The following is a 1,153,433-nucleotide window of genomic DNA, read 5'->3' as shown; positions in this document are numbered from 1 at the left end:
CTCCATAGAAGAATGTGACATGTCTGTTCCTTTGTTATATTCACGACAGACACCAGTTAACATTTTAGGAAGAGATTTAATGACGAAACTTAACATGACAATGTAATTTACTGATCAAGAAATGGTGTGTTGCACTCCAGGAATACATTATTTAAATGTGGGAGAGTTCATACTTGTGTTCACATGACAAGTGGCACTGTGAGGCATTCCAGTAGACCCAGAGATGGTTCTATATGGAGTAAGTATTTTGTTGACATGGCTACCTGGCCTGGTAGGGAAGATAGAGAGAATACCTGATGAGTTTCTATTTAGACCACAACTACCTATGGATAAAGAAGGTGGACAGACTATTCCTATAAACTTCGAAGCAGCTATAGTACAAAGAGATATGCCAATGCTCAAACGGATAGACAATGATAGTAGACCATGGAGAGCAGTGATACGCTCTTGAGGAGGGATACAGACTGACATAATCAATGACGATATGTTCAGAGAAGACTGAAGCGATGATGAAGTGGTGTTCTTCATGAGCATTACATACTGGATAAGGAGAGAAAAAAGGGAATTCCCACAAAGAATGGCAACAATTCAGCAACGAGCAGCATTTTTTCAAGAAGATCTTGAAAAGGTGCTGAGTGCCCTATGGACCACCAGCCCCTATGAAGTAGGTTTTTGGAAGGGGATAAGGGAGGTTAAAATAATGCTTACGCCAGGAGCAATTTTATCATGAGCAAAACCTCATGTCGCAAGTAGCTGATGAAGGTATATTTTAGGCTATTTCAGCAGTGATGAATCAGGGGATTCTGGTGCCATCAGAATCATTGAGCAATACCGTGGTGTACCCGATTAAAAAATCTAAAGGATGGTTGTGGAGAGTTATTCAGGATTTGAGACCTCTTAACCAGATTGTAGTTGCTGAGTTTCCTTTAGTTCCTAATCCTGCGACAATATTGTGTAGCATCCCAGTTCATACTCAGTATTTCACGGTGAGTGATTTGAAAAATGCTTTTTTCTCAATCCCGTTGCACAAGGACTCCCAAGACTTGACTTCCCATACATTTCACCAAAAAAGACTAAAAACACACTTGTTTGCCTCAAGGGTACTGTGAGTCCCCACCGATCTTTAATAGAGTCCTACAGATGGATCTAGGCAATTTCAATCTCAAGAGTGCGGTGATACAGTATGTTGAGGATCTATTAATTTGCATTAAAACAGAGGATGAGTTTAGGCAGGACTCTACCGAACTGATGACTATTTTAGCAAAGGATATAAAGTGTATAGGGAGAAATTACAGTATGATATGATATGGCATTTAAAAAGCGCCGATACACAAGTGTTTGAAGGCGCGATGAGGCAAGAGAGGGGAAACAGAGGGAAGACAGAGACAGCGATTCTACTAGACCAGGTGACATTGAGATTGCGCAAGTGCAGGGGGGAGTGGAAAAAGTGCAGGGGAAAGGGGAAGGGGCAGTGCAGTACATAGGATAATAGTAAAATGAATAAAGACAATAAATGATAAATAAAAGTGCGGCCAGCTGGTGGTAATTGCAATGGTAAGTGCAGACATTGGGTGTCAAGTGCTAGTAGGGGCTGTAAGGATGCAGAAACAGTCCACAGGTGCAAGGGTTGCCAGGGGGGAGGTTCAGGTGTGCAACTGTTGGGGAAGGGACCTGGGCCCGAGATCAGGGGGTAGCCAGATAACCAGTGCAGTTTCAGATTCAGCCAGGGGATCAGCGGGGGAGAGGAAGAGAGAAAGCAGAAGCAAAGAGTACGGTCTTGAGGCGCTTCTGGAACTGGAGATGCTTCTCCTCAAGTTTCAGAGAGGCAGGGATGCTGTTCCAGAGAAAGGCCCCAGCAGAGGAAAGAGATCTACCACCAACTCACTGCTTGGAGAAGCGACTAACCCCGAGGGAGTTGGACACCAGATGAGCAAAGAGCTTGAGAAGGAAGATATTTAGGAAGCGGGAGTTGAAGGTATTGATGTCCCAGACCACAGAACCCCTTGTGGACAATGCAGAGGGTTTTGAGTGTAATCCTTACTGCAACTAGGAGCCAGTGCAGATTTCAGTCCTGGAGAGATACGATCCCTGGGCTTGAGGTCCAAGTCAAGTTTTGCAGTCCTGTTTTGGATGAGTTGCAGAGCGCAGAGAGTAGAGTCAGGCAGATTTAGAAAGAGGTTGTTGCAGTAGTCCAGCCTAGAGAGAACCGGAGCTCTACAGATAGTGAACTTCTGGGGGAAGGAAACAAAAGGAAGAATACATGTGAGGAGGTGCAGCTGGTAGTGTGACTTCTTAGAGATGTCAGAGATTTGAGGAGGGACGGAAAGTGTGGATCTGAAGATGTCCCAGAGGTTTTTAGCCTCGCAGGTGGGAGCAGGAAGAGGGCTAAGAGAGGCTGGTCAGAGAGTGACAGGAAAGGAGGGAGCTAGTGTGCCGATGAGGAGAATCTCAGTCTTACTGACATTAAGGCAGAGATCATCGGCGGCACGCCACTCCTGGATGGCAGTCAGACAGTCAAAGATGAGAGAAGGAGAAGAGGTGGCAGCAGGGAGCCTGAAAATGAGTTGAGTATCATCTGCATAGCACTGAAAGTTGGGGCAGAGAGCACAATGTGATGTGCAAGAAGTGTCAGGTATTGGTTGAACAACCAGGGAGAGAGGTTAGACCCCTGGAGAACACGACAGTAAGATATAGAGATAGAGGAAAGGAAGGACCCTGGTTGGACCTGGGAGGGTCAATCGGAGAGGAAGGAGGTCAGCAAAGCCAGGGCCTGATCGATGATACCCATGTTATCACGGAGACGGTTAAGCAGGATAGCACATGGTTGACCGTGTCAAAGGCAGAAGAGATATCAAGTAAGATGAGGACAGAGAGGGTGTTGGAATCGAGGTTGGAGAGCAGGTCTTCACAGATGTTCAGGAGAGCAGTTTCTGTGCTTCTGGCAGCTCTGAAGTCAGACTTATGGTCATGGAGACAACCAACAGATTCAGTGTGAAGGTTAAGCTGGGAGATGGCCAGCTTTTCCAGGGGTTTGCCCAGGAAAGAAGTGATGGAGATTTGATGATAGTTAGCCAGGCAGGAAGGGTCGGCAGAGGGTTTCTTAAGAAGAGGGTGCACAAGCGAGTGCTTCAGGGGTGAGGGGAAGACTCCAGTGGTGAAGGAGTGGTTACAAAAATCAGTCAGAGCCGGAGCCAGGGTGTTGATGTGGTCATTGATGGTTTTTGAGGAACAGGGGTGAACCTGTTTTGATGAGACTTTCATAGATCGGACTTGTCTAGAGACTTCATCTGGGGAGAACAGGGGAAAGGCGGAGAAGGAGGGAGGAGAGGTGGCCGCAGAAGGACTAGAGGAAGAGTAGGGAGTAAAGGGAGAGGAAGAGAGAAAGGACAGGATGTCCTGATTTTTAGAGATGAAATGAGAAGCCAGGGCCGTGCAGAGGGCCTGAGAGGGGACAGGAGAGGTAGAGACTGCAGCAGGATTGGCCAGCTCCTTGCAGATTTTAAAGAGTTCGTCCAAGTTGTTAGATGCCGCTGAGACGGGGGCTTGGATGTGGGCTCTCTTCTTGGTGCGGACAGAGAGCCGGTATTGCCTTTGGAGCAGGCGGCAGGCCAGTTTGTCAGAGAATGTACAGGAAGCACGCCATTTTCTCTCAACCACCCTTCACTTGCATTTAAGGGTGACGAGGTCTGAGTCGCACCAAGAGTTGCACTTGGCTTTGGATTTCAACCGGATCCTCATGATTGGGGCAAGAACATTGAGAGTATCAGATATAGCAGAATGGAGCATGAAAGGGGCTGTGTCAGGGTGTGTCAGCCAAAGGGGTGGATGGGGTGTGGAAGTGGCGGTGAAAGCCTCAAATGACACACGCTTCATGGGTCAGACAACTGAGAAGGTATGTGGCAGTGCTGGAGTTGACTTGGCCTGAGGGGTAGAGAGGGTGAGATAGGATGAAAGGAGAAAGTGATCACTCCAGGAGAGAGGAGTGGTGAGAGGGATCGAAAGAGGGAGGTCCAAAGAGATCAGGACATCCAGAGGGTGTCCTGCAGAGAAAGTCAGGCCAGAGGGGAGAATAAAGAGTGAAAGAGAGTTGAAGAGGTCGCGAAAGAGCACAGAGGAAGGACAGGATGCATCCAGGTGGATGTTAAAGTCTCCAAGAAGGAGGAGTTGAGTGGTCGAGACCAGGAGGGAAGTGGAGAGGTCCGTCCACTCAAAGAGGAAGGCGGAGATCTGACCAGGTGGCCGATAGTTGGTAGCCAAAGTAAGGGATTGGCCTAATTTGAAAGAGGAGTAGGCCTGTGTAGGAATGGCAAAGGCAGGAATCCACTTAGGGGAGATCAGGGCTACACCCCCTCCAGAACAGTTCAATCTGGGAGCGGAGAGGATCTTGTAGCCATCAGGGAGGAGAGTGTCAAAGCTCGTGACAGAGCTGGCCATGAAACATGTCTCAGTGAGACCGAGGACATTGAGGTCAAGTGCCTCCAGGAGACGGTAGATGTCAGAAGAGTGTTTGACAGCAGAGCGAGAGTTGAGAGTGGCAATATGGAGAGGTTTGCCATTCTTGAAAGACTTCCAGAGAGCAGTACAAATCAGAGGTACGCCCTGCGAAGGTGTAGTAGCAGCCCGACAGGGGGCAGAAGAGGAAAGAAGAGAGATCAAGGTAGCCAAGTAGGAGACAGCAGGTGGAAGCGGGGAAGCCGTGATGGGGAGAGAGCAGACGGCAGTAGAAGAAAGGAAATTGATGAGGCGCAGGAAGCGTCTGTCAAAGAGGAGAAGGTTGGCTTGAGGACTTTGGGCTAAGACGGTTCATTCAAGTAAACATTAATGATGACCTTCGAGGAGTGGAAGGAGGACAGGAGGGCCTCTCACCAGGTGCCAACATTAATGGTAGAGGACAACATGTTAGAGAGCACAACAACCATATGTAGAGTCCATAGGTATTGTCAAGAAGAGGTGTTACACATAGGTCAGTTAATTTCACATCAAGGAAAGAAAGTGACACCTGAGAGAGCTGAGGCAAGCATGAAAACATCAAAACCAAACACAGTGAGACAGATGCCACAGTTTCTGGGTTTGTGCAATTACGTTAGAGCCTGGGTGTTTGATTACAGTACGTACACAAAGCCACTTCTGCAAGCATTAAAGAAAGCACAAGTTGGTAAAACAAAACTAAAATGGACTGAAGAAATGTAGGAAGGATTTGAGGAATTGGAAAGGGCAATTTATACAGCTCCAGTTTTAGGGATTTCCAATTATGGTGAGGAATTGTATTTGTTTTCACACAAAAATGGGTCAGTAATGACAGCAGTCCTTACGCAAAAGACAACTTTGGGGTACAAACCCATAGCATATTACAGTGGGATTCTAGACCCAGTTATGAGAGGACATTTCCCTTGCAAACAATCTTTTACGCATTTGCAATTGAGCAGTCCACAAGTATTGTTATGGGCTTCTCTATGACCTTTTATGTGGAGCTTGCTCTATCTGTCATTCTAGAGAAAACCAAAGGCACATTGACATCCCAAATAGACTCAGCTTATGAGGTAATGATTTCTAACCCAACAATTAAAATGGTAAGATGTAAACTAGTGAACCCAGCCACATTCGTAACTGAACACGTAGAAGAAGGTGACCATGTGCATGACTGTGCCAATTATGTTGAATTTTACAGTGATATACCCTGTGTGAAAGAGAATGCTTTGGTAGGAGGGGAAATATTTTATATTGATGGTTGTTCAAAAATGTATCTGACTAGTGGGGAAAGGCATTCAGACACTGCAGTAGTAAGACACGTACTAAATGTGAATTCGGGTAGTGGCAAGTGCAAGACTACTGTCTCACATTTCAGCACAAGCAGCAGAATTAGTAGCGCTCATTGTCGCACTTGAAAACCATGAAGGACAGGAAGTGACAGTGTACAGTAACTCCGCCTATGTGACTTAAACCGAACACGCAGGGTTGCCACGTTGGAAAAGTAGGGGCTATCTCTGCGCAGACGGCTCTCCAGTGCAGCATGCATCCTTACTGGATAGGCTCATTAAGGCACTACAACTCCCAGTAGCCATAGTGGTTGTAAAAAGTGCAGCGCATACTAAACATACAGATTTTATCTCTTGCAGGAACAAAACCACAGAAGTAGAAGCCAAAAGGGTTGCTCCAGAAATGTCATGTTTTGATGCTGAGAATATTATTACGGGATGGGTTTAATATGCTGTCGATAACCCAATCAATAGAGTTTCAGGGAAGTGCACCACAGGAAGAGCAAGAACTATGGAAGCGAAGGGGGGTGTTCTTTATCCTCCAAGGAAGCTTTATGCTGACAAGACAGCACTGGAAAGCCGGTAATGCCAGTGACTTTATTAAAAGTCGCTCTTGAACAGCTGCATTACCCCATGCATGTAACTATAGAAAGTCTTGCTGCCAATATTGTAAAAGACTGGTTCATTCCTAATTTCTTGGAACACCTTGCACTATTTATGATAAATCACACCAGGTGTCAAATGTTTACAGCTGGGCATACTCTGAGAATGATTAGAGGAGTAATACCTTGACCGCATGTCCCATTTCAGCATTTACATATTGGGCTTCGTTACGAGTTTAACAAGTTTAACAAGGGCATGGCTGCCTCCAAACTTGGGTCCAAGTCCATGTTCGTTGAATGAGGAATTACCGGGCCATTCCAACCTTGGAGGACCCGGTAATCCCTCATTCAATATACCCATCCCCATTCCCATTTGAACCCCCATAGGGCTCAGTGGGAATGGGGAGGGAGCTAACAACGGGCCCATTAATAACATGCCCGTTGTTAGCTCCCTGGTCCCCTCTTGGGACCCACAAAGGACGTCTGGTCTGACCAGACGTCCAGAGCGGATCCCACAAGGGGACTTTGTAATAGGGCGGAATGGGTTTAACGGCTCTGGCACCTTTACCAGCACCGTTAAACCCATTCCGCCAGGGTCCTAATGAGGCCCTTTGACTTGATATTCTGCAGACATGTAATGGATATAGGTATCTATTAGTGGTAGTGTGCCCCTTCTCTAGGTGGATAGAAGCAGGTCTGTGTGCACACCCATAAGCCACTTGTGCAGCAAAGCTTTTAGTATGTGAAGTTTTCCTGAGGTGGTGTGTGTGTGAAGTGCTAAGATCCAATAATGGGCCACCTTTTGTCAATGAGCTGCTAAAACAAATAGGGCTTTTATGGCTTTTATTAAGTATAAAGCACAAGTTCCCTTCTGCGTATCACCTGCAAGCAAACAGGAAATGTGAGAGACTCAACAGCTTCCTCAAAGAGAGGATCGCCAAGATTAAATTGACTTTGAAAAAGGGATAGCTGTATTGCCTAACACTGGCCTTATATGTCCTTCAGAATTAGCCAGGGTCAAACCACCAACTCACCCCACACAAGCTAGTAACAGGGCTTCGAACGAGAATGCCCCTTACACCTCTGTCTAGGATTAAGCGTGATACCCAGAGTATAGCCAAAACACTAGGTGATGAGATACACGATTATTTGACATGTATGACTACCAGTATTTCTTTAATTTCAGATCAAGTCAAGCATCGGGGGAAGTTCTAGGAACACTGAAGACTATAATTCGGTGACCAATCCGAGTTAAGGATTACCATTGTGTCAAGTGAATCCAGCGCCGGAACCCAGCTAAGCCCGTTCGAGTCCCGGAGACCCTTGCAGCCTTGCGCTCGCTCTCAGGAGGGGGCGGAGCCTATTGGCGGTCACGTGCAGCGCCACGTGACTCTTCCCAGCTGCAAAAGCCGGACACAGCCACCCTTGCGGCGTTAAGCCCGACAGGGGTAAAGGCACTGGGCTGTTAAGCGGCTGTTGCGCGGAGGTGAGCATAAGGTACACCTACATTATACTGTTTCTTATATTATTTCGTGAAATTGCAATTCTAGGCACAGCACCCTGCTTGACATTACCTCTGGGTTGGGCTTTCATCCTTTCCACCTATTGATTCATAAAAGAAGATAGGAGGTTGATAATGAGACTCCGGAGCACACCCCTCCTTGAAGTTATGGTAGACCAGGAAGGATCATACCTCGAGGGAGAGGGTACTGCGGCACCCGACGCATCAGCCCCCTCCTCATCAGGAACATCCCAAACTCCTTCTCACGTCACCCAAGCCATCGTTCATGTTGATAATCTTCCGGCTTCTAAATCCTACGTCCCCCAACCCTTATTCAGGAAGGTTGGAAAAGAGGTCTGGAATACACTCTAACAACTAAAAAGATTCAAAGTAGAATCAATGATCACTTCATAAGGAAAAGAAATAAGAGTACAAATGATCTAGCTGATTTAATTGTTACCTCCAGCCAGTCCTCCTGTACAAATCAGGAGGGCGATAATATCTTCCCTCCATCTTCGTCTACAGATTCTCTCCGCCACTCGGAACTATCATTACTTAAAGCACCAGAAAACGGACTACGGGACGCACAAGAAAGACATACCTCTCCGTCACAAGGGATTCCCTTGACAGCCAGTGAGAATACGTTGACAGCACTGAGCTTTGTACTGAACTCCCTAGTGTCCGTTTTTGAACTTCTAAAAACAGAGGTCCAAACACAAGCAGGTGTCCTACTGGAACTCGCGAATGAAGTGTCAAAGAACGAATCAACAACAACGGCTCTCAATAACATCATGAATACAATCCTGATTCCAACCATAAAAGACGCACAAACAGAGGGAGCGAAACAAGGTCTGGACCTCACCCAAATCTATTGTCTATTGAAGGAAGAGGCCAAGAACAACCTCACAACACAAGAGCTCGTAAAAAACCTCCCATTCGTCATTCAAGAAAGTATGTCTAAGAATCAACTACAGTTAGAAGAGGACCCTATAGACTGCTTCGATGACACTCCACTATCAAACTCATTTCTAGAAGAATTTCGTAGACTAGCAAATGTTGACTGGGAAGGCATTGAAGAGATCCCGGAGAGCCCGAGAAACATCACTGTAGCAAATACTCAAGTCTCCCCACACAATGAAACGATCTTGGATCTTGCAACCCCACGCTACTCCCGAAAAAGAAGAAGGAACAAGCAAAAAAAAAAAACTTACCGCAAAAGACTCTTGCTCTCACCTACAGTCGGATAAAACCCAAAAAAAATCAAAAAATCAGAAAAACAGAAACCAAAAAAAATCTGGAACCAATGCCTTCCTGAAAAAAATCACATTGTGTGAGGAAAAGACCTTCGACCTTGAAGCTGATATACCCTCAGTAGCCGGACCATCTCAGAGTGAAAACCAAAGTTCCTCTAGGTCCACTACAAGGGGACAGGGGAAAAACGGAAAAAAAGAGGTCTCTGCACAAGCAGGAGAGGTTCAAACCAACATTAAGGTACAAACGTCAAACATGGCCATTCAAACGGAGCCAATAAACCCTGTGAGTGGAATTTCCAACAATCAAAGCCCAAAAGTGGCCCAGACGAACATTAAGTTAGCACCTATCTTCCTAAAAAATAAAACCCAAAAAGACATCTTCAGCTGTGCAAGCAACACTAGACCGGCGCCTACCAGTCTAAACACCATCGCGAACCCGGCTGTCGAAACTCCAACGGTCGCCTTCTTTCAGCCCCGGCCCACCCTCGACAACGCCTTTACTAGACCAACGCCTAATGAAGCGGTCTGTCGGAACGGTCTAGGAAAATCATCAAGCCTAGAGCTGCGCTCATTCACCAGAGTAGTGGAAGATGAACTAGAGAGCTCTCTTCTCTCCACACCTGCGAGGGCTACAGAGCCGGAAATAGCTGACTTCTCAATTCCCAGGATCTGGCTAAGACTCGAAAGACCTAACAGGTATACATCACTCTGCAGATCAGTACTGTTGACGGAAATTAGAAAAAATTACAATCTGTTTCTTTTTTCGTCAGATGACATTGAATATGTCAAATTTCCAGTGGCGAATGACAGTTTTCTTGTGGAGGTCGGCCTTGTCTCTAGAAGAGCCCATCAGGCAATTATCAGGAATAAAATCGACCTGGCCAGATCAGGCCTCTTGGTGTTTGAGCGAGAAGAGGAAGATAGAGACAGAAACTACTCCTGCCCTTCTCCAAACAGAGAAGTTAGTCCAAGCTTCGGAGGACCAGCTGGTCCAGGGTCAGCACACTCAAGGATCCCGACCCTCAATCTCAATCTTAATGAAAATCTAATTACAAAACTTCCTGAGATCATTTCCCAAATTCTCGTGAAGTTAGGTGAGGATCAAAATAGTCTTTAGGCATAATGGCCTGGGACTAATCTCCTGGAACACAAGAGGCTCTAGCTTTCTAAAAAAAAACGTCTAAAAAACAAGCTGTTACAAAATTTTGATATCTTGTTATTCCAGGAGACTTGGCTTGTTAACCCCATAGAGATAGAGGGCTTTACAGTTCTAAATCTCGGGGCCTCACAAAAACCTAAAGGGAGACCCGCGGGCGGCCTTTTAATGGTCTTAAAAAACTCAAGCATTAAACAAATTGTCCCTCTATGCAATAATGTAGCAGGCATTCAGGCCTGCAAAATGGAGCTTGACCTACATAACTCAATAACAACCCTAGTGGTTATCAACATCTACTGGAACCAAGCCACCATAAACCTTCAAGACTTCATAGAAATCTTACATAACATATTAACAGTCGCGAAGACCGACTTCGAGAGAGCCCTCATCATCATAGCAGGAGACTTAAACGCAGACCTCACTTCCCTAAGAAATAATCAGGTCGCTCATCGCAAGCTGGCCACGTCTCAAAAGGGCAAAACCTGGCGGGACTTTCTCTCCTCCTGGGATTTTGAAAGGATTCTCGAGCGAAATGGGGTCAAGGAAACAGGAAATCATACATGGTCCCAGGGTTCCCGGCAATCCACATCAGACTATATTTTTGTGACACCAGGCCTTTCGGTGCTCTGCCCGACCCTCACCCTCAACTGGGAAGGTGGTAGTGATCATGCCTGTCTGGAACTTCGGTTTCCAGTCCAACAGAGAGGATTAAATCTTCCTCGCTCGGAGGAACTAGTTGCATTCAAGGGAAAACTGAGAGTGTCCAAATATAAATATGGAGGGAAAAAACTGAACCAACTGTTAGAAGCAGTTCCTGCTCCATTGTGGATCGAGGAATTCCACCCAGAAAAATTTGGAAAATTTGTGTGGTCAATTTGTCCACCAAATGAAATAAAAGCCATAGGGAAACAAACACATATTCATCATTTTGACGAAGAAATATACATGCAAAAGAGATTACTTCGTAAATCCATACGAATCATAAAGAAAAAAGGAAGAGGAGACCTGCAAGAAAACTTGCAAAAAATTAAGAAAGCTAAACAATCTTATAGAAATTGGTCCCGCAACCACAAACACCAACTAAAACAAGAAGACGGGGAAAAGATGCTTCACTTACTTAACGCAAACAATTGCAGAAGCTTTTGAGCAGCACTCAATCAGTTGGAAACAGGTCGTAACAGCTCACTCTGCAACCTGGTCTCAGAGCAAACCTAGATCGACTATCTGTCCAAGAATTTTGAATATTCAGGTTCCAGAGATTTTATTGGACCTTCAACTAGTTGGACTTTTTTCATTCAACCAACAAGATATTAAAGAGCTTATCCTCTCTGCTTCTACGTCAAAGGCTGCAGGGCCTAACGGACTCACTTACCAGGTTCTAAAAAACCAGCCCTCTCTGTGGGCAAAGCTTCTGTATCACCTTTTTCAGGAAATCCTAGAGAATGAGATCTTCCCTCCATCATGGAAGAATGCATTAATTATTCCATTCTTCAAGGGGGGTGACAGGCTTAACCCGGCAAGTTATCGTCCTATCGCCCTCCTGGATATTGACAGTAAGCTTTTCATGCGGCTCCTCCTGAATGAAATTACACACTGGGTAGATACCAACCACATTCTCTCCCGGCATCAAACGGGTTTCAGGAAAGGCCTTTCCACCAGTTTAAATGGCCTTATCCTGAATTTACTCAGTGAAGGATCTAGCGAGAAGGAGGGCGTTCCACTCTTTGGGGCCTGGGTAGACCTGTCCAAAGCATTTGACCTGGTGGACAGGTCACTCCTCTGGCAGAAGCTTCACAATTGGGGGATGCCAGCTCCCCTACTGGCCATGCTCATGGAATTACATAGGAACACCACCATTAGGGTTAGGTTGGACGATGTTGGCAACCTCTCTGAGGAAATACAGGTTTTCAAGGGAGTGTGGCAAGGGTGTCTAGGTGTCCCCCTGCTTTTCAATCTCTTCCTAGCAGACCTCGGAATTTTTTTGGCCACAGCATCTATGATCTCACCCAGGATCAATGGAAGAAGCATACACTGGCTGGCCTATGCAGACGATATCGTCTTATTAGATGGCTCGGCATTGGAGTTGCAACGGCTCCTCCTCAAACTAGGCGAGTATGCTAAGCTAAATGGCCTACTAATCAACCCTTTAAAATCTAAAATCTTGATATTTAAACATCCGAGGAAAAACCTCCAGTCTAGGAAGTGGTCTCTAGATGACATGGAAATTCCCAGAGTTGAAGAGCTCATTTATCTGGGCTACGAAATCCTTGCATCTCCATCTTTGTGCAAGCTGCTTCCAGTCATCCTGGGAAAGATCGGTAATATCATAGCTCAGATGAAGAATTTAAACGGGAAATTCTGTGGATTTTCACTATCCCCACTTGTTAAATTCTATATTGGCAAAGCGGTACCAATCCTCCTCTACGGCTTAGAAGCAAAACCTTTGCTTTGGAACTTCGAATGGAACAAAATTGAGGGTAGGGTGTGGAAAGCGGTATTACATCTACCCGCTTGCACCCCCCTCTCCAGTCTGAGATTCGAACTGGGTCTGATCTCCTTGGGTTGTCGTGCGGACTGGAAGCTCTTGTCGCTTTACCGGGACATTATCCTTGCCAGACCTCTTACCCTCTTTTTCGATGTAAATGAACATCATAAAAAGGATAAATCGAAACAACTTCTTGCACTGGAGAGAAAAGTGGGCGACATTTTACAGAGGCTGAACTTAAAAACAGAAATACTCCTCGTTAATCCTCTGAAAATCAAAAAACAACTTGAAATATGTGACTGGATCCGCACGATCGAGGGAGTCAGACTTTTGAAACCACCAAACCTCTTTTTGAAAGTCGAGAGAAAACCAGGCACACTACCACGTTATCTTCAAAAATTCCCGGATCAGAACATTCGAAATAATTTTCTTAGATTAAGATTGAATCTGGCCCACACTGGAGAAATCTTGGCCAAAAGAAACCAGAGCGATAAGGCCAAAAAGCTCTGCAGGTCTTGTGCCCTACCGAACTCACAATCATTGAGACATTTGCTGTTAGAATGCGAGGGCACCTGGAGGGCAAGAGTGCAGTTGCTCGGAAGATTCGTCCATAGAGAAGAGACCCTAACACAGGACTCCTTTTGGGATAGACTGATTTCTGGTCAAGAAGTCATGCTTACTACGGCTGTCGTCAGGGTCCTGGAAAACTGCCAGATCCTATCAAAACACAAATAAAATGTGATTTCTTTTTATATTTTGTAAAGGTTTTCTTTGTAAAACCACAAACAAATAAATAATAAAAAAAAAAAAAGTTAAGGATTACCACCACCTAAGTTATATGTTGGGGACCTGATCCTGATCAAAAACTTCACCTGGAATTGGCATGAGCCTCGCTGTAATGGCCCATTCTTTGTTGAGGAAGTGTCCCCTTCTGCTGTTAAGGTTCAGGGAAGACAGGCTAGGTTGCATCTGAACGACGTGAAGATTTATAAAGGTGAGACCCTCCCACCGTTGCTGATCCAGAAGCAAGAAAAAAATAAGAATTTCTGCATGTGCAGACCCGATCGATGACTTAGAAGAAGGACGATAAAAAAATGAGTAATTAACACATACTTTATTTGTAGTGGAACTCAATAGACACTCCTTTTATATATTTTAGCAGAGAGTGCAAGGACTTACAGAGAATTCCAGGGGTTGAAATTAACTTTTAGAAATATATTGAAACAGTGAATAATGCACCAGAATTATTTTTAAACGTCAGCTCTTGATCAGAAATTGTAAGAGAGATCAATATCCAGATTAATTTTGTGGAGATTATCTTTTTTAGGTGATAAAAATACATGATACCTGCCAACAGTGACGTTCATTGGCTCATGGTCCCTGCCTTTGTGTTCATACTTCAATCTTACACTGCTCTTGTCAGAAGAGTCGTTAATATTCACACGTTTTACAGGATCCTAAAAACAGTCCAGTGATAAGTCTTATTTTTCCCTGCCAACACTCTTAACCCTCCCTCTCCTCCACCTTTCATTCACTTTCCCCCCTCTAATCTTTCTATCTCTGCCCATGCTCGCAATCTAGGTATTCACTTTGACTCCTCCCTCTCCTTTTCCCACCATATTTCTCTTACCTCTCGCGCCTGTTGCAACCACCTCTTTAATATTTGCAAAGTCCGCTCCTCTCTCACCTTCCATGCTACTAAACTTTTAATCTCCTCCCTTATCTTCTCTCGCCTCTTCTACTGCTCCTCTTTACTCTTTGGAATACCTGCTTCTCACCTCACCCCCCTCAAATCTATCTACCATTCTGCCGTCCGTCCCCTCTGTCTCCTTGCCTCCCAAGACTCCATTTCTACTTCGCTTTCCTCCCTTGGCTGGCTTCCCTTTCACTCCCAACTTAAATTTCATTTCCTCAGTTTAGTCTTTAAATCTCTCCATAACCTTGCTCCTCCTTATCTCTCCTCTCTTTCTACACTCCTTCCCGCTCCCTTTGTTCAGCTGACCACTTCCTTCTCACTTTTCCTCCTTCCCCGTGTGCCTCCTCCCGTTTCCGCTCCTTTCAGCTCCTAGCCCCCCTGCACTGGAACTCCTTACCTCTCTCAATCCGCTCTATACCTACCTTCTTCTCCTTCCGCACTTCCTTGAAATCTCTCCTTCTCCATTCCCTGCCATTAAACCTTCCCCTCCTCTCATTCCCGCTCCTTCCCTCAAATCTTCCCTATGATCCTCTACCTTCCTCTTCCTCCCTACCCTCCCTCATTCTCGCCCTTATACCCCTTCTGTTTCCCTCCTCCGTCCCTTTTTCACCCTTCCATCTTCCATCACAGTTTAATTGCCCTACTTACTGTTTTGTTGGTTTGATTCAGAATTGTAAATTGCTTCTACTGTTATAATGTTATATGTATTCTGTCGTTAAAATGTAAAGCGTTTTGGATTAAAGCGCTATATAAACACAATAAATACACATACAAATAAGAAGACTCTTCATTGCTATAATTGAACAAATTGTACAGTTACAACGTGAAAGCAACCCAATGATTGTATTAAAAATGATTATTGAAGAAGACGGCATGATTATAGAAATAACACGAGTTCAGCAAGCAGTAGGATGGCACGAAAAATGGTTGTCCAGATCTCTATGCATAAAATATATTTACATAATTGATCTTGTTTTCTTTTTGTTCCTTATTTTTCACAGTCTCTATTATCTTAATGTTTCTACTGAAGAAAGAACTCCCATGATTCTCCCCAAAACGAGTACGAATGATGACAAGTTCCTTTATCTCTATAAGTATATTGAGAGACATAAAAGAGATACAGAGGAAGATAATGAAGGGATAAATACGTATCTAGATAATTCAGCTCACCTGGGGAATAACATGTGGTATCAACACATGAAAAAGGTGGGGGAAAGAGCATCTGATCAGAGTTGTTATGTCTGTTCTCTCATCCCCTATGCCACGAATACAGTAAGGACTTTCATTTCTAAGGAGGTATCAGCATTCAACGCGAAAAGCCTCAGTCATCTTGCAGCATGTACTACTAGATGACAGTTCCAAGGAAGTTGGACAACCTTGCGATGGGGATCAAGATGGTCATTTCCATACCAGGATGACTATATCAAGACCACACAAATGGAGAAAGAGCCTGGATGGAAAGACAAAATGCTTGCGTATCCTGCTGCAGGACAGGATGAGTTGGACATTGAAGAAATGAAGAGAATGAATTGTCCTGATGTGACAGAAATAGCAGGATCACTTGGATGTTGGGAACAAACTCAACTGTTGATCTGTGGACGACTGCATCCCAAGAAACGATGGAAAGGAGGAATGGCGTCCTGTGCAGCTCATCTGCTGAAGACAGAATACGTACAAGAAGTACAGCAAGTAAATTATGGATGCTTAAAGTCATAGGCCAAGCACTCCAAGTTGCTGACATGGGTGGAAGACGAATCAGGCCCAGAAGTTGTAATCCCATTGGCTAATGCAACACTATGGGCCTCATTACGAGGAGCGCGGTACAAACGGGGTCATTACCGGCATGGAGGTACTAGCGGGTCCGTACTCATGTGACGCCGCTAATAGCAGGTGATTACGAGTGCGCAAGCAAGCGCGAACCCCCATGCCGATAATGGCCATACCGGCATGCCGCTAAAGACCTTCCAACCCCCTGATAGCGCCATCACGGGACCCACCGATACCGCCTCCGCCTAGGAGGAACCCCTTAATACCGACCCAGTAATAACATCATGTTAATACCGGGCTCGTAATACCGGACCCGGAAGTAACGTAATCGCGTCGGAATGGGAAATGCGGCGGCGGCCATCATTAAAAACACAATCCATTGCCATCATCCCAAACCACTACTTGCATTCAGGAGAGACCAGTGCCAATCCCTTCACCATGTCAAAGGCTACCTGGAAAACAACCCCCCGCCTGCGCAAAAAGCTTTTTTCAGATGCAGAACTTAACATGCTGGCAGACACTGTTGCAGCACATGCAGATGAGATCAACCTGCAGAACCTGAAGAGGGAGGTGCAGCAGCGCAAAAAGGAAATCTGGGAGGAGGTGACGCGCAAGGTGTCGGCTGTCGGCACCACCCCACGGACAGTGAAGGACTGCAAAAAGAGGTGGGATGACCTCCGCCTCAGGGTTCGGAATATCCTGGACAGCAACAGGAATGAGGCCATGGCTACAGGCGGGGGTCCCCACTCACCTGCCAAACTGACAAGCTAGGAGGAGACTGCAAGCACATTTATCAGATGGAGTCCATCAAGGGATTTGGGGAGATGGAGACGGGTGCCGCAACATCTGCAGATGGAGGTGAGTGATGCTGCAGATCCCTGTAGGAGAAACCATGACGTAGCACAAGTGATGTGGAAGAGAGCATAGGCAAGGCAATGCATGTCCCAACACACACATGAACATATCCTTGTGCAGATGGAGGGCCAAACCCTGCCACACTGAAATGCATGCTGAGTGCCAATCCCATTACCAACACACAGCCAACACACATGGACCGTGCCCATGTAATACATCACACAAACCCCAACACAATGGCATGCCACCTGCCATGCATCAAACGCCAAAATTCCCCCTTCATACTACCCTGTGTGACACACCTGTAAGATATGAATGCATGATAAATGTAATACACCACAGCACCATATATTGCATCTAGCATGTAACACCATCACTGATGCCCTGCATCTCTTCTACCCCCCAGGCACCGATGGACAAGATGCCAGTGAGGATCCAACCGCAAGGGCATCCACGTCCCGACCAAAGACAACGGCCACCGACAACACCACCTCCGGGGCAGCCTCGTAGCCCACACCAACACCCAGGGCGCCTGACACCATGGACACTGAGCTGGCTAGATCAGTGGAAGGCGAGGCTGTTGACCCACTGAGCAACACTGCTACCCCAGTGGAGGAGGATGTGGACCGGGATGTACTGACCCATGTGCCATGTACACGCTCCCCGAGCCCCGTGCCCCCCCCCCACATTCAGCCCTCACGCACCTGCAGCAGTGTGGATCCCCTGCTGCAATATTCTGACCTCAGCAGCCTCCCTGAGGACAGCACTGCCATTGCAGGCCCGGTCACAGCACCCTCGACCACTGCTGCTCCCTCCAACAACCTCGAGGCACGGCTAGCGAGGGTGGAGGCCAGACATGACTCTATGTTGGACCTGCTCAGACAATATGTCACCGATGGGGAGGCCACGAGGCGTGGGATAGCCCAGGCCATAGCAGCAACCACAGCCGCCATAGAGGCGAACACTGCCGCCGTCAATGCCTCGGCATCGTTGATGAGAGACAGTCTGGGGGCCATCACGCAGGTCCTCACTTCAATCCTGATGCACATGCAGCAGCCACAACCTGCACCAGCCGTGGAAATCCCCAAGGCTTCCACCCCATCCGCCACACCCGCTTCCTCTGCCCCCACTTCCTCTGCACCCTCCAGCCCTGTGCGTCTAACAAGACGTAGTGCGTGGCAGTCTGAAATGCTGCCCCCGGACATCAAGAAGTCCAGAAAATAGTGTAGGGGAATTATGGGAGTGGCTCGGATGGTGTAGGTGGTGAATGGGTGAATTAGGGGGAGTTCTCTGGGGGTTTTGAGAGTTCACTGGGGGTTTGTGGGGGGGTTGCACTTTCTCCAGTTGTTATCAATACACCCGTTGTGTTAAAAAACATTCAATGGCTGGACATTGTTCATTTCGTGTGTATCCATTTAATTAATGACGGTGTACAGCGCCCAACTCCACACATTCCCTTTGTGCATGTCCACATGGACACAGTGTACAATGTGTCACTGACACATATCTATCAATGTCTCTGTGGGTCAGAAGTATTCGTCAATCAGTGATTGGCATACTGCACGGCCATCCTGTGCATCACGTACTGGCAGGGGTGCTGCTTCCCCTCCATCTTCATCCTCATCATCCTCACCCGGTGCATGCATGTCAATGTCAGGTGGGAGTGATACATTTCTCCGGACGCACATGTTGTGCAGCATGGCACAGGCCATGGTGATCTTTGCCACCTTCTCAGGTGCATAGAGGAGTGATCCACCAGACTTGCTTAGGCAGTGGAACCGCGCCTTCAACAGGCCAAAGGTCTGCTCAATCACAACACAGGTACGGGTATGTACCCGATTGTACTCCTCCTCATGGCTGTTCCGCGGGTTCCGCACAGGGGTAAGTAGCCACGGCTTCAAGGGATATCCTCCATCACGTGCACGCGAATACAGATAGGTCTAGGTGAGTCACTCTGAGCTGCAACCTTCAGGATACACAGTCATGGCCACAGCTATTTGCTGTCGACCTGCACATGTCACTGTAGGTATGCACGAATATTGTTTAGATGCATTCTATACTGCAATATGGTGTGGTAGTCTGGATGGCGTTGTACAGATGATGCAGGGTGAAATCATGCATGCTGATGCGGATGTACTGTGGTTGTAGGACTATGTTTTGCCTCCCATTTCTGCTGTGTATACTACACTGTGCATGGTCACACTAGCCACATTGGCACAGTTGAATTCCTGTTCAGTCATCCATTGCTTGACATACCCATGGTGGCCAGGTTGTGCCTCTTACATGTTGTCATTGATATACGTAATTGGTCAAATGTGTGCCAGTGATGTGTCATGTTGGGGTTGGGAGGTTCAGGTCAGGAGTGTTTATCTCTGCGTGCATTCTCCACTCACTGTCAATTCCCACCCAGGTGGAGTATGCATCCCCCCCTTTCCCACCCAGGTGAAGTATGCATCCCCCCCCTTTCCCACCCAGATGGAGTATCCATCCCCCCTTTTCCCACCCAGGTGGAGTATGCATCCCCCCCTTTCCCACTCATGTGGAGTATGCATCCCCCCCTTTCCCATCCAGATGGAGTATGCACCCCCCCTTTCCCACCCAGGTGGAGTGCATCCCCCCTTTCCAACCCAGTTGGAGTATGCATCCCCCCCTTTCCCACCCATGTGGAGTATGCACCCCCCCCTTTCCCACCCAGGTGGAGTGCATCCCCCCCTTTCCCACCAAGGTGGAGTATGCATCCCCCCCCTTTCCCACCCATGTGGAGTATGCATCCGAACACATCACTACCCAAAGGCACTGCCATGGGCCAGTCAGTCAACTCACCAAGCAGCCAGGCACGTGGTCCAGCATGTCGCTCCATGTGACGGGGTAGCATGGAGTTACGCAGCACCATGGCATCATGTGTTGATCCAGGAAATCGGGCGCACTACCATCTGCACGGCTTGCGATTGCGGTACACCGCCTCTACGGCATGGGGGACTACCAATTCCACATTGGTGCAGTCCAGGGCACCAACACAATTGGGCATGCCTGCCAGTGCATGGAAGCCTACATTGGTGTTGGCTATCTCCTGGCCAGTCCGTGGTAGGGATATGTGGGTGCTAGCGTGCTTCAGGAGGGCATCCAGCACTTGCTGCAGCATGCGTGAAAATAGTGGTTGTGAAATGCCATGCAGCTGCCCCACTGTGTGCTGGTAGGTGCCTCTGGCCAGGAAGTGGAGCACAGACACCACCTTTAGTAGTGGGGGGGTGGCAGTGTGTATTTCTATGAGGCTGGCAATGTCGTTGCCTATCATGTCCACTATGGTGGTGATGGTGTCCCGGTCCAACCGGTACAGGGTATGGATCTGGTCAGGGGTTAGATTGAATGGACTGGGTCTGATGCGAGGGACTGGTGGTTGCCTACGAGGTAGTACTGGCTGCACTGATGGTAATTGCTGGGCCTGTCTCACCCCCCTTCTCCTCCTGCGTCTCCTCTGTGCTGCCTGTTGTTGCTGCTGTAGCTGTTGTTGTAGTTGCTGTTGTTGCTGTAGTTGTAGCAGTATAGGCATGTCCTCCAGCGTCATGATTGCAACAGCTAGTGGTATCATTTTGGTGTAGGAAGGGGTGTGGTGTGTGGGTGTACTACTTTTATACTGGGCCAGGCTCCATTGACTCCACCTGTGGTGATTGTGTGCACCTGTGGCAGTTGGCTTGATTGCTGATTGCTGTTTAGGGGTGGTCCACGATGCCTGTATGGCCGCCATCGTGCAGGCCCTAATTACCGCTTTTGGGATGCCGGTATTTGCATGCTCGCGTGAGTTGTGATGTCCTCCTATTACCGGCATCCCGGTATTTACTCCTCGAAGGGGCGCGTGTTCTCGCCCATGCCGGTATGAGGGGGCACGGTACGGGCGGTGCCGGTATTGGTGGGTTGTCGGGTCGTAATGCCCCAGACCTGTTAACGATGCAAGTATTACCATTCATTCCGCCTTCCTTTTTTCATCACCTCCATTCTCGTAATGAGGCCCTATGTTTCCGAAACCATGGAAAGAACCACGTGGGATATAACAAAGAATACAAAGCCACAGTTGACGTTCCTGGAATGAAAGAAGGGACAGATGTCCTTATGGATCAATTTGGGTTTGTGGATCTAGAGTCTATATGAAGTTGCCCAAGGACTGGGGCGGAGTGTGTTCCCTGGTACTCATCCATGTTCCAGCATTAGCGATTCCTCAGAGTAATCTAAACATTGGTGAATTTACAAAAGTGGATGAACTTCTCCAATGGATGAAAAGAGAACATTATTTCTCAGACAAGTCAATAACACCAAATGATACCATTCCTGAGGAGCGCAAGTTGTTCATCAAGACTGCTTTGATAATGACAGCTATATTTATGCCTGGAATCCAAACAGTGGCAAACGCCAAATGGTTGCAAATCACCAGGTGGGAGCTTCTGCAGACAATGCTACCATAAAGCGATTCAATGCCATTAAAAACGAGCTGGGGGCCATTCGACTGATGACCCCCCAGAATAGATATGTGCTTGACATGATCACAGCAATGGAAGGAGGAGTTTGCACCAACATCCGGCCATCATGTTGCACATTTTCTACCTTCTCACGATGGCCAGAATGGGACCTTGACAGAGGCCATCACGATGTTGACAGACCTGCATACCAAGATGGAGGAGGAGACAGATGACATTGAAGATGAAAGTTGGTTTACCTCTTTGTTCTCATGGATTCCACAGTGGCTGGCGAATCTATTCAAGGTTCTTGGAGTAATACTGGTGCTAGTAATGTTTGAATTCTGTATATTCAGGATTGTGATTGTCCAATGGAAGAAAACGACAAAGAAGATGGTAGGAATGAAGATCATGATTGATGTCAAAAATGAACCAAACGGCAAGGAGCTGACTGATGATGCTGTCAGAATAAACAAAGAGGCTAGCATTATGCCACCTGAGGGAAAGCAATTTCTGTATCCAAAGAATCTTAATGTAACTAAATGACCTTGAGAGGAGATGAACATGTCAAATTAGGAGGCACCCTGAGGAGGGTGATGAAGATATGGACACCCAAGAAACACTTCTTGAAGAGAAAATAGCGGTATGTAGAACAATTGAGGAGGTGGGTGAGGACTCAACCAGAGGGGGAATGTAGTGGAGAAGCTGCATGCCCCTGCAGGAAACCCTGCCCCCCTTCCTCCCATATGTTGGAGACCTAAGACTGTGCCATGTTTGACACCAGGAGTTGTGCCAATACTGCAGTGAGTGTTCAAAAGAAGGTATCCGTTAATAAAACCCTACCAAATGTATCCCTGAAGTGATGACAACCTAAGGAACTCCCTGAAGGAATATGAGAAAGAGCAGAAAAAAGAAACCAGTGACATCACAAAAAGTATGCACCACATCCCGAGACACTGACCGAAGAGGAGGTATAGATCTAAAGAAACTAATGATGAAGTAAATAATTCTGGAAATGAGCTAACGTGCAAAGGAAGAATCATCCCTTATTAAGGTGCAAAAAAAGAACACAGAGAGTGCCAAGTTTAATTCATTTAAAGCCTTTAAATGCTGAAAAATTGACCAAATTGTGGTCTCCTGTCACTTGAGCCAAGGATGAAAACAAAGTTTGAACTTGGAGTCCCAGAATACGATAGTGAGTGCTCTCACTCCCATGTATTCTAAAGACAAGGATACTTTGCAAGGCCAAGTTCAAAGACAATCTTCATGGCAGAAGGCATGGGCAATGAGAGATGTTGGGATAATTGGTGGAGAGGTAGTGTCATGCCCCATCGCCTTACACCTGGGTCTGGGCTTACATGCTGCTAAGTGAACCGAAGGTTCCAGACCTGGCACAATCGTGCCAACCAATTGTAGTAGTCCATGTAACCAAGGACCTTATAGTTTGACAACCAATGAGAAACGGTTTATCTAATGTTTCTGAAGATTACATGTTTTAGAGGTAGGCATATGTTGTCCACCTCACAGTGGGCAGCAAATCACAATCCTAGTCCTTATAGAAAAGTATACTTAGATTCTCCCCTTAGCCAATCCCGACCCTTGATTGGTTTTTTATTACTAATACGTAGTATGATGTCACATCTGGCATTTTTTTTATATAAAAACTATGATTTGTGTGAAGGTCGCTGAGAGAAATTGCAGGTATGTCCGTTGATGTTTGTTGTAAACTCCCTGTTTTAGATAATTGTTAATAAAACAGAACTTTGCCATCTTCCTGAGTTGGTTCGGTTATTTGGACTCAGAATTAATCTGTGTGATCCCATCCATTACATATGTTCGTTCCTAAAGGGCCCTACGCCCAAGAACATAAGGCTTTGCGTACAGGATTATGTAACCACTAAGGTATTAAACAAATTCATGCTTATACAAAGATGAACATGCTCGATTGATGGTTGCTCAATTGAGGGCTTACTCAAGACTCACACATCTAGCATAATTCCAAGCATTTAATATTGTTTGGACACCTACCCAGAAACCGATATGGATTGGTTAAAAATATTTGGAGGGTAAACTCTGGCAACATGCATTAGGCCTACAACCTGACTTCCCTGTTGAAGCCATTGGAACTGGGGCTTACTTTGCTATCTACACTTGTAAAAATAAAACACAGCCTATTTTAAGATGATTACAACCAACGAAAATTCTCTAATGGGTTGCTTTGGGAAACGTATTTTGGAGGGCCACACCAACACCTCATGCAGTGAATAACTGGTAGGCAGGCCTGTCTTTGAGTTTGTCTCCAAAAATGGAAGCTAAGAAAAGTAGCTAAATTATGGGATTGGAGTAACAACACTGAATACATAACTACTAAAAACAAATCCCAGAAAATACAGTAGATAGAAATTGTATTTCCTCACTCCTGCATTGTATTTGACTGATATCAGCGACATTAGATTTTGACGTGTTATTTGGTATTTAATTCCACCTTAATCAGCTTCCCACACTAATGGTGTTAGGCCCATTATTTAAAAAAATAATACGACGAATGTATATGCAGAGTTTGTAATGTGGCCCTTGAAACAACTCTATCTATATCTTTTGACCCATTGTATGGCCTTACAAACAGTTTATATAAGGAACTACCCCACATTCATGAATGATGTGTTGCCACTACACACGGATGAGCTTGTATTAGATCATGTTGTCACAATACTAGATGTACATTAGTAGAGTGACTTGTACATTTGATCAAATGAATAGATCATAATACTGGTCGATGCATCTGAGGTCACAGTTCATTGTATGGAACCAAACGTTTTTTCTCACTGACATGGGGTTTAATGCACAAAATATGGAAAGAAGCCAGTCAAGCATATAAATTGCCGGTTATTGGATGGACAGGCTAGTCCAAAAACATTAATCATAGTGACTCACTTCACCAATTTGAAGACATGCTGATACAGGACCTGCACCTCCTGTAAATAAATGGGACCCTTCAAAGGTCCATCTTCTTTAGTAGACAGTAATAATCTTGCCCCCTTTATACCAAAATGTCCAGAAGTCTAACAGACTAAGGAATTCTGAAAAGGATTCAGCAGGATTGACACATGTCGGCTCCATAACCCCATAGAAAGGAGTGTAGGTGAATGAAAAAGTAACTTACTTTGGGACAATATTTCTATGCCAAGGCTAGAAGCAGCACAAGCACGGGATCTCCCTGCTGGGAGATCAAACACTGGCTAACTGCTAGAGTATGCCTATGGGCTGTAACCAATGCCAAATAAACTGGGACTATAGATCATCATTATGGGAGAGTTGTGAATACGATAGTATGGATACAGATTTCCAGAAACATCACATTCAGTATTGTTTTTAATTTGCACTCTTTTTTTAAAGTACTTTTTCAGTCCTTTTTTACCATTGCTTTAGAAATGGAAAGCCGATCAATCAACCTCTGTGGGCAGAGAAGGGTGACTGTTAATAGTTCTCTGAATTATATTACAAAGGGGGCAGGTGCCCACTTTCATATCCTCATTATGGGCCCCTGTGAATATGAAGTTCTGAAGGTATGTCCTAAAACATCTTTTAACACTTCTGGGGAGGTGACAATTTGTGTCCCACCTTTTTGGTGGAGATTAAAATTGGAGATATTTCTATAAGGTATTTGGTCTCATAGTTAGGTAGTATTTACCACATGGTATTTCCAGGATGTACAGTGGGTGGTAAATATTCCAAACCTCATAGATTGGGATTCATTCAAAACAATCAATATTTACTTATACTGCCTGTTTTTACTTTAACCACCAACCTCATAATAACAACCTAGGTGACACCATTGAAGGACATTAGCACCCCAGGCCTCGGAGTGAAAGCCTGCGTTCTATGCCGCCGGATGGCCGGCTCCCCCGCCTGCTATCTTCCCCCCCAATCCTAAACACCTGTTTGCTGTGGCAGCGAGTACCACCGCCGCAGTTGCTGCTGCTCCCATCCCCGCACGGGACGCTATGGAAATGGAAGAAGGGCTCCATACGGAGCCAGCCTTGCTATTCCACATTGACCATTTTGGTACAGTATTTTCTTTCTGTGAACGGGACGATGCGAGGCAACCCATGCACGCAAAGGAAATACTTTCAACTTAAACAAACAAAAACATCAGCACCCGCGTAGCATGCTACGGGACGATGCGAGGCAACCCATGCATGGAAAGGAAATACTTTCAACTTAAACAAAAAAAATCAGCACCCGCGCAGCATGCTAAACGGGTGCTAATGGCGATATGCCCTTTCGGTGGCTGGGCCACCCTGTGGATAATGACCTTTCACCCTCGTTAAGGGACCCTTGCTTCACTCTGGCCCTAAACTTGGGTGGCGGGCCGTTAACTATAAGGTGGGCCTGCCACCTCAGGGCATATCGCCTCAGTCTGTCCTGGGATGGTTAAATCAGATTGTAACTAGGAAGAAGAAGAACAGAATAATGGAGTGGGGAATGCCTTACAACAACACCCTGGGCCTCATTCCGAGTACGGCGCTAACCAATGGCGATATTAACGCCTTGGTTGACGCCGTACCCGGACCGGCAGCGCCTTGGTGGATGGCGGAATTACCGCCCCATTCCAAGGTTGGCGGGGCGGTAATTCCCCATTCACCAAGGCTCTTCCCCATTCCCAAATGAGCCCTGATAGGGCTCAATGGGAATGGGGAAGATGCAAATAACGGTGACCGTTCATTACGGTCACCGTTATTGGCTTGGAGGCCCCTTTGCGCCCTCGACTTTAACACCTGCTCAAAGCAGGCGTTAAGGGCGAGGGCGCAAAGGGAACTCGGAGTATGGCGGTAAGGGATCACTGCCACCGGTCTCGTTACCGGTGGCCGCTATCCCTTAACGCCATACTCGGAATGAGGCCCCCTGACTGAGTTGGATTTATTGGAAAGGGACATAAAGAGTAACCCTAATTTAGTGAGGAAACGCCTAAGCGAAGCTGATTGGATCCGTACGATAGGGAAATGTGAGTTGTATCAGCATCAGCATAATATTACTCTGGTTGGGAAATCTGTAAATACCTAGTTACATGGTGCAATTCCCCAACGCCATTTGGAGGAACTACCCCTTGAAAATCGGGTTGAACTTACTGGGTACAAACAAAATACTTAGGGCTAGACAAAGGGTTTCAGATAGGAAAGGTGTGTAGGCAGTGTAACACTGAGATTGAAACATTACAACATTTGAGTTCAGACTGCAAGACTCTAATTGAGACAAACATGCTTGGGGAAACACTTGGAAGATTTTATTATTTTAAATACACAGTTAATTTGGAATGCAATACTTGAGGTAGCTAATGTGGGCGCTAAAATAAATGTGATAAGATTTTTAAAGAAAGTTTTAGCCTTAAAGGATAGTTCCGGGACTTTTTTTTTATTGTCCCTACGGTTCGGCCATGTGTTTTTAAGCATAAATCGTAGAAAACTTTCCTATGGACCATACTCGACTTTTCGTCCATTAACGCACTCGAAATCAGCCGCCATTTTCTGATAATCCTCTCACTTGCCGCATCGCCCTGGCTCACCTGCTTTTGCGGCACTAAATCAAATCCCCCGCCCCTGAGCCTGACATCAGCAGACGCGTACCGCCCATTTCCCAACGCCAAAGCACGTTTCGTGTCAACAATCGCTGCGCCTCAGCTAATGACGTGTCGCCATGGAAATGGCAGGACGCCTCTTTCCTCAATAAGTATAAACACACCGTTTCACAATACACAGCAGCAGATTTTCCATTACTCTCTCTGTGTTACTTTGAGTATTCTGTGACTCGTTTCTGTGCTCTGGTCAGCTACCTTCGCCACTTCTAGGCCTTGTGAACACCTGTACCATCTCTGTAAATTATTTTACTTTCTTTACCACACAATGGCTACAATAATGCCGTATATGTACGAGCCCGAGTACACCGAGGAAGAACTACTGGAAAGGCAAGCACGCGAAAACGATGGGGATTCGGACGGCAGTTGGGAGGACCAGTCAACGGATGAAGAGCCTGGACCATGTCGCATGGACGGCGTCTCCACCTGGTGCACGTGCAATCGGTGCGAGCTAATGCCAACTGAGGAGGAGAACTGCTGCTGCCGTGAAAATTCCGGGTGCTTGGCCTACATTTCGGAAGGCGACCCAAGTCCGCAATGCATCACCGAGCTGCCAGAGTTCAGGGAAGCCTGCCTCTCACGGACCGTGTTGAGGATGATGATGGTGCTTATGCACGAACTTCGCGGCACTGTTCGTCCGCGTAATCCGAGTAACGAGTAAGTATACTCTGGTTTTGATGTCAGTGATGCCACTACTATGTCATGGTCGTCTCCCACATATAAAATTACATCTACATATCATTCGAATGCATGTAAATTGGGTCCATATTGTGCATTTTCTAGATAGAATTTTTTTCAAAGCAGAATGATAAGAAAGTTTTGTCATTTTAATACAGTTTGCATCTTTCATTTTCACAGGTGGTACAGGCTGGTGGCCTATCGTTGCTTCACTTGGTGGCTTCACGGGAGGCTCGGACACCGCGTTCGGAGAGTAATACCTGCCTGTGCGGTACTTGCCATTAGACAACATTTCCCAAGCGACAGTGGACAATACCGTGGATTTTCCCTGGATGTGCTGCAACCGGAACTTTACAATGTGTAATGTTTATTATTTATGTTCAATTGAAATTAAGATCTAAAATAAAACCCAACATATATTTTAACAATGGTTGTTTTCATTTTTTAAATGAATCTAGTGTGTCTCCATTGAATAGTCTTCCTGTGCCTTGTCTTGTCACACCACATGTCTCCGGCCAGCATCCTCCCTCACGCTGGCCGCCCACCTTCAATCCACATAACCTTTGCACCCATATATTCTCCTGGGAGGGTGAGGTATTTATAAAGTCACCCCCCTGCCTTCCATGTACTAGATCCTGCAGCCTGCCTCTTACATGCAGTTAGATGGCCTCTCCTTGGTGAGGCCCTGCGGCAAACGAGTCTTGTCTGCACGACCACCGCCCCAATCCACCCCCCCGCCCTATCAAAGGCAGTTCGCACCGGGGTACTTGTGCTGCCAAGTGGAGCTGTCAGGGAGCGATAAAGGCCAAGAGGTGCCAAAGACCATGTACACTTCAAAGTGGTCTATAGAGCATGGGTTGTTGTTCCCATGTCTACCTCCAGACCCCGTGTCTCCTGCCAAGCATCCCCCCTCACGCTGGACGGCCCCCTGCAATCCACATAAGTGTGTCTCCATTCACGAGTCTTCCTGTGTCTTGTCTGCACGACCAGCGCCCCAATCCACCCCCCGCCCTATCAAAGGCAGTTCGCACCGGGGTACTTGTGCTGCCAAGTGGAGCTGTCAGGGAGCGATAAAGGCCAAGAGGTGCCAAAGACCATGTACACTTCAAAGTGGTCTATAGAGCATGGGTTGTTGTTCCCATGTCTACCTCCAGACCCCGTGTCTCCTGCCAAGCATCCCCCCTCACGCTGGACGGCCCCCTGCAATCCGCATAATGCCACGACATATAGACGTCATTCATTCACAAACACACCCCTGTTTCGAATTCTTTATAACCCACTTCATATTTCTAATGAGCACTTCTTTGCGCTTTGCTAGTCAACCCGTGAAGGTGCTGGTTATCTGCTCTTCGTCTCTGTGAACTTCCGTGACCACTCCGAGGAAACTCCTCAGTTTGCAACCGGTGAACTGCTCCCTGTTGTACGACAAGAAAGTACTCTGATCCCTGCATCTAACTGTTTGTTCGTCAAGGTAAGGCCATGTACCATAATCATTTTGCGTCCAATTTCTTTTTGTTCAAGACAGTGGGCCTCATTACGACCCAGGCGGTAAGGGGTTTACGGCAGCGTTAACAGCGCCGACCCTTACCGCCTGAGTACGAGGTCCCTTAGCGCCATGGCGCTTTTAACACCTGCTTTTAGCAGGTGTTAAAATCCATGGCGCTAAGGGACCATGGAGTTAATTACGCCACCGTAATTTACGGTGGCGTAATTAACGCCTTCCCCACTCCCATTATGCCCTATGGGGCAAAAATGGGAATGGGGAAGGGTAAATGGGGATTGGGGACTTACCGCCCCGCCAAGGTCGGAATGGCGCGGTAAGTCTGCCAACCACCATGGCGTAAACGTAGTTTACGCCATGGTGGTAAAGTCACGGCCCAGGCGGTAACTTACCGCCTGGGTGGTAATGAGGCCCAGTACATGCAAGGAACTAGTCACATGTTCTGAGTTTACATTGGTATTCATAGAGAATTGTTGATCTTTACTTTTCAGAACTTTCCACAATGCCTGTCTGTTCCATTGGCGGTTGCCCTTCGAAGACCCATAATAAATCTGAAGGTACTATAATGCATGTTTTCCCTAAGACAATAGATCAGATAAGAGAATGGGTCCGATATTGCGGATATCCACCTTCTGAGCTTGAAAGTAGAGTCCTAGAAGTCTTTGCGGACAAGAGGGGTGATCGATACCGCATCTGCAGCAGGCACTTTAGCTCAGACATGTACTCTACATCATTGCTAATAAAGAAGAACACACCGCGAGCGAGGCGAAAATTGCTCTCAACCGCTATTCCCACTCTATTCGTCCACATCCCTCCACTGGTGAGTCAAGTTTACGTATTTATCTCTCGGCCTTGCGGTAGTGTGTAGCATTAGCTAACAATAATTTCCCCATTTATGTATCCACTCAATATGAAGGCGGAAGATTCTCCATCCGTGTCGTTATTGCAGTCATCAGCCACTTCAAGCGCCTATCGGGTAATCTTACTTGGCTATTCTGCCACTGACTTTTTTTAGGCATGTAAATCAATAGTTTTAATTTATCGTGTAATTATTTTACCTAATGGTACACCCTTGTACTCGTCCTCTAGTCTTTGTTTTCAGTTATAATTATTGTTATCCAAAATAATGCAAGTACTGTCTTTCAGGGAGATGCTGAGGAGTCCAACGTATTGACGACAACCGTTGATGTCACTCAGATGCTCGAGGTACGTTTCCGGACAGTTCCATCGATGGAGATCATCAGATCTTGCATTCTTGTAGCGTGATTGTTACACACAATGTTTCTTTCGTTTTTAGCCATTGATATGTCCTTCTGTCGTCGCCCTCCTATGTGTCTTCTTTTTTCAATATTGTGTTCATTACCAATGAAAGTCCTACGTTTCAGGGAGTCGATGGAGCATTAGTCCAAGAAGAAGGGGGAGCATGCAGTTACGGGTCGGCGCAACAGCTTGCAGAAGTGTGCACCGCAGTTACATCGTCCCTTGATGTTCTTATGCATTTCGAGGTATGGATACTGACAGTTCGATCAAGCGAAATCATATGACGTGATTACATCCGCTATACTTCCATCTTTATTAACGCAAGTACTATGTTTCAGGGAGATGACGGAGCTTCTTCTACAAGGACATCACCCCTAGTAGTTGATGCAGATCTCTGGGTGGTGACACTTCCAACGATCGAGCAAATCGAATCATATTTACATATCCATTATTTATTTTAGACAACTGATCATTTGTGCAGGTCTATTTAGATGAGCCGTTGACGCCTGCACAAAGTTTATGTTCTTTTTAACAAAATAGAAAACCATACTAATGCAATTACTGTGTTTCAGGGAGTTACTGAAGCATCATCTTCAATAATATCATCAATGGAAGTCTATGAGGAGCCCGAGGTATGGATCTTGACAGTTCCATCTAACTAGATCAACAATGCGTGAATAATTGTCGTTTGAATGTTCTACACAAAGCGTTCATTCGTGTTTTGCTATTGAGATGTACGTGGGTATTGGTCCCCAAGTACATTTTGTGTTTTCGATATTATTATACATACTAATGAAAGTTCTATGTTTCAGGGAGTCGATGGAGCGTCAGTGCGTGATGGATGTGCTTATCATGAAAATATAGTCGTTGCAGCGCAAGAGGAAGTGGAGACATGCACACACGAGTCGGAGCAACAGCGTCCTGATGTTGAAGTTCGAGGCAAGAAAGTTTCAAAGAAAAGAAAGCAAAAGAAGGTTAGTGTCCTGGTCACTATATTATGTTGTTTTTCACTGTTAATAGTTCAATACTGTAAGTTGTGTTTAAACTGAACATCCCTTTTCCAATCTGTCCTCTAGTTGCGAGTGGGTGTACGAACTAGATCTACACAGACAGTGAAGCGAACAAGAGATGTTGCTTGTCAAACCTTTTGGCAGGGACTTGAGACTGGAGATGCATCGTGCCAATGGGAAGAATATGAAGTGATTGACAACGGAGCTATACCACATCCAGCCATTGATAGTGAATGTCCTCCTGGTAGTTCGGATGCAGTCGGAGATCAGTTCACAGAATCCACACCTGCAAAAACTAAGACCGCGAGAAAGTTGAAGAAATTGTCTTATTCACCCATCGCCGGAGAAGGAACAGATGTTGCAATGGAAGAGAATTAAGTGGACGACAATGAAACACCATCAATATCACTGAACATAGCGGAAGACGATATCATAGATTCTACCTTTCATGTGAGTGACATGTCCTCAACGTTACAGGCCGAACCAGCTGGGATGCAGAGTGACAGTATAAGGAAAGAGGCCAAATTCATTGTATTCGATAGTTGTTTGATTGATATTATTATTCTGATGAAATGTGGGCATTCGGTTGGTGGGGAAGTATGTGGGGAGCCATTGATTAATGTGACTCGTGCAATTCGAGGCACTAACCTTAAAATACATGCCACCTGTACAAAATATCCTTTCTCATGGTCTGCACAACCCATGCTGGGGCAACTGCCAGCAGGCAATCTACTTTGTGCAGCGGCTGCACTTTTTAGTGGTTCAAGTTTTAAAAAGTTAGAGTCTTTCTTTCAGTTTGTGGGAATCCATTTCATTGCGAAAACTCAGTTCTACAAATACCAAACCGATTATCTATTTCCAGCCATTAGCGAAGCTTGGAGAATGGAAAAAATGTCTATTGATAGTATTCGCGGGCAAACGGTTCAGGCTAGCCGGTGATGGACAGTGCGACAGCTCAGGATTTTCAGCCAAGTACTGCACCTACCACTTTCAGGACATGGAAAGTAAGAAAATTGTGAGTTCGGTGGTCGTGCAGGTGTCACAAAGTACATCCTCAGTGGCCATGGAGAAAGTTGGCTTTGTAGCATCATTGCAAGAACTACAATCGCGGGGAATGGTGATCGACCTGATAGCCACGGACAGACACGTTTCAATTGGCAAGACAATGAGAGAAGAGTACAAAAATATAAATCACCAATTTGACGTTTGGCATCTTGCAAAAACAATCAATAAAAAAATGTCTGCTGCAGGTAAAAAAAAAGAAACGCAAGGTATTTCACAGTGGTCCAAGTCAATCAGCAACCATCTTTGGTGGAGCTCAAAAACATGTGGAGGGTCGTTGGAAATTCTACTGGAAAAATGGCGGTCAGTAATGCTACACTGTACAAACGTTCACCGTTGGAACACAAACCAACATTTCCACAATTGTGAACATTTGTCCACAGAGGAGGCACGGAAGAAGAAGTGGTTGATTCCTTCATCACCCACTCACAAAGCCATTGAAAAGATTGTATTTGATAAAACTATAACAAGAGATTTGAGGGGACTCACGGAATTCTGCCACACAGGAGATTTGGAGGTGTTCCACAATATGTGCCTAAAGTACAGGCCAAAACGATTGCATTTTGGCATGGAGGGCATGATAAATCGGACTCTTCTAGCGGTCTTGGCACATAACCATAATGTTGGACGTCAACAAAGTAGGACGACCGGAACTTTAGGGACGCTTCGCTACAATAAGGCCTTCACTAAAAGAAGTAAACAATGGGTGATCAAACCAGTGTTTGAGGATATGCAATATGAGTTTATTGAGAGACTTATTGTTGACGTCCTAGATAGGCACATAAATGGAGTTGTGAACGAACCTGTGCAGGGGACAACTGCATTGCCACCCAACATTGCCTCTGTTCCATGTCCACCTAAAGAAGAGCTCATTGAGAAATACACATCACGGTTTAAATGATTGTAATTTGATTGTCTGTTCTCTCGAGTCTCCTCATGTCGCAGGCCCATTGAATATGTGTATCTATGTAATGTGTAAATTAAAGTGATTGCTCAGTGTACATGCTATGTGTCTATCCAACCTTGTTCATCTGCGCATTAAATTAAACCAAACAGTATTATAAATCATTTTTCAAAAAATATAGAATGTCTCCGTATTTATGGTTCTCTGGGGCTGCAAAGCACGCAGACAAAATGCAAAAATGGAGTGTAAATTTCAAGTCCTGTGAGATGGCCTTACACTGAATGTAGCTAAATAGGAATGTGCGCTCGTTCAAAGTGAAGGTCAGCTGCTTTGATTTTTTGCTCGGGTGCCGGAATGGCCCACGACTCAGTATAAGGTTGTATTGTTATTTGACCTTGACAGGCCGGGGCCATCCCGAAAGACTTCTTTTTGGGGGTGTGGGGCAATAACGTAAGAAACGATAATGAAGCCATTTCATGTTCGTTCATTAGAAGAAAAAACGTCGGCATAGAAGGAGTGGTATTTCGGGGCTGCCCTACGCACAGACACAATGGAAAATGCAAATATAATGTAAGTAACTCTTTAGATGAGTTTATACCGCAATTTAATTACTATACAGTAGCTTTAAAGACGGGTTAAGTTGTACTTGTTCGTTCTATGTGGCATATTGTTTTGTACCGCCACTATCTTGAGGAGAACCATCTCCTTTTACGGAAGCACCTCAAAACCTTCCTCTTTGCTTCTGCTTTCTCTCTCCCTCTCCCCTGCTACAACTGGTCCACTGTCTGCGACCTCGGTCCTGGGCCCTTCCACTCTCCACCTGCACTGCCTCCCTGTCAACCCCTGCACTGGGGGACTGTCTCAGTATCCTACAGCCACCCCTTGATGTATAATACCCAGTTGCACTGTCCTAGCTATGAAATAATTTCCCGTCCTAATATATAAAATGAATAATTTTAATAAAGATCTGATGGTGAGACTAATTTCATTTTTTATGTTTTTCAAACAGGTACATCATGCATTACTGCATGTGTCACGAGTACCAGACACCTGCGGATGTTTTTTTTAACCGCCAGTTGCTTCTCCGCGTGAACAACGTTACCACCCTGACCATTTTATGGGACGATCGCCAAGTACAAGTATGCCCTTACGCGGTACTAACGGCTAGATGCAACATACAGACCGTTGTGGTGGCCTAGTGCCTCGTTGTTGGAACAGCCATGCGATTATCAGTGCGACCGAAGAGCTTATTTTATCGTAAACCAACACCCTGTGTACTGCACACGAACATCGCTTGCCTCAAGACGAACTATTTTGGATCGAGAGCAAAGAAAAATGCAAATCCCAGAATATTCTCTAAACATTTGATGTCGAATAAATGTACTTTGCCAAATGTACAATCTTGCCGTTTGCTTTTAAACCACAGTTTCATATTCCGAATTGTGGCGCTGTATTGTGAGATGATCTAAGACCCTGTGTACAGCAAAGGAACATCGCGTGCCTCAAAACGAACTTTTTGGAACGTGAGCAAATAAAAATGAAAATCGCTGAATATTCTCAAAACATTTGATGTCAAATAAATGTACTTTACCAAATTTACAATCTTGAAGTTTAATTTAAAAATACAGTTTCATATTCCCGATTGTGGCGCGCTGTGTTGTGTGAGCTCATCTGTGTTGATTTCCGGGTTCTGTGTGGAGTCGCGTAGAAGACGCCTGGGCGCGTTTGCCTACGCAGCTCAGTCACGTCACGGATAGAGGCGGGGAATATGAATGTTTTGATAAAGTCTGTTTCAGGGGCGGGGGATTTGATTTAGTGCCGCAAAAGCAGGTGAGCCAGGGCGATGCGGCAAGTGAGAGGATTATCAGAAAATGGCGGCTGATTTCGAGTGCGTTAATGGACGAAAAGTCGGGTATGGTCCATAGGAAAGTTTTCTACGATCTACCGATTTATGCTTAAAAACACATGGCCGAACCGTAGGGACAATAAAAAAAAAGTCCCGGAACTATCCTTTAATTGAGAATGTATGCATTTTTTATAATGATGAACTGTGGAACTAATAGAGAACTAATATTAATGTTTTGATTCTATAACTCTTTATTTTGTAAATTGTTTTAACATTATTTGTGATTGATGTATGTGTTAAAGATTATGTATATATGTGTCTGATTTGTGAGAGGTTCATTTGAACCATAACACAATAAAAAAAGAACATTATTCAAAGACAGTAAACACCCTCTTATTCAGGTCAAGATCAGTGTTCCTCCCCTAGGCAGAATGTTTGCTGTCACGTGTGATTTAGGCCCTAGCAAATGTCAAAGGGTTGGTCTCTAAAAAAAGTAGATTTGTTTTGATGGTATACACTTTCAGCTCCATGTGCCTTTTTGTGAAAGAGCATTTAACAGTTAAAATAAGTGAAACAAGGTTATAAAATCAGGATTAAACTCAAGAGTGAACACCAACAGACAGCTGGCATGCCTCTAAAGTTCTGTAAAATATAAGGGAGAGATGCCCCCTACATCACTGTAACCGAAAATATGGGAGTATTGACAAAAAACTAAGGGGGAGTCAATCTTACATGGATTAACCATTAACTTTCATTTTATGCGAGTTTATGGCACACACTTTTTTTGCATATTTTCCACTCCCTCTCAGCGATTCTCCCTTTCTTTCGGCACGGCACGGTAAATGGTATATGCTTGCTTCAATGTCCCTTAACATGTTCAGTGTAAGGTCATTGACCGCTCTGCAGCAATACATATTTAGGCTATTTAGTTCCTATTCTATGTGTCTTGATTTTGTCACAGGACAACCACTTTTGCTCGCCTGCTCCTAACCCCGTGTCAAAATGATCCCTGCTACCACATTCTTCTGGTAAGCATATTTTACATCCTTATCAGTTTTGTCAATTTTAATAACTCGCACCAGGGGTCTAATAAGTGCTGCATATTTATATTTTTGAAACTTAGGGTACTGAATTCGTAGTCCTGGTGTAGGCGGTTTTTAAACTAACACATCCGGCGAAACGTACTACAACGTGAACAGCTTGCACAACTGCACATGTCAGGTATACGTTGACTTCCGTACGACCCAATATACTGAGGTTTATCAAATGTGTTTTAAAGATTTTCTCATTGTGTCAGACATCTGGAGAAACTGACTGTTCATTAGATGTTGTTTTAAGTAAAAATGCTTCTTTGGCGATCAGAGGCTTCAAGTGCTGCCCATTGAAATAATCATGGAAAATCATCTATGCCTTCACTGCATTTGTTTTATTGAAAAAGAATGAGCGATCCAAGCTTTAGGTTGGTTTGGTTCAGCATATAGTTGGTTCTTTGTTAGATTGCGGCATTAACACCCGGATCGGTTGTTATCGGCACGGGCCCAAGTTAAAGGCCGGAGAGGGTGTTAAAGACATTAGCACCCCAGGTTACCAAAGCAGTAACCCGGGGTGCTAAAACAAAAGTATTTTCATTCACTGTTCAGGATGCCGTGCGCGTCCCATTCAATGAATGAAAATACTCATCCAAAATGGCTGCCATGATTAGAGAAGGTGGGGGCCGCTGCCGCAATCAGGTAAGTGGGGATGGGGAGAGAAGTGGGAGATAAAAAAAAAGAAAAACGATAGGGGAGGGGAAGGAGGGGGGCAGATGCCGGGAACGCGGGCTGAGATTACAGGTTTCAGCCTGCATTCCGGTGAACTTGATTGGCTGCACCCCGCTCAGGGGGCTAATAGTTTTTAACTCATGGTTTGCAAACGCCATGCCTCTTGTCATGACTCTCTTTTCTTTCCACACTCTTTTCTTTACCTTCGATTTTGGACTTTTGTAATCAGCTGTGAGCGTCAGCACGTATACAACATAACTTTTCTGTAAATGATTGGCTACAACATATTGCAATGTTCAATACATGAGATGTTTGAATTCGAACAAAAAATGAAGTATACAATCTTATTACTGAATAGGACCACTGGTCCAACTGCTTGTTGCATCACTGGCTCATGCTTTGGATACTAATAAGTTATTACTCTGGTTTAGTAGCTGCTTCATCTAGTGGGAACCTTGTTTGTTTGTTATTTTTAGATTACCCCTGTTCCCACAGGTATGAGCTATTTTCCAAACTGCAGCAAGGACAGTGGCAGTGTATCTGCGCTGGCTAATCCATAAAGCAGCCTCTAATGTGGTCCTGCTGGAGTTTTCAGAAATGACCATTGCCAGATTCCTTCTAAATAAACACCAGCCCGATATATATGGACTAGATTGTGCATCTCCTGTTCTGGCTGCTGCTTGTTTATTTCATACTGTTTCACTTCTAATTGATATAGCAGGACTCTGTAATGGTACATTTTGATGATTGGGATCCAAAATGTCTGCCAGTCATTTTGAAGCGGCTTTGTGTAGCTTGAAACAAATGCAAGTTTTCATTTGCTGACGTGACTGATTTATTGCGTATCTTGCAGGGCTGTTTCTTACCTTTGTATGATGGGAGGCAAAGCCTATATCTGATGCCACTGCTGCATTAGGGAACTCCTGTGGCAAATACAAGGGGCCTCATTACAACCCTGGCGTTAAGGGGTTAACGGCGCCGTAAAAGGCTGCGGCGCCGTTAAACCCTTAACGCCCGATTCACACTTTAACGCCTGCTTTTTGCAGGTGTTAAAGTCCAACCCGCTAAGGGGCCTTGGTGCTAATTACGGCCACGTAATTTACGGTGCCGTAATTAGCGCCTTCCCCATTCCCATTGAGCCCTATGGGCCAAAAATGGGAATGGGGAAGGGGCCATGGTGAATGGGGATTTACCGCCCGCCAACCTTGGAATGGGGCGGTAAATCCGCCATACACCATGGCGGAATCCGGCATGGACCATGGTGCTAATAGCACCATGGTCCAACGCCAGGGTTGTAATGAGGCCCAATAGATGTTTCCAAAACGTGCCTTCATCTATGGCGACGTTCACAGTGTTTTCGTCTAGGCCTCATAGCTCAGCTTCGTATGCTACAGAACTACCATATTTATCACAAAGGCTTCCTCCACGTCAGGACCTACCTTGTTATTGGTGTTCCTGGCGTGGGTAGCTGCTCTTGCTGCAAATTCAGCTTGTTTGGCTCCCAGAGAAATATAAGGTTTCCAGGAAATGTTGGCGGATAAATTAACACTCAGGTGTAAAAAAGAATCAACCGAATAAATGAGTTCCCATTCTAGTTTGAAGTGAGGTTTCGCCTTCCAGTTGGTGCTCCTGTTCAGAACCATGATTTTCAATTCAGCTTAATTTAATACTAAATGATTTAGTATGTATTAATGTGTCACAGTCTCTATCTATGTATTAAGTAATTTAGGGATCCGAGCTCATAAAACAGAGTGTTGTCCTGGGAGGATAGATCAGGGGCAACGGGTTCGTCTTGTAGGCAAGACGACGCACAGCACCACAAATTCGATCCCCGGGTATGCGCTTAAAAATCTCTGGGTATTAAGCATGTTATAAATAACCAGTCATCATTGGGCGTGTAAAAGCTTTGGAACATAATGGTCTGTATCTCGTTCTATAGAACTTTTGTCAAAGATTGCCTTGGTTCCATCTGGCCCCGATTCTGACGATGCTGGGGTTAATAGGCAAATGCACTTAAAGGATGAAGGTCTTTTGCATTTTTTTTAATACAGAAAGGGGGTGTATAGTGCAGGCTAGCTGTATAATAGCAAGATCATACAATGGCTTATATAATAGCTGAGTTACAGTTGTTCAAACTTGTTTTAAAACATATATCCATGAATACATGTAAATATATGTAAATATAGGACCAGTGGATGGGGTGTCACATTTTCAATTACGTGAATACTGCCAACACCCTAGGGTGTGCAGAACATACAAAATCCATGGAACCTTGGCTTAGTACTCAGAGTGCAATCAATCCATATATAACTTAATCAGAGTCATTGATGATGCAGCCAATGACCTATTTGTTTATGGCTTTTAATTATAACAATAAGTGATAGGAATGATCAGACCACTTGACCAATTCACTGCAATAGAATTGGCTGACAATAAATATATGTAAGCTTTGTGACAGGAAGGGCATCATTTCTATATTATGGTAATAGTGGCTGGAAATCTGAGTAATATTCTGAGAATTATTTGTCGTTATTTTTTATCAATAGTGATTATCTATATATAAGAACATCCAACCCTCAATGGCTTTAATTCCGGGAGTGATACTGTCCACTTGTTCCATTGCGGAAACAACACTCTATCGTTCCCAACCCATCACACTTATGAGATCATTTTCATTAAATACTACTGCCTGGACCTAATTATGTTGTTGGAATCTACGTATTTATTCATGTATTTATTGTTTGCTTGTTAGGTGCTTATACAATAAGAATATACTGTTTCAAAGCACCCACAGTGCAGGGAGGGATGGAGGGTGGGAAGTACAATTACAACATTTCAACACAATATTTAAGAGCAGAGGGGAAGAGGGAGGGGGTGCACCTAGTATGCCTGCAACCACAGAGATCAATTAGCCCTTTCTGGACATTGAATACCTCAAGGAATCCAGAATGTTTTTCTGAACTGCAAACTCTCATGGAGTATGCCCCTATAATGTGTACCATGATGAACGACTGTTCAGCTATTCATGCCTGATCTACACCTTGCTGAATCCTTGGGCATTGCATCTTGGCTCTGGTTCTCCCCTGGGCTGCTTTCTGTCTTGGCCCCTAGATCTCCTACAATTGGGCTGGCCCCAGTATCCCTGGCATCTCTTCCTGCTATCTTTCCTGCTCTTCCCCTGCCATCATTGTTGCATGTACTTCTCTCGTGCTTCATATACCACCTCTGCTCCCACTCGTATGTTCAATTTCATATCCTGCAATATTTCCTGACAGCCAGATTCTGAGGACTCGTTGGTCAAACCATTTGATCATTGAGTACCATTAAGGCCCAATATGATTGGCTCAGGTGTCTGAGGAGCTACGTGGCAAGTATCTGGCACCTGGATGGAGCACTTCATCAAAGTTGCAGTGTTGTCCAATACAAATCCTTGGGTCTCATTCAAATGTTCAGATCGAAAACTAGAATATCAGTACATTATTATTGTTTAGATTTTTTCATAAACAAGGCACATCAACACAACTAGATCAAAATATCCCTTTAAAATAATGCATGCACGAGTATAAGTCAACAGCTACTAGGAACATGATTTGTGGAGTTCTACATATCTAACCATATTAACATGTGAGAAAGAAATAACAGAGACAGAACAAATCTATTGAGTCCCATGTGTTCGGCCTCAGACTGATAATGTAATGTTAATGTACCTACCTATGTAGATCACTACCTGCGATAATATAGACCAATTGGATGGGCAAACTGTACCTCAACAGACCGGACCCACTTCATCTTCCCCCTTTTCCCATTAAGATGTGAATCATAAGAAGATCTGGTTGAACTCCCCCAAATCCCAACTCACGTATAAGTGCAGGTCATCCCTTTGAAAACTGTATGACCCACACTTTTTTGCAAGTCACCCATGGGGAATAAACTTGGCCAGACACACACACACCCAAACCTGCTGTGGCTCTCTCCCTCCACACAGCACTTCTATTGCTGCTCTTACCCCGATCACCCCTGTGTAAGAAAATCACAAAAAAGTTGATACTGCCATTCCGGGGTCAACTAGGCCTCAGCAGTGCAGTGGGGCATGTTATAGGTGATCCTCCAAACATTTCAGACACATTTTCCAAAGCATTTGAAAAATCACAGGGCTTCGAAACTAATTTGCAGGTGGTTTGAGTTTTCCTCAAACAAATATGTCTGGGTCTAGTCATGGCTGAGAATGTGATGAACATGTCTTTTCTCTTATGTAGAGGAGCAGGTGAACATGTCATGCCTATCTCCCACCCCTCACCTCCATCATATTGGAACAGTAGGAGAAGAGGCCTAGGTGAGATGCCTGGTATCAACTCACTACTGCATCGAGTGTATGAGAGACAACAGGCACTGAGACAACTATATCGAATGTGTCCATGCACTGAAAGAGTGGAAGAATGTCTGCACACACCATTGGACATCGAAGAGCTATGAGTGAAACTGGACAAGGGCAGAGTGAAGTCATGAAAGAAAGACAAGAAGACACACTGAAACGATATGTAAATATTTAAAGGATAAAGATGTAACTGGCATTAAGAGAGAAACATGTAATCGAATATGAAGAAATCATATGCAACAAAGAAATAAGTGAGCAGACAATAATTAAATGCATATATGCAGAAACACAAGGTAGCTGAGAAATATAGAAGCTTGCTACAGAAGAAAACATAACATGGTTAAGGCGAGAAAAAGATCAATCAAGCTACCTAAGAGGCAGGCCAGGGCTGCCGAATCAGAAGATGATGGAAAAACTGTTATGTCACACTCTTCAGGCACTGCCTGAGCCAGCTGAGCTAGCCACTTGGTACTTGCATGACATCACAGTACCAAGTGGAATGTTGATGTATGAGTGAGAGAAGGCTGTGCTGAGTGTTCTGTTTATGGGTCAGTTGGTCCCTCCCTCCCTCGGTGATGGGTGCCGGTGATTGATCTATCTTAGTATCTATCTTATGTCTTTATGTCCTCTGACATGTAATTGAAGAACTGGAAGTAAACTTACTTATAAGCAACCTAACTCAAGCATGGACATTGCTTTACTACAATGGCGACGAGGATCTCTGGAAGAAGAACCCTGGTGAAAGGAAAGCTGGAAAGAAAGGTGACTGCAGAGACCTGCTGCGGGGGGTGCAGGAACTATCAGGACCTAGGAAAGAAGAAGACATCACCGCCCCCAAGTAAGCATACCCATCACCCAGGGTGGATAAGGGAGGAGGAGGACCATAGCAGATTGGACCAGCAGCCCATAGCTGTGGGAGTGCTGGGTCCTGGGGCATAAGAACTGAAAGGGGTCTATACGAGAAGGGTGCCCCTAGAGTGCTGGATTTTGGGATATAATAATAAGATTTGTTGATCCGCTTTAGTAAAAGTGCTCCTGGACTAATTTGGACGGAGCAGCAGCCTGCTATCTAAGGGAGTGCTGTGTCTGGAGCCATAAGGAACTTAAAGGGACTGCAGAAGTGATGAAAGGCTTGCCAATAAGATGGAAGGGTCCCTTTTAATTTGAAGTGAAGCCTTTCCTTTGTGTGCATGCAGTGAAGGGTCCCATAAACAGAAATGAAGTAAAGGAAGGATAATTGCTTCTTTATGTGCTTCATAACGGAAGGACAATGGACGTAATATATATGTGCCAAGTATGTTTCCTGAGACTGTTCAGTGCACGGATGATCAGTGCTTGGGGAGTTTGAGCGGATCTCTTTTCAGTGGTGCGTGAAGAAACAGCGTGTGGAGCAGAAAGCACAGGAGCTCAACGGACCGTTGGTCTACTAGAGAGCACAGGAGGAGAACAAGAGTTTAAATTGGATTTGGATGGAACGGAGACTAGGAAGGGAGAAGCGATCCCGCGTTTCGGGAACGCGCTCTAATTTTACTGTGTGGGGAGGAACGCTGTACTGCTCGGTATGTAGCAAACATCCTCCGCCCGTGAGGGGTACGATGTAGCGGGCGACGTGGCGAAGTACTGTGGAAGGCATCCTTCGCTCATGAGGTCGGGTGCAGGTAACGCCGCTCCGCCTCACTACTGAGGCGCTATGCAGCAGCCAACATGTTGGTAAAATTGTTGTTTGTTGTTAAAATGCTACTTGTATGAGACTGTATAATGCTTAAATGCATGTTGAGATGGAGTTCATTTCGTTTTGCATTTAGGATTTAAGTTAAGAACTTAATTAATGTAATGTTGGTTGTTGTTGTACTGAGTATTAGTGTGAGCTTTGGTGAAAACTGTTGTATGAGAAATGCTGGTCTGGTGAGACTGTGTATGGAATGCGTTAAGTCACTGCAGTTAGAATTTAACAATTTCTTTAATATTTGCAGGTTTATGGACTTTTTACACAGTTTACTGAAAGGTGCATAATTAAATGCAATGTGATACCGTGTGGAGCTCTTTGTGTGTGAATGAGCTAGTGTAACTTATTGAGGATTTTTAGGTTCAAAGAGTTTTATAGACTTTTGGACTTTTAGGCATTTAGAATTAATGCAGCACATGGACGAGCAAAATAACTATATAGGTAATGTTTTGCATTTAGGATTAATGCAAAACATGGACAAGCAAAAGAACTGTGTAGGAAATGTTTATGTTAAATCATCAATTCTAAAGAAATGTCATTTGTGGTACATACATTGTACATAAGGTTGACTGTGAATATGTAAACCTCATGGATATGTGTCTGGTTATGAATGATGTGAGCTTAGTTCATGTTCAAATGACTTCGAGTCATTGTTCTGATGGGTAGGTTAGGAGTTAAGACAGTTAGGATTACTGTCCAGCTGCATTGAGATGGGGGTAGCGCTTTTGTTTAAATATGTATATTGTGGTAGCGCCTCATTAAGGTGTTATATTGAGATGGAGGAAGCACTTTTATTTAAATTGATGGTATTGCGGTAGCGCCTCATTTAGGTGTCAATTGGTTGGCAAGGGGCACTTGTTTTAAGATGACTAAGTGTTGCTGGGAGGTAGGATCCATAGTAGTTGTGGATTTTGGTACATTGTATACGGAGGTAGCGCCTTTGTGTGTGAAGGAGGTAGGATCCATAGTAGTTGTGGATTTTGGTACATTGTATACGGAGGTAGCGCCTTTCTTTACTTAAGAATGGTGAGTAAAGTCCTCTTTTGGTTATGGGGACGTGTGAGGTAAATCCTGGGGGTAGCGCCCTTTCAGGTGCAGGAGTGAGTAAGTGGAGAAGCGCACTAAGGTGAGAGGGAGTTGTGGTCGGGTGATTTTAGGAAGATCTTAGGAATGGTAGTAGTGCACTGTTAGAAGAGGTCAACTCTCACTTGAAATGGACAGGTGGTTTTGTTGGATCAAGATGTGGTAGTGGCTATCTTAGAATTAGCTGTTGTACTGGTTGGGGACGCCCTCTGGTGGTAACATTGGCTAAACGGAAATATGTTGTCCAAGATGAAGAGTTGCCTTGTAGTTGTTTTCTTTTTGTGTTATATGTAAATCCAGGCCAAGGTACCCCAAGGTCAGGATTATGGGACTCGTCAGTGCTGCCATTGAGTTGAGCGTTTAGTCCAACCCACTGTTTTGTTGGTGGTCTTGGAGATGCTTGGCCAGTATCTTCGAGTTGTTGTAGGATCTGTTCATCTTGGTGTGGTTGAGTTGGGCTCTTCTGGCCTAGTCCTTTTGTTGTATTTGTTTGTATATTCGTGATGTAGGCATAGTGGTGATATTTCAGCAGTGGTTAGCGGTTTTATGAATTCTCTCAATAGGTATGGTGATTCTGTTGTTTTCCTGGCTGTCTAGTATTGCGCCAGGATCACAAGCCATGCTTCAGGGTGGCAGCCTGGAGGATTGCCTGTGGCAGGGGCGGGCATAAGGATATATGTTATGTTAGCGAGTGTTTGGTTTGTAGGGTAGCTTTAGCCTGGTGTATAGGCTGGCATGTGTCTAGGGTGAGAGTCTAGAGTTTATCCGTGGCAGGGATAGACAGAAGGTGATTTGTGTTGGTATTGAGGGTGACCTGGTAGGTGAAGTTTGGAATTGCATAGCTTTGGGATTTCTTGTGAAGCTGTATGGTGGATGGTGATATGACTTGCCTATATGTAAAGTGCTTATTGTTTGTGTAGACGTTTCGGTAAGGAGGGAGATATGTTATGTCACACTCTACAGGCACTGCCTGAGCCAGCTGAGCTAGCCACTTGGTACTTGCATGACATCACAGTACCAAGTGGAATGTTGATGTATGAGTGAGGGAAGGCTGTGCTGAGTGTTCTGTTTATGGGTCAGTTAGTCCCTCCCTCCCTGGGTGATGGGTGCCGGTGATCTATCTATCTATCTTAGGATCTATCTTATGTCTTATACCTTATGTCTTTATGTCGTGTAACATGTAACTGAAGAACTGGAAGTAAACTTACTTATAAGCAACCTAACCTAAGTATGGACATTGCTTTACTACAAAAACAGCTTTGTGTGAGGAACACAGAGGAGTCTATTGGCCTGGGATCAAGGATGCCGCTTCAAGGAATAATTGCAAGACACAAAGGGGTCAAGAGGATAGGCCAGGTACATAAGACATATTTCTCTTAGATTAAGCAAAGAAGAAAACATCTGCAACCGCCAAGTATTGGACAATGAAAGATGCAAAAGCATATGCAAGGTGGAGTGAGCAAGTCACCAGAGGCCAAGAAGAGTAATGACTCCCAGCTTAATTAAATCAAATAGCAGTAAATAAAATAAAATGGACACAATTGTGGTCTCCGCACACGAGACTCTGAAGTTGAAAACAAGAGCTATTCATTAAGCTCCAGGTGAAGATAATGGTGTACCTACACTCCCTTAAAAGTCACAGAACAGAGAACAGTCTGCAAGGTCAACTATAAAGAAGAAGCCTTGGCTTGGGGCCTGACCGATGAGAGATGACGGACTAATTGGGCAAGTGAGTAGTAGTCTGACATTGTTTTCTGCACCTAAGTTTCATTTTTGCTTACGTTCTGCTAACGAGCCGAAAGTCCAAGTTTGGGAGAGAATGGCAACCAATCCGAGGATCTATGTAGCAACATGCTATACAGTGTTGCACAGGCCAACCCGCTGCTGTTATTCTGCTATAATTTGTATTATACGTATTTAGAGGTGGTTCAAGGGGTGGCTACTAGATAAGGGGCATCCAGTGATATTACTAATACTTACACAATATATAGGTAACCAATCCCTCCCTTCAATAGGTTTAACAGGTTGCACATAGCATATCGTCATAGATGATGTCCATTGAGGTATAAAGCCTTTGTGTAATCAAAATTTAAGTATGAGTGTGTGGACTACAGTTTGCTGTTCACCAGATTGCCCTTCTTTATTCGAACCGATAACAAAGTAGTAGTTTGCCACATTCTTTGAGTCTGTCTCCTTATTTAGGTCTGAGATCGTTATTAGTATTTCCACCTAGCACATGAGACGCTTCAAGGTGCCAGAGCACATTTACAATGCTGAAGCAGGTTTTGTCGTTTTTTGGGGAAGAGAAACAACCTTGACAGCATCTATTTTAGAACACATATCCTACTGTGAATACTTGGAGAGTGAGGCTGTGAGCGGGCAGTTCCCTGCTGCTTTCCTGCAGTGCTTGATGCAGTCTCTGCCTTGCTCGGGGTCTGTTGCGGCTCTTGCCCTGTGCCTGGGTCTGTTGGCTCTGTGTCTGGGCTTGACTTTGGGAACCACGGCTGCACCTGCGTCTGTGCAGCTAGGTCTACCTTCATTCTTTGCTTGCTGGTTTTAGCTGTCCTGTCTCCTGTTGCCAAAGGACTATTGAAGGATCCATTGGAGAACTCGTGTGCTCCTTGTGCCTCCATACGGAGGCTGCACACAAAGTTAGCAAAGGCAGCAAAAGGCAGAAAAGAGCCAAGGCAGAAAAGAGCCCTGAAGGGACATGTACGTGATTGGATGATCAGATGATTGGGTGGCCCTTTGATCAACAAAGCAGGAAGTTTGGAGCCGGGTGCTGTGAACTTTGAAGGCACTACTAAATTATATAAAAAATTGCTCCGACTTGCATCTGACACTTTGGATATTTGGAGAAAGAACACTTGATGAATTAGACAGGACAGACTTGGAGCAGATATAAAATCCTTGCTCTTGGTGGTGAATGAAAGGACAAGGGTGCGGGCCAGAGTTGGGAGCAGCACTATTGTGATCGTTCTCCCAGTCGGGGAGAGAACAGCAAGGTAGAGGACGGAAGCCACGCTGCTAACATCACCACAGCCGTGCAGATTGTTAAGAACATATCTAGACATGAACCTATATCCTTCAATGGCTCCACGTAGATGCTCGTATTCAGTTCAAAGCATTGACAATAGTGCAAAAATGTCTATATGGCCACGCAAATGGCTACCTTAAAGAATATGTTGAAATTTACAACCCATCTAGACCTACAAAATCAAGTGATGTGATCTGTCCCTCAGTACCTAGGAGCAAGCGGGTGAGAGGAATGGGCAGATCCTTTTCCTCTCAGGCCGCCATCTTGTGGAACAAATCTCCAAAATCTTTGCACGCCGAAACAAACCTTTTGAAGTTCAGGAAAGGGGTAAAAACAATTGTTTTAGGATAAGCTCTCTCCCTTCTCTTCATAATCTCTTTGACGTCTCACATCTTCTCTAACCTTTTTCTGAGCCCTGATACCTGCGGGCTCTGGCGCATTATAAGTGTACAAATAAATAAATAAATAAATCACCCTGGGAATTTGAAAAGAGCTCTGAGGGTGCGCCAGCAGCTGTGTCCGCACTCAAGACGTGCTGTGGTGGCTGTTGGGCTGGATGCTGCGAGGGTTGCAAGGTATGTGCATTTACTCTCATAGCTACCTCTCACTTGCTTTGCCCTGCCACATACTGTCCAAGTGTCCAACTGATTTATTTCAAAAGACTTTTTGAAAAACTCTCTTGGTGTACTTTTCATTTTCCCAGCATTAGCCAAACTGACATCTAAACAGCCAAGACCTAACAGTGCACTCCGCCTCTTTTCCCGCGTGATGTGAGTGAGTAAGCCCTGTCACTTCCAGTGAATCGATCTTTTCATTTTTGTCAAGCCTTGACACGTGGTTTCAAAGGGGTTGGGGAGTCGGACTAAGGCAACCCCATGAGCCAGTCAGGCGTTCCATTCTATCTTTAGAATAGCTTTGGAAGTGCGTTTTTGGATTTTATGTTATTTTATAATAATGTTTTAATCATATCTGTAAAGATTTTTTATTCTATGGATGAGCAATGGTATATGAAATGAGTGGACTGTTTCTGTTCAATTTTGCCTGACCCTCCTTTTAAGGTGCCTATTTTAAAAATCGTATCTGTTTTTTATGAAATTGGTTGAATCCATTTTAAATGTATCTAATCTCTGACTGTATCATATCAAAGTTAAAACGTTAAGCATTAAACAGTTTGTCCCCCGAGCATGGCTCCAAAAAGAAATATGCCAGAATGCTGGCCCCTCTAAGTTAGGTAAATAACAACATTGATGAAATCTTAGACCACCATCAAACAGCTCTAGCCCCAATGTTGCACCCAGGTCATCTAAACCAGAGACAGCTGTGAAATCCATCTTGTCCTCAAATTCTTGTTTTAAGACTGCCCCAATTGCATAGTCAGAAGCATCTGTTTCCACCAGGAAGGTTCGATTTTTATCAGGTTGGGCCAGGATAGGCCCTTCAGTGAATTTTCGTTTCAGTTGTTGAAAGGCCTTCTCTTGTTCTGTAGACCAAATAAACGGTGTATCCTTCTTTAGAAGTGTCACGATGGGATGTACAATTTCAGAAAATGTCAGAATACATTTTCTGTTAAAATGTGCAAGTCCTAGGAAGGATTGTATCTGTTTTACAGTCATAGGGGCAGGCCACGAAAGTATGGAATCTATCTTGCGGGAATCCATTCCTATTCCATTAGGGCTGAGAACAAATCCAAGGTAATGAACGGTTTTAGCATGAAATAGACACTTTTCAGGTTTGGCCAGGAGTTTGTTTTCACGTAATCGTTACAGAACTGCCTTAACATGCTCTTGATGAATCTGGGGATCTTTAGAATAAATCAGTATATCATCCAGGTACACGATAACAAAAAGGAACAACATATCCGAGAAGATCCTGTCCATGAATCGTTGAAATACCGCGGGACCGTTGGCAAGACCGAAGAGCATGACCAAATATTCGAAGTGGACAAAAGGGGTTCTAAAGGCTGTCTTCCATTCATCACCTTCCTTCATTGGAATGAGATGGTAAGCACCCCTAAGGTCGAGCATGGTGAAAATAACAGATCCTCGCACAGCCTCCAGAATATCAGAAATGAGTGGTAACGGATAGCGGTCCTTGAGGGTACATTGGTTAAGACCACGGTAATCCAAACAGGGTCGTAACTCTTTTGTGTTTTTCTTGGGAACAAAAAGCAAGGAGGCACCGGCGGTAGACTTTGAAGGCCGGATAGTTCCATTTGCCAAGTTGGTATCCAGGTAATCACGTAAAGCCCTCTTTTCAGGTTTGGATAATATGAACATTCTCCCAAATGGAATCACGGTGGAGGACTCCGTTTCTATGGCACAGTCCTCAGGTCTGTGGGGTGGAAGAGCTTGAAGAATTTCTGTTGAAAACACGTCTGAGTATGTTTGGTATGATTTCGGTACTTGGATAATGTTGGACATGCTTGAGGATGGTTTGTGGTTCTGGGAGTTTTCTGGAGGAATCCGGGACGTGTCCTGACATAGACAGTGGGACATACAATACTCTGAGCCAAGGAAAAAGAAACCTGCTGTCCAATTGATGTATGGGTTGTGCTTCTGTAACCAGGTCATGCCTAAAACCATAGGATAGCGGGCAGCTTTTATGATGTCAAATCGTATCCTTTCCTGGTAGTTGTTTATTGACAGTTGCAATTCTTTTGTTTGGTGAGTAATGGGGCCTGAAGACAATGGTCTACCGTTGATTCCTTGCACGGGTTGTATCACTTCTTTGAGCTCTCTAGGGATGTTATGAGTGGTGGCCCATTCGTGATCAATGAAAATCCCCATGGCACCACAGTCCACGAGAGCCAGGATGGGAAAAGATTCATTCTCAGTGGATGTCAGGACAGTTTGTAGAATCACTAAGGTATTCTGTCCGGAGTATTCAAGGAAGGAATGGATGCGGAGCAGGCATCTTTCTCTCAAAGCTGTGCTCCGTTTAGGATCGGGAGCTGGCGCTTCCCGAACGCCGCAGTGGTGCTATAGGACATTCTCTAACTAGATGTTTGTCAGAGGCACAGTACATGCAGAGTCCCGTATCGATTCTATGGAGCCTTTCTTGTGGAGAAATTGGACCCCTGAAGGCGCCTAGTTGCATGGGTTCTGTATCCGGGTTACGTGGAGCAGCGCTCTCTTTGGTACTTGGGTATTCAGTAGTTGTCTTTGGGAATGTTTTCACCTTTCCTTTCTCTGCCTTTCTCTCCTGGATCCTAAAATATATCAGTAAGGAAAGGTCCATAAGGGCCTGGAAGGTTCCTGGACGTGCTACTCTGGCTAGCTCGTCCTTTACTTCATCATTTAAACCCCTTCTGAAGAGAGTGAAACTGGCTTCTTGTGACCAGTCTGCTTCTTTAGCTAGCTGCTTGAAGCGAGTCACATAAGTGAGCATATCTTGACTCCCTTGCTTAAATTCAAGAAGTCGTTCTTGTGCACTGTAGACAAGCTCTGGTCGATCGAACATGGCTTTTAAGGCATCCACAAATCCTTCGTAGTCATCGGCCATCTTGGATGAGTTGCAGAGTTTATGCCGCGGTGCATCATGGACCACAAAGTCCAGAAGGGTCAAATCTGGCTATTCATGACAAGTGGTAAATTAAATAGGCTCATTATTCTAATTGTAGGCGATTCACATTTGCAATTTGACCATTAAATGAAGTGAAAGATGCCCTAGAAGAAGGTCAGATCTGGGATATCTCTACATTAGAACCCACTAAATGGGATACAGCACAGATTTTGCATAGACTCGGAGTCAGAGGTTGCAAAAGCTGTGTAACTGGTGATATCCCTCGACAAAAGGGAACTTGTAAGAGCCATATTGAATACATTTTAGTAGATATGCCACAGATTTGCCACAGTGGAAACGAGTGCACAAGATGGAAGTCCACACTAGATACGAAAGTGATCACTTCCATATCTCAAATATATTCGCATGGGAAATGGCCAAGGGAGTTGATGTCGACCAATGCAGAAACAAACAACTCACATGCCCAGATAAAGAGAAATCACTGGGATGCGAAAACCTATATTTGAATAAGACCATTCCTTTAATATTCCACAATATCCTTCAGCACTTGGAAGTTGCTTTTGGTCCCTAAAAAAAGAGATACACTTTAGAATTTGGGGGTTAAGCAATGACAATTATCAGGGAGAATTCCTCCAAACCATGTAAATTGATCTCGACCTCTCAACTGAAAAAGAAACATCAAAGTAGCTGGTCTGATAGCAAATGCAGAAAGAAAAAACAGCAGCTATTAATACTTTTAAATACAGGAAATAGTTTTGATCCTCTTGCTATCTCTAGTGCTACGAAGGAGCATATGGAATTAATTGCAATGCAGAAGGAGGACAAGGCAAAGCAAAGATGGGAAGCACTGACCCTTGCAGTTAAAGAAAAAGATCAAAAGGCCTTCTGGAAAATTGCTTATCTGGGAGATAGTGTAGAGGGATCTGCCTTTGAGATTGCTGTAACAAATGATGAATGGTTCATTCATTAATCTTCTCTGTAAAGGGAAACCAGAACATCTTGTAATCAATTTGATGGAAATTGCAAAAGGCAGAGTGAAAGGGAATAACCAGGGCTGGAAGATAACATTGAGGATAGTTATCTTAAGTCAAAATGGAGGTAATGCCACTGGACCTCATTGGGACTCATTGGGACCATTGGACCTGCTTAAAACGGTCACAATGGTTTGGGTCAATTATTTACAATTGGTGTTCAATGCAGTCACAACTTTTTCAAAGGTCCTGCCATACTGGAGCAGGGCCGAGATTGTTCCCATCTATAAGAAGGGGGAAGGGGAGTGACATCTGGAACATTTCTGCCCAATTACCCTCCTCATCTCAATGGGGAAATTATATGGTAAACTTCCCTCAAACCAACTGGAGACTTACATACTAGAGACAAATTGCATAAATCATTTGCAGGCTGGTTTCAAAAAGGGATTTCTACATGTGGCCATGTTTTCAGGTTAACACTCCTGATGGATATTATATTTCCCTTGGGAGGAGCTTGCTCTTTATGTTATTTATTGACCTGAAGACGGCGCTCAAGGGTATCCCTAGAACAGAGTTGTAGAACACCATGAACTGAAACAATGTTCCTTTACCCTCCTGAACGATATTATGCAATTATATGCAGTTTACACTGCCAAAGTTTGATGGTAAACTGGTGGGGAAGTGTTAACACACAAGAAATGGTACTTGGAGAAGTATTTACACAAAGATAAAGACTCTCATCCTGTTGACAAACCACACATACAGGCTGTCCCTATTCAGAAGAACACCTTGACCATGACCCTATTCAGGATGTCTCTCCCTAGGTGCTCTGTCGTGTGCCGCCTATCTAAAAGGGATAGCGAGAATACTCTCCCTGATCAACAGATATACACATATACCTAGCAGTTCTAATAAAAATTCAAACACAAGTAAACAAAATCAATGGCGAGACTGTTTGCATTAGATCTGGTCTCTTCCATGTAACATAGGAGTATCTACCAACTGGAATTTCTCTTACATTTTTTTATCACCATTGCAGTGCTCGTGTTGCATCCAAACTTGTTCTGAACTATTAAAACACAGAAACCTACGTGAGGGAAAAAAACGTAGTGGCAAAAAGCCTGTCTAGTGTAAAAGGTGATTTCTAACGTGTTCAAATTTCATCAGTTGAACATCGTTATGCACATGAGAAAGCTCATGGGCATATGGGTCGACCGGTTTGGATAACCACAGTGATTCTGGTCATCCTCTTCAAGACCAAACTATCTTGTCGTTGGTTTCACTCCATCTGAGGACCAGTTGTTGGATCCTTGCGACACCTCCATTCCCCGGTCTCAAACGTATTCTTCAGCTTGTTTGAAGGTACATGAAACATAGGTAGTAGGTTACAAGTCTGCCTCTGTTGTAGTGCCAAAAAGCTCAGCGCCTCAAGGATGAGGTTCGTGGTTTTGTGAGGAAATGGCCATAGACTAAATGTACAGATTTTCCTATGTGGCAGGTTGAGTAGATTACATTCATACCACAGTCAGCGGTGTATCTGTTCTCTGGGTGTCGGAGGTTAACCACGTCCACGCTGCTATGTGTAATGGTGGGGAATGCACATGTTATTTCCTGTCGAAAACGGCTTGAGACAGAGATGTGTCCTTGCCCACACACTCTTCTCTTCTCCATCTACTTTAATGATGTCATTGATTACTTATCAGTGGATAGTCTAGACGTGCCCAAATTGGGGGAGTGGGGGAAATATCTTAATGTTTGCAAATGATGCAGTCCTCATTTCATGTACACCGAGCGGCCTAACTAGATTAACAGACCAGTTCTCCAATTTTTGTAAAACTGAAGGCCTGATAATGAACACAGACAAAACTAAAGTAATGGGATGTGGACACAAGATGAGACCACACAGTAATGTTCACATAAAAATGGCTGAAGAGTTAATCGAAGAAGTAATATTCTTCAATTACTTGAGAGTCAGGTTGGCTAGGAATGGAAAGTGGGACCAGCATATCGATAAAGCTAATATGATCGTGAGGAAAAGGAGTGATACTGTCTTAAGATTTGTAAAATCTTTCCATTATAACTCCATTAAGCCAGTGATGGAAGTTTATGAAGCCCAGACAGTGGCAGCAGCGATTTATGCTGCTAAGTTTTGGTGACACAGAAATGTAAAAATCTGCAGATGACAGAGAAACTACTGCTTGTCCTACCAAAGAGCGCACCAAGCATTTTGCTTTACTTTGAAATGGGCTTACCCCCATTGACTGACCAGGTAGCATTGACACCTGTGCTCTACTGGGTAAAAATGTGGTTTAACACCGAGCTAGTGAAATACAAAAACGCCTTAATGGATCTGATGTATTGAGAGGAAGCAATTAATGTGCCCTGTCTTTCATATCTAAGATTGGTTTGCCTTAAAACTTGAATGTATTTGGGAGAATCTAAAAATAATGCTCCCCAACAGGCATTGCATAGTAATAGATGACTTCTATGAGGGATCCCATTGGGGAGAGGACTAATACATCCCTCTGGCTGACATAGAGGTGGGCATATTGGACACAGAAGTCTTATTTCCAAGCTGAAAGTTACTATGTGTATATTAAAACAACGCGTACCTGCTCTCTGTATATGAAAATGAGGCTAAAACCCTAGGGGTCTACTTAGTTTCAAGCCTAACCATGAACAAACATATTAATTCACTTGCCTCCTCCACAGCATACACAGGAAAACTAATTTCCCTCAGTACACAATTTCTTACCTCACAGAATTGCATCACACTGGCAAGAGCGCTTATTATGTCTAAGTTATACTATTGTAACATACTCCTACTAGGCACTACCAAGAAAAATCTGTCCAAATTGCAATTTTTGCAAAATAAAGCTCTCAGAGCAGCTCTAGGTATTAAAAATAAATCCTCACAACGATGCAAAAATGCATTGCCCAAAACGCCCTACTTATCTGAACAACTGTCTCTCATTGAAACCATCAACCAGAATCCTCAGGTCTAACATTAACACGCAGCTACTCATCCCCCGTTTCAAGAACACCAGAACAGGAGAATCTAGTTTTCCTGTAGCTGCCCCCAGATTATGGATCTCTCCCCGCAAACTTAAGCAATGAGACCTCCGACACCCATTTTAAGAAACTCCTAAAAACCTGTTTGTTTAACAAATTCTAACGAACTCTCAGACTTACCTACAACCATGGGATCGACGTAACCTTACTGTTACACTCCTATTGCTAACCAACACCTTTGTATGAGTTGTACCTTGTCAACCCATTTTCTACATTACCACTGCCTTTACTGTTAGTCACCATTACCATTGTTTACTATGTAAACCTGCCTATACTGTTCTTAAAAAATGATTAATTGATGTATTTCTTCCATCTCTGTAACCAGCAAGCCTTTTCATAATCATGTAACTTATGCCGTGATACCTCCGGGTGTGGGCGTATTATACATGTAATAAATAAATAAATATATAAATAAATAAAATATGAAGAAATGTAAAAAAAAAAACCTCCACCTCATTTTGTTCCTCTGCCCTGAATAACTATGGATTTGTAATTATAACTTGAGAAATTTCTTGTTGAATCATGGTGCCAGAAATCTGGTTGCCACTGAAAAATGGTGAACAAATATAAAACACCTTGTTGTGGTTTACACTGTATCTAATTATCTCAGAGAAAATATGGACAATTAATCGTTTTTTATCTAGCACTTTGCACTTTATGTCAAATTACAGATGAGCTTTGAAAATGGTCTAGTTTTAGGGCTTAAACAATTTGATAGCATGTCTAGGCAGAATTCAAACCTAATCAAGGGTCATGCTGGGGTTTTAATTTAAGATGCATTTGTGTATTGTATATTGGAAAACTGTATTATTGTTGTATGTATTTATACTTTGTTGCTTTTGTGGCATATAGGCGAAATAAAGTACCATTGATTGATTGATTGAATACTACTTTACTACTTTGCTTCTCTGACCATGCCTTCAAAGTTCCATGGTTGGCGAATCTCTTCTTATATTACAGGGCCTGCGGTAGCGGCCCTGTGGTTGTGGTTAAGTTGCTCAACTCATAGGAAGAGCACTTATTGGGTGGCATATAACTTCGCCTCCCCCGGACAAATCGTCACAAAACTTTGTAAAAAAGAGCATATGGCCCCCAAAGGCCAGTGTTATGTCCATGGACATCGGATGCGCCCGCTGATTGGATGGTGAAAAGTGTGAGGTACGTCAGAATTTTGGAAATGCCTGCCATGTTGGATTCGCGAACAGTGCTCATAGTCCGCGAACATTGCAGTAAAAACATATTAAAAAACATAACATTGAACTTGTCAAACTTATCAAACAATATCTGGGGAGGTGAGGGGTGATGAGGATGGGATGGGACATGGCTTTAAAAAGCTCAAAACTGGCGTTTTTCTTCCCTGATGTCCGCAAACAATCCGGGAGAGCCCTCTGATGCCCGCAAACATCTCAGATTTTCAATGGAATCTATGCTTATTAGTGTATTACAGGGTTGGCGAAAAGCAGTTTTTCGATGGCTTATAACTTTGGCGCCACTCAATGAAACTGCATGACATTTTGGAATTTCATTCTAGACCCGATTCCGAATGGTTTTGGAATGTGTAGTGCTGTTTTTTCAAGAGGGAACAAAATTAGAGGTGGGGTCCCAAAATATTGTAAAGGCTTATAAATGTGGTGCCATTTGACGAATCTGCACAAAGGTTTACAAAGCGATTTTAGATCTGGATATAAATGTCTTTGCAAAGTTTGGTGAGATTTTGTTAAGAGGGAGCAAAATAAGAGGGTGGGGTCCCAAAATATTGTAAAGGCTTATAAATGTGGTGCCATTTGACGAATCTGCACAAAACCTTTCAAAAAGATTTTATATCTAGATATAAATGTTTTATCAAAGTTTGTTGGGATTGTGTCAAGAGCGGGCTAAATTAGAGGGACGTTCTCAAACTGTTTAGATGGCTTATAACTTTGTTGCTGTTTGCGTTTGACGAATGTGGACAAAGGCTTTCAGAAAGATTATAGATCCAACCTTGAATGTTTGTGCAATGTCTGAATGGATTTTGTCAAGTGGGGGCTAAGTTATATAAATATTGTATGTACGTACATTTGGACACTTTTGAAAAAAACAATAATGGGCAGATTTCCAGCAAACCCGTGTAAGGAGTATTGGCAAGGACCTGAAAGCATGGTTTTGCAAATGTGTCCGTGTTTTGAGTCATAATGTAGGTACGAAAAATAGTGATATCCCTTTTGGGACTGAGGTATAGCCTGTGGACATGGGCAGTGGCCAGATTGTCCGGGTCATGGCATGAGGTCATGACCCGGACAATCTGGCTACTGGCCATGGCCATGACCACGGGAGACGACCAATGGGGTTAAAATGGCCATGTCCACCAGGGACCGGCTATGCGGTAAAGTTTTTCGAAATTGGGATAGGTTTGAAAGGGGAAACATATTGTGCTTGTGGGTACAGGTTGAAGTGCTGGATGAGATTGCAGCAAAGATGCACAAGGAGGGTCAGCAAGAACTGGAAAGCATGGTTTAGCAAATATCTCCTGTGTTTTTTTTTAAAGTATAAATAGTAAGTACACAACACAGTGATATAAATTTGGTGTCTGGGCAATGGCCCTGGCCGTCAGCAAGGAGAAATGTGTACTGTAATTTGTTTATTGGGGCATGCGGGAGGGCCAAAGCGGTAGGTTTGAATGGGAAAAATATTCTGCTTACGGTTACAGCCTGAAGTGGAGGACCACATTACAACAAACTTGCATGACAAGCATTAACAAGGATCTGCAGGCATGTTTTGGAACTATGTCTTGTGTTTTATATTTCCAAAGTGTAAGAATGTAAGTCGAAAAACTAGAGATATACATTTGGTGTCTGGGTAGTGGGCGTGGCCCTCGGCAAACGGAAATGTGTACTCTGATTTGCTTATCAGGGAATGTGGCACAGCCGAAACCCATGCCCGATGGATTTCGAGACGGGCCATGTCTGCAAGCCATGAGCACTGGCCATTGCTTATATTATTATGCTATAGTGGACACTGAACTAGGATGCAGGGTAGGTGCAGTGCATGATAGGAGTGGTCTGGTCCGGCTGGGGTCATGGTGGAGTCTTAGGCCATAGGCAATTGAACAATGATTTCCATCCCCAGCATGCCCTGCTGATAACAATAGACATATGTATGTGTTGAAAAAAATAAGTTTCTTAAAATAGCTTTACAGTTCTTTGATATAGGTGAAAAGAGGAATTATTAATAGCTTATAAACAGTGATGTAACGTCATGAAAAATGTTCACTTTTAAAAAACTATTAAATTGACAGAAACAATTTGTTAAATGGACGTTACACTTAAGATGCATCCCACCCTTCTGACTCATCTGCTCCAGTAATTAACCAGTGGCGTCCCACCTTGGCATACCTTGACATTTCTCTCTTGGGATCTCATGAGTACTTGCCCATCCATACTGCCCCTTCTATTTATGCACTTTGTAGAGATTAGGGGAGTCGGAGATGGTTAAACCAAGCTTTAATATGGAAAACCCTAACACCGTGCAGTGTTCAACCCAAATCAGCAACTGACTGGAACCTGGAACCCTGGACATGGGCAAACAGTCCAAGGTTCCACAGTTCCATTATAACACTTCTTCCTCCCATAAAGAACAGTAAGACAAACTAGAACAACACAAGTTAACTAACTGCAACTAAATTAGGAGCAATGATAAGTAAAAACAAAGCACAAAAAGGAAGAAAGAACAATTGATAAACAGAATCTGAGTATTTAGGATCATTCCTTCAGACGCACACACCGCACACCTACACACCTACCCCCACACTCCCTTCAACCCTAACACTGCGCACATCCACACACAACCAACTGAACAAACTGTCAACCCACTGAAAACTGAACAACCTGTCTACCCACTGCCAGTCCACTATTAGATCCACCCTTGGAACACTACATAACATAATCTTTGAGTTTGACGGGGGAAGCCTAATTGTTCAGGGTGACTGCGTGTGCCTCCCGCCCTCTTGTTGTCACCACAGAGAACATCTCTGCTTGTAGCAGAATTCTCAACCGCTCTCTCTGCAACCACAGAACTCACCTCAGCACCACCTGCTTGTACAATAGGAAAGGACTCAGAATTCTGCACACAGGGAATAGAATCCCCAACACTACGCTCTGACACACCAATGGCCCCACCCAGGTCACCAACACACGACCTTCTTACACCAACACATGGGACATCAAAAAATGCATTACCACTGTCACAAGGAACCACAGGGCGCATACCAACTCCATTTTCCAACACCACCACTCTCCTGTTACTCCACCTGGAACCATCATCCAAAACAACATACCCAGGACCCACCTTAACCACAACGCAGGGATCCATGTATGCGCTGGCCCCCTTCGGCACAAAACGGGGGTTTCTCACGTGCACATGTTCCCCCACAGAAACTTGCCCTCTCCTGCCACAACTGCACTCTCCTCAAGACTTCACCCATGGCCACCTCAGAACGAACACCACCTCCTAAAGCAGCAACCCTTAGCTTAGAACCAGGCGTCATGCCCCTCATAAGCTCAAAGGAGAACCACCCGTAAGTACAGAAGGCTTGTACCTGTAAGCCGACAAGGCCTCCGACAGAACCTAGGCCCAACTCAACCCATTAGACAATGCCAATTGTATCGCACCTTTGATGAAACGATTAATTCTTTCTACCAATCCATTGGCAGAAATTGTATAGCACGGTCTTGTGAGGACGTATTCCTAAATCCTGCATCAAGCCCTGCATGTAACCTGCCCCATTATCTGTCACAATACCGGCCGGAACTCCTTCCTTGTCAACTACCTTGTTGAGAAAAGACACAACCTTCCCAGAAGGTTCAAACACAGATTCACCACACTTGAGACCCTCTCTGATTTTTATTAACACAGGATCACTGGCACATTCCTTGTCCCACTCCTCCTTGTTCACAGCAGGAAACACACTAGTCACCTGCGCACCCTATTCCCAAGATTCCTGTACTTCCTTACTGTCACTGAGTGAACTAGGCAATCAGGACAAACAATCTGCAACCGTGTTTTTGCCCCCTGGAATGTATTCCACTCTGAAATTGAACTCTTGTGAATCAGCCATCCATCTGGCAATGTCTGGCAATACTAGGTGAAACAGGTGACATCCCCTTTGTAGTCAACACATACATAAGCGGCTTATGGTCAGTGTGAAGCACACACGGAATACCCCCAGAGGAATGCCCTGAAATGTTTTGATGCCCATACCGCGGTCAAGGCCTCCCTTTCTACGACAGCATACCACCTCTCATCCTCCTTCAATACCCTGGAAGCAAACGCTATGGGATGGCACATCCCATTCTCCCATTGCTCCAACACAGCACCCAACCCCACTTCACTGGCATCCACCATTAATAGAGTCTTGATACTAGGACTGAATGACCCAAAGTATGGGGCACGATCAATGTTGTCCTTCAAGTTCACAAACTCCTTCTGACAACTCTCGGTCCAAACAAAACAAGCACTTTTCTTCAACAACGCCCTCATGCACACAGTCTTTTCAGCATACAAAGAAATAACCTTACGTAATATTCAGTCATCCTCAGAAATGACCTCAACTGCTCTTTATTCACAGGAGAAGGTGCCTCCCTCATCACCTTAACCAACTCTTCCTTGGGGCGTATTCTTTTCTCATCCAGCGTGTGGCCCAGATATGTCACGCTGGGAACACCCACACAACACTTAGACCACTTCACCGTTAATCCACTGTTCTTCAACACTCGCATCACCTCAATCATCCTTTTGTCATGTTCCTCATGATCCCTTCCCCAAACCAATATATCATCTTGAAAATACTCAATGGCCCTCATTACAACTGAGGTGCTAAGTGCACCAACTTTACCACCATGGTGTAAACTGCGTTTACACCATGGTGGATGGCGGATTTACCGCCCCATTACAAGGAGAGTGGGGCGGTAAATCCCCATTTCCCATTTTCCCTTCCCCATTCCCATTTTTGCCCCATAGGGCATAATGGGAGTGGGGAAGGCGCTAATTACGGCACCGTAAATTACGGTGCCGTAATTAGCACCAAGGTGCCTTAGCACCATGGAACTTAACGCCTGCAAAAAGCAGGCGTTAAGGTGGGAATCAGGCGTTAAGGGTTAACGGTGGCGTTAACCCTTAACGCCTGAGTTGTAATGAGGGCCAATGTCAGGAACTCAACCAAACAAAGTTTGGATGAGTCTTATAAAGACAGCGGATGTCGATGCCAACCTGAAGGGCATTCGACAAAAGCGATACGCCCCAAATGGCGTGACAAAAGATGTCAGGGCCTGTGACTCTTCGTGCAGGTTTTTCTGGTGGTAAACAGAAAACACATCGAATGTGGAAAAATATGTCATTCTCCCCACCGATGACAACAACTCATTGATATTAGAAACGGGATGACGGTCAACCCATATATTAGCGTTGAGTTGCCTCAAATCCACGCACATTCACAAACTTCCGTCCGCCTTACGTGCCAGCACCACAGGCGACAACCATTCAGAACACTCTATTTCTTGAATTATGCCAGCTTCCCCCAGTTTAGAGAGCTCACTTTTCACCCCATTCCTGGCCATCATAGGTACCCTCCTCACCTTGTGAACCTTAGGTAGAGCACCCCTCTTCAACACTATCTTGTGCGAAAATCCCTTGAGCCTTCCCAACTTTTCCAAAAATATGTCAGGAAAGCCTCCTTCAGGTAATCAGCAGTTATGACCCCTGCAGTATGTGTTCCTTCCACACCCTCCACACACAATACAGGTACTGGTTTCCCTGGGTGTATCTCCATCTTTAAGACAGCTTGTTCATCCCAACCCAGGACTGTATCTCCCTTGTGAGCAACGTACAACTTACCCGCATCGTGCGCCCCTTGAACTCCATTGTAGCTCATTCGTACCGCAACACTTTTATCAGTACACGACCATAAGCATAGGGATTTATATCAGACGGAACAAGGGAGGATAGGTCCCTGTCATAACTTTTGACAAATAGCTCTGGAGACATCATCGTATAAGGGGACTCTGAGTCCACAAGCATTTGTAGTAGCACGCCTTTAATTGTCAACATGGCCCAAGAGCCCTTCCTCTGTGCACTCCCCATGCTCAGCAATATGCCTTCGCGCAACTTATCATTCACCCTGGCATGCATCCTATCGCTGACATAACCGACCACACCTTCCGAATTTCATTTGGAATCTAAAATTCTCACAGTTTGTCTGTTCTCTGTTGAGGTCCTGCACATGTGAGAAAAATGTCCTCTTCCTTTACATCTCCTGCACTCCACGTTACATGCCGGGAAATCTCTGGCACCTGTAGCATGGCCCCTCCAACCACATCTCCTGCATGGCTCTCTCGTGGACGATGTCCCTTTGTTGTCCCTGGCAGACAGGTTTTCCCCCTTGCCATTTTCTCCTTTTCCTAGTCTCCATTTCCCTTCACCAATGCCCTTCTTGGCTATCACTGCATGCATGCCGGTGCTATTTTTCTCTCTATCGTTCCTTTCCATTACCTCTTGTACACTTATTCGCGATTCCTTGATGGCCCTTGCTATTTCAATGACTTTCTTAAGTGGAGGATCCTTCTCAATCCACAGCCTTTCCCTCACTTTGGCGTTACTAGTCTTCATCATAACTTGATCCCTTATGTACTCCTCTGCTACGCCCGTAAGCTTGCAGGTGGAAATGAGTGCTTGCAGAGCTGTCACATACACGTCTATGCTTTCACCCATGCCTTGGGCCCTTGAAAAAAAATGGTGCCTCTCTAGTACGACATTTGGTCTTTTGCCAAAACGATCTTTGAGTTTTTTAGCACAGTCTCGTATGCACTCATTGCTCCTTCTCCATCGGCAGCACTAGGCACCTCTATATCCTCACCAGGTAAGTGTCTAAATACTTGCAACCCCTCTGGTCCTAAACAATTCAGCAGTGCCGCCTCCTTTTCATCATCGTTGCATCTTGCTCCTCCCGCCGCGCTGACGTACACCTTGAAGGTATTGATCCACAAATCCCAAGGTGTGGGAGGTTCCACGGGGCTGGGTAAGAATGCGGGTGCAGGACGAGAGTTGCTTTGATGCATCCTTGTTTCTCATGCTCCTTGATTATTGCTTCAGAAGCACTTCAAAATCGCTCCCCTCTGGAGAGTGGTGAGTTGCAGTATATACAGAGGACTTTTGTCTTTGAAAGATATGGATCAATAGCCTCTTTTATTGCTTGCAAGGTAGCTGGTGGAACTTTGTTTCCCAAAGAAGTAGGCTGTATCATTACAGTATTGGTTGAGGAAGATAAGGTGGAGTAAGAAAGCCTACTACTTGCTAAGAAAGGAACAACCTTTCTGAGAGCATTGTGGTGGTTGGATTTGGTGTGGCGGCGCATGGAGGTGGTCCCGCAGTAGTACTGTCGAGGTAGTCAGCGACTGAGTCACTTTGGTAACTTTAGCCTCTGGTACATTCCCAGAAGTAGTAAAGAACTGTCACACCCATTATTCTCTATGGGTGCTAGTGGTAGGAACTTCCTCTATCTCATCTTCTTGGTCCTCTTCAATGTCCTTGGAAGTACTGCGCTTTTTGTGTTGTATAGGTCCTCCAGCTGGTGGTGGTGGCTCTTGGGGAAGAGGGATGGCAATAGTTGAAGCCATTTTTAGGATAAATAGCAGTTTTGCTAATATTCTTCCATACATGTATGTACTCTGTACTAGATTGTTAATGGATAATGAGTAAGAATAGGTGTAGGAACTGTTCAAGGGTGCATTTTGAGCTTGAAAGTTCCTAGATCAGTACAAATTGCAGATTCAAACGGTCCGCGAAGCACAGACCCGATCACGAAGTGTAGACAAGTTTGTGAACACGTCATCAAGAGGTGCGCAGGTCACGTGACACTGTCCGGCAAGTCTGCGATGATGTCAGACATCCGCGAATCTCGACTAACACAAAAACAGTGAAAAAAATTGTAAAAAGTGTATAGAAGTGTTAAAAATGATGCTATAAGGTAGAAAATGGCAGAGCTTTAAGGTGAAACTTTGTAAATCAGACAGAAATGTTGCTATATTGGGGTAAGTATGCTATTAGTAGGTTATAGCAAATTAGCTTGCTCTGGTAAAAACCCATGAAATTCACTTAAAAAGCTTTGTCAAAGGGATGTTATGGTCAAGTTGCACTAATACAAACCTATTAAATTCACTGAAAAAAACATTGTTAAAGGGATGTTTTGGTTACAAGTAAAACCGAGAAAAAAAAACAGAAATTGCCAAGTTAAGGTAAGCTAAGCATCCATACATCACGCCACCACCGTGCACTGCAAAGACTAACACCCAGGACATCAAAGATGTGATCACCAATGTCATTGATGACATCACATGTGAAATCAATTTTGATGGAAAGTCCCTACAAGGGGATATGTTTATAATGTTGGTAACAAGATGTCAGGGGTGATCGGTAGACCTATCATGAACTACTTCCTCTATTAAAGAATGTACTCATCTAAGCAAAACATTGTATTGGAGTGTTGTTGTTAATACAGCAACCTAATCATACATAAACATAGGAAATGGCTGTAGCATGCACCATAGAAGTACAATATTTTTAATTTTATAATTTTGGATAGCAAATTTTATTTTTAAATGTTTTTATTGGCATTTATAAGTATACAGAGAAACTGTTGAGCAACTGCTTTGGGTTGCATCAACTAATGCATATATTGTGTGCCAATTAAACTGCAATAATACAATAACAAATAAACAAACAAAATAACAACATTGACTGTCCCACCATTTACTAGCACCTCGTGTTCCATGTTTCCACGTTAGGGGCCCGGGTCCTGAGCCAGTTCTCTGCGTTTGCCCACTCAGGGCAGTGACAAAGTGGCGCACATGGGAGTAATGGGCTGATCTCTGCGCTCTGTTACCTTCTGGCGTTCGAGGGGGTTACGTTCAAGGAGGTTTATAGTTCGTTGAAAAGATCATGTCTCTCAGGAGGGCCCTCCAAGCCTCTAGTGTGTTGCTCGCGTCGTCGCCTCCCCGTCTATTCCCCTCCTCCCAGGCTCTATTTTCGGCCGTGGTCCACCTCTCCATCTTCTTAATCCAGGGCTCATACCTGGGGCCTGCTGGGGATTTCCAGGCCATGGCAATCGTCCTCTTGGTTAACACACAGGCCATGTCCATAAGCTTTGCCAGGTGCCTGATTTTACTTAGCCTCGGGTAAGTGCCCAATAGGCACTCCTTGGGTGTCCATTCATATGTCTCCAGCCCAGCATTCCTGCAGGTTTGTTCAGCGGCCTGCCAGAGTTTCTGAGATTTGGGACTAGCCCAGAACATGTGGATCATGTCTGCCAGGTCGGAGGAGCACCAGGGACATTTTGGGTCGGCTGTGTTATTAAATGTGAATATCCTGTGTGGGGTCATATACGTTCTGTAGAGTACGTTCAGTTGGATCAGTCTGAACCTGGCATTCCTAGATACCTCCTTTGGGTATGCCAGGGCTCTCGACCATTCGCCCTCTGTGATTTCAGTCCCCAAGTCTATCTCCCATTTCTCTTTCTTGGGTTGGGTCTGCTGTTTATTTGGGTGTATAGCCGTGATGTTGGTTTCCATCCGTCGCCGAGGTCGTATATTTCCCGTAGAAGGGGGTGTGTCTCTGGCTCTTCAGGCCATTTGTCCCAATTCTCTTTGGCTACATGTTTCACTTTTTGGTACCAAAGGAATTGGCCTTGTGGAAGTCCGTCTCTTTCTTGGATTGATTCAAAGTCCCTGAAGAGTCCCTCGCAGAACATGTCTCCCCATGTGTAGAGGCCATAACTCTCCCAGCACCTCAATATTGATAGATATCTGGGGGTTTTGCAAACGTCCGCTAGCATGGGGATGTCGGGTGTATATGAGTGTTGTAGTCCGACTATGGATCTCACCCTGTTCCATACTTGTCTCCCTACCTCTAGTATCATGGGTGGGTTGGATGGCCCAGCTCGAGTGTTCCATATTAACTCTTTGGGGTGTAGCGGTGAGGTCAATTGGGAGAGAAGATTTAACTCAGCTGTAGGTTCGTCTGACAGCCATTTTGCTAAATGTGTCGATTGAGCCGCCAAGTAGTATCTCTGGAAATCGGGAAGTTGGATGCCACCCTAGGTGTAGGTGAGTGTAAGGACATTTAGTGTGAGTCTGTGTCTGGCTCGTCCCCAGAGAAAATCCCTAATCAGGGATTCCAGCTTCCTGAAGAAGGATGGGGGAATGTAGTATGCCACATTGGTGAAGTAGTAGAGGAACCTGGGGAGTATTATCATTTTGGATATTGCAGCTCTGCCCATCATGGAGAGCGGGAGCTTCGACCAGAATTGTATGGATCTACGTACTCCGCTCATTGCAGCCTCCGTGTTGGACTTATGGGTGGATATTGGTGTGTGTGTGATATTAAGGCCTAGATATCGAAAGGCGTCCACCTGCCAACGGATCCGATCTCAGGAAGCTCTTCCACAGGTTTTCCCCTTAGACTTGCAAGTGGGAACGAGCATGACTTCTGTCTGCTAAATTTTATCCCCGAGTATTTCGCGAAGTTATCCAGGACATCCAGTACAATTGGGGCATTCTCCAGGGGGTCTCGCATATATAGGAGGACATCATCTGCGTATAAAGAGATAATGTTGTCCGACCCACCAGTGCTAATGCCAGCGTCAAAAAACTGCTTCCTAAAGTAGATTGCCACTGGTTCCAAACCCAGGATATATAACATTGGTGACAGCGGGCATCCTTGTCTGGTACCCCTCTGAATAGGCCAGGCTCCTGATACCATGGTTCCTGTTTTTACTCTTGCTACTGGGTTGCTGTAGAGCACCTTGATCCAACGGAGGAAGTGTTCTCCGAGCCCGAACTCCCTCAGAGTCTCAATCAGCCATTCCCAATAAATTGAATCGAAGGCTTTTATGGCATCGAGTGAGAGTACTGCTAGGTCTTCCTTGCGTTCGGTTGTTTGTGCTATTATATGTTGGAGCCTCCTGAGGTTGGCAGTAGTGTTTCGTCCCGGAACGAAGCCATTTTGATCTTCGTGCACCAGAGATCCAATCACCCTCGAGAGCCTCTTAGCCAATATGGTTGTTAATATTTTTCCGTTGTAGTTTAGGAGCGCCAGTGGACGATATGAGTCACACTTGTCGGCTGGTTTGCCTGGCTTGAGCATTGGGACAATGAGGGTTTCTCTCATGGTATTGGGAAGAGTTCCAGACTCATATGCCTCCATGTATACTGCGTGCAATACAGGGGACAAAGTCTCCTCATAGGCCTTGTAAAATTCTGGGATAAGACCATCTGTCCTGGAGGACTTGCATGTGGAAAGGAATCTAATCGCATCTGAGATGTCCTCAACCATGATAGCTTCTCCCAGCGTATCCCGTTGTTCCTGATTCAACCTGGGTAGTCCTACTTCGTCCAACGTGTCTCTTATATCTGCCGTAGGAATCTCGTTCCTGTGGGTATATAGCTCAGTGTAGAAATCCGTGAAAACATCATTTATCTCCTGTTGTGTCCTACGGGTTATATCATTCCTATCTTTGATCTCCTTGAGGGCCGGTCTCGGGTGTTCCTTTCTGCATAGCCATGCGAGTATTCTGCCCGGCTTATCGGCTTCCTTGTGGGCCTTCAAGGTGCGCACAGAGAAGTCGAACTTTGAGAGTCTTTCCCATGCAACCCTGCAGTCTTCTCTCATCGTTTTCAGTTCTAGTTCCTTTTCAGTGGCCGATGGGCCGTCGCTTTCGAGGTGTCTGATTTTCTCCTCCGCTGTCTCTAGTTCCCTTCTCAGCTGCCTCCTGATCCCGCCTGCTTTGGCAATTATCTCTCCCCTTGACACTGCTTTCATCGCCTCCCAGAGTGTGCTCCATTTCCCGACTGATCCCTTGTTTATCGTTAAATATTCTTCTAGTTTTTCGCCTAGGGTTTCCTTTAATGCGGGGTCGGTTAGGGCGTCTACTGGCATGCGCCACATCGGGATAGGTGGGCGAGGGCCCTTGAAGCAGAGCTGTAACAGTAAAGGGGAGTGATCCGATATTGATCTGCCCATATAATCTGCCGATTCTACTTGCGGGGTTAGCTCATTGGCGATGAAAAAGTAATCTATCCTGGTGTGGAGGTTATGGGGAGCCGAGTAGAATGAATATGATCTGTCGAAGGGGTGAAGGTCTCTCCAAATGTCAGTTAAATGTAGGTCTGCCACCATCCTGGAGTGGGGCCCTGAGGAAGCGTTGTTAGGTATACGTGGCGTTACGGATCTGTCTAATTCGGCGTTCATGACGGAATTGAAGTCTCCTCCCCATATAAAAGTATATTCTCTGTAATGCAACAATCTGGCACATAGCTCCTTGATGTGAGAGGGTATGTTGTGTTGAGGGAAGTATGAGTTTACTATGCACAAAGGGGAGTTTTCAAGCATGCCCCACACTATCACGTACCTGCCTTCTTTGTCCAATTCTACTCCCATTTGTTGAAACGGTGTTTCCGGACTCACCCACGTGTAGACTCCTCTTGCATACTTTGAGTAGGATGCGCCGTTGCCCTGGCCCCCCCAGTAGCTTACCATCTTGTCTGTGGCCTCCGTGGTGAGGTGTGTTTCTTGAAGGAGGGCCAGTGATACCCTTTTTCTCTTCAGGTATGAGTATATTCGGTTTCTCTGTATATAGGTTCCCATCCCTCTAACATTCCATGTGATTAACTTGAGTCTTGCTGCCATTGCATGAGTGGGTTCCTTGTGGTGGGGAGCACCTCCCCTTCCTTCTGGGTTATGTGCGTCGAATCATATGACACATGTTGTTCCGCTTGTGTAGGATGGGCAGACCCTGCCTCCGGTCCAATGTCCAAACCAGTCCAACCATTGTTCATCTGAGATAGGACAGTCAAAACAATAACAACTTGGAAAAAGTAACTGTAACTAACGCACCCAGCTTCTGTCACCGGGGTGCAGTGCTCGGGCGCTCTCGCGCTGTCTGACCTAATCCGGGTCTCTGGCGCGAGTGGTTGCGTGCAGGCAACTGGCCTGCACTGGTCATCGGCGGGTCCGTGGTTTGTGTCCATGTGTAGGAGGTCAGGTGAGCCCTGCAGTCATTTGGCATTCTCATGTCGTGGTTTTGCTTCAGTGGTAGTGTAGCTTCGTTCTGATTTAAGGTACAATACAAGGGCCTTGGGTGCCCTAGCTGAGATACCAAGCGATCAACCTTGGCTGTTTTCATTATGTTTCTCAGGTGTGGGTTCTGTTGGGACCTCAGCCAGGTTGTTATGTTCCATCCACATGGTAGCTGCTTCTGGTGACTCTAAGAATATCGCACACCCTTTGTAGATTACCTTCAATCGTGAAGGGTACAGCAGCATGTACTTTAGGTTTAGTCTCCTCAACCTAGCCTTGATCGGGACGAAGGAATTCCTTGCTCTCTGCACCGATTGAGTATAGACAGGGTATATGGTGATTTTTGAGTTGCCCCGCTCTATCTCTCCTCCCTCTCTCTCGAGAATTTCAGGATCACCTTGCGGTCACGGAAATTGAGGACCTTAGCGATAATGGGGCGGGGATAGGATCCAGGGGGGGCCTCTTCTGAAGAGATCTGTGAGCCCTCTCTATGGCAAAACCCTGTGAGAGGTTCGCTGCCCCTATTTCCTGCTGTATTAAGGATTCCACATAGGTTGTCGGGTCCATGGTCTCTGTCCCCTCCGGTATACCTAGAATCCTAATATTATTTCGTCTGGCCCGACCCTCTGCTTCCTCAGACCTCGCCTCCAGGAAGCTCACTTTGCGTTTGAGGTCTGCAACCTCTGTCTTCAGAGCCGTCGTATCATCTGAAATGTCCTTCTGGGAGGATTCAATGATGGTGACGCGCTCCGTTAGGTTACGGGCATCTTGCCGTATGAGCTGGATATCGGCCTTAACCTCACCTATTTTCGTGTCGATGAATGTTCTCAGGGCTGCGATCGCCTCTAGCAGCTGGTTATGCCTGACCTCTTCTTCTGGGCCATTGTGAGTTGCTGAGCCTTTTGGGGTGGATTGGGCAGTGGGGTGAGGCTTGGCTGTTATGAAAGGGTCCAGAGTGGCATTCTTGGCTTTGTTCCTTGCAGCGGCCATCTCTACTTTGCCTGGTCCCGTTAGATAATGCAACATGTCTGTAGCTCCCCCTCGGAGAAGTAGCGTGTGTGGACTCTCACAGCTTGTCTCGGCCCAGTGTACGACAGTGCAGTTCTGCCACTCACAGTGATGGTGTGGACCCTAGGGCATGGTGGCGCCTTGTGTCAATGGCATAAGCGGCCTTTAGGTCTGTGGCCATGCCCCTTCTGCTGTGATCTATGATGCTGAGGGGCCTCCTTGGGGGCTCTTGAAATGACACTGTCCAAGCGGTGTGTTGCACGGTCGGAGCACTGGGGGGGAGCTCCGTAGCGTGGGTCCGCGGTGTCCAATTGATTGATTTGTCCTCTATGGGGTGGCCGTACTCTTTGACAGCGGTGGACTCTCTTGGCAGGCAGAAAGCATTGATAATGGAACCTATGCGAGCACCAAGGAAGGATTTCGCCACGTTAGCACTATTGCGTACAGGGGAGACGTGGTTGGGGGAACCTGAATGTGCCCACTACATGAGGGTATTGTCTTGGGGTTGTGACAATGGGCAGATGGCTGGCTACCCCGGCCTCTCCAATGTAGGAGGCTCTGTGACAGGGAACGGCTGCTCGGCTCCCCAATTCTAAAGTGACTGTCCGTGAGTGCCGTGGATGGGCTCCGATGTTCTGGTACTGTGGCGATGGGTAGATGGCCGGCGACCCCGGCCCCGTCGGTGAAGGAGGCTCTGTGTCGGGGAGCGGATGCTCGGCTCCCCGATGCCGAAGTGATCGTCTGGGACTCCGGTGTTATGGTGTTGTGGCGATAGGCAGCTAGTCGACGACCACGAGCACCGCCGATGGAGGAGGCTCTGTTTCGAGGAGCAGCTCCCCAATGTTGAAGTGACTGTCGGGTAGTGGGGTGAGTGGTCTTGGTGGGGTCCGCCACAATCCGTTCCTGCACCGCCCCCTTGGCGCGTAGTGGCGTCTCCCCCCAACAGGCACACCGGGCTCCCGGCTCGTGGATCGGGGGGGACACTCACCAGGTGCGTCGATCGAGTGCTGTCTCCCGGGTATGGATCAGCGCCGTTACTCAGCGTGCAGGCGGTGGGCTTGTGTGCTCCGGCTGAGATTGTCCCCAGGTGCTGCCGGTCCAGTTACCTCGGTGTGTGCCAGCCGCACACTGACTCTTCGCCGCGCGGCAGCGTTGGCCCTCGGCCGTTTTCCAGGGCGCACGGGCCGTGGGGGGAGGGGCACCCCCCGGTTCCGAATGGCGTTCTTGTGGGCTCTAGCGGCCGGCCCGTGGGTTCGCCTTGTGCCCCCAAGAAGGGAACATCCGCAGGAGGCACGCAGGGCCACCCCGGCTCTGGAGTCGCTGGCTCCCGGCACCGATATGTGCCTCGGGTCCGTCAGCGCGAAGCGGCCGCCATCTTGTGCGCCTCGCACGGGGAGGAGGGGGAGCCGGGCCGGATCGCGGCAGAGGCTTCTCGGGCTCCGATTTTTGTCGGGGTAGGGAGGAAAGCACGGCACCTCGCCTCGGTCGCTGGCGGATCGCAGTGTGGATGATATATATGGGCTAGAAGCACCCAGAAAAGGATCGGACTGCTGTTGCTTAGCCGGAGCTCAGGGAGCCTGCGTCCTCACTCCTCGGACATCAGGCCACGCCCCCTTTTGGATAGCAAAATAATGAATGCTACCTTATCAAAGTTTTGAGTAATGTTAAACATGTAATAAATAGCTAACAATTCAAGACTTACTACACACCTGTGCTAGTAAAAACAATACATATGAACACCCTATGAGAAACCTGAAATTGTCTCCCTAACTGGTCCATGGGGACCTGCCATTCATGTGGCCAGGACACAGCCATCACCATTGGATCCAGTTCCTGGAGGTGGACAAGTGAGGGAGGATCTTCTGGATGGGGGGTCCTTTTGGAGTGAGACACCGACAGGGGAGACACTGTATCCCCCTCCTTTCAACACCTTTTCCCCATCCTACCACGTAGGATATTCCGATACACTGTGTCCCCCCCCTTTCCGACACAAACACTTTCGCACAACAAGAAAGACAATGGATTGACACCAGAGTCATTTACCTGGCATGTCCCAATACAAGGGTCAGGCAAAGTCAGGCAATTGACCTGAATCACTCACACCTGATGGCCCTTTCCCTTCCCACAGTGTCGCAAGTCTCACCTGTCTTTCCTGTTGGCTTGCAACCTTCTTTCGTGACTTCCTCCGCACAGTCCGGGATTTGTATAGAGCTGTGCGCGGGTCTTCGGATTTCAGCGTGCTTCGTTCAGACTGTCCGGGATGGAACCAGGAAGAAACAATGTCCGTGCACGGAGGCACGTTAGCCATGACTCGAGCGCGGTAAAAATCCAGGAAGTTGGGTAAGTTTAGAGGATGTAAGGAAAGGAGGAAGAATCAAGGAACCGGGAAAGGGGAAATTCAAGAGGATAGCACCGAGCGACCTCCGGCAGCACACGTCCAGCTACGGCGAACAGCAGCGTTGAGATGCGAACACAGCAGGGGTGTGTCTGTTTAATAGTGTGTGAAGCGTGGAACGTAATGGCTGGCAAACTACGTTTCGTATACGACAGCCATGTTGAGAGGGTTATTGTATTCAGAGCTCTATGGGTCAGGGACCAGGAGGTCCAAAAGGGACGCAGGCGACGGTTCATGACAGCCTCCTCTGAAGCCCAGCTCCTCTGGGTTTTCCTGGATGGATAAGGTGGTATCTTTGAATCAACCTGGGGGCATTCATGTTTGAAAGGGGTTCCCAGGTTCGCTCACTAGGTGGATAACCTTTCCATTTGACCAAGTACTTCAGCTGATCACGTCGGTACCTGGAATCACATATTCTGGAGACCTCATATTCGAGTTGGTCATTGACAATCACTGGCGTAGCTCTTGGAGCAGTTCGAGAGGGTTGGACATATGGCTTTAACAGAGAAGTATGGAAAACTGGGTGGATCCATGATGTAGGTAGTTGGAGTCGAAAGGCCACTGGATTGATGATTTCTTTTATAGTAAAGGGACCGTAATACCTGGGTGCCAATTTATTTGGATGTAAGTGACGTGGAAGGAGTTTTGAGGATAACCAGACTTTATTGCGTATTGAATATGAAGGTCCTGGTCTTCTTTTGGAGTCAGCATAAAGTTTCATGTCTCTTAGAGCCTTTTCCAGGTTTTCTTTAGCTTCCTTATGTACATTGATTAATGTATCAATCCAAGAATTATCCGTAGGAACTGGGGTTGGATGTGGAAGAATGGACGGTAGGACTGAAGGATGAAATCCTTGACTACAGAAAAAAGGACTGGTTTTGATAGCTGAATGATCCGAATTATTGTATGCGAATTCAGCCACAGGTATTAAGAGTGACCAATCATCCTGGACCTTGGTGGTGAAGCAACGAAGATATTGTTCTAAAGTGTGGTTAACACGCTCAGTAGCTCCAATGGTCTGTGGGTGATATCCCGAAGACAAGGCACGCTGGATTCCCAGTATACGACATAACTGTTTCCAGAACTGGGATGTGTATTAGGGCCCTCTATCAGAAATGATCTTGGAAGGTAGCCCATGAAGCCAGAATATGTGTTACAGGAAAATTCCAGCAAGCTCAGATGAGGATGGCAGTTTGGATAAAGGTGTAAAGTGAGCCATATGAGTGAACAAATCAATGGTAACCATTATAGTTGTGTAGCCCCTGGAGGAGGGTAGTTCCACTATGAAATCCGTGGCAATGATTTCCCAGGTTCTTGTTGGTATCGCCGGTTGAAGCAGGAGACCTGCTGGTTTTTTGTTATTGTGTTTGTTCTGATTGCAGATTGCACACATCTGGATATGGATCTTGATATCATCCTTCATCTTTGGCCACCAAAACTGTCTTTGTATTAGATGGGGAGTGTTGGTGATGCCACGGTGCCCTGAATGGAAAGTATCATGACATAGCCTTGTGATCCTTTGTCTCAATCAGTAACGCTCACCTGACTCCCACGGAGGCGCTGACCTGGTTCGCGCTGCTGTGACCTCTTCTAAGGTGATGCGCAGGGTTCGGAAGACGAACTGGACCGGGCCCCCAAATCTGGCTTGTCTGGCTCGCAGAAGTATCCTTCTGTAGGCGAAAATAGGAGATTAACTGTCTGCGCAGTAATGCAATCCGCCTCCCACTTTCCCCTCTCACCCTCCTCGAAACCCTTCTGTGATTCCTCGTAGCGTCTCACCTTAGGGTCTGGAAGGACCAGCTCTCCATCCTGCTTCTGATGCAGGGGCGCGTTGGTATCCAGTTACTTCAATGGATTTTCGGATTGTTGAGAACCAAACTTGCTTGGCTTCCAGGTAAGTTTTTTGATAAGAGGTTCCCCTTGTGTCCATGCATTAATGTACTAACGCTAGTGTCTTTTTCCCCATAGGGGCCGGGGTACGTAATGCCGGGGAACAGGCACCGACCCGAGATGAGAGGTGAAATCCTTGTAGAAATCAGGTAAGTCTTTAATGAGCGTTTTTTGGTAATGTCTTTTCATTCGCTCATTAACGCTGATGTCTCTTTTTCCCCTTAGGAGCCGGGGTCCGGAAATGCCAGGATGCGGCGCGGACCCGAAATGAAGAGGGAATGAATCAACAGGTAAGTCTTAACATGGAGATTTAGCTTTCCTTATTCCCTTCTCTCTCTCTCTCACCTTTTGTTCTGGTCTTTTTCTCCCTAGGCGCTGGGGCGTGTCTGCGAATCCGGATGATCGCTGCTGAACATGGAGGCGCCCAGTAAAGGTGAGTGGAATGCGGCGCTGCAGCGATCGACGCGATGAGCTTTTAAATAAAAGTCTTCCTTTTCAGGATTGTCGGCGAGATGTCTCCGGGATGCGGATTTAGCAGGTAAGGACTTTTCCTTCTTCTGTTCTCTTCTTCTCTTCCTTTGCAGGTGATCCAGGATGCTGGCAGGCGTGGCAGAAGTCAGGATGCAGGAGCAGACACAGTGAGCGTCCAGCTGCTAGATGCAGAACAACGCGAAGCACGTGTGGCTGTTCGGGTGGGGTTTAAATAGCCTTGGAAGAAGTTCCAGGTATGTATCCTTCCTCCAATCAGGTATGTATCCTTCCCCGACCACGCCCGGATGGTAAATTAGTCCCACAGGTAAAGTAGTTCCTTTCAGGCCTCAAGGAGGCCGGGATCCTGCAGCATGGTCTGCATCAGGTAACTGCACCCAAGCACTTCCATAATGAGCCTGGCGCCTATGGCGCCAGGACTGATGTCTTTTATGAGCCTGGCGCCATAGGCGCCAGGACACTGTCCAAAGGGCCCCTATATGGGGTTGCTGGGTCCTTCCTTGGGGACTGGATGTCCGCTTTCGGGGACGCAGGGCTTGAACCGGCTCCCCGGGAGCGGGCATCATGACAGAACTCCCCCCCAAGGCCCCTCCCAAGGTTGTTCCCTCCGGGGGTTTGGGTTTGTCTGGGAAGAGTCGGTGGAATTTCCTGACTAATCGAGGTGCATGCACATGGTCGCTGGGTTCCCACGTCCTCTCCTGAGGTCCGTACCCCTTCCAATCAATTAGGTAGAACAGTTTTGACCTAAACATTTTTGAGTCTAAAATGTTCTTCACTTCGAATTCGGGCTCCCCATCTATTAGAATAGGTTCTGGAGGTTTGAGTAGTCGGGTTCCGGGTACCACTGGTTTCAGAAGTGACACATGAAAAACAGGGTGAATTTGCATACTAGCTGGTAAATCAAGTTTAACAGCCACTGGGTTAATTATTGCCGTAATAGAATAAGGTCCCAGATATTTTGGGTTATACGTTCGAGGCCCTTTGAGTGGTAAATGTCTGGTAGCTAACCACACTTGATCCCCAATCTGATACGGAGGTGCTTCACTCCGATGTAGATCAGCATTCTCCTTGTATTTTCTCTTGGCTTGTTGGAAATGCGTAGTTGCCTCTTTGAAGGCTTGGGTAATTGTAGAATGCAGATGTCCTACTGCAGGCATTCCGAGGTCTGAGGTGAGTCAAGGTTTGAGGTTCAAGGGTGATGCCCAAACAAAGTATAAAAAGGACTTTGGCCAGTTCCAGAGTGTACCGAATTATTATATGCGTATTCGGCTATCCAAAGAATGTCTTTCCAGTTGCTTTCTGATTGCTGTAACATACACCGTAAGTATTGCTCAAGGGTCTGATTTGTCCTCTTGGTCTGACCATCGGTCTGAGGGTGGTGACTGGTCGATAATCTTACGTCGATCTGCGCCATTTGACAACATTTGCGCCAGAAGTGGGAAATGAATTGGCTTCCCCGGTCAGAGATTAGTATAGATGGGAATCCATGTAGCCGAACAATATTTTCGAGGAATTCTTTGGCTAGGACAGAAGCTGAAGGTAAACCTTTCAAACGAATAAAGTGGGCCATTTTGGAAAACAAATCCACAATTACCAGAATAGTATTGTACCCCGAACAAGGAGGCAGGTCCGTAATAAAATCCATTGATAGGGTGTGCCAGGGTGCTGGCGGTATGTCTAGAGGTTGAAGGAGACCGGCTGGTCTTTTCTTTTTACTTTTATTTTGGGCGCAAACACCACAGGACATCACAAAAGATTTAACATCTATTCGCCAAGAGGGCCACCAAAATTGTCGTTTCACCATTTCCTCTGTCTTGGCAATACCGGGGTGTCCCTCTATTAATGCATCATGATAACCGGAAATAACTAGTTTGTGTAATTCCTTATGTGGCAGGAATAAGCGTCCTTGGAAATAAGGTAAACCATTATCTATGGTAAAGTCTGATCCCTTTTGTATCCAATCCTGTAAGGTTGTAGGGTCCAGGAGTTGTTTCACTCTGGCTTGAATGTCTTCAAGCGTCTGTAACGAAGTCATGCCTAGAATCCTCTGTTCGGGAATTATTGGTACTGGTTCTGAGTTTGTATCAGATTCTTCCATTCCAATTCGGGATAAGGCGTCTGCTTTGCCATTCTTGCAGCCAGGTCGATAGGTAATCACGAAATCAAATTCAGCGAAAAACAAAGCCCATCGGAGCTGCCGTGATGACTGAGCCTTGGCGGTTTTCAAATACTGTAAATTCCGGTGATCAGTGATCACTGTGATGGTATGTCGAGCGCCAAGCAGATAATGCTGCCAGGCTTTAAAAGCGGACTTAATGGCTAACAGTTCTTTGTCCGTGATTGCATAATTAACCTCGGGTGCCGAGAATTTTCTGGACCAAAATGCTACGGGATGCAGTTGGTTGGTTTCGGGATCTCTTTGGGACAGGACAGCTCCCATGGCTAGGCTGGATGCGTCAGTCTCGACGACATAAGGGAGATCTGGACGCGGGTGTTTCAATATAGGTGCGGAGGTAAACTTAGCTTTTAAATCGTGAAAGGCCTGCTCGGCTTCTTCAGACCATTCAAAACGTTTATTTTTCCTCAAGAGTGCAGTAATGGGTTGTACCATGCGTGAAAATTCCGGGATAAACCTGCGATAGAAATTGGCAAAGCCGAGCATGCTTTGAACCCCTTTTACAGAGCTAGGTGATGGCCATTTGAGGATGGCATCCACTTTTCTTGAGTCCATTCGGACTCCTTTGGGTGTCAGGATGAAACCTAGAAACTCGACTTCTGTGGTATGGAAAACACATTTCTCCAATTTAGCAAATAGTTTGTGTTGGCGCAGTTTTTCAAGTACTGCCCTGACGTGTTTTCTGTGATCAGATTCCGAAGAGGAGTACACCAGAATGTGATCGATATATACGACAACACAAACATCGATGAGTTCCCGAAGGACATCATTCATGAAGTATTGGAAGGCAGCCGGCGCGTTACACAATCCAAAAGGCATCACCTGGTACTCGAATTATCTGTATTTAGTACGGAAGGCAGTTTTCCATTCGTCGCCTTCTTTAACTCGTACCAGATGATAAGCTCCCCGGAGATCTAACTTGGTTTATATGCAAGCGTCCTTCACCTGGTCAAGGAGTTCAGGGATCAGAGGCAGAGGATAACGGTTTTTAACCATTATCTGGTTCAATGCGCGGTAATCGATACAAGTTCTAAGGTCGCCTTCTTTTTTGGGCACGAAGAACAAAGCCGAGGATGCCGGGGTCTTTGACGGGCGAATAAAACCATTAGCTAGGTATTGATCCAAATATTGTCTCAAATGCAGATTCTCAGGTTCGGTAAGGGCATACATCCTGCTACAAGGGGGTTGTGCACCGGGCACCAGATCGATTTGGCAATCGTACGATCTGTGAGGAGGTAACGTGTTGGCCTGTTCCTTTTGGAAGACGTCCTGAAAATCTTGGTATTCCGGAGGTAGTTGCATGGAGGCAGAGGTTACAGATGCTAGATTAATCTTCAGGTTTTCTGGGTAGCAGGTTTGTGTACAATCCGGGAAGGTTATTCTCTTAGCTCGCCAATCAATTCGAGGATTATGTGTCTCTAACCAAGGGATTCCAAGAATAACCTGAAACTGTGGAGCCTTGATTACATCAAACACAACACCCTCCCGATGGCCGTCGGGACCAATAAGAGTCACCTCAGTAGTGGAATGTGTAACCGGTCCAGAGGCAATTTCAGTTCCATCGACTGTGGTGATGACATCTTTGCTGGTTTTAGGAAGGAGAGGGAGGTTAATCCTAGAGACCAATTCACGATCCACATAGTTTCCAATAGCCCCACTATCGATGTATGCCTTTATTGCATGCAACCGCTTAGGCTGTTCTGGATCTACGAGAACCATTGGCACAATGAAATGCGAGGTCTGAGAGTTAGTTTTCAAGCTCGGCAAGCAGACCCCTACACTTGTCGGGCGGAGTTGTTTCCCGAAACAGAGTCTTCATGGTTTTTATCAGCGGCTCCTACCGCCTTTCGGGGCGGTTTTGCCGGGCAATCTCGTAGAAAGTGTCCAGAATTCCCACAATAAAGACATAATTTTAACTGCTGCCTCCTTTCACGTTCCTTTTGAGTTAAGGGTCCTTTAACCCCTCCTATTTGCATAGGCTCAGAGACATCAACTCCCTTGGGATTAGCATGGGTATTGACCAACACCCGGGTCTCAAACCTGGACCGATCTGCTTTTCTGTTTTGAAGTCTGTGATCCAATTGGACCACTAAGTCTATATACTCTGTGCATTCTTGGGGCGGATTTACAACTTGGGCCAAGACATCTTTAAGTTCTCCGCGTAGGCCTCGATAAAACAACATGACTCTTTTATCCTCTGGCCATCCCGTTTCCACAATTAGTCTATTAAAGTTTCCAATATAGGATAGGAGGTCCTGATTGCCCTGTCGCAGGGATAGAAGTTCGTCATCCAGAGCCTGCCCTTAAGAGTGTCGAGCAAATAACCTTTCCATGCTTGCTTGAAACCTTTGAAAATCACGGAGAATCGGGTCATCTTGAGTAACCAGTGGAACTGACCAATCGGCAGCGCAGCCGCTGAGATATGACAATACAAAGGCTACCTTGGTCTGATCATTAGGGAAGGCCCCAGGTCTGCACAGGAAGTGCAAACGACACTGATTCATGAATACGGCGAATCGTTTGGGGCCCCCAGCAAAGCGTTCGGGTGGGACCAGCGGCATGTTTCCAGGTAGATTAATCTGCACAGGGTTACTGGAAACCAGAGGAGCGGGGTTCCCTCCGGAACCGGGTAGAGGAGTTTGCCCAGCTTGACCTTGCAAAAGCTGTCTGGCAGGTCATCAGTTCTTTCCTTTGATATTATTAATTCCCTCCTGAGGGCATTAGTCTCTTGACGAGCGGCATATACTTCGGCCCGTAATTCCCCCAGTAATTGGGCCAACTGATCAGTCTCAGAACTTTCCATAGCGCCTGGGTGGGAATTTGTAGGAAGGCTTCGCATTCTGTAACGCTCACCTGACTCCCACAGAGGCGCTGGCCTGGTTTGCGCTGCTGTGACCTCTTCTAAGGTGATGCGCAGGGTTCGGAAGATGGACTGGACCGGGCCCCCAAATCTGGCTTGTCTGGCTCGCAGAAGTATCCTTCTGTAGGCGAAAATAGGGGATTAACTGTCTGCGGGGTAATGCAATCAGCCTCCCACTTTCCCCTCTCACCCTCCTCGAAACCCTTCTGTGATTCCTCGTAGCGTCTCACCTTAGGGTCTGGAAGGACGAGCTCTCCATCCTGCTTCTGATGCAGGGGCGCGTTGGTATCCAGTTACTTCACTGGATTTTCGGATTGGTGAGAACCAAATTTGCTTGGCTTCCAAGTACGTTTTTTGATAAGAGGTTCCCCTTGTGTCCATGCATTAATGTACTAATGCTAGTGTCTTTTTCCCCATAGGGGCCGGGGTACGGAATGCCGGGGAACAGGCACCGACCCGAGATGAGAGGTGAAATCCTTGTAGAAATCAGGTAAGTCTTTAATGAGCGTTTTTTGGTAATGTCTTTTCATTCGCTCATTAACGCTGATGTCTCTTTTTCCCCATAGGGGCCGGGGTACGGAATGCCGGGGAACAGGCACCGACCCGAGATGAGAGGTGAAATCCTTGTAGAAATCAGGTAAGTCTTTAATGAGCGTTTTTTGGTAATGTCTTTTCATTGCTCATTAACGCTGATGTCTCTTTTTCCCCTTAGGGGCCGGGGTCCGGAAATGCCAGGATGCGGCGCGGACCCAAAATGAAGAGGGAATGAATCAACAGGTAAGTCTTAACATGGAGATTTAGCTTTCCTTATTCCCTTCTCTCTCTCACATTTTGTTCTGGTCTTTTTCTCCCTAGGCTCTGGGGCATGACTGCGAATCCGGATGATCGCTGCTGAACATGGAGGCGCCCAGTAAAGGTGAGTGGAATGCGGCGCTGCAGCGATCGACGCGATGAGCTTTTAAATAAAAGTCTTCCTTTTCCGGATTGTCGGCGAGATGTCTCCGGGATGCGGATTTAGCAGGTAAGGACTTTTCCTTTTTCTGTTCTCTTCTTCTCTTCCTTTGCAGGTGATCCAGGATGCTGGCAGGCGTGGCAGAAGTCAGGATGCAGGAGCAGACATGGTGAGCGTCCAGCTGCTAGATGCAGAACAACGCGAAGCACGTGTGGCTGTTCGGGTGGGGTTTAAATAGCCTTGGAAGAAGTTCCAAGTAAGTTCCTTCCTCCAATCAGGTATGTATCCTTCCCCGACCACGCCCGGATGGTAAATTAGTCCCACAGGTAAAGTAGTTCCTTTCAGGCCTCAAGGAGGCCGGGATCCTGCAGCATGGTCTGCATCAGGTAAGTGCACCCAAGCACTTCCATAATGAGCCTGGCGCCATAGGCGCCAGGATTGATGTCTTTTATGAGCCTGGCGCCATAGGCGCCAGGACACTGTCCAAAGGGCCCCTATATGGGGTTGCTGAGTCCTTCCTTGGTGACTGGATGTCCGCTTTTGGGGATGCAGGGCTTGAACCGGCTCTCCGGGAGCGGGCATCATGACACAATCCAGGAGTGGGAATGACAAAGCGATTGTCCTTGAACAGGTATCCGTCCTTTGTTTTGAGATTTCATCAATTGTTTCTTTTAAACTCCTTCCATAGTTCAGAGGACTGGGTTTGAATTCGAATATACTCCAAGAGGGTGATTGCTTGGGCAACAAATATTGTGTGGGGAAACATTTTAGGAATGGTCCGATCCTCAAGGGGCTCATAGTCCGGACGCCTGGATAAAGCATTGGCTATGATGTTATGTGTTCCAGGGAAATTATGGATTTGGAATTGGTATTGGGCAAAAAAGAAGGCCCAGCGAGCTTGGCGACTGTTTCTGCATTCTATGGATTGTAATACTTGGAGATTCCGATGGTCTGTGCGAACTTGAACTGGGTGTTTTGCTCCCAGAAGGAGATGACGCCAATCAGTGAAGGCCTGACGGATTGCTAACAATTCCTTCTCCAGGACGGAATAATGGGTTTCACTGGGAGTCAAGGTGCGGGAGAGATAGGCGATGGGATGTTCAAGTTTGCCTCCAAGTTCCTGTTTCAAGACTGCCCCAATGGCGTAGTTGGAAGAATCAGTTTTGACAATGAAGGGTTTGTTTGTGTCAGATTGAGCAAGGATGGGGGCTTGTGTAAACTTCGATTTTAATCGCTGAAACGCTGAATCTTGGACTGAGGTCCAATGAAAGGGGGTGTCCTTTTTTAACAACGTGACAATTGGATGAACAATTTCCGAAAATGCTGGAATAAACTTTCTGTAGAAGTTAGCAAGCCCCAGGAAGGATTGAATTTGCTTAACGCTAGTGGGAACAGGCCAAGATAGAATGGAGTCAACCTTCGAAGAATCCATTCCAAACCCTTTTTGGCTAAGAACAAATCCGAGATAGTGGACTGTTGTCACTGGGATCAGAGATAACCTCGTCAGAGAACGTTGTTTCCGATTCTCCACCGCCCCCCCCTAGCTCCTCACCTTCTTCTTTCCTTTCCGTACCCTTCTCTCCTTTTCTTCTTGGTCGCTCCTTTTTTTTGTGTAGATAAGGACGGCCACGGAAGGAAGCCACCGTGCTACCCGGGAACGCCAAAAAGGGGAAAAAGCCTGAAAGCACAAAAACCCCCTGAGTGACCCCTGAGATGTAGTCTTGAGACGGGGCTTGGCTGAAGAGATGGTTAGCTGAGATATACTGGAGGAGCTCCGGAGGAAGGCAGTCCAAGAGGTAATGGGTGATCACAGGGAGAAACCCAGTTCAAGAAAAGAGAAACAGGAGAAGTCGGCAGTCCAATAGAAGGCCAAGATCCGGTACACTGGGAAGCAACAGAAGAAGGTGACCAAGCGGTAGAGTAGACAATCCGAAATCAACAGGTCGGGGTCCGGTACACAGGGAATCCAGCAGGAAGATGAGAGGAAACAAGGGAGGAGGCTGGTACAGGAAGACAGAACGGAGAAAAGATAAGGAACACAGAGTGAAGGAAAGATGGGACAGGGTGGGCTAGAAGACTGGAAGGAGAGCAAGGGGGAATGAGAGGAGCGGAAACAAACAGGGGGGAAAAAAGCTCAGAGCAATGATGAGCAGGCAAGTAAGAGAGGAGGAACGGAGCACGATAGGGATCGGGGACCGACAGAGAAAATACACGGGCGTGAAAGCTGCGAAAAGCACAGAGCATAGAGCACTCTCGGAAAAGGAAACCAGATGCGATGCAACGCGTCCGCGATCCGGAAGCGGGAGGCTTTAAGCGTCCGAGTCGCGTCAGCGCGCAACACTAGAACGGTGCTAAAGGAGAACGTGACGAGTGAGCGGAGCGTGTGATGGGCTAGTATCTGCGCCGCCAGCTGTTCCACAGGCTCCACCCGCCTCGCGGCATGACAGTATGCCCCCTGCTTATGGCTCCTCCCCCTGGTTTACCTGGATGAAATAAATGAAATTTGCGCAGCAGGGAAGGGGCTGTAATATGGGAGATGGGTTCCCAGGAGTTCTCCGAGGATGGGAAGCCCTTCCATTGTACCAAATATTCCAATTAGCCTCTGCGGTACCTGGAGTCACAAATCTGAGCTACCTCATATTCCTCCAGAGTGGAAGCCAAAGGCATAGTGACTCTCTCAGTTTGACGAGTCCAGGTGCCGACATGAAAGTCTTTTAGCTGAGATGAATGGAAGACCGGATGGACCCGGTTAAGGCTGGTTGGAAGTTTGAGACTAAAGGCCACAGGGTTGATTTTTTGTATAATCTTGAAGGGCCCTAAGAACTTAGGAGAAAGCTTGGATGGATGGGCCCATCGTGGGAGGTATCTCGTGGAAAGCATGACTTGAGATCCCACTCCCCAGCCAGGGACAGGTTGACGGTGTTTATTGGCTTGAGACCGGTATCGATCTTGCGCTGCCCTAAGGCTTTCCCCTGCCTTCTTGTGTATTTCTCTAAGGAGAGTGAGAGAGGAATCAACAAATGGCACGTTGGTAGAGAGACAGGAGATAGGAAGAATAGACCCAGGATGGTAGCCATAGGTACAGAAAAATGGACTGAACCCTAGAGCAGAATGTAGAGAGTTATTGTAGGAGAATGCAGCCAAAGCCAATAACGAGCACCAATTGTCCTGCTGGGAGTTGGCAAAGCACCTCAGGTATTGTTCAAGAGTTCCATTTAGCCACTCAGTTTGTCCATTGGACTGCAGGTGAAAACCCGAAGTGAGAGCTCTTTCAATACCCAGCCGCTCACAGAGGGCTTTCCAAAAGCGGGAGGTGTATTGACTGCCTCTGTCAGAGATGATTTTAGAGGGCATTCCGTGCAATCTGAAGATATCTTGGAGGAACACGTCAGCCATTCTGGCGGCTGTAGGGACTCCAGGCAAAGGGGAAAAGTGAGCCATCTTGGAATATGAATCTACTACCACCATAATACACGTGCATCCCTGAGAAATGGGCAGATCCACTATGAAATCAGTTGAAACAGAGCTCCAAGGGCCTTCAGGTACTGCACAAGGTTCAAGCAATCTGATCGGTCATTGGCGGGAAGACTTGCTTCGAAGACAGACGATACAAGACTGGACATAAAGGTCCACATCCTCCTTCATTCTCGGCCAGTAGAAGTGTCGTTGTAGAAACTCAAGGGTGCCTGTTCTGCCTCGATGGCCTGCAAGTTTAGAGTTATGACACCAGCTCAAGGCCTTCTTGCGAAAGGCGGGCGTGGGTAAGTAGAGTCTGCCCTTTACCAAGTAGAGACCATCTCTTATTTCAAACGCCAGATCCTTAGGATGTCTCTCAACCTCACAACGCCCTCCCGACTCTTCCTTTACCTGTCTGAGAAATGTGGAAACCACTCCGATACACTTGGGTTGAGGGAACATACGTTCAGGAGGAGAGTCTGATTCTGGTGAATAATCACAACGACGTGAAAGAGAATCTGCCAGCACATTCAATCTCCCAGGGATGTAAGTGATGTGGAAATCAAATTGGGCAAAGAAATGAGCCCAACGGGCCTGTCGAGTGTTATAACACTCAAATTGCTTCAGGATCTGCAGGTTCTTATGGTCGGGCCGGATGGTAAATGGATGTCTGCCTCCCTGAAGGAGATGACGCCATTCCACACAGGCAGATTTCATGGCTAGTAATTCACGTTCGATTACAGAGTAGTTTCTTTGACTGTGTTAAGAGTCTTCGAGAAGTATGCGACTGGATGCTCTACTCCCTGAATTTCTTGGAGTAGGACAGCTCCTATGGCTGCTGATGTGGCGTCGGTTTCAAGGACGAAGGGCAGATCTTGATCAGGCTGTAGTAAGATGGGTGCAGTACAAAATGCATTATTAAGGTCTTTAAAGCTGTCTTCGCCCTCAGCAGACCATCTGAATGGATTCAAGGACTTCTTGAGAAGTGAAGTAATGGGTAGGATCTTCTGAGAAAAATTAGAAATGAACCTTCGATAAAAGATAGCCAAACCCAAAAATCTTTGGATTTCTTTTACCGAAGAGGGTGAAGGCCATTCTAGTATGGAAGACACTTTGTTGGGATCCATTGAAATACCCTGGTTAGACAGGATAAACCCCAGATAGGGGATAGACGAAGCTGAAAACACACATTTAGCGTGTTTGACCGATAGATGGTTATCTCTAAATCTTCGGAAAACCTCCTTGACATGGCCTTCGTGTTCTTCAGGACTGTTGGAGTATACTAGGATATCGTCGAGATATACTAGAGTGGTTTGACATAACAAATCAGAAAACAGTCTGTCCATAAAACGTTGAAAAACTGAAGGTGCATTCACCAACCCGAATGGCATCACTTGATATTCAAAGAGTCCGAACGGAGTCCGGAAGGCAGTTTTCCATTTGTCTCCTTGCTGTATGCGGAGAAGGTGTTAGGCGTTTCTCAAATCAAGTTTGGTAAAAATCTTGGCTCCGTGGACAGCTTGTAGGATTTCTGTTATCAAAGGCATAGGATATCGATCCTTCACTGTGACCTTATTAAGGCATCTATAGTCAATGCATGGCCTCAATTCCTTGGAATCCTTCTTGGAAATAAAAAACATGGAGGCCCCTGCGGGAGACTTTGAAGGTCTTATGAGGCCATTGGCCATGTTGCTGTCCAAATATTCTCTGAGATATTGTTTCTCCTCTAATGACAATGGAAACATTCTGCAGAATGGTACCAGAGCTCCCGGAGTTAATTCAATGCTACAATCCTCAGGACGATGTGGAGATAGCTCGATGGGTTTCTTCTCTGTAACTACCTCCGTAAACTCCTTTAGGCAATAGGGCAAGCAATGGACGGTCTTGGACTCACAGCTGTTAGTAGTCTTGACAGTTTCAAATTTTGGTTCGGGTAAACACTCAGATTTGCAATAGGTGGACTGAAAATTCAGTAAGTTTCTTGACCAGTCAATATTGGGGTTGTGCTTGCGTAGCCAACATATTCCCAGGATGATGCGGAAGTGCGCGGCTCTGATGATGTCAAAAACGATCCTTTCAGAGTGTTGTTGTATCGACAAGGTAAGTTCTTCTGTAGTGTGGGTGATCAAGCCAGAGCTCAATGGTTCACCGTCCACCCCTTCTACTTTCTGGTCTTCTTGTTTGGCAATTCTTTTAACACCCTTTTGTTCAGCCCATTGGGTATTTATGAAATTGCTGGCTGCCCCACAATCTAGTGGAGCCAAGATAGTCACTTCAGTTGACTCTAGTCTGAGAGTAACCGTGAGAACCATCAAACAGGAGTCCTCAGAGACTTCAGACGAGGAGACAGATAGGGGGGCATAAGGACTTGGACCAGCCCCTCGGTAGTGAGTCCCAACACTTTTCGAGGGCGAGCGTTTCCCGACCTCCTGGGTGTAACATCCGGACAGTCTCATAATATATGTGTAGAAGCCCCGCAATACATGCACAGGCCGCCATCCCTGCACCGTTTGCGTTCCTCTGGTGTGAGCGGGGCTCGAGTTGTTCCAATCTGCATTGGCTCTTCCTTGGTCGTTCGTGGGAAGGGTACGGACGTAGCAGGGTGAGTTTCTGAAAGAGGAGGTACATTTATCTTGGTTCTTTTCTTTTCCATGCGTCGTTCCGTCATGCGGAAGTCAATTCGGAGGGTAGCCGTCAGGAGTTCCGCAAAGGATACAGGTCTTTCAATCCTGGCTAGCTCATCCTTTAAGTCTTCTCTCAGACCTCGCCGGAAAATGGCATACTGAGCCTGCTCCTGCCAACTGGCTTCGGCTGCCACCTGTTTAAAGGCGGTAATGTACTTCAGCAAATCTGAATTTCCTTGCCGGATATCAAGAAGATCTTCTGATGCCAAGAAAGTGCTTTCAGTATGCAGAAAGGTCCGCTGCATCAAAGCTTTGAACGCGTCATAGTCCTGCAGGACTGGGTCAGGCTGGTTCACAAGCGGGGTGGCCCATGCAAGGGCATTACCTGTCATATGAGTGATCATAAACCCCACCTTGGCGTGGTCCGAGGCAAAGGTTTGGGGGCGAAATGAGAAGTGTAAATTGCAGGCATCCAAGAACTCTTTGACCCTTTTTGGTGAGCCATCAAACTTGCCTGACACAAGGGGAAGCGGTGGTAAGACAGTCGAGGGTCGTTCTCTCTCAGTCATCCTTTGCTGTAGGGCGGCACTAGCGGCCTTTACATTCTGCATCTCCACGTTTAGACTTCGAACTGCTGCTACAAGTTCTTGTACTTGCTGCGGCGTAGCCATCGTGATCTCACTCTTTTGGCGTTGCAAACTGTCACTGGGATCAGAGATATCCTCGTCAGAGAACGTTGTTTCCGATTCTCCACCCTCCCCTAGCTCCTCACCTTCTTTCCTTTCCGTACCCTTCTCTCCTTTTCTTCTTGGTCGCTCCTTTTTTTTGTGTAGATAAGGAAGGCCACGGAAGGAAGCCACCGTGCTACCCGAAAAGGGTGCCCGGGGCCCCCCTCCGGGAACGCCAAAAAGGGGAAAAAGCCAGAAGGCACAAAAAACCCCTGAGCGACCCCTGAGATGTAGTCTTGAGACGGGGCCTGGCTGAAGAGATGGTCAGCGGAGATATACTGGAGGAGCTCCGGAGGAAGGCAGTCCAAGAGGTAATGGGTGATCATAGGGAGAAACCCAGTTCAAGAAAAGAGAACCAGGAGAAGTCGGCAGTCCAATAGCAGGCCAAGATCCGGTACACTGGGAAGCAACAGAAGAAGGTGACCAAGCGGTAGAGTAGACAATCTGAAATCAACAGGCCGGGGTCCGGTACACAGGGAATCCAGCAGGAAGATGAGAGGAAGCAAGGGAGGAGACTGGTACAGGAAGACAGAACGGAGAAAAGATAAGGAACACAGAGTGAAGGAAAGATGGGACGGGGGTGGGCTAGAAGACTGGAAGGAGAGCAAGGGGGAATGAGAGGAGCGGAAACAAACAGGGGGGAAAAAGCTCAGAGCAATGAGGAGCAGGCAAGTAAGAGAGGAGGAACGGAACCCGATAGGGATCGGGGACCGACAGAGAAAATACACGGGCGTGAAAGCTGCGAAAAGCACTGAGCGTAGAGCACTCTCGGAAAAGGAAACTGGAAGAGTTGCAACGCGTCCGCGATCCAGAAGCGGGAGGCTTTAAGCTTCCGAGTCGCGTCAGCGCGCAACACTAGAACGGTGCTAAAAGAGAACGTGACGGGTGAGCGGAGCGTGTGACGGGCTAGTATGTGCGCCGCCAGCGGCTCCACAGGCTCCACCCGCCTCGCAGCATGACAACTGTGGACACGTGAAAGAGACATTTCTCAGGTTTGGCCAGGAGTTTATGTTCCCGTAAACGTTGTAAGACTGCCTTTATGTGTTCTTCATGTTTTTGATGGTCCTTGGAGTAGATCAGTATGTCGTCTAGATATACAATGACGAAGAGGAACAGCATATCAGAAAATACCTGGTACATGAAGCGTTGGAAAACTGCTGGGACATTAGCACGTCCAAAGGGCATAGCTAAATACTCATAATGGCCAAAGGGTGTTCTAAAGGCTGTCTTCCATTTGTCACCTTCCTTTATACGAATAAGATGGTAGGCGCCCCTGAGGTCTAGTTTTGTGAAGATGACAGCGCCTCTGACGGCTTTCAGGATATCTGAGATGAGAGGCAATGGCTAACGGTCCTTAAGAGTGCATTGATTGAGGCCACGGTAATCGAGACAAGGTCTAAGCTCCTTGGAATCCTTCTTGGGAATGAAAAACGGGAGGCGCCCGCTGGGGACTTGGATGGACGAATAGTTCAGTTTTCCAGATTAGTATCCAGGTATTCCAAGAGGGCCCTCTTTTTAGGTTCTGACAAGATAAGCATTCTTCCAAACGGAATTACAGCTGAAGGTTCAGTATCAATGGCACAATCTTCAGGTCTGTGGGGTGGTAGAGCTTGAACTACGGCAGTTGAAAACACATTTGAGTACACCTGATAGGCCCTGGGGATCTGGATGATGTTAGAGACGGTGACTGGTTTTTGTTGATTCTTTGGGAAGTCTTCAGAGCCTTTTGGTAAGGTGTTCAGGGACAAACAATGGGACATACAATGTTCCGAACCAAGAAACAAGGAGCCTGCTGCCCAATTGATGTACGGGTTATGGTTCTGTAACCAAGGCATGCCTAAAACCATTGGATAGTGGGCGGATCTTAGAACATCAAATTTAACCTTTTCTTGATGGTGGTTTATGGAGAGAAGAAGCTCCTTGGTTTGAAGGGTTATGGGTCCTGAAGACAGGGGCCTTCCATCGATTGCTTCGACAGGTTGCATAATCTCTCGTGTTTCACATGGGATACGATTAGTTGTGACCCAATCCTGATCTATGAATATGCTCATCGCTCCACAATCCATTAATGCCAGGATGGGGTAGGATTCTTTCTTGGAAGGCGATAGAAAGGCCTGTAGAATCACAAGGTTATTTTATCCAGGAGAGTTCAAGGAAGGAATTGATGTGGAGCAAACATCATTCTCCCGAAACTGTGCCCCATCTAGGATCGGGAGCTGGCGTTTCCCAAACGCCGTGCAGGAGCAATAGGGCACTCTCTCACAAGGGGTTTATCTGAGGCGCAATACATGCAGAGACCAGTGTGAATACGGCGCATCCTTTCTTGTGGGGTAATGGGTCCACGGAAAGGCCCCCAGTTGCATAGGTTCTGGGTCAGAGGTCGGAGAAACTGCGGATTCAGGACTAGAAGGATGATCGATGACAGTCTTTGGGAATGATGATTTCGACTTCTTTTTCTCTGCCTTTCTTTCCTGGATTCGATAATCAATTTGCAAGGAAAGATCCAAGAGGGCCTGGAAAGAATTAGGACGTGCTACCCTGGCTATCTAGTCCTTTATTTCTTCATTCAACTCTCTGCGAAAGAGGGTGAAGCTAGCCTCTTGGGACCAATCGGCTTCCTTCATAAATTGTGTGAAACGGGGCACATATGTAAGCATATCCTGGGATCCTTGTCTAAAATCAAGTAGACGTTGTTGAGCGCTATAGACCTGCTCAGGACGATCAAACATGGCCTTTAGGGCTTACACGAATCCATTGTAGTCATCCAGGAGGGCATCGCCCGAATTGACTAGGGGAGTAGCCCAGGTTAATGCGTTGCCAGTGAGGTGTGATATCATAAACCCTACTTTTGCTCTAGGGGTGGAAAAGTAGTAGGGCTTGAAGGTGAAATGCACTAGGCATGAATCCAGGAAGGCATGAAGGGTCTTTGGGAAGGCGTCATATTTGTCCACCACTCCTCCTAATAACACACTTTCCTTGGTAGCAGAATCCCGAGACAATACCAGCTGTTTTAAGGCAGCATGCTCAGCTTTAAGGTTTTGAACTTCGGTGGTAAGTTCCTGAATGCCTCGCATGAGGTCTTGAACCGTGGCTGTCATCCCTGTATCCGTATTGACTTTTGGGTGTCTCAATCTGTCGCAAGTTTCTCCCCTTCTCACATGTCTTTCCTGTTGGCTTGCGACCTTCTTTCGTGACTTCTTCCGCACAGTCCGGGATTTGTATAGAGTGTGTGTGGGTCTTCGGATTCCAGCGTGCTTCGTTCAGACTGGCTGGGATGGAACCAGGAAGAAACAATGTCCGCGCACGGAGGCACGGTAGCCGTGACTCGAGCACGGTGAGAATCCAGGAAGTTGGGTAAGTTTAGAGGATGTAAGGAAAGGAGGAAGAATCAAGGAACCGGGAAAGGGGAAATTCAAGAGGATAGCCCCGAGCGAACTCCGGCAGCACACGTCCAACTACGGCGAACAGCAGCGTTGAGATGTGAAGCGTCGCAGTGGTGTGTCTGTTTAATAGTGTGTGAAGCGCGGAACGTAAAGGCTGGCAAGCTATGTTTCATATACGACGGCCATGTTGGGAGGGTTACTGCACTCAGAGCACTATGGGTCAGGGACCAGGAGGTCCAAAAGGGACGCAGGTGACGGTTCATGACACACAGGGATAAAAGGTGGAGCACAAGAGCACAGGACGGACAAGGCAGACCACAGAACATGAGGGCTAACTCAGCACAGCAGTTCAAGAGGAGGCGAAAGACAGCAAATACCGAGAGGGCGACAAGGAGAGACGTGATCTTGCCCTTTATGATCCAGGTTCGTGAAGCTTCCGCAATCAGAAACATAAGACCACAAACGCCAGCATGTGTTACAGCAGATGTCAATGGTACACGAAACCCTCCTCCACTGATAACCAAGCCGGGGAGAGATGCTTGTCTCGGTGGTACCAACCTTGACTTTCAGGATAAGAAAGGCAAACAGTTCATCACAGCCGATGAGTTGAGGGGAGAGTCAATAAGAAACTGGGCTGTGTTGAACGAAAAGTAGCAAAATGATCATTTGAACTTTGGAAAGTGTAAAAGAACTATTAAGAAAGTGGGGGAAAAGCCTGCGATAGAGGCGTCCGGTACCATGTGGGTGCATATGCAGAAAGTTTTGGGCGATTACCCAAAGGTAGAGACTACCATAACCCGAAGGCCTTGGGAAGAGGTGAAGAGAGGACAGATTATTGTGAAGAAGGGGAAGTAAATTCCGCATGGTGAAGATTAGCAAGAGTGAACCCGGTGGAGGGATGCTAATGTGAAACGACTAAAGTCCCATGATGAACTGTGTTTCTTAAAGTTGGCAAGAGTGAACTAAATCGAGGGAAAGTCGCACTGCATTGTTTAGAAAAGACATTAAGATTTGTGAAAGCAGGAAATATTGCAGGACAAGGAGAAGTGAAGTGTCCTCCTTGTCATTTGGGGTCCGAGCCCAACCGAGGGAGATCCAGAGTGAAAGCTCATCACCCAAACTTGGTTGAGAAAGGAACTGTTTAGTTATTCTGTGCAATACGATTGGTGGGGGGTCTGAGCCAAGATGAGGGGGAATAAGGGGTGAAGCCGTCATCCAAAGTATATGTGGAACAGAACTTTCTGCTTGTTTGTTGAATGCATCAGTCCCTCGAAGGCAATAGACTTTTACTGAAAGGAAACTTAACCATTGAAGAACCTTATAGCTTATACTTTTGGCTTGGCTTGATTGTGTGCTGTGCTCCAAGGTGCCACCTTGTCCCGTGCTGAAAACGTGGGGAAGGGATACCCCTGGCAATCACATCCCGACTTATTATTTGTGAACACTTCTTTCTTTATTGAAAACCCTATCCCACACTCTTTCTTTAATTAGTTGTAAGGAATTGGAAATCGTTTTTTAGCATAGGCCCTTTTGTTTTGACACAATAACGTGATGGCTGACTTATTTTCATTTGATGGTCGACGCTTGCTCCCATCTTAGATTTAGGCTTAGGTTAGGCGTTTTTTCACCCTGCATTTTCAGTTTTATAAACACCTTTGAACTTTGATCACTTGTGTCTGTCTTTACTGTTGCCACTGTGAGTTCCTTACAACCCACAATGCATACAAATCAGAGGCACATACAAGGAAACTAAATTAAGGAAGAAAGAAGCAGCATCACCAGAAAATGTTAATAACATTACAGTTCATCTTCATGTACACAAATTAATTGTGTGTTTGAGGCCTGCCTATTGCCCCATGTATGTGCACCATGAGCTGAGACCAAACCCTAAGGAAAGTACTTTAAGAACATACAAGTTTAATGTCTAGATATATAGCACCATTTGAATTTTAATATTCTGACTGTCAGTGAACAAAACCACCTGGCCTAGTTATGTCAGTGAACAAAAACAAGTGGCCTAGATATGTGACGTCATCAATGATATTTGTGATGTCATCTTTGATGTCCTGTGTGTTAGTCTTAGCAGTGCGCGGTGGTGGCACAATATATGGTTGCTTTGCTTACCATAACTGGTTTTTCGGTTTTACTTGTAACCATAACGTCCCTTTAACAAAGTTTTTTCAGTGAATTTTATAGGTTTTTATTAGTGCAACTTAACCATAACGTCCCTGTAACAACGTTTTTTCAGTGAATTTTATAGGTTTTTATTAGTGCAACTTAACCATATCGTCCCTTTAACAAAGTTTTTTTCAGTGAACATAATATTTTTTTTTCTCTGCTGTACTCTGTCCACTGTCTGCTTAATAAAGGACATTGACAGAGATCCTTTATGTGTTCGAGTGATTCCTGAAATTATAGGAGTGCCTCCGTCAGCTGAGTGCAATCAGCTTTTTCTCTAATATATTTTTTCTCTAATATATATATACATATACATATATTACAAAAGGGTGTCAGGAAAAAAGGTGCAGGTAGACAGATGAACAACACCTCCAATTTAAGCCAAAACCTGGCCAAGCACTCACGACCATTTACTAAGTTAAACATTATTTTCCTTTATTTATCAAAAAGTTGTACAAAACATCATAAAAAAAGCATCTCTATTCTCCCCTCTGGCCTGGCTCACTCTGCAGGGCACACTCTGGATGCTCTGATCTCTTCAGGCCTTCCCTTTCTATCCCTCTGACCACTCCTCTCTCCTGGAGTGATCACTTTCTCCTTTCCTCGCAGCTCATCCTCTCCACCCCTCAGGCTAAGCCACCTCCAGCACTGCCATCCACCTTCTCGGTTATCCGACCTATGAAGCGTGTGTCAGTTGAGGCTTTCGTCACCACTTTGGCTGACTCTCACCCTGGCACAGCCATTTCATGCTTCTCATTTCATCTCTAAAACTCAGGACATCTTGTCCTCTCTCTCTTCCTCTCCCCCTCGTCCCCCTACTCCCTGCTCTTCCTCTAGCCACCTCTCCCCCCTCCTTCTCTGCCTTTCCCCTGTTCTCCCGAGACAAGGTTTCTAGACAAGTCCGATCTATGAAAGTCTCATCAAAACAGGTTCACCCTGCTCCTCCAAAACCATCAGGTACCACATTGACACTCTGGCTCCTGCTGTGGCCGACTTCTGCAACCACTCCTTCACCACTGGAGTCTTCCCTTCCCCCCTGAAGCACTCCCTTGTGCACCCTCTTCTTAAGAAACCCTCTGCCGACCCGTCCTGCCCGGGTAACTATCGCCCAATCTCCATCACCCCTTTCCTGGACAAATTCCTGGAAAAGCTGCCCATCTCCAAGCTTAATCTTCACGCTGAATCTGTTGGTTATCTTCATGACCATCAGTCTGGCTTCAGAGCTGCCAGAAGCACGGAAACTGCTCTCCTGAACATCCGTGAAGACCTGCTCTCCAACCTTGATTCCAATACCCACTGTGTCCTCATTTTACTTGATCTTTCTTCTGCCTTTGACCATGCCATCCTGCTCAACCGTCTCTGTGACAAACTGGGTGTCACTGTTCAGGACTTGGCTTGGCTAACCTCTTTCCTTTCCGATCGACCATCCCAGGTACTACTTGGGTCCTTCCTCTCCTCTATCTCTATCTCTACCTGTGGTGTTCCCAAGGGGTCTAACCTCACTCCCTGGCTGTTCAACCAATACCTGGCACTTCTTGCCCACTGCATTGCTGCTCTCTGCCCCAACTTTCAGTGCTATGCAGATGACACTCAGTTCCTTTTCAGGCTCCCTTCAGCCACCTCTTCGCCTTCTCTCATCTCTGGCTGTCTGTCTGCTATCCAGGAGTGGTGTGCCGCCAATGACCTCTGCCTTAATGCCAGTAAGACTGAGATTCTCCTCATCGGCACACCTGCTCCCTCCTTTCCTGTCACACTCTGGCCGGCCTCTCTTGGTCTTCTTCCTGCTCCCACCTGTGAGGCTAGAAACCTCTGGGTCATCTTCTAGTCCACACTTTCTTTCTCTCCTCACATCTCTGACGTCTCTAAGAAGTCACACTACCAGCTGCATCTTCTCAGAGGTATTCTTCCTTTCCTCTCCTTCCCCAGAAGCACACTGTCTCCAGGGCTCTAGTTCGCTCTAGGCTAGACTAGTGCAACAGCCCCTTTCTAAATCTGCCTGCCTCTACTCTCTGCCCTCTGCAACTCATCCAAAACAGGACTTCAAGACTTGTCCTTGGCCTCAAGCCCAGGGATCTTATCTCTCCAGGACTGAAATGTCTGCACTGGCTCCCAGTGGCTGTGAGGATTAAGTTCAATACCCTCGGATTTGTCCACAATGCCTTCTGGGGCCTGGGGCCTCAATACCTTCAACTCTCTCTTCCTAAATATCTTTCTTCCCGAGCTCTTCGCTCATCCGCCTCCAACTCCCTCAGGGTCAGTCGCTGCTCCAAGCAATGAGCTGGCGGTAGATCTCTTTCTTCGGCTGGTGCCTCCCTCTGTAATAGCCTCCCGGCCTCTCTAAAAATTGAGGAGAACCATCTCCGGTTCCGGAAGCACCTCAAGACCTTCCTCTTTGCTTCTTCTTTCTCTCCTCCTCTCCCCTGCTGAACTCCTGGCTGAAACTGCACTGGTCACCTGGCTACCCTCTGTCTCGGGCCCAGGTCCTTTCCTGCCAGTTGCACACCTGCACTGCCCCCATGGCACCCTCGCACTCTGGGGCTGGTACTTTATCCCTGCAGTCCCCAAAACCTGATGTCTGCACTTAACTTTGCACCTGCCACCAGCTGGCCGCATTTTCTTATTTATTGTTCTTATTTATTTTATTCATTTAATGTTTATCCTATGTACTGCACTTCCCCTCCTCCTTCCCCCTCGCACTTTCCCCTTCCCCCCTCCCCTGCACCTGCGCGATCTCAATGTCACCTGGCCTAGAAACATTGTTGTCTCTGTCTTCCCTCTGTTCCCCTCCCTTGCCTCGTCGCACCTTGAAACACTTGTGTATAGGCGCATTATAAATACCATATCATATCATATTGGTTCCATGTCATTTCATCACCTGCCTTTTAATCCCCAGGCTTTTAAACGTGCACATTCCATCGAATGTGCTCATCGTTTGTTTTTTTTTGGTTTTTTTGGGGGGGTACCTCCCAAACCCCCCTCCCACACTTATTTTTTGCCATTGTCCACCCGTCCAAACCCTTATATGCCCTTTCCCACCCCCCCCTAAAAAATTCGATGAGCACATTCGATGGAATGAGCACTTTGAAAAGCTTGGGGATGAAAAGGTAGACGATGAAAGGACGTCGTACCATCATATCATAGCACACATCAATGTAGTAGTGCGGGTGGATTTTTTTTATTTTTATGCATTTCAATTCTAGACTCTCTCTAGTTTAACATGCTGATCTAACATCCCCATCAATATAGTCCCAACCCACAATTCTGTGCAATGAAATACAGTGGGATTTTTCTTTTTTTATTACTGCAACGATGGTGGTCTCGAGCGTTACCCTGGAAATCACAACATTGTTATAAATACCCAAAACAAATAGTCAGCATAACAAATGTATCTGCCTGCATGAATCTCACTATTGGTAGTCATTCAGACATTCACTCTCAATTCTAGATATACATTGCACTCTAAAAGGTACTAGACATGTTAAACATGTATACTGCTTCGAGCTGGACAAAAGACTGCTTCAATGATAGCATGTCAACATAAAAGTGTGTTAACATTTGATTTTCTTTTGAATAATTGACCTCTGCCCTGCTGGAGTACAAAGATGATTAGAGTCTAAAATGCCCACTCAGCCCCCACACTCTTACAAACCAAGAGCCAAGACAATCATAAAGCTAAAACAGGCCCACTCAAGAGATATATCTCCTACGCCTTGTGTGGTAATGTGGGCAGAGGGAAGGTTATAATCCTAAGAAGGGTCTGGATGTGGTTTGGTTGCAACAGTGAAGTGTAACAGTCCAAAATAAAGGAATGCCCAATCAAGGTTCTATAAAAGCATATACACTTTAATTAAACACACCATGTACAATAATAACCAACTATAAAAACACTACACAAAATTCACCCCTGAGGAAAGAACACAGAATAAGCAAAGATAGGAGATGTAGCAGTCTGGATAATGAATCGGGGTGAATGGTAAGCAAAAACAACAATGTTCTTGAAAAAGAAGATGCACTTGTGAACAAAAAGGTTTCAACGTGACCCAAAAGTTCACTAAGCAGGCAGTTAGCAGTCAATAGTACTTTCTTTGTAGCTCTTGGTGGTTCAGCAGTGCTGACAAAGACTTCTTGGTGCTGTGTGAAGATCAGGAGAGAACAAAAGGCAACAATGGAGGGTCCTGCTGGTTCAAATGTGCTGAACAGTTCTTGAAACATGCTCCAACAGTGCAATGGTGTAAAACACAGGGATCCAGGCTATCTTAGCTCTCAGTCTTCTGCGAGTCCCAATCCAGAGGATCAGGGACAAGATGAGTAGTTTTCTCGTGTGCCCAAACATGGGGGTAGGTGGCTGGCACAGAGCTGCATGGGCCCTTAAACATGGTGTGATTCTGGGTACCGAATAGCTAGCAGAGAAGCAGTCCTGTTCCAGCAGCAGGTTACTTCTTAGGTTGCTGTAAGTCCCAACCAGGGGCCCAGGGAGAAGATGGGTCCTTCTTCTCTGGCTCCCAAATACGGGGAGGCTGGCACATAACTGCAGAGGTCCTCCAACGCGGTGAGGTCCTGGGTACCGCTGTGGGTGGCAGAGACAGGTCCTGTTCCAGCAGCAGATCACCCAATGGTCCATGGGATTAGTTTGGGGACAGAGCTGGTCTGTGCCTGGGAACACCTGCCTTCACCTCACAACTGGTAGACTTAAGAAAGAATTGCTCTCTCAGCAAGGTGAAGTGACATTTTCTCAAGTAATTATCCAAAGATGTTTCAAGATGATTCCCAAGATGGTTCCAAGAAATGGTGGGAGACCCCTTCCTTTATAGGGACAGGTCCCAAGGTGATTGGAATAAAGATAGCCTGCTCTATGGGTCCATTACCTGCTCTAGACAGCAGTGGACTTTGCCCTTATGCTGTCACACCCAAAGTGCTTTGCTCCAGAGGAATTGGGTGGGGAAGGAAAGAGAAAGAGAGGCAGAGAGAAATAAAATGGCGGAACCCTCCAAAAACGGTGCAGACCCCTCTCTGGCTATCCTAGCTCCAGACATTCCCTTTCTGAATAGGAACAAAGGCTTTTAGAATTGCAGCACCTTGGTATGAAGCTACTCCCTATGAAGGGGTGTGCTCCTTTGATGCCTGGGCCCAGGGCAGCTGCCTGTTGTGCAACTGTCCCTGCTGTAGAGTATTGACTGCCCTCACAAAGAGATAAAAGAAGAGGCATGGCCATTCAAGTTCCTGTCCTACCAGGCTCAACCTACAGGCCAGAATACACATCACTTCCACAGCCGAGCTTGGCTCACAGAAGATGACACATTTGTGATATCAAATTGGATATGGCTGTAATAATTATGAGAATACCATCAACCATACCCTAATTCAGATATGGCTTATATTTAAAAATGATTCTCCCACCAGGAGATAGACACATAACTGTGCTAAAACCATAGACACTACAGTGGCTGCTGAAAGAGTAGGTGCCTCAGTGAACTTCAGGCCTGGACTCGGAGCTGCCAGTGAGACTGGTCTCTCACACTCTTCGGTGGAGGAATCTTCCTGTTTTAGAACAGGCCACAGCATTCTCTCTGCACATGTTCCCTTTGCTGGAGTAGTGCAGGACCTACGCCTGTACCTGCTCTGTGGCACAGGAAGCCTCAGGGCCACAGCCCTCAACAGCTTCCTCCTGTGCTGCTCCAGTGATAGCCATGACTATCTCTTGGTGAGGGAGGCTGTTACCCAACATACACCCTACTGGAATGTGTTTTTGACTGCAACACAATGCAGGGAGGTTGCACTCCTTCAACTAAGCCCCACGGTTTCCACTGGAAAGTGCTTTTCCATCCTATCTTGTCCAAGGATGAGCACATGAGCTCTTGCTGCCATGTCTGAAGCACCTTCCGACCTATATTTCTTTAAAACTTGAAGTAATTGTGCCTGCCGCTTCCTGCGCCTCTCCCTGCAGACCCTCACCTCCATGTCCAGTGGACTCCTGTCCGCCCTCCTCCCATTCCACCTTATGTCCCTGATTGGCCCCTTCTGCCACGAGAAAGCACTGTTGAGGGTCTAGCCTTGCTCATGCACCTGGGTGTGCTTTTCTGTTCAGGCTTGTGTAAGGGTCAGTACATGAGCCCTTGCTGCCATGTCTGAAGCGCATTTCAATCCATATTTATTTAAAACTTAAAGTAATTGTGCCTTGGACTTCCTGTGCCTCTCCCTGCAGCCCCTCACCTCCACATCTAGTGAACCCCTGCCCTCTCGCCTCTCTGCCTACCCTACGCCCCTGATTGACCCTTTCTGCCCTAATAAGACAATCCTCCAGGACAGCGCTCCCTGCCCAGGTGGTATCAGGTAATAATATCCCCATATATATGGTCGCCGTAAATAATATCGCCGGGAAAATGTTGTGGCGATATTATTTGGGTGACCATATATATGGGGACAGGGGCAAAAAAAAATAATGTAAAAGAAAACAAAAAGTTTGGGGGTTGCGGGTGTGTCCCCCGCATGTTCCATGCAATAATGTCGCCACAAAAAACGGCAATTTTTCGGCGAGATTTTTGCATGGCGAGATTTTTGTGGCGACATTATTACATGGAACCGCCCAGGCAGTCCCTGCGGCAAAGGATAGAGAGGCAAAGGACAGCTCCCACTGAAGCAACTCCAGATTGTGTCTGCAGGTGTCAGCCGGGGAGGCAAGAAGCCTCCAGCTGTCAACCATCTGCAACTAACAAGATAGGTGTGGTGCAGGCAGGGCTGGCAGCAATCACTGCACCCCATTAAATTGATCCACCCCTACAATTACTCTTATCTCTCTTATCGCACCACCCTTAAGCATCTCTCTTAACTGTATTGTTTAGCCATCTCTCGCATCTCTCCACTGAGGTTGCATTCTTGCATTGCAGTTGTGTTGAAACTAGGCCTTTGTTTCCCGCCTTTTAGGAAAGTCATATCTAGGCATTTTGCAGTGTGCTGCCCCCATCTTCTTCTGTGTGGTATGTTGCCTGCTAGTTGCCTCCTGTGTGCTTCCTCTATGTGAACCAGCCACCTCTGGTGCTTCCCGTGGTGCACGGCTGTGGGCTGTGCTTCCTTTCCTCCCTCACTCTTCCCTCTTGCCTCCCATATTCTCAAACTGCTACTCTATCTCCTATCCTATCCCTCTCACTAAGTCTGGAAGGAAAGAGTTCAAGAGGGATACCCTGGTCTCCAACCCAGGACTCCTTATCGCTGATACCCACATCAGCACTTCCTTCAGACAGACTCTCAATGGCATCCTCTTAGCTGTTCCCTCTACAGAACTCTGGACCCCTCATATGGTCTCTGTACTCTCGCCTTTCTCCTCCTCTCCCATTAATGGTGGCACCCGGTGGGAGGTCCTTGTGGCCCCCTTCCAATCCTCCAAGACCATCATTAGTGTCTATCTAAATGGTACTGTCATGTTCCAGTGTGCTCAGACCAGTCTCCTCCTTCTTGATAGGCGTCTCCCACGCCACATAAATTTCTTCCCATCTCCTGCCATACCTCTATGGCCCCTCTGCCACCTCCTTGCTCCTCTGCCGCTTCTCTGGCACCCACCTTCTCTTCCGCTCTAGCCCCTATTCCACCTACGTCTACTGACTTTCCCCACTCTCAAACCCTTCAACCACCTCTGTACCTCACTCCTGCACCCCACCCCCGAAGTCTTTCAAATATGGCAACTTGCTCCACGTAGCTACTTTCAACTCTTGTTCTGCTGTTAAACATTCCTCTGACATCTGCCACCTTCTCGAAGACCTTGACCTGGATATCCTCGCTCTTAACTAGACATGGTTCGCTGCCAGCTCTGCCACATGTTTTCACACTCTCCTCCCTGGGGGTTACAAGATTTTCTCCAAGCCCAGAACCAACCGGCCCGGAGGAGGTGTGGCCCTGATCTTTCCGGAGTGGGTCCCTGCTTCTGTCATTCCTACACAGGCCTACTCCTCCTTTGAATGCCTAGTCTGCATGATCTCTATCTCTCCTGGCCTCTCTCTGACTGTGGCCATCATCTACAGGCCACCTGGCCAGGTCACCCTTGTCCTCTCAAAATGGGTTGACCCCTCCTCTTTTCTCCTTGCCTCAACTTCTCCTCCTTGAAGACCTCAGAGCATCCACCTGGATGCTTCTAATCTCTCCTCTGGGCTCTTCCGCGACCCATGCAACTCTCTATCCCTCTCCATTCTACCCTCTGGTCCGCCTCTGGGTACAACTCCAACCTCTCTGTCCTGAAACGCAAGTGTCTGGATTTGCCTTTGGAGCAGCCGGCAGGCCAGTTTGTCAGAGGATGCACTCAAAGCCCTCTACTTCCTCTTAGCCATCCAATATGGCTCTGGCCTCTCAATTTTCTTCTTGGTGCATGTAAGCAACACACTGGCAGGCTTTCTCAGTGTGCCCCTTGTTCCATCCTGTCCAATAGGTGCTTGGCAAGATGGTGCAGCCATCATTTTGTAGCTGTAAAATGCTGTTTTGATGTGTAGCAATGGTGCTCCAAGGAGCCAGCACAGCCATTTTGCTGTTAACTGCTGAAGTGCAGCTGGATGATGTGTACTGCTGAGTGGGTAAATATATCCCACATTGCGCCTGTCATGAGAATCTGTATGAAGCCTACCTCCAAATGCAACTCTTAGTACAACTCCAACCTCTCTGCCCTGAAACGCAAGTGTCTGGATTTGCCTTTGGAGCAGCCGGCAGTCCAGTTTGTCAGAGGATGAGCCCAAAGCCCTCCACTCCCTCTCAGCCACCTTGTATGGCTCTGGCCTCTCATTTCACCACTAGAACTCAGGACATCCTATTCTCGCGGTCCTCTTCCTCTCCCCCTACCACTCTCAGGTCCCCTTTGGCCACCTCTCCCTCTGCTCTTCCTTTTTCCACCTTTTCTCTGACAACACCTGACAATGTTTCTAGACAAGTCCGATCTATGAAAGTGTCCTCCAAACAGGTGCTCCCCTGCTCCTCCAGAACCATCAAGGACCACATTGACACCCTTGCTCCAGCCTTGGCCGATTTCTGCAATCACTCTTTTGCCACTGGATCTTTCCCCTGTCTCCTCAAGCACTCCCTTGTGCACCTCCTCTTAAAAAAGCCTTCTGCCGATCCTACATGTCCGGCAAACTATTGCCTGATTTCTATCACTTTGTTCCTGGGCAAACTCCTGTAAAAGCTGCCCATCTCCCAGTTTACCCTCCACACTGAACCTGTTGGCTGTCTCCATGACCACCAGTCTCGCTTGACAGCAGCCAGAGGCCTGGAAACTGCTCTCCTGAACACCCGTGAAGATCTGCTCTCTAATCTCAACTCCAGCTCTCCCTCTATCCTCCTCCTCCTTGACCTTTCCTCTGCTTTTTACATGTCAATCACGCCACCCTGATCAACCGACTCTGTGTGAACCTGGGCAACATAGATCAGGCCCTGTGGCTGACCTCCTTCCTTCTGGACTGTCCCTACCAGGTCCAACTTGTGTCCTTTCTCTCCACCACCTCCTTCTTCACATGTGGTATCCTATAGGGCTCTATCCTCTCATCCTGCCTCTTCAATGTCTATCTGGCCCCTTTGTCCCTCCTGATCGCCACCTTCTCTTCTAACTTTCAGTGTTATGTGGATTACACTCAGCTCTCTTTCAGTCTTCCCTCAGCCTCCTCTCCTCCCTCCCTCATTCCTGACAGTCTATCAGGATTGGTGTGTCTCCAACAATCTTAATGCTAGTAAAACAGCAATCCTCCTCATTGGGGACCCTGCTCCTGCTTTCCCTCTCTCACTCTGGCCACCCTCCTTGGGCTCTCTACCCCTGCCTTCCAGTGAGGCAGAAAACTTTGGCATCATCTTCCATTCCACTCTCTCCTTCTCCCCTAACATTCTGTTCCCCCCCTACACATTTGGTCAGTCATTGCCAAAAAAGGCCTACTTCCGGCTGCACGTCCTCAGAGGTATTCTACCTTTTCTCACTTTCCCCCAGAAGCTGACTGTCTCCAGAGCCCTGGTTCTCTCCAGGCTGGACTACTGCAACAGCCTCTTTCTCAATCTGCCTACCTCTACACTTTGCCCCCTGCAAGTAATCCAGAACATGACTGAAAGACTTATCCTTTAAATTCACTGTTTTCAATCTGTTTACATGTACAAATGTCAATCTGTATGTGCATACTGTAAGGGAGGCATGGTATCCACGTATGACACTGGCACAAAAGGTGCACTTTGTAAAACCTTTATTCAACTTTCGGGGTTTAGAAAAACTCCTACTTTGCCCTATAGTTAGGGTGGGAGTAGTCTCTACCATCAAATAATAAACCAAACAGTCCGAGTTGAGTCTGTCAAATCAAAACGGCCTACACTAACATAACCTAATGCCTGCCCTATCTCTTGTACAAGAAGTGTGTAAAGGAGAACATGTATGCAAAGGAAAATCAGTGTTAGAATATAAAGAATAAATGTGGCTGAGTCAGCTCTCCTCTCCACTTCAGACAGCACCGAGTAAAGCAGTCCCCGTAGACAGGATGACACACTCTGGCTCAGTTTCTCAAAACAAAGGCAGTTCAAAATGTGGATCAAGGCCCACCTGGCCTTCCACATTAAAGTCTCTCTTTCCAGCTTTCAAAACACAATTTCACAAAAAGTTCACCCAGGTCTCCCTCACTCTGGCTCGGATCTTTCAAAGCAAGAAGTTCACGTAGGTCTCCCTCAGTCAGGCTCAGACCTTTCAGATACAACACTAAGGAGGATAGCTCAAGGGCAACGGGGGGAGGCTAGCTTGGGAGTCTCGGGAGGATAGCTCAGGGGCAACACACTCGCCGTGGAAACAAGACGATGTGGAGCAACACAAGTTCGATCCCCGGGTCCATGCTTAGAAACCTCTGGGTATTAAGCATGTTATAAATAACCAATTACAATTACATGCAGGGATTCCCTTCCCCAATGTTAATTCACATGCTTTAGGGGTTCCCGTCCCCTAACTTATTACACTTACAGTCTCCCTAAGTGAGGCTTAGACCTTTTACTGATGTTGAAGACTTTCGAATGTGCATGGCTTTTACTATAGACCTTCACAGGACCACTTTGACTTTCCCTTCAGCTCACACTCTTGTGTTCTTTGCCCCAGTGTCTCTTGGTCTGGGTAGTTCTGTGTCATAAACACAAAAGTTCAATGTTCACCTTTTTATGTCCCCCCATCATTTCCCCGGGGTTAACTTTGATCACTCTGTTTTTTATAGTTCATTCACTTTATCAAACAAAAATATTTCACCTTTCACTGAGACTTTCGATGGGGCTACTTCCATTCGCTGGACCATTCCTCGACTCAATATCGCTGGTTTCACAGCTGTCGGTAATTCAAAGTTCATCACAGGTCAGCCTTCCTTTGCATCTCATCCACACGTAAGCACCCTTCAATTTTCCGATATATTGTTGCAACTTCAATCTTTCCTTAACACACATCAGTCTTTCATGTCACTTTCCAACTCACCGGCTGTGTGCATGTCTGTCTTATCTTTGCAATTTTTAATTCACGAGTCAAGGTTAATATCACAGGCTTGGACTCACCTCCCCAACTCTGCCGTTATCTCGCGAGGGTCACTGGAGTCCTTGAAACACAATGCAGTCTTCTTTTCTGGGATTTGGCTTTCTCCATGTGTCTTTCGCAGCCTTTTTGAGGCAACAACCTCCTGCAGGGAATTCCTGGGGTTCTCTACCGTTTTGTCTCGTCCCTCAGTCCGTTGCTCTGCTCCAGTAGGTTTGCCTTCGCCCCAGAGGTTCTGCTCTTGCTTGTGCTCCACCTTGCTCAGGGTGTGTCTCTGTGTTCCGCCTTTTATCTGTGTGAGGCGAGCTAATGGGTATCTGATTTATGTACTTAAAGTCAATTGCCTGACCCGATTAGCAGAACATGTCCGATGAGATCTGTAAGAATTAGCCTCTTTACTCTCAGTTGCCCTCTTCCTCTGCCCAGTTTATGTGTAAAAAAGGGGGGGAGTTGGGACATTGAAGGATCATATAAAATAGGATGGATCATGTGGACCGAAAAGAGGGGAATACCGCGTCCCACCATCGGTTGCCTCACCCCCACTCCCCGAAGTCCCCTCACCCAGGTGATCCTCCCACACTGGTCCACCCCCAGGGTCTGGATCCAAAGGCGGTGGCTGTGCCCTGGCCACTTGAGAGAGAAATCCTTGGGGACTAATAGGTGAGACAACCTTTGGTTTCCCACAATACACAGCTTTTTATGTGCTTATGTGTAGTTTTCATCATTAATGTGTTTTTGGGCTAGAGATATAAATATTCCCCAGTAACATGACCATTGTTAAAACCCCTCTGCTCTTCCACATCACATATGAGTCTGCTTGTACATTCAAAGATACAGGACTGCAGGGGTGTTAACACTATGCACAATTCTATTGATCAGGACTAATTCCCCATATTCCTTTCTGTTGCACAAACATCTAATTTATGTCTAGGCCTCCCCAGGCTGCTTTCATGCACATTATCAAATTACACAATAGTGTTTTGTGACAATGCTGGGGCTGAAATGGGTCTAAACTGACATGAGACACAAATTCGGTTTTAAATAGTACTTAATTTTACAAAGGCAATTCTGCATTCAAGTGGTGCCAAAATGTATTCAGTTTTAAATCTAGTCTCTAAATACAAAATGGATTGGGCTTAAAATAATATATCAATTAATGTGTAATGTTCAACGTTAAGGGAATAACACTTGGCATTTAAATATACTGCACCTTTGTGCCTCTTCTAAAATTGCATTCGCCAGAACTCCTTGCCCTTTACTTTCCCAGATGTACCCTGCTCAATCTATTTGGACAGTTTGGATTTATTGGGTGGAGGGCGGGGGGCATTTACCTTTTGAAATGTGGCTTCTGATTCTGGAGAATCAGCTGGATTATCAACTGGTCTGGAATCACTCCATCAGCGAGCCATTGTTTTAGCTGGCTGTCTGGAAACCAATTTCCAAAAGTAGACTGGTCACCCTTCTCTCAATGGGCTGGTTTCTAATCTGCATGGTGTCAGTCTTTCAAATGTTGTCATCTCTGCTCTTCCATCTCCAGTTTGTTACAAAATCCTCAATGTTCATCTTCCCATATTGTGTAATAACAATAATCCTCTCTCTATCTGCAAGCAAATATGTATTGTTTAACTCCTCCCTATCTTTACAGAGGTGCAGTTAGTCCCATGATCCAGAAAAGGTGGGGGGGGACTATTCCTTTTGAGAAAATGCCAATGGTGTGTATTCTGTGGATTGGTGTGCATAATTAGATGTATTAATTATATTATCATGCTGTGATACAATTTGTTACATGTTTTTGCCTTTTTTCTCCTATCGTTACGTGGCACGATATATATAACTTTTTACATGATTTGGTAGATATAACTTCTAGCTACAAAATATCATTTGTTTCATGTCAATCCAACGTTGTATTACAATCCTGCGATTACTTTAATGATTAAATATCTGGGTTTTCCATTAATTCATTGGCTTTCTATTCAGTTTTGAAAATTATTCAATGTTGGTTTCGGCCCTAAGAATGGCACTGTTGACAGATCTGCTACATATTTGCCTTCAGCATAGAAAATGTATGTCAATATATGGTTTTCTAGTCTCTATGGAGTTTTGTTACTATCTTACCTGTGACTTGTAATGGCTTTTTTATGAACCTATCTGAAATGAAATATGTGACAAATGTCTGTGAAGCTCACAGGCCCGGAGCTATTTAGCCAGACATATGGCAGTAGTTTATTAGGTTGTTCCTTTGGAATACATGTCTTCCCAAGGGATCAATGGTTCTTTGTGGGCCCATGGAATTCCTGTGCTGGGAAGGTGAATCTTTGAAGGATTTTAAGTACCCCGTTTGTACAGTTTCAAAATCCCCCTTCCAATCACCAGACTCAGGCACGTCACTTTGAATTTCAAATACAAAAATTCCAATACACATTCTCTGGCCTGTTGAATTCTTGTGGGAAGTAAATACACTTCAAAGTTGTAGGTCTTTTCTTTCCCACCTGCGGCATAATTTTCATTTAAATACACTTTGTTCGCAAAATTTCATCAGTATCTTTGAGGTAATAATTGAAGAAACGTGTTAGTAATGTAGTGTATTGAACTTCCATGTAATCATAGTTCTCAGCATTTCACTAGCACTGATATGCCAGTCTTTAAGTTCACTGAAAAGAAAAATGTTGCAAATAGTAATACATTTTTATTATATTCTTTTTCAGATGGGTGGAAATGTTCTTAGGCTGCAAGTACATTTAATTTCACTTTGTAAGTACATTCCATTTAAACATGGCAGCGAGCAGAATGTGCAATCCAACAACAAGCTATTTTTAACAATCCTCTCCTGCTCTTTTGTTGAGGATTTCTGTCTTCGGTTTGTTTTAGGCCATCATCCTTTGTTCCAAAGTTCTTTCAGGTTACACTTTTTATGAATAGGATTTTACAGGTTAAACACGTTTTGCTCTCCCACTGATGGCTTGGAATGTGGATGTCCTGTCATTTCAGTGACCAAAGAGCTTGCTTTGTTTTCCTGGAATTCCTAATATATAATGGGTGTGTTCAAAGATCGAATGGCCAGGAGACAATGGATTCATGTTCTTTCGTGGACGTAGCCTCTGTATGGCATCTACATTGTATCTATGACCTTTCCATCAACTCTTCTGCTGGGTTAGTGGCAGTCTTGACTGCACCTCTAGGCAGTGCAATTAAGAGACACAATCTGCAATGAATGCTTTGTTAGGTGAACTCACTCTGAAATTCAGCATTCCCGAAGATGTTCCAATATTCAGGTTATTGTCTGGGCCTTGGCATCCTTCCAGTTTTAAAGTCACACATAGGAAGCCTGCAAGGTTCAGGTATTCGTTTGCGGGGTGGTGTCTCCTTGGGGCATTTATCTATGACTCTTTGTGTTCAATGAGTGGTCATGAAGTCATGTCATCATACAGGTGGTGGAGGGGATGTATCCAGTTTAGAGCAGTATGGCTCCGATTTTATTAAAGGTTAGAGATAATGTGCTTGATAGTAAAAGCTTTGCATCCCCTTCTTGATTTTATGTGTGATTCCAAATGTTGTTTCATCTCCATATGCTGAGCCTTTGGTAGTTATCCCTTTGCCAGAGGTTTAGAGAGTTGTCAACCTTGATAGGTTAATATATATATTGAGCCTTTATCCTGCTCCCTGTTGCCATAAGATGGTAGGATCCATTGCTTGGCTCTGAATAGATCACATAAATTTAAATCTTTTCACATAATTCCGTAAAATGAACACCCTCAAAGTTATGAACACAAGTGCACTATACAAGCACAGCTGTTCAGTTTATAACAGCTACATCATACCTCTGCAAACACTGTACAAAATATTTAATAAATTATCGAAGTTCAGCTAGGTTACAACCCAACTTTGAGTATTAAAACAAACACACAGTTGTTAGAGGCTCCAGAGATGCAGGCCTGGATGTGGTTCCTCTTCTTGGAGATGGTAGTGCCTTTGGAGTATACAACAGGCAGGTTTGTCAGGGGATGAGCCCGAGGTCAGCCACTTCCGTTCAGCAACTCTGCACTTGTGTTTCAGAGTGACTAGTTCAGAGCCATACCAACTGTTACTTTTGAAGGCAGGTTTCAGGCAGATCCTCATGATGGGGACAAGAATGTCAAGAATGTTAGTGATAGTAAGATGAAGATTGACAAGGGCCGAATCAGTGGGAGAGTCACAAGGAGGGGAAGGAGATGGGATAAAGGTGGAGGCAAATTCAGCAGCTGACACTCGTTTCATTGGTCGGATGAGCATGAAGGAGGCTGGCAGTGCTGATAGAGGGTCAGTCAGGGGGCCGGGAGATCCCAGGTGAGAAGAGAGGAGAGAGTGGTCAAACCAGAAGAGAGGGGTAGTGATAGAGTTGGAAAAAGGAGATCAGCGGGCATGAAGGCATCTAGAGTGTGTCCGGAAGAGTGGGTAGGGCCGGAGGGGGGAATAGTGAGAAAGAGAGAGCTACAGAGACAATGGAAGAGTGAAGAGGCAGGAACAGTGGAGTCAAGGCGGATGTTGAAGTCTCCAAGGAGGAGGAGTTTAGAGGTAGAGGTCAGAAGAGAGGAGGGGACGTCCGCCCATCCTGAGAGGAAGACAGACACGGGGCCTGTAGATAGTGGCATGGGTGAGAGAAGAGAGATGCCAAACTTGCAGACAAGACGTTCACAGCAGGAGTAGGGCTGGGTGGGTATGAGAGAGGTAAGGACCCAAGCAGGGAACATCAGGGCAACTCCACCGCCATGTTTCAGAAACGTATTGGGAGGCAGCAGTAGTCAATGGTAGTGCTTCCGTTGGTGCCTTTAAAGGTTGCTGTTTTCCTCTCTGTCACCCTTGGCCCGGCCATTGACTGTTTAACCCCCATTGATACAACCATAGTGTTACCTTGAGCCCCTCCCCACACATTCTGGGATCCATCATTTCTGGATCTTGGGCTCCCCATGGGTGGTTCTCTGTATCATCTAATAGATGTGGTGGGGGGCCGCTGCCACATTTTACATTAATGTCTCCCTCCAACAGGATCGTATGTGTGCCCAGATCCAAGTCAGCAATGTGATAATTGAAAAGTTGCTTGAGTTGGATTAGGCACTGAACCTGATTGGATTTATGCGGGCTGTTGTAAAAGTTAACCAGGACTATACTCATATTAGCATCCAGGCTAGCCTTTACCACCTGCAAGCAACGATAATCTGCATTTAGTTCAACGTGATCACATTTGTACTGGGACTTGACAAAAAATGCCATTCCCCCGTATGAGCCACACTGTGTGTTCTTTGATGCTGGAATCTGGAATGATTGAAAGCCATCCCGGTTAGGGATGTAACGGTATTACGGTATACTGTTAAAGATACCGTGAACCACTTAATTGAACAATAATAACCGTCACATTGTTTATACCGGTATACCGTTCATACTGTTAAGTGTGCTTTTCAATCTGATTTGGAAAGGCTGTAGTAAGCAAGTGCTGCGCAGTCTTGGTCTTGCACTGTTGGATGTGCCGTCTGCCAAGTAGTTTCAGTTGGAGCAGTTTTTAATGCCATTCCATAAACCAAACGTGCCTGACACAAAATCAATATGTTAGCAATAGGAAGAATAAATACAGTGCCAAGAAGGAAAAGGGCTTTGGGTTGGCGGTTCAGGGTTTATATATTTATAATGGATAATGTTTTCTAAACATATGACAATGGGGGATTTCCCTGGTTCCATCATTGAATTTACATATAATAAGTCACAGTGCGAAATTTACTCATCTCTGTGGGTATTCCCTGCTGCCATACCAAAGTGTAACATGTCCGTGATTACTGAACACATTTTGGCCCACAAGTAAACTAAAGGCTGTAACGTAAAGAGAGAGTGCGTGTGTGTGTGTATGCGCACAAGCGTATACTACCATCAGACTCCATTGATCTGTGGCATGCAGGTTATCAAGATGGCAACATGTTCATCTTCACCAGTAGCCAGTGGGGGGGATAAAAGTCGAAATGACCACTTAAGAAAAGCTATTCAGTTTGCTTTGCCAGTTGCAGCAGGGCTCCCCCCCCTGCCCCTCCTCCTCTCCACACGTGTTTTTGTGTTTGGTGGAAGCAAGGGGTGGCATTTCAGTGGAAAGTATGTTGAAAATCCCAATTCTGGCCCTGGGTTCCTGGTTTTGTTTGTGATGATAAATCTGACAATTTTGATCTTTTAGAAAATATTTGTTAAGATTAGTTATCTCCACCTGCCATACCGCGATAACCATGATATACCGTCATTTGGCAAGAAGGTTATTGTACCGTCCTAAAACTAATACCGTGACACCCCTAATCCCGGTACAGTGTGACTTGTGCCCATGTCTCCTGTAGGAGAACAAATTCAAACTGCTGCATCAGAGCTCTTATGTCATACCTTTCAAACTTGAGCTTGGCCTTGCTATATTCCGTGATAATAAGACGACAGTGGTAACACCTTCTGTTAGGTCCCGCCAATGTATGACTGGCTCATTCAATATAGATGTGTGGGCTCTTACATCCTGACCTGGATGCTCATCCTCATGCAGATCCAGTTTCCCGGCCTTCTTCACTCTCTTGTCTTTGGGCCCCTCCTCCCCTAAAGCTGCTTTTGTGGTGGAATCTGTGTCAAAAATTTGAAACAAGTTTTCTTGGATTTCCAAGAGCTCTTTGCGGTAGACTCATATGACTGTGGTCGCACCGACATCCACACCACAACAATTCCCACGGACCCTGGAATGACTCCAGTGTTTGTGAAGCAATATCGCTTGCCTCTCGCATCCATCGAGTCCCTTACTGAAATAATTAAGAACCTTGAGTCCCGGGGAATAATCCGTCCAGTCCACAGCACTTTCAATAATCCGGTGCTGGGAATATTGAAGCCAAACGGCCAGTGGAGACTCTGCGCCGACCTTAGGGAGCTCAACAAACGGGTCCATACTTCCCGATGGCCTCTGCCCTACATTGACCAATGGCTGGCCCAGATTCAGGGGTCACAGGTATTCACAGCAATAGACCTGACCAATGGATACTGGACCTGCCTGTCAGTAGGGAGGACCAATACAAACTGGCTTTTACCTTTGGGGGCCAGCAGTACACATGGATACTTAATAATTTGCAGGTACACCCTGGCTGAGTCTCTGCTCTCGCTCAGGTCTTGTCAGGTCTATGATTAGATGGCTAGGATCAACTAGGTATCCTTTCTGTTCCCCCCCTACACATTTGGTCAGTCATTGCCACTATTTTCGATTGCCCCCTTCTATATGTCAAGAATACCATGAATCATGTAAATGGCATAGGTCGGCCTTTGTGTCTTCGAACACCTCTATCCCCTTGATGGCTAGTGCATTTCTACAATTTAGAACATCAAAGCAAAAGCGAACATGACACCCCTTGCAGAACATACAGTCTGATAGGATGGGAGTGTTCTTAAATAAGTTTAACGAGATATCGCTCACACCCAGTGCCTCAGATAGCGCCTTCGCCAATGCTCTTTTGTAACCATTTTTGTTTCCATGCGTAAGACCCTTGGAGCAACAGATAAGATTCATTTTACTCCATTCTGTCATGGGGCCTGAAATATTCTCATTTTTAGCTCTTTCTTCATCGTGAGGATGATGTTGTTTCTGCTGTTCAGGTTGGGTTTTGGTCACCATCCCTGTTTGTGGTAACCTTGTGACCACTTTCTATGTTATTGGGTCCTCCTATTGTTCTGGTCTGTTGTAAGGCATTGTCCTTTCTTTTTTCTTTTTTGCTGTAGAGTATGGGCTCTGTAAGTCTTTCTGTGTTTATTACTTTGTCCCCTTTGGTTTTCACTAGGCCATCCTCTGGTGCTGACATTAATTTGACCATAGCCAGGTTCCTAGCTCTACCAGTGGGGCCCTTTGGTGGGTGTTCAACACTATTGTGGCGCCTTGTTTGCACCCCCCCTGGCAGCAGGGTTTTCTCCTCCCAGCAGTGTTTTCATGTATTTTGCCATGGTGTTAATGTCTCCTAGGCATTTATCCAATTTTTCAGCATCCCTTTCAGATCTGTTCAAGAACTGTCTGTATACATCTTTCAGCTCCAGGTATGCATTGGAGAGTCTAGTTCTATGCCTGGAGAAGTGTAGCAATGTCTCTGTATTTGTGGTTATGTTTCGTTCATCCAGTGGATCGCCCCAAACATTATACTGCAATCATAGGCATCCATGGCCGTGACATTCTGGAAAGCAAGGTGACAGGACAACCCAGGGCCGGTCTTACACCAGATTGCACCCCAGACGGGAAGCATCATTGGTGCCCCGCCCCTTCATCAGAATGCACCCCTCTTCCCCCGACTGGCTCACATCACTCCCAAACTACACCTCTGTTGTGCGACAAAACCCCTCCTCAATATGAATAAATAATTGCTATATAAATGAAGATAGTTTCACTACATTGTAATTCAAGTACTGTACAGAAGAATTCTAATGTGAAAACACAGCTGTTGCTGCCCAAGTAAATGGTTTTTCTGCACCTACTCTTAGGGAAGGCCTTGTCTGAATGCAGTTTCAAACTGTCCGTACTGGCACATTGCGGGGTCTGGGGCCACTGCTATCTATCCATGGCCACCACTAATATCTGGGGTAAATCTTGGGGACAACGGCTGTCTTTGCGAGCTCGGTAGCAACTGGCTAGACCAGTATCAATGGGCAAATGCAGGCCCCACTACTTGTGGGTACAGCACTTTTGGCGCCAAACCTGTCTTCAGGGGCTCAAATTGGCCTATTGGTCAATAAATGCTCAAAGGCGCTGGCTTAGCATCTTACTGTTGGGCAGTTTTCTGGGGGGCCAAAACAGGTCTGTTTCAATATACTTTAAAATGCACAATATGTCACAAGGCCCCCCTAGGTAAATAGCACTCCGAAAGTCTGTCCCAAAAAGTATCTAAAAGAAATTTTGCAATTGTGTCTCACTTTTCATCGGCGCCCAGACACATTTAAATCCTGGCCCAGCCCAACCCGGCCTGCGTGGTCTTATTCTCCTTGGCTCGTTGTAGAGTGGGTACAATTGGTGACTTAGAACAACCCCTACTATGACCACCGACCCCCGTGATGAAAACCCAGCTATGTACAGCAGCAACACGAAGAGGACAGGGGGATGAGGGAGAAAGAAAGAAAGAAAGAAAGAAAGAAAGAAAGAAAGAAAGAAAGAAAGAAAGAAAGAAAGAAAGAAAGAAAGAAAGAAAGAAAGAAAGAAAGAAAGAAAGAAAGAAAGAAAAGGAACAGCCCAGGGGCGTGGAATAAGAGAGAACCCGATGATATTCTGGACTAGCACCAACACAATGAAGCAGTGTGCGATGCGGAACAGAAACAACTGAAGAAATCAGAGTAGAAAACATTTATACAATTATCTGCGTCTGCGAAATATCTGACTGCCCTTTCACACCTGTTTTGCTGCATCTCGGACAGATGTCCCCCCAAGTGCCTTACAGTAACTGTTACCTCACAAACTGCCATACCAAAGACCCTCGCCCAAGGCTTCCTCATGCTTGAGCATAATCAAGCGGAGTTGACTGGCATGTTGGCCGAGTATGAGGTGTGAAGATCAAGAGGAGGCTGAGTTTGTTGAGTGTGAGTCGATGCTTGGTATACCACACGGGTAGAGTAGTGGGAGGTGGTTGATAGTGGTGAGAGGCAAGGGTCCCACAGAGAGATAGTTTTGAGGAACTAGACTGGCATACAGGGAACCACTTGAGAGATATTAGCGCCGGGTCACTGCTGTTTTCCCAATTTATGACATTGAGCTGTGAATGTTATCGACAGAGTTGTCGTTGTTGTACTCGTCATCATTGCAACCAATTAAGCGGTGACAATTTCAGGAGATTTTGCCACAGGTTGAGTACTTGGTACAGTGTTGAGGTGCCAATAAGCCGGTCGGCCAGTCACTCTTCGACACTAACCTTCATGATCTGTGGGGCAACGTGATGGGGCTAGAGCTAAGCATACAAGGGTTTAGGGTGCAGAGGACCCCAGACTGGCTTGCAGTATGGCTGAACCTGTTTCTTTATCTCTTACACACTTTCTTTTCTGAATCTAGTTAGGGGCTGGTCTGCAGTCCCACGGGCATTTCTGTATATCGTTTTATTGTGTATTAAGTGTGTCCACGTCTGGTTTTCCAAAAATCTAATCGTTATGTTTTCAAGGTGGGGGTCAGCTCTCCATACATTGGATGCATATCATTTACTACAAACAGCACACTATTGCCCAAAAAGCGCAATTATTTTTTTACATGGCACTCGGTTCTGATGGTACGCGGAGACCCCCAATTGATCAAAGAATGCATGCGATAAGAGCATATCGTCTCGGGAGGAGGGGCAAAGTGCTTGCCTTGGAAGCAAAACGACACCGAGCAAACACAGGTTCGATCCCCACGTCGGTGCTTAGAAACCTCTGGGTATTTAAGCGTGTTATAAATAACCTATTGTATCATATGTAATATGACATATACAAAATAGTTTATGCTTAAGGACTGCATAACGCCTCTACACTATCAGCAATGAAATGTATGTGATATTACACAATGCACTAGTGCAGATAGCCCATGGGCGAGAGAGCAGAGGGGACGATAGTAAAGCGGATAAAAGAAGTGAATTTAAAGGAAAATAAATAGGAGTCGCGGAGATGGAAAGAGAAAATGGGCAGGAGAGGAAATCACAGTCCGGAAAGAAAATGCGGGTGTCTGCAGTCCGTGACCATCAATCACCAACCCACCCCTTTCCGATCAATGCTTTCTACCTTTCCTTCCTCCCACTGTTCAACTTAATGATTGCCAGGCGCCGGGAAAGTAGGTCAGCCTGCTCGCTCGCCTCCCTGCCCCCCTCGCCCCAAACACTTAACTGCGCGCACTGTTGCACCGCACGTTGCACGATACACTCCTCTTTTGCAAAAATAGGATTTTCAACCGCAACACCGTCGCCAATGCCAGTAGCACCCAATCCATGTCAGAGTAGCAGTGCACTTCTGTGTGCGCGCGCATGGCCTAGAGGAGGGCTCGTTCGCCCATGGGCCTGGATGGCTGTAACGGCGCCGGTGCCACCTGGGAAGTCAATAAAGCAATAAATGTTGCAAATTGGCCTGCCAATTGCTGCCCTGCCTGACGGACAAGGCTGCCTGCCGCCCGCTGCAGTGTGGAATACGAACGTAAGTTAACAACACATTAAAATGATACATCATTAGGCAGTTTTAGGCTGCCTAATGATGCATCATTTTAATGTGTTGTTAACTGACGTTCGTATTCCTGGGCTGGCTGGCTTTGGCTGGTGCATGCGACCTGGCCCAGTGCCTTTGCACTGGCTTCAAGCTCAGGTGAGCGCCCCCTATAGGCTGACTGATGTCAGGCAGCCGCCTGAGCTGCCTGACACAAAGACCGGCCCTGGGACAACCCGGTTGGGCTTATGGCTTCCTCTGCTATAGTCTCTGTAGGACGGCCAGTGATTTCATCTGTGCACTTCATAGCAGGTAGCTGGTCACCGGGTTGCCCCGACAATGGTGAACATCTCTCTCTGTATGCTGGATAAGGGCTTACGCAGTGAGCGCCAAATGGATCCCTCATTACCATGGGAATAGGCAGAACTTCTTTCAGATGTTTTCTCTTCGGCCTTCTTCTTCCCATCGTGTCTCCCTCATTGTCGTCATCCGGATGGCCAGGCAAGGTGTTAGCCAACATTGATGCTGACTCGATGGATATGCTGAGCCCCAGATCATCGATATCCTTGTCCATATAAGTTTCCTTCTCTTGGATTTGACGTACCACTTTCTTCAATGTGTCCACAGGTGCCCTGCTTGGGCAGTTCAAACAGTTCTCTGCATAATACGGGTCAATTGAGTGTTCCAATGCTACCAGGGCCGACCTGTTGGACAGGTGGCCATCTGTCGTTGCCACCCCAACTGCCTGTTTCCTGTTTCCGGGTAGGATCCATGCTGTCATGCTGGTCAATTTGCCGGTCCATTTGCTGAGCTGTTTGCTGAATTTTTTGACAGATCTGCTTTAAGGCCTTAGATGTTGTATCAGGCCAGACGCTGCTTGTTGTATGTCTACAACTGAAATTACAGGGGTCTCAGAAGTTGTTAGTGGGTCCACTTATGAGGAGTACCAATTAGACAGTGTATTTCTGCATTTTCATTAGTCACCATCTCAGCCCTTTGTAGGGGAGGACTGGTCCAGGAGACCCCTCTCGCCTGCGTTTCTTCCCCAGGTGAGGGCTATGGCCCATTGGGCGTTCCCTCATGCCACCCGGGCCCAGGTGGTGGAGGGCTCACCCACTGGAGACATTGCCCACACGTATCGAATGCCCACATGTATTGATTACAACACAAATTTAGCTAGGCCCAGAAACCATTCTTTGCCTGGTAAAGATGGTGTGAGCTCAGCGCACTGTAGCGCGGCCCCCACCCTTGGAGAACATCCCTGTTGCCGCAGCACCCTGGCAGATCTGCTGCGAGCACGTTCCCACAAACAAGACGGACATGAGCTAGCGCAATACGCTAACATTGTAACAGTTCACCTCCCGCAGTGTACTATCACTATCAGCATGACCCGGCCAGCAGGCCTGAGCAATGAGAAGAACGGCAAAATGGTCATCTGATGGCAGACAGTCTTTATATATATGTATATATTAATGTCAAGATCTCTTGCGAAGTATGCTTTCTTCCACAAAATCTCCTATATTACAAACGCCTGTAGAATGTATTAAAATGAGAAAGCATGCTCCCATGATATAAGCAATGGCGAATTCACACCCTTGCAGGTGGATACTAATAATAAAGGAACGCTCCAGGGATCTGTTTGTTGCGTATATCACTGGGCAGCCTACCTCCCATGGTTTTGCGCCATAACTAAAGCTAATGCTGCTAGAATACACGAGAAAGCGAATGCAACTATACTATGAACTCATGTAAAGGATGCGCGAGAATGCACTTATAATGTGTGTATGTCTAAGCCCCTTATGTGCCACCACCGTCACGTACAGTGGCGGGTCGTTTTCTATGTACTCCACTGATCCAACTACTACCTCATTTACTGCGAATGTATATGCATGTAACTAAATCACTGTAGCTGCTAGAATATAATGTACAAATATGGTGCTCGGACTGGGTATAATCGAGACGCATCCAGCAAAGGTTAAATGCATGTTTTGAAGTGATTTTAAATAAGTATTATAGAAAGTATTCAAATGTTTGCGATGTCTTTACCTATATTCGGCAACACACGAGGGAGATACCTTTGTGAATGCGTACAAGGTCTCGATGTATCCCCCTCCCTCCCTGCGAAGGCTGCCAAGACATGAGAACAGAGCCCCGCTCTGCGTTATCACGCCTCCCCCGACCCGACTGGAGCCGCTTCAAAGACTTGTAGCCCCACTGCAGCACCCAAGGCCGCGGCCAGCCACCTGCATTATTTACAGCACAGCAGTAAACCTTTGTCTAAACTCAAGCGCCCCCTCGTAAACCCCACAACCCACCGGACTGTCTCAGACTTATGGCCCTGTGCAATCAGGACACCCAACACTTTGACAACACACAGCGAAACATCCATAACCACTTCTAACAAGACAGAAAGACCTGTACCACCCGCCCCAGTCCCCGAAGCTTAGCCCCTCGACCTATGGTCCCGGTCAACAGATCACGAGTAACCAGGCCTCGATATATTACCTCCAGACCCCTCACAAGGTGCATTCCTCCTGTGTTGCATTAACCTACAAAAATAACCTATTGGAAGATTTACTAAAGAGAATAGCACTCTAAATGACTGAATGACTGCGGGCTGCATGGCCGAGGGCAAGTAAGTCAGAAAAGGCATTCATCTCTGCCACAGGCAGCATTGGCACACCAACACCGCCCGGATGAACTCAAGCCGACCTGCCAGGCCCAGCCCAACCCACGAGGGTGACCAATGACGTCCTTCAGCCAAGACCAACCACGCCGCAGCAGCACCTATAGTTAGCCGTCGCCACCCAATCCCAATGAACTTGTGCCCCCTATAGTATGTAGGTTTTGATGACATTTTTTGTAAATATATACGCCTGTCTTTGCTATTGTCAGACAGAGCGCTCTCGGAGTTTGCAGAGTTCTTTGCATGCCCAATTCTGATTGATAAACTCCCATTTACGCTCACCCGCACTCTGTCTTGGCCTTATTCCCATTTTGGGAGAGTCCTTCATTGTCTCTCATTGCGGGGAGGATCGTGCTGTTTGGGGACGCTTGCTTTCAGTGGTGACCCCGATAGCGTGATTTCTATTTCTTCCTAACTCCTTATAACCGTCTCCTTTTTGGCACGAGAATCTCCGGTCGAAAAGGGATACGCACGGTGAGCCGGCTCCGGGAGGCTGCCCGCCAACGGCGACCGGTACACTAAGAAGTGCGCACTCAATAGAGAGGGGGTACGGGATCCCGGTTGAAAAATCCCCTTTGAGTACCGCTCGCCGGAGCCGGGGCTGACTGTTGAGCTGACGGCGACACTGCCTGGACGGACCCAGTTTCGGAGACTATCGGTTCAAGACGGGCACGTGAGTACTGAGTGCGAGCGATCTTAAAGGGAGCGGGGAGTGAAGTATAGGACAGGAAACGAAGAGGGGGTACGCAGATCTACTAAGGATCATCTTAAATTTTCCTTGCTTTTTCTTTGCATATGGCCATTAGGATTAAGAGGTGAATAAGAGATAAAAGTGACGGGAACCTAGCTCCGAAAGGGGGTGGAAGGCGGCGCCGCATAGTGCTATCTTGACTAGTACTGGGAATATATGAAGAAGTGGAGTATAAAATAAAAGTGTTCAGCAAAAGGGGACACTGAGAGTACATTAGTGACCGCTATTACTTTTTTCCTTTCTTAAAGGTAGGGGGGGGGGGAATAAAGAACTGTGATTAGCACAAACTTAGGGAGACAGTAAGAGAAAAAGAGTCCTATTAGAGGGGGGAAAACAGGTTAATATCTACATATATATATACGCATCTAGATATTTAAATAAGACGAACAGGGACAGCCGGCTAGGGAGGAAAGGGAGGGCAGCTTGAATGGTGAATGGTGCCAAGAGGTGTGTGCACCTCGTATGTGATAGAAGAGATTTTGATGTTGTGAATGTGTGAGCGGTCATAAATGCATAATAGTTAAATGGTTATGATAAGTGTGGTCGGATAAAATTTTTTATAGTGAAGTGAGCGAGTACCTTTTTGATTTCTAGGTTGACATTGTCACAATAAAGGATGGGTTGCTCTTGTATGTGCCCCTCAAAGAGAACAGATTAGACATTGAGTACGGCCATTTTTGTATGGTGCAGTCAGGGAGGGGAAGAACCCAAAGGGACCCAACATCGAGTGTGAAGTAAAATTTAAAGGATAATATTGATACTACATTTACATTGTAGTTGCAAACACACTGAGACACACCAGCATTAGGAGGGCACAGAGATGGGGGCTGAAACACCCTTATCACATATTTGTAAGAATCTCCCGGGATACGTGGAGCGGATTAAAAAATATCACGACCAATGGGTGACCGAGCTAAAGGGGGAGGGGTTACCTCAGATTTGGCCCGAGGGAGGGTCGTTTGATAAAAGTGTCCTGGATACGGTGGCCACATGCATTTTTCTAAAATACAAAGGAAAGCAGCTGCAAAATAGGAGGGAAATATTGGATCTCTGGAGGTTATTTGAAGAGATACCACCGCCTAAGACACCAGCACTAAATGCTGATCTCCCGTCCACCACAGACAATCCATTACTAATACAAAGAGATGTCAAAGAAGGCTCAAGTGTAACGCCACCAGTAGAGGTAATTAGTTTGTACCCGATAATAAAGAAGCCTGTGCCCGCAGAGGGGTACAGTGACCCCACTTACATACCTCCCCCTAAAGATGATACACCCCACCGCCCCACGGCACCTCCGCCATATGAAAGCACGAGGGAGCGAGCCCAGGCAGGCGCACAAAGGGTAGATATAGAGAAACTCACAGATGATTTAGAATCAAGACTGACGATAGCAAAGAATGAGCTCTCGAGGATAAAAGACATATGCGACCGAACAGCACTAGATGCAACTAGATCAGGGCGTACGTCCGGAGCGCCAGGTGAAAATAGAAAGCCCGAAGAGGGGTGGAAAAAGGGCGAGATATTGTTCAGGATTGAGGAAGAACCAACTCGAATAATAGAAGTAGGGCCCAGAGAGGGAGATGTTGTGAGCGAAGAAAGGCTTGGGGGAATTAGAGAGGAATTGCTGTGTGATATAAGGGATGAAGTAGAAGAAAGCGACAGGTTGAGTATGGCGATGGGAGGGGGAAGCGAAGGAGAGGAAGGTACGTGTTCACTGAGAACCCTGGATGATGAGTGGACGGGGCGACTAAGGAACAGAGTGGGAAAAATGGCATCACTGGGAACATCAGCAGCCAAAACGGGTCCGGACGGCACGACAAAGGGAAGGCTACAGCTCCCGTTGATACACAGGGGAGGAGGGAGGCCTAACTATATCCCATGGGCGCAGATGGTTAAAGCTATTGCCCCCGTTGTCAGGGGGGGCAAGTAAGTGGATATATGCCTTTGAGAAACATACTGCCGGGGTACCCCTAGCCATAGGAGATGTAAAAAGTCTACTCGTATCAGCAGTGGGCGATCAGGCTGAAAGGGTATGGGTTAAGGCCGGTTTCCCGGGAGTAACGTTAGACTGTGACCGCCATGATGGGGCATCCTTTAACACAGTGCGTGCCAGGGTATGGGATGCCTTACGCAAAACATTCCCAGACACACCAGACTTGCAGTCAGTGATGCAGTGTACAATGAATGACGGGGAGGAGGCTATGGATTACATTTTTCGGGTCCAAGAGATGTGGAGAGCAGAAACGGGCACGCCCTGGTATCAATCGACATCTTTGTTTTATTTTATTATAAAGAGAGGGCTCCCAAAGGAAGTGCAGAAGGCGCTTGACAAGATAGCAGGTATTGAAGCAAAGGGATGGCCAGAAATTCAGAGCATAATAGTACACCATTGTAAACGAATCAAGGAGAGGGAGAAGGAGGTGGCGCAGAAAAGATTGGCAGACGAGGCGAAGTTAGTACAGTCAAAGTTAGTGAAGGTTGCAGCAGCAGTAGCCGCGCTCCCACACAGTAGAGAGGGAGATGATGAGGAGGAGGGGCTGATAGCACTCCAAGGAAGGGTGGCGACTAATTGGGCAGGAACAGCACAGCGGCAGTGGACTGAGCACGAGCAAGGTGGAAGTCCGCAGTGGCAAGAGTGGACCCCTCGAGGGGGACGAGGTGGGTACAGGGGCCGGAGAGGAGGCGGACAGGGGTATGGGGGAATGGGAGGAAATGGATGGCAGGGTCCCAGGGGCCCCCAGGGGAGTTGCTGGAACTGTGGACGATGGGGACATTACTCCAGGGAGTGCAGAAGTAGACAAAACAATGGGTTCCAAGAGGAGGAGAATTATGGTCATCCACACCCGGGAAGCCCATATGGTCTCCCAATGGGACAGCAGCAACTAAGAAACCCCGGCCAGGGTACCACGGGCCAGCAACAGGGACACCAGTATAGGACACAGAACCACCCCCAAGACAATGACAGTACGCAATACACGCCAGGTAACCCTTTCGCGACAACAGCAAACGGGGCCCCCGCGCCAGCACCTTACAGCGGCATGTCGGTAGTTTCAGGGAATGTCCTTAGTGAGGGAGGGGCGACGAGATACCCCGCATAGGACAGCCCACAGAGAACACTTGCGTGTCCAGTTCTATCCACCACCTACAATGCAGCAGAGGAACCATTGGTAGGGGCGCAGATAGGAGACAAGCAGTTTATATTCATGGTTGATTCGGGAGCGGAGAAATCATGTATCAGAGAAGGCCGATTCCCGTTATCTAACAGGAAGTTAGAGACGCAGGGGTTCTCTGGGGCTGTAGTTGAAGTTCCTTACACAGAAGCCTTGGATGTAACAGTGGGGGGTAAGACTGTGAAGGCACCCTTATTGTATTACGAACATTCCCCAATTAACTTGCTAGGGAGGGATCTCCTGAGTAAACTCAACATGACCATATCATTTACCGAGAGAGGGATAGTGTGTTCCACACCCGGGATATGCCCCTTGCGTGCGATGTTGGTAGTGCAAGCCTACACAACCACGCAAGAAATACGAGGGCTGCCACAAAATGAGGAAATGTTTATCAAAGGGCTGAAGACTCTGGCCCTCATAATTCCCGAGCTAAGAAGCATGGACTGGAGGATTCCGGCGGAGTTCCTCTTCCGCCCCATAGTATGTCCCAACACAGCACCAGGATCAGTGGTATCATTAGACTTGCACGTTGTGCAAGTGTCAGCCAAGAGAATCGCTGTGATTGGAGTGGATGAGGAAGGGTGTGAGTGGCGCACAGTGCTGTGCACAAACGCCAACATCGCCCTGCGAGAGGTAACAGATGAGGATCTCTTTTCAGACACGGAAGGGGATGGTGAGATAGTAATGGAAATAGCGATGCCCTGTGACATTTTAATACATGCAAGGGAGACCCCCGTCCAATTGATGACAGTGGTAGGAGCACCACCGTCCTTTTTTGATGATGACATGAGGCTCGTACCAAACAACTTATGGACAACAGGCCCCCATGATGTGGGACTGTTGCATGGAGTACAGCCTGTGGTAATAAAGCTAAAGCAAGGAGCAATTTTACCACGAGTTAAACAGTATCCTCTGTCTCGTGAAGCTGAAGAAGGGATAAAAGAGACAATAAATGCCCTACTAGCACAAGGGATAATAGTGCCTTCAAACTCCCCATGTAACACTTGTATTTATCCGATCAAAAAAGCAAAAGGGGGGTCTTGGAGGATGATACAGGACTTACGCCCCCTCAATGATGTAATTCAGAAGGAGTTCCCTCTAGTCCCGAACCCCGCATCAATACTATGCAGCATCCCGAAAGAGGCATCACATTTCACAGTAGTGGATTTGAAAAACGCATTTTTCTCTATACCCCTAGCTGAAGAGAGTAGATACCTTACTGCCTTCACACTGGGGGGTAAAAGATATGAACATTGCAGATTACCACAAGGGTACTGCGAGAGCCCAAGCATCTTCAACCGCGTATTACATGAAGACCTAGGAAACCTATCAGTTGAGAGCACCATTATTCAGTACGTAGACGATTTACTAATCTGCGCACGAAACGAAGAGACATGCAGAACAGATTCCATAACATTACTGACTTTGCTGGCCAACAAGGGGTACAAAGTGGACAAGGGAAAGCTACAATACTGTCTGACAGAGGTCCTGTACCTAGGACAGCTGATTTCAAGAGATGGGAAAAGAATAATACCAGACAGGGTAGAAGCCATAAGATCAGTAAGAGAACCCACAACAGTAAAAGACATGCAGAAATTTTTGGGAATGTGCAATTACTGCCGAGCATGGATATTAGATTATGCGGCATACACCAGGCCCCTATTACAAGCATTAAAGGTGGCCCAACAGGAGAACAGGAAGATGGAATGGACGGAAGAGATGAGTTCCTCTTTCCAGACATTAAAAGATTTGATTTCAAGCGCCCCAGTACTCGCAAACCCTGATTATGGACGCGAGTTTTACCTATTCTCACACTGCAAAGAAACACTGATGACAGCAGTTCTGACACAAAAAACGTCCTTAGGACACAAGCCACTGGCTTACTATAGTGGCACTCTAGATGCCGTGATGCAGGGCCATTTCGCGTGCGAGCAATCACTCGCTGCAGCCGCGTTCGCGATTGAGAAAAGTGCCACCATAGTAATGGGTTGCCCGGTAACATTGTTTGTGGAACATTCATTATTTGCAATACTCGAGAGATCAAAAAGCACACTGACCACACAGCGGGCGACCGCCTACGAGATTATACTGTCCAGTGCCAACATCCATATAGTGAGATGCAAGACAGTGAACCCCGCCACATTCATTACAGAAGCGTGCACGCTCGAAGACATGCAGAACCACGATTGCGCAACCTACACAGGAGAAAGAGGGGAGGAGACAGTGGTGTGTGAGAACGCTCTAAGCGAGGGGGAAGTGTACTTTGTGGATGGGTCCGCATCAATTGACGTGGACACGGGAGAAAAACACGTTGGCATGGCAGTGGTGAGGTTAGAAGACGGTGAGTATGAAACACTGGTACAATACCGTCTCCCATCACATTACTCCGCACAGGCAGCAGAACTGATTGCGCTCATAGAAGCACTACATGCAGCAAAGGGTTGTGCAGTGACGATATACACAGACTCAGCTTACATGACAACGACAGTACATGGAGGACTGGCAAGATGGGGGCGTAGGGGATTTAGGCGGGCAGACGGAACACCAGTACAGCATGCAGAATTGTTGAAAGAATTAATTAAGGCCCTGCAAAACCCTACAGTAGTAGCAATAGTAAAGTGCCAAGCACATACATCCAACACAGATGTTGTGTCTTTAGGGAACGCGGCAGCGGACGCTGCCGCCAAGGAGGCTTCCTATTTTCAGAAAAATGACACAGGTGAATACATGCTTAAGGACAAAACAAACGAAGAGCCCCCAGAGGGATATAATATGATGCCCATACCACAAATAATAGAATTGCAGGAAGGAGCCAGTGCAGAGGAAAAACTATTGTGGACAAAGCGAGGGTGCAGCAAGTCAGGAACAGACCTGCTGTGGCGGCAAAATAACTCGGGGAAAGTGGTAATGCCAATACAGCTATTAGAAATTGCATTTCAACAGCTACACTTCCCTGCACATAACACCAAACAACACATCGCAGCAGAAATACAGGAAGAATGGTTTGTGCCCTGTCTCCAGGAGCATGTGTCTCGATTGGCAATGGAATGTACAACATGCCAAATATACAATTCAGGGATGACATTACGCACTCTACGGGGAACAATTCCTAAACCCATTGGCCCATTCAAGGAACTGCATATAGATTACGCAGACATGGGGGAAAGGTGTAATGGCGCACGGTACATGATCGTGGTTGTGTTCCCATTCTCAAGGTGGGTGGAAGCAGGACCTTGCGCACGACCGGATGCCAAGAGCGCCGCCAAGTTCCTAGTAAGAGAAGTATTCCCACGCTGGGGAATTTGTGACGTGATTCGCTCAGACAACGGCACTCATTTTGTGAATGAGCTTTTTAAGGAAGTCACTACATTATTGGGAATAAAACACAAATTATGTTCGATTTATCATCCTCAAAGTAATGGCGTAGTGAAAAAGATGAACGGACTGTTGAAGGGCAGGCTATCAAAACTATGCTTCTCATTAAAGAAGAATTGGATTTACTGCCTACCGCTTGCGCTATTTGAGTTACGAAATCAGCCAAGCAAAGACCACCATTTGTCCCCGCACGAGATTGTGACTGGGAGACGGATGAACACAGCACACTCGCCACTGCGCTAACACTCAGACGCTCACAGAAGCGCCGCGATATTGGGAGATGAGTTCACAGATTATTTAAAGAAATTGACAAGGGCAGCGCGCGTGATATCAAAGCAACTCTCCCCACCCTTCACTAGAGAAGAGGGAAATGTAACAGGCGCTGTTACGGAGCCGGGGCAACAGCTACAGCTGATGCCAGGCGACTGGATTTATGTCAGAAGCTTTGTACGTCGGTGGAATGCACCACGATTCCATGGCCCATACGAAGTAATATTTTGTACGCCCACGGCAGTGAAGGTTAAGGGATTGAGGTACTGGGTGCACTTGACCGACGTACGGAAAGCATATAGCAACGTACAAGAGGAGGTAGATGGGGAGGCACAGACAACAGCAAACAATGCGACTGAGCAGAATGACTGAATATGAACTTATGTGTATGTGCTGGTGCTAAACTTGAATAAGTGCACAACTGATAAAGATATTAACTTTTACCTGGTTGCGTGTATATACAAATATACATATATATGTGTGGTTAATGGAATGCCAAATTATAGCCTGTATACACCCTTGTCTGTGAATACCCCTCCCTGTCTCCCCACCCCCTTCCATCCCCCGTCACATGTATATTGGCACTGATGGTGCTAACAAAATGTTTACATGTATGCACTCAATGCACTTTTATATCTTAAAACAGGAGCTTCCATGGCATCTAACGGGCGGCCTGCAACGGATAGATTTACTAGAATTAGAGAGTGGTTAACTGTGAAATGTATATATTCGTATGAATGTGGACTATCTGCGTGCATTATATTGTTTTTCACATTATTATTTGGTCTGGTTACATACTGGTTAATAGCGTTCATCTCTATCGAGATGAACGAGGGGGGAGGGAGCAACACAACTACTGGGACCAATACAACTGCCAGTGTCAATGCAACTACACGGGAAGGTGATTTTTTGATATGGGACGGGAGTAAACTTGTGTGGGGCTACTATACTACGTCATCCACTGTTGTCATCTCACAAGATGGAGGGCCAAAGGGTAAAAGGCAAAATAACACACTGTCCCCACCTGAGATGTCTAATTACAATGCTCACAGCTTAAACGACCGAAACCCCTCTGCCATATCCTGGTTGTATAATACCCCCACCAGCCAACCTGCCCCCACGGCCATAGAGAATCAAAGAATGAGAGAAACACATGAAATATTATATGATGACTGGGTGAAGGGGGGCGGGAATGAGAAAGGGGGGTCTAGTTTGTCCCTTGCCCAGGGAATCGGGAAGTATATGAGGAATAAGAACAATAGACGGAAGAGGGAAGCAGGGAGGAGGAAGTATGATGAGTACTATGGGCTAGGTCTAGATAAGATGGAAGACCCACGACACCCCCACCAAACAAATAAGTGGTATGCAGACATGAGTGCCGCAGCTAAACAAACAACAAACGAGAGCTGTTATGTTTGCTCCCTCATCCCTCACGCATCAGGTACACCCAAAGTACTGTTACCCAAAGAGTTGCCGATTATAGATGCCCAATGTCTCCTTCATCTCACGTTGTGCAGAATTAAGAACACCTTCCAGGCACATGAAGTGACTTTTCAAATGCTGCAGAACGAGAAAACGTGCTACCCAAAACCATCAGGGGTTGTATGTCTGAAAGAACCATTTTTTGCAATCGAAGGGACACTTTTTTCTGATAACAAGTGGAAAAACGAAGAAGTAATGTGTAAAGCTGAAGCACTGAGGGGTGTGGCACCGGAGAAATTGCAATGGATAGAAGAAACGTGTACACCCGTATGGAAGGAACACATTTCAAAACTAACCTGGGTTACGCCCATCGAAAAGCCTTTCAAGTTGCAGAATGAAATAGACTATGAACTATGTTTCAAAGGAGAGGGGAGAACGTCCATGGGGACGAACAAGAAGTGCAACAAAACCCTCACTATCCCAGACCTAAGAAAAGGGACAGCGGCCCTTATGGACACGTATTGGGTATGTGGCAACCAGGCATACCTACACCTCCCCCCGTCGTGGAGTGGCAGCTGCTCAATGGCCACACTGCACTCAGCTCTAATGGTAATACCAGAAAGCCACATCGAGGGGAGCCAAAGGACACAGAAGCGCATGCAGCAGAGTGTGGCCCAACCAACTTCAGAGTCACAAATCTATGTCCTGTCTTCTGGAAGCAAGGGAGAGGTGCTGACCCGTAACAGACGAGCATCAAACTATATATCAAAGGCATCATCAGAACTATTGGCTCAGATCCCAGACAAATATCGATTATTCAGCTCAGCAGAAACATTTTTTGCCTCGCTCGTATCAAGTGTCCAAGCAAGGGCTAACGCAAAATGGCTCCAGATAACCCGTTGGGAATTAATTCAGCTGGCAAACGACACTGAAGAAGGTTTTAACATAATAAAGGTCGAACTAAGAGCCTTGCGACTGATGACCATGCAAAACAGGTATGTCATGGACCTGTTTGCGGCGATGGACGGCGGTGTTTGCCGAAAAATAGGAAGTGCCTGCTGCACTTTCGTACCTTCTGAAGACGCAGAGAACGGCTCCCTGTCCCATGTGATCGAAGCAGTCCACAACCTAGGAGAAAAAATGAAGATGGAAGGCGGAGCAGAAAATAGTACATGGTTCGATAACATCTTCTCCTGGGTCCCCTCATGGCTTGGAACAACGATGAAATTTTTGATGCCAGCTGTGGTGTTCCTCCTTTTGATTTTCTGCCTATGCCAGGTGGGTCTTCGAGTCTGTGCTAACGCAGTACCAAATGGTGCAATGATGATGGTGACAATGGGCAACTCACACGGTACAATAAAAACGATGCAAGAAGCACAAGTACAAACAGGGGTAGACAACACACCCAGGTACCAACTGGTGCCCATGTACCACGACAAGGATATTGTAGATAAGCTGTGGCACACCACCATCAAAGAGCCCCGCATACTAGAATGGTACGAGGAAGTATGGGTAGATTTGGAAGGAGATGGTGGGTGCATATATCTTACGTGTACTCCAGATGAATACGCCAGGAGAGGTGAGAGCTTAAGGGGGGTGTGCAGAGCATGGATGCCTATCAAAGGAACTCCTGCGTGGGATGAGGCGGTGATGGACGAAGCAGAATGTAGGAGGATAGAGGATTTAAAGAATTCGTTACTTAAGTAACGAAAGGGGGGAAATGTAGGGGAGGACTGGTCCAGGAGACCCCTCTCGCCTGCGTTTCTTCCCCAGGTGAGGGCTATGGCCCATTGGGCGTTCCCTCATGCCACCCGGGCCCAGGTGGTGGAGGGCTCACCCACTGGAGACATTGCCCACACGTATCGAATGCCCACATGTATTGATTACAACACAAATTTAGCTAGGCCCAGAAACCATTCTTTGCCTGGTAAAGATGGTGTGAGCTCAGCGCACTGTAGCGCGGCCCCCACCCTTGGAGAACATCCCTGTTGCCGCAGCACCCTGGCAGATCCGCTGCGAGCACGTTCCCACGAACAAGACGGACATGAGCTAGCGCAATACGCTAACATTGTAACAGTTCACCTCCCGCAGTGTACTATCACTATCAGCATGACCCGGCCAGCAGGCCTGAGCAATGAGAAGAACGGCAAAATGGTCATCTGATGGCAGACAGTCTTTATATATATGTATATATTAATGTCAAGATCTCTTGCGAAGTATGCTTTCTTCCACAAAATCTCCTATATTACAAACGCCTGTAGAATGTATTAAAATGAGAAAGCATGCTCCCATGATATAAGCAATGGCGAATTCACACCCTTGCAGGTGGATACTAATAATAAAGGAACGCTCCAGGGATCTGTTTGTTGCGTATATCACTGGGCAGCCTACCTCCCATGGTTTTGCGCCATAACTAAAGCTAATGCTGCTAGAATACACGAGAAAGCGAATGCAACTATACTATGAACTCATGTAAAGGATGCGCGAGAATGCACTTATAATGTGTGTATGTCTAAGCCCCTTATGTGCCACCACCGTCACGTACAGTGGCGGGTCGTTTTCTATGTACTCCACTGATCCAACTACTACCTCATTTACTGCGAATGTATATGCATGTAACTAAATCACTGTAGCTGCTAGAATATAATGTACAAATATGGTGCTCGGACTGGGTATAATCGAGATGCATCCAGCAAAGGTTAAATGCATGTTTTGAAGTGATTTTAAATAAGTATTATAGAATGTATTCAAATGTTTGCGATGTCTTTACCTATATTCGGCAACACACGAGGGAGATACCTTTGTGAATGCGTACAAGGTCTCGATGTATCCCCCTCCCTCCCTGCGAAGGCTGCCAAGACATGAGAACAGAGCCCCGCTCTGCGTTATCACGCCTCCCCCGACCCGACTGGAGCCGCTTCAAAGACTTGTAGCCCCACTGCAGCACCCAAGGCCGCAGCCAGCCACCTGCATTATTTACAGCACAGCAGTAAACCTTTGTCTAAACTCAAGCGCCCCCTCGTAAACCCCACAACCCACTGGACTGTCTCAGACTTATGGCCCTGTGCAATCAGGACACCCAACACTTTGACAACACACAGCGAAACATCCATAACCACTTCTAACAAGACAGAAAGACCTGTACCACCCGCCCCAGTCCCCGAAGCTTAGCCCCTCGACCTATGGTCCCGGTCAACAGATCACGAGTAACCAGGCCTCGATATATTACCTCCAGACCCCTCACAAGGTGCATTCCTCCTGTGTTGCATTAACCTACAAAAATAACCTATTGGAAGATTTACTAAAGAGAATAGCACTGTAAATGACTGAATGACTGCGGGGTGCATGGCCGAGGGCAAGTAAGTCAGAAAAGGCATTCATCTCTGCCACAGGCAGCATTGGCACACCAACACCGCCCGGATGAACTCAAGCCGACCTGCCAGGCCCAGCCCAACCCACGAGGGTGACCAATGACGTCCTTCAGCCAAGACCAACCACGCCGCAGCAGCACCTATAGTTAGCCGTCGCCACCCAATCCCAATGAACTTGTGCCCCCTATAGTATGTAGGTTTTGATGACGTTTTTTGTAAATATATACGCCTGTCTTTGCTATTGTCAGACAGAGCGCTCTCGGAGTTTGCAGAGTTCTTTGCATGCCCAATTCTGATTGATAAACTCCCATTTACGCTCACCCGCACTCTGTCTTGGCCTTATTCCCATTTTGGGAGAGTCCTTCATTGTCTCTCATTGCGGGGAGGATCGTGCTGTTTGGGGACGCTTGCTTTCACCTTCTTAGCGCACCATTGCATGAACTTGGGTTTGGGCTTTGCAGATTGCACTAGTAGCTGCAATAACTGCAATGGGCATTTTGACGGGGGTGTTACCCCCATCACACTCAAACCAAGCCCTGCATCAGACCGCCCGTTGTGCTGGCATTGAGCAGATTTGTGGCCTTTTTGCTTCTTGCACCCAATCAATAGTTGCTTGCCCAGGATGCTTCCTCTTTTGTGAGGTCGATGCTCCTCCCTTTTTTGTGGAGGTCTTCCGCACTCTGAGTTTTGGCACCATGCTGGTAGTTCTTGTGTCTCTGTTTGGTGCCAATAACGACCTAGCACTTATCTGCTACCAACTCAATGTACCTGCTATGTCCAAATGCAGAGCTGAGGGACAAGTGCTGTTTAGCAAGATGTTTTTGGAATGATGTATATGACTTGTGGTTTATTGTTTAGAGTGATGGGATTTAGAGATCAAATGGAGTTGGACAGAAGCAAGGGAAGGAGAGTTACACTGAGGTTAGTTCTTACCTCGCTGTTTTTCAGTATGTTTCAGTGCTTTTCCTTCCCACCATGCCACCTTGCCTTTTCCTGTTTTCCTGTTTTGTTCCTCCAGGGTGATGGTTGCACTCACTGAGATCCAGGATCAAGGAGCAATGCGCAAAACCCTATGCTCCAACCCCTCTCCACTCCACCAGCTGTGCACTCCACTAATACACAGCACACACAACTACCCACGACTCAGCACCAACAAGGTCGCTGGGTAGCGAGGTAGTGATAGCCTTGGCGAGAGCCTTCAGAGCACTAGGCTGGGGCACTCCCACCTCAGCCCCCTGCCCTCAGCCTTCAGCCATCTCGCAACTTACCGGTTTTCGTGACTCACAAGGGCCAGATCCCAGTCAGTGCTGTGTTTTTCCACAGTTTCCAGCACCTTTGCTTCTACGCTGCGGGAACAGTGGAGCATTCCAGGTTTTGGTCAAAGAGAGCATGCGAGCCACGAGCCGTGGGTTAAACCACGAGGGATTACTAGACCTAGAGCCTGTCAAACCGCACTGTTTCTGCTGGGGGTAACTTAACAGCTGCTTCCAACACACAAATAAATGTTTTCCAAGGAGGGGTACACGGAGGTGGTACACCCATCGGAGGTGGTGAAAGCTGTAAGCGATATTCAATCAACACTACAGCCAAGTTAATGCCTAGTCTGGGATGCTGAGGAAAACCCTTATTAATGTATTTTTATGTCTAGTTCAGTACTCTGGGTGACCACCCTTGTATACCACCCCCCTCTTAGAATCCCCCTGACCCCACTGAGCCAAGAAGTAGGTTTGTTTTGCAAATTAAAAGGTTTATTTGCAAATTTAAACAATATATATATATATATCACACTTCATAATAAATTAATATCTGATAGTACACTTAGACATATGATGTTGATCAACAATGGGTAATCTGGCACTAGCACACTTCTTTAAAATCAATGAGGAGTTAGTATAGGATGGATAAAGTAGCAAAAATACTTTATGGTTTCAAGGGAAAAACAATGAGGAATAAAATGCCGTACAGAAATACTTGATATGATTTTAGCAAAAGATAAGATAATCACTTTTTCTCTGGCAATTCACCCCCCTCCCCTATGCAATGTAAGAAATGGAAGGAGATGGAAAGAGGAGCACAAAGTTCTCAGGAATCCAATCAAATACAATACGAAATTCAGTTCCCCCCCAGCAAGCTTAGAGGAAACAGGTAGGAGTTTGAAACACAGGCCCAAAATGCTTTTTAAATGTGATGGCAATGGATGGGAAAATGTGCCAACTGATTTTAATTCCCTCTAGAGATTCAGGGTGAGTGGGAGATGCGTGTTGGTATTAGTTCAGGCTCACTTTAGCAATGCTCTATGAGTTATTACCAAGTTGCAAACGGATTTTAACAAAAGAAAGAATGGAGCTGCTATTTTGACAAGTGGAGAAATTGAGCCAAAATCGCAAATCGCTGTAAATTCGCGAGCGCGTGAATCGTGATTGTGGCAAAAGTATAAGGAGTAGCAAGTCGGTTCTAGGCTTGTTAGAAAGCTTAGATCCTAATCTTTCAGAGGAAAGACAAATCTCGTTCCTAGCCCAAACGGTTCCAGAGATACGGACGATTAAATAAAGGTAGTTTTTCGGATTTAAAGTAAAACTCAAAATGACAGGTGACAGCTTGCAGCTTCAGAATTGGCAGGTGACAGTTGTGCAGCTTTACAAATGACAGATGACATGATTTCTAGGAGGCTGTTCTACTTAGGTTAAAATAGTTTGGATTAGATTATTTTAACTAAGAGATTGGTTCTGCACAGTTCTGCTAGGTACTCACAATATAAATTTGAACTAGGCCTCGTCACGGATCTGGTCAACACGTCCGGCTGCGGTTCTGTCTGCTCGGCGGGTCAATCAGGCACCGGATCTGCTCACAGCGATCTGGGTCAGCTCTGCTCTGCTAGTCTAGCCTCTCTGGATTCAGCAGCCTCTGGTTCTGGATACTGCTCTGCTTTCCGGTCCGGATCAAGTGGATTCTGGATGTAACACTGCTTTCTGGGTACTGGCAAAAGTTCTTGGTAAAAGAATTCAGACAGCTCGCCCGGCTGGGGAATAGCTTGCAAATGATTTTGAGGCCTGCTGACAAATACTTTTGCTTGCAGTGGGCCTTCTTGGTTCAAAGTTCTGTAGTCTCTGTTTGCTTGGAAGTCTAAGTGTTGGATCTCTGGATGTGAAGTCGTCGGTCAGCATGCTCCGCAGCAAATGGAATTGAATGTCTCTACCTGTCCCTGCAGTCTCTTTTTATGTGTTTTGGAAAGTGGGTGTGTGCGTTGGTCATAACTAAACCTGCCCCTCTCACTTATCATTGGCCAATTCCTCCTCTCTCCCTTGATTGGGGGAAGGAAATGTGAGTCAGAATGATGCTGTAGGTTTTATGGTCAGAGGAACCTCCCCTTGTCAGATTGCACACAAATCTATATTTGATTCAAATACATCTTTCCCAGATATACAATTTGTTGAAATTACATGTACACATTATATTTTCCTTATGGTCCATGCTTGTCCGCCTCTGATCTTCCTGGGGGCTTGCATTCAAAAATGACAACATTTTGCGCTTTTTAACTTGTTTTGCAATATCGGACATTTATCCAAAATTACACACATGTGCGCAAGGAGTATGGACATTAATTGATGAAGTGTCAGATTTTTAACATGCATACATTTGGAGTGAGACCCTATTTTCAGCTAGCAACCCCCCAGAATACACCACAGGGTCCTAACGCCTCTTACAATGTTCACAGAAAAATCACAAAAATAATGATATTACTTATATAATTCTGACAAGTCCGCACTATGAGTTATCTATCTTTTTAAAATTATGCTCTGGTCAAAAAGGGGTGTGGCTTCCCACATCACAGGGTGGAATAACTGGTTTATCCACTTCCCCCAAGCTCAGCTGGCTTGCAGAGGCACTGCCCCTCCCAGTTTCCCCTAAGAGGAAGCTATTTTACGATGCCCCCAATATAACATTTGCCTGAGTCCAGGACAGGCCTTTGTTCAACTCCCTGTAGTCCCCAGCTGCTCCACCCCTAATCTAATCAGAGAGGTGACAACTCCTTTTGGCAAGGGGCCGCAGGATGCAGCTAGGCCTGGGAAGAGTGGCTGAACAGGTTTCTCCTGTCGGGGGTAGTTGTCAGGCAGAATCCAGTTTCATTAAGCCAGGTTTCAGCTAAATGTCACTTTTTGTTCCCAGTTTTCTACATTCAAATCAAACTGACAATTTGCACCTATACATTAAATAATTACTTCCTTCAAGTCATTTCAGAATATAGTTTTACATTCTTCCACCTCTTAGCGAGTCTTTCCTTGGCTTGGTTTTGTTTAATTTGTTCAGTTTTACACAAAAGTCTGGTGGTTTTAAAACGCCGGCTTTCTGATAGTGGTGAGTACTGGTAATGCAACCATTTTTGGGATTAAGAAAATGAATTCCCCACAGTTCTGAGTTGCTTTTTTTTTTGCAATCAGCATTGCCATTCCCAATGGTTTCAGGCTACTGTGTGTGTAGCCCAATGGTGGTTTTAGGCAGTGCCCTCCTGTGCTCACAACATAGGCAAAAATGGGTGGCAGCCTATTCTTCATGTTTTCCCTGTGCACTCTGTGGGGAGTTCTGGCCATCACGATGTTTTCCATGCCAGTACTGCACAGTTTTATGGTAGGGCTTGTATGCATGGGTAAAAACATCCCACAAGCCCCCCCTCTTGCGATGGCCATTCTGTCCTTTCGCTGATGGAACTCGCAAGATCTGGGATGTTCGCCTCCTCTTCTTCCAATTCCATGGATGACACAGTTCAGCATCTTTTCCTCCCTCCAGTCGATCAATCAGTTCTCCTTGCTGGTCCTGATGGGAGGATTGGGCGGTACCCCGGGCCCCTCGGGTCTCTGCTCCCGGTCCCCGGTCGTCTTCCTTGGTCAGTCTCCATGGTTTCATCTCTCCTAGGATGATAAAGCAAAGCGGCAATACCTATTCGTAGACATTTCTTCACCACTATTAATGGTGTGGCGAACATATACATTTTATGAATCAGAAGATATGAACATATACATTTTTTTTTTAAATTGGGAGACAAGAACATATATATATACAAGGACACAGTTTTATATGCTCTATGTGGAATATTTTAGGGTTGGAACTGAATTACTCTGGAGCGGCCCCCTCTGGGATTCCAGTGGATTCCTCCAGTTGTTGCAGAGTGTGCCTGGGATGGCAACACTTTAGCTGATTTATATGTACCCACTTATCTTCCCCCTCAGCCAAACTGCCTTTGGGGATGCAGATTTTATAGGCAACAGGGGAGATCTTGTCTATAATTTCAAACGGTCCCTTCCATGTAGGCAAACATTTTCGCTGTTTGGCCTGGTTCCTTTGGAAATTGTATAGATAGACCCGATCACCCACCTTATATTCCTTTCGGGTAGTTTTTAAATCATAGTGGGTCTTCATGCTCTCGGCTGATCTTTCTAGATTCCGCTGAGCATAGGCAAAAGCATGTTGAAGGTGTTTCCTTAAATTCTCCACATACTCATGAGTTGTCGAGGCATTTATCAGTGTCTGCTCTTGAGTCCTGTAGAGCAAATGCTGGGGAAGCACCATCTTGCGTCCAGTCATCAACTCAAATGGTGACATTTTGGTTGCAGATGAAGGGGTAGATCTGATGGCCATTAGGACCAGAGATAATCGGATATCCCAACTTGGCCCAGAATCTGCCACAAACCTTTTTAAGATGCTCACAATGGTTCGGTTATATCTCTCCACTGCTCCAGAAGAAGCGGGCCTGTAAGCAATGTGTAGCTTGCTTTTAACCCCCAGTATCTCCCACATCTTTGTCATTACTTCACTGGTGAAGTGGCTACCCCTGTCTGACTCAATCCTTTGAGGTAGACCAAAACGGGAAAAGATGTGGTTAATCATCAGGGCAGCTGCTGTTTCTGCCTTGCAGTTTGGGGCTGGGAGACATTCCACCCACTTGGTGAACAAGCATGTAACGCTCAACATGTACTTGTTTCCTCTAGACGAGCGAATTACAGGGCCTACAAAGTCGATTTGCAAATCTGACCATGGCAGTGTCATCCCCCTCTTTTGGAGAGGTGCACGGTGTGTGAGGGATGATGGCTGAAATTGTGCACACACAAGACACCCCTTCAAGTATTGGTCGAGATCCTGCCCCATGTGTGGCCAGTATGCAACCTCTCTTAAGATTTCCAGTGTTGTGTGAAACCCCCTATGACCGGCGGTGGCCGCATCATGGGCGTGACTTAACATCAGGCTTCGGAATGAGGTAGGAACCACCCACTGATCCTGGCCAGCTTTGGATTTCCTTACCAGCAAACCGTATTGGATTCGGAACATTTTTGGACATTTCATCAACACTCTTAGGTCCTCTTTCCCAATGTAATGGGTATCCGTCAGGGGAAAGTCCTCAGGGTCCTCAAGGTGTTGGTAAAACTTACCAATGATTGGATCCCCCTTCTGAGCTGTAATCAAATCAGCATCAGGGGTCTCCTTGCTCCATTGGGCAGTTGAAAGATCATTGTGAGCATTTGTCTGGGCCCTAGTGATCGCAGTGACCTGGATTTCCCCCAACAGGAACTCTATTTCTAGTAGATCCCCTTGGATGGCCCCGGTTTTGGCCAGCTGATCAGCTAAGTCATTTCCAGTTTTGTCTGGTCCCTCTACTTTGGAATGACCCTTGATCTTTTTCCAGTAGATGGTCACCTCATTCGATGTGACCAGATCATCAATATTTTGGATTAACTTCCCATGTTTCAGGGGTTTGTTATTAGCGCATATCATGCCTCTGGTTTTCCAATTAAGCAGGTGCTCCACGAACCCGTTCCGTACATAATCTGACTCGGTGATTATGACCAGTTCGTGGAGTTGATGTTGGACAGCAGTGAGGATGGCCTGATGCACAGCCATCAGCTCTGCCACCTGACTACTTCGGGGACCGATTTTGTATCCAGCGGAGGGTTATGGAAACTCCTTCACCCAGGCATTCCCTACGCCGGCCACCAGTTCTTTCTCCCCGTTGTCGTCAACATGGTACGAGCATCCATCCACATAGACAGTGGGCATTCCCTCACACTTGTCTTCTTCAAAGACTTTGTGTGGGGAATTAAGGTATGCCTCCATGTTGTCCTTGATTTTTAGACTTTCATCCTCGAGACAGTTTTCTCTGGCACAATCATGCAAGTCAGCCAGACCTTGCGCGAGGGGACTCTTCTTGTTTTGGCCATATCTGACCTCCACAGGAAAGCCTTGCATTGACAGAATCCAGGAAGTAATTCGGGAATTACTCACATTTCCGGCCCGGATTCTGTCACTTTGGAGATATTGCAGAGGCTGGTGTGGAGTCTCCACTATGATGTGTTCCCCCTGGATAAACGGGCGGTAATTCTTCAATGCCCACACCGTTGCCAGGAGTGCCTTCTCACAATCCTTGAATTTTTCCTCCACAGAGGATAAAGTTTTGCTCGCATAGGAGATTACTTTATTGACCTTGTCATGCTTTTGGTATAATACTGCCGTCAAGCACGTATTAGAGAACCCCGTCTCCAGGAAGAACTCCTTGTTTCTGACAGGGTAAGCTAGGCAAGGCGCTTGTGAGAGGCTTCTTTTGAGTTGTCTTACCGCCTCGGATTGTTTTGGACCCCATTCCCACTTGACCCCCCCCTTCAAGAGATGAATCAGGGGTCTAGTGATCTCTGCGTAGCCTTCAATGAACTTTCTGCTGTAATTAGTCAGTCCAAGGAGGCTCCTTAGTTCCCGCAGAGTTGTGGGGTCTTTCAGTTTCTGGAGTGCTTCCACTTTCTTTTCTTGGGGACAGAAACCCTGAGGAGTAATCTCATGCCCCAAGAAATTAACACGGGTTCTACACCACTGTGCTTTCTGAAAGGAAAGTTTTGCTCCGGCGGCCCTCAACTGTGTCAGAACATAACGGATCTCCGCTATGTGTTCCTCCACAGATGAACTTTTGATGAGGACATCATCTACATAAGCCAGGTTACCCCTTGCACCCAGGTCGGGCATGGCCTTATGTAGGAAAATGTTGAATTCATTGCCGGAGTTGAGGTCTCTGAAGAGAGTCCGGGTCCATGTGTACTGCTGGCCCGCAAAGGTAAAAGCCAGTTTGTATTGGTCCTCCCTACTGACAGGCATGGTCCAGTATCCATTGGTCAGGTCTATTGCTGTGAATACCTGTGACCCCTGAATCTGGGCCAGCCCTTGGTCAATGTAGGGCAGAGGCCATCGGGAAGTATGGACCCGTTTGTTGAGCTCCCTAAGGTCGGCGCAGAGTCTCCACTGGCCGTTTGGGTTCAACATTCCCAGCACCGGATTATTGAAAGTGCTGTGGACTGGACGGATTATTCCCCGGGACTCAAGGTTCTTAATTATTTCAGTAAGGGACTCGATGGATGCGAGAGGCAAGCGATATTGCTTCACAAACACTGGAGTCATTCCAGGGTCCGTGGGAAGTGTTGTGGTGTGGATGTCGGTGCGACCACAGTCATATGAGTCTACCGCAAAGAGCTCTTGGAAATCCAAGAAAACTTGTTTCAACTTTTGCTTCTGTTCCAGAGTCACACAGGCATCAGCTAGGTTGACTCTCTCTTCCACCATCTGCCTGAAGCCTGGAAAGACTTCTGGTTTGGCTATCTCAGCGGCCTCCTCCAGCTGGGTGGAGAAGTCCCTGGTCAGAGTGCTGATTTGGACTGGAGGCTGTAGGGTGTCCTGACCCACGTTTAAGCTACCCTGCTACAACATTTGGTGCTGTGGGCTTAGGAAATTCAAGATGGCGGAAAACCCACATGTGCGCCGAAATCCAGGAAAGCTGCGCAGTTGTGCGCACACCAAAATGGTTACCTAACTTGCCACCCACCAGGGTAAAGAAAGGTCTTTGTTAACAAAATCCACTTTTACTGATGTCAAAAAGTTGCTGAAATCGTGACTCATTGGACCACTTTAAAGATTCAACCCTTTTTGTGGGGTTCCACATAACCATCTTACTGTAAGGAGCCCCATCAAAACAATGTTAAGCAAGGATTTACTACCATGTAAGAACCATTCCTGTTTAGAATGCATTAATCCAAGAAAATCCCAAAAATGGGTGCAGTACCAGTACTCACCACTATCCAAAAGCCGGCGTTTTAAAACCCACTGTGTGTTTTTCTGAAGGCAAGCAAAATGCCTATTTCAAACCTTGCAACATGTGCAAAATATTCACTGAACACCAGCAGACATTTGGCAGAATGGAGTTTTGTGTGCCTACAAAATCTGGGAAATGAAGAGCCCAAAAACAATGCTTATAACAAAAATGCTATGGAGTCAGCAGCTTAAGCCTAACTGCAACTGGATTTAAAACCACCAAAATCGAAAATGTTAAATTAAATGAGTGACCTATGTTTGGTGTCACAGGCCTTTGTAACTGTTGAAATGTCATAGTTTTGCACTTAGAATCAGCATTCTAGCTGCATGTGTAAAATTACAAGTTATTTTAAAAGCAACAAAAAGTTAGCTGAAGGTCTGGCTTAAGGAACTTGATTTTGCCTAGCAACGGATCCCATCAGGAGTGAAACTTGAGTCACAACTATGTTCCCAGGCCAATGTTCCTTTTGCTGCCCACACTAAGGATATGCCATCTATCTGATAATTGAATTTCCTGTGCTCTGCCAGAGAGTGAACAAAGCCCTCTCCACTCAGGCAAAGGTTTTTATTACAGACGTCGTAAAAAGTGGCTTCCTCCTGGAGAAGCTGGGAGGGGCACTGCCTGTGAGAAGCAAGCTGGCTTGGCAGAAACTGGAAAGACTGGTTTCTGTACCATGTGACCTGAAAAGACACACCCCTGCAGCAAGGATATGGTTTTATAAAAAGGGGGATAATTCATAGTGCGGACATGTGAAAATTTTATAAATGATACCATAATTCTTGTGATTTTTCTGCCCACAGTTTAAGAGGTTTTTCGACCCGGTGGCATGTTCAGGGGGGTTTTAGCGGAAAAGTGGATATAACTCTAAATGTATGCATGTTAAAAATCTGAAACTTCATCAGTTAATGTCCCTACTCCCTGCACACATGTATGTAAAGTTGGGTCCATGTCGGAAATTGAAAAAGCAGTTAAAAAGTCAATTATGTACACTCTTTGAATGCAAGCTCCGAGAATGAGCAGATTTGGACATAGACATGGCTAAATTCAGCCACACCATGTATATGTAATTTCAAACAACTGTGTAACTCTGAAGTATGGATTTTGATCATATATATTTGGGTGCACAGATGATAAGGGAGGTTGTTTCAAGAGATCATAAAATGACATCAATCTGACTCACAGTTCAGTTTGCCAATCAAGCGGAGGAATGGAAGCCTGACCAATGACGAATGAGAGGGGCAAGTCTAGTGATGCAACACACACACCCATTCTCAAGAAGCAGATAAAAGCAGAGAGTCAGGACACATAGAGACATTCAATTTCATCTGCCGCTGGAAGCCCTGCCGGAAAAATCCATACTTACCTCCATCAAACTCCAGAAAGCCAAACTAGAGACTTCAATCTATCCAGAGCAGAGACCAGACCAGAGAGAAAGCAGTGCTGTGCCTAGCAGAGACCAGACCAGAGAGAAAGCAGTGCTGTGCCTAGCAGAGACCAGACCAGAGAGAAAGCAGTGCTGTGCCTAGCCGAGACCAGACCAGGCGCTGTGAGCAGAATCCGGAAAGACCTGACCAGACTGAAGATCGTGACCAAGTCGCTTTCCTGTTCAAAATCTCTTGTGAGTACTTAGCAAAACTCAGAACACATCTCTTAGTTTAAATTCATCTAATTCAATCTATTTAACCTAAGTAGAACTGCCTCCTATCTGTCACCTGTCATTTCTAGTAAAATTTGTCATTTTGAAAAAGTGTGCGTTTAAAATTTACAAAACCAAAAACGACCTTTACTAAATTACTCATATCTCCGCAACCGTTTGGGCTAGAGACTTGCAATAACTTTCATTTGGAAGCTGAGATCCCAGGCTTTCCTAGGACCCCAAAACGGTAGAGATAGTCCTTGCGGTTCCTTTGTAATAGCGCTCGGCGCATCCGCGAATTTTGCCGCGATTTGCAATTTCTTCACATGTAAAAAAAAACTGCTGCTGCCTGATTTCATTTGCCAGAAATTCGTTTAACCTGCTAACTATCCCTGCATCATTGCTAGTGTGAGCCTGGACTAATATTAACTAGATACCACTCATCCTGAACCTCTAAAAGGGAATTAAGAGCGTTTCCAGCATATTTCTCATTCATTGCTAGCACCTATCAAAGCATTTGCCTGTGTTTTCAAACTTCTGTTTAAGCTTGCTGGATTGAACTGAATTACAGTTGATTGCATTTCTGAGAACTGTGTGTTTTCCTTCCATTTCCTTGCCTTGCATCAAGGGGGGGAGGGGAGTAGCCAGAGAAAAGTGATTACATTGTTTGGTTGAAATCATATTGCGTATTTTCTGTACTGCATTCATTGAATATTGCATCCACCTGAGCCTACATAAAGCATCCTCTACCACATTATACTTTTGTTCCTATTTACCAGTGTGCTACCTTATCCATTTCATGTCAACTCATTAGTGATTAAAGAAGTGTGCTAGTGCCAGATTCTCCGTTGTTAATATTTACCATATCAGACTAAGTGTGATATTCAATTATTAATTTATTAAAAAGTGTGATATATATTTTAATTTATCAAATAAACCTTTTAAACTTGCAAAACAGAATTACTTCTTGGCTCAGTGGGGTCAGGGGGATTCCAAGAGAGGGGTGTTATACAAGGGTAGTCATCCAGAACGCATGAACTGGACCTAAAGATATATCAATAAGGGTTTTCATTCAGTATTCTAGACTAGGCGTTAACTTGGCTGTAGTGCTGAATTGAATCCTCTTACAAAGTGGGGGCTCGAGCCGAGACGTTGGGTTAGATTTACCAGTTGTGCAGCTTAATACAGTGTGCTAACTGACGGGATACATACACCCGGTCGGATCACCACGCTGCATTACGCTGTGAAGCATTCCTCAAAAGGGACACTCCAAGAAAAGTTCTGTTCTGCAAAAATAAAATACTAACTTCTGTAAGTCAGGACAGAGACCAATCTCTAGAATGACGACCTTAGTAGACATGAAAATAGCCAGAGAGCACCTCTTGCATAAGCTATTTGTGAGAGGTGAATGGACCGAACAGGGCCAGGATGTGTGGTTGCAGGCCATCACACAACAGGTCACTGAAACAGGGTCAGATATATATAGAGATCAGGGTCCCTTACATGTGGCCCTGAGTGAACTATATATGGCTCCTAAAGCCAAAGAGGAACACAATAAGATCGCCAGGATAGCAGCATACCTGTACCTATATATGGGAGACATGCAGGATAGATGTGCTGAAAGCCAAAATCTGGCAAATAGGCAACAGATGGCATTACAGAAGGTCCAATCTGATCTGGACTCTTCTGAGCAGAGGCTGCAGAGGAGCCAGGAGTCAGAAAATGACAGCAGACTGTACATTACTAAAATAAAGGAGGATATGGATGTGCTGCAAAAGGAAAAGTCAGAACAGGATACTAGATTTCTGGCCCTGCAGAAGGAGCACCAAGACAGTTTGGACTCCTTACTGCAGAGCCAGAAAAAGCTGGAGCAACAGATCAATTTCAACAGGGCATGCACAGAGCAGGTAGCCACCCTGCAAATCCAACTAGACAGAGAGAAAGAGGAGAGCAATAAACTGATCCTGAAAGACCTGGATACCCAGGCAGAGTTTGATCAGGAGCGCCAGAAAGCTGGTGCCTTCCAAAGGCAAAGGGACGACCTGGCGGCACAAATGCAGGCTCTTAGTCAGGAAAGAGACGCCTTAGGCCAGGAAGTCTGCCATTTAAAAAGGAAAATGGAAGAAAATCACCTGGCCCACCAGGGACTGGGTGACCTCCAAAAAGAAAACCAGAACTTGCTAGAGCACACCAGGAGGGTGGAGGATGCTCTAGCAAGAAAGGAGCAGGCCAATAGGGACACAGCTCAGGAGGTAACCCTCCTGCAGCAAAGACTGGCCCAGTTCTCCAGGACCAACCAGGAAGCACAGAGGGAAAATGAGGCCCTCTGTCAACACAATGATAGGCTCCAACAGCAGGTAGCGATGCAGGAGAGACTGATAGAGTCGAGTAAGGCCTTAACTGAGGAACTGAAGGCACAAATGCAGGCTCTTGCATTGCAACAGGGAGCAGGGGCGGATAGAGATGAGGTTCGCTGGGAAATGGAAACTCCGGAGCATAACCTCAGGAGCCCTAGTACCAGAGGCCCTCATACCTCTCAGTCCCTGGACTCTGCCACCCCCATGTCCCCTGGCGCACATGAGCACAGGGCCACAGGGATGGCAGATTACTATCCAGCCAGAAGCATGGGGCTCATAGGCCAGTACCATCCAGGAATGGAGGGGTGGGCATCCGGGTATGGGCACCCAAGTACAATACAGTTCAGTGGGGAACCCCAGGAGAGTAGGCCCATTAAGGGCATCCTGAAAACCTCTGCCCAGTTAGGTCAGTGGAGGGGGTACCCATCAAATCCTGACAGCAAGGAGGAATCTGAAGACTCCTCTGAACTGCGCAGGACACAGGAGACCAGGTCCCCACATTCTGCCAGCCATTCCCAGGCTCGCAGAATCCGGGAAAACCTGGAAGAACAGACGGGAACCTCTGGGAGCAGTGCCTCTGAGTCCGACGAAGAATGGACAAGGGTTACCCGAACCAAAAAGGCCAATAAGGCAAAAAGGGCCTTGCTCAAGGACCCCTTAAAGCAGATTAAGGCGATCAGGAGCGTCATCACGCCTTACCATAAGAACGCTAAGTATTCTGTTTGGGAGCACTTAGAGTTGTTTGAACAAATGATGGAGACTTTCCATTTGAAGGACAGCCAAAGCTGCATTCAATATGTAAAGTGGACCTTCTCCCCGGAATACTCCAGTTTCTTTGCGGGGCTGGAGGACCAAAATCATTTAAGATGGTCCACCTATAAGGCGGCCATCCTGAAACATTTTTCTGTTCACAGAAATCCTCAAGAGGCTCGCAAGGCAGCCTACAATTTGCAATGTGGGGAGGATCAGGCCCCACAAGAATTTGTGCAGGAGTTAAAGCAGGCTTTTGCACAGACCACAAGAAGGGTGCGCACGGATAGCCGTGAATTTATAAACACGTTTTTCCATGCCTTGCCCAAATATATCATGACCCAGCTCGTGAGGGATTTTCACGAGAAAAGATCTTTAGACTGGGTCATTGAACAGGCTACCCGCATCTATGAGGTGCAGAAGCCCATAGAAAATAAAAGCAATGCCCAGAAAAACCCCAAAGCCAACAGCACCCCTGCTGCTGCCAAGGTGGCAGAGGTAAAGGTCACCCCCGTTTTGGATTTGGAGATGGGGGGGCCTAAAAACCTACCTGCACCTAATAATGCTAGGCCCAGAAGGTCCTCGGGCCAGTCGCAGACAGGGAGCCAGGGAGGCAGCCCCACAAATGGGGTCCCTCGCTCTCCTGACTATGTAAGTCCCCGTTACAAGGGAAATCGACCCATCCTGGGTTATGTGTGGAGTCCTCCAGCCCAAGGGGGGGGATCCAGACAAGCACCTAACCCAGGGATCTTCCCTCCAAACTTCCCACAGGAGGGCAGAAATTTACCAAACCCTGGGCAGAACTTTTTCCCCAGATATCCTCCCGACTTTCAGCCCCAAAACCATCCATCCTTCTTTCCCCAATTCCCTGAGCCCAGACCACTGAATCCGGGAGAGGGGAGGCCAAGGGTGGAGGGGTACCCAACTCTTCCCAACCAGGGGTACTACCAAAGAAGGGACAGCTACCCTTCCCGGGATCAGCCCAGGGGAGAAAACAGGGCCCCGTATCAGCCTGAGCGGGTTTCCCAGTTAGAGCGCCAGGTTCAAAACATGGCGCGGGATCTGGGTCATATACTGAGGGCTCAGCAGAACCCTCAGCTGGGCGTGCCGGCGCAGAACGCACCCAACTCTGGACCTGGTGCTCCAGAACAATGACGGGGGCAGCACCCCGATAACTCACCGGTTCCCAGGGAGGAGGCACAAAGGGAAGGGGGGTGTAAAGCCTTGGAGGAAGCTTCCTTCCTCACTTGTAAACAGCCCCTGGAAACCCCGGAACCGGAAACAAAATCTCTTGCCCCTGAAAGTCTGCCTCCTAAGGAGCAGAGGGGGGGTAGGAGAAACAAAAGACCCAAACAGACTCAGTTTGAGGAGGAGGTACAGATCTTCCAATTTGAGGGAGAGGGATCCTCAGAGGATCCTGGGAAAAGGATCTTCTCCTTCAGAGAGGGGGGAACTCCTCCCAAAGAAAAATGGGTCCCTAGGGATGCAAATCCAGACTGGGGAGATGTGGAGACTGAGCTACCGCCGCCCACTATCTCATCCCAGAACCAACAGCCAGAAAATCCCCTGGTTCAAACCCATCCTGGGGACTGCCTCCAAAAAGGGGGGGGCGGCCCAGAACCGGAACCAGGGGAACTCACAATGGCTCTGATCTCCAGTTGCAAAATTTTTCTTTCAGATTCCCAAGGCTCTCCACAAGATTCTGCCCAAATCTCTTCGCTAGCGATGTCCAAAACCAGAAAGTTAGCCCACCAGTTGTCCAAAAATGTGCATTATCTGTGCCCCCTTGAGGAGAAGGAGGGAAGATATTATGCCCCGGTACAAGTACAGGGGCAGGGTACAATCTCGGCACTGGTGGACACTGGATCTCAAGCTACCCTTCTGTCCAGAAGGGCCTTTGACGAACTGAATGCAGGAAGGGGAGAGAATTACCAAATTCCTCTCACCTCTCTTCCGGGACAACTACAGAACTTTGACGGGAAGGAAATTCCCGTTGAGGGGACTGCAGATTTGGACATTAAAATTGGGCGACATAAGTTGAAACACCCGGTCATAGTTGTGACCCCAGAGGGCACCCCTTGTTTACTAGGGAATGACCTCCTGAGAAGGTTGTCACCCCTAATAGATTGCGTAAACAAGGTCCTCTGGACCCAGACTAGCCGACCAATAAAATTAAAACAGAGTGTCAACCATGTTAGTTTAAACGGCACATGCCACATGGTTGAACAAAAATCTGACCAAGTAGAATTTCACTTCCAGAATAGCCAAATTCCAGACGTGACAGTAATAGCAGTAGGACAACAGACTGGTGATGGGGGGTCCTCTCTATTTCTGAAAATCAACCTTCCTTCCAGTCTAAGGTGGTATTCCACGCTGGAAGGAAACACTCTGAAATTCTTTACAAATCCACAATCAGAAACTCCCACTCCTATAGTCCAGAAAGATGTGAAATCAGCTCAAAGCCTGGCTGGTATTCAGCAAATTGGAGAGCAGTTGTTCATCCCTGTTCAGTTAAATGATGGGAAGGACTCTGTTCTCGCTCGAGTGTGTGTGAACAACGGTAAGAGCTTCATCAGCGAAGCCATGTTCCGCCAACTCCCAAAAGATCCAGCCATTCCCACCTTCAAACTGATAGACAAAAGGGAAATGGACCTGGAAGCACCTGACTCCAAACATCTCCTGCCAAGCAGGTGTATGCTCAAAATCTCCATTGGCAACAAGAGCATAGTCCATAATTGTTGGGTCGTGCGAGATGTCACTGCCGCCTTTTACTTAGGCAGTGACATTCTCAATCGCTTTACCATTAGTTTGGACCTAATAAACTTCAAAGCTTGGTCCCGATTAGCGGATAATCCCATGGGCTTTGATGATCCAGAAAAAGCATTTAGGTCAGCTCAATTGCTACCTTATGCAGTTGAAATTCAGGTTAAAGAGGAAGTCACCATCCCAGAAAGGACCCGACAATTCTCCCTGGAAGTGAAAGTTAAAAGGGGACAAGAGTTGAAAAACCCTGATGCTTACATACATCTAAATGCTTCTCTCCAACAGCAAGGGTTGGGGGTAAACCCGACTCCATTAGTCAACATAGAACATGACCCCATTCTAATAGAGGTGGATAACAGCGACTTAAAGAGTATTACTCTAGCCGCAGGCACCATTATTGGAATGGCGGTTGATGACCGACATTTCTCCATTGATCTTGTAAATGAACTGTTAGGACCCATCCCCAAGGACTGTTTTGACAGTGACAGTGATGACAACGCAACACCAGACAGGATTTTTACCCGGCATGGGGGGAACTTCCTGGTGTACACTTCCTGCCCTTATGGTAAGGAAGATGTGACTTGTGACTTCAGGACGGATGAGGTGATTTTCCAGGTCCATGAGGGCTGCCTTTCCCACCTGAAGCCTCCGGTCCAGATCAGCACTCTGACCAGGGACTTCTCCACCCAGCTGGAGGAGGCCGCGGAGATAGCCAACCCAGAAGTCTTTCCAGGCTTCAGGCAGATGGTGGAAGAGAGAGTCAACCTAGCTGATGCCTGTGTGACTCTGGAACAAAAGCAAAAGTTGAAACAAGTTTTCTTGGATTTCCAAGATCTCTTTGCGGTAGACTCATATGACTGTGGTCGCACTGACATCCATACAACAACAATCCCCACGGACCCTGGCATGACTCCTGTGTTTGTGAAGCAATATCGATTGCCTCTCGCATCAATGGAGTCCCTTACTGAAATAATTAAGAACCTTGAGTCCCGGGGAATAATCCGTCCAGTCCACAGCACCTTCAATAATCCGGTGCTGGGGATATTGAAGCCAAACGGCCAGTGGAGACTCTGCGCCGACCTCAGGGAGCTCAACAAACGGGTCCATACTTCCCGATGGCCTCTGCCCTACATTGACCAAGGGCTGGCCCAGATCCAGGGGTCACAGGTATTCACTGCAATAGACCTGACCAATGGATACTGGACTGTGCCTGTCAGTAGGGAGGACCAATACAAGCTGGCTTTTACCTTTGGGGGCCAGCAGTACACATGGACCCGGACTCCCTTCGGATACCTCAACTCCGGCAATGAATTCAACATTTTCCTACATAAGGCCATGCCCGACCTGGGTGCGAGGGGTAACCTGGCTTATGTAGATGATGTCCTCATCAAAAGTTCATCTGTGGAGGAACACATAGCGGAGATCCGTTATGTTCTGACGCAGTTGAGGGCCGCCGGAGCAAAACTTTCCTTTCAGAAAGCACAGTGGTGTAGAACCCGTGTTAATTTCTTGGGGCATGAGATTACTCCTCAGGGTCTCTGTCCCCAGGAAAAGAAAGTGGAAGCACTTCAGAAACTGAAAGACCCCACAACTCTGCGGGAACTAAGGAGCCTCCTTGGACTGACTAATTACAGCAGAAAGTTCATTGAGGGCTACGCAGAGATCACCAGACCCCTGATTCATCTCCTGAAGGGGGGGGTCAAGTGGGAATGGGGTCCAGAACAATCCGAGGCAGTAAAACAACTCAAAAGAAGCCTCTCACAAGCACCTTGCCTAGCTTACCCTGTCAGAAACAAGGAGTTCTTCCTGGAGACGGGGTTCTCTAATACGTGCTTGACGGCAGTATTATATCAAAAGCATGACAAGGTCAATAAAGTAATCTCCTATGCGAGCAAAACTTTATCCTCTGTGGAGGAAAAATTCAACGATTGTGAGAAGGCACTCCTGGCAACGGTGTGGGCATTGAAGAATTACCGCCCGTTTATCCAGGGGGAACACATCATAGTGGAGACTCCACACCAGCCTCTGCAATATCTCCAAAGTGACAGAATCCGGGCCGGAAATGTGAGTAATTCCCGAATTACTTCCTGGATTCTGTCAATGCAAGGCTTTCCTGTGGAGGTCAGATATGGCCAAAACAAGAAGAGTCCCCTCGCGCAAGGTCTGGCTGACTTGCATGATTGTGCCAGAGAAAACTGTCTCGAGGACGAAAGTCTAAAAATAAAGGACAACATGGAGGCATACCTTAATTCCCCCCACAAAGTCTTTGAAGAAGACAAGTGTGAGGGAATGCCCACTGTGTATGTGGATGGATGCTCTTACCATGTCGACAACAACGGGGAGAAAGAACTGGTGGCCGGCGTAGGGAATGCATGGGTGAATGAGTCCCCAGAACCCTCCGCTGGATACAAAAATGGTCCCCGAAGTAGTCAGGTGGCTGAATTGATGGCTGTGCATCAGGCCATCCTCACTGCTGTCCAGCATCAACTCCACGAACTGGTCATAATCACAGATTCGGATTATGTACGGAACGGGTTCGTGGAGCACCTGGTTAATTGGAAGACCAGAGGCATGGTATGTGCTAACAACAAACCCTTGAAACATGGGAAGTTGATCCAAAACATTGATGATCTGGTCACATCGAATGGGATGACCATCTACTGGAAAAATATCAAGGGTCATTCCAAGGTAGAGGGACCAGACAAAACTGGAAATGACTTAGCCGATCAGCTGGCCAAAACCGGAGCCATCCAAGGGGATCTAATTGAGATTGAGTCCCTGTTGGGGGAAATCCAGGTCACTGCTATCACTAGGTCCCAGACAAATGCTCACAACGACCTCTCAATTGCACAATGGAGTAAGGAGACCCCTGATGCTGATTTGATTACTGCTCAGAAGGGGGATCCAATAATTGGTAAATTTTACCAGCACCTTGAGGACCCTGAGAACTTTCCCCTGACGGATACCGATTACATTGGGAAAGAGGACCTAAGAGTGTTGATGAAATGTCCCAAAATGTTCCGGATCCAAGACGGTTTGTTGGTAAGGAAATCCAAAGCTGGCCACGATCAGTGGGTGGTTCCTACCTCATTCCGAAGCCTGATGTTAAGTCACGCCCATGATGCGGCCACTGCCGGTCATAGGGGGTTTCACACAACATTGGAAATCCTAAGAGAGGTTGCATACTGGCCACACATGGGGCAGGACCTCGACCAGTACCTGAAGGGTTGCCTTGTGTGTGCACAATTTCAGCCATCATCCCTCACACACCGGGCGCCTTTACAAAAGAGGGGAATGACACTGCCATGGTCAGATTTACAAATCGACTTTGTAGGCCCTGTGATTCGCTCGGCTAGGGGGAATAAGTACATGTTGACCGTGACATGCTTGTTTACCAAGTGGGTGGAATGTCTCCCAGCCCCAAATTGCAAGGCAGAAACTGCAGCGGCCTTGATGATTAACCACATCTTTTCCCGTTTTGGTCTACCTCAAAGGATTGAGTCAGACAGAGGTAGCCACTTCACCAGTGAAGTAATGACAAAGATGTGGGAGATACTGGGGGTCAAGAGAAAGCTGCATATTGCTTATAGACCAGCTTCTTCTGGGGCAGTAGAGAGATATAACCGGACAATTGTGAGCATATTAAAGAAGTTTGTGGCAGATTCTGGGCCAAGTTGGGATATCCGATTACCTCTGGTCCTAATGGCCATCAGATCTACCCCTTCATCTGCAACCAAAATGTCACCATTTGAGTTGATGACTGGGCGCAAGATGGTGCTTCCGCAGCATTTGCTCTACAGGACCCAAGAGCAGACACTGATAAATGCCTCCACTACTCATGAGTATGTAGAGAATTTAAGGAAACACCTCCAACATGCTTTTGCTTATGCTCAGCGGAATCTAGAAAGATCGACTGATAGCATGAAGACCCATTATGACCTGAAAACTTCCAGGAAGGAATATCAGGTGGGAGACCGGGTCTATCTATACAACTTCCAAAGGAACCAGGCCAAGCAGCGCAAATTTTTGCCTACATGGAAGGGACCCTTTGAGATCGTCGATAAGATCTCCCCTGTGGCCTACAAGATCCGCATCCCCAAAGGTGGTTCGGCAGAGGGGGAAGACAAGTGGGTCCACATAAACCAGTTGAAATGTTGCCATCCCAGGCACACTCTGCAACAACTGGAGGAATCCTCTGGAATCCTAGCGGGTACTGTATCAGACTAATTCAGTTCCAATCATAAAACCTACCACATCTAGTCTCTAAAATATTGTGATTTACATGAAACTGTCTCTAGTGATGCTGTTTTTTTTTTTCAAAATAAGAATGTAATATTTCGTTACGATGAAATGCATATGCTGCCCCACTATCTCAACAGTGGTGGAAAAAAAAATCGTCTATGAGTAGATATTGCCGCTCTTCCTTTATCATCCTAGGAGAGATGAAACCATGAAGGATGACCAAGAAGGACGATCCGGAGACCGGGAGCAAAGACACAACGGGCCCGGGGTACCGCCCAATCTTCCCATCAGGACCGGCGAGGAGAACTGATCGATCTGACTGGATGGAGAAGAAGATGCTGAACTGTGCCATCTACAGAAGAGGAAGAAGATTATGCGGACAGACCGGTGCGTGGGTCAAAACCCTTGGGCACGCGACTCCCCATCGACCCAAACTCAAAGTGCAGTCACGTGGGGGGGCTTGTAGGGTGTCCTGACCCACGTTTAAGCTACCCTGCTACAACATTTGGTGCTGTGGGCTTAGGAAATTCAAGATGGCGGAAAACCCACATGTGCGCCGAAATCCAGGAAAGCTGCGCAGTTGTGCGCACACCAAAATGGTTACCTAACTTGCCACCCACCAGGGTAAAGAAAGGTCTTTGTTAACAAAATCCACTTTTACTGATGTCAAAAAGTTGCTGAAATCGTGACTCATTGGACCACTTTAAAGATTCAACCCTTTTTGTGGGGTTCCACATAACCATCTTACTGTAAGGAGCCCCATCAAAACAATGTTAAGCAAGGATTTACTACCATGTAAGAACCATTCCTGTTTAGAATGCATTAATCCAAGAAAATCCCAAAAATGGGTGCAGTACCAGTACTCACCACTATCCAAAAGCCGGCGTTTTAAAACCCACTGTGTGTTTTTCTGAAGGCAAGCAAAATGCCTATTTCAAACCTTGCAACATGTGCAAAATATTCACTGAACACCAGCAGACATTTGGCAGAATGGAGTTTTGTGTGCCTACAAAATCTGGGAAATGAAGAGCCCAAAAACAATGCTTATAACAAAAATGCTATGGAGTCAGCAGCTTAAGCCTAACTGCAACTGGATTTAAAACCACCAAAATCGAAAATGTTAAATTAAATGAGTGACCTATGTTTGGTGTCACATGCCTTTGTAACTGTTGAAATGTCATAGTTTTGCACTTAGAATCAGCATTCTAGCTGCATGTGTAAAATTACAAGTTATTTTAAAAGCAACAAAAAGTTAGCTGAAGGTCTGGCTTAAGGAACTTGATTTTGCCTAGCAACGGATCCCATCAGGAGTGAAACTTGAGTCACAACTATGTTCCCAGGCCAATGTTCCTTTTGCTGCCCACACTAAGGATATGCCATCTATCTGATAATTGAATTTCCTGTGCTCTGCCAGAGAGTGAACAAAGCCCTCTCCACTCAGGCAAAGGTTTTTATTACAGACGTCGTAAAAAGTGGCTTCCTCCTGGAGAAGCTGGGAGGGGCACTGCCTGTGAGAAGCAAGCTGGCTTGGCAGAAACTGGAAAGACTGGTTTCTGTACCATGTGACCTGAAAAGACACACCCCTGCAGCAAGGATATGGTTTTATAAAAAGGGGGATAATTCATAGTGCGGACATGTGAAAATTTTATAAATGATACCATAATTCTTGTGATTTTTCTGCCCACAGTTTAAGAGGTTTTTCGACCCGGTGGCATGTTCAGGGGGGTTTTAGCGGAAAAGTGGATATAACTCTAAATGTATGCATGTTAAAAATCTGAAACTTCATCAGTTAATGTCCCTACTCCCTGCACACATGTATGTAAAGTTGGGTCCATGTCGGAAATTGAAAAAGCAGTTAAAAAGTCAATTATGTACACTCTTTGAATGCAAGCTCCGAGAATGAGCAGATTTGGACATAGACATGGCTAAATTCAGCCACACCATGTATATGTAATTTCAAACAACTGTGTAACTCTGAAGTATGGATTTTGATCATATATATTTGGGTGCACAGATGATAAGGGAGGTTGTTTCAAGAGATCATAAAATGACATCAATCTGACTCACAGTTCAGTTTGCCAATCAAGCGGAGGAATGGAAGCCTGACCAATGACGAATGAGAGGGGCAAGTCTAGTGATGCAACACACACACCCATTCTCAAGAAGCAGATAAAAGCAGAGAGTCAGGACACATAGAGACATTCAATTTCATCTGCCGCTGGAAGCCCTGCCGGAAAAATCCATACTTACCTCCATCAAACTCCAGAAAGCCAAACTAGAGACTTCAATCTATCCAGAGCAGAGACCAGACCAGAGAGAAAGCAGTGCTGTGCCTAGCAGAGACCAGACCAGAGAGAAAGCAGTGCTGTGCCTAGCAGAGACCAGACCAGAGAGAAAGCAGTGCTGTGCCTAGCCGAGACCAGACCAGGCGCTGTGAGCAGAATCCGGAAAGACCTGACCAGACTGAAGATCGTGACCAAGTCGCTTTCCTGTTCAAAATCTCTTGTGAGTACTTAGCAAAACTCAGAACACATCTCTTAGTTTAAATTCATCTAATTCAATCTATTTAACCTAAGTAGAACTGCCTCCTATCTGTCACCTGTCATTTCTAGTAAAATTTGTCATTTTGAAAAAGTGTGCGTTTAAAATTTACAAAACCAAAAACGACCTTTACTAAACTACTCATATCTCCGCAACCGTTTGGGCTAGAGACTTGCAATAACTTTCATTTGGAAGCTGTGATCCCAGGCTTTCCTAGGACCCCAAAACGGTAGAGATAGTCCTTGTGGTTCCTTTGTAATAGCGCTCGGCGCATCCGCGAATTTTGCCGCGATTTGCAATTTCTTCACATGTAAAAAAAAACTGCTGCTGCCTGATTTTTATTTGCCAGAAATTCGTTTAACCTGCTAACTATCCCTGCATCATTGCTAGTGTGAGCCTGGACTAATATTAACTAGATACCACTCATCCTGAACCTCTAAAAGGGAATTAAGAGCGTTTCCAGCATATTTCTCATTCATTGCTAGCACCTATCAAAGCATTTGCCTGTGTTTTCAAACTTCTGTTTAAGCTTGCTGGATTGAACTGAATTACAGTTGATTGCATTTCTGAGAACTGTGTGTTTTCCTTCCATTTCCTTGCCTTGCATCAAGGGGGGGAGGGGAGTAGCCAGAGAAAAGTGATTACATTGTTTGGTTGAAATCATATTGCGTATTTTCTGTACTGCATTCATTGAATATTGCATCCACCTGAGCCTACATAAAGCATCCTCTACCACATTATACTTTTGTTCCTATTTACCAGTGTGCTACCTTATCCATTTCATGTCAACTCATTAGTGATTAAAGAAGTGTGCTAGTGCCAGATTCTCCGTTGTTAATATTTACCATATCAGACTAAGTGTGATATTCAATTATTAATTTATTAAAAAGTGTGATATATATTTTAATTTATCAAATAAACCTTTTAAACTTGCAAAACAGAATTACTTCTTGGCTCAGTGGGGTCAGGGGGATTCCAAGAGAGGGGTGTTATACAAGGGTAGTCATCCAGAACGCATGAACTGGACCTAAAGATATATCAATAAGGGTTTTCATTCAGTATTCTAGACTAGGCGTTAACTTGGCTGTAGTGCTGAATTGAATCCTCTTACAAGGCTTCCGGTTGGAAAGGCAGCCCTCATGGACCTGGAAAATCACCTCATCCCTCCTGAAGTCACAAGTCACATCTTCCTTACCATAAGGGCAAGAAGTTTACACCAGGAAGTTCCCCCCCATGCCGGGTGAAAATCCTGTCTGGTGTTGTATTGTCCTCACTGTCACTGTCAAAACAGTCCTTGGGGATTGGTCCTAACAGTTCATTTCCTAAATCAATGGAGAAATGTCGGTCATCAATCGCCATTCCAATAATGGTACCTGCGGCTAAAGTAATACTCTTTAAGTCACTGTTATCCACCTCTATTGGAATGGTGTCATGTTCTATGTTGACTAATGGTGTTTGGTTTACCCCTAACCCTTGCTGTTGGAGAGAAGCATTTAGATGGATATAAGCATCAGGGTTTTTCAATTTTTGTCCTCTTTTAACTTTCACTTCCAGGGAGAATTGTTGGGTCGTTTCTGGGATGGTGACTTCCTCTTTGAGCTGAATTTCAACTGCATAAGGTAGCAATTGAGCTGCCCCAATGCTTTTTCTGGATCATCAAAGCCCATGGGAATATCCGCTAATCGGGACCAAGCCTTGAAGTTTATTAGGTCCAAACTAATGGCAAAGCGATTGAGAATGTCACTGCCTAAGTAAAAGGCGTCAGTGACGTCTCGCACGACCCAACAATTATGGACTATGCTCTTGTTGCCAATGGAGATTTTGAGCATACACCTGCTTGGCAGGAGATGTTTGGAATTAGGTGCTACCAGGTCCATTTCCCATTTGTCTATCAGTTTGAATGTGGGAATGGCTGGATCTTTTGGGAGTTGGCGGAACATGGCTTCGCTGATGAAGCTCTTACCGTTGTTCACACACACTTGAGCGAGAACAGAGTCCTTCCCATCATTTAACTGAACAGGGATGAACAACTGCTCTCCAATTTTATGAATATCAGCCAGGCTCTGAGCTGATTTCACATCTTTCTGGACTATAGGAGTGGGAGTTTCTGATTGTGGATTAGTAAATAATTTCAGGGTGTTTCCTTCCAGTGTGGAATACCACCTTAAACTGGAAGGAAGGTTGATTTTCAGAAATAGAGAGGACCCCCCATCACCAGTCTGTTGTCCTACTGCTATTACTGTCACGTCTGGAGTTTGGTTGTTCTGGAAGTGAAATTCTACTTGGTCAGATTTTTGTTCAACCATGTGGCAGGTGCCGTTTAAACTAACATGGTTGACACTCTGTTTTAATTTTATTGGCTGGCTAGTCTGGGTCCAGAGGACCTTGTTTACACAATCTATTAGGGGTGACAACCTTCTCAGGAGGTCATTCCCTAGTAAACAAGGGGTGCCCTCTGGAGTCACTCCTATGACCGGGTGTTTCACCTTGTGTCGCCCAATTTTAATGTCCAAGTCTGCAGTCCCCTCAACGGGAATTTCCTTCCCATCAAAGTTCTGCAGTTGTCCAGGAAGAGAGGTGAGAGGAATTCGGTAATTCTCCCCCCTTCCTGCATTTAGTTCCTCAAAGGCCCTTTTGGACAGAAGGGTAGCTTGGGATCCAGTGTCCACCAGTGCCAAAATTGTACCCTGCCCCTCTACTTGTACCGGGGCATAGTATCTTCCCTCCTTCTCCTCAAGGGGGCACAGATAATGCACATTTTTGGACAACTGGTGGGCTAACTTTCTGGTTTTGGACATTGCTAGCGAAGAGATTTGGGCAGAATTCTGTGGAGAGCCTTGGGAATATGAAAGAAAAAGTTGGCAACTGGAGATCAGAGCCATTGTGGGTTCCCCTGGTTCCGGTTCTGGGCTGCCCCCCCCCCCTTTTTGGAGGCAGTCACCAGGATGGGTTTGAACCAGGGGATTTTGGTATTGTCGGTTCTGGGATGAGACGATGGGCGGCGGTAGCTCAGTCTCCACATCTCCCCAGTCTGAATTGGCATCCCTTGGGACCCATTTTTCCTTGGGAGGAGTTCCCCCATCTCTGAAGGAGAAGATCCTTTTCCCAGGATCTTCTGAGGATCCCTCTCCCTCAAATTGGAAGACCTGTACCTCCTCCACAAAGTGGGTCTGTTTGGGTCCTTTGTTTCTCCTACCCCCCCCTCTGCTCCTTGGGAGGCAGGCTTTCAGGGGCAGGAGATTTTGTTTCCGGTTCCTGGTTTTCCAGGGGCTGTTTACAAGTTGGGAAGGAGGCTTCCTCCAAGACTTTACACCCCCCTTCCCCTTGTGCCTCCTCCCTGGGAACCGGTGGGTTATCGGGGTGCTGCCCCCATCATTGTTCTGGAGCACCCGGTCCAGAGTTTGGGGCATTCTGCGGTGGCATGCTCATCTGAGTGTTCTGTTGAGCCCTCAGTATGTGACCCAGATCTCGTGCCATATTTTGGACCTGGCGCTCAAGTTGTGAAACCCGCTCAGGCTGATACGGGGCTCTATGTTCTCCCCTGGGCTGATCCCGGGAAGGGTAGCTATCCCTTATCTGGTAGTCCCCTGGTTGGGAAGATTTTGGTACCCCTCCACCCTTGGCCTCCCCTCTCCCGGATTAGGTTGTCTGGGCTCAGGGAATTGGGGAAAGAAGGATGGATGATTTTGGGACTGGAAATTGGGCGGATACCTGGGGAAAAAGTTCTGCCCAGGATTTGGAGAATTTCTGCCCTCCTGGGGGAAGTTAGGAGGGAAGTTCCCCGGGTCAGGTGCTTGGCTGGATCCCCCCCTTGGGCTGGAGGAGTCCACACATAACCCAGGATTGGTCGGTTTCCCTTGTAGCGGGGACTTACATAGTTAGGGGAGCGGGGGACCCCATTTGCGGGACTACCTCCTCGACTCCCTGTCTGTGACTGGCCCGAGGGCCTTCTGGGCTGTGAATTATTTGGAGCAGGCAGGTTTTTAGGCCCCCCCCCACCTCCAAATCTAAAACGGGGAAACCTTTACCTCTGCCACCTTGGCAGCAGCAGGGGTGCTGTTGGTTTTGGGGTTTTTCGGCGCGTTATTTTTATTTTCGATAGGCTTCTGCACCTCATAGATCCAGGTAAATTCTCTGCTATCCATGCGCACCCTTCTGGTGGTCTGCGCAAAAGCACGTTTTAATTTTTGCACAAACTCTTGTGGGGCCTGATCCTCCCCACATTGCAAATTGTAGGCTGCCTTGCGAGCCTCTTGAGGATTTCTGTGAAAAGAAAAATGTTTCAAGATGGCCGCCTTATAGGTGGACCATCTTAAATGGTTTTGGTCCTCCAGCCCCGCAAAGAAACTGGAGTATTCTGGGGAGAATGTCCATTTGACGTACTGGATGCAGCTACTGCTGTCCTTCAAATGGAAAGTCTCCATCATTTGCTCATAGAGCTCCAAGTGTTCCCAAACGGAATACTTGGCGTTCTTATGATAAGGAGTGATGACACTCCTGATTGCCTTTATTTGTTTCAATGGGTCCTTAAGCAAGGCCCTTTTTGCCTTATTGGCCTTTTTGGTTCGGGTAATCCTGGTCCATTCATCCTCCGACTCAGAAGCGCTGCTCCCAGAGGTGCCCGTCTGATCTTCCAGGTTTTCCCGGATTCTGCGAGCCTGGGAATGGCTGGCAGAATGTGGGGACCTGGTCTCCTGTGTCCTGTGACACTCAGAGGAGTCTTCAGATCCCTCCTTGCTACCAGGATTTGCTGGGTATCCCCCCCCCGACCTAACTTGGCAGAGGTTTTCAGGATGCCCTTAATGGGCCTACTCTCCTGGGGTTCCCCACTAAATTGCACTGTGCTTGGGTGCCCATACCCGGATACCCGCCCATCCATTCCTGGGAGGTACTGGCCTATGAGCCCCATACTTCTAGCTGGATAGTAATCTGCCATCCCCGTGGCCCTGGGCTCATGTGCGCGAGGGGACATGGGGGTGGCAGAGTCCAGGGACTGGGAGAGATGAAGGCCTCTGGTACTAGGGCTCCTGAGGTTATGCTCAGGAGTTTCTATTTCCCAGCGAACCTCATCTCTATCCGCCCCTGCTTCCTGTTGCAATGCAAGAGCCTGCGCTTTCAGTTCCTCAGTTAAGGCCTTACTAGACTATCAGTCTCTCCTGCATCGCTACCTGTTGCTGGAGCCTATCATTGTGCTGACAGAGAGCCTCATTTTCTCTCTGTGCCTCCTGATTGGTCCTGGAGTACTGGGCCAGTCTCTGCTGCAGGAGGGTTACCTCCTGAGCTGTGTCCCTATTGGCCTGCTCCTTTCTTGCCAGAGCATCCTCCACCCTCCTGGTGTGCTCTAACAAGTTCTGGTGTTCTTTTTGGAGGTCACCCAGTCCCTGGAGGGCCAGGTGATTTTCTTCCATTTTCCTTTTTAAGTGGCAGACTTCCTGGCCTAAGGTATACCTTTCCTGACTAAGAGCCTGCATGTGTGCCGCCAGGTTGTACCTTTGCCTTTGGAAGGCACCAGCTTTCTGGCGCTCCTGATCAAACTCTGCCTGGGTATCCAGGTCTTTCAGAATCAATTTATTGCTTTCCTCTTTCTCTCTGTCTAATCGAATTTGCAGGGTGGCTACCTGCTCTGTGCATGCCCTGTTGAAGTCCAGTTGTTGCTTTTTCTGGCTCTGCAGAAGGGAGTCCAAACCTTCTTGGTACTCCTTCCGCAAGGCCAGAAATCTGGTATCCTGGTCAGCCTTCTCCTGTTGCAGTCTATCCATGTCCTCTTTTATTTTAATGATATACTGCCTACTATCATTTTCTGACTCTTGGCTCCTCTGCAGCCTCTGCTCAGAAGAGACCAGGTCAGATTGGGCCTTTTCTAATGCCAGCTGTTGCCTACTTGCCAGATCTTGGCCTTCAGCACATTTGTCCTGCATGGCTCCCATATATAGATACAAATATGCCGCTATCCTAACCATCTTGTCGTGTTCATCTTTAACTTTAGGAGCCATGTATAATTCACTCAGGGCCACATGTAATGGACCCTGATCTCTCCATATATCTGACCCTGTTTCAGTGACCTGTTGCGCGATTGCCTGCAGCCAGACCGTTTGGTCATGATGAGTCCACTCACCTCTCACAAATAGCTTATGTAAGAAGTGCTCTCTGGCTATTTTCCTATCTACCAAGGCGTCATTCTGGAATTTGAGTTCCTTCCTGACTTACAGAAGTTTGTATTTTATTTTGCAAAACAGACCGTTTCCTTAGAGCGTTCCTTTGAGGGGTGTTTTCACAGTGTAAAACAGAGTGGTGATCTAACCGGATATGTGTATCTGGTCAGTTGGCACACTGTATTAATCTGCACAAATGGTAAATCTAACCCAGAATATTCCGGCTCCGAGCCCCCACTTTTGTAAGCGATATTCAGTCAACACTACAGCCAAGTCAATGCCTAGTCTGGGATGCTGAGGAAAACCCTTATTAATGTATTTTTATGTCTAGTTCAGTACTCTGGATGACCACCCTTATATAACACCCCCCTCTTAGAATTCCCCTGACCCCACTGAGCCAAGAAGTAGGTTTGTTTTGCAAATTAAAAGGTTTATTTGCAAATTTAAACAATATATATATATATATATATATATCACACTTTATAATAAATTAATATCTGATAGTACACTTAGACATATGATGTTGATCAACAATGGGTAATCTGGCACTAGCACACTTCTTTACAATCAATGAGGAGTTAGTATAGGATGGATAAAGTAGCAAAAATACTTTTATGGTTTCAAGGGAAAAGCAATGAGGAATAAAATGCAATACAGAAATACTTGATATGATTTTAGAAAAAGATAAGATAATCACTTTTTCTCTGGCAATTCACCCCCTCCCCTATGCAATGTAAGAAATGGAAGGAGATGGAAAGAGGGGCACACAGTTCTCATGAATGCAATCAAATACAATACGAAATTCAGTTCCCCCCCAGCAAGCTTAGAGGAAACAGGTAGGAGTTTAAAACACAGGCCCAAAATGCTTTTTAAATGTGATGGCAATGGATGGGAAAATGTGCCAACTGATTTTAATTCCCTCTAGAGATTCAGGGTGAGTGGGAGATGCGTGTTGGTATTAGTTCAGGCTCACTTTAGCAATGCTCTATGAGTTATTACCAAGTTGCAAACGGATTTTAACAAAAGAAAGAATGGAGCTGCTATTTTGACGTGGAGAAATTGAGCCAAAATCGCAAATCGCAGTAAATTCGCGAGTGCGTGATTCGTGATTGCGGCAAAAGTATAAGGAAGTAGCAAGTCGGTTCTAGGCTTGTTGGAAAGCTTAGATCCTAGGCTTTCAGAGGAAAGTCAAATCTCGTTCCTAGCCCAAACGGTTCCAGAGATACGGACGATTAAATAAAGGTCATTTTTCGGATTTAAAGTAAAACTCAAAATGACAGGTGACAGCTTGCAGCTTCAGAATTGACAGGTGACAGTTGTGCAGCTTTACAAATGACAGATGACATGATTTCTAGGAGGCTGTTCTACTTAGGTTAAAATAGTTTGGATTAGATTATTTTAACTAAGAGATTGGTTCTACACAGTTCTGCTAGGTACTCACAATATAAATTTGAACTAGGCCTCGTCACGGATCTGGTCAACACGTCCGGCTGTGGTTCTGTCTGCTCGGCGGGTCAATCAGGCACCGGTTCTGCTCACAGCGAGCTGGGTCAGCTCTGCTCTGCTGGTCTAGCCTCTCTGGATTCAGTGGCCTCTGGTTCTGGATACTGCTCTGCTTTCTGGTCCGGATCAAGTGGATTCTGGATGTAACACTGCTTTCTGGGTACTGGCAAGAGTTCTTGGCAAAAGAATTCAGACAGCTCGCCCGGCTGTGGAATAGTTTGCAAATGATTTTGAGGCCCGCTGACAAATACTTTTGCTTGCAGTGGGCCTTCTTGGTTCAAAGTTCTGAAGTCTCTGTTTAGCTTGGAAGTCTAAGTGTTGGATCTCTGGATGTGAAGTCATCGGTCAGCATGCTCCGCAGCAAATGGAATTGAATGTCTCTACCTGTCCCTGCAGTCTCTTTTTATGTGTTTTGGAAAGTGGGTGTGTGCGTTGGTCATAACTAAACCTGCCCCTCTCACTTATCATTAGCCAATTCCTCCTCTCTCCCTTGATTGGGGGAAGGAAATGTGAGTCAGAGTGATGCTGTAGGTTTTATGGTCAGAGGAACCTCCCCTTGTCAGATTGCACACAAATCTATATTTGATTCAAATACATCTTTCCCAGATATACAATTTGTTGAAATTACATGTACACATTATATATTCCTTATGGTCCATGCTTGTCCGCCTCTGATCTTCCTGGGGGCTTGCATTCAAAAATGACAACATTTTGCGCTTTTTAACTGGTTTTGCAATATCGGACATTTACCCAAAATTACACACATGTGCGCAAGGAGTATGGACATTAATTGATGAAGTGTCAGATTTTTAACATGCATACATTTGGAGTGAGACCCTATTTTCCGCTAGCAACCCCCCAGAATACACCACAGGGTCCTAACACCTCTTAAAATGTTCACAGAAAAATCACTAAAATAATGATATTACTTGTATAATTCTGAAAAGTCCGCACTATGAGTTATCTATCTTTTTAAAATTATGCTCTGGTCAAAAGGGGGTGTGGCTTCCCACATCACTGGGTGGAATAACTGGTTTATTCACTTCCCCCAAGCTCAGCTGGCTTGCAGAGGCATTCCCCCTCCCAGTTTCCCCTAAGAGGAAGCTATTTTACGACGCCCCCAATATAACATTTGCCTGAGTCCAGGACAGGCCTTTGTTCAACTCCCTGTAGTCCCCAGCTGCTCCACCCCTAATCTAATCAGAGAGGTGAGAACTCCTTTTGGCAAGGGGCAGCAGGATGCAGCTAGGCCTGGGAAGAGTGGCTGGACAGGTTTCTCCTGTCGGGGGTAGTTGTCAGGCAGAATCCAGTTTCATTAAGCCAGGTTTCAGCTAAATGTCACTTTTTGTTCCCAGTTTTCTACATTCAAATCAAACTGACAATTTGTATACATTAAATAATTACTTCCTTCAAGTCATTTCAGAATATAGTTTGACATTCTTCCACCTCTTAGCAAGTCTTTCCTTGGCCTGGTTTTGTTTCATTTGTTCAGTTTTACACAAAAGTCTGGTGGTTTTAAAACGCTGGCTTTCTGATAGTGGTGAGTACTGGTAATGCAACCATTTTTGGGATTAAGAAAATGAATTCCCACAGTTCTGAGTTGCTTTTTTTGCAATCAGCATTGTCATTCCCATTGGTTTCAGGCTACTGTGTGTGTAGCCCAATGGTGGTTTTAGGCAGTGCCCTCCTGTGCTCACAACATAGGCAAAAATGGGTGGCAGCCTATTATTCATGTTTTCCCTGTGCACTCTCTGGGGAGTTCTGGCCATCATGATGTTTTCCATGCCAGTACTGCACAGTTTTATGGTAGGGCTTGTATTCATGGGTAAAAACATCCCACAAAGCGGTGCAGAGAGAGAGGAAGGAGGAGCAGCAGGAGAAGGCAAGAAGTTGATGAGGGCTGGCAGGCGCTGGTCAAAGAGAAAAAGATTGGCTTGAGGACTCTGGGCCATGACAGTGCCATTGTGATAGACATTAATGATGTACCTAGAGGATGAGAAGTGTGGCAAGAGTACTTCCCATCTAGTGCCACCATTAATGGGTGAAGAGGGGAGAGGGTAGAGATCAGATGGGTGGTCCATAGGTGTAAGGAGTGGACAAAGAAAAGGATATCAATGATAGTCTGTCTGGAAGTAGCACTAACGCAGCTATCAGCAATAGGTAGGCCACGATTAGAGGACTCCAAAATATTAGAACAGCCAAAGATAGCAGACCACTGGCCTATCAATATCTCAAAATAAATCTAAGATACTAATATTTTTGCAATTTTAAGCGCAGTGAAAAAGGGATTTATCATGCAATTAGAACTTTCTTTTGGTGGACTTGGAAGTAGGTGTCTTTAGCTTAAAATTTGGCAGGAGTGAGAGAGGAGACATCATGACTTCTCTGCTCCAAGGGAACTCTACTGTCCTGGATGTGTGGCTGCTTTGTGGACGGATGCTGAAGGAGTCTAATCAATGGACATCAGTAGATCGGCCACACAGGGGTCACCAATACTTATATCTCTCATTATAGATTTCAGGTGGGGGAGGCTTAAAAGATCAATAATGATTTCAAGGGCTTTAGACTGTGCTCTCATATTTTAGCACCCGCGACTCGAACGTTTGAGTTTGCTTGCCCAGTCAGGATCAAGGATATTCAGGCATTCATCACTGTAGTTGTCCAGAATTCCTTGATCCTGGGTGGCGAACGCTAGCCTAATGCTATCTATGCATCACATCTCTCTGTCAGCACCCGTGTGCCTGGCAGTGTGGCAGTCTATATGAGTTGTCAGTGTGGCCACTATTGTCTATGCACTGCCTCTTATGTCATTTCACGTCCCACTGGCCCTTGTCATCGAGGTTCACTTCCTGTATCTGTGCTTCTTCTTCAGGCAAAGTGGCTCACTGTGTGGCGATTTTCTCAGCAAACTCGTTCTCTGCCCTCTCTCGGTTGAATCTCTATCCCCGTCCCCCTGGCAGGTGCTAAATGCCTTCGGACCCTCAGGGGTGGGCAATGGAGGCCTTTAGCTGCCCTTATTAAGGTCACGCGGTTGGGCGTTATGGGTAATTAATTTTCATTGCTACAAGTTTGCATTTTTTGAGTATTACAGCTGTCGTATCTAGAGCTGTTGGGCTGGATAGGGAGAACTTTGGGGATAGGAGGTTGAGGTATCTTTGAACGTTTTCTTGACTTAAAACAAGACACATTTTCAGATTAAAGTATCAGAACGCATACGATTAGGTTGCCTGGTGAAAATGTGTCAAACACAGCTGGAGCCAGGGGTGAACTGGACTAAAAGGAACTCTGGAGATTTCTTGGTAGGCCCCTGCACCCTGGGCCTCTTTTGTGGGGTAATCTATTTTAAATGTTCTCATCGGATAAGGGTTGGTTGGGCTTGCTGAAAATGTGTAGTATGGGGCTACTTCGAAAATTATTTCCAAGGCCTCTTTTGGTTCCCAGTCCACTCCTAACTGGAGCAGATGCCTGGCAGCTCGCCCTCTTAGGATCAATGGAACCTTTGCATGTACCTGGTAAAGCCCAGCGCCAATAGGTTTGTGGCAACAGACGTGTAGTGCAATCGCAACACCACACAAAGAAGGATGTCAGATGTTAAAAAAAGGCACACAACAGATGCCTTTTGCCCTACCCACGAGAAGGAGGAACAAAACTATAAAGTGAAGTGACTGACGCATGTCATCCAACAAAGTGGAGGGCGCTTGCTTAGAGCGCGAGATACAGATTTAAGAGTGCCCGGCCATAAATACTAGGGTGGCCTGCTCCCAGGGAGCCGTGGGCTCTGCCCCCACCCAGCCACATACACTGTGCCAGGGTACCGGGCATGAGCAAGTCACCTGATGAAGTTATGCTTTGGGTGCTTGCCTGGGGTACATGTGTGAGGGGAAGGGTGTGCATTAAAAAAAAACATGGTGTGGAAGCATTGGAGGGGAAACGCGGAGTGAAGCTGAGTGTTACCAGTGTTCCTTGGACTGCGGATTGTGCAGGCTATCTACATCATTGTGCCAGGAAGGTGCATTTTTTTTTTTTTTTTTGCTAAATACTCAGCCCCGGTCGCGGAGCGACGCGGAGTGAAGCTGAGTGTTACCAGTGTTCCTTGGACTGCGGATTGTGCAGGCTATCTACATCATTGTGCCAGGAAGGTGCATTTTTTTTTTTTTTTGCTAAATACTCAGCCCCGGTCGCGGAGCGACGCGGAGTGAAGCTGAGTGTTACCAGTGTTCCTTGGACTGCGGATTGTGCAGGCTATCTACATCATTGTGCCAGGAAGGTGCATTTTTTTTTTTTTTTTTTTGCTAAATACTCAGCCCCTGTCGCGGAGCGACGCGGAGTGAAGCTGAGTGTTACCAGTGTTTCCAGTGTAGCCAGTGTGGCTGTGGGAGTACACGACTCCTGCCGACTAAGATCCTCATCCTCAATGGATCGGCTGGAGCCTGGACCCTCCGGACTCCACATGATTGAAGCCGTTGTGCTCCCTCAGTCCAGCGGCGAAGACGGAGGAGTACACCCGCTCACTCGACGGCAGCGACGCTTTCTGGCGGCCGGAGGGATTGAGCCCGTTGAACTTTTGTCAACCTCTCTGGTAAGTGGCTGTAAAACTCGCAAAAGAACTTGTATTTCAATTCCATCCTCTAGTTCTGATAATTTTTATGACTGTCAGGCCATAAATTCCCCTACATTTAATGTCACTTTGACTTCAGCAACAGGATCAGTTTCACATCCTTCTTACGATACGATTCGAGAAGAAGTGAATGCAGAAAACAGAAGTCAAGCTGAGATGCCCTCGGAAACCCAACCGGCGGCACTCTCGGAAAAAGCCTTATCTATCATTAAGCAAGACACAAAATCAAACCCCAACAACCTAAACACTCAGCAAACGATCGACTCCCATCAATATAGAGTGGCAGAGCCGCTGCTGAATGAACCCTTAGGAGCCTCAGCGGGCTGCACACAGGGGCACGATAATGTCCACACGAAAATGAATGAAAGTAACCAACTGGACATAGTGGGCACCCCGGCTCGGTTATCCAGCAGCTACGACTTATATCTGTCCAATAACAGCCTCTTGGCCCAAGTCGAGAAAAATGTTCTGGCAGAAGTGAAAGGAAATATGTTAGCAGACGTTGAGTCCGATGGTGGAACCAACAACGGGTATCACGATGATGATATGCTAATACAGGAATCGCAAGTTATTTCTGCAAAGAATCCGAGAAGTCCTAACCGGCGGAGCTCGCTTGCCATAGCGGACCAAGTACTTAAAGACTTAACTAAAATAAACATGATACTAGCAAGCCAGCAAACCTCTTACAACGAGGCAGACGCATTGTTCATAGACTTGCCACTGTCTCAGACGCAGGTTGTTGAGGTAAATATGTCTTTACCATCAAATACCCCAAAGCAGGCATCAGATACATGGGAGGTTGTGGAAAAACACAAAACATGGCTAAATCCTATGGTAAAAAGGAAAAGAACCAACTCTATAAACGAAGATTCTATTGATCTAATGTTTGTATCGCAAAAAAGACACACAAAAGAAGGATATATAACTGAGCGCAATGAAATCCAGGACGAGTCAGCATTAATGAAAGCTGACCTAAACAGAGACGAAAGACGTTCCAAAGAAAATACCCCTGGGAAGCTTAAGTTAACAACACATAGCATGAGATCAAAGAACGCCAAGAAAACAAAAATGCAAACTAAAAGAATGGCAGAATGTTTATCAAAGGAAATTACTAATGAATTAAACACACTAATAATGGCTGCTCACACGATTTCGTTGTCACCTTATATGAAATTATATGAACAGCTGAATGACAACATAAAAGATCAAACAACACTTTTAGCGATGTTGAACACCAAATTGAGAACAGTGGAGCAAGAGCTGATGAAAACTCAACAAACACTATTAAATGAAAATCTAAAATCTGAGACAAATGTGAAGATCATTTTAGAGCAAACTACGAACAGCGCAAGTGATAAACGTCTGTTTGCTGAAGTAGCTTGCGAAGCGATAGCTCTACTAAAACACCAAAAGTTGAACTTTAATACCATGGAACAGCCAGTAAAATTGATTGTCGAGTGTCCTGACAGTTGTGTTCAGGAAATAACTGAAATCAACACATCACAGTACACTGAACACACTGTGGAACCTTTGACTGACAAGGAACTAAACTCAAATACCCAAAAACCACGCCAGGGGAACGGAGGTATGGTTGATCTCCCGTCTAAATGTAAACAAAAATTGAAAAGAACAAAGGAAACTCAAGGATGTAGCATTACTGGCGGTGACAGCGAACTACACCCAGCTTATAGTCCCGCAGCCTTGATGGAAAATGAGAGGAAAGCCACGTTAGATCAACCAGTGGGTGTTAGCCCCAATGTGAAAATAGACCAGATTCAGCCCAAAAAAGACCCATTATTTGCAAAACTGCCGAACCTTAAAGATATCGTGACTGACCACGATCACCGAAAACCAAGTAGGGATGGTGACCTAAACAACTCCGAAGTAGTCTTGGAAAAACAACCCACATCGACCGCAAAGGAGGTGTTCTCAATTTTCGAACCTAAAAATTCGGAGATTAAAAAAAAAAATAATAATAACCAGGAGGGGCTGATAACCCTGAAAAAAACTAAGAACAGGAGAAAGAGTAAAAACCAAAAAAGATCTAGTATCCGCTCTTTTCTAAGAAATATAAAAGGCTTCAGCATCACAACAACTACTAACCAACCCTCCGGAGCTACTACTAACGATCATCCCAGCACACAAATGCCAAACCAACCAACTAGGCAACAGACCTGCCAAGAAGTTAAAAATGGTACAATTATTGGTAAGGAGAGTCCTATAGAAGATCTATTAGATCTCTCGACATATGAGCAGAGCGAAAGTGACAAAAGTGGCTGTACTGAGACTCCAGATCTAACAACGAATGAAGACGGTCTACTGGCAGAAGCTGTGATTAATATTGACCTTAGTTCCCCCTTGCAGGAAGTGAAATTATCAGAAGTCAAGAAAACCTGCATGAAGCAGCCTATCTCTCATGATGTTCCATTGGATAAAACCAGCGAGTTGGCAACCAAAGAATCTGAGCATCAGCAACGATGCATCACCATGGAGCATTTAAGGCAAGACATTCTCCTCAAAAAATCGCCAGGTAAAAGCTCAACTACCTGTATAACGCTAGAGGAGAAAAGAGCGCTAACAATAGCAAGTAGAAATTGTGAGCACTCCAATGATAAACGTACTTCGCGAAATTTGGATTTGTGGAAATACGAACGAGAATTTGAGGCTCTGGAAGCCAAAATGGCCCTGATGGACTTGGGATTAATCCCAGCTAAGATCCCCGATGAAACAAAGCCTAGAAAGGAAGATGCTAATCTAATTGAGCTGACTCCTTTGCAACAAGCCCATGAACAGATGAGGCATCCAAAGACACCGCCTAATTTACAACAAGGATTGTTGGAAAAATCCAAATCTAATAAAAAACGATCACAACCGACAGTAAAATGCCGAGACTCCAAATTCGGAATTTCACGAAACCAGGGAAGTATCTCGTACGTGTGGAGCGAATAGTAAGAGAAAAAGACGGCCTCCTACTAAATAGGAAAAACGTAATGAGATTAATACACCACATCCCGCAACTTAGAACAGTGGTCTCTGAAGACATACAAGTAGTCGAATTTGAGGATGAAAAAAACAATGACTGTGTGATACTTCATATAGCCTCTAAACTCATTCGAGATTCTCTCTTACAGGCTGGCTCAATTTTTAACTCCCTAGGGTTCGACATAAACGAGATCGGATATACAAAGGAGAAACAACCATCAAAGGAAAAAGACACAAAACCTATGTATAACAAAGGAGACGTAAAGGAGATAGAAGCAAAGAACCCGAAGAATAAATATACCTCGCCAGAGAGAGAAATCCCTGGGAATAAGGAATCAAAGACAGTTTCAATTGGACTTAGGACAAGAAATACTAACATCAAAAGCCAGAAGATCGCCCCCACGAGTAACGAAGACCATGATTGGACGTGGGTTGCGAAAACCATTAACAACATTAACAATAGTTAATGCCAAAAGACCGACGAGGCCGGCAAGATATGCATAGCCTCATGGAACACAAGAGGCTATATGCATCTGCTTGGAGAAATCCCAAATGAACTAAAAGATATTGACTTATTATGTCTACAAGAGACATGGTTAATTGACACTCCAATTGTAAATGGGTTTGAGATTGCATTTAACAAAGCATTAAAAGGGGAAAAGGGACGGCCCATGTCAGGAATGATGACCCTTGCAAAAATCAAAAGTGGCATACGTATCTTATCCTCAATTAACATTTCATCATACATACAAGTCTCTAAAATCAAACTATCGATGTGTACAAGGAAAAACGAGAATCTACTAATGCTGATAAATATTTATTGGCAACATGCTGCAACTAAAGCAGAGCTGTTTATAGAAACCATATCAGAAATCATCTGCAATATTAAGAGGACGGAAAAAAACGTAAACATCTTAATATGCGGCGATCTCAATATAAACTGTCTACCGAGCAGAAATGATGAGAAAGAAGAAGAGAGAGATCAAGTGGCCAAGCTATGGCTGAACGAAATGAAATCTTGGAATCTACAGATGATGAATGGGGAAATCACAGGGGACATCCCGCAACAACCAACATGGCGGAGAAATGCGTTAAGATCAACCATAGATTATATGTTTTCAAATGAAAAATTGAAAAGTGAAGTTACACAGCTAAAAATTATCGAAATGAAACACAGCGACCACAGTCTAGTAAAACTGTACTGGCAGACAGAACATATGGAAAGCCGAGTTGAAACTGCTAAAAATGATTTAATGATAGAACCCGGTCGCAATCGATTACGTCTAAATGCGATCAATGTGAACTCATTGCTAAAATCCTTGGAAGAAACACCAGAGGCAGACAAAATTGAATATATATCCCTTTTAGAGATATATCGAGAAAAGAAATCCCGTAAAGCTAGATCGGATTTCAGAAACCAACATGTATGGGATGAAGAACTAAATGAAAGGAAAAAAAAAATTGAACAAAGAACTAAGAATGCTCAAAAAAAAAAAACAGACTTGAGCAACAAAAGTACAGAGAAACATCTTAAACAAACCTATAAGAACTGGCTCATTAGCCATAAACACATAATGCTGCAACGGGATGCGGAATGCATGATGGTAACATTAGCTAAAAGAAACACAAGTGAGTTTTGGTCCTACCTGAATAACATCTCGACTCCTCAAGGTGCCATAATGAAAAACATAATACCAGAAGAATTATGGGTAAAACATTATGCAGGAATATTTTATAATAATGATATCAAAAGAGAAGTGTGCACTACACCGGAGAGTGAGTGGTCAATTGTCATAAAAAAAGAAGATATCTCTCAAAATATCATGAGACTAAGCACATCAAGAGCCCCAGGACCCGATGGGTTAACAAATTACCTGCTAAAACAGCAGCCTGAACTATGGACAGAATTCTGTTATCTGTTATTTTCAAATATCTTAGAGAATCGAAAAATCCCTACATCTTGGAAGACCGCTATTGTTATACCTATTTTTAAGAAAGGGAAGCGTGATGATCCAAGCAATTATCGGCCAATAGCGCTCCTCGACGTGGTGGGAAAAATCTTTGCTTCCCAACTGCAAACCCAACTAACAAACTGGATTAATGACTCCAAACGATATGATCCGCGGCAATCAGGATTTGTAAAAGGGGTCGGATGTGGCCTAAACCTAACGATCCTGAATTTCCTAAAAATGGAAGCCATCCGCCAAAATAGGAAAATTTATGTAGCGCTTGTGGATCTATCCAGTGCTTTTGACACAATTGATCGAGAGCTACTTTGGAGTAAGATGAAAAACTGGAAATGTCCTGAAAATCTACTTAAACCAATAAAAGAACTGTATACAGATACAGAAATTAAGGTTAGACTGGACTCCAGCGGAACTTTAAGTAAGGCAATACGCACAAACCAAGGCGTGAAACAAGGCTGTCCCCTAGCAGCCACGCTGTTCGCCTTGTTCGTGTCTGACATTGGTGAAAGTCTAGAATCCATAACTTCTTTCCCACCCAAAATTAACGGCTCACGGGTAAACTGGATGCTATATGCTGATGACATCGTCTTGCTAGACTTAACCCCAATTGGTTTGACAAGAAAACTAAGAGCCTTAGAAAGCTACGTGGAGAAAAATAAATTAAAAATCAATTCTGCAAAATCAGAAATAATAATTTTTCAAGACCTCACAAGAAATAATAAGCAAAATAAAAACTGTGTACCTACATGGAGGCTTTATAAAGACAACTTAAGATGTGTGAAAAAAACAAAATACTTAGGAATGTGGATCAATAGTAACATAAACGACTCACCATGGGCAGGCAATGCAAAACAGAAATGCAGACAGTTGGCATGTCAAGGAGTTATTATAAATAAAAAGTTCGGGAAATTCTCTCTTCTACCTGTTCTAGCCCACTATAATCAAAAAGTTATACCAACACTGATATATAGTGCAGAAAGTGCACTAGGAGTATCTGCAACCCAATGGCCAGAAATGGAAAATCAATACTGGAGGCGAGTTCTTCACCTACAAAAGGGAATCTCGAGTGCCTGCATTCGATATGAACTTAATCTAATATCTATGCAGGCCCGAGTCCTATGGAACATGCTATCCATATATAGAAAGATAACTATAACTGACTGCTTACCCCAGTATAAAATATTACAGGACGCTCTGAAGGGAAATCCGGAATCAGTTATATCGAAATGGGCAACTGGTTGTAAAAACAAGCTAGCGGAGATGGGTATTGATCAAAATACCTTGGAAACCAATCCAAATTCTGTTAAGCAAAAGTTATGGGAGTTGGATTGGTGCTTAACTGTTGATGAGCGAAATCGGCATAAACTAATGAAAGATGCTGCAATAGAGGCTAAAGACCGGAACGTAATGTTACAATACTTGATAAAATCACCGAGTACTAAACATCGAGTGACGTATATGAAATTCCAAATGAATCTAATTAACACAAGAGTAAGTTATGCCGTAAGAACTCGAAACGCATTAGCACCACTAAGTTGTCGCTTTTGTACGAAACAGCAAGAGACGCTCAAACATCTTGTACTGTACTGCGAAAACCTGAAAGACATAAGATCTGTGCATCTAGGAAACTTAGTAAAACAATACTCTACCCTGTGCGGAGATGAGTTGTGGCGCAAATTTTTCAATCCACGAGAAAAGGAAATTTTTGGATTGACTAACTTTCTACAAAATCTGGAGCTTGCGCTAAAAAATCTAAATTAATCTGGTTAAAAGAGCAGAGTAAGAAATGCTATATGTGCTACAGAAGCAGAATCCAAATGGGTGAAAATAAGGAAAACTGGCTGACCCATTCCCGGAAACATGCAGAATCTGCAAATCATAATATGGATCGGAAAACAGGATTGGAAGGCTAGCAACAAAGGATAATAAAATTGTTGCAAAAACTATTGTGACTAAGATGTATTCTGCTTAAATTCTGCTTCTCGGGCACTTTGTAATATGGAAACTCTTCTTCTTCTTTTTCTTTTCTCTTCTCTTACCCTTTCATGTTTCAAAAAGTTTGTATAAACTAAATGAAATAAAAAATAAATAAAAAAAAAAAAAAAAAAAAACGATAGTCTGTCTGGAAGTAGCACTAACGCAGCTATCAGCAATAGGTAGGCCACGATTAGAGGACTCCAAAATATTAGAACAGCCAAAGATAGCAGACCACTGGCCTATCAATATCTCAAAATAAATCTAAGATACTAATATTTTTGCAATTTTAAGCGCAGTGAAAAAGGGATTTATCATGCAATTAGAACTTTCATTTGGTGGACTTGGAAGTAGGTGTCTTTAGCTTAAAATTTGGCAGGAGTGAGAGAGGAGACATCATGACTTCTCTGCTCCAAGGGAACTCTACTGTCCTGGATGTGTGGCTGCTTTGTGGACGGATGCTGAAGGAGTCTAATCAATGGACATCAGTAGATCGGCCACACAGGGGTCACCAATACTTATATCTCTCATTATAGATTTCAGGTGGGGGAGGCTTAAAAGATCAATAATGATTTCAAGGGCTTTAGACTGTGCTCTCATATTTTAGCACCCGCGACTCGAACGTTTGAGTTTGCTTGCCCAGTCAGGATCAAGGATATTCAGGCATTCATCACTGTAGTTGTCCAGAATTCCTTGATCCTGGGTGGCGAACGCTAGCCTAATGCTATCTATGCATCACATCTCTCTGTCAGCACCCGTGTGCCTGGCAGTGTGGCAGTCTATATGAGTTGTCAGTGTGGCCACTATTGTCTATGCACTGCCTCTTATGTCATTTCACGTCCCACTGGCCCTTGTCATCGAGGTTTACTTCCTGTATCTGTGCTTCTTCTTCAGGCAAAGTGGCTCACTGTGTGGCGATTTTCTCAGCAAACTCGTTCTCTGCCCTCTCTCGGTTGAATCTCTATCCCCGTCCCCCTGGCAGGTGCTAAATGCCTTCGGACCCTCAGGGGTGGGCAATGGAGGCCTTTAGCTGCCCTTATTAAGGTCACGCGGTTGGGCGTTATGGGTAATTAATTTTCATTGCTACAAGTTTGCATTTTTTGAGTATTACAGCTGTCGTTTCTAGAGCTGTTGGGCTGGATAGGGAGAACTTTGGGGATAGGAGGTTGAGGTATCTTTGAACGTTTTCTTGACTTAAAACAAGACACATTTTCAGATTAAAGCATCAGAACGCATACGATTAGGTTGCCTGGTGAAAATGTGTCAAACACAGCTGGAGCCAGGGGTGAACTGGACTAAAAGGAACTCTGGAGATTTCTTGGTAGGCCCCTGCACCCTGGGCCTCTTTTGTGGGGTAATCTATTTTAAATGTTCTCATCGGATAAGGGTTGGTTGGGCTTGCTGAAAATGTGTAGTATGGGGCTACTTCGAAAATTATTTCCAAGGCCTCTTTTGGTTCCCAGTCCACTCCTAACTGGAGCAGATGCCTGGCAGCTCGCCCTCTTAGGATCAATGGAACCTTTGCATGTACCTGGTAAAGCCCAGCGCCAATAGGTTTGTGGCAACAGACGTGTAGTGCAATCGCAACACCACACAAAGAAGGATGTCAGATGTTAAAAAAAGGCACACAACAGATGCCTTTTGCCCTACCCACGAGAAGGAGGAACAAAACTATAAAGTGAAGTGACTGACGCATGTCATCCAACAAAGTGGAGGGCGCTTGCTTAGAGCGCGAGATACAGATTTAAGAGTGCCCGGCCATAAATACTAGGGTGGCCTGCTCCCAGGGAGCCGTGGGCTCTGCCCCCACCCAGCCACATACACTGTGCCAGGGTACCGGGCATGAGCAAGTCACCTGATGAAGTTATGCTTTGGGTGCTTGCCTGGGGTACATGTGTGAGGGGAAGGGTGTGCATTAAAAAAAAACATGGTGTGGAAGCATTGGAGGGGAAACGCGGAGTGAAGCTGAGTGTTACCAGTGTTCCTTGGACTGCGGATTGTGCAGGCTATCTACATCATTGTGCCAGGAAGGTGCATTTTTTTTTTTTTTTTTGCTAAATACTCAGCCCCGGTCGCGGAGCGACGCGGAGTGAAGCTGAGTGTTACCAGTGTTCCTTGGACTGCGGATTGTGCAGGCTATCTACATCATTGTGCCAGGAAGGTGCATTTTTTTTTTTTTTTTTTTTGCTAAATACTCAGCCCCTGTCGCGGAGCGACGCGGAGTGAAGCTGAGTGTTACCAGTGTTTCCAGTGTAGCCAGTGTGGCTGTGGGAGTACACGACTCCTGCCGACTAAGATCCTCATCCTCAATGGATCGGCTGGAGCCTGGACCCTCCGGACTCCACATGATTGAAGCCGTTGTGCTCCCTCAGTCCAGCGGCGAAGACGGAGGAGTACACCCGCTCACTCGACGGCAGCGACGCTTTCTGGCGGCCGGAGGGATTGAGCCCGTTGAACTTTTGTCAACCTCTCTGGTAAGTGGCTGTAAAACTCGCAAAAGAACTTGTATTTCAATTCCATCCTCTAGTTCTGATAATTTTTATGACTGTCAGGCCATAAATTCCCCTACATTTAATGTCACTTTGACTTCAGCAACAGGATCAGTTTCACATCCTTCTTACGATACGATTCGAGAAGAAGTGAATGCAGAAAACAGAAGTCAAGCTGAGATGCCCTCGGAAACCCAACCGGCGGCACTCTCGGAAAAAGCCTTATCTATCATTAAGCAAGACACAAAATCAAACCCCAACAACCTAAACACTCAGCAAACGATCGACTCCCATCAATATAGAGTGGCAGAGCCGCTGCTGAATGAACCCTTAGGAGCCTCAGCGGGCTGCACACTGGGGCACGATAATGTCCACACGAAAATGAATGAAAGTAACCAACTGGACATAGTGGGCACCCCGGCTCGGTTATCCAGCAGCTACGACTTATATCTGTCCAATAACAGCCTCTTGGCCCAAGTCGAGAAAAATGTTCTGGCAGAAGTGAAAGGAAATATGTTAGCAGACGTTGAGTCCGATGGTGGAACCAACAACGGGTATCAGGATGATGAAATGCTAATACAGGAATCGCAAGTTATTTCTGCAAAGAATCCGAGAAGTCCTAACCGGCGGAGCTCGCTTGCCATAGCGGACCAAGTACTTAAAGACTTAACTAAAATAAACACGATACTAGCAAGCCAGCAAACCTCTTACAACGAGGCAGACGCATTGTTCATAGACTTGCCACTGTCTCAGACGCCGGTTGTTGAGGTAAATATGTCTTTACCATCAAATACCCCAAAGCAGGCATCAGATACATGGGAGGTTGTGGAAAAACACAAAACATGGCTAAATCCTATGGTAAAAAGGAAAAGAACCAACTCTATAAACGAAGATTCTATTGATCTAATGTTTGTATCGCAAAAAAGACACACAAAAGAAGGATATATAACTGAGCGCAATGAAATCCAGGACGAGTCAGCATTAATGAAAGCTGACCTAAACAGAGACGAAAGACGTTCCAAAGAAAATACCCCTGGGAAGCTTAAGTTAACAACACATAGCATGAGATCAAAGAACGCCAAGAAAACAAAAATGCAAACTAAAAGAATGGCAGAATGTTTATCAAAGGAAATTACTAATGAATTAAACACACTAATAATGGCTGCTCACACGATTTCGTTGTCACCTTATATGAAATTATATGAACAGCTGAATGACAACATAAAAGATCAAACAACACTTTTAGCGATGTTGAACACCAAATTGAGAACAGTGGAGCAAGAGCTGATGAAAACTCAACAAACACTATTAAATGAAAATCTAAAATCTGAGACAAATGTGAAGATCATTTTAGAGCAAACTACGAACAGCGCAAGTGATAAACGTCTGTTTGCTGAAGTAGCTTGCGAAGCGATAGCTCTACTAAAACACCAAAAGTTGAACTTTAATACCATGGAACAGCCAGTAAAATTGATTGTCGAGTGTCCTGACAGTTGTGTTCAGGGAATAACTGAAATCAACACATCACAGTACACTGAACACACTGTGGAACCTTTGACTGACAAGGAACTAAACTCAAATACCCAAAAACCACGCCAGGGGAACGGAGGTATGGTTGATCTCCCGTCTAAATGTAAACAAAAATTGAAAAGAACAAAGGAAACTCAAGGATGTAGCATTACTGGCGGTGACAGCGAACTACACCCAGCTTATAGTCCCGCAGCCTTGATGGAAAATGAGAGGAAAGGCACGTTAGATCAACCAGTGGGTGTTAGCCCCAATGTGAAAATAGACCAGATTCAGCCCAAAAAAGACCCATTATTTGCAAAACTGCCGAACCTTAAAGATATCGTGACTGACCACGATCACCGAAAACCAAGTAGGGATGGTGACCTAAACAACTCCGAAGTAGTCTTGGAAAAACAACCCACATCGACCGCAAAGGAGGTGTTCTCAATTTTCGAACCTAAAAATTCAGAGATTAAAAAAAAAAATAATAATAACCAGGAGGGGCTGATAACCCTGAAAAAAACTAAGAACAGGAGAAAGAGTAAAAACCAAAAAAGATCTAGTATCCGCTCTTTTCTAAGAAATATAAAAGGCTTCAGCATCACAACAACTACTAACCAACCCTCCGGAGCTACTACTAACGATCATCCCAGCACACAAATGCCAAACCAACCAACTAGGCAACAGACCTGCCAAGAAGTTAAAAATGGTACAATTATTGGTAAGGAGAGTCCTATAGAAGATCTATTAGATCTCTCGACATATGAGCAGAGCGAAAGTGACAAAAGTGGCTGTACTGAGACTCCAGATCTAACAACGAATGAAGACGGTCTACTGGCAGAAGCTGTGATTAATATTGACCTTAGTTCCCCCTTGCAGGAAGTGAAATTATCAGAAGTCAAGAAAACCTGCATGAAGCAGCCTATCTCTCATGATGTTCCATTGGATAAAACCAGCGAGTTGGCAACCAAAGAATCTGAACATCAGCAACGATGCATCACCATGGAGCATTTAAGGCAAGACATTCTCCTCAAAAAATCGCCAGGTAAAAGCTCAACTACCTGTATAACGCTAGAGGAGAAAAGAGCGCTAACAATAGCAAGTAGAAATTGTGAGCACTCCAATGATAAACGTACTTCGCGAAATTTGGATTTGTGGAAATACGAACGAGAATTTGAGGCTCTGGAAGCCAAAATGGCCCTGATGGACTTGGGATTAATCCCAGCTAAGATCCCCGATGAAACAAAGCCTAGAAAGGAAGATGCTAATCTAATTGAGCTGACTCCTTTGCAACAAGCCCATGAACAGATGAGGCATCCAAAGACACCGCCTAATTTACAACAAGGATTGTTGGAAAAATCCAAATCTAATAAAAAAACGATCACAACCGACAGTAAAATGCCGAGACTCCAAATTCGGAATTTCACGAAACCAGGGAAGTATCTCGTACGTGTGGAGCGAATAGTAAGAGAAAAAGACGGCCTCCTACTAAATAGGAAAAACGTAATGAGATTAATACACCACATCCCGCAACTTAGAACAGTGGTCTCTGAAGACATACAAGTAGTCGAATTTGAGGATGAAAAAAACAATGACTGTGTGATACTTCATATAGCCTCTAAACTCATTCGAGATTCTCTCTTACAGGCTGGCTCAATTTTTAACTCCCTAGGGTTCGACATAAACGAGATCGGATATACAAAGGAGAAACAACCATCAAAGGAAAAAGACACAAAACCTATGTATAACAAAGGAGACGTAAAGGAGATAGAAGCAAAGAACCCGAAGAATAAATATACCTCGCCAGAGAGAGAAATCCCTGGGAATAAGGAATCAAAGACAGTTTCAATTGGACTTAGGACAAGAAATACTAACATCAAAAGCCAGAAGATCGCCCCCACGAGTAACGAAGACCATGATTGGACGTGGGTTGCGAAAACCATTAACAACATTAACAATAGTTAATGCCAAAAGACCGACGAGGCCGGCAAGATATGCATAGCCTCATGGAACACAAGAGGCTATATGCATCTGCTTGGAGAAATCCCAAATGAACTAAAAGATATTGACTTATTATGTCTACAAGAGACATGGTTAATTGACACTCCAATTGTAAATGGGTTTGAGATTGCATTTAACAAAGCATTAAAAGGGAAAAAGGGACGGCCCATGTCAGGAATGATGACCCTTGCAAAAATCAAAAGTGGCATACGTATCTTATCCTCAATTAACATTTCATCATACATACAAGTCTCTAAAATCAAACTATCGATGTGTACAAGGAAAAACGAGAATCTACTAATGCTGATAAATATTTATTGGCAACATGCTGCAACTAAAGCAGAGCTGTTTATAGAAACCATATCAGAAATCATCTGCAATATTAAGAGGACGGAAAAAAACGTAAACATCTTAATATGCGGCGATCTCAATATAAACTGTCTACCGAGCAGAAATGATGAGAAAGAAGAAGAGAGAGATCAAGTGGCCAAGCTATGGCTGAACGAAATGAAATCTTGGAATCTACAGATGATGAATGGGGAAATCACAGGGGACATCCCGCAACAACCAACATGGCGGAGAAATGCGTTAAGATCAACCATAGATTATATGTTTTCAAATGAAAAATTGAAAAGTGAAGTTACACAGCTAAAAATTATCGAAATGAAACACAGCGACCACAGTCTAGTAAAACTGTACTGGCAGACAGAACATATGGAAAGCCGAGTTGAAACTGCTAAAAATGATTTAATGATAGAACCCGGTCGCAATCGATTACGTCTAAATGCGATCAATGTGAACTCATTGCTAAAATCCTTGGAAGAAATACCAGAGGCAGACAAAATTGAATATATATCCCTTTTAGAGATATATCGAGAGAAGAAATCCCGTAAAGCTAGATCGGATTTCAGAAACCAACATGTATGGGATGAAGAACTAAATGAAAGGAAAAAAAAATTGAACAAAGAACTAAGAATGCTCAAAAAAAAAACAGACTTGAGCAACAAAAGTACAGAGAAACATCTTAAACAAACCTATAAGAACTGGCTCATTAGCCATAAACACATAATGCTGCAACGGGATGTGGAATGCATGATGGTAACATTAGCTAAAAGAAACACAAGTGAGTTTTGGTCCTACCTGAATAACATCTCGACTCCTCAAGGTGCCATAATGAAAAACATAATACCAGAAGAATTATGGGTAAAACATTATGCAGGAATATTTTATAATAATGATATCAAAAGAGAAGTGTGCACTACACCGGAGAGTGAGTGGTCAATTGTCATAAAAAAAGAAGATATCTCTCAAAATATCATGAGACTAAGCACATCAAGAGCCCCAGGACCCGATGGGTTAACAAATTACCTGCTAAAACAGCAGCCTGAACTATGGACAGAATTCTGTTATCTGTTATTTTCAAATATCTTAGAGAATCGAAAAATCCCTACATCTTGGAAGAGCGCTATTGTTATACCTATTTTTAAGAAAGGGAAGCGTGATGATCCAAGCAATTATCGGCCAATAGCGCTCCTCGACGTGGTGGGAAAAATCTTTGCTTCCCAACTGCAAACCCAACTAACAAACTGGATTAATGACTCCAAACGATATGATCCGCGGCAATCAGGATTTGTAAAAGGGGTCGGATGTGGCCTAAACCTAACGATCCTGAATTTCCTAAAAATGGAAGCCATCCGCCAAAATAGGAAAATTTATGTAGCGCTTGTGGATCTATCCAGTGCTTTTGACACAATTGATCGAGAGCTACTTTGGAGTAAGATGAAAAACTGGAAATGTCCTGAAAATCTACTTAAACCAATAAAAGAACTGTATACAGATACAGAAATTAAGGTTAGACTGGACTCCAGCGGAACTTTAAGTAAGGCAATACGCACAAACCAAGGCGTGAAACAAGGCTGTCCCCTAGCAGCCACGCTGTTCGCCTTGTTCGTGTCTGACATTGGTGAAAGTCTAGAATCCATAACTTCTTTCCCACCCAAAATTAACGGCTCACGGGTAAACTGGATGCTATATGCTGATGACATCGTCTTGCTAGACTTAACCCCAATTGGTTTGACAAGAAAACTAAGAGCCTTAGAAAGCTACGTGGAGAAAAATAAATTAAAAATCAATTCTGCAAAATCAGAAATAATAATTTTTCAAGACCTCACAAGAAATAATAAGCAAAATAAAAACTGTGTACCTACATGGAGGCTTTATAAAGACAACTTAAGATGTGTGAAAAAAACAAAATACTTAGGAATGTGGATCAATAGTAACATAAACGACTCACCATGGGCAGACAATGCAAAACAGAAATGCAGACAGTTGGCATGTCAAGGAGTTATTATAAATAAAAAGTTCGGGAAATTCTCTCTTCTACCTGTTCTAGCCCACTATAATCAAAAAGTTATACCAACACTGATATATAGTGCAGAAAGTGCACTAGGAGTATCTGCAACCCAATGGCCAGAAATGGAAAATCAATACTGGAGGCGAGTTCTTCACCTACAAAAGGGAATCTCGAGTGCCTGCATTCGATATGAACTTAATCTAATATCTATGCAGGCCCGAGTCCTATGGAACATGCTATCCATATATAGAAAGATAACTATAACTGACTGCTTACCCCAGTATAAAATATTACAGGACGCTCTGAAGGGAAATCCGGAATCAGTTATATCGAAATGGGCAACTGGTTGTAAAAACAAGCTAGCGGAGATGGGTATTGATCAAAATACCTTGGAAACCAATCCAAATTCTGTTAAGCAAAAGTTATGGGAGTTGGATTGGTGCTTAACTGTTGATGAGCGAAATCGGCATAAACTAATGAAAGATGCTGCAATAGAGGCTAAAGACCGGAACGTAATGTTACAATACTTGATAAAATCACCGAGTACTAAACATCGAGTGACGTATATGAAATTCCAAATGAATCTAATTAACACAAGAGTAAGTTATGCCGTAAGAACTCGAAACGCATTAGCACCACTAAGTTGTCGCTTTTGTACGAAACAGCAAGAGACGCTCAAACATCTTGTACTGTACTGCGAAAACCTGAAAGACATAAGATCTGTGCATCTAGGAAACTTAGTAAAACAATACTCTACCCTGTGCGGAGATGAGTTGTGGCGCAAATTTTTCAATCCACGAGAAAAGGAAATTTTTGGATTGACTAACTTTCTACAAAATCTGGAGCTTGCGCTAAAAAATCTAAATTAATCTGGTTAAAAGAGCAGAGTAAGAAATGCTATATGTGCTACAGAAGCAGAATCCAAATGGGTGAAAATAAGGAAAACTGGCTGACCCATTCCCGGAAACATGCAGAATCTGCAAATCATAATATGGATCGGAAAACAGGATTGGAAGGCTAGCAACAAAGGATAATAACATTGTTGCAAAAACTATTGTGACTAAGATGTATTCTGCTTAAATTCTGCTTCTCGGGCACTTTGTAATATGGAAACTCTTCTTCTTCTTTTTCTTTTCTCTTCTCTTACCCTTTCATGTTTCAAAAAGTTTGTATAAACTAAATGAAATAAAAAATAAATAAAAAAAAAAAAAAAAAAAACGATAGTCTGTCTGGAAGTAGCACTAACGCAGCTATCAGCAATAGGTAGGCCACGATTAGAGGACTCCAAAATATTAGAACAGCCAAAGATAGCAAACCACTGGCCTATCAATATCTCAAAATAAATCTAAGATACTAATATTTTTGCAATTTTAAGCGCAGTGAAAAAGGGATTTATCATGCAATTAGAACTTTCATTTGGTGGACTTGGAAGTAGGTGTCTTTAGCTTAAAATTTGGCAGGAGTGAGAGAGGAGACATCATGACTTCTCTGCTCCAAGGGAACTCTACTGTCCTGGATGTGTGGCTGCTTTGTGGACGGATGCTGAAGGAGTCTAATCAATGGACATCAGTAGATCGGCCACACAGGGGTCACCAATACTTATATCTCTCATTATAGATTTCAGGTGGGGGAGGCTTAAAAGATCAATAATGATTTCAAGGGCTTTAGACTGTGCTCTCATATTTTAGCACCCGCGACTCGAACGTTTGAGTTTGCTTGCCCAGTCAGGATCAAGGATATTCAGGCATTCATCACTGTAGTTGTCCAGAATTCCTTGATCCTGGGTGGCGAACGCTAGCCTAATGCTATCTATGCATCACATCTCTCTGTCAGCACCCGTGTGCCTGGCAGTGTGGCAGTCTATATGAGTTGTCAGTGTGGCCACTATTGTCTATGCACTGCCTCTTATGTCATTTCACGTCCCACTGGCCCTTGTCATCGAGGTTTACTTCCTGTATCTGTGCTTCTTCTTCAGGCAAAGTGGCTCATTGTGTGGCGATTTTCTCAGCAAACTCGTTCTCTGCCCTCTCTCGGTTGAATCTCTATCCCCGTCCCCCTGGCAGGTGCTAAATGCCTTCGGACCCTCAGGGGTGGGCAATGGAGGCCTTTAGCTGCCCTTATTAAGGTCACGCGGTTGGGCGTTATGGGTAATTAATTTTCATTGCTACAAGTTTGCATTTTTTGAGTATTACAGCTGTCGTTTCTAGAGCTGTTGGGCTGGATAGGGAGAACTTTGGGGATAGGAGGTTGAGGTATCTTTGAACGTTTTCTTGACTTAAAACAAGACACATTTTCAGATTAAAGTATCAGAACGCATACGATTAGGTTGCCTGGTGAAAATGTGTCAAACACAGCTGGAGCCAGGGGTGAACTGGACTAAAAGGAACTCTGGAGATTTCTTGGTAGGCCCCTGCACCCTGGGCCTCTTTTGTGGGGTAATCTATTTTAAATGTTCTCATCGGATAAGGGTTGGTTGGGCTTGCTGAAAATGTGTAGTATGGGGCTACTTCGAAAATTATTTCCAAGGCCTCTTTTGGTTCCCAGTCCACTCCTAACTGGAGCAGATGCCTGGCAGCTCGCCCTCTTAGGATCAATGGAACCTTTGCATGTACCTGGTAAAGCCCAGCGCCAATAGGTTTGTGGCAACAGACGTGTAGTGCAATCGCAACACCACACAAAGAAGGATGTCAGATGTTAAAAAAAGGCACACAACAGATGCCTTTTGCCCTACCCACGAGAAGGAGGAACAAAACTATAAAGTGAAGTGACTGACGCATGTCATCCAACAAAGTGGAGGGCGCTTGCTTAGAGCGCGAGATACAGATTTAAGAGTGCCCGGCCATAAATACTAGGGTGGCCTGCTCCCAGGGAGCCGTGGGCTCTGCCCCCACCCAGCCACATACACTGTGCCAGGGTACCGGGCATGAGCAAGTCACCTGATGAAGTTATGCTTTGGGTGCTTGCCTGGGGTACATGTGTGAGGGGAAGGGTGTGCATTAAAAAAAACATGGTGTGGAAGCATTGGAGGGGAAACGCGGAGTGAAGCTGAGTGTTACCAGTGTTCCTTGGACTGCGGATTGTGCAGGCTATCTACATCATTGTGCCAGGAAGGTGCATTTTTTTTTTTTTTTTTGCTAAATACTCAGCCCCGGTCGCGGAGCGACGCGGAGTGAAGCTGAGTGTTACCAGTGTTCCTTGGACTGCGGATTGTGCAGGCTATCTACATCATTGTGCCAGGAAGGTGCATTTTTTTTTTTTTTTTGCTAAATACTCAGCCCCGGTCGCGGAGCGACGCGGAGTGAAGCTGAGTGTTACCAGTGTTCCTTGGACTGCGGATTGTGCAGGCTATCTACATCATTGTGCCAGGAAGGTGCATTTTTTTTTTTTTTTTTTTTTGCTAAATACTCAGCCCCTGTCGCGGAGCGACGCGGAGTGAAGCTGAGTGTTACCAGTGTTTCCAGTGTAGCCAGTGTGGCTGTGGGAGTACACGACTCCTGCCGACTAAGATCCTCATCCTCAATGGATCGGCTGGAGCCTGGACCCTCCGGACTCCACATGATTGAAGCCGTTGTGCTCCCTCAGTCCAGCGGCGAAGACGGAGGAGTACACCCGCTCACTCGACGGCAGCGACGCTTTCTGGCGGCCGGAGGGATTGAGCCCGTTGAACTTTTGTCAACCTCTCTGGTAAGTGGCTGTAAAACTCGCAAAAGAACTTGTATTTCAATTCCATCCTCTAGTTCTGATAATTTTTATGACTGTCAGGCCATAAATTCCCCTACATTTAATGTCACTTTGACTTCAGCAACAGGATCAGTTTCACATCCTTCTTACGATACGATTCGAGAAGAAGTGAATGCAGAAAACAGAAGTCAAGCTGAGATGCCCTCGGAAACCCAACCGGCGGCACTCTCGGAAAAAGCCTTATCTATCATTAAGCAAGACACAAAATCAAACCCCAACAACCTAAACACTCAGCAAACGATCGACTCCCATCAATATAGAGTGGCAGAGCCGCTGCTGAATGAACCCTTAGGAGCCTCAGCGGGCTGCACACTGGGGCACGATAATGTCCACACGAAAATGAATGAAAGTAACCAACTGGACATAGTGGGCACCCCGGCTCGGTTATCCAGCAGCTACGACTTATATCTGTCCAATAACAGCCTCTTGGCCCAAGTCGAGAAAAATGTTCTGGCAGAAGTGAAAGGAAATATGTTAGCAGACGTTGAGTCCGATGGTGGAACCAACAACGGGTATCACGATGATGAAATGCTAATACAGGAATCGCAAGTTATTTCTGCAAAGAATCCGAGAAGTCCTAACCGGCGGAGCTCGCTTGCCATAGCGGACCAAGTACTTAAAGACTTAACTAAAATAAACACGATACTAGCAAGCCAGCAAACCTCTTACAACGAGGCAGACGCATTGTTCATAGACTTGCCACTGTCTCAGACGCCGGTTGTTGAGGTAAATATGTCTTTACCATCAAATACCCCAAAGCAGGCATCAGATACATGGGAGGTTGTGGAAAAACACAAAACATGGCTAAATCCTATGGTAAAAAGGAAAAGAACCAACTCTATAAACGAAGATTCTATTGATCTAATGTTTGTATCGCAAAAAAGACACACAAAAGAAGGATATATAACTGAGCGCAATGAAATCCAGGACGAGTCAGCATTAATGAAAGCTGACCTAAACAGAGACGAAAGACGTTCCAAAGAAAATACCCCTGGGAAGCTTAAGTTAACAACACATAGCATGAGATCAAAGAACGCCAAGAAAACAAAAATGCAAACTAAAAGAATGGCAGAATGTTTATCAAAGGAAATTACTAATGAATTAAACACACTAATAATGGCTGCTCACACGATTTCGTTGTCACCTTATATGAAATTATATGAACAGCTGAATGACAACATAAAAGATCAAACAACACTTTTAGCGATGTTGAACACCAAATTGAGAACAGTGGAGCAAGAGCTGATGAAAACTCAACAAACACTATTAAATGAAAATCTAAAATCTGAGACAAATGTGAAGATCATTTTAGAGCAAACTACGAACAGCGCAAGTGATAAACGTCTGTTTGCTGAAGTAGCTTGCGAAGCGATAGCTCTACTAAAACACCAAAAGTTGAACTTTAATACCATGGAACAGCCAGTAAAATTGATTGTCGAGTGTCCTGACAGTTGTGTTCAGGGAATAACTGAAATCAACACATCACAGTACACTGAACACACTGTGGAACCTTTGACTGACAAGGAACTAAACTCAAATACCCAAAAACCACGCCAGGGGAACGGAGGTATGGTTGATCTCCCGTCTAAATGTAAACAAAAATTGAAAAGAACAAAGGAAACTCAAGGATGTAGCATTACTGGCGGTGACAGCGAACTACACCCAGCTTATAGTCCCGCAGCCTTGATGGAAAATGAGAGGAAAGCCACGTTAGATCAACCAGTGGGTGTTAGCCCCAATGTGAAAATAGACCAGATTCAGCCCAAAAAAGACCCATTATTTGCAAAACTGCCGAACCTTAAAGATATCGTGACTGACCACGATCACCGAAAACCAAGTAGGGATGGTGACCTAAACAACTCCGAAGTAGTCTTGGAAAAACAACCCACATCGACCGCAAAGGAGGTGTTCTCAATTTTCGAACCTAAAAATTCGGAGATTAAAAAAAAAAAAAATAATAACCAGGAGGGGCTGATAACCCTGAAAAAAACTAAGAACAGGAGAAAGAGTAAAAACCAAAAAAGATCTAGTATCCGCTCTTTTCTAAGAAATATAAAAGGCTTCAGCATCACAACAACTACTAACCAACCCTCCGGAGCTACTACTAACGATCATCCCAGCACACAAATGCCAAACCAACCAACTAGGCAACAGACCTGCCAAGAAGTTAAAAATGGTACAATTATTGGTAAGGAGAGTCCTATAGAAGATCTATTAGATCTCTCGACATATGAGCAGAGCGAAAGTGACAAAAGTGGCTGTACTGAGACTCCAGATCTAACAACGAATGAAGACGGTCTACTGGCAGAAGCTGTGATTAATATTGACCTTAGTTCCCCCTTGCAGGAAGTGAAATTATCAGAAGTCAAGAAAACCTGCATGAAGCAGCCTATCTCTCATGATGTTCCATTGGATAAAACCAGCGAGTTGGCAACCAAAGAATCTGAACATCAGCAACGATGCATCACCATGGAGCATTTAAGGCAAGACATTCTCCTCAAAAAATGGCCAGGTAAAAGCTCAACTACCTGTATAACGCTAGAGGAGAAAAGAGCGCTAACAATAGCAAGTAGAAATTGTGAGCACTCCAATGATAAACGTACTTCGCGAAATTTGGATTTGTGGAAATACGAACGAGAATTTGAGGCTCTGGAAGCCAAAATGGCCCTGATGGACTTGGGATTAATCCCAGCTAAGATCCCCGATGAAACAAAGCCTAGAAAGGAAGATGCTAATCTAATTGAGCTGACTCCTTTGCAACAAGCCCATGAACAGATGAGGCATCCAAAGACACCGCCTAATTTACAACAAGGATTGTTGGAAAAATCCAAATCTAATAAAAAAACGATCACAACCGACAGTAAAATGCCGAGACTCCAAATTCGGAATTTCACGAAACCAGGGAAGTATCTCGTACGTGTGGAGCGAATAGTAAGAGAAAAAGACGGCCTCCTACTAAATAGGAAAAACGTAATGAGATTAATACACCACATCCCGCAACTTAGAACAGTGGTCTCTGAAGACATACAAGTAGTCGAATTTGAGGATGAAAAAAACAATGACTGTGTGATACTTCATATAGCCTCTAAACTCATTCGAGATTCTCTCTTACAGGCTGGCTCAATTTTTAACTCCCTAGGGTTCGACATAAACGAGATCGGATATACAAAGGAGAAACAACCATCAAAGGAAAAAGACACAAAACCTATGTATAACAAAGGAGACGTCAAGGAGATAGAAGCAAAGAACCCGAAGAATAAATATACCTCGCCAGAGAGAGAAATCCCTGGGAATAAGGAATCAAAGACAGTTTCAATTGGACTTAGGACAAGAAATACTAACATCAAAAGCCAGAAGATCGCCCCCACGAGTAACGAAGACCATGATTGGACGTGGGTTGCGAAAACCATTAACAACATTAACAATAGTTAATGCCAAAAGACCGACGAGGCCGGCAAGATATGCATAGCCTCATGGAACACAAGAGGCTATATGCATCTGCTTGGAGAAATCCCAAATGAACTAAAAGATATTGACTTATTATGTCTACAAGAGACATGGTTAATTGACACTCCAATTGTAAATGGGTTTGAGATTGCATTTAACAAAGCATTAAAAGGGAAAAAGGGACGGCCCATGTCAGGAATGATGACCCTTGCAAAAATCAAAAGTGGCATACGTATCTTATCCTCAATTAACATTTCATCATACATACAAGTCTCTAAAATCAAACTATCGATGTGTACAAGGAAAAACGAGAATCTACTAATGCTGATAAATATTTATTGGCAACATGCTGCAACTAAAGCAGAGCTGTTTATAGAAACCATATCAGAAATCATCTGCAATATTAAGAGGACGGAAAAAAACGTAAACATCTTAATATGCGGCGATCTCAATATAAACTGTCTACCGAGCAGAAATGATGAGAAAGAAGAAGAGAGAGATCAAGTGGCCAAGCTATGGCTGAACGAAATGAAATCTTGGAATCTACAGATGATGAATGGGGAAATCACAGGGGACATCCCGCAACAACCAACATGGCGGAGAAATGCGTTAAGATCAACCATAGATTATATGTTTTCAAATGAAAAATTGAAAAGTGAAGTTACACAGCTAAAAATTATCGAAATGAAACACAGCGACCACAGTCTAGTAAAACTGTACTGGCAGACAGAACATATGGAAAGCCGAGTTGAAACTGCTAAAAATGATTTAATGATAGAACCCGGTCGCAATCGATTACGTCTAAATGCGATCAATGTGAACTCATTGCTAAAATCCTTGGAAGAAACACCAGAGGCAGACAAAATTGAATATATATCCCTTTTAGAGATATATCGAGAGAAGAAATCCCGTAAAGCTAGATCGGATTTCAGAAACCAACATGTATGGGATGAAGAACTAAATGAAAGGAAAAAAAAAATTGAACAAAGAACTAAGAATGCTCAAAAAAAAAAACAGACTTGAGCAACAAAAGTACAGAGAAACATCTTAAACAAACCTATAAGAACTGGCTCATTAGCCATAAACACATAATGCTGCAACGGGATGCGGAATGCATGATGGTAACATTAGCTAAAAGAAACACAAGTGAGTTTTGGTCCTACCTGAATAACATCTCGACTCCTCAAGGTGCCATAATGAAAAACATAATACCAGAAGAATTATGGGTAAAACATTATGCAGGAATATTTTATAATAATGATATCAAAAGAGAAGTGTGCACTACACCGGAGAGTGAGTGGTCAATTGTCATAAAAAAAGAAGATATCTCTCAAAATATCATGAGACTAAGCACATCAAGAGCCCCAGGACCCGATGGGTTAACAAATTACCTGCTAAAACAGCAGCCTGAACTATGGACAGAATTCTGTTATCTGTTATTTTCAAATATCTTAGAGAATCGAAAAATCCCTACATCTTGGAAGAGCGCTATTGTTATACCTATTTTTAAGAAAGGGAAGCGTGATGATCCAAGCAATTATCGGCCAATAGCGCTCCTCGACGTGGTGGGAAAAATCTTTGCTTCCCAACTGCAAACCCAACTAACAAACTGGATTAATGACTCCAAACGATATGATCCGCGGCAATCAGGATTTGTAAAAGGGGTCGGATGTGGCCTAAACCTAACGATCCTGAATTTCCTAAAAATGGAAGCCATCCGCCAAAATAGGAAAATTTATGTAGCGCTTGTGGATCTATCCAGTGCTTTTGACACAATTGATCGAGAGCTACTTTGGAGTAAGATGAAAAACTGGAAATGTCCTGAAAATCTACTTAAACCAATAAAAGAACTGTATACAGATACAGAAATTAAGGTTAGACTGGACTCCAGCGGAACTTTAAGTAAGGCAATACGCACAAACCAAGGCGTGAAACAAGGCTGTCCCCTAGCAGCCACGCTGTTCGCCTTGTTCGTGTCTGACATTGGTGAAAGTCTAGAATCCATAACTTCTTTCCCACCCAAAATTAACGGCTCACGGGTAAACTGGATGCTATATGCTGATGACATCGTCTTGCTAGACTTAACCCCAATTGGTTTGACAAGAAAACTAAGAGCCTTAGAAAGCTACGTGGAGAAAAATAAATTAAAAATCAATTCTGCAAAATCAGAAATAATAATTTTTCAAGACCTCACAAGAAATAATAAGCAAAATAAAAACTGTGTACCTACATGGAGGCTTTATAAAGACAACTTAAGATGTGTGAAAAAAACAAAATACTTAGGAATGTGGATCAATAGTAACATAAACGACTCACCATGGGCAGACAATGCAAAACAGAAATGCAGACAGTTGGCATGTCAAGGAGTTATTATAAATAAAAAGTTCGGGAAATTCTCTCTTCTACCTGTTCTAGCCCACTATAATCAAAAAGTTATACCAACACTGATATATAGTGCAGAAAGTGCACTAGGAGTATCTGCAACCCAATGGCCAGAAATGGAAAATCAATACTGGAGGCGAGTTCTTCACCTACAAAAGGGAATCTCGAGTGCCTGCATTCGATATGAACTTAATCTAATATCTATGCAGGCCCGAGTCCTATGGAACATGCTATCCATATATAGAAAGATAACTATAACTGACTGCTTACCCCAGTATAAAATATTACAGGACGCTCTGAAGGGAAATCCGGAATCAGTTATATCGAAATGGGCAACTGGTTGTAAAAACAAGCTAGCGGAGATGGGTATTGATCAAAATACCTTGGAAACCAATCCAAATTCTGTTAAGCAAAAGTTATGGGAGTTGGATTGGTGCTTAACTGTTGATGAGCGAAATCGGCATAAACTAATGAAAGATGCTGCAATAGAGGCTAAAGACCGGAACGTAATGTTACAATACTTGATAAAATCACCGAGTACTAAACATCGAGTGACGTATATGAAATTCCAAATGAATCTAATTAACACAAGAGTAAGTTATGCCGTAAGAACTCGAAACGCATTAGCACCACTAAGTTGTCGCTTTTGTACGAAACAGCAAGAGACGCTCAAACATCTTGTACTGTACTGCGAAAACCTGAAAGACATAAGATCTGTGCCTCTAGGAAACTTAGTAAAACAATACTCTACCCTGTGCGGAGATGAGTTGTGGCGCAAATTTTTCAATCCACGAGAAAAGGAAATTTTTGGATTGACTAACTTTCTACAAAATCTGGAGCTTGCGCTAAAAAATCTAAATTAATCTGGTTAAAAGAGCAGAGTAAGAAATGCTATATGTGCTACAGAAGCAGAATCCAAATGGGTGAAAATAAGGAAAACTGGCTGACCCATTCCCGGAAACATGCAGAATCTGCAAATCATAATATGGATCGGAAAACAGGATTGGAAGGCTAGCAACAAAGGATAATAAAATTGTTGCAAAAACTATTGTGACTAAGATGTATTCTGCTTAAATTCTGCTTCTCGGGCACTTTGTAATATGGAAACTCTTCTTCTTCTTTTTCTTTTCTCTTCTCTTACCCTTTCATGTTTCAAAAAGTTTGTATAAACTAAATGAAATAAAAAATAAATAAAAAAAAAAAAAAAAAAACGATAGTCTGTCTGGAAGTAGCACTAACGCAGCTATCAGCAATAGGTAGGCCACGATTAGAGGACTCCAAAATATTAGAACAGCCAAAGATAGCAGACCACTGGCCTATCAATATCTCAAAATAAATCTAAGATACTAATATTTTTGCAATTTTAAGCGCAGTGAAAAAGGGATTTATCATGCAATTAGAACTTTCTTTTGGTGGACTTGGAAGTAGGTGTCTTTAGCTTAAAATTTGGCAGGAGTGAGAGAGGAGACATCATGACTTCTCTGCTCCAAGGGAACTCTACTGTCCTGGATGTGTGGCTGCTTTGTGGACGAATGCTGAAGGAGTCTAATCAATGGACATCAGTAGATCGGCCACACAGGGGTCACCAATACTTATATCTCTCATTATAGATTTCAGGTGGGGGAGGCTTAAAAGATCAATAATGATTTCAAGGGCTTTAGACTGTGCTCTCATATTTTAGCTCCCGCGACTCGAACGTTTGAGTTTGCTTGCCCAGTCAGGATCAAGGATATTCAGGCATTCATCACTGTAGTTGTCCAGAATTCCTTGATCCTGGGTGGCGAACGCTAGCCTAATGCTATCTATGCATCACATCTCTCTGTCAGCACCCGTGTGCCTGGCAGTGTGGCAGTCTATATGAGTTGTCAGTGTGGCCACTATTGTCTATGCACTGCCTCTTATGTCATTTCACGTCCCACTGGCCCTTGTCATCGAGGTTTACTTCCTGTATCTGTGCTTCTTCTTCAGGCAAAGTGGCTCACTGTGTGGCGATTTTCTCAGCAAACTCGTTCTCTGCCCTCTCTCGGTTGAATCTCTATCCCCGTCCCCCTGGCAGGTGCTAAATGCCTTCGGACCCTCAGGGGTGGGCAATGGAGGCCTTTAGCTGCCCTTATTAAGGTCACGCGGTTGGGCGTTATGGGTAATTAATTTTCATTGCTACAAGTTTGCATTTTTTGAGTATTACAGCTGTCGTTTCTAGAACTGTTGGGCTGGATAGGGAGAACTTTGGGGATAGGAGGTTGAGGTATCTTTGAACGTTTTCTTGACTTAAAACAAGACACATTTTCAGATTAAAGTATCAGAACGCATACGATTAGGTTGCCTGGTGAAAATGTGTCAAACACAGCTGGAGCCAGGGGTGAACTGGACTAAAAGGAACTCTGGAGATTTCTTGGTAGGCCCCTGCACCCTGGGCCTCTTTTGTGGGGTAATCTATTTTAAATGTTCTCATCGGATAAGGGTTGGTTGGGCTTGCTGAAAATGTGTAGTATGGGGCTACTTCGAAAATTATTTCCAAGGCCTCTTTTGGTTCCCAGTCCACTCCTAACTGGAGCAGATGCCTGGCAGCTCGCCCTCTTAGGATCAATGGAACCTTTGCATGTACCTGGTAAAGCCCAGCGCCAATAGGTTTGTGGCAACAGACGTGTAATGCAATCGCAACACCACACAAAGAAGGATGTCAGATGTTAAAAAAAGGCACACAACAGATGCCTTTTGCCCTACCCACGAGAAGGAGGAACAAAACTATAAAGTGAAGTGACTGACGCATGTCATCCAACAAAGTGGAGGGCGCTTGCTTAGAGCGCGAGATACAGATTTAAGAGTGCCCGGCCATAAATACTAGGGTGGCCTGCTCCCAGGGAGCCGTGGGCTCTGCCCCCACCCAGCCACATACACTGTGCCAGGGTACCGGGCATGAGCAAGTCACCTGATGAAGTTATGCTTTGGGTGCTTGCCTGGGGTACATGTGTGAGGGGAAGGGTGTGCATTAAAAAACAAAAAAAACATGGTGTGGAAGCATTGGAGGGGAAACGCGAATGCACTGTTTTCTCATTTTGGGGGAACCAAAAAGAAGAAGAATACACTGGTGCTGTTCCTCTTTTTGTGCCATTTTGCTGATATGTCGCAGCACCTTTTTATTGTGGTATTACAGCCAAAGAAACTAACATTTCTCATTTTTGTTTATAAAAATATAACAACTTAAAGAAGGGGATGGAGTGTACAATCATAGGCGCCACTATAACCCTCCTGGGCCGCTGCCCTTGTGGGCTTGCTTTATCCCCCACTCCCCCCGGAGCTCCTCTATAGCGGACAGAGCTGGTGACGTGGGCGGCTGGGGGCGCGGCCCCGACCCGCATTAAGAGCCCCCGGAGGCGGACCGGCCAAGCAGAGCAGAGACAGCTCCCTCCGAGCAACAGGAGTCGCCGAAGACTCTCACAGCCCCACGTAGTGACAAACGAACTACCACCAAAGTCCATGAACCCCCCCTGCCTCCCCGCCCTTACGAAAAAGAAAACAACGACGGTTTATTTGTCTTCCTTTAGAAAAATAAACAGAAGCTAGTTTAGGAATTGACGCTGCGCTAGCCCCGTCCCTGCGCTGCCTGAGGAGGGAGGACACAGAGAAAGCAGCGGGAACTGTCAGGAGACGATTCGGGACAGAGACACGTTCCTGCGGGGAAGGGAAGCCCTCGGTGCCTGTCGATAGCTCCGCTTGGTGTCCGAGTGCCTGTCGCTGCACGGGGGTCGGTTCTCCTCCAGGACGTGGGATGTTTCTCCTGTCACTCTACTGTGCCGTGCTGGCAGCAGCCCTGCTAGACCTTAGGACTTCAGCTCAGCAAGTAAGTGGCACCCACACCTCTCATGCACGCACTGTGCCACCCCTGTGCACACCTCTGCCGCTCCATGTGCCCACCGCCTCACACCATGCACCTCACGCCCTGTGTGTGTGTGTACTGCCATTACACGGGAGACCCCTCACAAGCTGCCTTGCGCGGTGCAACCCCGCACCATACCTCATCGAACGAGTTGTCACTTCTCGGCATCCATAGCCATTAACGATGTGCATTGCCAACCCCTACTATAACCCGATTTAGCCACATGTGCCCTGCAACCCCCCCCCCCCCCCCGCCCCCTCTCGGTAACCCAAGTGCACTGGAACCACACACCCACTTTCCCCCTTAGCAATACCGCATATCCCTACGTATCCCGGGTCAAAACTCCAACCATATCCCTGCCAAAACCCAGGTGTAATGCAAACATGCCCCACCGTAACACATTTGCACTTTAACCATAGCCCTCCCTACCTCCAATGCGCATTTCTACCCAACCCCAATGTGCTTCTAAACCATGCCCCCAATGACCTACATGGCCACTGCAGCTGTGTGGCTACTTGCCCTCATGTGCACTGCAGCCCTGGTCCTACTCTCCACAGCGTGCACTGGGACTATTCCGTCTTCACTTGGAAGCTGTCATTGCGCTTTGCTAAATTAAAGTGCGCCTCTTTAATAATCGCCGCTGGTTGGTTGTCTCTCCCTCCCGCCGCCCCTGCCCCAGACGTGCACTCTTTGGGGCAGGACGGCTTTGCAGGGCAGACGCTTCACCTGCCGTAATTACGTAGCTGTTCTTTCTGCTTGTGATGACATGACCTGCCATGTGTGTGTTGACCTCCCTCTCTGCATGGCAAAGAATAGACGGGGCCGCCATACACGTCTACACTTTTCCGTTTCGGGAGTGGAAAGGCTTGGAACTCTGTCCAGGAAAGGGGTTTTGTGGAATAAAGAGCGTCCAGAGAACCTTCGGCGAGTGGGGAGGGATCGAAAATGTGACGGGGTAGTGAGGGGGGGGGATTCAAAAGTTCACTGAAACGTTGCCCCCCCCCTGTGGAAAGTGCCTCCTGATAGACACGCTGGGGGCAGGGAGGCTCAGGATAGGTCTGCGGGAGGCACGCCGGTTCCCACAGGGCCCTCCCACTGCCCTCCGCTGCAATCTGGAAACGATTCCTCGAAGTTCGTGCGGCTTCTGAGAGAGCACACTGAACTGTTTCATCAGGGCACCCACACGCAGGCCTGCTTCGCGTGTACTAGTTGTGGTCCTTCTCTTGTTTCTCTTTCTCAACTCCTCTTTCACTGTCTCTTGTGTCTCACACTCCTTCACTAGTAGTCACTTACCGTTACCTGCCATTGTCTCTAACTTTCTCCAGTTCTCTCGTCTCACCTTTCACTGTTATTACGTCACCTCTCGTAATCCTCGCATTCTCTCTATGATCGCTAGCCTATGTGTTCTCTGTGCTGTTTGTGTGTTTAGGCCTTTTTGACAGTGTATGCTTTTCTGCGTGCGTGCGCTTTTGTGTTGAAGTTCGCTTGTTTCATTTGTGTTGATTGTGATGTGTGTTCGTCTGTGTGCCTGTGCTTATGTGCAAGGATAGTGTCATATATGCAAACATTTGAGGCTACAACCCAGCGAGAATTGGTGAGAGAGCCAGAAATCTGTAATCACCTCCTAACATGCAATTATAAAAGAAGCACTTTCTTTTAAAAAAAGATTGTTAATAGTCAAGGGGTTTTGATAAAAAAAGGCAAACCATTATGAAAAGCAGAACAAAAACAAGAAACTCAGCAAGAATGCACTTTTGATAAAGCTTTTCACCTGTTGAAGATGGGTGCCCTATGGTTTGGGTGGTAACAGTAAATCCATTGGCTGCAAGATATATTTAACTCTGGCGGTATTCTGATGGAATACCGCTGCAGTAAATAAGGCATATTTTAATGGCGAAAATCTGCCTTTTTTTTTATAGCTCAGCCCTAAACACAAACAATATTTGTGACTTTTTAAGTACAGAAGACAGTACAGTAAACAAGCATTGGCAAAGCCAACATTTGTGGCTTGTGTGTTGGCATGATATTAGTATTTGCCAGGCAGTGCCATAATGATACGACCTACCCATAAGTTGGCAACAGCTAGAACATTGTGTAATTAGTGGTACTTGGCAAATACACTTCTAAGACGTGTACAGAAGCCAAAACAGTTGGCCTTTTTAATGCTTGTTTTTAACAGACTGGCAGTGCAGGGAGCAGATATACATCAAATGGCGGAAGTCACCCTTTATATATTTGTGTTACACCAGGAGCACATATACAGGAGCCATTAAGCTGTTAACTCTCAGCAGACTGCCAGAGATTGACAGACCAAAGTGAGATGTTACTTCTTGATGGAGCTAGCTCAAAGAGATACCAGGCGGGGAGGGCGGGTAATGGGTGAAATTGCCAGGGCTGGACTGGGAACCGAAAAAGAGGGCCCAGACATGTTTTTCCAAGTGGCCCCATATGCCACAGTGTGGGCAAGCACAGTCCCTTTCCCATAAGAACATTTGGAAGTAAAAGCGTTAACCACACAAGAGGCGACGATGTAGAGGTCAGAGCGCCTGTGAGCCAGTCACAGTCCAGTCCTGGGAATGGACATAGGGATTTGCATGGCTACGGGTGGGCAAATACCCAAACAACTCACATAGGCTGTGTCCCTCCTCACATCATCACCCTGCTAGCTGTACACCAACTCAGTAATTTTGGCTTATGGGTGAAATTGCCACCAAATAGCTAAAACTAAAAGACATTTTGAGAATGGGCCATGATAAGGGTGTGAACAGGTGGGACCCCTACCTATGTACTGCATTAGGTATGCAGTGATAAAATCGCAGCAAAACTGTCACTTGTACAAAAAATCGCAGCAAAAATGCTGTGGTTTGACCCGGTAAAGGTGTACCCGATTACACCATTTAAGGGGAGCGGAGGTTGTGGGGGTGTTCCCCACTCCCCTTAAATGGTTTAATGGATCCAGGGGTTACGGGGGTGTCCCCCGCATCCTTTACATGGATTGCGGCAGCAAAACGACAGCCTTTTTGCCACGATATTTGGTGTCGACAGCCATTTTTGCCGCAATTTTAACACATGGAACCCTGCATTAAAAGTATGTAAAGTATTGGTATGTACCACTACAGGATGTTATCCATTTACAACTCCAAAGTGAGGGTGGAAATGGACATAAAAAAATGACACACACGTTACGTTAAAGGGTAACACTGGCAGAGGTGGTGTTTCTGGAATACTGCAGAAGACCACACATCTGAAATGTTTTGCAGGCCAGCAACTTTCCTTCATGCTTTTTGGCACAGTGGGTTTCCTTTTTCAAGTCCAAGGGACACACAGTGCCACTCTCTGTCTATGCCGTGCAATGGCATTTTCATCTCATGCCAAACGTCCTCACTTGCCCCAACATGGCCCTCGCAGTTGCTTTCGGCCTCCGTTGTTTCCCTGCATGCAATGCACGCTGGTGTCAGGGACACTTATTCCAATGGTTATGACAATGCCAAGAATGCCACCACTGGCCAATGTGCATGTTTCCAAAGAGTGATGCATGCATACCCCACCTCCTCTCCCTCTATCCTGCAAAGTAAACCCTCAGAAGTAAGGGGTACAAGATAGCTTGAGGCCAAATACAAATCCACACTAAGGGTATGGCTTTTTGGAGTCACCCGGACCCTCATATTGTTCTAGTTGGACTGTTGTTGCCAACTTCGGGAGGTCATGCCCTATTTCTCCCTGCTCACGTGTGGCTTGGTGAGTTCCCCTACCATGCTGTTGCTGCCCGCGCCCCGCTGAAGCGCCCCGGCCCTGCCCTGCCCCAGCGGTGAATGGAGGACACTTTTCACTCTGTCCACTGGGGCAATAACTAGGTTGGTGGTAAGCTGACAGGATATAGACGATTTTTTTCCAGGAGAAGGCGGCGGCAGTTCCCCTCAGGACTCGCTGCTTAATTAATTTTTAGGGCCTTTGGCTGCCGGGTGCAGTTGGCAGCGCCTCTCTGACTTTATAGAAGGGCCCATTCAGCATTAGAATTTCTTGAGCGCGCTCTATTTATGTTAAACATATTATGAAGTCTGCAGGCATATAGGTGGCAACAGCTGCTTATTCGCTTATGGAAAATCCCCACCGGTGAACTGAGAAGTATCTCGGAGCTGTCCTCGTGCAGCGCGAGCCCAGTACAGTAATAGCTCTATTCCAGCGGAGGGCGGCGTGCACGCGGACCAAAAAAAAACTAATGGCAATCTTTCTTTTTTTTTCTTCCAGGCTGCTACTGACGAAATGATCCGCATAGGTAAGACACATTCATAAAATCGCCATTTCCGAGGCATTTCCTCTGACTCACTTGTAATGATTCTGTTCGTAACTCTTCGTCTATGAAAGGTAGTCTTGGAGCGTGCACCGAAAGCAACATTTATGTTATACTCTATGCCTAGTGCTGCAGTCTAGTAATATGTATGGATTAGCAAAAGTGCCACACAACCGCCACACTTGCCGCAGTACTTGGGAAGATGCGAGGAGGAGCTGTAACAAGAAGCAATTACAGAAAGTTGTGTAATCACTTTAGACATTATTTGTAAGGAAGGTCTCATCTGGTCTGCAGTACATATGCCAGGTGTGGAGGCCACAAGGCAAACGACAGATTGAAGACATTTGCGCGCAGGTGTGATGGTTTGACGAATTTGGCAAAAGGTAAATGGGACACTCTCGGCCCGATTCATGGAATAGTGCGCAGAGATACCACAAATCCGGCATGCCGAGAATGACTCTGCGCAAGCCTGCGTGCAGAAGTTTTTCTACGGGCTCTGCGTATTCATGGAATTGTTACCGCAAAGTAACCGTATATGCAAGTTGCGGCCGGAATGCCCCTGACACGCCCCCACACAAAAAAACAGCCAGAAAAGGCTACCTTTACGTGCTACCCCGGCGCAAATACATGCACCCTTAAAACTGGGCATTGGGTCCCCCTTAAGCCTCTTGGGGAACCTGCGCGCGGTACCCTGCAACTGTTACCGGCACCCCGACAACATGCGTATGATTTATCGTAGCTCGAGTAAGACTCAGAAAATCTATGTGCGAACCCCAGTAAACTGTTCCTGCACTCCACAACAATGCGTAGGTGCACTCCTAAGTTAGATCAGGACCTTGGTCTCATACTCGCACCCCAAAATCCAACAGTCGATCTTACCTCTGCATGGTATGGTGCATCCTATGCACAAGTGTCTGTAAGCCTACCTTCGGGTGGCGGATCGAATGAGGGCTTTGCATGGCCATTTCCCTGCCGAGAGGTTGAGCAGTCGGATCCATGAATACGTATCATTCCACGCAATAGTGTTGCGTGCAATGGACTGCCTGCAGGCCGTCCGTCGTAATGCCCACATTTCCCCTTGTTTTTCTCCATTTTCCTAGTTCTGCCCCATTCCTTGCCCACGCTCTGTGGGGTGTCTCGCGCAATGCACTCAGCCAGTGACGGGCCGAGCCTCCACGAAGTCCCCTCAAAGTATGAGAAAGTGCTGCACAGTCGATTCCATGAATCAAAGGACGAGATTTTGCATGCAGTTTGCCGCACAAAGTACCTATTTACTGCACTGATAATTCCATGAATCAGGCCCTCTGACTCTAGGCCCAGGGCCCTGATTTACCCATAGGCACATGCTCACACTGGCTGTCAGGGTAATTCTAGAAGGGCTGGCTTGACTGGCCAGTCTGGAAACGTTTTGTGGGCAGTATTGACCCACTTATGTTATGTTAGGGTTTAGAACGTACAAAACGAGCTGGGGACCGCTGTACGGGATGACCGTACACAATTCAAGACTGAATGAGGCGAGTTCGGGAGGGGTGTCTATTGATTTCAAAGGTGTACGTCTGTAATGCGCTTAGATTCATCTCCACTCCGCCCTAGTTTGATGACGTAGTGCATTTGTACATGTGGTAGTTTTGACCAAAGTGTCTGTCAAAATATCCTTTCAAATGCACCATCTACTTACACATTTTCAAATGTGCACATCAGGTGTTGTCAAGTTTGTCCTGAAAGGTCAAAAATTGCGATGGTCCCTGGCCTGTTGCTTGTCGCACAAAAAAACAATTGTAGGTAAACCGGTCTCACAGAGTCTCCGCCAATCGCTCACTGTCTCCCCTACCGCCTTCCGCATCACGCACATTGTAAACACCTTCTCAACGACCCCTGCCGCCCCATCTTCACCCCCACATGGACCCCATGTAATTTAGTATAAAGACACACACACACATTGCAGTGGTCGTCAATACTAGCCTGCACCATCTATTCTCACACTTGAAATCCAGAACCTTTTGCTGTTCAAGCAAGCTGAATCACACACTCCTCTTCTAATGCACCCCGTGCCTGACCCACAACCTGTCCTGTCATTCCAGCAGTTTAGCAAGTCCTCGGTTAAACAGGTGCTACATGTTTTCCTGGGTGATGAGGGCTTTTGGACACACATACTCCCTTTCTAGCAGAACTGTCCCCAGCCACCCCTCAAAAGGCACTCACTCTAGACGCTACTCTGCCCCAGCCACCTCTGACCACACTCTCATAAAGAGCATTATTTCCCTGCCGAAGCTAAGAAAAGGATACAGAACCCTTCATACACCTAATCAAATTCCAAGTGCTGCACCTGCCAAAGCTACCTCCCCCAACCCACCTAGGAAATCCCAGGACCTCATCATATCCACTCATTAAACGACCACCCCCTCTGATCTGGATAGATGGTTACCAACGCAGGAGGTAACACCAAGGCATCTGATTGGTTCATTTGCCTGCAATCCGTGCCCAAATGTAACTGTTCATGCCAATCCTGATATGTCTAAACTGTTTCTTGCCAATCACTATCCCACTGCCTATGACCTAACCCCAAATATAGCTGATCCAAATGTTGCCCCACCTCATTTGAAGATCACACCTGTAAATACTTTGCGCTCAAATGTTGTTACAAAATCAAAACTTGCTATGCCGATCCCTGTCATCCCCAACATCAACCACTCCGGCTCCAAGCTAAGTACAGCTCACACTCCCAGCCTTCCAGCCACAACCACCCAGATGTGATTAATAGCCACCTCCCGAAGAACTTTGCAAACTGTTCACTGCTCACAACCTGGACCTCTTAGCCATCTCGGAAACCTGCCCTGATGAGGCCTCTGGCCCCACCATCTCCTTAGCCCTTCCCCAAGGTTACAACATCTACCGTCAGGACTGCCACCACACCAAAGGGGGTATATTAGCCCTCATAGCTAAAGAATCCCTTCCTCTTAGACGGATCATCACCTCTCTCGAAGGTAACAGTGACATTCTGTCCCTCAAGCTTACCATCTCCCCTAACTGCACCATCACAATACACATCGTTTACCATCCCTCTGGCCCCATGGTTGACTACCACGAGAACCTCCTTCATCTCCTATCCGACAATCTAAAAATCTCTTCAAAGTCCATCCTACTAGGAGACCTGAACCTCGGATTCAACTATCAAGAGAACTCACAAGCCAGATTTCTTGCCAAAGCACAAGATACCTTGGGTTTCAGACAATCGATCAAGAACCCAACTCACACTAAAAGCTACATCCTGGATTGGATAGCTGACCATAACTGCTCCCCATCCATCAGCTCAAAATCCCCTTGCCCCTGGACAGACCACCATGTCATCCTTTTCTCCATCCCCATGCCAACGAAACGAAAACCTCTTACCACTCCTCTATTATCCTCTCTAGCTCGTAGCAGACACAAGCTAACCGAAGAGAAGCTATTGCATTATCTACAAACCCCTGTCCTCAGACCTCCCTTCTCCAATGACACTGCAGCTTTAGCTGAGATATAGAACTCTGCACCAAAAAATGCAGCCAACGCCATAGCCCCACTGTCAACTAGGAAAACAAAAACGGTCAGACATGCAAACTCTTGGTTCACCCCGCAACTACTTGAACTCCGGCCCATGAGACACACTGCCCTCTCCACCTGGAAAACGAAACCCCTAGAATCTACAAAACTCAAATTTAACTAGATAGCTGCACAATACAAAAAGGCAATCATCCTAGCCAAAGCCGCCTCTTTCAACACCAGGATTGCCAATGCAAAATCTGGATCTAAGGAGATCTTTGCCTTTTTCAGGGAATTACAATCACCAGCTTCTACTACACAGGTCGTCTCCAACGATGAAGCTTGGTGTTCAAATATCCAAACTGCCATGCTTAATAAACTGGACCTTTTTCATAGCAGAATCCTAACTAACCAGAATGCCTTGATCACTCCCCCAGCCACACCCACCACTAACCTCTCCACCAGGACTTCCCCCTCTTCTCCTTAAATGATGTCCCCAAAGCTGAAGTCCTCACCCTCCTGAAACACCTCAAACATCTAATTGCAAAGGTGATGACTGCCCAGCCATGATCACCAAGGACTGTGCTGCCGCCCCGGTGCCAATCCTCACAGCATTCATAAACGCCTCCTTTGCCTCGGAATCAGACCTGCTAGATCTATAAAAAAACAATTAGATGAGATTAAGGATGCAAGCAAGTCTGCACTACTCCTCCCCCTTGACCTATCTGCTGCCTTGGATTTAGTGGACCACAACATTCTGTATCATTACTTCACCTCCTCAGCTCACTTCTCCCCCAAAGCCACAGCTTGTATCAATTCATTTTTGGAAGGAAGAGCCATGAGAGTGTTCTCATATCAGGCTTGCGCAGCCCCCGCCACCATCCATTGCGTTGTCCCGCAGGGATCCTGTAGTGTAAGGCGCTTTATAAATAAATAAATAAATCAATCAATCAATCCCTCCCACTCTCTAGAAACATTTTTACAAAACCATTATTTGACACCTTGGACTCCATCGGCATAGCCTACACCAACTATGCTGATGACACCCAAGTCCTCCTCCCACTCTCCGGTAATTACGAAACAGATGCCAAGGCCCTTAAAACAGTCTACTCCACCATTCAGTCCTGGATGGCAGCCAATTGGCTTTGCCTCAATGGTGACAAAACGGAAATCCCCTTGGTAGGTCCCCAGGAAACTCACAAAAGACATAATGGCCAATATAGTACTTTCACAACTGAAAACATACAGATCCCTGTTTCTTCCTCTGTCAAGACCTTAGGAGTCTACTTGGATGCCACCCTCTCTATGTCACGTCAAGTCAGCGCTATTGCTTCTTCAGCAGCTTCCGCAACCAATCTGATTAGCGCAGCCAAGCCATTCCTATCCACTGAAAAATGCCTCTTGATCACCAGATTGATAATAGGTTCAAGACTGGACCATTGTAACGTCCTTTTCTCCAGTTCCTCTTCTAAAAACCTAATGAAACTCCAAATAATGCAAAACAAGGCACTTTGAGCTGCCCTCAACATTCCCAAAAGAGAACACATCTTGGCAGCAAGACGGAAAGTCCACTGCTTTCCCATAAAAGAATTTGTCTTATTCAAAACCGTCACCATCACTCACAAGTGCATCACACACAGCCCCCCCCCACCTTACCTCGAAAGTAGTCAGAGCTGGCTCGTCCAGACCCACCAGAACTCCATTCTGCTACTGACTCATAATCCCCTAGAGTCTAATGTGCCAAAGCAGGAGGTGCTAGCTTCCAATTCATTGCTGCCAGGCAATGGAATTCCATGCTACATACCCTATGGAATGAACGTCCCCACCCTGCATTCCGCAAAGCCCTCAAAACCTAGTTGTTTGACTAACCTCTGTTCACCTGTTTTTTCTTTATTCATGCATATACATGTTCTCTGTAACCAAACTAACTGTGTACACCTGATACTATATGCACCTTGTAACTAAGTAACTTAGCGACCTCTGTAAAAGCGTTGCAATGCCTGTGGGCTGTTGTGCGCTATACAAATAAAATGAAAAAATAAAGAGGCCTTTTACTCATTTACAAAGATAACTCAGCCAAGGTACAGTAGTTCTTTGTGAAATGGCTGGTGCGTTAGTCCCTTCTTTATTATCTCTCTTCAATTTCTGTTATGCTCTAGGTATTCTGCCTGCATGATTCTCTGGATGAGCTCTGTATACCATCCCTCAACCCCAGGTATTAACATCTGTATTATTCTACGTCACAATCCTCTAAGAGTCAACTCTCTTAATTCCACTCTCTAATTCATTCAACTGCTTGAAAGGCCTACACTTTAAGGATGCATCCTGCACCTGATTGTAATCATGATTACCACTTTTGCACATCCTTCAGTCTCCTTAACCTGGTCTGATCACTTTGCGATTCCATTTTCCAGTAACCTTACCACCAACATGAAAACCCCTGTTTAGAATTCCCCAAAGAGTCAGGACACAACTGAAGAAAAGCAACATCCTGTGACTTTTTGGCTAATCCTTCCAGCGGTCTTGAGTCATATTGCGACTCAGGATATGGAGCTTTTTCTTCATTCTCCAAATTGTAGTGCTGCTTCCCGCTGCCAAAGATAAACAGCCTTTGAACAGCCTGAAAATAGCACCACTAGGTTTGTGTCCAACTTAGCAAAGACAAAATGACAGAGGAGACAAGGTGATTGCAAATTGGCTCATACCACATAAGGCGATGTAATCAAATTCCTCAGAAGCTTGCGCTATAACTGGTTGTCCCCCCAGAAGGAAACAACATAATACTATTCTTAATGAGCTCCCAAGGTATCACCTCAACAAATGGAATTCTTTTTACCCTTTACGAATGTATCTTTCTGGGTCTTCTGTGCTTCACACTCACTCCTTCCTAGCAGCGTTGTGATGGTCTTTCAGGCTTTTTTTGCAACTACAGTAATTACTATTCATAATGATGCTGGTGCCAGTATCCTCCTGGATGCACAATTGATGCCCTGACACACTTTCAACTTCCACAATTGAAAGATCCTATGCCTATCCATTGAGGACTTCCAAGAGATAGTTGACCTACACAGGAGATTGAGCTCTTCCTTATGCCCGTTCCCTCCTCACTGTTTAAGGTCATGGCTCAAAATGAGTCTGAGCTGACCCCTGCGGCACTTGGTCAGCTGATGGTTCGTCATTTTAACTGTGTGATTCCTCTACCACAGAAAGCTGGTCTGCACTTTAGGGAATTGTTCAACTGTAGACTAATATTGAAATGCCCTTTTCTGGAGACGTTCCTGGAAAGAATGTTTATGAGTAAAGGTTTAACATTTGTAGGGGAGAATAAACTATTGAACCATCTGCCAGTGGACTTTAGACAGACTATAGGGATGCAGTCATCTTCGATTTCAGTGCCTGTTGAGCCTCCTAAAAATTTTGACTATGGAAGAACCATTCCTTTAATCCTGTTGAACCGATGGATACATGTGAGGAATTGCCATTTGGCAAGCGTGTAGAAGCTCTGGACATTTTGATTTTTATTAGTAATACAACAATGTGGTAATTCCATTTCATGAAGAGAAATCTGCTGGTCAGATTCTCCTTCCATGAACTCAATGGCAGTAGAATAATATATACCAGTGCACAACTGCATCAGTATCCTGATATGCAGTACCTGCTCTCTAGTAGCATAGAGCAGGTTCAGAGGTCTGAGGTGACCTCTTGACACCTGGAGTGTCAGCCAAGTCTATGCAGTGCAGGGGCGGCATTTAACGGTATCAGGTAATATTATCCCCATATATATGGTCGCCATAAATAATATCGCCAGGAAAAGGTCGTGGCGATATTATATGGGTGACCATATATATGGGGACAGGGACAAAAAAATTAAAAAAAATAAAAAAATAAAAAAATTGGGGGTTGCGGGGGTGTCCCCCGTATGTTCCATGCAATAATGTCGCCACAAAAAACGGCCATTTTTCGGCGATATTTTTGCATGGCGAGATTTTTGTGGCAACATTATTACATGGAACCCATTTAACATATACCTGTATTACAAAACCTACATAATGATGTGTTTTCTGTTCCAGTGGCGATACATCTTTAAGTAACTGAGTTAGTGTATGGTGGAAGGTATTTTCATAATTATTACAGCCACAGCATTTTCATATCACACATGTGTCTGTCCTGCGAGTCCAGCTCAGCTGTGAATGGATTATGTGTATTCTCCCCAGATAGGCTGAACTCTAGCCTTGGGGATTGCCTCTCTTTGTTCCTTTGTGAGGGCAGGTAACACACTCCCCAGTGAGGCAAACACTCTACAGGAATCAAAGGGCACACTCATACACAACTGGAGTAGCCTCACACCAGTGTGCTGCATGTCTAATCACCTTTGATTGTATCACCTTTGATTGTACTGAGAAGAGAATTGCCGGCGTTAGTGTAGGTCTCTACAGCTGGAGGAAGGTTGCACCATCTTGTTTCTTTCTGCCCCAATCTTTCCTTCATGACCCCTCCACTTCCTGTACAAAAAATCACTTTGGGTGTGGTACGAGAAGGCAAAGTCCACTTTTCCCAAAACAGGGATTAGACCCTTAAAGCAGGCTATTTTTAGTCTAGTCACCTGACGGCTTTTAGCTTTAAAAGAAGGGGTCTCCCACTATCTCTTTGAATAATCTCTGAACTTTAAAACTTCAAGAACATTTCGTTGGACCCTGGTGGGAAAGCGGTTGCTTCCAAATTCTCCAGTGAAGGCAGGTGTTCCAAGGCAGAGGCCACCTCTTTCCCCTAACGATACGCATGGATCATTGGGGGTAAACCGCTACTGAAGCAAGATCTGCATCACTGCCAGCCACACCGTTGCCCAGGACCTCACAATGTTGAAGGATCCCTAAAGGTCTGTGCCAGCTTCCCCAGGCTTGGGAGACTGAGAAAGGGATCCATCTCATCCCTGAGACTCTGGAGTGGGGCTCACGATTCCTGAAAGCCAAGACAGCCAGGATTCCTGCAACTTCACTGTTGAATCGCTGAAAGCCATGATTCAAATGTGTTTGCAGCAGATCAAACCACCGGGAAACTCCAGAGCTGCCGTTGGTACTCGCTGAACAATGAACTGCTACCCAGCACATTCTAAACCGTTTGCCACTGCACCGAACCGCACCATCAAAAGCAGGTTGTTCAATTGAGATGAACACAGAAGTACCAGTGACTCTGCACTGCTTGAACGGCTGTTCAAACCTCCAGCTTCTTCATCGCCGAAAATGACCCTGATGTTTTTCCCAAACTGCGTCCTTCGATCCCCCTCATCGAACCGACTCGCCTGCACATCCCGGCATCAGCCGCCAAACCCTCGACCACCGAACCTGATGACCTGCGCAATCCGCAATGTTGGATTACAATTTTGAACCACATCCTTCTTCAGTTCAACCTTGTCTCGACGTCTGCTTGCCCCTGGACCCCCTAGACTGCACCCCTGAAAAGCACCAAGAAGTCTGGTTCGTCAATGTCGAACCACAAAGACATTACTATTTACTGTTAACTGCCCCCTTGGTCCATTGTGGGTGCTAGCGACATTAATTCCATATTTTGCAACACAAGAACATATCCTTTTTAACATTGTGATTTGTATTGCCTTTGGTAACCCTGTCCTCCATCAGAGAGTGTGCTGAATCTTGATACCTTTCATCCTCTGTGATCTTTCTACATGGGTGGGATTTTGTAGTGTTTTCTAATTAATTAGTTAAATTAATCTTTTATGCGATGCTTAATAGCAGAGACCTGTCTCTAATTGTGGGACCAGGATTCAAACTTGTGTTGCTCTGCATTGTTTTGCTTCCAAGACAAATGTGTTGCCCCTGAGCTATCCTGCCAGCCCACTATTTAGATATGATTGTACATGATGTGTTTAATTAAAGCATATATATTTTGTATAACACCTTGATTGGACATTCCTTTATTTTCCACTGTTATACTTCACTGTTTGGGTTACAACTGAACCCGATGCACACCCCTCTTGAGACGATAGCATTCCCTCGGCTCACATCATCACAAACAAAGCAAAGGAGGTACATCTCTTAACTGGGCCTGTTTTACCTTTATGATTGTGTTGGCTCTTGGTTTGTTGAAGTGTGTGGACTGAGTAGGCCCTTAAGTCTCTACACATTCGTGTACTTCTGATGGGCAGAAGTCAATTAGCTACAATAGATTCAACGTCTCCAGCAGTGCCGACACATTATCATATGCAGGCATTAAAGGTAATGTTTCTACCTCTTTTATATCTGCCTTTCTATCAGGAAGCTTTGAAGTTGCCAAGGCTTACCTCTGTCTCGCTTGTTCATTAATCTGTACTTTCGCCCAGTAATTTGCATGATGGAGTCCCTTGGTCACTCACTCCAGTGGAATACAGCTTCTCATTACCACTCGCGCTCTGACCTATGGAAAGCTGGGACTATTCTCAGTTTGGATGTGTGCCATAGACTCTTAGATGGGGCAAACATTTTAAAACTTAATCCTTCCATAGCAAAGTTTATCTTCTTACGTCCATTTCCAGTCTTTTGAAGTGTCCCATCACTGTTCACAGTCTGTACAATGTTCCCTAGATTTTTTTCCAGGTAAAAACAAAACATGGTTATATTTGATCAAGTTCTAGCTTGAGAACTCTGAATTGTAGCTATCTCCTGACCATCCCAACCATAGTTCCTTTTTGTGCTTATTCACGAAGGTTTGGTTTTATGGTGGTCCTCATACTTTCGAAACCAGAGTATGCTTTGGCTCTCCGACTATCTGCTTCTATGCCTGCAGTAGTTAGAATGCCACGGCGAGATCTGCGTTGCCTGCGCATAGGTATCACATTGCCTCGGCCCTTTGAAGTCCTCACTGGATTCCAGTGAAAAAAACGCATCTCTCCCCTCTTATGTTGGCTCCGAGCTTCCTTGTAAATGTTGCTAGAAAGGTTTTAGACCTGCGAGGGCCGCAGATGTGTCCATGCCTTCTGCAGCTGTAACCCAGAATGTGGAACTCTCTGTCCCTGTATCCTCCTGGAACATGCATCGCCATACCTTGCTTCTCCTCTGTGCAATATTCGCTAACACCTTGAGACCCTCACTGGCCAAAGTGCTCTTTCTAGATGAGTATACTGATATTATCGCATAGCATTTTGACAAGTGTGCTGTGCTCGTTAAAGTGTCGCCAGTGCTCACAGTCAAAATCACAGCCATCGGGTTTGATGTCACCCTTTCAGTGTATCCTTTTGCAGAAATTGAGACCAGGAGCAAAGAGGTGCCTTTGCCAGTACCTCAGAGAGTTCTTCTTTGTTCCAAATGATAGTGTTTTAATATTGCAACAAAGGAAACATCATCAGCAGGGGTGTTGCTAGGTCTGGAAAAGATTGGGGCTAAGCTAATGTCGGGACTGGTGGGACTCTGGACTAGCTAGCATTTTGGTTGTAGCACCCGAGCTTCTATCCGGGGCTACAAACAAAAGACCCGGGCAATATAGCCACCTCAGCCCCCCCATAGCAACGCATCAGGTCTGTATTTGCCCCGACAACAATGAGCAGGGTACACATACTTCACTTTCTACCTGTCTTGAAAACCTGACCTGGCCTGAAAACCCTTAAGTGGACACTACCCAAAACACCAGTGTAAATAAACAAGTGGGCAAACAAATGTAATACTGCAGCTGACTCCCACTACACAATACAATCCTAGTTTGTTAAAGCCTAGGAATTGAATGTTTTGAATGTTTAAGTATACACTGCATTCATGTATCCCTGCTTTGGATATTAGTGGTATGCCTTTGTAATAGTTTAAGGAGGCCGATGCACTGTGGCGTAAAGAGGCAGCCAGGGTAGCAGAGGCAGTTGAACAATGCCTTCAAAGACTGCAAGCACAAGCAAGCAGCACTGACACAGCAAGGCACACCAGAACAGCGACAAGCCAGGTAACAGGCGGATGCAGTCATCTGATGCTCAGTGTAAAGAGGCAGCCATGCAGCAGTGGAAAACCATATGAAACGTGTGGTTACTTTGTAGCCCGGGCAATGCTGGTTATATCTGATGATAATTCCTGTGCCGGAACATTTGAGGTACTAAATGAGATAAAGGCCCCCCCCCCCCTAATTAAATGTTGAAAAAGCAACACAGTAAAGCAATATTTAATGAAAATACAAGATCCACTTGCTAGAGACCTGTTCACTGCAATGAAAAATATTGACCTTTTCCCATTTGCCAAAACCTTTGGGTTGTTATTCTTTACAGATTTCAAAGAAATAAAACGTGGTCTTGCACCCAAAACGAAAACCAAAGCCTTTTTAGTACAAGGGAAGGATCTTTGCCAAAATGTGTGCGCATGAAGTATTTTGATACCCCCAAGGTCATTGTAAGGGCATCAGAATCAATATGCATTTATGCAGCCGCCTTTATACAAACATCCTAGAGCGCTGTGTACATATTTAAATGTGAAAATAAGGTGCCCGCTAGGGCAAGAAGGCCAAACCAAACAAAAACAGTTCAAGTCCCGGCTGTGCGCGTCTAGCATCAGGGGTAAGACTACAGCGGAGCGGGATTGGTCTGGGCCATAAAATAATCTCGGGCACTGATGAACTATTAACCCACCGTTGAAAATGACTAGTCATTCCTTTTGTGACACTGCTTGAATAGTACCCAAGGGGGAGGAGTCTTTTGATAAAATGTGATGTAAATTGTTTATGTTAAATAATATTCATTCAACAACACTGGCCAAAACTATTAACCACATAGCGAAGTAACTCATCAAACTGGCCTACATTAGCCAAAAAAGTGTCCCACTTTGACCCAAAAAAGTGTCCCATAGCAGCATTTTCCGTTTTTGGTTCGGCCGTGGGCCTATTTGTCTATATGCCGGTCGCAGCCCGAGCGGATGCCGGAGCAGAGCGTGGGAGAGATTGTTTCTTAGGCTTATAAGGAGAACTGGTTTGCTCCTGGCCACGCATCCAAGGATCCGATTGTATGGGAAGAAATAGGGATAAATACAGGCCGTTCACCTGCCATTTGTTCTGGCGAATGAGATAATGACCATTGAGTCTTTAGATGTTTGTTTAATCTATGGATTTGTTAATTGAGATTTTTAAGGAAGTTAAAATTGTGAGAAAAGCGTACAATGGGTAAGAACATGGTTTTGTGAGTTTGATGGATACCGTGCATTATAACATATGTGTAAGTAAAAAAGAAAAGTGTAGGGTATAGGACAGTTAAGGGGAGATTTTTCAAAGTTAGTTTGCTCCTTTGTTGTGCAATGTAAGTTGTGTTCCTCAGTGCTGTTAGCCAGCAGAGGACTTGGGACTATTTTTTTGCAGAAATGTACCGGGTCATTTTGGAGTTGAACAGGAATAAGCCAGTAATCTGTGCTCCAGTTGCCATGTGGCAGGGCTAATCAAATGATGCAGCCCCAAGACCTGCGTGCTTCGCATAGACCTTAAAGTTCCAATGTCGGCAGCCCTCTGTGCAGGCCTGTCCCCAGATTTGGGAGACTTAACTGGCCTCGGAGTTGATGGTCTGAGACGACGACCGTTGCCTCTAGCGGTTGAGGAAGGATTACAGTTATATCTCCCTTCCTCAATCTCAAAACACACTGCCCATTCCACTCTTGTGGGTGGTCTTAAGCAGGACAGGAAATACACCAGCAAGGGGACTACCCACCCAGTGCTTGCGCACGGAGGCAATAGAGATCTAGAAGTGGGAATGGGATGTATTAGATCGACTTTTCAGCCGCAATTCTTGCACGGGGGAAGAAAGACACTGGGGCCCTCATCATAAGGTTGGCAGAATGGGTTTACCGGCACTGGTAAAGGTGCCGGTAAACCCATTCCGCCCTACAACGAGGTCTCCTCGTGGGATCCGCAATGGGTGCCTGGAAAAACCAGGCGTCCATACCGGGTCCTGCGAGGACATCGTCATGAACGGGCCCGTTGTTAGCTCCATCCCCATTCCCATTGAGCCCTATGGGGGCTCGAATGGGAATGGGGATGGACTTGGTCCGGGTTCCTCGGACAGGGAATTACCGGGTCCGCCAAGGTTGCCATGGCCCGGTAAGTCCTCATTCGAGGGACCCGGGCCCGGATTGCGGTAAGGAGGCAACCTCCAACATCCTGATGAGGGCCTGGGTCTCATTATGAGGTTGGCGGTTTGGGGTTACCGGCACCGGTAATGGTGCCGGTAAACACATTCCGCCCTATTACGAGGTTCCCTTGCGGGACCCGCTCAGAACGTCTGGTCAGACCAGACGTCCTTTGCGGGTCCCGCAAGGGGACCAGGGAGCTAATAACGGGCCCGTTGTTAACGGGCCCGTTATTAGCTCCATCACCATTCCCATTGAGCCCTATGGGGACTCGAATGGGAATGGGGATGGGTTTTTTGAATGAGGAATTACCGGGTCCTCCAAGGTTGGAATGACCTGGTAATTCCTCATTCAAGGAACCGGGACCCGGAAACGATTTTGGAGGCAGCCATGGTGCTAATAGCACCATGGCTACCTCCAAACTTGTAATGAAGGGAAGCTGAAGAAGCAATGTGGTTGCTTCTGTCTATGTGGGTTGCAGCTTCCCTTGGGAAAATCCTGTGGAAAGCCTGGACCTGTCAGAGGCCCAGATGAGGAATGCGGGATAACAAGGTCTTGGGAGAATGTTTCTGGCAGGATCACCTACCAGACGCTTTCAACATCACCCCTAATTCCTATTAGAGATAATGGCCTCATTACGGGTCCGGTGGCCCGGGAAGTCAGGCACCGGCAAAATGTAAGTCCTTATTCCCAAGGGAGCAGAGACACGGAAGCGCCGGCTTCCATGAAGTGTTTGCCTACCGTGGCTTCGGCACCTGGCAGGGTCAGACCTGTCGGGTGCAGCGGCCACAGCAGGCAAACACAGAGTTTGCCGGTCCAGAAACAAAGGAGCCAGTGAGCTTACCGGCACCCTTGTTTCCGGACCGGCAAACTTAGAATGAGGCCCAATGTGTGAGAAAACGTAGAGCAGCGTTACAATATCAAATATAAATATAGATCCTCCTCAGTAAAGAGGAAGTCCAGCTGAGCAGACTCACTGGCGCTATGGATTCCATTTTGTTTTTACAACCATTGATTTTTTTGCTTAACTTATGGCTCGCAATGGGCAAGAACATCACTGCACCCCATTGTTTGTTCACCTGCAAATGTGTTTAATCTTAGGAAAATTGAGAAAATAACATGGCCATAAAGTGACATTATTAAATTTGCCCAAGTATTTGTATTTCTGGATATTGCACTGAGACCTATCTGGGAGGCATAGCTGACTGATATAGCAGAACAGTAGACCTTGAACTCATGATGAACTCACCCCATACAAGTACTAACTTGAAATTTCCCTGATAGGACTGCACCACCAGTCAGGATGGGTGCTGCCTATACACGAGCATCTCTTACTGAGGCATTTGCTGGTCTATGGGCCTCCACAGAGAGTACCCTAAATATATTATAGTGAAGTATCTTGATCCAGGATGATGGCACAGCTATCATTTCAGGAGGATTTAGTCGTTTTGCAGATTAAATGTTAGTTCAGGATACATGAAAGAGAGGAACACCTACCAGACATACCATCACATTCAACTCCCAGGGACCAACAGACTCTCTCAGAACACTCAGCCAACAGTCCACCAGGCAACACCTTTAACATTCCACTCTGTTCCATGCATCCTTGACATACATTCCAGATGCACATATTAACAAGATACAACCATCTGGGGAAGACAGAGACCTCACACAACAGAACACGGGGAAGGGGCGGCAGGGGTGGCCCACTGGTGCAACCTCTCAGCTCAGGCTCTACTGCTTCCAAAAGGAGATAACAAAGCTAGCTGTGAACCAAACTACTCGTCTCTACAGCATTGTGCGTTCACACTCTCTAGGCTCTGCTTGGCCGCAGTCCCATGGAGCTAATGCATCAGAAACTCTAATGAAGAAAGACCATGTGCTCCACTCTGCTTTCTCTCAGTATAGAGACGTCAGTGAGTTAGTCCTTCCTTTATGTTGTTGGCCGTCCTGGTTCTTATAGCTTGAAAATCTGGTCAGCCTGCATAAAAAATATGTTAAATGCTGTAAGCACGTTTCCTTCTCCCCCCTTAACCCAAAGACCTTCTGCCCCCAACCCCATCGCAAAGAATCTGGATACAACTTGTGCGGTTTTGACTGTTGATAAAAGCACCTAAATAACCAGCAGGATATAGTTTAAGTAATACTGACTGAATGATGTATTTTTATGTATGCAATGAACTTGATTGTTATTTGTATTTAGTGTGAACAGTTGATCATCTCAATGGGGCAGAAGGCCCAGTTCTGGGACGTCTGGTCACCCTATTCTTGTGCAAACAGCCCCTCAGATGCAAACTTGTGACTAGCTCCTGTGCTGTACAGTCGCAGGAGCTAAGGTCTCCATTGACCTGGCAAGCAGTTCCACTGGGAAAATGAGGGATGGGGTGTGGTGTGCACTACTTTTCTGGCCTTTTCCTATTTAAAAGTCCAGTTCTCCTTCAGGCACCCTGCAACAGGTGGCACAGGATACTCAATGTCTCTCAATGGTACTCACAGTAATGGGTACGTGCATCCGCTCATTTGCGGATCACAGTGGAAGCCCTGTCCCTAGGGTACAGTCCTTGTAGACTTTCTCTTTTCTCTTATTTGCTGCTTTATGGAGTCCAGAACAGTAGGATTTGTATGAATATTTGAAGTTTCAATGTGATTTTGATGGTGTGGGTCAGGTTGAGGGGAAGTGGGTGTTTATGGCTGCCCCCTCACACAGCTCAACTTCTACTTGAGTACCCCGAGTTTTTCCATGCCTCATTTCCAAAATGTACTATCTTGTTAAAGAATGGCAGTTGGCCCTGGCCTCCGGTATCAATCTATGATGATTGACTCTTCATTCTGGGTACACACTTGTTGAGGATACATGCAGAAGAGGAACACCCACCAGACACACTGTCACAGTCATCTACCAGGCACTGAATGCCTCTCCCGGAACACTCAGCCAGCACTCACCCAGGCAACACTCAACCGCCCACTCTGTTCCATGCAGCCTTGACATGCATGCCAGATGCACACATGAACAGGACACAGCATACATCTATTTCATTTGACAACCCCATGGCTACCATTTTGAAAGTGCTGCAGGTTAAGAAACTCATACATAAATACAAAAAACATCAGATGCATTTTAAGCCCCCTTTTGGCTCGACTCACTGGTCACTTACTGTACTTGAAAGTGACATTTGAACATACTGCTTTTATTGTTGCACAAAACAACTGTTCCATTGACCCATATTTCTGGTCTTTTGGTTCCAAACTGCCCCAGAGAAGTTGCATAAACAGCTGCACATGGCACTGTCTAATGGTAGGCCACTAGGTGTCTTCTTGTCATACAACAGAGTCATCATATCTGTGCAGGCATGCCTTGTCCCCAACACACACGAGCTCACCGTTCTAAGACGCATTCATGCTTGGGGGCATGTCATAGCCATAGTATGTTTGGACTAGCTGTTAGAACACTTGCACAGGGAAATAAGCAGCCATACATGCTGTGTACACGCCTCGTCACTTACCCCCTCCTTTGCATGTTTTTAACAGTTATTTGTGTATAGTTTAGCGATTTAACGAGGCACAAAGCAGTGGTTCTTTTACAGAAAGCACTACAAGCAGTATGTTGAAGTGATAGTATAACTCCCTAAGTTGGGAGTGATGTTTATCTCAACAAGAGTTAAACTAAAACGGAAGAGTTTAAGTTTAACTTAAACTCACTTTAGCTATAGCATGGGTGTGAGCTACATAATGCTTAAAACGAATGTTGTGAAGTAGTGGTTGAGTGTGTGTTAAGGTTACATTTGTAGTGTGATGGACTTTGTTTGCATAGCGGAAATTGTTCATTTGGACTGAGTGTATCTTAACATTTGCATATCCACTGTTTGTAGACATAACATTTGTTATATTTGGACTTCCTTGTAACTTAATGTTGGTGTTGTCAACATTTCTACTCTTCATCTTTATATAGGCAGTACACATAACTTTTTAACACCCTTTAAAAAAATCCACTCTTTTCTTAGAATGTTCATTATTTATTTGTATTTGACTAAGTGTGTGTTTGTTACTGAGAGTGTGTTCTTGTGTGTGCATTTACAAACTATACACCTAGTATGCACATATTGTGCTTACATGTATTCCATCTTTATTACGTGTAGGTATGAGTATTGTGAGCATATGCCTTATGTGGGGTTTTCAGTGTGTGGTGTATGTATGGGGATTTTGCGTTGTGTATATGTTGTGTGGTGTGTTGGTAGAGTGCGTGTGTGTCTCTGTATGAATAGTTATTTTGCATGCATTGTGTGTTTTGCCTTTGTGCATTGTGCTGTTAAATTCTGAATGGATTGTGTGTACATACATTTATCAACACTTTGTTGTCTGTGCCCCGGACTGCAGGCAAGATTTGGAAGTGGGAGTATTTTATATATTACAATGAATTATTTACAGAGTAAATCCCATTCACAATGGGAGTATTTTTGAAGCATGCAAACATGTTTTTATCTATAAAACAGTAATGTTTATGTAATAAATATTTCTTTGCTCCTAGGTACTTATGCACATTGAAGAATTCATGTTTACCTCTCCAGATCAGGCTGTAATAACAGAGCTTGTTCCTGGGGTCCTAGGTGTACTATTGATCCAAACATACCCAAGGAGCTGGGCCAGTGAAATCCAGGGACCAGCACCTATGTGTTTGTTTCAATTTTGTTAGATCATTTTATATCCTATTTTTCTTTTTTGGTAATATTTGCCAGTTTTTAGGGAGTAAAAGTGGCTGATGCAGCCCTTATCTCTCGATCTGCCTGTGCCTCTTGTGCACTTGGATTTGCTTGGGAATGCATCATCCACAAATGCGCATATTGGTTCTTCCTCCAGAACTATGGCACAGGTTTGAATTATTGTTATTTGGATTTTAAGACTTTGGGCCTCATTACACGGTAGGCGGTAAGGGTTTACTGGTACCGGTACGGGCACCGGTAAACCCTTACCGCCTTACTACGAGGTCCCTTTGAGGGACCCGACCTTAATGGCTGGTTTTGCCCGCTAAGGGTCCTTGGTGCTAATTATGGTACCGAAATTTGCAGTACCGTAATTAGCGCCTTCCCCATTCCCATTGAGCCCTATGGGGGCAAAAATGGGAATGGGGAAGTGCCTCGGTGAATGGGGAATTACCGCCCCCGCTCACCTTGGAGTAGGGCGGTAATTCCGCCATCCACCAAGGCAGACACAGTAAAATACCGGCGGCAACCATGGCGCTAATAGCGCCATGGTTACCACCTACCGTGTAATGAGGCCCTTTGACTGCAGAGTTTGCACCAGTTCCATGTAAGAGCTATGTGTTTTACAAAAAGCTGAAAACTCAAAGCTGACAATTTTGAGATATACATGACTAAACAGTGTTTTCTTGTTTGGTTCTATGGATAACTCGCTGCACACATCCCATCTACATGGGATGGCCGGGGAGCACGCTATCTGCAACTCTTTCTGACAAAGTATTTCCCCTCTAGACTCCTACGTTCCTCTGGCACAAACTCCTTGTGTGTAAAGCGGTTTGTCACACAGAGAGCAGGTGGTGATCGCTTTCCTCAGCGGGCTCCCTTCTTTGGAACAGCCTCCCCATCTCTCTTCATCTTGAGCAGTATCGCCTTAGGTTCCGGAAAAGCCACAAAACCTTCCTCTTAAACATTTCCTTCCCTTCCTCTCTCCCCTGCTAATTGCACAGTAGATTGATTGGTGTGCAGGGCCCTTATGCATCCTCAGGCCCTGACCTCCCACATCTTATCATCCCTGCTGCTGTCTATCCTCTGCACTTGCCTGGGCTCACCCTCCACCACTGGAGGTTGCCCTTACCTTTCTTCATTGCACTTCACCTCCTGCTCTCCAGGGGCACCACATCACCTATCCCATACCCCTCTCCCCTCTGCACTTGCACTTTCTGAACACTCACAAGGCATAGTAGATCACCCCTGTCCCATTATCCCTTCTTATATTGTTGTATTTAATTATTTAACATGGTTGTAATTTCATTGTCTATCATCCCCTTTTGTCCTGGGGGTGCTTTGAAACAATATTTGCTTCATGTATAAGCACTTCACAAGTGAACAATAAATACATAAATAAATAAATAAATACATGTTGACATGAATAGGGTCAAAAGTTACAAAGGACATTTTGTCCTCATTTTCATAAGTGTTAGGTTACTTTAACTATAGTACTGATATTGCTGCAGCACACTAGATCTTATATTTTGCAAAATTAGTCTCTACCGTTTGTATTAATTGAAAACAGCAGTGGTGGAGCTGGGAGGTGAGGAGGGCCAGCCGCCCCATTGGCTCACCCCTGGTGCCCAATGCCACCCACAGCCTTCTGCTGGCATCCTATTATCTGCCCCCAGCACCAACAGCTGTCTCTTCTACTGGAAAACAGGTTATAAATAAATATAGGTATCACTGAGGTCAAAAGATAAATGTGCCTTCCTGTGCCCTTTGAGTTCCCCTTCCATGGCCTCTCCACTCATCCCCAGTAGTATCTCCTCCAGGGACTCCATTGCCTCTTCCCCAAAGACCAGAACCTGGGACTTCTGTATATCCCTGCAAAAGGGTTTGATTTTCGGGCACTTCCACCAGATGTGTGACCACGAGCCCACACCACTATATTGGCCAGAGGAGGGGGGGTAGGGTGGGAATGACAGGAGGGGAGGAAAATGGGAGAGAGGGGTAGGGATGGGGTTGGGTTTACAGTTCCTATTGTTTATCTGTTGAAAACCTATAAAAAGAATTTACAAAAATAAAAAAGATACATGTGAAAGTGCCTTGATGGCGGTGCTACATCTGCCATGAGACCTGCTGAGCGATGTATTGTGACCCGTAAACCGAACATCAACATGACTCCTCGTCATCGGCAAAGGTACATGGGGTTATACACAGGTTAAAAGCCGCACAGTGTCATTCAGGAAGTGTGATAATATTAAAGCAGCAACGCCCCAACCTATATCAAGTACTGGCCAGGCATAAGCGCTGTACGATACTTACATTGTAAATATATCAGTCATTCCTTAAAGTTTATTTCGGAATTCAATATTCCATGAAACTGCAATGAAAGTTCATGAATAAATTATACAATTAATTCCAAAGAGATAAAACAGAGATATCGGCCAGCATACAAGTTTAAGTAAGTTGCTACAATTAGCAGTATAGTAATTAAAATGAGTGCCATTACCATATACATATTAAAAATTCCTGACGGCACATGCAAACTGCAACCCCCCACCCTCCTGAAGCCTATACACAGCTTTCTAATAAAGGCACAGAACAAATACATTTGTAAAAGACACTCAAATCAGATCATATGTAAACATTTACCTCTCATAAATAGTGCCTGTCTCAGATATTCCAGTAACACCCCAATTTTACCTGTCAATTACACTTTTAATAAATATAATATTTATTTATTATGATAGTTGTTTATAGTTCAAACGAACTTTTACAACTTTTACAATTTTCTTTATGATATGATAAGGAATTTATAACGCGCCTATACACAAGTATTTCAAGGTGTGACAAGGCAAGGGAGGGGAAACAGAGGGAATACAGAGACAGCGATCCTACTAGGCCAGGTAACATTGAGATCGCGCAAGTGCACGGGAGAGGGGAAGGGTAAAAGTGCAGGGGGAAGGGAGGGCAGTGCAGTAAATAGGATAACAGTAAACAAATAAGACAATAAATAATAAATAAAAGTGTGGCCAGCTGGTGGCAAGTGCAAGGGTAGGTGCAGACCTCAGGTGTCAAGTGCTAGTAGTGGCTGTAGGAATACAAAAACAGTCTCCGAGTGCAATGGTTGCCAGGGGGGCAGTGCAGGTGTGCAGCTGGCGGGGAGGGGACCTGGGCCCGAGATCAGAGGGTAGCCAGGTAACCAATGCAGTTTAGGTTCAGCCAGGAGGTCAGCACGGTATTTATATGTATTTTATATGTACATTTTATTTACATAAAATGTACATATAAAATACATATTCATCATCATAACACAATCAATTTGCATACATTAATTTCTCACACTCGTCATTCATACAACTTAATAACAATTCATACCGGATTGATATCAAATTCATAGTTCATAGTTCATAATTCATATTACATTATTCTGGATCTAGTCTTCAAATAACCACTCAAATTAACATCCTCTAATTCATTTAGATCTTTTCATTAACACATCTTATATATGCAATAATTTGTTTGAACATTAATACATTACTTAATAGTTCAGGCTTCTAACACCAGTATTTTCAGGATATTATTTAGCATTGAGGTAGTAAAGAGTAGCTTAAAACAATCCAATCTCGTAGCTTACTAAATAAGTATGAAATGATTGGTTATTTATAACACGCTTAATACCCAGAGGTTTTTAAGCACGGACCTGGGGATCGAACCTGTGTTGCACCGCATCTTCTTGCTTCCAAGGCAAGCGCGTTGCCCCTGAGCTATCCTCCCGAGACAAATGCAAATCACATGTTGCGAATCGACAGGGCTTCAGCAGCGGACCATACATTGTACATGGCAATAAGAATTGAGTCAAATGGCGAGTTTAATATAACAAAGAAATTGACGAAAGCCATACTCATTCAAAATCGGGAGCAATATTCTGCATCTAGGTAGAGAATATGCGGGGAAGAAACGAAAAAAGTACAACATATCCTCCATTGGGGCCCTGGAGAAATATGATGTGTGCAAAGTATGAAATAAATAAATAGATGTAGAAGGTGCAAATTGGTTCCCCATTAACAGTGGCATGGGGTTGATAGTCTTGGTAACAAGATTGTTAAATGGTGAGCAGAAAGGTCCTGCTTTCTGGAGAAAGCTTTGCGCATTGTCCAGGTGCACCTTAATAAGGTGAGCCTTACACTTAAAAAATAAAGGTTGTTCGGCAGGGTCAATGTATGCATGTTCCTTCACCTTTTATAAGGAGATATGAAATCAGAGTCTTGTTTTTGTGTGTTTAGGGCTTTGTATGTGAGAATGCCTATGCTTTTGGGTTGCCACAAGCCATTACAGGGATTTGAAGGTGCTAGCTTGGTAAGCACAAGGTCTTGGGTAAAAGGTTTGAACCCGAAGCTGGATTATATTATTTTTTTACTTTTTTGGAGGTGTGATATTAATGAGATGTTGTCATGCTGTGCACAAGGGCGCTGAAGGACAGGTTTCAATTAAGTGTGCAACCTAGAGCAACCTAGAGACGTGAATGACACCATTAATTATCCCACACACATTTACTAGCAACTCACATATTGAAATGAACACCTGGGGCCAGATTACAGAAACTTTGCACCGGTGCAAGTACAAAGTTGCATGGTATTAGCACTAGGGCTAGAGACAGGTCCTGGTGGGTCTTGATCCCATGCACACAGTATTTCCAGTGAATTATGATAAAAAAAAAACTCACTGGGGGCTAGTATACCTCCCAAAACCACAGGAAAGCATGCCTTCAAGGTTATCTACACGTTCCTTGGTGGCACATGCTGTCTCTATGTTCGAGTTCTTACAAGAAAACTCTCCTGATATGTTATGTCCCACAGAGACTTGGCTGGCTGATAGCTCTGCGCCAACTCTCTCAGAGGCACTCCCAGATGGATACAGTGTAATACACCGTGATCGTTTGGCTCTTTATCTTGGGTGGGGGGTCGAAATTATTTTCAAATCTATTTTCATAATTACTATGGTTCCTTTGTCACATAACCATGTATGGAAGCTCTGCCCGTGCGTTGGGTGGTGGATAGATCCCACTGTCTACATTTCTGAATGGTCTACCGCCCTCTGGGGTCTTACTCTGCTTTTCTTACCCTGTTCCTAGATCTCGTTGCCTCCTGTCAAATCAGGTTTTCAAATGTAATAATACTGGGCGATTTCAATATCAGATAGAATGCCCCGCTTGTTCCCATAATGGCCCTGTTTTTTTAGTCCATGACGGACTTTGGTTTCCCAGCAGGGGGTGCTTGAAGCAACTGACACTTTGGGTGGCATTCTTGATCTTATCTTTTCTGCGGAATCTGCCATTTCTTTGGCACTACCTATACAAGTACTGTGGTCAGACCATTACGTAATAGCATTTGCATTGCCCCCTCCTTGTAGGGCTGCTATTACCGTTCCAGCTACCATTATGAAATGGAACTGGCATACGTCTAATCTTGCTCTTACATCCTTCTATATCAATAAGGAATTTCAGAATATAACGCAACTGGACCTATCCTCTTTATCGAAGATCTTGTAGGAGGCTGCCGATTTGGTGGCACCTCCTAAACCCACTCACCTGAAAAAACATCCTTCTGCAACATGGTGCTCAGATGTACTGAGCGGCTGATCTGAAGCTAAGGCAAGTGGAATGCAAATGGTGCTTTGCATATAACCTTGAAGAAAATATGGTCGATTACCAATTTACCGAAAGTATCATTTATCCATTTGGAATGCCAAGCAAGCCTTTTTTACATCCAAAGTGTAATCAGCACTCTGCCAGTCCAAAGACCTATTCTCGGTAGTTAAGTCCTTCTCATTGTCTACCCGTTTAACACCTATGGTGACCCCCACTCAACATTTGTGCAATACACTCAGTGAGTTCTTTGAAACTAAGATCACAGATATCTGTAATCTCATTGCCTCCAGTGACCCGAGTTGGGCTAGCACCATGGCTGCTGACTTGCCTGCCTCTGACCCTCTTCTTTGGTCCCATTTCCCCGAGTTCTCTACAGAGGACGTGTCCAGGGCAGCAAATCTACTGAAGTCAGCAGTCCCTTCAGATCCTGTGCCATTAAAAGTTTAAAAAGAGATTCTACCTACGATCATTTCTTGGGTTACAGCAGCAGTGAATCTCTCTTGCCAATCATGCATTATTCCCACAAACCTTAAGCAAGCGGTTGTTATCCCGCTTCTTAAGAAACCATCACTGGACGCATCAGTTCTGGCTGACTACCAGCTTATCTCTCTTCTCCCATTTCTGATGAAACTTGGAATCTTTGGTGTCACCTCTTCTTTCCTCTTTTTTAGAGTGTTCATCTTTTTTTTTTTACTACTTTCAATCGGGCTTTCATCCAGGTCGTGGGACAGAGAGTGTTCTGATATCGGTTGTTGACGATCTTACCATGCTGGTTGACCAGGATTGAGTGGGCGCGCTGATATTGTTAGATCTATCGGCAGCATTCGACACTGTCGATCACTTCATCCTTGTGTCCCGCATGACATCAGCAGGCCTCTCTGGCCCAGTTCTAACATGGTTTTTGTCTTTTCTATCCAACAGGGGTCAATCCCTCTCTCTTGCCCCTTTTTCTCCCTTTTTCCTCTTCTGCCCGTTTACTCTCTTGTGGTGTTCCTCAGGGCTCTGACCTGTCCCTAATGATATTAAACGGCTATATTCAGCCATTGATTTGTCTCATCCACACTCACGGCTTTCAGTGCTACTCCTATGCCGATGACACCCACATCCATGTCCGTTTAGATCTTGACCAGGCTGGGATGCCCTCCCGGCTATGTGGGTGCCTGTTGGCCGTGATGGGATGGATGAGCAGCAATTGGCTGAAACTAAATGGGGACAAGGCAGAGATCCTGGTGGTGGGTTCTCCTCCTGATCCTTCTCTTTGGACTTCTTCTTTCAGGCCCACTGCCCTCTGGGTCCTACCTACTCCAGTGACGTGACGGTGGTTAAAAACTCAGGGGTCCATCTTACCTTGTCTATATCTATGATGGCTCAGGTTAACGCAGTTTGTAAGTTGGGCCACTTCCTACAGCGTGTACTTCGTGGGGTATTGCCCTACCTCCCTATCCATCTTCACACATGGGTTGTCGCTGCAGTTGTCTTCAGCCAAATGGACTATTGCAATGCCCTTTTCCTGGCTCAGCCATTGGGATTGATCCTTCGACTGCAACGTCTCCAGATGCTGGCTGCCAGGTTGGCCGCCTCTACTCCTTATAGGGCCCATATTAGTCCCGTGCTTCATGCCCTCCACTGGCTTCCAGTGGCAAAAAGGATAGAATTTAAATCCATCTGATTGGTGCATAAAGCATATTACCATCAAGGGGCTGACTATCTGCAGTACAACTTTAAGCCCTATGTGCTGGGTCATGCTGTTCGATCAAGTGATGCATTTCTCATGATCATTCCTAAGTTTCGTCGTCTGAGAATTGTGGGACGCGCCCTTCACTGTCTCAGCGGCCAACCTTTGGAATAGTCTGTCTACTCCTCTTAGACCGGTTGAGAACTGTCTGAATTTCTGTCCTCTCCTTAAAACTTGTCTTTTTTTGGCCCCCAGGTGGCCTTGATACATTGTGTTCTTCCTCGCACCATGATGCTTTAGGGTGACCTTGCGCGTTATAAGTATTATTAACATAACATAACATAACTGAAAAAGTATAAGGGATATGAGGCGGCATTCCTACCATCGAGGGAACCCTCGAGTATATGTGAAAAAGTTCCCCTATGCTAAATTGTGATATTGGTACCTAAAGCTTAGGCCTAATTGCCTCCCAACGCTTGAACTATTGGGGCCCAAGTGGGGGATCCCTCTGGAGTTGAAAGCTTGCAGATTGTGCGGGCTTGGATTAGAGACATTAAAACACCTAGTAATGGATTGTCATAAGCTAATGGGCAAAATGCTTCTTTTCTGGGCGCTTTTGTAAATTCAACAGCGGGTGTCATATCAGCGCATCGGTGGCTCAGACTCCTCAATACGTCTCAGCTCTCGCTAAGAGCGAACGTTGGCCTTGGTAAAATTTTTGATTGTTATTTTGAGGGCATTGATGAGGTAATGATGATAGCAGAAGCAGAGGTGGAGAAATTGAGGGCGGGGGGTGGTCTAATCTAAGTCTGACCCTGCAAAATGATATGGTTTTAAAAATGATTGGCAGTAGAGCATTTTGTGTACCTTATGATAAGTGTTGAAAATGATTAATGAATTGGCCTTAAGAGGAGATTTGATTGAGTACATTTTTTTTTAATTTTTGTATTGTATGTACTTAATGTTACTCTACTGGAGCAATTTGCAGTGACATGTAATTTACTGTAAAAAGTACTATGTGTACTGAAAACATTTAACATTTTTTTACAAAAATTAAAAAATACATTTTGAAAAAAAATAATAATAATAAATAACATAACATAACAGGGCCAGGTTTGCCCTAATTCTGAAAACACTGTCACATATTAGAAAACCACTGCACCATGACAAGTGCAGTTTGGCAGGATATAAGCACCAGGGCAAAAAATGCCCTCCGGTAAAAAAGATACATTTTCACTGCAATATTGCAACAGGGCAAAGTATGTCCTAGGGCTAATACGAAATGGTATTAGCACTATGGCAAACTTTGCCCTGGTGAAAAAAAACTCATCGAAAATGTATAGTTTTTGCACTATGACAATTTTTGACCTAATACTCTGACAAACTGCACTTGTCATGGAGCAATAGTTTTCTAATATGTTCCAGTGTTTTTACAAATTAGGCAAACTTTGTGCTAGCGCTAAACCTGTTGCACTGGTGCAAAGTTTCTGTAATCTGCCCCCTTATAATATGTCCTGCAGCCCATGCACAAAAACGAGCTCTCTCCCGCCAGCCTATCACACAAAGCACTCCAGCAACCCTCGCCTCGCCCTTCTTGCCAGGCAGACCTTATTAGCAGCAGATTGAGCAGGATACGTGCATGCGGGGCTCTCTTCTTGTTACACGGACGCCCGGCAGCACACCCCACAACTCCATAGCAGCATGTGTGTCCACCTAGGGTACACTGATGCTGCATCCTAAAGGACGATATGCCAGAAGCGCCTTGAAGATTACCTGCACACAGAGCTGATAACTTATGATCTGTATACTTCAACCGACTAGACAGCAGACATTCCCTACTCCGCCCACCCCAGCCCAACGCTTCCGAAGCGCTTAGAGTCCATGACAGTGGGAGCAGTTGTGCTATACTAAACCCAATAATATTACATACAGGGGTCACCAGAAAACCATGACAGAATGTAAAGTTATTTTATTTTCCGAACAAACAAACATACCGTCCTGTATCCTATTGAACAAGTAGTGCTATTTAACATGTGATGGTGCAGAATAATTAAGACTTAGGTTCTACATTAACAATGCCTTCCTTTCAGGTTAGTTCTTTATACCTCTGACTTTGTGATGAAATTTAATAGGCGGTATCATACAAAAACATGGAATGCAAACCTCGGAAAGTGTGTAAACTATCAGACCCAACGATGGCCTCTCCGGGGCACAGAGTGAGAGACTGGGGTGGTAAAAATGATTGTTCAATGCATGGCCGCTTACTTTTTAAGGCTCTTGTGCAACTTCCTCCCAGTTGGAAACCACACCTGACTTGGAACCTCCTGCCCCCTTGGAGGTCATGGAGAGCTGAAGGGTAAACCTCCAGTTCACCTGATGGTCACATGTGCCCTAGGTGATTGCCTGTTGGTTCCGTATCTGATGGCTCTGCCCTATAGAATTACAGAACATCTCCACAAGCATTCAGTCCTCAGCCATGCTCAAGTGCAGAAGCCTCACAGATGTATCGGCCAAAATGACTTTAGCTCAAGAGATCAGTTCCATTGTGTCACCCAGAAATACCTACTCTAACACTATTCTTAAGTGTCTTGGGAAGTGGAACATGTAACATTGTTAGAAGGGGAATCCATTGACTATACACTCCATGGCAGAATTGTGCTTTGCCCATTCTCCCTGCAGGTGATCTCTGTGATGCTATTAAGATTGGAGCGACAGAAGAAAAAGCCATTGTTCTATCATTCTTGTGAGATCCGAACTTCGAAATTCTTCAGTTGCACATAAGTATTTGGAAAAATGTCTAATTTCTGGAAAATTACTGTCATGATTACATTTACATTTATGTCATCGACATACACTGCTAAGTAGAAGTCTGTCCATTATTTTTGCAGGACAACTTCTTTGCATGTCGATTTCGCATACAGCCTTCATGCTTCTACAACCTGTAGCTAACTGCCTCGATCCATCCCCCCAACAATATACCTTTCCCTCTCCCAATCATACCGCTTACCTCTCCAACACCCTGCCTGTTCACCATCCAATGTGACTCCATAGATGTGGCCAGAAGCCTGCCCACACACATGCTGGTCCTTCTATCCATCCACCCATCTGGCTGCATATCTGACTAGCAGTCCACCTGTCTATTCTTTAAATCATCTATCTCCCCATCTACCCATCCATCCAGCGGGCCACATGCCATCTATCTGTCTCTCCATCTGTCCTTCTGGGAGCCAGTTCAACTACCCATATGAAAATCCATCAAATCATGTATCCACCCAACCACATGCCATCCGACCACGCTTGCTTCTACCTGTTTACCTGTCCATATGTCCATCCATCTCTCCATCCATCCATCCAGTCACCAACCCATCCATTAATCCACTTCTAGACCATGAACTGAAATATCCACCTGTTCTTCCATCCGTTCACCTGTATGCTTGTCCACATAGAAATGTATTCATGCCTCTCTCTGGCCATTTATTCACATGCCTACCTGAAAGCCTGTCTATGCACCCATCTACCCATTCATCCATCTCATGATTCATAATTTCATGAACCTTAATCCATCCATCCATCCACCCATCCATATTTTTGTAGCACTCAGAATCCAGGGGTAATATGTTATTGGGCGGTCATTATTCAGACAGTGCTGGACAGGTTATATGAAGCTTTGGGGATTTTTCCACCTTCTGCTTTTGTTAGGGTGTCTATTGGCGGACATTCAGAGTGTTTGTAGACATATTTAGGTCTATATACCATTGCACCATACATCAGCCTTTTAGGGATACACGGTTGGTATTTGACCAGTTGCACATTAGTTAGTAATGTCAGAACATTGATGCAACCTTTCCAACCACAGATAGCCAGCACTATTTCCTGTCTCTGGACCTGCCTTTAGAGATGGTGCTCTGTACCTTTTGCAATAAAGGTCTACTTTCTTTCAATAAACCCCTGTAAAAGTCTACCCATTAGGCTTTGATAATCAATCTTGGACTGGGGTATTCGGCAGCAGTGCAATGCCCAGTGGACTAAACGGTCAGGCCAGCGTGGGTGTTTTAATTTGGTCGCCAATGTGGACCTTTTTATGACTGAGCAGTTGGTATTTTCTGACCAATGTTACTGGCCAATGTGTTTTAAAATGCGCCATTTGTAATACACCCCCACTTACTATTTGAACATGATGTCATGAAAAGTAACTAATTGCAGCATGCATATATGGGCCACTTTTGTTGTCTGCACAATTTTTTCTCTTAGTCTGAACCTGGTTGCAATGTCTACCTTTCAGACTGCCTGCATCTGGGTGGGCCTTCTCTTCATCCTAATGAAAGTACAAAGCAAAGATGTACCCAAAGATGTAAATAGATTAAATAATTATTATTGGTGCCGGGATACTGAAGATGGTCTAAAAATGATACTGAAACTACAGTTAGAAAATGGTCACAATTCAAAATAAAAATGATTCCCTTCAAAGAACTTCAGCTAATTTCCAACACTTAGTCACAGAGTACTCTGTTCAATTAGTACTATTATTAAGTCAGAAGTTAATGAAAACAAGTAATCAATTTACCCTAATGTTTTCTAAAAAGTTAAAGATTCAAAAAATTATATTTCAAAAAGGTAGTGTGGGATAATCGCTCAAAGTGCTTTGAGGGAAAGGGAATCATTTTTACTTCTCTCACCTGACCTATATATTATTCCCTTATACACTAAATTCCTCGAAAAAACATAGATTGCCAATTTGTAGAAGACATTTAAAGACATGGCGGACACTCTGCCAAACAAGAGAATGTATTAGCAATCCGTTCCACCCCACGGTTGCCAGTGAAGTCTCCAGTGTTAGGAAATGCCATTACTTGTTTATGGCTGCTGTTTCCTGCGATCAGTAGCACAGGTCTCAATTAAAGATTAAAAGGTGCCCCTCCGTGGGCTCCAAATCCTTAACTTGCATTGACATTGTTTAACCAAGTCCCCGTACTTGGACACCAATTGAGGGATTTATTGTGAAATGACAGGCAATAGTTCTACCTTGCTTGAAGCTGAGAGTACAACTCCTTTCTTTTCTTGTGGTGGGTGCTTTCAGACTGAGCATTTTGAAGGACGTACGATAAGTTCTCCAGACCAGCATCTCCGATTTATCAGGATTTCTAACTGCTGAGAATCCACGCTCCTAACATCTGTACATTTAACAAAACAGCTGTGTGGCTTGGGAGGATCGCTCAGCGGCAACCTGCTCGCCTTGGAAGTAAGACGACACGGAGCCACAGAGGTTCGATCCCCGGTTCCGTGTTTAGAAACCTCCGGGTATTAAGCACGTTATAAAAAACCTATCATATTATATTACCAATCTGAATGCCTCATAATGCCCTTCTGGTCTGAACAACTTGAGTCCTTATATAATCAGTCTGTGGTTTGGCTAGCTCATAAAAGAGGTGTTACTGAAAAAAGAATGTATACCACAATATAAAATATCTATGGAGTCGCTTTCAGTTCACTACTTAGAGAGCACAAAAGAACACATACATTAAATGCATACTCTGTGAACTCAGCAGCTGACAATTGTGCATTTGCAGGTACAACACAAATGAGGCCATTACAATTATTAACGTTTTCGCCAATGGCCACTTGATTTCAAGCGCTGTCAATTTTTATATAAAAACCTCCTTGGCCTATAACCTTACAGCTAACAATTCTAATACATATTTGTTTTCTAATCCTCTCCCACCTCCCTTATACAATCTCTCCCCAAAATGTTTGTAGAAAGGCTCCTCCTCTTTCCTGCTCGTCTGTTCTAACCTTCTTCTTTATTCCCCATCCTTCACCCTTTCTTCTCTTGGCCAATGTTTCTTCCTCTTCCACCGCTCCTTCTCAGGCTTACCTGCATGCTCTAGGACCTGGTAGTATTACTTGTCCAGGTGTGTGCTACAATTTAACAATACCCAAACTATACTTAACTTACATTCAGTTTTATTTCCTGTTTTCCACCCAGAACCTGCCTTAGCAACAATGCATACATGTATAAAAAAACGTACAAAACATTACAACTTCCATGACCAAATAAACCTTCCTTGATCCAAACCACGGTCCTCCCACAAACTCAACTCTGCCTGCCTTTCTAACTTGGAGTGGGTGGGATGGCCAATTCTGAAAAAAACAAACAATCAAAGTGCATTTTCATATACAAAAAAATTAAATACATATTTAAAGGTGCTGAGTCTATAAATAAAAGATTGATCGATGAGAAAAATATACTAATGTGTCTCAGCCCAGCCCATGTTAGAGCATGGCTGGCTATACAGCAGGACAAGTATAGCTGGTACCCAGGACATTAGAGATCAGAGCAGACCAGAGTGCACCGGACTGTATCAACAGCATCAACTTTGATCTCATCGCAAGGGAGGGAAGTATACAATTACCTTTCAGCCTCGGCAGTATATCCTTGAACCATTTATGGGTGAACTTCACATGTTAAGAAGCACAAGAGAGAATGGCTGTCACTTCTGTTTCTTCACACTACAGTATTTGATATATGATAGGTTATTTATAATGCGTTTAATGCCCAGAGGTTTCTAAGCGCGGACCCGGGGATCAAACCTGTGTTGCTCCATGTCGTCTTGCTTCCACGGCGCGCACGTTGTAACTGAGCTATCCTCCCGAGACTTGCATTGCTTAAAGAAGTGCCTTACTATAGCCTCACTTTATTAGGTAGTGCCAAGTTGAGATGGGAGGCATTCAACTAATATTGGACCATATTACAGAGTGGGCTGTAATCCAAGTGGGAGGTGAGGCTCTTCCGCAGCACAACTTTACTGACCATATAAGAAACATAGAGGCACTGACCGAAGGGTCCCCCTTTAGTGGAAAAAGCCAGACAGCAGAGCCATTGCAGAGTACCTCTAGCAGAAGCTGAGCATAGAAGGCTGACCCTTGCAAATCGTACCCCTTCACGAGCATCTTTGAATGATGAATCCGTATTAACGAACTGATGGTGCAGGCAGAAAATCCAATCAATTTGATACATACCCAGAGCTTCTCTAAAATCTAGAAGAGTTTTTGGTGGGCACCTAGGGGTTTCAGTAAAGCTTTTAGGGGACCTCTTCTCCAATGGGGGAGAGACATTGGTCCTGTGACGAAGTGACAACTGCTCTGCAAGTTTACAGGGACGAGTAATGTATAAAACTCCTACTCCGCCCCACACTTCTACTAAACTGATCTCAATCATAAAGATGAAACAGGAGCAGCACGGCAGGTATACCTCTGTTGCTTCTTGAAGGTAGTATGGGCTGAGGGCAGACTATACTCTTCAGGAGGCATGTGAACCTACACAAAAGCACAGAAAACAAAAATAGTACCATGGTACCAAAATAACAGAATACCCAACCAGGATTCTTTAACAATTGGACAGTTTCATTAAACTAATACATACATTCATGGCACACCCCTGTAAGGGAAAACAGAATGCAGTCTTTGGAAGAAAAGGTCACCAGGGGTACGAAGACAGGTGTGCGCAAGCAAACAGTTTCTGCACCAACTGTTCAAGTTCAAGCTATTGTCTTAAAAGGTAGGGAGTGGGGTAGCAATGTGGAGCGGCATCAACAGGATCCAAAGACACAGTGGTGTTCAGCAGCTGGAACTGCATGCAGAGAGAAGACACTGGGAAATCGCAGGCAGTGTCACTTCGACAGTGCTGGAAAACTCATTGGTCTTGGATGCAAAGATGCCTTTAGTAGTGACTAGGCTAAACTGGGTCAACAATGCCTCCTGCTACTGCAGCAGTGCCAGCTTGGGACCCGAAGGAGCTAGTAAGCAGGCTGACGTGTCAAGGTGAAGATGCTAGAAGATTTGGTAGTTCTCAGATCCAGAGACAGCAGAACCTGGGCATCAGCATCGATCAAAACTCAGAGAGGCATGAGGAGGTTACGCAGTTAGGTGGAAAATGACTCCAGCTGTTCCCTTGCAGCAGCCTGGAATGAACTAAAGGTACCCAAACTGTAATTGAAGCAGTTTGGAGATGCATGGATAGCCAGGGCAGCTTCATTGGTTCACTGTTTGCTGTGGTACCTGTAACAAATCTGAACTATTCATCCCTTCTCCCCAGAGGGGAGCCACCTCATTTGAGGTTCGGGAGGCAAGCCTGCTCAGCAAGACTCTCCCTTGGGGTCTGGGCAAGTAGGACCTCACTGGGAGTGACTCCCCTCTTGCGGACAGGGACTCCCATTCTGGTAAGGAATTTCCTGTCCAGAGCACGTTAACTGCTTACATGGAAATTGGAAAGGCTATTTTGACATCTGTTTTTGACTCTCCCAAAAGTTACATTTCTCTAGTCTGATTGGCTTCAGGTAATACTAAATCTTGCCTGAACTTCACAGTCAGAGAGCAGGCACACCACTTTTGTTTGTGATGACCTATTTAAAGGAACAATGAACTTGGAAATAGAGAGAATCCTACATAGAGGCATGCCTCTGACGGGAACATGTCCTGGAGGGACAGAGCCATGCTAGACCATGAGCCAGTGGTAGCGTGGAGAGTGAACAAATTGCAACCCAAATGCCGGAAGGCTGGTGTTCTGATCGGCAAAGAAGCCAAGGTCGAATTGAAGCCGGAGTTGGTTAAGGGACCTTGTTGCCTGGTGGTGTGACCACACGAAAGCCACGGTGGGCCTGGGAACCTGTTAACAGATGCTGAGACCAGACTGTAGTGAGACATCGAAACACAGATCCCCACATAAGAAGTGGATTCGATGCCGAAACTGAGTAGCTGGTGGGAAGCAAAAGTTCCTGAAGAAGTAATGACTTTGACAGGGGTGTATGACGAATCAACTTCCGGGGCACCAGTGGTCCAGGGATGAATATCGGTTTCTAAACCATCAATCCATACCACACTTTTAGAACACCAGAAGTGATCTGAATAGATTGGATTATAAGACCTCCTTGTCCAATTTTGGTAATGTGGATGGAACGGCAGGCTTATCTCCGCAAGGTAATTGGTTGTTGGTTAGTTGTAACACAGCAAAAATACAATTATTACCCAATGATAAAAGGGACTGTCCAGTCAAGGTTATATAAAAATATCTACATTATCATTACTACAACAGACTGTTCTAGCACACTACAATTACAACCCACGCTGTAAAGGAACACAGAGGACAGACACTTTCACACAGGAAAGGGATGCACTCTGGATGCTGACAGGTGCGTAGTTGGTAAAGCAATCATTCTAACTGTTCAAGGTTATTTGGTTTAAAAACCAAAGGGGTAAAGGGTCGTAACTGTCTCTAAGGTCCTTCAGAGAAGGACCTGGGGGGCAGAACCACAATGTACATGGTGCTGAAGAAGGTCTTGATTCTCAACAGCATCGAGACGGTTCCAGGGTTCTTTGCAGCCCGTGAGACATTAGTGGTGGGAGACAGCTGCGGGAACTAGGCGGCAGGCAGTTCAGCAAGCGAGGCTGGACGGATGTCTGCAGGCTGTCCGACGCAGGGGCTCAGGGCCAAGAATCGTCGTCTCTGTGCTGGTTGGTGGATCTGGAATGCTGGTCGAGGTGTCCCGGACTATAAAATAACAACAGTCACCAGTGCAGACGGATGCGGTTCAAGGACTCGACTTTCTCGAAATGTTGTCCTTTAAAAGATGGATGGTGGATGATGCTTGTGTGGCGCTCCTCTTAGCTTCTTCGCAAGGCTTGTGTCCTTTCAAGGTGGATGGCTCACAGCTCAGGAGGGTGTTAGCAGGCAACATCCTTGTCCTTTGTCCAGAGACCCTCGGGCACTTCCCATCTAGGAAGCTTGCTGTCAGAACCTAGCAGGGCATGCTGTGTGCTGGCTGGGTACTGCTTCTGGAGCTGCTGGACGGTTCCTCTGAGTCCGATATCTCCCTCTGTTCCCTGGGAGATGTTGGGATCATGCTTCCCTCTTGGAACTCCTGGCCTTCCTTCACTGACAGAAGATGTAAGGTAAACTGTATTTTCAGCTCGGGTCCAAATGAGTCCTTGTTTTTACTTCTTGCAACGTCTTCAGATGATCTGATCAGTGAGGGGCTCAGCCCTTTTTTAAAGCCAAACAGGGCCCAGGGATTGGTGTAGGCCAAGCCTAACTTAAGAGAGCCAACAATTTTTAGTGATGCTTGAGGTCAAAACCAGAGCATCTTCGTAACAGACAGGGGAAGGATGACAATTTATACTTCTAAGTCCCACCCATCTTCCTGTCTGCTGTACATCAAAGAGTATCCCTAATTAACTGAGCCCTATGTAGCGCTTGATCACAACATGGGCCTCCTTTGAAGTAGGGGGTTGCAGATAGACTTATGTCTCCTACAATTCACATACTTCCCTGCTTTGAAAGAAGTCGTTTCAGACAGGACATTCACTGCCCTTTCATACCAAGAAGGGGTATTAGTACCAGCTTGACACATTAGATTACAAAGAGGTGTTGGCGCCTGGTCTCCATTGTCACTTTCTGCACCCAGCCCTTCCCTGAGGCCTGCTAATTAAAATAGTTCAGTATTTGTCGCTACCAGCATAGGTTTGATAATGGAGATGCAAATCCATGGGGCCTTGAAATTCTAATCAGGCTGCCCACGGCCAAAGGCTTTTGATGTACCCACGGCTGTCAGGTGTCAGCTACACATGACATGGGATGGCGGTGCTGGTAAGCTGTGTCCTCCTTTATTAATTGAACTACCAGGTTTTGAGCGCTTTACAGAATGTCCAATACGATTCTGCCGCTCTTAGTGCGTGCATGTGGCGGGCTGCTCCATTGTTTGGCTGCAATGGATCGGAAACTGGAGCCGCCTGCTTTGGACCGTTTGACTCTTGGCTGAACTAGTCGGTGGGAATATGCCACTCTAGTGGGCCTGGGGGAGGAGGCCTTGGTGCATTTCTGGGACAGGTACAGTGGGGCTGAGTTGGATATAGATTTGTGCATTATCGAGAGGGTCTTGAACTTGATCCTTTCTTGGATGGGAAGCCAATGGACAGCTCTACGGGTAGCCAAGATGTGTTTGTGCTTTGGGATGTTCAAGGTAGCTCTCAGAGAGTTGTTCTTGATGGTCTGCAGTTTCCATATGTTTTGTGTTGAGGTGACTGCGAAGAGGGCATTACAGTAATCCAGCCTGGCACCTACCACTGCACGGGCAATTGTGAGGCAGCTTTCGGTGGAGAGGAAGAGCCTGGCCGCAATAATCCGTTTGGTGGTGTATGCTGCTGAAGAGGAGATGGTGTTGACTTGGCGGGTCATGGATAGGGTAGAATCTAGGTAGTCTACCAGAGTCTTTACTGTCTGGCAGAGTGGGATGGCTTCTAAAACCTTGTGGGGAGTAAAGCCACAAAACTGCAATGCACACAGTATTTAAATTACCTTTGAGAATCAGACTCTTCATAAAAAGGTTTTTGCACAACACACCTGGCATGAATTATTTCAGCATGGACCATTAAGGCAGCATGAAACTATGCTGGTCCATTCTGTATGGAGGACACAGTGAGGTGGTGCACAAACACGTTTTTACAAAGAAAGAATAGCACTGAATGCATGGCAGCAATGCATGACCGAAAAGTAGTAGACTGGGGAAAGCCCAACTGCTCAACTACACTATACTGGGAAAACGTGACCTTGTGGTCCATGAGATGTATGTGCATGGACGGTGCAACGGGGTGTAGCACTGACTTACTTTAAGCATGCCAGCAACACACCAGCAGTGCAGTTCCTCAGTGCGCATTCATTTAAACTTCACAAGAATTATCAGCACCTACAGTACGCTACAGGCCAATCGGCAGGGTCAGAATGGGACAAGAAATAGGCCCAGACACCGAAAAAAAAGTGGCCCACCCCTCGGCTCAAAAAAGTGTCCCACCCCATGCCTCAAAAAAAGTGGCCCTCAAACCATCATCCGTGAATCGTGTCAATTAACAACTTTACAGAAAATGCTACTTATGATATGACAGGTTATTTATAACACACTTAATACCCAGAGGTTTCTGAGTGCAAACCCGGGGTTCAAACCAGTGTTGCTCCATGTCATCTTGCTTCCAAGGCGAGCAGATAGCCATTGAGCTATCCTCCCAAGCCAAGGAGGGTTCATGTGTCTGTTACATTACAAAAGAACTCATAAAACAACATAACTTTGCATACAAGAATGGATCACCATATGTATCTTGAATATCTGTGTGTATAGATACATATTGACAAATTACTGCGAATGCAAGCAGACGTCCAAGGCCAAGTGATAATATATTATTGTATAGCACTTACACTTAAGCTCTTTTTTTATAGAACAAATATGCATACACGTCACCTAACCTGTGTTGGAACTCATTTATCGAGCGCAGAAGGGTGAAAGGCTGAGATAGTCTTGTTGGAATTCGAACCTGCAGATCACACACACATCGCAGCAGCGAGCGCTAAACCCACTGAGCTATCATATTGGCTATAGTAAAATAATCAATTATTCTGTAGTGGATACCATTAAACTGGTAACTGAGATTTAACAGCAGACCAGTTAAGATCATCTGCATGTCAAGCCTGCATGCATCAGGAGGAATGTTTTGGCCCTCCCCCTTCTGAGATGCATCATGCACTCGGCTTGTCGGATCCCAACTAAATATGCCAGGGAGGACTGCACCTGTAGGCTGTGCCCACGGGTCTATGTGTATGTCGTGCAGTGAGTATAGACACATTTGTGCGGATTAGCCCTACATATTTCCAGGGGCTGATCTACCATCTTTCAATTTCATTTAAAAGTTCAACAAAAGCAAGACGAGCGCTCACCCACCCCTCACACCACTACAGTGGCACCAGGCACAATACGGCATGGCGCTCTGTCATCACAGTAGAAAAGCAAACGAAACCCCTGCCGCAAGACATCCAGCTACATGGTCAAATCCGACACCTCACAAAAGCTACACCAAACTACTAAATCCCACAACCGACCCAAACACTGGCTGCATGACACAGTGCAGCGTTCGGCATAAATGTGGCATATTACATAGGCTAAATTGCTATCTGCTTGCTATCTGCTTGTCCAGAGCCACCTTAGGGTGGGCACTATGACCAACAAGGAAAGCTTAACAGTTTTTCTTAAGTGGTCATTTATGGGCTGGGCCACACCCCCGTGGCCAATAAATTTGTCCCTTGATAATCAGACATCCCTATCTTTCAGCTTCCGTGTGTGTCCTTGAAATTAATGAATTTGAAGGTGTGGCACGTTATAAAACCTCAACCACAAAACGGGGAATTCACCCAGTGGAATTTTCACTAAGATACCAATGCTCTGTTATATGTATATTCTATACACCGCACACAGTTGCAGTCCTTTATCCACTCCATTCCACCTATTGTTCATACATATTCACAGTGTTTTCACATGCGTTCTCCGAAGATGCAAAACTGCATTAAAGGAACATGCTTATTCCATTAAAAAAGTAGGTATTTTTGCACTGCTCGTCTGCTTTTCCAGATCAATGCATTTGTGTTGAGACAATATGCAAATAGGTATCCCCAGCTGTAGGTAAATGGGCTCCCGCACATCTGCCGGCCCTGGGGCAATTCATGGTGCAGTGCAAGTCCGGCACAGAACATCGCATGGCATAGGCACGTTACATCGCTCTGAACATGGGAAAGACACGTGCTAGCACTAGCCTAGCAGCGCCTAGATATGTGACACGTGCAAGCACCAGCCTAGCAGCTCCTAGAGACGTTAATCACTGACAGTGCGCTGCATACAGACACAGCCTGTCTGGGGCAGACACACATTGGACAGCTCGATGCTCTTGCTTACAATGAAATCAATGGTCACTTGATGTGCTGTGGTCAAATATTTCTACACTGTATACAAGCTTTTAGGTACAAGGATTTTGTCAAGTGACCGAAGGCACTGAGATGGAATGTCTTGTGATGATCGTAACAGAGACAATGGCAGAAAAAAAATGTTATAACTGCAACTTGCGAAAAGCAAAATGCATAGTCTGAAATTAATGTTGCTTATTCAACTGTTCAATGAATGGTGCGTGCAGGCAAAAAGTCACCTCCTGCTACCTGCTAGCTCACTCCTCTTTCCCTGGAACCGGGGCCGAGTTTGTACCTTTTGCATTTAGTGATTGTCCAGGGCTCCTGCTTCAATAAACCCAATCAATCACTCGATTCACGTACATGCATGGATTTAAGGCACGCTCTTATGCCCACCCAGCATTGGGCTGGCTGGGCTCCCCTCACCAATGCTCATTTTGAAGTACTTACCTCCATCGCATTTTTGTGAGATCATGTGTGCGGCAGCTACACAGTGAACAGATGCCACGCATTTGGGCAGTCTCCCCGCAGGATCCTCTAAGACACGTGGTGTCACAGTGCACCCTTTCATCCTGCGCCTCTGCGGTGTGTGTGAAGGGAAGCCGAGCAGCTACAGTCGGGGTTAGCACCTGCTAATTCTTATTCCATGTCATTTAGTATTGTCCCATTTAATGAAGGGGGTAGGGAAACTGGCAATTTCTTGTGGCCAATATTGAATGCTTTTTTATACCTCTGAGGCACAGGCGCAAATGCAATGAATCACAACAAAAGGAGCGGCTCCTGTCGCCGGATCGGCTGAGGGCACTGCCAGGCCAGTATGGCCTACGTGATGCATTCATTAAAGAAAGGTAACACTTTTGTGTTACCTTTCTTTAATTAATGCATTCGCTGTGCATTGTGCCGCGATGGGGTGCAAGCTGGCTGCTGAGCGGGTTGCAGCCTGCAGCCTGCAGGTAAGCCAGCCAGCCCTTAGCACACCAGCCCACATATCGTTGGCTGGTCCCAGGGCCTCGGATCGGCCCGGCCATGGGCCGATAAGCCGCCGGGCCAGTCCAACCCTGCCAATCGGGCACAAGAAAAGCCAATCCATTCCCTGGATATTTGGTAGACAGCCAGAAGAGGCTTGAGGCCAGCCACATTCCTAGATCTAACGTCACTGTGGGTCTGTACAAGGAACCCATACCATCTAAAGCACTCATCTGAAATAACAAAACATGATGAACCCTGGAAGGAAACGTGGGTGGAACAAAAGGCATGCAGCTACCAGCATCCTGTGTGGTCTGGAAGGAAATAAAAACAAACATTGTTGAAACTCATTTTACAGGGATCACCCCATGTGGTGTTAGAAGAATATGTGGGTGTCCATGCAGCTTCACCCCTTTCCAGAACATCATCTTTCACCATTAGACAATGTTTTCTAATCAAGCAAAAGAGAATTCAGGGTGTTCCTTGGTCACTCCAGAGTGGCGATGGTAGAGGATAAATGGGGTTACACAACGCCACTTGTAGTTCAGGGCCAGACATGGCCCAAGATCCAAATCTAACCCCTGGCTGTGGACCCTTTGTTCTGCACAGACTTGCTTCCCGGCTTGGTTTATGCTTTATAAATCTCATGCATGCATGCATAAATGTATAACATAAAAATCTCATGTCTACATGCATACATGCATAACATTCATACTGTAGATCTTTACAATGAGAGTACAATATATAAAGGAACTGAAATAATATTAGATACAAGACAATCAATAAACATAATACAGTGGCCCAGCATTCCCAGTGAATCTAGTTTGTCCTATGATAAAACAAGGAAACAAATAGGATTGATCAAGCAGAACATGGTTATGTGCCCTTCACTCGGTGTAACCCCACCTGGGAACTGGAAATCAAATGAAGGTGTCTGAGCAGAGGTTCAAGCTGCCAGACAACTGTCCACCCCAGGGCCGGTGGCAGGGCAGTCAGACACAAGATGTCCTGCACCACTTCCATCAGGCTTCCTGAGACATAAAGGTGCTCCTAGACGGCGTGGACGGCCAGGATCTGTAAGAATTCAAACACTATTCCAGAACCACATGTACTGTAGATCATACAGAAACTGGAGAAGAAAAAGCAGAAATATAGAAGGATGGACTGAAAAAACAAAACCAATAGTTGATGGCTGGAAGGTTTTGTATAAATCATAACCAGTGCACAGCTCTGGGCAACCCTCCAGACCATCGTTTTTCAGCCTGCCACGCAAAACAACGTGCAACTGTAACTGGCATTGTTAGGGATAATTCTCATTTCATGGCTAATTTCCCTTACCTATAGAGTCCCCCAGCAGCTTTGCTGGATTTGAAGGGTTTGTTTCTTTTTACCTGCTAAGAGTGAGACTCTTTTTCCCATTCTTAGGCATTTTTGCTAGGTGTGTTCTAGGCTATTTTTGTGTTTAATGCCTTTGGGATCTTTTCTCTTACCCATAGGAACCATCATTATGCACATGTGTCACACAGCACCCTCTGTGCCGTGACACAGGGGTGTCGTAACGACCCCCAAACATAGACTCCATACCCTGGGACTGACTACTGTCTCCCAGGGCATGTACAGTCCCCATTGACTTTACTAATCGATTTTTATGAACTCAACCAGTACACCTCATCTTAATATGGAAGTACTGGAAGGGGTTAATAGTTTTTCCCCTATGTTCATTTTCGAGTGGGTACAAAGTTTCTGGCTGGTGGCAGCGATTACTACCTTTTATATTCAACCGCAAATATTTCTCTATGGGATTTTCCCAATGTTCGAGGCTGCCACTTTTACGGACACCCTCTAACATACCGCCGTTCTATTTTTTTATTAACTTTACTCCGGTAGGTTTTATTTGCCAGAACTTTGATAAAACTTCTTTCTCGAGTCTTACTCCATTTTGCTAACCCAGGTCGGGGATCCTTTGTTCGTCCTTTTGGCGGGCTTCTGCCAAGAAGCACTCCTTTCGGCACCACTGAGTCTGGGGTGGGTCTGTTGTTTGGGAGGGGGAGTAGAACCCCTGGACAGAGTTGCCACCACAACTCAGGTCGCACTCTAACCTGATAGGCTGGAGGGTCTCCCGCCAAGATGACCACTCCACTGTGTGAGTGACAGCTAGGCTGTATGAATGGGTCACTTTCTGCATAAAAGCAGGGTCCTGAGGACTGGAAGAGCAAGACGTCGCCACTGGAACTACGGAACCAAAAAGAGAAGCCAGAGACATCTTCAGCATCTACACCACCGGTGAAGCCCTGTCGGATCGTCTCACCACTTTTTCTTCCACATGACGAGAGGAGATCTTCAGCAGAGGAGCCTCCTTCCCTTGAGCTGGTGGGGTCAACCAGTTCACCTATCGCATCCTCGGACCTGCCTTGGTCGACTCGACAGTGCCCCGCACTTAAAGACCGGACAGCCAGGCAGCTATCGACCCAGACCGCGATTAAAAGGAGCATACCTTTTAAACTTCGTTTGGCAGCACCGCGGCTGGTTTCATCCCTGGGTAGTGCAGCGACTCGAACCTTCCTCCACAACAAGAGCCTCTCTTCCTCTGTTGGACCCCTCGACCTGCAGGAACTATCAGGAACAACCGCCACCGCAGGAGCAACTTCTCCACGTTTAAGGTACATTGTTCTGCCAGGCCGCCCTTCCTCCGTGGTAGCCGTAAAGGTGTTTTAAATCCTTAAACTACTTGTGAGTTGGCCGCCCTCTCTCTTAACATTGTCTTTCGCCTTGCATCTACCTCTTCAAATGTTTTCTACTAAAGACTTGACTGCAGCTACACAAACATTTTTTTTTATTTTTTTTATTTACTTGTGTGTAATCAAAGAAAATGATTTTTACAAGAAAGCAGTCGTGAAATGTCAAAAGTTTTGTTTCTTTCCTTCTTTTTTTCTTCAAGATTGCAGGAGCATGGCTTATGTAAAAAAGCGATTAAAGAGTCAAGTAATGTCAATGGTGGAGCCCGTAAGAGTAGTTGACAGATTTCCGTGGCGATCGCCGCCTGGTAGGAGGGCACCGAAAAAAGGGGTACAGACAGGGGATGCCTCTGTTGGTATGCGGTATAGTTAGGTTGAAGATTCAGTGGCAGTGGTGGTTAGCAGTTGGCATTGATTTTGATGAAGGCTGCTTCCATTAGTTTAGATGTGGCTACCGCCCAACGGGGTTTTTCTCCCGAGATAAGGCGACACCACCATGTGTCTTCTTCTATCAGCACAGAGTTAACCCATTCTTGATTTAAAGATGGGCAGTTTAACAAGAGGTGACTAACTGTCTCAATTGAGTCTGGGATTTTGCAGAGTTTGCAGGTTGTCGTAGTGGATTGACTTCTTATCCCCAGGATTTCTCTGGTGTGGAGCAGATTGAGACATGCTCTTAAAAATGTGCTGCACAGTTTTTAGTCCGGAAATTTAGTGCAGTATGCCAACAGAGTTTTTAGCTTGTTGAACGTGGGAGGCAAGTGCTTCAAAAAATGTTATTGCTGCTGATTGTTCGGTGGTGGCTATCCAGTCTTGAATTTTCAGTTTTTCAGTAACTCTTTGCGGATTGGAGATTAGGTCGTCTGTTGAACATGCTAGGTTTTGCAATTTATTTTTTTGATGGTGTATCCAGTTCTGCAGTACCTTGCAGTTCGTTGAGGCCAACTCCTGACCGATGATGTTAAAGATTGGAAGACCATCTTGAACGAGGGTCTTCCTGAAGAGGGCTAGTGAGGCCGCGCTGACAGTGGCGTTCAGCGACAGAAGTCCCAGCTCTCTTCTGACGGCCGCCATGGGGATGGAATTGGGAAGGCCTAGGAGGGTTTTCCAAATATATCCCTCCAGTTTCTGCCACAACCCATGTGGCATGGTGATCGTGGCGTCCATGCTGTAAGTTAAAGCCGGGATCATTTTACCCTTATAGAAATTGATTGCAGGAATCAGCGAAAATTTTCCAAACTTTCGGTCAATCGTTCTTAGTTGGGCAGTCAGATGTTTAGCTTTGGCCCAAAGATGGTGTTGCATTTGAGACTCTTGAGGCGTCCCGTTGATGATAACTCCAAGGTATTTGAAGTGATTAACAACTTCAATTCTAACTTTGTTCACTGACCAAGAACTGGTGTTTTTCAGTGACAGACGGCTTTTTGAGAAAATCATGATTTTAGTTTTGGTCTTGTTTATGCTTAAATTGTTGATGTCCATATACTCTGCCAAGTTGTCCATCTGACGTTGTAAACCAATGGGTGTCTGGTCCAGGAGGATCATGTCGTTGGCATAGAGAAGGCAGGAGAGTGCGGCGTTTCCAAACTTCGGGGAAAAGCTTTGAACGGTGGCTTCCGAGTCTTTAAAGTCCCCCAGGAAGGCAACGAAGAGTGCCGGGGCCAGCGGGCAGCCTTGCTTGACTCCTCTGTGTGCTTGGATTTCCGCAGAAAGAGACCCTTGCCTGTTCAACCGGACACTGAGCGTGGTGTTGGTACGGAGTGCAATTATGGGGTTTAAAATAGCATCTGGGCAGCTCCAGTGTTTCAGCTTTCCCCATAATAGCATTCTGTCAACTTTGTCGAACGCCTGCGAGAGGTCAATGAACGCGGTGTAGACTGTCGGGGCACATTGTTTTATTTTTGCCTTTAAGATGCTAAGTATGAAGATATTCACCGTAGTGCTGCCGTTTTTCTTAAAACCCAGCTGATAAGGATCACTGCAGGGGGCCAGCTTCGCCCAGCTTTGGAAGTGGTCCAAAAGGAGGGATGCGAACAATTTGCCCATGATGTCCAGAAGGGCTATTGGGCGATAGTTGCTCGGGTCTTCCCTGCTTCCTTTCTTGAAGATCTGGATAACAGTCGCTTTAGACCATGTTAGTGGGATCTGTCTGCTGGCGCGACATTGTTCAAACAGAAAGTTGATAAAGGTTGTCCATTCGTTGAGATGTTTTTATAAATCGATGTTGGTAAGGCCGTCAGGGCCCGGAGCTCTTGATGGTTTCAACTTCTGAATGGCCGCACTGATTTCTGCTTTTGCCAAAAGGTCCTCCCAGGGTGCTTGCGTAGTCTCCAAAGAGAGGTTCGTGGACAATCTCGGCCTGGCGAAGAGATCGGTGAAGAAAATGACCCAAGCTGATTCCGTAACTGAATTGATCATGTTAGTAGCTGTGATGCCCTGAGAGTTGTTTATCAGGGACCAGAAGTTGGCTGTTTTTTTAGTTTTGAGGGCTCTCAGCATAGCTTCACCATCGTTTTGGTATAGATCTGCCCTACGTGACCTGATCCATGATTTCAGGATTTTGTGTTCTTTTTTCCACAAGTCCCACGCCGCCGGGGAGTTTTGTGCTTTAGCGCTGCATTGTTGTTTTCTTAGTGCATTTTTCGTATCAGCTATCCGTATGTCGTAGGTGTGGTTCTTAGTATTCGTGTTGACCTTTGCAGTTGTCTGATGTTTCTTATATTTGATCAAGAGAGGCAGGTAGTTCGGTCTCAAATCTGTGTCCGAACTCGGCTGAATTCAGCTTCTGCAGCGTACTCCTGAGTCAGTGTTCTAACACTAGCTGCTGTCAGACGGAGCTGAGATTGTTGGGGGTTGGACTCAACCTGGGGTAAATAGTAATTCGACGTCCGAGCGGCCGAGGACCATGCTAGTGTAAGCAGATTGTGGTCACTCGCTGTTGTTTTGAGCACCTGAAAATGTTTGATTTCTGAGCACATAGCTTGCGAAGCGAAGATGTAATCAAGGGTGGCAGCAGAGTGGCCTCTTTCCCATGTCGGCTTGTGTTGAAGCCCATCCAAAATCCATGCTGCGTTGTGTAGGTTTCTTGTTGACATTAGATTCATCCAGGCTTGTCCTCTGAGTTCAGAATTCATGGACAGGGCAGGAGCTGGAGATTGATCATTCGGGTGAATGCACTTTGCGTTGAGGTCTCCGCAAATTATTACGAACGGGGTGTTCAATTCGGTAAGGATGGCATCGACGGTTTCGGCCATAGTTTGGCAGAAGTCTGTTGTCGTCGTTCTTTGAGGTTTCCAGTATGTAGTGATCAGGTGGGGTGTTGAGCAGGACTTAGTGCTTGACTTTGAAGTTTCAACAGAGCAGTTCCACTCGATAAGAACAGCTAGCACCCCGTAGGATCTTGCCATAGTCTTGATGATTTTTAGGTTCTGACTTGGCCGCACGGCGATGAGGAGGCTGGCAGAGGGTCGTCCTAAAAAGACCTTTAGCGGCTGGAGAAATCACAATTTCAAAACCGTCCATAGACGGTTTCTCCTAATGCCAGGTCTCTTGCAGACAAAAAATGTCGAACCGACCCAAGTCCACACTGTAGGGGTCAGCTAGGTGTGCATGTCCTCTAGTGTTCCCTGAGGCCAACGTGAGAGTTTTTTGATGATAGGGTTCGTCGGCTTCAATTGGTGGTTGCTATCTGGTTCGGTTTGAAGTTAGGGCATCTTTTATCCAGTGCCAGGGTCCACCCGATGTCGTGGATTGTTTTGAGGCAGCCGCTGGGTCGGAGGGTGTCGTAGTAGGCAAGACTTGCCGGTAGGGTCGGTAGTTTTGTGGTCTTCTCTGGGGAGAGTAGTCTCTCAGACTTAGTATTCTTTGATATGGCCGGTGCCTGTCCATAGTGCTCTTAGCCGGACTGTACCTGCTTGTTTCTTGTCGGACTCGAGTGCGGAGTGAGTCCGATGAGTCGGCCGTATTAGGGCTGTCTGGTTTATCTGATGGGCATCCCGGGTCAAGCTTGCAAGTTGCAGATCGAGTGGGTAGCTTGTCGGGTCCACGGCGTTCCTTAGTCTTCTCTGGTGAGACTATGAAGTGAGCCTTCAGTTCTTCTCTTCGAGTGATATGGCGGTATGGGGAGCCTTGGTCGTGGTTTCTTCTATATGTGGGAGGATCTCCCCGATTGTGACTTTTGTGTACTGAAGTTTTTATTTCAGAGAGATGGAGTCCTGGTAATTTTAACTCTTCTCCAGCTTGCCGGGGCAGGTCATGGATTACGGATGCGTAGATGTGTAGATGTGTAGGTAGGCTTTGGCCTTGCTGTCACTGTGGTATGGCTCACTCCGCTTGAAATCATCTGATTTCAGGCTCTTTAGGCCGGTTATAGAAGATGTTATTTTCAATACTGTTCTACGGTTCAAGATCATGTATTTGTCTTTGCTGGAGATCTGTTCAATTCTAAAAAGGCGGGTGGGTTTATCTCTATCAGAATCTGTCTATCTGATTTCTGTCGATTTGTGAGGAGTATTAAGCCGAGTGGGCGGAGATCCGTTTGAATGAGTTCTAGTGGTAGGCTTACGCCGTGAATCGGGGGAAACGCTTCAGGTAACTTTCGTTTGTGCATCCTGCCGAGGTCTTTGAGATGTTAGTCCCCCCATTGAGTGGGGTGGAGTGCGGGATGTGGCTGCGGAATTCTTAGAGGAGGTGGATGGTTTCTGCAGATCGTTAGAAGTACTACCTTTAGCAGGTGACTCTCGTTCAAGGTGGAGAGACAAGGTAGATAGAAGGCTTGAATCCATGAATTAGGGTGACTGAGTTAAGTCAGTCACAGAGACCGCCGGATTGATGACTGGATCTAGGTTGCCCGTGGATGTTTGCGACTGAGGGTCTCGCCTGGTCAAATCGAGTTTGCAGTGGGTGGACTGAAGAGTGGACGGCCCCGGTGTGTCCTTCGTGGCCAGTGTTAGTATCTTTTTACCCTGGCCCTGGTGTTGGATCTGTCTAGAACTGATTGAAAGTAGTGGAGTAGAAGTCACTTTTGTTGTGGTTCCAAATTGAGCTGGTTTAGATTTGTTGAGAAATAATGGCGCAATTTCATCGGTCTGTTTGGACAGAGGAGTCTGTGTTGATTTATGATCCACTGTCTGGGGTGGCGTGGGTTTACGAGAGCAGCTCGCCAAGGGCTTGTCTACAGATTGATCAAACGCGTCCCTTTTCCTTTCTGGGATATCGTGCTTCAGATCTATGGCGGTTATGTAGCCTTCCAAAAAGGTTAGCTTGGACTGGATGATTGCTAATGTTGACGTATTGTCTCTTGAGGCGTCACCTAGCGTTTCGTACAGTTTGTAGAAAGGAGCCATTACAATAGTTATTGCTGACATGATCGTGGTCATGTATTTTCTGTTGTTTGGCGACTCTTTATGGACAGGTGAAGGAAAGTCGTTCGGTCGTCCGTTCTTCAGGGGAGTGTCCCTGTACTCTAAGAGTAAGGGGTTTGCGACTGAGTGCCTGCGCCTGCAGCTGATGCCACTCGCTTCCAATGGATTTAATGGTCTTGGGGAGGAGTTCCGTGCACCTGAGTCAGAGCCTCCAGGGAGAGGCAGGTGTGTTGAGGGCGCCTGCAGAGTGGAGGGTGGTTTTGTGGTGGTTAAGTGGACTTTGGCCCATGATTGAGGGCTCATTCCACTTTCTGGCGGATAAGCGTTAAGGTGCAGTAGATCCAGAATGTCAGAGACTCCTTGAGGGGTTGGCCGAGCTTCAATAGATGGGAGAAGCGATGTGCTGGCCCCTAACCTCGGGTCAGGTGAAGGGACTTTCTCTACGTGCCGGTCTGTTGATTGACTTAAAGTGGTGGTGTCTGAACACTGAGGTTCCGGCAGGAAAGGGCCCACTCTGACTGGGGACGTTCCATAATTAGGCGGGACCTGAGTGGCTTCTTTCCCCACTTCGGGTGGTTGAGCCTCTTGGGCACCGATAGTTTTTCTACATTTAGATGCAGGTGGAGTGTCATCCAGCGCTTCCAAGATTTCTGCATCCGAGAGTTCAGAGTCATTCGATAGTTTCCTTTTACCTTGGGTCTTAAAAAAGTTCAACAAGGCGTTTGAAAGAAGTGGGGTAGGTAGGGAGGTTTTCCTGTGGGCCCGCTTTTTGGGACCCGGTTGGAGACCAGTGTTTTCATTCTGTCTGTTGTCTTTTGCATTAAGTTCTTCTTGATTTTGTTTTTTTTTTTGTGGTGAGAGGTTTGCTGTTAGACCCTTGGAGCGGTGGAATTGTAGGTTGCTGTTTACCTTTTTTTTTGTAGAATGTTCTTTTCTTGCTTATATGGAGATTTGATTTTTGGTTACTGTTGTCCGACGTTATGCAACAATGGATCTGGATCTGACTCAGAGTCTGACTCTGAGCTGGGTTTTGAGAGCAAAGCTTGGTATTGAGGAACCAGTTGAGGGTCAGAGCCCGGGTTTTCCTCCCTGGCTGTCTCTGAGTGAGGAGGCGGCAGTAAAGCAAGAGCAGCAGGATGTGATGTTGTCCGCTGGGTGAGGTCAGTGGGTTTAGGGGCTGTTGGAGGAGAATCTAGTTGGTTGAAAGAGAGAGCAGAATAATCGGCGTGGATCGAGTTTGCAGATGTGACTTCCGGGACGGCATGCAGCATGGCCGTGGTGGTCAGTTGAGCAGGTCTCTCCTGAAGGTCTAGATGCAATTCACAGGGGTTAGGCTGATTGTTGCACAGAGCGGGGGACAGAGGCTCTAAGTAGAGCTAAGCCGCAGAGGTCGTCTCCAATAAGGTTGAAGGTGCCGGCAGAATCCGGAAAGCATCAGTGTCGTGCATGTAAACAGAGGATGACAGTTGATGCAGCTGCTGGACGGCTCTGGTCGCCCGCGCCTCCACCCTCAGACCCCCTGTCGGGGACCCTCCGATCTCCACGCAGGACGGGCCACTCGCCGAGGCGGCAACGGGGCGGATGGCGTTGGCTAGTAGGACCGCACATGATCCAGCAGCAGATCCGGGGACTGCACCTCCCAGGTTGGGTGAGTCAATCAGCGGTTCGCCGGACCGGGCGGATGGCGGCGGTGGATCCTTAGTGCCGCCAGATGTCGGTGGATGATTAGCGTTCATTTGATCAGATCCGGCAAGCGGGTGGGAGGGGAGCGGAATGTGTCCCTTGCTGTCGGTGTTCAGTGGTGGAAGTAGTACGAAATCAAACACATCCATCGGACCTCTTGTCGTGGCTGTAGGGGAGGGGATATTTGGACCGAGAGGTGAATTTAAATTCTGCAAGTTTTTTTTCACATGGCTTCTTAGAAGTCGCTGGTGGGGATCTTCTTCCATGAGACACAGGGCACGGGAAAAAAGCAAGGGGAAAGCAGGGGGAATGAAAAGAGGGAAAAGGGGGAAGGAAGTAGGTGGGGAGAAGGGAAGGGGGAGGCTATGATAAGGGGGTGTGACTCGAGTTGGTCGTGCCGCTGAGGGTGGGCTGGGGTGCGGGCCAAATGTTCAAATGGCCAAATGTTCAACAAAGTCGCAGAGTTCACAGAATTCACAGAGTTCGGTCAGAGTAGCAATGAGGGCTAGCCGCCTACCTCTTAGACGGAAGATGAGTGTGCTCCGCTCCCCACGACCTGCCGCGGACTGGTACAGACTGGTACTCTGCTTGGTACTCAGCATGCGCTCCGCGCTGAAAAGGAGTTTTTGAAGGTGATGGGCTTGAATTTCTTAAAGCTGTACACAGCAATAGCAGGAAGCAGAGAGGCAGTGAAACACGTCTTTCTCGCAGCAGGACTGGTGCAGACTGGTACTCTGCTCAGTACTCCGCACACGCTCCGTGCTGAAAAGGAGTTTTTGAAGGTGATGGGGCTTGAATTTCTTAAAGCTGTACAAAGCAATAGCAGTTAGCAGAGAGGCAGTGAAACGCGTCTTTCTCGCAGCAGGACTGGTGCAGACTGGTACTCTGCTCGGTACTCCGCGTGCGCTCCGTGCTGAAAAGGAGTTTTTGAAGGTGATGAGCTTGAATTTCTTAAAGCTGTACACAGCAATAGCAGGAAGCAGAGAGGCAGTGAAACGCGGCTTTCTCGCAGCAGGACTGGTGCAGACTGGTACTCTGCTCGGTACTCTGCCACATATTTACACATTCTTGTAACAGCGCCTCGATGTCCCTGGGCTGCAAGTGCGCGATACAAATGCAAATTAATAAATAAATAAGAACATTTGTGCTCCTAAGCTCTTGGTCCTGTACCACTGATTCTGGCTGAGGCCTAATGACTCTGGCTGATTTGTTAGATCTGCTCTCACTAGATTAGTTTTCAATGAGAAATGTGTTGATGCACCTAAATCTTCTAAACCCCTCTTCCTTCCTACTTTCTTAACTTGTGGAGTGCCATTTTGCTCGGTTTTCATTCACTTGTCTTTTGGTTAAAGTGTTACTGTGCATTACTTGTTCACAAAACTTCAGGGAAGAGTTGCTAGGGGGTGTCTGAAGATATTTCAGTTTAACGTGTACTTTCCCTCCATTTCGTTGAATTAGTAGAGTGCATTTGTAGTAGGTTTTCACTGTGCCATTTTGCTCAGTTTTCACAAAACCACAAACTTGTCTACAATTGAATAGGGAGTTGTATATGCTTTTCTTTTGACTAAACTCAACTTACTGTATTAACTGTGATCTATGTGTTGACTTAGAAGGGTATAAAATAAATATATATGCCATTTTTAATACAAAACTTTGGTCAGTTTTTCTTGCTCCATAGTACTGTACTACCTATTGTGTCAACCCTGAATACTGCTCATCTCCCTCTTGAGATAAATCTGACTGCTCAGCCACAGCTACCAACTAAGGTACAGACTGATACCAAAAGGGATTTATTGCTCTCACCTGTAGTCCTAATCTGGGGTAGTGCTCCCTAAGGGAACTGCCCTGGATTCTGCCTAACAGGCATCCATCCGGGACCTAGCCTGCCCAGCAATGTTGTTAGACAGCAAAGAGAAATGATATACAATTATAAAACACCCTCTACATAGTGCGTTCCCATCCAAAACCTGAAGACTATTGATGTAGCTAATTTGTTGTTTTGGGTGACTTTGATTTAGCGAGGTTTGCTTGGCTGAGAAAAACCTGTGGCTGCCTTTTTTTTAACAGGCTTTTAGTATTGTGCACATAGTGGACTGTGTTGAATCCAATCACTTCATGTTTGTTGACCATTTGACATCAGTTTCCCAAAAACAACCATGCACCATGTCCAGGACACCTTATAAGGCAACCCTGTGTCGTAGTAGGTGTAGCGTATCAAACCGTTGAATTCTAAAATCAATTACTGGCCTGCGTGTAACATTAAGCGCAGTGCCACATGTGATGATAGAAGCAGGTGGCTTCAATGCGTAATTCATTAACTTCAGGAAGGATACAATGTAATGTGAAGCTGCGCAAAACGTTCGCATTTGACTCCTGCGCTCCAAGTAGTAAATCAGGGCGGAGTGTGGAGCTCTGGGCTCGGCTGCCAGTGGGCCTGCATCCACCACACGCACTGTACTTCTAATTCTTTGGCTGCCGCTCCTAGGGAGAGGCCTTGGACCGATGTGCTTTGGAGACAGACCTTGAATCAATATAATGACCTTACCATCCCTGGGAGCGGCTGGGGCTTCTTATTCCATGATGGGAGTGGAGTGCTGCCATTGGGCTGTTGAAAAGTGGCCAAAGCATCGCTGCAGAAAGAACTCTCAGGCTAGTGGGACAAGCAGTTGCATGCAATGATTTTTCAGAATTAATGGTGCATCTATAATGTTAATGTTAAAGGTATTTGTATAGCGCACCGTCACCAACGGAGTTGGTCCCCAGGTGCTCAGTCGGATCTGCAAACAAGAAGGCGGGGTGGGTTATTAAGGTGAAGAGGGAGTAGGATAGTGAGAGAAGTGGTGTCCCGTTGGCGGCTTCAGTTAGGTATACACCGTGCACTGAGCTTTGGTGCGAGTATCGGATCGATGTCAGGCCTTGTGTGCTGTTGGTGCGGCTTATGTGTTGTTTGTTGTACGGAGATGTCCAGGGCAGCAAAGGGTTGAATAACATCTCTTAGCAGACATTGGTGCACTTTGGAAAAATAACAACACTAAAGTAGTGTGGTTTCCGCTTGACATCCCTGCCAGTGTATGGTATTACTTGGACCCCGTGAGTAGGAGTTGAGGTGTTGGAGGGAGGCTGCAAGAAAAGGGTTCCACGGTTTTCTGGTTGACGTTAGTTTGGAATCTGATCAGAGTTTACAGAGCCCCGAGAAAAGATGTCCAATTTGCATGGTAGCTCCAACCCACCATTGATATCATTAGCTCCAACCCACCATGGATATCATTCCCTTGAAACAAGATATATATTCAAAACGAGTCTACAACATTTGATTCAATATAGCCAAGCTTTTGTTTGCTTTAGCAGATTTCATGCGTGTCTCTTGTGGGAATGCGGGCACAGCTTTTTAGAAAAACATAGACTTTTTCTTCTAAAATGATTACATTGCCTCGGGCCACATCTGAAAATCTATGGTGTGCAAGAAAGGTGGATGGGGCATGTTACGGATAAGTGCTGATTTTATAGATTGATATCAGGCATTAGGTGCCTGCTTGTTTTCGGGGTGGGTTGATGGACAGAGCCCCAGGCCTGTGCGAGCAGTGCCCAATCTCCTCAAGGAACCGAAAAACAATGGAGTCTTGGCAGTTTGCATAAAAGCAGAGAGAATTTTGGGAACATAACAATAACAATTACCACGGAATTTTATATTTGAAATACGTTGAAAGCCCAACAGTAAAATGTCTGTACACCTCAAAACATATATATTCATTTCTACATCACTTGTTTATGGCTGTGGGGCTTGCGCTGTCCCGCTTCTCTAAATGCTTCTTGGAGCCTGTAAATCAAACACTCAGTTCTCATTATTTACTACAAGTTTCCTGAAGTGTGCCTCTGGACAAACAAAACACGCACTGGAGACATTGTTTCAGTGCTTATTGGGTAACAGAGTTTGGAGACTTTGCTCCAGTGCTTTGGGGTGGAATGCTGCTCCGGCAAGACAGACTTTGCTCTACCTCCGTTCCGCCTTGTTCTGCCCAATTCTTCCCCTCATGTTAAGTAATTTAGAAACCTATCAACAGATTGAATTGCTACTTCACCTTGATACCTTTTTGTTCCTTTTCAGTAAATATCACAAGAGTATGTACTAAGTGAAACCATTACCCTTTGCTGGAATTTGGAAGCCATCAGGGGTGTTGGTAGGTCTGGAAAAGATCCAGGGCTACGCTAATGTCGGGACTGTCAGGAATCGAGGCTAGCTAGCCTTTTGGTTGTAGCCCTAAGGTTCTATTCGGACAACAAACACAAGACCCGGGGCTATAGCCCCTTAAAGGCCCCCAAAACCCCAGCAATGCCTCTGGAAGCCATTAAGTGACTTATTCATTTTGATGGCTGTTGTTAACAAATGTACAATTTCCTTTTCAAAAGAACACTGTTCAGATTCCTAGCATTCAGTTTATATTTCTGATATGCAATTTTTGTTTTGGTCATTGAGTGATGGACAACCATAAACCCCATTGACGGACACAGTCGTATCTTAAGTACATAATCTGACTTCTCAAACAAAACCTGGATTTACTTCATTTCAATATAAATGAGGGCCATGAAAAATAAATATTCCATTTTCCAGTTCTTTCAAATAATATGATGGGTGACCTAAAGTTAGGTCTCTCTCTCTAGATATGAGAGAATCTGGAGCTCCTCACTATAGACAGAGTACTTGGGCAGTGAAGAGACCTGGCCTTTAATTCGGCTCTTCAGTTTTTCCCTCTGCTCTAGATACATATGTTTGGCAGGAGAGGGGTATTGCATACAACAGTGTGTCAGCTCAAGGTAGCAGTGAAGAGTTTAACAGAGAACATTCGTGGCAGTGGACACATCTCGGACAGTAAGGTTTTTGGGACTGAGTTGAGGCCACATTGCTTGACCCAGGTTGTGACAGGGAAGGCAGCATATTATTTGGTCAATTCTTGGCTGAACAACGTAGAGTTGCCTATTGACATAATTATATAAATTGGCCAAAGTTAACAATTTGAGGAACATGTAGATACATTAATTTGCCTAAAACATGAACTATTTTGGTCAAGGGTCACTGGCAGTCAGGTCTCGAGGTTCTGATTTGAGCACCCTAGCATCTAGGCCCCCTTCCCCCGCTCCCCCACCCTCACCCAACCCATCTCATTGATCTTTCAAATCTGAAATGGTACAAAACCACTGCATTTGAAACTATATAGCTGAAAATGTCTTAACTATACACGTTCTTGCTCATTAGGTCAGTTGGGCTATTTTCTATAGATTATTGTAATTCACTGTAACTCTCTGTTCCTAGGCAACACACCACTAGGCTACAGAAAGTACAATCCTGTGCAGTTGCATTGCTATGGAAGCTCTACCTTTAGAGTCAGAGTCTTCATTGGCTCTCCATCAAACCAAACTTTGCCTTGTCTTGCACCGATTACATGACTCTAGTCCAAGTAGTCCAAACGACCTTTTGATTTCTTCCCATAGAAAAGTGACTTTTTGCACTCTTGGTATAGAGTCCATACTCTCTACTCCCCCTTTCCTCTTGCATGAACAGTTTGGGTGGAGGAATTTTAGTTCACACCCAGGAAAACTTACTCCAAAATGTACTGCCACTCATGCTTGACTGCTGCAAATGTTTCCTACCTCTCAACTCAACAGGCTCCCTCTGTTGAGGGTGTTATTGTCTAGTTGCGAGAATCTAGGGATATCCTACTTAGATACCAATGCCATACGCTTGCACTCCCTCCACTGAGAACCCAGTCCCCAGGTGTTAAATGCATGGCTTTCTTATTAAGATTAGCAGGCTCAATACTGAAGGCATCACCATACAGACTCCTGCCAGCACCCTGGAGAAACCAGACTTATCATGACACCTTGATCTGGAGAACTCAGTGCTGCAAGGCTGGAGAAAGGTGACCTCTTTGTACGTGAGTAATCCTTATGAAACACCCTGATGTATAAATAAACAAGTGCAGGAACAAAAACTGATGAATAAATCATCAATCGGTAGCGATGTATACATATGGTTAAAAAATAATTTGTGACAATAATACATATTAGTTATTTCTTGCTGCTTTTGTTAATGGTCTTTTTCTTTTAAAGAAGTGCCACAGATCACAGCCAACTCATTTCGGACTAGAGTCAATCATCTTGGCTGTTTCTAAAACATGAAAAATATATAATGACACCATATAATAGGGCCACACTAGATGATAAGCTATACAATGTCCAAATTTGTTCATGCAAATGTGTTTACCCCTATCTGAATTGTGCACTTCTTTGAACACCAGAGAATACACATCTGTATTGAAGAAAAGTAAAAAGGTAGAAAGTACTCTTGTTCTCATAATGTCTAAACATCTGGTTTACAGGTTAGCTCTCACGTAAATCAAACTCAAAGAATGAAAGATAAAAAAATAATAATAATGCAAAATTACATTCAGCAGTATATGTAATGGTTAGACTAATTACAAAACAATTTTCGGGTGGTTCAAATAACTCCTTAGATGTGTGCTCAGAACAATGTCTGTACTCAATTATCCAAGGGTCAATAAAAGTATCTTAAAATCTCCACATCTGTATACAACATAAGTTATACATTCAGACTCACCCCCAGGGATCTTATCAACATCTTTTTTAGTAACCTGTAATGTAATAATGAGGTGTGACCACTTTTGGGTAAACTTACAAGAGATTGATGAAGTATAACGTTCTGAGCGTTTCTAACACTCACCTTGAGAATGTCTTCAAAGTTGAAAACGAGTTACTGGAGACAAAGTAACCAATGAATTTGTTTTTAACCTCATACAACCACAATATTTCGGCTTTCCGGTTCATCTGAGCCAACGTGTTATGTCATTGCACTAAAGTTTGTCACGGAACACCGTGAAATCGGATGCCTGGCAACCGTGACAGTGTACTGTCAACTGGTATCCTCAAATAGCTACACAAAGTATGGAGAAATGTGTACTACACACTACGCTTGTTATTGAAGCAAACATGGGCTACATGATACTTTGCAAGTAACCAATGATGATCGAGTAGTGTCAACTAAAAACATCTAATATCAACTGAGATAATTTGTTGCCTAGCAACCATGACAGCATACTGTCAACTGGGAGCCTCAAATATCCCCAAAAATATTGAGAAATGTATGCTACTTAGACTCCTTAGTTATTTTAGCAAAAATAGGCTATCAATAATGACAAAGTAGTGTCAACTAAAAGCTTCTAATATCAATGAAGATAGACTACACCTTACTATTTGTGATAAAAAATAAAGTAGGCTAAATGTTGCCTGGAGAACACAAACAAATTCTCTTCAAAGTTGCAAAGACTTACTGGAGATTTATATATAACCTCTAATTTAGTATTCTAAAATGTCACCTTCAGTACCTATATAGAAACATGATATTCACATCATAGCAAAGGTGTAATTTGATCCATAGGCGCAATTGATCCGTTCCTTAACCATCTGCCTGAAACTTGGAAAGTCGTCAGGCTTGGCTATTTCAGCGGTATTCTTCAGTTGGGTGGAGGGATCTCTTTTTATGTTGCTAAACTGGACAGGAGGTTCCATAGATTTGAGGTAGTTATTATTAACTCCAAATCCCAAATCATCCTTCCTGATGTCACAGGTTACCTCTTCCACCCCTGAAGGGCATGAAGAGTACACCAAGAAATTCCCACCATGACCGGAAAAAAAAATTCTGAAGAAATACCGTCACTGGTGTTGAACCAATTATTTGGAATTGGTCCGATAATTGTGTTACCACCGGCAAACCAATAGAAGTGTCTGCGCCCAAAGTGATACTTTGAGGGTTGCTATTTTCCACCAATATTCGAATGGGGTCATGTTCTAGATCCACTGGATGTATATACAAACCATTCAGATTTATAAAAGCGTCCTGATATTGGAGGTACTGTCATCGCTTAATTTTGAGGCGAATAGTGAATTGACACACCTGTCTTGGCATGTTTACCTCTTCTCACACCTGAACTTCAACCACAGAAGCAGCAATTGAGCTGAACAAAATGCTTTTTCTGTGTTATCAAAGCCCATGCGGTTACCGCCCAGACGTGAGCACACTTTGCTGTTGATTAAACCCAGGCTAATTACGAACCAAGTGAGAATGTCTCTACTCAAATAAAAGTCAGAAGGGACATTTCTAATGACCCATCAATTGTGTTATCTACTTTTGTTGGAAATGGACATTTTTAGCATACACCTGATAGGCCGGAAATGCTTAGATATTGGTGTTTCCAGACCCACTTCCCATGTACCTAACAATTTAAAGTTGGGAATGCTCTGATCTTTTGGGAGTTTTCTGATTAATCTTTTGCTGTTTGAGCTTTTTCCATTTTTTAGATACACTCTGGCGATCACTGGCTCCTCCCCCTCATTTATATGAATAGGGAAAAATAAGTGTTTACCCTTTTTTCTGAATGTCGGTCATACTTTTCTTTCATGGGACTTGGGGTTCCTTCAGGATTCTGATTCGTATTCATATTAAATTTCAACGTGTTTCCTTCCAGTGTGGGAGGAAGGTTGATTTAAAAAAATTGAGAAGGGTTCCCATCAACAGTTTCTTCTCCTACAGAGATGATGGGGGTGTCTGGGACCTTGTTATTTTGAAGTGAAATTCCAGTTTCTCTGAATGGTGTTTATTAAATGTACTAATATTTAGTTTTATAGGCCGGCTAATCTGGGACCTTGTTCAGACATTCGATCAGAGGTGATAACCCCCAAAGGAGATAATTACCCACTAAACAAGGAGTGCCCTTTGGAGTCACGATTATCACCAGATGTTTTAAACAATGTCTCCCATTTTTATTTCCAGTTCCGCAGTCCCTTCCATGGAAATGTCATTCCCATCGACATTTTTGAGTTGTCCAGGAAGAGGTATGAGGGGAATCTGGTCACCCTCCCCGTTCCTATATTCAATTTGTCGAATTCCTTTTTGGACAGAAAAGTGGCTATGGGATCCAGTATGCACCACAGCTGATAATCCACACTGACCCTGTACTTGGAACGGGGCATAAAATCTACCCTCTTTTTCCTTAAGGGTTCAAAGAAATTGTGAGTTATTTACCAGCTTGGAAGTAATTTTCTTGATATTGAACTCCAGCACAGTGTGATCTTGGGTGATTTTCCATGTCAGAGATCGTAAATCGGATGTATGCGATTTGGCCGTGGCACAATTGTTTGCGACCGAATTGACTGGTCACAAAGACAATTTTGCTGCGGCCAAATGTGGCCTAATTTAAACCACCCACAAAAAACGGTGTGCAGTCATAATGTCGAAAAAATAATGTCAAATTACAAAAATGTCTAAAACATAATGTCGAAAAAAAAAATGTTGAATTTATTATTTTTTAATTTATATGTTTTTTTGGGTTCTGGGGGGAAAAAAAGAGGTAAAACAAAAAAAAAATTACAAAAAAGGGGGGTTGGGGTGAACCCCCCCATTTCGAACAAAAAGCAACTAAAAAAATAATTTGAAAAAAAATAATTTGACTTTATTTTTTAGACATTTTGACTTTCGACATTATTACATTCGACTTTATGATTATAAACCACAAAAAAACTCCCCCAGCTACCCCGTACTTACCTATTTGGCATCTGCTTTATTTCTAGCACTGCAGCGTCGGATCCTTCCCTCCTACGCATGTCGGATCCGACTCCGCAGGGGCTGCTTTTATTTTTTTTTCCGTCCCCGTGTCCAAACCTCCAGAAGCAGGGGGCACCCCTGCTACTCCCAAAGACCATCACTACCAAACATGGGGAGTGGGGGGACACCCCTGCTCTCCATGTTTGGTAGCAATTACCCAAACTGATTATTTACAAACTATCGAATGGTACTGGCCGAATTCGGCCAGATTTACCATACAGTCGTTTGTAAACTATCAATTTGGGTAATACCATGAAATCTGTATGAAGAAAATGACATTTCTCAGTGTGCATAGTTGGGTGATCCACCTTCTCCCCAGATGCTTTGCTGTCCCCCTTTACCTGAAGACAGTTCTGAGAACCTGTTTGTGGGGAGGATACCTCTACAGTTTCCGTATTATCTTGCTTGTATTTTTGAGGTCTGGGAATCTCTCGCTCTGAGTTGGTCTCCATACTTAACCTATCAAACTCAGGGTCTTTGAGACCCATTTTTCTTTGGGTTGGATTCCTGAACAAGAAGATTTCTTGACCTGAATACTCCAATGATTTTTCTCTTTCAAAGGGGATTATCTTGTGTTCCTCCACAAAGTGGGTGTTTCTGTGACCTCTTCTACCTATCCTTTGCTCTTTGGATTCTAACTTCCCGGGTGTAGAAGAGTCATTATCATGCTGATAAGTTTCCAGCGGTTCTGTTCTGGTAAGAAAGGAAGCTTCCTTTAAGGGCTTGGCATCTACCTTCGATAAGGGCCCCATTCTCAGGAACTTGTTTACTGTCGAGACTTTCCTTCAGTCAGTTCCCCCCAGGGCATCAGACCCATGTGTTGGGGTGTTCTGGGAAGCCTGGACAGGTTGGGTGGTTCAACTGAGCATGCACCCCAGTTTGACATTCAATTGTTGGACCTGCCGCTCCAGATGGGTAACCTTCTCAAGGTTGTAGATAGGTCTCTGCTCATGCCTCTTCTGCTCCCTAAAAGGGTAACTGTCCCTTCTTGTGGAGTAGCTCGGGTATTGGAAATTTCCCCCATAATTTTCAGTCCCGAATCTCCCTTCTCCCTGGTTCAGGGATCTATTGTTCTGGAACCGGGGAGGCAGATTGTTTTGGAATTTCTGATTTTGAGGGTACCTGTTGAAATAACTCAGGTTGGGAGGTTGAGTGGTACTTATCTCCTGTGGGAAGTTCGGAGGGAGGACTTCTGGGGAAATACTTACCTGGTTTGCCCCCCCACCCCTTTGCCCCGGCCGAGTGTACACATACCCCAGGATTGGTTTTGCACCCTTATATCGAGGACTTAAATTAGTGGAAGGGTCAGAGGGGTCATTGTTCTTGAATCCTGCTCGACTACTTTTCGATTGGGCCGGGGCAGAGGGTCCCCTCTGCCTTTCATTCTGCTTGTTGGCAGGAGGGGAATTTTTAGGCCCCCCTCTATTTCCAGGTCAAAAGGAAGAGTAGTTTTCACCTCGCCACCTTAGCAGCGGCAGACGTGGCTGGTGGTTTGGTGGTTTCAGGGTTAGTTTTACTATCAGTGTGTTTCTTGACCTCATATATCCTAGTGACTTGCTCTATTACCCAATCCAGTGTCCTGCGCTCATGGAAATCACACACTAATTGGGTAATTATATATTTGGGAAGCATGTGGAAGTAAGTGGTCACAAATTCCCTATTTGTGTTCACCCGCATGGAAGTCTGCGTAAATGCACGTTTTCATTCTTGTGCAAACACCCTGGGCGCCTGATCTTACCCACATCGCAAGTTATATGCTGCCTTACGGGCCTCTTGTGGGTTCTTGTGAGTGGAGAAGTGTTTCAAAATGGCTGCCTTATATGTGGACCATTTATAATGATCATGGTCCTCCAGTTCAGCAAAGAAACTGGGATACTCAGGGAAAAATGTCCATTTTGCAAACTCCATACAAATGAAATCATTTTTTATCTCAAATGATGACATAATTTGCTCATAAAGTTCTACGTGCTCCCATACTGAATACTTAACATTCTTATGGTATGGGGTCAGGAAGCTCTTTATGGCTTTTATTTGTCTGATGGGGTCTTCAACAAAACCCTTTGTTTGGTATTTCTATGCCACTGAACCTGAGTCAATTCACCTTCTGGCTCAGAGCTGCTATTTAAACTCCATTCCCATCTCCTAAGTGCTCCCCATCTCTATGAGATTGGGGCTACCTCCCAGGATCACAGGGTCTGGACTCCCCTCGCCTTTGTCGCTGTGAGCTCTCAGGGTCACTTTCCCTGTCGCCACTTTTAGGCACAGGATAGAACACAGACTCTTCTGAAGACTGTTGACAATGGGTACTATCCCCCCTTCAAAGTAGTCTGGGGGAATGCCCCCATTCATTTTTAGAATGCCCTTCTTAGGCTGAAGTTTTGACTTTTCTTTTTCAGCAAAGCGGGTTGGATGTTCCCTTTGGCAAGTCTAACTCCCTGGGTCAGAAGTACTCACATGATTATTTTTGGTCTCCCAAGACACACTGATCCAGCCACCTTCCCTTCTGTTTGGTAAAGGTAAATATTTATCAATGTCAGATAAAGACGAACCTTTCAGACTAGATGGGCTAGAAACAGGCGATGTCATTGGCCTCATGTTTCCCCACTCTCTATACATTGTAGGCATGAGGTCAGTTCCAGACTGTATGTGGGAGGTTGTGGATAACTGGCATGAGGTCCCTGATGGGAGGGGCATCTCTCCTTGATCAGAGGCCCCTATCCCATACCCTGATTAGCCAGGGTGCCTCAATGACTGTTTATATTTTCGGAATTCAGTGTTCAATTTTTCCCAGGTCTTTCTCTCTGCTTATATTCAGAGAGTTGGATTTTTCAATCTGGTACTGCGCCTTGGCTGACTTCTATCAAACTGCTCTGCACAGCCAATCACTCTTTCACTGCCTGAACCTCTTGCTGCAGGCCTTCATGTTCTCTTTGAGAGTATTGCATTATGGGTGCATGTTCACTGCGCTTTTCTTTAAAACAGACAATTTCTCTTTTCTGAGCGGCTACTACTATATGCTACCTGTGATAGGTCAGCCTCTGCTTGTCTCAAACGCTTCTTCGAATCCATATTTTCTTTCATAATTCTGGTCATTTACGGATACCCAGGCTGACCTTACTCAACCTCCATTTTCAACTTTAAAGCATCTTAGTCTTTGATCAGCTGTAATTTCTGTTGCTTGCAAATTTTTTAATCCTGATGCAGTTTATCAAACTCTTGTTGTGAGTCATCTCTTTTATGATGAACTGACTGTTTTCACATTTCAATAAATGTATGGTCTGTTTACAGGCCACAAGTGCAATCCAATAACACTCTATTGTGAACAGTCTTATCCTTCAATTTGTGTAGAATGTGGCTCACGGTTTCTACACTCTCTTTATGTGTGCCCTGCAGTGCAGAGAACTGCATTTCTCACTCAGCACACTCTTACCACTGTGTCTTTAGTTCATTCTTGAGTTGCTCAATGAGACTTTCATATTTGAGCTGTAAAATCTGTCTTTGCTGTAACTTATCTTCTAATTGCTGAAGTGATTTCGGGGCCTTTTCCATGTCTCCGGTCTGGCTCAGGATGCTGGCCTCTTTACTTTTGCAATCACTCTTCAACTAACTGCAAATGGAAATATAATTGAGTTGGGTCATTTGGAATTGTCCTTCACGTATATTTTTGCCCATGTAAAACTCTGTAAAAGGTTGATGTAAAATACCATTGTTCTGCCTAATATCAGTTCCAACTGAGGTAATCAGTTGCATCATTCTAGTTTGTCAGCTCCCCGCTACGTTCTCAGGCCATTCTCCTCTACTTCTCTAGACATGGGATATTGCTTTTCTCGTGGCAAAATGTATTCTGACTTAAGCTTGATTTTAACTGCTTCTACTCCTTTCAATAGACCCATGTCATATGGACTAGTGGTCCATACAATATTTAGCACTTTCTCTAAATCTTCCTGGAAAAATGACGGTTTCTTTTGTAACATTGTCATTCTCTTCGGAATTTCTGTGTTCTCCACTTTAATCCAATAAGCGGGATTAATGAAAAATACTAATTCATCATCTGAATAATCATCCCTAAACAGCTCATCATCTGTCAAGTCTGTCAACCTATAGTCTTCACTGAGGGTTATCACTCTCTCTCCATCCTCTTCCCTCATCATCTATTACATGGACAACCACGCTCTCCTCTCTGACCACTGCTGCTTCTAACTCTAAATGGATAACCTATCATTTTTCATCATCCATAGGTGTTTCTGGTCTATACAAAAATTCTTCAGGTATTCTCAATATGTTACCTACCAAGTTGGGTTACCACGATAATAAAACAGTCACTCCCTACAAAAATACTTCTGGATCTAAAGGAACTCCTCATAATGCCTTCAGGCCTGTAGAGGTTAATATAAACTCTTTCACATCCATATAATGTATCCCTGGAGTGGAGCACACTATTCCTTCGACAGTGAAAGATATCATCATGTTAAGTTTTTGTCATCAAGTCACACCCTACTATGTTAACTGGTGTCTGCTGAGAATATCATAATGGCATTGGCATGTATTGTTCTATAGAGATTGGTAATTTGTCTGTAAAAGGAACTAAGCTCATCTACTCAGAGAATCCCTGCGCATTCATGGCAATGCCTGATATTGGGTATTTTCCCTCACAGACACAGGAGCGAGTTGCTCCAGTGTCTACAAGGAACAAAACTGTCTTGCCTCTTATCGTTAACTTGACCCTTGGTTCATCTTGCGGGTCTGGTGTCACTGATAGTACTGAACACATCATGTTGCTCTGTGGGCTGTCCTATTGCGGCTATAAATGAACCCATGTACCTATGAAAGGATTTCCCCCTACCACGTTCACATTCCCTAATCTAGGTGCGGGTGTTTGCGGTATTCCTACATTTGTATTCCATTGTGGTACCATGGCCTGTTGTGTCTGCGTTTCCTGGGTTTGTATCTGTTGCATAGGCACTTGCTTTGGATGCCCTTGTGGCAAATGCATGTATAATGGTGCTTGCTGCATCTGCTGTGGTTGCAGCGCACGTGTTTGATTCTGTGTATGATCTTGGGCATAATACTCCTGTGATTATGTATTATACTGCAGAACATAACCCATCCACCCTCTGAGCTTGCCAATTTTGCTGCATGCCCCCTCTACTTCTATATGTCCTGGCTATATGTCCCATTCTCCCACAGTTCCAACACCATAGAATCCAGCTCCTCCCTTAGGGTTCTAAAATCCACGTCGTCCTCGCCTAGGTCTATCCCGCTTCTTCTTGACCAAAAATGATACCCATAGGGTATACTCAGCACTTTGTTGCGCTGGTCGCATCTCTTGTCTCATCACACCCTCACCACTCATCAATAGCGCTCCCTATATGGCTGTTTTGAAATTTCTTTCTGAACTAACTTTGCTACCTCCTGCTTTCTACTTTCAGCTGTCTTTTTATTCTTCTCTTGTAACAATCGGAAATGGTGCATGATAGTCAATTGGATTTCTGGCCATGGCTTCACTTCCATCCATACCTGTTTCTTCATCTGCCTTTGCACTGGTTTGGGAAGTCCCTGACAAAAAATGTGGTAAAATAATGCCACCGTTTTATCCCATGGTTCTCTTGTCTCAAGACGCCATCTCTCCTGAATATCTTGAATGAACAGGGTCTTCATCCTCACCCATTTTCCTTGTCTTTATCGCACCCATATCTGATGTATCAGGATACTGTTCTCTGAGTGATCGCCACACATCTGCTCTGCAATTATTAAATGGCACTCCATTGTGTGTCATGTTTTGTGCAGTCACACCCGCATACCCTGCTCATTTCCAAATGTCATCAGCCCTCTCTCCTGGAATGGCTGCTAGCAGGCATTTTTTGTTGCCTATTGCTAACGTCATTCCGCATGTCTTCCTTCCTAACTCATAAATCAATTTTCCCACACCTGAAGTCAAACTTGGTCATTTACATTTCAAATTGTCCTTATCCATTTGTGGCCACGGAATATATTGTGGTCGCACTCTCGCTTTCTCTAATAATGGGAATTATGAAAACCCTGATGCACAATTATACCCACATACACTCCTTGTTTTCCAGGTGGGGCTAGTCTCACCAGTTTGTCTCCATCCTGGCAATGACTTTAATCTGCTTTCATAAAGCAGGGATACATCCCCTGCACTGTGCGACAGTGTGGCTTGTGGTTGCTCAGTGTATGGTGTAGGTTCTGGTGTTCTTTCTTTAGGGTCCTCTAGGTCTCACCATTTATCCCCCTTTTCTACACTTGAATTCTTTGAAAAACGACCTGCGCCCTCTCTTTGTGCTTTCTCATTTTCTTCCCTTTCTTCGTCTGACATCATTATGTCCCAGCTTGTATGGCTTGCATCGCTTTCCACATCATCAAGATCTAGTCTGCTTAAAGACAGCGTTCTGTGCTCGTCTGTTATGACCTCATCTGACCTACCCTCTGTTTCCTTCATCCTTCAACATTCTCTTTGGTCTTACACACATCCTTATCTGTTATTTGCCTATATAAATCCCCAATCCTCTTCCCTATGTTTTCTGCTTCCTGCTCGTCAACCCATGTTTGTATTCTCAGTATTCCTTGCAGCTCCCGGCGGGGCTGCTGTGACCCTCTCTCTTCCTCACATTGCTTTCGTGCTTTGATTGGCGCTATACTTCTATTAAATAGATGATCTATCTCATCATCTTTTAGTCCTCTACTTTTGTTCATCTCTTCTTCCCTTCTCATCCCTCTCAACTCTTCTTCCCCATGCCTTTTTTGCAACTACGTACTTTCAATCTCTGTATTTCTATCTCCTCTCATTTCTTCTCTTCTAGTCTCTCCTGTTCTTTCTTTGCCTCGTACCTTCTTCATTCTTCCCTTCGCTTCCTCTCTTTTTCCTTCATTCTTTGTATGTTCTCTTGTGTTCTTTCTTTCTTCTCCCACTCTTCTCTTTCTTCTCTTTCCCGAACCCCATCAATGCCCTTTGTTATGCTCACCTGGTCTTTGCGGGGACGTTTGGGCATGGTTGGAGCCCTCCCTGGATTTGATTCCCTGGGATCGGTTTTCTCCCCCAGCTGCAGCCAAGGACACTGCTCTGGATGCTGGTACTGCTCCTGCGAGAACACGAGTGGCAATGAGAAGGGTGTGGAGGTATTGTGACTCCCCTCGGACCTTTTGTGCCAAAATGAGGTAAGTAAGCGTTTACCCACATAGGCTCACCTGATCTATAGTGAGGGCGAGCTCTCCGTCCTGCTTCTCATCAGCAGGGGTGCTTCAAGATGAGCCATTTGCTTCAATGGTCCATAGATGTGGCAGCGCTTGGAGAAGAGATGCGGTGCGCAGACCTGCCGGCGGGTGAAGGGATGCCTGCGACCACGACGAAACTGACCGTGTAGAACTCCAGAGCTGGTATCGGAGCTGAAGGTCAGGTAAGGCGTGCAGCCGGTGGTGGTATTCCAAGAGCCAGGTAAGTGCACTCTGGTCGATCACGGATGGAGTCACTGCAAGCAGGTAAGAGACGCTTCAGCGATGATTCTGATGGAGAAAACAGGTAAGTTGCGCCTCCGCAATGGTTTTGCTGACTCCGCAGGTAAGATGCTTTTACGCAATGGTTTTGCTGGAAGACAGGTAAGATGCTTCTCCGAGATGGTTTCGCTGTAAGACAGGTAAGATGCTTCTCCGAGATGGTTTTGCTGCGAAACAGGTAAGCGGCTTCTCCGAGATGGTTTCACTGGAAAACAGGTAAGATGCTTCTCAGGCGATGGTGAGCTTGAGCAGAATAACACAAAGCTTTTGCCTGCGGGCGGGGCAGGCTTAAATAGCCTGGTCCCGGCCACGCCCCCTTGCTCTGCTAGATGGTTCCACCCTGCCACTCTCAAATAGTGCCGCACGTGCCGATTCATGGATTCATATGGCCACGCCCGGCCCAGATGCACGTGGATGATTAATATGAGATGGAATAACACGTGCCCAAGGGAAAAAGTGTGCAGAGCGCACTTTCTTATGAGCATGGAGCCAAAGGCACCAGGACTGGGTCCAACTGGACCCTTTAGGGGATGTGAACTGGGGTTCTTTCCCAGTGGCCATGACAGCACTCCCTCTCAAGGCCCCTCTCACGATTGTCCTCCCTCCTGGTCTTGGTTTGGTGGGATTATTATGATGAAATTGTCTAACTAGCCGTTGGGCATGGACAAATTCACTGGGCTCCCAAGTCCGATCTTGTGATCCGTTGCCTTTCCAATCAATTAAGTAGTACAGTTTATATCGTACTACCTTAGAATCCAAAATGTCTTTAACTTCGTATTCCGGTTCCCCTTCTATGACATCTGGTTCGGGTGGTGTTTCAATCCGAGTATTGGGCTCCAATGGTTTCAAGAGGGAGACGTGGAATACCGGATGGATCCGCATGTTAGTTGGTAAATCTAATTTCATGGCTGCAGGATTAATAATAGCCTTGATGGGATAGGGTCCCAAGTACCTGGGTCGGAAGGGTTGGGGTCCTTTCAATGGGATGTTCTTGGATGCCAACCAAACTTTATCCCCAACTTGGTAATGTGGGGCTTCTTTTAGGTGTCTATCCGCAAACTTTTTCTGTTGTTCCTTAGCCCCGGTTAGTGTCTCTGCAGCCTTTTTTAGAGTTCGTGTAAGGTTTAGACAGCTGGCATCTCCAAATCGTCAGGAGAATCAAAGATGGATGTTCGAGGGTGACGACCTTGGACTGTATAAAACGTGGTCTGTCCGGTGCTAGTGTGGACTGAGTTATTGTAGGCAAATTCCGTTAACCAGAGAAGGTTTTTCCAAGGCTCCTCAGTTTGTTGCAGCAGCATGCACCAGAGGTATTGCTCTAAGGTCTGGTTGATCCTTTCGGTCTGGCCATCGGTTTGGGGACGGTGACTCGTGGATAGCCGGAGGTCAATCTTGGCTATTTTGCAGTATCGCCTCCATAGAGCAGAAACAAATTGTTTTCCGCGATCTGAAATTAGCACCGACGGGAAGCCATGTAGTTTAACAATTAGCTCTAAAAACACAGTGTCAAGTGCGGAAGCAGTTGGAAGCCCCTTCAAAGGAATAAAATGGGCCATTTTGGAAAACAAGTCCACAATAACCAGAATTGTATTGAGTCTGTTGCAAGAAGGAAGGTCGGTAATAAAATCCATCGACAGTGTGTGCCATGATGCTGGTGGTTCCGCTAAAGGACGCAATAGCCCTGCAGGGCTTTGTTTCTGAGATTTATTTTGTGCGCATACACCACAGGTGGCAACGTATTGGACAATGTCCCTCCTCCACGTTGGCCACCAATAGCCCTTTTGGACCTTGGCCCGAGTCTTGGCGATCCCAGGATGCCCTTCCACTAGCGATTCGTGGTAATTTGCTATTATCTGCCTTTTCAAGGTTTTGTCTTGGATATATAACCTTTCTTGGAAATAGGGCAAATTGTCCTTAATGGAGTATTGGTATCCTTGAGCTAGCCATACCTGTTGTGCAGTTGGGTTCATCCGAGATCGAAGATCAGTTTTCAATTCTTCCAAACAGGAGGTTGCAGCGATTTGATTCTGAATTCGTTCTTCGGGTATAATGGCCACAGGCTCGGATATCGCAAAGGCTTCATTGTCTTCTCCCATGCGGGATAGGGCATCGGCTTTCCCATTGCACACCCTTGGTCTGTATGTAATTCTGAAATCATATTCTGCAAAGAAAAGAGCCCAGCGGAGCTGGCGCGAGGATTGGGCCTTAGCTGTCTTTAAATATTGTAAATTTCGGTGATCTGTAATAACCGTGACCGTGTGTCTGGCTCCTAAAAGATAGTGTCTCCATGTCTTGAAGGCCCCTTTGATTACCAATAGTTGCTTGTTGGTAATTGCATAGTACAACTCTGGCGCAGAGAACTTACGGGACGAGGAGGCTATGGGATGCAGTTGTCCAGTATCCGGATCTCTCTGTGATAAGACGGCTCCCATGGCAATACTAGAAGCGTCTGTTTCGACTACATATATGTCAGGTCAGGACGGGGATGCCGAAGAACTGGTGCTGACGTGAAGGCCTTTTTCAGTTCCTGAAAGGCCTTTTCTGCCTCAGGAGACCAAGGAATCTTTTGTTCTACTTCAGTAAGGAAGTGATTGGATGGGCTATCTGCGAAAATCCGGGAATGAATCGTCTGTAAAAGTTAGCAAATCCGAGTATGCTTTGCACTCCTTTGATGGATGTCGGTAATGTCCAATGTAGAATTGCGTACACCTTACCGGTATCCATATGAACACCTCGTGGGGTAAGCATGAATCCCAAAAATTCGACTTCCGTGACGTGGAAAGAGCACTTTTCCAATTTGGCAAACAGCCGGTGCTGACGTAGCTTTTCCAAAACTGCTCTTGCATGGGTGACGTGATCTTCCTTGGACGAAGAGTAAATGAGAATGTCATCGATGTACACGAGTGCACAAACGTCCAACAATTCGTGAAGTACATCATTCATGAAGAACTGAAATGCAGCAGGTGCATTGTATAATCCAAAGGGCATGACCTGATACTCGAAAAGCCCATACTTGGTTTGGAATGCCGTTTTCCATTCATCCCCCTTTTTAACCCGCACAAGATGGTAAGCCGCTCGTAAGTCCAATTTAGTGTAGATTTGGGCATTCTTAACTTGATCGAGCAATTCCAGGATAAGTGGTAAGGGATACCTGTTTTTTATGGCGATTTGGTTCAGTGCTCCATAGTTTATACAAGTTCTCAAATCACCTTCATTCTGAGGTACGAAGAATAGAGCTGAAGAGGAAGGTGACTTAGACGGGCGGATAAAACCATTAGCTAGGTACTGGTCCAAGTAAGATCTCAGATGCTGATTTTCTTGCTCAGTTAGAGCATAAATTCGACTGCATGGAATTTGTGCCCCCGGCACCAGATCGATTTGGCAGTCATAAACCCTGTGAGGAGGAAGAGTATTTGCTTGTTCCTTCTGGAACACATCCTGATAATCCAGATGTTCCAGTGGTAGAGAGTCAGAAAGTCCCAAGATAGATTTGGTTTTGAGTTATTTGCTCTTCTCTTCTTGGTGGAAGCAAATGTTAGTGCATTCTGGAGGAAAAGTCAGCACTCTTGTTCGCCAGTCGATCCTGGGGTTATGTGTTTCCAGCCACGGCATTCCGAAGATCATCTGGAACTGGGGAGCTCAAATAAGGTTGAAGGTAATGTCTTCTCGATGGCCGCCCTGACATATCAGCCTGACTTTGTCGGTATGTTGCATCACAGGGCCAGATGACAGTTGAGACCCATCCACCGCTGTGACGTTTTCTGACTTGAGCTTTTGCCGAAGTGGAAGGCCTATTAGTTCGCCCAGATTTTGATCAATATTATTCCCCACTGCGCCACTATCAATATATGCCTCCAAGGCATGTACTTTTGTGGGTTGCTGATGGTTGACCAAAAGTACCGGGATGACCAGGTGTGAGGTCTGTACAGATTTCTTCTTTTCGCTCCACAAGTGGACCCCTACACTTGCCGGATGCTGGAGTTTTCCTGATTTTGTTCCTTTTCTTCATTCCCATTGTCAGTTGCTCCTACAATTCTTTTGGGGGGTTTGATGGGGCACTCTCGAAAATAATGTCCAGCTTTTCCGCAGTATAAACATAGTTGTTGCTGAGGTGGAAGTGGGAAGAAACAGTTGCCTGGGATCCCTTTGTCCTAGACGCCTTCTCACTGTTGTCCCTATGTTCTAACTCACCCTCAAACCCTGTCACCCCCTGATTCCTCTTCGAAATGCACCCCTCCTCTATCTCCCTCCTATTTTTCTTTAACTTCTTCCCAATGGTAGTTTGCAATGGCCTGAAGGTGGTATTAAGAGGTAAATAATAGATCACACACATATTGCATATTGTTTTTGCATTCCATTCAATAATCTTTCAAATTCGGACACATCCAAAATGCTGGTGACCAGGGCTGCCAATGTAAACCTATTTAACAACAGTGCTAGGTATCCTCTCCTCCACCATAAAGACACAGGTGCATTACACTTAGTCCTTAAACTGCCCTATGTATCCAGAAGAAGTGACTCCATAACAACAGTCCTACAATAGGATTGGAACTGCTGCTCGCTAATTCTTGATGGCAGTACATCTATTTATTTGTTGCATTTATTGACAGCGCCTAGACCCGTAACTATCACAGCACTGGTGCAACTTAGAGAACAACAAACGACGTTCACTAAACCATTTGGTAAGTCTGATCAAGAAGCATTAAAAAAAATCAACTGACCAACACATAGTCCAGATTTAACTCTCTATAGTTCAAAGTCCAACAGGCTGCTTGCTTTGCTACCCGGGGATCCATCATTCCAGAAGACCTGGATCACGCGAGAAATAAGGAGCGATTCCTGTGAGAATTCAACAGTATTATGTAAACGAGCAGCAGGGCCTGCCCAGTTAGTTGTAACTGTGTTTACTGCTGGTCTCGGTAATACACTGGGCAGTAGCCAATGCCATGGTTGTACCTCATGCAAATGTTCTCCGCCTCTCTGCTTCACTAATACGGTTTTACAATGCCAGTGGATTGGGAAGAAACACTACCCAAGTTAAAACCTGACCCAAACCAGACTTGACTTTGGTGGTGGGAGAGAGTGTTGCACCCTGAGGTCTCCCTGACATTGCTTGCTGTGTGGGGGCCACTGGGAGTCAAATACTGTCCTCCACCTGTGAGGTTAGTGAAAAGGTTGCATCTACAACCTTGTCTCGGGAGGATAGCTCAGCGGCAACGTGCTCGCCTTGGCAGCAAGACGACATGGAACCACACAGGTTCGATCCCCGGGTCCGCGCTTAGAAACCTCTGGGTATTAGGCGTGTTATAAATAACCTATCATATCATACAAACTGGGGTATGGGGAGATCCTACACATCGGCCTCTCCCTTCCATGACTTCTTTTCCATCTAGCACTCCAGAGTGCACCGTGTGGAACTGAAGCTGCCAAGCAGGAACATGGGACACTGTGCCTCTTTTCCTGGTGAGCCGGGAAGAGATTTCTTCTGTAATATGGCACCAGGCAATATTCTACACAACACAGAAATAGATTCCGCCCGGTTGAGTATTCATTCAATCTGGTGGTCGAGTTCTGCTGAATATTTACATAAAAGCTGTTCCCAAAGCATAGCTCTCAACTCACACGCTTTTGGCGGGTGTCACCCGCCTTGTGAACAGCTGACTCACCCGCCAAGCCTCCTGCAGCCCATTCGTTTCAATGGGCCTCTCACCCGCCAAAAATAAAATCGGGCGTTTTCACCTGCAACACAAATGGTTGAGAGCAAAGGCCTGCACATGTTTCACCAGACTCATTAGTAAATACCAAAAATACAATGGTCTTGGGTAAAAATTTTACAAATTAGAGACCAACGGGTAATCTTGCTTGAAATTATCAATATAATTATTTATTCACTGCAATAGTTTAGGGCATAGACGTTCTTTGTTGCATTGGCACTTTCTCTTACGCTGATAGATTGCTCGCGACTTGTTCTTTTTTTCATCAGTCAGTGATACCCACTAGTTCTGACGCTCGAGGAGAGCGAACAACCAGTTTAAAAATAAAATTACACATTTTAAGTACTCACCTGGCACGTATTGGTGATTGCATGGCCCGGTCCCAAGTGCCATTTTGGAAGCTAGCAAGTAACATTCATAAAAAGCCTGGTGGGGAACGCCCATGCCACCGGTTCGCACACTGGCTCCTGACTAGGGGGCAGGTCATCTGGCTCTTTCCTGGCACCTCTGCCCGCGCCCCTGCCTGTTTTTACAGTGCCCCTCTATGATGTCAAAGCTCGCCTCCCCGGCCTGCCATGAAGCGGCCGCGCTGTTTCTGAGGGGCTGAGCGCGCGCAGCGTCCCGCGCGAGGCTGAATGGACGCACTGTGTGGGGACGGGCGGTAACGTGATCACACGCGCGGCTGCCGCACAGACGCTCCTCTCTGCGGCTCGAGCATAAACGCCGACCTTGTTGCACCGGCCAGCGCCCGGTTTTGCCGAGGCCACTTGTGCCACACCAGAGGAGAAACAACGGCTCTTTAGGGAAAAGAATGACGGTGAACGCCCTCTCCCGCCTATACCACGCTTTTTCAGTTTTGAAGTGTTTTTTGCCTTATTTTAAGCATGAGCAGACATCGTGCACGTTGAACTCCTAATCATTCATGGGGAATTACCTTTGCTGTAGCTGCAAATTTGGACCGGGTAATGGTCTGAAAACATATCTCCTTACAAGTATAACGAGCCGTAGCGCTTGATGGGGCCTTCGAGTGCTCGCCAATGCATCTGTCAACACAGCTTTCACCCGCCCTAACAAAGCAGGGTAGCTGTGTCTGGAGAATATCACTGGGGACGTTTTAACAGAGAACCTCTTACTGATTGGAGTAGATGTTTGCTAAAAATAGAGCAGTGTCTTTCACTTCAGGTAAAGAATACCCTGACTCCGGGGCCTTAAATCGAATTACTAAATGAAAAAATCCACGTTTGCAATATTTAAGCCTAACGCACTGGCTTTTGGGGACCTCTGACAGCAGTGCGTGCATTGTCAAGCAAGAAGGCAAATTACAAACTAAATTACATTGCCACTAAGTTGAAAAATAAAAATGTTAATAATACCAGACTTTTATATGGTGCTTCACTCTGGACTCCTCCAGCTTCTAAGCATTGTAAATAATAGGCGTCGCATTACCCAACGACTCAGCACTCTGTTGTTCTCGGAAGGATGAAGGGTTATGCCAGATCTGCCAGGATTCGAGACTGTGTCTAAAGTAGCGGTGGCCAACCTGCAGCCCGGGAGATGTTTTGGCCTACAGCTCCCATCAGCCCTATCCAGCATATGGTGAGGGATTATGGGAGGCGTAGTCAAAAACATATGGCGAGCCTCAGGTTTTCCTCCCTGGTCTAATTATTACGCACAGTTCTGCTGGTTGCCATAAGGGTCTACAGCAGATGAGCATCACAAGGTTATTTGAAAGAAAGTGTGAACAAATGCATGATGCTAAACAAGATCAGGCTGCATGCCTTCGTTAACTCAGACGAAATTCACACTCTAGTATGAGCTGCCATTTTCTTTTGCTGGACCAGCACAGTTTGATAGACATGCATGAACAGGGCATTTCAGACTAACTTGACCAGCCTTTGAGTTCACCTGCTTGTTGAAAATGCATGTCCAATAGTCAGCTATGGGTTTGGTAGTGAAGATAAGCCACAGTACATGCATCCTCTGAGTGGAGCGGCAGCAGCATGAACTGGGCAATTAAGACAGTCGACTTTTTTGACTGCAATGAAAATGCACTATTTGTGGGCAATTCTGAAGAAAATAACGCCTCAATTCTTTAACAGAAGATATAATTGACTGGGCCCTCCTTTCTCTTTTTTACCGTTGTGGGAGTGGGACACACGAAAGCCCTACTGGGCGTTCCTTCTAGAAAGGTAAGGAGGCATAACCGTAGGAGAGTCTGGCAGTAATCCAGAACAGTGAAAAAGAGTAGAGAAGACTCTGAAAAAGGAAGGACGAAGCAGTTTCATGTTGGCTACACATCATCAATACACTGCTAATCTGCAGTGAGAAGTGGATTAGGCCTTCTGTCTCTGCAAATGCTTGTTGTGTTGATGCAGCTTAACTGCACTCTGCTGAGCACAGGGGTGGCGCGCTGGGAAAAACACAGGAAGTAATTGTATCTATATTATTGTATCCTATTATCGTATCGCTGCCAGATGTTGAGGTCCTGAGAAGACATCCACACACACCTTCTACCACACACCCAAAGACAACCGATAGGCAGAGTGGGAAAGGTTCATAGGAAGGTGAACGATAAGAGATAAACGGGAGACCGTTTGTAGTAACTTTCCTAGATGGAAGAGAATCACAGTCTGTTACTTTCTGATAACATTGTTCCAGACAGAATAACCCCTTCTCTAAATATCTAAACTGATTTCTGAGGGGACTAAAGTGGTGGTGGTGGGGGGTGGGCTACAGAGTAGAACGTTCTTTTTTTTTTTCACTGACAGAGTTGGGAAGGAGTTGAGATGAGCAGGGAACTGGGAAGTTGTATTCAGGTCCAGAACCCAAAGACACGAGGATTCAATATGCATGTTCAGTCCAACAAGAGTTTGCTCCTACGCAAGCGTGAAGATTCAGGAAGGATGCCATGTGCAGCAAGAGTCTGTAGGCCTGACGGCATGAGAATACTGGAAGAATGCTAAGTCCAGCAAGAGTTGGTGGATCTGATGGCAAATGTATGCAGGTGGGATGTACCCATCCAAAAGAATGATACCAACCATAGATCCTAGGGTAATCCAGAAACAAGTCAAAGTCACAAATTGCAGGCAAAGAAATCAGAGTAACAAAACGCCAGGCAACAATACAGTTGCAGAACGGTTTCATAATAGTCTGGTGTAAATACAGAGTCCTACTTAAAATGGCCACCACACCATGACGCACGGTAACAGCCGAGGGAGAAATATGATACATCATTTCCTACTCAGGATGGCCACTGCATGTGTTAGGTTAGCCCTCTGTGGCGTACATGTGATTTCTTGCTGCAGGACCACCAGCCAAATACCATGCCAGAAAGTAACTAGCAGGCTCTACCAGTACCTGAATGACACACAGCACCGGGGATGCCACATCATGGGTAATTACACCGTGCCGGGGAGGCTGGTTAACACCTCCAGGATGACACCCCTTAGATCTTGGGACTCGACACCTGACAATCCCCTTGATGTGCAGTGCTATGTTGCTTGATGTGCAGTGCTATGTTGCTTCACAGCTGAGCTTGTGCTATATAAAGGAGCAGTTAAAAAAACGATCAACTCAACACAACATAACTAACAGAGAACCAGCACATCCAGCAAAAAGAATCAGTGAATCCCCTTGCATCCATGATCCTGACAAACAACGTACACTAACGAGTCTGCACCCCATACCTGGTCGTAGCTGAGGAACATTGAAACAAACTGCACAAAAAAGTGACATGCCCAAGCAAGAGTACTGTGGTCAGGATGAAGTGGCATCAGGTAGGGACCCACTAGGCAGCTATGTAGCAGTTAAGGATTTAATTTACAATCTTTCATAGATAAAGTCTTTAGAATCCACCCACAGCAAATTAAACCACTAAAGAAATGTGAAGGAGATCCCGTGGAAGGAAAGACTGCTAAGACAGAGCACGAGGAGTTGGTAAAGTAACATCGATCTCAGAAAATCTTGGGGGCAACCGAGAGATGAATGTCGACTGTAGAAAATGCGTTGCAGGTGACATCAGGACAAGCATAGTGGTGCATGGGCATCCTATGGTCGTTTGCATCGAGATACTTCCCTTTCTACAAGGTTTAGAACAGGTGGCTCCTGACCCTTTTCCTGATCTTCTAGAAGTTAGATTCAAGGCATGGTTTCTGGGAGAGAGTGTTCCAAATCTATGGCTCTTGAATACACTTTAAAAAACCTCCACATCTATGACTCTTCAATATGCTTTAACCTACCTACACATGTATGACCATTAAATGTGCTCCAATAAACCACCATCATTTACTTAGTTCAGATTAATCCCTATTTTTTTTAGGATGAGGACCAAGTTCACTGGCAAATTGGTTGGACAAGTGTGAGTGGCTTAGGTATGTTACCTTATGTTACTAGAATGTACGCTGTGCTTCTCTGCTTTTTACATGGCCTCCAAGTGCTCTAACAAGTATGTAAGAGGGGCCTAGGTAAGGTTAGTGGAGAGAGAGGGTAAATGCAAGATACATTTGCTGCTTCGCTAATGTGCCATTCTGTGGCACCCGCTATGTGCAGCATAGGTAGTGTGTGGTTGTTCGATAGCCAGCACAGATCCTTTGAGGCTCAAGTGATATCATTAGGGCATCTCAGATGAATGCCAGAAGAGAAGTTTTAGACTCAACATGTTCTGCAAAAACTTAGCTTGCAGATGCAGGAACAGCAGGTGTTACTAGCTAAAATGAGGAAGGAATGCCGCAAGGACAAAATAGCATTCCACTGTGGGGCAGCAGATAAATTACACACAAACCAGAAGTAGGTGATGGAATAAACTATTATTAGTGCATTCACTTGGAGAACAAATGACAGTATGAGTCTAAAGAGAACTCCAAGGTTGCAAACCTGCGATTTAAGGGAAGAGGGGGTTCCCAGGTCTCAATGAGGTTCACAAGTGAACGGGGGTGGGGTTGCCAGGACCTAACATTTGAATGTTGGTCTTGGCTGCTTTTAAGCATAGGCAATTATGGTTAATCAAAATCATGATGGGCGTTAGACAAGCTTACAGTTCAGGACTACAACTAGAAATCTCCTGATGTTTGAGGAGGATTAGCACATATTAAAATGGAGTTCTTAGTCTTTGAGGATTTTAGCGCACAAAGCCATGTAGACATTAAGTAGGATTAACAAGGGGGTCGAACCCATTGGTACTCCATAAATAACAGTAAAGGTTTTCAGTAGGTAAGGGGGCAGTTTAACCTGTTGGGGTTAATGCTTTAGGATGGATGCAAAACAATTCATCAGCATGCCAACAATGTTGATGCCTCAAAGGGGCTGCTCTAGGAGAATTATATGCAATGGTATCAAACTCAGCAGAGAGGTCTGGGAAGCTGAGCATCTAAGTGTGTCCCGTATGTCTGAAGAGTTCCTCTCTGATGTCCTTAGGAGGGGTGATCACTACTCTTTGGAAAATATATGGTAACATTTGGTAGGGACTTTTCTTGCTGAGGTGGGAAGAGATTTGATCTCACGCACCTTGGCTACAGACGACAAAACCGAGATTTCACCCAAAGTGTCTGAAAGTGTGAACTGTGTGTTTGAGGAGAAGCTGCAGCCCTGCCCATGTATTGCAGAATGTAAAGAACCCCTTACATGGAGTAATGCAAGTGTGTGGGAAAGTAGATGGTGTGGCCCAAAATAAATGATCCTATTTTCACAAATTTGAGAATATTAGTTCCCCCAATGAGGGACAGTTTGAGATGAGATGGAACTATCAGCAGTCGTGCTAAACATTATTTCGACCTCAACTTTGACAATGTTTCAGGGCCACTTGTAGTATCAAAAACTCCCACAAGATTATGGAGCACATTTTTTTCAACCTTCAATGTGTAACGCTCCTACACCTTCTACACGGTTTGCATGATTCAGAGGGGGCATGCACAATTATTTTGCATATTCCACGACTTTCTCGCAGCCCTTCATGCACATGCTAGCCTCCCCTTACCTCAATGAAAACAGAGAACATACCAACGAAACGGGAGAGGACTCCCGAGGGTAGGAAGCTGGAACTGACACAGGAGAAGTGAAAAGGGGAGCCCAATAGTGAAATGAGGCAAATCTAGTGGAAGTGTGAGGGGAATAGAAAGGGGAAATGAGTGGTCTACAAAGGAAGAATGAGGGGGGCATTTTAGAGAAGTAGAGACATGAATGGGTGCAGTGGAGAAGCCTGACTGTAAATGTGGTGGAAGTGAATAAAAAAGGGCTAGGTCATGGCAAAGATGGTGAGAGTGAAGATGACAGAGAAGAAATGAGGTGGGTTAAGATATGGAAAGTTGGAGAAGTAAATTATGTTATCAAAACTAGTGGATTCAAGGAACAGGACAAATAGTTTAAGGCCTTTCACTTCCAGGTTGACACGATTATAACACATGCTCCATCAAAATATTTCTAAAAGGAACTTTAGTAGAAGACATACATGTATTGTATATAGTGGTCGAAGTGTACGAAAAGAAGTAGTGGAACTATGTTCCCTACTCGCCTGCACCTCTCCCCACAAACCCCATTGCTGCACCCCCTCCGACGCACAAAACAAACCCCAAAACACAAGCAGTGCACTGAAAGTGCAAGTTTCAACTTCTTCCTACACTTTTATCTTAAAACGAAACCGTTCCGGAACGGTTTCTTTTTAAAATAAAAGTATAGGAAGGGTAAAACTTAATTAAAAGAAGTAGAGGAGCACCGCTCCCGACCGCTCCCGCCCACTTCGATCACTGATTGCATGCCATGATAAGCATTTTTATACTGTGTCAGTCAGCACCATCGTATGGTAACATCATCAAAGCTTATCTGGAAAGTGGCATATTGTGCCCCGCCAGAGGTACCCAGACTTCAGTCTGCTGGGGAAATGGGCAGCAGAGGAGAGGAAGATTGAAGAGAGAGCAATGGTATAAGGTCTCAGCTACGGCAAAATTCAATGTAAACATGTTTTTCATTAGAGAAAAAATTCATAGATCGTACATAGAGGAAGTATCATACAAAAAGCATTATAGGTGCAGGATTCCAACATTGTGCAGGTGTCACATTTCTGTCTTTTTGGCAATGTAAACATCCAGGAGGAGACACTGAGGCAGTCAATAAGGGAAATGGCCTCCGTATTTTAACAAATGCAAATACAAGGTCCCAGAAATGGTGCAACGAGGCAGGGTGCTGTGTGTAGAAGGTGGTGGAGGTATTTTATGACAATATTCTGTTACATTTTTAGATTATTCAATCTATATCAATATGTTCAGTTTAAAAAATAAATTGAGAATGAAGATTCACGGTGTCTTTTTCAATCTGTTTATTCATTAATCCAAAGAATATGAACACATTCTGATTTATTTTACACAGAAGGGCTGTAATGAATGAGTGTTGTCACAGATGGCTTCCCAGACACCCACAACTCAAAATTTGATTTAAGGATTTGTATTACACAAAGGTCAAACAATCTTGGTTTACAGTTGCCAGATTTGTTGGTGGGGGGAATTAATGGTTGCCCCTCTCTTGGCCTCCATTGTGCTCTCACCTCAGTAGGCCCCGGCTTCCCTAAACGCCTGGTTGGTTTCAGTCTATAGATTGGTAACAGCTACTACCTAAATCCATCTACTTGCAGTGTGGGCCTAAAGCCTTAGTCTTATCTACTTGGTTTCATCTGGGACTTCCTAAGGGAATGCTAACTCTGCAAGTTCTGTCCCAGACTTCAAGAGCAGCGTTAACTATTGTAATTGTGCCGATTACAGACTCCATGCTCGGTTCACTCTCTCTCCACTTGCTCCTTCTTCTCCTGTCCCTGACCTGTTCTACTACTTACTCCTCCCAGCTTCTCGTCTTACTCACCCCTTCTCGTTGGCTTTCTTCTTCACTCCCCTCTCCTGCTCTCCATTGCTGTCCCTCAAATTCTCCTCTCCTGTGTCCTCTCCCATCCTCTCCTTGCCCTGTACCCTCTCCTTTCTTCTTCCCCTTTCACCATTTTCTTATAACAGCTACTCCTTCTCACATTCCACTTTTCCATTCCCTCTCGCATGTACTGCCTCACTCACAGCTTCACACTATTATCTGGTTCCACTCTTTCTCATTACCAATACCTCCACTCCACCTTCCATCCCCCTTGTCCTCCTTCTCACCTTCCGACATCACTGGAAAACGTTCATCCTTTCTGGTGTTTTTCGGTCATATATACCCATTACTTCTTGTCTCTTTCATTCACTCCTCCCTCCCGCCCCCCATTGGTTTATCTGTTTACATGATTCTACCAGCTAATCTGACCCTGATCTTGTCCCCGGGGTTGGGTAAAAAAAGGTGAAGGCAATAAATCCCCATGTAAGTCCTGCCACATTTCCACACACTCCATTCGAATCAGTTGCTCTTTTCCCATCCTGCGGTCTCTTCGGAGCCGAGGAAATTTTACCTTGATTAGCGTTGTTGGCAATTCGACTGCCGTCCCTATCTGACTTAATGTTGGCAGCTTCCCTCTGTGCTTTGCCATGTCCCTCTGCTCTCGCCTGGCCTTAAGGGACTGGTAGTTCTGCAACAACAGTGAAAGAAATCTGGCCATCCTGGAGTTCTTTCTTTTTTTTTAATTATGAATGAACCAACAACATTGGTCAAACACAAACATGTAAAAAGAATTCAAACATGTAAACCTTTTAAGAAGAAAAAAGTATCATATTATTCAGACATCCAGACTTTGATTCATTGAACCAACACATCAATTAATTACTTCAAAATGTCAATTCACATTAAACTGATTATAACTCTGCCTATAGTTCCCAGAAATGTCACCAAAGCGATAATAATGGCCACCTCATATTGTCCCGTCGCTCTGTTTGCAGCCACTATTCTTTGTCCACAAATCTGAGAAAATACTTTAGCCTCAAATCTTGAATGGCCTCACAACCAATAATCAGATGTTATCTAGTTTGGCTCGAGCCTGGCATCTTACAGAGGTCACAAACCATATCACCTGGATGGGTCCCAGATCTAATCACCTTTATTTGCCTCGTCAAAACAAGATTCAGGTGAAAGGGGTGAGGAAAACGCGCAAAATATCTTGGCAGCACATTCACTGCCTTGTCACTCCAGAATAGACTATGGTAGAGAGAATATGACCTCATTTTGGGGATTTGGAGGTCCTTCGGTATTGAGTGACAGAGAGCGGTGCAACACTTATCCAGCAGAGCATATGAAACGGGGATGGGGGAGCGAGACTGTGACCCTCCCAACTCTCACTCTCGGCCTCTCATTCTCTGTCTCTGGGAAAGGGCTGGCTCTGCCCTCCGCCGTGGTAGGCTCCCTGCACCATGTCGGGAGGGGGGCTCTGTTCCTCCTTGACTGGGTTCAGTCCTGGACAGTGTATTGTGGATTATTTCTGCCGTAGTCAGTAATTCACCAATATTTGAGGTTTCAGCAGCTTTTATATCATCAAGGCTCTGCAATGTTTTTTAAACAGTAAACAATCATAGCATTTTCTTGAAGATCTACCTGTAAAGTCAGGCTGGTGGTCTGATTATTTGTACATCCCAGCAAAATACAACACTGGCAGACATTGTGGATGAATTGACAAAGTTGCATGTTACATGTTGGGACTGAGAAATACTCTCTATCAACTAGGAAACAAGTCTTCTGGAACCCATATTTTGCTATGCAGAAGAACAAAGCGTTTTGATGTGGTTTGTTTCATTGAGTGAAGGGACTTTTTTTCCATCATTTTATGTGCCAGTATTTAATATTACTTGTTCTAAGAATGACCATTAGTTCATTTTTATGAATTACTGTCAACACTACTTATTTAAACTGTTGTTTGCGAACGGAAGATAGGTTTAGAATAAACCTCTTTTATTTCAATGACTGCTGGGGGGTGGCCTGTGATAGTTACTTTCCGTCTCTTTTGCTTTACAGATTTACCAAAAACCAGAGAGAGAGAATATGGGCTAGTGACCCCCATCAGCACAGATGCAGAGGGGCGATATGTTTCCAACCTGCTCTCAGCCAGTCACAAACGACGATCAACCCGGGACGTGACGCCAATATCCGCTGAACAGCTCTTCTATAACCTGACCGTCTTTGGGAGAGAATTCCATATCCGGCTCAGACCCAATAACCGTCTGGTGGCTCCCGGTGCAGTGGTGGAGTGGCATGAGGATTCTGTGGGCTTCGAAAACATAACCAACGTTGGAGATGCTAATCAGACTGGCAGCGGAGCAGGAGGGCAGTGGAAGAAAGAGCCGCTGTGGACTAACTGTGCCTACGTTGGAGACATCCCCGATGTCCCAGGAGCCTCTGTGGCCATTAGCAACTGTGATGGTCTGGTAAGAGCAAGCCCCATGATTTATGCCTAGCTTGTAGACAGTGTAATGTTTGGAAATGCTGTTTACCTACCATGTTCATACTATGGTCGATGTGCATCCATTCACACCTGTGCTTCACCTTTTCAGTAAAGATGCATAGTGCCTGTGTTTGTACGTGTTCTCCTACCTATGGCATTACATCCCAGTGGTGCAATGCACCTTTTGCCACCCACCTTATGGCAGCAAGCAAAGGAATCTTCAGGGGAGTGTAAGCACTATAGGTCTTCTATATGCTCAGCTGACTCTGCCTGCAATTCTTCCATCATCACTCTAAACAAGTGTGGCTTAAAAGTGACAACAAAGTGGAAAGAAAATGGCCTCACTTTGGAATGCCAAGCCAGGTGTGTAGGGATCATCTGGCATATCATTTGGTAGAAATGTGTCATGAGGCCAGTGATCAGGGCTGGTTCTAGAGTGGGTCCATTCTAGGTGGCCACCTAGACACCAACAACAGCAGGCACGGGCCCAATGTCATTGTGATGGGGCATGGGGAAGATGCGTCTGCACTTGCATATGTGTAGCCACAGCCTAGTTAGCCCTTTTTCCCTTGTATGGATACAAGCAGGGGTGAACTGATTTACAGGGAACTCTGGAGATCTCCCTTACCCCTCTTCACCCTGGGACTCTTTTGTGGGGTAACTTGTTTTATTTCCATATGTTCTCATAGGAAAATGGTTGGGCTTGCTAAAAATGTGTAATATGGGGCCACTTGGAGAATTATTTGCTGGTCCTCCTTTGGTTCCCCGTCCACCTTTGGATGCAAGTCCCACAATGTCTTATCTTTCTGTTTAAGTGCTGCAGTAGAAGCAATGATTCATGTGAGCCCAGAGATTCTAAATATGAGCTGGTGCATGCATTCTGTATGTGTAAACAGAATTGACTTACTGTATAAGCACCTAACAAATGCAGGAAAAAATAAATAAATAATCAGGGCACTTTCTGAATCATGAGAATCTGTCGGAACACATTCACCAAAAAAACCTCACTTTCTTGAGAGAGCCGTCAACCTGGATTTTTTTCTGAGGGGGAGATGTACTTGTGAGCCCCCAAATGTAAATGAAATTGATTCGTAAACTGTTATTACCGCTCTTGGCTCCTGAAACGGAAAACATATCCGACCTGTTTATCTCTATCTTTGCAGATTTCACACTCCAATTGTTGATACATTTGATTGAAGTTTGGTTCTCTTTTTAATTTAAATTGCTTTCATTTGTGCGTAAGGTGGAGCATGCTGGGTCAGATTGTCGGGGCCTTTGGGAGGGAAACATTCTATTATGCAACAGATTGTAACCACTCCAAGAAGCATCACCAAAATGTCATTGGGGAACCTTTGCCCACCAACCACAGCCTCTGCTCTTCCCTAGATCCAAGATTGTGTCCTCCAGTTAGTACCACATTTGTGGTTTCAGCCACAAAAATATTTCTCTCTCTTGACTTTTGACTTTCCCTTTGCCAAAAAAACCTTAGGGCTTACATTTAAAACGTACAACACCAAAATGGTTTATACCATTTTGTTGAAAATTAAAATAAAAAATATGTTTGTGTTTTGGATATAAAGTGTTATAGAAAAAAGCAGGAGGTGACTTGTACTGGACTGCCCGTGTGGGTGGGACCAGACTGATATGCAAATGGGTATGTGTCCTTCGGTAGGGTACAGCGATCTAACGGAGGTAGAATGTCGCCCGTGGGTTCCATCCCAGTGAGCAGGATATTTGCCTGTGTTCACTCTCGGTAGAGGGGCTCTTGCATTTCTTTAGATTTGCAGCAAGTGCCTTGGTTCTGAAGTCAAGCTCCCTCACAGCACTGAAGGTTGAGGTGGGCTACAGGGAGAAACTTTTGCACAATCATCACTGCTTTCAAAACCCGTAATGAACAGGGATGATGTCCTACCTGTGAATTCTTTTCCACAATTTGCCAATGTATGGCTCTAATGGATTCGTCGGCACACAGTATGTGATTATTTTGAATACAAACAGTTTGAAGACGAAAAGGTTGTATTCTAAATGTTCGTATTCAAAATACGCACCCCACAGCTGAATCCCCTTTGTAGACCCGTTACCTCCAGCCAGCTACTTACCCTTTACCGGCACACTTTGCTGTGTGCCGCCAAGTCCCTGCAGCGCAAGTTGCCTTCACATCCGCTGCAGTGTCCTTTTCTTTTTTCTTTCTCCAAAACTTTGTTTTGGATGTGGGGGATACCCCGCCACCCTCGATTCCATTATAGCAAACAAGGGGAAGGTGGATGCACCCGCAACCTCCGCTTACCTTGTTTGCTGTAATGAAAACCTAATGGTTAAAATGTTCGACATTTTCGGCTGTACGTAAAATTCAATCATTTCAACCACTCAGATTTTATATACAGTATTTTCGTGTGATACCCCTCAACTTTGTCAATTAAATTTGTTGTTATCAATGTTTGATATTTTCTAATTTATCGCACCAAAACCCTTGGAATTCGTTGGGTGTTGAAGTGACCACAATCGTTACTCAGAGTACCTCCCCATTAATGTCATCCATGATGTAATTTTTGTATCACTGCTGATTTCATGTGCAACGTCATGTATCGTTTCATGGGCTGAGCAACAGGGGTGAAGGTTCTTGCCACTTCCAACACCCAACCAATTTCTGAAGTACTTTGGTTTTGTTTAGATAAATGGCTTTACTTTAACCGCCTCTCAAATAAAGTTCAATGCTGTAACTTACCCCATCTAAAGTAGTAAATAGCCATGGCCAGTGACTATGTTGCAATAATGACAATTGAAAGATCATGTTCCATTGGCCGTCGTCCATTGCCCATATCCCCTTTAGTAGTAAATAACCATGCCTCCTGCCACTTTGCATCAATTAAAATGATAGAGTGTGACACACTGGCCGTGGTCAAAATATATTTTACTGAAGCTTAGCAAGTAACGACATCAGTAGCCAAACCTCTGTGCTTCCTAAGTGAAGAAATAAATAAAAATATACATTTCATTGCATAGTAGGTCAGAAAAAAACAAGAACCGTGTACAATAACAAGTACATATCAATATTGTGTGAATTACAAGACAGCAATGCATTCGCCATAGTCCATATATTGATATCACTTCTTAGGCTTCACTGGGAAGCCCTGATTTAATGGGAATAAGGAGTTTCCAACAGAAACACATGTTTTCAGTGACCATCCCCTGAATGTTACCGTATATTGCCATGAATGTGGCTTCAGATGTTGTTGCTCATCTGAGTGGGAGGCAACTGTTAGTTGATGGATTTTAGGTTTGGACGATCCGTTTAATATCCGTCGCAAATTTTAACGTGCCTTTTAAAATCGAATCATGTATTGCTGTTCCCCATATATCACTCCAGCAAAGGCCCTGCATCCGTGTTGTTTGGCATCAACGGCAATCTGGGGGTGGTTAATCCACCCTCGTTTTAGGCCCACACAAACGCAGCCATTTTACTTAATTTGACGTGTAAGAGGGACTGCTTCTGCATCATTTACTTCAGCTGTTGATTTTATGCTGAAGTAAACTCTATTTCTATGCAAGGGCAGACACGTGTTTGCTGTGCTTTTCCAGTGGTCAACCAGAGTCAATATGTGCTATTCCCAGATACACACTGCTTGCAACCCACAAACGAAAGGTACACAAATTCAATCAACCCAATGGCTATTCTGTGACCTGCAAATAGGAGCACATGGCTGCGCTCTGCAAGGCGTGTTGGCAGCCCCATCTATTACCTTTTTGTACCTAACACAAAATTTGATGCAGTACGTAAATGGTTGAAGGAGTTGGCTACACATTTCTTTGTAAATTAATCTGTCCTTTTGGCTTCTCTATAATGTGCACATATGCTTCCTATAATGTGCACATATACTTCAGTGCTGTACCATCTTTTTGCATGCGTCATGCATTTGGCCTATTTCATTTTCTTGCCCATGACCCATTGTTGCCATGTTGGAAAATATAATGGGCATAATTTGCAAAGATTGGCACTGGGGCAAATGATGAGATGAGCATGAATCAGACATGCATCTGCTACCTTATACCTTATTCACACAGTTAAAACCGGTGCGAATCTGAAGGTGCCAGGGAGAAACTCTGAGATTCCCACAAGTAAACGTGTTATGTTATTAATTTTTTGTACCTTGCTCTGCTGCCATTTGTATGGTCTCCAGGCACTGTGGTGGATCTAGAAGAGAGTGGGTGGTCTTAGGTATTTGAGAGGAGGGGTACAGGTAAGATTACAGTGCTTTGTGTTGAGGTTACAAATCAGAAGTACCTAGAGCTTTGCTTGCTTGTTATCTTTCAAGGTGAGATGTGCAGGAGGCATAGCAGTATTTGTGTCCAGAGTGCTGGTCTCATGGTGATAGTGTGGGTGTGTGTTGGCTATGGGCCGAGTAGGTTGCTTATAGTTAGAGTTGTATGTAAGTTTGTGATGTCCAAAGTTTGGGAGAAGGATTTTTTTAAAGTTGTGTGCGTGTGTGTGTGGCCGAAGGTGGAGAGAAATTGAGGCTTAGTCAAACGGTAGGGAGTGTTCTTGGTTTTTCTGTAGTGCTTTCAAATTATTGTTCCTGGTGTCGGTTGCGTAATGACGAGAAATGTTTTGCTTTAGTGGTTGATGCTCAAACCTGTCCAATATCAAGGTTTAGATATTCTGGGAAATAGGGAAGGCATTTTCTTATGGTTTGGCAGTTTCTTGATATGTCTTCTACTCATCATAGGTTCCTGGTGCAGTGCATTGTGTTCTAGGTGCAAGGTCGGATTGGCCCCTCGGGCTTTCGGCCTGTGGCCGGGGCGAAATCGTCCCTGGGGAGTGGGGGCCGGTTTCTGGCCATGCCTGGGCTGGTTTGGAAGAAAAAAAAATAGAAAATCATTTTTGTTCTTTTTTTTTTCTTTTCAAAAAGCCTTTCATCCTTCTTAGGTCGATAAATGAGTACCACCACAGGTTGGGTGATATTGTATGCATATTTCTTCTATAAAAAAAAAGAGCTTAAGCGTAAGTTCTATACAATAACATTATCATTTGGCCTTGGACTCTGCTTGGATTCACAGTAATTTAGTGTACTTAGGGACAATGCTATTTGATGACACTTCCTGTTTTGTCAAGGGGTGAAAGGTTGTGTTTCATCACTTCCCAGGATGCCACTGTGGGGTCAAAGGACATCACTTCTGGTGATGTCATCAGAGGTCAAGGGTCGTGAGGCGAGGGGTGGGCCACTTTTTTGAGGCGAGGGGTGGGCCACTTTTTTTTGGGTGACCGGGCCTATTTCTTGTCCTAGTCCGACCCTGTCTAGGTGGATGGTCAGGAGCCTCTATAGCGTTCCCTCAGCTCTTTGCAGTTGAAAGTGGAACTATTGAAGAGTGCTGCTTCCTTTGCTTGATTGGTGTAGGTTAAACTTTCTGTCTGTTAAGCATAGAAGAGGTAGGTTTTTAGACTTTTAATTAATTTCAGATGTGGCATAGAATGTGCCTTTCTCTTGGCAGCAAGTTCCAGTGTTTGGGCACCAAAATCGAAAATACTGAGCATCTATGCATTTCTCTTCAAAATCTCCTGGTTTCTAACAGTTGTTTGTTTCTTGATGTTACGTCTCTGGTTAGTTGGTAGAGTGAGAGTTTGCTTTGGAAGTTGTCTGCTCTTTAACCTTAAAGTGCTCTGTGGGTGATGCAGAGTGCATTGAACTGGATCCTTTCTTGGACTGTTTGCCAGTGGAGTGCTCTGAGAGCCAGCATTGTATGTTCCCTCCTGTTGAGTCTGAGCAGAAGTCTAGCTGTTGTGTTTTGCATCCATGGATTTCTTTTGTGAGGTAGTCCAGCATACCTAGATAAATGCTGTTTGTGTGGTTGATTCTTTGGAGATCACGGGTGACCCTCTTTGTGTAAATGAGAGGAAGGGCCTAATCTGTGGGATAGAGATCAGATGGTAGAACCACCTTTTGGCTATTGTGTTGACTTGGGTTTCCATTGTGAGTCCGTTGTTCATTAACATGCCTAAGGTGTTGATAATTTAAGATGCTATAGGGAAGTTACTAATTTCCAATGTTCATGGTACAGGTGTTTCTGGTGTGGCATGCAGTGAGACTATCATTATTTCTGTTTTGTCTTAGAAGATCTTTAGGATAGTTGGCCACCTTCCACTCGTCTTTTTGGGTAAGGCAAATGCTTAGGGTTGTGTTGAAGTTTCTTTCTTCATTCTTTTTTTTTTTTTTAGGCTGACCTCAGACCTCTCTACTCAAAATAAGCCCACCTCTAAAGAAGTGAGTGAACGTTTGTCAGTAAAGCAAGATTATTGTATACAAATGCCAGGAGGGGCTAGACAGCTCCTTAGAGACTGGACTAACCCAATTCCCCAGAAACCACACAAAAGTTGCACCTTAAATACATTGTTACAACATTTTCCACACTCCCACATGTTTTGTTACAACGTCATTCCCCAAATATGATTGGCTAACCCTATACAAGGATATCTAATCCCCCTAAATTCCCATGCTCTTATTGGACACATTCACCAAAACACCACCCCCTTCAAAATACATTTACATTAGCGCATATTTACAAGTACAACCCCTTTTGGCTCTTTCCGTAGTTGATCATGACATCAGCACATAAGTAATTACTTACTCACCTACAACAATCCTAATATATTACAAGTTCCATCTGGTTGGAGACCTCTAACACTGGGTGTGATGTGCATAATCTTTACAAGGACAGTTCATCACTATGAGGAGGGAGAAAAATAAACCTGTTTCCTTTGAACAGGCAATAAATATCTTATGTACCCAGACTTAGTGGTGTCCCTGGTATTTCTTGTTTCATGCTAAGCTATTGCGACTTCCACTTCTGCCCACATGGCCTTTGGCCACATCTGGGTAATTTTCCTGAGAACCTAATTGAAACCCATTTGTCACTCTGCCCTTAAGCACCTCTTGCAGCTGCTTTATTAACTGGCCCCAAGTTTACCCTGCCATGTGGCCGGACTACCCTGGTCACTGAATAACAACCTCACATGTTCTCAGGAAGATTGTATCCCTTATCCACACGGCACCAAGTCATAAACCCATGACCCACTAGCATATCATGTTGTCCTGACTTCAAATTAATATTTGATACTCTTGCAGCTGGTCAAATGAAGTTAGCTGCTTTCCTTCTTCCTTAGACCCCAGTCAACCAACTCTCCAGGTCACACAAAGCTCATCTCACCAACCCAGGCTCCTGCAGTGTACACAAACCCCAGCTATGAGGGACCTGCAGTATAAAACCTTCCCATGTATTCACCATGCACTACCTGTTCCCCAAATGTCCCAAACCCATCTCCCTTAAAAAATACTCTATGTATGTATTCATGTGTGTATGTTCAGGACTACAGCATAAACTCACAGTGGCTTCACCATCCACAGGTTTCTACTCTCGTGTATGCATATAAAGCTAATTGCTTCCCATTGTTAGGCGCTACATGCACATCACACAACTACATTGTATTCACACTGTATTTGCAAGATTGCTATTATGTTGCTACGTGTATGAATATCTGAAATGTATCAACCTATACACGAAATAACACTAATAGTAACACTCATTCTATTCTCATTAACTCTACTAGATACATACCAGATTGCATCATCGTGCTAACATCGTGTCTACCCCATTCACTAATATGGCACGTGCAATGTAAACCTTTCTTTCACATTGAGACCACTATCAACCATCCCAACATTTTATATATGATTTTGTGTCATCCACATAGTTGAAACAGGTGGGCCCCTGAGATTGTGTGTTCTTCATCAAAATGATAGTCAGTAACCCATATGATTATGAAGAACACATTTACATTATGGAAATTACATTTTCAAAGCAAGGTTACCTGAGGAGGTCAAGGTATCACGGGAACGCATAGAGAAAGCAAAAGTAAACAACACCAATATTGAACCACCTAAACCTAAAAAAGCACCAGAGTTGGTATTTGTCTTCAAATATTCCACACAAAGTAAAATGATTAAGCCAGTGATCCAAAGAAATTGGTGCACATTAACATGTGATACACGAGTAGAGCATTTATTTTGTGACTTACCAGTCTTCGCTTATCAAAGAAGTGCCAATATTAAAGATCAACTGGTGCAAACAAGGATACTCAGAAAACCCAAACTAGCTCAAATAACTGGTACGTTCCTGTGTTTGCATTGTACAATTGCGGGTTTCTAACACAAGGAAATGTGGTGCACCAGCCAAGAACTGGAGAAGTAATAAAACTATGTTTATTTGCTACATGTGATACGCCAAATGTAATTTACACCATTAAATACCCTTGCGGCTTATATTATGTGGGACAATGTTCAAGAGCAAGCAAATTGAGGTGGAATGAACAAAGATCGTGTATCTGAACAGGCAACATGAACTGAATGCAACAAAGACATGATATTTCACAGATCTGCTTCCAAGTGGTGGAAGTGGTCTGGCAAAAAGGACCTTACGATGACTTATCATTGAGACTATAACAAAGAGAAACATTTTGGATAGAGCGTCTGCACTCTTTATCACCAAATGGAATTAATGAAGAAATCAATTATCAATACTAGTTATGATCACCTCAGACAGACTACGATACAGCTAAGCATATTATATGCAGCAGCTAATGAATTTGCAGACTGTTTTACAGCAGCTATAATATCAAAATGGAGTAAAGTACATCTAAAGCATCAGCTAACCCGCTGTATATCTTTCTTTACAAAAATAAAGGCATGGTTTACTATATTGCATATTTATTAACAAGAATTATTGTTGTCAATATTTGAATGTGCAGTAGCGTCTTACGTGCACACAGATGAAGCTAGCTAAATTAGTTATTTACTTTAGTTGGATATTTCACATGGTATTTTTTTGGTAATTCAGATTTCAGATCAGCAATGGAAGTATGATATTGAACACTTTATTTATCCCAAATGTTTTTTTGAATAAAAGATAACGTTAGTGCTACATCCAATATAAGAATGTTGAAACAGGAAATGGTTGAATTTCATTACTTTAGAATTTCAATGCGTGCTCGAAACAGCTGCATCAGTTTTGTTTACTTTAGCAATGCGTGACTCAACCACGGCACCGACACCACGTGACATTGGGATGTGGATGACATCACGCGCTTGACTGCAACACTAATAAAACAGACAGGTAATCCAAATGCAGTAATGGTGATTGCTAGCCTTCCGTGTGTGACTCCCTGTGGTCCTAACTAAATTTAGAGTGAGGCAAGGATAGCGGTTTTACCGTCATTTTGAAGTCATACAGTACCTCCACCATATGAATTAGAAAAAAAATTATTTGCTAAATATATTTGTTTTTCCAAATAGGAGCACACAATCTGTAAGTAATACATGCTACTAAAATACGCACAGGTAAAGCACATGTTTTCAATTCGATCATAACAGGCATAAGTATGTGTGAGAAGGGGCCCGGAGTGGAGGGGGTGCCGGGAGGGGTAGCGGGACTCCGCGGGATCGCGGCAATGGGCCGCGAGACAGAAAACGCAGCCCCGTCCCACCCGTTCTCCCCGGGACTCTACAGGATCGCGGCAACGGGCCGCAACATGAAAAGAGCGGCCCCCTCCCGCCCAGCCTTACCTGAACCCGCCAAGGGTAACGCCACAGCTTGCAGCCTGGGAGACGGGTTGGTGACGGCGAACCGGAGGGAAACACGGGCAGTCACGGAGAGCCGGCCCACACGGCCCGCCGAGCGTCTCGCCCCACGAGGAAGGGAGAGAAGGGAGAGACGGCTTGCTCGGCGGGGCGGTCCGCTCTGGAACGGCCACAGAAACAAACACACATGGCGAGAGGGAGAGACTTCAAAAGGGGGGAGGGACTCACGGGATGGAGTTGCCTGGGAGCGGGACTCTTCTGGCAGGCAGCAGAATCAGCCATTCTGGGAAACCACGGCAGCCTTTAAAGGAGGCGGGACATGGCAATATCAGCCAATGAGAAGTCTGATTGACAGGGAAGCTTTCCATTGGGGGGGAAGCAAGTCACTCACATCATATAAAAGCCCGGGAACTAATCCAGCGTTGGTTGTTGATTTTCCTAGTCATACGAAGAGGACGAGGAGAGAAGGAACAACTGGTGGGCCTATCCGGACAACAAGGAGACTTAGGAGGGTTTAAATCCTGTACCTGGAAGACTGCCTAAGAGTGGAGTAACTCTCAAGGAGTTCGTGGACTATATTTTCATTAGTTTAAAATCACATGAATAAAGTATAATTTCAGCAACCCAAACCTGGTCTGGGTCTTGATTCCTACATTGGCGACGAAGGTGGGATAGGCGACAACGCGATGGAGACCCTAATTAAAACCCTGACGGATGGCCAACAGCAGTTGCAGCAATTAATACAGCTGCAAACACAACAGGCAGTGGCTGATCGCCAGGCGTTCCAGCAAGCCATCCAGTTACAGGGCACCCTACAGACCACGGCCCAGGACAAACAACATGAGAACATTATCAGGCTCACAGATGCAGTAACCAGCACGAGGAACCAACCCATGGTGCCGTCCACCCTGCTCCAGAAGTATAAGGGGGGAGAGGATCCAGCCTTTTTCTTCACAAGTTTTGAGAGGATTGCAAGAAATGCACAATGGCCGCCTGAACGCTGGGGACAGTATGTGGCTCCCTTGTTATCTGGGGTAATGCAGGGTGCATATCAGGCTGTGAACCCCAATGGTAACACTCCATATGGGGAAATTAAAGCAGCTGTACTGGACCTTCTAGGCCTGGATGAGGAGGCCTATCGCCTTCAGCTAAGGGACACCAAGTTAAGAAACGGAGAGAGTCCCAGGCAGTTATATTACCGCATTAAAGAGCTGACGGAGAAGTGGATGCAATCCCCTACACCAGCCAACCAACCCCTCCTAGATAAAATAATCCTGGAACAGTTCATAGAAGCCTTGCCGAGCCCAATGCAAAGATGGGCTAGGCAACACCACAGGCCTACATTGGCGGAAGCCGTGGACATTGCATCGGCTTATCAAAAGGCCGGGTACAGTCGCTTCCCCTCACCAAGTATACCAGGAAGGATGACGTCGCCGAACTTTTAACATCAGATACAAAAAGGCCCAAAAGTGGCACACACCAGATGGAGGCAACCGGAGGAGGTCTCCAGGAAACTAGAAGAAAGGAAGACTGGATACGAGGAGAGACAGCCACCCATAATCCCGGGAGTTCGACAACCCCAGTGCTTTGAGTGTGGTGAATGGGGTCACATTGCCCGGTTTTGCCCCAGAAGGAAGACCACAGAACCTATGGAAATTGGCTACATGAAGCCACACCCGGAAGTACGTAACCCTGGTCCATACATCGTGGATATAAGAGTGGATGGACGACCGACCCGGGCGCTGCTGGATAGCGGAAGTCGACAAACAGCCATATCTCCCACCGTGAGTAATAACCCTAATTTACCTAACATTTCTATACCGATAAAGTGTATACATGGGGACATTAAAACATACCCGATGAGAGAGGTACAGATAGAGGTGAACCATGAAACCACTCAATTAAAGGCTGCCGTCCTTCCTACACTACCCACCCCAGTGGTCCTGGGAACTGACCTACCCCACTTTAGTAAAGCACTGGATGAAGAAAGAGCGAAGAGCAACAGAACCTCGAACATAGGTGACTCTAGAAACCCCCCCGGACATAAAAGACGGAATAGACTAGAGTGGTGCCAAGCCAGTTACATGACCCGACCCATTAACTGGCAACCCGAGGATCATGAGGACTCCCTGAGGGGGGAAACCCTAACTGATCCCACCCTTAGCGTAGCCCGTGAGAGAGCGGCCAATGAGAAAGATCCAGACGTAACAAAAGGACCTGTGTTCCTGTTCCGTCATGGACTATTGTACAGAAAATATAAGGCGGACGATGGGACTGTAAAGGAACAATTGATATTACCAAAACCCCATAGAATGGTCATAATGCAACTGGCACACAACCACCCCTGCGGCGGACATATGGCCTCCCTGAAAACGCAGCAGAACATACTGAGATGGTTCTACTGGCCAGGCATATACGGTGAAGTATCCCAGTTCTGTAAGGCGTGTCCCACTTGCCAGCTAACAAGTGGCGTCTTACCAGCAAAAGCCCCTTTGCAGAAAATGCCCCTTACTAACGTTCCTTTCCAGCGGATAGGCATGGACATCGTTGGACCAATAGAACCCGCATCCCGTGGATACAAGTATCTACTAGTCATTGTTGACTATGCTACGCGGTATCCAGAGGCTTTTCCCTTGAAGGGAACATCAGCCCGACAACTATGCGACCAGCTCATTCCCTTCTTCGCAAGAGTGGGCTTACCCTCGGAAGTTAAACAGACCAAGGGACCAATTTTATGTCCACCTTACTTCGGCAGGTATGCGAAAGTCTGCAGATACATCAGTTACGCACCTCGGTATACCATCCCCAGACCGATGGCCTTGTCGAAAGGTACAACAAAACGATCAAGAAAATGATACGGAGAGTGACCGGGTCCGATGGGAAGAACTGGGACCGCATATTGCCCTTGGTCTTGATGGTATTACGCGACACCCCACAGTCATCTACCGGTTTTTCTCCATTCGAGGTCCTTTTCGGAAGACAACCCCGAACCATCTTGGACCTTGTAAAAGAAGAATGGGAGACTTCAGATGAGATCTCTTTAACAGAGTACACCGAAGAGTTGAAGGAACATTTGACAGCACTCCGCTCGATGGCCGAGACGAATCTGGGACACGCACAGACAAACCAGGAGAAAAACTATAACAAAGGAAGTCGGATGAGAACTTTCCGAATGGGAGACCAAGTACTAATCCTACTACCCACCAGTACTAACAAGCTATTGGCCAGATGGAGAGGTCCTTATGAAGTTAAGGAGGTACTCAGCCCTGTGACGTATCGGATCCACCAACCCGATCGTGCCACACCAGACAAGGTATACCATGTGAACCTGCTAAAAGCATGGAACGCGCCTGTATTGGTAGCCACAATGGATGCCGGTGAGGATACCTCAGAACAAAACGTGAATCATGAACAGGGCAAGCTAGAAGACGTGCAATGGGGAACCATCTTGACTCCTTCCATGAAGTCAGAACTTTTGACCAGACTGTCTCCCTTTGGAGAAGCGTTCTCGGCCTTACCAGGGAGGACCAATTTAATCGAACACAAGATGAAAACCGATCCCGGACATATTGTTAGACTAAGACCCTATCGTATTCCAGAAGAACGAAGGATGGTTATCCGAAACGAAGTAGAAGAGATGCTCTGTATGGATATAATTGAACCCTCAACCAGCCCATGGTCATCCCCGATAGTGTTGGTACCAAAGCCCGATGGTACTATTAGATTTTGTATGGACTACCGACAATTAAATACGATCTCCAATTATGAAGCATATCCTATGCCACGAATGGACGAGCTGTTGGAAAGGCTAGGAACCGCCAACTTCCTAAGCACGCTTGACCTAACTAAGGGTTATTGGCAGATTCCCTTGAAATCCACGGACCGGGAAAAGACTGCCTTTACCACTCCCCAAGGTCTATACCAATTCAAGGTTTTGCCATTCGGGCTACACGGTGCGCCAGCCACCTTCCAGAGACTGATGGATGTCATACTACGTCCCCATGAGAGTTATGCTGCGGCTTACTTAGACGACTTCGTCGTGTATAGCACGACCTGGACAGAACATGTACGCCACTTGGAACAGGTGGTGTCTGAGTTGTTTAAGGCAGGCCTACACATTAATCCGAAGAAAACAGTGATAGGGGCACACGAGACGAAATATCTGGGACACTTGGTAGGCGGAGGCACGATACGACCGCAATTCTCGAAAATCCAGGCCATCCACGAGATTCCTACTCCATCCACGAAGAAACAGATCTGTGCCTTTTTGGGTTTCATAGGCTACTACCGTAGATTTATCCCAGATTTCTCCTCTGTGGCAGCTCCACTAACTGACGCTTTAAGGAACAAAGGGTATCCCGATTTGACCAAGAACACCGCTGCTTTGGAAGCTATCGATGTCCTAAAGCAGAGGATCACCTCAAATCCAATTCTTCGGTGCCCCGACTTCCATAGATAATTTTTTCTTCAGACGGACGCGTCGAATCAGGGGTTGGGAGCAGTTCTTTCACAGGAACAAGGGGGCGAACTTCAACCCGTCTGTTTCGTGAGCCCGAAGCTCGTACCTCACGAGGAGGCCTATTCCACTATTGAGAAGAAGTGTTTGGCCATCAAATGGGCGGTAGAGACCCTCAGGTATTATCTCTTGGGTCGCTGCTTTACGTTGTATACCGACCATGCCCCCTTACAGTGGCTCGCAAGACATAAAGATACCAACCAGCGGGTACTCAGATGGTTCCTGTCTCTTCAACCGTTTGATTTCCTTACCTTACACAGACCTGCGGGTTTCCAGCTGGTGGCTGACTATCTGTCCCGGAATGCTCCCTTGCCCAATCGGCCAGGGTTTGTGATGGGGAGATGTGAGAAGGGGCCTGGAGTGGAGAGGGTGCTGGGAGGGGTAGCGGGACTCCGTGGGATCGCGGCAATGGGCCGCGAGACAGAAAACGCAGCCCCGTCCCACCCGTTCTCCCCGGGACTCTACAGGATCGCGGCAACGGGTCGCGACATGAAAAGAGCGGCCCCCTCCCGCCCAGCCTTACCTGAACCTGCCAAGGGTAACGCCGCGGCTTGCAGCCTGGAAGACGGGTTGGTGACGGCGAACCCGCGGGAAACACAGGCAGTCACGGAGAGCCGGCCCACACGGCCCACCGAGCGTCTCTCCTCACCAGGAAGGGAGAGAAGGGAGAGACGGCTTGCTCGGCGGGGCGGTCCGCTCTGGAACGGCCACAGAAACAAACACACATGGCGAGAGGGAGAGACTTCAAAAGGGGGGAGGGACTCACGGGATGGAGTTGCCTGGGAGCGGGACTCTTCTGGCAGGCAGCAGAATCAGCCACTCTGGGAAACCACGGCAGCCTTTAAAGGAGGCGGGACATGGCAATACCAGCCAATGAGAAGTCTGATTGACAGGGAAGCTTTCCATTGGGGGGGAAGCAAGTCACTCACATCATATAAAAGCCCGGGAACTAATCCAGCGTTGGTTGTTGATTTTCCTAGTCATACGAAGAGGACAAGGAGAGAAGGAACAACTGGTGGGCCTATCCGGACAACAAGGAGACTTAGGAGGGTTTAAATCCTGTACCTGGAAGACTGCCTAAGAGTGGAGTAACTCTCAAGGAGTTCATGGACTATATTTTCATTAGTTTAAAATCACATGAATAAAGTATAATTTCAGCAACCCAAACCTGGTCCGGGTCTTGATTCCTACAGTATACTAAGCATTACAAAGTGATATATATATATACACACAGAACTTTCTCTTACAGTTAGGACAAGATCAAGTTCACAAAGGTATCAATTTTGAATGGATTATTTATTTTTTCAACATGTCAATTTATATATGCAATGTTGAACATGAGACTAACCAGGTATTTATGTTTATTTTCTTTTCTTTTCTTTTTCCTTATACATTACATACATGTTTAATGGTATTATATTTTGATAACATGTCTAGTTATTATTACATAAAGGGTTAAGCCTTGAAGATGGGCAAATAGTCTGAAAAATGCATTGGCAATATGTGACCTAAGATTGTCAATGACTGCTTCTTCTATTAAACATTATGTTTTATGAATGACATAAAGTGTGTGAATTAGAGACCAGTATATGCAACAGGAATATGAGAACATTAATAAATACAGCACAAAACTGAATGAAATTGCAGCTCAGTTGAGCCATAAGTGAGCACATGGCCTCCTAAGGCCTACTTGGGAGCAATAGTAGTACATGTACTCTAGTGCCTAGAGTGTAGTCATTGTGTTCTGCATACCAGAATAATTGTTAACTAAAGGAACAATTACTAATAATTTACAATAAGAGAGCACAAATTTAGAAGATAGTGCCAGAGTACCCCTTTCTTTTTATCTTCATTAAAGGGGTCATATTTTGATGTAGAAAAGGAGTGACAAGAGACTTGATTCCTGGAGAACTTCATACATAATGGGCCATGGGTTTGAACTGAAAGTGGGGAGTGAGGTGATTTCTGTTTGGTCTCTTAGGAAAAATCTCATCCATTATAGAGTTATTTTATGGAGTCTGGTTTCTTCGAGCCTTCTAATTAGTGTACTATGGTTAACATTGTCAAAGACTGCTAAGATATTGAGTACTAGTGTCGAGGTGATGTTGTCACCTGCTGTGATTTTGAGGTAATCCCAAATGGAAACAAATGCAGATTCAGTGCCTCCCATAGGTCTAAAACCAATTTACGATTGATCTAGTAAGTTATTACACTCTACATACCACAAGATTTTGCGGTGTATGCAGCGTTCCAGAATTTTGTATAGGTAAGGTATATTTGAGAAAGGATAAAAGTTGGAGAGGTCTTCTGGTTTTCCAGCTGTTTTTTGTTCAGACAGTCTTGAAAACTGTTGGTACAATTTTTGATTTTAAAACACAGTTAATACATTTTAAATTGTAGAAATTGGTGTTTGCTTGTTAAGAATCTCTTTGTAGATGTGCAGGGGGAAGGGGTCAATCAGAGAGCTGGCTTTATTGCAAGGTTTCACAATCTTTTTAAACTCTGATACAGATGTTCCTTTATTGGGTTGTAGGCTGAAAGTCATTAACCGGGTTTTGAGTCTTACTTCCAATTATGTTCCTTATTGCAGCGTCCATGACTTGCTGTATGTTTAGGATTTTGCTTCTGAAATGGTTGATGATTTATCCCATAGTTTTTGGGTAGGTGAAGTGACTTTGCTGCAAGAAGCAGGGTTTCTCATCACATCAAGGATTTGGTAAAGTTCTTTCTCTGGATGAGGTGCACTATTGATTTGTTCATTGTAGGAATGTTTCTTGGCTTTCAGGATTTCTGCTTTGTAGTGGCGGATTTGTCTTTGGTAGGCAACCTTGCCTTGTGGGTTGTAGTGTTTCCTTTATTGTTTTAACTGTTTGTAGATGGGGTGTGGATGGGGTGTACACCATCTTGCCAAAGTCTTTTTTTTCTATGAAGGTGATGCAGTGGCGGCTGGTGATTATTAAATTGGTGGGGTGCAAATATTGCATAGCGAGACAGCCTGGAGCAATCATGGTGGGCCATGTGGATTCTCCGCCCAAGAACATTTAGGAGATAATAGGTAAAAAATGATGGATTGTACAACAAACTTTATGTGAAAAGTTGGGAAAAAAACAGACAGTTCGCAATCGGTTTTATAGGGTATTTCATGAAGAAATTCTATAGGTGAAAGTCTAGCAAGACTAGCATTTTGGTGTAGTAAGTCTAGACATTTATTACTGTGGCATGACTTTTTTACTGGGCGTCTATGATACCGTTTTTACTGGGAATCTATGATGCAGTATCATAGATGCCCAGTAAAAATTGCATGCCATAGTTAGAAATGGCTATACTGATTACATAAAAATGCAAGTCTAGCCATGTTATAACACTTATCATGCATGCATGATGTTAAAGCAAGCATGATAAGGAGAATTACGTTGCAAGACTGGCATTGTGATGCAATCAGTCTAGCCAGGGTGGGGGTAGTTATTAGGCCTTCTTCAGAAAAGATTGCATTGAGAGGAAGGTCTTCATTATGCATTGCTGCTATGACCATTTCTTTGAGGCAAAAGCAGGACATGTAGGACCTCAAGCTTTTGGGTGGTGACTCTATTTATTTATTCATTTATTTATCAAGTGCAGAGGGCATCAGGGCACCACAAAAACACGCAGGATGGAGGAGGAAGACAGGAATTAACAGGTCCTCTGAGAAGAGGGGAATCTTTAGGTGAAGAGGTGGGTCTTCAGAAGGTTTTTGAAGCGTGGCAGATGGGCCTCTTTCCTTAAACCAGGGGGAATGGCGTTCCACAGTTGGGTAGCCAGGACCAGCAAAGATCTTCCCAGTCCACTGATTTTTCTTGCTCTGGCTACCACCAACAGTTCCTCAGAGCTCGAGTGGAGAGGCCTTGATGACATGTGTGGTGTCAGTAACTCCTTCTTGTATTTGGGGCGTTGCCACATATGCATTTCTGAATCATGGTCATGGCCTTGAAGCGTATCCTGGCCAAAATAGGAAGCCAATGCAGCTGCCTGTGAGCGCAGGATACGTGTTCTCTTTTAAATAGATTGTGTACAAAGCATCATTCTGCACGATATGCAACTGGTTGATGCAACGGGACGAGGCCCCGAATAGCAGTGCGTTACAGTAGTCGAGTCGGGTTAGTATAATTGCTCTAGCCAGTGTGTCTCGATTATTTTGGGGTAGTAGGGGTTTGGCATGTCTTAATACTTTCATATGGTATTGTGTTCCGCAGATGATATCATCTTAGTGAGCTGTGGAATTAACGTCTGCATTCATGGAGACACCAAGGGTTTTAACTTTATTCCGAGTAGGACAAGCATGTTTATCATGTTAACCAAATGTTTAAGTCTCTGAGGACCATTAGATGTTTTTGTTGTATTGCTAGGTTCACAATTACATCTGAAAAGTTTTCTGCCAAGATTGGGTTATATGATGGTGGTTAGTAAATAAGCATGAAGGAGAGGTTGGTGGTTAAGTTTGAAGTGGATCATGAAACCTTAAAAGTCTGGGAAATCCTTGTCATATGAAGTCGATATTTTGATTTCCTTGTGTGCCTAAGCGATACCACCACCTCTTTTTTCTGTCCAGTTGCCTTGGATGAGTTTGAAGTTGGTGGGAATGTATTTATTTGCTTTTAACTTGTAATTATCTCACAACCAAGTTTCTGTTATAAAGAGCATGTCAGCTCCTCCTTTGCTGAGAATTTCAACAATCTCAGTTCTGTGTTCATAGACAGGAAGAGCATTGCTCAGACGCGCTACTATAGACTTAACTGCATCCTAACAGAGATACAGTTTAGTGGAAATAAACTCGATTAGTACGCAAAATGGACAGCAATCCAAGCCAGATATCCTTGTAAAATAAGATTAGGTGAACAGATGCGTTATCAAGCTTTTTCGGAAAAGAGGAAGAGAGGAAATACTTCGAATGTAAAGAGGCTGTATGTTCCATCGCCCAGGTCCATAAATAAAAAAGCACCAGTCACCCCTACCCAGAAGTCTAGATGACGAAATTGCTAAAAGGTGTTTATCAGAGGATCATAAGAGGGCAATCGTGTCATAGTGAACCACCTTAGATGATAAGTAGCTTGGTGCAAGATTGTCTCGACCTTTAAAAACCAGGCAGAGGATTTTAAAATCGATCCTCTGCCTGACGGGAAGCCAGTGGAGTGATCTACGCAATGCAGAGCTAGACACAGTCTTACGTGGTGTGGATATCAGGTGGACTGCATCATTCTGCACCCGCTGAGGCCATAGTTTAGTTCTCTTCTGACTGGGCTTTCCTTCCGTGGGGGTCACATTGTCACTTTGCAGTGTCATACGCATAGTTTGTGGAAAGTTTAAGATGGTGATCCTGCACTATCATGGGCTATCTCTTATCTGAGGGTGCTTGGGTCCATGGAGTGAGATAACTAGATTGCTGCACGCTTTTACTCTAAGGAAGTCTTGGTAAAAATATACAGCAATGCAACTGGCTTTTCAGCGATGCCTATATGTAAATGGAGAATTGCCTAGGAAAAGTGCAGCATTACTTCCCAGAGATCGTCTTATGTACTCAACAATGCAAGTTCTTCTGTTAGGGGTATTCTGGGTGTGGGCAGGAAGGGGCACAGCATGCAGCAATGTCCTCTCACAGGGACACCAAGTTCTTAGACACAGTAATATACAAAATGGAACAACTCAATGTGCCTTCTAGAGAATTCCTGAGAAATTAGTATAATGCAATGCGCTACCACGTCCAAACCCAAATACGAAACACCACAGCAAATAAACAGAACAGTCAGATATGAAACATCAGTATGTAAAGGAACCATTACAAACACCTTCATGAAGACACCCAGTGGTGGAAGATAGCAGGGCAAAGATCAAGAAAAAAAGAACTCTGTTTTTTTTAGTGATGCCTATTTGTGAGTGTAATAGAGTTCAGATTCGAAACAGTGCAAATTACTTTCTAAAGAATGGTTTGATGTGAGACAGTATATAAGACAATGTAAGGCTTTAATTAGGGATATCAAGGTGTGCGTAATATGGAGTGTAAAATGTGTCAATGTACCATATATGGAGAAAAAGAAAACAGTATGGGAAATTAAATAGGCCGGTGCGTAATTTTGGGGGTGCCTTGGTGTGAGTACTTCATTGCCACTTTTCAGCAGCTCTTCAAAACTTATTTTATTCTTCCAAAATAACTATATTTAAATACAACTGTGAAAACCTCTAGCGATGGAACTACTAATCCCCATGAGTCCACACTCTTGAGTAGTTTTCCTTTCCTCTTAGTGTTCACCAAACCGGCTCTTTCCTCCCCAGTATGTCATGTCCTGTCAGGGTCCTTTCCCTATATCTGCGTTTTTTTTTTTTTTTAAAACATCTTTTTATTGAGGTAGTGGCAGGTTCACAACTCGTCCCAACATCATAACAAGAAAAAAGTATACAGTGGCACTATGCATTTTCACAAGTGATACATATTTACATGGGGTCTTCATTGTCCGACGGCAGTTCACATAGGTATGTCCTGAATGGGTCCCAGATATCTTTCGGTCGGCTCATTCTCGGCTGAGTCAGTGCATATTGTTCCTCGTTCTCATTCACATACGTCAATTCTCGTAAAAAGGTGTTCATGCCCGGGGGCGTGGGGCTTTTCCAAGCCTGGAGGATGCATTTTTTAGCGACTGCGGAAGAAACATTAAAGAGTCTTCTAGTTCTCTCCGAGCACTTCCCAATATCACCAAACAGGTATTTTTGTGGAGACAGGAATGGGGATATTTGTGTTAGTTCCGCCAGTAACTCAGCCACCCCCCCCAGAACCGCTGCAACTCAGGGCAGTCCCAATACATGTGGAAAGACCCTGCTTGTGGGGCGCCGCATTTGGGGCATTCGCTCGAGGAGTCTGTTACAAACCTCGCTACTGCTGCCGTTGTATAGTGCAGTCTGTTCAGAATTTTAAATTGTATCTGGCGCAGCCCTGTATTGAGCGAGACCCTTTTAGTGAGTGTACAATACTTTACCCATTTCTCATCAGGAATGGCTGCCTGCAAATCTGCTTCCCATTTTGTTTTCACATTATTGATCGTGGGGGTGTGGGCCTGCACCGATGCATATAATTTGGAGACTCCGAGACCCCCCTGAGTCTTGATCATTTGTAAACAAGGGTGTGAGCGTGGCCCATCAGGAAATAGCGGCCATCTAGCCTGGAATGCTGATCTCTTTCGGTAGTATTGGAGCGTTCGAAGCGGTCCTCTCCCCAGTGCCCTTAAAATATCTGTTAAGTTAACAAATTTCCCCTCTATGAACATATCCCCTACCACCATTTTCCTATTGGGGTCCCATGCTTTCTGCATGTCCGTGTCGAATGTGGGAGGAATGCCGGGAAAGTTCCACAAGAGAATCTGTGGGTTATAGGGCCTTTCAATTTTATGTCTCCGGCATATTGCCCCCCAAGCCCGGACAGTGCAGCTCGCCGGGTCGTATTCACACACGTCACTATGTCGTGGGGCGAAAATAATTGATCTCACATCCGAGGGTGCAACTGTGTTTGTCTCCATCCATGCATGCGGTGCTTCTTCTGCCGTCTCATACCAGTATCTCGCGAACTGCGCCTGGGCAACTAAATAATAAAGTTCAAAGTCCATGCCTCCGGTACTGTATGGTTCCACCATTTTCTCCCATCCCATTCTAGCAGTCTTCCCGTTCCATAGAAATGTGGTTACCATTGATTGCAGCCTGGAGAAGAATTCCCTGTCTGGCCATATCGGGATATTCACAAACAGGTAAAGCAGTTTAGGTAGGACGGTCATTTTTAGCACTGCTATCCTGCCATGCAGTGAGATAGGGAGGTGCCTCCATATCGCAAGCTTCGCATTAATTGACTGTAGCTCCCCTTCGTGGTTATCGGTAAATAGAGATTGTCTGCTCCGGAGACCAGAACGCCCAGGTATCTAATATATCTCTCCGTCCATTTAAGGCCCTCCGTCGTTTCCGGGCATTTAGTACAAGGGGTGAGTGGGAAGATTTCCGACTTAGAACTATTCACAGTGTAACCAGAGTAATCAGCAAATTCGTGTATATCTGCCGTTATGGGCGCCAGGTTTTTGTCGGGTTCACGGATACATAACAGCGTGTCGTCCGCATAAAGCGAAATCAGCTGATTAGAGCCCTTCATGACTATGCCTTTATCTTTATGGCGCAATCTGACTGCAGCAGCCATGGGCTCTATTGTAAGAGCAAATAGGATTGGCGAGAACGGGCATCCCTGTCTTGTGTACCTCCCCAGTTCGAACATGCCAGACATGGTTCTGTTAATGTATACTCTCACCCTGGGCTTTGTGTAGAGTAGGCGGACATATCTGATAAAATTGGGTCCCACCCCGAACGCCTCCACCACCGAGAAGAGGTACTCCCATGAGACTGAATCAAATGCCTTCTCGGCGTCGAGGGACACCGGGACCGCCTGCCTGCCCGGGTCTATTTGTGCCATGATTCCAAACAGCCTGCGGAGGTTTAGCGCTGTAGACCTTTTGGGAATGAACCCATTTTGGTCCGGATGAACCAGTGCTGGAACCATGGGTAACATACGATTGGCCATGACCTTCGCGAAAACTTTTGTGTCGGTATTTATGAGCAAGAGGGGCCTGTAAGAGGACATATCATGGGGTGGGCGTCTGGGCTTGAGAAGCACCGTAACAATAGCTTCCCTCATTGTAGCGGGCAGTTTGTGCTGTTCGAGGGCCTCCTCCCAGGTTCTCAGTAGAATAGGGGCCAGCTCCTCATGGAACTCCTTATAAAATTCGGCCCCCAGTCCATCAGAACCCAGAGCTTTACCCGACGTGAGATCCTTGATGGCTTCAGTGATCTCTTCTATTGTGACAGGTAGCTCCAAAGCCAATCTATCTTCATCTGGGAGTGTCGGGAGACACAGTGAGGCCAGGTATTCTTTCGTCTCAGTGGGGGTTTTCTGGTCTCTATTCGTGTAGAGTGTTTTGTAGTATTCAACAAATTCATTGTTAATACCTTTATCGCTTGTGACCATTACAGTTGGAGCTGTATGAATAGCGGCTATTGGGGCGTTATTCGTTTCATTTCGAAGCAGGTTGGCCAGCATTTTCCCCGTCTTATTCCCCTCCCCATAGCCACGTGTCCGCATGGGGGCCGCAATGTATCGTACCTCCCTCGTGGCTAAATTGTCGAAGGTCCTAAGGAGTCTATGAATTTCAGCAAGGGTGTCCCTATCATGGGTGCAGCTATATATCTCTTCCAGCTCTTTCAGTTCCCGTTCCAACCCCTCAAGGTCCCGTCTCACCCCCTTCAAGAGTCCTGTTGATTTGGACATAAGGATCCCTCTAACGCAAACCGTGGATATCCGGTCCACCGTCCCCAGATTGTCTGCAAAGAAGTTGGTTATCTCTTCATGTACTGATTCGGCCACGTTTGCATCTCCCAACAGTCCCCCCGGCATTCTCCATCTCCTGGCCTGTCTAGGAACATCTTGGAAAACGAGGCTCAATAAGACCCGAGAGTGATCGGACAGTGTGCGGGGAAGGATTGTGCAGTGTCGCAGCGTGTTGGAGATGTCAAAGGATATGAGCCAGTAGTCTATATGCGATTCACTGTCATGCACTGTTGAGTAATATGTATATTGCCTGTCATCTGGGTGCAGCACCTGCCAAGCGTCTATCAGTGACAAGTGTGGGAGGAGTTGGTTCAGGGTTATCGCTGTTTTAGTGGGAGCCCTCACTACATTGGTTGACCTATACAACATGGGGTCGAGTGCAACATTGAAATCGCCGCCCCATATAATGATTTCTGTGTCGTGTTTGTTGAGAGTGTCGAACATTTTCAGATAGAAATCCGGGTCATCTATGTTAGGGCCGTAGGTGTTAACCAGGGTCACTCGTCTGCCGGCCATTTCCCCCCACACCAACACATATCTTCCCATTGGATCAGCCTCGTGCCCCTCAGTGCGGAATCCCAGCGCAGTATGTATGAGTGTTATGACCCCCCTGGATTGTGAAGAATATTCTGTATAATAATGTAGCTTGCTCCATTTAGCCATTATGTTACGGTTAACCGCTCCCTGGGCGTGTGTCTCCTGGAGCCTTAGGATTTGAGGACCGTGTCTGGTGACATAATTTCCTACCTTTCTGGCTTTCATCGGGTTGTTTAGCCCTCGGACATTCCAAGATAATAAAGTTATTTTCACCCCCTTACCCATTTCTCCATTTATAGAATCCATGCTGTGCCATTGCTTCCACCATGTCTAGTGTTTATCTGCTGTAGCCGCATTGTGCACCCGCCAGACCTGATTTCAACCAACCTGGAACTGAAATTAAACCAATCTAAATCCCAGGTCCCAAACATGCCCTGGAAGCAATAACAATCTGTAACTTCCAGACTTCCCCAACCTCACCCTCCAACCACATCATCCATCCCAACTTGACGATGTACCCTTAAACATTTTTGGAACTTTTCTGTGGGTGCCACGTTGTCGTCACGAGGCCACCCGAGCGGGCTCACGACCCGTTCAAAGGTTACTCAGAGCCCCCCAGTGGGAGCAGAATCCCTTTAAACATCGACAGAACAGCTGCATAGGATAAGTGCGCAACCAAGTTCAGTCAACAGCACCCCGGTCTCCCTCTCCCGGAGGTGATCTTCCGTTCTAGTCCAGTCCACGGCCTCTAGGTGGTAGGGGTATATTTGCTTCCACATATGCCAGAGCGGCGGACGGAGTCTCAAAAAAGTGTGCTCTTCCTCCATACTGGATTCGCATTTTTGCCGGGAATATCAGCGCATACGGGACCTGACGCGCCCTCAGTAGCCGTTTGACTGGCTCATATGATCTCCTGCTGGCCTGTACTCCCGCAGCAAAGTCCGTATAGACATGTATGCGGTTCTCCTCATATTGTAGTGTCCCAATTTCTCTGGCCTTCCTAAGTATTGCATCTCTGTCCCTGTAATTCAGCAGTCTGGCGATGATAGTAAGCGGCGGGGCTCCAGGCTTCGGCGCGGGGGCCAGAGTGCGATCCGCTCGCTCAACCAGGAATTGGCCTGAAAAGGATTCTGTTCCAAAAAGAGTCTTAAGTAGGTTTTACACTTACTGTTCCATAGCGCCTTTCCCGAACTTTTCAGAAACTCCCACAATCCGAATATTGTTCCTTCGGGATCTGGATTCTAGGTCTTCGCACTTACTCTGCAGTGCGGTCATGCCCGCCTTGAGCTGCGCTATGTCGCGATCGTGTCGCGCAATAGTGTCTTTGCTTGTACCAATTCTGTCTTCGGCCTCAGTGATTCTAAGGCTCTCTTTGTCAACTCTGGTTTTCAGTGCTCCTATAGTGTTGACAATGTCGTCTAGTTTCACGTTCAGGGATAGGAAGCCATTCTGCACTATCGTGGCAAGGCGATCAACCCTGTCGCCGCACTCCACGCCAGGCTCCGCCGTTGACGCCGTCGACAGATCCGGCTCGTGGCCAGCTGCCTGGCTACTGGTGTACGAATCCATCGGACCTTTCTTTTTCCCAGTCGCCCCTTCAGCCGCCTTATCCTGTTTCCTAGTGTTGCCCATGTTCGCCACACCTGCCGGTATCCCACCACAACCCGACGGGGCAGCGGAATCTGTGTGACTTTACCACGGAGGCAGGCCGCCTGTGCCGCGTAGGATATTGTTTGTCAAGCGGGTTCGCTCAGGCCTGGATATCGCAACAATAGTGTTTCATGGAGCCATCAACGGTCAGGTATCAGCGGTAGTTTGCTAATTCGACCCCTCACGCGTAGAAAAGAGCTGCACCGTACCGCCAACTTGCAGGGAATGTAGCACGCGTGGCGCGCCCCGGCTGCCGGCCAAAAAATTCAGTCGATTCCTCGGTCAGGGAGGAGAGGATATCACGCCATCCCACGATGGCCCACTTTCCAGCACCCGCCGCGGCAGGGAGCTCCAGCTCTCGCCCAACAGGATGGTCTCAGTAACTGCGAAGGCAGGGTTCCACTGGGCACACCCGGTCAAAACCTTGTTTCCGGTCCGGAGCAGGGCCCACAAGCCAGCAACGCTTGCACAGCCACACGTACGGGGCCAGGGGGGGTCACTCCAGTCGCTCCGCAGTGTCCACGGGCCCGACACCGCGACCGCGGCACAGGAGTCCCACCTCTCTATGTCTCTCAGGCTAGAGCATCAGCGGCGCGGGGTGTAGACCAGCCGGATGTCCTCTGCGGCCAACTCCCGGGCCTTCTCCCGCTCACCACGCCAACGCCGATATCTCTGTAAGTTTTAGTCCGTCGCTCTCAGGATTTCGATCGGGTGTGGACTGGGTCAAAGTGCAGCCTCTGCTCGACTCCACTATCCCCTGGGGGCTTCGAAACAGGATTCAAATGTAGTTCGGATTTCTGTCGGGTCGGAGCTCTCACATCAGGCGGCCATCTTGGTCGTGCGCAACAGCGCCCCCCTATATCTGCGTATTTTGGGAGGAATAATGCTTGCCTCTGTTTCTTTAACAGAATCAAGACTGCCTGTGCTGTAAGCCTGGGTAATCTTCAGTCTATGCCAAGACCGCAGGCAAGCATTGTGCTTGTTCGAAGCTTCCTATCACTGTCGCTGCCACTGATGAAATCAGCTTAAAGTAAAATGTCTTAAGGGCTGAATCGTTGGGCCAGTCAGCTGACTTTAAAATGTCTTGTAACAAAAGACCTGTTGCAAACGCCTTGGATTCCATAGCTCCTCTGACTGAATGTGTACCAAACACTGACAAATCAATGGATAATGCTCCCCTCCGGTCTTGGCATAGAAGTAAAAACACCTTCCCCGAGACACCCAGGGGTAGAAGACAACAGGGCAAAGTTCACAGCAATGCAATCTGTTTTTTCTAGTGATGCCTATTTATGAGTGTAACAGAGTTCAGATTAGAAACAGTGTAGTAGACTTTCTAATGAATGGTTTGATGTGAGACAGCATATAGGACAATATAAGTCTTTAATTAGGGATATCAAAGTACGAGCAATATGCAGTGTGAAATGTGTCAATGTTCCATGGAAAAAAAAGAAAAACAGTATGGGAAATTAAATAGGTCAGTGTGTCATTTTAGGGATGCCTTGGTGTAAAATGGAATGCACTTTCACAGTAAAACCTACATATAAAATTCAGTAGTGAATAAAAGAAGCAATTCAACGCATTGTTTTAGGGATTCCTATGTGTGGGTACAGAACAACACCCTTTCACAGAGATACCTAGATATGAGACAGAAAGGCATACAAAATGTAAACATTCAGGGCGCCCTCCTAGTGACACCTAGATATGAAACAAAATGCTGTGAATCCTATTTGCCCAGAAGTCCACTGCATGCTTCTCAATGCACTGAATATACCATGATGTCGTTCATGCCTTCCAATGCACCTTTTTTCATTTTTAATAATCTTATCGATTTTGTTCTTTGCCTGTTATGCCTTTTTATGTACTTTTTATGTCCTCGTGACTTTCAATATGCCTTTTCACACACCACTCCTTATAATGCATCTACTTTGTCTTTTTGTGCCTTGGATGACTCTTAAGGCACATTTTATGCAGATTAACAATGGACATGCCCCTTTATCCAATATCTTGTCAATGTAGCCAAGAGGAAAATATGTCCATCGGACTTTTGGAGGAAAAGGGGCCGGCCTCACTCAAATGGCGACACAGTCTTCTCAATTTTCAATCAGTCAGCTGAAGTCACCCATTTAGTCTGTGGTCAACCCGTAGTTGGCTGCCCTGCTCTGAGTCATCGTGAAGGTTCAGAATGTAATGGACTGAGATTCGATCAAGCAAGCACAGAGGTCGTCCACATAGATCGTTTCCATACCCAGTAATTATACTTGGGCTATAGACATTATGTTTATGCCTTGTTTACTCTCCATGTAAGTGTAACAAATTCCTACACCTTACAAAAGGTCAAGAGCGTCAGCACCCTGCTGAGACAATTGGGCACCACAGTATACAAATCATATTAGGTGCCCCTAGGAGGGAGCCATCGATTAATGTCTTATTGTTAATGCAGAATTCCATTTTTGGGGTTCTGTATGATATGATATGATATGGCATTTATACACAAGTGTTTCAAGGCGCGACAAGGCAAGGGAGGGCGAACAGCTGGGAGACAGACAACGATCCTACTAGGCCAGGTGTCATTCAGATTGCGCAAGTGCATGGGAAGGGGGAAGGTGGAAAGGCCGGCGAGGGAAGGGAGGAGGACAGTGCAGTACATAGGATAAAAGAATAGATAACAATAATAAGTACGGCCAGCAGGTGGCCAGTGCAAGGGTAAGTGCAGACAACAGGTGTCAAGTGCTGGTAGTGGGACTGTAGGGATACAGAAACAGTCCCCAAGTTGGGGGTTGCCAGGAAGGCAGTGCAGGTGTGTGTGACTGGCGGGGGAGGGCCCTGGGCCCGAGACCAGAGGGTGGCCAGGTTGACAGTGCAGTTTCCGTTTCAGCCAGGAGGTCCGCAGGGGAGAGGGGGATAAAAAGCAGAAGCAAAGAAGAAAGGTTTTGAGGTGCTTCCGGAACCAGAGATGATCCTCCTCAAGTTTCAGGGAGGCAGGGATGCAGGGAGGCTGTTCCAGAGGGAGGCCCCAGCTGAAGAAAGAGATCTACCACTAACTTGTTGCTTGGAGAAGCGACTGACCCTGAGGGAGTTGGAGGTGGATGAATGAGGAACTCGAGAAGGAAGATATTTAGGAAGAGAGAGCTGGAGGTATTGAGGCGTCAGGCCACAGAAGGCCTTGTGCCAGAGGGTTTTGAACTTAATCCTTGCAGCCACTGCGAGCCAGTGGAGAGAATTCAGTCCTGGAGAGATACGATCCCTGGGCTTGAGGCCAGGGACAAGTCTCGCAGTCCAGTTCTGGATGAGTTGCAGAGGGCAGAGAGTGGAAGCAGGCAGATTTTGAAATAGGCTGTTGCAATAGTCTAGCCTAGAGAAAACCAGAGCTCTGGAGACAGTGAGCTTCTGGGGGAAGGAGAGGAAAGGAAGAATACCTCTCAGGAGGTGCAGCTGGTAGTGTGACTTCTTAGAGACGTCAGAGATGAGAGAAAAGAAGGAGAGTGTGGAGTCGAAGATGACCCTGGGGTTTTTAGCCTCACAGGTGGCAGCAGGAAGAGGGCCAAGAGAGGCCGGCCAGAGAGTGACAGGAAAGGAGGAAGCGGCTGTGCCGATGAGGGGAATCTCAGTCTTACTGGCATTAAGGCAGAGATCATTGCTGGCACACCACTCCTGGATAGCAGACAGACAATCAGAGATGAGAGAGGAAGAAGAGGTGGATGAGGGTAGCCTGAAAATTATCTGAGTGTCATCGCATTGCACTGGAAGTTGGGGCAGATCGCAGCAATATGGTGGGCAAGAAGTGCCAGGTATTGGCTGAACAGCCAGGGAGAGAGGTTAGACCCCTGGGGAACACCACAGGTAGAGATAAAGATAGAGAAGAGGAAGGACCCAAGTTGAGACTCCTACTCTTTTTGCTTTTTCCCTCTTTATTTTGGCGGATTTTTGAATTACTTTGGTGGGCAGAGGGACTTCTGCTGAAGTCCCCCTGCCACTACACCCATTTTTTCTATACTTAAGGTATATGGTATTGGGTCGCCTACAAGGTGTCCATTCCCAGCAGCACCTCATTCTTCCCCAAGGGTGACTTTATCACCCTACATTGGTTTTAGGGGGTATGCTGGTGGCAGCTCATATTTAGTTTTGGCTTCACCAAGGGTGCAAGCCGATTCACTGCATTAGTAGCCCAATGTACCTTTATGGCAGTCATTTGGGTCCTAATCACTTTTTAAATCCTACTGCAATTTTGTTAGGGGGCTTCCTTTGTTCAGGTAGACCATGAGGCAAGCCTTAAAGGGACAATTTTGCCACATGAACTTTGTGGGCCCAGAATTGCAGTCTCCATGATGGTTTGACTGATTTAGACCATATCCTGTGGGGGTGGGACTGAGTGTTTTGTGGTGTTCTAGCCCAACCTGATTGAATGGCCACCAAAACCTTTGTTTTAAATCCCCTAATGGGATTGATGGGCTAGCAAAAGCTTGTCCCTGTGGGTAAATTAATATATAGGAGAATATATAGGGTTAACTCTGTCCCTAAACTCAGAGCTATTGGATATTTGGAGGATAAGCAGGCATGTATACCGCCTTGATTTTGGAAGCTGCCACCGCTTGGAAAGGTGTTTGGGCTCTCAAAATCTCTCAAATCTGATTGGCTGGGTTGTCTCTGGTTGCCATCACTGTTGTCCTGCTGCAGGCTCTGTTTCTGTGTGTGTGTGCCGACCATGTTCGCCTGCTGAGCCACTGGGGTCTGTGCAGGTACCTCCGTCCTCCTGGAGCCATCTCCATTAAGGATTTCACTTCTGGATGGTGGGACCCACTCCACTGAAGGATTGTTCTTCTTTTGGGCTGTTCGGGTGATCGTTGGCTCTGTGTACCAATCCCTGGGTGACTGAAAAAATCATTTCAGCCTTTAAAAAGAAGCTGTTGATTACTGTACTGGTTCTCCTTCTGGGAACTGAATTTCCAGGGGCAACCACTATAAGTACTTACCTCTAGGCCCTGCGTTGGTTGGTTATTACAGATGGTCGGTATTTACAGATACTCCCTCTGAGGGTTTCCTGTGGTCTGTGGTTCTTCAGGGCCCCTTCTACTGCATGTCTCCATTTGATAACATCAGGGGTCTGATTCCCACTCTGCATTTCTGCTCCTCTGGATGCTGGGTCTTGAACCCTCCACTGGATATCTTCTTCTGGGTCTCCACCAGTGTCCGCTCTGGTGGATTGTTTTGTTCCTGGTACCAGTGGAAAGAGACACACTTACCTGGCTTTTTCCTATTGTTTCCTACGGGGCGCTCTTCTCAACGCTGACACTCTTAAATGGGACACTGCAAGGTACTCACCTAGACTGTGACATTTACCTATGGTCCTTCTATGGTCCCCGGATCTTTAGAAACTTTCTCTGATGTACTAGGGGCTTGTATATCTGTACATTACACTCATGTATAGGTTATACATTGTATCCCTATGTATTGATACTGTTTCCCTCCTTGATGTGTAAGATGCCCTTCTGGGACTAGGGACTGACTATCTTAAAAATATCCTGGAATTTGATAGCCCTCCCGGCTGTGTTGGACCATGTGCTCCCCTGTGCTCAACTTATAAGTGGGATACTGGGTTATGTGCATATGTTCACTCTAATACTTCATGTAGAAGTTAACAGGAAGCCTGCAACAAGTTCTGTTTGGTACCTTTGGATTCAGAACCTTATCATCAGTACTGTGTGTGTTGAGAGGCAGATGAATGTGTCATCCATGGCGTCTGCCTATCCCCCAATTCAATATTGCACATGTGAGAAACATTACTCACTAAGACAACGGTACTGCCCTTATTCCAGGCAGGTACAGCAGGAGATAGACAGCTGAAGATGGCACGAGTAAAACCAAACCAACGTTGTGACAATACATGTGCATGCATTAGACACGTAGCAAATGTGCACTCAACATGAAGAACATGGACACTAGGTAACACATGCATGTATACATAAAGAATATTAACATGGCATCCATAAGACATGAAGAATACTGACATATGCAATGTATAAGCAGAATGCAACATGAACAACATCTAAATATAGCTCACTAACATACAAAAATGCAACAGTAATGAGCAGCCATCTTTTCCAAAATGGAAGCCACAACACGCTTCTAAGTAAATGTAAGCCAGGTGCGGGATAATCATAAGCCAAAAGATTCCACGAAGAATAATTCAAGAGTGTCCCCAGAGATAACACTCTCACCAATATTAGCTAAAATCCTAATAAATGCAGGGTGAAATGATCCCAAACACTGTCTCATCACACGTGACCAATAATTGAAGAACACTGTCTATTCATTAGCAACAAACACAGATAGGACACTTTCTAAACTCCCATTGCATACAACCAGACACAAGGTGCCACACAAGGCAAATACAAAGGTATTGTCTATAGGTCTGTAGGTGCCACACAAGGCAAATATAAAGGTATAGGTACTTGTTGGCTCAAGTCCTAGAAATGAGGGATGATATCTTCTTTAATTGAAAAGAAAGCAGTGCATGGACCTCTCTCCCCCTACTCCTATACTGCTGTCTGGCACATGTCTTGAATACCTGTCAGTTGTCCAAGGTTGGTCGGAAAAGAGCCAACCAATCAAAACTCCTGATGTTAGGCCTCCCATTACGTATTATGCCAACCAATAGTTTATTGTAGAGGTGATGTCTTTTAACTGATATTAATTTAGAGGTGGTCTCAGGCGGAGCCATCAGATTGTCATATGCCAATTAAATATTTGGAACATAGAGTCTATATGTAGCCAATCCTCTTAACCAAACCCGAGTCCCTGTAATGGTTTTGTATTGAGAGATTAAAGTATGATGTCAGTTATGATGAACATTGAGTATATAACCTGTTTATTTTGAGACGGAAATCGAGAGTGTCAAGGAAGTGTATGCGTGTTACCTGTCCCTGCTTTATTTAGATGTTAATAAATCTGGATTTTGCCTTTCACTTTGTCAATTTCCTTTTTTGAGTCTGGTTTCACCTGGCTCCAGAACCTTTGTGTATTTGGGCACTTCCCAGGCCATCTTAACATGTGTATTATTTCCTAGGGGTCTTTCTCTTAGTTTACATCTGAAAGGTTATATGTATGGGGCCTACATTTTAGGTTAAGGATTGAGTTAGGCCTTTACTGGCTATTTACCTTTTTCTTTACCTACACTATGCTCTGCTATGTGTACTATGTAACCTGAGTTCTTATTTTCTCCTAGGATACATATGTTAGTTGTGACTTTATAATAAAGTGTATATTCTCACAGTATACCAGTGCGGGATGTTCTTTTGTGGTGTCTGTTGGCACTGATTGTACCTCCCTGCCAACCTTCATCCATCCTAAAGTTAAGCCTGACTGCTCTGCTGCTTACCATTGGAAAGTCTGGTCTTTCCTTTTGGGGGACGCACTGTTCTACCATTAGGTTAGATGACTACACAGCCCTAAAACATATCATACTTGGACTACTCGTGATGGCTCTATGGTCAATTTCTTTCTTTCAAAGTCCCCAACGCGCCCCATCGGCCCTGGACTTAATAGAGTGTTACTGATGCCAAATATATCAGCGTGTGCAATTTATTTGGACGCATCTTAGACATAGGACAAAACAGTGCCACTCACCCCTGGAACACATAGAGCCCCTACACAATGCTATGCTCCCCTTTCTGGCTAAATGTAGTTATTTGGAGTAATAACTTTCAGGGAGTTCTGGGCAGAGGGCTTCCTGTGTTGCAGCTGCTCAGATGGCAGCATTCATACAAATAAACATGTTCAGCATCTTAAAGTATCTCTCTGAAGAGTAACATGTACATTGATAGAGTCTATCCTTAGTACCCACACCCACCTGATGAGATGCTAGATTATTGCATATGCACTCACAAAATCGAAGGAAGAGGGTTGGTTCACAACATGTGGCAAATCATTTGTTAAGCATGGTAAAAGTATTACATTATTCTGTTACTTATGTAATCTATATTAGCACCCAATCAGGTTGCTCGGATCACGGGCTGAATCCCACGATCCAAGCCCACATTCCGAGCAACCTGCCATCTTCTCCCAACCTCCCTTGTCTTTACTTACTTACCTGATGGCTGTGGTGGCGGCACGCTGCTGCTCCGTCTTCCTTCTTCCTGCCGCCATGTAAATAGAAAAGGGGCTCTGTTATTCATAGACAAGACGACTATTAGCACCCCGGGCTACTGGATTGGCAACCTGGGGTGCTAATAGCTTTCAGTACCCATTCCATGGGCCATACGGGGGGTAACATCCCAGGCCCTTGTTAAAGGTCCACGCATCACTTAGGCCTTTAACTTTGCCCCTGGGCCATTATGGCCGTTATAGCCCTTGGAACGGGTAGTTAACGCTATAAGAAAAGTAAGGTGCTCCAAGCTAAGAGAATAATCTTTTTGTTTTTCGATGCTTAGGGATAGCAGCCAGTGTAATGAAAGAATACATTGATACAGGTTCTTATGGTGTGCTCTGTTTTCTTGGCACATGTTTAATGCCCTTCAGTGACCTATTCTGTTAGTATATAACTCAGAATGTACAACATTATTAGAGCTTGTTTCTGGTCCATAGCATTGCAATTTGTTATTCACTGCATGTATTTATTTAATGGAATATCTCACTGTTCCACTCTGTTCCCTCTTTGATACCATACCAAGTGTTGCTCAATGACACAGGCATGTTATCATTGCATTTTCATGCGTTTTGATTGCAGAGTATATTCATCTTGGAATAGGGGCTTCACAGTTCGATGCAGTGGTTTTGGCTGCACATGTCCTTGCTTTGAGCCGTGGTAGTTTCCTGGACTGACTGGATGAAAAGTGATACTCTCTGCACGTGTGATTGGTGGATACTCAAAACAGGGTCTTTTTGGAATGCCTAGGATTTTCCTTGGGATGAATTTCATCCGTCTCACCTCATCACATATCCAAGGAGAGTTGCTAATGGTATATTAGAACAGTTCACCATATATTTAAAATAAATCACAGGGGATCCCAAAAATAAATACATTAATAAATAAACACATACATTAAGAAATCCAGTACATGACCTGGGTCCTGTATGGCTCAATTACCTTTTGGTGCTACATAGCCCTCTAGAAATGCAGGCTTAGTTTAAAGGTTATTCCAGATTGCCATATGAATTGGGGCCTTTCCTTCCTTGGGTTGTCCAGTCTATGTAGATTATTGTGGTGCTCATGGAGGACCTGTGATTCAGGTTATGAACCATCCATCCAGAATACTGTCTCACTATTACCCTCCAAATCTTCACAATTGATTTCTATGATCTGTGTAGTGTAGAGAGAAGGTAGGCTCTGCATTTCAACATGTACACTCCACATTTCATCATTCAAATTTTAGCAAAGGTTTGAATTCTAACTAGGGCCAAGGGTGTGAGACTCATAGATGGGAATCAAAGGTGTGCATTTCAGGCTGAATCTAAATAGATGCACAGAACACATGCTAGAAAATTATCACTTTGCTCCATGATGCTATTTTAATGGGTTGAGTTGCACTAAAAAAACGAATGCTAACATGAAACTAATGTAGTAATTTACTGCTAACCATTTAGCATATATTAAATAATTCAGTTAATTTGTAGGTGTAAGAAGTTAAACATGCATGTAAAACTGTGTTTGTATTTGCTGCAAGTTAAATTGTATTCATCATGCCAACTTTTGTTGCAAAGTAAAGGCTGATAACAGGCAGAGCTCTGCACATTAGTGCACATAGAGCGTTGAAATCCATTGCAGGAAAACCCTTTCATATGTTCTAAATTACAACATGGGCGCATGTGTCACTCTGTGTAACTTACATATTTTTATTTTATGATGAAAAAATATTAATTTGAAAAGGTAATTTAGTTTAATTGTATTTTTCAGCATTCAGTCTCATTGGTTTCGGGCATAGGGAGATAGAACGCCTGGTAAGAAATCTCAAAGCAAAGTTAGTCACAGTAAACTGTAGAGGCTGAATGAATGTTTTATATTTAATTTGCATGCTTTATATACATATTTCAAAACACAGCCAAAAGGGCATACAAGTGATGTTGTAGGTAAAACATCACAGGAGAGCATGGGACATTTATTCAGAGTGTACTAAGTTCAGTATTTGTTTACCGTTAGTGACCTTGGTGAAATAAATATTAGGCAGTATTCTGAAATTAGTATCACCACCATAAAAGTACCACTATAGCAAAATACCACAAAATACTAGATATAACCCCAAAACATCTCCAACAGTAGTGCTGTAGATAAGCTGCTATTCCCAGAAATGTGACGTTCTCTTACGTTTCTGTACCAGCATTGATTCCATCTGTGGCTGGTTCATCATGAACCAAAAGTCCCCTACCTTTGAACATGGGCATTCCTGGCAGGAGTACAGAAGTCAAAAGGCTTTTACATTCCATTCATGCATCTTTCACAGCCATCGTTTATTGAGACCAACTTGATGCAATCTGTGGGGCACATTTTTTTAAGTTCCCCACGTGTAAACATACAATCTTAGACAAGGCGTAAATGGGCTCCTGGTTTACCACCTCTGTTTGTGCTGCAAGGCTTTTTTGTCATTTTTGCAGAGTGTGGGCATGGAGAAGGATTAATTTTTCTGCGTCTCGTACTACAATACCTGCAAAATTGGAATGGTTTTCAGACAGAATTCCATTGCTGTGCAAGTGGAAAACCACTGAATTGCCAAACACATTGTACTTCTTTGCACTACAAAATTCCACATATAGAACGTGATCCTGTTTTAAGTTTAACATGCTTTGTTGGCACTTCATATTGCAAATGACAAACATTGTAGAGGGGACCAAAGGGCATTAATGTATACACGCTGGTGGTCCCCTCCGTGCATTGATCACTTGAAAACGACCCCCCATCCGTATTGCTCTGAAACATGAATTGCCTATTCTCTATGCCTCTCTGGGATGCTGCTTTTACACATTCTCCATTATTTACCCTGCTGATGGTTACTTGTTATGTGTAGTCATTGCCGTGTGGTATCATTCTCATGAATCGAATGACACTAGGTCCCTTTATTGATTTCTTTTTTTGGTACCCACTAAGACATTGATGGCAACATTTGGAAACTCTGACATTGCTGTACTTATGCTTAAAAGTGTCTAAGATCATTTTGGGCACTTCATTGTCAAACATTTTTACTCAAATTAGAGGCTTAAGAGCTTTTTGAATCCCCCCTTCTCCAAGGAGAGTTCATATAATCCACTTGTCCATGTCAGTTTCTAGGGGCTGGCCATCCTTATAAAATGTGAACTTTGTGATAACAGCCACTGCAAATTACCATGTTAGGGTATCCCTTAGTACAATGGTTGCTGGAAAGGCCCAGGAGAATTTGATCTGACTGAAAGAGTTTTTAACATTTCCGACTCTATATACCTGCTGCGTAAGGACAAGCACCCCCATAATCCATCAGAGAAGATGTCTAGGCATCCCAAATGTATTGACGTCAGAGAGAGAGTATAGGCAAAATCTACCTTACCTTGGTCTGGCGTAGGAATACAGATCTCTGTATCATATGCTTAACACACAGAGCTATCTTTTGAACCACCTTGGCACTTAAAGTTATAAATATGAATTATAACTCTGGTTATTGCATGTGATAATGCATTCCAGAAAGAAAGCTAGCAAGGCTATACAAGTTGTGATATAGTAAACACACATACAGTAAGTAGTACAGCGAATTGGGAATGCATTACAGGATTAATGCGTCAAGTCACACCTTAGTTGGTAACAATGGCAGGCACCGGGCACATAAACTCTGCAGCACACTTATCAAGACGGGTATTTAGAAAACATATACAATAAGTGACAGGACTTCTTTGCATTAGGGAGCCAGATGGCTGTTGAGATAATATTCACAGGTTTGCCCATCCCTATCCGATTCTGTGCCCTTTCTGGGTAGCCCCATTGTTTATTCTTCATGTTACATGGTTTCTCTGCCCTGAAGCCTCTGGGTCATTTGGTGCGCTATATAAATAAGCAGGGATTACTATGGCAACATTTCACAATGCAGAAGGAGGTACATGTTATTGCACTGCAAGTTCCATATGGTTAGCCAAAGAATCAGGCAATATAACCATATCTGGCTTCTCCCCATACAACAAACTAGGGTCATTTAGGCGTCTACGCGCACGTAATGCACTTTAGCGTAAGTGTGTAAATGCAAAGGTTTTACATGCATGGTTAATCCCTCGAAGCTAGCCGAGCAGGCTTTGCATTTCATTAAAATGTACTTATGGGTGTTTTGCAGCAAGTCTGATTGCTTTTTCATGAGCATTCATTCTTGGCAGCATGGGGTTGCTGGATTAACCATGACTAGGAGAATTGGCATAGGCAGGAGCAATCACGCGGATCAGCAGAAATATCCCGGAAGTCATCGATTTTACATATTTCAAACTTACCTTTCGCAGATTGATCAGTGATTGGATGTGGTGAACAGCAGATCACTAATAAAGCCTGGGTTGATATTAGTCGGATTTTTTTTAATGACTACTACTTAAACAAAAACTGAAGTCCACAAACTGAGGGAAAGCCAATCTTATGTTACAAACATTCAGTCCAAGTAAACCAGGCCCAGGTAAGAGTTAGGCGGAATTAAAACATCGAAAAAACGAAAGCAACCAATTTGAAGGTATGCAGCCTCAAAGGAATGTTTGATTTTGTTTGGATATATTGAAAACCTGACACAACAACGACGTTTTTCTAGCACGTTGTGTTTTTTGCATGAGAAGACGAAAATTCTGTAAATTAGGCACACGTTTTTAGGTTACGGCAAATCAATAGTGTCACATTGGGTAAACGTTCATAGTTGAGGTCAGAAGTTGCAGTGCAAAACGTTTTCTCGTTATGCCGTGGAAAGTGTCATATAACCTTATCTGGTCTATCACCACTGCAACACTGTATCACATACAATGAACAACACCTACACAGCAATAAATGCATCACAATGTATTAATTCATTCATAGCTCTTTGTCAGTATAATTAACAACTACTTGGAAAGATGGCAGCAAGTCTAAACAGCCCTTGGCCCTTCGCAAACAATGCATTGGTAATCTGGTCATTCTCAAATAAAAGCAATACTAAACCATCAACACCACACCTAAGGCCTTTTTCTCTTAACCATTGCTGATTTCTAATATCTCTAAAATTGCTCATTCAAGGCATTGAATTATCAACTTGAATACACAAGATGTCGAATCTACCAAGGAATGACACCATGCAAAATTCTGCTTTGATTCAATTAAAAAGACAGCATCCCCATCCTTAATCCTGCACAACTTTTACAAGAAGGTCATTTCTGAACCTCACCCTTATTCACTGCAAACTGGATGCTTATCTCCTTGCAACAAGATCTTTTAATTGCTCTTTAGATCTTATTTAATTTGAATCCCCTAGCAACCATGTTGTCTATCCATCAGTGCCTTCCCCTCCAATTGCTGAGAGCACAGACACGCTTGATTGGGCCCCTCAGTGTTGCTTGACGGCTACTCCTCTTTTCTCTTGTGAACAAATGTAGACTTTAGTCAAACGAAGAGCCACTCACACTTCCCGAACATAAAGAGCCAACACAACCAAATTCTAACAGCACTTTAGGACAAATCCACTTCCTCCATTTTACTGCACCATAGCCGACCCAACAACACTGACGCGCCCCGTGCTATCTCAAAACATTCTTCCCCCATGCATCCCTCGCTTCTTGTGCTCATAACATCTATTTCCTGCTTTCCCATCCTCTTATCTTACCCCAACTCATTGGCTTTCTTCCAGCAGACTGCGTTCTGGATACCCTGGCAGGGAACATTACACCACTCCACCAACAAAGCATAGGTGCTCTGAGACCACAACGTTGTGATTTGGCACTGTATACAAGTCTATTAAAATAACATTGCGCTCTGAAACACTTGTGTATGAGCACGATATAAATAAAATATACCCTGAGATGTCTCATAACAAATTGCTGAGACCAAACAGAGATTGGTCTGCAAAGACAGTTGGATGCACTGGCAATCTACGTTGATGGCAATGCGTTAACAATTAACCCAAAAAAATAAAAAATCTTAATGCTAAGCAACATTAGGTGCCCACAACATTCCAAAAAATCTTGGTTCCTTAAAGTGGAGAAAGTCCCCGAAGTGGCAGAAATTACATATCTCGGCCTGTCCTTGAACAACAGCACCACTGATTCTTTTGGTCTGGAAATATTAAGATCCAAAGCCAGGAATCTGGCTACTCAGTCTAGAATTATCAAACAGAGGTATAGTAAGTTCTCCCTGTCCATGGTCATGGAGTTTTATAAACTCAATGTAATTCCAATACTTTCATATGGTACAGAAATTCAATTAAGGCTGGCAGGTTCAGCTTGGCGACAGGCTGAGGGAATCTTCTGGAGAAGAACTCTCGATTTGCCCAATTCATTGCCAGTCGAAATAATTGAAAGAGAGTTATGCTTGACATCTTTGTATGCTGCTCTGGAGTGTAAAAGACAATCTCTTCTTCACACCCGCCTGGACCCTCCAGGAGAGGGAGGCTTCGATACACTGCACCATGCCCTAAAGAAAAATCAGGAAAGATCCCTGATTGAGTGGAAGAGCATATGCTCAGAGATACTCCAAAAGTTGGCCCTCTCAGAAGATACTCTGCTGGAAAACCCAGGACACGTAAAAATAAAATTACTTGATCTTGATTCGATAATTACAAATGACAGGATTATCTCATTTAAAATAGGAGGTGAACTGGGAAGTCTCTCTGGAAAAAGAGGGGATACATTGAGCCAACCTGAAGTCAGCTCCCACCCGTAGACTTCGCCTCAACCTCTTTCCCACCCAGGATGTAACTGAGAGATGGCGGATGGAAAGCGAGCGCAATTATTCATGTAGATTATGCACAGAACCTTTTGAAACTCATATGCACTTAATGACTGAGTGCTTGGCTTTGAAGGACCGTCGGATAACGCAGTCCGATGTGTTCCTGCTGCCAATCATTTTAATCGGGATGCTCTAAAACGACAGACGCTCCGACTATCCAGAGGCAAGTGCCGCAGAGAAGTGGCCCCCTCTCTCCTTCCAGACTCTACATCAATTACCACCAGATGGCACCCCAGCCACCATGGAAGAATAGGTCTACATAAAGAGACCACGAACAAGAGGTACTTTCAACTACACAAGGAAGCCCTCCACAGTCTGCACCAGAAGCCGCCAGCCCCCGGTCCTCTGTGAGTACCCCGCCCAACCCGGACCCCCCAGGAAACTTGGGATCCCAATACCGCCAAAGCTTCAAGTATAGCCGGGTCTACCCACTGGACGCCCTCAAGAAGGTGCCTTATACTTTCCAAGTACATAGAAGCACCAAAACCTGTACACACTAGTCAGCATATTGAAGAAGATTATGGACAGAATATACAACAATTCTTCTCCCATTTAGTGTGTTTAACAAATGTTCTTTGAACACGTTGGCTAAATTTCGAGATATCCCTAAAGTCCAAAGACCTAGACCTTAAAAAGTCAACCTAAACATTTGAGTTGAGAGACCTGTCAATAAAATCCCTCTCAAATGACTAATCCTAGAGGAAACTGTCCCTCAAAACACATATGGTATCCCAGACATGCTCTATAATTGTTTAGTTTGACCGTATGTCACGAGGAATAAATGTTTTTAGGAACCATTGAAGCTGAACTTATGCTTTTTTTCTACTTTGTGTACTACATTTTGGCAGTGAGAATGTAAAGTGAAACATGGTTATATTTTGTTTGGTTCTTGTTGCACATTGTATATATGTGTCACTGCGAACTTGTCGTTATTACACCACACACTTGTAACATATAAACATTTTTTGTTTTTTCAATACACTTGGTTGTATATGGTCATTTGTCTCCAGTTTGGTACATACAGGGCCTGAATTAATAGAGGCGTGGTACAAACTGCAGAAGCAGACATAGACCTTGACCAGCGCAGAGAAACGCTGCGAGTTCCTCAGTAGTCCCCTTGTCCAATCTAGTGATGATTCAGACAGGGACAAGGTAGGAACAAGTTTATGCCCCACTAATGTTAGGAGGGACCTTAACAATCTGTACAATGGGAAAGGGGACAACTTTTTCTTTGTTGGCATTTGAAGGACTTAAGGACAAAACACTTGGGTGAATTCCTAAAAAACTGCTCTACAAGGTCTCCAAGAGAAACATGGCTTCTCTTGATGTAAGGAAGAAGACCCACTGTAACATTTGGTTTATTGGGTTTTTTAAAGACATCTCAAACAGGTTTATGAAATTGCAAAAGAGTTCCATCGTACCAGAGGTGAATTAAGAAAATGATAATGAAACCTTGAATGTGTGGTTACCTCCCTGGTCTTGACAATGTACTTGTACGTGGAAGTAGGTTCCTATCTCCTTCTCCTTATGTTTTTTTTTATTCCATTGTGCTATCATCATTTTAATACCTTTTAAGCTTTGTTTCCTTTTGGTATTATTTACTTGCTTGTTTTTGAATAATTAATATGTTGAAAAATCATTTTTACGGTGACTAAATGTAGCATAAAAAGTTTAAAATTGTAAACTAAGAAATGTTAATAAAAAAAAGTTATGTTTGGTTTTGTGATAGGGAATGCATTGTCTACATGGCACAGCAGGCACAATATTAACAGGCAACACTAACAATGTTCTGGACTAAATGTTTGCATGGGTGGCTCCATGTCACTTTTCTTTGTATAACGAGTCAAAAGGTTGGTACAAGGTTGATTAAATGTAGTTTTCTGGGAAGATGTAGGGTTTATGCAGGGCAACCCATTTCTATACTTGCCTGACCATAACAAGCAAGTAAGACATGCTTCATTCATTGTCAGGTTGCTAATCATGGATTTCACGCTTTTTAAGGACAACTCAGAGTAGATCTTCTTTTGATCAGTAATTTTCATTTTTGTTGTACCCTATTTTCTTCTGTAATATCGACTGACCGTGATTACCGCTTTCGGTAATGCACTTAATGTTGACTGTAATTTTACTATTGGCAACAGCCTGGTGGAATGGATTTTCTGCTCACGGATATTTTCCCTTTCTGCACTACCATCTGTGCTATTCATGGTATGTTTTCTGTCAGGAGGCCCTCAGAACGCCTATGCATTTGTACATTTATTTTGAAACTGAGGCACTCTGATGGGAATTTAAACCTTAACAAAGTTGCTCTGTTGAGAAAAGGTCAAATGCATCCAATATGTGGGGCAGGTGCGAGAGGAGAGGTTAGTAAACTGATTGCTTAAAGAAATGTCCTTTATGATCCATGCAATCCTTTGATTGACACACAGTATTTAGACATTATTACCCACTGCAACATCGCAGATGAATTTACTAAGCAAGTGGGACTGTATCTCTGTGACCCACCCTGAGCATGTTGCATGGGTGCCAGTAGTGGGATGAGGGCTCTAAATAGCCGATGCCCCCGAATTTGAAACTTTACTGCAAACCATAATTTCCATTAGCTGGTGTGAGGAATTCGACCATCCACACAGTTGGTGTGTGCTCGCATGGGCTTTTTAAAAATGTGATAAGTTGACTGATGGTAGATCAGCCTCTGGAAAATCTGTGGGGCTAATCCACACACATTTTCCAATTTACACTGCACGACATACACATGGACCTGTGCACTTTGGGTGGACAAAGCCTACAGCGTCAGTATCCTTGTCATATTTAGTCAAGATTGCACCTTGTCTCTCAGAAGGGGGAGCATAGCCTTCCTCCTGCCATGGCCAGCCTAATTAACTATCAAAGACTCCATGGAGCCACCATGTCCTTTTGTGTAAGCACTGTAGAATGGTGGCAGCAATTAACATAATTAGCATCCTAATATAGTATACTTCAAACGGGCACACAAGGGGCCTGGCTGCAGAGGTTAACAAAGGAACAGGACACCCCAACAACCTTTGATATGCACTGTGCCAACCTGAAGTCAGCTCCCACCCGTAGCATCAATGAACAGTGAAATGTCATGCCTGGAAATGCGTGGATTACAAATGTCCTCCCTGCAGGGAAATCCCATTCAGAAGGTAGGAGTATGTGATTTGACGGAGACAGAAAGTCTGGTCCCACCATAGCTTCAGGGGAGACCAGCCGTTTTAATTAGGAACCACAGAGAGCTCCATTAACTAGAGAGACCCGTTGATCCACAACAAACAGGAAGATGGGTGGGACTTAGTATTACATGTTTTCACCCCTTTAACTTTTCTGTTGCAAAGCACTCTGGTTATGAACTTACGCATACATGAGATTGTTGGTGGGGACCCGAAATTGGTTCATTAAAGTAGGCTTAGGCTACACCAATCACTGTGGCCCATTTGGCTGCAAAACAGGGCCGAGCCTCTCTTTTGGGCTCATCATCTGAAGACTTCACAAGGAGTAACAAGGAGAACTCATTTGGACCTTGGCTGAAGGTACAGTCGGCCTTACAGCTTCCACCAGTAGAGAAAGGCTAGGATTTTCAAAAAGGGAAGCAAGATCCCTCCGCTAAACATCTTACAGGGAACAGAGGTAGAAATTGAATCCAGAGGACCCTCCAGCAGCTCCAGAACCGGTACTCAGCCAGCAGGCAGCGTGCGCTGCTAGGCTCTGCAGCAAGCTTCCTATGTGGGAAGAGCTAGAGAGTCTCTGATCCAAACCAAGGACAAGGCAGCTGCCTGCAACACTCTCCTCCGTTTTTGGCCATCCACCTTTAAGGACGACATGAGCCCACTGAAGAGGCTGAGAGAAGTGCATCGACAATCATCTACCGACATCAGTCTCAAAGGACATTTTCGAGCCAATCGAGCCCCTCGAGCTGCACCGGACTACACCTCTGACTATTCTTGCACCACAGTCGCTAACGCTGTCTGATACGCCTCGACCAATGCTTCAGATCCGCCGACCAGCACTGAGACAACGATTCCTGACCCCGAACTGACGTGTAGGATAGTCTCCAGCCATCTGTCTAGCCTCGATCCCCGAACTGCCTGCAGCCTGCTACTCGCAGCTGTCTCCCATCTTGAACTCTGTTGCAGAAGCTGCAATGCACCCTGTCAAGCACCAAGATCATCTACAGCACAAGGTACATTGTGGTTTGTCCCCCTGGTCCTTCTCTGAAGGCCGCTAGTGACTTTTTCCGACCCATTGCTCCCTTTGTGCTGAAACCAAGTATCCTCAAACTATTGCGATTAATTACTTTACCGACTACCCTCCTGTCAGTCTCCAGAGTGTATCACCTTTCCTTCATTGAAACTGTCTGTCCTCTGCATTCCTTAACAGGATGGGTTGCATTTTGTAGCATGCTAGAACTGCCTGTTGAATAATAATAAAGTAGAAATGTGTATACAACCTTTACTGGACAGTCCCTTTTATCATTGGGAAATAATTGTATTTCCGTGGTGTTGTAACTATCCAACGATCCACGACCTTGCAGAGATAAGCCTGCTGTTCCATCCAGATGACCAAAATTGGACAAGGGGGTTTATAATTTGCTATTGTTTCCAATCAGTTAGGATCCCTTCTGGTGTACTAGAGGTGTGGTGCTGATTGATGGTTTAGAAACGATATAAATCCCTGGACCACTGGCGCCCCAGAAGTTGATTCTTCACAGTCGGACCTGGCCATTCATGAGCTTGGATATAATCTTAGCACACACTAGACCTCATTACAACACTGGCGGTAACCCATGCCGCTATTAGCACCATGGTTGCTGCCGGTGATGTAACGAGTCCGCTAATGTTCAATGGGGAATCACCACCCCATTCCAAGGTTGGCGGGGCGGTAATTCCCCATTGAACTTTGGCCCTTCCCCATTCCCATTTTTGACCCATAGGGCTCAATGGGACTGGGGAAGGCGGTAATAACGGTACCGCAAATTGCAGTACCGTAATTACCTCGAAGGTCCCTTTGCGGGTCCCTACTTTAACGGCTGGTCCAGACCAGCCGTTCAGGTCGTGTCCCACAATGGGACCTCGTAATTAGGCGCTAAGGGGTTAACGGCGCCGCAGCCTTTTACGGCGCCGTTAACCCCTTAGCGCCAGGGTCGTAATGACCCCCACTGACACAATTATGGTTAAGAATGTAAAACTGCTTCAATACACCGGCCCAAGGCAATAAATACATGCTTACACAGGAAATCACAATCCAGGCTGGGTTTTTTCAAAGGAAGATTTAATACAAGCCGTGAAATCGTTGATTTAAGTCTGGGAAGAACCATGAAATCATAATTGGTGGGAAAGCATCAAATATATAATTTCTGTAAGACCATGGCATTCATAATATCTGCCTGCGGTTTTGCCATTACGCCCGAACTTAAATCCCATTATACTTGGATGTAATTGAGTGCTCCGCTTTGCACTGTTCAGCCCGGCGACGCGTTTGCGCAATGAGGGGCGCACATGAAGAAGTCTCTGCAGCCTTAAACGAAGCATGCTAGGAGGATACAATTCCATATCTTTACATGTGCTTTTGATTTCTCCAGTTGTTTTATGAATGTAGTGCATTTTGCTCTTGCATTGGAATGTTTAATTCAGTCCAATGGTTTGGGCTCACGGAAAGAATGACACTTTCAATGATGCCGAAAAGACGTATCCCTATTAGTTCTTCTATAGTGCAAAGTGCGCATCGCCAATTTGAACTTCTGTGGAACATTTCACAATCTGCCAAGTAGATGGAAACTTCTGTTGTTTCCAAGAAAGACATTATAGTTGTATGAATGCATGTTTTCACGCATTTTCAGGAACTTTCTGCAAGAATGTGGTTCTGAATGTTGAAAATGGAGGTGCAACCTGCCATGCATGAGTAGTGCTCCCTTTAAAAGTGGGTCCAATTCCAGAAGTTATTGAACACCATTTTTCAAGTGGTGTGAGCTGTTAAAAATGGAAGACTGCTTCAGGTTCACCCCAGATCTCCTTTTGAGCAAGTTAAAGGATATTCTGTATAACATTTTCATTTTTTTCCATAGAGTCGAGCCCGAGAGTTTCATTCAATCAGTCCCAGACTGCTTGGATGACACCCAAGGTGCACTGCTTCTCAAAGAGGCAAACGTGTGCTGCTGTTGATACCATATAAGGGGTGCACCAGACTACATTTTGCATAGGAATCAGCAATACCTAAAGCTTTATGTGTTGGTTATCAGTGAGGAAGCTGAAGATACATTTTACACATGGGGTGAAAGGGCAGTCTGCAAATCAGATCCCGTTTCCTAACGCTTCATGTCAAAAGCAAAGTGTGTACATGTGCCGTTGCTGCATCACTCTCCTCACAACTGCAGCACCTGCTCTTCAGCGACACAGGGAAGTTTCAACGGTCACATGTGCATTCCTGACAGCTGCTTTGGCCCAAAGTCACCACAGATTAAAGCTGTAATTTCATTTCTGCATCTCTGATCCAAAATGTAATCATTGTTGCCTTATCTGGATGAGGAGGCAGGGTAAACTCTAAAAAAACAGCTCTGCATTGTTAAGATATAGTAAAATATATCATACAAATGTCAGCTGTGAGGACAGTTCTGGAGACTTTTTGTTTATGTTTCACTTACAAGTCTATGAAGCCGTGATGGATTGATTACCAGTGGTATAATCACTTTAGTGAAGTGTATGGCAATGATGGTCGATTTCCATGCCCCAAACATGGACCCTACATAGGTATGAGGGCTTGAGCCAAGTAATTGCATCTAACAAAAAATGATCCAAATTCGGGAGGATTTACAATCATTAAAAGCACCTGGTCCTGATGTATTGCAGAGTGATTTTTTTTTATAAAACAATGCCATAATTGTGGGCTCTGGTTTCAATGAACATCTTAAGGTCAGTCCTAGTAACCATTTGTGACTAGAAAGCTGCTTAATCTGTGAAACTGGCCCTACTTTCAAAAAGGTTTCATGTAGTGACACAACATTTTAAAATCAATTTCTGAGTTATATTTCTCTTCAGATAATGGACACATTACATTGATTATTAAAAGACATAAGGATTGGGTTGATGTAAACAGCATTTTATTGGATAACTAAAGTTCCGATATTCAGTAGGGTCGTCCGAACAGTTTTGAAATATGTCTTTAATCATCACAAACTACAAAGTGCTCAAGCTGGATAGCCTCTTGGCCTTCATGGACTTGTTGATGGTATTTGACAAGGTGGATGAACAGTTATTGGGCGCTTTGAAACAGTATTTTCTTGTTGTACAAGCGCCTAACAAGCACACAATAAATAAAATAAATAAATAATGTGCCTATGCGTACATGATATGTGATTCGTTGAGTAGCTTCTCCATCTGATTACACATCTACGTACTGGAAGAGTAGGCTTTGTGGCTTATGGGAAATAGGTGGGCTGTGGATGCCAGCAGGCTAGCAAAACACATGAACGGTTATGTCAAGCTCCCCAGATAATAATTTGAAGTGGGAATATTTTACTTCCTTTTTTGACATTTGCAGTAAAATAGTTTTAATCATATATTCACAATGGGGGTATTTTTAGGTGAGTACAAAATATATCTTAATTCTAAAACATATTTTTGACTCGATACTTATTTGCAAATTAAAATATACATTTTTGCCTTAAAGTGTCTTTTCAGATTAGGCTGTATTTGCTTCCTATATTTTTGGGAGCATCTGTACAACCTATTTGTAGCCTTTTTTTAAGGGAGTAAAAGTGGGTGGTACACAGCTTATCTGCATGGCTGGCTATGCCTCTTTTATATGATTAAGCTGTATGATAATGAATATCTCCAAATCAGAAGGAGGCAGAAAAAGGGGCTCTGGCATTAGATATCCGTAATATAGAGTTATCCAGGGTTAACACCTTTGACTAGCTTGGCGTTGGATATTTTAAGAACAACATCTGGAAAATCCCTGTAGAGGAAGTTGCTGTCAAGGGGAAGCAAACAAACACAGATATTCCGCGTTGTTCATCTAATTATGGTGGTCATGTGCTTTCTCCGGTTCTTACGATTTACCAAGCCAAATCTTGTGGTACTGTGTGGCATGCAACAAGAGAATGGGGTTTTCGGATTCCACTGCCAAATAACTCTTGTACTGTGAGAGTCATGTGGTGCTCTTTGGTCTCGGACTAAAGTTGACCCCATTCCTGTTAATAATAGCCATTTAAATAACCAAAAGGACTGTCATCTCGTGGCTTATGACAATGGATTTAGACGATGACTTGAATCCTCCATGGCTTGGTTATGCGCAATCAGGTTTGAATGCGTCTGGCCTATCATTCGCAATCAAATAGCGTAGTTGTCAATGCCAACCAACTGCAGAGGGAAAGTGCTTTACTAGATGTAGAATCACCTAAACTAATGGTGATTCTTTTATTTTCTGTTTATGTGTCCAGATTCTAATTCCACTACCTTTCTTGGATTAAGAGTAGCTATGCTGGAAAGCTTGATACTCGCTTACAATTCCATCAATTACCTTTGTACATTTGAATCAAGCCGGTTGTAAGTCTGCAAAAGAGCCAACATGCTATCTAACATCAATTTCCTAATTTTCTGTAAATGACGTGCATGTTCTCGAACCTTGTGTTAATTCCCTTCTGTGTCATTAGTGATTTTTTTTAATGAAATATTTACATCACTTCTGCATGCTACATTTGGCATTAGTCTGAATATCTATTGGAAATATTTTTTATCCTGCTTTTCTTAATTGTGTTCAGTTGTATTGGTTGTGATTATCTGCTCTTTTGGTAGGATGGCAGGAATTGTATTTTGGTGAATTGCATAATGAATTTATCTGTAAAAAGACATTGTTACTACTAAGATAACATTCTAAGGGTGTGTGGGAGCTTTGCTATTAATTGTATTAGAGACCAATATGAGGAATGTAAATTATATAAGATAAAATGTTGCAGCGATTGAAGGCGTATGTTGCTGCCTACACGCATGCGTGGCGCTTTGATTGAGAAAAAATATTTCGGGACGAAGAGTCAGTCATCTTGAACCCTACTGCGCGGGCCGCTTCACAGATACGGCAAATGCTTGATGGAGTGATACACAGACGACACTGATGTTTCGGGTTAAGCTGTGTTGCTTTCCCATTTTCCAACACATGCAGCCTTGGTCTTTCCTAATTCCATAGGGTGCCTTTCAGGTCAGGATTTGGTCTTGACTTTTTCCTGCGTGACTGGCCGCACTACACCGCTACGGCCGTTAGAACTTTTTGGCATTTACCAGAATGGTAACATCTACCTCGGGAGGAAGATGTTGTGTTTACTTCCATTACACGTCGAAACCGGTCGAGAGATAAACCCTACAGGGATGTGATCTTTTGCACTTTTTCTTCCGATCCACCCCGACAATAGATTATTTGTTAATTTATTCTGTTGATTGTGAACATAAAAAATATGTCTGTTTTATGTTGACTAGTCCTGAATTCCTTCTCCCCATAGGTTTTTAACATGATTGCTTTGTCTTTTAGCTTTTTGGATGTATGTCACGGTATGATGAGTTGTGTTTGAATGAGTGCACTATTAATGGCAAGTATGTATGACAATGTTTTAGCCAATTGTAGGCATATGGTTGCTGCTGTTTTGCTGTATTAAAGTGATCAGTGTTTAATTATTTGTGATTGATTCACCATTGTTTAAATTGTTGGTATCACTTTCAATACATTTTGATACATTTTTTCAAATATATTTTTCTCTGGACATTTTCTTTCTGCTTTTTCATGCAATTATAATACTCTGATCCAGAGGCTAGAGTTTCCCTGCCCTTTTCAGTTTTTTTGTATGTTGAAAAATAGACATTGAAAACCTAATTTGTTGATATGCTGTATCGAATTAAGAATATATATGGCAGACTCTGGGATGCTCAAACAGTTAGGTAATGAAATGAAACGTTTAGAGCGTCATCCAGCACTGTGCTATATAGCAGCTAGCACCTGTCCTTTATCAATCTTCAACCCCTATGAACTATGACACTTCAAAGCACAGCTTGTGAAATTCAACAAGATTTTCATGCTATCTATATCAATTATTTTCAAAGTAACCCTAACTCAGCCTTTACAATCTTACGTGGCATCCCACATGACCTCAGTGATCCACAATGAATTACACATGGGATTTCCACCGACCACTTCTTAAACCCATACATGTACTTGATTCATGCAAAAATGAAAATCGCAGTCAAGCACTTGTCGGCGAAATGTAATTTTGTTTTAAAACATTCGAACTTGAAAGTGGTGTCAATGGCTGTGGAAAGTGAACTGCATTTGTTCCGGGAGATATGGCCGCATCTAATTTATGCCATTTTAAAACAAGGGCATGTTTCTGCAGGAGCGTTTTCGGTGAGGGTATGGCAGTGTAGATGTTCGCGCGCCGGTGTGTGTGTGTGTGTTTGTGTGTGTGTGTTCCCTTATTAGAATTATCTGGGCTTTGCAACTCCTTCAATAATACACATTTTTCTAATGCAAAGTGGTCCTGTCTCTGTGCACACCCACTCACCACCATTACCTTTTCAAAGATACTGTTCCCTAAGGTTTTATGAATCAGGCGCAATTTGTAACATCCACATTTTGTACATGCTACATTTTGCATTTTTTTTTAAATATGTTGTGAATTGACTTGGCTGTTCCAGTGGCATGACCTTTGCCGATGACCCGATCATGATGTCCATGCCAAATGTGTCCAGTAGGCATGGTGTTCACTACGTCTATCAGAAACGGTCTCTGGAGCATGCTGATCATGACCACGCCCAACATGCGCTGGCGTCAGTGACCACACCAAGAGTGAGTTTGGAGCATGGTCTATGTCCAATCGCCGAAGACACTGTGCCCAAGGCATGGTCTTTCACGATAAATGACACACAATAAATATTGCAACACAAATCCAATCCCACACCCCATATGTTATTGTTCCCCTCCAAGAACAAATTCCACTCCCTTGTTCATGCTCTTTTCCTTTGTAATGTCAGGACATGCTCATAAGTGTTGCATAGTCTGCTTGCAAACTTTAGTCCAGCAGGGGGTCTGAAGATCTCAGTGCCAGATCTGTGGACCCCGCTGCCATATGTATCATTTGTTTGTGTTGGGAGGGGCCATTGCAACCATCTTAGTTGTGCTCTCCTCAGGGGGGGGCATGCCCAGGTGGCGCCTACATTCCCTTTTTCAATAGTTTTAAGGGATTCACAAACCCCGTTTTGTGAATCGGATGGAATTTGTGGGAACCACTTTTTGAGTATTATTTACTGAAAAACAATTTTTGGCTGGAAAAATGCTTTGAGAATTGGCACCACTTTGTTTGAGGTATGTCCAGTGGGTACTGCTGTTATGATCATTGTGCAGCCCCGAGGAGTTATGGCTGGAAGGTTCTGAATGAATCTAAACCAATGGCATTTTGCAGGGCAGCATCCAGACCAACACGTTTCAGCCTTCCATTCCATTACAGAAAGTGAAACACCATATGCCAATAAGGCTTGGCCCAGCCCCTAAAGGGGAAGTCTATCCTGAACTGCTAGATCACAGATCGTCTGCAGGAGACCACAAAGAACCATGGGTCGCCATGAATAGGCACACCCTGATCAGGGTCCTGAGCTTTCTATGCCTTAAGGCTCAGGCTAGACCTCACGGTACATGCCTATAGAGGCTATGACATGTCTGGGGTTGTTTGTCTCACAGGAAATATTAGTAGCAGTGTTCACGTCTCTGTCAAGGTACATTATTTATTTATTAATACAAGTCCCAGCAAAAGCAATTCATTTTTGGCACAGATATGCGTACAGAATTTAACATTGATAACAGAGCAGAGGGCATGGGCTTTACAATGGGGTGAGAGAAAGTGGCTTGAAGACCAGATGTTGCAGGGGAAGGTGGAAACATAAACCGGGGATGAAGACAGGGCAGAATGACATAGGCACATGATGGTGGAGAAAGTGCTGAATTAAGGATGGGAGGGGTGATGGAAAAGTGCTGTAGGGTTGTCCGCAAATGGTAGGGAGAGAGGAAAACAGGGTGCTGCACAGAATGCTATGAAACAGGTTCTTCAGAAAGAAGGAGAGCTTTGAGTTTGGATGTAAATAGTGGTAGAGTTTGAGTTGTAGGGAGAGGAAGAGCATTCCAGAGTAGGGGAGAGAGGAGACGGAGAGAGTGGAAATAAGAGGGAGCAAAGGGGGCTTGACTGGTGGCTAGGAGGTGAGCTGAGGATGATCTCAATGAGTGAGGCGGAGAGTAGGGAGTGAGATGAGCAGATGAGTATGGTGGGGCGAGTCCATGGAAAGTTTTGAAGATTATGAGAAGTTTATACTTAGTCCATTGCTGCAAAGATAGTCAGCCAATCTGGTGATGGGCAGAGGAGGTAGAGATGAAGGTAACGTGAGAGAGGTTGAAAAGTGTACGGACTGCAAAGTAAGTAACATAGTCAGGAGAGAAGGGAAGACGAGGAAGAGATAGCCTGTTTAGTTGGGAAGTAGAGAACTTCAGTCCTATCTGCATACATAAATTGGCATTGAATCATCAGTTGTCAGTGAAATGAACAGGGCTCTAGGAACAACACAAAACACAGATACTAAAGAGGGAAACCAGCTGCATCTACAGTGATCTACAGGCACAGGGCAATTATTTGGAGAATCCTCAGTGAAGAGGGACATACAATAGTCGGCACTGCCAAGTTCTGGATCCGGTAGGTTTGAGCATTGGATCCCATCTTCTGATCTCCTCTTCCTGTGTATTCCTTGCATAGACACTAAGATATGCTGTTCAAGTTTCCAATGTGCATCATATGATATCATTTTGTATTTTTCCTCATCATCCCTGGTCGTTAGTTAGTGACTCATTTGGCATGCGCATCCTTAACCACTAATGAGAACAGTATCACTGCAGGGCGCTGCGACCTTGACTACATAAACAGACTCTCCACAAGTATTTAAACTGTATTGAAAAAATAGTATTATATAAAACACTGGCTCCCACTGCATGCATGAATCATCTTCAAGTCTTGATGCATCATCTATAAGGCAGTCGCTGCCAAGTCACTCAGCTACCTCGTGGAGAATCTCAGCATCTCCGGCATACAAGGCACCACCAGAGTCAGGACACATGCAGACTTGAAATATGCTGCTACAAAAAGGAAAGGACCAGAAAACAAGCTTTCTCTGCCTAAGCCCCAAGACTATGGATCCGCCTCCCCATCAGCATCAGACTCGCCCAAACGCTCCTGCAATTAAGAAAAGAACTCAAGACGCACCTCTTCAAGGAATCTCTCCCTCTGAACACCTAGGTCATCAAATCACCCCTCGTGCCACCTGATATGCTGGACGCCGTCCATCTCTCTCCTCCCTGCAACCCGGTACATCTGTACCCCTCCTCTCTGCCCCTCTGTATGCCACCCCTTGGTGTATATCTGTTCTGTTGTTACCTCTGAGAATGCTCCTGGATGCATCTGTACTGTTGTATACATCTGTAAAGCGTTACGGTATGCAACTGTATCGTTTTATACGCCTGTAAAGCAATCTGCCACTTCTTGAAGCTAGGTCTATGCTCAATAAATATAATAATAATAATAATAATAATAATAATAATACCTTCTTATGGTAGCAGGCAGGCATGAGTCAAGTCAATCAATCAGTACTGTATTTCTTCAGTTTGTCATAAAAGTACACAGGGGAAACACTGTTCTGTGCAGTAGCACCTGGACCGTTCCATTCGCTGAATGGGATTACTTCATAAATAAACACAGGCCCAAATAAACAGACTCAAACAATATGGGAAATACTACTTTATTATCAGCTCAATAAAGGAGGCCAACCTGGTTAAAATAGCAAATTGTAGTTCACACACGATCGACTTCATTTTGGTTACACAAAGTATTTATAGCTCGATGTACGTCAGGTATGATGTCATCCTATGCGGCAAATAGTAAAAACCAATTGGGCGTAGGGATTGGTTAACAGAACATATATACCTATAGCTTATTTAGGTGTTAGTAACATCATTGGCTGCCTCTTGTCTAATAGGCACACCTGGAACAACCTCTAACTATGTAAAATACAGATAATAACAGAATAACAGCAGCAGATTGGCTTCTGCAACAATGTATGGTCCACCATTACATAGCCCTCATGATTGTGGCACTCTCCTCCAACCTTGGACATTCGACTCGTTAGCAGCACATAAGAAAAATGAAACCCAGGTGCTGGGAGCAACATCAGACAACGGCCCACTTGGCAAATCAGCCTACCATCTCTCATCAGTTAGGCCCTAAGCCAAGGCTTCTTCTTCGTAGTTGACCTTACTGACTGTTCTCTTCCTCCTTTAAAGGGAGTCAAGGTACATTGCTATCTTCGTCTGGAGCTAATGAATAGGACTTGTTTCCTGGTCTTGTGTGTGGAGACAACAATTGTGTCCATTCTGTCCTTTTATGTAGTGCTATTTAATTCAATTATTCTGGGTGTAATTACTCTGCTCGGCCTCTGGAGACTTGGTTGCTGCGTCTTACAGATGCTTTCCGTATCTTTAATCATACAATACTTGCCACTCACAAATGTTCACTCCTTAGCTTAATCTAAGAGAAATATGTGCTATGTAAATGACTTATCCTCTTTGACTACTTTTGTACAATGCATTTGCCTCTTGCTGTGGCATTCGTTGTTCTTGCACAAATGTGTATTCTCGTGCCTGTCAGCTCTACAGCCTTGTTCTCTCTCCTTCAGGCTTCTCGCTTACTTTTTATAAAAGACGATGTTCTCATCATGGCTGCATTAGACTGAAGTGACAGCATTAGATATGTTATTCTGGTCCATGCCCTGCTTAAGTACCTGGTCAGGGCAAAAGCAACCCTCATAACCCGAACATGCCAGTAGGAAGCTAAGTGCAGATCTATAATGCCACTTTCTCTTAAAATACTCAGTAACCAGCTCTTCCTGATGTCTGAGTAAATGGGGCAGAAGATAATGAAATGTGCTAAAGTCTCTACTGCTCCACCGACACAACATGGGTTGATCCGTACTTCCATCCGTACTTCCAGCGACAGGGTGTTAAGCCTGCCTCTAGTTTGAAAGTTCCTGTGCTGTAGATTGGTCGCAAAGTTCCTTCATTGTGGGGGGAAAAGGCAAGTACAATCTAACTTGAGATCTGGCAGTCATTTCTTCTTCCCTGATGTCAGTAAAGAACTGAGCAATCTTGGGCTTCAGAGTCTGCTTTGGTAGCTTAACTACCAGTTGATTATTTTTAAAACAGGCTCCCAAGCCCAGCCTGTACAAGGGACCTGACATAGTAAAGCCAGTCAACTTTACTCCAGTTTGTAAATGACAGAAAATTTGTAACCAAGGTCTTGGTCAGGGTGTCCCCCTTTTCCGGTCATAGGCTATGCCAGATTGGGACCAGTCTAGAAAGAACAAGATCTGCTAGATATATCAAAGCAATCACCAAGGGAGTCGTGTAGGCCGAAGTGGACTGCGGGACAGACAATAGTCTGCTTAGCAACGGATTTTCTGCTTTGTGTGGGCAGTCTAAATTCCAGTATCCCCAAATATTGCTACTGTGCATCCCAGCTGGCAAAGCTGTACCTCTATATATTGCCAGCATGTGGTCTACAGGGTGATGCTGGATCATTTTGGCAAATCTAAAAATGCCACCTGACACGTGCCTTATTTTTGCAGTGAACTTGGCAAGTTAGTCACCCCAAGTTAGTCTGGTTTACAATATGAGACCCAGATAGTTAAAGCTGTCACAAACCCTCAGTGGGTGGCCATTCATAGATATTCTGGGGTTCATTTTTCTTTTGCCTGAGGCCAGAGGTGTAGCTGATGGAGGCCCTGAGCCGTTGCTGGGGAAGGTCTGAGGGGGCTATAGCCCCATGGTCTTTTGGTTGTAGCCCCGGATAGAAGCTCAGGGGCTATAACCAAAAGGCTAGCTAGCCCCGAGTCCCAACAGTCCCGACATTAGTTTAGCCCCTGATCTTTTCCAGACCTAGCAACACCCCTGCCTGAGACGCACATTATTAGACACGTATTATGGTTGACTTTTGGAGACATGCAGCCAGTGTCACTGTCAACCAGCAATTGAAGTGGTTTTGGCATGGTTGCCAGGAGCACCGTATGTATCATCAGCGTAGCTCAAAGCTGGCAACCACCTACTTCCACACCTTGGGACATCTGCATTCGTAGCTAGCCAACACCCTTCCATGAGTCAAGTGGTACTAGGAAAGTGTGTATAGCAAATATCGATACATTAAGTGCTTCATCTAATGGAATGGGACAGACTATTGGGGGCCTATCTGGGTAAAAGTGAGACGTAATGATGTGTGGCATTGCTTGCCTCTCACTTTCCAAATCTCAGGCACAATCCCAGATTAGGAAGAGGGAGACAGCATAAGCATGCCAATTCAATTAATCATAACCGTAATATTAGTATGTTTTCATGCCAGATTCCTCCCTCGTCTTACCCATGTTAACTGTACTCGAAGCAGAGATCTCGGAAGGAGAAAGGGGCGAGCTGGCCCTTCCCGAATTCAACGTTGCCAAGTGCAGTGTGGGCCCAAATCAGAGGCGGGAACTAAACCCTTAAGCTATCTACATGGAAAGGGAGAAACTGCCAAGTACTGTTGGCAGGACGGTTGCTCCCGCCCACGCGCCGCTGATTTGTGTGTTACCCGGCGCTTCATGGAACATTCCAGAGATTTGCATCTTCCTTTTCCATCACTGATATTATTGAGTTTGTGACCTCGTCAGAAATGACCTAGGTGGGTGCCGCTGGATCCGTCTTCAATTGAATGCGCACCCATCCGCATGGGGGCGCAAGCGGATGCGCACCTTGGACAGTGTGATGTGCGTGCACGGAATTCTTCTTTAGGAAATGAGCCGTTACTCAGTCCAGTAGTGATGGCATGAAAGGGAAGGGACTCCCTGTAACACACCCCGTCGATATTATAGTTGCATGATGCCGGAGTTAAAAGATTACCCTTTTCACACCCATTCGGAATGATAGCCTTCTGACCCTTCGCCTCAGTAAACTGGGTTGATGTGTTTTGGATACTTGCTCCGTCTTTCTTTTTAACTTTAACTTCTTTTTTTTGCAGCGCATGCCAAACATTTCCACCCGCAGGAGAGTGCACCTCTTGGCCTCAGTGTGGGAGGTACTTTCCAAGCACGACGTCATCACCTCTTCACGTGTTCTCAAATCTGGCTGTCTACCAAGGGAACTCGGGGGAGGCGTAGGAGTTGTAACGCGCTTGGGGGGGGCCTAGCTGCTTAGTCACCCTATGACAGTTGAAAACCATCAGGCAATTCTGGTCTTTTAGTCAACAGCATAATGCATGCTGGGACTTGTAGGCACATACCTATAATAGAGAAAACGAAACTACAAGTTACACAATCCAAGGGGGCCATGGTTAACATGAAGAACTAGTTAAAGGTGTCAAACAGTATATGAGTCCAGGTGCGCGAGGCCCAATGACTTGGTATGACACGATGCATCATTGTGTAATGGCAACAGTGTGCAATTGGTCTATATGAAGTGTATGCATTTTGAATATACAACGATACACATTAGGACATTTGATTATTTTACAACTCCAAATTGTTTTGTGTCTGTGCACTTTATTATATCCTCCTGCTAATCATAGTCCATGTTAGGGTGCGCAGGGAAAAGAAGACCCTGCAGAGCAGCTCTGCTGCTAACTCCCCTCCCCCAGCGAAGAGTCCGGTTCTTGCTCGGATTAGCCAGGGGATGCGATATGTGGCCGAGACTCCTATAGAAACAAGTCTTCCTTGAGGGAGTGCCCCAGAAACATAACGCTCATTTATTCCGTGTGCGACGGTGGGAACCGAAGTGCTTTCTGGATATACCATCTGAGCGTATCTTCAACTCTGCCAGATTATGGCCATGTATGCCCAGCAATTGATTCGTACACGAAAACTATCCTCTCAATGAAAACAAAAGATGGCCTGCAGAATAGGCGTAGATTGCTCCCTCCTTTTGGATGACATAATGCAGTCAGCCACCCAGATGTATAGAGATGTGTGGCTTCATGAGAATCTGGAAATCCCAGTGTGCAGAGAAGTGTAATATTCCAGAGGATGGATAGTAACACTTGGACCATTGCTCTTAGGTCTGAGCTAGTAAAGTAGAAGGGCATTCTGATGCTGTTTTCTGGGGTGTTTTTGTTGGTGAATAACACCATATTGATCTGGTGTTCCAGATGGAAGAGACGTTTCCAGGATAATAGCTAGGCTTTCAGCTTTTGTAGTGGGGTTGTTTTACATATGACCTCTGTTTAACTGTGAGCTGGATACCCCTTTCGTGACTGCATGGAATTAATTAATCCATATCTATACGAGTTTTCACTTTGATATGCTCGTGTGTGACAGATATATTGGCTAAGACAGCAATTTTGGAAATTAGTACCCGGTGAGGGGGTGTAGTGGCCTGCCAGCCAATCAGAAGGCTCAGAATGGGGGCTTTACCACATGGTAAAGGTCCCGTTACGGTCCTCCTTGGAGCAGGAGGGTGCCATCTTACCCAACCGGGACTGAGGTAAGTGCACCTCCACACTACCCGGCGTCCCCTCCCCGACCCCAGCCCCCTTTTCCACATATCCAATTCCAATCAATCCCCGCACCCCTTACCTGACACTCCCTTGTCCCTCGCCAGTGCCAGGAACACTAGTGTTCCCGGCTCATCCCCATTGTGGCAATGGCCACCATGGAAACAGAGAAGGGACTACCTGTTGTTCCCTTCTCCCTCTTCCATGCCAGCCATCTTGGATTGTAGTTTTTTTTCAAGTTGAGAAACACACGCTGTTTCTTAGCTTGAAAAGAAAAAAGATTTATATCCAGGTACAACATGCCAGGATAGTAATAGCACTACACCCCTATCTGGGGGGAGGCATAATCGGGCAGTTAATTTCCCGGGGCTAACGTTAAAGCCCTTACTTCACTCGGGCTTCTAACTTATACCCCAGGACATTACCTGACCGGTAATTCCCCCCATAACCAGGATACATTGCTTAGTAGTTGCCTCACTCATCTTTCTATTTTTAAACCAATTTAGGAGCAATGTATGTTAAAACAGAGAAATCATACCTGTATATTAGTGCATCAAATGTAACATTATAATCCTGTCATCCAATCAGGATCCATAGCTTCTGGACATTAATCGCTGGTTAAACCATGTTTTTAGCTAGTTGACAGCATTCTACACCCACTCCAAGTTTCTCTCACTGCGTCCTCTCCCTCTCCGCTACATACCTTTCTCTGTGCCCTGTTAGACCTGCCCACCAATTATTGTCCACAATCCTCTCTGAATGCTCACCTCATCCTGGTGAGCAATTTTGAAAGTCTATGGCTGTGCCCTGCTCCCACTTTCTCATTCTTGTGGGTGTTAGTCCTTTCTACTCCGCGTCACAAAAAAAGCTGAGAAAGCAAAAAGGGACTGGTGTACTTTGAGTTAGTTCAGCTGCCACCTTTCTATCTCATTTTGGGGCAATTATGGACCCAGACTGTAGCAACCAGCCACATGGCCATGTGATAACATCTGTATTACCTTAAGATGCTGGGCAATACATGAAGTTACAATCCCATAGCCTGGACTGTTGATTTACTCAGGCATAGAAACCAGCCTTGCATTTTCATTTCAAACCGTATTGCCCACAGCTCTGGGCAACATAGCTTAGATATTGGCTACACCATATCCACACACAGTGCACCTTGGGAATGAGGAAGAAAACGGTTCTATCACATATTTTCGCTTTTTGCTGGTCGCCTAACAAAAAGATATTTTTTTGGGCCAATTTTAGGCAGCCCGCAAATAGTGAAAATATCCATTTGCCTTGCCCACCAACCCCATCCTCTCTGCCCAGGCGACTTCTAAATCGGGGTGTTCCACCCTCCAGAACCTCCTTCCACACCCGCTGCCACCTCCCTCACCACCCCTGACATCCGGTTCCCAAAAACACACACACAAACAACCCACCACGCAACACACACACCATAAACACACACAGCAACACTTACCTTTTCTCCCGTACCTGTCAGCCTACTCGTGTGCAGCAGAGGCATGACAGTTCGATTTAGAAAGACCGCTCTGAGTACCAAACAAACTGCTCAGCCTAAACATTGGTGACAAAGAGGAGTCATGTCTAGTGCAGCAGCATCAAACGAGTTATAGGTGAGCTTTTCCGGCTGGGGAAGGTTTTCATGGAAAGGGCCAGAAAAGTGCTTACAGTTGCTACTTCCTACTCTGATACATTTACCCTATGCGAATTGCATTATCCATCCAAATGTTATTGCCTTTTCCTGAATCTCTTTTGGCCGGAAATAACATGTGCTAAAGTTATTGGATGGAAAGATTCAAACCCACGCTGAAAAAAGGCCCTCTGGATAACAAATAATGTATGACCTTCTTCAATGGCAGAGGCGTTGCTAGGGGGGGGGGCTAAGGGGGCTATAGCCCCTGGTCTTTTGGTTGTAGCCCCGGATAGAATCTCAGGAGCTACAACCAAAAGGCTAGCTAGCCCCCAGTCCCGACAGTTCCAACATTAGCGTAGCCCCGGATCTTTTTCAGACCTAGCAACACCCCTGTTCAATGGTGATACATGGAACAAGCAATAAGTGGCTGTGGTGTTGCAGGGTGTCGTTGAGGCAAGGGCTGGCTGTATGATTGGATTGTGGCCTGTGAAAACCTTCCATAGTCATTGAATCCTTCTGTCATCCCCACGTTCCTTCACGTTTAAAAAAAATATATTTTTGATTTCATCGGTTATTTATAATGTGCTTAATACCCAGAGGTTTCTAAGCTCAGACCCGGGGATCGAACCTGTGCTGCTCGCCATCGTCTTGCCGTAGAGTTCGCTTCCCATGAGCTATCCTCACGAGACAGCTTCATTTTGGAATGGTTTACTAGCCCCAGCCAAGGATACAACAAACCCCGGGAACCAAATAGATGTAGGTTCATTAGTTAATACCTTTTTTGCACACCACTAAATAAACTTTGATGATCTCAAAGAATGCTTAAATTAAAATATTCAAACGTGAGCCTTTTCAAGTATTCACATGGGCGTTAATCCAGAAGTGGCAGGTGTGTACCAATCTTGCTTATTAACACGGCTCCTCCATTTGCTGGAGTTCCCTATTGGCCCCCAGCCAAAACCTATATCCCTGCATCATCCCCTGGTATATCCACAACCTCATGTTTTTCATTGGCAAGAGGGAGTTCCTGAGTGCCTGCCTCCAGGCACATCTTGCAGTGATATATCGTAGGGGCCGCATATTATTTTTCAGAACTGTGTATCCTGACAGTCTGAGTCACATTAGCAAATGCAAACTGATGCTCTGCACTGGCCTGTCGCCGTGACCCGCTGCTTGTTTTGTGGTTCCTCAAATCTCGCTTTTTGAAGCCTGCTGACAGTTTGCAGCAAGTTTAGCACAAATCCCTCCGCCTATCGCCTACACACTGCACATGTTGGGCCATATCACGTGAACCATATCACTTAACATGTCGCGACCAGAACAGAATTGCACAAAGCTATCCCACACCACCTGGGTCGGTAATGCAAAGGGTGGAATGGCCCATTGCCCAGCTGCCCAGTCCATTTTACAAGACGCTCCTCAGGAGTGCTCGGAAGAAATATGTTAGCTAGGCAAAGGCACATTGTTATTTGTTTCCCTACCCTAGAGGGAGGGGACCATTTTGGACTCTTTTTTGAGGGATGAGGGGATCCTCTACGACCCAACTACAGATGCAGTTTTCTCCCTGGAACAGTGTGCTGCTGAGCTCCTGCTCCTCTAGTGAGAAAAGTGCTGTCAAAGGTGTGACACACAGGAAAGTAAGTTATTTGCCATCCCAGGCAGCACAAGGGTCTGAAATGCACTATAGTATGACGTCCACTGAGTCCACCGAGGCGACATGGTGGGCCGAATCTCGGTAATGGCCTGCCTGAGTTAAGGGCTCTGGTGAAGCAAGGGCACTGGTTGAAGTCGGTGGAAGGGTTTGGGAAGCGGTGCTCCTCTTCTTCTTTTTTTAAAGTTTTACTGTCCCTACACTTTTATTTTAAAAAGAAACGGTTCCGAAATGGTTTTAGTTTTGAAATAAAAGTGTAGGAAGAAGTTGAAACTTGCACGTCAGTACGCCGCACTGAACATTTCCTTAAACAGCAGGTGTGTTTGTTTGGGGGTTTGGATTGCGTGTGGGAGGCGGCGTGGCGATGGGGTTTGTGGGGAGCTGGGTCAGGCCAGCAGGGAACATAGTTCCACTACTTCTTTTCGTACACTGCGGCCACTGAGCAAGGGCCCTTAGCGAGCAATGTTCCTGACAGGTTCGGCCTGTCCTGGAGGCTACCAGTGCCAATGGCACCTGTCAATTACGGTGCTAAAAGCTAGATTACCGTAAAAATGTGCAAAGCTACATCTGTCAGAATGAGTCTGTTTTCAGTGTTGATTGGCAACAAGGAAAAAAAGGACCAGCAGCACTGCAGCGAGAACGTTATGTTTCATTTGAATTTGTTTGAATTTAATCCAGCCGTCATCAAGCATGACAAATAGTCCCGAGTGCTGCTGCTGGCACAGTTGCTGCAGTGGTGTGCAGGGCAAGCACTAGAAAGTGTGAGGCTGGTCAAGCACTCAGGCTGCCTTGAAAAGCGGGCTTCTAAACAAATACAGCCCACGTTCCGAGCAACCTCATTGGCTGCGCCCCTCGACCACTGTGCTAATATTATATATAAATCCAGCTCTCCAGTGATACATTTGTAAAAGAATAAGTGCCTGTGCCCAAATATTTTCTACCACTCTGGTGGCTCTGCAGGGGGGGGTAGTGCTGCCACCACCCACGGCTGCTCCCCACAGTGTGGACAAATTTGGGGTTACATTACAGCTCGCACCTGCTCATTGTGCTTGATGGATACCCAGACTATCACCACTTCATAATTAAAGTGAGTTTGAGACAATAAGTGCCGGGGGCTCAAAAATAAGTGCCAGGCTAAGCCCTGGCAAACACCCACATTAATTAAGCACTCTAGTGCTCTGATCCATTTTAACCCCCAGCAGAATGCCTACCCTAAACTTCCCATATGCTATCTCATACCTACTCTTGCTTCCCGATTAGTAACCATGCACGAGCAAGCACCATCACTGAGCCCTGCCCATCGCTGCACGCAGAACACGCGTTGGCTCATTCCTTTACTCTTATATTGCACGCTCTCTTCCCTAAAAATGCTAGGAGGCTTTGCAAAATCATGAGATTATTTCACTGACTGGTACCAATAAAAAAATTCACTATCATTTTGAAACTACTGATTGAGGTCCATCTGTGTATGTTAAGGGCTAAACATTTCTGAAGACAATACATTGGGCCTCATTAGAGGTTTGGTGGTAGCATTGCCGGTAAAACCGGCAGGCTGCCGCCAAACTTCCAAAAAGTTCTGGCGCCCGCGAATGGGCAATTACCGGATCATTACGGCCCTGGTGGACCCGGTAATTGCCCATTTGCGAGCGCTGGAGAAAAGATGCTCCCCATTCCCATTTGGCCCCATAGGGCTGAATATGAATGGGGAGGTCGGATGCACCAGTACTGTTTATAACGGTGCCGATGCATCCGACATGCTGTGCTCGCGGGTGCCTTTCTGCCCGCCAGGTCCGACCTGGTGGGCAGAAAGACACCTGCGTGCACAACTCGTAGTTTGCCGGTCCGGGAACTACGGTACCGGCATGCTTACACTGGATGGATCTTATCAAGTATTGACAGTGGTATGAGAGTTCATTAAAGATTTTGAATGCATTTGTTCACCGAAGGGCTGTAATTATTTCTGATATTGCACCAAGGAGTGCATTAACGTCTACATTTAGGAGGTAACATTTCTGGCTGTTTCCTTTCATAAATCTATGACCGCAGCAACAAAGCAGAGGACATGTGCAGAAAAAAGTAGTTGTTGGCAAAAGTAGAGGTTAAACACGGAACATTTGATGGCCTCACAGATACCTCATGCTGCCAGATAGTTTCATTCTTTTCTGAGAGCAAAGGAAGGGTTGTCAAGTAAGCCAGTCTAATAAGTTTTAATATTATTCTTGGGTCAGGGGGTATCCAAAGGTTTTTAAAACAGGGGTGGTGTGGTCCTTATGACTGCTTTCTGAGCTTCATTGTAGACAATGCCTTTGAATTCGATACATCTTAGATATTGATGGTTTTAAGAAATGGTCTTGCAATTTGTAGATCAGCAAAATATGCTTCAACTAGCAAACCAGGCTTAGGGGAGCTTTGATTGATTGTGGGAAATGTGTCATGTTTAGTTTACTGGGTTCAAATGAGCAGAGGCCCGGCATGAGCAAAATCACACTTTGCATACATTTAAACAAGTAAAGAAATGACAGGCAACCAGCTAGTGCCCGTTGTATTTACCGATCTGACACTCAGCTGACCATCCCTGTTCCTAGACAGTGACTGATGCAAAAGGAAGGCTATTTACCTAACACATGTAAAACACGGACCAGTTGCAGTTCCTCAATATCGTGCGCTGAGGATAATAGATTTGCATGGTAAAAGCCTCATTACAAGTCCGACGGTAGCCGTGCCGGTAAAACCGGCAGGCTGCCGCCAGACTCGTGGGGATTTACCGGCTCCGGATTGCTGGAATTACTGGGGCATTACAGGCCCGGTGATCTGGTAATTCCGGAGCCGGCATTCTGTAAATCCCCATTGGCGAAGTGGAAACAATGGCACCATGTCATAATGGTGCCGGTGTTTCCACGTCTGTTTGTGGCCGTGTGGCGTTACGCCTGCCAGGTCAGAACTCGTAGTTAGCCGGTCCGGAAAACGGTGCTGGTACGGTTTACCGGCACTGTTATATCCGGACTGGCTAACTTGTAATGAGGCCCATTGTTGTACAATGAGAATGATGCCTTAGGTTATAGGGGTTTGCGCAAGACCAGACCATTTTGGCCAAGTAGGGAATTCAAGCGACCTGATTTCCTGTTTACAAAATCAACTTGGCACTTGAGCAAATCTTCTCCTTGGCATCTTCTCATCAATCTTGTCAATTGACCATATCAATTCATCAGGGAGGTCAGCTGCAGCAGTGCTCGGGCTGATCTTGGTGGTGATGCTATGGGTGATGATCATGCTTATCCTGACAGGTGAAAGGGCTTGAACATCTTTAATGCACATTGTCAACTGCAGTGCTGTTGTTTGGTGACTGCATGGTGTCCCTCAGTAGCGTAAAAGTGTGGTTCCTGAGGATAACACTCCAGCTGTTAATACCACTAGCAATGGCAATAGTGTTGGTACTTGAAGGGGTAGTTGTTAGTTAGTTAGAAAACCCATTTTTACCTGATGTGGTAGCCCTCAGTACTCCTTGCTATCTTTTCTGGGTCTTAATCCAAAGCTTCACTGAGAGTGTGTCTCTCTTTTTTGTGTGCTCTGCCATTAGCATCCTTATGATTACTAAGGCAGATGTACCCCCAAAGGTACAATATAGTGATCCTGGTGATATCCTTTTGAACTTAAAGAATGCCCATTTGCAGAATTGTAGGGTGGCCCTTATGTGTCTTGTATTGATGCCTGAACCTTATATTGCTTTAGCTTTTGGGGCATATATTAAACATACACTTATATGCCTTATTAGAATTATCAACAACCATATTGGATCTCGTGGATGTGGAAATGGCCCATTGGAGTCTTTCTATGTATAGCTGCATTTTCTCTTCCGGAGAAAGTCTCTCTATTGAATTAAGCAATATAACATGTGGAGGGGAGCCTTACTGGTGAGGTAATGCCCCAGGTCAGCAGTTAGAATCCCGAGCGAAGCGATGGCTTAACATGAGCCACTGGGCATTACCGGTAATGCCCCCCTCTGGGGGTTGTATTGCGTTAGCACCCCGACATGTTGTACTGAGGTAGTAATAGTGTTTTTATCACAAGCTGAGAAAAGGCAGTGGGTCCAATTCCTGAGGGATTGAGACCTTAGATTACTTAATGGGAGAACAAAAGGTGACTGCCCAGGTCAATTTTCATGGGGCATGGGTAGTAGGACAGCGACATTGGATTACCTTTTCAGTAACAATGCCTGTATGGAGAATGTTACCGAGCTCAAATGACTCCCTAATATCTTTAGTGATCATGCTATTTTAGAGCTGAGCATGACAGGGTTTAGCCCTAGTACCAAACCCCAGGGTTGCAGAGGTATCGATACTAACCACGTGGGCAATTGTATTAATTGGACTACTAACCACATTCAAAAAGCTACTTCTCTTCTTTCGCGTTTCGCTGCAGATAACATGCTCTATTTGGCAGCTTTAAGTGCGAACGAAATAGAGGAGTGGTTAAAAAACATTGCCTCTAAAACGGGATCAAGTAAAGAAAAGTACTTAGTGGTGGGGAGGATAAACACATTAAAAAGTTTGACTTTGCTGTTGCCGATGCCAAACGATTAATGAGAAAGAAACTAAGAACGATTAAGATAGTGGGTGGCTCTGTTGAAGAGGTGGCAATTAGATTTATGGCCGCCAAGGTAGAGTATAAAAAGGGGTTAAAACATTGGAGATTATCAGCTAAGAACATCCACTGGCAACAGATGATAGGTGCTTTGCGTAGCTGTGAGACCCATACTATTTGGCAGACTTTGGCAGCTGCCAAAGGTGAGAGGACAAAAAGAATTGTAAACCCTATCAAAGGAAAATCCTCGATAAAGTATTTAAGGGATAAAGATAGTACTTTACAGTGGCGGAATACTGTCAATTTGGCTGGCCAAGGCTAGCGACTCTGGATGATATCAAATTGACCATCTCAAAGTTAAAGAGTTCCAGGGTGCTGGGTCAAAATGGGCTAGCCAATATCATGTTGAAACATGACCCAGGTGGTTGGGCCAGGGTTTTAAAGGTTCTTTTTGACTAAGTTTGCTTTGCACAGGAAATCCCTACATCCTGGCAACAATCAATTTTAGTCCCGGTATATAAAAAAGGTGACAGGTTGCTGCCAGAGAACTATAGATCATTGTCCCTACTAGATGTGACTGGGAACATTTGTGGGTCCTTTGTTTTAAAGGCCTTACAGTTATGGGTGGAAGAAAATAACATATTCCAATTTACCCAGCCTGGGTTTCGACCCAGTTGTGCTACTGCCCACATTAGGGTCTTCGACAGGTTGATATGGTCAGCAGTAACCAACGGAAGGATATTATAAGAAATAATTTAATATTGATGGAAAAAAACTATTGACTGAATATTGTGATTTGTCAAAAATGGAAGTAATCACCCTGTGATCTAATAAATACAGTAATTGGCAGACAGGTAAATATGTCATTTGAGAGAATACAGTATCTAATGGTATATTGCAAGGGTTACAATATAGGTATCAATTGTGTTGACAATTACGCATAAAAAAGAGGCAGATTTGCCTAGGACTTGAGCCTTTCTTTTTGACCTGTTCTTTGACAACAAAACTAAGGCGATGCTGATGGCACCTACGAAGGTGAAATGCCCGGTCTTCCCTACGAGTTTTGGTTCACTGGAGTATGTAGAGAAGTATACTCATCTTGGCCTTGAAATTAGTGCTAGTACTGATTATGTACATAATAAAGAGGCTAAAAAAGGAAGGCCCATCAGTTAACATATATGATCGCCAAATTTGCAAAACAAACTGCTGGATACTCCCTGGAGGGCATAAATATTTGATATAAACAGAGCTTCTGTCCCATGGTGTTGTACGGTCTTGAGGCAAAACCTATGCATGACTTGACCTGGCTTAACTCACTGGGCCTCACCATGCTGCCAACGCCAAAACACTGTTTCCAGCACCTGACTTCCCGGTGCCACCAGCGACACAGGAAGTCAGGCGTCGGATTTGGTAGGTCCCCATAGGACTCCACAAACGTTCTTAGTTGGTATTAATACAACATCCCCCCAGTCGCTTTCTTCCCCTGAGGATTCCGAACTGGAGACCAGAGTTTCCAAATCTGGGCTGCCTGACAAATTTGTGCAAATGACATTATGATAGTTTATTGAGGTAGGCCCCAATGAGTTCTGTTTTAGGTTAAGGCTTAGGTTGAGCAAAGAGCCGTTGTTATCAATAGTAGGTGATAAAGAAGAAATGTAGTTATCAAAGACACCAGGAGGCTTGACAGGTGGAAGTTGTTCAGATTGTGTTTCTACCGCCAAAGATGTAGGGGAGTCCCATAGGACTCCACAGGCATGGTGACTCGGAAGAACCAACACTGTTGCTAACGATGCCAGTGGTTCCGTGACAACTCTTCCTGTAGGGGCTGTTGAGCCCAGCAGGGTCAGACCTGCCGGGCTTAACGGTCCCTGCAGACAGACTTGTAGTGTGGTGGCCCGGAAACAAGGGTGCCGGTAAGCTTACCGGCACCCTTGTTTCCGGACCGCCCCACTTGTAATAAGGCCCACTGGAGGGTTTCTTCTGGAAAAAGATCTTAAAATTGGCTCCCTCTACTCCGATTCAATATCTTAGATTAGAATTGAGCTTGTTATCATTCAAGGGCCATCTCCTTGTGAGGAGAGTGGAATTGCACTTGAAATCCTAATCCAACCCCAAATGTTTACTTCTAGCTATGATGGGAAGAACTAGTCTGATGGAATTGGGAGTTGTAGACTTTAAATTCGAAGCAGTGAATGAGAAGTTATTTGAAAATGTGGACTTGCATCCAGATTTTAAACGAGGAATAAAGTATGAGATTTTGAAGGTGTTATTTAAGAGGAAGGTTGAGCAGTACAATTGGGTTATTAATTATCAGCATTTATCAAATGTTTGGACATATCATTATGTATCAAATATAACCCATCGGTACATTAAAACACAATCTTATCTTTGGCAGAGTTCCAGCCCAGCAGTTCGTAATCTTAGATTAACCAACCAATTACCCCTGTTAGTCTTCCAGGGAGCCCACATTAAGATGCCATTAGAAAAAAGGGTGTGTCACATCTGTAAAATACCTCAAATAATAGACTGCTAGAAATATTTTTACAGAATGTATACAACTCGAGGCAGCTTATATGTGTATAATCGGTCAATAGGTGCATAAATATGATTCCATTAAATCAGCAGAATTGTGGAACTATTGCCTCAATTTCGAATCAGAGAGTTTGCACATTGCACTATACCGGATGTGGCGTATTATTATCACATTTCTCTCTTTTTATTACTTTTTCTGTATTTCAAGGCTGTAACTTTGTAATTCATTGATTGTATAAGGAAAGGATGTCAATGTACACCATGTTTAACAAATGTATTGGAAATGTAGTTATTTATTGATTGTTTATTGATTGTGGTGTAATTTAAGGTTACGAAATGTATATGTATTTTATTGTTGGATTTTGTAAAAGGTTCTTTTAGAGTCAAAACAAATAAATAAATAAATAAAAATAAACTAATGCTCGTTTGTGCAACCTAAGTGTTGCCATCATTGAATAATCTAAAAGTTGCATCTACCAATGCTTAAAGAAACGTAGTGTCACTTTTCTGAGGGACAATTTGTGCAAGTCCTTCTCATGGTCCGTTTCTAAAGCTTACACCTTGCAGTACAAACAGATAATCCTTAAAACCTTACTAGATTGTGCAAAAGCTGCACCAAGGCAACAATGATTGCCTGTATCTGACAAAATTAAAAAAAACTCCTGTGGCAAATTCTCATCCTGAGAGTGGGTGGGATTTTGTTTGTCTCCCTGGACACTTTGCAAGATTTTAGTATTCTTCCATCTCTACTGCTGGTGAAGCAGAGGGTAAGGCAAGCAGCAAATTTTATTCCAAGGTCTACCTTACTGCGCTACTGTTGTACACATTCCTATCATCTGCTGAAAGTGCTTAGCAGTAGAGCTGAAGTGCTTCTCGTGCACCGCACTGGCCTCACTAGTATGCCACCAAGTCTTGGACTGGTCTACAGGGAAATAGGACAATGCCAGAAGACCAGGGCTGACAGAATAGTGTGAGACTGTTTTGTTTGTTAAAGCAGGGCAGTTAGATGAGTTAGTGCCCTGCACAGCTGTAGTTCACACCAATGCTACTTGACCATTGTGCTATAATGCTCTGGACAACTTGGTACGCATTTTTCAAAAATATATTCCCCCACCCGTACTACTCAATTGCCTGTGAAAATGAATTAATTGCAATTCAGTGATGTTTCTATTGCATTCGTGTGTGCAAGTGTACCTTTCTCATTTTCAATGGGCAACTTAAAGGCGGGAATATGGGTAGCGAATAATCACCCTTTGCCCTTTTTTAATTTGGGTTTTTAGTTGGAGCTGAAAACAATTGCAATTAAAATAAGAGCTTTAACATAAGAGCTTTAAATATGGGCTTTCAATGAGGGTCGGTGATGCTTTTCCAATGGAGATGACATTTGAGGAGGGATACACAGTTATTAGGTTATTGAATCCCTCCCATTCCCTGCCCTAGCTATGCTAATATTGGATGACTGTCTCTAAGGAAGCTCTCTGGTAACAAGCCGAAACTAGCGGTCATCTTTGAATATGAAAGATACCATGCATCTTCCAAATTAAATGATACATTGAATCATGTGTGTATAATCTTTTAAAAAATATCTACAGTAATTTACAATACTTTCGACATCGGTAATTCTTTCTGTGTTTCATTTCCTTGTTTTTGTAATATAGCTAGGGCTGTTGCTCGTCCTTTTAAAATCATTTTTAATATTTATCAATGTCTTGCAACACAAAATCGTCAATGTTTGATACCTGTCATGTAGTGCTCGAACCCTTACTGGCTCAGTTATTTCCTCTCAGATGCTTGCCCCGCATGGTCCCGCAATCAGACAGGTTGTGCTCCGTTTCCCGCATAAATTGTCTGGCTCACCCCACCTCTATTTCTGTCCTTCGATGCATTCCCTTTCAGTTGTTTTCCTTTCCCGCCGCTTGTATACCAACTGTAAAGTGTTCAAATAAGAAACTTGCAATAAGACATGAAACCCCACAGTGCTCACGTCGGAGAGTATCTCAGGGTTTTTAGTCCTGAGATCGTCTCCGACGTGAGCACGGTCCTCTATGTGTTCCCAGGATTTTGCTCTCATTCAGGATTTCTAGCTCCCCGCTGCCGGCATGCGCCACATTGCCAACAGCAGGGAGCTAGAAATCTGAAGTATGAGCAAAATCCTGTTAACACACAGAGTACAGTTCTCACGGATTTTGAGCATTGTCCTCTGTGTGTTCACAGGATTGTGTACACAAATCACATTGTAAACTAAAATTACAAATATATAAATACTTATGTGAACCAAAAATAGTATGGCAGTAACTTTGTTTTCCCTGTTTGGAATGGAAGAATACAAATATATGAATGCAAAATGATGTCAGTCTAAAAAAACCTTCTATGCGTTATGCAGCTTTTCAGTCAAGTCATACAGACACACAAAAACAAAACTGTGTGGCAATGCTATCTGTTAGTAAACATTTTGGGCCTGATTTGAAAAATGTTTTTTTCAGTGGGAAAATCAATGTCAATGCTTCCAGAATAAATTAACTGCTTGTAGAAGTGTTTTCTTACCGCTTGGGAACTTTCATTTAAACATTGCATCTGCTTGGGAAATGGTAAGCAAGCGTTTCTGTTGGTTTAGGGCAATTCTGACCAAGCTGGGTGGCTCTCCCTTTCTCAGAAAGCAAGTCTGTCGGCTATTGCAGTTTTTCCCCTGTTCTGAAGCACAAAGGCAACATAACAGAGATGCCAGGTATGGCTGGTGAGTATTGCAGGTAGGGCAGCCCCTAGCACATGTTTGCAAGTTACGCTTCAGTTTGTGAATCATTGATTAGCCACCTCCTTCATTGAGACCTAATGGAGTTGAAATGTTCATCTTCCCCTCGCCACCCTGTCAAAAAGGTGTGCCCCCCACCCCACAGGTGACTCTGAGTACCTGACGAAGACATGAGGTCAGCTCTTCTTGTGTCTTCACCTGAAGACACAGGAGATTTGAACTCTCCTCCAATACCCCCCACGGGACAGTAGAACAGAATGCCATTGAGTGTTCGGGCTCAGCTCCCTGAACGTGTTTCCAGGTCAACCAAAGGTGGCTACTCGCCCATTGTGTGATGAAGCTAGTGAAGAGGGAAGGTCAAAATCAGGCCCTGTTGCCCCAACCACCAAAAACTCGAATCCGGAAGAAAAACTAAAGACAATATGGCCGCCAATCGCACAAGCTCGCCCTGACCCCCACTGCTCCTCCGATGGACAAGTACAATGAAAGATACACTCACAGCCAACCTTACAACACAAGAGCAGTGCGAACATTACGCATGGTGGATGAAGACCCACAGGACGAAGCCAAAGACAACTCCATTGACCGTCTCGACTAAAACACCAAGAAGCCATGCATCCAGTTGTTAGAGACAACACGACATAGTAGCATCAGACATGAAGCACACGTGCCATCCGCACATCGGGACATAATCACGCACCCAAATACATGAAGAACATAGGCGTACAGTTTTATGAGCTAAAGGACAGCAACATGTACATACTGGCTGCATGTTTATTATTTTGTCATTAGTTTGTCGAGCAACGCAGAAACCGCAAGATAATGCTTGCAGAAGCCCACATGCACCTAGCTCTATAGAGCACAGGAACACTCGAGGGACCCAGAAACACTGGAATCAACTAACCTATGGATACTATGGACAAGCACATACAGTAGAAACCAGACTATGGCTCAGGAAGACACAGTATGCCACAACGATCTCAGAAAGCTAAGGCCGAGCTGAATACAGCATTGACCAGAGAACTGAAATGTGTTGAACGGGACCATTGCTACAGACGCATTGTTACGAATTACATTCTTTCCCCTGAACAGAAGTAACACCAGCGTGGCAGACCCAAATAATTCTCCTAAATGTAAACTAATTCAGAGCTCCAGAGGCTCACAAGCGTGGTCTCTGCACATGTGGCCTGGTGAAGCTGACAAGGAGCCAAGAATAAGCAGTTGAGAAGAGCAGAGATCCCACGAGCTAGACGGAGGCTGGCAACAAAGTTGTTACAACCAGAGCCGAAGATACACGATGGGAAAGGAGCACTCTCATAGCCGATGATGGTTCACACACGGGTATAACGCAGACCCATAGTTGCACATGCTACCTTGATCAGGTACACTCCGAGATGAGAACCAACTTGGGTCCCAGGCCTGAGGGTGAGCGGCTCGACCAATAACAATTCGTGGCCCTAGGGGTGGATAGTGGGGCCACCAACCAATCCACATACTGGTCCACATACTGAAACAATTTAGAAGTAACACTTTTCAGGGCTGATCCAGGCCAGACACCTGACATGGGAGAGCCAGTAAGCTAACCTGTATAGGAACAGCTATAAGGGGACTAACACTCAACATCCAATCTTGAGTGGTGATAGGTTTGCTGGAGAAGGGCCCAGGTCGTGATGTCATTGTGACATAGATTTGCCTAAAAACTGGCCTGTGAGCCAATGTTCACTGAGGGTGTGCCTGGAATTCTGTCCACATGCTAATCCCTGATGGTTGGTTGACTGTAATAAACCACAGTTGAACTTGGACTTGGGTTCCTTTTGTGAAGGGGAAGGAGTTAGGCCTTCCATGAGTTCGGAGTCGCAAACTCCTAGCAACCCACCCTGCTTGCCTGGGAGTTCTCCCTAAAACTAGGCTTTATGCCAGGTACCTGCACTAACAAACTGCGGTCAGACTTGCCCATCTACCAATGCCCATCCCCTCAATCTTATTGTCTTACTTGTGCAGCAGTGGGCTTTGGTGTAGTGCTTGGCATGAGAACACTCAGGATCTTAGGGTTGCTTTTATTCCAGTCAGCAGGCATTGCTAGCCAATCTGGAGGCTTGCCAGCATTTTAGGCCCATGTCCAACCCACTTAACACCAGAGCAGGTATGGCCCAGACCATCAATGCACCTTCGCTGCTGCTCCAAGGGTGCACCCTGAGAAGTGGACATACATAGATTAAGGACAACCAACAATGGGCATTTTTAAGTGCAGGTAGGCAGTAGGGCAAGCTACGCTTAGGATGTGACCATTATGGGTGAAGTGCTCGAGTAGAGTCAGAGGAAACGAGGGACAGAGGCAGGTTAGAGGTATGGGAAAAATGTTAGCATTCCTAGCTAGGATAAATGGCTGGGTTGAGCAAATTCTGCTGACTGAGCACAGAATGCAATCTATAGGTCACATGTTTGAATCCCATTGAGGTGGAATCAGGATTTCATCCATCTATGATTGACCAGATTCAGTACAATCACGTTTTGGGGTATGTTTTTCTTTTTAGTAGCGCAGAGCTGACACCTATGTTTTTCTTGCAGGTGCAGCAGCAAATGCTCTTTTGATTGCTAGCTTATCTTGCAGCCAAGCAGAGCCCAGAACTGATTACTTGAAGTTGCGTAGGCTTCCGTTTTGGTGCATTTTGTTGCATCTCTTTGGGTTGTTGGAGATGACACAAAGCTTGTAGGTGTTTAGTTATTTGCCCACCCATTGCTTGACCATGTGTCTAAAGTAGTAGGCATTTTGCAGGCACTGCTATTAGATGCCCACAAAGGCCCAAACTGTTGGCATTGCCAATGCTTGTCTTAAATGATTTAGCACTCGTAACAGGACTCTGCTTGGTGATGTAATTAGGAAATTAATTCAGTTTACATTATTTTTCTAGGTATGCACAAAGTGAGACATCATTTTACTCCCAGAATATTTCTTCTGTGATTGATCAATGCACATCCAAGTATACACACCATAGTCCTTATTCTATCAAATGCATGATTCCAGAAGCACATACACTTCTAAAATATTTATACATTTCTCAATATGTCTTGTCAATTTACAAACCCCGCCCCTTAGTACGTTCACTAATAAAACGCCTCGGTTTTAATCTATTCACCTTCAGAGTACCACTTCCGTCAGGATTATTTCCCCTTAATATTAAACTTGCATATGGATTTCTTTTTTGCTTTTTCACAGACAGGAGGGACCCTACTTGAGGACTGGCTTAATTCTCCCCCTCATAAACAGGTGGAAATTAGTCAGCAAGATTGGGTCAGTTCCTGTCACTGTCTGGTTCCTTGTCTTTCTGTACTTTGGCCTGTCCCGTGTCTCTTCCACTGAAGAAGGCCTGGATCTTTGACTCCAGTTAGTCATCTCAATGTGTTGCTAGTATCAGTAATCCAAAAATGTGTCCAAAGGAACACAATCTATTCCCTTCTCCTTTCTGTTGTTATGAATTCTCCTTTCTTTCCTTCTGTAAGTCAGCCAGTCAATGAGTGAGGGAGTGAGAGTCCAGAATGTATGGGTTTGTAATTGTGGATTAGAATCTCCTCCCTTTAGAGGTGGGTATAATTTCTCTAGTCTAATTGGTCACTTTAAGTGATTGGACAGTGATACAAAAGTGACATCAAACTGAACCATCCCGTCTATACTCATTGTCATTTTAATGAAGAGGGCAGTGCAATAGGAGAGACTTCTAAATCAAGTTTCCCTCCCATTTGATGTGATGTCACCTTGGAGATTTCTACATTAAAGAATTGTATTTTTCTGGAACAGCTAATTCCTCATATGCAATCTAGTTAAGATCAGTTGTTAAGTTTACTCTCACTCTCATAAAGTGATTTTCATCTTGGCACCAACTATGGTGGATGAGTTACAGATTTTTACATTATTCTTTCGGACACTTTCATTCAAAAATAATGTTTCCATCTCACTATAATAGCTAGGATAGCAAATGCTAGGATATATAAATCACTGGCACATGTTATTTTTGTGCGATATGTACATTTGCCTAGTTCACAAAATGAACATAATATCACAAAAATATTGTTCTACATTCAGTTGATAGAGCATTTCACCCGAACATTTTAAATAAAATAACTCTCTACGACATTTCTTTCAAAGTTATAAGCAATGAAGTGATTCCAGATATAACATTCCCATAGGCATTCTTTATCTTATTTAAAAACTATTGCATGCCATCTCCAGTTTCTCCACAGGTAACAGAACATCTGAAATCAGGCCATTTTGTAGCTCATGACTGGGGCATTTAAGACCCAGAGAGGCCTGGTCATCAGGTGCAAGTTCTTCGAAGTTAGGCTGCTGGAAAGGACATTTGCAGACCAGTCCTGCCTCCTTGTGTAATTACAGCCACGTTCTATCACTACAGTCAGACTCCCAGTCTTTGATGTTGTGACTTCCTCCCCCCACACCCCCAAAAACTACCCAGAAGAGCTAGCTGATGAAAGTTCAGATTTTTGGAGAGGAGACCACAGCTCAGAATCAATTCTGTATATTTTTAAGGCATTTGGATAGGCTAAATGACAAATGGGGTTGTTAATGAGAACCATTTGTTTTTCTGTGTTTGTTTTACTCTTTAAGGCCTGGCTTCCAGGTAGAGTCATCAACTTTTATGGTCACCTTTAAATCCAGTGTTCACACTTTTTTAATGGGAAGGCAAGCCCTCCTCCAGTCCTGTTAATGTGTGGCTGTGGGTTGGGGGAAGGAATACCATAGGGCGGGTTAGGCCAAAACCTCCTGTGAATCTGAAATGCAGCCTTTCTTTCTTTTCTCCATTTCAATTGTCACCTTAAACAGAACAATATTTTAACTTTTTCTTTGCAATCAAAGTCCTGCCCAAGACTTATATTTTTGATATTTCTGTATGTTTCTTTCTACAAAGCTGATTCCCAGTCCTGCAAAGGAAAATATATACAAACCAAGGCTCGATTCTTTTTATTTTTTTATTTTCCTATAAAATGTTGTGCTTTACTTTCCTGATTGATTTCATTTTCCATTTTACAAAAAAATGCTGGATTGTTCTGTGTAACCGAAGAGATTTCTTTGTGTGCCTGTCTTTTACATTGGCCAAATGCTCTTGTTGTAGGTGGCTGCTAACCCCACACATTTCCTCGCACATGCCATTTTTCAAATGCTGTGCAGAGGCTGCAGTTTTGTTTTTTACACTGGTGCTTTTCTATTTTTGTTTACTTTTATTTGTTATAGATTTCCCTGCAGGGCAAATCCTCATTGGGTGAATTTGCTCAAGGTACAACACCCACCAATCCGAGTGATCTAGAGGGGCTTGACTTGATCAGCCCCGGGAAATAATAGGCACATGACGCTAGTCACATACATCCCTTCAAATGAACATACACGCACACCCACCACTCTGTACCTCACTACTTGATTTTCAGAGGTGCTACCACTGGGCTGATTCACAGAATACAGTTGTGCTATTATACACCCTTATAATTAATTAAAACTTCCACCATTCTCTGTAGGAATCGTTTAGTTGGCTAGACCAATTTACTCTGCTGGGACAAGTCGGGTAGATTAGGGTACCGCATGCCGTCCGGACCTTGTATCGTGAGAGTGCACACTAGGGATTGCATCCTTCTTCAGCACTTGTGATTAGAGCTTATTAAGGAAAATTCGAATCATGGGTGAACCATTCAGAGGAATTAAAAAGGAATGGGTTTGTGCTTTCATAGAGCTGCTTTTCATTTTTCAGATCATAAACGCAACCTGCCTTGTATAAAGAACATTTTATTCATCACTGAGTCTCAAATCCCGGCACCTCAGAGCACCAACCACACCAAGTTTCCAGGATAACCACTGTCTATATGAGTAACTCCCATTTAGTTTCTCCCTATTCAGACTTATTTTCTGGTGGTAGCCTGAAAAGATGACATGGATGCAGATCTCAAAGTCTGGACTTGGAGACCCCAGATTTATCAGATAGGCATAAACTAACATGCCATATTGAACCAAACAATTCAGAGGGCCTCATTACGACCCAGGCGGTAAGGGTTTTACGGCGGCGTAAACAGCGCCGACCCTTACCGCCTGAGTACGAGGTCCCTTAGCGCCATGGCGGACTTAACACCTGCTTTTAGCAGGTGTTAAAATCCATGGCGCTAAGGGACCATGGAGTTAATTACGCCACCGTAATTTACGGTGGCGTAATTAACGCCTTCCCCACTCCCATTATGCCCTATGGGGCAAAAATGGGAATGGGGAAGGGTAAATGGGGATTGGGGACTTACCGCCCCGCCAAGGTCGGAATGGGGCGGTAAATCCGCCAACCACCATGGCGTAAACGTAGTTTACGCCATGGTGGTAAAGTCACGGCCCAGGCGGTAACTTACCGCCTGGGTCGTAATGAGGCCCAGAGTGTTTTAGTACTTAAAATGACAGCACAAGCTCATGCTAGAAATATGTAAATGTCCCCTAAATCCCGAAAAAGAAAAACAAATTCATGCTAAATGAGATAACCAGTCCATTCAGATCTATTGGGGAGCGGCAAATCATATTTTTCGGACCTATTTTTTTACAAAAAATTGTTGTTTTTGATGTCTCCCATTGGATCCCGCTCCCTCAAATACCCTTTAGCTCTTGCCATCATACCAATGTATGAGGTGGCAGAGGGGTTTTCGGTATTCGCGGTTCCCGCACCCATTTCATATAGCCTCGATTTCTCCTGTTCAGAAGAATAAGATCCTAAATACAGGGCTAAAAGGTCAACTTAAACCTGACAGGTGCGGGTTTTCCCACACATCTTCACAATGAGCGCACTCGACTACTAAGGTACCAGCAGGAGGAAGAGCAAAGAGTGAACCCTGGAGCTGGCTTTTCCATCACTCTTTATAAGGAACGCTTGCGCGTATCTCACTCAGACCCCTCTCGTATGCTCCGGCTCCCCTCATGCGGGCCCCATTTTTCGAATCTTTGCACCAATGGGCCCATTTGCCTTCATGGGCCTTCTCATTCGTGGACTTGCATATGTTTTTTCCTAGTTTGATTTGCCCGGGCATAACGGGCGGATTGGGAACCAAAAGTAGCCTTGGAAATGTTTTCCAGAGCTTCCCTGTACGACACCATACCAGTGAAATTCGCAAGCACGCCCACCCTTCTGCATAGGATTTGGGTGGGGAGGTTCTCTTCCAAAAAATATTTGGAAAAATGGGTATGCATTGCACATAGGGATAAGAAGGTATGTAATTCCTGTTTTATGCCATATTCCAGAGTGTTGAAGATCACACTGAAAAAAGGCTTCGCTTTTGTGCGGCCATCTACTGGGATTATGATCATTTCAGGGATACCCCCCCCCCGAAAACCTCTGGGAGCAGCTCCCTCACCAACCTATCGCCACCACCTTTTTCAATATCAGGTTGTGTCCCTTGAATCCCTCTTTGTCACCTGCCCTCTCCATTCACCTGCAACAAATATTGCATCCAATGTCCCTCCGGACCTCCCTCAACTCCAACCTCCCCAGACACACACACACACACACACTTATCTGGTCGACAGGTGAATTCCCTCTTCCGGCCCGGCCCTGCCTGGCAGCCCTTGCACTGGTGCGGGGTTTGAATTGGTGCATAGGACGGAAGGCTTGGCGGGCTTGCGGGCAGAGTTATTCTGTCTTTTTTGCCCTGCAAAATACCCAGGACTGTGATTCCTCACTCTTTAAGATTGAGGAATGACATACTTAAATGTTTATAACACTTTATTTGTATCAAATGTAAATTGTGCTGCGTTCTAGGGTAACCTCAAGAAAAGATGCCCACGGTGTAAAGGCCCACTGGGAAATCCCCAGAGTGTCCTGCAGAGCAGTCCTCCACTTTCTCGTATCGCCGACTCCCTCAATCCTTCGGTCTAGTCATAAACGGAGGGCTGTCAATGCCTCAATTCCGAGACCAGTGGCGGCACCAAAAATTGAGCTTCTTTCCTTTGTTTTCATCACCAGTGTTAGTGATTTACAGAGGTGGCATGAAAACTAGGAAATTATTACCGACACACACACATCAGTCCACGTGAAATCTATTCCAAATCAGAATCGTTTGTTTGAGGACATCAGAACACAGAAGCTTGGCTGCAGGTGGTTTGGAAAATTAAGCGGAACAAGTGGGAGGGGGCGGTATGCAGTTGGAATCACACCAGGCCATCTCTTTCCGTGCGTTTTGGCTTTAAATTAATTTTCCTACCCAATGGCCCTGTGTATTACTGATATCGTTATGAGCTTTGCAAAAGGCGCTCAAACCCACTCTGCGTTGCAATGTTTGCCATCTGTTTTCTCGTCGGTGTTTTGGTATGTTCTGCGGTTTTCTCGCTCGTGTTTGTTGCACTGCTCTCATTTGTGTGGTTCCCGAATATATATGGTTTTGTAGGTGTCTACGTCAAATAAAGTAAACAGATACAGAAATAGTGAATGTGTCCTCACAAACATGCGCCTTTTGCCCCGCGAGGGGTCTTACTGACTGTGCAGTGTTTGCTTTGGATTTGACGCTGTTGGCAGCGGAGGGCTGTACAGAAGCCGCCCTTTTTGAGGACCCATGCGCCCTCTGTGTATTCAGTGTTGTGCTTGCCTCTACCTGGAATCTGACCTCAGAGCTGCTTAGGATCTGCTGGGGAAAGGGTGGGGAGGAGGATAACGAGCGCCGCAGTCTAGAGAGGAAGGGCCGGATTCATGTTGGTGTGTTGCGTGAGCGGGGCGAGCAACACTTGCCGTTATCTGCTCACGACTTCCACAGCTGCAGGCAAGTCCAATCCAAAACTCTGATAATGGTGATTACTCTTTATAAGGATTTCATTGGCAAGTTTCTTTTTTTTAAACAGTGGTGTTCAGGGGTTCCCACAGTGGTGTCATTTCACCAAAACCGTTAATAATGTGGAAGCGGCATCAAACAACCTTTGACCCCTCAATGGCATCACATGAAGTGACAACTTGAGGCCTCAACATATTATATATCAGCTTTGATGACCAGCACCAACACATGGCAATGGAAACTAACAGCATCCAACGCCATAATTTTACCTCCAATAGATCACTGGCCAGATTGGAATTATCACAGCCTTTGCAATATGTTCACAATAGGTAACATAGTTCCATCAGGTGCTACTTATGGGATTGGGGGGGCGGTCCCGCCAGGCAGCGTTTACTTTCAGGCAGGGTTTAATTTCATATGTGAACACTGCTTACCATGCACGCTTGCTTGCATGCGAGCACGTCGAGCAGGGTTTCGTTGTAATTTTGGCAGCATGTATAATGGATCTCTATGGGTTCCGGCTGCTTTATTGTGGTGGATAAAGCCGGCTGAATCAATATGGATCGCCTGCATTTGCGCCGGTATGGAAATCCATGCCCGTGCAAATTCTGGAGCATTTGCATGGCGGAGAGGAAGCGAGGCGTCGGAAATGCAAGTTGCGTTCCGCCCTTCCTCTGCGCCATACAATTGATTGAAAATGAGCCGTAATGTGAATGAATAGCATAAAAGGCTTACACAAGGCTTTCACGTCATTCATTTAAGTTACGTGTTCATTCAACATGAGCTCCTAAGTGTTTTTTAGGAAAGGCCCAGCCCCAAATTAGTAGCATAGAAAAGGGTTTAGGGGTCCTAGACTTGTGTGTCGCTAATCCGACACGTGCTCATTCAGGGTGGCATACACATATGGAGCCGCTGTGCTTTTCTTGCCAAACTGGATCGTTGGCGGTAGCTAGGAATGCCTCTGACTATTGCATTGATAGACAGTGGCGTACCACAGCTAAGAGGCAAATGAAAGGCCCCCTTCAATTCCCTCCTTTGCATTGAAATTATAATTGATGGGCAGTGTGAATGTGAAGCTCTGAGCGCATATGTTCCTCTGGCAATGCAAGGACCGACTGAGTATCTGCCGTCAGTGTGGTCCCAGAAGGCCTTTATTGGAATGTGCACATACATATGCCAGGGATACTCAGGAGAATCTTTGGTTTTTCCCCTGATAATTGGTATTAGTACTTTTCTTCAGCACGTCCTAGATAGTTTTTCTTCTAGAGCAACCCTGTTGCCTGGCACATATTTGGAGAACTATAAATTCCCACCCCATTTACTTTCCTTATTCATGTTGTATTCTGGGCTTATTGCATAGCACCCCATTAGCAGATTTGACTGCCTTTTTAGAGACTATAAGAGAACATTTGCTTCATTAAGCCTGTCGAATATCTCAGTGGGCTTCACAGCTTTGCAGCCCTCTGAGATATTCTACTGGATTAGTAAAGCAAATGTTTTCAACCACCAACACAAAGGGAATGCGTTCAGGAATTGCGTGGAATATCCTTGGTTGAGGGAGTTCTAGGGAAAAAATGTAAAGTTCATATGAAGATGTTTGGTCTCGTTTCCGGGAGCTTGAGCTTTAAGCCGCAAGTGACGTGAGAGCAGAGACCTCTCCCCATTAAGCACCCAACACCTTTTGTCAAAGACTGAGGAGATGGCCTAGTAAATGAAGAGGAAAGGAGGAGGACCCCACCCCACTTCACTTCTGTGACTTGAGCTGTCAATGTAATTGGAAGGTAATTGGTGTGGGAGGGTATCCTCTGGTCATGTGACAATACATAGCGTTGTGTCGGAATTGATGTCCCCTGTGTTGAGATATTTGACTTCAGGCATTGGCACGAAGTATGTCATCTGCCGTCCAATAACGTTTAGACATACAGCTGTGACGTCTCAAACAATTGGGTGGGTGATTCCTGCCTTTTGCCCATTCAGGTTTCCATTCAGCCTGTTTCTACCAATGAAGGCTAGACTTAAATAAACCAACATGGGATTTCTTCAGATAAAAACATGCAAATGGTGGTATTATAATGGTGTATGTGAGGGGCCTGGTAGAGATAAGAGGTGGAATGATGAATGAAACATGCGCCAACAGCAAATCAATTCTTCTATGTATTGATTCTGGGAGGGACTGGGCTGGTCAAGCTGCTGAATAGTGATAGCCAGTCCAGTTTTCAGCATGTAATTATTCACTACTAAAAGCCATAACTTATTTTATTTTTAAATATGTATGAGAACAATACATTTAATTAATTGTATTACAGATTATTTGCTTTAATTTTGTGTCTCAATTTAATGGCTCACGTAAAAATTGCCCGGAATGTAATTTATTGACAGAAACAAGCACTCCAACAGTAGATTACAAGCCATGACATGTTCATCATTTTGTCTTCACAATTAGGGGCATAAAATTCCACTCTGCCTCCATGGTCCGGGTCCCTGTTGCCTCCCCACATTACATTTTTTTTAAATGGCACCACCTGGGAAGGGTCTTGGGTGGCTGGAAGCAGCAGGGGGAAAATGTCTAGTATTGCCTGCTGTTCCAGCCATCTGATTTGCTAATGGCCCAGGTGCTAATCTCCAATCTTCTGCTTACATTCATGTTCTTACATTTTCCATTGTCTCTGTCTCTCTCTGTCGCTCTCTCTCTCTCTCTCTCTCTCTCTGTCGTAATTATTTTTGCTTATCTGTAATACAGTCTTAGATACCCTCTTTCTACCTTTCCATCAATCCTTCCAAGACTGTTCTCTTAACTTCTGCCTTCCTACTGCCCACTATCATCCCTACCATATTCCATTTCTTTTCATCCATTCATCAAATCCTTTCTTGTGCACTGCTTGTAATTTCACCACATTGTGTATTCTCTCTGCTTGCTGACAAATAACGATCTTAATGTCTTAATCTTCTCAGAAGCATTGTTATGTCTTCCAAAGTCGCTTATCTTTTCTTTCTTGGCTTCAATATTATGCGTCTCCATGACTGTAGCTCAGTTCTTTATTAACTTATCTATTCCATCTCTCAATTCCAGGTCCTTCAAAACTCTGCTGATTGCTTTGTCTACAATCTCCTTAATATAGCTTTTTCCAGCCCACTCATCCATCACATGGATTATCTTCCACGGCCAAAACAGATCCTTCTCAAATGTCTGTGTATCGCCTTAAATTATGTAAACAGTGTTTCTCCCTATCTTTCACATCATCGTTCACATCATCGTTAACAACTTTCCATTGTCTCCTGTCTTTCATTGAACTCTGACTTCCTTATTATCACTTGTACACATTTTGCGACAAACTCGTCTGTTATCTTCATCCCTTTTTATAACCATCTGATAGTTTCATCAGTACACTGTCCATTTGTTTTGTTTCTTAACCTGGTAAATGCTGCCCACTTTCTGACAGCTTCTGATCTCATGTGGCATGTTGAGGGCCTCCCAATTGCAGATCGGCATCAAAAAAGCTTCTGTAATATGAACTGAAATCTGGCTCACAGATGCATTATCCTCCACATTTGCTGGTAACCACTTTTCAACATCCAAAATCTTCAGAAGTAAAAGAAGCCGGCATGTGATGCTAGGAGGGCTACAGTTTTCTTCAGACAGAGTTCCCCCCTCTGAGGGATTTCCTTGGCCCAGCTGCAGATCTATCAAATGCATCCTAGACAGGCACACTAGACTTACATCCTAGCCATGCACACTAGACTTACATCCTAGCCAGGCACACTAGACTTACATCCTAGCCATGCACACCAGACTTACATCCTAGCCAGGCACACTAGACTTACATCCTAGCCATGCACACCAGACTTACATCCTAGCCAGGCACACTAGACTTACATCCTAGCCATGCACACCAGACTTACATCCTAGCCAGGCACACTAGACTTACATCCTAGCCATGCACACCAGACTTCCAACCTAGCCAGGCACACTAAACTTACATCCTAGCCATGCACACTAGACTTACATCCTAGCCAGGCACACTAGACTTACATCCTAGCCATGCACACTAGACTTACATCCCAGCCAGGCACACTAGACTTACATCCAAGCCATGCACACCAGACTTACATCCTAGCCAGGCACACCAGACTTACATCCTAGCCAGGCACACTAGACTTACATCCTAGCCAGGCACACTAGGCTTCACCAACGCCATTTGAACAGTCGTCCTGTACTCTCCATAGAAACAAATATCAACCTCAATGACCTCGACCAGCACAACCTAATGATTGCAGTCATACCTATGCTTTTGCAAACATGTATACACATTTAAAGCAAGAAATATGTTCACATTGCTGAATCCGTTATTCTGAGAAGTAGCAAGCCATAATTGGTCCCAAGTCTACTTTTTTAGTTGGGACTTTTTTAGTTGGGACCCCTCCACCCCCCCATCCCCACCTCCCTATGATACTGTTTACCATTACCCCCTTGACTTTCCTCGAAGGTCGCCCCCAAGAGCGTGTATGTGCTTTTAATCTGGTGGCATAGTTCAATGAGCTAAGTGCTTGTCCTGATGCAACCAATTGTCAAAGGTTCTAATCCTGTCTGGCTTACTCAGCTCTTTATCCTCCCCAAGTCGACAAATAGAGTACTCTTAAAAAGAGGTAAGGAAGCCATCTGTAAGCACATCGCTTGCATGTTGGTAGAATATGTCATGAGGTACTAAGGTACTTGCCATCTTCAACTTCTGCAAGGTGGGGTACAGATGTAAAGACTACAGCAAGGCGGAATTGCCTTTATTCTCTACATTTTTGCAAAAGAAAGTAAACGCCACATGCAAACAAAGCTTTGCAGACAGTGTTTGCTATTGGATTCCTATGGAATCTGACAGCTTCTTAGTAGGTGATGATTTGAGGCGGAGTCCATAGGAATCCATTCGTATTACTCCTGCACGAAAAACACATGGAGGTCGTAAAATGTAAGTGAGGAGGAAAGAGCGGAGGAGATGTTAACCCACTCTGTGCCCCTCAGCCTTGTGTCAACATGAAAATGGGGGAGGGCGGAAATGAAAGCGCAAAAGCAGTGCACCCTGCTTTTACAGCTACATTTCCCGCACTAGCCCGATCAAAATCATCTACTTTGTGTGTTGAGTTGATGTTTCTTTTTATATGTGATACAGATATAGTGATCAATAGATTGTTAGTTTGCACTAAAGGGTGTTAGGTAACGTCGGATGTAGCTTGTCCTTTGTGGAAGAATACTTTATGGTATTGCTATCTGTTTTTTTTTGCAAATACAACTTATGCCCTGGGTGAAACAGTTAATATTATGAATTCTGTGTGTACAGGTGGGAACAGGTTATCTGAACGACTAGACATAGAATAAGATATTAAACATTGCATTGTAAAGAATGAATGCACTTGTGCTTGCTGTACAATGGAAAATGAGTCAAAAGAGATCATAGTTTACAATGTGCAGTTTTCTGATATATATTCCTACACCTAGATACCCAATGTAACACAATTTTGTAAATGTTGAACAATATGATGTGCAGCAAATGCAAACACAATAGCAGGTTTTCTGTATATAGGTTTCACTGTACTTTACTGATCAGAAATATGTATGGTTTTGTATTAAGAAATGTGTGTGTTTGGTAAGCAGCTGAACTGTAACAGCGTATAACAAAATAAATAAATAACTAACAACCAATGAAATAAATACATATGCATTGGGAGAGTGTCCCTCATCCCCCTTGTCAGGATAAAAGCGATGCAGCCCAGAAGAGGTTGGCTCTGCAAAATATGCAGAATCAGCATAAGGTAGATGTAAACTATACTACCCCCAGTACCCCAGTAAGCCCCCAATTCCTGAGCGTTTTACTTCCATCTCTCCTCCAAGCCGAATGTGACACATTTCATGACCTCCCACAGACCAATCCAAGGGCCCTATCAGACGTTGGAGAGCTACCAAGAAAGTTTGTCAGCGCAGACACATTTCAGAACTTTGGTGTCAGGTATATGAACCTTAATAGGGTGAGCGCCTGGAGAAAAGGTGCTGTTGAACCCGTAGTGCAGTGGTATATTCTTTCCACCAATGTAACACTCAGTCGTGTAAAAGTAAACAATCTGAGCGGTCAATTGGTTGAAAGATGTTTGATGAGAATTAGAACCCTCTGGAACTCCTGAAGGCTGCAACTCCCTTTTTTTGAACGATTGACGGTTTCACAGGACCGATTGACGGCTCACTGATGTCAGTAGGGTAGGTGCAGCACACTCCGATTAGATAATGACAAACATCGGGAAGTAGACAGGTTTTGTATCTCCGTAAGACAGAAAACAGCGAAGATGAAAAGGTTGATCCCACGGAAGTCCAGATGAGCAAGAAGAATGCTGTTCGTTGCAAGTCCTATTCCCGCCGGCACGCGTACGCCTAGGCAGTTCCAATAATCCAGAAGTGCTAAAGGCAGTCTCTAGTCCAGCACTTGTAACCTATTCCCGCCGGCACGCGTACGCCTAGGTGTGTTGATCCTTCCTTGGGTAGACTGAGAGAAATAGCTGAGTGTTCCGGGTAGGATCCAGGAAAGCAGCCAAAAGCAACGTGGGAGACAAGAATCGAGGCCAAGGAAGTCCGGGTCAGCCAGGTGAGTAGCAAAGTTCCGAAGCAAAGGTACCAAGGGCAAGACAAGAGCAAAATCCAAAGACAGGCAGGGGGTCAAGAAAGGACAAGATCCAAAATATATCAAGCGCCAAAGAAGTAATCCTAAGAAAACGATCAGAAGCACCGAAGCAGCAACCGGGGCGGAGTTAAATATGCGTGACCACAACGCGGGAGTCACGTGACCGGGAAACCGGAGCGACCCGTGACTGCAGACGAAGTAGCGGCCATCGTCGCCATGGCAACCCCCAATGCCTTCGAAATAAACCTTGAGAACGCGTATTGCTGTCCCTCGTTACTCTAACCCCCGAAAGTCTGTCGGGTAATCGGGAACGTGTCCCCGGAATCGGTGTCCTGACAGTATCCTCCCCCAAAGGTCCCCCCAGACCTTGCGAATTCAGAAAGTCGGACAATAGCTCCGGAGCATGGAGGTTGGATTCAGGTTCCCATGTACGATCCTCCGGACCGTAACCCCTCCAATCCACCAAAAACAAACGTACACCACGGGATAGTTTAGTATCCAAAATAGCATTGACCTCGTATTCCTCCACCCCTTGTACCAACAGGGGGGGGGGACGGGCAGGTAACCTCACCTGCTCTGAGCAAGGCTTGACCAAAGATACATGGAAAACGGGATGTATTTTCCAGGTAGAGGGTAGTTCCAACTTGACCACAAGAGGATTAATCACCTCCTTGACAACATAAGGACCTACAAAGCGAGGTAACAAGGTCTTGCGACCTGGGAATCTGAGATTCTTGGTAGATAGCCAAACACGCATGCCTGTAGTATACCGAGGTGCTGGCTGGCGATGACGATCGGCATACCTCTTAGCCTGTTCCTGGGCATGTGTCAGATGTTCCAAAACGCTCCTGCGCAACGATGTCAGGTCTCTAAGACAAGATTGGACCGCTGGACAATCCGAAGATATACAGAAATCCAAGGGTAGGGAGCGTGGATGTTGTCCATACATGGCATAGAAAGGGGAGACCCCCGTAGAAGAATGCATGGAATTATTATAAGCGAATTCAGCCATAGGTAAAATGGAAAACCAGGACTCTTGGTGTTGTAGGATAAGACATCTTAAGTACTGTTCCATGGTGGCATTGAGTCGCTCTGTTTGGCCATCAGTTTGTGGGTGGTAGGCCGTAGAATACCTCTCGTCGATACCCAAGGACTGAGTAAGATGTCTCCAAAAGCGAGAAGTGAACTGTGTGCCCCTGTCAGTTATTATGATTTCTGGAAGACCAAAGAATCTGAAGACATGGCGTAAAAACAGATCAGCTAGGATAGTGGCGGAAGGAAGACCCCGGCAAGGCACAAAAAGAGCTAGCTTCGTAAAACTGTCGACTACGACCCAAATAGTGTCGAAACCACCAACCAAAGGTAATTCCACAACAAAGTCCATGGAGAGCATCACCCAGGGTTTGGCAGGTACTGGCAGAGGTTGAAGAAGACCCATAGGTTTGGCCGGAACAATTTTACATTGAGCGCAAACTGCGCAGTTTGCGATGTACAAGGCGATGTCTTTTGACATGCCAGGCCACCAACACCAGCGCTTGAGTAGTTCCAATGTTTTTCGATGACCAGGATGTGCGGCCAACATGGAGTCATGGCACCAAGATATGGCTATTCTGCGGGTATTAGAGTCTGGTATATAAATTTTACCTTGAACATATGGCAAAGACTGAATAACATCCAGATTAAGTTCCTCTAATTCGGGGTGTTTTTCTATGACCCATTGCTGAATGGCTGTCTTAAGGGATGGTTGCAACGTGCAACCACAGACGACCTGGTTGGGTAAGAGTAGCCGACCCTCTTGTGGCCGATGCACTGGGTCTTCATGCAGTCTCGATAGGGCGTCTGCCTTGGAGTGCAACGTCCCAGGACGGTATGTCAGTACAAAGTTGTACATCGAGAAGAATTCATGCCAACGTGCATGGCGCGCTGTAGTGCATTTCAATGATTGAAGGGCTAGTAGATTTCTGTGATCAGTGAACACTTGAATCGGTGCTTCTGCTCCCAAGAGATGATGTCTCCAAACAGTAAAGGCCTCCCGAACAGCTAGTAGTTCACGTTCGGTGATAGTGTAGTTCACTTCATACGGAGTCAGTTTGCGTGAGTGATAAGCCACAGGATGAAGAACCCCTGTGTCCGGACAAAACTGGGAGAGAACAGCCCCCACAGCCACATCAGAAGCATCGGCCTCTACTACAAACGGTTGATTGACATTCGGATGTTGAAGGACCGGAGCTGAAGTAAAGGCTTCCTTGAGGGTTTCAAATGATTTTTGTGCTTCAGGATTCCATCGGAACGGATGTTTATTACTAGTTAAAGCAGTAAGTGGAGCCACAATGCTAGAGAAATGCCTGATAAAGCGCCGATAAAAGTTTGCGAACCCCAAAAAGGACTGCAAGGCTTTTAGAGTAACTGGAACGGGCCATTCCAATACCGCCTTGACCTTAGTTTGGCTCATCTGAACACCCTGGTTGGTGATGTCATAGCCCAAAAACTCCACTGAAGTAGAATGGAAAATGCACTTCTCTAATTTTGCATATAGTTTGTTTTTACGCAGGCGTCGAAGTACTTCCGTAACATGTTGAATGTGCAGTTCCCTAGAAGGGGAATAAATCAGAATATCATCTAAATAGACGATCACAAAGCGATCAATCATGTCCCGAAAGACATCATTGATGAAATGTTGAAATGTGGCAGGGGCGTTACATAGCCCAAATGGCATGACCAAATATTCAAAGAGGCCGTATCTGGTTTTGAACGCAGTTTTCCATTCGTCCCCCTCTCTTATCCTCACTAGATTGTGAGCACCCCTGAGGTCTAATTTGGTGTATATCACGGAGGATCCTAGCTGATCTAGAAGAACTGAAATCAGTGGTATGGGATACTGATTCCGTATCGTGACTGCATTCAGATCCCGATAATCAATACAGGGTCTCAGATCCCCCTCTTTTTTCGGGACAAAAAACAGGGGAGATGCAGCAGGCGAACGGGAGGGGCGTATGAAACCAGAAGCCATAGATTTGTCTAAATATCCTTTCAATACCGCATCTTCCTTCAAGGTAAGGGAGTAAATCCTCCCAGAGGGGATTCTAGCTCCCTCCTTCAGGTCTATGGGACAATCATACATACGGTGAGGTGGTAGTTTTTCTGCCTCACCTTTGTCAAAGACATCAGCAAAAGTCTTGTATTCAGGGGGTAAAACAGTATTGACAGTACCCCCTATTATTGAAACAGCTTCCAATAAGGCTTGAGATGGGTTGTTGCTCTCTTGGGTAGATGGACTACAATGTCCTGAACAATAAGCTGATGTAAACGAAACAGACTCAGCAACCCAATCCACTAAAGGATTATGAAGCCGAAGCCATGGTAGACCCAATATTAGTCGAAACTGAGGTGCAGTAATGACATCAAATGAAATGATTTCGCTGTGACAATCGTCTATGACTAGATTCAAGGGCACTGTAGACTCCGTTACCAACCCTGAGATTAGTGTGGTCCCATCAACTGCGTTGACCACTTCGGGTTGTTCTTTTGGTATCAGGGGAATGTTCCAGTCTTTCACATACTGGAGGTCAACATAATTTCCCGTAGCCCCCGAGTCTAAAACCGCTTCAGACGACCAGTTTTCGCCGTCCGGAGAAGCAAGGACGACCTTAATAGTGAAAGGAACTGAGAAGGTGAAGCCCGGAAGACCAATGCTCGACATAGGGGCTCCCTCTATTGTCGGGCCTTGGAGTTTCCCGACTTAGCGGGTTTCTTGGGACATAGACTCAAGAAATGATCAGAAGCACCACAGTAAAAGCATAACTTGTTTCTTTTACGCTTTTCTCTTTCTGCACTAGAGAGTGGTCCTCTTATCGCCCCTATTTGCATCGGTTCCCCATTGCTTGAAGCCGGATTTGGCAGACTCATAGGAACCGGGGGTGATATCTTCTTCTCCCCCTTCCTTTCTGCTCTACGGGCGTCGACCTGGAGAACCAGATCCAAAAAGTCAGAAAAGGTGACGGGGACCACAGGTACCGTAGCAATAACGTCCTTGAGCGAGTCTGACAAACCTTTATAGAATAAGGCTGCCTTCTTTTCTTCTGGCCAGTTGGTTTCAGCAACCAATTGGTTGAATCTGGCCAGATACGTCAATAACGAAGAATCGCCCTGCTGCAAATTCAGTAACTCCAAATCAGTTGTCTGAGACTTATATCGGTTGTCAAAAACTCTCGTAAGCGCCTCTATGAGAGCGTCGCAGTCAAACAACAAATGACTACCTTGCTCCAAAAGAGGATTAGCCCAGACTGCAGCAGTACCCCCTAAATTAGACAATATAAAAGCAGCCTTAGTAGTTGAATCGGGAAACGATGTGGGTCTACAAAGGAAATGCAATCTGCATTGATTGATGAACGTTCTAAAGTTTTTTGGATCGCCCAAAAAACGTTCGGGAGGAGCCAATGGAAATTGTGCAGTCACGACTACCGGGACCGAGTCTCCCCTGGCCTGAGCACCGGCCATACCAGACCCGGAAGCCACTGCAATGGATGGAGGTTCAATGGCGCCAACCCTTAATCCCGCTTGAATATCATCAATACGGCGATGAGTAGCATCATGGGCAGTTTGCATGTCAGCACGTAAATCAGCCACTAACTGAACCAACGTAGCCAAAGGATCATTGGCAGTGTCCATTTTTTAAGGCTTCTGATTCTGTCAGGTATATGAACCTTAATAGGGTGAGCGCCTGGAGAAAAGGTGCTGTTGAACCCGTAGTGCAGTGGTATATTCTTTCCACCAATGTAACACTCAGTCGTGTAAAAGTAAACAATCTGAGCGGTCAATTGGTTGAAAGATGTTTGATGAGAATTAGAACCCTCTGGAACTCCTGAAGGCTGCAACTCCCTTTTTTTGAACGATTGACGGTTTCACAGGACCGATTGACGGCTCACTGATGTCAGTAGGGTAGGTGCAGCACACTCCGATTAGATAATGACAAACATCGGGAAGTAGACAGGTTTTGTATCTCCGTAAGACAGAAAACAGCGAAGATGAAAAGGTTGATCCCACGGAAGTCCAGATGAGCAAGAAGAATGCTGTTCGTTGCAAGTCCTATTCCCGCCGGCACGCGTACGCCTAGGCAGTTCCAATAATCCAGAAGTGCTAAAGGCAGTCTCTAGTCCAGCACTTGTAACCTATTCCCGCCGGCACGCGTACGCCTAGGTGTGTTGATCCTTCCTTGGGTAGACTGAGAGAAATAGCTGAGTGTTCCGGGTAGGATCCAGGAAAGCAGCCAAAAGCAACGTGGGAGACAAGAATCGAGGCCAAGGAAGTCCGGGTCAGCCAGGTGAGTAGCAAAGTTCCGAAGCAAAGGTACCAAGGGCAAGACAAGAGCAAAATCCAAAGACAGGCAGGGGGTCAAGAAAGGACAAGATCCAAAATATATCAAGCGCCAAAGAAGTAATCCTAAGAAAACGATCAGAAGCACCGAAGCAGCAACCGGGGCGGAGTTAAATATGCGTGACCACAACGCGGGAGTCACGTGACCGGGAAACCGGAGCGACCCGTGACTGCAGACGAAGTAGCGGCCATCGTCGCCATGGCAACCCCCAATGCCTTCGAAATAAACCTTGAGAACGCGTATTGCTGTCCCTCGTTACTCTAACCCCCGAAAGTCTGTCGGGTAATCGGGAACGTGTCCCCGGAATCGGTGTCCTGACATTTGGTGATAGAAGTTGGACATTCCAGTCGACGAGCTGCTCTATAAATTAGAGCTGCTTTAAACACAACTTTGTGGCAGTCCTAGCCTTAGAAGTGAGCTTCAGGTAGGTCGTTTTTAAGGTTAGGTTTTGAGATTTTAGATGCACACTTGGAGCCAATTGCCTCAGCGAGTGAGTTATGTAAATATTACAAAGCAGATTTGAGAAATCTTTGATTTTTGTATCCTCTACAAAAATTCATTGACAAAGCAGGAGCCGGTGCAAACCAGCATAACATGGTACAAAAGCCGCCACAAGTCCCTTTTGCACATCATCTACCCAATACACAAATAACCACATTATGACTATGCTAATGGTAAAACAGCCAGTATTTCCAATAACCGCTTTTTTATCACTCTCTTTGATTATGTTTTTTTTTATCCATAGACAATAAACATATGCTGGTGAATGGGGACATTACCTCCACTCCTAATCTCTGGACAAGTTAATAGGATTTTACCATTCACTGCGTCCATTTGCCTGCTATCCAGGCACACAGGTAGATCTGAAGGAGAGAGGGTGGCTTTGGTTAGGAGAAGGGAGAATGCATCATTCGAGTGCATGTGTTGATGGGGCAGATCACAAGTACCCTAAGCTTTTCCTGCAGGGCTACATTCTAGGAGGGATTTCATAAAAGCATCAAGGGTGTTATGTCGAGAGAAGAAACCTCATGCTTGTGAGGTGTGCCTGACTTGGCTGGGAGGTGGATGTGTCAGTTGTATTTAGAGGTGTACAGTTGTGTTTTTTTGGGGGTGGGGAGTTGAAGAGCAGTTATTTTAAAGCCATGTGCAAGTGGCTAGTGTGAGTTTGTGAGTGGGGGGTAAAGTGGAGAAATTGGGAGTGATTTGATTGGGCGCTGGCAGATGAATCAGGCTTACGTTTCAGGTGCAAGCCAGTGTCAGCAAAATTTGGTTGCATTGTGGTGAAGGTGGGCTTCTTTGTGGGTGTATAATGTCAAAGTCATGTGTTACAGGTTTGATATTAAAGGGAAGAGGAAGGCCTTCCTCTTTCCAGCAGTATAATATCCAGAGGGGTTGTCATATTCTAGCCATTGGAATATTTCTCTGAGGGCCATGAGTTGGTTTGGAAATGGATGGTGGGAATCAGTGTGGCATTCCCTAATGCTGTGTCTGTGTGTGGGAGTTTATTGATCTAGAGGTGCTCTCTCTACTACTTAGTAGAAGGAGTCTGATTCATGTTGATAATGCATTGAAATGCCATGTTTTTGATTTTTTGTTCTGCATTTTAGGTGGTCCTATATTGTACAAGTTTCCCTTTGTTATATATTCCAAAGTTTGGCCACATTAGTGCAAAAGTCTGAACCTCTGCGTCTTCCTCTGCATAATCTCAGGGTATCTGTTAGCATGTCATATCTGGATTTTAGTTCTTTCGTTATCTGGTAGTGTGGGATTTTGCTATGGACATCTTCTGCTCCTTGGCCTTAGAGGGCTCTGTGTATGATGCAGACAGTCTTAAAGTGGATTAATGTTTTAACCCTTATGACCAGTACAATGCAATCGTGATGGTGTTTTGTGTTCACTCCTGTTGAGTGTTAGTAATAGTTTGGCTGCAGTGTTTTGGATGCGTTGTCATTTTTTGTCAGGTAATCCGGCTACTTGAAGGGCAAGTCTAGCCCCCAACATACACATAGTGCCTCATAATACAGAGATGAGGCATCAGTCTGGGAAAGTGTCAGATTCTTGCAAGTGATGTCCCTTTTGGAGTACTTCTGCTTAGTTTGTTGAGAAGTGTTGCAGCAGGATTAATAAGATTTTAGACCCAAATGCTCAGAAAATGTTTTTGACCAAAGCAAGTCACCCTACTTGTTTGCCTAAACTCTCAGTGTTTGTCAGGTGTATTGACCCATGTTCGAGTTATTATGCTGCAACATTTGGTGCTGTGGGCCTAGAAAATCCAAGATGGCCAAAAAGCCCACATTTGCGCCAGAATCCAGGAAAACCGCGCAGTTTTGCGCACACCAAAATGGTTGCCTGACCTGCCACCCACCAGTGCGAGCATGATGGGCCAGAAGCGCCATGAGTGAAACGTGGTGCCAAAGGAAAGACAGCAGTGCATGTTAGCTCAAAAAGCGCTTTGAAATCACCTTTGTTTCTCTGAATGCAAGCTCAAAATGCATATTTCAAACATTGCAAGATAGTTAATACAGGAGACCATTGCCAAACCCTATCCTCTGGCTGCACACAGAGCGAAACCAGTGCAAAGGAATATGGTGCTGTTCAAAATCCGTTTTAATTGATGTCCAAAAAATTGCTAAAATCATGGGCACAAAACCACCAAACTAAAAAATCCAACTTCTGGTGGGGTTTTCTACATTACTCTACTTCAGAATTCACATCAATACAATGTTAGCAAGGATCATATGCTATCAAGTAAAATCCCTTTTTTTAAAATGCATTAATTCAAGACAGCTGCCAAAAAATGGGTGCAGTACCGGTGCTTGACACTGACCGGCGCTAGTGATCTAAACCCTGACAGGAGATCTGTATTTCAGGAGCTGAAAAGGAACCTGAGTCAGCTGGGACTTCAAAGCCTTGCTGGTCAATGAGCATTCTTCACACCTACTGTTCCCAGGGCCTATACCAGAAGGCAGTCTGATTTAATTAAAAGTTCAAGAGGCCTCTGTCCATGGGAAACCTTCTGCTGCCCCCACCAAAAGGAGATCACACATCTCTGATTGAATCAGGGGAGGGGCACCTGGGACTGCAGGGAAACAGAACAATGAGCTTCCCTTGGCTCAAAGCAATTGCTAAATCAGGGGGTCGTAAATGGCTTCCTCTTGGAAAGAACTGGGAGGGGCACTGCCTCTGTGAGCCAGCTGAGCTTGGAGGCGGGGACGGACAAGGAATTCCCCCATGTGCTTCGGGATCTAAACACGCCCATCTGGATCAGAGCATCATTTTGAAAAGATGGATAATTCATAGTACGAAATTGTCAAACGTATATAAATAATATCATTATTCCTGTGATTTTTCTGTGCACATTTTAAGAGGTGTTAGGACTCTGTACGATGTTCCGAAACCGAACCCCGCGATTTATTAATATTACAGACACTGTGGTTATCTCAGAAAATTGAATACTTATTGTAATGTGCCCAGAGAGGGGGTGCACCTCCGGGGAAGATTTGATGAAAAACCAATATGGCAAAACCCACTAAAAGCGCAAAATGTTGTCGTTTCTGAACCCAAGCTCGCAGGAACACGGGGCTTGAACATAGAACTGTCTTAAATTCATCTGTGATGTGTACATGTATTATGAACCACTTGTGTATCTGGGAAACATGTTTGATTATGAAAAATTGGGTTCTAAGTAAAAGCAAAGGGGCGTTTCTTCAATAGATTGTAAAAGGGTAGCATCACTCTGACTCACAACTCAGTTATCCAGTTAAAGGACAGAAAATCCTCTAACCTATCAGGATCCTTAGAGGGTTGGGCATAGAAAGTTAGCCTTCCCACCCACTTTCAAAAGACATAAAAAGAGCCACTGAGACCCAGGTAGGGACTGCTCTTTCCACTTTCTTGCGAAGCACTTTGCCGGACCAGACAATATCCAGAAGTACCGTATCCAGAACTTAGACTCCAGATTCCAGAACTTTGAAGCAGAAGGCCTACTCCAAGCTAAAAGTATTCTCAGCGGGCCTTACAATCTTGCAAACTGATTTTACCCATACTTCCAAGGGGCACATCAGAATAAAACAGCCGGGCTGTGCTGTTTTTGCTTCTTTGCCAAGAACTTTCACCAGAACCAGACCCAGAGAGCAGTGCTGTATCCAGAACCTCAGACCAGACCAGAACAGACTAGACCGCTGTGCAGTGCCAAGAACTTTTGCCAGAACCAGCGATCCAGACCAGCAGAGCAGAGCTGACCCAGATAGCTGTGACTTCAGAACCACCCGCCAGAAGTCCAGTCTAAACCTGTTGACCAGATCTTGACGGCCTATTTCAAATTTATAGTGTGAGTATCCAGCCAGAACTGTGCAGAACCAATCTCTTAGTTTAAAATCATCTAATTCAAACCATTTCCACCTATCTAGAACTGCATCATAGAAATCGTGTGTCCATTCTGTGATTTCAAACCTGTGAAAGTGTCATTTGTCATTTGAACCGTACTTTATTACTGAGAATCTACCTCCATTAAATCGTCCGTATCTTTTGAACCGCACACCCTAGAAGTAGGTTCATTTTAAAGCTAAGATCCTAAGCTTTCCAACAAACCTGGAACGATATTCCAACTCCTTATAGTTTTTCAGTAATCGCGATCAACGCACTCGGAAAAAGTGCTGCGAATTGCAATTTGACTCAATTTCTCCACCTGTCATATGCCATATGCGTTTCCAGTAATAGGAATAAGATCCGAAGCGGCTTTGCAATGAATGCACTCCATTGTTCTTTGGAAATCGTTGGACCTGTTTTGCAAAACACTAGTTGATGACATGACACCTCCTATCGACATCTTGAGAAAAAAATCGAACAATGGATACGCTCTCCTATTGAACAAATGGAAAGAAAATTGTACCGATTGTCTCGAGAACTTGAATACCTCAATCAAAACCTTGAAATGCAATCCCCTTGCAATCAAAAAGATAATACAGAGGCAAGATTGGATTGATACTCAGCATGCAAAAGCACAATTTAAACTCTCCATAAACTGCCACTTGGAAGCACGTAGGCTTAATCAACCTTCGGCCTACATTCAGCTGTTCCCCAGCCCAAAAAATATGTGATTTGTTTCTACGCTTTATGCTGAATTTTTTGCCAACTCAAGATGGCCTGGGGCAGACTAAACAACAGAGAGATATGTCTAAGACCTGGTGTTTCTGTAAAAACAGTCTTCAGCTGAAATCTTTATATCATGTTTTAATGATCTGCGAGGCTCTGACAGACATAAGAGGCAAATACTGTGAGTTTCTACCCCGGACTGCCACTCCACTAAGCTCGGAGGAAAGGTGGGCCACACTTATTCTTGAAGAAGAAAATACTCTAATATTTGCAGTGCTACAGTTCTGGACTGAAATTTCCACTACAAATGTATGACAATGAGGTTATGATCTGTTACAAACTTTCCCTCATAGATGTTACAGATGTCCTGTTTCTCATCAGCTATTTTCTTTGTAAAGCTTAAATTTGACTTCAGCTGATATAAAGTGATAACCCTGAAAGGAATATGGAATACTGAAAAAGTTTGTAACAAACTAACTCATTTCATTATAAAGAAAAAAAGAATAATATTTTTAGCTCCAGGTGTGGACACGGAGTGTACTTGAATGTAATATTTGATCTTGCACAACATCTTGAATAGGACAACCTTGCGGGACCAATACAAATGATTAGGATTCTTTGCAGATGGCCTCCTGCAGCACGGGAATACATTATTGTCAAAGAATCCTTGCTTGAGCATGCCTGTTGATATTGAGTTTCATCAGTGTTATTGCACACTGTTTTTCCTCACATCCATAGATGTGTTTGGCACTGTGTTAACCCTCTAAACACAAATAAAAGATTGCTAATGTATCTTATTGGTGAGAGGCACGTACATGTTTTTTGGAGGGCAAAGAGGTGGAGGTTATTTGTGTTATGGGGCGTGAACTTGGTGAAGCACGGAAAAGAACAGTTCTCTGCTTTGAAGTGCCTACGTGTATGCTGCCGCTGCTACGGGCTTCATCTCCTATTTGTAAAGCTTGGAACCCACTTTTAACTCCAAACTGGATGTTTGACTGCATTGAGGCAATCATTCATTAGTGTATGCCCTAGAACAGGAATGTCTGCCTCCCCTGTGTAGCATGTGGGAACTTCACCAATAATTCCCGGGGCTCACAAAAGCGGATTTGCTTCACCACACGGTAAGGCTGTTTCTTGAAACCCTTTTTTCAACCTCACTTCATTGTGAGGTGCCAGAATGTTGAATAGGTTTCAGGCCAATCTGACATGAAATCCATTTGGTGGGTATATTTTTATAGAGTTGTATTGCCCCTGAGTTGCCCCACACAGATTCCAGCCTCTCCTGCAGTAAGTGAAGCCTCATTCCCAGGCACCCTCAACTCCAGCTTCTGCTCCCACGCCCAATACATTAATTGTTCATATTTGAAGCTGACCATCATTCTTCATTCGTTTTCAATGCATCACATCCATTATGATCCAAGATCCCCCTGCATAAAACATTTCATCAAACTCCATCTAGGTCCATAGGTTTCTTTCTTCATTGAAACATACCCATGAAACATTCTAGCACTGACTTTTTCTAACCAAGCTCAAAACCCAGATGCTTGATCTCGTAAGAATAAGAACTTCATGAAGACATTTTGTATTTTTTCAATATCCTTCACCATTGCCCATTGAATTTAATATCCGCCTAGCATAAACTTTAATCAAGGTCTCCAACTCTCGATTCTCATTGGTTTGTTGTTGTATTTTCAAACACTTTTGAAGGTTAGTGTTTTATTTTGCCAAGAGTGGTGTCCAGAAATAAAATCTCTTCTTTTTGCATGGGCTTCCATGTCAATATAGATCTAGTACCTATTTTTGTTTGTTTACTAATTGTGTCATTTGGGCAGCGACCCGTTTTCTAGGTTTCTCAGTGACACCATAAATATGAGACTTCCAGCTACTAGCACATATATAGGGGTTGGTTTCCCACTCCTCTGTTTGTGTATCCTTTGCTTTATCCAAACCTAATCTGCATCTGACTGAGCCAGGCTTTGCATAACATGATTATAGTGAAAGTTAGGAAGAAGACGTGAGGATTCTCTTTTTACCCAAAGGCAAAACAGAACATGCCTTTATGGCAAATGCTGGAACAGAAAGATCCAGCAACACATTGGGACTCATTCCAAGTGTGCTTACCGACACCGTTGTTACCGGACCGGCACACTCCAAGTCTCCCTGCCGAAATTGCTGTGCCTGGCAGGTCTGACAATGCCGGGCACAGCGACCATGGTAGACAGAAATTCATGGAAGCACCGACACCATTATTAACAGTGCTGGTGCTTCTATGATCCCCATTCCCATTGAGTCCTATGAGACTCCATGGGGATTTACCATTTAACGTTGCCTGACTTCCCGGACCGCCGTGGCTGTAATGCCTTGGTGTTTCCAGCAAGCCAGGCGCTGGTAAAATGTGCAAGTCCGGCAGCAACCTGCTGATTTTACCGGCACAGTTACCGCCAGACTTGGAATGAGGCTATAGGCCTATTTAGTTGTTTAGAAAGATTAACCAAAAAAGAAATTAGAACATTTGGGAAAAATCCACGTTAGAGAAATATTTAGAACACAACAGAATCCCTCGAGGTTTAACATTATGTCTTCTTCCCAATGTTGAAGATGATGAGGATGATGAGTTAAGTGAAAAATGGAAGGAGCACTTCAAAAACAGTTAAAAAATTAGGGTAGAAATGCTAATCAAACATGCATATAGACCAAACATGTTTGTGAACAAATAACTGCCTTGAAAGATGATATAAAAGCAGTGGGTCTACCTGAGGCCAAAAGGACGAACTATGAGATCCTAAACAGAATCATAGTTCAATTTCAGGATGAGGTGAAACTAAAAAAGACACACAAAACATCTTTAGAGTTGAAAGAGACTATAGGGATGGTAGAGTCAACACGTTTCAGAACAAATAGGATAGCAGAAATGAATCAAATATGCAAAACCAACCTAGCACCCCGGTTGGTTCAGATCGAGAAAAGCAGTAATAGTGCAGTAATAGTGGAGGAATAATCAGTTACCAGTAGCCCACTCTAGCACAGCCACTTGAGGTCAAAGAAGAGCCAACTTTACTCAAGAGATAAAATGTTACAGGCAGGTTATTTCTTTTAAAGAATATATCTTATGCAAGAAAGAGGGTTACATTTTCAGACAAAACAGTCCCTGACAAAGATATTTCAACCAACACAATAGAAGAAAGAGATTAAGTAATAAGACCAGAAGGAAAAGAGAGTATGGGGTCACAACCAGATAAAAGAATCGCAGCAGGTAGACACAGTCAACGTTTTAGTCATGAATTTATCTGACTGTACACTAAACTGATTTTGAAAGATCATTGTTGAATAAGGGTCTTAACTGTTCCTCATTAACTGTCGTTAATATCACTCATACCTCCATTGATCTGTACATATTCACAAGGAATCTTAATCTAAAGAAATACTTTTTACAATAGGGAGCCTTGGGATAAAGGATAACGAGATCCATGCACCCCGAGTTTACTAACTCTACTGACGTAGAACACACTAAACTGTTAGCTGCCCTCGAAGAAGGTCAAGAGATTGAGAACAGAATGCTGTTGGAGCGTTTAAATATAGAATGGGTTCTTCCCTGTGCCAACAACGTATGCTACTTGTTTGGGGAAATAATGTAATTTACAGTTTTTTTTTGCTTTGGTCACAAAAGACTTGGACAAATGTTAAATGAAAGGTCATGCTAAAACATTTCATGATAATCTTAGTAGTAATGAGAGGAAGATTGTGGACAAGATCATGGATAACACATCTATAATAATCAAGAAAGCAGATAAAGGATGCGATATATAGTTGTTATGAATCAGCAGGACTATATCTATCTTGCTTTTAAACACTTAAACAATATGGGCTGTTATCGCAAACTCAACAGTGATCCAACAAATGAAACAATGTGTAGAGCATGCATAACAATGCACAAATGGCTTGGGATTGGTTTGCTGGACGATGAGGAAAGAGAATCTCGAATGTACTTCGCCAAAATAATGCAGGCGCTTTACTTTTTTACCAAAGGTTAACAAAAACTTTGATAACATTCCTGAAGTGAGACCTATTATGTCTGGTATTTGTTGGTTAATGAACCCATATCAAAATCATCGACACATTTGAGAGAATTTGTTCTTAAATGTAGTCATAGACAAGGGACTCAATGTATGTTTTAGACATTGTACACTACATCGGCTGGCAACAGGACTACATGGTAGTGATTTATGACGTTAACGTCCTATACACTCCTATCAGGCATAATGTAGCTTTGGAAACTGCATTTTTGTCTAAGACATACATCTGCATCACATTATCTATTTTGTTATATGCTCACACAGATGTTAGAGTGCACCCTGTCTATTAATAATGTCCTCTTTAATGGAAAGCATTGCAATCAGTGAATGGGTGTTGCTATGGGAGCTATGCACACTCCCACACTAGCCAATCTTGTCATGGGCCAATTTAAGACCACACATGCACTGGCATCCAGTCAAAATCAAATTGAGAGCCACGTGATTTTGTGGAAAAGATTAATAGATTATATTTGTGTCATCTGGAAGGGAATTGCAATAAAATTGGGGCTATTTAGTGACTAGCTCAATAATAATCCTTTCCATATTGAACTCATCTGCACACACAGCTCACAACAAATCATGTTTTTGGACATAGAAATGAAGATATTAAGATCATGGACAAGAAGATATAAATCAACAGGTATCGCAAACCATCTGAAGCAAATTTGGTCTTACATGCCACCATTGGACACAAATATAGTGTTATAAAGATTATACCTAAAGGCGAAATGTTGAGAGCCAGATAAAACTGTAGCAAAGATGACGTTTTTGAACAAATGGTTACCCATATTTCACGCAGATTTAGACAGAGGGGCTATAATACAAGTCACATCACAGAGGCTATTAGCCAAGCCAGAAGGAGAGAAAGGAATATATTATTAACACTGAAACCCAGGAATGCGACAGTAGACACGGATTTGGTGAGATTAATAACCGGGTTTCAGCTCAAAACAAAGATGTATACAGCATTTTAAATAAACATTGGAGCATTTTAAGGTTGTATACGGACTTACATCAATATATCAGGGATAAACCAGACTTAGTACTAACAAAGGCAGAGTCACTAGGGCAAATGCTTTGCCTGAGTTCTGTAGACATTTCATCTGGGCCAATCCAAAGAATGTTGCTCATTGAACCAGAAGGTTTCTTCCAATGGGGCACATGTGGAATGTGCAATTATGCTTCAGACAAAGTGACTAGGATTGAGACTTATACCAACAAGATCATTAACTTTAAAGGTTTCATAAACTGTGCATCGACATTTGTGACAAATTCTACATAGGCAGCACGAAACGAGAACTGAGATGGAGGATACAAGAACAATTGTATGCAAAAACAACTCATAATACACAGAACCCTCTGGCCCAACATTGGCACAAGGATCACAGTGGACAGGATATCATGAAAATGGGCTTTGTGGGCAAACGAAGTGGGATTTGTGAATTAAAATTAATTCAAGGTGGCCTCAACAAAGATAAAGAACAATGTATTTTTACAACAAACTCTACAGATATATGGGCAATGAATGATCACAGTTTCAGTAGTCCTTCAACAATCAGTGGTTGTTCAAAGTTAGATCAATGCAGCTGTTGACTAGAGGATATCACAATCAATTTATATTTTAGCAGATGTGCATGGTTCAGTGGTCCTGACAGGGAGTCAGATCACCCTGTAGTGTTTGTGCCCGGTGCTTCGAGGCGAACCCACCTGCCTGTTGAAACTCTGAAATAACTTAATGTCAACGCCAGTTGTTAGTCATTTTGGAGTAACAGTTCTCAATAATTGAGGATGTGTGATCCAGTAGCTGAATATTGTTTGAGACAACCAAGATTTAAACATCCAAATGGTTAATATGTTTTGAATTGATGCATAGAGGGGTGTGCTAGATAATTTTAATAAATGCATGAAATGGACAGTTTTGAACGTTGAATATACATCAGCCTAATGTCTACATACTGTTTGAACAATACATTTTTTTTTAAGACCAAACATCCTAGTAAAGTAGGAATTGACTGAAATCCATTGTATGTTATCTGGGACAGCATAACATATATTTTGGATGTGTTAAATTGTTTTTAAATAATGCAGAAAGTATTGCGCTAGTGATTTTGCATGTGTGTTTGTAATTCTAAGATGGCGTCCATTATGAGGAGTGCTAATCTTTATGAGACTATTAGTGCATTTTCGGTTTAACTTAGTGAGACCTCATTACGTAAGGACATTAGAGCCAGGATAAAGTAATGAGGACGCTGGCTTGCATTTAGACTGAAAACACAGCCTGTGAGGCCCCGCTTCTCCAGATCGTAGGTAATACTGTAGCAAAGCGTGGAAATTACGTTTTTTGTTGTTAACGCATGATATAATTTGAGGTTGAAGTGCTCTGCGTGAGAGTTTACAATGGTTTCCTTAATTTACAGCAGCAGCCATTTTGTCAAGCGTTAACGTGCGCTTCGGTGCGGTAAAGAGAAGTACAGAATCATACTTTTGCATATGGGCCTTTAGAATTTATGGAGACTACCTAGGGCAATCCCTAAGGCATATGTTATAATATGATTGCCGGACAGCATTTTTAAACAATGGTTCAGACAGCGCATATTTTTAGAAGTTTCACTTTTTTCATTTGCAGTATTCAAATAATTTTCATCGTATTGTTTGCTAGATAAGGAGTTTGCAGTGAGATGAAAATCCCCACACGTCTGATGTAATGAAGAGTTACTCTCTAGAATACTGATTGTGAGTCAGAATATGGCCGGAGCACTCAGTGTTCACAAGTTTTCTCTCTATACTTCTTCTCTTGCTAAAGCGATTTCTTCCACGGCCTATCCCACCATTTCTATGTTGATGACACCCAGCTTTTTTCTTTCCTTCTCTTCATTCTCATCTGACATTCATACTCAGCTGTCTTGGTGCTTATTGGCCATCAAATCATGGATGTCCTCCCACTACCTCACACTTAACACTACAAAAACTGTAGTATTCTTCTTCCCTTCTACCACCACTCTGTCCTCTATCCATCCTCCATTTATCTCATTTCCCCTGTCTCAACTTCCTATTGTATCTACTGCCCGAAATCTGGAACTCTACTTTGACTCTGCCCTATCATTTAAACATCACATATCAATCTCTTCTGGTGCTTGCCGCTAACATCTATGTAATATTTACAAAGTTCACTCTTTCTTAACATTTGATGCAACTAAGCTACTTATATCTTTACACATTTTTTCAAGTCTCTTCTATTGTTCCACTACACTTTTTGGTCTCCCAGCCTCTCGACTTGCTCCCCTAAAAATCTCTTTTCAATGCCGCTATTCGGGTACTCTTCCGTTTGACCTTACGTGACTGTATATCCTATGCTCTTCTCACTCTTGGTTGGCTTCCTTGACATGCACAGCTCAAATTCAACTTTCTATCCCTCGTCTTTGAATCACTCTACGGTCTTACACCCGATTACCTCTCCTCAGTGATTTCATTCTACCCTCCCCCCGCTCTCTTCACTCTAGCTCTCAGTTTCGTCTGGTAGTACCAGCCCCAACCCTGTGCCCAATCACGATTTTGCACATTTGCTCACCTTGCCCCTCGGCATTGGAATGTTCTTCCTCTTTCTTTACGTTCTATCACTACCTATCCCTTATTCCGCAAATCGTTGAAACTTCATTTGACCCAGCAGGGTTGATCTCAGGCTCCTTTTGTCTAGCTCTCATTTGTTTACTATTGTACCGTTTTTATATTGTTGCTATGTTAAGCACTTTGGATTAAGGCACTATATAAGTCCCAAATAAATACAAAATACAGTATGCATGCAATGGAGAATTAGAGGAGTTCAATTGTAATGAACATGTTCGCTCTGTTATTTGATTAGCTCAGCTACAGCACAAGCTGTGTATTTTTCCTCACCATGGTGTCACTATTTTAATGTGAAGCAAGTGAATTATAACTGTGAGCATTATCGTGATACAGACTTGCAGTATCTATAATTAGAAACTTAAATGTTGACTTTCACTAACCATATTGCTTTAAGTTTCTCATATTTTTTGTTTATTTTATGATCTTTGTTTGTCTGCCTTCCCTGTATCATTTTACTTTATGATGGCATTGGGCTCTATATGATTTTATATTTTCAAACTACATCATTGGCATTTTGCTGTTTATCATTTTCAATTATGACATTGTTTTTGCATAATTTGTATCACCATTTCACACACGTGTACTAACATCACCAGATATGTTGGAATCATATCAATGAAAATTCTTAACTTATTAGTTGGAACCCTAGCTATGGCTTGAAACACTAGTTGGCTCAGGGAGCTAAGAATAAATTGGAGGATTTGAAAGCTTTAGATTATCTATTGGGTCAAATAGTGTATTATCAGAAACATATCACTGGATTTCGTTAATCCTTAGGTTGAGCACTGTTTGAAACCTAGTACCTATTTTTGTACAGCATGGTAAGTTTTCTTACCGTAGCCTGGTAGTTTTACTGGATTTCTATGTTAAAGCAACCATGATAAGTAGAATGGTGCAGCCAGCTTGAACATATTTTCTTATAGTATCATTACTGCCATTATGTGCAAAGCAAACATGAGTATGTTCTAATACGGAGAATACTGGCATATATTGGTGCAGCCAACATGGAGATGTATAGGTACAGTCAGCGTGAGTATATTTGTATACTGCCATATATTGTTGGGAAAGGCATCAAGAAAATGTATTGGGAAATGCTCTTGTTTACTGTTGGTGACATGCATTTATTGGATTTTGTCATGAGCTACCTTTGCAATCTATCTGGCATTTTACCAAACTTTTCACAGAAAGTGTGTTGTATAATTCTCCATTTTAACCCATTATGTAACTTTTTCTCTGCGGAGAACCCCCATATCTCACTTGGTTTGTTCTGGATCCGTAACTCTTACATAGTTGTGCCAAATAAATATGACCCCTCAATTTAACAATTCACCAGCCGCCACTGAGACACTCTCAAAGCGCCAAGCCATTCCTCTCAACAAATTGAAGCAGGGGGAATCCAGTATTTTTGGTTTTGGTGAGTGAGAGGCCATTGAAGTCTGTGGAGGGCTCTTTGGTTTGCTGTGCGATTGTGAACCAGGTGCGGGGGGTGACAGCCGCCAAACACGGATGAGTTGGCAGGTTGGCAAAACTGATGTGTGTCCTTTGGGCTTGTGGCAACATGCTTGGCTGTGGACAATGCACTGGGCAGCCGGTGCCCGTTTGATTTCCCATTTAAATTGGGGACTTCCCTCTAGGGGAGGATTTGATCCAGTAGCTTTGGCGGGTGCCAGGCTGATCCAGTAGATTTAGCTCGAGCCAGGCAGATTGAAATGTCTTGCAAAGTTGTGAGTGTGTTTGGCTCTTCAATATTCGTGCAGGCAAAGCATATTGGCAGCAATGGTTGCAATGTCCACATGTTCTGACATCAAATGTTCATGCGTGACACCGCAGGCAAGCGATATGTGAAGGGTATTTGAAGGGTATTACATCAGTGTTACTCCTTCCACTCCACCGTGAGAGGGCCTACAACTTGAGCAAAAGCGTCCTAGAACTTTTTTTTTAAATTCCCATTTAAGTATATCAGCATATCTCTGGTAATTGAAAAACGAGGCAGAAAAAAAAGCAGAGCAGCAGCAGGTACTCGTGACGCAGGTTCTGCAGAGTCATTGCACTGCACACACCTTAAACTAACAGGCAGGGTGAAAGGTGGCAGTGTTTGCGCTGGATCTGTGTTTTTAGACGAGGCAGCACCTTTTCAATGAAAGCGCGTCTATCCCGGCCCCTTAAGAAGTTTAGACTGGAGGGCTGTCTCCGAAAAGCGGCCCCCCTTCAGCTCCGTGCCATATGTTTGTCTTGGCAAAGCTGCAGTGTCTGCTTGGCTGGCGCTGCTGCTGGGGTATTAAATTGATGGAACACAGAGCCCTTGATGCTTTTCAGTGGGGCTTCTATTTGGCTATCAGCGAGGCAGGGCTCTGTCAGCCACCTGCAATTGTCCCAGTGAGAGGCAGAGAGGGCGGCGGGGTGGCAGAGGAAAATTCCTGAAAGCCTTTCCAACCTCAGGCCGCGCGCAAGGCCAGGGAAGCTCTGAAGGGGCAGCAGGGCGCTCTGCTCTCGGTGGCGCGATGAGACTGCGTCACTGCCCTGCGCGCCCGTACCCTCTTTTGGATTTGGCAGCTGTTTTGGGGTGACGAATGAAGAGTGCCGCTACCTTACTCCTGCCCCTGACGACAGCTCCCTCATGTGCCTGGGTAGTGTTGTCATCTGAGTTATTATATACTGTGCTATTTATAGCTCGCATCCAAATATAATTCCATTAACATTTCTTGGAGTTAATCCCTTTATAAGCCTATGGCCGTTACGTCAGTGAGCACTTGCTGACGGGAAGCAAAACTCAGAAAGACTGCGGCAATCTTTGAAGGTTCTTCGTCCGTTATGAGTGTACACATCCCTTCTCTCGCAGGCAGCTGCACTTTCCGAGTGCAAAAGGCAGTCCTTGCAAATGATAAAACACTGTACACTGCGTTTAAGTTTTGCTTGCCACAGACACTCTCAGCAACTGACAATATCCCTATCTCCGTGCCACCAAGGCCTCGGAGCACTAACCGTGACATTGTGAAGGGATGCAACAGCAGGCCCTGCCAAAAGTGTTGCTTTTCTATTTTCGGAAGAAGACCAATGGCTGGTTGCCTTTAGCCGTGGCTCGTGTAAGGCGCTACAAGAAACAGAATGTGATTTCCTCTTACAGAAACAGTAGAGTTTTGTAATTTGTATAGCATATCATACCAAGATTGGCAAAAGTGATTCCAAGATATTTCCAAAATGCCTATTGGAGGCAGTGCTGGAAATGGAAAACATTTACTGGGCGAACATGCATCTCCTCCTTGGCGGTGGGGGGGTTTCGTGGGGAGGATGGGCAGGGTGGAGAGGCGTGGTCCAGTCCGAGGCATGCAACACAGTATCTCTTCATAGAATTGAGCACCTGGAGACTGACCTTGGGTGGTAGCGGTGCATGGTTTAAATCAACATAACATAATATCCCAACCCTGGTCATTTGCACAAAAGCAAAGAGCATTATGGGAACATAAGAATGCCCACAATTTCAAATTTGAAACCTCTCTGATAGTGATTTAGCCAGAAACCCCTTTGAGCGAGTAGTGGAAATTGGACTTTTCATTTGTCACAATATTCACTCTAACAAAAAAAAGTTCTACAAATTGCAAGACATATGTACCAATTTAGATAGACACAAAGAGTGGGGAAGCGTGAGTCGAGGGACTGTGTGGTGTGTGGGGTGCCTGAGACTGTGGGACATTTTCTGCTTAGGTGTGAGAGACATGTTGAGGAGAGAGAATTGATGAGGGTTCGGTTGCCTGCGCTTGGTATGGATGAGCTGAGTGGGAGGACTTTGCTGGGAGGTGACGGGGTGAGAGGCAGGAGGAGGAGCAGTGTGATGTTGGATTTTGTGAGGCAGACGGGGCGGTGGGAGGAGTTGTGAGATTATGTGAGCTAAGTATCGATTGGTGGGTCTGGTGCACATCATCCTTTAGGATGGGGAAGCGCCTGCGTGGGTCTGCCCACGCATCCGATAATTAAGAAGAAGAAGAAGAAAAGAGACACAAAACAGTTTGTGAAGCTTTAGATGTTTTTGGATTCAGTCTCCTGTGGGAGTCTTCTGAGCCACGGGCTGCAAGATCTTGGCTTAAGGACATGTTTAGGGGTTTCCTTGGATAATCCTTGGCCTTGGCACGCAGCATCACTCCAGTAAGACAAACTTTTCTGGAACTCTGCTATGTCTTGTTACAGCCCATTTCCTACCTTCCTTATAGGTTTATGGATGGGAGTGAGCGTTGCACTCCCATGACGTGCACCTCTTGTAATCTTTACGCAAACACTCCCTGGCCTGTCCTCCAGACCCCAACCATTGTCCCTTATAAATCATATTGCGGGAACTGTAAAATGGGTACAGTTCTAAGGGAAGTATTAGATGAAGATAAGGGGCGTGCACTGTTCCTGAAAACACCTAACAATAAGAACGGGAATTTCAGGCTGCACCCCCCCACAAACGTAACATCTGAAATGTATGTGAAACTCAGCGAATTATGAAGATCTAGGCTACACTACATGGACGAGTAGGTTCAGAAGAACAAAGCATGCGTTGTGCCCATCAAAATGACTCAATTTACGGATATGCAAAATGTATATAATTGATAAAATCTCAGAATTACTAGAGTTTCACTGCATAAAATTCTCTACATGTGTGCAACACAGTCTGGTTGGGTCATTTTCAACTGAACGAAGCAATAAAACAAGGCATTAATGGAAGGTGTAATGTGTTTACTGCTCCGGCCTATTTTCGTTCTCTTCCAAGATGGAGAAGGAGCACAAAGCAAAGCTTGTATCGTTGCCGTGCTTTCTGCCTCTATCATGGTGGGAGATCACAGCATTTTACACCTGCATGCGATTTTCATGCAGGCGTAAAAAGAATGAATTCTTATGGAATCTGCCTTGTATTAACACCTAATAAGAAGGCAGATTCCATGAGAAGATTACTAATCTATTAGTAAATGCCACCTGCAAGACATAATTTGCAGGTAGAGTTTTCTTTTTTGCATAATGGAGCATAACAGAATGACATGATATGTTATTTATAACGCGCTTAATGCACAGAGGTTTCTAAGCGCGGACCCAGGGATGAAACCTGTGGTGCTCCATGTCGTCTTACTTCAGAGGGGAGCACGTTGCCCCAGAGCTATCCTCCCGAGAAACCAATATTGTCTTAATTTTGCGCTCCTTGGACGAGTTGAACATTGCATGGAGAGGACCAACAACACGAACGTGCACACACTGGTGGTCCCCTGCCTGCGATTTGCATACGTTTTAAAAATGAACCCCCCACACCCCTCCTCGCACCCCTGAGTGGACTCAATGTAGACATTAGCTCTAACTGCAGGTTGGAAGCAACATGTGGGTGGGAGAAGCATTGGGCCAGAAGCACTGAAGAAGAAAACTGGGAGATGTCAAGGCGTGGCCATGGGCAGGGGGACAGAAAACGAGTTCAGATCCACAAAGAAATAAACCCAATGGACAAATGTGCTAATACACACAGCGGGAACACTATATACGTATTTAATCCTCTTTTACTTGCTCATAAATGGTCCTTTTCCAACCTGGAAAAGTGACTAACTGAGCATGTTTTCAGGCATTACTTTTTTGCCAGAAAAACACGTCCTCCACTTTTAACCAGAATGTGAGGATTCCTATGCTGACAACTCACACAACCAATTAGCTTCTTCTATGGGCCACTTCTGAGGGCCTTAATCGCATGTTATCCGTCCGTGGCATAGCAGAGTAGAATATCCAAATGCATATCGGTCTGATCTGGCCGATAAAGGCAGTCCAGGGGACCAAGCACTGTTCCTCTCTGCACAAACACCCAACAGAACCCCCCGACAAATGTTTCTGCCCCATTACGCATCCTCAGGGAGGCGCGGCTGCCTCACGTAGCCATGTTTGACTTGCAGTACTCACTTAGGGGGAAACCCATAATTATTTTAGATGAGCAACAATACGATTAATCCTCTAGTGGTAATAAACACAAGCTAATATTAATTTTCTAGGGGCTACAATCCATTCACAAGGCCCCAATCATTCTGTTGCTCCCTCGGCCATACTGGAGGGGAATACCCATCTGCACATCATGTGGATCCCATTGCTGTGTTGTGCTTGTGCAAGAGCATGGGTACATCCAACTCTTTGGCAATGAGCAAGCTTCCACTCCACGACTTGCATCTGTGACAGATGTTACCTTTCTTGTGCAGCTCACATGCATGTCCATGCACATTGTAAAACACGAACAATTTATGCATTTTACAGAATGAACAAGGTATACATTTTACTACCATTCACTCGCACCTTTATACGTTTTGCATTTTACAGCTAAAAGCCTACTTCTTCTTGAAGCAGTCCCTGAGTGTTTACAATGACATACAAGTTGACAAGTTTTTATATGTTTGCATGTGAGCATGACCACAAATGATTTTCTGCTGCCACAGTTTATTTATTTTATTTATTTATTGTTTGCTTATTAGGCTCTTAAACAATAAGAAATATTTTTTCAAAGCGCCCACAGGGCAGGGAGGACGCAGGGAAGGGAAATACATTACAACACAATTTTTAAGAACAGAATGGGGAGGGACGAACCTACTGTGCCTTGTGAGTATTCAGAATGTGCAAGTGCAGAAAGGAAGCGGGAAGAGGTGGTAAGTGCTGTGGGGTCCGAGCTCGAGGGAGAGCCATAGACGAAGTGCAAGAATATTGAGTGCTACACAGCCTGGGCCGCAGGCGGTTAAAGTGCGAGCCTCCAGAGTGGAGGGTGTGCAGATGCTAAGTGCTGTGGATAGACAGGAGCTGGGAAGAATTGATGTGGGAGGTCAAGGCCCGAGGATGCATAAGGGCCAAGTACACCGATTCAGCAACTGTGGGATTAGCAGAGGAGAGAAGGATGGAAAGTGGAGGAAAAGATGAAGGTCTTAAGGAGCCTCCGTAATTTGAGAAGATCCTGCTGACGGTGCAGGGGTAGGGGGAGGCTATTCCAGAGGATGGAGCCTGCAGAGGAAAGAGAGCGACTTCCTGCCCTCTGTTTAGCAAAATGCTTTACACACAGAGAGTTGGTGCCAGAGGAACAAAATGGTCTAGAGGGAGAATATTTAGTGGGATAAAGTTGAAGATAGTGTGGTCCCCGGGCCCAGATATCCTTGTGGATGATGCAGAGAGATTTGAATTTAATCCATGCAGCAACCAGGAGCATGTGAAGACTTTTTAGTGCAGGAGAGATGCCATCCATGGGCTTAAGGCCTGGGATAAGTCTCACTGCCCAATTCTGGATAAGCTGGAGGGATCGCAGAGTTGAGGAGGAAATGTTCAGGAGGATGCTGTTACAGTAGTCAAGTCTAAAGAGAACCAGGGCTTGACTCACATTGAGCCTCTGATTGAAAGTGAGAAAAAGGTAACATTCATTTGAGAAGGAAGAGCTGATAGTTGGATTTCTTGGCAATGTCCTGAGTGTGAGGGAGGAAGAAGAGAGATGAGTCAAAGATGACTCCAAGGTTTCTAGCATCAGTTGAAGAAGAAGGGGGAGAGCCCAAGGAAAAAGGCCAGAATCAGGGGAAGAAGGAGGGAGCAGGGTCCCAATGGGAAGGATCTCAGTTTTACAGGCGTTGAGGCAGAGATCATTGGAGGCGCACCAGGACTGGATGGCAGATAGGCAGTCAGAAATGATGGAGGGTGCAAGAGGGTCAGAAGGGAGTCTGAAGAAGAGCTGTGTGTCATATGCGTAACACTGGAAGTTGAAGGATAAGGAGGAGATGAGGTGTGCAAGGAGAGCAAGGTAGATGTTAAAGAACCAGGGGGAGAGTATAGAGCCCTGGATAACACCACAGATGGATATGGAATTAGGAGAGGAGGGGCCAAGGATGACTTGGGAGGAATAAATGGATACATTTTTAAGCAGTCTGGGGCTCATTTACAGCTGGAAGTTCTGCCATACTGCCCGCACTGAGACACCACTAGTAATACCCCCGCAGCAGAGGGTTAATCATGGCTGACCAATGACTCACAAGCGCCTTTATTTCTGATGTAATAGCTCACACTGTGGGATGAGATTCTGTCTCCTCAGTCTGAAAGGGTAGTTTTTGGAACTGACATTGGGTGAAGCACTATGATGGCTAACACATTATGATATGATGCTACAGAAAGATCCCTGGATATCCATACATTGTATGTCCCTTGTAAAGTGTTGTTAGAGTAGATGAAGTGGTCTGCCTTCAGTGTGACTTGTCAACGATTTCCGTTGCAGTGAAGGTTACACCTGTACGACCATGGTCCCTAATATGGAAATTAAGTGCTGGCTTTATCAGTTCATTCACTTTGGCCCGACTCACTCTGCAAGGCACACCCGGGATGTTCTGATCTCCTCAGACCTCCCCTTCTCTAACCCTCTCCCCACTCCTCTCTCTTGGAGTGATCCCTTTCTCCTTTCTTCCCACCTCTCTCTCTCTTCCCCGCAGGTCAAGTCGACTCCAGCACTGCCACCTACCTTCTCCTCATCTGACCCATGAAGCGTGTGTCAGTTGAGACTTTCACCACTACTTTCTCTTCTCCTCCTACACCTTTGGCTGACCTACACCCTGACACAGCTCTCTCTAACCTTCATCGCTCTATCTCTAACATGTTGGATGTCCTTGCCCCTGTCATGAGGATCTGCTTGAAGCCCAAATCCAAGTGCAACTCTTGATACGATTCTTATCTCATGCGCTTAAACGCAAGTGTAGGGCGGCGGAGAAGAAATGGAGGGCATCAGGCGCACCCCCTGCCAAACTGGGTGCCAAACTGGGTGCCGCCTGCTCCAAAGGCAATACAGATTCTCTGTCTTCTCTAAGAGGAGAGCCTACATCCAAGCCCGCATCTCTGTGGCATCTAACAACTCAGCCAAACTTTTCAAAATCTACAAGAATCTGGTCAATCCTGCTGCATTCTCTACCTCTCCTGTTCCCTCCCAGGCCCTCTGCACGGCCTTGGCCTCTCATTTCACTACTGAAACTCAGGCCATCCTGCCCACCCTTTCTTCCTCTACCTTGCTTTCCTCCTCCTCTACCATTCATGGCCCGTCTGAGGCCATCTCTCCTCCTCCTTTCTCCTCCTTTCCCCCGTTCACCCATGACAATGTTTCTAGACAAGTCTGATCTAAGAAAATCTCATCAAAGCAGGTTCTCCCCTGCTCATCCAGAAGCATCAAGGACCACCTTGACACCCTTGCTCCAGTGTTGGCTATTTCTGCAATCACTCCTTTGCCACTGGAGCTTTCACACCCCTAGAGTATCACACAACTCCTTCCTAGCCACGGAAGCCAAATGGAGTTGACCCCTCTCACCTTGGTTGGCACGGGCTCCTGAATTTAGATATAAACAGGCACCTCGAGGCAGCCAAAAGGGGCAAGAGGGTTAGGGAGACGTTGTGGATAGGTAGTGGGTGTTTAGGGTAACAGCCATTTTTGCTGCGATTTTAACACATGGAACCGGGAACACAGGGAAAACAACGTAACCTGACCATGCAACATAAACTTGCCTCACACCTAAAATTCCTAAGTAGTCAGTACCAGATGGCGCCATGAACAACTGTGCTAAAATTGCTAAACACTAAAGAGCGACTATGCAAGGAATGGTAACAGAGATCTAATAGATTAAAAAAAGGGCATCAATACCACACGTGAATTAAATCAACAAGAGAACGCCAAACACATCGCAACTAGGATGCATAACTTGCCACGTTGAGAGATATACTCGTGGGCATATGCAAAAGAATGAGATATTTAAAAGCTCATAGAGCGGCTAAATTCAGGTAAGCGGATATGTATCACTGTTAAGCTTGGAACAAAACAAACTTAAAAAAAAGAAATTATAAGATGCTGGCAGGACAGAATGAAACGCATATTTAGCATTATTATTATTATTCTACTTACTAATCAATGAAAGTAAAGACATAAAAAAGCATTCATAACAACATTCAGAGGCAGAGTTAAAGTAACGGCAAGGTGACTGTTATACTAGACAGCCACCCACCTATTGAAATGCATCCTTACGTAGATAGAGAGTAGAAAATCCTGCACAGACTCTCTATATGTTTTCACATACAGAACCCACAGGATTACGTTTCTAACATTCACCAATATCAACGGCCCGACAATAACGCCCCCATAACACAGGTGGGTACATAGCAAAAAATATAATAGATGGAATACAGTGAGAATTGGAGAGAATTAAGTAGCACACAGGTTAATTTGGCAATTTGTTAAGCATAAAATTCTGCTTTCTACAGATTGCACTGGAAGGGAAGACTACTAAGGAGCCTACTCAACAACTAAATAATATATTGACCGCCCCACAGACCAACACTGGTAATAACACCTACTTGAAAGGTTTAGCTCTTAATAAGGACTGTAACAGTTATTTAGCAACTACAGCTTATACTGTTTGTTTTAATTGACAGCTCAAGAAGCACAGGAAAATCCTTTGAAAACACGGGGACACCTAGAAAAACCCGGGAAACATAAGAGTGACACAAAAGTTGGAATCTCCTGACAAATGTTCCCTATTCACAGATGAGGAACAGAAACATTTTGAGAGTGTAACCCTTTGTAAATCTACATAGGTGTTAGATCACTGTAGGGCATAGTTATACCCAGAGGTCGAGATTGTCACTAAATGTATAGGACAAGAACTTTAAGAAAATAAGATAACCAAAAAGGTTTCAAATAAAGTCACAATCATCATTGTAAGTGTTGATTCTTATCAATTGTGATATTTTGTACTACATACAGTAATGTACTTTCAACCTACTTTTTTAACTTTCATTAACTATTTTTATAAATTGTTGGTGTTGTCCTCTTGTACTGTCAACTGCTCCCCACCTCAATTTGATTATTATATTCTACTATACCATATTCATCTTCAAGGATCCTAATGTGCTCTTCTACCTCATGTAGTTCCAATCAAAGTGCCCTATGAGTCCCAGCAGTCAATGGCAACAGTTCCCCATGCATCAAAGAATTTGAATGTTTCCAACACCGTAGAATGAGGTGCAACAGATCCCACATTATTGCAAAAGAACTCTTCAATTTTGACACACAGTGATTCGGTATGAGTGGAATAGAGCAGCATCGAGGGAGACATCTGCCACACAGAGCGAGGCTTGTGACACTGGTCAAAGATCAGGGATGATATTATCGGAGAGTGATCTGAAAACATGCTCAGAAGAATCATACACTGCCGCACCCTCCCCATTAGGTCAGCAGATTAATGGCAATAATCTATCCAAGCCAATGAATCATGAACTGTAGAATAATATGTCTACTCCGTAACTACAGGATTTAAACCCTGCCACACATCAGTAAAGTGAAGTTGAGTTTTTATTTGCAATATGGTTTGCGCTGCAAGTGATAATGACCTGGGAGCATCAGAGAAATGGTCTATAGTAACATCTAAAATTGTATTGCAAATTCCCCCACGAAATCACTGGTACACCCATATTGTTGACAAATACTTCAGCGAGGTGCCAGTAGAATCCTGGATTGTCAATATTCGGACCGTGTTAGCCAGCACTATCTCGTCTCCATCCAATGTACCCTTCAACATCACATATCTCTCCAGGGGGTCAACATGGCTTTTGTCCACAATGAATGCAACAGTGGAATGTATTAGCTTCAGCACCCTATGGGCCTGTGAGGAGTATGTTGTATAGAATCTCTGTTGACCCGATTTAGAAGCAAAATATTCATGAACAGATGCCAATGCAGAGTCTCCTGCAACACGAGGACCTTATTGGCATGCCTCTCAAGATAAGCCAGTAGCTTCCTGCCCTTAGCAGGGTTGTTAAGACCCTGCACATTCCAGGAAACAAACATCAATGCCCTGGCCACCCCTCACTCATTCCCTCCGAATGCTGCCATTGATAAAATCTGCTGAAATACACAACCATGTAGTCAGGACATTAATTTAGTGCACTATAGCATCTGCCCAAACTATTCAACCAAACCCAACCCCCAACCCATCTCCACCATCACTGTCCACCCCAAGATGACAGCGATAACCCAATCCAAAGTCCATTGATAAATCATGGCGTACTGTGTGAACAGCAACTATTTTCATGTAGACTTCAAGTACATGGCATAAGTAAAGAAACATTGCGCCACCAGCGGAATAGCAACATCATGAAAAAAAGTAAACTTAAAGATGAATGATCAGTTATTCCAGGATCAATACAAAGCTTCAATGGAAAAAGGATCATGTAGGGGACATGCTGTTCTCGTAACAGGTGCTTGATAGGGTCATAGGATATTCTAGCAGACTGCAGCGTCGTTGAGATCGATTCTGCTCTCCTACTATTGCAAAAGACCTTGCTCTCTTGATAACTTCAATACTTGACCTTGGTCCCTGTAATTCAACAACCTCAGAATGATGGTAGGAGGGGGAGCACCGGGTTTCAGAAAAGGAGCAAGTGCACTATGTGCTCTCTTAACAAGGAAATGCGTTGAAATCTGTGAATCGCCCATCAGAGCCTTTAAGAGTCCTTTCACAAGTTGTTCCATGGGGCCTTGGACTGTGTGGCCAGGGACTCTCACCATGCGACTATTATTCTGGCGGGACCATGACTCAAGGTATTCACACTTCATACGTATCGCCACAAAATCCTTCTTCATTCCAGTCATCTCCCGATCATGCCTTTCCTTTCAGCCTTGTCATCTAGATCACCAATATGTGTTTCGGCCATAATGAAGTGTCCACTCTCTTTATCCAGTTTTGCTTGCAGTGAACTGATATTGGCCACAATGTCATCTAGTTTTAAGTTGAGAGAAGTAAAGCCTGTCTGCATCACAGCCATCAGTGAATTAGTGTTTGCCGATATTTCAACAGCGGAGTCAATACCGTAAGTATCCACCTCCATCTATTTGTCCTTGGCAGGTGTACTCATGTAGAAATCCATTGGTCCCAATTTCTTCTCGGCCTCTTGGGTCATCGCCCTGAACGTGAATGTGGCTTCTCCAACTAAAACAGGACGTGTGAGCATTTCCAAGGAGCTGTGAGCTCAGGTATTTACATGGCAGAGTGACTACAGGAGCTTGAAACAGAATATGTAATATTGGAGGGCAGCAAAACTGGAATGATGAACCCCCCGCCCCTGATTACATAGCATCTCTATTGGCCAATATCAGGCTTGCCCAGGTCTTTCCATCGGCATTAACACGGTATAAAAGAGCCTCTTCGCCACCAGTTCATAGAATGGAGGTAGACGGTCCCCTGCTCCCCACCAGCACCATAGGCACATTCAGTCTCCAGACCCATCAGGGGACCCTCTCCTAGTCGGAGCCCAGGGAGCTCATGGACCATTATATGAGGGCAGCCAATATTATTTACACCTGCAAAGCTTCAGCAGCAGCGGGAGACCTTACAACCGACACGGGAGATGTGGCCCGTTAAGGTGCCAGAACCTGCCAGGCAGCCTGCCACAAAGCAGGGGGAATTTCAGCTCCACAGTCCAAGCAGAGTAAATGTGGTAGTTAGGAGTGCTGTGACAGGTGTGATCGTAATGCTGGGAGCAACCTCATAACCCTCACCTCAGGAGGCAAGTGCACCACTTGCGTCCCCCCAGGCTGCCTTGAGCCACGGCATGAAGTGATGTTGGCACCCGACCAGGATCGGAGCTGCGGATGGGCTAGTGCCTCTGTCTGCACTGCCGAAAGCAACTGGGCCGCATGAAGGTTCCAGACAGCTCCAATACGTCCAGGGAGCGGACACAATCTTATGTACAATGTCCCCTCCAGTCCGCCAAAACTGCTTCTCCGTTATGAGGCTCGCGTAGGATATTTGCCAGCGCCAGGGCTCTTGGTCACGCAGCCATTTCTACACGGCCCCCCACCTCACACTATCTTTTGGTGACTGCAAGTGTGGGTATGTAAACATCATTCTCAAGCATAAACATTGTTCTCTGCTGCTGGACAAAAAGATTGAGCAAGTGCTACTGTCTCCATGTCCCTTTACCAGCAGTTGCCTGCCCTATTGATGGTGCTCCGTGCAGTGTGATTATCATTACTTACCACCTGTTTGACCTTGTGAATGGGTGTCAACTCTGGCTTGTCCTGGTGCTTGCATGGTCATGCACCATGCTATACTGTATATCATTTAGCAGAACCTCATTCCCTATTTTTCTTCTGAAGAAAACTGTGCAGCAACCAGTCCAAAATGGAAAAGGATTGATTCTGTCTGTGGGCTTTGCTGGTGTAAGAAAGGTGGTTCGAGTACAACTTAATGCACCATAAAGCTGAACACTGCTGACTGGACCCTCAGTAGCTTCATTGATTATCTCCCTGGATGCCTGCTCATTGTCTTGGCCTTTTTTCTTTTTCTTCACTCATTTGTCCTCACATTGTCCTCTACCTCCTCTTCCTCTCCAGGTTTCATGCATTCTTTGAGTTCCTTTGCCTGGGCTTTCTAGAGTCCTGCCTGCACCCAGTCACTGCCAGCTCTTCACGCACCGCTAGTTCCTGAGTGCTGCTTCGTCCATATGTATTGATGTTTTTACCTTTGTCCTTAATTCTTCGAGGAGCATTTGTCTCCCTTCAACCTGTGTCCTTGGCCCAGACTGTTGTACGTCTGTGGTCACATAGCTCATGGGATGGGATAGGCTTATCTTCTAGGCTCCAATTGACAAGAAGGGGTAAGTCTCATCTGTTTGCCGCTCTTAGAACAAATGAAGTATTGGCATCCCTTAATGTACAATACACTTTGCAACTTCCTAATCCTCAAACTCTTCACTCTCAGTCTAGGGAAGCACAACGTACTAGTCTACATGACCGGGAGACCTCCTGAAATGACCAGTCTTGCCCAATATCCTCTCTGAAACAGGAGATTTGCTGACATCTTTTCATAGCAGGGTATCAGGCGTGTAATAAGTTATCCACCATTGTATTGGACTGTGAGAAAGGGGTGAACCCCCATTATTCCATGGGTATTGCGTGAAGAACCACAGTGAAACAAAAGTGTTGCCACTGAGGTTTTCTGTCGTGGTGGCTGACCGGTGTGTGTGTCGGATGATCACATGAATTTGCTGATTAAAGGCAGTTATGGTGCTGAAATGGTCTCCACAACTTGACAGCTAACCTTCAACTGTTTAGTGTTCAGACAGTTTACTGACGTCTGTAAGAAACTGGTGAGATAGACGAGATGGGTGCAGCTTACATTTATTTTGAAGCCAATACTATACCCAGTGCCAGCCCCAGGTCTACCGGCGCCCTGTGCCCGATTTTTGGGGGCACTGCCTCTAGACTACAAACAAATACCAGAACGCAAAGGCGCTGCGTGATGCTTGTATATGCGCTGGTGCCGCACCTTTGTCACTCACTGTCATAGCCATTGACTGACACTTTACTTCGGGGTCCTGCAGAGGAAGGGCAACACCAGCTCACCCAACATAAGTGCATGGGCGTAATTTTAGGGGGGCACAGGGGTGTTTGTCCCCCCAACTTTCATGGCACACCATTTTGTCCCCATTCATTTGGTTGGGGCACCTTTTCTTCAGATGTCATGTTCCCTCCAACATTTTCAGCAAAGTTACTCCAATGCATAAGTGTCATGTAATGTACATGTCCCTTTACATTGTGTGAGCTGGTGGTGCCCTTTTGTCTGCAGCGCCCCTCTGCCACTGAAGCACTTGATCGCCCCTTGTGGCGTCTCTGACTGTACCTCTACTCAAAGTGTAAAATAGCTCCAAGCAGACAGAGAACCAGGGCTGCACAGGTCGCAAACAAGCGATGATGTGGTGCGAAAATACAACTGGACAGCACACATCTCTCCATTGCCCCCCCACTCCTCATCAGAGATGTGGGAGACAAGGCGTGGCATGACCTATTGAGAATGGCCTGAACAGGCCTTTCCCTCTTATTTGTGATGCCTGTTTCAAAGGGTTTGCATTTTTAAAATGTGGTGTGGCAAGAAGGGAGTGTGGGTCCAGCATTATAATTTGCTCTTAGTTAAAGAAGTGTGATTGATGCAAAATGATAGACACATCAAACAAAAGAAACCCAGCAAACGGGGTGATACAGTAAATGGGGGCGGACTGTGGGCTGTGCGGTTTGTGTGAGAAAGGAAGGTTCCCCACCAGTCTGAGGAATTGGGAAAATGCACTCTGGTTTACTAGGAGGCAACATTGTTTGCATCCCAGTACTTGTCTCGGGAGGATAGCTCAGGGGCAACGTGCTCACCTTGGCAACAAAACGACACAGAGCTCCACAGGTTTGATCCCCGGATCCGCGCTTAGAAACCTCTGGGTATTAAGCACGTTATAAATAGCCTATCTTATCATATCATACAATAGTTATGCTTTGTGTGAGTTGTGCATAGAAGTACTGAGGATGGGTGAAGTTGATGGAACTGGAGTTCCAATAATCCTTTTTGGATGGTAATCGCTAAAAAAAGATGTGAAAAGGACTTGCAGTATCCTTAGATAAATGTTTCTCTAGGGCTAATGCTACATCTGTTTTCTATTCAGTACCTTAAGATCATCTAGGATGAGTTCCATCTTCTGCAGGACTGTTATTATGCCCTTTATTTTACTGTATTGTGGCTAAGGCAACGGGGCCGGCAACTCTTTACTGGGTTTTCTGGCCAGATGTCCATTGATTTGCTGGGGAACAAGTCATCCCTTAGACATACTGGAATGGGTAGGCGCTTAAAGACAAACAGGTGTTATCTGCAGCATTCAGACAGACATGCTATGAAAAAACAAACATGAAGGGCTAGATTACATACATGTGGCACACACAATTTGGCCACGCTTTATGTGACCAGATTTTCCACTGGTTGATACTAAGGAAGAGGCACTGAGTCCTCTTCTGTAATGTCGAAGTCGCCAGCGGGTAACCCCCACCGGCGTGCCCAGGCATTACCCTTGCAAACAGAGATGATGCTGATTCCCTCAGCACATGCCCCATTGCAAAACATGAGCCAATTGAAGCAGCTCTCACAGGATGGCATAGCTGGCATCACCGTGGGAGTGGTGTGGAATCCTCCTTTTGGGTTTACTGCATAAAACACCCAGACTCGCTTGTAGTGGGAAACGTTGCTTTAATGTGACAGGCCACAGCTCAAAAAAATAAACGCTAACCTGGATCCCTGGCCTTACAGACTAACAAAACTGTATTAGCAAATTGCCAAATAAATTTAATGATTAACACTTTCAATTCCCCCAACAATTAAATAATTAAATCAGTTCAACTTCCGCCCTACCTATCCCCTGCTCCCTACTGTCTCCTTACCATCTTCTCAAGCCTTCCTTACCGCTTTCTCCCCGAGGCCATACCCCTCCATCTTCAATACCTGTTCCCCCTCTTTGTACCCCCATGGTAGCCCGTTTGTGCAAACAGCACCACCCCCATCCTTTCCCGCGCTATTCCCCCATTGTTCTGCACTCCCCCCTCATCCAAAGTGGGCCATGCACCCGGCAACAGAAAAACCCTGCACTCAGGTGTTCCTTCTGCCCCACCCCTACCATGCTTCCTTCTACCTCCAACTCTTTACTATCTCCTCCACTTGCAAAGTCATATCCGCCAGGTAATAACTGTTCCCAAAAATTGACAAGTGAACACCATCCTCCCGGAAAACCGCAAAATCCTTGTACAATATTTCTCTGTGATCCAGAAACCTCACCGACGCCAAACCGCAAAATTTTTACCATCTCTGTTTATTTTCTTCCTAGTGCGCTTTACTGCTCCCTCACTTACCGTTCCCCTCTAAACTCTCCTTGGCAACAACTTTGTCCATACTACACTTGCTTTGGGCCATATCTCCCGAAGCCATACCAAATCTCTCTTCATCTTCCTCAGCAGAGCCACCCTGTGTCTCGCACTAAATCGTTCTCTCCTGCGTGTATTATCAACCCATCTGGGACACCATAGCGCTCCTTCAGCCCTGTCAACATAGGCAACAGCTGATCCCAACAAAGCCCGCCTAAACCCGCCACCTCACAAGTGCCACCTTGTAACTGCACCCCAATTGAGTACCAAAAACCCTTTTCTCTGCCTCTTTCCCAGCCCACTTCACAATTGAAATCTGTGGCATCTTAACCGACCTTCATGCTGGATCTGCAGAAGAAAATTACATTGTCACTTTCCATCCCACATCCTCCTCAACCCCCATCCCTCCCCTTTGCTCGAGGTCCCCTCAATCAGGTAGCCCCTTTTCCCAGGTCCCTAATATATCCTTTATACTTCCCCGACCTCCACTGACCCAAACTTGTAACCTTATCCTCCGGTAACCCCAACCGGCTACCTTCAGATGTCGCCCTCATCCTGAACTAATGCGTTCCAAACTCCTCTGCTTTTTCCCCTACTGCCACCAACACCTTCCTCAATACACCCAACGCTTGGGCCGCTGACACTGACTCCCCTTCCTAATGCTTGAAAACCTACCTAAATTTCCCCCACACAATTCCTTCCATGCCAAACCTGTTCGAACCGGGCACAGCTCCTTACTGCCCCACCCCAACAACACCCAGCAGCCTTTTCCCTTTTAATCTGTTTTAGACCATCTGATCTTAATATCCACACCCAAATCCGAGAAATAAATATCCTCCCACTGCAAACCACTTGCCCCTCCTCTCCCCCCTACCAGTTCAGATACCCTAAAAGCCCCAAAAAACAACCACATGAAACATGCTGACCCCCTCCCAAGCTGACCAGCAAACCCCCTTCAAAGCCTGGCATAATCTAACCAGCAAAGCTGCAGAGACTGGCATCCTGCTATCCTCTTTCCTCCTATTCTCCCTCGCCCAGCCCTCTAACATCCTGCTTGCCATTTCCCCCCCGCTCGGCTGAAAACCCCAAAACCACTTCCCATAAAAAGCAATGCCTGCCAGTTTACTGGCCATCGTTGCCTTCGACCAACCCTTATCCATGCACCCCAAAAGAAATGTTACCACATCATCCCTTCTCTGTTCCTCAGCATCCTCCCAACCCGAACAACTCTGTGCACCCCCGTCTATGAATTCCACCCATGCCCTCCTGTTTGCCGCTCTCGATGCCGGGGCCAGCAAACCCTCCACTAGAGATAATACTCTCAATCTCCTATCTTCCGCAGCTCCTCCGGAATACGCTGCCCCCCTCTGCTCTGCTCCTGGTGCCAGTCCACGGAATCTCTGCCATTGAAAATGAGATAATGCATCAGCGATGCCATTATCCTTCCCCGGCATGTGCGTTGCCCTAAACACCACGTTCCATTCCATGCATCGCAACACAAACTCCCTTATTAACCTCTCCACATTCTGGTCCCTAGCCGACTGCCTTTTCACCACATTGACCATGCATTCATTGTCGATATTAAAATTCACTTTCCTGTTCTTAAAATCCCTTCCCCACAATTCCATAGCCACTATTAAAGGAAAAAATTCCAGAAAAGCTATGCTTCTTCCTTCCTGCTGCCATCTCGCCGGCCACTTCTCTGCGCACCATATGCCCTCCCAGAAGACACCAAAACCTCCTGCACCTGCCGCTTCTGAAAACAACTGCACTTCCCATGACACAGGATCCCCTTGTAGCCACATGGACACCCCGTTAAAACCCTCCAGAAAATGCAGCCAGATCCTACAGTCTTCCCGAACGGCTCCTGACACCCTTATCTGATAATGTGGGCACTTTGCTCCCGCCATTGACTGCAACATGTTCGTACAAAAAGTATGTCCAGGGGCCACTACCTTGCATGCAAAATTCAAATGCCCTGCTAGCCTCTGCATTTCCACTAATGTCATCTTCTGGGCACCGGCCGCCTTTTCAAGCAAAACTACCAATCTTCTCACCTTGTTGTGCGGCAAGTGTGAGGTCATGCCACCAAGTCCAATTCGATCCTCAAAAAGGATAACACAACTGCCGGACCTTCCATTTTGTCGTCCGCCAACGGCACTTCCAACTCCTGCATCAGAGCCTGAAAGATCCCTAGCATCTCTTTTCACTCGCGTTCTTTGCCCGCCCCACTGATGAACAGAAAATCATCCAAATAATGCAATACCCCTTCGAAACCCGAGCTATATGTGAAGACCAATTACAACAAAGAACTAAAGCGCTCAAACAAGGCACAAGAAATTGTGCAACCCATCGGCAAGGCCTTGTCTATGTAAATGAGGTCCACGAATTGCAGTCCCAACCGCCAGAAATACTCTGATTGCACCGGCAGCAACCTGAAAGCCGCCTCAATGTCACACTTGGCCATGAAGGCCCCACGCCCTGCCTTTCTCACCAATCCCACCACCTGATCCACACTCACGTATGCAACCCCACCCTCCTCCGGGGCAATAAAATTGTTAACTGACATGCCCACTGGCCATGACAAATGATGTATTAACCTGAATTCCCACAGAACCTTCTTGGGCACGACCCCCAATGGAGATACTACTAAATCCCCCGGCAAATCAGCAAATGGCCCTACTACCCTACCAGCTGCTATCTCCTTGCCCAATTTCTCTCTTACCACTTTGACATTTTCCCTGGCTGACTTCAAATTCTCCTACCCAACGACGCACCCTTGGACCCTGATAACCCAACCTAAAACCTTAACGAAAACCATCTCCCAAGATCTCTGCCCCCTCCCTTTCTTGGTAAAATTCAAGCCACTTCTCCAGCACCTCCACCTTAACTGGAGTAAAAGCATTTCCCCACAAACCCCGACCTGCTTCTCACCCTCTCCTCCTGTTCCTCTGCTGGAAGCACTGTGTGATTGGGTGCCTCCCTGCACACCTGCTGCATTCGTGTCTGAACCTACATACTGTCCTTGTGCAGCCATCCTTGTTAAATGTTCAGCATGCCGCTGAGGGCTGACCTCTGCCTCCTCCCCTCACCCACTCATGGGTGGGGCGACCAAGAAAGTGCCGGGAAGGCAATGGCAAACCACTCGCTGTGTGTAACGTTGGAGCTGGCCTCGTCGGCCCCATCCACTGCAGCCAGAGATCCATGTCGATCTCACCTTAAACTGCCTGGCTGTCCTCTGCCATCCTCTCCCTGAATTCTTCAGCATAACGCACCCATGCGAAACCCCCAAAACTCGTGAATGCCTTCCTAATTACGTCCATACACTTCAACAGTGGCACACACCTCTCTGGGAATTTCTCACAATAGACACTCGCATAGATGATAAAAGCTGAAGTCCAATTTTTGATTGTCACCGGCACCTTTGGACACAAGGCCAACTCCCTCTCCTCCTCCTTAGAACCCTCCCAGGCTCTCACCTCCCTATGTGGAAGCTTGAACACATCCACAAATTCCCCTGCCCATATCTTATCCTTTGTTGATGTCATCAAATGTGCTCCCAACGGTTTTGTAATGCCCATGTATGGCAACTTCTTCTCCTTTCCTTTACCCTCTGCATCCTTCTCCTTTGTAACCTGTAACTCGGGTGCCACGGGCTCAATCACCCTGTCTGTCTGCACCTCCACCGAAGAAACCTTTTTCTCCACCTCCAAGGCCCCCATAGCCTGCAAGCCAAACTCTCTCCTCACCCCTTGCACCCCCACCCCTTCCCTTCTTGCCCCCAACCTCATGTCCCCTCTATGCCATGCTGCTGACAAGTCCCCTTCCTTCTCACCTCTTTCTGCCCTGCCGTCACCGGTCTGAAGTCTGGCCCCCACTCCAACGCTCCTCATCTCCTTCCTTACTGGGCTCCTGCTGCAGGGAAAAAACATGTCAAAGGTCTCATCCAACCAGTCTCCCCCCGACCACTTGCACCCCAGCCCGCTTGCTCCTGGCTTTCCCCTTCCCACCTTAAACCCCCTCTCACCCTATCCAAACTGCCTACAACATTGTACCCCTCATCCTCCCACTGCCCCATGTATTGTTCCAACCCCTTCATCATCCCCCATGTAATACCATGGCTGTTGCGAGCCCATGCTCGGGCCGGGACGATCATCCTCCTGTGAGCCCAGGGGTTCGCCCTGCCACTCCTTCAGCGGCTTCTCGGCGGGGCCGTAGAGACCCCTTCCTGGTCCTCTCTTCTTGGGCGAGGGGTCCTCTCCTCCACCCTTCTTTCTTCTGAGCTAGGGGCCGTGCTAAACCCTCTAGTCTGTCCTTGTGCCTCCTGCAGAGGGGCCATTCTTAAACCCTCTCCCGACTCATCCTCTGGCACAGCGGGGGCAGTACTATGCCCCACACTCGAAATCCTCCTAGCCTAGGAGGCCATTCCACGCGTCTCCCTTTCCTCACTAATTGAAAGGGACCGCTTTCTCCTCCTCCCTCCCACGTGCACTCTTCTGCAGGTATTCTCCTCCCTTGCCTCTCTGCACTGCCACCCCTCTCTGCACCCCAGCATTCCCCTCCTCCCCCCTACCAGCCCTGCACCTTTTTACAACCTCCTATCCTCCACTTCTTCCACTGGGTCTTTGTCCCCCAAACCTCTACCTGACCCCTCTCCTACCTCACCTACCCATTTGGACGCTCTCCTGATAATCTCCCTCCTGCTCCTCCTGCCCCCTGTCTCCCAGACTTCCCCTCTACCTGCTGCAGGACTACATGCCACCACAGCAGCAAGAGCCCCATCTGCTGACGATCTCCACTGCAGTCTTTCTCCCCTGTCCTCCCTTACACTTGTAACCTCCCCCATGGCCCCCTCAAGCTGGGCTTTGGATGCCCTGCTAATAATCTTCAAAGCTTCCCTCAGCGCCTTGGCGTCCACCAGTCCCTTCTTCTTAGACCCTTGCCCCACCATGGTGCACCAGTAATACACTAACTGGGTGCAAAGAAATGCCCCTAGCTGCTCCGCCCCTAAATAAACTAGCCCCCAAGCCGAAAACCTACCTGTGGAAGTTTCCTACCGCACGCAGGGTAGGGAGGGGTCGAAGTCGGAATAGACACCCCAATTAACTCCCCAAAACACACCTAAAATAGTCCTGGCTAAAATGCACAAACCCACCTATAGCCAAAATAATCAAAACCCCCCTGTAATTATACTCTCATTCTTTCTTATTTATTTATTTTTTGTTTATTTCATTTAATCACTGCAACCTGCTGTTTATGTTCCTTTTTTTATTTATTTTTTACAGCCCCCCCCCAAAGTACAATGTGCTGCCAGTAGGGGCCTCTCCACTGCCCCCTGTCGATATAAACTCAGGCCTGCACTGGTGCCTGGTCCCTGCAGTGGCCTGCTCAAACGTACAGTGAGGAGTTGCCTGCTTTAGCTGCTGCGCAGACAAATCGGTACGTATACTTGATCGCCCACGAAACTAGACTTACACCCTGGCCCTTTAAGGAGGACACCGCCCCCTGGCGGCATTGCACGGTCACCACATTCGAAATGCAGAGCTGCACCCCCTACAAATAACCAGGAGCTCCAGCCCCAAAGCAACTGCTCCTGCGCCTGTCCACAGGGTCCAAAACATTCTGTTTCCTCCCAAATGGGGGCGCACGGTGCACCCGCAGCCACCCGGGCCAAACCACAGACCCCTACCGCCACAGAGACCTATCCCCAAATGCCACTGAAACGCCAGATACCACAGCCCACCCGGAGAGAAAAAACCCAAGAAGGGGAAAACCCGACAAGGTAAGGCGGAAGGGGGGGCACTTTATCTACAGTGCCCCCGGCTATCACCCAAATAATTTAAAATGCACTAACAATTCCCACATACTACATCTCCTACCTAAACATACACTCCCTAGTCCTACCTCACAATATGAGCTAAACTAGCTGGCTCCTACCGAAGCACTCAGCCAGATAGGCCTCATGCAGGGAATGCTCGGCAGCAGGCGACCTGGACAAACGCACGTCCTCAACTGTCGCCTGCTCTCGAACCTTCCCCATCCCCTTAAATACCCCTTGGGAACACTCTATGCGCAGGTTGGCTCCCTGGCCTGTGCAGCGACCAAAACTACCCCGGGGGAAAAGCTTTGCATTCCCCCTTTTGCCCCCTTCCCATCCCAAATGAGATAATTTGCAAGAGGCAATCAGGAACCCGTGGATCTTGCAGGTTCATCTCCTGGTTCTTTGAACAGCTGAGAAATGGGCTACTGTCCCTCACAAAGGTGACCTGGTGCACAACCAAAGATTGAACCATCCCAACAGGGCTGTTAGCAAGACCAGCTCCCAAACTCTAGTGCAAAGGAGAGAACTGGCCACAGTGGCACTGGCAACTGCCACAGGGGAACATGTCAGGAGTCGAGGGGTTGCAGGGATCTGGCGTATGTATGCTCCTACCGGACTACTGGGAGTAGAGAGAGAGAGAGGGAGAGAGGTCGAAAGTGTGACATTTAGACAGGCAGACACACACACACACAGGGAAAGACAGTGCCACAGGTCCCCTCCATCATGGAGTCTCTTGGGGCGGCTAGTGGCACAGACTGGCGCAGATGGACCTACCTGCAAGGGTGGCAACCAAACCCCCAGCAGCAGCATGACACCAAAGCTCTGTTTCAGTCACTAAAACACAGCAAAGTGGGACATTCTGGTTGCTGTCGCATCCTCGAGGAAAGGGATGTTGACAATGGTAATAGATACGGTTTCAGGGGAGGTGACTAAGAACATGAACAAGAAATACAAAAAAAGCAGAGCGCTATAACACGTGGAAAAGGGAAGGGACAGAAAGGGATAGTGTGTGGGGAATGGGAGTGCAACCCTCCATTTGAAATTGGAAAAAGAAAACATTAGATAAAAGATGTTACGAAAAGGGTCATTATGGCTAACTGAAAAAAATATTCTCATTTTAAGTCATATCAACCCTAGGCACTTTGGTGGCAGCAATTATGCGCTTTTGATTCTAAAAGCTTCAATGTAAAGAGGAAGACACAGGTCATAGCAAGGGTCGGAATACCTGTGTATGAATAAAGACTGAATGGATATCACGAACACAATCTAATGACACATGCAATCAATGCCTTTTTCTTGGCCCAACTGCAACTCTCCATCATTATCAAAACCATGTGTTCTGTGGACGGTTCTCTTCTGAAAGGCCTCAGGGCAGGGCTGCCCCCTCCCCTTGTATTCTGAGCTGATGTGGAGGTTCCTCTGCTTAGGCAAATCAAAAGGTCTCCACTGGTGTCTTTGCATCCAACTTTCTGCCTCCTTGTCCAGGCCTTGGCCTCCTTCCTGGCTTCTCCCTCTCTGACACCTTGCTAGCTAGCCTCAACAGGACACTTTCCAACACAATGGATATTCTTGCTCTCATATCCAGGATGAAGAAACGCCCTCCAGAAATGTAATTGTTCTTTTGGGTCTGGCTAATCCTGAAGAGAAGTAACAAAGTATTGGAACACTGCTGGCAGAAATCTAACCGTAAGGAGGACTTCTTCTTCTTCTTCTAAATTACTGAATGCGTGGGCGGACCCACGCAGGCGCTTCCCCATCCAATAGGATGATGTGCACCTACCCCCACCATTCATACACATTGCCCTCACAATCTCATAACTCCTCCCACCGCCCCGTCTGCCTCACAAAATCCAACAACACGCTGCTCCCCCTCCTGCCTCTCACCCCGGTAAGGAGGACTACTGGCTTGCCAATGCCACACAAGAAAACGGACGTTTTGCACAAGCACAATGAGCTGGTGACCCAGTTCTCAACAGAAGCTTTCATGATGTGTAGGCAGATGAGGGTGCCCGATGTCTGCTCTGCCTTGCCTACCACCTCCCAATCTCTGACCTGTCTCCCTTCTTGACGGAAAAGTGGCAATCAAACCAGACCGCCATTGCCTACCATGGTAAGTCCACCATTTTCCCACAGACATCTCAGTTGGTTCTACATCCCCCTACTCCTTGTTTCATCTGGTCTCTCCAGCATATATTAATTAGGAGTACAGTACATACAATGAAGGCATTTCCCCCTACCCACCCAGCATAATAAAAGACAATATTGGCACCCTAGTGCCCTCCTTGGCTGCCCTGTAGAATGGCTTGTTCTGTTCTGGTGTCTTTCTCCAGGTGATTGATTGGCAATGCTTGGATCTTGGATAATAATTTGTATCTTAATCCAACAGAGACTGAAATCATTTAATTTGGCTATACCATTCTTAACTTGCCTTTTCCCAGGTATTCCTCTACTTGCACTTTCGACTGTTGGGGCCATTAGCTAAATAAAAAATCTAGTTCAGCTGCACCTTCTTCAACGCGTTCTCCCTTTTCTTAATTTCCCTCACAAGTAAGGGACCAGAGCTCTGGTCCTCTCAAAGTTATACCATTGTAATAGCCTTTATCTAAGTCCATACTCCACCCCCTGCAGGTCATACAAAGGAATGCGGTCAGACTCATCCTTACACCCAGTGGCCACACTGCTCAAACCTTGAAGTCCTTGCACTGGCTTCCGGTTGAGTAATGGGTCTCCTTTCCAGATGTTTGAATTATCAGTCAGTGCTTGGAGGATGGGCCTGGATACTTCCAATGTAAGGTGATTAAGTAATGCCTGACCAGGCTCTTAAGTTGCAAGTCCCTTGATGTCTTGTGATCTAAAAGGCGAATGCTTGGTGGCAGGACCCTTTGCGTTGCTGGGCCTGTTGGTCGAACCTGCGACCATGTCACGGGGAAGAATAAATACAGCAACACTTTTGGACAGGGCTTAACACTCTTCTCTTCAAGTAATTCTTTGGCTCATAGGTTGGATTCTCTATTTCTCTTACTCCTTGACTAGCCGCTCTTTTGCATTCTCTGGTCAATTACACCCTGACCGTGGCTCTCTTTGGAGTCTGGACTAGTCCTATGCCTGTTGCTATGTACCTTATGATGTGAGACCTATCTCTAATAGTTCTCTGTAATGCATACTCTCTGTACATTCACACAGTGAGGCCCAGTCATTGTCATGTTTTGTGGGTACCTGTGTATACCTTTCTTAAATGTATCCCTGTTCCCTCTCCCATGGCCCTTATCTAATTATCTAACATGAGAGCTACAAGGCCATGAAGGCCAGCTCTCCCTTCATCCCTCCCTAAATGTGGCACCACTAATAGACAGCATTTCACAGATAGTGCCTTAAAAATCAACTGTAAATTAAAGTAAATAAATGCATGCATGAATAAGGCGCGGCTCCACCACACCCTATCCGTAAAGGCAGGTCATTGTTGTACATCCACACACAGCAAGTAGGACATGTCAATAACAGTGCTATAAAAGCCCTGAAGCCAGGAAATGGTGCTTTAAACTCTTGTATTGGAGGACGTTGTGTGCTCCCCTGGATTGCAAACCCCACATATCTTGATTAATATCACCATCGAATGTTCCATGCCTGTATTCCCATTGTTTGGTAGCTCGCTACTTTGTCCCTGTACCAGTGTCGTTTTCTTTTTTTTTTATAATAGCTATCATTGCTTGAAACACTTGTGTATAGGCGCATTATAAATGCCATATCATATCCCCAATATACCTGTTTTTTCATAGTGAATGGTTGTGTCTTCCTTTTAAGACAATTTGCCAGTTCTGGGTCGGTCAGGCCAGCTGCGATTAACATCGATCTCTGTAATTGTGCGGCTTCCTCAGCTCTATTTATTTTTCGTCTTTGAATTGCAAATATCTAGGATTTCTCTGGATGTCAGATGTCTTTCTGAAACATATGCTTTCCTTCTTCGTTGCAACCCCCTTGGCTTATTCTTTGAGCCTCTGATTCGAGGCGCTTAGTCCTGCACCTGTGCTTGCTTTATCTGGCTCACAGTTCTCCGGCCCCCACTTGCCACACATGGGGTTCTGTCCTGCTGTCATTGGTTTATATATGTATCAATACTACCAACCGTCATCATGTTGAAGTCTGTGAAGCCGACCCTAACCCACCATGAGGTTCAAATGGACCAGAAACATGTAGATTTTAATTAGAAACGAACATAGTTTGTATGATGTTTGAACTATTGAACAAATTAACACAAATTCCATTAACAAGTGGCCAGAAAATAACCTTCTCGGGAGGGACGAAAGATAGCAGGGAAGAAATGAAAGTTGGGGCAATGACATTTGGGCCACAATATCAGGGTCATGTCAACGTGACCTGGAAGCTATACCTGTAATTCTGAACACAATGACATGAAGAAGAGTATTTAGAGGTTTCGATTTGGCGCGAACCATCCAGGACGTTGTGCTGCACGTTGACTCCAAGCACAACACATCTTTTCTAACCACGCGGCTTTAATAAAAGAATGCAATGAATCCTTTTTTCATTCCTTTTTTCAATGCTGTCTATTGCTATGTTAAAAAATAGATTTGACGTAAACTGCGCTCTCTGTTGATCTGCGGGGAAATGTTAACTGTTGAGGGTCTGGACATTCCACCATTGAGGCTGCGTCATTTTTGCACAATGCTCAATAATCCAAGCAGAGCTCCACCATTATCCTTCTGGCAACACGGGCTTTTCCAGATAGATGTTGGCCTCTGCCCACAAATTTGGGATCCCTGTAAACGAATGATGGACAAATAATCAGTGCACACCTGCACCACTTTCAAAAAAACATTTTCCAAGGGCATGTGATGCTCAAGCCGCACACCAAGGCATTTCTTGCATCAAGGGAGTTATGGGTGGTGGGCTGATGTCTTCTGGACATTTGGAGGGCGCGCGGGCTAGTTTAGCATAACAGATATGCAGGACCTCAGTGTTGGACCTGCTTAGGCTCAGCTTCCTTTGCCTCATGCAGGTTTGACTCTCCCATCAGATATTGAATTCATGAATTCTTTCATTCTCTTGTACATTTACTTGGACCACCAGCTGTATGTCATCTACGTACACCTGGAAAGGAAATCCAGACAAACACAACAGAGCCCATAAGAACAATGCGAGGGCAGAGATAATGTTTGCACGCTGCACTCTGCTCGCAAGAGGACCAGCATGTGATGCAGCTAGGCTTATTGGGTTCTATTCTTCATAAAAGTTTCCAACCATTGTCTAGTCGAATCCTCCACACCAAAGCTGCTGTCTATTCATTCAATTAGGAGCTGGTTTTGGAGTGAAAGCAGTCCAGCATGTAAACAGAATGTGGACTGCCAGCTGTCCAACATTTAGTGTCAATAGACTCTCCCCCCTCATATCAACAAGGACTGTTTCTGTCAATTTAAAACAGCCACATAGATTTGCCTGGAAGAGGTTCTTTACCTACATATGATTTTGGAATAATCAGAGGGGAATACAGATCAAAACCTGCCAACAAAGGGTACTTTTGAAATAAGTAGAAGTCCTTTACAATGGGGGACACCGCTGTATGTTTGAGCTTTGGCTAGGCAAAAACTTCCTAGAAGGTGCCTCCATAATGGTGTTCATGGCAAGCCCCATTGAGACCTTAATCCTTTTAGTCACAATATCTGGGTGAAGATTGGAATTAGGATGTACTCTAGGAGGATTTTATTTGTGAGAGCTTAAGAACATTTACCTACTTGTAGACCTCAATTTTAGGGTGTTCAGTGTATCTCGGGATAGAAGAGGAAGCCGCAAGCGAGCAACCTTTCTATATTCGTTCAAATTTAGTTTCTGCGTTTGTTTTAAATATATATATATATATATATATATATATATATATATATATATATATATATATATATATATATATATATAAAAGAAAGTTTGCATATTAGCTACATTATCCAACACTGGGATTTAGCACTGCATGCTTAGGAGATTGAACACATTGTTCAACATTCTACATAGACCTAATGAGTTACTGCCTTTATGTAGGCTAGTTAGGCATAATTGCTCCTTTTATGTATGCATTTATGTATGTGTGGGATTTATAAAGTGCAAACCTGGAAAGCAATTGAGCACAGGGGGGGGGGGCGAACACAGGGGTTTTCAAGGAAGGATATGAGGGTAGCAGAGGAGGGTGGAATGGCTAGAGAGAGCAAGGGGTTACTCCAGAGCAGTGGCGGCCGCTTACATAGGGCGGGGGGCGCCGCCCCCCCAATCACGGCCCCACACCACGCAGGTAGAGTCCAGACATTGCAGAGAACAGGTTCTCTGCAGAGATCACGTTCTTTGTTGTTTTCTTTTATTTTTTATATAGCAGTGGGGCATGGCGACAACCGTAATGAAGGGTTTAAAAAATATAAATAATTAATCTGCTGCTCTACTCTGCAGACTGCAATGTTGATTGGGCCTGCCCATTAACACACAGGGGCGCGTCCACTTTTACGCAACTTTTTTCTGCTTTAAATGCGTGGAGCTCGTAGCTCCACACACTCTACGTTGGCTATCACAATGTAGGACACTGGCGGGGCGCTAGAGGGGTGGCCCCGCCAGTATTAATCTGTGCGCAAACAGCGCACCAGCCTTAATTGTGTCATACAAAGAGTTATTTATTGAATGTCATTGGCTGTTTGACAGCCAATAACATTCAGTGTGGGTGTGGTAGGGAGATCGGCGCACGCGTGTGGGTGACCTCGGCACCTTCTCTCACATTGTGAATCGTGCTGACTTGAGTGGCTGACTGCAGGAGCTGCCCACGCCAGTCAACAGCAGAGGGCCTGCTTGACGTGCACAGCCTAGTTGCCAACTTTACTCTGGTAAGTTAAGTTATGAAGGAAGACTTTGTGCCGGCCCGGTCTTCATTTCCCAGCGCAGTGCTCTCCAGACCGTATGGAGGCCTGCCCTGGGGAATGCAGCCAGGCCAGGGAGGGTGTAGTGGGCGCTGCATGTCCTCTAAGAGGAGGACATGCACCCATAGGGTTTCCGGGATTTAATGTATTTAGCACTTGAGAGCCGAGCGTTGATGCAGCCTGCAGCAACGCTCGGCTCTCAATATAATTTTGTTGTTATTGGTATTGGGGAATGGGATAGCTGAAATGGTGCGATGTTCGTTTTCTCTGCCTCCCCGAGCGGGAGTCTCCCTGGTCTTTGGTCTTTGGTCCCAATTTCAGTTGGGTGATATTGTATGTAAAAATGTGCTCTGTAAAGCGCTTTGGATAAAGGCGCTATATAAATAAACACATCATTATCATTATCATCATTTGGCAAACAAAATATAGAAATTAATGTTGGTGTTTTGCAGTGGATTAAAAGTTTAATAACTCTTATTCCTTTTAAATGCAGAAGATGATTTCAATGAAAACAATGTACATTTACTGTACACAACACAAATGGACTATAACAAGGGTATTTCTTATTTTTTAAGGAGCAAGTACAGCTGCTAATGAAAATGAGGTGTCTAGTTTATAGGGCTCCTACTGTCGAACTGTTAATCTACCACTGGTTCTGGTAGAACAGCTGCCCTCCCACAGCGCCTCGAAACCTCATTCAGCTGCACCTGCTGAGATACTGTTTTTGTGAATCTGCTGCTGTTTCCAACTTGTACAGTTGGTATTGCCACTGCCATACTGTTTGTTTGCACACGTGTGAATGCAGTCCTTCTGGTGTTACACAGTTTGTGTGGCTTGTGTAGTTTGTACTGCGGTTTCATACTTTGTGTAGTCATCTTGGGTGTCAATGCTGATTCTGGAAGGCCGTTTCATGTACCTTGTTATGATGCAGTGGGGTTCGTTCGGGTCTCACCACCCAAGTATTCTTTATAGCCTCTTTCGCAGGAAATCATAGAATATTTACTCATGCGCAATACCGTTTTGATGTCTTAAAACCTGCCCCTGCTGACATGTGCACTGTGCAGCCGAGATGAGTCTCCTCACATCTGAGCTGTCATCTCCTGTTCTCATTGTTCATATATATGCGTGTGCCTGTCTGTGTGTGGGGGCTTCTAACTTATTTACACATTCTAATGAGACCATTAGGGTGCAGCTTCAATATTTCAAGCAGTTAACTCTCTCCTTCAGGTCAGAAACCAGACACTTGAGGACTGCTGTGAGAACTAACTGAACACTATGTGTTCTCAATATGTGGTAAACAAGTAATATTTTAGCTTAGTTTCTCCCCTTTCAGATAATGTCTAAAATCCCACCTTAGTAAGAGGATGAACGCATATGAAGGCCAACGACAGCATGACAAAATTATATTTTTCCATCATTACTGGATATCTATATAATGAATTTCTTTATGCATGTAACATAGTACAAGCTATTCTCAATACAAGCTGCTGTAAAATACACAATCAAACGCACACTTAAGAATAATGTTACCGCCATTAGTATGTAAAACCTAATGCTTTTTATGTCATATTTCTGTGGGTTTGGACGGTAAATTGCACATTTTGGAAGCCATTTTTCCCAAATTTTCACTTGGGGAGATCCCACCCGCACCTTCATGGATGTGGGTTGGGCTCACCCGGTGCGCTCGCTCGTTCCAGAATTCGCCTGGAAAAATATACGCCCCACCACCTTTCAAAGTCACCAGCCGCCACTGCTCCAGAGGGGGAGAAGTAATATTGAGTGTCATGATCAGTGATTGGCAACATGTTCTTTGAAGAGCAGCAACTTTCAAGTTCTTTCTGAAAAGTAGGATCGCGGGGAGGTCAGTGTTGTCTGCAATGGTATCATGTTGTAGAGAGAGAGTGCGTAGCAGGAAGGCCTGCTTCCTGTTTTTTCCCTCTTGTAGTTCTTTATTCACAGCCTGGCGATGTTGTTGTTCGGAGATGGTGAGTTGCTTAGCCAAGTCTAGTGGTGTTTTTGTTGTGGGTGCTTTGTAGATGATGCAGCCTGTCTTAAATATGATACATGCTCGAAAGGGTAGTCAGAGTATCCATTGGTGAGGGGAGTAATGCTGTCGAAATTTGAGGATAGTTGCAGACAACTCGATGACTTTAAGGGTGGCCATGGTGGCACCAGGATTACTTTGAGTTTAGCATTGCCACCACCCAGGTGTAAAATACCAGGGGTTGGGCAACTGTTCTGAAACACAGGGCAGGGATGTAAGGCTTGGTTAAGCGTAGAAGTGAAAGCTGGTACCATGCTGTTTGGGTCTTCTTGCAAATGTGGAATTTGCATTCAATGTGAATTAAAACATATATATATTTCTATTAGGTTTTACAACATAACGCCCCCTCCACCTTGACACCCTGCAGAAGCAAAAGCAATCCCTTATATTACCATAATCATAATAATTTCAACCTCAACAGGATAGCAATGTAACAATCCAATGGTCTGAATGTTTCAACTATAGATCTCAACCTTCCAGGCTTAAAGCAGTTCAATTACATGGAGCTGAGGTGTTGGATTAGCGGATTCCTTCTTGTCTCGAATTTCCCTTGACTACGCCTTATCTGGGCCATGAGCTTCTTCATCGCAGCTATATCCCACACCTTATTCGGCCATTGGCCCACTGATTGATGCCTCCTTCTTACCTCACATGGAGGTGATTGATAGTTTAGCCGCCATATTCAGACTCCTGATAAATTGTACCTGCATCTCTAATCCATCCCATTCCCCGCCCTCTGTAAATCCTAGGAGAATAGAGACTGGTCTAAGTTCACATTGAATGCCTGCGACTTCATATATCACTTCCTCTATATTTTTCCACAAAATCTCTAATTTTGGACAGCTACCCATGATGTGAGTTAGTGTTCCTCCCTGTCCACACTCACTCCAGCACAAATGTCGGGACTGGATTCTGAGGTACACAGCCACGCCAGACGTGGATCATGATCCACCGATCTGTACATAGATCTACTAAAGACATCAGTGGCAAAAGTTGACCAGGTGACTATGTGTTTGAGAGACACCTCGCCCTGCTCTGATGGTTGGTGAATCTAGATATTGCAGTCCCTTTCCAGTGTACTGTGCACTTGCTTTATCCACATAACATGATGTAAAAAATATCTTTTGAATAACAATTGCAAAATATGTCTTGAAATCCGTGCAACAGTTTCCTGTAGACCTGTTGGTTGTCAATAACCCCCGGCTCTTTCTCCCCAACCTCGGGCAGTAGACCCCGCGGGCAGCGCCTGAACAGAGCCTCCGCCGGAGCCATCCCCGTGGATGCATGCGGGGTGGTGCGGTACACCCGCAGGAACTGATACAGAGCTCTCTGGAGTGACTGTCCCTGCCCTTGGGCGATCCTGAAGGTCTTATTGAGTGTCCGCATTAGCCTTTCGGCATCTCCATTTGCCCTGGGCCACAAAGGAGATACCTTCCGGTGCTGTACCCTGCAGCTCTCCATCAGTTCAGAGAACCGTTCACTCTGGAAAGGCGACCCGTTATCCGAGCAGAGTGTGTGGGGGAACCCATAGGCCGCGAACACCTTTTCCACTGCCACCACCACGTGTTCGAAGGCCACAGATTCCACGAACTCCACCTCCGGATACCGTGAGTATTCATCGACGATCACCAGGAAGTGGGTGCCCATGGTCGTCGATCCAAAGTCTGCATGGACCACTTCCCAGGGTTGCGTGCCTCGGGGCATTGCCTCAATGGCACGTTCTCGCTGTTCAGCCGCAACCTGGCCTTGGTCTTTGCAGCGCCCTGGTGTCTGTGGTGGGCTAGGGTGATCACGTCCTTCACCTTGGACTGAGGGATTACTATCCGGTCACCTCTGAGCAGCAGGCCCGACGCCGAGAAGGACAGTTCTTCCTTGACCTTTCACAGCTGCTCTAGTCCCGTCTTGGCCTCCTGAGTCCGCCCTGCTAAGGATTCCAGCACTGACTTCCAGGAGCCCTGCTGCATGGAGTGCTTTAGGATTTGAAAACACTCATCTTCGGCAGCTGCCGCCTCAAGCTCCGACAGGGGCATTGCGTAAGGCGTGGCCACCTCCACCACCATTCGGATATGATCATCAGCCTCCTCAGCACAGGTGTCATATTCTACTCCCCCACGCACTCCCGGATGCCGGGAGAGATAGTCTGCGGCGTTGTTGTCCCCCGGCCGATACACCAAAGTGACTCCATACTCCAGAAGAGTGAGCATCCACCGCTCGATCCTCGCCGGTGGCTTTGACGATGACCCTGCCAGAATGGGAAGCAGGGGCTTATGGTCAGTCACGACCGTCACCGGGCGTCCCAGGACATAGAGCCGGAAGTGCCTGCAGCCCCAGAGAACCGCCAGTGCCTCGCGCTCAATCTGTGAATACCTTTGCTTGGTCTCAGAAAGCGCTTTGCTGGTGTAGGCCACTGGCCAGACACCCCCGTCACGATCTATCTGAGTTAGCACGGCGCCCAGGCCTAACGGGCTGGCATCCGCGATGATCTCCGATGGTAATGCCGGGTCAAAAAACGCCATTGTGTCCTCAGCTGTCAGCGCGCCCTTAATGTCCTCGAACGCCACCTGCTCAAGTGGGCCCCAGTGCCAGGCGGATTCTTTCTTTGTTAGAGCCCTGAGGGGTTCAGACCTGGAGGCGAGGTTTTGAATAAACCGCCCACAGTAAGTGACCATGCCGAGGAAGCTCCTCACATCGGACACATTGACTCGGGTGGCTGCGCCTTCTGGATGTCCTAGGCCTTCTTAGGGTCCGGCAATACACCTCCTTCCTTGAAGAAGAATCCAAAGAATTCGATGGAGGGGCGCAGGAACTCACATTTGTCCCTTTGAAGGGTTACGCCCAGTGACTGCAGTCTCTCGAATGTCTTTGCCAGTTTTCTCAGATGGTCCACATCAGTCCTCGCAAACGCCATGTTCAGCACGCCCTCCAGATCTGCGAGGGTGCCTCGAATGATATTCTGAAAGACTTCCACTGCCGAGGACATCCCGAAGCTCAGTCTTTTGTAACGGTATAGTCCCCGGTGAGTGGTGAATGTGGTGATGTACCTTGATTCAGGATGGAGGACTACCTGATGATAGCCCGCCCGGATGTCCAGCTTGGAAAAGAAACAAGCCCCCTGCACCTCCACAATAATGTTATCGATAGTAGGGGTAAGATGCCTCTCCCTCTTAATGGCCTTGTTGGGCAGCCTCATATCTGCACAGATACGGACAGAGTCATGTTGCTTGGGCTTCCTAGCCACGACAATCGGGGACACACAGGGAGTCGGGCCCTCCACCTTCTCAATAACGTCGAGGTTCACAAGGTTATTAAGTTCCTTGTCCATCTGCTCCCAAAGGTGGAACGGCACCCTGCAGTGTTTCAGGGAAATGGACTGCACAGAATCATCAATATGCATCCTCATTGGGTCACCAGTCATCCGTCCAATTCCATTGAAGAGAGCGGCATACTTATCGAGCAGATTGTTAATGTCCTTGAGGTACACCGAGTAGGCGAAGCTGACAATTCCGAGAGCCTCAGCGGCAGCACAGCTCAACAGAGCATTATTGCTTACTGGCGTTACGTAGAATTGGGCCTTGATCTGCGAGCCCTCATGCTCCACCTTCGCCACAAATGCACCATCCAGTGGGATCGGTTCCAGTCTCCCAAACGCAAATATGCGAGCTTTCGGTGTAAGTAGCTTGGGGGGCGAGTCCATAGCATCATAATGCCTCCGGGCCATCACATTGACCGATGCTCCAGAGTCTAAAAGGACCAGGACTGGTGAGTGATTGATCTCCACCACACACCTCGGTTGTCTCCTGTTCTTCCCCCTCAGGATTCCCACACTGGAGACAAAAGAAAATGTTCTCTTCCTCTTCCTCATCTGCCTCCTCCACCTGGGCATCTTCCTCGCCTTGGTCCACATGGGCCACATATGGCGGGCGGTTTTGGCGCTGGAACCCGGACCGAGCTGGGCCTCTCGGCACCATCACGGGCAGGGCTGCCTTGCACACCCTCGAGAAATGGTCAGGCAGTCCGCACCTACCACATGTCCTTCCCGCCACCGGACACTCAGTCGGGTGAGGAAGGTCGTATCCACACTTCTTTCAAGATTCACCCACTCTTCCTGCTCTGTCACGGGGTCCTTCCCCAGGTCATCTCACTCCTCTACCACCTCGCCACCTGGCACACACCTCCTCAGACTTGACTGAGCGGGACCCCACCTCCATCCTGGCTGCCCGAGCCTCCGCCACCTCATGGCACCGGCCCAGCTCGAGGATGCAGGGCAGGGTGATTCCTGGCTCTCTCAGGACTTGCCTTCTGAGTTTGCCCGAGGAGCACGCCTGGATCAGCATGGTTCGTATCATGTCCTCTGCGTCTCCCCACGCACATGCTAGCGAGAGAGGATGCAGGCGTCCATAAAAAGTGTCCAGCGTTTCATCTTCCTTCTGTTTGGCCGACAGCATTACAAATCTTTCATAGTCCAAGTTGGCAAGAGGCAGAAAGTGAGCCTGGAGGGCAGTCTTTGCTGCATCATAGGAGCCATCTCCTGGTGGAAGCTACTCAAAAATCTCCTGGACCGAAGGCCCCGCCGAATACAGCATAGTTGCCACCCTGCTGTCATCATCCGTCACCTGTGCGGTCCTAAAGTACATATCAAGGCGGTCAACCCACCTCTTCCATCTGGGCCCAATGCTGGATGGTGGGCCCGATACGTCGAGCTCAGGGATGGGCTGCAGGGCCGCATGGGCTCGTGCTTGGGCCATGATGGGAAGTCCTTGCTGAGCAATCGACTGTACCACCCGCAGCGCCTGAGGCAAAAGAGCTTGACCACCTACTTGGGCTTGAGGGAGTTGCTGTGGAACAGCCACCTGTGGTGGCACTGGAGGCACCGGAGTTTGACCCCCTGCTGGAGCTAGAGGGACCTGTTGTTGAGCTGCTGCTTGTCCGCCGTCCTGGGGAAGCTGTTGGACTGCTGGGAGCCCACTGTCTTGATCTCCAGCCCCACTCATGGGTTTGAGCGCACATGCACCCCCACCTTGGACCTTGGGGGCCGCAACTCAATCACCCACCACCACTGCACAGTTCTGATACCCCACCCAGGCAAATGAAAAGTCCAACCTGGGGGAAGATGATGATGGATCAATGTCTCTCTCTCCAGACTGCCTCATGTGCACACACAGCAACAGGACATGAAGAACCAGAAGAAGAAGAAAATGGAGCATCCACCGCTGCAGCAGTCTCCACTGATGATGAAGGGGATGAAGCGAATGAACTCTCCAGCCTGATGATGAAGGGGATGAAGAAGTAACCAGAACCCCAGCTGCAGCAGCACCTCGTGGGTACAGAAGTTCCAAAAATTGAGCCAAGAAAAGAGATCTAGGCTATGCAAGCCCAGCCATTGTAGCCCCTCTCCTTGCTTACACTCGACGTAGGAGAACCAAGATTTGAAAAAAAAATAAAAAATCGGGCATAGGGATGCAGGTATAACTGCCTGCTAGCAATGTGTCCAATAATTAGGCCTGGATGCCACTCACCACCCAAACCGGAGCTCAGTGAAGTTCCACGGCCTCATGTACAAAATGGCCGCCAGCCGCGTGTGTGATGCACAGCCTATGGCACGAAACGAAATGCCGTTCGATTCCGTTCCAGGGAGAAAGACTGCAAATTTCATCACCGCCGGGCCCAGGCATCATCCCTCACTCGTCGCCAATGTTGGGGGTTTGGCCCGATCCCCGTGCGATGCTCGTAAGCCGCGCCACTCATAAGGACCACACAACACATGTCCTTATGGTTCGGGCTTCCTGGTTGCTCTGCTGCGTCCGGGAACGCCCCCTTTATTACTGCACAGGACGGTGTGCAACGTCACGCCGCCGCGTGCGCGTCCCGACACGGGGCAGCGCCACATCATTACTATGCTGAGAGTTTGTTTTCAAAACGGAATGGCGGCATGGTTTTCTGCTTGTGAAATGGCAGAAATACATACACCAAAACACCTTGTCCACGGGGCTATCCCACGAGTAACAGTCTTGCGGCCACTATGGGGCAACCTGCGCTTCTCAAATTCAAGTCCCACCAGGCAACAGACTTCTGAGGTCAATGAAACGAGTACTGATAAATAGTGTCATGATAATACCTGTCATTACAGCACTCAAAACGGGGAGGAGTTTGGCATGAAGGGCTCTATTAGAAGGTACATTATTATTAATCGGCATAAATCCATAGCAACAGGGATCTTGCGAGCACCGACCGAAGGAAGTTACTAGTCATTTTACCACTGAATACATATAGGGAAATTTGTTTTCTGTTTATAAAGACGAATGATACGATTTCTGGGCTGATTGTTAATTGTTAACCATCTACTAATATAATATTTAGACAAAAAATAAACGATACTCTTACGTGGAAAGTTCTTAACTGAAGTTCCCAATAGATAAACATGACATGAACGCAGTACAATGCCTGATGAACTCCTAAACCCGGAATCAATCCTTTCAACAATTGTTTGGATCCTAACCCAATCGGATCGTTGGACTTTGCCGAGACGCAACCTTGACTCCACGCAGCCGGTGTGGGAACACCTGCACTCAGCTGAACATGCACCAGCAATACGCCCGGTGCTGACTTCTCAGGAGGACACAGCATGGATTCTACTGATGGAGGAAATGCAAACAGAAGGGTAACTGCTAGAAATGTGTTTATTGAAAGAGATTTTCTCTGATCTACCCTGCCAAGTACTTTACGGTTGCCAGTGCTTCTCTCTGAGCGACCTTCCTAATCCTTTAATCAGCTCTGACTGGCTCCAAAAGGCACTCTCCAATATATCCAGGTGACCTTCTGGGTGAGAACCTACAGGTACTGACATCATTGTTGCCTCGCTTAACCCGTGGCTGGGATCATCAGCAACCAACCATCTCTGACCCCTGTTTTTTTCCCGTTCATTATGGACTGAAATCGCCTTCTAATTTGTGTTTGCATGTGTGTAATTGTTTGGATTTTCTCTTCTTAATGTGTACGTTTGTCTTCTGCCTCTTCCAACTAGCATTGCATTAATAGGGATATGTAATCATGAAAAAAGTAGCCCTTGTTATAGGTTTATGGTTAACTGTTATATTACTAGTATTCTGTAGTGATTGGCAAACATGTTCAAATTGCCCACATTTTCAGAGCTTTTTGTTACTGCAATCTTTTAGAATTCTTCTTGAGTTTTTCTGGGAAATTTCGAGGTCATCTAGCAGTGAAAGTTGGGGTCATGCAAGGCAAACCAGGCAGCCACACTCCCATGCAGGGTCCTATGCAAGGCAAGCCAGGCTGCCAAACTCCCACACAGGACCCTATGCAAGGCAAGCCAGGCTGCCACACTCACATGCAGGACCCTATGCAAGGCAAGCCAGGCAACCACACTCCCATACAGGACCCTATACAAGACAAGCCAGGCAGCCACACTCCCATACAGGACCCTGTACAAGGCAGGCCAGGCAGCCATACTCCCATACATGACCCTGTGCCAGGCAGCCACACTCCCATACAGGACCCTATGCAAGGCAAGCCAGGAAGCCATACTCCCACACAGGACCCTATGCAAGGCAAGCCAGGCAGCCTGACTCCCACACAGGACCCTATGCAAGGCAAGCCAGGCAGTCACACTCCCACACAGGACCCTATGCAAGGCAAGCCAGGCAGCCACACTCCGACACAGGACTCTATGCAAGGCAAGCCAGGCAGCCCTACTTCCACACAGGACCCTATGCAAGGCAAGCTAGGCAGCCACACTCCCACACAGGACCCTATGCAAGGCAAGCCATGCAGCCCCACTCCCACACAGGACCCTATGCAAGGCAAGCCAGGCAGCCACACTCCCACACAGGGCCCTATGCAAGGCAATCCAGGCAGCCACACTCCCACACAGGACCCTATGCAGGGCAAGCCAGGCAGCCACACTCCCACACAGGACCCTATGCAAGGCAAGCCAGGCAGCCACACTCCCACACAGGACCCCATGCAAGGCAAGCCAGGCAGCCGCACTCACACGCAGTACCCTATGCAAGGCAAGCCAGGCAGCCACACTCCCACACAGGGCCCTATGCAAGGCAAGCCAGGCAGCCGCACTCCCACACAGGACCCTATGCAAGGCAAGCCAGGCTGCCACACTCACACGCAGGACCCTATGCAAGGCAAGCCAGGCAGCCACACTCCCATACAGGACCCTATGCAAGGAAAACCAGGCTGCTACACTCCCACACAGGACCCTATGCAAGGCAAGCCAGGCAGCCACACTCCCATACAGGACCCTATGCAAGGAAAGCCAGGCAGCCACACTCCCACACAGGACCCTATGCAAGGCAAGCCAGGCAGCCACACTCCCACACAGGACCCTATGAAAGGCAAGCCAGGCAGCCACACTGCCACACAGGGCCCTATGCAAGGCAAGCCAGGCAGCCACACTCCCACACAGGACCCTATGCAAGGCAAGCCAGGCTGCCACACTCACACGCAGGAGTCAGACCCTATTCAAGGCAAGCCAGGCATCCACACTGCCACACAGGACCCTATGCAAGGCAAGCCAGGCAGCCCCACTCCCACACAGGGCCCTATGCAAGGCAAGCCAGGCAGCCCCACTCCCACACAGGACCCTATGCAAGGTAAGCCAGGCAGCCACACTCCCACACAGGACCCTATGCAAGGCAAGCTCGGCAGCCACACTCCCACACAGGGCCCTATGCAAGGCAAGCCAGGCAGCCACACTCCCACACAGGCCCCTATGCAAGGCAAGCCAGGCAGCCACACTCCCACACAGGACCCTATGCAAGGCAAGCCAGGCAGCCACACTCCCATACAGGACCCTATGCAAGGCAAGCAAGGCAGCCACACTCCCACACAGGACCCTATGCAAGGCAAGCCAGGCAGCCACACTCCCATACAGAACCCTATGCAAGGCAAGCCAGGCAGCCACACTGCCATATAGGACCCTATAACTTGCCAGACTGCTGTACTGAGATCTGGCAGGCCCCTTCAAGGTAATAGGACATGTTCAGCGCTCTTACACTGGAAATTGAAATAAATAAAGATAAATAAATCACTCTCTGTGAGCTTTTAGAGGATGGCAATGGCGAGCCGTGAACAAGCAGACAGGGGAGTTGGAGTGTGATATATAGATGAGACAAGCCCCATCGAGGTGCATGCCTTAGTCAGAGTCCCGTTCACTAAAACCACTGACCGCAGAGGCTGAGATTCTGTTCAGATCGTTGTCTGTGGGGGAAAGGCAGTTAGGTACACAGTAGGGCTGGGCAGCTGAGCTGTCTTAGAGGTTCTGAGCTAGAATTAAATATTTATTTCATGGCCAACTTTGCAGACCTTTGGGAGACAGAAAGCTGGTGGAATTCCCCTTTATTAGGACCTTGAAATGCAGTGTAATCCTGAATTAATATACCAATCACACTCACATCAGGGGCGTACAAGGCTGGTAATGGCTGCCATCCTGAGCCTAGGTAGAGCTGAGAGTAACGGGGGCCTTAGCGAGAGCCCGGGGCTGTTACCAGCACTGTAGGTCCTAGTTGATTGCTATTCGCACCCCGAGCTTCAACCAGGATGGAACTAGTTTACAATATTTTTTTATTTTTTTTAATGACAGGGGATAGGCAATGCTGGTCTTGTGCTTGTCCAATCTCATGTCGTAAACATGAAAAACAGGATGGGTGCAAACCATAGTAAATAGGAAAAGGACCGAGTCCACTTTCTATTTCTTTTACAGCAGACCAGCACAGTGCAGAAGGAGACGTCAACTGGGTCAAGCTGGGCCTGCAGGTAAGTAGTAGTAGATGTTGGGGATGATGTAGCAGCCAAAGTGGTTAGGGTGGGGCTTCTGTTGGAGGGACTGCGGGCTGCGACACCAAAGCACAAATGAGAAGATGTCTGCACTTGGGGAGGGGGACTAGGTGGATGGTGGAACGTGGAGGGACACTGACCTTTCCCACCCATACTTCCAGCCATTTGAGCACCACCCTTGCACATTCCAGAAATTCCCCCTTGGTATGGATGCTTTAGCGCCCAGACCAACTGATGTTGTTCACTTCTGAAATAATTGCACACAATGACCACAGCGACACAGTACACAGTAACACAGTCCATGACATAAAGCTGATAATCGCAGTCATGATAATCGCAGTCAGCATGGAACAATTAGCAGATATCAGTCTGCATCCATCCAACAACATAACTGTGCCTCTGCTTCATGCTAATGTCAGTGCCCTGTCCCTTATCAACATTGACACCAATCTATTACCTTAATTGTGAGCTAAATTTTTGGTCCATTTTACCTCTGACTTCCCAATCTACCATCACAAGGAAGGATATTGAGAAGATACCATATCCCATCTCATCTGTTGTTCTAGAGTATCCTTGGTTGTTTCTACTATTTTGTGGGGCTATTTGCTCTGGAAGGGCTGCCCTTCTTTTCTCATTGAGCCACCTGAACCTGCTTTTCTGGTTTCTACCTTATTTCTGGGGTTATTCACAATAGCTTGAGCGTCCCACTCATTGGAAGGGTGATTGGTCTTTGTTTCTGTTATCTTGGTCAGCATTGTTTTAGAGTTCAATTCCGTGGCTGTTCAGACCTTCTAAGTGAGACCTGAAAATAACTCTTATACTCAATGGGTTATTTTAGGCTTCCTAAATTGACATGTCTAGGCCATGGTTGGTGGGTGTTTCTTGATACTTAACCCCAGGTGGTCCCTATGGTCGAAGATTTCATATAGGTGGGCTTTAACCAGCTTTTACCTATACCTTCCATGGGGGCTGAATCCTGCTGTACAGCATCTCCTTACAGGGGCTGCTGGTTCTCAAATCTGCTTCAGGAGTTCTTCCTGGCAATTTGCCACTATATCCACACCTGTGTGGTAGACCCCAAACACAAAGATATGCCTGGAAAAGGGACTTTGTGGGTACTTACCAACCACTGAACATTTTAGTGCATTCCTCCTGGGTCCAGGGAAGTTTAGGGTAGGATTTAGTTTGCACCTGCAATTTTTAATGTATTTTTAAAGTCTGATATTACACTTCTGCTAAAGTGTATGTCTGATTAAAATGTAACTATTTTGAGTGACAACACATCTATTTTTATCTGAAGTGTAAAGACTTGGTGCTTACAATCGAAATATATCTTGTTTTCTGGTGGACCCTGGCTGTGTTTTATAATTAGTTCCCCACTTCTTTACTGTACATTGACTGTGAGGTGTGCATTTGTATTTTCCAAATATTATGTCCTAGAGATTTAGGATCACAGTGATTTTGCTATGTTTGGGTACTGTGATAACAATTACTTCTATGTGTCATAATGTCGGTCCCCTTCTCAGGTTATCCTGGGCTCTTTCTCTTATCCCACCTCTATCTCCACCTGTGGCATCCCCCAGGGTTCCAACCATTCTCCCTAGCTCTTTATCATCTATCTTACTCTGCTGGCAGACCTAATGTACACCTACTCCCCTTACCTCCAGTGGTATGCAGATGATACACAACTGTTCTTCAAACTTCCCTCTGATCCTCTCCTTACTTCCTCCATCTTTCCTGACTGACTATCTGCCATCCATTCATGGTGTGCCTCCAATGATATCTGCCTCAATGCCAGCAATACTCAGATCCTTCCCATTGGGACTCCTGCTCCCTCTTTATTCTCCTGACTCTGGCCACCCTCTACGGGTTCTCTCTGTTCTCCTTCATCTGAAGCCAAAAACCTTGGAGTCCTCTCCGGCTCCTCTTTCCTTTCTCCCTCACATCCAGGACCTTGCCAGGAAGGCCCACTTTTGACTTCACCTCCATAAAAAAAGGAATCCTTCCTTTTCTCAACTTTCCCCATAGGCTCAATGTCTCTTGAGCTCTGGTACTCTCTAGGTTTGATTACAGCAATATTTTTTCCTTAATCTACCCTCTTCTCTCGACGTCCCCTCCAGCTAATCCAGAATAGGACCCAGAATAGGACTGCACGATTTATCCTTGGCCTCAACCCCAGAGACTGCATCTCTCCAGCCCTAAAAACTGTCCACTGGCTCCTGGTTGCTGCAAGGATCAAATTCAAATCTCTCTGCATCATCCATAACGCTTTCTGGGGCCAGAGACCACCCTATCTACAACTGGCTCTCACTAAATACACTCCCCCTAGATATTTATGTTCCTCCTGCACCAACTCTCTGCATGTCAAGCCTTCGCTAAACAGCGAGCTGGTGGCCGGTCTCTTTCTTTGGCTGGCTCCCTCATATGGGACCGCCTCCCCCTCCCTCTTCCTCTTGAGCTGGATCTCCTCAAATTCTGGAAGCTACTCACAACTTTTCTTTTCACCTCCTGCTTCCCACCCTGCCTCCTTTGGTAAAACCTCACAGTCGCTGAGATTGGTGACCGGGGCCCTTATGTGTCCACCTGGGCCCTGCATGAGGACCCCCAATCGCCTTCTGCCTATGCCCGCTCCCAGCACTTGCCTCAGCACCCACTGGGCTGTGATATCACAATATTTTTTTGTCTTCGTAATAACGTTTTTATTCTGTATTGAATCTTTACAAAACTTTTCAGTCTTGGGGGGAGAAGGGGTGTGAATCCTTAAACACTTTCGAAATTTCAGTCACATCCGCTACTCAAATCAAAAGTTATTAATTATTGAATTTTTAGGGGTTCCTTTGGGATTCTGACTCACCATAACTATAGGGCGGCTATCGTCACCCTTTAATATGTGTATTTGTACATGGTGTTCTCTGTGCCACCTGGCAGAGGTATGCATCTAACCACAGTCTTTCATGATTCGCAACCAACTCACAATCACATTAACTTGTGCAGAGAAATACATGAAATCTTATCTTCTTAAAAGCAGGCAGCAGAAAAATGCAGCTCAGAGACCAGATGGGGCGTCTCATCAGTGTGCGTAGGGGCTACGATGGAAGCTCATAGTTAAGGTGCCATAGCTTCCAGCAACTGTGGAATTTCAGGGGGTTTGATACATTGAGTTGGCACCTTAATGTCACTTCAATTAAGGTTTTTTGTTAGTTAATTTCAAGGCTCACATTTCATCAGATTGTTTCATCTTAACAGTGCTTCAACAAAAGTTATTTCACTGAAACTATATATACATATATATTTTTTTTTTTTTAAATTTGTGTTTAACCAAAGCGGTTTTTACAAAAGAAGTTCAACGCTTCCATTAGAGATACTAGTTCGATACTTGGGACACCACTTTCGGTCGAGAAGGGGCCGTTAGGCTAAGGACCGACTCCTACAGACACGGGGTCAAGGTGGTATCTGAGGAGTTGGCTCTTTTGAGTGCCACTACTAGAAATTTGGCTGCCATCTGAGACCATTTCGCAGAATCGCCTGCCATTAATCGAAACCAGCCAGTTTCTTCTTCCAAAACAGAAGGGTCTGAAGTAAGTGGTGCCAAATACGATTGTCTTTCAACTGTTAGTGCTGGACAAGACATAAGAAGATGTCGGATAGTTTCTGCCTGGTCTGTAGATCCACATAGCCGACAGTTTGGTCTAGTCGAACCGGCTTGGATAGCCAGAATTTCCCTCGTGTGAAAAAGGTTCAGTCGTGCACGCATGAAAGTTTTCCTATGTTCTTTCTCTGGGAATTTTTCACAGTAGTTCAATGGGACCTTCAACTGATTGTGCACCGGGGGCAGATGTTTTAGAGATTTGAATAGCAGAATTTTTTCATTGGTATTTATCCAATCCTGGTACTCAAGTTCGCTTTTACTCGTCCTGGGTTCGTAAGTAGAGTTTCTTCTGAGCAGGCGACTTCTTCGAGCATTTCCAGAACTTTTTTCACCCATGCAGCTAAAGGTTTACAAGTACCTTTCTTGATTTCTGATGCCACAACCTGAAAAATTGGGAGCGAGCTTGGAGACAAGATTTTCCCATACAGCTGGACTGCGCTTTGAACCACCACCGAGGCTTAAGAGGAAAGGCCCAAATCGCACCGAATTGCCGGCATGGGGGCGGATTAGGGCAACCCAGTACTGATTTCCACAGAAATCCCTCTAACTTTGGCCAGATCTCTGAGGGCAGATTTAGATTGGACGCCATACCGTAGGTTATTGCTGGCACTACTTTAGCCTTGTAAAACTCAAGTGCTGGTGTCCAAGAGAACTTGCCAAATTTTTGATCCACAGCGCAGGTTTGAGCCGCCAAATTTCTGATTTTTCCCCATAGTGAGTCCTGAAGGGAATTGTCGTTTGGGGAGTTATCGAGCAGGACACCCAGGTATTTGACGTCCTTTACTACTTCAATTTTTGTTTTTTCAAGAAAACAAGATGGCATATTCTGGGTTTCTTTGGTCGATTTGGCAAATATCAGAATTTTGGTTTTCTTTTTGTTGATTTGAAGATTGTTACTACCCATGTATGTGGTTAAATTGGTCATTTGTCTTTGCAGACCTATAGCCGTGTGATCCATGAGGATCAGGTCATCGGCGTACCACAGTCTAGACACTTTGTAGTGTCCCAGTTTCGGCGCGAAGGAGCGGACCCTTTTTTCTGACTCTTGGAAGTCACCGATGAAGGCTATGAACTATTTTATATAATGTAAAATAGTATATATTTTACATATTTATATCAATTCAGGTGTATACATGTCAGTATTTCAGTGTGGGGTGTTTTCTTTGGATAAGTATGTAAAATAACTGTACATTTGTGTCAGACTACTTCCCCTCCCTGGATTTAGGCCTGGTTGTTTGGCCGCATTACCTTTCTTAAGGGAGGTTTGGCTTCCCTTTCAGGGTTTGGTACATTGCCCCACTTTAAGGGAAGTTAGTTTTTGTGCATCCCAGAACAGAGGATGGTACAAAAAATGACTTACAAGGGTCAACAGAGACACTAAGCTCTCCCCAGGGCTTACCCTTTCTGGGGCTGTACACACCTCCTCCTCCCACACCTATGCAGGAGTAGCACATGTGACAAACACAGACATCGCAATGCTTCACATAGATTTGGAAGGAGGGAATCCAGTCATAACCCATTCTTAGGGCTCCAATGGATTTTCTTACAAAGGACAAATTATCTTTGGGCTTCCTGGGGATTGTTCCTGTTTGACAACACGAGTATCCTCTTCTAAAGCTAGATGCCCAAAATATTCTAACTACATTCCAATGAGGCTTTCAAAAAGGACAGAGTATCCTGTATAAGAGAATATTGTTCTCCAGCATGGGGTCTGGCATGGATTCACATGCTCATGAATATTCCCCGTTGTCAGGCTGGGAATACTCGGTAAAGAAAAAATCAGTATCAGTTTCGTTTCTGATCTGTCTTTCGTAGTAGTAACCAATCACTGATCTCTGCGTCATACTGACCACAGCCAATGACTGCCCTCTACCTAAGCCCCGCCTCTGGCAGCCATCTTCAGATTTTTACCGCACGTTCAAGTGTTGGGAGTCCTCGTGCTTAGCTCTTGAGCTTTTACTGCGTGTTTCACGCTTTTTCTGGTGATTTTTCACATTTTTTCAGTTAATCGAGCCTCAAGCTCCACCGTTTCTACTCCCGTTAACGGCTACCCGTTGCAGGATTTTCCTACACCCCTCAAGGGTGAAGATTTCGTCGAATCAACTTCTTGGAGGATTCCAGAAGATTCGCGGCCTACTTCGAGATGGCCCAGGATGCGAGTTCGTCACCCGGACCCAAGCTGTTTCGCAGCTGCCCTGGATGCGGGCTGCAGAATGTGTTTAAGGAAGACGAACATTCGCGATGCCTCTACTGTCTTCATGGGGACAAGACTCATGTAGAGAAGGACTGCCAGTTCTGCAAGAACTTGTCGGAGCGGAACATGAGGGACCGTCGATCCCGTCTCACAAGCTGGTTGGAGAAGGGCTCGACGGGTAAGAAGAAGAAGAAAGGGTCCGAGCGGGCTTCTAAGTCCTGTGCGGGAGCCCCGGCGACGGGGGCCCAACACCAGGCCAAGCGCCGCGAGTCCGCTGGCTCCGGGAGCGCCGAAAGGTCGGGCTCTTCGATCGCCAGTCAGGGCACACCTTCCCAGGCACCGTCAAGCACGAGCCAACGCTCCGGTTCGGGGAAGAGAAAGTCCGAGACCCCGGGTAAGCTTCGGGAGAAGCCCCGTCCGATCTCGGAAGCGGGGGAGCGAGGCGTCGCCCCTCCCCCGAAGGAGAAGGCCCGGGACGCACCTAAGGTGGTGAAGGCCCCTACCCAGCAGGCAAAGGCCTCTATTGAGGCTATCGCGGCGACTCTGGCCAAGCCGGTAGAGACACCGCCAGCGGAGACTGCCTCTGGGACTAGAGTTTCCCTGCCGCCAAGGAGGGAATCCTCTTTTCAGCCCATCGTCGTGGCCGCCATGATGGAAGAAGCGAGGGGGGGCACGGTGCCCTCCTCGAGCTCGGAGTCAGCCTCGGAGGAGGAACTGACCGAGGCCGTGAGGAACCTCGAAGTCCAATTCGAGAAGGTTCGATCCCGTCAGGAAGATCCTCGGGAGATAACCGAGGAAGACGACGATGGTGAGGAAGAGCGGCCTTCCCTTCCGGCGCGGCCGGATCCTAGGCCTCAGGATGGCTCGGCGGCCATTTTGTCTGCCATCCAGTCCTTATGCTCTGAGATAAGGATGAGATTCCCACGGCCCAGGCCGGAGGACCCGCAACCTGGCCCGTCGGGAAGTCCTCAGAACAAACGACAGAGGACCCAACCCTCTCCTCCGCTCGGCCCCGTGAGGCCTACAGTTCCCTCCTCATCCTCCCACGAATCGGGAGATGAAGGTGCGTTGGGCACGACAACGGTTTCTGAGGGCGACGGCGACGACGATGGAACGGGTCTGCCGTCTCCCGTCGCACGGGCCTCGCCGCCCGACGAGATTGGCTCATTCCACGCCATGATCGCCAGGGCGTCCGAATTGTTCCAGCTCTGCCCGGAGGAGCAGAAAAAGGAAGGTTTCCTCTATCAGCGCCGGGAGGCCAAGAGGAAGACGGTCATCGCGGTGCCCCTAATCGATGACATCTGGGAGGAGGGCCTGTCGGTTCTCAAGAACCCCTCCACGGCACCAGCCAAACGGGACCGGTACGAGAAGAAGTACCGGGTCCCCGACACCGCTCCGCTGTGCCTCAGGGCCCAGCCAATGCCAGACTCGGTCGTCTCGGCGGCGGCTAAGAAGAAAGCGGCGGGGTCAGGAGCCTCGACGTCGAATTCCCCGCCAGATGGCGAGGGAAAGAAGTTGGACGCCATGGGGCGGCGGGTCATTTTGTCTGCGGCGACGATGATCAAAGCAGCCAACGCCCTGGCGATCGTGTCCTGTTACGACAGGGAGCTCTGGTTTAAGCTGGCCCCCATATTGGACTTCCTGCCGGACGACAAGAGGTCCGAGGCCCTGGAAATACTGCAAGAGGGCGAGGTGGCGTCGGACCACGCCATAACGGTGGCAACCGATATTGCCGATACCGGGTTCCGCCAGCTGGGCAACGATGTTTGCCTACGACGAAGGGGTTGGCTTCGGGCGACCGACTTCCGTCAGGACGTCCAGACCAGGGTGTTGGACATGCCGTTCGACGGCAGCAACTTGTTCGGGAAGGCGGTGAACGAATCGCTCCAAGCCATAAAAACGGACACGGAGACGGCCCGCGCCCCAAGAGCCCTTCAGCAACGACGGCCCTTTCGGAGATCCGGAGGCAGACAGGGTGCCTCCAAGGGATCCAGCGGTGGCTCGTCGTCCTACCGCCAGGCGGCACGCTCCTCGTCTCAGGAGGCCTACAGGGGTCGCGGCAAGCAGGGAGTGCCTCGCCGCCGTCGGCAAGGTGGCCAGGGAGGCAAGGCCACCACCTCCAAGCAGGACTGAACCGGCCGTGGTCTCGGGCCCCCACCGAAGCACCTCGGTGGGAGGCCGGCTGGCGAATTTCGTCGGCGTGTGGAAGTCCATCTCCACCGACCGTTGGGTGCTGGATACCCTGGCAAGGGGACACTCTATCGAATTCCTGAAGAAGTGCCCTCACGTTCCACCTGTGGCCAGGAAGGAAAATCACGTCCCGCAACTGCTGTTGGAAGTACGGGCGATGCTCAGGAAAGGCGCCATCGAGCTTGTCCCGAAGAGGCTCCGGGGCTCCAGGGTGTACTCAAGGTACTTCCTCGTCAGGAAGAAGACGGGCGGCTGGCGCCCCATCCTGGACCTTTGTCGTTTGAACAAATACATCAGATTACAAAAGTTCAGGATGGTCACCCTCCAGCACGTACTGGGACAGCTGGAGGAAGGCGACTTTCTATCGTCGTTGGACCTGGAGGATGCATACTTCCACGTTCCCATCCTCAAAAGTCACCGAAAGTTCCTCAGGTTCGTCGTCCAGGGACGCCACTACCAATTCAGAGCACTGCCGTTCGGATTGAAGTCGGCCCCCAGGGTCTTTACCAAGTGCCTAGCACCAGTGGCGGGGGGCGGCTGCGCCTGCAGGGGATTCACGTCTACCCCTACCTGGACGACTGGCTCATCCGCTCGAGGACGAGGGAACTCGCCGTCGAACACACTGCGAGGACCGTCCAGCTACTCACAGACCTGGGATTCGCCATAAACTACCCAAAGTCCCACCTGGTGCCGTCACAGGTGGCCCTGTTTCTGGGAGCGAAGCTCGATACAGTGAGGCGCCTGGCGGCCCTGTCGGAAGAACGGACGAAGACCATTCTAGGCAAAGTGCAGCGCCTGCTAGCCACGGAAGTGGCCAGGGTGAGGTCCATCAAGTCCCTCCTGGGGATGATGTCCTCTTGCATCTACCTGGTGCGCCTCTGCAGACTACGGATGCGCCCTCTTCAAGAATTTCTCGACGCCCGTTGGATGCAGGCGACGGGCACCTTCGAAGACAGGGTCCCCCTCAACGAGGTGTTCCGGCAGGCAATCTAGTGGTGGGGCGTTCGAGCGCACCTCACGGCGGGCAAGGACTTTCAGACGCCGGCATACCAGGAGACGGTGATGACGGACGCCTCCCTGGAAGGTTGGGGTGCCCACACCGGAGATCTCCACGCAAGAGGCCTCTGGCTCCCGGAGGAGAGGCTCCTGCACATCAACGTCCTGAAACTCCGAGCCGTGTTCTGGGCTCTCAAATCGTTCCTCCCGTCGCTCAAGGGCAAGGTGGTGCGGATCTTCACGGACAACACCACGATAATGTTTTACATACGGAAGCAGGGAGGCACCAGATCCCCAGCCCTATCCAAGGAGGCACAGGATCTGTGGCACTGGGTGGTCGCCCAGGGGATGTTCCTGGTTCCCTTCCCCCTGGCAGGAGAAAGAAACACCATCGCCGACTCGCTCAGCAGGGAGCTGCGCGCGTGTCACGAGTGGGAACTGCGCCAGGATCAGATGGATCAACTCTTCCGACGATGGGGCAAACCCCAAATCGACCTGTTCGCAACAGCGACAAACTCGAAGTGCAAGAGGTTCGCCAGCAGGTTTCCCCAGCCGAGAAGCATGGGCGATGCGTTCTCGTTCCCCTGGGACGGCCTATACCTGTATGCGTTCCCTCCGTTGCCGTTGCTGCTTCGACTCATCAGCCAGCTCAAGAGGTCCCGGTGCAGGATGATCCTGGTCGCACCAGCGTGGCCGAGGCAGATCTGGTTCCCGGACCTTCTGGACTTGTCAACGTCCCCTCCCATCAAGCTGTCGGCGGACGCGGACCTTCTCTCCAGAGAAGGAGGCGCCATCTTCCACCACGACCCAGCGTCGCTGAACCTGCAGGCTTGGCTCCTGCAGCGCTAGAGTTTGGAGGCTACGATATACCGGCCGATTGCAGAGAGGTTCTTGCAAAGGCCAGGGCGTCCTCGACTCTTAAATGCTACGGTCATAAGTGGAAGAGGTTCTCTATCTGGTGCCGAGCACAGAAGATCAACCCCCTACGGATTACGGCCTCTCAAGTGCTGCCGTACCTGCTATCGCTGGAAAAGGCTGGGCTAGCCCATGCCTCCATTAAGATTCATCTGGCGGCGATCTCCAGATATACCAGATCCACAGGACGGATGTCCCTGTGGTCCCATCGACTGGTAAAAGAGTTTATGAAAGGACTGTTCCGGTCGTTCCCGCTGGTGAAGGCCCCGGCCCCGGTGTGGGAACTTAACGTGGTGCTGACCAGGCTCATGGGGCCCCCATTCGAGCCGATGCACTCCGCACTGATGAAGTTTGTGTCGTGGAAGACTGCGTTCCTGGTGGCCATTACCTCCGCACGACGAGTGGGAGAGATCCAGGCCCTATCCTGCAAAGCACCGTACTTGACTTTCCATGCCTCGAGGGTGGTGCTTAGGACGCACCCCTCCTTTATGCCCAAGGTGCCGTCGGACTTCCATCTTAACGAGCGCTTGGTTTTACCTGTTTTCTTCCCGTCTCCTTCGTCGCCGGCCGAGAGGACTTTGCACTCACTCGATGTGGCTAGAGTGCTGAAGTTCTACGTGGACCGCACAAAGAGTTTCCGGAGGACATCACAGCTGTTCGTGAACTTTGGACCTGTGAATCAAGGGAAGGCTCTCTCGAAGTCTTCTATTTCCAGGTGGCTCTCCGGCTGCATCATGCACTGTCACCGGTTGGAAAACCAACCGCTGCCAGGCCGTCCGAGAGCCCATTCGACCAGAGCAATCTCTGCTACTACGGCGTTCTTATCTGGTGTGCCCCTGCTGGACATCTGCAGGGCTGCTACGTGGAGGTCGACGCACACCTTCACGAGATTCTACTGCGTCGATCGGGATTCCAGGGAGGAGTCCAGGGTCGGCCAAGCAGTGCTGCGCAACCTGTTCGCTTAAGGTGAGCCTGGTGAGGAGGTAAGAGATGCTTAATGTTGAGTTTTTTGTATTGCTTAATGTTGAGCCTTTTGCCACCCCCCCGTGGTTGTGCATGTGTGTACTGCTATTTATTCTTATATTCATGAGCATGTGAATCCATGCCAGACCCCATGCTGGAGAAGGAACAAGTTACTTACCTGTAACTGTTGTTCTCCAGCATGGGTCTGGCATGGATTCACATGCGAACCCTCCCGCCTACCCCTCTGCAGCTCTTCACTTGGTCATACTGCCACTTCACGTGCTACCAAATCTGAAGATGGCTGCCAGAGGCGGGGCTTAGGTAGAGGGCAGTCATTGGCTGTGGTCAGTATGACGCAGAGATCAGTGATTGGTTACTACTACGAAAGACAGATCAGAAACGAAACTGATACTGATTTTTTCTTTACCGAGGATTCCCAGCCTGACGACGGGGAATATTCATGAGCATGTGAATCCATGCCAGACCCATGCTGGAGAACAACAGTTACAGGTAAGTAACTTGTTCCTTATCCTAGTTAAATGAAATATCCCTGACAACTACCCATTAGATTTTGCCTTTGTAGACATCACAGCCACATTCAACTGGATAAACCAATTCAAGCTATGGAAAAAACAAACACTGTGAGGTATTGATCCAGGTCTATTGACTTTAATAGTTATGCTTTATTCAGAAACAAAAGTGAAAGTAAGATCAAGCGCAGATGGAACATTTTGTGATGACATTTCAGCAAACAAAGGACTCAAAGAAAGTTGTGTCCTGGTGCCATGTCTTATTAATCTACACGCAGATATGGAATAGGCCTTTAAGACTATAAAGTATTTACCTTCGAAAATAGGAATTCATAATGTCCATTATGTGTCAGACGCTGATGACATTGTCATCTTTGATCATACACATATCGAGACTACAACACAACATGCACTACTTAAGAACCTACCTTATGAAAAACAAATTGGAATTGAATAGTAAAAAAAGGAAAAGAAGATAATCTGTTAAAAATAAGAAAATCTAAGTGTCCTTTAAATTGATCAATGATGGGAAACACCTGGATGTAGTTAAAGAGTACCCTTACCTGGGATTTACGATAAGTAACACTGATTCAAATCTATACCCCATGGTAAGAAAATATCTCTGATTTGGCATTTCATAATGAGGTTAAGACACTTTGAGGCATAACATGCTTTTTTGTTGTCCATGTTAATGGCATAGAAAAAACAAATTGTACTAGTGATATTATATTGTATGGGATTTGCCAAGTCATATAAAAAAATGAATAGCAAAGTTGAATATCAAATCTGGAAAACTATTTTAAATCTACCATTGTCAACTTCCAATACACACGGTTTGTATATAATTTAACTTAATCTCTCCTGAGACATTGATTCACTTAAGAAGAGCAATAATATATTTAAATACAAATTAATCTACTGTTTTAAGCCTTTTAAGAGGAGTCATATTGAAGGGAAATGATTAAATATATGATCTCCTTAGATACAGATTACATGGATTTCTTGCATGAAATAGGTTTCTTCAGGCCCTTGGTGGGAGTTTAACCTGTAGTCAAAGAGCTGAAAATGACAAGTGTTCCAATGGAACAGGTTTACTATGCAAAATGTGTAGCCTGCTAAAGGCACTTTAAAAGAATATGAGAACGCAGTATCTAAGTATATTGAACAACCAAAATATATAAAATAATTCTCTGGTAAGACTCACCAGTATGATTATTTTAGGCAATGCCTAAATAAACTTCAATACGTTGGATTTTTTGGGGGAACATGGCAATCTCCCTAAAGAAAAAAGAATTTGTGCAAGAGCATACAATTTGTGGAAACAGCAAATCATCGCTTTCCGGATAGTTATAAAGGACAACTGTTAAGAAATGTTTTGGCAGTTATATTTACTGGTAGAGAATTGTGAATTCTGAAGAGTTTTTTCTGACATTGGCCGCATTATCACGTTGGAATATTGTTCAAGTGAATAGTAGTGCTAATTAGTATGCTTTGTATTATAATGAAATGGAACAAATATTAAGGAAAGCGTAATTAATACATTTTGAGATTTGACGTCAAATAATAAATGGTTTGTATGAATTTTATTTACATTTTATGCTGTGTAAGGTGTACTTTAAACCCAATCATATACTGATAACCTCAAAGAATGTTGACATAGGCGCTATGAACATGATTGTTCCATTCTTCAAGTTCATACCGAAATAGTCAAAATGGTGTATTCTGTTGGAGCAATATTTTCCCACAAACAGGAGTGAGTGAAACATGACCACAACAATCAAAGGGGTGAGCATTTGTGTTTATGACCAAACTTAGTTGGGCCTCTGATGGCGTTACCTTATCAGACAATTTAAAATGAAGTAAAGTAGACAATACATTAAGCGCAGGGGGATGTTATGAGGTTTAAGTGCTATAGTGGTGCTATTGGTGTCCCTGAATGTTTCTCCCTATGGCATCAAGATGACTAGATGAATAGTGTTCAGAAACCCCTTAGGGTAAGGATTCTCCATATAAATGTTGAAAATCAGTCCATCATTACATCAATCAATATGGCACTCCAGTTTATGCCTTACAAAGGCAATCCAGAGTGTAATAGGTCATGCTGTTGCATCCTCCCTGTCTGTGACCTGGCCTGATTTGGTTCAAGAGATATCTTCAATATCCTGTCAGTGCTCTGTGGTATTTTTCTGTTATAGAGACATTCCAATTTAATTTAATTGAAATTCACACTAAACGTGTACATGGTACTTTCTTGAAAACTGGGGTTTAAGCTTCACTTTTTCTTATTTATCCTTGAATTAGACTTAAATAAATGTGCCTTGGTGATCACTTTTCTTGATTACTTAACAGGTGAACAGATTGAGCCATTGTTGCCACTTTAAAATGGAGTTTTGCATTTGGTAGTATTCCCATAAAACTTCAGTCAGCTCCATCTTGGCTGTTAAAAGTCACATTTCTTAGAGGGAATATTCCCCTGATGGTGGTCTGGAGGATGCCATGGAGAAGTGAGGTGCACAACAGAGCGGTGTGCCTGGGCCGATGCAAAATAGTTTGTTGCATTTCCCCTTGGAGGCCAGAGGACAGGTTGGGAGAGGAAGGGCGGGTGCTGGGGCTGTGCAGTGGTTGCAGGCAAATGGAGGGAACTCTCTGAAAATGGTGAGGGCAGTGGGTAAAGGGAGAGAGTGACCTTGCAGGAGGCAGTCTTTGGTGGGAGGCCCACGGCAACATCGCTATTTTACAGATGGCGTTTGGCCATAGATCGCTTCCCCCCAGTCTAGTCCTCTCAATGGTGTTACGTTGATTGACCAGTGACAGGCATATCTCTGCTTGTGATAGAGAACCCTAATTTGTTGCTTTACAGGAACATGCAAGGGTCTCAAAGCAGAAACATGCTATTTTTTAGATTTGCAGAACATATGTAACTCTAAGCAATCCATCTTGGGAACTAAGCCTATATTTTCACTTCATTTAGTGTCTATATATTTATTGTAACGTGAAATGCATGCTTAGTGTGGTTCTAGCATTGACCATAGATGTATTTAATTCAGATACAATGATGTAATGTTTGCAGAGATGGCAATGCAAATCATATGGGATAGCAACAATGATGTGTCTGTGGCATGTCTGTAGCATGTCAACAGTCAGTCAAGAAATCCTGTAAGAGAATTAAGTCAGGTAGCCACACCTATCACTGAATGTAGGACATCTGTCTATTGAGGACTCCTTAGAAATTAAGGCCTTAATCTGTTGTAATGTTATCCTTTTCTGTTTGTTCCTTCTTTTCTCATGCATTAATTTTAAATATAATTTGAGATAGAACCTTCTCTTTCTCAAACACATTTTCATTTAAAACCTCAGTTAGTGACACTATGCTACAGGCCACCAGATTGTATTGATGGGCCGTCCGTTCTACGTGATTACACACACTCTTTTTTAAAAGTCATCCACTCGGGTGAGTTATATTGATCGACCTATTGAAAACCTCGTTTTTTCCTATCACTTCCCTAACCCATATGTGTGTATATATATATATATATATATATATATATATATATATATATATATATATATATATATATATATATATATATTTGGTGGACTTGATCAAATTGAGTTGAACAAATTAAAGACTTTTAAAATCTAGTCTTTGAAATCATGGTGGGATATACACAGATAAGAGTATGCTTTTTTCACCTTCTGCAGTGGCACATACAAGCTAATAACAATCGGTTTGAAGGCTTCTCAGAGAAATTCCCATTCATTATAATTGGTTTTGTCTGGTGGCTTCAAAGTTGCCCTGAAAGTGGCGGCCGTGCTTAGTCGTGAGTCCCAACCTTACAGAGCTTAAAGGTAAACGCCACTGAATGGGCCCAGTCGGATCAACACATATCTAGGGTTGCTTTTGGACCTGCAGAAGGAGTGTGGACTAGCATTGAGGCTGCAGTACTCCTTTTGCAATGGAACACATCCAGGCGGACATGATGCAGTGAAACCTGGCCCAGACAAATTCCCATTGATTCTAATTCAATCAAATCTTTGCATCCATCATTTTTTGTTTCCTCATTTTCTATCATAACATAACATGGCGGATGCATAAACCCTCTGAGTAGAGATTTCCTCATGCGTAATAAACCTAAGCAAAGAGGGGTATTGATGGCCATACAGCATGAATAAACAATTCATGCTAGTCAAGGGTGAGCTAACGTGCAATCTCTGTACTGAAACAATACAGTACCTATAATTCTGCAGACCTGATGTCCAGAATCAGAATATGTTAGTGATGGTTATGGGCCTTAGGCCGCGACATGTATCCAACTGAAATGGCGGACATCCATTGTTTTGTATTGGCATAGCAACCTAAAATCTGTGGGGATGTTCTTTGCATAAAATAGATGTATGCATTAGTTGAATGAGCTGGGTTTTTTTTAAGGTGCTTTATGCTGTTCCCTATGTAGGCTGGCATGATAAGAACTAGCGAGGATGAATACTTCATCGAGCCTTTGGAAAGAGGTGGACACCTGCAAGAAGAAACAGGAAGGCAGCACAAGGTCTACAAGAGGTCTGCCCTCAAACAAGGCACCCAAAACATTCCTGCGGACTTCCACACGAACAGAGGTAGGCGACCCTACAGTCATTAGGAATTAAGCCCCATGGATATGGTTATGTGCATTAATTATGTGAAATATTACAAATGTGTGGCTGTATTAATTCCATTCCGAAATGCGGTTCACTCTTGATGCCAATTATTTCACCTTCAAAACAAGAATGAGAGAACTATGATCGCTAAATTAAGAGGGGTAAACACATTTGATTAGCACCAAAGGTTTCCATGCCTTTGGCGACTTCACCCTATCACACCTTTTACAAGTATGTAAAGTAGTCAATTGATAGAATAAACATGAGTGTCTGTGCTTAAAGTGCCAATGTGTTTTCAGGGCACAGTTGGCATTCATTGACCACCTGGATTGCACAAACCCGCATGTTTTCTCCTGAAAATGTGTTTGGATTGTGTCTTGTTTTTTTTTACCACAGGCCAATGACAGGCTCTCCTATTCAGCATCTTGGGTTGTCAGCTTGCTTTTCTCTTAGTATTTGGTTGGCTACAGTGTTGTGCCAGTGCATGTATCTGCTGGGTGGGTGTTTTGTGGAACAAGAACATTGACCACTTTTGCGGACATACCGGGAGTGGGCAGCCCACATTTTTGTCATAATTTCTCCATGAAAAAGTTCGACTTGTAATAAGTTTGCATTATACATTTTGGCATTCATATTTTGGATGTATGTCCCAATATATATTGCATATGATAGAGATTTCTTTTTCTATGCAGTTGTATAGGCCCTGAAAATGTTTCCAGCAGTGGCTTAATGAGAAGTTTAACTCTATTCTTATGCTATGTTGGGGAACATGCTGGACCCAAAGTCATGTTTTTGTTTTGAATCAACTTCGAAATCCATGGTTGAAATTATTACCATTTAATTTATTTATGTCAATGTTTTTTCCACTCAAAACTATTACTGATTGAAATCGATTATTTTCAAGACATCGCTGAATAGTCCCACTGCTCTAATGATACCTTGAGTTTGCTTCCATGTCAAAATATACTAATGCATGGCATGTTAACTTGCATAAACGATAAGACATATAAAAAAAGAATAACAATGTATTTTAAAACACTAACAACTATTTCATTACTAAGCCCCTTCATTTGACTAGTTCTTGTTTCAAACACCACAAGAAAAAGTACAGGGCAGATTGACCCGCCGTGCATAGTCCTTTGGACATGAATACGAAAGGCTGAGGAAACTGAAATTCCAATGGCATGCTCATGGCCAAATCAGAAGGCCCTGTTTAGTCTTCTCAGTGACCGCCCTACCAACCTGGCTGACTCAAATACTGTGGCATAGCAAAGCAAAATCCACAACTGGTCTTCAGTTTATGTTATTATGTCCCTGGCCTCTGCCGCTGTTCTTATAATTCGATAGTCTGGAAATGCTTTTAACTAGTATTTTATTTAGCCTGGAGATCATGATGAAAAATAGAAGCACAACAGCAGAAGGTCTACTACCATTCCTTATGCACAGCTATAGGATGCCAAATCTTGACCGTGTCATCGACCTGCAAGTGCAGCCAGTCTCAGTTTGTCCAGACAAAACCTTATGTGGAGTTCCCTCAGAGCTCCCAGGCTGGAAATAAATGAGGGATCGTTATTCTCAGGAGCCTTGAACTCAAAGTAGATGATTGCTTGTGAGCTTTTTCCTGCACTTGCTCCTTGCATGGCTTTCCAGATTAACCTACAAGCATTGTGCCAGGAGCTCCATTATTCTAATGTATCAAGGGTTGTCCCGCAACTTCGACACGCGGCCAAATACAGAGATCATCTTATACATACTATCCATGCGCCTTGGGGCGCTTTATCCACCCTCACCACCACCTTCAGAAGCCTATAAAGAGGGGTGCTACACATGGATTAAATCACTTCTTAACCCAAAATATCGTAGGGGGCAAGCCTATTGTCTTGCCAATTTATCGTCTCCCAGCTCCTGCTCTAATCTGGTAGGTTCCCGGGGGTACCATGAAATGTTGTTTTGTTCTGCTGTGATGTGAATCTAGGCTGTGCCATGTCTTCGCAGTGCGGCTCTGTATGCCACAGTGGTCAGAGCCGCCCACTATGGTGTTTCAAGCAGTGACTTGATCCAGGGTAGTCCTATGCTTTCCGATGGGTTGGGAGCTACCATAGTAGAAACATAGGATACAATTCACAAAAGGTCAGCCTGTTCCCAAAAGCATTAATTCCCACGTTAACGCTTAATTTACAGGTCTATTCACAGTAAGAGCCCAAAGGCAGATACCAGACAGCACTAAGAGCCCAAATGATGCTCTGCTAAGGTCCTGTGACCGGCTCATGGCTAGGATTGCCAGTGTTTGCAGGCTACATCCAAGGAAGATCTTCAGTTAGCTGAATGAGATTTATTTTGAGGGTTTGAGCTCTCCCACAGGCGACTGGATGCTCAATGAGAATAACGCGCCTGCTACTATTTGGCGCCTTTGCAGCACACTCACGCCCGTCCTTTATTGCGCGGCAACTACGAGGCTGCCTTGACGTTATTTTATGTTTGCGATGGGAGGTGAAGGGGCAACGATGTGTCTTTCGTCGTAGCCTCGAATTGCCCCCTGTTTTTCAAGCCCTGCACGATTGGCCCATCTGAAAAGAATTATGGCTGCAGTGTGGGCAGACCAAGGCTTGCTTTAAATGTGTGAAAGCAGGAGCAGCCGAGGGACTGTGGAACAAATGGCTACTTATTCAAACTTTGACTGGAAAAAAAAGTGAAAGCGAGTTTTGGCAGATTTAGAAAGAAGAGGTTTTTTTTTTCTCCTCCCTTCTGTGCAGCCGTGTCTGGAGGTATGTTAATGAGAGACGTATATCCCAGAGCAACCACAAAATGGCTGCTTGCACGGTGGCTCTTCACGCCAAGGCCTAGCTGCAAAAGTGCATAATATTGGATATATCGTCACTCGTCGGAGTCATAATGCTCGAAAATATTTTAGTGCCATTTGAATGCTCGTAAGTAAGGGTGTATGAACGGCTAGGGCTCACAGATGGTCCCCTTGTCATTCGAATATTGTAGGCGCCGTTGTTGACATGGTTACAACGTCACACAGAGGTGAGCGGGGTTCGAGCTTCTATGTTTGAGAATGTGCATAGTATAGGACACTAGGGCAGGGGTCAACCTTTGGATCTCCAGAGGTTCTGGACTACATCTCCCATGAACCCTAGCCGGAGACTGGGACTTACGGGAGTTTTAGTCTAAAACATCTGGCATGCCACAGGTTGTAGGCCTCTTGCACTAGGGGAAGGGTCCTGGACATTGCACATGCTTAGATTTGACGTATGCGGTATCATTTTAGCATCATTCTGCGACCAAGAAAAATGCTACAGGGAAGCCCAAAAGGGAAGGGATGTTGAGAAGAAGAATATGTGGTTGGCATAGGCTCTAGCGATGCTTGTTCAGCTCTGCTCATGCTACTTGTGTAGGGAAAGCCATATAGATTAGTTTGCGTGGCACAATTCTATATGCTGCACATTTTGCATCAAAAATGGAAGCTATATTTTGCATAAAGGGCTTTCTTGCCCGCTGCTTTGCTGCATCAATCTTCCTGGAGACGTGTGCATTGAGTGGACAGGACCAAAACAAGGGCCGATGAAGATTGAAACAATCCAAAACAGGGATGATGCTTCAAAAGCGAAGAAAGGCCACGGATATTCCTGACACCCAGACAAATGCACCGCCATTAGAACTATTTGGGTCACCTGAATCGTGGGGGTGCCCAGTCGTGCAGCTGCTGCAGGGGTTTCCATGTCACCCCTTCACGTGAACAATTAGTGATGGAAGTCAGCTGCGTCGGCAACAGGGCTGCACTTTTGCATTCTGTGAGAGCCCTTGTTATTGGCTTAAATTAGAAAACCTGATTAGACACAGTGGCCGACCGCATGAGAGCACAACTTCTTATTTCGGTGGGGCCAAATGTTATGGGCCCTCTGGCCTGCGAACAATACGTCCTTCAGTAAATTATTAAAAATGATACGCAAAAAGATATTAGTTGTAAAGTAGTTTGTTAAATGGCGCCTATTCAGTCACGCGTGTTCCCCTAAAATGGGCTGTGATGGGGGTGGATTGAGTAGGAGTGGAAGTGGTCGGTGTGAGGTAGGTCCCAGTGCTCACTGCTTGACTCCTATCTGGAGGCTAAATTCAGTACTTAAAGCTGTATTCAATTGTTAGATTGGTTGGTTAGTTCTTGAAAATAGGCATAATCATTTAACTTGATTCTTTCAGAAATGCGATTTCAGCCTCTTCATTTATCAAAGCTTTTACTCAGGTAATTGTGTTCAAGTCACACAATACATTAGGCGTTTTCCCAATTCCTCTACAAAAGATCACAGCTCTTGCCGATGCATTTCGGTGCCTAGCACCATCTTCAGGGCGAAATTTCAACATCCATCAACATATGTGCATACATTATAAATTATAAATGGTAAATGTACATACCAGAAAGAAGATTAGTTCCATCACATAAAGGAAATACAAAAAAAAAAGGTGCAACGTGAACGTTAGTGCCATTATGCGTGCAGTAGTCGTTACCATTTTTCTCTAGTAAATGTTTACATTCAGCCATGTGTATGCATCGTTACCTTAGCTGTCTCGTATATGCGTGAACGCCTCATAAATGTGGATACATCAATGCAGTGTCTCTGTTAAGAGAGGGATAGAGACGTGAGTCAGTGACAATGCAGTCATTGTGGTTCCAACCTTGAAAGACGTGAGTCTCTCTCCCTCTCTTAACAGAGACACTGCATTGATGTATCCACATTTATGAGGCGTTCACGCATATACGAGACAGCTAAGGTAACGATGCATACACATGGCTGAATGTAAACGTTTACTAGAGAAAAATGGTAACGACTACTGCACGCATAATGGCACTAACGTTCACGTTGCACCTTTTTCTTTTGTATTTCCTTTATGTGATGGAACTAATCTTCTTTCTGGTATGTACATTTACCATTTATAATTTATAATGTATGCACATATGTTGATGGATGTTGAAATTTCGCCCTGAAGATGGTGCTAGGCACCGAAATGCATTGGCAAGAGCTGTGATCTTTTGTAGAGGAATTGGGAAAACGCCTAATGTATTGTGTGACTTGAACACAATTACCTGAGTAAAAGCCGATGATAAATGAAGAGGTTGAAATCGCATTTCTGAAAGAATCAAGTTAAATGATAATGCCTATTTTCAAGAACTAACCAACCAATCTAACAATTGAGTACAGCTTTAAGTACTGAATTTAGCCTCCAGGTAGGAGGCAAGCAGTGAGCATTGGGTGCTACGGGGTGGTTTCCACTCCGTTTTTCAAGGCCCGGGTGTCATTGGACCTTTTTTTGACCCAGAAAGCTCCATTTAAAAACAAATACGTTTTGGAATAGCATTATCAATTGAGATTTATTTGACAAGAAGAATATTCTTTGTGGTGCCCGCCTGTTTTCCATTTCGGTGTGAGGTAGGTGCCAGTAGACGCGTGTTCACTGGTACCAGTATAATGTATGCTCATATTACCTCTCACAATTGTAGACAGTGGGTTGGCTTCGCGAGATAATCGTGCAGTCGGCATAGGATAACGCGTCTCCCATGAGAAAGGACAAGCTGGATGGATAATTAATATGCGTTCAGCAATTATTTTCTTGGGTATTGACAAATGTGCATCTCTGAAATGTTATTTTATTGCTATTTATACAACAGGCCTCTTCCATTCCCATGGTCTCCTAAGGTGTTGTATCCTGTAATGGATTGGGGGGGGACTGGGTTATGAGTAGAATGAGGTTACTGTTTCCGAAATGGCGCTGTGTGGCAGTTCAGAGAAATCACACTGTGCTGCAGCTAAGGCCCTACTTATTAAGACATGTGTGTGTGGTGGGGAAGAACATGTTGCGTTGGTCAGCGTGGCAGGTGAATGTGAAGCAGGTGGTGTGGGTGAAGGGCGTGTTGACCCATGCCATGCTCTAATGGAAGAACAGGGAAGAATCTTAGGAGGTGAGTGATGAGTGCTATAGGTGAGTATCTTTGCTGGGATCTCAAGTAACGCAATGCAGGTGTGGTTAGAATTCGAATCTCAGTTCGTATTCATAGTGTTGAGCTAAGTGACACACCCGAACTAAAACAGTGCCCTCTTGAGCGTCTTCATTGCATCCGCATTTGGGCTGCAGGCATGTATTTGAGACCTGTCCGAGGGGTTGCCTTGACAGATCCTATGGTTCTTTGATGGCTGCTTGGGCCTGGCTGACTGATTTCGGTCTGCATTTGGATTCCCTTTGCCAGCTGTTTGTTCATTGAGGTCAGGTGATGTTGGCTAGTCAGGGTTGCTGCTTTCTTCATTGAGTGTCATGTTCGCATTGTAACTCTTTATGATCTGGCTGTGTGCCCAGATAGGGGAGACATAGGGCACTTTTGAGATATATCGCTTCGTCCATTTGCAGCGACTCTGGCTCTGCTGTGGCTGTGGTCACTTGAGCTGAGCTGCAGGCTAGCTCCATGCCAGCGTGCCACGGTGGCAGCATCACATTTACTACGGTCTTGTGAGGAGCCTAGTCTTGAGCAATTTCTAGAACACAAAGTGGTCTTGCAACATGCAGATTCATTTAGGAATTGCGGTCCACACTTTGGTGTTAACGTCTGCAAATAAGGTGCATCCATGATATTTTTGTCGCAATGTGACTTTTCAGGGTGGAGCTGTTTTCGGGTCATCACGCACTTTTAGGTTCCTACAACATGATTTCTCTTTGGAAAAGTCTCTGTACCCTTCCACAGAAGCCCTGGTGTTGTTGCAAAGTGCCTTCTATTAAAGCCTGTGATTGACTGGCAGCCAAGTTGACAGCCAGGGAAGCGTTTTCAGTGCAGGCATGATGTGCTCCCACTTGTCCAGTCACAGCAATAGTCCAGGAAGCAGTTTGTAGTCTCTGCAGCATCCTAAGGAGATATCCAGAAAGGCAAGTATGGATGCAGTCATTGTGGTTCCAACCTTGAAAGAAGCAGCAAGATGCCCTTGAGACTAGTGTGTGAGAAAGTGAGGAAAGGCATGATGTGCCTGGTGAATTGCAGGTGGAAAAACATTTCCTGGGCAATCATTTCATATGTAGACCTAGTTTAAGAGGCCATCTAAAAAGTATCATGAAGCTCATTACTTCTTGGCTCCTCTGCAGGGAGGGGGGGGGGTTCTATCACTTCACACCAGGGGATTCGTGCAGTGCTTCTTGCTTTGAAGAGGAAGAAAAATGTGTCCATGTAGCTTGGTTTGAGTTTCAGTCTGTCCTTGGCCGTTAAGGAATTCACTTCGATGACATACATGATATGATCAGATTGACCTTTGTGGAAATTTGTTTAGAGTTTCAAGCCAATTTGCTTATTGTTGACATCATGGAATCATGTGAGGCAGTGCTCTCTGAGTCTCATGGGTGGTCACATTCCTGAGGAACTCCATAATCAATGCTACTAGTGTTCCATTGAAATAGTGTCGGAAGAGGGGTCTTGGACAATTCAGCGAGAAAGGACGTCATTCAGATGGTGCTGCTTACATCAGATCAGCTTCCTTTAGCCTTTTGATGAAGATGCTGTTGCTGATTGTGTCAAAAGTTTCACATACATGGAGTAATATCAGAGCTGCTTGAATTCTCAGTGCAGATTTTTCGGTCATTGTAGATTGACAGTAGAAATATTTCTGCTCCTATTAGTGACCTAAAAATGTAGTTTTCAAGTTGTCAAGGAGTTGGTAGTTGGCAAAGCTCGCAAGCAGTCTGGCAGGGTGTTGCACGTTAGATATATGGTATTAGTTTGACAGGTCCTTTGAATTTGCTGTCATGCTCTTTCCGAGGAAATTGACTGAAGATTTTTTGAATATTTAACATGCCATTTCTGGGTCCAACGAGGAATTGATCAGTGTCAGAAACAGATTTGCCAGTGCTTGCCGAGAGAAAATTGTCCTGAAGATGTGTAAATGGCTTGTATTCAATGGGGAACTGGCTCCATTGCAATATCCTGCATGTTTTGCAAATGTGGGCCTGGTGATGGGTCGGAATGATTTTTGCTAGAAGCTTACTAGCTTTCTGTAGGGTTCGAAATTAAGATTCAATGAGCAGAAGCTAAAGCCAGCTTCTCAGTGTCTGGCATCACTGAGTAGGCAGGCCCAACTTCTGGGGAGCCAGCAGAGAGAACCCAGCGCATCCCAAATCTAACTTCCACATCAGATGCCCACTTGAACTGTTTGCCCTAATGTATGATCCATTAGGTTTCAATGTGTACGAGATATGTCCTAATTCTTCTTGATTAATATTCTCAATTGCTCCCAGTTAATGTAAAATATGCATGTTTGTAAGGTACCAGTTGGCCCGGGGAGCCAGGTTACTGTTAGTTTGAAGCCAGCCAGGCTCTCCTAGGGTAGGGGCAGGAGCTAAAGAACTTCCAGGGCTCAACACTTTCAAACCCCGTTGAGTACTTTCAAAAGCAAGTTATCTGAAAGCCAAGTCTCGGGCAGGATGAGCAGGTCGGAGTTGCCCCCTAGAAGCAAGGCATGACTGCTTTGTGGAATGGTTTTGTGGGAAGTTGTTGGGGCTGGGGATTTCAGTTGTTGCCCCATTCATTTTACTGCCCGAGCAGGTTCATGTTTCGGTCATAATTTGAAATATTGTGGCATTCTTCAGGATAGGAAAGGGAGCACTGTGATACTAGTGTCCTCCCTTAGCAATGCGAGGCATGCTCACCACTGAGGCTATAGCTCATGGTTTTAAATTCTAGAAACATGTTACATTTACAGAATAAACCAGTCAGTCATAACTAGAATGCTGGTAACACTCACATTGGTCGTCCATGTCCATGAAAATGGGGAAATATTCAAATGATTTGCGATAGAAGGATGAACACGGTACCTTCACGCCAGGTGGAGCCATGGTTGGCACCAGACAAAGGCGAGAAGTCAGGCATATTAGTCAGACATTGGTCGTCTGGCTGTCTGTATGGGGCTGACAGCTAAGAAATAGAGGACAAGGTAGAGCATCAGCGGGTATAGAACAACCTTTCCCTAAGCTGAACCTTATCCCGTGCTATTTGCAAAGCTGCATGTTTATTGTTGAAGTTGTGCCGTTGTCACATTTTTTAAGATGAGCAGGCTACTCTCTTTCATCCTTGCAGTTCCTTTGGCAGTTGTTTGTGTCTTAATGGGACTGTCATTAATTATGGAGGGGGAGCTCCATGCAATTTTCCAATGTGGATCCTTCCAATCAAGTCCTTGGCATCACAGGTCTAGCTGTACCCTTTATGACTCCTTTATAGACATACAGACATACAGACATAGAGTCACACAACCACCTCACTGCAGAGGTCCCTCCATTGACTGGATTGCTGACCACAACTGCTCATCTGCTATCACAGATATCTCAGCACACCCATGGACAGACCATCACTGCATCCATTTCACTATTCCCTCTAAGCCCCAAGCCAAACTGCTATCCTACGCCCCCCAGTTAAAGTCAGAAGTTCCAAAAAACGAACTAAAGCCAACCTCCTCCCTCTACCCTAACAGGACAGTCTGCTCCGCCATCACCACCACCCCTTATGCCAGCTCTCCTCTTTTCTCCTTTAGAGATGTCTCAGAAACAGAAGTCACAGATCACCTCAAACACATCAAACCGTCCACCTGCAAAGGGGACATTTGCCCACCAGCCATCATCAAAGAATGCGCCGACAGACTAACCACAATCATTACAGCATTCATCAATGCTTCCTTTTCCACAGGAATAGTGCCACAAAGTCTAAAAGAAGCATTGGTCTGTCCCCTGTTCAAGAAACCCTCCCTAGATCCTGCCTGCCCGAATAACTACCGACCCATCACTACTGTCCCCGTCCTCCTCAAAATCCTTGACAAAGCCGCCCACTCTCAAATCCAACACCCCCTTGAAACTAATTCCATCTTAGGCAAAAGATAATCAGGCTTCCACAAAGGCCATGGCACAGAAACCGCCCTCCCTGAAAAATCAAATCATAAATATAATGGACATGGGCAAGCCAGCCCTCCTGCTGCTCCTAGATCTCTCCGTTGAATTTGATCTGGTTGACCACAATATCCTGACCTCCCACCTCTCCAACGCAGCCCAGTTCTCTAAAAGTGCCACCGATTGGATAACCTCATTTCTAGAGGGCAGAGCCATGAAAGTCTATTCAGACCAGGCTAACGCAGTTCCCACCACCATTCACTGTGGAGTGCCCCAGGGCTCATGCACTGCGCCTACCCTTTACAACCTGTTTACGAAGCCACTCTTCGATAAGCTGGACTCGCTCGGCATAGCTTACACGAATTATGCCGACGATACACAAGTACTTCTCCCTCTCACCGGCTCATACGACCAGGACGCAGCAGCCCTCCTTCAAATCTACACTATCATCCAAACCTGGATGGCAGCCAATGGTCTCTGTCTAAATGGAGACAAAACAGAGATTATCCTCCTAGGTCCCAAGGAAATACTGCCCAAACTTGACCAAAAATTTGACACCTTTACCATTGACAACTCCATCTTACTGGTCTCCACCGCCATAAAGACCCTTGGAGTCTATCTTGACTCGGCCCTATCTAGTACTCGTCAAGTCAGTGCCATTGCCTCTGCCACACCGCCAAACTCCTAACCGCCATAAAAACGTTTCTAACCACCCAAAACTGCCTTTCCATTGCCTGTGCCATGATAGGAGCAAAACTGGACTATTGTAATGCCCTCCTAGCAGGCACATCGGAAAAGAATCTCAACAAGCTCCAAATAGTTCAGAACAATGCAAGAAAGACCACATCACTCAGGCTAGGCGGGCCGCCCACTGGCTCCCAGTTAAGGAAATAGTTAACTTAAAAAATCTCACCCTCACGCATAAATGCATCAATCATTCTGCCCCATTCTACCTATCAGAAACCATTACTAAAGACACCTCTACACACCCCAAAAGAAACCACTATGCCAATCAACTCCGAATTCCCCACAATAAAAAGAACTAACCCTGGAGGCTTAGGCTTCCCTCATATAGCACCCAAACTATGGAATGCCCTACCTAATGCACTCAGGGCAGAACCATCCCTGTCCACCTTTCGCAAAACCCTCAAAACCACACTATTCAGATAATTCCTTTCAGCCTCTCGCCCCTCTACCCTAGCCTGTTCCTGCACACTCCCCCTTTCACCGCTCAGCTGTTTCTTGTAACTAAGTTGTTCTGCATCTTATGTAACAACTAAGTTTACTGTATTCTATGCAACCAGCAAGTATCACTGTAACAGCGCCACAATGCCTAAGGGCTGCTGCACGCTCTATAAATGCTAATATTTAAATAAATAAATTCATAATGGGCCTGTGGCTGTTGGAGGGGGAGAGGGGTTTGAGACTTTCTGGAGACGCTATGGTATACTTGGGGAGAAATGACAGAACATACTGGCCCCTTCAACCAATTAATGAATTCCTGAAAATTGCCATTTGTTACCCTAATGTACATTGCTCTGATAGGCACAATTCCCAGGAGACCCACTTAGTGCAGCAAGTTAGAGTGGGGTCAGCGATGGCTCCCAACCTGCCAACCAACATAATAGCGATGGTAAAGTCAGAGGCATTAAAAAGCAGATCCTTGTGTTTTCACAAGGTGTTCAATGTATCTATCAAAGAGAGACACAGAGACAGAAAGGGAGAGCGGGAGAAAGAAAGCTAGTGGGAGAACGAGTGAGAGAGACAGAGAGAGAGAGAGAGAAAGGTAAAAGGAGAGATTGAGACAGATACAGACGGACAGAGATGGAGAGAGAGAGAGGGAGAGAGAGAGAGGCACTGTTGCACATTGAGAATGTGAACTGGGAGCTGTCAGTAGGGGCTGGTGGTAGAAGTGCCCCGTCTGGTTGGTACAGCAGCCAGAGGCAAGGTGCAGAAATAAGATTATTATGAATCTCATAAATGTTGAGAGGTATAAAAACAATAACATATGATAACATGAATAAATAGCTCATGAAACCCTATGCTATGACATTTCAGCGACCAAATATGTAACAGCTTGCCATCAGTGAAGTGAACTCGTATGCAATGACAACTTAAAAGTGTGATTTGGGTGAGTTTACAATTCACATTAAAAGCTGAGTTGTGTAATAAAGCATAATATAAACAGCAATGTAAGATGACATTGTAGAGTTCCCTTCACTATCAGCAGGGAATACTGATAAGAAAATACACTTTAAAAGTGTGATCCGGTGAAGTTCAAAACTTGCATTAAAATATGAGTAATGCAACAAAAGAAACAGCACATGAAACTCTATAAGATAGCCCCGTCCCCACTATCAGCATAGTATATTGATGAGGAAAGACAACTTAAAAATGGGATTCAGTGCAGTTTAAACATTGCATTAAAAGCCGATGACACATCCTAATATTCACAGCACAAACAACTCTATACATTAACATGATAGAGGTCCAAAGGTAGGCCTCGCTATCAGAGGAATATAGTAATAGGGAGTACCTAGAAGATGTGATGTAGTGTGAAAATTGCATAATGAATGTGCAGGCTGCATTTTATTTTAAAGAACTGCCTTTAAAAGTGGCAGACAAGCTGTGTGCTTACAGGGAATTTAATTTTGAGTCCAAAAATGAGAAGCATATTCACATACATCACATCGGGTTGAGATTAAAGTAACATAAATGCATAAAATAGCATCGGCTTCTCGTGTCAACCTTTTGAATGTTCTATTGGACAGTGTTATAGGTCCTAACCTTTATTATTGTAGGGGGCTGGGGGAGGTGGCCACTTAATTTGTGCATGCCAATTTTGTGGGTAAACAATGGGTCTCACAAAATCTCTTTTGTTTAGATAATGCCGACGGTTATGTTCTATACATCACATATTTTCTTTTATACTGTTCATGCATTTCATGACTTTTGTGTCGTCTTGGCTCCATTGCATGTGTTTACCCTTGGGTGTCTGTTAGTACCTGTGAGACGTTCTGAACGTAACACTTTCATTATTGGCCAAATTGGCTGTATCAACCACAGATCTCTGTGCTGATTTCTCCATAAACTATCGATGCGATTTATTGGGCACAGACTTCCGATATACTAATAATAATTAGCATAGTTTAGCATTTATATAGCGCTACGAACCCTGAGGTATCTGAGCGCTGTTTATTATTACCCATGGTGTGTGGTGCTCATTTATCGACCTCGGAAGGATGAAAGGCTGAGTTTGGCCCTGCCGGGATTCAAACCTACGTCAGCAGGTTCTGCACGGATGTCAAAGCGAGCACTCTACTCGCTGTGTTATCGGACCGACTACTTATTTGTATTTGTATTTGTATTTGTATTTTGTTTATTCATATTGCGCAGCCTGCCCATGGGCATCAGGGCGCATGTTTGGAAAGGTAGTTACAGGAAAGTGTTAAAGATGGCAGTTACAGATTTCAGATTGTATATTCAAAGTACATCAAATATATACATACAAAAGTATTACAGAAGGCAGTTACAGATTGCAAATTATATATACAAAGTACATCAAATATATACATACAATTTACAGGGGGTGTCGGTCAGATACAGTATATACAAGGTAATCGAAGGCACAGAAAGCAGCAAGAGTTACAGAGGGGTGTCCGGGACATTGTCTTGAACATAGAGCCAATGTTTAGTTCTGTTTTTGTAGGATTGGAGGGATGGGACATTCCTAAAATCATTAGGTAGGGAGTTCCAAAGCTTCGCCGCTAGGACTGGGAAGCTCGAACCTCTAGCAGTTTGAAGCTTGAAGCTGGGAATGATGAGTGTGTGCGTTTGTGCAGATCTTATAGGTCTGGATGCTGTGTGTCGAGTGAAGCGCACTGACAGGTAGGCCGGTGCCGCATTGTTCTGTGCTTTGTGGCTTAGAACAAGTGTTTTAAGAGCGATACGCCGTGAGATGGGAAGCCAGTGTATGTTGCGTCTGGCGGATGAGATGTGGGCGAGCCTGGGTATGTTAAGAGCGGTCCTGATGGCGTTATTCTGTGTTACCTAAAGTTTGACAATGTTTCTTTGGCTCGTTCTGAGGTAAAGGGCGTTGCAATAGTCAATTTTTGATAAGATGAGGGTTCTGGCGAGGATCAGGCAGTTGTCCGTTGTTAAGAAGGGACGGCAAGTTGTGATTAGTTTGCATGTACACGCGGAAGCTGAGACTACTGAACTGGTTTGTCTGTTGAGAGAGAGGGTTGAGTCTAGGTAGATTCCGAGGGTTTTAGTGACATTGGTGACCTTGATGATGTTGCCATCAATGTTGAAGGCCTCATATGTTTTGTCAAGTTTTGAAAGTTTGGACTGAGAGCCTAGGATGAGTAGCTCAGTTTTCTCATTGTTTAGGTAGAGCCCGTGGTGGGCCATCCACGCTTGGATGACGGAGTACACTGCATTGAGTGCTTTGACGTCAGTTACATAATCACCTGTGATAGGGATGAGTATCTGGGTTTCGTCCGAATAATTTGTGTAGGTGACACCCAGATGGTCAAGAATATCAAAGAGTGGTTTAGTAAACACGTTATATAGCCTTGGTGATACACACAAGCCTTGTGCGACTACGCAGGGGACGTGAGCTGGGTCAGCGGCGGCAAGCGGTGAAAAGACTCTCATGAATCTGTTTGCAAGGAATGAGCCGATCCAGGAGGTAGCTGCTCAGAAAAGTGGGCTGCAATTTTGAGGTGCTGGCAAAGGATTCGGTGGTCAACCAAATCAAAAGCTGTGGAAACATCTAGTAAAAGTAGGAGTGCTTGTTTGCCCTTGTCTATCAGGGCTGTCTCTGTGCCGTGTCTCGGACGGAAGCCAGATTGCCTGAGTCCTAATAAGTTGTTGGTGTCGAGATAATCTTGAATTTGGAGATATGCAGCACGGTCCAGGATTGTAAGGAGGTAAGGCACCGTGGTGATAGGCCTGTAGTTGGTGGGGTTGCTGGGGTCTAAGTTAGGTTTTTTGATTAAGGGGATTACCCAAGCATCCTTGAGGTTGTTTGGTACTATGCCTGATTTAAAGGAGGAATTGATAAAGGAGGTGATGAAAGGAGCGAGGGCAGGCACTGCTTCCTTTACAACTGTTGCTGGGCAGGCGTCACCTTGACAATTGGATGGATTTAACTTCATGATGATATTTTCCACTTCCTTAATGGTGAGTGGTGAGAAGCTGAAGTGTTTGAAGGAATGTTTAGGGGATGGTATGTTGTAGGATTGGGTATTACCTGCTGAGTCCAGGAGATATTTTTTGTTGTTGATTTTAGCTTTTAGTGTGGTGATTTTGTTTAGTAATGCTTTTTGTATGTTGGCACACCAGTCGGAGTCAGGGGTACATGTGTCAAGGGGGGCGACTGGGGACTCTAATTCCTTGAGGATTTTAAAGGGTTCCTTAGTGTTGGATTGTGCTTGTATGATCCTGTTGTTGTAGACTTCTTTTTTGGCTGCAAGTATGGCTTCCTTGTACGAAAGGGTGATGGATAAGAGGTTAATTTTATTTACAGGCGTGGGTGAGCTTCTCCAGAGTAACTCCATTTTTCGTTTATCTTTGCAGAGTTCACGTAGGTGTGGGGTAAACCAGGAGTTAAGGTGGTTGCATTGTTTTTCTTTGCGCTGTTTGATAGGGGCTATGGAGTCAAGGGCTTTTAGCATAGCTCTGTTATAGGTGTCCACAAGGACAGTAGGGTCATCACAGATGGCAGAAACCGAATTTAGTAATGGGAGGATGAGTGGGAGTAGTTTCTCAGTGGTAATATCCTTCTTATTGCGAGTAACGGTAGGTGGCGCGGTACAAGGTTTGTCTATGGGTGGGCAAGAGTTAATGGAGAATACTGTTTATCATTTCACTTCTAGACTACAACTAGTCATTCTAGAGGAGTGGCATCACCCGCTCCTTCATGCACTGGCCTTGGACACAGGCGCACTGGGAGTGGGAGAAAAGTGTGAAGTTTGTGAGGTCGAAAGCCTGCCAGATGTACCAATGATAGAACGAGGACAGGTTCCGAAAGAGGCGTGAGCGCTTCATCATTTGCATAACTCCCCAGATAAGTGGGCCCCTAGGATTCAACCTGTCCCCCCCAACCCCATTCTGCATTTAATGTGCTTATTAATTCACAGATGTTACACCTGTGGTATTTATTGAGTATGTATTGTAGATGGACTTCCCTTTTTACATTTTCCTCCTGCTTTGTTCATTTTAATATAAAGATTATTTTTTATTTTAAATATTATAATTGCTTTAGGACATCAAAAAAAGCCCCAACATATCTTCACAGCATTGGTTGTGAAGTGGTGAGAGTGCTTGCCTCCAAAAGACCACCAGTGTACTGTATTGCCTGCGACACAATTATAATAGCAAGAAGTGTTCTGTGTTGGGTCCCGTTTCTACTCTTTGTGGATTAAGCTTTACACAAGAGATAATATGTAAACATGTAAAATAAAATGGAATGGCAAAGGGGTGTGAAACGTGGCGAACAACATAGAACAGGAACTGTTAGCATTAGACTTTCCTCCTTTGTACTTAAAACAACACCTTTGGTTGCACATTTTAGTAATGAAGCCTGTTTATACTCTGTATATTGTAATGGTACAGCCCTGAACAAAAAATAAAAAATTAAATACGGGGCCAATTCCAAAGAGACACTGTCAGTGGTAGTGTTCGAACTCTGTTCTCATGGGGTTCCACTTTGCCAATGGAATGCCATGCAAGTGAGTCTTAAAAAGCATAATATAGCAGAGCACATTGTGGCACATGTATGGTCACATGCTGATGCTCTTCCATGCTAATTCAAGGGTTCATCTATAATATCAAGAAGTGCAGCGCATTTCTGCTTCCTGGTGTACCTCCCTGCTGTGATGACAAAGGGATGGATGGACGTCTGTGACTGAATCATGACCACTGGTGATTACTCTGCATAGACTTTCATTCATTGTTTTGAGTCTGTCTCTACAATTGCTAAAAGGCAAAAACATATGCCAGTCAATATTGTTTCCAGTGCATTTCAGTTGAACTGCCAGGTCACATCCCTTCTGCAGGGAACACACGCAACTTCAGATATGTGTTGGCAAAACTCGATGTCCTCGCTGAGATCTGCATTGGTACTTAGAAACGATGAAACATTCAAAAGATGGTGGATGGCAAGGTTTCGTGGGCGATAAATACTGGTGGTTGCTCTGGCAGCCTCCGGTTGCAATGTTTTAGTCAACATGTACCATTGTGAAAGGGGGGAAACATGGAAACCATTCTCAGACTCGTCACAAAATAATCTGCTTGTGGCCAAGATGAACAGTTAAACACCCTTGACTTTATACATAAAAGCAACACTCGTTAGAATTTGGGAATGGGTGTTTAACGGGTGCCATCACAGCCAGTGCTCAGACACTGCCTTCCTACACTGCCACCCTTGCAGCTGTAGGCGTAACAAGCCTTTCTTACTTTTGATTATAATTCAGCAGACTGCTCTTGTTTGTCAGATGTCTCGGGAATAAGTGTAACATGCTCCTTTCCACTAGATTGGCCCTTTAGATTGTGTACGCGGGGTTACAAAAACCTTTTAAAATGTGTTTTGTTTTAACAGATTTGGGCAATGTTTCTGGTTTTTGGTTTCTTATATGCCCAGATTCTCCTCTTCGATGCTACAAAAAATCGGTATCCTCCTCTGGAGGTTCGGAAACTCTAGTCAAAATCAAAGTATTTCTGTCAGAGTAATCTTCCCAGAGGATTTGAATATGTCACTCTGTCAAAGGCAACCGGTTTAGCTTTACCCAGCATTTACCTCTTATTCCTCAAACAGCTTGTGCACTTAGAAGAAGCTCTTCTCAAGAACATTGCTAAATTTAAGAATGAGCTAACCCTGTGTTACGTCTTGCCCCAGGGCTGTACCTTGGTGTACTTCTCATGGAATGAAGACAGGAGTTAAGAAAGGAGGCCACTCTGTTCCAGTCTAGGTTGTCATTCTTCATGTTCTTACTCCTCAGGTACAGACTAGGACATGACCAAGGATAGTACCCGTGCCAGGAAATACTGGTACCCACCACCCAGGCTGCTCTGAGCTCAGATTCTCCAGTAACTGTCACTGTACCATTGAGATGAGTGCAACTCTGAGAATCTTCAACAGGGCCATCTTGATGCAGTAAGACTCTGTACTACCATTGTAGGCATTTGTGTCTGTCTGACTGACTGGCTGATGTAAGCTAATGCTACCAGTTAGTTACCTTTGCACCGTTTGGGGCCCATTAAACAACTTGACATTCACCCTCAAGTACAGAAGGTCTTTCTTGAATCCAACCCATGAACACCATGCCCTGGGCTCTCACCAACCAGGGCATAGGATGTCCTCTTAAAGACAGTAGTCAACCCATCAGATAGGCATTATATTCTATAAATAACCACATCATTGTTTTAATATGGTGATTTTCAAGGGCCCTGGTACGGCATGTCTTTTGAATTGGTAGTTCCGCAAGCCATACTTTGTAAAGTAGGTCACAATCATTACTTCTGACCAGACCTGGGTGAATTTTCCCACAACAAACTCGACAATCAACTGAATGTTGGGTGGTCTGTTATGCAAAGCATATCAGACAAATGAAAATGTTTTTCTGAAGTTCAACCACATGGCTTAAAGGCGGACACCTGAATGAAGCTCCCATCCAGCTCAAGGCAGGAAGAGTGCTTTGCTGGAGATAGGCTTATGATGTTGAGGGAAGGCTTAATAAACCAGAGAACATTTCGAGCAGTTCTAAAATGAGGGGTAGGGAGGGGCATGGAGTCTATCAGAGAGTGAGATTTAGGGTTGGTTTTGCATACACATCTCTGTGACATATACAGTGATGTGGAGTTGGTGAACAACACATTTGTCGTCACCAGAGATTTGGCTTAGCGGGTGACACACATGAGCCTTGAAACACTAAGGGTAGCTTGTGGCAGAGGGACACTCATGTAATATTGCTGGTATAGAGCCTTAAAGATTCAGGGAGGTGGCTGGTGCACACTGGTTAGTGTCCATCCCTGGAAGCGAGTGGACAAGACTTATGCCTTGCTGTGACCGCTAGGAGGAGGAACGGGAAGACTGTGGAATCCCTGAGGGCAGTTTATGGGTGAGACATGCTGACATCATTTTGCTGGGTGGGAGGAAAAGAGATTTGTGGGCGGATGTGGGTGATGATCAATTTAGTGCTCATCACTTGAAGTGAATTGACAAGATAGGTGTCATCATAAGATAACTCTGAAGAGTGGGCAGCGCAGGCAATCCCTGAGGGTTGCTTGTGGGAGAGGCACATTCACCTGATTTTGCTGGGAGGGAGCAGCAAAGGTTAGGGGGTTGGAGATGGCACACCAATCAGTGCCTGTCTTTTGAATTGAGTGGATGAGACACATGCCAGAAGGTGATATGTGTGGCGGCATAGCAGGAGAAACCAGAAATCACTGAAGGCAGCTTGTGGGAGAGATATGCTTTCCTGCTTGTGCTTGGAGGGAGCAGAATAGATTTGGGGAGTCAGTGGACAGTACACAATGTAGTGTCCATCTTTTGAAGTGAGAGAACATGACACATGTCACTGAATGACACCTGGGAGGAGGAGTACACCGAGCCGGGGATCCCTCTGGCGACTAATGTGGGAGTGGAATACCCACCAGACTTTGCTACATGGAAGCATCAGAGATTTTGGGAGGTGGGTGGCACACCTTTAGGCAAATTTGGGACAACCTGTCTGCACCTAAACCTCCAAGAGGCATGGGAGAAGTGCTGCTCACAGACTTTCTACTCCAGCAGTAGCACCTGCTGGATGTATGTATGCCGTATGAAGAGAAAGGCATGTGCTTAATTCAATGTATAATCTAACTCATGTCCCACACCTCTGTCATAAGGCAATCTGGGGTACATGCATTAGCACATTAATGCACAGTTATTTCACCACCACAATCACCATCCACCTAGACTGACAGAGGACATTGTACTATCAACCAGAGATTGGGGAAAGATCAACCGATGGAGTACTAGAACAGCAGAAGGAGACTGAAAATCTGGGGTCTCTATCTCCACCATCCGATCCACTCAGTCAAACTATAATAACGATGATGATGACAGCACCTTCGCACCCACATGAACCAGGCCTGTTTGCTAGTCCACTACAACATTCAAACTGTGTTGCAGTACGTCACAGAGAATGAACAGCAACTAAATCTGGCGACATATACACTGTGCCAAAAACAGTGCGCTGAGGGAAAGCAACGACTACCTTGGGTGCTGCATCTGCTGGTCCTCTATGCAGTGACAGCATGCGCGTGCATTGGAAGGAGTCAAAGGATCTAAGGTACATCCCTCCAGATACCATCATGGAAGCAGCATTCCTCCGAAAATCCAGATAATTACATATTAGTGCTTGGGAACAGGATTTAAAAAACAAGCTCTATCCCCTGTGCCTCAGTGGTGAATAGCGGTGATAACCCATTGCATCAGGGCAGTGATATGGAAGAAATGAGCATTGCCATAAATATCACAAGCTCAATTTGGGTTACTTTTGGGAAAGTCTATCACCGCGTGGAAGTTCCCAGCCAAGTTTTTTTCCTATCTCAATTTAGTACAAGGATTGTATCATGAGGTTTTGCCTACGCTGGGCCTGTGAGTACTGCAGTCAGTGAGGCAATGAACATGCAGACTATTAGTCAGAGCATTGGCTGCATAGCCATCACAGCCTTTCCTCCCTTCTACTATCAAGAGAGATCCTGGAGTATTTCAAGGCGGAAGCAGGTGTATGCAATTCAGCAGCACACAGACCTGTGGAAGCTCAATGGTTAAGGCCGCATAGTTTGCATCTGTGCTTAGTTTCATCAGACAATGGATCAAATTGCTTTGCTCCTTCCTAATTGGCAAGACATTACAAGCCCCCTGCATTGTGCATGGCCTTTCATATCGGACTCACACTCTTTGTTAGTGATTGTGAGCCTGTGAAAGAAATGGTTTCAGTGCCCCAAACGATAAGCTCCCATTTCACCCTGGAATTTCATGACAAAGGTTCACTGTGCCAACTGAATTTGTAGCACAAGATGCCACTACATAACGTGAAAACCCTTAGTGCCAACCTGTTGGAACTCTACTTTGCACATGTTAGACAGAGTACACAAGCAGTACAATACCATCAGAGATAACTGCAACACTCACAGCAGAGCTCTATAAGGTACATTTTAACACTGTTTCTACACTATGACCGTATGGGAAGGTCACAGAAAAGGTTAGCCATGGCACTGCTTCCCTGAGGGATATACTTCCTCTGTTGTACCTGCTTCAGCACAACTCGATGAGCATGGCAAGGGCCTGTGCCTTGGAGACGGATACAGAATGTGCTTGCTGCTGCTCATTGCATGTCTCAGGGGTGAAGGGCTTTCAGCAAGCATCAAAGGGAGGAGAAACTGTGCAAATATAGAAGGATGCTTTGCTGCTTGTAAAATCATTTGGCAAAAGAACGCAAGCAGTGTAGGGGAGTCCCCCTGTGAGGCCAGTCCCACACCCATGCCAGCCAAAATCCTTCAGCCTTCAATACCCCCTGTGGAAGGGAAAGGTGGACCTCCTTATGCCTCCACAGGTTTTTCACAACCACTGCATAGTCCAGCTCCCGCCAGCTAATAGAGTCCCTGCAACAGAGACAGCTGCTCCCTTCATACCTCATGTTTTACTCAAGGGTTTACAGGCCAAAGATGGCTGATGCCACTAGTGCACCTCCCCCGCCCCCAAATATTGCTGGAGTGGTGCTGGCAAGAAGGGCCTTCTGATGGCCACAGTTCCAGGTGCACTGGCACAGATTGGGCATGCTGGACATATGTAGTGTTTTTGTCATGAGATGCCAGATGTCGCCACCGTTCTGCACTCTGGCCGTGTAACATTAGAGGACACTCTCCCTCTTCCTCGCTGGGACTGTAGAGGTGGTCATTATTGCATGGTCACTGGTGGCCTACATGGAAAATGTGAGCTCATGTTCATGGTTCACATTTCTGTGTGACCAATGCATGTGGTTCCTCATTGCTATTATTCCAAGGGTGCAGCCCTTGTCCCTTCCCTTCTGCTCCTACCTGCCGACCCCCTTCCCACAGCCCTACCATGCAGAACACTTCAGGCTGCTCACTTCTGACAGTCTTCCCTGGTTGCAGGGAAAAATAGTTCCAACCAGGACACTGTGGGCTGTGTTGGGGTTGCTGCTCCCAGAGACGACTCCTCTGCATGGCATTCTCCCTCCTCCACATCAGGAGCAGGGAGAGGCTCCTCCAGCATCACATTTTCCTCACCTACTCCTTTCCCTCCCCCATCAGGTAGGTCCACCATCTGCTGTGGAACCTCCCCACCTATGCAGAAGGCGGGGCAGGTCGCCCACCCCTGAGTCTCCTCATGGTCGATGTCCCCCTCATTTGCAGCAGCATCTTCTACCTGCTAGTTGGAGAATACCTCCCCCATCTATGCCACCATACAGACAAGTGCCTCCCCAAATTCCTCCTCTAGGCTTCTTTCTTTGGCCACCCCCTACTACCACATAGGAGTCATGTCCTCATTCTTCTCCAATGTTGTTGTAATGGTAACAACATGAGGCACTGCTTCTCCTACCTCCATGAGGGTGTCCTCATGAGGTCCTATCTCTCCTGCATATGTGTTTTATGTCATTGCTAGGACCTCCTCTGATGTCTCTGCCTCCTCTCCCACTTCTGAGTTATCCCCCAATGCCTCAGCCTCCCCATGAAGTCAGAGGATTGGTGTGTGGCCCTGGTTCTGAACCAACATCCTCAATGGGCATGAGGCCCCTCTCTGCGTCAATCATTTTGGAATCCTCCTCCTCAGGGGAGAGATGTAGCTCCTTCTCCATCTCCTGCCGTCTCATTCCCCTTCCCTCCCAGTGTCTCAAGTGCACCATGGCAACTGCCACAATGCCAATGCTGAGAACCATGTGCATATGCAAAACCTGACAACCCAAAAGTGTGTTGTCCCAGGAGAACAAGACTGAACAGAGCACACCCCCAACTGAACCAAGAAATGAAGAAACAAGAGAACAAACAATATCGCTCCTAAAACTACAACTATAACTAAAGCATTACTATAATATGATACCATACTAATTTAGCACTACTAAAAATACGACATAGTACAGTACATGTTAGGCACACAGAGAGGGACATGTATTACAAATCAGTGTAAGAAAGGTATTTATAAGGGGTCACATAGAGAAAGGTACAATAGGAAAAGGCCACATTTGTATTATTTTTTTATTTATATGGAGGAACTAAAACAACACTGGGACGAATCAACTTCCGGGGCACCAGTGGTCCAGGGATGAATATCGGTTTCTAAACCATCAATCAACCCCACACCTCTAGTACACCAGAAAGGATCCGAACAGATTGGAATACAAGTAACATATAAGACCTCCTTGTCCAATTTTGGTAAAGTGGATGGAATGGCAGGCTTATTTATGCAAGGTCATGGATCGGTGCTTAGTTGCAACACAGCGAAAATAAAGTTATTACCCAATGATAAAAGGGACTGTCCAGTCAAGGTTATATAACAATACCTACTTTATTATTGCTACCAAAGACAGTTCTAGCACACTACAGTTACAACCCACATTGTAAAGGAACACAGAGGACAGACAGTTTCACAAAGAAAGAGATGCACTCTGGATATTAACAGGAGGGTAGTTGGTAAAGCAATCAGTCTTATAGTTCAAAATTATTTGGTTTCAGCACCAAAGGGGCAAACAGTCGTAACTGTCTATAGAGGCCTTCATAGAAGGACCAGGGGGAAGAACCACAATGTACCTGGTGCTGAAGAAGTTCTTGGTGCTCGACAGCGTCGAGGCGGTTCCAGGGCACTTCGCAGCCTGTGAGACAGAGTTAGTGGAGGGAGACAGCTGCGGGTACCAGGCGGCAGGCAGTTCGGCAAGCAAGGCTCATTGACTCTGTACTGGTTGGTGGATCTGCAATGCTGGTCGAGGTGTCTCGGAAGGCTCTGGTGACTGCTGCGTGACAACAGTCCGGAGTGCATCCGGAAGCGGTTCGAGGACTTGACATTCTCAAAATTTTCCTTAAAAAGATGGATGCTGGATGATGCTTGTGTGGCACTCCTCCTAGCTTCTTCACAGTGCTCGTGTCCTTTCAAGGTGGACGGCCCAAAGCTCAAGAGGGTGTTAGCAGGCAACGGCCTTGTCCATTGTCAAGAGACTCTCTGCCATGTCCCACCTAGGAAGCTTGCTGTCAGAACTTAATAGGGCACGCTGTGTGCTGGTTGGGTACCTGTTCTGCAGCTGCTGGACGGGTCCTCTGAGTCCGGTATTTCCCTCTGTTCCCTGGGAGATGTTTAGGGGAAGGATCTTGCTTCCCTCTTGTAACTACTGGCCTTCCTTCACTGGTGGAAGTTGTAAGGTAGACTGTACCTTCAGCTCGGGTCCAAATGAATCCCTCTTCTTACTACTTGTAAAGTCTTCAGATGATCTGCTCAGTGAGGGGCTCAGCCATCTTTTAAAGCCAAAAAGCCCCCAGTGATTGGTGAAGGCTAAGTCCATCTTAATGTAACAATCCTGGGTCCCCACCAACAATCTTCAGTGATGCTTCAGGTCAGAATCAGAGCGCTTGGCAACAGACAGGGGAAGGATGACACCATATACTTCTAAGTCCTACCCATTTTCCTGTCTGCTGTACATCAAAGTGTCTCCATAGTTAACTGAGCCCTATGTGGTGCTTGGTCACAACATGGGCCTCCTTTGCAGTCAGGGGTTGCAGGCAGACTTTCATCTCCTACAATTCACATACTTCTCTGCTCTGCAAGTAGTGGTTCAAGACAGGACATTCACTGCCTTTTCATACCAAGAAGGGGTGTTAGTACCAGGTTGACACATTGCTTTACAAAGAGGTGTTGGTCTCTGGTCTCCATTGTCACTCTCTGCACCCAGGCCTTCCAAGAGGCCTGCTAATTAACATTCTTCAGTATTCACTGCCACCAGCAAGGTGTAACAATGGAAATGCAAGTCCATTGGGCCTTGAAATTCTAATCAGGCTGCCCCCGGCCAGATGCTTTTGATGTACCCACAGCTGTTAGGTGTCAGCTACACATGACAGGGGAGGGCGGCGCTGGAAAGCTGTGTCCTCCCAGAGTACATGACTTTTTTTCTGCTGTGCAGTGAGCGTGGAAAATATGTACAGGAATGGCCCCACATATTTTCCGGAGGTTGATCTCCCATGATTCATTCATTTTAAGTAAACAAAAATCAAAATGCCCAGGCAAGCGCACTCTCAATGTGCGAATGATAACATTTCTCACAAACACAATATCACACTCTGAACAAAAAGTAATAAAAAAGGACATAACATGTGTCTTTAAAACACACTTAACAGCAGGAGCCTTCTCCAACAGCAAACAGAGAAAAACCTGCGCAAACTCTTCAAAACACTGCTGCAAAGATCCAATATCCCACCAAACACCTTCCAAGTGTTAAACAGGAAATGAGCTGGACCTTATATAAGGGGATACACTTTATTTAGATTTAGGTGATTTGTGGTCTCTGATTTGCTAAGCAAAGTAAAACTAACAGGATGAATCACCCAATTGGGGCCTGATTGGCAGATGACCTGATGATTAAACATGTTATTCATCATGAGGCCTGACGCTTCTCATTGGACAGTGAATCATTATGCAAAATCCGGGCACCAACCACAAGTTCGTCCTGGATTTGACAGCGCCAAAAACTATCCCGTTCTCGCCATTGGTAGGAATCTTCACTGAAAGTTTCATCTGTTACCATCCAGGCCTACTTCTGACCATTGATTTTGGATTAGGCACAGTGCCAAGAGTTAACACAGGAAAACATTTCACTCAGCTTTGTCCTTTTGGGCTGAAGAGGAATTTTTCTCCAAATGTTCTCCCAGAGACGCCACAACTTGATTTGAGTGAAAACTCAAACCTGTGCATGATATACACTGTTGTTTGCAGAAAATGGACACTCACAAAACCCTCAAATGTTGATGAGGAGGAAAACAATTTGAAAGACAGAATTCTGTAGCACAAAGATGATATGTGCAGCTTTTTCCCCAGGGTTCCTGATATATGATCGTTCTCAACAAGCCAGTGGAACTTTCTACTGCTTGTCTACGGAGTGCTTGGCTCCATATAATATATTCTCTCTTATTGCTCTCTACTTTTCATGTGTGACAATTATAATAATTTATAATAATAATAATAATTTCGCATTTATATAGCGCTACGAACCCTCAGGTATCTGAGCGCTGCTTATTATTACCCACGGTGTGTGGTGCTCATTTATCGACCTCGGAAGGATGAAAGGCTGAGTTTGGCCCTGCTGGGATTCGAACCTGCGTTAGCAAGCTCTGCACGGATGTCAAAGCGAGCGCTCTACTCGCTGTGCCACTTGACCAGCTGAACACAGAGAGTCCCAGAAAAATCAGTCATGCCCATGATGGGTACCATTTCAAAATTAAGACCTCCTGGAGAACGGTTACACTAGTTCTCTCTCTTAATTTTACCTCTTAACCCAACCCCAAATCCAAATATGTGTGCATTCAAAAAGGGCAGCCCTTTGTTTATGCTGCACTATAGGGCTTAATGTTCACCTGTACCAAGAATATGTGTGCAGCTCTACTAAGACTAAATAAGAGCACTTGAGCCTTTAATTTGAATGACAGCAGTAATGTGATCTAATCAAATACGGATACATTTTGGTGACGATAGTAATTGTTATTTTGACTTTCCTCACCTTTCCACAGAAACTCAATGTCACCAGAGCTCTTGTCCTCTCTAGGCTGGACTACTGCAACAGCCTCTTCCTCGACCTCCCCCTTTCCTCCCTATACTATGCCCCCTTCAGCTAATCCATGATAGGGCTGTAAGACATCCTTGGCCTCAAGCCCAGGGACCCCATCTCTGCAGTTTTAAGATCTCTCCACTGGCTCCACATGACTGCGAGGATCAAATTCAGGACCTTCTTCATCATCCACAAGGCTTTCTGGGGGCTGGGAACACGCTATCTCCAACTCTCTCTCCCTAAATACTTCCCTGCCAAAGCCCTGCGCTCCCCTAGCTCCAACTCTCTGCTTGTCAAACGCTTCTCAAAGCAGAGAGTGGGGGACAGGTCTCTCTCCTCTGCTGGTGCCTCTCTTTGGAACAGCCTCCCTGCCCCTCTTAGGCTTGAGCCAGACCTCCTTAACTTCCAGAAACATCTCAAAACCCAGCTTTTTTCCAGCCCCTGCTAATCACCCCTCTTCCGCTGAGACTGGCGGCCTTGTCCTATGAATCTCAAAGATTACCAGGCCCTCTACCAAGTCGACACCAGCACCCTCCCCCAATCAGCACTGCCCTTTGCAGGCCCCCTGCCTGGTGGCTGTGCATCCCATTCTTGGGATTACTCCACCCAAGAACTTAGCCAGTGATCTCCCCCTTGGCAGCCCTTGGCACTTCCCTCCTGTGCTCCCACCAGCACTTGTCCTTACCTTCTCCCCCTTCACTCCTCTTCACTGCACTTGCACGTCTGAATGTTACAAGGCTTAATAGGATCACGATTGTATATTTACTGTTGCCATTATAATTTACTCTGCACTTTGCCTTGTGGCACCTTGAAACACCACTCGTTGTAAAGGCCCCTAACAATTATGCAATACATAAATAAATAAATAAATAAATAAATAAATAAATGCATGCTCAACCCTCGGTTTTGCTAAAACAATCGAGTATAATCATTTCCTGAAGGTATTCTAGAATCTGCAAGAATGAATACCTTTATCTAACACATAGTATCATGCATGACAATTTCCAAACAATGTGCTTGGGCTAAATACATTGGGTGCGTGTGCGGGTGGTGCTGTGCCCTGCAGAAACCCCAAAATGACTAGGGGATCTCGAGGACAGGAATGGCGTACCTTGCTGTAAAAACCCAAAGCTACATCCATTGGCGTCAACATGCATGTTTCACCCCCTTCAAAACACGTTTTCGCATGGAGATATCGTTATGGGCATTTGCTTTTCATAATATTTGCTGCGTCACTTTATCACTAACCCTGGCTTTGAATGTGTCAAATGTTTAGGTGCAGGCAGCCAATTCAAAAGAAGTTTGGTTTGTTCACACCTTGGTCTAGATTTTCTTACAGTCCAGACGTGGATGAGAAGTTGAAACTAAGAATACACGTTTAAATATGTTCGAGTTTTACTTTAGTTGATCGAGACTCTGAGCGTTTTGTGTCAGTAATCCGAGAGGATACACATACTAAACCTTGCAGCCGGACATGTGGTTTAGTGGGCTCTCTCCAATTAAGAAATGGCAAATCCCAGAAGCATTGACAAGGTGATCGCATTCCCTGGGAAAACTGCAGCCTCAAGCCGTGTGCATGAGTCAGCAAAATATGATATGCGAAGAGATATGCAGAACCTTTTAGACGTCTTCCGTGATAATTACTATTGGCATTCATGAAAAAAACAATACAGGCTGACAGCTATATTTAAAAAAAAATATTTCATCGTGATGCGTTAACTCTTTGAAATCTACGCGCCAGCACTGTTAGCCCCGCCACGCCCCGCCCCTCCAAAAAACAGCTTTGTGTTAACGAAATATAGTAATTGCTTCCTAACAGTTGGAAGCGAGGACTAGTGAGTCTTTATCTGCCGGTTTCCTTTCACGCCGTTCATTTCCCCCAAAGAACCAAAGTGCTTTTGTGGCTGCTGCCGTTGTCATGGCGCTGGGGGAGAGTGTGTCTCTGTCGCAGGTGGGAGGTATGCAGGAGCGCGACATTATTTGGGGGCTGCTCCTGGTTGCTGGGGTTTTGCAGAAGATTGGAACAGAAGTTCGAGTTATGAGAAGCTTGTTGCCCACTCATGGGGCCCTTGGGACTTCTCAGACGTACTTTGATTTCTGACAGGAAGTGTTAAATGAGAAGGAAGGGGCGTTAAAGGCGAGCATTCTGCATTTCTCCAGACACGGCGCATATTGCATGCTCGCCAGAGAAACCGACTCCTGTTATTGTGAAACAAATGTAGGGGCCCTTCCTTTCACGTTAGAGAATCTGCAGTCACAATACCCCAGAAAAAAGAAGGGTCAACTCGTTTTTTGTTTTATATAGAATTGCAAGAGCATATGGTAATTAAACCTGCCCACCGAGGCGTTGTTTGAAGGGCTCAGGGGGGCTATAGCCCGGGGTCTTTTAGTGGTAGCTGCGAATAGAAGCTCAGGGGTTACCACCAAAAGGTGAGCTAGCCCGAGCCCCGACAGTCCCAACATTAGTGTAGCCCCAGATCTTTTACAAACCTAGCAACACCCAAATAGAATCTTTCAACTGATGTCCCCAGACTTTCCCTTCTTGGACTATTTGGGAGACATGAACTGCCACTCGTCCTCGACGACTGAACCAGGAGGGCCTTGTCTGTTCATTAGCAGCGAGTGCACCCCGTCTTCCAACCGTAACCGACCAGAAATCGGGGAACATTATTACACCTCTTTCTTTCTATAGTCACCTATTTCTGATGTGCAAGCTAGAAATTAAGGGTTTCCTCTCTATGGGTTCCATTGACACCCGGGACGTCATTTGGGGGTCGCCAGGGGCCACAGTTGCGACCCCTAAGGTCTCCCTTGCCACCCCTGTGATCTCCCCTGCTACCCCTAGAAAAAAAGATTTTTTTTTAAATTATTGGCCAGTGTTATGTGGCTCTTTATTTTTGGAGTGGCTGACTTTCTTGTTGAGGCCTCTTAAAAACAAAACGGGGTTCCACAGGTGTATTGCTTTGAGCAGTGAAGATAAATAAGAAAGAATAGGAATAACTCATGATTTTGTCTTTCTGGAATTCTATCCAATAATTTCTAGACTTATAAAGGCTTATTTCCAGGCACACTTCAGGTGATGAGTCCCAGATTTAGCCTGTTCTTAAACCCTTCGACTCCGCCTTTCACCCTTCTGAGGTTGATAAATGAGTACCAACACAGGTTGGGTGAAATTGTATGCATATTTCCTCTATATAAAGCACTTAAGCGTAAGTGCTATATAATAACATATCATTATCATTTGGCCTTGGACGTCTGCTTGCATTCACAGTAATTTGACAATATGGTTGTATACACAATGATATTAATGATACATATGGTGATCCATTCTTGTATGAAATGTATAAAACATTATAGTGATATGCAACCATATTTTTGTAGTGTACTTAGGAACAATATGTGATGTCCCTTCCTGTTTTGTCAGGGGTGAAAGGTTGTGTTCCATCGCTTCCCGTGATGTTACTTAGAGGTGGGGAGGGTCAAATGACATCACTTCCTGTGCTGTCAACAGAGGTCAAAGGTCATGTGATGTCACTTCCACTACCCCAGGCATTTTGGTGAAATGACGTCCCTGATTGACACCCATTATAGTGGATACTTGTTTGAGAATGCCCTGCTTACTCACAATTACGTCACTGCAATGGAAAACGAAAATCGCTTTCCCCTGCTGTGATTTCAGTGTGCCGTTTCAGAGGAAACCGATTTGAAAGTGAGCTCTCACTACTTCTGCAAACCAGCTCTGTGGCTGAACAACGTTGGAAAGGCAACTACACCCACACCTTATCAATCAGTGCTAAGCGTCCCTGCAGATCGCAGGGCTCGCAAGCAGTGGCTTTGGGGATGCAGTTGCTCTGGGGCCTGGAAACCACCCCGGAAAAGCAATTTGTGTTGAATGTCCATATACTTTCAATGGCACTTCCTTAAAATCAGGCAACTGCAGTGGTCGAAGTGTATGAAAATAAGTAGTGGACCTATGTTCCCGGCTGGCCTGTCTCGCTCCCCACGAACTGCATAGCCACGCCCCCTCCCACGCACAATACAAACCCGCAAACAAATGCTCCTGCTGTTTAAAGGAACGTTCGGTGTAGTGCACTGAAGTGCAAGTTTCAACTGCTTCCTACACTTTTTTTTTTTTTAAAGAAACCATTTCGGAACGGTTTCTTTGTAAAATAAAAGTATAGGAACAGTAAAACCTAATTAAAAAAGGTAGAGGAGCACTGCTCCTGACCACTCCTGCTAACTTCAACCACTGGGCGACTGACACTGTCCCAGGAAGTTCAAAAGTGGACTGCCCTGCTCGCAGCCTCACTACGGGTGCTGAGTGCCAGCATTTACCACCTCCACTCAATTGTCCCTGAGGGCCATGAAGCCTGCACATTCACCACCGGTGCCCAGAGCCACCTCCCAACACAGCCTCCGAAATGTCTCGCAGTGGGCCACAAGCATTTACTCACTCATCTAGAGTGACTCATCACTCGACAACCAACCTCATAACATGCGAGTCCCAAATACAGAAAGGGGCACCTCCACTAAACGGGGTAAGCTTGCCTCTACATTACAAAACAAAGAAAAAAGCTTGGATTAAAGTTAAATTGAAAACATGTTATTATAACAAACATTATCTTCACGTTTTAAATAAAAAAAAATCTTAGAAAACATGACAATAAAGAGCTTTGAATCTTGTGTTTGCTACAATGAATATAAATTGGACCCATATATGTCATAATATTGTAGTTGGGTGCATATCAGCAACGTGACTATATTCCACATTGGGGTAGTAATAGGCGTCATAAATAACTCAAGTTTCACTTCTGTTGTCTATCACTCTGCAATCCTCGTACTACATATTTGTTGATGATTGCTGCCCTTCTGCCCTAATACATAGCTTTCTCCACTGGGTCATGGCTTCAGTACTTTTGATCTCTTGCCTTTTTTAACCCCCCAACCCATTTCACCCTTACTCTCTCTACACCACTTCCCTTCCCTCTCTCTGGTGTACAGCATAAGGTGTCAAGGCTTTGCCACTCCCTGGATCTTTATTCTAATAAGTAAATAACTCTGTCAACCCTGATATTCTTGAGGTTAACTTAGTGTATTCCTTTGAAAGTGATGTCACTGTCTGTGCCCAATCCTTTTGTAAAGGGATTACATGCATAAAGGAGCTAATTAGGAAATGACCCCTCAGTTCGGGTCATTACCGACTGGTTATGGACCAGGCCCAAGTTAAAAACATTAGCACAAGCCACAGTGCCATTACCAAGTGGTGATGCCCCGTTGTAGAGGCTATATCTATTAGCACTCTGACGTGCTCTCTGGGGTGCCAGTAGATTTTTTTTTATATTTGACAAATGGTCCCAGACGGCCAGGGAGAAATGGTTGGTGTATGTCAACGCTACATTACCTTTGGCCACAAGTGAGTTCTGAAATGTGGAATAATTCAATCTATCAACTGTGAAGCTTACCATCTCAACTATCTGTACTGCTGTTTTTATATCTCCATCCCAAAAATGTTTTTAACACATAACTGCTTGGTTCTGCTCTGCCCCTGTCTCTCTCACCGAGGTGCCGTGTGCCTTAGAAAATGGGCTGCAGTAAGTCAATTCTGATACGTTGCATAGAAAGAGGACCAAGGTTATAGCCTACTATGCCCAATGCCTTGTTGGTCTCAGCTCTGTCGACTCCAAGCTCTGAGGCCAGGCAATGCTGGACAATTGCACTAACATCCAATGGGCACTGACACAGGGCAGTGGCTGCATAGCCAAACGCTCTGGTTATTTGAATTAGACCCATACGGACAGGTACACTGACAGGTACATTATTCTACATCCCGTTCTAGGAAAAGCAAGGGTAGGTTCTACAGTTTGTGGAGGGAGGTGAGGAGGTGCTACAGGTACAAAGACCTTTCCTTTTTCCAAAGTGCTTTACCAAGGGTGAGATTGATGGCACTGGCTATTTATTTATGATATGAGAAAATAAAGGTATACACTTGATTTTGTGTATGGTGTGTATATACGAATACTGTCTCCTGCCAAGTCTCTGCTACTGGCGATTGAACCCTTCTTACTTTAGGGAGATCTATGCAAAAGAAAAAGTATGCAACACAAAAAAGTTACATTTTAAAATAACATGGGAGCTGCAACCTGCACACAACATCTGAAAAAGATACATTAAAGGAAATGTGCAATGTCAGCAGCCCATCTACAACCAGAAAATCAGTCCTAAATAGCTGACAAGGCCCACAATTAATATTGTCAGTTACCAGAAATTATCCAGCTCCTTTTGAAAGGGAAAAACAGTCCCACCTGGGATGAAAAGCACAACATTTCATGCGAAAGTGAAACATTCAATTGAGGCCTCCTGGTGTTTGTTTTTATTTCCTTACACAATTAAGAATCAGCATTATAAAACCTACATAGATTAAAAAAAATAAGGCTTTTGGCAGGAATTTGATTGAAAATAAAATGTAATAAAGATTGCCCTATTTTGTGGACATGTAAAAGCATGGAGAAAACAAATAAAGGCAGCATTTCTGAATCAAACAGCAGCTTTGGGCCTAGAAGCAAATATTGCAAACCTGCCTGAACCAGCTACAGGACATGGGGAGATGGTTTGCTCCAATGCTTAATTTGTGGGGGTGGTTGCCGGTGCCCAACACCGGCACTCTTTTTTGGGCACCGGAACTCATGCGGGGCCAGCGCACGTGCAATTGCTTTGTTTGTTCTTCCACTTCGCTTTGCTTCAATTATAAATCATTGGAATTTGTCATTCTGATCTTGATCGTCTCGTGCTTGCAGGCTGTAGGCCATGGCTGGCTGGGCCTGGGAGGGGCCAGCAATAGCAATGAACAACAAACTGTTACAAACAGCCAATGAAAACTACCATTCTGTTGTTACTATGCAGTATTTGATGCATTCTGTATAGTAACACAGAATGTGCAGTTTTCATTGGCTGTTCTTCTGAGCCAGTGAAATTACATGGTGACGTGTTGTTGTTGCCACAGGAGGCAGCGCAGCGCCACCTTCATTTCACAAGTTCTTTTGAAGTGAAGGTGTCGGGGCGTGACGTCGTCTTTCCTGCCTTGTGAGAGAGAGAGCCTGCCCTGCTGCACTGCGTGGTGCGGCCTAGTTGCTTCCTGCGGCCCCCTCTGCCTGCTTTTTCATTTGTGCGGGTGCCAGTGTGCACACCCGCACCCCCCCACCCTGAGGCCCCGACAGGAGACCAAGTCCCAGCTGGCAAAGCAGGTAAGTCACTTGTTGTTGCGTGCGGTGCAGCCTGAGCCTGTCACAGTCAGGTGATCAGGCAAGGAAGGCCCAGGTCGGGGCCCGGGTGGCGGCACAGTCCCCTGGTGGTGTCCTGACTGCCCAGGAGTCAGGACCCCACCAGGGGCCCATCCGCGCCCAGGCTTCTGTCTCTGTGACCTATGTGCAGTGTGCTGTTGACTGCAGTCAGTGCCAGGCCCAGGCCAATTTCTGTGACCAGGGGATGCCGGCTGCCGCAGACTGAGTCGGATGACTCTGCCGCGGGCGGCCGGGCCCATGGATTGTGCCCAAAAGTATGTTTTTTACTTTTTTCTTTGTAAACCTGACCTTCCGTGGGGCTGGTGGCCGGGGCCCCGCCCCACGGAAGGTAGGTTTTAAAAGAAATAACTTATTTTGAGTGGCGGCTGTGGCCCATCACATTGAAAGTGATGGGCCCCAGCCACCCAAATATGTTTTTTCTTTTAAAATCTTACCTTCCGTGGGGCCGCTGCACCACGCACCTATTTTTGTCATCATCAGGCTCAGCATGGCCGTGGCCCCACGGAAGGTAGCCTAAGTGATTGAGGCAAGGCAGGGCAAAGCCCGGGATCGGGCGGGGCACGGGCGGCAGCGTGGTCCCACTATTGTCTGTCACAAAAGGAATGAATTGTCGTTTGCAACTTTGGCCACTTTTTCATTGGTGCCGAGCCTCACTCGAGACAATTGTATGCCCCAGTCCGACCCTGGATAGCATTCATCTAAGCGAAACATGAACTTTGAATTTTTGCCTGAGTGTTTCCGTTCTTCCTTTTAATGTTATCGGCCTCATTAGTTCACAAACGAGCTTCAGCGAGGGGACCCGGAACGGTGCACGTATTCTGCCGAAACCGAACCGGATGCACTTCGCGAGAAAAGCCCATGCAAAGACGAACTTCTGAAATGCCATTTCAGGCTTAAAGATACACACATTGAAACTAGACGGGGATAAACATTGTGCACGTGCCCACTAATCTGTCGTCATAAATAAAAGCACTAGTTGAGTATTCATGTATAATTATCAACCGTCTTTTGCTGTCATTTATTTTACATAATTCCAGTGCATGGTTTCTATCCTGATGTGTGGTTTATACACCAGATGTGACCCCTTGACCTGGGTACAATACGCTCAGAGCATGTGCTCCGAATGAGAGCGCATGAAATCCTCAGATAGGGAGGTGGGTGTCTGTTACACCCTGCAGTTTAGGGAAGTGTGTCAAGAACATGTCAGTGGGAAGGAGATATCCGAATATGCATTCTCCTCTGGCTCCTGAATATTGGGTGACAAAACATATTTAGTTTTTTAATATGTGTTAAGGTGGAAAGAGGCCCTAAAGCAGAGGTAGCACAGGCCGTTGATTTCACAACAATGTCTTGCAGAAATGACTTTTTCCAAGTTATACAACACCATGCTCATGCCTGAAGGAAGGGTGAAGGGGGATGCATTTATGAGATGTGATGACTGATAAGGGCTTGAGAGTAAATTGATTACACAAAACACCTGTATGAGGTGACTGAAGAACGGGCTGAGGGGAGGGTGCTCTTCCTGGAGGTAACCGATTAACAATACTTGGTGTACTTTAACAGATTGTCAGATGGGGCAGAAGGGGTAGAGACAAATACAGTGCAACAGTGACTGAAACAGAATGCTTTATTTATTTGCATTTTTAAAGCACTCGCACAGTCCAGGCGCATCGAGGCACAGTTACAGGAGGAGCATGTCTTAGTTGCGTATTTACTACTAGCCTGTGCCAGCAGTTGCTGCAGCGCCAAACATGTGACATGGAGCAGCAGCAGTGTTATGGGCTGGTGGTGGGCCGATCTACGTAGGTCTACCACTGAAATGGCGCGGCCGGCACGCCCGCGCTGAGGGTGGCGTTGCACCCAGCATTATGGGGGCCAATATTTTTTGGGTACTGGCACTTATTTTTTTACAAATTAAGCACTGGTTTGCTCCAAGGAAATTAAACTCGACCTTTGATGCTTAACCATAAACTTTATGACTTTGCCTGGAGTTGGTTCTCAGGGGTCAGCCTTGCATAAGAAATAAATGCCCCAGCGCTGACCTCCAAAATGAACTGATACCATATGGCCTGTTATTGGGCAGAGAAACTGGAAATGGCATGTCATATTTTTCAAATAAGAAAAAAAGGCCTATGTGAATTTTACATTTGGAATGACGTTATTGCTTGTAACCTTTGCACAAAATTGTCATTTTAAAATACCAATATTCAGGGGTATTTTTTTGACATTATTTTCATTATGAAAGTTAGGTGAATGTGGATATTTATGCACAGGAATGGCATGCGTTAGTAATTCAAACAACCCAGCATCCATACCGGCGAGCCAATTTCTCTGAGCTGGAAATATTATTTGTGTATAAAAGTATCAGAAGGCAAAACAAGAAAATCTATAAGACACACACACACACACACACCATATGTCACATCAAGATGAACATTGCTTTATTTGATTTGTCTGAGTAAGAACAATCTGATGAACTGATTAGTAACATGATCACATGTTAGGATTATGATGTTTTAAAAAGTTAGTTCTTTCAATTAGAAATCTCTATGATGACATCAAATTAAATTGGAGGGAAACTGGTTTTTATAAGTCTCTACATTCTACTACCATCTTAATTAATATGCCCAAATGAGCAATGAGGGGAAGGTTTAGTGTGACTTTTGAAACATAACTTGTGCAATAACATTCATTGACCAATTTTATTAGAGAAATGATACACGCCTCTAAAGGTAGGGATTTCAGATCTATAAAGGTTCAAACACATAGATTCTGGGAGACTCACACATACTCACTTGCTCATTCACTACCTGGGATGCACTGACTGACAGACTGAAAGAAGGAAGAGAAGGAAGAAATGGGAACAACAGAAAGAAGAATGGAATAGAATGATTTCCTTTGGGGCCAATTTTGGATAACAAGCAATAGAATGCCAGAGAGGTCTACTTGCAGTTGAAGTCCCAGGCCCTTCTCAGTGGGAAAGACAGCCGAAAGGCCCAAATACAGAAAGAAGGGCTCCAGACCGTGGAGAGAAATTGGCACCATCTTGCTAACTGATGCACAGCTATCCTAAGGGGGACAATTATACCTGTCCTTAAGAGGGTGCCCATCTGTTTGTGAGGCAGCCAAAAGAAATTCATATGCAAGAATAATAGTACATGGAAAAACATCAGGGGGAAAAATACTCCAACGGGCAATAGAGCAAGTAGAGTAAATCCCGGCCCTGTTTAGTGCTGAGTGGTTGAGATACATACATTGACTGTACATCCTGAGAAGTTAGATAATATTAGGGAATATAAGAGCAGTGTATGTGCTTCTTGGACTATATATTTGATAGAATAGGTCCTATGGTATGAATGCTGGATGAACCCTGACTCCTTTTCTGTGTAATTATCAAGCACAGAAGAAGTATTCCAGGAATCAAAGGAACATATGGCATCTCATATCTAGGAAATGTATTTCCTGGTTACATCACCACGTAGAGCCCTGTTACGTGTGTTGTTCCATTAAAGACAGAAAGAAAGGGTTATTAACTGTTATCCATTTCCCATCTTTAAGTTGCCCATTGAAAATGTGAAATGTACACCTTTACAAAGTAATGCAACAGAAGAAATATTGCAGGGGAATCTAGTAAAGAGACATGTTAAACAGACATTTTTCTCTTAACCCACAATTTACCTTCAGGAATGTCTAGTATCCAGTATTTCAATTGAGATTTCTAGAGCACAGTTTGAAATTCTGACATGCCCATTGAGGTGGGGGGAGGTATCTATTGTCAATAAAGGGGAAGTAGAGAGATAGGCAGGGATGTTCTGATTTACTTTGATTTGGTTGCCAATAAAATGACAATTTAGCACTCAAACACTGTCCAACGCATGGTGGATATGTGCTCAGGGTAAATTAAATTTGCATATGGGAATGTTTTTGTTTCAAAAGCATCTATTACTGTAAATATTGCAGTGGACATTGATGTGAGTAGTGTAGTGGAGTTGGAAATTCATAGATTAATCATTTCTTTGTATTCAAATGTGTTTCACTTTTTTCTATTTTTATTGATAACTAGACCCTCGGTGTGACTCTGCGTGTTTCTTGTCCCAAAAGGGGAGGAAGGCTGTAGTGAATCAACATTGTTAAATTGGGGGTCACAGGTTCATAAGAAGAACTTTATTAAATACATGACGATTGTGTGCACCCCATGTTTGGTGTAGGTGGAAAATTCCCCCAAATTAGATAACACCCAAATAAAACTCCTTGCACTACGATTTGCAGTAAAGCAGCCCAAGTCATGTTGCCAACAATACAAATAATTTCTTCATTTAAAAAACGAATGTCTAGGACATTCCTTTCCTGCAAAGAAAGAGTTCCCAGTGGAATACAACCTTCTGTGTATGGCTTCCATATGAAGCCACTGGCAAGTGAAACAACCTTTAAATGGTAGATATTTCTACTCTGCAATTGTACCAATGGAATATGAAATGCACAGTCCACTGGTGCAACATCGGAGAAGAGGGATACAACATGTGCTCTACCTCCCCTAGACTCCCCGGACTGAGGGGAGCAGGGGATTCTTGTTACACTGTAAGAGAAGCCTTTGCCCAGTGTTTTAAGAGGGATGCAACATTTTGGGCAGGAGGGCCCTCGGGAAAGGGGGGCGTGGCCAACATGCCCTGAGCGTATCCTAAAGGAGGGGCAGGTGAACTAATCAAGTGCCACCCGCCCCAAACAAACAATAAATCACGAGTCTGTGCAAACATGTACTTTGGGCCACCCTGTACAGACTCAGGCGGTCTTTGCATCCAGTCTGCATATTGTAGGTAAACCTCCCTCTGGATAATTTTCCAAATAAACTGCTGTGAGTAAACAATTCCTTTTCTAACTCGGGATATAAGCAATTGAATCAATAAGTAAATCATCCTCATTCTGTAAGTAATTGACCCAATTACACTGTGCTTAATAACATTTATGTATTCATTTTGGGGTTCAACTCCCCGACTGTTGGGTGGTCCCGTGGGAATCTGCAGTTTTTAACAACCTGCAAGAACGGGCTAATAGTATGCACATAGTCCCGGGGGAGGCACCCGTTTTCTCAAACTAATGGCTGTGTCACTACAAATGTACTCATGCTGGGCAGATAAAGACCTCAAGGTGGTACATTATCCCTGGCATCTTCAACCAACCCTGAAATCACCCATGTAAGCACCCAGGAGAAAGGACAGGACAAATAGCACCAATTGAAACTACTAGGTACTTGGCATAAAATCGAAGTGAATTTTGGGATCATACATGTGAGCACTTTTTTATATATGACATATCTTTGACAGTGGTTTAAGCCTACAACCCCTTGCAGCACATAGCACACATTGATCTTTCTGCTTATTTAATAATACCCTACCAGTAAAGTGACTGCAATCCACATGTCATATATACACATATTTGCAGGAAGGGCCTCTGTGGACTTAGGCAGTTCTTGCTTAAGGATGGTTTTTGGAGCCAGCCCACTTATAGCTCTGTGTCTGCCACACTCACAGCATGCCTCAGCCCCTTAGAGGCACCTGCAAAGCAGAGGCGTAGACATGGTAGGGCTGAGTGGCAGAGGCCCACTCAAAATCTGTAAATGCCCTGTGTGGGCATTTTCAGACGTTGATGTCACTGCGGTGGGCTCATCTACATTAGATTCAGGCTGCACTTGTTAGACAATCCTGGCTATGCCTCTCCTGAAAAACACAACACTGTTATGTGACTGAGCTGGAATTATTGGCCTGTCAGAGAAACCATCATTTGGTGGCCTCAGTGTCAGAGAGCACTGCTTGGCAGTAGGTCTCTATTTTGTCAGTGCCTGCTGCTGGGTGCAACCTTGACTTATGGTAGCATTGCAACCATGTCCCTGTACCTTTGACAGGTGAATGGTGCCAGTAGGTTGGTGGAAGGATTACAGAATATATATATATATATATATATATATATATATATATATATATATATATATATATTCAATCAAAAAACTTTGTTAAAGGGACGTTATGGTTCCAAGTAAAACCGAAATACCCCTGAAATTCGCCAGTTATGGTAAGCTAAGCAACCATAACTCGCGCCACCACGGTGCACTGCTAAGACTAACACCCAGGACATCAAAGATGACATCACACATTTTCACCAAATTTGCAAAAGCATGCTTTCTGGACCAGGCCGCTGCTCCTGGTCCAAATTTGGTGAAAATCCGTCCAGCGGTTTGGGCTTTAGGCGTGAGCAAAGTTTTTTCCCCATTCAGTCTATGGGAAAAAAAGACATTTTGGGACCCCCCCTATTTCTTTGCCCCCCCTGGACCAAACCTCACCAAACTTTGCAAAAAATTCAGAGTGGGCTATATACTTTTTTTGTAAAGTTTGGTGAGGATTTGTCCAGGGAGAGCGGAGTTATAAGCCGCCCAATGGAAAACAGCAGCTTACCCATAACTACACAACCTCTACCGTGGCTGTGTAATATATATATGAGTTCCAGCAACTGCCTGCTAGAAAGCTGAAGCTCAATGTTACATGCAGTTTGATTTTGCTGGGGGAAAATGGGTGTGGAAACGGGGTGGCCGGATGGCCATTGCCAGGGGTAGCATGCAGTAGGTGCAATGGTACCCTGATATTATATTTATTCATTGAATGGAGTTCTATCAAGAAGTTTACAATTAACAAACTCAAATTCATTTATACGTAAACATTTAGACATTAAAACATTACCTCTTCGTCCCTTTTCCTCGTCCACATCCGTACGATATGAGACTTTCTCCGCAGCCTAAAATGGGCGTTCTTGGCCCCTCCTCTGAGGTGGGGAGAGGATAAAGGCCACCCCCCCCTCACAAACACATGTCCTGTGTTTCCTCCCATGTCCCATGAGTGTGGCAATAGTACTAGGCCACAGCCTGCTTTTTGCCTGCCCTAGGTGCAGCGGGCAGGATGCCAAACCCTGCAAAGGGCCAGTAAGAGGCATTGCTTAGTCGAGTACAGTAATGTACCCATGCACATTGTGCCCACATCAGCATTGTTTTCAGAAGCACTTTCAGCACTCGGCGGACTCCTGTCATGGACCAGAGTCAAATCGAGACAGTGGGCACTTGAGGAACAACGCATGGACAAGTAAGATAATGTGAGCCGGTTTATTCTTGCGTATTTCTCTGCTCAAGTCTGCAGTGCCTTTCATGTAATAAACCTGCTGTAATCAAGCAGAGGCAATGTACCGCCTCCTTTAGCAGGGAACATAAACCTCTGCCCCATTCCCGTTCCCTCTCAGGGGTAGAGGGGCAAGTGTCCTCGCTCAGGTACTCTGATATACAGAAAGAGCCCTCATAGGGCTCTGGAGGCTCCTGACAGGGGCATTCTTCATCCTTTCTTCCTTCTGCTCAGCCTCCCCCGACTATTATCTCAGCAGAAGAGCTAATGGCCTTGATTAAAGAGGCTGTCAACACAGCTAATTCAATGATGAATTGACTCAAATATTGAACAACCTAAAGCACCAAACACAGGAACAATACTCCTCAGTGACATTAACAGGTGAAGGGGCAATGTCAAAGACCCCGAAGCTATCAACCTAGAAGAGAAATTACAAAATTGCACCTATACAATAATAAATAAGGACCCCACTGCTGTCTCTTGTAATCAGCTTGACTGGATAATCAAAATATGTTGATATGACAGTCCTGGAAACCTATCCATGCATCTGGTCAGATCATTATAAAATCGAATCCAGGCTAGTACTAAAGCTAAAAACAGTGAAATTAAACAATTTTCCAAAAATGGTTCTAGACAGAAACCTAAAAGAAATCAGGACTACCATACTATCCCAAGGAATTAACCATATCATGCTTAACACCAAAGACAAGGATTCATGTGAGAAAATTGTATCAAGATACAACAACCACATAAAAGAACTACTTGATCTTCACGCTCCCTTGAAAAATAAACATGTCAAGCCCAATGTAAACCACCAAAAATGGTTCAATGCTGAATCCACTGAACTCAAAATAGAGAAACGAAAACTAGAAAGAAAATGGTCAACTGACCACACTGAAAATAATAAAACGAATTGGAAAAATGCAGAAATTAGGTATAGGACAACACTTACAGAACTAAAAAAAAAACACTACAATGAACAAATTGCCATCGCATTTAACTCTACTGGAAAACTCTTTCAGATACTAAAAGCCACAGAAAAACCAAAAGCTCTATCTCCCCCATTTCAACCGACAGAGAAAGACTGTGAAAAAGTCCAAATAGCCTTCCACAACAAAATTATCAAAGCTAGAGAAACAATCATAAACTGTAAGACTGCCAATTTCCCCTCCTCAGATCAACCACACCAGGTAATCTCTAAACCACAAAGCCCCAAATTTCAATTTACACAATCTCCAACATTAGATGCACTTCCTGCATGGAAAATGTGCTGCCACCTAAATTAATACTAGACAACGCTGAAGTTTTTATTCCATTCCTCAGAAGAATGGTAAATGCCTCCTTCAAGGGAGCGCATTGTCCCTGCTATAATTAAAACAGTAACGGTAACACCACTGCCAAAAAAAACAGAACTTAACCAAGAAGATCCAGCAAACCTTAGACCCGTTAGCAACTGTAATTTTCTACAAAAAATACTAGATCAGATCGCCACAGAACAGCTCCAAGACTATGTGGATAAAAACAATCTCCTTCACCCACAGCAATCAGGTTTTAGGATAGCCCACAGCACAGAATCTGCGCTACTCGACTTGTATACAGAAGTGCTGGGCATCCTTGATAAAGGCAAAGCAGGTTTGCTGATCCTTTTAGACCTCTCATCAGCCTTCGATCTGCTTGATCACCAAAGGCTCTGTGAGGCTCTAGATCTATCCGGAAACTGCTCCCAAGAGGCCATAGATTGGGTGTCATCTTTCCTGCAGGATAGATGATCTAATATCATCAGGAGCGAGCACGTCTCGTCGTTCAAACCAGTTGACTGCGGAGTCCCACACGGAGCTAGTTTCTCCCCATTATTGTTCAACCTATATATGCGCTGCCTATGCACACTGTTGACCCAACTCAGCATATTTTTTACCAACTGTGCCGATGACACCCAATTGGTGTTCGAACTAAGTGGGGACTACAAGCAAGACAGCGACAAACTTACATCAATATATAACACCATCGAATCCTGGATGATGGCAAATTGGATGTGCATTAATGGTATCAAAACTGAGCTAATGATCTTCGGATCATCCTGCGCTAGAAAAAAACTGAGCCCAGCATACCCCTCGTTTATCATCAAAGAGATACCAATCACAATATCAGAAAAAGTCAAGACACTGGGCATTTAATTACAGGCAACATTAGGAGCAGAAGCTCATACAGCCTACCACAAAAGAAACTGCCAATATCACCGAAAGTACTGAAAAAAATGTGACCTCTGCTAAACCAGCACAATAGTACAACTATAGCCAGGGCCAGAATCCTTTCTAGGCTAGATGATGGTAACTCTCTACTCCTGGGCGCAAACAGTAAATGCTTAAAACAAGGCAAAGTGATCCAAAATAACGCCCTAAGAACTATTACCGGCAAATCAAAAAGACAGCATATCACAAGTGACAGAAGAGACCTACATTAGCTTGCCATAGAGGACCGTATCACTTTTAAATCACTTACCCATGTCCATCGCTGTCTATTCTGTATGCCCCCACATACCTGAAGAAACAATTCAAATGGTATGATTCAAGCCGCAATCTCAGATCGACCAACAAAAGCCTTCGCCAAGCTACACCAGCAAAAAAAGCAAAGGGATTAGGTAGAGCATTCACGACTAAAGCAGTTTTAAAATGGAATTAATTGCCTCCAACACTGAGGTTAGAACCAAAATATCTCTGCTTCAGAAAATAACTTAAAACACTACTGTTCAAATATGACTCTACTATGCACTCAAGCCACTTGCATGCACCAACCAAACACTGATATCCGACATTTGGTTGCCACCAAATATATTTGTGTTGTCCTGATTAAATCTGTCTCTGTCTATATGTAATGCGCTCGATGCCCGCGGGCTGCAGCGCTATGCAAACAAATAAATAAATATTGATGCAGGTCTGCCTAGTGTCAGCATGGTGGCTGGGCTGTCGATCCTATCGTCTATAGCCCGCAGGATCTTCCGCCACTGTATACCCCTTTGGAACAACCATTCCCCTTGGATAAGGTAGAGATGGCAGGAATATTCTTGAGAATCGAGATACTGGATGAGCTATCCAGGCAGTTGCTGCCTAACCTCAACTTTCAGGATGTTAAGAGGCCGCCGATCCCTAAGGGTGTGCCAGGTGCCTACAGCCGTTATGTTCCATACCTATGTCTGGTCTATTGCATTACAGATTATCTGGGACGTCATCACTAGGGACTGGAAGGAGCCTGAGAAGTTGTCTATCCCAAGGGGGTGGTCCAAGCTGTACCCCCTGGAGAGGTTTGGCCAGGAATCCACTGATGTTCTTAAGGTAGATTAAATTCTGCCCCCTACACCCCCTTGGCTGGGTATATTTCTACGGCTACCAAAGATGACGCACCTTCAGACCCAGTGGATTGGAGGGTAGATACTGCACAGAAGAGGTCTCATAGAGCTGCAAACATTGCTCTTAGAGTTTGGGTTTACTCCAGATACGTCACCCAGTCTCAATGTAAGGATTGTCACACACTTATTCCTGCTCTGGAAGAGGCTCAGGACTGCGAGCAGTGGACTTGCTGGAAATCATGAAAAAGATGATAATGCCTACCTCCGACATGTCCTCTGATATAATAAGAGTTATAGCCATAGGTGACATCTCATTCAACTCAGCTAGTTTGCAATATTGGTTTAGACAATGGAACAGGGAAGCCTCGCAGAAGGCCATATCAATCTGACTGCCTTTCCTAGGTAGGAAATCAATGAATTCGGAAAATGGGCCAAAAAGGACAATGCTCTGTCAGAACCCAAACCAAAGCATTCCCAACATAAAGCACCTTATGGGCACCAGTCTAGAGCTTCCTTTCTGGCCCTTAGAAGCTCTATGCGGACCAGGTTGCATGGCAGAGGAGGATTAAAGCCCGTCAAGCTCAAGGTTACTCCAGCAGTGGCTGCTGGTGCGTCCTTACTCAGAGTATTCGGGACCCCACTCAGAGGCGTTGCTAGGAGGGAGCTGAGGGGGCTATAGCCCCAGGTCATTTGATTGTAGCCCCGGAGGTAAGGGGCTGCAACCAAAAGGCTAGCTAGCCCCGAGTCCCAACAGTCCTGACACTAGCATTGCCCCCAGACCTTTTCAAGACCTAGCAACACCCATTATCATCTCCAGAAGGGGGTTGTCTCCAGTTGTTCAACTTAGTGTGGGAAGAGATGTCCGAGAAGCTCGGATCCGTGGCGCAGTTCAAAGGGGTTACACCACCGAGTTCATCTCCTTGCCTCTAGACTCAGGGGTACTGGTAACTCTGTGGCCCAGGGACCCTGTGAAAAGGATTGCACTGCAGATGGGTTCAGCAGCTGTCATTGAAGGGATGTATTAAATATCTACCCTGTAGGCAACGGGAGCTTTGGGCCTACTCCATCCTGTTTCTGCTGTTGAAACACTCGGAGAGTGGAGGACTGTAATAGACCTTAGGAGGGTGAAGAAGCACATAAGGAAGATCCCTTTCAAAATGGTGGGGTCGAATTTTATCCCCTCCCCGCCTGACGGGAGGGGCCAGGATCCACCTGTTCAGGGTACAGATCAAAGGAGGTTCCATCTGGGAGATTCCTGTCTCACAAGGCGGAAGCCTCATATCGTAAAGACTGGGAAGAGAAAGAGAAGTACTCAGGTAATGTGATTACTTGTAAGTAATCAGAACATACCCTGCTACTGTTTATAATGAGTGTCCTGTTAATACAGCATGTTTACTTTGTAGCCGAGAATGTGTGTTTGATCTTGCTCTGTAGATGCCGTTTTATCACATGAAGTGTTAAGGGATATGATAGGTTATTTATAACGCGCTTAATACCCAGACGTTTCTAAGCACGGACGCGGGGATTGAACCTGTGGTGCTCTGTGACGTCTTGCTTCCAAGGCGAGCACGTTGCCCCTGAGCTATCCTCCTGAGAGTTTTGATCGAACTATAAGTAGTTCCAATGCAGAGGCTTTACTCGCGGGGGGACGTGCGGGGGGGGGAGGGCTACAGCCCTGTGTCTCTTGGTTGTAGCCCTGAATAGAAGCTCAGGGTCTACAACCAAAAGGCTAGCTAGTCCCGAATCCCAACAGCCCCAGCATTAGCATAGCCACAGATCTTTTCCAGACCCGGCAACAACCCGGTTTGAATGTATTGAAACATTAGTTTTAAAACCATGCCAGTTCAGCACATTCCATAAAATGTGTGATGCAAGCCAAGATTTCCCAATAAAAGTAGCATCCCTTTTATTAGGTTGCGTTAAACGTTAAAGCCTGCAGGCTTTAGGCCAGTGTTTATCATTAGCCCTCATTATCGCACAAAACAAGACTCTTAACTATCGTGACATCACCACTCCATGCCTACTTCAAGCTTCAGGAAAAGAGGCAGAAGGCTCGAGGAGGTCCGAGACAACTGTGCTGTCAGGCACGCCACGCATCTCCCCAGTGAGTTATGGCTAGGTTTGAAGCTCCCTCTGGCACCACGCCTCCCCTGCCCCCACCCACCTGCACACCCCCACCACGCCACCATTTCCTATTCGGGAGAATGTATGGCCGACCTTGTAGAAGATTAACCTATTTGCCCCGTGTTTAGAAATTAAACAAAATGCGAGGTGGCATGATCAGTGCTTTGCCTCCGGTGGCAGGGCAGACAATGCCTGATATTGAATTCCCGGGAAGAGGCTTGGCCAGTCAATGGGGGCTTGTGAATGGACTGCCCCATTGAAGGGCCTGCCTGGGCTTTTCTTGTGCGTTCACATCCCCTTACAGCATGGTTCCCTGAAAGCTTCTGACATAAACCGGGGTCAGCCCCAGGACCCCCGCCTTCTTGTGCTCTTTCCTGTGGGAAAATCAGATGAAATGGGTCGCCGAGTTCAGGTATGTGCGCGTTACATCGTAAACTTAACCCCACATCTATCTCGCTGCAATGCACAGCGTTCCTAACTGTGCAAGAACATTGAAAGCAATCTAGCCGCCAATCTTAAGGTCGTCAGCCGTCAGGGAAAACAAAGCCCGTGTTTTCGTGCTTTTCTAGCTGCACACGCTTTTTGCTACAATAACCCTTGTTTCCTTAAATAAGTTCAAGTATTACTTCAACTGTTGCCTTAGGGCCGATGTTATGTGCAATATTTTCAGAAAGTCACGTATTTCTAACATGAAGTTTTTGTGCAGTTGGCGTGAAAAGGCAAGCATTTCAAACTAAGGCAACTACAACTCCAAGTCCCAGAATGGCGCCTGCAAACACCTTTAGCTGTATAGTGCCCCTTATGAATATTCAATAAATAGATAAATAGAATGCAAATGCTGCAGGCTTTCCATTTCCATATTGACTGGAGTCCTCAACCATTACACGGAGCCATTTAGCAGCACCATCTTTGAGTCACATATCATTTCATTTGCATTTATTTCTCATCTTCCTAGGATTCACCTGCCAGGTGAAGAAAAACAAGTCAACACACCATTTATTTGTTTGTAATAAACGTTTATTAAGGGGTTTTGGACTGGAGAGTTTCTGTGTTTGCTTGTGCAGATCAATGTGGTGTTGGATTGATGGATGTGTGAGTGTGTGCTTATGTGTGTCTGGCAAAGAATCTGGCACACATTTTATGGTTTATGCTTTTTAGACTCTTCGAACTGAATGATGGTCCTTCGCCTGGGATGACTACCAGATGAGGCTGCGGGCTAATACATTGGGCCTACATTTCCAGCTGGATCATTAATCGGATCCGCACCAGTCCCTTATAGATTCAGAACAATATTTCCATGCTGAGCTCACCAATGAACCGAGATCTCTTGATGGATGGACATGTGCTCCGGAGCATTGCTGGTCAACTCTGTAAGTGAGTTAGGACCCACAGACTCAAGAACACACAGATTGCTTCACTCCATCAACTTGAATCACACGGCCAGACACTGTTCCTGTCCACTCTGCAGCATTTGTGCACTGCAGACGATGATCTTAGCATGGTTTCTTTTTTTAAACATTTTTTTAAATTTAATTTCAGACAGTTTATATAAACTTTTGAAATATATACCTCAGATAATAACTACGAAAAGACTTAAAAACTAATAGTTTTGTTAGAGTACAGGACTCTACTAGTCTAGATGAGTATTTACACATCATTGCATGTACATGTCTCTCCATTGTCTTTTGTAGCTGTTCTAAAAACCTTGTGAGTGCTACTATCAGATTTTTACATTTGCTGTTGTGCATTTGCCGCCACCAGTCCTCAGCACTGTATGTCAAACTTTTGTCCATCTCTTTCCCTAAGTAAAATGTTCATAAATTTCTTAAACCCAGACAAAAGAGGACCAGGTGTTTTAGATCTTCCTCTTTGTAGTTACAGAATCTGCAGTTTAAATTTCCTGATTGAATCATTCGTCTTTGTTTCAAGATTTCCTTAGTTTCATATAAATTTTGTCTCGATTTCAAATACAACTTTCGCATACGTTTACATGGCTAAATGACCATGTATTTGAGGATGGTATTAAAAGTTTTAGCTTCAGCAGGCACATTTTTCATACATTTATGGTTTGATATTTTTCTGAATTTTTGATCCAATCTAGTTGAAGCAGCTTTTTCTTTACTGCATTTGGATTGGACCATGATGTTTTTTTCGTCCGTGGCCAGTTGATGCAAAATGTCCTTACATTGTTGTCTTCACATTATTATTGCGGTCTTACTCTCTTGTTTATTTTTTTTGGATCAGTTAGTACTTCAAATGGTGGTAAGTCAGCTTCATCCAGGGACTTCCTGTATAGGGTTATTTTATTCCACATTATTCTGACATTTAATGTGGATAGTCCCACTTCATACAATACACATGCAGTGGGGTAACTTTGTGGCAACTGCAGGATTCGCTTCCAGAACAGGCTTTCGCACCTGGCCCAAATCTGTGATGAACATCCAAACATACTTTCCGCTCCAAAGACCAACATTGGAGTAAGTGCCCATTTACCCCTGGGTCTGGAGCGCTATGCTAAATAAAACAAACAAAACAAACAAACCTTACTCTTGTAAAACTTTATTATCGGTATATATGAGAATTTTCCATATTGTTTTTTGCAAACTCATGCCTTGTGTTGTTGTTTGCAGTTACTTGCAATCTTTTTCATCATTGGGTCATTATTTATACTCGAGTTTATTAGCGTTCCCAAATATCGAGTATATGAAACTTTACTCAGGGCTTCAGCTTCCAATGTCCATCTTGTCTTATTTGTCTTCGGTCGACCTCCCCTTTTATTTTCGAGGACTAGTATTTCAGATTTGGCTACGTTGATCTCTAGCCCTAGGTCCTCAGTATAGGTCTTTAAAGTGTTAAGCTTTCTTTGGAGTCCAATAGGTGTCACGTCCAAGAGGACCATATCATCACCGTAAAGGATCCAAGTGATGTGTCTCCCGTTCAACTTTGGTGGAAATTACACTAAAAATTAAAGAGTGTCGCTCCCAAGGGACACCCTTGCTTTACCCCTCGTTCTGTTTCGATGGGTTTAGTTAGATGACCATCGCTGTCTAAGCAAATCTGTTTCAGTGGCTCCGAGTACATTTCTTTATGGCCTGGATAAGACTATGAGGGCAGCCTCTCGATTTGAACATCGACCATAGTGTTGCTCGGTCGACTCTGTCAAAGGCATTGGCTAGATCTATAAATGCCATTTAGACTTTATGGCCTGATTTGATGGCGTCTATTTTTAACAAATTCAAGATGCATCCTACACCTTTCATGAAGCCTGTCTGTCGTACATCGAAGATCTTTTTTGTTCTTATCCATCTCGTTAATTGGGTTAAGAGTAGACTTGTGAAAACTTTCCCTACCACATCCAAGAGGTCTGTGGGCCGATAATTTGCTGGATTTGTGTGGATGCCCTTTTTGAAGATAGGCACAATGATTCCTAATTTCCATGTTCTTGGGACATGGCCTTCTTTTATTATATTCTGAAAAAGTATATCACAAAAATCTGTCCATTCTTCAATGTTGTTTTTGAGCATGGCATTCGAAAGCCCACCTGGGCCAGCAGCCCTTGAGGAACTACTCTTTTGTATACAATTCTGGATCTCATCTCGCTCAAAGGCTAAATCCCACAGATGGCTTACACTCAGGTTTGGACAAGATGATTTTTTTTTTTTTAATAAGTGTCTATAATGACTTATCGATTGATTTGCATTCACCATATTTGTTAGTGCAGCTTTTTGAGGATTCTCTAGTTCATTAACTAGCGACCAGAAGCTTCTTGGATTTTTTTGGTTCATAGCCTCCAGAATTACTTCAGAGTCTCTTTGTTCAACCAGCCAGTGATGTGCTTTAATCCAATTATTATACTTGTTCTTCACTTTTCTTATTTCGCAACTTTGATCAAGCTTAGCTGCACTAACAATTCCTCTAAAGTCCTTCCTCATGTCCTTCTTATTGGGCAACTTGTGGATCAAAATTATGACTCTGATAAGTTGGTTTGTTACGAGCACTTTTTTTTTTCTGTAGAGTTCCTACAAAAGTTGGTATTCTATAGGATGAACCTTATTTTCTCCAACATTTAGTCTTATATGTTCAGCTAAGAAGGATATGTCGCAGGTTCTCAAGCGTAAATGGTTATGGCCTGGTTCTAACGATATTTGCTGTTTCCATTGCTCTAGTGTTTGCATATGTCTTTGTTTCCATTCAATTGTTACCACATTGTGGTCACTTTATGGAGACGTTGTTACATGTAAGGACATCATTTCTTGTGACATTATTTCCGATATAAAGAAATAATCTAGAATTGATTTTTGGGAGCCTCTTTCCCATGTCGCCTTGGGGGATTATCGCCCGTTGAGGCTCCATTCATCATGCGCAGATTTCGGCTCACCATTTCTTCAAGCCAGGTTTCTCTTTTTCTATTCTCTTTATATTTTGAACTATTTTTGGAAGTAGATATTTCTGACAGCTTCATATTGAAATCACCACACAACGATTTGTGGGTTAACATTTCCTGTCATTATACTGTCGATGGTATCCAGAAGTTCCTCTTCAAACTTTACGTGATCAGCTGTGTTAGTATTCCAGTAGATATTTATCAGGTTTACTATATTTGTTATACCTCTTGAGCATTCTGTTGCTTCTAACCTGGCATATTGTATATAGGGCAAAATAGTCTGCACTGTTTTTATGCTGAAACCACTTTTTCGCTTTACTAAAATTAGCTGGCCAGACATTGGTCTACCCTTGCGTTGGACAATTGGTGGATTTATAGCCACTTCGAATCCGTCAGTACATGGAATCTTATCCAACCGCGTCTCCTGAAGACATATTATGTCAGCCGTCTTCAGAACTTTTGGAAAAGACTTAACTAAATGTAAAAATCCCCTCGTGTTCCAAGTGGCCAGCACAATGCTATTTGTTTGTTCTTGGCATTAGCTTTCTGATGTTTCATTTAAGGCTTTAGCTACCCAAGCCCAGCAATTTTTTTCCTCGCCTGGATGATCAGTTGTATTAGCTTCAGACTTCCCTGCATTGGTGACCTTAAGGTTTTCCACTGTATTTTGATTTTCCTTGTTCTCAGTTCTTCTTGTAGTGCAACAGATTGCTGCACCAATTCTTCAGATTTCCCATCAATTACCTTATTTTGTTAATGTATTGATGTCTTTGGGAATAAGTTGCGCCTCATTATCGACCTTGCACTTTTGCTTTGACCACTTACTTCTGCAGACTCAGTTGATTCATTATTCGCTAAAGCATTATCCACCTCATACACTTGGAAGACAGCATCTATCAAATGTCTCTCGCACATCATCACGTATTGAGCGAGTGTCCGATCTCTAATGTGTAACAAGGCGCATTTACGATTTGAGTCATCCAGAATTTCAACACGTTCAATTCCTGCACTTTTTATTGATCTTAAAACAGGAATGCAGTGAAAGAGCTGTAATATTAGATGTCTATTTATCGGCGGGTCCCCCTTTTTATACACCATTCGTTCAATCAGAATTCTATACGAGGGGGACGCGCACGTAGGAGCTTTAGTCCAAGGATTTCGCTTATCGCTCTGTGCTTCAGCCAAGTTCACCTTATTTTGTTCACGTGCTTTCCACTCTTTCTCATTGTCGATCATCCACTCCTTACGAGTGTCATCATTTTTGCACTGTCTTGCAGCCGCTTCTCTTAACAGCGGCTGCTCAACATTAGTCGCAGGGTGCGTCATAGTACAATTTTGAATGCATTGCATATGTTTCTCTTCGATGGTCTGGAAGACTTTTTTATTTTCCTCAATCCCCAAATCTCCTATTTTTATCCTGTTGAATTTTTTCAGGTGTCGGAGACCATGTTATCACTGGTTTCTTGGTTTGCGACCGCCCTTTGCCACTTGCAATGCTCATTGGGGGCATCACACTCAGTCCGTCTTATCTTGCTTCCAGCTCAAGGTGAATGTTTCTTTCAATTTTCTTCACTATAGTCCTACTTGGAGTCTCTTCTTCGCCATCCTCCTCCAATATACTGTATGTCGACATACTCATCAGCTCCACATCCTCATTGCCCTCATCACTGCTCTCATCAATAGCTTTATTTCCATTCACCTTTCCGCTTTCTCCATTCCTGCTCGGGGACAGACCTTTTCTTTTTGGTTCAACTGTCTCCTTTCCAGCCTCTTCGTTTGATGTCTCAGAATTGTTAAAGATAACATTCAGTGCTTTTATATTTCTGAAAAAGTTGGCTGAATTACGAGGATTTCTATTTTTTTGCATTGCCATGTTTTTTGTTTTTTTCTTACATTTGCCTTGTTTCAGGTCAGTTTCAATTCCTTTCGTCAATTTTTGTACTTTGGTTGATGTTTGCGGTTTTTCAAATATGTCGAACCATTCTGCTTCTTTCTGTTCAGAAGGGGCTACTGTCGTCTTAATCTTTGGTTGTACCATTTGGGTGTCCTCCGTAGCTAGGCTTGCAGAAGCGACTGGTTCCGGTCTTTGTGTCACCACAGGCACTGTCACCGAGGAAACCTTCGTGAGGTCTATGGTAACAGGTGCACACGACTTCCCAGCACCCGCCAATTCCTTTACTTGGTGATCAACCTCTTCTTTTGACCTATCATCCATGCCTTTCTCCTCTAAAGGCAGCCTTTTTGACAATTCCTTCTCTTTATCTATATTCGGTTGTGTTTTCTAATTCTCATTGTCATCCCCATTTTGTAACCAGTTGACCGTCATTGGGAGGCCTAGAACTGGTCCAGTATCGACAGATTGCATAACAAGGCCCAGCGATGATTGTCTCTCATTCAGTGATGGCTTTAATTCTGAACGAGCCCTTCCGTCTTGTTCTTTCTGTAATAAGTTTAGGGCCTGTCTGGTAACTTCTGCCAAAAGTCTTTTGTCTTCCGAATTATTTTTCAGGGAGTCCTTCAGTACTGCTAGCGAGATATCATTGCCTCGCCTTGTAACCGTAATTTGAGTGATCATGTCGACCAAATCCGCTTCCAGTTTTAACATTTTTGAATTTAGCAGGGCTATTAACGTCGTCTGATCACGATAATTCTCATTCAGGTTTTCAAATAACTTTGTTAAAGGAGCCACTGCTATTGTGCTTGCTGACATCAGTATTGGTCGTAGTTCACTGAATACTTTTTCCACGATCACTACAATTAACGGTTGACCAACTTGAACTTTTGCTAATTGGCACTTAGGATCGTGATGGATCTGTTGTCTTTCATTTGGTGAACTATTTTCATCCTCCGAGGACGAAGGGGAAGGTGCAACGTCCAATTCGCTTTGATTCTGTATTGAAACAGGCGCAACTCTGGGCGCAATAAGATTGTTAGAAGTCGACTTTCTCCCCTGGCCCTTAAAGCATTTTTGCGAATCGCAAGCATAGCTTTCAGGACTCAAATCATGTCTGGTCCTTTTTTGTGATACCGCAATTTCATTGTTTCTTGTGTCAAATGAAGGGGTATTCGATTCAAGACTGACTAGAAATCTCATGTCATTGTCCTGATAAAGCATGTTAGCTGCCGGTATTGTCGGCATTACGCTTGGAATTTTTTAATTTGATCTCATTGTACGGCCAGCTTAGTGATCATGGCTGCTAAATCTCTGCGAACCTGGTCTGCAATTACTAGTGAATTGCATCGGGTAGTATGTTGGCTTAGATTTACATTCTCTTCTTGGACCCTCTGATTGCCTAGAGGTTCCCATACTTCTTCTAATCCTTCTTCCTCGGGCAAATTGTTTGAGGATACCGTAGGCATTGCGTGTATCTGGGCTTGTAGCAAACTCAACCCACTGCTAGGTGTAAGCAGGCTGGGTATTTCATTAGCAACAGTCTTTTTTGAGGGGTGTGGCTTATTTATATTTGCAACTATCCTCCATGTCATTAGTTTTAATGGGGGAATAGTTACAGTGTTTCCGTCTCTCATTAGGGATTGTAATCGGGACGTTGCATGGGTATTTTCTCCCGATGCATCCTCCTTATACAATATAGTATAATCATCAGACTTCCTTTTACCCAACCACCTCTTATCCTTGTTGGCGTACTCCACCGAGGGTTCCCTGCAGTTACTACTGAAGCTGGATGTGGTGAAAGCTTGCGCATGACGTTCGCTTTCACTTTCATCCAGCAGTAACGCCTTCAAGTGAGTTCCATAAACCTCTTCTCCACCCGCTGCGGGGTAAGAGCTCTCGACGCTATGTGCAAAAGGCTGTGCACGTCCCACCAGCGGCATCGCTTTCTCCTGCACGGGACAGCCAGCGCCACCATCATCCCAGCAACCCAGAGGGGAGGCGGAACTGGGCCTGAGGGCTGAGGCCAGGTCGGTGTGCCTGGCGTGCAATGCTTCTGGAGATCGCAGTAAGAACTCTCCGTTAGGATATACAGTGTTTTGCATAATGTCTTGAGTAATTATGCCTTGGGTAATATCAGTGTCTTGGGAAATATCGATAAGTAACACACCCGCTCCTCCTCCTCCTCCACCCTTCCACCTCGACCCATTGTCACTTACTTGTGGGTCGATGGGTACGGGCTTAGCCACGGCGCTCGCCACTGTCTTTAGAAGTATTTTCTCAGCGGCCAGTTCATCGCCCTGCGTTCCCTGCATCGAGCCGTGTTTCTGGAGGGGCGTGATTGTGTTTAAGGCACATTTTGCCTGGGCGCGTGTCACAGGGATTCCTGTCCTTAGACTCATGTTGACTTCTCTAAATCCTCACGGAGCCCAGCGAACCCCCAGGGAACATAGGCAACACACTCCTGCCACACTCCACGACGCTCCGCGTAGAGCCAGGTGTTTTATGGTAGTGGCTCCACCTTTGGTAAAAATGGAAAAAATACTGCAACTCGATCCTCACAGCTCTGGGACTCCTCACAGGCAACACACTCCTGCCACACTCCGCGACGCTCCACGTAGAGCCGGGTGTTTTATGGTAGTGGCTCCACCTTTGGTAAAAATGGAAACATTGAAAAAATACTGCAACTCGATCCTCACAGCTCCGGGACTCCTCAGAGGCAACACACTCCTGCTACACTCCACAACGCTCCACGTAGAGCCATGTGTTTTATGGTAGTGGCTCCACCTTTGGTAAAAATGGAAAAAAATACTGCAACTCGATCCTCACAGCTCCGGGACTCCTCACAGGCAACACACTCCTGCCACACTCCGCCTTAGCATGATTTCAAAGGTTTATGCGTGGAAAAAGTCCTATATCAATGTACCAGGTTACGGAGATAGTTAAATGGCTGGTCATTTTCCAAATTATGCTGTAGTTGACTCAGTGAGTTATTTTCTGGTGAAACATAGGCCAGGGCATCTCACATTACTGACCGGTTTGTATTAAGGTGTGTGGCATGGTTTATGGACATGTTGCACTGACAGCAATCCCTCCATGACAATTATAGTGTTAAATTAACCTACTGAGGTCCCAAAATTAGGAATTGATGAGCAGGAGCTAAAACCAGCTACTGTGTGGCAGGCATTGCCCAGAAGGCAGGAAGGAAGCTACCTGTGGGGAACTAAAAGCGAGGACCCAGAGCACCGCAAAATTAACTTCCACATGAAATGCACATTTAAGTTTTTGACCATTATATGTGATGAATTATGCTTAAATGTGTACTAGCTGTCTCCAATTTGCCTTTGTCAACATTCTAAAACACTGAAACTTAATGTCACATATGTATGTTTGTAAGGTACCAGCTGACCTGGGGAGGGAAAAGTAGCACCCAGTGGATGTTGGTTTCGAGCTAACCAGGCTCTCCTAGGCTTGAAGCAGGAGCCAAATAGCTCCCAGCAATTTCGAACCCTGTCACTACTGGCTTAAACTATTATTTAATTTTGGTAAGAACTATTTATATTTGTTCTGTTAATATTAACGTGTGACAATTGTTTACCATTAATTACACAAAGAGGTAATTTTACTTTTATAAATTGAGGTTGCAAATAAGTATGTTAAAGTTGTGTTGGAACAGAAATAAGATGTCCATACTCAATTCTAAGCTGGAGCTCTTATGGGCATTGAGCCCATGTCTAAGCCTTCTTCATTTTGGATAGTATGACCTGAGGCACTGGAAGGTAGTCATTGTATTGTATTGTATTTTTATTTGTATAGTGCAAACCAGCCCCAAGGGCAACCGGGCGCATATCTTAACAGAACGTTACAGCAATGACATATAATCGCAGTAGTCATAACAATTGTGACAGAGTTACAGTTGATGTTACATATGTCAAGGTATCAACAACAGCAGTAATGTGCAGGAGCAATGCAATAAAGGGTCCCAGCAGGCACGCACAGGATCAAGAGGATAGTTGTTAGTGTGAGGTAGTCATTTCCCCAGAGTCGCAGACGGTCATCAAGTCTGGGAGCCTGCACTCCCCACATATGGAAAATCAGGACTCACTGTGGCAGGAGTCTGCAAGCTGCGTCTCTCCACATGTTTTGGACTATGACTCCACCTTGTAGCCATACTTGAAAGTTTATCTCCAGTTTAGAGCCACATGCATAAAGCATTGCAGATATTCACACTAGCCCAAATGTCAGTCTTGAGCTCTAGTAAAATGGTCTGTTTCACACAGCAGTGAAATTTACACATGGCAATGTTAACCCAAAACAGCAACTGTGAAGACTGCACTTGCCCAGATTCTTTCTAATTAGGTGCCATCGGTGCTGTATCGCCTCACCACCTACTTGTTAGAGCATTGGTCCATGTGTTGCAAACACAGCACAGTTATGGTCAGTTTAAAAAGGCCTGCACAAACTAATTAACCTGAAATATGAAAGGTGAATACGCCATTTGACCCAAGTCACACATGCCACAACGCTACTCTGTGACCATCACTAGAAGTGTCACTTACTCTTAAGAACCGCATGAGAAAAGTATTGTGGGTATGCAAATTAGTCTTAATGCAAGCCTTTAGCTCCAGCAGTGGGTTTTTATACATAGCTTCTTCAACCCAAGCTTCTCAAGGCTGCAGTCAGCAACTTCATACCGTGTTCACCTTTCATTGATTTCCAAGTTTAAAACAATGATTTAGCATTGAGAAAAGTTGCATCTGATCTTGGGCTCCAGCTGACTCAGTTAACTTGTATAATCTAAGGTATATTTCATTAAATCACACTCTGCTTTGTTATTTGTCTATATGTTTCTTTAAGCCCAAGGTAGTCATTGAACCACTTTGTGGTCAAAGTCGCTAAGAATCCATGAAGCACAGAAATAGACCATCTAGAGTTTCCTGCTGGATATTTTGTTTCTTAATATCATTTGGGGAGGACCTCTGTGGGACTTTGTCTATGCATGTGTGGTGCTTGGTTCTGGTGGAGTATCTTTGTCGCTGTGCGATGTTGTGCATGATAGCAATTTCGGAAGATTGTTCATTTTCTACAAATGTCAGGACCATTGTATTTTCTGAAATGATATCCCACTGTTAAATTATCCAAGGAATCCAATCCACATTGTTGTTCTGTCATTCGCTGTGTTTAAGTAAAATGCCTTGAACTAATAGCTGTTGTCACATGATATGATGTACACTTGGTGCATCACAAAGCGGACATTTTCATGTATTTTGCGTATTTTAAAATAAAACATTCAAACATAAGAAAAATACAGAATACAAATCCTGAAGAAAAAAAATGAAAAATCCATATTGTGGGTATTGTGTGGAAAGTGTTATTAGGAATATTCTACTGTAGGGTGAATGATTGTTAATTTTCTGTTCTGAACTCCTTGCTCAAATAAATATTGTGAAGCACCGTTCTTAGCAGGCCTCTTTAATAGTGCATGCACATTGTCATTTTATTACGCTGTAGGGTTTCAGCTACTTCAGTGGCATTTTGGTGTGTTGTGCCATACAATAAAACAGAGTAGGGTAGATGAAGGGTAACAAGACTGCTATTGCTAGAACATTGGTGCAAGGTGGATCGAAGAAACCATGCTGGGCTGTAGTTAAGTGTATACTGTGGCAATTGTATTTTTAAAGGCGAACGTTAGATGATATAGTTCAATAGTTTTGTTATTGACATGTTTTACCACGTGGTCCCGACCTCTAAAAGTGTTCTCTTGGTTAGCCACAAGTCTTTACCAAATGAAATTTGTCACTCAGCTTCATGTTCCATAATGCACTGTACCTTCCTTCAGTCTTCTTATCCACTATGGTTTGCAATTTTGGCAGCAAGTTCCAATAATCAACATGTCTTCTCTCAGTCTTTGTATCAGATGCAACTTGGAACGCTGCCTTCAGTTCCCAGAATTTAATACTTCCCCTGTCTCTATCTCGTGTAGCATGGAACATTGACTGCAATTTCCAGGATTAACTGCCGCTCCTTTCCGTCTCATTCTCAAGTTTGGTTTGGAGTCTTTGCTCCAAATGTCTGCATGCCACATTTCTCCTTTGAATGATTTCACAAATGAGCTCTACACACATTCCATACCGATTCCACCATGCACCTTTTCTCCTTTAAACCAATTTTCCTATGCACAGCAGCGATTATGCATCCAAGTAGTTCTGGCATGCAGAGGTTCTCCGTTCAAGAAAAGTCTAGTGTGCTCTAGGAACTGTGGCTCCCAGCATGCAGTGTTTATTCTTTAAATCTCTCCCTCGCTCTGTTGATTTCTCAGTTGGGTCCACCAGGTTTACCTCAGATGGATCAATGCTGTTCAAAGACCTCTTTCCAGTCATGCTTGTATTTCCTCTCTGCCTTCTGGTGCGGTCTGTCACAATCTCCTCCTACTCAGGAAGGCCTAAGGTGCTCCCCTCTGGTCTCACCATTTGGTTTTCCTCTCCAGTCTCTCGCTCATGGTCCCTCTCAGCAGTGTCCCTTTCTGCTGCTGTTTACGTCTGATGATCCTTACTTGCTGCTTCTCCAGGGTTCTGCCATCTGCATACTCCCTATTCCTAGCATTGTCTTTGTGTACTCTTTATAGGTGTTCCACGTGCACCTGCCCTTTTTCTGCCTGAGGAACTGTCCCTCTCACAGGTTGTCTGCCCTTTGTGCTGCTTTGCTACAAGCTGAGCCACATGTTTATTGCCTTTGGAGGTAGGCTCAAGATTCGGAGTTGTGCTCAATGTTACAGAAAGCACCTCACCACAGTATGTACTCAAACGTGTGGAGGATAGCTCAGGGGCAACGTGCTCGCCTGGGAAGCAAGACGACACACAGAGCAACACAGGTTCGATTCTCGGGTGCGCGCATATAAACCTCTGGGTATTAAGCGCATTATCAGGTAATATTATCCCCACCAAAAATACCGCTCCTTTTAAAATAATACAGGGGTTGCAGGGGTGTTCCCCCCAAGGTTCCATGCCTTAATATTGCCACAAAAATATGGTGCTATTTTTCTATGGCAATATTTCTGCGGGGATAATAACACATGGAACCATAAGTGCGTTATAAATAACCTATCATATCATGTAATATCTTTATGTTGCAGGTTCAGACTGAAGAGTGGCCACATTTCTGCATGCTGGGTGGCGTTCAGAGGCTGCTTATATGCACTTTGTGAAAACAATCGTGGCCAGGCTACTGACTTGTTTTTCAGGGTGTGAGGTCAAGGAGTGGGCGACAGTGTTGAACATGAGTGCATACTTGCTCTACATCAAGCGTAGTGTGGCATGATGCTGAGGGTAAATGGTAGAGATAGAAGACCTCTGCAGGATAGTACTGTGGAAGAAAGCGGGTGTCATGAGTTGGTTAGGGAATGAGTGTCAGAGCTAAATATAAGTTTTAAAGTCAGAACAGATAGATTTTTTTGATAATGTCAGTAGAACCTCCTGCACACCGGGTTTTTCCTATTTTCCTAGAAGACACACATCACCATGAAACAGGCTGGTGCTGAAGAAGTTGCCAGGTAGTGGCATCAAATAGACAGGTGGCAACATCATATTCAAGCTATTTCCATCAAATTAGCAGTTGCTCTTATTTCAGGATACTATAATTCCATCATATTGCCATGAACTGAGATACGTAGAGATGTAAGCCCTTTAAGTTGGAGGGGGTGTGCAGAAATGGACCCATACACTGACATATTTGGTGGGAATGCCCGCTAATACGTGCCTTTTGGAAAGAGATCCTTGCTTGGATGAAAGAGGGTGACGTAATGAAAGGCCCCAGACACCATTACTGATTGTATTCAGTCTCAATGGTTCAAGGTTCATTACTCCTATCTGTCCCACATGGCTAGAAATGCATTGTTGTCGGCGAGGGTGTGTATCACAATTCATTGGAAGAGGCGATACCTCCCTACCCAGAAAGAATGACTTCACACAGCACACGAAATGTATGAAAAGGATAGTTTGCAATATTGTTTGAGACACACTTTCGCATAGACTGAGAGTCGCCCGTTTCTGACATAATTTACCAGGTGATGCCGTCAAATTCCCAGGTACTCACATCATTGCCTGGCATTGCCATCAAATGTCCACCCACTCTCACCATTGCCACAAATTGATATGAAATGTCCAGGTATTCAAATATTTGCCAAGGATTGTAATACAGTGTCCAGTTGCTCACAACATTGCCAGCAATTGCCATAACGGGGCAAGGCGTGCTCACTAATGACAGCGATTGCGATCAGATGTTTAGGTACTTTCCATATTACCATGGATTTCCACCAAATGCCCAGTTTGTCACACCATTGCAAAGATTTCCATCACATGCCACTATCTAAGGTACTCTCAGGATTGCAAGTGATTGCCATCACACCCACGGGTACTCATGTTATTCCAGGGATTGCTCTTAAATACCTGTGAATGCAAGCAATATTCTATAGCACACAATAAACTGGCTAGCAAATGAATAAAACGCTCTACATGAAAGGTGCAGCAGACTACAGGATGTGGATACAGTAAGAGAGTGGGGGAGTAGGGGTAAGGCATTAATCAGACCCTCCAGCTTATAGCGATTTTGCGATCCTGCAAAATGCCGCGAAAACGGCCGTTTTGCGCAAAATGCCGCAAAAACGGCCGTTTTGTGCAAAAACGGCCGTTTTGTGCAAAAACAGCATTTTAAAAAAAGTTTTTTTTTGACATTTTTTTTTTTTAAGTAATCTGCAAAAATTACTGTTTTACAAAAAATAATACTCAGGGTGCCAGGTTCTCAACTTTTTTTAAAACATGAAATGAAATGCGCTAACACATCTCATCACTTGCGCCCCAAAAAAGTGCAGCCCAATCCACAAGGGACACATGAATGGGCACATTTTATATGCGTGCCCATTCAGATGACCTTTTTCACCTCCCTGATCTAAAAGTGGCGTTTCTGTCAATTTAAAATCGCATCCCTCATTTCCAAGCAAGATGCACTTTTAAATGGGCAGATTTTTTGTCAACCCTACACGCACGGGATGTGACCCTGTCATGCATTTCTTTTAAGGTATGAACTGCTGCTGTGTCGCTTACATTTCTGTTCCTCAAACAGGATAAAAATGCATTTTTTGGGTCGCATTTTACAGCGGCAGGCACCTGGAGGGCCTGTCCCTGTGAAAGGCGCTGGGAGCTTGCAGAACACTGTCGGGAGAGCGATTCTATTCAAAGTACTGCCCATTTTGATGACAAAAATCTATTGAATGTTACAATTTGACCTATTTCGGCCAGTACTATTCAATCAATTTTTATAAATACTGAACATGTGTTGCGAGGGTGGCACCCGCTCCCTATGTTCAGTATTTTTGGTCTAGGGTGGTTGCAGAAGTGTTTTGCCCTTTTTCCTCAAAATTAGAGGTGGGGACAGAAAAAAAGAAAATAACGAAAAGGGGACCCTGCTGAGTCGGATCCGACCCGCGTTAGAGGGACGGATCTGGCACCGCAGGGTTGCAGGGGAAGCGGCAGCGACCAAGCAGTTAAGTAGGGGAGGGGTTAGGGTGGTGGTGAAAGGTACATTTTGGGTTGTTTGGCTGAAGTGCAAATCAATTCGCAGCAAAATTGACTACGGTCAATTCCGCCGCAAATAATTACACTTCGGTCAAACAACCCAGAACACCATTCAAGGCAGCTGGCCAGCACACAATTTGCGCTACAGCTCAAGCCTGTGGAAATGCGCCGGTCACCTTTTGAGAATAAGGTGACCTGCTCATTTCCAAAAATGGGTTGTCTAAAAATAGCATATCCTCCGTTCTTTTTTTAAATGCCCCATTATTTGAGGAACTGGGTCAAAATCTACATTTAAAAAAAATTCAAAAAATGGTTACACTATGAGAGAGAGGGAGAGTGATGGGTGAGATGTGAAGTGATAGGCAAGAAAGCAGAGGGAGAGCAGTGGGTCAGAAGAGGAAGTGCTGCACAAGAGAGCAGAGGAAGCAGTGAGGCGGTGGGCCAGAAATCTGAGAGCGAGCGGAGGTACAGAAAGTAGAGGGAGCGTGTGGTTAGTGAGCCAGAAAGCAGAGCGGAAGCAGTTGGCCAGAAAGAGACAGTGAGCTGCAGACTGGGGAAAAAGGATGAGGGAAGAGTGCGATAGAATGGGAGAAAGGATGCAAGATGCAGAAGCAGCACAAAAGAATGAAGGACTGTATATTGCGGGAGGAATTGTAGCATTTAAGGTGTGAGTTGGGAGTATGATTTGGAGTGTGGCAGGGGCTTGGCAGTGCAAATTGTGACTTGACAGTGTGGCATAGCACGTGAGTATTTGTATGACAGAGTGAGAGGTTAAGGAATGTAAGTTGTGATGGAGAGTTGGTGAGATGTGTGTTGGTGAGAGAGGTGTGTGGGTGTTTGGGGGATTGGAGAACATAGAAGGTGAATATTTTCAGCATTACAATTGATAATGATCAATTTACTTAATACTATTAAATAGGCATGAACATTAAACCAGAAATGTAGCCGAATCAAACACTGTTCTGCCAAGCCAGAGACATCTGGGACTCTTCCTATTAAATTAATACAAAAGATACATAATAATGATACTCTGGCTCTCTTGTAGCCTTGCACTCTGCCTATTTCCTGCAATATGACAATCTTACACCCTCCAGTTAATACAAAATGTCCCACAAAAATGCCGCAATAAATAAAGGTTTGTGCTGCAAAATTTGCCATTTAATGCCACAAAATCCTGGAAGGTCTGATTAATTCACATTTACTTTCCAAAACAATGTTCTTTGAATAACCACGTTTTTAATTCCTTACTGAAGTGCAAGAGAGGGAAGGCCAGTTTAATTAATGTGGGAGTGGTTTCCTCAATCTCGGTGCTTTCTTGGATTCCAGCCTAATTATATTGTTATTTCTTGTGGTGGACTCACTCCCTGAGATGGGATTCCTCTGGCTAGGTATGCAGGTGCCTTGGTTGTCTTCACCTTGTAAGTGATGCTAGCTGTCTCAAAGATGATGCAGGTGACTAGAGGGAGACAATGCAATTCTTGAGGGTGCAGGGTGATTCTGGTTAGCACTTGATTTTGAGTTAGCGTTACTCCTCATTTTTAGTGTCACTTCGGACTCCATTAGGGATAGGTGAGATAGTGCCAACACTCATTGTTACCACCATTAGAGCCACAATTACTGCCCGTTTTACCTCCGCTTGCAAGCAAGCGATTTACTGGGGGTTGAATTCCCAATCCCTTAATCAGATGTAGCAGTAAAACAGGTGGTATTGTAGATGAGCAGGTAGACGCATATACCTTGACTCCTGCCCCCGCACCGCCGTCATCCTGGAACAGCAGGAGAAGAGCTGCATGTGGGACCCCCTGTGTTGTCCCTATACCGCATGGAGTGTATGAGAGACGTTATGCACTCAACAGTCATACCAAATGTAGCCACATGTTGAGAGGGTGGATGGATGTCTGCATGTACCAATGGATATTATGGAATGCTGAGTGGTACCTGACAAGGGCAGATAGATGACATGAAGAAGATATATGAGAATAAGTTGAAACAATATGATAATACTTAAGAATGACGATGTAACTGAAACGACAAGAGAAACATCTACGAAATGATAAAGTAATTACGTATGTGGAAATAAGATGAAGTAACTTGTGGATCAATAAGTGTAAATACGCAGCAATGCAAGGTACACAAGACAAATAGAAGCTTGCTATAGAGGAATATATAACATGGCAAGGACGGACATGATTGGAAAATAGAAGTCGGCTTGTATGAAGATCTATTCTAACTACCTCAGAAACAGATCAGGGATGAAGAGTAAGGAGTTGCTGGAAAGTGGATTTGCGCGCAAACGAAGAGGACTCTATATTGGCCTAGGATCAAGGGTGCTATTTCAAAAGTAACTGCAGAGTACAAAGGGAGGCAGACAGATATCGCTATGAGCATGAGACACATTTCTCTAGATTAACGAAGAAGAAAACATATGCAAGAACCAAGTATTGTAGAATTAACAGTGAATAAGGCTCATACAAAATGGAGAGAGCAAGTCCCTAGAGGCCAACAGAGCAATAAAACCCAGCTGAATCGAATCAAATAGCAGTGAATAGGTGGTCAGAATTAACACATTTGTGGTCTCCTCACACGTGATGCAGAAGACTAAAACAAGGGCTATTCATTAGGATGTTGTTGAAGATAAATGATGTGCTCACAGTCCCCTGAATCTCATAGAACAGAGAGCAATGGCAATGTCAACTACAGACAGGAAACTTTGGCTTATGGTCAAACTTATAAGAGATGATGCCTAAATGGAAAAGTGGGAAGTAATCTGACGTGACTCAAGCACCTGGGTTTCGATTTCCGTATGTGCTGTACGTGAGCTGAAAGTCCAAGGTTGGGTGGATGCCAACCAACCGGTGGGTCTATGGGGCAACCTGCTATACAGTATCGCATAGACCAATCCACTGTCATTGTGTCTGCTATCATATAATAATTTAGAGGTAGTTCAAGGTGTGTCTTACAGACAAGAGACGGCCAAGGAAGTACTAACCCGTGTACTTTCTATAAGTAGATATGTTCCCCTAACCAATCCCTCACGCTAGTAGGTTTTATGGTTGCCACGTAGGATGATGTCATAGATGACGCCTATTGGAGTATAAGACCCCTGTGCAATCAAGTTGGTTTGTGTGTGTGCAAACGTCAGCCAATGTTTGTCAGTGTACCCTGCTTTGTTAAAATAAGAATAAAGTAGTACTTTGCCATATTCTTTCATTCTGTCCAGTTATTTGGTATGAGATCTTTTATTGGTAATTCCATCTAGCACAAGAGACGCTTCAAGGTTCTTGAGCACAGTATTTTCAAAGGTAGCCTGCTTTACCACCTTCTGATGCTGGAAATGCATCGGAGGGACAAGGCCTCCGAATCCTTTTCCTTTATTGCTTTTTATCATGTGTTCTGGCTTGTTTTCCACGCAGGAGTTCATGTGGGACTCCTGGCGTTGCGGCTCTTCCTGTATTTGGTTTGGTGAACAGACCCTTGGGATACCCTTATGGCACCCATGGGTGGGAGTACGACCCGTACTCCTAGTGTATGGTTTTGGGCACCTGTGTGTGGCCCACAGAGCAGGGTTCAGGCTGGTGGCAGCTCGATGCTGAATTTCACAGATGCTCTGAGTATACTCCATTTTGGGATACCCAGGCCCTGCCATTGGAATCAGTTGATTCCTGATAGGAAACAAGACGGCCCTGTGGCTCTTGCTTTGTATTGCATGTTACCTTACTTTTCCCAAAGTCCTGGGAAGCCCTGACTCTGTCCCTTCCCCATGACTGGCTGTTGGGTGAAAGTTCCATATATGGTGTTATTGGGAAGTCCAGGCCAAACTGGCTGGAGCCTTACCAATAACTGTATGTTGTGGGTACGCCCGTGGGGTGGTACCTGGGTGAATGGAGTGTATGATGAATATGCATTCTGTGTTGTGGGTGTCTAGTATCTGGTGTTTGACACAATGACTGAGACAGCCCTGCCTGAAACTGGTATGAATGCAGTGTGTAGTGCTGATTGGCTGGGTACTTGTCCGAATCCACATTCTGTGTTGTGAGTAACTGGATAGAGAAGAATGGCCTGAATGCACAGTGTGCCTGAATGGCTGCCTGACTGCCTGAATGCCCTTCTGAGTATCTTCCTCCTAAATCTGTGGTTGATATCGTTTTACTGTGCTGATTCGTATGCTATTTGAAGTGAGTACAGTTGATGCAATTTAATGGAATCAGAGTAATCGTGGTACCACCTAGAACTGTATATATTTACCATTTTAGAATTGTCGGAGCGCAAAGTGTATTATCGTGATAGTGAATATAACATTCAACCTTATTTATATAAAGAACTGTGTGTTAACTAACATAGTGTGTGGACATTCCTTTGTGGGTGCTTGGGGGCTACACTGTACTTCAGAACCATCCCGCATCACCTCCTGAGAAGCTAGATCTTGATTGCTTGTCCATTGCTGCCCACAATAAAGAATCTTGGCTTGGGTCCTCTGTGCCTCTCCTCTGCCGTATAGAGAGCAGGAGTACAGACACCCCCCTCTGGTCCTTTACACCCCCCCCATACAACACTTAATGAGGCCTTTTGTGTAATTACAATAATTGTGCTTCTTGTCTTCCAGTTCCTTATACTGCATGGAAATCAATCTGATCATGATTTAATGATTGGCCCGTGCCCACGCGCGCGCACACACACACACACACATTTATTTATTTAAATGCCTGTCTAGCCATGTAATAGGCACCACATTTCAAGTTATTTATCTCCAGTGTAGGAGCAGACATGTATTGTGTCTGGAAATTGACTGCCTGGTCTCTGGTGAGCATAATATGCACACATATTTTTTTTAAAATATAGAGATATATAATAGCCATATTGCCTGAATTACTGCTTTTGCTACTGTTCTACGTATTGAACCATTTTATAATATTTTATCATTCTCCGAATTCTAGGGAATTAACAAGCTTGTACTTCCCTATAAATGTGTATAGTAGACATAATATTTCATGCAACTATTTTTATAGGACGTGTCCTTTTGCTTTCCTGATGCTCTACTTTGAGAGCCTGGTTCCCAGATGGCTCTCCGTGGGTCTTCTCTTCTTTTTTCCCCTGTGTTTCACAGGTGTTTCTCAGCTGCTGTACTCAGCAAAGATTTCATTCACAGACTTTGAATACGTTTCAACGCTCTCATCCCGACCAGGGTCGGACTGGGGCATAGAATTGTTTCGGGCACCAAAGAAAATTTGGTCCACCGTTGCAAATGGCAATTCATTCTTTCTGTGACAGACTGTTTGCTTACTACCAAGGAGAGAGGTTTTTGATAAAATGTGATGCAAATTGTGCATTTTAAAGAACACACACACACACACACACGCACGCACGCACGCACGCACACACACACCCCCCCCCCCCTCTGCCCAAGTGCTGTACACAAATGAACAACATCAGTGTAAGAATGCATGGATGAAAGAAGATGCCTCCATCTTGGAAGATCAATCATAACATTGGGATTGTGGTAAGGGGCTCAGATTTAAGAGTAGAGCAAAAAGTAGCAGGAGTAGAAACCAAGCACGTAGTAAAAGGTACCATATTCATGAGTTTAGGGGCAAGGAAAGAAAGAGTGAAGCAGGACTAGGCAATGGTCAACTCCCCTTTCTCCTCAGAAACCATTTCTGTCGGTTGGTTTTGAATGTTCCCCTTTCCACAACGTTGGGGCTGGGAGCTTTGGCTTGAGCTGTGCACCACGCAGCATTGAGGAATGTACCATTTCTATATGGCCTAATCCATTCCATATTCAACGATTAAATCCAGAAATCTTGTTTTCTCATTATTATAGTAAAATAGCATATAACAGAGGCACATATTCTTCCATTTGCATAGTCCATTTGAACATATTTCCAAAACACAGTGTACAATGCATTTTACCACTAGCTGTCACACAGCCTTTGGGGTTTCGGTAGAGGCTGTTATGAGTCTCATCACAACTTCCTATCATTACCTAGTATTTTATTTATTGTTTATTTATTGATTATTTATATAGCGCTTATACACAGGTGAAGTGTTTCAAAGCACTTCAAGGCGGGAAGGTAACAAGGGAATACAGTAATGATTCTTAGGCCTTGAAGATTCCGAATGATCTAAACAGAAAAACTAGCATACTAGGCCTGATGACATTACTCCTAGTGCAAGTGCATGAAGTGGTACAGTTGAGACCAAGCTCGGGAGGGAGCGTGGAAAATGGTGGGGGGGGGGCAGGACAGACAAACTAACTGGTACTAGTATATTGTGGTCATGCATGCGTACAGACGGAGGTGCAGAGACAGGGGGGTCAGGGGAACAAAGAGTCCGGTGCAGCATTGCCCTGGGTTAAGTGCAGAGAGGTAGCCCTGATCAAGCAGCCTAAACTGAAAGCACAGTAATGTTGAATAAGGTGCAGCGACCAGAAAGCAAATGCAAAGGACTGGCGGGGGAGTCTGGGACCTGTAGGCTCTGGAGGTGAACCAGGCAACCAGTCAGAAAAATGTGAACACTATTAGGGAGTAGAAGGAGGGTGGAGAGAAAAGAAAGGAGGTTAGCAGGGGAGCTGTAGAGAGACGGTGTAACTTATATTCAAATTGCAGTTTCTGGAACCAGAAAAACACTATTGAGGCCTCTGCACAGGCTGCCCCCATGCCTCAGAGGCTATACTCAGGCTCGATGAGGATTTTCTGTGACTACAAGCATACATGTGGGCCACAAAAAAAGCCACCCACCTATAATGAAGCCATCCTTGCCTGGTACTACTGGCATGTGCAGAATGGGCATGCCATGTGACACAGAACAAATGTTTGCTTCTCCGAAAATCCTTAAAATATTTACAAAATCCGAAGGCTTGACTAGTGCTGGCACCGAATAGGCAAGATCATATTACATCAATATTGAACATTTATACCTGTCTCATGGTGGAAATACAAGTCTGTTGCACGCAACCCATAGAGTGCACTGGTCCTCTTGGCTCAAAGACCTGTGTATAATAACGTACCACTTGGTTCTGCCATGCAATACGGACTGCTATGGAAGAATAACGCTGGCCATCTATGTTCCCACCACAAAATGGGCCGCAGCATACAAATAAGAACGATTGCCCAAATGCGTCTACCCCATAAACCATCGTGTGTCTTTCACAATTCTATCAAGAAAATCAGTAGCCCCCTCTACCTGAGTGAATGCAAGAACTTTTCACTCATGTCTCGCCCTCAATTTGTCAGGACACCACACAAATGTTTAAATCCTCCTTCCCTCCAAAGTGTTTCTCAGATCCTGCTGTGTATTGCGCCCCTCCTTTGTTTCTGTACACAAATATGCAAACAATAATGTGAGAGCCTTCGTGTGGCAACTTCATCCTCAAGGCAGCCCTTTAGAGGATGTCCTCATGTTCCCATCATGTGACTCTGGCTTCCTTTAAGGGGGGCCCTGAGTTGAGTTAATATGTCAGAATCAGCAATGATTGCTTTGTAAGTCAATCACCCTTCACCACACACACATTTATGTGTATGATGAACATCTTTGTAAATAGTTCTACTTATTGTTCTAATGACCTGTCAGGCTTGAATATATGCTTCCCCTTCCCCTCCCCCCCACCCCCTACCTAAAATCCTACTCCGTTACTCCCTTCTCCTACCCCCTCCTCTACTCGATCCCCCTTCACCCCCCTTGTAAATAGTTCTACTTATTGTTCTAATTGCCTGTTCATGCTTGTATATAGGTTTCTCTCACTTTTGTACCTGTTGTTATATTGTAAAGCGCTTTGGCTTAAAGCGCTATATAAATTCAATAAACATAAACATCTTTAATCACCAGTCCCGGGCTCTGCCCTTTAGACAGAAAAAACACTGATTTCTGATAAAAGTATTATTATTAGTGCTCGCGAGGCAGAATTAGCTTAGCCATCCTATCTTGCATACTGCATTTAGCCTAGTTATGGTGAACAGAGAGTTAGCATAGCCGTCTTTGGGTCTGCTCAGGCCACAGACATTCTTCTTGGTTCCTCTTACATGCATGTCCGCCCCAATGACAAGTTCACAGTGTGTCTCCGATGGTTCCACTTGATCAGCTTGCTCTTGCCAAGAATGGCTGGAACTAATAATTCCCGCCTGTCGATTGGATGCTGTTCTTATCTAACTCCTTTTAAAAGCCAATGCAGCAGATCGTTTCAAGAATATTATACAACCCAAGCCTTAGGGCAAGAAGATACACTTTTCATTTGGCTCTTATTCAGAGTTATATCAGTAATGTTACATTTTGCTAATGATGTGCAAGGGACCCGAAAATGGGGAGTAACTGAAGGATCTACAAGATTCTGAATCTCGTGAACACTTCAAGTGACTGCATGCTCACCGCATGAGGCAATGGTATTTCCATTTTGTGGTACCAGATATAATAGCACAAAACTCTTGAGGCAACGATTCATGATAAAGTGCGCATTTCTCCCGCAATTGCCGCGTGCTGAGAACGACACTGCACGAGCCTGTGCGCAGAATAAAAAATGTGTGCCCTGGGTATTCATGGAAGTATACGTGCAAAGTAACCGTATTCGCAAGGTGCGCCCGGAGTGCCCCCACACAAAGCACAAAAGGGCCTGAACAGCGATCTTTGCGTGCTCACTCGGACGAGAATATAGGCACCCTTCAAAGAGTGTGTGGGGTGCCCCGCAAGCAGGGCTGCATCTTAGGGACCCTGCGCAGGGCCTCCCATATCTGTTGCCGGCACCTGACAACATTTGTATGGAAATACGTAACTCAGTTAAAACTAAGAAAATTTGCAAGCAAACTACCAGAAACCATTCCTGCGCTCTGCTACACTGCGTACATGCACCCATAAGTTAAATTGAACCCCAGTTGCATACACGCCCCCTGAATCCGACATGAAAACCAACCTCTGCACTGCGATTCCTACGTGCAAGTGTCTTTACGCCTGCCTTTGGGTGGCATAGAGATTGAAGGATTTGCCTGGCCACTTCATGCTGTGAGGCTGCATGGGTGGTTCCATTAATAGGTGTCATTTGGCACAATTGTGGGTGTGCGAGGGGCTGCCTATGGGCAGTCCCTCGGAAACGCCCACTTTTTCGCATGTTCTTCCCTATTTTCTGTGTTCCACCCCCTCATGCTCTGCATGGTGTCTCGTGCAAGGTGCTTGACGGCTCACAGAGATGTGCAGAGCCTGTGCGAACTCCAGGCAAGTCTAGGAAAAGTCCAGCGCATTCGATTGCATGAATCAATTAACATGATTTAGCACGCAGTTTGGCGAGCATGTTCCCTATTTTCTCCACAAACAATTCCATGAATCAGGTACTTAGGGCCGAATTTACAGAAGCATTTTCTAATGGCAAAACCCCATTAGAAAACGATCTGTGAATAAGAGCCTTAATGAGGCCCTAAACCCTGAAGTGGCGGCTAAGGAAGGAGTTTCTCAAGAGAGAATTCTATTGTCTTCACTTTCAAGTGGGATTAAAGCAGTTGTGCATCTCCCCAATTACTGTGCCTCATTCCCTCTTCTTGAATTTCATTGAGCTTACTATAGTGCTCAAAACAAACAACAAAAGTTCATACAGGTTTAAATTAATGGCCAATGAGAGGTGAGCAGCCACTTGGAGATATCTGATATGGTGAACAGACAGTTGCTGGCTCAAAGCCTCCTGGATGGCCAGGAGAAAAGGACAAGGTACTAGAATTAGTGATTTACTTTCTAAGCAACCACGTCTAACAAGTGAAGAAGTCCCATGGCCGGCCTGCAGATGGGCCTTTTTTGCTTTGGTGCTGAGCGCTTCCCTCTCACACCTCCTAGCTCATATTTACATGCATTCTTGGTCATCAACCAGTTTCTGGTCAACTTACCAATGTATTCTTATTTCACTCAGATGGTAGTGCACTTTGCGGGGAGTGAGGGGACTCAAAGACAACCTTCGCTCCACTTCACAAGTAGTTCTTGATTGCTTGTTGATGGTGCTGAAGTTGTGGTGCTAGGCCTGTTCACTGTTGCCAGGCCACATATTGTTCTGTTTGGATGACCCTTGTTCAAAGGAATCAAGCCAAGGCCTGTGGAGTTAAGTCAGGTATATTAGCCGGATGGTGGGCATTGCTTTCTTTGCTTCCTCTCGTGTGCAGCAGATATTTAAAGTCTCTCGACTCTGTTTGCAGCTGCTGCAAAATTCTGTACTTTAATTCGAAACAGAACACACAGCACTCTAGTGCGTGTGATTATTGTGTCTCAGATAGACTTTGAGAATGCAATGTATATATATCCCTACCAATAAAACGTATAAGACAACAGTGGCTAATTAATGAGGGAGCCATCAGGATTATCTCCCACCATGAAACCTTGCGTTGCATTTCCCCTTTCCTAATGTATTCACATGGGCTGGCTGTTTATGGAGTGAATTTTCATATTTATGATCACACACATTCTTCAAAACAAAGATGACAGATACATCTTATCCCTTTTATCCATATTTGATGCTGCTAGAATGGTGAGTCAAGCCATGGGTTCATAGTTGGTGTCACCCATGTACAACCTTCAGAGGTTTAGGGAAAAACCTTTGCTGCCAGAGGCCCTGCTTTATGGAGTGACGTGTCTTTTGATCTTCAGCATAAGGCTTGTCATAATTTCTGATTATCGTTGGTCTGTAGGACCCATGTTTTGCAGAAATGCCTGTACTTTTGAATTCTATATCCTCTTGCGTGATATTAACGTGTTTGGTACACACGGTTTAAAGCAGCATTGCGTGAATTACGTGTGATACAAATCCAGTTAGAAATATAGCAATGTTCCCTTCAAACCCATCATGTTGCTTACAACAGATTTTTAATTCAGGTTACTGTTCGTTTCGGCTTCTATGTCTTCCCATTTTACTGCACTCGTGGGTTTGTGTCACCTAACTGTACTTTTACTAAAAAAAACAGGCCCGGTCCACACCCCACCAATCCTTCGTTGGTCTATATTTTCCTTTTCCAACGCCTAATCTTTTTTCAGGTAGCTGCCATTTTAAGAGTTCAGCCATTTTATATGTTGCCTTCTAGGGCAATGCAGCCCCATCACCCAGTAATCTAATCCTCCTCACTTTTCGGATTCACAGGCCTTGCTCCATTGGTTGACTGAAGACTTGGTTACCTCCCAATATCCAGTACATCTCGGAAATAACAACCAGGATGCACCTGTGAAGACTAACTCTAGTTCATTGGTTACCAATTCACCTCCTAAGTGTTTTGTGATTATATGAGGGTTACTCTATAAGGAACATGATCTAAATGTGACATCTATAGAGGGTAACCCACCAGGATGTATTGCTGAATAAGTGCCTTGCATTCATGTTTGTGTATGAGCACACCTGTGTTCATCTATGAGGAATTTGAACCAACCGTTATGTTTGTTTTTTCTGTTCTCTTGTTTTTAAAATAGGTCTGCCAATTATTAGGCAGGTGTTTTTCAAAAAACTAAAAAATACTATGGGAAGTTGATTGATTGATTGATTTGTTTATTTATAGAGCGCTTTATGCCAAGGCGCTGTACAATGGAACAACTCATACAGTGAACAACAATAAACAGTAAACAAACAATGTGAGCAAAATTACATGATGAATCATTCGACAGTAAAACAGTGCAAAAAGCAGTTAACTGTGGAAAAGGGGAGGTAGAGAGGAAGTAGGATTGGTGAAGTTATACCCAAGTTGACTGGACATTAACTAAATAAATATGTTAACAGTCACTGTATATGTGTTTTCGTGCTCCCATTTCCATTAAGCATGAATATACAGTTCCATTGATACTTGGCTTGTTAAATGGTACAATGTTTGCATTAAAAATTAATGCAGAGGTATATAAAATGTTGTTGTGGTAGGACGCCACCCTTATGTCTCAATCCATTGGTTGACTGAGGCACCAGCACAGCGGGAAATGTCCATTTCATGGTCCTGTTTCTTGTCGTTCTCCTTTTATTCCAACGTCCTGTACCAATTAGCATAGCGTTTGATTAATCTGTCAGCAACCACTGGAGACTGGCTGGTTTCACGTGCCACATGAGCCGCATTTGAAGAAATGACATGGAGGTGAAAGGTTATTTTGGCTAGTGCCAAGTTCCAGTGAGCTCTACCATTCCCCTTGCCTTTTCCTAATGTGTTTTCGGTGCACATCACAAGGCGAGTGAGGTGCACGTGAGAAAGCATTTGCAATAAACTTGATCTCTCCAAGGCTATACACAATTTGGGAATACCACTGCATTGCAGCTTTGATTAAACAACTACTTCAGAATAGGATCACGTTTTCCAGTTTTACATCAGTGAAGGAACATTCCCGCCACTTACTCTCTTCTCTGAAGCGCTCTGCAAGTTTGCCTACCCAGAATTCCCTGGGTCCACCGAATGGTGCTCACACCAAAGCTCTGAGAAGAAAACAATTTAATAGAGAAATGCGGATATGGGAGTTGGAGATACTCTTGGGACTGTTACAGGCATTAAGCATGTTGTTGTATTTTTGTATCAACTGCAATTTTGGATATGCTGTTGTTTTTCCAGCATAATGTGTGCAACAATATATTTTGTTCTCTCTTCTTCATGAAAGGGGATTGTTATGAAAGGAAGGCAAATCTTAAAGGAGAGTTGAACCAAACCTGGAAACTTTAGGTTGTAACTGTAAATTGTTAAATTATAAATGTCAGAAACCAAATGAAAAAGTTTGTTTAGGAAAATAATTGCAAAACACACCGTAACACTGCATCCTCGTGGCAAGGACGAAAGATTTCAGGCTTTGCTGCACTTATTCTTCCTGAATAATTACTTTTAATTACATTAACAACTTTCAGAAATGGCTTTAAAATTTGTGTGCATATTTCTTTGCTTGGTTTTGTGCAGACATATTTCTGCAGCTGACTCGTTGAGACCATTGGCCTCTGATTGCAATGCATTGTCAACTCTGTACTGGGATAGGGACACATTCTCTGAGGCGCTGCCTACTGCACCATTGGCCACTGATTGCAATGCATTGTCAACTCTGTACTGGGATAGGGACACATTCTCTGAGGCATTGCTTACGGCACCATTGGCCTCTGGTTGCAATGCATTGTCAACTCTGTACTGGGATAGGGACACATTCTCTGAGGCATTGCTTACGGCACCATTGGCCTCTGATTGCAATGCATTGTCAACTCTGTACTGGGATAGGGACACATTCTCTGAGGCGCTGCCTACTGCACCATTGGCCTCTGGTTGCAATGCATTGTCAACTCTGTACTGGGATAGGGACACATTCTCTGAGGCATTGCTTACGGCACCATTGGCCTCTGATTGCAATGCATTGTCAACTCTGTACTGGGATAGGCACACATTCTCTGAGGCATTGCTTACGGCACCATTGGCCTCTGGTTGCAATGCATTGTCAACTCTGTACTGGGATAGGGACACATTCTCTGAGGCGCTGCCTACTGCACCATTGGTCTCTGGTTGCAATGCATTGTCAACTCTGTACTGGGATAGGGACACATTCTCTGAGGCGCTGCCTACTACACCATTGGCCTCTGGTTGCAATGCATTGTCAACTCTGTACTGGGATAGGGACACATTCTCTGAGGCGCTGCCTACTGCACCATTGGCCTCTGGTTGCAATGCATTGTCAACTCTGTACTGGGATAGGGACACATTCTCTGAGGCGCTGCCTACTGCACCATTGGCCTCTGATTGCAATGCATTGTCAACTCTGTACTGGGATAGGGACACATTCTCTGAGGCGCTGCCTACTGCACCATTGGCCTCTGATTGCAATGCATTGTCAACTCTGTACTGGGATAGGGACACATTCTCTGAGGCGCTGCCTACTGCACCATTGGCCTCTGATTGCAATGCATTGTCAACTCTGTACTGGGATAGGGACACATTCTCTGAGGCATTGCTTACGGCACCATTGGCCTCTGATTGCAATGCATTGTCAACTCTGTACTGGGATAGGGACACATTCTCTGAGGCATTGCTTACGGCACCATTGGCCTCTGATTGCAATGCATTGTGAACTCTGTACTGGGATAGGGACACATTCTCTGAGGCGCTGCCTACTGCACCATTGGCCTCTGATTGCAATGCATTGTGAACTCTGTACTGGGATAGGGACACATTCTCTGAGGCGCTGCCTACTGCACCATTGGCCTCTGGTTGCAATGCATTGTCAACTCTGTACTGGGATAGGGACACATTCTCTGAGGCATTGCTTACGGCACCATTGGCCTCTGATTGCAATGCATTGTCAACTCTGTACTGGGATAGGGACACATTCTCTGAGGCATTGCTTACGGCACCATTGGCCTCTGATGTACTGGGATAGGGACACATTCTCTGAGGCGCTGCCTACTGCACCATTGGCCTCTGATTGCAATGCATTGTCAACTCTGTAGTGGGATAGGGACACATTCTCTGAGGCGCTGCCTACTGCACCATTAGCCTCTGATTGCAATGCATTGTCAACTCTGTAGTGGGATAGGGACACATTCTCTGAGGCGCTGCCTACTTCACCATTGGCCTCTGATTGCAATGCATTGTCAACTCTGTAGTGGGATAGGGACACATTATCTGAGGCGCTGCCTACTGCACCATTGGCCTCTGATTGCAATGCATTGTCAACTCTGTACTGGGATAGGGACACATTCTCTGAGGCGCTGCCTACTGCACCATTGGCCTCTGATTGCAATGCATTGTCAACTCTGTACTGGGATAGGGACACATTCTCTGAGGCGCTGCCTACTGCACCATTGGCCTCTGATTGCAATGCATTGTCAACTCTGTACTGTACTGGGGTAGGGACACATTCTCTGAGGCGCTGCCTACTGCACCATTGGCCTCTGATTGCAATGCATTGTCAACTCTGTACTGGGATAGGGACACATTCTCTGAGGCGCTGCCTACTGCACCATTGGCCTCTGATTGCAATGCATTGTCAACTCTGTAGTGGGATAGGGACACATTCTCTGAGGCGCTGCCTACTGCACCATTGGCCTCTGATTGCAATGCATTGTCAACTCTGTACTGGGGTAGGGACACATTCTCTGAGGCGCTGCCTACGGCACCATTGGCCTCTGATTGCAATGCATTGTCAACTCTGTAGTGGGATAGGGACACATTCTCTGAGGCCTTGCTTACGGCACCATTAGCCTCTGATTGCAATGCATTGTCAACTCTGTACTGGGAAAGGGACACATTCTCTGAGGCGCTGCCTACTGCACCATTGGCCTCTGATTGCAATGCATTGTCAACTCTGTACTGGGATAGGGACACATTCTCTGAGGCATTGCGTACGGCACCATTGGCCTCTGATTGCAATGCATTGTCAACTCTGTACTGGGATAGGGACACATTCTCTGAGGCATTGCTTACGGCACCATTGGCCTCTGATTGCAATGCATTTTCAAGTCTGTACTGGGATAGGGACACATTCTCTGAGGCATTGCTTACGGCACCATTGGCCTCTGATTGCAATGCATTGTCAACTCTGTACTGGGATAGGGACACATTCTCTGAGGCGCTGCCTACTGCACCATTGGCCTCTGATTGCAATGCATTGTCAACTCTGTACTGGGATAGGGACACATTCTCTGAGGCATTGCTTACGGCACCATTGGCCTCTGATTGCAATGCATTGTCAACTCTGTACTGGGATAGGGACACATTCTCTGAGGCATTGCTTACGGCACCATTGGCCTCTGATTGCAATGCATTGTCAACTCTGTACTGGGATATGGACACATTCTCTGAGGCGCTGCCTACTGCACCATTGGCCTCTGATTGCAATGCATTGTCAACTCTGTACTGGGATAGGGACACATTCTCTGAGGCATTGCTTACGGCACCATTGGCCTCCGATTGCAATGCATTGTCAACTCTGTACTGGGATAGGGACACATTCTCTGAGGCGCTGCCTACTGCACCATTGGCCTCTGATTGCAATGCATTGTCAACTCTGTACTGGGATAGGGACACATTCTCTGAGGCGCTGCCTACTGCACCATTGGCCTCTGATTGCAATGCATTGTCAACTCTCTACTGGGATAGGGACACATTCTTTGAGGCGCTGCCTACTGCACCATTGGCCACTGATTGCAATGCATTGTCAACTCTGTACTGGGATAGGGACACATTCTCTGAGCCATTGCTTACGGCACCATTGGCCTCTGATTGCAATGCATTGTCAACTATGTACTGGGATAGGGACCCATTCTCTGAGGCGCTGCCTACTGCACCATTGGCCTCTGATTGCAATGCATTGTCAACTCTGTACTGGGATAGGGACACATTCTCTGAGGCGCTGCTTACTGCATTTGATGGAATTCACTGTAATGACTGCCGACTTCATCCTCACATCTTTTCTAATAACTATGGCATCTTTTTTTGGCCAGGCAAGAGCGTGTTTCTGTGGTCATCATGGATTCTAGAGCCTAGTAAGTCCTGCGTTTCATCCATGGTTCCTACCTCATTACTTTAGAGGTGGTTTTCATTCCACACCAAGCTGTCAGCATTTCCCCAGCTTTTCGGTGGCATCTTGTTCTAGTGGCTCTAGAGGAGTAAATGCAGCACCTCCAAGACAGGAAGGACTTTGGCCTAACCAAGAAAAGTGTTTAGGCTTTGGCTATACCTTCTGTGTGTCAACTTGGTTGTTCACAGTTTGAAGGATTATCTGCCAATTGCCTCCTATACTGCGGTGCTAATCTGATAGAGATGCTTCTGAAAATAACCCATGCACGATGGTCGGCTCATTTTAGAATGGTTTTGGGATCAACTTTTTATTTGGAAATGATTCTTGCTTTCTATCCATTCACTCTGCACATGCCCAATAATTCAATGGCCAATAATGGCAAGAACCATGTAGCGACCTATGAAGGTGTCCTTTCTAACTGGTATTCCTGCCTGAACCCATCTGTCCCTTCGTTAAATACTGCAAAGATCATGTATTCCTATGCTTGGCCCAAGTTTATGTGCATTCACTGACAACAATCCCACAAAGCACAGAATGTCTTCATTTTGGTTTTTATGATATTTTATTACTTAGCAATCACTGTTTTCAGCCCATCCATAGACCCATTTGCACTCTTCTCATGGTTGTCAGGCTGCACCGTTACTATCTTGGTACTGGGAATATAGAACAATTCCAGGGGCGTTTGGGAAATGAAACAATACTCCTACCTTTGCCACCATGGGCGTAGGGAATGGGAGGGACCGGGGGTAAATCACCCTCACAATTTTAATAAGGGGGCTACAAAATGATGTATGGCCCCCTCAATTCGGAGCAAGGGGAAAGAATGGCTGTTTATTTTACTGATTGTGAAACAGAGCAGTCTTTAATTTTTTTGGAAATGTCCCTTTCTTTTTCCAGGTGCTCGAAATATAAACAGGCACTACTTTCTTCCCTTGAGATGCTCATTAAGGTGGGTGTACTGGCAGAATAGGGGCTGCGTGGGTGCATAGCTGGATGCTGCCACAGCCCCCTTCCACATTCCTGCCAGATGGTGGCGGTCAAATCCAAGAACTCAAAGATAATTTGGACACAAAGATTGAGCTTTAAGCCCACAAAGTCATATTTTATGTGTATGATTCAGATTTAAAAAGTATTGGATTTTATAATTTATGTAAAGCATATTAAAGCCTTTGTAATAATATATTAACTTTCAATTGGGAATTATAGTTTGCTTTTTAGCAACGCCCCAACCCCAGGCTGCAACTCAGATTGAGCTGTCCCCATTTACCTTTACATTGGTGTAGTTTAACCTTTCAAGGTGAGTATTGCTCTCCAGTTAGAGGCGTTCCTAGGGGGTGGCTTAGGGGGCTGTAGCCCTGGGTCTTTTGGTTGGAGCCCTGGATAGAATCTCAGGAACTACAACCAAAAGGCCAGCTAGCCCTGACTCCTGACAGTCCCGACATTAGCCTAGCCCCGGATCTTTTCCAGACCTAGAAGCAAACACATTTTGATGGGTTGGAGAGACCTTCTCTTTTGTATCAACAGTATATTAATATCGAACGTTAACCAGAGGGGTGCTCAATAAACAGGTCGCGAGGAGAGCCAGAAATCTTTTGCAAAACTGGTGTTTTACAGTTTGTCATATTGAGACAATGTGACAATTGTCACTGACAATTGTCACTGGTAGACTTACAGTTAAGAAGGCTGACTTTTGCAGACCATTCAGGGTGGGAGGGCTAGGTATGTTTCCTCTGCATATCGCAGCACGGGTATAGAATGAAAGAAAAGGTACAAGACAGATGCTTGATGCAGAACTTCTCATTCACCACCTGAAGAAGAGCAGTCTTACCTGAGCTGAGCTGCTAAACCTGCCTTTCACCCGAAGGAGCAGCTGACACCCACCTTAGAGTTACCTGCCAGACTGAACCATTCTACAGTACCCGGTTTTGCTGTAAATACATTCAACTGTGTGTATGCGTGTGCAATTGTGCTAAAATTTCATTACACTGAAATAATGCTGGTACTAAAATAGCTGAGTGGGTTGATGCACGAGCTGCATCCAAACAGGGCTAACTCAGAATTTGATCCTCATGAAAAAAACAAAATGTGTCCCATTAGGTGGGTCTTATACATACATGTGTTGATTATAACAGCAACACGAATTTGCAGGATTGTGGCATGAAGCTCTAAAAGCAATACATTTCTGAACCGACATACTTTTATTTTTAATCTTGAATGAAAGTTGGCAAAGTGAAACTTCTTTAACAGGTGTAGGATAGGCACTTACATGTCTTTTTCATTGATTAGATACATTGAAAAGAATGTTGTACTGAGATTTGTTCAACATTAAGTGACCTCCTGCATCACACAGCATTGCACATACATCGCACTCCACTGCAATGCACACCCACACTATTGTTCTATGCTCACACCATCACACGGCAGTGTAGACATGTTCTGCACTCACACCATCCCCACACTGCATGCATAAAACCAGCTCCAACCTTGCTCTGCGCTCGCACCATCATCACACTGCAAAAACGTACACAGCCTTGGTACACACTGCCTCTAGCCCTGAGCACACACCATCCTCACACTGTTTTCATGCACAATGTGACAACTCTGCTCTGCACACAGTGCCTCCCGCCCTTTAGTTTGCTCACACTATCCAAACTACATGCAGGCAAGCAACCACAACCGTGCGCACACACACAACACTCAGCACTGTACACATACACACACAGACGCACACATAGCCTCCTGCACTTTCAAAATGCATTCACACTGCCCCAATACTAACTGCACACACAAATCACCCTTAGCGCCACACACATTGTCCCCAGCACTGTGTTACAGTGCACAGACACACACATACACACACACTAACCCTGTGCCATGCACATACTGCCCCAGCACTGCAAACACACACTAAACCAGCACTACACACATATACTGTCCCAGTACTGCACACACGCATGCCCCAACACTGCACTGCATGAACACACTACCCAGATCTGCGCACACACCAGTCCAGCATGGCTTACATATAGCCTTAGCACTGCACACACACACTCACAGATTGCCCCGATGCTGCAGTACACAGACACCATACGCAGCACTGCAGACTCACCACCCCCACACAACACACATACACCAACCTCAGAACTGAACTGCACGTAAGCACAATTCCAGCACTCCCATTTCACATGACCCCCAGCGCAGCAATATCCACACACCACAACACTGTGCACACAATGCCCCAGCACTTCACATTCTCACTGCCTCCAGTACCACACATACACATCCAACTGCAGCACATGTATACATCCCCCTACATAATATGTTTGTGCAGTGCTAACTGGGTATAATGATGGCTGGTGGCCATAATGGTATCATCCTGTACTATGATCACTAGAAATAACGGTGTGTGATCGTAACGTGCTAGATGCACTTTTTTGAATCTGCCATTGCTTATGATAACTTGGCACATCGGCAACTGGTCTTCTTGTCCTAAGTGAGCATAATGGAACCTACCATTGATGTTCTAATTGATGTTATAAAAACGTGCACTGCTATACTAACCTGGAAAAATATATCCTAGCACTTCTTTGCTAGCTGGACATAAAGGAATCTGGCACTGGTTTATAATTGGGCATCATGGAAACTGCCATTGCTAGGCTAATTGTGCATAGCCTCTACAATGGCGTGAGTACCTAGGCATTGAATGGTAATAGTGCAACAACCTGGTATATTGATTGTATTTATTTTATTTATATATTTTATTTTAACCTTGTGTAATGCCAGACCCACAGGAATCACCGCGTTTGTACAGTGTTGTAATGTACGAAAAAGCCATAACAAGTCTTTAGAGATCAGTGCACTTTTGACATTTTGTCTGAAAGCGAATTTATTGATGCAAAAATGTGTAAAGAAGCCTATCTCTATGATGTATCAAATAATACTGGGTTTTACTTGGCTACCTTTGATGGAACTGTGGACTAGTTGGGAATCTGATGTGGGCGAGGCAGAAGAGGAAGAATGGGTGGGAAGCCTACTGGCTCTTCGGGAGGCGGGCATCTGTAGCAGGCTGGTGCAGTGCAACATTTGTCAAAGGATTTACTACTCTGGAGATGTTCTGAATAAGATTGGTTCAGGCCTGGGCCTGACCTTTCTTGGCAGCAACAGGGACAACAGCTCCCTTTTTTCATTTACTGTGGAGCTGTCACAAAATTCAACGTCACTGAGAGAGAAAATGTGCATCGTTCACATACACACTGTCTGCTGCTGGCAAGGGGTCCCACTGACGCTCCACAGCATCTGGGAAAGGAATGACCGTTGTAAATATGGGAAGATACTCGTATCGCCTGCAATAGTAGCCGCCTGTAGAAATATAGTCTACAAGTCTAGTGCACGATTCATCTTGCGGAATAAGGAGGTGGACAACTGCAGTTTCCTGGAAGTGAGTGCATTCTCGGCTAGAGGGTGCCACAGATAACATCAAACTATGTGTGGCAAGTGGTTGGACATTGACTGATTTATTGAAAGGCGAGGCGTTGTTGGTGTGGTGCAGATGGGGGACGGCTCAGGTATGTATGAATGGTTTTGGGTTGGATAAGTAGGGCACGCACGGAACGGTGGACATCTATATGGTTTATTTGAGCCAGCTTTTCTGTTGCAGTGGACACTGGGGAGAATACTTTTGTCATGTTTTTATTTCTGTATATTGCCTCTTGCTATTTAAACATGTAATAAAATCTGTTATACAAATAAAGTAAGGGCACACGGTGATTGACGTCTTTAAGTTTCTGAAATCTAAACCTGCATGAGATTTGTCCCATTGATGTGAACGGGTACAGTGTATTTCTTCAACTTATGTTTGGTCTGTCATGAGAATATACCTCAAAGGGTACCAAGTCAACAATGGGCTTAAAGAGCACCGTTGCATAAGCTATTAGCCATACAGCCCCCCCACCTCCTTTTTCTTCCTGTATTTATCTGACCTACGCTGTCTTCTGCCTTAAACGTAGCACTTGCCAACTGTTGGCTGCACACTTTTTGTTGCCTTTATTATTTATTTATCTGTTTCTCCTTTGCTTCGCACTTACTTTCCACTTCTCCCCCTTCCATGCACTTTTCCCCTCCCCCCTCTCCCATGCACTTGCGCATTCTCAGTGTCACTGGGCCTAGTAAGATCGTTGTTTTGTTCTCCCCTGTTCCCCTCCCTTGCCTCTGAAACACTTGTGTACGAGCACGATATAAATAAAATATCAATATCAATATTCCTCCCATTTGTGCTTCACGTTAGGAGTCAGAGATGACTAGCAGTCCAGCTAGTCTGCCTGAATCAGTGAGAGCAATTTACTAGGCAGTGCTGCTGATGTGATAGTGGGCTTCTGTCCTTATTTGCATCTATGTGTACACCACATTTAAAACCATAATCATTTATGCACCACAGATGCTGTAGGCTAGTGCTACACTTGCCATTGGTGGTTAAGGGCCTTCAGTATTGGTGCAGTACATAGGATCTACGTTGAAAGAACGTATTGGACATGTTCGAGTTACAAAATAGCGGAGCCGACTTGCTCGCATTTTGTAACTCAAGCTTTTCCGAATGTTCCTTTTTGACCCCCACTTTCTATTTGATGTATTTGATGACACCCCTGCAACCACTTCAGCCCATAATGGTGAGCTAGGAGGGCAGGGGACACCCCACAACTCCCGCTCCCCTTGTTCGGCATTATGGGCTACTTTTCTCTTACCGAGCCGAATGCGCACTATAATCACATTCGGCTTCTGGGCGCGAAACTTCCATTAACAAGTGTGTAGTGGTGTGCACCCTGTTTGTTCTCCCCTTCTACCTGGGACAACACCTGTTTTCTGTCAGAGTGTCCATAGGGCTAATTGGAGAATGGCCAATGCAGAGGTGGGTACATAAGGCATCTAGGTAGGGCTGGGGCTGCATATGCTGTGGATGCCGTAGTTCCAGTTACTCCCTTTCACGCCCCAATGTTCCTCCAGCCTCCTGTTGGCTGCCGATGTGCCTTGAGAGGGACAGTCATCGGGAACACTTCCTTTGTGAGTAGTGGTGATCAGTGGGAAGAAGTCCCAGGTGGGCGCCCGTACTTTTCATCTTGCACCTGTGCTCCTCCCTGTGATGACCCACTATGGGTAGAGCGCCATTCTGAGACCCCTCACCCACATCCGCACTCCTCCGCCTGGTGTGCAGCCGAAGCCTCTACTGGGAATATTGGTTTCTGTTACAGAAATGACGTAAGATACCTAATTAATCATGTGTAAATGCACTCACTTGCATTACTGGTACCTGAATCCAGCGTGTTTAGAGTGTAATTAAGTGGGCAAAAAATACAGTAGTGCAGCTTGTTGGCAAACTCCTGTATTGCAGAGTTGCCTGATGTAGGTGCGATTAATGTGGAGGAGAATGTGATCAAAGTGTATTCTACCCTTCTCTGAGGTGCGGGTTATATTGTACATTCAATGGCAAAGGCAGAAAAACCTATAGCTAGATGACACAAAAGACGGATCTGGCCTGTTCATTTCATTATGGGAGGATACAGAAAAAAAAAATAACCACTGACAAAAGGCGTTCTGTCTTTGTTTTGGCATACACCTCATGCTCGATAGGATTCACACATATTGTGGGACCCTGTGAGAGGAAACTATAAATCTGGGTTTCCCTGCACAGTTTTCTGCACCATGCAGGAAATCCTCAAACCTCTCTGTGAAGCCAGTGTTCTGCTGCCCATGGATACGCGGGATCCGTCAGTAGAGAACGGGCATGCTTGGCCCCTGTGAAAAAGCAGGGCCGTCCAAAAGGATCACGTGTCGTGCAGGCCACCTATTGCTGAAGACCGTTCCTGCTGAACTCAGGGCCTAACAGAGATCCATTGGGATTCCAAGAATGAAGTGGTTACAGGTGTGTTGATCCCCAGGTTCACCAGGATTTCGGTTATCATTAACACTGCATCCATTTAATCTGGAGCATTGGACAGAGAGAGTCCCGTCCAATGAGGTTGGCACAGTTGGACACTTCATGCCGGATTATCCACCACCACCAAAATGATTCCCATGAATGCACATCGCTAAACGCAAACACGCAAACATGCCCATAAGAACACAAACAGGTGCTCGTGCACACGAACCACAAAACATCTGAGCTGAAGATCTTGTTTTGTCACTTTAACACCTTCCGAATGTTTCTATTTAGTACGCACAAAGCCTTGATACCAAAAAGCACCCGCATCCCTCAGTAGAAAGCTCAAGAAGACAAAGATCATATACTAGTTGACCTGTAAATAGAGGTGCAGACCAACTCACAGAGGTTATGCCTTTTCGGGCTTAGCAATGCACATGGCCTGATGAAAAATGGTTGAATTTGTGCAATCAGGAAACCTGAAGGGTCTGAGGCTCCTGGGGTGTTGCTAGGTCTGGAAAAGATCAGGGGCTAAGCTAATGTCGGGACTGGCGGGACTCTAGGCTAAGCTTCTGTCCGGTGCTACAACCAGAATATGCAGGGCTATAGCCCCCTCAGCCCCCCTAGCAACGCCCATATGATACGCAATTTATCCCCGCCATGGAATGCTTTGATCTCCTAAACAATGACCCAAGGTCTAATTTAGAATGGCTCATTTTTGGAAACGTTGCATTTTAATACTTTGCAATGCTCCTTCAATGGTGCAGACAGCACTATACTCGCTGTCCAAGGATGAACATTTCCAATCAGCATTGGGATACTCTTTACATGTTTTGAAGCCTAGTTAGAGTAACTCAATTTCCTAGGAGAACAATGGAGTCGCTTTTTGCACCTAGAGTTTCTCTGTTGCTTGGAGTGAGGCGATATATGATGTCGGCTGGCTTTTGGCACACAGTATGAGCAATTACTACTTTGGAGACTGCCACTGTTGTGGCCATGTCTTTCCCTTGAACTGATTGCCTATAGCCAGTAGCTCAGAAAGCCAAAACTGTTCATCAGGTCAAAATACCGTATGGGACCATAGCGTCCAACGTACTCGGCACTGGATGCTCTAGTGGAAGAGGAATAAAGGGAAATTAGGAGTTCGGGGTGCATTGGGCAAGATGTCCAGCACACAAAGCATTCACCCCATAAGGAAAGCTCAAATAATTCAAACAAACTGCTCATCCATATCACCTTAACCCAACAATGTCCCATACAAAATCCATCGTTTCCAATATGTTACACAAGATGAGTGGGGACAAATGCCGTCGTCAAGAAGCCAGAACTTCTTAAAATTGAAAATTCTGCAGTGGACAAGAGGCCCCCGAAAGACTATTGCCCCAACATTTCTCCCACGCCCGGCACTGGCCATTGGCAAAATCATCAGATGTAAAGGGGAAGTGTCAGAAATTGGGGATACAAAAACCTAACCCTACTAAAGGAAAGGACAAGCATTAGGATCTCGTTTGTACCCAGAATAACAAAGACCAGCCAAGGGAGGCTCTTTGAAATAAGACTTTAGTGTGGCTGAAATATAAAGTGGCTCCGGAAGCTCTTGCTTTCAGTGACCTGAAAAGCCTTAAGAGAATTCACACCCCTGAATGGAAGGCATGATGGGATTGCATTGGCTTTGGCTGCGGTGATGGTCATTTCCCAGCGTACCTTGATAGGAACAAAGAACCTGAGAAAGAAAGTCTTGATTCTCAAGATTATTTTGGATGCTTCTGCTTCTGCCAGACACAGACATTTATTACCAAAAATCGAACTGATCCCATTATAGTTGACCATGTTTCTGGGAATTTCAGTTGTATCCTTTCCATCCGTGTTTTGTTGTATTTGTTAGATGACTGACTTTACAGAACATTTGTTCGGTATATTTAGTCTTACCATTTGTTCTCTGATTTCTTTCAGGCAATTTTAAGCACACATTGCTGCTTGCTGCTATTTTGTTCGCATATTTATGTCTGATGCACCAAATGCCCAGGGGGCGAAGAGTGTTTGATACACAGTCACAGACTCCTCAACTTGTAGCAGTTGTCTGGCACTTTGTAATCTGAGAGTTTATGTGATGAATATCCCGAAGGGTGTCAAGATGTGTGTCACAGTACATGATGGCGGCCTTTGAGCTCAATTACCCTGGAAGGTGGTTGCACTTGTTCTGTGGTGTAGCACCTGAGATGGCACCCCCTGATGAAACCAAAGTCCTGACATGTATGTGATAGAAGGGGAACATTAAGGATTGCATATGGTTGATGCTTGAAGGGTACCAGTTGTATGACATAGCCTGGGTGGTGTTTCCTGTTGATGGGCTCATGCTTATTAGCAGTTGTAAACATACAAATTGATGCTTGATATCCATCCACTTCAATAACTGACTTTCTCCTAATGTTTAGTCCCAGAATTAAATTATGCTGAAAAGTCAAAGAACTCTCCACTGATAAAAAAGAGATTGCTGAAAAGAACGTTGCCATGGGTTACATGTCTTTACATCGAAGTAATTTATAAGGAATACCCATATATCGAATCTTTTATCTTGAAAATGTTTATATTGAATGCATTTTTGGGGGGTTCCCCCTGCAAACCACTGTCTTCCACCACTGAAAAAAAAACATCCCGACCGTTTCCCCAAAATATTAAACTCTTTACCCCACCCTAAATACATTCACTATAAGGTTTTCAAGATAAAAGATTCAATATATAGGTATTCAATATAAAGGATTCGATATAAACACTGTATACCATTGCCATGGAGTCTATAGAGAGGACATTGGGCAAAGGAGCGAGGGTAGGCAGCCGCAGGCACCAGCAGCGGATAATGGAATAGGATGAACAACAGATGGCTACATCATCATAAAATACTGGCGTATGGGCTTATAGGTAGTAAGGGCTCACTGCACACCAATAGTCACTGTAGAGCATGTCCTTTAACATCAACATAGAAAGGGGCATCTAATCGCCGTGGCGGTATACAAGAGAAGTGCAGAAAAGTCCACTCTGGCCTCTTAGTTTGAGGCAGCTGTAGTTACTGTGCCGGTCCCTTGGAAAGCCAATGTCGCAGACCTACCAAAGTGAGTTAGGAAAGAGTCATCTTCTCCACAGGGCACCTGCCGTTAGAAACCCTATATACTGCCCCAGTCTTACTTCTGGTTTTGCTTCATCAGCATGCTAAATCAATTGCTTCGGGTTACTGGGGGATACCGTAAGATAATATTCCTCTTACAATTATTTCCTATTTTCCAATCCGCTGTGTGGTTTCAGAGCAACAGCTGGGACAATGAGATAAGTGTGACCCAGGACACACACTGAAGATCCTCACTCGGGGGGCTAGATTCAAACATTCCATTTTAAATTCACGAGTCATCAGTGCAAACACATTGCTGCAAAACGGTCTTGCACCGACTTGACTGACTGTAGCACATAGTCACCTCATGATGCATAGCAACAGAGTTTAGATGTTATGTTATGCTACCAATGGTTTATATACCGCAACGACAGCCATATTGCTTCAAGGATGAAAAACAACTCAACAACAAGATTTGAACACAACCCTAATTACAGCAAAAGCGAATATCCTAGGATGGTTGCAATTGCGTTGCATGTGTGATAGGGAATTTCTGGGTTTGCACCAGTGGTTCTGTTTTGTGGATGATCAGCAAAACTGGGAACTTTGAACTTTCCCAGCTGTAGTGATGCCCATTGAAGACAGAGTGGCTTTGTGGCCTTCATTGGCCTGTTATGCGTGCAGGCTTTCATCTTGGTGCCGCCTCTGATGCTGACTGGCAGTGGGTTGTTGGAATGAGTGCCCCTCTGCGAGTAGGGCGGGCAGTGTCTTTGCAGGTGCCTGGGCGCATCCAAAGGCCAATGTCCGAGAGCGCATCTGTTGAGCTTTGGAATGCCGCAAAGTGGGAATCCACTTAGTGACAGCCGAACAATTAAGGACAATTATGCTTTCAAGTCCATCATTGATTTACTCAATGTTCTCACATTGGAGGGGAATGAGTCACTGAGAGCACAAGGGCAAGCCCTGAGTCACAGCTTCATCAGCAGAGCGTTTGAAGTCTCCCTTGTTTTGGTAGTTTTAGCTGCATGAAAATCTTCTTACATTTTTCAGTTCTGCACAATTGACTATTTGACTTGTCTTGTCCAAACACCTGACTGCCTTCGTCTACATCTGCTTGTCTCTACTTCCTCAGCGGCTATTCAGCTGCTTGGTCCCCACATTGCGCACCAAGCAGGGTGCTGATAATGCACTTAGCGCACAACGCTTGGTGTCGATAATGGTGCAAGTCATATGACAGAACCATTTATTTATTTATTTATTGTGGGACTTAGTTAAAAACTAAACTTTACACACATTTGTTCAATTCATCAACAATAGCTAACATTCAGCTAGATCAAATTAACATCATATAAAGATGATATGATGGAACTATGCATTGCAACACAGCATTCGAGTTACTACTCTACTAAGACGCAGATCTACCATCATTCCTCTTAATGCTACAGGAATTTTAATTCCATCTTCTCAGAACCAGCTGCAAGTTAGCATAACCCCCCCTTTAACCGCTCTCCTGGTCGATGCCTTTGAGGTGTTGCCAGTTGACCCAGTGCCAAAAGAGACATCAACTTGCACAAACCAAACCAGGAGAAGCATGGGGAGCTTGTTCTATTCACAAGCAAGGTTACAATGCACACATGTATTTTTTGGGAAAAGTGTCATCATTTTACAGACAACTAGCAATTCTGCTGTGGTCAGATAAACGAGATACACCTGATCTTTATATTTTGCGATACAATCATAAGCCCAAATGAGGTTTAATAACCCAAAGTTTCAATGTCCCTTTAGCCAAATATATCTTTGTTGCAGCTTTATCTCCTGTACTGAACAAGAGTTTCATCCTGTTTAGTACTTCCTTCATATTTAAATGGATACCTCTCCCCCATTCAATTCATTGCAGAAAACACCCTGTCCGAGTTACTAATTATCCAAAAAGATTTTTTGAGAAGTGCAGACCGTTATTGAGACGTTCATTGACCTACGCAATCCCCCCTGCATTAGGCATTGGGCATGGCTGCTAAGGATAATGAGCAAGTGGTCGCTTTGAAGGTTACTGTCTTCCTTGTTGAAAAATCAAAGTTCCTCCCCACCAATGATACTTCCATCAAGATCTCTCTTTCTCTTGGCGGCTTTGTTTTCTGGCCCTCTAGGTGATCATAGAACTTCTTATTTGTTCACACTGGTTTCCTACAGGTACACATAGGAAGTGAAGGACTGGAGATCATATACCATATATGTCTGGCCTTCTCTTCCATGCAGTTTCTTTGAAAAAATACACAGATTTAGAAGTTTAGCCTACAGATGTAATTCTTGACCAATTCTCAGTCTTGACATCAACCCCCCTTTGAACCAAACAGTAGTGTGGGGTCTGCTGTCACCTTTACTACAGTTATTTTTCTTTATAGCTAATAAGCATAGTTTGGGGATGTCAGGATTATCACCTAAAAGTCCCTGTCTCAACCTCCCACCCTTCCACAATGATGGTATCTTATGTTATATAATTTGGATTAATACCATATTGCTCTTCCATGCGCATTGTCTCCAGTTGCTCCAGCAGATCTGAATGAAAGTGTGGGGGAGCTAGTAGGTAAAAATAAAAAATGCACAATTGTTTTGCTGTTGTGTTGATGTATGCAGTTCGAGACTGCCCAAATGCTGTGTATGTGTCAAGTTCTAAGAATGCTGTGCCTGGCGCATAGAGACATGTCTGACCAAAAGAGAGTCTCATTTGCCAAAGGAGCTATAATACATTGGTTGGGTCCATGGTGGCCAATCCTAACTCTAGCTTCTGCTGAGTATAGAGATGTTTGATCAGATAGATTAGTATCTTACCAATGTTTATATTACATAGGACCAGATACATTTGCTTGCAGTTAATGGTATTAAAGGATTTTTTAGCATCCAGAAAATGCCAATGCTATTGCCTACTGTGAGTGTTCCTGCCCATCTATTTCATACAAAATCCCCAGCACATTGCCTGGGGGGTTTCTCAGTGCTCTTCCAGCTGCATGTCATTCAGCTCAGCTATAAACTCTTGTGTCGTATAGGATTGAACCTTACTCTATCGCCAAACCACATCATGGATAATATCTATATGGTCTGTAGTCTAATGGGACTTTGCTGGGCTTGGGCCGGATGATAATGCTGGCCTTTCGCATAGCGCTGGTATATTACTTACCACAGGCAACAAGATTGTGCTCCAGGAGCTGTGGAGCCAGCAAGTACTCAAACATTTTGTAAAATGCATCCGATAGCTTGTTGGTGGCCAGAGATTTGCATCTGGAGAGTCAGTTGTAACCATTTTAATTTCTGGCACTATGATGCTTAGTTCGAATGAGTTATTGTACAAGTTGCTTCCGCTTAAGAAATATGACTCTTATAGTATTTCACAAATGTTTTCCCTCCTAGGGCACAGTAGCAAAGGTTATAACCCTCTAGTAGCTATAAATCCCATCATAGATGTTCTTCAGGTTCTGACTTTCCCCCACCTCTAATTCAACATCTTGGTAATATCAGCTGGAGGGGTCACTATTTTGTATACCCGTCTTCGCCCCTTCTGCATGTTTTTTTCTGAAGATTCGTTTTCACATTCTACTCATCTCAGCACATGCAGTACCTTCAGATGTTTGGCCTGTAGTGGCACTCATTCCCACTCATTCTTCTTGCTGTCTTTCAAATCCCAATATTGGATTAAAGTACTGTGCTAAATTCCATTGGATGTGTCAGTACAAATTACTTCATCCCAAGTGTTAAGATACATTTCCTCCATTTCACACCCTATTTCTGAAACAAGAGACATGTTCTCACGATTCCCATAGTTCATGTGAAAACATGCAATCTCTTCCTTTAGTATTTGTTTGAAGGACATATCTGGGATTTACGTTTCAAATTTATGTACGGCTTCGGGGGTATTGCTTCAGAAAACATAATGCAAGAGGGGACTGATTGGATAGGGTACGGTCTATGTATCTAGGCATCCCTACCATGAGGACTTTCTCAGACCCTTTCTAGATATGGCTAATCTATACAGGGTCTTTTGCACTGCCAAATGATATGGGAACTCTGAAACCCTTGCAATACGTCCCAACCATATGCCCACTAAACTGAGTTGATGAAGTACTTTCTTTGGTGTCTTGGTGGCATTAGGTCTTAGCTGCAAGAAGGGAACTGATCTGTTGACAGCAGGATTAGGTGTACAATTAAAATCGGCGCCCCATATTATGAGCTTCACCCTGAAGTATACCATATATTTATGACCATTGAGCGGAAGCTAGTTGCAATATCAATATTCAGTGTATATATGCTGACCAAGCATATCTGCCTTCAACCAGAATAAACTGTTGAAGTGGTGCACCAACCCTCATCATCTCTCATTTCAGTGGGCCTGAATGAAACCCCCACACACTCTCCAAATGACCAGCCCCCATGAGTATATTCAGTAACTAGAATGGAATCCCTGCCATGGCCAACTGTTCTTCAACTTTTCATGTTCCTCCCTGGTCAGGGTCTCCTTAAGTTAGTAATCGGTATCTATCTTCTTCATAGAGGAGCATGTTCAAGTGACTTGCACTAAGGTACGGAAACCCCACACGGTCAACCTGATTCACTGGTGGTCCTCTTCATCGTAACATGTCCCCTTTTCTGTATCATCATCCGCCATCAGTTTCCAGGCTCAGCTCTCACTTCCATTTGCTCCCAACTCCCTGATTTCTCCAACATCCGATTGCTCTTCATCCTTCCAACCCAGTCCCAGGCTGCATATGGTCCATGAAAGACAAAGCCTTCTTACCAGCCATCACTTTCAATTTCCTTGTGTATAGTTGTACATTATTTGAAATGTATGCTCTGCAACCTATATTTATCCCCTTTGAAGGATTTCATTTGAAATATCATCTTTCTGGACTCACTTCATGAAGTTCGAAAACAGGAGAGTCCTGCTGCCATTGCAATTTGTTGGGCCTTTCCATCTGCCCTCCTGTTTGATGGCATATCTCTTCTAGATGTTTCTTTCAATCATAACACTTGTTGGCACCCCAGAAGGAAGCCTCTGTGTTTCTTCTTTCGAGAAGCAACTGTGAATGCCTCTTGGTGTTAGGAGGTTCTTAGTTCTGTCTCACGTATGTGTCTGAAGCTCTTCCACTGACATGTATAGTGTCACAACCAAGTTCCAGTTTTCTGTAACTGTGCCTGACACCATATGCCATTTTACACAGCTCCACATCTCAACTTTCTTTTCCATGTGATTCCTAAATGCTTTGATAGCCTGCAGGAAACGTGGCATATCTGATTGTCCAACATACATCCAAGACATGCTTACCTATTACGGCAGGGTCACATGATTCACTTTTGCAGGTCTAGTGCTTACTGATTGGGTGTATTTGTCCATCTATATATTTGGACATCATGTTGTCCTCTCCGGTTGGCTCGGGGTCTGCACTACTGTGGGGAGTAGCCCCTGAATTTGCCCCAGGTTCTTCTACATTTTAGAGTGCCTGGTGACATGTGTTGATGGTGACACACCTCACTGCGCGTTTCCAGTGGTCCCTCATCCACTTATATAAGGGTTACAACCATTTCAGTTGTCCAGCCATATTTCCAGAGTGGAATGGGAAGGTGGGAGATAGGCACCTATTGCCATGCTCTGTCTGAGTTCTGCTCAGGACTGCTGATCAGAGGCTTTCTCTTACAGGATACATCAAGGTGAGGGATCCGTAGTGATATTGTTTGCTTAGTTTCAGCTGCTGTCAATGATCAGGAGGTCCAATTCTAGTCTTGGGTGATACTTCTTGGCCTGAGTCTCCCGATTCATGCTTTGAACTTCATGTGACCTTTTATTGTTTGTTTCATTCAACTAAGGTATTCAACACTCATGTTCCTTTTGGGGCCAGGCACCACCAATGTATTTATTTATGTATTAAGCATTTGTTAGGCGCCTATACAGCAAAATGGTGTTTCCAGGCGCCACTAGGCACAGTGGGGAGGGAACAATGGGAGTACATAACATTGACAGAAACAGTAAATATGGAATTGTTGCCTTGGGGGGCCCAGGACAGAAGTGCCAAGGGGAGCCAAGGGAGGGCCTCAGGCTAAGTGCTATAGCAGATGAATCTTAGGGGTGGGATGCACAGCCGCCAGGCATGGGGCATGCAGTGGGCCGTGGTGAGGGGGGGTGCTGGTCTCGACTGGGTAGAGTGCCTGGTATCCTGTGAGATTCATGAGGACCAGGCTACCAGTATCAGTGGTAGTGGGCTGATTAGCAAGGAGGGGAAAGAGGGAAAGAAAAGCAGAGTTTTTAGGCATTTCCAGAACTTAAGAAGATCCAGCTCAAGTCTGAGAGGTGCAGGGAGGCTGTTCCAAAGGCAGGCACCAGCCAAAGAGAGAGACCTTCCCCCAATCTGTGCTTGGAGAAGTGTTTGACAAGCAGAGAGTTGGAGCTAGAAGAGCAGAGGGCTCTAGCAGAGGAGTATTTAGGGAGGGAAAGTTGGAGATGGTGTGGTCCCAGGTCCCTGAAAGCCTTGTGGATGATGCAGAGAGTATTGAATTTGATCCTCACGGCCACCGGCAGCCAGTAGAGAGATTTTACAGCTGGAGAGATATGGTTCCTGGTCTTGAGGCCAAGGATAAATCTTGCAGCCCTATTCTGGTTTAGCTGAAGGGGGCCTAGGGAGGAAAGATGGAGAATGAGGAAGAGGCTGTTGCAGTAGTCCAGCCTAGAGAGGCCCAGACCTCTGGAGACACTGGGCTTCTGGGGGAAGGTGAGGAAAGGGAGAATGCCTCTAAGGAGGTGAATCTGGAAGTGGGCCTTCTTGGAAAGGTCCAAGATGTGAGGGGTTAAGGAGAGAGCAGAGTCAAAGTTGACCCCAAGGTTTCTGGCCTCAGAGGATCGCGAGGGTAGAGGGCACAAGCAGGGTGACCAGAGGGTAGGGAAAAACAGGGCACTGGGTCCCGGTGAGAGGGATCTCTGTCTTACTGGTATTAAGACAGAGATCGTTAGCCACACACCTTGCCTGGAAGATGGTCACAGAGTAGTGGATGAGAGAGGAGGAAGAGGAGGTAGTAAAGGGAGGTTTTGAAGGAAAGCTGTGTGTCATCAGCAGAACACTGGAACTGAGGAGAGAAGGAGGAGATCAGGTGAGCAAGATAGATATTGAAGATCCACAACAATAGGATAGAGCCCTGGGGGGTGCCGCAGGTAGAGAGTGTGGTGGTGGAGTAAAAAGGGCCCAATTGCAACTGGGAAAGACAGTGAGGAAAGTGGTCAGCCATTCCAGTGCCCAGTCCGTGGTGCCGAGTATATCACAGAGTCATTTTATCAGAATAGAATGGTTGATCATGTCAAAGGCAGAGGAGAGATTGAGGAGTCAAGTTTTGTGAGCATGTCTTCACGGGTGTTCAGGAGAGCAGTTTCTGTGCCTCTGAAAGTCTGGAATCCAGATTGTTGGTCATGGAGGCAACCAACAAGTTCAGTGTGGAGGGTCAGTTGGGAAGGACCAGCTTCTCCTAGGGTTTACCCAGGAAGAAGCTAGTGGAGATAGGGTCATAGTTAGGCACACAGGTCACGGGTCAGCAAACTTTTTTTTAAGAGAGGGCGCACAAGGGAGTGCTTGAGGGATAGAGGGAAAGAGCCAATGGCGAAGCAGTGGTTACAGAAGTCGGCAAGAGCCAGAGCAAGAGAGGAGATGTGGTCCTTAATGGTTCTAGAAGAGCAGGGGAGCACCTGTTTGGAAGAGACCATCATAGATTGGACACATTTAGAGGCTTCATCCAGTGCTGTTTGCAGAAGGGAGGAGAGTGTGGGGGGGTGTAAGGAGGGGAGCCAAGGGAGGCAGGTTGTCCTGAGTTTTAGATGTGAAATGGAAGGCCAAAGCAGTGCAGAGAGACTGGGAGGGATGGAGAGAGATGCAGTTAGATTGGTGAGTTCCTTGCAGATTATGAAAAGTTCAGCCATGTTGTTAGTGGCTCCAGAGATGCGGGCTTAGATGTGGGCCCTCTTCTTAGAGCGGATAAAGAAACAATATTGGAGCAGGCGACATTCAAGTTTGTCAGAGGATGAACCCGAGGTCTGCCACTTCCATTCAGCAACTCTGCACTTATGTTTCAGAGAAGCTTGTTCGGAGCCACATCAGCCATTGCACTTGGAGGAAGGTTTTAGGTGGATCCTCATGACAGGGGCAAGGATGTTGAGGGCGTTAGAGATGAAGAGGTGCAGATAAGCAAGGACAGGTTCAGAGGGAGGGTCAGAGGCAGTGGTGGGAGGGAGGAAGCAAAAGCAGCGACTGACACTCGCTTCATCAGTCAAATGACGTGAAGGAGGCTCACAGTGCTGGGGGTGGCTCAGATAAAGTGCCAAGGGGCCCCAAGTGGGAGGAGAGGAGAGAGTGCTCAGACCATGACAGGGGTGGTGGCCGGGTTACAGATAGGGGTGTCGCCAGAGATGAGGGCATCCAAAGTGTGTCCGGCTGAGTGGGTCAGACCGGAAGGAAGAATAGTGAGAGAGAGGGAGTCAGGGGACACAGATCTGTGGGGTGGCTGATTCAAGGGAGTCGTGGTGGATATTGAAGTCACCAAGGAGGAGCAGTTTGGAAGAAGAGGTCGAGAGGAAGGAGGCAATGTTGGCCATTTCAGAGAGGAAGATAGAAATGGGGCCTGTGGACCTGTAGATGGTAGCGAGGGTGAGAGAGAGAGTAAGCAAGAGCCCGAGCCTAGAGACGAGGCATTCAAAAGAGAAGTAGGATTGAGTAGGTATGATAGAAGCTGGAGCCCACTCAGGGAAAATCAGGGCCACTCCACCTCCGGGCCTGTTGGGGCTGGGTTTGGAGAGGATTTTGTATCCCTCAGGAAGGAGAGTGTGAAGAGCAGTGTAAGATCTGGAATTGAACCACGTCTCGGTAAGGGCAAGGACGTCAAGGTCCAAGTCTTCAAGAAGGAGACAGATGTCAGAGGAGTGTTTCACAGCAGAACGAGCATTAGGAGTAGCTAAGCGAAGCAGATTTCCACCTTTGATAGTTTTCTGAGGGGGGTACAACGGTCTGGTACTTCAGTCAGTGGTGGTGGAGAGGTTAGAGAAGAGGAGGAATGAGGGGTAGCAGGAGAAGGGAGGAAGTTAATGAGAGAGGTCAGGCGCTGGTCAAGGAGGAGAAGAGTAGGTTGAGAACCCTGGGCCATGATAGTGTCATTGTGGTAGACATTAATGATGTACCTAGAGGAAGAGAAGTGTACCAAGAGTACTTCCCATCTAGTGCTGCCATTAATGGGTGGAGAGGAGAAAGGAGAGAAAGGGGAGAGAGAGGAGACCAGGTGGGGATTTCATTGATCCGGGGAAGGGACAGAAACGAGGATGCCGGTAATAGTATGCCTGGACGTAGCATTGACATAGGTATCAGCAATAGGCAGGCCTGGATTAGAGTCCAGGAGAGCTTTTTTAAGATTTTCTCTTCCAGACTTTGTGAGAGACGTAGGATAGGTGATAGAGTAGTAGTTAAAATAGTCAGGGGAGACAGAGAGAGAAATGTAGTGGGGTGGAGGGACAGAGACAGACATAGGGGCTGCACAGTGCACAAATAAACTCACCAGGTGGCCTAGCAGTCAAGCAGGCCCAGATGAAGGAGGTGCTTTAAACAAGATATGCACAGGGTAGCAGAGATTTTTGAGCAACCAGACTAGGGGAGTGCTAAAATGCAGCAAAAAAACAATCAATGTGCTGGTTCAAAGGCACATATAAATGTAACTTTACAGCAAGGCACTAAAATGCATCAGAAAACATACACAGCACAGGCATAAAGGCACACTTAGATTCAACTTTACAAATCACTAAAATGCAGCAGAAAGCATGCACTGTGCAGGTTTGAAGGCACATAGTTTCAACTTTCCAAAACACTAAAATGCAACAGTAAACATACAATGCTCAGAGTAAAGGCACATTATGATTCTGGTTACAAGGGGTGCAGAGACTACAGAGGTGAAAGAAAGGGCATCAGACATAGGTTCCAGAAAGGCAAGAAAAGTGCAGCAACAATTAAGAACACCTCCCTAAGGTTAGTTACTAAATCCCATCAAGATTAATGATTTAAAATGAAAAGCTATGGTATTAGACAGAAAGTGTTAGACAAGGGGAGTTACAGAGTGAATAGGGAGGATACGAGGGAGCATGGAGTTAGAGGGCGAGCACTGGGGTTAGAGAGGGAGAGGTGAGTGAGCGTTCGTCTTCACTATCTGATTTTGCATGCACCAATGCCTTCATATGTGGAGACTGCTGCATGACCGCCTGAAGCCCACGTCCATCCTGGGGCTGGATTCCCAGTACAGCTTCTGGGTGGCTCAGTTACCGATAGCATCAAAGATTAAAGTGTTTTGGACCCTCTCCACATCCCCCTCAGAACCCCACTCTGATGGGCAGAAGTCACACACACTGCATTCCATCGCCTGATCAGCTATCCATTTCTCCCCCATGGCCCATGCCCCATCTCTATCGTACGCCCCAGTCGTCCTCTATGGTCCTGGGCATGGGCACCCTCTCTGCCTCGGCCCCTTGTTGGGCCACTGCCTCAGGCCAGGTCTAGCAACTATGGCAAGGTGCCTTGCACACACATTGCTAGAGATATCAAAAGGAAGATACAATGTATTGACACCATAGAGTCTATTTGGGGTGTCACACAAATAGGATAATTAACATTCAAACATGATTATATTTTGTTGCATAATGTATTACTGCATAATAGATAATATTTCAAGTTACAGAGTTGTCAATGGGAAAAAGGGAATGGCAGAAAAAGACTGAAAACACAAAATAAAGCAAACAAACGATGGCAGAACCACAACACTAACAAACAATGAACAACTAAGCGAAGGTGTACAAAGATAACATTCTGAAAAATGAGGTTATCGGAAGCTATTTTGTCAGAACATGAACATGAGCATGGTTTTAGTCTGGGCCTTGCATTGCTTCAGTCATAAAGCTGGCAATGATTATGTACTCAATGACCTTTTTGATTAATCCCCCAAAGTGCTGACTGTTTCTTAACAAACAAGTGCATTTGTATTAACTTGGCCAAAGTAGGCTCAATGTCAGATAATCCCCCAAGTTTTCATTAACTCTGCATTAAGCTTTGTGACTAGAACTATCCTGCAGTCCCTTTCTCTGCTCTAAATTAATATCAAGTTTGAATGTTTTAGGAAGTGCATGTGTCAATCTTAGGAAAACTAGAGTGTATAAAGTGTCATGGGAGCCCCTGCTGACTGCACTTTCTTGTGTTCAACCCTCTTTATTAAAGTTTCAAAGGTTTCAAAACCACAATACAGCACATCTTAAGTTAGAATGTGCTCTCCACGATGAAGTTATAAACAGCACTTGCATCTCTGCTCCTCATAATTTTAATTACTGAAATCGCCCCCTAGCCTCCCTCTCCTACCACCCCCACACCTTTCCCTGCCCTTCCCACCCCCCCATAACACCACCCACAACCATTCATTCTCTCCCTCAGCTGTCACCCAAGCTTACACTCGTTTTTCAATGTACTGAATTTCTTTTTAAACAAAAACATGTTTATACATTAAAGACTAACAACAGCACGACTAAGAGGCTCTATATTCAGAGTTATTTGTTTAAAATGAATAGCCAGCAGTTTTTTTTTTAACTTAATATCCATTCCAGTTGTGTCCCCCAAAGTTAGCATCTATAACCCACATTTGGTGGAATACATGAATCAAAAGTTACATTCGTTATTAACTCATAGGTCTACAGGGGATGCAAGAAAACAACTGGAGGGTGAGCACCTGCAATGTAGGATGGGCAAGGTTGTCATTCATAGGGACAGATGGAAGTTAACTTTCGGTTGAAAGAACAGTTCTTCGATTTGGTAACCTTCAGTTGAAAGAACAGTTCTTCGATTTCGGCTGAACCTAGAATTCTCTTTTCCAGCAACTCTCCCTAAATCAATCACTCTCACTCTCCCAGCTTTTTTCTCTCTACCTGTAAGCACTCCGTCCTCCCATCTCCTCATACATGTGACATAAGAAAAGAGGCTCTGACACGTTATCTCTAAGAAGGTTATTAATCAAAGGGGACACACGTACACCAACAGTGCCACACATTATGACCTGTTCATAGCAATGTACTATATATATATATATATATACCAAACTTTGCAGAAAAACGTAATCATAACTACATGGCCGCTACCGCAGGCCATGTAATATATATATATATTGCGGTAGCGGCCAGGTAGTTATGATTACGTTTTTCTGCAAAGTTTGGTGAGCTTTGGTCAAGGGGGGGCAAAGTAAAAGGGGGGTCCCAAAATGTATTTATTTCCCATAGACATAATGGGAAAACATTTCTGTCACGCCTACAGCCCAAACCGCTGGATGGATTTTCACCAAATTTGCAGCAGGAGTGGCGGCTTGGTCCCGAAACCGTGCTTTTGTTAATTTGGTGTAAATCCGTCCAGTCGTTTTTTTTTTAAAGGACCAAAACGTAAGGCAAAAAAATGTGATATCTATGTCCGCTCTGCAGACTCACTTCCCTGTTCGGTCCGCGAACTGGGCTCTGATTGGCTGTTCGATCCGTGGCCTGGCCTCTCATTGGCCAGAAAAATGTGCAGACTTTTGCATGGTCTGCAGACATTGGGACGTGGCCGCTGATTGGGTGGTGAGAAAAGGTGAAATGCGTCGGTTTTCCTGAAACACCCGCCATCTTGGATTCGCAGACTTTTTTAGGGTCCACGGACAGCACAGTGAAAACATTTTTTAAAAAGCAGCATTGCCCATGTCAAACTCATCAAACAATCTCTGGGGATTTGGGTGGATGAGGATTGGATTGGATTGGATATGGCCATAAGAAGCCAAAAAACGTGTTGTTTCACCCCACCTCCAACCCCCTGAAAGTCCTAGGACATCTGTAGCTATTGCTGCATTACAGGGTTGGGGAAAAGCTGTTTTTGGATGGCTTATAACTTTTACGCTACACAATGAAACTGCATGTAATTTTGCAATTTTATTCTAGAACTAATCTTGAATGGTTTTGCAAAGTTTTGTGGGATTCTGTCAAGAGGGGGCAAAATTAGAGAGGGGGTCCCAAAATATTGTAAAGGTATACAAATGTGGTGTCATTTGACAAATCTGCACAACATTTGGCAAAACGATTTTGGATCTAAATATAAATGGTTTTCTAAAGTTTGGTGGAATTTTCTCAAGAGGGGACGAAATGAGAGGGGGGTCTCAACATTTTTAGATGGCTTATAACTTTGTTGCTATTTGACGAATGTGGACAAAAGTTTTGAGAAAGATTATAGACCCAACCTTCAAACTTTGTGTAAAGACTGAATGTATGTGAGGGCTCAGTTATATGACTATTGTATGTACATACATTTTGACACTATTTAAAAAATAAAACATGGGTGGATTTCGAGCAAACTCGTGAGGAGCATTGGCAAGGACATTAAAGCATGGTTTTGCAAATGTGCCCGTGTTTTATTTTTTGACAAGTGTAATAATGTAGGTACAAAAATAGTTGTATACCTTTGGTGACTAAGGTATAGCCTGTTGCCGTGGGCAGTAGCCAGATTGTCTAGGTCATGGCATAAGGTCATGACGCGAACAAGGGTTCATAGGGTTTTGCAAGCTGTCATGGAAAGGGAAGAGGGGCTGTGTACGGAGCCCTGCCTTCTCTTTCCATGTTGGCTGTCTTGGAAAATAATTTTCCTTCCTTCTTCCTTCCTTCCTTCTTTCAGGTGTCCTGCTATAGGAAGAAAAATCTATGTTTAAGCACCCTGGGTTCCCGCTTTGGGAACCAGGGGTGATAATGGCTTTTTTCCCCCATTTGAGGGGCTGCAATGGACGATAATGGTCCGTAGCCCTCCTTATTTATTTAGTTATTTATTTATAACGCACTGATGCCCGCAGACATCAGGCTGTGTGGTTACAGTATGTGTTAAGGAAGATGAAGTGGAGAAAGACAGCTTACTACTTGCTGAGAAAGGAACAACCCTTCTGAGAGAATTGTGTTCATTGGTTTTGGTGTGGCAGCGGTTTTACCTGTAACCACAACGTCCCTGTAACAATGTTTTTACATTGAATTTCATAGATTTTTATTAGTGTAACTTAACCATAACGTCCCCTTAACTACGTTTTTCATTGAATATATATATATATATATATTTTTTTTTTTTTAAATGAAAAAACTTTGTTGAAAGGATGTTATGCTTCAGTTGCTCTCATAAAAACATTTACAACTCCTAGAAAAAGCTTGATGGGATGCTATGGTTAAGTGAATATAATAAAAAAGAAATTTTGCTAAAAGGATGTTATGGTTCCAGAGAAAATCTAAAAAACACAGAAAGGTGTTATTTTGGGTAAGCTATGCAACCGTAACTTATGTCCCCGCCATGCACTGCTCAGGCTAACACCCAGGACATCAAAGATGGCATCAGGAAATGCACCACTGATGACATCACTGATGACATTGCATTTCCTGTGAAGTTATTTTTGTTAAGTTACAGTAAGCAGTTGAAGTAGAGGATATAATCTGGAAAATACTGCATTGAGAACATGAAATACATACTCTAAATGTGCTATATATTGTGAAGGCATCAGGAAGCAAGACTCACGACAACAGAATTATCAAACAAAAGATGTTTATTAGCTTAAATGTCAGGATCATAGAAGGCCTGACTTGGCCTATGCTAATGTGGGATTTCCCTACCTGAACAAACTTAGGAAAGTCTGAGTCAAAGAGTTCAACTTAAAAATCTATCTGTGTCCAAAACCTACTCTTCCTCTCACAACTAAAGCTAACCAATGTGTAGGGATGTTACTTACCTCAGAGTCTGAGCTTATTCCAGCTCTCACCTTCCTTTCAACTCTTCTTCCCAAAGTGCAAGAAAGTTCCATAAAAAGTCTCAAGATCACCTTGCTCATGTTCAAGACAACAGTGTTTCCAAAAAGCCCTCGGGGTTCCCTTCCCCAAGATCCAAACATCACAATTCAAAAAGCAAAGCTGTCTTGAGGCTTCACCCTCAAGACAACACGTGCAGTTCCTCAAGTCTCAGGGATCCCTTCCTCAAGACTTTAACTCTGCCAAGTTGATTTCAGTCTTTTAAAAAGTATAACATAACTCAAGGGCAACCTGACCCTTCTTCTGGTTTTCCTTGCCATTTCAGTCACAATGATTCTTCTTTGTTTGTTTTACAAGGTCTTTGATTTCTCCTCATTCAGGGCTCACTGGTCTAGGCGCAGATGTCAGACCACACGGTCCACCCATAACAGGGCGCGCAACCAGGATCCCTAGGTTCTGTGGTCACACAGGTTCTTCAGCTTCTGCTCCTGTGGATCAAGTCACTTTCACTTAATTCTACTTTGTTGACCTATTGGCTGCATGTGCTAGTGTACACTTCTTTGGCTTCTCCTGATCAACCTCTTGATTCTGCCATCACATCCATAAAAGTTCACATTTGTGGGGTTTTGTTCATATCCCCCTTTTTGTGGCACTTTTTCACATGTATGCCCTTTTCCATAGTTTATTTTCATATGGGCACTTTATTTGTCCTTCGAGATTTGCTTTGCCCATAAAGTTTTTTGTGTAATCAGTGTTCAATATATGTAACTTCAAGGTTTCATTGAGTTTGGTATTCAAAATACTCCTGTTATTTTTAATTTTACCTTTTCATTCAGTTCAATCTTTAAAATGCATTCATGAGGCTTAGTTTTAAGTTTCATTCAGTTTGGTAATTACGATGCACTCATAATGCTGAACTGTACATTTTCAGGCAATTCAGTATTTATAATGCATTCGTTATATGTACTTTCAAGTTTCTGTTTGGTTTGGTATTCTATAAACATTTGTTGCACTTGTTTTCAAAGACGGTTACTTATTCCCAGTCTGTTAGGGGCGCCCCAGTGCCCTAGTGTTCTCCCTGACACTCACCGGTTGATTGCTGCTGCCTCCGACAGCCACAACAGCCTCCTTTCTGCTTGCAAGGCCGCCAGGCTTTCGGAGGCAAGCCCTGCTCACCTGCCGGGTAGCCTTATTTTCACGCCGGCAATTGGAGAGGTTTCTCTCCGATGCAGACGGCGTCCTTTATCCTCTGGATCCGCCCGCAGCTCCTGCTGCTCGCACTCTGTGCTGGAGGCTCCCACACCTGTCTCAATGATACGGCCCACTTGTCTTGGGCCCCAGAAATTCTTGGGGTCTCTGCCGGCGATCTGTCTACAGCTCTGGTCCCACCACAGCTGCCTCCACACATAAAGGGGCCCTCTGCTGGTCTCTCGCACGCAGCCTCCCTGTTGTTTCCTGTTGCTCCCCTTCTCTTGTTCTCTGAACCTCATTTTATACACCTCCAACAAGTTACAGGTTGCAGGTGTTTGACCTTACTTAGGTTTGCCTGACCATGGTTAAAGGGAAATGCCTGACTCTCTGCAGGCATCTTTTTCGTCCCAGTACCAGAGTGGTAAAATTAAGATATAGGGGTTCATTCTGAGTCGGGCGGTAGGGGATACCGGGCACCGGTAAGGAGACCGGTGCCGGTAATCCCCTACCGCCCAATTCCGAGGTCCCCTAACGGGACCCGTAAGGTAAGTTTAGTCGGACCACACGTCCTTTACGGGTCCCGTTCGGGGACCAGGCCGCTAATTACGGGCCTGCCATTAGCAGGCCCGTAAATAGCGCCTTCCCCATTCCCATTGAGCCCTATCAGGGATCAAATGGGAATAAGGAATGGCATGTTCAATGGGGATTTACCGGTTCCGCCAGGGTCGGACTACACCAGTAAGTCCCCATTGAACTACACCGGTGCCGGACCCGTTATTGGTGGCAGTCATGGCGCAAATAGGGCCATGACTACCACCAATCTTGGAATGAGGCCCATAGCCTTTACTACTCTGTCTCCTCTTCCTCGTCCCAATACATTTAAATATCAAATATGGGTAAATGAGGGGAGAGGTCTTACAATAACCCATAAAGGTCAGGGGAGGGTTGGGTTGGTCATTATTAGGGAAAGGGGGATACCAGGAAAGGGGGATACCATGTCTTGCCTGAGGGTACACCACTCTCAAACTCCCAGGACCCTCCACCCAATTGATCCGCCCTAGCTTCTCCACCCCCAGGGTCAGGATCCGAGAGGAGTGGCCTTTCCCTGGCCACCTGAGAAGAGGATCCAGGGGGTTTAGGAGTGAGAATACCCTCAGGTTTCTCACAAAATGTATAATTTAACCTTGTGCAGTGTTCTTAACTTACTTTCCTTAGAGTTTCGCCTAAGCTCATGGTGCACATACATGGAGCAATAAAGAGGCCCTAGACAGGTAATACAATGTGTGTACTTTCTATGCATGATGACGGAATCTGATCTTAGTTTTATTCTCTAGTCATAGTATTTGTTCCCCCCTTACTATAGTGCATGCATCAGAGTTGTATGTGTTGATGCTCTAAGTATACTCTAAGTATATGCTGTAGATCCACTCACATGTCTAATAATTCTTGTATATTTGGCCCTTACATTACTGACGATTCTGAAAGGCTAGGATTCATTCTACTGGCCAAATCAACTAGAATAACAATACTCTACTTTTGTAGTTCATGCTGCACATATTGCCTATGTTAATGTATTTCTATATTGCTTTATTATCAACCCAATTTCAGGAGACAGTTTCTGTTCGAATCACTGCATTTTGTGATGCACGGATTAGTTCATGAGAGGCCTACCTATCACCCTTCATATGTTGGTAGCAATACCCTAAGCAGAACCCCTTTTCATCACGATTGTTACAGATTAGTGATGGTATGTGTTCTCTAGGTCACCTTCAGAAATTCAACAGTTTTCCTATACTGTGGGAGCTTCACTGACTTGAGAGCACTCTTTTAGACAGCCTGCATTACTTTTAAGGCAAACGCAACTGTGATACCTAGCTGCAACCTCTGGCGCTCAGGTAGGTCCTGCTCCTCCAGGAGCTAGGACATTCTAAGGCTGAGAGGAAACTGGCACACAAGGAGAACCCCAGGAAACAGGAATTCCCCTGCTAGGCACTTCTCTAATGACCTCCATCCCTGTGCCCAATGCTTTGTAATTCAGAAAGGAAAGGACGGCCTTACGCTATAGCCAATACGTGGCACTGCCTAGGTTCCTTGTGGTCTGGCATCACATTCCACCTCCATTGTTGGAAAAATGCCATGCCACATATCCTAGCCTCCGTACCTCCTATAATATCCCCAATGATATGAACAGTGCTCCATCGCTTCCTAGTTAGGTTTGCGCTGAACGAAATTCCAAATACAAATACAAGTGTGCACAGAAATGGAGGGATGCAGAAAGAAGCATGTGGTAGACCCAGATAAAGCACAAAATATGTGTCATAGAGAGCGATGCAGGTGTAAAGGTGTCTGCATGAAAAAGGAGTAGCAGTAGAGTGAATAGGTGAAGACATGAATGTGTGCAGGGGATAGAATGGTTCAGAATGTGGAATGTGTGCACTGCTGATGTATTCACATCAAATGCTATACTGCAACAGGCATACGGTACAGAGAGCATGCACCACTGTACTGGGATGATTTCTGGTACATATGATATGATATGATAGATTATTTATATAGCACCTATACACAATGGACCTCATTTCAAGGTTGCTGGTCCGGATACAGCGGTACCGGTAAGCTTTCCGGTACCGTTGCAGCAAACTCTGAGTTGTGCCACGGTGGCCTTTCATTCCGCCAGGTCTGCCCTGGCGTAATGAAAGGCACCAGCGAGCACAGCAAGACCGTAGCACTGGCACCGTTATGAACGGTCCCGGTGCTACAGGCATCCCATTCCCATTGAGCCCTAAGGGGCTCAAATGGGAATGAGGATATACCGGCACCAGCGAATGGGCAATTACCGGGGTATTACGGCCCCGCCAGACCCAGTAATTGCCCATTTGCGGGTGTCGGATTTTCATGCCGGTTTTCCAACCTTTATAATGAGGCCCAATGTGTTTCAAAGCGCTTAACGACAAGGGAGGGAACAAGGGAAAATACAAAACATTCTTACAGGCCAGGAACAACAAGAATGTGAATTTAATTATCGTACTCACCCTAGTGACATTTCAGATAGTGCAACTGCTAAGACACAGATAGGTAGGAATTGGGAACAGACAGACGACTACCGTACTAGGCCTGACGGCATTCCTGGTAGAGCCGGAAAATTACACGAGCTGAGGGAGTGAGGAGGAGAGAAGAGGGAGGGGAACAAAACAAGCGACTATCGCACTAGGCATGACGACATTTCAGATAGTGTTGGAGGGGGAGGGGGACAACAAGTAAGAACGGGGGGACAAACATTTTTTACTATCATACTAGGTCCAGGTACAATTATGATAGAGTAAGTGCACAGAAAAAAGTAGGGGAGGGGAGGGGAGGGGAGGGGAGAGGAGAGAGAAGGGGAAGGGAGAGGAGAAGAGAAGAGAATAAAAACAGTGAAAAGAGTAGAGAAGCAGAGGAGAGGGCAAAAAACGGTCAAACTGCAATATTCAGCCAGTGGGTCTGCATCACTGTTCTCATCTGAAGCTGTTCCTGGTATGGGCATTGTGGAAGAATTGCAAGCCTTTTTATCCCTTGAATGGCCCTCAAGGCCCCAAAACCATTAAGTAGCTCTTGTATTCTAAATTGTGAGTTGTTTTATGTGTTATTTCATTTGTAGCATGCATGGTGCTGGGGGCTATGGGAATGTAGTGTTGTTTTGCATGTCAAAGTACCATTGTTTTATGTGTCCTGTAAGGAGTATGCCATAAAATACAAATATGTTTATAATTGCTACTTTTCCTTACACGTCTAACTCTAGGTGTAAACCTGTGGGGGGATACCATTCACATGTTTAATATTATGTGTGTGTGGGCCCTTTTGATGTCACCATGTGTTGGTGACAAAAGAAATCCATGTTCAATCTACTGTTCTTTTTGAGTTTTTTGAAAGTGTAAATACATACCATGTACACACCTAAGGCATACATGATGTGCTTAGGTGGTTCTTCAGGGTTTATTGTAGCTACCAAAACTCATACGTAAGTATAGTATGCATGCCTGCCGGGTTCCATGTGATAATGTCGCCTGGAAAAAGTCACCAGGTAGGTAACTCTTTTTTCCTGACCCCTAAAATACTTTCCCCAAATATTCTAGGAGGGTATCATTTTATATTATAAACTCCAATCGGAGAATATTTGGGGAAAGCGTTTGATTTTACTGAGGGTGCATTTTTTGGGACAAGGCTGCCATTTCCCAGGCGATGTTATCACTGGACACCGCCTGGTGGGCCATGCTGATATTGGAAACAGCTAGATATGTTTTATCAAGCGGACAGTTTTACCATACCTTAAGGGTGAGTTTATTCAAAATGGCAGCGTAGACTATATTCCATGTGGATAGTCTCTTTCTGCAAGATGTTTCATGGTTGTATTTACTTCTCATGCCTTCCAATGAAAACAGTGATTCTTATTACAAGTGTGGCGGACCAGAAATAAGGGTGCTGGTCACACCGTACCAGCCCCCTTTCCGGACTGCCACACTACAGCTCTGCGCCGGGGGCCGTTGCGTCCGACAGGTCTGACCTGCCGGGCGCAACTGCACCTGCCCGCTCAGTTTTCACAGAAGCGCCGGCACTGTTAGCAACGGTGCCAGAGCTTCCATCTCCCCACTCCCATGATGTCCTGTGGGACTCCACGGGAATGGGGAACAACATTTTCCAGCACCTGACATCCCAGGCTGCCGGGACCTGTCCCTGTCGTACCGAGATATCAGGTGCCGGAAAAGGGTTACAAGTCCGGTGGCTACCCGCCAGTCACACCAGTGGGTTACCGCCAGACTCGTAATGAGGCCAGTGTGCCACAAAGAAAGATGTACATGTGAAATATATGCCTGTTAGTCAATGTGTAAGAAATAATTCAAACACCCTGCAGTTTCAGAATTAGTGTGCTTAAATGTACCCAACTAATTAATTCAAAACAAATCAAATGCACGCAGTGTAACCTCATAATGCATCTAATGAGGTTTTACCTAAAATAACAGTTCTTGGGAATTTGAGGCTGTACCTCGCATGTGATAGCAGCACTTAGACAAGCGAGAATGCACCTTATATATCACGTCTCAAGCTAACTAATATGACTTCTCCGTGCATTAGAAGGCACACTATGGCTGCACGTGGGCATGATAGGATGATTGCAGCGTGTGAGATTATACTGACGTTGGATGGGAGTACCTGGGCATTCTATTCTGCACTTGACATGTTATGATTGCACCTGCCTTTGGGAGTCGGTATTTAGTGTATGATGTGGGCGCCTGACATATAAGGGTATGAAAAGCAAAACATGGCAGTAATAGACCCTCGAGGAGTGCACTGGCATATGATGGCAGCATCTCGAGCCTCTGATGGCTCTGCTAGTTGAGTGCTATGGTGCATCCACAGCATATTAAGGCAGTACTGTATTTAAGATATCGTGGGTTACTAAAATCCCCCTTATACCTGCTAATGCAACATTGTGCATGTTATTATTCTGACCGAAATTGCAGTTTTCTATTCCTTGTGGGATGTCACTTACTTTAATGCCATCCCACTCATAAATGGTGTGATTTCACTTCATGTGGCTCCATCAGTCATGTGATGTCACTTCCACCATCCCTGACATTTTGAGGAAATGACCTCCCCAGCTGCAATATCCCCCTGTGTCCACCTTTTCTAAAAGAAAAGTTAGATTTATTTATGCTACTGCACAATAAGCAGCGGTCCAAGTGGGCGGCAGCGGGTGGGAGTGGTGCTCCTCTATTTTATTTTTTTTAAATGGTACTGTTCCTATACTTTTATTTTAAAAAGAAACAGTTCCAGAATGGTTTCGTTCTGAAATAAAAGTGAAGGAAGAAGTTGAAACTGTCACTTTGGGTGCACTGCACTGGACGTGCCCTTAAACAGCAGGCGCATGTGTTTGGGGGTTTGTATTGTGTGTGGGAGGGGCCGTGGCGCTGGGTTTGTGAGGCGCCCAGACAGGCCAGTAGGGAACATAGTTCCACTACTTCTTTTAGTACTCTTCGACCACCGACAATAACATATTATACTTAAATTGTTTATAAAGCTGCTTATAGCAATTATGTAATGGCTACATCTCTAAAGTGGATTCCTGGAACAAACACGGTATTACCAGTGCAACCAAGAGAGCAAAGGTACTCCGTGCTTCCCAATACCCAATCAGATATTGCCTCACTGCAGGAACCTCCCCTATGGAATGCCAAGACTGCCAACTTAATGTCAGCCTGGGCATGGTTTGAATGTGAGAACTGCCAACCCCTAAAATTAGAGGCGACCAGTGTACTGTACTTTTAAGTGGCAATCCGAACTTCTACATAAAAAAAACACAACGGAGAGGAAAGTTGGACGACTGAAAATCACAGCATACAAAAGACAGGCCTGTGTTGAGCCTCTCACTAAAACATGGACCTACCCTAGAAGCCCTCCCTGATCACATCCTCAACAGAAATGGGTGTATCCCAACCTGAGGCCAAAACGCTGGAGTCGCTCTGGCACGCTTGGGCCTTGGAGCAAAGACCTATATGGAGATTGTATCATAGTATATAGGGGCCACGCATCCACTGCTGTGCAGAGTATACACCTGTTTCCAGGACAGAGTTTTTCTTACCTAGCAACTCAGTCACTGAGAAAATAGTAGAAGGTGACTTAAGAAGTGTGCCAATCGCTGGACTCGCTGCGGTTGTTTATTTCACACTGTATGCAGGCGAGCAGAACCTATTCTCCTGCAAAGAGAAGCACATCCTTGCCACAGACAGTGAATCAAGCGGCAAGCAGCAACGAGACTGTCTCTTCTGAGGAGGTAGCAATTGGGGCAGAAAACAGGGCCAGGCCCGTAAGCAGGCAGTAGGTACAAGCGGGAGGTATAGCCACACACCACCTGCTTTTGCTGGCACCGTGAGGCTCACAATGAGGGACACCTTTTGCAATGTTTACCTCTTCTTTGAGGCCTGTGCTCTCTTTTTTTGTAGTTTATGTTTATCTTATTTACCCAGAGATTAAATATCACATACCTTTTGGAAAGACCAAAAGGTTCACGCTGACCCTCCATAGGACGTAAAGATACGTCCACATAAATGGTTCAATGTTGGCCTGTGTATCTATATAAACGTTCTGGACCTGTGTTAGGGGTCATCTGGGAACATCCCCAAGTCCCAAGGACATCAGCAAACATGGCAGTCCTGTTTTACGTGGAGGATGGCAGCGACAGGGTTAAGCACATCTCGCAAACTCTGGTATCCCCGTCCATCATGTGAGTCCTGCAGCCACTGTGTTGCATGGTGACTGTAGCCCGGCTGGGGCTGGCACGAATTCAATAAAGGACGGAGCCGGAGAGACATAGAAACTGAACTTCTTTATTGGAATTCTAACAGGAACTGACGTGCCCACTGCAAACCTCTTCCCTCCCCTCGGTAACACTGACGAGGCCACACACTCAGCCCAAAGCCTGTGGTTTGCAGATTTTTGTGTTATCCCCAATCACACCTTGTAGCCCCCCCACACACCTATTGTTTTTTTTTCCTTTGCATTCTGGGATTTGTAGTTCCACTTTTCCCATTATAAAACTCAGACTACAAGTCCCAGAATGCAAAGTGGACCCTTTGGCCTTAAAGCAATCTCTGTGGCTGTGCTGCACGCCCTGATAGCTTCAAGCAACACCTGCTTACATATGTGTGGCAAATGTCACGCCAAAAGAGGACAACAACAAAACCATTAAAATGCACTGCTCCCCCAAAAATGATGAAATGAAAGATGGATTTCCTTTCGCATAATTCATCTGCCGCTACACTTTCCAGGAATGGGGAGCTGTCAATGCTAGGCTCTTTTGTGTCCCCGTTATTGTTGCTTAATTACATAACTGTGCAATTTAGGCCTGTATAAGTGGTGGCAAACAGATAACAGCTTGAAGATGCGATTGCAAAGGGCTTCGAGCAGGCCTTCGAGAAAATAATTAGTATTTGATTTGCGCATGACTGTTAGCAGGGCCAGGCTACCTCGGGTACCTCCTATAAATTTCGCTGAGTTTTTTCGATGGAATTTCTTTATGCAAAAATTCCAACAAACTCCGGTCGGCAAAACAACGCGAACCATCTTGCCTCTTTGGTGCTGACAAAGTCATTGAAAAACATAGCCCGTATTTTCGATCCACCTACGTGAGCTGGAATTATAGCTAGCCAGTGTGGTGCCATTTACTTGCTCGCGCAGACGAAGAGCCGGTAACGAGCCGATTAGCAATTGCTGATGACAGTTAGCTGCTTCCAGGCAGAGGTATGACCCAGTGGCTACGCAGTAAGCACCAGTTGCCCGGGGCAATCCTGTTAATGTGATATCGCAGCTAGAGCTTCCAGAATGTCCACAAACATACGATATCCACAAACTGTACTAAGTGTCGTGCTTGCTGAATTAACCATGTGCCATGGACACCCAATTACCAATGGTCATCAATAACTCGAAAACGTACATTTTTAACATTTCTTTTTTTAGTTACGTGCAGCCTTTAGCATAAAACCCTAACATTTAATGAATACATACATATAACAGGAGAGAGTAACTTTACAACTCAATAAGATGATTCGTTTGCGCCACTCTTCCAATTTCTGTAATTCAAGCAATCATTGGGTGTAGTGTGAAGTGCTGCCAAGGCGAAGCACGGCGCACGCGCACAGTTAACACTACGACGTTGTGAACGACTTGTTTACCTATTTCCTGTCTTCCGGGAACCAGATCGCTCTAATGTTACTACTTGTGCAAAATGGGATAGATAAAACAGGTGTTTGGCAGGACCATAGTAAATGAATGCAAGAATCCTCTATGAGAGCAAACATCTAGGACATTGAAAAGACATCAACACACACGCATGGCATTGCCAACAGTGTTGGCATTTGTGTAGGTATGGCAAAAGCATTTGGCAGGTACTGCCAAAATGGCATTTAACTGGCCATCGATGACAGCAGCTGCAAAATGGTGCTAGAACCTGGGCATATAATAGCAGTACCTGTCAAATGACTAATACTTGTACACAACCCAAAACCATTTCCTTTGCTAATGCTTGTTTTTACCAGGATTTCCGTGAAGTACATGCATAGTGCTTGTAAAGCCAGTGGCTGAAGGCAGACCAGATTAAGGCATTTTTATTATACACGTAGTCCTTGTGCAGCTCTAATTAAGGGATAAACTCTCAGAAGTCTGCTTTGAAAAAACACTGGCAGCATGTCCAAAAGATCGTTTGATGGTAAGGCTTGATAAAGCTAGCTCAAAGACATCCCAGCAGGATGTGTTTTGAGCAGGTAGGGGCAGGAAGTGGGTGTGAATGGCCATAGGGATTAGCCCATGGGCAGTCATTCGGTGGGTAAATAACCAATCAACACCTACAAGCTTTGGGTCCCTCCTCATAGGCCGTTGCTCATTAGCTGCACTATAAAACAATAGTTTTGGCTTATAGGTGGTGCTTTATAGCCACAACTAAAATCAAACATTAACAAACACATGGAAGGAAGGTGGGATTCATAAATATGCTGGGCCCAGAGTGCATCCAAGGCAACGAATGATGTGCCAGGGAACTGGTGCTAACATTATATTAGAGAAGCTAAGCATTGCTTACCAATGATCATTGCAGAATATTTGTTTTGCTTTTTTAGCTCATTCAGCTAGAGTTTGACTCAGTTGCTGTTGGAGGATTTAACGTCAACCCTTTTTACTATATGCTGCCTTTGAAAGTCAGCAACTTCAAAAGGTTCTGCTTCCTCTGGGTGATGAGTGATGGAGGCACTATTTATGAGGATGGAGAGAGTCCACACTTCCTCTGCTGTAGGTTTCCACTGTTAGGCAAGAATTAAAGTCGTAACACTGTGTGAGACTACACAACACTTGTCTACTTGATATTAGGTAACCCACCTTTTGGTATAGGTCTGTACTGCACAATTTGGTAGTGTGACTGAGCCCCTCTGAAGAGGGGTAAATGTGAGCCGTTGAGCTGTTGCAATGTAATTTGCAAATACAAGTAGCCAAGTAATACTTATACTCAAGGTTTCAGTTATGAATAGTTATTTATTTAACATCAATATTTAAATAAGCATTCTTTAAAAAGGGTAAGATATGTAACAATCAAATATACTTTAAAATACTTTTCCAGAATCAGCATAAGCTTAGTAGATACTCTTTAGAGATGCTTTTTACAGACTTTGTATACTCAGAGGTGACTTGATTCACAAGAACAGTAAATGCATTTATATATCACTAGTACACTTTGCAGATTCTGAGGTTGCAGAAAGGGAAGGTTAAAGGAAGGAAAAAAGGTTAAACAGGTTCTCAGGGCATGTGAGTATACTTAAATCTTCAAATGAAGTATAGACAAAACCTTTCCCAGCAATAACAGTCTAAACACAAGTTATCTCCTCTGAGGGACAGAAAATATCAAAGTCAATGGACTAAAGGAGTCTGCAGGGAGTCAGGACAGCCAAAGTCCATTGGAGCAGAGTTAATGGACCTGAGGAACTTCGTAGTTAATAAAAGTCGTGCACAAAGTTAGAGAGTTTTGTAGAAAATCACTGTAGGGTCACAAGCTGTTACACTTGTGGAGAGTAGAGCTGAAAACAACTCTAACAAAAGTAGCCACTGCAAGTCTGAACCGAGAAGAGCAAAGCTAAAGACACTGCGGGAAGTACCCCAAGTCTGAAGAGTACCTTTGGTTTGAAGAAGAGGGGGTCCAGCTGGATTCTGTCCTTTTGCAGCAATGCAGATCCTGGGTTCCTGATCCTCAGTCGTGGGGACAAGAGGGAGGCCATCTGGAGGACTCCTGAAGCATCAATTTGGACGTCATCAGCAGCTATGGGCTCTTTTCGGATCGGCGGGACTTCGAGGATTTAGTGCGTGGTAAACAGCACCACCACAGATCTTGGATGCCGGTTGGGCTTCCTTCACTCCATGAGTCCTGCACTCTGGTGAGGGGACTCGAGCTCTGGTCATCCTGCTTCTGGAGGGTCCTTAGGAGACTCCTGCATCTTCTGGCCGGATTGCAGATGTTACACTCGACTACGGATTTCTCGACCCCTGGCACTCGGTTTCTGCAGCAGCAAAGAAGTACAGACATTAGGCTTAAATGGTCTAGTGGAGTTCGTCTCAGGGTTAGTTGGTCCCACTAACCCAAGGTAAGAAGTCGTCCCTTCTGGAGCTTCTCTTATCGATCAGAAAAAGGAGTTTCAGAACCGCAGCAGAGCTTCACCGGGCAATTCAAAAGCCCAGGAGGATGCAGCAAGCTTTGTTCACGTTTTCTTCGCCGGGTGTTCTTCCCAGTGGTCGACTCTGCCTCTAGTCCCAAAACCCTTGCCTTCTAAGCAGGTTTCTCCCATTCAGGCACAGCCTAGGCTGTCACTCAAACAGCAGGGTGGCTGTCCTCAAAGGACAGCCAGCCAGCCAATCAGGACTGGTTGCATTCATGCACTCCTATAGACAAAGGACAGGGGAGTTTCGGGACCCTCCCTCACTTCCTACTCTTCCAGACACACTGGAGCCAGAGGCAGGTTTCAGGACTGAAGCCTATCAAAGTCAAAATGAACAAAGGGCTCACACCTGGCTTGGCACGTAGAGTAAAATGCAAGAAAGACCTCAAACAGAAAATAGCAAAAAAAGGAGACTGGGGCCATTTTGACAAAATGGCCACCGATGGGTGCTATACTGCAGCTGAGGATTCAACCTGCGGTAGAAAAGCACAATGGTAGGAAAATAAAAAGAATGCCACCAGCCATTTAAAGTAGTGAGGGTAACATAAACAATGTTGCATGAGTAAGTAGGATAAGGGGCTACTAAGTAACCCCCAGCACTCCACATAAGATGGGGTGTGCTGGACCTACAAAGAGAAAAGGTAAGTAAAGTCAATTTCACTTTACTATTCTTGGGAACCGTAGTTCACACAAGAAAAGGTATTTAAACCTTATGAGAATTCTAAAGGATTTCTCTGTGACACTGCACTAAAAGTGCTCTGTGTCACCATACAAAGAGTAGATGCCTATGGAAACAGTGGAAACACATAATCCAAATCAGGTCAAAACACATGGGAAAGTGAGGAAAAAGTCCCACTCACTATAGGGTGAACATGAAAAAGTCCTACAGTCCAGCACAAGAGCTGGGGCCTCTATGTTTGAAGGGAATTAGGACAAAAATGAGAATTCTCCCTAACATCCACAACCTCGAGTGTATGTTCAGGTTTGATCAGGATTCTTCCTCTAGAACAGGATTTTGGTCTCTGAGCAGCCACTTGTGGAAGCTCTGGTGCCACTATTAATGCACATAGACTATGCCTCAAATAGTAAGCTTGCTTTGCTGGCTGAGTAATCAAAGAGATACCTGATGGTCACAGTTTATAATTCCAACATGACTGTTATAGTCCTATCTTTGTCTACTACCGATAAAAGGGATGCCATTGAGCTGGATAAAAACCACACATCTGTAAGAGTTTGGAGATAATTCACTATGTGATGCACGCTAAATCATATATTATTTGTATTATACAACTCATATACAAAGGTATTTTGGAAATGCAGCTGAGTGCAAACAAAGTGCAGTTTAAAAATGGAGTGATCTCACTACTGACAGCAGACATCATAGTAAGACTCTCCAGCAGTGACAGCTGGTTGCTTAGGTCTGGGAGGTGCCCTCCAGAATGCTGAAGGTCCGAAGCAGTTTGCAGTGGACTACAGCGCAGGCAGGCATCAGCAGTCACATGCACTGTGAAGGAAAAGGAGACAAATAAATCAATCTGAACCTGCTCCCCCATCCCCCTGAGTGTTGTTGCATGGCGTGCAGGCACAGGAGTATTTTCCCATGCCATGCACTTTTTTTGTTCATATACGGACCACAAATAGTGTAAGTGTTTATACAAGGACTGGTTTAGAAGGCTGGTGAAATGCCATAGTTGTGGTTTGGACAGTGCAATCGTATGCCTAGCAGTGCAGTTTCAAATATACGGACATACTCGAAAATAATTTGCTTGTTTACAGCCAGTGAAATCTGATATGTTACTGGTGGGCGGGTCTGTGAACACCCCAGCATGAGGTGGACGTGGAGCATCCTGAGGAGACAGGGTAGAGTTGGCCAGTGACTTGAGTCATGACCAACAGGAAGGAGCTGACCTGAGACACTGTGCAGTATGGACCTACCAATCTCAAGGTTAGAAGTTAGTTTTGTAATATTACCAACCAAAGAAACAGGGCCATCCTAGGGGAAAGGAAGGGCAGTGGTGCTGGTATTGGAGTATAGTATGGCCTACAAAAGTGCTTGACACTTCTCTTTTTAATTGAGTTTTCTGTAGGGAGGGTTGGATGACTATATTGGGGCAGCTAGCATGGACATTTTCGTACAGTGGAATGACATGTTTTACTGTCATGTTGGTCAAAGCTGACAAGATTAATATTTTTACTTGCAATGCTGGCCTACGTTGGTGCAGCCAGTATGGACCTTGTCATACAGTTCCATGGCAAGTTATATTGGCTTTATGGTCAAAATCAACTTTATGAGTGTTCTACTGTAGGGGTGGAGTGGACGGAACTCAATTGGTGCAAACAGTATGGATGTATTCTTACAGTGTCATGCAATGTTTTATTAGCATTATGGCAAAGGCAATTTTATGAGTGTTCATACATGGGGTGGATGGTAGAGTGACTACATTTGGGAACCAGTAAAGCTGTTTTTCTAGAGTGGCCTGTCAAGCACTTACCTTTAAATAGTGTGTTGAGAGAAGTACTGGATGCACAGAAGACAACTATATGTTTGTGCCACATCACTGAAACACTCTCTATGCACCTAGCCACAACCACACTGTGCTTAAGGGCAATTGTAAATAACTGCTAGTAGAAATTCAACCAGTTGTATTTATTAAATATTACATCCATTCATTTTGTTCTGATTTGTATAATGCGCTAACTCCTAGATGTGTAAAAAAGAGGGGGGGTCCCCTTTCTAGTGGACAAGCTCAAGGCTAAAGTACTTCACAGGTACAGGAGGGTGGTCCTGCCCACATATTGATATGTAGGTTGGTCTATTAAGTGATGGATCCAAACCTAAGGTCAAAGATGTATTGCCTTCTCACTGAGCTAAAACAAACCAAAGAGTAGCAAACAGAGGTTTTATTTGCTAGTTATATAGATAAATATTCAATACATAAAAGTTGAGAACAAATGTTGAAAAAAAGTACAACATACGTAAATGAAAAGTTAAGACAACATATAATACCATCAATAAAAATTCATAACAAAAAACAAAAGTATAGTATTAACAGCAAAGTAAACAAAGAGTACTGTATTATCAATATACAGGTCAATCTTAAGCAAAGGTTTCTTTTCTATTTCCTTGCATACTGGTGAACCAATTGAAGTGGACACACAGGTCCTTTGTGAAGAAATTCAAGGTTATAAAATCCTTTATGAATAACCTAGTGGAAAGTTGCTTGGTCGGATATTACTTTCCAGCATAGTATATTTCCAGGGTCCTATGGAGAATAAGATATCTTAGTGGCCAACGTGACAGAGACTGAATAAACAGGGTCTGATTCAGACGGGAACAGATGAATGTAGCAGTTCCCGGGTGGGCATGTTTCGGCGGAAGTGCATTAATGTAGCGTCCGCCTTCATCAGGGCTCCGTAGGGGCGACCCTGCAGTGGGTGAAGATAGCTTGAGTGAGTAATTTTACAAAGATGCCAATGGTCATTTGGCATATATTACAGAGAATCTGGTCTTTCATACAGCAAGGCGGTGGCTTACCTGCCGGTGCTGAGATCCCAAAAACTCGGTATCCAAATCACCTGAGGGCAGACATGGGGCTGGGCAAGGGAGGATACTCAAATAGGCGCTGTTGAACACAGAGCTGGCCCAGGGCAGTAGTCGTTGGGTAAAGCGTTGTGCTGCACAGGGGACAAAAGAAGGGGAATATATAATTACTATGGGTGTTGTATGGACCTCACTACTAGCTGCAGTGGCTTGTGGTCAAGTGTCAACACACGGGAAAGAAAAAATGCAAGCAGCGGTACCTTCAGGTGGACAAGTGAAAGTTCACTTGGTAGTTGATGGGTAGGAATGGTGGTTCAGAGATTCTTCATCAGCAACAGGCGTGGTGACTGTGAGTGGTCCTAGGGGGAACCCTGGACAATGGAAAAGAAAAAAGCAGCCCAAGGTGAGGTAGGGTGCCAAAACACCCGGTCATTGGAGGTAAGGCGTGTGGGCTACATGCGTGATCCATATGTGGAACCTTAGAGCGGAATACAGGGTAGTGTCTACTGGTACGCATTTGGGTGGTGGCTAACTATGAAGGTTGGAGCCGTCGGTGACACCGTGCACAGCTAGGAGAAGGAGGGAGTAGGGCCTCCCTCCTGTGCCCCGAGTATGCTAATGGAGGCAACCCTCGTGGCCGTGAGTGCACAACGGAAGTGATGACTTGCTCACACCCAGAAAGCTTACCTCGCGTAGCGGCTCACAAACGTCCAGTCGCGTGCAGTTAAACTCCCCGTCTAGCTGGAGAGAAAGCGGCCGCGAGTGCACAGTGTAAGTGAAGGCGCGGGTGCTAGATGCCGTTATAGAGAAATACGGCGTCTATAGCAACGGTGCGTGCGCATGGCCTGATGCTCCGTCGCTCTGGCCAATCCCCTGCAGGCGCGGGTGGACACGCGCATTCCCGGATGTGTGTCCGCTTGTAGCCATGGAAACTGGCAACGGCATACAGAGTTTGCTGCTGCAGGACTGCTCATAACGCAGTCGGGACTCATCCCACAAAGTGTGTGTAGGTGAGACTCTGGTGGAGAGCTCCGGGGGGTTGGGATGGGGGAGGGTAAAGAAGGGGGGGGGAACGGGAGGGGAAAGGCACGGGGAGGACAGGGTGGCGTGATCATGTGTCCCCGCCCTGTGGGAAAGAGTTGTGAGAAAATTACTCACATGCATATCCATAAGTGCTGGGGAGCCCAAGGAGGGTCACGGGTGCGCATATATTGCTGCAGGACCACCAGATATAGGTGGTGGTTATGTGTTGAAATGCCTGGCAGAAAACATAGTCAGGTGGCATACAGCAGGCTGATCATGGAGTTTTGTGTTTAGATACATGGCTGAAAAATCTCATTCAGGCCATGGTGGTATGTGTCCAGGCGGTGGATCCATCTGGATTCTTTTTTGAGCAGGCTATGTTGTGTGTCCGCCCCGCCTGTCACTTTTTCCACCACCCACCACAAGATGTCGTTGGGGGTGTGGTTCATCATCAGGTAGTGCTCCACTAGGGGGGCTGTCAAGTTCTTACATCTAATTTTGGAGCGGTGTTCTGAGATCCGCATGTTGACAGCCCTGGTTGTTTGGCCGATGTATCTAAGGCTGCATGGGCACTCAACGCAATAGATCACATTTGAACTTTTGCAATTGGACAAATCTTTTAGGGTCCATTGTCGTGTACCAATGGAAAAGGACTTTATTTTCTTTGTAAATTTACACGCGACACAGCTGCCGCATGGGTGATGGCCTTGTAGGGGTCGAAGTGTGCGGGAACTACCGCATTTGGTATCTGGTTGGTAGAGGGAATGCACCAAGTGCTCTTTAATATTTTTAGCACGTTTAAAGGCGAACCTCGGGAGTTGTTCATCCGGCAGGTTCAAGCGTGCTATATGCCAATGTTTCTTAATGATTTGTTTCAATTGTGCCGTGTGTGCACCAAACGTGACCACGCAAGTCATGCGTGTCTCGATAGACTGGTCTTCCCGTATTGGATGGATAAGAGTATCCCGATTCGTATATCGGGCTCGTTTCATGACCTGTGCCAGTTGTTTCTTGGGGTAGCCTCTAGTTCACAAACGAGCAGCAAGGTCTTCCGAGTGACGTTTGTAGTCTACAATCGAGGTACAGTTCCTCCGGATATGGAAGAATTGCCCATAAGGTAAGTTGTCTCTTGTGTGTGCTGGATGGTTGCTGGTGCAGTGGAGGAGAGTGTTCCTGTCCGTAGGTTTCCGGAAAAGGTCACATTGTAATGTACCCTCCTTGTGTCTGATCGTAAGGTCCAGGAAATTAATCTCTGAGTTGTTATTATCAACGGTAAATTGAATGTCCCTATTGTGGGTATTCAGCCATGTCCAAAAAGCCATCAGTTCATCCGCAGTGCCAGTCCAAATAAATATCACATCGTCTATGTAGCGATGCCAGTTGGTGATTTGCGCCTGCCATTGGTTCTGGTTTGAGAAAATGTGGTCATTTTCAAATTTGGCCATATACAATATCGCCAGGCTTGGTGCGAATGCCGCACCCATGGCCGTGCCTTTGGTCTGGAGATATATTGTGCCATCAAAAGTGAAAAAGTTTTTGCAAAGGGCGATCTCCATTAATTCTAGGACAAAATTGATCGGGGTCTTGTGGGTAGTGGGGTCGGCAGACATCCACTCCCGGGCACACTCGATTGCATCAGCTTGGGGGATATTTGTGTACAAAGACTTGATGTCCATTGTGACCAGAAATTGACCCTGCGGGTCAAATGGGAGGCCCTCAAATACGGAGATGGTATGGGTAGTGTCTTTCAAATACGTATGTGTTTGTGTACTGATGGGTTGAAGAAAATGATCTACAAACTTGCACAGGGGCTCCAGAATTGAGCCACAGCCAGATACAATCGGGCGGCCAGGTGGATTAAGGGGATCCTTATGTATCTTTGGTAGGGCATAAAAGCATGGTGTTCTCCCCGCAGGTTTGGTCAGGAAAGCTGCCTCCTTATCAGAGATCCAGTCGCGTTCTTGTGCAAAGGCAACTGCATTGCTTATTTCCTGACAAAGGTCCTTCGTAGGGTCTTTGCGAAGGATCCTATAACTGTCTCTATCATTGAGAAGTTGCAAAACCATATCTTGATATTGTGTGTTGCTCATTATCACCAGGCCTCCTCCTTTGTCAGAGGGTTTGATAACAATCTTTTTGTTGCTCTGTAGTGATATCAAAGCCTGTCTCTCTGCTGTACCAAGATTATGTTTTGTTCTCAAAGTACCAGTTTTAAGACGATCTAGGTCCTCCAGTATGCATCTCTCAAATGTGAGGAGATCGTGTGGAATCTGGCCGTCGGTTGGAGTAAAGGTGGAAGGTTGGTGCAGACCGGTCTCATATTTATCAGCTTCCTCATCCAGGTTGTGTTGTTGGAAGAAGGTGCGCAGTCTCACCTTGCGGAGAAAGGTGCGCACCTCCATTTCTGTATCGTACCAATCAGTGGTGGCTGTTGGTACGAAGGAAAGTCCTTTCGATAAGACTGATAGCTCAGATTTTGAAAGTTCAAGTCCGGCTAAATTGAAAACAGGGGTTGTAGGAGAGGTACCAGAGGGGGTCAATACCTCGGTCGGCGTCAGCGTTGATTTGTTCTGCCTCGGCTGACGGGGAAACCCCATTGTGGTTGTGCCCATTGGGGGTTGCCAAAACCTCCACCTAAAAAAGGAAAGAAAGCCGGGGGGGTTGTTGAGGTGGATACGCAAAATTTGCCTGTGGTCGACCCTGTTGTCGGCCCTGTTGTGGCCTGGATTGGTCCTCTGAGGAGGACCCACTGCTCGAACCTGAAAAATGGACGCCCCCATGTCGATTTCTTTGAGGTCTTGTGTTAGGGTTACCAGGTGTTGTCCCCTGGTTAAGGTCTGAAATGTAGTTATCAGAAATGTATGGATACACTACTTCTAACTGAAATTCTTTAATGTCTTTTTGGAGCTTCCTTGTTTTTCTGGTAAGTGTGGTAGACTTGAAATCGTCAAATAGTTTGTTCAGATCTGAAATTTGATTTTTGGCATTGGTAATGGCAGTATTAGTTAAGAAGGTGGTTTCTTCCAAATCTAAATCTTACTGTATGGCGCTACTAATCCGTTGTGCTGTGTTGATGGTGAGGACCGTCAGGTCCCGACTGCATTTAGTTGCGATGTAGCTGAAATTTGTCGTGTACTCCTTGTCGTCCAGGAATAAGCACGGTGTGTTCCGAATTATTAGGCCACTGGGGATGATGTTGGCTTTTAAATATAACTCCTAGATGTGCCATCAATGTGCCTGGGGTAAACAAAACAGGACTATAGAGGAGCAAGTTGACGCATTCTCCCTACTCAACGTCCCCTCAACCCACCACCACCCTTTTGGAGTAACAGATGAGGAGCTACAATTGGGAACCCATGTACAAGTTCATGCGACAATTCCAAACCACGTCGATTGTATGAAAACTGATATGCACTCAGGCAGCCATTGAGAAGATACCCTCACGTTGAAACAGTGGAGGAAACCTACCAAGAAGGATGTCCCTTGCAGAGTTGTGGAAAAGTAGCCATGAATAAAATGGTGCACAACATGGATGCACATTAACCAAAGTCTTATAACAGCAAAATAATGTCCAAAAGAAGAAATATGACCCTATGCTGAAACAATATGAAAATACTTAAGAATGATGATGTAACTGAAGCAGTAAGAAAATCATGATGCAGTATTTACAACTACAAAGAAGAATGAAGTAACCGCTTGGTCAATAACTGTAAATATGCTTAAACGCAAGATCGAAAGAATACATAGAAGCTTGCTTATGAGATGTATATATTCAAGGTTTAGGACTATCATCAGAACAAGATGGATGACGGCTCATGTCATTCAATCCAGTTACCTCAAAGTGTGAGCCCAGAGTTTTAATAGGGAAAGACGATGAAGAAGCTGTTTTCCTTGCGAAATAGGAGAGTACATTGGCTTTGAACCAAGGATGCTATTTCGAGCGATGAAGAAAAATCACGAAGGGAGTCTATGAGCAGACCATGCGCAAGGGCCTATTTTCCAAAGATTAGGAGGAACTCAAACCTTCACGGATGCCAAATATTGGATGATTAAAAGGCATAACAACAAGATGGGATAGAGTGAGCAAGTCTCTAAAGGCCAAAAGGAGAACTGCACACAGCAAACGCTGAATCAAATAAGGTTAAAAGCACTGTTGATAGGGACAAATTCATGGACTTGCAACTCGTGATGAAGAGCTCCCAAACAAGGCCTATTCATTAGGCCTGGAGCTCAGATATCAGTGTACCTACACTCCCTCGGATGTCCCGAGACAGTGCAGGCTGGCAAGGTCAACCTTCAAACAGAAGACACTGCCATGAGGCCTACCGATGAGAGACTGTGGCCTAATTGCGAAACAAAGGTAGAGCTGACGTTTCTCCAAACACCTGGGTTTCGTTTCCATGTACATGCTGCTAGCAAGCTCAATGTCCAAGGTTGGATTTTGGTTGCCAACTGATTAGAATAGCATGCCTTGCACTTTTTCATACAATGTTGCAAAATATTAGTCCGCTGCCACATTTTCTGCTGTGGCCATTACCTTATACCATGTGATTTGAAGTAGCTCAGAGAGAATGACCACCAATGAGGGACAAACATGCACATTTTCTATATGTAGAGATGATCCCCTGACCCAATCTCACCACTCGATAGGTTTTTGTAGCTTGCCACGTAGGATGATGTCATAGATGACTCATCTAGTATTATAAAAGTTAGAAATAAATGAAAAGATCTTGCATGAGTCGAACTGATGAGTGTTTATTCGCCCTGCTTTACTTCTTGAGATTAAAGCAGTATTTTACCATTTCCTTTGAGTCTGCCCGATTATTGGGTCTGAAGTACTTTCTTGGTAATTTCTTTTAGCACAACAAATGCTTCAAGGTGCTAGAGCACAGGACATTGAGTGTAATGCAATGGCGTGACATATATATGGAATGAGGTAACATGTCCACATAGTCTGCTTAGTTACAGTCAGACCTGAGAGTTGGCTTACAAAGTATGATTTATATAACCTTTCATAGGGCACAGGCAGGCAGATTCAAAGTTACCAGTTAATGGCTTAATGCGGCTGTGGGGCGACTGTGCTGGTCATAACCTATACGTGTAGTAAAGTCAAGTATAGGAGTCAGGAAGGTGATTTGGTTAAGTTAGCTATGTGCATGGGCCCAGCAGGCGTGCTACTTGTATAATAAAAAGGCCACAATCAGGTCTACCTTCAGCCACTCGATTTAGAAGCAACAGACCCATTTCCTCAGTAACCCCCATTGCTCTCATAACTGTTTTATTGGTCTAAGGTTTTGCCTCATACCACGTTCAACACCAAAACAACGACTCTCTCGCCTGCAGTTGTGATTCATGCCACTCTCATTACTGTCCACTGTCCACTGTTTGGGCCAGTATCACATTTATTACCCCCAGTTTACCCCTTGTCACTTACTGACCGTACAATGTGCCCTATTTTCCCAGTTGTCACATGTCCCTATCATTGCCCAGTGTTTGCCCCTTGTCATTCTAATATCATTCTTTTTGCCTCCAGATTTGCCCCATATCCCCCCACTGCTCTGTAAATTGGTCCTTTCCCCCATGCCCTCAGCTGTGCCCCACCTCACTCTCATTACCCTTGTGACTTTCCAACAGATCACTGGGCAAAGTAGCAGTTCCGACAGCGCTGAGGGTAACACAGGTATAAGGGTACATCAGAACTGCTACATTGCCCAGTGATTTGCTCAAATAACACTATCACCACTACTCTAAGATCTTCCCCATCCCTATCATTGCCCCAAAACTGCCCTAATTGCCCCAGTTTTGCCAAATGTTGTTCCTATTGCCCTGCCTCTCCTGTTGGCCTCGGAACTGCCATAATATCCCAGACCCTTGCCCCATGTCACTCTCATTGGCCAAGGATCGATCTATTTCACTTCCATGACCCTTCACTGCCCCATGTCAAGGTTGTTCTGCCCACCAAAACACACACACACTCACTCATACATACACGCACACAAAGCACACAAACAAGCACACACACGCACACAAACACATGCAATTCTTTTTTGAATTCTTACATATCTGCACCCTGTTCCATGCTCCCATGTAAGGCTCAGCGAGATTTACATCCTATCATGCAAGAGACCCACGTATGCCTCCTGTGCCAACAGTCGTAAGATCGTGTCGGCACTGCAGAGTATTCCCGCTGAGCCCGCCTCAGAGAGGATGAGCTCTGAGACTGGATCAGGGAAGGCCTCTGCTTTTTCCTCGCAGTCACTTCATAAAGAGTTGCTATTATGGAAAAGCCACCCCTTCTATAACAGGGTCTGGTTTCACTGTTATTAAGAAAGACAATGTAGATCCCTCTAAAGACAATGTTCAACCAATCAAAATTATGAAATTTACATGAATGGAAACATATGTGGTGAAATGGTGATTCCTTTTTAGGAAATCAGAGCGTAGCCTCTGCTCAGTTGGGCTTTCAGCACAGCACAGTGTTGCAAACATCATGGCTGAAGTATGGGATGGCCTACGTAGCCGTCTTCGACACTGTAGATGACAGGATACTATGTGGGAGCCTGGACTAGATTGGCATGCTGGAAGCTTCCCTCCTGGCATGGTTTCAGGACTATATTGATATTTTGGAAATAGTGAAAGTCTGTCCTTTTCTTCAAGTAAACCACCATGTTTTTGAAGTGCTCCATGTGACATCCCAATTATGCCCACTATTTGTAATGTGTGCATGTCCTTGCGCTGCCCTTGATTGTATGACGTTCAGACACGGGCTCATTTCGATGCGTGCCTCCTCCTAAAAGCCACCACAAGCATTGAATACCACAAAAATCTCCTCCGACTTCAGAGGATGCACGCTTACTTAAAACATAATTGACCCACCGTTACCGGAGACGCCCAACCAAACGCCTGCCTTTCTACCGAAATGAAGGCAAGGCTGCCACACATTAAGCACCCATCTACTGCCACACCACCGCACCCTGATGCACCCACGCGGGGGCCATACTCTGCACGACTTGACTGGGATCTCAAAAGGCCATTTTAAAACCATTGGGACAGAAAATGATTTATCAGTCAAAGAAGAGATCAAATAATTGTTCTTTGCTGCACTGCGGGTGTCCTTAAATATATGATAGCCAGTGACAGCGAGGCTCGATCCACCCAGCCTTGGAACATGGCCTGTCTCCACACTCACAATGACTGTCTTCTCCCCTGTTCATTATACCTGCATCGTGCACCACCGTATCTGTTTCACCGTCCACTTTACCCCACTCTCTAACCACCCAATAGGCTCATTAGTACCACCAGGCTGACTGCAATGCTGTTCCTCTTTGCTTGAACTGACTAATTATTGCGTACAATCCATGCCTATCAACCATCAATTCATAGGACTTCCCAGCCTTCCTCGTTTATGTCAAGAAGGCAGTTGTGAATATTGCAGTCAGTGATCCAAAAACTCATGGGTCGTTACTGGAGGAGGTACCAGTCAATGTGATCCCTCAAAACAACTCCATCCTCCCCCTAGGCCAATGCCCTTCAGGGCACTGCAGATCCACCATCAGCACCCAAAGTAATGGAACATGTTTTTTCTTCTTCTATTTTCGACACAGCAGCACCGGAACTAGAAAAAAAGGTTAACATGGCCACAAGACTGTGGGGGGCGGTGGAGGGGACTTTTGGGGACGACCAGGGGTGGACTGGCCTATAGGAAACTCTGGAGATTTCCTGGTAGGCCTCTGCATCCTGGGCCTCTTTTATGTGGTAACCTATTTTATTTCCTCATAGGAAAATGATTGGGCTTGCTCAAAATGTGTAATATGGGGCCACTGTGAACATTATTTCCAGGGACTCTTTTGGTTCCTAGTCCACCCCTGGGGATGACAGCAGCTTGCTCTGTATTTGAGGGACCAAACTGTTGACTTTGGGTGACCCTCAAACCTTTCCCGATTAACTTGTTTAAAAGTTTGAAAAATGTGCAGTACCTCGAGCCACCTTATATTTAAAAAAAAAAAAAACGTTGTTATCCCCTAATTAGTTTACTCAGGGTTATCCCCACCAACTCTTGGAGCCAGCTGGGTGTACTCTCATGAATGCTGCTTTATGCATGCTTTTATTTCTATACCACTATGTTTTACACTATCACAATCGTGCCTAATTCTGTAACCATGTCTGGTGTCTGCACATCCTTCGGGCCATCCGCTCCTTCCCCAGTGTCTCCCAAGTCTTCGCACCTCTCTCACTTGCAGTCACTAGATCGGATCCTGGGTCTGCGCGTGCGCACGAACACGAGCTGGAGGCAACGGTTTATGGATTAGAAAAGGAACTGCATTTAACCACATTTCATTCAAAAAAATACTTAGGGGCGCAGACGTTTCCTGTGTTTCTTTTACCAGTTCCCATTATGATTTATAAAGGAGACACTAATATTCCAGATGGGGAATGTTCTGGGGAAATGTGGTGTCGAGTACAGCACAGGCGGAAAGAGAAAGCGATTTGAGCCACTAAAATATTTTAACCGAACAATAATCCCCTGTGTCGTGCGCCCACCAAGGCTTGCCTGCAGAGTATCATTCACTACTCTCCTCATTTAACCTCCCTGCACAACGATCATTCCTTCATGTTCCTTTTGTGCAAAATGGAAGCGTACAAGCGAGGCGTAATGGTTTGATACCTTTGTTTTGCACTCAAGCTCCATTTCGAACGCTCCCAAAACGCTGGAAGGCCACAAAGCAGAGTTTCTGTATTCACTGTGCTTTTCTCCTCCATCTTGAAAGAGCACCATTTTTTGCGCCTGCACGAGATTCTTATGTAGGCATAAAAGGAATGTATTCCTACGCAAACCACCCAGTAAAAGCACTTGCTAATGCGCAGGCGGGTTCCATTGGAATCCATTGTTAAAAGTTTTCTTTTTTACAAAGCACAGATTGAAACTGAAGAGTAGAGGGGATTTTGACTAGGACAGTGACGACCCCTCAGGAACCCCACAGCCCAGGAAATGCCCAATACCCAGTGTAAGCAAGGGGTACGGTGAAGCACAACATACGGTGTATTCTCTCATATTTATTTATTGAATTGTTTTTTTATAACACGCCTAATACCATACCTGAGCTCGGTTTCTAAGAGCGGATCCAGGTTTCGAACCTCTGTTGCTCTGTGTGATCTGATCTTTGTTTCCAAGACCAGCATGTTGCCCCTGTGCCCAAACCAGGACCATTGGTGTTCCAGGGGCGTGTTATAAGCAATCGTCCATCATGGGGCGCAGATCATGTTGAAAATAACCAATCCTCCCAATATCCGGAAAATGATAATTATGGTGTATGAAATGTTAGTGACCCTGCAGTGCACTCTCCAGGTTGAGCAGACTCGTGTGTTGCAGGCTATATTATGATGCAAATACATGTGAGTGATTAGCTGGACCCTATTGTGTGAAATGTAGTGCATGGAAGCAGAGATGTGTTGAGAGATATGGTAAAGGGACAACTCATGGACATGCCAGATGCAGCCCGGGGCAGTGACTGGAGTTGGCCTACCTCTGCCTACCAGCATGCACCAAATCTCCTCTGGAAGCTGAGTGCAACGTTTAGACTCTAGTTATCGGCCACGCTGCACAGACTTTTTTAGACGATAGTTATTGGCCACTCTGGAGGTATTGAAATTAACTTGGTGACCCTGTCAGTGCAAATTGTGGTGGCTTTTATGAGCAAACTGTCCATTTGTGTAGTGACCAGTGGTGGAAATGGCACAAAAATTGGGGGGGGGACACACAAGGGCTGGGCAGGGGGTGCAATATGGGGGTGAGGTGCCTGTGGGGTTTAGGGGGGAATCCGCAGGGTTTAGGGGGGCAGAGCTGGCAGTTGACCTCTGATCAAAGGAAATGTAAAAAATAATAGTTTTAAACGGTGCTATTTTTTTCATGCCGCTTCTTTTCCAAACTATGTATCAATTCTGCTTTAAACCACTTCCATGGCACTGGTGATGAGTTACTTCACTATGCAGATAATAGTTTTGAGCACTGTTGCTGAGTAAATATTCTATAAATTGCAAAATGTGCATCCCATAAAAAAAAAAAAAATCCCCCTTAGGTACTATTCAAACAGGGTGATTTCTATTCTCCATAAGCAACGTTTTCTTGTACTTGAACCACACCCGGCAGAGCTCCTGCAGCTCCCCTCTGAAAACAGTTGGGTGGCTGCATCGTGTGTGATAGTTTCAATGAGAATAGGAGTATTTTTTTGTTCATGCAATGTTTTTCGGCTACCTGTATCTTTATTTATTTATGAAATGTTTGTCCGATACAGGTACCCGACAAACAATGCATCAATAAATAAATAATCCGGGTCCATGTATCTGACAAACATTGCATAAATAAATAAATAAACCGGGTCTTCACTGAGGACTGCAACTTCCTCTGGTGACACCTTGCAAGGGGGTCTCTAGAGGAAGTTACAAGTTTGCTCCCAGACGCTTTCTTTTTAAAATTATTATTTCTTTTCCCCCAGCGCTGACTCTGGCTGGATCCGGACATCCGGCTACACATCTGGTGTTGTTTCTCGGATCCGGCGAGAGCCGGCCCAATCGCCAGCACTGGTAGTGACCTGACACAAGCTGGTGGGCAGCAACCTCTATTGCAGTTAGGTCACCTTTCCAGGTAAGCAGATTTTGGGCACCTTTCAGGGCACGCTGTGAAGAAAGCCATTCCAAGGTTTCTAAGTGAAATCCTTCCATAACGCCATGGAAATCTCTACTTGGGTATGGACTGGAGATGGCCTGGGCCCCAGCCACTGTGCTGGGAACGCATAGTTGTTGCAGAGGCGCTGACCTCATGAGGTGAACCTGTCAGGTGAGAAAGCCCAATGATTTGTCTCTCTGTTCTTTTGCTCAGCGCCCCCTCTCCCTTGCGGTGAATACGTCTGAAAAAAGTGTGAGTTTTACTGGTCTGGCGAAGCTGAGGGAGAACGGAACGATCTAGTGCGTGGGTTTTGGATTAGAGATGATGGCGTGCACGCCAGCGCGCAATGCTGGTTTCCCCTTCTGCAGACTGCCATTAATTACACCGTAAGATTCTGGTCTGGCTTCTGTGTTATATACAATGCAGTTTGTCAGGGTTTAAAGTAAATGAAATCAGTCCTTCCCTGACAAGAAGCTCGTCCAGCTAAAGCAGCAGGCAAAGATTCGCAGCATTCTGGTGCAAGCGGAGAGCCCACAGCTGTTTCTACTTTAAGTGCTCGCTATAAAATGTACAGAAGGGCTTTTCAACCCCTCGCATTCTGAATTTTTCCAACCAAGTGGAAGGGAGGCCATGCCTGAAAGAGACTTCTCCGGTTTCCTTGGAGCGGACGAGTAAATTATCTACACAAAGCCAGTTATTTATTAAAAGGTCGCTTTATCGAGACAGGTTATGTTTTCACAGGTTAATTCCTGCTTCGCCCCATTGTCTTGCGTGCAAAAAAGTTCATTTCATTTTGCTCATAGATCAGTGCCATTGCCCGACCCCCTAACCCTCTGCCAGTGCTTGAAATGTAGGGGGGAATAGCCCCGGTCACTCGCGGGGCATGGAACCGCACACAGAGGGAGGAACGGGAGGTGGAGGGTAGCTGGATTGTCACTTGTGTGGGTGGGACTGAGGGGCGCAGCCAGGTGTCGAACATTGTGGGTGCCCTGAATAGGATGCTCGCTGCTTTGCATAAAAACAAAGTGCATTTTGGGAGCATAAGAAAGACCACCAATTTATCAAACATGTCTGTGTTAGTAATTAAAATGTGCACGAGCATAAAATGCTCACTGGATATGGCGCTCACTTCATCTGTCAGAATAGTCACCATGATATATGATATGATATGATGAGGATTTATAACGCGTCTGTATAGAAGTGTTTCTAGGTGCCACGAGACAAGGTAGGGAATACATAGGGAGGACAAGACAAATGATCCTACTAGGCCTTGTGTCATCCGGACCATGTGAGTCAAATGTCTGCAAAGCCCGAGACATATATATAGCTTTGCACTGTTTCTTTGTTTGAGTTTGGTCTGTCCTGGTGACCGAAGGATGACTTTCAAATGAAATGTGTAATGTCTGCACAGAGCAGCACTCTGGCAAGACAGTTGGGGATACACAGAACAACGCTTTGGCAGCATCACTTTGCTCCTACCCAATTCCTCCCCTGTCCCCCAACCCTTAAACACTGTCCTTAACCCCAGGCCTGCTTTACACCAGAAAATGTCCTTGAGACTATTTTGTTTCCACCTTATCTTTGCCCACCTGCCCACTGGACTTGGTTGCCCCTTCATCCCACCCTTAAATTATTAAACTTTAACAACTTTCAAAGCAAGTTAACTATATGCCCCTTTTTCGTTTTATCCTCTCTCAGTGAAAATCAATACAAAAATATTTTTGTACAAGTCCTTTCCCTATAATGACCTTGGTAAAAAAAATGTCAAGAACTTTCAGAACATGTTAACTGTAACGGTAACCCCCCCTTTTCCATTCACCATAACGGCACCCAGATAAACTCTCCCCAATTGGTGTTTCTTCGTCCCCCCAACCCTATTCCTTATTTCTCCCAATTACAAACCTTCAACCACATCCATCAGCATTAATCGGTGCAATTCTGTTCCAAGGAACAATAGGTGCACGCCATCAATATATACAAAAGTCAAAGGTTGTGTGTGGATTTTTGCCGTCATTCCTTATTCAATTTCACTGCGTTTCATCAATCTGCACCAAATTGTGCATAGTTACCTGTTAGGACACTCCAGACATTACTGGCTACATGAGATTTGGAAACCCCACTCTTTTCCCCGGATTCTGGCAAAAGTAAAATTTGTTTTGTGGCTTTGTGGCTTACGGAAGCATTGTTCCTTATACAATGCCACACCGCTTTACCAGTATGCACCAAATGTTGCATACGTAGCTGTTAGGACCCTCCGGACATTACAGGCTACATGACATTTGGACACCCCACACCTGTCCCTGGATTTCAATAAATGTCAAAACCTTTTGTGGCTTTGTAGTCTGCCGACGAAACAGTAAACCATGTACACCGGGAAGGGAAACAAAAAATGTACGAGAGGCGAATGTACCTGAGATGCGAAGTTGAAGGCAGGTAGCATTCCAGAAGTTTGCAAATTGTTGCCACATCAGGAGAAATTACTTTTCTACAGTATGTTTGTGCGATGGTGCCTACCGACCAAGTCGTAAACAATGTTCACTAGGAAGGGAAACAAAAAATGTTTCTCAACCGGCCCCGACACGAGGAACAAAACTCGAGATCCTTATGGGAACTCGAAAACCATGTTTAAAGGCCCTATAATGCACAATTTATGCATTATCGGCACCACAATGCACTCAGACGAACTGCACCATGCCAGGGTAAAGCGGAACAGCCACGTACAGGATCATTCATTTTCAACCATTAATGAGAGTGTTATCATGTCTGTCTACAGAACCCATTCAGAGAACGGGTACTTTTGCTAGTCGTGTGTAAAACAGGCTTGCTTGTCAAATCGGACCTCCTCATGCTTCACCCTCCACTCTGCAGAAACCCTTCATCCTTCTTTTAATGTCCCTTCAGGTTCTGATCATCGCAAAAAGCTTTTTGGCCTCCATCCAAAAACTAAAAGGAAGCAGCTATGTCTAGATCACTTTCACTTTAGGCCATGCAGCCTTGATTGTGCTAACATCTTGTTTCATAAATGTAATATGCTCCAAACCTGCCATTTTAATCAAGGTATTCCTCAATGTCCCCCAATACCAACCTAACCAGAGCTTGTGCTCCATCCTTATGGCAGGAAAACCATTGCCCACATGCCCTGCTTAAGGACCTATGGACAAATTCCTGCTCTACTGGGCAACCATACTTCATTACTGATCATGACATGGACTCTTTTGTTCCCTTGCTATCTGCCCGCTTTGCAATTTTGGCAATAGAGCAAGCACCCTGCAATCACACCCAACATTCCTGGGCCTAAACAAAACCTGGCAAAGCGTTTGCCCCCACCATTTAGAGGCCCCAAATTCCCCCCAACCAAAGCCATAGAGTCAGTCCCATTCTGCTATGCAAACATCAGGCAAATCACGTATCAAACCATGTAACCATTCCCATGTAATGGGCATACACCTCACTTGGCCCTGCCACTGTTCCTCATCCAGAGTTCTCTAAAAAGTCAAACTTCCTACTGCACCTCCTCAGAGGTGCTCTGCCTTTCCTCGCCTTCCCCCAGAAGCTCATGGTATCCCAAACTCTGGTTCTCTCTAGGTTGGACTATTGTAACAGCCTCTTTCTAAATCTACCTCCCCCTACTCTCCGCCCTCTGCAACTAATCCAGAACAGGACTGCGAGACTTGTCCTTGGCCTCAAGCCCTGGGATCGTATCTCTCCAGCTCTGAAATCTCTTAATTGGCTCCCAGTGGATGCAAGGTTTAAATTCAAAACCCTCTGCATTCTCCACAAGGCTTTCTGGGGCCTGGGTCCAAAATACCTTCAGCTATCCCTCTGCAAATACCTCCCCTTTCGAGCTCTTCGCTCCTCTACCTCCAACTCCCTCAGGGTCAGTCGTTTTTCAAAGAAACAAGCTGGGGGTACTTCTCTGTCTTCGGCTAGGGCCTCCCCCTGGAACAGCCGCCCTGCCACTCTAAAACTTGAGGAGAACCATCTCTGGTTCCGGAAGCACATCAAGACCTTCCTCTTTTCTTCTGCCTTCGCTCCCCCTCTCTCCTGCTGATCTGTTCTATCTTGGCACTGTGCACCTGGCCACCCTCTGTCCTCCGGGCCCAGGTACCTGCTCACCCTGTGACCCTCCCGCACTGCCTCTGGGCCCCCCTTGCACTGGGGTCTGTATCTGTACCCATACATCCCCCCCTTTTCATTCCTGCACTTATCAGACCTACCCTGTCTGCTGCCTTAAACCTAGCACTTGCAAATTGCTGGCTGTACTACCACAGTTTTTTACCTTTATTATTTATTTATTTATTTATTTATTTATTTATTTATTTATTTATTATTTATCTGTTTCTCCTATGCTTCACACTTTCCACTTCTCCTCCCTTCCATGCACTTTTCCCCTCCGCTCTCCCATGCACTTGCGCGTTCTCAATGTCACTGGGTCTAGTAAGATTGCTGTTTTGTTCTCCCCTGTTCCCTTCCCTTACCTTGTTGCGCTCTGAAACACTTGTGTACGAGCGCGATATAAATAAAATATCAATATCAATATCAGCCCTCCATGATCCTACTGGACACCCCAACACCTGCAGATTAGTAGGCCCAGAATAGCTTTTCATAGAATATGATCCAAGCCAATTTGGCCAAAATCGTGACTGACAAGCAAACGTTTGTGTTGAGGTCAAGCACAGATTTAACCACACCACCCCTTTTGTCATCTCTGACTTCCCTGCCCGATAACACCGGCAATGCACTACTTTCCTAAACTTCCTCCCATGCTTGGTGGTATACATCTCTGGTAGAGATACAGCCACACGGCTTCAACCGACTCTGTAACCTTCAGGTGCCTATGTCCCACAATATGCGGGAAACCAGTATCCCTTGTTCGTCTGCCTTCGGTGCCAGGCCACAGAACTATTACTGTGAATGAGATGGATTGCCAGTGCCACTGTTGTCCACCCCTCCTATGTCCCTGACCTTGAGTCAATGTTACATCTCAGACAAAGCCATCTTTCTCAGCAGCCATGCAACCCACACTGCCTCAGCAGATAATCTCTTCATTACTGCTACTAAACATTGATTTATTGCTACTACACATTCATTCATGGTCCACAACAAATATCATTGTTTTGTCGTGAAAATCTCCCCCAAGAAGCACAGAGAAATTAGGAAATTTGAAAAAAACACTGCTACCCTGTCAGGCCTGGTCATGTTTTAGCTGTGTCCCATAGTCCGTCAAGGGGATGTTTTGTACCAATGTGCCAATGTTATCTGCCTGCTAAACAGTCTCCCCAACATGATCACTTTGCAAGTGAGATTCAGGTGTCACAATAGCTGCTGTATCTGTCACACTTCGCACTACTTGGGACCAACTACCTTGTCCACAATTTCCTCAGCCTCACAAGCTTGTATAGATGCACCGTAGATTCACTGGGCACCGAGACCAGTTCAATGCTCAGAAAGGTTAGCATGACCACCGGGCCTTCCACAGCAAAGGAACACCAAACTCCAGTGCCACGTCTTGAAAAAATAGTCCTGCCCATTCACCAGATATCTCTCTTTACTCAACCGAAAATTGTCAGGATAGTGCAGAACTCGATCTGCTTCTGCCCATTCTGTGCATGACCGTTCCCAGGAAGGTACTAAAACATCCAAACACTGCACACGTCACTGAAAACCACGTGGGATTAGAAATATCCCTATAGATTAAATCATTGAACTGCAGACTCACAACCCCCTCCACTCCGGAACCACTCGCAATAGATACTGACATAGATGCAAAAATCCTGACTTCCAATTCTCATGTATTGTCAGAACCCATGACTGCTTAACCAACTTCCTTTCCTCCGTTGGAGCATTCCTTGCAGATTCCTATTCAACAACTTGAACACCTCCACCAATTCCCCATGCCTAATCTTTTCTTCCATTCCCATGGCCAAATGACACCAAAGAAGCATCGGCACACACATGTAGGATGAGTGCGCCTCCTTTTTGTCTGCTAGCTCTTCAGTCATCTTACATCTGATAACATTATCCTTATCTGGCACACCTGACCCTTCTGCCTTTGGTGCCTCTTCCTTAACCCCCAGTTGGAGTTGTGACCTGCATTCTCTTCCCACCATCATCACCCATGCTTATCCCAACCCTGCAGTTTATTCCACCCTCAAAAGGGTTTCCAAGCCCAATACGAAGCGTGCACTGCCCCTTAACCATCAACCATGTTCCCTTGCACCCTTACCTCAGCTTTGTGTATCTTTCCCACAATCTCCAACTAGCTTTTTGTTCTTCCCGCTCTTTCATTCCCTTATCTCTTTTGCCTTTCACCCATGGGACCTCGCCTCATGCTCTAAACCCCAATCATGTCCATCCCAATCAAGGAAACATTCCCATTCCCATTCCTTACCTTTCTCACATAGAACTCTCCAGTATGTCCTCTCCTGCCTGCACCATCGCACCCATCAATCATTGAAAGGCTGCATTACCCCCACTGTCCTCCACCTCCAGACCAGACCATACACCTGCTGTCAATGTGCCTGCTGCCCTTTCCTTGCCTGGCTGTTTCCCATCACCACCACACTCTGGAGCTTTGGTCCCTGGAGTGTTTCCACAGCAGAGGCGATTCTGATTCCACTCCTGCAGCTCCCCATTTCTCCTGGTCCTCTCCCCAATCATGCTCATATCCTGACCTCACTAGTCTCTGTTTCAGTTCTCCAGTTCCAGTGTCCTCCTCACTTGAGGAACCCGCACATAACAGTCCTCTAGATCCTTATCATGTGAAGGTCTTTCCCCACACAAGCTTTGCCTGTCCCCTTCTCCATCCCAATGGCCACCCTGGTCATCCGAAAAGCTATCAGGTGCCAGCCACCAATTCCAATTATTTTGTCCATGAGGCCAGTGCCTTGGCCTTCCCCCACTCCTGGCATAACTAAGAGGCCACACCCCACCTCCCAACTTCTTTGCTGATGCCAGAGATAGGCCTTCTTTGTGCAATCCCTTGTTCTTCACACCAACTGATGGCGGTGCTGTGCTGACTCGAACCGGCAGTGCACAATCCCCCACCTGAGTGTAACATCTTATATTCTGTGAACCCCCAGAATCCACTCCACCAGATCCCTGTGTCTTCCAACTGCCCAACCACAAAGAAGATTCTACCAGCCAGACCCCTTGCTTCTCACCCCCTTTCTTTGCTCTTGCAGGGCCCTTTTTCATATGACCCACCAAAGTCCTCTTCACCTATATGGTGCAAGCGGCACTTTCAGTAGGCCTTTTCCTCCGTTTCCTCCAAAGAGTAGACACCATTTGCAGCGTTCTTTCTTCATAGTCTCCATTCCCAAATATAGTATTTTCCAGGGGCAGTCAACCTAGTAATCTGCGGTGCTATGTTTGTGTGCATTTGAGAGCACTAACAAAACGTTCATGTTATTTTGAGTTTATTTGTCGCAGCCACTCGTGCCGCTGCTTAAAACCTTTCTAAAACGTTTTGCAGGGAATGCAAAGGGTTCAACTAGGATGACAACTAATCTTGAAGAAAAGAGATAAAAGAATGCCTTGTCAGCACAACTGACATTTTGCATGGGTGGGTGCAGGCTGAGTGTGGAGTTTGATGGGAGAAGCTGGGTGAGCATGTCTTCCATTAAGCCCACGAGCTGCATTCCACCACAGAGGAACGATCATGGAGCTATCCACGGCCATAGTGCATAAGGCCATGCAGCCTCATGTGTATCACATAACTTGGCTAAGCTAGAATTGCAGACTTTATGATTGTCCAACATGGTTTTAATGTAAATACCGTTTTTTTTATTTTTTACACCAGATGACTTGGACAGTAATCCTTTCCTTACTAGATAGGTTCGTTCTATATAAACCAAATTACAAATGCAAATGCAGAATATTGGGCCTGTTGTAATTCGAATGTACCTGTTTTGGTGCGGCTAGATATAGCTTTAGCTTTCTGGCAGAGCTGGTGATGGTATGTGTTATAGAGGGGCACTGCTATCAGTCAACTGCTTCATGATGCATAAGGTGTATTATAGTGAAAGGTCTCAAAGAGCAGCAGTCATTTAGTAGAAGGGAGCAAAGCTCTCTAAGTTAAGGAGTATTTCATGTTACTATGCTTTTGTACTGCACCACATCACCACCAGATTAGTTTGAAGGACTTGTCGATGTCTGTAGAATAGCATATGGTGCACTCAAACACATTATTCTTTGAAAAACGTGTTTTGATTTCCTGCTGTTTGGTACATTGATGTGCTTTTCACTTTTGTGCAACATTATGGCCCTCATTACAACTCTGGCGGTAGACCGTGTCGTTAAAAACGGCACGGCTGCCGTCGGAGTTGCATTTTTTCCAGCATCCGTGAATGGGCATGGACCGGGTCATGCCGAGTTAGGCGGACCCAGTACTTGCCCATTTTCGGGTGCCGGAATCAAGGGCCTCCTCATCCCCATTCTGCCCCGTAGGGCTGTATGGGGATGGGGGAGGGGACGTCGGATGCACCGGCACAACTCTGCATGTGCCCATGCATCCGACGTACTCTGATCGCGGGTCCCGCTACACCCACCCGGAAAAACCTGGCAGGTGAAACGGTTCCCGCGAGCAGAGCCTGTAGTATGGCGGTCTGGGAAGTACGGTACTGCCATGCTTACTGGTACTGTACTTCCCAGACAGCCATGCTCGTAATGAGGGCCTATATTCTTATTGGTTGTGTTTTCTTGTTTTCATTCTAAAGCCTGGCCTGCAATTCAGGGAAAGGAATATCAAAATATACAAAGCTATACCTGATGGCTTTGCCACTGCTTGTTTTATGAAGTACTTGCTACTATAGCATTTGCCCTTTGATAGTATTGTACACAGGAGGCATACCCTCTATACAAATACAGGGTACTGCATTTATCAATACCAGAAAATGATAGGCTGAATTAGCCCTCACAGTATTGAAACCTGTGACTTGCATGCTGAGCATGGATCTCTTCTTCGAGTACTTAACTCACGAGCTATAGTCTCTAGTAATGCATAATTATGCCTTTTTGATGGTTACCACTTTCAGACAGGGCAAACAATCAAGTTGTTTATCTTAGTATTAAAGCAGGTCCGGCTCCCTTCGTGGTGTTTATCTGCACGTTTAATGATTGCTAAAAGCAAACATTTTTTTTTATTGAACATGGCAAAGACAAAAGGACAAGGGGGGGGGTCCTGGGAGTCTGTCTGCCAGACATTAGTCCTGGTTACGAGAGACTTACCCAGAGTCTTTAGCTCGCTATCTTTCACAGAGGAGAAATATCCAAAACATATCAGTCTTTGTCCTGCCCTGGGGCAGTCCAGCACCGAAATGCTTGGCAATTCTCCTCTGAATAAGAGTACCAACAGAATCCCCAGACACGTGTTTCGGTCTGGTTGGACCTCATCAGTAGGGCAGAGCTGCGCCTCTCTAAGAATAGTGAGCAAGGGGTCCACGTCTGGATTCCTCTAGTAATTTAGGATGACCCAAAGGTACTTGAATTATGCAAATTAACAAGGAGGGGTCCTGGGAGTCTCTCTGCCAGACATTAGCCCTGGTTACGAGAGACTTACCCAGAGTCTTTAGCTCACTGTCTTTCACAGAGGAGAAATATCCAAAACATATCAGTCTTTGTCCTGCCTTGGGGCAGTCCAGCACCAAAATGTTAGGCAATTCTTCTCTGAACAAGGGTACCAACAGCATCCCCAGACACGTGTTTCGATCTGGTTGGACCTCATCAGTAAGGCAGAGCTATGCCTCTCTAAGAATAGTGACCAGGGGGACCACGTCTGGATTCCCCTAGTAACTTAGGATGACCCAAAGCTACTTGAATTATGCAACTTAACAAGGGGGTGGGGGGTCCTGGGAGTCTCTCTGCCAGACATTAGTCCTGGTTACGAGAGACTTACCCAGAGTCTTTAGCTCACTATCTTTCACAGAGGAGAAATATCCAAAACATATCAGTCTTTGTCCTGCCTTGGGGCAGTCCAGCACCGAAATGCTAGAAGTATTCGCTCAGCTAAAGAGTTAGCAACATGTTGGTGAATACCTTCAGAGGGAGGGAATGGAATCCCGTCGGGTTCCAACATTTGCCAAGAAGATGGGTGGTACTGTTGGTCTTTTATGTGTGAATGGCATAAAACGGAGGTGGGAACAGAGTTGAATGTCGATGTGCTCGATGGCTGGGTAAGTGCCACTTTGGTCCCGGGGGTGACACTCTCAGAGATGCAGCAGATAAGCACAAAGGGTGGATTTTAGGTTGTCCACTGTATTTATTACAGTTTGCCTTAAACCAAAAATGAGGTGCCTTGGATGCAAAGAGGCCTATTGGCCCCAAATGTCTTGTTAAACTAAACATTTGGGGAGTAGCCCTCGGTTGGCTGATCTCAGTCGTCTTGATTGTTGGTATGGTTAAAACATCAGGGAGAGATAACCTGGTGAGCCTCTATGAAAGGATTAGTTGTCAGGCATAAGATGGATAAGTGGACTCTTTCCCTAATCGAGAGCCAATGTGTGGCCTTCATCGCTTGTGTGATGCTGCAGAGCATGCCAGGCCAAAGATGCGTCAAGCTGCATGATCTACGAATCCCTAGAGTTTCAACGTTGACTTGTATTTATCTGGTCCCCAAATAAAGAGTTACACAATCAAAGCATGTAAATTAAAATAGGCAAATAAACATCTACCTGAGCAAAATGCAACTCTGGTAGTTTTCTCACCTGATCATGGGTGCAATACATCTGGAAATATACATTTAGCTGTGGGAGCTAGGATACAAATTCGATAGGCTTGCTTTCACCAGAGGTTCACTGGAGAATTCACACAGGTGTTCTTTGAAAGATATTCAGGTAGGCTTCATCAGTGATATCCATTGCCTCTCCAGCTGCCCCATACCTCTTTACAGCTAACAGTGGTGTGGATCACAAAGGGATCAAAATGTCCTTCAACGTTACCTTAAAATAAACAGACATCTATTCATTTTCGTCTGTTGCACTGTCATTCCTGAATCACATTTCTGCCCTGTTTAAAGGTTTAGTGGTGTTTCGCACAGTGCACTTTTTAAAAGGCTACATTTATGTAATTGGTGGCTTCCCGCTTCGCATAATGTAAGAACAGCAGATGTCCACAGTTTTGTGGACACTCCCGTCCGCTGCACACCCTAATGTTGTAATAACCACCAAATACTCATGTAATTATGTGCATTAAAAAATATATTTTTATGTAATGATGACCTAAGCATCAAAAAAGGGTTATAACAAAAGGTAGTTCAAAACTCACAATTCAACTTATTAGAACACAATTTTCAAACAATATTTAGATATTATTGTGAACAGAAACCGTACCTATTTCCTCATAGGTTAGTTGCATAAACAGTTTTTCAACTTAATTTCTTTTATCACTAGTAAACATTTGCATAGTCTAAGTTCATATATAACCGATAATTGTCCATGTTACATGATTATATATGTCTACCGATTGTTCTTGAATGCAAAAACTCTTTACGCGTTTCGGGGAGATTGTGACTCCTTCTTCAGAAGATGTCTACCAGTCTTTTCATCATATAATGTATCTACAAAATACAGTAAATAAAGAAATGTTTTAGTACTTTTAATAAATGGTCGTCTTACTCTGTCATAGCTGGATGACTTTTACTAAATAATCACCTGTATGTGTCAATCACTATTCTCAGCGTATATCACTTTAATCTTCTTAATTCTAGATAGTGTCTCTCCTAAAAATATAAAAAGAGTACCAATCAATATTGGTCCATTTGTGAAGGGTAACAAATATGCATCAAGGGTTAAAAAAGGTACCTATAGTTACCTGTATGGGATTTCCTCTACTAACTGTATCTAGATGATCCGTTCACGACTCCTATTGTGAAGGTAAACATTTGGTATTTCCACCAGAATTCATCTCCCTGTGCTAGTTCAATATAGCTTATCTTGTACCCATATGAAGATTTCTAAAGCAATTCAAGTAATAAGTACATTCCGTTTTTTGTTTAGACTGTCAATTAATCTTACCATGGTCACATGGTGTGATGCGCTGTTCTTGTCAACATCCACGCGATCTAGTCTATATGTGTATCTTCATTTACTTCCTAAAAATGAAGATTAATCAAATGTCAGAGGTAGTTGCTAGACATCCCCAAGGGCCTAGTTTTCTCTTGTTGAGAAGGACAATATTTATCACATGCTCAAATCTATAGCGTTTTCATATTAGCTAGCTTACCTGTTTGGGGACACTTTGGAATTGGCTCTTAATATCACCCAAAATGGCCGCTGTCTCAAGTAATCTGATGTCAATCTTCAATGCCTCTATAGCCTGCACTGTCACCTGCAACAGTATTGAGATTTATGGATTTAATTTTCTACATTAGCCGTAGAGTAATGTTATTAGGCTATGTGTGTAACTATCCTACGGGGCTCATAGGAGGAATAATCTTCAATCTCGTCTTACTTTGTGGGGGAACAATCTCTCACGAGCTCCGTTGAATGTTGATCGAAAAAACGCCACCTACAAAATGGCCGTTATTTTATGCACGTAACGTGAAGATGTCATCACGCGTATGCGTGGTGACGTCACTCTGTTTACATTTTGCCGTTATGCAGTAATTGTGTTGTCATTGTGCGTATCACCTATCTTTAGCCCAATGAATAAAATACAACTGTATTGGCTCTATTCCAAAAATGTCCATCAAAAATGGTTAAATATCAATTTCTGTGTACTTAAAATAGATAATGCTGTTAAGTCATATGAGTGTCTACACTGATCATGTCTTCAAATAGTATTTATAAATGGCCTGATGGACTTTAATGGGGACCTCTCATGGTTATAATAGATATAGTCTCCATATCTGTGCCTCACTATGTCCTTAGTCAAATGTATAGAGTGCATTTATATTGTAAATATGCAAAAACGCACAAAAATCACCATTGATTTTAATATGGTTAGATCTCCATTTCTATATGTTTTTTTAACAAACACTAGTTAGGTGTGACTGAATAACCTTACTTCAGAAACGTGTGGCAGTTATGTTCAATGGTTTCTTGCCTGTTTCTAATTCACTGGTTATAGTGCTCAATTCCGTCCTGAGGTTCATATGCTCTTGACATCATACCCTGATTACTGTAGTCACCAGTATGCTCACAATCTGACATGTATATAGATAGAGACAATTGGGGATGTATAACCATTTAGTCTAAAACATAATTTACTTTACACTGTAGTAATTATGTATGACATGTATATACTTCTTTATTGAATAACCTTGTGACCCACAGCGAGACTATGTGTCTCCTAGTTTTGTTACAAAAAGGCGCCCAGATTATACTCCTCATTCATTCCATTTGGGGACAGGCTTTTCAGTTTTTCAATCCAGTAAAGATCCCTCTGACTCATACGTCTGACATGGTCACCTCCTCTTTGTGATTTTTTAACTTCTTCTAAGATAATCACTTTCAGTTGTGCTATATTGTGTTTGTTTTGTGCAAAATGTCTTGCTACCGGTGATTTGATATTGTTAGCACGAATACTGCTCTTATGCTCATTCCATCTTTCCTTTGCCTTTCTGATGGTCTGGCCTCACATAACTCCCTTTCATCACATTGTTGCAATTGCTTGATCAATTGTTTGAAGATGGAAACACCTATATTAAAATTGATCAAGACCCAATCAAGGATATTACTGAAATGTTAAAAAAGGTATTGGATGATGCTGTAGATAACAATTGGATCTCTGAAAAAACAAGAACATTTCTCACCAATGAATACCCAATCGCACCCGTCTTTTACGGGTTACCGAAGATTCATAAAGACCTACAAACACCACCCTTGAGGCCCATAGTGGCTGGCACGGACAGCATCTTTAACCCACTGGCAATTTATGTAGACAAAGCACTGCAACCAATAGTCTTCTGCAATTCCATTCTGCGCATAGACACGACTAAAAAGTTCTACTGCACATTGGTTCTGTGGGTCTTCTCACAACTACCTTTCACCCCTTCAGTTCTACTATTTTCCTTGGTGTTGCCTCCCACTTTTGAGGCACCCACGCACCTCCTTTCTTCCCAGTTGTCGCCACTTGCCTCCTCGCCATTAGTTTTCTGTACTGTTGCCTCTCACTCAGCCGCTCAGCTTTCCCAGCCAGTATGCCCCTAAACCTTTGTTCAATGCCCGTACATCAATCTGGCCTATCGCTTTGGGCCATTAATTTCTGGAAAAATCCCTCTGCCACAGCCATAAATGCCTCATTAGAATGCCAACTGTTCGATACCGGAATCATTGCCAAAAGTCACTGGTAAAAAGTCTGATGATGCTGGGGCTGTACCTCTACAGTCCCCTTCCTCCTTGCACTTACCCAGAGCTGCGCTGCCCTGGCTGCACTTACTCAGAAATTGCTGCCCTGATTGCACTTCCCCCTCCCTCTCCCTGGCACTGCCCCTCCTCCCTTCCCCCTGCACTTTAAGGTGTCACACTTGCATGATCTGAATGACACAAGGCCTAGTAAGATCGTTTGTCTTGTCCTCCCTCTGTCTCCGTTGCCTTGTCTTGTCGCGCCTAGAAACACTTGTGTACAGGCGCGTTATGAATGACACATATCATATGCTTGAACATTCATATGTTCTTTCCTCTGACGAGACCGCCGCTCCTTCCTCTTTTCTCCCAACAGGTGGGGAGTCTCAAAAAGAATAGACAGAGAAAGGGCTGGGATTTTTCTAAAGGGAGATTTAGCTTCCACCATCCTCTCCTGGTTGTGTCTGCTTGTAACTGAAACGAAACTGTGCATTCAATTAAAGGCTAGGGCTGTAGGAGGTTGCTGTAGAAGGCATTCACGCCTAAGTGAGGCAGCAGGCATAGACATTTTGTTGATTGACTGTTCTACCTCCATTGGAAGCTTTTAATAGTTGTTTAGTCTGCCCCTGCTGACCATGCCAGTCATATTATGCTCTTTGCTTCATTAGTACCCCGCGAGGGTCAACCAGAATGAAACAAACATTCTGATTGGCCCTAGCCAGGGCTTTACCAGGCCGGGAATCCCTTGGCTGGGATTCCACTCCTTTGTTCCCGGCTGGGGGGTGTGGCAGCCCTCAGCCAATGAGGAGGCTTGAAGCGTGGCAATCCCCCCTCTGAGCCACCAAATGTCTGGAGGCTGCCATCGTCCCCCGCTGGGGATTAAGGTTAGGTTTTCTTTTTGTTTTTATTTCCTCCCCCCACCCCTGCAAACAATCCCCTCCCCGCCCACCCAACCCCACTTACCTTTGTATTTCTCCTTTTCGGGAGCAGACGCTCTGAGAACACTTATTTTCCCAGCAGGTCCACTCCTGATGGCCACCATGGATCGGGAAAACAGACTCTGTTTTCCCTTTCCCGGCGGCCATTTCCTTTCACATTTTTTTTTCTTTTCTGTTTGGAAATGCAGCAGCGTTTCGGAACAGAAAAGAATGCTACTAGTAACCCAGTCTTGCAGGCCGGGGTACTAATAGCAATATGCCCCTCGCTGCGGGGACATTACTAAGGCAGGTAATGCCCTGAGGCCTTCGGTCAGGCCCACGTGACTATGGGCCCGGGGCATTACCTGACTTGGTAATGCCCCCGCGGCTCGGGGAATATTGCTTAAATATTGGCACAGGTAGGTATAGAGTAGCTTCGCCTGACAGGGTGCGATCAAAGTGTATGCTCTTGAATGGAGGTGCTGTTGTGCGGCCGGGGGTTATAGCTGTCAGAGTGGACTCTCTGTTAGAGTGTACATGACATCCAAATATGAAAGCTTATACACCCCGCCCTTGCATCAACACTTGTGCCTACTTTGAAATCTTCCTTGAAACCTACAATATGCACATGTGCAAAGCAGGTGTTCATGAGCACCCTCCACACTGATTACTTAACACCCACAGAGCCATGACATTGCCTATTTGTGCACCGCGTAACCTGAACATTCAAGAACCGCAGAGGGTATTAAAGGTATCAGGTCTATTTGTGATAAGCATTTCGATAGAATCGCTAAGTGCACCACATTCCTTTCGCGTTGTACGTCTCGCGATTCGTTTCATGTTGTAAAGCCACATTTCACCAGTTTTAGGGAGGCTAACATGGCAGCGCTTTCCATTTCGCGCAATAGTTAAGTTATGCAAGGTAATGCTCAGTGATATTCTACGCACAGGCATTGGTTTGCCAAACCCTGGGAACTGCGCGGATAGCGCCACACTGGTAACAGAGAACCTTCCAGAACCAGCATTCATGCCAGTGACGACGAACAGAGCAAAGCAAAATGGAGGAGGCACCCTGATAACCCGGACAGTGTCTCCTCCTGTCCTCCCCCTCCTGGGAAGAAGGGGAGGCGCCGGCCAAAAAGCGCGGTGAAAGATGGGGAAAGCCCTCGAAAGGCAAAAGCGCAGCGAAACATGGGGACAGCCCACGTAGGGCAACAAAAGAAAGGGGAGGGGCTACCCCTTTATAACGGGCGGGCTCCTTATTGCAGGCAGCATCCAGCCGCAGCAGAAGGACGCCCGCCCACTACACGGAAGAAGAGGATTTTGTTTCGTTTTCGTGAGGAGAAGAAGTACTGAAGGCGGGAGAGACTCCAGTTTGGAGATCGTGTGAGGTGGAACGGTCGCAAGCCGTGCGAACAGCTGGACAGCGAACAGCTGAGATGTTGCAGAGAAGGTGCACGGCAGACTAAGAAGGCGCGGACGCCGATCATGGGACCGGAGCAGCAGGAAGGTGGTGCCCAGCTGCAGGACCAGCCGCGGACGGGATGGAACACAGCGGGGTGAGAGAGGACACCAGCGAAGGGAGACCTGCCGACGCAGAGGGTCTGGAGCTGTGCGGCGAGGAAGAGTTCGCATTGGGAAGACCTGCCGCCGCCGAGAATCCTGGTGAGCAGGCAAGAGGCGGGCTGTGGACAAGGGGCCGGAGTAAGGAAACACACGGAAGCCGTGAGGGAGCGGCCAGCAACACTGAGCGCTCCCCGCCCACGCGGCAGAGCATTGCCACACGTGCCACAACACTGTGGCCTAACGGATTATAAAAAGCTTTGGCCACAACAGGGGCACAGAGGAGCAGCAAAGGGGGAGACGGCAGTCTAAACCGCTACGAGAAAGTAGGCACGCAGGTTCTGCCGGACGCGGGGCGATCAGCTGGAGCTGAAATAAGGATTCAGAGCGCGGCCCGCGCTATAAGAACTTTCATATCTCCACCATCCAGTCAGCAAACATCGGAGCACAAAAATAACTTTCCTCCCCCCCAGTCGTCAGCCAGCAAGCGCCGGAGCGTGAAAAAAACATTCTAGATCTCCTCCTTCCCCTCCAGCCAGCAAACGCTGAAGCGCGAAGGAACGTCCAAGAAACAAAGCAAGGAAAGGACACGTGAAGCTCACGGCAGAAGAAGGAAAGCCCAGCAGAGAAGGCAAATACTCAATCAAGGCAAACAGAGTACTGCAGAACTATGGACCAGGGGGCATTCATGGCTATAGCCATATAACCAGCATCCAAACACGGCCCCAACTGGATGGATGCAATGATACCCCAACCAGAGGAGGAGCAAGCAGGGACAAGCCAAAGGCCTGACTCACCTCTAATGTTCCCGGACAATGAGGACCCACAAGGCCAGTAGGGGAGGAACAGTTAGAGGAGGAAGAAGAACCAACCGGGAAAAGGAAGAGGACCATGACACAAAAGGCCAAACCTAACAAGGAACAAGCCACGAATGGCAAGAAACACAGGGCAACTGGGGCAAGAAATAAGGGAAGGGCACAGGAGGTTGTAGCCGTGCCGGCGCCTGCACCTGTGGAGGTGCCAAGGAACCAGGGTCCACCCAGCACGCCTGCAACCAGAACGGTGGCTGCGAGGGAAGACGGGCCTGCATCCTTGGAGGCAGTAAAAGGTATGATAATGCAATGTATGCAAACATGGGGTAGTGGGGGCAACGGTCAATTGCTGAGTGGGAATGTAAATGCTTTTAACCAAATGGGTAGTGGGGCAGCTGTACTACAGCAGAGAGGGGTAACTCTGGGGCCAGGGGCCGTGGGTCCAAGGGGTTACCAGCAGTCAGGGAAACTTTCCAGCAATGGCGTGCCAGTAGGGGTGAGCCAGTGGCCGGGGGATTGGCCCATCATGCCACTCCCAGGAGGGGCAGATCAGCAGGCACAGGGCCAAGGGGCCAACACATTGGCCAGTGTTAACATCATGGGCTAGGTCGCCCCAGTACAGTTTTCTCAGGGGCAACAGGCCACTGCAGTGCCTAATGCAAACCCCATAAGCGGGGCCAGTCCGGTGACTCAAGTAGGGCTACCAATAGCAGGGGCAGCGCAGGCGCCCACATGGTGGGGACAAGGGGTAACAGGACCGGAGTTGCCTCCAGTTTCCAACACCAATGCCGGGCAGGAAGTGGTGTGGGGAACAATGACTCGGTATGGGAGAGCAATGCCGGGGTTTGGCCCAGTCAGGGTGGCAGTGAACTCCTTATCATGGCACATACCACTGGCGGTCAAAGAGAGGGTGTGGAGGAAAGAGTTTATAGAAATCCTGGACTTTGTGGCAATGGAGCCTCTGGGAAATGGGATAAAGGAATTGTCTGAAAAAGAGAAGGAGAAGAGGGACAGGGAGACACCCAAGACAGAAGCATCCATTCATAATTGGCTAAAGGCGTTCAAGGTGTATACGTCAATAATGATAGAAAAGTACCCGCAGGATGCTTTCTCGATGCTTGCCTATGAACAGTACATCCATGATCTGTATTTGAAATGCGGGGGAGAGGGATGGCTACAGTATGACTGGGTTTTCCGTTTAAAAATGCAAGTATGGCCAGCATTGTCCTGGGATAAAATGGATGTGGGTGGGTTTTTGGATAAACTAATGCCTACAGGAGAAGGGGGGGGGGAATCCCCAGGGTAGAAGCCCCAGGTCTGAGGGGCTGGGGGGTACACCCGGCGGGGAGAGCGTCCTTTCGCGGGTACTACATCTGGAACAGCAGAGCCAGCTACCAGGAGGTGCAAGCTGACTGCTGGAGGGTCAATGCGGAAGGAGGTTGCCCCTTTGGCAAAGCATGCCGATTTAAGCATCCGCGGGGAGGAAGCTACAAGGACCGCAGCTCTTCTACAGGTGAAGGGAAATGCAGGAGCAGCCCCAAAGGAAAGGATAAGGTCAAAAAGGAATGAGGTTAAGAACAGCATGCTAAGGTCAGCCCAACAACGAATGTGTAATGGTGTGATTAAAATTGGGCCGCCAACCCCGGTCAACCTGCAAGCAATGACTCTGTGGTTGAACACTTATCACAACTGTGGGGATGCTAGATTGTTGTGGGAGGGTTTCAGGTGGGCCGTTCAAGATCCCATGTGCAGAGGTGAAAAAGGGCGCAGAGGTGCTCAACCTGCGGTCAGCGCTAGGGATGCCGGAGGTGGTGGCACGGAAGGTAGCCAAAGAGGTGAACTTGGGCAGGGTAGCAGGCCCATTCAAACAACCACCAGTGTCAAATCTGGTAGTATCCCCGCTAGGGCTGGTCCCTAAGAAGGAGGAAGGGCAATACCGGTTGATCCACCACCTCTCCTTTCCCAAGGGGGAGTCAGTTAATGATGGGATTAGTGAGGAACTGTGCAGAGTGCATTATTCATCCTTTGAGGATGCAGTGGTAGTGGTGAGGGCTGCCGGCAGGGGAGCCCTGATGGGGAAGGCAGACATTGAGTCTACATTCCGGTTGTTGCCCATTCATGAAGAAAGTCAACATTTGTTTGGGTTCAAGGTGCAGGATCTGTACTATTATGATAAATGTTTACCGATGGGGTGCACCATCTCCTGTGCCTATTTTGAGGCGTTTAGCACCTTTTTAGAGTTTGCGGTAAAACAAGAGTGCCAGGAGGGGGCAGTGGTACATTATCTGGATGATTTTCTGTTCATCAGTAAAGAGGGGTCTAAAGAGTGTGAGGTCCTCATGGGTACATTTCAGAGGTTGATGAAGGTAATGGGGGTCCCGCTAGCCGGGGAGAAAACAGTAGGACCAGTGACTTGTCTGACCTTCCTGGGGATTGAAATTGACACAGTGAAAGGAGAATGCAGGCTCCCCCAGGACAAGGTAAAAAAACTGAAGGAGACCATCAAAGGGTTAAGGGGTAGGTATAAGGCAACCTTAAGGGAACTCCAGGCTCTGGCAGGTAACCTCAATTTTGCAGGAAAAGTCATCCCGGTGGGTAAGGCATCCGCAAAGAGTGTCGAGCTGAAAACAGTGGGGCTGCAACATGCATCCCAACATGTCAGACTGGGGTCGGAAGTACGGGAGGCCTCGGCCATGTGGGACACATTCTTGGACAATTTCAATGGGGTACTAATGTGGAGAAGCGAAAGGAGCACCAATGACAGGTGCAAGTTGTTTACAGACTCATCTGGGGCCCTGGGGTTTGGGGCAATTCTGGACACCTAGTGGTGTGGCATGGCAAGGCCTGAGGAATGGCATCAGCAAGGGGTCACCAGGGATATCACGCTGTTGGAACTCTTCCCCATTGTGGTAGCATTTAAACTGTGGGGGGGACAGCTGAAAGACAGCAAAGTCATGCTCTGGTCAGACAACCTAGTGGTAGTTCAGATCATAAACCAAGGTTCTGCTAGCAACACAAGGGTTTTGCGGTTGCTAAGGGAGCTCAATAAATGCATGCTGGAGCGTAATATTGAAGTACAGGCAAGACACATACCAGGGGTTCAAAACACGGCAGCTGATGCTCTCTCTCGTTTGCAGTGGGAAAAATTCCGAGGGAGTTGTCCGGGAGCAGACAAGGTGATGTCCCCGTTCGAAACACAGTGGTGGGACATGATTGGGGCAATCTGAGCTCCTTGATTCAGACGGCACTAGCACCAGGCACGGCAAGGAGATATAAGGCATGCTGGGAACACTACCTGGAGTTCAAACAGGAGGTATTGGGGGAAGGCCAGCATGAGATGTCGGTGAGGGCCTTTGTGGGTTAGGGCTGACATGAGGGGAAAACCAGGTCATGGATGGCATACCACCTGGCAGCCATCACCTATTATTCTAAGATGGAAGCCAAAGGTGACCCTACAAAGGAGCACTACATTGTTATGGCCATGAAAGGTTGGGCCGAGCAAGGAATGCCAAAAAGTGACGAAAGGAGGCCCATAGACATAGTCAAATTGCAGAGGGTAGTGGCATGCCTGGGGGAGGTCTGCCACGGGGGTTTCGAAGTGGCATTGTTCAAAGCAGCTTTTACGTTAGAATTCTTTGGGGCATTCAGGGTGAGTGAACTGGTACCGGAGAGCAAGGGAGCAAAAGGTATGGGATTTCTGCAGTTACAGGATGTACACTGTTCAGAAGAACAGGTGACATTATGGTTAAAAAGATGAAAGACGGATCAAGAAGGCAAGGGGGGCACAGTTTCCCTCCATCCCATCTCAGGAAGCATAGTATGCCCAGTCAACGCAGTGTCAGGCTTCCTCAGGTTAAGACCTACATCAGTGGCGGGGGGGCTCCACTACTCATCCACCGGGACGGGTCAGCACTGAGCCACTTTCAATTCAGGAGGGTGATGGAGCTGGCACTAGAAAGAATTGGAGAGACGAGGGGAATCTTCGGGACACACTCATTCCGGATTGGGGCTGCCACATCGGTCGCAGCCATGGGCATGGGGGAGTTAGCAATCAAGCAGATTGGGAGATGGAAATCAGGGTGTTTCAAGAGGTATATCAGGCCGGAAAAACTGTAAGGTTGACATGCCTCCTTCTCTCCCCACTAGCACCAGCCTGAAGGAGGAGGAGATCAGTCTGGGTAATAGGACACTCATTTGTGTCTAGGGCGGGGGCAAGCTGGACGGCGGAGCAGGAGAAACTGATGGCCGGCGAGTGCAGGATTGGGTGGCACCTGGTGCCAGGAATGAAATGGGCGCAGTTGCAGGGGCCAGTGCGCAGACTGCTGGGCAAACAGCAAATGCCGGACGTATTGGGTATTCACTTGGGGGGGACGACGATCTGACAAGTCTGGGGAGGGGGGCATTGATGCGGGAAATGATGTTCTCATTACAAGAACTAGCGGGTCAACTGGGTGAAACAGAAATTGTATGGTCGGAGATAATCCCGAGGCCAGAATGGAGAGGCGCGGATAATCACGCAGCAGTGGAGAAGTCCAGGCGGAAGCTAAATTGTGCAATGGCGAAGTTCTGCAGGGGCAGAGGCTTTGGGCAGATCAGGCATGGCCTGATCAACTTGAAATCTCCGGAATATTTTCTCAAGCATGGAGTGCATTTATCACAAATGGGAATGGATTTGTTTTACTGGAATCTCTGCACAAAAATCCTGGAAATGTAAGGAGAGGAGCAAAGGGGGGAGCCAAGTGGGCAGTAACCCACCTGTGGCGTGGCGGTGTTTGGCCAAACAAACACAAGAGACAGACTCCGGATGAGCCAGGAGAAAGCCGGAAGGGTCTTTGCTCTTCTCAGACCAGCGCCCCTTAGGAGCCTAAGTGGCAGGGGCGTCTGGGGGGAACAACAAGGGCTCAGCTTCCCCTAAGGACACGACACTCTCCCCGCCCAGGAGTGCTGCAGGGGCAGGAGGGGCTCGGACGCAAAGGTTGGGAGAGTTGGGCCTACTCTGGACTCTTGGGGAAGGAAAGGGGGAAGCAGGTTATTTGGACACGGAGCAGTCGCCGAATCTTCTGAGTATTTTCCACTAATGTGTGCAGTGTGGTTTTATGATATTGTGGAAAATAAATCTGCGGCCTTTTATGCCAAAAAACAAAGCAAGACTCATTCTACACTTTTCTGGGGGGAGAAAGGGAATGAGCTATTGCTATGTGTTGGGTCCAAAAATGAACGGATGCCGGGGTTATGCCAGTGATGACGAACAGAGCAAAGCAAAATGGAGGAGGCACCCCGGGAACCCGAGCAGTGTCCTCCTCCTGTCCTCCCCCTCCTAGGAAGAAGGGGAGGTGCCGGCCAAAAAGCACGGTGAAAGATGGGGAAAGGCTGCAAAAGGCAAAAGCACAGCGAAACATGGGGAAAGCCTGCGAAGGGCAACAAAAGAAAGGGGAGGGGCTACCCCTTTATAACGGGCGGGCTCCTTATTGCAGGCAGCATCCAGCCGCAGCAGAAGGACGCCTGCCCGCTACACGGGAGAAGAGGATTTTGTTACCCACCCACCCTCCAAACAGAACAAGCAGAGAAGCCTGGTTGTCGATGTCGCAGGATGACAAGGCGGTGTGGCGGTGTTTGGCCGAACAAACAAAATAGACAGACTCCGGATGACCCAGGAGAAAGTCGGAAGGGTCTTTGCTCTTCTCAGACCAGCGCCCCTTGGGAGCCTAAGCACAGGGGCGTCTGGGGGAACAACAAGGGCTCAGCTTGCCCCAAGGACACGGCACTCTCCTCGCCCAGGAGCGCCTGCAGGGGCCAGAGAGGCTTGGACGCAAAGGTTGGGAGAGTTGCGCCTATTCTGGACTCTTGGGGAAGGAAAAGGGGAAGCAGGTTATTTGGACACAGAGCAGTCACCGCATCTTCTGAGTGTTTTAGACTAATGTGTGCAGTGTGGTTTTATGATATTGTGGAAAATAAATCTGCAGCCTTTTATGCCAAAAAACAAAGCAAGACTCATTCTACACTTTTCTGGGGGGAGAAAGGAAATGAGCTATTGCTATGTGTTGGGTCCAAAAATGGACGGATGCCGGGGTTATATGGACTGGCACTTCGGGAGCCGTCATTTGCTGGTGTTTGTTTGGTCCTTGCGCAATGCGCAGTGGAGTGCATAAATTCGCTGAACAGACTCTGCGCCCATCTGTTAGTGCTGTTAAGTATAAGGTCACTGGTACTTTTGTGGGTGCCTAGAGCCAGCCATAAATTGCACCCCAGCCACAGAAAGCCTAGGATCTCGAGCAGGGATGCCAACACACAGCACTTGCTATGCACCCTACTGCAGTTACAGGAAGAAGACGGCCTAGCTGCTTCCAGACAAAATAAATAGCAAATCAAAGACGGCTCATGCCTTCTCTCGTGCATTTTAGAGGGATCACATGGGACTGGCAATGGACATTTGCCTCCCCCATACTATGGATTACTAGGGTGTCTGTCCATAAAAGTGTACTGAGTAAGCAGGCACAACTGCTTGGAGGAACTGATCTAGTGCAGCGCTAGTCGTGACTGTGTTTAATTTGCTCCTCTGCATTTTAATCCAGCCAGGGCCGGATACTGGATTGTGCGGATTTCGTAATGTTGGCCCACCTCCCCACATTTGGCCGTGGGATTCATGATACAACCTACCAGGGGCCTTTTGAATATCACAATTGCACACCTTCAGTAATCCACATAAGCAGAAAGAGAGATTAGCTGCTGTGGGGCCAAACCTGATTATTCCGAGGCCTAATGCTGCCTAATCTAGCTACAGCCATTCACACCAGGATTACTTTATTTCGCCTTAAAGGGTGTAATTATCCCGTAACTAAAAGAGAAGGCGGGGAAGACAAGCCAGACACTGGGTGTAGAAAGTAGCCCACACCAAGGCCTTCTAAGGAATAGCCTTGCTTGAACTTTTCTTCTCGCGACCCTTTGCACAGCACAAACAAAACGTTGCCCCTTCAGCTTTCCTGGCAAAAACAGCTAATATGTAAGAAGAAAGTTCCCAATGTGGGAACTTACTTCCCCTGCACACTTTCTTAATCCCTAAAGTTAGGCAAACAAGTGGGAATCTGTAGCATAAGGCCCATGGGTGTAATTTTAGGGGGGGACAGGGGTGTTTGTCCCCCCCCAACTTTCATGGCACACCATTTTGTCCCCATTGATTTGGCTGGGGCACCTTTTCATCAGATGTCCCCCCCAACATTTTCAGCAAAGTTACTCCTCTGATAAGGCCTCCAAAAAGTTAGACAACTTTCTTGTTTCATTGTCTAGCCACAACCTAGATGCCAAGGTTGTCTTTCTCTCCCCCGCCCCTGAAATTCATCAAATTATCAGTTACTGATTCCAGCAAAGTAATGGTAGACTTTGTTCTTAAAATCTGAATTAACTAATCTAGAACATGTATAGTTGTGCAGCATGTCAATTTGGAGTAAAAACAGCTAATATATCATTATTGGATGCTGTGAAGTCTTTCCTTGCATGTATTCCGCACTGTGCCAGTCACTTACAGAAGGCGCGGCCACAGGAGGACGGTTAGACAAGTCTTTATTTCTCAACTCCCTTCTTCATTGTGCCTCCTTCACTTTCCCTGATGTCACTTCCTTCACACAAAGCCGGCCCTAGTTCCACCTCCAACATAATGAGGTGGTCTGGCTTGCAAATGAATCCAAAACAAACAACATCATTACATTTTCCTCCCCATTTAACCTCTTCACTTCCCAATTCCACACTGACACCAAGATACGAGGTGACAGACCCCTGCTTTTCCCAATAGTGATCCTTCCCTGGTTTCATATCCTTTCCGCCAGAGACGATCCTCTTAAAATGTGAAGAATTTCATGTGACCTCACGACTCTCATTGCGGGCAGTAATTAATGATTCTTTCTTCATTGTCAACATTAAAATCTCTGAATGAAATGCGGTGGTGGGTTTGTGTGCTCTTGGTTGTCTCATAGGACTCTGATCACTTATGTAGAGCGTGGACTCCTCGGCCTACCACCTCTCTTGTCTGCATAAGACTTCATTTTACTCTTAGCTTGTGCATCTCTTTCTCTCACTGCTTGATCCTCCTTATATTGATCTTCCTTTGTTCTCATGTGGGCTAATCTTGTCCTGATGGTCCGACGAAACATGACCTATAATGAGCACTTCCCCATGGTTCGGTGAGGAGTGTTGTAATAGTCTCTCAGGAGTTGATGCAAAAGTTGCTACAGTGGTCTTTTTGTTAGGTGTGCAATTTGCAGTGCTTTCCCAAGGATTTACCTTGAGTATATTCTGCATGACGCCAGTCACTCAAAGAAGTCACAGACACAGGAGGATGATTAGACAGGTCTTTATTTCTCAACTCCCTTATTTATACTGCAATCTCCCTTTTCCTCACGTCACTTCCTTCAAACAAAGCTGGCCGTAGTTCACCTCCAACATAATGAGGTCGTCTGGCTTGCAAGTGAGTCCTAAACAAACTAGAACATTACAGATATTTCATCTAAAAGTGCTGTACAAGGCATAACTCCTCACCCATTCAGACCTCACTCTGTAAGTTTGTTAGTCTTACCCTCTGCTGACAGATGCCTAAACTCAATAGGCTCTATAACCGAGCCAACCACAATATCGGCATCTTCCAGATAAACTCTACTGCTAATAGAAAGCTCTCTCTCTGTGCCTGTCCCTCTATATTTCTCTCTCCCATCCTCGCACTGTCCCTGTCTCACCCCCTCTCTCTACCTTTCTTTGTGCCTTACTCTCTATCTCAGTCTGTCTCATTCTTCCTTTCTCTCACCATCTTGATCTTTCCCTCTCACTCAATCTTTCACTTGCTCTCTATTTCCATACCTCTCTAACGTATCTTATTCTGTATAAACTCTCCATGTCTCCCATCCTCTCTGTTTCTATTTCTATCACTTCCTTGCTTGATTTCTCCCTCATTTTCTTTCTATTTTGCCAACAACATGTTGCACTCATTGTCTCCGTTTGAGTTTCTTACTCTTGATTCCTCTCAGTTTCTCATTTTGTCTCTAATTTTTCCCCTCCTTCTCCATGTTACTTTCTATTTTGTCTCTGGCTTTCCTTCTCTCTACCTCGCTCTACCTCACTTTATCCTCCTCGCTCTCTCTTTATTTTCACGTCCCTTCATCTGTGTTTCCTTTCCATTTTCTTTCTATGTCACAATCGTTCTATCTTCTCCTATTTCTCACTGGCTTTCCCTTTGTCTCACCATATACCCCTTTCACTCTCTTTGTCTCTTTGATTCCCTTTGTCTGCATTCCACAGTCTCTTTGCTTTCCTTATTCACTTTGTGTCTGTTTTTCTCTCTCACTCTTTGCTTCTGTAACCCCTTTATGTGGAAACATTGCAGATGAAGACATGATGCACAACTATAAGATCAAGGGCTTCAGGCCATTAATCTACTGATGTCACGAGAATGGCACACAATGTCACATGGGATCAAGACCTGTTGAAACACGCATAGCATGATCTACAGCTGGGCAATGAGATTGTGATTAGATGCCTTCTATCTCCAGAATGTACTTTTGCCTACCTGGAATTCTTTGTTGCCCCAAAATCTCCTCAATGCAGACCTGTTGTCAATATATTGAAATACAACCAGTGATGGAGACTTAAAGTGGTGGCTGTTGAATTGTTTAAGTTGAGGAATATAATGATTTGCCAAAAATATGCAAGAGTGACCAAGCATAGCTAGGGAACCGGAACCAACCAAGGGGGATACTTGCAGGTCTCCCCCTCCCCGAGAACATGTTTTGAATAACATGTTAAAATGGGGCATCAAACAGAACACTTTCTGTGAACAATTGGGTAAACAGCTAGACAGTTTACAAACTCATGAAAAGAATCCAATAGGTGCAAGTCACCAACAGTGCACAGAAGCATTTCCCTATGTATTCTCATGATTTCTTTCCACACAATATATGCCAGTTTAAAAAACATTTTCACGCTGACTGTGCCCATACATTTCCATGCTGACTGCACCTATACATGCCCATATTCCCTGTAGAACATACTCATGTTTGCTTTGGACATAACGCCAGAAATGATAATATAAGAAAACATGTCAGAGCTGGTCCTGCCAATATGTTCCAGTGCCCCACATAAGAGCATACTCCTTTTGGCTTTGATATTAAAAATGCCATGCCACAATATGAAAACATGTCAAAACAGGCTTCTGTCAATGTAGGCCAGTCTAGACCCCGAATAACACTAATGTTTGCTTTATCATCGATGCCCAGTAAAAAGTGCCTTGCCACAGTAAGATATTATATCTAGACCGGCTGCAGCTAAATGGCAGTGTAGCCACCTAGTAACTCTTATCATGCTTGCTTTATCGTAGATGTGCAGTAAAACATGACATGCTACAGTAAGAAATGGCTAGACTTGCTGCACCAAAATGCCATTCTAGCCGCATATTAACACTTCTCATGCTTGATTTATCAATCTGGTCCATTGGACATGCGCACTGGGAACAGAAACTGTCAAAGGGAAGCCGCATTTAAACTTAGACAGTTTAAGCCACGGCTCCTCCTTAATGAGTGAGCTGACAAGGTGATTCCCCCTTGTCTATTATGGAGGAACCACCCCTGGAGACAGAACACAATCTGTGTGCAAGTGGCTCTTGGCTAAGAAGGTGGTATGTAGATCCACCCCTGCTGTTTTATCCTCTTTCTTGAACTGGGGCCAGAATAAAGAAGTACCATCACGTATAGTTCTTATATTGCCACCTAACGGATCCCCAGGAGCACTTGCGGCGGCATACCAGTTTTGGTAAACATTAATTGTGCACATGACCACATATAAAATCATCAGAATCACCTCTAGGATACTGTGGTGTAGGCACAGAAATAGTGTCCAATGCATGTGAGAAAATAAATTACACACAGCTGGTAGAGTCACACCCTTAATCAATTAAATTCAAACATCAAAGAAATGATGTTGCTGAAACCTAGAATGTAGGTGTACAATAGATAAAATCAAGAGGATACATAGGGGATCTGCTGAAACCTACACCCTCTGAAATCAAACTGTATGAATAACTCCAAGTTGGCCATTACCTCTTTGCCAATGTAACTGAACAGCCCTCTCTTAGCATGTTTTTCAGTCTTACCCTCTGTTGACAGATGCCTAATCTATCTAGGCTTCATACCTGAGAGAACCCTGATGCACACCCCCCACCCCTCTAGATACGCCAGACAGCAATTCATTTACAGACTTTTATGTTGGAGGCTCGTTTCATAACTGGGAGGAGAGGGGCCCCAGTGTAAGGAATACCGCTAGTCCTAGGACATGATGTTTCTCCCATTATCAGAACCAACTGATCACCAAATGCTCAAATCACTATAACTCCCTAAGGGGCATCCAGCACAGTCCCAAAAGTTAAAATCCTGTCAAATGAACAATTGTAATTGTCCATCCCAACTATCACTTAGAGGTTGGTCCACCCAGATTGGATGGCTGCCCAGCACAGCACTGCTTGCTGCCATGTGTCACCAGAGTACACAAAACCTGGTCAATTGAATGCTATGATGTCAATGCTCAAACCAGGAAGAAAGAGTACATTAGCCCCTTTTCTCTCCAGCAAAGTTTCTCAGGGAAAATTTCACAAAGAGACAAAAGACACATGGGGCATTATTTACAAAAAAAGCACAACACTAGTGCAAATCCCTAGCACCATTTCAAAGATTGCGTCCCACAAAAAACGATTGTGCAGCGAGCTGATTCACATAATAAAGTCTGCACAACACCCAAGGGCTCAAAGTAAACATTGTAGCACAATACACACCCACAATACGTCACCAGCGCAGAACCAGTTTGTGACATGGGCCCACATTGTGCTGTGACAGGAGCACTAAACAGGAATTTGCAGCAAATGTGTGTACAGAATGCTTAGATTACTTACTGGTTATCTTCATTACTCCTACTCTTACTCTTTCTTGTTGTAGTACATAGTTTACGAAGGCTTTCTGCCTTCCGACATAGCCCTTTCCCCAAAAATGTAATTTTCATTATTTGTTTGTCCCTCACAGCCTAGGGTATAAAGCACCTGACACATTATATAATCCACCAATGAATACTAAAGGAACCGGGACAATTTTACCACCAGAGAGGAAGATGAGGGTGCCAGTACTGTGACGAGGAAGAGCAGGACTAGGAGTAATGAGGCAGAATATATATCAAGCCTCATTAAGTTATGCAAAAGAGGGTGTCAGTACTGTACCAAGGAAAATAAGGACTAGGAGCAAGGACGATTACCAGTAAGTAATCCAAGCATTACCTCCATGTCCTCCTTTCCTCAGCACATTACTTACTTTATGGAATACACCAAAGATCCAAAGATCAGAAAGCAGCATACTTGAACCACAAAGGAATTACCTCCCTGCGACACAAGGAGAGCAGTGACCATACTATGAAGAGTCACAAGCAGTCACAAGCTTGCCCTCAAAGAGAGAGAGGTAAGTGTGGAAAACATCCCTCACAGAGACCAACAGGAGAGAGGCAAAAAGCCACATTCAATGCATAGACATCCAGACCATTCAACAAGCCTTTGTCAGGCAGGCTGAAGATCCTAGCCTTGGACAGTCCTAACCCAGTGACCCCAGAGAATCACAAAAGTCCCAGGCAAAGACCAGAGTAAAAGCAATCCTATGCTAACTCACTGAATGAAGGAGCTAGGGCCTCAAAAATAACCAACAAGTAATCTAGCCCACCAAATTGGAGTCCTTAGAGCCGCATCTCAGGGGGGCTGAAGAAGCAGCCAATAAGGTGTACAGAACCCGGTGCCAAAGTGCCCAGATTCAGATCCAATCCACAAATCTCAACATGTCGCCCAAGCAAATCCTGCTTGCTACTAAATAACCTGAAAGATATGAGGTGGGTGGCTAAGGATGACCTAGTCTGATTCTGAGAACAGGCACTGCACAACCCCCTATACCATACTGGAACAAGCTCTCCAGCATAGTTAAGTTTAGTTTAGTTTGATATTTGTAGAGCGCACCAAACCCTTGGGTATCTGAGCGCTTGAACATAGTTGATTGTTAGAGGAACCAGAAAAAAAACAGTAGATGAATAGATTATTGACAAGGGTTACAGGTTGGTCAATCGTGCCAGCGTCATAATAAATACAGGTAAGCAGTACATACAGTTGGCACAGGAAACAAGTTACAAAGGTCAACAACGATTTTAACAAGGTGAGCTGAGCACAGTGGATACAGTAAATACTATGCTTAGAGTTACTGGTTAAAAAGCCAATCTTAAACTTTGGGTCTGAAGGTCCAGAAAGAAGGTTCAGCAATGATGGCTGCAGGAATTCCAATGCTTAGCGGCAAGCACCGGGAGACTAGTCCCACCTGCAGTTTTTAGTTTGTACTTTGGGAGGCTGTTTGCATAGTCGGGTCTTATGGGTTTAGAGGATGAGTTCCTAGTGAATTTATCAGACAGGTATTTCGGAGCTGTATTTGACAGGCATTTGTGTGTGATGACTAGAGCACGCAAGGAGATTCTGTCACGCACTGGGAGCCAGTGTTCATCACGTCTGATACCAGCCCCCCCACCCCTGATAAGACCTGAACTTGCTGTCTGGCCCAACTTGCACTTCCTCTTGGCTAACCTTGCACTAACGGGCTGGGATTGCCCCTTTAGTCCCAGCCTTCCTCGCACTTAACCCAGGGCCCTGCTGCTCGCTCTTGGTGAACTTCTGCTGCCTGTACCCTCCTTCTTCCACTTCTTGTTGCCCACTTAGACAATCTTGATGACACGAGGCCTAATAAGATTGTTGGCTTGTCCTCCCTTTGTTCTCCCTCCATTGTCTTGTTGCGCCATGAAACATTTGTGTATAGGCGCATAGTAAATAACAAATCGATCAATCAATCAATCAATCAATATGGCATTAATGCATCCTTTTCCAATTCCACCAGACATCACTTAACTGTGTTTAGCACATACCTATCTGAGGTGAACATGGATGGTTACTCCTTCTCTACTGATCCCTCCATTGTAGAGGATGAGGCATTCAATGAACGAAGCTGCAGAAGTGCCAGGCTACATGGTGTTTTGGCATACTGGTCCATGTCGTCAACAACTCTGTTGAAAATTGATTGGATCTGCAAAGTGAAGTCATGGTACTTTCACAAACATGGCAGAAGAGAGGGGGATGTTTTTGAGGACTACCCTGACAGCCAACACCGGGAACTGACTAAATGATCTCCATGCCCGTTTACTGCCTCACTCAAGGATGTGGATGACTGGGATGGTGTGACTCATTTGAAAGTCAGTTGCCACATTCACTAACAACCACAGTGTCTTTGGACATCCTTGCAAGTGGGTGTTTACGGTGATAATGAGGTGAAAGGGGATGGAAGCTTTAATGAAAATTGACTCGATTGTGTACTGTGATTGGACCAGAGCTTGGAGAATGCACTGGACACCTTTCTTGATGCAATTGTTACAGGATTGCCATAAACATGGAAGATGGTGAGGAAGAATATGCTGGTGTGAATGAGAGACATAGTGGTGAGCGAGTCTGTGAAGTCTCTAATTGAACATTGACTGTCCTTGGCTGGGAGTGACATGAAGTTCAAGCTGACTGTCTCGGTAGTTGAAAGCGAGAAGGCACCAAAGATTATTAACACGTCTGTGTTACAGAGGTACAGTAATGTGTATGCGCATGAGCCATATTAATTGAGGTGCACGCCTCTCACAATCCTCCATGGGCTGATTCAAAATGGCAATTAGTAGCACATGCGAATGAGGACCTCTGGCCTGTGTGCTTCTTGTCCAAGTGTGATATGTGTCATATAGTTGAGTGCACTTAGGGAAATATCACTCATGTATTGGAGGCAGTTGTATTGCATATTTGACCTTGCGGGACATATGTGAGGTAGCCGCAATGGCATGTCCATGACGGTGTCTGTGAACAGCAGCGTCAACAAATAGTGCAGATGGTGTGTCTGGCCTGCAGGGAGAGAGAGGGGCATTGAAATCATAACAGGGGGCAAATCTGATGTGTGCGGAGCAGGGCATCTTATTGTTCTACATCATAGTCCAAAGTGGTACACACAGGAATCTACACTGCAGTATGTCACTACTATCCATAGGATGGCTGGCAGAGGGATGGCCAGTGACCTAACAGTGAAAAAAGGAAAGCAATGGGGCACGGCAGCACAGGTGGGTGTGGCACAGTTCACATCACCTACAACATCTTCAACCAGCTGTCCTCCTGTGCAATAGCACTTGTTTCCCATAACGACAGACACCACTCTTCGAGGGGAACATAGCAATACAGCAAGAAATATATCACTAGCAATATGCACACATAATGAAACCATAATGCCCTCATCTCAGCAAAATATATCATGATTGCCATACAAACCCCTTCTCACAAATTCATACCCTCCATGCCCCCCCCCCCCTGAATGCCTTATAGATCCACTCTTAAATATCAGAAAGGAGTCCTGAAAGTTGCACCATCACTATAAAATGACTGCTAAATCTAACACAGCTAAACAGCCCTTATCAGACAGCACTGGATCACACATTAAACACAGGTCACCCTCAGAGCAGGTGGTGAAATGGTGCACCGTGCACCTGTAGGTGGTGACAGGCTGTGGTGGTTAAACAGTCACTCAAGGACAGTGCAAGTGGCCAGCCACCAATGACTGACTACCAGGCAGCAACATTTGTCATGCAGAGAAGGCAAATAAGGCAGAACGTCTTAACAGATCAGGCAAGGCAGAAGGACAAGCAAGGTATAGGTGCCAGCAGGAACAGCATGAGGGAGCAGACAGAGAAATGTGAAGGAAAGGCACTCAGCGCGTAAGTTCTGCATGGCTACCCAGATGCACTACCCAGATGCATTGTAATCATGTAATGATAAGAAACGGGGGCACATGCGTGGATTGCTATTCTGGGTGCAATCGAAACCAGCACATACACAGAGCTGTCTGCATGCCTGTAAGTGCATGGGAGATCTGAGTAGGCAAACAATGACATGGCAACAGGTGAAGGATCCCGCCAGATGAAGGAGCTGACCAAAATCAAAGAGGTCGTCCGTGGCCTCATAGCTAGAGAGCAGGTCATGGGCGTTTCAAGCATGGACACATCAGGTGAGCCACATGTGTGCATGATGTATTTATTGTCTGTACATTAAATGTGACCATATGTAAATGGGACAATATACTGGGTCCTTGTCTTCCTCCCCTCATGGCTCATGCCTCATGTCATGTCATGTGAATTCACCCTCTCCGATGTTATGGGGAGTTGCAAGCCTGATAAAGTGTAACATAGCCCTCCTTTCACTCATGACACTGTCCTTCACTCAGGAGAAGAAGAGTATGTGATAATGTGCATTTTTTATGCAACACACGTTACAGCAGACAATCCCAGTATCGCGTCAGGGGATGGGCACGTGGCCCTACAACAGTTGCCTTGTCCTAGGTTACACTTTACTGCTGTCCATGTAGGAATCATGTCTTGGGTGCCACTAGCAGCCATTTTGAGAGTAGGCAGTACAATGAATGGTTCACATGCTCACCCAAAATCCCTTGGTAGCAATGATGTAATGTCAGTCATTATGCCCTAGCCAGGCTGTCCGTGGAAAAGCATAGACTCCGTACTGGTATCCATTGTGGCAATGTCCGCCTTTGACTCATGGCAGACATGTTGCAGCTACATCGGAGCATGGGCAAGGACACCAGTGTACTTATGTAACGTATGAAGGAGAAGGTGGTGATGAGGATGTAAGTTGCATATGTCCTATCAGGCATGTATTGGTTTTAACCCTGGATGGCTGACTCTCACTCATAGTAAAGTGGTAGAACCCATAAGATCATATGGCACAACATTGAAGTCTGATACTGCCAGAACCATTGTTGTGACGGGCATACAAATATATGTAGGTATGCTGTTAAACCTGTGGATGTGTAGCACACTTGCTCCATTCATTTTGCAGTGTAACATATGATGAACTGTGCATGCAACCACAGCCCCAAAGACATACCTGCCATTTTAGATGTCTATGCAATCACATTGGGAAAAGGTCTACCAGTGATTGCTGTTCACACATCCTCAGTCTAACATTTGTTATTCCTGCTTCTGACGATGTTGTGAGGCATGTGCTATGGGTGTCTGTGTGTTTGCGTAACATAGCGGAGGATGGGCTTAGAGTTTGTTATTTCTATGATAGTTCACAGACTCATTGCCACTGTGACTGGAAGCTATGTTTGGGCAGACAGTACTTTCTCTCTTTTATTATTGAAAGGTGTAGGGATGGGAGCTTGTAGTGTGTCCACAACATAGGGTGTGGTTTATGCATATAACGTTTGCACCACATGTTTGTGGGTGGCATGTCCCTGGTCCCGTTACTCCACTAGGGGTATGCCAGGGGCCTGTGGAATGGGGGTGCAAATACCCCTGCATCTCCACAGGTATGTCATGGAGAGCTGTGATTTTATGCACAAAACAAAATGTCAGTATAATTTTATATACCACTGGTGACTTGAGCTCTCTGAATGTGCACTCCACTATGCAGCTAGTGGCAATACACAATGCATTATAGCTGTGCTCACCTGGGTTTGTAGGATTCCTGATCGGTGTCGGGAGGAATGGTAAGAGTGGGTAGGTACTGTCCTCTGCAAATGGGTGAATAGTGCATTTTGTTTAGCTTGGGTCCTGTGGTAGGTTTATATTTTGGATGTGGTTGTTTGTGTGTGTAGTTAGATGTGTGTCATGGGTGATTCTCACCAAGGAGAAACGTTGCCAAAGATTCCAAATGTCAGAGCTTGACGGATACGCAAATGGAGAAGGATGTAGCTATCATGAGTGCATCCAAGGAAGTATGAATTCACGTGTATTATACAGACATTTGCAACGCAGATGACTTGCACATTGATGGAATGACACTGTTTTCCATTCCAGTATATGTACTCTGTTTTTCCTGAGAGTTGAGGTGCTGCATGGATGCAGTCAATGTCTCTGAGGATCCCGGGGAACTGTGCAGCAGCACATAGCTCTTGGGCTACTCTGTGAATTTGTATAGTGCAAATCCCGAGGGAACCAAGTGGCAAGCCACATCAAGGTGCAGATTATATCAGAAATAACATGTTGTACAAGGCAGCAATTCATGTTACAAATTATTCAAATAGGTGTGTTTTAAGCTGTTTTCTAAACAGAGCCAGTGATACTATTTTCCTCAGATAGAGCGGCAGCCCGTTCCGGGGCCCAGCCGTTGAAAACTTTCTGTCGTCTTGGCTTAGTGACCTTAATGGTCTTGGAGGATTTTAGATTTTTATCTTTTCTGATAAATATACTGGTGCCAAGACCCGTAAGCACTTGAAGACGAGGCATAGTAGCTTAAACCTGAACGTTGGTGAATCGGCAACAAGTGAAGCATCCTACGAAATTCTGAAATCGATCCTTTCCATGGTAGTGAGAACATCAATCAAGTTGCAGACATTTGAGCCATTGCAAGGTGTTGTAGCTGGTATTTTGGGCAACCCACCAGGAGCCTATTGCAATAATCCAGCCTAGCATTAACCATAGTACCAATCACAGTTGATCGATCCCCCCTGTGAAATAAGGGGGAGAAGAGGTTTTAATGTTTTTAGTTGAAAATACACTGATTTTAATATCTGGTTTACAAGTAGATTTAAACCTATATTCGATTGCCAAATGCAACCCAAGTTTTTTTACTAAGTACTAAGTCCGAATACTTAGATGCAATTCCAAAGAGAGAGGGACATGGGGTCATTGGGAAAACAGTTTTCAATTTTTGTTATGAACCAAACACAATAATTTCAGTTTTATTAGGGTTTAGTTGTAACTTATTTTCGAGCATCCAAATTTGGATCTCTTCTGCGTACTTCCTGATGCGTTCAACTGCCTCCACTGGTTGTCTCAGGCTAACATAAATCTGTGTGTCGTCCGCATATGAGTGGAATTGCAGATGAAATCGGGAGAAGATCTCTAAAAGGGGGCGAATATACAGATTAAATAGGATAGGGGTCAGAGATGAACCCTGTGGAACTCCACATGATATTTTCAACATTTCTGACAAAAAATAGCCTAGTTTCACCTTCTGCTTTCTATCGGTCATAAAGGAGTTACACCATTCTGAGCCTTTTCTGACACCCGTGCCAGTGATCTTAATCTAGCCTTTAGAATGGTAAAATCCACTGTATCAAACGTTGCTGACAAATCTAGCATGATGAACATGCTAATGTCCCCATTGTCAGCATTTTTGTGAATATCGTGCCAGACTCTAAGCAATGCAGTCTCGGTCCCATGGCCGGGCCTAAAGCCAGATTGATGTATATCTAAGATACTATTAGCTTCTAGATGGTCTTCAAGCTGCATAGTAACAACCTTCTCAAGTATCTTATGTTGGCCATACTAGCCCAGCAATCGGGCGATAATTTGCAAAAATCCTATGGTCCAAGGTGTTCTTTTTTAACAGTGGTGTAAGGTAGGACTTTTTTTAATACTTCTAGCACATGACCATAGTTCAGGGAAGCGTTTAAAAGCCTTTGAATGGGTTCGCTCAAAATCTCTGCATGTTGTTTGGCTAAATAAGCTGGAATGGGATCATATATGAGATTTGTTGGTTTAAGTGCACCAAGAAGTTTCTCAATAGTCTCCCTAGCCACTGGAGTGAAATTAAACTCAGAGTCCAGAGCCTTCTCTTCGGGCACCAGGTCAGCATTAATTGAGCAAAGCATCGTAGTGGACTGGGCATCAATATTTGCTCTAATCTGATCTGTCTTAGTGGCAAAGACATTCATTAGCCAATAATTGGCTGGGATACAAACATGTATTTGTACAATCCAGATTTCTGAAATTCCTGATGCATTTAAACAGTTATCTGGGTCTGTTTGCTGGCACATTTATATCATTCTGTACAGTTTGTGCTTTAGCCTGCATGATCTAGGCTTTATAGTGTTTTAGGACTGTCTTGACCGTCAAACAATCTTCAGCTGTTTGAGTTAAGCGCCATTTCCTTTCAGTTTTTCTGTAATGACTTTGGCATTGTTTCAATTCTTTAGTGAACCACTGATCCCCTATGTATCGTACCTACAATCTTTTTCATAGGTGCCATGAGGTCACAGTGAATCCGTAATTGTTGTATTAGACTAATATAATCCTCTGCCACACCTGTTATATCCTCAACCCTGGGCATATTAAGAATCAAATCCTCATTGGAAATGTGATCCAAATCTTTTTTCCTACTTTGGGATTCTATATTATCCGATCATTTACTAATGATTGTATTGGCTGTCAAACTTCAGTTAAACTGGGCCATATAATGGTCAGACGAACTAACCTGTTGAATTTATGCCTCCTTAAGTTCAAACCCTGTAAACTCTATTGGGTCCATACAATGTCCATTAGTATGAGTTGGAAGATTGGAAAGCACCCAAGGTCATGCAAGTCTATAATGTCCATCAAATGTTCACAGTCAGTATTTTCTGGCCTATTGCACCATATATTCAGGTCTCCCAGAATTAGAGTATTTGTATAATTACTAGCCTCAACCCCTAGATATGTATCCAGCATATTTAAAAAGGCTGAAGCTGCCCCAGAGGGGTGGGGAGGAGGTCCATAACACACAATAATCCAAAAAGATGAATTTGATGAGAGTTGATATGTATAAATCTGTATTTGTGAAAAATTGTCCAAATCCAGGGTACATGTGTTTTGAAACACAATACCTACCCTATAAATCATAGCAATGCCACCCCCCTTCTATTCTCTATTTTACACCATTTTATTTGATAATTGTCAGGCACCAAACTAAGAAAATGAGATTGGCACGAGTCAGTAAACTCTGGCACGAGTCAGTAATGCTTGGGGGCATCAAAATATCAATATCGCAGGCAGTGATGTAATCATTGATTGCAGACACATTTTTTATAGCTGATCTTGCGTTGATCAGTGCTACTCTATATGTTAACACCTTTGATACCGTAAGCCCAGGTAGAGGTAGCCATATCTACGGATTTAGAAAGGAAATTATCCTTTCTTTTCTTGTCCAAAGCACAGAGTGATAGGAAGCCCTGGTCCGTGTTTCTGAATGAGAGCAGAAGCTCTCGTGAATAAATATGAGTCCTACTACACAAGACCAGAAAGCGACCACCACAAGAGAAGCCCCAGAGAGTAGTAATCGTGATCGTAACTACTTATCAGACCATAAAGAAGCAGCATTACAGGTGTATCCACGTACAGCCACGGACCACCACAGACCGGCTAAATGATGTCACGCCAGCGCTGTCACGACCTCTGGGAATTAAATACCCATGAAGACTACAGAACGCTTGATAACTGTAGTGCGGAAGAATGCCTTCAGTCCCCTATGAGTATGGTGTTCTAGTACACACCACAATAGGTTTATTTACTCTAAAAAGCAATTCAAACAGTAGCTCCACTAAGGATCTCATTTGTAGTTACAATATTACCGAATTTACTAAATAGTAAAATCAATTTCAAATATATATTTTTTTGAATGCATATGCACTAACATCAAGTATAAAAGCCTTTAAAATAAATTTGATTCTGTAAACTATTACATTTTTTAGCACAAAGCACGTAGGATGTGTAACAGCACGGTAGTCAAGTGAATCAACTGATCCACAGATGCCGGGTGCTTATATCCTGCAACAGACCGGCTAAATTATGTTGCGCCAGCGCTGTCGCACCCGCTGGGAATTAAATACCCACACAGACTACAGAACGCTTGTAAACTGTAGTGCGGAAGAACGCCTTCATTAGGTTTATTTACTCTAAAAAGAAATTCAAACAGTAGCTTCACTAAAGTTCTGAATTGTAGTTAAAATAGTACCAAATTTACTAAATAGTAAAATCCATTTCAAATATATATTTTGTTTAAACGCATATGCACTAGCATCAAGTATAAAAGCCTTTAAAATAAATGTGATCTTGTAAACTATTAAAATTTGTAGCACAAAGCATGTAATATGTGTAACAGCACAGTAGTCAAGTGAATAGTGCGGGATATGTCTATGTGGTTATGCAGCTGTTAATTGATGGACTGCAAGACCTGGTGCAGGCATGTGTGCTTTGATATTGCACCTACAAAGGCTGTGTTCCACTGGAATCAACCAGTGGTCAAAAATTGAAAGGCATATAAGACTTCACATGCAGAGGTACTGTATCTGAGCACATGGTGCATGATGCCAGATCATCCCGCTCTCCAAGCATGTCCAGGATGACAGGTGGGCAGACTTAATTTTGTGGCAGAGACCACCTCAGCAGGCACCCCAAAAATGATGTGGATGTGGAATATTCTGGACTCCTTCACCACCTCATTGCGTTTTGTGCAAGCACAAGTGGGAACAATTTGTGGCCGCCCATTCTCGCTTGGTTTCACTATGCTTGCACAGTGCTTTTATACATTGCTCCTGCTCCAGTTGGTGGTAAGCTTCAGGGATTTTGGTGTGAATTTGGTTTGTTTTACACTTCAGTGTGGTTGTTTGGGAGTTTGCCTGATTCTCGTCTGTCTTTTTTCTTCTCTCTTTCAACCTGAATTCTCTCATTCTATCTTCATTCTTTTACCTCAATGTATTGTACTCTCCCAGTTGCTCTCTCTCACCCTCACTCCAGTGCTATTCCCTCTGTTTTTCTCTTTGTGCCTCTCTCCCACTTGTCTTGCTCTCAGTGTCTCCTCTTGATCTTTCTCCCTCTGTGTCGTTCCCTTTTTTGCTCTTCTTTCCCTTTATCTGTTTCTATTTCTTTTTTGCTGACTCCCACGTTCACGCTCTATTTTTCAATCTTCATTCCTCTTTCTTTGTTTCATTTCCCTCGATTATTTTCACGGTCCACCTCTGTGACATTCTCTATTTTTTAAACATATTGTTTCCTAGGGAGGGCATTTAATTTCAATAGGGCGCCTGCCATACCTTCTCCCACCGCACCAGCTTGGGGTTGCCCCTGAAAGACTCTTCCGAGCTGGAGTTGTGGGGGGGCTAATGGCAGGACGCTCCTGGAGGTCATCCGGGGTGGCCCGCCCAAAGGGTGGCTCTGCTTTGATCTCTCTTCCACCTTCTTTCTGTTTTCTGCATTCACTTTCTACATCTCCTTCCTCCTCTCTCATCTTTTTCGATCTGTCCCTCTTTCCCATTTATTTTCTTCCTCCTGCCCTCTTCAGGCAGGTGGTGGCCAAATCTGGGAGTATCTTTTATCCACAAAAGCATGTGGATGTGTGGCGCTCCTCTGGATTGATATCCTTTTCTACCAGTGTATTTCCACCCGATGTCATGCCGCGCAGCTCTGGCAGCGAAGGCCATTTTTAGAACTGGAGATTATATACGAGTTTCCCACTTGTGTGCTATCGCCTGCCTGCATTCCTGCATCAAAGGACTTGAGGCAGAATTGCAGAGTCTGCTTGCCAGCCTGGCATCTCTCGCTTGCAACGGAGTCTGTAGCGTGTAGCTCAAAGAACTCTGCACGTGTGGGCTGGAGGGCGAGGTGAGATCTATTCACGTGTTGTTGAGATGGCGTGATGTGCCAGGTAGGACTGCCAGCTGTGCATGCCCATCAGCATGCGTTGCCTGGGGAACTGCTTAAGGGAGGCCAAAGGGAGGCCTCAGAACAAGCGTCTTCCTGTTGGGAACAGGGAACAGTGTACCCTATGACAATTCGTAGACAAGATGAGGACGAAAATATATTCCGGAGGCGTGGTGCATGCGTGAGGGAGACTTAATTTTGCAAGATTTCCAGTTTTGATGGATTTTGCAGGCATTGCCAGGGTGGCACACGTGCCAATTTCATTTGCAAATCACACGAAGAGAACGTCACAAGTTGGCCAATCTCTTTTGCGCTGTTCTAGCTTTACATTCTACAATATTCAACCCTACATTTACAATTTCAAACACAAACCTATAAACACTAGAACACAAAGAATACAACCAGGATTGTTTTTACTTCTGACACAGGACAACCTGGCTGCTCTGTAGAAGCAGGGATCCAGGAGGTACTTCTTTACCATGTGTTGTCACAAGTTTGTTATTTGCCCAAGCAATTGCGTGCTGATTGCATTTAACCAATTATGACCAATCATTTTCAGGTTCAAATGTGAAATCACCAGTGGCTGGTTTGTCTCCGATGTGGGCGTATATTTAAAAAAATCAGCACCAGGTTGAAAACAGTTAATTCATGATTCATGCATGCCCTGTTTGTTAATAATTACAAAGTGAGTTGCGAGTAGTGAATATGTTCTTCCTCACCACCTTCATTACGCACATCCGCTGATCCCACCAACCTATGTCGTGACACCTCACCATTATGAACCTGGCCGTCCCATTTGTTTATTTATTTATAGTGTGCACCAGACCCGGAGGTAACTTGTTTCATCAGATGATCATTTCACACGGAGGTTGGGAGGTGGGGGCCACTTGTACAAGTCAACCTAATGAGGCAGGGTTCTGTATGGGACCTCATGGTCAGAGGTTTCAATATCAGCAAGGCTAAATCAGGCTGTATGCTTCCACGATGCAATGCTGGATTCTGCCCCTGAAATTCTCATCAGATACAGTCAGCGGGAACTATGTTATTTATTTATTTTTGCTGGAAATGGGTGGTTAGTGTCGTCAAAGAATGGGTGACGGGTGCTTAAAGAGTTCTAGTCAACTGTTTGGCCAGGCTGCAGATACAATCTAGCCAACCAGAGCATATGGGTTGCACAAGGCTCACTATTGGCTGAGATGTCTGAACACCTCCTCTCACTAATTGGCTGGAACGATGGAGTGGGATTCCTAAATCTTGGCCTGTCTCATTGTGGGGTCCCTAACCGGAGTTCTGCACTGTGGGCGTAATGTGGAAGAGGGTAGATTGTGTGCCCAAACTGCCCTTGTGATCTGCAAGCAGATTCGTAATGATTTGCCCACCCTTGGGAATTAGTAGTACGCATTCGTGAGACCAGCATTGACCACACCATTTCGGATGTATTCTGTAAAACATCTGGTGCATTGCAAGCCCAAATAATACTGTGAAGGATAACACATATTACACAATGAAACACGTACATCAGAAATGGGGACAGCGCGTGATCTCTCAGAAGTCAGACTCCTCTTGTAAGGACTGCAGGTGTTTATTATGTGTCAGTATTTCCTGAACTGAGAGTGTCCCATCCAAGGTGATAATATCCCATGTTTACGTCGTGCTCTGTGCACGTGTCACCCCACTAAACACTGGTCATGATGTTATTCACTGTAATGATAGGAGTCATCATTTGGTTTACACCACACCCACCTCATGTGACTGCTTACGGCATCTCCTGTTAACCTGCAAAATGTGTTTATAACTTGTGCTCAAATGTATTAATTTACAATATGCAAATGCATAACCCACTTGTACCTTCCCTGTAACTAAGTTCCCCTCAAGTAACAGCGCCACGATGCCCAAGGGCTGTTTGTGCGCTATACAAATGTAAAAAATGAAATAAATTAAATAATTGAGTACGCCCGCATGGATAAAGGTCTGCGTTTGCCATGGCGGGAAGTAACCCCAATGCCAGAGATTGCACAGAGATCTCGCAGGTGAGCAAAGTAAGCATTTCATTCACTGAGCTACCTGAGCTACCTTACCAGCAGCACTCCACTCCTTTTCCATGTGTGTCTGTTTCGCGCTCTCCTCCCCTCATTTCCCTGCTGTCTCTTCCCTCCCTTTCTTTCTCTTACTGTCTTTCTCCCGCTCTCTCCAACTCTGTATCTCTCTCTGTCTCCTAACCGCTTCTAATTGCTTGTTTTGTCTCTCTCCAAGTCGCTAATCTCCCCTGCAGCTAGTTATTGCCGCCAGTCACATGTGAGCACAAAGCACGTTTTATTTGCATCTGCACTTAGTTCAGGGCTTTTGGCCACAAGCTGCCCATGTCAACGGGACTTTAACACTCTGATTTTCATCAGTGCACGGTGTTGTGGATGCGTGAAAACCTGTAGAAACAATGTGTGTGCAGGCGTGGTTACATCTTCACCCTTCTGGTACAGGCTCCCACGCAGACTGACATCCATGTCTGAAACTCCTCTCTCTGCATTTCATGACTGCGTGCACAGGCATGCATCACTGACCGCATTGATATCCTGATGCTGGTAGAGAGCCAGCAGTGCCCATACACACATCCTGCCTTTCTGCATCTGCTAAAAGCAGCGGGAGGTTATAGGGATCAGTGCAACAGGGGCAGTTAAGTTTTCTCTATGCCACTACCCAGAGCCAGCCTTAGGGGAGGAGCGAGCCATGCAACCGCCTGGGGTGCCACGCACCCCAGGGCGCCATTAGCCCCCGCCACGCCAGCTCTGGGAGTATTTCAAGGGCGGGAGAAGGTGAGGCAAGCGCCTCGTTGTCATTAAATGCACCCGCGGCGGCGGGCTCACTTAATGACAATAGGGTGCTGATGCACCACCTCACCTGCCCCACCCCTTGTTGACCAGGGGCGGGAAGGGGGAAGCCAATTCACCCAGAGCGCTGCTGCCCCTAATGCCGGCCCTGCCACTACCACTCTCTGCTTTGTGCGTATATACTCACAGCAGAGATCCAGACAGCTATCCACTATTCAGAGTAAACAGACACAAGAACCAAGGTCCATCTAGATTCCTGTGCATGAGAGAGAGAGAAAGAGAGCGAGAGAGAGAGAGAGAGAGAGAGAAAGAGAAAGAGAAAGAGAGCGAGAGAGAGAGAGAGAGAGAGAGAACATTATATTTGAAGGAGGAAAAGGGATGCATATCTATCACACTACATGTGGGGTGGGAAAGGGGACCACAGGTGCAGTGGGGGAGTTTGGAGTGGGCTGGGGTGCCCATTTGGTGGAGAATATTTTTGGCTTATTGGGGGAATCCAGTGGGAAGCTTGCGTTGCGAGATACCTGCAGTAACTTCGCAAGGCATGCTTGGAAAAGAAAATGCATCACATGAACTGATGAGGGAAAGGGGGAATAGGAGAGAGTCAGAATGATAAAACACAGGGGGGAAGACAGAGGGACCAAGAGAAGAGGAGGGGGACACATGGCACGTGTAAGGGCCGACAGTGAAGTCTTGTTAATTTGCAAGGGTTTTCCTCTACTGTAGGAATTGGCAAATGTTACGTTAGCGTGGTAATGGGCATACTCTGTATTACCCCCAGAATCATGATGGTGAATGACGTCCATGTGAATAGAGAACAAAAGTAAAGAGTTATTGTTGCTGTATTAAATTATTGCAGGACTAAAATAGGGCATACATGGGGAATAATCAACAGCCCATGGACCACTGGGACCTGGTGATAGTCTTTCAAACTTACATAGATGTGGAATCAGAACTGCTAGGCAAGGGGATATGAGTATTTTCAAATAATAGGTGCCACATGTATAGTGGCCGAAGGCTCTGACCATTGGACCCTGAGGCCACTGGCTAAGTTCTTCTGTATTTTATTATATTTCTAGCAATATGGACTGTAAGAACAGGTGAAGGTTATGGCTAGTGGGCTACTGGCAAAGGCTGAAGGGCAGTGAACCCTGAGGATAGTGGCCATGGACTTAGCTATGGCTAGTGGGATCTGCATATGTTATAGGGAGGGCGAATGGTCGTTGGTCTTCCACCTTTTAAAAACATTGGTGCAACATGGACAGTGGCACCCTCAGTAGGCCATGACTAGTTGGCCCTGTAGAAACAATATTATAACAACACCGTTGGGATTCTGTGAAAAAACTTTAGTCAAGCGAGAGTTAAGGTGATCTGATTTATTGATACAAATCCCTTGAAATTCAGCAGGTGTTGGAATATATATGTATATTTGCATATACATTATTATTTGCATACCCACAATGCCTTGCTGATGTGCCTGTGAATTGGAGGTGAGCTTCCAGCACTGGTTACTCGGTGGCGTTGTGGCATGTGTGATCTGGCAGAAATTAAATATTGTACTTTCACGTTTTAGGTTAAAGGTTTTTTTTCACCCCTTTTTAAATACACCATAATTGTGCTGCTGTTTGTTGAACATGCCCTCATGCTCCCACCTCAAGACGTCAGACTATACTGCACTGTTGATTCATAATAATGGTAAAACTAGGTATGTAGTATGTAGTCTTGAATAATAGTTATGCAAAAGGAGGGATATGAAGTGTGTGCCTCAAATTCTTGTTACAGAAAAAAGACCTCAGCAGCAATGGACCCTTACCCAAAACCGCTATTAATAAATACAATTCAATTTTATTGTACACATATAATAATGTCTTAAAACTCTAAAAATAATGCATAATACCTCGATGTAGTAGAAGCATGTATAAACAATTCATACAGTGTGGAGTAAAATTCTGTATCTAAATCAACACTAAATTATAGACACTTGAATGTGTCAAACATTATAGCCACTTGAATGTGTCAATCATGATTGACACATTCAAGTGGCTATAATTCAGTGTCGATTTAGATAGAGTTTTACTCCACACTGCATAGATTGTTTATACATGCTTGTACTACATCAAGGTTTTATGCATTATTTTTAGTGTTTTAAGACAGTATTATATGTGCACAATAAAATGGAATTATTTTTTTTTAATATCGGTTTATGGTTAAGGGTCCATTGTGCAGAGGTCTTTTTTACTGTAACAAAATATGAGTCACGTACCTCATATCCTTCCTTTTGTATAGGTATTGTTGAGTGCCCACGAGGTAGGAAGGCTGTGAATCCCCCTTCGTGGGGTTAGCCATTGTGATATTAGAATGTAATCTTGAGAAGTATCTTTTTTTGAATGATTAAACTATATATAAAGTAGTACTGATCTGTAAAACAATGGGCATTTTCTGGAGGAAAAGGCTTGCATTTGAGCTCTTTTTCATACTGAAAATGGCTTGCTGATATGATTCAGAACTGGAGGTGAATTTCCAGTGATGGTTACTTGGTGGTGTTGTGACATGTGCGATTTGGCTCAAATAGAATATTGCACTTCACATTTCAATTGAAAGGTTTTTTTTCCAAGCCTTTTTAAAGCCACCATCATTCTGCTGGGGTTTGTTATATATACATATATAGTCAAATAAAATAGGCAACTCGGTAAAGCATGCATATTTCAGTGGCACCACATAGAGATATGCCTCTCACCACAGCCCATTCATTCCTCTGCACCCAACTCATTGCAAAGTGCAGAGAAATACATGAACATGCTACCTTCTCCAAGACAGGCAGCAGGAAAATACAGCCCCAGGACAGGAGAGAGTGTCTGAGGTTAGATTTTAGGAAAAGGGTCAGGTTGTGGGTGCAAAGGAATACAGGGAGTGGGGGAAGCTGGGGGCAGGGAAATGATTAATGTTATCTAAAGGGGAGATGGGCACACTTTGTACAGTTCTTAAACACCAGCTTTAAGACTGTGGCTGAAAAAAAGCTTTTCTATTTGCCATAACAAGGTATATATGCCATTCACGATATTGCTGCCACTGCGGGGGTGATGCCAATGATTAGGGGCAATGTGCCATGAGCTTTTTGACTTTGGTGAAAGGGGAAGTGTTAAGCAAAGAGACATTGCATAGTTACGATGCTCTGCACTCAGGGATGCTGGGTTATTAGGCACTGTGTTGCACAATGCAAGCTCACATATGACAGGGCGTTTTCATGGATAGTTTTGCAATGAATACTGAAGCACAATACATTTCCATGTGTTAATTACACACATACATTTATTTAGGTAAAAGCATTTTCTTTTTACACAAAGTTACTGCGAATGCACATGTTGAGAATGTAATGTTCTTAGTCCCTTTTTGTCTGAGGTTCCAAAAGCAAAGAACCTACACTGCATGGACTTCATGTATTTTAAATGAACCCTATATTAGAAGATCCTGTTAATTGGAACGAGTCCACTTTTTCTTTTTCTTTGCAGAGTCTGCTCTGGATGGTCTCAGGGATTTAGACAACATGTACAGTAAAATCCAGCAGCAAGTCAACGAAACATTAAGGCGGCGCCGGCACGCAGGCGACAATGATTACAACATTGAGGTCCTTCTCGGTGTAGATGACTCGGTCGTCCGGTTCCATGGCAAAGAGCACGTTCAAAACTACCTCCTCACCTTAATGAATATTGTAAGTATCTCATCCATAATATTCATAGTAAGTCTCCCTTCTTCTCAATGTGTAACAGATGGGCAATGCAATGGCTCTCGTGTACCTGAGCCAGAGGTTACTCTACTCCAATAGCACCATTCTGATATTGTGAGATCATTTCATGGTTTCATACACCTGATTCTGCTCAAAGAGCGCTGTACATTTAGACACTTTAGACACCTAAGGGAGAGGTGTTTCACTGAAATAGCAAAGCGTCGCCGCTTGCAATAATACATAAGAACCGCCTGGAATATCTGGAGAAAACCCTAACCTGTTCAGGCTTTGTCATGGGTGCACAATTCCGCCCTATAACCGTCACGTGACAAACATATGTTGGTTTGCTGCAATAGTTTAATGCTAAATGGTGCACTCCTGTTGCTCACTCAAAGTAATCACAATCAAGGTACTGCTTCCCTGGCCAGAGCTCCTAAATCTGCCTCTCATCCAAAAACAATCCCCCCATGTTTGTGAGTGTGTGGTTCAGTGTGGGTTGACACCAGACAGGTCTTTCCTGGGGTGTGATGCGCTGTGAGGGAGCAAGAAGTGGGTTTATTTCATAACATTGTTTGGTTTGTGCATCGAGAATGCTGTGAGCTTACTTTACCCCGGCCAACAATGTAAACTCAAAATATGTTATTAGTGCCCTGGGCAGGTGCACTGCTAATCAGATTGCTCAGAATGTAGGCTAAATCTAACCATCCAAACCTTGGATCTGAACAAGCTGCATGCTGCTTGCACCCTGACTCAGCCTTTCTCTGCTGGGCCCAGCAGGCTTCCCCTCTACAAATTCCCACTCCAAAGCCCCCCACTTATCGGTCCTGAACGAGGACACATTTTGTCCTTTTCCACATTGCCGGGTCTCACCACCCTTCCCTGCCCTGGCCTGCCATGGACATGAAGAGGGGCTCTCCAATGAGCCCTGGCCTCAACTGCATATGGCCCATTATTGTGCACAGCATATCTGCTCTTAGCACCCAGTCTGGCAATACTGTGTTTGCAATAACAATAAAACCTTGTTTAAAAGGTTGCACCAGGTGCAGAGGAACCTTTGTTGAAGGGCTGAGCACAGCTATAAAGTCTCATGACCTGTTTTTATTTCCACTTATGAAAATGATTATATGTCTAAGTGGAGAGAAATTACTTTATTGTAAGTGGGATACTTTTGACCTACAGAAACACAAATCGATGACAGATGCATGACAAAAGCATACCTGATTACTCAGTCACAGGCTGACCTCCATATGTGTTTGCTATTGAACACAAGAAGACCATTAGAGTGGTTCTCTCTGTAATTCATCTGCTTTTGATTTGAGTAGTATAAATCCATTAGACCGTAAAAGTTAGCTCTCTCACCCACTATTCCCACCAACACCACAGGATTATAATCAGATTCAGCCTGCGTTCCATGCTTCTGGAACGGACAACTCAAATTTCACATTCTCCTCAATGGTCGCCACATCCCTCTATTATCTTTAACGAGTTGGCCTCATGACATCCTCCAGCTTCTTGTACCCTAACACCACCAGCTTTTCACAGGTTATGCTACGGTGGGATGCCAATCAGATCCAATAGTTGCTGTGGCTAAGAAGATGAGCACCCATTGCAGCTGGGCTTACCATACCACAATCAAATTCCCCAAATGCAAGGGCCCCAAATGCACAAGCTGAATACCTTAATGGACATCTGTTAGATCTTTACTTTGCACATGCTAGATTGGCTATGTGAGCAGTGCAATGCCATCACAGATTACTGCAACACTCACATCAGATCTCTAGATTTGACATGTTTAACACTGTCAGTGTCAGCTGCTGTCTAATGTTTACTCTGAGCTATGACCTTTTGAGGAGACCACCAAACAATGTTAGCCATCACAATGCAACACTGCCTGAGGTCCTTCCTCAGGTCTACCTATTTGAGCGTAACCTGGCCTACATTGAAAGGGCCTGTGCCATGGCAGGTGGTGGAAATGTGGCACACCTTGTGAGGGACTTGTTTTCAACATCCATGGTGATCTATGGGTAGTTGGATTTAAAGGTAACCTTGAGTATCTGCTGGCTTCACTTGTGAATGCATGTTTCAAAGTAAACATGGTGGCTTTTCATCCATATGTTTGAGGGGAGGAAGTATTGCAGCAAGCATTACAAGGAGGATAATCTCTTGAAATTGGTAAGGATGCATTGCTGAAGTGCTTCCATCATCAATGGGTGCGTTAACACAGGGAACAGGGAGAACACCAACCAGCAAAAATGGTACCAACTACACAAGGCATCTCAAGTGATGAATGTGGTGGTATCAACGTGCAGACACCTGTTGAAATCTGTGTGAAATGTAGGATTAGAGGCTGCAGAGAAGAGAATCTGCGGGGCCACCTGCTCAGTGACTCAAGCCCCTTGAAAACAGATGCATCATCAGCAACATATAGCATACCATCAGATGCAAAGATTCTGGATGCCTACCTATTGGACATTTCACTTGTGCAAATGGATGATAACCCGTTAGAGTACTGGAACAGCAAGTTGTCTGAATAGCCAGCAGCAGTTGTGGGATTTGCCGTAGAATTACTACGCTGACAATCACAAGAGTGCAGGCCGCAAGAGGTATTTCTGTGTGGATGGTGCTATTGTCTCTAAACTAAGGAAAATAATTTACAAAAATGAACAAACTTTTAATTGTGAAAGTCTAGGGATTCACATGTACCCGTAGCCAAGACACCAGCTCGCATGATGAGGATCTTTTTACCCATTACATGTCAGACACTGAAAATTGGAGAGGGTTGTTTTGTCGTCTATGGGGTTGGGAAACTGATAGTAGTAGTGTCTGTGAGTGAGAGACCTTGTAAGTTGCTCTCTTGCACATTTCCATTGTATTGACTATAATGCAAGAAATGTTATTGAATCCTGATCACACACTTATCAAACGTGTGTATGTTCTCCAAAAGGGCACAGTCACCTGTTAAGGTGATTGAGTTTTTCACTGGGCACAAACACCACTTAATGATCAAAGTTTCTTTTGCAGGGCTCAACAGCCCATTGAGGTTCTTGGGTTGGTTTTTCACAGGGCACAAGCCTTTGATATCTGAAAGGGAGCCAGTCCCATAATTGTTCGGAACATATAACAAATAGTTCAAATAACTAAAAAAGAAAACACAGTGGTGAGTGAGTGAGGGTAGGCAGCATAAAATCGGGGGGAAAAACAATGGGCAGGGTTATTGGAAGCAGCCATTAAGGAGGATAGTGCAGGTTTTTGGACACAAGTGTCATTAGCCCAGAACGTTGAAAACAAACAATTAGAATGGTGCATTCCGAAGGAGGTATGGATCATTATATTTTTTAACCAACTATTGAAAACACAAAGAAATCTGGTCAAAAGATAATGACGTGCCCTGTTTCGAATCTGGAATGGATTTTCCGGCCCTTAATTTTACAATGGAAAACATTAGGGAGGGCCTTAGAACATCAAGTTACGGATGGCACCTGGTCCGGATTGTTTACCTATTGACCTATTTAAGTGCACTCCAGAAATTTGGGTTCCAGTCTTTTATCGCTTGTTTAATGAAATATCTGCTTCTGGCTTGATACCTAGTTCCTGTCAAAAAGCGACCATCATACCATTGTACAAAAAAGGGGGCAGGATGACCCTGGGACGTACAGGCCTATTTCACTACTAGATGCCACTGAAAAAAGTATACGCAAGAAAGAATAAAGTGTCCTAAATTAGTGGACACTCCCGTCCCCTTCACACCTCATAAACTGGTAATACAAGCAGTCATAATTTATCCAAAGGGTTATAGATTTATATTAAAATTTCAGTCATATTGACAGTGGAGTCTCTACAGTAGTTAAATACATCTCTGCGGTAGTTGAATTCAAATATCCATTCAGTACATTCTGTGTGATGTATACATTTACTCGTAAGTATGAACACAAAATACAATTTCAGCAAAAAAGCAATTCAACAAGAAGTGCAAATAAACATATTCTAAAAGAGCTCCACGCGTTTCGGGAATAGCTAAGCAGCCAACTTGAAAACGCAAACAGATGCTATTTTACGTTCTCTTTGGGTAAGTCATTACACAACTAATAAACCACTAGAGTAAGTTATATGGATGAGCCAATTTTTATGGGTAAATATATAATTTTCCTTTAACAGATTTTGTGTCTGGTACCCTGTTCCAAACTGTTGTAGCACGCACATCTGGAATTCTGCATTTAACTCTTGTATCAGGCGCATCCTTAGCAAGTCTGAGGTAAGATGGCACTTTTACCATCTATACACTTACAGGCCTCTGCGCTATATATCCGGTAGATTCACCTACATCTATCTATGTTTAATAGGTTCATGGAAGTTTCTCACCACAAGAACCTGCCAATTGCGGATTCCCCAACTGCTCGAAACATCACCTGCACATCAAATTAGTGCATTTAGAGGACCCCTGGGGTAGGCCCATCGACTTTTTTACCCTAACTTTTATTGTATATATGTATTACTGCACAAATCCATGTTAGCTAGAATCAGTTGCACAGTCACGTGCAATACATTTTGGAGAACTCGAGATGAGAAGCCACAGCTATACTCAGGGAATATAGTGAGAGGATCATTGTGATCTCCAACATACAGATGTATTGCTCCAGATATCCAAGCAAGGTGACATCATTCTCTATTGCCTAGATGGTTTATTGTATATTCTCATACACATGTTTGATCAGAATTTGTACATATTGACTGACCCTAAATTGACATTAGTATTTAATTTGCTTTGAAGATGAAATTGAAGCGTGAAGACTGAACAAACCATTGAACTATAATATTTGTACTTGTGATGAAGGGATAGTTATTCCCGAAATGCATCGAGCTCTTTTCGGATGTGTGCGATCGCACTTCTTGTTGAATTGCTTTTTGCTGAAATTATATTTTGTGTTCATACTTAGAATAAATGTATATATTACACAGAATTTACTGAATGGATGTATGAATTCAACTATTGTAGACTCCACTGTCGATATGACTGAAATTTGAATATAAATCTATAACCCTTTGGATACATTTTCACTTGTTGTATTACCAGTTTATGAGGTGTGCAGGGGAAGGGAGTGTCCACTAATTCATTTACATGTTTATTACATTATTTACAAAATAAAACCAAAGCAAAGAAAGCAAACATCAACAGGCACAAGATAACAAAACATATATCAAAGTTAATCACATTTTGAGTGCAAAACACATGTCACGTCAGTTATTTTCAGAAAACAATCAAGCATTAGAGACAGATTCACGTAAAAAAAAAAATCTTACAGTTCAAAACGATATTCCCCAGATTTGCTCAAATAAGTTCATTTTCATATCTCTGTGAAGGATAATTCTCGACACTTGTTGTAGGTCTATCATCCATTCTGACACATTCAGTGTTTCGTCACTCTTCCAATTCCTCAGAATAATTTCTTTTGCTGAGTTTGCAGCCCTGAAAAACCAACAACCTTGTGGGAAAGATAGATCTTCTACCAAGTCTTCCTCACCCAGAATTATACTCAAACAATCAAAGTCTTCATTTAACATAAGAACCTTATTCATTCTTGAAGATACCTCCCTGCAGAAGCTTCTTAATTCGTAGCATTCCCAAATCATGTGCTCAAAGGTTCCCTTGACATGCTTACAACATTTGGAGTGCATGGAATGGTTGGAGTGCATGGAACAGTTGGAGTGCATGGAATAGAGGGAGTGCATGGAATGGATGGAGCGCATGGAACGGATGGAGCGCATGGAATGGATAGAGTGGACCGAACGGATAGAACGGATGGAGTGCATGGAATGGATGGAGTGCATGGAACGGATGGATACCATCATATCACACCACCCCGCTTACTCTCTCCTATATACCACCACTCAACTAGAACACAGTGATATTATGACACATTTGGTATAGCTGTTCTCATACTAACACCCGCCACATTGTGGGATGTTTCAACCCACTGGTCCAGGCCCTGCAACATTACCGTGCATTGCTGGCAGCAGAAACCTCAGAAATGGCCACTGGAAAGTATGCTGCTCGCAAATAAATCACCAGAAAGTGCGCAGTAAAAATCTGAAAAATAGGCCGCCATCCACTTTTGCTTATGTCAGTGGGGACACAGGAGACCACTGCCAAAACCCATCATTTGGCTGCCTACAGAGCTAAATCATTGCAAAAGAAACACAGAGCTGTTTTAAAAATCAGTTTTTCCTGACTGTCAAATTTGCAAAAATCATGGCTCACAAACCACCCAAAAAGATCCAACCTCCTTGTTGGGTGCTGAACATCATTCTACTTTGAGAATCCACATAAATACAATGTCCACAGAAGTATATATTATCTGAACAAAGTCCACTTTTGAGGATGGTTGAGCTGGAAGAAATCTTTCTCAAAAATGGGTGTAGTACCGTTACTCACCTCTGTCAGAAGCCGGCGATTTAAAACTCATCATGTGTAAAGTTGTACATTGACTCAAACTATGCCAAAGAAAGACTTGCTATCAGAAGCCTAAGAGGTGGATACAATTCAAAACTATATTCTAAAAAGACTGGAAGTAAAGATATGTTTGTTTATTTTAAATGTATAAATGTAATGTTTTCACAAGGAACTATGTTACAATTGACCACAAGGTACCCTGATTTAGCTAATACTTCCAAAAGGCTTTCTTTCCCTGAGGATCTCACACCTTGTCCATTCCCACCAAAAGGAGAGGATTTTGCATTGGCATGTTAATCAGAAGGGGAGGAGATTTCCTCTGCTGCCCTGAGAAAGACACAATGGGTTCCTTGATCTGAATAGGAATGCTAATTTGGGTGTGACTGGCAACAACTGCTCTGGCAGGAAGGCAAGCCATGTGACCCTCTGACTTAGCCCAGCTTTGGAGGCAGGCCAGACTGAAAATGTGGATTTGAAATTGGATTAAATATATGTTTAAGGAAAATGCTTCTAAAATGTTGTACCAAACTGACAAAAATATGAAATTTAGAGATTATTAAAATGAAAAATTCACTCACATTTTAAGACTAATCTGGAATCTGTGCGATGTTCTGAGACTGAACCACGAAAGTTTTTAATATTATGGCTACTGTGGTTGTGCTAGGAACATGAAAAATTATAGAAGTATGACCAGATGGTATGTGCATGTATATGTAAAAAATTGTACAGATCCGAAAATGTGTAACCAACCAAAAGCAGAAAAATTTGTGAACCGTAACTCGTAGGAACATGGGACTTGAACAGAGACGTGCCTTAATTGATCTGTGATGTGTATATGTAATATTAACAAGTTGTGCATAGGGGAAATATGTTTTTTGGGAAAATTAGATTTTCTAAGTAAAAGTAAAGGGGAGGTTCTTCCCTAGGTTGTAAATGGCAGCATCACTCTGGCACATTATGACACACTGTTTCCTTCTCAAATCAGGGGACAGGGAATTCTCTGACCTATCATATCCTTAGAGGCTTGGGCATAGATAATCAGCCTCCCCACCCATTTTGGAAATGGATTAAAAGGGACTGCTGAGGGCAGACAAGACGCACACTTTCCACTCATCAACTGATTTCTTGGCGAAGCACCCTGCAGGAAGATCCAGTCTCCAGACTTTAGAACCAGACCCAGAATCCAGACTTTAGAACTTGGAAGCAGGAAGGCCCAATCCAAAAGCTGAACTCTTCTCAGCTGGCCTTCAGAATCTTAAGCAACCTGATTTTAACCGCTAAACTTCCAAGGGGCACCACAAAATCCAACAGCCTGGCTGAGCTGCTTTGCTGTTCTAGCTAAGAACCCCATGCTAGAACCAAGATAGACCCGCAGAGCAGAGCTGTAACCCAGAACCCGTCAGACCCAGTCCAAGAGGCCGTGCAGACCAGAGGGCCTTGCTGAGAGCAGAGCCCAGTGCCTGTGACCTGTCCGGTGATAAGAGAATCCTAGCCAAACCCTTGACCAGATCTTTGACGGGCCCATTCCATTCCAAAGCCATAGGAGTGAGTATTTAGTATATAACTGTCCATAGTCATCTCTTAGTTTTCAGTAATCCTGTTCAATCCATTTCAACCTATCCAGAACTGCATTATAGAATCTTGTGTCCATCCTGAACTCTTCTCTTTATATAGTCTGTGATAATTGTAGTGATAATCATCTGTGCGCTGATATTTTCTGAAGAAAGTCAAGTGTCCTGGCGCACAACAATCAGAGTGGAAGGCACCCTGTTCTGGTGGTTGTTCCAGTGGGTATCTTGTACTTTCCTAGCTCCTTAGTATAAGTCCATCTTGATTCCTAAATCTTTAAAGCGCATCTTTCATTTTTGAAATCTTGACTCTGTTTCTGAAAAATCTACCATCACAAAACCTCTGTAACTTCTGAACCGTATGTCCTAGAAGCTAAATGTTACTGTCATTTTGAAGCTAACATCGTCAGTTTTCAATTTCCTTATGGTTTTCCCGTAATCGTGTTTCCCGCACGCAGAAAAGTTGCCGCAATTTCGCATTTGGCTAAATTTCATTCCATATAAAAATAGGTTTTTCTTGCTTTCTACTTCTGAATTTTGTTTTACATCTGCTAATCATTCTATAATCATTGCTAGTGTTGCCCTGAACCTATCCCAAGCCACTCTCACTAGTTTTTAATCCATTTAGTGAATTAAAGTCATTTTTAGCATTTGCCATTCACATTCTAAAGCATTTTGACCTGTTTTAAAGCATTCCTGTTCTCTCTAAGCTTGCTGGGGGGGGGGGGGATGGATTGAAACTGCAATTGTTGAGTGTTATTCCTCCTGATACCTGTGTGCCCTCATTCCATATCGCCATATTGAATACTGGGGGGAGTGAGAAATAACAGGGGGAAAGAGTGATTACATTGTCTTTGGTTAAATTCATATCAAGTTTATTTCTGTGCTGCATTCCTTCCTATCATTGCAATTTCCTTGAACCCGTACAAAGTATTCTCTGCTAGATTATTCTTCCTATTTCTACTCCTAATTGATTAAAGAGATTGACGATATTGTAATATTACCCATTGCTGATCATTGTTCATATTCATAAGTGTGATATTCAAATATTATTCATATTCATAAAAGTGTAATCTATATATTGTTTAATTCTTCAAATAAATCTTTATATTCCAAAACAAACCTATTTCTTGGTTCAGTGAGACCGGGGGAATTCAAAGAGAGGGGTGTTCTATAAGGGTACATCATCCAGAATTAAACGAACTTTGACATAAAAATATATAAATAAGGGTTTCCGTTGGGCATCCCATACTAGGCATTGACTTAGTTGGAGTGCTGGATTGAAATCACTTACAGATTGGGGGCTTGTAGCGGGACTTCTGGATTAGATCTACCATTTGTGCAGCTTAATACAGTGTGCTAACTGACAGGATATATAAATCCTGTGGGCTACCACGCTGTGTTACGCTGTAAAAGCACCCCTCAAAAGGGAACGCTCCAAGGAAACGGTCTGTTTTGCAAAATAAAATAAAAAACTTCTGTACATCAGGAAGGAAATCAATATTTCCAAAATGGCAACATTGGTAGACATCAAGATAGCTAGAGAACACCTTTTATATAAGTTATTTGTGAGAGGTGAGTGGACTGAGCAGGACCAGAATGTGTGGTTGCAGGCAATCACACAACAGATCACTGCAACAGGGTTAGATATCTGAAGAGATCAGGGTCCTTTACATGTGGCCCTGAGTGAACTATATATGGCCCCCAAGGCCAAGGATGAGCAAAATAAGATTGCCAAGATAGCGGCATATCTGTATTTATCTATGGGAGCCATAAAAGACAAATATGCTGAATGCCAAGATCTGGCAAGTAGGCAACTGATGGCATTAGAAGAGGCCCAATCTGATCTGGACTCTTCTGAGCAGAGGCTGCAGAGGAGCCAGGAGTCAGAAAATGAAAGCAGGCAGTATATAGCTAAAATAAAAGAGGATATGGGTATCCTGCAACAGGAAAAGGAAGACCAGGATACCAGAATTCTGGCCTTGCAGAAGGAGTACCAAGAAGGTGTGGACTCTCTACTGCAGAGCCAGAAAAAGCTGGAGCGACAACTGGACTTCAACAGGGTATGCGCAGAGCAGGTAGTCACTATGCAAAGCCACCTAGATAGACAGAAGGCAGAGAGCAACAAATTAATTGGGAAAGACCTGGACACCCAGGCAGAGTTTGATGAAGAGCGCCAGAAAGCTGGTGCCCTTCAAAGACAGAGGGACGACCTGGCGGCACAAAGGCAGGCTCTTGCCAGCAATAGGACACCTTAGACCAGGAAGTCTGTCACTTAAAAGGGAAACTGGAAGAAAATCACCTGGCCCCCCAGGGACTGGGTGACCTCCAAAAAGAGCATGATAGATTGTTAGAGCACACCAGGAGGGTGGACAATGCTCTGGCAAGGAAGGGGCAGGCCAGTATGGACAGGACTCGGGAGGTAACCCTCCTGCAGCAAAGACTGGCCCAGTGCTCAAAGACAAACCAGGAAGCACAGAGAGAAAATGAGGCTCTCTGTGAGAAAAATGATAGGCTCCACAGGCAGGTAGCCATGTAAGAGAGACTGGTAGTGACTAGTAAGGCCTTGATTGAGGAACAGAAAGGAACACAATAGAGATGAGGTTTGCTGGGAAAGGGAAACAGCTGAGCATAACCTCAGGAACTCCAGTACCAGAGGCCTTCATCTCTCCCAGTCCCTGGACTCTGCCACCCCCATGTCCACTGGCGCACATGAGCCCAGGGCCACGGGGATGGCAGATTACTATCCAGTCAGAAGTATGGGGCTCATAGAACAGCACCTCCCAGGAATGGATGGGCGGGTGTCTGGGTATGGGTACCCAAGTACTGTGAAGATTAGTGGGGAACTCCAGGAGAGTAGGCCCACTAAGGGCATCCTAAAAACCTCTGCCCAGCTAGGACAGTGGGGGGGATACCCATCAAATCCTGGGAGCAAGGAGGAATCAGAAGACTCCTCTGAGCGCCCCAGGACACAGGAGACTAGGTCCCCACATTCTGCCAGCCATTGCCAGGCTCGCAGAATCCAGGAGAACCTAGAAGATCAGACGGGCACCTCTGGGAGCAGTGTCTCTGAGTCAGAGGATAAATGGACCAGGGTTACCTGAACTAAGACGGCCAATAGGCAAAAAGGGCCTTGCTGAAGGACCCCTTAAAACAAATCAAAGCAATAAGGAGCGTCATCATGCCTTATCATAAGAATGCTAAGTATTCTGTTTGGGAGCACTTAGAGCTCTTTGAGGAGATGATGGAAACTTTCCATTTGAAAGACAGTAGGAGCTGCATTCAGTATGTGAAATGGACATTCTCACCAGAATAGTCCAGTTTCTTTGCAGGGCTGGAGGACCAAAACCATTCTATATGGTCCACCTATAGGGCGGCCATCTTGAAGCAATTTTCTGTACACAGAAATCCCCAAGAGGCTCGCAAGGCAGCCTACAACTTGCAATGTGGGGAGGAACAGGCCACACAAGAATTTTTGCAGGAACTAAAGCGTGCCTTTGCGCAGACTACCATAAGGGTGCGCACGGACAGCAGAGAATTTGTTAATGCGTTTTTCCATGCTCTAATAAAGTACATCATGACCCAGCTAGTGAGAGATTTTCATGAGAAAAGGTCGCTAGACTGGGTCATTGAAGAGGCCACCCGGATCTATGAGGTGCAAAAGCCCATAGACAACAAGAATACTCAAAAAAGCCCCAAAACAACCAGCACCCCTGCTGCTGCTAAGATGGCAGAGGTAAAGGGTGCCCCCATTGTAGATTTGGAGATGGGGGCCTAAAAACTTGCCTGCACAACAAAAATAATCCCAAGCCCAGAAGGCCCTCGGGCCAGTCACAGACAGGGAGCCAAGGAGGTAGTCCCACAAATGGGATCCCTCACTCCCCTGACTATGTAAGTCCCCGCTACAAGGGGAACAGACCCATCCTGGGTTATGTGTGGACTCCTCCAGCCCAAGGGGGGGAATCCAACTATGCACCTAACCCAGGGAACTTCCCTCCTAACTTCCCCCAGAAGGGCAGAAACTCCCCAAATCCTGGACAGAACTCCTTTCGCAGGTATCCACAAAACTTTCAACCCCAAAATCATCCATCCTTCTTTCCCCAATTTCCTGAGACCAGACAACCTAATCTGGGAGAGAGGAGGCCAGGGGTGGAGGGGTACCCAAATCTTCCCAACCTAGGGTATTACCAGAGAAGGGATAGCTACCCTTCCCGGGATCAGCCCAGGGGAGAAAACAGAACCCCGTATCAGCCTGAGCGGGTTTCACAGCTAGAGCGCCAGGTCCAAAATATGGCACAGCATCTGGGTCGCATGATGAGGGCTCAGCTGAACCCTCAGAGGGACATGCCGGCGCAGAATGACCCGAACTCTGGACCTGGTGCTCTAGAACAATGACGGGGGCAGCACCCCGACAACCCACCGGTTGCCAGGGAGGAGGCACAAGGGGAAGGGGGGGTGTAAAGCCTTGGAGGAAGCTTCCTTCCCCACTTGTAAAAAGCCCCTGGAAACCCAGGAACTGGAACGAAAATCACCTGCCCCTGAAAGTCTGCCACCCAAGGAGCAGAGGGGGGGTAGGAGAAACAAAGGATCCAAACAGACCAATTTTGTGGAGGAGGTACAGATCTTTCAATTTCAAGGAGAGGGGTCCTCAGAGGATCCTGGGAAAAGAATCTTCTCTTTCAGAGATGGGGGAACTCCTCCCAAAGAGAAATGGGTCCCAAAGGATTCAAATCCAGACTGGGTAGATGTGGGGACTGAGCTAGCGCCGCCCATCATCCAATCCCAGAATCAACAGCATCGAAATCCCCTGGTTCAAACCCATCCTGGGGACTGCCTCCAAAAAGGTGGGAGCAGCCCTGAACCAGAACCAGGGGAACTCAAAATTTCTCCCATCTCTAGTTGCCACCTTTTTCTTTCAGATTCCCTAGGCTCCCCACAGAATTCTGTACAAATCTCTTCTCTTTCAGTGTCCAAAACTAGAAAATTAACCCACCAGTTGTCAAAAATGTGCATTATCTGTGCCCCCTTGCACAGAAGGAGGGAAGATACTATGCCCTGGTTCAAGTACAGGGGCAGGGTACAATTTTGGCACTGGTGGACACTGGATCCCAAGCTACCCTTCTGTCCAAAAAGGCCTTTGATGAACTGAATTCAGGAAAGGAGGAGAAATACCAAATTCCTCTCACCTCTCTTCCTGGACAACTTCAGAACTTTGACGGGAAGGAAATTCCCGTCGAGGGGACTGCGGATTTGGACATTAAAATTGGGTGACACAAGGTGAAACACCCGGTCATAGTTGTGACTCCAGAGGGCACCCCTTGTTTACTGGGGAATGACCTACTGAGAAGGTTGTCACCCCTAATAGACTGCGTAAACAAGGTCCTCAGGACAAAGACTAGCCGACCAATAAAATGGAAACAGAGTGTCAACCATGTTAGTTTAAACGGCACATGCCACATGGTTGAACAAAAATCTGACCAAGTAGAATTTCACTTCCAGAACAACCAAATTACAGACGTGACAGTAATAGCAGTAGGACAACAGACTGGTATTGGGGGGTCCTCTCTATTTCTGAAAATCAACCTTCCTTCCAGTCTAAGGTGGCATTGCACACTGGAAGGAAACACTCTGAAATTCTTTACCAATCCACAATCAGACATTCCCACTCCTATAGTCCAGAAAGATGTGAAAACAGCTCAGAGCCTGGCTGATATTCAGCAAATAGGAGAGCAGTTGTTCATCCCTGTTCAGTTAAATGAAGGGAAGGACTCTGTTCTCGCCCAAGTGTATGTGAACAACGGTAAGATCTTCATCAGTGAAGCCATGTTCCGCCAACTCCCAAAAGATCCAACTATTCCCACATTTAGACTCATAGACAAATGGGAAATGGACCTGGAAACACCCAACTCCAAACATCTCCTGCCAAGCAGGTGTATGCTCAAAATTTCCATAAGCAACAAGAACATAGTTCATAATTGTTGGGTCGTGCGAGACGTCACTGCCGCCTTTTACTTAGGCAGTGATATTCTCAATCGCTTTGCCATTAGTTTGGACCTAATAAACTTCAAAGCTTGGCCCGATTAGTGGATAATCCCATGGGCTTTGATGATCCAGAGAAAGCATTTAGGTCAGCTCAACTGCTGCCTTATGCAGTTGAAATTCAGATTGGAGAGGAAGTCACCATCCCAGAAAGGACCCAACAATTCTCCCTGGAAGTGAAAGTTAAAAGAGGACAGAAATTGAAAAACCCTGATGCTTACATTCATCTAAATGCTTCTCTCCAACAGCAAGGGTTGGGGGTAAACCCAACACCATTAGTCAACATAGAACATGACACCATTCCAATAGAGGTGGATAACAGCGACTTAAAGAGTATCACTCTACCCACAGGCACCATTATTGGAATGGCGGTTGATGACCGACATTTTTCCATTGATTTAGGCAATGAACTGTTAGGACCAATCCCCAAGGACTGTTTTGACAGTGACAGTGATGACAACACAACACCAGACAGGATCTTTAACCGGCATGTGGGGAACTTCCTGGTGTACACTTCCTGCCCTTATGGTAAGGAAGATGTGACTTGTGACTTCAGGAGGGATGAGGTCATTTTCCAGGTCCGTGAGGACTGCCTTCCCCACCTGAAGCTACCAGTCCAAATCAGCACTCTGACCAGGGACTTCTCCACCGAGCTGGAGGAGGCCGCTGAGATAGCGAATCCAGAAGTCTTTCCAGGCTTCAGGCAGATGGTTGAAGAGAGAGCCAACCTAGCTGATGCCTGTGAGACTCTGGAGCAGAAGCAAAAGTTGAAACAAGTTTTCGTGGATTTTCAATATCTCTTTGCGGTGGACTCATATGACTGTGGTCGCACCGTCATCCACACAACAACAATTCCCACAGACCCTGGCATGACTACAGTGTTTGTGAAGCAATATCGCTTGCCTCTCGCATCAATGGATTCCCTTACTGAAATAATTAAGAACCTTGAGTCCCGTGGGATAATCCATCCAGTCCACAGCACCTTCAATAATCTGGTGCTGGGATATTGAAGCCAAACAGCCAGTGGAGACTCTGCTCTGACCTTAGGGAGCTCAACAAACGGATCCATACTTCCCGATGGCCACTTCCCTACATTGACCAAGGGCTGGCCCAGATCCAGGGGTCACAGGTATTCACTGCAATAGACCTAACCAATGGATACTGGGATGTACCTGTCAGTAGGGAGGACCAATACAAGCTGGCTTTTACCTTTGGGGGCCAGCAGTACACATGGACCCAGACTCCCTTCGGATACATCAACTCCGGCAATGAATTCAAAATGTTTCTACATAAGGCCATGCCCGACCTGCGTGAGAGGGGTAACCTGGTTTATGTAGATGATGTCCTCATCAAAAGCTCAACTGTGGAGGAACACATAGCGGAGATCCGTTATGTTCTGACACAGTTGAGGGCTGCCGGAGCAAAACTTTGCTTTCAAAAGGCACAGTGGTGTAGAACCCGTGTCAATTTCTTGGGGCATGAGATTACTCTGCAGGGTCTCTGTCTCCAGGAAACGAAAGTGGAAGCACTCCAGAAATTGAAAGAGCCCACAACTCTGCGGGAACTCAGGAGCCTCCTTGGACTGACTAATTATAGTAGAAAGTTCAGTGAGGGCTACGCAGAGATTACCAGACCCCTGATTCATCTGTTGAAGGGGGGGTCAAGTGGGAATGGGGTCCAGAACAAGCCGAGGCAGTAAGACAACTCAAAAGAAGCCTCTCACAAGCGCCTCGCCTAGCTTACCCTGTCACAAACAAGGAGTTCTTCTTGGAGACAGGGTTCTCTAATACATGCTTGACTGCAGTATTATACCAAAAGCATGACAAGGTCAATAAAGTAATCTCCTATGCAAGTAAAACTTTATCCTCTGTGGAGGAAAAATTCAACGATTGTGAGAAGGCACTCCTGGCAACGGTGTGGACATTGAAGAATTACCGCCCGTTTATCCAGGGGGAACACATCATAGTGGAGGCTCCACACCAGCCTCTGCAATATCTCCAAAGTGACAGAATCCGGGCCGGAAATGTGAGTAATTCCCAAATTACTTCTTGGATTCTGTCAATCAAGGCTTTCCGGTGGAGGTCAGATATGGCCAAAACAAGAAGAGTCCCCTTGCGTAAGGTCTGGCTGACTTGCATGATTGTGCCAGAGAAAACTGTCTCGAGGACGAAAGTCTAAAAATCAAGGACAACATGGAGGCATACCTTAATTCCCCACACAAAGTCTTTGAAGAAGACAAGTGTGAGGGAATGCCCACTGTCTATGTGGATGGATGCTCTTACCATGTTGACAACAATGGGGAAAAATAACTTGTGGCCGGCATAGGGAATGCATGGGTGAATGAGACCCTAGAACCCTCCGCTGGGTACAAGATTGGTCCCCGAAGTAGTCAAGTGGCAGAGTTGATGGCTGTGCATCAAGCCATCCTTACTGCTGTCCAACATCAACTCCACAAACTGGTCATAATCACTGATTCAGATTATGTACGGAACGGGTTAGTGGAGCACCTGATTAATTGGAAAACCAGAGGCATGCTATGTGCTAAAAACAAACCCTTGAAACATGGGAAGATAATTCAAAATATTGATGATCTGGTCACCTCGAATGGGATGACCATGTACTGGAAAAAGATCAAAGGTCATTCCAAGGTAGAGGGACCAGTCAAAACTGGAAATGACTTAGCTGATCAGCTGGCCAAAACCGGGGCCATCCTAGGGGATCTAATTGAGATTGAGTCCCTGTTGGGGGAAATCCAGGTCACTGCTATCACTAGGTGCCAGACAAATGCTCACAATGACCTCTCAACTGCACAATGGAGTAAGGAGACCCCAGATGCTGATTTGATTACGGCTCAAAAAGGGGATCCAATAATTGGTAATTTTTATCAACACATTAGGACCCGGAGAACTTTCCCCTGACGGATACCGATTACATAGGGAAAGAGGACCGCAGAGTGTTGATGAAATGTCCAAAAATGTTCCGAATCCAAGACGGTTTGTTGGTGAGGAAATCCCTAGCTAGCCATGATCAGTGGGTGGTCCCTACCTCATTCCAAAGCCTGATGTTAAGTCACGCCCATGATGCGGCCACAGCCGGCCATAGGGGGTTTCATACAACACTTGAAATCTTAAGAGAGGTTGCATACTGGCCACCCATGGGACAGGACCTCGACCAATACTTGAAGGGGTGTCTTGTGTGTGCACAATTTCAGCCAACATCCCTCACACACTGTGCGCCTCTCCAAAAGAGGGGGATGACACTGCCATGGTCAGATTTGCAAGTAGATTTCATCGGGCCCGTGATTCGCTCCTCTAGGGGGAACAAGTACATGTTGACCGTGACATGCTGGTTTACTAAATGGGTGGAATGTCTTCCGGCCCCAAACTGCAAGGCAGAAACAGCAGCTGCCCTGACTATCAACCACATCTTTTCACGTTTTGGACTACCATCACAAAAACCTCTGTAACTTCTGAACCGTACGTCCTAGAAACAAAATGTAACTGTCATTTTGAAGCTAACATCCCCATCTTTCAAACGGACCCAAAACATTCCAATTCCCTATAGTTGTCCCGGAATCGCGTTTCCCGCACGTGGAAAAGTTGCGCGATTTTTCATTTGGCTAAATTTCATTCCATATAAAAATAGGTATTTCTTGCTTTCTACTTCTGAATTTCGTTTTACATCTGCTATTCATTCTATAATCATTGCTAGTGTTGACCTGAACCTATCCCAAGCCACTCTCACTAGTTCTGAATCCATTTAGTGAATTAAAGTCATTTTTAGCATTTTCCCATTCATTGCAAATCACATTCAAAAGCATTTTGACCTGTTTTAAAGCATTCCTGTTCTCTCTAAGCTTGCTGGGGGGGAGATGGATTGAAACTGCAATTGTTGAGTGTTATTCCTGATACCTGTGTGCCCTCATTCCATATCGCGATATTGCATACTGGGGGGAGAAATAACAGGGGGAAAGAGTGATTACATTGTCTTTGGTTAAATTCATATCAAGTTTATTTCTGTGTTGCATTCCTTACTATCATTGCAATTTCCTTGAACCCCTACAAAGTATTCTCTTCTAGATTATTCTTCCTATTTCTACTCCTAATTGATTAAAGAGATTGTCGATATTGTAATATTACCCATTGCTGATCATTGTTCATATTCATAAGTGTGATATTAAAATATTATTCATATTCACAAAAGTTTAATCTATATATTGTTTAATTCTTCAAATAAATCTTTTCATTTGCAAAACAAACCTATTTCTTGGTTCAGTGAGACAGGGGGAATTCAAAGAGAGGGGCATTATATAAGGGTACATCATCCAGTATTAAACAAACTTTGACATAAAAATATATAAATAAGGGTTTCCATTGGGCATCCCATACTAGGCATTGACTTAGTTGGAGTGCTGGATTGAAATCACTTTCAACATACTCCTCATCATCCTAATTAAACTCAGCTGGCTGAGCACACACAGCTAGCCTAAGCATCTCCTTAGGCCTAACACAGCCAGAAATCAGTCTGGGTATCAACCCACCAGAATGAACACATATTACCGACCTCCCAACCACCATACCTACCGCTAAGAAGTAGCTATCATACAAGTGCCACACCAGTTGCACACATATCCGGTACACCCACGCCTTATGACTCTCTCTCCTTCTCTCTACTGACTTGAACTGTGGTTCCCGAGGGCGTTCAACCTACCAGCGCTTTGTGATCATACCACTGATACATAAGGCGCTATATAAATGCAAAGTAACATAACATAACATAACAACTGCAACAGCCCTCCAAATCAAGTAAACCTCTTGCAAATAATTTTTGCGGAGTTCAAAACTCGCTGTTTAAGATTTTGATTTGGCGACTCCTCTAGCCAAGGTTCAAAGACGTAAGGCCACAGTCTTGCACAAATTCCTCCACCTGTTCTCATTCATTCATTTGTGATTATATTAGCGACTTATTGTGCCAGAGCTGCATTTTCTCCCCAGCACCTATAAATCTATAAGAAGACACTCAAACTCTCACTACCTCTTGAGTAATAAGGTTTGCGTTACTTATATTTGTCTGATACACATCTAAAGTATATGCAAGGGCATTACTATCTCATTTAGCAAGTTGGCAATGGGAGAAAAACATCATTAGATATTTACAAGCTGGATTTGAGCAGGCCTCGGTACGATTGACCAATCGTTCAGACTATATTTGTTGTCAAAGAAATATGTCATGCTAAAATAAATGCGACTGTTATTTTTATGGACCTGAAGAGTGCTCTTGATGGGATGCCTAGGACAGCGCTGTGGGAGATGCTAAGTAACTACAATATACTGCCCGCACTACTCCATCGGATCCAGTTAACCTAGTATCAACACTGGCAAATATACACTGCAACCTTGCCAGCGATATTACAGCCCAGATTAGTATTGATACAAGAGGAAGGCAAGGATGTTCGCTTGCACCTTCCCTGTTTTCTGTGTTCATTAAAAAGATCATTGAGACCATATCCTGCTTGTAAGTAGACGCGCCAAAGTTAGGAGGTGAAAGAATGCTGCGCCTCATGTTTGCAGGTGACGCTGTCCTAATCTCAACATTGCCCGGGACTTACGCAAATTAGCGGCATCCTTTCACTAGGGTTGTACGAGCAGCGGGCTGGTGATTAACCATGCAAAGACTAAAACTATGGTTTTCGAAGCACCTTGTTCCAGGGCCACACCAAGGCTAAACATCAAGATAGAGGAACATCTAATTGAGCAGGTGAAGTGTTTTGATTATTTCAGAACCCGATTTACCAGCAATGGTAGCTGGACAAATCAGGTAGACAAGGCAATGTTAACCCCGGAAAGGCAAAGTAATGCTATATTTAAGTTCACAATGACATACGGAAACAGTGTTTTTCCCCAGCTCTCCAGCTGTACAATCTACAGGCAAGATCATCAGCCATGTATGGGGTGGAGATCTGGGGACACTTATGCACCACAAAGATTGGTGTAATGGAGAATACATTCTTTAAAAATGCATTGTGGCTACCCCTTGTACTCCAAATGTTATACTACGCCTAGAACTTAATCAGCAACCGATCTGTGATATAATAGCTGTTTCCCCTATTTGTTATTGGCCTCGACTATAGACCTCCTCTTACCTAGGCATATATAGCGAGGCAATGGCTGACCTTTTATCCCAAAATGGAGGATGGGAGCTTAAATGGTGTAAGAGCGTAAGGGTTATGCTCAATCACTTGGAGTTCAAGTGAGCAAATAACGCCTCATGCCAAATCAATCTTAAACCAGACATGTATAGTCTTGAATAGGGTGAGCCTTGCTTGCTATCATTCCAAAATGGCAACTCATTATTGGATCAACAAAATGGAAATTGTCTAGGAAAATATGTAGCTACAATTTCCCCTAGTTTTGTCAGCTCACTATTTATAAAGTTCTGGCTAGGACCTTTACCCCTGTTGGATTGTCAGTTTGCCTGGGGTCAGACTAGTACAGATATGTGCCCTTTCTTTTTGACTGTCACAGAAGACATTGTACGTTTCCTTTTTACCTGCCCGATGCATAAGGGTGTGAGGAGCCGTTTTTTTAAACCACCTCTGCAGATATGCTAAGTGCAACACTAGAGAAGCTTTAGCTTTGCGCAAATCCACTGACTGCGATCTAGTGACTAGCACTGTGTTGGCATGTTTGCATAGGGTGTGGGTTATAAGATCAAAGCTAATTTGATGTGACATAACATCATAAGCCTGCAAGGGCCTCCATTGTTGCTGGGTTACATGTATTTTAACGGCAAGCATGCTTACTTTTAGAGAGATAACTAGTTCTGTAATGTCAGGATTTTATGATGAAATTGTCCCAAAGTTATTTGGGTTTTAAGCAATCTAGGGCCTGATGCATGGACTTTTTTGCATGGTGCAAAGTGACTTTTCACTGGTGCAAAGTGACTTTGGACTGCCAACAAACACCCTGATTCATGGAACAGTGCAAAGTGTACTTTTGTAGTGCCAAGTAGTTGGCAGTGCAAAGTCACTTTGCAGCGTGCAAAAACATCCATAAATCAGGCCCCTATGATTTTATGTTTACTCATTCCGTTTTGCCGAAACGTATGCAATGTCATATATGAAAAAACCAATTGTAACGAATTACAACAATATCCTTTGTTGGCAAAGATATTTTAAACGTTTTTATGTGCTTTTATGGCTTTGTGCCGAATTAAAGTTATTACTAACGGACTGAAATCCAGTGATATGCCTACAGGGCATCGCCACAGGCCATGACAAGTGGTTGTTGTGTTGGAGTTTCTAGGGCTAGTCGAATTTCATGCCCTGGGCACAGGGTCCAGTAAATTGCGGAAGGGCACATGACATGTCCAGTGCACACCGAAGGTCTGTTTGCTGTGCATCCATGCATCGGACACAGTGTGAACTAGGGATAAACAGAGGCCACACATAGTGGGCACTGAGGGTGATTTCACTGTAGCTGGGGCAAGGCCGGGGTCCATGCCTTGCACACATTGGCATGACCATTGGGAACTGTGGGTATTTTTGCAGTGTGTGAGGAATGATTGAAGTTTATGCCCTGAGTACACTTTTCTCTGGGCATGGATGTAGGTCATTTTCAGAGTGCATTGCATGGGAAAGGTACGGTACCCAGAAGAGTGACTGCTAGGAATGGATACATGTTGCTAAATTAGACCACTAAAAAGTTAACTAAAACACTTTGTTAGCTACAGTTTATCTTCTGCCAAACACAAACGTCTCGAAACCACGCAAAACACTTTTGGGATAGTGATGATATGTTTAACCTTCTCTTGGAAGAACCTTAAGACACAGATCCGCAGCCTATGGCTCGCTAGTTGTTTTGGACCACAACTCCCATCTGTTCTAGGCTTCATTGTTGATGGCGAGGGATTGTGAGACTTGTGGTTCCAAACCTCTGGGAAGCCGCAAGTTGCTGCTTCCTTTTCTAAGACGGTCAGTGAAAAAACTTCACTTAAAATAAGATTATGGTGGCAACACAAATCCTAAAAAAGAAGCACTCATATCTCACCCCGCCTTGAACTGTTTATGCTGCTATTACAAATATTTTTGTACCATCAATTTGGGTATTGTTTGCTGCTGGCCCTAAGCAGAAAAGAAGCAGAGCAACCAACCCCACCTAGAGAACCGCCCCAGATACATATATACCCCCAGTGATGTTGATGAAGCTTAGGTCTTAAAGAGAACTTTACATCTCAGGAACGTGTATTTTCTTGCTATGCTGCACAGAAATGAGTATCCATGTAAGCATGGATTTGATAGCAACACGCCACCGATGCCGCATCAGTCGGCACGCGAGCCATCTAGGAACATCCCGGCCTTAAGCCTGTCTGAAGAGTGAATTTGCTATGGACCAGATGGTGATTCACAATCATTAGCGACGCTAAACCTATTAGAAAATAAATCTTCTCTTTACTAGTTATGTCAGCACCCCTGCGCATCCTGCACGTGCAGGACCTGCTTCTTCTGTTCGTCTAGCACGTGGCAAAAGAGTACTGTGTGCGTGTGCAGACAGCCTTACTGCACACCTTTGTCGAATGTGTTTTCCAGGTGGCTGAAAAGCCTACAAGTGTGCACCTCTGCAATTGAGCACACACTACTTTTTATGGTTGTATCATTGTCACACACGACTGCACAGATGTAAAATTACCTTTATTTTGTTTATGTTTTCACATTTCTAGCAAGATGGATTGTGTAGGCCTGTGGTTGATCACCTGGCATTTGTCACTGTGATGTTGTTGAACTAACCAAGAGCCTTGTGGCAGTGAATCAGTCCTGTGAGTCCGAACAGGCACATGTTGATGACACAGCCACTTTGTTACGTGCACAAATGTTTTCCCCTCAACGTTGTCCCAATGCCTTTTACTTTGGGTGCTTTCCTCTTTCTCATATCTTTCACTACGCCCTCGCAATGCCAGGAACGGCATATAGTTCGGACAGGTTGGCAGCATTGAATGAGTGATGCCCCGGGCAGTTTATGCTAAACCTCGGAAACTCAGTTCAGCTCTTCAATACCTTAAATGCTGTGCTATTCTGGTTGTCCATGATTAAATTGAATACAAAATGTTTGAGGGAGAAAAAAAACAAAAGTTATAGCTTTCGTTTTTGTCTCTCCCAGACATTTCTTGCAACCCAATTCCACCAACCCCCTTACTTACCTTTCGGCGGCACACAGGGGAGTGTAGCATAGGGCAAGTTAGAAATTATTCCAACCCCTTTTTTAAAAGAAAGGTTTTTAAACCATATCTTTGTGCCTGTGTCTACCTCTTGCCACCAAGCCAATCTCACAATACATAAAACTATTTTCAGCTCACGGTAAAAATGTCCAAATATTGTGTATGCAGTGGATTATGTTTGTCAATGGCGTCCCTGCTTCATTGCGGGAAATTTGTCCAAGGCGGCTAGTTTCATAGGATTTGCAAGTTATGTTTTCACAACTGTCTTCCTATTGTTTTCAGGAGTCTCCTTATTGTCACGCCGCGCGCTCGCTCGCGGGCGTCGGCGCCACTTACCTGGGTCCCTGGTCCACGGCCACAGCGGTCTCCTCCTTCATGGAGGCTGTACCCGCGGTGGCGACTCTCTTCACGCCGACCCGCGGTTCGGATGGGCGCCGTGGACGCCACCATCTTGCGAGGATCTGCGCATGCGCGGATCGTCAGTATTCGACGTCCCGCGCATGCGCAGCATCGGTACATGCGTTCCAAGCCTCGTTTTGACCCTGGACCATAAATAGGCACCGCATACACAGGGACAACGCGTCTCAACGCGGTTGTTACTGTGTATGCGCTGCTGGAGCCCTGGTGCTCGGTTTTCAGTCCTCCAGTTTCCAGGTCTACCTTTCCTGCTCAGTCCTGCCTCTTCTCTTTACTTCTTCTTGCTTACTGGTCCTCCTACCCTTTCTTCCCTTATTTCGTTACTAGCCAGTCCCTGGTTCAGGGTGGAGGAGGTTTTGTCTGGGTTCCTAGTAGTAGTGGGGACCCCTGTCAGTACTGCTTCTTCTTGCAGTTTGCTTTCCTTTGCCTGTCTTGTGCCCTGCCGGTACCTGTGCCTTACTGCCTTGGAAGTTCCTGAGTTCCTCCCCGTTTTCATCAGTGATTTCATCAAGCCTTCTCAGCCAGTGGAAACACTGTCCCGACGTCACGCTAATCCTGAGAAGTGCCACCCGTGGCGTTGGGAGTTGGTTCAGTGCCATCCTGTCATATACCGTCAGGAGGGGATTGGGCTAATTTCTCGCGTTACTCTTTCATCGGCTATCAAGACTTCGACAGACTGGCAACCTCAACTCCACGGTCTACAGGAAAAAGAGGTAAACCACGATCCCGTGAAGATTCGTTTAACAGATTGAGACGCCTTAACCCCAGTTCCGACATGGACGACATACAGGAACTACGTGAAGAAATGCGTACCATGCGTCTTGAAATGACCACTCTCCGCCAGGAGAACAACACCCTCAGACAGGCATTGGATCGGTGTTTGGCTAGTCCCGCACAACCTGTCACACCGCCAGAGAACTCCATGGCTTACACGACTCCGATGAAGTATGATGGTGATCCGCGTCGAGTGGCTGAGTTCTGTACTCATTGTCGGATCCATTTCCAGTTCAGGTCGACTCATTTTGCTCAAGACAAGGCCAAGATCGGGTACATCCTTGGCAATCTGACCGGCAATGCACTCGCCTGGGCCGCACCTCTAGTCTCTACTAACAGTCCTCTGTTGGGTGATTTCACTGCCTTTGAGAAAGCCTTTTTGGACGTCTTTAAACCACCCAATTTGGCAGCCATGGCTCAGAATCAATTAATGGAGATCAAGCAAGGGTCAGGTGACATAATCCACTACATCAGTCGGTTTCGACAATTAGCAACTGATTCACAATGGCCTGAAATTACTCAAAAAACCTTGTTTCGTCGGGGATTACGAGAGGAGTACAAGGATGAACTACTGCACATTCCGGAGCCAGAAACATTGCCTGCTTTGGTGGAACAAGTCTTACGCATTGACCACAGGTTGACCGAACGACGGAGTGAACGCCGCAGGTCTGACAGGTATCAACCGATTCCTCTTGCACAGAACCCCGGACCAGCTGTTTCTACTGAAGTAGGTCCAGAACCCATGCAGTTGGGTGCCGTCCGTGGTCCGTTGTCCGAGACCGAAAAGAAAAGAAGACGACAGAAGAATTTGTGCCTGTATTGCGGTGGTTCTGACCACTTTTTAGGCACCTGTCCGCTGCGCCCGCTGAAGAAACAGGAAAACTAACAGGCCCGTTGTTTGAGGCGAAGGCAGCAACGGGCCGCCCTTCTGATTCCGTCCTTCCTCCCATGAACTCAGTATCTTTGTTGATCCTGAAAATCGGTGTTGCCTGGCTTGGAAAATGTGTGCAGACCTGGGCCCTTTTGGATTGCGGAGCATCCGGCAACTACATCGATGCCTCATTCGCGATTGCCAATGGGATCCGTTTACATAACAAGGAACGACCTACAGTGGTCGAGGTGATCGATGGTTCTACTTTGTCTTCGGGTCCTGTTTGCCAACACTCTGATCCCTTGTGGCTCTCTGTAGAAGGGCATCTCGAACGTATCTCCTTGGACGTCATCAAATCCCCCTCATTTCCGGTGGTTCTGGGGTTACCATGGTTGTTGTATCACAATCCCCAGGTCGACTGGACCGCTCGCTCTTTGATGTTTACTTCGACACGTTGTCCTAGTGATTGCGTAATCCATGAAACCTTTCCTGCAGTTATGGAGTCCCTCAATCCTGCTGACGTATCTACTCGTCTATGTGCCACTCAATCGGTACCTCATGAATATGCTGACTACCACAAGGCGTTCTCCAAGCCTGAAGACATACCACTACCACCTCATCGGTACTTTGATTGTTCCATTGACATTCTGCCTGGTGCGATCATTCCCCACGGCAAGATTTATTCGTTGACTCAACTCGAGAAAGGCATCCTACAGGAGTACATTACGGATTGCCTGAACAAAGGCTACATTATACCCTCCAAATCCCCTGCGGGATTCCCGTTATTCTTCGTCAAGAAGAAAGAGGGCACTTTGCGCCCTTGTATCGACTATCGTCAATTAAACGAAATCACGAGGAAAGACAGGTACCCGTTACCACTCATCCGGGACATCATCGAATCTCTGAAATCAGCACAGATCTTCACCAAACTGGATCTAAGAGGGGCCTATCACTTGGTGCGGATTAGGAATGGAGATGAGTGGAAGACGGCCTTCAAAACGCCTATTGGTCACTTCGAATACAGGGTGATGCCGTTTGGACTCTGCAATGCCCCGGCAGTCTTTCAACGGTTCATGGACGATGTCTTTTCTGACCTTATTGGGATTTCTGTCTGGGTTTACCTTGACGACATATTGGTTTTTTCTGACTCTCGTACTGCACACGTAGCGCATGTTCAGGAAGTCCTCCGGAGATTAATACACAACGGCCTGTATGCCAAAATCGAAAAATGTCAATTTCATAAGGAAAGCATGGAGTTTCTGGGTTATGTGATCAGCAACACAGGAGTACAGATGGATCCCGCAAAACTGCAAGCTATACAAGAATGGAAACCACCACATGGCGTGAAGTCGCTTCAAAGGTTCTTGGGCTTTGCCAACTTTTATCGGCGTTTCATCCCACGCTTTTCTCAACTGGCCAACAGTCTAACTCGCCTGACCAGTACCAAGGTGCCGTTTATCTGGGACACGCGGGCCGAGGAGGCATTCCTGGAATTAAAGAAATCTTTCATGTCGGCTCCTGTTCTTAGACATCCAGATGATGAAAAACCATTTGTGGTTGAGACAGACGCTTCAGACTACGCAATCGGTGCGGTCTTACTACAGCAAGATGCAGTCACAGGAACAGAGCACCCGGTGGCATATTACTCAAGGAAATTGTCAGTGAGCGAGAGAAACTATGCAGTGATAGAAAAGGAACTACTGGCAATAAAAGCTGCCTTCGAGGAATGGAGACATCACTTGCTGGGTGGGAGGTACTCGGTGGTGGTTCGCACAGATCACCGCAATCTACAGTTCCTGCGCTCTTTGCAATGCAGAACTTCCCGTCATGCTCGTTGGGCCTTTTTCTTTTCACAGTTTGATTTCACTGTCACGTACATTCCTTGTTCCCAGAACACGAAGGCTGATGCCTTGTCTCGTTCTTTGGAAAACAACGTTGAAGGTGTCAAGGAACCGGAACCTCTGATAGCATCCAAACATTTTCTATTGATGCTGACTCCCCGGCTCCAACAGTTTGTTGAGGCCACACGTACGGATCCCACAAGAGCACAGATACTACAACGTGCCGACATCAAGGAACGTGACGGCTTGTTGTTCTTCAAGGATCGTCTGTACGTTCCCACATTGGAACTCCAGAAAATCATTCTACAGAATTGCCATGATTCCGTCGTTTGCGGTCACCGTGGAGTCCGCACAACACAAGAACTGGTTGCACGACAGTACTGGTGGCCTGGATGGGCTACACTGGTAAAGCAATATGTGGACTCCTGTCCTGTATGTGCCCAGACCAAGATTCCTCGCAAAAGGCCAATTGGCCTTCTGAAACCCACGCCTACGCCTCCGTACCCTTGGCATACCATCGCCACGGATTTCATCGTTGACCTGCCCTTGTCCGGTGGATTTACCTGTATAATGGTGGTGGTGGATTGTTTCACCAAGACGGCTCATTTCTTGCCCTTTCCTAAGCTGCCCACTGCATCTCAGATGGCACGATGTTTTCTACATGAGGTGTATCGCCTTCATGGTCTTCCGGAGAAGATCTTGTCAGACCGGGGGTCTCAATACATCTCTTCCTTTTGGGGTCAACTGTGTCGACATTTGGACATTCAGCGAGCCCTGAGTTCCGGCTATCATCCGCAGACTAATGGACAGACAGAACGTACCAATCAGACCCTTGAGCAATACCTACGTTGTTATGCCAATGCTACCCAAGACAACTGGTCGGAATGGTTGGACACCGCGGAAGCAGCTTACAACAACACTGTTCATTCCGCTACTGGACTCAGCCCCTTTTTTTGCTCTACTGGTCTTCATCCTCGCCTGCTGCCTGTTCATCCAACGTATTCCAGCACCGTTCCTTCTGCAGATGCCCTGGTGTCCCTGATCCGCGATCAACATCGTCTGGCGGCCAGTACCTTGGCAGCGGCACAAGCACATATGAAGGAGCAGGCTGACAAGAGACGGAGCCCGGAGCCTGTCCTTCATGTTGGGGTCATGGTTTGGCTATCCTCCAAGAATCTACCAGTACGCAACTTACCTGTGAAACTAGCCCCCCGCTTTTTTGGTCCCTTCCGCGTCTCTGAGCGTATTTCCTCTGTTGCCTTTCGTTTGTCTTTGCCTCGCTCTTGGAGGATCCATCCTGTCTTTCATGTTTCCCTTTTAAAGCCCTATGTGCCCGATGTTATGGGTCGTACCTGTTCCCGTCCTGCTCCGATATTGGTTCGGGGGGTCCCTGAATTTGAGGTGCAGGAGATTTGTGATTCACGAATTTGGCGCGGTGTTCTGCAGTTCCTGGTCAGCTGGAAGGGTTATCCAGCTTGTGACCGCACTTGGGAACCGCGCTCCTTCGTGCATGCACCGCGCCTGGTTCGGGATTTCTATCTCCGCTTTCCTTGGAAACCCGGTGCTCCGGGGTTGTCCGGGAGGGGGTATGGTGTCACGCCGCGCGCTCGCTCGCGGGCGTCGGCGCCACTTACCTGGGTCCCTGGTCCACGGCCACAGCGGTCTCCTCCTTCATGGAGGCTGTACCCGCGGTGGCGACTCTCTTCACGCCGACCCGCGGTTCGGATGGGCGCCGTGGACGCCACCATCTTGCGAGGATCTGCGCATGCGCGGATCGTCAGTATTCGACGTCCCGCGCATGCGCAGCATCGGAACATGCGTTCCAAGCCTCGTTTTGACCCCGGACCATAAATAGGCACCGCATACACAGGGACAACGCGTCTCAACGCGGTTGTTACTGTGTATGCGCTGCTGGAGCCCTGGTGCTCGGTTTTCAGTCCTCCAGTTTCCAGGTCTACCTTTCCTGCTCAGTCCTGCCTCTTCTCTTTACTTCTTCTTGCTTACTGGTCCTCCTACCCTTTCTTCCCTTATTTCGTTACTAGCCAGTCCCTGGTTCAGGGTGGAGGAGGTTTTGTCTGGGTTCCTAGTAGTAGTGGGGACCCCTGTCAGTACTGCTTCTTCTTGCAGTTTGCTTTCCTTTGCCTGTCTTGTGCCCTGCCGGTACCTGTGCCTTACTGCCTTGGAAGTTCCTGAGTTCCTCCCCGTTTTCATCGGTGATTTCATCAAGCCTTCTCAGCCAGTGGAAACACTGTCCCGACGTCACGCTAATCCTGAGAAGTGCCACCCGTGGCGTTGGGAGTTGGTTCAGTGCCATCCTGTCATATACCGTCAGGAGGGGATTGGGCTAATTTCTCGCGTTACTCTTTCATCGGCTATCAAGACTTCGACAGACTGGCAACCTCAACTCCACGGTCTACAGGAAAAAGAGGTAAACCACGATCCCGTGAAGATTCGTTTAACACTTATCACTCTCAGCACAAGACTGTGCTTGAAAGGCCATTTTATTTTATCATCCTGAAATGCAAATTGAACCATAAATGTCCATCGGAGAGTTGACATTAATACGTCTTGCCAATTACAATACGTTTGGACACCTCATCCTTGAAACAAAGGGACTTTCTGGAAGGACCGTAGCATGTGTGTTAGGTTTGCCCATGGAGTGCATGGTGCCAACAACTCTGCCTGTGTGTAGTGCCAAGTTGATAACTGTGTACGTTGGTGTCAAGTATGTTCTGAACAGTTAATTGTTTTTTGCATTAGTCCAATTGTTTGAGAATTGAACATAATTAATAGCACTTCACAAACATGTAATCTACCAAATTTCAATGAAATGGACCAGTTTGAATTTATCACACTTCTAAAGCAGTTTGTAGGATTTACATTCAGGCCAGTTTGTGTAGAACATTTTGCAAAGAGTAGGTGCAAACAAAAGTCAGTTCAAGTAGGTGTTGCATTTTGCAGTTGTCAAAGAGGAAAATGTAGTATTGAAGAACTGGTTTTTAAAGTCTTCTGCAGATAAAAGGAAAGGCCTTAAAATTATATATCAGTAGATATTTGTCCTTGACCAAATTGCAAACATAATACATGATATTAATTAGCCAAAACAACCAGGGGAGAGTAAAGTTTAAATTTCCCAAAATGCAACATTTTTCAAAAATAAAGCGAGATAGGTGACTTGAAATGAAGGTAAAATCCTATGCAAATTACAAAAATTTGGTGTATACTATAAACAATCCAAATTAGGAAAAAATACTTTTGAAGATCCTTAGAAAAGCGTTTAAGCAACTTAAAAAATATATAAACCTTTTATTAGAACAAAACGATCAGAAACGATTAAAGCAAGATGCATTGAAATAGAAAATTATTATTTTTAGAGAAATAAATAACAGAACATATATTTGTTTTTTTTAAAACCTATACACTATTAAAGAAAGAGGAATAATGCGAAGTGTATATCACTTTTTCTTATACATGTTTGATATAGTTATGCTTTAAATAAGTTTTAATGTTTCTAAAAAATGTCTTAAAATAATGTTTTATTTTTCTACACTTTTCAAAGATGTGCAACTTTAATGAACTTTTACTTGGATATTGTCACCTCCCAAGTCCTGTTCCACTCATTTTGGCACCACTTTTTTCTTTTCACCAAAGGCCATTCAAGCCCAATTTCATGTTTCTGAGAATCAGGTGCAATTTGCGCCAGTCACATTTTGTGCATTTCTGCATTCATAAATGCATTTGCAGCATTGTGTATTTCTACTTCACACTGACGACTTTACAGCTACACATTTGGGGTCGTATTCGTCATTAAATGGAGGCATACAATAAGGACTATTGCTTTTACACAACCATGTGGACTGCTGCCGTCACATCAAAGCACACCTCAATGTCAGCGGCAGGATATGAGATGCATGAGGTTCGAGGTATAGCTTGGAGCTGTGGACTGCTGCCGTCACATCAAAGCACGCCTCAATATCAGCGGCAGGATAGGAGATGCATGAGGTTCGAGGCATAGCTTGGGGCTGTGGACTGCTGCCGTCACATCAAAGCACGCCTCAATATCAGCGGCAGGATAGGAGATGCATGAGGTTCAAAGCATAGCTTGGGGCTGTGGACTGCTGCCGTCACATCAAAGCATGCCTCAATGTCAGCGTCAGGATATGAGATGCATGAGGTTCGAGGTATAGCTTGGAGCTGTGGACTGCTGCCGTCACATCAAAGCACACCTCAATATCAGCGGCAGGATAGGAGATGCATGAGGTTCGAGGCATAGCTTGGGGCTGTGGACTGCTGCCGTCACATCAAAGCACACCTCAATATCAGCGGCAGGATAGGAGATGCATGAGGTTCGAGGCATAGCTTGGGGCTGTGGACTGCTGCCGTCACATCAAAGCACACCTCAATATCAGCGGCAGGATAGGAGATGCATGAGGTTCGAGGCATAGCTTGGGGCTGTGGACTGCTGCCGTCACATCAAAGCACACCTCAATGTCAGCGGCAGGATATGAGATGCATGAGGTTCGAGGCATAGCTTGGGGCTGTGGACTGCTGCCGTCACATCAAAGCACACCTCAATGTCAGCGGCAGGATAGGAGATGCATGAGGTTCGAGGCATAGCTTGGGGATGTGGACTGCTGCCGTCACATCAAAGCACACCTCAATGTCAGCGGCAGGATAGGAGATGCATGAGGTTCGAGGCATAGCTTGGGGCTGTGGACTGCTGCCGTCACATCAAAGCACTCCTCAATATCAGCAGCAAGATAGGAGATGCATGAGGTTCAAAGCATAGCTTGGGGCTGTGGACTGCTGCCGTCACATCAAAGCACGCCTCAATGTCAGCGGCAGGATATGAGATGCATGAGGTTCGAGGCATAGCTTGGGGCTGTGGACTGCTGCCGTCACATCAAAGCACGCCTCAATGTCAGCGGCAGGATATGAGATGCATGAGGTTCGAGGCATAGCTTGGCGATGTGGACTGCTGCCGTCACATCAAAGCATACCTCAATGTCAGCGGCAGGATATGAGATGCATGAGGTTCGAGGTATAGCTTGGAGCTCTGGACTGCTGCCGTCACATCAAAGCACGCCTCAATATCAGCGGCAGGATAGGAGATGCATGAGGTTCGAGGCATAGCTTGGGGCTGTGGACTGCTGCCGTCACATCAAAGCACGCCTCAATATCAGCGGCAGGATAGGAGATGCATGAGGTTCGAGGCATAGCTTGGGGCTGTGGACTGCTGCCGTCACATCAAAGCACTCCTCAATATCAGCAGCAGGATAGGAGATGCATGAGGTTCAAAGCATAGCTTGGGGCTGTGGACTGCTGCCGTCACATCAAAGCACGCCTCAATGTCAGCGGCAGGATATGAGATGCATGAGGTTCGAGGCATAGCTTGGGGCTGTGGACTGCTGCCGTCACATCAAAGCATGCCTCAATATCAGCGGCAGGATAGGAGATGCATGAGGTTCGAGGCATAGCTTGGGGCTGTGGACTGCTGCCGTCACATCAAAGCACACCTCAATGTCAGCGGCAGGATATGAGATGCATGAGGTTCGAGGCATAGCTTGGGGCTGTGGACTGCTGCCGTCACATCAAAGCACACCTCAATGTCAGCGGCAGGATAGGAGATGCATGAGGTTCGAGGCATAGCTTGGGGATGTGGACTGCTGCCGTCACATCAAAGCACACCTCAATGTCAGCGGCAGGATAGGAGATGCATGAGGTTCGAGGCATAGCTTGGGGCTGTGGACTGCTGCCGTCACATCAAAGCACTCCTCAATATCAGCAGCAGGATAGGAGATGCATGAGGTTCAAAGCATAGCTTGGGGCTGTGGACTGCTGCCGTCACATCAAAGCACGCCTCAATGTCAGCGGCAGGATATGAGATGCATGAGGTTCGAGGCATAGCTTGGGGCTGTGGACTGCTGCCGTCACATCAAAGCACGCCTCAATGTCAGCGGCAGGATATGAGATGCATGAGGTTCGAGGCATAGCTTGGCGATGTGGACTGCTGCCGTCACATCAAAGCATACCTCAATGTCAGCGGCAGGATATGAGATGCATGAGGTTCGAGGTATAGCTTGGAGCTCTGGACTGCTGCCGTCACATCAAAGCACGCCTCAATATCAGCGGCAGGATAGGAGATGCATGAGGTTCGAGGTATAGCTTGGAGCTCTGGACTGCTGCCGTCACATCAAAGCACGCCTCAATATCAGCGGCAGGATAGGAGATGCATGAGGTTCGAGGCATAGCTTGGGGCTCTGGACTGCTGCCGTCACATCAAAGCACGCCTCAATATCAGCGGCAGGATAGGAGATGCATGAGGTTCGAGGCATAGCTTGGGGCTGTGGACTGCTGCTGTCACATCAAAGCACGCCTCAATATCAGCGGCAGGATAGGAGATGCATGAGGTTCGAGGCATAGCTTGGGGCTGTGGACTGCTGCCGTCACATCAAAGCACGCCTCAATATCAGCGGCAGGATAGGAGATGCATGAGGTTCGAGGCATAGCTTGGGGCTGTGGACTGCTGCTGTCACATCAAAGCACGCCTCAATATCAGCGGCAGGATATGAGATGCATGAGGTTCGAGGTATAGCTTGGGGCTGTGGACTGCTGCCGTCACATCAAAGCACACCTCAATGTCAGCGGCAGAATATGAGATGCATGAGGTTCTGGACTCTGCCGCTGCAGCACAGAATTTTGCCGGATGTGGTGTAGCAATAGTCAGTGTGTATCATCAGGAGATTTAATGATTGATGAGACCAACACACGAGAAGTCAAACTAAGTCACAGGAAATTGGTCGAACTTCTATTAATGTATATATGACGTAACAGACATGGAATGGTTGTGTCAAGGAATATGTCCCTGATTTTGAGAGTGTCAGGGTTTTTTTCAGCGAAACTGTTAAAAGTTATAATTTATATGATAATATCGAACATGTGAACCAGCTGCTGAATCCTATCTCCAATATTGTGGTGTAAGTGGGGGTTGGTCAATGTGAAAGAGGAAATTAGTGTATGCAGATACAGTTTGGATGCAATGAGTGCAACTGTGTATGGGAAAACATTTTTGTGAGAGAAAAAAAAAAACAAGTTGGCTCTTTTTATGTTATATATTTCCCAACACATGTGAATTTGCCAAGGGATAGTATTGCACCAGTGGTTTGGAGGTCTACATATGATTTGTAGTCAATCAGACAAAATGTACAGCAGGCTTTCCGCTTGGTGTAAACTGAAGATGGAACCACTCGGCAGTTCAGTGCATCGTGGTTTCTGATGGAACTTACACCAGAAAAGGGGATCCTTGGGGAATAAGTTGATACATTTTACATCAGTTGGACTAAATCACTGGAAAGGAATATAGAGAGGGGCTCTCAAAATAATATGTAGGGGGCTGGATCTTAGGCATATGTTTAACGTATGTGCTTTTCTTGTGAACTCTTAGACATAGGTGTTAAATCAAATTACCTTTCTTTGTTGTGTTACAATAAAAAATAACTTTTCACAATCTGTAATCCATATTCCGTACTCAATGCTAATGATCATCACTTTCACAATTCACAATAATTTAAGTTAAAATAATGTATGCCAATTTTTTAAAAAGTCCAAACATTTTGCAATTGTAACTTTCAAATTGATGTAATCTTTTCCTCTCTCTACCTGTTACAACTTCAGCATATTCTTTGTGCATTGGCTATTCTCTGTTACACTTAAGGATCAATGTATTTCTGAGACCAAGGCTGCATGTGAGTTGAGAGTAAGTTCATATTGCAGTTGGGGCATTCTTTAAGGTTTCAAAAGTTCAATACATTATGACAGTTTGTACTGGCTGCAGTTATTAATATCATTTATTTATGACATGTATAACATTCACACATGCAACACACATCAAGTCTATAGAAACTGCCTCTTGTAGATTTTTTATTTTTACATTACAGACTTTAAGGAGAATGACCAAATGAAATAATAGTAATTTACTATGTTAAAGTTAATCAAATGTGAATGCTCCTTTTATTATGTTCTATGTGTGTGTCGGCCTGCTACTGTAACTGTTGAACCTGTTTTCTAAAATACACAGCAATCAATAAAATGCCAAAAAACAGACATTGGCCCTCATTCCAAGTATGACTGTCTGGAAACAAGGGCGCCGGTAGCAATGTACTGGACCCTTTCCAGCCATACTACGAGAATGCCGGTAGGGGCCACGGATCCCCCGGCAGGCCTGACTGGTCGGGTTTTCAGCCCCCTACCGGCATGTCTCTAACTGAAGCACCGCCACTGTTAGCAATGGTGCCAGTGCTTCAGTGACCCTATTTCCATGGAGTCCGACAACGGGATATCAGGCGCTGGTAAGGGTGTTACGGGGTTGCTGGTAACCCGCCGCCTACCGGCGTGTTTTATCGGTGACCACTTAATGAGCCCCATAAACTGATTTCCTGTTAAATTCCTGATTTACCATTTTTCATGTTGTAAAAGGTAGCACAAAGCCTACATACAAGTGTGTTGACTTGGGCCAACTAAGTTTCTAAACTCTTTCATGCCCCCAACACTTCAATAGATGCATACCGAAGATCCCACCAAATGTTTCCTTTTCAGTGCATAGCTGTTTATCATGCACAGATGTTCTCGTAGCCCCTGCTTCACATAGGGGATCCTGGTTTTGGGAGCAGGTGACAGCAGCATAATATTCAGATCATGCCACCCTATTGAGAAATGTCTTGAAACCATTGGTGATAAGTAGCCTTGGAAGGTTTTGATCTTCTGTGAGCTAATGATTCTCGACTGGTGCCTCAGGCCAAATTTGTGCTTCATTGGTGCTGAGAGCTGAAGTAGGCCAATCCACACGCAGAGACACTGTATGCACCACCAAGCATGTGTATGATCCCCGCTCCATCACCCCCTCTTCAGGGAGTGCATCTTTTGTTTTAGCCAGCAGCCATTTACACATGAGCTTCAATCGCTCAAGGACACAAAATTGCTGATGGATTTAGAGGCAACATCTCAGTTTCTTTATTAGCTTTATTAATTTACTTATTTTCAGTGTTTCATAAATTAACCACGATCTCCCAAGAGCCAACAGGGAAGCTGATCGATAAGGGGGAAGGGCATAGATGGGAGGACAGAGGGAAGGTGGGCTGGAGGCTGTGTTTACAGATTGGACCTCCCTCAAATTCCCAAGGACAGATTATGTTTGAACATGCATCATTCACATTTGACATTCAGCATAAGTGCTTATGTTATCAGTATTCAAAATGTGTGCTTGCGTAGGTTACTCTGGGTACACGGAGATGCATAGATTTGCTTTCTTTTTTAATTGCCCTACATTTAGAAAAGCTTAATTAGTTCTGGTGGCTGCTTTTAGTGCTCAGGCAACGCTGTGCAAACTACCATCACATGTAAATCATTACTTGGTCAAATCTTCCACATCAGAGATCGAGGCGTTGGATTTTGGAAATACCAAAAATTATTTTTCTGAACATTTCCGGTCTTTTCTCCCTTGAACATTGCAGCCACGGGCTTCCAAACCCACCCACACCCACACACCCAACCCCTGTCCCCTACTTACCTTGCGGCAGGACACTTCGCTGTGTTCCGCCGACTTGCTGTGTCCCTGCGATGCCTGCTCCCTTTCACTTTTTTTTTCTGGACCGGCTGCATGGGCCCACCCACAACCTCCACTCACAATATAGTGAGCAAGGGTCTGGGGGACACACCCACAGCCCGCTCCACTGAATGGGGTTTTGGGGGAACATTTCGGCCAAATCTCCCATTCGGCCATTTAAACTTGATCATTTTGGATGTTTCCGGATTTTGCAGATAGTACTTTAGGAAGTCAACAAGCCTCTTCCGAGTACTACCACGTATACACAGGAAAACACAATATAAAAAGTGAGAAATACCTTAACCTACAACCTGTACAATAAAACATTATTTTGGCCAGACTCCCAAGAATCCCACCCCAAAGTAATTTGACTTCCTTAGAACTAAAATAGCTTATTGACTTTTTGGTCAAAGCATAACGTTTAAAGAATTAACATCCAACACCCCAAAAGAAGAGAATATCAGGTGACGGCACCAGCAGAAGTCTTATGAGTCAGGTAATGGCCGGCATTGGAAAATTCTGCACAGATGGAGCTCCCACTAGCCAAAATCTCGGAGGGAGAGGGGAAGTCGGACAGATGCCATCTCATACTTCAACAAATTCAAGGCGTCCCTTCGCCTCCATCTGCCGGCAAGTCAAATAGTCTGTGGTCAGCAGGTATGACTTCCTCTGCCTTCTTCTTTCCACTTTGGCTGCTTATTCGATACTTAAAACATGTCTTACAGCCGAATGGTTAGCAGATTGCTTCATTCCTTGTGCCTTGTTCCCTCGGCTCTAGCACACCTGGTTTTGACATTTTAAGGGGAGCCCTGGAGATGCAGCTATTTTTATCCTTGTCTCTGTGTGTAGTTCAGGTTTAGTCCGGAAGCAGAAGAAACATTATTCATACTTCTTCAGTCACTGTTCCCATAATAGCTTGAGCAGCCATTTTATGTGCGGCAATGTGTTCTGTGGCAACTCGGTGCATCTTTCCAGTTATCGTGTCTTCAATGCTGCATTCCACACATTTATTTTGCCATAGCTCGTGTGTAGGCCTCGAAATGGACAGACAAGCAAGGTGACCAAAATTAATGGGAGAAACATTGCAAATCTACTTGATGGGTACAACCAAATGTGAACATGGTGCTTAGTCATGTATACAGATATAGAAGACATAGCTCAGAGTATGGTATGACATTTTTTCATGAAATGATAATACGCAAAGGTGGTAGGATCAGAGTGAAAACTTAATGCCTTTTCCATATGGTGCCCATCACCTTCTTATCAAGGTACTGCAAATCGCCACAAGCTGGGACGCAAGCTGCTAACCTGTTATGTCATACTTAAGAAGGTAACAGACGGTCGCAATGTTTGCTACCTGTTTATAGTCCACCTGAATTTGAAGTATTGAACTCAAAAGGGGGTGATACCTCCAGTATATTCCTGTCGGTATTACCGCCAGAATGATGTTGGTATTATCAACAGTGTTATTACCTGGCTCTCCATTCGATTCGGGCAAGATCAGCCTTTTTTGAGCCAGGCTATGGAAACAACGTGCCCTAGAATCTTACCGGGCAGCATTACTGCACTTTCTTGCACTGGTGGGAGGAAAAGGTGTAAATTGGTATGTAAATGTTAAGACTGTTCTCAAGGATCTGGATGCGACTGCTTTATGGCCAACCCTGATAGCCCCAACAACTTCTCATATGAAACACACATTAAAATCAAGTAGTAGCAAAATGATTGTGCTTGATGCTACCAGCCTAAGGATCGGTTTGCACTCTTTTGAGCACAGGTTGTCTCCAGGCTTTAAATCATATTTGGGTATTATTCCCCCCCATTTGAAAGATCTTTATACTTAAGATTCAGAATCAGCATCTTACCTGTCGCGTCTTTCAAAAAAATGGCGAGTATCCAACACAGGTGTGTGCCCCCTGTGTGGGACTGCAAATGAGACGACCATACATTTTTTGCCAATTTGTGTTGTATCTATCAATTTAAGAAAGAACTACAGAAAGCACATTCTGAGAGAGGTGGGGATTCGCCAAACAGTAGTGGTTGAAAGATTCTTGAGCCAATGCGAAAATGTGCACATCATTTTTGCATCCGCTCGATTTATACACAGGGCTTGGCTATCAAGAAGGAAGTGTCTGGGTTTGACGGGAAGCAGCATTGAAGTAGGTTGACGTGGGTGAGGCTGCAAGATTTTCTCTCCTCATCGCACACTGCCATACTTCATTTTTTATGTGAAGTAGTCCTGAGGATTTTAAATGGGTCTACGTTTTTATAATGCATTAGTAGATTTTATTAGATTATTGTGTCATAAACCTGTCTTGATTTTACCTCCATTTTGTATTACATGAATACTTTGCAACCAAAATCAATGTATTTTTAAATTGGGCCGTTTAACCAATATGTCTCTTTTGATTGAATTGTACTGGTTGAGGGGTCACTTTATCATATGTGTCCGTTATTTTTATGTGTACCTTTATGGATTTTTTGTCGACATAAGTTTTTTATGTATGTATGTTATTACCATTGGTGATAATATCTCCATTCCCCAAGGAGGTCCTGTGAGACTTCAGAATGTGAACAAACTAAATCTCATAATCAGGCAGTGATTTAAAAGTTACCATAGGTGATAACGGCAATTCTGTTTGGCAGTGTTAGTACTAGTAATACTGCCATGCTCATAATGTGGTAAATTATTCTAATTATTTCGAAAAAATCCCAAATCCATCATTACAATTGAGATGCATTGTCATGGAAATTGTTAAACAGTCATTGCAAGAGTGATGAAAGAAGTTTTAATAAGGATTAACATAGTTGCCATGCGGAGCTGACTTTAAGTGTGTTGTTAATAATGTTTCTGAGGCTTGCGGATCTGCTTAGAATCACACGCTTTGCATAGGCCGACATCTAGTGGTAAGTGCAGAGTATTGCATGACTTATTTTCAAAGTTTGAAATGTGACGTCGACCGAATGTGTTTATAATACTATCCTTAGCTAGTGTGACGAGTACTGTACCCATGGTCTTTCACAAGTCGAGGTCCTCCGTTTTTTTCTGTCATTGTGGTTAGTTGCTCGTATGCGGAGTCATATGCAGAGTAGTCGCTTCTTTAGATTTTTTTAACTTAAATTTAATATCTATATTAGACGTGTCGTTCGACAGACACGTTCTCAACACACATTTCAATGACTGAAATTTGACTACCATTGACTGAAGACTTCTGACAAACTCCTCAACATTTTGTAGCTGGCTTCGGCCTACAGCAGGCTTCAGCCTTGCACTAGGGAGAGTGGGGGATTGAAAATGATTTACTTATTTCTACTTTTGTTGCCATTGTCTAGCTGTCTTTCCCGCTACACTTAAATATGGAAAGAACTCCTTTTAAGTTCTGTCCTTCTTACAATTGAAAATGTCAGTGGAAAGACGCACACAACTAGTCTTCCCCATGACCTCTCAGAGAAGCGTTGTGCTATGTCCAAGCATTGCCAGGCCATGACTTAACTGAACATTTCATAAGGCAAGACGTGGTGATCATGCAGAGCAGTTTTCTGCAGATTAGCACCCAGAGTATGGATTTCTCTTTCTGATTTGGTCCACCAGAGGTCTATTTTCCTTGTATGTGAGGATGGAACTCAAGCAGCTACACTTAAAACAGCACATACATGGACGCCATAAACAATACAATAATGGCAGCTGATCATATACATACTGTGGACATCCGGTTCATCTTGCCCACCAAAAAGCTGCACCAGCCTGATCATTACTCTTTCTCTCATTCTTTGTAAACTATGCTTCACGTTGTCCTTATACCTCCTCCACTGCTTAAAACAAAAACGTTTCTTACTCCCCTCTTTGCACAGTTCAGGGGTCCATTATTTCCGAAATGAAATTCATGTTGCACTATTGGCATGATCTGACAAATCCCCAGATTTCATCACTTCTCCCGTAGGGATAGCCCCTTCCCATGAGGTCAGGGAGGTGAGGCCGCTACCCAATAGTCCCCCAACAGGGTTCCATGTGTTAATATCCCCTCAAATGTATCGCCATATAAACATATTGCCATATTTTTGTGGCAATATTAAGGCATGAAATCTGTGAGGGACACCCCTGCAACCCCCATATTATTTCAAAGGGAAAGGGGGACACACCCGCAACCTCTGCTCCCAAAAACCCCAAATATTATCCCCACTATAAATATCGCCTATGGCCGTTCCCGACGACCATATATACCTCAATATTTTTGGTGGGGATAATATTACCTGATACCCCCAAGGGGTGGTGCTCATGGGGAGGGAAGCCCCCTATGGGATTAGTAATGACCTGGGGAGAATACAGTATCCCTAACACACCTTCCCACCCCCCCACCAACACTTTCCCTAGTGTCCCTATATGTTTTTGCCATACTATCAATATAGGAAGTACTGAGACAAGGAAAAGTGTGGACTCCTCAAGGGACATGTATCCCTTAAGTACCGGGACGAGGGAGAAACCAATTGACTCACTAGAAGACCTCAAGATCAGTACTGGGACGAAGAAGAAGTGTGGACGCATAAAGAGCCCTCATGAGAACTTGAATGAACAGTCTAGTGTCTCCCAAAACCTGATTGGGCTAAACCCATTAAAAAAGAGGGTAACCAGGAAGAAGAAAGAAGCCCTGGAGGAACTTCGAGATGGGAAGCCGGCCGGAGCATAGAGCAGAGAAGCGAGCAGCTGGAGATGCTGTCCCACAGGCGGAGCTATCCGTATCCGGCCCACCGTCAAGAGACCTATTCTGGTCGATTTGATGGGAGGGGTGACAAGGAGGTGTGCAGTGCCAGATCGCAAGTTTCTATTGGGATGATTGTAAAGGGTAAGCTTGTGGTGTAGGTATTCTGGGCCTGTCCTGAACAGTGCACTTTGGGTGATGAACATGGCTTTGAAGGTGGACCGTTGTCCGATAGGGAACCAGTGGACTATAGAGAGGGCGGGTGTGATGTACTGTCTGGGACCAAGGCTAGGAGGAGCCTAGCTGCAGTGTTTTGTACCCTTTGGAAATTTCTGAGTTGATATGCGGGGACGTCCAGGTAAAGGCAATTGGCATAGTCTATGTGGGGGAGGATGATAGTCGTGATTACTGTGAGTCTGTGGGGGTAGGAGAGGAAGGGGAAGATGCAAAAATGACCACTTTTAAAATACAACATATGAACCCTTATCAAAGAAAATCCATCTGTAATCAGACATAAACTTTGACCATGATGCAAGCCAGCACTAATGCTTCAATCTCATACATCTCTAAATTATAACTCAGATATTCGTGAAGTGTTCTCCCAAGTATGTGAGACCAAGACAGAAATGACCAGGACTAGAACAAACATCACCCTGTCCACAAGGCTTTAAATTAATGTTTTTTGCTGTACAGATCTTTTTGCCGTGGTGGTAATTGCACTTGCAAGAGTGCAACATTTCTTTAATGCTGCCTCATGTTATCTCATTCTAAAATGTTGAGTTGCTGGTTGTTATCATCCACACAGCACCAATCCTTTCTCACCTGCCTTAACACCAATTCAAATCAAACAATGACTAAGCCAACATTTTTGGTTTTTTGTGTATGAATGTGGTAGGCATTTGCCATGCACTACCATGATGGTACTACCTGCCCATAAGATAGCAACTTCTGGCAAATGGTGTGAATGCCTGGGCCCATGATGTTGGTTCCTATGAAATGCTGCTCTAATGCCTAGACACAATTCAAAGCTGTTGGCTTTGCCAAATCTTGATTTAATGGGATTTCTGTCAGCTGAACAGATGCAAAGAGAGCTCATATTATTATTATTATTATTTTTAGGATATCTATTGAGTGCAGACCTAGTTTTGGGAACCAACAGAGCATTTTACAATCATAGGTGGAAGAACATGGTGAGGGAAGCAGAGAAATAAGGGAGCGTGGAGCAAACAGGGGAGGGTGGTGGAGGGCAGTTTGGTACAATGAGATCTACAATCAATCATGGGAGGAAACAATAGGGAGCAGACAACCCAGTCTCAGGTAGGGTGGGGAATGGAGTGTGTGTGGACCTATGTGTTAGGGAGCAACTCTATGGGCTTCGTTACGAGGTTGGCTGTAAACAGGTGGTGCTATAAGTGGGTTGCCGCCGACCCCGAAACACTGAATCTGCTGCCTGACTTCCCAGTGCGAGATTACAAGTCCCGGCAGAGCGGGAAGTCAGGCAGCAGATTTAGTAACTTCCCATTCCTCTGGAGTCCCATAGGACTCCCTGGGAGTGGGGAGATGGAAGCACCGGCACGGTTGCTAACGGTGCTGGTGCTTCTATGACGACTCTGTTTACTGGGTCCAGTGCACCCGGCAGGCTGAGACCTGCTGGGCCCCACCGCCCCTGCAGGCAGACCCATAGAGTGGCGGTCCGGATACAAGGAACAAGGAAGCACCCGTGTTTCTGGACTGCCACACTTGTAATGAGGCCTTATATATCAAGTGGCTGATGGCATATTTGGTGAAGACACTTTTATTGTCCAAGGAGTTCCTTCACAGCTGATACCACAAACTCTGAGAAAACTGCTTAGAAATAACACTGGCAGGCCTTATGCAGCACAATTTTCGATCTTACTGCATGATAGAGCTTGTTCAAAGAGATCCCAGAAGGTTGTGTTTTGTGCACAGAGGGCCAGAAAGTAGGTGGACTTGTTGGTATACATCTCATTGGTAGGTATGTCTGATTTGTTCAGTTATAGGACCTGTAACCACCAAATGAAAAGGTACTAAACTAATTGACCTTAGAAGGATGAAGGCTTTGCTTCAGCCCTTTGGAGATTTGTATTTGGGAAGTAAGGACTGGCACATGTCAGAGGTGAGCATTTAACTTGCTCAGCTATCATCTCCTCTACGGTATGCTATTATATTAACAGTGCAGTTTAAAAGAAACATGTATTATATCTACCCAACGCCTTCTCCTGACCCTTGCCGCTCCAGTTATTTTTCAATAAATAAGTATAACGTTAATAGAATCATGTTCAGAGAAAATGTGCGATGGCATAGCCTGTTACTTCTAAGCACAGTAGTAAGTGTGGTATATTAACAAGAAATGTAATCCCCCCGAATCAGAATCAATGCTCTGCAATTTGCTGACAGCATGCACATTTTTTAAGAAATCCCTAATTGTTAGCATGAAAAGATGCAAGTAAAAGTCCCATTATGATGTCATAGCATTGCTTTAAGTGTGACACCTGTGATTCTTATTGAGATATGCCTTTATAAAAATCCTAGGCCTGGCAGTTTCTTGGCTTCAATAAGATATGTACAAATCTCACTGTATACTGTCATGTCTGAAGCTCAACGAAACTGGGTTATGAATGAATTGGCAATGATATAATGGCACGTTCATGTATCATACTGGGAACAAAAAACTGGCTGGTACCAATATATACATGGTGTTATGTGTATGTTTGTGGGTGTGTGTATAGTGCACACACACAGGCAAATGGGAGCAAGTTTAATTATTCAGGACATAAGACTTTTCAATCGCCACATATAGGGGGTACCATGAATAAAAACAGTAGTGTGGGAGGATGCCCAAAGCAGTGCCAGTGATTCAGATTTATTCAAAACCTTCCACCCGCCACTTCTCTGGTTGCATTTTGTCTCCCTATGTGAGAGAGGGTATGCCCAGACGTGAGTCCCTTGGTCATGGTGCCATAGGGAACCAAGCTGCATCTCACTGAGGAGGCCCAACAAGGTCGAAACATGTCTGCGGTTGTTTGTGTTTCTGTGCAGAGGGGAAATGGCCGGGCAGTTTGGACTGGCCTGCTAGCATAGGTGGCAGTACCTGACTGATTTGCATATGGCTGGACTCCTTTTGCAATGGTGCAGATGGGCTAAAAAACAGTGGTGTGGAAGGTTGCCCAGAGCAGTGCCAGTTGTTCAGATTTATTCAAAACCTTCCACCCATCACTTTTTTGTGGTTGTAGTTAGGCACCCTGATTTTTCTTCCTGAGACCCTTTGGGCCCAAATGAACATAATTCCTGCAAACATTACTGTCAGAAAGTCTGTGTTCATTATATTCTGGCAGACATGCCTGTAGTAGCAGCATACCTGCGAAAGAGTGAGCAAGAGAGCACGCGTGAGAGAGAGAAGCAAACAGAAAGAAAGTGACAACAAGCCACATAGATGATAGTTGTGCCAGAGCGAGATTGAGAGACAGGTCAGTGAGGAAACGAGGAAATTGAACAATTGATATCGACAGTACTAGAGAGACACAGGCCGGTAGAAAGGTAAAGTGAAACACATAGGCAGCGAAAGACATGCATGCCTAGAGAGTTACAGAGATACATAGATAATGTTACTGAGACAGTTCAATGAAAATAATAGAGACATTATTCAGTGTGAGGAAAAGATAGAAATGAAGTTGCTTAAGGCCCACTTGGGTAAGACATGTTCATTACACCAAATGATGCTTATAGCTGCAATTAGGCCATTAACTGCAAACGGACTGCTTAGAAATAACACTGGTAGGCCTCAGTTTGATGGTACTGCTTGAGAGGACGGTAGTGAGTGGAAATGATCATATTGCTTAGCAGGGACATGCCCATTCAATGGGTGGGGTAAATAACCAACCAGCACATACAAGCTAAGGGTGGGGTAAATAACCAACCAGCACATACAAGCTAAGTGTCTCTCCTAATATGTCATCTCCCTCTTAACTGTACTCTAATGCAATCCACCTAACAGCCAAAAACGGAGAACACAAATAACCAAAGCGAAGAAAACAAGGAGACACGCCTAATAGCAACTGATCTTGCTTATACTGTTCCCAGTTACAACTTGAACCAAGTGCTATTAGGCTCTTAAAGCACATTGACCTGCAGGTAAAGCGCATGCTGCCATCTAGTGGAAAGTAGATACGCATCTTTATAAAGAGCTGCGGAACAACTCGTACTGCCAATTTGACAGCGAATCTGCTCTATTCACGCACACACGTAGCCCTCAAACTGTATACATTAAATTGCTGAAACGATAATGATCTGTACGAGCTGCTGCAACCTGTCAGATAAAGGCAGTCGCCTTTTCTGACACTGGATGTTAAATGCAATAAGATAATAATGCAATGTACATTTGCCCCATACAGCACCCCAAGATTAGGCTACTGTGTTGCGCAAACATTGAAAACAAGTGTAACAGCATGCACAGATGCTGCAAAGTTGCCTCACAGCAATGCATCTGTGCTGTGCAAAGTTCTGAGAACAATAATGAATAGGTACTTAATTAAACAAATAGTGAACTAAATACACAAATACACACCATCTTTCCTGAGACCACCTCATTACCATATATCTAGATATATTAAGGACTAGTCATACCATCCGGCGCTGACCGGGCCTGTCGCTGACATGCACGTGGGGGTCTGCTGTAGCCTTGTTTATGTTATATTGTGTCCTAACTTCCAATTTTTGAAAAATCACCAATCTCCCAGAATCGCCTATACTGATGGCACAGGGCTGGACCCCGCTCCACACCTGTGCAGGGCAAATGGGTGGGGTTGGTCAGATTTCAGTGTCACCAGTACACCCCAGAATGGCATGCCGACCTTGAGACAAAATGTCAGCCCACCAACTGTTATGGGGCTGGAACCAACACTCGCAAACTCGGCAATCTCCGACATTGCGTATACTGATAGCACAGGGCGGGACCCCACACTGTGCACGGCGAATGGGTGGGGTTGGTCAAATTTCACTATCGCCAGTACACCTCAGACTGTTATGCCGACCTTGGGCAATCATTTCAGCCCACCAACTGTTATATCAAGAAAAAAAGAGGAGCGGGTGAACCGCACTCCCGCGGACCAATGGCGGATGCCAAACTCCAAAACAAATTGACAAAACAGACCCCATGTAATAAATACAGATATAAAGTTTTAATGGTTAAAAGGGAAAACGGTTGCGCAAAAAAAATTGAAATGCACAAAAGGCAGCAACACAAAAATACAGACAGAGGCAGGACGCCGGGTGCACGACCTGCAAACAACGTGTTTCGCGCTACACTGAGCGCTTGATCACGTAGGGGGGAGGGAGGGATGACTGACATAAGTATCAAACCAAAGTTAGTCCTTCTGCTCTGTCGATTGACTCTGTGCAGGTCAATACAATGGAATAAACGCGCTGGTGGCCATGATGGAATGGAGTGGAAACACATACTTAACAATGGGAAGCCAAAACCACATAAAGCAAAAAACACGTGCTTAAGTGCATAGTGCACAAGTACCAGTACATATAAATGACAATACGGCTGAAAAAAGGCAAACGGAGCCATCCAATGTTAAGTTACAGAAAAGATGTAAATATGCCATACATCTATGTAAAATACATACTCAAGGTTGATGACATATATAAAATGAATTGTTTAGCAAAATATGATATGGCAAGGCATGTATGTCCATAATATAGTAGCAGTTGATGGTAAGAAGGCCAAATTCATAGATGGTAAAAATGTAAAATATAAAACCACCGGATTATAAGTAATAATGAAATGACCAACATGAGGCGTGCATGCACATAGGACAAATGTTAAAACCCTAATCTAAGACAAGCAGCAGAAGGGTGGACTGGCTACAGCAACCAGAAAAGAGAGAAATGACTAAAGTGCTAGTGCAGGGGTGGGGATAAAATCACCACCGGTAAAAGTAAGTAATACTAATACCTACAAGCAGGAGTTAAAAACAAGAACCCAAAACGTGCTTGGACATAAAGTATGACAACGTTGCAAGGTCCTGTATATGAAAATCACGATAATGCAAGTTCAATGCTAGCAGGGTTAGTAAGGAAAAAACAGTCTAAAAGTGCATTCCTCATGATGTAAAATAATTACCACAGTTTCATTCCACCGAGAGTACCAACAATGGCTACTGCTATACATAATGGTCGTTATTTAAATCAAAAAAAGAGGGCAGAGTGAAAATATAACAAAATGCAAATGCGATACAATGCAATCCACGCAAAAAGTGCATCAATGATAATATGACATAAAGTGCAAATGCAAGAACATATGTACCATGCTTAAAGTACATAAGTGGCAACAGGTAGAGAAAAGATCTCTCATAAGGCCGCGTAATGACAGGGCCAATTTAAAGTGCTAGTGCAAGCGCAGGAAAAATAACCCTGGGATAATCCCGAAAAAACAAAAGCCACCATTAGCAACAGACTAAAGCATGTAATAGAGAAGAGCCCAAAAGCTCAAAAGCTGCGACACAAGGTCGAATGCAATAAATGATGAAAATATAATGCCGACCACCAGTAAACAGAGAAAGAAGGTGAAAAAGAGAAGAACAAGTCAGAAATAAATCCCTCCTGAAATCTAAAATGTATGGAAATACATAGGCAAATACCATTCCCCACAGATAGCAAGCAGCCAGATCGTGGACAAAAAATAACCAAGATTAAAAGGATAAGATAAAAGTAAAAAATCATATCCAAGGCCAAAGAGATTCATACAGGAGCACAGAGTAAAGAATCATAATAGCCTAATCAGAGAAAGAGCAAACAAAGAAAAAAGAAAAACGGGAGAAAAGAGTAAAGACAAGATGAAATCAAATACAGACTGGGGATACAAATAAAGTCCCCAAAAAGGTGTACAACTCCTCGTCTACATTGTGCCCCTTTGGAGACTTAGGGCCTCATTACGACCCTGGCGTTAAGGGTTTAACGGCGCCGTAAAAGGTGTCGGCGCCGTTAAACCCTTAACGCCTGATTACGAGGTCCCTTTGCGGGACCCGACCTTAACGGCTGGTTTTTCCAGCCGTTAAAGTAGGGACCCGCAAAGGGACTTTGGTGCTAATAACGGTACCGCAATTTGCGGTACCGTTATTAGCGCCTTCCCCATTCCCATTGAGCCGTATGGGGCAAAAATGGGAATGGGGAAGGGCCATCGCGGCATGGGGAATTACTGCCCCACTAACCTCGGAATGGGGTGGTAATCCCCCATTCCGCCATGGCGGACACCGGCATGGACCATGGTGCTAATAGCACCATGGTCCTCCGCCTGGGTCGTATTGAGGCCCTTAGTGTCAAAATCCAAAATAAATCTTGTCTCCAGTTGTCTGAGTTTCAAAACATGGTCGCCCCCTCTAGGATGTATGGGCACATGTGCCACTGCAAAGAATTTTAACAAATTGGAATTGTTCCCATGTTCCTGTTTAAAGTGTTTGGCCATGGGGTACGCCGGATCCGAGTTCTTGATGGCTCTGAGGTGTTGAAGGATATGTAGATTGAGTTTACATGCTGTACTCCCAATGTACCATCTCATACAGGGGCATGAGAGCATGTACACCACAAAGCTAGTGTCACAATTGATGGAATATTTTATCTTGAAATCGAATTTTGTGACCGGGTGTACAAAAGATTTAAGCACAGTGGCATGTGCACAAGCTTTACATTTCATACATTTAGTAAAGCCCATGGGAGAGGCGGGAAGCCAAGTCAAAGCAGACACAAATGTTCCTGTTGGAGACAGAAAACTGGACACCAATTTGTCTCTGAGAGATGGCACATGTTTAAAAGTCATAGTGGGGTGCTTGGACAATACAAATCTGAGGTCATTGTCGAGAGTTAAGACACACCAATGTTTCTCAACAATTTTTCGTATGTCATTGGAGGCAGTGTCGAAAGAGATGATCAGTCTGGGATCATCATCAATACTATGATTGACAGGATTGTTATCATACAAAAGTCTGTCTCTGGACATGCCACGCACCTTGGTGTAGGCCATTTCAATGGTTCTCTTGTCGTATCCTTGTTTAACAAAGTCTGCAGCTGCCAGTGCACAATGATGGTCAAACCAGGAAATATTGGTGCAGTTCCGGCGGAAACTGATAAATTCACCGTAAGGAATTGATTTTTTATATGCCGGAGGATGACAGCTGTTGGCATGTAGGGGCAGACCAGTATTGGAGGGTTTTTTATGAAGTGCCGTATGAATACCTGAGCTGTCCAACATAACAATGACATCGAGATAAATAATCTCAGAATGGCTATGGCATTCAGTAAAGGCAAGATTGGCCTTGTTGGTATTAATGGTCTTCACAAAAGATAGCCAATCCATTTCTGTACCCTTCCAAATAATAAACACATCATCGATGTACCACCACCAAGAAATGATCTGTGTCGGAAAACAAGACAAGAGTAGATCAGACAGAAAAGTGGCCTCACATCACCCCATCGTGAGATTAGCATAAGACGGGGCAAAAGTACTGCCCATAGCGGTCCCCCTAACTTGATGAAAGAAAGACCCCTCAAACAAAAAGACATTATTTTGTAGGCAGAAAAGAAGCATCTCCAAAATCATAGAGCTGTGTCCCAAATAATTAAGTGAGCGAGTGTCCAAATAATATTTGCATGTGTTAATACCGAAAGTGTGTTCAATAGAGGTATATAAGGAGACAACATCAAGTGTAGCCACAATCAAGCCTTCTTCCCAAGGTGTATTAGTCACATGTTGTAAAAAATCCTTAATATCCCTAAGGTAGGATGGCAATATTGATACAAATGGTAGAAGAGTTTCATCAATGAATTGCGCCAAATGCTCTAATAATGAGCCACACAAAGTGTCAATGGGTTTACCAGGGGGATGTCTAAGTGATTTGTGAGTTTTATGAAGAAAGTAAATGGTGGGAATGTATGGCATGCAGGGATGAGGAATTTGATTAAATCATCCTCTAATAGATCTTCACTGGCCCACTTAGTACACAGGGCAATGAGTGCAGCTCTTATTTCCAAAAAAGGATCATCGGAGAGTTTGGTATAACACAGACGATCATTCAATTACCGATTAGCTTCAGCCACATATTTGATTCTGTCTTGTATCACGATGTTCGAGCCTTTGTCGGCTGGTTTGATAACAATACTGGACAACTGTTGAAGTTCACCAATGGCCAGACGTTGAGCAGAAGTAAGATTCTGCTTATTGGTACTGGTTTTCTGTCGCAACTTTCTCAGATCACTAACACAGAGATCATAAAATGCCTCAATACAACCACCTACTGGAAATTGTGGGTTGAATCTTGATTTGCTCTTTAATTTAGTCCGTATGTCCCAGTTCGGATTGATATCAAAGTCAAGCAAATCAAAGTTGGTAGAATGAAAAGTATCATCATCGAGGCAAGCGAGATCTACAAGTGAAGGTATATCAGCAATGAGTAGATCGGTGCCCCTAGTACGTGGTGTTGAGTGTTTCGCCGGTGTCGGATTGGCAACAAAAAACATCTTAAGTTTAATTTTACGCAGGAACTTATCCAAATTGATGCAAGTTTGTACATAGTCAAAGTTCATGGTAGGGCATATATATATAGATTATGCCTGAATATCGGCAGGATATTTGCTTTTGATTTTATAGGACGCAATATTCCGATAATCGATGGAGGGTATAAACTGACATGAGGGTAATTTCTCTGTGTCAATTCTCTATACCTCGAACAGAACATACAGATTTGTAGATGGGTAACTAGCAAATATATATTCCAAGGTCTATGGCTGAGTGACATAAAAGAGATTCCGAGAGAGAACTTTATGATGCCACTCTGACCATCGAAGCAAAATGCACCCTGTTGTTGTGAGATGCCCATCTACTATTCTGTGTTGTGTATTCCCCTCAATCCAGGCCTTTTCCAACTATGTGCTCTCTATTTAGACCACAAATCAACGGAGTGGATCTAGTGTTTGCAAAATCAATGGGTACTTACCAAGCTCCTCTTCCTCATCCCCCAATACCAAAATTGTCCTGGTCTTCTTCTACCCTCCCAATCTTTCCTAATGTTGATGTACCACCCTTTTAAAATTCGTCCCAGATATTCCGCCACCCCGATATTCACTCATTGTTTCCCTCCCACTGCCTCCATTTCCCACTCCAGCCCATTTCCGCCTGCTTCCAAGGTGGAAATAGGGATGAAGTGGCGCATACCTCTCCGTCTTAGAAGACCTCTCACATCCATATTCATCATTCCGGAACTGTACTTTTTCAAGATAAAGCATACCCTCTTCACTTTATCATCGGATAGGAATTGCAGCTAAACTGAAATCGGTCCATGCATTTATGAAGTGGTACAGCCTGGATCGATTCCTGCTGACTTCATCTTAGCCAGGGAAAGATGTGAAAGGTCTTGGTAGCACTATGAATGAATCTCTACTCACCCCCACCTCCCCTGGTTTTTTGAAAACTTGTAAAGTTGTTCTAAGGTAAAATGCTAAAACAATATAGTTTCTAAAGTTTCATGCCATTCTCAAGGGAGACTACTTTAACATTAGGTGACTTTAGGATTTGTGCATTCTTTCCCCTGGCAAGTGTAAAGTTGCAGTTGGAGTCTTAGTGACTAGTCACTTGGACTATTCCAATGCACTACTGAGGTTACTTCAATTAACCTTATTAACAGAGTCCAGTTGGCTCATAATGGATTGGTTTCTGGATGTAGGAAAAGCGATCATGTCCAAGCTGTTCACTGGAACCAAGTGTGACTTCCCATTGAATAGACCATTCAGCTTAAAAATATTTGCATCCTTTTCAACTGTCTTCCATGGGGCTGATCGTGCCTACCTTCTAGATAGCATCACATGGTATATCCCAGGGAGGAACCTTTCGTCTATGGAGGATCACTCACTATTCATCAGTAAAACTCTGTCAGGCCAGCAGAGCTAAGACTTTCATTCTTGGGACACAGGATTTGGAGTACATTTTGCCCGCTTAACGCCTCCTCCGCCAAGGTAACAGTTCTACTACTGGCAGGAGGATTCCATATGAATCCATTAGTGAACATCGTCTGCAAAGCATAATTTACAAGCAGCATGTGTTTCTGGAAAGACATGTGAAAACTGAAGAGTAAACGAGATTTTACCTAGTTCTAAGCTTCAGATTTCTACTCTGCATTACAAATGTTTACAGCACCCTGCAGAGGACCCAACAGCACACAAGGGTTAATGCTGGTGGTCTGTTGAATGCCATTGGCATTTTCTTTAAAAATTACCAATTACCCCGTTAATGCCCTGCCTCATACTCTTCCTTCAGCTTCTTTACCGCCTGCATCCTGGCATGGCTCACTGAAAGTATGGGAGTATTGCTTTTACAACGATGCCTTTCCTTCACATTCAAGATCCATCACCACACTTGGTTTTAGGCCTTTAGCAGTGGACAGCCACAAGCCTGTCAGATTTATAGCTTTGAACTTTGCAGGGTTTAGGAGGTATAGTGCTGTGTGCTGCACTGGTGTTTGTCAGTGTGTGAGATAATGCCCCGTAAAACTGATGTGTTGATGACATTTGCACTGTCAGGAGACAATTCATCAGAATGCTTTGAGTTTCAGTAGCTTATGGGTGCCAAGTCGACTCTTATGCACCGTAACTAGTGTCTCTTATCCAGTGCATAAAAAAAATAGATCCTCTCTTTCTTCGACACAAAAATGTTCTCCTGTCCTGAAATATCTATACATTAAATGTGGAAGGCGAGGCTTACACTTCCCTTTCTGTTGCATAAGGATGGAGGATTGAAACATTTGAGACAAGCTTACTGGGCCGTCTTTTATGCAGGTTGACCATACCTGTGCCCTACCCTCTAAGTTCTACCTAAAGTTCTGCACTATTCCATGTTGGAGGCGAAAAAGAAAAGGGGCAAAGTTGCTGTGGGACCTGCACATGTCTTCATTGGTTTTCTGTGAGAGATTGAGTCCATTTCAATGTAGACCGCTTGACCTTTACAGGTTTTCTTCACCTCGCACCTCAGCACATCGAAAGAAAATCCACATATATGTTCCTGCTGAGGAACACTTGTGGTATTTTATCCTCAATCCTTTAGTAACACGTACAAGCCTGTGTGGCCTCTAAAACAGTCCTATCAGTGCACGGGGTGGCGAGAGTTATGGTTGCTTAGCTCACCATAACTGGTGAATTTCTGAGGTTTTTCTTGTAACCATAATGTCCCTTTAAAAAAGGTTTTTCATTGTATTTCATAGGTTTTTATTAGTGCAACTTAACCACCAAGTCCCTTTAACAAAGTTTTGTTCAGTGAATTTCATGGGGTTTTACCAGTGCATGCTAATTTCCTACAACTTGCTAATAACATACTTACCCCAATATAGCAACATTTCTATCCAATTTACAATGTTTCACATTAAAACTCTGCCCTTTACCACCTTCTAGCATCATTTTTAACACTTCTATTAACTTTTTGCAACGTTTTCCACTGTTTTTGCAATCATCGATGTCCACCAATAACGAGGGCTCTGGACTGTTATCCCCCGTTCCAGCCCCTGCAATGGGGGATGAAGGCCATTAGCACCCTTAATTGCCAAAACAGTAACCCGGGGGGTGAGGGGTAGCTAAAAAAAAGGATTTTTCTTCCTTCACCGGGACGTGCGCAGTGTCCATGCTGCAGGAAGGAAAATCCTTTTGCAAGATGGTCGCCATGGAAAGGGAAGGCGGGGCTCCATTCGGAGCCCCTTTTCCCTTTCCATGGCAGCCTGCAGAAGGCGAATAGAGAACCCTATGACCATATTACCACAAGCAAATTTCTTTCCCCTTTCAAACCTATCCCAATTTCAAAAAACTTTACCACATAGCGGGTCTCTGGTGGACATGGCCACTTTATCCCCATTGCTCACCCCGTGTGGTCATGGCCAGTTGCAAGATTGTCCGGGTTATGACCTATGCCAGACCGGACAATCTGGCCACTGCCTATGGCCTCAGTGACCAAAGGTAAATTACTTTTTTTTGTACCTACATTATGATACTTGTCAAAAAATAAAACATGGACACATGTGCAAAACCATGCTTTCAGGTCCTTGCCAATGGTCCTCACATGATTTTGCTGGAAATCCGCCCATGTTCTATTTTTTCAAATTTGTCAAAATGTACGTACACACAATAGACAGATAACTTAGCCCCCACTTAACAAAATCCTTTCAGACTTTGCACACTTATTCAAGGTTGGGTCAATAATCTTTCTGAAAACCTTTGTCCACATTTGTCAAACAGCAACAAAGTCATAAGCCATCTAAAAATTTGAAACCCCCTTTAATTTAGCCCCCTCTTGACAAGATCCCACCAAACTTTGCAAAACGTTTATATCTAGATATAGAATCTGTTTGCAAATGTTTGTGCAGATTTCGTCAAATGGCACCACATTTATAAGCCTTTACAGTATTTAGGGACCCCACTCTAATTTTGCCTCCCCTTGACAAAATCCCACCAAAGCAAAAACATGTACATCTAGATCTAAATTCGTTTTGCAAACTTTTGTGCAGATTCGTCAAAGGGCACCACATTTATAAGACTTAACAATTTTTTCGAACCCCCCCTCTAATTATTTTCCATTTTGACAAAACAGCACACAGTTTCCAGAACCATTCAGAAGTAGGTCTAGAATGAAATTTTAACATTTCATGCAGTTTCATTGAGTGGCCCCAGAGTTTTAATCCATCCAAAAACAGCTTTTCACCACACTGTAATGCACAAATAAGCATAGATGCCCCTGAACATCTCAGATGTCTAAGTAAAGTACATAGACTCAATAATATTTTGCAACATTTCCATTAGCATTTTGTGTTAATCTTATGGGAATAATGTGGCGTTCGTCCCCAGTTCCAGGGTCTGGAATGGCGAATAACAGCCCGGCTGCCCAAATTATCGACCCAAGCGAAGTGAGGCTGGATAACGAGGGCTCCGGACCATTATACCCCATTCCAGCCCCTGCAATGGGGGATGAAGGCCATTAGCACCCCGTGTTGCCAAAGCGGAAACCCGGGGTGCTAATAAAAATAGGACTTTTGTTTCAACACTGGGACGCGGACTGCCTCCCGCTGTAGGAAGGAAAATCCTTTTCCAAGATGGACACTTTGGAAAGCGAAGGCGGAGCTTCGTACAGCGCCCCTCTTCCCTTTCCATGGCAGCCTGCAGAAGGCAGAGAGACAACCCTATGACCATATTACCACAAGCACATTTTTTTCCCTTTCAAACCTATCCCAATTTCAAAACACTTTACCACATAGCTGGTCCCTGGTGGACATGGCCACTTTATCCACATTGGTCGTCCCTAGTGGTCATGGCAAGTAGCCAGATTGTCCGGGTCATGACCTTATGCCATGACCCGGACAATCTGACCACTGCCCATGGCCACAGGCTATAGCTCAGTCACCAAAGGTATATCACTTTTTTTGTACCTACCTTCTGACGCTTGTCAAAAAATAAAATACGGACACATTTGCAAAACCATGCTTTCAGGTCCCTGCCAATGCTCCTCACACGAGTTTGCTGGCAATCCGCCCATGTTTTATGTTTTTCAAAAGTGTCAAAATTTACGTACATACAATAGTCATATAACTTAGCCCCCACTTGACAAAATCCATTCATACTTTGCACACACATTCAAGGTTGTGTCTATAATCTTTCTGAAAATCTTCGTCCACATTCATCAAACGGCACAAAGTTATAAGCCATCTAACAATGTTGAGACCCACCATCTAATTTAGCCCCCCTTTGACAAAATCCCACCAAACTTTGCAAACACATTTATATCTAGATCTAAAATTGTTTTGCAATCATTTGTTCAAATTCGTCAAATGGCACCAAATGTATAAGCCTTTACAATATTTTGGAACCCCCCTCTAATTTTAAAGTATAAAGAAAACGCTGATTTGCACCAAAGTAAAACTCCTCCTTACCAAGTAGGAGACCAGGTATGGCTAGCAACTAAACATTTACCCCTCAAGGGCCCGCAAACCTTCAATCCCAGATTCATAGGACCTTACCCCATCAAGGCTATAATCAACCCAGTGGCCTTTAAACTGGATCTACCCTCCAACATGCGTATTCATCCAGTTTTTCATGCATCACTTTTGAAGCCAGTACAACCAGGAACCCGATTGTCCAAGCCTCCAGATCCAGTTCAAATTGAAGGGGAATTAGAATTCGAAGTTAAAGACATTTTAGACTCCAAGGTGGTAAAGTCGAAACTCTTCTATCTAGTTGACTGGAAGGGATATGGATCTCAGCAGAGATCGTGGGAGCCTAGTAACCATGTCCACGCACCTCGATTAGTACAAAGGTTTCACCGGAGATTTCCGAACAAGCCAAAACCCCCGGAGGAAAGAACTTTGGGAGGGGCCTTGAGGGGGGGTACTGTCATGATGCCTACATCCAAGGAGCCAGGTCCGACCCAGCAACCCCAGAGGCAGGCATCATTTCCCCCAGGGGAGTGCCAGCGGGCCCAAGCTGGGGCCCTTTGGACGCAGTCCTGGCGCCTTAGGCGCCAGGCTCATGTTGGACCCCTGTCCTGGCGCCTTAGGCGCCAGGCTCATAAAGCTAGACATGTGTTCAAGTGTTTTAATGTGCACTTACCTGATGCAGACCATGCTGCTACATCCAGGCCCTCTTGAGGCCTGAATGGAACTACTTTACCTGTGGGACTACTTTCTACCCGGGTGTGGTCGGGGAAGGATACATACCTGATCAGTGGAAGGATACACACTTGGAACTTCTTCCAAAGCTATTTAAACCACACCTGATCAGCAACTCACGCTTCGCGTTGTTCTGCTCCTCGCAGCTGGACGCTCACCGTGTCAGCTCCTGCATCTGGACCTCAGCCACGCCTGTCAGTATCCTGGGTCACCTGCAAAGGGAGACAAAAGACCTTACCTGCTAAATCAGCACCACGGAGACATCACACCGACGATCCTGAAAAGGAAGACATCATTTTTAAAAGCATTTCGCTACGATCGCTGCAGCGCTGCATTTCACTCACCTATCCTGGACGCCTCCATCTTCAGCAGCGATCATCCGGATCCACAGCCACTTCCCAGAGCCTAGAGAGAAAAGACAAGAACAAGGTGAGAGAAGGAAAGGAATAGGAAAAGCTCAGTTTCCTTCTAAGACTTACCTGTTGGGTCATTCCCATTTCATTTCGGGTCTTGCCGCTTCCAGGCATTTTCCGGACCCCGGCCCCTATGGGGAAAAAAGACAAAGACATTGAATGAGCGAATGCAAAGACATTACCCGAGCGCTCATCCAGAACTTACCTGTCATTTACTGGAACTGCACGTTTCACTTCGGGTCGGCGCCATATCTCCGGCATTCCGAACCCCGGCCCCTAAGGGGAAAAAGACATAAGCATTAGCGCTTGCTGCAACAAGACTATGAACATTATTATAAAGCTTGGACTTTTGAACTTGCAGCAGAACTTTTACAGTGCCTTACCTGAATAGTCAAGCTTACCTGAACTCCCATCAATCCTCAATCCAGTGAAGTAACTGGGTTTCAACGCGCCCCTGCATCAGAAGCAGGATGGAGAGCTCATCCTTCATGACCCTAAGGTGAGACTTCACGGGGAATCGTGGAAGGGTATCGTGAAGGGTTGGAAGAGAGTGGGAGGCTTGAGCGTAACTCAGTCAGTAGGTAATACTCCCTTTTCACGCACAGGGGAATATTCCTGCAAGCCAGAGAAGCCAGAGTAGAGGGGCCCTTCTTGTCCATCTTCAGAGTCCTGCGCTTCACCATTGAAGAAGAACCAGAACTCGAAGCCAGACCTGCGCCTCCGTGGGAATCAGGTGAGCGTTACAGAACGCGAAGCCTACCCACAATTTCCCACCCGGGCGCTATGGAGACTTCCGAGACTGACCAGCTGGCCCAGCTTTTGGGGGAATTACGGGCAGAGGTGCACTCAGCCCGCCAGGAGACTAACGCTCTCAAAAGAGAACTGATCCTATCCAAGGAAAGAACAGATGACCTAGCCAAAAGGGTATTACAGGCCCAGGCAGGGCACACTCCTTTACCTAATTCCAGAGACATTTCCACATCAGTGGGTTTGAATAACCCGGTACAAATCAATCTACCTGGACACATGCCTTTGGCCCCGCCTCAACGTTTTGCGGGGGATCCCAAGAAATATGCCGTCTTTATGAACCAATGTCGTTTACACTTTCTATGCAGACCCAGAGCCTTCCCTAACGACCAGACCAAGGTAGCCTTTATACTATCTTACCTCAGTGGCAGTGCGCCGATTGGTCTATTCCATTGGTAAATCAGGATGATCCCATTCTCCAGAATTTTCAGGGCTTCCAGGCCAGCATGGAAAGATTGTTCGCTCGACACTCTCAAGGACAGGCCCTTGATAACGAACTGCTATCCTTACGACAAGGTAATCAGGATCTTCTGCCCTACATTGCCACCTTTAACAGACTGGTTGTGGAAACTGGATGGCCTGAAAACAAAAGGATCACATTGTTTCATCGAGGCCTGCGCGGAGAGCTTAAGGATGTTCTAGCTCAGATAGTAAACCCACCCCAGGTCTGCGCAGACTACATAGACTTGGTGGTTCAACTTGATCACAGACTTCAAAACAGAAAAGGAGATCAGTTCAAGTACGAAACACGAATACCGATCAAAACCCACGCTAACTCCAAGAGTACCGACGTATCCGAACCTATGCAAATCGGTGGTGTTAAAGGACCATTAACGCAGAAAGAACGAGAGAGAAGGCGGCAAATGGAACTTTGTCTGTATTGCGGGACTTCCGGTCACTTTCTTCGGAATTGTCCAGTTAAACCACCTAAGAAGGTGGTTGGAGCTACTGATAACGAATTATTGACACCTGATTCAGGAAACGACCTAGCCCGACAAGCGTAGGAGTCCGCTTGCCGAGCTTGAAAACTAACTCTTTGACCTCGCATTTTGTCATGCCAATGGTGCTCGTGGACCCAAAACAGCCTCAGCAGTTGCATGCTATAAAAGCATACATTGACAGTGGAGCTATTGGAAATTACATAGACCGTGAATTGGCTTCCAGGATTAAGCTTCCTCTCCGCCCGAAAGTAACCCAAGATGTCATTACTACAGTAGATGGAACCGAAATAGCCTCTGGGCCTGTAACGCATCCCACTGTTGAAGTGACACTGGTAGGTCAGGACGGACATCGGGAAGCAATCGTGTTTGATGTGATCAAGGCCCCACAATTTCAAGTAATTCTTGGAATTCCTTGGTTAGAAACACATAATCCCAGAATTGACTGGCGAGCAAAGAATATAAGTTTTCCTGATTGTGAACCAACTTGTTATCCAAGAAATCCAGCTATGGGTCTAGCCTCAGCAACTTCCACCCCTGTACAGTTACCGTCAGAATACCAAGAATTCCAAGACGTTTTTCAGAAAGAACAGGCTAACACGTTACCTCCCCATCGGTCTTATGATTGCCAAATCGATCTGATACCCAATGCTCAACTACCTTGTAGTAGGATTTATGCTCTTACGGAACCTGAGAACCTGCATTTGCGTCAGTACTTAGATCAGTACCTAGCCAATGGTTTTATTTGCACGTCCAAGTCTCCTGTCTCTTCAGCTCTGTTCTTCGTGCCGAAAAAAGAGGGCGACCTTAGAACGTGTATAGACTATCGCGCCCTAAATCAAATAACGATTAAGAATCGTTATCCTCTGCCCTTGATCCCTGAGCTTATCGACCAGGTGAAAGACGATTGTGTGTACACCAAGTTAGATCTCTGAGGAGCTTATCACCTGGTGCGTATAAAAGAAGGCGACGAATGGAAGACTGCATTCCGCACCAAGTTTGGGCTTTCCGAATATCAGGTGATGCCCTTCGGTTTGTGCAATGCACCTGCCGCCTTTCAGTACTTTATGAATGATGTTCTTCGGGAACTTATCGATGTCTGTGTCATTGTTTACATTGACGACATCCTGGTGTACTCTTCTTCAGAATCTGATCACAGAAAACATGTTAGGGCAGTTCTTGAGAAATTGCGCCAGCACAGACTATTTGCAAAACTCGAAAAATGCGTTTTTCATACCACAGAAGTTGAGTTTCTCAGATTCATCCTGACACCTCAAGGAGTCCGAATGGACTCGCGAAAGGTGGATGCCATCCTCAAATGGCCATCTCCTAGCTCGGTGAAGGGAGTTCAGAGCATGCTCGGCTTTGCCAATTTCTATCGAAGATTCATCCCGGAATTTTCCCGAACAGTCCAACCCATCACAGCTCTCCTAAAGAAAAACAAACGCTTCAAATGGACTCTTGAGGCCGAACAAGCCTTTCAGGACCTGAAAACCAAATTCACTCTGCACCTGTATTGAAGCACCCGCACCCAGATCTACCGTACATTGTGAAAACCGACGCATCCAGTTCGGTCATGGGAGCTGTCCTGACGCAAAGAGACCCAAAAACTAACCAACTACACCCAGTGGCCTTTTGGTCCAGAAAATTTTCTCCTCCTGAAATCAACTATGCGATTACCGATAAAGAGTTACTGGCCTCCAAATCTGCTTTCAAGGCTTGGCGTCACTACCTTCTCGGGGCAAGACACACCATCACCGTAATTACGGACCACAGAAACTTACAGTATTTGAAGACGGCCAAGGCTCAATCTTCACGACAACTCCGCTGGGCTCTATTCTTTGCAGAATTTGATTTTGTAATTACCTATCGCCCTGGCTTCAAGAATGGAAAAGCGGACGCCTTATCCCGGATTGGCATGGAAGAACTTAATTCGAGCTTAGAACCTGTGCCCATCATACCTGAGCAAAGAATCTTAGGCTTAACTTCATTGCAACCTATTGAGGACATCCAAACGCAAGTAAAACAACTTCTAGACTCTTCAACCTTACTGGAATGGAGTCAAAAGGGTCCTCATTACACCGTTAAGGATGACTTGCCCTACTTCCAGGAGCGGTTGTGTCTGCCAAGTAAAGAATTGCAAGAACTTGTTATTGCCCATCATCATGAATCTTTAATGGAAGGACACCCTGGTATCGCTAAAACGGAGGAAAAAATCAAACGCCACTTCTGGTGGCCTTCTTGGAGAAAAGATATAAAGTCTTTTGTTCTGTCTTGCGGAATTTGCGCCCAAAACAAAGCTCAAAAGAAAAGGCCAGCCGGCCTACTTCAACCCTTGGATATTCCACCGGCACCATGGCACACCCTGTCAATGGACTTTATAACCGACCTGCCTCCTTGTGCTGGTTACAACACAATCCTTGTAATTGTGGACCTATTCTCCAAAATGACCCACTTTATCCCTTTAAAAGGTTTGCCTTCAGCTTCCACCTTGGCCAAGGAATTCCTGGAGAATATAGTTCGCATACATGGTTTCCCTTCCGTATTAGTCTCGGATCGTGGAAGTCAATTTATCTCCCATTTTTGGAAGAAGTGTTGCCGATTAGCACAAATAGATGTGCGGTTATCCACCAGCCACCACCCCCAGACCGACGGACAAACCGAGAGAACCAATCAGACTCTCGAGCAATATCTTCGGTGCATGTTACACCAATCTGAGTTGAATTGGAAAGACATTCTTTGGATCGCAGAATATGCATACAACAACTCAGTGCATTCTGGAACCGGACAAACCCCTTTTTATACTTTGTATGGTCACCATCCTCGCACCTCTGACCTAGATCCACCTCTGACCCTGGAAATGCCCGCAGTAAATCATCTGCATTCCACAATAACCCGAGCCTTCAAAGAAGCTGCAAGTCATTTACAGCAAGCCAAGAAAAAGTATAAAGAAAACGCTGATTTGCACCGAAGTAAAACTCCTCCTTACCAAGTAGGAGACCAGGTATGGCTAGCAATTAAACATTTACCCCTCAAGGGCCCACGAACCTATAATCCCAGATTCATAGGACCTTACCCCATCAAGGCTATAATCAACCCAGTGGCCTTTAAACTGGATCTACCGTCCAACATGCGTATTCATCCAGTTTTTCATGCATCACTTTTGAAGCCAGTACAACCAGGAACCCGATTGTCCAAACCTCCAGATCCAGTTCAAATTGAAGGGGAATTAGAATTCGAAGTTAAAGACATTTTAGACTCCAAGGTGGTAAAGTCGAAACTCTTCTATCTAGTTGACTGGAAGGGATTGAACCTCAGGAGAGATCGTGGGAGCCTAGTAACCATGTCCACGCACCTCGATTAGTACAAAGGTTTCACCAGAGATTTCTGAACAAGCCAAAACCCCCGGAGGAAAGAACGTTGGGAGGGGCCTTGAGGGGGGTTACTGTCATGATGCCTACCTCCAAGGAGCCAGGTCCGACCCAGCAACCCCAGAGGCAGGCATCATTTCCCCCAGGGGAGTGCCAGCGGGCCCAAGCTGGGGCCCTTTGGACGCAGTCCTGGCGCCTTAGGAGCCAGCCTCATGTTGGACCCCTGTCCTGGCGCCTTAGTCGCCAGGCTCATAAAGCTAGACATGTGTTCAAGTGTTTTAATGTGCACTTACCTGATGCAGACCATGCTGCTACATCCAGGCCCTCTTGAGGCCTGAATGGAACTACTTTACCTGTGGGACTACTTTCCACCCGGGCGTGGTCGGGGAAGGATACATACCTGATCAGTGGAAGGATACACACTTGGAACTTCTTCCAAAGCTATTTAAACCACACCCGATCAGCAACTCACGCTTCGCGTTGTTCTGCTCCTCGCAGCTGGACGCTCACCGTGTCAGCTCCTGCATCTGGACCTCAGCCACGCCTGTCAGTATCCTGGGTCACCTGAAAAGGGAGACAAAAGACCTTACCTGCTAAATCAGCACCACGGAGACATCACACCGATGATCCTGAAAAGGAAGACATCATTTTTAAAAGCATTTCGCTACGATCGCTGCAGCGCTGCATTTCACTCACCTATCCTGGACGCCTCCATCTTCAGCAGCGATCATCCGGATCCACAGCCACTTCCCAGAGCCTAGAGAGAAAAGACAAGAACAAGGTAAGAGAAGGAAAGGAATAGGAAAAGCTCAGTTTCCTTCTAAGACTTACCTGTTGGGTCATTCCCATTTCATTTCGGGTCTTGCCGCTTCCAGGTATTTTCCGGACCCCAGCCCCTATGGGGAAAAAAGACAAAGACATTGAATGAGCGAATGCAAAGACATTACCCGAGCGCTCATCCAGAACTTACCTGTCATTTACTGGAACTGCACGTTTCACTTCGGGTCGGCGCCATATCTCCGGCATTCCGAACCCCGGCCCCTAAGGGGAAAAAGACATAAGCATTAGCGCTTGCTGCAACAAGACTATGAACATTATTATAAAGCTTGGACTTTTGAATTTGCAGCAGAACTTTTACAGCGCCTTACCTGAATAGTCAAGCTTACCTGAACTCCCATCAATCCTCAATCCAGTGAAGTAACTGGGTTTTAACGCGCCCCTGCATCAGAAGCAGGATGGAGAGCTCATCCTTCATGACCCTAAGGTGAGACTTCACGGGGAATCGTGGAAGGGTATCGTGAAGGGTTGGAAGAGAGTGGGAGGCTTGAGCGTAACTCAGTCAGTAGGTAATACTCCCTTTTCACGCACAGGGGAATATTCCTGCGAGCCAGAGAAGCCAGAGTAGAGGGGCCCTTCTTGTCCATCTTCAGAGTCCTGCGCTTCACCATTGAAGAAGCACCAGCACTCGCAGCCAGACCTGCGCCTCCGTGGGAATCAGGTGAGCGTTACACAGACTGCAGAAATTGGAGAAGAAATACAGCAGTTTTGGAGCTTTTTAAGGCCTCATACCATCCCATCCTCATAACCTCTCATCTCCACATAGATTGTTTGATAAGTTTGACAAGTGCAATGCTGTGTTTTTAAATAGGTTTTTACCGCGATGTTCGCAGACACCGGCACCTGTCCGCGAATATAAACAAGGTGGGCGTTTCCAAAAATCTGACGCACTTCACGCTTATCACCATCCAATCAGTGAGCACATCCAATGTCCGCGGACCTCACGTCAGCCTCTGGACCAATTGGAGGCCTCTCCAGGGACGGAACAGCGAAGTAAGTCTGCGGATCGAACCCAGATATCACTAATTGTTTTTTATCTAATTTTTGGGTTTTTTTTCAAATAAACTACTGTACGAACTTGCACCAAATTTACAAAAGCATCCTTACGGGACCAAGTCACTGCTCCTGCTGCAAATTTTGTGAAAATCCATCCAGCGGTTTGGGCTGTAGGTGTGAGCCAAATCTTTTTTCCTTTGCATCTGTGGGAAAAACCACACGTTTTGGCACCCCCTTCAACTTCAACTCACCCCCTCGATGAAACCTTACCAATCTTTGCAGGATCGATCTGACGGACCCATATACTATTTCTGCAAAGTTTTGTGAAGATTCGTTCAGGGTGCGGGGCGAAGTGATAAGCCACCCAAAAAGTGCTCTTCCTATGGGTTGAGCAACTTAACCATAACTACAGGGCCGCTACCGCAAGCCCTGCAATATATACACCACATACAAATATTAGCTTTTTCTGTTTTTTCTTTTATTTACTTATCTATTGGTTTGTTCATAAGATTGTATTTATACTAATACATCCAATTATTGCATAAGATAAATTACATAAATAAAATCAATGATACAATATAACTTGATATATATGTATATTATATGTTGTATTATATTATTTATTGTATGCATGATGCTTGTTTAATATATGTATGTACCTGATTTGTTCATTAGATCTATTATATAATATGTGCATACATTGACCAGAATTTCCAGCACTTATGGAAGTTTTATTAATGTTCACCTCAAATGCCTCCCGATGATTCCATGATACAAGAAAACATTTGGAGTGGGGCATCACTTGGCTGCAAGATGAATAGAGTCATGTACCAACCAAGGAGGACCCTTCACCCGCAGAGACAAACAAAACAATGGGCCTCATTAGGAGTGTTGCGGTAAGGCAACAACGGCGCCGGTAGTGCTACCTCGCCGCAACATTCCGAGTTCTGCCGCTGGTGCAGCTCTGCATGCCTGGTCAGACCAGGCATGCAGAGCAGCATCCACGAGCAGTGCTAGATGGTAGCAATGGTACCGTTATGGACGGTACCGCTGCTACCATCCTCCCATTCCCATTGAGCCCAGTAGGGCTCAATGGGAATGAGGAATCATTTGGGGAATGGGGAATCATTTTTTCCGGAGCCCAGAAAAGGGCAATTACCGGGTCCGCCAAGATCGGCATGACCCCGTTATTGCCATTATCTGGGTTCCGGAAAAAAATCATTACCGGCGGCAGCCGTGCCCTTAATAAGGGCATGGCTACCCCCAGGGTCGTAATGAGGCCCAATGACTTTGGAATTCCCTGCACCAATCTAATTCGTGGCCCAATGAGGAGTGTCGCATTGCTTGATGCCCCCTGCTGAGTTTGATGGGGGAGTTAGTTTCTGGCAGCTCAAGATGTCTACATTGACCAGAATTCAATGCACCAATGATAATGGCATTCATTGTATACACCTAGATTGCCTCCCTGACGATTGCACGAGGCAAGAAAACATCTGGAGGAGAAATCGCTGAGGTCCAGAGGTGAATAGTGCTTGGAATTGGCATGCATCCCTCGCCCACCAAGAACAGACAATATTTAACTAGTTATAATACATATGCAAAATAACATAAGTAAAATAAGTAATGCAACATAACATATAATAAATATGTACATATATAATAATTTAGACTATTTATGATATTATGTATTACTTAAATATATTTGTTTGCGTGTAAATGTGTATATAACCATATGCATATATGTGTTATATACATGTTGATATGTGACATAAAACACGTGTAGCTGCGAAGTTGAGCAAAACTTTGCAACTTCATAAAGCTGCAAAGGAGTGAACATAGAAGAATTCGGCTGGTGCATTAAAACTTCTCACCGCCCTATCTATTAGCAGGATCTTTAACAGTTCTCATCCCATTCCTGCTGCCTTCTCCTTGGGATGCAAGAACTGATTACTAAACTCAGGCCTGCCTATTGTGACAGAAAACAATCCCATTCTGTTTTTAGAAATGTGCATTCGCTGTAACAGCAGAACAGTGCAAGTAGATTTTCGGGCTCAAGCAGAGTTGCTTTCTAGACAGGGGCAGAAGGCAGTCATGTAGGCATTTCAAAATTAATCCAGAGTCCGAGTTAAGAATAAATGGGCCTCATTATAACTTTGGCGGAATGGGTTAACGGGTGCCACAAATGGATGCGGACCCGTTAAACCCATTTCGCCTGATTACGAGGTAAGGACGCCTGACCAGGGAGCTAACAACGGGCCGGTCGTAATTGGCCCGTTGTTAGCTCCCTGCACCCATTCCCATTGAGCCCTATGGGGGCTCGAATGGGAATGGGGAAGGTCCGGGCCCGGGTTCCCTGAGGGAGGAATTACCGGGCCCCCCAAACTCAGAATGGCCCGGTAATTCCCCATTCAGGGAACCCGGACCCGGTTTTGGTGGCAGCCATGCAACCAATAGTGGCATGGCTACCGCCAAAGCCATAATGAGGCCCAATGTTCACTACTCATTTATGCCAAATACTTGGTAATGCCCTATAGTAGATTCTGAGTGTGAGAGATTAGATCTGTGCAATAATAGTTAATTATGTTTCCCAAAATGTCAATAGGCATAAAATAGGTCTGAAAATATGAAAGGGAACAAGAACATATATAGGTAGGCAGCACCTATACTTTTGCCTATTCCCTCAAACTCTAGCTGCGCGTCTCCCTTGTTATGCACAATATATTCTGTTAACCATCATCGGATTGGTCTTTCATTTTCAATAAAACGGAATATCTCTGCTTATGTGTCTCAGAAACAGATCTTGATGATAAGTGTATCAAGTATGACCCTCCATGGTATCCACTCGACAACAAGATTCTCAGCATTGAGAATCGACACTGTTGAATGGCGAGGAACAGTGAAAGGTAGTGTTTACTACTAAATGCCCCACTGGTTCATCTTTGGACCCTAGAGACTGGTTAGGTCACATTTGATCCCTTTTTCGACAAGAACATATCCTTTTAAAGAACATTGTGGTTTTTTATTGCCTTTCACCCCTGTGCCATTAACCAGATTGCTGCAGCTGTCTATCTTTTCATATTCTGTGTTCTCCCTTACAGGGGTAGGTTTTCATAGTACTTGTACATTGGTATTTGATTACGGTATATATATTATTTATGGAACCTTCATTTTGAACTGTTTTTGCCACTAAACCACATTCACATCCTTCTTGAGAGTAGATCTTTCCCTCGGCCCACGCAACCACAAAGGGAAAAGGAAGTATAACTCTTAACTGTGCCTGTTTTACCTTTATGATTGGGATCACTGTTGCTCTGTATTATTGTGAGATAGACAGTGTAGCCACTACTCATCCTTGCGCTCTTGCAGGGAAGAAGTATTTTCTCTCACATACATGCAAAAATATGTCCGCAGCTGGGGGACAGAGAAGGAAATTGAATGAAAACTGACTTTAACATTTTTGAAAAAACGGCTACTGTTATGAAGCTCACATGTATGTATTTATGGGATGTATGTAGCGGAGACATAGCTCGGAAGCAATGGAGCGCGGTATATAGGGGACGCACCCTGGATTTGCAAGTAGGATGCTTGGGTAGCAGAGGAGATGGGATTGGTACGGGAACCGAGGGGAGGGTGCATGAAAACTCCAGAGGGGAAGAAAGGGTTGAGTGGAATGATGAGTCTTTGGCGAGATGTTCCCATGGAGAGTTAACAAATATTTTTTTCCTGACAGTATGGTGTATTCTAGGATTCACAAACAGCTTTGCAGAAATAATGTCATTTTTGTTGAATGCATGCATCTATGGGCACTTGCTTTTTCTTTTTCGTTTTCACTGTATTCACTGTTCAGTGAATACAGTGTATTCACTCTTCTTGTACCAGATTTCCTGAAATTCCGGAAACCCCTCAAGACCTTCCTCTTCTCCTCTTCCTTCTCTCTCCCTCTACCCTGCTAACCTAGCTCTCTATTTTTTCCCTCTCTCACTCCTATTCCTTACAGCATGCTGACTGGCTGCCTGGTGTACCTCAGACCCTCATTGGTCCCCGGCACCCCCGCCAGTCCTCTCGCACTTGCCTCAGGGCCTTACACCCCTATCTCACTCAACGCACTGAGAAATGTACCCAAGAGAGTGGCTTTCTCTGCACTTACCCCAGTCTCAACCGACTGGGTGCACTTGACCCTCCCCTCCCTGTCACCCTCTGTGCACTTCTCGATTCGTATGCACCACGCCTGAAGATCGCCTTGTCTGTCTCTCCCCTGTCTTCACCCCAATTGTACTGTTAAAAACTTGCATAATCACCATCAGGCCTATTTGCTATATCCCACACTGTTAAATGTATTGTATGCACTTACTCTGCCTGTGCAGACTATTATCATCTCAGAGTTTCATGGGCTCTAAGCGACTGTTGTTTTTTCTCCTTGTTCCCACCCTCCTTGAGCGCTTTGAAGCCCCTGCCTGTGTTTTGGAGCTATATAAATAAACAATACAATACAATACAAAACAGTTTCAAAGCAGCTCTCTGTTAATAATATGAAAAAGCAGCAAAGCCAATTAGGGATTGTTTTATTGACTTGCACTTAAAAGAGTTTTTTTCTCTATTGTCAAAAGTGAACCAAGACCTTGACCGAGCCACGATTACAAGGAAGTAACTTTTCCATGTCATACGTCACAAACCAAATACATGCTTGGGCTATGATTGTAAACACGTTTTTACACGATTGCAATGCAAACGTGTCATGATTATCCTCATGAAATATTTTGAAAAACAAAATGGGTTGCAATCCGGGAGCTCTCTTGTTTAACACGCAGTTCCTGTTAAATTATTGTTTTACTGTTATACAAACCTCCCGCATGCACCATAAATAGTCTTATTGCAAGCCTTGAAATTATGTATACAAAGTTAGCATTTTTCTAACCGGATAATTCCAGAGTATGCATGCTGCGTGAGAATCCATCCGGAAGTCGAAGGGGAAGTCAGAAGCCAAAGGCCGTGGTTTGTATCACTCTCAAACCCAATAATTACCCCCTTCCGCCAGCTAGTTATGCTCTTCTTTGTATAGTCCAGCAAGAGTCAGAACAGCTGTTGGAAGAGTGTATTCCGGTTCACAGGAAAGAGCTGCCATTTGGTGTGGGTTTACATTTCTCAGGGCTGAACTCTCCGTCTCAGGCTGAGTCGCCTCCTTTGTCACGTGATCTGATCGTGGGATGTGGTCCAGGAGAGCTACTCACTCCCAATGAGACGGTGTACCGCAAATTGCTGGTGAAGCATCAATCAGCTAGGCTGGGTATTGATGGGTTCTGGTGCCAGTGGGCTCAGGAAATACATATCCTATTGGTATGAAATATTTTCGTGACAAGTCACCAGACATTTCTCTCAGAAGAACGTTGTTTCGGGGACAGACCAGCCCTGTGTACGTGCAAACAGTGCTTGAAAGGTGCACACTGGCAGATGTTTTGTGTAGGTGGGCACATACACGGAAAGTGGTATTACTCTGTGGGCTTGCAAATGGGAGAACTCCATCTAAAAGGACATGTTTGATCACAACATCAGTTATGAATTTCATTAGTAAATATGTTGATGAGTTTTAAACGTCAGCTTGGTTTTCCAATTGTTGGCCTGATGGTGTCTGCATATGGTATCTCCCCACCAAAGCTCAACAAATACTCGCGACCATTTGGCACTTTCTGGAATGGAATGGGCAATAAATACTGGGCATGGTTGAGTTGTTTTACCTCTTTGTCTTGTGAGGGACATTCTTCATTTCTATGGTTTCACGATGAAAAGGGTTGGGCGGAAGTGGGACTGGCACAAACACGACAGAAAATGTTAACAATTGGACTAAGTGGCACTGGAAAACAATAAGACTTTGAATACATATGTTTTCAGCAAGGTTTCTTAATCACTTAAATTTCTTGGGCTTATATTCCAATGTGTTTAGTTTATCTGTGTCATTTCAGAACTGGACCAGCCATTTGCAAATCAGTCCTGCATGAACTGCCAGGCCATGTTTGCCCTGTAAAGAGCACAAGCAGCCACAGGCATGCTTTGGCCCTAGTGTGCCTCATTAACTAAGTGCATTTGTAGTACCTAAATTAAATAAAGCCTGGGCACATGCCTGTTTACCCATCGAAATAGAAATAGTCACTTATAAAGCAAAAATGTGATGTATAAAAAGGTTTTACCCAATTATTATTACCCACTCAAAATTCTGGCATTGGCAAGATAAAAACACACTTTTCAAATGCATTGTTCCTCAGAGGAATTAATAGTGGCTAAGAAGCATTGGCTCAACATTTCCACTCTTCCCTTTTGTAAAAAGTTGTATCTATAAGGTGGCACTTTAGAACCACCTATACGCTGAAACTAATGCATTGGAGTACATCGAAGGAGAGATAGCATATGAAGATGGACACAATGCTTGTAGGTGTTGTTCAATTGTTTATCCACCCATTGACTGCCCATAGCCATGCCAATCACTATGGCTATTCCCGCACACTTCCGGCCCCGCCCCACCTAAAACACACCCTCCCGCAATCTCTATGAGCTAACTTTAGTAAGCCTTAACATCAAACTTTGCACTTGAAGTTCCTGTCAGGGTTTTTTCAACGCAGTCTTCTGAGAGCTAATGGTTTAATTGGTGTTATAAATGCGGTACTGGTGTAATACGACTGCCTTAACCAGGTCTGCTTTTAGCCAAATTGATTTATAAGCAGTATATGTCTCCTTGACTGAGGTTCTGTTCAAAACAAGTATTAGCAAAGTCAGCAGTTACAGATTTTGTGTAGGTAATCGATAGGCATTTGCCAGACACTGGTATAATTTGCCCAGGTATGTGCTCCATTTTCAAGCTGCTTCCATTAATGGACAGTTAGTACCAGAATGGCAATGCCTGGCAAATACCTTTCATATATCTGCACAAAGGCCAAAACTGTTGGTACTGCTAATGCTTGATTATGTATTGCAACTAAAAATGCTGGTTAACTAAATGTCTTCTGCATAACAAAGCAAAAAGGCCAGCTATCTGAGCCTCCAGTCCTTTTGGTCTGTTTTGGTTTGGTCCAATACTTTGTTAATCACTGTTTCCTGAACCGCTACTATTAACCACAATGGAGGTGCCAGTTAATAGAGCATTCCGGTTAATAAGGAGGCAATTAAGAATTTACTGTAAAATGTGTAATTCTGTGGCATTTATATTGATGTCTTGATACGCGGCATGTGAACGCATGCAGTAAGTAGCACAGGGTCTGAATGGCTAGATATGCACACTGTGTTATGCTCAACACAGTGCAGTTATATTTTATGAATCAGAGCAATAGGTGCTATTTTACAAACTCTGATGTAAGAATGTAAATGTTACCCTTGTACAGATTGGGTCAGCTAAACTAGTGCTCAGTAATCAAGCCAAGTAGCCAAACCATCAAATTTCATTGGATTAATTTGCAGAGAAAAAATCTAGACATTGGGCCTCATTATAAGTTTGCCGGTCCGGTTGTAACGGTGCCGGTAAGCTACCGGCGCTGTTACTACCGGACCAGCAAACTACGAGTTGTGCTTGCGGATGCCTTTCTACCCACCAGGTCTCGGGCAGAGCGGCACCTGCAAGCACAACTGGTCGGATGCACCGGCACCATTCATGAATGGCTGGTGTATCCGACCTCCCCATTGAGCCCTACGGGGCTCAAATGGGAATAGTGAGTAATGAATACCGGCACCCGGCAATAGGGACAGACCGGGGTCAGAATGTCCCCGTACGTCCCCATTGCTGGGTGCCGGTAATTTCACGAGTTTGGCGGCAACCGTGCTGGTTTTACCGGCACGGCTACCACCAAACTCGTAATGAGGCCCATTGTGTTTTTCCCTGTTTGTCTGATTATAGCCCCTTTTGAACATGTAGAGCTGCATGCATTCCAGATCAAGCTCAGAGATATTTGCATTGTGCCAATAATTTCTCCAGTGGTTGAAAGCATGTCTGTTACATTGAGATACTTAGTAAGCACTTTTCTTATTTGTTGCCTTAGGTGAATGAAATTTATCATGACGAGTCCCTTGGAGTCCACATAAATGTTGTGCTTGTACGAATGATTATGCTGGGCTATGCAAAGGTAAGCGGAGACATCATGTTGCACCCAAAGGGTGCGCGTTCTACCATTCCAACCAATGTCGCTAGAGATACTGATTCCCTCATCCTGGCCAAAATAGCATGCACCATCAGCTGCTGCTCGAGGCTTTTGCTTCTAAAGAAAGTCTAATTATTTGCCTCTTTTGTCTTAACTCTTGCAAATAGAAGCTTTGAACTATAAAAAAAACAACTTCATGTCAAATGTGTTCTTCATATGAAAAGGTATCGACTTGGTAGGTCTAGAAGATAATGAAACTATGTTATATTATTCAATCAGGCCAACACAGTTTAAAGGGCATCTCCCTGAAGCTCCCCCACTCATGATCTATGCTTTAATATTGATCCACTGTAATTCTACTCCTAGATGTTCTGACTAGAGTTTTGGGCCTTAATGTTAACACTATAGTTTGCTCCTTGAAGGTTCCTCGGTGCAATCTTGCTTCTAGATATCCCCACTGCAATCTTGCTTCTAGATATCCCTCACTGTAATCTTGCTTCTAGATATCCCTCACTGCAATCTTGCTTCTAGATATCCCCATTGCAATCTTGCTTCTAGATATCCCTCACTGCAATCTTGTTTCTAGATATCCCCACTGTAATCTTGCTTCTAGATATCCCTCACTGCAATCTTGTTTCTAGATATCCCCACTGTAATCTTGTTTCTAGATATCCTTCACGGCAATCTTGCTTCTAGATATCCCTAGTGCAATCTTGCTTTATGTCGTTTGAAAGATCATATTGGCTATGACACTGTGAGTGCCCGTTGGGTCTTGATGGTCAGTAGCCCACACACACCCGCTATGATTCCTACATTCCAACATATACAATGCACATCAAACTACTTACAGACAGCAGGTGAACCCCTCCCCTTAGGCACACTAAAATGATCAGCACAAACCCCCCAAGCACACTATAAACATATCAGCACTCTACATCTTTCCCACCAACGTGTGCAACAAACACAGTGACAGCCTCAGAATATGGGCACATGAAACTACCCTCTGCATGCAGCGAACTCAAGTGTGCTCCACACAAATCGCTTGGAAACAGACCTGCATTTAGAACCCGGTACTTCTGATCGGTATGCTTCTATTGAACAGCCATCTTTCATGTCCCTAAAAATGTACTCCCCTCGCTGTTCATGCAGATTCCATATACCCGAAAGCCATGCAAATAGCCAGTATGAGATCCAATAAGAAAACATAATAGTTCCAGGAGTGAGTGCACACTATTCCCCTCCTTCTAGTCATTGAACACTGTGACCCCGATTCCTGTTGCATAATGAGCAAAGTGTGTGGAGAACCTGTATATTTACCTGTTAGTTTGTCTTTTTAATGCACGATGTGGCCCACAAGCATAGTAGGTCAAACTATGTGCTGGGTCTGTGTTAATTAGTTGTTCGACTGACATTTGACCTGAACGTTAATGACTGCTGAGTTGGATGAAACCGAACATAATGAATACATTATTGTTTTATATGCATATGTGGATAACTGAACATTAATTGGTTCTGATACTTTTTTAGGCTTTTCACACATGTTTACATTTGTGAAGCAATAAGTGTTTAGTATAGCCATCTAACACACGTAAACCATATACATAACATACAGCACGTACTAAAGTAGCGTTAACAACAATAAATAAATATTTAGTCTATTCTGTGGACATGTACAATTTGTACTTTATAATGTAAGCCTTTAGTTTACACGCTAAAAATTGCTCTGCTTTAATTATGAAGTAAATTGTGTTCCCCCCATTTCCAGTATTTTGAAGATGTTTGCACTTACGAGCGTAAAGTCCCAAACACATTTTGCTTTATTTAACAGCAAAGAAGGTAAGGGAGCAAGTCAAATGTTCAAAATTACTGTTACGATGTATGTGGATCTGTGGGGGTAGTAAAATGCCAAGGCGAGATATCAAGAATGTCTTGAAAGGCGTATTTAATTCATCCTGGAGGAACTGCCTGCTCTATGGGAGAGAAAAGTATGTTTGGCATTTAATATTATTCAGCCTCTGTTGCTTGCTTTAATATAGTTAGCAATGGGGCAAACACAGGCCAATGTACCTGCATATGCAACAAATTCTGAAATAGCATAGTTTACTTCAACCGATGTTGTACCTATGAATACCATATTGGCATTAAATAACCCTAAACCTAATGCTTTTGTTTGACTAATATTTACTCATGATAAAATATGAAGATGGTGTGAATTAACCCTTCCAACAGCATTAAATATGTTCAACATTGGTCAGAAAATGCAAATTAGAACTAAACTTTATGTTGGCCACCTAGCAGTCCTATGGCAGTGCTGTGCTGTCAGGTGAATCGAGCTCTCAGTTCCCACTCAAGCAGTGTTCACAAACTCTACTAGCCCACTCGCATTGGCGATTTGATTTTATGATGAGCGAGTGCCATTTGTATCTGAATCTTGCTGGCAAATTTGGGGATGTTTGAAACTTTTATTTGACGTTTACTGAAAAAATTGTTTGAAGTAAATGGCATATACATGTCACTGTGCATGGCTGGCCTTTGGGTGGCAGCACTGCACCAAATATGAAGTGTGCTTATGGTGTCTTGCACCATTTTGCAGAAAGCCCTGGTAAATATGTTGTCACCATGGGGCAAGTGAATTTCTCTTATGTTGAGCATGTAAACAAAGAAACTCGCCCTGAAAATCTAGTGGGATTTTTAAGAATGTTCGAGGCTGTAAAGTCCTAACACATGTGGCAAGATTGCATAATAAAATGTTCGAGGCTGTAAAGTCCTAACACATGTGGCAAGATTGCATAATAAAATATAAAGTTTGTTCCTTTTCGGCCAATTCAAGCCCTTTAGCTCCTGAAAGTCAACATAACGCAGGTGACAATGCCTTTCATGTTCCACATTGTTTGTTTCAGTCCATCAGCTTGATTGAAAGAGGCAACCCTTCCAGAAGCTTAGAGAATGTGTGTCGCTGGGCGTACCAGCAGCAAAAGTCAGATACTGGTCATTCCGAACACCACGACCATGCCATTTTTCTAACGAGGCAAGATTTTGGTCCCGCTGGCATGCAAGGTAAGTTTTTCATAAATTGCCATCAAAATACTGATTGAACGTTGCACTGAAAGGCTTTATGGTATCAAAACCACGAACCAAAGTGGTAATTCCACCAAATTCCTGCCCAAATCACTTACTGTTACTGCCACTTGGTCCCCTGGGTTTACCACAGGATTACAAGTGGTGGTAGGTGTAAGGAACTCATTGTGGCAATAGTGAAGACAGACAGAAATGATCACAGTTCAAGGGTGTTTATTGAACATCAATAGGTTAGTTAAACGCCTATCTAACCCTAAATCTAAGGATGGGAGCAAGCTACGACCATCAAATAATGATAACGCAGTCCTAGAGGAGTCTTTGTCAAAATAAAAGGGCCTATACTGATAAACCTATTGCCAATCCTTACTTCTAAATGCAAATGGTGTGGGGCAACATGTATGCCAAAAAGAAACGTTTTCAAGAATTGATATGTCACGATAGTTGAGCTGTTGGCTTCCCTTCCCCATGTTTTCAGCACAGGACAAGGCGACACGCTCGAGCTTCACACAGTCTGGCTTCTCTGCCATAAGGATATAGTTTAACGCATTGGTATTGGGGCCTTCTGCGCCAAAGTCTCTTTCCCAATAATAGTCTCTTATTGCAGAGGGCCTGACGTAATAACCAAACACCAAAGTTCCTTTCTTATAAGGATTTTCACATTCACAAATTCTCAGGTCCACTGTTCACCATGGTTCTCCCTCCTTCAGGCTCGGACCCCCTTTAACTTAATGTTCACAAGTGGTGTCCGTCGATCGGGCTCAGACCACGGATCGCCCTAGTTCGGGATGGGAATGTAATTCCCTTTGCTTGGCTGTCTCTGACTCTCATTAGCTTTTGCTCAGTCTCTGGGTAAATTAATTTCCTCAGCTCGGTTTGCATCAGAGCGGTCCTCTCTTGTGCCCAGTCCTGCTGGCTGAGTGATTGTGAGTTTGGTAGGGATCCTCTGCCGGACTCAGCCTTGTAGCCTCCCTCCTGTCTTCCCAAGATCAACTGACTTCTCTTCGATGGTAGGCTCCTTTTAAACACATTTAATAGGTTAAGGTGTTGCAGGTGTGTGGTTAGGGTTGGTGCTGCCTGACCTTGACTGTTCTCGTTAACAGGAGTAGCTGACCTCATGACAGAGCTTCAAAGTTTACATTCCTGTATCTACTTGTCTCGCGATCAGTGTGTTTTGAAAGTGTCACTTTTTATCAAAAAGACATCCCTCGAGAGTCTCTGATGTAAAGATGTACTTTCACGGTTCATACTGATTGCACTCCTGTCTCTTTAGACCATCATGACACAGACAGTGGCTTGCATGTGGGGTTGTTCTGTACATAAGAGGATCCAAAAGGTCAAGGGCTTGTTTGTCATCACGTGATGCAGATTATAAGGCTTCAGGCTCAATTCATAGAATAAGCGCACAGACCCCACAAAGTACTCTGTGCATAACACCCCTTTGTGCGTACCTGCACACAAAAGCATGTTATATGCATTCTGTGTATTTATTGACTTTCAATCACAAAGTAACGCTAGATGCAAGTAGTGGTCAGAAACGCCCACAACATGCCCCCACGCAAAACAGATCCAGCCACATATACCAACTTTTGCGCAGTCTGCATACCTGTCATCATGCACCCTGTCAACACTGCAGGCCATCCCCCCGCAATCAAGGCAGCACCCCAGTGACACTGCATACGGTCCCCCGTAACTCCTAACTGCACCCCAAAAAAATGTGCTACATGTCACGTTACTCAATTCAGTCCCCGGTAAATCTGCATGCGAACCCCCAGCCTGCTAACCTGCATACGCATGCCCCTAACTTCAATCAGCACCTCAACTATGTGCTGTCACCCCTAAATTGTTACATAAACCCTACCTTTGCACGTTGGATCCTATGTGCACAGTGCTGTGTCCCTCCTATCATGTGGCGGTGAGTCCTCATGGTTTGTGTGTAATTTTGACCGACATGAGGTTGCGCGTTGGGTTCCATGAACTCGGTTTTGTTTTCGCTTGACTGGGCGTGCGATTAAACTGTACGGCCCGTCCTTCAACATGCCCACGCTCTGCTCATTTTGCCAGGAAAATTGATTGAGAATATGCATGTCCCGCGACCTATTAATTTCTCTGCGTAGGCCCTTCCCACACTTTGCGTGGAGTGTCACGCAAAGCGCTCGACTACACACAAAGACGTGATGTACCTGCACAGAGTCCCTGTAAGCTCCCGGAAAGGCATGCAACATCGGTCCATGAATCGACGAAAGGGGTTTTGCGTGCTGAACATGGTGCAAAGTCACTTTTCAGCATGCACAAACATCTGTAATTCAGGCCCTTAGTTTTTCTTTAGTAGTCTTAACTCTGTCCCCATTGGTTGCAAGGTGCCAGGAATCCATATGTGTTGGAGATTTCATCTATATGCCTAATATCCAAAAACCATTTTTTTTAGGATAGCATGCTATCAAATTAATAGATATTAATGGAGGCTCAATGGTTCTTTATTCAATCTGTATGCAAATAATGATTTGCCCTTTTTCCTTTAAAGTATCTTTGATAAGACATAACACATAAATAAAAAAAAAAACCTCTGGGCAAGTGTCAACTAAAAGAATACATGCTATAGGCCTGACAATTCAAAATTGCGAACGGCTTTGAGCTGTGCATCGTAATTAAAGATAATAAAAAAACGAATCCGATGAGTGAAAAATGCTCAGACATCTGCCAAATCGTCACTATGATGACCTTTTAATGCAACATGTAGCACAACTATAATATATGATGTGCACGTGACACACACACTGAGGCTTGTTGTGTCTCTGTTAGTGGGTTATGCCAAAGCTTAGCTTCCTGTGTCTGTCATTTTAGCATTGTGCTGTGGCCCTGCATTTCAAATGTCCAAATCGCAAGGACAGTATCGTGCCGGGGAACGAAGCATTAATTAGTGAAACGAGCCCAGAGGCGAGCTCTTCTGCAATCCTTTGCATCTGAGGAGGAACCCATCCTGGGCGGGATCATTCCTGCTCCTATACACGTGCAGCAGAACGGAGCTTCTCCCTATGCAGTTGTCTTTTAGGACACAGATGTTGCGGACACTCATGTTAAGTGTATAATAAAAAGATAAATTGAAGAGAACCGCTTGTTTATGACTTTTTGCAGGATACGCTCCCGTCACAGGCATGTGTCACCCTGTCAGAAGCTGCACTTTGAACCATGAAGATGGCTTCTCCTCGGCATTTGTGGTAGCCCATGAAACAGGCCACGTGTAAGTCTGACTGTGCGCACCTGGTTCCTATCATAGTTTTGTGTTTGCTTGCAAATATTGGTTGAGAATGTAATGTCTCCTTGTAGCATGTTCCTGATAACTTTCTGTCTATTGCATATTAGATAACCATGTTCTCTTGATATTTTGAATTGCTAAAATCCCCCGTTACTTTGTAAAGCACTTAAGAACGTATGGTCTCACCTCCAGTCTCTCTCCTTGCAACACTTCAGTGTGAGACATATCCTTTTGTTTTGTTTGAATATGATCTTAATTTTCCACACAATGTTGTGGCCAGTGTGGTGTGCAGGATTTGTAATTTTCTATGGAGCTGGTTTCGAAAAGAAGATGGGAATTGTTTGCCGATAGAGTTACTATAAAGAGTATCATTTTTTTGTTAATGGCACCAAGAAAAATCTGCAGTTTTTAACATCTTTAACATTTTTATCGCCTCACCTGTACTTCCCAAAAACATAGGAATGCAGGTCTTGTTGCAGAAATATATCATCACTTCCATAAGATGTCATTCATGATTCCAATAACTGGTGGTTTGCACATGGCTGCAATGTGTTTGCTCGCACAGTAAGAACAAAATGTGGACTTATGAAAAACAATATTCTAAAATTAAACAAGCATTTTCAATACAGATAAATTCAGTGATTTTGAAATGTAGTCATTTCTATCCATGACACAAAGGCATAACGCACACTGATGTGTTTATGCTCTTGTCTATGTCTATGTCTTGTCAAACTTTTTTTTAAAACACCCACTGGTTGGTCACTTATTTTTGGCTCGATTCATCCTATACTGCATGTCAGTCAGACTCACAACTGATTTCTGGGTCTTAAGCAATACTTTGCCATCAAATCAGGAGCCTCAAACCTAGGGTCACACTGTGTGCTTATTCATTTGGGTTCATTCAGCTAATCAACATCCTGCACACCACCCCAGTCAAGCACTCCCAGCAGAAACCCATCAGACAAGCCTTCACGTCCTGCAAGAACTTCCTGTGGAAGCCCTCATGGGAGACCTCGCCAAGCACCATCTTACATGGAGGGAGCACTCCCAACCAAACTGCAACTCTCTACTGAAAGCACTCAAGTCCACCCTGTCAGCATTCATTGACCGACACATGCCTCTGAAACAATGCACCTGCAAACTGAAACCGACAGAACCCTGGTACACGTAAGAACTGAACCTCTGCAAAAGAGTAATCAGGAAGCAAGAGAAAACCTGGCACTGCTCCAGGACTTCATCTGACCTGTCGCTCCTCAAGGAACTCTGAGCAACCCGGTGACAACTAATCAACTAATCAACACAGACAAGGCCACCTACTATCAGAACACCATAGCAGAAGCCGACAACAAAAGCAAAGTCCCTGTCATACCACACTCCATCAAAAAATCCACCACCATCAACACCTTCTTCATCGACAAGATCAGTAAGATCTGCCAGCACATAGACACCAGCTCTGCATCCAGAGACCCACCTCACGTCCCTCTGTGCCAAATCTCCACACCCTGGACAACATTCAAGACACTCTCGACAGAAGGCCTGGTAGAAACCCTAGTCAGCCTCAAAGCCACTTCGTATACAGACAACATCCTCCCAGCATCCATCTTCAAGATCCTCCCCTCAGAAGCTCTCTTTCCCTACCCAGAGATCATCAACAGCTCCCTTACTCAAGACACCTTCCCATTGACCATAAAAACTGGACAAATCATCCCTCTACCAAAGAAACCCACTCTGGATCCTGACAACCTAGGTAGATATTGCCCCATCACCCATCTTCCTTTCCTAGGTAAGATAATTGAGAAAGCAGTAGCCGCACAACTGCAGCAACACATCAACACCAACAATCTCCTCCAAACCTACCAATCCGGGTTCAGACCCTGAGGCAGCACGGAGACAGCACCCATACAGGTGGTCAACGACGCCCTCAACATCCTCAACGACGGGCCACCCCTGCCTCCTGGTTCTACTCAACCTCTTGGCTTCTTTCGACACAATAGACAACTAGGCGCTTACGGACACCATACATTGGCGCTTGGAGATCAGCAACCTTGCCCTAGACTGGTTCATGTCCACCTCGTCAACTGCCAGCAGTTTGTTCAGATGTACTCCTCTAGATCGCCAATGATACCCATCACCTGTGGAGTCCTGCAGGGTTCGACCCTCTCCCCAGTGATCTTCAGTCTATACATGGAGCCGCTGGGAGCCCTCCTAGTCACACACAACATCCACCAATACGCTGACGACACACAGCTATACCTCAATATCGACTCCACCAAGGACATCTGAAGGCTCAAAACCTGCCTCTCGCTGATCCAGCTAGCCAAATTAGTGCCAGCGCCACAGACAACTGCAACATGACATTGGCATCACTCGCATTTGGGCAGATGCCCTTAGGCAGGCTCAAGGGACATGCAGACTTCCCTATGACATAGCCCACACTTTGTAAGGGGTTCTGTGCACTGTGAGAAAGCACAAACAGAATGGGTGGCTGCACCTTGTGATAGAGCTACAGAACCTTATAGGGTGACTATACCCTGTGAGAGAATCCAATACTTTAAGGGATGGCTCAGCCCTGTGAGAGAGCCTGGGAAACTTAAGGAGGTTCTGCACCCTTTGAGAGAGCTTGAGAATCTTAGTAGGTGGCTACGCCCTGTGAGAGAACCCAAGAAATGAAGTGGTAGCTGAGTCCTGTTAGTGATCCAGAGAACTTTGAGAGGTGGCTACACCCTGTGAAAGAGCCCAAGAACCTTAGTGGGTGGCTATACCCTGTTAGAGAGCCCACAAAATTAAGGGATGGATGCCACGTTGCTGGAGAACTTTAGTGGGTGGCTGCAGTGTGCGAAAGCTCAATAACTTTAAGGATTGTTGTGCTCTTTTGGAGAGCCTCATCTTTAGGTGATGGATACACCCAGTAAGAGAGCCTTAGTAGTTCAAGGGAGATCTGCACCATGTGAGAAAGTCCAAGCACATTAAAGTGTTGTTGTGCCCTCTGACAGCAAGAAAAATCAAAGCGGCAGCTGCTCCCCCTAAACCCCTGTGAGTAAACCTGAGACCTTCAAGAGGCAACTGGGCCCGGTGAAGGAGCCGGAAAGATATGACAAATGGTGCTTGTGATTCTGACAATAGTAGGATTCAAAAACATGATTTCCACAATAGGCAATGACATGTGCAAGTCAAAAATGTCCAATACCTTTTGTTAACTATTACAACCCTCTGTTTTACAACTGCACACTAAAAAAAACAACCCTACTACACTTTCTGGAGTCTGATGTATAAGAGTACCAAATCATCCCCATCATATGACCTGGATTGTTGGGTGTGGGTAACTTTCATTACATAGTCTCATACAGTGGAGTGACTGTTCATTATTTGAAATGTCAATTATTTAACATGGGGCACTATGGTTCTTCTGAAGTTCGTAGAAATTGGCCCTGAATGTCAGAAGTATCTCAGACTACACATTTGCAGGGCTCAGCATAGCTATTCAGCACCAGATCACATGGGTGCCACTGGCCAGATGGACCGCTTGAAATACCAAATCTGTACTGGGTTATCATCCTTTCCCCTGGGTAAAATGTCCTGTAGATAGGCATCAAACATCTGTGTGGCAGATGGTCTACAGTCTGTGACAATTGATGAGCCATCTACATTTTTCTCATTCACTCAATGCAAGAGGGCCAGTTGTGGCATAGCCTGACACATGGGTAAAGTCCCTATGCGCAAGAGCAGTGGCCATCTTCGATGAGTGCTTTGGGCTTCACAAAGTATTTGGATCTGGAGGCATCATTGAGAATTGTGCTACACACACGGGCTGCATTAACAGTTTGAATGCTGCAGATACATCATGATTTGGTGAATGACTGGAGCAGTGTAGACATCATATTAGGACAAGGAGGAAAGCATTACAAGAGCCGAGGCGCACCTCCTTTCCACAACCGATGAGAGAATAACATGCAGAAATCTGAGTATCGGAGCATGTGCTGCATAGAAGTGCTGCAGCTCCGACACCAAAACCATTACTTTTGACACTGACACAGTATGTGGTGCAAGCAGGCTACTCCCCACCTGCTTCGTGGTGCCCTTTGGTGCAGTCATTTATGCCTGGGAGGAGAAATAAGGGAAAGGCAGAGGAAACTGTGATGGAGGCCTATACCAGAAAGGAGGAGACATGATGAACATAGTGCCATAATACAGAGCACGGAAGGACTGATTTTGAGGTGGCTCTAACACAGTATTTCCTGGGGTAGCTGCTATTAACAAGCAGAGAGCGGCAGCTGGATTCTCTGACAGGCGAAGCATCCTAAGATCTAATAAGAGGAGACTCTCCATGCATCAAGCTACCCACCCTGTTTTCTGCAACCTGAGATGTCTTGATCACCTGACTTTTCTGTAACTGTCTTGCGCCTAGACCACTTGGTGAGTTCATCGTGCAGTTTCTGTGTGTATTGCAGTTTCTCTGTCTCTCTCTCACTCTTCTCCCTTTCCATCTCTCTGCTCTCTGCCTCCATGGTGCTCTGCATCTCTCCTAATTACTCTAACTGCAACTCTATCACCTATCCTACCTCTCTCTCGAAGCCTGGAAGGAAAAGGTTAAGATAAGATCTCCTGGTCTCCAGTTCATGCCTGCTCATCGCTGACACCTATGTCAATGCTTTTTCCAGGTACACTGTCACAGACATCTTCTTTGTCGCTCCCTCTCTGAACCCCTCATATGGTCTCTGTCCTCCCACTTTCCCTTTGTTGCCCATTAATGGTGGCACCAGATGGGATGTACTCTTGGCACGCTTCTCATCCTCTAGGTGCATCATTAATGTCTATCTGAATGGCACTGTCATGGCCCAAGTCTCTCATCCCAACCTCCTTGTCTTCCATCTCTCATCAACTTCCCCCCTTCTCCTGTCACTCCTCTGTCTGCCATCCCGCTTGCCCCTTCTCCACCACCAATGGGTGTACCACATCCGCCCCTCCTGTACCCCTCCTTGGAAGAACTTCAAAGGTGGCAAGGAGCTTCACCTAGCTACCCTCAACTCTTTTTCTTCTATTCAAAACTCCTCTGATATCTGTCTCCTTCTTGAAGACTTTGACCCTGATGTTCTCACTCTCACTGAGACGTGGTTCACTGCCAGCTCTGTCACTGCTTTTGACACACTCCTCCCTGAGTGCTACAAGATCCTCTCTAAGCCAAGGCCTAACCGGTCTGCATGTGGCGTTCCCTTGATCTTCTCTGAATGGGTCCCTGCTACTATGATTCCCATTCAGACCTACTCTTACTTTAAATGCCTCGTCTGCAGGCTTGGTGTCTATCCATCCCTCTTCTTGACTCTCTCCACCATCTACTAGACCCCTGGTCTGGTCTACCGCTTCCTCTCTGAGTGGTCTGACCTCACTTCTTCTCTTCCTGCCTCCACCTCCAAGCTGCTCCTCCTTGGAAACTTCAGTAATCACCTTGACTCTCCTGATTCAGCAACTGAACTCTTCTGCAGCCTCTGTGACTTTCTGTCCCTTACCATTCATCCCTACGGTCTGACACACTCATACAAACATACCTTGGATGCTCTCATCTCAGCAGACATCCCCATCTCCAGCCCTCTCACTACACCTCCCTCCTGGTCTGACCAGACTCTCCTTTCCTCTCACCTGGATCTCTTAGGTCCACCAGCTAAGCATCTGCCAACAATGTCAGTCTCCTTCTCCGTCATTCAATGAAGCGAGTGTCAGTTGCTGATTTTGCCACTACTTTCATTCCTCCTCTCACTCCTGCCACAGACTCCCACACCGACTTTGACTTTGCTAATCTTCACCTCTCCATCACCAACACCCTGCACATCCTTTCCCCTGTCATGAGGATCCCTGTGAAGCCTGCATCCAAGTGCAACATCTGGTATGACTCCGACCTAGCCTCTCTGAAATGCAGAGTTGCTGATCAGAAGTGGCAGGCATCTGGAACATCTTCTGACAGACTGGCCTGCTGCCTGCTCCAAAGGCAATACAAACTCTCTGTCTGCTCGAAGAAGAGGTCCCATATCCAAGCCTGCATCTCTAGGGTCACTAACAACACTGACAAACTGTTTAAAATCTGCAAGAAATTCACCAATCCTACTACAGTCTCCACTTCTCGCCTGCCATCCTTGATCCTCTACTTCATGGATCTCTCACTTCTCAACCAAATCTCAGGACATCCTGTCCTCACTCTCCTCTACTCACCTCCCTCCACTGTCCAACCTTTCCCCTTCTCTCCTACTCTCCTCTTTCTCGCCCATAGCACCAGGTGAGGTCTATAGACAAGTCCTCTCTATGAAAGTCTCCTCCACAAAAATGCTCCCCTGCTCCTCCAGAACTATTAAGGACAACATTTCCTCCCTTGCGTCAGCCTTAGCTGATTTCTGTGATCACTCCTTTGCAGTTAACGCCTCAAGCACTCCCTTGTGCATCGTCTCCTCAAAAAGCCTGCTGTTCAGCTAACTACCACACTATCTCCATTACCTCGTCCTCTGCAAACTCCAGGAGAAGTTGGTCATCTCCCAACTGATCCAACACACTGAATATGTTGGTTGTCTCCATGACCACCTGTCTGGCTTCAGAGCAGCAGAGGCACGGAAACTGCTCTTCAGAACACCTGTGAAGACTTGCTCTCATATCTACATTCCAATTCTCCATCCGTTCTTATCCTTCTGGATCTTTCTTCTGCTTTTGACACAGTCAGTCATTCTACCCTGACAAATCTGCTCTACTGGGTCCTTTACTCTCCCCTATTACACTCTCTAACTGTGGTGTCCCTCAAGGCTCTTCAAGATCTACCTTGCCCTTCTGGCCCACCTGCTCTCCCCATTCTCTCCTCACTTCCAGTGTTATGCAGACAACACTCAGCTCTTCTTCAAGCTTCCCTGCACTGCCTCCTCTTCCTCCTCACTCATACCTGACTGTCTGACTGCTATACTGGCTTGGTGTGCTGCCAATGATCTCTGCCTTAGAGGTCCTTCTCATTGGGACTCCAGCTCCCTCCTTCCCTCCTACCCTCTGCCCGCCCTCTATGGGCCCCCTCCCCTTACCCTCTTGTGAGGCAAAAAACCTTGGTATCATCTTTGACTCCTCTCTCTCCTTCTCTCCTCACATTGTGGACCTTGCCAAAAGGCCCATTATCAGCTGCACCTCCTCAGAGGCATTCTCCCCATTCTCACCTTCCTACAGAAACTCCATGTCTCCAGAGGTTTGGTCCTCTGTAGGCTGGACTACTGCAACAACCTCTTTCTCAGTCTTTGTTTATACTCCTTTTCCCCCTTCAACTAATCCAGAATAGGTCTGTGAGACTTATCCTTGACCTCAAGCCCAGGACCGCATCCATCCAGCCTAAAATCGCTCCACTGGCTCCCGGTTGCTGCTCGAATCAAGTTCAAGACCCTCTGCATCATCCACAAGGCTTTCTGTGACCTGGGACACCGCTAAATCCAACTCTCACTCCCTAAAGTCCTCCCTGCTACAGCCCTTTGGTCTTCTAGCTCCAACTCTCTGCAGATCCAAAGCTTCTCTAAGCAGAGAGGAGGAGCCTCCATCTGGAATAGTCTCCCTGCCCCTCTCAGGCTTGAGCCGGATCTCCTGAAGTTCTGGATGCTCCTCAAGACCCTCACTTTATCTTCATCCTTCCCTCCCCCGGCTAACACCCCTGTCTGCTGCAGTAAATGGCTGCCTGGTTGCCTCTGAGTTCTACAGGGCGCCAGGCTCGCCCCGCCCAGTCAACCCCCCCTTCTCGCACTTAGCATGTGGGCCCTCACTCCCTACACCTGATGCAATCCCAGGCACTTGCCCTCCTGGCCTCCCCATAGCACTTGCCTAGCCCCTCTTTCCCCCTCTTTGCCCCCCCCCCCATTTTTCACTGGCACGCTCTCCTCTTTACCCTGCCCCTCTTTTTCCACCCTAACACTTCACATTTCCCACAGACTGGCACCCCACCCCTCTTCCCTGCACTTCTTGTTACTGCACATGCACGATCAGAATGTCACAATGCCTGTTACGACTGCTATTGTTATCTTTCTCCCTTGCCCCCCCCCCTTTTTTTGTCTTGTGGCACCTTGAAACACCATTTGTTGTATATGCGCCTTACAAATATCCAATCAATAAATACATTTAAAAAAATGTAACCTGCCCTAAATCTTTGAGAATCTTCAGTCACTCACTTGGTCTCCCTATCCTTATTCCTAACAAACTACGCCACCTCCACTTGAGTTTTTATACCCTATTCCCTAAGCCTGCTTCCAGCCATGACCTCCTTCCTCTCTGTCATGACTCAAAACAAGATCCAAACATTAGTGCCACTTCAAAGGTCATGTAGGTGAACTAGGTTGTTCTTCTTAAAAAGAGTTTCTTCCTGGTTTAATCACCCAGAAATCATGTGCTTTGAGGTTCTAACAAATGTGATGATCCTAACCTCACTACCTAGATATGACTGTGAAAGAAATATAATAAGGAATTGCTTTGATCCTTTGGTTGTTAGGGGATTTAAATGGCATAGTTTGTCAATGAAGAGGGGACAGTCTAGAGTCCTCAATGTATCTAGGTCTCTCAATACATTTAAGCACCAAATCACCATAATTTAGTAATTGTGACAAATATTATTTCAACAGAATTGTAATGTTAAGAGAAACAACATAATATGGACAACTTAGTGAAGTTCTATCCTAGACCATCCAACTGGGTCTCGCTCAAAATGACGGAGCCTTGCTCAGTCTAGAGAGTGTCACATGTGTAGTGCTGGAATTCGTTCTTGATGTGTTTGATAACCTCAGCCAGTGATTGCATGAAGATGTTGATGAGTGAATGGGACTGCATAGATCTCTGGGGACTTCATATTGTTATGGTATGTTAATGTACTTATAACACGCCAAAGCCCGAGGGTGTTCAGGCGCCCATTCTAGATAGTGCCTTGAGAAAGACCAATGGGACAGTCTTTAACTGTTCAGAATAATTCATAAGAATGTGTTTCATTGTGGTAGACCAGAATCATACACTGCCTGTCCTTTTGGCACCCTAGAAATACACTGTGGCCAAGCATGACAAACATGCAACAAATACAACAGGATAAGAATGGTCATCTGCCATTTCTTAAGTTCACCCTGGCAGCAGGAAGGGCCAAATCTCTATTTCGTAGAAGCCAGAAACAGTATGGTTGGTGCGTAGGATGGTGTGAACTGTGAATTCCCAGGTTGAAATGCCCACCCTCCCACTGATAATGTTATAATGAAGCATAGATATTGTTTGGAGGGTCTGTATTAGTGGAGAATGCATGACAGATGACAGGGGAAGCACTAGAGAGTGAGGCGTAAAGCATAGTTTGTGCACAGAGGGGTCAATTTATCCGTTTGATTTTAGGATGGTGAAAGTTGTGTAGTATCATTTTATTTGAAACCAAAAAAGTGATGGGTGAAAGATTTTGAATTATTCTGAACCACTGGCATTGCTCTGGGCAACCTTACACGTCACCATTTTATTTGGAAAGTTGGGCCCCTTGATCTGGTTTGAGATTATCTGGAGGAATAATCCAGAACTGGTACAAGAAATGATGCAAGATATAGGTAGGATTGCATACATTGGTTCTGGACATGAAGCTGGCTTGGCAATCTGTCAATAATACGATAGATGATAAAATAGAGTTCGAGTTCTGATAAGTGATTAGAAAACTTGAAATATGGTAACTGCATCAACACTATCGATAAGAGGATGAGCTACATGAGACATTCGAATCTCTCTGGTGTAAATTGGTTAGAATTCTAGACTATGGGGGGGGTCATTACGAGTCGGACGGTAAGGGATACCGGGCACCGGTAAGGAGACCAGTGCCGGTAATCCCTTACCGCCCGATCCCGAGGTCCCTTGGAGGGAACTGTAAGGAACGTGTGGCCTGACCACACGTCCCTTACGGGTCCTGCTAAGGGACCAGGGCGCTAATAATGGGCTTGCCATTCGCGAGCCCGTTATTAGCGCCCTCCGCATTCCCATTGAGCCCTATAGGGGCTCAAATGGGAATGGGGAATGGTTTGTCCAATGGGGACTTACCGGTCCCGCCAGGGTCGGAATGCACCGGTAAGTCCCCATTAAACGAACAAGACCAGACTCGGACACGGTATGGGAGGCAGCCATGGTGCTAATAGCACCATGGCTATCGCCCATCTCGTAATGAGGCCCTATAATAGAATTGTCAACTAACTCTTTAAACCTCCGGCAAGCACGACTATAAACCTAAATGTGAAAAGGCTAAGTAGAATATGTTATTCTGGATAGAGACCTGCTAGAAGCCATTAGAATAACACTCACAGGTCCTGTGTGCATGCATAGTAATAGTAGTTTCATTATTTGTCTTTTGAAATAAAGTGTCAACCTCCCTAATTCTAATAGAATGAGTTTGTGTTCCACTGACAGACAACAACATGTTTCAGCTGGATGCAGTAATCCTTATACTCTGACTCTGGCATGCAATATCACATTTGAATAAGGATGTTCTTTAATTCCAAAAGGCGTGAACCTCGCGCACCAATATAGTGCTGGAAACTTGCTCTTAAGACCTTTTAAATGCAATTTCAAAAGTTGTCCCTCTCCTCTACCACTGTGCCAAAGGACTTTGACAGGAGGTCTGCTGATTAGACTCTGTGAAAGAAACAGAAAGTGTGCATTTAGGGTTGTGACATTTACATTGCAAGAAGCACTCTAGTAATTTCCCGTCACATGCTTTGAGGAGTGGGACACCTAAATGCAAAAGGCATGTCATTTGTAAAAAGTGTCAAAGGGAGGGATGGAACTGTAAGTAGTGTCTTTTAATTTTGCTGCATTCGCTGACAGCCCAGAGTGAAGACAAGATTTGCACAAGCGATTAAGTTGGGCTGGCACTCCTCATCTGGGTCTTGGGAACCGCATGAAAAGAATACTGTATTCAACCATTTTCTCCTCATGAGACATCATCATTTCATAAAACAATCAGGCAGGCTAGCACGTTGGCACTGTTTTCAGGTTTGTGCATGGCACTGTGTACCCACTCTGAATGGAAGCTGTGGTGGCAATATAACTTCTCATTACATTGGCAACAGGCACATGGTGCCTCATATCAGTGCTGGTTTGAAAGTGAAGTACATTGGAGATGCAGTAACAAACATTTTATTGACTCAGTATTATGCAGCGTTTGGCAATTGGATTGGGTAAGCATATCTCACACACATGCCATTAGGAAAGCCTGAGCTGGTAGCAGGAGCTGCAGAGGAGGGACAAGTGCAGCAGTGGTTCTACTGACTGAGCCTGGCTAGGTTTTTCAAGATGAAAAGAGTAGCAATTACATGTAGCTCCTGGAAGGAGAAAGTGCCATGTGCAGACGGTTCCATGTCATTTCATCGAGGGATGTTTTTTCGCGGGTTTTTTTACCGCGATTTCTTTTCGAAAAAACCCATCGAATTATTTTATTTTTTGGGTTGGTGGGGGTTCCCCCCTCCCAACCCTCCCATTTTCTAAAAAATTTGATGGATTTTTTGAAAAACAATTTGCGGTAAAAATCCCGTGAAAAAACATCCCGCGACGAAAGGACGTCATACCGTGCAAGACCAAGGCAAAACACAAGGGCTACTCGCTCGAATTAAGGCATAATGGAAAAGCAGGGTAGTATACGCATGTGGGCTTTAAAACACGAGTATGTGAATCACAAGCATATTGCAAACAAATGGAAGCCAATGACAATTAAAAGCAAGTAGGATAATCAGACTCTTTACATGAGGGCAACTGGGCCGCCCTCTTCAAATATTTCAGGAACACAGATCGTTTTCATGATCAAGAAACCCAAAAGGGAAAATTGCAAAGGGTTTCCGTCTTATGACGTTAATGATATTTTTCAATATTGTTTTTATCCAATTTCAATGTTTGCGCTGATATTGTACTCTGTTGTTTACATGCTTTTGTTTGGCTTTTTAGACTAGGCATGGAGCATGACGGCCAGGGCAACCGCTGTGGAGATGAAACAGCCATGGGCAGTGTGATGGCTCCATTGGTGCAGGCTGCGTTTCACCGCTACCACTGGTCTCGCTGCAGCGGGCAGGAACTCAAGAGATTCATACAGTAAGCAGCTCTTTCCCACCTCAGGGAATCTGTGACTGGAGGTTGCTGGACAAAACTGGCTCTATCCTTGAAGACTGTCCTATAGATAGGCCAGCTGGTTTCTTCAACATAATTCTGATTTGTATTCCACAATATCAAATGCCAGTACTTGTATGGGTAGACTGCCGCTACTTAACCCCATAATAGTTTGCTCGGCTTGACTGATGTTCGCCGTTGCATCCATTACCTTTTAAGTGCCCACTGAAGCTCTGATGTACCCACATAAACTAGTGCAACCAATAGACTTGAGCCCTTCCCATTGCTCAGAGCCCATGAGATGCCTTTATCAACGCTCACTTTGATTGAGGGTTCGTCTGCGAGTTATAATCTTGTGAAAGGTTCCATGTGGGGCAATCGAGAATGGCTTCTTCGGTTCCTCCTCATCAATGTTAGTCACCTTTGCTGCTCCTATAAGGACCTCTGCACCGAAGACTCTCAGAGACGGATGATGTCTTGGCTCAGAACCTCATCAATCCCCTACTTCTCACCCAGGGATGCCATTAGCCATGCCTACCTAGTTGCATCTGCCCAGTGACTAGACGTGATTAACTGGAAAATACAGATAGTAATTGCTACCAGTATACTTCAATTTACTACTAAATAATACCCCTATGGCGAATATGAAACCACTGTGGTTCTCTGAATACTTTGCCACTGAAACCATTTAAGTCTTATGCATCTATCTGTAAATCCTTTTTATTGTGCATATGTACTGGTCATTACTTATTGGATATTGACATCCTGCAGCCTTATGCATCTGTAATTCGTTTTAATTGTGCATATGTACTGGTCATTACTTATTGGATATTGACATCCTGCAGCCTTATGCATCTGTAAATCCTTTTAATTGTGCATATGTACCGGTAATTACTTATTGGATATTGGCATCCTGCAGCCTTATGCATCGGTAAACCCTTTTAATTGGGCATATGTACCGGTCAATACTTATTGCATATTGACATCATGCAGCCTTATGCATCTGTAATTCCTTTTAATTGTGTATATGTACCGGTCATTACTTATTGGATATTGACATCCTGCTGCCTTATGCATCTGTAATTCCTTTTAATTGTGCATATATACCGGTCATTACTTATTGGATATTGACATCCTGCAGTCTTATGCATCTGTAAATCCTTTTAATTGTGCATGTGTACCGGTCATTACTTATTGTATATTGACATCCTGCAGCTACCAGTTTACAGTAAATATTCTTTCAAAAATAAAGACAGTGGCTTGAGTCAAAGGCTTTATGCAGCTGCTTTCTTCCATCTAATTAAGGAGTCAGGAGTTGTGATAGCTCTTCTTCTATGCTTTTGGTTTTTGTGAAATAATTCCACTGTATCCTTTGATATCTGTAAAGAGATCACCAGCTAATTTCAAGTCAATCGCCAAAGAGATGCCACATCTGGTCACACATTGGAGTTTGCGCTATGTTCTGCTGGACGGATCAGTGGTGCATTTTCAACCCGATGCCCTCCAGAAGTCTCTGCTACCTTGCAGTGATTCTTTCATTGTAATGAAGAGCACATCAATTCCAGATACTGTGCCACTTCTGCTCTATATTGCACGCTACACGTTTTAATACAGCTGTATAAAGTACAGTGATGGAATTTCATATTGATAGCATCTTGCTTGAAATTGTGATTTCATAATGATGACATTCAAGCAATCTAGGTGTGGGACACATGAATCGGTGAGCTATTGCTCTTCCGGTGTCCACGTAGTAAATTGTAATGTTTGCATGAAATGTTGATAACACTCATAGGGATGTAAAATACTGATCCCCAATTGTTTGCTTTTGCACAGTTCCTATGACTGCCTCCTCGATGACCCATTTGAGCACGACTGGCCCAAGCTGCCTGAATTGCCAGGAATCAACTACTCCATGGATGAGCAGTGCCGCTTCGATTTTGGTGTTGGCTACAAAATGTGCACCGCTGTACGTCAAGCAATCATCCCTTTAAGAAGTAACATACCTTTACACAAGTGTTATTTATTATAATATAATCTGTTTCCCAACGAAAGGCACGCAGTAAATGTGGCTTAAGCTTTCTCCTTCAGATCACAAGGAAGGCTTGGTTCTTTTTAGACGGGGACATTCCTACTCAAAACTGTAAAATAAACACCTAGCCCTGTGTGCCTTGTAAAGACGCTGTCATTTTAACACACACACTGCTGTCTTTTTACGCCTAACTTTAATATTGTGCTGAAATGTGCTTACAAAATGAGTGAGCTGTCTTCCCTGTTTGTGTATCTAATCTATCTCTGTCTATCATGATCACCACTAAAGAACCCATGAAGTTGGTCAGTAACATTTAATAAAAGAACCCCTAAGTCATGAATTCATTAGCCTTGCTTCAGTGTTGACACCACAGCATGTGTCATTCATATGACCTTATCACGCCTTTCTGTCAGAGGGAGATCTTTTCTGGATATCATTGCATGATAGTTGGAGGGAAAGAAACACAGTGTTATGTCTTAAGCCTTGTTTCATGATCACATGTGTTATACTCGTTACAGCACTGTGGTGGTTGCATAGAATCTCCATTGCTAGGCATCTCTCATATGTAGGTTTATGTATTCACTTCTTTCAAAATCCTTTGCTCACTCGGAGGGGGCAAGGGGGGATATCCCTAGTGTTGCTCATTTAAAAAAAAAAATGATTACAAAAGAGTTCCAATCCCAGCAATTGGGGAACTGCATAACTGTGCCTTGTGATTTGAGGTGTCTTGTAGGTTACTGTGTTTGTATGCAGTTAGAGCGTTTGGCAAGTGTGTGGGGCAGTGTGTGAGTGGGGGCTGCATGCAGGGGGCAGTGTGTGTGTAGGGGCGGTATGTGAGGGTAATGTGGGAGTGTCAGCATTAGGTATGGGAGCAGTGTGTGGGGGGCAATATGAATTCCTTTCTGTTTCATGAATGTCATTTAGGAATAAACCAACAGACATCAACAAAGAGCAACTTGTGAGCATTTGCAGTGTGATCAAGAGTTTGCTAAGAATAGTTAGTATTTTTGAGTCTAGCAACTGGGAAACTCATGGTGGGCATTTATGCATACTATGTTCCTAATGCCCCGGGACAGTAGGCAGTACCTGTCACTCTCTGGTGCCAGAGGCTTAGGGTAGGTGATTCCCCTTCATTGCTCTGTTCAATAAAAAGGCAATACATACACAACGTGTCATCCTTTCTTTAGCCCAGTTATATAAAGGATTGAGTGGTGCAATTGTGTTAGATGAGTCAAGAGGCAGACACTGGTCTCATTCTAGGGCTCTGATGTATGGAGTGTCTGAGTTTAGGCTGGGTCCGCCCCCTGGCATAAGTCGAGAAAGGACTGGAGATGCAAACTTGCTAATGTGAAAAAAATAGGGACGTCTAACCTGGATTTTTACGGCAAATCCAGTGGACTGGGGTAACTGGAGGTTCAAAATGATTTATCTGTATGCCGTTACTGGGTGTGAAGATGTCCATCCTTCATTCAAAAGTGAATCCTTGCTAAACGATTTTCATATTACTCATAGAAAATACATGAATTTCATCTGGCACCACCACATGTCTGTGTCAGGAACCATTAATGCTACCTTGAGAATTGTGAAAGACTATACATGTGTTTACGTTTAAAGAAATGTCATGACATTAACAATGTAAGAGAGGGCAGTAGTCCATCATCGGGCATTGTGGGGCTTGCACCATTGGCCATGGGCCAACAATCATTTCATAATAATTTCATAAACACCACTGTGTAAAACAATGTCTAATTGTACATTGCACGGGTCGCGGAGCATTGACATCCACGCAACCAGAGCTGTAGAGGATAACTGAAGAGGAACCGAAGTAAAACGGGCCTCGGCTTAGCTGACACCTAATCTGTAAATATAGATAAGGACATTTGAACTCTTCCACCCAAGAGCCCTTTAAGACGAGGTAGCAATACTCAGAGGCGGATGGGGATGCAGAAATTACTCAAACATCAATAATAAAAATGACTCAGTAAGTTTGGCAGAGGGCGCTCTGTTTTAATATCAATTGTCTAAAACAGGGAGTACAGCAGGCATCATCGGACACCGCGCAGCTCGATCTCGAAACATTTCATAAAAAAACAGCTCTTTTATAACAGAAATTAATCACTGCTGACATCACACTACGTAGCAAACTTCAAAATGTATGAGTAGCTGTGGTTGGCTCTCAGTGAACATCTACGTATACGTTCTATATAGCCACTGGTTATGATTGGGTACCTAAGTCAGGTGGGCATCAAAACCCACCCCCAATAACTGGTCATCATTTTTGCCACTAAATACACGACGATCAATAGGTTCTTCAAACTATAAGGCTCTTCATTACACTGCCCACTATGATAGGTTTGGCACTCTTGTACCCCTCTAGAATCTTACACACGCTAGCAGCACACAGGCTACCATCCCAGGTGCATGGAATCTCGGCGTGATCATGCCTCCCCTCCAATTAACCCACTATCATCAACACTCCTTCAGTCTGACAGACAATTAGGCTTTTGAACTTGGCCTTGCAACTGTTGACTTTGTCTGGGAAATAAAGGGAGTATAGCTTCACTGTGTCTGTTAGTTTCGGTACAGCCTGACCCAAGCTATTTCAATCTCCCCCATGTGGCTTGAAAACAGCTCTTTTCAAGCCTGTTGGAGCATTTAATCCTATTAAATGATGAACTGTAGAAACCTTTAGTGTTTTTTCATGCTGCTGCAAACAGAAGTGTGTCCCTTTCTCACATTCGTTGTAGCCTTCTTGACAGGCATCTGTTTCACTGTGGTCTTATTTCATTGGTTCTGGGCCAGCCCCATCTTCTCTAAAACTTGCCTTGCCATCAGTAATTTCCGACTGCGCCACTCATTTGAAAATCTTTTTCTTGTTCAGGAAGTTTCAGGCCTGCTAAAGTGCGCTGTGGAACATCCAGATTATATACATTCAAATGTATGTACATTGGCGCATCACTGCAATCTAATTCACTACGTAGCAAGACTTATTAATACGTTTCCCTACTTGCGTTTCAGCACTGTACACGTGTAAACGGATTCACATATTTTCCAGCATTTCTGTAGCATGAGCACCTTCATCTCGAGCCAGAAATGTTGCTCATCTGTACCATTTATTCTTCAATTCTTAGAGAATACTGTTACGTTCCTTCTCTCCATCCAGCCTCTAGATGCGTCAACTCCTATTTCATATGATGTCATCAGGATCCTTCCTTTGTTCAAATGCAAATTTCTTCCGGAACTTCATCCAAAATAATACTATGGGCCTCATTACGCGGTAGGCGGTAAGGGATTACCGGCACCGGTAAGGGCACCGGTGCCGGTAATCCCTTACCTCCCTACTACGAGGTCCCTTAGCGGGTCCCTTCCCTAACGCCTGGTTTTCCCAGGCATTATGGAAGGGACCGGTTGAGGGACTTCAGAGCTAATAATAATTATTAGCTCCATCCCCATTCCCATTGAGCCCTACGGGGACTGGGGACTTACCGGGTCCTCCAAGGTCAGAATGACCCGGTAAGTCCCTATTCCGGGAACACGGACCCGGAATGCGGTAAGGGGGTAGCCATGGCGCTATTAGCTACCGTCTACTGCGTAATGAGGCCCTATGTCTCCGTGTATTTAGGTAGGGTTTCCTCAATGGATATCTTGGGCCTCATTATGACCCTGGCGGAATGGGTTTAATGGCGACGGTAATGGTGCTGGTGCCGTTAAACCCATTCCGCCCTATTACGAGGTTCCCTCGCGGGACCCGCTCTGGACGTCTGATCAGACCAGACGTCCTTTGCGGGTCCCGCGAGGGGACCAGGGAGCTAACAACGGGCCCGTTGTTAGCTCCCTCCCCATTCCCATTGAGCCCTATGGGCGCTCAAATGGGGATTGGTAAATTGAATGAGAAATTAGCGGGTCATCCAAGGTTGGAATGGCCCTATAATTCCTCATTCTAAGAACCTGGACCCGTACTCGAGTTTGGAGGCAGCCATGCCGCAAATAGCGGCATGGCTGCCTCCAAAATCGTAATGAGGCCCCTTGTCTCTAATGTTCTATGCGGTATTGTTACACTGACTGGAACTTCACAAGTCGTCATCTCTGGTTCCCAACATATAGGCAGCATAGGGGTGGAGCTTGGCGTGTGGATGTCTGACTGTACCTCTACACATTCATCTCCAATCAAGAGCGAATGTGGCTCCAAAGAAGCTTTACAAGAGGAGCATTGCATCCTAGGAAGGATAGGATAGCACAGGGGCAAAGAGGTCCGAATCCCAATGCCACTTTAAAACTTGAGGAGAACCATCTCTGTTCCGGAAGCACCTCAAGACCTTCCTATTTTCTTCTGCCTTCTCTCCCCCTCTCCCCTGCTGATCTGTTCTCTGTTGGCACCGTGCACCTGGCCACCCTCTGTCTTTTGTGCCCAGGTACCTGCTCATCCTGCCACCCTCCCGCACTGCCTCCGGGCCACCCCTTGCACTGGGGTCTGCATCTGTACCCATACAGCCCCCCCTTTTTCTTCCTGCACTTATCAGACCTACCCTGTCTGCTGCCTTAAACCTAGCACTTGCAAATTCCTGGCTGCATTACCACTGTTTGTTGCCTTTATCATTTATTGTTATTTATCTGTTTCTCCTCTGCTTTGCACTTTCCACCTCTCCCCCCTTCCATGCACTTTTGCCCTCCCCCTCTCCCATGCACGTGCGTGTTCTCAATGTCACTGGGCCTAGTAAGATCGCTGTTTTGTTCTCCCCTGTTACCCTCCCTTGCCTTGTCGCGCTTTGAAACACTTGTGTACGAGCGCGACAGAAATAAAATATCAATCAATCAATCAATCCGCACTTAGAAATCAAAATGAAGTATGGTATTAGGCACTTTTAAAAAAAACTATTAAAATAAATAAATAAATAGGAACATATAAGAAGAGCTTTTCTGACAAATAATGAACTTCAGCTGCACTTTCAACATCTCCAACTTCCTGATTCGGACACACTTTTCCCTGATTTGAAATGCCCAAAACTTTTCATATGGACAGGTTGAAGTCCAAGTCGAAGTTCATTGTGTCACTGTCATGTGTTATTTGGCTCTTCAAATGTGACTTCTTGAATACATTACCATGGTCTTCATTATTGAAGGGCCAAATATTCCTGAGGAAAGTTATGGTCATAATGTCATGCGCACTTTAGATGTGACAGTGTTAAATTGCGAACTATGGAAGCATAACATTATCTTTAAAATTGCATGTGTATATACTATTGCTATATTACTTTTATTTTCATAGGGTTACATTTTTAAAGTGTGTTTAGTGCATCACAACAAGGGTCTCTATTGGGTATCAATTTCTGATATTTCATGACAGTGTATCTTTTGTTCCAGAATGCATTGAATTATTGAATCTGTCATCTTGGGGAGCGTGTTGGTTTGCATTGTCTCAATAAAATACTGTGTTGCCTTATACACAATGGTATTTGAATTAGATTTTGGATTCCCTCAGCACCTCAGAAGGATACTGTGGTTCAGAATGACTTTTAACTCCTTGTTGTCAACACACTGATACTGAGTGGATACTGAGTGGAATTCAGTAGTATGTCTAGGGAATGATTAACATTGTATGGAATAGGGTATGCTGTCTCCTGTGCAATGTACTCCTTATTTGGAAGTAACCCAATTTGTTATTTATGTTGCCATCCACTTATTTCTGATTCTCGCCTCACAAGGGAGCCAGTTTATGTAGAGGATTAGCAGTGAGGGTGGGTAAGAAGTTGCCCCAGGAACCCTTTTCCAGATAGCTAGCTATGTGCCAGCTATGACCTGAACTGGTTAGGTGGCTCTGAAAGAAAGCACCTCACCTGCCTTACAAAATAGTGAAGTCCCCAATGCTTGTGATACCAGTAGACCCTGCAGTGGCAGTCATGTACCTGTTGGGAGTCTCTTTTAAATGACCTGAACCAAAAACATAGCACATAACCTTGCATCTGATACATGTTGCTGATTCTGTTTCAGTTCCGAACTTTCGACCCTTGCAAACAATTGTGGTGCAGCCATCCAGACAATCCTTACTTTTGTAAGACGAAGAAAGGACCACCTTTGGATGGAACTGAATGCGCGCCAGGAAAAGTAGGTTTTCTTTTACAGTTCTTGCATTTGCATGAAACCTTTGCAAGGTAAAGTACGTGACACAGATCTATAATTGTGTTCTACGAATAAAGAGCCAGAAACCTGGAAAATCTAGGTGTTTACCATAGTCCCAGCCTGTTTTTGCCAATTGCACCAAGCAAATGCACAAGCCTTGTGTTTGCTTCCTGCCTCTACTGTATAGAGGGCAATTAACAAAACAGATCAATGGACGTTGCCGTGTTCTATTTTGAACAATTCTCTCAAAAAAAGATGTAAATACACAACTTTGTTAGGCTAAAGTCAAAGGGATGAATTTTGAAAAAGGTACAAACTTGATGGTTGATAAGCTTACCCCTATGAAATGACTGACTCATGCCTTGCAGTGGATCCTAGCCCACTTTAATCATCCATACTATTGTATGGTTGAGCAAATAAGCCTGCATTAAAGACAGTGGGCCTCATTACAAGTTTGGCCGTATTTTGGAGGTACATCTCCAGAAATATTGCCAAACGGATTTACAGTTACTGCAACTTGCCCCCAGGGATATACCTCAGGATTACAAGTGGTGGTAGGTGGTGTAAATCCCAATTTTCTGCAGTTCATATGACTCCATGGGGATTTTGGTAGAATTACCACCAGCGGTAATTCTGCAGGTGGTAATTTCTCCAGTGATAATTCCACCGATTCTGACGATGTTGGGAGTTCTAGTGGCAGATGTACCTCCAGATTTTTGCTGGAGAAAATTCCTCCTCCTCACCGCCAAACCTGTAGTACGGCTGTGCGGTAATGTGGCGGTAATGACTTTACCGACCTGTTACTGCCATTCCTTACTGCACCACAGTACTTGTAATGAGGCCCAGTGTTTATTCTTTCAGTGCATTTTTACATAAGAACAATGTTTTTCCTATTGCTAATTCTCTTCCCTATTACCACTAAGGGCAATGTTTGCCCTGCTGCAAACACCATTCCCTATTTATACTAGGTCAAACACTGCCCTATGAAAAAATGCCAAGGAAGAATGTTTTTTGCACTGGGGAAATATTTTTCTTTAGTGCTAATAATGTGCCAGGTTGTACTTCCACCGGTGCATAGTTTTTGTAATACATGCACAGATGAATTAAAGGTTGATAAATTCACTGGCAGCAGTGGAAGATAAACAAGAGGCCTACAATTCCCTTGGTATCTTATGTTTCATGGTAAAAATACTATAAGCATAGAACATTCCTTGTGATCAAATATTTCTGGAAGCATCAACGTGTCTTAATGCTTTACAGGCACCAGTGACAGCAAATTTGTTCTGCAAGCTCAAAAATGGCACTCATCACAATCATCAAATTCAGCATCTGTCATTACAGGGTTTTGTGCTGTAATCCCAACCCTTTTACATAGCTGCCCTGACGATAGAAGACAGCAATTGTCAACCACAGCAAATCCATCTGCACTGTAAGCCTATTACTCAGATAATTGATGCATGGCCAACCTCAGCACAAATAGCTCATAGACCTACAACAGTCACAAGACACCCATAACTACAGCAATGCCCCTATACAAGGAGGACAAACAAACAAAAGTTTAGAACAGAGCAAAAAAGGGGAAAGATATACCACACCTCCACCGAACAACAGAAGCTACCAGAGTACACAACACCTGTCAATCACCACCAACCCAAATTATACAAACTAAAAATCTTGACTAAAATGAGTCCAAAAACACCATAAACTGCCCACTACCTTTCCACCTACAAACCAGCCAGATCTGAAATCAAGCAATCCACAGAAACGGACTCAGGTGATGTCAGTGGAAGCTCTACGATAGCACACAGAACAAACCACCCAACTCAACGTACACAACCATACAATGCAGAAATTCCACATCTAACGGCAACAATAAGAACTGGAGCCACACAAAAATTCCCTGCCATCAACACTCCTTTCATAATAAGATATTGGAAAATGTGCTGCACAGACAATCTAACATCCAACTAGAAAGATACCTACAATGGTACCTACAGGAACTTCTCAACGAAGGGACAGATGACCTACACACACACCCATTAACATCCAGCCCCACCCAACTGATAAATAAAACAACCTGCATGCTCCACCCTAACCAGACCTCCAGAAAAAGTATAATAAATGAGTCCCCCAAATTACACACTCTAGACTGCAGTCTGCTCAATGGCAACGCACACAATGGAAATCTACGACCTCCTCAGTGAAGGCGGCACTGACACCCTCTTTCTCGTGGAAACATGGCTATCTGACAACTACAAAGTAATCACTCACGAAGCGTGCCTGGCAACTACAAACTAATACAATACCAGAGGAGGCAGAAGACGAGGAGTATTTGCTGTGGCACATAAAAACCACATGAGCTTCACATCTTTCCCTTCAACAGATAGAGAAGACTGTGAATCACTCTTAGTCAAACTCAACAAACAAATTAACATACTCTTCCTCCTTATCTACACACCACCTAACTACAACCCTAACTTCATGACAAAATTCAGTGATGCCACATCATTGTTCTAGGAGACTTCAGGATTTGTTTTGAAAGAGAAAATGAAACCACAACTAACTCCCTCTGCACCCTTCTGGAAACTTTCCATCTAAAAATAAATGGTGAACAGACCCATTCACAGATCTGGACACACTCTAGACACAGACTTCTGCAGTGATAAACTCACGACTGTGGCCCTACTGGTACCAGTCTTCTGGAGCAACCATTATTCAATCCCATTTACCATCAAAACCCCAAGTTCATTATACCTGCAAATAGAAAGCTATAGGAAACATACTAAAGAAACTGGAAATAGCTGAATACACTAACGCAAATAGTAGAAACAACTAAACCCTGATGCCTCCCAACTAAATGATATGACACCAGACACCACAGAAGAGAATTTTCACACATGAACTCAAACAAGTTAGATCAATTAGCACCCTTAAAATTGTTCAAACCTACACCCAAACATGCTCACAGAGGAACTACGAAAACAAGCAGTAGACTAGAAAAGACATTCAGGGAAAACTACAACCAAATGGACAGATTTAACTAGCAATGAAAAATTGAGCTTTAAGAATTTTTGAAAGCAAAGAAAACACACTATGAAGCAGGAATCCAATTGGCAACAAAGCCACAAAAAGAAATGATCAGATTCATCAAGGAAGTACAAAACCCAAGCTCATTCAGCAACAACACTGTACCCTCACAACTACTATGTGACAGCATTGCGGATCACCTTAGAGCAAAAATGATGCACTCAATCTAGCAGGCCATAAAAACCAGAACCCCAATAACCAGCACCACATTCAACCAATTTGAAACAATATGTCAGGAAACATTCAGCAAACTACAAAAAGAAACAAACATGGCCAGAACCCCCAGTGACTCATTCCCATTCGATATCTACAAACAGCTACTCACCCATAAATCACCAGCCCTTTACACATGACTTATAAAGAACTTCTGGGATAATACGAAAATCATACAAATCATCCTGTATCAAACTGCTCTTAAAAGTAGAGAAAGGAAAATCATATGGCCCGGCCAACTACAGACCCATATCACACCTACCCTACCAGGCAGAAATCTTGGAGACCCACATGTGCAAAGAACTGCTCAACCATGTGGAAGCCAACAAACTGCTTGACAAGTCCCAGATTGGTTTCACACCCATGAGAGGAAGCAAAACAACACTTCTCTTCATACGGAACAACCTAAAGATGAAATGGGACAACACCCAATCTGCCCTCATGCTACTGGACATATCAGTCGCATTTGATATGATCAAACAAACAACATTAATTAAGATATTGGAAGAATCCAGTATTCAAAACTCACCACAATGCCTGAAATGTTTCTTCAGTCTCAGAACCAAAAGAACCTACCCACCACCTTTCATATCAAACACAGAAAACATCACCTGCAGTGTGCCACAAGGATCAAGCCTCTTCCCACTTCTCTTCAATATTTACATGCCCTCCCCCATGTGAAGCTCATACAAACTCATGGACTGAAATCCTACAACTATGCAGACAACACTGATCATGTTTTCAAGATGACTACTAACAACAACCCTAAAAATGTCCTCAGTAAATGCCTCACCAACATAAACACCTGGATGGCAAATAACAATCTTGACTTATACCTAGACAAAAACGGAACTAATGAAAACCTAACAAAGGCAGCTCTCTCCTGGTGCGCAAGTAAGAGAACACAATCTGAATTCTCAACAGTGATTAAAAACCTGGGAATACTCCTGGACAGTGATCTCACTGTGGAAAACAGGTCAATGCAAAGCAGAAACATTTTTTCTACCATCTTCGACTAATAAGAGGGATCCTGTCTTGTCTCAACTTCCCACACCGAGCCCTCGTCATTATTTCAGTGGTATTATCAAGAATAGTCTATGCAAATAGTCTCTACCTAGGGCTGCAAAACCTACAACACATCCAAAACACAGTGGCAAGAATACTCATACCACTAAACAGAAGAGACCACATCACCCCAGCACTGAGAAGTCAAGATTGGCTACCAGTTAAGAAACAAATCATTTCAAAGCCCTCTGTATTGCCCATAGATCACTACACATTTAAGGAGCCAATTTCCTCCATGAATTAGTCACTCCTCCGGCTACCGCTGACAAGATAACTAAAGACAAAGCCTGGTGTGCCAGCATTCAGTCCGCCCTGGTCAACAAAATAAAACTCCTCCAGAACAAAATCCAAAACCACTGCAAAGCCCTCCCAAACCAAAAAACCAACCGCCCTACACAAGACAAGCGTAGTAATCTCAATCACGCTCAATTCTCCTTCAGAGACTTCACTGAACCTGAGGTCCTTTATCTCATCAAAATCCTCAAACCATCCCTCTGCAAAGCAGGCGTTTGCCCTCCCAAAATCATCAAGGCATGCGCCAATGACCTAGCACCCCTGATTACTGCCTTCATTAATGCATCTTTCCAAACAGGAAATCTCCCAAACAATCTCAAGGAATCCTGGGTGCGGCCACTTCTAAAAAAGGCCACACTTGAACCAGCGCAACCCAACAACTAGAGACCGATAATGACAGTCCCGTTCCTCCTAAAAATCCTGGACAAAGCAGCTCACATCCAGATCCAATCATACATAGAAGCTAACTCCATAAAAGGCAAAAGACAATCTGGCTTCTGTGTCGGGCATGGAACAGAATCCACCTTATTAGACCTAGAAAATCAAATCTCACAGATCATGGACAAAGGCAAACCTGCCTTGCTCCTCCTTCTCGATCTATCAGCTGCTTTTGACCTGGTAGATCACCAAACACTCACCACCCACCTCACCCATGCAGCCCATTTCTCTAATCAAGCAGCATCCTGGATCACTTCCTTCCTTGAAGGAAGAGCCATGAAGGTCTACTCCAACACAGCTAACGCAGATCCTACCACTATAAACTGTGGTGTCCCCCAAGGATCTTGTACAGCCCCCACCCTCTATAAACTCTTCATAAAACCCCTCTTCGACCTACTTCACTCCATGGGTGTTGCATACACAAACTATGCAGATGACACTCAAGTACTTTTACCCCTATCTGGACTCTATCACCAAGACGCCACGGCCCTTCACAACATCTATGCCACTATCCAAGCTTGGATGGCAATCAATGGCCTCTGTCTTAACAGGGAGAAGACTGAAATTCTCATCCTGGGCCAGACAAACACATTATCGAAACTAAGCCCCCAATACAACAACTTCAACATAGACAACTCAACCATCTCCGTATCATCCTCTGTCAAGACTCTAGGTGTTCACATTGATGCAAATCTATCGATGAACAAACAAGTCAGCGCCATAGCCTCTGCATCAGCATTCAGCACCAAACTCATCAATGCCATTAAACCCTACTTATCCACCCCCAACCGCTTGACCATAGCGAGAGCAACTATAGGAGCCAAACTCAATTATTGCAACGCTCTCCTAGCTGGCACCTCCGCCATAAACATTCACAGACTGCAAACCACACAAACAATGCCCTCAGAGCCTCCATGAGCATCCCTAGAAGAGACCATATATCCCACGCAAGACGTGAAGCTCGGTGGCTCCAGGTCAAAGACCGTATTACTCTGAAAATCCTCACCATCACTCACAGATGCATCAACAAAACCACTCCAGCATACCTATCTGAACCAATATCAAGGACCACATCCACTCGCCCCACCAGAGCTCAGTACACCAACCAGCTACACATACCACACATAAAGAGAGCCACAGCGGGAGGTCTAGGCTTCTCCTATATTGCACAAAACTGTGGAACTCACTCCCTGTCACCCTTAGAGCTGAAACTTCCATCTCTGTCTTCCGCAACAACGTCAAGGCCACTCTCCTCAACTAGCAAGTGGAGGACTGCCTCCTCCACTTCTGCCATGTATATTGTAATATAACACAAATGTAATGTAACTATATTGTAACCTGTATATATACTGCTAATGACTATGTAACTATATTGCAACCTGTATATATATTGCTAATGACCATGTAACTAAGTAACTAAGCTGTGTACTGTAACAAGTGCCATGATGTCCTCGGGCTGTTGTGCGCTATATAAATACAAATAAAACAAATAAACAAACAAAAATCACCCGATACATACACAGAAGAACATTATGTTCTAGCACCAACCTCCAAATAGTAAAGCCACTACAAGAAAGCTAATCTTGGAGGAACTGCCTTCTGCGGTCTAATAGTCAAGCTATGGATCTCAATTCCAAAGGAAATCAGTATGACTGAAGACCACTTAACCTTCCGGAAATGGCTAAAAACTTAGTTATTGAACTCTCCAAGATAAATATGGATCAACAAGTACTACACAACAATCTACCTTATGGGGATGCCACTTCAACACCATGTAATGCACGAACCACGCCAAGAATCTGCACACCAATGCATAGGTGTCATACCAAAAGAAAATAATAGCATAGCTGAACAATAACTAGACACCACCCAAAAACCTACTAGGCACTTCCTTTTGTTGTCCACCCTTACCCAGCACACAATCAGGTCCAAAAGAAAACTGGTTTTCAAATTCAAATTTTGATCAAGCTGTGGGCAATGTCAAAAGAAGTGCAGCAAATAGCTGTCAAATGTTAGGCATGTTCTATAGTTTGTGGATTTGCTTGAGTTTTTGCTGGGACTGCATAAAATAAAATAAGTTTTCATTAAATCATAGAAAAATACACACTGGGCCTCATTACAACCTAGGCGGCCGCGGAATGAACGGTGCTGGTAAGGGACCGGCACCGTTCATTCCGGGCTGCCCTATTACGAGGTCTGCAGTGGGTCCCGCTCTGGACGCCAGGCGTCCTTAGCGGGACCCGCTAGCAGACCAGGATGCTAACAATGGGCCCCTCATTAACGGGCCCGTTGTTAGCATCCTCCCCATTCCCATTGAACCCTATGAGGGCTCAAATGGGAATGGGGATGTATCGGGTACGGGTCCCTCGAAAGGGATTTACCGGGCCCTCCGAGGTTGGAATGACCCTGTAAGTCCCCTTTTGCGGTACCCGGACCTGGTACCCAGTATGGGGGTAGCCATGCTGCTAAAAGCGGCATGGCTACCTAGATACTCGTAATGAGTCCCACTGGCTTTTTGTCCCAGTGTTTAAAACATAATCTGTGCATGTCTGTTATTAACCTTTAATTATTATAGAGGTTTCTGCTGTGTTTTCCCAGCATACTTTCGCATAAATGAGGCATCCACATGGAGTGTATTAAGGAGATGTCTTCTCTTCTCTTTGCATGTTTTGGCACTCAGTGGTGCTACAAGGGTCACTGCATGTGGAAAAATGCAAACCAGCTGAAGCAGGATGGTGGCTGGGGCTCCTGGACGAAGTATGGTTCCTGCTCCCGAACGTGTGGTTCTGGGGTTCGTTTTAGAACACGCCAGTGCAACAATCCCATGTAAGTCACCCAAATCAATATATCTATTTTTCTATTAATCTCGTTACCTGCTTAACACGGTTTTGAAAGAAAAAAACAATGTTATTTTCTTGCTGCCTAATTTCTAACATGTTACACCTTCCCACTTGTAGACTATGGGCCTCATCACGAGTCTGGTGGTAACCCTTAAATGCAGCATTAGCGCTATTACTGATGCATTTAAAGGTCTGCCAGATCATGTCCTTTTCGGATTTGCCCCAGCTCTGAGCTGGGGCCAAATCCGCCGCATATTTGCCGATTTTTGGCAATAGCATGAAAATTCCCCATTGGACCCTATGGGGAATGAAGAATTCCCAAATGGGCCCAATGGGGAATGGGAACCAACCGTTCCGCCAAAGCCATGGTCTAAAGCTAATAGCGTCAGAGGGTTTGGCGGTAGCGCTAATAGTCCCGGCGCTTATAGCGCCGGGGCTGCCATCCAACTGGTGTTGAGGTCCTATATTACTACCCCTCTCCCGTTCTGCTACAAATACGGGTTCAGCATTAAAATCTTGGTTAATAATGTGCCCCAGGCAACGTATCGCAATATAATTTGGAACACTTTGAAGAGCATGGGATTAACATCCTGTCCCTGCAGCAGGCCACTTGACTTCCTTTCTGCTCTTGTATTGCCCCTTACTCACTTATCCACTAACCCATCACGTTTTTGGTCCTGAAAAATGTATTTGCAGTTGCTTTTTGTGCAATGTGGTGCCAACGCCTTCCATTAAATCTAATTTGAAACATCATTCCACCTTAATATGTATTCTGTAGTCAAGGACATCTGTGCGGTTGTTGCATGCTACTACATCTAGCTGTTGACAGAACCGTGTGCTACCACACATCGCTAAGCTTATTTAATCCCCCATTAGGCCTCCATCTGCTCCCAGTGCCTAATTCACCTTAATGTTGTCAGATCGCGCTAACATTTGATAATTTTTCAGTTGAATATCACCCATTCTCTCCATTCCATGTGTACATGTCCATTTTAGCAGTGCCCCTGATTATATAGAAAGTCATTGTGAATTCTGAGTAAATTCTATCAGAGACGTATGTATGGGAATTATTCACAATCACAATCATTAATGTGTACCCATACCTCAATGAGAGTAGTCTGACTGATACATGGATATACATATTATTATATATTTAAAATCAGGTTACAGTGATTCAGTGAGAGGGTTAAGGAAGTGGCTGATCGTGTGTATAGATAACTGATTGGGCGCTTAAAAGGACAATTCCTGTGACATCTTATGTTTCATTGTAAAAATACTATAAGCATAGAGCATGCCTCGTGATAAAATATTTTTGAAGCATAAACGTGTCTCAATGCCAAGTCATCAGTGGCAGTAAATTGGGCCTGCAAGCTCAAAAAGGCCACTAATCGGGGTTGTGGCCTGGCAGGAGACTAAGGGCGTTGTGAGACACATGAGCTCTCCAGCCCTGTTCCTAAGAATATCGCTTTTATGGATCCTCTTGGTGGTTATTGTAACTGTAAGCTCCTGTTTTGGAAGCCTTTCAGAATGAGCAGCTGAAGTTTGGAGCCGGACAACTCATTGTAACTCGTATGTGAGCTAAACCTCCATGATGAGGACGGCATGCCAAGATGCACCGGGTGAATGGTGGAGCACCGGAAGCAGCGTTGATTTGACCCTTTCAGGGTGGGAACTTTTTCGGAGTGTAGCAAATACTTATCTGATCAGTCGCAGTCTGGTTTTGTGCGTTCCCGACACAAGGAGAACAGTAGACCCAAGTTCATGCACAGTGGGGAAAGTTTCCCAGAGTAGTCAATGCCTACCAGTGGGTCAGAATGCTGCTGCATCTACGTTGACTCCCGAGAGCAGCTTCCGGGCCTGCAGCGGCTCGCCACGTTCATTTGCGTGCCGATTGGAGTCACCCATTGAGACTCTCCACTGTTTTCTGGAGCAGTGGGCTGGAGTCGGCTCCCCTGTGGGGTTTGCTGCTGTGAGATAATGGAGCTGCTGGGGCGGACTGTGGTGCACTTTGGTGAAGTAGCGGTTGGCTGATTGCGGTTTTCTGAATAGGGGCTCGATTATCTTTGGTAGGCATGTGTGCGGGGACTGTTGGGTGAGGAGGTGGTGGAGGGGCCTAGTGTGATTTGCAGTATTGTTCACTGGATTGATGGGTATCCGCCTGTAGTACGCCAGTTGAGGGAGTGCTTTCCCTGCACGATTACACTTGTATGCTTAGCTCTCGGAGGGCCTGCAGACGAACAAACAACCCCAAGGGCATGCATAAGGTACATTTTATGATCTTGAGCTCCCTTATGCCCTCGCCAGTTTATCTTTGTTTGTGGGCTTTGCATCCTTTAAAATTATATTAGAGCACAAAGCTGATATTACATGCTGCTGAGTGTGCTGGAGTTCCTGGCCAGTATCTTTCTAGTTCTCACCTCATATCTCCATCGGCTCCTCAGAATACAGCCAGTGTTCTTGTTTGGGAGTTGAAGCCATATCATACGCAGGTGGCTGTACAGGAAGTTGAGCAGGAAATGTAATATAAAGGCCTGCAGAACCAAAGTGAGATCGACATCCTCCATCAAAGACACGCTCCCGCAATCTAAACCGAGCCTGTACTACAAATGCATTGTGTTGTCTCTGATGATAGACAGGAAGCTGCAGAAAAATGTTCACGAATGTTCACGAAGGAACAAAATTCGGATTAGGGGGATTCCTCGTGAAGTCACTGACCAAGAATTGGAATCCTATGTCCAAGACCAAGAACTCTTTCAGGAAATATTGGGGGAGGCAGCACCAAACCTAATGTTGGACCGGCACAACAATGCCAAAACCTCCTAACGGATGTCTTGATGCAGGTGCATTTCTTTCAAAGCGAATAACTAATCTTACACAAATTCAGAACTCAACACGTCGTAACGTTCAGAGGTAATACCTTGGTATTATTTCAGGAACTGGTGCAGGGCACCATCCAAAAGCGTCAGCAGATGAAGCCACTGACTCAATGGTTTGCAAGTAAAGGAATCCAATACAGATGGGGTATCCATTTCGCAGTCTCTTCAAATTGGATGGCATGCAGCATCAATTTACCTCCCTCCTAGCAGCACTAGATGTCTTGAAGATTACGCGAGGTGAACTTCAGATCCCGGATGAAGCTGATCAAGTGCTCCTACGGGTGACTGCAGCAGGGCACGTTCGAGGAAAGACAGACAGAGAGACTATAGACAATCCTCAATGGATAGACGTGAAAGAAGCAGGGATTCGGAGGACCTGAAGTGGTTTGCTGGGTACATGCCATCGAAATATGAGTTCCCAGTACTCCGGATTATGTAGCAAGAGCTTTATTTATTTATTGTTTACATTTATGGCACAGCACCAAACCCTCAGGTATCAGGGCACTAGTTACAGTGAGAGCGTAGTGAAAAATTCTTCACGTGCAAAACTATGCATATACGTTACAGCATACAGGTGGTTCTTGAAAATCATACGTTGGCACAGACACGCTTCATGGTACAGGGACTACATCAGGTATACAGACACACAAAGGCAACATCTGGGAAGTGTGCAGTCTGGCAAAGCCACGCCTCATTGTATGGGGACTACATCAGATACATAGACATGCAAGGCGAAATCAGGTTAGTGGATAATCAACACGCAAGGCAAAATCAGGTAAATGTACACTCTGGCAAAGCCACGCCTCATGGTCAGTGGCGTTGCTAGGGGGGAACCTGAGGGGGCCGCCCCCCCCTGTGAAACCCTGCGCCCCCTTTGTTCCCCCCTACCTAAGACGAGCAGTGACCATGTTCTCCCCCTACTTTTGTCTGTGCCCCCCTACTTTTGTCTTTGGCCCCCTCTGTGCCCCTCCTAAATTCGATTCCTGGCGACGCCATTGCTCATGGTACAGGGGCTACATCAGATAAATGGACACGCAAGGAAAAATCATGCAGGTTATAGATAGCTTAGATACATATTTAGCATTTGTGTGCAGGTCGGGTCAGGTAGGTTGCAAACAGGTTGGGGTACTTATTCAGCACTAAGCTGCAAGATGCAAAGAGGTTAGGAAACACATTTAGAACTCGGCTGCAAGGATGTGCACAGCGCTAGAGAGTGTGGTGAGACAGGTAGGCTATAAGTAGGTGGGGTTAGGAGTAGGCCGGGGAGAATACACGAAAGCGGGTTGTATGCCAACAGGCTAAATTGTGAGAGTGAAAATAAGGAAGGAAGTGTCAAGTCAGAGGTATAGGCAATTAAATTCACCATCTGTTGTGATCCATCTAAGCACAGGAGGCAGGTGAGATAGCAGCGACAATGAGGAACCCGATGTGGAAGGTACGCTAGCCGTTAAATACTCACCCCATATGGCGGGGGGCTACATCAGCCATGCTGGGTAGGAACTGAATAGTTCAGTAGGTTTCAGACAGCTGTAGTGAAAGGCTAACAATGCAATCAGATCGCAGATGGGAGGTGTACAACTGGGTCTCAGGCCGGGCCATGGTAGGCACAAGGTGGGTGTACGATGTAGGCGATCGCGTCAGGAAGCTCACAGATGTAGTTGGGGGCAAGAATATGGTGAAGTATATACTGGCTCATACCTTAGAGTATTGGTACTTGCACGGCCGCTTGTCAGGCCCGGACAGGCATAAACAGGTGTTGTCCATGCATCAGGAAGTCCTGCAGTCAGCCATTGAGGGTCTTGCTTCAATGGGGAGGTCGGCAGCGAATCAGCCTTCATTTGTGGTAGTGTCGGCGGTGGCGGCCATCTTCACAGGGGCTTCTGATCCGTTATTCTTATTCCAAAGGCCACTTGGATGGTCTTCTCTCGATGCACAGGGCAAGCACCCAGTGAATGCAGGTGCAGTTATATGTGAATCTGCCAGCTTCAATGCAGGACAGGCACAGACAGGTGCTGTGCTTGCCAGTTTTATGATTTTTGTTGTTGTTCTCTATTTGTGAAGTTCCACTGAGTTGTAATTTTGTGATCTTTTGCTAGGTGACAGAGCCTTAGGAGCACATGCCCCATTTTAGGTAGTTTTGACCTGACATGTACCCCAAATGGGGTGATATTTTTGTTCTGTTTTCCTATTTGTTGTTCGTACAGTACTGGAGATTCATTTGGTTACTGTGGTTGGAGTTGGGAGATTCTTTATTGCATGGGTATTTCTTGAGGCCAGGGGCATTCTGCTCAATGAAATGTATGGGGTTGCTTGCTAAATATGCTGTTCTGAATTGGTAGTGTTGGGCGATCTTAGAATCTTGTCACTCACTGTGCAGGGGCTTCATTTCCCTAGAAAGAAGAAGAGTGTGCCATCCAAGCTGGTAGAATTAAAGGCCAATATGGTGTTGCTTCAGGTGGCGCACCTGTTGAAGAGGGATTGGCCGAGACTCAGGTCTAAGTGGTTCCCAAACCCATTTTTTGCTTCTTCTTCCCAAAAGAAGGCAGGAGTAGCAATTTTGATTAATAATTCTCTTAGTTTTGAGAAAGTAAAGATGCTTACATGTGACCATGGAAGGTATTTAGGACTTCATATTTGGATTGGGGTAATGACCTTCCCACATATTGCTCAATTTAAAAAAGGTGACCTTATTATTGGGGGTGATTTTAATGCAGTATTAGATGGGAGGATGTAGAGATCAAGCCCTACCTCGGGAGGCGAGGCTGTGACACCAATCTCCCTTCAAAAAGCAATTAATGATCTACAATGATTAGATGCCTGGAGACATTTACTTCCCCTGTGTTTGTGACTTTACACATGCCTCCCATGTACACTGTAGTTTTTCTAGAACTCATTATTCCTTGGTTTCTCATTCCCTTCTTTTGGCGATCAGTTCCGCCAATATAGAACTAGCGATAGTATTGAATCACTCACCCATCACGTTGCAGTTGGATATGTATGCTGTGGGAATTAGGGAAGCAACTTTAAGGAAACTGAATGATTCTCTATCAGCTGATGTAGCTTGCTGCACAACCATTTCAGAGAGGATTTCCCAATATTTTCAGGATAACTCTACAGCTGACAACTATTTGGGATGCTTTTAAACCCACCTTGTGGGGCGATTTCATAAGTTTAGCTTCAGCAAGGAAATGTCTCTTGAGGGCACAAAGGTTGGCAGCTGAATAGAGAGTTCAGAATTGGGAAACTAAATACAAGGGGGACGGGTATCATAAGACATATAGACGTTTCCAGGTAGCAAGGTCAGAACTGAAAGCCCTTTGGGCAGACGATATTTAACATAAAATGCTCTGCACTAAGAATTTATATTTTAGTACATCTAACAAGGCTTTGCAGGTGTTAGCATACAAATTAAGAGCACAGAGGACTAGTCATACAATTGCCCGACTGCAGGTTAAATCGGGCTGCTTGCGAGATGACGAACCCACTAAAATTCTAATTCTGTCGCAATATTGCACACAACTGTTTAAATCAGATTATTTAAATAAAGTACACCAGGAAGCTTTTATTCAAGAAGCACACCTTCCTATAATATCTAATGATCACAGGCAGCTGTTGGAAAATCATATAACTACTGAAGAGGTTTCCCAGGCGAGACAGACTCTTTCTGTCAGTATGTTCCCTTGCCTGGGTGGTTTCTCAGCCCTCTTTTATAACAAATTCTCGGCCTTACTGGCTCCTCAATTGGCCAAGTTATTTAATACATTTATGTAAACCGGGCCAATCACCCCTAGTATGGGAGAATCAGTGCTGACCCAGACAGGCAAACCAGATAAGCATCTCACCCTAAGTACACCTTATAGACCTTTTGCTTTTCACAACTATGATTCTCATATCTATTCCAAAGTGTTGACTCTCCACTTGGCTGCTGTTTTTCCGGGAGTAGTAGGCAAGGACCAGACCGGATTTATCCTGGGATACCAAACACATGATAATATTCGCAAAACTGTCAACATTATAGAATGTGCAAAACAGAGCAAATGGGAATTGGCCATTCTGTCTATAAATGCTGAAAAATCTTTCGATATAATAGACTGGGTGTATGTTTTGGCTGTTCTAAACAGGTTTGTGTTTGGACCTGTCTTTGTAAAAAGAGTATTGGCTAATGTTATGCATCCTACTACACGTATTGAGCTAAATGGATCGTTATTAGAATCCCTGAACCTACAGAGAGGGACCGTCAATTGTGTCCATTGTCCCCATTGTTATTTGCTTTATGTATGGAGCCCCTAGCACTGCAAATTCGTTCATCTGCAGCAATCCATGGGCTGGAGATAGCGGAATATCTACATAAGGTATGTGTTATACGTGGACAATCTTCTCTTTTAGATGTGCAACTTGCAAACCACATAACCACACATAGGGGGTCATTACGAGTTTGGAGGCAGCCATGGTGCTATTAGCACCATGGCTGCCTCCAAACCCGGGTCCGGGTCCGGTGTCTCTGAATGGGGACTTACCGGGTCATTCCAACCTTGGAGGACCCGGAAAGTCCCCATTCAGAAAACCATTCCCCATTCCCATTTGAGCCCCCATAGGGCTCAATGGGAATGAGGAAGGAGCTAATAACGGGCCCGCAAATTGTGGGCCTGTTATTAGCTCCATGGTCCCTTAACGGGTCCCGCTAAGAACGGCTGGTCAGACCAGCCGTTCCTGGTGGGACCCGCTAAGGGACCTCGGAATATGGCAGTAGGGGGTTAACGGCACCGGCATCCTTACCGGTGCCATTAACCCCCTACCGCCATACTCGGAATGAGGCCCATAGTCTCTATTCTGGAAACATTCCATCAGGTTTCGGATTGCAAAATATATTTGGCAAAATCCATTATAGTTAACATTTCAGAGACACCTGAGACAATTGCTAGATTATAGAACAATTATGCATTCCAATACCTGGAGGTGCATATGACTGCGCAATATGATCACTTTTATTCTGCTTATATTCCAGAGTTGCTGTCATCAGTTGCTGTCATCTGTCAAAAGAGATCCAGCATGATGGGGAAATTTCGTAGCTAGGGAGTATGATAGCGATCAAAATTACTCTGCTGCCATGGTTGCTATATGTTTTCCAGGCTTCAATCCCAGATTTTCAGGTTTATATGGGTTAAAAAATTCCCTAGAATAGTTAGGCATACCCTCATAGCGGCGATAGAAAAAGGAGGCCTTGCAGTTCTGGATATTAAAAGTTGCTTATACACAGCACAGATAGCCTTACTGTTAGACAGTCAAGCCGCAACACAAATCCCAAGATCGGAGTCCCTTTACATGACTGGTTCTGGAGTACCCCAGCAATGAGGAAAAGGAGTTGTCTTCTGCTCCCTTAAACTAGGGCTGTAATTGACTACTGGGACAAAGTTGCCCATAAATATGCAGTTATTACTTTCCCAAACCCACTTACATGAACATAGAATGGCTTGGACTCCCCCCCCCCCCCCCCCGGGTAGAGATATTAGGAGATGTACCCATTGGATCAATGCTGGGTTGGTACGCTTAGGTCAACTGTTTCAGAATGGTCTGCTCTTATATTTTGAGCAACGTAAGCAACATTTTATGGTAGGGGATCGGGATAGGTATGGGTACATACAACTGAGGCATTGGTCTGCTGAGGTAAGGGTGGCCAAGAGAGCTAATCGAGAAACAATGCAGTTTGAGGTTTCATTTATAGGGGATTCTTCTGCCGGAAAGGTCTTTTCACTTTACAAATAATTCAATGTTAATAGGTTTATGACTCCCCACACGTACCAAGGCCAAATGGGAAGAAGATATAGGAACACCAATTGATGACTTAGTCTGGTATAATATTTGGTAGAGAGTTGGGAAAACGTTGAAATGTATTCGGGTGAAAGAGAATGGTTTTAAATTGATGTACAGATGGTAACTCACCCCTGAGAGGATGAATACGATGAATCTGATGGTCCCTCCCACTTTTTGGAGATGCAATAGATTCCAAGAAACATTTTATCAAATGTGGTGGGCATGTACATTTATACCGGGGTATTGGAAAGAGATATTAGCACAAATTAAAAACACTAATGGTGTGAACCTATTAGCCGAACCTCGAGTGGTGTTGTTGGGTGATGAAGATGTGTGTGGTCAATGTACATTACTGGCTATGTCCTCTAGGTTGACGACTCACTTTTTAGTAGCAGCTAGGATAACCGTTGTCCGAAATAGGAAATCCTCAACTGCGCCAGATATAAGGGAATGGTTGGCAAAGATGTGGTTTATAGCAGCAATGTGCAAGATTGAGGCTGCCCTCAAGTTGGAGATGTAAACATTTCTATAAGAATGACCCCCTTGTATTACTTTTGTACCTCGTAACCAGCACCCTGGTATTTACCACAGACTGCATGAGATGTCATGCTCTTCTTTATTATAGTATCGGCATTGCTTGATTGTATGCTCTGAGGGTTGTAGCACAATCTTTCCTCCTTTTTCCTTTTTCCTTTTGCTTTGCATATTGTCAGTTGTATTTTTTATATGTTGCATTGTTATTATGACATGTACCAGGTAGCTAGTGATGCTACCTGGTATATGCAGAATGATGTATTCCTTCACCAACATCTATATGCGTTCGTTCATCTATGGGTGTTTATTATGTTTGCGCTTCAATAAGAATTAATTGACAAAAAAAGGCCTCTCATCACAATTATCAAAAGCAATGAGCTTGACTAAAATTGGGCACATTTGCATTTTTTATGTGCCATATGGGGCAAGTGTTATTGGGGCCGGGTTGGCAGGCCAAACTAGCATGGGGCATCACCTCATGCAAAATTGGCCCCAGCCTCTCTCCTTATTATTCCCCACAGTGTGTGGTGCTCATTTAATAACCATGGCCCTGCCAAGATTCGAACCTGCATCAGCAGGTTCTGCATGGATGTGAAAGCGAGTGCTCTACTCACTGTGCTATGTGACTGGCTGGTAGCAAACTTCTCAGCAGTATCCACACTACCATCTATTGGTCCAGTACTGCCCTTTTCTATGAGGTCAAAACTGTAGCTGACTGATCCTGGTCGCTAAAGGTACTTTTACAAACATAGCCAAACGTGGCCTTCTGTGACAATCTCAAATATTTCACCAATATACCTATATATTGCATATATATGCTAGAGCTCCTTTGAATGTGCGATTATGGGTTCGTTTTTAATTAGATCCAGTGAATTGAAAAGTTTAGTTTTCAATCTTAAATTAAGAAAAATGATACCATATCAATACATTTATGTAAGTCAAAAAACTCTACAAATCAATGGCTCATTATCAAAAATGAGAAAGTGACATGATACTTAAAGGCCTATAAGGCAATGACATAAATCATACAAATAACCCTGAAACTCACCTTTTCTAATGTTCTAAAAACCAGTTTTCCTGCATTATGCTGACCAAACTAGAATGGTTCTCCCATCAAGAAAGCAACCTCTGGCTCTCCCTGCATCTCCAAAACACATTGACGCTGCTTTGGGCACCCACAATGGCATCCAAGCTGATGCACAGGAACCACCAATGTCATCTCTGAACTCCACGCTTGACCGCCTCACCATCTCTGATTTTCACTTGAAGACGATGCTGAAGCTCCACTGTATCCCTCTCTGAGAACCGTCAAGTCTTCTAGCATCCCTTACTCGACACCGCCGCCTGGTCACCATATTCTTTCCAGCTCCAAGCCTATGCCACTGCAGTATACTGATGCTGTTTTGAGCCAGCAGAGCCAGTTTGTTGCCAAAGGTCAGTTTGTGCTTCTCCACACTGGAGGAAAACAAGTCATTCATTGCTGCAGACCTGACATCGGCTGCTGTCCACAATCGCACATTTCCACTCTTCCACTTTTCCCACGTCTTGTGCCGAAAGCGCCCAGACTGCTGGCCTGATGCCAAAAAACCTGCAGCTGAGCCCCAAAAACATGAGCATAAGGTGTTTGATGAGGCCCCTTTGCCTCTGGTCCACCATCACAGAACCTGGTGGCTTTCAAGCCCCTTTATCTACTTTTATGAAGACAAATTCATTAAACATTTATATTGAATGCTTAAATCAATTGCTTGCATGCCCGTCTTCACCCAGTATGCTCCTTCATTACAAAGTCTGCATTTTCTGTGTTTCTTTCATAAGGGAGAGGTCGTTTTTTTAATTATCTGTGTGCATGGCTATTTTTTTAATTCAAGTTCCTATTTTTCTATAACTTTGGGAGGACATTTTATTTTGGTATCACCATAGTATTAATGTTTGTGTTGCATTAGTACCAGCTCACTCCCTTCCTGAAAAATATGCCTGCCTTTGTCCCGTGTTACCAAAAGAGGCAAAGAAGTTATAACTGTTGGGATGTGCCTGTTTTAACTCTTTGATTGGGATCACTGCTGGTTTAATGCTAGTGTGTCTGGTGTATACACTACCTATCTGTGTATTCCTGCAGAGCAGTAGATATGTCATCACAATGTATTTTTCTAGGGTCTACTACCAAAGATTGGCAGTTCAGGTCATTGCTAATTGGTGGCCTGCTTGTCACACAGGAACGCTCCACTTGATTCCATCCATCGTTCTTCTACTGACTGAGGAAGTGCTAGAGATGTTGTTAACTTTCCTGAAATTCCAAGAGAAGAACAAGTGCACAAAGATGGAGTGCTCCACCACTGACACCTTTCCATCCCTAGTGCTGCTAGGCGTTTCCAGAGCATAGTGTATTTCAAAATACCAATATAAATGCTGAAAGACAACAATATTTGCTGACCCAAACTTTTGTTACATTCATATTTTAGCTTGTTTTCTTTCTTCAGTCTTGTGTGTTTGTAGGTTTTCTGACGAGGTATTATTTATTTTTAAAAGAGAGATTGATGGTTTTGCTTTTTTTATTCAGGCCTGTTAATGGTGGTCAGGATTGTCCTGGTGTTAATTTTGAATATCAGCTCTGCAATACAGAGGAATGCCCAAAACATTTTGAAGACTTTAGAGCTCAGCAGTGTCAGCAGCGCAACTCTCAATTTGAGTTCCAGAATGCTAAACATCAGTGGCTGCCGTATGAACATCCAGACAGTAAGTTGTTCATATGATTTTATAGTAGAAATTGAGCTTCCTCAAAGGTTCACAATGGATTATATGGTGGCATAAAAAAGGTGCTGCTGTCACTGTTTATCCTGTGATCTGATTTAGTAAGTTATAGCATAGTAAGAACTTCTGTTCTAACTTGCAGTGTTATGCCGATGACACCCAGCTCTCCTTCAGGCTCCCCTCAGCTTCCTCTGCTCCTTCTCTCATACCTTACTGTCTTTCTGCAATTCATGAATTGTGCGCTTCCAATGATCTCTGTCTCAACGCCAATAAGACTGAGATCCTCCTCATTGGGACACCTGCTCACGCCTTCCATCTCTCACTCTGACCGCCCACCCTTGGCCCTCTTCCTTCACCTTCCTGTGAGGTTAAGAACCTTGGTGTCATCTTCAACTAAACCCTCTCCTTCTCTCCTCACATCTCTGACGTTTCTAAGAAATCACCTATCAGCTGCACCTCCTCAGAGGTATTGTGCCTTTTCTCACTTTCCTCCAGAGGCTCACTGTCTCCAGGGCCCTGGTCCTCTCTAAGCTGGACTAATGCAAAAGTCTCTTCTAAATCTGCCTCCTTCTACTACTAATCCAGAACAGGATTGCGAGACTTGCCCTTGACCACAGGCCCAGGGATCATATCTCTCCGGTCCTAAAATCTCTCCACTGGCTCCCTGTGGCTGCATGGATCAAGTTCAAGACCCTCTGCATCGTCCACAAGGCTTTCTGGAGCAGCGGACCACACTAACTTTCTCTTCCAAGGCATCTTCCTTCTCGAGCCCTCCGCTTATCCACCTCAACTCTCTGTGGGTCAGACGCTTCTCCGGGCAGAGTGTGTGGGCTAGATCTCTGTCCTCAGATGAGGACTACCTCTGGAACAGCCTTCCCGCCTCTCTCAAACTTGAGCAGCACGACCTAAGGTTCAGGAAGCAACTCAAGACCTTCATTTTCTCTTCTGCTTTCTCTCTCCCTCTCCCTTGCTGATGTCCCTGTCTGCTGCAGATACTGGCTACCTGGGTACCTACTGAACCCATGGGACCAGACTCATGCATGACCAGTTGCCTTTGCACTTGCCCTTGCACTGCCTCCAGGCCTCCCAACCACTTAGGAACTGTATCTGCAACCCTACACACATGAGCCAACTCCCTGATTCTCTGCACTCATGAGCCAACTCCCTGGCAGCATTTATGAATTCCTTTGCACCTTCCCGCCCACCCTCGCACTTGTGCGATCTGAATGACACAAGGCCTATTAAGATCGTTGTTTTGTCCCCTTTTGTCTTTCCCTTCCTGTCTTGTCGCACAGAGAAACATTTGTGTAAACGCACGTTATAAATGACTTATCATATCATATCATCATATCATAACTTTGGAAAAGGTGGTTATAGATAGGTTATAAAAACATAATGAAAAGGGGAATAAACTACAGTGCCACTGACATTTGCCATACTCCTTCAGGAATATGAGGTTACCTTTCATTGTCACCACACACAAACCTCAGGAATCATATTGTGTATATAATCACGCATCTCTTGTTATTCCAGGTTCTGTCCTTCAATGGTTTCACTTTTAGCTCTATGATTAGTCATATTCTGTTTCTTGGGCTGGCCACCCCTCTTCACCATGCCCCTTAATTTTTGGTGCTCCCCACTTTTTATTTCCTTTACACAGTCCCTCTCTCCTCTCTGATCCAATCTTTCTCTCCTCTCTGATCCAATCCTTTTTGCCATTTTTTTGCTGATAGTTAGATCTCCTTCTCATTCTCTTCCTTCTCTGATACTCTGCATTCTATCGTTTTATCTTGCCTTACGACCATCCAACCTTGGATGCACGCTCACTTCCTGCATCATAACCTCCTTCAAGACGGAAATTCTATTCTTTCCCTGTTCCTCTTCTTCCCCCACACATACTGACCTTGTCTCCTCCTTCCTTTACTTCTCTTCATCTGCTCCTAAACTCTGAATTTTTCGGACCCTTCTCTTTCTTTCTCCCTTCATGTCACTAACACAATTTGTGTCTGCCGCTTCTGCCCTTACAATCTTTGCTGCACCCATCCTATTCTTTCGTTTCAGGCTACTAACATGATTATCTCCCCACTTGTTTTCTCTTCTCTTAACTGCTGTTCTGCTCTCTTTCTTGGTCATCTAATCTTACTCCTCTTCACTCTGCCTTTATCTCTGCTATCTGCTTACCCTTTCAATCACCTGCCTGTTCCTTTATGTTGTCCTCTCTCTTATCTCTATCTTTACCATTTGACTCTCGTATTCTCTTTCACTTTCTTTGTATCATACTTAAGTGTCTGCAAGGCCCTGCACACTCTTATCTTTCCTTTGTTCTCTCTTGTCATTCTCTGTCGATCTTCTTTGATCAGAATCACTCTATCTCCTCTCTGTTCCTAAACCCCCTTGGCCTCCTCAAGCTTGTGTTCATTTTCATTGGCTGCCTCATACATTGGAATTCCTTACCCCATGCCATGCTTTCCTCTTCCTCTCTTCACGTTTTCCATATGTACCTCAGAACTCACCTACCCTCTCTTCTTCCAGACACCTCATCTTTGCTCTCTCTTCTGCTAATCATTGTATTGCCAACTTGACCATTATTTGTACCATTGTTTATGTATGTTTGTTCAATGCTTTAGTGAAAACACTTTATAAATGACAGCAAAATACACACACACTAGCCCTTTTCTGACTATCTTGCAAAGTGCAGCAGTGTGCGTTATAGAATTGTACAATAGCGGCTATGGGGGTAAGACCAATGGCTGGTCCAAGCCCCAGTTGATTAATGCACATTCTATAGACATTCTGGTGCAACAGGTTCTAACTACGGTAAGTTTATATCATGATTCATCCTTTGAATATCAATAAAGTAGTGGCCTTATTTTGAAAAAAGATACAATTTATGTGTGCACCAATTTCATTATTGATTGTTTATCGGGATATGGATGCTTAAAATGTAGTCAATGACTATTATTAGCTCCCGGGGAAGGGCACACAGCCAATCAGGTTCTGTGGATTGTGGGCTGAATCCTGTAATCTCGGCCCACGTTCCATGGAACGTGCAGGCTGCCTCCCCTGGCGTGGGCCGCCATCTCCCTCCCACCCTCCCTCATCCGTTAAAAAAACAAAATAAATCCCAAAAGCCCCTCCCCAACACCACGCCCACCTACCAGATTGCTGTAGCTTCCCTTTCCCGGCTGCCATGGTCATAAAAGAGGGACTCTGTATGGAACCCCGCCTTCTATAACCATGATGGACATTTTGGTCAAGTATTTTTATTCATTCAACGGGATGCACGCGGTGTCCCATGAATGAATGAAAATACTTTTTGGTTTCAAGTTCCAAGGGCTGCAATGGCTGGGTAACGCACAGGCCTATAACTTGGGCTGCCGGGCTGTTACCCCTGTTCCAGCTCTTGCAACGGGGGATTAACACTATAATATTGATCTCCTTCTCAACATTCTGACTCAGCAACAGCCTCACAAGTAGCATATATGAAATGCGCTCATCTTCCATACCAAGGTATCTTCACAACAATGGCAAACTCCTTTCCTGAAGCTTTTCCCTTCACAGTTTAGGGGAGTTAGAAAAAAGGTAATTAACTGGAAAGTTCCAAGAAAAATTAAACTATGCCTTTCGAAGGGGAAAATATGGAAAGAACTCCAGCATTGTAGAAAAATGTTACTTTATTTCATGATGATGATAATAGCCTTGTAGACCTGGCGAGGGGTCATTATCCCTTGGGATAGTTGTTCTTCCCTAAATAATGGCTCTATGCTTTGTCCTGGGCTATAATTTTAGGATGTGTAACTATCTCACAATAATTGACTCTACAATAATCTATCAGGCATAATTATTGCAGACCTCAATACACTTGTTCTTCATAAGAAAGGACATATGCAATTGTTTTATGTGTGTGATCAGCAGCACAAGGTTGTGAAAATGATGGAACTGTGCTAGGTCCTACATCACATGACATCTCTATAAAGAACATCCACTGCCTTAGACTGTTAAGAGGGTGTGGGTTAGCCATTACAAAATATAGCAATTGGGTGCATTTTGTGCAGACAAAGCCAACAATCACGTAGGCAGTGGAAGTGCATCGAATTATTTGAAATGAGGGCATGAATAATTGGTTAAAAACAGTTCATTCTCAAAATAGGTGTTTACTTCTGATTACATGCAGAAGATTGTATTTGGTAGTGAACAAAGATGGCAGACAATGTTCTGCAAATAAGCATTGTTGATTTTTAGAGGAAATGATTTCTCGTATTTTTGCACATAGGGATGTTTCATAAGTTCATTAAACTTAAAAAAATGAAGACAGTTTTGTTGTTTTACATGTGAGAATTGCAGCTCCCTAGGGACAATGATGCCCTGGTTGCTGAAAGCACTATGTAGAAGAATGGAAAAATCATGGTTTTATATAAACAGTAGATGCTTTATCGCGAAAGGTTTTTGTGTCAGAACTGGTTAAAAAATGTAAACTGCGTTGCCACGTGGAAGGAAATGTTGCACTGCAGCACTGGGGTAGGAGCAGAGTTCATAAATAGAACGTATGGCACTTTGGGAGGTTGTAAAGTATGGAAGAAGGGTGGGTAGTTTTCAGAAGAGTGACACCTAAACCCAAATGTTGTCCCATGAATTACCCAATGAAACACAGGTTTACCCCTCTAGTAAAGAAGAAGGGGGACAGTCCGCTGTAGTGAAAGCTGCAGAAAGGCCAATATGAATGAGCATAGAACATAGCTACTCAGACTGTAGGAGGGGACCTATGCAGACCTGGAGGCTTGAAAATCAATGAGTTGGCCTACATATGTTTTTCTTTGCAAGATGTGGTTTTCTTATTTTTTTTTTTAAACAATACTTATAGGATATTAACATTTTGTGAGAGTGGGTGTCCTAGATGTAACATGGAGTGAATGCAAGAGAATTAACTAGATAGGTTTAGGAAAAATAGGTAAAAAAGAACAAATTATCCAGAAAGCTCTATTTTTGTATTTGTATTTGTATTAAATTAATTTAGCGCTTTTCGCCAAAAGCTCTAGTTCAAAAAAGAATAAGAGCTGTACAATCAAGATGAGAAATGCATTCCAGGTACAAAAATCATAAGTGGGGAGAGAGATAAGGTTCAGCTGTTAGAAAGAGCAGATAACAGATGAGCTTTGAGAGTAGATTAAAAAAATACAAAAAGATAAAGAAGCACAAATAGATATAGGAAGAGAGTTCCCGTGTTCGGACGCAAGAAGAGCAAAGGACCGGATGGGAGAAGATGCACATGGAGCTTTGGGGACAGAGAGAAGAAACTGATTCTGGTGAAGGGAGGGGCTGGGAAGGGGAATAGAGTGAGATAAGTGAAGAAAGATAAATAGGGGCGAGACCATGGATACACTTAAAGACAATCAAGAGAAAATGATAATAGACAAGACTGAAAAGGAAGAAGCAATATCGAAAGCAAAGAAGATGTGAGCAAAGATTGAGGAGAAAAATAGAAAAGAAGACAAACAGAAGAATTATAGATGGAACAAAGAGAAAGAAGTTGAGAAGCAAGAACACCACAGGAGAGAGCTGAACAATAATTGATACAGGAGAAAAACAAACAAGAAAGAAAAAGCTTAGTAGCGTGGAAAGAAAGATAGGGTTGAGCACGAAGAATATTGAAAAAAGCACAGCAACAGGATTGTGCACTAGAAGCAATATGTAAACAGAAGGAAATACAGGGGCCAAAGATTACACCCAAGGTACGAGCAGAGAGAGAAAAGGGTAGGGAAGAAGGGGGAAAAGAAAGGGTGGGAGGGGGAAGAGTAGGAGGAATGGTAGTCGCAGGGGAAAATGGAACCTTGCTCTTCAAAGGATTGAGATGTAGAAAGTAGGAAGACATCCATTTCTGGACTTCGGAAAGACCGTTAGAGACAGAGTGTATAGTGGCATCAAAAGAAGAGAAGGAAAACAAGATTTGAGTGTCATCAGCATAAAGATAAGGAAAGATTGAAAGACAAATTAAGAGCAGAAAGTAGAGCTGTGTAAAATGAGAAATGCAGTGGACCAAAGACAGACCCTTGGGGGACACCACATATAGGATGAGAGCCCACGTTATTGAGCAAAACCAAGGGGAGAGATACAAATGGAACCATTTAAGAACTGAGCCAGATAGACCAAGAGTGTAAACCAAGGAAATGAGAAAGGAGTGGTCAAGATTATCAAATCCTGCAGAAGAATCTAAGAGGATGACAATAGTGGAAGATTTTGAATGACGAGATGTGAGAAGAGAATTGGAGACATGCAAGAGAGCAGTCTCCATAGAATGAGAAGGTCGAAATCCAGATTGAAGGGGAGGCCAACAAGAATGAAGATTAAGAGAGGCAGAGACTTGTGCATAAGCAGCATGCTCAAGAGGTTTAGATAAGAAAGGAAGAAGAGACATTAGGCCTCCTTACGAGTCCGGCGTTAACCGAGGCGGTAAAACCGCCTGGTTAACGCCGGACTCGTATTACCATTCCGCCTCTGTGATTCCCGGATTTACCGGGGCATTACAACCCCGGTTTTCCGGGAATCACAGAGGCGGAATGGTGTAAATCCCCATTCCCATTGAGTCCTATGGGACTCGATGGAAATGGGGATCATGGAAACACCGGCAGCATCTCGTAATGCTGCCGGTGTTTCCTCGTCCGCCTGCATGCGGGAGGTGTTAAACCCGCCAGGTCAGACCTGGCGGGAACATCACCTCCCGCCTGCAGGGGTCGGACTCAGGCGGTCCGGAAACAACGGTGGCGGCGGGTTTACCGCCACCGTTATTTCCGGACCGCCTGGGTCGTAATGAGGCCCATTGGGTGGAAGTTAGCAGGAATAGAGGGATCAAGAGATGGCTTCTACAAGATCGGAAGAATGATTGCATGTTTAAAGAGAGAGGGGAAGCAAGAGTTAGAAGACAAAAAATTAATAAGCAAAGTAAGATAAATAAAGTTGATGGGGATAGATTTGAGAAATAAGAGAGGAATGAAGAGTCTACCCATGTCATTAACCTACCTGTGTAATTTCATTAAATAGTAGCAATCTGGTTATGTTGGAATGATAAGAGCGCAAACAGTACCAGGCATGAAAGCATTTCAGATGGTATAGATAGCTGGATAAGAGATGAAAAAGAGCCAGCTAAGAAAGAGTTCTGGATGTTCAAGTGCTGGAATTCCCGGATGCTTTATAACGCAGTGCATTCAATTGGCTGCTACTTTATTCCAATGGGCAGATTCCATTAAAGGTTATATTCTGTTATGTGACAGCTGTGATTCCCAAAAGGTACCAGATAAATTATGTTTTACCTGTACTATACTTGCATCTCTACAGTCCAGTATAATTTGGCTATTGAGAGAAACATACAGCAAGCCAATAATATAGCATTTTTATCTTGCTGTGAAACAGGGCAATGTAAAGTGCACAGGGACAATTCTAAATGGGGATATAAAAAGAGTATGTTGTGCTGGAACATTTGTATAAACAGATTGTCAAAGAAAACGTAAAGTGGATCAGAGAGCTTGAAGGCGCAACCTTTCAGATAGGTTGGATGTTGCGACAGGGCAGATGCTGCTGACTAGAGGTGGGACATGGCAAGTCTGATGGGCCTTAAGAAGCATTAGGGATAGCATACCTTCTTAATCCAAACACAGTTTACAAGACCCTGAAAAGACAATCAGGAGTTAAGAGGGGATGAAACTAGAAAGCCTTTACTGATTGGGAAAAAACGCATGAGGGGTGGAAATGCTGCAAATAAATGATTGACACATTTCTAGAAAGCAATAATGGCAAAAGACTTCCAGGCCTATTTGTGTGCCCCTTTCCCTGCTTACTGCAGCCTCTCAGAACTTAAATAGAATTTGGCTTAACCTTGACCACCACCAAATACATATGCCCTTTAAAAGACGTAGTTAGGTCTGGGAAATAGCAAATTCCATCACCTCACAATTCCCTTGTGTTTCTGTCTGTGTCTAGATGATTTGGGCCCATCTATATTAACAACAACGGCCTCCCTACCAGCCTTCTGTAGCGCACTGGTCAACGCGACAGGCTTTTTGAGAGAACAGCACGCAGCTGCGTAACAATTCCCACGCAGAACTGCCGACTGAAGAGTCTCGCTAGCGTATCCAATCAGGGTGCCTGTCAAGAGCGTCTGCCTGTTGCGCGAGCACCATGGCTGCCTTTGAAGGCAGGCGTGGGTGAGTTAGCTCTCACAATATTATGCAAATCCCAACCATAGGTGAAGCATTGCCACTCAGCCACTGTTAATCTATGACGTTAAAGCAGGTCTGCTTTAAAGTACACATACTGAGGCAAATGAACCACTTATTTCACGGGACTTTTCTTTTACTTTGTTGTGCACTTTTTGTTGCGAAAAGAAAACGAGCGATAAAATACGTTTGGATAGTGGACCTTCTGCGTGCATTCCTGAGCTTTTCAAGATGTTTGTTCTAAAACAGTTTTCCGCCCTTCTTCTCGCAGGTAACAAAAGGTGCCACTTATACTGTCAGTCAAAGGGGACTGGAGATGTGGCCTACATGAAACAGCTGGCCCACGACGGCACCCGCTGCTCCTACAAAGACCCCTACAGCATTTGCGTGCGAGGGGAGTGCGTGGTAAGCATTGTCTCCATGTTCCATGGATACGTGTGCTTCTCACAAGCATCTATCCTTTCAATATGCAATGTTTTATTAATGTCTGATTCCAAGCTAGGATTTTCTCTTTGAGCCAAGTGGCTTCAAACACCTTCACAGATGTTTGCCGCGTAAATAAAAAAGAACATCGCAAAAAAGTTATTCCTCAATGCCTTTTAAAGCAAAACAGCCGGGCATTGGTACATAATCACCCTTTGGATATCACACAGTGTCGTGGCGTGAGTAGGCCTTGGTCGCTGCGCGTGGCGCACATAAACTGAGACGGACATGGAGCGCTGATGAACACGTCTTCCTTTATTAACTTCATACATGCACTCACTGCCTTGATCCCGCCTCCCGCCCCTCGTCACATCCCATTCCCCAACGTCAATTCCCTTTCCCCATGTCCCGCCCCCGATAACTATGGAAACATCAACGTGACACACAGGATATTCATAAGCCCATTTAACCAACACTTTATTTACATATTTTGGTATTTAAGGTGATTGCAATAGTTTTGGACCTGCTAAGTTTTAAGGCCCTTGGTTGGTGGGCATCGAAGGTGATAATGTTTCTCCTTTGTCTTAAGGTACTGCATTGACGAGAGTGACATTTGTAAGGTAGCATTTTAAGGACAACACCACCCGCACCATAGTGCCAGCAAGAGCTACTAAGGACACTATGGGCCTCATCATGACTTTGGCGGTAACGCCGGCGCTAATAGCGCCGGCGCTCTCTGCCCTACCACCGAAATCCCCAGCGCTAATAGCGCCGGATCACGAGTTCGGCGGTAATGTTAATCCCCATTCAGCCCATTGGGGAATGCCCCATTCCCCATTGGGCTCAATGGGGAAATTTCACTGTGAAATCCGCCGGCGGTATGAGCGCGAATTTTCGGCAGATTTCCCCCCAGCTCAGAGCTGCGGCGAAATCCGGCGAAGTCCTGATTTGGCGGACCATTAAATCCGGCGGTAATAGCGCTACCGCCGGACTTAAGGGTTACCACCAAAGTCGTGATGAGGCCCTATGCATGTATTTGTTGGGTTTTATGAGCTCGGAACTAGTGGTGAAGCAGTGGATTAGGGATACAGTCATGGGCTATAGATGGAAGGTTCTGGAGAGAGGGGATACAGAGGCTTACAGGCAAAGGGTACTGTTTGGGGACGGAAAGGTGTAAGACATCTGGATTGGGTAGTTCCTCAGGTTTGCTCCCATTATAGCTATACTTCTGTGAATTTCCACTCATCGGACCTTCTTAACTGCACTGTTAAGTCCCCAGATCTGCATCCGTGATTCCCCTCCTTTCCTTCTTTTTCTGTGAGAGCCAAAAGCCAAAATCGAACACAATTGGTTTAGTTCTTTCTCAATTTGTGAACAATTGTCTTGTTTCTACAATGGTCCCTTCACGGCATTGCAACATGCATTACTGCAACACCTCTATATCTCTGCAGAAGGTGGGCTGTGACAAAGAGATCGGCTCCAACAAGGTGGAGGATAAATGTGGAGTTTGTGGAGGAGATAACTCACACTGCCGGACCGTGAAGGGAACTTTTACTAGGACCCCTAAGAAGCCTGGTAAGCATTTCTGTTGTGTGTGTTCAACCACAGGAATGGTGGTAGATAGTGTGGTGTCCATGCATGCAATGATCAGGCTATCTGGCATATAGGTAAATCAATCCATGGGCTAGTATGTGAGCCATGTCAGCAGTAACATTGGGATTTGTGGCACAAAGTGTAACATTTGGTGACTTCTGCCCCGTGGGTTCAGAGATTTTCAAACAGCAATATATGAAGGTCTCTGTAATTCTACCTGCTGGGCAATTATCACAAATGTAACACATTTGTCATTACATGGTACTAGAGGCTTCAAGATAAATGGAGGTTGGAGCTCTACAAATATGGCAAGTCTCACATTTGAAGTCAGCTATGTAAATGAGGTGTGCTTTCTGCCAAAAGCTTTCAAGAAGCACCACACCTCATGTATTTTTGTAGGTCCCAGACATGGATCATAGTGAAGTAACCTAAGCAATCTTTATTCTTTAATAATGACTATGACATAGTGCAGATACGAAACATGTAATATGGTATAGTTTGAAAAACATATGCCTGTGTTTTCTTTATATAGGTGGAGTTCTAATGGAATGTTTGCTAACTCCTTCCAGTGTTGAATAAGGCATGTTCTTGTTGATCAAAACATACACTGCACATGAACCTGCCACCTACAGTAGCATATGTCTTGTTTGAAGATGTCCCAAGCAGAGTATAGAGATCAAAACATACATGTCATTTCTTATTTCACGCACCAACACCATACAGGACAAACTATATCTTAATGGGGCCAATTCGCGACTTGCGCTAGAAACAGCTATTGGGTTGGCTCATATCGCTACGTGGGTAATGTTAGATACATATTCTTGCTTTATTTACTTTCACATAACCCTGTAATTTGCAAATATGCGAAACATTTCCAAAGGACATTGCTTTTCCCGAATGTGGGTGTTCTAGAACACTCACATGTATGCAAACATTCAATTGCCACATGTCGTGGCACATGGTTCAAATTAACAAGAGGTTCCTCCCTAATATCTAGATGCACACGCCCTGCACTCCCCACCCAAGCTTAGAATGGGTTATCTGCCCACCACCTGGTCTCTCCCTTAGTTAATTGTAGATCCCTTGCTTCCAAGTTGCCCGCCCCACATATACCCCATCGTTAACTCCCTTTCCCCTTGTATCTCTGCTCCCCTTAATGTGTCTTTCCCTCTATGATTCGTAAAACGTGTTGTTGCTTTCCGAAGCTAGGTCCACACTCATTATATATCCTGATAATAATAATAATTGTAATAATTATAATAATGTTAATAATAAAAACAAGGGAAGTGTAAGGAAGGCATGGTACCGAAGTAAGACAGACACAAGTGACCAGAGTTCAAGGGTGTTTATTGAACTTTCAAAGGGGTGTGATAAACACCTATCTAAGCCTAAATCTAGGATGGGAGCAAGCTACACAATCAACTAATTAAGAATGCAGTCCTAGTGTAGTCTTGTAAAAATAAAAGGGCCTATACTAAAAAACCTATTGCCAATCCTTACTGCTAATTTAGAAATATGTGGGGGAATATTCATGAAAAAGAAAGAAGTGTTCATAAAATGATATGTAAGGATGTTCGGGCTGTTGGCCTCCCTTCCCCACGTTTTCAACACAGGGCAAGGCGGCTTACTCAAGCCAAGCACACACTCTGGCTTTCTTGACACGAAGATACAGTTTCAATTACAGCATCAGGGCCTTCAGTGCTCATGTCTATTTTCCATCAAAGTCTCTTGATTCTGAGGGCCTGATGTACAAAACAAAAATAGAAAGTTATTTTCTTCTTATCATTATATGATTTGGGTGTCTCTTCCTGGATCCCCTTCAGCCAAGCTCAGATCCCCTTTATTTTTTTTATGATTTCAAAAGTATTCCTTCTTGGGTGATTCACAGTTCACCCCAGGCCCCCCTCAGCTGGGCTAAGATCCCTTTATTCCTTCTTGGGTGACTAACGGTTCACCCCGGATCTCCCTCTGCTGGGCTCAGATCCCTGTATTCCTTCTTGGGTGACTCACGGTTCACCCTGGATCCCCCTCATACGGTTACAACTCCCTTCTTCACATTCAATTAGTCTCCCTCAGCCGGCCTCGGACCAATTCCAGTTCACTTTATATTTATGGACGACTATTGAATGTGCACAGGGTTTAGCTTTACCGGTCGCAGAACCACTTCGATACAAAGTTAATTGTTTACAATGCAGTTGCCACTCATTTGGATACCTTACAGAGACCTTTGACTGAGCACCCACTCGATTGAGCACCCGCGTTGCACCTGACCACTCTGTACCCAGATCTTATTTGGCTTTTTCAAAGTACATTCAATCCTTTAGTTTCCACTTGTTTGTGCCTCTCATCACATGCGCTTCAAACACTTTCCTTTGTGGATTTCTTCATACAATGTTGCCGCTTGCAACATTGGTTCAAACAGAAGATGATTTTGTATCGGTTTCTCCGATTCTCCGGCTGTGCTGCTTTCACTGGCGTGGCTTTCTTGCAGGAGCCAAGAACAGTACCACAGCAGCAATTGCTCCTCCTGACCTGGGTTATAAACATAGGAGTAAACCGGATACCTTTGATGCACAGCGTCGGATAGATCAGTGCAAGTTCCCAGTCTTAGGTTTCTCACTTTCAAAGGCTTGTTAAAGTAACGGTTTCTAGAGGTCAAGAGCACTTCCCTCCTTGCAACCCTCTCCGGTCTTGCCCCCTTTCTCCTTGTGGTAAATCGCCATCTTGGAACTGCTGCTTCCTCGTGTGCTTTTCATCGCTCCGAGTGTGCTTTAGTGCTCTGCCTTTTATCCGTGTGGGGCAGTGTGATGGGAGTCAGGCGTGCAGTGATTAGTAATTGTCTGACCCTGCCTGACCAGGGTGTTGGGACATGTCAGGTATACAGCTCTGGCGTTAATCCATTGTCACTCATGAAGAACCGTTGATGAGAAAGTGCTAATGTTGGCAAAGGGTGAGGGGGTTGAACTTCTAGGTATCCTACATGGCAGGGAGTGAAAAAGGTGTTACAGGAAAGGGGATACCGCGTCTCACCCTTCGGTATCCCACTTCCATTCCTCAAAGACCCCTCGTCCAGGTGATCCTCCCACACTGGCCCACCCACAGGAACTGGATCCAATAGCGATGGCCATGTCCTGGCCACCTGGATGACAGATCCCCAGGACTAGCAGTGAGACACTTTCAGGTTTCTCACAGAAGCAACATGGGACACACAAACATAACAGCAACTTGGAAACACCTTCTTAATCTTACATTGCAAGGACTTAATATCCAACACAGACATAATAAAAGATAGTTTATTTTTGAATCCTGATTACCAATGTGGAGCATCGACAACCCCCCTCTACTGCGCCGCACGCATAGCACCACAGTATTATTTTTACAACAGAAAGGAATGCTTAGCAAAAGCATATGCCTCACAACTAGCCCATAAGCAATAACCTCCTCACCCTTCCGTATGGTATTCAGCCCAAACCCACCATTCTCACACAGCACACTTGATATTTGATTATTTATTTAATATGTTGCTTTAGAGTGCTGCTGACATATATATTTATATATTTACACATTCCATAGACTAATCAACCTCTTCCAACAGGAAAGCATTTAAGCAAGAGGTGCCATAAAGAATTCAAGTTGCTGGAAAATGAAATCTGCAAGTATCCTCCTTAACATCGCCTACATGATTCTCATTCAACGCTTAGTCTGACTTTCATTGACTATAATGATTTGCTATAGCTATTGCTGAGGCATGCTTGGCTGCATTTTATCTCCCATGTGTACATGTAAGAGAGCTTCATTTTGACATAAAAATGATAAAATGCACACCATTGAAAATGTAGTCAATGAAACGGCAAGACTATGTTGGCCGACCACTAATGAAAAACATTCTGTTTAAGGGAAGACAAGAGGAGCCTTCTCGTTGCCCAAAGGAGCTCGCAATGTCTCCCTTGCTGAAGCAAGGGAGGCTAGAAATGGCATGGGTAAGTCAGTGAAGTACTGCAGCAGGCTGGGCATCCAAAGTAACAGTAGGTTTATCAGTGCTCTGGGACCATCCATGGCCTCAGCTCGAAACCTTCCGGCACTACAATAACGCACCAGGTAGAGGTTCATGTTTCTCGTATTAAATTGCTATCTGATCAATTCTTTCATAATTGACATCAATGATTCTCTGATCACTGCCAGGCCTTCCAACCGTCGGATTGGTATCATCTAAAAACACCCACACTCCTCCTCACATTGTACCTCTTCCGAACCAGCACAAAGGCTGACATCTTTCACATCAGTCTTCCAATCCTCAGTGCACTTTATGTTGCCATCAAATTCATAATACGAAAAGGTCTTTGTCTAAGAATCAGAATTCAGCAGCTTCCAAATATCTGTAACAGAGAAGAAGGAAGTTGGATATTGACAGTAACGTTATTGAGTAATATTTGTTTGTCAAAATGCTGTGTATCATTTGCTACCCCCTTGTAGGCTGTGGTCTGTCATGTGCTTGTGCACTTGATAGTATATTGAGAACTACACTGTAGTGTTGTCGAACACGATGAATATCCTCATGTTGGTGCTCTACCATTTTATACATCGATATATATAGAAGACAATCCACAGCTTGGAAGAGCTGCTTATAATTATTCAATTCGGAAATATTAGCATGCTTCAAAATGGAGGCTATCTTTCCTTTGGTCAGTGTTGGCCACATTAGTCACACTTAACTGTGAGCTACGATGAAACCACTTTCAATGGCCAGCTTTGCAAGCATACTGTAAAGATGGGTTCCGCTCTGCTGCATCCCTCTGCTTTACAGCTGATAACTGATGTGCAAAGTCATTCATTGTTATTGAGATACCATCCCATGCAAATTAGCTGCAGTGTTGTTCAATGAATCATCCTGTTACCTAGCATATTTCATTTCAAAGGCCAGTCACTTTGTTCTTAGTGAAAGATAGGCACACTAAATGGGCTGAGAATTAACTGACGAAGTAAGAGACTCTGCATAACAGAAGCAGCGCCTCTACAATTAGCCAAGCACTTTGATTGGCAGTACGTACACCAATGTAGCCAGGCATATCATCTGTGCACTTCTTTCAGAGAATGCTCAATTCAAGCACATCTTTGTGATGTGAACACTGCATTCAGCATTTGCTAAACCTGCACTGTCCCGGGCTCGCTGTCTTTATCAATGCTCTTCCAATGATAAAGAATTCAAGGGATAGCCTCGGTAGGTGCTAGTTGCCTAATTGCACCAGAAACAGTATTGCCTTCAATCACAAGCAGCGTTCTCTGAATTAGCCTTCTGCTGGAGAATGTGATGCTTGATGGCTCTGTTTCCTGGACCCTGAACATGGAAAAATCAGTCACACGTTTGCCAATTAATAACGTTTTTGTAAAGCAAAACTGTTCCTTCTCAGTTTGCTGTTGTAACAGTGTGGGCGATCGCCTTCCGGTTTACCCCACACATAGGAGATCCATTGATTGGCAATAGATGGATAAGAGCAGGAGGGGCAAATGGAGACCCAGTAAAGAAAATAAACATTATAATAAAAACAGTGTAATGCGGCATCTACCACTTTTACTGCTGGCAGGCTAAGTGTGACATATCCACATAGATCCGAGCAACTGGCTTAGGGGTCAGAGTGGACAGAAGGTGGCATGCTCATTTTAATCGAAATAGTAATATGAAAAGCAGGTTTTGAGATATATATACACCATTCAAAATCCTCCACACAAAGGCAAGTGGGCAACTCTAGGACTCCTGTAATGTAATGACTTTCTCCATGGCCACCAATCTGGGTTCTGTCATTTGAGTGACATTGAATCAGAGTCCTCTCCATGTGAAATGAATTCTTGTGATCCATAGATAACGACTGTCCGGCTGTCCTCTTTCTCATTGACATACCTGTGCATTTGTCAATCATGACATTCTTATAGAGCGCCTTATAGACTGCCTCAAAGTGCCTTCAGGGTCAACAAAAAGTCTATTGGGCTGGATATCCTACTTCCTCCAACACAGAGGGGTCCAGGCTAGATCTGGTTCTTTTCTCTCTTAGACAAAGATCTACAAATGTGGGGTCCTGAATGGATTCATACTTTTTAAATGGCTCTTCAAAACTTACCATCAGCCCCTGGCCAAGCTCAACACCACATGGTCTTCCACTTTGCAGACCTATGTAGATGAAAAACATATCACCTTCTGGGAATACAGATATCCATGTTTTGCCTCCACTACTATCAGTGCCTGTCTTACCCATTTCCGGATCTGGATCTCTGAAAATGATGTATGTCCCAACAGTGGAAAAGCAGAAATTATCTCTTAGGTTCCTTCCTCCCTCCTGCTCTACCTTTCACATGGCCTCATCATGGGCTCGTCACCCTCCCCTTTATCAGCAGTTATGAAGTTTGGTGTTGGATTCAATGGCAATCTCTCCTTTGCCCCCTTGTACATGAGATCTACAGCAAATCTCACTACCAGCTATTCGTTCTTAGGTATAATCTGATTTCCTTAACTTCACCCGCAAGGTGGATGTTACCAGAGCTCTGGACAATCGATACTCTAGTAGTCTTCACCAGGGCTTCCTCAGATCTCTGCTTCACTTGTTATTGTTCATTCAAACCAAAGTAGCTAGACTTGTGCCAGGGCTGCTGCCCAGACACCAAACCAGCCCTCAATCTTCTAAAAGGCCCTTTGCATCAGTCATTGGGTTAACTGCTGCCTGGGCCCACATTGCCGTCAGCACAGATACTGCCAGCAATGGTCCTTAGATCCTCCTTCTCCATGCTCTTATCTGTCTGACACCTAGGAAAAAGAAGATTGGTCGATGAACCCTGAGTGCTTCTGGGGCCTGTCTCTGGAACCATCTCCCGTCTTCACTCGGAGCAGAGGAAATGTATCTTTAGTTCAGAAAAATCTTTAAAATGCTTCTCTTCAAGAAAATATTTGCTGAATAGGTGTCCGCTGGCCATTTATGGTCTGTACCAATAAGCTACCATTGACTGTATCTGCTTTTGGGTGTACCAATCCTCTTGGCCTTATTGTCTTTGACTCTGTTCTCCAGCACTTGTTTGGTTTGCCTCATACTTACTCAATACTCTCAATTTCTTCCTTCCCCTCCCACTTATCCTTCCCACACTTGTACTTGTACTAAATGTCCAGAGGCTTTTAGGAACCGTCCTACTCCCCATCATTTTCCTTTCCTTTTGGGACACTATGCAGGGACTGAGCTAACAGCTGGCACTGTTCAAATCGACTTTAAATGAATACAATTACAAATGTACATGGTTAAAATGTAAAGTGCACTACAGGAGTGAGATGATGAAACAAGTCAACGAGAAAGAACACATTGTCAAACCCTTTGAGAAACATGAACCTCTTTTTGATATTGCTAGTGTCCAAGGCTCCGACTCAAAATAACAAGACAGATGTTTCATTAGGATTGTTGCTGGCTGAATGCTGTTGTTCATTGGAAAAACATTGAAGTTGTCAGTAATGTTCTTGTGACAATCCTATGAACTATTCCGGTCTAGCGTCTGACGCTGCTTGTAGGTAAAGGATGCCCGCCTCTGCAGATATGTTTGTTGTAACTTAGAGCAATACTAACCATAGCTGTTACTTTTTCTTGTCTTTCTTGCTTTCTCCGCTGAACACTTCACATGCAAAGGGTACCTTAAGATGTTTGACATCCCCCCTGGTGCTAGACATGTGTTTATCCAAGAAGACGAGGTTTCTCCTCATATTCTTGGTAAGTGTTTCTCGCCTCTGGTTTGTGCTTGCAGACTCTCCTACAGTGTGTACATCGAGTGCAAAGGATTGAAAAAGCAAATAAACAAATGTATGTGTCCCTGCATGAATGTAAAGTTTAGAAATCTTCTCTGCAGATCGACCAGCACTAGGACTCCATGAAAATGTTTAGAATTTTGAATTAATACAATATAATTTACTGCATTGTGCATGTTTTGGTTTTGCTTGTATTGAATGTATTGTTTGGGATCAGTTGGCTCATTAATGTTAAAGTACCTATGGACAGTGTCTGGTTTTGTGTCCCATTTCTAGCCTATGACTTTGAGAACCAAGCACAACAGTTACGTTCCTCACCATGAGATAGAAGACATAACCTTGCTGTTTGTGCAAAATGATCATAGAACATAAAGATCAATCTAAAGGAACTCCAGAGACACAATGTTGACATTGTTCAATGCACAATAACACCCTATTTATTATTATTTATTTTTTTATTGTTGATTTTTAATCATAACCATTTATTTTTTTACAACACCCTATTATTACTATTTGGACCAAGCCATCACATTGCTGTCAAGTTAAATTGCTTGTTTTCAGCTTAGTGGCCTCATTTGCTAAATAGATACAACATGTTTCCGAGATCACCCCTCAGCAGTTACTGCAGTGACTCCACCAAATGCATATGAAAGCCCATGGCTGGTACTTTATTGGCATACAGTTAGAAATGGTTTCACAACATGTTGATGCTGCAGATATTTTGGACTACATCTCCCTTCAACCCTAGCCAGCATAGTCATGGGTCAAACACATTTGGAGAGTCGCTGGTTGCAGAACCTTGCTTCAGAGCAAGTTGTCATCTGCTGCTGTGAAAGTACATACCAGGGATGTGATTGGCAGGGGACCAAAGACCCACCTGCAGAGAGGTGTGGATGTTTGGACTCATCTGCTCACCTTCAAAGTTCTCTCCAACCATGGATTGTAATTTATAAACCACACAATTCATGTCGTACAACCCTTAGGCCCTGTTTCACGTAGCATTTTCCAATGGGATTGCGCCATTAAAAACGCTTCTGTGAATCAGGCCCTTAGTGTTTTTATTTTGTCACAGTATAGAACATGTTGTTAGGATAAGCTAAGAAAGATACTTTTCTGAAATGCTAACACTCTGCCCTACATCCGGATTTTTAAATCATAGAGGTTTCTCACCTACATCAAGCGTTCTATCGTGTACTGCTTTAATACTCTATGCCAAACTAGCTCTTGGTAGCTCAAGTTATCAGATTTCAAATTAGAAGTCTTTCAAACTACTGAAAGTTGTATGTGCATGGATGCAGATCACATTTCTGCAAAATGTGTATATACATCAACAACAGTTAATATGCTCCACTGTTAACAAAGCACCTAATGAGTTAATACAGCAACGAATATCCCAGTGTGAACTTGCACCAGGATACACACGTTTCTGGACTTTAGGTGCCTCTTTATACGAGTTTGGTTGATTTTAGCTCACCATTTCCTCACGAGACCGCATGCAGACATTTAGGCCCTTATTCTTTTTTGTTACTTTTTATAAAAGGCATTTGGAGCTTTCAGGCTGGTATGGTAGAGTAGTGGTTGGCTTCACTATTGTATAACTTTTTTAAAAAAATGGAGGGTTCTGTAATGACACTTCTGCACATCATGTCTGAAATGTGTCAGACTGTGGGATAGCTCATCCATTTCTGTAGATCCCCTACAGATGTTCAGCTCACTTTTTTTAAACCTTATCACCTAACTCATGATTAAGGCCTCAGTTGGTCTGCAGTCAGTCACTCAGCGCGTTATAATGCGCTTCCACAGATTATTCCAAGTTTCACACATTTGTTGTTGCATAAACTGGATTCACACGGCAGACCCTCACAAAGGGAGACTGGAATGATACATTACTGCACATTAGACGCAGTAGTAAGCCAAGACAAGCATAAAGCCATTTGAAATTAAGAGCACAAAGAAAGCACTTGCAAACCATTGGCTTGTCCTATAAGGAAACACTTTCAGGAAAATGTAAGGGTCATATTATAAGAATCAGTAATTGCATGCATTGGACTGCCAACTCTTGCACTTGTGTCTTCTTGGGTCCCCTACACACAATTCTTCCCACTCTCAAAGCGAAGATAAAAGTACTCCAAATTGTGATTTGCCGCCACATTTTAAATTGGATTTCAATGGAATCCACTTATTTGGCATGTACAATTATGAGGCATATTCCATTGAAATCCATGTCTGCATGAATATCTCACGCAGACGTAAAACTGAGTGCTCCTGCGAGGTAGCGGAGGAGAGCAAAGATGCGCACTCCATCAGTTTTCTGCCCTACCATGCCCTTGAAAGATCTGCGAAATGGGGTACAGCATTACATGCAGGTGCAAAAGCGTTACGCCTTTCTTTTGCACCTCCTTTAATGTAGAAAATGCCCCCACACCGATGCAAACATTCTGTTTGTTGAAAGGGAAGCGTTACTGGCCCTTTGACCTTTGTGTTTGCTCGAGGGGCTACAGGAGCGATATTTGCTTCACAAACATATCTTACAAATATAATATAAAAAATCCATAAGAAAATGCTATTTAATGTTATGAATCTTTGAGGCTGTTTTCTGAGATCAAATTTGGAACTATTTGCTATTATTGGTTATAAGCATGCGCCGGGTCAGATGGGTCAAAGAGTCTGGGTGCAGAGTAGCTTGTGTCTCTGTGCCATAGACCACACATCTGCCAAAATTGCCACCTTTGTTTCTGGTGATTGGTTGATCTGAGTCCGGTGAAAATGATGCTCGAGTTATGGTCTTTTCACTGATCTGTTGCTTAAGGTGCTTGAAGAAAAAAGAATCAACAAAATGTTGCAATCTACAATCATGTACTGTCTGGTGTCTCCCGTGTCTACAGTTGTGGCACCACCGGTTGCCAATGCTAAATTTACTTGAATCTGTGCATCCATAATGTACTCAATTTTCATGAGAATTAGTTTAAGCCTAGGAAATAATCCAAACATCCGCTTTTTGTTGCTGCTCCACAAATTGTTTGCAACAAAGAACGTGGTTCTGGTTCGTTCCTTGTTTCTGCTTGCCAGTTCACAAACTTGCGGCTGACTTCCCCGTAAACCTGGATGTTCAATCTCGAAAGTCTCCCGCAAATCTCCTGTTGAGATTCTGGTAGGTTCATGGGTTCTTGAAGATTTTTCTCCCAGTCTGAATTTGCTTGAATCTTTTAAGAGCCATACATTAAGGCTTAGAGGGAGGAAAAACATACACAGCATATATGAAGAGGCTTTAGGAAGGGTGGGAAAGGTTAGGGGAACGGGAGGGGTCAGGTGAGGCTTGCTTTAAGAGTCAGCAGTCGTACATGGAGTCTTGTGCATCTGAATTCTTAGTAGATGAATGCATCAACTGCAGAGATCTATGTGTAACCTACTGATCTGGATTTGAACTAGGAAAGAAGAACTCAGCCTTTCATACTTCTGAAATTGATCAAATTAGTAAAGTTGAACTGGGGAATTGTAAGAGTGCAAGTCAGACATACATGGGTCTGCTTTTCAACATTCTGAGGTTGAAACGATTATATGTCTTTATAACAAATGCACATATAACAAAAATTATATAACAACAAAACATAAAAAAACTTGTTTTTCTTTTTTTCTCTTATTTTGGGGGGGGGGGGGTCCCCCAAACCCCTGTTTCCCACCCCAACCGTTTCCCACAATATTTAACACTTTGCCCCACCCCATATACATTTTTACTTTTTTTCGTTATATAATGTTCGTTATATATTCATTCTATAAAAATGTTTTGCTATAAAGACTGTATACCGTTGGAACATTGAGAATGATTTGGGTTTATAATATTAAATATAGGGAATTCATAATAGACATCAACCTCTGAAAAGCCTACAGGGCTTTGGAAGAGTCAGTCGTGCATTAGAGGTGGATGGAGTTTCATCTTTCTGAGTTTGCTTCCAGGAGGGAGCTCAGGTTATTTATTTAATCATAGAAAGTGTCCATGGTTGCAGTTAAGTGATCTCAGAAAGGCCAGTAGAGCTGAGGCAGAGTCAGTCACGTGTCAAGCATTCATGATGTAGACTTTGATGTTCCCTACAGGAATACCTTTTAGTCGGGTAGATTTACAATGTCAAGAGGTCTGTACCTGGGGAAATACACATATCATACATGTACAGTAAGAATGGCAAAATGTCATGAGGTGTTAGTGCATCTCCTCACCTGAGTCCAAAAAGGGTGTGCCATGTTTACACAGTTTTGCATATTCAGATTCTCCTTTCACCCGCTTTGTACATTTGCACAAATAAAGAGGCATTTCTGCACATTTTAATGTGCAGCCGGAATTCAGAAAAGGGATGCACATTAAAATGTGCAGGATACACACATGCCTCTCTGCCTCAATGGAATAGGACGTTTTTTGAAGCGTTGAACAGAAGCAGCCTGAACCACAACTTACGTAACTACCCTTAATAAGGCATAGAAATGCTTTTACATAACTTTTTACACCTTCCAAAATTTGACGTCCTTTAAGGGCCTGTCATGATCAAATACACTCCCAGCATTTACATGGTGCAGAAATCACCATACAGGTTCCCAACACTAATCTGTGCAAGGCCAGCACTAGATTTGAAATTGTTTAAATGAATTGATGTGTAACCAAATTCCAAACAACTACCAGATGTCAGCGGGCCTTTTGAAAAATGGACACTATTTCACTAAATATTATTCCTTTATTAATTTATAGTTATGAGGAGGAACTAATTGCTTTAAATACATCGCCTCATTTTCTTTAATGTTGCTCCACAGCTGACTTCGCCTCGCACCCTGCCTGCCATTGAAATTAAGCCTTGCCCTCAATTTCCATGGCAATCATGTTGGGGGACAATGGGCCTCATCACAAGTCAGCCAGTCTGGAAAGAACGGTGGTGGTAAATCCGCCACCACCGTTCTTTCCGGACCGGCTGATCTCGAGTTCTGCAGGCGTGAGGTGTCACTCCCTCCAGGTCTGACCTGGCGGGTTTAACACCACCCGCCTGCAGGCGGACGTGGAAACACCAGCACCATTACAGCATGGTGCCGGTGTTTCCACTTCCCCATTCCCATGGAGTCCCATAGGACTCCATGGGAATGGGGACTTACAGAATTCCGCCTCCGGAATTCCCGGGTCACCGGGGTTGTAATGCCCGGATCACGGAAGCGGAATGGTAATACGAGTCCGACGGTAAACTGCCGGTTTCTTCCGGCTTGGTTACCGCCGGCCTCGTAATGAGGCCCAATGTTTTTGTTTGAAACAACCGGCTTTTTGCACACCATGGCCTGCTTCTCCACATAGATGTAATGTCCTCAGCACCCCGGTTAATGTGTTTCAATGGCTGGTAATGGGACTCGGGCTGAGATAAGGGCCTCATGACTTGGGCCCCAGGCTGTTACCAGCTGCTGAAGCATGTAAAATACAGTGTTATTGCTTCATTAGAACACTGGAATGTTGGGAGTTCCATTTCAGAACATGCACCAGTAGTGGCCTAATGTTCGAATGGTTTCCCTTTGTCTCTCGTAGTTTTAAAAAGACAATCTTATCGCCATTGAGTGGAATGTTCAAATAGAAGTAATGGCCCTCTCAGGCCATCGCCAGTTGTTAGCCCCCCCCCCCTTGACCTTTGTTAAATGCCCTTAGTTTCTCAGCCCTTTAACCTAGGACCTATGGCTTATTTATAATCCTTGCAATGTTCATTTGGCAGTCACATTTGACAATCTGTGGGCACTAAGAACTGTTGGATCCATAATATTGCTCAGAATGCCATATTCCAAGGCTAACGGCAGCCCAGAGCACCCATACAGCCAATTTCCTGTGACTTTCCAGGTGGAATTGTACTAACAATAGGCCCTGTCCACATACCCACAGTCAATTTCTCACTACTGTCCAAAACATACCACTTGCCTGACAATGTTGATGTTTGTTTGTTTGTTTGTTTGTTTGTTTATTATTTGGTAATGCGCACCAAACCCGAGGGTAGCGGGGCGCAGCAGTTTACGTGACAACTTAAGCTTGTTACAGATGTTAGTGCCAAGAATTGAGTGCACCTTACCCCATAAAGTAGGGATTGATTTGTAGGACAAAAATGGCTTTACTTGCATCCATCCTTTATTCCCTTTTGACTATTTCTATTTTTTATTTTTACATGAATGAGCAGCACAATGTTATAATGACTTTAATTACCTTACTTTCGGCCTGTAAACCTTATTAAATTCATAAATGGTTAGAGTGTTCAATGCAAATGAACACACTGATGTTACTATTTGTACCAAGCCAGTCATGATGTTGTGAAGTTAAATTGTTAACTCTGCAGCTATGTCGCTTGAACCAGTGTTATGGTCCTGTAAACCTCATGGTAAACACTTGTTGTATCCATGGAAAAGAACGATGCTTGCTACAATGGAATTAAACATCCGAAAATACTAAGACCCAAATGTTTCAGAAATGTAATTTAGCCAAGTGGGTAATACAGCCTATGTTACAGGAATGGCCATTGAATTCAAATTTAAAAAGAAAAGGAAATCACCCAGTGATTTCTTTCACATGTTACCATGTCTTACAAAAAATCACCTTCATTTAGGTGTCAATTGTGGATGCATTCAGAGTCACAAATATCTTGTTATGTGCATGAAAAAGTATGGTGTTTTGCAATGATTTCAATTTTGTCATTACAATAGAAGGTTATATGTCATCTTATCAATGGCAAATCAGAGTGTTAAATGTCATTGCAATCAAAATACTGAAAAACATAGATTTATTATTTTTTATTTTGTGGGTGGTCACCCAAGACCACCAATTTCCTATTCTTATAACACCACCCAACCCACTCCTGACTCATTTTAACCCCTTACCCCACTAACCTATATATATTTATTTAATGTGTTCTGTGTTTTTCGGTATTATGGTCTTCAGTGAAATGTACCACTCTGAAATATTTTTGGTAAATTCACAGGTTACCCAATTGAAGTGAGTAGGTCTCTCGGGCATACAGAAACACTGGACGGTATGGGTTGGCATGGTCAATGCTGAATTGTGTTCCAGTGAAATCACTGATGAACTTACTCCACTTCAGCCTTACATACAGGTTCCTCCTATATGTGGGAGGTTAAGACACACATAAAACTAGACTGTGCCTTCCAGGGTGGAAAGAGTTGTGTGTTGTTTTAATCATGAATAACTAATTTCCTAGGACAAATATCCTTCTCAACAGGCCTTCTGATTAATGAGCAGCCCCCACCTCTTCAAGCCCATTTAAGGACACAATCTTCTTATATATACACACTAACATACCAGGAAAATGAGGAATCTATGCTCTCAGACAATTAAGATCTGCAGTGACCAGATGGTCTGCTTTTTGACTCAGCCCAATGAGCAAAGTCATCCATTGGAGTGTTCACCTTTTGACCCTGCCTTCCATTAGCTAAATGACCTATTTGCTCCAATGAAATGAGAATAAAGAGACCTGTCATAAGACCCAAATCAATCATTGGCTGAGAAGCCTGCTGACATCATGAGTTTCATTACCACAGAAACAAACTAAAGGCTGGGAATCCATTGGAAATCTTGCACCTTTTAACACTGATATAACATTGTGTATGGAAACAATTTTGACTAGTTTCTATGGAACCATTCCAGGTACACATTTGGGACTGGATGTGTTTCGAAACTAAGAGTCTCCTCTTCGATTTGACACCCAATTCACATTCCTCGCTATTTTTTTTATAATTCATACAATTATTAATGTTAATAAAATAATGAATCTATAACAGACATTAAGGTCACATATGCAGATGTGTGTCTGTGGTGACAGATTTCATGTATTATTAATCCATTCATTATTCATATACCACGTTGTTACCAAAAAGTATAGAACAAAAAACATTCTGACACTTTTTTCTGCTTACAAGTATAGAAATTGTAAACATTCAATGAAATTGAAGGGCACATTCTTTGGGGGTGTCTGCGTATTAAACACGCTAATGGGAAGACTATACCAATCAGAAAAGTATGATAAATATGATGTCACATGGGAATAGAGGTTGCATGAGGATAAACACATAGTAGACAAGGATCACTCTCCTTGACAGCCAGACACATTTGATTATGTTAAACAACAAACTGCCTGCCAAAAGGAAGGGGTGCTGAGCTAGGAATATCTGGAGATGAGAATCCTTGTTCAGAAAGGAGATTGAAGCAGGTGGAAACAGATTTCAAATTTGCGCAAACGGGACCAGAGATCAGGGGCGACCAAATCCCTAACTGGTACTTGGTCTATTCCATTAAAGACTAATCCAAAGTGAGATTGACAATTCCCCAAATTACACGATAACTGTTCTCTAGCCACCATTCTTATTTTTTGCTAAGTCCCAAAAAGGGTGCGGAGGGTGGTTTGGGAAGGTGAATTCAAAATACAGGTTTCATATGATTATCTTGCCAGCAAAATGTCATCAGGGAGGCAATTTTGTTTTCCTGAACCTTAAAATACATTCCCCAAAGAGTCTAGGATGGGTGTAATTTATGATTCTAAACTCCAATCTTAAAATACTTGGGGAAAGTGTTTCATTTTTAGTCAGGATGCAAATTTGGGGAAATGCCACCACCTGGTGAAATTCTTTCCTTCACAAGATTTTCATTGGATACCAAAATACATTGATTGAATAGGAAATGCACAGTACATTCTTACTGCATGACCAATTAAGTGAAATGTCCATTCAATTCAACTTAAAATACATTTCTGAGTTTTGTGTTTGATATAGATAGCACTTCTGAGCATTCAGCATGCCACACTTAAAAAATCATCAGGTCATTAAATTGTACCCAATGTGTTTTCATATAAATAGCTAACAGTGGACTTTGATATGAGGATGTCTATAGCAGAGCCTGGTGAAGAGTTTTCTTAATAATGCGTGTTCTGTGAGGGGCATAGCTGTTTAAAAAAGAAGTTCAATGGAAAGCATGTTTACTTGTGTCATTTCTACTTCCATATAATTGGTGCAAATGTAAAGTGCATGCAACCCTTCATTCTGAAATTGCACAGTGAGATTCGTACGTGGAGCGAAAGGACATGGGGACTTGTACCTGTTCAATACAATCTGAAACTCATTTTCCAAGTTTGGGTGGGTCAACTGAAATTGTGTGCATTTTAAATTGGTGACACTGCTTCCCTAATCTGAAACCTGCAGATGTCTGATGCAAATCTCTTTGAGCTTACTGTAAATGACACATATTAGCAGGTGTCTGATGCAATTCCCTTTGAGCTTAGTCCAATATATTATGTGCAAGTGTACCTTTATGTACAGTTAAAATATGCTAGCATTTTAGAGAAACTGAAATGTTTTTAAGAATCCGCTTACTACCATAACCCATCTGCCGCCAGTTGTAATGTTTTTAGTCATTCAGACCGCGGTGTGTGTACAGAATTGATTAAGGAAATGTGTGTTTGTGTGTTAGTAATAGTGAGATAAATGCCTGTAGGTCATTTCCGTTTTTGTGGACATTCTGTCTATGCAGGGGAAGTCACCACAGTGTACACAACCATGAAGCTGCGGAACACCTTTCACTTGATTCCCCCTTTAATACATTTATTTAAATATATTCAAGTTTAATCAAACTATCTGTTTCTTGCCCAGAATTGTGGGGCAGGACTATATGTCAGAGTGTATTATATTAGGGGTGCCCACTTAGTATAGTATCAATCATTATTTTAAATATATTTTTCAATAGGCTGTGCAAACATTTCTTGAACTATGGTGCAGATAACCAAACTTTGTCCATAGTCATAGTCAACTTTCTCCATCTGATTTTCATAGACTTGCTGTTCCAGAATGTCATTATTATAATAAAACAGCTGTGACCACGCTCTACAAACGCAGAAGGAATTTCCCTATCTAGGGTTCAGGGGCTCCATTAACATTTAACCTGTTAATAGTGCTACTGTCTCAGGCACTAAGCATACACACAAATGTCAAGCCCTTCAGCTATAAGGCAGATAGAATGTGCCGTATATATGTAGTTGATCCTTCTAGAAATGCACCAAAAAATAATGAGGCAAAAGAGGACATTGATAATGACTGTGTCCGGGTGAACCTCTACCATGCCTTGCTTTACTTTTAATCCAAATAGACTCCTCGATATTCAGAGTTCACATGGGCAGGGATCTGTTCAATGTGCCAATCAGTCACCAAATCTCACAGCAATATTCAGTGTTCTCTTGGAGGTCCAGTAGCTGTACAAAAGAACAAAATCACATTCTACTTTATCTTTGTGGATTTGGTTAGGTGATGGGACCCGTGGTTTACAGGCCAAGTGCACACTTTGTGTTTTAAATGATATTTGGTGGATTGTGGAGAACTTTGGCGATCTTTCTTGATAGTGCATTATATTTAAGCACTTGTTGGTCTTTTGCCCCCTATTGGTGTGTGTTTGAGGTTCCTTTCGTCATCTTCAATTTGTACCTATAATTTCCCTCTTTTAAAAGCTGTCCTTGTCCTTCCCCTTTTGCTTTCCCCCACCATGTCATCCAAAAGAGTTTTACAAAGCAAAAGAAAAGGCCCACTCCCTTTCGTATTGCTAATCCGGTTTGGTTGTGTGTTTGCGCCAGCAAACCGGTTCTGACTTGTCCCATATGTTTCCCTTCCCATGCGTTTGAAGCCAAAATTGTAAAGAAGCAGTTTAAAAACGGTCCCCTTTTGTTTTTTGTGTGCTTATTTGTGAAACTTAAAAAAAAACTCCTATTTTTGTGTGAACCACAGAATCCATCCTGTAATTTTCCTTCCCACACCTGAGTACCCTGTGTACATTCATGTTTGTGGCATAGTGAATCACATGTCTTTGTAGTTATTGTGCGTTAGTCCTTCCTGAGAAGAACGAAAATGAAATGATGAAGTGGGCAGGGATTTGGAGGAGGGAGAGTAAGAGGATAAAGAGGAGTTTTATTTATTAGGGGACACGGTCGTGTTTGACAAGTGGAGCTCTTGGTGGAAATTGGTTTGCCTCTCATGGTTTTGAGCCCTGTAGTTTGGCACTGCCATGGGGGCTGAGATGATGGTGGGGCAGGGCTGACAATAACATGTGTTTTACCACTGAGACAGGGGGAGATGTCAGTGTGTGAGGTGGTGGAGGGATGGCCGATGCAGGGATTCCATATTCCAGAGTGTTTGCATAAGACTGGAAGTACTGGCATTCAGCACTTGACTTAATGCAAGAGAAGAACATTGGAGTAGTGGATCTGCCGCAGTTGTTACTGAACAATGCCTTATCCAAGTTTGGAGTTGGAGAGGACACTGTGGCAACACAGGGAGAGGGTGCAGCAAAGGTGTTGTTCTACCCAGATCCAGATGAAGATATGGTGCAGATGGTAGTGAAGAAGATAATGGAACAGCAACACCTGAAGTCGTGTTTGGTTTGTCACCAAGCACATGTCTGAAGAGGAAGAAGAGATTGAGGCATCCATACCTATTCCCACTCTTGTTATGGGGCAAAGCAGGCACACGCATTTCTTGCCAGGTGTCAGGCAGGACCGTGGACATCCTAGGCCCATAATACACCCTCTTTGTCATCGACCCAATAGTTTGTTTGGTTCCTGGAAAGGAAAACTGAGATGGAATATCTTCACCAACATTGAAATTAAAATACACCAGAACACTGATAACATGCAGCTTTACCTAAAGATCGGATGCATCTATGACATCCATAGACTCAAGCATTGCCTGTGACTCATTCAAGCTTGAATGTCAAGCAACTATCCGAAGCTCAGCCTTACAAAGATAACATTCATTTTCCTAGGAAAGCCCACCAAGCATGCTAGAGTAGTGAATTGGCTGACTGACATGAAGCTCAACAGATTCCTGCTTCAACTCACACCCAGTGCAAAATATCTCAGCTTTACTATCAACCGTGACCTCTCATTCAGAAAACCCACCCCAACAAGACTCAAGCAGCACGAAATCAGGTTGACTTCCTCCATAAATTCAAGCCTTTCATTCCTGGCCCAAGCTTTAGAACATATTTCCAAGTTCTGGTCTTCTCCCACCTGGGTAGTGGCAATGTATCACTCACAGGAGTCCCAGATGCCCCTTGGTGTCTCTAAAAAGCTGTCCAGTACGCTGCAGCACACCTTAATATAGGAATTTAAAAAAAGAAATTCAACCACATAAACCTCAACCTGATGGAGCTGATCTGGCTACCCCATCAAGGATGCACAGCATTCAAGACAGCTGGCATTGCATACAAAGCAGTAACAACCAAAAACTCTGCTACCCTTCACCCTTACATGTAACCCCTGTGTGTGCCTCCTTGCATTTTAATCTTTTCTCATGGGTGAATGAATGGAGAAGGTGTTTATGTCCTGGTGACAACACAAGGAATACAAATCAAGCCACCAATGAATTTAATGTGAATATTTCCTGAGCCAAATGATCTAAATGTATGACTTTAAGGGGGTTATGAGGGGATATTGCACAACACACCAGTTAGACAGGCTAGTTGTTTAGCATCCTTCTAGGTTCTGTGAATTTGCCATCTTGTTCTCGTAGATGGCCTGGGGATGATGGTGTGTTTTGAAAGTATTTGTTGTTATATTTGCAATGTTGTAATAGCACAAGATAAAAAGATAATACTGTTTTTAGGACATGGAAATGCAATTTATTGCTGCTTAAATTCATGTCATGTGATTCCGGTTTTTGTTCTCTCATAAATAACAAGATATTGGGCAGGCCAAAAAGTAAAATTGTTGCTGTTCTCATTTCACCTGCAGAACTTGAAATAATTACCACAGATGCTGCTGTGTGCCCTGTTGGAAGATGGCTCTCTGTACATTATTGTGCTTGTAAAGTAATGGGAGTTATGATATGATATATGCTATGATATTTTATTTGTATCGCGCTCATACACAAGTGTTTCAGAGCACGAGAACTCAAGAACTAAACAATTGTAGCACACCTCTAATTCAATCTTGAGTTATTTAGCCCTACTTTCGGCCTTTACCAGAGCTATGGCAGACCAGCATCTGTAGAATGGTTGATGGCTGTTGGTGGTGACAGAGCTGTAGTACAGGGTTTTGTACTAACCTCAGTTCAGCTAATGGTGCCTCATTAGAAAGCACAACAGAGATTTCCCTGGATCACAATTTATTGCACAGTGTAGGTATTGGGATGCGTACATACTGTGCCTGTAATACACACTTTGGACTTTTGCTGGAGCAGGAAGGCATGCCCTCTGATCCTGTTTTGGCAAATAAGGTGCTGATGGAAATGACATAGGTCGTTTTCTGATTGCCACATTTTGGCTTAGTGTACTTTCATAAGGTTTTCATAAGGTTTAGGCTGTCTTTAAAAGACACTGGGCCTCATCACGAGTTGGTCAGTATCCCTACTGGGATACCACCCAACTTTATTTGCGTTACCGGGTTGGGCAGTAAACATTATTCCTTGGACGCCCTGGGGAATTTTCGCACAATTATCGCCGGTGGTATTACTGCACAGTCACTGCGCAGAAAATCTGCAATTTTCGGGTGTGTTTACCCCCAGTTCTGAGCGGCCCTTGAATGCGGCAGTAACCCCGTTACCACCACATTTAAGGGCTACCACGCAGCTTGTGATGAGGCACACTGTCCTAAGATGGAAGAAGAGCTTTGTCCTGCCCTCCTGTCTCTGTAGTTGTGATAGTATCCTCCTCAGTCTCATCCTCTGTATCAATGGTTTCCCAAAGTTGTGTTGCAGATGTCTTAACTCAACTAGGTCATAAATCTTGTCTGGGTCATGTGTGAAACCTGAACGTGTCTCTCTAGCTAGTCCCCAGGGATCTGTCATCTAGGTGGCCAGGACACAGCCATCGCTATTGGATCCAATTCCTGGGAGTGGACCAGTGAGGGAGGATCCCCTGGATGGGGGGGGTCCTTGGGGAGTGGGAGTGGGACACCAACATGCGAGACACAGTATTCCCCATCTATCAACACCTTTTCCCCATCGTACCATGTAGGATATTCCAAAACACTGCCCCCCCTTTTTCCGAAAAAAAAAAACACTTTCACACAACAGAGAAGACAACGGACTAACACCAGAGCTGTTTACCTGAAATATCCCAATAAAAGAGTCAGGCAAAGTCAGGCAATTGACCACAATCACACACACCTGATGGCCCTTTCCCTTCCCCACTGGCATAAAAGGTGGAGCACCAGAACACAAGACGAGCAAGGCAGACCGCACAACGTGAGAGCTGACTCAGCACGGCAGTTCAAGAGGAGGCGAAAAAAGGCGCATACCGAGGGTGTGACCTTGCCCTTTCCAATCAAGGCCCGAGAAAACTCTGCAGATGGAAACATAAGATCGTGAACAGGAGCAAGCGTGTGGTGCAGCAGATGACTACGGTTTGCAAGACGCTCGTCTGTTGATAAGCAAGCCGGAAAAGGACGCTGGTCTCAGTGTTACCAACCTTGACTCTGAGGATAAAGGAAGGCAAGCGGTTCATCACAGGCAGTGAGTCGAGAGAAGAAACCAAAGTGTTGAATGACAAGCAGCCAATGGCTAGTTTGAACTTTGAAAGACTTCAAGATACATTTGAGGAAAGAGGGGGAAAACTAGCAACAGAGGCACCACGTGGGTTCTAAGGCAGGAAAATATGGGCGATTACCGATGGCAGAAACTACCGGAACCAGAAGCCCTTGGGAAGAGGCAAAAAGAGATCAAAGTGGTCATACAGGGGTCTTGTAAAATCCTCTGTACCGCCAAAAGTCTTTGACCTACAGATGATTGAAAAGCAACACAAAGTGAATCCCGCTTGGTGAAATGAGCACATTAACAGTGTGTTGTAAAAGTTGTCGAGAGTGAACCCGGAAGAGGGAAGCTGACAACGAGGAACAAAGCCTGAAGTGCTGTCTAAAAAGACATTAAGACTCATGAATGAAACAGGTATTGGAAGACAGAGGGGAACTGAATTGTCCCCCTTGTTAAGTGGGGGTTGAGCCTGGACGAGGGAGATCCAGGGGTGAAAAGTTATCAACCAAAGTTCATGGAGAAAGGAACTGTTCAACTGATTGGTTGAATGCGATACATGAAGGGTCAGCGCCCAGGAAAGGGGGACCCAGGGGTGAAGCCATCACCCACCATGAACTTTGAAAAATAACTTTTTGTTTGATTGTATTTTGTGGTACATCAGGCCCTCAAAGGCAAGAGACTTTTTATTGGAAAGAGACTTTACCATCAAAGAACCTGATAGCTCCATGGTCCCACCTTTTTCCCATGCTGAAAACGTGGTGAAGGGAGACCCCTGGCAATCACATCCTGACTTATTATTTGGAACACTACTTTTCTTTATTGATACCCTATCCCACACGTTTTCTGTAATTAGTTGTAAGGGATTGGCAATAGGTTTTTGTTAGTATAGGCCTTTTTATTTTGACACAGCGCCACTAGGACTGCCTTATTTTTCATTTGATGGTCGATGCTTGCTCCCATCTTTGATGTAGGTTAGGTCTTTTTCCACCCTGAATTTATTGTTCAATAAACACCCTTGAACAGTGATCACATGTGTCTGTCTTTACAGTTGCCACCATGAGTTCCTTACATATGGTGTGAGAAGTGGGATATGACTCAGTTGAAACTAATTGGGGAACCCTACACTTTCAAAAACTTAGTCAGAGAGCCTCTAACCCTTCCATCGCCACCAATGAATCAATAGGGTTTGATATGTGTAGCAGTAAGGAAGCAACCATTCCCCCTGGGAAAAGAGGAATGATTCCTACAGACTTGGTTTTGATAGCCCCCTCTGGGGTGTTACATTCTATTGGCCCCAAAATCTGGCCTATCATGGAAGCTCAGGATAGACGTCTTAACAGGTGTTATTGATCTCGACATAAGGGGAGATGTGAAGGTTATCTTACAAAACCATGGCAAAATCCCTTTTGAGGTATGTTGGGGAAATTAAATTGTTCAGGGCATTTCGAAAAGAGCTCTTTCCTCAGTTTAAAGAAAAAAAACAGATAAAACAGAGAGAGGTAACCTAGGCTTAGGAGAAGCTGATGAATCAATTAACATCAAAGAAAGGATGGGAGAGGATCCCACTATCTATCCCGACCTAGCCTTCGCTCAGAGAAATGATCCAGTTCTCGCTGAAGCCTTTTTACAAGCAATTTCGGATGAAGAAGGTTTAGAGAAGGGTAGTCCCTTTTTCTTTCTATAACAAGGATTGCTTTACAGAAAACTAACCTCCCCACAAGGCACTGTAAAAACACTATTGGTTATACACAAAAGCTATCGAAAGGTTGTGCTCGAAATTGTGGATTCCCATCTTACCGGGGGGCATTTAGGACAATCTAAAACCCAGGCGCATATTGGTGGGAAGTTTTACTGGCCAGGTATCCATGCCAATGTAAAAACATTCATCCAGACATGCGAAAAATGTCAAAAGAGCAGTACGCACATCCCAGCACCTGCCCCTTTGAACCCGTTACCAGTTGTAGAAATCCCCTTTTCAAGAATTGGTATGGACATAATTTGACCGCTTTAAACCTCCAGATTAGGTAATAAGCATGTCCTTGTGTTCATGGATTATGCAACCCGATATCCAGAGGTGTTCCCAATGTGAAATAATACCACCCAGCAGATCCTTAAACATCTTCTACCGTATTTCTCCAGGGTCGTCTTTCCAAGTAAGCTTATGGCCGAAGTCAAAGAGCTGCTCCATATTACCAACTTGCAAACTTCTGTGTACCATCCACAAACCGATTGCTTGGTAGAAAGATTCAATAAAACCGTAAAACTAATTCTCTGAAAACTGGTTGACAAAGGACAATAAAGACTGGGACTGAATGATCCCATGGGCAATATTTGCAGTGAGGAAAACCCCCCAAGCTTCCACAAGTTTCTCTCCCTTTGAATTGCTATATGGAAGAGAACCGAGAGATGTCCTGGACATGCTCCGGGAAATCTGAGAAGAATGAGAGGTAGCCCCTATTCCCATCTCACAAACTGCCACCCGAATGCAAAAACATATGAAGATCGTCTGGGACTTAGTTTGTACCCATATGGAAAAGGCTCAGAGCCAACAAAAGGCCACTTATGACAAGAAAGTGAATTTAAGATCATTCTCTGTAGGACAGAAAGTACTGGTCCTCTTACCAACCTCAGAGAACAAGCTGGTCTCCAAGTGGCACAGACCCTATGAAGTAGTAGAAAGAACGCAAACCTGTACTTATAGAGTAGCCCAACCAGATAGAAAGCATAAAGTCCAATTATATCACATACATTTCTTGAAAAAGTGGAAAGAGAACCCGTCAGCCACCAATTCCAAAGCACTCGCCTGTCTGGTTCCCGAAGACATAGATAACTTTGATTTAATTTGTTCGGAGTTATCTACTCAACACCAAGAGGACCTACAAGATGTAGTAATTTCATTTCCCGATGTATTCTCTGAAAAACCAGGAAGAGTATAAGGTACATACCACTAAATTAGAACACCTAAAGGTAAAGTGGTACACTTTAAACCATATCAGCTCCCAGAAGCACGTAAGCAGATAGTGATCAAGGAAGCCAACAAAATGTTGAAAGTTAACATTATTGCACTCTCCTGAAGTCCATGGTCCTATTCTATCGTGCTGGTCACCAAACCTGACCGTTCCTGGAGATTCTGTATTGACTTCTGTCAAGTTAATGCCATATCGGATTTCAATGCCTATCCCATACCACGCTTCAACAACCTAATTGATAAACTCGGAGCAGCCACCTTTCTATCTACCCTAGATTTAACCAAGGAGTACTAGCAAGTTCCCGTATATGGACCATCTAAGGGAAAGACCACATTTTCAACGCCGCTAGGATTATTCCAATTTAAAGTCCTACCTTTCGGTCTACACAGTGCACCAGCCACTTTCCAGAGCCTTATGGATAAAATCCTACAACGTATTCTGATTTCTGTGGGGCCTATATTGAGGATATCGTCATTTATAGTAAGACTTGGGAACATCATCTCTTCCATCTTAAAATGATCAGGAAAGTCCTCAGGAATGCTGGCTTAACTGCTAATCCGGCTCAGTGCAGATTGGCCCAATCAGCCCTAAAATATCTTGACTTCTTCGTAGGGAACATGAATGTACAGCCACAACATGAGAAGGTAAAAGCTGTCTTAGATACACCAACTCCCAAGACCAAAAGAGATCTTAGAGCTTTTTCCGGGTTAATAGGATACTACCGAAGGTTTATTCCCAACTTTCCAGACAAAACATGTCCCAATATGAAATCAGTTACAGCCACTAAATATCGTTTCATCCTGCCTACCAAGGTACTTATGACTTTATCTCTGCAACACCTAGCTAGTACATGGTATGACCACTAAAAGATGCCACAATCTGTTACAGACACAAAATGCACTGTGTTGCCTCAAGTGAATTCTAAGGTGGGTCATTCACTCACAGCTTTGCAACTTGTAACAAGTATTTGGGTTGGCTACTAAAATATGGCACAGTCCCTTACTGCCACTGAATATAATCTCCTGCCTCCACATTAGTATTTGAGTGGCCACTAAAAGGAAACTCACCCAGTTAGAGAAACCTAGTATAATCGTCTCCATACCAATGTATATAAGATGTTTTCTCTGCGATGTATAGTTATGCTGACCTCTGAAAGACTGCCTACTCAGTTTCAGACACCGAATCCATTCTGTTGCCTCAAATGATTTCTAAGATTTGTTATTTGCTCAAAATTGTGCAACTTGTGAAAATGCTTGATCTGACCACGAAAAGGCAACATAGTCACTGTATCTAATCTCTTTCTGCCTACAAATAATTGTAAGACCTTTTCTATGCAACTAATATTTGGCATGTCCAGCAGAAGACAACACAATTTATAGACACTGAATATATTCTTCTCCTGCTCCTGCCTTCCAACAATTATACAATTTCTTTCTATGCAACTAGTATTTGGTAGGGGGACTGTGAGGAATCCCATGGTATTGTCACTGCTCCGAAAGGGGAGCCCCTTCCCATGAAGCCAGGGAGATGAGGTCGCTACCAGAGAGTACCCCTGAGGGTGATACTCAGTGGGAGGATCTCGTGGGTAGGGCAACCCTCTATGGGTCCAGTGACAACTATCATGTGAGAACATGCTATGTCCCCTTTATTCTCCTACCCTACTCAATCTTCTCCCATACTCTGATATATCTGTGTAGAGTAGAAGACCCCATCCACATAGGACATACTGAGATGAAGGAGACTGGGGATTACCCAGATGGAGTTCATGGAAACACTGGGACGAAGAAGAACTTCAAAGGAGGAATGAGCCTACCACAGTACAAGGTCCAGTCAATACAAACTCTATGTGAATATAAAAATGGAAGAAGGACTACCCAATTAATTGTCTAACCTGGCCTGGAGGAGCCAGGAGAGAGAGTAAGGTCTGAAGTCGGGAGACAGGTATGCCGAGACGGGAGGAGGCTGGTGTAGAGCAGGGCCAGAACACCAAATGTCAAGCCCCTGGCATCTCTACATTTGTTCAGTGTAGAAAACTGAGACCGCACAGGAATTTGAAGGGCTTAAAATGCAGAGCTGCTGCAGCAAGGAACCTGACGCACAGAGAATGAGAGAACCTGTTGTGGTGCGAAAGGCACTAAGCGAAGTCGGCTAACTGCAGAGAATGAGAAACAAGGAACGCAGGTTACCGGGAAGGTTTGATGGACAGGGGAAGTCCTGTGAAAGCTCTAATGGGAGGAATAGAACCACAGCCAAGAATTTAGGACCCATACAAAGTTAGGGAAGCCCCGCCAGAGCCATACACAAGGGTCAGGTACCCATATCGTCCTGAGAAGCACACAACCAAAGGTCTGGGACCCATATGAAGGCGGGGGAAGCCCCACAAGAGCCATACAAAATCGTGGATGCCCCACAAAAGCCATATACAAGGGTCGAGGACCCACATCAACTTGGGGAGGTCCAGAGAATCACACAGACGAGGTTCTGGGGCCCATATCAAGTCGAGGAAACCCCGAGAAGCACACAAAAAGGGCTCTGGGACCCACACATTGGTGCAGATGGGTGTGTAGAGCGGATGAATGTGTAGAGCGGACAAATGCGTAGAGCGGAAGGGTGCTTAGAGCGGATGAATGCATGGAGCGGATGAGCGTGTAGAGCGGATGAGTGCGTAAGAGCAGAGGAGTGCCTAGAGTGCAGGAGTGCACAGAGCAGATGAAAGTGTAGAACGGATGAGTGTATAGAGCGGATGAGTGTATAGAGCGAAGGACTGTGTAGAGCAGATGAGGGCATAAAGCAGGTGAGTGCTTGGAAAGGACGAGTGCATAGAGCGGATGAGTGCCTGGAGCGGTTGAGTGCGTGGAGTGGATGAGTGCGTGGAGCGGATGGGTGCGTAGAGCGGATGGGTGCGTGGAGCGGATATGTGCGTTGAGCGGATGGGTGCATAAAGTGGAGGTGTGAGTAGAGCGGATGGATGCGTTGAGCCGGTGGATGCATTGAACAGATGGGTGTGTAGAGCGGATGAGTGCTTAGAGTGGAAGGGTGCTTAGAGCGGACGAATGTGTAGAGCGGACGACTGTGTAGAGCGGACGAGTATGTAGAACGGATGAGTGTGTAGAGCGGATGAGTGTGTAGAGCGGACAAGTGTGTAAGAGCGGATGAGTGCTTAAGAGCGGATGAATGCGTAGAGCGGATGGGTGCGTAGAGCGCATGGGTGCGCAGAGCAGACGAGTGCGCAGAACGGACGAATGCGCAGAGCGGAGGAGTGCGCAGAGCGGACCAGTGTGCAGAACGGACCAGTGTGTAAGAACGGAGGAGTGTGTAGAACGGATGAATGCATAGAGCGGACTAGTGCGTAGAACGGACTAGTGTGTAGAGTGGACTAGTGTGTAGAGCGGAGGAGTGTATAAAGCGGATGAGTGTGTAAAAGCGGATGAGTGCTTAGAGCGGGTGAGTGCATAGAGCGGGTGAGTGCGTAGAGCGGGCAAGTGCGTTGAGCGGGCAAAGGCGTAGAGCGGGCAAAGGCGTGGAAAGGGCAAGTGCATGGAGCGGATGAATGCGTGGAGAGGACGAGTGCGTAGAGTGGGTGAAGTATGTGGATGGAACGGGGGACGTATGTGGATGGAATGGGGACATATGTGTATGGAATGGGGACGTATGTGGATGGAGCGGATGAAGTATGTGGAAGGTACTGGTGTAATATGTGAAAGGTACGGGTGAAATATGTGGAAGGTACAGGTGAAATATGTGGATGAGGTGCATCAAACAACTTAGAATTCACAGAAATTATCGGATTCAAGTGCATGGAATGGATTGCAGTGCATGAAACGGACTGGAGTGCATGGAACGGACTGGAGTGCATGGAAAGGATCGGAATGCGTGGAACGGATTGGAGTGCGTGGAACAGATTGGAGTGCGTGGAACAGATTGGAGTGCATGGAACGGATTGGAGTGCATGGAGCGGACTGGAGTGCATGGAGCAGACTGGAGTGCATGGAGTGGACTGGAGTGCATGGAACTGATTGGAGTGCATGGAACTGACTGGAGCGCATAGAAGTGCGTGACATACATGGAATGGTTTGGAGTGCATGGAACGTTTGAAAGAGCATGTAAATCATCATATCACATCACCATGCTTACTCTCTTCTTTACACCACCATTCAACTAGAACACAGAGATACTATGACACCATTCGGTATAGCTGTTCTCATACCAACATCTGCCTCATACTCCACATCACTCTAACTAAATACTGACTGCTGGTTTCATACCCTCCAGCCAGGTGTTCTCCTCAGGCCTAACGCAGCCAGAACCGGTCTGGATAAAACCTGCCAGAATGAACACATACTCTTGATCTCTCAACCACAACACCTACCGCTATGAAGCAGCTATTACACGAATGCCACACCAGCTGCACACATATCCGGTGCTCACATGCACCTTTGACTCTCTCTACTCTCTCTACTGACTTGAACTTTGGTTCCCGAGAGTGTTCAACCTACCAGCGCCTTGAGACCATACCAATGGTACATAAGGCGATATATAAATGCAAAGTAACATAACATATGCACTTTGGTTGAGAAGTCAGAAAGGTTGAAGACCCATTGTTAAATGAAAAAGGCCATTCAGAGCAATTGATCTCCTTCAACAAGTCTGGCAGGATAGTGAACCAGACTTGTTGCTATGTTGGTGAACATGAGAAAGCTCAGGGCAAGGGAGACATTCCCTATATAATTTGCGAACTGTGTTTTGTGAATCAGACAGCCTGAGAAAGGAAAGGGTAAGGAAGCCATTTTCCCCATCGAACAATTGATCTCCATCAACAAGTCTGACTCGATTGTGAATCAGCCTTGTTGCAACATCAGTGAACCTGAGAAAGGCAAGGTGGAGGAAGACATTCCTGCATCGATTCTTTTTTTGCCAGTAGTGAGAAGCCTGAGAAGGTTAGGGGGATATACCCCTCGCCCCCAAAACTGTGCAAACTGGAAATAGAATTGCAGAGACTTTCTCTTCAACATATTTGTCGGATTATCCATCTTGGAGAACGTTTGCTTTAACACAAGGATAAGACCTCTTTTTTTATTCCTTATTCGGAAGTGAATATTAAGCTTTCATCCAGAAGGTGGACGAAATCCTTGTAGACCAAGAAGATACCCAGTTTTTCTTAGTTTACTTTAGAGTATAAGGGACAGAAATAGGTTTGGATGCAGGACGGATCCATTTTTACTTTATGGGACATCCTGATAGATTCCGCAGTATTTATTTTGAGGCAGGGCAACCCTTCTTAGAAAATGGGCTAAATAGATTTTCTTTTCTTTACTTTTATTCCTCAATAAAAGTATTTGCCAATACCTATGCCACCACTGTATCAGCTTCGTACTTCTGCACCCTTACAGGACTAATAGATGATGCACTCCGTTACAGACACAAATGCACTATGTTCCCTCCCAAACAATCTAAGGTTTGTCATTCACAACTTTGCAGCCCGCGATAAAAGTATTTGTTCTGGCCACTGAAAGAAAGCACAGTCTCTGAATTTACAGTCACTGAATACAATCTTCTCCTGACAATCACTACTATTAGATACTTTATTCACAACTACTAATAACTAGTTTTGGCCTGGCCACTAAGATATGGCACAGCGGCTTACACCACTGTATATAACTTATTTTTTAATATTAGAGCTTGCACAACCCACATAAAATTTCCAGAACCACAGATATGTTTGAAACTACTTTTTTCACTAGAATATACAATATTCAGGTGCTTTGGTTTACATGAAAATGTTTTACACAGGCTTAGTCATAAAATTGAGAGATATGAGATTATTTATTGGTAAAGTGTGCACATTAGTAAATATTATATTGTGTCATGGAACATCCATTGCCCTAATTAACAATGTGTAAAACGAATTCCCTTTTTAGCTATCAGGGTCTCCAATAACATCTGACAAGAACATCTGCATTTAGGGACCATTTTCCCCCTGCCTGATAACCGAACAAAGTAATGTTTTCTGGATAACCTTAATACCGCGAGCAGTGGCTCTATGTACAGATTAAGTAATAGGGCCATGTCTAGTAAAATCAATTGGTGGTGTTAGATTACCATTGATTACAGCATTCCCTTTTGTATACAGTGCATGAGCCCCTCGAATAAATACTTTGTCAATGCCCATTGTCCAAAGACATGCTCATGGAAAGGACCAGTAGACAACTTCAAAAACCTTTTTGCCATCAGCCATGTATATTGAAAGTTGCAATTTATCATGAACTCCCGAATTGATGGTTACAAACAATATATGAGTTTCAACAGACATTTTCTCCTGAATCCTAAAGAAATGCTTGTATTGCTTGACTACCTCCTGATATATATGCATGTCACCTATTGGCCCATATGCAGGCATGCAAATTGGTGTGAGCATTGAGCAGCAAGATTGTTCTATGTCCTCCAGTTGGACTCAGTTCGACCATTGTCAGGTTTGGGGAAAAGACCATGGTTTTCATTACATCAGGAGGTTGAATCTGGAGAGTGGAACAAATCTTGGCCAAATAGAACTGTGAAGAGTGGTTATGCACATTTTTCATATACCTATACCCGATCCATGTCATCTTTACTGCTTCCTTCACTTCTGTTTCAATAATGACTGGTTCTATTGTAATTAGAGCTGATTGGCAAATATGACACAGCGCACAGGAGGACAGAAAGGACTGCATGTACTTTGTGTAAGTGGAACTATCCTACAAGAAGATCCCAAGAAAGTAGTCAACAAAAAGTTTCTGAATTTCCTCCTGGTTCTGGATCATTGTCCTGTGGTCTGGGAGTCTCACCCTACTGAAATTCCTAGCCACCATGATTTTTGTCTGTCTGGTCAGTGCCACATTTTCCTATTTTAAAATAGTGTGGCCTTACACTCTTCAGTCATAGCCACACTCTTCTCCATTAATAGAGAGACATATTCACATTTTTAGAGTTTCAAATCCCTGTTTATAGCCCTCATCCTTGCTGTATCTGCTATGTCTTACACTTCTTGTTGCCCCTTCTGGTCACATGACTGCCACATCTACTTATAGATAGTTTGCAAAGCTATGTGTGCAAATCAAACACAGTTTGCAATGAAAGGTTGTACTATGGGAAATCCAGACCTCACTATTCATTGGAGAAATTATCAATTTCTGCAGAAAGAGAATAGTGTACTTTTGATTTTCCGTCTATCGCCTTTCTTTTAAGTTGAGAAAGGAAGTTAAATATTACAGTTGATTGGAGGTTGCTCTCAGAATCCTGATTTTGTTTTCAATAGCTGAGATCAGATGTTGGATTAGTCTGCCAAGCAAAATGTGATCAATTCTCAAATAGTGTTTACACTTTCCTGAGCTGTATGAATTGGTCTAGGCACACGCGTTAACCATCCTTCAACTATCTCCCATATTAAATGCCTCTTTAGTTAACAATCCAAGGTCATAGATGTGAGACCCAAAGAAACAATATACCTTGACCAGGTATGCTCCTTATCATGCACCAGCTGCAACTTATCTGCTTCGTTGTAACCCATCACATCCACTATAATTATGTTATATTTCTTAGATATATTGATCACTATTCTCATCTGCATGGGAAAAATATGCTATGCAGCCCTCCTTATAGTCAGCACATTTTCTGACTTGTCTGGTTTAAACGGGTTTCAAGCAAAAATCAGAGATCTGTTCCTGTCGTATGAGAGTTTTGCATTAATTCTGAACTTTTTTTTAGATTTCTCAGCCTGTTGACAATCCAAGATACACATTTTCACACAGGGTGATTGCCGTTCTCCTTAGCTGGGTGATATCTTGTAAAGTTTCTTTGTGCTGCAAATGATAGGGTTTAGAACTCAGACATGTTCTGTGACTAATCTGGATAACGTGTCCCTTCTCCGCAGAGTGGAACTACCTCCTTTGAGGCTAAGGAGGTGAGCCAACTATGCAAGACTCTCCTTAGGGGTCTGGACAATTGGAACCTCACTGGGAGTGGCTCCCCTCTTGGGGACAAGGACTCCCATTCCAATAAGGAACTCCCAGTCCAAACCACCCTGTCTGCATAAGGGATATTTGAACGTTTTTGGCATTACCTGTTACAACCATAATTAACAAAGATCTTTCTTCAACTCTATTGGCTTCAAGTAATGCTTAACTTCACCTGAAGACCATGATCAAGGAAGACAGACATGATTCCTTTTGCTCAAATGACGTGTATAAAGAGAGAGGGGACTGAATGGAGGAGAGACTCCTACAGAGGGAGGTGAGAAACTGCTACATAGAGGCGAGCCTCTGTAGTAACGCCATGCTGGAGGGGTGGAGCCACATCAGGATGCAGAGCCAGTGCTGGCATGAATGGAGAGAGACACTCTAGCTGGAGGCTGGACAGCGGGTACCTTGACAAATCGGGAGGCTCCGGTCAGGGAATGAGAATCGATGGAAGACAACCGTCTTCTCTGGCGGCGTGACCACTGAACAGCAGTGGTGGGCTTGGAGCCTAGCAACTGATGCTGAGACTGCAGACTGGAGAGGAGTCCAGGTCCCAAATCTCCACTCGACAAGTGCCTTTTCCGCTGAAAGCAGTACCGACCGGAACACAGACACTAGTGATTTGTGGATGCCAGTGAGTCCTGTAACGGTTGGTTTCAATGATTACCGAAACCGACTCAGGTATGGAAAACAGAGTGAAAGAGTTACGAACATTGTATTTCACGGCTGGAATATCTGTCATATATATGACAACTTAAGAGAGTGTAACAGGTTCACGGCCCTGCTAATACAGAGTGAAAGAGGTACACACAATGTATGTCTCGGCTGGAATTTCAGCCAAAAGTACAAGAACGAAAAGGAAACCAACGAGCACATGACACACTAAAACAGCGGGAAAGGGATACAAATGTTGCATATCCAGACGGGAAGAGCCGAGCAGGCTGTTACATATTGTAATTGTGAAACAACACCTATCAGAGGACCACAGTACTTTACGGAGTCCCAATACCACAAAGGTGGGAGGCAGAGAAGTGTTGTGGCAAGTAATCATGAAGGGCTTTGGACATTTGAAATACAACCCGAGAAAAGTACAAGAGGAAACACTTGTCTTTATCAAGGGGGAGAGTGAAATGCATACAGAAGATAACTATAATTTCTACTAAGAGACTCTATCTGAAGATTGTGAAAACTATATCATTGTGTATTAAACAAACTTTGAGACTGGGAGCAAGTCTACTGCAAGTTGGGCCTGGCAGAAGCCCACACCGAGGCTATTGTACAAGCCTCCCCTTTTTCCTTTAGTTAGGTATTTTCTAAAGTGTTAGGGGCACTTAGTGGTTAGGATTTGGACAGAAGACCTTTACTTTGGACTTGTTGTGCACCCTTAGTTTTAGTTTTGCCAGGTAGGGAACTTCCCTCATAGCGATAGGGCTAGTTAGGCGTTTGTTTTGCTTTTATTTTTTATAAACCTCTTTAACTATTACCCAACATAACCTTAGTCTTTCTTCTCGTTCACAACAGTTCTCATATTTCACAACCTTGTCCCCGGGGATCCCGTACTCAGATGGCCAGGGAAATACCATTGCTTTTGGTATCCCTCTTTTCGGACAACCAATCTAACCACTATCCCTGCTTATATTATGGGAAATGACAACTCCCATAATTCCTCCCTACTTTATCTTAACAACAGTACTGCACCGAGTAAGATGAGGAATGAGATCAGAAAGATTACCTCCCCTGATTTGCATTGGCCCTGTCGCAGTAATGAGACTAGGCAGAGTCAGGCACGTAGCTCTCACAAGGTACAACTGTCACTTATTAACACTCCCTGTGAAGATAAAAGGTAGCGCCCACAAGCACACTCTGAGCTTGGTACGAGAAGGAACAGCTCCTCCCAGGCTGATGCGAACCAGGCTGTGGAATTTGTTAGGCATTTGTTTTGCTTTTATTTTTAATAAATCTCTTTAACTATGACCCAACGTAGCCTGAGTCCTTCTTCTGGTTCACCACAGTTCTCATATTTCACAACCTAGTCCCCGGAGATCCCGTACTCAGGTCGCCAGGTAAAGGCCATTGCTTTTGGTATCCCCTTTTTGCATAACCACTCTAATCCCTATCCCTGCTTATTTTATGGGAAATTACAACTCCCATAATTCCTCCCTACTTTATCTTAACAACAGTACTGCACCGAGTAAGATGAGGAATGAGAACAGAAAAATGACCTCCCCTGATTTGCATTGGCCCTGTCACTGTAATGAGACCAGGCAGAGTCAGGCATGTAGCTCTCACAAGGTACACCTGCCACTTATTAACACTCCCTGTGAAAATAAAAGATGGCCCACAGAAGCACACGCTGAGCTTGGTACGAGAAGGAACCGCTCTTCCCAGGCTGATGCGAACCAGGCTCTGGAAGTTGGAAGGCCAACGGGCTAATCGTCAGCTGAGAGGATCAAGAGAAATCCAGGCAAGATCTCTATGCTTTCGGGAAGCGGTGAGCATTCGAAGAGCAAAGCCAAGTTAGTGCAGGAAAGACACCGTCAAGTTGCCAGAAAGTGGCCCGTGACCCTCCTGGGTGAACGGCAGAGTTGGGGAGGATCCGAGGAGGCATTGGTAACAGCCTTGAGTGCAGGAAAAAGATTAAAGAAATCCAAATAACACAACCAGTGAGTTATTGATTGGAACACAAGTCTGGTTGATGTTAAAAAGAAAGTAACTGTAATTTGAAAGTTGAAGGTTGAGTGTGTGCCGAAAAAACGTGAATGAAGAGGACAATTGTTGAAAGGAAAGGATACAAAGTAACAGAGTGGTCCTACAAGGTGAATTTGCACATTCGAATGTCTCTGTGAAATGTTATGAGTTTTGAAAGATATTACAGCAGAGATCAAAGGAAAGAAAGTAACTGCGATAAAGAAAAAAAGTTGAATAAGCGGAAAGTGAAATATGTGAACTGTGAATATGCCAAAAAAGCTAAATATAAGAACTTTGGGAGAGAAATACCAAGAAGTAGTTGGTGTTGCATATGAACTTTGAAAATGCCAAGAAGGCAGACTAAAGAGAATAAGAACTATAAGTACCAAGAGGCATTGGGGTAAAATAAATACCAAGAGGTATTTGTGTTAGACATGAACTTTTGAAAAGGCCAAGATGGCAGACTAAAAGAGTGAGAACCACAAGTACTGATAAGTGTTGGTGCCACAAGACGAGTATTGATTGTAAATTGAGGAATTGTTGAAAGAGAATTCAAAGTGGTCATGCAGAGGTCTATATAAATTCCTTGCAAGTTTCGAAAGTCTTTGACAGTGGAAAGGATACCTTAGATAAAATGTGAGGAAGGGGACCCCCAAGAAAGAAAGACAGGCTCGAGCCTGGGAAGCCTGTGCAGAACTGTGAGAAATTGAGAAAGTTAATACAAACTGAATAGGAACTGTGAGGAATTGAGAAAGTGAATGCGAACTAAATATGGATGGCAAGGCGGGTGAAGCCTCAAGGAAGTGATTGAACTTCCAGAAGACGGAAGCCTAAGATTGAACTTTTGAATTGTGCCATTAAGCCAAAGTGTGCAAGACTGATAGAACTGTGCCATCCACCTATCTATTGTTTTTTAAGAGTCTATCTAGACCCCCTGGGGTTGAACCTGGGCAAGGGAGTAGGTACTGAAGCCATTCTGACATTTCTTTTTGAGACTCTACTTTCCTTTTGTATTCCCTTTAACACATTGTCATTTTGAGAAGGAGGGCAAGGTTAGGTTTTCTTAGTATAGGCCTTTTTATTTTGACCGAACTGACATGGACGTATGTGTTATTTGTTTAAGGTCGAGATTACTCCCATTTTAGAGTTAGGGCTAGTTAGGAATTCTACCAACCCAACTTGAACTTTAAATAAAGGTTTTTAAAACTTGTGCCTTTGTCTGCTGCTTGATACCCTGCCTACCTCACAGTGTCCACCTTATATGCCCCACAGCTCCACACTTATTGTCGTCACTAGGATATTCTCCTCTCTTGAGTATTGATGCTTCAATTAGCCCAATTCCATACTGTGCTTATGCCCGGTGGCTGGGGTAAAGGCAGAGGGATAATCATGTAGTGGTGATACAAAGCAGAAAAGAGAGGGGACAACAGAGGATAAGGGCCATTTAAGAGCAGGGAAGGACATGCAGAAAACACATTCTTCTGGCAATAGTCTTCCTGTTTTAGCTTTTTTTTACCCTGTCTCCCCTCTTGATAGCTTTTATATTATTCTATGCTTATTTCCCTATGTGCTGCTCCTGCCCCGCCCTCCAGCCCTTACACTGTTCAACCACTGGCCATTTAATCTGCTCTACAAACTCTTTTCCCTGGACTGGGAATCCAAAAGTATAAATTGTATTGTTATGCATCATCTTCGTTAAGCCAGAAAAAAAGGATCTTAGGGGTAGGCCCAATATTTTCACTCGATCAAAAATGGTCCCATACTGTTCATGTCCATAGATACATTGAAGTAAATTCAAAAAGTCCTTGTTTTTTCCTCTGCCTGCCATAAAGCCTCAGATGAACATTTTTGTTGCACTTTGAAGCTTGGCACATATATTAAACATGTTATCGTTCTATCCCACCAAACCCTGCTTCTGACCAGGTCTCAGTGAGTTTTTTATCTCTCTGGCTAAATCTATAGATTCATCCCATTTCCGCCAAGTTGGCTTGACAATTTCAGTAAAAGGTCACATGGCATCTTGTTACACCTGCTGCTGCCTTTTCATCCGTAAGTAACCATGTTACTGAAGGGTGTACACCAGAGGGCGCATCTGCTAAATCTGTGCTACTTTGGTTTCACTTTGCTCCCAAGAGTTAAGGTTCGGCTTCACATGAGTCAAACTTGGTGTGTAACTTGTCTCTGGAACCATCTGAGTCTCTGACAGGTGGCCCTCATTATGGGAGAATCCAAGCGCATATCCTCATGAATGATTTTAAGGTTGCTTAGAATGTCTGTGGTAGGGTGGGATAGGGAGGATTAAAGGCATTATGACTATCCCCACATGAGCTCCAGAGTTTTCTGGCACACCATGACAGTGTGCCCTTCCTATTTATTGTTGACTCCTTGTTTGATTTATGTATTAGTCAGTCTTGTACCTTTCAACGATCTATCAGGTGTTTCCTGTATACCTTCTCTGGGCTGGGTAGGGCCTAATCACTGGGTTAACTCATGCCCTCGAGTAGGAGAGGGCACACTTATGATGCTGAGAGCATACCCTGCACTTTCTGCAAAGATCTGATGTCCATCTTTCATGTCTCTGTTGATTGAGTTTTGGATACCAACCTCTGGGGAACCCTAACTCCTCAGAGCCCTGAGGCTATACTGGGTGTCTTTCTGCTACTGCTTCGGGTTGATTTTGGTGATGGTTATAATGTTCAGATGGGATTACTGCTTTTGCACTAAGGTCAGCATACTGCAGGACAGAGGCGTTGCTAGGGAGGGGGATAAGGGGCTATAGTCCCGGGTCTTTTGGTTGTAGCCCCGGATTGAAGCTCAGGGGCTACAACCAAAAGGATATAGCTAGCCCCGAATCCCGTCTATCCCAACATTAGTTTAGCCCCTGATCTTTTCCAGACCTAGCAACACCCCTGCTGCAGGAAATCACCAGGAAGTCCCTTTGATTGAGTTCCCCTTCTGAGCAATTCCTGGCAATGCTGTTGTTGGTGTGACCTGAGCTTGTATTTTCTTGCGCAAACGTAATCTACTTTGTAGAGCTCCTACTTTCGTTGGGTCCCCACCTGGCGTTTTGCATGTAGCTCCCATTGCCACTACTCTTCCACCGCTCTTCAAAAGGCTGCACATAGGTGCGCATGTCCTAGCCATCTAATATATGAACATATGTTTATTCTGTAATGTGTATGTGCTAATTTCATCATGCTCTGGCATGCGTCTGCATGCCATTCTCAAATTGAAATCCATAACTAAAAGATGGCCCAAAATAAATGTGCATGTTTACCAGCCCTCCACACTCAGCCACACACCCTCGTCAAGCAGATTGTTGTCAGCTTTAGTTCAGGTTTTAATTTTACCAGATTTAGTCATCACAATACCTTGATAAAAATGACTGTCTTCGTATTGCAGCAGCCAATGAAACCGTTCCACTGCTAATACCAGGTTAAACTGACTGTATGGAAACTTTTGGTACACATGCCCCAGGGATATGTGTTTGGAATGGGAGTGAGCAAAGTCATGTCTGTCTCTTATAACTCATTATGAGTTGTCCTTCATGGCTAATGTAGGAGCCAGCTAGAGAGGCAGAAGTCTTGATAGAGCTGAATAGCCCCATATTCACAAGATGGCGTTCAGCGTCATTGACTCAGCGTCATTGACACTATGAAATTGGTGTTTCTTAAAGTGTAGTCCTATCGAATATTTGGCATGCCTGGCCAGCACATGCTTTTTCATGCAACGATTAGAAGGGTCTTTGTTCAACAGCATATGTGAGAAAAGTGTGGTTCTCACTCGGTTTTACTCCTACAGCAATCAAGAACCAGGCCACGGGGCACTACATTCTGAACGGCCGGGGCGACGAAGCCAAGTCGCGCTCCTTCATAGACCTTGGAGTGGAATGGGAGTACATCATCGAAGATGACCTCGAGACGCTTCACACCGATGGGCCTCTGCACGATGCCGTTGTTGTTCTGGTACGTTATGTCACATTTTCTCTCCATGTATGTCCCTGACTCAGTTAATTCATCGAAAGTGCTACCACTCCACACTGGTCACGCGGAAGTGATGCCCAAAGCTAAATCGTTTGATTTTTGTGTGCAAAGTATACTACATTGTGGTAGAGCACATTTTCCAAGACCCTAGCATAAAGGTGCTAAAGACAGTTTTTATGCGTGTCTTAACGCCTTCATTTGCACTCTGAGGCTTTTGTGTGTCTTTAGGAGGCCGGGGCACAGATGTTATGTTTCCGCCTCCCTTTTCCCCTCCTCCTCAAGACTATTCGTTTTTACGCATACCATGTTCCTGCTGGCAAAACGTCTGGCTCTCTAAGGAATCTGCATGCTTTTTACACCAAGAAAAAGAATGTGGATTAAATCAAAATCCATTTTAAACACTGCCTGCCATGCCTCAATGGCAGGCAGCGTTTTCACTTTTTACGCTGCGAAGTGCAGAAACAAAAGCTTAGAGGTGATAAGTAACGCCTGCATTCACACCTTTTTTTTGCACTTTGCAGTGAAAATGCCAGAAATTGCTGTGCGGGGACCTGATTGCACCTAAATGCAAACGCAACATATCCCCACTGGGCAATTTTACACATTGCCATTTTTACACATTGCCACCTCCCCTCGCTTCCCTGTCCTGTCTCAAGCAGACTCCCAGATCATCGGTCATAGAATGTTGCTTAACATGTTTCAGTAGATCACATGGCCCACCAGTTTCTTGACCCTATGGGAATGCCACTTACATATAAACGTTCACAAAGTGCACAAAGACTGGAAAGGGCTGTAACTTTAGGCTGGGGTTTTGCTACAGAAGATCTTCAAGCTACTAATCCTTTTCTTTCTCTGTGTCAGAGCTTGGGTTTGGGTCTACTTGGTCGAAAATATTTGCCCTTCTCACATTTGACCACATTTTCTTGTTCTTTTTATGGTCGAAAATGCGGGGGGAGACACCCCACAACCCCCCCCCCATTCCCTTACCCCACCCCATACATATATATATTTATTTAATGAATTACATTTGACTGAATTTCGACCGAAAACAACGATCTAAAAAATCCGGTCAAAAGTTAAAGGTCAAATTTTTTTGACCAAGTATGCTAATACCAGAGCCTGGAACCACTGTATTTCATATCTATTGTCATTGCAGCTCTGAGAATCGGGATGGAACATACATGCAGATGTTTATGTGAGGCTTAGAGGGACAAGTTGCCTCTTTGCTACTTATAATAGAGTGAGAACATCCACCAACCAAACCCTCCTTCAGTGTATATCCTAACACAGTACCTGACACAGTACTTTGCACATGCAGAACAAGTACAGAGGGCCTAGTCCATTGAGGGCACTATTCACATTTCCATACAAAAACAACACAACTGCACACAAATCCTAGTGGGAGGTCACTGCCTGCATTCATTCTGACGTGTTTTAAACATTAATTTGCTCTTTGATAGGCAGAGCCCAACTGCAATGAGAAGAGGATCATACTGCGTTTAATTGCATGCTTCTAACATCCATTTCAAGGAAGATCTTAGGATAAAATAGAATGAAATCGGAGAACATACAGACTATGCAAATTGTTTGGCCAAATGTTCATTGTAAAACTACTTTTATTTGCAAAGTACACATTATAATGTTCTGAATGGAGGTTTGGAGCTCCAGGCTGGGAATGATTGATCTTACATTGAGTGACAGCCTTCAGGCGGGTGATGGCCATCTTCACTATTGTATGTCTAGGCTTGAAAATTGTACGAGATGCCATGCTAGAATTTGTGGATGCAATATTTGAGTTTAACCAATTCTTTTTCGTTTGTCTATGCAGGTCATTCCTCAGGAAAATGACACCAAGTCCAGTTTGACATACAAATATATCATCCATGAAGACTCTGTACCAACGATCAACAGTAACAACGTACTGCAGGAGGAAATCGATACTTTTGAATGGGCGTTGAAGAGTTGGTCTCAGTGTTCTAAACCCTGTGGAGGAGGTAACCTGTTGCAAAAGCAACTGATCATGTGTGTTGGGAGTTCTCTTTCCACTCCACTAGCAAATGTAGTAGAATAAAGTTATTTACAAATTACATTCATTGATTATATGGCACAGTGAAGGAGACATTTGGCAGGACTCGCATTGTTGCCCCTGTTAAATAGTTTTCTGTTGCTCTTTGAGCCTTTTTGAAAGAGGCAGATCGTTTTTTTTTTTTATAGGGCAGAGTCAAATTGATGTTTTCGCAAATGTATATAGCTTGCCATATTGCAATAGCAAAATTATTGCTGTACGCAGAATGCTGTCATCACAGCACCCTCAAACACCCTTCTACGTCCTGTGCATTATTAAAACAAATTATACATTGAAATATCATAGATCATGCCATTGTGATAAATATTATACATTATGGAACATATACATTACAGCCGGGGGGGGGGGGGGTTGTCATAGATTTTTCCCAATATTGTGTTCCTTTGCTTGGGCACTGGGTAGAGGGGCAGCTCTATACCTCTGCAGGAGACCTCGCCCCCCTTCCTCCCATATGTTGGAGATATGAGACTGTTCAGTGTTTGACACCAGCCGTTGTGCTGCCAAAGTGCAGTGCTCTATTATCCTCTTCTATATGCATTCATTTTCAAATCTATATTTTGCTTTTTAAATTAACACAAGGTCAGATGTTTTTTTTATTTTTTTTATTTAACACATTATTTATGTAATAAACCAGCATATATTGATATCCAATTATTCCCAGGTTTCCAGTATACAAAGTATGGGTGCCGTAGAAAAAGCGATAATAAAATGGTCCATCGCAGCTTCTGTGAAGCCAACAAAAAGCCGAAGCCTATCCGCAGAATGTGCAACTTGCAGGAATGCACGCAGCCGCTGTGAGTACTTTCATCATGCGGCCATCGACATTGATAACCGTTATTATGAGATGCTTTTTTGGTGATTGGGGAATGTGGGGTGAACTCATGAGCATCTGTCAGCCCGTCGGAATTTATGTGTCAGCAGTGGCTTCACTGTGAGTGCTTGTTCGAGGGTAAATGAGTTGCACTATATAGTGTCCTACTCCACCATAAATATCTTGTCCGATAGAGCTGTATATGTAGAAAGGAGAGCTCTCTGTTGATAATAGAGATTCAGAAGTTAGCAGAACTGAACACACCCATAATGTCAGACCAGCTCTAGAGCGAGCGATCAACCACCGCAGAGACTGCAACATCAGCGTCAGATGGGAGCTGCACGATTTTTCAGGTGTTATAGATGAGAGAGTGGCCCTTATTGCATGCCATCAGGATATTGACAGTCACAGACACATCCCATGGGCATACAAAGGAAGAAGTCAGGTGGTCAATGTATGTCATGTTATTGGGCCACTAAGAAGACACCACAATCCCTGCCCCTTCTATCCTTGGTGTCATTGATCTACTGAGGCCAATGTTCTACTGGGTCCAACTAAAATGTAACTGCAATCCATACACAGCAACAAAACAAATAGAAGTGTCGATGGGAAACTATCAATGAGGGGCAACGTATGTCACATAGGGTTTCAGAGTTCCACTGGGTAACAAGAGCAAAGCTGGAGCTGTGGGAGTTACCATCTTCCGTTGTGCCTGGTATCCTGGATAAACAGAGTTGTCCATGTATATACATGTTTATCCCTGTTCTATCTCTGATTCTGGTTCCATTGTATCTCCAGGAATCACAGATATTATGTCCAAGGTCTCTGTCCATATAAAATGGGAACCGACGGACAAGACAGCACAGCTGTTGCTTCTCATTGCATCTTAAGCACTGATTGTGTTAATTGTAATTTGGCCATGGTTTGTCCACGATCCATGGATGTGGATCTTTGATTTTACTCATCACTTTAATTTTTGTATAATTATTAAGTGTAAGGATTTTGATGTTTGGGAGGAATATTTGCATTTTAGCACGAGTATAATTATTAATACTCACTTTCAGTAGCCCGCACAAAGTAACAGCACCTCACAAAACCACGTCTTCTAAAATTCATATTTAATGCAACCAAGCAGTTTTCCCTCCAGCCCCTAAACATCTAGTTAACCTAAGTAATTTTCTTTTAGTAAACTCAGAGTGAAAATTGATTGGGTGGCATCAGTGTTATGAAATGCAGGGCAGTGGGCCTCTGCTAGCAGAATAGAGAACTGCATGTTCGTTTTCTCAGCTAATCCTTTACACAATTATGCATTCTATTATTCATTCCCGCATGAATGAATACTCTCCTGTAATGATGTGATATGGCATATGTAACGCGCCTATACCCAAGTATTTCAAGGCATGACGCGGCAAGGGAGGGGGAACAGAGGGAAGACAGAAACAACAATCTTACTAGGCCAGGCGACATTGAGAATGCGCAAATGCGGGGGGGGAGGGGAGAAGTCCGGGGGCAAGGGGGAGGGGGCAGTGCAGTGCGTACGATAAACAGTAAAATAAATAAATAAAGACAATAAATAAAAAAGTGCGGCCTGCTAGTAGCAAGTGCGAGGGTAAGTGCAGACATCAGGTGCCAAGTGCTGGTAAGGGGTTGTAGGGATACAGAAACAGTCCCTGAGTGAAAGGGTTGCCAGGGGACAGTGCAGGTGTGCAACTGGCAGGGGGGACATGGGCCTGAGATCAGAGGGTAGCCAGGTAAACTGGTGCAGTTCCAGTTTCAGCCAGGAGATCAGCAGGGTAGAGGAGGAGAGAAAGCAGAAGCAAAAAGGAAGGTCTTGAGGTGCTTCCAGAACCGGAGATGGTTCTCCTCAAGTTTCAGACAGGCAGGGAGGCTGTTCCAGAGGGAGGCCCCAGCAGAAGAAAGAGATCTAACACCAACTCGTTGCTTGGAGAAGTGACTGACCCTGAGGGAGTTGGAGGCGGATGAGCGAAAAGCTTGAGAAGCAAGATATTTAGGAAGAGTGAGTTGAAGGTATTGAGGTCCCAGACCCCAGAAGGCCTTATGGACAATGCAGAGGGTTTTGAACTTAATCATTACCACCACTGGGAGCCAGTGCAGAGATTTCAGTCCTGGAGAGATAGTATCCCTAGGCTTGAGGCCAAGGGCAAGTCTTGCAGTCCTGTTTTGGATGAGTTGCAGAGGGCAGAGAGTAGAGGCAGGCAGATTTAGAAAGAGGCTGTTGCAGTAGTCCAGCCTAGAGAGAACCAGAGCTCAGGAGACAGTGAGCTTCTGGGGAAGGAGAGAAAAGGAATAATACTTCTGTGGAGGTGCAGCTGGTAGTTTGACTTCTTAGAGCCGTCAGAGATGTGAGGAGAGAAGGAGAGTGTGGGGTCGAAGATGACCCCAAGGTTTTTAGCCTCACAGGTGGGAGCAGGAAGAGGGCCAAGAGAGGACGGCCAGAGAGTGACAGGAAAGGAGGGAACCGGTGTGCCGATGAGGAGAATCTCAGTATTACTGGAATTAAGGCAGAGATCATTGGCGGCACACCACTCCTGGATAGCAGACAGACTGTCAGAGATGAGAGAAGGAGAAGAGGTGGAGGAATGGAGCCTGAAAATGAGTTGAGTGTCATCCGCATAGCACTGAAAGTCAGGGCAGAGAGCAGCAATGCGGTGGGCAAGAAATTCCAGGTATTGGTTGAACAGCCAGAGAGACAGTTTAGACCCCTGGGTAACACCGCAGGCAGAGATAGAGATAGAGGAGAGGTAATAGTTCACATTGCACATATGCATGTGCTCCAAAGCAAAGGTGGCAGATCTGAATGCTTTCTTCATGCCACTTTGGCAACATGTGATTGCCCGTGCAAAATATGCTGTGCACATCCACTGCATATGCTGCTACATAAATGCTGCTGTGCTGCTCCCACACTGACAGAGTGCCGCATAGTGCCTGAGTGAAATGTGCTCCATAGTTCGCTGGCAGGGAAACTAGTTTAGTTCCCTTGACAGCAGTTCACCAGCTCCAGCAACATGTAGCCAGCCGCACAGTACATTGTAGCGATGCATATCGTAACATGGTGGTAGGAACCAACAAGGGATAGTATACTGTTTCTTCTAATATGTTATGGTATTATTCTTGCAATGGTATGTTAATACCCATTTTCAAAGCATAGCTGTCCCAAAGGTGTCCCATTCTTCAGTGTCATAATGACCTGGGGCCCGAGTTAATCTGGTCCCCAGTGTCATTACCTGACCAGTAATTCCAGCCCAGTGAAGGTCTTACAGTTATTAGCACCCCAGCAAGTTTTCCTTTTTTGTTGTAAAGTTCGGAAACGGCACGGTTGCTATTTCTCAACTTTAAAAGACTGCAAAACAAAATGGCCACCATTGAAGTAGTCCTTTCTCCCGTTCCATCGTGGCCATTGCCAGGAAGAAAAGGGGTGGGAGAGCAGGAGTTGCAAGAGCCGGTGTCAGCTACTAGTAAATGGCCCCTGGTTTGGGATGGGACAGGGAGTGACTGGGTAGGTGCAAGTGATCAGGGGGCAGGGAGGGAAGCGCTATGCTTATCAGGCAGGAGGAAATATGCCAGCCTCCCGCTTCTCAGGAGGCTCGGAAGGCAAGCAATGCCATGAGGTGAAGCCTGCCTACTGAGCCTTCTGATTGGCTAGGAGATGGCATTATGTCACCTCCCAGGCGCTAATATGCAGTTTCAAACTACGGTCCTTGGAAACCCAGTATCATGCAAGTTGGAACGGCCAGACTAACCACAGTGCTCAAAGGCCATACGAATGGCAGCTAAGCACTCCTCAAATCACATGTAAGCATACCAGTAACATTGCAACATCATGTCCCCCTAGCCATTCACAGCACCTGTCTGTTTGCCTTTTATCGGAGGAAATTGTTATACTGAGTCCCTTTTGAAAAATGTTGCATGTTTTCTTTTTTTCTCCCTGTCCAAAGAAACTAATTTGGGACTCAATTACGCATGATAGTATATCGAAATATCCTGCCTTGGATTCATTAAAGAAGCATTGGCAAAGCCACCAGTTTTGGTGTTTACTGCTGCTCTTTGCATTTTACATTCATAGGTCCAGGGTGCAAGGCGGAGAGTGTTAATTTTCAAGGGAGGATGTGAGAAGGGATGCAGGTTTGCAAGTGAATGAGAAGGGGACTAGAGAAAGGGAGGAAGCCCTTGAGAGAGGGTGCCATTGATGATGAGCTAGAGGAGATATGAGTGAGAATGTATGCGAGTGGGAGGTAAGAGAAAAAGAAAGAGTGTGAGAGGAAGGATGAGAGGAGTAGAGAGTGGGGTTTGGGCGGATGGGTGGTTTGTAGAGAGAGTTGGGGTAAGGTGGGTGAGGTAGAGAGAGTGGGGGTAGTCTGGGTGGGGCTAGTGAGAGTGGGAGTAAGGTGGATGATGGTAGAGAGTGGGGTAGGGTGGGTGTAGATGGGTGGGTGGATGGGGAGGAGAGAGTGTGGGTAGGATGAGTTTGTGGGCTTAGAGAGAGTTGGGGTAGGGTCGGCGGGTTTAGAGAGAGTGGGGGTATGGTGGGTAGGGGTCGTGAGAGTGAGGGTAGGGGTAGGTGGGGGTAAAGAATGTGGACATTGGGTGGGTGAAGGTAGAGACAATGGAAGTATGGTGAGAGGGTGGGGGTAGGGTGAGTGGTTGGGTTAGGGTGGGTAGGGGTGGGTAGTGGTAGAGAGAGTGGGGTTGGGGTGAGTGGGTGGTAGTAGTTGATTGGGTGCAAACATCATGAAAAACAAAGCAGCCTCTGGAGCACTCTTCTGAAGTAGCCCAAAACAGCCCAAACAACACTCACCCAACACACATAATGTGTGTAAGCATACATAACCTCAAAAGTCAATGAAGAGTCTCAGGAGGATTGCTCAGGGGCAACGTTCTCACCTTGGAAGCAAGACGACATAAATTTGGTCCGTGCTTAGAAACCTCTGGGTATTAAGCGCATTATAAATAACCAATCATATCATATGATGTCAATGTCTGCTATTCCTCTTGCCCCAGCTTTTTGGTAGATTATATCTCATGTTGTTCACCAGGTAGAGTCTTTCTGTATTAGGATGGGCAACCTGGCTTTTTTAAATCTAGGCTTTCTCCCTTTTGAATGCAATCCATTAGATCTGAAACCTTTGGCTCTCCAGATGTTTTTTTACTACAAATCCCATCAGCATTAGCCAGCATAGCCAATGGTGAGTGATCATGGGAGTCGTCATACAAAACATCTGGAGAGCCGTAGATTGCAGACCCATGCTAGAATAACCTGTCCCAGTGGGTATTTCGCTTCTATCTAGACATTAAAACACAAACTTTCTAAGCACATTACTCATCCTGCATTCTCAAGTGCTAGCCTATGATTAACAAAAATCATGCACAGCACCATTCAACTATCTCTTCTTAAATTAATGTGGCAGTGTACGTGGTCTAGCTACTTCACAGCAAGCAAGATTTACCATGTCATGCTCCGACCTTCCATTCATATTCATGGTTGTTCTTGAGTTGCTTTGTAAATGGATTCTATACTGCTGATGGCCAGAGGCGTAGCCAGGATTGTCTAACATATGAGGCCTGAAGCTAATTTAGTTGGGCCCAGCACAGTGACATTAACATCTGTAAATGCACACACAGTGCTGTTGAGTGGGCATTTACAGATTTTGGAGTCGGCCTTGACCACTCGGGCCCTACCCTGTTGACGCCTCTGCTCATTGCTGAATGTGAAATAAGCTATCCCAGGCGTTTCATTGCTCATTCAGAGAGCAAGGACTATCACCGTTTGGAGCCGTGGGGACTATGGATAATCCACCAGTCAAAGAGTTACTCGTTTTCCTCAATTTTTTATCAAATGGTTTCAATCGCTTTTGCTTGAAGCAATAACACGGATCTGCCAAACTTATGGCCATGTCTTTTGTACTTGTTTAGTGAAGATACCCTTTGTCTTTTTTCTCCTTTGCTTGTATGCATGCTTCCTGGTGCTTCATAAATTAGGTTTGAGGCTGTTTACATGACTTCTTATTTATAACCAGTGTCCCAAGTTCTATGATTTATGCTAATTAAGTCCTGACACTACACAAGCGTGCCTAAGCAGCAACACACCACAGGTCCTGTGAATATAAATTGATCTCTAAAAGTCTTGCTGTTGGAGGATCTCTTCCACATGTCATTCTCCATCACAGAATGACCTCTTCCTAAATACATCTCCTGCAGGTTAAAGCATGGAGACCCTTCAATGCGGGTAGAAAATCACAATATGATCTGTTAATCGCTTCCATGGCCCATTGACATATTACAAACGTCCATGACCCTTTTACATGATATATTTTATAATTACTCATTTCATTGATCTTTTGGGAAATACAATGTTAGTCAAACTGAGCTTCAAGCCCTTGTCACTATGGGGCAGACTATCTGGTAACACTCCTTTGAGGCATACAAACATTGACTATGCCCAGATGACCTGTTGGCTCTTTGCCCCATGCACTATTCAAACAATGCTATGCATAATCACCCGCTTTACGCCAGGGTTTAGAGCTGGTTTTCCTACAGGCATGCAGTGACAACGTATCATTGGGCCCCATGATGGTGATAGTGTGAGGGGACAGTAAGTTCCCTTCAGCACATGGGGGATGGCGTCGAAGGTCCTGCATTGTGACCATGACACATATCTAACCCACTGTTAAAACATCTGGATAGTCAAGCATGGTTACTATTGTTACGATAGTAGTTAGAGGTTTTCCATGAAGGAAAAAAAAAGTCAAACACTAATCCTAAGACTCTAGGGTTCCAGGTTTCACCTCGAAGGTTAAGGAAAGGGTAGCCCTAGGGTAGTCTGTATGCCCTATTAGATTAAATAGAACTAAGTAAGACAGGAACAAAGGGTATTCAGCACAGCTTTTTAACCCACAGCAAAGTAGACCAATGATTTCTGGTAAGTCTAAGCCAGTGGGGGATACAATTTTCACGCCATTGGGTAAACATAGTCTATCGAGGGGTTGCAGGTGTAGGTGTGGCTTCGGTTGACAGCTGAGTCCGGCGATTTGGCATTTCCGGTCTCCAATCATGAATGCATGGTTCTGAAGACCATCAGGCTGGACGTAAAGCTTTTGATGATGATGGATCTCTTCTTCAGTACCCATGAAGAATAAGCACCTCAGTGATGCTGCAAGAAGTCCCAGCAGAGAGGAGTCTCCACTCTGGAGGACAAACACCAGCTACAGGTCTGGGGCTGCCATAAACTTTGATAGCATGTGCAGTGAAGTGCAGGTCTGTACCAGTTATTGACACTAGCTCATGGAAGGGCGAGAACGTGCTGGCCTCTCGCGGTCTATAGATGGCAGAGCATCACCATCTGGGAACTTACTTTGGTTGCAATTCTCATGGCAGCAACTTCCAGGCATACCTCTTCCATCTCAGATGCTTCGGATTCAAGTTCCAGGGGCCAACACCCAGAATGGCTCCAGATTCCCTCCTGTTAAAGTGAAATCTGGGTTAAATGTGTCTAAAGCTCACCTATCACAGGTCTTGCAACATTCAAACCATGGATGTCTCTCCATTCATGGATAGCAGCAATGACATAACTCTGGTTTGGATGTACACTAGTGTGTCCAGGACTGCCTATCCATTTCAAACCAGTTGTCAGGCACACAAAGGCTCTTCCTGGGGGCTGTCCAAAGCCCGCGAGGAGCATGACCATATATGGCTCCTTCCTTGTCTTACTCAAGAGGCAGATGCTCAACAAAGCCAACAAGCAAAAAAGACAGCTTTACAAGGACGTACACTATTATTGCCAAATGGCTACCCCAAGTAGGAGCCCAGGAGTGTACCCAAACAGTGTTGAGAAAATAAGGTGACACTGCCAGCAGCCCCCCTGGGATATACTTGTAAATGTTATTTTGGAAAAAAAGTAATAGGAGACAAGGTCTCCCTGCTCTGCTTCCCTTGGAGGCAGTAATGCTGCACGTGAGAAACCAATGTGTTAAAGGGTCCCACTGAATTGGCAGCCTTAAGGTCTAACCATTTACACCAACATGAAATGTGTTATGTTGGTGAGTGAGGTTTAAAAATATACCGCTCACAAAAAAAAAGGTAAAGATCAGAAAAGCAGTGGGCAAATATGGGGTTCCAATTGAAAGGTATGGGAAAGCTGCGTAATGAAACTTTTTTTCTAACACTGGCCCTCCGTAACTGTATTCCTTTGTGTCACCAGATTCATCAGTGCTTGCTTATTACCAAGCACTGTCTCTTCAAGTCTCAAGCATGCAACAGTCTAATCCCTAATGAAAATAACAAAGACTGAACTTAAGTTACTGTTCAACTAATGTCCCATATGTGGCCTTTCTTGTACATTGAAACATCATTGGAATCAGTTATCACTGCACACCCCTCCTCATACCAAGAGATGAACAGGATACTGAATGACCATCATTCAGTCTAGGATTAGGCAGTGGAGCAAAAAATATCTACTGAACATGTCATATGAGCTGCAGACTGTGTGGGAAGGTGTACTTGTTTGTACACTCATGCAACGAGACCTCTCTTCAGGTATCGACACAAAGGACCACAACATCTTCCTCCATCGACTCACTATCTCTCATGATAGAAGTAGTGCAGCTGTGCCATGACTCATCTACTTCCTGGAAAACCACACAGAACAAGTTAGGCTTGGTCTTCTTTTATATGATGCTGCCAGCATCGCTTGCAGCATAACAGAAGATTTAGCACTTTCACTGATCATCTTTTTAATTTTTTTTTTTTAATTAATTTTTATTGAAAGTAGTGAAACATAACCGTACAACTGCAACGATTAATAACAATTGCATGTAAGAAAGAGGATAACCATGAAAGCATAATATGAGAGAAACATTAGGTGAAGGACGGCATATGTGTATACATTTATAAGCGCATCAAATTTCTATATGAGGAGACAGGACATAACACAAACAAAACAGACGCCAACAAGAAGGGGAGGGAGGGAGAAAGCAGGATAATGTAATAAAAGTGTCATTAGTATTCAATGAAGAGTGGTATGAATAGAAAGGAATTCCAAAAATATTTTACACTTCAATTCATGTTTGCACAATAGAAACAGTGTGGAGACAATACATCTTTCTAATCTATGGATATTGCACACAGAGTTCCAGCAAATGTTATGGTCAATATGATCAAGATGTTTCCAACTGATAGTAATAGTTTGGATCACCACTAAAATGAACAGATCAAACAAATGACAGGTATTCATGTCTAGTACATGCTGCAAGAGAACACTCCCAAATAGAAGACATTTGAAATTAAAATCGTCCTGTATTTCAAAAATGTGTCTTAAAGTATTCCAAACCTTTCCCCAGATTGTATTAACAAATTTACAATCCATGAACATATGTTTGAGCCTTCAACAACAGAACAATTCCAACATTTGTCGTTTTGAGCAACCTTACTCTTAAATAGCTTGGTAGGAGTGATTAACACTCAATGATGAAAAAAGTATAGTGTTTGGGTCAAACTGGCAGATGTGGTGATCAAAGAGATTTTCTTCCAGACATGTGGCCATTGAATCTCTTCATCAGTTAAAATACAGTTCTGTTGCCAAGCCAACTGCAAACCCCCACAGAGGATCATATATATGCCTCATTGAAAGAATTTTGTAAAACATTGACGCTGTAAAATGAGGATTTTGCAAGTGTTGTAGTCTTTCTTCACAAGGAGAAGATGTGCTCAACAGCAAAGATTCAAAGTTATCCATCACAGCATTTACCAAAATAGAGTATTTGTGCCTAAAAGAAACTGGAGTCGAGAGTTTTGCTCTAAATTCATTAAAGGTAAGTTGTGTCCCCTGATTGAGTAATTGGTGTACAAAGGTGTTGCCTTTATAGAACCACGCTTTCCAGAAGTCTATTTTGCCATTTACGGAAATCAAGTTATTAAACTTGAGATATTGCGAGACAAATTGAGGTGAATCTGCAATGTATAGATACGATCTAATATGTTTGGCAGCGATAATATTTTTGCAATGGATAAATCTTTTATTTTTTGTAAACAAATAACAATCTGTCAATGACAAAGGAAAGAACATGTTATTTTCTAAGTGTAACCATTTCGGTGCCAAGTGAGACTCACTGGGTGCAAACCATACTTGAGCTTATTTCAACACCAATGCAGAATAATATTTCTTAAAGTCTGGAATTCCAACACCCCCATTTTGAGCGGATCTCTTCAGTCTACCCAGCAATATTTGTGTTTTTTCTTACCCTCTAGGAATTTAGCTAAATATGAATCTACTGATTTAGAATTTGGAGGGAAGTGACAAAATAAGCATACGAAAGGTGTACAAAACCATTAGAGATAACATCATCTTGAAAGGCTTTAGACGTCTCCACCAGGACAAAAATAATGGGGACCACGAATCTGCAAACGCCCTAATCCTAGACAACACAATGTTCGTATTTTACTTCATAATGCCTTTCAATGAGGAAGAAATATGAATGCCCAAATATTTAATCCCCTATGGGCTCATACCATAGGCATGAATGTGGTGCTTGGAGCAGTAAGCATTAAGTAACATTTCTGATTTGTCCATATTAAGCTTGTAGCCCGAGGCTAATGAAAAGCGCATAATAGTGGCCAACAGACTTTGTAGGCTAGAACTGGGATTTAATTTGCCCATCCCCTGAATTAATGCCCTGTTTTGTTGGGTCAAGTGTAGTGGTTTCTAGGAAACGCTTTAGGGCTAAAATAAATAGAAGAAGAGAAAGGTGACATCCTTGCCTGGTACCTCTAGACAAAGGAAAATATGATGACATTTGTCCAGATTTGAATATCGAAACTTTAATCGTGGATAAAAATGGATTGCCCAGACCATGCCACCTGAGTGCTTCAAACTAAGAATCCCTCTCCACCCTGTCGAATGCTTTTTTCCACATCAAGAGCTATTGCTGCATGGGGGTCTTTAAACTTTCAACAATATCCAAAATATCTAAAAATAATCTTATATTAGAGGAACACAGTCAACCCTATACGTAACCTAGTTGGTCACTTTTAATTGAACTACGTAAGAATGGGAGAAGTCGGTTAGCTGAAATCTTAGCAAAAATTGTACAATCAGCATTAATAAGGGAGGTATGTCTAGAGCTTTGGGGACACTCGGGGTCTTTATTAGGCTTCGGAAAAAAAAAATTATCATGGCTTCCGAAAAGGTAACTTCACATTTACAAAGTGTAACAAACTGAGCAAGGAGCTCATGTAGTTAAGGGACTAGTAATTCTTTGAAATGTGTCAAAAAATCAATAGAAACACCATCCCTAGAGCTTTATCTTTTTTTAAGATTGTGTATTACCTTATGCATTTCACCTTGAGTGATGGGATAATTTAACGTCCTTAGATCAAGTGAAGGATAGGTGGAGCGAGATACATTTCAAAGGAAATCTTTACAGAAAGGATTACTAGGATTTGATTCTGAAGTATCTAATTTTTGGCAGTCTTTGGAAATAAATATCAACAATGTCCTTATCTGAAAACGTTCTATTGCCCATAGCGTCTTTAACCACCACAACTCTCACTCTTTCTTTTTTAATCTTGAGATAAGAGGCTAGTGACTTGCTTGTCTTATTAGAGAAATGATACATGTTGGCTTTATATTTAAGTAGTGAAGCACATGAGTATTCTAACGTTAATTTATTATTTTTAATTCTCAAATTCATGATGTTGTTAAGGACACCCTTTGCAGGATTCTGAGTCTATTGCCTTTCAAGGCTTTTTTCATTGTTTTAAAATAGTTTCATATTCATGTTTCAGTTTCTTCTTTTTCTTAGCTACTGCATAGGTGATAATGTGTCCCCTTAATTAGCAGTCACTGTTGCTTGTACCAGAGGTATCCTTGTTTTTATTATGGGTGAACAAATTATGATGTGCATTACTTAGGTAAGACGTGAACAAATCGTCTTTTAAAAGCGGCAAATTAAATCTCCATCGGCTTGATTAGTGGTTATGTTGTACGATATCAAGCGTCATATGGACAGGGGCATGATCTGATAAGGAGATGCAATCTATGCTTGTGTGAAGCAGACTAGTGGACATGGATTTGGAAAGGAAAAGATAATCAATTCTGGAAAAAGATTCGTGTGGCCTAGAATGAAAAGTAAACTCCTTATGTGAAGGATGAGTCATGCGCCAGGCATCAACCAGGCCTAATTCAGAAATAAAGTTCAGAAATTGTTTGTGTGACTTAGAATCCTTAAAGCGCACCTTTGACTGCATATCAAAGAGTGGGTCAGTGATTTCATTACAGTCCCCACATACAATACGATCATGACAATTGGAATGAAATTAATAATCTTTTACTTGCGACCAGAAGGCAGGATCAGGTGAAGCAAGGCCATAAACATTCAGAGTGGTATATTCCACAGAAACTGCCAGGACTTTTAGAAGCAACCGCCTTCCAAAGTCACCTGAGTCTGATTTGATACATCTGCAATTAAGGGCTTTGTTAATTAGGGTGATGACACCATTCTTTTTCTCACATGCATTACTAGTAAATACTAGGCCCACCAATACTCTTTTGAGTTTAGCAGCTTCCACAGCTGACAGACACGTCTCCTGAATACAAGCACTTGAAGGTTTAATTCGGTTTAAATAGGAAAGCACTTTTTGTGTCTTTTTAACATTCCAAAAGGATGCATTTAACGGCATAGGAGAAAAACCCAGTCAAGTTAAAAATCATGCTGATAAGTAATTAGAGCTGAAAAAATCAGCATGTAAGTGACTCTAAAGCTTAATGTCAACCAGTAATAAAAGTTCCATTCATAAGGTGCATTTAAATTATCCTGAGGAGAGAACATATAACAAAAGAGGAAACAAAAGGGATAAGGGAAGACAAATGAGGTCAACACAAAATTAGGCCATGGTAAATGGCAACTTTCAACTGAAAATACTAATGTGGCTAACTGGAAACAGCCACACCAAATCGTGTTGACTATTAGAGACAGCGCAGGTGGAGGGGTATTGGGCTCATACCATGAAAATATTGTTCACACTCCTCTGTGGTCAGAAGGGAGGTATCCATGTCCTCCACTTTGTGGACTTGAATGAAGTGTCTTGGGTCTCTCAGATTCTGAAACGTGGAGGTATGACCTTTAAGCATGACTTTCATAATATCTGGATGGATAATGCCAAATCTAACATTCAGTTGCCTGAGCGCCGGTCGAAAAAGCCTGAAGCTCTTTTCTTCTCGCAGCAGTAGCATTTGGGAACATCTTGGGAGATGTAAATCTTATGATCTTCCCACATCAGTTGTTTGATTTGTTTTACTTTATTCATAATGAAGAGATTATGAGTATAATCCAGCAAGGCAAATATTAAAGTCCAGCAGGCACTACCGGCCTGGCGCAACAAGCTTACAGGACCCACATACTGTGCCCTCTGGATATTGAGGTGTGGAGACGTTGAGAGGTCCAATAATTTAGGAAGCATAGTGTTGAGGAATAGGATAGAATTGTCTTTCTCCATGCCTTCAGGAAAGCCTACTATGCAAAGATTAATCCTCCTATTTCTGTTTTTCGAGATTCTCTGACTGCTTCTGTAAGGATTTGACTGTTGTCTCTAATGCTTGCACCCTACTAGTAATATCTTCTGCGTCAATGACTCTCTGGTCAACATCTACCGACCTGGATTCAAATAGAGACCCTTTGTCATCTTACTGCTGCAGTTTTGGTATTAGTGGCTTCCATAAAAGGCTTCAAAGCCCAAAACTACTATAGAATAGTCTGCATGGATGGTTCTAATGGTTCTTCTTTTGGCGGTGGAGAGTCACTCTTTAGACGATTAAATGTATTACAAGTGGCAGGAGAAGCTTCTTTAAAACATATTCACCCCTTTAGTATACCAAAGTTAGAAAGTTACCAACAATAAAAATAAATCTGCAATTTACCAAAGGCAATTCTTATGCAGTGCGGAATTATGCCGTAGTATCCTAAAAGCACCACATGAGGGGGATATAGTTCTAATTACTGGTTAAGCAGAAACACAAAATTCACCTCTTGTCCGAAATGTGTGTTTTTAGGCCACTCTGGGTACTTTCACTCTGTCCAACGTCTGGTCTCCATTTGTGAGGGAAGCTGCCTGAGGTGCAGTTGCCCACCAACGCTTTGACACATCCACGTTGTCGCTCGCTGCCACAAGCCTACTCCTAACCAGTATTCATTCACTTGTTTAGTTGCAGGCATGTTCCGTTTGCAAGATTATTCCTCCTATTTCTGTTTTTGAGATTCTCTGACTGCTTCTGTAAGGATTTGACTGTTGTCTCTAATGCTTGCACCCTACTAGTAATATCTTCTGCGTCAATGACTCTCTGGTCAACATCCACCAAACTGGATTCAAATAGAGACCATTTGTCATCTAACTGCTGCGGTTTTAGTATTAGTGGCTTCCATAAAAGGCTTCAAAGCCCAAAACTACTATAGAATAGTCTGCATGGATGGTTCTAATGGTTCTATTTTTGGCGGTGGAGAGTCACTCTTTAGACGCTTAAATGTATTACAAGTGGCAGGAGAAGCTTCTTTAAAACACATTCACCCCTTTAGTATACCAAAGTTAGAAAGTTACCAACAATAAAAATAAATCTGCAATTTACCAAAGGCAATTCTCATGCAGTGCGGAATTATGCCGTAGTATCCTAAAAGCACCACATGAGGGGGATATAGTTTTAATTACTGGTTAAGCAGAAACACAAAATTCACCTCTTGTCCGAAATGTGTGTTTTTAGACCACTCTGGGAATTTCACTCTGTCCAACGTCTGGTCTCCATTTGTGAGGGAAGCTGCCTGAGGTGCAGTTGCCCACCAACGCTTTGACACATCCACGTTGTCGCTCGCTGCCACAAGCCTACTCCTAACCAGTATTCATTCACTTGTTTAGTTGCAGGCATGTTCCGTTTGCAAAAAAAGTGGAAACCTGAAACCCGAAAATTCATATAAAGACCCAATAAACATTCATGACGAGTGGAGCTATAGAGTCATGCCACAATCTCGCTTGGCGTCAAGCCATCCCTCTCCCCACCACCAATCACCTTTAACATCAGCATTGCCCCGCTCGGCCACATCATAGATTACTACAATGTTGACCACCATATATATGGGGATGATTCTAGCTTGACTCTGAGCAAGTGCTCTGGGGACAATCTTGAAGTGGTGAAATCTCTGAAAAAATGTCCCCTGTGGATACAACATAATTGCATTTGTCACAGTGGAGTCATCCTGCTTGCCATCTTGGTAATGTGTACACCTTTCTTTCTCAACTCTCATGCTGTACTTCCTTTGCATCTTGTACTCATGGTGGCCCTGAATCATGGTGTTCCCATCTTGATCTTGTATCCTGGCTTGCAGCATTATGTGTTACTACTGACTTCTGCAATTGTATTCGCTCTCCACTCTTGCTTCTCCACTCTTTTTGACTGCTTACTCTCTTTTCTCTCCTCCTTTCCCTTCTCCCTTTTCCTATCTCCTACCCTTACTTTCTTCTATGCACTTACTCTATCAGAATTGTCCCTGGACCTAATATGATAGCAACCTCGTCTGTCTCCTCCTCCCTCCCCATACTGGTTTTTTCCTCCCCATCCCCCCTCCAGCACTATCTGAAATGTTGTTAGGCCTAGTACGATAGTCGCTTGTTTTGTTCCTCCCCTCCCTTTCTGAGCCCCTCTTCCTCACCTTTTGTTTTTCTCCGGCGCTACCAGAAATGTCGCCAGGCCTAGTACGGTAGTCGCCTGTCTGTTTCCATTTCCTTCCCACTCTCCCCCTCCCTTCCTTATCTATGTCTTAGCTCTTGCACTATCTGAAATGTCATCAGGCCGAGTATGATAGTTAATTTCACATCCTTACTGTTCATGGCCTGTAAGAATGTGGTTGTATTTTCCCTTGGTCCCTCCCTTGCCTTGAAGCACTTCGAAACACATTGTGTATAGGTGCTATATAAATAAACGATCATATCATATCATATCACCTTCCCCAGGTCCTCTATCACGTATATGGCAGTACAGCTACTGAATTTAGAACTCACCACCTACAAGGGATAATCCTGAGTTCCCAAGTTCGATTCCCAGCAGGGCCAACTTAGCCCCTCATCTTTCACGGTCAATAAATTGCATGCCCTTAACATGGGTAATAATAACCCCTATTATTACAGAACTTGCAAGCAGGAGAAATCGAACATGAACCATTATAAAAACAATATATTATACTTATTATTATTATTCAACGGGCCACACACACTGTCCCGCTCCCCCACACTTGTATATCAGGTACATGATCTGGAAGTACTGCTAGATAGCACTGTATGCTTTACACTTCGAGGTTACACACGGCTGCCCACAAGAGACTTTTAACAACACTGTGTTCACCCCAAAGGAACAAAGATCTCCATGGTCTTGTGTTAGTTACAGCATGCTTGTGTCAATTCAGTCCCATGTATACATGGATTATGATTATGTCACTCACCGAGATCTATAGAATCTGGAACATGTGGTATCATTACAGTTTTCAAGTCAAATCTGTAGTCTGATATCTAAGGTTGGCATCCCTATATCTACTTTCACAACAGAAGATAGGGCACGCAGGAAAATGAACAGATCCCTACATGACTAGGCTCTATTGTCTGGAATGTGACTCTCCGCTACCTAAGACTTGAACAAGACTTCTCGAGCTTTGCCCGAGACATGAAGATCCAAGTATTCCCTGCCGCCTTAGGATGAACATGCACTAAACCCTTCAGCCCCACTCATATCTGCTCAAACACGACTTCTAATCTGGCCAGCCACATAGCCTCTGCCTTAATGTGAGGCTTCGCCAACAACCTCTTCACACACATATTGGATCAAGGATTGAATTATCACTCAACAACCTCTTCAAACACACATTAGGATTGAATTATCGCTGAACTCCAAAGATCTGATTGTTCCCTCACCACTGAGCTCTGTATTGACTCTCCTTTGCATGGCTGAAAAGTGGCAGATGGAACTTTGCAAACAATTCTAAATAATTCAATAATTGGATCCTTATTTAAGTTAATTTAGATACATGTTAATTCAGTTCACAATTACATTGTCAGTTTAATATCTTTTGCATTTCTTTCTCTTAGCTGGATAGCAGATGACTGGGAGCACTGCACTAAAACCTGTGGAAGTTCTGGTTATCAGATCCGCACCGTGCGCTGCATTCAGCCACTCCACGATGGAACAAACCGATCGGTTCATAGCAAGTACTGTATAGGAGAGCGCCCTGAAAGTCGACGGCCCTGCAACCGATCTCCCTGTCCGGCCTTATGGAAAACAGGAACCTGGTCTGAGGTACGTAAGACATACTCCAAAGTTTGCACAAAAAACACCAATAACTGCCAGGCTATTATGCAAGTCTATGCAAAAAAGGACAAGCATACTCGTCCTTGGCACTTAAGGGGTTACAAGTTGGCTATATTAGTATGAATACATCCACCAGCAGTGGACATTGAAACAGCATGAGTGACTGACATCTACCCGACCTCTCTCCATCTCTGGATTTTGTAATTAAATCCAGGTGTGCCTATGGCAATTTCCCTAACCAGACTAATTATGAGATGAGAGCAGTGAGTAAGGGATAATGTCTTATGGCATCGGCACTTAATGGCCTGCTGTGTATTGGCTGTTTTGCACTGAAACCAAAGTTTCAAATTTCATCAACAATAGAAAAAACGTTTACTCTACATGAGTAAGCAGTTGCATGGGTGGGCCACGAAACCAGTAGCGCAGTACCTGGGTGTTTTTGTCTTCCTAGCTATGTTGGTGTGCTTTGTTATTGTGGGCTCTATTGTGATTGATTATTGTTTTTTTTTTTAATATAAAGCTATCCAGAGTTTTCCATGTATTAATGTCCTGGTCCATAATTATGTGAACTCCCAAATCAGATTTAACATGTTTTACGAGGGTGTCACAATGGCATTCAAAGTTCTCACATCAGAGGTAACCGCCAGGAATCCACAATGTTCGATATACAGAGATTTCCCTCTTGGCAAATCCATGAAATTGTGCATTACATTTTGCGAGTTTCGTGCAATTAATGACATTTGGAAAAATGGAATTGGTACATTTGTGGGAAATAAAGTCGATGCAATGAGTGTTAGCTATTTCCAAAGCCTGGACACATGTTGGAAAATAGTAAGTCAAAGAATGTTTGCTTGGATAAACCAGTGAGGAATTTACTTGCGGGTTTCCACTTACTGTGCTGATAAAAACATTGCACACTCACTTTCAGCAGATGATTCAGCAAAGTAAGTGAAGAGTAGGGGTCCTAAGATTAATCCTGACTGATAGCTGGGTGATTCAGATAATAAACCTCTGAGGCAATAGGCAAGCATGCTAGTTTAGGATTTACTTACTTTACTTAAGGGAGATAACGCACAAACTTGGCTTGCAAAAACTCTGCTCCCAAAATTGTGTATTGCCCGATGGACGATATACAGAGCTTTGAATTTAATACGCTGATACACTGGCAGCCAGTGGAGAAGGCGCAGAACAGGGGAGATATGTGCTCCATAGGGGGAGCCAGTAGCTACTCTAGCTGCCATTTTTTGTAGGCACTGTAGTCTCTAGATGACGCCCCTCTCTTAGGCTAAATATAGAGAATTACAATAATCTAGCCATGATAGAATAAAAGCAGCAACAACCGGGGGACGAAGATGTTCAGAGATTAGAGCCAGCGCTTTTTTTTAGAACTTTCAGCAGCAGATGACCAGTTTGACATACAGTAGCAACCTGACTCTCCATGGAAAGAGAAGCTGTTAGCGTAACACCTAGGTTCTTTACCTTCCCTGTGGGAGTGGGAAGGTTGCTCAAGGATGCAGGCGAGAAAGAAGACACCCAAAGTGACGGATCAGGAGGACACCCCACCACCAGAACCTCAGTCTTATTTCCGTTCAATTTGAGCCAATTGTGGTTCATCCACTTACCCACGGCCGTCAGGCATTCTCGCAAGCACACCGCCATCTCAGCCTGATCTAGATCTAAAAGAATCAGAATCGGAGTGTCGTCGGCATACGAATAACACCTGACGCCGAAGGAGTGGGCCGACTAATGCCCAAATATAGATGTTAAAAAGAATCGTCGATAAGAGGAACGCTGCGGCACTCCACAATTAAGAGGGCATGGAGTAGAAAGAAAAGGAGGCATGGAGAGAGTATGGGTGCGATCCGCCAGGAACGAGGGGAACCATGCCAGTACTTGTCCAGATATACCCATCTGGGCAAGACGGGACAACAGGATGGGGTAGTCGACAGTGTCAAAGGCCGCTGACAGATCTAGTAGAATCAGGGCCCCCACCCCACCCGAGTCCACCAGCCTGGCCATTTCATCCTGGATGGAGATCAGAAGACTCTCTGTGCCTCTGCCCGGTCTAACCTTCCTTTTCTGATTTGAATGTGGGGCTGCTCCACCTCCATCCCCCCACTGTGTGGGCATCCATAGTTCAATTATTGTAATAAAATTATGTGTCAAAAAACAGTGAAGTCATTGAAATGAAGTGTACACTTATCCTGACCCACTGGCAATGTGTTTTCTGTTTTAGCCCATGAATTATGAAACCCATATGTATTTTATTGCAGTTGCTGGCCATTGCTTACCTTTGCTAGTACAATCAAGGTCTAAGGCATGCTTGATGGAGAGTCGTATTTCAAGAATGTTAAGCTGCAGAAGGTGCTCTTGGGATCGTTTACATTACTCTGGACTACCCACACACCATAATGCCTAGTTTATGGCTTCCAAACAGGGAACACTTAGCTCAAAAGTGGTAGGAAAATTAAACCCAGTGGACTGATTGTTTGCGCTTGCCACGCATTGCTGTTTGCACATCAGCGTGACAATCTACCCACTTTTACCCTACAGCTTAGAGGATGAAGACTATAATTATAATAATTATTAATTTCATGTATTCATCTATAACACGCTTAGTGCCAATAAGTGGTTTCTAAGCGCAGGATCGGGATTCAAACCTGCGTTGCACTGCGTTGTCTTACTTCCAAGACAAACCCGTTGCCACTGAGCTTTCCTTCCTCCCCTCCCCTTCTCTCCTCCATATCGAGTGCTGTAAGGTCATGGTTACTCATTGTGGTGTCTACTAGATGTTTTGAACTACAACTCCCATGAGCCTTCATCCCTGACTTTGCTGGCTAGGGATTGTTGAAGTCCAAAACATCTCGAGGGCCGTGAACACCCTTGCTGTAGATATTCCCTCACTGCTGCACTACTATACACCTGAGATCTAAATCACACATACAATGGTTAAAGTAAAACAGGTAGACCTACATGCCAGGCTCTGCACCTGCTCCATACTCCTTGCTGCTTGTCAGCAGCTGAAAGCTCTAGTTATCTGCACAGCAAGGGAACCGCATCATAGAGCGCCCCACTTGTAGCAAGGCATGCAACACACACCTTTGCTGCTGTATCCTCCTGTCTTGTGAGTTGGCAAATAAATGCATGATTAAGAGAATTATGACTCATTTTCTAGATGGCCCCTACTATATCAGCCTTAAAGTACACATCTTGCCATCAATTCCAGGGTAGCATCAGTCTTTGTTGTGGTTTTGTTCATATAAAACCTCTCTGATCAGTGTTTCTGCGCGGGCCTATGACATTCCATTCAAAAGGGTGGATCCATGGTGCTAATTAACTCATTACTGGCCGGGGAATTATCATTCGTCCCAAGGATGGGTTTCTCTCTGGATCCACATGGCCCACCACGGTTGCTACAGTGGAAACAACCCTGAAACTAATTTGGGGTATGGCCCTTTTTTTAAAGAGATTCTGTGTAAGGGTCCCACAGCTCTGCCAAATGAGGTCAAATGTATTCAAGAATCAGGGCCATGAGAAGAACTCATACCCACCTATTTTAATGTTTCACATATTTCCGGCAGAGAACAATAACGATCACTCTCAGCAGTAGACTCGACTGTGGACGATCTCATAAAAAAAAAAAAAAATGATGGCTCTGGTTCACAGAAGCGTTTTATAATGGCACAATCCCATTGAAAAATGCTCTGTTTATCAGACCCTATGTGTTTCAAACCATATTAGGTGTTTTAGCCACACTAGTCACTTAAACAAGTCCTTGCCATTCAACTCCCATTTCCATCACTTCTACTAAGATGTACAACACTTAAAACTTCAGCCAGAATGAGCGAAAAAATTGATTTTGACAAATGACATAGACAGTCACTTAGAGGAAGCCATGTTGTCTATATGTATATGTCTGCAGCCGTCTGGCTTAATAATGTCCATTGGTGGCCTAGGACTTTGTGGAAAGACACTTGAATAGTTCTGTGTGCATGATGTACACATTCCACTGTAAAAGAGCGGGCCAGGGTCTAACAATGCAATGTCTTCACAGTGCTCTGTGACCTGCGGCGAGGGGACGGAAGTGCGGCAGGTCCTGTGCCGGACCGGGGACCAGTGTGATGGCGAGAAGCCAGAGTCCGTCAGGGTTTGTAAGCTTGCCTCTTGCAATGGTAAGTAGCTTCTACTTTTCTAAGAAACAGATAATTAATACTGTGGTGATCGGATATGGTCCTTGACAACCACGTTTTTCACGGTGACCATTGGGGGTGTAAATAATTGATATTTACAACCACTGCGAGGACGTTTGCCATATCTACACATACAATAAATCTGGGGTGAATCTGTCCCCCTAAGAACGAAGATAGACACCCCATTCCCTATACCATGCATATTAGGGAAGTGGACCGCAATAAATTAAAGCAGCTACACAAACAGCGTGACGCGCCATTTGGAGAAAAGAATAGACAAACTTCCCCTAAAATGCAAAGAAATCAAAGTGCTTAAAATACTACCATATACTATTTGTGATTAGCATTTTCCAACAGCTTGAGGCGTTTTTGTTTATCAATGACTGTGATATAGGTGTTAAACTCTCTTAATGCCCATGTTCTACAGACAAATGGCACGAAGTGTTCGTGATGGACAGCGTTTGCTGTTTGAATAACAGATAAAGGGAGCTGATCAGGCAGTTTGTCCTCCAATTCAGCCTTCTTGGTTTTGTTGTTGTTATTGTAATGATTATGTTACTGCTTTTGGTCCTTTACGTGTGTTTTGTGTTAGCATGTGTTAGTATGAATGAGAGTGTGCTTGTATGAATGTTGGGTGGTTCCAATACCTCTCATTAGATAAATAATATATCTTATGGGGGGGGAATTAAAATTGTGACATTCTTTCCATGCAAAGCCATGTCCCCCAACTCCTCGTGCTGTGTTTGATATCTGAGATATTTTGATTTTATATATAACGTCTTGATAAAAAATGGTGTTGTTCGAAACCGTGCTGTGTCTGATGTTTCACTGTAATGAAGAATAAATATTCAGCTATTCCATTTTGCAAAATAGAACAGGGGTCTCTCTGTTTGTATGTTATTAATATGCCTGTTGTGCTGCATGCAGGGCATTTCAGTTTCAGAGTGCTTTAATTACTGGCTTTATTAGCAACATTTGTGATACTCAATTTACGACCTCGGAAGAATCAAGTAATGAGTTGGCCTAGAGGAGTATCAAGCCCTGTTCTGGGCTCCTGCTCACTGGAGATGTGGCCCCTATGTGTAGAGCTATTCGATCGTCCAGTAACCATCTCAGTGGTACTTGATTTCTTGACTTTGTGATGCTGATGCTCTGAGTTGGCTTTGATGCCATTCGAACCTCTGGCTGCAGCTTGTACACTGATCATTTAGTGCATGAAATGCTGAACTGTCAGCCACAACTGAACCCCTATATGGTGAGGCTTTAATTCGAATGGAGCAAACCAAACGAGGTTTGGGCCAGCCCCGGTCAAAGCACTCACTTGAGCCCACTTCTTGTTTCCGTCCACTACCTTCTGAAACTACATGTCCGAACATGAGCCCTATATTGAAACAAATTGGGCCTCATTACAGGTCGGGCGGTCCGGAATGAACAGTGGCGGTAAACCCGCCGCCACTGTTAATTCCGGACTGCCCGATCCCGACTCCTGCAGGCGGGAGGTGGTGTTCCGGCCAGGTGTGACCTGGTGGGTTTAACACCGCCCGCAGGCAGGCGAACGTGGAAACAACAGCACCATCATGAGATGGTGCCAGTGTTTCCATTTCCCCATTCCCAATGAGTCCTATGGGACTCAATGGGAATGAGGATTTACCGAATTCCGCCTCCGGAATTCCCAGGACACCAGGGTCGTAATGTCCTGGTATTTCCGGGAGTCATGGAGGCGGAATGGTAATACGAGTCCGGCGGTAACCGAGGCGGTAAAACCGCCTGGTTACCGCCGGACTCGTAATGAGGCCCATTGTCTTAGTTACAGATGACTCAGAGTCCCATGTACAAAAGGAAACTTATTTATTTCTGTTACAGGTTACATAACGTCAGTTTACCCGGTACAAGTACATAGAGACACATAAGGACACATCCACCGGCCACCCTCTCTCTAAGCCAACCTCTTACCAATTGTCATTCAGAGAACACACAGTAGACAACATTCACACAACATTCCACTTCCAGGCACTCATGACATCACATACATACTGAACAGAATAGATGGGGAAGGGTAAGTCACAACACCCTACCTCATAACTGTTAACCTTTTCTAATGAAAGAGGAAGGGGAGCTTCAACAGTGGCACTAGAGGAAAGAACCTCTCGTAGAAGTCACAAGAGTAGGAAACAATGATGATGGACAACCCTGCTGCAGTAGAGTTGAAACCTTCATTTCAAAGGGATTTATTAGGCTTGTCTGCAGCCACTCTTTGACTGACCAGTATTCAAACTCTGCTTGTGGTAGTCAGGTCCTAGCAACAGAAGCACACGGCTCAAGAAAGCTTATTTTGCCCTTAGTGAAAAACACAGATGTCTGGAGCATTTGAAATGTTTTGTGCCCTGTTCATTCTTTTCTTAGCAGCGACGTTCAGCCAGGCCCTGTACTGCGGTTCCCAATAGTTGCCCAAGGCCATGTGGTTTGCTTATGAGGCTGCCCTTGCGGTATTCTCATGCAAAATGAATTTCCGAAATGGTTGATTAGAAACCATAATGTTATATTGAATAATTGTATTTGCAAAGTTAAGACTGCTCAAGCACGTATTTGGTGTTTTTTTTAAATTTAGGGCCCAATTTATAGAAGAAGCGGAAAGACCCTGCAAAGTACTCTTCGTGTAAAATAGCTTTGCATGCGAAGGTCACTTTGGGCGTTCGGCGTATTCCTGGATTCCAAAGCGCAAACTAACCAATTTACAAAGAAAACCGAGCTGCGGCAGGCAGGCCCATGACACGCCCCCCACGAAACAGATCCAGCCACATATACCAACCTTTTCGCAGCCTGCATCCTCACCATCCTACACCGCGTCAATACTGCGGGCCATCCCCCCGCAATCAAGCAGCACCCCGGTGACACTATGTACGGTCCCCGTAATTCCTAACTGCATCCCAATAAAATGCGTTACATGTCTCGTAACTCAAGTCGGGCCCCTGGTAAATCTGCATGCGTACTCCAATAAATGATGACTGCACCCCCCTAATCTGCATACAGCCACCCCTAACTTCAGTCGTCACCTTTACTGCATGCCGACACCCCTAAATCACTGACTGTACTTTACCTTTGCATGTTGGTTCCTATGTGAATCGGACTTTGTGCCTCCTTTCATGTGGCAGTGAGATCACAAGCTTTGCATGCATTTTTCCTCAATGTGACGTTGCACAGTCAGACACATGAATACGCTTGGGTTTGCGCATTGCTGGGTGTTCAATTCCTTTGCGCAGCCCATCCCTCGACACGTCCAAGTATTTCCATGTTCCTCCTCAATCTGTGTGACGAATGGGGAATTTGCATGTCCCTCCCCCTATTTATTTCCTTGCGTAGGCCCGTCCCACACTTTATTGGAGTCTCGTGCAAAGCGCTAGACTGCACGCAAAGATGTGGCAGACCTGTGCAAAGTCCCTGCAAGTTCCTGCAAGAGCACGCAAAGTCGGATCCATGAATCGACGAAAGGAGTATTGTGTGCTGAAAAGTGCGCAAACTCACTTTTCAGCACACAAACAATTCTATAAATCAGGCCCTTATGGTTTCTGTTTCAGTTTGAAATGCGTTACAGATGCATATTTTCTTTTATTTTATGTTGGCCAGTAAAACAATAAAAATAAATGCCATTTCAAAGTCCCAGTTTACAGAGATTGCTAGGTCACATAGTAAAATGTCTATGAATTGTTGAAAGGGGCAGCATGCACAGATTGCTGGGTCACATAGTATAATCTCTATGAATTGCTGAAGGTGGCAGCATGCAGAGATTTCTAGGCCACATAGTAAAATCTCTATGAATTGCTGAAGGTGATATGATATCACATGGCATTTATAACACGACTATACACAAGTGCTTCAAGGCTCTAAAAAGGTGTCAGCATGCAGAGATTGGTAGGACACATAGTACAATCTCTATGAACTACTGAAAGTGGCAGCATGCAGAGATTGCTGGGTCACATCCTAGAATCTCTATGAATTGCTGAAGGTGGCAGCATGCAGACATTGCTAGGCCACATAATACAATCTCTATGAATTGCTGAAGGTGATATGATATGAAATGGCATTTATAACACGCCTATACACAAGTGTTTCAAGGTGCGAAAAGGTGGCAGCATGCAGAGATTGCTAGGCCACATAGTAAAATCTCTACAAATTGCTGAAGGTGGCAGCATGCAGAGATTGCTAGGTCACATATTAGAATCTCTATGAATTGCTGAAGGTGGCAGCATGCAGAGATTGCTGGGTCACATAGTAGAATCTCTATGAATTGCTGAAGGTGGCAGCATGCAGACATTGCTAGGCCACATAGTAAAATCTCTATGAATTGCTGAATTATTTTATCACCTTAAGCAAAGCCTATCATTCCTTGTCATGGATGTGCACGCGGCAGAACCAGGCAATATAGGACGGCCGATTCATCCAGTCAAACCAAAATGTGTTTTTTTTGTTTTTTTTGCTATCACTATCCTGTTGTCTAAACTCACAGGGTGAATGATCTCAAACTAAAACTGTCAACACGTTGTTTCGAGGTATCATATGTGTTTGCAGTCAGAGCTCACAGGGGGGTGCCCTGCTAGAGGGTGTGGCATCACAAAGTTGTGATGATGCATAGCTAGAATGTGGAGGATGAGGAGGTATAGAGGTCAAGATGGTGCACAGGGTGATGCTGTGCAGAGACGGAATTAGTGCAATGGCCACAGGGTGAGATTGTGCAAATAAGGAGACTGCGATCATTTGGAGATGCTTAGACTGTGCAGCGAGTGAGACCTTGCAGGGGCTAATCTGGCGCAAACGAGACACAAAGAAACACGCATGATACCCAGCATGAGACTGTATAGCAGGTGCGTTGCTGTGATGCTGGCACGTTGCAGTGGTTAAGTGCAGTGCATAGCGTCAGAATGAGTTTTCAGATCGAGGTTTGAGGAACATGTGAGTTGCCATCACATATTAGGCCCGATCGAATAGCGGTCTTTCTGAGTTCCATTGTTCCGCTGATGCTTGCCCCCCCCCCCCTCTTCCAATGTTCACTTTGTAAGGAAACTATTCTCCATCAATGTCCCTGTTGATTAAGTAGGACAGGAACGCAGTGACGCAGTGCTTGACGACTCTTAATTGTACTTTCAGTAACTGCTCTGGTTGTGGTTGTTTTCTTGTTCTGAAATACGTGTTCCTGGAGCTTTGGGGGTTCTGGTGATTGACATGGGAGGCTGTGCCCTACTTGTTTGATTACAGTCTGCATATGAATTATTAGATCGCAGGGGGTGCTGTTGCTGGATTAGTTGGCGCCCTGCCACCTACGTGATTTGTGAAATAGTTAATTTCGCGATTTACATGACTATTTTCCAAGCTCAGCTCGTCGTTTTCCCTTGCAGGCGGCCAGACCGCCAGGCTTGGCTCTCCCCTTCGAGTCCCTGGCTCCCCTGTTCTAGAGATCACTAATTAAGACGAGATAATATCAAATCGATGCATGCAGAGCTAATATTGTTTAGCTGCGGCCGCGTTTTCTTAGAGATATTTATTTAATTTTGTATTCCATAAAATTAAGGACACAAGTCTACAACTAGCAAACAACAGGCTAAGTGGCCCATGGTAAGGACATCATGTTCCATATGGTAGGATATTGAGGGAAAGGGGTATTTTCGAAGCGTAACATTGCACAATCAAAGTCATAAATGTTTTTGAACCCCAGATGAAGAGTAATATTTCTTCACTGCACCTTTTCTTGTGTACCTGTAAGTTCTTACATTAATTGTAAACGCTGAACTGTTTGAGAGAATTTAGACTGCTTCTGTAATTGAGAGACAGTTGCAGCTTAACACTAGGTGGCGCCAAATACCTACTATTGATGTCAGGTTGCTATGACCATTGGCAGAATGACTGTACTCCTAGGTACAGAGTGACATTTCTTTACCACATGCAGGCAGTTTCTTTTACAGACAATAAACCTTAACTCCCGCAAACAAATTAACACGGTGTCAAGAGAAAGAGATTGCGTGGAATCGCCCGACTCGTATGGCCTATTAATACTGACATTTGTTTCAAAATATCCAATGATGGATGGAAATGCTTTGAATTAATCATAGCCAAGGGACTCTTTCTTGGGAATCTTCCAAGCCATCGTTTTTCACCCCGTTATGAAAGTGAAACAAAGATATGCAAATCAGGCTGGTGGCACCTTTAAAGGGGCCATCCATCCCAAACTGCTAGGACACGCCTCTCAGCAGAAGACGACAAGCAACACCAGCGTCACAGGGCGTCACCCACGAGGCGTAACGTGGGTTTCTAGGCACAGCAGCGTTCTAGATCCTTGCCTGCACATACTGCGCATGACAAATAGGGACAGCGCGTAGACAGTTGCACTGTCAAAAGTCGTGCAGTGGCACACGCTGGGCACGCTTGGTCTTCCAATCCTTTCGGTTCCATCCCGTTATTCTGTTCTGTTCTTAATGTGATGATCATGTTAGCTGCCTTCACAGAAATAGAAGCATTATGTTACGTGTCATGCATATAGTGGCCATTGTCCATTCCAGGGGGCCCTGCTGGCCATTCGCGGCAGCGTATAATACGTCAATGCTTGTCTTATGTTGAGCACCAGACAGAACAGTCTCTACATCCTTCAAAATGCCTTCTGAGCCACCATGCGTTTCCCAGACTTCCACAGTGTGTTGCTGCTATTTACAGATTGTACATAACAATGGCTCCAGGTAGGCGGGTTAGTGATAAGTCTGGAACATTGCTTTAGTTAAGCATGCAAACAAGAGCATTGCAAGCAGCAGTCATGGTAAAAACAATGATTTTCAGAGAATGAATTATTGGCAATACAAAGACTTTCCCCGTGGTAACAAGTCGCAACCTATACTGTTTGCATAGTGCTTGGATGCTTGGAATGGTGTGCTATGACTCTGCTCTCTTTTCTTGTCAGAGAGCTGTGGAAATGGCTCTTTCAAAGGTGCTGTTTCTCAGTGTTTTAAATTGGTTAATAAGAAGTGAAGACGCTCGCCACCAGGGGGAGTGTGCGCAGATGTGTGTGCTTACACGACTGAGAAAGCGAGCGCTCACTACCCTTTCTGTTCCTTACACTTAAATTGGCGAGTGCTGCATGGGCTGCTGTCTGTCTTCTTGCTGATAGATTTTATCCATCAGCTGTGATTATTGGATACCGAGGCTTGTGCCTCATTACTCCATCTTCTCGGGTTGAGTATGTAGTCGTGGGTAAGGATTCTTCTTGGTCTGTGTGGACTTGTCACAGTAGGGCTGGTTTCACAGGGTCTTCGCCGTGATAGGCCGTGGGTAGCGGTCGAAGAGGTCTGCAGTGGTGGCAGTGAGTCTTCTGATCAGAGGGTTCAGGTTCTGATCCAGTCCCAGGCAGAAGTTCTTACTCAGCTCCGCAAGATGTTCATCCAACGTTCAGTTCTCTGTGAAGGTCAGCTATCCTTGAGAAGATTGGAGCTCCAGACGATATCTGCAGGGCCTTGTTTTGGACGATCTGAAGACTTTTTCGGTGTCGCTCATGGCAGGTGCTGCATGGGCAAATTGTTAATGTTAAGATATTCATCTCAACTCAGCAGTCACCATGACTCCACGTTGGCAACAGTTACCCAATCAGTCACCAACCACCCATCTAAGACACACCCCACTCCCTCCGGCTCCCATCCATGCTGAAAAGGAACCTTCCAGTCCTCCCTCCCCCCACATTTAGGCAGAACCTCTCCATTGGGCACAATACGCAAACAAGGTAGAGTAATTCCGTTAGCAATAGTGACCTCTTTCAGGCAGAGCCACCCCACCCCCAGTCAAGCAGACACACTGTTTGCTCTCAGCTCTTTCCGTATCCTCCTCCATCATGTCAGTCACTGTCCTCCACCGGGTCCAGGTGACCCATCTGATACAGTCTCCCCGAAAGAAGTGTTAAGGTAGACGAAGACGCGGACGTAGAAAGTGAATGAGGAAGAGAATGAGAGAAACGTTTGTCACAGTAAATACATGAATGATAACACATGCACACCGAATGATTGAGAGAAATGCAGAAAGAAAGTAAAGTTATGCAAAAAAGTAACAGAAAGACAGGCATTGAAAGAGCAAATGGAATAAAGAGAACGAGTAAGGCAAAGAAGGAGCAATAGAGAGAAAAGGGAGAGACAGGAGGAGAGGAGGGTGAGGCACTAAAAATAGTGGCAGCCAAGGGGGAGAAGGCAACGAGAGACAGAGCGCTCTAGAAAGAGACTCATTAGGCGAATAAGGCCCACAAGGTGTAAAGGGGCCTGGGGGCCCCGGGCCCTGGTGGTGGAGGGCTCTTCATGGCAGGCCCACTGCCAGCTTCGCAGCGTTGGCACTGTGCCAAATAAGACACAGGAGGCAGGAGTCACGGTTGCATAAGACTGCAGAGCGGGAAACCGCTCTGCCCTTTATTGAAGCCGTCACATGGTGTGTCCCACGTGTGCACAACATGTGACTGTACCTGAGCCCAGGAGAGGTCTAAGTCACAACATCCCATGACAGTGGTATACATTAAAATGACAGCACACAATGACAATACAATAAAATGCCATACACCGAACCTGGTCATATCACAACTTCAGTCCGTGAAGGACATCAGGCATTGCCCTGAGGAAACTTTATGAGTCCAGCGGAGTGGGTGCAGCACTGGCATGCACGTTGATTGAGTCCATATTATGCATCCAGCACCCGCAGGAGGATTTTTCACCTTATGCACCACCACTCACGGATACCAAGAAAATATATACACCAGGAATGGGCCCCTTTTACACATTAGGGCACCCACACCTTTGCAAGCCCAACAGAAAATACACTACACCCTCCCGGGTCCCTTTTGCACACCTTTCCTGCCTACGATGTGAGGTGCTGACATCTCCACGTGCAGGCAAAGCTGCACCCGGGGCACCGGGGGCCCCCTCTGCTGTATCGGGCCTGGGACAGGATCAACACCCCCATGCCCCCCGAGCAGATAGATCGCTTTGACATGGCAGTGGGAGTATTTTCCATCGCTGTTGCAGCCTTAGGGGCTGTGCCACCCATCCTCAGTCTAGTCGGCTCCGCTAGGTGGGAGGTAGACCCCCTGAAAGCTGCAAGCCCTGCATGAGGAGGGTCCACCCGGCCACCCAAGCACTTTCCTCTGGGAAAGCCGTGGCCTTGTGTGAGCAACTGGTGGCTGTGGTTGGCGTGCTCACCTGCTGTGGGGTCCTTTGCACTCCCCCGGGCTGGAGCCCGTATTCCATCAGCACGGCAGTGAGTGCAGCGCCATCCCCTCACCCCCCTAGGGAGTGGGGGGGGTCTTCTGGCAGGTTGTGCTCCCAGTCAGATGCTCTGCTCCACTCCTTGCAGCAGAGGTCCTCTTCCCTGCTGCATCTTCTCTCCCCCTAGTCGGGAGTAATTTTGTGGTGCACATGTGGACATTGGGAGGCTTTGGGGAAACCTGCAGGCAGCGTGTGGGCCGCGCCATGCTGATCTGCCAAATGCAGAAAGCTTACCATGTGGAGCCCATTAATGCCAGGCTGTACCTTGGTGGACGGCTGATGGTGGGGAGACCGGCGGATCCTTGTTGTTTGTTGAGCGGGAGGCGCCAATGCCGCAACCTTCGCTGTGGACACCGTCTTGGCCCTGAGTGCCATGCACACCATAGCTTCACCAACACTGGTGGCACGCTTTGCCATGCCAGTTGCATGACACGGAACAGCTGTGTCCCTTCTTGTGGCCACCATCTTGGCCTTTAGTGCCCAGGCCGCCACAGCTTCATCAACCAAGTTGGCACGCTTTGCCACGTGGTCACTTGGCAGTGACAGGCTATGTCCCATCTTGTAGTTCAAGCTCCGCCAGGAGCGAGCTTGGCCATGCTGACAGCATGGCCGGGGCAGGTCGAGCCCATCCTCGTCGGCAGTTGTTAAGGGTCCTGGTGGTCCCGGGCCCTGGTGGTGGAGGGCTCTGCATGGCAGGCCCACTGCCAGCTTCGCAGCGCTGGCGCCGTGCCAAATAAGACACAAGAGACAGGAGTCATGGTGGCCTAAGACTGCCGAGCGGGACGCCGGTCAATCCTTCATTGAAGCCGGCACGTTGTGAAGGAGAAAAAAGTGTGTGTGTGTATGGGCATGCGCGTGTGTGTATTTGCCTGAGTGTGTGTGTATGTGCCTGTGCGTGTGTGTATGTGCCTGTGCGTGTGTGTATGTGCCTGCGCGTGTGTGTACCTGAGTGTGTGTGTGTGTGTATGTGCCTGCGCGTGTGTGTATGTGCCTGCGTGTGTGTATGTGCCTGCGCGTGTGTGTACCTGAGTGTGTGTGTATGTGCCTGCGCGTGTGTGTATGTGCCTGCGTGTGTGTATGTGCCTGCGCGTGTGTGTATGTGCCTGTGCGTGTGTGTGTCTTTGCCTGCGTGTGTGTATGCGCCTGTGCGTGTGTGTATGTGCCTGCGTGTGTGTGAGAGAGAGCGAGCACTCTCCTTTGGGGCTGCTTGTTGGTACTTTGAGAAGCTCGGGAATTGTTAGCCGGAAATTCGAGTTTTATTGGCAAAAGGCGAGAGCAGGATGCACCACAGGTTCTGAGTTTCTTTCTTTTTAGAAGAGGATTGAAGGTTGCAAAGACTTCTAGAAAGATGATGTGGGAGGGACCTGAAAAACACACTAAATTCCCAGCCGCACATAGTGCCTAGCGTTTTTATTGTTCAATGATGGCATTGATCTTGTGTAAACAAGATCGAGTGCTGTTCAGCTCTCTGCTATCACAGGCTTTTGTTCTTTTCTTGACATCTCACCTTTTTGTGTAACTCCTCCAGTTATGGCCATGAATAGATAAATAAAGACAGAAGGCAGGAGAGAAGTGCTGCCTAAGAGACAATACGAGTGTGTCTGTGTGCGTGAGAGAGAGAGAGAGAGAGAAGAGATCGACTGATATACAGCGAGAGAGAGAGAAGAGTGGGGAGGGGGCAGCACAGGAGTTATGCATTTCACTGGACTGAACTGAGCAGTACCTGCCATTCACCCGTGGGCATCTGAGATGAGCAGAAGGGCACTTCCTGTCAAATTCTGGCCACTAGCAGAAGGTTACATTTCCTTAAGCACAATTAGCTCTTCGCAGTTCCCTTTCCACATAGGTGCCAGTACTCACATGAATTCGATCAAAGAAGTGCAGATACTGGGAACCCAAGACTACCTGCCCATTCAAAGCACTGTATTTTTAAATGGGGAGCCCTACTGCGCAGGCAGGGCATCTTTTTCCAGCTAACGTTAGATGGAAGTGTTGCCCCCCCTCGCCCTACTTCATTACACTATCCTTTCAGATTTCGCCTCTTTCAGTATTTATTTATTTATTTCATTTGTAACGCGCACATACAACCCGAAGTATGTATTGTTTGTGGACAGTAGCAAGACTTTATAAACTACAAAAAGTATTTGGTTACCTTAAATAGCTGGACTCCATTTAATTGCATATGGCCATGAACAACCCGTTTCAAGCTATGACTGGGATTTTCTCTGTGAATGACTCAGACGGTGCCTTAGGGACGGGCTCTCTGAGAACACAAGGTAGGGATACTTGATTTACATAGAATCCCGTTATGGCATAAGCCACAGCAGGCATGAGTTACTTTGGGCTGGCTCACTTTACCACGGATATCTTACCAGACTGATTTCAGGGACGTCATTTAGGGGTCGCCAGGTCGCAACTGCGACCCCTGAGGTCTCCCTTGCGACCTCTGTGGTCACCCTTGCGACTTCTAGAAAAAAAAAGAATGTTTTTTTTTTTTTTTTGTAATGCAAGCTCATGGGCTGTGGCCAGCACCATGTGGCTCTTTACTTCTGGAGTGTCTGACTTTCTTGTTAAAGCCCCTTAAAAAAAAGAAGAAAAAGAAGAAAAGTGTGAGTGACACAAGTCTAACACTTTCAGCACTGACCTTAAATAAGAAAGTTTAGGAATACCAAATAATGTGTCTTTCTGGAATTCTATGCAATAATTGCTAGACTCTTTAAAGGTTTATTTCAGGCACACTTCAGGGGGAGAGTCACTGATTTAGTCTGTTATTAAACGCCTCAACTCAGCCTTTCATCCTTCTGAGGTCGATAAATGAGTACCAACACAGGTTGGGTGATTTTGGGTGTATATTTTTTCTATATAAAGCGCTTAAGGGCAAGTGCTATATAACAACACATCATTATCATTTGGTCATGGACGTCTGCTTGCATTCACAGTAATTTGGTAATATGGGCCTATACACACTGATCTTAACGATACATATGGCGATCCATTCTTGTATGAAATGTACATCACATTATAGTGATATCATAACCATATTTTTTGTAGTGTACAATGCTATGTGATAGCACTTCGTGTTTTGTCAACGGGTGAAAGGTCGCGTTCCATCGCATCCCGCGATATCACTTCAGGGTGGGGTCAAATGACATCACTTCCTATGATGGCACCAGGGGGTCAAGGGTCGTGTGATGTCACTTCCGCTACCCCTGGCATTTTGGTGAAATGACGTCCCTGACTGATTTGTTGCATAGCAAGGTTTGCGAAGGGGAAGCTTGGGTGCTCCAATGGGGAGTCATAGGTATAGAATTACTGCTTTCCAGATGTATATTGACTACATCTTAGTCTAAAATCATGGACCCTGGTTAAGTCATTTGAAGTGGTGATGAGATCTGAATGGGATCACTCTCACTGCTTTGGACTCCTCCCTGATGACCATAGAGTAATCCTTCTGTTCCAAGTACACAAGTGTTTTTGCCCTACTCTTTGTCTGTTTTCAATGTTGAAGAGGGGACTACCTGGCTTGAGGCACTGTGTGGAGACGGGCGTGGAGATAAAGGCATGTTTAACTTTGATTTATCAAATCTAAACGGTTGCTAATGGGAAGGGGGAGCTGGGAAGGGAAGCGCTTGATGCTAATAAAAGTGCTTGGAACGCGGACTTACCTTTGTGAAAACAGTACGCGCTCCGAGCATTTTCATTGGCTACGGGCGCTTCCCAGGGTGCTAATGATCTATCTACTAGCCCACTGGTATTCTTTGATACATTAGTTGCTACCATTAACCTATTCTGATGCAGCCCACCAATAGGTGCACAAGGAAAATATGTAGTGATCAGCAATGGTGTAACAAAGACTTTAGGTTAGCCAAGGCTGCCTCGCTCTCTGAGCTGAAGACATCCAGAGGAAGAGATTGGTCCAATGCAGTTTGAAAAAGCCTTGAGTGCAAGGAGTTATTGATTAAAAACAGATGATCGCCTTGAAGAAATGGGAACTTCTATGAGCAACATCACAAGAAAAAAAAACGGTGGGATTTTTGGAGGGTAGTTTCTGAAGGCATGTACAGTAGCCCACTATCAATGGTGCGAGAATTTGAGATCCTTTTATTTTGCTGATTCAGCAGGCAAGGCACACATAGCTAATGAGGAATGTGTTGCCTGGGCACGCAAGCTGACTAGCTAATGGTAAGTTGCCAAGCTCCACCGAAATGGTGGTATTTACAATAAAGGAAGTGCACGACTCCCTAGGTTTACAGAAATACAGCAGAGTCCCCAGTCCTGAATGTCTACTTGCAGCCCTACTCAAGAAAAAGCGGAGGTCTGGACTTTTTGACAAATTAAATTCTTTAAAATCAATTCCACATAGTTGGCAGGGAGCAATTATTTCCACGATTTATGAAAAAGGGGAACTGTTATGAAACTTGAAACTGTAGCTCTACATCACGTTTAGATTCCCTGTCACAACTCACCACCAAATGTATAACAACAAGGCTCAGAGATGTGCAGGGGAATAATATTCTCTCCCTTGCTCAAGCAGGATTTAAGTAATGTGTGTCAACTGTAGGTCCCTCTGATAATGCTGATACACAAATATTTCACCCTGAGAAGAATCATGCTCTATGTTGCATAAATTGATTTAGAGACAGCGTTTGGTTCAGTGTCTAGGAAGCGCTTTTGGCCACTTTGAACCATTTTAGCTACTCCTTTGTGTAAAATACATGCAATGCGTTATGATACCTTAAATATATTTAGCACCTTCTGCCATATCTGGTAGTGTCAAAGCGCTGTAGGAAGCCATGTCCCTTCAGCAGGCCATGCTCTGAAAAGACGAGAGAGAGGAGCAAAACAATACATGCAGCAGAAATGGTAGTTTAGCCACCGTACTGAAAGGAGAGAGGACCAGTGTGAAGACGGCGGAAGCCGGAGAGTGAAAAGAGAAGAGCCAGGGAATGTATTAAAGATGATAGGGACTATGTGACAGCTGAACCACATTTTAGGTGGGACTCAGCTGTATACTATGCCACGCAGTGCTACATGCATCTTAGAGGCTCAGTGACAGTCCGGCACATGCAAAAGATGTTCAGCAGTTCCCCCACCGTGAATCAACCGCGTTGTTGGAGCACACCCTACTTGTCTATTTCTCAAGGTCCACTAGTCCTCTGGGACCCACACACCTCTTACTAGGCTCTACTCCGATCTCCTTAAGAGGACTGACAGGATCAAAAGACCACCAGAAACTACATGTCTTCCACCATTGACAAATCCACCCTTGTCCATGCCACGACGACCACAGAGACCACGGCATCCTCCCCTGAAACATTCCAGGACCACTATGGATCAAAGTTCCACCTCTTATACCAGGACCACCTCTGCCACGATCACCTCCTGGAGGTCGGTACGGTGGGGCAATAGAAACTGCAGTCTTGGGAGCTTTGTGCTTGTTTACTAATAATATGGGAATTCTTTAAAGTCTATGCAGTTTATTTGATTCCTGAGTGTCATGCAGTCCTAAACCTGTTAGTCCAGATGTTCCCCAATGTTAGGGAAGGGTAGTCTTTACGGCAAGTTGCCGTATTTACAAATCTCCACCATAGTCCATGGCATGATAATGATATTCAATATGCAATATATATGAATAAAATAACTTAATGCATGCTAGTCTGACATACCCAGCTGAGGTATTCAATTTGCATTTTTGTATTTATTTTGATGTATTAAACGCTTTCGCCAAAGTGCTGAACATATTAATAAAACAGAAAACAACATATCAAAACAGCAAGACATGGTAAGATGGAGGGGAAAACAGTTACTGGACAAAGAGGAAAGAAGATACGTTTTAAATCTAGTTTGGAAAATGTGTAGGCAAGGAAGCGATTTCCTGTTCTTTGGGGAATAAGGAGAGAAAAGACACAGAAATGGGAGGAAGCACAGGGCAATCTAGGGACAGAGTTAGAGCTGGTTTAGGGAGTGCAAAGAGACTGGAGTAGAGTAATGATATATTAAAGAGGTTAGAAAGAGAGGAGAGGGGCGCTGGATGCATATGAAGAGAACGGAAAGAAAGTGACAATCTATGTGTGCGGTGAAGGGAAGAAGAGATATAGAAAGCAGAGAAGACATAATGGAGCAACAGGGAGGTAAAGAAAGTAAAAGACAAACAGATACAATATAAACAGAATGGGGATGGGAAAAAAGAAGACCAGGGAGAAGGGCAGAGCAAAGTAATTATCAATGCAAGAGAAGACACAAGCGGTAATAAGGAACTCAGTGACATGGAAGAGTAGGTAGGGACGAGCACCCCAGATGTGGATTAAGAAGAAGTGATAGGAGCGGGCAATGTTTGAGGTATGAAGGAAGAACGAGACAGATGAATCAAAAGTAATGACTAAGTTCTGAGGAAAGATACAGAAAGGGAGGTAAGGAAGAAGAAGGAGAGCAAATAAGGGATGGGAGGCAGAAGGGTGGTGGTGGGAAAGAAGAAACGCTAGATTTTAGTAGGGTTGAGGTGGAGAAAGTGGGAAGACATGCAGAGCTGTATAACGGAAAGACAATTCAAGCCAGTAGAATAAATCAAGTCAGGTAAAAGATGGGCAGGAAGAATGAAGGAGAACAACTTTAGAAGTGAAATAGTTTGCAAAATCAGAAGAGGACAGTGGAGATAGAAGAAAAGGATCTAGGGGACGGAGAGAACAGATATTTTGGAGAACTTGGAAATGGCAGAGGTGTTGATGTGAAGAGAGAGAGTGAGCTCAGAAAAATCTATTTTTTTGGCTCCCCGCAAAAATTGGTCATACGATGAGTGCAATGAGAATATGACAGTGAGATCAAAAAGAGACTGACTTGTTCCATCTCTGTTTCACTTTGCAACAAGTAGAGAGCAGGACCATGAGACTGGGAGTAAGCCACAGTTGAAGGGGCTTGTCATATGGGGATAAAGGTCAGGATGGATGGATAGGTCAAGAGTACAGAGAATGGAAGTGTGAATACGCTGTCGCAATAGTTTGGTTTACTCTCCTGCCAAGCATATGTTCCTTTATGTGCTGTCTCTGTTTCTCCCCGCGTCCCAGACCCTCTTTTTCTCTGGCTCTCATATGGGTGAGTCCACAGACTCGCAACAATGTCTATTGTCTGCTTCGTTTACTCTCCTGCCAAGTATATAAGTATTTCTTCATTCCTCTCATCCTCTCGGGGTCCCAGACCCTTTTATCTAGTGTTTAGTTGTGCCCCGATTCCGCCCAGACCTTTAGCACCTCTCCATCTGCCTACATACATGTTTGTGTGGTTTGTGTCTTCCGAGCACTGTTGCTTCACTGTGAGGCTACAGCAGCGTTGGCCGTGTCTCCCTCAGTAAATTCTTCAGGCAGCATTCGATTACCTCTTCCCGTTATTGTTTACTCTGCCAATTGCTGCTCCCTTCTCGGGATGCATTTTTGCTTTCCAGCGGCTAGCCAGACTTTGGGATGCCTGACGGATTGTTTGGGCAGCGAACTAAGTAACCCCTTCTCCCTTGACTAATTTCATGCTCCTGTTCGCCACCGTGCATGACGTCTGGAGCTGCAGGCCCATGTTCACCGGGTCAGCATCTCCCGGGTTGCCTCATCAGAGGATTGTTCTCTCCATGTTGTTTTCCTCTGCTATTTTGCATTCCCTTTGACAAATAAAATGCTATGAGAGACTTGACCGTTCACACCGCCTCTATGACATGATCTTCATACTTTTGGTCATCTTCTTCTTCACAGTACTTGCACTGCAACATAAGGAAAGGCATTAGTATTTTCAGGGTCGCTAGTCAGGTTTAACATACTAGATTGGTTGACCTTCCAATAAAAGACATTGACACCGGTTGGCAACAGGGAAGGAGAGTTTGGCTTGGGAAAAGAGTGAAGGCCTAACAAAGCGGAAGTATACCATGTTCTCAGTGGATGGTTGTCCCTAATTTCATAAGGTCCTTCCTCTCCCATGTGATCTTTCCTGGGTGCACACCCACCCAACCCCCCAGGGAACTATTGCACTGTGGATGCACCGCTGTGGCCCCATGGGAAAGGTCTCCCCCTAGGTGAGAAGGGACGACATCCACAGATTCTTCACAAAACCCACAGGTCCATCTTTGGGCGTTAGAGACTGTTTAGATCCACGTTATAGGGCCAGAACATACTATTTACAAACTTTGTGTTTATTTATTCTTCTCCCAAGGTTTTTAGTACCCAGAGTGCTCAATCTTTCTATCCATGCATATTCTTTGTTCCTTCTGCAGGGGTGGGTTTTGTGTAGTGTTTTCCAAGTTATTGCACTAGAAAAGAGATCAATAAAGAACTGATGTCTTACACTTCTGAAGAGAAATAAGAAACCATCCATCCCAACATTAGCAGACTAGGATTAGCAGTCTGACACCTACTTCAGCCTTTTGATCCAATGTGACATCAACAGAGGCTTCTTAGATCCCTCTTTGATTGTTACATGGCATCAATCCTTAAACATTCAAAAGCTTCGAGAAAAGTCTTACACAGACCTATGGTTTCCAAGTCAACAAAAAATATGCATTTTTCCTTTTAAAAATCCTCTTAGTTAAATATCCCCAAATCACATCAGACAATATTAATAACATTCAGAAAAAAAAACATCTTCTATGAAATACAATAAGACAATACACCAGGGCATACTACAATTCACAACAACGTATACAAAGTAAATAAGTATCCTTGTCAGCTCAGCAGATGAAAACATTCTTACTATCATATGCATGTTGCAGTCGTTTTCTTTCACATTAGAAACCACCCCATGTTCTTCTGGGCACCTCTGTTCAGAATGATCTTGGGCTAGCAGAAGCGTAGCTGCGGTGCACTTTGAAATTACCCAGTGCTTCCATTTCCTTGGACTGCAACATTTTGAACAATTACATTATTATAATTATTTTCTTTTTAAGTGCTAGCCAGCCCAGGATTCAAAACGGTGTCGCTAGGCAGTTTCTTGCTTCCAAGACAAACGCGTTGCCCCTGAGCTATCCTCCCAGTTCAAAAAGACTTAAAGCCAACATCTCTACTAAATTTCTCTGGCTGATACCCTTTGCATTGTAATGGGATGGTAGCAAGAAGTGTTTCTTTTTTTTTTCAAAGCATCCGTATCCTATTAATGTTCTACGTTATTCAGTCTAGTGTTCATAAATGATTTAAAAGCAGCTTCAGTGAAAGCTCTCAGTTCTTTGATCCTTTATGGTTGAAAGAAGGGAGGATGGGGAATAGCTGCAGATCCATGAGATTAAACGCAGAATTATCATATCATTTCAGTGATCACAAGCATGTCCCAAAGGACACTGTATAGCCGGACCATGTGCCTCTAGCTACTGCATTTGGATGGGTCTCATTCCCCTGCGTTTTAAAACTCGCTACTAAGCTGGACAATAACAGCACGTTCCTTAACACCACGGTCCAGTGCTAAAGGAAAATAACTTTCTTCTTTTATAATGTGGTGCATTCCCCATAAAGTCGTTATTTCTGAAGTAGAAGATTTTGCGTTAGGTTCAATATGGCTGCTCTCAAATTAAGGCGAACAGCCTTAGCGCTGGAAAGATATTTTGAACAGTTTGGTTGAAGTAAATGTAGAATGCCATTTGATCATACATTTCCAGTCACACCCCCACTTCCATCACTTGGATTTAGGATGTGAAACTCGTTTCAGATTTTTGATCAACCGCGACATCCTATCTTATTGTCCTGTGTCTCCATGGTGGCCGATCCCTTTCCATGGAGCTCTACCTTCGGATTCAATCAATGGGCCTCATTACAACTCAGGCGTTAAGGGTTAACGCCACCGTTAACCCTTAACGCCTGATTCTGATTTTAACGCCTGCTTTTAGCAGGCGTTAAAATCCATGGCGCTAACCTGCCATGGTGCTAATTACGCCGCCGTAATTTACGGCGGCGTAATTAGCGCCTTCCCCACTCCCATTATGCCCTATGGGGCAAAAATGGGAATGGGGAAGGGAAAATGGGAAATGGGGATTTACCGCCCCACTCACCTTGGAATGGGGCGGTAAATCCGCCATCCACCATGGTGTAAACGGAGTTTACACCATGGTGGTAAAGTTGGTGCACTTAGCACCAAGGTTGTAATGAGGCCAATATGTTGTTAACTCTGGAGACAATAGCCCTCATTACGACCCTGGCGGAGATCCATGGTGCAATTTGCACCATGGTCCATGGCGCTAAGCTGCCAACTCCGCCATGGTGGTTGGCGGACTTACCGCCCCATTCCGACCTTGGCGGGGCGGTAAGTCCCCAATCCCCATTTACCCTTCCCCATTCCCATTTTTGCCCCATAGGGTATAATGGGAGTGGGGAAGGCGTTAATTACGCCACCGTAAATTACGGTGGCATAATTAACAACAAGTCCCGTAGCGCCATGGATTTTTCCGCCTGCAAAAAGCAGGCGTAAAAATCACCATGGCGCTACGGGAACTCGTAGTCAGGCGGAAAGGTACGCCATGCTTTACGCCGGCGTAAACCCCTTTCCGCCAGGGTCGTAATGAGGGCCAATATAATCTGTGAGAAAGGATGGCTATTTAGCAGGGCTCGACCCCAATTCATCTTTATCTCTATGTTAATCCATATCGCTGCTCACCGCGCAAAAGGAAAAAGGTTGCATTTTACCTCATGTGAAAATGAATTGTCTGGCAGTGCTGCACATAAAATAATCAGATGTAAGACATCCTTGTTTTTGATACAAATGTGAATTGCAGAGAGGTGGAGCAGAGGTTGTCTGCTGTGTGCTGTGTTGCAACCGTATTGGAGCAGAGTATTTTTTCAGTGCCTGCCAACAGGGGAGTGGATAACTGCATCGTTCACTTGCACCAGACTCTTAAACCTCGTATTCCTTTGGAAAGCAGAGCTGAGAGGTGGTCTGCTGTGTTAGAACTATATTGGAGCCGAGTATTTTTTCAGTGCCTGCCAACAGTGCAGTGGCCAACTGCAGCGTTCACTTGCACCAGACCCTTAAACCCTTTGGCCCCACGAAACGCAGAGCGGAGAGGTGAAGCAGAGGTGGTCTGCTGTGGTTTGCTGGAGGATGGCTGGGGAAGCTGATCCCATCACTTGGCACACAGCTACTCGGTGAGGTACGTGTGGCACATACAATCTTTGTTTAGATTACAGTAGCCTGTGTTCTCATTTTTTAATCTACTGTGTGTGCTGACCTTGCTGACATCTACTAATCTGTAGTCCAGGCAGACCAGGCAAGCAAGCATGTTGGGTAAGACCGCAAATCAGTCCAAAGCTTACAACCTACCGAAGGACAAGCCATACAAAAAGGCGACTACCCGCTCATGCGCCACCTGCATGGAGCAATTAAGTACGGTTCCTGCATGCCTAATGGAAGGTAAGGCAGTTCAGGGTTTAATTACCCCATATTTCGGGACCGAAACTGTGCAGAGTATCAAAAAACCACACAAAGTGAGCGGCATTTACTTACGTACTACCTTGATTGATGAAGCGTCCTCCGGGGTTGAAAACCACTCTATGTCTGGGATTTACAGTAACTACTCTTTGCTTGCCCTTTGTTATTCTTTACAAGGGGCGGTGCATAATACACAGGACTACGTCACCTCAGTGCAACAAACCGAGGAAACTTTGTCGATATCTCTGCCCCGTCCACCACTGTCTATTCCCCAGGGAAGAGAGTCACCCCGTATATCATTAACCCCTATTTTGTTTCGTGCTACAGAGGCAGATTTGCCTGCTGACCAACCCGAAGAGGTGGATCATGCGACTAATGCAAATTCAAGTACCGGGACCTCTATAGCTGACCTTAAAGCTGGTGCTATGCACTTTTGCGGTGAAAATCATCCTTAAACATTGTGTAATGTTATGTTATGCTATGTTACTGTAATTTGTACAGCGCATGCTCACCCGGAGGTATCTTGGCACAAAGAGGGAGGTCGACAATCATAGGTCGATGACCGGAGAACCTAAAACAAAGATGTTTTGAGCGCTTTCCTGAACGACAGGTGGTTAGACAAGTTTTTTACTGTCAAATTTAAGTCATTCCACATTTGTGCGACGACGACTGAGAAAGCAAGTCCAATGCGTGACCTATGAAAAGTTGGAACCAGTAGGAGACCGGCGGAGGCTAAGTGCAAGGAACGGGTGGGGAGATACCGAGGAAATTTAGACTAGAGGTACTCTGCCCCCTGTCCATGTACTGCCCGATGCACAATGCAAAGAGCCTTAAACTTGATCCATTGCATGACCGGAAGCTAATGAAGAGTACGTAGCACAGGAGAAATATGGGCCCCATAGGGAGAACATGTAGCCCCCCGGGTGTCAGGAACCGCGGCTGGAAAATCTGGGACAATTGGAGGCATTAACTTACTCAGTAATGCATTCTAGTCCTCACTCAACATGGCGGGTGTTCCTATAAGAACCGACTCAGCCCACAAGCCGGTTTGTTGTATCTGTTTGTTTACCAGCGTCAACGCTCATTGCTTGTGTAGAGCTCTCTTGGTTCTTACAGTGTTTTTTCTCAGCTGTTCCGTTCACCCCTTTGCCCTTGACCCTCCCTGGTTCGTCCTCCTCTCGCCCTATCCTGTTCCAGGCGGCGCCACTCTTGCGTCATCTTTCTCCTTCTGCCTTTATCTGTTCTGTTTATTTTTGGCTTTGGCTCCTTTTACTCGCGCTGCGGCTAGCGTCGCCTTTGTCGCTAGCCGCGCGCTCCTCTCTCCACCTTATATTTCACCCACCTTGCTCCTCCTGCATTCCTCTGCTCCTTACCTTGCGTCTTATGCCGTTCTCGCTGTGCTGTTGTCTTATCTTGGACACGCGCGGTATCCTTTCTACTACTGACGGTTTCTGTCTCTCCTTGCGGCTCCTACCATCCGCCGCTCAGAAGCATATTAGTGCAGTACGTTTGCACGGCAGGCTTTCCCTATTTCAGTGCTTTCCAACGCATACTCGTCTCTTCCTTTTTTTCTCTTTTCTAGCACCAGTCTACTGGACTTGATAATCCTCTTCTATTTCTCCATCTCTTACTGAATGTTAACAGGCTTTTCCTTCCTAGTTTTTCTCTCTCCCTTCCCCTGTTCTCTCCTACCTACCTAGTTTTTCCATCTCCATTGGTTTTTGGAAAGCCAGCAGGACCATAAGGTCTTTTCCCGCTGGACATTGTGCCTTGGAACCAGTATCATCGCATCAAACCCATCTTGTTACCAGGGTTTTTTCTGCCTTCAGGCTTTTTCTCTGGTACTGAGGCTGGCCCCCTGGGGGTCCCCGAGGACAGGTTTCCATCTCTGCCAAGGTGGCCTCCGGAGGGGCCAGACCTTATTTATACGAACGAAAGGTTCAGACGCCAAAGGTCAAGCCTCCTAAGAAGAAGAAGAACTGTAAAAGGACTGAAGCTGCGCCTAGAGAACTAACATCTGAGGAATCAGGTGAGGAGAAGGGGGAGATCGACCTTAAGCCTGACAGCATACAACGCCAAAATACTACTATGGCTTCCTTGGAGCAGTATCAAGAACTAGAAGCTGCTATGCAGAACCTTACTGCAGAGGTCCAAGCCTTGAGATCGGAGAATATTGCTCTCAGACCACAGCTAGTGCTGCATCGAGACGATCACGGCGACTTACCTACTATGCCGCTATCCTTTGGCAAATATGATGGTCACCCTGGAGGACTGAAGGACTTTCTTGATGCTTGTAAGGTTTATTTTGCCTTTCGACCTCATGCCTATGAGACGGCTAGATCAAGAGTCGGTTTCATTATTGCTAACCTCACTGGAAATGCTCTATCCTGGGCAACCCCGTTGGTCACTAATAATGACCACTCCTTAAATGACTACGACCGATTTGTACAGATGTTTAAGGAACGATTCGACAGACCCGAAGTATTCTACTCCTCTCTTGAGGCTATCCTAGATGTTCGTCAGGGGAACACCGACGACCAGACATATATTTCCCGCTTCCAGAGACTAGCAGCTAAGGCAGACTGGCCTGATTCTGCCCAACAAACAATATTTAAACGAGGTCTCCATGAGGAGATCAAAGATGAACTAGCTCGAGTAGCTCGACCTGCGTCTTTCCAGGAATTGATGACCTTATCCCTCCAGATAGAGTTTCACCTGCTGCAACATCGACAAGAAAGAAGACAACTTCGAGGCACCCCTCAGGCTATCAGTCTACCTTCTCCCTCACCAACAACCAGGTCTACAACCATCTCTGATGAACCTATGCAAATTGGAGCTACCCGAGGACCCCTTACTCTAGAAGAACAAAGAAGGAGACGAGATGCCGGATTATGTATGTACTGTGGCTCCTCAAAGCACTTATTAAGAGACTGTCCAGAAGTCCCTCCTCGATGGAAGGAAAACTCCAACCCCCGATCTGCTGCAAGGGAAGTGTCGGGGGAAATGCCAAGTACCCTTGCAACAACTCAAGAACAATAGGCAACACAGAGGAAAACAGCTTGATGGTGTTCCGAGTCAAACTGTGGATATCCGAGTTCGGTCCTACGGAGGTTTATGCCATGTTGGACTGCGGAGCTGCGGGCAATTTCATGGACTCCAGCTGGGCAACGGAACATCTTGTGTCTACAAGACCTAAGGCTACCCCGATCCCGGGCGAAGGGGTGGATGGTAGGCCTTTGTCCTCCGGACCCATAACTAGGGAGCCGGTTCCTTTGAAGATGAAGTTGGGTCACCACGAAGAGTATCTAGTATTCGATCAAATCAGAGCAGCCCACTTCCCTGTGGTTATTGGAATTCCTTGGTTAAGAAGGCATAACCCGCACATCAATTGGACTGCCAACAAGGTGTACTTCGATTCCCTGTTCTGTAAATCTAACTGCATGAACCTGTCTTCCGCCTCCACTATCCAGGAAGGTTCGAAGGAACCATCTCCTACCCTCAGTCCGTTGATAGTAGCCTCTGTCCCACTCCAGTATCAGGACTTTTCAGAGGTGTTCTTGGACACACTTCCCAGACAATTACCTCCACACAGGGCCAAAGACTGTGGCATAGACCTAATTCCAGATGTGGTAATTCCCTTTGGGCGCATGTACCCTTTGTCACTCCCCGAAAGAAGTGCCCTGCGAGACTATCTTGACGCAAATCTGCAAAATGGGCTCATCCAGGAGTCCAAATCTTCTTGTGGGGCCTCCTTATTCTTCATTCCGAAAAAAGACTCAGCTGAATTGCGCCCTTGTATCGATTACAGGGGGCTCAATAAGGTAACGATTCGGGACAGATATCCCATGCCGCTCATACGGGACATTCTAGAGGCAGTACAGGCGGCGGTCTATTTCACCAAGCTTGACTTAAGAGGAGCATATCACCTCTTACGAATAAGACAAGGGGACGAATGGAAGATGGCGTTCCATACCCCCTTTGGACTATTTGAATACAGGGTGATGCCGTTTGGTCATGTAAATGCACCTGCCATATTCCAAAGATACATGGATAAGATATTTGCTGACATGTTGTTTTTGTCAGTGGTGGTGTAGCTAGACGACATCTTGATATTTTCCAAGACATTATCGGAGCACCGGCAGCTGGTCAGAAGGGTGTTACAGCGCCTACAGTGCCATCAATTGCTGGTCAAGCAAGAAAAGTGCCAGTTTGAATTCACTTCAGTGTCCTATTTGGGATTCATTCTGTCAAAGAAAGGAATTGAGATGGATCCTACGAAGGTTAAGGCGATTGAGGACTGGAGGGAACCCGGCAACATCAAAGAGCTACAAAGTTTCCTAGGACTGGCCAATTTTTATCAAAGGTTCATTCCCAACTTTTCACACACGGTACTTCCTCTCACTTCTCTGTTGAAGTAGGGTGTGAAGTTTGTCTTTGGAGAGGAACCTCATCAGGCCTTCCATACCCTCAAGAAGTGTTTCTCTACAGCACCCATATTGGTCCAGCCGGATCAGACCAAGCCTTTCATTCTGGAAACCGATGCATCTATAGGCGCTGTGGGGGCAATTTTACTTCAGAAATCAGAAGATGATTATGGCCACTTTGTGGCTTACTACTCTAAGACCCTTACTAGCAGCGAACAGAATTATTCAGTTCTTGAAAGGGAACTGTTGGCAATGAAGCTGGCCTGCCAAGAGTGGCACCATCTTTTACAAGGAGCGGCTCACTGCTTCATAATCAGAACAGATCACCTCAACCTTCGTGTTTTACAACAGACGGAATGCACTAACGCACGGCATGCCAGGTGGGCCTATTTTCCCTACAGTTCGACTTCATCATAACCGACATTCCCGGTACAGAAAACAAGAAGGCTGATGCCTTGTCCAGGAGCCTCGGGGAAGGTTCTGGTTCTTACAAGGGCCATGATTTAGTCTTCCCTGAACTCAAGATTTTGGCATCCATTGTTGCATTCCTTCAAGAGTTGTTTCCCCAGTATCAGACCTGTACTGAGTTACCTTCCACTATTAACCAAGGAGGGGATGGGTTGTACTACCATGAAGGGGCTCTCTTCATTCCCACCAAAAAACTCCAGAAACTTACCCTTTCCTGGTGTCATGATTCTCCCTTAACTGGACATCCTGGGATTAGAAAGACATATGAACTACTGCGTAGGGGATTTTGGTGGCCGAAGCTAAGAAGGTATGTATACAAGTATGTGTCCACATGTTCAGTCTGTGCCTCTAACAAACATCAGACAGGCGAACCTTTAGGACTGTTGCAGCAACATTTGTTGCCTGAACGCCCTTGGGAGCATATTTCCACCGATTTTATAGTGGATCATCCTTCGTCATATGGCATGACAGTGATCATGGTGACAATTGACTCATTTAGTAAATTAGCCCACTTTTCTGCCTTCAAGCAGGTTCCTTCTGCCTCAGAGACTGCGGCAGTTTTTCTCCGGGACATAGTTCGCCTGCATGGGTTGCCCCAGACGATAGTCTCTGATTGGGGACCTCAATTTATGTCAAAATTCTGGGCTTCTCTCTGTCAGATCCTGGGTATCCACAGGGCTCTTTCTTCGGGGTATCGCCCGCAGAGTAATGGACAGACTGAAAGATTAAATGGCAATCTGGAACAGTATCTGAGATGCTTCTGTAGTCCACAGCAAGAAGAATGGCTTAGTTTCCTCCCGCAAGCGGAGTTTGCCTACAATAATGCCCTACATACTTCTATTCAGATGAGTCCTTTTTATTGTACATATGGGTTTCACCCCCAACATCTGCCCTGGCTCAGTTCACCGTCTTCCAAGATCCCTGCCGTGGACGGAGTATTGAAGGATCTACATGAAGTACATGAACTCGCGAAGAAGGCGTACCTGACTAGCCAGCAAGCACAAAAGAGATGGGCAGACAAAAGGAGAAGCACCAATCCAGGATGGAAGACAGGACAATTAGTCTGGTTGTCTACCAGATTCCTCCCAAGATGGGTTCACATGGGGAAGTTCTCCTCACGTTTCCTTGGGCCATTCCCCATTTTACAACAGATCAATCCTGTGGCCTATAAGCTCAAACTCCCTGACTATCTCAAAAAAGTGCATCCCGACTTCCATGTCTCCTTACTGAAGGAGCATAAGGAGGACCCGTTCCAAAGGCCTATCCATAGGGGGCGTACTCAAGTGACCCGAGTTCCCGAGGAATATGAAGTGGCCTACCTGGTTGATTCCAAATACCACAAGGGCCGGTTACATTACCTGGTCCATTGGAAGGGTTATCCAGTGGAGGAAAGATCCTGGGAACCGATGAGCCACATCCATGCACGTCGACTCTTAAAGAGGTTTCATCAGCTCCACCCGGGTAAACCCGGGGTCCCTCGAGAAGACGGGGTATACTGTCAGGAACCGCGGCTGGGAAATCTGGGACAATTGGAGGCATTAACTTACTCAGTAATGCATTCTAGTCCTCACTCAACATGGTGGGTGTTCCTATACGAACCGACTCCGCCCACAAGCCGGTTTGTTGTATCTGTTTGTTTACCAGTGTCAACGCTCGTTGCTTGTGTAGAGCTCTCTTGGTTCTTACAGTGTTTTTTCCAGGCTGTTCCGTTCACCCCTATGCCCTTGACCCTCCCTGGTTCATCCTCCTCTCGCCCTATCCTGTTCCAGGCGCCGCCACTCTCGTGTCATCTTTCTCCTTCTGCCTTTATCTGTTCTGTCTATTTTCGGCTTTGGCTCCTTTTACTCGCGCTGCAGCTGGTGTCGCCTTTGTCGCTAGCCGCGCGCTCCTCTCTCCGCCTTATATTTCACCTACCCCACTCCTCCTGCATTACTCTGCTCCTTACCTTGCGGTTTACACCGTTCTCGCTCTGCGGTTGTCTTACCTTGGACTCGTGCGGTATCCTTTCTACTACTGACAGTTTCTGTCTCTCCTTGCGGCACCTACCATCCGCTGCTCAGAAGCTTATTAGTGCAGTACGTTTGCACGGCAGGCTTTTCCTATTTCAGTGCTTTCCAACGCATACCCGTCTCTTCCTTTTTTTCTCTTTTCTAGCACCAGTCTACTGGACTTGATAATCCTCTTCTATTTCTCCATCTCTTACTGAATGTTAACAGGCTTTTCCTTCCTAGGTTTTCTCTCTCCCTTTCCCTGTTCTCTCCTACCTACCTAGTTTTTCCATCTCCATTGGTTTTTGGAAAGCCAGCAGGACCATAAGGTTTTTTCCCGCTGGACATTTTGCCTTGGAACCAGTATCATCTCATCGAACCCATCTTGTTACCAGGGTTTTTTCTCTCTTCAGGCTTTTTCCCTGGTACTGAGGCTGGACCCCTGGGGGTCCCCAAGGACAGGTTTCCATCTCTGCCAAGGTGGCCTCCGGAGGGGCCAGACCTTATTTACACGAACAAAAGGCTCGAACGCCAAAGGTCAAGACTACTAAGAAGAAGAAGGACTTTAAAAGGACTGAAGCTGCACCTAGAGAACTAACTTCTAAGGAATCAGGTGAGGAGAAGGGGGAGATCGACCTTAAGCCTGACACCGGGCGGATAGGTTTTGTAAGCGCTGAAGCCATTGGATCATGCCTTTGGGCTGTGCAAGATATAAGGAATTGCAATAATCAAGTCTGCTCAGCACCAAGGCAGCAACCACCAGGGGATGGAGAGTAACAAGTAACATAGGAAGCACCTTCTTTAATGTTTTGCGGTGAAAATGACCGGCTTTGCATACTGCAGACACTTGGTCATTCATAGACAGTGATGATGATAGAATTACTCCCAGATTCTTCACCTTGGTCACGGGAACAGGAAGAGCGCCAAGGGATGCAGGCCAGAAAGAAGACCCCCAAAGAGTGGGATCAGAAGGGGCTCCTACCACCATCACCTCCGTCTTGTCCCCATTCAACCTCAACCAGTTGCAACTCATCCACTCACCCACCGCAGTCAGGCACTGATGGAGGCACACCGACACCTCAATCCCATCAAGATCTAACCGTATCAGGATCTGGGTGTCGTCGGCATAGGAATAGCACCTGATGCCAAGGGAGCGTATGAGGCAGATTAAAGGCCAGATGTAAATGCTGAAGAGAATGGGTGACAAGGCAGAGCCCTGCGGAACCCTGCAGGTAATGCGGCAAGAGCCAGAGAGAAAAGAAGCAAGAGAGAGCACCTGAGTGTGATCAGCCAAAAAGGAAAAGAACCAGGCCAACACCTGGCCTGAGACACCAATTTAAGACAGGTGAGTGAGCAGGGTGCGGTGGTCTACGGTGTCAAATGCCACTGACAGAGCTTAAAGAATCAGGGGACCCACCTCACCTGCATCAGCCAGTCTAGCCATGTCATCGAGAACTGAAACCAAAACACTTTTGGTGCCCCGACCAGGCCTAAAACCCGATTGGGCCGAGTCAAGAAGTTTAGTAGATTCAAGAAAAGAGGACAGAAGAGGAGAAACCAAAGATTCCAACAGCTTCATAGAGAAAGGAAGTAAAGAAATAGGATCGAAATTGGAGAGGAGGGATGGATCCAAGCAGGGTTTTTTCAGAAGGGTAATAACCGTAGCGATCTTCAGTTCTGACGGAATAACCCTCCACTGACATGAGACGTTTATGGGTGACGTGAATTCCGTTAAAAGATTGTGGGCGCATACATGAGGATTTGCAGCACCAGTGTGTGATTCTGCAATGATTGGTGGTACAGCTTGACCAACAACAGTCTGGGGCAAAGCTCATCAATGAGGAAGACAATGTCAGTTCACTGCCCCAAAAGCCAATGAGGATGCTCAGGGGCCCGTGGTCATCAACGACATTGAGCAGTGTCTGGGTTCCCCATTGATGAATTGCACTGTCGAGGCTTTGCCTCTAACGTGTAACACTTACAAAGAACACTGCAAATCTAAGCGAGCTGCATAGCCTACATACACCAATGTCCCTGTGCTGCAAACTGTCTTGGTTGAAACAAGTGACAGCCCACTGAATTGTACAGCTTTGGGGCACACTCGAAAATAAATTTTAAAAAACTGAAAAAAAGAGACCCCTGCCAGAAGGCTAGACAGAGGAAAAGTGTGGGTACGCTGATGATTTGGATTTTGAAGGAGGTGTCAGGAGCATTGGGGGGATTGCAGTTTTGCCAACGGCTGGTAGTTTACTATCTCTGAAAGTAGCCAGTAGTAGCCAGTAGTCTACAGCTTGGTCTGGTTCAGCAGGTACCATACTGTGGACATAATTGGAAAGGAGCCATTTGGCTGTCAGTGAGCTCCCGCCCAGGAGTCTCCAGTATTGGATCCCTTAATACTGAACATCTCTTTCACCAAATCCATCCGGGACTATAAACATTCAAATCGTCCAGCAGTCTTGAAGTTATTGGCCAAGATACATTTGTTGACGATACTCAATTCCACTCACTTCGATTTCATTGAACAATTAATAGTGAAAGGAAGACAGCAAACTGGACATCATTGCTGCCATGCTGATACTGCTTCCTTGATACACTCTCACAAATTGACTTTTGCATCTCTTGGGTATGACTTAGACAGCACGACTCTTGAAGAAATCCCAGCTACTTGTTGTAAGAAGTGCATGAAAGAACGGACCAGGGGTTTGGCTATTAAGGGTGCAGGTCACCTGCAACTATTGGCACCTATGGGCAACACTCAGGGGTGGGAAAAGGCTGAAGAGCTTTCTACTGCAGCAATGTTTCTCCACCAGATGAGTACTAAAGTTGCTGAGTCGGAACACAAGAAGTTTTCATCATCTGTTCTCTGAGGAGAGCTACTTATCTCCATTATCCAAGCATGACCTCATTAAGTGCCAAGAGACATGGTTGACTGACAATGTGTTTATTGAGGGTTTTGTGTTGCATCAAGTGATGGCAAATACGAAACACTTGGGTTGACAATCTGCAGGCTCATCAGAGGGGTGAGGCAATCCATGGTATCCCAGATAATAAGTACAAATACCTTCGAAGATAATGTTATGGTGGTCGAAATTCAGTTGAACTTCCAAGATGAAAGCAAAAGTTTACTTTTGATAAATGCGCATGACCCCTGTGGTGGTGATTCTACGGAAGACATCTTAGCATTTATCAATGATGTTGTTATGTGCTTAGGGATGAAGGTGGTAATGAGTACATTTTGGTTGGGGGAGACTTAAATGCATGCTGTTTAGATAATGAAGTATGTTCCCCATTTGATAACATCCATCCCAAGTCCCAGTTGTTGCAACAGAAAGGGGATATACGGGGGTGTAAATGGATAGATTTCCTCAGGGAGTGGCAGTTTGTACTCCTAAATGGAAGAGTTACAGGAGACATGCTTGGGGAAAGGAACATGGAGAAGTGGTCGCAGTTGGGCTACTTTGGACTGCCTATTTGGTAGTAATGATATTTTAGAATGTGTGCAATTTCTTGACATATCTCCCCACGTCAATAGCGATCATTCCCCCCTGAGTTTAACACTCCAATTTCTGGTTAATGCTGTTGGCGGTTCCTCGATTAAAGATGTTGCGGCAAGCCACTCCCGAAATTGTATCCGATGGAACAGTGTGAGTATTGATAGGGCCTCTCGATGGGTAAACAATTTGCAATGGGCCCAATGACCGGCTTACTCATCCATTATTGCATAAGAGATGGAGAACTGGATACGTGCTTCCATGTTGGATGTGTTATTCATTAGGTTGGGTCGCACTATGGTCATAGCCATGGCGCACAGCAATCCGTTTGACGTCCAGATTCGCAATGCTAAACCTATCATGCGCGGAGGGCAGCATGATCTGAGACAGAGGGTTTGGCCTGGCCCTGAACTCCACCATCAAAAAAGTGTTATTAAAAATTGCTATTGTAGAGGGTTACAGGAATGGAAAAACTCTGCACATTATATCCAATGGCAGCGATTGATAGGTGCCTTGAGTAGTGGAAATCCAAGGACTATATGGCAGTTATTAACTGTGGCCAAAGGCCCTAAAGAGCAGCGTATCTAAAATCCCATCAGTGAGGCGGCATGGCTAGATCACATAGATGGCTAGTTAAGGACTGTACCATCAACTGTAACTTCAGGCTATATTATGAAGAGGGAGCAGTGGCTGATTTATACATCAGTTGACACTTTACTAGTTGTCATTAACATTTTTGAATCTTCTACTGCCACTGGGCCCAATGGGCCTGCTAATGTGGTCCTTAGCGTTTGTTGATTTCAGGTCAGCTTTTGACCTTATAAATAGATCTACTCTTTGGAAGGAGCTGACGCTGCTGGGGTGACCAGTTGGTTTTTGACTCTATTGAGGAAACTCCACGAGGAGACGAGTACTTGTGTCAGGTTGGACAATGATGAAAGAGTGACTGCATCTGTTTTGCTTAGTAGGGGAGTCAAGAAAGGCTGTGTGTTGGCTCACCTGCTGTTTAACTTATACATCTCAGATCTTTTTGAGCGAATGCTGGCTAGTTCTAGCTGTCCACCCAGGATAGGAAGGACCAAGGTCGCTGGCATGTTATCTGTCAACGACCTTGTAATTCTCAACCACACTCTCTCCATTAGTAGAGCTATACTGGAGGAAGTAGCAGTCTACGTGTAGGAGATTGATCTGGTGGTCAATATTGGAAAAACTAAAATACTACTGGTTACTGGGAAGAAGATAAATCGAGTGAAACTTGCTACCAGCCTGGAGGACATCGAGTATGTTGATCACTATCCCTAACTTGGATTGGGAATGAGTGCAGATAATAGCTGTTCCCATATAATTACCATCAAAAAGAGGAAGTCTGCCTTGCTGACTCACTTGTTTAGCCGGTTCGCACATCAGATGGCAGGTTACTTCTTGGAAAGGATATTAATACTCTATAGGCAGTGTTTCTGTTCGGCCATTTTATATGGTCTTGAAGCCTTAAGGATGAAAGACCATAGATGGTTAAATTTTCTTGTGGGAACGTTTTGGAGGAGGCTGTTGAAATGTAGACCTTCGGTCCCTATGGAAACGCTGCGTCTGGAGTTGAGATTGATTTCTCTCAATGGCCAAGCGGAAAGGAAAAGGGGTTATATTTAAAAGCTAAGATGACCCCCCAATCCCCGATTTTGAAAATGTTGTGTTTCAATTGTGGGAGAAGCGGCCGGACTAGGAGTGATACATTTGATGATCTTGTGATGACCACTTTTCTAGCTAAAAACTGGTACCCAAATTGGGAAGCCAGGGGAGGGTACCTGTCCTTGAAGTCCTCTAATAAAGTCAAATTTGAGCTGGCAGACTGGAATAGAAATTACGATCATGTTCTACTTTGAAAAGTCTTAAATGTAGGTCTAGGGTGAGACACTTGTTCAGAAAATCTCAATTGTATATTATCTGGAGCCCAAGTCCGGAAGTGCGTAGATTGGTATTGTGCCTACGTATCACCAATCAGTTGCCCATATTAACTGTTTTGGGAGCACAAATGAACTTAGCTTTGGAGCAATGGGTGGTCATATTTGTAGATGCAAACGAGTTATTGGAACATCATACAAGTGCATCTACGAGACTCGGGTTCATAACTATGACTCTATTAAAGCAGCCAATTTTTGCATTTTGCATACCCTTGCATTAGGTCCACCTTGCACTCTACAGGATCTGGAATGTGATAGTTAAGAGATTTGCCATTAGTATAAAATCACTTTAGATCGGGAGCGCTGTTAAAAAGACACGTAATGATAGTTATTTGTATTTTGTATTGCCGAAATTGATGTATCCCATTCTTCTCTTGTTTGTATACTGTATATATGTATTTTATTTATTGTACCCCAGGGTATCTGCTGCTATTATATTTCACGTTTGTATTTCTTTCATAGTTTGTTGGTATGGTAACGTTTGTAAAACGTCTTTTGACTAATTAAAATAAAAAATACACATTTATTTTTTTAAGAATTGCCATATAAAGGAGAATATGAAAAATGTCCTTTGTCACTCATTGCTTGCGATAGTGGGGGGAATGTTCACTTGTTTATTAAAATGGCTGCTAGACAATTTTCCAAGATCATTCTTAACTGTTAATTTCTGAAGAAAGCCCTGAATTAAAGGCATTATCTAGGGCAGTCGTTTCCAAGTCCAGTCCTTTACCGCACCAATCATGCTAGGTTTTCTGGATAACCACTGATAATTTAAATTTCGAATGAAATTAGTGAGGATTGTGAAAACATGGAGTGTATTTAGCTTTTGAAGACTGGACTTGTGGACCACAGATTAAGTGTATCCAGCAGTAGCTGTTGCTGTCAAAATGCGGGTTAAGACAGTTGCTTTGCAACTCCTCTGATGTAATCAATCTGTCTACTTATATGAAAATAATTATTCTCTTATTGTCTGATTGTTCTAGGAGCTAGTTTTGTGTGCCGGCTATCAAGTTCTCTTTAGTAACACATGTCAGCCTTGTGATTCCTCTGACAATTGCTTATCTAGACAGAGGCTCATTACAAGTTTGACAGTATTTCGCTAGTAATTCCGATAGGATACCGGCAAACCTCCCCTACCAGTTTTGCCACCTGATATCCCAGAATTACCAGGATATTACAGGTGGCTTAAAGGGTGGTAAATCCCCATTCCATGGAGTCCAATAGAACTCCATTGCAGGGATTGCCAGAATTCCCGGCACCACCAGCATTTATTTTCCGGTAGTGGCCCGATTTACCTCCAGCTCTTGGCGGTGGTAAATCAGGTACCCCCACCGGCAAACCTGTGTGTTGCCGGTCTGGAAACATTACTGGTACCAGAATTAGCGGCAATTTTATTGCCATGTTTTCTGGACCGGCAAACCTGCAGTGAGGCCCTGTATTTGACATTGCTCTATTAGGACGTATTTTTAGAACTAGCCCTGGGGAGGGTTGGGAGAGGCCAACCTAGGAGATGAGCAAGGGCTTTCCACACTCTGTCCTACCAAGCTCTGACAAGGTAGCATAGGCTGAGCAGTAAGGTAGACTTAGGAGACTAGGAGCTAGTGTGTAAGATGAGTTAACTCATAGAGGCAGCCAAGTAATAGATTTCCACACAAAGGTATACACATATATTCTATTTATTAGGCCTTGTCAAACTGCAGGTAAAAGAATGCTATGCACTACAAGAAAATAATATCTACACACACACAGACACACATATATCTATATAGTATACAAAGAGATTGTAATCTAAAAGTGAGTTTACACATCAAAATAGTTTACAACACAACCAATGAAAAACAATTCAATGAGGTGATGCAAAAGTTGTAACGAGTAAAGTAAGAAAGAAAGTGGTTAAAACATACATCATACACCCTGCCTTATAATTTTAAAACGGGCAACTAACTAAAGAGTTAATGCTGCAGGTAGGTACCTGAAAGGGGAAGCTAGAGAGTCTCAAAGTTCCTCTGCACACACCCCTACACACCTAGTGGCTACAGCCAACAGATAATTAAAAGCAGTTTAAAAGCACACTTTTTGTGTAAAATGTTTAGGATTAAATGTGCGGTAGGTACACTTTAAATTTCACCACAGAAGGAGTGACCCTGGGAGAATCCCAGGCTAGAATGCCAATTATTTAGTCAGGTAAAGGTAGGGTCAGTCAGGCAAGGGTAGTGCTAGGCTGTGGACTGTGTGTCCATTCAAGTCGAAGGGAGTTGGGGGGGGGGGGCATGAAGAGAGTTATATACATTCCGAACTCTAATTTTCCAAGTCATCTGCCTTGGAGCTCAGAATCAACAGGGCCACTTAATTCAGCGGTTGTATCAATTGGGTGAGATGCAGGGGTCACAGGTGCACTGGCTGAATTAAGTGTTAGGTTTGGGTCTGGCTAGGCGACCGCTACGATCTCCTATTCTGAAATGTTTTCAGTAAACTGGTAACAGGATGGGCCAAACACCACAAGAAAGCAGCTACAAAAACTCTCACAATGATGATAGGCCTGAAAGGAAAGTCCAAGTGAAGAGTAGCAGCAAAGAAAATGGAGTCAGAGGTTTGCAGGCTCAGTTCAAGGTGATAGCAAATAACAGGCTCCATGCAGTCCCTTCTTCATGCAGGAGAGCAGCAGATGTAGGCTACAATTTGAAGAACTGCAAAGTACCAAGCTTCGTCTTTTCAAGGAGCAGCAGGCGCCCTATAGCATTCAGCCCAATTACCAGCAAAGAGACACTCTGCCCATCAGAAACGCACCACTGAAAGAACAGAAGACTCAGCCATGCGACAAAGTTTACTGTCTCTATTATCTAACAAAAGGACAGGAATCTCACTAGAAAAACATGAATTCTCCAGGGTTCTCAACTTCTGAGCGTGTCATCCGGTTTTATCCAGGTGTGATGTCACAAAACCAAGTTCCATCACCTATACATGTATCAACCTACAATGTTGCAAGACCGTGGGGAGACCATTGGCTCCTGCAACATATTATACCTTCACATGAAAATTGACTCTGGATTGGACAGAGTGGGCCCTCCCATCCCTGGGTCCCTGGACGGTTACCAGGCAGAGTGTACCTTCTCTGGCAATGAGAATAAACATGGAGGGACTGTGTGTTCCCTTATGTTGCCATTTCTGATCACCTAAGCCTGGGATAGTGCATTCAGTTGTTAATTTGTAAGCAAAACACCTCTGATTTGATGGGAACAGCTTCTCTCCGTCTACCTTGATGGAATGGGCATTGTCTTGCTCTGCTGGGACACGTGTGTTGGGACCACAAAATAGAGCTTTCTTGCCTTTAATTATGAGGACTTTAGCCTGGATTTCTTGCAGGTGGCTTATCGTCTTGGTAACCCGGAACTTTCCCATCTACACTCATCCTTGGCTGGGTGCATCGTTATGATTGTCTGGCTGCAGTGATCATGCCAGCCCTTCCACCTACTCAAAGCCTGTCTCCCCTTCCTCATTCACTTCAGTGGACCTATAGTGGGCCTATAGCTTCCATATTTGTCCTTATGACTTTTCCATGTTAGTGGCAGTCGAGCATGTGCAAACTTGATATACATATACTTTGGTGTCTTGCGGTTCAGATTTGGGGAAGAATGTGGATATATAGAGAGATATGTATGTCATCTACCTATCTGAGTCATAAGCATGTTTTTGTGTCTCTAAGCAGCAAACTAATGCATGTTTATGTAACTTTGTGAATGGATGCCTATGTACTTGATGTCTAAGTGTGGCTACGTCATGATGTCAGTGATAACGTCATTGATTTCTTGATTTGCAGTCGACTTGTTCGATTTATTCATCATCATCTCCTCCAGATCATCGAATGGGTATGGCCTTAATGACTGTCTGAGAGACTTACATTTCTCACATCTGCAATACAGAGCCTAAGAGTGAGGTGCATCTGTCGTGTCTCTGTCTTCAGGCTGAGAGTTGTGTGTGGGTCATGAGGGTAATACCTGGACCTCTGTCGTCAATCTCCCCTCTGGTCGACGAGTCAACCACATTACCTTCACAACTCTCTCTGTTCATGTGTAACTTTGGGAGCCACACCATTGTTATCCCTCTGAGATGTCCATGGTAATTTGTATGGCCATCCGAACTCCATGTCAGGTAACTGCAGTCTCCACCAGATTTGTACCAAACTCATTTCCCCCCAATAGTCATTGGTGTTGAATGGAAACTCGAACACCATTCCTGCCGGGAACAGAGGACACTGCGTCAGTTGTGATTTCAGTGTACTCTGTATCTTTAACTCTTCATCTTCTTCAAACTCTAAATCTATCAGTACTTTCATCCCTATGGTCTTTTCAGTGATTTTTGTTCATTGTGTGATGGCTATTCTGATGACACTAAAGGCGAATAACACTAGTATCAGTGTTCCTACCAATACATTCAGTCCGTTGGCTATCCAGGTTAATATGCACAAGCAGATGTACAACAGACAGCCATTGTCCTTTCCTACAGCATTCGCTTCTGCCTCCATCTTGTAATGCTACTCTGATAGCCGGAAAATGGCATCTGTCAAGGTTATATTGTCTTCATCATTTGGCAGGGCTGAACGTGAAGCAAGAATACTGGATCTTGCACACACGCCTCCCTCCATGGTTGTGAGATGGTCTACAACCTATCTGTTCTGGAGATCATTAACCATACTACTTGCAGCTCTTCCTTGATAGCATTTAACACCTTGACGGTTGAATGTATCATCTGCATCAGCTCCCAATGTGTTATTTGAAGCCATTTGGTATTTGTGCTGTTTTGGACTGCTGGAATGATGGACGTGAAGAACATCTCCATTCTGCTGAACAGTCTGTGGTCTGGTGGTATTGCGTCCAGGTTTTCTTCCATTTCCGATGATGCATAGTTCCCTCTTTTCACTCTGGTCAACCCAACAGATATCTTCTTTCTTTGGCGAGTATCCATTTTGTGGAATCTGTCTGCTTGTATGTCCTTCAGGGGCATTACCAATGCTGGTGGGTTCAACTGTATGAGTGAGCATATTCCTTCCCAGTTGGGTGGCAGTTGTAGGTATGCCCTCAACCCGCACGCCCAGTAGTGGTCCATAAGCACTGCTGTTCTGACCTTCATGCCTGGTATCTCTGAGATCTGCTAACACCCCTTATTCTCTCCAACCTTTACTGGACCATCATTCTGGAAACATAAAGAAGCACCCTCAAGTGGTATAATGGGCATGGGCCCTGCCTTGTTTTCCAACCATGTGAGCAGTTTCGCACTTACAATTGTCATTTTCCTTTTACACTACTTCAAATGGAAATGTTACAAGCGCATTTGCTTTACTCCCCAACCACTCCTTCCACCCATCTGCTGTGTACAATTGTTCACACACTAGCATCTGCGGTCATTTCCAGCAGCCTGGCATTCCCCCTATCTCCCTTGGTCCAGTCTTGGTGCACTGTAAACTCCTTTTGTACCACTACCTTTGTTTCTGCTTTGTGCAGACCTTCAGTGATATATTCTGTGGTCTTGTCTGTACTCCGGTAATCGTCCATCATTTCTTGAGTCTTGATGCAATTATCTTCATACGGGCACATCTTTCTGGGCATCCACCTTAGTGTGGCTCATCTCTTTTGAAATCGTCCTCTTGTGGTGCAGAGTGATAAATGCATGAGGCATTGTTTTCAGGCTTTTGGAATTTCAGTTGCTACAAATGTCCTGGATGCACTCATGGCATACGGGATGAGAGAACAGATGCAACAGCTCTCTCTGGTGGTTTCTTTCCCTAACTTAGCCATGTGCTTGTACCACATGTTGTTCGAAATATGAGCCGAATCAGTTAGATAGGAATTTACCTGGCTGAAGTCTGTCTGCACTGTGTCTAAGTCGCCTTACTTCTTTAGCAGTGCTTATCTTCATTTTTTCGTTTTCTCTTTTTTATGTGTTTATTGGTTATAAACAAACCTTATACAAATTATTACTACCATAAAAATACAATATACATGAATATCACAATGTGCTTATCGCCTGAGCTACATAAAGCAGAAAAGCATGGAAAAACAGTCATGGAGGAATCATCCGTTCAGTTTCTGATTGTATTACAAATTTAATGAAGTGCTCTTGAAAAAGACATATGTCAATTGGTGACCATGTGTCTCTATCTCGGACAGTCTGTACTTTCTCAAAGCCTACCTATTATAAAAAAAAGATAATGGGCCTAATCTAGGCATGTGTATTGTCCTTCCCGAACTCGTTGGTCCTGGAACTGGTTAGCTTTGGTTGTGGTGCTTCTTCCTTGTGTTGTTGTTCTTCTTGCATCAAATTTTCTTTGTTCCCGCAGGAAGCGGTCTCACCTCGGCAGGGATTAATGTCTCCAATGTAGTTCCAGACCTTCGTGACACTTAGTTTCACTGCTCATGTCACCCAAACAAGCCGTTAAAGGTCCCGCCTCGGTGAAATGAGCAGAGAAAATGCATTTCCATCCCTGTTTTGGGGATGGGAATGCTAGTGTGACAGACGTGGTTTGACCCCTGACAGTCACATTTCAAAAACAAATCATGACAGGGTCAGAAATGACCGTGCCATAATTTGTGCCTCCCCCTGGAACCTGTTCTGAGCAGACGCAGGGGGAAGACACTTGTTTCTGTGCATTTTTAAACGTATCCCGGTTGTGAATTTGAGATGCTCTTTAAAATGCCCAGAAATGCCCCCTTATTTGCACAAATGTGCAAAGGGGGAAAATAATCGCATCTGATTGACCTCATCAAAGATTTTGCTAATTCAGATGCCCTTTGTGGGCTGCCACTTCCTTATGCACATCTCACTTGCGTTTTATCTCTTGTTTAAAACAATGTTTTTGTTTGAATTGCCTAAGCATAAACTACTAATATACAACTCTATGTCGCTACAAAATATGTGTACATTGCTCAATAATTTAAAATTCACGAGACCAACCCTTTTTACATGCAGGTAAATTAAACATTCTGCAACTGTTGGCAGTGCAAACAATTCATTTGAAACGTGCTGACTCTAGCTGCTTGAAGTATATTCAACAAACAGTGAAGTAACACGAGTTTGTCTAGTAGCTGGCTATTTTGAAATAGTGCATTTGAAAACACAAACTATTCATTGCCTCTATATTCAGCTCTCTCATATGCCTCACTCAATGTGCACCCTCCCTCCCTCAGAGCCTGTAACTGTCTCACTCTACATCCCTCTCTTGCATGCACCACTCCCTTTCTGGCCATCTCTCACTATCAATCTAAGGGTGCATCTTTTCCTGAATCTCTCTCAGTCTCACTTGCACCCCTATCTCCTCGTGCACCCCTGTGACTACACTTTTCTAATGCCATGGCTTGCACCTCTCTCCTGCTGCAACCCTCTAACCCTGCATCGCACTCTTGCCATATTTGCACGTGCATCTCTCAGTTACTGGCACTTTCTCCCATCGCACCCAACTCCCACACATCCTTCTCTATGCACATCACTGTCCCCTGCACTACTCTCCCCTGTGAGTGAAGTGGGTGGGAGCGGTCGGGAGCGGTTCTCCTCTACTTTTTTATTTACATTTTACTGTTCCTATACTATTATTTTTAAAAGAACCCGGTCCGGAATGGTTTCATTTAAAAAATAATTGTGGAAAGAAGTTGAATCTTGCACTTCAGTGCAATGCACTGAACAGTCCCTTAAACAGCAGGTGTGCTTGTTTGGGGGTTTGGATTGCGCGGGGCAGGCGGCGTGGCGATGGGTTTTGTGGGGAGCCCGGGCAAGCCAGTAGGGAACATAGTTACACTACTTCTTTTCGCGCACTTTGACCACTGACTCTCTCTCACTACCCTTCGTTCCGAACTACACTCCAGCCCGCTGCACACTCTTACTGCACCTCTCCCGGCTGTACACATATTTTCCCGCACTTCACTGCTACCTGTGCACTCCTCGCCCTTACCACTATATCTCAGGCACCCACACAAGCATGGGCAACATGCTGATCTTGCTGCCTGTACCCACGTCTATCCTTTGCCTCTCAGCGTGAAGCAGCCAGTCTTTCCTGCCCGGCTCACGTTGACCGTGCTGCAGACTCATGCTTGTGCCAGCACACTGGCACTATATGTAATGCTGCAACTGGCAATGCGGGACCCCGACGCTTTAACAGAATGAGGCATGAGTGTTTGCCCATTCTTGCATCACAACTTGAAAACGTGCTTTCAACAAAAGCCTCGGACAATAACAGGGCGGGGAGCTGCTGGGTAAGTGGGCTGTACTGCGCTTTACAAATACAAATAAATAAATAAATAATGGGGCTGCCTGGGAAGCTTAGAGCCTAGAAAGAAGCGCAGGCAGCACAGGGTCATCTCGCAGTAAGACCATCACCAGACTGGACACTGGACTGGCTTGAAAGTAGAACATTGGGAACCAGTCCTTCCTATGCCTCGTCCTGCAATCTAGAATTCCATCCTGGGGGCACGCTGGATTGCTCCATGTCTCCTTCAGTTTAGCAAAGAACTGAAACTTGACTCTTCCAATAACACCTGGGTGTAACCTAGATTCCAGTTATCCTGTGCACACACCCATTCATAGATTGTGCTGGGATAACAGTTTCTAAAGTTTGCTTGAGGGCTTGTACAATTCTAATTTGCCTTAGCAATTCGTGTGCCCAATTCATGAAACGTTTAGCAGGATGCAAAGTGACTTTGCAATGCCAACAAACACATTGAACTGGGCCTGAGGTGCAATGTCACTTTGCACTGCAAAAAGTACTTTATTGCACCATGCTAAATGAGCCTGATTCATGGTGCAAAGAGTACATTTGCAGTGCATAAATACATGTTGCACCGCTCTGTGAATCAGGGCCGGTTCAACGTGTTTCTAGGCAGTGAAAAGTCACTTTGCACTGCGCTAAACGTTTCATGAATTAGACCCTTAGCCTTTAAAGAGACCATATATACAACAAATGTATACATTTTATTAAATACACCCATATAAAATATAAACATTCATAATATTGCACAAGCGTACGATTGCTTAACTCCAAATATTCCATTTTCTAATTCTTGTCAAATACACACTACCAATATTTTGCTCTATTTCCTTACAGTGCTCTGTTGCTCCTGAGCTACGTTTGTGCTATAAAAATTATTCTTATAATAACATAAATAAACTGATGCATTAGTTGCACACTGAGACACCATCTGCTTTTTCCACTGCATTGTCCCGGGAGGATAGCTCAGTGGCAACGTGCTCGCCATGGAAACAAGACGACACGAGGAAACACAGGTTCGATCCCCAGTTCCGTGTTTAGAAACTTTTGGGTATTAAGCGTGTTATAAATACGCAACTAAGACATATCCCTGTAACAGTGCCTCAATGCCCCCAGGCTGTGTGAACACTTTAAAAATTAAAATAAGTAAAAAATAAATGAACTAGTAACTATTAAGGGCACAAGTGGGCTAAAAGTGATGAAAGACTTAAAGCTTGATACCTCTCTGCGGAAAATATTCTAACCATCATTGTTAGAAATCTGTGCCAAAAAAGCCAATCCAGAAAGATGGAACAAAATAAGTTCTATTACTTATAAACACAGCATAACACAATAAAGACAATGGACCTCATTACGAATGTGGCAGTAAGGCAACTACGGTGCCGTTGTTACCATACTGCCACATTACGAATTCTGCTTGCAGGTGCTGCTCTGCACGCCTGGTCTCGAATTTTTTATTTATAATCAGAAGGCAAGAGACAGGTTTATTCTTTTTCAGGGTTTATTCACCCTCACTGCAGTTCCATAAACTTTTCACCTCCTCCTATTCTCGGGTAAGGTAGTCTCTTCAATCTTCTTCTACCCTTATTCCGCATAGGCCCAACAGTGTCCATCCATTTCTTCTGGGTACTGCTCTTCCTGTCAACACAAACGAGAGGGATCTCTATTACCTCATTTTCGTCTCCTTTTATAGGAGTGAGTTTCCCTAGTGTCCAATACCCTGCCATTACAGGCAAGTTCGAATGTCCATTTCAATTGTGTAGCTCCACCCCCACCTGTCATGGCCACCATCCCTTCCCTCCAAGACATCGTCCCTACACAATTGGAGGTCTCTGAGCCTCCCCCCTTTCTATTGTTGTGTGTCGGTGCTCGCTCCTGCACAACCAGCTTTACCATGCCCTCCTGTCTAGTACGTACAATCGGTCCTCCGGCATAGCTTCACTGTTGCCACTGCCATCTCTGCTTGTGCCACTGCCCTCAGAGAGATTGAGGAGTCTTAGCCCCGGAGGCAGTCCCTTTCTGAAGGTAAGGACCGCTGTCCCGGCGGCACTGTGTGTAATGCCTGGAGGAGACACCTACAACGGCTCTGCATTGGGCGTCAGAGCTGCCGTAGAGAGTGTTGTGACAGGGGACGTCCACAAGACCTCTGAGGTGAGGGTTGGAGCCGATGCTGCTCAGTTGACCATTGTGGAACCCCGGGGTTCCCTCCTTACAGTTCTATGTGACAGAAAGGACTGTGTTCAATGTCAGAAGGACACTGACATTCTATATCAATAGAATGAAAGAACTCTGAGCCCCATAACATCTTTTTGTGATATTCAGTGTGCCTTTAACCACAAGGTAGGCTTCCAAACTCTCTATGGTCCACTATATAGTGTCTTCTATCCTTTCACCACACATCTCCTGAATCAGCAGTGATTAATACAACCACTCTGGGGGCTAAGGTAGTGTCAGAGTCAAGCCAACAACACATACCCTGTGATGTAATCTGTAACACAGCAATTTTAATTCTCTCACATGTTTTTTTCTTTTTTCTTGAATCAGTAAACCATGGACAAGTGCACCACACATGATTTTATGTTTGGCCAGGCATTGCTCAAGAACCATATTTTGACTGAATGAGTAGCATGGGAGGATAGCTGAGGAACAACGCGCTCGCCTTGGAAACAAGACGACACGCAGCAACACAGGTTCGACCCCCAGGGTCTGTGCTTAGAAACCTATGGATATTAAGCGTGTTATAAATAACCTATCATCTTTCATATCATGCACCCTAATATCACTTATGGAGGCTTAGCAATGTATTGCAGCAGTCAGGAAGAAAAGAAACAGGACATACAAATAAGTACAAGATACTCTGACTGTAATGATCCTTGTGCTGGTAGTATATGTCTTGCTTCCTTCAACTTTCCCCAGATTCTCTCACATGTGGCATTTGCGTTGAGTGTGGGACTGAGGTTTGGAAGCTAGTGGAGAAGATTCTGTGCACAGTGCTAGCCCTACCAGTGGAAAGCCTTTCACTGCTTTTTCTGCACTTTGCAAGACATTCTCAGTTTCCCTACCAAAGGGCCACATATTCCAGATGTCTTTAGAACAGGAAATATAAACAACAGAGTCTAAGAAAGAGTAAGCACGGTAAGTAACTTGCACTCTTTCTTAGCTGTCTCATCTTTCCCTCGGTCACATGACTTCCCCAGCAGTCTGACACCGGCACAAACCTTCAAATTACACTGTTGCCCATCCATGGTAAATGTGGTCTGAAGTATCCACTTCAATTAGCCGCGACTCTCATCAACTGCTTCATGACAACAATGTATTTTTATAATTACCTTTTGGTTTTGACATGGTACTGTTACATTATAGTATTAACCTGGGTAGGTCGGAAGCGTTTATGGCAGAAGCTGGAGAACTGGGGAATTCCGATATGCCTATTAAAATGAATTGTGAGGCTACACGATAATTCTATTGTGCAGGTGTGGCTGAACCAGGACGGGGCACTTTCCCAAAATATACCTACTTCTAATGGCGTCAGACAGAGGTGCATTTTAGCCCCCGGCCCTTTTAATTTATACGTCTCGGATGTGGGAGAATACTCAGATAAGGCAGCTTTTGCCCCACCCAGAATAGGGTCGTTGAGCATAAAATGGTTGGCTTATGCCTACGAGTTTATTTGATTAGATTGCACCAGCATTGCACTTCAGAAACCTTTGCCTGCCTTTGTGAATTATACCTCTGTGAACTTCTTAAAAAGGAACGCTGTTGAAACGAAAATCATCTCATTCACAAATACCAAAGGATTCGTAAATAAGAGGTGAAAGGTAAAGAAGGTTGTTTTAGAGAAGGTTAAACATTTGGTTTATCTGCGTTATCCTATTTCAGAAAACTTGGATACATCTTATATTATCAATCACCTTAGGAAAAAATCAGAGGGCATAATATCTCAAATGAAGTATACAAAAAGCACAGTGAGTTACGATTTTGGGGGGAGAAAACTGTACCAAAGCTTATGTATGGTGTGGAACTGCAGTCAGAATGGATTATGGAGTTCTTCGGAACCTTGGAAAGTGTAATTTGGTGGAGGGTCCTAGGCATTCTTAATCTGATCCCCACTGTCACTGTTAGGTTTGAGCTCTGATTTAACTCCTTCAAGGTAATTGGCCAGTGGAGAATATTGGCATTATAATGGAAAAATCCATGTCCCTCTCTGAATACATTATATGAAGATTTGGGACATTTGTTTGAAAAGGAGACTGTGACAGTCTTAAGAGATTTTGCGATGGGATGTGCTGAAATCCTGGCTAATTATAACCTGACCAAAGAGGATTTGACATAAGATCACATCAGGGTAAACAATAAAAATACTATATTCCATTCATAGGTGTACAACGATTAGAGGTTTTCATGGGTATGTTAGTTTGAAACATCTGGCTGGGGACCATAAGACGCTGGGAGATCTGGTTGCCTACCTTAAACTTTTCCAGTGTCCAAAGGACAGGTGGGAGTATATTCGGTTTCGGTGGGAGAGGTGTTGTTTAGACATAAGGGGCTTTCAGAGGGGGAGGCGAATTGTAGATTTTGCAAGGAGGGTAAAACCTTGGAGAACTTTAAGCATCTCTTGGCCTTTTGTCTGTCCCTGAGGACCCTGAGATCTATGCACAACATTATTTGCACAAGGGGCCACCATGGACTGTGAAGTGTTTTGGCTTAAGTGTTTAAGTGGTCAACCAGCATACATTTCAATCGCAGTGGTCCATTTCTTAAACAGCTTGCATTTGGAGAATAGAGAGTCGAGACACTAATAGGTCCATGGCCTGCATGGTGGTCGATTGGATTGGGGTATTGGGATCCATTCACTTTTGGATACATGCTGGGATTGTTTTAGGCTTAGGACCTTTTAGCTTTGCACTTATTTGTATTATGTGGAATGTACTGATTCAATTATTGGGATACAGACGCTTCCCTCCATTATCTAATTAAGTAACTTTCTATGTGTTTGTTTTAATGTATTATTGTGATTTATCTTGTTTAATCTATTCTTGTATGTTTGTCTTTTGATTGAATATTATTAAGGTTAAATACATTGATTTAAACAGTAAATAATCATAAAAAAGAATAATAATAATGTTAACCCTACATGCATACACACATGTGAAACCTGCATGGCTTGTATGTATCTCAGCAATTTAAGCTCTACTAATCACAACTACTTTGTCTCCTTTTTAGATGAACCGTGCTTAGGAGACAAGTCTATATTCTGTCAAATGGAGGTACTGGCACGATATTGTTCTATACCGGGTTACAATAAACTTTGCTGTGAGTCGTGCAGCAAACGCAGTAGCACCCTGCCACCACCTTTCCTTACTGAAGCAGCAGAAACTGAAGGTGAAGAGATATTTAACCCTAGTGTGCTGGCTAAGGTTATAGCGAAACCAACCTCTTTGACACCTGATCAGACAGCGTCCACATCGGAGAAGCGCAATCCACCAGGCAGGTTTCCATTTGTGGACGAAGACACAGATCTCAGCATTCGCGCAGCATCAAATAACAAGGCCAGGGTCGCAGATCCGCCACACAGGAGAGGCCTACCAACAGGAGGCAAGATCTTCCGCCTAGTTGCAATGCCAAACCAGGCCCCTAATTTGAATACCCACGATTCCTCATCTTTGGCGGCCATTGTCCCAGGAGCAGCAGTTAACACTAATTCTACAAGCCCGCTTTCCTCAGCCAGAGGCTCCAAGAAGACCGAGAAGCCTATTGAACGGAGACGGCCTTTAAGGTCTCCCACAGTGGAAAGATGAAGGCTGAACCTCAAGGACAGGAACAGAAGGTTCTTTGGACACCATGGCGCATTCTGCTTTTAAAAAGTAGAGCCTCATGCTGATCATTAACACATTTTGGTTGTAAATAAAAAGAAGAAATAAAAGTGCGGGTTCACTTTCTCATTTCTCCCATTCCTCAAGATCTGATTGGCTTGAAAATGCTGGAGAAAAGCACCAAAGAAGTTTACGGACACGAAGGAAACTTGCTGAGTGTTTTGGCCACGCTTCAGTTCAGAAAGTGTGACTGGAACCAGTTTTGCACATCAGCCGAGTTCTATTTTTTTAAATAAATTTCACGTTCAAACGTAGAGCTACAAAAGGTTTACACTCCTACCGAACATTGTTTTGTTCTATGGGAACATCAAACTCCACAAGACTCATTTTGCTAATTTATATATAGAAAACATATTGTATACACCGATGTGCATCAGCTGTGTAGATACTGTATATTGCAGGAGTCAGTGTTATTTGTATGAGATGTGTGCTGCCAGAAATGTGTTTACCTATGTTATGTGTCCGAACAATTACAGGTGCCTGCCATTAAGAACTGCCTTATTTGAATTCCTTGAGCTGGTTTTCTAATCAGAGTTGTAAACGTTTACCTCCATTTTAAGGTGAAGAAAGACAACTTTTTATACGGTGGCCATTTTGGGAGATTTTGGTGGTGTCCAACATTTTGCTTTCTATTATATTGTATTATGGGGGAGGCCTGCAGTCTGGGCCCTCCTTTCTCAAACGGTGCTAATCATGTAATGCATAGCCGCGTTGCATTCCCTGCTGGGTTTCGCATCTGGCTTTCATGATCTCAGTATTGAAATGTGGGTTGTTGAATATACCTCTTTCCCAAAAATTCAGCAAATTCTTTTCCCAACCAGTTATTTGCATAGCAGTAGCTTTTTTTCCAATCAAGTCTCTTCACGCGATGCCTCTTTTTGCGTTGTTCGGGCTCTCACCATTTCAAGCCCTATTTATTTTGAAAGTGCGAGAACATATAAGGAGTGCTTTAGCCACTAGAAAGAGTCATGACTTTCTAAAACAACATATATCGAAGCATCCCTTGGTTTGACCATAAGCCATGCATAGGTTCCTGCTAGAACGACTGTTAACACAATGAGTTCTATGGCTGTATCATTACCAAAAGAGCAACTCGATGATGTCAAAAAAGTAGCATCTTTTGATGTCATGAAGTCTTTACAGAGAACAAGCCTACGTAGTTGGGACCCTATGACCCGAACCTTTCAATAGAGATGCTTCCCATTCACTGTAAAACATTCACAGCCACTTCTGGATTACTCAAGAGTTATGGGAAATGGGTACCATTTTGAAAATGACAATTCAAGTCTCACGAAATAACATGTCCTTTTTATTCGCACCTCATGGTGACTTGCATACGCCATGAGGTACATATAATGGCTCTGTGAAGAAGCAAGGGCAGCCTCATGCTTGTGTACACTAATGGAACATCGTCCATTTTGATATCCTCAGTGGGCCTATGTTCACGGCCTCTGAAAGGTTGGCTTTTTAACACTGAAGCTGTTGACACTCACATGGCATGCTGTCTTGAGCTCCTTGTCTTGCAGTCTCTCCTCAGTATTTCTGAAGTTCGTGGCGACACAAAGCTGCTCTGGTTAGTGTGCCTAACCTTGGCTATGAAAAGTCTAAGCACGGTTAGCACTTATGATAACCACCACATGGTTATGAAAATAAAGACAGCCGCAAGATGGCTATCTACTTTCGGAGTAGATGCAACCTTAACCTTAAACTGTACTTTACTTTTGTCCCTTTGGGGCCTCCTTACATTGATAGCTTAATAAGACAACTCGATCGGAATAAAAAATTGCAACTACATGTTTTCAAGACGATGCACTGCATATGACCCATTAATGCCTGGTCCTCATACCGAGAGTTGTACAAGGGCCAATACAATAGATATACTGACAATAAATGAAAATAACAGATCCCTTTATCATACCGCGTATTGACCTCCAATGGCTCTCTGACATGCTGACACACACACATTACAGAAGCTCTAGAAAACGTGTACATAAAGAGAGCTGTTGTAACTACATGCCACACTTGATGTAGGTTTCGAAATATTCCAAAACATACAGCTATCTAGGCGCCAAATGCATCTGTCGCATTCTAAACATTAAGAGACTGCAGGCGCTACAAGGTGCAGAAGAAGTGCCTTGCATGCATGGCTGTTTGCATTCTTTGGTCATATGACTATATGTCTTCCAGAATCGGGCAGTTGTTATGCTATGAGTGCATCAGAATTGTGACCAAATTTACAGGACACAACTGGGAGCTAAGATAAACTTTTTCAATCTAAAATCTGAAATCCCCATTAATGTTGACCAATTACTGGTAGTAGCACTATCAAGGCTTAAAATTGATATTTTCTCTTTTTGAAGGATTATAAGCAAAGGCGAGAGAGTTCTTTATTTCAATATGGTTCTGCCATACATTTGTACAACCACAATGCATCTGACTGCAATAATTGTCCTAGTAACATATGCCACCATACTCATTTAAGCCAGTTGTACTCTCTCATGTGTGTAGATGTAAAGTACTTGTATATAGGATTAAGAACTGAAAATATTTATTGAAGGTTGATTTTTTCATAGTTTTTTTTAATGTATGAACTATTTACACTATTATTAACAATGATATTAGATGAGTAAAAACGTAGAGAGAGGTAGATGGAAACCTGCGGGTGCATTGTCGTATGCACAGAGACGGAATGCTAAGATTACAAGAAACTACTGTAGATGAACCAATGGACTAGTTATTTTTTTAGCTTCATGATCTCAAAATCACATGACATTGTTTTTATAACGAAAATATAATAGTTTTGGCACTAGTGTACTAGAGACTGACGTGCAATTTTATTTCTTTAAAATTGGCCAAGCTAACCCCTCAAAGAGAAAACTGTTTTTTTTAATCAAAACAGTTGTTTTTTAGCACTAAAAATTGTTCTATGAAATAGTTGATAAATGTATTGAATTATATTTTGACCCAAAACATTCTATAGGCGAAATATATGCAACTGAACCGGTCATTATGCAACTTTCATGACCAAGCCCCTTTCCCTAAACTAGAAGATAGATAGAATAGCCCCTTAAGTGCATGGTGATCAACTATGTAAGATGTGTTTTGTACTGTTGTTGTTTGTTATCTAACCCACTGAAGTATTGACCTGGCATCGCTAAAGAATTGCTGCTACATTTGTGCAAGGCTTTTGAAGGTCAAAAGAAAGTCGTTTTTTGTTTAGCTTGTATGAAGACAACCCCTGAGCCTCAAACAGACAGGAAGGATGTGTTTATGTAGCCCCAACAGTCCCCAGAAGTAAAAAAAAAGAAACAATCTTGCCTTTTTATTTTACTGTTTCACACATATACTGTATATTGCAAGGATGTAGATACTCGTACTCTATGTATTCCTGACTTTATTTGTGTACTTATTTTCTCCATTGCTCAATATGTCTCCATAAAAGTGTACACTACTGATGCTGTTTGTTGTATTGGGGAGCACGTACCATAGCATTAAAAACTTAACAACACTTCAATGTGCCGTGTTTAATTTACATTTTATCACCACACACAACCGATGTACATTGTGTCAAAAACTGTGTGATAATACCAGTCCCCCAGGCAATAAATTATTTTCTCAATTTGTGGCAGAAAGACCACTGCTGGTTGGCATAAGAACGTTCCCTCATCCTTTGCAGGGATTTAATAATGCTGTTTGTGATGGAGTGAAACATGGCATATACCATGCATTCGTTTACTCACATTCGCTTTGCCTTTCTAGATATTTTATTGACCTCTCTCCTTTCCATTGTGTTAATTGATTTTATATCTGTTTTTATAACTGTGCCAATTCTTCCATTCATCCTACACCTCCCAAAGTCTTCCCGAGCATATTGCAGTAAAAGAAATAGTACTTACCAAGTTCCCCACACAGATGCATAGTTCATGCAGAACAAAGTGTTAAATGCAAAAATATTGTTACCATTTATTTCGGATTTCTTTTGTATTTCAGTGCTTTTATTCTCCAAAATTAGATCAATGAGCGCCTGGGGCCAATTCCGTTGGTGACGGTACGCGGTACAAATACCTTTAACATTAACATTAACATCAATAATTCACTCTCATGGACGTTGCACATGCTTAGAATTAGTGCCACCGGTATCCATAGATACTGCAAACAGGTACCCTTAATTAAGGTGAAGATGTGATTGATCAGGGTGGAGGCCTTTGCAAGGCATGTACTCTTATATTTTGTGCAATAACTGCCCCCTTACACAACAAACCTAACAAACCTAACAGTGTGGGGTTAACAGACATGTACTAACAGACTTTTATTTGGACAATGTGTAAGTCCTGAATGTAGCCAAAGTATTATCAGATACCCCACATCCATAACATAGTGCTAGGGGAGCTCAAAAGATGCCCACTAATACATCAAGGTCATTCTTCTCAATGCCCAAAGTTCCTGTGTTCAAAGGAGAGAACAGTTGTATAGTACCTATCATCCTTACTTCATGCCATTAGATATTGCATTTGTTTGTGAAATCACCGGCACAATGAATAATTATTTTCTCTGCCTCTCTGCCTGTGTGGCATTCGTGGACAGATTATGTGAAATGGAGATATTTTGTCTAAATTATGTTCTAATTGAATGAACCTATTCAATGCGTCAGGTTCTACCATTGTTGGTATTGAAAGCAAGCGTCCCCAAACAGCACGATCCTCCCCGCAATGAGAGACAATGAAGGACTCTCCCAAAATGGGAATAAGGCCAAGACAGAGTGCGGGTGAGCGTAAATGGGAGTTTATCAATCAGAATTGGGCATGCAAAGAACTCTGCAAACTCCGAGAGCGCTCTGTCTGACAATCGCAAAGACAGGCGTATATATTTACAAAAAACGTCATCAAAACCTACATACTATAGGGGGCACAAGTTCATTGGGATTGGGTGGCGACGACTAACTATAGGTGCTGCTGCGGCGTGGTTGGTCTTGGCTGGAGGACGTCACTGGTCACCCTCGTGGGTTGGGCTGGGCCTGGCAGGTCGGCTTGAGTTCATCCGGGCGGTGTTGGTGTGCCAAGGCGGCTTGTGGCAGAGACGAATGCCTTTCCTGTCTTACTTGCCCTCAGCCATGCACACCGCAGTCATTCAGTCATTTACAGTGTTATTCTCTTTAGTAAATCTTCCAATAGGTTATTTTATAGGTTAATGCAACACAGGAGGAATGCACCTTGTGAGGGGTCTGGAGGTAATACATCGAGGCCTGGTTTCTCGTGTCCTGTTGACCGGGGCCATAGGTCGAGGGGCTAAGCTTCGGGGCCTGGGACGGGCGGTACAGGTCTTTCTGTCTTGTTAGAAGTTGTTATGGATGTTCCGCTGTGTGTTGTCAAAGTGTTGGGTGTCCTGATTGCACTGGGCCATAAGTCTGAGACGGTCCGGTGGGTTGTGGGGTTTACGAGGGGGCGCGTGAGTTTAGACAAAGGTTTACTGCTGTGCTGTAAATAATGCAGGTGGCTGGTCGCGGCCTTGGGTGCTGCAGTGGGGCTACAAATCTTTGAAGCGGCTCCAGTCCGGTCGGGGGAGGTGGGATTAGCGCAGAGCGGGCCTCTGTTCTCATGTCTTGGCAGCCTTCGCAGGGTGGGAGGGGGAAATGGCCTTGTACGCATTCACAGAGGTATCTCCCTCGTGTGTTGCTGAATGTAGGTAAAGACATCACGAACATTTGAACACTTTCTATAATACTTATTCAAAATCGCTTCAAAACATGCATTTAAACTTTGCTGGATGTGTCTCGATTATACCCAGTCCGAGTACCATATTTGTACATTATATTCTAGCAGCTACAGTATTTTAGTTACATGCATGTACATTTGCAGTAAATGAGGTAGTAGTTGGGTCGGTGGAGTACATAGAAAACGACCCGCCACTGTACGTGACGGTGGTGGCACATAAGGGGCTTAGACATGCACACATGATAAGTGCATTCTCGCGCATCCTTTACATGAGTTCATAGTATAATTGCATTCGCTTACTCATGTACTCTAGCAGCATTAGCTTAGTTATGACGCAAAACCATGGGAGGTAGGTTGCCCAGTGATACATGCAACAAACAGATCCCTTGAGCGTTCCTTTATTATTAGTATCCACCTGTAATGGTGTGAGCTCACCATTGCTTATATCATGGGAGCACGCTCTCTCATTTTAATACACTCTACAGGCGTTTGTAATATAAGAGATTTTGTGGAAGAAAGCATACTTTGCAAGTGGTATTGACATTACTATATACACATATATTAAGACTGTCTGCCATCAGATGACCATTTTACCGTTCTTCTCATTGTTCAGGCCTGATGGCCGGGTCATGCTGATAGTGATGGTACACTGCGGGAGGTGAACTGTTACAATGTCAGTGTATTGCGCTATCTCATGTCCGTCTTGTTCGTGGGAACGTGCTCGCAGCGGATCTGCCAGGGTGCTGCGGCAACAGGGATGAAACTCTCCAAGGGTGGGGGCCGCGCTACAGTGCGCTGAGCTCACACCATCTTTACCAGACAAAAATGGTTTCTGGGCCTAGCTAAATTTGTATGGGCAATTGATATGTGTGGGCAATGTCTCCAGCGGGTGAGCCCTCCACCACCTGGGCCCGGGTGGCACGAGGGAACGCCCAATGAGCCATAGCCCTCACCTGGGGAGGAAACGCAGGCGAGAGGGGTCTCCTGGACCAGTCCTCCCATACATTTCCCCCCTTTCGTTACTTAAGTAACGAATTCTTTAGCTCTTCTATCCTCCTACATTCTGCTTCGTCCATAACCGCCTCATCCCATGCAGGAGTTCCTTTGGTAGGCATCCATGCTCTGCACACTCCCCTTAAGCTCTCACCTCTCCTAGCGTATTCATCTGGAGTACACGTGAGATATATACACCCACCATCTCCCTCCAAATCTACCCAAACTTCCTCGTACCATTCTAGTATGCGGGGCTCTTTGATGGTGGTGTGCCACAGCTTATCTACAATATCCTTGTCGTGATACATGGGCACCAATTGGTACCTGGGTGTGTTATCTATCCCTGTTTGTATTTGTGCTTCTTGCATTGTTTTTATTGTACCGTGTGAGTTGCCCATTGTCACCATCATCATTGCACCATTTGGTACTGCGTTAGCACAGACCCGAAGACCCACCTGGCACAGGCAGAAAATCAAAAGGAGGAACACCACAGCTGGCATCAAAAATTTCACGGTTGTTCCAAGCCATGAGGGGACCCAGGAGAAGAGGTTATCGAACCATGTACTATCTTCTGCTCCGCCCTCCATCTTCATTTTTTCTCCTAGGTTGTGGACTGCTTCGATCACATGGGACAGGGAGCCGTTCTCTGCGTCTTCAGAAGGTACGAAAGTGCAGCAGGCACTTCCTATTTTTCGGCAAACACCGCCGTCCATCGCCGTCAACAGGTCCAGGACATACCTGTTTTGCATGGTCATCAGTCGCAAAGCTCTTAGTTCGACCTTTATTATGTTAAATCCTTCTTCAGTGTCGTTTGCCAGCTGAATCAATTCCCAACGGGTTATCTGAAGCCATTTTGCGTTTGCCCTTGCTTGGACACTTGATACGAGTGAGGCAAAAAATGTTTCTGCTGAGCTGAATAATCGATATTTGTCTGGGATCTGAGCCAATAGTTCTGATGATGCCTGTGAGATGTAATTTGATGCTCGTCTGTGACGGGTTAACACCTCTCCCTTGCTTCCGGAAGACAGGACATACATTTGTGATTCTGCAGTTGGTTGGGCCACACTCTGTTGTGTGCGTTCCTGTGTCCTTTTGCTTCCATCGATGTGGCTTTCTGGTATCACCATTAGAGCTGAGTGCAGAGTGGCCATTGAGCAGCTGCCACTCCACGACGGGGGGAGGTGTAGGTATGCCTGGTTGCCACATACCCAGTACGTGTCCATAAGGGCCGCAGTCCCTTTTCTTAGGTCTGGGATAGTGAGGGTTTTGTTGCACTTCTTGTTCGTCCCCATGGACGTTCTCCCCTCTCCTTTGAAACATAGTCCATAGTCTATTTCACTCTGCAGCTTGAAAGGCTTTTCGATGGGCGTAACCCAGGTTAGTTTTGAAATGTGTTCCTTCCATACGGGTGTGCACGTTTCTTCTATCCATTGCAACTTCACCGGTGCCACACCCCTCAGTGCTTCAGCTTTACACATTACTTCTTCGTCCTTCCACTTGTTGTCAGAAAAAAGTGTCCCTCCAATTACAAAAAACGGTTCTTTCAGACATACAACCCCTGATGGTTTTGGGTAGCACGTTTTCTCGTTCTGTAGCATTTGAAAAGTCACTTCATGTGCCTGGAAGGTGTTATTAATTCTGCATAACGTAAGGTGAAGGAGACATTGGGCGTCTATAATTGGCAACTCTTTGGGTAACAGTACTTTGGGTGTACCTGATGCGTGAGGAATAAGGGAGCAGACATAACAGCTCTCGTTTGTTGTTTGTTTAGCTGTGGCACTCATATCTGCATACCACTTATTTGTTTGGTGGGGGTGTCGTGGGTCTTCCATTTTATCTAGACCTAACCCATAGTACTCATCATACCTCCTCCTCCCTGCTTCCCTCTTCCGTCTGTTATTATTGTTCCTTTGGCGTTTCCCAACCTCCTGAACGAAGGGCAAAACAGACCCCCCTTTCCCCATCCCGCCCCCCTTCACCCAGTCATCATATAATATTTCATGTGTTGCTTTCATTCTTTGATTGTCTATGGCCATGGGGGCAGGTTGGCTGGTGGGGGTATTATACAACCAGGATATAGCAGAGGGGTTTCGGTCGTTTAAGCTGTGAGCATTGTAATTAGACATCTCAGGTGGGGACAGTGTGTTATTTTGCCTTTTACCCTTTGGCCCTCCATCTTGTGAGATGACAACATTGGATGGCGTAGTATAGTAGCCCCACACAAGTTTAGTTCCGTCCCATATCAAAAAATCACCTTCCCTTGTAGTGGCATTGACACTTGCAGTTGTATTGGTCCCAGTAGTTGTGTTGCTCCCTCCCCCCTCGTTCATCTCGATAGAGATGAACGCTATGAACCAGTATGTAACCAAACCAAACATCAATGTGAAAAACAATACGATGCATGCAGATAGTCCACATTCATACGAATATATGCATTTCTCAGTTAACCACTCTCTAATTCTAGTAAATCTATCCGTTGCAGGCTGCCCGTTAGATGCCATGGAAGCTCCTGTTTAAGATATAAAAGTGCATTGAGTGCATACATGTAAACATTTTGCTAGCACCATCAGTGCCAATATACATGTGACGGGGAATGGAAGCGGGTGGGGATACGGGGGGGGGGTATTCACAGACAAGGGTGTATACAAGCTTATAATTTGGCATTCCATCAAATATATACATATATATACACCCAACAAGGTAAAAGTTAAAAAATTATCCTTTTTTTTTTTTTTTTTTCTTTATCAGTTGTGCATTTATTCAAGTTTAGTACCAACACATACACACAAGTTCATATTCAGTCATTCTGCTCATTTGCAGCGTTTGCTGTTGTCTGTGCCTCCTCATCTACCTCCTCTTGTACGTTGCTATATGCCTTTCCGTACATCGGTCAAGTGCACCCAGTACCTCAATCCTTTGACCTTTACTGCCGTGGGCGTGCAAAATATTACTTCGTATGGGCCGTGGAATCGTGGTGCATTCCACCGACGCACAAAGCTTCTGACATAAATCCAGTCGCCTGGCATTAGCTGTAGCTGTTGCCCTGGCTCCGTGACAGCGCCTGTTACATTTCCCTCTTCTCTAGTGAAGGGTGGGGACAGTTGCTTTGCTATCACACGCGCTGCCCTTGTCAATTTCTTTAAATAGTCTGTGAACTCATCTCCCAATATCGCGGCGCTTCTGTGAGCGTCTGAGTGTTCGCGCAGTGGTGAATGTGCTGTGTTCATCCGTCTCCCAGTCACGATCTCGTGCGGGGACAAATGGTGGTCTTTGCTTGGCCGGTTTCTTAATTCAAATAGCGCAAGGGGTAGGCAGTAAATCCAATTCTTCTTTAATGAGAAGCATAGTTTTGATAACCTGCCCTTCAACAGTCCGTTCATCTTTTCCACTACGCCATTACTTTGAGGATGATAAATTGAGCATAATTTATGTTTTATTCCCAATAATGTAGTCACTTCCTTAAAAAGCTCATTCACAAAATGAGTGCCATTGTCTGAGCGGATCACGTCACAAATTCCCCAGCGCGGGAATACTTCCCTTACTAGGAACTTGGCGGCGCTCTTGGCATCGGGTCGTGCGCAGGGTCCTGCTTCCACCCACCTTGAAAATGGGCACACAACCACAATCATGTACCGTGCACCATTACACCTTTCCCCCATGTCTGCGTAATCTATATGTAGTTCCTTGAATGGGCCAATGGGTTTAGGAATTGTTCCCCGGAGAGTGCGTAATGTCATTCCTGAATTGTATATTTGGCATGTTGTACATTCCATTGCCAATCGAGACACATGCTCCTGGAGACAGGGCACAAACCATTCTTCCTGTATTTCTGCTGCGATGTGCTGTTTGGTGTTATGTGCAGGGAAGTGTAGCTGTTGAAATGCAATCTCTAGTAGCTGGATTGGCATTACCACCTTCCCCGAGTTATTTTGCCGCCACAGCAGGTCTGTTCCTGACTTGCTGCACCCTCGTTTTGTCCACATTAATTTTTCCTCTGCACTGGCTCCTTCTTGTAATTCTATTATTTGTGGTATGGGCATCATATTATATCCTTCTGCGGGCTCGTCGTTTCTCTTGTTCTTAATCATGTACTCACCTGTGTCATTTTTCTGAAAATAGGAAGCCTCCTTGGCGGCAGCGTCCGCTGCTGCGTTCCCTAAAGACACAACATCTGTGTTGGATGTATGTGCTTGGCACTTTACTATTGCTACTGCAGTGGGGTTTTGCAGGGCCTCAATTAACTCTTTCAACAATTCTGCATGCTGTACTGGTGTTCCGTCTGCCCGCCTAAATCCCCTACGCCCCCATCTTGCTAGGCCTCCATGTACTGTCGTTGTCATGTAAGCTGAGTCTGTGTATATTGTCACTGCACAACCCTTTGCTGCATGTAGTGCTTCTATGAGCGCAATCAGTTCTGCTGCCTGTGCGGAGTAATGTGATGGGAGGCGGTATTGTACCGGTGTTTCATACTCACCATCTTCTAACCTCACTACTGCCATGCCAACGTGTTTTTCTCCCGTGTCCACGTCAATTGATGCGGACCCATCCACAAAGTACACTTCCCCCTCGCTTAGAGCGTTCTCACACACCACTGTCTCCTCCCCTCTTTCTCCTGTGTAAGTTACACAATCGTGGTTCTGCATGTCCTCTAGTGTACACGCTTCTGTAATGAATGTGGCGGGGTTCACTGTCTTGCATCTCACTATATGGATATTGGCGCTGGACAATATAATCTCGTAGGCTGTCGCCCGCTGTGTGGTCAGTGTGCTTTTTGATCTCTCTAGTATTGCAAATAAAGAATGTTCCACAAACAATGTTACCGGGCAACCCATTACTATGGTGGCACTTTTCTCAATCGCGAACGCGGCTGCAGCGAGTGATTGCTCGCACGCGAAATGGCCTTGCATCACGGCATCTAAAGTACCACTATAGTAAGCCAATGGCTTGTGTCCCAAGGACGTTTTTTGTGTCAGGACTGCTGTCATCAGTGTTTCCTTGCAGTGTGAGAATAGGTAAAACTCACGTCCATAATCAGGGTTTGCGAGTACTGGGGCGCTTGAAATCAACTCTTTTAGTGTTTGGAAAGAGGAACTCATCTCTTCCGTCCATTCCATCTTCCTGTTCTCCTGTTGGGCCACCTTTAATGCTTGTAATAGGGGCCTGGTGTATGCCGCATAATCTAATATCCATGCTCGGCAGTAATTGCACATTCCCAAAAATTTCTGCATATCTTTTACTGTTGTGGGTTCACCTACTGATCTTATGGCTTCTACTCTGTCTGGTATTATTCTTTTCCCATCTTTTGAAATCAACTGTCCTAGGTACAGGACCTCTGTCAGGCAGTATTGTAGCTTTCCCTTGTCCACTTTGTACCCCTTGTTGGCCAGCAAAGTCAGTAATGTTATGGAATCTGTTCTGCATTTTTCTTCGTTTTGTGCGCAGACTAGTAAATCGTCTACGTACTGAATAATGGTGCTCTCAACTGATAGGTTTCCTAGGTCTTCATGTAATACGCGATTGAAGATGCTCGGGCTCTCGCAGTAACCCTGTGGTAACCTGCAATGTTCATATCTTTTACCCCCCAGTGTGAAGGCGGTAAGGTATCTACTCTCTTCAGCCAGGGGTATGGAGAAAAATGTGTTTTTCAAATCTACTACTGTGAAATGTGATGCCTCTTTCGGGATGCTGCATAGTATTGATGCCGGGTTAGGGACTAGAGGGAACTCCTTCTGTATTACATCATTGAGGGGGCGTAAATCCTGTATCATCCTCCAAGACCCCCCTTTTGCTTTTTTGATTGGATAAATACAAGTGTTACATGGGGAGTTTGAAGGTACTATTATCCCTTGTGCTAGTAGGGCATTTATTGTCTCTTTTATCCCTTCTTCAGCTTCACGAGACAAAGGATACTGTTTAACTCGTGGTAAAATTGCTCCTTGCTTTAGCTTTATTACCACAGGCTGTACTCCATGCAACAGTCCCACATCATGGGGGCCTGTTGTCCATAAGTTGTTTGGTACGAGCCTCATGTCATCATCAAAAAAGGACGGTGGTGCTCCTACCACTGTCATCAATTGGACGGGGGTCTCCCTTGCTTGTATTAAAATGTCACAGGGCATCGCTATTTCCATTACTGTCTCACCATCCCCTTCCGTGTCTGAAAAGAGATCCTCATCTGTTACCTCTCATAGGGCGATGTTGGCGTTTGTGCACAGCACTGTGTGCCACTCACATCCTTCCTCGTCCACTCCAATCACAGCTATTCTCTTTGCTGACACTTGCACAGCGTGCAAGTCTAATGATACCACTGATCCTGGTGCTGTGTTGGGACATACTATGGGGCGGAAGAGGAACTCCGCCGGAATCCTCCAGTCCATGCTTCTTAGCTCTGGAATTATGAGGGCCAGAGTCTTCAGCCCTTTGATAAACATTTCCTCATTTTGTGGCAGCCCTCGTATTTCCTGCGTGGTTGTGTAGGCTTGCACTACCAACATCGCATGCAAGGGGCATATCCCGGGTGTAGAACACACTATCCCTCTCTCGGTAAATGATATGGTCATGTTGAGTTTACTCAGGAGATCCCTCCCTAGCAAGTTAATTGGGGAATGTTCGTAATACAATAAGGGTGCCTTCACAGTCTTACCCCCCACTGTTACATCCAAAGCTTCTGTGTAAGGAACTTCAACTACAGCCCCAGAGAACCCCTGCGTCTCTAACTTCCTGTTAGATAACGGGAATCGGCCCTCCCTGATACATGATTTCTCCGCTCCCGAATCAACCATGAATATAAACTGCTTGTCTCCTATCTGCGCCCCTACCAATGGTTCCTCTGCTGCATTGTAGGTGGTGGATAGAACTGGACACGCAAGTGTTCTCTGTGGGCTGTCCTATGCGGGGTATCTCGTCGCCCCTCCCTCACTAAAGACATTCCCTGAAACTACTGACATGCCGCTGTAAGGTGCTGGCGCGGGGGCCCCGTTTGCTGTTGTCGCGAAAGGGTTACCTGGCGTGTATTGCATACTGTCATTGTTTTGGGGGTGGTTCTGTGTCCTATACTGGTGTCCCTGTTGCTGGCCCGTGGTACCCTGGCCGGGGTTTCTTAGTTGCTGCTGTCCCATTGGGAGACCATATGGGCTTCCCGGGTGTGGATGACCATAATTCTCCTCCTCCTGGAACCCATTGTTTTGTCTACTTCTGCACTCCCTGGAGTAATGTCCCCATCGTCCACATCGTCCTGGGGGCCCCTGGGACCTTGCCATCCATTTCCTCCCATTCCCCCATACCCCTGTCCGCCTCCTCTCCGGCCCCTGTACCCACCTCATCCCCCTGGATTGGTCCACTCTTGCCACTGCGGACTTCCACCTTGCTCATGCTCAGTCCACTGCCGCTGTGCTGTTCCTGCCCAATTAGTTGCCACCCTTCCTTGGAGTGCTATCAGCCCCTCCTCCTCATCATCTCCCTCTCTACTGTGTGGGAGCGCGGCTACTGTTGCTGCAACCTTCACTAACTTTGACTGTACTAACTTCGCCTCGTCTGCCAATCTTTTCTGCGCCACCTCCTTCTCCCTCTCCTTGATTCGTTTACAATGGTGTACTATTATGCTCTGAATTTCTGGCCATCCCTTTGCTTCAATACCTGCTATCTTGTCAAGCGCCTTCTGCACTTCCTTTGGGAGCCCTCTCTTTATAATAAAATAAAATAAAGATGTCGATTGATACCAGGGCGTGCCCGTTTCTGCTCTCCATATCTCTTGGACTCGAAAAATGTAATCCATAGCCTCTTCCCCGTCATTCATTGTACACTGCATCACTGACTGTAAGTCCGGTGTATCTGGGAATGTGTCGCGTAAGGCATCCCACACCCTAGCACGCACTGTGTTAAAGGAGGCGCCATCATGGCGGTCACAGTCTAACGTTACTCCCGGGAAACCGGCCTTAACCCATACCCTTTCAGCCTGATCGCCCACTGCTGATACGAGTAGACTTTTTACATCTCCTATGGCTAGGGGTACCCAGGCAGTATGTTTCTCAAAGGCATATATCCACTTACTTGCCCCCCCTGACAACGGGGGCAATAGTTTTAATAAATTGGCTTTATCCATCTGCACCCATGGGATATAGTTAGGCCTCCCTCCTCCCCTGTGTATCAACGGGAGCTGTAGCCTTCCCTTTGTCGTTCCGTCCGGACCCGTTTTGGCTGCTGATGTTCCCAGTGATGCCATTTTTCCCACTCTGTTCCTTAGTCGCCCCGTCCACTCATCATCCAGGGTTCTCAGTGAACACGTACCTTCCTCCCCCTCGCTTCCCCCTCCCATCGCCATACTCAACCTGTCACTTTCTTCTACTTCGTCCCTTATATCACACAGCAATTCCTCTCTAATTCCCCCAAGCCTTTCTTCGCTTACAACATCTCCCTCTCTGGGCCCTACTTCTATTATTCGAGTTGGTTCTTCCTCAATTCTGAACAGAATCTCGCCCTTTTTCCACCCCTCTTCGGGCTTTCTATTTTCACCTGGCGCTCTGGACGTACGCCCTGATCTAGTTGCATCTAGTGCCGTTCGTTCGCATATGTCTTTTATCCTCGAGAGCTCATTCTTTGCTATCGTCAGTCTTGATTCTAAATCATCTGTGAGCTTCTCTATATCTACCCTTTGTGCGCCTGCCTGGGCACGGTCCCTCGTGCTTTCATATGGCGGAGGTGCCGTGGGCCGGTGGGGTGTAGTATCTTTAGGGGGAGGTATGTAAGTGGGGTCACTGTACCCCTCTGCGGGCACAGGCTTCTTTATTATCGGGTACAAACTTATTACCTCTACTGGTGGCGCTACACTTGAGCCTTCTTTGACATCTCTTTGTATTAGTAGTGGATTGTCTGTGGTGGACGGGAGATCAGCATTTAGTGCTGGTGTCTTAGGCGGTGGTATCTCTTCAAATAACCTCCAAAGATCTAATATTTCCCTCCTATTTTGCAGCTGCTTTCCTTTGTATTTTAGAAAAATGCATGTGGCCACCGTATCCAGAACACTTTTATCAAATGACCCTCCCTCGGGCCAAATCTGAGGTAACCCCTCCCCCTTTAGCTCGGTCACCCATTGGTCGTGATATTTTTTAATCCGCTCCACGTATCCCGGGAGATTCTTACAAATATGTGATAAGGGTGTTTCAGCCCCCATCTCTGTGCCCTCCTAGTGCTGGTGTGTCTCAGTGTGTTTGCAACTACAATGTAAATGTAGTATCAATATTATTCTTTATATTTTACTTCACATTCAATGTTGGGTCCCTTTGGGCTCTTCCCCTCCCTGACTGCACAATACAAAACTGGCCGTACACAATGTCTATTCTGTTCTCTTTGAGGGGCACATACAAGAGCAACCCATCCTTTATTTTGACAATGTCAACCTGGAAATCAAAAAGGTACTCACTCACTTCACTATATTGACGTTATCTGAAGAGGGAAAAAAGAATTTTATCCGACCACACTTATCATGACCATTTAACTATTATGTATTTATAACCGCTCACACATTCACAACATCAAAATCTCTTCTAGCACATACGAGGTGCACACACCTCTTGGCACCATTCACCATTCAAGCTGCCCTCCCTTTCCTCCCTAGCCGGCTGTCCCTGTTCGTCTTATTTCAATATCTAGATGCGCATATATATATATATAGATATTAACCTGTTTTCCCCCCTTCTAATAGGACTCTTTTTCTCTTACTGTCTCCCTAAGTTTGTGCTAATCACAGTTCTTTATTCTCCCCCCCCTACCCTTAAGAAAGGAAAAAAGTAATAGCGGTCACTAATGTACTCTCAGTGTCCCCTTTTGCTGAACACTTTTATTTTATACTCCACTTCTTCATATATTCCCAGTACTAGTCAAGATAGCACTATGCGGCGCCGCCTTCCACCCCCTTTCGGAGCTAGGTTCCCGTCACTTTTATCTCTTATTCACCTCTTAATCCTAATGGCCATATGCAAAGAAAAAGCAAGGAAAATTTAAGATGATCCTTAGTAGATCTGCGTACCCCCTCTTCGTTTCCTGTCCTACACTTCACTCCCCGCTCCCTTTAAGATCGCTCGCACTCAGTACTCACGTGCCCGTCTTGAACCGATAGTCTCCGAAACTGGGTCCGTCCAGGCAGTGTCGCCGTCAGCTCAACAGTCAGCCCCGGCTCCGGCGAGCGGTACTCAAAGGGGATTTTTCAACCGGGATCTCGTACCCCTTCTCTATTGAGTGCGCACTTCTTAGTGTACCGGTCGCCGTTGGCGGGCAGCCTCCCGGAGCCGGCTCACCGTGCGTATCCCTTTTCGACCGGAGATTCTCATGCCAAAAAGGAGACGGTTATAAGGAGTTAGGAAGAAATAAAAATCACGCTATCGGGGTCACCACTGAAAGCAAGCGTCCACAAACAGCACGATCCTCCCCGCAATGAGAGACAATGAAGGACTCTCCCAAAATGGGAATAAGGCCAAGACAGAGTGCGGGTGAGCGTAAATGGGAGTTTATCAATCAGAATTGGGCATGCAAAGAACTCTGCAAACTCCGAGAGCGCTCTGTCTGACAATCGCAAAGACAGGCGTATATATTTACAAAAAACGTCATCAAAACCTACATACTATAGGGGGCACAAGTTCATTGGGATTGGGTGGCGACGACTAACTATAGGTGCTGCTGCGGCGTGGTTGGTCTTGGCTGGAGGACGTCACTGGTCACCCTCATGGGTTGGGCTGGGCCTGGCAGGTCGGCTTGAGTTCATCCGGGCGGTGTTGGTGTGCCAAGGCGGCTTGTGGCAGAGACGAATGCCTTTCCTGACTTACTTGCCCTCAGCCATGCACACCGCAGTCATTCAGTCATTTACAGTGTTATTCTCTTTAGTAAATCTTCCAATAGGTTATTTTATAGGTTAATGCAACACAGGAGGAATGCACCTTGTGAGGGGTCTGGAGGTAATACATCGAGGCCTGGTTTCTCGTGTCCTGTTGACCGGGGCCATAGGTCGAGGGGCTAAGCTTCGGGGCCTGGGACGGGCGGTACAGCTCTTTCTGTCTTGTTAGAAGTTGTTATGGATGTTCCGCTGTGTGTTGTCAAAGTGTTGGGTGTCCTGATTGCACTGGGCCATAAGTCTGAGACGGTCCGGTGGGTTGTGGGGTTTACGAGGGGGCGTGTGAGTTTAGACAAAGGTTTACTGCTGTGCTGTAAATAATGCAGGTGGCTGGTCGCGGCCTTGGGTGCTGCAGTGGGGCTACAAATCTTTGAAGCGGCTCCAGTCCGGTCGGGGGAGGTGGGATTAGCGCAGAGCGGGCCTCTGTTCTCATGTCTTGGCAGCCTTCGCAGGGTGGGAGGGGGAAATAGCCTTGTACGCATTCACAGAGGTATCTCCCTCGTGTGTTGCTGAATGTAGGTAAAGACATCACGAACATTTGAACACTTTCTATAATACTTATTCAAAATCGCTTCAAAACATGCATTTAAACTTTGCTGGATGTGTCTCGATTATACCCAGTCCGAGTACCATATTTGTACATTATATTCTAGCAGCTACAGTATTTTAGTTACATGCATATACATTTGCAGTAAATGAGGTAGTAGTTGGGTCGGTGGAGTACATAGAAAACGACCCGCCACTGTACGTGACGGTGGTGGCACATAAGGGGCTTAGACATGCACACATGATAAGTGCATTCTCGCGCATCCTTTACATGAGTTCATAGTATAATTGCATTCGCTTACTCATGTACTCTAGCAGCATTAGCTTAGTTATGACGCAAAACCATGGGAGGTAGGTTGCCCAGTGATACATGCAACAAACAGATCCCTTGAGCGTTCCTTTATTATTAGTATCCACCTGTAATGGTGTGAGCTCACCATTGCTTATATCATGGGAGCACGCTCTCTCATTTTAATACACTCTACAGGCGTTTGTAATATAAGAGATTTTGTGGAAGAAAGCATACTTTGCAAGTGGTCTTGACATTACTATATACACATATATTAAGACTGTCTGCCATCAGATGACCATTTTACCGTTCTTCTCATTGTTCAGGCCTGATGGCCGGGTCATGCTGATAGTGATGGTACACTGCGGGAGGTGAACTGTTACAATGTCAGCGTATTGCGCTATCTCATGTCCGTCTTGTTCGTGGGAACGTGCTCGCAGCGGATCTGCCAGGGTGCTGCGGCAACAGGGATGAAACTCTCCAAGGGTGGGGGCCGCGCTACAGTGCGCTGAGCTCACACCATCTTTACCAGACAAAAATGGTTTCTGGGCCTAGCTAAATTTGTATGGGCAATTGATATGTGTGGGCAATGTCTCCAGCGGGTGAGCCCTCCACCACCTGGGCCCGGGTGGCACGAGGGAACGCCCAATGAGCCATAGCCCTCACCTGGGGAGGAAACGCAGGCGAGAGGGGTCTCCTGGACCAGTCCTCCCCTACAGTATTCATATTCAATCATGTTTCTGTGCAGCCAGAAAAATACCTTTTAATTAAATAATAAACTACTAAAATAGCTTTAAAAGTGTTTAGAAAATGGTGTAAAACAAGCTACACTAGTGTCAATATCTAAAAGGGCATAAGTAACTTTCTAGAAAGGACCATCGCTTGGAAAATGATGAGATTGCCAGGACATCTGAAGCACCATGGAGATGTGGGTCAGAGTACATGTGGGCCAGTCAGTAGGCCCTAAATTGCATTTTGAAATATGCACAATGCAAAGGATGTAACTTTAGCATGACTTAACAACACGCGTTTGATGGACAGCGTCGGATATCAAGCGGCATCTTCCATTAACTTCCTGTCTATTTTTAGCCATCATTTGTTCTTGCAAGAAGCTTTACCTTAGAAGTGATCGGAAGACTGGAACACTGGCTGCTACAATGCTGAGTTGTGGAACATGTTCAAGCAGTCAAGCATGGAAATGCAAGAAGTCTTATATGGGAGGCAGCTGAGGAATAACTAGCTGAAGACAAAATCCTAGTTGCTATCACAAATCATTACCACATTTCCTCAGAGACTTAAAGGGAGATCATTATCTGTTTTTTTCGCGAACTGATTGCATAATGCTCTAAATTCAATTTCATTGGCAGGCAAGAAAACATTGCAGTGAATGTTAAAGGTGAATGTGGCAGATTTAAAGCTGGAAGGTAATCAAATACCAAAAAACGATGCGGAGCAATGGTAGAAAATTAAGAATGAGCCAGTGAAGAAATTAATGTAAATGCCAAAACATTATTAAAGGGATATAAATTCAAGATGAATACACTTTTAAAGCACATGAACACAAAAGGTAACTTGGTGCTAAAGACACCAACAGAACGACATAATGGTATTTAATGAAGTGTTGTTACCCTGTACTATTGCCAGCACCACTGTTACTGTGCCCTCAGCTAGGTCTGTACATAATGAAGTGTTACCCTGTACTACTGCCAGCACCACTGTTACTGTGCCCTCAGCTAGGTCTGTACATAATGAAGTGTTACCCTGTACTACTGCCAGCACCACTGTTACTGTGCCCTCAGCTAGGTCTGTACATAATGAAGTGTTACCCTGTACTACTGCCAGCACCACTGTTACTGTGCCCTCAGCTAGGTCTGTACATAATGAAGTGTTACCCTGTACTACTGCCAGCACCACTGTTACTGTGCCCTCAGCTAGGTCTGTACTTAATGAAGTGTTACCCTCTACTATTGCCAGCACCACTGTTACTGTGCCTTTACCGGAGACTTATCCCCCAATGCCTTCTGCTGGCAGTCCGACTTCTGTACAGCTGCCAGCTCTGCCCAGCATCGACTCCTCCACCGGTCTCTCCCCCTCATCTGAAGCCCACCTAAAATGTGCCCTCATCAACTCCAGATCTCTACCAGCACATGCTCTAGATGTTCATGACTTGATCAGTAACAATAACCTTTACCTACTATTCCTTAGTGAAACATGGTTGACTGATGCATCTGGACCTGCCCTTGCCCTAGCCATCCCCTCTGGTTACACTATATACAGACGTGACCACTCCTCCCACAGAGGAGGTGGGGTAGCCGTCATCGTCAAAGAATCCCTCTCAATTGGGACAATTCAGAAGGACCTCGATCAGAGCTCTAACTACCTTCTACTTAAACTTAAGCTTTCCCACAATTGCACCATCGCCCTTCACCTCATCTATCGACCTCCTGGCCCATCCAGTAACTTCCAAGATGCCCTCACCCACTCCCTCTCTGATAACCTTAAGAAATCCTCTAAAATCCTGCTCCTGGGGGACTTTAACCTGGGCCTCGATGACTCCAAGGACACTCATGCTAAAGCCCTCAATAAAGCCTTATCCATCCTAGGGTTCTTGAAAACAATCTCTACCCCCACCCATACGAAAGGCCGCACCCTGGACTGGGTTGCACACCACAACTGCTTGCTCAGCCACCTTTTGACCTCGCCACTATCCTGGTCTGATCACCATTGCATTACATTCAACGTTATCACCTCTAAGGTTTCTCAACAACCCACCATCCCCCTTCCAGCTGCACTCTTGCGCAGTTCGAAACTCCTCACCCACAACAACCTTTCTCAGCATCTTAAGGTACCCGCTCTGTTACCTCCCTTTTCCAATGACCCTGAACTCCTTGCCAATGACTTCAAAAGGGTCATCTGCCAGGCCGTTGACCTGGTAGCACCTCTCACCCTCAAAAAAGCTAAAAAAAACAAGCACTGTAATGTGTGGTTCACCCAAGACCTCCTACATATGCATGGGAAAAAAAGAGCTGCTCTCACCACTTGGATCAATAACCCGACTGAAGCTACCAGAATCGCTTTCAAAACCATTTCTAAGCTATACAAAACCGCCATCACCAGCACCAAAGCCACATCATTCAATACTAGAATTTCCAATGCTAAATCTGGAAGCCGAAAAATCTCTGCCATATTCAGAGAACTCGAGACCCCTTCCTCCCCGCCCCCTGGATTGGTCCACTCTTGCCACTGCGGACTTCCACCTTGCTCATGCTCAGTCCACTGCCGCTGTGCTGTTCCTGCCCAATTAGTTGCCACCCTTCCTTGGAGTGCTATCAGCCCCTCCTCCTCATCATCTCCCTCTCTACTGTGTGGGAGCGCGGCTACTGTTGCTGCAACCTTCACTAACTTTGACTGTACTAACTTCGCCTCGTCTGCCAATCTTTTCTGCGCCACCTCCTTCTCCCTCTCCTTGATTCGTTTACAATGGTGTACTATTATGCTCTGAATTTCTGGCCATCCCTTTGCTTCAATACCTGCTATCTTGTCAAGCGCCTTCTGCACTTCCTTTGGGAGCCCTCTCTTTATAATAAAATAAAATAAAGATGTCGATTGATACGAGGGCGTGCCCGTTTCTGCTCTCCATATCTCTTGGACCCGAAAAATGTAATCCATAGCCTCTTCCCCGTCATTCATTGTACACTGCATCACTGACTGTAAGTCCGGTGTATCTGGGAATGTGTCGCGTAAGGCATCCCACACCCTAGCACGCACTGTGTTAAAGGAGGCCCCATCATGGCGGTCACAGTCTAACGTTACTCCCGGGAAACCGGCCTTAACCCATACCCTTTCAGCCTGATCGCCCACTGCTGATACGAGTAGACTTTTTACATCTCCTATGGCTAGGGGTACCCAGGCAGTATGTTTCTCAAAGGCATATATCCACTTACTTGCCCCCCCTGACAACGGGGGCAATAGCTTTAATAAATTGGCTTTATCCATCTGCACCCATGGGATATAGTTAGGCCTCCCTCCTCCCCTGTGTATCAACGGGAGCTGTAGCCTTCCCTTTGTCGTTCCGTCCGGACCCGTTTTGGCTGCTGATGTTCCCAGTGATGCCATTTTTCCCACTCTGTTCCTTAGTCGCCCCGTCCACTCATCATCCAGGGTTCTCAGTGAACACGTACCTTCCTCCCCCTCGCTTCCCCCTCCCATCGCCATACTCAACCTGTCACTTTCTTCTACTTCGTCCCTTATATCACACAGCAATTCCTCTCTAATTCCCCCAAGCCTTTCTTCGCTTACAACATCTCCCTCTCTGGGCCCTACTTCTATTATTCGAGTTGGTTCTTCCTCAATTCTGAACAGAATCTCGCCCTTTTTCCACCCCTCTTCGGGCTTTCTATTTTCACCTGGCGCTCTGGACGTACGCCCTGATCTAGTTGCATCTAGTGCCGTTCGTTCGCATATGTCTTTTATCCTCGAGAGCTCATTCTTTGCTATCGTCAGTCTTGATTCTAAATCATCTGTGAGCTTCTCTATATCTACCCTTTGTGCGCCTGCCTGGGCTCGCTCCCTCGTGCTTTCATATGGCGGAGGTGCCGTGGGCCGGTGGGGTGTAGTATCTTTAGGGGGAGGTATGTAAGTGGGGTCACTGTACCCCTCTGCGGGCACAGGCTTCTTTATTATCGGGTACAAACTTATTACCTCTACTGGTGGCGCTACACTTGAGCCTTCTTTGACATCTCTTTGTATTAGTAGTGGATTGTCTGTGGTGGACGGGAGATCAGCATTTAGTGCTGGTGTCTTAGGCGGTGGTATCTCTTCAAATAACCTCCAAAGATCTAATATTTCCCTCCTATTTTGCAGCTGCTTTCCTTTGTATTTTAGAAAAATGCATGTGGCCACCGTATCCAGAACACTTTTATCAAATGACCCTCCCTCGGGCCAAATCTGAGGTAACCCCTCCCCCTTTAGCTCGGTCACCCATTGGTCGTGATATTTTTTAATCCGCTCCACGTATCCCGGGAGATTCTTACAAATATGTGATAAGGGTGTTTCAGCCCCCATCTCTGTGCCCTCCTAGTGCTGGTGTGTCTCAGTGTGTTTGCAACTACAATGTAAATGTAGTATCAATATTATTCTTTATATTTTACTTCACATTCAATGTTGGGTCCCTTTGGGCTCTTCCCCTCCCTGACTGCACAATACAAAACTGGCCGTACACAATGTCTATTCTGTTCTCTTTGAGGGGCACATACAAGAGCAACCCATCCTTTATTTTAACAATGTCAACCTGGAAATCAAAAAGGTACTCACTCACTTCACTATATTGACGTTATCTGAAGAGGGAAAAAAGAATTTTATCCGACCACACTTATCATGACCATTTAACTATTATGTATTTATAACCGCTCACACATTCACAACATCAAAATCTCTTCTAGCACATACGAGGTGCACACACCTCTTGGCACCATTCACCATTCAAGCTGCCCTCCCTTTCCTCCCTAGCCGGCTGTCCCTGTTCGTCTTATTTCAATATCTAGATGCGCATATATATATATATAGATATTAACCTGTTTTCCCCCCTTCTAATAGGACTCTTTTTCTCTTACTGTCTCCCTAAGTTTGTGCTAATCACAGTTCTTTATTCTCCCCCCCCTACCCTTAAGAAAGGAAAAAAGTAATAGCGGTCACTAATGTACTCTCAGTGTCCCCTTTTGCTGAACACTTTTATTTTATACTCCACTTCTTCATATATTCCCAGTACTAGTCAAGATAGCACTATGCGGCGCCGCCTTCCACCCCCTTTCGGAGCTAGGTTCCCGTCACTTTTATCTCTTATTCACCTCTTAATCCTAATGGCCATATGCAAAGAAAAAGCAAGGAAAATTTAAGATGATCCTTAGTAGATCTGCGTACCCCCTCTTCGTTTCCTGTCCTACACTTCACTCCCCGCTCCCTTTAAGATCGCTCGCACTCAGTACTCACGTGCCCGTCTTGAACCGATAGTCTCCGAAACTGGGTCCGTCCAGGCAGTGTCGCCGTCAGCTCAACAGTCAGCCCCGGCTCCGGCGAGCGGTACTCAAAGGGGATTTTTCAACCGGGATCTCGTACCCCTTCTCTATTGAGTGCGCACTTCTTAGTGTACCGGTCGCCGTTGGCGGGCAGCCTCCCGGAGCCGGCTCACCGTGCGTATCCCTTTTCGACCGGAGATTCTCATGCCAAAAAGGAGACGGTTATAAGGAGTTAGGAAGAAATAAAAATCACGCTATCGGGGTCACCACTGAAAGCAAGCGTCCACAAACAGCACGATCCTCCCCGCAATGAGAGACAATGAAGGACTCTCCCAAAATGGGAATAAGGCCAAGACAGAGTGCGGGTGAGCGTAAATGGGAGTTTATCAATCAGAATTGGGCATGCAAAGAACTCTGCAAACTCCGAGAGCGCTCTGTCTGACAATCGCAAAGACAGGCGTATATATTTACAAAAAACGTCATCAAAACCTACATACTATAGGGGGCACAAGTTCATTGGGATTGGGTGGCGACGACTAACTATAGGTGCTGCTGCGGCGTGGTTGGTCTTGGCTGGAGGACGTCACTGGTCACCCTCATGGGTTGGGCTGGGCCTGGCAGGTCGGCTTGAGTTCATCCGGGCGGTGTTGGTGTGCCAAGGCGGCTTGTGGCAGAGACGAATGCCTTTCCTGACTTACTTGCCCTCAGCCATGCACACCGCAGTCATTCAGTCATTTACAGTGTTATTCTCTTTAGTAAATCTTCCAATAGGTTATTTTATAGGTTAATGCAACACAGGAGGAATGCACCTTGTGAGGGGTCTGGAGGTAATACATCGAGGCCTGGTTTCTCGTGTCCTGTTGACCGGGGCCATAGGTCGAGGGGCTAAGCTTCGGGGCCTGGGACGGGCGGTACAGCTCTTTCTGTCTTGTTAGAAGTTGTTATGGATGTTCCGCTGTGTGTTGTCAAAGTGTTGGGTGTCCTGATTGCACTGGGCCATAAGTCTGAGACGGTCCGGTGGGTTGTGGGGTTTACGAGGGGGCGTGTGAGTTTAGACAAAGGTTTACTGCTGTGCTGTAAATAATGCAGGTGGCTGGTCGCGGCCTTGGGTGCTGCAGTGGGGCTACAAATCTTTGAAGCGGCTCCAGTCCGGTCGGGGGAGGTGGGATTAGCGCAGAGCGGGCCTCTGTTCTCATGTCTTGGCAGCCTTCGCAGGGTGGGAGGGGGAAATAGCCTTGTACGCATTCACAGAGGTATCTCCCTCGTGTGTTGCTGAATGTAGGTAAAGACATCACGAACATTTGAACACTTTCTATAATACTTATTCAAAATCGCTTCAAAACATGCATTTAAACTTTGCTGGATGTGTCTCGATTATACCCAGTCCGAGTACCATATTTGTACATTATATTCTAGCAGCTACAGTATTTTAGTTACATGCATATACATTTGCAGTAAATGAGGTAGTAGTTGGGTCGGTGGAGTACATAGAAAACGACCCGCCACTGTACGTGACGGTGGTGGCACATAAGGGGCTTAGACATGCACACATGATAAGTGCATTCTCGCGCATCCTTTACATGAGTTCATAGTATAATTGCATTCGCTTACTCATGTACTCTAGCAGCATTAGCTTAGTTATGACGCAAAACCATGGGAGGTAGGTTGCCCAGTGATACATGCAACAAACAGATCCCTTGAGCGTTCCTTTATTATTAGTATCCACCTGTAATGGTGTGAGCTCACCATTGCTTATATCATGGGAGCACGCTCTCTCATTTTAATACACTCTACAGGCGTTTGTAATATAAGAGATTTTGTGGAAGAAAGCATACTTTGCAAGTGGTCTTGACATTACTATATACACATATATTAAGACTGTCTGCCATCAGATGACCATTTTACCGTTCTTCTCATTGTTCAGGCCTGATGGCCGGGTCATGCTGATAGTGATGGTACACTGCGGGAGGTGAACTGTTACAATGTCAGCGTATTGCGCTATCTCATGTCCGTCTTGTTCGTGGGAACGTGCTCGCAGCGGATCTGCCAGGGTGCTGCGGCAACAGGGATGAAACTCTCCAAGGGTGGGGGCCGCGCTACAGTGCGCTGAGCTCACACCATCTTTACCAGACAAAAATGGTTTCTGGGCCTAGCTAAATTTGTATGGGCAATTGATATGTGTGGGCAATGTCTCCAGCGGGTGAGCCCTCCACCACCTGGGCCCGGGTGGCACGAGGGAACGCCCAATGAGCCATAGCCCTCACCTGGGGAGGAAACGCAGGCGAGAGGGGTCTCCTGGACCAGTCCTCCCCTACAGTATTCATATTCAATCATGTTTCTGTGCAGCCAGAAAAATACCTTTTAATTAAATAATAAACTACTAAAATAGCTTTAAAAGTGTTTAGAAAATGGTGTAAAACAAGCTACACTAGTGTCAATATCTAAAAGGGCATAAGTAACTTTCTAGAAAGGACCATCGCTTGGAAAATGATGAGATTGCCAGGACATCTGAAGCACCATGGAGATGTGGGTCAGAGTACATGTGGGCCAGTCAGTAGGCCCTAAATTGCATTTTGAAATATGCACAATGCAAAGGATGTAACTTTAGCATGACTTAACAACACGCGTTTGATGGACAGCGTCGGATATCAAGCGGCATCTTCCATTAACTTCCTGTCTATTTTTAGCCATCATTTGTTCTTGCAAGAAGCTTTACCTTAGAAGTGATCGGAAGACTGGAACACTGGCTGCTACAATGCTGAGTTGTGGAACATGTTCAAGCAGTCAAGCATGGAAATGCAAGAAGTCTTATATGGGAGGCAGCTGAGGAATAACTAGCTGAAGACAAAATCCTAGTTGCTATCACAAATCATTACCACATTTCCTCAGAGACTTAAAGGGAGATCATTATCTGTTTTTTTCGCGAACTGATTGCATAATGCTCTAAATTCAATTTCATTGGCAGGCAAGAAAACATTGCAGTGAATGTTAAAGGTGAATGTGGCAGATTTAAAGCTGGAAGGTAATCAAATACCAAAAAACGATGCGGAGCAATGGTAGAAAATTAAGAATGAGCCAGTGAAGAAATTAATGTAAATGCCAAAACATTATTAAAGGGATATAAATTCAAGATGAATACACTTTTAAAGCACATGAACACAAAAGGTAACTTGGTGCTAAAGACACCAACAGAACGACATAATGGTATTTAATGAAGTGTTGTTACCCTGTACTATTGCCAGCACCACTGTTACTGTGCCCTCAGCTAGGTCTGTACATAATGAAGTGTTACCCTGTACTACTGCCAGCACCACTGTTACTGTGCCCTCAGCTAGGTCTGTACATAATGAAGTGTTACCCTGTACTACTGCCAGCACCACTGTTACTGTGCCCTCAGCTAGGTCTGTACATAATGAAGTGTTACCCTGTACTACTGCCAGCACCACTGTTACTGTGCCCTCAGCTAGGTCTGTACATAATGAAGTGTTACCCTGTACTACTGCCAGCACCACTGTTACTGTGCCCTCAGCTAGGTCTGTACTTAATGAAGTGTTACCCTCTACTATTGCCAGCACCACTGTTACTGTGCCTTTACCGGAGACTTATCCCCCAATGCCTTCTGCTGGCAGTCCGACTTCTGTACAGCTGCCAGCTCTGCCCAGCATCGACTCCTCCACCGGTCTCTCCCCCTCATCTGAAGCCCACCTAAAATGTGCCCTCATCAACTCCAGATCTCTACCAGCACATGCTCTAGATGTTCATGACTTGATCAGTAACAATAACCTTTACCTACTATTCCTTAGTGAAACATGGTTGACTGATGCATCTGGACCTGCCCTTGCCCTAGCCATCCCCTCTGGTTACACTATATACAGACGTGACCACTCCTCCCACAGAGGAGGTGGGGTAGCCGTCATCGTCAAAGAATCCCTCTCAATTGGGACAATTCAGAAGGACCTCGATCAGAGCTCTAACTACCTTCTACTTAAACTTAAGCTTTCCCACAATTGCACCATCGCCCTTCACCTCATCTATCGACCTCCTGGCCCATCCAGTAATTTCCAAGATGCCCTCACCCACTCCCTCTCTGATAACCTTAAGAAATCCTCTAAAATCCTGCTCCTGGGGGACATTAACCTGGGCCTCGATGACTCCAAGGACACTCATGCTAAAGCCCTCAATAAAGCCTTATCCATCCTAGGGTTCTTGAAAACAATCTCTACCCCCACCCATACGAAAGGCCGCACCCTGGACTGGGTTGCACACCACAACTGCTTGCTCAGCCACCTTTTGACCTCGCCACTATCCTGGTCTGATCACCATTGCATTACATTCAACGTTATCACCTCTAAGGTTTCTCAACAACCCACCATCCCCCTTCCAGCTGCACTCTTGCGCAGTTCGAAACTCCTCACCCACAACAACCTTTCTCAGCATCTTAAGGTACCCGCTCTGTTACCTCCCTTTTCCAATGACCCTGAACTCCTTGCCAATGACTTCAAAAGGGTCATCTGCCAGGCCGTTGACCTGGTAGCACCTCTCACCCTCAAAAAAGCTAAAAAAAACAAGCACTGTAATGTGTGGTTCACCCAAGACCTCCTACATATGCATGGGAAAAAAAGAGCTGCTCTCACCACTTGGATCAATAACCCGACTGAAGCTACCAGAATCGCTTTCAAAACCATTTCTAAGCTATACAAAACCGCCATCACCAGCACCAAAGCCACATCATTCAATACTAGAATTTCCAATGCTAAATCTGGAAGCCGAAAAATCTCTGCCATATTCAGAGAACTCGAGACCCCTTCCTCCCCGCCCTCACCAATTGTGAAGGACGAATCTTGGTGCAACTCTATCCAGTCCACCATGCTAAATAAATTGGAAACCTTACAGGCCAAAATCCTCGCCCACCAAAAGGAGTTCACCAAACTGGTTGCCAATAGTCAAAGCATCCATACCTCTACTACCCACTCCAATTCCTCCCCTTTGTTCGATTTCAAAGACATGAGTGAATCAGAGGTCATCTCACTTCTCCAAACCATCAAACCTTCCAACAATAAAGGTGATGTCTGCCCAGCACAAGTCATCAAGGACTGTGTCCCATCCCTAGCCACAATATATCACGGCATTCATTAATGCCTCTTTTCGTTCTGGCTATGTCCCACTTGGACTACAAGAAGTGTGGGTTTGTCCGCTCCTTAAGAAGCCCTCCCTTGACCCTTCCATACCAAGCAATTACAGGCCCATCACCACTGTCCCCTTCCTATTGAAAATTCTGGTTAAAGCAGCCTACCTGCAAATTCAGAAATTCCTAGAGGACAACCATCTCCTTGGACTTAGACAATCAGGGTTCAGGCCACGTCCTGGGACCGAAACGGCTCTCCTTGACCTAAAAAACAAATTGATGACCTCAGAGACGCAGGCAAACCTGCGCTCCTCCTGCTCCTGGACCTGTCAGCATCCTGTGATCACAAAACTCTATGCCAGCACTTATCCTCAGTGGCCAACTTCTCTGATGAGGCCTGCAAATGGATAGATTAATTTCTAAAAGACACAGCTATAAAGGTATTTTCTGACTCTTCCTGCGCTGACCCTAGTACCATCAAGTGTGGGGTCCCGCAATCTTCTTGCACGGCCCCTACCCTTTACAACCTCCTCACGAGGCCCCTGTTTAAAATCCTGGACTCCCTGGGCATCTCATACACGAACTATGCAGATGACACTCAGGTACTGATCCCCCTCTCGGGAGACTACCTTTCAGACCAGAATACCCTGAACTCCATATATTCAACAATCCAATCCTGGATGGCAGAAAACTGGCTCTGCCTCAACAGTGAGAAAACCAAGCTTCTGCTGGTTGGTTCACCCTCCACCTTGAGTAAGTTGGGCAATTAATACTCTTCATTCATCATTGACAATATCCCCATCACTGTGTCACCATCCATCAAAACCCGAGGTGTCTTCCTAGAACCTGACGTGACCATGAATAGGCAGGTCAATGTCATAGCCTCCATGTCAGCCTACCATTCCAAACTTATCAATGCAGTCTGACCCTTCCTGTCCCAACAAAACTGCCTCACCATCGCCAGGGCCATTATTGGTTCCAAGCTTGATTACTGCACTGCCCTATTCATAGGCACATCTGCCAAGAATGTGGCCAAACTTCAAATTGTTCAAATCTACACGCTCAGAGCCGCCACTGGTCTCTCGCGTAAAGAACACATCTCTGAACTTAGAAGACAAGTCCATTGGCTTCCAGTTAAGCAAAGGATCATCTTTAAAGCCCTCGCCCTGACTCACAAGTGTCTCCATGACCTTGCTCCTCCCTATCTAGCATTGGGGATTACCAAATCCACCACCTACAAACCTTCCAGATCCCCGTATTCTAACTTGCTGTCTGTTCCCAGAACACGCAAAGCCTGTGGGGGCGGCTCTAGCTTCCCCACAGTCACCCCACTCTCTTGAATGCCCTCCCATCCCACCTCAGGGTTATTGACTCCCACTCAGCATTTCGTAAAGCCATCAAAATGAACCTCTTTGTTTGATTTGATGTAACCTGTGATGTTCTGTAACATGTGACTCTGTAATGTGAACAAGTTCTTTCATTGGGCGGCTTCATTGTAACCCTCAAGTAAGCCTCCTTAAGCTCTGATATAGCGCCTCGATGCCTGCGGGCTGTAGCGCGCTCTACAAATAGAAAGAAAGAAAGAGAGAAAGAAAGAAAGAAAGAAAGAAAGAAAGAAAGAAAGAAAGAAAGAAAGAAAGAAAGAAAGAAAGAAAGAAAGAAAGAAAGAAAGAAAGAAAGAAAAACTGACCAAAAGCAGCTAAAACAAATAGGTTTTTACCAGGTGCCTAAGCAGATGATGAGCAGTGCCCTCAAGAGCAAGTGGAAGAAAATTCCATAGCTTAGCTGCAGGAATAAATAACGGCTGCCAACCTGGCTAGCTGGAACGAGGAGCTGAAATTAGCCGGGCATCTTGGGAATGCAGTGAGAATGTGGGTCAATACGGTGGAAATTAAATTGCAAATACTCTGCACCCTGACCATAAAATACCTGGTGCTCTGTGCAGAGTGACTTAAAAGAGATACATTTTGAGACGGTTAGCCAATGCAAAGAGCGGAGCAAAGGAGAAATATAAGACGTGTCAGTAGCCACCCGAGCAGCCAGATTTTGAAGGAGCTGAAGGCAGTTGTTGAGATAGAGTGGATGTGTAAAAAAAAAAGAGAATTACAATAGTTGATGCGACTCAAGACAAGAGCAGCAACAACCAAGGCACAAAGATGAGAAGAGAACTTTCTGCAAAACGTTCAACTGAAAATGGCCGGTCTGACAGATGGCACTGACCTGAGCCTCCATTGATAAAGATGCAGATATCTTGAACCCCAGATTTTTCACCTCAGAAACAGTGGTGGAGAGCGGGCCAAGATCCTGGAGCCAAAAGGAAGAAGTCCAAAAAGAAGAGAAAGAAGAAGAACAGGATGAAAACCAGCCACTAGGACTTCCGTCTTGTCCCCATTCAGTTTAAGCCAATTGCTACCCATTCACCCCGCGACAGCCGCCAACCTAGCCCGGAGACAAGACGCTCTGTCCGGACAATGATCTGGGTGTCATTGGTAAAGGAGTAGCAGCGAAAACCACAGGAGCGGATAGCCTAGCAAGAGGCTGGATGTAGACATTGAATAGCATGGGGGACAAGGTGGAACCCTGGGGGACACCACAAGAAAGAGTGCAAAAAGAGTACTGTAAAGAAGAAAGAGCCCACTTGTGGCACCTCTCAGCTGGAAAGGAGGTAAATCATGACAGGACCATGCCAGAGAGAACAGCTAGGGAAAGGCGGTTGAGTAGGATGGTTTGGTAAACCGTATCAAAAGCTGCTGATAGCTTGAGAAAGATCAGAGCATCAATTCCGCCCTGATCGACTAACCGATTAAGGTTGTCCACTGCCGAGACCAGCACACTCTCCATGCCTCGGCACGGACAGACTCCTGAATGAAATGGGTCAAGAAAGCAGGACTCCTTGAGAAAGGAAGTAAGGAGAGGGGAAGTCAGTGCTTCCAAAGGTTTCATAAAGAAAGGTCAAAGCAAAATAGGATGAAAATGAGCAGGGTCAGGTTCAGTGGGATCCAGCGAAGGCTTTTTCAGGAGTGCCATAATGAGTGCATGCTCCAGGTCTGCAAGAAAAAAAACATGTGAGCAGGATGGATTAACCACGTGGGACAAACTGCAAATCAATAGCTAGCATGATCTCTTTGTTGAACGCTAATGGGATGTTGTCTAATGGGGAAGAAGATTTAAGACAGCCAGTGACCGCAAGAATATAACCAGATGAAAAGGTTGGGAAGGAGGACCAGATATGAGACCCGCCAATAGACAGTGCAGGGACTGCGGGGTAACTAGCCACCAGAACAGAGTAAGAAATGTGTTGCCTAATGTCTTCAATTTTCTGAATAAATAAATGTCACACAGGGATTGGGATGGAATAATACCAGCCAAAGGAATGGTATTAGACAAAAGAGCCTGAACCAAAGAACACAGCTACTTAGGTTGGTTCAGAGCTTTGGACACTTTGTCGGAGTAGAAAGAAGAGTTTGCTTCCCGGATGGCCAAATGGCATTGTTTAGTAATCTATTGAATATTTGGCCTAACAACAGAGCAGTAGGCTGCACGCCACTTGCCCTCAGCCTGCCTTTACTTGAGACAAAGAGATTTCAGTGCCTCATTAAACCAAGCAGCAGAAGGGCGACAGTGGGCTTTCTTAAGCTTCAAAGGAGCAAACATTTTTGGCTGTAGCTACAAAAGTTCGAGCCAAAATAGACGAACCAACCAGATGAGCCTTATCGCTGTTGTCCTGAATAAAAGAGACCACATCTTTACGAGACACTCTATGAGTCAGACATGGCAGGAGGGCACCCGCCCGCAGCACACGTAGTTTGCTTGTCCAGAAATAATGTTACCAGCAAACTTCCTGGTACTGTTGATCCCCGATCGTCAACCTCGTAATGACCCTCACTGTATGCCAGCAGCATTTAAAAACGACCATAGTTGCAGGGGTAAGCCGAGAAGCCAGGGCCTGAAAAATGAAAGAGGCCGCCAGGGGATGTCACCATATCAGCTGCCAAGGAGAAAAAACAGACATGAGTGATTCATCCAAAGAAATGCGATCAAGAATGGCACCTAATGCATGGCTGGGTTCTGCTGCAAACTGCATTAAACCCAAATCTCTCATGGCGGTACAAAAACCAGAGACAGACAGCGATACATTAAAAATACCAATGAATATTACATAAGAAAACATCAAATGCAACCTATTGGCAGTTACCAGAAACTGCTCACAGGAGAGAGGATCACTGGCCAGTGAAGCTAAAAATGTAAAGCGCACCAACAGGGCTTCGAATTTGATATCATGTAGGAGGGGTAGAGAGAAAGGTAAAGTACCACCACCCCACGCCCCGTGGGGGCGAGCGTGGAGGCGCGGTCAGGGCGTATAATGCTGTAGACCTTTGCGAGGGACTGAATAATGATTGGCTCTGAAGAATCTCTCAACCAAGTTTCTGTAACAGAAAGGAAATCAGGGCATGCTTCCGAATTTAGGTCATGACATGATGCAGAGTGTTCAACTAGCGAGAGTGGGTTAAAAGCAGACACTTATAGCCAGCACCACCACTTCAGTTAGATGCAGAACAGTCTTGTTGGGATAGGCCAGCCGTAAGTGGTAGAGCTGTACTAGGCAGGGCGAGATGAAGCAATTCATCTCTAGTATAGCGCACACAAACAGAACAAGGGCGTAATGATGGTGCAGAGCTTACGCATGGCACACACTACGTATAGATGAGCACAGATGGGCTTAATTTAAGCACAACTTCAGCACGACAGGCCCGTTCCTGCTGCGCTTCTGACTCCCCAAATCCTCATGTAGACACCTGGTATAGCCACACCCAGTCCCGTGGTCCTGCCCGTAGGCAGAGAAGACAGACTGTGCAAGTCAGTGCGTGCAGGTGACATGTACCAAGCAGTGTGTTAATGAGCCCAGGCACCGTCTGCCGAGTGCCTGCAGGGAACGATCCAAATTTAAATAAATAATTAAAATAAAGACATGAAATAAAAATAATGTGCAAGAATACATTAGGCGTCCATTCCCCCGCCATGGCCTGCAGATGTCCGGAGCCTAAAAGGAAATTAAAATGTGAGAACAAATGGCTAAGAGCAATAAAAATTACACAGCGGGCGAGCAGCCATACCTGTTGTTGTACACTGCTGGCAGGCTAGAAACCACTGACAAGAGGTGGGCCAGAAAAGGCTCCTCAAGCTGAGAGGGTGCAATATAGAAATCTTCTAGCAAAGCTCCAAACACATTACATACTCTCCCACCAGCTGCATCCACCACCACTTCTAATTATTTAATCAATCCATGACCTTGTAGCAAGTCATTACAAAGCACAAACAAAAGGAAGTGTAAGGGTGCAGAAGAAGGACTCTGACACAAAGATGGCATATTTTGTGCTATAGACTTTTATTAGTAAAAGTAAAGCAAGGGAAGACCTATCTTTCCATATTTCTAAGAGGGGTTTCCCTGCCACAACAAAATATCTAAGGTGTCTGTTGGGATGTCTGTTATAATTAAAATTGTTATTTTATAATGCGCTTAATACCAGCGAGTGGTTTCTAAGAGCGGTATAGGGATTTAAACCTGTGTTGCACTGCGTTGTCTTGCTTCCAAGACAAAACTGTTGCCCCTGAGCTATCCTTCTGTTAAAGTAAAAGTGTCCACCATCCTGTGCCAAGAAAACCCTACTTCTGGCCCTTTCACTATAAACTAATAAAGGACAAATCAGTCTGCTGGTCCAAGGAGAATGACTCTCTTCTCTGGGATTATTGTCAACGTTCCACACAATGTCTCCTTGGTGGGCCAGGAGAATGCCTCCCTTCTCCTGGCATTCAATTTAAAAAAATCTGGTGGAATGACTCTCTTCCCTAGGTCATAAATTTCCAAAATAAAGTTCAGAATAATAGCACCGGTGGGATGATTCACTTCCACAGGTCACAAGGTTGCAAAACACCATTTACTTCATAAGCCAGGAGAAGGCCTCCCTTCCCCTGGTGTTTGGTCTCAGTCTCAAATTACCCCGAGAGAATGACTTCCTTCCCCAGGATTGCTGTGCCTTCTTCCTGGTCCACATTACCAGGAGAATGGCTCCTTTTTCCGGTATTAGCCTATTTGACCTAAAACAATTGACCTAATGACCAATTTGATCGAATTTTACATGGATGACTTGGCCTTCAGGGCAATTTCGTTGCATATATTGCAAAATACCAACCATGGAGAGAGGAGGTTGTGGGGGGGTCCCCCACTCCCCATGTTTGATATTTTGAAAGTTTGGGGGTGCAGGGGTGTCCCCCGCTTCCTTAAAATTGGAGGTGGGGTGCAAACAAAAAATGGCCAAAATTAATGTGTGTTTAAATTAGGCCACAAGCAAATCATTTTCACTCAGTTTGCCGCGATCAAAAGACTTTCGGTCAAAACGCCCACACCTTTTCCTGGTAGTTATGACATAGTTTCCTACACCCAAGGAGAATTATTCTCTTCCCCTGGTTAGGTTTTACACTTACAACATACAGCTCTGATTGTTGCAAGGGTCTGCAATCCTAGTTTCTCGCTTTTTCTTTGGTTAGGCCCACTTGGTCCACTTCCTTGTCAAGTACTGCCACGACGAAGATAACTTGTATTGTGCTCTTGGTTTGGGTCCTAGACCCTTGATTTTCTTCTTCTTTGGCCCACTTGGTTCACCTCCCTGCTAAGTACTGATACGAAGAATATAACTGGTATCACTGTCTTGGGTATCGCTGTTGTGGGTTGGGCCCTTAACCCTTGCTTCTCTTCTTCTTTGGCTTGGCCCACTTGGTTCACTTCCCTGCCAAGTATTGCCACAAGGAAGATGACACGTATCACTCTCATGGGTAGGGTCTTTGACTCGTGTTCCTCTCCTTCTCTTTATGTCCCCTTGGCAGCCATGCTTGCCAGGTACTGGCACAAGGAGGATAGTCCTGCTCGTAATCTCGGTGCAGGGTATGTGCCTCCTGCACCTTTTGGCCCCTACCGGTCCCTGCACCTCTCCTGTTACCTTGTCTGCACCCTGGTTGCATGGCCGGGTTTTCCTGTGGTCCAGGAGCTTGGAGTGTTGCATGGGATTCTCCATGTCTCAATTCCTTTGCCTTGCGGATATACTCCCTTGGAGTGACGGTACAGATTCTGCTCTTTGCCTTTTCTTCACCGCCTTCCAGCAGTGAGAAACCAAAGGGTGTCTCACCTGCTAGTCCTCGGGGGCTAGTCCTCAGGGACTTCACCCACTAGTCCTCGGGGGCTAGCCTTAGGGGACTTGTCATCAGGTGGGAAGGACACAGACATCGCTTTTGGATCCAGTTCCCAGTGCAGGTGGACCAGTGCAGGAGGATCACCTGGGTGAGGGATCTTTGGGGAGTGGGTGTGAGGCAACTGATGGTGAGACACAGTATTACCTCCTTTCCCGTACACTTGCCCCATTCTACCAGGCAGGATATCTTGAGACTTAAACTCCCCCCCTTCCCTACTCGGACACTTTCAAGAGTACAGTACGCTCTGTGGAAAAACAGACTCACACCCGAGCATTTCATTGCACCTGTCCCTCTAATCGGGTCATGCAAAGTCAGGCACTTGACTTTAATGACATACATCTGATACCCATTAGCTCTCCCCACACGGATAAAAGGTGGAACATAGAGAAACACTCTGAGCAAGGTGGAACACGAGAAGGAGCAGATCATCCGGGGCAAAGGCAAATCTACTGGAGCAGAGCGACCGACAGAGGGACGAGAGCAAAGTGCAGGGAAACCCAGGACATCCCTGCAGGAGGTCATTGCCTCCAAAGAGCTGTGAAAGATGCACAAAGAAGGCCAAATCCCAAACAAGAAGACTGCATTGTGGTTCAAGGGCACCAGCGACCCTCCCGGATGAACGACCGAGTTGAGGAGGCGAGCCGAAGCCTGTGGTATTAACCTTCACTCGTAAATTAAAGCAGCAAAAGACAAGAAAGTAATGCACACAGCCGGTGAGTTGGCAAGTGTCTTGAAAGGCTGGTGTGTGTTAAGGAAAGACTGGAGTTGCAACAGTATATCGCACAATTGAAAGCTGCATGCGTGTCGATGAGACGCAAAGTAAGGCAGACCTGCGGTGAACATTAAATTGCTGATAACTGTGAAACCAGTGATTCAAAGTAGCTGAGTGGTCCAGCGAAAGGAAGTAGCTGACTTCAAAGTCTCCGCAAAACGTGCAATGTTTTGTTATAAAGGGACAAAGTGAATGAACTCTAAAATGCGCAATGGTCAAGATAAACCCCGGGGAAAGTGGAAAGGTGAATGTTGAACCTTTGTGCTTATGACACTCAACTACCCAGACCAAGAGTCACTGGGGCAAAAAACACAAGAGGGTCTGCTGAAGGAAAAAGTCGAAGTGGTCCTGTAGAGGTCTGTAGTAAAAGCCTCGCACATTCGAAAGTCTTCGACATCAGGAAAAGGTACGAGCCTGACTGAGGGAGAACAGAAGTGTGATAATTTAGGGGAAGGGAACCCCTAAAGAATTTGAATTAAGCTTGGGCAAGGGAACCCCTGCAAGTGCTTTGCTGGAAAGGGCCGAGCCAGACTGAGGGAGACGTGCATGACATTTTTGCTTTGAGAGGTCAGAGTCCGACCGAGGGAGACCTGTGTAAACATTTGTTGAACTGTAAAGAACTTTGGTGAGCTGGAAAACCAGTGACTTTAATGTGGAAGGCGAAGCGGGCCTCGGTCCACGTTTTGAACTTCCTTCGTATGGAGAACCTGATCCAGATTGTGTCATTCTGTCTACGGGGCCCACCTTTCTCTGTGCTATCCAACGTGGGGAGGAGAGCTGAATAAGCCACACTAATTCTTTATATTCTAACGCTGATTTTCCTTTACATACATTTTCCCGTTTATACACTTTTTGTATAAGAGATAGGGCAGGCATTAGATTTTGTTAGTATAGGCCATCTGTGATTTTACAGAGACTGACTAGGACTGTGTTTTTTTAATTATTTGATGGAAGAGACTACTCCCATCATAGCTATAGGGCAAAGCAGGAGTTTTAGCAAACCCCGAAAATTGAATAATCGTTTTACAAATTGTACCTCTTGTGTCAGTGTCATACTTGTGATACCAGGCTTCCCTTACATATGGTGTCAGACGTGGGATCTGACTCAATTGATAAATGTTGAGAACCCATGCTAGTAATTACGCTCCCACCTGAAGGGGAAAATAAGGTTATTCAAGCCCTTGATTCTGACCGAATATCCATCTATAAGGAGACCTTGTTCTCCCAACTCCAGGTCCCGGTTAGTCAACAGGATTTGTTTTTCAAAACCCAGGTGCTATTAGATACCATTCCAGTATCCCACTATCATATAGAACAATGGGACTAAATAGTCTTAAAAATAAGACCCTCCCACATTTTCATTGTACCTGGCTACCTAAAACCACTGTTTCTCAAACCTTTTTTTTCGGTACCAAGCCCACTCCAGTTCCTGGTCGATCCAGCTTAGAGACCAATACACCAGGATCTTCCGCTTCATCAGAATCAAGCTCAGAAGGCTCAGACAACTTCGAAAACTTCTCTGAAGAAGTTGAGACTCTTTTCTTCTCCGAGTCAGAAAACACAATAGAGTGAACACTTACACCTCCTGAAAATATGGCTAACATTGAGGCAGTCGCAGCACAACTACCTGCCCATCAGATTCAGGCCGAGGCTCGGTTTCAAGAAAAAATTGTCCAATTACAAGCAAGACCGCTACTACGTCAACAGATATTACAACCCTACCAGGAGAGGGAAGACCTAGGGAATCATTTTCTGAATTTTGAGCGATTAGCCAAGAAGCTGGGATGGGTAGAATTTTAAAGAAAATGCTACTTAGGACCTCTATTGAAAGGGGAGCTACAAACCACCTATCAATTACTTAATATCGCCTTGGGAGCTACCTTCGTATCTATCAAAGAAGGACTCCTCAAAAGAGTAGTCCAGACCAATGATTTTTGTCAACTACAATTAAGATCCATCAGCTTAAACCCCGGTGAGGCCCCACTGGAAGTAGGGGATCACATTGAGAATACTGTCTCCCTTTTGGTCGGTAATAAAACTCTAGAGGAGCTAGTATAAATTATCATCTTGGAACAGTTTACCAACTCTCTACCTCCTTTCTTACAAAAAGCAGTATTGCTTTTAAATGTGCCTACCCTTACCATGGCTATTGAGACCACACAAAATCACTCAGACTCAGTAAAACATTTCCACGCCCTACATAGATGCGAAGAACGAAAAGATCAAAAACCAACCTACCACTCTCAAACACAAACATTAGAATGATGAGGAGGACTCTCTAAATCCCAAGAGTCGACTTTGAAAGTGAGGGTAGGAAAAAAAAAACGACCTTAGGGGTAAACAAGAGATAAGGAGAGAAGAGCCCAGAGTAACTAAACTATCACTCGTCCTGCTGTGGATCTTAACATCCATCTTGACTCTCGTGACTCTTCAGGAGCTTTCTGCATTCTATGAGACTCTCTCTCCCAATTCTACCTTCTGGTCTGACATACATTAGTGGCCACACCTTGGATGCTCTCCTCTCCACAGACGTCCCTCTCTCTATCCCTCTTACCACCTCACTTTCCTGGACAGATCACTCTCTTCTCTCCTCTCATTTGAAGCTTTCTTCTCCTTTAGCACTGGCACATCCTGCACTGCCTCCCACCTTCAAGGTCACCCGACCCATGAAAAAAGAGTCAGTGGCTGCCTTTGCCTCCACCTACTCTGCTGCTCCTACTCTTGTGGCTGACTCCAACCCTGACACAGCCCTCTCTAACTTCCACCTTTCCATCTCCAACACTCTCAACATCCTTGCCCCTGTTATGAGGGACCGACTGAAGCCTGCCAAAAAGTGCAACTCTTGGTACGACTCTGACTTTACTGACCTTAAACGCAAGTGCAGGGAAGCAGAACGGTAGTGGGGATCTTCAGGTGCACCTTCTGACAAGCTGGATTGCTGCCATATGCAAAGACAATATAAACACTGAATCCAGTCCAATAAAAGATTCCATATTCAAGCATCCAACAACACACCCACACTTTTCAAAGTCTCCAAGGAACTGGCCAACCCTACTGCAGCCTCATCCTCTATTTCACCCACCCAGGCCCTTTGTGGGGCCCTGGCTGCACACTTCACTGCCAAAACACAGGACATCCTGTGCTCCCTCTCCCCTACACCCACTCATGCACAATCATCTCTAGGGCCTCCCTTAGCTGCCCTCACACACTCCCCCTCTTCTCTCCTCCCTCCCCCCTAGTTTCTAAACAAGTCTGGTCTATGAAAGCCTCTTCCAAACAGGTGGACCCTTACCCCTCCAAAACCATCAAGGACAACATTGACCCTCTAGCTCTATCCTTGGAAGACCTCCGAAACCTCTCCTTCTCCACTGGAGTTTTCCCCACTTCCCTCAAGCACTGTCTTGTGCACCCTCTGCTCAAAAAACCCTCTGCCGACTCTTCTATTACGACATACTATTGCCCCATCTCTTTCACTCCTTTCCTGGGCAAACTCTTGGAGACGTTGGCTATCTCTCAGCTTACCCACCACACTGAATCTGTTGGTTTGTCTCCATGACCATCAGTCTGGCTTTAGAGCATCTAGAGGCATGGTAACTGCTCTTGTGATCAGCCGTGAAGACCTGCTATCAAACCTTGGCTCTAACTCTCCCTCGGTCCTCATTCTTCTTGGCCTCTCCTCTGCTTTCGATATGGTAAACCACAACATCCTGATCTCCCATCTCTGTGATATCCTGAGGATCACAGATCAGGCCCTGGCTTGGCTAACATCCTTTCTCTCTGACCGTCCTTCCCAGGTGGAACTTTGGTCCTTACCCTCAGACATCGCTCTCTCTCTACTTGTGGTGTCCTCCAGGGATCTAATCTATCCCCCTGGTTTTTCAATGTCTACATGGACCCTTTGGCCCACAAGATATATGCCTTCACCTCCAACTTTCAGTGTTATGCGGATGACACAAAGCTCTCTTTCAGGCTACCCTTAGCCTCTTCCCCCTCCTTGCTCATTCCTGACTGTCTGTCTGCAATTCAGTCCTGGTGTGCTGCCAATGATCTCTGCCTTAATTCCAGTAAATCAGAGATCATCCTCATCGTGAACCCTGCTCCCGCATTCCCACTTTCACTCTGGCTAGCCTCCCTTGCTCGTGCGCCCTCACCCACCAGTGAGGCAAAACATCTGGAGGTCATCTTCGACTCCACTCTCACCTTCTCCTCTCACATCTCGGACATCTCCAAAAAGTCCCACTCCAGCTGCACCTCCTCAGAGGTATCCTACCCTTTCTCACTTTCCCCCAGAGGCTCACCATCTACAGAGCCCTGGTTCTCTCCAGACGGGACTACTGCAACAGTCTCTTTCTCAAACTTACTACTTCTACTCTCTATCCTCTTCAACTTATCCATAACAGAACCACAAGACTTATCCTTTGCCTCAAGCCCAGGGATGCACCTCTCCAGCACTGAAATCCCTACAATGGATCCCTGTGGCTGCAAGGATCAAATTCAAGTCCCTCTGCATAGTTCACAATGCTTTCTGGGGCAGGGTCCTCCACTATATACAATATATAGCTATATAGCTCTCTTCCTAAATACTCTCCTTCTAGAGCCCTTCGCTCTGCCTCCTCTAACACTGTGCGGGTGAGCCGCTTCTCCAAACAGATATTTGGTGGTAGATCTGTTTCCTCTGCAGATGCCTCCCTCTGGAACAGCCTTTCTCCATCTTGAGCCGGACCTCCTTAAGTTCTGGAAACTCCCCAAGACCTTCCTCTTCTCCTCCTCTTTGTCTCTCCCTCTCCCCTGCTAACCTCCTTTCTCTTCTCTCTTGCTTCCTCCTCCTCTCTCCTTCCCAACATGCTCAGTTTCACTGACTGGTCACCTGTCTAGAACCTCACAGGTACCAGACTCCCCCACCATTCCTGCACTTGCCTCCGGGCCTCTGCACTCTGCTTGGCACTACTGCACTCAGAATATGTTCCAAGAGAGAGGCAACCTCTCTGCACTTAACCCTGGCCCCTGCTGGACTGGGCGCACTTGTCCCCCTCCCTGTCTCTTGCACAACCTGTCAGCATACTTGTACGACCTCGAATGTACTAGGCCTAGCAAGGTAATTTGTCCTGTCCTCCCTCTGTCTCCACACCCTAGCTTGATTGCGCCTAAAACACTTTTGCATAGATGTTTTCAATCTGAAATGTCGCCAGACCTAGAAAGGCAGTTTATTGTTCTCTATGTCCTTCTCCGTCACCCGCACCTCTCCCCACTCTTTGTCATGCACTTGCATTATATGACAAGTCACAAGGGATATTAGGTAGTTATGATTGTATGCTCCTTTCCTCCTCATCCCCCTGCCCACCCTTTCTCTCATTCCCTCCTGTCATGCACTTGAACTAGTAGAAATGCTTCACGCCTAGTATGTTAGTTATTTTTTGTTCTTAGATCATTCGGAAAATACAAGGCCTAAGAATGCCAACTATTTTCCTTTGTTCCCTTCCTGCCTTGAAATGCTTTGAAGAACTTCACTTATGTATAAGCTCTTTACAAATAAACAATTACAATTACCTCACCACCTATCTGATTCTTATGTAGAGAGACAGGTCATTTGGCCCGTCATTGTCCCAAAAATCAGAGAGAGGAGCCTATGGAAATAGGATGCCTAAAAGGAGAGGTATGGGAAGAAGAAGAGCAAGACCTAGACACCTTTAGCATATTCTTATGCCAATCCTTAGCCGATTTTACCTATGAAAGAGCTCTGTTCAATGGGAAGGCGATGAAGGCATTCATTGACTCTGGCAGTAAACAGACAGCTAAAAGAGCCAATTTGTTCACCCCAGCAGATCTAGAGAACCCGAGTTTAGTTAGTTACCTGTGTACACGGAGATAACGAGATATATCCCAGGCTACCCTTATACATTAATATCATAGGGGAGTCATGGCTGGTGTCATCAGCCATTATCCCTGGACTTCCGGAAGAGGTCCTTATAGGAAGGGACTTCCCGGTATTTTTCACCTTTCTTCAAGAACTTCCAACTCCATCTAGGGAGTTTGTACCACAAGACCAATAACAATCTTATTTCTATTCCTAGCCTCTACGGTATGGGAATGAACAGAAACGGACCCTCACAAACATATCATTTCTGTTAGAGGCCCTTGATCCCAGTTCATGGGCTACTTACAACGGACTAACGTCAACACCCAGACCCTACCAGTATGGCAGAGAAGAAACCCCATGAATATGGGAGAGCCCATGGACAAATGTTCTCCTTTATCTCTCCAAGCCCCTAAAACTGGAGTACCTCAGAGAAGAACAAACCTATCCACCTCGCATAAGGGAAAGGTATGTGAGAAACCAAAGGGTGTCTCACCCGCTGGTACTTGGGGACTTGACATCCAGGTGACCAGGACATAGCCATCGCTTTTGAATCCAGTTCTTGGGGGTGAACCAGTGCAGGAGGATCACCTGGGTGCGGGTGAGGCAACCGATGGTGGGATGCGGTATTCCCCCCTTTCCCGTAACCATGCCCCATCCTACCAGGTTGGATATTTTGAGACTTCCACCCCCCTTCCCTACACGAACACTTTCACACAGACAGTGTGCTCTGGGGAAGGACAAACTCACACCCGAGCATTACATTGGACCTGTCCCACTAATCAGGCCAGGCAAAGCCAGGCACTTGACTTTAATGACATACATCTGATATCCATTAGCTCTCCCCACACGGATAAAAGGTGGAACATAGAAACACACTCTGAGCAAGGTGGAACACAAGAAGGAGCAGAACTTCCAGGGTGAAGGGGAACATACTGGAGCAGAGCGACAGCCAAAGGGACGAGAGCTAAGGGTGGAGAATCCCAGGAGATCCCTGCAGGACGTTGTTGCCCCCGAAGAGCTGTGAAAGATACGTGGTGAAGGGTATATCCCAAACAAGAAGACTGCATGGTGTTTCAAGGGTGCCAGTGACCCTCGTGGATGAACGACAGAGTTGGGGAGACGAGGCCAAACCTGTGGTATTAAACTTGACTCATAAATTAAAGCCACAAAAGACAAGAAAGGAATGCACACAGCCGGTGAGTTGGTGAGCAACATAAAAGGCTGGTGTGTGTTAAGGAAAGATTGGAGTTGCAACAGTATATCTCACAATTGAAGGCTACACGCGTGTGGATGGGATGCAAAGGAATGCAGACCTGTGGTCAACTTTAAATTACCGATAACTGTGAAACCAGTGATACAAAGTAGTAGAGTGGTCAGCGAAAGGAAGTAGTCCACTCAAGAGTCTCCACAAAAGGTGAAGTGTTTTGTGATAACCGACAAAGTCAATGAACTCTAAAATATGTAATGGTCAAGATTAACCCCGGCTAAAGGGGAAGTGGAAAGGTGAATGTTGAACTTTTGTGCTTATGATAATGAACTATCCAGACCAAGAGACACTGGGGCAAAAAATACAAGAGTGTCACCTGAAGGAAAAGTCAAAGTGGTCCTTCAGAGGTCTATAGTAAAAGCCTTACACATTTAAAAGTCTTCGACATCAGGAAAAGGTCAGAGCCCGAGTGAGAGAGACAGGAATTGTGATAAGTTAGGGGATTCCAACCGCTAAGGAATGTGAATCAAGCTTGGCGCAGGGAAACCCTGCAAGTGCTGTGGTTGAAAGGTCCGAGCCCGACCGAGGGAGAGCTTACTGAACTGTTGTTGAGCTATAAAAGAACTTTGGTGAACTGGAAAACCAGTGACTTTAACGTGGAAGGCCAAGCGGACCTCGATCCACGTTTTGAACTGCCTTTGTTTTGAGAACCTGAACCAGAGTGTGTCATCCTGTCTACGGGGACTGCCTTTCTCTGTGCTGTCCAACTGTGGGAGGAGATCTGAATCATCCACATTAATTCTTTATATTCTAAAACTGATTTTCCTTTGCATACATATTTGTCTGTACACACTTTTTGTATGAGAGATAGCGGGACCACGTCTCTGTGGAAGACTATATCGCTGCAGTTCCTTCTTAGCATTATTCTTTATTGCTCCTGTGTCCTACCTCTTCCGAGTACATTAGTTAGCCATGTTCCTGATATTATTCTTTGTCTCAGTACTTTCCAGATCCTTGAGGTGGTCTAACCTACAACAACTCATAGGTCTGGTCTCTACAAATAGAGTAGCAGAGGAAGTAGAGGCTAGAGTGTGTGGGGGGTGTGGTGTACTTAAAGGGTTACACCATAGAGGGTTGTCCTCCCCATGGGATCCTCCCTAATGATGTCACCCCCAGGGGAACTATCGGGTAGCGGCCTCACCTTCATGCCCTCATCGGAAAGGGTTCCCCCCTGGGGAGAAGTGACAACATCAAATGATTCATCATATACCCTTCCCCCAATGCTGCTGGGTTCCCCTTCTCCTTCCATAGGAAAATGGGATAGGAAAATGTTCCCCTGCTCTTTTCCCCTCCTATGTTCTACACAAAACCAGAAGGGCTGTTGTTCTAAAAAACAGTGCATGATCCTCGGGTTGGTATCGTTTCTGAGACTAAGCCAAGTGAGGGACGAATGGTCAGTGATAAGTTTACAGTTTCTTCCTTTGAGATAACATTTCAGGTATCGTATGGCCCACTAATTAAATGGTGGCATAATTTCTTTCTCGAGGAGATAACTTCTGGGTGACATATAGCACAGGCTATTCCATACCATCCGATTCTTGAGATAACAGTGCACCTATCCCACCTCATAGGCATTGGTCTGAGTGATGAACTCCTTATTAATGGTGGGGACCTTTAAGACTGGCTCACTACATAGAATTTATTTCAAGGCATTGAAACTGGCTTGATCTCCTTTCTGCAAGTGCATTTTCTGGGACTTTGCATTCTTTACCTTATCGGTTAGACAGGAGGTGATGGTGCAGTAATTGGGGATGGACATCCTGTAATATCCGGTAAGCCATAAGAAGGTCCTTAGGTCTCTTCAAGTTTTTGGATCCAGTGTTCATGGACAGCACAGACCTTTTCTTACTGGGCTAGACTAACCCATTCCCCACAAAAAATGCAAGTATTTAACCATCAAATGGGCTAAGGGTCATTTCTTGGGGTTAGCCATGAGGCCGGCGCGTCCCAAGGCTGAAGTAATTTCATAAAGATGGAACGTGTTCTCTTTCCAGGACTGACTATGAATGACTATGTCATCCAGATATGCTCAGCGAAAGCTGGAATATGGTCTGTAAGATCTGGTTCATTAGTTGTTTGAAAGGTGTGGTAGCACCATGTAGCCCAAATGGTAGTACCTCAAAATGAAATAGTCTTCTAGGGGTGGAAAACTATATCTTTTCTGTGGGCCTCATTACAAGTCTGCCAGTCTGGGATCTACAGTACCAGTAAGCCTTGCCGGTTCTGTAGTTCCCAGACCGGCAAACTACGAGTTCTGCTCGCGGGTGCCTTTTCGCCCGCCAGGTCGGACCTGGCGGGCGTAGCGACTCCGGCGAGCAGACACTGCCGGTAGCACCGGCACCTTTCTGAATGGTGCCGGTGCAACCGGCCTCTCCATTCCCATTGAGTCCTATGGGGCTCAAATGGGAATGGGGAGTAAAAGATTCTGGCCCCTGGCAATGCGGAAATACAGGGTCTGCCAGGGTCGTAATGGCCCTGTATTTCCCCATTACCAGGGGCTGGAAAAATGCAAGTTTGACGGCAACCTGCCGGTTTTACCAATCTTGTAATGAGGCCCTGTGTCTTTGGAATTTAAGGGAACAAGCCAATAGCCATTGGTAAGATCAATTGTGGAGAGGTAGACTGCTGACAACAGCCGACCAATGGGTCATTAACCCCTGGCATCAGGTAATTATTGAACTGGGATATAGCATTGAGTTCCCTAAATTCTATACAAAACTTACACGATTGATTGGGTTTTGTCACAAGGACTAATGGCGAGGACTGAAGACTTTGAGATGGTTCAATAATGTCAGTGGCCAACATTTTCTCCACCTCTTGGAGAATTATTTCCTCCCTTACCTCTGGTATACGACAAGGTTTTAAATTGATGATTTTTCCGGCAGAGAGTGTGGATGTGATGTTGGATTTCTTTCACTCTCCTGGGTTCGCAACTAGACATCCAGGAAATGGGTAAAAAGATCTTGGATGTCTTGCTGTTGGTGTAGTGGAAGGTCAGGGCATACCAAATCAGTTCCCTCTGTCGCTTCTGACAATAAACTGCCCATTTCCACAGAGGAAGATTCAACTGGGTCCTCTTTCCATTCCTTCAAAAGGTTGATGTGTTATTTTTGGGTCTTATTTCGTCTATCAGGTTGGGCAACTCGACAGTTACAAGTGCAAGTTCTCTCTAAGATCTCATATGGGCCATACCAGCGGGACAGCATTTTGTGTTCTGAAGTGAGTAGAAATACCAATACCTTCTGTCCAACAGAAAATGATCAGGGTACTGCCTTTCTATCGAATTGGGCTTTTTGATTTTCTTGTACCTTTGCCGGTTGGGAATGTACTATATCTCTCACAATACATATATTTATATATTTGTTTGTTTGTTTGTTTATTTATTTATTGAGCATTTGTTAGGCACATATGCAACAAAAATTGTGTTTCCAAGCACCACAAGGCAAATGGGGAGGGAACAAGGGGAGTAAATACAATGCAGAAGAAGAGAAAGTATACAAACATGGTCCTACTAGGCCAATGCCCATCTAAGGTGTAGCCCTTTTAGGAACATGACACCGCACACACTATGGCCTCTTCTTCCTCGGCTAATCTCTTTGAAGAGAACAGGGTGTTAGGAAAGATTTCCCCTATGTGCAATTTTCCCTCCATTTATGGACCCCCCACACTTTTGCTTTTGTTTGACTTACCTAACCTAACTTTTACCATTGGAGCAAAGCCTTCAGCTGTGCTCCTCTGGGCTTTTGCTAATTTTTATGGGGGAACTGACACATCCTTCAGGCTGTCAGTACTGGAAAACAATGTTTTCCTTACTCTTTGACTATGTTGCCATTTGTTGATAACTTTTTATTTATGTGCCAAGTACCCGACAGTACCGCCATAGGGGTCGTTTTGTTTTGTGGTTATAGCCGCCCTCTAAGGATTTTTTGGTGTTTGTACAAATGTGCCTAGGGTGAACTGGTGGCAGTAGTTTACTTTTAAAGTATTTTTACTTCATTTTATGGACCATACCACGTTTGGTCCAAGACTGTGGCCAGTACCGAAAATGGCTGTGCCACAAAGTCTTTTGTTCTGTTCTTTGGCCATTGTGTCCCTTTGCCTTCACCCAGGTCAAGAGACCCAGGTATTCCTTATTTGGGCATGCAGCCTCCTGCGAAAACCATCTTTTCCATGGGCTCCTGCATGGCACGCATGAAAGTGACCAGGAAGAGGGTTTGGGATGTCTGGTCCCAATCCACACTACTGGTGCCTGTATGTCTGTTAAGCCTGAATGACTGGAACCCCCATGGGCCACGATTTTCCCACGCCTGGTGTGCATGCAAGAGAGCAGATCTTCCATTGGCTATCCTAGATTTGAGCGTGAAAGGGGGCTCTACACCCGTTCCAGGTCGATCACCTGAAGTTCACACCAAATTACAGAAGGAGCCAAGTATCCTGAATGAAAGACCAGACATTTGGAACCGCCGGAGATGTGCTTGAAGGTTTGGCACCCCGACCCTGCTGTTGTCCCGCTGGACCCCTGCTTTTGTATCGTACCAAGGAGGCCTTCAAGGTTGCGTCAACCCTTTGGAGTAGTGGACCAACTACTCTCAGCGCCACCTGCTTACCATTGCAAAGAGCCTCTTCAGAAGTGTGCCTGGGCCATCCAGCTCACTGACCAGCTGAAACCTGGGGTATCATACAGGAGCATTGCTGTCTCTAGTTGAGACTCAGGACATTGGGCATCGCTTACTTGTGGCACTGGGTCCACTCCCGCCAAAACACGTTGTCCTTGCACCTCTTGGTTGTGATTCATGAGAGTGTGCCACGCCGCAAGCATTTGCAGTCCCTGTGTCGCCCCGCTGTGGTGACTGTCACTGTAAGTGCCTGTAGACCTGCCCCCCCCCTGTGTCCTGAGATGTGCTGCACTGGAACTATCCTCCTCCCTTCTTCGAGGGCTTAGAAAACGCTACTGTCCCGCGACGGACGATGGCCCGGTCCCTCAGCCGGTGAGAGCCAGAATCAGCTGTAACTGCAGGGGCGAAGATGAGTAGCGAACTGGACTAGATTTTAAAAGTCTAGCCTGAACTGTGTTAAGGGTCGGTGAGTACTTGAATAACTTACCGGTGGCCCCCTAGCACATTCATCTGTTTTACGCACAAGAATCACTGAAAAGATATCCACCTTAGCTGGGCTAGCCTGCAATTCCCAGTTATTCCCTAACTCCAAATGTCACTCTGTATGCATGGGTAGACCCTCCTCAAGGAGTAGGGCTTTATTCCTCATCGCCTCAACCCCATTCCTGAAAAGCAACAGCTCCCTGAAGAGAACCCACCTTTTGCTTTACGCACGACTGCGTGGTTAACGCACTGCTGTATTTTTGAGCAAAAGGGTCCTCACTTGTTAGGGCTGGACTGCATAAGATAGGGATTGACTTTGAAGAACTGCCTAATGCGATATCTGTGTTGAACGTACCTCTTCTGTTGCAGTTTGTGGTGATTTTCTCCCCTTTTATCTGCACTAGGCTAAACACATTTTGTATATATGTCACATAGTGAAAAGTGTGCGTGATAACTGTTTTTATAATTACTGTGGTTTATTCGTGTTAAGTTATAAAGGCCTATAATAAATGTATTTTTGATATAGATCTGTCTAAGAGTAACCAGTGGAGTTTTACTGTCTGTGTTCATTGTGGGCCTCCGATCACTCTCACCCCTCCTGAGACTTTGTGCATCATTACGGGTCCGGCGGTAACCGTGCTGGTGATACCGGCGGGTTACCTTCAGACCTGTAATGATTTACTGCCACTTTATTTCATGGTAACACCGGGGGATTACAACCCCAGTGGCCCGGAAAGTCAGGCACCAGTAAATTGTAGGTCCCCATTACCACAGAGTCCTATAGGACTCTATGGGAGTGGGGACCATGGAAGCACCGGCACCGTTAACTCTGCAGGCGGGTGCCGTTCCGCCCTGCAGGTCTGACCAGCCGTGCGGGACGGCACCCGCCTGCAGAGTTGTAGTGTCCTGCTCCGGAAACAATGGTGCCGGTAAGCTTACTGGCACCGCTGTTTCCGGACCGGCATACATATAATGAGGCCCTTAGTCTTGACGGCCTGCCAAGCTACAATAGATTGGTCTAGTTTGTCCAGTAGGTTCTCCTGTTCCACAAAACTAGGGTGGCCTCCTAAACTTCTGCCCACCAGGTCAGAATTTAGAAATCAATTTTAACAGGGAGCATGGGGAAAACACCCCCAAAAACAAAATAATTACAACAAAGTAAATTACCAAGAAGGAGTTGTATTTGTTATAATGACATAGAACGTCCTATGTCTGTGATCTAAGCACAGAAGGGCAGTGATTGGATAAGCAGCATTATATTGCTGAACACTCTTACAAGCTTAAAAATTTGCATTATCTTAAATCAAACCTGTGAGAATATATAGGGTGGGTTTTGTCTCACCATTTATGATGTGTCTTTTTCTATGAGTATATTTACATTCCTTTCAGGCTGCAGCAGTCATGATGTGTGGCATAGTTCTACTATATGTCAGAGGGAGAGGAACGTTTGCTATTTTGTCCATGGGATTGTCCATGGGTTTGTCCATGGGATTTTATAATTTCCACTCCCATCTACATACAAAGTATTTTCCAGAATTATACATTTGTATTTCCTATTATGACCCAAGTACCATAATTGCCCAGTTGCAAGTGCACTCACTAGATATCATCAAACACAATTGCCCTGAGCATATGATTTGTTGGTGATAAATTGGAAAAATGTCAATACAATTGATGTTATACAACACCCGAAAAAAGTAACAGTCTGTGAGAAACCAGAAGGTGTCTTACCCGCTTGTCTCCAGGGATCTGTCATTCAGGTGGCTAGGTCAAAGCCATCGCTTTTGGATCCAGTTATTGCGGGTGGACTAGTGTGGGGGATTACCTGGATATAGCGTCTCTGGGGTGTGGGAGTGGGACACTGGACTGTGAGACGCGGTATCCCCTGTCCGCTAACACCTTCTCCCCATCCTACAAGGTAGGATACTTAGCAACTCAATCCCCCAGCGCCCTTTCCCGACACTAACACTTTCTCATGGACAGCTCACTGTGAGGGAAAAGGGACTAACACTCGAGCCGTATTGCTGACATGTCCCAACACAAGAATCAGGCAGAGTCAGACAATTACTGATAATCACACACACCTGACTTCCATCATACTTAACCACATGGATAAAAGGCGGCGCATGAAAGCACACTCTGAGCAAGGCAAAACACCAGAGGGAGCAGCAGTTCCGAGATGGCAGTTTAATACGAGGAGAAAGATCGCAAGACCAGGGAGGGTCACAAGGAGGAAACTATGATTGACCTTTTTGGAGAAGAATCGTGACTTTCAACAGCCCTAGAGGAAAAGAAACATAAGACTAGGAATTAAAGCTGAAGAACGGTGCAGTGTGTGTCAAAGGTACACATGGCCCTTCCGCATTGATGGCCAAGGCGGAGAGGAGTGATTGCCGCTGTGGTACCATCCTTGGCTCCCACAAGAAAGCAGCACCAATATAGTCAGCACAGCCAGTGACTCAGGGAAACTAATAGCAGACTGGTCTGTATCTAGAAAGAAGGTTGCGAGCGGCAACATTGTATGAATAAATCCCAAAGGAAAATTATGAGGCGCATGTGATGAGAGACACAAGCATAATTGAATGTCCAAGGAGTCATTGAACCTTTTGAAACCAAGATAGGTACCATATACAGAGTGGTCCGGTGCCACATGGATGCTCATTTAAAGGTCTCTGTTTGGTATCCAAATGAGCATGTAAAAATGTATTGAACCATGAAATCGATGTGGCCCTGCAGCGGGTCAAGCCAAAACCTGTGCACATTTGAAAGTCTTTGATAGCTAATACGAACTGAAATTGAACTAAGCCCGGCTGAGGGAGATAAATTGTGGAGAAGGTATCTGAGCCCAGTTGAGGGGAATCCAGGTTGAAGCGTGAGTCAACCAAGAAAAGATATTGATGTGGCAAAGGTGAACCCAACTGAGGCATGCCAATGAATTGCAATAAAATTGGTCCAAGCTTGGCTGAGGGAGACTTGCTGTATAAGAGGGATCTGAACCCGGAAGAGGGGGATTCGGGGTGAACCATGAGTCGCCCGAGAGAAGATATTCTGTAAGAATCGGAGAGGCGGATCTGAGCCCGGCTGAGGAGGATCCAGGGTGAAGAGTGACTCACATGACTTGTGTGTTTGTAAAATAAATTTCCGTTTGTTTTTGGTACATCAGCCCCTCTGAATCACAAGACTTTGATAACATAAGAGACTAGGGCACAGAAGGCTCTGATGTTGGTAATGGAACTGTGTCCTTGTGCCGAAGAAGCCCGATAGTGTGCTATGCTCAAGTGAACTGTCTTGCCCCGTGCTGTAAATATGGGGAAGGGAGGGCAACAGTCTGAACAACCTGACCTATCATTTTGTGAACACTTCTTTATTTTTCATGTACATTATCCCACACTCTTTGTAATTAGCAGTACGGATTGGCAATATTTCTTTTTTAGTATAGGTCCTTTTATGCTGACAAGACTCCACTAGGACTGCTCTCTTTATCATTTGATGGCTGTAGTTTCCTCCTATCTTTCGATTTAGGTTTAGATAGGCGTTTATGACTCCCTTGTAATAGTTCAATAAACACCCTTGAACTGTGGTCACTTGTGTCTGTCTTGCCTTGATACCATGACTTCCTTACAAGTCACACCAACTACATCAGAAATTCAACAGTTTATTTGTCAAAAATAAAATCTATAATGAAAATCTAAATATATAAAACACTTAGGTATGTTTCCATACAGTGCACCCACTTCAGCTATCATTTCAACATACAGATGCAATTTATCAGTGTTAAATTACCATCTACTGTCCAAATGGCAAAATGCACCCACTTCAACAAAAGCTATAATTTCAACAAACAGAATGAGCATGATTGTATGCGATCACCTTCACCTTCCACTATGGCAAACATTCAGAATAATTTCAAGTTACATCTTTTTGCCCCTACTTCTCTTCACACAGGGCACAGCAGTTCCAGTATCAATGAACAGTTAATTATCAGCTCAACGTTTCAGTCTAAAGAGCGAAATGCTGTAGGACCATTGCCTAAAACTGAAAATAGGTGCTGTAATTATACTACGGCGCAATCTTATGACATCACAGGGACTCTGCAATGGAACAAGGTTGACAATTACGTGTCTACAAAGACACATCATAGAGGCTTGTGCAATCGATGGAGTTTAGATACTGTTCTTATAGCGTGCACACCTCTCATTCCATCTGATATGTTTAGCCTTTTACAAATACCATTAATAAGTCACATGGACCTACACCCCCTTCCCGGAACCAGTCAGTTGTAATTCCGATATTTAAGAAGGCGGACAGAAGTGAACATAGTAATTAACAACTGATATTGACCTTTAAGATATGCTAGAATGACGTATGTTATACCGGGAGCTGCTAGTGTGAAATATATTTTCATTTTTCTATACATTTATGTTAAAAACAATCACTCTAAAATATTTCAAGTCACCTTGAATATTGCTTATTTATCATTTCATTCAGTAGTTCTGAACAAGTCGGTGTTCATATTTGGCAGAACATATGTCTATTGATGTGTTATGTTCCCTCTTTAGAAATTTTGTATGTATTTGACTATGGGAGAACCACACAGAGAGCTACACAAAGAGATAGAACAACGCTCAATATTCCTAACTTCAAGGAAAATAAAGTGACTGTACTCTAATCACATTACCTGTGCCCCCGTACCTAAGCTGCAGAAATCATTCTAGGACATGCTCAGTCCCACTGGTTTGGAGAGAAATGTGTACATTAAATATTAATTAATTTTCATCAAACATATTCATCACTTTTTCATACCATTTTTCATCACTTTCCCCTATCCATAAATATTTAAATGGGTCACTTAAGCTAAGCATTCTTTTGTTATAGCAAATATAGGCCGGATTCATAGAAAAATTGCGAAGTCCATGCAGTACCTAGCGCCTAAAACAACTTTTGCACCTACATGCCCGTACAATCATTTTTGTGCATTCCACATATTCAGGGATTCAAAAGCTCAAAGTAGCCCGAGGTGCAAAGAAAATATGGTTCCTCTCGGAATGCCCACAACATGCCCCCAAGCTAACAAAAACCAGCACCAACTAACAACTTTTGCACATATCTTTGACCCATCATCCAGGCCATGGCTGAACTGCGTGCCGTCCGCCCATAACCCAAGGCAGCACCCCAGCAAAACTGTGTGCCATCCTCATGCAAGCCAAGTCTGCACCCCAGCGAAACTGCATGTTGGTCACCCCATAACTCAAAGCAGCAACCCGGCGAAACTGCGACTGTCCCCACGCAACTGAAGGTAGCACCCTGGGAAAACTGCATGCCGTCCCCAGTAACTCAAGGTATCCCTGTGATGAAACTGCGTGATGTCCACCGATAACTCAAGGCAGCACACCAGCAAAGCTGCAGATCGTCAATCTGTAACTCAAGGCATGACCCTGACAAAATTGCAAACGTTCCCCCTCCACTCAGGGCAATACCCTGTGAAATTGCTTGCCACCCCACGCAACTCAAGGCAGCACCCCAGCAAACCTGCGGCATGTCACCCCTAGTTTTAAAGCACCAAAACAGATGACCTAAACCCCTAAGTCATGTTGTGGTTTATTAGGAGGTCACTCTCAACTCAGGGGTTCCCCTCCCCCCCAAGCAAGTTGGCGCATACCCAAAGAGCTTGTACAGGTTCAAATTTATTGAGGCCTCAAACCCATCTTGCAACACCCCAACAAATACCCTCTTTGCCACGAATGGGCTAGGAAGAATATATATTTATTTAAGTTGTTTACCAGGAATGATAGAACAATTACACAAACATTGACCACCAATGAGGTGGCACTACATCTATCACAACTCCACATTACTTTGGTACAACGTCCTTTCATCGCGGGACTTTTTTCCCTGATGTTTTTTACAGCTAATTCTTTTGGGGAAAAAAACATCCAATTTTTTGGGGGGTTAGCAAATTATACATATGGGATGTGGGTGTTTGGGAATGGATAAAAACTGAAAGGGAATAGGGGTTTAGGGGGGACCCCCCAAAATAAATTTACCGCAGTGAAATGACATGGAACAATTACTTTATGTTATTAAAGCAACACAGGTAGCATCTTGAAATATGCAGTAACAATTTAAGTCAAATTTAATTGCAATTTAACCAATAGAAAACATTCACAATTGACAGTGATGGCTTAGTGTGTCCCAATACAGATTTAACTCCCAGCAACCCCCACCTTCGAGGCATCAATTGGATATGACTCCTCTGATTTAAAGGCAATGTCCAGGGAGTGGGAACACAATGGAAAATCGTTTTTGCTTTATTTTGAGAAAGGCAAAGTTTGAGAAAGAAACTCAATGGGAAAACCGTTCTGGCTTTTATTTGAAAAGCAAGGTCTGGAAAAGGAATTACAATGAGTATATTGTTGTTTATGCTTTTATTTGAAAGGCAAGGTTGGGAAAAACAAACTCAATGGGAACATCGTTTTTTCAACACACATTCAAAGGACATGCAGTGCATTTGGATTCTGGTTTGGGATGCATGGGAATAAATGGGAAATGTTGTTTTGCAACACACATACAAATGAGATGTAATGCTTGGTAATTCTGGTTTGGAATGCAAGGGAATACATGGGATATTTAATTTTACCTGCTCCCCATTCACTTGAAAGGTAGCGTTCTAGGATGACTTCTTTTGGGATTCAGGCACTCCCTCCCCACCTTCTGGACCGAAGTGAGGGGTTTCAGAAGGACACCCACCCAAGTCTTTATTGTCTATACCAGTTCTAACCCATTGGGCATGAATTTTCTTTGTTTCAAACTCTAACAACACTCATCCCATGATTTATCTATATGGGAATTCATTGATTTATTTTAATTGAAGGTTTTTAGGATCTACACAATCATTTTCCATAGAGAGGGTGGTTTTCTGTGGGGAATTAATTTGTGTGAGATTTAATAAAATGTGTGATGGGCATACCCAGTTTCACCCTAGTACCCACTAATGGAAAGGGATAAAGGTAGGTAGCTCCCCACACCATGATGGCTTTTGGATTAGTCTACTTACACAGAAGGCCTTGTTTATGGGGCATCCAGGGAACAACAGCAGGGCTCCTCTGACATCAGCACAGATCTGGTCAAGGGCTTCAGTCAAGGATTTTCTGAGGCACCCAGACTTCCTCTGGCTCCTCTGATGGGATCCCTGCTAGCTTCTAGATTTCCCTGTCACTGTCTCCATTTCAAGGATTGAGGCCTCTCTGCTAGTTGTTCCTTGTAGGAGTCCAGCAGTAGACTACTTCCAGGAATAAAGTGGAAAAAGCAGTGTTCTGATGCAAAATTGACCTCTTATAGTAATGATGATAATCCTGCATTATCATAATTCACACAATAAGGATTGGATAGTTTTCTCCATTCACCTCCAACCAGGTCACCCACTGGCTGATGATAGGACCAGAAGTTGGTGGGTATGGGTTATGGAAGCTGAGGGAGGGGGGAAAAATACATCATAAAAAATGACAGGTGGGTTTTACCTTTTTGTGTTAAAAAATCTCACAACATGGCAGCTACCCTGATTTTTCAGATAACTGCATGAACCTATATATTTTTGCATTCTACATTTCATGACGAGTCAGAAAATACACATTTTATTTTGGCATGCGCTTCCAGGGCAGAGGTATCATTTTTCGTGGTTTGCTGCTGTGATGCCGAAATAGCTAAAAATGTAACACTTCCAAATTCAAACATTAATTTCACAATTTTATCACTTCACTAATTTTCCAGTTCCTCAGACTTATAAAATGCCAGAATCATAATTTGGATCATAATTTACGTTACGATACGTACATCACACAAATGCCGTTTTTACATGATCTCATCTGGTTTTTTATCCCCTTTAAAATGAGTCCTGGATGAGCTCAGCGAAACACACAATGTTCTTTTTATTTAGGTAAATGTGTTCAATGCATTATATGGAAGGTAGTTTCATATCTGCCCCCACCTGTTCCCCTCTAATTTTCCATTTCTCTTTGGAGCATGTGACAAGGTCATCTGCTCGGACCAATGTTTATTCTACCCTCTCCTCCTCTCCTCCAGAGCTTCAAAGGACTTTGCTTGTAGCAAAGGCCCAATTTATGGGGAGGTTTGATCCTAAGGTCAATTTTGTTGGTCATGTTATCTGTGTCACTGCAGTTCAGATCTCTCTCTTATCATTCTTTGTATTTTTAAGTGAACCAGGCCTTCTCCTCCAATAGGTGCTCAGCCAAAGATTGTGACATCAAATTTTCAAAGGCACAACCCTTTCAGTTCAGTGGGGATAACACCAGCTGCACCCATGCTTCCAGAAAATACAGCTTGAAATTGACAAGATGTGCTCACATGTAACATTTTAGCATTATATCTAGGCCTGCTGTTCATAAATACAATCTTTCTTTTCTACTTTATTAGAACAGCGGTATATTCACAATTAATCTAATTAACACAGATAGTGCACAGTTTCATAAGGAATCAGCGTTCACTTTTAGAAAAATGAAATATGCCTTTTTCTTTACAGGCTTTATATGATGAAAATATTCCTGATTAACGCAATCTGTCACTTGACTTTATTTCTAAAATGTCAGGCATCATTCCTCCTTTTTATCTTTCAAATGCTATTTCAAATGTGTTTATATCCTTCCATGTGCACTTCTGCAGCCTTAAATCTGTCACATGTACCTTTTCCTAGTTTACAGAAAGTCAGCATCTGCTGCACACATGTCTTTTTGGAATGCATTGGACACAATGAACAGTATTCCAGTTCTCATGCATGCTCTCCTTCAACTCGTTGTGTTGGTATTTTATTGATGTCTCAATGGGCCTATTTTAGTTCATTTACTAGGCCTTATGTTGAAAAACAATGTTTTGCACTGGTGTTTACATTTCAATGGAGCTCCACATTAGCCAGCTTCACTTTCACAATACAGCCTAGCATGGCCTCTCCATCTCTGTCACTCTGTGACTGTCTTTTTATCGCACAGTCATAGCAGCACCTTCAAGTCCTGACACCATACACCACCTCCCCTGACCTCCACCACAACACCCAGGCAGCCCCTTGCCAGTGCACCCACACCCTCCACACACCCCTGGCCTCTGCCACAACCCCCAGGTATCACCCTGCCAGTAGACCCCTCCCCACACAACCCTTTCCTCCCCCACAACCTCCAGGCAGCCCCCTGCCAGTAGACCCACCACTCACCTCCACACACCCCTGAACTCTGCCACATCCCCCAGGCAGCTGCCTGTCAGTACAACCTCCTCCACATACCCCCTTTCATCTGTCACAACCCCCAGGCAGCCCCCTGCCACCAATAACCCACCTTCTCCACACCCCATGACTTCCCCCTAAATACCCCAGTCAACCCCCCCTGCCAGTACAATCCCCTCCCCACACTACCCTGACCTCCACCACAATCCCAAGGCAGACTCATGCAGTACACCCCTGTCCATAAACCTCCCTGACCTCCACCACAACCCCCAGGCAGCCCCCTGCCAGTATACTCCACTCCCCATTCCTGACCTCCAACACAATCCCCAGGCAGGCCCACTGACATCCACCCACTACCCCAGGCAGGCCCTGCTAGTCTTCCCTCAACCCACCACCCCTGACCTCCACCCACTACCCCAGGCTATCCCCTCATGTGCGCTCAACACCCCCCCCACTGACCTCTGTCCACTACCTGGGGCAGGCCTTGCTAGTCTACCCTCCTCCCACCACCCCCACTGACCTTTGTCCACTGCTCCAGGCTGTCCCCTCAAGTGCACACACCACCCACCACCCCCACTGACCTCTGACCACTAGTCTGGACAGGCCCTGCTAGTCTACCCGGATCCCAACACCCCCACTGACCACTGACCACTACCCTAGGCAGGCCTTGTTAGTCTACCTCCTCCCACCATGCCCATGGACCTATGCCCACAACCCCAGACTTCCCCCTCAAGTGCACACACACCACCCACCACCCCCACTCACCTCTGGCCACAACTCCAGGGAGGCCATACTAGTTTACCCCCACCACCCCCACTCCCCTCTTCCCATTACCCCAGGCTGCCCCATCTAATGCACACACCACCCCTCTCACCTCCACCCACTACCCAGCAGCCCCCTGCCAGAACACCCCCCTCCCCACACCCCTGACCTCAGCCCACAACCCCCAGTCAGACCCCTGCCAGTACACCCCACTGCCCAACATCCCTGAACTCTGCCACAACCCCCAGGCATGTGAGGTGCTAGTCAGCCAACTGAGGCTTGTTGTGTATGATGGAGAAAGTCAACACAGGCAGAGATTGTGTGATGTTGGTAGGCTAAGTAGACTAGTACCGACACAAAATAGTGCTGTTAAGCCATGCACCTCAATGCCAATGAATGCTGTGTTAGGAAGTCCACAGTTAATGTAACCTCCTAAATCTATCCTACTGGTTTTCTGTATGAACCTCATTGTGCAAAAATTATTTAACCCCTGTAAACCCCAGGAATTCTGTGTTTGGGGCTTTCTTTTTGGGGCAGGAACACTCTGGTAATTTCCCTGTACATTTCTGCACAGCTGTATGGAAAGAAACCTTGATCTACTGCTGCAGCTTGGTTCCCCTTATCGGGTGCATGTGTTGCTTTCTACAATTGTTGACATCATGCCCAGCTGAGGTGGGATCAGAAAAGCAAACTGCTTCCACTCAAATCTTTGGTTGCACCAAAGGCTAGGTAAGAGACCTACATGAGGGATTGGCGGGGGGACCTTTGAATGCTAGTATCTCTTTATGGGCTGCACAAAAGTATTTTGTGTATTTAATCTAAATGCTAGTAGGGCAAAGTACATGGGGGAAGTTCAGAAACATTTGATTTGGATGGTAATAAAGTTACACAAAGCAATAGAAGATATATACGAGGAAGACATAATAATAATAATAATAATAATAATAATAAGGGAGGGAAGAGGCTAAAGGGAACCGAGTGCAGACTCAAAGGTAAGACGGGGCAAAGGGCGGATGACAAAAGGAAACATCAGGACTGCTTGGAAACTCTCAGAAGTTAGAAAACCTAAGTGAAAAAAGCAAGCAGCAGGGACACATTACCTTTTAACTGTTAGAGGTGTTTCTTTGTGTTAGCTGAATTGCTTTAGAGTGAAAATACTCTATACCATGGGCCTCAATTCGACCCTGGCGGATGGACCATGGTGCTAAGAGCACCATGGTCCATGCCGGTAACTTTCCGACTCTGCCATGGCGGAATGGGGAATTACCACCCCATTCTGAGGTTGGCGGAGTGGTAATTCCCCATGCCGCCATGGCCCTTCCCCATTCCCATTTTTGCCCGATAGGGCATAATGGGAATGGGGAAGGCCCTAAGTACGGTGCCGCAAATTGCGGCACCGTACTTAGCACCAAGGTCCCTTTGCTGCACGATTTTTAACGCCTGCAAAAAGCAGGCGTTAAAATCACCATCCCGCAAAGGGACCTTGTAATCAGGCGTTAAGGGTCGGCGCCATTTACGGCGCCGTAAAACCCTTAACGCCTGACTCGTAATGAGGCCCCATGTGTGTATGAACATTTTTTAAAAAGTTAAAAGAATGTAGGTTTATATAAATGGACCCTCCATTGCATTATATGTACACTTACTATCAGCGCGGTGCCTGAAAATATCTTGAAAAATGGAGCCCGACAACACAAGAAGGAAAGCACAAGAAATTCACTGTGGTCATGTACCTATGATGTGACTTTTACTCTAAATCTACAGAGATCAATGAAACAAAAGGAGAAACAGGTAGTTCCAGACATTTTTTAAATATGTTAAGATTGGTTTGGGGAAGCTATACCAATGGGTTAGGGATTCAGGAATGAGGGTTTTAAAAAATATGAATGATAAATTGAGGGAATAAGCTAGACAGGAAAAATAGACTGGAGAGGTGACGAGATTAGAACAAAGAACGGGAGAAGGGCCAAGCTTGTCCTCCATTAATTCACTGTATGCTTTGGGAGGCGGACAAAGAGGTGGCATTTCTACCTGTGATTGTCTTCAAATAATAAATAAAAGACCTACTGTCCCTAACAAAGAGGCGCTTTCCCTACCTAAAATAAATCTAACAAGGGTGCATGTGGTCAGTGAGGTTGTCCAAACCAAAATAGTCTGTCCTCTGTCCATAAACTACCCTACACTGACCATACCACTAACAGTTGCATCAACCAACAAGACAAAAAGGGATTCCAGGAGAATGACTCCCTTCTTCTTGGTAGGCCTTCTTGGCCTTAATAGTCTATGTTGAGATAGTTATTTGTGACATAGTGCAGTTATTTTAATTCTTCTAGAGGAGTCTTCCACCTTCTTTCAGGTATCCTGTGTCTTAAATTATGTGCAGTTCCTTGTTTCCCCACATCCGGGTCTTGGCCTCTATTTTTCTGGATTTCTTTTGCACCAATATCTCTCTCACTTGCACTTATTTCACAGTCTCTCATACCATGGAGGCCAGTGTCCCTGGTTCCTTTTACCACCTTGTTATCTTGTAAGCACTTCCACTTATGTGAACCAATATGTACGTTCTTTTGCTCCTCTTTACTTGTGTCTTTCGAACCACTGAGACAGATATTACCAGGTATTACCAATCTTTTGATTTTCTTCGCTCTCTTTACTACTTTTGTATTCACTGGGACTAGTGTGAGGAGTCCCTCTGTATTTGTTATATACTCTGCTTTTGCTGTTACAGAGACGAGTATGATGGGTCAGTAAATTCTTGGCTACAATTTTGTACCTGTTTCTTTCCCAGTTGATTACTTATCCCACGCACCAGTTGGGCAACACACGTGATTTTATTTTTTCCCCTCTAGCATCTTTGTCTATTTTTCATGCATTTCCTATTACTTGGTCGGATCACATGGTTGTTCCCTTCTCTACGAAAGTTGAGACCGCCCTCCCTCCTCGTACAAGGCAGTTCTTTATGAAGCGCTGTTGGCATTCTGTCTTTTTTCAGAATCTTAGTCATCTGATTCAGAATGGTTGCACCAATACTGCCAATTGTACACTGACGACAATCTCTCAGACGTTCAAATCAGCAGCTAATACTCTTGCACCCCCTAAATGTTGTCTTGTGATGCCTCATCGCTCTGAGCCTTGGTTCACGGCTGAACTTAAAGTTCTTAAACTTCATTGCAGACAGGCTGAAAGAAAATGGAAAATGGCTTATTTGCCATCAGTCCTCTACTGTCTCCACACTGTTAAATATCAAAAAGCAATCTTGGCGGCTAAACAACTATTGTTTAGCACCAAGATTGATCGGGCTATCAATCAACCCAAACCCCTTCCTGAGACAGTTCAATCTCTAACTGTGCAATCTAATTCCCAGTCCACTACTACTTCTTCACAGGAACTCTGCGACTCCCTCTCATCATTTTTTGATTATAAAATAGCTACAATTCGCAATGCCATTTCCATGACTTGCCCTCTGGCTGGCCCACCTCGGTCATCACTCGGTTCTCCCCTCAATCAGAATACAGCTACTGCTCATTGGTCCTCGTTTCTGGTCTTTTCAGACCAGGCCGTCCTGGCTGCTTTAAAAAGGCTAAAATTGGCATTGCCCAGCGACCACATTATACTTTTAACCTTGAAAAATGTCTCCAATGCAATTGCCTCGTGGCTAGCTAGGGCTGTTAATGATTTCTTTTCTTCCGGGCTGATTGCTGACAATCTCAAGCATGCTCTCATAATTTCCTTGCTTAAAAAGCCACGTTTGGACCCGTTGGTCCTTTCTAATTTTCGTCCTCTCTCTCTGCGCTTCCTTTATTAATGAAATTACTTGAGTCTTTTGTTTCCCCACTTCTTTGCACTTTTTGGGAATCTTCTGATTTCTTTGATCCTTTTCAATCGGCTTTCGCCCTGGCCGAGTCACTTAATCTGTCAACTATCTGGCGTGGCTGGTTGATCAGGGTGGGTTGGGTGCCCTGATCCTGTTGGCTCTGTCAGCGGCATTTGACACCATAGACCACCCTACCCTGATCGCCCGTCTCTCCTCCGCTGGCCATTCCGCTCAAGTCCTGGCCTGGTATTCTTCCTTTTTGGTGGGACGTTCACAATCCATGTCTCTGCCACCCTTTCATTCCCTCCCTGTACCACTGCTGTCTGGAGTGCCCCAGGTCTCCTCACTGTCTCCCACCCTGTTCAACATTTATATTCAACCACTTCTTGGCATAATCCATGCACACGGCTTCTTGTGCTACTCCTACGCCGATGATATGCAAATTACTGTGCAACTTGATTTAACTCAGCCAGAGACGGATGGTCGACTGAGGAGTTTCCTGAAGGCAGTGGGCGATTGGATGGCCATGAACTTGCTTAAACTGAACAGTGAGAACACTGAGGTGTTGGTGCTGGGCACAGTTACCCCTTCTCTGTTCTGGACCCCAGAGTTCTGGCCTGAGAGCATTGGTCCTTTTCCTCTACCAGTTTTATCAGTGAAAGATTTAGTCGTCAAAATCACAGCATCGCTGTCTATGGCCGAACAGGTGTCATCTACCTGTCAGAAGGGACATTTTAAACTGAGGACCCTACGGAAAGTCCTTCCTTATATTCCATCTAAATTTCATGCTCCGGTGGTATCATCTTTGGTAATTAATGGTATTGATTACTGCAACATGCTGCATCTGGCTGTTCCACAACACTTTCTCCATCCTCTGTAGTTGTTGCAGAACATGGCAGTAAGAGCGGTACTCCACCCCCAGCATGTTGCCCATATGAGGCTGCTTCTTCACCAGCTCCACTGGCTTCCAGTTGAACAGCACGTTAGGTTCAAGTCTCTGTGTTCGATTCACAGAACCTTCTATAAAACAGGGGAAGAATACCTTCAAGCAAGGTTCTGCCCTTATAAGCCTTATAGGTCACTTCGCTCTCAATCTTCCAAAATTATTTAGCCTCCAAGGATTACACTTTCTCAGGTTGGAGGCTGTGCTTTTTCAGGGGCTGCGACAAGGGCATAAAATTCTCTTCCTCCAAGTAGGATGAATCTCTCTGTATTAGTTATATTCTGTGCTACTGTTACAGTTTCTGGGATGAGAATGATGAACCTCTCGGTATTCGTGATACTCTCTGCTGTTTTGCGCATGCCCATTGGCTTTCCCGGGTATGCCGCCATTCCTGTTACCTCAAGCTTGTCAGGTTGGTGTCACAGGTTCTTCCTTTGAGGTCAGGATCATGCCATGTCGATAAACGCTTCCGGTGTCTTCCAGTCCTTCGCTGCTTCGCTCCTCATGGCTCTGCAGAGTACCTTGCTGGATGGTCTCAACATCATTATCGGAATGCATGGTCCACCTCCTCACGGTCACACCACCACCTGGCAATGCTTGCCACACACGCGAGTCGGCTCTCTGCCAGCTCCTGAACCACTTCCCATCTTCATTCTCCACGCCCTCTCGACGGAGGACCTACCGAAATGCACTGGCTTCTCTGTCCCAGGACTATTATTCAATGTTACAGCGCCTCCTAGGCTAGTAGGCATCGGCTCATGGGGGTAATGTCCAAATGTAGACCTGGTAATGGGTGCAGATAAGTACAAGTGAGAAATAATTTGGTGCAGAAAATTGCATTGATGTGCCCTAGAAATACTGATTGAGCCAAGATAAGTAATTGCAATTAAAAGAAGGATTACTCGCCTGCAGATTATATGGTGCTTGTGAAGGTAGTGTGTAATCAACATTCAGAGACAAACAAACCAGCCAATATGGCTCAAGCATCTGTAGCAGAGGCTTTTGAACAATGGTTAATGCCACAAACTTCAGCAACAGCTGAAGACAATGTGCATTGAGTGACACACCAAACCCTTCACCAAGCTTGTGGTGATATGGAATCACTCAGCTTCATGTTAAGAGGAAAATAAATAAATGACTGATTGTAAACTAATGGTTCTTTAATTCCAGAATCTACACGGGCAGGGCAGGTGCACATGCTTGTACATGTGAATGCAAATGTGGGAGGTGGGGTCCAGCAAACATCCGAGGATCTGAATGAAGGATAGGAAAAGGTAGAGCATGGAGTTGTCCTCAAGGTGCACAAGGATTGTAGAATGGGTTTGTGACAAGTGATGCTGCATGTCATTACAATAAGCAGAGGGGGGCTAGATATGTCAGTCCCCAAATAGACAGCAGAGTCAAGCTTCTGGAACACCAACATTCTGAGTTAAGATGCTCATCTCCCCCCACACTGACTGAATTTCAAGGGTTTTGCTGTATGAAATCAGATCATGTTAATCCTGTCTTAAATAATGTTTCACACTGAATATATAGAGTTTTGTTAACTATAGTTTCTTCTGGCCCATGTGCCAGGGCCTTCGTCTGTTACCTCTGTACATGTTGCATCAATGATTTTAAAAGAGGGAAGGCTACTAGCCGTAGCCCAGGCCTACCTGGCAAGGCCCATACCCTCTCCCTAGTTTCCAAACCAGTTTCCACTAGCCATAACCTAAGTCCAGGGCCAGAAGCACCAGCTTTTGCCAGTGGCCACTGTGCTCACTGAGCCTGTTGCCCCAAATATAAAAAAGAAATACAGAGGGACTTCGCTAACGCCTTATTGTCCAGTCGTAATGACCATATCCCATGTCCAGTGTACATGTGGCACCAGTTATTACAAACAACCCATATTCCCTGCCGAGTAGCCCAGATCCCACCTCTGTTCAGGTTCAAAAGACTATCACCAAATAGCCAATTCCAAGTGGTTCATGGGCTATGGATTATACCCCTTGTTTCCCCTCTTTTTATATCTGCTATAATTTCAATAATGTCTATTATTTTAAAATACAATAACACAAAGGAAGCAATTACATGAATTGCAACATCATAAACAAATAAGTACAACATATCCATAAGTTCATCAAAGCAATCATATTTATAAGAAGGAGAACGGACTAGAAAGAAAAAAACAACAAAAACAAGAAGATAGAGACAGAGAAAAACAAACAAAATAGTGCAGTTAAACATACAGATCAACAAATAGACTCCAGACTTCATTGTATCTGTAATGCTGTTCATTTGCATGAAATAACACTCTCTCCTAGAAAGGAGCAACACACTCATCATCCAATCATCCGCACAGGGGGTTGTGTCACTCTTCCAGAATTTGCTTTGAAGGCCACGACACATGGTAGAGTGCTTTGCATCGTATAAGAGGTGGCAAATGGAGAAAGATCTGCTTAGTTTAGAGAATGAGTACAAATTAGCAACAGAGCCTTACAATGATTCTCCAACTGCGAATAATATGCCCACTATGTTAGATGTCAAACGCTCTCTGGAATGTGAATTACACTTGAAGGCAGAGACATATTTATTCTACTCAGCTATACTTATGCTATACCTAAACTGTCCCACCTTTAGCAGCTCTGCCAGTTGTGCACTATGCCAAATGGGCTGGTCGAGGGTCATCACCCCCACACCCAATGTCCTGGTGCAACTCGGCCCATATTTGACAAATGTGCCACGATGACCCGGGGAGCGTCCCCCTATAGTTAGCCCCCCCCGTGCAACACCTGGCTGGGAGTCCGTGCCTTCATTCACCCAAGCTCCTATGTACTACGGGGGAAAGATTAAGCCAGGAGTAATCTGATAAATTCAGGCTCAGAAGGATACCCAGGTATTTGAAACCCAAAGTGGCAACTGCGTAAGGGCAGTATCTCGGAACAACGCCTACCCCCCCTTGTACCGGGAAAAGAACCGACTTTTGCCAGTTAACATTGAGCTCAACTCCTGGTATACCGTCAATATGCTGATCACTACCGGGCACAGAACCCCTGGGTTGTCCACATAAATTAAGAGATTGTCCACATGTAATGAGACCCCCCCGCCCCCAGGGCCATCTAAATCACACCCAGAATAGGCTCTCAATGAATTGTATCATGAGCAACTCAACTGCAAGTGTAAACAGTAACAGGGATAAGGGGCATCCCTGCCTCGTTCCCTGTCCCAGGGGGAAGGTCAAAGACAAGACTCCATTCACTCTAATTGCTGCCACTAGAGCAGTGTAGCGTACTCTAACCCAGGACAGGAAATTCCCCCAAACCCCATGCAACCCATAATTTCCCACAGCGAATCCCATCTCACAGAGTCAATGGAGGGCCAAGGGGTGCAGTATTTGAGCAGCCAAGCCTATGGCAGTTTCACTCAAGGCAGGTTCATCCATGTGGACCTGGACGGCATGAACCCCCACTGGTCTGTGTGAATCAAGGCACCAATAACCCCAGTAAGTGATTGGCTAGAACCCAGGCGATGATCTTGGCCTCTCCATTTATTAGAGAGATCGATCTGTAGGAAGTCCACTTCTCCTGTGACTTCCCAGGCTTCGGGAGAACCGCAATGCTCGCAATACTAAGATCCGGCAGCAAGCATATGTCCTGTCTGCTTTACACAAAAAGGTGATGCAGTGGTACGACTGCCCACTCCCTCATTCATTTCCATACTTCCACCGGGTAACCGTTGGGTCCCGGTGCCTTACAAGTCTGAAGCTACGATTTTGCTACGGAAATCGCCTCCTCTGAGATATCTGTCTCCAAACCCAATGCCTGCTGTGCAGTGACTTTTGAAAGAGGCACCTAGTTCAGCACAACCACCCCCCGACCCCCAGCTCCCCATCAAGGGACTACTAAGCAAAGGCTTCCGCTATATCTGTGTCTTCTGTCAAGTCCCTCCTCTGTGCGTCTGTATAGCCTGCACCTACACGCTCCCCTTATCCCTCCTTTCCAACCAAGCCAGCATCTTCCCCGCCTTTTCCCCAGTTTCATATATCTGTCCTTCTCTAGCCCAGTGTGCCTTCCTTGCATTGTCCAGTGCCACATTGCGCAGAGACTCCTGCCCTGTGGTCAGGGTCGACCTTGCCTCCAGCGTCGTGGTGGAGAAGAGCATCTCCTCTGCCTGTTCCACTGCCCTCATTGCCTCTTCCAATACCATTGCATTCTTCCTGCATCGAGCTGGGACCAGCGAGAGCACCCTCGCTGCAATGTTGCTGTCAACCATCCCCATATTGATTGTAAAGTATTCCTCAGTGCTGGTGGACAGATCTTCCACAAATTCCGTCTCCCCCAGATAGTAGGTGTTCAAGCGCCAGCACCCAGTGAACCTGGACTGTCTGCTTTTCAGCTCGATGACCAACGGGGAGTGATCTGATATTCCCCGGGCCAGAAACCTAGTGGACAACAGCCTACGAGATGTGTTGGATGGGATAAAAAAAGAATGAATCCTGGACATGGAGCCGTGAACCTCAGAGAAAAAGAAAAACCCCTTTCCGTTGCATGCAACCTTCTCCATGTGTCTACTTATCCCAGGGTGGTGGCGAAGGAGCACAGTTTGGTGCAAAGCGCTGGGTTCCTAGTACCCACCTGCGTTCTGTCTAATCCTCAGTCCATCACCTCATTGAAGTCCCCCTCATCACCCAAATATCGGCATGGCCCTGAAGGGTGACCCCTGCAGCTCTGACAGAAGGTCAGGCACCAATGGTGGGGGCGCATACACAGTCACCATACCCCAGGTGGCCCCCCACCTTCGCCCCTGACCAACACAAAATGCCCCCTGGGATCCAACTTCACCCCCACTGACTGAAAATGGAGCCTCTTATGCAGGGGAATGAGAGTCCCCCGGAAACCCGTTTGAGAAGCCAGCATGGAATGCCTCCCTGTAATAGGACTTAACAAAAACTTGCATTCTGTCCCCGCTAGGTGTGTCTCCATGAGAAATACAATGTTGGGGTTCTTCCTATTGAGATATTGCTACTCCAGCCCGTGCCTGATACTCAAACACATCCCATTGACGTTCCAGATCATCAGCAACACCTTCCCATTATGAGCCATCATCCCATCAAAACTTTGTCATACCACAGGCCTTATGCTGCACTCCGTTCCACCCACAACCCACGCTAACCCACCTTGTGATTCCACATTTCTCCGTAAGATTACCTCACGCCCTGTGTACCTCCCCAAACATGTCCCCTAACAACCCAACTCTTCCCTCCCCGTACTTCACCCTAACCAGAAGCATCTGTCACCCTAATCCTGTGCCAAACGGACATGAACAAATATAGCTAACTATGTGCAAGGTGCGCATCCAGGCCATCCGTGCCCGTCTCCTGCCCCTACCCCCTGCCTGCCACTGTAGTGATACACGAAATTGCAACCTTGCCAATCAGGGCTTTAGATGACAGCATTAGCCGCTGAAAGCCAATAGTGTATTCAAAGTATGTGCTAAAAATGCTGACAGTAGTCTGTTGTAGCACTTCCATTATGCAGTAGTGAGCTACAAGGAATATGCAGGCCTAGTATGAAATAGGTCACATTATGCATTGTTGATAGACAGGCAGGGAGAGGGCCCCTAGCTCTGTAGCTAATAGGTATTTTTGGAGTGTTTGGAACATCATGGCACCCATATAGCGCTTAGATAGCCAGTCTTAAGCGCTATAAACACTAAGCTATGAGTGCATGCCTTTTAGAGCTTGCAGATGGGGTTAATACATCCCTGCTTCCATCTGAATATTCTGCCTTTCTAACTGTAGCCCTGCTTGGCTTCGTAAACAAATCCTGTTCCCCTGAGAAGGCCTGGTACGGCCTTGCCCACACGCTGATAAGGACATTCCAGTTTTCGCGGAGAGGGCTCCAAGGGAGGGGTAGGAGCGAGCAGGGAGCATCTCAGAGAGAGTTGGGTTTTTTTTCCATGAGCAGGCCCATATTTTGCACAGGGAAAGTTCTGGAACTATGCGTCATGGTGACTGACAGCACGAGATTATAAAATATCCATGCACACATGACTCGGTGGGAGATCGTCCTGTGGACTTGATTCGTGCAGAAACAAGTGCCCGGAATTGGCTCTGACGGTGTCCTTCAGCATTGTTTTTCTCTGAGCGGGGCTTGTTTAGAGCTAGCTTATGAAAAAGTCAAGGTCTCCTAGTGCTGATTAAAGGGACGTAAGACTGTGTTTCTCTATATTTCTCTATATTTCTCTATGTTTCTCTATGTTTATCTAAGTTCCATGCTTCACTATATTTTGCATTGCTCTAAGGTTTATGCTTTGTAATATTCTCTAACTTGAATCCCAAATGTATATGAAATTCACTGCTTAGAATAAATATGCTAAAACTTTGAAAGTGTCATTTGTCACTAGCATGAGATCACTGCTCAGCACAATAGAACCTGTATTTTGGGCTGAATTGGGTATTTTTGCTCTCAAAGGGCTGGCCCCGAGGAAGATTTTGCCCATATCAAGACATTTGGTGGCAGCGGTGGGATTAGTGAAGAGCAGTGCCGTGCTGTGACATGACAAATTGTGTGAGAGAACACAGTGTAGAGTGGGGAGCAGGCTGTCGCATTTCCTTGGTGGTCTCACTGCAGCTCTGAGACTTCAAAAGGCAGCAATGTTGTGTCGGCTTGCCGTGGCCGATAGCTTGTGTGGTTAAGACTCCCTTCAGTAAATCAGTCGTGACTGACTTATTGCTTGGGATTGATGCCAGGGAGTACAAGGCGATAAACAAGCGGGAAATGGCTTTGTTTAAAGCACTCCGATGAATGGTCAAGAAAGATGTCTGCTCAATTAGAAAAGAATTTTATCATGCGGTTTCCCCAGTTTAAAGTTGTAATTTGAAATGCATAGTGAGACGGAGTTCTCATCTCTATTCTGTCATGAGGGCAGGGAAAAATAATTGCAAGGATTTGACATGCAAATTGTGAATAGTGATTTAACCATTGACTCAGCCCCAGTGTGCTAGCGAGTGGGGGCTGTAATGTTCGGAGGCGAAGGTTCGCTTTTTTGATGTATGCTTTTGAAGTGTTGGCATTCCTGAAAAATAATGAGGGGAATAATGCCATGCTTAGAAGAATGAGTAACATCTGTGCTGAGAGCCTAAAGGGTTTGTTTTTCTTTTGGCAACTGTAAATTCCACGTGCTAATGGTGGCGAATTCTGTTTAAAGGAAACACACTAAAATGGTTATATTGCATTTTAAGCTGTGCCATGCTTATAATGGGTGGGAGACTCACTTAAAAAAGAAAGTGAGTGAATGTTATTTGGATTTTCGATTTTTGTGTATTGATTTGAATTTGCAGAATCAGTTTGCAATGGTTTGAGGGGAAAAACAATTTATATTTTTCTAAATTGCCCCTGGAGTATTTTTAACTGTTCCCACGCTATGCCATGGATTTGTGCTGTTGCCTTATAAGTGATGTATGATTTAGAAATAGTGACCTGTTGACTGTGATACATGATGAAAAAATGTTGTTGACACATTTAACAGCCCACAAGCAATATAGAGTGTGGGTTGCTTATGCAGGAAAACAGTGCAGAGAGCTGCACTAAAGATGGCATTTTTATTTTTTAAATGCACTGAAATAAGTGGTTATATTTTGGCAATGGTACAACAGAATGAAAAATCTGTGTGTGATAAGATAGCACAAAGATTTAATGGGTTGCGAGTTCTCTTGAAAGGTGCACATTGCATTGGATTGAATTTGTGAAGCTAAACTACAAGGTTACGAGGAAGAAAAAGAAAAAAAAAACGTATGCTTTTAAATGAGACATTAATCAGTTTAAAACAGGCAAAAAGACGCTTTGACATTTTGCAAAATTACATGGAGTAGAATCTGATGACAAGAGAAAGTGCCTCTTTTGAAAATAAGAGTCTTGCTGTGTGTGCAGAGCTTGTGCCTTGAAGCTGTTTTGGGCGAGGTGCGCGAAAGGAAGGCAAACAAAAGCAGAATACTGCACTCCTGTGAAATGGTGCTTCAGATATGAGGGCTTTTCTGAGTTGCTGGACAAAAACAGTGCAAGAGAGTTAATCTGGATGAACTGTCTGAAACGAGTGCCTTTCCATTGAAGCCGCCACAGTGTAAGAGTTATAGGCAAAGAGATAAGCTTGCTGCGTGCTCATGGCGCTGCCAGGTGCACACGAAAGATAAACAATGACATTCCTGCATTCCTGAGGAAGGGGGTGCAAAGACAGAGAGCTGTTCAGAAGTAAAGAATTTGCCCAGTAACACTGTGGTAGGGATACAAAGGCATGCAGGATGGCAGACGGGCACATCACATCTGAACATTTACCTATGCATCTGTGAATGGGCCAAGAAAAGACAGCTGCCCATTCCAACAGACATTACTGTGCAAACCGCATTCCCATGTGATGTGATGTGAAGTGAAACGCTATTGCTGTGCAAGCTGCATTCCAATGCTCCATGTGATGTGAACTGAAGTAAAGCGCTGTGCACTGGAGAAGAAACCTCTAGGCGCTTTGAGAAGAGAAAATACACATCTGGCAAACTGCAAGCTACATTGCCAGGGATGGAGTAACTGACAAAGACATTATGGCATTCCAGATGGAAGCAGAACTGACAAAAGTGCTTAGCCGTTTTGCAAAAGACAACATGCAGAGCGGGGCTTTGAAGTACAACATGAACACTGCACATTAGCCATGATCCAGAAGCCTCGCGGCTTAGTGCAAGAATGAATGATTTGTTGAAGCAACAAAAGAAACTGACTTAGACTGTTGCACTCAAAGGGGTAGTCCAAGAAACAGCAAACCCCCTTTGAAAAAAAAAAAAAATGACAAGTGAAAAAACCAGAGGCTTGAAAGACACTAGCTGATTATGGAGAAATAAACAAAGCTGCTTGTACAACTGTAGGCGGTATTGGACTGAAGGACTTTACCTTTGAAAAATGGAGTGATGCCAGCAGGGCAAACTAAATCAAGATCATGAGACACTGGAAGCAAGTTGGCGCCTGGCATTTGTGATCGCTTTGGTGAAAAAAGAAAAGCATTGTGCGACCTGGGTACTTATTATATGGCTTTTGTAAAAGCACAGATCAGTCTGAGGTACCATTGACCAACTATGATCGCATTGCACAAATGAGTTTGTGATTAGGCAGTTACACCCCGTATGGTTGAGTGTAAATAAGCCCCCAGAAACATGCAGAAGGGTGATAAATAATTGCAGTAGCAATGATAAAGTGTGTAGTTACCTGATGAGACTTTTTGAAGATGGGGGTGGTGTTATGGGAAGGGGTGGATAACGCTGATATTGAAGAATAACGCTGATATTGTACTTTTGATGAAATCCTAACATTTCTGTTTGTATTTTGCCTAGGCAAAAAACGACAAGGCATTTCACAATAAAAGAAATAGATGTGTGCAGTTTGTGGGTGACACTGATCTCAGAGAATATGCGAGTTACTGATATGCGAGTCAACTTTAAACGTGCCCTGCACCGCACTCAATGCTGCTGCAACCTGCGAAAGGTGTCCAACAGAGTATTAACTTTTGCTGAACTGGCACGGTGCAGACTTGGCTAATTATCAAATATTTGATGCTACACATTCAAATGATTCAGTTGCTGGAAATAACTTAATTGACATGGCTTGCCCTTTCTTGTTTAAAGGACTATGGACAATGAGTTGTGGACTGTAACATCATGCACCACAAACAGCTGTGTGACACAGCAATTGAATGCTAACACATTGAAAAATGGTTTTTAAATGCACTGTTAAGATGAATCTGAAAAAACGAAATGGTTTTACTCTTCCAACTGAATTGCTTTAACCAGAGATGTTTTGTTTTTTTTTTGAAAAAAAAAATTCTACGTTGCACGTAGGCAGAAAAATGATTTATGAATTGTTGGGGCAGCAGGATTATGCAAGCAGGAGTGTAATTTATTTTGAAATAAGATGAGTGCGCACATCAAAGTCACCTGTGCGTAGGTTAAGATTCTTAATTGAAGTAATGCTGCCAAGTGTGTGAGCTCTAATTTGAAATGGTAATCTTTGAAACACTGGATACTTTTACAGCCAGCTTAAGGCAGGTAAATGAAACCATGACTGACTTGATGTTTGATTTTATGACACAGTGTGTGACACGGTTTTTGTTAAACCAACCAGTTTCATGTTTTTGTGGGGACAGCTGTCTCCAGCACACTAATGCAAAGAGTCACCTTTTGATTGTAGACGTTTGGAATAATTCTTTGGAAAAGCGCTACAAATGAGTATCCACATGGAATTGCTAGCGTACTGGCCTGGCACATTGTCGGGCATCTTTTGTCACTGAATGGATACGATTTGTTTAATTTGTCTAATGTGATGTTTTTCTGATCAAGAACTGCAGCGAGTGCTCTCGCCAAGATTTTATGGACTATAACTTGACTAAATGCATTTTACACAATGGTGTGATGAAACAGCCACTGCCGGATAGTAGTATGGTGTTTGTGGCTAAAAACTAATATTGTATATGGTAGATATCCCACTTGAAGAAGGGTATTCTCCAAGTCACAATAGGTAGACACTGTGAACGTGTTAGATTTTCCAGTAGTAAGGCAACATGTAAATTGTAGGCTGGTAATGCACACCTCCATTATTACAGTGATACACTTAGACATAGGTTTATCATGAGGCAATGTTTCCTTAGTACTACCAAGCTGCTACAAATGGAGTCCATTTCTATGGCCCATCACTAGAGTGTGCGTAGCTAGGGAGCTAGATTCATTAATTGCAGGAGCTTTATATGCTTGTGACATAGAAACTGTGCACAATAAGCTAGCCACTATGGGTTCTGATGCCAGCTCTGCTATAGAACCTCTGGCCTAGTGGGGCCCATTGATACGCCCAACACTGCTAGAAGTATTGACAACCACTGAAGATGGCAGAATTTTAGGTATGAAGAAATTTTTGTCTGCCATAGGGCAGGTCAACAAGACTGCTAAATACACACGATGCATTGTATGGCAAACATTGTTAAATCAGCAGGTGTTGGCTTTTTACTGGGTGGGGGCGACCATCCTCCACACACTGGCACGCAGAGCTACAATTACCAGCATACATATGGATTGAATTGCTTGCTTTTAATTGCATGGATAACACATGCCATGCTTTGATGTAAATTAGTAGAATTGTTTTTATTTAGATAACCTGGTGCCCATGGGTTCACCTTGTTCACGAAATTAGATGGTTTCTGGTTGGGTTCCACATACATGGGGGAAGTGTCTAGTCACACAGCCCATAGTCACGCTTGAATGCCCTGGGATCAGGGGGAGGTAGGCCCTTAGAGTGAAAGGCTGCCAGGTTTTAGAATTGGTAACCATACATAAATGCAATAGTGCATTGTAGATTAGACTACACCGGATTGCCTTGACATTTTAACTGCATGCTGCTTTTTAACTGACAATCAGTTATACAAAATTGATTTAGGTATTTTTTGTGTAGGCCAGGTTTTGGCTAGAGTAAATGTCCATGTTCACTTTGTGTAGGTATTTTTGTGTAGGCCAGGTTTTGGCAAGAGTATATGTCACTGTTCACTTTGAGTACATTTTTGTTTAGGTAGTGTTTTACCTTGCATGCCACGCTAACTAACCACTAGAAGGTAGTTTGCTTAAACCTCTTGCAAAGCCCCAAGGTCTTTATCACTGCACTAAATACTATATTGATAGGTATTAGTCAGCATTCGTCGCACACACGTTGAATAGGGGTGGAATGTAGTGATACACGAAATTGCAACCTTGCCAATCAGGGCTTTAGATGACAGCATTAGCCGCTGAAAGCCAATAGTGTATTCAAAGTATGTGCTAAAAATGCTGACAGTAGTCTGTTGTAGCACTTCCATTATGCAGTAGTGAGCTACAAGGAATATGCAGGCCTAGTATGAAATAGGTCACATTGTTGATAGACAGGCAGGGAGAGGGCCCCTAGCTCTGTAGCTAATAGGTATTTTTGGAGTGTTTGGAACATCATGGCACCCATATAGTGCTTAGATAGCCAGTCTTAAGCGCTATAAACACTAAGCTATGAGTGCATGCCTTTTAGAGCTTGCAGATGGGGTTAATACATCCCTGCTTCCATCTGAATATTCTGCCTTTCTAACTGTAGCCCTGCTTGGCTTCGTAAACAAATCCTGTTCCCCTGAGAAGGCCTGGTACGGCCTTGCCCACACGCTGATAAGGACATTCCAGTTTTCGCGGAGAGGGCTCCAAGGGAGGGGTAGGAGCGAGCAGGGAGCATCTCAGAGAGAGTTGGGTTTTTTTTCCATGAGCAGGCCCATATTTTGCACAGGGAAAGTTCTGGAACTATGCGTCATGGTGACTGACAGCACGAGATTATAAAATATCCATGCACACATGACTCGGTGGGAGATCGTCCTGTGGACTTGATTCGTGCAGAAACAAGTGCCCGGAATTGGCTCTGACGGTGTCCTTCAGCATTGTTTTTCTCTGAGCGGGGCTTGTTTAGAGCTAGCTTATGAAAAAGCCAAGGTCTCCCAGTGCTGATTAAAGGGACGTAAGACTGTGTTTCTCTATATTTCTCTATATTTCTCTATGTTTCTCTATGTTTATCTAAGTTCCATGCTTCACTATATTTTGCATTGCTCTAAGGTTTATGCTTTGTAATATTCTCTAACTTGAATCCCAAATGTATATGAAATTCACTGCTTAGAATAAATATGCTAAAACTTTGAAAGTGTCATTTGTCACTAGCATGAGATCACTGCTCAGCACAATAGAACCTGTATTTTGGGCTGAATTGGGTATTTTTGCTCTCAAAGGGCTGGCCCCGAGGAAGATTTTGCCCATATCAAGACAGCCACCCATATTGAGCTGCAACCCCACAGCTGAATTAGGTCGGATTCTCTCCGGCCTTACAATTCAACCGGGGCCAACAGAGTTGATCTCACCTACTGCTTCACCAGACTTTTCCATCAGTTGTGCATCAAACATAAGCAGGGTTGATCCCCCCCCGCCAACTCTGCGTTGGACCTTCCCATGGGTAGTCTGTGACATGGTCTCAAAAGGACCCTGATTTCCAACCAGTTCCAGGCCTCTATAGGATTGTTAAACATGTGAACCGTCCCCTCATAATATACCTTGAATTGCGCCGGGAAGAAGCGAGCATACTTAATTCCAGTGGACGCCAGTTTACGCTTGACTGAGTCAAAAGATTGACAGGCCTTTTACAATTCCCTGGTTTAATCTGGTCAGATAGCACAGCGAGTAGAGCGCTCACTTTGACATCTGTGCAGAGCCTGGTTCGAATCCCGGCAGGGCCAAACTCAGCGTTTCATTCTTCCGAGGTCGATAAATGAGCACCACACACTGTGGGAAATAAGCAGCGCTCAGATACCTGAGAATTCGTAGTGCTATATAAATGCACACACAACAAAACAAACAAAACAAGAGCCTGATCCTGTTGCTGTTGTACGTTACCGGGCCAGCCGCCCTTGCCATCTGCAGCACTGTGTGCATGTCTCAGTAGTCAAGCAGCTGAGCTATTATGGTGTGCGGGGCGGGGGGGGGCAACAGGGCTACCCGAAGGAATCCTGTGCGTGCTCTCAATCTCTCAATGGAGAAGATCTTTGACAGTTTCTTTGGGGCAAATGCGTCTGCCAGCCATTGTTCCAGCAAGAGCTCCACACTTGGGCCTTCTTCCTTTTCGGCCATCCTGAGGATCCGTAGGTTGTTAAGTCTGGATATTTCCTCGCTGTCATCAGCCCTGCGCTCAAGCTGGGTGAGTTTCTGGGGTACCATGGCCATTTGTTTTTCCAGGTGCCCCCACAGTGGTTTCACAGTGCTGCCTTCTTCTGTAGGTCTGTCCCATTACTGCTGTCTCCTGCAGGGCCAACATGCTTCTAACTGGGGGAATGTTGGCACCGGCGGGTGGGCGCGGGTGGGCTCTGTTTGTCACCCACCATCACTGATGTCTTTAGCCCCATGCCCACTCCTGCCCCAGGCTAGTAACACCCCCTGGAAAAAGTCACCTGTTAACACCAACTCCCTTCGCAGGGTCCCCTTCCCCTGTTATGCTCCAGCCATCCATTGATCCAGCACAGGTTACACAGTCACTGTTGGGTAAGTAGCCCACTTCTATTCTGCCCGGTACCACTGTTTTTCAAGGTGCCGATGTAAATGCGTCCTCACTTCCAGATTATGAGGCACCTCCCCTGCATGGCCCACCCCTCTCTCCAATGCAGAGTTAGCTGGGCGGATAGGAGCGCAATAGCGCACCATTGTACCTGTGTAATCCCGGCACTTGCGGCTGTGTCCGCCTCGCTCTAGTATCAGAGCACTGCCTTATATGGCTCAGGCTGGCCTGACTCTGCATAAACTGAGCTTTCTGCCTCGCACACCACTCACTGTTACTGCAGCCCTTGGGTGGGGCAGATGATGCGACCATGCAGGGTCCAGTTGTGCATGCCAAAGCACCTTCCCACCATCTCCCATACCTCAGGGGACTCATCAGGAAGTGGCTCTATGGGCACGTGACCACCGCCTCCGGTAGTCATCACTCCCACCAGTCATCTCCCACCGAGGGAGGGCAGTCCCCACTCTGTTCTCCGACAAGGATCTGCACCCGGCGGGCGGCTCATGGCACTAAGGCTCCCGTATGATTCGCTGCTCGGCCACTACTCAGTCAATGCGGGCGGCGGCCATCTTTGTGTCGTTCACCGGAGCTTCCACTCGGATTTATCAGAGGCGAGAAATCGGGTCTCAGGACTCCTTATTTCCGGTCGGAGACATGATCGGTCTGCTCCCCTGGTAATCCGGTTTAGGAGAAATTGCAGTGCACCAAAGAAGGGGATTCGCTAACAGGATTTTATCAGGATCATTTTGGGGGGCTGTGGGAGCTCCAATAAGCTACGTCCCCATTGCTTGCGGGCTGGCCATGCCGCCTGTAATCGACATCTTGATGAAAATGTCATGCTTGCATAAGAGCTGGAGCGTTTGCCTGGCAGAGAGAAAGGAGGAGGAAGTACAGTCAAGTACTGTTTACTGTCGAGAAGTACTTCGCGAGCAGCACCTTGTGCAATTTCATTGAACTTTGTCGCTTTGGAGACTGTTTGAGCTACGCTGCCGGCTACACGCTAGGAGGACTGTTTTCACAGTGACACTGAACGGATGCTGGCCTTTTAAGAGAGAAGGTTCATTTCAGACACCTAACTCTGCCCTTGCAACTCTGTCACACCAACCACCTCTCTAAATGCCCATAAGGCAGCGCACACTTACCAAGTACTGTTTACTGTTCACGGTGCGCGGTAATGGATGTTATGCTGCCAATGGGACCGTAAACAACTGGTAATAACTTGTTGAGGTGTGCAGTCTCAAGGTGAGAGCTTCATACACAAGGTTTTCATTTTCATTTTTATTTTTTATTTTTATGTTATATATATACACCCGCTCACAAATAAGAGCTTGCCAATATTGCAGGCGTTAAACCTTGCAGCGGGTTTCTATAGCCGCAATAATCTGCCAGACATTGGTACTCTACTGGCGTGATTGTGTGGAGAGTGCTTTCCTTTATTCTAAATTTAACATGGAATCAGGTATATATATTTTGAAAACGGGCATGCCGTACGCTGCGAATGCGGACAAACTTGATCAGGCACCCTGTACAGACAATAGGAAAGAAACACAATTCCTTACAAAATCTAAAATAGGAGGGGTGAAAAAAAGAACACAGTGCTCTGTACCTTTGGCATCCGACATAACACAATTCTGTACGGGTGACGCAAAGGTGAGCGGTCGGAACGTAGCAGATTTATGTGCACAAGATAATGTCAGACAAGCACCTGTAGATCCTGTAACCTTGATGGTGATAGATTAAACCATAAATGCAAGTGCGAACACATCGCATCAAAAAAGCAATCCCACCTCAATCTATTAAGAGCAGAAACACCAAACTCCTCATCAGGAATCTCACAGGAAGTGGGGGGTGGGACATTTTTTAACATTGCCAACCCTATAGTTACTAATTCCATAGATCAAGTTGGCACATACATGAAAGATCTGAATGGGTTGAAGCCAATGCAAGCAACAGAGACATCTGACACAACAATGTTTATTGCATGTAATGGTGGTGAACTGATGGATACATAGTCCATTATAACGCCTTCCACCACTTTTCCTACACAGGAGGCTCGTCTGCTGGACTTGCCTGTTCCACCGTGCACAGTTCTTGCACAACATAAGTTACATGCAGCACATGAGGCTTTGATCATTGCAGGTGAAGTTGACGAGGACATGATAAGTTTCATGAACATGTCTAAAAACACCTGTATTGACGCTGCTGATGTGCAGTACATATGCTCAAATATTGCTGACCTGACTCAATTGAGCCGGAGAAGTACGTCATTAGAAATGTAAACAAGAACGCCTGTTGGAAAGTCACACCTTTCAGGCAGTGCACGAGAAAAGATGAGGAAAAAATTCCAACTCATGAATTACCGGCCATGTTTGACAAATCTCCTGGATGCTCATCCAATAACTCGGTCTCATTCATAGCGCCTACACCGCAAGGCACTCACTTTGGTGAGGAACCCCTAGAGCATAATTTCTTTATCAATGGACAGTGCATGGGTCGTCCTTCCTTTCCTGAGGCCCCAGCCCTAAACAACACTTTAAGTGCCATGAACACGGCCCTGATGTCCATAGCGAGATTATATGAGGTCCTAGAGAGCAAGATGAACATCCAAACGAGATTGTTGCACCAATTAATAAAAGAGAGTGCAAAGACGTCTGATTTATCTACATTATCATCTGAGATGCCGCCTCTAGTAGCTATAAATACTATAGAAGGATTTGGCACTTTTCCCCCCACAATCGCCCCTGAAAAACAACCTACCTTACCACAAAGTGCCGAAAACGCACCCCATAAAGCCCCGGAGGATGAAATAACTCAGGATAAAGATCAGCTGGTTGCTTGCAAAGATGACATATTGAGTGGAAGATGTGGAAGTTCATAACCAATCGACAGGGAAGGCGATATGGTCGCCCATATTAAAATACAAGTTAACACATTAACAGTGACCATTAATATGGAGGAAGCAAGGGAAGCCCCTGATGCCTATACGATGAATAACGTGATAGGATCTGAAAGCAAAAAGGCGCCCTTATTGGGGCAATCTCATAACCCGAAATTGACTAATCTATTCTCCTTTATGGGGAAAACAACGACATGCCATCAACCAAAAAGACAAAAACCTGTGATGACAATTAAACGAAGAGCTTCCAAAACTTCACAAATAATAAAATTGGTTGGAACGAAAACTTGTTTAAACATCGCCAAAAGGAAGGACTCAAATCCAGAGCAATTAAATCAGCCTATCAAAGATCAAACGCAAAATGTATCCTCTTCCCAGGATCATGAGCCGTTAAACACTCTGGTAGCATTGATATCTAATCCAACGAATCTGAAGGATGTGAAAGGAAAAAATAGCCAAGTCTATCAACCAGATCAAAGAGGAGTAAATGACCAAATTTGCCCTTCATTAGAGGAAGTGAGGAATGAAATCAGAGGCTCCATAGACACATTTTTTGCAGAGGAAAATACATCCTTGATGATACTATCGAAAGAAACCTTATTACAGCTAGGGGACGGTAAACTGCAAGAGTGGGATAAACAAATAATTCCACTAGACAGGAATTACGAGAAGAGATCAGAGAATCCATAGCGCACTATATCATACAGTCTAAAGATGCATTGGGAACTGCAATATTACCACAGAAACCAAACCTGCCAAATCTGTCTCTGCTACTATAAGGACTGTCTGGTAATCATAGTGGGGTGGCTCCAGTGTTGACAAAGGCGAAAACTACAAAAGTAATTAGCAGCGGAGATATATTGGGTTTTGACTGATAGGTTCACGAACATGGAGAATACAATAATTGCCATCGACTAATGATGACCTGTCGTACACACCCATTCCAAAAATACGATCCAAATCGTTTGAGCATCTTGAATATATGCGCCGAGATCTCAACTTTACAGGACTTAACAAGTCCAGACATTGATTTAGTCGAGTTCATTGATCACAATGATCTATCCAGAGTGAGACTATTTATGAGATCTGGAATTACATTGAATGCGCTTTGGCAAGCGAGAGCAGAATTCTATAATTTGGGCTTTATCATTGCACAAGATATAGTAAAGGAGATGCCTTTGGCGATGTCTCTTATGCCACCTAGGACATATCCAAATACGAGCATGTCCCAGAGTATGCATTTGAACAAGGAAATGCATGATAGTTGGACATCTCATGCAAACAGCTCATAAAAATGCAAGATAGATGCAGATGTTAAACTGCTCTCCTGGAACACGCGAGGTCATAAGCATTTCATAAACACGCGGAACAAGGAACTTAATGCCTTTGACATCATTGTGCTCCAGGAGACATGGCTCATCAATGAACCCATATGGGAAACATTCTACATCTTTATGACTCCTGCAATTAAGAATATGTTCGGTCAACCGATGGCAGGGCTTTTGATAGCCTGAATTTTAGAATAATCCCTTGTGTTTCTCCGTCCCAGTATATGCAATTGATAAAGCTACATAAAGCATCAGTAACGATTGCTATGATTAATATATACTGGGGGAGACAACAAGTAGCATCAGATCAGTTTTTCTCACATGTCAGTGATGTGCTCAATTCCTTGGTCTTGGACAGAACCATAACTCACACGTTAATAATGGGTGATCTTAACCTTCACCTATTTGCATGCAAGTCCAAGGGACATTCGTATGACGAATTGCATTGGCTGGACATGATGAGAGAAAGAAATTATGTAATGCTAAATGGTACCATAAGTGGGGACATTCCAGCCAAGGCCACCTGGCACGTGAATCTTTTTCCGCACAGCTAGATTACATCTATACCGATGTCACATTTCTGGATCTGGTTACATCTTTGGTCGTGCGTGAAACTGACCTGAGTGATCACAGTCAAATGCGCTTGTTGGTTAAAGGCCTTGTCTCATGCCCACAATGCCCTGACCATTCGCCAGGACTTACAACATATCGAAATCAATCCTGCAGGAAACCGCATAAAATGGACATGTCGTAAATTAGAGATGTTTAATTATGCATTGGAAAATTATCTAGTAGGCAAGAATCCCAAAGAGGGAGGATGCTATGCAGAATCCATGCAGATGTTTATGGAAAGGGGGACACATGACTATCACCATAAAAACACACACATTCATGCATTTGATTTAGATTTGAAAATAAAGAAAACTCAGTTACGGAAACAGATATGACAACTATCCAAAGCTCTGACGAAAAATAACATTGATGTGATTAAAAATGTAAAGCAGACATATAAAAATTGGCAACAAGCTCGAAAATCTGGCCAATATCATTTAGATGGCTAGAGAATGATGAGCCAAATTGTCCTTAAATCATCAGGTGGCATTTGGTCTCTGCTCACCGAGGCCTTATCTATGACGCAAATGGCATTACAAACCAATCCGATGCTTGAAACAAAGTGGTCTGAATATTATGTTGATCTTTATCGGACCCCCTTTCCTCAAATTGAGTTTGACTGGTCAGCCATAAAAATGAATCATCAGTTTGACTTCGATAAGGATGATATAATACACTGCATATCGAAACTTAGCAGATCCAGAGCACCCGGCCCTGATGGCTTACACAACCTGATGATGAAACAGAACCCTTTAGTATGGGCCTCTATTCTGTATAAAATCTTCAAACATGTGTTGCAAATAGGTTTGATCCCTCGATCTTGGAAGAAGTCCATTATAGTACCGATTTATAAAAAAGGAGCTAGGACCGATCCAAGATCATATCGACCTATTGCTTTGCTAGATTGCCCTGGTAAGATCTTTGCTTGTTTGGTATTAACCGTATTTAACATCTGGCTAACCCAAGAGAATCTAAGGGATGAATTTCAAACTGGCATCATACCGGGCCTTGGCACAACAATTAACCTGACAACACTTAACTTGGTAATAGAGATGAGCAAACAACGCAATCAGCCGATCTTTGTAGCGTTCATTGATTTTCGAACTGTTTTACACAAAACTACTGGATAAGGGTTGTCCATGGTCAATTTTGAAGTGGATAGTGCAGTTGCATTCTGACACAAGCATCCAAATTCGTTTACGCAGAGACGGCTTGCTATCCAATCCAGGGATGCTTATTAGCCTCTGCAGTATTTAACTTTTTCATTTCAGACATAGGCTTCACTTTCAAGGGATTGAAGACGGATGCTCCAAAACTTAGGGGGTTTCCCATAAATTGGTTGCTATATGCCGATGATATGGTCCGATTGTCAAAAACACCTTAGGGTTTTAAAACAATGCTGTGAACACTTGATGGCTATGCACGACGGAATTGCATATCCATAAACGTAACTAAGACCCAGATCATACAATTCGGAAAACCGAGACAGAGATGTCATTGATATTGCAAAATAGCAATCTGAGAGTGGTTACAAGCTACATCTATCTTGGAGTCATAATAAGTAACCAACCATCTGACAAACCATATGAAGAAGCTAAACATGTCAAACTTCACACTGCTATATCTCAAGCCAGGATTATTAGAACTAAATTCTGTAAATTCTCCGTACACCCGTTAATAATTTATTACAAACAAAAGATGACTCCAATATTACTGTATGGCACTGAAACAAAAAGATGGTGTTCCTATACATACTGGGCTAAGATTGAAGGTGCCTATTGGAAAAAAATCTTACAACTGCGCAAGGCAGAGCCTCTCCTATTGATCCGATATGAGTCAGGGCTACTATCGTTACATGGCAGATATAAGTGGCAATGGTGCTCATTGTATCGAAAGTTAATGATGGGCGATCAGAAAAATGGCTTAGCACGAATGATGGCCTTATATTTTGCTCAAGAATTGCATGATGATTTCATAAAAATATGGAGGCTGAGAGCGCTAAAATTGCTTCGCGAAGCAGACATCTCACTAAAGTTCTTAGCAGTTAATCCATGTAAGGCTAAACAAAACATGTGGGAGCATGAATGGAACTTAACACATGCTCAGTGCCTGTGGTACAAGAAATTCAAAGAAAATCCCTTTGAATTGAAAAAATATGGACAAACAGCACGCTATTTGCTAACATCCCCTAGCCCACAGCATCGCTTAGCGTTTTTGCGCTTCAGACTCCATGTATGCGTAACTGCAGACCTACTTTGTAAGCGCAATTTACTATCTCAGGATAAAATAAGATGTCGATTCTGTAATAATGAAAATGAGACCTTGAGACATCTGCTAGTTGACTGTGTCAATCTGTTGCCACTGAGATGCAGATACTTTAAGCCTTTTTTTGAAGGACATGTAAATGTCACGCATGAACAACTATGGCTCACTATATTTCACACGAAAAAGAAATCTGTGCAATATGCAACAATTAATTATTTAAATGCATTAAAGTTAGAGAGACTCAACCAGGAAAGTCATGTCTAATACTGTAATCATGATGTAAGTTAATATATATGCCTTTGTTTTAGGAATTAGAAATAATTAAGTTTTAGGAATTTGTTCATTGTGACTTTTTTATTGTGGAAACTATGTACGGAACTCAACTGAAAGAACTTATGTTTCATGTATTATTTAATAAGGAAATGTATTTTATTTTGCTATAACAAACCATTTGATTTTATTTTGTTAAATGTTGAAAGGTTGGAAAAATGTATTTTTCTACAGCCAAAACAACTATAAATAAATTTTTAAAAAACACAGAACCGCACATTTTGTTCCATGACCCCTCCGTGCCATTCAAATGAATGAAGTTGGGGTGTAGCGTGAAATGCTTGTGTACAATGTTCACGCCTACATTTTACGCTTTGCCATCAGGGGCAGGAGCGTGAGTCACTACGATGTTGGAAAAACGTATTAAATGCATCAAATATCACATTTTACATGGGGTTTCCACTTTAAGTCAAATGTACGGTTTATCCTAGAAATGGTATATCTTTACTACCTCCACCGGTTCTTTAATTGTATACTAAGATGCTTCTATCTTTTCTTGCACTAGCTCGAGAAGATACTACACTTCACCTAATCTCACCATCTCTCCACCACCAGATCCAAAACTGTCTTACATGCATGTAACTTAACTGCCTTGCCTCCAATCGGACAAATGTTTCACTCATGTATGTAACTAACCTGCATCTGATTCCAAAAGCGTCTCTGACGCCAGTTGTAACTAAGCCTGTCACATGTAACAGCGCCTCCATGCCCTTGGGCTGTTTGCTCGCTATAGAAATCTACATAAATACATCAATACGACTCTTACACCGTCATATTATGGTGGTGCGTGAAATGGTATCATAAAAGCAGGGTATATTACGTGACCATTTAACGCTCCATGCAGGGGAGGGATACGGAGCACAGATAAGCTCTCGTCAGTGGGTTTCGTTTCATGAAGGCATAAACTGAATGGATTCCTATGGAATCCACCTAGGTTAAGCACCTGCTGAAGACCAGGTGGATTCCATAGGAATCCTTTAGTAAGCACAATCTGCAAAGAGCACTTTGCATGAAGCCTTTACCTTTTCACAAGATGAACACAAAAATTAAAGTGTAAAAGAAAGTACACCCCTCTTTATTATTTCCTTTCCTCCTCTGCCTCGTGAATGTTTAATATTACATGAATGGGACCCAACAGCACGCGCTAACCTTGCTCGTGTCTGGCGTGCAATTAACATTCAATATAAAGTAAGGCTTAGTTTATGCAGAATTTATTTTTAATGTATATTTTTCACAGTAAACTTTCATTGTAAACCTGATGGGATTATGTTCCAACAAAATGGTATTCTCGGCAGAAGAGATGATCGCCAATGAAAAGCCAGCACATGTTGGAGGGAAGGCTCTCACTTTTTGAGTGAACATGGAAAGTCGATCCACATAATGAAAACCACAATGGCTTCAATATGCTGTTTTACCTTATTCCGTGATCTGTATTTATTATAGCGTGTTAGCTGGCCCACAGTTCCCATCTGTGTTCTGAAGGCAAGTCAAGTATGACTTTCAAAAGGTATAAAGGAGTGTCCATATTTACTCATTTCTGACAGAATATTGAGTGGTATACAAAGTCAAAAGCGTTTATAAAGTCTATAAGTGCAGCATGGATGGATAGTTCTTACCCAGATGTCCCTCAGTAATCTACATACATAAAACGTAAAATCTGTTGGTTTGTTTGTTCCTCATACAATTCCACTCTGTTACACCAATCTGCACCGCATTCTGCACAGTTACTTGTTAGGACCCTCCGGATGTTACTGGCTACATTACATGTGGACACCCCACCCCGTTCCCTGAATTTCAGCCACTGCACACATGAGACGGTTGCCTGGAAGCAGAAAACTGTAAAGTGGCCATCGAAGGATCGGGCAGAGCACGCTTCAAGTATCTGGACGCGAGGAATCGATCTTCAAGTCCATGTCGACCACATTTCAAGGCCCTTAGGATGCACCGTTTCCAAAATATTTGCACCACAACGTGCAACTAGGGATGTCATTTGGGGGTCGCCAGGTCTCCCTTGCTAACCCTGTGGACTCCCTCGCTACCCCTAAAAAAAAAGAAAAAGAAACATTTCTTATTTATTTTTTTACTAATAGAAGCTCCTTGGCTGTGGCCAGCACCATGTGGCTATTTGTTTCTGGAGTGGCAGCTTTCTTGTTGAGGCCTCTTAAAACAAAAAAAAAAACAAAAAACAACAAGGGGTTCCACAAGTGTAACACTTTAAGCAGTGACCCTAAATCAGAAAGAATAGGAATACAAAATCATTTGTCTTTCTGGAATTCTATACAATAATTGCTAGACTTACCTCATTAAAGGTTTCTTTCAGGCACACTTCAGGGGGTGAGTCACTGATTTAGTCTGTTCTTAAACACCTCAAATTCCCAATGCAGACACAAACTTCCAAAAAGCATTTAGAGTAGAATAAGCATCCAATTCGACTATGTATTTTGCTTTTCGCAGTTGCAGTTATAGCATGTTTTTTTCTGCGTTGTCTCTGTTACGATCATCACAAGACATTCCAACTCGGTGTCCTCGGTCACTTGACAAAAATCCTTGTGCCTAAAAGCTTGTGCACAGTGTAGAAATGATTGATCATAGCACATAAAGTGGCCCTTAATTTCATTGTGCCACAATTAATGTGTTGTTGTAATGTGTCTGTCTTTCCTATCTCCCTGGCATGTTGTGCAGGATGTTTGTTTGCAGGTATCAGGTAAAGAGAGCCCAGAGTACGGATGCTGTGTGAGTGCTCTGCATTCACTGTGATGATCTAAACGCTTTAATACAATGTTATGAACCCTCAAAATGGTATGTATTTTGCTAACCTCTGAAGCCTGAATCGAAGATCCACGCAGGCTTGACACTTGGCCAACTTTGCACCAGACCTGCAGATGAACTAGCCTGCTGTCAAAACTCAGTTACCAGTTTAATGGCATCCACTACAGAGTGTAATTTGCTTTCTGACTTTGAGAACATTCAGACATGTAACTGCTCATTTTACTATAGTTGGTAAGATAGCTATAGCTGGTAACATAGCTCATTGGGTTGAGCTCTCACTCCTGCGATGTGTGTGTGATCTGCAGGTCATGTTCGAATCCCGGCAAGGCCAACTCAATCTTTCATCCTTCTGCGGTTGATAAATGAGTACCAACAGAGGTTGGGTGATATTGTATGTATATATGTTCTATATAAAGCGCTTAAGTACAAGTGCTATTTAATAACACATCATTATCATTTGACCTTGAACGTCTGCTTGCATTCACAGTAAGTTGGTAAAATGGGCCCATGCAAACTGGCATTAACAACATATATGGTGATCCATTCTTGTATGAAATGTATATCACATTACAGTGATATCGTAACCATATTTTTCGTAGTCTACTTAGGAACAATGCTATGTAATGCCACTTCCTGTTTTGTCAAGGGATGAAAGGCTGTGCTCCATCGTTTCCTGTGATATCATTTTGGGGTGTGATCAAATTACAACACTTCCTGTGATGTTATCAGAGGTCCAGGGTCATGTGACGTCACTTCCGCTGCCCCTGGCATTTTGGTGAAATGACGTCCCTGCATGCAAAACATCAATGTGATTATAGAAGGGCTGGACAAAGCTCATTTTAACTGTGTCATCACCAGGGACAAAATTAATGTCTGTTACAGGACCTAAAAAAAAGACATTTTAAGGACGTAGGATGCACCTTTCCGAGATATCTGCAACACAACATACTGCACCGCGCCAGGGTGTGGTGACAGGTGAGGAGTGCGTACAGAAGGTTCCATTATGCTGCAGCACACCAATTCTCTCCTCCCCTCCATGTCTGATCCATGATTGTCAGCAATTGATGAGAGTGTTATCATGTCTGTCTATAGAACCCGTGGGAAGTACGGGCACATTTTGCTAGTTAAATATAAAGTTGTACAATTATCCATTTTGGATTGTGTTTATTCACATCCACTTTGGACTAAAGGGACACATGTTTCTCAATGCAACAATGCTGCCAGGCTTCTACAAAATGCCTGCCAAACCTATTCCCTGTGAAGTGGATGCATTTCTTTGAGCATAAACATCTCCAGTGTGAACACCTTTGCGAAAACAGCACATTTATGTTCCATAAAACTGGGGGACGTGCATGCGCTTTCCATGGTAATGACAAGCTATGATTCTATGTTTATTTGCACGCATACACAAGACTGCCTATCCCTCAACTCTTTTTGAAAATGACATTTCATTTTAAGAAGAAATTGTGCTTCCTGCCATTCTCTTTTAAATACATGATTACAATGCTGACGGTGTCAATTATTGTGTCAATGTTTTAGAGCCATGGACCGAAATCATTTTTCTAAATGATTTGGTCCAAATTAAATGATTTCTAAATTTGAGTGGGCTCAGTAAGGAAATGCACATTTTGAAATATTGAATGGCTGTATCTTCCTATTGCATGGATACAAGTAAACCGTGTTTTAATGTGAGGCCTTGTGCCACTAGCGCATAATAATAGATGTGATGCCTTTATAAGAACAGTGTGGAGTACCCATCCCTAATGTGGCAGTGCACAACAAACGGAAAACTACGAGCCACATGTGGTTTGGTTGTCATAAGAAAAACACCCTTACACACAGTACTGGGCCCCGTTCCGAGTTTGTTGGTATATCTGTGTTACTTTTGCAGAAATCCTACCAAATTGGGTTAATGTTACCACCACTCACCACCAATGTTCCCTCGAATTATGTTTCTCTATGTGCGGAACAGGTTGGCTGTTGTGCACACATTATTTTCCATGTGCACAACTGACTAATGAGATAAGCCACTTTGGGAGCTACCATCGCACAAGAGAGTTTGGAAAGGAATTTCCTCTTCCCAGCTACTGCAATTTTTTAAAAATCTTACAATACTTTTTCCAAACACATGGGCTAAAATAAAATATGTCATATGTGATTATACATAAAAATCCCCAAAACCAGCCCAAGACTTCAATATCTGCCACAGTACTTGCAACCGTACTTTGCGCAGAGAAAAATGTCAGCCTAATTATGAGTTTGGCGGTAAGTGGTAAAATTGGCAGTAACTCCATACACCCAGTTCCAGTTTTGGGCATGGAGTGGAAGACTTACCTCCAGGAACATCCTGCCTCCAACTCAACACCGAAATAGTCTGAATTTCTGCTGCAGTAATTCTGCCAAAAAGCCACATTTAGTCCAATGGACTCAATATGGACTCAACATGAATGGGGAATTGCACTGCCATTACCAGATGTAATCTGGCGGAAATTCCTCCGGACCAAGTAGCGGTAACAGTAATTTGTTTGGGCGCTATTCCGGCGGATTTATGCCGGGCTACCACCCGAAGTCTTAAAGAGGCTTGTATGTTTTATGCCACTGGAAAATCACTCTTTTGTATTACAAAATGCAAATATCTCTTAGTTGTGGTCCCAAATATCTCCCGCAAACAATATTTATTCTTAAAGAAATGTTTCTTTTTATTCAGATTTTTCAAAAAAAGGGAATTTTATTCTTGATGCGATAATATCATGGTCAGCCGACACGTGTTTCGACCCGAGAGGTCTTTGTCAAGGCTGGTGCGTTATTGTTCATTGACTGTTAGGTAAGTTGGCTCTTGGTGGTGGGTTGGGATAGGTGGGCTCCACTCCTTGAATAGGCTGGCCTGTCAGCCTGTTAATGCTGTGAACGACGTCCCCGGCGTTTGTGGCCCTCAAATATATCTTGTCATAAATGATGTGGCTGTCAAGAAACTCACACAGAATGCATTTGCCGATGGATTAATGTCAATTAAAAGCAATGTGTCAAGAATATGCTCAAAGAAGTTAAAGTGCCACTTTAACGAAGTAATTCAAGGGCCAGGAGGACATGCTTCCAATTATTTGTGTAAGGATAATAATTGCATCAGAATAACTGCACCTTAGAATATGTTGATCCAAAATTCCTGTGCCTCTGCTTACTATCCACATTACATTCTCCTGTGGGTAGTGATAACACCAGCCTTAGAGCTAAGGGACCTATGCACCATGCATTTTTACTCCCTAAAAAAGGAAAATGTGCCTAACAAAAATGAGAAACAATGAACATATCATTGCTTCAACCCACAAAGTTCCACTGATATTATTTTGAATTAGTGACCAGTAGAGCAGTGGTATAGGAAGGAACTCTAATAATATTAATGCCCGATCTCAAAATGAATTTTATGGGAAAAGAATATCTTTTAATAAGCAGAAAGTACCCCTATTGGCATAGCGAATTACTTTATTACTCCATTAAAAATCATTTGACTCCAAGTAGGGAGCACAATCTGATTAGAGCCCTGCTTGCATCCCTGACATAGGGAGTGAAATGACAGGGCACATAATAAAGTGTATAGTGTTTCCCACCCTTCCGCACCACAGCCTAGATCAAATTAAACAAGAGCCTTACTGAGGTTTACTATGGAGCCCTGTTGAAGAAAATCACACATATATGCCTTTTAAGTTAATTGCATCAATTCATCAATGATAAAAATGATTTTGTGCCTTCTTCTAGAACTATTGATCAATCTTCTGCAATTCTTTGTGATCAGTTAAATATTATGCAGGGAGATGCTAGAGACTGCACACACAGAACACATAGTTATATTGAAAAGCCGTTAGCAGTTGAGCATAGAAAGAAAAAGAAGGTGTTGTTGTCTAGATGGGTACGAGAATTTCCTTTCCTTTAGCAAACACGCAACACATTTCCTTCCAGTGTACTGCCAAAACGTCTGACTTGGTCTTTGAAATTTGCTGCTTTGGTCATCACCCGCAAGAAGTGATGCTTCCACCTATACTCCTCCCTGGCCGCCGTGCTTGCCTCCAATACTATTTGATAGAGCACAGGGATTGCAGCAGAAAACACTCATTAGGATATTTCCACACCCACCATACTTTGCAACCAAGGCACTTTTTAATCCTTTTAACTGTATTGTATTGGTTGAAAGATCGTTTTCTCCGATCAAAACAACTGTAAATAAAAAAAAATGCCTCAACATATGATGTGCATTTTAAGGATGTCATGACTCTGCATATACACAATTATTTTGCAGTGCATACAAGATTGTTTGCACCATACCCCACCCTTATATCATTGTGTAGGATTACACAAGTGCTCAGTGAAACTGTTTTTGTATAGAAGCGAGTTACTATATAATGTGTGAAGGTCTATGTCCAAAGGAACTCTGAACACCTGGAAACAATGCAGATTGTGTGAAAAACATTCTCCTCTCTGAATATCCGGTGCCCCTATACTATGGACGAGTAACCCCAGGCATAGTCCATACCCATTATCCCTCGTATGTTGAATAAATGATATTGGAATGCTGCTCTCTACTTATAGGATAATGTTAGTAATGCTAAAGTAGCAGACGCTGAACATCACACTTGTCTTTTCCAAATCTTTGAGGGCAAATTAATATTTGAGTTTCATAATGCGTTAACTTACAAGTGGCCCACTTCAAAGCACTTGTGTGACATGTGTACAAAGAAGAGGAAGTATGGGATTTGGTTACACATCCCATACACATCCTGCTTACTTACAGTCAGTTTCCGATATTTGAACTGGTAGTTAAATTGTATAGTGTGGGTGACGCTTTTGGTAAGGCACAATGAGTAACAGAAATTCTGGCGCGTGAACGTTATTCATGTAACAACAAACTTGGATGTAGGTACACGTCTGCGCACCTTTCGCAGAGCCAAGAGAGGAAGAGTCAAGGTTGTCCGGTAGTATCTTAATGTACTCGGGCAGAAGATGGAGTCATAAGGTGAAAGTGTGCTAGGGACAGGTTTAGGAGTTATGGGTGGGGAGGGAACATTTTTGGTTAATTTGTGCAGGCATGTCTTGGTTAGATTCTTCTGTTCAGGGAGCCAGTTTTTCGTGTTAGTTTTTAACCTCTTGTGTTGTATTGTGCTGTTAGGGATTTTAGGTGCATAGTAGTGCAATGCAAATTAGCACAATATCCAGACTAGTTGCTTATTTTAAGAGAAAGACAATTTCAGGTCATTGCTGTGGCTTGTGGCTTATTAATTCTTTTTGAATAGGTGAGGATTGTCTGTGTGCGGTGCTAAAAATCTTCTGAGCGGCACCCAGAAAGAAGCTGGGCAAGCGCACATGTGCACAGCTTAGAGGGAACATTGCTCACCACCTATACATTTTGACAGAATCTGAGATGCAGTAAGGCAGTGTTAATCCCCTTGTTGGAGTCCACAGAACTCTGTGGACAATGGTGAGGATTTACCACAGGCGGCAGATCTGCCCACAATAAAAGCTCACTTTTCTGATGGAAAACTCCACTTTACCTCAATTCTCGGAAATTTGGTGGTGTGCTACTAAACATTGCAGGGCATCTATTACTCCCAAAAAGACAGGAAGTAAAAGATATGCCACCACTTTTTAATGGCACCACCAAACTCACAATCAGGCCCAATAATATCTGTGTTAATGTAATATGAGGTTACACCAGAATGCTCACAGAAATAATGTTGGTGTGCCAGTGCAACAGGACACTTCTCCTCCTGGGTTAAGAGCCACATCTGCTAATGACCAAACACAAGTGTGAGGCGCTAGCTAGAAGTTCATCACAAACTTGCCTAGGCCAAAGTGTACATTCCTCCAGTAGCCCCTGATACCTCAAGATGAGGTGGGAACAATACAAGATAATCACTTGTTTACACTGCACTTCCTGCTAAAATCCTCTTTATCCAAGCAGTGAACTAGTGCTCAGTTTGCAATGTACTTCTCCTTGCTGACATTGGAGGAATGCAGGGTAGAGCTAGCCGTACCTCGATGAGACGGTACGACGTCCTTTCATTGTCTGCCTTTTTTGATCCATCTATTCCATCGAATGTGCTCATCAAATTATTTAGGGGGGTGGGATAGTGGCAGATAAAGGTTTGGGCGGCTGGGCAATGGTAAAACATAAGTGTGGGAGGAGGGTTTGGGGGGTACCCCGCAAAAAAACCCCAAAAAAATAAAAACAATGAGCATATTCGATGGAATGTGCACGTTTAAAAGCCTGGGGATGAAAAGGAAGGTGATGAAATGACATGGAGCCGATGAGACGACCGGTGCAATGTCCGCAGGACCTAGGCACCCAAGGCGGCATTTGGCAAGTTAGTTCCTGGTTCATTCCATGATATCTAGGCTCTGTACTACTGGGTGTTGGTTCCCAATTTGCTATGATCCTAAACTTGGCGATCTCAGAAGGATGTGTGCAGATTCAGCCCTACAGTGATGAGGACCTCACCACCAGTCAAGATGCATTTATTTGAGAATGCCATTTAATACAGTGGTTCCTCCTACACATCTAAGCGCTGCGTTAAAGCTGTTCCCTACCTTTCTATGGCACTTTAGTTGTCGACCTGTGAAAGAAGAAGAGCAGAGTGGCCCTATGGCAAACACATGCATCCATAAGGTAGAACAAATGCATGCTATATGAACCTTTAACAATTAACAATCGTTTACAAGAGAGTTGATTGAATATTGCTACCGGCACCGTTGCTACCGTACCGCCATACTAGGATTTCTGCTCGCAGGTGCCCTTGCACCAGGTGGCCGTACTGGCATTCGCAAGCAGAACATGATGGTAGCAACGGTACCGTTATAAACGGTACCGCTGCTACCATCCTCCCCATTCCCATTGAGCCCTATGGGGACTCAAATTGGAATGGGGATGTACCGGCTCCGGCACCCGCACAAGGGGAATTACCGGGTCCGCCGAAGGTCAGAATGACCCAGTGATTCCCCTTTCACGGTTGCCGGAGCTGGATTCGAGTTTGGGGGTAGCCTTGCTGGCAAAACCGGCAAGGCTACCTCCAACCTCGCAATGAGGCCCATTATGTTTGAAAGCAAAGTCATTTTGATAACAGCTCCCTGCCCCATGTAGCAGAAATTTTAATAAACAATATGCTTAGAAGATATTGACTAAACAGTCTTAGCATCGATCAGGCTATGCAGTTGAAGTGATTGAAACAGAAGAAGGACTAACAATGCCCTTGTCTTGCCATGATGCATCGAGATGTTCATTAGGGCTTTAATAGGAAGCACCCAATCCATCAAGTATGCATTGTCAAAACGAATAGTGGGAGCCACAAAGGTTTGTAATAATAAAGAGCACAACAAAACAGCACAAACACAATGTAGCACAGAAGTTGAAAGTACGTCCCTGTGCTAAGCAGCATAAAAAAACACTTTAAAGTGGCATTCAGCGAAAATGTCACCAACTTTACAGCTCCACTTGTTCTCACAAAATGCTCCCTGCTTTAAAAGAGGTTGGGCAGGATGCACTTGTTATACATGATGGAGCAGTTTACTGACACCAGGACCTTCCTAACATGAAGATTCAAGAGCTCAGGAAGAGCTCAGGAAGAAAGAAAATCTCACTGTATCCATGCCCAAAAATGATATTATACATATTACAAGGGTGAACATATTTAAATCTTTCTTTAGACTACAATAAATATCATACATGTTGCTTGTTTTGCAACACCTTGAGACTTTAGTGGCGAGGAAACTCAAAAAGACAACCGAATCTCTCCCATTCCTTGATGACAGACCACAGAAATCATTCAAAAGTGTGTGTACTTCCTCTTGCACGTCCACCAGCGTGTGCATTGCTTTTTGTGTCAGTGTGAGGTAAAATAAAGTATTTAGAAGGGGAGAGAAAGCCCACATACCAGTCATAACTGTACACTTAGGACAATTGCCAAATCATCTTGAATGGCCCAACCTTTTGAGAAAATTGTCCTCAAACAGCTCCCATTTGTACAACACAATAATATTTGGAATCAAACCAATCAGGTTTTTATCCCACACGGTGCACAGAGTCAGCGCTGATATGATATGACATTTCATTTATAATGCGCCTGTACACAAGTGTTTCACAGCCTGAGGTGAAATCCTTTCACACACTGATGAGGGCCACCTTTCACTGTTGATTAGGCTTGATTTATTTGACTACGTGAAGCATTCACGTGTATGGTCCTGTCGCAAAACCCTCAGAGTATTGAATGACCAGACACCCTCTTAGTTTAAGAGCTTTTGAACTGATTGGGTCCAAATGGTGAACCTCGGCCCATTCACCTTGGACCCTATCAGAGTTGGCTGCAGATTTCTTGAGGGCTCACCTCTATCACCCCTATTGTTTAATATCCATCTTCTATAATGGGCATAGATAACTCTGGCAGTCAGGTGGAACCTGATTCAGGAATGAAAATGAAATGGTGGAGATCCAAAAAGTCCCTGGGGACACTATTTCTTTGAAAAAACTCCTACATTGATACCACCTTAGAATTGATCAGGTATTGATTATAGGTCAGACAAATGTATTCATAATTCAATACAAAAAAGCAAAATTAATTTAGAATAAAAAACATAGATACTCAATGAAACCCTTACACACCCAATGGCACCATTACAATGTCCAGGTAGTAATACAAATGTATTATAACAGTACAATTCACTTATAATCTGGGGGAAATATGTTTGCCCTGTACTCCAAAAAAGAGGGTCAGAAACAAAGCAATGACAATGGCTTTTATCATATACAAATTGTCAGACCCCACAAAGCCTGACATGACAAGTTTCAAGCCTATGCAAAGTTGTGGGGATCCTCCTCAGGGGCAGTTGTGTAGTGTACAAAGAGTGGTGATAGGGTACCCATAAAGAGATCAATAAAAGTACTGTATTTAATTATATATGAACAGAGAAACCACCAACTAGTTACGAATTAAATAGGTGAGCCAACTGATTTCCTCTTACAGAGGAATGTCAGTCAAATGGTACAATATGTATCCCATTGCAGCAATGAGCAAACATCACATCATGAGTAGGCAGCCCACCTCAGAGAGAAACAGAAAGCGAGACAGTGTGCGCCCAATTAGTAAAAAGTGTAAAAAAGAGAAAGGATGCAAACTAGGGTCAAACCAGAACCAAATATGTGTAACACTCATCTAACAAGGGAAGCAAGAAAACCTGTGCATACTAAGTAGCTCACTGCAAAGGCTGTAGCAAAAACAAACACATAAGGATATGTGTTGCAGTAACATGGCAGTGCATGATGCCCTCATTTCTGGAGGGCCTAACCATGGTACAGGAATCTACATAAATGGATGGTAAGTTTTGGCTTGCAGCTCAACACTTCAAATAATTAAAACGTTTGCTACAACCTATATACCTGCTAAGGGGCCCTCAGTAGACATTGAATGTCCCATGTTCCTTTGGTCTTCCTAACACATTTGTGCCAAAGGCAAGAGCCCTAGGATTTATCTGGAAATTGCATATTTCATTGTCAGCCCATGTAAATGAAGTTGTCAGAGAAGCTTTTGTTCTCGTCTTCTCTTACTCATCCCTTGCATGTCCAAGGTAGAGCATGCCACATTTGTCGCTAATCGTATACATTTGTACTTGGACTGTGCCAATGCCCCCTATACATGGGTTTTTACAAAAGATTCAAAGTGCGGCTGTGCATTTTATCTTCCTCTTCCCAAAGTTCTCTTCTGTGTCCCTCTACCGTCGAGAACTCCATAGGCTCCATGTGCACCAACGGATCGCTTTTTAAAATACTATGCTTAGTTTTTAAGTGAAAGCGTGAGCTGGTTTCCTCAATCTCTATGTTATCATGATATCACCTCACTCAAAGTCTGATGTCAGAAAATGTCTGTCTCCTGGCCATTCTGTGTTCATACTTCCTTTCCAGAGGTAACAGACATGTTTCCGTTGCAGGTCCTAGATTGTGCATTCAACTGTCCATTGAAATTCCTTTAGCCGGATCGTTGGAGATTTTCCTGAAGGAAAAAAACCTCAAAACCCACATAATTCATTTGATCTCCTGAATATTCCCTGCCTTGGCATTTCTTTTGATATTGAGTCTGTGCCTAGATATAGGCTCGCCTGTCCAGTTCTATCTGGATTTGCGCGTTCAATCCAGTTATCCTTAATGCGATGAAAAGCATTTTTTTTCAAAACTTTACACTCCGTATAATGAGGTGTGCGATCCAACCTTACAGAGACAGCCCGTGGTGATAGGGCCCACACAGCGTCTCAATGCAGTAAGAGGTGGAAGCAGTAGGAACAGGAATACACGTCTTCTTTATTCGCCTTACACGGTACAACTAAGCACTTTGTTGCCCATGTCACTTCCCTCTCCTCCCCATTCCCAAGGTCCTGCCCCCACCCGAACAAACTACAATAACCAACTGCCCAGCTCCCCAATGCTACAACCCCCCTCAATTTAAATAACAATGACGTCTCACTACCCCATTTCTTACATGAGTCTCTGGGGCCTTATTCTTGCCCTTTAAGGTCATTCATATCGCACCTCCGAATGTCCTGCCCTAGATGCAGACACTGGGTCATCTTGCTCGACCCAATCAGAGTCCTCAACATCACCCTGATAGGACTCATCCGAGGAGTACAGGATCTCATAATCATGAATTCTGATCCTCCGTGTCTGGACAGTCATCACAGTTTTTTGAAGTGTGACGAGTTCTGCGTCACCTGGCGCTGGTCTCTTTCTGCTGTGATCATGGAGCCCTTCTGGCCTATGATGATCAATGGGTCCTCATGGAACGTGGCAGTGTGTTTGATGTTTCTGGGCTGTTTGACAACCAAGACATCTCCCAGCATCAATGAGGAGTCCTTGGCCCTTTTCTTTGTGTCAGCATATTGGTTCATCTTCTCCTTGGCAGCCACGCCCTTTGCTCTCATGACATCATCCTCCACATACTTCTCAGACTCCTTATAGTGCTATGGCAGTCGAGTGAGGATGCTACTGCCAAACATTACCTCTGCATGGCATTTCCCTGTAGAGCTGTGGGGCGTGTTCTGGTTATCTTGCAGCAGGTGATGTAACACCTGTTCATACAGCTCTCCTGTCTGTTGGAATATTTGTAGTGCTCTCTTCAAGTTGGCCATAAAACCCTCAACTGTCCAGTTAGTCCTGGGCCATAACAGAGTAATCTTTCTGTTGCTGAACCTCATATTTTCTGCAAATGTTTTGAAATCGTGGCTTGTGAATGGGGGCCCTTTGTCGGATTTCACCTGTTGAGGGATGTCCTTCATATGCCAACTCCACTACTTGTCTCCTTAACGGTTTGGGCACCACCATCTTATCACATTTGAACAGCGTTGCATCATCTGACACAGCGAGTTCCTCTTTTACCTGCAGGAGGCTGTCCATGTCTCGCTGCACTTCTTCAGCCATCGAGAAGCCCTTTCTCCTTGGCTCTTCTCCACCTCCCTGACTGCAGTCCTTCTATGATGATTTGGATGCCCACATCTCTTTCCGCTTCTTACGTCAGCTTTATCGGATCCACCCACTGAGGAATTGCTTGTCACACTAGGTATCTGATGTACGGATCAGCCACTGACGGCACTGGCACTTCAGCTGAACTTGCATGACGGGATAGGAAGTCAACTAGATTGTCCTCCTTCCCTGGCCGGTAAATGATGTTAAATGCATAATCCTGCAACCGCAGGCCCCACGGAGCAACGCGAGGAGGCTTTTTGCCTGGGGGTTCCCATGCAGAAACAGTAAGGCCTGGTGGTTAGTGATTATTGTAAACGGCTTCCCATAGAGAAACAAATGAAAATGTTCACAGTCCCAGATGACAGCTAAACTTTCTTTTTCGGCCTGTGAGTATGCTTGTTTCATCTTCGACAGGCTTCTACTGGCATAAGAAACAATTGGGACAACATGGCACCCAGTCCCACAGGGCATGCATCTACCGTCAGCTCAGTCCCTCTCTCTACATCAAAGTATGCCATGTTCTCAGCCTCCGCTATATGATCCCGGAGGGCTGTAAACCCCTCCGGGCACACGGTCGATCGCTGGAATGATACTTGTTTTGTGAGGACCCTCACGGATTCACTGATGGTGGCGAAATCCTTAATGTATATCATGCAATAACTTGCTAGCCCTAGAAACGATCGAAGCTCGGAGACATTTGTTGGAGGTGGCATCTTGTTAAGAGCAGCAACCTTCTCAGGACATGCAGTAATTCTTTCTCTGAGAAGATGTGCACGAAAAAACAAAGATTTTCTTTCCGGAATTCACGCTTGTATCGATTCAAAGTGAGGCTGGCTGCTTCTAACACCATGCACACTCTTCAGAGTGTGTCGTCATGTTTTTCCACACTCGTGTCAAATACCTGAATGTCATTGCTGTAGTTGATGCAATCCAGGATGTGCTTTATAACATTGTATATCTCTGCCAGGACTATTTCCACCACCGACAAGACGCCAAAGCTCGGTCGCTTATACGTATATAAGCCAAGATGTGTTTCAAAAGTGGTAATGTAGAGGCTCTCCAGGCTTAGGACCAGCTGGTGATAGCCCTTTTTCACGTCCAGCTTAGAAAACACATTGGCACCATTCAGAAGGTGTACCATGTGGTGATGCGAGGGGCCAGATGCCTTTCCCACTTGATGGCCTGATTAGGCTGTCTCATGTCCGCGCACATCCTGATGGCTTCAGAGCCTTTCTTTGGTACAGGCACAATGGGTGAAACCCACCAGATGGGCCCAACTGCTGGCTCTATGGTGTCTTCTTCCAGCAGCTTGTGGAGTTCTTCTTCCACTTGGCATAGAATATTAACCGAAATGCCCCTGTCGTGTTGTGCCACAGGCTGGACGTCCTTGTCAATGTGAACTTTGATCTGTTTGTTTCTTAATTTGCTTATGCCCTTTAAGAGCAGAACAATTGGTCAATCTTGTCCACTGTGTCAATGTACTTGTTGACCACAAGCCCTTACAGGACATGAATTAGACCCATGTCAAGGGCGGTCTTGAAACTTTAGATTGATCCCGCATTCTGTCACTGTGGAGATCACATGTACAGGAGTCTTCCTTTCCTGTGTCTTGTACCGGAATCTTTCCTTGAACTGGCCAAGGCAATTTAGCAGTGACTTGTACCCATAAGGGTAGATATCCACTTCAATGTGCGGATTCTGGGTGTGTGAGCAAAGGTCTTGAATGTGTGCTCACTGATGACATTCACTGTGGCGCCAGTGTCTACTAGGAACTCTATTTGCTGCTCATCTAGGTGCATGAGCAGCGTGGGGCTATGCTCTGTGGCCTGTTTGTTGCCTATATAGGTATCCATTCCATTTCTGCTCTCCTTCTGATGAGCTTAGTCCCATTTCTGATGGCGACTGTCGACAAGGTATCATACATGGCATCTTGAACGTCTCTCTGGGTGTGAGGACGACACCCGGTATCTCCTGCGAGCCTTCGTTTGCTTGCCGCCTTTCCGGTTCCTGACCCGTTTGTCTTCTCCTGAATCATGTTCAAGTTAGAGAGGAACGAAAGGGGAAAGGGGGGAGCTATCACACTATTCTGCAGACTGTTAATCCCCTTTCTTATCTGCAGAAGGATATTCCTACGGGCCAGGCAAGCACGATTTGGAGGTCCTGTCCAATCGGTGTTCCGGGTCCTGCGCATCACGCTAGAAGAGGCCACAGCAATCCAGACTAGACCAGCGTCCCCGTGGGAACCAGGTGAGCATTACAGAACACGAAACCTTCCTACAAATTCCCACCCAGGCGCTATGGAAACTTCCGAAACTGACCAGTTGGCCCAATTACTGGGGGAATTACGGGCCGAAGTACACGGCGCTCGTCAAGAGACTAGTGCCCTCAGGAGGGAAGTGATTGTAATAAAGGATAGAGCTGATGACCTGGCTAGACAGCTTTTGCAAGGTCAAGCTGGACAAACTCCTTTACCTGGTTCCGGGGGGAACCCCACTCCTGTGGTTTCCAGTAACCCGGTGCAGATTAATCTACCTGGAAACATGCCGCTGGCCCCACCTGAACGCTTTGCTGGGGACCCCAAACGATTCGCCGTATTCATGAATCAGTGTCGTTTGCACTTCCTATGCAGACCTGGGGCCTTCCCTAATGATCAGACCAAGGTAGCCTTTGTGTTGTCATATCTTGGGCTGTGCTGCCGATTGGTCAGTCCCACTGGTAACTCAAGATGACCCGATTCTTCGTGATTTTCAAGGATTTCAAACAAGCATGGAAAGGTTATTTGCTCGACACTCTGAGGGACAGGCTCTGGATGACGAACTTCTATCTCTGCGACAGGGCAATCAAGACCTTCTATCCTACATTGCAACCTTCAATAGACTAATTGTGGAAACTGGTTGGCCAGAGGATAAAAGAATCACTTTATTCTATCGAGGTCTACGCGGAGAACTTAAAGATGTCCTGGCACAAGTTGTAAATCTGCCCCAAGAATGCACTGAATATATAGACTTAGTGGTCCAATTGGATCACAGGCTGCAAAACAGAAAAGCAGATCGGTCCAAGTTTGAAAGCCGGGTGTTGGCCAAGACCCACGCTAACCCCAAGGGGGCTGATGGCTCGGAGCCTATGCAAATCGGAGGGGTTAAAGGACCCCTAACTCAAAAAGAACGGGAAAGAAGATGACCGATGCAATTATGCCTTTATTGTGGGTCCTCTGGACACTTTCTACGAAATTGCCCGGTTAAGCCGCCCAAGAAGGTGGTAGGAGCCGCTGATAAAATCCATGGAAACTCTGTATCGGGAAACGACCACGCCCGGCAAGCGTAGGGGTCCGCTTGCCGAGCTTGAAAACTAACTCTCAGACCTCGCATTTCATTGTGCCAATGGTCCTCGTAGATCCGGAACAGCCTAAACGGTTGCATGCTATAAAGGCATACATCGATAGCGGGGCTATAGGAAACTATGTGGATCGAGAATTGGTCTCTAGGATAAACCTCCCTGTGCGTCCTAAAACCAACCAACTACACCCCGTAGCATTTTGGTCCAGAAAGTTCTCGCCGCCGGAGATAAATTATGCGATCACTGATAAGGAACTATTAGCCATTAAGTCCGCCTTTAAGGCTTGGCGGCATTATCTCCTCGGCGCCAGGCATACCATCACCGTGATCACTGATCACCGAAATTTACAATATTTAAAAACTGCCAAGGCTCAATCGTCTCGACAGCTCCGATGGGCTTTGTTCTTTGCTGAGTTCGATTTTGTAATCACCTACCGCCCCAGCTATAAGAATGGTAAGGCGGACGCTCTATCCCGAATTGGAATGGAAGAAATAGACACAAACTCAGAACCTGTGCCGATAATTCCCGAACAAAGAATTTTGGGGATAACCACTTTACAAACCCTTGAAGACATTCAAGCACGAGTGAAACAATTCCTGGACTCTTCAGCCTTGCAGGATTGGATCAAAAGGGGGTCTAACTTTTCAGTCAAGGATGGCTTACCTTACTTCCAAGGACGCTTATTTTTGCCAGAGAAGGAATTGCAAGAACTGGTTATTTCCCGTCATCATGATACCCTGATGGAAGGACATCGTGGCATTGCCAAAACAGAGGAAAAGGTTAAACGACAATTCTGGTGGCCTTCCTGGCGAAAGGATATTAAATCTTTCGTGATGTCCTGTGGAGTTTGTGCCCAAAACAAAGGTCAAAAGACAAGACCCGCCGGTCTTCTTCAGCCCTTAGACATTCCACCAGCACCTTGGCACACCCTGTCACTAGATTTTATCACGGACCTGCCCTCTTGTAATGGTTACAATACTATTCTGGTCGTGGTGGATTTATTTTCCAAAATGGCCAACTTTATTCCGTTGAAAGGATTACCTTCAGCCTTTGTTCTTGCCAAGGAATTCCTCGAAAATATCATCCGTTTGCATGGATTCCCGTTCATACTAGTCTCCGATCGGGGAAGCCAGTTTATTTCTCATTTTTGGAAAAAGTGTTGTCAACTGGCACAAATCGACGTAAGACTCTCGACCAGCCACCACCCACAGACCGATGGTCAGAAGGAGAGAACGAACGAGACCCTTGAACAATATCTACGATGTATGTTGCACCAATCGGAGGGTAATTGGAAGGACATTTTATGGGTGGCTGAATATGCATACAATAACTCGATACACTCTGGAACTGGTCAGAGCCCCTTTTATACCCTATAGGGATATCACCCTCGTACTTCAGACTTGGACTCACCTCTGAGCCTTGAAATGCCCGCAGTGGACCATTTGCATTCTACGATTACTCAAGCCTTCAAGGATGCAACTGCACATTTGCAACATGCGAAAGGGAAATACAAAAAGAATGCGGATCTGCATCGAAGAGAGGCGCCTCCATACCAAATAGGGGATCAAGTATGGTTGGCTACCAAACACCTATCACTCAAGGGGCCTCAAACTTTTAATCCAAGGTATTTAGGCCCTTACTCGATCAAAGCTATAATCAACCCAGTGGCAGTCAAGCTCGATCTACCAGCTAACATGCAGATTCACCCCGTTTTTCATGTGTCACTTTTAAAACCAGTGCACCCAGGAACCAGATTAACAAAGCCACCAGAACCGATTCAGATAGATGGGGAGCCTGAATTCGAGGTGAAGAACATTTTGGATTCTAAGATCTCAAAATCAAAACTTTTCTATCTAATTGATTAGAAAGGGTACGGGCCTCAGGAATGGTCTTGGGAACCCAGTGATCACGTACATGCACCTCGGCTGGTAAAAAGGTTCCATCGGAATTTCCCAAACAAACCGAAACCTCCAGAAGGAACGACCTTGGGAGGGTCCTTGGGGGGGGGGAGTGCTGTCATGATGCCTACCCCCGGAGCACCAGGCCAGGCCCAGCACCCACAGAAGCAGGCATCATGCCCTCGGGTAAAAGCCCAGCGGCCCCTTATAGGGGCTCTTTGGACTCAGTCCTGGCGCCTTTGGCGCCAGGCTCATGTTGGACATCAGTCCTGGCGCCATAGGTGCCAGGCTCATAAAGGGAGGTGTTTTGTGCACTTACCTGATGCAGACCATGCTGCACGCTTCAGGCCTCCCTGAGACCTGAAAGGGACTATTTTTTCATAGGGACTATTTTTTCACTCGGGCGTGGCCAGGGAAGGATACATACCTAGTTGGGGAAGGATACATACCTGGGACTTCTTTGGAGGCTATTTAAGCCACGCCCAGACAGCAGCTCATGCTTCGCGTTGTTCTGCTTCCTGCAGCTTAACGCTCACCGTGTCTGCTCCTGCTCCCGGACTGCAGCCACGCCCGCCTCGAACCTGGAAGACCTGCAAGGAAGGAAGAGAAGAGAAAGGTGAAAACCAAGGACTATTTCAAACTTCTTACCTGCATCCAGAATCTTCTCGCCAGCATCCCTGCAGAAAGACTTCCATTTAAAAGCATCGCGTTGCTCGCTGCAGCGCCACGCTTCACTCACCTGTCCTCGAGACATCTCCCGGCTCCATCGCAGCTGTCAGCATCGGACGCCACATCTCTGCACCTAGGGGAGAGAGGAAGAAACAAAAGGTGAGCAGAAGGAACACAGAAGGAAAGCCTGATTAACAGCCATAATACTTACCGGCTTTTCTTCAACATTTCGGGTCGGCGCCGCCCCGTTGGCAGGTACCATACTCCGGCCCCTATGGGGAAAGGACAAGAGACATTTCTGGGAATGATAAGGACATTTAGAGGGATCGCCCTCATCACTACTCACCTCGGCAGTTTAACCCCTCGACGCATCGCCTTCATTCTGCACCTGAAATAAAGGACAGATCACAGGTTAGAAAGACAACATAAAGGGGGCCTCACTTGAACTTTGAACTTTCATACTTACGGCGCATCGCTCAGGAAAGTCAAGTGGATTTTGCCCGCGCCATTCTGAAAACCAGTGAAGTAACTGGACGAACGCGCGCCCCTGCACCAGAAGCAGGATGGAGAGTTCATCCTTCCAAACCATAAGGTGAGCTTAAACCGGGGTTTGGAGGAAGTTAAAGAGGAACGAAGGGGGAAAGGGGGGAGCTAGCACACTATTCTGCAGACTGTTAATCCCCTTTCTCATCTGCAGAAGGATATTCCTACGGGCCAGGCAAGCACGATTTGGAGGTCCTGTCCAATCGGTGTTCCGGGTCCTGCGCATCACGGTAGAAGAGGCCACAGCAATCCAGACTAGACCAGCGCCCCTGTGGGAACCAGGTGAGCATTACAGTCGGTACCTCAATGGGTGCGGTTTTTCTGATAGGTACTGGACAGAGCCCCACTGCGGCTCTCTGCTGGTTTATTTGCTCCTCGTACGTCACATACTTCGGCATGAACGTTCCTGGTACTTCAAAATGGACATTTGGAGTGCGGGCCGTACTTGGGACCTCCTCTACATCACTGTGACTTTTTCAACACGCACCGTGCACCGTTTCCCTGTGCCCATTCATCTTGGGGCCTTGTGTGCTGGGAAGCTTTGAAATCTTTGTGTGCCTTTCCTTGCCGGCTCGCTGCATTTCCAAGATGGCCACCCCCTTTGCTGGACTGTAAAGGCTGTCCAGTGCTTTCTACCTACCGCCCTGCATGCCTATTGGCATATAGGGAAGCTACATTGGCCTACTGGGGACCGGCATGATTTAGCCGGCCTCCTTCTCAAAGGCCCACTTCCTAAGGCCCTGTCTGTTCCCCTGTTTGTTGCCTGGCTTGATCTGTGGGTCCTCTCTTACACCCTCCCACGTACACATGGAGGCTGAAGAAAACTCCACACTTTCCAGAAACACTGTAATAAATGCAGCATCTATCATCTCTTTGAAGGTCAGTTTCCTCAACTAACTTCATTGATCCTCTCCTTCACACCTGGGACTGTCCCACCTCTCACTCCATCTGAGCTGGACTCCCACTAATCTAGATTGCCCAGTTGCGTTATTGTGTTTTCACCTTGTCCTGCAGTATTGTGTTCTCACCTTGTGCTGCTGAAATCGAATTTAGCTCTGCCCAGTTGCAGTGTTGTGTTTTCACCTTGTCCTGCTGAAATCGAATTTAGCTGTGCCCAGTTGCAGTATAGTGTTTTCACCTTGTCCTGCAGTATTGTGTTTTCCCCTTGTCCTGCTGAAATCGAATTTAGCTGTGCCCAGTTGCTGCATTGTGTTTTCATCATGTCCTTCTAAAATCGAATTTTGCTGTGCCCAGTTGCAGTATTGTGTTTTCACCTTGTCCTGCTGAAATCGAATTTAGCTGTGCCCAGTTGCTGCATTGTGTTTTCACCTTGTCTTGCTGAAATCGAATTGAGCTGTGCCTAGTTGCAGTATTGTGTTTTCACCTTGTCCTGCTTTAATCGAATTTAGCTGTGACCAGTTGCAGTATTCTGTTTTCGCCTTGACCTGCAGTATTGTATTCTCACCATGTCCTGCTAGAATCAAATTTAGCTGTGCCCAGTTGCAGTATTGTGTTTTCACCTTGTCCTGCTGAAATCGAATTTAGCTGGGTGCAGTTGCAGATTTGTGTTTTCACCTTGTCCTGCTGAAAATGAATTTAGCTGTGCCCAGTTGCTGCATTGTTTTTTCCTTGTCCTGCTGAAATCAAATTGAGCTCTGAGCAGTTGCTGTATTGTGTTTTCACCTTGTCCTGCTGAAATCGAATTTAGCTGTGCCCAGTTGCAGTATTGTGTTTTCACCTCGTCCTGCAGTATTGTGTTTTCAACTTGTCCTGCTAAAATCGAATTTAGCTGTGCCCAGTTGCAGTATTGTGTTTTCACCTTGATACGATATGATACGTTATGGCATTTATAACGCGCTTATACACACGTTTTTCAAGGCGCGACGAGGCAAGGGAGGGGAACAAAAGGAGGACGGACAACGATCCTACTAGGCCAGGTGTCATTCAGATCGTGCAAGTGCGTGGGAAGGGGGCAGGGACAGTGCAGTACATGGCAAGATGAAACAATAAGTAAGTAGCGGCCATCATGTGGCAAGTGCATGGGTAAGCGCAGACATCAGGTGTCAAGGGCTGGGAGGGGGACTGTGGGGATACAGAGACAGTCCCCAAGTGCGGGGGTTGCCAGGTGGGCAGTGCAGGTGTGAAACGCTGATGGGGGAGGACCTGGTCCAGAGATCAGAGGGTGTCCAGGTAGCCAGTGCAGTTCCAGTTACAACTAGGAGGTCAGCAGTGGAGGGGAGGAGAAAAAGCAGAAGGAAAGAGAAAGGTTTTGAGGAGATCCGGAACCGGAGGTGGTTCTCCTCAAGTTTAAAGGAGGCAGGGAGGCTGTTCCAGAGGAAGGCACCAACCGAGGAAAGAGATCTACCACCAACTTGTTGCTTGGAGAAGCAACGGACCCTGAGGGAGTTGAAGGCAGATGAGCGAAGAGCTCGAGGAGGAAGATATTTAGGAAGAGATAGTTGAAGGTATTCCTGCTGAAATCGAATTTACCTGTGCCCAGTTTCAGTATTGTGTTTTCACCCTGCCCTGCTGAAATCGAATTTAGCTGTGCCCAGTTGCAGTATTGTGTTTTCACCTTGTCCTGCAGTATTGTGTTTTCACCTTGTCCTGCGTAAATCGAATTGAGCTGTGCCCAGTTGCTGTATTGTGTTTTCACCTTGCACTGCTGAAATCGAATTTAGCTGTGCCCAGTTTCAGTATTGTGTTTTCACCTTGCCCTGCTGAAATTGAATGTAGCTGTGCCCAGTTGCAGTATTGTGTTTTCATCTTGTCCTGCAGTATTGTGTTTTCACCTTGTTCTGCTGAAATCGAAGGTAGATGTGCCCAGTTGCTGTGTTGTGTTTTCACCTTGTCCTGCTAAAATCGAACTTAGCTGTGCCCAGTTGCAGTATTGTGTTTTTCCCTTGTCCTGCTGAAATCGAATTTAGCTGTGCCCAGGTGCTGCACTGTGTTTTCACCTTGTCCCGCAGTATTGTGTTTTCACCTTGTCCTGCTAAAATTGAATTTAGCTGTGCCCAGTTGCAGTATTCTGTTTTCACCTTGTCCTGCTGAAATCGAATTTAGCTGTGCCCAGTTGAGTATTCTGTTTTCGCCATGTCCTGCAGTATTGTATTTTTACCTTGTCCTGCTAAAATCGAATTTAGATGTGCCCAGTTGCAGTATTGTGTTTTCACCTTGTCCTGCTGAAATCGAATTTAGCTGTGCCCAGTTGCATTATTTTGTTTTCACCTTGTCCTGCTGAAATCCAATTTATCTGGGCCCAGTTGCAGTATTGTGTTTTCACCTTGTCCTGATGAAATTGAATTTAGATGTGCCCAGTTGCTGCATTGTGTTTTCACCTTTTCCTGCTGAAATCAAATTGAGCTGTGCCCAGTTGAAGTGTTCTGTTTTCACCTTGTCCTGCTGAAATCTAATTTAGCTGTGAGCAGTTGCTGCATTGTGTTTTCACCTTGTCCTGCTGAAATCAAATTTAGCTGTGCCCAGTTGCAGTATTGTGTTTTCACCTTGTCCTGCAGTATTTTTTTCACCTTGTCCTGCTAACATCGAATTTAGCTGTGCCTAGTTGCAGTATTGTGTTTTCACCTTGTCCTGCTGAAATCGAATTTAGCTGTGCCCAGTTGAGTATTCTGTTTTCGCCATGTCCTGCAGTATTGTATTTTCACCTTGTCCTGCTAAAATCGAATTTAGATGTACCCAGTTGCAGTATTGTGTTTTCACCTTGTCCTGCTGAAATCGAATTTAGCTGTGCCCAGTTGCATTATTGTGTTTTCACCTGGTCCTGCTGAAATCCAATTTATCTGGGCCCAGTTGCAGTATTGTGTTTTCACCTTGTCCTGATGAAATTGAATTTAGCTGTGCCCAGTTGCTGCATTGTGTTTTCACCTTTTCCTGCTGAAATCAAATTGAGCTGTGCCCAGTTGAAGTATTCTGTTTTCACCTTGTCCTGCTGAAATCTAATTTAGCTGTGAGCAGTTGCTGCATTGTGTTTTCACCTTGTCCTGCTGAAATCGAATTTAGCTGTGCCCAGTTGCAGTATTGTGTTTTCCGCTTGTCCTGCAGTATTGTTTTCACCTTGTCCTGCTGATATCGAATTTAGCTGTACCCAGTTGCTGCATTGTGTTTTCACCTTGCCCCGCTGAAATCGAATTTAGCTGTGCTCAGTTTCAGTATTGTGTTTTCACCTTGCCCTGCTGAAATCGAATTTAGCTGTGTCCAGTTGCTACATTGTGTTTTCACCTTGTCCTGCTGAAATCGAATGTAGCTGTGCCCAGTTGCAGTATTGTCTTTTCCACCCCTCCCGCCGAAATCGAATTAAGCTGAGCCCAGTTGCTGCGTTGTGTGTTCACCTTGTCCTGCTGAAATCCAATTTAGCTGTGCCCAGTTGCAGTATTTTGTTTTCACTTTGTCCTGCTGTAATCGAATCTAGCTTTGCCTTGTGGCTGCTTGGGGTCTACCCTCTGTCTACCCCCTCCCTTGTGGTCCCTACCCCACCCCTTCCTTCGATTGCATTTGTGCTTCAGACTGGTAAGTGTCTCCCCCCACCCACAGCAGCCAAGCATGTCTCTAGCTATCTCTCCTATTCTCTCCAACTGCTTCACTATCTCCTATCCTACAACCACTAAATCTGGCTGGAAGAAACTTAAGAATGACATACTGGTCTCCAACCCAGGCCTTCCTATTTCAGACATCTATCTCACGGCTTCCGCCAGAGAACCTATCACTGATATTCTCTTCTTCGTTAACGCACCTGACCTATGGGCTTGCTATATGGTCGACTTTCTCTCTCCTATCGCCTCTTCTACCATTAATGGTGGCACTTGATGGGAGGTTCTCCTTGACCTCTTCACCATTTCCAGAGTCATCTTTAGTGCTTATCTAAATGGAAACATCATAGTTCAGGGTCCTCAACCCAACCTTCTTTTCTCCGACAGGCTCCTCCATTGCCTCTCTGGCCTCACCTCTCCCTCCGGCCAGGTTCCCTTGCTGTCTGTGCCCCCTCCTCCTCTACACATGCTCCCTTGCTTTTATGCCTTTCTGCCTTCTCTGTACAGGCACCCCTACCTTGCCGTACTGTCCCGGCTCCCTAGTCGTCCTTGGCTTTTTCGCCATCCTTCACTATGCCCCTGGCCCTCTCGCCACACTTGGGAGGGACCACTGTCCCCTGTGCCCCCGGAGGAAGACCTTCAAAGATGGCAAGCTGCTCCATATTGCCACTCTCAACACTCGCTCTGCTGTCAAACACTCGTCTGACATCTGCAACCTCCTCGATCTCATGGATCTTGATGTGCTCGCCATCACAGAGACATGGTTCAAGGATAGCTCCATCACAAGCTTTGACACACTCCTCTCTGAAGGCTATAAAATCCTCTCAAGCCAAAGTTGACAGGTGGGGGAGTGGTGCTTATCTTCCCAGAATGGATAGCTATGTCCATCATCCCTACTCAGGCCTACTCCTCTTTCGAGTGCCTAGCTTGCAGACTCTCACTCTCCCCTGAATCTTCTCTCATCGTGGCCACTTTCTATCGGCCATCAGGTCAGTCCACTCTCTTCCTCTTGGAATCGGCTGACCTTGTCTCCTCCCTACTCTCCTCCTCTTCTCAAATCCTCCAGATGGGTGATTTGAAAATCAATCTGCACTTTCCTGACTCCTCAGGTCCTTTCTGCAACCTTTGCGACTCTCTCTATCCTACCCTCTGGTTCCATTCATGTCTACTGACATCCCTCTCTCTATCCCTCTCACTACCCCCTCTCTGAGACTGACCACTCTCTTCTCTCAACACACCTGAAGCTCTCCTCTTCTCTTGCAGCTTCAAAGTCACCAGACCCATGAAAAAAGTGACAGTGTCTGCCTTTGCCTCCACCTACTCTCCTCCACCCATTCCTTTGGCTGACCCCCACCCTGACACAACCCTCACTAACCTCAATCTCACTATCTCCAACACTCGTGACACTCTTGCCCCTGTTATGAGCGATGGCTACAGACTCTCAAAGTGGGAAAAAACCACAGAACAGGTTATCATGCCATGTTCTTTCTAGAGAGGAGCGCCAGCTGCCTTTTAAAAAAATCATCCAAAACAGAAGTGCAAAACGTATCCTTGTCCTCAAGGCCAGGGACCACATCTCTCTGGTGCTGAAATCCCTTCACTGGCTCCCTGTGGCTGTAAGGATCAAGTTCAAGACCCTCTGCATTATTCACAAGGCTTTCTGGGCCCTGGGATCTAAATACTGCCCCTCATGAGCCCTCCGCTGATCTACCTCCAACCTTCTGCGAGTGAGCCAGTTCTCCAAGAAGACTTTTGTAGGAAGATCATTAACCACAGCAGGCGCATCCCCCTGGAATAGCCTCCCTGCCACCCTCTGCCTTGAGCCTGATATTCTTAAGCTCCGGAAATTCCTCAAGACCTTCCTCTTCTCCTCTTCCTTCTCTCTCCCTCTACCTTGCTAACCCAGTTCTCATCTCTTTCCCGCTCTACCTCCTCTTCCCTTACAGCTTGCTGACTGGCAATCTGGTGTACCTCAGAGTCTTAGAGGTCCCTGGCACCCCCGCCAGTTCTCTCTCACACTTGCCTCAGGGCCCTACACCCCACCCAAAAACCCTAGAAAATGGCTCTCTCTGCACTTACCCCAGTCTCCACTCACCAGGTGCATTTGGACTGTACACTTGCACTGTACACTTGCACGTACGCACCATGCCTGAAGATTGTCTGTCTGTTCTCCCTTGTCTCCACCCCTTAATTGCACTGGTATAATCTGCAGAATCACTGTCAGGCCTTTTTGCTGTATCTCAAACTCTTAAATGTATTTTACACACTTACTCATTTCATTTATTTACATTTATAAAGCGTTCACACAGCCCGCAGGCATCGAGGCGCTGTTACAGGAATTGTTTGTTTTTTTCTTAGTTGCGTAATTGTGTTTTTTTGTTGTTGTTTTTTTTTGTCTTAGTTACGTATTTATAACGCGCTTAAACACCCAGAGGTTTCTAAGCGCGGACCCGGGGATCGAACCTGTTGTTGCTTCGTGTCGACTTGCTTCCAAGACGCGCACGCTGCCGCTGAGCTATCCTCCCGGGACAACTTACTCTGCCTGTGCGGACTATTATCGTCTCCGAATTTCAAGGGTTCTGAGTGTTGTTTTTTTCCATGTTCCCACCCTCCTTGAGCACCTTGAAATACTTGCCTGTGTTTAGGTGCTTTATAAATAAACAATACCTTACCTTACCTATAGCAATGAGCTGGAAAGCTTGCAAGGGTCCAGACACTAAATTATGGTGGAAATACCTCCAGAAATGGACGCTTGCTGAGGCTGTGGCTTGGCAGGAGGCCACCAGGCATAGCAACTAGAGAAACATGCAGACTTAAATGCTTGGAGACTTTTATTGAAAGATTTGCAGGCCTTAGTATGCCCAATACCCTAACAACAGCAGTACCCATTTGAACACGTTGGTTGGTGACTAATATATGTGTAATAGGTCAAGCCACAATGCAGGTGGCATAGGCTGTTAACAGGGTGGGGGTAGTTGGGTGGGTAGGAACCATGGAGCGGACCGACAACCGTGGTAAGGTGCTGTTACAATCATGTAATGATGATATGATATGATAGGTTATTTGTAACGCGATTAATACCCAGAAGTTTCTAAGCGCGGACCCACGGTCGAACCTGTGTTGCTCCGTGTCGTCTTGCTTCCAAGGTGAGCACGTTGTCGTGTCGCTGAGCTATCCTCCCGAGAGGTTTGCAATTCTTTGTGAAAAGTCAATACAAAAAAAAATAAAATATATATATATATATATATATATATATATATATATATATATATATATATATGGAAGCAGTTGATGGAATCATAATATGCATCACATAAAAGTTGAATTTCTCCAAATACCAAAATCGGCTTTTTAACCCATCCCACCCGTATCCCTTATTTGCCATAATTCTGTTCAAACATTTTGGATGCTATGACCTAACGTTCTTTATAGCTGAACCAACAAATATATCTGATTTCCTTGGGTGGTCGATTCTTCCTGTGAGATTCTTTAATTTCCAAATATTTGAATCCTGCATTCAGTTAAGCAATGATCTGCTTTGTTTAGAAAGTCAAGATGGATGTTAAATGATTGTCTCTGTGATTAACATCGGCAAAACTATTTGGTAGAGAACATGTAACATGTATTCTAGATCTGTTTTACTCCTCTCTATACTAGACGTTAATTAACGAAACAGGAAATAATGAATATGTATGCTCCTTCAATACATAAACAAAGAAATGGTTGCAGTGGTGTCAATGTCCTTGAAGACAGTGTGTCAGTTATCTGTGTTTCTGAGTATGTGAGTGTGTTTTTCTAGGACTACGCATCTGGCTGTGTGTTTTTATGTCCTTCACATTTCACCTGCATCCAGGATCTTAAGTCTGCTGGGCCTTTCAGGGTTTCAGACCTTCCAAAGCTGTCAAAAGGGCTCCCAAGGTTTGTCCCTGACAGGTCTCTAAATCTGTACAAGTTGAACATTGGGTAGCCAAATCTCCACAGTTTCACATCTATTGTCTGGGCCCCTGCAAATACACAAATAAGTGTGGCGTGAAATCTGGCAAAAGGCCACCGACGCATGCTTCCGCAAATGGAGACTGAGGTACACCAAGAACACACCGCTGTCTCATGACCTTTGCGCTGTCGCAGCAGTAGTAAGGCGTAAACACAGAATACGTGGTGATCCGACTGCCGGCAGAATTGATGTCAAACCCTTTTCCGGCGGCGGTCAGACCACCCGCAGAAGTGACATCAAACCCTTTACAGCGGCAGTCTGGCCACCAGCAGAAGTGATGTCAAACCCTTTCTGGCAGCGGTCGGACCGCTGATGGTTGTGACATCACACACTTTCCGTTGGCGCTCAGACAGCTGCCAGAAGGAATCCTGCCACAACCACTGCATAATATCTCCAGCAAAGTTGCTGGTGGAGAACTTGATGCAAGTAGAGGCACGACTCCATGGTGCAGAGATGCACATCTCAAGTGGCAGTGAGTAGAAGAACATGGGGATGGGTCTAGTGATTGCAGTAAATACTGTGTCCACTAAGCCACGAGACAAGAACTACATAAGAGGTGGAATAACATCAAACATGCCATGCAAAATAAAATCAAAGGTCCAAGAAGCCAAGTACAGCACCTGTGTGTGGGGGGGGGGGGGGCAGAGACCATTTTTTAATTACCTGGGAGCAGAAGTTGCTCACTCTGATTGAAGTAGAAAGTGTAACTGGCTTAGAGGAAGGGCATGGCACAAGCGAGTAGACAACAACGCATCATGTCATACAAAAAGAATCCATGCACAATCATACAGGTGCAACATGTACACATGTAAAAAGACATTACCCCATGCCAAGTGCACTGCCGCTTACCTTCCGGTGACACTAATTAGACATGCATCTACAATACAACACACACAGAGATACAAGCATGACACCTGGTCACAAGCTGATGCCATGAATGTTTGCTTTTCCCCATTTAGGAAATGCATTACAAAAGTCCAGTGGTCATGAAGCTGCACATGCCAAACGGCAGAGAAGGAGTAGCAAGTAGCAGTATGGTGCAACACATGATCTCCACACCGGGTGACACAACACATGCCAGTGACTGCAGTGTAGACACAGCCATAGTGGATCGTGGCTGCAGTACTTCTACCACCCAGCCAATCACAGCAGACCGAACACATGTTGCAGTGCCCATGTCACAGATGGGAACAATTGAGGAGTAGGAAAAGGTGGCAGCTGCTGATCTTTTGGCCCAGGCACCCTTGCAGGAGGGTGAGGATGAATATGTGCATGGTGGCATACAAGAATACTCAGACGACCAGCCAGAAGATTGGCCCAACATTCTGCCTTAGATGTCTACGCCATGGCACACACCCACTGCACAGGACAATGTGAAAACCCAGGACCGGACAGCCCTGTTGGATGAAGTTTCTCATGACCTAGTCCACTAGGCCAGATGGCAGTCTGATGCAGTCAAAAATAGCTGCACATACAGGAGAGGATCCTGCAACAACTGGAGTAGCATGTAAGGAACTCATGGTGGCAACAGTAAAGACAGACACAAGTGATCACAGTTCAAGGGTGTTTATTAAACTGAGTTTGCAGGTTGGAAAAACACCTAATCTAAACCTAAAGCTACGATGGGAGCAAGCTACAACCATCAAACGAAAATAAGGTAGTCCTAGTAGCGTTGTGTCAAATAAAAGGGCCTATACTAAGAAACATCTATTGCCAATCCTTAGGCTAATTACAGTGTGGGATAAGGTTTTCAATAAAGACATATGTGTTCAAAAATGATAAGTCATGATGTGATTGCCAGGGGTCTTCCTTCCCCATGATTTGAGCATGGGACAAGGTGGCTCTCCTAAGCACAGCACACACTCCAGCTTTCCCAGCATGAGCTGACAATTCTGTACCAGCTATCAGGTTCTTTGATGGTCAAGTATTTTTTCAACAAAAGTCTCTTGTCTTTGATGGCCTGGTGTAGTCAACAAAAAAATAGTTCTGTTCTATATAAATGTTGGGTGATGAGTTCACCCCTGGATCTCCCTCTTCTGGGCGCAGACCCCTCACAAATCACATTCAACAAACAAATAAACAGTTCCTTTCTCAGTGGACTTTGGGTGATGACTTTCCACCCCTTGTTCCCCCTCTTTAGGCCTCAAACCCCTTCCAGACGTCAACCTCCCTCCTTCAGGTTCACTATGGCTTGTCTTGCATTCCCAAATTTTAATGTCTTTTTAAACAATTCTTCAGGCTTAGCCCCTTTCTGTCGGCATCCCTCCGCCAGGTTCACTGTTGCCAACTTTATCAATCGTGCCTTTCTAACTCATCTGCCGGTCAAAGACTTTTGACTGTGCAGAGGATTTTACAAGACCCCTGTATGACCACTTTGACCCAGTTTTTGCTTTCTTCCAAGGCCTTCTGGTTATCGCAGTTTCAACAATTGGGTAATCGCCAGAGTTTCTTGAGTGACCATGTGGTGCCAAACTCCTCTGTTGCTGGGTTTCCCCCTCTGGTATCAATAGTCCTTTATGCTTCCACAGTTCAATTAGCCGCTTGCTACTTTTCGTTCAACACAGTTTGGTTTCTCATCGATAATCCCCTCGACTCACAGGCTGTGATGAACCGCTTGGCTTTCCTTCTCTTTGGAATCAAGGTTGGTTCCACGGAGACAAGCGTCTCTCCCTGGCATGCTTATCAGTGAAGGAGGGTCTTGTGCACCATTGGCATCTGCTGCAACACATGCTGGCTATTGTTTGCGCTCTTACGATTCCTTCTGTGTAGGGCTCACGTGCCTTGGTTGGAAAAGGCAGAGTTAGCTCTCACATAGTGCGGTCTGCCTTGCTCGTACTGTGCACTCGTGCTCCACCTTTCATCCCTGTGGGGAAGGCAAAGGGCCGTCAGGTGTGAGAGATTCTGGTCAATTGCCTGACTTTGCCTGACCCTTGTATTGGGACAGGTCAGATAAACAGCTCTGGTGTTAGTCCATTGTCTTTCGTGTTGTGCAAAAGTGTTTGTGTCAGAAAAGGGGGGGGCAGTGTTTTTGAATGTCCTACGTGGTAGGATGGGGAAAAGGTATTGGAAGAAGAGCTATACAACGTCTCACCCATTGGTGTCCCACTCCCACACCCCAATGACCCCTGTCCAGGTGATCCGCCCTCACTGGTCCACCCCCAGGAACTGGATCCAATAGCGATGGCCGTGTCCTGGCCACCTGGATTTCCCACCCTTGGGTACTAGCTAGGGAGACACCTTCAGGTTTCTCACAAACACAACCAGCTCCTCGCATGACAGAATGAGATTCAGGCATCACTCAAGGAATCCCTGGACCAGCACTCATCGGCCAACATGGATCTACATGAAAAAGCAAGACTGGAGCAGGTACAATTCGCAATAAGAAGGAGGATGCTGCAATGAAACAGTGCTGGAATAGCAGCAACAGAACACAATGAGAGAAAAGAGGTAGCTCCACATTCAGTGGAGAGTACATTCAATCAAATTTCATCAACAATCTTCTAAAAGAAAGTAATGAATGAACACTCCAGTATGCAGACCAATTGCAAATCAAGTTCTTTTACTGAACATATACTACTCAAAAGGGCAAGAAACATTCATAAATATAAGCACTAGTGATAGCCCTGGCAATCAGTGTTACAGTTGTTTTCAAATTATTTTGATCATTCGATTTTGGTGTTTTCTTTTATTGATTTAGTGGTTTCTCTACACAGTGTTGGTTCACTAGTGTTGGTTCTGCACAGGAAAGGTTCTACATATGTTCCATGTTTAGGTTTTCTTGATTTATGTTTAATTCTTTGATTTCAAGACATTTGCTTCATGCCTTGTACAATAATGCTCGTATGTATGTATGTTTCTTGCCTTTTGGAGTAATATATTTTCAGTGAAATAACTTGATTTGCAATTAGTCTGTTTATTGAAGTGTTCGTTCATTCATTCCCTTTATTTAGGAAATTGGTGATGAAATGTGATTGGAAAGACAATGTGGCATTATATATGTATTCAGTTGTATGGATTGATGTCATGGTACATAATATGAGGTAGAAGGATGTTAAGAGAGTAACAGGATCCTCTCTGAATGGGGGAGAAGGCAGAGCTGCAGAACTAAGGAGAAAAAGAGGACTAAGGGTAGAGGCCCAGTACAAAAAGAGGGCCTGGGATCCCTCTGCCCGATATAAAGGGGGCATGAGGATGAATAGTCGTTTTTTTTTCTTTTTGGATGTTTTTATTGTGGTGGTATATATATAATTTTGTAGAACAATAAGCTTGTGTGAGCGTGTGTGGATTATAGTAGTGTGGTGAAACGCAGTGTTGGCGTGAAGAGTGATGATGGAGGAGGGGGACAGAAACGGAAAAGGGTTGGGAAGGGGCTTTTAGGCACTGTTGGATAGAAGCCTGGGTTGACTACAGGCATTACAAGCGAGTAAGGAAACCACAATTGAGTCGTTGACTCCACTGGAGTATATGTGGAAGGCCCTCCGTTTGTGTATGGAAAACATTATGAAATACCATAACGAGTGGTTGGCCAAGACGAATGGAGAATGTATATGCCATGGCCAGTGCCGGGAATGAATAATAAGGTTTTGGGCCATATGTACACATTTCTGGTGGCCAAGTAGAAGGCGAAGAAACTGAAGAACAGGAATGGGGTTCTAGTACTGTGGAGGATAGTGAGAGATTTAGAGGATGCATCCCCAGGCCTCACAAAAGTATAAATGCCCCATCCACTTCTATTGCACTGAGCATCCAGGTGTGCCCCGTCCCTAGAAGCACAGTACACGCATTGCAGCCTCCCCCGCTAGGGTGTTATCCCAAGTGCAGAGCAGCAGTTACACAGATCCTTCATATGTACCACTGCCCCTCCTCCTTCAGTGCCTGCAAAATATGAGAATATACCGAACCCTATAGCATCTGCAGCTGCTCGATATCCAGCACATAGAGGCCACAGACGGATTTAGAGGCTTCTCTAAGGAAGAAAGAAGAAGAGGTAGCAAGGTTTAAGTTGGACAGAGGAGATGGGCAGAGAGCCCCTGTTGCAACGGATGAATGGTGAGCATGTGACTTTTATTTCATTTGTAGTACTGCGATTAGGGATGTGCATGTAGAGACAGAAGGTAAAGGACAGTATTCTGAGGGGCAGCATAGAGGAAGGCGATGGGCTGGGATCTTAGATTATGGCTTGGGCCGGTCCATGCTGACATAGCCACAGTTGCGGAAGAGGAAGAGTGGTACACATAGGAGGAGCAGGGGTTGAATGAGACCCCCCCATTATATCACTTTGGATAGAAACATTGTGGGGATCCAGATTGAGTTCCTGCCGTTGGTGCATCGCGGTAGTGAAAGGGAAACGAGGGGAAAAGAAGACGACGGGGAGGCTGGCAGGGACACTGTTCCCATTTCTGCACAAAGGTCCTTGGAGGGCATGATACATACCCTGGATACACATGCACAGAAATAATTTGATTAAGACATTGCAGTGTGGGTAAATGGATATATGCCTTTGAAAAATAGAACACTGGCATTACGCCAGGGGTGGGCAATATGACAAGTTTGTTCACTGCAGTATTAGGAGACCAAGCAGATGACATTTGGGTGGTGAAGACAGGGTATCCTGGAGTACAGACAGGGGATGACAGCCATGACGAGGCCAATTTTAATTCATTGTAGGGCCTGCGTGTAGGCAGCACTGCAACGCGTGTACCCCATCATGCCAGATCTCCATTCCATAATGGCGCAAACTATGCGAGACAATGAAGACCCAGTGCAGTATAGTTTCCAGACGCAGGAGATGTAGAGGGCAGAAAAGGACGAGCCATGGGACTGTTCCATAGCGTTATTTTACTATAAGGTGAAGCAAGGCATCCCCAAAGAAGTAGAGAAAACATTAGACAAGGTGGTAGGGATTGTAGCAAAAGGGGGAGCGGAAATAAAGTCAATCATTATGCACCATTTAAAAGGGTGAGGGAGAAGGAAAAGGAAGTGGCAGAAATGGCACAGAAAGCATAAGCATAACTGGTACAGATGAAGTTAGCGAAGTTGATGGTGGAAGGAGCGGTAGTAACTGCACTACAAGGGGGGCAGATGGAGCAGAGGGTGATACCAGGAGAGATACGAGTAGCCCCCATGTGGTAAGGATGGTCTGACTGGACTGTTGGGTATCCAGGACAAGATGAAGGATGGGTCATTGTTCATTGGAGTGTAGGAACAGACAAGCACCTGCGTATGACCTGCTCATGCCCTCATATACACAAGGAGTACCAGCCCCCTATCCAAAGCCATGTGCCATGGAGCCTCCGAACGTTCCATATGATATACCGCCCACGTACCCACATAATGCCCCACCCATAATCCGCATTTGCCCATACCACGGCCCAACAGCATGCCAGTTTTTGCCCTACAGCAGCCACTGCCGCAGGTCCCTCAGGGGCAAGATAACAATGCAGCTCCACACGGCAAGGTTACTCAATACCAAGGGACCATTGTGGTGGGTGGGAACCCGTTTACAATTCCAATAACTAATACCTACCCAGATTAGGACAGTCTACAAAGAGCTTTTGCATGCCCAGTCCTGTCAGTTACTGCCAACCAATAAGCGTGCCCATTGGTGGGCATGGTGATAGGAAATAAATCATTTATTTTAATGGTAAACAACCGGAGCAACAAAGTCACGTATCACGATGGGCATTCCCCCTTGTCGGGTGATGTAATGGACACACAATGGTTCTCTGGGGCTATCAAATCAGTTCCATTCAAAGACAAGTTATCTATAAAGGTAGGTAACAGGGAAGTATGAGCTCTGTTGTTGTTTTCAACTGTGTCCCCTGTGAATTTGTTAGGGAGAGATACGCTCAGCAAACTCACATGACAATATCATTCACAGAGGAAGGTGTAGTGTGTTTGATCCCAGGAATATGTTGTGTGAGGGCCATGGTCGTTGTGCAAGCATTAGGAAGTGAGGAAGTGACCCGAGGAGTACCTGTACACCCAGACTTGTTCACATACAGGGTCACAGATTTGCTTAACGCAGTGCCAGGTATAACCACTAGACCGCGGAGGGTACCATTTGAATTTACATTTTGACCAGCTAACACTCAAGGTCATGAGGCAGAAACAATACTTACATTAGATCTGGCAGTGGTGGAGGTTGCCGGGACAAAATTGTGTTGGTAAGGACTGATACGTAGGGAGGAGAGTGGAGCATAGTCTTATGCATTGACTCAACCCAACCATTGAGGGGGTTGTCAGACGGGCATCTATTTGAGGATGCTGACAATGATGAGGAAGTAATATTAGAAGTATGTGTCCCCTGTGAAATAATGATTCAATATTGCCATGTCCCATCCTAGTAGCTAGTAGTATGCCATAATTTGCCCAGGAAGACTTAGCCCAAGTACCAGATAGTGTATGGACATGCAATCCCCAAGATGCAGGAATGTTAAAGAGTGTGGTGACAGTACACATTACTTTCAAACCAGGAGCAATATTACCCAGAATAAAGCCATACTCATTGACCAAGAAGGCAGACAAGGGAATCTATGACATCATCACAGCAATACTGCACTAGGGCATTATAGTGCCCTCAGAGACCCACTGTAACACTGCTATATACCCAGTTAAGAAGTTAAAGGGGTCTAGTTGGAGGATGATTCATGACTTATGCCCCTGAACAGAGGATAGCACAGGGGCAAAGTGCTGGTGTTACAAGCAAGACCACACACAGCAACAGAGGTTTGAATCCCCAATCTGCGCTTAGAAATCAAACTCATGTATGCTATTAGATGAATTATAAAAAAACGATTAAATAAATAAAAATAAAATAAACAGGGTGGTTCAAGATGAATTCCCGGTTGTGCCAAACCCAGCAACTATCCTTTGTTTTGTAATATACCTACCACAGTGACTTATTTCACTATCATTGATTTAATGCATTTTTCTCCACCCCATTGCATCCCGATTCCCAGTACCTCACAGCATTCACCTATCGCGGGATGAGATTCCAGATGAGATTCCAGCATACTCAGCTCCCACAGGGGTAATGTGAGACCCTGAGTATTTTCAACAGAGTTCTCCACACTGATTTAGGGAACATACACGTGCTAGGTGTCATATGCCAATATGTTGATGATTTGTTGGTGTGCAGTGCAAGTGAACAACAGTGCAGAGAGGACACCATCACACTGTTGAAATTGTTAGCAGACAAAGGGCACAAGGTGGACAGTGCTAACATGCAATACTGTCAGCAGGCAGTGTTATATTTAGGACAACCCTTTTCAGTTGATGGTAAGAGAGTAACACTTGAGCGTGCAGCTGGTAACAGTTAAAGACAGGAAGAAGTCTCTGAGGCTGCGCAGTTACTGTAGGGCATGGATCTTTGACTACACCACATACATTAGGCCCTTATTATAAGAACTGAAGGAGGCTCAAAAGGGTAAAAGGCCCACTACATGGACAGAAGAGAGGGTCTCAGGCTTCCAAGAGCTCACAAATGTTGTCAGTAATGCCCCTGTTTTAGCAACCCCTGAATACACACAGGGATATTATCTGTTTTCTCATTCAAATGGAAAAAAGATGACAGCAGTGTTGACACAGGAAAGAGTCACAAGCCCCAGGCTTATTATAGTGGTATGTTAGACTCAGTGATGCAAGGTCAGTTCCCATGTGAGCAAGTTTTGGTGGCAACAGCATTTGCCATTGAAAGATCTGCCACAATTACAAAAGGGTGCTCAGTAACACTATGTGCTGAAAACACAGTATTTAGAATTCTTGAGAGGTCCAAATCCACACTGACTACGCAATGAGCTTCAGCATACAAAGTGATTTTTATCAAGCCAATTAATTCACATTCTTAGATGTAAAACTGCCAATCCAGCTTTTTTCTCACTTAACCCATTAATGGGGGGCATGACGTGCATGACTGTGCTAGGATGACATAGCTAGGGCGAGGAACTGTGCTCTTGAGGAGGGGGAAGTATTCTTTGTGGATGGTTCAGTGATCATAGACCAGGAGACGGACAAAAGGCACAAAGGCACAGATGTGATCCCCCTATTAGAGGGAGAGAATGAGGTATTGGTTCAGAAATGATTGCCCATGCAATACTCTACCCAAGCCGCAGTGCTCATTGTCCTGAATGAAGCACTGCAAGCATCCCAAGGGTGTCGGGTGACAATACATTCTGAATCAATGTACGTCACCTCCAATGTTCATAAAGGATTATATCGATGGAAGAGCAGAGGGTTCCAAAGGGCTGAATGATTCCCAGTGCAAAATGCAGCACTACTAGATAGATTGATGTATGTCCTCTCGCAGGCCACACTTGTCGCAGTGGTTAAGTGCGCTGCCCATACTAACAACACAGACCCAATTTCCCTCGGCAACGAGGTGGCAGATCAGGCAGCTTAAGCAGTAGTGTATCTCCCAGTACCAGACATTGCAGCATACCCAGAAGTAGCAAGTTTTCAAGTACAATTAGAGGTTCCATGTACTTCAATTAAATTATTAAACTGCAGCGACAGGCATCCCCGCAAGAGAAAGAGTTGTGGTAAACAAAGAGTTGTATGCAATCACCTACTGATCTTATCTGGAGACAGGTCATCACAGGTAAAGTAGTGATTCCCTGAAAGTTGGTAATGGTTGCTTTTGAGCAGCTCAAAAGCCCAGTGTACACGTCCAAGCAAAATATCGCCACAGACATTCAGGAGGATTGGTTCATTACAAAACTGCAGGAAATGTTGAATTTCTTTGTAGCTAACTGTATTACATTTCAGTATAATACTGGGTAAATGTTGAGGACACTGTGTGGTATGTTATCCCACCCCAGTGGACCATTCTATGACCTCCATATAGATTTTGCTGACATGGGGGTAAGATGTAACACCTACAGATCCCACATTGAAATTGTGTGCCCGTTCTGCCAGTGGGTTGAAGCAGGGGCATGCGCACATCCAGATGCTAAGTCAGCAGCCACATTTCTAGTTCGAGAAGTGTTTTTCTGCTGGGGAGTTTGCAAAATACTTTAATGTGGTAATGGCACTCATTTCTTCAACAAACTATTTATAATAATAATAATTTGATATTTATATAGCACTTTTATCCAAAGTGCCTTACACATACATTATTATCATTATTATTTAAAGTGTTAGCTGCTATGTTAGGCATTCAACATAAGATGTGCTCCATTTACCATCAAACCAACAGGTTTGTTGAATGGATGAATGCACTTCTTAAGGGTAAGTTGTCCAAATTGTGTGTGACCATCAAAAATAATTTGGTCCACTATTTGCCCCTTGCTTTGTTTAATTTCAGAATGCAACCCTGCAAAAACCATCACCTCTCATCTCACAAAATTGTGACAGGGAGGAGAATGCACACGCCTCTTTCACCATCAGGTAGTGCATCTAATGCTCACAGGTCTGCTGGGAGGAGCGTACAGGGTGTATGCATCAGGTAACCAGAATAAAAGTTCTCTCTCAACATATAGCAACAAAAAGAGAAGATTCAGAGGGTGGCAAGGTGCCCAGCAATGTAAGCTTACTGTCCCTGCAGCTCCTGCATGGAGATACCGTCTATGTAAGGAACTTCGTGTGTCATTGGAGTCAACTCAGATTGATTGGGCGTTATACCATTGTGTATGCAACACCATTGGTCATCAAGGTTTAGGAGTTGTGGTATTGGGTTCACCTCTTTGATGTCCAGAAGGCACCTCAGCTCCCCCTCAGCCAGATCCAAAACAACTTCCAGAATAAAGATATAACTGTTTAAGCGTGACTGTGATTAATTGAGGTTTTAGAGAAAGCATTTTAAGTTGAGGATGTGTTCTTCTTTCAGGATTATGTTCTTACAGTTGTATAATGCATTAGTTCTAGCAGTAGGAAACATGAAGAAAACTGTGATCACTGCATGGTTGTCTCGTTCTTCTCCTCCTCTGCAGGTTTCACATCACAAACATTGTGCAATATTGTCAATATTGTACATATGCTTAGGTTTTGTTCTCAGGTATTGTGTATATTCTTTGGGTCAGTTTATATGGTGGGGGCAGATAAAGGGGGAGTGAAGGGGGCTTGCACAATGTGATATTTTTCAATTTTTTAAAAATAATGTTGTCTATGAACATAACTTAAATAATAGACAACACTACTTGGTTTATGAAAAAAACATATTAGGCAGGGGATTGAAGAAGATCAGGAATTTGACCAGTTCAAAGGGGTATTGTTTGATACTGTGGCTGATGTGCACCACCCATAATTGAGTAATCTATGGTACAGTCACATGCACTCAGTTGAGAAAAAAGAGGTCAAATGGGAGTTGTTATATTTGCTCCATCACCAGTCATGTCTCAGGGGCATAAAAGCTGTTAATACCCTAAGACAGCGGTATTGAAATTGTGGGGCACGGCCCCCCAGGGATCCATGGTGCATCCCTGGGGGGCCCCTGGGATGCAAAAAAAATATATATATTTTTTTTAGTTTTCTTTTTTAGATTGGAACAAATGGGCACGGGTGGCTCACATGGTCGGGCTGAAGCATGAAACTGTCTCAGGCACTAATGAAAAAGTGGCCCACAGTTGTAAATGGATATTCATTCCATTAGTCACCGACTGGGCCTCATTACAACTATGGCGGTACAGTAACAACGGTGCCGGTAAGCTACCGGCACCGTTGCTACCGTACCGTCATAGTACGAGTTGTGCATGCGAATGCCTGACAGTCCGCCAGGTCTGACTTTGCAGGCCGAGCGGCACCTGTGAACACAACTCGTCGGATGCACCGGCATCGTTAGTAACGGTGCCGGTGCATCCGAGCTCCCCCTTACAATTCAGCTCTACATTGAGCCCTATGGGGCTCAAATGGGAATGGGGATCTACCGGTACCCGGGAAAGGGCAATTATCAGGTCCGCTTAACTCGGCATGACCCGGTAATTGCCCATTCGCAGGTGCCAGACCGGGATGCAACTCCGGTGGCAGCCGTGCCGTTTTACCGGTACAGCTACCGTCAGGGTTAAGGTTGTAATGAGGCCCACTGTTTCAATAGTACCCAAAGGGGTGTTTTGTGTTAAAATGTAAGTCAATTGTCATATATTCAGCAACAATGGTCAAAATTACTAACTGCATAGTAAAGTAACTCATCAAACTGGTCCACATTGGCCAAAATTTTTTTTTATTTTTTTTATTAAGCATAGTTTATTATTAAACTTTTTGTTACAGACACCTCTCTACTCAATGGCAAAAGACCCTTTGTCCCACCTTAGTACTTATACATCGAGTGCATCAATAAAGTTTATCACCGAGCACGTAAGGTGGACCGAGCTCCCACTCAGGATTCTATACCACCAGTCCTCCATGTTCTCATTTCTCGGTGCATATTTGCTCAAATGTATAGATCTTATGGATCTAAGTTTGGGGCAAGCAACTACCAAGTGTCTCACAGTTTCAATTTCACTTTGACAAAATCTGCACCAATTATCTCGAGTCTCTGGATCCTTTCTTCTTAATAAGATTTCTTTTGTTTTTATCGCATTCATTCGTAATCGGAGGAAACGATCACAATGATGTCTGGATGGAAACTGCAGGAGATATCCCGGCATCCTGTTCATTTTATTAATTGTCGGCCCAAGTTTGGGCGCCGATACCTGACTTTCCAGATTGTCCATGTTTCGCGCCCATGCCCATTCTTTTAATTTTTTCCTTGCTATTTGTGGCCATTTTATCAGCATTTCTTTGCTTATATTAGCAGCTAGCATGACTTCGTGTAGCTTCACAGACCAATTTGCAAGTATTCCCCCAGCAACTCGCTCGTCATCCATCGCCAGGATCGCATAGGCAGGTTCTTTATTCGTTATTAGCGTCTTTCTCAATAATGCTAACGATTTCCAGATCACTGTTGTATATAGGTCATCCAAAGCTAATTCATGCCTTATTACTGAAATTGAAAAGCAATTCGGTAACCTTAATACACGTCTCCAGAACTGACCTTCCAATTTTGCCCACATTTTATAGTCAAGATTCCAACCAAATTCGGCTCCATAGGTGATGGATGGAATTACTTTTTGCAGATAGAATAAACGGATCGGAGTTAGAGAAAATTTGCCAAAGAGATTATGAATTCGTACTCCTTGAGTTGACAGAATATTCATCCGGTAACCCACATCATTGGTCCAGATCTTCTCACATATCGAGGGAGATATCATGATGCCCAGATATCTGATTTCTGTTACTTCTTCTATCATCGTATTTCCAATTCTCCAAGTAAAAGGATTTTTCTTTGATCCTTTCTGAGTTCCGATTTTCATGATTTTTGTTTTCGACGTATTTATAGTCAGATGGTTTAAGTCCATGTACTGATGTAATTTATGTAGCAGACATTGTAGACCAATCTGCGTGGTGTCTACTAGAATTAAATCGTCCGCGTATATTAAACAGTTTATTTGAGATCCATTTAGTTTCTGTGGAAAGCAACGGACATCACTCAGGGCTACTGGAATGTCCGCGATGAAAAGCTTGAATAAGCAAGCTGCAATTGGACATCCTTGCTTGACCCCTCTTTGGGTCTTCATTTTCTCCGATAGTTGCCCTGCTTCGTTCAGCCTTATCTGGATGGTTGTGGCAGTGTGTAGTGCTTTGATAGGGAACAGGATCTCCTGAGGGCACTTCCAGTTTTTTAGTTTCGCCCACAGCATTTCCCGGTCAATACAATCAAAGGCTTGATGAAGATCTATGAATGCTATAAACAGCTTCAATTTTCTTGCTATAGCATTCAAATTTAGTATGTTAAGCAAAGTCAAGTTATTTTCAGTGCCAACGCCTTTTGTAAAGCCAGTTTGTCTGCAATCTGTGATTTTACTTGTGTTGGCCCACTTAGTTAATTTTTTTTGCAGAAAATTCGCAAACACCTTGCCGATTGTATCCAGCAAGGCGATCGGGCGATAATTAGCTGGGTTTGCCCGGTCGCCTTTCTTGAAAATCGGCACAATGATTGCGGATGTCCAAGATCCCGGGATTTCTCTATACCTTGCGATCTTAGCAAATAGAATTTCAATGAATTTCGACCATTCCAATTTATCTTGTTTAAGCATAACATTAGTGATGCCATCAGGGCCGGCAGCTCGTGAATTTTTCAGTCTCTCAATTGCAGATAATATATCATCAACGGATTCAGAGCAGTCCCACTTTGCGGACCTTAAGTCATGATGTTTAACTTCAACTTCTACATCTCCTAAGAAGACTTTATTGAAATGTTGATTCCACTCTGATTCAGTCACCACATTTTCCATTCTGATAGCTTGGTTGGCTGTGCAGTTTATTAAGTATTTGCCAAATGTCTCTGCATTTGTGAGATTTCAACAAATTCAGCATTGCTTCTCCCCGTTCTTGATCACGTTGGTACTTATATGCTTTGGACCAGTTGCGGTAAGCTTGTCTCCCCCGTTGTGCTTTCAAATTGCATATATCACGTTTTAGTCTCTTTTTTTCTTCATTTACTCTCGTGCTCCAGTCGTGGGTGTGCACTTTCTCAGAATTTTTCTTCCATAGAGTCGGGTCATTTTTCCGTGGTAAAAGTGACACATAATCTACATTACTGCCGATCAGAATATTCTCTGCATCTAGTTTCTCAGTGAGGCTATATATTTGTTCAGCAGACAGTCGTAGCCTATTTTTTCCATTGTTTACTTCGAGGGCTTGTGTCGATAGCAGCTTTTTTTGTCGCAATGTTATCTTCAAGTACATTGCCAGTAAATCATGGTCGCTGTTTTTAGATGAGATTACATTAATTTCTTTAATTGTATCCCAAGCGTGTTTAGATACCCAGATGTAATCTAGTACCTTAGCATTGCCCATGTTGTGCCATGTGTCTTTTGGTGGCCTGTCACCATCAATTTGTCCATGCACCATGTCGCAGTCATAGGACTCCATAATGTTATCCCAGACTTTCCTTCTATCGTGATTTGTTAGACCATGAGTTCGGGTACTGTTTATCCAGCCACCATTCCTGTCAAACCAAGTCAAGTTCATGTCGCCACATATAATGGTATTACTCTTCTCTTGCATATGTTTTTCTAGCGAGGTTGCTACCGTAGCTGCAAAGTTCTTAGTTGTGATCATCACCGGGTTCCAATACACATTTAATACTAGGAGGTGTTGCTGTGATTTTACACCGCATCCTTTCCGTTGCAATAGCGTGCATTGCACAAACATGTTGGGATTTTCACTTTTAAGCACCTCCCAATCGCAGCCAATTTTCATCATAGTCATTAAACCAGAAAATGGTCGTCCATGGGCATTTTTTCCTGCTGGATTTAACATTGTGACATAGCCATCTTTCACTGGCGGGCTCCTTAACCACGTTTCCTGTAAACAGATTATAAGTTTGTTTTCCAACTCAATTGGGAAGCTTTCATAAAGATGACGAAAGCCTCTCGTATTCCAAGAGACCAATGAAAGCGCTTTTTGTTCCTTATCAATTGCCAGCTACTGAGTAATCTTCCCATGCTTATTAGGTTTCGAAGAGTGGTATAGATGAGGTTCTGTTCTCAGTTGTTGTCTTAATTCGTGTTTCCGTTGCTCCTGGTTCGGTACTCTGTGTGCCAACCTGTTTGATGCCTTTCTCTCACCCAGGGATACAGGTTTTAGGGGTTCAGTCAGAGGTTCGCTTATCTCAGAGCCAAGCTGCAATATTTCGTCTTTTGCTGCCAGGATTACCTTACGCACTGCATAAGAAGTTATGTGTAAATATACTTGATCCGCGTGCTCTTCTGACATATATTCAATGATCGCAATATCATCAGTGGTCACAGTTCTCAGTGCCGGCACCGAGTGTAAAAGACGCATTACATTTCTTCTATTCAAATTCACATCAGGGTCGTCTTTAAGTATGTTCATAATTGCAATTCGGGGAATTTTCTCATTTCGAGGCTCACGGTCCCTTGAACTATGGTTCTTTGCCTCATTTAATCTCTGTCCAGCTGTTAATTTTGGGTTCAGACTTCTCAGGTTGGTTTTGCCACCACGTTTTCCTTGTGCAGACAAGCCATCACTTGGCATTTTGATATTTGACCTTGCGTTTCTAGTAGCGGCCCTGGGCGCCTTTGTGATGCCACGATCGAACTTTCTCTGTTGCACGGCGCCCGTAGGGCCTGATTTTGCTTTTAAGATCCATGGATTTTCCAGCACTGACGCCTCAGACTTGAGGGACTCATTTGTATCAGAGCTACGCACCGTGCTGTTCAACACATTTGAATTAATAGCTTCGCAATCATCCTCGATAGAGTACGTAGATAGATTGCATAAGTCAATAGATGGAGTTCCCGCTAAGCTTACCAAATCATCTGATTCCAGTCTTTGTCGTTTTTTTGGATTTCCCTTTTCTTCCGCAGTTTCTGACACGTCTTTGCCAGTTCTTTTCATCCCTTTAAAAGACTGCGGTACATTACTTTTTATGGATCTTGAGAAAAGATTCGGTTTGACTGGAGTCGTCAAATTGCGTATGAATTTCCTTGATTTACTAGCTTGTTGGCGAGGCTCGCAATTGTTCTTCTTTTCTTTCCATTTTTTCGGAGTATTGTTTATCGACTGCATATTTCTTGATTTCGTGATATTTACTTTTTCTTTATTTGAGTTTTTGTCTGACCCACTAAAGTTTTTGGCTGACCCACTAAAGATCCCAAAAGTTAAGCTTGAGTTGACACATTTCTTGGATTCCAGTTTCTTTTGATCTGTCTCCACCACTACTTGCTTAGATTTAAGAGACGCTGTTGATGATTGCTCTGCTCCAGCTCCAACGGTCACGCCTTCTGATTCTACTGGCGCCTCCATCATAGTCACTGTTATATCGGATGATGTAGTTCCAACTATTTCTTTTTCTTTTGAGGTCAACTTTCGTGAGTCGCCTAGTGGCCTTGTCTTTAGGCATTCACTGATAGACGCCGCCAAAGGAGCTTTAGTGACCTGTGATTTTCCAGTGCTACAGACCTCTGTTGGGAGCATCAATCTCATTGTTGTGGATGTTTGATTTAAACAGGCCGTAATCGCTGTTATCAGTTCTTTCTTATCCTGGTTCTCTTTGACCATGCCTTCATTAACTTGCTTTTGCATTAAGATTAGTGAAATTTTTTCGATTTCAAGATTATTTTGCAACTGTGAGATAAGTTGGTCTTGCTTGTCTAGTTTTTCCAAGATATGGGAGAGCAGCTCTCCATTGGATTGAATGGCGTCATGTAAATTTTCATATAATTTGGTAAAGGGCATGAGGGCAACCGAAGTCGCGGCTATTATTATTGTGTATTTGTAGTGCTGCTGCTGCCGACAGATTTGATTTAAGTGCTGCTGCTACATCTTTCGGCGATTCATTTCCATAATTTAGATTTTCCAAGTCCTTTTTCTTCTTTGCACCAGGACCCTCACCTTCAGCCCTCTTGTTATTCACGGTGTTGAAAGCTGCCTGTACCTTGGGGGTCGAACATGTAGACGCTGTCTTCGTGTTCAAGTTTTGATAGTCGCTTGGAAAAGTGGGGCCACCAGCGGCCTCATGCCATAGGAGTCCACTTGTAGGGAGAATTACATCTTCATCCCCCTTCTCCGACACCTCCCTTGTTTCAGGACAGGTCATTAGCGGGTCAAGATCCACTATAGCGCTGCACTGACCTGCGGGGGGTGGCTTCGTGATGTGTTTATCGGCAAACTCCATTTCGGGTCTTGAAAAGCTGACAGACAACCGTTCCTTCATCTTCTCGAAGTCAGCTTTCAAACGTTCCGCTAGTCGAGCTTCACGCCCGGCTAAGTCCAGCACATGATTAGAGTCATTGTAACTCGCCTGATGAGAAACCGTCCTATTATTATCGAGGGCACTACGCGCAGAGTTGTTTAGCAGCTCTGCAGCGGCGCATCTCTCCTTCCGGATTGCCTTTGCTTTATTAAAACTAGTCGCAATGTCAGCATTTGTTTTTTGCTGCGACTTTCGGCCTTTCTATTACAGCATGACTCGGCAAACAACATGACATCACTTTCCCACGATCGATTAATTCTCTGCTAGTTCTCACCATAGTATGTGTGTCTTCTCGCTTGTTCTCAGAAATCCTAAGCTTAGACCTTGTAGGTTCAGTGCATTCCGGCACCGCCTCATGCTCTAAAAGTTCATGATCCGTCACATCAAACGAGGACTGAAGCGTTGCCATATTTACTTCAGTCACAGGAGGAACGTTCATGAGGATGGGCGTTTCTTTTCTCTCAAACTCAGTATGAGCACTGGCTGGGAAGTTTGCGCACACCTCCTCATGCGGGCCTCTCCCAAAGCCAGCCGCTGGTTCGTACGTTCCTCCAACTGGAAGTACCTTCACTAGCTGTTTAGACAGTAGACTCGGCTGAAACGAGTCATCCGCTTCCAATTCAGACAATCGTACTACGGTATCAATCACTGTTAAGGAGGCCAGTGGTGATACCTGAAGTAAGGGGGCGCTGGGTGCATTGCTCAGTGATTGTAGAAGAGGGAGTGACGCCAAGTGGGGACTAACCGATTTTACCGAGCATAAATCGTCCGAAGGCAACATTTCGCCTTCTGCATAATGCCCGCTCTGCTTTCCCCATTCGTATCCCTCTAGCACTCCATCTTTAGGCTGAAGGTTCCCCTGAATGGAGTTTCCATCAATTGGATTAGGCTCCATAGCTTTGTCAACTTCGGCAAGCCCTCGCTCGTCCATTCCGAGCAGCTGGGCACTTTCCAAACAAAATGTGTCCTACTTCTCTTTGGAGTGGAGCGTTTGCCTGGCCATAGCACCTGTCAGTGGCCCCGGCTCAGCCATCAAGATTGTAATATACAAGTTAGAATTCTTACCTTCCCCCAGTCAGTAAGCCCAAGACTTCTGGTTCACCCTGCGTTCAGCCGCGGACTGCCGCAGACTGAACTCTGCCCGAACTCCACGTGCGCTCCGCGCTCCAGGCAGGTTTTTAAAGGAGGTTGGGCTTCTTTTCCTTAAAGGTATAGTCCAAGACTCGTAGAACACAGAGTCACGGTCGTCGCAGTAGCTGCAGCTCCTCACAACTGACTTCACCAGAGACTGCCGCAGACTGAACTCTGCCCGAACTCCGCACGCGCTCCGCGCTCCAGGCAGGTTTTTAAAGGAGGTTGGGCTTCTTTTCCTTAAAGGTATAGTCCAAGACTCGTAGAACACAGAGTCACGGTCGTCGCAGTAGCTGCAGCTCCTCACAACTGACTTCACCAGAGACTGCCGCAGACTGAACTCTGCCCGAACTCCGCCCATTTTGACTGCCCAACACTAGCATTTTATATTTTTGGTACAGGCATTGCTCTATAGGCCAGTCCGAGCCTGGTGGCTCATCCAAATTGGCGAGGGGGTACCCACCCAGTGGCCCCTCACCCATTATGGAGGAGTTAAGGAGTCAGCCCAGTGAAACAGTGAGCACTCCCTCAGCTGATTTTTCCAGTTGATAGAGTGCTCCTGGGCTGGCTGAACTGTCAAAGGGAAACACTGTTTCCCTGTGACATTTCAGTTTAGTTCCCTAGCTGCACATGCTCACTGAGCCATGCAAGTCCTGGGGCGTTTTGCTTCGCCAGCATTGCATAGCTCATTGGAAATGCTGGCTGGGGCACTGCATGTCTGTATGTCCAAGGGGCAGCTCCTGCGCCTCCTCGAACATAAAGACAGAGCAGCCTGTAGCAGGGCGTTTCAGCACCCACACACAGGCTAATGCAGAAGGTACGTTTCTGTTCATTTTTTTTTAAATTTAAACGTGTATGGATGCGTGTATGCTTATGTTATGAGTGAGTGTATGGTGAGGGATGCTCGTGTGGATGATAGTGATTGCTGTATAAATGTGCAGCGCCTTGCATACACACATAATCATGTTGATTGTGTTAGGCTTAGTTGGGCCCAGGGGACAGGGATGGTATCTTTTTACTGGACATCTATCATAGATGTCCAGAAAAAAATGTCATGCCTGCCCCTGGGCCCCCCAGCACCAATTGCAAACTGTTTGGCTATTTACCCATTTTTTTGTTAAAAGTATGCTCCACAATGCAACATTTTAATCCATTATTTAAAAACGATTCACAGAGAGAAACCCTCCCGAACCCCCTTTTATTGGTTCGGGCTCCCTCACTATGATCGGTCGCTATGACATTTCCACTTAAAAAAACACAAGCCTCCACTGGCCCTCAGACTGTGTTGGGAACGGGATGGGGGAACCCAGGGAGTATGGTGGGAATACAATGGCCGGTAACCATGGGATATTGGTGGGAGCAGAGTACGGAGAGCCCAGGGTGTGTGATGGGGTGGGGAGAGACCAAGGACTGGGTAGGAGTGGGATGAGGGAGCCCAGCGACTGTGATGGAGCAGGTGATGGCGCGCAATACATACTGTCCATTTGGCATTTTTGGGGGGCCCCGGCCTGCCCAAATTTTGCTTATGAGGGCCCCGGCCAAAAAAGTTTGAAGACCACTGCCCTAAGAGATGCCACCTCTGGTTGCCCAGTGTTTTGTTCAATTGTAACAGTACACTATACGGTTCAAAGCATATTCCAAGGGCACGAAGTACAACTTGTACTGATAAACAAAGATGATGGAGAAAGTGCACAGAAAGAAACAGACCCACAATGCATGTCACAACCATTGCTAAAGATGAAAGGAGTACTGTTTATTGGCAACAAATGGGAGGAGGCAGCAGTAAGGTGTGCAGCAGGGGGTTGGCAGGCTTTGATGAAAAAAGTGACATTGAATGTGAACAAGAACTGTGTTGCCATTTGTGGTACATACGTGTCGAAGCTAACGTGGATCGACGCAAAAGAGACCCCAGTGCAGATACAGACCACAGCAGAAATATGAGTCTTGCTTTAGAGGAAATGGCACCGTACTTGTGGGAACTAACAGAGAATGCAACACAATGGGCCTCATTACACGGTAGGAGGTAACCATGCCGCTATTAGCGGCATGGCTACTCCCTTACCGCATACCGGGTCCGGGTAGGCGGTATGGGGATTTACCGGGTCATTCGAACCCTGGAGGACCCGATAAATCCCCATGCCAAATACCATTCCCCATTCCCATTCGAGCCCCCACGTTATTAGCTCTGAAGTCCCTTAGCGGGTCCCGTCCTTAACACCTGGTCAGACCAGGTGTTAAGGACGGGACCCACTGAGAGACCTCGTAGTAGGGCGCTAAGGGATTAACGGCACCGGTGACCATACCGGTACCGGTAATCCCTTAGCGCATACCATGTCATGAGGCCCAATGTTATATATCCCTGATCTTAGTAAAGGAACAACAGCTCTTATGGACACATTCTGGGTTTGTGGCCAGCAAGCCTACATGCTTCACCCGCCAACATTGAGAGGCACTTGCTCACTAACTACCCTGCATTCAGCTGTCTTAGTGGCTCCTGACGCACAACTGTCTCTAGTAAATATGCCAAGACCAGAGCCATCCCAACTTCAACAAGGAAGGCAAAAGACATGATCTAATTACCTGTCTGAAGAATGAACATGTTGAAGGCCATTCCAGACAGAGATCACCTCTATACAAAGACAGAGATATGCTTTGCCTCCCTTTTGGTGGCAGGTATCCAGACTGTTGCCAACGACAAATGGTTGGAGTGGGAAATGATCCAGTTGGTCAACGACACCGAGCAGGGTCTGAATTTGATAAAGAACGAGCTGCGGGCAATACGGCTAATGAATCTGCATGATCGGTACATCTTGGACGTGTTGACGGCCATAGAAGGGGGCGTCTGTAAGAAGATCGGTTGTCATGTTGTTCGTATAGTCTCCCAAATTATGTAGACAATGGGTCCCTGTACAATATAATAGGGGTCCTACATAAGCTGAAGTCGGGAATGGAGACAGAAGTGGAAGTGCAAGCTGATCATTGGTTCAAAATTATGTTTTCCTGGGCCCTAACTTTTCTATGGATTACGGTCTAGATATTGGGTCCTATCATAGTGTTCTTGCTGCTAATTTTTTGCATGTGCCAGACAATCCTTCAATGTTGCACCAAGACTGTCCCAAACAGTGCCATGATGATGGTATTGATAAGAGCAGGTAAAGCTCCTCCTATCACAAAGCAGCAGTATTCGCAAACCAACAGTCCAAATAGACCAGGTATTGTGTAATTACTGCTCTTTATTGGTGGATGCACATACGCCGGACGAGTGACTTTCTGACGTCAGACTGCCATTGTTCCATTGGCATTGTGGCAGCGCCAGTGGGGGCTTAGCGGCTACCTTGACATACCTTACGCCAGTTTCACTGTACTTGTGATCAGCTGAAATATGGTGATTGAGCCACTGTTTTAATGGTTTTTCAGCAAATATATAGCAGAAATGCACTTTTCACCACAATCTAAATGCACACCAAAGTATCTAACCACTGTGCTGAAGGGACAGCTTATCTGCTGAATCCACTGTTGTTTTCACAGCCCTGTTGCTGCAAAAACAGGCTGCCACCTATGATGCTTAGCTTTCCGGGCACACTGTACAGCCAGGCTTTAACTGGTTCAGTGGTCCAAAGTTGTCCAAGCCACACCCCACTCTCTGTCTAGTCCTCTATTTTTGCTGATCTGCTCTTTTTATCAGCCCACTGCTGTCTTCCCTTCAACCCCACATTCATTTTACTCAACTCAGTATTTGTCACGTCAGCAACTCTTTCTTTAAGTCTTCTTCATCTCGCCCCTCCCCTCTCCATGTAGGTGTAATGTCTCCAGTATCCAACAATCCCTGAATTTCCTCTTGTCCTGTCTTCTGGACGAGGACCGAAGCAGGCAGCCAGCTACCTGCTGTTATTCTACATAATTGCCTCCTACTTGGCTTTGATGCACAATTGGTTTACAGAATTTCCTTCTGATCATGCTGGTTGAGGACCATTGTTTGTGGCTTGGCCTCCCTGGGAACCTGTTAGGTTGGGACTCATGGTTTAGAGCACTGCATGCAACGTTTGGATGAGGAGCATGGTTCCATTACGAGCTTCATGTGGGGAGTCAGAGGAGTGTTCCAGGCTAAGCCCGTATGAAGGGACCACCAGATAGTAAGCACAAAGTAGGCAGATATTTGTGAATCATCTTGCCTAGTGGTAGTGTATTTTTTCAACCCTCGTATCATTCTCCATATTTCTACCTGCCCTTAGTACATGATATCCACCAACAGTCTGGGGAGCAGAGCCCGAGTGACAAAATGGCCTATTCCAGTGTGGAGCCAACAGGAGGCCAGAGCAAAGGTGGCCATGTTTGTTTGGAAAAGGGATGCCTGCTATGAACATATGCAAGCTGAGCAGGAGTATGCAGGCTTTTAACAGTATGAGCAACATGAACTACATTATTTTTAGTAGTAGGTCCATGGTGATAAAGCAGCGAACAACGAGCTCAGGAAAACACAGCACAGCATCTGAATGTGGTCCATGCTTTTTCTTACCTGCACATCTTGCTTCTGAAGGATGTATTAATGGAATACATGTCAAACAATGTCCAGAGAATTTGTCAGTGTCCATGAGTGCACTGATACATTGGCAACTACCCTCTCGAGGACTTGACATTCACAGTAGCACAATTCCTGATGAATGCATGAGGAGATCTTCTCCCAGAGGATGGGGCAGAGAGGCTTTTCCAGTTTCTCCAGGAAATCTTAGAAAGGAAGAAAGATTCAATGTTTCAGTTTCTGTGAGCTCTGGGACACATATCTTCCTATGGGCTTGTGTTTACATCTGCACCCCCTGATATTTCATCTGTTCAGGTATTGGTGCCCAATTTTACAGGAATTTGAGACATTTGTTCCAGTTTAAGCTTCAAAGAGCAGGTCTCTTCACTGATGGATGGACAAACAACACCTGCTGAAAGGAGTCTCTGTACTCCACTCAGTTCATAGCATAATAAGAAACAACAGCTTTACTGGGGGTGACAAGGGATCTGTATATCTCCAGCAAAGTGCGTTCACAGTGGACACATGCTGGTCAACAAATTGGAGTCATTTTCACTGCACTACAGTTCTTCCTCACTAAGATTTAAAATCTATTAGCATATGAGACTGGGGAAGTACATGGCAGCAGAGGCCTGGGGAGAACAGCTGTGAGCTGGTTGAAGTATAAGTTTGACGAATGTATTTTTAAGGTAGTGATCAAGACATAAGTAAGTCAAGGTATAGGGCACGTGTGACATTTTGTGGCAGTAGTGAAATATAAGGTGTAACGACGATGGTGCTGACACAGGGCCGGGATGCGGGAAATACCGAATCATCGCCATATTGGAAGAGAGACCTAGCAGATTTCGTGGTCCCTGTTGGAAGTGTAGCAGTGTTGCATACTGAAGAGTTCAAAATGATGTTGCCTTTCCCAAGCCCGAGGAGTAAGGCTGAGAATAGTGGCATTCATGCCAAATAGATAATGGTTTAAATTGTATCCATCTGTAGGGCTGTGGAACAAGATTGGAATGTGAAGGGCAGAGCAAGTGTAGGGCTACGGCCTTCCCAAAAGACACACATTCATTGGAGTCAGGTTAGAGATTTCGAGCTGCCACATGTGAAGTATAGATTTAGCCCACTAGCACCCCTCGGGACAATGGCCGTCCTATTTGAACTGCCAGTCAACTGCAAAATAGAGTACATAAATTCATTAAAATTGGGCTGATTAATGTGATCCTCGAGCGAGCAAGGGGCTGTACCATAGGTGGGCAGCTGATATGGGGGAGTGAGGAGCAGAACACCCTGTGATTTGTGATACAAAGAGCAAGAGGTGATAACAAATCTAGTCCAAAGCTGGGGAGGCATTGCTTGGGCAATTTCATTTCTGGTATCAAGAGGAGCACATTATTATTTCAAAGGGCCAAGTTAACCTCAGAGTTGTCCACTGAGCTCATGCTAACAACCGGGTGCACGCCAAATGACTAAAACAATGGGGCAGATAACATCTCAATAACTCACCAAGTGACGGAATAGGGGAACCACATATTAGAGGGTAGGGGTAGATTAGAATGTGGCCAATCGGTAAAGGGACTATTTGGAACTGGCAGTAGGTATATAGGTGGTAGACAATGAGGTTGGGGTAATAACACTGTATATTGTTTACGTCATGAGTGAGATTCTTTGCTTAAAAGCCATGTACCTGCTTTGTACTAACAGAGAGCCCTGTGTCAGTTTGTTTCTATGGGACCTTCTGATATCTTTTCCTTTTTGTATACAAAATAAATCTTGTTTTCCTTGCAAAGGGGTGCGCCAAGCTTTTTTTTCTTAGAGGAGTGTTTTTATTGTCTGGCTGTTTGGAGGTCTTGCCTTACTTATGAGGGAATATAAAATCCTTCTTTTGTATTATGTTTTGTCTTTAACATGATAATAAATATAAAAAAGGGCAGTAGCTGTAACAGACATTGTATTGAGGCCTTAATGGTTATGGCTGCTGGCGCTATAAAAAGTGCTGAAAGCCTAGGCAATGGTAAGCAGGACAAGGCAAACAAGTGCAGTGTTCTATGGAATAAAGGTGAGAGAGACTGCTAATGATGAATGGATAATCCCAGGACGCTAAACGTTGAAGAAGATGGCAGATATCACTCAAGATTACCTCCAAGACGAGACATTTCTAGAAGGATCGTGTCACGTGGCCAGAGAAAGCTTCAGATGCACAGGACAGCGAATATTGACAAGAAGGAGTTGACTCTCTGAAACGAGAACATGCATCTTCTCAGGACTTGTATCTTATTCCAGGGCCACATGATGACGATGTGATAGGAACTCCTTTGTTGGATCTGAAAGGGTACACATATGCAATGCGTGATATCGGGCAATGTGAGCTGTTGTTGCTGAGTTTAGGTTAGGAGGTTGTGTGTTATTGTATTATATTGCAATGTAATAAAATGACTGTGTACATAGTTACTCTTCTAAAGTTTATTGTGTGGACTCCATTTTCCCATCACAATCTGGCACCATGAACAGGATCTGTTGGCACCCCAGGAGGACTTCAACAGCCTTCTACACTGCTTCCCTATGAACGCAGTGGCAGCTCATCTGACAGGCAGGAGACCACCCTAAATGTGTATAGGGGTAATCAGAAGGAGTAATGTTCCTCTTTTGAGTTTACATATGACACCATACCATTGCACGCTAGCCAGAAAAGATGCACAATAGCAGTTGGCACAAGTGGCTGTAATTTTGATGTCTGTAATCTGGAAGGGTCATGTGGCGTTAGGTTTGGAACAGGAAATGCACAGGTAAAGTACTGAAACATAGAACACGACATTGTCAGGAGTATTGTATGTCAGTTAGTCAAATGCATGCAGTCAGTTGTGGTAAGTGTAATAATGTTAGTAAATTGTAAAACGTATGTAAGACCATCTGTAAGGTGTGAAGTCAGCTCCCGATAGCTAGAAGCAGGAGGGATGAGGTGGTGGTGATAACACTGTACACCATAATCATAGGAATGGTTGTGTATGACGTTATTTTCATCACAAGCTAACCTGGCTTCCAGATAAACGGGACCTTTCCTGGAAGGTGGTATCTAAGGCAAGGGGGAGCCGGGGAAACTGGGCAGCTTTCTTTCTGCCACTTCTGCAGCTGCGCTGCTTTTTTGAGTGAATGATTTCCTCTCCTATTACAGGACCACTTTGCAAATGTTTACCTTTCTTAAATATCGCAAATGATTCCCACCAAAAAAGTATAGTTTAAATGTGTGTGTGTGAATGTGGACAGGGTATCCAAAGAGGGGGTTCTTTTAGGACAATTTGTGTTTTTTTGTCGTTTAGCTCCAGGACCAGCAAGGCAAGGCACAACAATGGGGAAAGTTCAGCCCAAAGATGTGCCAAAGACAAGACCATACTAGCTAAGGGAGATCCAGAACACTGCTTGTACACTCAGTACAACAGCAGAACATAAAAATGGTTATATGATTGGCATGCTTTAATATGGCGAATTTTGTCCATGACCCCTGTTGCCAAATTAGTAGCTCTGACCAGAGTATCCATATTAGCTGATCAACAGAGTGTCACTATTCACATGTATTCACAGTATGCTTTTAATTTGCTCATGATTCTGTACATGCGTGGAAGCAGTTGGGTTTAGTCAGATCATCAGGGTTTCACCTAAAGAATCATGTTTAAATCTCTGCTATACTTGATGCCATTATGTTACCAAAACAAATAGCTATTTTTAAAATTTGCTGCTCACCAAATATCACAAGGAAATGCTTTAGCAGAGGCTGATGCTAAAGAGGCAGCTGCTTGTGGCTTTCAGAATACCTTTGTGTTATTGTTATTGAGGTAGCTGTGAGCCCATCAATCCCCTCACAGCAAGACCTAGCTATTATTCAAGATGTGGTTCCAAAATCATAGAAGAGTTATTGGTGTAAGGTGGAATATCTCCTGCATCCTAATATCCCTTGTTGGAATGAAAGGTGTTGCCTAGTTGCACCAAAATACTGATGTCTTCCATGCATCCTATTTATCATGGACTTGCCCATGCAGGTGGCTGTGTGTGATTGCTTGCCTCAATCAATGCTGGTTTGCAGCAGATGTTTCCTCAATTCCTCAAATCTAGTTCATGAAAGATGCATTACTAAAAGGACCCAGAGCAGTTGTGCTACTCACTGAAACCCTTTGATAGTGTTTACATAAAGGCTCACCTGCAGAAAAAGCCAATGGCCCTGTGATGAAAGGGAACCTATCAGGTTATTTAACCACAAATAATGCTGTGAAGGTAAAAGAGCTACCTAACTGGGTGAATGGAACCTATTGTAATTAAATTATGCCTCAAGAGGTGATGTAGAGTTTGGTGGCATCTACTATCTCATTGGTGTTTTATAATCTTTTGATAATGTCTGAATAAAATGGCTTGGGACTCTGGAACAAAAACACTGGATGGAAACAGGGAGGCTATTTGAAATATGAATATCTTGACCTGTCAATCTAAGCAATGTTATTACCACAGCAGAGGTGAGAGTTGGCTGTGGTGGAGGAAACAGTCTATATTCATCTGAAGTAGACCATCTATTGGGGTTTACTGCCTATGCAACTGAGTATAAAGCAAAACAGGTTTCCTCTCCATGTATTGATCTTCCCAATTGGATGGCAGAGGTAGATTACAAGAAAGCAAGCTTTGCTATCACTACTAAGACACAAACATTCCCACATGCTAAAATGGCAGAACCTATTGGTTTTTCTACCCAACTTGACCAGACAAAATCAGAAGAATCTCTATGGCACAGACAATCTCATACGAGCAATATTGTTTGGCATTGTGCTAATGCTTAGTATTTGTCAGAGTCTGAATGATACCACGAAAGGGTAAGTGACATACAGAGAGTAATGTTCAAGAGCTGTTAGAGAAATCACATAGCATGTTAAAGATGGGGACACATGGTGTCTCTCCCTGCTTTTTGCTAAATCACCCATGACATTGACAATGAGAGAAATCCCAACTCTTTCCTGATGACACATTTGTCAATTAAAAAAGTGATGCTATCACCATCAGGGATATGCTCAGACTAACTTGTTGACGTATCTTGCGCTATAATTCAGTTTTCCTTCTCCCATGTTATGAATGCAACAGAAGGTTACCTTCTTACAACTGGAGCTGATATAGAGTTGTACGAAGCTAGGATATAAATATAACAGCACAGGTGATCAATTTTGAAAGTGACCATCAGTTCCTCAATAGCCAGTGTCTGACTTCACGTGGCTTCCCAGTTCCCAAAGGTTTCCAAGGATGCAGTCATGTATTTAGCAGAACAGAGAGCATTGACCCATTACAAGAAATAAGCATGGTACAGAAGATTGGGTATGGAGTGGAGCAAATTCTGCTCTTGTAGTCTGGATATTTTACAAGCGCCCATCACCTGATGACATATTGGGTCAGTTAGAAAATCAATTTGCCTTATAACTGGGGTTCAACTGATGAACATCACTTCCACTGTCAGCAAGCTATGAGGCATTTCTGAAGATGAGGAACACCAAGTGTTGCCCAGAGATCTCAGAAAAGAGTCGGTGATTCCTCTTGCGCTATGGCAATTGTTGGTGCTCTGAAAGTACTCCAGATGGAACTCACAGTGTTCTCAACTCTCCTTCCAAGCTTATTGTCCATCTAATTAATTAGTTTCCAACCAGTTGGATATTACTGAGACCTTGGCAAGGATGCCTATGGGACTGGATCATTCACAGAGATGTGCAGAAGATCAAGACTGTCGGAGAGCCCGGCAGGGGCCTGCTCAGCACCTGAGAGATAATGCTGGATGTATGGCTAGGTATGGGATTTGATTGGCAGTTATAGCCCATGAATCCTTCCCAAATACAGTGTGTCAGAAAAATGAATATAGGGCGTATATCAGGAGAGGAAGATATAAGATATGCCTAGAAGGGTTAGGCTGTGGGCTTTCTTACTGTTTTATGTGGGTTAGCGGTATAGTTTCTCAAGACATTCCCTTCACATGACAAATATGTACCAGGACACACAGCATTTATTTGTTGGCTAATAAGAAAAGAGCTGTAAGTCTTACCCGTGAAATACCATTTAACTGGGAAACTATTTTACCACATTGTTTACTGAATGTATTCAACATTATGCCCTGCTACAGCCCCTGGTATAGGTAGGCAGACATCATTATGGAAACTATTTATGACAATAAAAGAAAAGTTATGGACACTGCACACCCATATTTATCCTTGTGCACTGTGTCTTATGCACTATATATAGCTATTAAAGGGTAAATGAATAAACCATTCCACACTTTAGGATCTGCCATGAATGTAATACACACGATAATTATTTTATTGTGCTATAGCTGTTTCAGGCATTGTGCAAATAATGGTTTAACTCATGTATCTACTGCCTGAAACTCCAGAGAATCCATGTGCTATCCATACATGTCTATTCAAGATCTTAAAGTGATTGATACGTGTCGTTCTGGTTCCCGTGAATTAAAGCATCCTAGTATTTGTCCAGTATTTGTCCATGTCCTGACATGAAATTAATGCATGTATTTTTAAACGGAGATATTTGCTCAGGAAGTACAAAAGGAGGGGCTGAAGGAATATTACATGATTCTTCCATTGTATGTTTCATCTTTGGCATGATCAACAATCCTAGAAAGGGCCTTTATTAGGAGACCTTAGCTATTAGGGCTTGTGGCAGCATGCAAAGTGCAAGGTAGGCCCTGGAAGCAGTAATCGTTACATTGTAGACAACAACTGTGTTGTGTTAGATGAAGGCAGGACTTCTATCAATTAATGGGATAAACAAGGATGCCAACCATTGGGGAAGATGGCATTCAGCTCACATGATTAGGTATGGATTCTATATGGAACACATCATATGACCAGTGGAAGCGACAGTAAAGATGGGCAATTGGGAGTTCGCTCAATGGACTGAAATAATTCATCTTCCCAGGGCATATATCTTCTTCCAAGGCTATATGAAATAATTGTGATAAGAGGTCCCATCATCAGTTCTAAAAACAGTATAGACATATGTGAGTTGGGGCGCTGGGGGTTGTTTTGGTGATTTTAAATTAGGAGGGGGTATGCTGCTGGTTATTGCATTGCAATGTAATCAATTAACTCTGTACCTTGCTACTCTTCTAATTTTCATCACATGAGCTCAGGTTTACCCTTACATTTGCTTTCCCAGTTCTTTCAGCACCAGGGTGTGTTCCCCACAATCTGAAATGTTTGCCTTCCAGGGGACAAGTGGATGCTGGAATTCTGCTCCTGTTTACACCACAGGAGCGTAGTGGGTGGATGCGTGTATTCAACTGCAGTTGATCAGCCTTGTCTGCCCTTCTCTGAATTCCGAGGGTGTTTGCAAAGAGCAGGAACAGTGGGCAGATGTGCTGCCAGTGGTCCCATTCTGACCACAACACTCCTACTTCATCCTCCTCCTGGAGAGAGTGGTTATCTCAGCATGGAAGATTCCCCTTGTCCGTCCTCCTCTCAGGTGTCATCAGGGGGAAAGGCAGAGGGTTGTATGGCAATGCAACCAAAAGGCATGGGTTCCAGCATTTAGGGTTACATATAAAAATAAGGAAGAGACAGATTAATAACATTTTCATAGCATTTCATTATAAGGTGACAGTCTTATCTCTCATCCTACTATATAGTCCTAAAAAATGTATTTCTTCAGCATGACTTATACCAAAAAACTCTAATAATTCTAAAAATGCATTCATTAATAGAACCTAGAAAACAATTTACAAATACAAGCAGAAAAAAGAACAATGCAATTACACATCACTTACAATAAAAATAAACCATTCCAAAGACACAATTAGACAAACAGTGACATCTCGTTTGAAATATTGTGTCCAATTTTCATAATCCCAACCTGTTTCTGTCCCTAGCACCAAGTCGGTAGAACATTCATCAGTGGATGTCCTCATAGATTCATAGTAAATTTCTGATTCTTGTATTCAGGGTGAACTTTACATAAGATCACTCACTGCGCTGTATTAATAATTGTATAAGCATTTTATTTTTTTTAAAGAGAGGGAACAAGAAAGAAACCACATGTCACCAATTACTTCCTCAATACTTAATATTCAATCATTACAAAACAATGATACCGAAACATGTATGTAACATCATTGTCAGTCTGTAGAACACACAGACGAAATTCATAAGGATACCTGCTAATCGAACATGGTGCACTCCTACATGTTTGTAGAATTAATTCCACTGTCCTATTGGTTTTGGACCATAATTCAATGAAAGCCTCCAAATGGCTCTGAGCAACACTGTCAAACAAAAACACATATAGGGAAACCAATCAGTTCCATGTTTATTGGGGCAAGCACAAATACACATACCCCCAACTGCACCCTAACCAAAGGCCATGGCGTGCAAAACCAAAGAAGGGGGAAGAAGGGGAGTGAATAAGACATAACCCCTCTCGTACCTTCTCTCGAACCTTGTGCGATCATTGCCAATCACAGCATTTACAATAATGCATTTCACATTGGTCAATCAAAAAGGTTGACTTCGAGTTCTAATGATCATGAAAAGTGAAATGAACATCCATCACTGGGGACACAGCCAAAGAAACCCATCTAAGATTACCCAAAGTCTTAATAGCCAATAATCTTCAGAACATTGACAATGTTGCATGCCCATTCCAGCCACGGCAAACGCAGACCAGTATTTCCGAAACGTTTGCATTGAAAGACGTTGAGCCGTCAGTGGAAATCACACCGCAGTGTTTGCCATCCTCTATTAAACGTTAAAACAAGCTTAACATACTTACACACATCGCACTGTCATGTTTAAAAAGTCAATGTGCCCTAGTGTGCTCACACATGTTACTTGCTACACGGCCTCAAATATCTCACCTTTAAATTATTTCATTGTCGAGTGCCAGCTGTAAGAGTGTGCCAATCTGCTAGAGCAGGCCAAACCTCAACACTCGCCCCGACTTGTTTTTATAAGAACTCGACATAATGATCACGGCCACAGACAACAGACTAACCTCTCCCAAATATGCCGGCGGCCATCTTGAACTACTTGGAAAAGACATTAGCGAGATCTACCTTGGCCCAGAAGGACCTTAAAATGCGGGCTACGTTTTACCTGTGTACATTTTCACAAATAGGCATTTAACAAGGCCACAAGAAACATGAGCAATGCTGTAACTACCCAGTTGTGGAATCGCAACAAGATTACATGAACAGGACAGAAAAATAACACACAATTTGACACACTGGATGTTTCACACCATTGAAAATCAATCATCAAAAAACATTAAAAATGCTTTAAAAATGCTCCTGCCTATTTGACAATCTGGATGTTACTCACCATATTATTATTGGGGAATTCAACCAACAAGGCAGTACACAAAACAGTACAAATCCCAAGTGCTATATATGGCAACATCAGAACCAGCGTATTTGTTCATTAATTTAAAGGGCACCGATTACCTTGTCACTGTAATTTGAAACTACTGACCACAACCTCTCAGAACAACACAGCTGCATCTCGGGCCGTGAAGGAACATTAGGATGTACAGTAACCGTGATACCCCTAAATAGGAGTGACATTATACCATTCCACCTCCTCATTTAAACCAAACAAATGGCTTTGAATTTTGAAAATAATGTTTCGTTCGAAGTTCAAAAACTTATGATTAATATCTTCCTTAATGGAACCACGGACTTCCTTGAGAATATCCACATGAAGTCCTCATGGCTGTGTCCCTTCTCAATGACATTTTTCACCATGGGGGCCTGTATGACTTTTCCCTTGAAGCAACTGCGATGTTCGATCAGTCTGGTTTTACACCTTCTATTTGTCTTTCCTATGTAGTGTAATCCACATGGACACGTAATCATATACACCACATTTTCACTGTTGCAATTGCTCATTTCTTTCAACCATCGTGTCTTTAACAGACACATTGTTTTTTTGTGTACCTGCACATCACACACTAACCACAAGGAAAGTGGCCCACAACTGGTGTCAGACCCCAAAGGACGGTTTGTCGAGTAAGAGTCTGTGGTTCCTCAGTATCATTAAGTGAACTGGCACTATTCTCATAGTCTCCCTTCAAACTGCTATTGCTTTTTAATCTCAATAATTGGCCAAACGGCAAGTTGGACTTTATATGTTTCGCATGATGACTTCAATAGTGCAGCAGTGCATTCCTGTCCATCACCTTGCTCTAAGGATTTATTCTCAAATTCCCATTCTGATGAAACACAGTTATATCTTAGAAATGTATTTCTAAATTGCTCATTTCTTTTGTAAACTTGAGAAAGTTATTCCAGGGTTATCCAAGCAGCACTCTAGGAGGCTGATAACTTTGAAAGTGTGCAAGGGCACCGGTCGTTCTTACCTAAGTGGTGCACTGAGAGGAATTGTGATGTTCTTCTTTGGGATTTCCCCCTCTATCCTTTAGTTTCTTCAAAATGGCTTCTGCTTGGGGCGAGCTGCTTCTACCTTAAGGGGTCAGTGACAGTGCATGGGTATCTAGGAATTCAAGTAAGACTGGGTCAGATCCTTAAGGGGATCAGTTGGTTGGTAGACTCACTAGGGGACTTTCTTTCTCAAGATGCATTGCTTCATCTCTGGACCCCCAGGACCTGGATAGGCTTTTGACGGCTTTTCAAAGTCACCCGTACAAAGCCATACTGTCCATTGACATGGGGCTGCTGTCCTGGGCATGCATGATTTCCTCTGACGTAAAGGCTTGCTGCATTGCTACATTTGTAATGAACTGCCCTTCAACTCTACAGCCTTAGTTTCTTTTGTGCGCAACATCTACATGTTGTGAACATGCTATTTTAGGTTATGTGATACTGGAATCCACTGTGCCTTTCCAAAAAGGCATCACTGATGTGTGATATCACTCTGGAGTTGTACCTGGGTCTTATGAGTGCCAGTCATGTGAATAGTCAGTTGTTCCTAGCAAATCCTCAGGGTAGGAGGTGTTTTTTGTAGAAAGGTCGACCCTGTAAAACTCACCCTTTGGAACTTACATTTGGCTGTCAATGTAGAGAATTCAACAGTGACAGTCTATCTACACCCATCCAGCAGCACTGCCACCCTCATGTAGGTAAACAAACATCCAGTTGTATTACCTCATAGAATTACCCAGGAGTTACATTATCACTTGCTCAGAAGGCCAACATCTCTCATGACCGCCAGCCAGGGTATGCTGGCAGTGCACTGTAGAAGACTGCGTGGGTCACATATATGCAATTGGTGCATATGGACTCTAAATTGATATAGATATGCATATTCATCATGTTCTGTGTGTGCCACCTCTCCTGTGCAATGTCTACCTTGCAGAAAACTGTTTAACATTTCTGGAAGTGGCTTTCTGGATAAATATTGTGAACAGTGAATTGGTGGCTAGTAGCCTCCATGCATGAATTCCCATTCACGGGGCGTGTTTTCAATGGGTGCAACTTGAGGTAGAAGTGGACATATCTGTATAGCTTACATTTTGTATACGTAGCTTGTGGTTCCACTGTACACAGTCATTCACATAGTGTACATTCCGAGTGCTATTATTATTGCGGCTTGCGGGTCAGTGACTGCCCTGTTGAGGTTGCAACACAAACCAACAATTCTGTGATTCTGCTGCTTAAAGGGCAGACTCATCCATGTAAAAAAGCTATACTGCGTGTAGGCTCAAGAAAGTGGGTGGGGATACTGTTCTAAGATTTGATGGGACAAGATGTGATGGTGTTTACAATTTTCAAAGTCACCTGAAGTTCAATGCAGTCTGCAGTATGCTTCACGATAAATGGGACCGGTGTAGATGTGTGTGTTTTGCCTTCATGGCTCCCCAGTTATATGTAGTAGTGTTGTGCATGTGCTGGGCATGCACACCCACAACTGATACAAACTAAACAGTACACGCATCTGATGTCAAAGGGCATTGATTTGCATTACAAAATGTATGATCAAGAGCAAGAAGCAATTGAGGCCACCACTGGTGTTGCCAAAATGGTTGAAGCACAGTGTGTTGCATGTTTAGACTATTCACACTGTCCTCGCAGATGTTGTGTATTGGTATGAGGGTGGCGAATGATGATCAGGGTGAGACTGTCAGGAATCAGGGGTGGAAGTTATGGAACCGCTGGCGGCACAAGCTAGCGGTTACCTCGCTCTAGTCCTCATCCAATATGGCGGAGGACTCTATAAGTACTGACTCCGCCTCCCTGTGCGGTGCGTTGTATCTGTGTTTGCTTCTCGCACTCTAACGCTCCGTTGCTCTCTAGTATTTTTCCCTTCCATTGGGCTTCCTTAGCCGCCTTAGTTTTCCAACTATATCCAAATCTTGTACAACCTTAGTTTCTCGCTGCATATCCTTCTTTCGTATTCTTAGGGTTCACGGCGTGTACTCCGCTGTTTCACCGCTTCGGTGACTTGCTGTCTTGCTTACCTGGATACTTGGCTCCTCCTACTTCTCTGCTCGACTTCTCACCGTTCCTTCCTTGCTGCCTACAGCCTTCTCTGTGCACGGCACTCTTTGCACTGTTTACTACTTACATTTTCCGTCCGGTACTTCAAACTTTGCGGCACTCCCTTCCCGTATCTGGTTTATTTATTACTCGGCGGTATCTGCCATCTATTCCTTCCACTGGGTATTGCATTTCGGGTTTCCTTATTAGGCCATTTGTTCTCCTTTCCTTTGCTCTTTTTCGTCTATTATCCTGCTACTTACTTACGGTTTCCTTGTTGCTATCGAAGGATTCTACCTGCAAGTCTTATTCCGAGCTCTGTCTGGGAAGCTGGTCGCGGACATCTGGTTACTTCCAGTCAGCCTTCGCTATCCACCTTTCTTCCAACGGCCTGGGTTATCAAGGACTACCTCACCTCCTACCATCAAGACCTACAGGGTTTTTTCTGCTTTGGCTTTTTCCCTGAAAGTGAGGCTGGCCCCACTGGAGGCACCCAAGACAGGTTCCCACTACTGTCACGGTGGCCTCTGGAGGGGATAGACCTTATCTCCGCGAAAAGAAGGTCCGGATTTATAAGGACGAGTCATCTAGCAACAAGAAGAAGAAGCTTCCAAAGAAGAAGAATCCTCTCAAGGATCTATCCTCTGAAGAATCCGGTGAGGAGATAGGGGAGGTGGGACCGACGTCTGACAGAGACTGTGAATGTTGGATGTTTTCTTGGCTGACCACAATGCTATTTCTGTGGCCTCTGGAGAGGCCTCATTCCCTCGGTTCTGCCTGTGTCACAGGATGGGATCCATCAGACATACCTGATGCTGCTACCTCTCACTGGGGCACGGGTTGTGCTCTGGGCTGGTATGGAGGGGATATACATATGAAGAATTGAAAAAGCAGACTGAACATGCCATTGTGGTAGTCCAAACCTGTGACAATGAGGCCCTCACAAATTTGACTTCATCAGTGAGCTTCATCAGTGACCTTGTGATTTGAACCCTGTGCCCATCTCCGAGTTGGCTTTGAACAGTGCTCTGAAGCTCCCATTGTTGTTGCACAAACACAGCAAGCCAGTCTGGTGCAACAGCCACCAACATATCTACAGTCCTCAATGTTTATTTGGGTGCATTTGTGTGGTGTGATGGTGTGGCATTGGGTATCTCCCTATGCGTGGTTGAGATGGGTTGGTGAGACCGCTTTGTATTGTGGGTTGACTCTCCAGTTCTGCCATCATTGTCCACCTGGCGCTAGTCATGTTGGATATACTCCCATGGAGCTGGGGATAAATGTTCTCTACCAGCACTAGGGGATTTTGCTGTGTTTCACCAGAAGCGTGTCATATGCCAACAATGACATTTTGTATGCGTCCTATTGTGTCTGTGTGGGTTGTCAGTCTCATTGTGGACGGCTTGGCTGGTTTTTGTGGTGTCTAATAATTGATCTGGCAAATCCAGGTTTTTCTAGGTGACATTTGATGAGGATTATGTTGAAGCATTGGGATCTCAGGAGCCAGTGACAGCTATGGCTGATGTGAAAAGGGCATGCGAATAACATTGAGAGGGGGGTTTGGAAAAATGTTCAGTCGTATGTGTCTACTATGATGCTGTGTCTCAGATCAGGTTGAAATATAGAGACAGAGCTAATTACAAGTATGGTAGTGCAGGAAAACAGTGGTGTTAATGGAATTACTGCCACTTTTCCACCCCGCCCTACTACAAGTTTGGCACTGGAGTGTGGGATTTACCTCCAGCATCATACTATAATGGAATCCTCCAACTTTCTGCTGAAAAATCAGCAGAATTACTGGGACAGCAATTCTGCTAGTGGTAACTCTGCCAAAATGCCCAATGGAATCCTATGGACTCCAAATTAAGGGGGTTTAACACTGCTTCAATACAGCGGTAAAGCCACCTGACCAAGTGCCGGTAACGGTAATTCGGTTGGCCAGTAGTCCAGCAGATGTACCCCAGAGCACCGCCCAACTCGTAATGATGCCCCGTGTTCCAAGTTGGTTTTAAGTTTGAGGGGACGATATTCTATCCTTGTGTTTTGAGATGTGAGTCAGGAGAGTGATGTAGCCAGATGGATGATCAGATATAAAGTGACAGACTTTCTCCTTTGGCATGGATGCTCTATTGATTCAATACACATATGTATCAAGCAGGTTGGCAGCATACGGTTTTTGCAGTGTTCACTGAAACTATCTCCTCATTTCTATGAATGTGTAAAAAAATGCTGCCTTACCCACAATTCACCCATTCAGTGACCTTAGGAGTCGAAGTATCAAACCTCTGACTAGGGCAATGAAGACTAAGCATTCTGGAGCTGATATAATGCTGGAATTAACCCCACATCCTCTCTTCTGTCATAAATTCCATGACTCAGGAATCACCAGGACTTTAACAGGGTTGTTAGTAACTAGGTATGAAGACGATTACCGGAAATGAATCAGTGTTACAACTCAACCACCTCTTTTCATCGTCCTTGTCCAGAATGTTGTTACTATAACAGCCAACAGTGGGCCCAATTGACAGCCATAAGGATTTAGGTCATAGCAGCTTTTGTGTACTCCTCCCAGACAAGTGGGGTGTCTACATTAGGAGATCAAACGCAGGAATTTTGGATCAATATCTGGGGGCAGGACCTTCTTCATGAGCAATCTTCTATGATAATTTAGTCTTTAAACTTTAAAAACGCTATGGTCTTAAGCATATCACGTGTAACAGTCCACCAATCACGGCTCTCCTGTTCCGTCACTTCACAATTCCTCCTCATAACTTCCGCTTTCTTTGCTTCTCGAGCAGCAGATAAGTACTCATTCATTATTGAGTGTCAGGGGACGCCAGGAAGAGAAAAGCAGAAATTCATGAAACTCCCAGTTCTGTGCATCCTACTTTCGGCTTCCCGCGTTTGTTGATGGTTCGAGGCAGTTGGTGAACTACCATTAGCACAGCGCTTCTCCAAGCGGACCTCACCGCGCCTCAAATGAATTTCTTCACTAGCAACCCACAAGGGAACCTGCGTGTGGTCAGAGACTGCGCCGCCTAGGGGCAGCAGCCACACACCGTGGCTCTGGTGCATGGACCTGAGTGCAGGTCGGGCAAAGCCCAATACTGTACTAATTGAGAGTGGTTAGCTCCACACAAGTAGTGATATTTATGCTGACAGCAAACGCAAAACGGGGCAAACCAAACATCTGTTGATAAGACAGCATACACAAGCCAGCACCTATGAGCTCAGAGGCTCAAACGGCCATGGCTGAGAGCCCAAGCGAACTTTTTAATGTGGACTGGCCCCAGGTGAGCCTGAAAGTCACCTCAGAGCACAGCCACCCGTACTCTGATCACCAAACAATATGGCCTTTTCAGGAAGAGAATCCTCGGGGAGTGATTCCGGCGGAGTAGGATCTTCTAACCTTCTAAGTGATCGCACTCAAGGGCAGCTGATAGAACAAGATGTGTGGGCAGGCCTAGGGCCTCTATACAGCAAATTGCATTTCCTGCAGGACTGGGTGGCCTTCACACAAGGCCACAGAGTTGTCAGGCCCAGGTCTCACAAGAGACAGTGTTAGGAAGAACACAAGGCAAGGAATGGACTGAGTCCATTCCCCGCAAGAGACAAACAAAAAGCAATTGCGCTAAAGAGAAAGCGCAGCGGAAGTGGCAGGATGACAGACCCTCTAGCTCAGACGAAGACCATAAGGGCACAGACTCACCAAGTCATACAGAATCAAGCATGTCAGTCAGTCAAACAAACTTTTATTCAACATAGAACAATTTAAGTACAATAAATACATGGTTGAAAAGTACTGTAACGTATATTCTATATACATTTTTTTTTGTTGCTGATGATTCTAAAATACAATTAGGATTAATAAAACGTTGGATACAAAAGGGCATTTAGGGATTTCATAAGAACAAGAGACTTTGCACGTCTCGGAGAGTTCGGACTCCCTGCAAGACGGCGAGCTGCACAAGAAGTGCAAGAAATCTGACAAAAGCAACGGGAGAGTTCCCCAGACGACACCATTGAACCAGATTATCTACTCCACCCAAGATCCTTGGAGTGAGAGCCACCAGTGAAGGTAGCTAAGTACTTGTGCAAGCACCTGCACACTCCTCTGAATAAGGAAGCCAGGAGCAAGTTGAGGGTGGCGTGTCCCAGACCCTCGCTGCCGAACAAGGTGGCAGAGACCTTGGAGGTGGACCCCCACGTGTTGATGTTCAGGGCGAAATACACCAAAGACTTAAAGAAGGGCACTGATCGGCTCATGGCGAGCTTGTCAGGACAAACTCCTGGATTCGGTGGGCCCATTGGTCAAGATACTCCGAATGGCGGAAGAAGCCAAAGAGGGCAAACCTATCGATGCGCAGGTCCAAGCGGGTTGGGCACAAAGGGTGGTCTGTCTTTTAGGCAACGCTAAATGTGTTCATCGCTGCAGAATTCAGGTGGTGAATTTTGGTGAAAATCGATCCCAAACTCTGGGAATTGGTGTCCACGGAAGTAGCGACTGTGGTGAAAGAACTACTTTTTGACAAGACTTTCACCAAAGATATGTCCAGATTTATAGATTTGAGAGTCTTCAGTCTCTGGGTTTTTGCCATGGCCGGAAGAGGCAGGGGCGCTAAGTCAACAACAGAGGAAGGTAGAGGCCCTATAGAGGAAACAGCTAGCAACAGGAAGACAGCAGGCCCAACCCTTTATTTTCCTCACATGAACGGGGCAGAGGCAGAAGTTGGCACAGTGGCAGCAGGGCACAAGAAGCAAACACAGGTGTGAGTGTATTCGCAGGTACCCAGCAATGCGGTAGGCAGAACAGTCACAGCGATTGGTGGCAGACTAGTGGCACACACACACACACACACACACACACACACGATTGGCAAGAGTTTACAGACATCAAGCAGGGGTCCTGTGCAAGTGAAACTGCTTCTGCCACGCACAATGTCAGAGGTAGATCAAGCCCTCATTGACAGGGAAATAGGAGAGCTTCTAAAGAAAAGGGTGAGAAGGCCGGCAGGACAGAGGGCCCAGGGTTTTCTAAGAAATGTCTTCTTATTAAAGAGAAATCTGAAAGTCAGGCCGATGATTAATCTCGGACAGTTGAATGCTTTCTTAGTATACTGGCCCTTCAAGATGGAGGACATCCATTTCCTAAGGGATATCCTGCAGAAAGGCGATTGGCTAGCCCAATCAGATTTGGGAGATGCCAATCTGGCAGTGCCCATTCATGAGATGCACTGACAATTCCTGTAATTCCTCTGGCAGGGCAAGAGGAGGGAGTTCACTTGCCACTCCTTCGGCCTAGACTCAGCGCCTTGTTGTTTCACCAAGCTTAGCAAACAGATAGTGGTGAGGCTATGCAAACTAGGATGATCATATATTTCGTCCATCTGTGTGTCATGGTGCATGATCCGAGCAGCCTGCGAGAGCAGGTGGCCATCACGATGAATCTTCTGGAGCGTCTAGGTTTTCTCGTCAACTGGGAAAAGTCCCAGACCAATCCGCAGCAGTCAATGCAGTTCCTGGGGTTTATCATAAACTCACAGTAAGGGATGCTGAGTCTGCCACTGAAGAAGGTAAACAGCATAAAGAAAGAAATAAGATCAATCTTAACCAGGAACCAGATTTCACTGAGGGAATTAGCAAGGATAGGTGGGAGACTAGCCTCTTCTTTTCAAGCTGCTTTTCCCGGACCTCTACAATATCGTGCCTTCCAACACCTCAAAACCAATTTTTCAGACAAGCGCGGGAGCACAAGCACACAGTGCTGATTTTATAGGAGTTCAGGATGGAGCTGGGCTGGTTTCTCCGACACATGGAAGCATGGAATGGGAGAGCCATCTTCGGCTCAGCTCCTGACCTAGTGATATAGGCAGATGCCAGCTGCATGGTCTGGGGTGCCCGCTGCAGAGAGCTGACTACCGGGGGTCGATGGTCTTTGGAGGAGTCCAGGCTTCACATCAATTTACAGGAACTGCTAGCAGGCTCCTTTGCAATCGCGTGTCTGATGCAGGATAAGGTGCAATGCTGAATCCTGCTAAAAGTAGACATTTCAGAAGTACAGTACATCAACCGCCTAGAGGGGACAAAGTCCATGTGGTTAGCAGAACAAGCCAAGGATTTGTGATATTTCTCCTTGGAGAAGGGCTTGAGCATCACTGCGGAATATTTTGCAGGAGTCTCCAATCAGGTAGCGGACTTGAACTCCATACACCTCCAGAATTCCAGCGACTGAAAACTGAACAACTCAGTTTTCTGAGTTCTCATGCAGAGAATGGGTCCTTGCCAGACATACCTTTTTGCGTCCAGATTGAAACGCCAGCGGGAGCGGTTCTTCAGCTGGAGACCGGATTCAGAGGCGGCATCCACAGATGCCTTCCTGCGGCAGTGGGGTCAGCACGTGAATTACGCCTTTCCCCGAGGACTCTGGTGTATGTGAGGCGACATCCTGTTTCGCCTGCTGGACATACCGGATGTCCTGCAAGAGCCGATGGGGCTTCATCACCCACTGGTCAGGCTGGGGACCCTGCAACTGGTAGCCTGGGTGATTTCAGGGGTACCTGGCAAAAGCTGGGACTATTGGGAGGAGTTGAACACTTCATTGGAGAGTCCTAGGCTCCCAAAACGGCCAAATCCTATAAATTGCCTTGGAATAGATGGCGCAGCTGGTGTCTGGCGAGGGACATGCATCCCACTACAGCAGATTTGATTCACATGTTAAACTTTCTAGCAAGCCTTGCAGGCCAAAGCCTACCGGTTGGTGAACACGTTTATGTCAGCCCCCTTAGCGGGGCATGAACAAGTTAACAGTGCTCTGATCAGCAAGCATGCCTGGTAGTTAGACTGCTTAAGGGGGTACGAGCTATCCAGCCTTCGGTGCCTAAGTATTCCTGTCTGTGGGATGTGAACGACGTACTGTTGCTTTTCCTAAATTGGCCGGACAATAAAGACTTGAACAGGAAAGCCCTTTCAGCTACATTAGTGATGCTTTTGTGCTTGGTGTCCCGCAAGAGAGTGTCAGACTTGGGGGTGCTGGAAATAGACAGAAAATCTTTTTCTTCGGAGAAAGTCACGTTTCATTTTAGAAGAAGGGCAAAAACCTCCATCAAGACGGCTACCTTTCTGCCTTTTTCAACTACATAACCCTTTCTGAGACGTATCCACCACCACTCTAACCAGGTTGGTGAGTTGGGTCATGCAAGGGACATTCATAAACATCTCTTGCTTTGAAGTGCACTCCCCGCGAGGAGCCATGGCATCTAAAGCTTTTGCCAGCAGGGATTGATTACAAGACATCCTCAAGGCTGCAGAATGGCTGAGTGAGTCTATTTTTAAAACATTTTACTTCAAGGCTGTCAACCAGGTTGCTTCGTTGGTGGTAAGTAAGCTTTAAAGAAGCATAATACAAGCCTGCAGATCTTACCATAGAATTCAGATTGTCCATACTAACGTTCATGAAAGGTATAATTCTATTAAAGACACAGAGGCAAAGTATTTTCCCACCCGTTTAATCACTCAGATATGCACAGGCAGGGTACAGTAAGGCAAGATGCAGGGCGACAGCAAGCGCGAGAGGTGCTGCCAGGCAGTGGCACAGCTCACTGGTAGCTGTGATTGCCCACCCACAGTTAAAATGAACATGGTCATGGTTCTTTTATTTTAACTGTGCATGGACAGATGCTAAACAGGCGGGGTGCTGAGTTCCCTCGAGAATGAAGTCACACAGCCGAAGAACAACTCCACGTGATCCGGAACCGGTAGTTTGTTCTGAGTTCAGTTCTTCATTCTGCCACAAGTTAAGACAAAAGTACTCCTCTAAAGGCTGCAACGAGTCAGCGAAAGAAAGAGGAAGTTATGAGAAGGGCTCTTGAAGTGATAGGACAGGAGCAACGTGGTTTGTAGACTGTGACACATGTATGCCTGGGAGCACAGAGTTTTCAAAGTTTAAAGACTAGATTGTCATAGAAAATTGTAGTTCTTTTTTGAAATAGTGTTAAATGTTTTATTGTTTAAAATGCTGCTTGAGCTTTCAGTAAAGAATAGAAAGCAAAATGCTTTGCTTCCGTGTCTTTAGCAGAATTATGACTTTCCTGAAGGTTGGAGTGGAAAATCTAAATTCTATTGCAGATAATCCTGAGCACTTTGGCTCTTGGGAGCTGGGGTGTATCATGACATATGTGGCCTCACTAGAGTGTTCCATTTTGCATGTTTTTGTGTGGTTTACTGTCCTACCCATGATGATAATATATCCATTTGGGTACAGACATTTGAAGCTGCTCAAAGTGGTTTTGAATTGAAGGTGAAAAAGCAGACGGCATGGATATGATGAAGATTTTTGGATAGTGAGCCTTATAATTTGCATGAACAATTTGCTTAGTGGCACTCACAAGGTCTTTGAGGTATGAAGGCTGTCCACGCATCATTACATGATCAGTTTCTTTGGACAAATTACATAATCTTCAATGATTATTTGTTCATTATTTCGAGGCGCTAACAGATGACATTGTTGTGTTTAAGTGATGCATGTCTGTTATCCATTGTGATTGATGATCATCTTCTAATGGCACATTTGAAGTTTATGGTTTCACAAATGTCAAACTCCTTAGTATGTATTTGTACCACTCAGTGCTGGACCTAGTTGCACAATGCTTGTCATCTTGTGAGCACTTTGTATCCTTGGACAGTAGCAGCTGGACCCTTGTCCTAATAGCCCTTCATTAAAAGGGAGCCATTGTAGTCATGACGGGTTTTCTATTCCTGCATCTGGATAGTGTGTGGGATGTGTAAGTCATGTCTATTGACGTTTGCATGGTGTTTCATGCACACAGGGTGGCAGTGAAACAGATGACTTGTCAAGGTCCTTTGGTTGTAAGATAAAGTGTTCACTAGCCCTAAAAAGCCCTTGCAGGACAAGGCCACGTTGTTGAGTGATGCAGGTGCGCAAGAGACAATACCCGATTATAAGTAGCATTCATCGCTACGTCTACACTTCAGAGCCTTTAAGAACGGAGGTTCAGACCTGCTGCGGCAAAGCCCTCACAGGACAAGGCTGCAGTGTTGAGCGATACAGGTGCACAGGAGACGCAGCCCGATTATACATAGCACGCATCGCTACGTCCACACTTCTGGGCCTTTAGGAACCGAGGTCCAGACCGTCTGTGGCAAAGCCCTCACAGGACGTGGTTGCGGTGTTGAACGACTCAGGTGTGCAGGAGATCCTGGCGATTATATGTAGCACACATTGCTATGTCCATACCTCCAAGCCTTTAAGAACCAAGGTTCGAACCCTCTGCGGCAAAGCCCTTGCAGGATAAGGCTGTAGTGTTGAGCCATGTAGGTGTTTGGCAGCGATGGGGTAGCAGTGCAAATTGTGAGCACAGACAACCTCACCCCCCTTTCTTCGGCTGGAAGGTAAGAAAGTGCTGGAAGAGTTAGCTTTGCTACACTCCATGCCAACCCCTGACCTTGTCCCCCTTCTCCCTCTTGCATACACATCGCTCCCCTTACAACCGATCCTCGCGCCCCCGAAATGCTCACTTCTCCCCTGCATATGTGCGCTCCCTCGCAACTTGGGCCATGTGCGCTCCTCCGCAACTCAGGCCACATGCGTTCCCTCGTGACTTAGGCTGAGTGCACCCCCTGTTTCTCTAGCCACATGTAATTCCTCGCATCAGGCTGCGCCACAACAAAGGTCCAGTGCTCTCCCTTGCAACCTAGGCCCTGCGCACCCCCTTGCTTCTCTAGCCACATACGCTCCCTCACATTGTAGGTCCCTGCATCATGTCCCGTTCCCCCTGCGTTCCCTAACTTCCTCTTGCATTTTAGCCCCTTCCTTCTTTGACCTATTGTGTACTGCATTGACATTGTGGTGTGCTCCACAGATTTTGGCATTACATTGTATTGCCTGCATTCTTTCCTTCTAGATTCCTTGTTGTGTATTGTGCCTTAATGATGGTATTGACTTTCTGCTGTTCCCTAAGGTTTTGATGTTGTGTTGCTCTCTACGGTTTTTGGCATTACATTGCCTTGCCTGCATTCTTTACTTCTAGGTTCCCTTTTGTGTTTTGTGCTTTGCTGTTGGTTCTGTATTGCATCTGATTTCGTAGGTCAGTTGTTCTTGTCCTTTGTTGTGCTCCCCTCCCTTTTGTGTCTCCCCTTGTGCCTCCCTCCTATCTGCCCCCCAGCCCTAACCCTCGCTCCCCTGCTTGGGCTGCCCCTCTTTCCTCCCTGCACCCTCTTTGGAGCTCTCTGTCTCACCTATCTTCTCAAACAGTTTTTCTATCAACTATCCTATCCCTCTCACTATGTTGAAGAAGCTCAAAAGGGACATCCTCTTCTCCAAACCAGGCCTCCCTATCACTAATACTTACACCAGTCCTTCCTCCAGACAAACCCTCCCGACATCCTCTTTGTCATTCCCTCTCCAGACCTATGGACCCAGCATATGGTCTCTGTTCTCTCTCATTTTTCCTCTTCTCTCATTAAGGGTGGCACCCGGTGGGAGCCCACCTGGCCCCCTTCCGCCCCTCTAAGACGATCATTAATTTCTACTTAAATGGCACTGTCTTGGTCCAGGGCCCTTAGGCCAATCTCCTCCTTTTTTTATAGACACTTCCCGCTCCTTATCAACTTCCTTTCATCTCCTGCTATCCCTGCCTACCCCTCTTTGGCTCCTCTGCTGCCTCCTTCCTCTGCCACCTCTTCAGCACTCCTTGCTGCTTCTCTGCCCACTCTGTTGCCTCCTTCCTCTGCCACCTCTCTGGCACTCTCTTCTTCCTCTCTGACTACCCTGCCTTCTCTTCCTTCCTCCTTTGCCCATCGTCAGCCCCTCCAACAGTTCCGCCGGGTGTACCTCTGGCCTGTACCCTTCCAGGGAAGTCCTAATGTACCAACCTGCTCCACATCGCTACTCTCATCTCTTGCTCAAAATTCCTCTGACATCTGCTGTCTCCTGGAAGAGCTTGATTTGAAAGTACTCTGTCCCACCGAGACTTGGTTCACGGCCAGCTCTGTCACGATTTTTGACACTCTCCTTCCTGAGAGCTACATGACGCTCTCTGAACACAGAACCAACTTACTTGGTGGGGGTGTAGTCTTGATTTTCCTGGAGTGGATCCCTGCTTCTGTCATTCCAATGCAGGACTACTCCTCCTTTGAATGTCTGGTCTGCACGCTCTCTATCTATAGGCTCCCTGGCCAGGTTGACCTCTTCCTCTATGAGTGGTCTGACCTCTCTTCCTCCCTCCTTGCCACAACCTCCTAGGAGACCTGAACATCCACCTGGATGCTACTAGCCCTTCTTCAGGACTCTTTCACAACCTCTGTAACTCACTCTCTCTCTCTATTCTTCCCTCTGGCCTGACTCACTTGCCGGTCACTCCATGGATGTTCTCTTCTCCTATGACCTCCCCTTTTCTAACCCTCGCACCGCTCCTCGCTCTTTGAGTGATCCCTTTCTCCTTTCCTCTCACCTCTCTCGCCACCCCTCAGGTGAAGTCGACTCCAGCACTGCCACCTACCTTCTCGGTCATTCGACCTAAGAAGTGTGTGTCATTTGAGGCTTTCGCTGCTACTTTCTCTCCCCCTCCTGCATCTTTGGCTGACAGACACCCTGACACAGCTCTCCCTAACCTTCATCTCTCTATCTCTAGCACTCTGGATGTCCTTACCCCTGTCATGAGGATCTTTTTGAAGCCCAAATCCAAGTGCAACTCTTGGTACGATTCGGACCTCGCCACCCTTAAAAGCAAGTGTAAGGCAGCTAAGAGGAAGTGGAGGGCATAAGGCACAACGCCTGACTGTTACAACTACAGATATTTAGAACACTAGCGGAACACCAAAAAAGGATACTCAGGTATACAAAAAGGATACAAGTTGAGTTCCCGGAGGGCTTCTCACAATGACGTATTCCGGATGACTTCTAAGAGGAATTAGATGATTGAAAACCTTCCAACTAATGTCACTCTCAGACTAGATAAAAACAGCCTGAGGGAGTAATTAGTGGAAAGGGCCAGATATGGAAAGGATATCAGCAGTCTGCTGAAAAGAAAACAAGGAGTTTTAATCACTACTCTTCATGAACTAATTACTAGGTATGGGTTAGATTAGAAATACACTAACCTGCAGCTAGATGGACTGAAGACTGTAATCCAGGAATTCCAAACCCGAAAACAAAAACCAACGAAAGGAAAAGGGAAGTTAGTAAGGTGACTAAACCGAACGGAATGAGGGCCGCACTAGTGAAGGGGTTGGTGCACACTGGATAGCGTCCATAAGTTCAGTGCACTAACCTTGAAGAAATGAAGGCTGAAATGGATGGATATCCGGTTGGAAATAAGTCTAAGGAATTCCTAGAACAAGAAGGTCCAGGATAGGCAGGGACTGGCAGGGCCCTTTAAGGGAGGTTGCGGCTGGGATAGGAACTGATTGCAGAGTAGCACAGGACTCAGTTACCACCTATATTCACCCCCTTGTGGAGACAGGATAACTGGAGAAAATGAAGGAGGAACAGAGAGGATCCGGTACCCTGGACGTGGAGAATAGAATAACCAGCTGAGCCGCTATGAGTTGATGCAAGGAGCCAGAGGACCGCGGCTTTGGGTTAGCTGGAGTTCCTGCCGAAGATTGCAGCGTGGGTCCGGCTGACAGCAAGAGGAAGAACAGTCTGGAAACTGCTGGGAAGCGTGGTAGAATACCGAGCTCCGTAACGCTGACAAAAGAACAACGATCAGAAGTGCCGTATCCCGGGAGACTTCCGTTTAAGTACCAGTCAGCTGATGAGGGCGCGTGAGTAGCGAGAGTCAGCTGATGAGGGAGCATGAGTAGCGCGATGACGTACCATCATGTGATACTCGCGCATACCTGTGGAATAATTGGTAAGTGGTATGCGCGGTATGGAATGTCCGTTCAGGAAAGGCAGAAGGTAGGCAGCAGAGAAAAGCGCGATAGAAGTCTTACAGGGATTAGCAGGAATGAAGGCGTTTGCCAGAAAACTTCCCCCAGAGTCGCCACCGAGTATAAAACGGTCTGGCTGATCTCTGGGCTGTACGTGCAGGGTGCCGAGCATGAGCATGAGAGGATCTGACATGCATGACACTGACAAACTAGCCTGCCGCCTGCTCCAAAGACTATCTGTCCTCTCTAAGACAAGAGCCTACATCCAATCCTGTGTCTCTGTAGAACCTAACAACTTGGCCAAACTTTTCAAAATCTGCAAGGAGCTGGCTAATCCTGCTGCAGACTCTACCTCTCCTGTTCCCTCCCAGGCACTCTGCATGACCTTGGCTTTTCATTTCACCACTAAAACTCAGGACATCCTGTCCACCCTTTCTTCCTCTAGATGCTCTTCCTCCTCCTCTACCACTCCTGGCCTGTCTATGGCCATTTCTCCTCCTCCTTTCTCTTCCTTTCACTTGTTCACCCCTGACAATGTTTGTTGACAAGTCTGATCTACGACAGTCTTGTCATAGCAGGTTCTCTCCTGCTCCCCCAGAACCATCAAGGACAACATCAACATTGCTACTTTCTGCTCCAATTTTCAGTGTTATGCCGCTGACACCCAACTCTCTTTCAGGCTCCCCTGAGCCACCTCTGCTACTTCTCTCATACCGGATTCCCTGGCCGCAATTCAGGAATGGTGTGCCGACAATGATCTCTGCCTTAATGCCAGTAAGACTGAGATCCACCTCTTCGGGACACCTGCTCCCTCCTTTCCTCTCTCTGTCTGGCTGGCCACTCTTGGCCCACTCCCTGCACCTTCCTGTGAGGCTAAGAACCTAGGTTTCATCTTCAACTTCACCCTCCCTTTCTCGCCTCACATCTCCAATGTCTTTAAGAAGTCAAAATATCAGCTGCACCTCCTAGGATGTATTATTCCCTTTCTCACTTCCCCGGAAGCTCACTGTCTCCAGAGCCCTGTTCCTCTCTAGGCTGGACTACTGCAACAGCCTCTTTCTAAATCTGGCTGATCTCTGGGCTGTACGTGCAGGGTGCCGAGCATGAGCATGAGAGGATCTGACATGCATGACACTGACAAACTAGCCTGCCGCCTCCTCCAAAGGAAGTACAGACTATCTGTCCTCTCTAAGACAAGAGCCTACATCCAATCCTGTGTCTCTGTAGAACCTAACAACTTGGCCAAACTTTTCAAAATCTGCAAGGAGCTGGCTAATCCTGCTGCAGACTCTACCTCTCCTGTTCCCTCCCAGGCACTCTGCATGACCTTGGCTTTTCATTTCACCACTAAAACTCAGGACATCCTGTCCACCCTTTCTTCCTCTAGATGCTCTTCCTCCTCCTCTACCACTCCTGGCCTGTCTATGGCCATTTCTCCTCCTCCTTTCTCTTCCTTTCACTTGTTCACCCCTGACAATGTTTGTTGACAAGTCTGATCTACGACAGTCTTGTCATAGCAGGTTCTCTCCTGCTCCCCCAGAACCATCAAGGACAACATCAACACCCTTGCTCCAGCTTTGGCCGGTTTCTGCAATCACTCCTTTGCCACTGGAACCTTGCCCTGCCCCTTTAAGCACTCCCTTTCGCACCCCCTTCTAAAGAAGCCCCCTGCCAATCCTTCCTCTCCAACTAACTATTGCCCAATCTCCATCATTCCTTTCCTGGGCAAACTCCTGGAAAAGCTGCCCATCTCCCAGCTTAATCTGCATACTCAATCTGTTGTTTGTCTCCAAGGCCACCAATCTGGATTCACAGGTTCCAGAAGCACAGAAACTGCTCTCTTGAACACCTGTGAAGACCTGCTCTCTAATCTTTACTCTAATCTTCCTTCTGTCCTCATTCGCCTCGATTTATCCTCTGCTTTTGATACGGTCAACTATGCCATCCTGCGCAATCGCCTCCACGACAACATGGGTATCACTGATCAGGCCCTGGCCCGCTTGACCTCATTTCTCACTGACCAACCCTCTTCGGTTGAACTGGTGTCTTTCCTCTCTCCTATCTCTCTCTCTAGTTGTGATGTTCCCCAGGAGTCAAACCTTTCTCCTTGGCTTTTCAACCACTACCTGGCACCTCTTGCCCACTGCATTGCTACTTTCTGCTCCAATTTTCAGTGTTATGCCGCTGACACCCAACTCTCTTTCAGGCTCCCCTGAGCCACCTCTGCTACTTCTCTCATACCGGATTCCCTGGCCGCAATTCAGGAATGGTGTGCCGACAATGATCTCTGCCTTAATGCCAGTAAGACTGAGATCCACCTCTTCGGGACACCTGCTCCCTCCTTTCCTCTCTCTGTCTGGCTGGCCACTCTTGGCCCACTCCCTGCACCTTCCTGTGAGGCTAAGAACCTAGGTTTCATCTTCAACTTCACCCTCCCTTTCTCGCCTCACATCTCCAATGTCTCTAAGAAGTCAAAATATCAGCTGCACCTCCTAGGATGTATTATTCCCTTTCTCACTTCCCCGGAAGCTCACTGTCTCCAGAGCCCTGTTCCTCTCTAGGCTGGACTACTGCAACAGCCTCTTTCTAAATCTTCGTGCAAGACTGCAAGATTTTTCCTCGGCCTCAAGCTCATGGATCGTATCTCTGCAGCTCTGAAATCTCTTGACTGGCTCCCTGTTGCTGCAATGATCAAGTTCAAGACCCTTTGCATCGTCCACCAGGTTTTCTTGGGCCTGGGACTGCACTACCTCCAACTTTCTCTTCCAAAACACCTTCCTTCTCGATCTCTCCGCTCATCCACCTACAAACCTCTGAGGGTCAGACGCTTCTCCAAGCATAGAGTGGGGGGCAGATCTCTCTCCTCAGCTGGGGCTTCCCTCTGGAACAGCCTCCCTGCCTCTCTCAAACTTGAGCAGAACCACCTCTGGTTCCGGAAGCAACCCCAAACCTTCCTTTTCGATTCTGCTTTCTCTCTTCCTCTCCCCTGCTGATGTCCCTGACTGATCCATGCACTGGTCACCTGGCTACCTTCTGAACTTGGGTCCAGGCTCCTGCATGTCCATTTGCCCTTGTACTGCCTCTGGACTCCCACAGCACTTAAGGCTCCGTACCTGCAATCCTGCAGTCCCTTCTCTCTGCACTTATGAGCCACCCACTGACTGCACTTATTGCGTTACCTGCAATTCTCTCCTCCCTCTTCCAGGCACTTGCGTGATCTGAATGGCACAAGGCCTAGTAAGATTGATATTTTGTCCTCCCTTTGTTTCCCCCTCCTTGTCTTGTCGCGCCTAGGAACACTTGTGTGCAGGCACATTATAAATGTCCTATCACTAGGTGCCCAGTGAACACAACATTTCAAATAGTTTCTGCAGCTCGGCCGTGGAATTTGTGATGGAGTGAGTATGTTATCTGTGGTGGGGTAGATGGGGTGGGATGGTAATTGGCAAATTTGCACTTGGCATAGGGCCGTAGTCAACTGGGGTTTATAGAACTAACAGAACTAAAAACCTTGTAGATTGTTGCTACTTTGCTCTTTGTACAGGTTAGCTTGTGATGGTGCTAGGATGTTTGTGTGTGTAGAGATAAGGACATTGACCAGAGCACGGTTGTTGGAGGATTTGGAAAGTAGGCTTGACATGTGTAAGTGTGTGATACAGATGTGTCTGGCAGTATTACGAGCCTATAGCAGTTGGAGACAATATATCTTAATGAGTGCAGTGGTTAGGTTTTGTGAAGCAGTACATATACACAGGAATGTGAAGTGATACAGCATCATGTCTACCTTGTAATGGACCATGGGGTGAGATGTATCACTAGATGGATGTTATTTACACATCATGCCGGGTATAATGTCAGGCTTTTGATTTTGATCACCTTCCACATGGCACATTGATTCTCCCAGCATAGGTACTATTGTGTGTGGCAGTGTAAATGGCTGTGTTTCTCACCCTTGTTGGTGAGGTGGCCCAGGTGTCTGTAGCAGTAGTGTTCTGGCTGTGTACATTCAGAAAGGTTTAGGCAGGTGTGCAAGCATACATATAAAGCGATACTTAGTCACTGTGTGGCCTTTGTGTGCTTTTCCTTGTACTCCAGCTTTAAAGATTGTCAGTGGAATTGCCTCTTGCTGCTTGCTGGTACATGGTCTTGGTATTATAGTCGTCAGCTCAAGCAGACCTTCTGTGTTTTCTTCTGCACTAGGTAAAGAGGTTGTGGGGTGTACAGCCTCTCATTCAACCATAAGGGTCTGTATTAGGAATGTTTAGATTTCGGACCAGTGGTTTGGCAGTGTGCAAAAAATCTAACACTGACCTACAAACTGTGTGCCACTCCAAAAACCTATTAGACATAAAAATCAACTGGTGTGCTAAACAACTGAACTTACCCTGCACCACCTGGCACTACAGACAACATTCTAGGAGTCCAACTACTCCTAGCAGACACCACCATGTGCGGTCACCTTTAACGCACATACCTACAAAATGGGCCTCCTGCCCAAAACTCCCATGCAAAAATGCATATACACGACCCCAGACTACAAAAAAATTGGGCCCCATGCCCTGGTGTCTACATATCTACCCTACTGAAGGGTTAACCTCAACTGGAGCACTACTATCTAAAGTGTCCAAACTCCCCAAAAAAAATTCTGAGGTTACTACAAAAGGTTTTTCAACATAAAAGCAAACACACCCGGCCAGCATGTGAGAGCCACTCCACTACCACGCGTTCCATTCACACGTTCACACCTACTACTACACACATGCTACCTCATGTGCACACACATACGTCACACACGTACACAGTTTCTACAAATTGCGCTCCCATACGCAGAACTACAACACAGCTCCAAACTCACTGTCCACACAACATACATACTACTCACAAATGCGCATTATGAAATCTCTGCATCTCCTAAAAAAGGGTGTGTTGCACCACCAGCCATGGTGGTGATCAGTCACCATGCTGGAGGCGCAAATCACAATGTGTATTGTGAATCCCCAATGAACTCATAATGTGAATATACTTCAAAATATAACAACATCCTTGAAAATTGCATAATCTGCAAACCCAATATTTTGGACATTTTAAAATCTTTCACTCCTTTGCATAATTGTACTCTTACAAAACATTAAATCATTCACAAAATAAATGATGTGCAGTCTTTGTTTTAAACCGTGAAAAATTTTCCTAAAATGCATTTATCTCCTTTTTTCGTCTACAACACCCGCTGCACATTAACACTCATGCATACCAAAATTGCATTTGCATCTACATTACTTCATTTCTCCTCTACAAGCCTGTAGTACGGCATAAACTTCAACTAAAAAACATAATTATTCCCATAGCATTTGTTACATTGCAGCATTAAATATAAACGTCCACCTGAAAGATAAACACATGTTCCCTTCTTGAAATGATTCGAAGTGTTCAAAGAATCTCCAAGCATTGCAGCAGAAAGTAATCTCTTGCATCCACTGCTCTAATTATAAATCAACATAAAACAAAATGCTCAGCTAGTCAATATGCTGTCAGCCCCCAAGCACAAGCCACTAAATTAGCTTCACACGACACTGTGCCCAGCATTAGTTCTGTCAAATATGCGGGTTGCTCCAGTCCGTAGGATAACACCAGCTGTCTATGAAACGCCAGGCGCGAACCTTAGAGTAAACAAAGTACCTTCTCTTCGTCCGTAGATGTTGCAGCATTCCAGATCTTTGCACGTTTTCAACCCGTAAGATAAACCAAACACACTCCATAGCTCCGATGAGCACTTCCGGCTGCCGAGATGCACTCAAAATAAAATCTCCATGTTAATTTTTTTTTTTCACCGCCGCAAAATGTCCCTGTAACAGCACCTGTCAGCTGAACTCCTTGAACCATGAGAACACCAGCAACTTTATTACGGGAATAATGCAGTAAACCTCTCTGTCTCCAACGTCGCAAGGACCTTTCCTCTAAAGCGGCCTCCACTCGAAACACGCAAATACAGATCTCCGAGCATGGGGAGACAATGGTACAGGGCAACACTTGCGCGTTCCAGCCAACGGCACTGGCTGGAATGCAGGGGGGGCTTGCATGGGCGCGCGCCACCCACAGCCCCCTGAGACCCACCGAATATGCCTCAAATATAAATATATATATATATTTTTTTTCAGTACCTTTAACTGCATTGTAGTCTTAAACGGACTAGAGGTCCCACGAGGCTCTGCACATCAGGAGCTCAACGATGCTCGTATCTTGAGCAAAATGCCAAACTGCTCACAAGTGGCAAACCTTCTGCCACCATCTTCTGTCAAATTGTAATGCCAAACGCAGATCTCCTGCCCCCTGAATGGGTTTAGGGCTTCTTCCTGTCCCCTGAATGGGCTCAGGGCTTCTTCCATCTCCTGATGCCAAAACAGAATGCAGGTCTCCTGTCCCCTGTATGGGCTAGGGCTTCTCCACAAGCTACTTCACCAGCTTACCATGGCAGCGCTTTTCACCACTGGTAGCCTGGCATCAGGCTTCTTCATCTGCATCTCTCCTTCACACTCCTACCAACTCCAGGGTTCTTTTAGCTTAATCCTCATCGCCAAATGATGTATCGGAGTCAGGAATGACATGGAGCAGGAACCAGGCTGACTCAGGTAAGTGTTAAAGGAAACAGGCTTTATTCTTCTTGGTTACATAGCATAGTCAATGAAAGGTAGGAGAGTAAGTAATAAGCCTCTGCCCTGGTTCCCAGTCTATCTCCAAGTCCCAACCGACACTCTGTGGAACCCCCATGCCTCCAACACTCTCAGCTCCACTTTAACATTCTATGAGGCCCCTTCATACACAAGCACTAACTACAATCATACCAGGATACCACAGTAAAGAGGTTGTGGGGTGTACAGCCTCTCATTCAACCATAAGGGTCTGTATTAGGAATGTTTAGATTTCGGACCAGTGGTTTGGCAGTGTGCATGTGTCCACAATCAGGTGATGTGTTGTAAGGTCACCTGGACATGAGATGTCTCATTTCATGGATTGTTAACTTGTGTTAACTTTGTTGTTTGACGGGTAACATGGAATATGCTGTTTGGAAACTTCATGGCTATTCTGTCCATCCCACTGCCCTGCCGAGTTTCCATGTTGTCAATGGTGTCACATGTGTGTGCATTGCCGTGCCACTTATTTGCATGCATGTTGAACCTGACCACATTGAACTTTGTGGTGTGCCTTTTGGAGTTGCTACCTAGAGGTTGACTTTGTCTATTAGGTGCTTATGGTGTTTGTGTTTCCTCTTGCATCCTGGCAAGGAAGCTCTGCTCTTGGGGACAGTTGCAGGGGTTTGGGTGAGTGTCTACCGCTTGGTGTCTGAGGAGCCTCCTTGTTCATTAACTGCAAAGACCCAGGTGTGCTTGGTCCTAACACATGCCTTCTCAGCATTCCATGAATTTTGAATTCTTTGGATGTACAGCTCTTGATGCCCGGTGTATTCAACTCCACTAGAAATGTCTCCTAGAGCTGTGCTTTTCCTGGTGGTGGTACAGTGGTGCAGAGCCCTGGCATACTTCTGTGTTGTGTTGCAGGCACAAATGCACCAGGACTATTGTTTCCGTTTTGTGAAGTTGAGCGTCCAGCTAGTAGGCTTTTGAGCTCCTCTCCCTTAGCCTTTGTGAAATGGGCGAATCATCATGTACAGCGTTTACTCTCTTAGGTCCAGTGCTTGTGAGAGGGCATCAGCATTTCATGTTCTATTTACCTTTATATGTACCTGCTGTGTGACAGCGATTCCGCAGTGGATTCATTGGACACAGTCAGATCCAGCTGTGCTGGTGGGCAAGTCCATCCATTAGAACTGTTATGCCTTGGCTGGGCTCTGGCTTCTAGTGGGGGCTGCCTCTGGTTGTGCACATCGATTAGAGAGTGTGTCTGTCTGAGTCTATGATGATTTGTGCGAGTGTCCAGGGATGTTTGATTGTGCTATTTTTGCAGTCTGTGTGTGATTTCTGTCTGCTAATTAGAAGGGCCGGGTCGACCTGTACTCATCTGGCTGTTGCACTTGTGGTTATGAGCCATAAGTGACTTTTCCTAGTGAATTGGGTACATCCTACATGTGATGTTGTGCCTGGTGTACGTTCCTCCTGATTTAAGTACTTGCTTTAGTGAATTCTCTTTTTTGGTGTAAGTCACGCTCTACTTAGTCAACAAGTCAAATGGCATTGTTTACTCTGATTTATGTGGTAGTCTGGGAAGTTTGCATTAAATGCTCTTTATATACTGCGACAGCATGTAAGTGTTTATGGAGGTTGGAACATACAGCTTACATTGGTTGTAGGCAGGTCTCCTCACCTGCCATTTCACTTATCAAGATTCGTACTGGCGATTATGCACACCACCTAAACAACAGGACATAGACAATTTAATAGCCAACCGCGTTTGATCTGAATTCCTTCTCTTCTCCTTTGGAGGGTTTGGTCCTTTGATCCATTCTTAGCTAGAGATCTGTCACTCCTGCACTGGTTGAGTCTCATTGCTTGCTTGCTTGTCTTCGTTTTACATTCTAGTCTCCCACTTCTGCACCATATCTGCTGATTGACAGCGTTCTCTCGTGTACTTTGACGGGGCCTACGCCCCTCTGGATCTTTTGATACCAGTCTCGAGGGTTTGCTATTGTTTGCCTAGCAGTTCAGGAGTACATTTAATCTGAGTTGTCTAACACAAGGTTTTTACACCTCTGAGGCCTCTCATCTCCCTGCTGATTGGTTCTAGTATGCAACACCCGGTTGACTTGTAGTATGCCCCACCTGTACAGACACACTGCATGTAAGAAAGCATGCACATCTATTAGCAGCCTGAGCCCAGTTACTTTGCTGAAAATGTTGGGGGGGGACATCACATAAAAATGAAAGTGGCCCCTGCCAAATGAGTGGGACCAAATGGTGTTCCACAAATGTTGGGGGTGACAAACACCTAAAATTATGCCCATGCCTGAACTGAACAATGCATGTGTCTCAGTCAGGTTGGATATTTGGAATGCAAGCAGTAATGGCTTGTACTTGTTAGCAATGACAAGGATGCTGTTGTGAAATACACCCAAAGCCTGTGAGCTGTCCAGTCGCTCTGCTTCTTCCTGTCACTTCCTCTCCTGCTCACCCCAGGTCTCTTTTCTGTCCCCTGTCTTGTGCCTTCAGGCCCTGTCTCTTGATCCCTTTATTGCCTATATCCAGTGAATGTAAGGGGAACATTCCCAACAGATTTGGCCGTAGGGTTGAGTTGGTACAACCTCCTGTACTTTCTCGACTGGACTATTCCAACAATGCATATATTTACATGTATGTATGCTTACTAAATCTTTAAGTCGTTGCAATTGGCCCAAAATTGAACAGCTAGATGAGTTTTTGATCAGTTGCTTTAAACATACAGTACAGCACACTCCTCCCTTGAAATCCCTATATTGGCTACTGATGGAGCAAAGGATAGCTTTCAAGACCAAGACATCTTTTTGGCCTCTAAGTACCTGTGTAATCTGTTCCAAAACATTACACCTTCCCATTACATAGGGTCAACATCAGAAAAAAAGAATGTGCAGTGCTCCAATCAGATTGAAAGGCTAATGTAGCTTAGACAGCTGCAGACAGCAATATCATTCTGGTGCATAACAAAGGGTGTAGAATTTCCCCAAGTAATTATTGCATGCTTGCAATGTTGGATATTTCGTCTAAGATCTTCGCCAGAGTTTTACTCAATGAACTTAATCAATGGGTGGCTAATAACAATATCATCCCTCTTAATGAGACCGGATTCACAAAAGTGTCCTCTGTGGTCTATAATCTGATTACATTGACATCATTGATAGAGCACACGTGGAGGAATGGCTGACAAGGAATAGTGTATGCAGCCTTTATTGATTTCTCAGCGGCATTCAATGCCATAAAACGACAAAGGCTGTGGTATACATTGAATGCCCTAGGAATCACAAAAGGATTTTCATTGATGGTAATTAGGCTGCATGCCAATACAAGAGTGCGTATCAGAATAGATGGTGAAGGGAGATTATCTATTTGGTTCGGCACATGTCATGGGGTAAAGCAGGGATACATACTTACACCGACCTTGTTCAATTTATATCTGACTGATCTCCAATAGGCCCTTGAAACTGCAGGCTCCAGTGCGGTCAAGTATGGGTTCCATCCATATCATGGCTGTGGTACGTAGATGATATTGTAATTATGGACTATGCCCCCATGGGGTTAGAAAACAGGCTGAGTGTGCTGGATAACTATGCTATGTTGAACGGGCTACAGATCAATGTCAGTAAGACCAAGGTAATGGAATTCAGGCAGACCCGGAAGAAAACATTGCATTTTGCCTGGACCCTAAATGCTAGTCGGGTTGAGGTGGTCCTTAAATATAAATATTTAGGGATTATTATTGATGAACATCTGACATCTGACATGGCGAGCAACATTGGGACTATTTGTTTAAAATGTTTTTATTGGTGTTTATAATATACTGTAACAGTATGCAAATCAATTCACCATCATTGTCATGCATGTGTGTACAAACAAATAACCAGTTACAAACAACTCAATAACAACAGCAAATGGTCTTCTTTACTGGTTCGTGCATGGGGGCATTTGTCTATGCATTGGGGATAGCCCCAATGTGGAGGGCATGGTCAAAGTGGTTGGGAGCTGGGGTGCGTGTATTTAGATTACTATCTCTCAGCAGATCGGCCCTTAATGAGTTCCAAGCATCTCATGGTTGGATGCTGTTCCTTCATGGGAGTTTATCGTCTGATGGGTGAAACATATCCCAAGTAAGTACTTTCCAGGTCTCATATGCGGGGCTTGCATCACCACCAGCTTTGGTCACCCCATTGCCCCATACTCTTGTTTCTGCCCCCGTCCAGTGTTCCAGCTCACTGTATCATCTGGCATATTGCAGGCCTCCAGATGACTTCCGTGCCATAGCAATGCATCTTTTGGCTAGCACACATACCATGTCCATGAATTATATTATGTGTCTAAGCTTGCTTATTCTTGGATATGCTCCCAAGAGGCATAATTAAGGTGTCCATTCATACCAGACCACCCCCACCTTTCTGCAGGCTTGTTCTATCTTAACCCAGAATCTACGGTTCTTCAGGCATCCCCAGAACAAACATTGGGACTATATGCACAATAGGGTCGAACAACCTGTGAGTGCATTAAGCAAGTTAATTGGGATACATGGTGGCCATATTGTTAATACTGTTAATACTGTTCTCGCCATTTATCAGGCTAACATAAGATCACTTATGACATATGGGATAGAGGTATGGGGATATTAATACAGTAGAGAATTAAAGGTATCCGGTCATTTTACCGAACATAAAAGTTTCGAATGGCAAACTTTCAATTTTTTTGCCGAAATGCCATTCTTTCGAATGACAATTTCGTGAAAAGAAAATCAAAATTGCCGTCGACATGGGTTAGGGTTAGGGTTGGGGTTTGGGTTAGGGTTGGGGGGTGGGAGGGTGGCGTGCGGGTTGGGGGGGCTGGGGTGGGTACCTCCCCAATATACACTTAAACTTTGAAACGTTACATGGAGCTGTCCAGTGCTGAAATTAAAGCACTGACAGCTCCATGTAACGTTTCAAAGTTACAAAAAAAGCATTGCAATGCCAATATACACAAAAACTTTGAAACGTTACAAGGAGATGCTAGTGCTGAAATTACAGCACTGGACATCTCCATGTAACTTTTCAAAGTTTCAAAAAAAAAGCATTGAAATGCTACTTTTAACATGTGAATGTGCATTTCAATTGAAACCAGTCCATGACTATTGTCAACAGTTTTGACAGAAATGCACTTTGCATGTTAAATATAGCATGTCACAGCTTTTGTTTTCGAAACTTTGGTTTCAAAATGTTTGTTTTTCGAAACTTTTGTTTCAAAATAATCACTGTAAACCGAATTAAAGATACTAGATAGGAAATCATAAAAAAAACTGATACTAGATGGGAAATCTTTAAAACAACTCTTAAGCGTGATGCCTTGTGAGTATGCTGTGCGTGATTGTGGTCAGCCTGGTATTAACATTGTGATCTCCATTAAATTACTGTTGTTAACCAGACGAATAAGCGAAATGGAATTCAACACTCTTGTTCATATGATCCACAAGTTCTATATGAAACAAGAAACGCCTTTTAGCAATAGCGGCCTGAAATGGGCAAGGAAGATTGAGGCCTACTGGACTAACATAATGGGCATTAGTGCAATGGCAATGGAATTCTCTAAGTATACAGCAAAGAGATTATTGAATCTACTGATAAAGAGCAGATGTGGGTGGACTTCACCACAAAGATAAATAGCAAGGAATATATAGGTTATACTGTTAAAAGACACAATAAATCTAAATGTCTTAGGGCCTTTCCCCAGACCTCGATCATTAGGAAAAACATGCTCATTAAATTTAATTGCATGCCAAACTTTGAAATTACGGGTGCTCGTATTGGTATCTCCCGCGAGCTGAGGTTCTGCAGGGAGACAACGATGGAAACTATGAAACATTTATTTGTTGATTGCGCAAGTCTGAATTTTATTAGGGAACATTTTATTAAATATAGGAATGATGGTTTTAGATTTTGCAATCAGGAGCTCTGGAATTGTTTTATGGGTGTTGATGACCTTAACATTATATACTATGGTGTCAACTATTGTGTTTATACATTGAAAATTCTGTCTGAATTTCTTTAAGGAAATATACTTGTTTTTATTATGTTATAATGTTTGGTTTTAAATAATTAATTGTTCTTGATTATGGAAATTGTTTACAGTCATTATTTGATTACATGTACAATAAAATCAAATTATAAATATAAACTAGCCTAGCTTTAATTTGAGACTATCTTGAGAGAAAAAAAGAGTGTTATTACTGCGATAAAATTTCTCCGAAGCATTTTGTTGCAGGAACATAGCAGCCTTGGATAGAGGGGAAGGACTAATGTGTCACAGGATGTGGAGGAGGGGCGGATGTAGCTGGGGTGTCCCACAGAATTCCACAGCAAATCAGGTGAGCAGGGCTCAAGAAAAAAAATAAAAGTGGGTCAAAGGGGGCTGTGTGTAAAAGATAGGGTACAGGAATGGAGGAGGAAGCCCAAAAGACAGTGACATGGTTTCGCTCACCTGCACCTATTTAGGGTAAGTTGTTTATCCCTAGGCTGATCCTACCATGGTATAGATATAAATGATCTGCATTAAACATTAGTCCAAAAATCACTAGCAAAACAGCAAAACAGTAGCGTTCCATCCACCTCCAATGATGGTTAGCAATGATAGCTTGGCACGCGGGGTGCAGTTTGTCCCAGGAAGGCAGCCACACTTCTCGCATGAGCTGGAGGTTCTGGTGACAGGAGCAGACTGTATTGCACGTTTATAGAACCTTCCCTTCGATTTTAGAGAGTCCACCCGAGTGGGCCTCAAAAAGGTCTCAGCGCTTCCTGCAATGCAAGGTGTGATCCGGTCCTATGCTTTTCTAAGTTCCAAATAGAGGTATTGCTGTGCAAGACAAGAACAAGCAGCCTAGAGGGAGCAGAGAACATAAACCTTTACCCAAAAGGTTGTGACTCGGGAATCTTATACCCAGAACTCGACAAACAGCCAAAGAAAGAGGAGAGTTTGCCAGAGTGACCCGGAAGGAGGCTCAGCTTCACTCATCCCTCTAGTCCCACCTTGAACACTAACACAATTAGACTTAGGGCCTCATCACAAGTTGGCCGGTTGGGGATAGCGTCCAACTTACCGCCCACTCATCCAGTGGTATTACCGCCGGATCACGGGTTGAGCGGTAAACTTAATTCCCCATTGAGTCCATTGGACCAATTACCGAAAGTCCGCATTTTTCTGACGTGTTTACCCCCAGCTTTAAGCTGGAGGTAAACACGCCATCCTGATGTTTGTGCAGACCCTTAAATGTGCTGGTAATAGTATTACCACCACATTTAAGGACTACCGGACAGCTCGTGATGAGGCCCTTATAGTATGTAGTCAGAATGCATACACGTACCTCTGGAAAACCACTAAACTAAGCAAGTGGATGAATACTACCATCCTTTATTACAAAAAGTGATTTCACTTGCGTGGATCAAGATTTATCAAACAATCTGAAGTAATTACAGAAACAATTGACTTCTCACACAGGCCAACGAAAAAGATGCGGCAGAAAGAAACATGCAGGTTTCCTGACGAACGGTTTTACAGGCAGCTGGCTATGGGACTCTCCCATCTGTAATTCATGCGATTGCTTCTGAGCATTTCCAGGGCGCATGCGCAATAAAAGTCAGTTGCCTTCTGAACATTCTAAAAGGAGATAAAAGGCGACAGTTACTTTGAATTGATCATTCTTAACTTGACTTAATTATTACAGATACCTTCTCATTTCATGTACCTATTGTTAACATCATTTACGGTATAATTTAGACTCTGATTTTAAATTGTGTAAAAACTAGGTGAGAGCTCTTCATAAAATCTGTGATGGCGTCGAGGAGAAATCCTTCGCTCGCCCCTTCATCAGGCTGGACATGTTACAACCCCTTCCATTGACACGCCTTTGCACTGTTGACGTGAAATAACATTTCAAAGTATATGTTAAGTCTTGAAATCCTACCTTTACAGCACAAAAGGGATCTGCATTATTCTATGTAAATCGTAAAGACATAATGAGTGGCCAAACTCATTTAATACTTTTTTTGCTACTAAAATGGCAGTGGTGCAAGACTTATTTTCTACTTCTAAATGACAAATACCACCCCACAACAGACACACGTGGCCTGTCCATTCCCCTCACTCGACACACAAATACCTTTATTGCAAAAGTGACACTCGGAGAATTGCAGATTAATACTCAGATAGCAGTTAATAGTCCTGTGTGAAAGATGTAAACTTGCACCTTCTGACAGGAAGAAAGTGGGCTTTTTCGGCCTTTTGAATGCATGATAATGAGAGGATTGACAAGACTAATGTGAGGAAATACACGTGCAGCCAAACATGATACTAATATTCTAACCAAAAAACAAAGCAGTGCCACAGATTCACTGAGATCCAATACATAACTCGTAAGCAAATATGATAAAAGTTGCCAATGGAGATTTATAGGCAACGGCAACATCTAATAAGATAATAATGTTTTTAAGATGAATCATACATTGCGTAATGACTTGTGAGGTGCTGGTAGCAAAGGAGGTTAAGTTGGAGGTGGTAATATCAAGAATCGGGGGTGGACAGAAGGAGGAGGTGGTGGCGAGGAACGTTGAAGAGATGATACCATCAAGAGGCGAACAGGAGCAGAAGGAGTTGATGGCTTTAAAGCAGATACATGGAGAGCAACTTGGATATAGTAATATCTAAAGGTGAGAGATAGCAGAAACAGGTGGTGAACAGAAAGAGGTTGCAGGAAAGTAATACAACAGAGGAGGAGACAAGACAGTGTAGCTGGTGAGATTAGAAGCACAACAGGCAGAGATGTTTTTATGGGAGGGTAAAAGGGGCACTTGCCCAGGGCCCCCACCTTGGAGGGGGGCACCACAAGGCTGCCTGAACTAAAGAAGTAAGATTCCATAGTTCACCAGACTTAAAAAAAACACATGTCAGGTTATTTTATGGCATGCTGCTGAGGTTCTAAACCCATTGCCTGTCTGTTTTGACAAGACGACTCTGCCTTGATCAATTCATCATGTAATGCCTTCTGTGTTCACTGTGGTAAACATAGTTAGTGTGTTCCTAACGGCACAACTCTGTGGCATTCTTTCCTTCCTGTGGGAATTATGTTGATCATGTGCAATAGCTAAAGTTGAAATGTATATTGATACATTGAATGCCGCAATCGTTTAGAAGGTAGCTCAGTGTGTCAAACACTCATTACAGAGATATGTGTTCATATGCAAGATTAGAATAGCAAATTCCAGCAAAGCTGACTGAGCCTTTCCTATGTTTGAAGTTTATAAACCCACCTACATATGTACTTGGTTTTATAGCGCAACAGGTGTTATTATCAACAACGTACCTGCACCAGATAGGAGTTGCTATAAAAACTAACATATCATCTGTATGTTGAAGGTCCAGAAATTGGTTTGTTCACATGGGGTGTTGTAAAACCTAGGCAATCACCTCCAACGATGAGCATAAACTGTTAGCCCAAGAGGTGAATAAGTATCCAAATTCAAGACTGTGGAACAAAAGCGTTCATGCTTGTATCATGGCTTTGTCAGCAGACGATACAGTGATCCTGGTCAGATCATCTACTATATTTTACATCACTGTGCTGTCTTATGTGAGGTTTGCCTTCTTGAATGCAGTGGCATTGTTTAGCCCATTACTTGATCTTTCTTCTTATGGAGGCCTTAGCCAGAAGAGAGCAGACCAGATGTTGCATGCCTCGGGCAAGCATATTTTAAGGTCTACTGTTTTGACACAAAAAACGTTTTTTTTGTTGTTGTAAAAGTCAAAGTTTTTATGCACGTTTATAAATGACAATGTCACAAGCCATTGTTTTGGAACTATTTAAAGTTTTAAAATACAAAAGAAAAACCCAGATTAAATATGTTACATCACATCGATTGGTATGCCGGTACTTATATACTTCCCTTTATGATGGAGAGAATGAAGCTAGAATCATTCTCATTTTGCGTAACACCCTTCTGTCATGCCACTCACCCGACGGTCTGGCCCTTCCGCTCCTGTCCGATCGGCTCCCTCTTGGCGGATTTATTCTCGCTTCCGCTCTTGGGGTTCGGCTCCCCGGGGAATTCCGGGAGTCCGGAGTTATGTTCCACTGCGCATGCGCGGTCGCTCGTGTCCTCGCACCCGCGCATGCGCAGTATATTGGGCACTCGGAGCAACGAGAGCTTGCTTCTCAAGCCTCGTTCTGGGCTCGCCAGCACCTGGGAACGAGGCGGCTTGCGGTACAAGCCTCTCAGGTGCTGGCGGCCCTATAAGATGAGCCAAGACTAAATTCAATCGCGTCTCAACGCGGTTTTGTTTTGACCGTGTCTTCGCTCCGTTCTTCTGCCCGTTGGTTCCATTCAGTTTCCCTGGCCTTTGCCTTCTACCAGTCTGCTCCCTCCTGGTTCCATTCAGTTTCCCTGGCCATTGCCTTCTACCAGTTGCTCCCTCCTGGTTTCATTCAGTTTCCCTGGCCATTGCCTTCTACCAGTTTGCTCCCTTCTGGTTCCATTCAGTTTCCCTGGCCATTGCCTTCTATCAGTCTGCTCCCTCCTGGTTCCCTTCAGTTCCCCTGGCCATTATCATTACCTGCCAGTACCTTTCAGGTCCCTACCTGTTCTTTTGATCACTATCTGCTTGATTCTCTCTGGTCCTTCTGCGCTCCTCTTTTGCCTGCCTCTCCCTTGGTGCTTGTCTACGTCAGCCTCCTTGCCTGCCTGGTATTCATCCGCCGTGGACAAGATCCGCCAGCTACCTGATATTTCATCTACTGCTGCGGAAGGACAGACCACTCTCTGCTCCCCCTGCCAGTGCTCGCACTGTCCTGACGTCACGAAAATCAGGGGTGAGCACACCGTGAGGTTGGGAGTCGGTTCATCCTCCGCCCAGTTGTTAAGTTTGGGTTTAGGTCTGGACTGGCTACCCGCGTTACACTTGCTTCGGAGAAGAACAGACAGTCTGGCTGCCAACCCAAGACCTTCAGCAAGACAAACAGGTACTCATCGATCTCGTGATATCCACTTTAACACCTTCTATAATATTTTGTTTTTACAAATGGTCATGTTTGGTAATGTGATTTGTGTACTAATTGTAGAGTTGGCACAAATCCACTCCTTAACCAAAGTGGGATCCTGGGCATCTCATTTAATCTTGTATTGCCTAACCTCTCAAAATTGCCAGTCCCTAGACATTTCAAAATTGTCAGCCCTTCAGAGTGATTTCCTTTGCAGGGTATGATCTTCATAAAAGCCTCACTCATAGGTTCAGAGGCTATAGTGTTAATTCCACTATGATAGTGAGCATTGATATATTGCACACCACATCACTTGTTCCTTTGATCTCTAATGGCACACTATTTGAAAACCATATATCACTTCTTATCTCAATCTGTCTGGATACAGAAACCTTCCTGGTAGCTTCTAATCTGCATCCACTATCCATGCCATGGTATGTGTAGATTTCGCCTTCCTTCCAATTGGTCTCCTCTATCCATGCTTGAGCACTTTGGCATTCTGTGAGGCAGCTAATGTAAGTTCTCTGTTATGTTCACCTATACCAACTATGCGGATGACACCCAAATACTTATCCCTATCACTGGTGACCACGTGACCGTCTCTAAAGCCCTAAACAATGTATATCAAGTCATTCAGGCTTGGATGGCGCAACATGGGCTCTGTCTGAATGATGAAAAAACAGAGTTAATCATTTTAAGCTCCCACTTCAGACTCAAAAGACTGGATTGTGCCTTCAAATCATTTGTTATTGATGGCAATACCATCAAGGTATCCAATGACATGAAAACTTTAGGCTTCTATCTTGATTTCACCCTGTCTCTCACGAGACAAACTAACGCTGTGGTTTCTGCAGCAGCCTATACATGCAAACATATTACAGCATGCAGACCCTTCCTCAACTCTGCTAACTGTATCATCCTTGCCAGAACCCTCATTATGTCTAAAATTGACTACTGTACTGCCCTTTACGTAGGGACTCGTCAAAGGAACCATAACAAGTTACAGGTAACCCAGTATAATGTCATCAGGGCAGCCCTCAATATTCCCAGGAAACAACATATCTCTGACACCAGATGCAGCCTATACTAGCTTCCTGTTGCTCATAGAATATCCCTCAAAACTCTTGCACTTACACATAAATGCCATTCTAACCAAGCCCCTGAATATTTGTCCAACCGATTACATCCCACACCTCCACCCGCCCTCGTAGATCAGCCCACTCTCTGTCCATGCCAAGATTCAAGTTGCAGAAAGCAGTTGGGTCTAGCTTCACAGACCTCGCCGCCAAATTATGGAACTCACTTCCCAACCCTCTCAGATCTGAACAGTCTTATCACTCATTCAAGTGCAAAGCCAAAATGTGGCTCTTTGTGCAGGATAAAGCTGCCCCATGTCTACAATAACTAACACTGCTCGCCGGCTACTTGGCCAGCTGGGTCATTCGGAACTATTGACCTTTACCCTAATCTGTATCTTATTGTGTAAATCTACTGCATAACTCACTGTAAATCTTGTAAATATATTGCATAAACTCACTGTACATGTTTTACTGTTTTATATCTTCCCTCACCCGTACATTGGCTTGTATATAGCGCAAAGAAAGTATACTGCATTATGCAATGCTTTATTGTGACCTACTGTAACCTGTAACTGTAAGAAATGCGCTCAGATGCCTCTGGGCCAGGCGCGCAATACAAATAAACAAAATACAAATACAAAATATGTTATGTAATATAGTGCTCTATATAGCACTCTGTCTATTCTGAAGTAGATGTACTTTTTACATGCAGTCCTGCTTTAATACTACATGCTGCATATCTTCCTGGATGCTATTGATAAAAAAGTATCCTGTATCTATACTAGAACAGAAGTAACCTCTTCATAGACTGCTAATGTTGCCCTTCAAATGATACTCATTTATTATTCTGATTAGAGCAAGAATGAAGAGGGTAAGGGGACTTAAAGGAAGTAAATATGCTTATTTTGAATGCTGCGAGGCGGCATATCAACCTATAGGTTGTGAACAGGACGAGGGGGTGCGACCAGGAATTCTTCATCACTTAATTCCTTTGGTTTGGTGGGGGGGCATCAAAGATGTCCGTGCCCAGGGCGCCAAAAGTGGTTAAGATGGCACTGACAACAGGTCCAGGAGGAGGTGATGGAGACAACATCGGAATTCAGACACAGAGATGAGATCTTAAAAGACAAGAGGAGGTGGTGGACCCCAGGGCCTGGGAGTGGCAGGGAGCCAGTCACATCAGTGAAAGAGAGAGGTACAGAGGAGGTGGGAAATCAGCAAAAAAGTCAACGAATTAAGGGTATAGAGTCAATGACACAGATGGAGATGACAGACAGCTTCAAGTGGGCCAGGTTGGTTCAAGTGAGAAACAGGCGGTGGGAGGGTGATAGAGACAGGGACAGCGAAATTATGATCAGGTCAGAAAAGCAAAGGTGTAGGAATTCAGGGGATGCTCAGCCTGGCCGAGGGGCACCTCGCTAGCTCTTATTGCTGACCATGTCCACAGACCAGTCTTATCGAAAGACTTGATGCCAGAGTGAGTCGTGGGCAATAGGACCCTCGAAAGTCTTCAACTATCATAGACAAAACAAGAGGGTTTGTAGAACCTGAAAGCCTGGGAACGAGGAGAGGTGAAACTCTCGGTTTTGTATTTGATTTGGTCCCTGAATGTACGTAGACCCCCGCCCCCGAAAATAGTAAACTGACAAAATGTAGTCTTTGAATCCTTCTTAATCCTAGTTGTGCAATGTGACAGACGTTATAATCAAACTGCAGAATTTAAAACTCAAATAAGAACTCTGTGGGAAGCCCACTTCCTGTTAAGTGGTGCCACATTCAAAGAGTTCTCAAAGCACCAAATCAAACATTCCATTTGTTGAGTTATTAAGGGCTAGAAGAAATCGTACTTGTCACTTCGATTATGAGATCTGTATGCTTGTGAAAGAGCCAGGATATCCAGATTTGTGTCTTGAGAAAGCTAAAAATAGGCTAAAAAGGTCAAACGGGAGATAGACTTGAGTGGGAAAGAGAATATACAGAGGGATATTAGATCTGATCCTGTGATCAGATTAATAAAGTGATACAGGGATCAGGTATCTGAGGGTTCATTGAGGACAGTTAGAGAAATAAGCAATTGTATACCTATTTGCTGCACTTTGATGACTTCGGGTTGGGTACGCACATTTTTTAAAATGTGTGAATAAATAATTAAATAAATACCTGAGTTATCCTCCTACGATACAAGCCTTCCTCCTTAGCTAATAACTGTTCTGAGTAAATGAAGGACACTAATCGGTTATAAAATACCACAAATGGGCCCTTCACATGTAAAACCTTCACCATTTGTCAAATAAAAAATGAATGGGTATGTTCGAATGAGAAGCGTTAGGGAGAATTCTCAAAAATGTGCTAATTCCCTTCACCGTAGAGACCCCAGCAACTTGCTGGATTTTGAGGACTTGATTATTTTACCTGGTGAGAGTGTGACCCTTTTTTCCCATTCTCACATGTATTTTGATGTGTTTTACTCTTGTGTTTCCTTTGTTATGGAGTCTAACCAACTCCATAGGCATCATCTTTTCATTTGTGTCACACAGCACCCTCAGTGCAGTGACACAGGGAAGCCTTTCAGGCTTTCCCAAGGTTTAAATACCTTCTCTAGGATAAACTACTGTTTCCCAGAATAAGTAAAGTGAAATTGACTTTACTACTCTTTTAAATTCCTAGACCCAGCACACCCTATCTAACAATAGAGTGCTGGTGGGGTTACTTAGTATCCCCTGTGTCTAGATACTCATGTAGCAGTCAACTGCTATCCTTTCGTCTCAGAATTGCGGGTGGCAGTGGTTTTACAACAAACTTCCATGATTTTTCCTGACAGCGAACTATTCGTAGCTCCGGTAATATTAAACCATGGGAGCCATGTTTTTCAAGATGGCGTCTGAGCCCCCTCTGTAAAAACAGGTCCCGGTCTTCTTTTTTCGCCATTTCTTTTTGGAAAGGTTCTTCTCAAGTGTTTCTATGCGCGCCAAACCAGGTTTGGTCTCTTTGTTCATTTGCCTTCAGGAGTGAAGACCGCCTCTGCCGCCTGACTGTCTGGGGTAGGCAGGAAGTGAGGGAGGTACCTGAAACTCCCTGTGCTTAGTCTCCTAGGAGACCCAAATGCACTCTGTGGTGATTAGCTGGCTGACTGTCCGGCAAGGACAGCCACCCTGCTGGGTGAGTAACAGCAATATTGGAATGAATGGGAGAGAACTAAATAAAAGGCAAGCCACTTGGCTTGGAAGGCAGAGTCGACCACTGGACAAAGGAACCAAAGAAAAGCTTGAAGAGGATGCCTGCTGCAACTCCTGGACCATTGGTTTGACCGGTGAAGCCCTGCTGCAGTGCCTACTTGCGAAGTTCTAATCGACAGAGAAGCCCCTGCAAGCACGACTTCTCCCTTTGAGTTGGTGGGACCAATCAACTCAAAAGTAAGCCACCTGGACACCCATCTCAGAGCTTGTTGAATTTCCTCAGAGTTGCTGTAGGAAACCATATAGCCATGAGAGGGACACCAGTGCTTTGTTTAAAGCCACCGAAATCAAGTTTGCCAGTTGTGAGCTTTTGAAGTCCCAGTGCAGTGCAGGAGTCCCCCGACGTCCTCCCTCTTGTTCCCACAACTGAGGCCCAGGAACAGTGAGATCTACACAAACTGCAAGGAACAGAAGTCATCAACTGCCTCTTTTTCTTCATTTGTAAGGTACTGTAAAACAAGACTGAGAGTACTTACATCTCGCGGTGAAAGTGCTTGAAACTTTTGCAACTCACAGGCCTAATCAGCTTGTGACCCAACATATGGTTCTTCTTGCTACAAACTATTTCTGCAAACTTTTTCAAAGACTTTTCCGTTTTACTTAACAGAACCGCTTTATCCCATCCAAGACTTTAGCCATTGAATTTGGCCTAGCCTATTGAATTGAATTGACTCTTCTGGTGAACTCCAAATATTTGCACTGTCAACGAATATTTGTAACCTTACAAGTTCTAATAACCTTTGTCTTTTACTCCTCTTGAAAAGTATTCTGAATGCCAACAGTAAGATATTCATGTCCTCAGCACCCTTGTTACTAAGGTTACCTGTGATTGTAGGTTGTGTCTGTGGGCCACCCCAAAAAGGGTCTTATCTGATTCAGAAACTCAGAGTGTACAGTAATGAAGTATATTTGTGTGTGTGGTTATATATTTGCCTCCGTCTAGTGAATGTTTTATAACTGACTAATAAATAAATTAATAAGTGTTTATTCAAGAAACCTTGAGTGTAAGAGTTTATTTGAACACCTGTGATTGTAGACCTCTGTGTAACATCATTGCTGCTCACATTTCCCCTCTTAAGATAAGCCTGGCTGCTCAACACGCTACCAAAACTGTGTAGTACAGACCTCTACTAAAGGATGGTTTGCTTACACCTGTAGTGGAAGTTGCTTGTAGTGTTCCCAAAGGGTACTGCATTCAAACTTTACCTAACAAGAAAAAACAGAAGGTGGGTAATCAAAAGCACTTTTATTAAACTGCAAACGTTTCTGTGTGACTTAAATGTTGATATATCAATTTTCCATGATTGAGATTGGCAGTAAAATAAGGCCTTTTAAGATGAGAGTGCAAGAGCCAGTGAGGGCCATCCACCCATGGGAATCATCATATCTTTTAGCCACATATTTTGCAAGGGACATCACCCAGATCCTAAAGGATTATCCATTTTTGCAGGACACACAGTCAAGACATTTAGGAGCAGTGGCAATTGTGAGTTCAAGCTTGGGGAGATATAATCCGTGATGAGAATGTGAATGCAGGCTTTACAGCAATCTGGACATAATAGTCACAGGACATGTGTAGTCATTCTTTCTACATCTATATATGATTGTCACCCTGAGTTATTAGACTCTTCAGCGGCAGGTCTGGCGATTTGAGGTTCATGGTGTTCGCTCTCTTTTGTTTATTTGATTTTATTCAGAATTGTAGGCATGAAACGTAGCAGTGTGTGATACCTTGATGATTAAAATATTTGGATTCCATGAGTGATTATTCCATGAAGTGCAGTGATGAAATGATGGCACACCTGTTGTGATTTGTAATGCAGAAGCTGATACGCTGACATAAATCAACACTTACATTTCAACTAACCTTAGTTGGTTTCACAGGTTTCACACACATTGTATGTAAGACTGTAGAGATTGGGATAGCGGATAGACATGGCTATAATTGAATTGACGTCCCACATGTTGCATGTATTTATGCACAGTATTTCTCATGATTCACTTATACCGAGGGATGGATGTAGTTACAATCTAAATGATGGGCGTGGCTGTGGTGCAACATTTGATCTTTGTAACGAATGTGTATGTCCATAATCATGAAATGTGCCCTTGTTGTATGTAGTGTCTATATGTGAATCAATCTGAATCGTGTTATAGCTAGATAGACACATCATACCCTTTAAAAGGCCCATCATGGTTTACTTCTGCAGTGACTCGGATGTAGTTATGGGCTGGAATATCTCAGTGCAAACATAGATGAAAAAAAAGATTTTCCTCAGTAAAGCTGGCATGATAGGCGAAACTGGCATGATGGTATGTGGCAATTGCATGGATTGATCTGTTGATTGCTGTTGATCCATTGATTGCTGTTTTTAGCTCAACAGTAACAAACACTATCCAGAAGGATATTTCTGCTTAATGACTGCTTGCTTGTGGAGGGCTGCCTAGTTTGTTCCCTTAACACTTTGGGCCGATTCATGGAATATTTTGCACAGTCCATAGATACTTTGCACTGCTGAAAAGTGACTTTGCACTGCCACTCAAACCCTAAACAATGGAACTGTGCAAAGTGCTCTTGTGCAGTGCAAAGTCATTCTGTAATGCAAAAAATGACTCTACTGACTTTGCACTGACTTTGCACTGCAAACAACCCTTTGCACACTTCCATGAATCAGGGTTTGTATCTGCAATGCAAAGTCACTTTTCAGCAGTGCAAAGTCACATCGAACCATGCAAAAAATTCCATAAATTGCGCCCTTTATAGCAATCATGGACAAATTAAAGAGGTTTGGCGTGGGACATCTGTTGCCTTTGATAGCACGAACATCTAATCTAGGGATATCTGTAATACATGTGGAAGTTTGCATACAAGGAAAATGCACTTGGTGCAGGTTTAGGAGAAGTTGGGCCTACACTTTCAATGAGTGGTTTGTGTCTGTTGAAGATGGTTACTTGCAATAAACCGGAAATGTGTTTGGGAAAAGGGGCAGTGCAATTGCTATGAATCTAAAATATACTTATTGTAGGGGGATATTGCACTTCCTATGAGTAGACATTCGTTTGGTGGAGACAGGTGGTAAACATGTTGTGTGACGTGTGTATGGTGTCATACAATTGTCAAGGGAGTGACATTTATCTATCTGGTGAATAGTGGCTGTGCACTTGCAATGGGTGTGATGTGTGTTTGAGGAAGTGTGTAGTACGGTTGATATGACAGCAGAATGTGTTCGGCGCAGAGGAGACATGCACTTTGTACAAGCGTGTCTGTTTTCTGAGGCCAGGAACTATTATACTTGTAATGAATAGGATATATGCTGGGTGACACGGAGTAGTGCTCAGGCTCAAGGGTCATTTGCAGGTGCACATTCAGGGGGAATAACAAGGGAGCTATGAGTAGGATATACTAGTACTAAAGAGGGGATGCCACAGAGTCAGATATGCATGCATGCCCATTCTTACAAGAAGAGAGAGAGCCACACACACAGTCACATGCAAAGAGGAATGTTCATATAGCTATATACATACATACACACATGGATGGAGTGGGAGCAAGATGCAGAAGAATAATGCTATCAAGGAGGCAAACCTGGATGGACTAGGTTAGTACATGGGGCAGATGCTTTAGAAAGGTAAAGTTGTGGGTAGAGACGATGGATGCAGTATGTCAGAAATAAGGGTTCTGTAACAAAAAGGTGCGCCACTTGGACGCGATGAGCAAAAACTACATTTCCCAGTAGGCAATGGGATATTTGTAGAGCAGCCTTTGCGCCGGTACCCAGCTGTAGACAATCACGGGGTGGGGTTATAACAGCCAACCGCCAGCGCTCCGGTGCTGTTGATTGAAGTTATGGAGCATGGGCGGCGGCGGCGGCAGCGACAGCAGCGCGAACAAACTAAGTTGTGAGGCACACGTGGCAGGATCACATTTGTAGGAGACTCCAGAGTGTCGGGAGCCGAGCTGGAGATTGCCCGGGTCGTGGCGGTGACGAATGGAGGCGGCTGGGTTCACCGCGCCAATCCTTCGAGCTCGCATGGCATCATGAGGCATCCGAGCACTGAGATAAGTGCTGGTTTGCATTTGGGTTCTAGGTGCTGGCATTCTTGCATTTCATATAACCTGGGTCGCAGCGGTTATTATGAGCGATCAGACACACAGGGCTGCATGTCTTCAGGCTCAGACAACCTTACGAGGTGTCCGAGCATTCAGCTAACTGTATTGTAACATAATAGCCAGAGTATATATATTAAGTGGACTGGCTGGTGATTGAGGGTGCGGGCACATTCAGTTTCTGAGTATGCAGAGCCTGCTGAATTTGCCTACAAAATCGGGTGTTCTGATATATGCACAAGTAAACAAGTGGTTCATCAAAGAGTCAGGAAATGAACTCTAAAGGCCAGTTCAATATCCTATAGCATGTGGAATGGTGATTGAGAAACCTGTATGTTATATGTAATACATTCTGTTCATGTGTTGTGGCTTACACTTGCCCATTTGGGGCCATGTGTCTTTGTTTATGTCATTACAGGGAATTCCCTTTTTTGTGCCATTCTGCGTATGCAATTTATGTCTAGGATGAGTGGGTTGGGGGTGTATTGTCAGTCATGGTATGACCATTAATCTTCTTTGTTCAATGTTGGGTATGCTATGTGCAATAGACACTAGGATTACATTTGTAGATTGCTAAATACAAGTTATAGGAGAGTGTAACAGGAACAGGGTTGTAGGTGTAAGGTTTTGCTAGTGTTTGTTGCATTGAGATGCATGTTTCTCTACCCTAACTTTCCTTTGTCCATGCATCCCCTTTCCCTAACTCCGTCTTCCCCCCATTGGCTGCCATGTGCTTCCCTGTATTGTTAATATCAGGCACCCGTGCCAACCACGGTGGGAGGGTCGATCTATTCGGCTTCTGTGGTTCGGGAGAGGGGATTAATACCCTTGTCCCTTTTGAGTACTTTGACAGAATCAACAGCCCCCAATTTCGGGATTATTGAACCACCCAGGCCAAATGGACAACCCTCCTTCATTAGCGGATGTGTTTAAAGCGTTACAAGACATTCAAGTGGAATTAGGACAGGTCAGACAGGAATCGGTCACTCTAAAGACCCAAGTGCAGGGGTTGGTTGCACAAGGTATCCCTTTGGAGGAAGCAGGGTCTTCTTCGGGAGGGACACCAGGTAGGGCCCCTACTGTAATTGTTCAACCCCCGAGTAGTGTTCCTCTGGCGGCACCAGAAATATTTTCAGGGGATCCCAAGAAATGTATGATGTTTTTGACACAGTGCAGATTACATCATTTGTGTAAACCATCAGCTTTTGAAATGATTCAGGCTAGGACTGCCTTTGTCATATCGTATTTAACAGATGATGCTGCAGCTTGGGCAATGCCATTGGTACATAAAGATGATCCGTTACTATACCATTGGGACAACTTTTTGGCTGAATTTGGTCGATTGTTTGATCGCTGTGAAGTATCGTTAGCACAAGACAAAGAATTATTGGCTTTAAAACAGGGTACGTGTGATTTGGTGTCTTATGTAACCCAATTCAATAGATTAGTAATCGAAACAGACTGGCCAGAAAATAAACAAACTGTGTTATTTTATCAAGGACTAAGAGAAGAGTTAAAAGATGCCATGGCTCAGGTAGAACCAAAGCCCAGTACATGTACGGCCTTGATTGATTTGGCTTTAATATTGGATCATCATATGAATGAGCGTAAGGGAGACAGAAACAAGCCTGAGGTGGTACCATTTGTAAGATTGGATTGGGGAAAAATAAACAGAAGTAGTGACAGGGAACCAATTCAGATTGGAGGGGTCAGAGGCCCTTTATCGGCACCAGAAAAGGAGCAACGGAAAGCTAATAATTTGTGTTGTACTGTGGACAGCCAGGACATTATATTAAGACTTGTACAAACACCCCAAGGAAGACTGCAGGTAGAGAGAGGAATAAAGGAGAGTCGGGAAAAGGATTGGGTCGGCCTTAGGGGGAACTCAGGTGTCAGACCCAGTGGAAAAAAGGTTCCCCACTTGGGTAGCAAATACTACACACAAGGGTGATTCCCACTTGTACATTTTGGTGACTTTATTTTTCCCATGTACTAAGCAGATGGTGTCAGCAATGGTGGACTCAAGGGCCACAGGAAATTTCATTGATATTAGTTTGGCCAAAAGATAGGGTTTACTGTTGAGAGACAAAACACAGGTGGAAGGGGTACAGTCGGTGGATGGGTCCCCTTTGATTTCAGGGCCCATTTGTCAGCAGACTCAACCGATAAGAATGAGGTGTGACTCAGGACATGTAGAAGAGATTGTATTGGATTTGATAGCGGCACCTCAGTTTGGGCTCATTTTAGGCATTCCGTGGTTAACCCAACATAACCCGAGAATTGATTGGGTTTCTAGAGAAGTTTTTCTTGAAGGACAGGAATGTAGGGGCCATATGGAGGAGGAGTTGGGCCCTGCTTTGTTTTTGGCAGACCAGACAGTGGCATCCCAAGTAGTGGGTGTGGTGGGATTATCAGTTCCTGATCAGTATGTTAGTGTTTTTGATAAAGGAGGAGCAGAAAGGTTACCACCTTACAGACCCTATGATTGCGTAATTGAGCTAGAACTAGGGGCTAAATTGCCTTGTAGTAGAATATATGCTTTGACAGAAACAGAAAACCAACATTTACGAGAGTATTTGGATGACATGTTGAAAAAAGGGTTTATTAGACATTCTATATCACCAGTATCATCCCCTTTATTTTTTGTTCCCAAGAAGGAAGGCACACTCAGAACATGCATTGACTATCATGCTTTGAATAAGGTGACTGTGAAAAATAGATATCCTTTGCCATTAATTTCAGGACTGTTAGATCAAGTAAAAACAGCAGTGATTTATACTGAACTTGATTTACGAGGAGCCTATCATTTGATTTGGGTAAAAGAAGGGGATGAGTGGAAGACTGCATTCCAGACTAAGTATGGGTTATTTGAATATTTGGTTATGCCTTTTGGTTTATGCAATGCTCCTGCGGCATTTCAGTATTTTATGCAGGAGGTATTGAGTGAATTTTTGGACATTTTTGTTATTGTATACATTGATGACATATTGATTTATTCCTCTTCCGAGGATCAACATGTAGGCCATGTTAGAGTGGTATTGGAGAAGTTGCAAGACTATCAGTTATATGTGAAACTAGAAAAATGTGCTTTCCATACTACAAGGGTGGAGTGTCTGGGGTTTATACTAACTCCGGAAGGAATAATAATGGACAAGAGTAAGGTACAAGCAGTGCTGGATTGGCCCACACCCCAATGTGTTAAGGATATACAGTCTTTTTTGGGTTTTGCAAATTTCTATAGAAGATTTGTTTCTAATTTCTCACAGACTGTGACACCTATCACTAAACTATTAAGAAAAGCCACAAGTTTTTGTTGGAATCAGGCGGCAGACAGTGCATTTCAAGAGTTGAAAAAGGCTTTCACCTCAGCACCTCTATTGAGACACCCAGATCCGGAGAAAGTGTTCCAAGTAGAGACTGATGCATCAGATGTAGCGGTGGGGGCTGTGTTGTCTCAAAAAGATCCAGAGGGGATTTGGCACCCAGTGGCTTACTATTCCCGTAAACTCACAAACTGTGAGCAAAATTATTCCATCACAGATAAAGAGCTGTTAGCCATTCGGGCAGCCTTTTTGGAATGGAGGCACTATTTATTGGGAGCCAAGCATCAGTTATTGGTAGTTACTGACCATAAAAACTTACAGTACTTCAAAACAGCCCATACTTTGAGTCTCCGGCAATTGAGGTGGTCACAGTATTTCAATGAATTACATTTTTGGTAACATTCCGGCCGGGTAAAGAAATGGGAAAGCTGTTGCCTTATCTCGTCAGCAAAATCTAGAGAATGCAGTGACGGAGGTCAAGCCCATAATTGCAGCTGAAAAAATGGTAGGAGCAGAAGTGACTAAATTGTTGAATCAAGTGAAACAAGAAATGAAAAAGCAAAAGAATCTGAATTGGGGAGTGAAGGACCCTTTAGAAACCTTCCGGGAAAAGCTTCCTTATTATGATGGACGATTATATTTGCCTACATGTGAATTACAAGAGAAAGCTATGCATTGGGCTCATAATTCGCCTTTGGCAGGTCATTCAGGAAGTAGGAAGACACAGGATATGTTAGAAAGATATTTTTGGTGGCCAAATTTGAGATAAAATGTCAATAAGTAAGCACAGAGATGTGAAACATGTGTACAAAGTAAAACAGACCATACAAAGAAAGCAGGCTTGCTAAAACCCTTGCCCACGCCTGAGAAAGTGTGGACCCACATGTCTATAGATTTTATTACAGATTTACCTCCAGATGATCAGTATGATACGATATGGGTGGTGGTGGACTACTTGTCTAAACACGCTCATTTTGTGCCCTCTAGAGGAATTCCAGGAGCAGGAAAATTGGCAGAACTATTCTTGCAACATGTGGTTAGGCTACACCGATTTCCTCGTAGTATTGTATCAGACAGAGGTCTGCAATTTACATCTAAATTCTGACGAGCCTTCTGTCAGATGTTGGGGATCAATTGTGCCTTGTCCACCAGTTACCATCCTCAGACGGATGGACAGACGGAAAGAGTAAATCAGACACTGGAGCAATATTTGCGTTGTTATATACATGAAGGCATAGAGTCATGGGTACAGGCTTTATGGTTAGCTGAGTTCATGTACAACAATACGGAGCATGCATCTCTGGGTATGGCTCCAAATGAGTGTTTATATGGACAAGTGCAAGACATGTTGCCTGAACAATTACCTGAGGTGTCGAATCTTCCTGTGCTCCAGGAAAGGAAACAATTACTTCTGAACATCAGACAGAAGGCTCGAGCCAATTTAGAACAGGCAAAAGAACAATACAAACAGTGTGCGGATAGGAAGAGACGGCAAGCTCCACAATATAAAGTGGGGGATAAAGTATGGTTATCCACATGAAACTTGCCCTTAATTGGTCCCTGTAAATTTGCACCTAAATTTATTGGACCTTATGAAATTGTAAAATGTGTCTCAGAGGTATCAATGAAATTATGATTGCCTCAAACTTTATGGATACATCCAGTGTTCCATGTGTGTTTGCTTAAACCCGCAGTGCCCGGAACATGAGTGCAGAGACCACCAGCTATTCGCAAAGAAGGTCAGGAGGAATATGAGATGAAGAAGATATTGCACTCAAGAAGACGACGGCAAGAACTGTGGTACCTGATTCAATTGGCAGGGTATGGCCTGGAAGATTGTTCCTGGGAACCCGCCAGTTCTGTGAATGCTGTGCATCTGGTAAGACTATTTTATGCACAAAATCCTGAAAAAGCAGGCCCTGGGAAAAGCCCTGGGATAGGTGGTACTGTCAGAAATAAGGGTTCTGTAACAAAAAGGCGCGCCATGTAGACGCGATGAGCAAAAACTACATTTCCCAGTAGGTAATAGGATATTTGTAGTTTAGCCTTTGTGCCGGTACCCAGCTGTAGACAATCAAGGGGTGGGGTTATAACCGGAAACTGGCAGCACTCCGGTGCTGTTGATTGAAGTTATGGAGCATGGGCGGCGGCAGCAGCAGCAGCAGAGCGAACGGACTAAGTTGTGAGGCGACGTGGCAGGATCACTCCTTCAACATTTGTAGGAGACTCCAGAGTGTCGGGAGCAGTGCTGGAGATTGCCCGGGTCGTGGTGGTGACGAACGGAGGCGGCCGGGATCACCGCGCCATCCCTTCGAACTCAGATGGCCTCATGAGACATCCGAGCACTGAGATAAGTGCTGTTTTGCATTTGGGTTCTAGGTGCTGGCATTCTTGCATTTCATATAACCTGGGTCGCGGCGGTGATTATGAGCGATCAGACACACGGGGCTGCATGTCTTCAGGCTCGGACGACCATACGAGGCATCTGAGCATTCAGTTAAGTGTATTGTAACATAATTGCCAGAGTATATGTATTAGGTGGACTGGCTGGGGATTGAAGGTGTGGGCACATTCAGTTTCTGAGTATGCGGAGCCTGCTGAATATGCCTACAAAATTGGGTGTTCTGATATATCCACATGTACACAAGTGGTTCATCAAAGAGTCAGGAAATTAACTCTAGAGGCCAGTTCAATATCCTATAGCATGTGGAATGTTGATTGAGAAGCCTTTATGTTATATGTAATACATTCTGTTCATGTGTTGTGTCTTACGCTTGCCCATTCGGGGCCATGTGTCTATGTTTATGTCATTACAGGGAATTCCCTTGTTTGTGCCATTCTGCTTATGCACTTTATGTCTAGGATGAGTGGGTTGGGGGTGTTATGTCAGTCAATGTAAGACCTCTAATCTTCTTTGTTCAATGTTGAGTATGCTATGTGCAATAGACACTAGGATTACCTTTGTAGATTGCTAAATACAAGTTATAGGAGAGTGTAACAGGAACAGGGTTGTAGGTGTAAGGTTTGCTAGTGTTTGTTGTATTGAGATGCATGTTTCTCTACCCTTACTTTCCTTTGTCAATCCATCCCCTTTCTCTAACTCCGTCTTCCCCCCATTGCCTGCCACGTGGTTCCCTGTATTGTTAATATCAGGCACCCATGACAACCATGGTGGGAGGGTCGATCTATTGGGCTTCTGTGATTTGGGAGAGGGGATTGATACCCTCATTCCTATTGAGTACTTTGACACAGTAAGAGCAGAGGGTATGCGCAAGAGCAGGGTGTGGGGGATGGTTGTATAATAGGCATAGGAAAGGTGTCCACGCATGGAGTTCCAGTAGATATGATAGTAGGTTTCAGGGGTTGTGATAAGGATTAATGTAGGTGCATGTGATGAGTTCAGAGCAAGGGAGAGAGTAAAGAGAATTGTGTGAACAACATGTGGAAAATACATATAGTGAAAGATCAAAAGAAATATCGAGGCCTAATAGCCTAATAGCACCAAGAATGAAATATGCCAGTCACGAGTTCAAAGGTACATAGTTTTGTCCCAGGATTGAGCTCTTTCTCTAAATAAAAATACCAATTCAAATGGTGAATCTCAAAAAATTATTTCATGTTGAAAAAAGAAAAAGATGAACAGTTTAGTTGTTTTAAGACAGTGTAGTTAAAGTTCACTATCTGTCAAAGGATACATTACACAAAGTGTAGTTCACATTTTTTGAGTTTAAGTCCAATCTCAAGGTCCATTTTTTATCCTTGTGGTTGCAAATTTCAGTCCTTAATGTTGCCGCTTTGAAGTCTTTATAGTTAAGTTATTAATTTAGGTTATTGATTCCAAACCTCTTGGGTTGTTAATTCCAGTCCTTAATGTTGCCACTTGAAATCCTTGTGGTTAAGTTGTTGATTTAAGTTGTTAATTCCGAACCTCAACACGTGTTTCCCCACTCGGGTTCATGAGTGGTTCCTCAGGAGGTAAGTTGGTTGGTTTGGCAATTCATTTTATGATGTTCCAATTTCAACTTAAATTCCATATTATTTAAGAAGTTGTCTACAACCTTTGTTGACCTGAAAGGTAAGTTGTGAGTAAATAAGGTACATATGTAATCATGGTGAAAAATTGAAGCATAATTGGTGAGATAGAATACTCACTTAGATATGTGCTTATAATGTCTTCAGTGAAAACGAGGTGAAGTACTTAAGGTGTACAGTCACTTGTTTGACATTTTGTAAACCAATGTGATGTTCCTAGAACAAAAGAAATGATATAAGCACCAAATTGTGGCCTACATTCAATATATACATCAATGTCTAATTCAGAAGATGTGGTTATTAGTATATCTAGTCAAGTAAGTGTCTAGGTTGCCCTAAACTCAGGTTAATCGAAAAAATTGGTTGCACTCTTGGGTTTCCTTTGACCCATGTGTGCAGAAAATGCTACATTACTAAGTATAAACATTTCGAGTGAGAATGGTCTTACCTAACAATTGTAGGTCTTTCTCTTTCGAGTATCGTGCCATGGTACGATTACCATGGCTTTATTTCCGGAATAGCTGCTTTTTGTAACGCGCGATTGCGTCATTGCGCTAAAACCTTGCACGATGATGTCACACATTCATGTCCGGTGGCAATCATGCTTGTGGTCGATTTTGTTGATATACTATACTATGCGGTTAGATGCTGTTCATTCAATTTTAGAAATGTGTGCACAATTGATGTGTGATGCAACAAAGATTGCTATAAAGATAAAAAATGAGTGTTCAATGTGGGAAGCCTCAGAAAATGGCAAGTATTGTGTCTCATCGTTATGTGATGTTCATTAAGTAGTATAAAGTGTAGAGTGGAGGATAAATAGTTTATTGGGTGTAATTCCTGTGTGTGTTCAAAGATATTTTTAGTGGGTGTTCTTACTGAGGTGTTAAGAGTTGTTGCTTATGTCCTGGGTGTAGAGACAACCTAGATAGGTTAAGTTTGAGGAAGAAGCATATTTGACAATGGTGATGAATATGTTAATGGGGAGCTGAGGGTCAAACCTTGGATTGAAAAAAAGTAAAAGATGAATGCTGATACACTGAGATTAGATGATACCTGTTTATAAAAAGTGGAAAAGCTCCTGGTCTGAGTTCAATCCTTTATGGCAAGTGTCCATAGAGCAGATGAGCAGATCCAGCGTGCTTCTTGTTTTCTTAAGATGAGTTCGATATTGCCCCCTCTGGGTGGCATCTGCAATTTTTCAATACCAAAAAATCTCAGATTCTTCTACTGGTCCAATTTATGTGATTCATGGAAATGTGTTGCTAGAGGAGATCTCAGATCCTGGTTTTTTTATTGCTCTAATATGTTCGCTGGCCCTGATTTTGAGTTGGCGTATGGTGCTGCCTATATAGAGGCGGTCGCACAGACATTTGATTCCATATATTACATATCTGCTGTTTCAGTTGATAAGTTGTTGAATGCAATGTTGTGAGCTGTTGGGTCTGATAATGATGGTTTTGGCATTGTCTGAATACTATAGAAAAAAGGGGGGCTAGTTGCCTTCTACCCCTATTACACCGTTTAGGCTGCGGTAGGTTTTCAAAAGGCAGGAAGCTAGTTTGTAAATGCTAGCTATCAAAAGTCACAGAAAATGGGAGAGGATAGAAATTTGTGTTTATTCAGACATACATATAGAATATAGAATTCATAGTTAAGAATACATAGTTTGAAACGAAATATCACATGCAAGCCTCGTTTGGCTTGTAACAAAAGAACACAAAAAAAGGATTTCAAATACTACAATCAGATTGGTAGTATGTCATAGTGGTCGACACATTGTTATGGGTGTTTCTGGTTCGGCGGGTATTCAACCTTCACTGAGTAGAAATGTTCACAAATGAAGGGTCCGAACTTTCATCAGGACGTGTTTTTCTCTTCTCCCTGTAATTAACGCCTTTTTGAGTCAAGCCCCTCTTTAACAAAAAAGAAGGCAACTAGCCCCCCTTTTTTCTATAGTCTCTAGGACAACCCTTTGGTTGTTGGGCTTCATTAATTGTCTATCCAAATAAATGGAAAATGTTAATATTGTTAGTTTTACTGATGATTTATATAAAAAACTCCTAGAAACACCCTCACTGCTGGGCAACAAATCTCCGGTTGTCACACCAGTCCAGAATTCCTCAAATAATGACCTTGATACTCTATTTGCAAAGAAAAAGAAACTCATAAGAACTGAGTCCCACAGGCATCTAATGCTCGAATACCTGAAAGCAGGCGTGATCCCAGAAGGTCTCCAGGTTAAGAACATTCCAAGAGTCTTTCTCGACAACCCCCGGTTCATGACAAAATTCAGTGGAGTGGGCAATAAATGCTCCCGTGATTGGGTAATCCTGGTCATAGAAACTGCCGAAGGAGAAACCAAAAGCCAAAAAGAAGCACTCAAAACTCTCGAAGAGAAAATCAAAACAGAAAACATAATCCCAGACATAAAAATACAACTTGAAAAAATCAAAGAAGAAATTAAAATATTTGAAAAATTCACCATCGACAAGAAACTCTGGAAGCTACAAAACAACGTCAAGAATTACAAAGAAGAAAGAACATACCCATAGCTAGTACCTGGTTTCTACAATCAGATAAACCAAAACCCTCAACAAAACACACATAACCCACGCCGACCTCTGAAAAAATGTGTAACTTTTTCCAATAGCTCCAACATTAGTGGCTCCAATAGCGACTCCAGTTCCGCAGCATCTGCACCCTCAACACGGCAATGGATGGCCCCAGGGAACCAATCATGGTAATACCCATCTTTAATCTCAGCGACCACATCCTAACCCACGAAGAAACCAACGTTCTAAGCAAAGGACTAAGTTTCGTCCCCACTACACCAGCCAACAGATTTCAAACTGAAGTCGAACTCCGTAAATTCTTCCGGACTATCAGACTTAAATTCTTCTTCATCAACAAACCAGAAAAAGACCCTCCAAAATCCACTGGTTTAAGACCGCCTTCGACTTTTTCTCCACTATCTCACATGGTCTGCCCAGAAATTCTGGCTTTCGAAAACCATATCCTTCTAGAAACTAACAAAGTCTTCGAGAAAAACAACAGATACCCCGACAATACATTTTCTGGTTTGTTCTAGAAATAGCCAGAAACCCATTCAGAGGTGGCGATAGAGACCTCTCACTTCGAAAAGCTAGAGCAGAAATGGATTTTTCGCCTCAATTCTGTCAAACAGGGCCTTAATATAGCCATTGAATGGAATCTTTTCTTTAAATAAATACCTATTTCTAGCGAATTTTGTCATATGTTTTCTTTTAACATGCCTTGTGAAGTGTTTTAACAACAAACCACTGGTCTCACCCCGCCTGAATACAAATTATGGTTTTTGTCTTTTCAAACTGTAATGCTTTAATCGTGTATCTCGAACAAAGATGTTTTCTTGCCTTCTTTTTCTGCACGACAATACCGAAATGCCTGTTTATGCAACACGCACCACTCAAATGTATGTTCAACCAACTTAATCTGTCGTAATAACCATCTGTGTTTTTTGCTCCTAAAGAATGTCCATGTCATTCAGTTAGACTAACTTTATTACATGAAGTCACCCTTGTTTTGCCACCACTTTGCTTTTTACACTATTACCCATTAGTGTCCTCATCATCGCCCATGCGTGCAAATCAACTCATGACGCATGCGCGCCCCCCTTTTTCCAAAAACATAGCGTCCCCAGTAACGCCGCCATTACGCATGCGCCACACCAGCCGTAATTGTATTTACACTACGTGCCGTCTCCATTAGTAATCATTTGGTTTCCGGATTCGCAAGGTAGATGTTTATCCGCCTCACGCTCCTTTTTCAGGTAAGAAATCGAGCCCGCCATGACCCATAAATCATTTAGCTAGATCATTGTTAATACAGAACCGCACCACGATTATTTTGCTCAAACTAAATTCCACCATCTTGTTTGGCATACTCTAGCCCAATCCACCGCCCCACCGCGAGCACATGCCTAATTGGATGGCAGGCCCTAGCCCTAAGTACTACCATAATCACGTACAACCAACAATAGACAGTACAGACGTGAACTTCCCTCACACTTTACTGGATATTCTCAGGTTCTGCACCATTAAATCCCATTTTTTTTATTGATAATGTCCACGGAAATCACAATTCAACACGTTACCACCCTTTTTGAGCCCTTTTAAACAATAAGGACACTTCTCTCTAAATCGTTTTTAAGCACCAGGCAAAAACACCACTTTAGCCAGTAAATTATATCCTTTTCCTTCCTACACAGCAGCATAGGCAAAGTTTCTAAACTGAATAAGCCTCCAAGTACACGGCAATTGTACCCGTGTGATAAAACAATTCAAAAAAACATTTCCATTTTGGACCGCATACCATCAACTAAGGTATGCTATACTCTCGTTATTTGTTCCATTAAGTATGATCCTTTCTACCATCCAGGCACATTCATTGCCATCTTTTTCCTATTGTAGATTACATCCATGGATACCAGACCAATCTATTTGTCTTCCTGAATTCAATTCAACCGTTGACAGAACATATGTAGGTTTCCTATAGTGCAGTACTTTTTTCATACAGATTCCCCTGTGTGGTCACACTTCCTCTTGACATACTCTCCTCTCCCGTCCAATAGGCGTTCCCAAACACATCCTGATGAAAGTTCAGACCCTTCATCTGTGAACATTTCTACTCAGTGAAGGTTGAATCCCCGCTGAACCAGAAACACCCATAATAATGTGTCGACCACTATGACATACTACCAATCTGATTGTAGTATTTGAAATCCACAATACATGTTACTAACCCTCACCTACCAAACTGTGATGTAACAACAGTTTTGTACTCATTTCCATTTTTTGTGTTCTTTTGTTACAAGCCAAACAAGGCTTGCATGTGATCTTTCGTTTCAAACTATGTATTCTTTACTATGAATTCTATATTCTATATGTATGTCTGAATAAACAAAAATGTCTATCCTCTCCCATTTTCTGTGACTTTTGATAGCTAGCATTTACAAACTAGCTTCCTGCCTTTTGAAAACCTACCACAGCCTAAACGGTGTAATAGGGGTAGCTTATGACTCTCTCTTCTCCCTGTAATTGTCTGAATACTGACATATGGAAAATTGACTGCATTTATAGTTTCCCTTAAGTGGTTCTTTCAGATATATTATCCTCGCAGTATTGGCTGTTGTGGTTCTTTTGGTTTCAAAATGTGACAGACTTAATTGTTCTTCAAGATTTTTGGCTTTTCTAAAGGTTATGGTGGGTTGTTTTCCCAATGCTGTTCGCAGATCCTGATCTGCTCTTAAAATGTTCCAATTCTTGCTGAGAATTCTCTTGATCACTTTGTTGTTGAAGCTGTATGTTGTGACAGAGTTGGTTTTTCATTGTGCATCTGAATAATTTTTATTTTTGCCTACTTGTAGAAGTGGCTGTTGTGGTCTAGTGAATGTTTTTGATAACTTTTGTTGGCCAGGTCTGTGCTGTAGCCTCTTTCTTTGAAGTTTATGATCATTTGAGTTACATGTTTGGTGAAATATTCATCCCGTGTAAAGTTTCTCTTGACCCTCAACATTTCACTGAAAGGAATATTGTGAATTACATGTTTTGGATGATTGCTTGATGCGTGGAGCAGACTGTTGACTGAAGTTAGTTTGGTATACAATGTTGTATGGATCATATCGTTATGGTTCTTTTGGGTAACATCCAGGAAGTTGATACTTGTTTGACTGTATTTTGTTGTAAGTTTTAGATTGTAGGTATTATTGTTGAGATACTTGAAGTAGTCCTGAAAGAGTTGTAGTGTCCCATTCCAGATCAGAAAGATATCATCAATAAAGTGAGCCCAAAAGACAATGTTGTTGAGTTGAGTGAAGGATGGATGTTGCCACGCGCGTTTGAGTTCATAGTGACCCATATTTAAATTTACATATGCAGGGGCATATTTCGTGCACATGGCTGTTCTCTGAGTTTGTCTGTATAGTTGCTGATTGAATGTAAATACATTGTTTTGAAGAGTAAATTGTAGCATTTCCAGAATCATGTTATTTTGGTCACTGAATTAAATAGATCTTGTTTTGAGAAAATACTCAGTTGTAGTGAGTCCTTTGTCATGTAGTATACTCGTGTACAATGCTGCAACATCCATTGTGATGAGCCGGTAGTCCTTGTCCCATGGTATAGTTGCTATCTGTTTTATGATGTGAGTAGTGTCTCTGATATATGAAGATAATGATGTGACTAATGGTTGCAGTTGATGATCAATATATTCAGGGATATGTTCTGTTATGGATCTGATGCCGTTGATCATAGGTCTGCTGGTTGATAGATTGATGAAGTGTTTATGAATCTTGGGTAAGAAGTATATAGTTGGGATAATGGGGTGTGATGTATTCATGTAGAGATGTTCCTCATTAGTGAGGAGTGACTGGTCTCTCCAATATCTGCTCATAGATCGCCATTCTTCACCCAATTTGATCAATGGGTTGGTGAGTAAGAGTTCGTAGCACTCAGAATTGTTAAGATGTTGCATTGCCATGTCCATGTAATCACTGGTTTGAGAAGTATGATATTTCCTCCTTTTTCTGATGACTTAATGGTACTGTTTTGATTATCTCTGAGTTCTTCAAGTGCTTTGTTTTGTTCTATGGTTAAATTGAATGGGTAGCTTCCCTTTTGTTTCTTTCTTTTGTTTCCGTTCAAATAAATGTCTCTCAATTCATTTTGTACTACTTTGTAGAAAGTGTCTAATGCATTATCGGTTGTCAATGTTGGCATGAAGGTAGATTTGGGTTTCAATTTGATGTTGGTGGCTAATCCCATTTCAATATTCTGTTCTTCAGTGAACCTCTCAATAGTGAATTGGTCATCTTGGCTTGTTATATCGAGGAGGTCCACTGTGTGTTCCACATGATGTACAGTTAGGCCTGAAGGTGTTGGTTGGGTGATAGATTTTTTCTGTGTGTCAATGTTGGCAAAACATTTCTTTAGTTTAAGTTTCCTGCAAAAGAGATAGAGATCAAAACATAATCATAGTTTTTATGAGGACAAAAGTTGAGTCCCTTGTTGAGTGCCTGGTTGAATGGAATGGAAATTTCTTCACTGGTGAGATTTATAACTATGTTTTTCATTGGGGTAGTGGATTTTGTGAGTGAGTTTGCACTCCTGTTTTACCTGGATTGTTTGGATCTACCCCCTCTCTTTCCCTACCTGTTCCTGGAGGTGGTGTCAAGGTAGATTTTCTGTAGTTTGTTGATTTTTGGTAGTTCCTCATCAGTTTTTGTTGCTGAAATTCCACTAAAAACGAGAAACCCTTATTTATGGTCTGTTTTGCTGCAGATGGGGTTTGACTTCCTGTTGTTGGTTGGTCTTGTAGTTCCAAATTTCTGTCTTCAAGTTCAGAATCACTTACAGTGTCGGTATCCGATGTTTTCGATTTACTGCTGATTTGCTTGGTATTTTAGATTTTGACAATTGTCCTCTGGTTTGCACTGCTGGTCTTTTGTTAAACGTTGAATTTATAGTCGAGTTCATCTGTTAAGAATTGCTTTGTTTTTTTTATCTTAATTTCTGTGGGTATTTGTCAATTATGTCATCCAAAATTTCATAATTCTTGAATATTTTCTCAGGGATATTCATTTTTTCTATATCTTCTTTGACTTTGGTTATATCTTTTATGAGTCTCATATGTTTAACTTTTGCATAATTAATGAGCCTATGTGTCATGTCATTCAAGGTGGCGGTTAATAACTGTTCCCAAACTAATATTTCTTCTGTATCATTATCTTCAAAAGGTGGGAAGATGCAAATTCTCAGTCCACGTGGAATACACCCAATTTGTAAATATTTGTCCAAAGATTTGATTTCCCACCAGCAGGACAATTCTTGTTTCAAAAGTTTTTCTTCAGTTTGAAAACGCTTTCATAGTGACTGAGTTTGTTCACCTTGGGCAGATGTGGTGTTTTGAGCCAGTCCTGAAAAGATAAATTCTGCTTCTTCCTCTCTCTGTGCAAAGCTTCTTAACATTTTATGATCTTTTCGTTTAATGGTGTTTTTTTTATTTTCTGAAGTGTGGGGGCTGCCCACTGTTTGTGAATAATGTCTAATATGCAATATTCAGCCTCCTGGACATTGGTGGCAATCTCCTTAGTTACCTTATTCAAGAGAGTGTGCTAAACATAAATTACAGCAGAAAGTGCTGCAACTTAGGATCTCCTCAGAGGCTGACCTGGGCTGTATTAACATAAAATAAATATAAGTTTTGTCCCAGGATTGCGCTGTTTCTCTAAATAAAAAGACCAATTCAAATGGTGAAGCTCAAAAAATAATTTAATGTTGAAAAAAGGAAAACATGAACAGTTTAGTTGTTTTAAGAGAGTGTAGTTAAAGTTGACTATCTGTCAAAGGATACATTACACAAAGTGTAGTTCACATTTTCTGAGTTTAAGCCCAATCTGAAGGTCCACTTTTTATCCTTGTGGTTGCTAATTTCAGTCCTTAATGTTGCCGCTTTGAAGTTTTTATTGTTAAGTTTTTAATTTAGGTTATTGATTCCAAACCTCTTGGGTTATTAATTCCAGTCCTTAATGTTGCTTGAAATCCTTGTGGTTAAGTTGTTGAAGGTTTTAATTCCGAACCTCAACACATGTTTCCCCACTTGGGTTCATGCGTGGTTGCTGAGGAGGTAAATTGGTCAGTTTGGCAATTCATTTTATGATGTTCCAATTTCAACTTAAATTCAATATATTTAAGAAGTTGTCTACAAACTTTGTTGACCTGAAAGGTAAGGTATGAGTGAATAAATTGCATATGTAATCATGGTGACAAATTGATGCGTAATTGGTGAGATAGAAAACTCACTAAGATATGTGCTTATAATGTCTTCAGTGAAAACGAGGTGAAGTACTTAAGATGTACAGTCCCTTGTTTGACATTTTGTAAACCAATGTGATGTTCCTAGAAAAAAGGAAATGATATAAGCATCACATTGTGGCCTACATTCAATATATAAATCAATGTCTAATTCAGAAATGTGGTTATTAGTATATCTAGTCAAGTAAGTGTCTAGGTTGCCCTAAGCTCAGGTTAATCGAAAAATTGGTTGCACTCTTGGGTTTCCTATGAAAAGTACATGTACATTTCATTGGTCAGATAGCTATCTGGCTCCCAACGCCTCGCAGTGTTACCAGCGGACACTGTGAGGGGAGAGAGTGCTGGACATTACAAAGACACAGGATTTTATACTTTTTTCCACAATCCCGGTTACATTGTCCAGCCCCTCTTCATGTTATTCATTCATTTTAGGGTTCATAGCCAGTTCATATAACTAATACAGATTGAAATAACTATGTCAATGTTTTCCTCAAACACTAGACATGTTTTTCTGTACATACGATACAATGGTAACATTTGTTTTCAAGCTTAAAGTTAATCCAGTTTCAAGAAATGAACACACCGATTTCTGCAAAGGCTCACGGTTTCAACTATTCAACGGTTTGTTCCACTGTTTGAACGAGGATGACGCTATTGATACAGACAACATCTAAATAACTGTTCAGTTCAACACTAGTTTAGCTCCATGGTTTCTTAGTGCAGGACAAACAATCCACTATCAGCAGCCTCAAAATGTTTATCTACATTGACACAGTACAAAGTTCATTTTTCTCTGCTGGAGCCAAAAACACAAAGTTTAACATGAGACAGAAAGCAGGAGTTAATCAAAATGGCGGATGACTTTAAAATGGTGGCAAAGTCAGCCTTATTCAGGTTCATTCAAATGCGATTTTCAAAGCCATGTTCGTTTCTGGGCGGTATTATGTGACATATACTTTAGAAATAGGAGAACAGTGAAAAGAAGGCATTCAGGGTAAGAGCACACTACAGAACATCAGTACAGCAACAGGAGTCAAGAGCAGGAGTTGAGAGCAAGATGCTGAACAGAACTAGAGTGCAAATGGTGAATTCTTGAGTGGGCTAATGGAGCAGCAAGATCAATACCTGGATAGTCTTTAACCCCCAAAACCATAGTAAGCCTCAGAGCTGAAGGTGATCTTGCACACAAAGACAACTCAGATTGTGCCACTTTGTCTGCTCCATAAAGCAACACAACCCTGCTGCCACATTTTCACATTGTGCCTTATGGTATGGGAAGTTACTGTATATTAAACGTAGGTCTGAAGCCACTGGAAATGCAGCAGGGGGTTTGTAGGGATATATGGAAGCAACTAAATGGGTTTGTGCATATGGCAATGTTTTCAATAGCAGTGTTTTAAAATAGCAGTGTTTTAAAAACAGCCACTATAAAATGCGTGCAGATGACAGTGTTTTCAATGGTAGCCAGTAAAATGGGTGCTCTATTTGAGAAACACCCAACAAAATATGCAGTCATTTTAAAACGAAAATAGGTGCAAGTGGGAGCAGGTTGGGGATACAGGCCAGCAGGTTGATGGAATTGGTCCAAATGCATAAAAGACATGGGGAATTATATGAAGCAGGTGAAATGCTACATTGGGTCATTAGAACAGTGGGACAATGAATTAGGCCTTCCATGACAAAACAGAATACAGAAAAAGACACAGATTCAATGTGCAGTACACATATACAAATTAGGTGCATTTCTTTCTGTGAAGAACTGCATTGGTAAAATAACATATATAACATATATAACAAACATACTTTCCCATTAACAAAAAATCCCAGTAACTAATTAATTATCCTGGTTAACAATGCAGTTGTTGTGGGTTGTTCCATACAGGTGGGCACTAAAAAAAAAGTTCTGTTCCCTCTTTTAGCATGCAGGGTAGAACACATTCATACCCACACACACACTTTCTAACTTGCACATATACTAGGCACTAGCTATGGCTCAAAATGCCCCCTATCAACGCATATTATACCACACAGCAACAATGCACCACGGATTATAGGTCAATCTCAGCACACTCAGCAGGACAAGCTGAAAATCTTCTGATCTTTCACTTGTGGCTGTTTCTGCTTGGCCACCATCTGAATCCTTGATGGGATGAGGCTAATTCATGAGGAGATGCAGAGACAAAGCAAAGTGAAGCTTGTCCGAAGAAAGACAATGAGGTGCAGGGTTAGCACTAATTCCGCAGCCTTTGCTGATTCCAGCAGAGCAAGTTAGATCCCTGGAATTTTTTAAAGTGATGATTCCAGCTCTTTCTCATACTCTTTCAGCACTAATTGGAAAATGCACTCAAAGTGATATTTCAACTGCACCAATCAGAAATGAATCAATCAACAACCTAACATGTCTCTATCAGGGAAAATGGAGATTTGATTAATCCACAGTGAGAGGAAATTGCATGCTGCTTTGCCTCATTCACTTGTTAAAATGTTATTAAATGACTTCCAAAAGCTATTCCTGTGAAATGAAAGTAGTTTACCTTCTCACCTGAGATGCATCAGATAAATGATGCTGATTCGCCAATGAGGTTTGAATCCACTTTGAAACTGCATTGGTGAAAATGTACTTGAGGCCCACGGATTGGGCTGTGAACAACTTTAAATTAATGGGAAGGATATTGAAATCCCTTTCCTAAATAAACCTACTATTTACATCTGAAAAATGGTACCTTATTACAATGGAACAATGTACTTTCTAGAACTATGCAAATAAGAAATGTGGAGAGTGTGAAATACAAAGCATCATTGCACCTAATCAAAGTTAACATTACTCTCTGCAAATTGTGGGAAACAGGCTGTGAAATAGCACAGGAATCAGTGTCAGTTCTTATATTACCCAGAAAATAGTATTAAGCTTTTAAAGAGAGTATGAGGTATTCACCTGCAACTTCATGAATCAAAATGCAATGCAATTTCAAATGAAACATTATAATGCAAAAGCTTTGCTTTAACTTTGCTTTAGCTCATTTAAAACATGTGAAATAATGTTGAATGCAAATTATGTATTTCTTTCTCTAACAGCAATCAAAACTAAGTGGATGATACTTTCCAAGAATATATATCAGAAACATACTGTAATGCACTTATAGATGCAAATAGAAGTTTATTGTAAATGTACTCAACATTTTAGTTATATGTGAAACTTTAAAATAGGGAATACATATGTTTAAATCAGCAAGCCCACATTTGTGTTGTAATGTGGCTTTGGCAATGCTGGATTTGCTGATGCTTAATGGGAGCCTTGCAAGAAGCTTATTTTTGTTCAGCCCTGCCTACATTTATGAATGGGGAAGGGTTGAAATCCCAGCAGATTAGCTTGCCATCATGAAAAAAACAGACCTGAACTGGATATCCCAGCCCCTTTGATGAGTTACAAATACCTTGGAGATGGATGGGGATGCAGATCTTTTTCATACATCAATAATCAAAATTACTCAGGTAGTTTGGCAAAAGGGAAGCTGTTTTAATTTCAATTATCTAAAACAGAAAGTGCAACGAACATCAGCACTCACTCGATCCTCTTACTCAACGCATTTTAGTAGAAACTGAGATTATATTAAGAAAATGACGTATTGACCTGCGTCATTACCAATGTCATCCTCTGTGGCAAACTACAAAAACCTATTGAAGGAAGTGATAGGCTCTAAGTGAATATCTAAGTATATATTCCATAACAGTATGGGACAGTGAAGGAAAGTGATAGGGTACTTAACATCGGGTGGGGCAACTAAGCCCTCCCCTCAAAAAGGCCACTATGAACGTCACTAAATACACGACATCCCATTGGCTACACAAACTATAGGACCCTTAATTACGCGGTCCTCTACAATTGGTTGGCTCCCAACCCCCGTCAATGCCTTTCCACCTACGTCTAGCAGCCAGCAGGCTGAACATCCAGGTGCTGGTGAGCTCGCCTTAACACTATCTTCCAACCAATTAGCAGATCAATCCATCATCACCTCAATGGTCTAGTGTCAATTAGGGCTTTGAAGCTTGGCCTTGCGTTTGTACTGGGCTCTGAACATTTTAAGGAGTGTGGGCACACTCTGCCCTTGTGCATAGGTGTGACCACCTCGTTCGTCCAACTTTATTCTTCCACGTGACTGGAGACCATGGAATTGAGCCTTTTACTGTATTAAAATACTATTTTATAATAGTTCTCTGACGTCTTTTGTTTTGATCATGCCTTCTGAAGAGGAGTTTCTGTTCTTTCACAGTCCAATATCCATTGTATCCAATGTCAGTTCACTCCAGTTTGATAAGACCTTGGCTTCTTGGCTCATCCAACTCCTTCTGCTGAGATTCATTTTGTAATTTAATTCTGTTTTTTTAACTGCCACACACTGAAATGAGGCCTTCTTGCTAATGTCAAGCACTGCTATAATGCGTGGTGGAAACTTCATCCTTTACTTGTCCATATGCATATATATATCAGTAAAAAAAACTTTGTTAAAGGGACGTTATGGTTAAGTTGCGCTACTAAAAACCTATGAAATTCAGTGAAAAAACTTTGTTAAAGGGACGTTATGGTTCAAAGTAAAACCGAAAAACCCCTGAAATTCGGCAGTTATGGTAAGATAAGCAACCATAACTCACGCCGCCACCGTGCACTGCTGACACTAACACCCAGGACATCAAAGATGACATCACAAATGTCATTGATGACATCACTGATGCGGACTGTTCATCGTGGCCATATCCCCAGAAACTTGTACAATTCCCTGTACATTGCAATCAGGCACAGTGCTCCACACCACCTCCACTCCTTTCACATCAAAGTTCTTTGCAACATGCCTGCATTCAGCGTACTGCTGTAAACCATGCACAAACATATCTCCGAGCACCAACACCCTGACTTTCTCCACTTCTGCCATCTTCACCACACACAGTCTCTTTCAACACAAATCTACAACCTCGACATCTGATTGGCTGATCCGTACAGTCTTCTTTCCATGTTGGATTTCCTGGAAAAACCCGGATGTAGCACGCCCTGTCCACGAACAGCCGCGGTGTCCGCGGACGGCGTCCACTTTACTCTCTGTGCCATTCCCTGATTGCATACAGCTAAGCAATCACACAATACGAATAACGTCCTCAGAACACCCCCATTTTTTGAATTCAACTTCTACAGATGGCTTTACACAGAATGTTGCAAAGTAAGAATGTATGCTCGTTCACAGTGAAGGTCAGCTGCTTCCATTTTTTTCTCGGGCCCCGGAGAGGCTCACGAAGCGGACTATAAGGTTGTATTGTGTTTTGACCTTGACAAACAGAGATTGTGATGAAAGACTTCTCTTGAAGGAGTGTTGCTAAAACGTAAGAGAAGATAAGAATGAAATTTATGAAACGAAACCACTTTTATATATTATATCACTATGCGAAAGATCGTTGGCACACGCGGAGTCGTATTTTGGGACTGCACCACTCGTAGACAATGGAAATTGCAATTGTACTGTAAGTAACCCTTTAGATTATTTTATACCAAATATAATTACAATAGCGTGGCATTAAAGACCGCTCAAGTTGAACTTGTTTGTTGAAAGTGGCATAATGTTTTCTACCGTGCACTATCACCGCCGAATTGATCCCCTGTTGTTTAGAGGGCTCTGAAAAAGGCAGACGACACAGGGTGGGTTAATACAAATAATTTAACCGGTCTATAGGCGGTCAAGCGCTCTACTCGCTGTGCCACTTCACTGTAGCCTGTCAAATGGCACAGCGAGTACAACGCTCGCTTTGACATCCGTGCACAGCTTGCTAACGCAAGTTTGAATCCCGGCAAGGCCAAACGGAGCCTTTCATCCTTCCGTGGTCGATAAATGAGCACCACACACTGTGGTTAATAATAAGCACCACTTAGATACCTCACGGTTCTTAGCGCTATATGAATGGGAAAATATTGTTATTTTATTATTAACATACTCCGTTGCACTATCTTCGATAGCAAATAGTTTCACGACCCTAATAAATAAAATGATGATTTTTAATGAAGATCGGCTGGTGAGACTAATTTATGTTTTTTAAAACAGGTATGTGGCCCCATTTTGCCTATGTCACGATTTACAGACTCCAGCGGATGGGGTCTTCAACTGCCAGGTGCAGGTCCAAATATGCAACTTCATGACCCTCACCATTTTAGGGACAATCGCCAAGGACCAATATGCCCTTACGCAGTACTAGCGGCTACAAATAACATACCAACCAATAGGGTGGTCTAATGGCTCGTTTTTGGAGCAACCTTTCGATTATCAGAGCGACCATTTACCACTTTTATCATAAACCAACAGCCTATCTACCGCAAAGGAACAGCGCGTGGCTCCAAATAAACTTTTGCTGATCGACAGCAGAGACAATAGCAAATCGCTGAATATTGACTAAACATTTCATGTGAAATAAATGTACTTTACCAAATGTACAATCCTGCTGTTTACTTTTAAACCACAGTTTCATATTCCGAATTGTGGCACACTGAGTTGTAAGCTGATCTAACACCCTCTGTACCGCAAAGGAACATCGCGTGCCTCAACATGAACTTTTGCGGATCGACAACAAAGACAAATGCAAATTGCTGAATATTCTCTAAACATTTGATGTCAAATAAATGTACTTTACAAAATTTACAATCTTGCTGTTTGCTTTTAAATCACTGTTTCATATTCCGAATTGTGGCACGCTGTGTTGTGACATAATATGTGTTGTCTTCCGGGTTCTGTGTAAATTCACTTAGGACTGGAGAGGACTGGGCGCGTTTGATGACGCACCCTGTAACGTCACGGAGAGAGGCGGGGAATATGAATGCTTTGATAATATCAGGCTTAGGGGCGGGAGATATGATTTAGTGTCGCAAAAGCAAGTCAGCCAGGTCAATAGCGCCAGTCATAGGATTATCACATAATGTCGGCGCACACCAGCCGGATTTATCGTTTCTTTAGTGGACAAAAAGTCAGTTGACGCCCATAGGAAATTGTACTAATAGCGGACAAAAGGAGTGGTCTTAAAACACTTTCACCCTGACAACGAACAATACAAACAACGTTCTCAGAACACCCCCATTTTGTGTAATTGCAACCATTTCGGGACACCGCGAGTGTTCTTAGAACACATTCAACTGGACAGATTACAATAGGGACAGCGTCCTGAGGACACCCCCAGTTTGTGTATTTACGAACAATTAAGTACACCGTGAGTGTTCATAGCTCATTTTTACCCTCCTTGCGAACAGAAATGACACATACTCCGTCCTCTAAACACCCCACCATTTAGTTTATTTACAAAATGTCAGAACAGCCGTGTTCTCCGCGGACAAATCGAACACAACAAAAGCATCTAGCACATAAATAAAATACAACTTGAACCTATCTCATACTCTCCCATCCTCCCCAAAGACTTCTACACACCAAGGGCCTCATTACAACTCAGGCGGTAAGGGGTTTACGGCAGCGTTAACAGCGCCGACCCTTACCGCCTGATTACGAGGTCCCCTAGCGCCATGGTGCTTTTAACACCTGCTTTTAGCAGGTGTTAAAATCCATGGCGCTAAGGGGCCATGGAGTTAATTACGCCACCGTAATTTACGGTGGCGTAATTAACGCCTTCCCCACTCCCATTATGCCCTATGGGGCAAAAATGGGAATGGGGAAGGGTAAATGGGGATTGGGGACTTACCGCCCCGCCTAGGTCGGAATGGGGCGGTAAGTCCGCCAACCACCATGGCGTAAACGTAGTTTACGCCATGGTGGTAAAGTCACGGCCCAGGCGGTAACTTACCGCCTGGGTCGTAATGAGGCCCCAACACACTCTACTAAATACACATTTTGAACAAACTTACACCGCAAATGCAAGATGGCGGGCGCGACAGAAAAACTGACGCGCATCACGCACCATGCCGCCCAATCAGCGAACATGTCGCATGTCCGCGGACATAACGCAATCCGCTGGGCCAAACAGGGTGCTGTCCGCGGAGCGAACAGGGAAGTCCGTCCGCGAAGCAAACACAGATATCACTAATTTTTTTGCCTTACATTTTGGTCATTTTTAAAAAATTAATGGACGGATTTACACCAAATTTGCAAAAGCACGCTTTCGGGACCAGGCTGTCGCTCCTGCCGCAAATTTGGTGTAAATCCGTCCAGCGGTTCGGGCTGTAGCCGTGCGCAAAATTTTTTCCCATTCAGTCTATGGGAAAAAAAAAGTTTTGGGACCCTCCCTATAACTTTTCCCCCCCTGGACGAATCCTCACCAAACTTTGCAAAAAAATTCAGAGTGGGCCGAAGGCCGAAGGGCTTACTTCCAAGACTCTAGGCCCTGGCCACAACCACCGTAGCATGTGCCAACCATGCATACACCCCTTGTGTTGCATTTTCATTGGCAAGTTGTGGGGAGTGCATGCTGTGTTGGGTCCATGGCCAAAGCCTATGCCCCCAACAAGAAAGTGGCAAGTACTACACTTGGAAGACACTGCGCACCCATCCCATGTAAGATCTACAGACATACACCTAGGAGGGAAGCCTCTGGGCAGAGGTACAGCAGGATAACACACCTATAGAATAGCCCCCACTATCACCGAGGTGGGTGTGGGGAGACCCTGCAGTCTTGAGTGCATGGCTAAAGCCCATGCATGCAATACTGAAGTCATAAGCAGTGGAGTTCCAAGTTAATATGGGTGTGGTGGATTCTGGTCATAGTTTTGATGCCATAGTTTCTTCATTTCATGGCTGCAGACGATGGTCCGAAAAGTAAATTTATAAGCAGCTACTTTACAAGGACCATGTTTCACATACGCAGTGATGGTTGTGGATAGGACCAGTACTCCTTGCAACTTGTTTGTAAGGCGTAGGTGGTAGGTTACTCACCGCAGACGAAAGGCCAGCCTACAGGCACTGCAGCATATAACTACCACACATTAGGCGAGTACATTCCCATGTGCAGAAAATGCCTGCCAATATACTTACTCCTTACTTTGTTTAGAATCCAGAAACATTTTTTTGTGTTTGGTTTTCGTACTTGGCAGAAGTATCACTTTTTCCATTTCTGTGATGAAAGAAAAAGGTGTGTTAATGTTTGCAGATTTTCCACATTTACCACATTGCTTAAGTAGACAGTTAATTTTTTTTAGACCCTAATTTTTACTTTGCAAACCAGTGTACTGTGCATTGCGCTCAGTTTCTGTGTTTGCTTTTATAATCCTTGGGTCCGGGGAAAAAAATCCTTGTGGGATTAAAAAAAACCTTCATTTCTTATGCAACTAAGTACTTCATTTTTTCCTTTCAGTGCTGTTATAGTCTATCGGGTGGGACAAACACCATTGAGAAAGTTTTGAGGCTCAAACAGTCTTTATTTATTTCTTTATAACAGAATTTCTTCGTCTGTAAAGTCCCCCTTTTCACCTTGGTGTACGGGAAAAAGGAATTGTGTCCTTCTCAGAGCATCCTCTTGAAAGGGCAAGACAGCGTAGGTCTACTTGCCATGAACTCACCAGCAGAAAGTCTTAAAATAAACTCGGGAACACGGGGAATTCAGTCTTAGGTGTGACTCCCTCTCTCTCCTCCTCTATGAATTCAGTTCTTTAGATATTCAAAGGGATAATGCCTCCATGAGTCAGTTTCACTTCCCCATTCCTCCAATTGTATCGCAGATCTTTGTGCGTTCAGTCTATAGGGTTAGCGCAGCTATTTGTTCTTCCCCCCCTTCCTGGCGTCACTTACTTGTCTTCACACGCTACCGATCAGCTGTGATGTCTATTTCAACTCGCTATCGCCTTTGCCTCAGCCCTCGACTCCCTTCTTCCGCTGCAGCGCTTCTGTGCGAGACACTTCCCAGGCCCCGCCTCTGACCAGGCCTCGATCAGCTGTTCGGGTACAGGTAACGATGCGTTCTCTGACCTTCCCTCTCCGGCACTCCAGCGACGAGCCTCTCCACCTCGGACTCCTCCCACTCGTCAGAGGGGGCTAGGGAGAGACGCGGATCGTCGCTGCGGATCGTCGCTGCGATCTCTCAGAGGCTTGTCAATCCGGCTCCGATGACAAACACGTAACTTTTGCTCACATTACGAGTTCGGTCCTCCTTCTCATGCCACTCCGCCAACGGGCAGACGGCCTCAACATCTCTCCTGGCACAACCGGTGCAACTCCATAAGGCACAACAGGTGCCGCCCGTCACTTACGCACAACAGGTGCAATTCTAGACTTCGTGGCAAGTCTTTATCTTCTTACTTATTTTTAATAAGCCCATTCGTAGGCAAACTCCTCCTCCGCATTCAGTCCCTAGTTGAAAAACAAACAAAACTAATCAACCGTCAGTATTAGAGAAACTGACCTTACCTCCCCTCCTCTCATTTCATTGGATTACAGCCCCTGTCACTCTAGTGTACACATCATCTTTGTGACATCATCCAGACATTTTATGCTTGCTGCTGTGATACGGGTCCATCCCGGAGCTCCCTTCATTACAGACCCCTCCTTCCGGGCTCTTTCATTTGGGAAGAGCAGGAATTCTGGATAAGAAATCGGCTTGTGCCATCTTCCTTCCAGGGCAATGAATAGTTTTGAAAGAATATGGTTGCAGGGACAAGAACCACCTTAAAACTCTTGGATTCGTATCCTTGTTCCTAGAGAGCCACACCAGGGGAGCATGATCTGTGACTAGAGTAAAGGGTCTTCCTAGCAAATAGTATCTCAGAGCTTCTAATGCCCATTTTACTGCCAAACACTCTTTCTCGATAGTCGCATATGCCAGCTCATGAGGCAACAGCTTCCGACTTATAAATAGAATGGGTCTTTCCTTATCTCCCTTATTCTGAAACAGAAAAGCTCCTATTCCATAACCTGAGGCATCGGTATGTAAAAAAAAGGCATCTCAAAATCAGGACATTGTAGTATTGCCTCATTTGAGAGGGCATTCTTAAATCCATTAAACGCTCTCTCTGTTTCCTCAGATTTCCAATTTTTTTGGTTGACATTAGACTTTTTCAACAGATCAGTTAAAGGGGCTGCAATAGTTGAGAAATGTGGGATAAAATGTCTGTAGTAGCCCACAAACCCTAGAAACGCTCTCACTTGTCTAGCGTTGGCAGGAAATTGTAAACGTTGTATTGCTTCTAATTTCTCTTGCTGCGGTTTAATTAAACCTTGTCCCACCACATAACCAAGATATTTTGCATAAAAGTTCGCTAGATGAGACTTCTTGGGGTTAATGTGTAAACCAGCATTTCATAAAGTACTCAAAACAGCTTCTAGATGACTAAGATGACTTTGCCAATTCTGACTGTATACAATGATGTCATCTAAATATGCTCCAACGTAAGTTTCATGGCCTTTAATTAGGAAATTCATCAATCGTTGAAAGGTTGCTGGCGCTCCATGTAGGCCAAATGGTAACACAGTAAACTGCTATAGGCCAGTGGGTGCTGCAAAGGCCGTTTTCTCTTTATCTGCTGGATTCAGTGGGATTTGCCAATATCCTTTGGTCAAATCTATCGTCGTTAAGAACTTCACCTTCCCTAGTCTCTCCAACAGTTTCTCGATCCGTGGCATGGGGTACGCATCAAATTTTGATATTTCATTAAGCTTCCTAAAGTCCATACAAAATCTCGATGTACCATCCGGTTTAGGAACGAGGACCATCGGAGAACACCATTCGCTGTAAGAAGGCTCTATCGCCCCCAACTTAAGCATCTCCTGTACTTCTTGATTCACAGCCTGAACTCTAGCCTCGGGAATCCTGTATGGTCGAAGTCGCGCCTTCTCTCCTGGGCTGTTTGTATATGGTGACAGGTTAACTTCGTTCTTCCAGGTATTGATGAAAAGACCTCGGCGTATTGCCCTATTAATTCGGAAAGCTCCTTTTTCTGGCTTGCACTCAGATCTGGATTGATATTCAATGCTTCCTTCCCAACCTTCTCCCCCGTGGGTACGGAACATTCTTCTGTTGTTCCCTCCACATTTATCATTGCAATCATCGGTTCAGGCTCTATCCACTTCTTTAATATATTGATATGGTATGTCTGTAATTGAATCTTCCTTCCTGGCTGACGAACTCTATACGTTACCGGGCCGAGTACCTCCTCGATGATATATGGTCCTCTCCAAGAAGCAAGCATCTTGTTCTCAGAGGTAGGTAGGAGAACAAGCACCTGGTCCCCTACTTGGAAGCTTCTCATACGTGTTCTCTGATTGTAATAATGTTCTTGGTTGACTTGAGCTTGTAGGAGATGACTTTGTGCTACCGCTTGCAGCTTCTCCACCCTCTCTCTTAACTGCATGGCATACTCGGTAAGCGTGATTTCCTGGTTGGGTTGTGCTTCCCAAGTTTCTTTTAATATATCAAGAAGTGTTCTGACCGGTCTGCCAAATAACAGCTCAAATGGGGCAAACCCGGTGGAAGATTGTGGGGTATTTCGTAAGGTCATCAAGATCCAAGGTATCAGCCTATCCCAATTACGCTCTCCAGGTATCATGGTCTTCCTTAGGATTTGTTTTATGGTCTGATTGTACCTTTCTACCAGCCCATCTGTTTGTGGGTAATATACTGCTGTTAAAATCTGGTTTATATGAAGAGTCTCACATACTTGCTTTAACACTGTAGACATAAAATTGGTACCTCTGTCGGTTATGATTTCCTTAGGAATACCGACCCTCGCAATAAAGGGCACCAGGACGTCACATATTTGTTGTGCATTAGTAGTGCATAGGGGAAAAGCTTCGGGATATCGGGTAGCATAGTCCACAATCATTAATAAGTACTTATGACCCCTGCTCGTCGGGTCTAGTGGTCCGACTATATCCATCCCAATCCTATGAAAGGGTTCCAAAATTAGGGGCATAGTTTGCAGAGGTACTTTCTTAATGTTAGCCCTGTTCTTCTTTTGACATTCCGGGCATTACTGACAGAATTGTGCGACCTGACCAAACACTCCTGGCCAAAAGAACCTAGCCAGGATCTTTTGAGTGGTCTTCTCCACTCCGAGATGACCTTCGCCTATTTGCATGTGTGCGACTTCCAACACCGACCTAGTATATTTGCTGGGGACTAGGAGTTGTTGAATGGGTTCGTCATCATGGCCCTTGATAATTCGGTAATACAACCCTTGATCTTTTATGAAGTAGGGACCTTTCTCGCCCTGTTTTTCTCCGACTGAAGCTCTAGCATGTCGCAATAAAGGGTCCATTTCTTGGGCTACTCGGAAACTGTCGCCTTGCTCTTCAATCCTCCAATCGACAGCAACCGGACACACATTTCTTGCAATCCATACGTGTTTCTCCTTCCGTTTCTCCAAGCGGCTCTTCCTAGCTCTATTTGAGGTTGTTTCGAGGTCTTGGTCATGAAAGGGTGCCTCTTTTAACCATCCCTGTTCAATGTTTTTGATAATGCGTGATAAGTCCGGCACATCAGATCCGACCAGTAGGGGCCCCGGGAGCACCGGCATCACAGCTGCTCGTACCCCCATCTCCTCCCCCGCAATCTTTAACTGTATTTTTTTGATTGGGTAACTCTTGACATCACCATGCACACAGCGAATCGGGACAGTCTCATTCGTTTCGGGCACACCACCTACCAGCTCCGGGTTGACGGCGGTCTGCATGCTGCCAGAATCAATCAGAGCCCTGGTCGGACGTCCTTCTACTTCGGCATCACAGACATAAGGGTACGCTGGTTTCACCCCGGCGGTTTCCTCAACCTGGCTGTTCTCCTTGAGTGTCTCAAGTACCCCTACATCCATCGGCTCCGACTTGATCCTCTTCGGACACAACCGAGCTAGGTGCCCCCATTCTGCACACTCAAAACATTGTGGGCCTCGAGTGTTAAGAATAGGAGGTCTGGACATAGATGTCGATGGGAAGCCTTCGCTGGGAGGGTGTAGCTTTTGATTCTCCCAGTCTGGTTTTCGGATCATTGAATTCCGCCATCTTGAGTTGTTAGAGGGTTTAGGGCCACTTCCTGACGAGCTGGATACCCCTTTCTGAGTAGCTGGATACGATAACAGCTTTCCCTGGCCGGCCTTTTGATAAGCGGAGGCGATATTCACTGCCTCGACCAGGGTGGGTCTATGATGTTGCCGGACCCATCGCTGTATTGGGAGGGGAAGCGCCTCTAAGAATTGCTCCAACACTATTCTTTCTGATATCTCGTGGACTGTAGATGTTGCCGTCTGCAACCATTTGTCTCCTAATTCCTTCACCCGATAGTATAGTTGCCTGGGTGTTTCTTCAGGCAGTAATCGGACCTCCCGAAATTTGATTCTGTATGCTTCCTCGTCATGACCAAGCCTCTCCAGAACAGCACGCTTCATATCACCATACGAGGTGTCTCCAGCCGGGTTCGATGCCTGGTACGCACTCTGCATCTCCCCCACCAATAGGGGAGCGATGTAATGGCTCCATCTTTCTGCAGGCCATTGTGCGTTCAGAGCGACTCTCTCGAAGTTTACGAAAAAGTGCGCTGGATCTTCTCCCGGTGTGTACTTTTGCAGTACGGAAGTAGGTACTTGTGGATGGTTTCTCATGCTTGTCGTCTCTATCAATTGTGCTTGATGTAGCTGTATGGCCTGCTGGAATGATTGTCAATCAGCCTGCGCCTGTTGTGCCTGTAATTGAAGAGCCTGTTGGAGTAACTGTTGGCCTTCGGCAAGGGACTTTATTTGCTCTTCCATGGTGTTCCAGTCTATCCCACCGCTGCCACCAAATGTTATAGTATATCGGGTGGGACAAACACCATTGAGACAGTTTTGAGGCTCAAACATCCTTTATTTATTTCTTTATAACGGAATTTCTTCGTCTGTAAAGTCCCCCTTTTCACCTTGGTGTACGGGAAAAAGGAATTGTGTCCTTCTCACAGCATCCTCTTGAAAGGGCAAGACAGCGTAGGTCTACTTGCCATGAACTCACCAGCAGAAAGTCTTAAAATAAACTCGGGAACACAGGGAATTCAGTCTTAGGTGTGACTCCCTTTCTCTCCTCCTCTATGAATTCAGTTCTTTAGATATTCAAAGGGATAATGCCTCCATGAGTCAGTTTCACTTCCCCATTCCTCCAATTGTATCGCAGATCTTTGTGCGTTCAGTCTATAGGGTTAGCGCAGCTATTTGTTCTCCCCCCCCTTCCTGGTGTCACTTACTTGTCTTCACACACTACCGATCAGCTGTGATGTCTATTTCAGCTCGCTATCGCCTTTGCCTCAGCCCTCGACTCCCTTCTACCGCTGCAGTGCTTCTGTGCGAGACGCTTCCCTAGCCCCGCCTCTGACCAGGCCTCGATCAGCTGTTCAGGTACGGGTAACGACGCGTTCTCTGACCTTCCCTCTCCGGCACTCCAGCGACAAGCCTCTCCACCTCTGACTCCTCCCACTCGTCGAAGGGGGCTAGGGAGAGACGCGGATCGTCGCTGCGGATCGTCGCTGCGATCTCTCAGAGGCTTGTCAATCCGGCTCCGATGACAAACGTGTAACTTTTGCTCACGTTACGAGTTCGGTCCTCCTTCTCATACCACTCCGCCAACGGGCAGAGGGCCTCAACATCTCTCCTGGCACAACCGGTGCAACTCCATAAGGCACAACAGGTGCCGCCCGTCACTTACGCACAACAGGTGCAATTCTAGACTTCGTGGCAAGTCTTTATCTTCTTACTTATTTTTAATAAGCCCATTCGTAGGCAAACTCCGCCTCCGCATTCAGTCCCTAGTTGAAAAACAAACAAAACTAATCAACCGTCAGTATTAGAGAAACTGACCTTACCTCCCCTCCCCTCATTTCATTGGATTACAGTCCCTGTCACTCTAGTGTACACATCATCTTTGTGACATCATCCAGACATTCTATGCTTGCTGCTGTGGTACGGGTCCATCCCGGAGCTCCCTTCATTACAAGTGCGTTCTTCATTTTTCTGATCAATGATATGTTTGTTGCCTTCCTGCCCATTTTTATCAACAGTTAGATACCTGTAGGCGTATTCAAACTGTGCATTTGTTCCTACAGATTTTCGATACTCATTCATTTGTGTCGTTGACATATCATGTTTTCTGTATCTTTCCCATTAATGTTTTCTTTGTTGCCTTCCTGCCCATTTTCAACTACAGTTGGACACGTATAGGCGTATTCTACCTGTGAATTTGTTTCCAACAATCTGTGATAAGCATTTATTTGTGTCATTCTTCCATCCTGTTGGGTAGGTAGATACCTGTAGGCGTATTCTAACTGTTTGTAGTCTTTCACTTACTTTGTTCACAATTTTGAAGTGCACATTATTTCGTAAATTTTGGCTTCAAGAACATTAAATACGCATTTGTTAGGTTAGCTGGCAACCTCTGCTTTAGAGTAATGGTGCTATCATTACAATCAAACCATCCACAATTCTTTTTAATGTATGCAGTGTAGTGACCTGCATTGGTTGGAGCTCCTGCATGGTAGATTATTCCTACTGTTGTAAAGGTTTTCTTTCTAAGTGACACTTGACCGTGTGTAAATCCAGTTAGTTTGCAGTTGTTTGTGGTGACATCTGCATTATAACGTAGAAGCAACAGTATTATGTAGGCACTATGTGATTGTATCAGTAAGGTAGAGCGATTGTCTGAATTGCATATACTACATAATCTGCCATGGTTTGTATTTTGTACAAGTTGCTGAAAAGGAATGCTCTCACAATTTGGTATGGAAATATACACAAATCGCTCATTTGGGATTTCTTCCTGTATCACTTTGTTACAGAGAGTGCAGGTATGTTTCCACATGTATGAAATTTGGAAGATTTCATTTACAGGTATAGTTTTGTTTTCCAATACTAATAGTATGTACATTAGAAATTCTTGTGGATCTTCTTGTGAGTTCATAGTGAATCTCACCATTCCAGCACAGTCGTCCAATTGTTGCCTTACTCCATAAACACTTTATGTGTTGTCAGGATTGCTTGTTGCATTTCTATGCAGTACTAACATTTGCAAACACAATTGGTCCGTGCTGTGCAGGTAAATATTGTTAACAATTGGTGGCAATTGAAATAGAATATTCATTGCAACATTTGCATAACAACTTACCCCACTTTCATTTGTAAATTTGAATGGGCCAGCAAGTTCTGTACCTGAGTGCATTTTTTGTTTTTTCTGTTGCTTCTTTGCTGACGTGCCTGGTTCACATTCCCTAATAGGTTCTTCTATGTTTGCGGCAATTGATGAAACTTTAGCTTCTTTTCTTTTTTTTGCAAAATTGCCTGTTGCATTCTGTTGCATTTCTGTTTCATTTACTTTTCTTTTACCAAGTTTCACTTTATCTGGAACAGGGTATTGTTTCAGATGAGGGGTGTACAGTGAACGCAATCTATTGTATTCTAGAATGCAAGGAATATCAGCTTTGACTTTACTTGAATGAAAGTTAATTAACAAAAGACCGACAAGTGTAAGTAAGCGTGATAATGCTACGTAGCTCATGCCTTCCGTAAACACTGTCTTTCCTATATCTATCAATGCTTTATCTAGGGTCAGACCTTGGGATTTATGAATGGTAACTGCATATGCAAGAGTTAAATAAAATTGCTCTCTACGTACATACATGTCTTTGAAGAGAAGGAATCGAGCCATTGAGTGCCCTATCCTTTTTACTTCTGAAACTTTCACAAAGCAAATATTTACAAACTGAATGCTGTTATCACGTGGGTATGATTTACTGAACAACTGTTCCCAGTGCTCAATTAACTAGCCCTTGCTCTACGTCAAGGTTACGTTTAAGCATTACTCTATAATTTAATGATACTTTCAATACTTTTTCCAACCCAGCTGTGTTGGAGATTGAATGTTCTAAACTATTTAGTCTTGTTGTGGCTTGCTCACACATGGGTACTGTCAAACCATGTACGTCTAGTTTTTCTGTGGTGCTTATTTCTATTATTGCTTGCATTTCTGTCTTTAGCATTGTTTCATTGAATTTGAAACAGCTTGCAAGAGTTGGCATTAAGGCCATACAAATGACATTTTTGTGCCGTATTTGTTCCATAACATCAGTTGCGCATGCATTATCGCCATAAAGTGCATGTATATGCCGCTTTTTCAATACAGCTTGTGCTTCTTGCGATACTACACCAACTATAATACGTTTTAAGATGTTGGCATAAGTGAGATCTGCAGATTGCCGTATGTTCTCAGTTAATTCTCTGTATTGGAAATGTTGCCAAAGGTTAACATTACCTATGCTACCAACAGTTTTCTGGCAACGTTTGTGGCCTAAGGTTTTAAAATTCGGTTCACCTTTTACTGGTGTCAATTGTAGAAGATCTCTGAAAACGATAATGTGTTTCCCAGCAAAGAGTTCTTCCTTATTACTTTTAAGTACTTCTTGCAATCTGAGATGAATCAAAGCCAACATTAGATTGGAGACCATGCTCACTTCATCTATTAGTAGCATTTTCATTTGCTTCAATACTCTCTGTAATTCCATTGCAGCTTCTGCAGAAAGTTTGTAGTAGTCTAACTTATTTTGATGCTCTACTGGAAGCAGTAGTAATCGGTGTAAAGTCACACCACCTATGTTGTAGGCCGTTAAACCTGTGGGGGCTGTTACAACAGCTGACAGTTTGTTGTTTGTCGATTGCTGCAGGAACTTGCTAATAATTTTGATTAAGAATGTTTTCCCTGATCCAGCTTCCCCATTGACGTACAGCAGTATAGGTTTGTAATTTTGGCAGGTACATTCTTTATTTTCGTGCTGTATGCCATGCACAATTTGTTTTGTTACCTCTTCAAAAATGGTGCGCTGATCGTTGTTAAGTTTTCCTTGTTGCACAGTTAAGTCCTCTGTATCTTCTTGATACTGATACATGGTGTTCTCTACTTCTGCCATAGCAACTTCAGCCTCATTTGCTATCAGTGGTTGTCCTAATGGCTCTTGACTTCCTCTTACAGAAGGTTGACTACTGTCGGAAGAGTCTTTATCTAGCTGGGCCTGAATTTCTTCTTCTTGTTGCTGCTCATTGTGTAACATTGTTTTGTACTGCGTAAAGTTAACATCAGTGATAGTGCTTTCATTTGCTTTGAAAGCATATTCATAGCACTCATAATTGTCTAGTATGTCTTCCTCTTTTCTCCATGGTTTGAAAAGTTGTAAAAGAGACAAGTGATATAGTTCTTTCTGTTGAGGAGTTTTTAATGACAACTTCACATGATTTATTAAGCTTTGTTTGTTAAGTTTCACTAAGCTCGCTTCACAATTGGTCACTCTATATCTACGTTTACGTAGATGATGGGATAATTTCTGGCAATAGTTTCTATGTCCTCACATGATTTTAGCACTCTTTTTCTAGATTTTGCAGGACCAAGACTGAGCCATACTATGCTGTCTGATTTTCCGTACAAAGCAGTGCTGGTTAAACAATATGCTGCTTCATAGGCCCCACATTCTCTATGAGAGAGCATTTTTATGCCTAGGCTGTACAATTTCTGTGATAATGTTTTGTCTGATGCTAGATCATCCCATTGGTCTTGAAGCTCCATTTTTTCTGCTTTTGTTAAGTAGGCTGTAACATATCGTGCAACAGCAGTTGCATTGTCTGCAATGTACTGCACATCTATGTTTGCATTCCATAATAGGGCAATGATTGCATTATAATCATTGATATATTTTGATTCTTCACTTCTTTTTATGTAATACGTGTTTTTAGGTGATTTACCTTTAACACTATGTCGAACTGAAGACATGAAGTTGTTAACTTCACCTTTTTCTGTAACTGGTCTGGGGAAACCAAAGCGGCATTTGGTGTAGTATTTTTCTTTGTTTTTGTATTTACGGCAGCAATATTTGCCACAGTTGTGTCTTTGAAATTGTAAAATCTGCTCATGCAGCTCACTATGACTCTGATGTGAAGGGATTTCGCATGTGACATATTTTTGGATAAACTGCAAAACAGTGCTATCACTGTCGTGGCCAAATTTCAGTGTAGCTTTGATCCATAACAGTACGTGAATATGTGGTGCTCCTCTCGCTTGATATTCTTTTCTCCAAAAGAAGTGTTGCACTTCTCCAAGGGGAGGAACGCTTTTATTGCAAATAAAGTGTAGCATTTCAATGAAACGATGATGGAAATATCTTGAGACATTAACTGGATCTAGAGAGCAAAGTTCTCCAGGTGTTAACATATCTATGTTGTTTTTGTTGCTGTTTGCTTTGCGTAGGAACTCATGCAAATCTTCCCATGCGTATTCTGCACAATTTAGCGTAACAAACCAAGTTGGTAGGAGTGTGGTTGTTGTCTAATTTTGCAGTACAGTAACAGCAACATAGTAGACGTTCAGTTACTTCATATTTGCTTTCAGCTAAAAAGTACAAAGCTAATTCAAACCATTTGATGTCTTCATTGTTTTCTATTTTGTATGCTATGTCCACATTTTTTGTGTTCCTTTTGTAAAACGTTCTGCGGCAACATACACACACATGGTTTGGTACTTCAGCTGATAACCTTTTACATTTTAGTATTTCTTTTCTGTATGTGTGTAATAGAAGGTTGCTATGTGCAGAATTTTCGCTACCATGCTCTAAAACTGTTGCATTCTCTACGTGGCTCTCACTTCCAAAATACTTTTTCTGAATACGGTCCATTTCTTAAGCAAGTATTTGGGTGTACCAAGCAGAAGAGTGGTACTTAAATTGCCTAATTCTGAAGCTGGACTTCTTGCACAATATATTTTATACACTTATACAATTTCTTACTTTAGAATGATGTACTGATATTCTTTTGATATCATGGAAGGTACTTTTGCAAATAGGCCCAGAAATGCAGGCTAGTGAATGTCCTTTTAGTCCTGTGTGTTTTCGCACTACACAAATATCCATATTTTGCAGCACTTTGATTTTACTTTTGTCTTTACCTTTTACATATTGATTGAGGAACACACGTAAAGATTTGAAAGATTTATTTGGAATGGCACACATTGATGTGCATGGCCATTTGTATACTGGACGGTGTAGTTCTGCTGAATTGAGAGGTAATTCTGAGTTTTCAGAAGACAGTTTTGTAAGCAGTGTTTCTTGTTCCATGATGGTAGTATTGATTTTCTCATGCCCACGTCCACTGCTAAGGATGGAAATTGTGTTTGTTTGATTTTGTTTGTATGCTTCTTCATTGAAGTATGGCTCTGTGGTTGTTGTGTGACTCCATTCACCACCACAAACATGCAAAAAATTATTTTTGTTCACATTCCGTTTATTGCTTAGTTTCATTTGTAGTTTGGTACTTACTTTTGTTACTGCTTTCATCCTTTTTAACACTAATATGAACAACTTCCTTTTCAGAAGCATTGCACTGTCCACGAGTGCTTGCAGAATGAACTTTCTACGGTACGTTTTAAGGGGTGAGGATGACTTTGGTCCTCTTCTTAGTAGATTCTGAAGGACTCTGTGACGAAACATTTTTGCTAAAATACTTTTTTTACTATGGGTTCTTCTTACACTATCAGGATTATTAGGAACATTGTTAGCTGTACTGGCAGCTGTTTCTTTGACATCATTTCTGTGTTTTGTGATACTTTTTGATGGAGGACATACAGTTTTGGTAGTTGAGACTTCTTTTATTATGTTACCCAATTGCATTAGGTGGTTTGTACCAAGATTCTCCCCGAACTCTACAACAGGTGGATGCTTACATTGGGTACCTTTATTTTTATTTGCTCTAATTCTCGTTCCTTTCTACGGAGCTGCTTTTTGGTAGGCATTCTTTGGTGTCTGTTGAGAAAAAAAATATTCTTTGGTCTGTTGTCCAATGTATGTGTGCTGTGTGCATGTGTGCCTAAATGTGATGGGGAAACTCTTTTGCACGGTGTGTCAACGCACAGTGACCTCTGACTATCATTTGGTAAGGCTACTTTACTGTTTGCATAGTAGTACAATGTGCTTTAGATGAGAGTACACAGTGCCCTACTTGTGCTGAGAACCATTATTAATAACAAAAATGGCAAAAACTTGCTACTGCCACTTATTTTGCCAGTATAACCTTCTACGGATTTCCTATGCCATTTCAGTACCAAGCACACAGCCATTTGTCAGCCATTTCACCTGTTAATCTTTGTCCTATAATTGGATATTTGTAGGCAGAATGGTTTACAAATGAATGCTTCCTTTGGTGCCCAAAGTAAACAAATAACCCACGCAGCCTCTTTAAGGAGAAGTTACAATATAAAGGTTGTACTGTACTTACTTTTTTGTGGAAGATGCCAAGGTTTCTTCGGATATGTCGTCTGCAGTGTAGATGTTGTTGATTCTCAGGACAGTAGTCTTCACTGTGAATTAAAAAAACAATATCAATTACTTTGTGTGTTTGCAGCCGTCATGATACTGCAGCCTTTACTTGTACTTCTTTCGTCATACGATTCAACTTTTATGTTTCAACCCAATCCACGTGCACATTTCACTTCTCTCTGCGCACTCTTTGTATACTACTTTCAATATGGTACTTCAAAGCCCTTCAAAATATCTATCTTTTTTAGGGGTTTGGAAATGCCTTGTTCTTTACAAAGTGTACTATGCATAGGAGAGAGGTTTGTAAACGATAGGGCAAAGTAGTAGATGGGCAAACTTTTTGTACTTCTTAATGCAAAGCACGATGTCCAAAAATCGGGACACCCTCCGAAGGACATATCAGCACCAAAATCGGGAGCGATTACTATTGTCATACGATCACATTGCAAGTAGCATTACTGTTGGCAGTACAGAGGACAGAACTGCGCCATTTTTACATACAAAATTAAGGTCTGCCCTAAATTATACTTCTCACCTCACACGCTTTTGGCGGGTGTCACCCGCCTTGTAAAGGGCAAACTCACCCGCCAAGCCTCCTGCACGGCCATTCATTCCAATGGGCGTGTCACCCGCTAAAAACAAAATCAGCTCATTTCACCCGCACTTCACACAAAAATGGTTGAGAGCTATGCCTAAATAGGCATGCTTGCAACGTATGTACAGGTTATGCAGAAGAAAGTAAGCAGTCGTGCAAATTGTTAATGGCAAATCGGCATTCTTGCACTTTACAAGGGGGAGCGTTGTTATGTGCTTCCTATGGAAATATACCGGCATTATTTTGTCTATTTTAAATTATAAGGCTTCCACATGTACTCTGATTAGAATGAACATACCTGCACTCTATACTGATGCATGTGTTCATGCATGGAGCTGTACGTAGAAATTCGCAATCCTTGCACAGTAGCTTGTGAAGTAGGTGCTTTGCAATGGTATGCGATTTCCATTAAGAATCATCAACAGTAATTTTGAAGTGCGCAATGATGATGACGGAGTGAAACTAAGCAAGGTTCTATGTGATTGGTGGCTGATTGTGCGCCCGCTTAGTTGTGTGCAATGATGGACTCACTTTGGTACCGCTGTAGAAAGGGTGGAAGGACTGGGTAAGAGTTACATGCCGCACGTAGGCAACGCTTGTCCGCTGGTAGGGCATGTCACATACGGGTTTCTAAAGCTAATCCTGCATGGAAAGACAACTGTAGCCATCAGCCAATCAGATGTTCACATTACTCTTTTGTGTCGGAAGACGGTGCACACACTGAAAATGGCAGAGGTGCAGAGGGTCCGTGTTTTGCTGCTCGGAGCCATTTTTGTGCAAGGCTTACAACACTATGCCGTGAGTAGGCATGTGGCACACCATTTCAATGTGCGAGGAGTGGAGGTGGTCTGGAGCGCTGACACTGATGCCAATGCTGCGGCAATTCTGCAAGTTTGCAGAGACATACGTAGAATGACCACTCCTCATGTGGTAATTTTGCACTACGGTGCTTGCTTTTCACTTGGGATACCTGACTTCACGTACTTTGTTGGAAGATTTGGCACAGTTGGTTGAAGCAATCATGACCATCTTCCCAACATCCAAAGTTATTTTTTTTGCTTTACCCTCCAGACTACAATGGACCAACACTTCTGTTTTCTGTCCCGATCAAAGCATCGGGAGGTGCATCATCAATCGCGGCATGCGTGCATTCATGCTGCGAGTTGGTATGTTTTTTTGTAGCCACGATAACATTGCTCCCAGCAATGGGCATTACTTTGAAGGAGATGGCATGTATCCTCTTTGGGAAATGCGATGTTCTTTTGGAACATAAGGCATGCTTTAGAGAAGGTTCTGTAATGTTTGCAAGAGTAAAGCAAGGACAAAAACTACAAAAAAATGCATAAAATACCACATGTCTGTACGATATGTGGCCAAAAAAAAATGGCTCTTCTCAGAGCCTACCTTTAAGGGGAAAAAGGGGATTAGTACTTTAATGTACTGTCGTCACGCTCTGCTCCTCTACATTTCCGCGAACATGGCGGTAGTTAACTGCCAGCACATATCACCACCGGGGACTGAAGGGTGGAGCCGCATGTAAATGAGAATGAGCGGCGCTAGGGATGGGTCCATGAAGTTCAGTAGGTGTGTTCTGACCAACGTACTTTAGTAAGACCGTCTTCTCCCTCACAGGACACCACACAGCCATGGCTTTCCATGCTCGAAAACAGATTGTCTGGATTGTGGGAGACTCATGGATACATTGGTTGAAGGTGCATGCCGAAAGCTGCAGTTTATCTACAAATCTCGGATTTCCACATGCGGAAGTGCACTGGCATGGCGTGTGCGGCTTGCGATGGCTGGTTCCTCTATGTGTTACTTTACAGAGAGAGCGTCCTCCAGATATAATCCAAAGAAAAGAGAAAAATTCAGAACACAGCACCCAATAGAGTGCAAAAAATATATTTATTAGCAAAATGGCCCTTAGTGTGACACATGTTTCGGCCCTACAACGGCCTTTTTCAAAACAGGGCTTAGTGCATTCCTTATGAAATCATAAAAATATAATGAAATTTGTGTATGTATGTATATATATTACACTATCAAAGTTAAGATAATACAGGTATCCCATATCATGCCAATCATTGCACAAATACAGTTCACAAAAAATAAAAGTCAAAAGCATCATTGCAATTATTGCATATTCATGGTTTGAGTCCAAAAGCATGGTTGAACTGTGCACCAGACAGAGAAATAGGGATTGGCAATGGGAAGGATACAAAGGGATTCATGAAGAACAAAATGTTAAATGATTCCAAAGAGTAGTTCCATGAATGAAAAAATAAATGTAAAAAGGTAAATAATATCCAATACAAACCAAGATTCAAGGAGAGGGGAAAGGGAGAGAAGACATACAAACAAAAACACAAGACAAGGGGAAGGTATCTCATTAATATTCATAATTCCAAATCAATTCCATTTGTTTAAACCATGTCACATACTGTGAACCTTACCCTCTTTGGGAGTTAAGCTATTCATCTCAAAGAATGTTCTTGTGTTTGTTCCCATAAACTTCAGAGCTGTTATTATAATAATTAAGAAAGGGCAACCATTAGTCAAACATATCGTCAATGTCATGTTAAAATGCTTAGTACAAATGTTGTATTCCAAGGTATAAAGTAGACGCTTTCCAATTCTTAGCTTGTCACAAAAAATCAAATGCACGCGGCCCACTGAAGCAGGCTTAGCAGTGCCCCATGTTGGTGTCTGATTTAAAGATTCATACAATCAACACAAACTCTGTAGTGTTTAGACCCCATACAATGTAAAGGCATAATGTTCAAGAAATCTAATACGCTGAAAACTATCATTTGCCCGTCATTATTACCAGATGTACACAAGGAGAAAACACTTACCTGGCTTACTGAGAATGTACCTTGTTTTCGCAAATGTGGTTATTATACAATGTGTCCCTATGCAGGGGACAAGACCAAAGAACTCATGGGTCCTAATGGGAAACAGTTTAGGATCAAACAGACGTTAAATTGTAGATCTAAGTTTGTCATATATGTGATTATCTGTATCTGTAATAAGTTTTATATTGGTAGCACCAAAAGAGAACTAAGGATTAGGATCCGTGAGCATTTATGTAAAATTGGAACTTTCTTGGCTTCCACTTGCAACTTGATTATTTCACATTGTGAGCCCCCACGAGCACCACGAAAGGTAATTATAACCCATCATTTGGTCGTCACTCTGCCCCCTCTAACGGGGAAATAGACAGATACATTTTAGCTATTATTTAGCTCCTCACCTGTCTCCTTTTTCGTTCTATCTTTACAGGTTGCACGTGTACCCTACACTGTTATATTAATATAACACCTGATGTTTTTAAAAAGTGGATTTTCGTAATCGTGAATAACTCTCCTGATGAATGTTCTCTGAGTAATCCTTTCAAGAACTGAAACATGTCGAGACAATGTCCTGGATATGTACAGGATTAGAATAACTGATGTTATCTTATATTAATCAGAAACTGAAGTACATTGTTATTTGTTTGTTGAATGTACTATAGAAATACGTATCACATAACCATTTGATGGTCTCTGACGAAATCCTTGTTTTTTAGTTACTGTTCTTAACTTCTGTATGTAGGTACTAGTCCTTGTTATTTGTAGAGTGATTTAATATTCTTTTATGTGTACTAGATTAAAGATTTATAAAGTTTTTTTACCTCTAGAGTCCAGTGTAAAACCTGTTTTTGAGCTCTGTCTCTTATATATATATATAGTTCTGCCTCCCCGGGTATTGACAGAGTAGCTAGTTGAGTTCCACGGTGTAAGTGGACCACTAACTACCGGGATTCTTTTGAATTAAGAGTTTACCTGAAGTCCTCCAGATATACTCATCATTCATTGTGGCGGAAACAGTTTAGGCCATGTATCTGGAATTTCTTTACAATTTGCCATGAAGGAAGGACTTGCGAAGCTCATGGACATGTTTCCAAATTGTCAAATACTTTTTTCCCGTATTGCCCAAAGACAAATATGGTTGCGTTCTTCTGCATTTGGTCCAAAATGGAGAAAGCGAGACGCAATGTGAATAAGGCTGTGTGTGCCTTTTTAATAGATGTTGGTATGTCCTCTTTCCACAATGAAAACATTTTGTTTCGTAGCAATTTCATTTTCCGCAGAGATGGAGTCCACCTCACATATGCAGGCAATCAGATGTTTCTTCACAATATACAAATGCATTGTGCCCTCTTTTGCAATCACACTAACCTATCTGACAATCCGTTTCACCCAATCCACTCCTTTTCAACCCTCACAACACACCACGAAAAGGATCTTCTCAGAGCCGCCACTTACTTCCAACGTACACTTTATTGCGTTTGCTCCACTTGCACCCTCCCTTTTTGCCCTCTACGACTGTCCGCAAACTTTTGCTGTACTCCGCAGGGCTCTACAGCCTTCACTTCATAGTTCTATTGTTACACTGAGAAAGGGGGCTCTGAAAAGAGCCTTTTCTGTCATTTTTGTTGTTTTTACGTTAATTGATTAACAGCACTCCACACACTAGGAGAAGAGGCGAGAGGAGGTTAAGGAAGGGACACCAGCCACGGGGATAAGAAAGGGCAACTGAACAGATACATATTAAGGGTGATCTTTATTTAGCTAAGGAGCAAATCGTCTGGTGCTCGCTGACTGCAGCCTCAAAAGCACTTTGAAGACTCTCCCCCTGCAGAGTACTGCGTCACAATGCGTGCACACTATTGTCACCTTCGAAAGGTAAGGGTCCACAGCATTGCGAATGGCTTGTGAAGCAGCTGAAGGGAGGCGCTCCCCCACAGGAGTTTCTCTTGTGGTGGGAGGATCGGATTCCGAGGATGCTGTGGAGGAACTCAAACGACTACGCTCTTCACATGGCACCACCTTGTGAATGTCCGCAGTGTGGAACAAAGTGAGGTGGCGCTTCATGGTTGTCGTACCAAAACTGTATGCTCCAAATCTCCCGCGACTCAACACCACATCGCACTGGTTACACTTCACCAGGTTTGCACGTGCTTTTGGTACGTTCCCATAAACGGAAAACAACCTCCACACCCACAACTCCCGGCGAGTGCTCCTAGTGTGGAGTTCCTCCACTTCATTCTCTTCCTCCTCTTCTTGCTCAATCTCTACATCCTCACCCATATATCTCTCTGCAGGCCCTTGGTGAGGTGGTGATGGTGGCGGGTTTGGGGGAGGTGCAGAGGCTAATAACCCAACAGCAGCCATGGAAGCCATAGTAATTTGTTTCCTTTTCGTCACTACAGCAGTAAAGGCAGCACACCTCTATCTGCTATTGCTAGAAGGACAATGAAGATGCGCTCCGGCGGTGTGGCCTTTTGAAGGGGTGCAGGGGTTGCCTCGTGACCATCTTCATCCTTACAAAGCGGTACACTCAGTTTTACACAGCAACTCCTGAGGTGGCCTATTGTTTGGGATGTGTGAATTTACATTTTTCCACTCCACAATACTTTGCCTTGTGTCTACAAGTTCATTTTTAGTTTTGTGGAAGCACACAAACCGCGGAAACAGTCCCCACCCTCAGCGTATGTGCAGTCACAAGATGACGTCCTGAACACATCCGCCCCCTTCATGAAAGTCCCCTGGACAGCAAATGCAAAGAATCACATATGCGCATGCGCACAAGTGTCCTACGGACAGTGTTTGGGTTTTCAAAGTACTTCAAAGTGTGACACAAGTGAGACGGACAGTTAGGAACTGGCGCAATGTTGCCAATCCTTTCGTTTGTACTGCGCATGTGCTTGCATGCTATGTTCACTGTACGGACAGTTCCAGTGTCCTTAGGACAACTCCATTTTGTTTGCCTACGACCTTGCTGCCCACCGTGCCTGTTCTACGGATGGCACCATTTTGACTGCACCCGATACGAACCGCTATACTGTCCTTCACCCACTCCCTTTCTACTCATTTACACCCATTCCGGACATCGTGTGTGTTCTACCACCATGTATTATCTCGTTCCCAAGCGGTACGCCTAGTTAGTATATCCTTTGGTAACCCCTTTCTGTTTATGTACGCACATTGTGAAAAGATGGTGCTGTCACACATCACATCCATCTTACTTGGCATTAGACAGCACCCACATTCCATTGTTTGCGGATAGGTCGAACGGGTGCGCTGTTCGCAATCATTTTACGTCTTTTTAAAAAAAATGTTTAAACACATACTCTATCTCTACAACTACTGTACAAAACCATTTACTATATACACAAAAACACACATCAATTTAAAGAAACAGCAGGGGAAGCGGACACTGAAACAAATATGGGGGAATTTGGATTTAACACGGGCTGGTTATGAGGGGAAGATTTGTGATGGGAAGAAGGTATGGATACTTCTTCGAAACGTCTATTTTCCTGTTGCAGGTTTGGGGATGGGTCACTAGGGAATGGAGAAGCAGGGCAGGTGCAGGTGGGGCAATGGTACCAAACTTTCCCTCTCACAACGTCCTCCACAAACTCCTGTAAACTTTGAAAATTGTCATTCAAAACATCCATTTTTGACTCTATCCTTTTAATTCTGTCTTCTTCTATCTCGTCTGTTGCCCTTCACTCTTTTTTTCCTGGTCTGTTGAAAAAAAAATATCACACGTTAAATGCCTATAAAATACTGGTCACTATTCTCCATATGCAGACCAATGTGTACCATTGTTGTCACTGTCTTCAGACATTTCCTCCTTCGGAAATACTCCTCCAGCCACTCCAAAGTACTAGCAATTTCTGAGTCAAAACAACAGAAAGAAATTATTATTTCTGCACCACATACCAAAAAAAACCACACCCACTTCAAAAACATGACCTGCACTCACTCTTTTGCTGTAATCTCCCTTCTTCCAAATGCGTCCGTCCACTATTGTTCCAGGCTGCCAAGTTTCTGTGAAGTGACTACAGTGGTGGCATCCTTTCTTTTTTTTTTGTTGGTACCATCCACTTCATTCTACGTGATTATTAAATGTGTCGTTTCCATTTCCTACCTTTAAGTTTCCATGTTTACTTATTACTACTTACAATATCTTTATGCCCTTCTTCACCATTTCACACTTTTTGTGTAAGACAATAGTACATTTTTAGATACCCCCCGCCTCTTTGGGTAATGTTGATCCTGTCCGCCCCCGTCCGCAAACAGGCGCTCAGTCCATCCCTTTCTAAAGTCAATAGGGAGGGGGTTTTGAATGTTCTATGTTAAATGTATGGCAAGTACATAGATTATACTACACATCTCTCAAAATCACATGATTACAGTGCATATTCTGCTCACCAACTTCATTGCCACAATTTCATGCTTAAGTTCCACCTTCCAAAAACCTGTACATTTCCCTACAGAACACACTTTGATAAGGGGACGTTAGGGTTCAGTTGCCCTCCCAAAAACCAGTGCAATTCACTACAAAAAAACTTTGATGAGGGGACGTTATGGTTAAGTTGCCCCAACAAAAACCTGTACGCTTCACTAAAAAAAACTTTCCCCCTCCCCTTTATGCTTCAAATTAAAACTGTAAAATCCCTGAAATTCGACAGTTATGGTAAATTAAGCCCCCAACCCTGCCACCACCCCTGTGCACTGCTAACACTAACACCCAGAACATGAAAGATGTCATCTCAAATGTCAATGATGACATCAATGACAACATCACTTGTTTAGCCCCTTTCTGTACCTTCCCTGCCATTCATATATATGTACGTTCAGTAAAACATATTTTACTACAGGCTTGTTACTCTTCACAGTGCAACCAAACACCACTGCACATTCCCCCATTATAGTGAGCTAAGCAACCATAACTCGCACCATCTACGTGCATTGCTAAGACTAACACCCAGGACATCAACGATGACATTACAAGTCATAACAGTGCCATCTGTATGTGAGAATAAAAAAATCCTCACATACAGATGGCACTGTTATGATAGCACTACTCACGCTGAGAACCACTTTGGGGTACAAGCCCCTTGCATATTACAGTGGAATCTTAGACCCAGTAATGAGATGTCACTTCCTGTGCGAACAGTCTTTAGCTGCCGCCGCGTTCGCATAGTGATGGGATGTTCCATGACGTTATTCGTTATATCCCTAAAACTGGAGCTGTGCAAATTGCTTTTTTTCAATTCGTCAAACCCTTCTTCCATTTTCATAGTCCAGACCATTTTTTCATGCATTTTCTGTGCTTTCTTTAAAGCCTGCAATAAAGGCCTTATATATGAGCTGTAGTCAAAAACCCATTGTCTGACGTAGTTACATAATTCCAGAAATCTCTGCATGTGTTTTATTGTGTGTGGCTTTGCAGTTTTCAAAATAGCCTCAGTTCTTTCAGGGGTAACCGTCTTTCCTTCATGTGAAGTCATTTGGCCTATGTTTAGCACTTCTTGGTGACAATATTGTAACTTTTCTTTGTCAACTTTATATCCTTTGTCAGCGAGTATAATCATCACCTGACCAGAATCGTGTCTGCACTGTGAGGTGCTGCAAACTAAAATGTCATCTACGTATTGCAACACAATGCTTTATAAAACAATATTGTTTAAGTCCATCTGAAGGACTCTATTGAAATTCGATGGGGACTCACAATACCCCTGTGATAAACAAGTATTTTTCAGACGTGTTTGTCTAAAGGTAAATGACGTCAGATCCTGCAAGTCTTTGTACAATGGGATTGAGAAAAACACGTTTTTAAGTCAATCACCGTGAAATATCGTGCTTCAACATGTATATTACATAGAATTGTAGACGAGTTAGGAACTAGAGGGAACTCGGCCTCTACAATCTGGTTTATCAGCCTTAAATTTTGAATTAGTCTGCAAAACCCACCTTTCCCTTTTTCACAGGTTAAATTGCTGTGCTACAGGGTGACTCTGGCGTCACTAAGGTACCCTGATCCATCATGGTGGAAATCGTCTTAAAAATACCTTTGTCTGCCTCTCGAGACATGGGATACTGTCATGCTCGAGGCAAAATGCTCCTGGTTTAAATTTAAGCTAGTACTTTCGCAATGTCGTCATCAAAATACTCAGAACGCTTTTGTGCTATCATCATCTTCCGAGGAACTTCTCTTTTAATTGCTCTCACCCAGTAAGTGATGTCTATGTTATATATTACTTTGTCATCAGATGAATGATCTCCAAACAGATCTTCATCAGTGACGTCAGTCAATCTGTAACACTCCTCAATGGTGATTACTGCGCACCATTGTCTGCCTTCATCATCATGTCCATCAAGCAGAACCATTTCTCCTCGCACTATGGCTGCAGGTAGCTTTAAGGGAAAGACTTGTCTCTCTTCTTCAAGTATAGGTATTCTTGGTCTGAACAGAAACTCATTGGGTGTTCTCATTGCTCTGTCTACTAGGCCTGGTAGCTACCAAAACAGAATGCATACTCCATAATGAAAAACCTCTGGTTCTAACGGTATTGCTCTCGCAGCTATTTGTCCTGCAAAAGCCATATTCATTTCACACACGATTAAATAATGCATTCCTGGTGTTGAACACATATGCCTTCATCATTAAACGAGATTGTCATTTTTAACTTTGTCCTGAAATCTCTCCCAATATATTAACAGGTGTTTGCTTTGAATATAGCAGTGGCACCTTCATGTCACATTCTCCTATAGAGACTGGTCATTCTTCAGTGAAAGGAACTCTACCCTGAGTATTGATGGCATTGCCAGACATTGAAAATGTGCTCTCTTGTATACATGAGCGTGTTGCACCCATGTCTACTAAAAATGAAAAACGTTTGCCTCCAATACTTACATCTACCCTCGGTTCTTCATGAGGATTCAGCGTCACGGATAGTATTGAATACATCAGATCTCCCAGTGAGCTGTCCTATTGCGGGTACAGTCTCATTCCATTACTCATAAAAGGTTTCCCTCCATCGACAGTGACACCCCCTAGTCTAGGATTTGTTAACTGTCCTGTGCTCGCGCTTTGCTAAAGCTGCATAGGTGACTGCTGCGACTGCCCTTGTGGTGGATTAACTGCTATTTGCTGCGTTTGCAAGCCTTCCGGCACTCTCTGTGCTTGCTGCTGCATCGTTTGATCTTGCAAAAATCCATCTCCATTTTGCTGCGAATATGCAGGTGGATTTGTCATCCCTCTTCTTGAAAATTGGCCATTTTGCACTAACTCTTGACTTCTACACATGCAAGCAAAGTGTCCTGTCATCCCACAAGTCCAACATATAGGCGGAGGGCTCCCAATCTTCCCATTTTGCATATTCTGATTGCCATTCTGCATATTCTGAAACCCACCTTGGTTATTCTGAAAGCTTTTCTGATTAGTCTGCCAATTCCCTTGAGTACCTTGCCAGCCTCGTCCACGAAATGCTCTTCCCCGTGGAGCAAATCTACAATTGCTTTGATCGAACTGCCTTTGATTATTCACCTGCGGCATTTTCACTGTTTGCTGTGAATTCGATCCGTCTACACTAGTCAACATAGCCCCCTCAATGGCATATTTGGACAATTTTTTTCTGCACTAGCTTCGCTTTTTCGCCTGTTCTTGCGTCGTCTTTTTTGCGATTCTTTAACTGCAGAAGTCTGTAGTAATGCTCAATGGTCATCTGAATCTCTGACCATGGTTTGACTTAAATACCCACTAAATTCTTGAACTGCTTTTGCACTGGTTCTGGCAGCCCTTGGCATAATATATGATCGTATACCGGTTTAGATTTTCCCCAAGCTTTGCACGTTTCCAAAGCCCATGCCTCCTGAAAATGTTTAATGTAAACAAGCAGATCATCCCCGTCCTTCATCTTTTTCGTCATTATAGCTCCCATATCGGACGTGACCGGATGCAGTTCTCTAAGTGCTTTCCATACTGCTGCTCTACAGTTATTGAAGGGTGCTCCCTTATGAGCAGTGTTGACTGTAGTCACACCAGCATATCCTTCCCTTGTCCACACGTCATCAGCTCTCTCACCAAGTATGGTGATCAGGAGACCCTTAATACCCCCTATAGCCAACATATTTCCTCCTGTCATTTTTGCTAACGTATGTATCCATTTCCTAGTGCCAGAAGTTAAACTCAGGAGTTTACACTTTAAATTATCCTCATCCATCTGGGGCCACGCTATATACTGTGGTCTGTCCCGTCTTTTTCCAATAAGGGAAACTGTGAAGCCCCAAACTCATTCTCATCTCTCATTATTTGTCCACCGTAGGGATGATATTCCCGCATTGCTTTCTACCTTGTAGTGATCTTAATCTGCTTACATGAGGCAGCGATTCCCCCCTCTCACCATGGAGTTGCCCTTTAGGTTGGTCTGACTGTATCAATAGTTCTGACGCCCTAGGTACAGGTGCGTTTAAATCCGGCCATCTTACTTCCTTATCTATGGGATAGCATCCCTCAGGACCACATGTGTCATCTCTCTCTCTTCCCCATGGAAGGTTTCCCTGTCTTCGTCTGACATTTCTTGTGCCCAACTCGTGCAACTTCTCTCTTCTTAATCTCTATTCAGAGTCAGTCTGTCTAAAGACAGCTTCTTATGCTTTGTATTACATGAGGCTTCCTCTGGGTCATATAACTGAGTGCTCTCAAGTCGATCATTTTTTCCCTTCCCCTTTGACTCTTTCTGAGCTCTCATGTCATGGTATGCTTTATCGATCGCTTTCCCAATGCTCCTGGAGTCAAACTTGTCTTCTAGATTTGCTGTAGACGTGCCTGGTAATGACTCGTTTTCTGGAAACAATTCTTCTATAACCCACCATGCTACTTGGGGATTAGGACTCCTTACTTCCTTTTCCAAGCAATCAAAATCGTGTGCTCTCTGCCTTCTTTTGCGTTCCATATCTTCGTCAAATTCTCTTTGCTTTCTTGCTTCCTCTCTCAATCTGTCTTCCTCTTTTTTCTTCATATCTCTTCTCTCATTTGCCCTTCGTATCTCCTCATCCCTTGGTCTCCGTATTGTATGTTCTCTAAACATTTGCTCTTCCGCTTCTATTCTTTTTCTTTCTAGTCTTTCCTGCTCATCAGTTGTTCTTTGTCTATTGTCACGTTTCCTTTGCTCCACTGCTCTAACTTGTTTTTTCGCTTGCTCATCTTGATATAACTGCTCTCATCTTGATCTTCTCTTTGTCTTACGTCTTTGATGCTTTTACCATCGAGTTTAAGCAAAATCTGACCACCAATCCATTCATTCTGTAAGAGCGCTATCTCATCAGCTTTATCTCTTTCTCCTTTCCATCTCTTTTTTTCTCTTGATATGTCTTGAGATGTGCTTGCTTGATTGCTTCTTTGCTTATCACGTCTCTCCTTGTCTCTCAGGACTTTACAGATTACATCTTTCTCAGTATTTTTCTCAGGGCCCTCGTCACTACTTTGCATAGGTGACTCATAAGCAGAGTTGCTATACCCTGCCGCTGCTTTAAGCTCCCTCAATGGGTATAACCCATCATCTTTCTTGTCTAGCGTCTTCCCAGTATATGCTGGGTGCAAATATGTCATCATATGATGCCAGACTGCCTTCAATAGTGACCCTTCCTATTTTATCTGCAGTTCCTTTAACCCTTTGTACACTATACTGTCTAAGTTTAGGTGCATGTTTCGGCAATTGCTAGCAGAGATGCACAAGTGGAGTAACCTCCTCCATTGTCGATTCATCACTTTTTTAACCTGTTAATCACTTGTTTGCTTTTAAACAGATTTAAAAATGTGTATCAGGAAATTCCACCACAATATGAGCGAGCAGCAACTGTTGCAAGCTCCAATCCCTTTAGTCAGTTTTTACTTTAATCTTGCTAAAAAACAACCATCAAGTACAATTTAAAACAATCAATTTCTTTTTTCAATTTGACATCATCATCTTTAAAACCACATAAAACAAACAAACTCTATTAGCCACATAAATCTTCTACAATCTTCTCTTTAAAACTCGTCTTGCCCTCTAAAAGTTTCATACAAAGTATGAAGTAACCTCTTTAGATTCGTTTTCTACGTCATCCACTACGGGACTCTAGGTTAAAATGTCTTCTAACGTTCTTTAAAACTTAGGTATAGGCATATCTTCTGTATCGTGGCCTCTCTAATGATATTTCTCATTGCTCGGCCACACTCAAGTCAATATCTATTCAACATTTTGAACACTCTTATTCTCACGTCATGTTCATCCCGCCTCCCTCCGTTACTCTCTTTTCCCTTATAACTTCCCTTCATTTACTCTGCATGCATCAATTTGCCACTCTCACCAGTTTCTACTCACCATTCGCATGTTCGTCTTCTGATTCTCGGAATTGTATGCCTCTTTTAAAGCCTCTTCAACCTGACGTCTGATCAGCTTCTCGTAGACGTGGGAGGGAATTCTTTGGCAACTTGGGGACCCATCACACCGACTTGCAAGGTCTTGATACTTACACTAACCACTATCTATGGGGAGCTTCACGTCTTGTCAGCCGAATGGCAAAAGTCATGCGATATTTCCGGGACTCTACTCATGTCGATGAATTTTTTAATAAACCATCCTCTCTCTGCTACCAAGTAAACTGGATTTTCCAGCCCCTTTGATGAGTAGCAATTACACTGGAGATGGATGGGGATGCAGATTGTATTCATAAATCAATAATCAAAACGACTCAGGTAGTTTGGCAAAAGGGAAGCTCTTTTAATGTCAATGATCTAAAAGAGGGCGTACAATAAACATCAGCACTCGCTCGATCCTCTCACTCAACGCATCTTAGTAGAAACTGAGGTTATATTAAGAAAATTCGTCATCAGTGACGTATTGACCTGCGTCATTACCAACGTCATTCTCCGTGGCAAACTACAAAAACCTATTGAAGGAAGTGATAGGCTCTAAGTGAATATCCAAGTATACATTCCATATCAGTATGGGACAGTGAAGGAAAGTGATAGGGTACTTAACATCAGGTGGGGCGACTAAGCACTCCCCTCAAAAGGGCCACTATGAACGTCACAAAATATGCGACATCCCATTGGCTGCACAAACTATAGGATCTTAATTACGCGATTATCTACAATTGGTTGGCTTCTAACCCCTGTCAATGCCTTCCCACATATGTCTAGCAGCCAACAGGCTGAACATCCAGGTGCTGGTGAGCTCGCCTTAACACTAGCTTCCCACTAACTAAGAAATCAATCCATCATCACCTCAATGGTCTAGTGTCAATTAGGGCTTTGAAGCTTGGCCTTGAGTTTGTACTGTGCTCTGAGAATTTTAAGGAGTGTGGGCACACTCTGCCCTTGTGCGTAGTTGTGACCACCTCGTTCGTCCAACTTCATTCTTCCACGTGACTGGAGACCATGGAATCGAGCCTTTTAGTGTATTAAAATACTATTTTATAATAGTCCTCTGACGTCTTTTGTTTTGATCATGACTTATGAACAGGAGTTTCTGTTATTTCACATGATTTCAGTTCACTCCAGTTTGATAAGACCTTGGCTTCTTGGCTCGTCCAACTCCTTCTGCTGAGATTCATTTTGTAATTTAATTCTGCTTTTTTAACTGCAACACACTGAAATGAGGCCTTCTTGCTAATGTCCAGCACTGCTATAATGTGTAGTGGAAACATCAATCCTTTACTTGTCTAGATATATATATATATATATATATATATATATATATATATATATATATATATATATATATATATATATATATATATATATATATATATATTCAGTGAAAAAACGTTGTTAAAGGGACGTTATGGTTCAAAGTAAAACCGAAAAACCCCTGAAATTCAGCAGTTATGGTAAGATAAGCAACCATAACTCGTGCCGCAACTTAACCATAACGTCCCTTTAACAAAGTTTTTTTACTGAATTTCATAGGTTTTTAGTAGCGCAACTTAACCATACCGTCCCTTTAACAAAGTTTTTTTACTGAATTTCATAGTTTTTTAGCAGCACAACTTAACAATAATAACTTTGACTTTATGTACATATAATATGGAACATACTGAACCCTTTCTACTGAATTTGACGATCCGCAGACATGTTTGGACAACAGTACCACCACCTACAATCTCTGGGGAGGTATGTGTAATAGTTATACCATAACATAGGAACATTTAACAAATTCACAAAGCAGCAGACACACAAAGAATATGTAGTAATACTTAAAAAATGTTATCCATATATGTAACACACTAACCATTCATGTAAATACAATATGTTTTAAAATGGAATATATTAAAAGAAGATAAAGTGGCTTCCACTATAATTACCTCACAGACGCTCCACAACCACAGCAAGACCAGACGTATACACTACTGATTACATATCTCACCAGACATAGTAAGTGCACTTCTTTTTACTCATATATTTATAAACTTTCTATATTAGAAAAAAAAATATATTACTTTTTTGTTTTCTCACAGAAATGTGTAGTACTCTCGACTGGCTAGAGGAGCATTTCCCACGAGAGGAAATGTTAGAAAATAGTCCATCTAATGGTACACACTTTACTATATAAACCAATTAATAAATATTATTTTGTATACATTTAACATATACATTTTTTTTATTACAGACCATACAAAAATTCCAAGCATCTCACAACAACAATCAGAGGATATCACCTACAGCAGATTAATCATAAAATGGACGACCTTATGCAAAATTTTATGTATTTGAAAAACTTTGTGGAAAATTATGTGAAACCCCCAACAGCACACCATTGTCCAACCTGCACTTGTCCCCCCTCACCCTATCCCACGCAGTTAACCCTAAGCCCTGTCTATGGACCAAAGCGTTTCGATGAGATTTCCTTCCCTTCTTCACCTGATCCCAGTTATCTAGAAATCCCTAATTCTCCTGCTTTTGTTTCCGTTTCTGCCCCACCTTCCCAGTCATAATTGTATATATATATGAAATAAAGTTACTTTTCTTATATTGTGTTGTAATTACTTTCAGTTCCTTGTGATAAAACCAATTTAGGTGTCCACGGACACCGCGGTTGTTTGGAAATGTTCGTAAAGAAACGAAAATGTAACTGTGCTGAGGACACTACATCTGTCCGTAATGTTCTCATGCAAGTTGAAAATGTTCTAAGAACACTCGTAGTGTCCTGAAATGTTCGTAAATAAACGAAAATGGAGGTGTCCTTAAGAACACTATGCCTATTCGTAGTGTTCGATAGCAAGCAGAAACTGTTCTAAGAACACTCGTGGTGTCCTGAATTGTTCGTAAATAAACAAAAATGGAGGTGTGCTTGAAACGCTATGTCTGTCCGTATTGGTAGCAAATAAATTAAACTGTGCTAAGAACAAACGGCTGTCCGTAACTGTTCGTTTTACATGTGACACACTTTTAATTAGTTCAGGACCCGAACACTGTCCGCGGAACACCAACACGCATGCGCAAAACAATGTCCGTACATTGGGTGTCCTGCGGACGACCGCTACCTTAGCGAACATGCTCACAAAACAAACATGTGACTGCGCCCACGCTCATCTCGTGCTCTAAATGCGGACACTGTTCATGTCCCCGACCAGTTTAAAAGTACATTTCCAAGTAATCCACAATATTTCTCATTAACAAATCACCATACCACAAATCCCACATACTAATCCTAACTTTCCACATAGTTTTTGTGACTTTTTGAACCTTTTTTGATGTTCGATCTGTCTTGCGGACGGCGTGCATGTCCGCGACCCGCGCACAAGCACCCAGATATAAGACCACGCCCTAGAGCGCATTCTCATTGTGTTTCTGACTATTCCACAGAGCACACTGCATTTTGCTGCATACTTTGCAGATTTTGAGATTTCCATCTCCAAGCCTATGACATCCATGGCTCGACTATTACCACATGGTGCTACATCTGCCTCAGCACCACCCCCACCCCCTCCACCACCACCATTTCCCCAAGGGCCTGAAGAGAGGAACAGGAGTGAGGATACAGAGGAGGAAGAAGAGGATGACGAGAATGAGGTAGAGGAAATCCCTACTACCCGCCGTCGGCGTGAATCTTGGGTGTGGTGGTTGTTTACTGTTCATGGAAACGGCCCTAAGTCTCATGAGAACCGTGTCACCTGTAATGAGTGCAAAATGGTACTCAGTCGGGGGAAGCATGGTTCGTATAGCTTTGGGACCACTACCATGAAGCGACACCTGCGCTCATTCCACACTGGGGCCATTCGCAAGGTTGTACCTTGCGAGAAGCGTAGTAGGTTGATTGCCTCTACTTCATCCTCCGTTCCTGATCCTGTCACCACAAGGAACACCTCTGTGGGACAGCGTCTTCCTCAAGCTGCCTCAAAGGCCATACAGAATTCTGATGACCCTTACCTTTCGAGGGTCACAGTTGTATGTGTGTACTGTGACACAGTACTCTGCAGGGGGGAGCGACTTCGGAGTGCTTTTGAGACGATCGTCTCAGAGCACCAGAAGACCTGCTCACTACCCAAATAAAACCCACTCTACATCTTTCTCTCTCAGCTCGCCCTTTCTTATCCCTTTGGTTGGTGTCCCCCTCCCTTTACCCTCCTTTCCCTCCTCTCCTAGTGTGTCGTGTATAAAAAAGAACAAAAAAAATACAAAATAAAAAAAATCCCCCCAAAAAATAAGGCTCTTTTCAGAGCCGCCTTTCACAGTTAAAACATAGAAGTGAAGATACATAAAGCATAGCCATTTCCATTTCGTGAAAGTCCGCGGGTGGTCCGCGAACAGAAAAACAATTGCATTGCTACCCTATTGAAACCAATGCATTTTTCTCTAACAGGAAGTGGTGGCTCTGAAAAGAGCCTTTGGGAGGTGTTTGAATGTAAAACATTTTAACTACGTAAAACGTACTTCAAAACGAATGCTGTATTTCTAAAAAAGGTCGCAATGCATTTTGTACATTTCTCAGAAAAATCTGATTGCCAGCATAAGGCAGATGGACTCCATCTTTGCGAAAAATGTATGTACTACGAAACAAAATATTTTCATTGTTAAAAGAGGACATGCCAAAATCTCTTAGGAAGGCACAAACAGCCTTATTAACATTACGCCTTGCTTTCTCCATTTGTGGACCACATGAGAAAGAACGAAGCCACACTTGTCTCTGCGCAATCCGTGAAAAAATTATTTTAGAGTTTGGAAACATGTCCATTATCTTCTGAAGTCATTCTTTCATTGCAAATTGCAAAGAAATTCCAGACACATGTCCTAAACTGTTCCCTCCACAATGAATTACAATTATGTCTGGATGTTCCTCTATCTTCAAAGTTGCACAGAGAGGTAGCAAGTCCAACCACTTCATTCCACACACTCCATGCTAGTGCACTTCCACATGTGGGAATCCAAGATCTATAGATACTCCACAGCTTTCTGCATGCACCTTCAACCAATGAATCCACGAGTCTCCCAAAATCCACACTCAGCCATAGCTATCTGTTCTTCTCTCTGCAAAAACAATATCTGAGAAAACCTCTCCTAGCACAACACACTCACTAAACTTTACTGACCAATCCCTTGCTTCATCCAATCTCATTTCCATACCTCCCCTGCCCAAATTCCCCGGATGTAGTACACAGTGTCCTAGAACTACCGCCATGTCCGCGAACGTATCGTAACATGTACAGCCCTTCTACCATTTTGATTTCACTCTCTGTGCCATTCCCTCATTGGATGTAGCTAAGCAATCACATGACCATCCACCAATCAAATCCAATAACTCTACATGTAACTGCATCATCATAGAGCAGCACTACAAATGTACGGTGTATCTCTCGGAGTACAAGTCTCATACCATTGACAATCAAGATCTACGAGAAATACTATACAAATCTCCAATATTTCTACTTGCAGCTTGGTCCATATCCATATACATGAACAGAAAGTACAGGTATGCATATTTTCTACACAGTACATGAACACATTTTCTAACCGACTTTTACCATCTATAATCTGAAAAATGAATGGACGATCATTGTTTCATTGTCCTAAAATGACCTGTCACTTACAAACCTTTATATCGTTTAATTTCTTCATACACACACACATGCAAATATTATTAAACTAACATTTTTGAAATAAAATATATACACGACATATAATCACACAAAATAACATACAGACTCTATGATCAAATCTCAAATAATATTTGTACAAACACATAATTGGTTTTAATTTTTTTCGTTTATATAAGTACTTACATACATTTATATAGGACTAGCAGACTATGACATTCACTCACTGTTACGTGCAAAAGCAGGCTATGACACATAGCTCTCAACTCACACGCTTTTTGACGGGTGTCACCCCCCTTGTAAAGGACTGACTCACCCGCCAAGCCTCCTGCACGCCCATTCATTCCAATGGGCGTCTCACCCGCCAAAAACAAAATCAGGTGATTTCACCCACCTTTGCGACACACCTGGTTGAGAGCTATGATGACAATGACTCACTATTACGTGGAAAAGCTTAGTTACAAGAATAGTGGTATACGTTGGTAGATTATGAATTCCACAAACCATAGTAAAGATATTCTCTTTCCTACTCTTAGTCATAATATAGTGTTAATGGTTTTCAGGAAGGCGCTGAGCATTTCAATTTAAAAAAATCTATGTCTAAAATGAAAACAGCGCTATATAGCAACCAAATTACTAATTTCTTTCTTTTACAATTGCAGTGAAGTCCATTCTCCTGAATAGAAGCAGCCAATTTTGATTTACAAAGAACAACTAAGAAGCAAACTACTCATTTTTGAAAAAAAAGTAAGTAGATTGTTACCATAATATTTGATTTATAACTCACACGCACTGTACGGTGCATTCATGGTATTTCTGTGCCTAAAAATAGAGATTCTGCACCATTCTGACCAAAAATCCCCCCGTCTTAAACAGTGATCTCCTGTCAGAATGGCCCTCAAATTCCTATTTTTCGGCACACAAATTACCCAACTCAGCCGCTTGAATGTAGATGTTGTAGAACAAACAACTGTTTTAATTGTATAGCTTTACCTCTATTATTTATTCTTCTCCACACCACCGGCTTACTTTTTTCTGTCATCTGAACCCCAGTTTAGTAACACATTAATTGAAGAATACCCATCCCTAGTAGTTCAACTTCCCAATTCACAATCAAACACCATTACATACATCTTTATCATCTTACTCAAACAATCATGCACAGAACACAAATGCATTGCAGAAAACCCCAACCCATACCTTCTGTATTTTTTTCAACAGTCGCTCAAGAATGCCCACCAAAAAGCAACTCCGTAGAAAGGGACGCAGAAGTAGAGCAAATGAAAAGAAAAGTCTCCAACATAAACACCCATCTATAGCAGAATTTGTAAAAAACGTTGAAACACAACAGCTAATACAGTCATGTTGTGAAACAGAAGAGGTTTCTAGTGCAAAAACTTTGCCTCCTCTATCACAAAGTAAAACGACCCAAAAAACTAGTAACAGAAAATCAACTATCACTACAAATAAAGCGTCTTCTATAAATCTTGATATAGTACAAAGTAAGCATACCAAGAAAAGTATATTAGCCAAAATGTTCCGTCACAAAGTCCTTCAAAATCTGATAAAAACAGGAGAGAAACCAGGTTCAACACTTCAAACCTATCGTAGGAAAGTAATCTTATAAGCGTTGATAGACAGTGCAATTCTTCTCAAAAGAAACATATTTATTGCTGTGTTAAACAGAATTAAACCACTAACAAAACTAATAACTAAATTTCAAAAAAGACTTCTCAATAAACGAAATGTGAACAGAAATAACTTCTTAAATATCTGTGGAGGTGAATGGAGTCACACTACAAGCACAGAACCATACTTTAATGAAGAAGCGTACAAACAAAAGCAAACAAATACAATTGCCATCCATAGCAGTGGTCGAGGTTATGAAAAAGTTAATAATACCATAATGGAACAAGAAGTACTCCTTACAAAAATATGCCCTGAAAACTTAGATTTACCCCTCCATTCGACTGAATCAGAACATCTAATTTACACATGGCCATGCACGTCAATGTGTAACATTCCCAAAAAAATGTTCAAATCTTTACGCCTATTCCTCAATCAATATGTGAAAAGCAAAGACAAAATCAAAATCAAAATACTGCAAAGTATGGATGCTTGTCCAGTACGCAAGCACACAGGACTGCAAGGACATTCGTTGGCCTGCATATCAGGAGCTACTTGCAAAACAACCTTCCATGATATCAAAAGGATATCAACACATCATGCAAGTATAAGAAATCTAGTTTATAAACTGTATTATGCAAAAAGTCCTGCTTTAGCACTAGCCAATTTAAATAACATTCTTCTACATGGTACACCAAAAGACCTACTAGAAGAAATCGAGTATATACGGAAAAAATATTTTGGAAATGAAACCCACTTACAAGATGAATTAGCTGTCAAACAACTTCGTAACAAATCTGCACTTGGCAACCTTTCACTACACACATACAAAAAAGAAATACTAAAATTTCAAAGCACTTCAGCGGAAGTACCAAACCACGTGTGTGTATGTTGCCTCAGAACGTGTTATAAAAGTAACACAAAAACTATAGACCTTTCATACAAAATAGAAGACAATGAAGATTCTAAATGGTTTGAATTAGCTCTCTACCTTATAGCAGAAAACAAATACGAAATAACTGACCCCATAATACTTTGCAGTTACTGCACTACCAAACTTGACAACAACCAAACTCCTTCACGTGCTATCTCAAATAACTTGGAATTACATCCACTACCAAAACTCCTTCAACAACTTAATTTATATGAGAGCATCATAATTCAAACAGTTCATCCATTTCAAGCAATAATACGCCTTCAACCAAAAACTGCAAAATTACCTCCCTCTGAATTAGTGAAAGGTATTCGTGGAAAAGTAGTGTATTTACCATCAGATCTAAAAGAAAATGTGTACACTCTAGGAGTGCAACGTCCAATGCAATAATCTTTAATTATCTTGGTAAATGGAATACCTACAAAAGACAAAAGAATTTGGCAACAACTGGTAGATTTACATAAAGTTAGAGAAGCCCTGCAATATCTCAAAGAGAATAATGATTATTACAAAGAAATTAATATCGAAGAAAACTTGAAAGATACAACTGAAATAATTCAAGAGACACAAGAAACTGGTCAATTTGAGCTCCTAGATCCTGCTACAATAGCAAACACTTTAGACCATTATACAATTCACCCATTGCACTCTAATGTCACCATAGACGATGCACTGGAAACGTACCAAATGCGTCAAACAAAAGGATCACCAATCAGCATATGGGAAAAAAGTATAGAAGCACGTTCTTTTCCTCTACTCTTTCCTACTGGCAAAGGAGGAAGATACGATGATAAACCTGTTCAAATATCAGCATCAGAATATCGCTCATTATGAATGTATTCTGAAGATCCCAGATTTGGAAGAAAATGTGGAATACATATTGCACCTACTCTTTGAAAGTGAACTAGGAACTTTATGTTACGGAGTTGCACACATATTAAAATCAGGATCACACTTTCAAAATATGACAGCCACACAATTATTACAAAAAGTTCAACAAAAAGATGAGGTTTTTACAGGCAAATCTTACAAATCTATTAGCAAATATGCGAGGTACTAAAGAGTACTGGTTTCAACGCCATGGAGATGTATGTTGTATGATCAGAAATCTTGGCCCACCCACTTGGTTTGTTACATTAAGTTGCGCAGAATATGCATGGGAAGATTTACATGCTTTCCTACGCATATCAAACGAAAACAAAACAAACATAGATATACTAACACCTGGAGAACTTTGTTCTCAGGATCCTGTTAATGTTTCTAGATATTTTCGCCATTGCTTCATTGCTATGCTACCTTTTATTTGTAATAAAACTGTTCCTCCCCTTGGAGAAGTGCAACACTTCTTTTGGAGAAAAGAATACCAAACCAGAGGAGCGCCACATGTCCACATGCTTTAATGGATTAAAGATGCTCCTAAATTTGGTCAAGACAGTGAGCCACTGTTTAACAGTTTATTGAAAAATATGTCACTTTTGAAATTCCGTCAGAATCCACAAATAGTGATCTTCATGCAAAAATCTTACAATTCCAAAGACACAAATGTGGCAAATATTGTCGTCGCAAATACAAAAACAAAGGGAAATACTACACCAAATGCCGATTTGGTTTCCCTAGACCAGTTACAAATACAGGTCAAGTGAACAACCTCATGTCTTCAGTTAGACATAGTGTTAAAGGTAAGTCACCTAAAAATACATATTGCATAAAAAGAAAAGAAGAAGAAAAATATATCAATGATTACAATGCAATCATTGCCCACTTGTGGAATGCAAACATAGATGTGCAGTACATTGCAGACAATTCTACTGCAGTTGCACGATATGTCACAGCATACTTAACCAAAACAGAAAAGACAGAGCTCCAAGACCTCTGGAATGACCTGTCATCAGATAAAACAGTGTCTCAGAAATTATACAGCTTGGGCATAAAAATGCTGTCCCATAGAGAATGGGGATCCTATGAAGCAGCTGATCGATTAACTGGTACTGCATTGTATGGTAAATCTGCAAATATAGTATGGCTAAGTCTTGGTCCAGCTAAATCTAGAAAAAGAGTTCTTAAATCATACGAAGATATAGAAACAATAGCCAAACATGATCCCAACAGCCAAGACATTTTGAAAAACAATTTATTGGACACATACTACCCAAACAGGAGTACCACTTTGGACACCAAGTGTCTATACCACATAGCCCAAAACTACACATACAAAAATAATATAAAACCTGATGAGCAAAACCGTAAATACAAAGTGACAAACTGTGATGGCAGCTTAGTAAAACTCACCAAACCAAATTTAATTCATCATATCAAATTGTCATTAAAGACTCCTCAACATAAAGAAATATATTACATGTCCCTGGCTACAACTCTTCAAACCATGGAGAAAAGAAGACGAAATACTAGATACCTATGACTCATATGAAGACGCTTTCAAAGCCAATGAAAGCAGTATAACTGATGTAAACTTTGCACAGTACAAAACAATGTTGCACAATGAAGAGCAACACGAAGAGGAACTCCAGGCCCAACTAGATAAGGACACTCCTGACAGTAGTCAACCTTCTGTCACAGGAAGCCAAGAACCACTGGGAGAACCACTAATAACAAATGAGGCAGAATTAGCTATGATAGAAGTAGAAAACGCCATGTGTCACTATGAAGATAAAGAAGACTTAACTACACTACAATCAAAACTAAACAAAGAGCAACGTAGCATTTTTCAAGAAATAACAAAGGAAATTGCACATGGTGTGCAACATGAAAACAAAGAATGCACCTGCCAAAATTACAAACCTATACTATTGTATGTCAGTGGTGAAGCTGGTTCTGGCAAAACATTCCTAATCAAAATCATCAGTAAGTTCCTTCAACAATTGACAAACAAAAAACTGTCAGCTGTTGTCACTGCCCCCACAGGTTTAGCTGCCTACAACATAGGTGGTGTCACTTTACACCGATTACTACTCCTGCCAGTAGAACACCAAAACAAGTTAGATTATTACAAACTTTCTGCAGAAGCTGCAATGGAAGTACGCAGAGTATTGAAACAAATGAAAATGCTACTAATAGATGAAGTGAGCATGGTGTCCAGCCTAATGTTGGCTTTGCTTCACCTCAGATTACAAGAAGTACTCAAAACAAACTATGAAGAGCTCTTTGCAGGAAAACACATCATTGTTTTCGGAGATCTTCTTCAATTGACACCTGTGAAAGGTGAGCCTATTTTTAAAACATTAGGACACAAACTCTGCCGTAAAACTGTTGGCAGCATTGGAAATGTCAACGTTTGGCAACATTTCCAATACAGAGAATTAACAGAAAACATGCGCCAATCTGCAGATCTCACTTATGCCAACATCTTAAAAAGTATCAGAGTTGGTATACTTTCTAGAGAAGCAGAAGCAATATTGAAAACCCGGCACATTCATGCACTTTATGGTGATAATGCATGTGCTACAGATGTTATGGAACAATTAGCCCACAAAAATGTCAATTGTATGGCCTTAATGCCAACTCTTGCAAGCCGTTTCAAATTCAAAGAAATGCAACCAATTATGGAAATTAGCGCCACAGACAAACTAGATGTACATGGAATGACACTACCCATGTGTGACCAAGTCACAGCAAGACTAAATAGTTTAGAAAAATCAATCTCAAACACAGCAGGCTTGGAAAAGATATTAAAATTATCCTTAAATTGCAGAGTAATGCTTAAACGTAACCTTGACGTGGACCAAGGACTAGTTAATGGAGCACTGGGTACAGTTGTTGGCTTTCCAACATACCCACGTGACAACAAAATTCAGTTTGTCAATATTCTCTTTGACAAACTTTCAGATGTAAAAAGAATAGGACGCTCAACAGCTCGATTCCTTCTCTTCAAAGACATGTATGTACGCAGAGAACAATTTTCTCTAACTCTTGCATACGCAGTCACCATTCATAAATCACAAGGTCTTACTCTAGACAAAGCAATGATAGACATTATTAACACAGTCTTTAAAGAAGGCATGAGCTACGTAGCACTGTCACGCCTACGTACAATTGACGGTCTATTTCTAATAAACTTTGATGCAAGTAAAGTAAACGCTGATATTCCTTGCATTTTAGAATACAATAGACTTCGTTCACTATACACCCCCATCTACAAACATATCCTGTTCCACAAAAAGGAAAATGTTCTAAAAGAAAACTAAATCAAACAGAAATGCAACAGGATGTCACTGCAAATCCTCCAAAGAGACTAAAAGAAACTAAAACTTCATCAAGTACCACAAGCAAAAAAGAATCAATTAGGGAAAGTAAACCAGGTACTTCTTTAAAGAAGGAAGACAAACTCCAAAAAAAGCAGTTAGATACAGAACTACCTGGACTATTTAAATTCTCAAATATAGTTGGTGTAAGTTGCTACGGAAATGTAGCAATGAATATTCTATTTCAATTACCACCAATTGTTGACAACATTTACTTACACAGTACAGACCCATTGTGTTTACAAATGTTAGTACTTCACAGAAATGCAGCAAACAATCCTGACAACACGTATAGTGTTTATGGAATAAGACAACAATTGGACTACTTTGCTGGAATGGTGAAATTCACTATAAACTCACAGGAAGATCCACAAGCATGTCTAATGTACTTACTATTAGTACTGGAAAACAAAAACATACCTATAAATGAAATCTTCCAGATTTCATACATGTGGAAACATACATGCACTCTCTGCAACAATCTGACACAAGAACAAATCCACAATGAGCGCTTTGTCTATATATCAATACCTAATTGTGAACCCGTTCCATTTCAGCAACTTGTACAAAATGCAAACCACGGTAGATTATGTTCTACCTGCAATTCGGATAATCGCTCCACATTACTAATACAAACACATAGTAAATATGTAATGCTAATGCTTCTACTTTACAATGCAGATGGTATGAAAAACAACTGCAAGCTGACTGGATTCACACATGGCCAAATATCACTTGGTAGGAAAACCTTCACAACAATAGGTATAATCTACCACGCAGGAGCCACAACCAACTCAGGGCACTACGCCAGATGGCCATGCACCCAACATTCTATACCCTGGCCACAACCACCGCAGCATATCACACCCATAGATGCAAGCAATGCAACCATTTTTATGTCCGCGGACAGGGGGAAGGTCCTAGGACACATTCAACTTGCCAGAGGACAATACAAACAGCGTCCTCAGGACACCCCCATTTTCTTTATGTAAAAAAAAATCTGACGCGCATCACGCACCACGCCGCCCAATCAGCGAACACGTCGCATGTCCACGGACATGACGCAAGCCGCTGGGCCAATCGGGGTGCTGTCCGCGGAGCGAACAGGGAAGTCCGTCCGCGAAGCGAACACAGATATCACTCATTTTTTTGCCTTACATTTTGGTCATTTTAAAAAAAAAACGACTGGACGGATTTACACAAAATTTGGAAAAGCACGCTTTTGGGACCCGGCCGCCACTCCTGCCGCAAATTTGGTGTAAATCCTTCCAGCGGTTCGGGCTGTAGCCATGCGCAAAGTTTTTTCCCATTCAGTCTATGGGGAAAAAAAAGTTTTGGGACGCCCCCTATAACTTTTCCCCCCCTGGACGAATCCTCACCAAACTTTGCAAAAAATTCAGAGTGGGCCATATACTCTTTTTGCAAAGTTTGGTGAGGATTTGTCCAGGGAGAGCGAAGTTATAAGCCACCCAAAAAGTGCTCTTCCTATGGAAACACCAACTTAACCATAACTACATGGCCACTACCGTGTATATATATATATACATACATATATATTAGCAAAGGGAGAAAAAGATTGATGCAGCATAAAGTCTGTTCAATTCCAGTTTTATTAGGCATCAGCCGAAGATTAAAGGAACACGGTACAACGCGTTTCGCTGCTCACACGCAGCTTGTTCACGTACCTTTATATATATAAATATTGGTGCTTGCCGCAATCTATTCACTATAAAGCTAGCCTCAAGATTACTTTATCTGCTTAAGTTTCTGTTACATCTGTACACGTTTAAACTCGCTTGATATCTTCATCTGTTTCTATGACATAAGCTTTTTCACCTTGATCACAAGATGTCACTTATCCTTGATACTTTCTTGATGCCTTACAGAATATCTGCATTCTCTGGTCTCTGCATCTCTTCTGTAGACATCAGCTCAATTCTGTGTGATGTCACCATTCGTTTTGCCATTTATCTGCTCTGCTTCTTCAGGAATGTCATTCAAATGGCCATCATATTTTCTTGTATGCAGGTATGGTTTTTTCAATGGGTACCTTGCCTCCCAGATCTTCTTAGGTATTGGTACTTTGGTATTTTTGGCACAATTACCGTGTGGTAATACCGCCGACAGTAATCATGCTGAAAATTCCCTATTCGGTCCATTGGGGCATGGGGAATTCCCCAATGGGACTAATGGGGAATTACTGTTCTGCCAAAACCGTGATCCGGCGCTAATAGCCCTGGTGGTATCCCGGCAGGTAATACCACCAGGATACCGCCCAACTCGTGATGAGACCCTTCACCTTTTGAAATTAGCTCTATAATAAAATCTACCATCTGCTGTATTAAAGGGAACTCAAACAAAAGAGGCTGTCAGCTATTCATATCAATCAACTGACTGGAGATTTTACAAAGGGACCTTGCAATGTTGCTCACGTCGTATTGTGCTGACACAAACACGTGTAATTACCCATTTGAATTAGCATTATTCATATATTAAAAACCTTCAGAACAACATGACTTAGAACAAAAAGAAAAAGTGTTTTGAAAGCGTAAGATTCTCTTGAGCAAATTGTGAAATTATTGTGGGAATCTAGAAATCTGTATTTCATTGGTGTGTCATGTTGCCATCAGGGGATATGAAATAAAAAGATTTTGAGCTCAACATTCTAGAAAGTGTAAAACCCTCACCCTGTCACATGTTCAGAAATATTATCAACCTATTAAAATGTATATGTGTGGGAGTTGAGCAAAACAATGGCAAGATCTACCAATTAAAAAGTGTGATGTCACAATGACATAATGTTGGAATATGACACATCATATAACTAGGAAAACACATGGAAGAGGAAGATCTCAGGGATTTTGAAGGCTGCAAACAAGGGAACACCTGTTCCAAATAGATAACTGTGTTTCCTTGGATGCTGTCTGGAGGTGACTAGGCCGTATCCACGAGGAAGCCTGATACCGATTTTACCTGAGGCAGACCTGCTTTCCTATAGGAGGGGGAAATTGGACTAGCTGAATCGGAATTTGCATAGAAAGTCTTATGGGTCTTTGCTCACAGTGTGCCTTAAAGAATTATTCAAAAGTAAGTATTACAATTCCCCAACAGTATTTAGATATAGTGCCTATAGAACTATTTCTCTGCTAAATCCTCGGATGAGTGGGTGCAGAGGAACCGCCCCTATTGGGGGGCTCATTTCAAATAGCCCTCCCATTTCACATTTCAGTGTGAGATGCAACATTTCGTTCTCATTTTATCAAAGCCATTTCCAGTGTGCAAGGTACAGCGGTTGATAAATTATCACCTACATAATTGGAACAGGATATTGTGAGTTGTGGGTGTGAATTATATCCTACTTTGACTGTATTCAAACTTGAGTGAGATTACATTTAAATAGGGACCCACATCATTTTTACCTTTCTATTTTCTGTGTGTGGAACGTAAAACAGAGAACATTTACCAGAGCAGAGAGTGCAGCATTTAGCAAACCATGGCAAAATAAGTAACATCCTCCAGTTTTCACAGGTGTAATCAGAGGCTGGGGCTATCATCCAGCGCAGACTTTTAATAGTGAACGCTGGATTAATAAATAAAGATCTGTGATGGATTTGTAATTTAAAAAGAGACATAATGAGATGAAAGGGAGCTTAAATATTTGTTTAGAAAAGACACAGCTTCAAGTGGACAATAAAATGTCACCAGTGGTTCAAGTTCAAAAAAGCTGTTATTCAATATAAAATCATTTCGGTTTTCTTTTTCCCTGGAGTGGAAATAACCATTTTCTCGGTTATGCTTGTTTGGATTTTCAGATCCCTAGTTAGACAAAACTCATTTGGCATTGATCTGTTTTCTGACTCCAGATGGAGACAGTGAGACTAAGATAGCATTCTCTGCCTACAAGAGCCTGGGACATTTGTCAGATCCAAGTGTTGGGGCATCCCTCATAATTGCCATTATTTTATCATCACCCCATTGAGGTAAATACAGAAAAGCAACTGTTCAAGGACACACCCCTGTCGGACACCTTTTCGTACCTGAAAACAGGGGAGTTGCTAGGTCTGAAAAAGACCCGGGGCTAAGCTGATGTCGGAACTGTTGGGACTGGGGGCTAGCTAGTCTTTTGGCTGTAGCTCCTGAGATTCTATCCGGGGCTACAACCAAAAGATCAGGGGCTATAGCCCCCTTAGCCCCCCCTAGCAACGCCCCTGCCTGAAAAGTAGTCGCTACGCTAGGGCATGTAACTTCAGGCCCCGGGGGCATTACCTTAGGCGGTAATGGCCTGCCGGCTCAGCGGTTATTGCCATAGTAATGGTAGAAAGAAGCAAAGTCTGGTAGATAGTTGGTATGTAGGTGAAGGATAGATAAGATGCACATGAAGCTGTGGTGTTAAATTGAATCAAATTTATGGTAGCACTCAACTTTATTATATGAGAGCAGTGCCAAGAGGAGAGATGGCTGGAGAGGAGGTTTTCTCTGTGCAAGGAGGCTATGTCTGGAAATTACTCCATGCATGGTAAGCCTGGGTATGCTAAAGCCATGCCCAAGAAAAAAAATGTGGCAAAGCCCTTATGCTTACTTCCTGAGGCCCGCAATAACATTTTGAAGGGGTTGTATGTCAGAAATCCTCATTTGTCAAATTTGCAAAAGCTCCTTGAAAAAGCAAATACAAAAACAACTCACATTCTCTGGACCCTTATGGGAGTTCATTTAAATAATCCAGCCTTTGACTAGCCTTCTAACCCTGAGCTACAGCTACTGTGTACTGTAAATGGAGGGCCTTGTGTGAATGGTAGGTCATAAAAGGGTGTATTGTCTAGTTAACAGCGTATATGCCCATGCAGCCAATAATCTGATTGGTGCAGCTCTGGCTAACCCGTATCTCCCAGAGCATGCAGGCAAAGCCAGTTCATTGCTCCAGGGAAGGCCGCCGGGTAAGGCCTCTTGCCTGTCTGTGCCTGTCCGGGGATGGTCGCTTAGTCAGCTGGTCGTCGGCTCGGCGCGGCATACTCTTCCTCACTGCTTGAGCCCCTTTCGACAACCTTGCTCCTCCCATGCCTAGCTGCCTGATATGCTCAACTTTCACCTGCAGCAGTACACACACGGTAAGGGTGGCTTGCTCCCCTTCCCGCTGGTCCTCTACATTGTGATCTAATACCTCTTTCTCTATACCAGTGCAACAGTGTTGGTTGCCCCTGAATGCCCCTCATCCTGCTCTCAGTGCACCAGGCCGCACTTGCCTCTAATTCAGTCTTCCCTGCCTTCCTCACCCAACTCCAATGTGGAGTTTGCACCTCACTCTATGTCTGCTCTCCATCATTCTGGCTCTCCGTGCAATCAATCTTCCCTAATGGAGCTCATCATTTTGCATATCTGCCAGTGCAACCTCTGTGCCACTGTCAGCCACGGGCGGTACCTTGCACTTGTACCTGCCCGCACACAACGATGCTGACTTCTTATTCTGCCCTGTGTCGTCTCTGCACCATACCGAACTGCAACTACCGATTTTATCTCTTCAGCCTGCCCAGTGCCGTACTTGCATTTTTCCTGCCTGCAACCATCATTGTGGACTTTGCATCCAGCCTATGCTGCCGTTGTACTTTAGCAAATAGCAACTCACACCTACTTTATTCTATCTTCCTGTCTGTACGTCTGATGTAGTACCCTGTACCATGAAGTGTGGCTTTGCCAGTCAGCATTCACTCTTTTTTACATTGACTCTTGTGACTGTCTGCATGTCTGATGTAGCCTCCCGTACCATGAGGTGTGGCTTTGGCAATCTGCATTCGCTTGTACTTACTTTAACTCATGTGACTCTCTGTTTGTCTGAGGTAGCCCCCGGTACCATGAGATGTCGCTGTGCTAGCTTGCACAGCAAAACTATGCATTCTGTAACCGTTCTGCATGCTCATGCACTTTTTATATTTGTACTTGCACTTATTGTAACTAGCGCTTAGATGCCTTGGAATTTTGTGCGCTAACATCAATGTAAAATAAATAAATACAAATGTCTACCTTCTGTTTTTTATTTACTCTGAGTTTAGGGGGTTGCTACCTGGTATCTTATAGCCACTTCAAATCGATTGAAGTGCTAAGAGATACATGAAGGTTTGAATATGTTTGTGGTGGGGATGGGAAGATAGTGAAGGTTGCCCAGTGTAGGAGAAATACCATGGAAATACCATTGAATATGCCAGTGCTTGTAAAGTGGGGCTGCAGAGTTGTTGGAAGACTTGAAAGGAGTGCAAAAAGGGCTTTTCTTTACTTTGTCTTCTGAGATCATTTTGGGCTTGTACCACCGTACGGAGGTCATTTGGTGGATGAAGGGTTTTATTTTGTGGTGGTAGTAGTTTGTTATTTGTACCTTTTTGGAAGGAAAGGCTGCTATCAATGGTGAAGCCCAGGGATATGGCTAATTTTGACAGCAGTGGGAAGAATCGTTCCAGGAGATTGGCATGCCACCATTGTTGCATGAGTTGCTGTTTGGTGGGGTGACCGATGCAGATGAATTCTGTCTTGGTGAGGTTCATTTTGAGATAGGCATTTCACATCCATGTTTGTATTGTACCTAGTTGTTCATGGAGACGAGCACTGTCATCGAGGCGACTGACCTTAAGGCCAGCTGAGTATAATCAGTTTACTAATAAATGGCTATGCCAGGGTCATTTAAAAGAGTTCCCAAGTGTTCTATGTATAGATTGAAGATGATTGGAGAGATGATAGATCCTGAGGGCACAACACACATGACAGGGAGCTGGTTGGGTTTTAATCAGGCCATCTGTGCCTCCAGGTAGGTATGATGCAAAACATTTCAGGACAGTTATAAGAAGCCACCCTGTCAATGAGGAGGGAGAAAAATGTTAGGTGGTCAACTTTGTTGAAGGCAGCTGAGTGATCTAAGAGGGCTTCAAGGCACACGTCCCCTGTGGCTTTTATTGAGAGTGAATGATCCACCACTTGGATGGATGCATTCTCAGTGCTGCATTTGGGAGGCTTGTAATAGGGCCGTAGTTGGTTGGGTCATCTCGGTTTCATGAGAAGGGAGCCAAATGAGACCTATCGCCAATGTTTCTGGGAATGCACCTTCACTGATCTAGGTGTTCAGAATACAGAGGAGTGTTTTGAGGATTAGCCCGGTGTGTGAGCAGTAGATTTGAGGGAAATATATTTCAGAGATCCTTAGGAGAGAGGAAGATGATCTAGGACTGCAGTGCCAGTTGGGGGAAAGGGGCTGATAAGGGTCTCCATCTGAGACCACTGATCTCATCAAGTGTGTTACTGAAGAATATTTTGGTTCTGTTTCATTTTGTTTGTGAAGCTGCCCCCTTCATGGCAGGTGTGTGCTTTGTGCATTGCTTGACTACTTTGAATAAGGCGTTCCTCCTTTTAGAGGCTAGTGGAGATGTTCTAAACCCACATAGCCTCTGAAATGATGTGTCTGCATTGTGTGTACAGGGCATTGAGGGATGAGAGATCTTCTGGGCGGCATCCTTTGTGCCACCACATTTTAAGGTATATTAAAAGCTCAGGTGTGTACCAGGCTGTAAACGCTTTGCCTTTGGCACATCTAAACTTTAGAGGCACATGGGTGTCTATTAGTTCCTTGTCAAATTGGTTCAATGCATCCACAAGTGCAGAGGCGTTCTCTGTAGCGGGGAACATTGCAAAGGTTGCCTCTAGTGTGTCTCGTGGGATAATTATTGAAGGAGAGACACGCAGTCTCAGGACATTTAGATTGGTCGTTGTTATGCAGATTTTTACGTGATATGAGAAGGGGAATTGTAGCATAGTTGATCCTATTGGGGGGCATGGGGTACAAGCATTAGAGGAGCAAGGCAGAGGTGAAGATGAGGTTGAGCCTGCAGCCTTTCAGATGCATGGGGAAGAGAACAGTTGATTTGAGGTTCATGGAGTTCAGTAGAGAGAATAGAGAGTCACATAGGTGTTGTGCTGGTTCCACAGGCATGTTGAAGTTCCCAAGAAGGATGTTTTTAAAGTAGGAGAACTTTGCCAATGAGTGATGGTTGGAGTGCTAATTGATTAAGTTGCCACCCAATTGGATAGTCTGTAAATACGTTGGAATGTAAATGTGCCATGGTTAGAGATGCGGACCCAACGTGAGGGTAATTCTAAGGAACTGTGTGAGTGGGCTGAGAGTGCTGTTTATGGCGAGCTGATCTTATGGATGATTGCCACCCTACCCCAATGTTTTCCTTATGCGTTCAATATGTTGGTTTCTCTAGCCTTGTGGTAGGAATACGTTGAAGATATGTGGGGGTGTGAATCACATTTCAGGAATTAAAAGGGTGTAGTTGATTACCGGGTCAGCGAAATTAGGACCATATGTGACCACTGGGAAGTTGTTAACCATCATAACAGATGCAATATACATTGCAAGGGCGTACGGGGGATTTTGACATGGACCATCAGGGTAGCAATCCTGGGCTGATTTGAACATTTGGCTGTGAAGTGCCTAAAGATAATGGGAATGGGTTGTGGCAAGAGGAGACACATGGCGATGTCTACCTGCCTACCTGGAATGCGATGGGCAGAGTAACTGGCCCTTGGCCTTTTCCAGGCATTACCAGGTCCAACAGGAGTTGGCCTTTTCTTCATCTGACCTTATCTTCGGATGCTTCAATGCCCTGTGATCTAACAGTTGAGTATGGGAAGGAATGGCAAGGGCTTTGCAGGTGGTTAGGGCAGAGGTCATGTTACTTGGATCTACTTGCACCAGCTTACAAACTGCTGATCAACTATAAATTTCATTTTCATAATAGTCTCTTTTAATAGGTGCATAGGTGATGTGCTGTTTTGCATGAAAATCCTTTTCCAAACATAAACCTCTATGAAGCAGTTTCATGATATAGGAAAAACATTCTGCATACGCTGAAACAAAAAAAGTGAAATAAAACCTGTGCAAAACAGTCTTTGCATAACAACACACGTAAAGGAAACCCTCAAAGGCAAAATAGCTGATGCTAACATTTATGGCCCACATGATAGAGCACTAATGGCGTTCAGCAAGATGCTCATATCTCTGAATGTGGATGGAAATCCACCAACATCACTGGACCGCACCTGTAAATTCTCTTTCATTCAGATGGATACGCTCATCATTTTTGAGAACATAAAAATGTAAGATCCGTTAAGTGTTTTCCCGAGGAGGCTGAATTTCATTTGCTGCTGCGCATGCCGTTGGTAGTAAAATTATTCATGCAAGTTCTACAAATGTATGAAAAGCAGTTGGTACACAAGAGGAATGTTTTATTATACTCATAGCTTACAGAAATAATGTAATGTGTTCATTCTAATGGGTTTGTTAGCAAGCACTTCCCCAACTGTACTGAAATGTGTACAGACTTGCTATTTACTCTTTAGTTGCCCATACATGATGGTGAAATGGCACTGACCTATTACTCTCCAACACAAGAAACACATCTCACAATTTGTGAGAAGAAACAAGGGGCCTCCTTACGACTCTGGCGGCAGCCGTGCCTGTCGTACAGGCACGGCTGCCGCCAGAGTCATTTTTTTTCCCGGCGCCCTGGAATGGGCAATTACCGGGGTATTACAACCTAGGCGGACCTGGTAATTGCCCATTTCAGGGCACCAGAAAAAATTCTTCCCATTCCCATTCGAGCCCCATAGCGCTCAATGGGAATGGGGAAGCCGGATGCACAATCACCATCAGGGAATGGTGCCGGTGCATCCAACTTGTTGTGCTCGCTGGTGCCTGTGTCCCTGCCAGGTCAGACATGGCGGGCAGAAAGGCACCCACGAGCACAACTCGTAGTCTGTCGGTCCGGGAACTACGGTACCGGCAAGCATACCCAAGGTCTTTTAATCACAATAGTTTTGTTTTATTTAAAATATATCAGGGACATGCAAGTAGTCCTCTAACGCTCACTGCTGTCACTTCAAAATATTACAAATACATTCAGACTGCAATGAAAATGAATATACAGTGGCCTGCCTAATTCTGTCTCACTAATATTTGTAATTCAAATTTGCACACATATCCATACACGAAAAACAAATATGAATGTCCAATGGGCCTCATTACGAATTCAGCAACGTGGGCAAACATGGTGATAATGCAGTAGTAACACAGTTAACACTACATTACCACTGCATTAATGCACAGCTGAACTATGGGTTTAGAGGTAAGGCGGAGGATGAAGATCCAGCAGAATAACGGAGGAAATTCCTCTGCTTTACCAGCAAAAAAATGCAACATTGGCAGAATTACTGCTGGCGGTAATTCCTCCAAAATCCCCATGAAGTCGTGTGGACTCCAGTAAATTGGGACTAACACCAGCTAGCACCAGTTATAATTTGGCGGTAATTCCGCTGGACAAAGTGGCAGAACAGTAAATCTGTTTAGTGATATTTGGGTGGATTTACAACTGAAATACCACCAGTGTTGTAATGAGGCCCAAGATGTTCAGCCATTTTATGTTATCATTGGCAGCTGAGCACTGTTTTTCTATATGCAGGCACACAAGTTCACATTTACGTTTTCACAAAAATGAAAGCAAACAATCTAGAATAGAGATTTATGCCTACTTTAAACCAACTTCCAACCTGAAATAAAAACATGAAGCAGTTCTCAGAAAAAAGTTAAACGGGAAATAATGTATTCAATCTAAAATATTAGACATAATCTAGGACACATAGTTGGTGCCTAGCTTGGGAGCAGATAATGCATGACTCTCTCTCCTTTAACACTGGATTTATTTCAAATAATGATATTGATGTTATGTTATTTTGAAATTTATACCATGCACGAGTGTCCTTTTCATGGTCTCCAGCTGCTCAGGGGGATCTGAAATAGAAGGAGGGCTCGGGCTGGTTAGTTTTTGGGATGGAGAGGGATTGCACAACAGAGCTTCTTGCTGTCCTGTTGGTAGCTTCATTTTGAAAAACCTGTCACTGTGTGTTAGGTTTGCTTCTAGATGGTATGGGTTAGGTGCTGTTTTGGTGTGTGGGTCTACATGGAATTTGTTTGTGTCTGTGGCATAGTGCTGCAGATTTAGTGAATTGGGCTGGTGAGTGAGTGGTGCACTCTCTCACTATTTTCAAGGAACAAGGTTTAACCTCACAACATCCCAGTTCAATGTGTTCCCTGAAGAATAGATTTCAATTATTTTATTGCTATGGTAGACACCAATCAGAGGACTTTTTATTCTGTGTTTAAAGCATCCAGAGATCCCAAACTGTTGGCGAAAGTCCTCGTATGATGATGCTTTCTAGGGTTTCTGTTTTCTTTATCAATCACTAAGCACACACACCTTAAAATCTATTCCCTTTTTAAGTGATCTAGAGTTTATAAACAGTCCAACTAAAATATATTTAAATGATATCGAGGATTTCATGAATTTCCCACCAAATGTCTAAATCATCTGGCATCATAGATTATCACTTGGGCTTCGTTACGATTTTGGCAGTTTTGAAATAAGGGTGCAGCTAGCAATTCACCAGCACCCTTTCCGGAACACCAAACTATAAGTATGGTGATAGAGGCAAGGAACTCCCAGAAGGCCTGACCTGCCGGGAGTTCCGGCCTCTACTGGCATGGTTTTCACGGAAGCATGTTAACAATGGGGTCAGTGTTTCAAGTTTCCCATTCCCATCGAGTCCTATGGGGCTCAATGGGAATGGGAAGTAACCATACCGCTGCAGCTTCAAATATTCGCGTAGCACCGGGATGTCAGGTGGCATTAACAGTGTTACGGGGTCGGCGAAAGCTCGCCTTCTACCGGCCGGTTTTCCTTCTGACCTCGTAATGAGAGCCTTTGTCTGTCTTTCAAAGGCGCATTATCGGTAGGGACACAGACTGACCTCAGCCAACTCAGCCCGGAAAGCTCTTACTCCGGTCGATCCCTCTGCTCTGAAATCACTATCAGGTAATCTGGTCCTGTTTGGGAAAAGGACTCTGCATTAAGTCCAATCTGGAAAAGGATATTTTAAAGAGATTTGCCCATCAGCTACTTCTAGTTGGTATCCAATTGGATTCTCTCCTGCCTGACGGCTTCGCTTGATTCTCTGTTTTCTTTAAAATGTGTTTTAGGCAAAATTCCCAGAAAATTTCACCTATGAATATGAAGCAATGTTAGACACAGCATTTTCGAATGGACAGGCCCTTAGATAGATTTCCTTAACTTTCTGACACCTAAGGCCCTCCTCCTTGCTTCTAGTGTCATTAGAACTGCTGGTGTACTACTAAAATATGCCTGTTGGTACTCTTGCCCTCTCATGAGTGCAAAGGTGTTATGATCGAGCAAGCTGTTGAATGCCACCTCACTTGATAGAGGCCCATGGAAATGGCCATCCCAGAGAGGTCTTGGATTCAACGTATATTGTTGAACCAGCTGTTGATGGAATGCCATGAGCTTCCACTTACCTAGCTATGGTAGAAGACATAATTCCCCATCAATTACCTAACAATGCTTTGAGAAAAAGTTGGGCGCTTTGAAACAGTTTTTCTGATTGCGCAAGCACCCAATAAGTGACCAATAAATAAATAAATAACTAAATAAATAAATAAATAGATGGATTTTGGGAATCTAATATTCTTGGACTGCCTGTTACCTGTGGCAGGTCAACCCACCGTCCATCACTTGTTCTACTTCCTTCGGAATAAACCTTGCCTGCAGGTTATCGATTTTACCAACAGCATTGTTAAGCACCTTATAATGCAAGTCAGCTAGTGTATGCATCATTGTGAATTGCTAGGCACATAGGTTCCAACTTTCCCTGCAAAAGTAGCTTTGAGTGGTCACTTGATCTTAGGCCTTCTTTTGGATCTGGGGAAGAGGGACTCCCACACGTATCCTGTCCCTTGGCTGACCCTTCTGATGCTTATTTGTAATGTAATTTCCTGTTTCCTTCACATGTCCACTAAGTTGAAATAACAGAAGTGACCTAGTAACAATCATAACAGGAGTCTACACAGTACCTCCAGACAGAACTCCAGAACAATTGTGAGACAAACATAGAGGGCTACAATGTTGGTCTCACTGCAGATCGCATCCTCCTTTTCCTCCCTGAGCAGCTTTGACTCTTTCTCCTCATCCTCATGCTTAGGCTCCTCTGAGGACTTTGAGTACAGCAACAAAATAAAGGTTTGGACTGCTCCAACCCATGTCATCTGAGTGTACTTGACATGATAAAAGAAGATACTTTACATGAGGGATTACCTCTTTCTCTTCTACACTTAACTTTTTCTTTTTGCTCCAGGTAATGGAACTGGCATCCCTTTCCCCTTACTAGCCATGGAATGAAAAAAGGGTCAACACCTTGTGTGGCTACTGTCCTGAGGAAGAATGCTCACTTCTAGACAAAGGCATATAGCCTAAAAGCAAAAACATAATTACAGCAATATGGGGTGGCTGGAGGAGGAAATACAACAATCAATGCCCCAAAATCCCCCTGCCTGTTTTCCATGCGCAATAGCTACTATGGGCAGATCACATTTTCCCTATAGAGTCATGCAGTACAACGCAGAATAGGAGTGAAGAGCTCCTTACCACAACAAATTCTGCACCTGATTGAGCCTTGACTATCAGTTCTTCAGGGCTTAGTAACACTTGCTTCCCCTATTCCCTGGGGACTGTAAATCCCTCTTCCACAGCATAGTTTCCTCTCCCGTCAGTAATTACTTCAAAGTGATTATTTCAAAATGTCCCATTGATTTGTTTTAATATGTGGGTCTCCCCTATTGCCCCCTTCTCCTGCACTGCTACCTCTACCCAATCCCAACAACACCCTTTTTTGGCCCTTATCCCACAATTACCTATTTTTATCAAAGACATTTCAAAGTAGCTCCCTCATCAACTTCCTTCCTGCATCTGCTACTCCTTCTTCTTCTTCCTCTCCCTCTGTGCTCCCTCCCCCTCCGTGTGGTGTACCAGGCCTCTTTACCCCTCACCGGAAAACCTTTATGCTTTACGCTAAATGGCCGCTATGCAATAAAACACTCTGCTCACACCAGCCTCCTCCTTGAAAACCTAGACCTCGACATCCTTGTCCTCACTGATACATGGTTCAATGCCAGGTCAGTCACTGCTTTTGACTCCCTTCTCCCTGACAGCCACAAGATCATATCTAAGCCTTGCCCCAACCGCCATGGCAGTGGGGTTGCCCTGATCTTCCCTGAATCGGTCCCTTCTTCCCTCATACCCATGCAATATACTCCTCTTTCGAGAGCCTGGTCTGCAATCGGGTAATCTCTCCTACCTTGTCCTTGACCATTGCCACTATCTATCGACCACCTGGCTCCATCTCTCTTTTCCTTTATGAATGTGTAGATTTCTCCTCCTCGCTATTGTCATCTACCTCTGAACTCCTTCTATTTGGTGATTTCAACATCCACCTTGACTCCACAATCATGGCTACTACTCATTTCCGTGACTTCTGCACATCGCTCTCCCTCTCCATTCTCCCCTCTGGTCCTACCCACTCCGCTGGACCCACTCTCGATGCCTTCATCTACACTGATCTTCTGTTTCCCCACCCTCGCCACCCCCCTCTCCTGGTCAGACCACTCGCTCCTATCCTCTCCCTTGGGTCCTCTCATCCCTGACCTCACCTTCCCCAGCCCTGCCAGCCTTGTTCTCGGACATTTGCCCAATGTAACGAGTGTCAGCTGCTGCCTTTGCATCTACCTTCATACCTCCTTCCCCTCACATTGCAGACTCTACCTCTGATACTTAGAAAACTCCACCTTGCCATCACTAACACTCTCTATAACCTTGCCCACGTCATGAGGATTCACATGAAACATGCCTCCAAGCGGCACACCGGGAACGACTCTGATCTTGAAGCCCTAAAGCGCAAACGCAGAGCTGCAGAGTGGAAGTGGCAGACCTAAAGCTCACCCTCTGAAAAACGGGCCTTTTGCCTTCTCCAAAGGCAATATCGTCCCTCTATTCACTCCAAGAAGAGAGCCCACATCCAGGCTCGAATCTCTGGTACCTCCAACAACACGACCAAACTCTTTAAAATCTGCAAGGAACTAGCCATTTCCTCCGCAGTTTCCACCACTCCTCTTCCCTCTCAGGCCCTCTGCACCGCACTGACCACCCACTTCACTGCTAAAACTCAGGATATTCTAAGCACTCTCTCCTCTATCCTTTCCCTTACCTTGCATCCCCCGCCACCCTTAGCCTCCCATCCTCCATCTGCCATCCTCTCTTTCTTCTCCCCTATGACATCAGATGAGGCCTCTAGGGTTGTCTGCTCTATGAGGATCCCTTCCAAGCAGGTACCACTGTGTTCCCTGAAGCACTCTTTTGTGCACCCCCTTCTAAAAAGTCATTCTTCAGACCCTTTCTGCCGGCCAAATATCACCTCATCTCTATCACCCCCTTCCTTGGGAAACACCTGGAAAAAGTGGTCCTCCCAAAAATGACTCATCATACTAAGCAGGTATGTTGCCTAAACAACCATCAATCTGCATTCCAAGCATCCATAGGCATGGAAACTGCTATCATGAACACCTGTGATTAATTGCTCCAATTCTCCTACTGTTCTCATTCTGCTCGATCTCTCCTCTGCATTTGACACAATCAACCACTCCATCCTCATAAAAAGACTCCATGATACCCTTGGTATCTCAGAACAAGCACTGGACTGGCTGACCTCCTTCTCATCTACCGTCCCTCCGAGGGGATCCTTGGCTCTTTCTCCTCTCCCACCTCTATCTCTACCTGTGGCATCCCACGGGGCTCCAACCTCTCACCCTGGCTCTTTAACATCTATCTCACCCCACTTGCCCACCTTATTTCTACTTTCTCCCCCAATTCAAGTGTTATGCAGATGACACCAAACTCTTCTTGAAATTTCCCTCTGACCCTCTTGGTACTTCCTCTACCATTCCTGACTGCCTCAGTGCTATCCAGTCCTAGTGTGCTTCTAACAATCTGTTCCTCAACGGCAGCAAAACTGAGATCCTTCCTATCAAGATTCCTGCTCCCACCTTCCTCCATTCTCTCTGGCCACCCTCCATGGATGCTTCCCCACCTACTTCTACTGAAGCCAACAACCTATGAGTCATCTTCGACTCCTCTCTTTCCTTCCTCCCTCAGATCATGGACCTTGCCAAGAAGGCCCATTTCCAACTCCACCTCCTCAGAGACATCCTTCCTTTCCTCAACTTTACCCAAAAGCTCACTTTCTCTGGGGCCCTGGTACTCTCTAGGCTGGATTACTGCAGCAGCTTCTTCCTTAATCTACCCTCTTTCTCCCTCCACCCCCTCCAGCTTATCCAGAATAGGGCTGCAAGATTTATCCTCAAGCACAGGGACCATATCTCTCCAGCCCTGAAATCTCTCCATTCACTCCCGGTTGCTGCAAGGATCAAATTAAAATCCCTATGCAGCATCCATAAGGCTATCTACAATCTGCCATCACCAGGTCCTTACGTTCTTCTGGTTCCAACTCTCTGTGTGTCAAACGCTTTTCTAATCTCTTTCCATGTCTGGCTCCCTCCTTTGGAATGGTCTCCCCCTCCATCTGCATCATATGCCAGATCTCCTCACATTCCGGAAGTGTCTTAAGACTTTACTCTTCACCTCCTAATTCCCCCTCCCCTTCCAATGCCAAACCCCTCAGTCGCTGGGATTGGTGGCCTTGGCCCTTATGTGTCCTTTTGGGTCATGGGTGTCCTACCAACCACCTGCGGCCCCTTCTGCTCCTAGCACTTAGCCTTGGGCACCCACTGGTCTGTGTCCCCTCACAGGACTGCACTTTGTATCAGCAGAGGACCATTCTTTTTTATGCGACCCCTTCCTAGCACTTACTGTTACCCAGCAACTCACACCATGGCACTTCACCCCCACCCAGATAATCTCCTCAGCACTTACCCCTTCTCCCAGACCCTCACTAATAATAATAATAATAATAATAATAATAATAATAATAATAATAATAATAATAATAATAATCTATCTCTGCACTTGCACAATCCAAATGTTCCCAAGGCCTACTAGGACCACCTCTATCCTGTTCATTATTGTATTTTACTGCCTTTGTCCCATGTTCCATCCCTTTGCCCTGTGGGTGCTTTGAAACACAATGGCTTGCCTTATAAGTGCCTTACAAATGCACAAATAAATAAATAAATCAAGGGATTCTGGGGTGCTCCAACACTCAGACATTTAACCATGGTACAAAGAGAGGACCCCTACAACTCCAGCACCAACAAACTAAACACATACTCACTTGTTTTAGGCCACCCCCCTCCAGGGATTCCTACCACAAAGACAATTTACACATAAACCAGACGACTCCACTTACCAATCACAGCCAGAACGAGCTTGACAGATTTCAAAGGTACTAAAAAAGGGAGCAGTTAAGTTCATGTGCATCCATCACAGATTCATCTTGGCTGGCAAGTGGTTCTCTACAATCTAATATCAGCATAACCATGCTCCTGTTCAATGAACAAAACGATACCATCAACATCTTTTCTAATCAAGGCCTTCACTCATCAAAGGTTTGAGTTTTGTATGAGCACCTAAGCAAAAAGATTGGAGTCAACTTGAACTCTGAAATGGCATTAAACACCTACATCAGTAATATAATCACTAAATCCAAACACCAGCTGTCACCCAAACCTCTGAAGACTGACCAGAATAACAATATGAATCCCTTCTTACGTTTTTTGAGAATCAAGAAGAGTTGGGGGTCTAAAGACCTTGTTATATCGTAAAACGACAGAGAAGAATTCTCTGCTGCATTTTAACATTTTCATCTGAAAGCATTATGCATTACAATACATTTTTTAAGGATTAGACAGAATTGTACAGATAAAAAGGTGTTTGAAACACATTCGAGTGATTTATGGAAATTACTTCTAATGAGCGGTTATCCCTCAAGAACTATAAAGAGGGTGAAGAAGAGAGCACAGAATACATACATACATACTGAGAGACTTCTCTTACTATACAGGGGAGGAACAAAGCTGATGGAATTACTTGTGTCACCACAACCAGTCCGATCAATAGTCCCCTGCATAAAATCATCATACAAAATTGGCACATCTTACAAGAACCAGGGTTTAGCCCCAAAATACCCTCTTTCACATTGAAGCATTCTACAAATCTGAGACAATCGCTTGTACATATGTATCAAACAAGTAAAAGTGAGGAGTCTTACAATCATGCATTGTGTGGGACATCCCCATTAGTGGATCACTTCAAAGGTGGAAACTGCTCGGTATGTTCACTGACAAGGAATCTAAACAAGATTGATGTGATTGCCCTATCGTGGGAATGTAGGCAGTTGTTCCAACTGTAAAAGCAGAAATGTGATGTATTGCATCCAGTGCCTGTGTCATTTGCTTTACATAGACAAAACAATGAGAGACGTTTGGCAAAGGGTCTGCAACATAGGTCCTGCATGCATAATAATATGCGGAGTAAACCACTGGTGGAACACTTTACACTATTTGATCATAAGGCACATGATATATGTTGTTTAGCTATAGAATCAGTATTGGTGAACCTTTTGGAGGGACAATGCAGCACAGGGTAAGTGGGGAGGGGGCGGGGTTGGAATATGAACTGTGGAGAGAAGGGGCCTGGGGGGTTGGGGAGTGCACTTGCCTGATTTCCAGTGAGGCAAGATGGAGGTCTCCCACTCTGAGGCGGCTCGGAGTGGGGTCTTTCCCTGTGTAGTAAGGACCCCGTTCCAAGCCTCCTCATTGGCTGGGAGGCTGCACACCCCCTTTGCCAGGTACTAATGTATCTCCACATAGTACTTAAGGTACCTTTATCTGCTCCCGCTCTTAACTGTCACCAGAACTGGCACACAGCTACCTTACATGGGACCCTTGCTCTGAATGGCCAACTACTACAATTTACAACAATCTACAACCCACCATTGTATGTAAACTGCAGTTTGGATCTGCAGCTCACGGTGCCACACTTTTTTCCTTTTTGTTTTATAACTGTTTGACAGGGTCTCTGGGGACAACTGTGGGCTTTGCCACTGAGTCCCCAGTGATGTTCGTGGCTTGACTACATTTTGGACTGGAATGTAATAGCCCGCCTTTTAACACCTTGCCTGGTGAACTGGGTTCTCAGAGTTGATTTTTACAGCACTCACTCAGCTGGCATTCATCAATTAATCAAAGTCTCTCCAGTCTAATATCACCCCAGCCCAAGTTACTGGTATTGTTACATATCTATATTGCTATAGATCTGCAACTGAGGAAAACAGAACAAAGATGGATAAGACATGTAACCACCGTGAGAAAGTCTCAAGGGGGAGTATGATTTTACTTGTGACATTGTATTGTTGAATAGAAGGAGATAGGTTAGATCCAGCAATGTGCACATGCAAGATGAGAAATGAGCATGCTTATATTAATTGATCTAACCTCACACCATTCAGCATAATATGTAGGGTTCATTTCATGTAGTTGGGTTTGTGTTCAATAGGGTGTCAATTGTCTCATCGCCCCAGTTAGTGATTAAAAGATGGCACCAGGAAGGGACGGCAACACATTAGTGCTGCACTAATCAGATTTAAGGAAAGTCACAGCGTAATGAAATCTATTTAGGGAAGCCGCAGATGAGGACAATGAGTCATGGATTAGAGTACGTGGATCTAAACTGTGAAAAACTGTGGGATTTAGCTACACTCCACTCTTCACATATAGCTGGCAATTTGCGGCAATATACTTGTGCTTTAAAGAGAGCAAGCAGGCAATGCGCATTTTTCAAGGTGGTACCTTGATACTCCGGTACAGTTGTTAACTACCATGGATTGAGACCTATGGCACAAGTAAATGTATTGTAGTATCTGTAATTAGGATGCATAAATTGTTCGAAAATATGATTATGCGACATGCGCAACTTGGAAGCGGTTGGTATTGATGTTTATTCGTCCACTGACTTGTAGTGTATTTGGTAAATCGTCACTGATAGAGTTGTAAACTTGGGTAGACAGGGAGTAGATAGGCAGCACCAGGCATGATAGACATATTAGGAGCAAATGACAATGTTGAAGTATTGAACCATGTTGACTTGTTATCGATTTATATGTAACTGCAGGAATTTAACGATGGAGAATTTGCCCTTTGATCAGTGAGACTGTAAGTCAGAATACGAGACCCACATAATGTTTGAATAACAAAGGTCAGTAATGAGATACATGTGGACTATGTAGATATTCATGTATGTATATACATGCGGAGATGCATGTGGTTTTGATTCAAATACATCAGTTTTGATTCAAATATATCAGTTAAAGATGTACACTAAGAGTACACATTCATGTTTTACAAATTAAGGATCATACATCACAGAGAAAGGGAACCATGTGACTGAGTTTCTAATGAGTGCTTGTAGTCCTGATGAAGGCCATACACAGAACAATTCAATAGGAACACATTGGGTGTTGTGTACCCTTCCATACAGGCTGAAAAACAGCATGTAGACATTTGATAGATATAGATTTGATGATATTTCTTTTCATTGAGTATAGACTTGTGATTACTGCCACCTCCGTAAGATTCATGTGATGGGTCTAAGGCAGATGGATTATGTGTAGATGAGATCATTGACAATCACATCTATGACTGAGTGATCATTAAGGTGGTCTTAATCAATGAGACATTGTAAATCTAAGATGACATTTAACAATAAGGGGCTGATTCATGGAATTATTTGCACCGAAAAACAGGGATTTGTGAGCCATTCTGCCCGCAAATCCCTGTTTAACAAAGGGGAATTTGCGGGCAGAATGACACACAAATCCCTGTTTTTCGGAGCAAATAATTACATGAATCAGCCCCTATGTCTTTTTGCACACTAACTAACTCCTAAGTACATTATGACTGTCATGGCTGACTTTTAACTGAGTGTATTGTATGGTAAGATTATGCAATATGTATACTATACTAATTGATGTAAATGGCTGTTTTGCTTTCATAATGAGATAGATTTTGATTTAACTACATGATATTTGAGGTGGTTCTTCATGATAACGTATAAGTAGTGTGTGTGACACTATTACATATATCACATTCTTTACAGATGCTCGATTTTAGTTGGGTCTGACACGAGGGTTTATTCCTACTAATAGAGTGATGAGTCCAGTGGTGTGCCCGAAGAACCTGGTAAACGAGCATTTTGTTATGACCTCGACCGGTCCCCCTTTCTCAAATAATTACACCAGTTTAGACCGCTGTCTGATAGAGGGTAGGACACTTCCTGGTGAAACACCTAAGGAAAAATTGAATGGCCCTTACAATTTAAACATTAGTCCTAATAACATGCCATTACCATTGAATCATTCTGTGTTGCTGGGCAAAATACCCACAGACCTTCTTAAGGGCACTACCATGGGATTGGCACTTATTATGCTTCTGAATCCGATTGTGACCTCAACTAGGTCTTTCGAATCTTTTATGAAAGAATCTAGTATTGTTTTACCAGAACTCTCAGGGAAAACACAATAAATTATGGAATATTTGTCTAATTTTTAAACAAACTTTCTAAAATTCTCTCATCACTATTGATGATTTTATCAGATCTTTTAAAAATGAATTACTGATACCCCTGCAAAAGCAACTGTATCAGCAGGACTCCTGACTCACATTGACCCTACATTACACTCACATCTGGAGAGCAGCAAAACATGCATGTGGGAGACCGATTAAAACAACGGGCTGCTAGATTATTAGGAGATTGCTCAGTAGAGCTAGCTCCACATGGTCCTGTAGCATATGAATCAAAGAGCTGTAATCCTCCCTGTAGACCATCCCTATTACTGTCCACGACTTTGAATTTAGCACCTGCAGCATCACGCCTGGTGGTGATTATTGTGGAGGTGGCGCCACTGCCCCAAAATTATAATGAAACACTGTTTCATTAATCAATAAAATTCCCAGTGGATTAATACCAACATAGTTTGTGCTATGATTAAAATATGGGAAATATTAATGGCCAGAAGGACGGCTTCAGTAGGGAGTACAAAAACACCCTCCAAGGAGACTCTATAGTGGATACTTTTTCTAACCACATATTAGCCAAATTTATTCTAAAATCTAGTCTGAGTAGAAAAGTAGTACCTGGTAGTTCACAAATGCATTGAATTTATCTCTTCACATTCGCATCAATCCAATGACCATCGACTTTCATCCCACCCTCAGACTCATGTAGGGCCGCAAACTAATATTATTCAAACCTATGGCGGGAATTATCAAAATGTGATAACAAAGAATACCACACACCAGAGTGGACAAAGGTCTCTCCTGGATTCCTGAAAAATAATCAATATGAAGCATTAGCCACATTGTAGGAAATTGATTGACTCAATAATCAAACCTTCTCTCTTACCAGGGGTAATGGCTCTCTTTCTGACATTGTGATGGCAGAACGTGATATCTTGCCAGTGATGGGTGTGCATAGGTCAGTGTACACAGACACCTCATCTTACAACCTTAACCTAATCTCTGTGAAGTCATGGAACATTTCAGGGGCACAGAGAAAACGGGCTAACCCTGGCACTATTAATTTTCCTGAAACAATTTGAGATAATTCTTCTGCAGGATACTTAGTTAATGAAGGGCCTTATTTTGGATGGAAATGTCACTAACCTAATTAAAGCCCAAAAACTGGCCACGGGCAGACATTTCAGATATATGGCATTATGTATGATGGTCACACTAATGCCCCCACAGAATTTTGTAAAAGTTGCAAAATTGGGTATTGAAAACCAGTTTGTTTTGGTAATTATGCAATTTCTTTTTTTTACAATAACCCTCAGAAATCATGTGCAACAAGTTGTTTATCAAATGTTTAATTTATCTTAGTTTCCCTAATATCACAATTTCAAAAGGAAAATTATATTGTTATTATCAGTGTGGATTTTAACCAGATAATTGGCGATTGCCAGCCTTCTGAACTTGTTGATGGCATGGGAGATGATTTGAATGACATTTCAGACCCCTACATGCAAAACCCAATAATCTGTGCCAATGGATTCAAAATGTGTGCATGGCTTCATGAATCTGGACTTAGAATGGACAATGGCCGCACTCATGGCAATAATGCAGGGAAATATACGTTTAGGGGATGCAGGGTAACACTTTGATTGACTACTTTTACTTTCCTGTGATGTATTGGTCATTGCGCAAGGATAGGATGTTTTTGTGGTAGAGGAGGTAATATAGATTTCACACCATGGACATGGCGTTTAATGGCCTGCCAGCCCAAGCTTTGTAGGCCTGAGTGAAGCGAGAACCTCAGCTCGAGCTGTGGGCAATTAAATGTCATATGCCCCCAGCGGCAATGCGTGAAAGATATCCGCTCCTAGGGATTTCCTGGGGTGCAGACAGTTTTCTTTTTTTTTATCCGACAGGAGAGGCGCTCGGCGAGAGAACCGCTGCTGTCGGAGAAAAAGAAATGACAAAAAAAAATGACTGCCACCATCAAAATGGAAGCGGGACTAGGTCCCTTTTCGATTGACGGTGGCCATTGAAAAAATGTTCAAAAATGCCCACGGTCATCAGAAAAGGGACCTAGTCCTGTTTCTATTTTAACGGCTGGCATTTTTTTGTTACTTTTATTTTTTCACCGCCCCGGGCAGTGAAGGCAACATTGCGCCCGGGAAAGGCAGATTCCGAATGGTCAGACCACCTTTCCCGTGTGTAATTGAGTGATCACCACCCAGCTGTTCTGAACTTCAAATCCGCTGATAGTAAATGACCTTGTAACAGCTATGTGCAATTAGAGCAGGTGATCTCCAATCTCACAACACGGAACCTAAAGTGGAAATCATCTGACAGGGTTAAGCTACAACAAAATATAGTTTCTACTAATTTACAATCAAATAATCACATTTTGAGTGAGGAGACAAATAGCACTCAGCTTCTTTTCTACTTCAATGATTTAATTCTTAACATCTCAAAGGCATTTCAGTTCACATGTAATACAATGCAGAAACCTATCATGCAGGGTTGGTTCAACAACGAGTGCAGTAATGCCCAACGCAGACTACTCACCTTTTTAAAGAACTCAAGATCGACCAAAGCTGAAATAATTGTTGCATGGGAATACTAAAAAAAAAATGATTGTTCCTTGGAAAAGGGACCTGGATAGGATTACCTGGGAGGTGCTAGTCAAAATAGCAGCTGAAAAAAATGACCAAGAAATTCTGGGAAATGGTGTCTTCTGGCAACGTTTTGTAACCAAAATGGGACTAATTCATCAACTTTTGTTTCAGACAATGACTGGCTCATTCATTTAATTTCCCTATATGGTATGATGACGGATGAGAACAAAAAGGTAATTTCACCTGTCTTTGGTAAAATATCAACAACACCGATTTTGCAGGATTCAGATACAACACTCGTATTCTCAACTAAGGAAGTGGTAGCTGACATTCTAAAAAAGAAGCCTAACCATTGCCCACGGCCAGACGGCATACCTGCTGACCTTCTTCCGGGCACACATTGATCTGTGAGCACCTGTTCTGACCCTCTGTTTTAACACCATAAGCAAGTCTAAGTCCATATAACAATCTTGGTCAGCAATTATATATGCAATATTGAAAAAGGGCCATAGAAGTTCTCTCGCATCATATAGACCCATCTCACTGCTAGACTCTGCTTTTCATTCGAAGTTAAAGTTGGTTAAAATTTTTAAACCAAAAACAATGAGGTTTTCAAATAAAACAAACTAACACAGTGGGTCAAAGCCCATCCCAATATTAATACTTGTTCCCCACCATTCTCCCCCCACCCTTCCATCCTAACACACCACTCTCCCCACACAAGCCAATTGTTCAGTACACTTATAAACAAAGTCTGCATCAACAGGCATCAACACACAAACAACTCTATCTTGCATATTTTTCGAAGAAAGGGATCCACCACACATATATGCTATCCTTAGATTCACCCAACAAGTGTATGTTTGTTTGTTTGTTTGTTTGTTTGTTTGTTTGTTTGTGTAAGGTAATATCTCACCCTCAAAGGACACTCCATTCTTGAACTCATAGCTGCTACCAAGAGACTGTGGGACATGTTCAGATTCTGGTTGTCATCACTCTCTTCCTCCACCGCTAATTTTGCCAACAGTGGGCAGTTAGTCCTGGAGATCCGTCAACCTCTCTTATCCTAGAGAAAACATCCTCCCAATATTTCTGCATTTCTGCACCCCCCACCTTGAACCACGTTTCCAGAGGCTCGGATTTGTACTGAGGTACCTCCTTGCCAAATTAGTCAGAGGGTAATGCCATCTATGCAATAATTTAATTAACTAACGACACCTTCTGGTACATAACGGATGACAGTTTTTCTGTAATATCCCTACCAAGAACTTTTCCACAACTCGTTCTAGCCCTGCTCTCACTAGGCAGTTCAACCAGCAATAATGATTTATACAGGCTGGCCACCAAACAATTAGATCCCTTCTTCTGGATCAGGATCGTCTCAAAGGGACTCAGTTCCCTCCACAATCTATCACCCCACTTTGGGTCGGCAAGCATGCCTTTCAGCTGTAAATAGTGGAACACTGAGATGTTACCAACTTTTAAGGTACTCCTGCCACTGCCCCAAGGATAGAAATTGCCCCTTTCCCCACATCTTTCCCACCTTACCCAGACCCAACTCATACCACAGTTGAAATCCCTAGGGCTCATTGATGATATCCCATAATGGCAGTGCAGCTCAAAGGAGAGTGCCATGTCTCGAGCCATTGCATATGACTCCCTTCCCTCCAGAGACACCACAACAATGCCAAACCCAGATGTTCCCTAGCACGTTTTGGGATTTTTGTAGGCAGAGCCCACAACCACTCTCTTAAACACACCTGGGCCAAGAGAGCATTGTCAATATCCACCCACTGGTTAGGTGTAAGAGGGCGAAGATGATCCACCGCTACCCAAAGTCGAGCTGCTGTATAATACCTCCTCAAGTCAGGAAACCTGACTCTACCCGCCTCTCTAGGTAGTATAAGCTTATCAGATTATGATCCTATGCATCAACCCCTTCCAGAGTAACTGCAACTTGAACCCTCAGGAGAAAGTCAGTGGGCACCACTGCTGGTATCATCTGAAACAAGAACAGAAATGTGTGGAGAAGCACAATTCTTATACAATTCATTCTGGCCCTCCATGACAGAATAATTTTCCCCATCTACCTAGATCCCTAAATATCTTGTCCCATAGGAGCAAAATAATTGCCTCAGAATATGCCACCCAACATTTTCTGTATAGACACGCATAGATATCGAAATCCCATCTTTTCCACTACAAAATGCAGGCCACCAATATTGTCTAAGTCAACCCCATTCAATAATCGAACCATGAAAACTGCTGATTTATCCAATGTATCTTGAACCCTGATAGCCTGACATAGTTCTGCAATCCCTGTAAGAGAGGTTGGAGTGAGTACCTTAGGCAAGTAACATATAACAAAGCCGCCATCTGTGAACATCTCAATTTAAGGTGTTTTCCTGGATCACAACCCCCATCATCCAGCACACTCGCAGCCCATGGCTCCATCCCTAAAGTAAATAGCAGCGGCACCAGAGAGCATCCTTGTCTGGAGCCCTCTGCAAAGTGAAGGCCCTTGATACCTCACTGTTAACTAGCACCTTCATAGAGGGGGTTAAATACAGCGCTTCCTCCAACCTCATAAACGTATTACCTATACCAAACCTCCTCTGTCCTGCCTTCAAGAATGACCAGTCAACCCTGTCAAAGCCTTTTCAGCATAGATAGATAGTACTATGGCCCCTTCCAAACAAAACCTTCGGGAAGCAAGGAGATCCATGGGTTTCCGCAGATCATCAGATTGCCTATTATGAATGAAACCAGCTTGGTCAGCCTGGACCAGCTTGGGGAAGACAACATCCAGTCTTGATGCAAGGACCCATGTGGAAATCTTTGCATCCACATTAAATAGCAATGTGGGGTTATACGGCAAGCATTGGGTCTTTTTGAATAATTATAATGAGAGCGCCCTGAAATGAGAGGGGCATATCCCCTACCTCCCTAATGTCATTAAAACCTTAGGCAAGCCTGGAACAAGAAGAACCACAAATAACAAAAGTAAAGCAATTCTCCCCTGGCACCTTACCTGGTTTCATATGTAGGATTGCTTTCTTAACCTCCCACACCGAGATATTGGCCTAAAGAGTTTTAGGATCAGCAGGGCTCAATGAAGGGGTATCAGACTCTTCAGATAATCCTTAACTTCAGCCTCTAGCACCTGGGCACCGCTACTATACAGGTTTTCGTAGAATGCTGCAAAATGCTGAAGAAACCCATCAGATGACCCACTCATGTGTCGCCCCTTCATCAACAATCTGATAGATCTGCCTGTCCTTTCTCACTGTCTGCAGTCTATTTACCAACATAATGCCAACCCTGTCCCCTTTCTCAAAATATCTTTGCTTGGTGTATTTCATGCTCCTATAAACCATCCCTAATGTGAGGGAGTGCATTTCCTGTTTTTTTCTCCCTTATGGACATCAAAATCTCCCTCGCATCTAGATGGCCGTGTCAATATGGCTCTAAGACCCTCAATATCCTCTTTCAAATTGCATTCCACCAAACTCCTTTCTCTTCTCTTCATGGCCCCTTTTGAAATAAAGAGTTGCCTCAACGATGACATAGCTGCTTTGCAAACCTGCTTCCTGTGGAATTCCCCTGTGTCATTTGCTGCAAAGAAACACTCAATCTCTTTTTCCATAAATTCCCTAAAAAAAATATTTTTTAACAAGGAATTGTTACAGCAATACTGGAAGTGAAACGTCTGTCTATCGCCCCCAGTTATAACTATGAGCACCATATCGTGGTCTAACCTGCTATTATTTCCAACAGAACGGACGTCACAAACCCAAGACATTCCATGGGAAGTAAAGGCAAGTCAATTCTAGTATAGGAATAATGCAGGGGAAAATAAAAAATGGATACTCTAAATGCTTACTATGCTCGCCCCTCCTGATATCCAAAAACCAAAAGTGGTGGGGAGCACACCTCAAGTAAATCATCTTTTCAAAATAATGTAAAAGGTGCAAGGGAGAAAATCAACCATGGCACTAGATTGAACATACAATGAATATTCAAAAAGTGCCCACAGTCTGTGCGACATTCGCGTCCCCTGAACACCTATAGCGGCTGAATACTAGTCAAAGCTTCAATTTCTAAGTGGAAATTCTTAGATCAATGACCCCTCCTGCAAAGAATCTAAATTTCATTAGCAATGGTTAAGATTTATCTTCAGAGATCTATCTTACTTTGGGTATAAAAAGCACATATTCACATCATAACTTTGCAAAAACATAGATTCATTTATTTACTAGTTTTGTTGTGCAATAAGGCATATAAAACATAACAAAGTAATTTTGTACAAAAAATACACAAACTACAATTTGCATGATTCAATTTTCATAAGCTCTACGCGTTTTGGGGACATACCCTTTCCTTGCAAGCAATCAATCTTCTTTTAGGTCATAAGTATCCTTCCTATTCTGATAGAATCACTTGGGGGTCTAGGGTAGTGTATATTAGAAGATTTGACTGGTGCCCCACCCGGGCTGACTCTGTGAGAAAAAGGGCTGGAACCCTTGTCACTGTTAGTCCAGTAAAGGTCCCCAAAAATAACGTGCAGGACTCTGGTATTCAAGTTTATGGATGAACTTTAGGATAAGTAGTCTGTTTCCATGTCTGGAAAACAAGCATTGCTCTGCTCTTCAGTTCAGCATGTCATTGCTAATAAAAGTTAGATTACCCAGTGAGGGGGTCGTAGATCTAAGAATCTGCACCTAGAAATTGAAGCTTTGACGGGTATTTAGCCGCTATAGGTGTGCACCGGATGCAAGTGTCCTACAGACTGTGGGCACTTTTTGTATGTTCCCTCTCGATTTTCAGCCGGCAGTGCTCTTAATCGAGGATGCTCCCAATTATAAAAGCACAAAAACTCCATTCTACGACAAGACCGGAGGTGAGCATTATGCTTCATCTTCTTTATTGCTGCCAAACACAGCAATTCAAATGTAACCATTTTTTTTAAAAAAATCTTTCTTATTTATTTTTTCTTTAATCAACTTTATAGAAAACATCTGAGTGAAAACAGACTTCCTATTAAGTCCAACTACAAATCCCATTAGGCTCTCTGCTACAAGTAGTCCCTGCCTCAGTCTCGCCCTCCAATGAGAGCCCTCCTGCTGGTATAAGACACTCTTGCCCTCAGGTGCCTTCCTCTTCTTTATATCTGCCGGACAGTTAAGTGGTTTGGTTTTATGATATTCATTCAGAGCAGGGGTTATATATGTAATTAGCAACTTTCTGCCAGAGTTCATCATTTACTGCGAAGCGCAGCGTTTGTTGGCGGCAAGGAGCGCATAGACTATACAGTTTGGGGAATTTGCTTTACCTTCATACACGTGTCGCGCGCGTAGCGAATCAGGAGTACTCTTTTTGCTCACTGGAGTGGAAGCAGCCCGTGAGCGTTATCGCTGGCATTTGGGTCCGTTTCCCCTCCAGTTCGGTGTATTACGCGTCCGGTCGTTGAAGATGGCTGTGGCGTCGCCTTAAGGCAGATCCTGCGCATGCGCACGCATGTGCAGCAGTCTAAACAGAGCCCATTTCTATCACTAAAGGGGCATTTAACGGCCGCGCAGCTCTCCCCAGAACGCTTGCGCTCCTTTCTCCTCAGAGGCACATAAAAGAAAAAGATAATAGCACCACAGTATTGGCACTTCCTACAATTTATTTGGAGGGAGCAGACATGGCAGTTCAAGACGCTTCCGTTTGGTCTCGCCTCCGCCCCGTGGGTCTTCACCAAGCTGATGAGACCCCTAGCAGCGGCGTTAAGAGATGAAGGGCTGCGAATGATCATATATCTGGACGATATTCTGTTTATGGCCGAGGACAAACAGAGACTGCTTCAGCAAGTCCAATGGGCCATGACGCTGATATTGGATTTAGGATTCCTGATAAATCACGAAAAAGTCAGCTTTGTCTCCCTGTCAAGGAATAGAATTCCTAGGTTTTATGATAGACACAGGAAAGGCCACCTTAGAGCTACGTATGACAAAGATCAGATCTATAAAAAGAGATTTGAAAGCGACGCTGAAGAAGACGGTTATATCGCTTCGGAATCTAGCCAGGATAGTTGGCTTGCTAGCGGCATCGATCCAGGCGATTTTCCCAGGGCCCCTTCATTACAGAGCTCTTCAGAGACTCAAGATCCGATACCTACGCAAAGGGTGGAGATATCACCAGTTAGTGACGCTAGACCAGGAGAGCAGAACAGAGATCCAATGGTGGCTCAGCAACATGGAAGCCTGGAACGGGAGCTCCATTTTCGGAGAGATACTGGAGATTATTAGTCAGATGCCAGCAGATCAGGCTGGGGAGCAAGATGTGGCCTAGTGGAGACAGGAGGAAAGTGGTCGCAAGTGGATCTAGAATTACATATCAATTGCCTAGAACTGCTAGCGGGTTCCTTCGCGATTCAGGCTTTCTCCAAGGGGAGAGCAAAATGTTCTGTTCTCCTCAGAATGGACAATATATTGGCAGTTCGATATATCAACAAACTAGGGGGGACAAAGTCCAAGATGTTAGCAGAAATAGCAAAGGACTTCTGGCACTTTTGCCTAGAGAGGGAGATAGAAGTCAAAGCGGAATATCTTCTGGGAATGAGGAACGAAGTAGCAGACTGGAACTCCCGGTACCTGACAGATTCGAGCAACTGGATGTTGCACAGATCGGTCTTCGAGAAGCTACAGCTGAAATGGGGACCGTTTGATTCAGATCTGTTTGCATCAAGACTAAACTTGCAACCCCCCAGGTATTTCAGCTGGAGGTTGGATCCGGGAGCGGCCGGGACGGATGCTTTCCTTCACAACTGGAAGGGTCACATCCATTATGCGTTTCTCCCCCTTCGCGATGCTGGCGAGGGCACTAGCAAAGGTCCGCAGGGTCAAAGCAGAGCTAGTTTTAGTGACATCAGATTGGAGGTCGCAAGCCTGGTTTCCAGTTCTGATGGAACTTTCCACGGATTTCCCACAGAGGATAGCCCACAGAACAGATCTCCTAGTGGATCTGAAAGGCATGCCTCATCCCCTGATTCTAGTCAATAGCCTCAACTTAATAGCGTGCAGAGTTTCAGGCGCAAATGGTGCCTGCCAGGTCTTTCAGGAGAAGCTTCAGAGCTTAACAAAGTATCATGGGCACCGTCTACAATACGGAGCTATAATTCCGTGTGGCAAGCCTGGGAGCTATGGTGCAGTGGGAGGAGTGTTTCTCCCTTTTCAGCCCC

General features: G+C 44.7%; 1 protein-coding gene across 2 annotated transcripts; it reads left to right on the top strand.

Annotated features, from left to right (window-relative positions):
- The first annotated feature begins 194,808 nt into the window (after nucleotides 1-194,808).
- On the top strand, nucleotides 194,809-870,687 carry ADAMTS3 (ADAM metallopeptidase with thrombospondin type 1 motif 3). 2 transcript variants are annotated; one of them, XM_069630646.1, is made up of 22 exons: nucleotides 194,809-195,268; nucleotides 199,553-199,580; nucleotides 282,521-282,930; nucleotides 447,091-447,250; nucleotides 626,145-626,344; nucleotides 698,916-698,999; nucleotides 701,915-702,071; nucleotides 705,225-705,330; nucleotides 717,283-717,426; nucleotides 719,275-719,407; nucleotides 725,459-725,572; nucleotides 733,365-733,510; nucleotides 745,303-745,478; nucleotides 753,972-754,105; nucleotides 755,575-755,698; nucleotides 763,372-763,452; nucleotides 795,454-795,617; nucleotides 797,464-797,629; nucleotides 798,383-798,515; nucleotides 815,663-815,870; nucleotides 819,937-820,054; nucleotides 866,530-870,687. In XM_069630646.1, exons 1-22 carry the CDS (start codon nucleotides 195,197-195,199, stop codon nucleotides 867,102-867,104), a joined length of 3,633 nt encoding a protein of 1,210 aa, XP_069486747.1. In that variant the 5' UTR covers nucleotides 194,809-195,196; the 3' UTR covers nucleotides 867,105-870,687. The 2 variants fall into 2 exon arrangements, with proteins under 2 accessions (XP_069486747.1, XP_069486746.1); XM_069630645.1 differs by lacking the exon at nucleotides 763,372-763,452 and adding an exon at nucleotides 759,613-759,696.
- Nucleotides 870,688-1,153,433: the final 282,746 nt, after the last annotated feature.

This window comes from Ambystoma mexicanum, chromosome 6q (genome assembly GCF_040938575.1).
Source record: "Ambystoma mexicanum isolate Mex_15411 chromosome 6q, UKY_AmexF1_1, whole genome shotgun sequence".
NCBI lineage: Eukaryota > Metazoa > Chordata > Amphibia > Caudata > Ambystomatidae > Ambystoma > Ambystoma mexicanum.
Note: the sequence above shows the minus strand (reverse complement) of the source record. Positions and strands in the feature narration are given on the sequence as shown.

Excerpts from the sequence above, each read along its gene's own strand:
- ADAMTS3 (XM_069630645.1), top strand. The coding sequence starts at position 195,197 with ATGTTTCTCCTGTCACTCTACTGTGCCGTGCTGGCAGCAGCCCTGCTA. Across the intron at positions 195,269-199,552 it reads TTAGGACTTCAGCTCAGCAA|GCTGCTACTGACGAAATGAT; the intron begins GTAAGTGGCACC and ends TTTTTCTTCCAG. Across the intron at positions 699,000-701,914 it reads TTATGCTGGGCTATGCAAAG|TCCATCAGCTTGATTGAAAG; the intron begins GTAAGCGGAGAC and ends TGTTTGTTTCAG.